An 860,000-nucleotide genomic window follows, 5' to 3' on the forward strand; every position below is an offset into this window, starting at 1 on the left:
AAGACCTACCAAAGTGAAATAAAGAGCATATAAACATACTAATAGCCAAGAGATTTATAGATTGAAGCTGTAATAAAGATAAAATTTTTCCATGGGGCTGGGAAGATGGCTCAGCAGGTAAGACAACTTGCTATGCAAGGACAAGAGCCTGAGTTCAGATGCCCAGCAGCTCTCTAAAAGCTGGGTATGGACATACACACCTATAACCCTCTAGGGGCCAGGGTGGAGCAGTAGGATTGCTGGGATGTACTAGCAGCTGGCTTGTCTAAAAACTGGAAAATTCTGGATCCAGTGGGAGATCTTGTCACAGGAGATAGTGGAAAGTGATAAAGCAGAGTACCATCATCCCGTCTCGGGCCACTTGCATGCCCACATCTCTCTCTGACTCTCTCTGTCTCTGTATGTCTCTGCCTTTCTGCCTCTGTCTCTCTGTCTCTGTCTTTCATACACACACAGACACACACACACACACACACACACACACACACACACACGCACAATCTTCACACAAAGTCAAGCCCAGCTGAGTAGTATTCCATTGTGTAAATGTACCACAGTTTCTCTGCTATTAAAAACAATAAATCTTGAAAGTTGCAGGCAAACGGATGGAACTAGAAAAGATCATCCCAAATGAGGTAACCTAGATCCAGACAGACATGAATGGTATATACTCACTTGCAAATGGATATTAGCCACATAATACAGGACAACCACACTACAATCCACAGACCTAAAGAAGCTAAGTAACAAGGAGGACCCAGGGAGGATGCTTACTTCTCATTTAGAAGGGAAAATAGAATAGACACAGGAAGTGGTTGAAGAGAAGGAACAAGAGCCTACCAGAAAGGTTATCTGAAAGACTCCCCCCGGGGTGGGGGAGTGGAATCAGAGGCTGAGACTCACAGCCAAACTTTGGGGTGGAGCACTGGGAGCTTATGGATGAATTGGGAGATAGAAGGACCTGGAGGGGGCAGGAACTCCACAAGGAGACCAACAGAGCCAATAAATCTGGGCTGGGAAGAGGGGCTACAGAGACTGATGAACCAACCAAGGACCATGCATGGTGAGGACCTAGACCCTCTGCTCAGATGTAGCCCATAGGCAGCACAGTCTCCTTGTGGGTCCCATAATATGGGTAGTAGGGGCTACTCTGGTGCCCACCTGTTGATCACATTCCCCTGGCAGAGCAGCCTTGCCAGGCCACAGAGGAAGAGGATGCAAGCAGTCCTGATGAGACTTGATAGGCTGGGGTCAGGTGTTAGGGGAGGAGGGCTCCCCATTTCTGAAGACTGGGGGTGTGGTGGGGGATGAGGGAGGGAGGGTGGGACTTGGAGAAGACAAGGGAGGACAATGCAGTAGAAATGTAAAGTGAATAAATTAAAAATTAAAATTAATAAAGAGAGAGAGAAGAAAAAAGAAAAAAGAAGAGCCCAGGATGAATTGAAATGATCAAACCTTTATGAGAGAATGCTTAAGACCAATGTTCTTCAATTTGTCCCACATGATAGTTTTATATTTGATTTTCACATTCTTATCTAAATACAAAACTGTTGCTTATTATGTGTTAGATACATAGTATACATGAGGCCTTCTACATATATTTATCTCTTAGTTGTACCACTGCACAATAAAATATTCCCACTTTTAAGATGAGTAAACTAGGATTTCTTAATTCAGTATAGCATTCCACCCACTGTTCCTAGATCCATAGAACATTTTTATTAAACAGAGTCCCATTATATTTGGGATTCACTTTTATAAAGTACGATATAGGTATCCTACATGTGTCCAGAGATAGGGTTGGGAAAGAATAACAAGAAAGTAAATATCATGGAAATCCATCCAGTATGGTACATATTAGCTGGCCCGTATGAACTCTGAGTTGGACAATGTGATGGTAAGTCTTAATTGTCAACCTGATACAACCAAGAATCACTTGGGGGAGAGATTCTTGATGAATTATCTAGATCAGTTGTCTATGGACATGTTTGTGGGAAATCGTCCTGATTGTTAGTTGATATAGGAAGACCCCACCCACTGTGGGTGACAACATTCCCTAGGCTGGGCTCTGAATTGTATTGGAGTGATAGAAAGCTTGGGTTGTCTCTGTTCTCTCTCTCTCTATGTGATTGGCTTTCTCAAGGTCTTGACTCTGTGATTTCCCTGCAATGATGCACTCTGACCTAGATTGTTAGCCAGAAAACCCACCATTTTTCATAAGTTGCTATTTGTCAGGGTATTTTTATCACAGAAATGCATTAGGACAGGTACTATGACTTAACAGTTTTCTCAATTCCTGAATGGCAGCTTGCAAGGGTACTCGATTCTGATATTTTTTGTTTCCTTTTCATAACAGGGTTCTAAGTGCAGGTCAGCTCAATTATCTCAATCAACCAGAAAATAGTAAGTCACACAGATTAGGGCCATAGGAGAAACCATTTATCTTGTATAGACTGTGAGGTGTAACTCAGCCTCTACTATGCCATATTATTGGACATTTTTTAAAGGATAAATTTGACTCTCATTACCTTTTATTTTAAGAACCAAATTCTGACTGTAATACACATTAAGGTTCAAATTCAGTTAATAACATTATATTCTCTGATGGTTTAAATGTATCCTTAGTAAAACAAATTTCTAAAGTAGGATATAAAAATTTATTTTGAATCTTCAGGTAGATTAATTAAACATGAAAAAATGACATTTTGAAGATAATAGTACTACCGTGGTATTTGTGGGAGTGGCTCTTGCACTGGGTTTTTATATAATTTTGATGTTTCATTTTAATGTTTTTATTTACTATAATTTATTCATATTACATCCTGATTGTTATCTCCTTGCTCTTATCTTCCAGTTCCCACCCTCTCTCCCTCTTTAGCTCTATTCTCCTTCCCTAGACCTCTGATGCGGGGGGGTGGGGGGGGGACAGGGTTCTCTCCCCACCCACACTGTCTGATCACAGACTATAAGGTCTCATCAGGGTAGCCTGCATCCTCTTCCTCTGTGTGCCAGAATGACCACCCCCCAAGGGGCAGTGATCAAATTGCAAGCACCAGAGTTCATGTCAGAGGCAGTCCCCTTTTCCCCTTCCCACACACATGGAGAAAGAGCTGTCCATCAGCTACATCTGAACAGGGGGTCTAGGTGCTCTGCATGCATTGTCCTTGGTTGGTGCATCAGTTGTGCAGGGTTCCCTGGGTCCAGATCTGCTGGCCTTGGTGGTCTCCTTATAGAGCTCCTGACCCCTCTGGGTCCTCCCATCTCTGCCCCCCACTCTTTCCTACAACTCTCAGTGCTCTGCCCAGGGTCCGGCTACAAGTCCCACACTGCAAAGGAAGAAGTCAAAGTATCACTCTTTGCAGATGATATGATAGTGTACAAAAGTGACCCCGAAAATTATACCAAGGATCTCGTACAACTGATAAACGCCTTCAGAAAAGTGGCTGGATACGAAGTCAACTCAAAGAAATCAGTAGCCTTCCTGTATACAGATGACAAACGGACCAAGAAAGAAATTAGGGAAACTACATCCTGCACAATAGCCAGAAAAAAAAAAACAAAAAACAAAAAAAACCATAAAGTATCTTGGTGTAATTCTAACCAAGCAAGTGAAAGATTTGCATGAAAAACCTTCAAGTCTCTGAAGAAAGAAATTGAAGAAGATATCAGAAGATAGAAAGATCTCCCATGCTCCTGAATCAGGAGAATCAACATAGTAAAAATGGCCATCTTACCGAAAGCAATGCACAGATTCATTGCAATCCCTATCAAAATACCTACACAATTCTTTACAGACCTTGAAAGATCAATTCTCAACTTCATATGGAAAAACAAAAAAAACCCAGAATAGCTAAAGCAACCCTGTACAATAAATGATGTTGAATTTTTATTAAAATGTAATACAAGGAGAATTAGCTACAGAAAAGTGGAGAGCTCAAAATATTTTGCAAACTGAGCTGAAATGGCCCTAACCTAGACATACAGCACCTCGTTTGTGAGTAAGGTCCCTCTTCATCAGTCTCTTTATACCCAGACTAATTACTATTTGTAATGTGTTGTTGTTGGTGGTGGTGGTAGTGGTGGTGGTGGCGGCGGCGGCGACAGCGTGCATGCGTACATGCGTGTGTGTGTGTGTGTGTGTGTGTGTTATACATGTGTGTATTGTATATAATGCATGTGTTGTATATATGCATGCATAATGTGTATATATATTACTATGGTCTACACTCTTGGGTGTGTACATGCACACACACACACACACACACACACACAGGCACACACATACACACAAAGGCCAAAAGAGTACATCAGATTCTTTAGAATTGGAGCTGCAGGTAGTTGTAAGTCCTGATATGGCTGCTGGGAACTACACTTAGAACCTATGAAAGAGTACCAAATTCTCTTAGCAATCTCTCCAGCTTCCCTGCTTTGCTTTTGAGACAGACGAGTGTCTTGCTGATTTTGTGCTGTGTACACTAGTATATCGGTCTCACTAGCTCCCAGGCTGCTTTCCTGTCTCTGAGTCCCATTTTTCTTAGGAGCTCCTACATGTGGCTTTAAACTTAGATTCTGGGGGTCAAGCTCAGGGTGTTAAGCTTGAAGAACAAATATGTTTACCCATTAGGCCATCTGCTCCACCCTTATTTGGATGTTTTTATGGTGAAGACTGCTTTGAACTACATTCTTTCAGTATATTGGAATGAGTTTTATGATATATACATATACGTATTATGTCTCTGAAATTTATTTCGCATCAAGGTCAAAAGATTGATAAGATACTGCCCGTCATTGCAGTTGGTTTGATCTTCTTACTCCTGAGTAAGTATCATTATTGGCCCATTTTATTGTGATGAATCTTTGGGTAGCTTCCAGTGAGAGGCTATGACAAGTAATTCTGCTCTGAACACTCTCATATGTGTTTTAATACATACATGCTACACCTTTGCTGTGACCGTATCTAGGAATAGAGAGTGGAGGGGATAGCTTGGGTGTCTTTGTAGTTCAAAAATGGCTGCCAACTCACATCAGGTGTATATTTCAATTATCAGCACTTGGTGTTTTGAGCCTTTTAACTTTAGCAAACCCAGTCCTCTTTTCTTAAACATCGCAATGATTGAAATGTCCTCTACGTTTCCTAAGGAAATGCAATATCAGACTTTCAGGTTAGCAACCCTATTGAATTGATTATTAAAATAAACTCCTATTGACTATAGGAAAATGCTGCTCTTAACAAAGTTATTCTAAATTCACTTTTGCGAGGACGGGACACAAAATAATTATAACTCAAATTACATGAAGGCAGGTAGCTTGTGTTTATCCTTTACCTTTTTTCTCTTACCGTGTTAATGCCATTAGAAATGCCTAACCTATGTGCCTCCTTAACTTAAAAATAGTTTCTACGCCTAATGAATTCTCTTCTCCCCTATTATTCCCAGTGACTTGGCTTTCTTTATTAAGTATGATCAAGGTCCAATTAAAGTTAGACTATTTTTCCAAAACCCTTTTGTGTGTCATCCTCTGACATAGTTCTGTGTGGAAGACATACTTGTGGCTTTGTTTGCTTAGTGCTTGGCTCAAGAACGCAGTCTGTGTATTCAAATGCTCCTTCCCCATTTCAGAACAAAAAGTATCTCCCAAATTACAGTCTGTTCAGAGAACGTAATTTTTGACAATTGAAATTTCTATCAGAATGTTGTTTGGAAACTGTGCTTTACCATCAACAATAGCATTCTAGCATTTTGTTTCACTAAATTATGAATATATAGGAACAGTTGGAGTGAGAGAAGTTGCTGTGAGACAATGTCTCTCTGTGGTGCCAACAACAGTATTGCTTTAAAACTCAGTGTCTCCCAGTTGTGTGTATTGTGTTTCAATGCAAAGGCTATGTCAATCAAAGCTACAGCCATTCTTGGATAGCACTAATCATTTTGATTTGATTATGGGGTAGGTTCTTTCCTATTGAACTTAGGGGGAAGGTCTGAAAAAGTATTAAGACATACACAGTTTAACCACTAATTATTTTAATTATTCATTAAAGGTAAGCCACATGAAAAATGACTTTATATTCATATGCAAGTTATAATTTTCCTGAACAGTATATTCCAATTTTATGGGTGAGTAGAAACTAGTGGGAGCAGAGCATTGTTAAAATATGTAAGTCATCTTTGGGTGAAATTAAAAAAGCCATTTACCAAACGATATGGAAAAAAAAATCCCCCAAGTGAAAGAAAATAGTTAGTGTAAATTTTCTTTATTTCATTTCAATTGACACATAAAGTTATACATATTTGTAGGTTACCATGTGGTATTTTGACACCTGTGCACAGTGTTAAAAGGTTATGTCTGTAAGTATATCAAGGTCTTTATAGCTACATGTATTTCTGGCAGAAATATTTAATCTTTTCTTCACTCTTTTGACTACTATGCACTATTATAATCTGTCATGATCCCGCCGAACCTTGAAACACTAGAACTTATAGTCTTGTTTATAACATAATACCTCTTAATCAACCTCTTCCTGCCCAAGCCTAACTTCTCCACCTCTAGTAACCACAGTTCAACTCTGCTCTCAGCTCTGGGAAGACATACCTTTAAAAATTTTCCATATAAATGAGATAAAAGGATAGTGTCCTGTGCCCGGTTTATTTTACTAAAGCACAATGTCCTCTACTTCTGTCTGTGTTGTCACAAATGACAGGATTTTATTCTTGTTATTGCTAAATAGCATTCATTATGTAAAATGCATATACACACTATATAATATAGAACATATGTAATATAACATGTATATCATATGTATAGTTTCTTTATGCGTCCACAAGCTGAGAAACGTTTATATTGTTTCTATTTCTTGGTTCTTTTGACTAATAATGGAGCTTTAACCCTACTCATATTAATATGCTTTCTTTATCAGCACATAATAAATATCCACTGAATGACAGCTGAAATGAAAAACAATAATCTTTGTTAAATGCTGTCGGTTGCTATGCTTTACAATAATGGTATGGAGATTTGAAAAGGCTGGGAGAAGGGATTTTTCCAAGTATAATAATACAGCTGGTGTGACTTAAAGATATAAAGTATTACATCTTTTTTTTTTTCCCACTTTGTAAGACAAGTTTTCCCTAAATAGTCCGGGAAGGCCTCAAACTTGGAATCCTCCTGCCTCAGCCTCTTGCTTGGAATTGCCATCTTTTAACCAATTTATATGATAACGATTGAAATGTCACAATACAGGTGGCCTTTACTTCGCATGTTACTGACTTTATAGATATTTAGTACACGTTGGCTCATAACAGCAGCTCTCCAACTGCACAGGCCATAGCCTAGTAGCCACAGAGTAGCCGCTGCCATCACATTTAGTCCAATTTTCTTTCCTGGTTATTCATGATGTAAGTAACAACTGTGTATCATAGTGACCAATTGTGCCACTTCTTTCAAAGCCTCTTGGTTGTAAGTCATAGGTAAGTCTGGCAGATATTAAAAGTATGTGCAGATAACCTGTTGACACGTGTCTCTCATTGATAGAGCTGAGAGACAGTTCATATAAATGGGTAAGATTACCCATTTCCTGGTATAGTCAGAGGAACCACTCAACCAAGAAAGCTAACTGTAAAGGAGGGAAATGGAACGTATATGAAACTAGAAAGGAAATACCTACTACAGGTGTGTGAACACCAGTAGGTTTGAGAGACCATGGGTGTGAATCCCAATGAACTCAGTGGAGGTGAATTTATCAAAGCAGCAAACCAGGGAAGCAGGTGCCGGGAAAGATAGACATAGTCAGTGGAGGAAACACTTGCAGACAGTCCATGGCATTGACAGAGGAAACTATCTTGCAAAGTGTTTCAAATTTTGAAGGTGATGTGATAATCTGCATCAGGATCTTCTATGACAGCCACAAGAAAGTAAGGCTGAGGAGGTTCTGTGAGCTTTTTCCTTTGTTTGTTTCTGTACATTCAACAGCCAGTATGAGCAGCCACAACAAAAGGAAGTTGTTCAAAGTAACTAGATATCTTAGAGGCAAAAATCCATTTTTATGATTAGCTAGCTGCTCTTTGGTGTTTCCATTGCATTACAAAGCACAGATGCATGGTTCATGCATGTGGATATTTACAGAAAAAAAAAACTAAAAATAACATTATAAAAGTAATTAAATAAAAATTACAAAAAAAATTTATTAAAAACTACCTAAATAAAAGTAAAAGTTTCAACTCATTAGATATATGTATTATCTGAAACAGTCTCAAAATGTACACACATTAAAAATATCTGTCTTACAAGTGTGAGCTGGTAGATGCCTGTGATGCAGACACTTGGCAGGCTTGGGTGGGAGGCTAGGCTGTCTGAGAGCAGCTTCAGCACATAGCAAGTGCTTATTTCAAAATATAATCACAACTACAGATCATAAGTGGTAACTTTAGCGTCACACAGTAGAAGTTGGCACAGCTGTCTTATTTATTAAAAGGAAGCACAGCTAATTAGTTATTAGTAATTGGTTATTTAATCGATCTTGTATATATAGATGTTTCTTTGAAAGTATCTAAGTCTTGGTATTTGGACTGGAACATTGTAAATTTTTCTGTAAGTTCTATGTTGGCTTAAGAAGACCAGTAAACTTCAAAAACCCATCTTGTTATAAGTTGCTTTGCTCATGGTGTCTTATAATGGCAATAGAAAAGTAACTAAGACCAAGACAGGGTGGGGAGGGCATCATGAGGCCCCGCTGTTTGCCAAAGAGATATTGACAATTCCATGGCATTTGGGGGGAGAGAATCTAGTTTTGTGTGTGTGCTTGTTTGTTTTTTTAACTGAATGTTTCTCCTGGTAGCTTGGCTGTACTCAGTGCATAAGCCCACAAATTGGACTTGGTAGGTTCTCTTTAAAAAGGCCATGAGGTTGGAAAGGGATGAGGGGTTAAAGGGTGGAAGAAGTGTGTGGAGGAGTGGGCTCAGTATGATTATGCAGGAATGAAATATTCAAAGAATTAATAAAAGTTTTTTTTCAAAACCATGAATGCCCACTGTGTTGGTACTAGTATATAAGATAGGATTGTAGGTTTCAGTTAGTGGCCCAAGGAAAGAAAGAGAGAAAAGAAGGGACTGTGATGAGTAATACTGTATCCAGAAAGCCAGGCAGAACTGGAGATCGTCTTGTTAAGTGAAATAGGCCAAACTCAGAAAGACAAATACAACATGTTTTGTCTCGTGCAGAATCTAGACAAAAATAGTGCTTAAAAAGACGTGAAGGTGGAAGAGGAACTATTTGGACATGGGCAGGAGACCAGAGAGAGATGGGTCAAAATGTAATATTCGGGGCAGAATACAATAAAAGCGTATTATATACATGCAAGAAAATATTACATTGAAGCCATTGTTTTACATAAGTAGTATATACTAATAAAAGGAAGGGAAATGGGAACTTAAAGTTCAAGTACTTAAAAATATATTGTTATTTCAACTTCTAGGGTCTTGACATTTTTCAAAACAAAAGGTTGGGAAGATATTTTAAAAAGGAAAGATTTATCCTTTTAACAAGTGTCTAGTTTATCTTGTCTATTGTAGTTAATTTTCTTTAAGTTAAGTCTCCAGAGCTGCAAAAAGAGAAAAGTAATGTATGAAAAAGAGAAAATGAATTTTTTTTGGGGGGGGGAGGCAGAGGGACTGTAGGCACATGCAGTTCTTGAAATAGGGAACTAGATTATTTCTGTAAATAAGTCAAAATTACAACAGAACTCTATGAGGCAGCTCAGCATAATACCAACAATCAAACTCAACCGTTATATACTTTCTAGAATGTAATTTTGAAAAAATAACATTAGCTCTAAGTATTCATAGTACTTAGTGAATTAATTTATGTGGAGAAAATTATAGTACCTCAGCACTTTATTTAAAAATACAAAAGAGCAGGGTGTGGTGGTGCATATCTATAATCCAAGTACTTCAGAGCCATAGACAAGAGGACCAGAGGTTCAAGACCACCCTCAGCTACATAGCAAGTTCAAGACCAGTTGAATCTTTTATACCAAAATTAAAAACAAAATCATTTTATTCATACAAAGGCTTAATGCTACAAAACGTTACTTCTCCTGTGTTGATCTATGGATTAAATTAAATTCCAATTTAAACTCCAAAAGATATTTAAGAGGCAATTTATGACCTAATTTTTAATTTTAGTGGAGGTTCAATTGCCCAACAACAACCAAGAGACTCTTGAAGAGAACAAATAGAATGAGCTGAAAGAACTAGCACTCCCAGAAGATAACTCTAATAGTTAATAATTAGCTTAGATTAGCACGATATGCAAACCAAACAGACTCAATTTCTCAGTATGAGACCCACACTTAGCTGGTACTTTGCTGTGTGGCAGAGGCTTTGCAACTTAGGGGAAAAGATGGACCTTCTAATAAAGAGTACTGGAACTATTTCTTATATAACCAGAAGAAAAAAAACCCATCAAGATGGGATCCCTACTCCTGTACCTCAGAAAATGTTAAATAAACTGTAGATATATGCTAGCCTTCCTTGCTGTGCCTTGAGATACAACGATGTCATTCAATGTCTATTTATTTATCACTTGGAATTCTTCCCTCTATCTCTTCTATATCATTTCCTAAATTTTCTTTTCTTTCTTTATTTTTAGTAAGAATAACAATGGCTGTTTGAGGAGCAAGTTCATTCTAATCCATTGTAATCTCAGCTTAAATTGATTGTATTTTCAAAGGCTCTGTTTACAAAATGAGAGCATATTTCCTGCTTTGAGATGGATAGATGTAAGTCTTGGGACAAGAGGATTTTGTCCAAGGTAGGACACTGAGGAAAAACTTTCCCCCACTGCATATAAAGATAATGGGAAGATATGCCACAAAATGAGAGGGAATATTAATAATATATAAAATGGACAAAGTTTATGTAAATATGCTGCAAAATATTTGCATAACTGATGTGAATCAGTAAGGAAGATAAATAAACCAATGGGAAAATTGGCAAGGCTAAGGAATAAGCAGCTTACAGAAGAGAAAACGCATATGGCCAGTTGCCTTATAAAGAGGCTCTAAGCATGTGCAGCAAACAAGGGAAGAAAACTAAGGTCATGATTAAAATATATTTTATTCTCTCTATGTTAAGGAGTCTGACAGTGTAAAATATCGTCACACCTCTCATTGTAACAGGAATCCTCATGCATCGCTGTTGTTGTTCATGGGACTATTATTTGACACAGTAAAGCATTAGATGCACTCCAATACTCACTGGTAAAGATAACTGATATGTTGGGATATTGTCATGTAGTACACTATTTCAAAATTGAATGAAGTTGTGTATGTGTGACAAAATAATTATAGGCTCAGCCAAGTAAAACTCTTTACAGAATCATATATAATCTATGTTTTAAAAACCAAGAGAAGAATACAAGCTTGGAGATAAGGATAGCTTTCAGGACGAGACAGAGAAGAAATCTACAGAGATATTAGTGACAGTCTATCTCTCGGAGGTGAAGTGCTCATCGTAGTCATAGCTATCGTTTGTATCATATATAAATGTCCCATCATATATCACATTCAAAATCATCATATTTTTAGTAATATAAAAATCTCATTTATTTAATCATTGTTTTTTATTAAACTATTTATATAGATGAATAAACAGACTCAGGTTTAATCAACCAGCTCACACAAAGTCTGGTTAAAATACTGTAAACCACCTATGCCAGAGATGGTATCTAGAAAAAAGCAAACACCAGCCCCCAAAAGCCAAATACAATTGTTATTTTTTTTTTAAAAATCCATAAAATGTTTCCTTATGATAATTCTCTGATATACTCATAGCTCACTGCTTTATTCAGTCTTCGTCAGAGAGGCTTCCTCTAGCAGTAGATAGGAACAGATGCAGAGACCCACAACCAGACAGCATGTAGAGAGAGAGTCTAAATTAGGACATCATCATATTTTAAATGTTATAGAAAATCAGGTACATTCAACACCTTGAGATCAGCTCTATTTTGAGAGTTGGTTGAAGGATATAAATGTCTATGGAATGTACCGCAAACCTGCAGCACATGAGACATCACGGGAGTCCTGATGTAGCTGCTCACTGCATGGAGGATAATGACATTTCCTTAACTCTGCTTTTTCGTCGTTCTTCCTTAGTAAGGGACACCCTCCTGAGTATCTAGTTCCCCTTTGCCCAGAATGAACAGTCAGGAACTGAACCAAACTGAGGCTCAAAAGAAAGCAGGGCTCCTGTCTGCAGCAGGACTGTTCATCTATCTACCCAGCTTCAGAATCTCAAACTGGGATTCGAGAATTGAGACTAAACAAGTCATAAGCCTTTAAGACTTGGAGCATTTGGACTGTTAGCTAAATACCTAATATTGCTATAGTAATTATCACTTGATATCAGAGCTTCCTAAGATAGATGGCCTTGAGTCTCTGGGATGTATCTCAAGCCATTGTACTTGGTTGCATTATGTGGAGAATTTCCCAGAATGCAGAAGTATGTTTCATACACTGGTCTCACGTCTGTATCAGCACACACTGCATCTATCCAAGTCACTTGAGGGCACACGGGAAGTATCCCGTCTACGGTCCTGTGGCCTGAGCTATAGGATCTATATGTCTCTCATGCTGTCAGAACATCAGACATTGCATAAACGGTTCATTCACATATTGTCTTCCTGATCTGCCCTCCACCCTGCCTGATCACCAGGGTTAGGGACGGAGTGCTCCCTCCTGGGTAACGAAGGTCCTTAATCTCAACTGGTTTGCATTACAGTTGCTTGCCCAAGGCTCTAACATAAAACTCCTGTTTCCAGGTCTTGGATTTATTTGATGGATTCACAATTGTGTCTGAGTGCTGCCAGTTCCTTGCTAGAGAATTACACACATTTCAGCCCATTGGGTCACCAGGAGATCGGGTCCATCTCTGACATAATCCTAGTGCTATAAGAAGTATGCTGTCATACAGAAAGGCAGCAGTCTGTCACCCCTACGTCAGCCACTGGAACTCAGATATACAGAATCTGGAATAGATGTTGACAGCTCTAGACTGTGTTGATTTTTCCAATTGTATTTGGCTAGAAGGTTGAGAGGTGAGGGTGTGGATGGGGATGAGAAGAACCGTCACCTGTTATTTTTGGAAATACCTCAACTCCGTAGTGAAGAAAGGATTAACAAATTGACAAACCAACAACCCTTTCCACTTATTTGTTTGCAAATTAAGAATAAAATAAATAAATAGGCTGTTTTCTCCTTATGTCTTGTGTTTTAGCAGACAGTGATGGAAGATTTACAAAGAACTTCCTATTTAAATATCACCAGATGTTCTTCTTGGTGAAATTCCTTTGAATAATATTGCATTATTTTAAATTATATACCTTATTTTTGCACAATAGGATTATATGAGGTCTTAATATATTTCCTGTGGGAAAAGATCTTAATTATTCAGTCCCAGACTAAGGATGCTTTTGCCTGCCTGGATTAAAAATTCACCCTTGTCACTTACTTGCTGGGTGTCTTTGGACAAGATACTTATGATGCCTAAACCTCAGGTTTGTTACTTATAAAATGTGACAACTAATAAGACATTTCTTAGGTCTCTGTGAATATGAGACTAAATAATTCATTTACAGAGCTTAGAAGAACAGCTGGTTCTAGTTGCTGCTCAAATGGCCACGATTAGCTAGGTCTGCCCTGGAGTCCAGCATTTTTGGCTGTCTCATCTGAGCAGTTTGCAATGCTTACTGTTAGCACTGGGTGCTTAGAGCTTTGGATCGCTGAGGTTTCACATTCTGCCAGCAAACAGTAGAAGAAAAACTCTAGGTAGCTGCATCTTTAAAAACTGCATGCTGAATGGAGGGGAACTTGGCTCCCTGTGGCTTGGAAGTCTAAGCACAGAAAGTACACCAGACAGCACCTTACACACATAGTGACACTGCAGTAAACATCTCTTGTCTTCAGTCATGTCTGTGTTGAACAGAAAGGATTGGCTTTGCAAACCTCTGACAAGAACAGTGCAAAGTCAAACAAGTGACATCTCTGCTGCCATTGCCAAGCCTTGGGTTGTCTGCCTGGCTCCTGTTGGGTAACCTGGCCTGCCCTTGGCTGTGAGCCCTTTCTTCTCAGAAAGACTTGATTGGGGCTGAGCCAGAGTCCATACATACACAGTGGGCACCATGGCTCCCAGCCGCTGCCCATGTGCCATCAAGAACATATTGTCCTTGCAGGCCACTCTGAGTTGTTTTCCCGACTTTTGTACTAGACTTTACATTTCTGACAGTTCTGAAAACCTGTTCTAAGCAATCTCTGCTCAGTGCAAGCTGGGACATATCTATCACCGCTGGTCCCTTGTCCACACCTGAGTGCTGCTGCTGCTTCTCTCTCTCTCTCTCTCTCTCTCTCTCTCTCTCTCTCTCTCTCTCTCTCTCTCTCTCTCTCTCTCTCTCCCCCCTCCCTCAGGCTGTGAAAGCCCAGGCATATACACATTTAAGGTGTAGCCCAAAGCACTTCTCAGTTCCCAACCAGTCCACAACTCTCTCCATCTAAACTTTTCATTACATGTTTATGGAGTTTAAATCAAAACTTTCCATCCTAGTCTCGGGGCCCTGTGTGATCCAGATCTTTTTTTCTCTCTGGTCTCATTTACTTCTTTGTGTGCTTTGGCCACACAAACTACTTGTGTTTCTTGGGCAGTACATAGTTGTTGCCTACTTATTGCTTTGACATTTGGTTCTCTCTGCCTGGAACTTGTCACAAAATTATTTTTGTTTTCATTTTCAGTGAAGTTCTTCTATGCCCATCAAAGGACACCATCATGACAATACAGCCTATGGCCCCATCATTCTTGTACAGGGATTATCAACCGGGAGTCTTGTGTTCCTCCACGTTTGGCAGTCTCTGGAGATAGTTTTGCTTGTAACCACTGGGAGGGGCAGGGTGTCACATAGAGGATGGAGGCCAGATGTACTCTAAACATCATAAAGTGCTCAGGGTGGTCCACCAAAGAATTATCTCTCCTTAATGTCGACACTATGGAGGTTGAGAGATCACACGTAGCACTTTATTTATTTAGGGAATCTGGCCATTTGCAGATCTCATTCATTCATTCATTCATTCATTCATTCTTCATGATGGCGAGTTGGTTTTGCCTGTTTTCTGAATTAGAATATAAATGCCAGGAAGATAGAAACCTTGTCTTTTGAGATGTTTATTTGAAAAGTTCAGACCTGAGCACACTGCATTTGCATCCTTCCCACCCTCCCCTCTCCTCCCTCAATTCCCATCTCCCTCACCACCCCTTGTAGGGCTCATGTTTTCTTCCATGACCATTGTTGCAATATACACATATATGGCTTCATGTATTAAAACTATATATGTGCATTTATATTTTTGCATATTACAAGTGCGTTTTAAAGTAAATTACTTAAAAATATGTTTTCCCTGTGACTTTTCCAGACATTCTTACTGTTATTTGTCTCCCCTGTCCCTCCTCTGTTTTACACTCTTTCCACTCTCCAGTCAAGCTCCCCTCCCCCTTTCTCTACATTGCACCTGTGTCCCGACATCTCCCTCTCTAGAGCGCCTCCTTCTTCCTTCCGTTCCCAAGTGGTTGCTTTTTACTTTCCTAGTTTCTTTGGCTACCCCAGGTTTTGTAGTCACATAAAAAGATTCTGATCAAGGATCTGCACATGTAGAAAGAACATGTGTTCTTTGTCTTTCTGGGTTAATTCAGTGGTACATTTTTTTAGTTCTATTCACTTACCTAAAATTTTATAATTTTCTTATTCTTTACAGCTGAATAAAACCTCATTATAAACTCACATCCTATTTTCATTACCCATTTGTTAGTTCAGAGCTAACCAGGTGGTTTGTATGTCCTGGCTGTTGTGAAGAGAGCATCAGTAAACATGGCGAAGCAAATATCTTAGTAGTGAGATGTCAGAGTCCTTTGAGCAGATGCCAAGGAATGGCATAGCTTGATCATATGGGAGGTCTGTTTTTAGATTTTTGAGGCTTATCCACACTGATTTCATAGTGGCTCTGTCAGTTTTCAACACCAACAACAGTTATGCGGTGTTTCCTTTTTGAAGCGTCTTCACTTACACTTGTTTTTCTAGAAATAATTTTTAAAAGTTGTAGCCATTCTGACTTTAAAATTCAGAGGAGTTTTAATGTTCATCTGTCTCATTGCTAAGGATATTGAACATTTTAAAAAAATATATCTTATCTGTTTCAACACTGTTTTGTCTCCAGTGTCTACTTTGTACCTGGCCTTGGTAAGACCCAGAACAGTTTGTGTTGAATTAATAAAGTGATAGCAAATCTCAGTGGCAAAGTTAACTATGCACTGCTGTGCATTACACTTGACCACACTGTAGTCTTGCATTGCATTTTGCTTTGGTTATTGCTACCCCTGTCCTTTGGAAAGGCAGCCAGTGCTCATGACCACTAAGTCGTCCCTCCAGCCCATTGAAGCTATGAACGAAGGTATGCCTTAGTTCAGAGTTTTATGCCTTCTTACTAATTAAGGCTGCTCATAATTAGCATTAAAATACTATTTTCTGTGTAAGTTTCTCTTGCCTTCAAACCAATTTTACCCAGTATTATCGCTTCATCCACATTCTTTATTATTAGCCCTTTAATTGACTGAAATCTCCCTGAGTTCTCAGGAGTGCCTCCTCGATGTTATTTCTTTTCTGACTTGTGATTTGAACCCAGGTCCTTGCAAAGGAACACTTGACCACTGATCCAGAGTCCCAGCCTTGGTTTTTTTGGTTTTGTTTGTTTGTTTGTTTGTTTGTTTTTTTAGCAAGTTCTTATTACATAGGTGAGCTTGTCATTGAAGTCCTAACACAGTCTAAGTTGGCTCAAACTAGCTGCTGAATTTTTTTTAACTCCAATGTATCAATCCTTGATAACCACAATAGAGAGGAAGTTGTGCACATGCACGCACGCATGCGTGCGCACAAACACACATGCACACACTTTTTAATGTTTTTATCAAATTTTATCTTTTATTTCTTTATTTTAGATTGTTGAAGGATTTTCTTTCCCTTCACTCAGACCTTTTTTTTTTTTTTTTTTTTAGTCAAGTCATATGTCTGGGTTACTAATTATTCAAGTTATTATAAAGGCTTTCCTATCTTAGTAATGTATAAAATTAATGGCTGTCTGTATCATACAGCAGAATAATTAATACAGGATCTTAAAATAGTTCTACTCAGATCATATTCCTCCAAACTTACGTATTATTATTCTCCCATGTTTTAGTTTTAATCTTTCCCAAATCAGACAATTTGTTTATATTTTATATATTGGATAATTTTGTAAATATATATTTATATGATATATATATATGATATATCCATATACCTATGCCAATGCCATGCTTTCCTTCTCTCTCTCTCTCTCTCTCTCTCTTTCTTTCTCTTTGTTTCAGGATTTAGACAGTGACATAAGTTTCCCTCGTCTGGGCCTACATGTTGTAAAGAACCTCCTACTGAAGGCTGGACCCTTTCAGAAAGCACTGGTTAGCTTTCGATCATCTGACTCTTAGTTTTATAGTTTTATAGAATTTGTGTCAACACATTCTTGGTGTTAGGGTGATTCAACCTTGCAACAGATTTCACTTGTATCTACTTCAAGTTTCTGGATCTTGCACATCAAAGAGAATTGGAACATCACAGGCCAAGATGTTTAAGAAGCACAAAGTTGTAGGGAGGGAATGGGGGTGGATAGGATCGAGGTACGTTGTATACATGTGTGAAAATTTCAGAGCATAAATAATAAAAAGGAAATACATGGAAATACCATCAGTACTATTAGATCAAGTCACTTAATATTATAATTTTCTGTTCAAAATTGCTCATTATCATTAATTTTGAAGTCTATATTCATGTTTATAACAATATGCACATAAGAATGCAAACAGGAATATAAGATCTTCACAGGTAGTGATTCTCTTAGTTAATTAAAATATTCTAATTGATCCAAGCTGTCTTCACATTCCTAGATTTGCATCAGAAGAAGCAAATGTGACATAACTTATCTTAAGCTCATACAATATGGCTTTAGTTTGTTTTATATATTGAGGTTCTGCAAAAATATTTTAGTTCAGAAAGAAATTCTAAGCAAACCAATCCAAAGAAGGAAAGATATATTTTGGTTTTAAATGTGTCGTTGCCTGCTTGTTATTCTTTGAAATTGAATCTTATTATATACTGCAGCTGTCTTAAATCAAGTGTAAACTCTGCTTTACCTTAAATAAGAAACATAAAACTTTTTTCTCCCTTACTGCCACAGCCCTGGCTGGACACAAAATTTAATAAATTACTTCCTGCTCCCCTTTCCTTCCTCTCCCCTCCTCTTCCCCTCCCCTCCCCTTTCTTTTCCTTCCATTCTTTCTCCCTCTCTCCCTACTCTCCCTTCCCCCCAGAGTGTTCCTATGTAGCCCAGCATGGCTTTGAACTCCCCAAATTCCTGCCTCAGACTCCCTCTTGCTAGGATTACAGGTTTGTGTCCCCATGTCTGTCTTCCTGAAGAATCTTTCTAAAAGTTAGTCAGTCCACTATTTGTGAGCAGTTAGCTTAATATTACAAATAGAACATAGAAGACATTGAATATTTCCAATGCAAAGAAATGACACAGAGGTCTGAGGTGTTAGATAAACCAAAGTGATCTGATTACATTTTATATACATGTATGAATGTTACACCACACCCAATAAACATGTACAATCCATCTATGTTTGTTCAAAAAAATTTCAAAGTAGGTCTACTAGATAAGGGATATTTTAATTTACTCAATGATCTAGTTTTCTGGAAAGGAATCTTATTTTGACTCAGAGTCCTCCTGTGGAGCTCAGGTTGTTCTGAGACTCTTGCTTTGTAGCCTGGTTTAGTTTCCAAGTGTTAATCTTCTGCCTTCAACTCCTGAATGCTAGGAACTCAAGCAGTACCCACCATGCACCACTGTAGAAAACCATTAAATGTTTTCTAGCATTTTTCTATCTATATAACTGTATATTCTTTTATGAATGACAACTGCACATTTATGATGATTCAGTCTAGAATAAGTTGTAATCAATGCAACTAATTAATTCACCCTTAAATTTTTCCTGCCTCCTGAGAAAGGATAACAGAGTTCTCTCTGTTGACACAAAATGTTGACATAATGATTTATTATAATATAGTCAAAATGGCTTTCCCTAAGATCACTTCTGCTTCACATAGCTAGAAATATAAACTCATCTTTTCATTTGTCTTTCCTTTATCTCTTGACCATTTCTTTAGAACTAAAGATGTAATTTTGTTGACTCAATAAAAAGAGACAACTGGGTACACCTAATAATTACTTCACCCTTTGCAATTTATTTTCTTAACAATTCAACGATTTCAATAAAGCCTTGGTTTTAAAAGTATTTTATGAAGGAATTTTAGCATAGTGTCTTGTTTACAAACAACAGTGTGGATGCCATATCATCACCTGTATTAACTTAGTGACATGGTCACTGTTCCTCTCCCCCCCCCTTGTGAACTCACCAAAAATTATTTGATTTTATCATTGAAACAATGCTGGGAAATACAACAGTTTAGAGTTAAGGAAATGAGCACATGTCTTGAACATGACTTCTGAAAACTAAGACTTAATTCTTCAGCTGTGCTTGATATTCCTTTCTGCTTTGTGCATTTAAAGTAGTTGTGAGATCCAACCCCAGTCACCCAGATTAAATAGTAACTGCTTTGCACTCGACAGATATTTCATCCAGATAGGTCTTAGCTCTTGAAGAAGCTGGTGGTGATTTCTGTCGGTGAAGTTCCATACATGGAACAATTGGTGCATCTTGGATTTTAGTCAAAGTTTTGCTCTGTCTAGATCTTTTTCGTGAAACACAGTAGTCCATAGTTACATGCGGCTGTCAATAGTTGACACTTAGACACTCTAAACAGAGGTGTTCTCTAAGTATCAGATACAATCTGCATTTTCAGAAACCTGTTCTGATAGTAATATTGTGCCATACATCTTATAGTCAGCAAGGTAAAGGGTCAGCTGGCTGAAAGGATGATGACCATCACGAGGGAAGGCATTTACAATCCATGCATGTGCTAAGAGGCTGACATCCAAAGCATGTAATAAGCCCAGACTCCTCAATGCCCGGAAGACCTGGCCTAGTATGGAACCAAGGTTCTGTACTGAAGTTAGTTGAAAAGATCATTCAAACACACAATGGGTGTGTAAAAGTGCTCACTAACACTAATTGTCAGTGAAACACAAAATAAAACTGCAATAAGATTCAGCACCATCTCTGGTACAATAGTCACTATGTCAGAGGCTGAAGTGGGAGTCCCTGCATACTATGGATAGTAATTTACCAGGGCACCAGGGAAAGCAGGGTGGGGATCCTCAAAAGTTAAGAAATGGAATTGCTGCAAGGCCCAGCAAGCCCACCAGAAATGAAGTCAATACATAGGCAAGATAGACATACTCTCAGACTCACTATAGCCTTGTTCTTAACAAGCAAACAGGGACCAGCCAAAGTGTCCATCAAATGACTAGTACATAAAGAAAGCCTGGTACATGGAGAGTACCACTCAGCCTTATATAAAAAAAAAAAGCAGCTCTGTTATTTGTGGCATAGCCTATCCACCCAGAGGACATTATATTAAGTGAAACACCATTGCATAATCTCACTTCTATGTGGAACTTCAGAGTGCTGAACACACAGAGGTGGAGAAGACATACTTGGTCATGAGGGCTCAGGGCAGAAGGGACAGCGATAGGTAAGACTGTGGTTAAAAGACAAGAGATTCTCATATGAAGAGAGTGTAAGTTTAAGAGGCCTGTGCTAAAACATACAGACTACAGCTGATGACAACGCTTCAGGTTTTGAAAATTGCTAAATTAGGAGATTATTTTTAGAAGCTCTCCCACCCAAAAGATCCTAAGAATCTGAGATAATGCATCGGGTAGTTAGATTACTTCAGCCACGGCATGCTCACACACAACGTCACTTGACAGATGGTACATATAGGGATTTTGATCACAATACACATAAGTATTTTTGTCAACACACGTTAATTTTAATAATAATAGATTATATTCCTATAATTCTATATTGATCACATGCTGGAATGAAATATCTTAAGTACAATGTTTAACCTATCACTAAAACGGATTTGAATTCTTCTTTTATTGCAGTTTTGGAACACACACTGCGGGTCGTATGTATGCCTCCTGTCATCTTTTGCGGCAGGTGGAGCATCCTCATTTCATTCTTTATCACACATCCTTTTCCTTTAGAAATGATTGACAGCTTCCTGCCAGTGTTTAGGGCTCGTTATAACATAGTCATTTGCTTACCTTCCCATTTGTGGCATTTGGTGCTTGAATCTTGATCTAGCTTTGCTCAAATCATAATTTTTAAAACATGGAAACTTAAGTGTTTGCAAGGACTTTCAGATTAGGAGTCTAAGTGTGTTCTGAGTTCCTTATATTCAGTGTTCTCACATTCTTAGAATAAAAGTAGTGTATGGGGTTGGAGAGGTGGCTCAGCACTGGCTACTCTTTTAGAGGACCTGGGCCTGAGTAGTCCCGGTACTGACATGATGGCGCTACTGCCCTCTTCTGGCCGCTGCAGACACCAGGCGCACACACACGGTGCACATATATATGCAGCACAACTCAAACACATAACATTTTTTAAAGTAAAGAATAAAAACAAACTAAAACTATAGGCAGTATAAAAGTAGAGGAAAGTGTTAGGGAAGTGATGGTTTTCTGAGACTAGCAGTTAATGATAAAGTGCATTTCTTGGAGAATCTCATTGGAAAAGTTCTACCTGTGTTTTCTCTTCTGCTTTGTTGTGTGTGCCTGAGCTCTCATCAGGGCTTCTCAAAGATCTGATGTGTGAATACACAGAAAACTCGTAGAGTGTTTTCTGCCATTGAGAGGATAACAAATAATTGGCTTTTATTTTATCATAAATGCTGAACACCAGTATGTTAATGCCTAGTCCATGGCTCTTTGGATCTTTCTAGCTAACATGAGAATAACCATTAACATAGGTGACTATAGAATCATAGCTAAATGCATCTCTGCCTTTCACCATAGTTTTTTAAAAATCTAACTATGCCTTCTCTTTTGGAAGTTTATACTTCATATTTGTATTATTTCTCAAATTGCAGTTTTACAACTAAGTGGAAAATGATAGGTTATGATTTAGCCAAACTCCCTTCCTTACCAAATGATGACAATGATGCCCTCCAAAGATGCTACAGCAGGTACCTGTATTCAAATAGCTTATTAAGAAGAGATGGGGATGGGTGCTCTATGTTCTCTACCAACTGCCCCCAGCTGGCACCAGCTGAAGTGCTGAAGACAGTATCTCATTTAAATCTCATAGCACCTGACTGCAATGCTGCGCCTGTACACATGGCACGGGTGGGCAAGTGCAATCTTGAGGAGATCAGGTGAGTTGTGCAAGAACGTACCAGCAAACTGAGAGCAGGTGTGCGGATCAGGCTGTGATTCCAGAGCTGTTTTTCACTCTTTTGTTCTTAAAGCAAAATGATAAATGGAAAGATTACAAAGTGATGATGGTTCATCTCCCTTTGGTTATCCTTGGATGAAGGGGGCTTGAAGGCCCTGTATGGTCCTGCCTTTATTGGTGATAAGTGCCAATTAAGAGAAGGTGACATCCCACATTACATGGCTATGAGATCCAGTACAGAGACCCTCGTAGAATTTCCTTGATATTTTCAATCTAAGTGAGAGTAAACAGCATGAGAAATAAGTGATGGAGAGGACATTTACAAATATTTCCTTAACGGTCATGTTATGGATTTGAGCACATAGAATATGGGGAGTAGACGGTGAACATACCTATATTGTTTCTCCAAAGATAGTATAAAAGGTTAGCACTGTCTCCCAAAAGGATCATGACATTATAAGACCAATCTCAGTTTATTTCATTGGCTAATACTTGCGTAAATGTATTAAAATATCCTTAGAATTGAGTAAAAATAATTTAATTACTTTCATTGCTTACTAATTAAATAGAAGAGCTAGCTCTATTACCAAGCTTTTAATTCAGCAATTTATTTATAATAATAATATGAGACCTATTTGCTTGATGATTAAAAAGCAAAATGTTGTTTTGAAATGCTGTGAATTCATTCTAGCTAGCTAGAAAAAGGGAAAAAGAGAGACCTACAAATTATAAACCATTCAGCCCCTACATTAAGGGGGCTGGGCACCAGAGGAGAAGTCGGAAACCATAATTATTTTCTCTACCTCACAATAAAATAAGTAGAGTAGAAAATTTACACGCACACATGCACACACACACAAACACACACACACACACACACACACACACACACACACACACACACACACACACAGGCTGTTCCTGTTAAGAACGGACAGTTTCCTTTCTTCTGGATCTTGTTAGAGATGACTACGAAGTGAATGGCTTCTGAGACCAGGGCTTTTCCACATCTGTGCACTGAAGCTTTACAAGGCTGAAAAGCAACTTGTAAGCAGAACTGTAGTGTTCCCAGAGACTGCAGAGAATAACCCATTTTCCTGTCTTTGCTGGCTTCTAGAAGCTTCTAACATGCCAGAGCTTATGGCCCCATTCTTTATTTTGAAGGCTAGAAGGAAAGCCTTCTCCCATCTCAGACTTCACACTCCCTCCTCACTTTGTTGTCACTGATCAGAGCCCTCGTACAAGCAACACTCACATAAACATCACAAAGATGTTTCTCCTGCACTTTATCTCTCTCGTGCTCAAATCCCTCCATCCTCCTTTCACTCTTCTGCTATTAACTCTCAGTGACCACTGGTTCTGCCTCAGTCTTGTTCTGTTCTCACTTGTGGACCTTTCCCTGTAGTTATAACCAATATCTTCATCAGGAAACAGTCTATCTAAGGTCAAGGTAGTTTGGACTTTGTCTCCCTGAATTGGGCTGCCTTGTTAGCTGGGCACCTGCTTTCTGTGTGGTAGTTGTGTGTCATTGCATCATCTCTGTATGCTTTTCCTATTCATGGACTGCCTTAATTCTGCTCCTACATTTCCATTTTACCAAGTGTCCAAATGTTTGCAATGCCTTTTGGGGCAGGGATGAAGGGATGGTGGGCACACATATAGCCATATATTCTGTAGATATCAGTATTTGCTAGGAATAATCTCAGTTGAGAGACGAGTACCTAATGCTTGTAAAGATCTAAAGATGTGTCATATGGAAATAGTTGCAATAGTACTATGTAGGGTTTTTGTTTGTTTATGATATTGGTAGACAGAGGACCATTCTCTCTATAGAACTACCCAAGCTTGGTCGTGGACTCAGATAGCCCTTACTAGCAGGGAAGACAAATCTTATCACAAGATCTTAAAAATGCTTAATCACCAGTGAGTTCTTCCACAGAAGCACCATAGTCTTACACTAAAATGGATCATAAGTAAATTAATGGTAGGCACGAGAAATAATTTTGCTACATAGTTTATTGCTTAATATAAACCATGCTGTGAAGTAAATATGCCTTCATAAACAGTACATTCAGAGTCAATCAATGGTAATTTTTCCTGTTGAAGTTCAGTAAATAATTTAATAAATCTCCTACTAGAATCAGATGGAATTTCAAATAAATCAGTAGACTTTTTTAGTTTAGCTGTTTAGTGCCCATAATGAATACTTAATGTCGAACAGCATCTACTGTTTACATTTGCCTGGGGTCTATAACACACTAGGAGATGAAATGATTTTTTTCTGTTGCCTAGTGTATGGCTGTTACAGAATTAAAGTCTTCCATGAATTTTGTGTTTCGGGGAGAAACGTCTTCGCGCAGTCTCTAGTGAGACGGGATGGGTAGAGCTGCGCTTAACGAGGATGTGCTGTCCTGTCTAGATTGAATTTGTTCTGAGCTGTGCAGCTCTCAACTGTACCCTCACGCATCCTTAAAACAAACCACAAATTCTATGGGACACATATTTAGTTCTTTGCTGAACACTGAGGATGTAAAATGATGATTTAAGGGCCATGAAGCTGAAGTTGGTATAAAACTAGGAACAGTATGTAAATTTCCTTTCGAAACATAAAAGAAAGCTTGTTTTGAATACGCTTAAAAGTTTAATAAGAATTCCTTTCCTGGTGTTCAGGAAATGCAACTCCACAGAAAAAAATATGTATATGTCCATTAGCCTCTGCTAAAACTCACCCAGCTTTCCAATTATAAAAGTCTTGTAAAGCCAAGGATTTCCTCCTTTTAAAATCACTTAAAACAAGTACAAAAAATTATATTGTTATTTGAATAGGCAACATTCATAGATATTGAATGGATTTCTGCCTAAGCCGTGGAGAATGCAACACTTAAATGTAATTCTATGTGAGTGCTTTGGGAAACTCAGCAGAAGTAACTGAAGCAACAAAAGAGAGTTAACTAGGGGGACTCTGAGGTCACCACCTTTTTCTGTGTGAGCTCCCATAATGAAGTACATGGAGCAAGTCACTAGGAAGGTCCTGTGAGGGCTAGCTAGCCTGGCCTCTAGGTGTTGAAAATACAGTAGTGGACATGGTAGGTAATGTCTGTGTCCCAATAGCATTTACCTTTTTGTTTCTGTTAGGGTAATAGACCCATTTCATCAACAAATAGATAATAGTATCCTGTCAAGTGGTTAAGTCTAAGCTCTACCAGGAAAAATGATGCAATATTATTTTTAAAAGTCATAGAATGATAACCCAATTGCTTTGGGCTTCATACTCCACCATGTGAAGATGTTTCTTATGATTTTCATCTGCATGGGGATTTGGAGCAGCTTATGAGGACATGTTAAGGGAATTCAGCACAAGGTTAGAAAAGTGGTTACCTCCCAAGATAAAACGAGACCCCAGACCTAACAACATTATGGCCTAGCATAGTTTCTGCACAGTTTTATCTCTAAGCCTACTCACCACAGCAACAGCAAATATCCAAGTGTTTTGTCAAGAAGCCCGTCTTAAACATGCCTGCTATCTAGGCATTTATAAGCCCCCAGTACTTAAAGAGCCATCAGAAAGATGCACTTGTAAGAGGCAGTGCCTGATAAAGTGATACCTCCTAATAATCTCAGTGCATACTAGTCCTGCGCCAGATCACCCAACTTGCCAAAGAACCTTCTGGAACAGTATACTCTGTTTCCTCTTCCTGGAGAGATTCCCTCTGCATGCCTTGGGTCCTTACTGGCTGCCTAAACTCTGTGCATATTCTGCATGATACACACATATCTAAGACTTGAAAAGAAAATATCCACATTTGAGAGAAAACTTGCAATATTTGTCTTTCTGGGTCTGCGTAACCTCACTTAGAATGATTGTTTCCAGTGCATCCATTTTCCTGAAAAATTTATTTTTCTTACTAGCTGAATGATATTCAATTTTGTAAATGTTCCACTTTTGTTGTCCATTTAGTAGTTGATAGACATCCAGGATCTTTCCAGATTCTGGCAGTTGTGAATAAAACAGCAATGAACATGGATGAACAACTATCTCTGTAGGAAGATATAGAGTCCTTTGGATATATGGCCAAGAGTGTGATCTAGCTGGAATAATTGGGCGACAACATACAATGGATTCCATGGCTTTGTTGTTGTTCTGGTTGTTGTAGGTATGTGTGTGTGTGTGTATGTGTGTGTGTACTCTTTGTTTGCCTAGGATTTTTTTTTAAGAGAGAAAGAATATGTGGTTGGGTAGGTATGGAGGTAAGGACAATCTGGGAGCAGTTGGGGAAAGGAAAAGAATATGAACAACATATATATAAAAATTGAAAAATAAAAAATAAGAGTAATAAAAAGAACAAAACCATCTCTTAGAATGGTTTGCCCTCTTTTAAATTTTTATCATTGTTTATTTTATTATGAGTGTATATATTCATGGGGAAGGCCACCTTGCCTTTTGAGGGAGGACTCCTCCCTGCTCCAGAGATCACTGAGTTTATTTAGCTAAACTGGCTGGCCTGCAAGCCCTGAGGATCTTTATGTCTCTGTGTCCTAAGAGCTGAGATTACAGGCATATACTACCATGTTCCCCTTTTTGATGGGCGTGCTGGGGCTTCAAACTTGGATCCTCATGTCTGTGCTGCAAGTACTTTACCCACAGAGTCATTCCCCCAGTCCTCTCTTTGAAACATTTTTTTATATGTGCTATAGAGATATGTGCCAGGCCACTTTGAGAATTTGATGACAGCCATGGACACCATGCCCAGAAAGACAGTCATATATACATTGATTCATAGTCTGGCTACATTCTCAGAGTTGTCTAAGGGGTTCTGAGGACCAAACAGAAACCTCAAGGTGCCCACTTCCCCCTCACTACACTGTCATGAAAAATGGAGAAAGTTGGTGTTTTTCACATAATCCTCCTCTATGAATATTCATGCAACAATCTTCTTTTTAATTATTGAGCAGCGAAGAACACACTGTTGTGGGCTCTGATTAAAAGAAAAAACTCATTTGCAAATATTCCTTGGCCAGTTATTAACAGAACCATATGCTTTGAAAATTAGAAGCATCCAGGAAGAAGTGAGGGACGAGACAAGACATTGGCATCTTTGATAGTCTGTTAACGGTTTGAACAGAACAGTTCTCAGACTCAAGTCCATTGTCACTTTAGAGGTGTCTGCTCCGTATTTCCCACTCAATCCCCTTTCCATTTTAAAGGCCTATAGTCAGGATTCCTGTAACACCATGTATATATCTGTTTCTCTGAAGGATTCAAAATCTTAGAAAATTGAATTAGCCAGCTAACTAATAGAATAAAATTGAAAAGTTTAACAAAATGTCTCCCTAGTTGAGCCTTAATTGAAACTCTAACTACAGTGAAGAAAACGGTACCAATGTAGGTGGATGACAGTCTTAATTGCCAGGTATCCGGCATTATTAAGAGAATTTCAAATCATTTCACCTCCTAGGTCTCCTTTGACCACGCCCACGCTATTTACCCACTTGATGTGCATAAATAAACTTACACAATCAGACTGAACATGCCCATTGTGACATGATATAACTTCACCTGTTATTTTCCAGCCTTTCTTTCACATCCCCCACTTGCTCTTTCATTCTCTCCCCCTTTGTTATTCAAAACCTTTATTGGAATCGGAGAGCAAAGAATGGGGGAGTCATTAGTTAGCAGGATCTCCACAGGAGGCTTGTGCTCAAGAGGTGGTTCCAAGGTCCTCAACTGCAAACACCTGCTTCTGCGTTAGAGTCCTACAATGGTGACACTCAGCATGGGCGAAATTTCTTTTTTAGAAAATAATTCCCTTTAGAATGAGTTTTGCTTCAGGTGCACATGCACAAACATTTGTTTTTTGTAAGAGTGGGTCTTGTAATACACAGGAGGTGGGGTTTTTATATTTGTTTTGTTTTTTGGTTGGTTTCGGTGTTCAATACCCGTGAGATATTCCTAACTTGGTTCTCTTCACTAAGAGAATTCAATTATATTTTCAGAGAACTTGTGATGTATTGCTGGTATGCCTTCTCTTTGCGTAAGAGAATCACAAACCACTGTTGTGTTGTGAGGACTTAGACATGTGTGTATGTGTATTTCAAGCAAACTATTTTTGAAAAGCACAGTATTATATCTAAATAGTTTCATGGCTGGTCGCACTACATGAGATAAGTGCATGCATTTCAGCTGAGAAAGCAACTTTGTTGTGGTTAGTTTGTCTCTATTCCTAAAACCCCTGTTTCTCTTAAACCTTAAACCTTGCTTCTTTTCTCTTGCCTTAGATGTGCTAAAGAAATAAATGATAGGCTAGGTGAGGAGGGGAGAGAAAATAACTAGTCATAAGTGAAGAAGACCTTATGACTACTAGTTTAGAAATGCTCTTCAGGGTTGCCTACACATGAAGCAGTTTGTGACAAATCAGTGTCTGAGATGCGGGTTACTAACCTGTGATTTTTGGTTTGGGCATGTCCTGGAAGAACAATTGGTGTTTGTTTCTTTGGTATAATAAAGTGTCAGGCCTTAATCCCTTTAATCCTTAACTTGCTTATAATAATATTGTAAGGGAATGCAATTGGGAGGGTGGGTACAAAGCCAAAGAAGACAGCTAAAAACATGCAGAAAGGTTTATTACCAGCAACAGGTATGGATGACACTGGGGTCATCCATAAGCAATGTGGAGAAAGCTGGGAGTTTCTATTGGTGCTCATAGAAAAGCACATGGGACCAGCACATTTCTAAGCATGCTCAGTTTAAGTCGTAGACTCCCACCCCCACCCTGCTCCTCAGCATCTTTCCGCTATTCTACTTTACTACTCCTTTCAAAGCCACGACCACTTCTAATATTCAGGGAAGACACTATCCATGAAAGGTGGGGCTCTAAGGTGAAGCACTGCTGCCCTGGCTTCTGGAGGCAAGACAGCCAAAGCCATCCTCTGTGATTCCCAGACCTCTCCAGTGACTAACAGTCACCTCCAACTCTATAATGCACTTGTGTTGGTTTGTTCTCCTTCCTCCCTGCTTGTCAGAACCATGTCTAAAATTATCCAAGATTATTCTACTGGGTTTTTCATGGATGGCCTAACTTGAGATACAAAGGCCAGCGCACACTGTGGGAAGTGGAGGAAGCCCTGGGTGGAGCAAATCCTCAATGAATGTGTGCTGTTGGACTGGGCATGACCATGTCGAGGACCAGAGCCTCAGACCCTGGCAAAAATGGCACTCTGTATCCCACACTGGTGAGGCTCAGAGTGTGGTCAAGCCTTCTGCTGATCAGGCAAGGATGCTGATAGTGTGTGCAGAAAGTACCCACCATCGCTATTTATGGCCCGAAGACTGCTCCCCTACAAAATCCGCTCCTATGGAGATTAGGTAAATCTGCCTTTGATCCAGCTGTATAATAAACCCCATGTCTTTGATTCAGCTGTCTACAAAAACCCAGCTCCCCTGTTCGACTCTATATAATATAAACATGTTGAGCTCCCAGGGTGCTGTGGTTTCTTCATCAGAGAACCCAACCCATCTGATCCCAACTTTTTTGTATTTCTGTCACCTTTTCACTCTCTCACCACTGACTCAGGTCAAATGCCCAGAGCCATGCTGGGGTACAGCACAATGCTTTTGTTCATATCATCCTATTTATGTCCTAAAACTGATGAAATTTTGCCCAGACTTCTTTTGTATGATGCAATATCCACAATATAAACTGATAAAACTTATTTATATAAAAAAATCCATAGACCTAAGTATATTTTCTTGAAATTTTTATAGGTCTATACATATCAACTGAAATATCATTTTTAAGAAACCACTTAGGTATTCTAAAAGTATTCATACTTTGATCATTTTAATCTCTCTATGAAATAATAAAAATCCATTTATAGTAACAGTTGTCTATTTTCTATTTTTGACTTCCTAGGTTGATCTTGTTAATTATACTCACTGTTTCAACCTTTGGCCAATAGAACTGACAAGAAGTAGAGAATATTTTGTTTATTTAGTTCTAGGCAAGTCAAACCACAGTTGTTCATATAAGGCTTCATTGGAAAATTATTCACATTCTTTTATTAGTGTTTTTGGAGTATCCTGAGTCACCTACCTTTCCATTCAGCTTAGGATATTATGATGGACATTCTTTTTCTGTGTTGGGGGCATCCAAGAGTTTATTGGTTACTTTTCAGAGAGAATTCATGCCGTCTGAATCTCTTCTTATGAAACTCAGCAGGCAAAAATAATAATGCCTAAGGTATAAATCTCATGAAGTATGCCTCTCATTGTGCAGTTTCCTAGCTGATAGGCTGGAGTCATCTGAAAGAGTGAGCTGTTGATTTGGTCCAAGCAGTGTTGACACTTTTCGTTGTTTTATTTTAGTTTGAATTACTTGTTACTTGTTACTAAGTGTGTATTTTGAGATTCTGGATATAGAGTGATGTACCAAGGCTATGTTTTTCTTCTAATGATGCACTTGGTTGCTGAGAAGCAGAGTCTTTTCATTTGGGGTTGCCCTGTGCCATCCTAGGCTATGATTTCCATATTCTCAGCTGTGTTAGCTTCATTCATTTTCCTTCTTAGTGAATTCCTTTTAGGGCTTGAACTGGGATCGCTGCTTTAATATCATGGAGGATGTGAGTTAAAACAACTGCCTCATTTCAAGCCAAATCAGGAGGTAGGATGACTTGATGGCGGGGCACATACTTAGGATTCTCAAAACCCAGTGCCACCACCACTACTAGAAAGGCAAACTGAAACAGGACAATTATAATCAGCTGTTTCTAGTACTCATGGTGGCCTTCCCGATTCAGTCCAAATATCTTTAACTCACTAGCGGGGAGACTCAGGAACAGAGAAGCCAGTTTTATTCATACTCAGCTAGCTAATGATTTAGTGTGTCAGCACTTAAGTGGTTTGAATATAAATTTAAAGATTCTTCACTTTTGCCACGGAAGGAAAAGGTCATAGGCTCTGTCTTCCTTTAGAATCTAAGTTCTTTAAACAGAATGTTACTTAAAAAAAAAAAAAAAAAAAAGGAAAAGAAAGAGAAAAACAAGGTATTGGTAAAATTCAAATTAGGAAGCTCACACTGTCTTTCAAACAGTCAAAAGCTACAAATCATTATGTTTTTGAAGAGGTCTGGGTGGATGTGATGAGCATTCTGTCAAAATGATAGATCAGTAGGAAAATCAGAGTACACAAGAGTGACAGGAGGGCATGTTAATTAGGAATCAAAGGCTTCAGAGACTGAATGGATTGGTCTTGTCTAAACAGCAGTTTCCAGTCTTTCAGTGTTCTACCTCATTCTGCGTGTTTGGAAACATTTCATTGTAAGAGCTGGGCTGTATATAAAGAGACGATGTATATTCTATTTCACGACCTTCTTAAATGTCACCTGCGAATAGGCTGAGGACTTGAACAGAGCATGCCTGCTGTCATCCTCATTAGCCATTGAAACAAAAGCTCTTAAGTTTGTGGGACTGTGGGGTGGTGACAGGGTAAAATAAAAGGATCACCTCTCTCCTTCCTCAGCCATTCAGGAAATAACTGCAAGGAGTGGCCCTTGGAGCCCTTCAGTTGGATTGTTGAATGGGTGTGTGGAGGGAAAGCTATAGCCTCTCAGAAACAATAAAGCTCGTGTTAAATATGTGCTGTTCACTGGGAATGTCAAGTTTTCAAGGAACCAGGTACATCAAATCTCTTATTTATATATAAAGAAACCTGGGTCACAATCTCACAGAAAGCTCTGATCCTCTGGCTCCTATGATCTTTCCTTTCCTTCTTCGACAGTGACCCCTGAACTTTAGGTACAAGAGTTTTGTTGTAGATATATCCATTGGGAATGGGTTCTACGACTCGGGATTTCAATTGGTTGTAGTTTTCTGTAATGTTCTATCCTTATTGTAAACAGGAAAGTTTCTTTGATGAAGAGTAAGTACTGTGGTGTGTGTGTGTGTGTGTGTGTGTGTGTGTGTGTGTGTGTGTGTGTGTAAGGATAAGTAATTAGAAGGTAGTTGGGGATTATGGTGATTTAATAAAGAGACAGTTGTAGCTTCTTCTCCCAAATTTAATGAATTCACTAGCCCTGGGTAACTGGCTTTGTTTTTAGGACCATGCATATTTTCCTTATCGAGTAGGTCTTTTTTTTTTTTTTCCCCCCCCTGGGTTAGTTATTTCTCTTTTTAAATTTTTATTTTTATTAATTGATCATTTTACATCCCAGTCATATCCCTCTCCTTCCTCTCCTCACAGTCCAACCCTGCCCCCTGCTTCCCCTGTCTCCCATCCTCTACTCATCAGAGAAGGGGAGCTCCACCCCACCTACTCACCCCAGCATATCAAGTCACATCAGGACTGAGCAAATCCTCTTCTCCTGTGGCCTGGTGAGGCAGCCCCTGCCCAGGGAAAGTGATTGAAAAGTACATAAGGTAAAATAGTTGGATAAGGTCTCCAAAAGCCTCAGAGACCTACAGAATATGGCATTTAAAAATGTCTTTTATTATTGTAAAGACTCTTTGACAATAAGACAGGTTCACTCGTGGCAACATCTAGCCTGCCTCAAAAAAGATGATGAGCATCAAAGAACCCTCCTTATGGAGATGGCTTCAAATGTGGCAAACAAGCCACTGGGAAAAACGTCCTAGTTTTGGCCATAGACAGAATTCTGCCTAAAAATGGGCAAGCTTAGATACAGGAAGAGTCAATGGCCAAACTCTGCCAAGACAAGGTAAGCACATCCTCAATAGTTCCTGCCTCACAAATATGTCTGTTAGATATATTGGGCCAGAAGGCAGGAGATGATGCTCCAGTGTTATAAAGAATTTTGGGGGACTGCTCAAGCAGCAAACTGTCTCTCTCATTTTTTCATTATGGAAGCTGCTAACCTGCACTTGTCATTCACTCAGATAATTAAGTTTTATTCCTTCTCAAGTCTCTGATAGAGTTGAAGATCAGATAGTTTAGTCTAGCAATTAAGCTTAGTTGTTTAGGTGTTAAGATGTTTTTAGGTCTAGGTAGATGTTTTAAGTTGATAGAGATGAGATATAATAGATATTGATTTTCATTCAGAATTTTAGACTCACCAAGATAGGACAGATATTTTCTTCAAATTTGCCAAACACAAAAAGCCAAAACGCTATGAATGTAACATATATATAACTCCTGATTGTTTTGTGGTTCTTCTTGGTGCGTGTAGTTCATTTTATTTATGTGTAATAATGTAAATGTATATATATATTATAATTAAAAAGAATAAAAGAGCAAACTATTTCCCCTTTAAAAAAGAAAAGGAAAGAAAAGAAAAGTAGACAACAGAGTTCATGTCAGAGTCAGCCCCCATTGCCCTTATTAGGGGACCCATATGAGGACTGAGTACCCATCAATTATACCTGCTTAGGGCACCTAGGTCCAGGCCACGCATGGTCTTTTGTTGGAGCTTCAGTCTCCTCAGGCTCCCCTGGGCCCTAGCTAATTGGCTCTGCATCTCACTTCCTCTGCTGTGCTTAGCATAGCAGTTTGACAAAGGGCTGTAACACTTTTGGCACCATCACGGGCTTGTGGAGTCTCATTCCAAAAGAGCTAAACTGTGGAAACTACCTGGTGGAAAATCATCCCCTGCCCCCATGGAGCCCACTAGATGCTGAAAGACACACTGAAAAGATCTTCACCAACCCTACACCGGACAGAGGGCTAATATCTGAAATATATAAAGAACTCAAGAAAGTAAACACCAACAAACCAACTATCCAATTGAAAAAATGGGATACTGAGCTACAAAAAGAATTTTTAAACAGAGGACTCTTGAATGGCTGAGAGACACATAAAGCCATGCTCCATTTCACTAGTCATCAGGGAAATGCAAATGAATACAATTCTGAGATTTCATATTGAATAGGCCTTAAACCTAATTAGTTACCTCCAAGATATGTGTGCCACTACTGCACCCTTAGAGCTCTCATGCTATGCTGGTAATTGTTTTATTGTGGTTCATAGGTGTCATGGCTAGGGAGGAGTGTTAGTTTCTCTCCTCCTTTTGAAGATTACATGGACCTTTTGGTACCATGAAAGCTAGAACTTAGATTAGAGATTTTTAAGTCAGTTCAGCTAAGAGGCCTCTGAGCCCTGTGTCTGAAGTGTATGGTAACTTCAGCTTACCTTCCACCTATTGGGGCAACCGAAGGCAATAGCAAGAGCCTGTAATGTTTGAGTGAGTCTTTTGGACAACTCTGATCAACAACTCAGAGGAGTGTTGCTTATAGTGTTGGGGTTTTCGGTAGATAGGCTTGGCTCTTAGAAGGCACATGGCCAGCCCAGACTAGAAAAGTATATTTAAGTTACACAGGCATATTTATTTTAAAAGTTACAACCATGAAGTCTCACCAACATGACTGCCTAACCCTGAGCTGAGCCATGATGACATCAATGGTCATGCGAATGCAGATGGGAGAAAGCCCATGAGACATCAACCCTATACAAAGAACTACAGACAACTAAGGAATGCTGAGATTGAATGTCATACCAATTGCTTGTCTAACACTAAATGGTCAGCCCTGAAAACATATACATAGAAGTAACATTATACAGACCAAACAGCTTATATAAGAAACACACATACACGCGTGTACACAACATGCACGAGCAATTAATGGAAAAAAAAAAAGGCATGGATTTGAAAAAGTACAAGGAAGGATATATGGGAGGGTCTGGATTAAGAAAGGGGAAAGAGTTAATGGTGTAATTGTACTATAATCACAAAAATAAAATCAATACTTAAAATTACTCTGACTTCTGAAAAAGAAAGAAGGGAGAGAGTAAGGAAGAAAGGAAAGAAGAAAGGAGGCAGACAGGCAGACAACCATCTACATATGCAAAGTACTCTGAGCACAGTGAAGCTGAGTTGCTACTTACAAAGCCTTAATGGATACCCCAACCTTAACACATTGGTTGTCTCACTTTCTAAGCAGGCCCCTCAGCTTTCCTGTCCCGTAACTCCCTACACCTATTAAAATCTGTTTCTATTTCTTAAGTTTTGAGTAGCCTACATTAAAATTTAAGCATATCTTCTCTGCCAAAATTAAAAATAAACCATTGACACTAAAGATTAAAAAAATAAGAAAGAAACCTGGGTCACATGCAACAGACCTCAGCTCCTAGCTGCTTCTACACAGCTGTTTTACACCAGGTTCTTTCTTATTTTAATTATCTCATAGCTGACCTCTTCCACTTCCACCCTTTGTTTCTCCCAGTCTGTCCCCAATCCCAACAGGCCCAGTGCGCTGCTAAAACGGAATCAAAATTTGTTGCTTCTCTAGTCTAAGTCACAGAATGGTTTCACTAGCTTAGAACAGAAAGCGCTCCAGGTCAGGTTGACGCTCTCCAAATTAACCAGTTTGGTAGACCCTGAGGCAGAGCTATTGGCATCAATAGGCAACTTGTAGTACCTGCATGCTCAGCATCAGAGTGTCTGGAGAAGGTGTCTTGAGCCCAGAAACCTGTGTTTGGATGAACCCCCACCCCCAGATGATATGATCCCTTCCTGGCTGAAGTTTAAGCATTATATGTTCGTGTTGTCTCTCAGGATGGCAGTGTGACTGCTTCAGGAGCCCACTTCAATTTTCTATGAGCACACCTCGAGAAATTAGCTCACGATCTGCTTTATTATCAGGTAGAGTTCAAGAGCTAAGGTGCTGAGAGTTGGGGTTTCAGTTTGCTTTTCTAAGGGGGAACCCCACATTGTTAAAAATTTCACCTTGCCCTTCTCACTGCTTATCTCACTGTTGAGCTGCCTCCTCACACACCCTACACTTTGTGTGTCTATTTTGTTTGCTGTTTGGCTCCCTCCACTGGAATGAATGTTGCCATCGTAGCAAAGATTCATGCCCGTTTTCTCTTCATCCCCACAGTGTCAATAGCTTTCGTAACATACCTGACACACAGTAGGGGCTCCATACTGTTTGCCATGTGAATGAAAATAGTAGAGAAACATCACCTTCTTTTGTGGCTAAGAAGTCAGAATGTTCACAGACACCATCTCTCTTTTTTCCTTTAATGCTCTTCGGGCTAGCAATGGAGAGAGGAGTATACCACGTGAGAAAAGCAAAGCTCACTCTTAAACTAACGGCATGCTTCCAGATGGACCAGGCTGTCTACCAAGGATAGACCCAAGCTTTTAGAGCTGGGCATGCTTTATGAGTTTAGTAACTAAGCTGGCAATCAACATCAGGAATGGACTAGTGCCAGAAATGTAGTTGGTTACAGCATGACACAAAAAAGGATCTTATACTGAGAGCTCTTGTTTTGTGATCTTGCATTATAATGTTAATGTTAATTTGTTTGTCTCTTCCATTCATCTATATCTATCTATCTATCCATCTATCCATCTATCTATCTATCCATCCCCATGCAAAACTCTACTAAATAGTGAACTGTGGTCTCCAAGGCTGGGGTTCTTGACTGGGTCTTTGAACTTTTTCAAGGGTGAGTTGTAAACAGGTTGAACGTAGGAGTGTGTGAATTATCAAGACAATCACATGTTTTATGGGGCGAGGCTCTCTATGAGCCGGGTGACCTATAGAAATGTAGAGGATGTGTATCATCTGTAAGGCCACACTTATCTCTTGGCATCTGAACATTACCATGGTGAATCGAAGCAAAGCACAGTGGCAGGCCCACACTGAGCACTCCATGTGGATAGAAAAGAAAAACACACATCTGGACATGGCATATTCAAGAGTTTGGCAGGCCTTTGTTTTCCTTTTGTGGCATCATGGAATAAAAAAAAAAGATCAAACCACAAGCCAGTATGAATCAGAGTTATGCCAATGGTAATACCCCCACACAGGAAGTCTTCATGATGGAGTCAGGAAAGGCACTGTGTGGCAAAGCAATATTATGCACACATCTCATATGCTCTAAGAGACTGGGGCTTCTGCTGGCCCTCACAGCCAAAGTTAATAACACTCTTTGATGCTACTTAAGACTTAAAGCTGCTATAGAAATATGTTTTCAAACTCTTTGTTTAACCTACCTAAGAGAACAATGTAACAACCAATCTTATTTGCCTTGGATTTTCCACACAATCACCTTTTTAAATGCATAGCTGCAATTTGAAGTTGCATATTTTTCCACGCTGGTCACCCAGAGTGATGCCTGTGTATCATTTACTGGAAGCAACAAACACAGAAGTTGACAGCAACTCCCTAACATTATCATGATAGTTGAAAGCATTGGTTCATGAATATTGGTTGAGAAACAATGATATTTATTATCTGGGTCAACAGGGATCAGTTGGAACCAGTGACTTAATCCCTTGTAAAACTGTTAAAGATTTCTGTAAAGTGTCCCACTCCTTCTCCATGTTCTGTTCAATGAATACAGGGCAAAGCCCTTTGTTAGGGACAGACAGCAGTGACACACAGAGATACATACACACACGCACAACCAATACACATGGGCAGCCACACCACTCACAGGCACACACACACAGACTCAACATTTAGTCATGGAGACACATATAATCACACAGATAGAAACATACAGACACATCCAGACAGAAGACACAGGCACAGGAACACAGATTCACAAGGGAGCCTTCAGGCAGCAGGTAGAGGTTCAGACCCATGCAGCAACCAGACAGAGGGAGGAAGATACAGGGAGACTGAAGAAGAAAATTAAAATCTGGTTTCCCTCTCAGTTAAATGACTCCAAGGAGAAATACTTTGATTCCCTTCCATAATACAATACCGATGCATTATTGGTAACTCGGAGTTAGTCACTAATACATATAATCTGTGCAGCACAGGACACAGCGGCATCTCCCATATTCAGATTTTAGGATGTTACCTACATCTCATCAGTTATGCATCTCAGATGGCAGATTTAAGGCATGCTTCCTAACAGCCCAGGGAGAGAACCATAACAGAAAAGTTGCAGTTTCTCTGCAGTATTGTTAAAATTAGGCGGAGAGGCTTTGAAGGCCGTTCTCTTTCGCAGCTCGCTTCCCCGTGCTGCTTAGAAAAGACAGCAGCGAATGGAAACTGAACAGCAAACTGTGTTCTCACCATCTGTCCTGAAAGAAGTATGAAACAGGAGTGACTGTCACTCAGGCTGCTTGGAAAAGAGAAGCCGTTTATAAGTGTCTCCAGCCCTGATTGAACACTCCACACAGAGTCAAACCAAACTATTCAAAAATACCTTCGGAGGTTATTTCCAGGCCCGACAGTTCAATAAAAAGGCTCGAGGCACCAAGTGTAAGCCATCTGCTGATAATTCCAATGTCTTTATTAGACTGGATCAATTAAAATCTGAAGATAAGAAACCCTCTTCCTTCCTCTTTGCCCTTTGGGTTTCTCTGCAAGAATCATCGAAATGGGGCGAGCATGTTGGGGGGTGGGCAGCTCCTCCATCATTAGGAGTAACTATTCTCACAGCTTCAAACCTTTTCGAAAGCCATACCCATAGCAAGCGATCAGATTTGAGGCTGTGAGGAGAGATGTGCATGCTTAAAAACTGAGCCCTGACAAACAGAAAAGTGTCAAGTTTTAGAGCGGAGACGGCACTGTGCTTCAGAGCCCGAGGTAGAGAATAAGTGAAAAGTATAGACCATCCATCCCCTTCCACTACAGTCTCTAGCCTAGCATGCTGTCAAGATACCGGATTGCTGGCCTAATTCTGACACATAAAACTCTTTTCTTACAGGTGAAGTATTTGATATTCATTTCCCCATCCTAGCAACATGAGAGGTGGCCTTTTTAGGTCACGCAGATAAGTCTGTATTGTGGGTGAGCACGCCGCCTGGTTTTATAACTGACGGAGGCTCGGTCCTTGCTTACCCTAGAGCAGAGATGGCCGGTTAACCAGGCGTTTGCTCTGCTCAATGATCACTGCTCAGCATCCTGTTCCGTATGGAGCTGCAATACGTCTGCAATCTTGGACAAAACTAGGCGTAGCATCTATCCACGGATTCCTTGAACAGTGGATTTTTCAATTTAAAGCAATACAGGAAAAAAAAAAAAAAAAAGAAAGATAGGAAAAAGAAAAAAAGAAAGAAAAAGAAAAACCAAAAAACCAAAACCCTCAGCTTGGCTGCCAGTAATAGAGGGACTATTTTACAGGGAAGCGTAATGTGACTGAGGCTTTCCCCACCTTCTCGTAGCAGTGTGCTGTATTTTAATAGACTTCCCATGCATTATGCAAACGGAATGCTTTACAGACTTGTCGCAGATGGCCGTTGGAAGTGACTATTGGCTGATCACTGCTCACCACTTTCTTTTTTAAAAAACGACAAGCTTTATCTGCCTACCCATAATCCCTAAGTTGAGGAGCACAAACTACAGAATGAAAAGAAAATTGAAAAGACTCCCATAGGGAAGGGATGACAGCATGGCTGGGTTTGGGTCATACCTCCCAAGTCCTTGTATTAGGAGCTTGAACCCCATGCGTGGGTTTGGGACGTGGGGCCTAGTGAGTGGTGCTTCTGCCAGGAGCAAGGGTGGAGCCCTCGTCCTTGGTGCTCCTGCTTAATTACAGGAGTAAGGTGTTTGTCACAAGATCAAGTCTGCTTCTCTCACCTCCTCTTTGGCACCTGCCTCCCTCCCTTTCGCTTTCTACCATGTTATGTCGCAGCCTGAGTGCTTGCACCAGACACTGTTGCTGTGCCTTAGCTGACCCTGCCTCCACAATAGTACATCTTTTTTCTTTATAAAGTATCCAGTCTCAGGTCTTCTCTTCCAGCAACAGAAAACAGCCTAGAGAGCGCTCTTCAGAAAAAAAAAAAAAATGACTAGGAGAAAATATTTTCTTATGTGGCAGATGAAAGAAAGACTTCAAACCTCCTCAGCTAGGTTTTGAGTATTGGGGGTTTAATAACGGGAGGAAGGTGGGATAAGGAGGAGGGGTAAGAACATTTCAAGTTCTGGGACTGTTCATGTCCTTACAAGGTTGTGTACAGATTATTACCAAAACTGCAAGTCTGTCACCTCCCAGTCTCTTTCTAATGTTCTCAGGTCAGTTTTGGTCACCTTCCACCCTCACCCCCAAATTCACTTCCTGTTGAAGATGTCCTTTGCATTTCTGCAGGAGCAGCAGCTTAGGTCCACGTGACCGGTCTCCTGAAAGCAGAGCCTTTCCTCCATTTTTATTTATTTATTATTCCTTTTATTTATCTGGCTTTCCCAAACATCTCCATCTAAATCCAGCTCCTTTGTTGAAAGAGCCCTCTCTTTCCAATGAGAGGCATTTGACTGAAAGGACTCTGGTGTTAGAAGTGCAGGTAGAAACACAGATGTTGATATGATAGGGAGACGTTCCTTGGAAATCATCAGCAGGAAGCACCATATGCCAAGGCCTCACAGGAATGAGACTGGAAAGAGAATCAGTATGGAAAATGCTCAGGGAGTGTCCCCAGTAACTGAGCCACATACTCCACTCTAGTGCTTTTAAGTGCCCTTCACTTTTGGTCCTGCTACCAACCTAGCCAATCTTTTCCCAACCCACATTTTGGAAGCCAATCTGTTAGCCCACATGTCAGTGTCCATCAGTGGAAAGATGACAGCCGACCTTCCTTTGAGTCATTGTTCATTTCTGCTCTGATCAGCTGCACTAGGAATGATGTATGCTGAGGCAAGATGATGGAAAAAAGGTATTATACAGGGTGAAAAGAGTTTGAGAAGGAGATATGGGGATATCCCATTAGGCAAGGATGTTACAGGCTTGTCCCCAGAGATGTTTCCAGGTTAGCTAATGGGACATTTCTGAAAAGATGACTTTTGGAAGGGGCTAAAGATGACCATCTCATATTTCATTTATATTCAAAGTTTATTGAATGAGCATTTTTTTTTTTGCCCAGCATATATTCTTGATAGCAGTTGGAAAGTAGAAGATATGACACATATAGTCTCTGTGTATATCAACGCGTGAGCATTTTACAGAATGAGAGAGAGAGGAGCATGTGTGTCCATACCATGGGGATAGGAAAGCAAGCATGGTACTTTTTCAGAGCAGCATTTTTCTGTCTCCATCATGCATCCTGTAGATGAAGAGCTACGGGCTTATAAACATAGGAAGTTTAAAGGCATGAAGTTCTTAAATGGATAAAATGGACTCTGACCCGAGGAGTCCCAAGCCAAGGTACTTTATAACCATGGAATGTGACTTTTTGTCTCTAGACATAATCATTATTAATAGAGACAGGACTGAGTATCTTTGTACTTCGTTGTTTCATAAACAGCACTTATGGATCAGGCCTTGGTTCAACGATCATCACCCCAGAGAGTCCTTGGGACACCACCTTCAAAACATCTCACTCTGTGCCTCAGTTGTCTCTTATATCATGACTTTGATTGCTGTTTATTATTCCTACCTGTAATTGCTCATGTATCTGTTTCCACACCCTTCTCCCCAATAAAATATGAAGTTCCATGAAGGCCGAAATTGCATTTTTTTCTTATGTTTTTCCTCCCTGGTTCCCACAATCCTGTCCAGTGTGCAGTGGGCACATGTAAATAACCAGTCATATGTCTGTGTGTTTAATAAATGAGAATATTAAAAGATAATAAGTGTTGGGGTGGGAGACATACAAGGACTTGTTTCGGCCACATGATTATTGAAGTGTTGCAAAGTTTAAGTTTTCTCCGGCTTTCCATTTTTCTAAAAATCTGTTCCCCCACCTTGTAAGTGGTACCATCATCTCAACCTAGAACAAAAAAGGAAGACTCACTGCAAAAGCAGCCAGAAACAGCTGATTCAGATGTGACTCTACCTGTGTGGGTGTGTTCCACACAAACTGGGATGTGACAGAGAGCCACTTGGCTCGCAGATGCCACATACCAAATACCCTCTTTGTTTGTGGATATTCCTGGAACTTTCTGCCCGGAAGATGTGTTCATTCTTATTTCTGGCTCCTGGCAGCCTGCGGAGGCTCCCTGCTACTGCTGCAGGCAGGTTACTGTCAGGGCCCAGTGTTTATTGCCCTATCTATCAAGTCCTATTTATTTTTAAAATAAACTTTAAGTATACTGTAAACTCCCTTCACAAACAGATTTTTTCTCCTCTTTTATACTTGACAAGCCTCTAAAAGGAATAGTAACTCTGTCTCATAAATATTTGTACCTGATCCTTTTAAGAAAGAATTATCCTTAAGGTACTCAAGAATAGGGAAGGCCTCTATCTAAATCCTGCCTTTCAATTACCCATTTCACTATCTCTTTTCATCTTATTTCTCCCTTCTTTGTCTTCCTTCTTTCCTTCCTTCTTCCTTTTTATTCTTCTTATATTATCTTATTGGAAATTCTATACTGTACTCTGGACCCAAATCTAGCTAAAAATCTCCCCCGTACTACTCCTAAGTACTGTGATAGTATATAAACTTGTTCTATTAAAAAGGCAAAGTGCTATTTCTCATTTCATCAGACCTGAACACTGTAAATCGCTGACTTGGTCCTCTGTCATGTAAACTCACACTTCCATTCAGCCATCCAACGCAAAGCTGATTAGAGAGGACATGGACATGGTGGGGCACAAAGAAGCTTGGTGTTCGGAATCAGACTCACTTGGATCCACTGGACTCCTCAGGGGCAGGCCTTGGGGACTCTGCTATCCTTTCCCACTGTGCTTCCTCATAGGAAATGTGCGCAGTAATAATAATCCCTTGGGTGGGTATTCAGGATATTTCCTGAACACTTCCAACCTCTCCACTTCTAAGCATAGTTCGCCAGCCCTTTGTTTAGGCAGCCTATATGATTTGTTATATCAGATGGGATGGAAGTTGAAAATTGTTTTTTAAACCCAGTTCTTGGGGAGTAGAGAGATGGCTCAGTGGTTAAGAGCACTTGCTGCTGTCTCAGGAAACCAGGCAGTTCACAGATGCTCATGATTCTTATTCCAGGGAATCTGATGCCCTCTTCTGGCCTCTGTAGACATTGCACACACATGATACACATGCATAGGTGCACATATACACATTAAAAAACACTCCTTTAAAAACCCTATCTGTTAAATATGAAAAATAAGATGCCAGGCAACACATTTGACATGGAAAAGTTAATTGTAGAAGCATGAGAGAGCAGGAAAGGGGAGAAAGAGAGAGTGAGAACAAGAGAGGAAGAGAGAGAGAGAAGCAAATGAGATGGATTTGCCTTTTTTATATTCTGAGCAGCTGGTATAACTAGTGGTGGCCAGGGGATGACATTGTAGGTTGCTAGGCAGTCTGGGGTCAGGAGTGCTAACATTATCTCCTCTATTTCTTTTAGTTCTCTCTCTCTCTCTCTCTCTCTCTCTCTCTCTCTCTCTCTCTCTCTCTCTTTCTGCCTCTGTGTGTGTGTGTGTGTGTGTGTGTGTGTGTGGTGTGAAAACAGGTTTACTGAGAACATTGCAAGGGGCAGCAGCCTGTGTAGTAAGAATTGTGCAGCCTGTATCTAGTTTTGTCCTTTACCTGTGGGTCTGATTATATTATCAGCAGCCATGGACAGCCATTTACATAGACAAATAAAAAAAAGCTACTAGTAGCTCCAGAAATCCAACTGCTTCTTCCTTGAGGGTCTTCTTTGGTCTCGTATCCACATTTGGACCATAACTGGTGACAGTGCATGGGAGTTCCTGGTTGGACAAGCATGAGTCATGTGACTGCCCCTTCAATCATAGAATAAGTTATAGCACTGTGGTCAATAGGTCCTTTAGAACAAACCCAGGGAGCCAAGGGAAGGCTGCTTAGGAATCATGCTAGGACACTCACTATAAACCTCTTTTTAAAAACCATTACAGGAAGTTAGAGGGTCTTGTAAGCCACCTCATTCCCTGTGAGCTTTGCACATCAGAGACAACCACCATCACCACTCCTTATTGACTTCCTGGAGCTCAGAAGCAAGAGTCCTGGCTGGAGCTTCTCATGGCTGCCTGTGAGAGATAGGAAGAGGCTTCCCAGGCAGATGCTTAGACCTCCAGCCACAGCACATGGGTTAGAGGCATCGGGGACTTCGGCGGGAGAGATGCATCTCCCCCGCCATGAGAGGGCACACAAAACGGACAGTGTTTAGCTGACCTGTGGCCATTTCCCCAAAAGTCACTAAACATCGCCCAAGGTGATAATGAAAGCATTGTGATGCCGTATGAGTCAGAAACCCCTGAAAATGATCTGAGTTCGACTTTGTGATGTGGGAAACACTCGCAAATTCCTAATAGGAAATGCCACAATAGAGGAAAACCAAATTGCTATTCTTGGCCATGCAAGTTCTGCTAGAGGGGATCACGACTGCTGTGGATGTGAGCTGGGAACTGAAAAACGGTAGCAATTTCGCATACCATATACCTTCCTCTATTTTCACTTGGCTCAGAAAACTTCATGAAATTATACAAATCCCTGAAATCTAATATTTTTATGTGATAAAATTGTGTAAGAGGAGGGGGTGGAAGAGAAGTTTGGAAAATATGATGACAGATGGCAAGTGGGCTCAGGCACATAGCGTTCCTATATATAGGGGAGGGGACAATCTGGTTAATCAAGGGGAGGGGGAGCAGTTTTAAATTTAGATCCAAGTATTTCATATATTCAGCAACAATCATGTGTAAAAGTGTCCTGAAGCCACTGAGCTGGGTAGAATTTTTAATGATTTTCTTGGTTGAAGATGAGCGGTGTGATCTGTATTTTCAACAGCTTTACATATTATTTCATGCTGTCTACATCTGAAAGTCAAATTGCATCCATAGGTTTGGGGGTATGCCTTTTGAGAGGGGATGGAGACTATCTATTTCTAGAGAGAGTTCTTTCAAAGCAAAGCTAAAGGCATTTCAAAGACTATGGTCATTACGACTAATTTAGCACACTGGAACATTTAGGCAAATATTCTCAATGAAGATGGCTCTGGAGCTTGGTGGACTGAGCAATGGGGTGGCGTGAGAAATCTTGAGAGCAAGACCCAGCATCAAATACTTCAGGACAGGTAAACTGTGTCCCCTAGCCTAAATCACCTCAGATCTTTGTATCTTAATTTTTTTTCTTTTTAAAATTAGAGTCCAGGGCCTGGGGAGATGGCTCTGTGGGTAAAGACATTGTCGTATAGATGCAAGCACCTGAGTTTATATTTTCAGAGTCCACATAAAGCCAGATGTGATAGCCTGCATCTGCCATCTTAGCACTACTACAGTGAGATGAGGGGTGGAGAGAGGAAAATCCCCAAAAGCTCATGGGACAGCCAGAACAGGCAGATCAACATCAAGCAACAAGAGAAGACGAGGCCTGGTACCCCAAATCTAACTGCCTTAACCTCTAGTAGGGGAGATCTGGGGCTGAGTGGGCACTGACGTTGGTTTTCCTAAACAAAGGACTCACCACTACCCCGTCCTTTTATTTCACTGTGACTTCCGAGTATTGTTTTTACCCTGAGTTAGCACTCCTTCAAAATGACTGTTGGTGGTGACATGGTTAATGACCTGCCTCTCATGTCTGGGTACCAATGGAAAGTTACTTCCCAACATTATCTTAGATGCGAGAAAGACATCCTTCCAGGGGATGTTCACAAACCTTGGCTGGCCCAAATTGACTTCGGTTCCCATCTCCAATCATGACCAGGGCTTGGGTCTTCCATGTGTCACAAGTACTCCTACTTACTAAAGCAACAGTTAACTCGGCAGGGGAATTGTGTTGGCATGAGTCTATTTAAAGGAAGCAACCTTGGAATCTGATAGACATTCCTTGGAACACTTATGCTTCAGCTACTCTATACATTTAAAAAAGAGCCAGGAAAACATGACAAGGAAACAGAGGTTTCATAGGATAGCTATCACCAGACAGAGCACATAGTAAGCATTCAATAAAGAGACCTACATCGGGGCTAACCTTACATCTGTTCAACATAGCAAATGTGTTTTTAAGTTGGCAACTAATTAACAAGAAATTGCAGGTATTTCTGGTGTTTCCATAGTGACACAAAATCTACCAAAATAAGTTTTTGTTTTAGCACAGTGGTTTTCAAACTTGGCTGCATATTGGAACTAACTAGGGAGCTGTGAAAAATACTATTGCCAGAGTCTCTCATCGAGAGATGCTAACCGGATGGATCTCAGGGATATAAAGGCATAAATACTTCATCCCTTATGGAAACTCACTGACTAGCCTGAGGACCTCTGGTTTAGGGAACATGAGTATGGGCATTTCTTTCTCTTGAGCAGTGCCCATGGATTCTTTGTCTTCCTTTTACAATACTCTTTCCCTCTGCTCTAGACTAGTAAGTGCTAGATTCTCCTGTCCAAGCTGGCACCATCAGAAATACCACACACTCTCTATTACAGTATGAAAAACGCTCAGTGTGAGGGTGGGAACCAAGAGTAGGGGAGGCCCACTATCAATATGGTGTGTGAAAAGAGATGAAAGGAGAGGAAAGAGAAAACGAGAAACGAGGCGAAGAGCACTTCCTTCTGGTGCTGGGATGTGGTTAGAGAGGCACTTTTAGGCACACTGAGCCTCAGCATCCCACACAAACACCCATGCTCACACAGACACATCATCTGAAACTTTCCCCAGCCTCCTCCCGCTCAGCCCACTGCCAACCACACACTTAGCATCTTCTTGGGAATTTATAAAACATCTCCAACATGAATAAATGAGAAGTGACTGAGTTTGTTCATTCATTCACACATTCATTTATTCATATGTTATATAAATATTGATTGGGTACCCACTACGGACCAGGTATATTGCCAGACAGCAGACAATCAGTAGTGATCACATCAGGGGCTTTGGTAAAAGCCCTGAGTTTGGTAAGCAAACTTAAGTTTGATGAACCTAAGTATGGTGATCCATCATCACTTCATGAGTTCTTGAGTTCAAGTCTTTGCACATTGCTGAAAATTAATGAGAGAAAGCCAGAGGAGATGGAGAGCAACGAGTAGGCAGATGGACAGGGGGAATAAAATGATATTAGGTGGAAACTGTACCAAGGAATGTCTTTTAATTTTATGTCTTGTGATCTGCAGTTTTAAAATAACGATGTGCAGCTGGGATTGGTGGCACATCCTACATCCCCAGGAGGCAGGAACAGGGAGATGTGCACCACCAGTCCATACTACACAGTGGGATAATCGCTTCAAAACAAATGGAATTCCACTTCAGACATCATTATATGGTGTGCCTTAGGGGAAGATAACCAGGTTCACAAGTGAGCAATGATGGTGGTAGAGAAAGTTTGGACCCAGGGTGCTAAAAACCAATGGGTAAAGAGCAAGATGCTCCAAAGGCACCAGAGTGTATGAAAACTTTGAATAGGAAGAATGCCAGACATGTGAGGGACTGAAAGGCACTGTGATGTCCCTGATGTTATGGATCTGAGCAGTGGATTCTGGGCACACCACAGTAGACACTACTGCAAGTGGAAGGGGCATTGACTCTCAGGGATGCCAAGGATCAGTGTCTAGTGTGCACTGGGGAAACCAAAGGAAACTCCACAGGAAATCACCTGTAAGTACTAATTCTAGAGAATCTGAGTCAGGGGAAGTAAAGTGGATTGAAAACAGGTGGCTGGAAATAGAAGAGGGGGTGTGTGAGGATGTTTCAAATTCAGTTGAATTTGCAAGGGTTAAGAGAAACGAGAAAGTGTCTTAAAAGTCTGAGAAAATACCTTATAGTATAGAAAAAAGTTGAAATAAAAGTGATCACAGCTAACCAAGCCCCTGATAAGTATCTTGCAATAATTCTGTGTGCAGAGGTTCACAGTGGTACAACTGCATAGGAAGAGCTGAGAACAGCAAAGTCTGGTCCAGACCTCTTCAGTCATCTTTATCTTGACATCTTACAGACCAGATCAACAATAAAGAATTAAAAGGAAGAGGAGCAAAGGAAGGAGCTGGTAGTGCAGTTCAGCAGAGGTGTGTTTTTCTAGCAGGTGTGAAGCAGACTGGCTTCCATCTCACAGTGCTCTGCCTGCCTCTGCCTCCTGAGTGCTGGGATTACAGACATGCACCACCACACCCAGTGAAAATTCCTTCTTTAAAGCTTTGCTACGAACATGGTGTTTTTATGAAACTCTGAAGCCTCTAACACACTTCCTGTCAATAGTTGTTCAGTTTCATCATTACTTTGTACTAGAGGGCCTGGTAGACCTGTATGAGATCTTCTATGAGGTCTTGGTTAAGATACACATTTAAAAAAAATTGTCCTATTACTGGAAATTGCATAGTTCCCAAAATTAAAATTGAAAACAGAGATAGGAGAATAGTTAATATTGAATGTTAATATTGAAAGAAAACTCAGAAGAAAATTTCATTTTGAAACAATTTGATATGAACATAGAGCATCAAGAGAAGTTATGAGCATTGCTTCCCTAGAAGGGAGAAGAGATGAGACTCTTTTTAGGGAGTTAATAACTAGTACTGTGTAGGAACCCATAGGGAAATATTCCCTTTTTTGGCTTCATCTCATCAAAATAAGAGCAACCCCATTAGAAATAACCAAAGATAGGCCCTGTTTGGAAAAAGATAAGTACTTTTATATTGGTTAAGACACCATTGAAGGAAGAGTCATTGATTTGGAAAATAGATATCCTGAGGGGGGAAAATTGTAAAACATATTTGAAGGTCTTTTCTTTTCTTTTCTTTCTTTCTTCTTTCTTTCTTTCTTCTTCTTTTTTTACTTTTGTCAAGAAAGGATGTCATTGTGTGCCCTGGCATACTTGGTACTTACTACATAGTTCAGGTTGACCCCAAGATTGATGGTATTTTCTTGCCTTGACACCCAGGTGTTGGTATTATAGATATGAGTCACGATGCTTGGCTCAATTACTAAATGTTAAAGGTTCAGTATTTAGGAAAGTAAGACATTCAATAGATATGCTTGGAAAAGTGTTAGCCATATGTACACTTACATGTGAGTGGTGTAAACCTTGCTGTGGTGCATCAGAGATGATTTCAAATTCTCTATTTAGATCCTGAGTTTTCTCCCTTTCTAAAATAATGAGTATGTGTGACATGAAAGCAGAAGGAGAGGCTATTTGGGGGCAGGAATGGTACCAGCAAGTGGGGGAGGGCATATGGGGGAGAGTCATTGGGGGAGAGTCATTGGGGGAGAGTCATTTTATATATATATATAATGTCACAATAAAACTAAAAAAAACTAACTAAAGAGATACTAAATGGAGAAAAAACATGAGTATGTATTTTTATAAGTAGGAAAATTATAAATATATAAAACTAGAGAAACATTACAGCTTTGATCATAAATACATTATCTCTTCAATAGTTGTTCTCCCTTTCTCATTATTATTCTAATGTTTCCTGTGTGCTACCTCCCACATTCCAAGTATCTCTCTTAGCTTATGGATGGGGGATGGGACACTACTCAGCTCTAAGCCTAGTACTGTGATCTTTTATACTGGTCCTTAGAGCAGCTCAAGGAGGCATAACCCTTTCTCCTAACATCTTGTGTAGATTTAAGTACCATGGCCAACCAATGGCTATTGCATTGAAAATCACAGCTCTACTATCCACCAGCAAGGTTGACGAGAGCACAACTTATGCCATGAGTAATTGGCAGCAAGCTAGAATATCTTGAATTACCTGAGAGTAGCTGCCATGGTTTGTCTTGCTCAAAATTCATGCCATGGATGAGGAAGCACAGAGCCCAGACACCTGTTAGTAGTCCTGAGGCATCCATACTGTGAAGGTTCTCTTGGGACAGATATCCTGGAAGGCAGAGATAAATAGAAACGAGGCAGCTAGGTCTTCAATGGCACAGTGGGGTTACAGAAGCAGACTCACCTGGGGATGGGTTTGTGGGCTGTCAAACCTGAAGAAGCTATGCATCTTTATTATTTTCTTGTTTGAAATGGTTTTGGTTTTGGTGGTTTTTTTTCTTCATTTCTTTCTGCAAATGGCAACCATCATTTACAACCTACCTTCTTCTTTTGTGTCATTAGCATCTTGGAAGATTGATGTCTTCGTTTGCTTGCTGCTCCTGTAAGTGAACATGGTAGACTGGGTAATTTGTAAAGAATAAAGGTTTAATCAGCATGTAGTTCTGGAGGCTGCTTGATCCAAGGTCAAGGTACCATATTTGGTGAGAGGGAATATCTGCTACTGGGGAGTCTGCAAATTCTGACCTGTCAAAGGCTATTATATCATGAAAGGAGTACATACAAAAGGCAGAGCTGGGTTTTGAAGCAACCTACTGTCAAGATAACTCATTAATTTATTCATCCATTGGTCTATGGATGGATTAACCCATTTGTGGGGGGCAGATTCTCTTATAACTTCCTACCTGGCCCAACTTTTCAGTACATCCAAAGGGAAATTTGATTTCAACATGAGCTTTGGTGAGGACATTTAAGTCTTCCAGCTACCCAATGGGACAGGTCTTGTTTTCTCTGACCTTGACTGTGAATGCCAGACCTATGGTTTCTAAGATAGTAGCCACCAACCAAAGGTGTCTATCTAAACTTAAATTAAAGCTACGTAGAATTTAAAACTGACTTCGATAGCTATACTAGCCAAATTTCAAATGTTTAACAGCCAGTGGGATAGTGGGTCCCATCTTTACCAGTGTACAAAGAGAGCATTTCCAGCGCTGCAGAAGAGTCTCCTGCACTGTGTGAGTATGCATACTTGTAGGGCACAATGAAGAAGGAAAAGAGGGAGAGACAGAGAGAAAGGATGAGAAAAAAGAGATAGGGAAAAAGAGTAAGAGAAAGAGAAAGAGGAGTAGATGCGTTAGCCCGAGAAACCTGGAACATGTGTGTGTGTGTAGAGGGAACACACAGGACAACCTCAGATGTTATTTCTGAATTATCCCCCCCTCAAAAATGTCTTTCATTTGCTTGGTACCTACCAAGTAGGCTGTGTTGGCCCAGGGTCTATCTATCTCCATTCCTTTAGCACTGGGAGTACAAGTGCATGTCCCCATGTGAGCTTACGTAGATTCTGATGCATCAAACTGAGGTGACCATGGTTCCACGGCAAGCAGTGTCAAGCTATTTCCCTAGGCTGGGTAACCTGTGTTCTCATAGCACCTATGCTGTGCCAGTTAACCTTTTGTTTTCCCCTGGGTGTGCCCTTTTCTTTTTCTTATATCTTTTTATGCCTGCCAGAGAGAGACACTAAACTAGGAGGCATTGGGAATTCCTTCTAGGTTTAATGTAATACAACTTTGGTCTCATTCAAGTCCCCAAGAAAAGGCATCAGCAGGAGCAAGAAGCAGACATGTGTATCAGTCACTTTTCTTCTTGTTGGGGCAAAAGAACTGACATGAAACATCTTAGACAGCTTTGGCTGACAGTTCAAGGGTGTAGTCCATCACAGCAGTAAGAGCTGGAGATAGTCAAATTGCATCTATAGGGAGCAGAAAATATTGAGTGATGGTACTCAACTTGAATTTTCATTTTTATGACATCCGGGAACCCAGTCCAGAACTGTGCTGCGCAAATGTAGAGTGATGTTTCCCACCTTAATTAACCTAATCTGGGTAACCCCTTCAAAGATGTTCTTAGATGCTTGTCTCCTTGGAGATTCCAGATTCTATGAAGTTGACAGCATGAGCTATCACAACATGATTATAAAAGGTGAGTATTGCAGTCTGGACAGGGGCCAGTCCGGGCAATGCCTTGTCAATTACAGTCATGAAAATTGGACTTTATTTTAATCTCAGTGAGAAGTCCTCAAAAAATTTCAAGTTAGCAAGAGTAGCGTGATCACCATAAGTATCACATGTTACATATAGAACAAGGGAGCTGTGGATGGAAGATGTACATTCTCAGAAACATTGGCTCTGTAGGCAGGTCCTGCCTACAGATGAAGATGTTGGAGGTACCTTGGGTGATGGTGTTTGAAAGAAGAAGGAAACAATGGAGGATCTGAGCCATGGCTGGGAAGCAGAAGTAATAGAAAGAAGCAACTGGATGTAGAGATTCATTGGAAGGGGTGTGGCAGAATGCCAGGCACAAACCAATGAATAAATGAAAGTTATTTACTTAATCATAGTGGACCTGGGGATCCAAATCTGGGGGAGTTAAAAAATAGCAGTAATATTTTATTTCATATGTCTGCAAATAGTATACATGTGTGTACATGTTCATATGTTTGGGGCTTTTTGTGCATGGGTACATGTGCATGTGGAGACTTGAAGCAAACATTGGGGGTATTCCTTGATTACTTGCACACTGAGGCAGGCTCTCTCAAAAAATGCAGTTTGTCATTTCAGATCATGTAACCAGCTAGCTTGTTCTAGGGATCCCTTATCTCTTCCTCTGAATTCTGGGATTACAAGGATCTGCTATGGCCTCCTGGCATCTGTATGGGTTGTGGGGATTAAAACTCAAATCCTCAGGCTTGCATGGCACCTACCATAACACTTTACTGGTGGAGCCACAACACCATCCCTGGATCTGAAAAATTCACAACGTAAACTATCATGTGATTGTTTTTAGTTTACCAAAGCAATGGTTGTCACAACCCCCATGCACTTAAAGTTCATGTCCACACCCTTGTAGTGAAAGGACCCCTGTCTCCTACTTACCAGTGTACTCTTAACTTTACTTAGAGAGAAAGATGGGCAGCCATTGTGACTTCGGTTTTATCTGTGTCCTAAAAAGACAGTAAAGAAATCAGGAGTTGGAGAACAAAGGGAATGACCTCATTCTTTCTTTTTCTTGTGCCTACAAGACAGAGATGATAAGCAGAGAGCAGTGAGTTCTACTTGATAAAGTAATTGCAGAAATAGGCTGTTGGAGTTGAAAAATGAGACTCCTATATGAAGGTTACCTTTTCAGCAGGCCTCAGAAGACGCTTGCTTCCACTTTCTCATACTTACAGTTACTAACATCTTGCCCTCTGCAATCAGATCTAAAGAGTAAACCAGCACCATTTTTTATGACAAATAATTAGCCTCACTGATATTATCTTGTTATTACTGACAGATTTTTAACTTAAAAGTTATTTTATTGGGGTTGGAGAGATGGCTCAGAGGTTAAGAGCACTGACTGCTCTTCTAGAAGTCCTGAGTTCAATTCCCAGCACCCACATGGAGGTTCACAAACATCTATAATGTGATCTAATGCCTTCTTCTGTCATGGAGGTAGAGCACTGTATACATAATTAATAAATAAATAAATTCTTAAAAATTATTTTATAAAAAAATATTATTTTATTATTTTAGGTGTCTGAGTGTTTCGCCTGCCTGCATATATGTGTATTGTGTGCATGCCTGGCGCCTGGGGGGGCCAGGGGAGGGCGTTGTATTCTCTAAAATTAGAGTTATGGAAGGCTGTGAACCACTATGTGGGTGCTGAGAACCGAACCTGGGTCCTTGGCATGAGCAGCCAATATAACTAACTGATGAGCCATCTCTTCAGCCCTTATCACCCATATGTTTTATTGTTTCCTAAGCAGTAGTAGCTTTCTTTGTTATTACTATTATTTTACTTTTACTTCTTATTTTTGCTTAAATCTCAGTTTGTTCTAGATTTTAAAATAGGAATTGTTCCCTTCTTCATTGTGGCCACTACAGTGTTTACTTAGGGTCAAAATAGTGCCATCTTTGGATGGTTTTATGTCTTATATGCCATATTATCCCCTCATGTCTGGCTTGTTTCACTCTTTTTGTGGAGGGGGAAGGGTTTCAAGAGAGGGTTTCTTTGTGTAACAGTCTTGGCTGTCCTGGACTCATTTTTGTAGATCAGGCTGGCCTCGAACTCACAGCGATCCACCTGCCTCTGCCTCCCGAGTTCTGGGATTAAAGGCATGCGCCACCACATTTCACTCTTATGACTAGGCCTATAGTGTTATAATTATGAGTAAAAATGTATGATTTCTTACTAATGACGTTTGCCTAGAATTTGGTTGCTTAGTGCCAGGGCTCTAGGAATCAGAGATAAATCTGAGTCATAGTTCTTCAACCTTACTAGACAAAGATGTGACATTATTTTAATTATCCAGTTTCTCTGAAATTGTGTGTCTTTAACAAAAAAAAAATCACATAGTAGCAATTTTGTATTAAATAAAACTGTATCTAAAGGCTGAGGTTAGTATAAGAAGCTTTTCTTCTTCTCCCACTAACTGTCTTTGTTGACACATTCAGCATCTCAGATCATGTACTCTAGCTTTGTTTCACCTAATTTTGCTTTGTGATATTTTCCTCATCTAATGTTGCTTGATATAAGGCAGTAAACAATGGAGAAGCAACTATCTTCGTTGCTTTTCCTGTTGCGGTGATAAAATGCCTTGATATAAGCAGCTTCAGGAACCAGGAGTGGTGGCGTGTGATTTTAATCCCAGAACTTGGGAGGTAGAGTAAAAGAGGCAGAGGCAGGTGGAGATCTGTGAGTTCAGGGCCAGCCTACTCTACATAGAAGGTTCCAGGCTAGCCAGAACTACATAGTAAAACCCTGTCTAAAAAAAGGAGGTGGGTGGAAGAAAGGGTTTATTCTGGCTGACCGTTTCAGATGGATAGACTCCTTTATGACTGCAGAGGCAGGCAGTTGGCTGGTCATGTTACATTTATATTCAGAAAGCATAGAATAAACAAAGAATAGGGCCAGGATGTAAAGCTTCAAGGTACACCCCTACTCCCTCCAGCTAGGGCACATCTCCTAAAGGTTCTTAGAACTTTTACCAACAATGCCTGGAAACCACATCGTCAAATATGTGAGCTTATGGGGACAGTTCACACATTTAAACCATGACAATAACTAAGTGTACGTGACAAATATTATTATGTTTAGTTCTTAAAGATAAGGTGGACAAATACTATGTTTCTTGTATGTAATGCATAGTAAGCTCCATCCTAGATGAAAAGCTAGGACTCTGTGAAAGAATGTTAGAACATAATGGCTTATGAGATTGGGCTTGTGGAGAGAGACAGGATAGAATTATGATTTGACAGTAAAAAATGCTTTCACATAATGATCTAAAATGGGCATTGTAGACTAACTGAAGGGAAGACCCAATAACGGCTTCCTCCAAATGAAGAACAGGGAGGGAGAGAGAGAGAGAGAGAGAGAGAGAGAGAGAGAGAGAGAGAGAGAGAGAGATATGGGGAGGAACAGAGAGAGAGAAAGGAACAAAATAAGAAAACGGTTTTAGTGGTACTAATATCATTTGGTTTCCAACTTTCTCAATGGTCCTTTTGTCTATGTCACCATTTTCATTAATTAATTGAAATGGAATAAGGAAAAATAGCTATGAGTTCATAGCCAAAATGTGTTATATCAAGAAATATTTAATGTACGTTTAAGTCATTTCACTTTGCATTGAACTGAAGCTGGGTATGTTTCTTAGTATAGTTATCATTTATTTAAATTCTGTTCATTGTTTTCCAATTTAGAAATATGCAGACATGAAATTTTGCATGTCTCACACTTTCTTCTGTACATTTGTGAATTAAAATTAGCTGAATTATTAACTTGCTTCTTCTTAAATTGAATTAATGACAGCTTTCATTTCCAGTGATTAGAAATAAAAAGTGTAGAGTGGGGTAACGTGGGAAATTCTTGTTTTAGAGTAAATATGTGGCAGTGCTTGTTGTCTAGACATGGAATTTAGTTTCTTGGGTGAGTTCCTCAGATTAGTTTGTAAGTCACACTCTGGCGTGGAACATTTATATAGAGATTTGTCATCATTTAGAGCTACAGTTTTATTGAGAGTGATGTGTTATCTTGCACTTTAGATATAGCTCACCAAGAGAATTGGATGGCTGAACATAAGAGCACTGGCTGCTCTTGCAGAGGACCTGGGCTTGACTTCCAGCACCCACATGGCTGCTTACAAACATCTGTAACTCCAGTTCCTGGAGGTCTGATGCCCTCTTCTGGCCTCTGTGGGTCCAGGCATGTAGGTATATATATATGCAGGCAAAATACTCATATAAAACAATTTGTTAAGACAACTGGACTGGATGTTTTCTGTTCACTTGGCTCCTGTTCCTCAGCATCCACCTGTTTCCCCACTGATGTTTTCTTCTCTCAGTTTTCTATCCTGTTACAGCCTCTGCCAAGTCCTCCTCTAGCTCTACTGACCTACTCTTTCTTGTGCAGAGAAGTTTGCTGAAAGTTTTGGGCTATTCGAACATTCTGATTGCTTTAACTTTACTTGTAATGCCTCTTCAGGGATTTCTTTCTGATTTTCCATGGGAGGAATCCTAGTGAGTAGGATATTTAAAACACACACACACACACACAAGCATATACATTTCTGTATTTGGAATATCTATCTTGATGAATTTGACTCAGAACATGATTTGAACCTCACAATGCTTAGACTATTTTGAATTAATTAAAGTGGAAGTTAAACACAATAAGCCTATAGTCCTTTTTAGTCCTTTTTTCCCCCCAAACACTGTGCTAGAATGGCACTGGCCAATCATCATCAGCCATATAGGGACCAACTTATACATCACTCCCCACTTCAATACCCCAGGGCTTCTAGTTCCAATGCCCTGTGCTTTGTGGTTATCAGTGCATTGACAAACAGCAACCAATAAATTTCTATCACAGCGGACTCTGTGAAGACACAAGCTTGAATGGGCGCTGCTGTCTCCTCAGGGAGAGTTTAGGATGGAACAAAACAATCTAATTAGGAGATGAGTAATACAGGTTTAAGTCTTTATCAATCAAGATTGTCAATTTTACGCTATAATAAAGTTACAAGTCTCAGTTGCTTTGGCAACTACTTCCTGTTCGCTGTGTGTGTATCCATCTGTGTTGGGAGGGGAGGAGGGAGGGCCTCTTGTCATGTGGTCCCTTGGTGATCTGGTCTAGGCTGATAGCACAGCTCGTTCCTGTTCCAGAGAAAAAGAGATCTGCATGGTATTTCTCCAACCATTAAAGCTCCAGTCTCATTGTGATGCACTCATTGTGACTGCCCTCACTGACCAAAGCTTGAAACCACAACCAAGCCAAAGAGTACTTGCTTCTGTCCTACTGTGGTCAGAAGATGTAAAGGCACAGCTCCCCTGAAAAGCACGAGAGTCACTTTTATTAAGTTGAATCTTTGTGTTTGTTCAAGTTGGGGGCATGGCTTAGTGAGGAAAAGCACTTGCTGAGCAAGGTTGAGGCCTTGTGTTCAAATTCCCATAGCCCATATCAAAAGCCATGGATGCCTATAGCCCCATTGCTCTGGGAGGCAGGGTCAGGAGGAATGGTAGGGTTTGCTGGCTACCAGCCGAGCTCCAGGCTCAGTGAGAACTCCTCTCAAGAGAGTAAAGTGGAGATGGATCGAGCAAACAGTTCATATCCTCTGTCCTTTGCACACACAGGAACCACACTCTACACACCACAGACTCTCTCTCTCTGTTTCTCTCTCTCTCTGTCTCTCTCTCTCTCCCTCCATCTTTCCCTCTTGCACACACATGCATACAAAATCAGTATTTGCTGATGCTTATGTTATAAAGGAGATCACTGGCTGTAATATAATAGATTGTAAAGTATCTGCTGGGAAAAAAATAAATGGAGCAATATTAACCTCCCTACTTCATTAATTTCACTCACCATATACATGTAGGGAATGTTACAGCAAATCATTAGCTTTGTAAATATCTCAAAATTTTTCTACAGTGTCTTAAACATGACCCATGAGTCTATACTTCAACAGTATTAAGTTGAATTCTATGTTGGTTCTCTGTTTTATCCCTACAAATGAAAAAATAAGGTTATAGTATTTCAAAATGATAACATTATTAGTATATGTGAATTTATTTTTAATGTAAATTGATTTGAAAACCAAAGTCAGAAACACGCCAAATCATGGGACAAAGGCTATCTTGAACTCCTGAATGATGCAAATGTCTAGAATACTCTAGAAGAAATGACTAGTAAATTTTGAAAGTGCCTTATTGTAAAACAAACAAGCATTTTATAGGCAGATTTTAAAATCGTTTATTCATAGGTCCCTTTATTAGAATGTTGAGGAGATTGGCTCTTGTTCAGAGCATTTGAGTTGGGAACTCACCCTACCACTCTGTGTTTCTGTTACCTTGAAAGAGTTCTCTTTGCTTCCTTAGTTTCCTCCATGCTCCTCACTTACAAGAGGACACAGTGCCAATGCCTATCCTCCTGGGTTACTAAGACACTCAGATTATACTTCACAAGACAGAGTTCAGAACAGCATGAGCGCATGCATGAGAAAGGTCTGATGAACCCTGACTCCTGTGGCTGTTTCTATTGTGTTGATTCTGCAGCAAGAGCATTCACTTCTATGGACACCCGTTGTCTAAGACAGCAATAACGATCCAATGGGTTAAACGCACAAATCCAAACTAAAACCTTGTCATTCCTAAGTCTAACTCATTTCATTGTTATTTTGAAATTTGGTTTGGCGAGGGAGGGTGAAAGGGGAGAGAGAGAGAGAAGGAGAGGGAGGAAGAGGGAGAGAGAGAGAGAGAGTGAGAGAGAGAGTGAGAGAGAGAGAGAGAGAGAGAGAGAGAGAGAGAGAGAGAGAGAGAGAGAGAGAGAGAGAGAGAGAGAGAGAGAGAGAGAGAGAGAGAGAGAGAGAGAGAGAGAGAGAAGAGTGGGGAGTCATTGAAAGACCAGTGGGGAAAGATTGGTAAAACACCAAGAGGACCTTCCCCCTAGACTTTGTAGAGAGCAGGGAAAAGAAGCTTATTCTCAAAGATGCACCCAGAATCCAGCCTTCTTTATAATGCCAACAAAAGGCAAAAGAATTCTCAGAAACTTTGAAGCTTGAAAGGCAAGAAAACTGTGAGCACCACCTCAGTTCTGCAAATAATGTCGAGGACTTAGAGTGAGGACCTTTAACAGTGGGGATCACAACAGGCTTGCTTTCTGCTTTATCCCAAGCACCTAGCACATAGTAGGTGTGCTATGCATGACTTGGGAAGCAACTGAGTGAGCGTTTGAGAGGATTATCACTGCCGCAGCCTATAAAAGAAAAGTAGGTCATCTCCCATGCGCCTCTGAAGTTTAAGTGCAATCATAGTATACTTCCAGGGAAGCCGGGGTTCACACCATAGTACTAGAGATGCTACTGAGCTTCTGAGTGTTTTCCTTTTCCATCTCAGCATGCTATTTAAAGAAAGCAAAAAAATACTTTTACAGAGAACCTTGAGCATATTTCTTCATCATAACTCTGTCTCGTGCCAGCAATGATATATTTCTCCCTATTAAACATGTTAAATAACTCCAGAGATTTTTATTTGGCTTAGGAACACAAACATCAGTTATATTCCAGATAAATTGTATTCTAAGAAATAGCTGACAAAACAACTAACAGGAAAAAAAATCAGGATAAGCCTAACTATATTCAGTTTGCTTGCTGGCAAAAAGAAAATTCTGAGGTAAGACCTGGTGTGTGTTTCCCCTTCCCGTTTGTTGTTTGAAACCTAAAAGCCATTAACACTATCAATATTTTGCATGATGCTTTGTTCTCTTTCATTTTTGTTTCCCTTCGCAGTCCTCTAGCTTGAGAATGGTATAAGAAAAAGAAATCCACCACAGACCATCAGACAATATCTTTTTAAAGCCCTGCTTGAGTCATGGGAGAGTTAAGGGCGGTTATTAGAATTTACCTTATCTATAATTGAGGGTAATGTCACTTTAAGACATGTGAGACTTTAGAGAGGAGGGGTGTATTGAAACGGACTCCCGTTACTTACAGGAGCTATAGCAGCTCTGCTCCTACATTTCGCTGCCTAACTCTGTCCTGAATGTGCTGGAGTGGGCATGGTCTGTCCGCGGCTATAAACTGCTGCTCATCAGGAAACTACATTAGCTCACCATCACTTCAAAGGTCTCGTCAGACAGAGGTGACGCCAGGAGATGATTTAAAGGTGAAAATGACAAGGTTTTCACCCCTCAAACCTTGGTTCCTTTTCTGACAATACAGTGAACGAACCGAACGTCTTCTCAACTGTGGGAATAGGACTGGAAGAGGAAAGCTTGCTTTTTTTTCTCTCTCTCTTTCCAATTCTTGATAAAGAACTGCCGGGAAGCATTCTCTTTGGGAAAAAAAAAATCTCAGAACTGTGGCACAGATGGATTTTAAAAAGTGTTAGCTCTTTCCAATGAACACTAGGAGAGTGCCCTGCTCTTGGCTGGATTTTTCAGGTAAGCAAAGCCTCTGTAAAGATTTAAGATCTGGAAAACAGATTTGTAGCACTTTCAGAGAAGCATGCAGGGCTAGCTGCATTATTTGGGGGGAAAACACAGAGCAGAGCTCTGTGAAGGAGCAAGCCGGGGAAGAGCCATGCAGGAGCCTGAGAAGTAATGTTGAGAATTAAAAAAGTTAACAGGGAGAGGGGAGGAGAAAAAAAGGAAGGAGGGAAGGAAGGAAGAGAAAGAGGGAAGCACTACAATCATCAAGTCTCAGTATCTTTCCGTGTGCTGAGGTCTATGTGGGTTCAAAATGAGCAAGAGAAAGCAGAGTCTCTGAAGAATTGTTAAGTTTTGATGATGGCTAGATTTTTCCCTGAGTTAAATTTTCAGTGCATTTTAACGGGTGATTGACAAACAGCAAATACATGTGCACGCGGGGGTGGGGTGGGTCCCCTCTGTTTTGTCTTTCTGTAATTTGCAGGCTGTTCTGAAAAGCTCTAAAATGCATTCGTTTGGGCATTCACAGGAGGGGGGTTGCTATTTATCTCTGCTGCTGAGAGTGCTTCTATGCTGTCCTGCTAGCTCTGAATACAACGAGGGCAAAGCATGCTATACACAGAACTAAACAGCGGGCCACCAAACTAGAAACTAATTAGAAAGTGAGTGGTCCACCTGAGTCACCCTGGGGCATGGATGGCTCCATGTGGTTGGAAGAACGTGCTCCCATTTGACACTTAATTACAGTTGTCACATGTATCTATTGTCACCCTCAAAGCCCTTCTCAAACCCTCAGTTCTCTCTGAAACCTGCAAATTACCCAGAATTATGTACATGCATATATATATGTGTGTGCATAATGTTTATTTTTGGTGAACACCGCTGGTTCTGAAAGAGAAGCAATTTCTACAGATAAGAAAGGCATACTGGGAGGATCATGATCAGGTTTTCAATATATAGTGGAAATTCTTGAAGGGTGTCACTTGGCGGAGGGAAGGATGGAAACGCAGCCTTGATTGCACAGCCCCTCTCTGAGCTCTCAGAGAGGAAAGTATGCCACTAGCTGAATTCTTCTATAGAGGATGCCTCCTGTCACGGCCTGACTGAGGACGATGCTTCAAGTTTGATTAATTTGGCAATATGAAATGCAGCATAAGGTGCTGTTTGGGAAATTGGACAATATGTAGCGCCGTTGAGCTTCTGTAGCTCCTGAGACGCTCGTAGGTGCAGATAAGACTGTCAGAGTTTCGACGCCTGAGAAAAGGTATATGCTCACCCATAAAAACACATACCACCTGTATATGCATATTCATCAGTGCTCCAGCAAATGCCACAGTGGGACCTTAGGAGGCAAAGTAATACTGTAAATTACGGCTTGCTGTAGGATTGAGGCATAGACCTTGCCTTGGAAACTCATTCTGGCTGAAGACAGATTTCAAGTCTGATTTCAAGTCAAGTCAGAAAGATCGGTTCTATTGGGAGATTACAACATGCCTCTGAGAAATGATTACTTAGTTTAGAAGACAGCATTGCGATTAAAAATTCATGACTGTAGAATTAAAAAAAAAAAAAAAAAAAAAAAAAAAAAAAAAGGAAGGAGCCCACTCTTTTCTTCCAGGCTTATGTCAGACTTGCAATGAAGTTACAATGAGCAAGTCTACAGCTATTGACTGCCTGGGAAAAGTAGTTTGCAGGTCATTGTCTAAAACTGGATGTTTTCATCTGCCTAATTGATAGTAAAAAAAAAATCAAAACTTTATTTTTGCATTTTGGGCAATCATCTTACAGAACTTAAGGGACATATTTATAAGCTTCTGGAAAGGGTCTTCAACCCTACTCCCTGGCGTGACCTCGGCAGCAATGTCTCTTCCAGACAGCCAAGTAGCAAAGGAACACTGCTGAGATTCCCCTTCCGTCCTCAGTGGGCCAGACAGTGCTAGGGGCTTGAAGCCGGGGATAACCTGTTCTCATCTCATGTTCTCTTCAGAGAATGACCATGGTGTCTGCGATGTCCTGGGTCCTGTACTTGTGGATAAGTGCTTGCGCAATGCTGCTCTGCCATGGGTCCCTCCAACACACCTTCCAGCAACACCACTTGCACAGGCCAGGTAAGTGGGGGAGCTGGCTCCTCGCCAGGCTCCTCCAGGCTCACCGTGGTCTCTTCAACAGATGGCGGAACGCGAGCGACAGAAATTGCTATAGTGTGGGCAGTTTGCCTTTGAATTCTAAGACATGTTGTGGGATGGATGCTCGGGGGGGAAAGGAGAGTGTACCAAGAAACGCCTGGAGGTATTCCTGTTAATTTCTCAGAAAAGGTGGGTTTCTTTGGAGGAGCCCTCAACCCCCACCCCTCACCCCCTGCCCTCTTCCACACACCATGCTTAGTAGAATGATTTCGATTTGGACAATAGCAAATTATTCTACTACAAAAGAAGTGGGGTGACTTTCAAAACTACGGGATTTAGGGAGGAGGCATGTGTTTCCTGAGGTGAGTTTATACCTAGTATAAACACTATTTCTGTCTATGTGGCTACGGATTCCATGTGTGTGTTAAAGACCAGACTAACTTTACAAGTTGTCAATGGAAAAGAAAATGAAAACAGCGACTTACTATGTCATGTCTGGGTTAATTTGCATCCTGTCTTCTCTGCCTTCCTTTCTTTTGATTCCTCCAGTGTGTTCGGTGCCCTCACCCCCCCCCCTTTTTTTTTCCTCCCTCTGTTGGCAGTTTCAGGAACAAGTTCGCTCTGGGATGATTTCTGAAATTTCTCTTTATTGATTTTCCCCCTTTTAGTTCCTCGTGCAGTTTTCTTTCCTTGGCGTCCAACTGCACCTCACTCTCCAATCCGGATTGTCCTTTCTTTGCCTCTTCAGCTTTCTCATCATAAAGACACTCCCAGTTCAATTGTTCTTAAGCTTCCTGCTTAGTTCTCCAGAAAGGTTTCCTTCTGTTTTCAGTGTAGCTGTATTTAGCCTTTGTGTTCTTTCGCCGCATCCCCTACCTTCACGGTCCTTGGTGGCCCCCTCTGATGGTCAATTTCAAGGTTTGGGGACCAGTTGCATACTCAAGTTCCTGCTCCTCAGTTCTGGAGTGCTGCTGATTTCCCTCCAGGACTCTCCCTGTCCTCCTGGCATGCACAAGGCTTCCCGTGCCTGCCGCAGGTTGAGTGTGTCTGCTTGCTGTCTTTCCTGGCTCCGCAGGGTGCCTCTTGCTGCCTCTGGGGCTCACTTCCAGGCTGGGGCAGACTGGGTAGAGCCCGGAGGGTGGATGCCTGCACAAGCCTGCTGGGTCTGCAGCCCTTAGCTGCAGAGGAGGGCTGGGGGCGGAAGCCAGCTGTCCCGGTACCAGCCGCCTTCTTTCCATAAGCCAGGTCAGCGAGGGAGAGAGGGGGCGCTGGTGCCCCTGAGTGTGAGCATGGAAACCACGCACCGCCGCTGGTGCTGCTTGCCTGTGGTTTCTATGTCCTCTGTGCAGACCCTGGCACGGGAAGTGCCAGATTCCTGCCAGAAGCTTCAGTGCCAACATGGAGGGAACACAATCGTGGATTTGGGGATCCCTGAGCTACCTCCAACCACTTAATCGCCAATCTGTTCTGGCAAGAAAAGTCTTTGGCTTGTTACGTAGTCATACAAATAGCCCGGGAAATGTGCCTTCTCTGTAATACTCAACAATGAGATAAAGGAACCATTAATCCTGACCGTGCTAGGCGCCATGCTCAGGGTTAATTCATGCTGTTACTTTAATCATTGCATAAGTGGGTAGTTTACCCCTATCTCCCCCCTCCTCCGCAGAGAACAGAAGTAAAAGTTTGGAGGGGCTAGGTAACTAGTCTGAAACTGCCTAAAGAATGATTGCCAATGGAGGACATGTCCACGTGATTCTGCCACAAGAGGGGACATTGCCCCCCAAGTACAGAAAATGACTATACCAGACAGCCTCTTTGAGGATAAAATCTATGAAAATTTTAAGGTCATGTTAATACATGTACCCATTTAAGCTCCAAGCCAGTGCTGGGAGGTGGCTGAAGCAGGTGACAACAGGTGGTGGGAGCCAAGGACTAGTCAACATCACTCTGTCACTTAACTTTCCTGACATGACTTTGGATAAGTGACTTTTCATATCTGAGCTAATTTCCCTGTCAGGAGATGATGGCGGGGGATGAACAGGTGACTGTCTGGGTAGTGGGAAGTGTTGTGAGTATGTATTGTGAATTTCCCTATAAACACCATTCCTAGCCGATGTCCTGTCTAAGGGACTGCGACCCGTAAGTCAGGAATGTTGAATGAGTCATTTTTTTACTGTTCATACTACTAAATCCACTTGGTCAGCACAAAAGCTTGTTGCTTTTGTTGTTTTCTAACCGTGTGATACATGGCCTGGACAAGCCAGCAATTATAGCCTCTCTTGTTTTATGTTGTGTGTGTAGTCACTAAAAGAAAATATGTCATATCATATAGTTTGTAGTGGACTCTTACATAGTGTGTCTATTCTAGGGGAGCTGGAACTATTATGTGTGACAAAGAAATTCATATCACCTTAATGCATATTAAAATACCATATTTTATTAAGATTGAGAAACAAATACAAGGTTCTGACTGAAATCAAACTCATAGCTCATGTTTTCCCTTATCTACCATAGAGTTTGCTCATTATCAGCCCATATGTGTTGGAGCTATACCTAAAACACCCCCAGGAGCTATGCTCACCCTCTGAGCCCCATCTCACCCAGCCTTATTGTAGAAAAGGAGGGACTACAAACACCTCTTCTAGATGCATGGGAATTAAAGTTATGTTGATTCGGAAGTCCAGTTGGTTTTTGTAAGGTGCTTATTCAACTTTCTTGGGATTTCTACAACAGCTGCAGAGATCGAAGAGACAGATTTTGGTCATAGCAACCTTCTAACTTATTTCAGTCACTCGTTAATGTGCTCTTCTGCTTTGATTTTAGGAGTAAAAATGTTATTTCTTTTCTTTTCCATTTTTTTTCTCCCTGAGATAGGTGTTGTGGCATTTTCCTTTGTGGGTCTTAAGTCTTCAGAGACACTAATGAAATCTATGTACAAACAAATAAACAAACAACAAAACCAGGGCCAGTTACCTGTCGACAATCCACCCGTAAATGAACAAATACATAAATAGTTGGATAAACAAACACAAAAGAGAAAAGCATAATCTCATTCTCTCAAATCGGTTAAAAAAAAAAAGTGATACAATGAGAAAAAAATGAGGCAGCAGCCGACCCCAGCCTTACGACATTTGCCTAAGCTTGAAAAATCATCCCCTTTACAAGGCAGAACAGCGTGCTTGGCATGCATGCGAAGCATGTGGAAATGCACAGAATGACAAATCTTTCACTGTGTGTGTGTGTGTGTGTGTGTGTGTGTGTGTGTGTTGGCTCTGCAGCCACCCTCACCTGCTTAGAAATGGCAGCCCTTCCCCCCTCTAGCCAACACCTCCCAGGCAGCTCCCCAGTCCCCTCCACAGCAAGATTGATGGTGTTCCAATTGCAAGCAGGCAATTTCAGTCTCTCAAGAAATAATCCAGTACGCTGACAGATGAGAGGAATTTGACGAGCAGTTTCCCTTGTTGAGGCTGCGCCTCACCTGGATGGCACCAGCCAGCCAGGGCCTGTTAGGGGAAATGGTGAGAGATTTGGGCCAATTTCTGCTGTCATAACATGAGATTGGGACAGTGTTGTTGTAAGGCCATACATCTGTGATCTGTCTCCTCAGTGTAATGGGTTTGCACACAAGCAGAATGAGAATCTGTTAACTAGAAAACTGACTGATTATAATGTATTCGCCTGCAGCCCCTAAGTACTTCCTATTTTTCATATTTATGGTATTAGGAATGCACCATTTATTTTCACTTACTCACTAGTTAAGGAAGATTAAAACAGTCAATCAAATGAAACTGGAATTGAAAATTACATAACTGAGTAAAATGTGCTATAAATTAACAGGTTCATAATTTCAATAATTGAATATTGGAATATATTTTTTATCTGGAGAATGATGTAGGAAGTTACTATGACAACTTGCAAAATATTTGTACCTTTCTTCCCATCCCCATTCCTATACTAAACCTTTGGAAGGACAGTTAATTTTTAAAGATTATTCGTTTATTTTAATTTAATGTGCATTGTATTTTGCCTGCATATGGGAGGGACTCAGGTCCCCTGAGACAGGAGTTACAGACAGCTGGGAGCTGCTGTGTGGGTGCTGGGAGTAGAACCTGGGTCCTCTGGAAGAGCAGCCAATGTTCTTAACCACTGAGCCATCTTTGTAGCCCCGGACAGTTATTTTTTTAAAAGACAGACTCAACAATGAAAACACAGATGCAGCATCTCCATTGTTTCCTGTAGCTAGAAGATCCTTAGTCCTTCACTCTCAACAGACTGTGCATGGGAGACAAAGGACACACAGCCTGCTAAATGAGCCTTCCAACTTACACTAGGTTTGCTTCTGCTATGGATGTGTGACTTATGATGACAATTTTAATGCTTACTTTACTTGGAATATGTGGGTGGATGTGGGTGTGGGTGTGGGTGTGGGTGAGTGGGGTTATCTTTGAAACAAAAGAATATAAATCTTTTCAAAATTCGTTTTCAAGAAAAGAATCCCTGGGATTCTGTAGTGAAATAAAAGCATATATCCATGAATTACATGGAACACAAGTTAGAAGTAAACAATGAATCATTTGCTCTTGAGTCAATGCGATTTCATTGACGTTGGAAATGATATATAAAAGCTCGCTCTGAATAGAATGTCTGTGTAATTTATAGTTGACAAGATTTAAAACTGTATTAAGCAAACCATATATGTTAGAAGTTCACATTTATGACTTTATTATATTGTGAACGTCACCATCCATCTTAACATGAGGATTTTGTGTAAATCGATAAAAAATTTATACATGCTTTACATTAATTTTTAACCTTACCATTAAAAACTACAGTTTAGAAACCTGCTTGGAGGGGTGGTATATGTTTTAGATGCCAAGGTGCTTTTCAATAAAGGATCCCTGTGTAGGTTTAGTGTGTAAGCACTAGTGGGTACAACTGTGGTTGTACGTTTTCCTTTTAGGAATGCCTACTGGAGCGAAGTTGCTAAGTGTAGTGGATTAGTGTTAGGATTGGAGCAGACAAGCTGTTATTTGTTGTAAGCTGGTGCTGGTGATAATGCATTGATCATCTGATGGATGATATTGACCTCTGCCAGGAGTCAGAGTGCACCGATGGACATCAAATCAAACTCTAAAATACTAGGGCCAAGTAGAAATATAAATACATCTCTCCTGTCACTGCCATGGACTTGAAGCAGAAAGATGACAAAGCCCAAGATTTGAGCACAAGACCATGCCTTCAACTCATAGTTGGGGACGGCAGATGTTCCCTTCCAGTGCAAAGGATTTAATAGAGGCACAAATGAACATTAGTTGTCAGTTGCTAATTTCTTAAACTTTATACTGATGATCTGAACTTTCAACTTGAGATGCTGCAAAGCATTTCAGTTTGAGTAGACTGAAGCGGGTGAACTATTTTCCCACAGCATTAGAGTGGTGGCTCTAAAAATGTGAAATGTGTGACCATAGACGCATGCTTCCACTTCTAAACGCTTACCCCAAGGAAAAAAATCTGGACATGTGTGAAAAGATTTATGTTGGGGTACAGTCATCACAGCAATGGCTTTAATGGCAACAACAATGTTTCAGCACCATCAAAATGGGATTGATAAAATAAATTATGGCACCCATCTACCCAATGGGAAGCAGTGTGGCCATTACAAAGGATGAGTTATGTTTATGTGTGTTCATGTGGAAAAATGCTGAAGATAGAGTGCTGAATGGAGAAAACAAGGAGCAGAAAATACTATTTTAGAATGATTTGAAGAAATGCAAAAAATATCAAATGGTTTTGAACATCGTTCATGCAATACTAGTGAAATCTGAAGAAAATTCTTAAATGATTTAGAGGGTTTAATTTTTAAAATTTGTATATATTAGTTATACACAATAATGGGTCTTGCTATACATTTTCATGCTTGTTTTAGTGATTTGTTTCATTTTCAACCTACTATTACCATCCCTTAACCCTCTTGCATGCTCCTTTATCCCTTTAAGACTTATTTTTATTTCTATCACTTCTAATTTGTTTGTTTGTTTTTTTGAGACAGGGTTTCTCTGTGTTAGCCTTGGCTATCCTGGACTCACTTTGTAGACCAGGCTGGCCTCCAACTCACAGCGATCCACCTGCCTCTGCCTCCCGAGTGTTGGGATTAAAGGCGTGCGCCACCATGCCCGGCTCAAGACTTACTTTTATTTGTAATTGTGTGAGTGCATGTGTCTATGGGTGGGTGTGTACACATGTGTGGAGGTGTCTGGGGAGGCCAGAAGTGTGGAATGCCCTGCAGCTGGAGTTACAGGTGACTGTGAGCTGCTTAATGTGGGTGCTGGGAAATAAACTCAGGTGCTCTGTGGTAACAGTGCATTCTCTTAACTACTGGGCCATCTCTCCAGCCCCATTATGTCTCCTTTTTTTTTTTTTTAATGTATGTGTGAACCAATGAGTTTAATTAGGATTGCTTACAGGAATATGAACAGCGGTTTTTTTTTTAATGGAGCATTGGCAACTTACCAGTGGCTGTACCACTGGTAAGAAAACATTTCTCCCTCCCACAGGAGCTTGTGGCTGACTATTGACTTTCATGGAGGGGTAAGGTCTCTTGTGTCCCTCTCAGTCTATTTCATGGAGGGGTAAGGTCTCTTGTGTCCCTCTCAGTCTATGACATAATGTTGATAAGCCCAATTTTATGTAAATTTTATGTAGGTAAACACAGTTGCTGAGAGTTCAGTCTATAGCCGTGGCTTAGAGTTTTTACTTGTTTCTAGTCTGTGTTTAGCTCACTTTCATATGAGCACATATTGCTTCTTAACAAAGGTTTTAAAACTAGCTATAGAATTTAATAAATTAGACACAAATCAAATGCTATTTCTAAGTAAGCAAGACTGAAAGGCAGATGGGTAAGATACTATCACGAGGCCTCTTTCCTAAGAGCCTTGTCATAGCAGGCGATGTACACTAGTATCACCTAAATTATGCTTCATGAGGGTGGATGCTGTAGAAGCCGTTTCTCTGTGATATATTCTTCCCTAGGAGATGTACAATGTAAGTGTATGACAGTTTTGGAAACAGTTGTAGATAAGACATAATATTGTTTATCTAGGTTTTTGCAAAGGTCCCTTTTTTGTTCGGGCAGCACTGACATACCTACTCAGATCACATGTATTGAGAAATGTGGAAGAAGAGAATTCTGAAAATGTATTCATCTTTTGTATCCTGCTATTACTAAGGTGCCCCATGTAGTAGATGACCAGAAGATATTTGCTAAATTGCTCAGAAAAAAAAAATCAATGAAAGTTTTGGTAAAATTATAAACTTTTCGTTAGTTGCTATGGCTTTTGCTGGGTGTGTATGTGTGTGTATGTGTGTTTGTGTGTGTATGCACGTGCACGCCTGCACAAGAACGTTTGGATTTATGTTGTTTGTATGTGTGTTATAATGTGGATACCATTCAAATGCATAGTGATATAAATAGAAATAATCAGAATAGCATATACATATATAGGTTTATATGTCTTTGTATAGATATTTGACTGTTTGATATTTAATAGCTATTTTATTAAGCAAAATAATCTGAACACTACAGATTTAAAATGTATTTACAGATATAGGATATCTAGGATATATAGAGATTATATTTATAAATGTAGTCATACGTTAAATGCCTAAGAGTTTTTGTTTTTGACAGTGACCTTTCTTTTCCCCTTTTAGGTTTGAGAGTCTTATAGAGATCAGCTTGGGGCACTTGAGAGAAAGCTCCCCTTAACACCCAGAGACAGACCTTTCACTGTCTAAGTCTTTCTATTTCAAGAGAAAAAAATTCACCTTACCTTTATAGCAAAGAGATCACCAGATAGGCAATTTCTCCCTTCTTTGGTGCAAATAAAAGATACATTATTTTTTAACAACTTGTGTAAACTAATTGAATCTCCCAAAGGTAATCTCCTCAAACCACACAGGAAACTCTCTTAGCCCACTCTTTCTTTCTCCTTCTTCATGTTGTGTAATAACAGGCCCCAAATGAAAACAGAGATGGTGTTATTGTGAAGTTTTCCTCTCAGAAGTTGGATTGAATAATGAATGGTCTGTCTGTTGACTGCAGACTTCCTTCCTTCATGTAGGAAAGGCATCAAACCGAGTATTTTTTTAAAGATTTTCTTTTTTGTTATTTAATTAATTTATTCAGATTACAACTCAATTGTTATTGTATCACTTGTATCCTTCCATTCCTCCCTCCCTCCCACTTTCACTCTATTCCCCTCCCCTAGGTCTAAGACCGAGGGGGACCTCTTCCCTCCTATATGGTCATAGGTTATCAAGTCTCATATTGGTAGTCTACTTATTCTTTCTTTGAGTGCCATCAGGCCTCCCCATGAAGGGGAGGTGGTCAAATATGGGGCACCAGAGTTCATGTCAGAGTCAGTCCCCACTCTCCACATAACTGTGGAGAATGTCCTGTCCATTGGGTAGATCAGAGTAGAGATTCGATGTTTACTACTTGTGTTATTCTTGGTTAGTGCAATAGTTTGAGCAGACCCTTTTGGGCCCCAATGCACCTGTCACAATGTTCTTATCCTGGGTCCTAAAGGGCAGAAGACCCCAATGCCCTCTGTATGATCACTATCCTCATAACATTACCAATGCTTAGCTCTACTACACCCCGACTACACATTCTCTTTTAGGATGCTCCGTGCCAGTCCACCCCAAATCAAAGCCTTCTCATACACGTATCCAGAGGTTCTGTCTTGTTTCTCAGCTCTGTGCATGAAGAATGGACTGACTGAGTCACACGCTTCTCAGAAGTCCAGCTCCTAGGTTTCAATAAAGTACCTAAATTGAAGGAATGTATTACCATGCTTTAGCAATTAATCACCCATCCTAGATTAGTGCCAGCAGGCCAAGATTCCTACTGAATAAAGATTGAATAATGCTTCAATAAATACTTGCTGGTCAACTAGGCTTCGCTTCTCCTAAACAAAACCTTTAATCTTTATACTCAAATGCTATGGAAAAGGACCATATTAGCTTTAAATAAATATTATCAGATACTGTGAGGTGAGACGATCATAGAGTAGGAGTCAGAGGCTGGGCCTTAGCAGCTCCCCTGAGCTGTCAATCACTAAGGCTCCAGTAGCAACAGTTGGAAAGCAGGAATGAACACTGCTCACACTTGAAGGAGGCAATCCACATGTCCCATAAATAGCTATGTATGTTGTTAGATAATGAATCCTTAAACTGCCCCGAGAACTTGGTTGTTCATTTTATCTATTCCGTGTAGAAAGATGCATTACAAAAGTATCCCTTTCAAAAAAGATGTTTTCTGAAACTAGTTAAACTTTATGGACAATTCATAGGTTAGAAAGACAAAACCCCTTATGGTAACAGAAATGACTGAAATAGATTAGAGCCAGCAGTAGGAGATGCTGACAGCCGAGACAGCTGAAGAATAGACACACGTCTTGGGGGAGTGAACTTGTCCTCTGAGCCTGGCCCAATATAAGAAGGTCATCTGGTACTTAAAAGTGATTCTGTATCTTAACCTGTATGCATACTTTTTTTTTTTTTTTTTATCTTATAAACATCGGGTGGCTACAAGGAACCTTGACTAAGGATGGCAACCTTTCTGCAGACTGCCAGACAAGACTGCCTCCAGCTCAAGCGATTTCTATTCCTAATGAATTTATTAAATATATTAATGCAAGCCGAGCACTAAGGCGGGGCATTGCAGGCACATCTGTCTTGGCTTGGTTTAAAATTGAGTCCTGCTCTGTGTTTTGCCCACCAGGCACAAACACTTGAATCTGTGCTTTTTATATGCAGAGGAATTGTTATTATGGGGGCTCCAGTCAACTGAGAGTTTATATATAATGAGGCCATCATTCTAATCAGAGGCTTCATTTGAATCTCAGCTAAAAAAATATAATTAATTTTCTTTTAAATTAAGGCGTGGGAGAAATGGTAATCGGTAAATGTAATAAAACTGAGAGAGGCTTCCAGAAGTACTTGTGAAGCCCACATAAAGCTCTTAATTTAATATTTTATTGAAGTTCTCAGAATCTAGTTTGTAACCCACTAGTATGTCATAAATATATCCTGACAGCCAATATTATTTCTTTTTCACTGTTGTCTTTAAGCAAGTGCATTTATTCCATGTAAGAATAAAAGCGACTCATTAGAAAGCCACCTATATCATCATTCTCCTGCAAATGGCATATAACTGAAGTTCCAGAATATTCTTAATTTAATGTCCTCATAGGAAACCTGCTTGCCAGCTCTTAGAAACAATGTAAAGTTTCTACGTGCAGATGATTATTATTCATCCTGTTTGAGGATAGATAATTTGTTATCAGTGTATCATGAGTGTTGTTTTAGTTGCTAGTGATTTTCAATTGCTGTGGTCTTGTTTTTTAATTATAAATCGCTGTTGGTTTAGTTTTCTCATTATCAATTAGTTTGCTGTGTGCTGTTTGGTTAACCCTATAGTGTGAATGATGCATATTTGTTTGTCTTGTACTTCAAATTGCTGAGGAAGGCTAGACATTAAGCCAGTCCTGAATTATGGTCCGAAGATAATTGATCTGAGGTTGGCCTGATAGAATGCTTGCCTAGCTTAGATGAAGCCCTGGGTTTGATCCCGGCATCCAATATGTGTGAAGGTGCATACCTGTGGCCTCAGCCCTCAGGAGATAGAGGCAAAGCCACTGGGCAAGACTGAGGATGGCCTAAGTTAGATCAGGCCCTGGAGAGAGTAGGGGCAGGGCAGGGGTTGGGGGATGGTGGTTAGGAAATGTTAGATTCTATTTGCCAAAACTTGTACATCTTATCACTCTGTGTACATTTATTACTTGTATATTGACGTTGTGTGGACACTACTGTGGACCTCTGCAATGTGTTCTTATGGCACTTTTATGTCCACAGAGCTACGGCATGGCTCTATTAGAACCTGTTAATAGGTTCATCTTACTTCACAAAAACAGTGTCTCACACAGGTTCCCTCCCAAAAATTTATCTCCTAGGACTCTTTCCATTAGGGAGTCGTAATAGGTGAGATTAGAAGACACTACTCTTCTTCATTAAGCTATAGGTATGAAAGCTGGAAGACCAATTTTTAAAAATATATTTTATTAATTTATTCATATTACATCTCAATTGTTATCCCATCCCTTGTATCCTCCCATTCCTCCCTCCCTCCCTCCTGTTTTCCCCTTACTTCCCTCCCCTATGACTGGGACTGAGGGGGACCTCCTCCCCCTGTATATGCTCATAGGGTACCAAGTCTCTTCTTGGTAGCCTGCTATCCTTTGTCAAGACAATTATGTGACTAGAGATTAGTATTCATAGGACGTTCAATAAAAAACAACAGTTCCACATTTTATGAAACAAAATGTTAAAAGGCAGAGGAATGTTGTTTTTGGAAGCTTTTTAGGTATAGTTACATTAAATGCAATTGGTTCAGGGGCTTCTTGCATCTCTTCTTCTGCCAAGAATGCAAAAATGTCACATCCTAGAGAGGTACTCTGGAATTGAGGTCACTGGGCGAACGTTTGTCGGGCAACATTTTTGACAGCTGCTCCCAGAATTACTACGAAGTCCTGGCTTGTGGATTGCCAATCTCCAGCCTTCGTTCAGGCCTACAAGAGCAACAAGTGGGCACTTTCTACACTCTCTTCCTTGGTGTTCCCCAATCCCTGGGGCAGGGAGTACTATATATAATATATTTAGGGCTGAGCTGTGATAGCCACTTATTTGCAGACTCAGTATTCCTTCCCGGTGCTTCCATATGACATATGTTTCACTGTCCCTTGCAGTTACGTTTTTTAATTGGGTTGCAATATAGTAGGTTTCTATATGGCTTTTTCATAACCCTTCATTGTGGTTAACTCTTTCTTCTGTTCCCTCATTTTCTCCATCCCTTACCCCTACTCCTGCTTAAATTTTTTTTGCCCCCCAAATTCCTGTTTACTTTAATTTGACCTATAATCTACTATTCACTCTCTCTTGAAAAAAATCCCCTCTCGATTTTATTTTTAACATAACATACACTTAATACATGATATTCAGCAAATGTCATTTGCCACCTCCTGGTTATAGTGAATTAACTGTGGTGCTTTTCTCCTGTTATGATAGAGATGACTTTTTCTTTTCCTTCTTTTTTTTTAAAGTAATGACTACTTAATGTAAGCTCATCCATCCTTGGGGGTAGGAAATGCTGGCCATGCTGCAAACCAGGTTTCCACACAGTGAGGGCAACAGAATACTAGCTGATGAGCAAATGTGAAAATGAGCCTGAATATCCGTCTTCACAATAACCGTGTAAGGTAGAAAACATCCTTTGATTTTATGAAGAAAGTCTAAATAAAACATTCATTGATTTGGTCGAGTCCCTATTGTGTAGGATATTGCTTGGGATGACAAACTGGGGATTTTTTTCAGTGTTCAGCGCTGCCTCCGTTTACTGTATACAGTGTGCCATGACCCTTTTCTACCATGTTTTACCTGCAACTCAGCCCTACATGTCGGCTAGTGTTATCCTCATTGTTCCACATGGGAAAATGTGGAAAACCATGGCCAATGTGAGAAGAAAGCTTAGGTTATGCAGATACTATTGGTTTAGCTATGCTTTCACCATAGCCATGCACTGCTAGGGACACCAGCCAGGGGGATCTCAACCAATCGAAGTCAGAAAGCAAAGTTCTGAGCAAGGGCCATTGTTTTATATCAGCACTGTGCTTCTTGAGAATGTGGCTTAGTCAGGATCAGGCAGTCCTTTCGAGGAATGTTTTTGTCTTCATTTTGCTGGCAAGGAGGCAAAGCTGGGCACATGTGTTCTGCTGTTTCCTTGCTCAGTGAACAGCAACTCATTTGCAAGTACTTCTTTTTCAGGGCTATTGTTTTCTGGGAGACTCTGGAGACTCTGCTGTACCACACAGAGGGAGACGGCAGCAGAGGAGAAATGGCCTTAGTGGAAGATTTTCTGTAATACTCAAAATGAAGTTGTAAATCATTCACACTGGGAAAGAATTCTCTCCAACTACCATCTGACTTTTCTGATAAGATTTCTTTTTTTTTTTTTTTTTTTTTTTTTTTTGGCATTTGTCATGTTGAGACTTTATAAATTATGTAGAATATTGTAAAGTGGCCTGACCTTTCTGATAAGTGATTTGATCATTTGCAGCAGTGTCTTTTTGCTAAAGTATTGAATTTACTGTCTTCCAAATAATACATGCAAGCCCTATGGCCCAGGAACATGTAGAATCACACAAGAAATCTTCCTTTCCAATTCCTGTCATTATCCAATACATATCTCCCTCTGTTCTAAAAATATCCCCCGTGGCCAGGGATCGCACTGTCGACAAGCAGTCAATTCATTCTTCCTATGAAGATACTATTGCAGGTACCATTAATCAATCACAGAAAGTTTCACATTGAACCTAGATTCTATTCCACAATCACTGAGGAACTAAATAGGGCGACAGTGATTTAAAAAAAAAACAAGAACAACACAACAACCACAGCAACACCCCAAGAACAGTCATCACCCAGCCGATATTTCATACCACATGTTGCAGCACAGACTTGTCTATTTAGCTACAAGATGAAACACATTGGCTTTCTCCACTCTAGCCTGTTTTTTATGTATACCACATGTCCCTTCAATGTGAGCCATACTATTCATTTAAAATTAACTGTCTGGGAGACTATTTGCTGAATTCTATTCCCAGAGCCCACATAGAGGTTCACGGCCATCTGTAACTCCAGTTCCAGGAGATCCATGCTCTCTTCTGGCCTTCACACATACTGCATGCGCGTAATGGGACACAGATATACACATAGGCAAAACATCTGGACACACAGAATGAAAATTTTTTTAAATAAATAAAAATAGCGTTTTGAATGATCCATGAAGCTGGGGCATACTCAGTACTCAGAACAGGTCCTGGAGGAGGTTAAGCATCCATGAGTGAAGCATCTTCCTGTATCTTTGGGAATTAGAGCCAACTTTATTTTATGTGGCTTGACTTCACCCTATTAATTATTTTTGATGTAAGGAATGGTTTGGGATGGGACAGCATGGCATATGAAACCAACCAAAGGTTCACATCCTGCTTCTATTATTATTCCACTTGTTTGCTCTAAGAATGGGTAAGTGAGGCTAATCTTTCCTGTGGAATTCGGCATACGGGGGCGGGGTGGGGGGACACCTCTGTTTATAAACTCCCAGCTTTCAGGCTTGGGCAGGAAATAGTGAAGATGTGTGTTGCATATCTTCTCTAGAATAAGTGTTCACTATGTGGTACCTTATTATACTATTAGATAATTATATGAATGTCAGAAAAAAATGAGGTAGGTGGGATACTTAATACTGGCATCAGTATTCTTAATGTTTCATCATGCAATGAAGATACGCATATGCATTTTATAACTTAGTCTTCACTAACCACAATTATACCTGAGTCTTCTGACAATAAAATTTATGTGTTCAGCCCAACAAAAAACAGAGATTTTTTAATGGTTAGTTTCTCCTCCACTATACTCAATAGTTAGCCATGAGCTCTAGGTCAATATGAATAGGTCAATATTTTAGTGCCATTCTCCTAACTATATGCAGTATATGTAATTACTCTAGTCAAGTTTAGTAGTGCCTGAGTATGCCAGCCAAGAGGGAAGTTTAGTTAATTAATAAGCCATCAAAGGGAAGCGCTCTGAAAGTTAATGCTGTTGTTACTCTCTGAAGATAACCCAACTCTATTATAATTGTGGTAAAACAGACACTAGTCACATGGAATCTTGCATTGCATATCTTTGCTTCCTTGGGTGGCTTTTCTTTTCTATTAACTTTAATTATCTTGGGTGCACTGGGAACCGAGCTTGAAGATTTGCCAATGCTAAGCCTGTGCTCCATCACTGAGCCCCTTTCTTTTGATCGAGTTGTTCTTAAAGTAATATATCACCTATTTATCACAGAGCCCAGCTACTAAAGGAAGAGCCATACATATGCTGTCAAACACAGTGCTGTCTAAATGTCCAGGGGATCTGTCCCAGCCTACCACTTGTGTCTGGAAGCTATACTCTCACATGTTTTCTTTAGTTTCTAGTCTAAGTATAGAGCATTACTTTTGTCTATTAAGAATTACCTAAGCTGGGGTCTGGGAAATGGCTCAGCTGACAAAGTGCCTGCCATACAAATATGAAAGGGACTGGAGTCAGGATGCCTAGAGCCCACATGAAAAAACAGGGTATGGTAATGAGCCTCTATCCTCCCAGTACTGCGAGGGCAGGAGTGAGCCGATTCTCAGAGTTCACTGGCCAGACTGCCTAGCCAATTGGTGAGCATTTGGTTCAGTGAAAGACCCTGTCTCAAAAGATAATGTGGAAAGAGCAGACTAAGACACTTGACATTGACCTCAAGAACTAATTAACTCTGACTGTGGTTGTGGTTCAGTTTGGTGAAGTGTTTGTCCAGTATGCACAAAAAGCCTGGATTATCCCTAGAATAAACGGGGCACGGTAATGTATGCCTGTTGTCCTAGATTTTTGGAGATGGAAGAAAGACAATTACACATTCAAGGTTATCCTTGCCCACACAGTGAATTTGAGGATAGCATAGGCTGCGTAAGACCTCATTTCAAAACATTTACATGCCTAAGGGATATAGTGTCAGAAATTCTGAACATTGTCAGAGAGAAAAAATTAAAAAAAGGTATCAGTGGTCTGTTGGTTGTGCTCTAAGAGCCTAGGGAATTTGAGCTTTCATGAGACAATAGCCTGAATAGGCAAAACCATGGATTAAAGATTGTTTAAGATGATGATAAATTTGCAATTAATGCTGCAGAGTCTCTTAATAACTGTATCCAACAGTCATCAGATGTGTACCAAAGGGGTCAAAAGCATTATCAAGCCTTCCTGAGTTCTTCCTGAAGCTTTATTATCTCCCTTTTATTGTTCTTATTAACATACTTCACAAATGCTGTTAAGGATTTCTGGCAGGCAGAGCATCTGAGTAATTTTACAGTAGTGTAAAGGATTTATTAATTATAATCTTTTCATGAGTCTATTTATTTTCAATTGTGACATTAATAGGTTGCCAAAACAAACTAGAGTTAATTGTATTTAATTAAAGTGTTGAAAACAAGAAAGGGTAGTTTATTCTTGTAAGTAGGAAACCTTATTGATGTACTTGCTTGTGTGAACAAGATCTCGCGTGGTTCTTTCTGCTGGCTATCATGCCATTCATCAAGGGAAAGAAGTACAAAGTTGCTAATTCAAGGAGGTTGTCATCACCGTAGAACTCTTGGAAATAGAAGCTTCCCGTATTATTTGTAACACTGAATTTCCGCTAGGTGGTTAAAGTGTGTGTAGAGGTTTCTGTCAAGGCACTATGCATGTCTTCCTGATGTGGTCCCCTGGGAATGGCCATACATCCTGCCCTTCCCTTTATTGACTTGTATTGACGGGGAGGAAATGGTGAACACCTGGGCAGTCCTCCCCTGTTTCAAATACAACCAGAAGAGGTAGAGTGGTCTGTTCCAAGAGTAAATGATGGGGTTCACAGGGCAACAGAAAACCTCCTGGCAGACATCACTGTATTCTCTTTGGTCTTTTGGTCAGGGTGAAGGATGGAAGTTAAAGCAAAGTTATCAGATCAGAGGAAAGGGGCTGCCTTGCTGTGGACCAGTGCATGCAGATGCTTTGAAGACCAGAGGAGGTAGAGTAAAAGTGGCTTTGGAAGGAAAAGAGTGACTTAGCACTACCTTTCACTGGCTATGCCTAAAATTGACATGACTCCCAAATGCAACGCTTTGCTGATCCTGGCAGTGTGGCTGGTATTATGCTGAGAATCCCAAATCATTTCATTACCCTGCATATGTACCCCATGAGGTGTTTACTCTCACAGGAGCTACATGTCTTTGCCTAAAGGTGCAGACTAGTAAATAGAAAAGCAGAGTTTAAAGCGGCACCATCTACTTTCTGGCCAGACCTGGTTGTATGGCTCAACCCAGAGGCAGGCTTCCATTTGTAGATACTCCAGTGTAAATGGCTTAGTTTGTTTTAGTACTTTGGTGAGGCTCAAAGAACTTCAGAAAAGAAGGCAAAAGGGAATTGAAGAAAGAGATAATTTGGTTAGTGAATCCAAATGAACACAAAAACCTCATAGAGGCCCCTGGACCGTTTTGGCTTTATTTTCATATAGCAGGGCTTCTAAGTGACTAAATGTCTTAGTTTACATTTTCTTGGGCGTGAAAGTGAGGAAAGCCTTTGAAAGGCCATGCATATTCCTGTTCTCCAGTCTGTCGCTTTTCTTTCCTGTCACTGATGTGTCATGGTTTTGTTGCTTGCTTATTCTTTTGGCTTCTTCAATTCTTCCTCCTCTCCATTGGTGAGAGGAAATTTTCCCATATGTGTCTCAAAGGTCAAAGCCTTTGTTACCATACCATCTAGGATGCTCTTGTTCATCTTAGAGAAAATTGGGAGAGGGCGTATTTAGCAAGGAGGCACTTTTCTATTCTCCTGGGTATTTATTTTTAATCTCCTTATTTTCATTTCTAGAACTGTGTTTCTTCCTGGTTGGCAGGCAGAGAAATCAGTTATGGATCAAATGCACCCATGTGTCATGGATTAATGCATGCAAATGCTTTGATGGCAGCAGGAGACAGAAGCTTGTAAAAGTGGATGCTGACTTGGGAAGAAAAAAATTAATGAAGCTAGGAAAACAGCGATAGCAGAGAACATTGCAATTTTAGGTGCTAAATGACTTATTTCCAAACCCTAGGAGTATGGCAATATTATTCCTCGCCTCCTTCCTGTAACTAAGCATTTTCATAATGCACAGTGACCTCCACTGAAGAAAAGTTGTTCGGGGGAGAGTAAGGCTTTCGGGAGAACTCTTATTTAACTAACAGAGTTTTCCTTTATTACCTAAAAAAAAAAAAAAAAAATCGGTGCTCATGGTCAGACCAGAAAGACTGGAAATTCAACACTGTGACGCTAAAGGGAGAGAATTAAAAACAGGAACACCAGTCCGGTCTGCCAATACTTCCATGTGTCACAAATGTCATTACCCAAATGCCATTTTCTTGTGGATGGTTTAAAACAACATTTGCTTGCCAGGTTCAGTTCTGGGAAACGTGACTTTAATATCTGACATATCTCCTAAGAGTGGAATTCAGCAGAGGCAATTATTTTTTATCATGACTTTAAAGGCCTCTCTAGATTAGAATATCACACACATGCACACACACACACACAGACACACTGAGACACACACACCGTGTATCATACATTGTTACCGTATTGTAAAATTATATTTTAGTAAAGAAGGAGGAGATTACCTTAACAACCATCTAGACTAAGCTTTCATGGACCCTTTGTTTGTCTCAAATGATTGCTTGCCAAGTGATTGTTGACTCACTGGTGAGGATCTCTGAGGTGCTATCTTGGGGTGTGCTGCTTTGATTTGGGATGTTTCCTTTGTCTGACCTAGAGAAGATTCTTTCAGCCATGAAGCTGAGCTGACCCTGACTCACTTCCATTCACAGCTTTCTTTATCACACTGAATAGCAAACCCCAACTTTCCCATTACTCACAGCAACACCCTAGTGTCTGTCTCAGCTCTGGGCTCTCCCAGATTTCGTATTGTGGGTACCAGTGGGGCTGTCCTCCTAACTTCAGGATATATCTAGACTCTGGTCACTTCTCTGCACCTCTCCAGCTGGTCATTATGCCCTCCAAGGTGTTAGAAAAGCCCTTGGTAGCTTCTTACTTTCTTTTCTTTCCAGCAGCAGAGTTATCTACAATTGAATTTCATTTTAATTCATTTAGGAGTCCATAGCCTATAAGGGTTCCATATTTCTCTCAATGTAAGAGCCACAGTTCTTACACTGATCGCAATATACCCCAAACTCATGACCCCATTGTTACTGATAGCTTTCTCCCCTTTGCTGACTCTTCCTTACCCACAATGGCCTCATTGTTTTCCTTTAAAAGCCAGACACATACCTGTGCCAACTAGCTTTTGCTCTGCCTGGAAAAGTCTCTTATAATCTGTGGGTTGCACGTTCTCACCCTCTTCTGTTTGGCTTCAGATATGAACTCTGTGATCGTGTAGGCTTGTCTATGGATTTTAGATTCCTCCATCTCCCCAGAGGTCTGCATATGTCCACTTTTCCTGTTTCTGTGGCAGTAGCATTTGCTACTGTGAATGTACTGTAATTCCCTTCTGCTTATGTCTGTCGGCCTCCTCGAAAGTGTGAGCCACACTGTGGTTTCTCTTGGTCTTGACACCTGGTAAACCACAGGTTGAAAAATAAGTCCCTTAAATATTTATTTGTCAAGCAAATTAACAAAGACATTTTAGAATCTCATTGAATGAAAACCTTTCCCTCTATTTAGTATTAAATATATCTAACTAGTCCCGCAGCTCCTGCCCCAAACTTTTGGCCTTAGCACTTTGGTGAAAAAGGAACACCTTCTTATTTTTGTCGTCCTGCCCTCAGAACTGGCATGCTGTTGCTGGTCATAGGGGTGGGTGTAGGGATTAGCCCAAGACCAAGTGTTTGTGAGGGTGAGGTGATGGTGACTGATCTAGCAAGGAGCAGGATGTGGAACATGTGTTCCTAGGCTGATTTTTATGACCCATGTGGTACCAAGTACTACTCTTACCCAGAGAGGGTCCATTTTTCCTCAATTCTCTGAGACAAGTCTGAAAGAGAAGTTAATATGATTTTCACACACAGAAGTTTTAAAGGGAGGCATTTGGTGATATAAATGTCATTTTCTTCTCTCTCTCTCTCTCTCTCTCTCTCTCTCTCTCTCTCTCTCTCTCTCTCTCTCTCTCTGTGTGTGTGTGTGTGTGTGTGTGTGTGTGTGTGTGTGTACCCTTGGCTGTCCTGGGCTCATTTTGTACACCAGGCTTGTCTCAGTCTTTCAGAGATCCTACTGCCTCTGCCTCTCTGAGTGCTGGGAATACAGGCGTGTGCCATCACGCCCAACTTAGATGTCCTTTTCGTAGTGTAATAGTGTCCGCATACTATTCAGCTTTTGTCAAGTGTTGAATGATGAACATGCCAATACCCATCCTTGATATTGAGTTTTAACAATATCTGAAAGGGATAGAGACTTGTATTATCTTAAATTTCCAGTTTCATACAAGTAATGTCACAGAGCTGGATTGAAACCTAGTCTGACTCTGGTGTGTGCTCCTAACTCCCATGTGCCATGCTGGCATGACTCTGGTGTGTGCTCCTAACCCCTGTGTGCCATGCTGGTCTGACTCTGGTGTGTGCTCCTAACCCCTGTGTGCCATGCTGGACTGACTCTGGTGTGTGCTTATAACTCCTATATGTCATGCTGGTCTGACTCTAGTGTGTGGTCCTAACCTCAGTGTGGCATGCTGGTCTGACTCTAGTGTGTGATCTTAACCCCTGTGTGGCATGCTGGTCTAACTCTGGTGCATGCTCCTAATGCGTGTATGGCATTCTGGTGTGTGTGTCTTCTTTATGGAAGGTGATACACCATTCTCTTGGATTGCCATTCCTTTTTTTTTTTTTTTTTGGCATTTTTAAAATTTAAATAATTTATTCAGATTACATCCTGATTGTTATACCTTTGCTTGTATCTTCCTGTTCCCTCTCCCTCCCCCTTTCACCCTATTCCCCTCCACTAGACAGAAGGGGACCTCCTCCCTGACCATATGATCACAGCCTATCAGTTCTCATCTGGGTAGCCTGCTTCCCTTTCCTCTGAGTGCCACTAGGCCTCCCCACCAAGGGGAAGTGGACAAATAGGGGACACTGGGGTTGCCATTCTTAAGAAAACTAAACAGTTTTCTCAGCTTCTACACAGGGTACTTCATGAAGATCTCTTCTGAGATATGAGATGTTCATCACCTTTTGGGATAAAACAATTCAGTGTTTGATAGCTCAAAGTAAATCTGCTTTTCTTTTATTTAAGGTTTTTTTTCCTACAACACATTTAGATCATGTTTTTTCCCTCCTCCAATTCCAACTCCTCCCAAATCTTCCCATCATCCCTACCTACCCAATTTATGCTATCACCCCTACACCCCATCTCTGGAAAAATAACCGTACAAAACCATAAAAAGAAAAGAAAAACAAAAAATCCAATTAAAACAAAAGTATCCTGAAACAAAACAAAAAGCCCACAAAACAAAGGCACACAAAACAAAAACACGTAAACATGGTATTCATGCTGTGCTAGTCAACCACTGGACATGAGCCTGTCCTGGAGTGTATTTGCAATTGATATCAGTTGGCAAAGGGTAAACCATTTCCTCCAATGGCGTGTCACTGGCTGGACCAACCCTTCTTTTCACATTTACTTGGATTGTAAGAAAATTGAAGCCAGAAAAGATGAGATGAGTTGATTATAGGCTTATGGGAGGTCAAACAGTCATGATGTTTTCTGGAGAAGAGCCATTCAGAGATGGTGAGTCAGCCTGCCCCTCTTGACTCCTCCATGGCTAGTTGCCTATCATATGCTATGGGGCAGTTATGGACTAGTATAGCACTGTTGCTGTGATACGCTGATTTTTATTTAAACAGCACAAATGTCCACACAGCTACATTGGTGACTGTATCACCCTGCCAACTCCTATTGAGTTCTCCATTAGCAAAGGCCCCCAGGTCTTTTTCACACACACCACACAGACATCATGTCCTCTCCTATCTCTGCTGTCACAGCTGGCTGTTGGATCCAAACGTGGAACTCTGAGTTTGTTCCTGTTATCGTCTGTCTCATTAGGTTTCAACCTTCATTTCCTCTCATTAGAAACTGTCAAAAATTTCAATACTCTTACAACCCCTGATTTCCCAGCTTAGTGGTTTTGAATGAATAAAGAAATCCGTAAGCTAATCGTTAATAAATTAGTTCCTAAGCATGAATCGAGAATTTACCGTGCTCCAAAACTGCTGATGGCATGTGAGAATTTTATCATTTTGTCTTCTGTGGTGCAAGATTGTTAGTGTCATTGTCACAGTAGTAGGATCTGTGTGTGGGTCCTAGCATGCACATGAGAAAAGCCAGGTACACTGCATGTCTGTAACTCACCACTGGGGGGATAGAGGCAGAAAGATCTCTGGGGCTTGCTAGCCAGCTAGTCTAGCCAAATAGTGAGGTTAAAAGTGTCTTAAGAGACCCTGTTTCAAAGTATAAGGTGGAGAGCCACTAAGGAAGGTGCCTGAGATTGATGTCTGTCCTGTACATAGCCATACAAGTGTATCTGCACACACCTATGTGGGAGTACACACACACACACACACACACACACACACACACACACACAGGCATGGGAACAACACACGTGCAGAAGAATAGTTTTGAGGCGCTTCTTACACATATGATCTTAGAGATGGAAATTCTAGGAAAAACGCCTTAAAGGATAATATCATAGTTCATTCTAGGATGCGGAAGTGCAAGGAAATACAATGTGAGCCATATATAATACAGTTTTCTAGGAACCACATTTGTTAAGGTAAAACATTTGCAATCAGAATGTTATCTTTTATCCAACACAATCAAAATGTTAGTCTTACATTTTGCCCTGGGCCTGCTAATGACAAGTTACCATTCACTCGACTGCTTAAAGCAGTAGAAGGGCATTCTCTTGCAGTCATGGAGAAGGGTCTAAAAACACCGCCTGCAGGCCCGTGGTCCTTTGGTTGTTGGTACTCTCTGACCGTGGTGGCCACACCACTGTGATCTCTGTGTCCATGCTACCTCTTCTTCTGTTGTCTACCAAACCTCCCTTGTTCCCACTTGGAAGATACATGTCTTTGGACTTAAGACTGTCTAATCCAGGATAAGCTGTTCCTCAAAATGTATAATCACTGTTTATTGTTTTGGGTTTTTTCCCTCCTTGCCCTGAAAGGCAACATGTATTCACTGTATGAACTTATAGTCACAGGTTCTCTCTGTGTGTTAGGACTAGAGTTAAGGAACATGGACATATTGCTTGGGGGAGGAGATTATTCAATCCATTAAAATGGCCATGTATGTGTTCATTAGCAATATAAAATAATTTCACGAGTTATTTTACTTTACCTTTTCTACACGAGGGCTTTGGTGTTGTGTCTTGTGCTGGCAGTATGCTGGCCTTCAGACACTGAGGATTCACCATAAGTTCTTGATCTACATTTAGAGTTTATGGAATCTGTAGTTGAGCAAGATCTATTCACATACTCAAGTTATTCTAATTATATTTAAAAGTTTTCCTCCAAGAAAACTAAATATCAGTTGGAAGATTTAAATTAAGCAAATTTTGTAAGATTAAGCAGAAGTCTTGATGGTCCCCTTGGTCATGCTTCAAGTCTCTGGGAGCCACGTGATAAGTACTTCAGGAGAACTAACTCTTGCACTTTCCATCAGGCAGGAGCCAAATGCCCTTCTCTATTCCTCTAATTAACATTCTCAGAACATTAACTTGATGTTGCGTAAGATGAAGAAAGAAGAGAATATAGTTAAGATGTCAAAAGAATGGATATAACCAGAAATAAGATGAAGAGTGTTATTAATAATGGCCAACAGTAATGTCCTATCAGTAAAACAAGCTATAAAGATAAAACAAGTTTTGACCAGCCCACGCTTAAAGGTGTTTTAAGCCATCTATCTTTTATATGGTACATTTTGCCCAAGAGCTTTCCTAAATGAGATGCTGATTGTCTGCTTCCAATAGCAACTCCAGGCTAAGATGTGCCCTGCTTGGGAACAGAGAGAATGCCCTCTTCAGAGGCTTCGGAGAGACCACAAATCAGCTCATGCATTATATGAATCATATGAACTTAGCTTCAATACCAGAAATAATTGCACCAGCAACAATGACATCATGGCTTCTGAGACAGTCAAGTCTCTAAAGTCTCTTGGTGCTTTGACAGTTATATCACTTAGGTGTTGAGATTATTTGCTATGACAGCAAGATCTTATTTTAAAATTTCAGTATTTCCCCTCCCCCCAAAATGGGTTACTTATTTAAGAGTAGAAACTTGGAAGTCTCAGCTGGGAATATCTCGATACAATCATTATTGGAAGAAGATAAATATTCAGTATAGACTAAGGCCTGGAATTATCCATGTGGAGAGACTGATGTGGGGGTAATTTCCTTGTGGGATGCCTGGTGACAGATTTTACATCCCATCTGGATTCTCATTTCATTTCACAGATGTTTCTGTGGGGTGCTAATGCCAGTAGGTTCCGAGGAAGATGAATAAAAGTTTACTTTAACTCCAAAGCACTCACAAATCTGTGGGCAATGCTCAAAAATGAAAACGGGATGTAAAGCCAGGAGAAGTTGGTACTGAAGGTGCGAGGAATGAGAAAGCATAATGGTGCTGACCCGGAAGAGCCAGGGAAAGCATGTTGTGTGGAGAAGACGACAAAAGAATGGGTCCGGAAGGCAAATGAAAGTAGTCATTTCCATTTGTCGAGTTGTTCCTGGGTGGCAGACTAGTCATAAAACCAGAAACTGGTACACAATGGCCAGTAATAGAAAAGGATGGTGAGTAAATGAAACAAGAAAGTCAGAAAATTTTGTTCAAAAAAAGTTGGGGCCTCACTGTGCAAAGATGCAGGCCTGAATACCTGATAACACAGAGTTATACTGTCACCCCAGTTAGACCTGACGATGCCTGTCTTCCACTGTGCTTCCTGTGGCTTCTGTTTTCATCTCTAATGTACATACTGCTTGAGACATATCCCAGTGAGACAAATACAAGCCAGAATCAGAGAGATGTGCTCCTTAAACTTAATCTCTAAATTATACCTATCTGAATCTTCTTATAAATTTTTCCTTCTTGGGGCCTGTGGGGCTTCTTTTACTTATTTATTCACTGGCTATGCTGGGATCTCAGTCGTGGTATTCATATTTTCTGAGATTTCCTCATGTTTTATGTCTTAATCTCTTGTCTTCAGGTCTTTCTGGACCGTTTGGGTTTCAACTGTGTTGTCTCCTTGGAACAAGCCAGGAGCCTCTCGGGTCTGTGTGAGAATCATCAGTTGAAACTCTTATACCATACTTTTTTTTTTTACTGTTACAGTGAGCCAAGGGGTAGACAGATATGCCATCTAGGTAAGTGATTGTGTTAACACAGAAGGAGGGAGTGTGCAAGGAGAGGTGCTACTACGACCAACCGGAGGAAGATTAGCCAACCCTTCTTTTGATTTATTTATTTCTTATCTTTTCTTTCCCCCTTTTCCCTTGGCCATGTAAATCCAAACTGTTGAGTTCCCAACCTAAAGCCCATCTGATCCCACTAACGTGTGTGTGTGTGTGTGTGTGTGTGTGGTGATATGTGTGTGTACATAGCAAAAGTGTCAGGTTACATCAGGCCCTTGCTGACAGATTTACAGAGCTGGTAAAGGAAGCATGAATTTGTTGGAATTCTCCTTTTTCCATCCTAGGTGCTCCCAGCACTGGTCAATGCCTATCCATATCTCTCTAACCCCCACATCACTCCTTTCTGACCCACCTGGGTCTCCCTCGGTCCCATCTCCACCCTTGCTTTCTCTGGCTGTCAGCTTCCCTGTCTATGTCTGTAAGAAGAACCCCATGTCATTTGTTTGATACAGAAAACCAGTCTTGAGCTCCCCCTTCATGCCAACTTGCTCAGTAAGTTGAGAAGATTTTCCTCAGGATCTGCATACTCCATGGCTTATGAGCTTGTTCCCATGGTCCCCCTTTGATGGCTTAGGATAGTAGTTTCAGGATACCCACAGATACTGAAAACCTTGGCTGTTCCTTAAATAGAATGGAGCAACATTTACTCACCATCTTTCCATATATCCTTCAAGCTATCTCTGGGCGCTCCAATAGCCAGCAAAAGTGCATGTAGCACTTGTATGTACACATAGCTGTTAGAGTATACTTTAGGGTTTATATTATTTTTTTCCATTGGGCTCTTCTTCTTCTTCTTCTTCTTCTTCTTCTTCTTCTTCTTCTTCTTCTTCTTCTTCTTCTTCTTCTTCTTCTTCTTCTTCTTCTTCTCTTCTTCTCTTCTTCTTCTTCTTCTTCTTCTCCTCCTCCTCCTCCTCCTCCTCCTCCTCCTCCTCTTCTTCTCTCCTCCTCCCCCTCCCCCCTCCTCCTTTTCCTCCTTCTCCTTCTCCATTCTCCTCTTGACCAAAATATTTTCAGCTATGTTTGGTTGATCGGCAGGTGTAAGACCTGGTGCTACAGAGTGATAACTACTCTGTACATAATTATTAATTTTACTGTCTTTCCATTTTCTCCTACTCACTCCTGTTCTTCCTATTAAGCCTCCAACCTATCATTCCTTTCCTCTTTCATTTCTTTTTGTTTCATTTTGTTTCCTTTCCTTTCTTTGTGTTCCATTCAATTCTGCTCCATTTTATTTCCTTCCGTTATCTTCCTCCCCTTCCCTTCTGCCCCCTTCCCTTCCCTCCACATAAATCCTTACATTTCTATCAAACTTAAGTCAGAGGAGAAAAACCTTTATTTCTGTATGGTTGATGGAAAATATATATATTTACCAGTATTTTAGGAAGGTGATGCCTAGTTGTGAAACACTTTTACAATAATGAAAAAGTGGTCAAATTGCCTTCAATCTTTGATAAAAATAGATAACGCCTCTAGTAATTTTTTGAATTTTCCCATTGACCTAGTTGCTAGCTCCTTGTGTGATGGTATGGGCTCACACATTTCCTGGGTGGGAGCGTCAGACTCACTTTCCTTTCTGACAGCCTGGTCAGATGTTCCCGTCTTCACCTTCCCTCTGTCCTCACAGCTGGGGACTGAGTTTTGGCTCCCCACAGCTGACATATCTGGAACACTCTACCTCAGGGTCATTCCTCTTTGTGTCTTTCTTTTCCAAGTACTGGATCATGAGGGTATTACTTTTCTATTACTTTTTTTCCTGCATTTTGAAAACTATGTGCAGTGCAAGTGTTTAACTTCTGATGTTGACATTTACTTTGCAATTTTATGTCAGACATTGCTCTTTTTAAAAAATTTATATACAAATTCAATGGCCCCTTTGATAGGACAGCATTTTTATATGCAGATAAGCTAATACGATATGACAAATATTAGCTTATGAATACCTGGGTCAAACCTATGTTGAATGGTTTCTCCTTAAGGAATGGATAAAGGGAAAATTAGCATATAAAGCATTTTTCCAAGTAGGAAACATTTATTCTCTGTAGAAAGTGGAATTGGACTATGTTTACCATTTCAAAAATGTTTACTAGAGACATCTTTGTCAGCTGGTCAATGTCAAGAATATAGTTTTAAATATCCTTATGTATAGATAGACACCATGTTGAATTCCACAAATAACCTTTCAATTAATAGTTCAGTGTTTGATCCTGTGGTCCAAACTTCTGAGGAAGATGTTTTATTACGTTTTCTTGGAGCACGATACCCTGCTACACCCTCACTGCTTTAGTCCCAACTTACTGAACACAGTGAAGGAGAAGCTCTTCATCGTGATGGAGGGGACCTGCACCAGGAAAAATGGCTTTGTAATTGCTGTCACCACCATTGACAATATATCTGTGCTGGTGTGATCCAGCCAGACTGAGGTTTTGTTCTTTATTCAGTGAAGTACAAGGCTATTGTTTTCTGTCCCTTTAAAGGTGAGGTAGTGGAGGCTGTGGTCACTCAGGTCAACAAAGTTAGACTTTCCACAGAAATTGGGACCATGTCTTGCTTCATCTCTCAGCATTCCATCCCATCAGAGATGGAGTTCGATCCAAACTCAAACCCCCCCCTTTGCTACCAGACAATGGATGAGGACGTCATGATTCGACAGAACAGTGAGATCCATTTGAAGATTCTGGGGGCATGTGTAGACAAAAATGACATTTTTTTTTATTGGCTCTCTCGTGGATGATTATCTGGGACTCATGAGCTGAGTGAGGGAGCGCGTGCAGCCTTGTTTGATCCTAGTTTTGAAAGTATGACTTTTCTACTTGGTAGATTGTCCACAGTACTGGCCACTGTTAGTGAGACAATGAGGAATGTTTGTCCCTAGAAGACTTTGGGTGTTTCCTCCAGTTAAGTTGTGCTCTCAAACTCCATACTCTAAATGTAAACAGTCCTTAGTTCTCAAAAAACAAGTTCGTTGTTTATTTCAGGTCTAGTTTTTGAAAGGAAAGAGATGACAATATAGCTGTAAAATAAATGAGAACTTGGTGATACTAATGACAGTAAAGGCAGTATTTTCACTCACAGGAACACATGTATTCATTGTGATGTGACAGGTCACAGTTGATGTGGGAGACAGTAACAGCTTCCATAGGTGTGGCATCTTTTTCTTGCTAACCCCTAGCTACCTTCTGTGTCTCAGCTTATAGATTAAGTTAAATAAGTAAAATATTACAGAGTAAAGAAAAGGGAGCATAGGGATTAGGATGATTTGGAATTTGGGTCCTTTTGAATGCTTCCTTCCCTTGACAGATGATAAAGCTCATGTTAACTGTGATGAAATTGAAAGTAGTAACAGATGATAAACAGCACTTAGGATCTACATATTAATATTCTTGCTTATCCAAATTCATTTATCCTTCTTGGTATACATTTACCTTATAGGAAAGCACTGCTCCTGATCTTAGATTTGAAAACCAGATGTCTGAAACCATATTTGAACAGCACAATGTCTGTAGTCTCCGTGATTTTTGTTTGTTTCTTTTGTTTGTTTGTTCGAGGTAGGGTTTCTCAGTGTAACATGCCTGAATCTCCCTCTGTAGACCAGGCTAGCCTTGAACTTGCAGAGATCCACCTGCCTCTGCCTCCTGAGTGCTGGGGTTAAAGGTGTGCACCACCACTGCTCAGTCCAGTCTCAGTGTTCTTACAGTAAGGTGGGAGGTGGAGACAGGAGGATCCCTAGTGGCTCACAGGCCGGGTGGCCTGGCATATGCAGGAGAAGTGGGAAAAAAAAAGAGACCCAGTGTCAAATGAGAAAGAAGATTACCAACAGCTGATGTTGTACTCTCCATGTGCACTGTAGCGCATGCACACACATGTATACCCCTCCAATGCGCATGGACAGACATTCAAAAAGGAGTTTCTTCACAAACTGATGCTTTCTGATTTTAGTTCTTGCATTTTTTGAGTTGAAGACAAAGAAGTTGCTATCAGTCTTTCATCTCCTCACTTGACAAGTTATTAACATTTTCTATGTCAGTATGTTGAACCTAAGAGTCTCCTTTTTTCTGTCTATAGAAAATGATGGGGAAGAGAGAAATTCATTACATCTATATACTGAAGAGGACAGAATTTTTTGTGTGAATGTTCAGGCAAACATGTAAACTAGAAAATGCCTGATACTATCACAATGGAGGCTAAAGGAAAACAGATTATAAATCAGATGGTTTTCTATTTGGCTTGTATATTCTGCCTTGTAGAGATGCCTTGGGACTCGCTCACAAAGGCTCTTCAGTTCTCTCTGAAGGTTGTCCCTTTCAGGCACCCATGAAACATTTACAGAAAAAGCAGATAGTAATTTCCCCTTATTCTAGAGGTTCTCAACCTGTGGATCATGACCCCTTTGGAGGTCAAACAACTCTTTCACAGAGCTTGCCCAAGACCATAGGAAAACATAGATATTTATAATTTATAACTGGTAAAATTGCTGTTGTGAAGTAATAATAAAAATAATTTTATGGCTTGGGGTCCCCACAATATGAGGAACTGTAAAGGGTTGCAGTGTTAGAAAGGCTGAGAACCACTGCCCTATTCATTGCTTATATCCCATTGTGTGACTTTCAAAAAAACAAGATTCCTCTTTTCTTGTTGCTAGACCTCTTTTCCTTAGAGTTTGTAACCTAGCCCTATCTGTGGTCTTACTAATCACTAACTACTGTTTCTTACATGCTGTTTTGAGGCAGTTCCTCACTTGGCCCACACCTTCTGTTAATTCATAACCCTCTGTTCGGTTCTTTTCAACCCAAGCCTCTACAGTTCCTTGTGTTTTTCTTTAGATTAAATGCTTGATATTTTTACTAACAAAAGAATAGTCCCCACTTGCAATGGAACTAATATAGTTTAATAAGTTACTTTATGATGGCATGCATTTTTTATTTTTTAGTACTTGTGGATTAAATCATGCACTCTGCCACTGAGATGTATAACCAAACCCTTTTATCTTAACTTTGAAACAAGTTCTCACTTGAGCTTGGCAACCCTCGTTCTCTGGGTTGGAGTATAATTCTTACATATTAAAAAAAAAATCCCACTCCCTAATACCAAATCTCCCATCTCAGTGATCCACTGACTAGAACAGGAAAAATAACCCACAGGTAATGCCAACTGCTGATATCTTGTGAAACAATGGCATAGGGTCAAAGCCTGATAGAAACTTGGTAGCTTCTTTTCAAACTAGATCGACACCCACAATACTGCTCACTGATGTTCCTTGTCTGTGTTATGTTAAGAAAGCTGTAAGTGATGTTCACATAACACCATGCAAAAATATTTAATTGAGGTTTTTATCAAAAATCAGAACTGAGAACACAACAAAAGTACTTTAGCAGGTGAGTAGGCCAGTGAGTTATGGTGTATCTGCACACCGGAACAGCAACACAATGGTACAAAATATTGAAACATGCACCAACATGGCATCATGTTAAGTGAAAGAAGCCAGACCCCAGACCGTCTTCTTCAGGGATTCATATATACAGTATTCTGAAAAGGTGAAATTAGAGTGACAAAAAAAAATATAGTTATGCCAGAGGGGCTGGTGCTGAGGTTAACTATGGGGCAGGCAGTGAGCCTCAAAAACAATTCAGCAAAAAGAATGAATGTTATTGTGAGTAAACTTAAAAATAGTGAATTCAATATAAGACTGATTTTATGACATTTTTTATATGTTTATTATTGATTTCATATCTTGTTTAATGCCAGGGAGCCTGACACTTATTATTTTAACCTTTTTACAATATTACTTGGGGGAAAAGTATCTCTGCACCCAGTGATTTTTAAACGTGTCATGTTTAGCTGTAGGTGATGATTAGGTACAGGCTTGTCAAGTCCCTGTAAGGCTAGTGGCATAGGTACCACAAATCCCATATTCATCTATTTGTGCTACTCCAAATCCTGGCCAATTTCTCCCTGGTAAATATTCAGCATGACAATTACTTTGTTGATCCCCAAAACAAACATTGACTTTGAGGGCAATTCCTCCTCTTTGTCAAAGTAATTCCCATGAGCTCCAGAAAATTATAATAAAATCACTTGTTCAATAAATAGAACCTAGTATAGCCATTTAAGATCAACAGAATTTTGAGTACTTGCTCCATACTCTGCGGCTTATTTATTTTTTGTGTTGGTGCCGTCGTTTGCTTATTGAACACATGTCTAATACCTGCTAAGAACTAAATCTTCAGTCAGAAGCCAGCAAAGGAAAGTTGGGTTCTCTGAAGTCTGTGTTCTCCAGCAGCAGATAGACCTGCTGTTTAGATGTAGTGTGGCAAACAGGACAATGACAAGGATTCATGAGGATATGGTGAACGACTTCTTTGGGCAAGCCAAAAGACCTAGAGTCATGGAGTCATGGTGGCAACTGTGCTGTCTTAAAGAGTGAGCGAAGTGTTTATCCAGACAAAGAAGGGTAGAAGAAGGGACAAGAAGGAGGGATGAACACAGTAGTGTATCTGGAGAAATTGGAGAATGGCAGTACTCTAGAGGGTGAGGTAGAAAGGCTCTTACAGTCCAGAGATGACACTGAGGTGGTAAGGTCCACATTGTATGCCCTGGAATGTGACACTAAAGGAATAGATGGTACTGTCCCAAAAGCTGTGGTGATGAACCTCCAGGCAGCAAGTCTCCTGTGGCTGTGCCCCCAGAACACAGGACCCAGTTTCAATGTGAAAGATTTGAAAGCTATTTCTTTTTCTTGTTCTTTAAAAAAAAAAAAAAAGGTGTAGGTATTAACATTTTATGTCTAAACTGCAGTTTCAATTTTTCCCAGTGACATTCTTCTACTCAATAAAGGAGGTAATCCATTTTGGAAGAAATACAGTTCATCCATGGGACTCGGTAAAATGATTTTCCATTTTAGTGGGGAAATATTCAGCCTGTAAATATTTTAATCTTTTCCTCTGGTGTGTGGAAGGGGCTCTTTTAAATGGTTTTTGGCAGGGATGAGACACAGTGAGATTTGCATTTTAGAAGCATCATTCCAGAGGCAAGGTGGAAAGAGGACTCTGGCAAGAAACATTTTACTGCTCCAGAGGCTCAATTTAAGCAAATCCTTTTTAAGCATCTTATGGCCAGACAGGACAACAGAGCAAGAGAAATTACTCTCACCGTCTGCTGTTTCTGTGTCTGTGGGAATGCACTCCAAAGGAAATTGTGTGGTCTTTGTCTTTCTCTGAGAGAGAACATGAAGAGAAGAAAGACAAAGGAAGACCACGGAGCCCCTTTGCATTCCACTGCATGAAAGCCCATTGTTATTTGAATTATTGTAGTGCATGTGATTTTCAGCCGATCATATCATTAACAGACCACAGAAGACTGTTAGGAAAGTCCAGAACAATGCTGGTTCTTGTCTGGAGTACTTTCAGCATATGTATTCTTGCTGTGACTTGTCAAATATATGACTACTTTGTCATATTTTATCAAAACCATCACTGCCACACACTAAAACAATAGCTCACAGAATTCAGAACATCTTCTGCTATATATTTTTTAAACGAGTTACTTTGAGTAAATCATAGACACAAAGGCAACTAAAAAACTGAGGCAAATCATCAAAGGCTTTGAACAGCAGTGTTTTGGGTCAAAGAAATTATGAGCCTATTTATTGAGAAGGTTAATTTTGGCAGACCAGACAGGGAAATCTGCATCATCACAAGTACAATGATTTTCAGGTTTTTTTAACAGAGAGAGAGAGAGAGAGAGAGGGAGGGAGAGAGAGAGAGAGAGAGAGAGAGAGAGAGAGAGAGAGAGAGAGAGAGAGAGAGAGAGAGGGAGAGAGAGAGAGAGAGAGAGAGGAGGGAGGGAGAGAGAGAGAGAAAGAGAAAGAGAGAGAGAGAGAGAGAGAGAGAGAGAGAGAGAGAGAGAGAAGAGGGACACACACACAGAGAGACAGAGACAGACAGAGACAGAGACAGAGACACAGAGAGAGACACACAGAGACACACAGAGAGACAGCTAGAGAGAGAGAGAGGAAAGGGACATAGAGAGACACACACAGAGAGACAGCTAGACAGAGAGAGGAAAGGGACAGAGAGACAGAGAGACAGAGAGAGAGACACACACACAGAGAGTGAGTGAGAGAGAGAAAGAGAGAGAGAGAGAGAGAGAGAGAGAGAGAGAGAGAGAGAGAGAGAGAGAGAGAGAGAGAGAGAAAGTTTGTATAGCTCTGGCTTTTTAAGAACTCACTCTGTAGACCAGGCTGGCCTTGAACTCAAAGATATACTTGTGTCTGACTCCTGAGTGCTAGGATTAAAGCCATGTGCCACCATGCCCAGCAAGTACAATGATTTTCATACAGGGTTCTTTCATTTGTTTTCTGCCCTGGATTGAGATCTAAGTTCTTTGAGGCTGTGAACAATATCTCTTTCTACCTGACCTACAGCACACTGCGCAGAGCGTGGACTCTAGTGAGAACGTGGTTTTTTCACTTGTGTGAATGAAGGGTGTTTTTATGGTTACATTGTTGATGTATAGAATGCACGGTGGAGGAGACAAGTCTTTGGACTACATGATATTTACAGTAGAGGGTATCTTTGAAATTCAACTTTAAAAAACTGCAGAGCACTAGAGGGATGGCTCGGTAGTTAAGAGGATTTGCTGCTCTTGCAGAGGACCTGGGTTCAGTTCCTAGGACCCAGATGGTAGCCCACAGCTCTCTGTCCTTCTCTGGACAACATAAGCACCAGGCATGCATGAGGTGCATACATGTAGGGCGAAGATTCATAGACACAAAGTAAAAATAAATAAATCAGAAATTCTACATAGAGATCAATGCTCATAGGTTAAAAGATTTTGTGTTGATAGACAACCAACCAGCTTTGTACCTTGGAGAAATTTGAGTAAGCTGGTTTTGAATAGCATTACTTAATAACATTTTATTATATAACCTCCCATGTTCTTTACAATCCATATAATACAATATCTGTGCATTTTCACAAAATGATATACACTGTACCTTTTGTTTGGAACCATTTTTTTTTTTCATGTTAGAGAAAAACTCCCTAAATTTTGACTCGTGTCTTACTTGCATTGTACCAGGCTCTGTTTCAATATTTTCCTTTCCCGGGAATACTTCAAGCTCTGTGTCACGGGGGATTATGTTGTCCTCATCCTTGCTCTGCATTTAGTCTCTGTCATTTGTCAGTCTCTACTTGAACACTTGTTGATTGATAGATTCCATTTTATTTGTATTAGTTGCACAGTTCTTTATTTTCTGCATACACATGATTCATTTCCTTAACCTTCTGTTGATTCATTATCTAGGTTTCATGTAGAATAAATGCACTAAAGAAAGTCCATGCTAGTGTGTGTGGAGCATTTATTATGACTAATAAGAGTTTGTCTTTATTTTTTGGCAACCTCTTCCCTGCTCAGTGGTTGCATAGAATTTCATCTGACAAATATCCATGATAGATAATCGTATGCTCATATTTTAAACATTTTAGAGAACAGCTGGGCTGTCCAATATGTAGGATTCTTTTGAAACAAGGATTTGAGTTTGCATAGTTCACTGGGGCAAAGATTGGTTATCCAAGGAGATGCCAGTGGGGGCCTGGGGAAGTGAGGCAGGGGAGAAAGGACAACCATTATGTTTTGTGTCAATAGGCAGATTACTGATGTGGACAGGAGGGGCTCAGACCCACTAACGCTTTCTGAGGTCTGTGCAGAGGATGCCTCGGAGGAGTCCCATTTAAGGAATAAATAAAGCAATTATTTTAGCTTGTCCCAGGCTGTGAGCTGCTCTCATGGGTATTAACTGCACATTTCTGACTTGTCCTATGAGGGGGCTAAACATGTCCACATGCTCATGTTCCTAGAAAGTCCTCAAGGCATTCCATATGCCCACTACATGGAGACAGAGACTTCTGAAATATTATGGTAGGGCACCAGGAGCATGTGCTACAAAAATTGTGCCTTCCTGTGCACAGAGGTGTTTTTGCTGATGTTCGGATGATGGGTCTCTTTATCATGTCCCAACACAGTGACAAAATAAAGCAACTCAAAGGGGTGCTTACCTTGGCTTGTGGTCTCATTTCATGGTTGCTGAGCCTCCTGTGGGTTTGTTTTATGTAGCTTATCATGGTGGGTTAGCAAAGCAGCTCATCTCATGGCCCCAGGAAGCAGAGAGGAAGAGTCCAAGGGTAAGATACTATTATCCTGGTTAGCTTCCATTGACCTATAATTTAAATGATGCATCCTAGAGCCATCTGAGAGCAAAGACTCATTTGAGAAATTGCCTTAGATCAGATTGGCACTGGGGGATTGTCTTAATTGTTAATTGATGCAAGAGGGCCCAGTTCACTGTGGGGGATACGCTCCCTTGGCAGATGGTCTTGAATTGTATAAGAAAGCTAATTAATCATGAGCCTGTGAGTGAGTGAGCAAGCAGTATTCCTTCATGTCTCTGTTTGAGGTCTTGCTTTGACTTCTTTCAAATGATGGACTGTGACCTGGAAGTGTAAGCCAAATAAATCCTTCCCTTCCTTAAGTAGATTTCTGTCATGGTATCTGATACAGCATCACAATGATGCTAAAACAGATACCAACTTCCCAAGGCGTATCTAGAAGTGCTGACTTCCTCAGGTTAGGTCAGCCCATTCAGCAAGATGCTCATCAGTGGGTTAATCCATTGATGCTCTTACCGGTTCTTGTGACCCTTTTACTTCCTGGTAACCCCTCATTGGAAAACAAACTTTGAAGGGATGGGTCATTAGAGGCATTTTATTTCTAAACTGTAACAGTGGGTTAATGATCTGCTTTATCCCCTAGAGTTTCATCTCTATGCATCACAATGTTCTCTGGTCCAGCAGCTCAGGAAGTGTGGCCATCCTCCCAGCAGCCTCAGAGTTGCCCAGGAAACTGTTTTAGACTCATTTACTTGGCCTCTTTCCCTGTCTCTTTGCAGACTCTGGATATGATAAAGTTTAAAAAAAATTTGTCCAGGAGATTCTGAGCACTAACCATCCAGAACCTCTACTTTACTCACTTACAATTTTACTCACATGACTTTAGTTCTCCTACCATTTTTAATAAGATAAAATTATTTCAGTAAAACAACAAAATACTTTTTCCTTTGAAAATTTTTATTTTTCATTTAATTTAAACTTTGTTAATTATTCAGATTATAACTCAATTGTTATCCCATCACTTGTATCCTCCCATTCTTCCCTCCCTCCTGCTTACACCCTATTCCCCTCCCTTAGGTCTATGACTGAGAGGGACCTCCTCCCCCACTATATGGTCTTAGGCTATCAAGTCTCATCTTGGTAGCCTGCTTATTCTTTCTTTGAGCGCCATAAAGCCTCCCCAATGATCATAATGAGTGAGTTAACCCAGAAGCAGAAAGACTCACATGGTATATACTCACTTATAATTGGGCACTAGCCCAAAAGACACATCCCACGAAAGTCTTCACTTGCCAGGAGATTGAGATAGATGTGAGGACATCCTATTGAGACTCTAGGTAAGAGAAATATAGGAGATGGGGAAATAGAACCCACTGTGATGAGTGGATTGGGGCGCAGGGCGGTCTGCTCAAATTATTGCACTAACCAAGGACAATACAATAGTAAACATCAAACCCCTACTCTGATCTACCCAATGGATAGGACATTCTTCACAGTTATGTGGAGAGTGGGGACTGACTTTGACATGAAAAACTTTTTAAAATGACACTCTTATCATTAACTAAGATTCCAATGTCCTTTGCTGAGTTAGGGATAACAAAACTCTGCGATAAAAAAATGTTATTTGAAAATTACACTAGTACTCACCAGTTTCATCTCTATGCATCACAATGTTCTCTGGTAATAAGGCATGTGAGGCCTTATTACAAAGGTAAACGTTAGTGATCTCGTTAAATCAGTTTACAGAATGGCGTGGAAACATTTGCAAATAACTTGCTAGGTAGTGACAAACGCATCATCCTCACTGAGAAGTCTGGAATTTAAAACTAGAAGTAAAATTTTGAGCCCCTTGTTCCTGTCCTCTGCAATTTTCCCCACCTCTAATACACTCTGTTAAAGCTAGTTCATGTAAAACATATTTCCCCTTTATGTGCAACTACTTATTAAAAACAGAGGAGCTAACTTATTTGTCTTAGCAAAGTTCAGGTTTTATTCTGCCAAGAGTTAAAGTACGAATGCATACACACATGCTTTTCTGCTGTCTGGAAATTTTCACTTTTTTGTTGTTTGACCATTTTATACACATATTTCAGACAACATATTTTCAACTTCATACTATAATGAGACTCCTTGATTGAAATTTGCCTTCTCTATAAACTCCCCATGAAAACTGATAACACTTGAGTTATTCTAGTGATTCCAGTGAAATGTGGATGTGGATTCTGTATTGACCATTCCATGTCTTGGTCTTTCACAGAGCATGGTTTGAAAGCCATTGTTCCACCCTAGTGTCTACAGGCCTTCCAAAGAGCTTTGCTGGATACCTGCCAGTGTTATCATATTGCATTGAAATTCTTGGTACTTTTTATTAAAAACATTTAATAAAATCCAAATTAAATTCCTTACTTATGTGGGCAAACTAGCTGCAAAAAGCCTTCCTTTTCCCATGGCTAGTCTGTATTTGCTCTAGAGCTGTGGTTCTCACCAGTCCCAGTGCTATGACCCTATAATATAGTCCTTCATGTCGTAGTGACCCTCAACCATAAAATTATTTGTTTTGCTACTTCATAATTGTAATCTTGTTGCTGTTATGAATTGTAATGTAAATATTGGTGTTTCCTAATGGTCTAAGGAACCGCTGTAAAAGGGTCATTGTGGTCACCACTACAAATTGAGAACCATTGCTGTAGACCATCCAGACTCTCTGTTTTGTGACATTGCTTCTTCTGCTCTAAGTTACATAAAATGCTTACAGCCTGTAAGATACTTCATTCACAGGCTTAACTACAAATCTGGGAAACTGAACAACATACAACAGCACTGACTATTTGAGACTGTCATTATCCATTATATTTTTATAGTGAACACATTCTTGTGTTACACAGAACAGACATTGTTGTCACTTTTGATTATGGTATTGACTTTTACATGTTTGTATAGAGATGCACTCATGACTGTCACTCTCGATGGCCCATTTGTGTGTGTGTGTGTGTGTGTGTGTGTGTGTGTGTGTGTGTGTGTGTGTGTGTGTTCTTTAATTTGTATGTTTCCTAACAGGTCATTACTCTGAATAGCTCTTGTTTTGCAGGTGTGGGATGCATCTGTCAATGAGGCTGGCTCTATTTCCTAAGCCTAGATGTATACATTCATTTTCATCTAATTTACCAATAGAATCACACTGTTCTAATTTTTTATGTTAACATGAGGCAGGTATAATGTTTCACATAAAAAACTAGCAGACTCTGTCTTATACTTCTTTGTTGGCTGTGACTCTGGTATTGTTTATTTGAAGCTCAACTAGTGACACTGGGGAAAGAGATAGAACTCTGTTAAAACTGTCTTCGCTATAATTTCTAGGTTTTGTTCCCAATTCCAAGACTAGTCTGGCAACACCAACTTTACTCAATGAGGAGAGAATAAAAATAAAACAATCTCAATGTTGAGTGAGGAGGGATGGGAGAACCAAGAGAGCGAGGAGGAGGAGGAGGAGGAGGTTTGACAGGGATGAATATATACAAAATACATGCTATGAAAGTCTCAAAGAATTAAATCTTTATATTAAAACAAAATATCTACCTAGGTCACTTGAGTTTCTTTAGATTCTTCTATTTGGGATGGGAGGGCATTTGTTTTAGAGAACTAATTAAGATGGAGTCAGGGAGCATATGCCTTTAGTCCTAGCACTCAGGAGACTAAGGACCGCCAAACATTTGAGTTCAGCATAGGCTACATAATGGGTTAGAGACAAGTCTGGATAATTTAGTGGGACTCTGTCTAAACAACCAAAAAGAAAATAATTAACTGAAAATACTAACTTGCTTGAAAATTTCTTTTCCAATAAGGAAACACTATAAAAAAAGAAATTCACAATCAAAGACATTTTTATTTTGGTGAAATATGAATATACTTATTTGGAGCTTTGCTTTCAATAAAGTTGATTAAAAGATTCACCAGACACAACATAAACACTTACTGTTTTAGAAAAGAAATTAATTACAGCCTAAAATATCAAGAAGTGGGTTCTTTATCACAGACTGTTCTGTAAGTTCTTTTTCTTTGGTGTCTAAGCAACAATCCGCCCCTCTCTTGGATTCTGAAAGGGGCTGAGACAGATGGAAGGACTCAAGTGGCTCACTCTCCTGGGTTGTTTCCCTGGATGACTCTGCATGTCTTAGATGCTGTTTCCCAGAATCAACGCTTCCTATGTTGTTGATGATACCATTTATTGGGGGATCAGGGTATTTCCAACAGATGAATACAGAACTATTTCAAACCCCCCCCCCTTTTCTGACCTAGAATTCCCCTTCACATCATTTCAGGTAGCATTTTTCACTAAGATATAAATAAAAAAAATTATGAGCCTTAATTTTAGGATTCTGCTCTTGAAAGCCACAAATAAAAATAATACAGTAGTACCATTCTGACAAAAATACCATGCCTTTAAATATGAATCCCTACCATTTCTTTCTCCCTCCTTTTTCCCCTCGATCCCTCCCTCCCTCCTTTCCTTCCCTCCTTTCTTTTAAAAAAAAAACTTTGTTTTTATTTTGTGAATGGGTGTGTGTAGGGCTATCAATGACCAGCAGGGGGCACTCCAGTCACAACTGGAACTGGAGTTGTGAGTTATCATGTGAATGCTGGGAACTAAATCCAAGACCTGTGCAAGAGCAGTGAGTGTTCTAACTACCGAGCTGTTTCTCTAGCCCCAGATTTGAGTTCTTCCTATAACTTTATCTCTTTCTTCATTCATTTATAAACCACCTTTAGTTTATCCGTTCAAAGTAGCATGTGTTTCTCCCTACTTCATAGCAACTATATTTTTAAATTTACTTTTCGATTACTTTGGAAACTTAATAATGGTAGGGCTTTTTATTTTATTTTATTTTTATAGCTGACCATTGAGATCCTTGTGTCTTGCAAAGTGCTTATAAAATATCCACTGAGTTAAAAACATCTGAATTCTTTTCCTTTCCTCGTGGGTATATATTTGTTTCTTTCTATTTTTTTTTTTTTTTTTTTTTTTTTTTTTTATGGTGCCCAGGTTAGAGTTGAATTCTCCATCCTTCTGCTTTAGCTTCTCAAGGGCGAAGATTGCAGACACGAGTCATCATGCATTGCGTTTGTCCATAGTAGAGCAAGAGCGCTCTACAACAGTAGGAGGTCTTGGCAATCCAGCCTTGGATCTCTTTACTGATTTTAATGCCTATTATTCTCACCTTGCAGATTTTATTCCAGCCTTGACTTCTTAAAAATATACATGCTCTCTGTAAAAAAGTCCCGCTTGCTTACCTGGATGTATTGTTTATCAGCAGAAGGAGGAAGAAAATGTGGAATTTTAAAGTGGACCAAATTTCAAATCACAGAATAGCATCCACTTATAATTAGCCATTATAAAAATGAAAAAGATTTTCTAAGCCTCAATGCTCCATTTCTAAAGTAGGAAAAAAAAAACATTGCTTTGGCAAAATTCCTGTGATTGGGCTTGGCGTATAGACAGTGTTCATGAGTGTATCAGTTAGACACTGTCATGTAATAAAATATATACAGAGTCTCAGATAATAGAGTATTTTTATACTTTTCTGGTCAGTCCTCTGCAGGTTGATAAGGGACACTGCTGCTGACCTTGGCTGGCTCATGTAAGAAGGTATCAGCTTACCCCAGTGGTTCTGCTCTGAATTGTGGGTTCAGCCAGGCCAGTTCTGTTCTGCATGTCTGGTTCAGTTGGATGAACACAAACATGAGCCATAGGAAGAAACCTCCTGCTATTTCCAAGGCAAAGGACCAAAAGAAAAAGTGAGACACCTTATGAACCGAGGCTGGGAATGGACTCCACACCCCTTAGGTGCATAATCCATTGTTCAAACAAACTCACATGCCTGAGCCATGCCAAGTCATCAGATACTGTAGTCTTTTGTTAGATGAATGATCAAGTTATCTGCAAAAGATTGCAACACTGAGGCTGCTAATTTACTTAGCTGCAGAAAATATTATAGACATGCGGTGAGGAAATTCAAGCTCTTTCTCATTATTCTACATTACGTGCTCTTGCCAATGGCTGTGTAATAGTGGGCTTCTACTCCAGGTCACATGACTAGTGAATTTGATCTTGAGTCTTGAGTTACACCACAGACATGCTTGGTAGTACTCACTGTTCTTTCTTTAAGAAAATCACCACTGTGAGATAATTCTAAGAGAGAATAACCTCGTTAATGATGTCATCTAGCATGGGACAAGAGGGACAGATGGCCCAGAGAAGTGTATTTAACAGTCTGCTACTAGGTATCTTCTCAAATCATTGTCAGATCTCTCATTATTTTGTTATTTTCCAAGCTTTACTTTGTTTGAAAAACACTTCGCAAGACAAGGCTGGAATTATAAGCCACCAAAAACTGTTAGTGATCTGAGTAGCAACTTTAGGGTACTGTCACAATCACCGAGTTTTGGGAACTTGCCTAGTGGCATATTTTAATTACATTTTTGTGCTGGCAACATATTTGTCCTGATAGGTTTACACTCCTCTTCGATCAACTGGAATTCATTTTCTGTTATCCTCATGGCTTGTGTAAGCCATACTCCCACTGAGGAGACTCTGTTTTTAGTTGAGGTGTTGAGTATAATATAATTACTTAGGCATTGGCTTCCAAAATTTGAAGCAAATCTATGTCTTTATTTAGTTTCTGTACTATATGGAATATTTTTATGTAAGTGCAGATGATGTTTGTTGTTGTTGCCTGGCATGATAATTTATATTTTAGAGGCTGGTTGTATTTATCAGTATAAAAGAATTTACTCTCTAACCAAAAAAAAAAAAAAAAAAAAAAAAAAAACAACAACAACAAACAAACAAACAAACAAAAAACAAAAAACAAAAAACAAAAACAAAAACAAAAAAAACCAAAACCCAAACCAAACAAAACAAAACAAAAAAACCACGACAACAACAACAAAAAACCAAACCAAACCAAACCACCACCACCCCTACACACACCCCTAGCTAACCAGATCCTTTAAAATATCGCTTCATTAGTTTTGGAAAACACTGGATTCCAACTTTTAAAGATTCATTATTGAAACACTGTCTTATAACTGTGTTCTCCAGTTTTCAATGCTACATTAGAAAAAAAAAATTTAAAGCAACCAGCTGACTATAAACACGAAACATAGAAACAAATCAGTAAAATTGTCTGTTAGGGTCTCGTTGTCTTACTGATAAGATCAATATTGAGTATATTGCTTCTTTGGTGACAATAAATATTGATTGAAGGCTTATTGTACTCAGGCACCATGATAAGCATGGTACATGGATAATCCCATTTAATCCATAAAGTACCTTGTGTAGAAGATACATCAACTGAATTCATAAATAGATCAAAGTTCAAAGAGGTTAAGTAGCTTAGTTTTCTAAACACCCAACAAGTGGTACATCTAAGGTTCGAATTCAGGTAGTCTGATTCCAGGCCCTGAGTGGGCCATATAGTACAGGCAGCCATACTTTGTGTATACAAAGCATAAACCTGGTGCTAAGTTTCATAAGTATTATTATAAGTACTGTAGGTACAGCATATTGATAGTTCTTCCTTGTACTGGAATCAAACCCATAACAAACACTTTACTATTGAGCCTGTACTGGATATTAATATTTTAAGAGAAAATACTATTGAATACATGCTATTCCCATGATACATTATCAGAACTCTTATGTAGCACTGTATTCAATAAAAACTTGATAAAGGTTTTGCACCCTCTAAATTATTTATGGAAAACTGTTATTCTAATATTCAGATAGTCGAGATTTATCTCTCAACTTATTCTCATAAAGGCTTGTGGGTAGACACGTCATCATTATTAAGCACAGTCGGAGCCATTGTCCTTTTTTCTAGACGTGAGTGAGACACCGCCATCTTTTGGTATAAGAGACTCTTAAGCAGATGATTTCCAACAGCCTGTTCAGATGCTGATCATTACTCCCATTCCTTCAGCAACTATTTACTGTCTCTAGGGAGGACTGAAGCCTTAAGAGCTCCTCCCCCATCCATGATGAGAGTGTTGATAGGCTCAGTCTCATCAGGTCTTGAGCGAGTAGCTAGTGCCGCTATGGGTTGATGGGTGCTACAACCATGTCAACGTCCAGAGGATACAATTTCACAGCATCACTCCTCATCCTTCAGCTCATACATTCTTTTTACCCATTTTCTACAATGTTCTCTTGAATGGAATGAAATAGATGTCTCACTTAGAACTGAACATTCAATAATCAATTAGTCTCATTACTTTGACCAGTCACAAAGCTTTTCATTGATCATTGCTTACTGCAAACAAGCTTCTCTAACTTATGGGAGTGATAGTAGCTACACTTAATTAAGAAGGGCAAGTTCCTCTCTGGAATGATGCATGGATCTTTTTTCCTTGAGGTGCCATGTAATTGCCCAAATAGAGACATCTTTCTCAGGTAGCAGTTGAAAGAGTCAGTTAAGCCATTTGCTTAGAAGGAACATACATGTGCTCACCTAGGTCATTTAAATGGGGAGTGGGTATGTACTGAGAATTTTACCAAGGTTAGTGAGTAGTAACAGGTGACAAATCTGGAGGCTTCAGAAACTTCTGGAGTTTTTAGTCTGTTGGGGGTTCAATTGTTCTCTGACCTTTTGAATTCTGTGAATGGGTGCATTTGTCCAGGTGCCCCTGGGGAATTGTGCCTCAACTACAGAAGCAATATTCTCATCAAGAGACAGTGGCAGATGTAATTTTATAAAAGTCGAAGCAAAATCCAGGCACCATGAAATCACTGAAATAATAAAACCTAGAATGACCTGCTGCATTCCTTCCTCCTTTATGAGTTACACTTGTTGGTAATTTATTAATTTATGTCAGTCAGACACATTCTCATTCTTTCTAAGTAAATAATTTATACCAATTAATATAATATATATGATTATAAGAATGCATTGGGCAAGACACATCCATATGGGACTCATAGATCTTGAAGGTTAGCTAAAAAAAGTTCATCTATTGCTGGGTAGACTTTCACCATGGAGCACCAATTTCATAGCTGTGCCTCAGTTCTCCACGTTCTCCTTAGAAGACCATTGATACTTTTAGTTTTCTTGTTCAATACATAGAATATTCAGAAAAACAATAAACTCCTTACGTTTGTCTATAGTTCCTGGGGCAGGATGAAGGCAGAGGGGTCTGTTGATAGAAGATATTTCCCCTTAGGGACCACCTCTTGCTTAACCACCAGGCAGGATGCATGTATAATAGAGAAATTATTAAAATGTCTCTCATTATGGTGGGTCATGGGCTATGGAGGAAGAATAATGGTATCAATCACATATGTGTTTTATTTTAATCCCTTAGAGGAACAAGGATGAGGGTCTTGCTGTTTCCCCAGACTGATGAGGAATAGAAACATACTTTGTGTTAGTTGGCACACGTGAATTCTGAGTGTCAGTAATAGAACTTAATTGGAGATTCTTATGTCTGTCTTGATGCCCAGGGAAAGGTAACTGTATAGGGCTTTGAGAAGTATTCCCTGTGTGGCTGGTAGTAAAGCAGAGGCAAGATGAGGGTATAAATGCCAATTCCTATGAATGAAAAGTCAATCCCTGTCCTGGTCTCTCAGGTAGTGCTGCGCAAGATGTTACCATGAGAGAAGCCCTGTCTTTTCTAGGTAACACCAGGAAAGGACATGAGGAGAGAAGTCTCTCTGTTTAGTTTTCCCCATGAAAAATTTTCCTCCCCAAATAAGCTTTCAGGGATGGTCCTGATGCTTTTGGGTTTCTGTTCATCAGAGGGAGCTGAGCTGGCACACTCAGGGCTTGGCTAAGAGTGTGGACTTTGGAGCCAGACATCCCTAGTTCAAGTCTTGACATCAATTCCCTTATCGAGTATTCTAAGTTTCCCCTAAAGTTTTCCCAGATCTTGGTGCTTTTTCCAGAGAACCTGACATGCTTTAGTTTCCTTTTCTTCAGAAACAGACCTGGAGATAAGAATTCAAGGATTATTTTGCAGACAGTTAGAGGAAATGTATGTTGGAAGTGAGAAAGAGATGCTAGAAGGGGAGAGAGGCAAGAAACCTGCATTCTTAAACTAGCTAGTCCTAGAGACTAGACACTGAGACTAAGTGTGATATTTTGGGGTAGTCTTCGTCAAGGGTCAGACTGAGGGAGTCCTCATTGACTCTTCTCAGAGAGCCAATGAAATAGTCTTTGGAGCATCTCACTTGTCCTACATTTGGATAAACTATTACCAAGACAACAAGAGAGAAGGTCTCTTTGTGTAGCGTGAAATAGAGAGGGCACTGGGCTATGTTCCTTCAGCCTCTGTCATGCCGTGCAACAGGACCTCACTGAGTGTTAGAGGACTATAGCGTTTACATCAATAAATGCTTTCCAGAATGGTCCATAGAAAGCTCTATCTCTCTGCTGGTGGCCATCTGTGCCATCATTAACAGAGTCCTCTGGATGAGAACCTAGTTAAAGAACTGACCTGGATTCAAACCCTTCCTCTTTCTGTACCCACTGAATGAAAAAGCTTTTCAGGTTCTACACTTCTGTAAATGGCCAGTTCATAATTATTTGGGAGCTTGACAGATGGTTCAGTGGCTTATATGCTTACCATGCAATCATGATGACATGAGTTTCTTCTATCCCAGCACACACACACAAAATCTGGGAAACAGTGGAGAACAGAGATATCTGGACAACTGAAAGAATGGTTCAGTGAGAGACCCTGTCTCAAACACTATGATAGTGATTTTAAAAGGAGAAAGAGACCCAGTTAACCCTGCCCTCTACATGCACATGCGTGGATGAGCACACCCCAGCACATTGTTGTGCACAACATGCACACACACACACACACACACACACACGCTTTTAAAAAGATAACAATAATAATTGTTTTTTAACAGGTTCTATAATCTGTTGCCTCTATTCAGAGTGGCTTTGTAGCATGAAAGCAGCTATGGACAATGTGTCTATAAGTGGATGTGACCCTGGCTCATTGAAAATTCATGAACTGTCAAAGGTTGTCCATCATTGTGTTCAGGAGCCAAAACACCTTCCCTTATGCCTGTAGAACACTTACTAAAAGAGCTTTTAATTCTCAGTAGACAGTAGAAAGAGGTGTGAAATGAGCTCTGTGCAACCCTGCCTGGTTTTGAATGTTAGCCTGAAGGTTTCCTGTTGTAGAGGATTTACACAAAATGTTTACTATCTCACCAATATTTGTCTCACCTATAAAGCAAGGGTGATGAATACACCTGCTTCATAGGGTCATTTGGAGGATTGCATAGGCTAGTCTATATATTAGGATTGAAATAATATCTGCCACATTTATAATTGAATAAATATTTATATTATACCTATTTAGATTCCCACTGTTTCCTCTCTCCTCTTTATTAAAAATGATTTGGAATTATTTTCGAGGGAAAATTACAGGACAATTTTTCTAGATGTTTCTTGAGATTCAGATGTGGTACAGATATTTACTAAAATATTTGAATAACCTGTAAGAACTGTAGGGCTCAAATCAAAGGAACATTTGACAATTTTAGAGGCTTTGTGGGTTGTACTAACCGTGGAAAAGGGAGCTACTGGCATGCCATGAGTAGAAGCGAATGATGCTCGCTCCTGTGGCAGAATTTACCTGGTTTAAACTGTCATTAGTTCCAGGCTGAGGCCCTAAATTAGATATGTCACTTCTGCACTCTTAACCTCTAATATTTGACACAGTGTATGTCATAATATCACACATGACTTATAAATTATCACTATAATATTTTTTGGCTCATGAGCTTTGAAAAGATGGATGGAAATATTTTGTCAAGATAAGTACATGTATGCATGGAGGAAATTTTTTTTTCTTTCTTTCTCTTTTGAGTGGCACTATCATTGAACAAAGCTCTATTAGATGCCTTTGTTGAAAAATGTGTAATTTATTTTCTCCTAAATCAAATTTAAACACTGAAGGATTGTTTTGACAATACAAATGATGTCCCTTGCGTTCCATATCTTTCTATCAATCTGGGACAATTGAAGCTGACGGCGGACAGCCTCCAAAACCTGGGTCTTTGTTGTGATTTAAAGAAGCCTTTTCACCATAAATTGCAGAGGTGTCTGGCAGTGGAAAGTCTGCAAGACTGTTATTCATAACTATATAACACCCAATATTATGACAGTGGGCCCTTGAAGTGGAACACCCCCATGCAAATGATCTCGCTTCTAAATTTCATCACACCGGAACAATTTCCAATAGCTCTTTTCCATCAAATTCTCACCATGGCCTCTTTCTTTTATTTCTAAATATGGAGATCAGATCTTTCAACTTGACAGATAAATTTGCTAGAGAATTTTCAATTAAAAAAAATGGGTCTACCTGGTAGTTAGGGCAGTCATAGAGCCTAGAGGAGAAGGTACTACCAATGCTTTGTTAAGTGAACACAGTGTCAAGCTGCCTTCTAAATTTGCTGTTTGGTAATTTAGTACAAGTATTTGACACATTTGAGTTATTCTCAGCCCTACACTTTTTTTTTTTAAATCTGTCTTACTTTATGCCAATCTACAATCTTCCCTATTTTCTTTTCCATATCTTCACGTCTACTGGTTTTGTTCTGAAATACACTGAGTTTAATATGTGTGATAGTCAGTTTGCAACTAACCTTGGGAGTTTGGTGGCCTCACCAGTAGGTTATACAACTCAAGATAATGACTCCCCTTTCTCAGAATCTATCCATACCCAATAGCTCAGCAGGGAGGGTAGGGCCTCATGAGCCCAGCTCCCATCCATGACTAATTGTTTCAAATGGCCAGTCTTGTACAGAGTCAGTCAGTACTGCTAACTTCAGCATCCCAAGTTCGTAGTTCCAATGACTGTGCCATGCCCAGAGGATTGCAGTACACAGTCTGTCCCCATGTCTTCAGGCTCTTGATTCTGTGCCCCCTACCATGGTTCTCGGTGTTGGTCAGGGAAGACTCATTTTACAGAGGGCAAAGACTCATAAACGGTCAGAATGTGGTGATTAAATAAGCATGGGGTGATCATCCCTAGATAAGATGCCTTTATTGTCTGTTCTAAGGCTCATTAATCATCATTTTTAAAAAAGGGAGAGGCAGAAAATGAGTGCCAGAAAATGGGGATAAGTGCTGAGGAACCCTGTCTGCTGAGCACAGCGTCAGTGTGCCCAGGAATTCACAGTAGCTGTGTGAGCCTAAACAGATTGGGTCCATTACCATTTCAGCATGCAGTGGGACTATAGGCAGTTAACAGGTGCTGACGGAGGGGTTGTCATTTTCTTCAGTGGAATAGCCATTGACAATTTGCCTACAGTCTAGTAAAGAAGCCCCCCACTCATGCTTATCCAAACAACCATAATTAAACTCATAGTAACATACACTCACTGTCCCCCTACCACAAACACAGGGCATCAAAGTACAAGGAAAAAGAAGAAAACTTTCAGATGGAGATGAAGGGGCATAATATATATATATATATTCAAGAATAAAGTGGGTCTCAATAGGCCACTTCTGCTGTCTTTTCTTTTTTGTTGTTTTTGTTTTTGTTTTTTGTTTTTTTGGTTTTTTTTTTTTTTTTTTTTTTTTTTTGAGACAGGGTTTCCCTGTGTAGCCCTGGCTGTCCTAGACTCGCTTTGTAGACTAGGCTAGCCTCGAACTCACAGTGATCCGTCTGCCTCTGCCTCCTGAGTGCTGGGATTAAAGGCATGTGCCACCATGCCCGGCCTGCTAAGTCTTTTCTTAATGACCTTAGCTTACACCTGACCATCAGCAGGCTCCTATGGGTACTGTGAGACCTATGTGCTTATTCCTGTTTCCACCTTCCTGCTGCCCATGTGAAAAGCTGTGATGATTAAAGGTGGATATCCTCTGAGAAGAGGCACACTGCAACCAAGGCGTGGGGTTTTGATTGGAGGCCTTGCACAGTTCCCAGTCGGTACACTCTTACAAGGCATGTTTGAAAGCTTCGCTCTAGTCAGCTTTGACTTCTGGATTTATACCTAGTTTGGTCAACTCCATTCATCTTACCTGCCATTCTGCTTGGTAACTTACTCATCTGTAATTCCCACTGCGTCCTGACACAACACTGAACCATATAAATTTTCCTATCTGGTTCACTTTTTGGATCTTAATCCAGTGTTAATGGCTAATTTTGAAAAGTACTTATGACTCACACAGATATAATAAGTGGCTCTCAAAGACTTGATTGCACTTCTAGTGGGATAATAATATTTTACAGTTGGTTTGAATGAAAAATAAAATTGGACTTACAAAGAGTGACACTCTCCATCCGGGAAACTTGCTTTTGTTTCACAAACAGAAACCATTTGTCTCGCTTTGGATAGGAGACATTTATGTCACCAGCACCACCTACCATTTATTTTCTCCTTGGTGATACGAACTGGTGAAAGGCTGGCAGAGTACATACACACCGATGGAATCAGAACGGCTCTAGAACAGAGTTTCTCAACCTGTGGGTTGAAACCCTTTTGGGGGTCAAAGGACCTTTTCTAAAGGCTGCTTAAGACCGTTGGGAAGCACAGATCTTTACATTACGATTCATAGCAGTAGCAAAACTACTGTTACGAAGTACAATGAGAGTAACTTTATGGTTGGGGGCACCACGAGATGAGGAACTGTATTAAAGGGCTGCAGCATTAGGATGGTTGAGAACCACTGCTCTGGAGTGTCAGTTGTATGCTATCCAATACCCCACAGTAGCTATTCCTGGTGTAGGCCATAGTCTCTGAGATTTTTTAGCACTAGCAGAGACAGCCACTGAGGATAGGACGAAAGCGAAGATAGACACACTGTGGTTTGGAAGAGAGTGGTCCTAATAAGAAATCTTCTAAGTAACCATGTCAAGGTGAATCCTACTATAAATTCTTTAAAATGTCATTCTCTGCATAGATAGGCTACTTAATTATTATTATTTTTTTTTAGAAATGTCTTATAGTTAATTTAGTCAAAAATAAATATTAAAAGAAAATTTAAAACCTTTTTATTTGAATGTATTTTGCATGTTAGGCAGCTCTTAAAGAGGTAGACTCCACACACAACTGAACACTGAAGTTTTCGTTGGCCTTAGTTGAGCTTAGGACAGTTTCGTTATATGGAAGTTCTTAGGGTGTCATAAGCAGAAAGGTGAAAACTACATTTGAGGGGCAGAGCAAAAATAGCAAGAAGTTGGTAAGCTCCTCAGTGGATTTTGTGTGTTCAGGCATCCATTTTTTGCAGTAAAATTTTGTGTAGTTCATCTGCATCCTTACTTGTTCTCACCCGAATTAGCATGGTGACCTCGATGGTGATGTTCTTCTCATCAAGCGGTGGATTGGGTACGCAGACGAAGAGGATGTTATTTTTCCCCATTCGGGTACACGGCATATTGGGCGGGATCAGAATGTTTAGGAGTACGCTGCCTAGCTTGGTACCCTGCACTAAGAGCCGCGTCTTCTGATTCGCTGTAGATTTTAAATACAGCGTGCCTACACCTTTTTCTTTAAATTCATTGTCTTTCTGGTAAAATAGTTTACACTTTTTGGAGTAGAAAGTGCTCTCCTCCTCCTCTTCAACAAGAACCACCTCGGGCGGCTCATCCCCTTTGCCTCTGCACTCATCACTGCTGCCTTGTGCTGGACTCCGCAGAGCTTTCCCAGACACTCGTTTCCTCTGGGTGGTACGTTTACCAGTTAACCTGGAGTTTCTGGTGGACGATGAAGCGTTCATAGGACCAGAGCTTAAGGATGCCCACACTGAGCTTTCAGTGTTCTTGCCAAAGCCACTTGCCGTGCCAATTGCTGCTCCTTGTAGAGGAGCATCTGCTTTCCTTTCAGACATAAACTCTGTCTTTTCGGGTGTGACCAACTCTGATTGTAGGTTAGCGCCAGTAACTAAGGAAGCGGGCTGTGTCCCGACCAGGCCCCTGTTGGGCTCGCTTTCAGACAGAAAGCAGAAGCTGCTGTGGAACTGTTTTTCGATGGCAGCTAAGTATTTCTCATACTGTTTAAACACAGGCGTCAGATCACAGAACGGATTCGCGTTGACGTGCTTCGCTATCCAGTCTCGGACGGAGCAGTTCAGGCCAGTCAACTGCCTGTGGTAGATGCTCCCAGCGAAGGCTTGACTGAAAGCAAGGCGGGGAGGGACAGGAATCTGACTGTGACCATAAGTTTGAGGATCCGAGACCTGTTCATGGTCCAAAGAGGTGGGACCATTTGCAGTTACAGAACCCAAGGCTGCCTCAGGCTCTGCTGTGGCCCTGGCTGTGTTCTTCCTGGTTGTTGATCCTTCCAGAGGCTTCTTTCCAGGGCTTTCTCCCCCCCTTTTCCTCCCTCTGGCAGTCCCTCTACCATTGGTCTGGAGTTGGCCGTTTCTCCGTTTGGCTCTCTTTATGGTTCTATTCTTCAGGACCTCCTCACTGGCCAGTGAGAATGTTCCCGCCTCTTCAGCGTCTTCATGCCAGTTGTTGGCCGTCACTTCCTTCTTGGCATTTTTTTTGGCCATGTATTTTTTTTTTTTTTACTCTCCCTCAGGGTCCCCTCAGCTCTCCGTGGGTCTTAGGAGCTGTCTCTATTGGGCGCCTGGAGGGATTTGGTAGTCAGCAAGTCTGGCGTCTCCAAAAACTCTTCATGATCATCCTCTGTGGCCCGCACTCAGCGGAGGGACGTCTAGGCCTGACACCACTTGGGGAACGGCGACAGCACAGCGCGCTCCAGCCTGGAATCTTAGAGCCATTTAAATTTTAACGGATTTTACTGAGGGCCTCGCTCTGACTGCCTGAGAAACGTGGATATTCAGAAGCAAAACAAGCAAAACCTACTGTGTCTTTTTCTGATAGGAATTAAAACATCACATCTGTCTTTGGGATGCTTTGCCTTCCTGTATTTCTCTTCTTTATCTTTCTTGTCCACCTTTAAGGTACATGTAGTGATCTTCCACTTTACCAAGGCAATAGGTTCCAGGCCCCTAGTGATTGCCTGTCACTGTAGATATCACCGAACTAAGTTTGTGTACATATGTATGTGTCTATGCATGCGTGTATATGCATAGCATGTATGGCAAGTATGAGCCCAGTTACTACTATGTATATATACCCTTTAAAGGTAGTTTTTAAAATAGGTTTATAACACCAATAGCAATAATAAAGCACTTTAACAAAGTTATTTGAAACTTACCTGGTGTTTATTTCTAGAATTTTCCATTTAATATTTTCATACCACAGTTAGCTGCTTGTAACTGAAACCATGGAAGGTAGAACTGCATTTTATAGAGAGCTGCTGGAGTTCCTCTCCTTTCAAGATGGTATCTGCCTTTGCTATTTATTGTATAATATTTCATTTCTTCATAATTTGTATGATATAGATTCACTCAAATAATCAGTCAAGCTTCTAGCAAAGCAGAATACCTCAAATAATAAAATCACTATAAAATACATTTGTATTTTTAGAAGTCTCAAAATAGCCATTAGAAATACCTCACTTTATCTGGATTCTTTCTAACTTATTTGGTAGTCAAACCAACATAATTATACCAGAGATTAGTAAACCATGCCTTGTGGCCTGGCATGTATTTACAAATAAAATTTTATTGAAATGCATATAGATTCATTACATATTGTCCACAGCTGCTTTTTTACAATGGTGGAGATAAATAGTTATGGCAGGCACTGAGTTCCCTATGAAACCTAAACTATTTGTTATTCATCATTTTACAGGCAAAGTTTGCCACCCTGGTGAGTTATGGAAGTGGTTAGCATTAATGTTATTTGCTTTTTATTCATTTATTCAGCAAATATTTAATGTAGCTACTAAAGTCCAGATTCTGCCGCCCCCCCCCCCAAATCTGCCTGTGAACTGCTAGTTACCTAAAGTATTAAGATCCTCAAATTCTTTAGTGTGTTCCTTTTCTTTTTCACTTTTGGGGATGATAGAGGATGCTCCTAAATCTTAGTGTTGAGATTTTTATCTCTGTGTCTTGGGTTACGCTATCCTGCAAGCCTACCCCCAGGCAAAGATTTGAGTTCCAGAACTTCCATTGGTGGAAAACAAAACATCACACAAACATAATCTCAGGGATACAGAGGGATGGAAAGGGAGGCAGTTGGCTCACTGACAAGCCACCTGTCATCCTTGGTGACAAGGTTATGACCTCCATGGACAAAGTCTAGGAGATGGCCCATCTGGTGGGCAGAAAGCGGATATTTATTCTGACTATGAATGTCAGTTGAAAGCTACTCATGGGGTGAAGAGCAGAACCTGGCAAAGTCCAATTCTACTGTTCTCTATGTACTCAGCCTCCATAGCAGTAATGTTGCCTTCCCTGTATGTTGTTCCCTTTCCCTACCCAAAGGCACACATGTATTAAGACCTATTAGCAAGCACATGTATTAGTTTCAGAGGAATCTGCCCATCTGATTGTGAAATGGCATAATTGAATAATTTGTACTTTCTAGAGTTGGTACTCTCTTCATCAAGCCATGCTAAAACTTGACCTTGCTTATCAGACCATGGGGTAGACCTTGAGGCCAGCAATACGGTCATCTTCCAAAGCCTTCTCTTGGCTCAAAACTTCAGCTTAGTTCTTAAGTATGAAGAGGTAGCTGTGCTTTTCCTCTATTATGTTAGCTCTCCCCATGCTTCCTTCCCATCTGATCTCCCTTCCATCTGCAAAGATGAGAGTCTTTTCATGTTGTCCTTCAAACCTGCTGGCATCCTTCCTTGCCTTGAGCTAGTATTCATAGAACTTTCTTTCCTGTCATTTCCTTCTTTCTTCTCATGAGACTTGGCACCATTCTGGGGTTCCATAATCATTCCAATGACACTTGCCACTGTATTGCTTAGGTGCCAGAGAGATCACACAAATGACGGTGTCCTCTAACTATGCCCCATCCCAGGTTAAATCAGGGAAGAGTGCTGACAATTCTGATGGCATACCATCCATGTGTGTCCAAACAGTAAGGGCAATTTTGTTTGAGTTGGTCAGTTTCAAGCTTCTAAGGTTAATTCTATCCTCAAGCCCGCTGTGTGTGTGTGTGTGTGTGTGTGTGTGTGTGTGTGTGTGTGTGTGTATGTTTACATGCATCTGGGAGTGCATTTATGTGAAAGATCAAAGTTGACATCTTGTTCCTACCTGCCTTATTCTCCACATTATTTAGCAAGTCAGGGTCTCTCTGAGCCTCCCGGAGATAATCTGTTCTGGCTAGTTTAGTTAGCCAGCTTGCTCTGATCATCCCCTGCCTCTCCCTTGCAAGTGCTGATACTACAAACAGCTGCCATGCCTACTTCAACTTTAAGTCAGTTCTGGAGATCTGATCTCTAGTCTTCAGACTTGTAAGGTAAATATTCTACACATTGAACCCCCTTCTAGGGTCAGTTCTAAAGAAGTCTTTTCTGGGGCTTCTGAGATGGCTTAGCAGGTAAGGGCATTTGCTGCCTAGCCTGATAAAGCTGAGTTCAGTATCATCAGTACCAGAGATAAACATGGTGGAAGCAGAGAGAAACTCCTGTAAGTTGTCTCCTGATCTCCAATATGTGTGTGTGCAGACACACATATGTGCAAAGTGCAAATTTAATATTTTTAATGTCCTTTTCTAAGACTACTTTGGTTTTCAACTGAAGTGTCTAGTTCATCCTGATTTTCCTAGGACTTTGTCACACAGCAGCACAGAAAGCTCTATATCCCCAAACAAACAAAAACAAAACTAAAATCAAACCAAATGAAAGGAAAAAAAACCCCACCAGTTCTAGACAAATTTGGGCTGCTTTTCTTTGTACAATCTTGGTTTGTCTTTGATAGTTCAGTTTCTTTTATCTCTTTAATTCCAAATATCTTGATGCTATGAGTGGATCCTAAGGTGAAATTTCTCTTGATTGACTTAGGAAACACAGAAGGACATATTAGTTTGAAACAATGAAGGTAAAACAGCTGGCCCAGAAGACATTAATGTAGCACAGTGAGCAGCTAGTGCTTGATCCTATGGGAAAATGAGAACTAGGGAAAAATACAAATGTCCTTAAATTCCCGGTACAGAGTGAAGCTGCCTGGGAATTGGCATAGTAATCCTCAAGAGTCCCTGGTTAAGAGTTCTTCCCAGACAGCATGAAAATCTAGGTATTTTCAGTCATCTGACCTTGGACAAGGTGACTTGATTTGAGTTCCAGTATGAAAAACAACATGTAGTTCAGAAAGCTCCAGCTGGAATTTTGTAGGGGACACTGAAGGCACTGTGTGGTATGAAGGCATTAAACAGCAGTTACGATGAGTGCATGAGCTCTTGTTTGTACTCAGATCCACTCCTTGCCCATGGTAAGCTGATTTTATCACAGCGAGGGCGTTTTTCCATTGGCTATACTTGTAATAAGATGCTTAATGATAAATTGGCAAGCCTGGCAATTATTACTTGGTTGTAGTGAAGCCACTCTCTCTCCTTTAATATCTGTCATAGAATCCTGTTGCCCCTGTCCAACAGGTCTCTTTCTTGAGTGGGGGCACAGAAAGGTTCTTTTGGGGGTCAGAGTCATGTATGTTCTACACCCTGCAAAGGGAACCCAGGATAGATCTGTGCACTCTGTATGTAGATTGTCATGTGAGAGCACAAAGGCTACCTATGGTTCACAGCTCTACTGTCTACTTTATGGGATGATTGCCTTAACTAGCTCTTATAGCCACCAAAGCCAGATTCCCACATCAGTAGTGGAAAGAGCTGACACTGGGCATCTCCTTCTCCTCCTATGACTGACAACTTAGTACACTAAGTTGGGGAGAAAATATCAAGTTCACAGTCTCACTTGAACGTGGACCTATGCTCATAAAGTATGAGAGGATGAAAGAAATTTATTTTTATATTAGAAACAATTCTTTAGGTGTAGTTTTATAACTCCATATTTTCAAGATGTGAGCGTTGGGTCTAGCCAAAGGTGTTCCTTCTTCATCCCCAGAGCAGATCCTGTGAATGTGACATTTTATATGGCAAAAGGGACTTTTCTCATGTGAGTTAGTAAAGGATCCTGATGAAAGTGGGTGGACTCGGTAGAACAGAGCATCCATAATAGCCCTATCATTGGATGAGTGAGGAGCCATCCGGCATCAGAATGGCAGCTGCAATGACAGAACTGCTGGCCTTGTGATAATTTGAAGGTAGAGGGGAAGCCAGAGAGAGCAAGAATATTCTCACTTGGACCCTTCAGAAAGAATGTAACTCTGATGACACCTTTATTTTTGTCTCCTAAGGTACATTTTTAATCTAATCTCCAAAACTAGGAAATAATGTGTTCATGCTTCAAATTGTGATGATTCTGGTAGTGCAAATGAGAAATCTCTCCCATTGTCTCACACGTTTAAATGCTTGGTCCCTCCTTGGTGACACAGTTTGAAGAGGCTTAGGGGGTGTGGCCTTGTTGGCAGAAACATGTCCATGTCGCTGCAGGGAGGCTTTGAGGGTTTAAAGACTCATTCTATTTTGGAGTCCACTCTGTGTTTCATCGTTTTGGTTTATGATGTGAGCCCTGAGTTTCCTGCCCCTGCTGCCAAGGCTTTGCTTCACTTTTGTGGACTCATAACGCTCCACAACCGTAAGCCTGGATAAAGTCTTTGTTTGCCTTGCTCATGGTGTTTCGTCACAGTACTCACAGCAACAGAAAAGTAACTAACGCAGTGGTTTGACCTCATTAAAAATATTCATTCCTACATGTGTCATGCATACTAGAGGCATACTGATAACCATTTCTGTGCATAAAGGTGCAATCACAAAGGTACAAGAGCTTAGTGAAATCACAGCCCACAGCTCTATTACATAGTCATGCTGTGACCTTCAGAAATTGTTTAGCAACACTGAGCCTTGTTTCCTCATCTGTAAAATGGGTATTATAATATATGTAAAATGGGTATTATAATATATACCTTAGATTGTTATGAACATCAGCCATGATAATTTGTATACTTTGTTTTTTTTATTTTTTATTTATTTTTTGTTGTTTTTTTTTTGATAATTTGCATACGTTGTATAACATATTTCACAGAGTTCCTGGCATATAGTAAAAACTGAAATATGAACTTGCTGCAACGGAATGATAACAATCCTTGTTCTTCTGAAGCCTTCATGGTCCACAAAGTCTTGGCACATAAACAGGTATCACCCTTTCTCTGTACTTTAGCTTTCCACTGTTGAGGCAGAAAAGACAAATACATTTAATGTCACAGAATTAGTAAGTAGCAGAGGTGGAATTTGAACTCAGATAGCCTGGCCTTGATTCCTTGTCAAGGAAGGTAGCGAACACATCTCTGATAATCTAGAATAAAGGACAGATGAGATATGAGAGCTAAAAGGGAGACTGTAGAAGTAGTGCCACTAAAGAGCCCTGACATCTCTGACAGCATAGGACACTCATTATAGTGGTCTCTCTATTTATGGCATCCTCCCCCATGGATTCAACTGAGGACTGAACTGTTTTGGAAAAAGAGAGCTGCATGTGTACTGAACACGTGTAGACTTTTCTGTTATTATTCTCTAAGCAATACAGTATACTATGTATGTACTCTCTATAGTACACGAATGTTATATGCAATTAAGAGGTGGTATATTAAAGTGTATAGGAATGTATTTGAAGGGTACATCCTAGATTGTGCAGTCATGTACATGAGACTTGAGCATTCAGCAGTGTTTGAATGATGGAATACTTGTGCATGATAGCAGATATAAAAATCTAAACTCAGACAAAAAAGCCCCATAGATAATATTTATCTAGTCTGCAATTTAGCCAAGGGCAAATGAATTAAAGATTCAGTGAAATAAGAACTTTACTGAAGTATACTAGTTTGATTTACAGACTGTTAGGCGTTCTAAATTCAAGTACCATTAGAGAGTATAATTGCTTGCACTTAGAATGATGCATAAGCTGAAATTCCTAGGTGTGAGTGAATCTTTCCTGTTACTAGGGTTATATGGTGTGCTGGTTAGGTTTTGTTACTCTGACACAAGGCAGAAGCTAGTGCATAGTGTTTAATGGTATAACACTCAGCATCCCCAATACCTTACGTTGATTCCCATCACCAAGATGCAGACACATACACACTCATACACCACACACACACACACACACACACACACACACACTGCTGCTCATATCTCACTCATGAAACACAAGTGACACTTGGCTCCTGAGTCTTCCAGAAGCTAATCTGGAAAGGAAGAGATGTTTGTTTGTGATGTTTTAATATTATCCTTAAATGCTCTCAGAATTCTACCTTTCAACAGTGCATGTTTATATATGTATATATGTATGTGTATATGTGTGTGTGTGTGTGTGTGTGTGTGTGTGTGTGTGTATGCTCTTTTAGAATCCTTTTCTTCCTTTATAGGTGTGGCCTTCCTAAGTGGTCAGTGCCTACCTGTCTCCTGGCAGTGACTGTTTTCTCCTGTGTCTCAGCATAGTTACAGCAGGCCCATCCACCAAAACTTCATCACTATAGTTTTTATATCAACTAGTTCCATTGTAGAAATCAGACCCTGAGTGCACAGTGACTAGTGGAACTTCATTTTGTGACTCCAGGGTATACAATGTTATTTTAGTGTTTATAAATAATTTTAAGGCTATGACATTTGATCTTGAAGAAATAAAGGTAGAATAATATAATTTCAGGCAAAGATACATTAGGGTATGGAAATATTTTAGAATAGCATTTGACATGTGTGTGCACTGCCAGGAATCTCTACACTGAGATTAAAAGAAAGCTTATTTGTTCATGAATGACATCTTCTGGAGCCCCATGAATGTGTCCACTGTGATGTGGGCTCAGTTTTCTGTTGAGCTGTGACTCTTTCTCATGGATGTCAGGTAGATATGCATTAGGGGAAAGATAAAAGAGTGAAGAGGTGGGCTGGAGAGAGGCAATATAATTTTATTGAGCAATATTTCTCTTTTAAACGGACTCGTGGATAATTCAATTAGTTAGCTTTTGATTGTTCTTTTTAGTGCGTGAGCCCTACATAATGAAAACGTGTCTTCTTTGAATCTGACCATCACAAAGCCATCTTGTTAGGGTGGGTGACTTCCCTTTGTCTTAGTCACTGTTCTGTTGCTGTAAAGACATAGTATGACCGTATCAACTCTTATATAAGAAAGCATTTAATTGGGGCCCGCTTACAGTCCATTGTCCCCATGTCACGAAACATGGTGGCAGGCAGATACGGTGTTGGAGAAGTAACTAAGAGCTACACCTAATCCACAAAGTGACAGAGACTGGGACTGTCATGGATGGGCTTCTGAAATCACAAAGCCCACTCCCAATGACACACTTCCTCCTACAAGGCTACATCCTCTAAACCTTCTAATCTTCTCCCCAGTGACTAAGCATTCAAATATATGAACCCCTGGGGGCCACTCTTACTTGATCCTGCACTGAGCTTGACATAGCTTGTTGTCTTTGTGGCAGCCCTCATGTTCCTTTTCAATGTCTCACACTTAACCTTTTCCCCAGCTCCCTACTGAGTGTCACAAGTTTATCTCTCAGATTTGTTTGGACAGAGCCACTCACAGGAAGTGAACTTGCCTTAAACTGAATGGACAGCAGCCACCAAACAGCACTGTGAAACACTTCCCTCTGAAAAGTATCACAGCGGGCCACATAGGAGCCTGCTTGCTTCAACCATGCCATATGTAGTAGAAAGCTCCATGCAAGGCTGTGGGAGAGTCTGTTCTATCCATGCTATAAACAGATGAGAATATTAATAGCAGGCAGCAGGCTTTGAGAAAGATATCCCTCTCACATCAGAATCTGAATTTTGCATTTTTATTGTGAAAATGACACGAGTATAATTTTTAACAGAAACGTGGTGATTGGTTTCTTCTTATAGCAAGGATTCCACCCTTAACATAGTTGGTATGCCTCAGGGAGAGAGGGAAGCAGAAGTCCTAAGAAAAAGAACTAGGTTGGCGGGATGGAGCGGGAGTCAGTGTTGGAACATGAGGTCCAAGTAAGTATCACGGTTAGCACTATAATGTTAGAAAGAGTCTGGGCATCAGAGAGGGTCCTGTTTGTTCATCACCCCACTGGGGGCTGGGTATCATTGGAAGCTTGAAAAAAGGGGATAGAAGCCTGAATAACGGAAGCATTTTACATAGGATATAAGCACTCAGGATTATACACAGAGTTATGAGAGAATAGATTCTGAAGTAGAGCAGGTTTGTGAGTGAAGAACAGAGCTAGCTGCCAATGAAGGTCTATTTAGAGCATCCAGGTGAGGCCTCTTCTTTTTGAGAGTGAAATAATTTCATTTCTAGGAAGGTCCTTCAGGACAGAGGAGGAAAATGACTGACTTGCTCAGTGTGATTTTGACCTTTTGAGTTCTCTGACTATCCTACCTATTCTTCATCAAAGGCGAGGTGTCTCTTCATGGTCACACAAAGAAATGAATTTGAAATAAAAACAATCAGAATTAATTTCCATATGTGAACTTTTTATTTTCAGGTTTTTTTATAATAAAGTTTATAAACACATTAAAAATGTCAAAGTTATAGTTCAAACAACATGGCTGTTCTCTGAACTTACAGTACAAGTTTGTATTAGCTACTTTTTTTTTTTTTTAATCCCTATAGTAGATATCCCAAAGAAGCACTTTGAGGTAGGAAGGGCTGATTTTGACTCATAGTTTAAGGACATAGTCCATCTTGACAGGGAACCCCAAACCCAACATTTTCAGACAGGCTGGCTGGCCAACAAGCTCATAAGATCCATCTGTCTCTGTCCCTCACCCGATGATGTGATTAGAAGCACACAGGACCATGGCCTTCTTTGAACTCAGGTCCTCTTATTTGTCCTTATTTGTCCTTATTTGTCCTCTTATTTGCAAGTTCTCTTATGCACTAAGCAATCTCCATAGCCCAGTCTATTCGTTCTTACAGGGGTGGTATCTTCAGAAGCATTTTTTTTTCAGCCTGACTGGGGATGGAAGAACTATTATCACTTCCCATCTCCCAGACATACCCTGTGACTAAGAAAATCACCCCAGAATTTGCTATTATTTGATTATTTTTTTGTATTTATTAAAATGAAGCAACTGTCATATTAAAGTAGAAAAGGAGTAGTTGCATATGCAAATTACCCCTAAAGTTCATCTGCTGCTAAATGAGATGCCTTTCTCCTAAACTTAGAAATGCTTGACATAAATTATGACCTAATTAACATTTGCATGGTAATCCGGACTTCCTACAGCTTATCCTGCTAATTAACACATGACAAATGAGCACACATTAATATTTTATTGTGACATAACTTGCCCAAGAAAGCTTTTTAATGCCTTTGAAAACATTTCACACTTTGTGTATTTTTTGGTCATTTTCTGCTGTTATATATTTTTAATAATAAAATTGCCTCACATAAATTTAGTAAGATGGACACATTTGCAGACTCTAGGAATCTTTATTTTCTTCATTAAAGCTTTTAATTCAAATTATGAGACATATCTGCATTTTCAAGAAAAAAACTTCTTTCAAGAAAAAAATTCTTGCTGTGTGCATTTCAGTTAGCTGTCACTTTGCCTGGTAGATTCTGAGATTGGTCCCAGAGCTGTGGATCATAAGTAAATCAAACCGCACCCAAGAAAACAGCATCACACATAAGCCTACATTTGTACTATGCAGGTGACTTCCTGTACATTGAAATGACTAATGATTTTAATCTCTTTTCTGAATTACAATGCAGCAGGAGGTGAGGGTGGGGAGCTCAGGATATTCATACCTAGTCCTGCAGGAGAGAACACAGGTGCATACTAGCTGATTTGCCTGCCTTTGCAGGGTTTTCTGTTTTTTGTTTTTGTTGTTGTTGTTTTTTGTTTTTGTTGTTGTTTGTTTTACTTGGGGTTTCTCTATTATGACTGCAGAATGCATTTTCATCCGATCATATAAATCTGATCTGTGATCTTTGCAGTCTTGAGAGAAGACGTTCCCAACTAGAATAAGAACTTTTGCTGAGATGGATAATCAAGTCTGTGTTTCAAAAGCATGTTTCCCAGGTATCTAGTGAGCCTCTGAGACAGTCTCTATGTCTTGCCTTCTATGCTTACTTACATGCACTTCTGACATTATTGAGCAAGATTTCTTGACTAGTGCTAGGGTTGTGTCCATGGCTTCTCAAATCTGATACAGACAAACCCCTTCCTTCTAGAAGTTACAAGGGAGCCTACAAGCATGATGGAGAGCACAAACTGTTAGAGCTGTGCATGTGCTTCATTTAATGTATGTGTGTGTGTAGAGAGAAATACAGATTTAGATCTGTGGTATATACGTCTGTGTCAATCATCTATCTATCCATCTCTTTATTTGTATTAGCTCCAAATTGGAAACAACCCAAGTGTTTGCCAGAAGATGGAAGAAACAAACTGTAGTGTCATAAAAAGTGTATTCTGTTACTACATTAAATTTGGAAATTATATCGGTTTTAGTTGTACATTACTAAATGCCAGTTCTACCAATTAGCCATCTTCTTTCTCTCCTTCCTTACCTCCTCCTCTGTGTCCCTTCATTTCTTCCTTCCTGCTTGCTACCTGCCTTCCTTCCTTTCTGTTCAGTAAGCACTCATTAACTGACTGTTACAGAGTAGATATGATGACACAAATCTGAATGATGACACAAATCTATATCCCCACTGTACAGGGATGGCAGAAGGTGGGTGCATGTAGAGCTAGGACAACTAGGAGGAATGCTCAGACACAACTGGGAAGATAGGTATGGCTGCACTTTGGGGGGCTTCACCACAGTTCCTTCTGCATCACCATTTTTACCATTCCTCACTGGCGGCAGTGTCGTCTGTAATCAAAGAGAACAAACTCTTGCTGGCCGTTTGACCCTGAACCATAGCGCCTGGAGACAGGAAAAAGGATGAACACTCCCTCTTTACTTTCAGTGAAACATTTCCTACCAGCTACTAGGCAGCAGATAAACTAAACAACTGCTCTCAGTGTATGATGTACAAAAAATGAAAAATGCGAGAAAAAGGACTTTGGAATACATTGTATAACGTATTGTATAAGCCCAGAAAAGACTTATCAGTTGGGACTGGGCTCCACAAGTCTGCGTTTTGATTGGTTATGGTTTTCTGCAATAGTCTCGGTCTGTGGCAGAGAGAAGTTTTCTTGATGAGAGGTGAGACTGCGCTTCTCTGTGGGTATAGAAGGACACATATTTAGAATTTGGTTAGCAATTATACTCATTTATTGAGATGGTGGCTGTAGGTTTCCTCTAAGATCCATGACTTTACTAGCACTCAGGTAGATTTCTAGTTGCAGGCATATTACACCTCAGGTTGATAGGGTCTTAAACCTAACTAGAGAGCTGTTGTTAATGCCAAGGGTTATTGTGCCCTGTTGATTCTTGTTGTAGTTCACAGGTGCCATAGTTGGGGAAGACTGCTGGCTGTATAGCACCTTCTGGAACCATGAGATCTAGGCCTCAGGGAGAAGGCTGCCAGAGAAGACTTTGATGTACTCCATATAGGGCTTTCTTGTGGACCTATTCTGGAAATAACGTTTTCTCCAGCTCAGACAGATCCTTCTTGTTCATATTCACTGGATTTTTTTTTCTGCTGTCCTGAGGCTTGAGACTTCCTACTATAACCATGCTGATGGCTCTAAGCTTTTAAACCTTTAATCACCCTAATTCCTGAACTTGGGGTCGTGTTACTTAAGTAGGCACCACTACTCTCAGGGATAGAGCTGCTCTTATAGAAACATATTTGTGGTTTGCCCGAAACAAACCCCAAGAGCATGGAACTGGAAACCATAAACTTCTTATTTCCTCCAAAATTACACTTTGATCAAAAAGGGATCATACATTATGGCTTCAACAAGATTTTGTCCACCTCCCCTCTCTCTTTTCCTCCTACCCTTTTTAAAATTAATAAGAAATATGTTAGCACTGACCCGGCACTCCCCAAACAACAGAACCTAGCTGGGTCCATTCTTGCGGGCACGACAGGACCTCCCACGATATAGGGAGCCATGGGTTGTGCTTGCAGGGCCTAACTGCTGACCTACAGCAAGCTGGGAGTATCCTGGCTCTCACTGGTGGAAAGAGAAGATACAGGGGATTCCCGCCAGCGGTCTGAATCGCCATTGTTGCCAGCCGCCCGCCTGGGCTGCCGGCACTGACCCGGCACTCCCCAAACAACAGAACCTAGCTGGGTCCATTCTTGCGGGTGCGACAGGACCTCCCATGATACAGGGAGCTGTGGGTCATGCTTGCAGGGTCTAACTGCTGATCCAAAGCAATTTGGGAGTTTCCAGGCTTACAGGGGCATGGAAATTGCTGCCTCCTTGGATACTGCCAGTGGCCTGAAACCATATTGTCTCAGGCCTACCAGGCACTGATCCTGTAATCTCCAACAGGCAGATCCTTGCTGGGTCAGCTCCTGCAGACCCAGCAAGAACTCCCAAATTCATGGGAGAGGCTGGACGCTCCTACAGAGTATAGAGGCAGAGCTAAAAGACAGTTGCAGCCCAGAAGATCTGATCCACCTGGGGTCTTGGCTACAAAGCAACAGGAAGGACAGGCAGCTGGGATCAACCTATACAACCAGAGAGCTTGTGTGCTGATCTTACTCTAGAGCCCAAAACTGCTGTTCTAAATTACAGCAGTAAGGTGAAAAGGCCCAAACAGAAACCTACTTTGCATGACTCAGCCTGGAGCCTAAGGTGTTGAGAAAAATCTCCAGGAGTAGAGCCTGAATCACCTGCCTGGTCCAGGGAAATACTCCCTGATCCCCACAGGCAAGGGCACCCTACACCTATAATCAGGCATCAACTATCCACTCTCAAACAGGAAGGTCACTACAAACCACCTCCCAACACCAGAGTCACCAAAAAGACAAAAGGACAGCAAAAGAATGCTAACAAAAACTAAAACAGGTTGGCATCTCCAGATCCCAGCAATCCCAATGAAAACAACCTGGAGAACCCAAAAACAATTGATATACAAGAAAATGACCTCAAGTCCTTAGTAAGTAAGATGATAAGGGAAGAAACAAATAAAATCTGTAAACAAATGCAGGAGGAGGCAAACAAGAGGGCTGAGGATTTAAAAGAGTCATATAAAGAGGCATTTGAAGAATTTCAGAAAAATACAAATAACCAGATGAAAGAAATCATTAAAACAGTTCAAGACCTGAAGATAAAGATGGAAGCTATCATAAAGGAACACACGGAAGAAAAACATGATCGAGAAGCATCAGAAAAGAAAGCAAGCATCTCAGAGGTGGCCTTATCTAACAGGTTGCAAGAAATGGAAGAATGAATATCGGGACTTGAAGATACAATCGCAGAACTGGAAACATCCATCAAGGGAAATTCTAAATCTGAAAAGTGCCTGACACAGAGCATTCAAGAAATCAAGGACACGAAAAGACAAAACTTGAGAATAATAGGGATAGAGGAAAGAAAAGGCAACCGACTACACAGCCCAGAAAATATCTTTAATAGAATAATAGAAGAAAATTTCCCCAATTTGAAGAAGGAGATGCATATGAGCATACAAGAGGCATACAGAACACCAAATAGAATAGACCTGAAAAGAAAATCTTTCCGCCACATAATAATAACAACACAAAATATACAGAACAAAGAAAAATATTAAAAGCGGCAAGAGAAAAAGGCCGAGTAACAAATGAAGGAAAACCTATCAGAATTACTCCAGACTTCTCAACAGAGACCATGAAAGCCCAAAGGACCTGGACAGAGGTTCTGCAAACCCTAAGAGAACACAGATACCAGGCAAGATTACTATAGCCAATGAAATTATCAATAACCATTGACGGAGAAAACAAGATATTCCATGACAAAAACAAATTCAAACAGTACCTAGCCACAAATCCGGCTTTACAGAAGTTACTAGAAGGAAAATTTCACGCCAATGGGTCAAACTACAACCAAAACTACATAGGAAATAGGTAACTATACCATCGCAAAATCACAACCACACAAAATCTTGACTATTACAAATGCCAAAAATGAAGGGACTTAGCAGTCACTGGTCATTAATATCTCTCAACGTCAATGGTCTCAATTCCCCAATAAAGAGACACAGACTAACTGAGTGGATGCATAAACGTGACCCAACATTCTTCTGCATCCAAAAAACACATCTCAACCACAAGGACAGACATTGCCTCAGAGTAAAAGGCTGGGGAAAAATATTCCAAGCAAATGGTTACAAGAAACAAGTTGGGGTATCCATTCTAATATCTAATAAAATAGACTTTCAACCAAAATTAATCAAAAGGGATAAGGATGGACACTTTGTACTCATCAAAGGTAAAGTTAATCAAGAAAACATCACGATTTTGAACATCTATGCTCCTAATACAAGGGCTTCCACATTTGTAAAAGAGTTATTAACAAAGCTTGAACCACTCATCGATACCCTCACATTAATAATGGGAGACTTCAACACCCCACTTTCACTCAAGGATAGGTCTTTGAATCAAAAACTAAGCCGGGAAATAACTTCATTAACCAATGTCATGAATCAAATGGATCTAACAGATATCTACAGAACTTTCCCCCCAAACGCAAAGGATTATACCTTTTTCTCAGCATCCCATGGAACGTTCTTTAAAATTGATCACATAGTTGGTCACGAAGCAAACCTCAACAGATACAAGAAGATTGAAATAATGCCTTGTTTCTTATCAGATCGCCATGGTCTGAGGCTGGACTTCAACAGCAACAGAAATAACAAAAAGCATACTAACATGTGGAAACTAAACAACTTTCTACTTAATAACACATGGGTCATGGAAGAAATAAGGGAAGAAATAAAAGACTTCCTGAAATTCAATGAAAATGAAGGAACAACATACCCAAATTTGTGGGACACATTGAAAGCAGTGCTAAGAGGAAAATTCATAGCACTAAGTGCCTTTAAAAAGAAAATGGAAACATCCTACATAAACAACTTAACAACACATCTGGAAGCTTTAGAAAAAAAAGAAACAGAAACACCCAAGAGGAGTAGACACCTAGAAATAATCAAACTCAGGGCTGAAATCAATAAATTAGAAACAAAGAGAACAATCCAAAGAATCAACAAAACCAAGAGCTGATTCTTTGTGAAAATTAACAAGATAGACAAACCATTAGCCAATCTAACTAAAAGACAGAGAAACACAATCCAAATAAACAAAATCAGAAATGAAAAGGGAGACATAACAACAGACACCGAAGAAATACAAAGAATCATAAGAACCTACTTTAAAGGCATTTATGCCACAAAATTTGAAAATGTAAGGGAAATGGACAATTTCCTCAACCGATTCCATTTGCCAAAATTAAATCAAGACCAGATAAACAAATTAAATAGCCCTATTTCAACTATAGAAGTAGAAGCAACCATTGATAGTCTCCCAACCAAAAAAAAAGCCCAGGGCCAGATGGTTTCAGAGCAGAATTCTACCAGTCCTTCAAAGAGGAGCTAATACCGATACTATTCAAGCTATTCCAAAAGATAGAAATGGATGGAATATTACCAAATTCATTCTATGAGGCCACAGTCACATTGATACCTAAACCCCACAAAGACCCAACAAAAAAAGAGAATTTCAGACCAATTTCTCTTATGAACATTGATGCAAAAATACTCAACAAAATACTCACAAAGCGAATACAATCATCATTCACCATGACCAGGTAGGCTTCATTCCAGGCACGCAGGGATGGTTTAACATACGGAAATCCATCAATGTAACCCACCATATAAACAAACTGAAAGAGAAAAACCACATGATCATCTCTTTAGATGCAGAAAAAGCATTTGACAAAATCCAACACCCATTTATGTTTAAAGTTCTGGAGAGAGCGGGAATACAAGGCACTTATCTAAACATAATAAAGGCGATATACATCAAACCAATAGCCAACATTAAGTTAAATGGAGAGATACTCAAGGAAATCCCTGTAAAATCGGGGACCAGACAAGGCTGCCCACTTTCCCCATATCGCTTCAATATAGTTCTTGAAGTTCTAGCCAGAGCAATAAGACATCAAAAGGAGATCAAGGGGATGCAAATGGGAAAGGAAGAAGTCAAATTATCCCTATTTGCAGATGATATGATAGTGTATATAAGTGCCCCCAAAATTCCGCCAAAGAAGTCCTACAGCTGATAAACACCTTCAGCAAATTGGCAGGATACAAAATAAACTCAAAAAAAGTCAGTAAGTTTCCTATATACAAATGACAAACAGGCAGAGGAAGAAATTAGGAAAATTATCTCTTTTACAATAGCCACAAGCAATATAAAATATCTAGGAATAACCCTAACCAAGCAAGTGAAGGACCTATTTGAAAAAATTTTAAATCTCTGAAGAAAGAGATTGAAAATGACATCAGAAGATGGTGGGATCTACCTTGTTCGTGGATGGGGAGAATTAACATAGTAAAAATGGACATCTTAGCAAAAGCAATTTACAGATTCAATGCAATCCCTATCAGAATACCCACAAAATATTTTGAAGATGTTGAAAGAACAATTCTCAACTTTATATGGAGAAACAAAAAGCCCAGGATAGCAAAAACAATCCTATACAATAAAAGATCCTCTGGAGGAATCTCCATACCTGATCTCAAGCTGTACTATAGAGCAACAGTAATTAAAACAGCATGGTACTGGTACAGCAATAGGCTAGTGGATCAATGGAATCGAACTGAAGACCCAGAGATGAATCCACACACATTTGGTCACTTGATTTTTGACAAAGAAGCCAAATCCATTCAGTGGAAAAACGACAGCATCTTCAACAAATGGTGCTTGTGTAACTGGATGTCTACATGTAGAAAAATGCAATTAGACCCCTATTTGTCATCATGCAGAAAACTCAAGTCCAAGTGGATTAAAGACCTCAACCTAAAACCAGAGACATTAATCCAGTTAGAGGAAAAAGTGGGGAAGAGTCTGGAACACATAGGTACAGGAGAAAACTTCCTGAACAGAACACCAACAGCCCAGGCCTTAACGTCAACAATTAATAAATGGGACCTCATGAGGCTGAGACACTTCTGTAAGGCAGGTGACACTGTCAAGAGAACAAAGCGACAGCCTACAGACTGGGAAAAGATCTTCACCAACCCTTCATCTGACAAAGGCCTAATATCCAAAATATATAAAGAACTCAAGAAATTAAACACCACCAAACCAAATAACCCAATAGAGAAATGGGGCTCAGAACTAAACAGAATTCTCAACAGAGGAATATCAAATGGCTGAGAAACACTTAAAAAAATGTTCGACCTCCTTAGTCATCAGAGAAATGCAAATCAAAATGACACTGAGATTCCATCTTACACCCATCACAATGGCTAAGATCAATAACTCAACTGACACCACGTGCTGGCGAGGATGTGGAGAAAGAGGAACACTCCTTCATTGCTGGTGGGAATGCAAACTTGTACAACCACTTTGGAAATCTATCTGGTGCTTTCTCAGAAAAAGGGGAATAGTGCTTCCTCAAGACCCAGCTATTCCACTCCTTGGAATATACCCAGAAGATGCACTACCACACAATAGGGACATATGCTCAACCATGTTCATAGCTGCCTTATTCTAATAGTCAGAACATGGAAACAGCCTACGTGTCCCTCAATAGAAGAATGGATAAAGAAACTGTGGAACATTTACACTATGGAGTACTACTCAGCTATTAAAAACAAGGATTTCCCAAAATTTGTGGACAAATGGATTGAACTAGAAATTATCATAATGAGTGAGTTAACCCAGAAGCAGAAAGACTCAAGTGGTATATACTCACTTATATATGCATACTAGCCCAAGGAGCATGTCCCATGAAAGCCTTCACTTACCAGGAAACTGTGACAGAGGGGAGAATATCCTATTGGGACTCTAGATGAGAGAAGCATGGGAGAATAGCAAAGTAGAAGGATTCACTTATATTGAGACCCTAGTCCAAGGGGAACGTCCCCATGAAAAACTTTAGCTACCAGGAAAGTGGGTCAGAGGGGAGGACATCCTATTGAGAGTTTAGGGAGAATGAGGAAATAGAAGGATCCAGAGGGTCCTGGAAAACTACAGGCAGGTCTGGGCCCTGGGGTCCTCCTCAAACTATGGCACCAGCCAAGGAAAATATAGGCAGTAAACTTCGAACCCCTACCCAGACTAGCCGATGGACAGGACATTCTCCACCGTTAAGTGGAGAAGGAGATCTGACTTTCACACAAACTCTGGTGCCCCATATTTGACCATGTCCCTTGGATGGGGACACCTGGTGGCACTCAGAGGAAGGATAATAGGTCACCAAGAAGAGACTCAATACCCTATGAGCATATACAGGGGGAGAAGGTCCCCCTCAGTCACAGACATAGGGGAGGGGAATGGGGGGAAGTGGGAGGGAGGGAGGAATGGGAGGATACAAGGGATGGGCTAACAACTGAGATGTAATTTGAATAAATTAATAATAAAAAAAGGGAAAAAAATTCAAGTGACACCACATGCTGGCAAGGATGTGGAGAAAGAGGAACACTCCTTCATTGCTGGTGGGAACGCAAACTTGTACAACCACTTTGGAAATCTATCTGGCACTTTCTCAGATAACTGGGAATAGGGCTATTCCACTCCTTGGAATATATGCAGAAAATGTTCCACCACACAACAAGAACATATGCTCAATCATGTTCATAGCAGCCTTATTCATAATAGCCAGAACCTGGAAACAGCCTAAATGTCCCTCAGTTGAAGAATGGATAAAGAAACTGTGGTACATTTACACCATGGAATACTACTCAGCTATTAAAAACAAGGAAATCCTGAAATTTGTGGACAAATGGGTGGGACTAGAAATGATCATAATGAGTGAGTTAACCTAGAAGCAGAAAGACTCACATGGTATATACTCACTTATAATTGGGCACTAGCCCAAAAGACATGTCCCAGGAAAATCTTCACTTACTAGGAGATTGGGATAGATGTGAGGACATCCTACTGAGACTCTAGTTAAGAGAAATATAGGAGATGGGGAAATAGAAGGACTCAGAAGGTCCTAGAAACCTACAAGAAGAACGTCGTGATGGGTGGATCAGGTTCCAGGGGCGTCTGCTCAAACTATTGCACTAACCAAGGACAATACAAGTAGTAAACATCGAACCCCTACTCTGATATACCCAATGGACAGGACATTCTCCACAGTTATGTGCAGAGCAGGGACTGACTCTGACATGAACTCTGGTGCTTCATATTTGACTACCTCCCCTTGGTGGGGAAGCCTGATGGCACTCAAAGGAAGAATAAGCATGCTACCAAGATGAGACTTGATAGCCTATGACCATTTATTGTGGGAGGAGGCCCCCCTGGTCTTAGACCTAGGGGAGGGGAATAAGGTGAAAGCGGGAGGGAGGGAGGAATGGGAGGATATAAGTGATGGGATAACAATTGAGGTGTAATCTGAATAAATTAATAAAATTAAAACTAATTTAAAAAAAGAAAAAAAAGATATGTTAGGTATTTGTTTACTGTCTTCTCTTCATATGTAACAATGATGCAGGGAACAGAAGAATGACAGGGTAACATGTGTGTGTGTATGTTTGCACATATGTGTGCAACTATGTATGTATATGCATACATATGCAGGTATATGCGCATGTATACAGAGGTCACAGGTTAACTTTGATTATCATTCCTTGGCATCATAACCTTGTTTTTTGCAGGGCCTCTGACTGACCTTGAATTTGGGTAGGCTGGTTGGCCAGGAAGCCCCAGAAATCCTCCTGTCTCTGCCTCTCTAGCACTGGGAATACAAGTGTATACATTATGCCTTTAAGCTTTCTTATATAAGCCCTGGGGGTTGAACTCGGCCTTCATACTTACATAGCTTACACTTTACTGAGTGTATTAGTTAATTTTTTATGACCGTGAAAAACACTATGCCCAAGGCAGCTAATAGAAGAAAGAGTTTTTCTGGGCTTACAGTTCAAGAAGGTGAGAATCCACAGTGGCAGAGTGGTGGCAGGAAGAGGAATAGGAATCTGAGGGTTTACATCTTGAACTGCAATCACAAAACTGATCATGCACTGGGAATGACCCAAGGTTTGGAACCCTCAAAGCCTTGTGCCCAGTGACATATTTACAATAAGGGCACAGCTCCTAACAGCATTACCAACCATGGACCATATATTGAATATATACTCAAAGCCTTTGAGGGACTGTGTCATTAAGAAATGCCCAATATCCTTAGCCATTAGGGAAATACAAATCAAAATGACACTGAGATTCCATCTTACACCTCCCTGAATGGCTAAGATAAAAAACTCAAGTGACAGCACATGCTGGCGAGGATGTGGAGAAAGGGGAACACTCCTCCATTGCTGGTGAGAGTGCAAACTTGTATGACTACTTTGGAAATCAATCTGGTGCTTTCTCAGAAAATTGGAAGTAGCTGTACCCCAAGACCCAGCTATACCACTCCTGAGAATATACCCAAAAGGTGCTCCACTATACAACAAGGACATTTGCTCATCGATGTTCATAGCAGCCTTATTCACAATAGCCAGAAACTGAAAACAACTCCATGTCCCTGAACTGAAGAATGGATAAAGAAACTGTGAAACATTTACACAATACTATACTATTCAACTATGAAAAAGAAGGACATCATGAAATTTGCAGGCAAAGAATGGAGCTGGAGAAAAATCATCCTGAGTGAAGTATTCCAGATCCAGAAGGGCACACATGGTATATACTCACTTATAAACAAGTATTAGCTATGTAACACAGGATAACTATATTATAATCCAGACCTAAAGAAGCTAAGTAACAATGAAGACCCTAGGGAGGATGGTTAATTCTCATTCATAAGCACAAATAGAAGAGACAATGGAAGCTGTTGAAGAGAGGGAACAGAATGGGAGCCTACCATAGAGGTCCTCTGAGAGACTCCACCCAACAGGGTTTTGAAACAGAAGCTGAGTCTCACAGCCAAACTTTGGGCAGAGATAAGGGAGTCTTTTAAAAAAATTTTATTTTATTAATTTACTCTTATTACATCTGAATGGTTATCCCATCCCTTGTATCCTCCCATTCCTCCCTCCATCCCATTTTCCCCTTACTCCCCTCCCCTATGACTGTGACTGGAGGGCACTTCCTCCCCCTTTATATGCTCATAGGGTATCAAGTCTCTTCTTGGTAGCCTGCTATCCTTCCTCTGAGTGCCACCAGGTCTCCCCATCCAGGGGACGTGGTCAAATATGAGGCACCAGAGTACGTGTGAAAGTCATACCCCACACTCCACTCAACTGTGGAGAATGTCCTGTCCATTGGCTAGATCTGGTTAGGGGTTTGAAGCTTATGGCCTGTATTGTCCTTGACTGGACCCATAGTTTGAGCGGGACCCCTGGGCCCAAATCTGCCTATCATAGTGTTCTTCTTGTAGAGATAAGGGAGTCTTATAGAAGATTAGAGGGATAGATGGACTTGGAGGAGACAGGAGCTCCACAACAAGACTAATAGAGCCAACAAATCTGGGCCCGGGGGTCTGATACACCAAACAAGGACTGTGCATTGATAGGACCCAGGACCCCTGCTCAGACGTAGCCTATAGGCAGCTCAGTCTCAATAGAGATCCTCTAATAAGGAGAGCAGGGGCTATCTCTGCCATGGACTCTGTTGTCTGCTCTTTGATCTCTTCCTCTTGGTGAGGTTCTCTACCCACCCACAGAGGAAAAAGATGGAGGCAGTCCTTATAAGACTTGGTAGGCTGGGTTCAGTTGATAGGGGAGGCTCCCCCTCTCTGAGGACTAGGGGAGGGTCATAGGGGGAAAGAGGGAGGGATGATGGGAGTGAGAAGAGACAAGAGGAGGGACTATGACTGGGATGTAAAATAAACGAAAATTTAAAAATAAATTAAGAAAACCCCACTACATTGAGTTATCTCCCCAGCCCTGAGGGCTAATTTTTTAAATAATTTAATTAATTTATTCATATTACAACTCAATTGTTATCCCATCACTTGTATCCTCCCATTCCTCCCTCCCTCCCTCTTTCACCCTATTCTCCTCCCCTAGCTCTGTGGTATAGGAGGACCTCCTCCCACACTGTATGGTCATAGGCGGTCAAGTCTCATCTTGGTAGCCTGCTTATTCTTTCCCTGAGTGCCACCTGGGCTCCCTGACAAGGGGAAGTGATCAACTATGGGGCACCAAAGTTCATGTCAGAGTCAGTCCCCACTCTCTACACAACTGTGGAGAATGGCCTGTCCATTGGCTAGATCTGAGTAGGGTTTCAATGTTTACTGCTTGTATTGTTCTTGGTTGGTGCAATAGTTTGAGCAACCCCCCCTTGGCCCAGATCCACCCATCATGATGTCTTTTATAGGTTTCTAGGACCCTCTGGATCCTTCTATTTCCCCATTCTCCTACATTTCTCACACCTAGAGTCCCAATAGGATGTCCTCACATCTATCCCATTCTCCTGGTAAGTGAAGACTTTCATGAGACATGACTTTTGGACTAGTGTCCAGTTATAAGTGAGTATATAACATGTGAGTTTTCCTGCTTCTGGGTTAACTCACTCAGGCTAATATTTTTTAAAGTGTTCATTATGTGAGAAAGTGTGGATGACTCAATACCATCCCTGCATTTTCTTATCAGCCCACTATCTTGTTGAACACACAGTATTTTGCAAAGATTGTCAGTACTATAGGGCTCCCAAGTCCTGCCATTGAAGATTTTATTCAGTAGCTATAGAGTGTTATACAGACTTCTGAATTTGGGGGTACATCTGTGAAGGGGAATAGTTTAAATTCTACAGTTTTCAATATATGTTAGAATGTTCTTTTGAAAATGACACTGGGACTATGGGAATTGATGGGTATATGAACCATAACAGATAGATCCTGGAATGAACTTAGGAAGATGGTGTCAACTAGTTACTGTGTCTCAATAGTGGAGATGATGATGTGATAGGGGGAAATTAGGGAAGGTTCCTAAGAAGTAGCACTATGCTCTAAAATTGTAGAGCATGGAAATCCATGTTCCCATGAGTGACAGTTGCTAGCTTAGCCTGTCTGTACATTAGATTTTTATTTCTAAAATGGTGCAACCATTGCAAGGAATAATGAATAGGTTAAAACAGTAATTTGCTTAAAACACTATTAGAAACATTGTAAGCACTAGTTGACATTCATTCTCATTATACTTTTGTTACCAAGGGTTTTAATCCTTGAAATGAGGCTTAAAGAATGAGGAAGAGTCAGCCAGAAAGAGGACCAGATGTGGTAATAGCAGGTGGCTTTTGATCATGGGCAAAAAGAACAGATGTGAGAAAATGTCTTATGTTGCTTGATCATAAATGCCACAGGATGGGAGGCTTGAGAACTGGGCTGAGGCCACATGATATCTCTTAATTTTGTATATAAAGAAGAGGATGACGTTTTAACTGTTGTTATTCTGGGGAGGTGGAGTGTGGATTTGGATGAGTAAGACTGGAGGTGGGGTGAGGAGTTGGTTGGACCTAAAGGATTCCAGGTGACAGATGATGTAGAGATAGAATTAAGATGGTATCTTAATTCATAATTTGCTGTAAAATGCTCAAGACTGGGTAATTTCTGAAGAACCAAAGTTTATCTGGCTTGTGCTTTCAGGCACCAAGACTTCTAAAAGCATAGCCTTGCCTTTCAGGCCAGCATGAAGTGAAGATTTTCTTTCTCTCTGGTGACAAGGCAAAGGACATCACATGATGCCACAGTAAAAGCCAGTGTGCTAGCTCAGATTTTACCTCTTTTCATTATAACTGCACTACTCTCATCAACAGAACCTCATACTCGTGGTCCCCGAAGGACAGCTGCCAAAGATCACCCCTCCTCCAGATGTCACTGGACATAAAATAAAGTTGAGGATTAAGTTTCTAACACATGAACTTTCGAGGTGACATCACAATCAGAGTTGATAGATTAAAAAGAAGGGCCAACGAATGTTAAGGAGTGAATGAAATTGATGTCTTAGTTTTGTGTTTAAATATAAGAAGGAAGCCACAGAGAACCAACTTCTGGCCTTAGAACTAGATCAATGATAATCACAGATAAGATGGAAGGAGATTTTAAGGAATGGCCGCTTGTTGTTAAACTTGTGGCATCATAGGATATTTCTAGACAAATATGTGCTTTTGGTTGGGCATTATGGACCTAAGAATGAGTGGTGGATCTTGTCTGAAGTCTGAAACATGTGACCTAAAGGCCAGTGAGGCTCTGGTAACTTGAAAGGAGCAATTCTGGCATAAGGCATCCAGAGCAGTGTTGATGTGTTTGTGCTGTTTTCAGAATTAATTAATTTGCATTGGAGTACAATGGACTCCAGTGATATTTTCCTAAAAGGGAACAATGCTCTCCTCCCCCAGCTCATTAGAAGGATTTCTGTAGAGAGGATCTTTGTTCAATGACAGACGTTTGAATTTCAGGCTTCCAGAGGAAATTAGCAGACAGCCCATCCTTGTTCAGTGTTAATTAGAAAATGGGTAGATAAACAGTGGGAAAGGCGTCCTTTGGTTAGCCTTTTCTACTCATGGGATTCTTGAAAGATTGCTTATGCCATGGTTTTGTGACAGGAAGACATTATGCATTTACAGAACATTAGATTTAAGTAATTATGATGCTGGTGGATGAACATTTTGAGTGTGACATTTGTGTGGTGACGTTCTGTAAGTATGTATGCAAGGCTGTGAAGAATTTTAACACCAAACTCTGAGCCTAAAGTTCAAATTCCTGTATTGCATGTGACCTCAAAAAACCACTTAAATTATTGAAGCTTTAATTCCACATTTCTAAAAATTAGAAATAAAACTGCCTACATTAAAGGAATATGATTAAACTAAATTGAAAATGAAACCCAGAAAAAGAATTTGGCAAAGCTTGTAACTCTAACTTTGCAAGAGAGACTTTTTATCCCCTTGTATCAGAAGCCTGAGATTGGAGGAGGCGAAACAGTAAGCAGCCCATTTTACAGGAGAGCTGAGATACAGTCTGTGGTGCACGGATCTCTTAGCTTTGTAACTGCGCATACATTTCCTTTGGCTAAGTTGCTTCAATCAGGAAAATTGCCTTTTGTATCCTGAAAGTACATCTTACTTAGGCTTTTTATTATTTGATTTTATTTTTGGTGGTCCTATTGAATAGCTCCAAAATTTTATGAATTCAGGACAAGCGTTTTACCACTGAGCTACATTCTCTTTCTGCTATCCTTTCATGTAAAACAGTTTCTTGTTAAATTGCAGAGACTGACCTTGACCTTGCTCAGACCCCATCAATTCCCCAAGTAGCTAGGCTCACACGCCTGTGGCACCATTCCCACTATTTGCTGTCTGGTAATCTTTTTTCACCATATTGAGTGTTCCATTTCAAAATCTGGTGGAATTATTGCAACAGGATGCCCTCATTGTAAAGTTTGTTCTCTCAAATGATATCAGACGTTGACAAAAGGCACATTTTTAATATGGCTCCTTGACACAGTTCCATCACAGAACATAGGCATGGGATTGGTAAATACTGTTTTTGGAAGAGTATTTGAATCTGTGAATTTCGTTTGTCAAGATTTGCATTGAGGCTGTAATAATGAGGTACTGCCCTGGGCTGCAGAATTTCTGCCTACCTTTATATGTGCACACACTAACAATAGCAGGCATAAACTTAGCCTCAATTTGGGTTTTCAAAGGGGTCTGGGGTCTATGTGACTTCGGTTTTTACTTGGGATAATAGTCTTTTTGGTATGACCAGTGAGCTGCTTTCCACTATGAGTCTCTCCCATGAGGTAATTCAGAAATCAACTTGGGATCTTTGATAAAAGCATTGAAAAGCTAACTAGAATAGCACATTTAACTCAACAAAGGAAGGTCTGTTTCAGGAGAACAGCAACAAATTGCACATGAACCCAGGTCCTATAAGTGACATTTTCTACAAACATGCATACATTCATGCATATATATCATATCATATCTTAGAATAAATAAGCTATCAATTTCTCAAAATATATTTCAATATCAATCCAATGGAAAATTTTAATATTATGACTGCATATAAACTGTTGTTTATTACAAAGTAAACTTTCACAGAGCACTATTTATAGTTTTGGTTGTTTGGAGACTGAAGGAGAAACTCAAGCTGGCAGCAAAATTCACTAACATGTGGGGGCTGGTAGTGAGGAGTTAGTGTTGTACTGTGCTATAATCACTATTTTAGGTTCACTTGTCTCAATATATAGTTCAGTTCCTACCTTGAGGGTAGGAACAAGGCTGCATTTATAAGGTGTTCTCTGAGATGGGCACCATTTTGGTTCCTCTGAAAAAAAAAAAGTGAGAGTCCTGAATTAAAAGACTTTCAGTCTCTGAGCTGTGAAAGCCTGACTGTCACTCTCCAGTTTCCTGCTGTTTGACATTGAAGAAGTCACTGCCCCTCTTGCCTTATCTACTTTCCCATAAATAAGAAGGAGGTATCCTACCTGCCCTTTGGGGATTCTATAAGAATGTATTTAACATTTAATAAGGAATTGCCCCTTAATCTGCGAGGAATTAATATTTAATATTAATGAAGTTCATGGCCCTTCCTTTTTAACTCTTTTCTTTGTAGTCGCAAAGTGCTTTGCAGCACAAAAGCACACGAGTGAGAGAAGATGAAGGCCATGGCTGTGTCACGCAGTGCCAGATGAGACTCTGCCTCTACAGTCAGAGGAGGGCTCTGTCTAATGACAAAAGAGTGTTCCTAGCAGATAAGGAAACTAACCAAGGCACACCACTATCCCTACCCTTGAACCTACATTATTCCTGTCGAGGTAGTTACCTATTTCAGGTAGTAAACACTTTGCTTCTCGAGGAATCATACGTATTTTACTTGCCTGTTTCCTGCAGGTTTTATATGAGAATCACTTAAGCTAAAATTACACGTCAGAAAGACTGGACAAAAAGGCTCCAGAATGGTCACTGTGTGATTACGATTGGTTTCTTTGTTCTTTCCTATTCTAAACATGGCTTAACACATCTCTTTGAGTAGCAGGGAACAGAGGCATTAGGACTGGCACGTGGTGGTGAATTTAGTCAACAGGCCAGTGGGCACTCTTGGGATTTGTGGATTGGCACAGTGATACTCCTGACGTTTGTGGGAAATGGAGATGAACAGGATGTGTCACTGCAGATCTCAACGAGAGTTCCTGAATGCTCTAGCAGTTTTGGGCTTTAATTATTTTTTTATTATAACTTTTATTTGGGCATGTTTTTCTTCCTTCTGGTCTATTACTGACTAGAGGGCATTGGGTGTTTAATGCTCTCTCTCCCTCTCTCCTCCTCCACCATACCCACCCTCTTTCCTTACTCTATTGTGTGATACAGCCACCAGTGTTGCTTGGTAGCCTCCCTCTCAGCTACCTCAAGAGCCTCTTTTTCTTTCTTTTTTCTTTCTTTTCTTTTTTAAAAAATATTATTTCATTAATTTATTCTTAATACATCTCAATGGTTATCCCTTTCCTTGTATCCTCCCCTTCCTCCCTCCATCCCATTTTCCCCTACTCCCCTCCCCTATGACAGTGACTGAGGAGGACTTCCTCTCCCTTTATATGCTCATAGGGCATCAAGTCTTTTCTTGGTAGCCTGCTATCCTTCCTCTGAGTTTTTCCTCTTGCATAATCTCCAATGTAAACAGCACAACAGGGTCATAATTCATATTTCTCAGTTTAATTTCAAAGAATGAGAACCCCAGTATCTCAGGCCATTGCGCTTTTGGTGGTGCCAATAACTGCATGCTCCCAGACAGGTGAATTACTTTTTCTGTCAATATTAGAGGTGACCTGACATGTGATTTGGTGAATATACTTCATAGTTGCCTAAGGTCACCCCTCAGTATGGAAAGGAAGTTTCAATAAGTAGGAAGGAAGGATAGCTGATGGTAATCTTACAGTTACTGTGTTACTGTGATTTGCTGTGTATAAATATATACAATTATGATGTCATAATAATATAATATATATTTTATATAAAATGCATACAATTATAATGCAGAGTTATATTGTTTTATGGATTTAACATATATTTAGTCTTTGATTAAATTTGCTCATAACTTAGAAAAAAGGCAATTTTTCTTTATGTATAACTTTATTACAGCAATAACTTTTTTCTGCTCTATTCATAGGCTAATATTGTTAGCACTTGGAAGTTTTTTTCTAAATTCTCTACAAGTGTGTCCCTAAAATTTAAGTTTTATCTCTAACTCTTCATTTCGTCTCCTTTGAAAATTATTTTTCTTATGATAGTAAAATTGGTTGCCTTCACTCTTACACATTATAGGTCTTCCTACTTTTATATAGTACCTGTAAGTACGTGCTCTATGTTAAGGTCACATATTTTCCTCCCCTTTGATATAGGACTCCGTTCATAGAAATGGTATCTCATGGACTAGTGGTCATGGCAGGGGTAAAGGATGGCTCAGGTGGTGAAGCACTTTACCCTATGAGGAGTCCCATTTCTAGAGCCTATATATGAATTCTGAATATAGTGATAGGCATTTGGCATCCCAGCACAAGGGAGGTAGAGCCTCTCAAGCTCAAGTTCATTGGCTAAGCACTGTAGCCTAGTTTTTGAGTTTGCAACCAATGACTGTCCCTCTCCAAATAATGTGGAAAACTTTCCTGATGATACCTTGGGTTGTCCTCTGGCCTTCATGTGTACTTCCACTCCCCCCCCCCCCCATGCATACATGCGTGCGCTCTCTCTCTCTCTCTCTCTCTCTCTCTCTCTCTCTCTCTCTCTCAAAGTCTGTCTTCTTTATTTGTTTGTACATTTCCCATGCTCCCTAGCACCCAGTGAGTGGTCTAGGCAAATTAAACATTTGGCATTATAATGTGGGAGTGATAACATGAGCATGGGTTAGCAATGGTCACTTACTATGTGTGAAAACACCTTTTATGACTTCTGGAAGTTGAGTGTCATGTGTTGTTTTTCTGATAGCATAGGGGATTATAATTCCAAAATTAATAACTAGTAAAGGAATCCTGTGCTTAAAAATCTAGAAGCTGAACATGACGTACAGGCCTGTAGCCTTGGGAGGCTGGGGAGGGGTGGGAAGGATTGTGATTTCCAAGCCAACCTTGGCAAATGGTGTGACCTCATCTTAACAAACACAAACCCTCAAAGAAGAAAAAAGAAGATGAACAATGAAATTTGTTTTCTCTACGACAGGATCTGCGAGGGTCTCAATGAAGTAGTACTATCTCTGGGGAGGGCACCGTATATGCAAAATTTAGGAAACTCATGGGATTATGATGAGTTCAGGGAGGGTGACACTTAGTGTAGAGACAAGGGGAATGGTAGCCTTAGAGTTCTTTAGTGATTGCTCACAGGCAGCTTTTAAGCATTATTGCCAAGTCCAAAGGAAATTCCAATTTCCCAGACTCTAAAAGGCAGTTCAAATATCTAGAAATGAGCTTTAATCTGGACTATAGGAGGATTTTTTTGTAGTTAGATTAAAGCTAGAATTCCTTGGGAACATGTGAAACCAATTCCCACCTTCCAAAAGGAGTCATTTCCCCTACCTCTGGCTGAAGGGACGTATGGCTCTCCATTGACACATATGAAATCCCATGCCATCCTCTAGGCTTCCTCAGTAACATGAGTACTTGTTATACAGTTCAAAGTCCCCATACCAGACCTCCCCACACAGCTATTCACCCTCCTTATAACCCCACTATTCTCACTGTGCTCTCTCTATTCTCTGTCTCCGGCTATTCTCCCTTCTTGCAGACGGTCCTGGCCATCTATGTCCAGTCTGCTAGACATGTTCAGTCTACTTATTTCTCCTTCTTCCAGTGACTCTTCCAGATGCCCCCCCTCTTATATATAAAGAAACTTCACTTATAGTAGTCATGTGATAGTTTCTTTTCCTGCACCATCTTGCATACAATTATCACTGTGACTCTGTCAGAGTATGGATTAAGATGCTGCTTTCCATCAGCTTTGAGGGTATTTTGATTTTTTTTCAAGTCTTATCCTGACTACTAAGAGTATTTATTCCACTTATTCTACTCTCTCATGGTTTGGTCACATATTTAGCATTCCAAGGAACTACCCAGAAACTTGAAAACCAAGGAAAGGACACTCTGTATGTGAAAGGCTTTTCAATTATAAATTTCCTCAGATTAAGACTTTCATATCCTCTGGTGCATTCTGCAAATTCTCTGCCCACAAGAAAACACTGAAATAATAGCATAGAACACAGCCATGCCAAAAAATTTGTGTCCAGGATAGAAAGTACTAACCATGGGTCCTGATGTTTATTCCAGAAGTTGAGGAATAATTTAGGTATTTGAGAAAACTGACAGCTGATACTTGATGGATCCCACCAATGTTCTTTCTGTCCTGGGGGATTTTTTTTTCTCTATTCCCAGGTAGCACAGCCCACTGATAGACACTGAGATTATGAGTCATTAGCCAGCATATCTACAGGTGGAGATTTGCCAATAATCCAGTTTAGTGATCTAGAATGAGAACCACATATAGTCTTTTCCCCTCTCAAAGTATTCCAGGAAACCAGATGCTTCCAGGATGCTCTTCAGGTCATTGTGCACAGTGTCCATGGTTTTCATTCTGGGCAGCATATCAGGTGTCACTAACTGTACAGAAGCCAAGATATGCCAGGAACCTGGAGATGCACATTGTTTTCTGAGACATCTGTCATACCTTGAGAATCTTCTTACTCTTTTCTTTGATCCTTGATAGTAGCGGCATGAGATGGCATCTTGTATTTCTATCGCAATTGCTGGAACTACTTCTAATTGCTGTGTGCTAAAGCATCATTATTTTTTTTTAATTTGCATTTCCTTTTAAATCATAACCAACTATATAAAAACATTTTTATTATAATATTCCCTCCTGATTTCAAAACTCACAGCTGAATTGCTTTATTTCTTAAAAGCTCTTTATTATATAATGGGACTTGTTTTTTTTTTTTTTTTTTGTGGGGGGTGCAGCTTTGGGGAAGGAAAGTTATCAGAAAGATGAGCCATCTCTCCTTCCTTTTAATGTAGTCAAAATCATAAGGGCAGCTTGTCAGTAATAATGGTTTTGAAGCTCTGAAGTTTGCAGGGAAGTAACCTATTGTGTTATAAACCCATTTTCCTCCCAGTATCCTGGTGAAGAGCACCTTTGATGTTAACAGATGACAAAAGATTTCAGGTTGTGCTCTCATAAGTGATTTACTAGAAGAATCTTCCCCCTTGATCAGGACCATGGAGGTCAATGTGGGATGTTAGAGCATTATTCTTGCAGGATCATCATTTTATCCAAATGAAAAGGGTTTTCAACAAGACACCCCACAAATCCTGAGACAATAATTACACACTTGGAACTGAAAATCTTGCATGTTTGCAGACATTTTAGAGTTTGACATTTGTGGCTTTTCTCACACTATGAAACATTTATGTGCTGTTCAAATAACCCTGCTTAGTTACTATTGGATACCCACTGTTGTAAGGGAATCGCATTTAGAATGGAACTGAATCTAATTTGCACAATCCATAAGCTCTTATGCCCAGAAAGTTGGAAACAATAGTTAATAGTGCTGGGAAATAGATGTAAATTTATCTTGGAGGGGTTTTATTGTTGATAATGGTGGTAAAAGAAAGGAATTATTCTCAAAATTGCATCTCATTTAGAGAACATGGGATTAGATTATGTGTACTAGATACTTTGAAACAGTAATTAATGGTATTTCAAATAATTTATTTTAACATGGAAACATAAAAACCAGATAATTGATAGATATCATTATAGAGAAAACACTTTAGAAAATACATATCAGAATTCTTATTGTTTTCTTCCTTCACTATTTTTCTACCTCCCTTCTGTTAATATGTCTATGCGAATTATTTTGTTGAGCGGGCTTGCTATGTCCTCTTTTGCTTCTACCATCCATTAGGGTTTTCTACCCCACTTTAGACTGTTTGGTCCCAAATAAAAGACACAGACTAATTAGATTTATTAATAAGCCTTAGGCAGAGATCCATTTACGGTAGTTCTCCAAGAAGGCTACTTTCTAGCTCCATGCCCCAAGTTACTCACCATGTTGGTCCTGCCTGCTTCTCCTCCATCAGGCCAGCCCTGATGACCATGTTCTTTTTCTACCTCTTCTTTTTCCTCCTGGTCCCTACTTCATACCCCAACCAAAGCTCTGCCTACTTCTCTTCTGCCCAGCTACAGGCTGAACAGATTTTTTTTTTTTATTATTAACCAATAGGAGATCATTGGAGAGCAAAGTGTACATAACATTAATCAGAGTATGTGACAAAGAATTCATCTGGACTGCAACTTGGATTCAGCATTTGTATACATAGAACACCAGACAAATCACCAACGGATGCTCATATATGTAAGGCTGGATATGGTGGCACATATTTGTAATATCAGCACTTCCAAGGTCAAGGCAGAAGGATTAGAGGTACAAGACCAGCCTGGGCTTTATAGTGACATTCCATTTCTAGAAAGGAATTTCTATATTTTAACTTATTAATTCAGTAAATATACTTTAAACTAATCCTATGTGCAGGTATAACCATATGATAATCAGCTTTGAAAATTCTATTTAAATGAAGAGTTTAATATCTCACCACAGTTTCTGAGGCTTGGGGATGTGGGTGGTTGGGTCCATGATTTCTGGATGTTGCTGAGCTTAAATACCATGGTATAGGGGCGTAGCAAAGTAAAGAGGCTCACTTCAGTAGCCTGGAAGCAGAGAGCCCAAGAAAAGAACCCAAGAAAAGAAACAGCACATAAGGACATGTCTTTAATGACCTGTTTCCTCCAAATATGCTGTCATTTCCTGTCACTTATGACTCCTCCAACATGGAACAGGCATCTCATATTCAACCCCTAGAACACCATATGAAACATAGCCACTCTTTTTTTTTATCTATCTGCTTCATAACAAACAAACACTAAAGCAAAATCATTCAAATGTAGTCAGGAGTAGTTTTGTTTTGCTGGGATGGTTTTCGTCATCAGTTGAGAGTTAATATTATTGGTCAGTGTTCTCTAGAGGTGTAAAACATTTTTTTCTAAATATATAAGTAATGTGAACATTAAAATAATATGGACTCATAGAGTGTCCAGGGGCTAGAACATCTGAAAAATCACAGAGCAATCATTATCCAAACTCCCACAGCCACTGTGAACTAGTGATGTCAGGAATATACACTGGCTTTATCCTTCCAAAGAGTTTGGTTTTATTGATCCCTTTTGGTTTTGATGCACAGCAGCTCCTGCTATAGTAACTAAGCAGATGGAGACTGTGAAGTTATGTCTGTGTTGCTGGCCAGAAGCTAGGAACTCTCAACACTGGTCTATGTTCAGCTGCTTATAAGCAGCTTAACTTTTGGCAATCACCAAATATTCCTGGGTTTCTGTTTCCTGCTCAGTAAAATGAAAGTATCTTGCTAGATAGTTCCTTAGTTTGTATCCATCTGGCAGTTTTGAACCTGTGTGTTCTTCATTGCTTCTACTTGAAGTTTATTCCAAAACCACTGGGTGCTTTATTCTGAATATGATTTCTTTACATTTAATAGTGCAAAGCGGAGAGGGGGGGGAGTATGACAAAACTAATGCCACAGCTCTCAACCAAGGGTCAGTTTGATATATCTGGTTTTAAAGGGTTATCCTTACTACATATATTTGAGTAGACTGTAGAAAGTCTAAGGTCGTAGTCAAACTCAAAGATTATTTCAGTTGATACACTGAACAATTATAGCAGTATCGTGAGTGATGGGGAGAAATACTCCTGATTCTGTTTAGAGGTGCGTCTAACAGGACATACTCACAGCTGTGATGAAAAGCAAGAGTGAAAGGGGTGTCTAGAAGGATTCTGTAGTTGCTTGTTTGAGTAATTAGGTAGTAGTTGCTGATTTCAAGGAGAGGTGTAAACTTTGTCATGAGGATGTGTGGAAAGTGGCCATCATTTTGGTTCTATGCTGTATTTGAGGACTGAGGTTGAATATAAAGTTAGACATATTTGTCCTTAATTCAGAAGAAACATCAAACATGGGGATTTAAATTTGGAAAATGTCAAAACTGCCAAAATGATATTGAGGTGATCAATTCTGACATTCCTCAGTTTTCTCATCAATAAAGTAAATTGATGCTCTTTTGTGAGGATTAAAAGATAATGAAAGCATTATAAAGTGTGTATAACACTGCTTGCTGACTATTACATAATTAATAAACATCTTTCATTTCATTATGACAAAGAACAAGGAACATGTAGGTGCTAAATTAATGAACATGACCACTGTGAAAGTTAGTCCCAGAGGCATGGACGATCTCAAACATGATGAAGTGAAAGTTGGGCTTCTCTGGCTCTTTGGTAGAGTTGGGGTGGGGGGGGCAGGACCTGAGAGAAAAGGAAACATATTTATAATTGAATATAATAGATAGTTATTAATTGCATCTTCCAGTGAAATCTGAACTGTGACTCCCAGGATCCACATTATCAAAGTTGACTATGCCAGCTCTAGACTTTGTGGTTGAATGTGGTCCTGACCCTCTTTGCTTAGATGGAGAGATCGTAGAGTCCTTGAGGTGCTCAGAGCGAGTCTGTTTAATAATTCAACCAGTATTTACATGGTCCCTTGATGTCTGAGGTAACTCTTGTTAGGAGTAAAGGATAAAAGATTAAAGAGAGAAATATAAGCAATCCTGATCTGAATTACAATTTCTACTTTAAAAACCATGTTTGTGATTCACAGACTCTGTTATATGTGTGATCTCCAAAATGAGGTTGGCTGGATAATCTCCTAAGACCCCTCTTAAACACTCAGTGACTAGTTCATTATAGTGACTGTGCACTTGAGGTTAGCAGCCTGAGACTTTCTAGTCACTAAGAACTCCCTTGGGGCTGGATGTAGGGGCACACACCCTTAGTCCCGGCACTCAGGAGGCAGAGGCAGGTGCATCTCTGAGTTCAAGGCCAGCATGCTCTACAGAGTAAGTTCCAGGACAACCAGGGCTATACAGAGAAACCCTGTCTCAAAGTAAACAAACAAACAAATAAATAAATGAGTGAATTAAAAATGTAAAGCTATGAAAAGTAACTAATCGAAGCTATGAGTTTTGATGACAAAGACCCCAGTGTTGTTGGAATCTTGATGTCTTGGTAAAAACTGACAGGTCACCCAAGAATCTTTGTCCAACACTCAAAAGGAACAAATCCCTATAAGGCTTATAATTCAGTCTGTAAAATTAAGCAGTGATTTATAGATTACATGCACTTGTAAGAAATAATAGAGATGCTGCGTGCTTTTCACTCAAGTTCTTCTCTTTTTAATTATACTTTTAAATGCTTGAGACTAAAGTATTTACATTCTTTATGATAACTTCTTGAAAAACCACAGTAGTCTGTGCCAGCCAGCTTGAATTTTTACATTAAGATTTTATACAGGGATAGGACGATATTCCATCAGTAAAATGCTTGCCTTGCAAGCGTCCCCCAGAACTCACCTTAAAAAACAAAACCAAAAACTAGGCATGGTGGCACACACTAGTAATCTACCACTGTAGGGGCAGGCACAGGTGGATCCCTGGGGCTTGGACATCAATTGCAGAGAGACACTATCTCAATAGTCAAGTGGATGGCATGTGAGGAAAAACATCTGAGGCTGCTCTCAGCCCTCTGCATGTGAGAATACATAACATAAACCCACCACAGCAGTGCATCTGTATATACACTAGCATGGACACACACACACACACACACACACACACACACACACACACACACACACCTTGGTGCAATTAGAATTATAAATGAAAAATTTGGATACTTGACTCTGAAGATAAATGCAGGCATCTTAGTTAAATCCATTTTCTCTGGTCCGTGCCCTGTGTATTCCTCCTTTAACTGGTACCCTGCAGGTATGGATAGTAGTCTAGACAGGCAGCCCCTCCGTGTACCCCTTTTTGTAATGCTCAGCTCAACCATCATTCCTTCTTCAGCGTCAGTTTTCCTTTGTGACTATAACCTCAAAGGACAAACATATCTGCTCTCACTGAAGATTCTATAGCATCTGGCAAGGGATCTGTCACACAGAGAGGCTGCATGCCTTTATTGGGCGGTGAGAGAATCAGCTACTCTCCCCAGCTGAGAAACATGTATTGCCAAGAGTTAGATCAGAGAAAAACCAGATTGTGAGTATTGGTGCTAAAAAAAAAAAAAAAAAAAAAAAAAAAAAAAAAAATCAATGGCAGTGAGATTTTGAATCTCAGAGCCTAAAATCTAGATCCTTTCAATAGGTTTCCATCCACCAACCACCACTCCCCGTGGCATATATATCTATGTGCTCAGACACATGAGAAAATATTATTCTTCAGAACAACCAAATGGGAGTTCAGTATCAAAAAGGCGGACACTAAAATATCTTGAAAGCAAGTCAGAAACCACTATCCATCCGAGGACTGAGTTCCCAGTGGAGAACGTCTTTTGCTCTCTACTGTTATTTTGTCATCAGGACAGGCTTCTGGAAATTACTTCTCTATATTATGATAGTGTGAATCAGTGCTTTTCTAAACTGCTCCTGTGGCCCCCTGGGACCCCGCGAGCATTTTGTTTCCTATGGATAATAGTGCACTGGGGACTGGGGACTGGGGACTGGGGACTGGGGACTGGGGACTGGGGACTTTGTCTTGGTGGGTTATCTGAAACTAAGTCTGATAAAGGAGTCCACTCTCTGTCTAGCTCTGAGCACAGACAGAATAACTTTATAAAGCATTACTTAATAAAAGTTATTTTTCTTTTTATTTATTGTGTGTGTGTGTGCATGTGTTAGTGTGTGCTTGTATGTACATGTGTGTGCATGTGTATGTGTGTGCAAGTGTATGAATACACATCTACACATGCCACAGCATGGATGTGGAGGTCAAAGAACAGCTTGGGAGAGTCAGAGGACTCTGAGTTATTGCTCTGAGACTCAGAATGTCTGGCTTAGTAGCCAAGGCCTTCACCCACTGAGATATCTTGCAGGCCCCAAGGCAAATACTTGTTATACATTGGTTTGGTTGGCTTTTTTGGAGCCTGGAATTACTGGCTTGCTTTCTCTTCAGGCTTCTTTCTTTAGTTCTCTAAACCGTAAGATGAAAGGTCTAAGTTCCGAGGCTTCATTCAGGTTGTGTCATGCCCCATTCCTTCAGCACCGAGAAGTCACTGGGATAAAATGGTAAACACAAGGCACTATGGTGCCTATCTTCAGAAAGCTTAGTGTCTTTCTTTCTTTCTTTCCTTCCTTCCTTCTTTCATTTCAGTCTCTTTTATCATTTTCTCCTTTATTGAAAATAGATTCTTTTCTCATTTCTTGATTATAGTTTCCCCCGCTCTACTCTTCCTGGTTCCTCTCCACCTGCCCTCCCCTCTGAATCCACTCCCTTTATGTCTCTCTTTAGAAAAGAATGGGCTTGAGAAAATAAAGTATAATAAGATAAAACAAAAAAAAAATCATATGGAAGTTGGACGTGGTGACCCAACAGAAAAAAAAAAAAAAAAAAAAAAAGACCCTAGGAGCAGGCACAAGAATCGGACAGCCACTCGTTCTCACAGTCAGGGGTCCCATGAAAATAGTAAGCTGAAGTCGATAGTGTATATGCAGAGCACCAGTTGCAAACCCAGGTGAAAACTTAGTTTCAAGCCAAACTAGCAGAAAGGCAGACACAATATTAAGGAAGGAGATTTAAATTCTTACCAACTGTGACAAGCTATTTCAAATTCAGGAAGCGGCTGAGAGTGAGAAACTCAAGATGATGAGGATGGAGATGGCCTACACACCGCCAACTTCAACAAATACTCTCCTAATAAACACGAATGCTTTCCCAGAATACTAGGCCCAGTCAAGGTCAATATGTGGTAGATCATGACAGCTGCATTTAAAGCTACTTAGACAAAAACATAGAATCTACCATTTCCTTTGTATAATTAATAATTCCAAGTGTAACACACATTGGCTTTTGATAATCAGCTACCACCTCATTGTTCTATGTTTTCATCAAGTGGCCAAGATGCCCAGTCCCAGAAACACACCAGCTTCCTGGTAGCCTAAAGCGATACTGAGGAAGGTACTGAGAAAATGGAGACAGTATAGGCTTAATGAAGAGGCAGTCATCTTGGTAGGGAGCTGTAAGAAGACACCATTATGGGGAGAGATTTCAACTTGTTCGAAGAAAAGTTTTAGATCAACAAGACAGTTCTTGTGACAAACGGTGAGGGAAGAAGGAAGAAATTGAGTTGTGGCTGCCAGTAAATTCATCCTTCTATCTCAGGCATATCTTTTATGGGGCTTATTAAATGTTTTGCTTAAAGGGTTTACAGGCATATCTACAAGCAAAAGAACACTTCTTCCTTCCAACAAACAGTTCTCAGAAGCCCTAAACAGAAAGTCCTAATGTCTAGACACTTCCCAGAATAGCCAATGAACTGAAATGTGCCAAGTCTAACAACGCAGCTGGCTCCAGGTGCATGTAGAGGACTACAGGATAAATCATCGGGGCAGGGAAACTGCACCTCCATCCAGGGATGGAGATTTATACCCTACTTAGCTTTTTGCCTAGGTGGACAAAGCCAACGGTGAAAACCTAATTCCCTTGGGATTTTATCCTCTCCTTCATTAAATACAATGTTTCTCTTTTGGTAAATAACCAGTGCAATCTATGGTGAAACCAACTTTTGCAAAGGTTTTTTTCTCTCAAAAGTTTTCCATCCTTCAAATATCTAAGATGGTGATAGCTGTAGGGAAAAAAATTGATGATGAAAGAAAGAAAGCTGGAATGTCCAGGGGACGTTTGTTGGCCTCTCTTGAGAACATTCTTTCCAGCCTATTCTGTAAGCATCCTTTTACACGTCTGTCAGGCCACAGCTGATGATGCCAATTTACATCTCTATCTGTATCTGTATCATCTATATCCATACATCGTTACCCATGTCTGTCTGGTTTGTTCCCAGCAGCTTTCCTTACCACTTTCCCCTCTCTACCTTATCTCTTGGTTTCATGTAGCTCTGTCTTGCCATGAGGTTAATGTCCACTACCCTTAACTTGGCTGTGAAATAAAAATTACCTTAGCAGATCCATTCCCAACCCTTCTTGCCTCGTATCTACCATTTGTTTTGCCTCCTGTCACCCCCCCCCAAAAAACCACCAAAAACCTAAAATCATAGAAAACTTCTAGATGTTTCCCATATTATAAGTAAGCCATAAAATAGTGTGTTGGGATCTGGGTTGACATGGTAGTCCATTGGAGTCACTTTCTGTCTATCTATGCCATGACACCATTTATATTCTTCTTTAACTGACCTTTGGCAGAGGGTACACAGGGTAGTATTCACCTGGAGTTACAGTGGGTGATGCTTATAACAACCTTTGTATAGTGAAACTGTATGGTTTCACTACCCCACTTGAGGTGTCCACAGAAATAGGCAAAAGATGACAAAAAATAAAAACTTGTGTTTCTGACCTTCCTGGAAGCAGTTTCTTTATTACTTATCAATGGGCATATGTGTTCTTTCTCAAGGCTCCTCTACCTCGGACATATGGCATATGGCCATTCTTGCCAGGACTTTTTATATAGTGACCTTTTGAACTTTTTTCCCCTTTTTACAGCACCTACCTGTCAGAACTATTGTCTTGTTATGATCGCAAAATAAATCTAATCTGACAGTCCTTGTGGAGCAAGAATTCTGTTTTTCCAGATGATGTCAACTTTTTCTCTGAGGCACTTTCTCTTTCTCATCAGAATAGAGGGACCCCAGGATATTGTGATTGAAGATGAGTGAAAAATACACGTTTTATATTTTTAAAAACATTACATCTATCAAAGTTCTAATTCTATCTGGTAATGACTTCCAACATTAATGGACTTATAGAAATTATTCATCTCTCCTATGCCAGTAAATCTTTTTCTGACATATAAATAATTTGTTTACCTGTCGATGCTGCAACTCAGTCTTACTTCTTACTTCTCCCATTGGAATGTGAAGGGAACAAAGATAAGATGCTTAGTCTCTTTTGTGTCCTGATCCACTTTTGGTACCCAGAACACATAGTTGGGACTTATAATTATTTGTTCAATGAATAAAAAAGAAGACTTACTTTATACCCTTTCATCACAGATACAGAAAGTCAGCTCTTATACATAGGTTAAAAAGTGATTTGTCATACTGATGGAGGGAACCTTAGGGAATGTCAGGTATCAAGGTTGCAATGCAGGAGAGACGTTTGGTAGTTCATGGAAGATGAGAAGAAAGAAAATCAGTTGTCGCATCTCTGCCACATTGGCGACATTCTCATGGGTAAAATGAGGTCATCTGCCCTTGGTGTTGTTCTAAGGTACTTCATGGCTCTTCAATGAATGTTCATAGCCTCCCAGTTTCACTTCTCAGGTTTTAGCCTGGAGTCAACAACCAGAGAGGCAAAGTATGATTATAGTGAGTGGGAATTTGGCTTTCATTCCTCATTGGACATTGTTTTGGCAGCTGTGGAGTTCCTTGCACAACTGTAGCACTACATCTAGGATTGTAGAAGGCCACCTAGGCATCCAGAAATGGGCTGTGATCCTCTCACAGGCCTTATGGTGGCTTAGAATCAGTTATGTGCCATTGTCTTCACATTAAGGGAATGAGATTGGATGTTTCCCAAATATGCTTATATCTTTCTGGGCATGCCTGCTGTGTTCATATACTGGATAGAGATCCCAGGGCATGTGTGACTCAGCTACTTACAAAGCCTCTAGTCTCTCAGACCCATGAAACCCACTTCTCTGCCCTTGATAGTACTTCAGATGGGAGTATAGACAGAGAAGGTTTCTTTGAGTGGTGTTTTTATTTTTTCATAAATTTTATTTGTAATATGAGAGATATTTGTGTAATGATCTACGCCTGGTGTTGCTCAAACCCATGGGCAATTAGGACATAAAGTAGTAAGGCACTTTTATTTCTGAAGATAGGAGCTGAGGAAGACTTGTAAAGCACTCAGTTGGCCAGATTATCTGGGGCAGTGGTGGTGATGGTGGTGGTGGTGATGATGATGATTTTTGGCAGTCATAGAAATAACTGTAATGGACAGCACTTACTGAGAACATTCTATATTTCAAACCCTGTCAGATATCTGCCATGCATTAAATAATCTAATTATGGCAAAAATATCCTATGAGTTAGGTACTGTTTAGTATCCCTATTTTGTAAATATGGGAGGTGGATTCAGAGAGGTCGAATGATCTGCTAGAATATTAGAGCAGACTTCAGAAATTCTCCTTAAATACAAATTCGTTGGTTTCATTACTTTGTTTTTGTTTTGTTTTCCTCCTCTATAATTTCATCAGGTCAGAACATTAGCTACTTTTCCAGCCAAGGAGACTAAGGCTCACAGGAGGAAGTGAAGTGACTTCTTCCACCACAATTGACAGCTTGGAATCAGCTGGGATTTAGAACAACAAACCCAGTGCTCTGAATTTCTAATCTAAATGAGCTCCTATTATAGTGTGGCATAAAGTCCTACAGAAAGATACTGACAAGAACAGGGAGTGTGTCTGGGTAACATACAAACACATGAACACATACAGATGTACATGCGAGCATACGCATCCACTCATATACATGCCCTGTACCTTAAGAAAGCCACACAGCACTTTTGTAAGGCTTAGAAAGGAGAGTTTGGAAAAGTTGCTCTCACAGGTAATGGGAGAGAGTAATCAGATGAATTGGAAGGTTTTGGAAAACATCTAATTACCATCCAGCAGGTGTGTACCCCAGGGCACGCTCAGCAGGTAAATGGTACCTGGGGATCCCAGGAAATACTTCTTTGAGTAAATGTTCCTTTTCTCTCTTCAGCCTGCTCCTGCAAGCTGAGGGATTTGATAACAGATGCTCAGGGCTCGTTCTTATTAAAGCAAAAGAATTATGTTGTCTGTCGCTGTGTGTTGATGCGCTTCCCATGCATGCCTCCACCAGCAGTGCATCCTGAGAGAAATGTTCTCCTTATACACAAGCTATGGGGACTATAACCTGGGGTTGGGTTTCTTGTGATTACAATGACAGAATCTCACCTTCATTAACAGCAGCTTTTACTCCAGACACTTCTTTCCCATAACAATCCTCATTTGAAAGGAACACCTTTCAGCCTTGGGGCCATAGCAATTATGTCAGGTTGAAGAGCAGTTAGTTTCTACTTATGTTAGAGTAAACAAAGTAAATGATTGTCTCTGTCTGTTTACCTTCTCTATCTGTGTTTGCTTCTGTGTTTATCAGCGGGCACAGCAGTACTCCACATTTCTCTTCTGCCCTCGAATGAGCTTTGGATGAAATGATCCTTTATAACGTAGGCTAGTGTTCTGTTGTCCCGGAGCAGTTATTCAAGTCTTGAGTTCTCATGGATCCAGTTGTCTCTGTCATTCTGCAGTATGAGAGGGGAAAAAGGCAAGCATCTTCCTCCCTGTGTGCACCTTCAAGTCCAACAAGCAGACAAGGCAGGGTATTCTGTTTGACTTGCTCAATGTTGTGCCAAACGTCCGACACTTAATATGTGCTCAGTAAAAGCTAATTGGAAAAGTATATGCATAATGAAGTAGAGTCCCTGGAGGGAAAGGATACAAAGATGAGGAAGAAACCCTTAGAAACAGAACCCCCAAAGCTTAGTGGCTCTGAAGTTGACCTCCATTGTCAGGTAACTATGAGTTTGGAGCCCACTTCTTCCCACACTGGATATGAATGCGTCAGCATGGTGTCTTCATGAAGCCTCAGTTTCCTCAAATGCAGAATGGGAGCTTCTCTATGGGATGTTCTTTGTTAGGGACCAGACCACACTGGGCAGTCGATGCTTGTAATTGCCATTGATAGTGAAGATTGATTGGCTTCTCGCTGCACAGAATTACACCATTGCTTTCAAATGAAACCTAAGTGAATTCAGTGTCTTAACAGAACCATAATGGAAGCCAATAATTGGATGCATCAAATAGAAAATAGAAACAAAAGCACAGACAACCGATGCTATTTTGATGTCTAAGTGTTTGGTAAAATGTGTCCACAGGCTTAAAAATGACTGGCATCCTCTCAGGCAGAGTCAGCTTTCCTAGTCTACTGTGCTGCATCTCAGCTTGTGACTTAGGAGAAAGCACTGGACCTCCCAGGCTTTTAGCTGCCAAATCTTCAAAAGTCAAAGAGTGAAAATAAGTGTATAAGGGCATTGCCTTCTTCATATCAGAGCATCCACTCTGCACATGACTGTCTAGCATCTTCTTCATCGCTTTATCAGTTTGCCAAACACCCACTGGTCTCTGCTTATAACCAAAGCAGTAAGGCAGTCAAACAATGAGATACCTGCCTAGTGCATATGTTAGGGGAGCATGCTAGCTGGAAGACGGGCATACAAATGAATACAAGGAACGGAAAGGAAGAAAGATTGTACACAGAGATGCTAAAGGCTATGAGTGTGTGGAATTGGAGGTTGGCTTATTCTGGTACGTTGGGGCTACTAGACAGACACTTTGGAGTCTTCATCCCTAATTTAGTGTCTAATACCACATATCAGTAGACCTTTCATGTGTATTTAGAATATACAGTTCTAGTTGTTTGCCATTCCTTATCCCATAGTTAACTAACAAGAAGCCCGTTCCTCTCAGCATGTATCGTGTTCCCGATTCTCTGCTCTTCAGTCAGAGTTGAATAAGATCCTCTCTCCCAAAGAAGCATCTGGTCAAGGATATAATGTAGCTCAGGCATCAACAAGCAGAGGCTAAGGCTGGGAAGCAGTTCGTATATTCCTGTTTCACATCTAGCCAGCATCCTGCATCTAGTCACCTCCCATGCTAAATGAGGGAGCTAGACACTTCTCTCCATGTCCCAGGGAAGAGGAGAGACTCCTGTCTCAAGGTATTTACAATCTGATAGGGCTGGGATGCCAAGTCAGGTTTTTCAGTAGAATAGCTTCTAGGTTTTGAGGCAGGAGAGGGAGAGCATGAATAAAGCAGGACCTCCAGGGTACTGTGGGGGGAGGGCGCGAAGCTGAGAGATACATCTTAAGAGATAGTCTATTTTCTCTGGAACAAAGATGATTGATGTTTTCTCCTGGAGATTTTAGGCATATCTTTGTAATTTATAGATTCATGCCACAACGCTCTCTCCAAGAAGTCTGGCAGCTCTCCTTCGTTTCCAGGAAGAAATAAGGCTGCTTTGGATGACTTCGGATGCTTATTTGGTCATTGCTCACTAAGCTCACTAAGCACCCTCAGGAAACCCAAGTTCACATAGATCTCAGAGCAGATAGTCCTGGATGGAGAGTCTTGCTTGGTTTTCCTTGGGATAGAGTCAGATAGTTTGAAAAAGCCACCTGCATCATCAAAGATAAAAATTCTTTGTATCCTCTCTGCAAACAAGAATAAAGATGGATGCATTGGGGTAGCTCTGTGTTTGACATTCTGTGCTAGAAGTCTGGCTCAGCTCTGCCTTCAGACTTACTGGAGATGCTGTCTGCCCATAGTAGGACAGGGCAGGCCTGGGCTGTGAGGCTGATACCACTCTTAAAGATGAGAAGACTATAAACTTCCTGCATTGCTTAGTTTTTATCAGCTTGATACAGACTCAAGTCACCTGGGAGGAGAGAACTGCAACTGAGAAGGTGTCTCCATCAGACTGGCAACTGAGAAGGTGTCTCCATCAGACTGGCCTGTAAGCAAGTCGGTGGGACTTTTTTTTTCTTTCTTTTTTTTTTTTTTTTAATGATTGGTGTGGGAGGACCCAGTCTGCTCCCAGGGAAGTGGTTCTGGCTTGTAAGAGAGCGAACTGAGAAAGCCAGGAAGAGCAGACCAGCAGGGAACATTCCTCCATGGTTGTTGCCTCTGCTCCTACCAGAGGTCACCCCTAATCTCCCTAGGTGATAAATTGTGTCCAAACAAACCCTTCCTTACCCAGCTGTTTTTGGACAGTGTTTTATCACAGCCACATAAAATAACTAGGACACTTTCCTATGAGGCAAATTCTTAACTCACTTCCCAATTCTTTGAGTACCCTGGACCTTGGATTTCTTTGTGAAGCAGGGTTAGGTTTAACAAAGGTATTTCAATAAGCATGAAGGTTAAGGGAAAGAGGAACTCAGAAAGAAAGGCCTATCTCAGCGTATGGGTGTGGACTTCTCAGAGTAGGAGTTTAAAGCCTGTCCATTTAATATCATTCATTATCCACCTTTTGGGTAACTATAGTGTTACAACTTTGAAACATCCTGTATTTCTGACCCAGCATTCATTAGGATATACCAGGGATGTTATGCCATCCTAATTAATAGGGGATCCAACCAGGAACTTTAATGTCAGTTAAATGACACACAGGAAGCCTTTATTTTATTATTTTTTATTTTTTATTGAATGGCAGGGGCTTTAGGTGGAACTGAGTTAAAGAACCATGATCCCATAAAAGTTAGTAGACTTGCCACTATGGACCATGATTTTCAGCAGTTTGTTGGTGAGCATCTTGGAGGTTAAGAAAGAGATACACCTGGACGCTCAGGTGGTGTCATTTAATTGCTAACCTTTCACATTTCCCAGAAGGCCAGTTACAAAGACCTTGTCTATTTTTGTCTCTGCAGTCATGCACAACATATGGTACATTTAGATGCCAGACAATTTACCTTAGGCTAAGACTTGGGCTTCAGAACCCAGCTCTGTTTCTCTTCTGGTTGTGTCCTTATACTTAGCTTGATAATCCTTAGATGTAAAAGCCATGTCTATCCTGAACCCATATCCAGCTTCCATACCATCTTCTGGGTACCAAAGACCTTACAGTTCTCAGAACAAGCGGCTTTGAAGTTTCTTTCTTCCCTGACACTATTCTCCCAAGGTAAAAAAAAAAAAAATGTGCAGGTAGTATATGTGGATGACCAAGAAGGGTGATTATTAGGGTGGAGATAAAAATGTCTCAGCCTCAAAAATCATGGACTCAGTCCCCCCAAATGTAGGCTGGAGTCATGGGTAGTAATGGATAGAAGAGGTGTGTGTGTGTGTGCGTGTGTATGCAAGCAAGTGTTCATCAGTACTGTTGATTTCAGCCCTTCAAGTCTTGGGCAGATAGGGTCACCTCTCCCTACCTGTTAGGATGAAGTGTAGGGGAAAGAGCTATAGCAAGGGCTGGCCTAACATCACTGAGGCCTAACTGATGTGGGGTAAGTGCATATTGAGCTTCCTTCTCTTCAAGTGTTTATTAACTGTATGTCATGATAATTCTAGCCTCTTTGGTTCATTCCTCTAGTTTAGATGTTGAATTTGTACTAAAACATGAACAGTTACAATCAAAGTAGTGTTAATACACTCATATTATGTACTCAAAGCAATTAACATCCTTCTGTGCATCCATCCCATTAGCCAGTCATTGGTGGTGAATTATGAGGTGTGTAGGACCACTCTGAATTCCCTGGGTCTGATGAGTATCAGTCTGAGCATTCTAATCATCACCATTAAATAATAATAAAACCATAGTTGGCAGTAGCCTCTACTCACTGTGTGTTTGCTATATGCAGCCTGTGTTCTGAGCACCTTGTGTGGGTTATATCTTGCAATGCCCATGGAACCAGTGAAGTAGCTATATTTATTACCTCTAACTCACAGATGATTTTTCCCTTATTTAAAAGATAATAAGGGACAGTAGCAGTGTGGGGACTTGAACTCAGGTTGTTGGTTTAAGATTCCCATGTGTGTAGTGATTGTGTATATATGTGTGTTATCATCTCAGTTTGTTGATTTATCCTGTATGTACCTCCAGAACATGGCAGCAATTTAAAGGCCCATGTTAGCTTGATCATAATAATTTATCTTTATTACCCTTGTCATCATCATCACATTCTAGACTCAGTAGCCACTTTATACTACTCTCCTATTTTGGTCATTAAGGAGCTTGGGAGGTTGCCAAATTGAAATGTATCTACTGTATTTACTTAGCTAAGTGCTGAGGTAATAACCTTACATCAAACAATCCTAAGAATGGTTCTTTATGAATTCTTACATTGTTCAATTAAATTTTCATTATCTTTTCAAATATATGCAAAATGCAGAATTTTTAAATGAGACAAAGTATGTAAAAGTCATAAAGTGTTCTGACAGAATTCATTATGTTCATATTATGGCTAAAATACCACATTCCTAGAATATATAAAATGGTCTTTAAATGAAATGAATTATCCTTATATTTCATTTATTTTCACACAAATTGTATTGCAATGAATTTTCTCATAGAAAGGCTTAAATTAAATAGTTGTCACTCCAAACCAGGGTTCTGAAAACTACAACCTTGAGTTAAATCTAACTCTAAGCCTTTTTCACAAATATATTTTCATTGGACAATGATCAGGCTGACTGTTTCCTACATCACTTGTGGCTGTTTTCAGGGCAGAACAGCAGAGTGGTGTGGCAGTGGTAGAGATACTATACATGCAAAGCCTGGGATTTCCATCTGATCTTTCATAAAGAAAAGTTTGATAACTTCTGCTCTAGATAATTCCTTTCAGTCTAGCATGTTTGTAGATAAATATTACCATAAAGTTTGATGTCTTCTACTGTAAAGACTTTCTTTAAAACTGCATGTTGTGGATAGTCACTCCTACATGTCCCTAGAGCCATCGAATATTTGAGACTTTCCAGGTGGACAAAATACTCTCATTTCGATTCCATCTTACGCCCATCAGAATGGCTAAGATCAAAAATTCAAGCAACACCACATGCTGGTGAGGATGTGGACAGAGAGGAACACTCCTTCATTGCTGGTGGGAATGCAAACTAGTACAGCCACTTTGGAAATCTATCTGGTGCTATCTCAGGAACCTGGGAATAGGGCTTCCTCAAGACCCAGGTATTCCACTCCTTGGAATATACCCAGAAGATGCTCCAGCACACAACAAGAAAATATGCTCAACCATGTTCATAGCAGCCTTATTCATAATAGCCAGAACATGGAAACAGCCTAAGTGTCCATCAGTAGAAGAATGGATAAAGAAACTGTGGTCCATATACACTATGGAATACTACTCAGCTATTAAAAACAAGGAATACCAGAAATTTGTGGACAAATGGATTGAGCTAGAAATGATCATAATGAGTGAGTTAACCCAGAAGCAGAAAGACTCAAATGGTATATACTCACTTATATCTGCATACTAGCCCATTGGGCATGTCCCATGAAAGCCTTCACTAACCAGGAAACTGGGACAGAGGGGAGGACATCCTATTGGGACTCTAGATGAGAGATGCATGGAAGAATAGCAAAGTAGAAGGATCCAGAAGGTCCTAGAAACCTACAAGCAGAACAATATGATAGGCAGATTTGGACCCAGGGGTCCCGCTCAAACTAAGGCACCAGCCAAGGACTATATAGGCCGTAAACTTTAAACCCCTACCCAGATCTAGCCAATGGACAGGACAGTCTCCACAGTTGAGTGGAGAGTGGGGTATGACTTTCACATGAACTCTGGTGTCTCATATTTGACCATGTCCCCTGGAGGGGGAGACCTGGTGGCACTCAGAGGAAGGATAGCAGGCTACCAAGAAGAGACTTGATACCTATGAGCATATACAGGGGGAGGAAATCCCCCTCAGGAACAGTCATAGGGGAGGGAAATAAAGGGAAAATGGGAGGGAGGGAAGAATGGGAGGATACAAGGGATGGGATAACCATTGAAATGTAACAAGAATAAATTAATAAAAAATTTTAAAAAATACTCTCATTTCAAAAGAATTTGAGTAGTCTAAAACATTTAGCCAGTGAAAGGAATATTTTATGTAATTGAAACGTAGCTTGATTTGAAAAGGATCGAAGGTTCTCTCAGTCCTATAGTTGGTATTTATGCCCAAAATATGTTTATCGAAATTCACTAAAAATAGAGAAGGAAACATAGATACCAAAGTCCGTGTGAGAAGCACACTGTCCTCACTGTTCCAGTTTCATGTCTGTTGCTGTGATAAAAATCTCCTGACAAATGGCAACTTTGGAGAGAAAAACAGTTCACTGGGTTCATAATTCCAGGTCACAGTCTATCTTTCAGCAAAGTAAGAGCAGGACTGCCAACAGCTGGTCATCAGGGAGCCACACTCACAGACAGAGAGAATAACAAGACCTCTGCTCTCCTGCATGTATTTCCTTTCTTATGCACAACTAGCAGCCAAAGATTCAACCAGTGAGAGGAGTGTCTACCACATTTGGGGCTGGACTTCCTACCTTAGCTCTCAGTATGACTGGCAGGCAGCTCAGTAGGGCAGAGCCTCTTGCTCTGCCGCCAGCAGGTGTTTACTGCTTTCATAGCACCTGGGATGGAGTCTTAAGACTCTAATTCAGTCTTTCCAGATCCATGAAGATTGTTTCTCAGGCCTCCTCAGCATCCCTTCTGCCTCCTGGAAATGTTTTGGCTTAGAACGTCCAGCTCCAGAGCTTCCCTTCACATGGAATGTTTTGGCCAGGAGGAAATTGCTTTAGACATTCTCTCACCTTCACACACAACTCCTCACAAGCTCCCAAACCCTCGGCATGAATAGATATAATACATTTTAAAGGTAGATGAGACTTGGTGAGCACTAACAGACATGTTTTGTAAACAGATGGTTGTGGCAATGAAGACAGGGTATGGGTGAAAAAAAAAAAAAAGAAACAAAACAAAACCAGACACCTTTAACAGAGCATCAGATATGGAGCATAGAAGCTCTCAATATGCAATAGAAAGAGAGAATGTATCAATAAAAAGAAGGAGGAGAAGCAAATATCTCGGGCAGGCATCCAGCATCATCAGTCACTAGGGGCACTCTGATGGAAACCATAAAAGCCAGAATGATAAAACATGATATACCTGACCTAGGACTAAAGTGACAGGGGTCAGTGTTGATTGCTGGCTAGAATGCTGGGTAAATGGATTTCTCAGACTTCATGGTAGAGATGCAGAAGCCAAAGGGCCTTTGCAAAACAATTTGCCAGTTACCTAACAGAAAGGAAATATATTTGTGATTATATTTATATTCCATCCTGCCCACTTTTTGAAGTTGAAGTAGGGTACGGTAGAAGTCTTTATTTGCACTGTGGTAATTAGAAAATGCTGAAATTAGGAATTTAGACAGGAGAAAGTGAATTGTTAAATGTTTACCATTATAGCATTACCTGTGACCCAGCAATTGTAGTATCAGGGAAATGAAAATGTTTACTTATCCATATGCCTGTGCATTAATGTTTGTAATAGCAGTATTCAGATTTTGACAAACCAGACATAACCTTATAGGATCGTTGTGTGAAATGACATGTAAAAGTTTATTGTTTCCCAAATTCCCCACTAGTCTGCAAATCATTCTGTTCATTGAAGATTTAAAATCTTTCTGGATATGTTCTTGAAGCTGTTTTTCATCTGTTTACTCCTGAAAGTGTAAGTGAGTGGGTTTGTGAAAGAGACAACTGAGGTACGGAGCGCAGTCACACCCTCATTGAAGGCAACTCCTGCTGCTGAAGACTTCGTGTACATGGAAATACAGCTTCTGTAAGAGATGAAGATATCAACAGCGTCACCTGAGATGAATTCACCATAAAGAAACTCCAACAATCCACTCAGATTCACCAGTAAGAAGAAAACCTTCTCAAAAACACAGTTCAAAAATTCTCAGACTGAATTTTGAGCAGGATATTTAAAAATATTTGGAAAAAATAAATAGTGCTGTTCTAGTATTTCTCATAATAAAAAATATTGTTTCTGTCCTTTAAAGCATTTATCTCATGTGGTGAAACGTAGAAACTTGGTGGCTCAAGAGGTGGTCAGGGCTTTCTTTCCCATGAAGCTCTGGAGTGGTTAGCCTTCACATGATTTCTGAGACTCTCGCATAACACCAATTAGCAGCATGCAGGTTCAGATTCAAATTCAAAGGGCAAAAGTCTTTTAGCACATAATTTATTGTCAATTTCAATTTGCTGCTTGTGTTTTTATTGATTTTCACAGAGGTTCTTGGAGGGTTCTGCCCTAGTCATTAAAGTACTAATTTTGTTAAACACTTATTAAGTAAGACTAAATCACGGACTCCTGCCAAACCTTATGCTTCAATGCCTGCATAGGGAAATGCAGAGACTGACAGACTGTGTGATTTCCCTTTTAAAAAGTGCTATTATGTTCCAGTATTTCTGGCAACAATGGTTAAAGATTCCATATTAGGAAAACCAATCACTTCTAGTAGATACCTATTGTATAACCTTACAGGATCATTGTGTCAAGTGATATATAAAAAAATGTATTGTTTCTGTCCTTTAAAGTGGTGAAATGTAGAAACTTATTCAGCCAATACTGTGGGTGTTAATTTAAATGTGGGTTGCCACTTGAAGTGCACTGCACTATAAATATCTTCCTAATAAATCCAGAGGTCTTAATACAATCAAAGAAAAACTAAGACTGCAGATGTTTGTAACTTTCCTTTCTGAATGTCTGTCTAATATAATGAAACAAAGTTAAGGGGGTGGAAATGATGTTTTACTTAAAGTTGTATGTATACGGAAAGAGTTAAGTATCATGATGTGTTTTAGCCTTTGGCTGCCTCTGCCCCCACCACCTCTGACCCCAGGGAGGACTGAGAAGTGTATGACGCCAGCTGATTGGTGAGTACCCCAGGACTCAGGCTCCTGGAAGACTCCAGACTTTAAATAAGAACAAGTTAATCCAGACAGCACAGCACCAACCTTTACAAGCATATTTAGTAATTTCTCACACCCTGAGAACACTGCTGCTGATTAGATGAAGACATAAAAACACTCCCAAGGGAAATGGCCAAAATTAAACAGATTCAATTTAAATTTCTGAGTTGTTATCTAATTTTCTGTAATCGTAAATATGTAAAATAAAATAGTAAGATAAAACAAAGGCATAGAAATGCATTGTAATGGTCTTTACTCTCAATTTTACTCTATAGAAACAAAACTCCTGTGTCCATAGAGAGATATATTTAAAATTAAACCTGCATAATGTAATAAAATCATCTCTGTAATCTATCACATAGCTTGCATGATTTATTTAGCCATGCCCATGATAATTTAGCATTACATTCTTTCATAAAACAAAACAAAACAAACAAACAAACAAAAAAAACACCTAGAGATCTTCCAAAAGGCTTCCATGATTAGGCTCCCAGATACGGTATAGTTAGTCAACTCCCTATAAATGAATATTTAAGTCTTTCAGTCTTTTCCTGTTATGTTTCAGATTCCCAAACTCAATTATTAAACTTGCCCAGTTCCATATTTTTGGATCCACCTCTAAATGCACATACATTCGTTGAAAATAAAAAGGAAATCTTTTCTTGGGGAAGAAATTGAATGACATCAAACTGGAGATTTGGAGAAGGTCAAAAAGAAAGGAAACTAGCCTCCTCCCCTTAAAGAATATATTCATAAAACACTGGCTGGATTAATGATTTTCCTGTGCTGGCCAGAGCTTTGCCATGTTGGTTTAATCAAGTACACTGAGTGCAGCTTCTGTGTGCCAGAACTGTGCTTTATTTTATGTGCTGTCTCTCCCTTTGTATTCTCTCCATTTCACAATTCATTATGACACTTTTAGACAGGTTTCTCCATACCATAAAAAGCAATTATTATCTTTGACTGGAGGAATTTGTATGGATCTTAACAGAATAATATCAGAATAGGATTACAGGAACTATGAATATATGATGTATACATACATATCTGTAACACACATACATGCATACACATATGGATATAGGGGTGTATGCATGTGTGTGTGTGTGTGTGTGTGTGTGTGTGTGTGTGTGCGCGCTAGGGAGCAAGCTGAAGGCTTGCACATGCTTGCAAAGACTCAGCCACTAAGGTACATCTCTAGTCTACTGTGAACAAAGTTAGAGAGATGCACAGGAGACTCGCCGAGGAAAAACTTTGCTGAGGCCTTCAGATAAGGCCTCTTGGGAAAGACAGTGTGAGGAGAGCTGTGTGACTCACAAGAGTCGGTCAGTAGGCAAGTCACCAAGACTCTTTACAACCAAGGTAGACCGTGAGAACGGAAGTCTTAAGGCAGGAAGAGTGCCTCTTAAGAGAAACTATGGACCAGAGTACGAAGTTGATGGCATGAAACTGACAGCCAGATAGGAACAATCCATGTTTTATGGTTTGATTTCTACTTCAGGTTAGCAACATACAGTGTAAACCTTTCTTGCAGTGCTGTGCAGTAGCACTGAGGCCGAGCTCCCAGGCACACCGTGGCAGTGTGGGGACACAGCTGATACACTCCATATCAGTTGTGTCCTGCAGGGTACACTCTGACGTTGGGGGTTGGATGAACTAACTGCATTTTCAGCTTACAATGTTGCCTGCTGGGACATAGCCATATTGCATGTTGAGTAGTAATATCTTGACTGTGTAAAACTCAGAGGTATCAAAAGTGCAGCTCACTCTGATCTCACTTACATGAATGGCCGGCTGACTTTAACTGTGTATTTGGAAACCCCTAACACTGTAAGTGATATGATTCTGTCTTGCCATGGCCTAGGCCCAGGCCTGGAGTAGAATCACTATACTTGTTGAGATATACAAGGTTTCTACGACTCAGAATAAAGGAAGTTGTCCATTGTAAACGTTCCCATACTATTGTTGATGGATTGAGGGCTGGAAAGACAGGTTAGCGGGTGCACGAGCTTGCTGGGCAAGCGTGACTCTCTTTGATTCCCAGACCCACATGACGGTGGAAGTAGAAATTCTGTGAAGTCAGTTTTCCCCTTCCACTTTTATTCTGTCTACTGGCTTGAAGATGACTTTTTTTTTTTTTTTTTTTTTTTTTAGAGATATACAATTCACTCTTGACCACATGTTTGTTTTAGCACATTGAGACTGTAATTTCATTCCACATTTTGCCTATTAGTTTTGACCAGAATTCTGCTACTGGAAGAACCTTCCCGTGTGCACTTTCTTGTGTGCTGGGATATATTAGATTTGGTTATGGCACTTAATACGAAGCCCTGGAAAACTTATGTATCCCTACAAATAGGATAATATTAATCAGGTCCCAGGGCTAGCCCATGGTGACAAAGGATCATATCCCTTACAGTGTTAGGGATCCGGAGCCTGATGTCTTCTCGCTCCACTCCCACTGAGATGTCATCCATGTGAAGTTTGGCTTTCTTTCAGCTCATGCTTACCACATGGGGTGTCACCTTTAGTCAAACCAGGGCAGGCCTGTAATGTAACCCACACTAAAAGCCTCTGAGCTCCTGTTTTGTGACTAGAACGTCTCATAGTTGGTTCTCTGAGAACCTCCTCCTCTAGGCTAGAGGTGACCATAATCTGTCTCCTGTGACAGCCCACCTGAAATTTGTCATCAGATGTTGTGGAATCCACCATCAGAAAATGCCCTTAGTCTATGACCTGTCAAGTTGCACTATCATCCCTGCCCTGTCTCCTTTATCCCTCATTCCCTCCTTACTCTGATCTCCAAGTACACAATTAAAACCAGCTAGCCGTTCATGTAAATGAGACCATGGGGCTGGCATTGATGTACCTGAAATTTGAACAGTGAAGATACTCTTCAACTTCTTCTTCTTCTTCTTCTTCTTCTTCTTCTTCTTCTTCTTCTTCTTCTTCTTCTTCTTCTTCTTCTTCCTTCTTCTTCTTCTTCTTCTTCTTCTTCTTCTTCTTCTTCTTCTTCTTCTTCCCTTCCTCCTCCTCCTCCTCCTCCTCCTCCTCCTCCTCCTCTTCCTCCTCCTCCTCTTCTTCTTTCTTTGGTTTTTTAAAACAGGGATTCTCTGTGTAACAGAGCCCTGGCTGTCTTGGACTTGCTTTGTAGGCCAGACTGGCCTCAACTCAGAGACTCTCTTGCCTCTGCCTCCCAGGTGTTGGAATTAAAGGTGCCATCACCGTACTCATTCCTATTTCCTTATTTCTTAACTGATAGATATTGGCAATGATTTGACCTTAGGGCTTCTTATAAATAATGTCAATATGTGCAGCATTGTGTGTTTCATAGAATACAAACAAAAGTCTTTTTAAAATGTGTGGTAGTTTGAATGATGTCTCCCATAGGGTTGGACATTTGAACACTGGGTCCCCAGTTGGTGGTGCTATTTGGGGAGGCTTAGGAGTACAGAAGAGGAAGTTAGTCACTGGGGCTGGGCTTTGAGAGTTGCATCATTTCTAGTCCCTTCTGTGCTTCTCTGTGCTCATGGTTGAACTATGATCTCACAGCTTCTGTTACAATCACCTTGCCTGCTGCTTGCTGCCATAATAGACTCTTATACACACGTGTATACACACACACACACGCGCGCGCACACACACACCATGCCAATGCTATCTGATGGAGCATGTGGAGCTTTTGATGTATCTGGGTAGAAACTCACAGTACTTAACACACCTACCAGTATGCTTTGTGCTTTGCTCTCTATGTATTTTTTGTCATGATGTAGGTTTGTCTGTATCTTGTTTTTACAAACTGTCAGTGTGTGTAGAAAACCCATTGAGATACTTACTAGAAGGTCTGTGTACATGTTAGTATGTGAACATATGTGTGTGTGTGTGTGTGAGTGTGTGTGTGTGCGCGCGCGTGCCCGTGCATATAGGACAGAAACGACCTCAGGTTTTATATTGTAGATTCACCTTGTTTTTTGAGACATGGTCTCTCACTGGACCTGGGGCTTCCTCATTTGACTAGACTATCTGGCTAGGAAGTCCCAGGGATCCTCCTGTCTCTGTGTGCAGAGGATAACAACTTTAACACCATACCTGCCTTTTAAAATAGGTGGTAGGAATTGAACTCATGGAACTTTGTGCTTGTATGGAAAACAGCTTACTGACTGAACCATCTCTAGGCCCTATTTCATTTCATAAGAAGATTTCTTTTTTTAATTGAAAGCTTTGTGATACTATGAAGACTGTGTCCTTTCATCACCATAAAACATTCCTGGGAAAAACAAACTTTGGGAATGAACCACCCTTGAGTACCTATGTCTAAGACCAGCCATGAAGAAAATATATAGTCTGAATGATTCTGAAGAGCCCCTAAGGATTTACATGGAATTTAGATGTGTACATTGTGAAAATATGTCTAGCACTTTTATATAAGTGAAATATTAACACCTCGAGCCACTGTGCTGCTTGTAATACACAGGCACAGTTAGCCCTCATGAAGGAGGAAATGGTGCCTAAATAGATTCAATATCACTGTTTATATGTTTTTTTTGCCAATAAAATTAGCAAATTATTCTCAAATATATTTAAGAGAAAAAGGTTGTTTGACCAGATCTCTCACCTGTAGAACATTTAAAAAAATATATTTTTCTAAAGATTTTCTAAGTGAGGTATCATGAACAAAAAGTTATTTGTAGAAGGTAAAAGGTTGAATACAAAGAAATAGAGACCAAAACAGTGGTGGCCCAAGGTTGGAAAGGATGAAGAGGGGGGAAGGAAGGATGGAGAGAAGGCGTACTTGGGTAGACTGGTAACTGCAAGTGTGCTCAGGATTGTAGGGTAACTATAATTGGCAGCTGAACAAACACTGAACAAACATTTCCAAACAGCTGAATTTTCAAGAAGATTTTGAAGTCTTCTAGATATCTGAGGCTCCAAGCTATGCCAGTTGTTTGATCCAATTATGGTATGTGTTTATTGAAATGTTACACTGTAATGCATAAGTAAATATACTACATACAAATAAAAATTATTTTTTTAAAAAATTAGTAGTCTACCATCCCTATAGTAACCACAGAACCAAAATCCCAGATGTGATTAGAGTCTGATTTTTTTTTGTTTGTTTTTGTTTTACTGTTGAGACAGTTGCAGTATTTCCTCTATTCAGCTCCTCCTATCCACTCCCTCAAATTCATGCCAGTTTTTCCTGTAAATGTTAGTGTCACTCACATAAATTTTTAAATACAGCCTTCTGGGTAATTTCAGTGTTGCTGTTGTGATATGATTTCCGGGTTGAGCATATACTTATGTGTATATGATTTCAGGCTTGATACTGAATAACCAGTTAGGGGGTTCATCCTAGGGGAAGCCTAATTCTTCCTCAGATACCTGAAGGGGTGTTGTTGTTGTTTTCCTTTATTTTTATCTGGTTTTTAAATATATATGGGTGGTTTGCCTGCATGTATGTCTGTGCATTATGTGCATACCAAATGCCCATGGAAGCCAGAAGAGAGGACATCCCATGCCCGGGAACCAGCTACAGATGGTTGTGAGCCATTCTGGGGGTGCTGGGAATCAAACACAGCTCCTTTGGAATAGCAACAAGTGCACTTACCCTAAGTGCTGAGCCATTTCTCCAGAGTGTTTTCCAAGAGTTCTTTGTCTAGGGGGAGTATCCTTTGCGATTTCTTGCTCCCATGTTAGCATATCTATTAAGGTTGTCTTTTGGGCTGCCATTTTGTTGAGGCAAGTCTTCCCTGTTACTTCTAGGAGACACAGTCTCACAGGTGACTTTCTGGTGCTCTGTTTTCTACAATCTTTCTGTCTCCTCTTTTGTGAAGTTCCCCAAGCCTTTGATACAGGAATTGTGTTGAAGAAGATGTACCCATCATGCCTGAGCTCACCGTCAGTTTAGAGTGAATCCCTCTGAACACGTTGATTTGTCAGATTTGGAAGCCATTACTTTGGAGGAGATAAAACTGTTTCATTAGAAGGCACATGTCATCGTTTTACCTTTATCTGCTTTTCCTTTACCCACATACTAGAACAGAAATTTCTGAAAAACAAAACAAAACCAAAAAAAAAAAAAAAACCAAACCAAAACAAAACAAAACAAAAAAACACCCCAAAGACTTCTGAGCCTCTACCCCTGGATTCTGACAAGCAGGACCAAGGCTGGCACCCATTTGCCTGGTTTTATAAATACAGTTGTTTTTGGCCGTTACGTAGCTCAACAATTTACATATTATCTCTAGCTCTTTTCATTGCTTCGGTGAGTGGCAGACCTGTGCGGTTGGCAATGGAGTTGCCTGGCCGGCAGAGCCCACAATCCTTGTTATCTACAACTTTTCAGCAATCATGTGCTGATCCAGAAGCTGAGGAATGGGCAGCACGCCATGCTTTTCTTAGCTGTGTCTACCCTAGGTGCCCAGTGTAGGGTGATAATACAGCCCATGTCTTCTTTGTGACAGACTTGCCTTCCTTCCCGTAATATCCACAAAGTTCATTCACACACAGAAGTTCTACCTTTGTTTGTAAGGCCAACTACTCCTCTTGTGTGTGGATTGCACCTATTTGGCCATTTGCCTACTGTTGTACATTTTCATTGATTCTGCCTTTTTGCTACTGTGGATACCCTGCTGTTGACATGGGTGTACACTTTCCATGGTGCTGTTTTCATTATTTAGGATAACTACCCAGAAGTGAGATTGATGGATCAAATGGTAATTCTATTACTATTATTGCTGAGAAACTATGGTACAATTTTATGGGAGCTACATTATTTTGCATTCTCACCAACAGTGCATATAGGCTTCCACTTCTCCATATCTTTGCTATTTTCTACAGTTTAGTTTGTTTTTATGGCAGTTGCTTTACGGTTAGGAGGTGACATCTCATTGTGGTTTGTATTTGAATTTTTCTAAAGATTAGTGATATTGCATACCTTTTCATGCCTTTGCTGGCCACACATATGTTCTTTGGATAAGAGTCTAATTCAGCTCATGGTGTTTTGTTTCGTTTTGTTTTGTTTCAAGACAGTTTCTTTGTATAGCTTTGCCTGTCCTGGACTTGTTTTGTATAGCAGGCTGGCCTCAAATTCACAGAGATCTGCCTGCCTCTACCTCCCACAACTGCTGGGATTATAGGCATGTACCCAGCCCATGTTTTGAGTTATTATTTTTTGTTTGTCTTTCCTGGGTAGTTATCTATCCTTGGTATGAAAACCTTGTTAGATATATAGCTCCATTTTTTTCCATTCTTTAAGTTGCTTTTATATTTTTGATGATGTCCATGGATGCACAGAATTTTGATTTTTTTCGAGTGTGTGTTGCTCAGTTTGGCTGTATTTACACCCATTGCCAATTCTTTTGGTTTCATGTCCAAGAAACCATTGATAACTCAAGTAAAAAACTTCACCCCTAAACCTTCTTGCTAAAAGTTTAATTTAATTTTTTGACCTATTTTGAATTATTTTTGTTCATGGGGAAAGGAAAGAGGTGAGCATCATTTCATTGCATGTGCAGTTTTCCCAACAGTAGTTGTTGAAAAGAAAGAGTCTCTTGACATCTATGTTTTGTCATTTCAACACACAGGTCAGGATTTACTTCCGGGCTTTCTCATTCATTCCACGGGGCTAGCCAGATGTAGCTCTTTGTGCTATTACTGTCTTATACATTTATTACTGTGCCTTTGACTATAAATTGAAATGTGGAAGTATGAGGTCTCTAACTCTTTTTTCTCTTTTCAAGATTTTTTTCTTTGTGGATCATCTAAAAAGTTTTATATATGCACACTTTATTAATACTGTATATAGTGGATTTTGGATGTACTCAGGTTAGAGAACCATTGATCTGGGTTTTAAAAAAAGAGAAAATGGAGCATCTATATGCAAATGCCTGCTGGTTGTTTTCAATCAATTCTTCTTTGAAGAAAACTATGAAATTCTTCTCAGAGGGTGGGAGCAGAGGTGTGGTGGCGAATGCTGAAGCACTCCAGCTTATCCGACTTTGTGACTTTCCATAGTGAGATTCCTCTGTGTGCCCTGGAGAGGGTCCCAGCAATGATAGGGTCTCTCCTGATGAGGTGAGGCTGATAATCCTGGGAAAATGGGTCATTTGGAGAAACTCTGCTGCCATCTTCATGAGTGTGCAACACATATTTATTTTGTTCCTGCTGTTTCATGAAAATGCATGAAAGAAACTTGAATTTCCATGAGTCCTTGGGGATTGATTTTTTTCCAGAGCTCGTGGTAAGATCCTTTCCCTATGATCTCTGAAGAGTGAAAGGAGCTATCTGCAGTGTCGTACATGCTCATACATTTCCAGGGATGTGCCACACTGGGTCCAGCTTCCAGCTATTTTTGTTTTAAAAAGTAATATATTTTAGTGTCAGGGGGGCAGGATGCTGTGCTTGTTCATATGTGTTTGAGTGAATGTGGGTGCATGTGAGCACACGTGCATGTAGAGACCTGAGTTTGATGGACAGTGTCTTATATAGTAAGGCAAGGTCTCTCACTTGAAGCCAAGCTCTCTGAGTCACCAATACAGCTGGCCAATTTGATCCAGTTTTTTCCAGTTTTCCTCTTCATCCCCTTCCTGACCACTGGGATTATGAATGGTCTACCATACCCTCCTGTCATTTGCACAGGTGCTAGGGATCTGAACCCAGGTCTTCACATTGTATGGCAAATGTTTCACCCTCTGAACTATGCCCCGATTCAGTTTCCTGTCTTTATAAGACACACACCTGAAAGGTTATTAAAGGCAAAAAAAGAAGTTTCCACAACTTGTACAGAGCTAAGTGATGAAGTCAAACCCTGTCTGGTATCAATAGCCTCTCCCTTCTCACAGTAGCATTTCCTTTTATATCAGTGAACTGCTTCTGAGCCAGAAGCACGAGGAGGAAAAGGCAGCAGATAGATAGTCAAGGATTAATATAGGGAGAGTTTGATTTTAGATCCCTTCTAATCAGATTTTAATGGAAAATTCTTTGGATAATGCATTCCATCCTAATTATGCATAGGACACATTTTAATTAGACTTTGCAAATGCTGTCCATGCATATGTTTGTCTTTGTGGATTAATGTATACATAATTTCATATACATGATGTCTGTGTATAGGCATTCATCCCCAGAGTTGAAGCTTCCCAGGAGTGAACTCAGGGTTCTCTGTTCTAATACTTATTAATGACACAGAGGAAAAAGATGACTTTCCCGTGTTTTTGACAAGTCTGGCAGAACTCATTATTCTGTGTTGGTGGATCTTTCACATATGCAAGCTTATTTTTGGTGTTCTAAGAAATCTTAAGTTCACTAAAAAGGTTTTTGAAGAACACTCTTGAACTAAATGTACGGGCTGTAGTTGAGTAAGAACAGTGTGTGTCTGGAGTGTGAATGAACCAGCTGGGACACAAAGTTCTCCATGGTGTCCCTAATTCAATAATCACAGGTTTCCCCACTCTTCCAGAATAAGGCAGCATTTGTGATCAAAAGTAAAAAGCTTGAGATAAGTGTGTACAATTTAATGTTTTGTTCAGTGTCGGACCTCTCTCATTTAGATCAATCAAAACACAAGCTGCACTGTGACTCCTAAGAGCCACTGACAATGAACTGAAGATGAGGCATCTTCAAAAGTTTGAGTGTGATGCCCAGACAGGAGCCATGTAGTTTTTTTTTAGGTTGATCTCAGCAGCACGAGAGGCCAACATGTTGTGCAGGATGTCTATGTCCATGTTGTCGTCTGTTGTGTCTATTATTAACACCAACAGTGGCTTAGAAAGGACACATCATTTTTCTCTGTAAGCCTAGCTGTCAATGGTATCCATGAACAGTATTTTCTTTTATATTTACAGCTACCTCTTTTTAAAATGGATTTTTGATAATAATACAAAACAGTAACTTTCTAGGCAGCCCTTTTTATGTGAATGTTGTACTTTGATCTTATTGGCTGCAGATCATTTTCCTGTTGTTCCCTCTCTTTCCCAAAATATTCTCTCTTTTGCTTTCATGCCATATACAAATATATATCATGTGTAGGATAGTGGCATTGCATATATATGTATTATATGTGTGTGTGTATGCTGGTGGTGTGTCCCATATAAGAGAGAGCACATGTGATGTTGGACTTTTTTACTTTTTGTTATTGTTTTGCTGTTTTCTTCTCCATATGATCCATTTTCTACTTTTGTATTATGTGTATTTATAATATGATATATATGTATACATATATATATATATTTCTAGATTTTGAATGAAAGAAAATGATATATATCTAAGTCTAGCTTATTTTGCCTAAAATATTAATTTCCACTTCTATTAATTTTTCCTGCAAATGACATGATTCCATTCATCTTCGTGGCTGAATAAAGTCTCATGTGTATATACATCAATTTATTTACACCATTCATCCCATATCTCTTTCTTTTCTTCTCCATTTTACAAAGAAAGAGACCAAGGTTTGCCAGTAAGTATGGATCTGGCATTCAAATCTCATTCCAAATAATTTGAGTCAAATTCATGCTGCTCCCCCCACCCAAGTCGCTTATGCGACTGTTCTTTACACTGGCCTTGAGGCTTCCTGTATCACTTAACTTTTCTAATGATGCTGAGGCCATTCTGGTCACAACCCACCTTTCTGTTGCTCTTGACAATGACATCAGTACAGGATGGAACAATCCTTATGAAATATATATTTCATAGTATTTATGAACATATTAGACCAGCTCTGCCTTATGTATAATGTCAGTCACAAAACATAATCAAGAGATGCATACATTGAAAATAATCACAAATGAGATGAAGATAATAAATAGGTTGAGTGATTCAATGGACAAAACACACTGTGTGGCATAGCCGCCCTTACTTACTCGTGGAGAGGGAGAAAAGGGAGCTAACCATGAATTTAGAACCATGCGTAGTGCAAACCAGTATTGAGACAAGCCTCGGAGTACAGTTTGGCAATGATATGGCTTGCATGTTTTCCATAAAAGACACAGCCTAGAAAAAATGAGTTGCTTTTTATTTGATAAGCAGAACTAGAAAAGAAACAACTGATAAATTTCTTTATATTTTATTAAGACTTCAGTCATTCTCACCGTAACTTGTTTGATCCCACTGGTGTATGTATCTATGCATATACACTAATATAGTGTGCAAACACACATTTCATCTACGTATACACATGATACATACAATAGCATATTTTCATGAGTCACTGAGGAGAAGGAATATCTTTTGGAAGTAGCAGGAAAGGAAACATAAATGTGTAAAACAGCCCTAGTGGATGGCCACACACCTGTGTATATAAGCAGCAGAAGTGGGACTCTGTTCTTTTTTTTTTTTTTTTTTTAAATGAGGACATGAATTTGGGTGAATATGGAATTGGGACTATTACTGGGAGGAGACGAGAAAGGATGATGTGAATGTTTAAATTATAATATATTGAATTCTCCAACAATTGGAAAAATAGTTTTAAAGTTAAAATATGATTGAAAACAAAGAACAAGGAAGGACAATGATTCTTTTAAAAGCCATTATTTGTGTGTGTGTTTGAGCACTAGAAATTGTAGCTGCCAGTGCTTCTAACCCTTAAGTCAGATCACCAGTGTTAGTTGCAAAGGATGCTAGCCTATTTAATGTTGAAAACCTTGCTGTATTTGCTGACCTTCCTGTAGAGAGTTTTAGGGTTATTATTATTTTTAAATAAATTAATGTTGCCCTCAGCTTAATTAATTATAATTTAATTGTTTTGGCTGTAAGGTGTGCCACTCAGTGGTGACAAGGGTTTTATAATTAGCAGGGATGATGGAATGAGAGCTTTAAAAAAAAAAAAAAGAAAGAAAGAAATTCTCCCTCTGAGCAAGGAGAGCGGCCCCTGGTCAATCCCTATTCTCAGACAAGCTTCCTTGTATAGCATTTCCTGTGAACTACCTGACATGTAGGGGATCTCCATGGGGTAGGGATGCTCACTGAGCATCAGTGCCTCTGGGGTTGTGTACATGTGTGTACCGTGTGTGCAATGAGTGTGTGTACATGCACTTCTAAGAGCAGCCTGATCATAGCATTGCCTCCCCGCATGGGTAGTGGTGGTGGTGGTGGTGGTGGTGGTGGTGTGTGTGTGTGTGTGTGTCACTTCTGGAGGAACCCCAGAGTTCCCCACATGCAAGGCAAATGCTCTACTATGTGCCACACCATGGCTCCTTCCTTTAAGCTTAGAGAGATGGAATGTAGTAAGCACAGAATCTGTCATCTAACTTCATGGATATGAATTCCTGCCCTGAGCTCACTAGCAACGTCACTCTTGGGAAATCTCAGTGCTTGTTTCAGGTTTAATCTCCTCACATGTAAAACAGAGCCGATCATGGTGACACGTATGCCCTTGTATTGCTGTGAGAATTTAGCCGCATGGCAGAAAGGGCTGGAACAGAGTTTGGAAGGCGGAGTTACCCTCACTACTATTGCTGTTTATGCTAGTGTAAGTAGTATCGCTGCTGTGTGCTGGAGGTGGCTAGCGAGATATGGCTTAAAGATGTGGCACCGCTAAGGTTCTGAAGCCCTTGATTTTGTGTAGATCACAGAGAGGAATCCAAGCATGGGGCCTTCTCTGTAGTAGACTTCTACTACATTCCTGCTAAAAGAGTAGCTGGTGAGAAAGGTATGGTGACACATACTTGTCATCCTAAATCTTGAGAGAGTGACGGAAACAGACTGATTGGTAGTTCTAGTCCGGCCTGGGCTATGTAGATAGTGTCTGTCTTAAAAACAGGATTATTATTTTCTCATTAGGATCCCACGTGGTTCCCTCCTCAGCTCAGTCCTCTTTTGAGCCATTGAGGTGGATGGTACATCCACCTTACCTTACAGGAGTATCCACCTAACACAGATGCATTGAGACTGTTTCTGTGCTACATCTTAAAGACAAGGTTAGCCTGCTAACAGCCCCAGTGGATGAGGATGAAGGCTAGCAGGCAAAGACAGTAGCTTCTCCTTCAGAACAATGCATTGAGAAAGTGTTCTGCACACTTCTTGAGTGTCCCAAAGGATCCTCAGCAGCCCTTTCTGTCTACACCAGAGACCTAGGATCACACCATTTTATTGAGGTTGCCCCATTTTTTATATCATTGCTCCTGCTGCTTTGATCCTATGTCCTTTGATGACCTTTAAAATAAACTTTTTATTCCTTAGGCCTGTCTGGGCCTCTGGTTTGTGGGCACTCAAATTGAAGCATACCCTTGTCTGAAATCCTGGCGCAGACGTCAGTGTCGTTGTACATCTATAACAAATGCCATTTGTCCTGGCCAGTGCTGACTCTCCCAGGTCTGCCCCAGTGTCCATCAGCCCATGGACATCAACAACTGGTTGAATAACTGAGACAGAAAGTAAATGAATCAACATGCTTCTAGGAAGCTGATAATGAGAGGTTCATCATCTGGAGGCCTTTTGGTTTTATTCGCTAAGCACTGGACTGGAGACATGACAAGAGGATGTCAAAACCCCTCAGAGGGCTCTATGTCATGCCTGGTTACCTTCATCTTTAGTCATGGCATGCTTTCTGTGTTCCCTATGATCACAGAGAAGTGAAGGTTGGTAAATGTATTGGTTCTTTGTCTCCAAAAACTGTCTCTGAGGATATATATGTTTTACAAGTTGTCAGCTATTCATCAGTGGCCTGCCTCAGGTTGGGTAGAAGCAATGGGTGAATGCTTTGGTGCACAGTTTGAAAGGAGAAGCACTGATGCATCATGGTGAGAGATGGGGGCTATGAGAGAAGCTGTCATTAGAAACACATCTTGCTGTGTGAAGGTTCAGGTGACCATACCCCACACGTGCTACCAAAATAAGTTCATAGGCATCTTCTCCTGATTGAAGAATGAGAGCCATCCCATTAACAAGTGGGCATACCCCTGCTTCATATGTTCCAAATGAACACTTGGTGCAAATTCTTCAATACAATAAGTTTACATTTTTAACCTTCTACAGAGAGCAGTTTTGAGCTTTAGATTTTGGGATTTGTAGAATCTACTTAAGTCCATGGTTTTAGATATTGATCAGAGCACCTGGTATTCCTGCTGAGGTTCAGTGTGACCAGTAGCTCACCACTTCAAGGACAGTTGGTACAAGCTGCAGACTCAAGAGGGGTCTTTATCAGCTGACTTTTGATTCAACCAGATCACAAGTAAAAGTTCCTGTCAGAATTCTGGAATTCCGTCACATCTGTGTGACCCGCCTGGCCACTAGAGAGGAGGTAGAAGCCAAGGAGGAGATTTTTATAGACATATATAACTATGGAACAGTGTTTCATAGTATGATACCACAGCCCTGACGATGTACAAGATGAAAGATGGACAGCGGTTAGGACATTTCAATCAAAGTAAGAGGAATTAAGATCTAAGCTTGTAGTTACTCAGGTTAGCTCACTTTAAAATTGTTCTTAGTTGAAGATACTTTCTTTTTTCCATTTTATAATTTTGGCTTCTTTGTAAAAAAAAAAAAAATCAGGTGTCCAGAGGTTTGTGGATTTATGTCTGGGTTTTCAATTCAATTCCATCGATCTACCTGTCTGTTTTTATACCAGTACCACCTAGGTTTTATTACTATCTCTCTGTAGTAGAGCTTGAAATCAGGATGGAGATGCCTCTAGAAGTTCTTTTATTGTACATGATTGATTAGCTACCTTGGTTTTCTGTTTTTCCAGATGAAGTTGAGTATTGTTCTTTTGAGGACTGTAAAGAATTGTATTGTAATTTTGATGGGAACTGCACTGACTCTGTAGATGGCTTTGGTAAGATGGACATTTTTGCTGTGCTAATCCTACCAATCAACATACTTCTACTTCTATCGTCTGATCTTTGAGCATGGGGCGGAGGTCTTTCTATCCTCTGATGGTTTCTCCAATTTCTTCAAAGACTTGGGAGTTCTTGTCTTACAGACCTTTTACTTGCTTGGTTAGAGTTACACCAAGGTATTTTATATTCCTTGTGGCTACTATGAAGGATGTTGTTTCCCTGATGTCTTTCTTAGCCTTTTTATTGCTTATATATAGGATGGCTACTGTTTTTTTTTTCTTGAGTTAATATTGTATCCAGCCATATTACTGAAGAGTTTATCAGCTGTAGGATTTTCCTGGTAGTCCAACCACTGACTGCTCCAGCCTGAGACCCATGCCAAGAGTGGGAGCCTACCCTGAAATTACCTGGAGATCCAGGAGCCAGGGGCTGGAAAGTCCAGAGACGTTGGATAGAACTAAACACAATTGGCAAAAAGTCAATTAAATGATTTCTAATGATACTCTGCTATAACAATAGATTGGTGTCTAGCCCAATTGTCATTAGAAAGGCTCCATATAGCAACTGATGGAAAGAGATGCAGAGACCCACAGCCTAACATTAGGCAGAGATCAAGGAATCCTGCAGAAGAATGGAGAGGAAGGATTGTAGGATCCAGAGGGGTTAAGGACATTATAAGAAATTCCACAGAATCAACTAACTTGGGCCCATAGGGGCAACAGTGACTAAACCAACAATCAGGAAGCCTGCATGGGGCTGGCATGTATGTGTGTGTATACACACACACACACACACACACACACACACACACACACATGCATATATGTATATACAGTTGTATAGCTTGATATTCTTGTATGACTCCTAACAGTGGGAACAGAGGCTGTTTCTGACTTTTTTGCTAGCTTTTGAGACTCTCTTCTTCCTATTGGTGCATCATCCAACCTTAATATGAGGGAGTTGCTCAGTCTTACTGCAACTAATATACCATGCTTGGCTGATATTCCTGGGAGGCCGGCTGTTTTCTGAATAGAAATGGAAAAGGAGGAGTAGATGGGGCACCTGAGAAGAGGAAAGAAACTGGGAGAAGAAGAGGGAAGGGAAACAGGAAAAGTTTGGTAGGTGTATAATAATAATAATAATAATAATAATAATAATAATAATAATAATAATAACAACAACAACAACAAGTAATAATAATAATAATAACAACAACAAGTAATAATAATAATAATAATAATAATAATAATAATAAATCTGTTCTTATCGCCACATTGTATAATATGAGCCTGGGCAAAATGCATAAGGAAGGGGAAATGTTAAATTCAGAGGAGATGTTAAGGACTTTTGCAGATTTTGGCTGATGGATGTGGGTGAAACATGTCTGTTAGGGCTTTTGTTAAAGTCAAGGTGATAATGATACGGTGATGGTGGTGGTAATGACAATGATGACAGAGCTTGCGGTGCTGCTGATGGTGGTATCGGCAGTGATGTGGGTGATAGTGATATTGGGAGTAGTATTGGTGGAAGTAGAGGTGATGATTGTAGCATTGATCATGGAGGTGACAGTTTTGGTGGCTGTTGTGGTAAAGGTAATGATGTGGTGTTGCGATGATGGGGCCACTGGAAATGTGGATGACAGATGGCACTAGTTGTTTAGATGGTAGCAGTGATAAGAGTTAGTTATGATGTTGGTTGGTGATTGTGGTAGTGTTGAGTAGTCATTGGTGGTGACAGTAGTAGTCATCATAATTATGGCACTGCTGATGGTGATGGCACTGTAGTAATAGTGACAGTGGTGATGGTGATGGTGCTTGTTGCTGATGGTGTTAATGGTGATTGTAATGACTGTAGTGTTGGTAATGGAAACGGCAGTGCTGGTGGTGGTGCGGCAGTGGTGCTGCTGACATTAATCACGGTGGAAATGATGGTTACTGTGGTAAAAGAAATGATGCTAGTACTTATTTTGCCTTAGGAGTCCTACTTATCCCTTAGTCTTCATAATCACTCACAGGTTTGTGGGAAATAACATCCTCATTAGAAGTATTGTTCACGTTAAAGCCGGAGGAACAAGCCTCGAGAGGTCCCACAATCCTTATGCCAAGGAACCTAGACTCAAAGCCAGACAGGCTGATTCCAGAGGCCACATGCTGAATTCCACACTGTCTTTATTCTAACCTAACATCTTATTTTCCAATTTAAACTCACCAAGCTCAGGACTGTTTGGATTCAGTTCTAAGCAAGACCCCATGTGCCGCTGCTAAGGGACTTCAGTGTGTCATGAACAGAAAATTGTGCTCAGATCCCAGGGTTAATGGCTGAGAGGCAGGACTTTGCCAACCACAACTTTATTATCCAAGCAACGATTTCATTAAGTAGACAAGCAACTCACAAGGGGACTGTGAACAGGATGATGTATTTTAAAGGTCATAAGCTGCTTTCCTGTAGATGCAATAAGTCAAGAAAAAGGTGTGATTTGCAATGTAGCTCTATGCATTGTCTGAGAACACTTCGCACAGTGGTGTGCCCTAGCATCCCTCCTGCTCTTGCATCCACACCATGCAGCTTGTCTTGCACTCTACAGAGGAAATTCCTGCTACTTCAGCTGGTACCTAGGGGCTTATGCAGCTTCAGTAGCTGAGTCCTTCTTTCCTGTCAAGATTAAACTTTTCCTTGAGTTACTCAGTAACCTGAGTTAGCATAGAGGGAAGTATTTCCAGAAAACAAAGCAAAACAAACAACTTTTATGGAAAGCTCATTTCTAGGAAAAGTTACTGTCTTTCTAGAGTAGTGAAAATATGTGGCTTTTGGCTTTTGTCACTTAAATCTAACTGGATCCATATGAATAAATAGTGCTGGCAAAACTCTGTAAGGGGGGACGAGCCTTGTTCTTATCTTCAGGGCGCCATCCTTCTCCAAGAATGCCAGTGTTGTAGGATTCTTCTGTATCCTCCAAGAATGCACAACTAGCAGTACATAAAATAATAAGGAAGTCTAAACAGTTAGTAGATGATACAAACATGTCAGGTGCTGAACTTCTATGTAAGGTCTCAATAAATATTCATGATGAGTGTATGTCATCTCTCCTACATAGGCAAATTAGTCAGCAATATGGGAGGTTAAATGAAACTGGTAAATTCAGTATCTGTACCCCTTGCTGGACCTCTCTGTCCTCTGCTTCTTGTGGCACAAAGTGGAATGGAAGTTACACTAAGTGAAAGGCTGCCACAATAAATCTAGACCTTTTAAAAAGAGCCCTGTAAACTGGGCATGGCAGCGCCCACTTCTATTCTCAGTAATTAGGAAACTAAGGTAGAAAGATAGAGAACGTGAGTCCAGCCTGGGCTATACAGATGCTAAACTAAATGGAAGAATGATGTGGTGTAGTGGGTAGAGGTTCACATGTTGGTTCCTGGGCAGGTTAGATAAACTTGCATAGATTACTTTATGTCTCCCAGTTCTAGTTTCTCAATAAAATAGAAATCCTAATAGCTAACACTTCAAGATTCTTGCATTAAGGGAGATGTTAGTTTCCAGTCACCTCATCAGAGTTTCCCTTTGTGTTTGCTCTCTGACCAATGTTCATGTCAAGGCAAAGACTCCCAAAGTAATCATTCTCCTATGTAATGACTATTGGATCTGGCACATGTTTTCCTTCTGTGAGGTTTTGAACTCCTGGTACCCAGTATTAATCTTTTCATCACTGTTATACAGAATTTACCATACCAGAGGTTCCAGGGCTCATGGAATCACAGAGAAAGTACAAGTTCTTTCTTGGAATAAGTCTGGGAATGGGAGAGGAGCACTGCAGCCTCCAGTGCACCGGAACACCGGAACCAACTGCAGGTTCTGAGAAGCCTCACAACACAGCTTCCTGTAGCAGTCAATCACAGTGGGATGCCTACTCTCACATTTCTCTGTGGTTCATTTTGAGAGACACAAGCATGAAACTTTAAATGCTTTTATTTATTATTGATTAATTAATTTCTCAGAGCAACTCTTCCTGAAGAGCCACCAAGCCTCAGTGACATTAAAGAGTTGACCCTCTGCAACAGAGCCTTCATTTAAGAATCTGGAGCAAGCATAGCTATCTGAAATTCTGTCTTGAATTAGTGGGAGTGAGAACCATTATTTAATTCTAAGAATTTTAGACAATGTGCCAAAGGGCAAGCAAGAGGTTCTTCTCCAAGACACTGTTCCAAGCCTTTTTGCTGATTTCTACCTGCTGCTCTCATGCTCTTCCAAGCCACCTACCCTGCCATAGTAGCCACCACCTCCGCATCAGCTCTCTTCCCATCCTGTATTGAAGACCCCTTCTCCCTTTAGCAGCGGTGCATCCTCCACTGCACGGTACATTTCACTCATTCCTCTCACCTCCTTCAAAAATAAGATTCTGAATTTGGATCGTAGGCTAAGAAGCTCTTCCATGTCTTGTCTTGGTCTCTGACCTCCTCTCACCTCACTTTCTCCATATTATATTCAAGCAGCATCTTTCTTTCTTTTTCTTTCTTTCTTTCTTTCCTTTCTTTTCTTTTCCTTCCCTTCCCTTTCTTCCCTTCTCTTTTCTTTTCCACTCCAATTTATCAAACTACTTCCTACCTCAGGGTCTCTGACCTCATATTTTTATTTTTCTAAAAGTCTCTCTCCTTGCCAGCAGTTAGGAGAGATGGGTCCTCTCTCTGAGTATCTCCTGAGTATCTCATCACACATGTCATTTTCCTATAAAACATCCCTCTTCTTTCCTGACTAAAGGCTCCTCTGCTCTTTTCTGGTTTGTTGCATCATGGTTTTATTTTTCTTTCTTTCAGTTATTTACTCTTCTTCTAGTGGCTACCATATGCCTTGTCTGCCTCCCTATATACAAGACAAGATGCATGAGATGGCTGACTCCTATTTTACCTGTGTAATGCTGCCGCCATGTAACTGTGCAATGCAGGTAACAGGGTAGGCTCTTATGAAATAATGCAGAATAAGTTAGTGTGTAAAGAATGTCCAGTTGAAGGTGAACAAAGGCCCCTGGATCAACTAAACAAGGCACATATAAGCTCATAGAGACTGAAGCAGCAAGTACAGGGCCTACACGGGTCTACACCAGGTCCTCTATGTACATATTACAGCTATTAGCTTAATATGTTTTATAGGACTCAGAAGGAATGGGTCTCTGACTCTTGTGCCTGCTCTTGGAACTCTTTTTCTTCTGATGGGCTGCTCTGTTCAACTTTGGTGTGATAGTTTTTTTTTTGTTCCATCTTAGTTTATTTTTGTCATGTTTGTTATCTCTTAGAAGCCTGTTCTTTTCTAATGAGCAACAGAAAGGAGTGGACCTGGAGGAGAGGGGAAGTGAGGAGGAACTTGGAGGAGTAGAGGGAGGGGAAACTATAACCAGGATATATTGTATGAGAGAACTATTTTCAATAAAAGAAAAGATGTTTAAAAGAAATGGTCAGTTGAACTGTATTCCATCAGGAAGATTCCAAGCACCATAAATGGTAGGCCCTTGTGGTCTTTGAAACCTTGACTGGGTAGTGTTTAATTTTTGCTTATAAGTCACTCTCCCATACTTTACCTATGTTCTGTCCACTCTGGGTAATATACAATAGCATCCTTTCAAGATAATCTCTGAAAATGCACACACACACACACACACACACACACACACACACACACACACACACACACACACACCACACAAAGGCTACTACTGGCTATCAAAGCTGTTTATGATGTCTAATTAGTTGATTTCTGTTCTCCCCAGAGAGTGTGTAGGTTAATTACCTTCAGGCACCCCTCCTGCATTCTTGTTTTTATTTTCAGCTTGCCTCCTGCTGTTACATTGTTTCCCTTATGTGACCCACAACTGTCTTTATTAGTGTCTTCCCAGATAGATCAAGTGAACTTTGTAGCTGATGCTATGAGCTTTTTGGGGTACAATAATTATCTAGTTCTTAGCTCCAGCCTGGGCTGAATTGGATGGCTTATGGACATCGCTGTAGGGGTCTTGGCTGCATCCGAGCAGTAGTGTTCAAAATTCATGAATTGGACCAACTGCCATGTAGTATTCGAGTTCAAGTCTTTAGACCTAGAGCTGGATTAGCACCCTGGATATAACTTATTAGCAGCTTTTGTGCCTCAGTTTCTTTGCCTATAATTTATAAATAATTAAAGGACCTCCACATCTGATAGAGGTAGTCTATGGAAACCTTTGACCCAGTAGCTGGCACCTACTAAGCTCTCTAGATCCAATTTTTGAAACAATAAACACTTAACATTTCTCTGAATCTTGTGAGTTTCAGACCACTGATCATAACAGCTCCTGTGTCCTTGCTTTCAGAGAAAGTAGTCTCCCAGTGCTAACAATTAAGCTGGCTTCAGCTAAACAGTGGTTACTGGGTATTAGGTCCCATGCAAGCTAATAAGAGTCAAGGAAAGTGAGGACGCAGAGTTGCTTTGAAAAACTCCCTGAGTCTTGTCACACTATTTACACGATGAAAGGGGAGTTCTGAGAGCTGTGGAGCTGTGCAGTGTGATTCCTAGAACCTGCATATAAAAGCCAGACAAGATGGCCTGCGCTTGTAAGCTGAGCTGTGATGAAGCTGAGGTTAGAAGGTCCTTGCAGTGTGTTAGCTAGCCAACCAGCCTTTCCCACTTGGTGAATTCCAGGCCAATAAAAGGCCATATTAGAAAAGCAGGTGGGCAGTATTTGAATGACACTGAAATTGTCCTGTTACCACATGCGTGTACCCACACATATACCTACACCCCACCCCACATACACATACATGCACATACAAAAAGTATAGTTTTAAATCAAGACACAATTAATAAGACAGAGAGTTAAGGAAAGGGGACTTCATCAATGTGGACAGACCTCTGAGGTCATGGTGGATACCTAGCATCAGGCTGGACAGTGATGGACAAGGACTGGATACAGTTGAAATGATGTCTGTAGTGATCACAGGAAGGGAAACCATTAATTTATGGACTTCCTAAAGATGGGGCTGAAATGATTGAGCTGTGGAATTGGCGTTTGGGTGACAAGCCCAATCATATTTATCAAAGATGGGTACCTTAGCACAGGTAGCATGTGTTTGGTTGGCTGTAGTAACGTAGAGAGTTCACACTCACCAGTGGGGGGCGGGCGTTAGCTCCAAAGATCACATGGCTATAGAAACAAGCTTTCTGGAGTGGTGTATACAAAGGGGAGGAGTGACCACACAAACTGGGCAGTAGGGTGGAAGGGAGGCTAAAGGTACCCACAGTATCTATCCAGATCAAGTGTTCTTACATGAGGGCAGGGGAACCGAAACCCTGCAAAGGCAAGAGTGGCTTGCCTCGGGACACAAGTTGCCTTCCCATTCCTTGTGAGAGAAGGATTTGAAGGTACATATTGTACATATTGAAGGATCTGGGGTACGGGACATACCATAGATGCATCAGCCAACTACAACTTGAAACACATTCACCTGAAATCCTTCCTGCTGCACACCTGCAATAGTGGCATATGTGAGGCTAAGGCAGTTGTACTGGCAGCCTGGACCACACAATAATAAAATAGAAGAGACTTGATACCCTATGAGCATATACAGGAGGAGGAGGTCCCCCTCAGTCACAGTCATAGGGGAGGGGGGTAGGTGGAAAGCGGGAGGGAGGGAGGAATGGGAGGATACAATGGATGGGATAACAATTGAGATGTAATATGAATAAATTAATAAAATATTTTTTTAAAAAACTGGTCTTACTTTGCACCAAGAGACATACCAAAAAAGTTCAGTTGCAGTGAACAGCTTTACAACAGGCTTTTGTTCTAAACATATATAGGCTTCTTTTCTTTTAATTATTACATAAACATTATAACAATATTTTTGTATTATTTATATGATATTATGCAACCAACTAGAGATAATAAAAAATGAACAGGAATTGTATATTGGTTACATGAACGTTCTGTATGATTTTATGCAAGAGACTTGACAGCCGGGGTGAACTTTAATATCCATGGAAGTCTTGAATCAAACCCCAGGATACCAAGAGAATTCTGTTGCAGTTCCTTTGTCAACTGTAATTATTTCAAAGTCCACAAGGCCCCCTATTTAGCTGCTGTCATTTAAAGTGACACATTGAGTGCTGGGTGGTTGTTTGCAGCAGGCTGAAGAACATTTGGTTCTTGCTGTCAGTCAGTGACAGTGGCCTGCTGGAGTCTGTCCCAAGTACATTTCGTTAGAGTTGAAGGGTTTGAACTGAGTTTTGCTTTGAAACGCTGATGTCCAGAAAGTAAGACTTTTCTCAGAGCTTTGAAAATATCTATGGGCTTGAGTAGAGAGCAAACTGTGGGCTCCATACTGTTTGCCTGAAATAGGTGGCCGTGTTGGGGAAACAGTAAAAGACAGCAACAGGTACACTTTGCATCTCCAGAGAGTTCCATTTGAGGGAAAACAAGGGCATGAGTCCCCGAATCCCCTTCTTCCTTACTCTAACAGCATTAAGTTCTTGTTGAAATGAATTAGGACTTCATGGAACAGATATTCCTTCTGACTGTGACTTAAATATAATTGCAGGCCACGCACACACACACACACATGCACACACACAAGTGCATTTGTGGAGGCATGCACATTCCGCAGCATGTGTGTGGAGGTCGGAGAACCACCACACCACTGAACAACATCTGCCATGATATTGTTCAAGAAAGTCTTTGATTTCCTTCCTGGCATCATCCAAATACATGGTCTGGCACACATGCCCAGCATGTCTGAGGTTCTGCACACATGCCCAGCATGTCTGAGGTTCTGCACACAGGCCTGGCATGTCTGAGGTTCAGCACACACGCCTGGCATGGCTGAGGTTCTGCACATATACCCAGCATGTCTGAGATTCTGCACACACGCCCAGCATGTCTGAGGTTCTGCACACACGCCCAGCATGTCTGAGGTTCTGCACACATGCCCGGCATGGCTGAGGTTCTGCACACATGCCCGGCATGGCTGAGGTTCTGCACACATGCCCGGCATGGCTGAGGTTCTGCACACATGCCCGGCATGGCTGAGGTTCTGCACTTGAATGCTGACATTTCCTGAAGTCCAGGTGGAATGGAGGAAGAAGCAGATGCTGGTGTGGCTCTTATGCAGAATGAACTTTAGCAGGTTGCTAAGCAACTTTAGGCCTGTGTTTTCTGGTCACACAGCACCATCACTCATAAGTTGTTTTGAGGACTGCATGGAATTGTAAGTTTAAAGGACTTGGCTTTGTGCATGGGAACATAATAGAGGGTTGATAAATGTCAGTGATATTTTTTTTTAATGTGCAAAGTTGGAGGTAGTTCTTTAAGGATCATAGCATTTGGACTTGCCAGATCATTTATTTAAACAGCTGTGATAGAATGATAATTTTAGTTTTCTCATTCCTTTAACTCTGTCAAGACTCTCTGAGGCCAGCAAGATGGCTCAGTGGGTAAAGATGATGCAAGCCTGGTGACTTGTGTAAAGGTAAAAAGAAAAGACCAAATGTACGTTGTCCTGAGACCTCCAAATATGTGCCATGGCACACATGCACATCACACACACACACACACACACACACACACACACACACACACACACAGCTAATAATTTTTAAAAGATTTTTCCTTTTACATTTAAACAACTACCACTATGATTAAGGTACATTTATATTTAAACTTAGAGTGGTTGTGTGTGTGTGTGTGTGTGTGTGTGTGTGTGTATCCTGTACAGTTGTACTTTCCTCCATTCAAACTCTGGTAATTTGGCTGCAGTCTAATAAATGGACTAAACTTAACTTGCATATTCTTAAGTAAATCTCAGCCAGACAATAAAGCAGATAAGACTTGAGGAAGATTGATGTGTGCACATTCTGGTTTTGACTGATAGACCTTTTCAAGAACGTGAAATGATGGGCTTTGATTTTCATCACAGTTGGAGAGAGCAAGAGTCAGAATTTTATAAGCTCATCCCATGTGGAGGAGCTCCACAGAGGAAGAAGGAAAGTGTGGGGAAAAAAGCATTGCCACCCACAAGAGTTCTGCTAGCCGTGGCTCTAGACACGTGCACTTGGGCCGTGCTTGCCTTTCAATCTAGGTTATAAGGGCACAGTTCTACTGTCAAGCAAGACCCACTCACCAAAAGACAGTCATGCTGTATTTAAATGATGGGGGACAGGCGTTATGAGCACCGCAGGGCAGCTGCTGAATGAATGTCTGCTGCTGGCGGGTTGCGTGCCACTTTTCCATAGTGACTGTTCTTTACCTGGAACAGATTCTCCATGGCAACCTCTTCACAGGGTGCTTCTGTCTTTTAAAAATGTACACATTGGGAAGGAAGTAGAAAACGGAGGCCTGAGTCCCTATATAGAAAAGGAGGGTTTGCAGACACCAAGAAAAGAGTCTAGTGTTTCTTCCTGACCCCTCGTTTTCTGGCATTTCTTCCTTCTTGGATGGGTAGAGGTGGAAAGATAGGATTAAAACTCACTTTGTGGACAAGGATCAGTGAGAATCCCCATGAGATACAGCATGGGTCAATTCACTTACACTGTTTTTTGGTGACTTAAGTTTTGGCCCAGTGATTTGCTGAAATGTCAACAGACATTTTGGCTTCCCCCCTACATGCTCTTTAAAGACTGTTCATCAAAATTCAAGTTCTGAGGACTTAGTGGGCAGAAAAGAGTTTCAATCTAATGTTTTCAAAGATAGAAGTTTTCAACCGAGAGGGCTGAGAGCCCCAGAATAATTTTCCATTATGGTTGGAATATTTTGCTATCTAAAGTCTTTCTCAAGGTCTAAATGGGAGTGCTTTATAACAAACCTTTCTTTTGCTCACATGGAGAAAGTACAGAGCCTCCTGGAAACAGAAAAACAAGGCAAAGCCAACAAAGAGATCCTCCACATCCCATCACTTCAGAGTACTTCACATAAATGCCCTGATCTGATTTTTGTCCCTCCTGAGAGCATCACCTGTCATCCTTCTTTCAGTACTTGAGCTTTTCAAAAATAATGTATCCTATCATATTATACTCACAGACAAGATTTGATTATACATTCTGGGAGTGTATTATAAACTGTAGTACACTTGTAAGTAAAAATTGTAGTAGAGGACAGGTGCGTATGGAGAAATAGAAAGTTCTAGAAACTTGTTTGGTTCCTAGAATATAATATAAAAAGGCAAATGAAACAAAGACAAATACTCTGGTGGCTTTGGGAGTTTCTATACTCTGACATCTTGTCTTTTGTTTCAGTGAAACAGAGAATAGGAACAACAAAGAATGACAGTCACACAATCTGATGACCCTGGGGGTGGGTGCCCCTTGGACCTGTAGTTGTGCTGGTCAGCTGTGGGCAGAAAGTGAGATTATAAACGTTAAATCTTGGACGCCATGTAAGGACAGGTACAGAAAGGTCATTTTGATATCTGCCTGGCACTTATACTTGGTACTTTCCCATATAAACTATTGAGAAGAAATAGGAGCCATTCAAAGACAGTATCCTCTGGATTAAGAATATATTTGGTATTTATTTGTAGGCTGAAGCACTTGTGAGCCAATGGTGCCAGATTACCACCCGTCTTCTCCAAGGCTCGTGGCCCTTATCATGGCCGTTGTGTGAACGTGGTAGAGGCACAGTGTCAAAATCGGCAGGAGCCTTATGTGGACATAGTGGCTTCTGTGCTAAAGTAACATGAAATATCTGTTGCCAAGGTTTGTACCTGTTTAGGATAAAGGAAAAGAGAGAGTCCTTGCTAAAACTGCACTTTGGAATGAAGCAGTGTTGGAGTGGAACCCTGTATGCCCTGATGGGACTTGGGACACCGTGCCACTGTTTCCTTATGTGTCTGATAGAAACTCCTTAGCCCCGAGTGAGTCATGGGAAATGACTAGTGCAGAGCATCTAGTGCATGATGTGGCTTCAGTGGCATTGGCAGTCACCCTCCTTGTGTATCATCAAGAGTTTGGCTTCCATGATGAGAGACAATGTCTATGAACTAATATGTGGCAGTACCTTTTTTTTTTTTTTTTTTTTTTTTTTTTTTGAGTTACTGCCTTTAAGTATAGCCATGCAGAACAGGCACTGTATTTCTGGTTGGCAGAGTTTAAAACTTTTGGAATTCTGGGAGTTACTACCGCCTTCTAATTGTTAAGGGGGATTTCCGATGGATTGCTATAGCCATCATTTTCAAGATAGTATTTGTTTATGTTAACTCATGCAAACATTGATAGACCAAATGCCAGGTCAATTAGCCTTAGAAATTAATTATGTATTTAAATAGCAGTAAGATGAGAAACACACAGCACGGAAGTCAGAGTTGGGAATAGATTCGGTAAAGTGAACACAGTTTCAATAATATATGGCGGATGAATAATTCCCCACCAAACACCAAAGTAATAATGTGCTGTAAGTACTGCTTTCCCCTGTAGACACTGCCAGGAATTCAGTGGGAAACAAGTAGCATTATGAGGAAATATTGATTCACTGTGGGCACAGTGAGTCCTGTTATGATAAAGACAGTCTGTGGCCATTTGTTTTTTCATTTCCTTCTTTAAAGAAAAAACTAAATATATGACTTGCTTACTGTAACCAAGACATTTCGATTGTATCCTTTTATAGAATAAAAAGATTTATCGGGCTTCAACTTTTTTCCTTCATGATTTGGGTATCTTGAGGTCATGAAAATGTTGAGCTCATTGTATTACACTAGCTCTGGGATTTATACTTATATTAAGTCTGGAGCCTGGTATAGGAATCCCTTCCAGTGATCAACTCTTCATTGGGGGCTGGCTCCACCACTCATGGCCTGTATGCAATATTGAGTCCAGTTCCTCAATGGTACTCAGTGTTTTACTTGACAAGTTGAGATAATAGTGCTTCAGCTATGGAGTGGTCAGGATTACCTGAAATTATGCATGTAATATTTTAAATATGTACTGCATCAATGCTAGGACCCCACCCAAGCTGATGTACTTGTGGATGCTGTGGCTTAAGTTCAGTCCTGCATCTTAAACTCCAGTGAGTTGCACCTGGTAGAAAGGACTCAAAGTGGCCTGTCCTAGCAGCCATCTGCATTCAGCTTAGGTGGGAGGTAATCTGGTGATGGTTGCACTGGGCATGGACTACTGGTATTGACTTGTCGGTGCTCCTCCTTAGGGATGAGTGCTTTTTTGCACTCTCTGTACAGAAATGTGTCCTGCCTCACACTCAGAAGGACAAGATCAAATCTTATCAGGAGCAAGTCCCGGTAGCGCTTCCTCTTTGAAAAAAGTCCTTCCAGATTAAACCACTACATGTTTCCAGGCAAGCAATATTCTCTCTCATCTTGAGGACATCCAAGATCTTGAGATGATCTTTATGTGTGTAGGAACTTTGAGGTCAGTGAGATGGCTCAGCTGGTGAAGGCAATTGTTGCACATGTCTGGAGACCTAAGTTCCATACATGGAACCCTCATAAATGAAGAAGAAGGGAACCAATGTCATAAAGTTGTCCCCTTACTTTCACATGTGAATATTCCTCACACGCTATCAATAGACAAATAAGCAGCACTTAGAGAAAGTCAACAGCCCTCTCTATAACCACTACCTTTCGTTTATAGGACAGCAAATTCTCTCAGGACAGTTAAACATTTTTTTTCTTGGGTTTCCCACGAAAGGCACCGTAAAACCAATCCATGTAGCCCTTCTAATATGTTGCTTCCTAGATTCCACACTACAGAACTATGAATATGCTGGCCTATCTTCCTTAAAAGCCCTCATTCTCAAACTTGTACAACCACTTTGGAAATCTATCTGGTGGTTTCTCAGAAAACTGGCAGTAGGGCTTCCTCAAGACCCAGCTATTCCAGTACTTGGAGTAGTCCCAGAAAATGCTCCACCACACAGCAAGGACATATGCTCAACCATGTTCATAGCAGCCTTATTCATAATAGCCAGAACCTGGAAACAGCCTAAGTGTCACTCAGTTGAAGAATGGATAAAGAAACTGTGGTACATTTACACTATGGAATACTACTCAGCTATTAAAAACAAGGAAATCCTGAAATTTGTGGACAAATGGATGGGACTAGAAAGGATCATAATGAGTGAGTTAACCCAGAAGCAGAAAGACTCATATGGTATATACTCACTTATAATTGGGCACTAGTCTAAAAGGCATGTCCCATGGAAGTCTTCACTTACCAGGAAATTGGGATAGATGTGAGGACATCCTACTGAGACTCTAGGTAAAAGAAATATAAAAGATGGGGAAATAAAAGGACCCAGAGTGTCCTAGAAACCTACAAGAAGAACATTATGATGGTTGTATCAGGGCCCAGGAGGATCTGCTCAAAATATTGCACTAACAAGGACAATACATGTTATAAACATCAAACCCCTACTCTGACCTACCCAATGGACAGGACATTCTCCACAGTTATGTGGAGAGCAGGGCATGACTCTGACATGAACTCTGATGCTCCATATTTGACCACCTCCCCTTGGTGGGAAGGCCTGATGGTACTCAAAGAAAGAATAAGCAGGCTACCAAGATGAGACTTGATAGCCTATGACCATATAGTGGGGGAAGAGGTCCCCATCGGTCTTAGACCTTGGGGAGGAGAATAGGGTGAAAGCGGGAGGGAGGGAGGAACGGGAGGATACAAGTGATGGGATAACAGTTGAGTTGTAATCTGAATAAATTAATAAAATTAAAATTTAAAATAAAGCCCTCATTCTCAGAGTGACCTCAGGAGGCTTGTGAAAAATTCACTGTGTCCACTCTGGAGACAGAGATGGCTGAAGTAGCCTAGGTTAGATTACATGTGTCCATGGAGTTAGCCAACCATGGACTGATGCTTAGAATATTGTGCCCTAGCTGTCCCTTCCTTCTTCTTCAAGAATCTTAGCTGTAATGTCTGGAATAATAAAAGAGGGACACAGGTCAGTGCCCAGCAGTATTTTCTAAGATTTCACTTCCTGCAGCTGCCAAACAACCGCACGATAAACAGGTGACATAGTCCTGAGGTGGACATGGCTTTAATTAATTCACAAAAAACACGTTTCCGATCCAGTTGTTCCCACTCTCCTCTCATTTTCAGCCCATGTTTAATTCAGTTTTGGAACCACATATAACATGTGACAGGAAGAAAGGAAGTTGCTAGGACCTTTATTTAAAAAGTACCTGAGTGGTCAGCATACAGCAGAGAAGACTGTCTGACTGGCATCTAATCTTCAGGTTTCCGGTTAACTCCTTCCCATTGAGGTTGACTGGGCTCATGTTTGTTCTGATGGCAAGAGAAGACACGTGACCAAGGCATGAGAGAAAAAGAATAGATTCTGATTTCTCAAGTGGTTTTGGGAAATCTCTTCAGTAAGGGCCTTGATGGTCGAAGGATGTGCACTTGGCTGTCCTTGAAGCTATCTCTACAGGAAGTTTTGATAAGAGAAAAATTCAGCCCCCCACACAAGAAAGCCAATCGACGAGACCAGCTTGTAATAACTTATTTTGAGAGCTAGAGTCTTCCTCAGCTGATTAGGTGTCTTGTCTGTGATTAATAAGGGTGCATAGATGTTGTCCTTCTTATTCCTTATACTAGTTGAAGTTGATTTTCAGTTACCTGCCACCGAAAAGACAAGTTCCAGTAAATTTTGTTCCAATTCAGTCTATTCTATCTGGGACACTATGCTTTGCCATGACGCAACTCTACAGAGCCCCTGAAAGACCTGAGGTTCCCAAGCTTCTGGAATAATAACCATCGTTATATTGTGGATAGAAGACACCTCATGAATGTTTTTTGTTTGTTTGTTTTTGTGGTTGTCTTATACACTTGGAATCAGTAGCAGTTAATGCAGGGTTTTTCCTATTTCATTTTTTTTTAAGGACTGTGTTAGCATCCATCTTTTTTGGGGTGGTGGAGGTGGAAATTAGAACCTGATAAAGTTAAATAAGTTGTCCAAAGTCTTATGCCAGGTACTAGTAAGTAAATCTGGGATTCTATGCATTTTTGCCTGCATGTGACAGAAAGGCTATCTGGGAGCCTCTAACCTTCCTCACACAAGGGCACTTGACAGCCAGACTCCTTATTCTCTAGTTTGGTACCATAGCTCTTCCCTCGGTTCTGTTTCCATGGTGCACTGTACATTGACGTGCCTTGAACATTCTGGCATTTGCTTGGGGGTGGGAAGCCTTTCTCCAGACCTCAGCTTCAGATGCTGCCCACCTAACCATCTGTGGCAACAGATTTGTGTGTTATCAATTACAGACTAAAGGAAGTTGGCAAAGCCTCCTACTCGAACAGGATGGGCTAAAGACGTTCCTGTTAAGACAGAAATGGGTTGTGTCTATGATGGCGGTGCTTGGTAGCTTTCCAAGAACACGTTAAATATACCCCATGTCATGAATCGCCCGGCTTGCATTCACTTTCAGACATTCTTCCCAGAAGTGGCTTTCTTTCATAGAAGGGATGTATGCATGCCTTGACAGGGCTGCCCCTTAGAAAGCAGAACAGAATGCACAGTTTGGAGAATCCAGCCTTGTGAATTTTACATTGACATTCACTTGGGAAATTACCCTTGTTTAAAAGAAAATGTGCAAAAAATCTTCATTATATCTCTATCTATAATGCTACATTCCACTTATAGCCACAGAGTCATTGGTTGCAGCCGCTCAGGAAGACAGTGCAGCTCTTTGAGGTGTCTCCCTTGGGCACCCCAACAGTATTCCGTACACACGCCGAGCTACAATTCTGAAACAGACAATCATAAGAAAAAATATTCACAAAACTAGATTTGTTAACTGTTCAGGTAGAGATGTACCCCAAAACTATGCTGCTCATTTATTCTATGTCACTGCCTGTGGTAGTTAGGGTCTGTGGAATTAAGGGTTAGCAATTCGTGATTTCTGTTTAGAGACCACTTACCAGCTACTAAGGCTAGCTGATTAGTCTATCTCATTATTTAAAAAGTCCCCCCACCCACCCCAGGGCTAGAGAGATGGCTAAAATCGGTATGGCTGGCTCTTCTAGAGGGCCCAGGTTCAATACCCACCACCTACACAATGGCCCCCAATCATCTGTAATTCCAATTCCAGGGCATATGGCACCTTCTCTGGCTTCTGTAAGCACTGTTCACATGTTGTGCACAGACATCCATGCAGCTATAAGGTTTAAAATAAATTTATTTTTTGAATAAAGGTGTCTACAGTGGGTTATGAAGTAATGTGTGTCGAATTACAAGAAATTTACTCTCAGTAAGTTAGGCCCTTACAGCATAGACATCTCACTGTCTACCCTCCTTTCAATACTGCCAGCACCAGGACTCTACCATTTCAAAATATTAACCTATGGGCCTAGGTGACTCCTTGTTGTAAGGGTTATTTTGGGCATTTCATTATCCTTGGAACCAGCCACCTTAGTAGCAGTAGTAGCTTCTGTTTTTCCAGTTGCAACAAAGAAGGGCCTTCCTGCATTGCCACATGTCCCCAGGGTGGGTATAATAAGGGGTCTCACTCCAGATTGTGAAGCACCGCATTATGCTAAGATGAAAGGTAGGGGTTTCCAGTGAAATTGGAGAAATGATTTGTCGCCTTGGTCCATTGTGAAACCTGCTTCCCAGTGTTCTCTAAAATGTGATAGATTTAATTATCTGAGGGTTCAGAGGAAGTTCCTGAGAAGATGAGTCATTCTTGGAGACAGAGGGATGGACTAAATGGTCTCCCAAGGTCCTGAGTGACCCTTGGATTCTATATCACTTTAAAATCCATAACCTAGTGAAATTTCTCTCTGTGCCTTTAACTGTCACCAGAACTAAAAAATATACATTATAGGCACCTCATCCTCGGCATGCCCTTTATGTCACCAGAAGCCAGGGGACTCTATTTTTTTTTTAAAGATCTTTTTGTTTTTGAAAAAACTTGGCAGAAACACTCTTTTTGAAGGAGGAAGAAAAAAAAAATCAAATTTCAGGGCCAGGGGAAAAAAATTTTCTGTGCTCCTAGGTTCCAGAATCGACCATTTGTTAGAACCAAGTGTCTGCTGGGGTGTGAAAAATTCTTGGAAGGCATTTCCTAAATTTTGTTATTGTTGTTTTATCACCCTCACTCCCATGAACCTTCTTGTTTGCTCTCTGCTGCCTGGGAGGCTGGGCTGCCCAAGAGAGGCCCTGCTCATCTTTCATTCCTAAAGCCCTAATATGCATTTCATGATGGAGATATATATGTTTGTTTCATCTTGTCTGTTTAGACAGTATTCTTTACTCCGAATCAGGACAACAGAAATGTGTTTACTAAGAACACATTCTGACCACACATTTTACATTAATCTCTCTTGAAATATTGTTCTCCAAGTTCCTTTTAATTCTCTACTTGGTCTACGAAGAAAACTTTAACCTAGTTTTCTATGTGAAAAACCACATTTGCTGCAATTAGATTTCATATCAAAACCCAACTCCTGATATTTTTCCTCCCTGATCTTTGACCTTGAGCTTAAGTATAAAATCTTTCATCAACCCACAGACAACTCCATCTCCTAATTGGAGAACAGGATGATAATGAGCGATGTGAGAGAGCTGGCATGCTGACAATACACAACAATGATGGCAGTGCCTCCAGTTGCCTAGCTTGTTAGCTACCACTGATGAATTTACGTTTGTTAAGCAAAACCCATACAAGTCTTTATTTTTCACATAGTATGGTATGGATTTCGAAAACCCTTCTTTGGTCTACACAACTCCAAGGGACACTGTGCACCATGTGGATCTCATTGCTGCCTGTTAGTGTAGGTGCGCAGCCTTTGGCACTACTGGATTCTGTGACTCTTCAAGGGAGTGTTGAAGAGGTGGCACAGAAGGCCCTGGTCAGGACACAGTGGAAAGGCTTCCTCAAAGCCAGGATGCTGAAACTTTAGAAATATACTGGGCAGAGGGTATGTCAGAGCATGATTCCCACAAATTAAGTTTGCAAACACAGAAACAACGCCTCCCTATCTTGGTACCCACTTGATGTATGAATATTATCAAAAAAGAGGCCAAGAAACAGCTGATGTATAATAGGAACAAGAGCATGCTTTTTGTTATTAGAGAAGCTAGTTGGAACGTTTTTAATTTTTAAAATTTAATTTATTCAGATTGCATCCCGAATGTTAACCCCCTCACTTGTATCTTCCAATTCCACCCTACTTTACAAGGTTTAATACAGAATTTCCCCCTGGACTTTCCACATATCTTTAGATCAGATCACAGTCCCATGGGGGAGACTTGGAGCACTTGACTCTGGTATATATTGGAAGTGGCTGACATAATAAAAATAAATATTCACAGGATTTTGGGGGAGACCCTCTAATTGAAACAGTTCATCTGATACAGCATATTAGTGATTATGAGGATATGTTGATTTTCCAAAGGGGTAGGACTATTTTGTAATGTCTTGCTTAAAGAGACTCAAATTATTGAAATTGAAATCAACTTAGGAACATGGAGACACAAGCTGAAATGTAAGTACTTTTTTTTATTAACTTATTCAGATTACATCTCAATTGTTATCCCATCATTTGTATCCTCCTATTCTTCCCTCCCTCCCACTTTCACCCTATTAAGTACTTTTTTTTTCAAGACAGGGTTTTTCTGTATAGCATTGGCTGTCCTGGACTCACTTTGTAGACCAAACCAACTTGGCCTCTAACTCACAGAAATCTGCTTGCCTCTGCCTCCATGAGTGTTGTGATTATAGGCATGCACCATTACGCCCAGCCGTAAGAACCTTTAAGTGCTCCTTGTGCAGATTTTTAAAAAGCAAAATTGTTATATTTTGATATCTTAAAAAGACCCTAGCTGGGAAGTAACTGCTGCCCCTGGACCAGACAGTTCTACGAATTGGAAGAGTACAGACTTTCAATTTTCAGACTAGTACAAAGATGTACTTGTACCACCTGGCTCAGATAGCTAAGGAGTAACTTTCTGCCCGTACTACCCAAGGGTCAAGTATTGGCAACTGGATCCTATCTCTGTAGTGCATAGTACACTTAAAAATAATTACATCAGATGATCTTATACTGGCCACCCTGATGTACATTCCTAAGGAAACCCAATAAAACTCACGGAGCTCATTTTCCCTCAATGTCCTGCTGCTGTCTTCTCACTTGTGACCCCTTCTGCCCCCTGCCCGGCCCTGGTGTCTTTCCCAGGCCTCTCAGTGTGGCATGAAATGCCTCCCATATAGAGTAGCTGTGAGTGCAGACTCTTCTTAACTTGGGTTTGTATCCTGACGAACCTACAGTAAGATGAAAACATCATTCTGTGCACCCAGCCTTCCAAAGAGCACAGCTTGGGCAAGGCTGCCTCAAACATGCCAGAAAAACTTGCATTCATCAGGCAAACTCCTCTTACACATGGACTACTTTATAACAACATGATACAAACATCCCTTGTAATGCACCGAATACCCATATCCAAAAATAGTGTCAGCACAGTCCTCTGTTGAGATTTGGATAGTCTCAGGACGAGAGGGGTGACTGAGAACTGGGGCTCACTACCATTGCTCAGCATCACTAGAGATTATGACACCAGGAAATGACTAAAATTCACCATCCAGAGCAGAGTTTCTCCTCAATGGGTATCATTTTCATATCAGATAAGGTTGCAGAAATGTGATATTGAGCCACTGCAGGTTGAGGCATGACAGACATATAGTAAAGTGCATCCCTGGATCTCTTCCCTGTCTCCGTCTGTAGCCATAGCTAGTGGATACAAACATAAAACAAGACACAACACCTTCAAAACTAATGCTGTTGAATTCATGACCATCTGTGACCACCCTCAATTGTGATCGGTGGCAGTTTCAATGAAACTCGTGGAATTTTTGAAGGCATGTCATTTTTACAGCTATTCCTCAAATGAGTCCATTCTTGGCTCATGTCACCCATCTAATGACAGACTTGGAACAGAGGCATTTAAATCTGTCCACATGGCCGGTTCTTTGTGAATGAAGTGCCCAGTGGTTTATGAAAGAAGCAGGGCTACACCTGTTTCGCCTAGTGTTTACACCTATTGTAAAAATTTGACCGTGGCCTGTGCAAAGAACACAGAGTAAAAACCCTTTGGTCAAGCAGCATTCTGGACACACTTAAGATGCTAAGAGACAGTCTTTTTACTTGGAAAGGAAAGTGTCTAGAGTTAAGGAAATTGTTGGCCACTTTTGTACAGCATAGGAATTAGAGATAGTAAATCAGGACACTGTTTCTTCCAGTGTTTTTTTATTTGGCCTTTGTCCAGTGTCTTGGAGTGATTGGCACTGTGTGAGGAAAGGCAAGGGAAATCTTGTTAACTGGTTTATCTAATGAACAGCCGAAGGTCCCTTTAAAAGTTCTTTGCCTCGCTTAGAGATTCTTGTCTTTTTTTTTTTTTTTTTTTTTTTTTTCTTTTTACTAAAGGGTTGGGTCAATATGGCAGTCTACAGTTCTTCCCATTTGCTCTGTATTGGTTCAAAGCTTGACCTCTGATGGTCACAGGGATGAGCTCTTTCCCCGGAGCTTATTCATTTCATCTTGTGCAGCGTTTTAAACTCTGCCATCTGGGTCCCTATTAACTAATAGGCAATAAACGCTGACACAAGTTCAGATCTGTTTGCCTCAGATATTTGGGTTTATATTTGCAGTCTGTTTGCATGGCCCTCCCATCAGACCCCTCGGCTTCTCCCCTCTGTAATGGGGTACAGTGGAGAAGGCCAGTTCCTGATGGTATCTCGGAGATTTCAAGTAGCATTTGGCTAGTGGCCTGAGTCCTCGTTGCTTCTCTGCTCACTTGCTCACAGCCCCTGCTGTGCTCAGTTTTCCTTCCAACTCCATCATGGTCTCAAGTAGCTCCGGATTCTTCCTTCTCAGGGAATACAGCTCCCATTCTCCCTCCTGTGCACAGGGCATCCCTTTATCCCAGGGATTTAAAAAAAAAATCAGGATTAAATGATTTGGTTCCAAGATGCATGGTAAAAAAATACAAATCCGTGTAACCAAATGTAAATATTCTTTCAAATAAAAGAAGCCCAGGATGAGTCTTGGAAACATAATGTTATTTTAAAAACAACAACGTTAGTTTATTGTGTCATTTGAAGTGTGACCACCCAGGTGTAACTGGAATACGGAGTGTTCGTGTGCCTGAGCCAGCTAAGGACTCAAAATGTGTTTTCTCGCCACATAACCCCCTAGAGACCCTATGTACTAAGCCGCCCTTTGCCTTCACTTTATGTTTAAGAAAACTAATATTCATTATGTACTTGCTTTATGCCAGCCATTGCTCAGTGTACTTTCTACCATTTAAGTCAGTGATCTTAATTATTTAACTAATACAAACCCAAGTCAGTTGTCATCTCATTTAATGAAAGATGAAACTGAGGTATGGAGCTTTATGGAACAGAACTGAGTATTCCAGATTTAAGTCGGGGTGTGAAAAGCAGACAAAGAGCGTATTTGAGAAGCGGCGATGTATGTTGGCTTCTCTATTGACAGAAAGCCGGAGCAGTGGGCTGAGTTGCTTGCAGCTGCCTCTACCTTGAGGACTGTCCCTGAAAAGCTGTGTCTACTTGCTTTGAGATGCTGCCTGGGTTCTGGCACCGAAGGAAGGTCTCTAGCTCTGAGAGGCAAATGCTGTAATCATCCACACGACTGGCTTCTTTATACAGTAATATGAAAATTGTCAATTACGGATGAATTATGGGTGCTATCGATACCTGTAATTTTCGGCTGCAGTTTTGTAAACACACACAGCTGCCTTTAATTTCATTTCACCAGTCACGTAACTCATTAACACGCACCTGCAGTTCCCCGAGATACAACACCAAAGGAAGGAAGCTTTTGCTTTGCGCTTTCTGTGTTTCCTATGCGCTTCTGTTTAATTACGGCGCTCAGAGGGCGGGGGTGCTGGTGATGCTGGTTAAAAATAGGGTTCATCTAAAGAAGAAACCCGGTGATTATCCTGCAAGCAAGCACTCAAGTTGTGTTCCCAGACACTGCTGTGAATCACTGTTGTACCCGTCAAAGCCCAGGGAAGTTAGGAAAAGGAGAAAATTGTAAAATTAATTGAATTCCAACTGCTATGTCAACAAACATGAATCTTTGCGCAACAACTCTTGGGAAGCCCTGCCCGTGGAAGGTGCTGGTGGACTCTCATCTCCAAGGGAGAAGTCAACAGAGGTTGTGAGGTTGTGTCTTGGAAATATGGCCTTACAAGACCAGATGAGCAGGATGCTGTTATTTGAACTTTGCATTTTCTTTTCTCTTTTCCATCACTGAAATAGTTGAATTGGATGGTTTCTAGTTTGTTTGTTTGTTTTTTGCCATAAAGCATTTAAGTGACCTAAGCACTCTTCCTACCAAACTCTATTTATATCTTATAGACAATAATAACAATACCAGTTCTACTTTGGGAGGCTATGAACCTATGCCCAGAGTCCTATTCAACCTGTGGGAGTCTTCAGTGTCATTCAGGGGTATGGGTTTGACTTTCCTTATGGTGAGGATCTGGAAACTAAAGAAGCTAAATGACTCACCGGTGTGAGGGTTGACTTGGCAAGTGGGACCTCTGTCATTTAAAGCCGGGATAGCTGTCTCTCATAGCCACCCTCCCTACCATGTCACCCGTAGTTTCCTAGTGTATGAAGATTCCAATCCTTCCTTTTATACCTGTTACCACTAGTTCCTTTCATGTCCTGTACCTGCTTTACAAACTGCAGAGCATCTTGTGAAGATCTGCTTCTAGTGCTGTCAGTTGGATTCAGCCTCCTGACTCAGGACTTGGTGTTTTCAGAGACACCAGCCCAAACTGGCTGAAGCATAAAGGGCAATTTATTTGTTATGTAACATATGGCTAGGTCAGGTCCTCTTCGTGTTTTAGCTCACTTTCCTTTCTATGCTACGCTTTGTCTTAAGTAGCTACTTCCAAAGGGAAGAGGAGGCCCTCCCTAATGCTAGGACTCTATTTTCCCAGATTACACTCCCCAGTTTCAAGAGCCAGTATTTCACCAAGATTACTTCAAATGTCCTAGGATTTGTGGCTCAGGTTATCTGTTTCCTCATTGGGAAGAATAGACATTTAAGTGATGGGGAGTCCTGGGGGCTGTTTGTAGTCTTGGGACTGGAGGGTAAAGGCAGTCAGCCACTCATTATGCACATAGAGGAAGGGGAAACAGAGCTGGGGTTCCTAAGAAAGGCTGGACCGTAACTCTTTAGGTAAGGAGTCTGGATATTGGTAGATAGATCAATGGATGCTCTTCTGGTCCATCAGTATGAGCCATTTTCTTTGCTCATAGTTCAGCAGTCATTGCCCCCTTGATGGCTAAGTCTAGCGAAATTTTCTCAGCAAATATTTGAAATGGTGCCCAATCTAAAGTAATCCAGTTCTGTTCCAGCTGTGCCTCTACATAGATCAATACCAAACTATTCACATCAGACCCAATTAGTGTTCTGATCATATCTATTTCCCACATGCTTCAAATTCCTGAAATGAATAAAGTGGTTCACGATGCATCACAGGACACTTTCAAGGACCATTTAGTAACCGCTGTCGAGGGAGAGCAGGAAGGTCATGGTTAGGAACTGGTATGTGGACAGATAAAGGAGCAGAGAGAATGATGCTTTGTTGAGAGAACTGGAGTAGGTGGATAAATAGGGACTCATCGAGTTTAAGTTGAAAAGCTCCTCTATAGCTCTGAAGAGATTCTGAATCAAGCTCTCAAAGGTTGCTTTATTTTCTTTGTTCATGTTTTATTTATTTTATACCTCTAGGCTCCAAGTATTAGCATTACTTGTGTTTTCAGGCAAACCTCCCATAGAGCGCCTAAGAGTCACACATGAGTGTGATGATGCTATGGCACTCTCATGGGTAAAAGGCAACACTCCAATGATGACAAGGTTTTCCTTGAGTGAGAGCCCCGTCGTATGGCTCCGCTGAATTAGTCACCACAGTAACCCAGGGTGAGAAAGTGTGCTTTTTAGATTAGTATTGCTTGGATAGCTACATGGAAGATCCACTTTCCGATAAACCCATTCATAGATCTAAGGGTGACTCACTTTATGCTTATTATTTATTTATCTTAAACCTGTTTGCTCCTGTTTTCTAGCTTTTCACTTTTAGAAATGAGAAATTTGTGCCAGCCACTTGACTACTAAGAGTGAGTAATGCAAACTCATCTAATACATGACATATAATTTCCTTTGATTTTTTTCTATATTTTAAATATTTATTCATTGAAAGTTTCATAATATATACATGTATATTGTTCTTGTCCATCTACCCCTTGTTTCTTGTTAGCATCCCCCATCCTGTCTCTCGCCCAACTTCATGCCTCTTTTCTATAGTTATTAGTAACCTGCTTCCAGTATGTACATGCATATATGACCATCCACTGGGGCATGCAGAAACTGCCAGTGTCCACAGCCTTAAAGCTGAGTGGCTTTCTCTTCCTCAGCAGTTACCAAATGCCAATACTCCTTCAGCTAGGAGTAGGGTCTCTTGGGCCCTTTGCCCCAGAGTTCTGTCATGCATATGGGTTTTTAACTGGAGTGATCTTATTATGAAGGTTTTGTACAGGTAATTACCATGGCTATTAGTTGATACTTGGAACATGCATGTCTTATCCAGAAGCCAGCCTTTCACAGCGCACCTCCCAATGCACTGGCTCTTAAATTCTTTCTGCCTCCTCTTCAGAAAAGTTCCCTGAGCCTTGGATGAGGGGAAGGTGATAGAGATAGCCCATTCACAGCTGAGCACTTGGTGTTATTTATACTTGACACTTGAACAAGTTATGAGTCCCTTAGCTGACCACAGCCTACTGCAAGCTGTGTTGGTAAATGGGATTCCCTGAGTTCCCAAAAGGAAGAAATGTCTTCTGTGAACATTCGGCCAAATCCTGCTGCAATCATTCCTGGGTTTCCTTTGGCTTTTAGATTATTATACAACCTCAAGGGTTTAGTTAGAATATTGTGTCTCTATATAAATTGTGTCTATAGCTATCAATCCCTGTACCATGTTATCTTAACTTGTGCTGCTCTTTTGAGGCTCATGGTTGTCTCCACTCATCCCCTGGTAAAGCTCTGGGCTTTACCAGTGAGCCTGCATGGTTTTTCCTTCTCTGGCTGCCAGAATACTTTTTTGGTTGTCTTGTCCTCAGGGAGTTGGGGGGACAGTACTTCTGTTCACTCTCTCCAAAATTTATTTCCATATTATTCTACTTGCCTAAGCATGGGCACAGGCATGTGTGTGAGTGCATGGGCACACACACCACTGACCCACAACTCATATTTCTTATATTGTCTATCTAACAGAACACTGAATCTCTACTTTAGGGCTTGATGACCTCTGTACAATAAAAATAGGAGAGGGATTACTAAGTAAAATAACCTGTAACAATGAACTGCCATACCATAAATAAAAGTTGACATGTATTGATCACATTAATTGCATGCCTTAATATAATTTATCAAACTGGCACTGTGGACATAGGTTATGTTTTGCCCCCATTTTAAGATGCAGCTGAGCCTTGAAGAACTCATACTTGTTCTCCACAGACACATTCTCCATTGGGTGGAATTCATGAGGAGAACCCATATCACAGAGACTCCCAGGCAGAAGTGCCTGATCACTGTGAGGACCACTTTGATGAAGGGGCCTAAGATGTCTTGACAATCCCTTGACCTATAGTAATGTTATCCGAGAGTGATGGTCTGGTAGTAGCTGGCATTTGTTCCACTGAATGCTCTCCTAACCTCCCCAGCACTGATGTCATCCTTATTGTGTAGATGAGGAAATGGAAGAGGAAAGAGTTTATCACTTATGCCGTACTTAAGATCTGAGCCAACACTCAAGCTAATCCATGCCTGTCAGCTGTAATCTCCCGGGTCAGACTCTGTGCCAATCTGTGTGTCTTGCAGAGCTCCTGTCATATGTGCTGCTCAGGAGAAGTCATCCTCATTTCTGATCTAAGAAAAGAACTCGTACTTTTGGTTCCACAAAGTGAAAATTAATAAGTCATTTCAGTGATGGGAGGAAAACAGAAAGGGTCAGATCTGAAGACGCTACCCGGAGCTTGAACAAAGTCCAAATCTGAAGAAAACACTTCAGAGGCCTTATTCATGACTGGCTCCCTTTGTTTGCGGCAATAATTCATTAAAAACCATCCTTGTGCGGTAATTTCAGGGTATTAAAGTTGAACAGCTTAAAGTTATGTAATTAATTGCATTCAGCTTCAGTTACAATTACTAATTGATCCAAGCCTGCCAGCACCACACCTGGCAATAGACAGGAACGCAACAGCGATGCCAGGCAGGTGGTGGCAATAATTAGGTTATTACTTTATTTCCCCCTTCAAGTACCAGGTGGTCCAAACCCCGGGATCAGGCAGGCTGCATTGGCCCCTGGGTACCATTTCTGATTCTGGAGTTATTTTGAAGAAACTAAGAACAGTGGAAGGAATAAGTAGTAGATGAGATGAGTTAAACCCAGTGCCAACATTGCCATACTAAGACAAGCTTGGGGAATGAAATTCCCAGATCTTAAGATTTTTCCAGGCAATAGATGAGGTCTAGAAGAAAAACATGTTAGACCAGTGGTAACTATGCCTGAGAGCTCTTTGGCTGCCATGTATCAAGCTTTCTGGCAATGAAAGAAGGATGAAGCTACAGAAGTAGGCATGTGATCTGAGACTGTGAACACTGTGTGCGTAGTGGCCTCACACATCAGCCTTGAAATCGGGTAGACGCTTTTATTTGTCTGGTTTGTGTCTGTTTCTTTCTCCCTGGATTTTCTTAAGGTAGTGTGACATTTTACAAAGTATATTACTTTCGGAGGCTCCATTTCTTCACCTGTAACACTGAAATGGTTAATTGATATGGATGGATGGGTCATTGTACTCACTAAAGACGAAATGTATCAATATGGCGCAGTGCAAGTATGGCCGCACAGTAAATTACCCATTCATATAACCCCGTTTTACTGTATTATATCCAAAACAGTAAATGGTTTGATGGTTTGATATTCAGTTACGATTGATTGATAGTGCTCAGAACTTTGGGATGATAAATGCTATTATCTTCATTTCCTAAATAAAAAATATCTGCATTTATTGAACTGTGCCAGGAACAGGCTAAATGAATGCTCTTATATATGTACTTCTTAATGTTAAGTTGGTATTAATATCCCCTTATGTAGATGAGAACATAAGGTCTGAGGAGGTCATGTAGTTCCCTAAAGTTTGGATCTACTTTTAGGTAGCCCACGAGGAGCTGGGTTGGAACCAATCCTGCTTCTATTGCTATTAACCACAATGATTTAGAAAAGAAGAAAAAGCTTCTTCAGTTCTTTTCGCAAGCTTTGGCTCTGGGTTATCCTATCCTACCCTCTGTGTTTTCATTCAGATTGATTTCAGAATTAATCAGTGTGACAGGGAAAGTGCATTTGGAGAGTATTCAGTAAGGAGCAGGGAAAGTGATTCCTAGTGTCATTTAGCTGTCAGGTTTCCTCTGCTTTTGTTTATGGTCTTTGTGTTTTAAGCCTACACTAGAGCATCCTGTAGAAATCCAGGCTGAGGTCTGCACTTGGTGGCAGAGAGAACACTTTGGTGAGTCCATCAACTTAAGTCAGAAGTAGAATATTGCCAGGAGCTATCAGAAGTCATCACAGTCAACGTGGTCACAGCTCTGTCCATGTAACAGCTGATAAGTAAGCAGTTTCTTTACTGGAAATTAATTATCTCAAATGGTATAGGAGTGGAGAGGATAAAAAAATCTTACTTGGAAGGCGTACAGGCAGACAGGAAAAAATACAGCTTGTTTATTTTTAAAATACTTTTCCATCTTTCTGGAACTGTCTTCTGATCAATAGACATGATAGAGAAATCCCGTGGTCTCATCCCCCAGGCTTTATGCTTCCCATTTCTTTACCCACTATGATAAAACCTCACCCGTGGTCTCTTCAGTCATTTCCAATTGGGGCTGGCATCTTCTACTCTATCTCGAGGTAGTGCCAGCTGCACATCTCACTTTCAGGCTGTCTTAGAAGTAGTAGCGCACTACAAAGAGCACAGAGAGATGATACCGTCAGTTCCTGTATTAATGAAGACAGGGCTTCTTGGATGAAAGGACTTGGGTTAAATGATGAGAAATTGCATCTTACTTTTCAGCCCACAGAAAGCAGCTGGGAGCCTCCACTGTTAGTTCCTTTCCCTGATGATCTGTCTCTTCCTCCACAGGGCTAACCAGTTCCACAGATCAATACCTTCCTGCTAGAATCAGCGGAAATTAAAACCATGCCCCCTTCCCCCAAAGAGCAGCCCTAACATTGGGGCCTTTGGCACAATGGCTTTGCTGGCCCTTTATTTTCTTGCCAGTCCTGGGCTGATAGGAAAAGGGCTTCTGAATTCAGCCACATCCCTTACAATAGTGGTCATCAGTATCCTGCTGAGATTTCTCAGTGACCTCTCAAATTCAGAAGCATCCTCCCTCTCTATTGCATGGGACAGGCATCTGGCTTCCTAGCAACCCTTGGAAGCCCTCACCACCCACACTCATATATAGCTCTGCACACTGGGACATTTTTAGAACATACAATGTAATAGAGCATCTTTGTTCAAACTCCACTCATGTGGTATATAGTGTATGAATTGCTCACAAAAACTCTGTTTGGGGCATTTATAATAAATAGTTACTAAGAGTTTATTTAATTCACCATACCCATTGTACAATTTCTTGGGAGCAAAGGTATGCATATGGACTCGGATCCCAGCTTATGGTCTCAGCTAAAGGCAGACACAGCTCATAGACAAGCAGGGAATCATGGGCCTGTGAAGACTACAGGGCAGAGCTACCCACCTGGGAGTGGTCTGCTGACATCACAAGGAGTGATTCATGTCTTCTCCTCATCTGGTTAGTGATGGGGTTTTAAGTCACCTGCCTCAGTTTCTTCATCCAGAAAAAAGCAGCTAGAACAGTGGGTCTCAACCTTCCTAACACTGTGACCCTTTCACACAGTTCCTCATGTTGCCGTGAGGTCCAACCGTAAAATTACTTTTGTTGCTACTTCAGAACTATGATTTTGCTTCGGTTATGAATCATAATGTGAATATTATTAGATAGAGGTTTGCCAAGGGGGCAATGACCCACAAGGTTGAGAACCACTGAGCTAGACCATCAGCCCATTACCATTTTCCAGGCTGTGCTGCCGACGTGAATAGTTCTTCAAAATGTTAACACAGTCCTTCCGAAGCAAGAACGCCACACCCTATAAAGTCAAATAAGGAAACGCACACAGCATAAGTATGAACGCTAGATATGAGAGCTCCTGAGATTCCTTAAGGCCATCAGTGTGAACCATTCCTTAGAGAGAATACAGGGCTGAGATAAGGGACGTCACTTGCCAGAGAACGTACCAGTTCTATGTTCTAGGGTCTCTCAAAGCAGATGTCAGTGAACTTTTTCTACCAAAAAAAAAAAAAAAAGACAAAATATGTAAGACTTTGTGGGCCGTTCATTCTCTGTTGCCCTCACTCAGCTCTGTTAAGGAATATGAGTGCACACATAGGTTGTGTGATTGAATGTATAGGGCTGTTTCTCAGTAAAGGTTCATTGACAAATTTTGGCGGGGAGGATCCTGAATTTGACCAGTGGGTCATGGTTTGCTGGGTAAATAGCTCTAGATGTGTTCCTTTGTGCTGTGGTGAGTCTGTATAAGATGTTTTCTTCCCCCACCATTCTGCTTTTGAATCTACGGTGTAGATGTAACAATGTCGGAGTTGATGTGAGGATAAAAGTTGATGCAGAATAATTAGAGGAGTAGCAATCTCCTATTAAGCTCTTGTTTTATTGGCTGTTATAGGTAAGACTCAGAAACTTCAACAGCATCTCTGCCTGTATGTATGATCATTACATTAATGACTGGTATGATCGTTAATATGTATGGACAGGATTTCCTCTCAGGAAATGAGATTCTGGAGCCCTCCACTGCCTTCCTGGGGCTGGAGAGAAGGATTTGGCGCAGTTTGCTTAAGACCAGAGCCCAAGCTGTCTCACTAAGATGAGACTTCTGATCACTTACTCGTGGTGGGTAGACTTTGTAGGTCAAGATGCAAATACCCATGCGTTCAGAGTATGTGCAAAACCACCTGTTTAGAACTACATCCTAAAAATATTCTGAGCCAAGCCTTCAATTCTTTTGGTTAGAGACACTAATGGAGCTGTATGTCCTACAAGTGTATGTGTATACGTGTTGTACGCCGTGGAAATGCATGGAAACAGAGCTATTCAAATGTGCTTCTCTGGGTCCGTTAGGAAGCTGAAGAAGGATGCTTGTGTTTATCATAGGGTACCACATTGTTTCCTGTAAATGGCTTAAAGTGCTTGATATGTTGACCACAGACTATACCTTTCAATTTTAGATACTTCTTATATATAAAAAATTTGAGCCTCAATGTAGCCTTCACTTTCCAGGTTTGGAATTCCATTTCTGACCTCACCTTTATTTCGAAGCAATAAGCAATCTCCAGACAGACAGTATCAGCATCCCTTGAAAACCGGAAACAACGTGAACTGTTGGGTCCCATTTTCACACTCAATGAAGGCAGAAACTATAGCACCTGGAATGTGGCAGTAGCACCCACCATTTTGAGTTACAAATTCTTTTTTTTTTTTTTTTTTTTGGTATTTTGAGATAGGGTCTCTCTGTGTATGTAGCCTTTGCTGTCCTGGACTCACTTTGTAGATCAGGCTGGCCTCAAACTCACACTGATCCGCCTGCCTCTGCCTCCTGAGTGCTGGGATTAAAGGTGTGCGCCACCACACCTGGCTCTGAGTTACAAATTCCAAAATACTATAATCGCCCTGCTATTTGCCTATTATTTTGAAGCATCCTAAACCATCCTAAATATACATTTGTGGCATTTGTTTTAGTTAGTAGGTTTCATGATGAGTAGAAGATTACAGTCCAGTCATTTTGCTCCAATTCTACTCTTGTTAAACTTCATTGCTTTCTTATATATTGCTTTCTTAGCCCTACTGGCATGGCAACTTAATATTTCCTCCTTGGACTAGCCAGAGTATGTGGACACCGTTTGGTTCCTTTCTTGAGATACATGGTTTCTTATTCTAGTACAGGAATAAGAAAAACTGTAGCCCTGTGGGCCAATGTGTCCCATCATGTTTTTATAAATAAAATTTTATGGAGCACAATCCCTATTTTTCACTTGTCAGGTCTGTACTGCAGCAACAAACCTGTATAGTCACAATGGGTGTGTATAGTTCATAAAGCAGAAATTCTTTGCTATTGGTTTCTTTTTAAAGAATATGTTTACTCTAGAGGTACAAATCTCTACAAGTGAGACAGCTAAGAAGAAGAGAGTGCTGTTAGCTTCAGTTCCCCACATTTGAATTCAATACCCCATCTCTTCTCTGAAAGTGTTTCTCAATGTTCTAGATCATTCTTTGCATGGGAACTATAATTTCTCTCACCCGAACCAGCAAAACAAAATGTATTCACTCTTTCCCCTAAGGCTCAGCAGTGTAGTATTTGTCAGTATTCTGTTAAATTATCACAATTAAGTCTTTTGGGGAGTATCATTACATGTACGTGTTTCAATCTGACATAATGAAATTGTGAAAATACTCCAAGAGGAATATTTTGATGCTGGACAAGAAGCCAAAAACATTACATTATTCTGTTGCCTCTCTGATAATGCTATCTGAAAAACTTAAAAGTGCTTTACAGTATGCACTGTGTCCAGACTCAGAATGAAGAATGACAAAAAATTTTAGATAAATTGGTTTGTGAAATATTTATGTGCACTTTGGTGGCACAGACAGGAGGTAATGTGTTTTGTATTGAATCAGCTTGGGGAAAAAAAAAAGAGCACAATGTTAATGAGATTTTTTAAAGCTACTTTTAAATTCATGTTGGCAAAAGACAAATAGTCAAGACTTTTAATTTCTATAAACTTAACAGCCAGAGAACAAATAAAGCTTTATTAACTTAAATAAAAGTAGCTTTTCTTTCAAGGGCACTGTGATTTATTTTTCCTTCCATGTAATGTTCTGAAGGGCCGTTATTCTTTATATATTGATCAGCCCTTTCCAGTGTGTTAGCCAGGTTCTAACTAAGTACTACTGAAGTCTGGAATGTCGCTGAGTGACTCCAGAGGGGTAGACAGATCTGGGGGTCGGCCAATATCTCTTCCCAACAAACCGTGCCGTGACCTTGATGTACACCTTAGGTCAATACGTGATCTCTCTATTTTATTAATTGGTTCTTCCAAACTTACAGATTTAAAATGGACCAAGTATCTGAAGGAGTTGATGCTGTACTTGGATGAGTTAATAATTCTGGGAATGTGTGCTAAGGGCCTAGTCAGTCCTAAAGCATGGGCTCAGGCCTTTCATTTCCTGTCCTGGGGGCAGCCATTTTTGCCTCCTCATAGGTCTCTCTGCTCACTTCTCTCACTGCAGAATTACTCTGGGATAAATTATTCCTTTTGCTGTGTGTGATACTTTAAAGACTTAGACATTCTCCAGGATAAGAGGTGAGTTTTGCTCACCAGGGGGTGTACCAAGTATCTGGAGGAGTATGGGCACCAACTTCATTTATAGTGGGTGAACTAATCAAAAGACAGATTTTAGTTAATAAGCTGGAAAGCCTTTCATAACAATGAGAGAGTGTGTGTAAGCTGATGGTGGAAACAGGCAATGTCTATGAGAACTCTTACTAAAAACATCCTTTTGGAATGAGCTTGGGGACAAAGATGACTCTCCTCTACACTTCTCCATTTTTAACTCACTTCTATAAACTCTGAGATCCCCTTCAAATCTCTGAGTGGATCTCCTAACCTTCCTCTTTATGTAAAAATATTTTTTTTTCTGCTGACCACTAGCAAAATGCCTTGGCTCTGGTGGCTGGATGTCCTTATTTTATTTTATTATTTTTAACCGATATGCTAATCTCAGGAATGATGCATCTCTGCTCCAGCATCATTAAAACAGTGTCCCATTGCCACTCTGCAGCTCACTGCTGAGTCAGCACCTCCACCACAGTCTTTTTTCCAGAGATTTTAATTTGGCCATAAACCTTTACTGAGGGCAGAAAATTGACACAGAAGGGCTTTCTTCTCAATGAGGGACTTTTCAAAGTATACTATTTACTGTGTATGGACTGTTGGGAGGCCCACAAATATTCAAGCAAAATTCTAGGAAGGCTCCTTAAGACATTGGAATTTGTGTTATCAACTGACTACTGAAATTATCTGTTGGGGGTGTCAACAGGCAAACTTTGAATACATTTTTCCCTCTTGGAAAACTGTCCCTGGTACATAGTGCAAAATACTTCCAGTTTCTGGAAGTTCAACAAGTTCTTATTTTTTACAGAATCTCTTCTTTTTCATAATATTCTTTTCCTCATTTCCGTCTGCCTTTGAGCTCACACAGTGTTGAGCTTGATTATGATAGTCTTCTCTCTCTCTCTCTCTCTCTCTCTCTCTCTCTCTCTCTCTCTCTCTCTCTCTCTCTCTCTCTCTCTCTGTGTGTGTGTGTGTGTGTAAAGGCTACGTGAGGGTATTAGATTAATAATATCTTGTGTTCAGCTCACACTTTTCCGTATGATTGCTCACTTTATGAGTCTTCTGTAATGTACTTTCCCTTCTGTCTGAAAGATAACCTGAGCGAGCTTTCTCCAATTCTATAATATACATATAGTAGGTGTAACAATCTTTGATGGTCCTATGAGGTGTGTCATTAAAGACAGTGTTTTCTCCTTAAATCATTATAAAACATGGGCTTGCAAAGTGGCTCACTGGACTAGGGTGCTTGCTGTCAAGTCTGACCACCTGAACTCAATCTTTGGGACCTACATGGTGGAAGGAGAAAATCAACTCCTAAAAGTTGTCCTCTGGCCATCACACATGCATAATGGCATGGTTGTGCATGCACAAACTCACACCTTCATCTAAATAATAAAATATAATAAACGTATGTAATTTATTTTTATTTTTTAAATAATTTATTCAGATTACATCCTGATTGTTATCCCCTCACTTGTATCTTCTCATTCCCTCTCCCTCCATCTTTCACCCTATTCCCTTCCGCTAGACCTGTGATAGAGGGGACCTCCTCCCCCCGCATGTGATCACAGCCTATCAGGTCTTATCCGTACCAACCAATGACAATTCAGCATAGACCCCCTATTCAGATCAAGCCAATGGACAGCACGTTTTCCACAGTTGTGGGGAGAGTGGACACTGCCTCTGACATGAACCCTGGTGTCCCCTATTTGACCATGTCCCCTTGGTGGGAAGGCCTAGTGGCCCTCGGAGAAAGGGGAAACACATTTAATTATTTAAGATTTCATAAAATATGCCCAGAGTTATTTGTTCCACTGCTTCGTCTGTACATTGCCATTACTCTGTGATACTCATGTTCAGACCCTACCATTTTGTAGATAGACAAGGGTGGCTTTTTATACATGAGCTGTTCACATCATTGCTTAAGTAAGTTTAAGCCGGGTGTGGTGGCGCACGTCTTTAATCCCAGCACTTGGGAGGCAAAGGCAGACAGATCTCTGTGAGTTCGAAGCCAGCCTGGCCTACAAAGTGAGTGTAGGGCAGCCAACACTACACAGAGAAACCTTGAAAAACAAACAACAACAACAACAAAAAGATAAGTAAGTTTAGGCCAGGGTGCAGGGTGCATCAGACTATATAGAATGTTAAAATGGATGATAACACTGGAGCCTACAGTTTTTTGTGCATGGAGAGTCTTTATCTACCACCATTTTCATATCTCACCTTATACTTGATTCGCGACATTACACAAAACACCTCTAACAAGATCAGACTTGAAGCAATATCTCAAACTTGAGGTGGGTACCTACCAGGGATCAGCAGGCGTGATGCTGGGTGATAAAGCTCCCTATGTGTTCTGTCCCAGTTCTGCCTGAGTCCTGTGATTTGAGTCTGACTGTGTACTGTTTCAGGATAATTTCCTGTCTAATGTGGCCATGCAGAGTCTGAACACAGAGTATTCTGAAGCAGTCAGAGGGCTGAGCATAATTTATTTACGCATGCACATCTGCTCCACATCAGTTCCATGCTTTCCTCTGCAGTAAGGAGAGGTAGGAATGAAATGGTCTTCACCTTCAAACTGTTTCAAGTCTGTTATGCAAAACATCATTTTTAGGGTAAGATGTTCTCTAAAGGCTTCTTTTGTCAACAAATACACATCTATTAAATTCTCCAGGTGTTATGCATTTTCCTATGTTGTAAGAATACAGCATTAGAATATATAAATAAGACCTGCCCATCTGTCTCCCAGAAAAGGTAGACAATATGAAATAGGTAGCATGCAAGCAACTTTGTTTTGTCCAGTGCTATGTCTCCAGGGTGAGCTACATAGCCTGGAACATGGCGTGTATTCAATAATTACTTGGAAACTTGAATTTAAATAATTGAGTATAACAATAATTGGAGTGAGGAAATATTTCCATGGCAACGTGGGTACAATGAACAGAAGAGGAAGCTGCATTCTTACCACATGGGCCATGTATAAGTTCCAGTCTCATCATGCACTTTTCTACAACTTTGGAAATGGTGTGAAGGAAAGTAGCAAAGGCAGATGGAAGAGAGGGAGTCCTAAGGAAAGTCATGACAGACCATGTGAGGTCAGAGCTCAGGGTACACTCAGAGGGGAGGGTGTCAAATCTGATTGCAAAGTTCTTATTTGCCAAGGATAAAGTTTTGTTAGCCTATTGAGATGAGAAGACCTAACATTTTTTCTTGTTAATATTTTAAAAGCAAACCAATGACAATAACACAACAAAACAACCTTAACACATAGACCAAAAAACAAAACAAAAAAAGTAAAAAACAAACAAACAAACAAAAAATCACCAGGATCTTATTTAGACCAGGCTAGCTTTGAATGTTTCTTGCCTCTGCCTTCCAAGTGCTAGAATCAGAGGCACAGCCACTATGCTTCAAAGCTGACTGCACCTGGTCTTGAATACATATGTATTTCTTGTTCTTTCTTTTGTGGCTCTTTATTCCATACTTATTTTGGTTTTCTGGATTCTTCTCAGGGTGCTATGTCTATTCTCAGTTGGTCAGTCTTCTTCCTATCATGTTATAACTCTTTACATCTTTCTCCAGTTACAGTCAAACATACAACACACTAAAATAAGCTTTGTTTGCCTTTATTGAGATGACAACAACAGGCCACTTTGAGAATCCCAGCAGAAGAAAGCCATTTTCTTGACCAGACAAAAGATTCACCTCACAGAGTAGATGAGAATGCTCAATAGAATGCTAACAATGATACAGGGAGCCAAAGGAATTTGATGTTCCACATTAAAAATTAACCCCATGAAAGGCACAGCAAAGCCGGTCACATACCTTGCTTGTGAAGACCATAATGGTAGAAACAAACTTTCCCAGGGGACAGGAAGAGAACATTTTTGTATGGAGGTGCCAACTTAGTCATTAGAGGAAAGTTCTAGAATCAAGTGGAGAGCAAGACTTTCAGAAAGAGGCTGAGGGTTTATTTGCCCATTTGTGGGACTATAGTTCCCTTACAGGCATGTGTGAGGGCTAAGGAAAGTACAGCGGCCTCCAAGAGGGCATGCAGGATAGTGCTTCTGAGTGATGCAGAATACGAGCTGGGCACTTGGAGCCAATGCCTCTGCAGTGAGAATGCTTGAATGCTGTTTGAGGAGCTTAAAAGTGTGTAAAGCCCTTGAGGGTGTCTCTTTTCTATGTCAGCCATATCCCATTGTCTTAGTTACTTTCTCATTGTTGTTACAAAACCCTAGCTAAGCAGCTGAAGGAAAGAAGGGTTTATTCTGACCTATAGTTTGAGGCTAAAGTCCATTGTTGTGGGAAAGTCATGATAGAAGGAATTGGAGGTCACATCTCATCCTCAGTCAGAAAGCAGAGAAAGATACATGCTGGTGCTCAGCCCCAACCCCAACCATTGGAATGTGCCACCAAGCCTTGGTGCACTCAATCTTGGAAATTAAGCATACTCAGATTTATCTCCTAGGTGATTCTAGACATGGTCAAGTAGACACTCAATATTACCCACCATAATGGTATGTGACAAGCATTTTCTCCATTGTTCGTGGAACCCTGGTAAAGTTTCCCCAGATGACATGGCTCATTGAGTCCTTAGTTGAGACATGGGTTCAGGTCTGATAAGCCTCTGTGTTGAATGCCCCCTTGGTACTCTAACAATATTACTCTTGCTATGGTATTTATTTAACACCTCACAGCATTGTTCTAGAAGACTACTTCAGAATAACTTTGGACAAATTAAAATACAGACTTTGAAGCTTCACTCAGTCACCAATCTGGAAGGACCTTCACAATAATCTTCATTTTTAAAACAAGAGCACTGAGGAATTCTTACCGCATCAGAGTTTAAGGGCCACTATGCACAAATAAGCAACTGTATCATAGTTTAAAATATTTAATGAAATGTATAATAGTACCAATTAATTCCAATATAAAGCTTAAAAACTGAAGGGCTGGAGAGATGGCTCAGGGGATAGAGCAGTTGCTACACAAGCAGGAAGATCTGAGTTTTGACACCCATCACTCATATAAACCCAGATTCCAAAGTGACTGTCTATAACCATCAGTGTCCCTATAGAAAGATAAGAGGTGGAGGCAGGAAAACTCCTGGAAATTCTCAAGTCTGCCAGACTGGCATATGCTGTGGCAAACAAGAGACCCTGCTACAACAAAGTAAAAGACAGGTTGTCCTCTGACTTCCATAGGCTGTATGTAGCATGTATAACTCACTAATACAGACAGACAGGCAGACAGACAGATACACACGCAAACACACAAACATACACAGAAATTTCAAAATGAAAATGAACCCTCTTAATATTTATTTTTAATTGTACCGTTTCTTCACTTCTCTTTCCTCTTCCAACAGCTCCCATACCCCACTCCAAGTCAAGACAGTTTCCTTTCCCCCAAACCCAACACTCCTATATAAATGTTCCTCAATGAAAGTAATCTTACTATTTTCTAAGGAATTGTATACACACATTCAGAGGTACTTCTAAAGGCCATGCTGGCCTGAATAGTATCTTCCACTTGTCATTCAGTTTTTCATTGAAAAACTTAGGAGAAACTGATGGTTACCATAAATTTGGAATTTTTGTTTGTTTATTTTTTTCATACAACACACACACACACATACATGCGCGCACGCACGCGCGCGCACACACACACACCCCAAAGACCTGTTGTGTTTGATTAAATAGAAGTCATGGGAAACATTGTTCCTCATTGTGATAGTTTGAACTGGAAATGGTCCCTATAAGCTCCTATATTTAAATATTTGGTTTCCAGATGGTACTATTTGGGAAGGTTTTGGAGGTGTGGCCCTGATTGAGGAGGTGTATCATTGGGACAGGCTTTGAGGTTTCAAAAGCTTATGCCACTTCCAGTGTCTCTTTCATTGCCTTGTGAGGTTATTTCAAGATGTGCACTCTAGTGCAATGCCTGCCTGCCAGCTGCTATGCCCCTGGCCACAATCGTTATGGACTCTAACCCTCTGAGACTATAAGCCCTAGATAAAGTCTGTTTTTTTTTTTTCAAAATCAATTGCTTGGTCATGGTGTCGTATCACAGCAATTAAAAAAGAAACATAAAGACTCATTCTAGGTTCTGTTGCTGTTAGCCCAGCAGCACTTACCCTAAGTATAAGGAGCTGGCCTTTGGTCCAGTTCAACAGCCAGCATTTGTGAAGCAAACCAGTCATGAAAATTCCAGCTTCCTCAGGAAAGCATTTTGGAAGCCATACATAAGAAGGCAAGTAGCCTTTAGTACCAACAGCTACATGCCTTTGCATTTCTAGAGACAGTCACCATTATTTAAATATTAGATGGCTCTCAGCAATATCTGCTTAATCTGTATTGTAATCAAAGAGGGGCAATTTTAGAAACCACTATCTTTCCTTCAAATTCTGGGAGCAGGTCCCAGATCCTACTTGTAATCAGTAAATCCTGAAAATTTGATGTCCTCTGGTACCTTCTTTAAGACTGCAAATTATTTTTACCAGCCAAAGGATATAAAACTGCTCATGATCTTAAAAACGCCATTAAGCATACTTTTCTTTACATTAGGAAATATCTTATTGGGCTTAAAAGTGGATGTTATAGTGCCTTTTTACAGAAGCAGGTAGTGTGTAAGTCTTATAAAAATGAACAATGTTTTTTTCTGCTTTCTCTACCATAGCTAAAAGGTCCTCTCAGTCTAAACTCCTATTTTGAAAAATGGATGCAATCCTTTCTTTTCCTGAATTTTCAAAGTGTGTCATCTTTCTTTCATTTTTGGCTCATGAGTTATGTAGAGTTGTATTATACTGGAATGCTTGCTTTCATTCCTCTGCATAGAGACTGGCACTTGTTTAAGAGGTGCCCACATCTATAAATATTTATACCCTGCAAAATAGTCCTAGGTAAATTAGATGCTATAGCAGATGCTCTGTAAGGTACTCTTGAATGATTTATGTTGCCGTTAATTTGTGTCCTTCTCAAATTGAACCAAGGCTGGCCTCAGATGACCAGAAGGTGACAAATGTGATGATGAGAACCTTCCCAAGCTGGAGCCTCCATACTCTGGAAGATGTCAGCTGCCATGTCCTGATGACTTTCAAACAACCCTTTGATGGTGCCATCTACTGAGCACCTGGGGCACTAAAGGAAATCAACATCTACTTCTAGCCATCTGAGTAGCCTAAGAACAGGATCCTCTGTACCCAGTCATTCCCCTGACTGCAATAGGAGGGAATGGGTTGTAATCTTCCAAAGAAAGTGTTCCAGTTTCCTTTTCCATGGAAACTAGGCAGCAGCAATGGATACCTGATCACCAACCCTAAGTATCCATGGAGTAGTACAGACATTTTATGAAAGAATGATAAAATCTGACAGTAGCCAGTGCTTCTCCGTAGTTTTGCTATTTAGCAGTCAGTAACAAATATAAGTTGGACACCCTAATTCAAAATCTGAAATACTCCAAAATTTGGACCTTTTGAGCACTAATCAGGTGTGACAAGATGGGTCACAGTCAAAATGAAGGTGAACTGAAAATATCATATTAAATTATATTTAGGGTGTGTATATAAGGTATATTTGAGACACAAATGATTTCACATTGATACTTGGATTCTAATCCTAAATATCTTAGTATATATTCACATATTCAAAAATATAAAACATCTAAACTCCAAGCACTTCAAATAAACAAAGCATGTTCAATCTGTATAGAATGTTATTGTTAAAGGCAAAAGGCAGACAAATGAAAGGCTCATGTTATTAGGTGCAGCCAGACTCCACGGCACGAATAAGCCTTCCTAACTGTGTTGATCATGTGAAGAGTTTTGACACACGTTAGTTTTTAATGAGGTTTTAGAAGGAAGATTATGACAATGAGGCAGAAAAAGTGATATATCTGCCACAAACATTTGACAGATGGGAAGCTAGCTGCCTTTGGTGGATGATCAGAAAGCGTGATGTCCTGTTAGTGATGGGATATGTTAGTTAAAGAAAAACCGGAGAGAGAAAAGATTTTAAGAAGGGCTTTTAGAAAAACCTTCTAGAATGGCGAAGTAAAGATTAAGCTCTACCCCTGCTCTGCAAAAATGGAAGCAAAAACTTTTCAAATCTTTCAGAACTCTGGCAGTGAACTAAAGGCTCATTAAAATACTTGGGCCATTTGTTCATGGAAACAAGTGAATATCAAGAAGAAGAAGGCAGTTCATCTAATTTTTGACCTGCCATATTTTCATCATCCTTTTTCAGGTTTCCAGTCACCTTGAAAACCAGCAGCTTCACAGCCATAATGCTGCGTATCTACCACTAGAGGGATCAAAGGCCTTTGGGGGGCTTCCCGCTCCCCCCCCCCCCCCCCCGCAAAGCTGCATTACCGTTGTGTTCATCTAGGAACTTCCTTAGCATGCCCTATTCTGGGAGCTCGGTTTATTTCATCTGACTCAGGTTTCTCTGTGCAAATAGCCCTCTCCCTGGGGGTATTTAGAAGAAACAAAACAAAACAAAATAGCCAGCTGCCCTTATATAACTTTACAGCTCGCTAAAGCAGTGACACAGTGAGGCGAACACAAAAGAGGCTGACCATGAGCTTCAAAGGGAAATAATGGGTCGGGAGATGTCCATAAGCAGCACTGGAAATATCCCAGCGTGTTTCTGGGACATGAGGAAGAACTTATTATCAGAGCTTCTAGATTACATACGTGAAATGAGTAGGCATGGAAAAGGGCGTTGAGGAGCTCATCGCTCATACACAGGAAGCAAGCCCAATAATAGAGCCTGTCCCTGCAGCAGAGGTATGGTGGACTTGCTATATGAAGGCTTTACATATGGTGTTATGGATAAGATAAAATAACCACAAGACACTGTCTTGAATAATTAATGGTTGATAAAACAGCAATATCTTGTCAAATCAGATATTCAGTAAGACATTATAAAAGAACTAAATGGATATTCTCATTCTTGACTTACAAAGTACAAAGAACTGAAAGGAAAATTTCACTTGAGGACATCAATAGCAAGTTCCAACAGCCCCTGAAAGGGGGAAGAGGGAAAAAAATCAACAGAAGACAACGTTGACTTAAGTGAGGTCAAATGACATCATCTAGGTTGAGTAGCAAAAAATAGTAAACAATAGATGAACAGATTTCCAACATCTAGGACATACCATCAGATCCACCAAGGTGTAGAAAGAAAACTAAGAAAGAAAAGAGGAAAAAAAAAGAGAGAGAGAGAAAGCTTTAGGAAAAAAAAATAAAGAAGGAAAATAGCCTAGACCCTTCCAGTTTTGCTAAAAATGCAATATACACATTGCGTCAGGTTAGTGAACTGCGAGTAGGTGATACTTCAAAAGAAGTTCACGTAGATGTAGCAGAGTTTCATGGGCGGGGGGTGGGGGGGCAGCAAGAGAAGAGCAAAGCACTGCTCAGTAAGATCGACCGGTGACTCCTTATCAGAGTTCAAGGACAGTAGAAAGCAGAAGGCTGATATATTTATTGTGCTGCAAAGGATTGAATATGGTTTATGCCCTCCTAAATTCCTGCTGAAACGTGGTCCCCAGGGTAACAACAGCAAGAGAAGCCAGGCCCTTTGGTGGTTAGTTTATTAAGAATCTGGCAGTCTGGTAGGCCTGAACCATCAGAAGATGGGCAGTTGAAAAGCAAAGCTGTGTCGGCCTTCTCCCTTTGGCACGAGCCCACGCCATCCCACTTCTCAGCCCTGCAGTGGTGCAGTGCAAAGCTCTTGCCAGGCGGAGGATGTCCAGCCTCCCAAGCTGTGAACAAAGTCCTTTTAAATAAAGTTCCCAGTGTCAGGTATTCTCTGATAGCAAGAGAGAGTGAGCTAAGGCACTTAGCAAGTCTGTGCAGAGGGAATTAAAGGGAAATGGGAGAGTCTAGATAATAAAAACGGGAGGACCTACTTGTTAAGAGGTCTGTTCTCTCAGGGGTACACAAATGCTTCAGACTTCAAAGGAAGGACACAGACAATAACTTGAGTCTATGTGGGAAAATAGCACCAGTAACTACATAGGTGTATGTAGAAGGCAGGATAAATATTCTTTTTATTATTTTTTCCTTGTGACTCTTTTATCTTTCTTTCTGGTTTTAAATATCTTATTTTTAATATTTTAAATATTTAAGGTTAAAATTAATTGGTGAATAAAATTATATGCTTAAAATATTTCTCAAATGCCCTCAAATATCAGAATATTTAAAATATGTTAAATATTCTTGAATATCAGAATATTTAAAATATTCTGATTTTAAAATCTAAATAAATAGTATAATTAGTGAAGAGATGGTTTGTAGAATATGATGTACAGAATAGTGGAGAAAGTGGAGCTTACTAGGAGCAAGTTTTGTATATTATTTAATTACATTTTTATTGTTGTAGAGTATTGAATGCCTAGGTGTACTCTTAGAAAAATCATTAATATTTTAAATATTACATGGATGAAAACTGTGAAATTGAAGTATTTTTATTTAACATGACAGAGGCAGGAGTGGAGGAATAGAAGAAATTGGCATACATAACATAGTATCACATAGGATAAAAATGGCAGATGTGGCTTCTATTTCATATGTAATTATAACGAGTCAAAATGGACTGAACAGTCCAGTTAGATGAAAGAGACTGTCAGAGGTGCTAAGAAATTTGTATTTCATAAATGCTTATTTTTATGTTTCTATATTTGATGGATGTGCATGCATGTGTGTATGAGTGCCTGTGTGTGTGAGTGTGTGTGTGTGTGTGTGTGTGTGTGTGTGCACATATGTGTGTACTTGACGTGTGTAGGTGGGATGATACATGCCACTCTGTATGTGTGGAGGTCAAAGGAAAACTTTGTGGAGTAGATCCTTTTCTTTAGCATATATCTAGCTCTCAGGGATTGAACTCAGATCAGCAGGCTTACTTGGCAACCACCTTCGCTTGCTAAGGCATCTTGCTGGCCTCAGCTATATGATGTTTACAAGAGATGCTCTTTTTGTTCCGGGGGCAGGGGTCAGGTCAAAAGTCAAGGTGTGGGAAAAGACAGTGTCAAGCAATAAATCCAATAATCTGGAAGTACTATAGATGTAAGACAAAATAGGCTTAAAAATGCTGATGGAAGCAGAGAAGGACATTTTATAATCATGTATCAGTCCATAAGGATGGCAAGAAACTCGTAATTAATCACAGCTGTCCTAGTAGTAGACTAAAAACACATCACAACATTTCAATAAGTAAGGGTGTTATAATGGCAAAGAAACAGAAGACATGAAAAAGACCGTACACTAGCCACAATGAACAGACATTTACAGAAAACTCTGCCTAACAGGAAGTGAACTCCCCTTTACCTTCTCATCCCCAGAGCATGTGGAGTGCTCTCCAGAATGATTTGTTAAATCAGAAACAAACATCACAGCATTTTAAAAGATTAAAATCATTCAAAGTATTTTCCTCACCACTAGAAATAAAGAAAAAATTTGAGTAGAAAAATAGAAAACATTTGAGAACTCATATATATGCACATACATATGTATATGTGTACATATATATGTATATGTGGGGAGAGAAATTGACAGCACAGTAACTCACACATACACGCTTACACTAAAAGTCACCCTTAGGAAAATACATTGAGATTAATGTGATGTGTTATCTGTGAAAGCCATGTTGAGAGGGAAATTAATGTGTATAAAAGTCTACATTTGGAAGGAACAAGCATTTTAAATAAATAAAAATTTAAAACCCTCAAGCTTCTACTCAGGGATTTAAAAAAACATCAAAAATAAATATAAATAAAGAATAATGTTGAAAGTTAAAGATTAAAGTGCAAATAAACAACAAAGAGTAGAAAACAGTAAAGAAAATCAATAAAGCAGAAAAGACAAGTTATAAAAGAACAAAATTGGCAAGGCCTCTGCTAGGCTGAGCAAAAAATTTGAATTGCCATGATCAGGAAGAAAATGATGCTATCACTGCTCACCTCAGAAAACAGAAAAGAATAAGGAAAAAAAATCCAAGACCTATATGCAAGCAAGTTGGTACCATAGTGAAATGAACAAATGCCTAGAAAGATACAAACTACCGAAACTATCAATGAAATTGAAATGTGAATATATCTACAACAAACATTAAGGAAGTAGCCAATATCTTCTCTAAAAGAAATCAGATTACAAGATTTTACTAGTAAACGCTACACAACATTTCCTTAAAATACTGAGATTATAAAATAATGACTTAATTCTCTCTCTCTCTCTCTCTCTCTCTCTCTTTCTCTCTCTCTCCTTGTGTGTGTGCGTGCACATATAGTATATATAGTAATAAATATAATCTAATTGGTCTGTATAATGTTTTAGCAGTAACAGTAATCCTTTGAAATTGAAGGGGCTAAAGAGATGGACCAGTGGTTAAAAGGACTTCTTGCTCTCCCACAGGACCCAAATTCAATTCCTAGCACTCGTAGTGCAGCTCACACTATCTGAACCTCCAGTTATAGGAGACTTGGTGCCTTTTTCTGACCAGCATGACATTGTATGCATGTGAAACATAAACATGCATGCAGACAAAACATCCAAACATATAAATGAAATGAATGAATAAACCAAAATAATTTTTAAATAAAGAAAGTAATATTTCTCAGTTCATTGTATAAGGGAAGCTAATTATCCTGATACCAACATTAAGCTGGGACCAAAGTCCATTATAAATAAAGAAATGCAAAATTTCAGCAAAACTATATTATTAGAATCTCTGTACATATATTATAAGAGATTGTGTACCATTAAATTGGGATTCATGATTGGAAAGTAGGATTGAGCAATATACAAAACCAATTAGTATAATAAACCATGCTACTATTTTAAGAAACCAAATTACCTGACTTCAGTAGATAAAGACAAAACTATTTTTAAAGTACTACTGGCAAAATGCATTCAACTGAGTAGTGACAGTTTTATGAAATAAAAATAATTCCACTTATAATATCACCCTAAAGAAAAAGCATTTAGTCATAAATTTAACAAAAAGGTATAATAAGACTTTGATAATGGAAATTATAAATACTGATAAAAAGAGAATAAATTGATTAATAGGTTGGTAGTCAGCAAGGTTGAGAGATTTAAGATGATTAAGATGGTAGCACTCTGCGGCTTGACCTGTTTATACAATGTAATTTATGCCAAATATCTGGCAACTCTTTTACCAATAGAGTTTGTCCAGTCATCCTCAGACTCATGTGCACTCTGCCATGGGCCCTGTATAGCTAAAATAATGTTGTAAAGGTTTGGAGAAATAACATGTCCCAGTTATGAGCAAAATACTTATCAGAACTTATCAGAACAGAGTATTCATTGCATATAAAACATATAAATACATACATTAATACTTAAGTTCCTACATAGATTCATATTATGATCAATGGTTTTCAAAGTTGGCTAAAATGGAAATTAACGTATTCAACAATAAGTAGCTTTCTATAGAAGAATTACACTGGGAAACTGCCTTACACCACATCCTATTTCATCCATCATGGATGATCAACTAATATAGAAAAGCTGTAAAAAGATATGAGAGGAACATATTGATATAAATATATAGCTTTGTATTAGGTAGTAGTTTTTAATGTAAAGATAAATATAAAAAGATAAAGAAAAAAAGACCAAGTACTTCATCAGTATTCAAAATTTTGTCTTTCAAGGAACCTCATTAAGAAAGTGAAAATACAGTTTCACACTGGATATACTATTTTTAAATCATATATCTGATAAGCATCTAAAGTCCAGGCTATACAAGAACCCTTGCAACTCAACAGCACAATGACAAGTCATTCCGTTTTCTAATGTGGAGAGAGGATTTGAATAGACACTCCAGTCTCTGATGGGGCTGAAGACCAGATAGTTTCGGTTTACAATGAAGCTTAGTTGTTTAGGGGTTAAGATGTTTTTAGGTCTATATAGATGTTTTAAGTTGATAATGACGAGCTATTGTAGATATTGATTTACATTCAGAACTTTAGATGCACCAAGATAGGAAAGATGTTTTCTTCAAGGCTGCCAAATACAAATAGCCAAAATACTAAGAATATAATATTTATATAATTCCTGATTATGTTATGATTTTTCTTGCTTTATGTAGTTTATTGTATATATGTGTAATAATATGTATTTTATATGTAAAAAATAAAAAAATTAAGAAAAAAAGAAGATAACAATCACCAACTGAGGATGAGAAGATGATCAGGTTTTGGAGACAGATTTTTAGTTCTTCAAAGTGTGAAACATAGACTTACCATGTGACCCAACAGTTTCACTCTAGATATATCACCAAAGAGTTATCATCTATTAGAATCATATGTATGTGTATATATTCGTAATACCATAATTCATTGCAGTCCAAAGTTAGAAAGAATGGATAAATAAAATATATGTTAAAAACAGAATGGAACAGTATTCAATTCTCAAAGGGAAAAGAACAAAGTAATGCCTGCACAGAAGCCGTTCACAGGAAGTAACCTAGTTGGCAGTGGATATCATTTGTGCTGGTTAATTTTCTCTCAACTTGGCACTTCAGAAGAGGGAACTTCAATAGAGGAGTTGCCTCTATTTGATTGGCCTCTGGGCGTGTCTATGGGCATTTTCTTCATTCTAGCATAAAGCAGAGCCTAGCCCAATAGGGGAAATGCCCTGTGCTAGTTGGTGGTCCTGAGTTGCATAAGAGCAAACTGAGCAAGTCACCAGAAGGGAGCCAGAGCAGCACTCCTCTATGGCCTCTGCTTCAGTTCCTGTCTCCAGGTTCCTGTCTCCAGGCTCCTGTCTCCAGGTTCCTGTCCTGAGTTCCTGCTCTGTTTTCCCTTGATGATGGACTCTAAACTTTAAGATATAAAAACACTTTTTCCCCCCAAGTTGCTTTTGGTCATGGTTTATCACATCAACAGAGGAACAAGCCACTACAAGTATTTATACAAAATTCCCAAACTATAAAAATTTATATTAAAAAAATAGGACATGGAATAAGTACAGGAAGTGATGTGATGGCTGTTCTGAGGGACAGGCTTTTCTTTAGGATCAAAAATTAGTATATGTCTATAGTAAGACTTTTGAATTAAAGGGATATAGTTTACTTTCTTTGTGACCTTTTACAATTTATTTATTCAATGGTGGCGGCGTGGTGGTGGTGGTGCTGGTGCTGCTGCTGGTGGTGGTGGTGGTGGTGTGGTGTGTGTACCATGGTATGCATGTGAAGATCAAAGGACAACTTGCAGGAGTCAGCTCTCTTCTCCACCATTTGGGTTCTAAGGATCAAATTCAGGTCATCTGGCTTGGCAGCAAGCACCTTAATCTGTTAAGCCATCTTGCCAGTCTCCAGTTTTATGGCATTTGAATTGCAGTTTAATGAATCTATTGTTTGAGAAGACGTCTTAAATAATACACATCAAAACTGTCGACATTTGAGTTCAGTGTAGCAATCCAGATTCAAGAGTCAGAGCAAAGCTACAAAATTGTTGTTTGAGTACATGGCAAAGCTGCTTTGGATGAGAGTGTATAATCTATAACATCTACTCTTGTTTTTCTCCAGCCATTGGGAAAGCCAACTAGAGCTCTAGCTCAAGTGCCAATGGCAAGTATGTGTGTATTATTTAACCAAAGTTTCCATATTCTAGAGTGACATGTAGTGTCTGAACTAGGGCAGGAAAGGAATACTAGCTCCAAAGAATTACATTTAGGGTTTATGTGTATGTATGTGAGGTGGGGTTGGGAAGAGAATGTGGTGTGTGAGGGTGGTGTAGGGTGGGAGTGGATGTGGCATAAGAGGTCAAGACAGTAGAGGATCTCACCCAGGGAAAATCTGATTTCTTATGTTTTGCATTTCATACAATGCTTTGTCTTACTGAAAACAAAGCTTCAAATTCTTCAGGGTAAATGTCTGTGTTAGTGTCTTCCAGCTGTATATTTCTAAGACATATCTGTAAGCTGTTTTTATGTCAGTCCAATCCTCTTACATCATTTGAATATTTTCCTGGAAGCCTTTGAATTCTCTCCTTCCCAGTATAGTCACATTTCTCATGGTACCTAAAATTTAAACTATCTAAACTCTCATCAGTGACATGTGGGTGGAACTCCCGCCAGGGATGTGTGGCCATATCACTGACATCGTGTGTGATAGAATGTCAAAGTTGTGAATTATGTGAGTCATTCAAAAGCCACTTCCCAAATATTTAGGTGGCAGTTTACATTTGGGAATATATATGTTTTCTGACAAGTTGGAGTTGTAATTCATCGAGGAAACGTGTCACAATGCATATTCCTTTCTGTAGTGCACTCAGGTGGCTCTTCATAGTTTTTAGAGGTCCACTATTCAATCAATGTGACCACAGCTACATAATTTAGCTACTAGCATCATGTTTAGTAGCTGTCTTGTGCTTTGATATGTTTGTTTTAGGGTAGAATTAATTTGTATTCACAGTTATTTAATATTTTAATATACCTACTCACCTACATAGTATTTTCTCTAGTAAAGCACCAGGACTACAGCTCCACATCTAACCTTCTGCTGCTCTGTAAAAGCTCTACAAGCTGCACTTAAAGCAACAAGTACAAACACTATCTTTATACTGCAAAACATTTGGCTTAGTCCATTGCCTGCTGCTGTAACAGAACAGCTCAGTCTGACTAATTTATAAAGAACAGACTTATCGATTTATTTTCTTGCAGTCCTGGAAGCTGAGAAACTCAAGACCAGGTGTCAGGCCTTGATCTGGAAAAGGCCTCTCGTGTATAGTAGAGGGTGGGGGAGAAAAACAAAGGAAGAAGAACTCGTGTCCTCAGAGAGGAAACTCTTTTATGAGAGAACTCTCAGGATGATGACAGTAATCTGTTTATAAAGGCTGGTCCCCCTTCATGTCTTAAATCTCTCCTCTTAGCCAGCCTTATCACCTTGCATTATAAGTAAAAGAAAATAGAGCTAGAAAAACCCTTTACTTTGGTATGCCTCAGTAGAACTTAAGGTTGTAGACTGTATATTGTAGGCATGGTGACTATTTGGGAACCTCAAACATAATTACAGCTTGCAGGTTTCAAGACTTGCCTTGCTAGAAGAGTTCATTTTCAAGATGACTTTTTACTGAGGAGATGTGGGCAAATGTCTGCTCATTCCAAGTAGGGCATCAACAGCACAAAAAAAGCAAGGATTTTTCTACCTGAGTCCAGCTAAGAGAAGCGGTATGTTTAATTTTGTTCTTACAGAAGCATGGGTAATTCAAAGGCAGCTGCACCACTGGAAAGTTCACCCTAGAATGAGTGGTGTCTCAGGGAAGCTGCATCCCTGGGCTGCCTGCCCATTTTGCAGACAACTCCATGGGTTTTACTGCTTTGAAACCTTGGGGAGAAGCCCTAGGGCCCTTATAATTTTCTGTGCTTCCTGAGCCTGGCAAGTGGCCTTGGCTTCTTTATTCTCAAGAGCCTCTCTGCTCCCTCCGGGAGCGTTCGAAAGAAGCCGCTGCTTCAGAAGGATGGAGGCCATCACTCTTCTTGGTCTGCCCAGCTTGACTGGGTTCCAGAATCTTTATGCTTTGCTACCAGGTGACAATATGCTTGTCTGCCTTTCTACGTTGTGCTTTTGGACTTTTTCTTTTCAAGGTCATAGGCTTCCAGAGACCTTGAGTTTTAAAACAGTATTCGAACCACCACTTTAAAAACTACCACATATACACGAACAGTATATCTTTGGATGTAAGCTTCTCGCACCAAACATTTCCAAAATGGATTCAAATGTTCTAAAAGGAGTGTGATGGTGACCACAGCCTCTCACTGAAATTCCCTTACAAATACACAATGGATGGATGGATCAGCAATCGGCGAGATACTCAAAGAAGTCCCACTCCTGACCCACAGACCCAGACTCAGAATTTAAACTGGATTGTGCTTTCTAAACCCATAGCATTTCCAAAAAAGAGTCCAGATTGCAGGGAGTGGAAATGGATAGGTTATATTTTGGTTTGAAAGTCAGGTTGTTGTCCAAGGCAATAAAGGATGTAGTGTAAATAGAAGCGCAGATTCCACCACATTTAGTCTCCTTTTAATGTCGATGCATTTTTTAAGTTGGACGTGTTGGCATTAATTCTTTCCTATGGTGATGACTAATGTTATTACCACTTTGGTATCGTGCTCATTAAAATCTACATAATTTGCATTTGCATTCATATACACACTCACCCCTTCTCCATTCCAAAAATATTCCACTGAACCCTGACCAATGTGTTTGCACATTTCCACAATGCTCCTTCTGGGATCTGCAGGCCACATAACGCAACGAAGAGTTCATTAGGACCATGTCACCAGCATAGCTATAATTAAGGCTGCATCAGCAATTTCAGGGTTTATAACTCTGCTGTAAAGTTGTTCTCTGGGATGAAACTCAGCACAAAGCACAACGTGGGACAAGATCATTTGCCAGATCTGGGCGGCGGGGTGGAGGGGGCTGATTTGGTTGTTTATGATTCTCGGTACTGCTCATCTGCTTCTTTGTGGCTTCTGAATCAGGATGTTTTATGGGCTTGGTGATCATCAAGAAAGGACATTTTCACCAGAGACTTTGTGGACCTCACTCAGATTGTAAATATTGCAGTGACTCAGTCAGTGTTTCTGCTTATATTCCTTGAATGAGGGCTATACACATAGGCGTGCAATTAACACAGAGCCAGAGTCATTCTAATTAGGTGAGAACTGTGTCATTTCATTTAAGGAGACACAGTGGGTTTCATAGTTGGCCATATATTCTTGTCAAGTAGATACTGAGGCACACTGCAAATGGTCAGAAAAGTTTAGGTCCATCTCTGTTAGAAAACTGCTACCCACACTCGTAGCTGAGGAGCAGCTGGTAGCTGCTTAGGACGAGTCCACTGAAAGTTTCACTGTACCCCAGTGGGTGACCCCAGCCCTGTGCAGAGAAGTGCACATCAACAATACTAATAAGACTCATGGGGATGGATGGGTAAATAAATAAATAAATGAAAGAAGAGGAGATGAAGTTGGGAGAGGGGTGTGACAGTGAATCTTCGGAAATTTGGAGGAGAGGAGTTATGGAGTAGATACAATCAAGATACACTGTTGCCATGGACCGTCTCAGTTGGGTAAAGGTCCTTGGGAATAGGGGTTCTCCAAGCGCTGGTGGGCAGGGACAGGCAAGTGACAAACAGAGACAAACCAGGGGTAGTGTTTGAATCTGAGTATATTTTGCAGACAAGCAAGCTAAGGTTTTATACATTTTTGAAACGGGGGGTGGTGGTGGTTTTTCTCGGTTACATTTTTTCATATAATTCAAAATACAGGGTGCAGAGTAATAATGTTGTCATCAATCTTGAATAAACATTCTTCAGTCATTAGATTGGTATCAGTGCATGTGCCCGCTTTATCAAAGGTCAATGTTCCCTCATTATGACAAACATCTGTGAGTCAAGACAGTTTTTTTCTTAGCTCTTCTGTCACTATCTGGAGCTTTTTAAAACACTTTATTTGTAAGTCATAAAATAAACTATGACTAATTCTTAGCCATGTTTTTATTAACAAATGGAACAGAACTTGATGATAATATTGCCTGAATGACCCTTGGCTGCAGTCCCAAATTAGGTGTCTCCTAGCAACACACAGTTACATTTGAAAAGTTCTGATAAGAAAGTAAAAACAAAGGCAGAATGTTCCAAAACAAGTGAGAAAAAAAGAGAAAAGGAGGGGGGCTGCAATTAGTTACTCCTGACAGGAACATCAGACCCATTCCAAGAGGCTCTCCCTGGGTGGGGATCCTTGCTTCAGCTTTGTGTAGTATTTGTCACACAGACACCACTGGAGGGCTCGTGACACATTGTATATATGCAGAACTCGTTTAGTTCCACCAGGGCCATCTGTGTGAGCATTGAGTTGGAGCTATTCAGTGGAGCCCGGCGGGGTCCTCAATGGGTCCACAATTGGGTATAATACTTTTTCCTTTCTTTGAATATGTCTGTAGCAAGTAGTCTAGCAGTGAAGGGAGAGTTTTCTTATCTAATACTCCATCCATTCCTGGCTGTTGACAAACTCTGTCCAAGCCTTGGCAGTTGCTGTGAGTTCCTGGTTGCAAAGCTTGTGTTTTGCCCAGGAGAGGGACATTTCTCATCTTTCTGCCTATCTTCTGAGTCTTATATTCTTTCTATGCCTTTGACCCAAGACATCCCCTGAATCTTTGAGGTAATTGTACAAATGCCTTATGACTGAACTTTTATCTATCACTTTTCCTCAACAGCCTGTTCAGCCATGACTCTCTGCTTCATCGCTGCTCACTAGAAAGAGAGGCCTCTATGATTAAGGCTGAAAGGAGTGTGCCTCTATAATCATACAGAAAGCAGTGTGATGCCATATCAGTTTGTTAAACAATCATGTTCAGCTTCCCCATAAGGCCTGTAATATCCCTGGCCCTGTTCAGTTTTGTTTCTTGTATTTTTGTAGGTTTTGTTTTGTTGTTTGTAATATTTTTAGTACCAGGCATGGGTTTTTTTTTCTCTCCTGTGGACCAGGTCTCAAATCCGATTAGACAGCAGTTGGTTGACTCCATAATACTAACGCCACTGTTACACAGTGGACATATCTTTTTTTTTAATTTTAATTTTATTAATTTATTCAGATTACAACTCAATTGTTATCCCATCATTTGTATCCTCCCATTCCTCCTTCCCTCTCACTTTCACCCTTTTCCCCTCCCCTAGGTCTAAGACTGAGGGGGACCTCCTCCCCCACTATATGGTCATAGACTATCAAGTCTCATCTTGGTAGCCTGCTTATTTTTTCTTTGAGTGCCATCAGTCCTCCCCACCAAGGAGAGGTGGTCAAATATGGAGCACCAGAGTTCATGTCAGAGTCAGTCCCTGCTCTCCACATAACTGTAGAGAACGTCCTGTCCATTGGGTAGATCAGAGTAGGGGTTCGATGTTTACTACTTGTATTGTCCTTGTATTGCAATTGTTTGAGCAGACTCCCCTGGTCCCTGATCCACCCATCACAATGTTCATCTTGTAGGTTTCTAGGACCCTCTTGGTCCTTCTATTTCCCCATCTCCTATATTTCTCTTACCTAGAGTCTCAATAGGACATCCTCACACCTATCCCAATCTCCTGGTAAGTGACGACTTTCGTGGGACATGCCTTTTATGCCAGTGCCCAATTATAAGTGAGTATATACCATGTGAGTCTTTCTGCTTCTGGGTTAACTCACTCATTATAATCATTTCTAGTCCCATCCATTTGTCCACAAATTTCGGGATTTCCTTGTTTTTAATAGCTGAGTAGTATTCCATAGTGTAAATGTACCACAGTTTCTTTATCCATTCTTCAACTGAGGGACATTTAGGCTGTCTCCAGGTTCTGGCTATTATGAATAAGGCTGCTATTAACATGGTTGAGCACAGTGGACATATCTTAACTGGCAGCTTGCTCTTAAGATCGTAGGATTCAGGGTGGATAAAACTATTGGTGCCATTTCCCCCAAGCATCCTGCGCAGCACCTCTGGGAACTATGATAGTTATCTTGCAGGAAGGAAGCTTGTAGGACAGTTCCAGCATGATTTCTCTATATCATGCATCCGCAGTGTGCTGTCTTCAGTACCAGGGCTTAGCCTCACCTTCTCTTTTGCAGATGCTGTCATCTTGAGACACCTGACTGTAGGAGTCAATAATAGAACAGTAGTTCAGTTCTGTTACAGTCAATTCGTGGTTAGATACATTGTCATATTTGGCACAAGTTTAAATGTAGTCTTAGGCAGTTATCCAAATAATTAGAAGCGCATGCTTTTTTTCAGTGAGAGATTAACTATTAATGGCAGGTGTAATAATTACAAGCTGGAACTTCAACAAAATAAAATAGGATCCAAGCATTCTTTCATTGCTTTTATGTGTCTGATTTGGACAAATGACTTAACACCATTAAGTTCAGTTTCTCAGTTATAATATGAAGATGCATACAAAGAATTGGATAAAATATAAAGTTTGACAGCCCTGCAAAGCACAGCACTTAGGACATAGTGGCTATTATTATGCCAACTTTTATTTGGCCTAATTGGAGTGGCTTTTTAATTTGTCATCTATCATGTGTTTATTCGCTCATTTTCTTGTGGAGTTTCTTCCACTGTGCCAGATGTGATGCTGTAGCATGTTCTGATCTGTACTGGTATAACCCTTCTCTCCCTTAGATAAAATTCTAGTGAAAGAGGCAAAAATTATTAGGTAAAATAATCATGATTTTTGGCAGATGCTAAGAAGGAAGCAAGTAATAGGTTAAGATGGAAACTAACAACAGGAGCTCAAAATAAGGCTTAACTCTAAGCATCCGGGGAAGGCTTCCAAGAGCAGGTGTGTGTAACGCTGATATTTAACAAACCAAGAGTGGTCGTGAGACCCACTCGGGATAAAGCATGTCAGGCCAGTGGGAACCTGCTGTGAAAGATACTTGGGATGCTCAAGGACCAGAGAGAAGGCCCATTTGCTGGGCCACAGGGAAGATTAGGACTGTCAGAATCCCCAGGTTCTTTCCTACCCAGTAACCTCAGTAAATAACCACAAGTTTTAGGAGTAAAAAAAAACATTCCTTTGGATGACAAATCAATGGGCAAGGCAAAGTCAGACTCTCATGGTGCCTTCTTGGTGGATCTGGGTTTGAGGTCTTTAATAGGAATGGGTTATGAAGGAGCATAATATTCATGCTATCGCCAGGACCCCTCATGTGAAGGGAACAGACCTCTAGCAGCCAAGGCACCATAATTTCCACATAGCTCTGTCTGTGTGGTGTCATTATAATGAAACCAAGTGGTCTGGAGTCTAAAATGGCATTCACACTAGAACAATCCTGTTTGGAGTCTCATGTGGTGAATACGGTAGTTATATGTGATAGCTCACTATTTGAAACTTGAGATCATGTGGGTTGAGTAGACAGGTTTTAACTTTTCCAACCACGAGCCGTCTGGCTGGCCAGATGACAGCGATCAGTATTTTAGTGGCTTAGGCTGGTGAGAGTGAAATGGTATGAGCAGCTTGGAGACGGGTAGGGTGGGGATGGAGTGGCCAACAAAGGCTTTTCGTTCATGAGAGGAGTTTCCATTCCATTTGAGGTGTGGTGAGCACCCCAGGGGAGATGATAGAACATCCTAGCAGGGTTTCAATACAAAATGTATACCACAGGTTCCAATGTAAATATTATATGCTTAATTACCAGCTGTGAGTGCCTTTTGGGGGAAGTTCTAGGAACTTTAGACATGAGGAAAATAGGTTACTGGGAGTTGGGGTTTGTTGCCCCCCCCCCCACCAATCACACACACACTTTCTGTCCTGCAATGAAGTGAACATGTCTTAGGTTCCTATCTCCATGATATTCTGGCCAAGAACACGGGCAAGAGATGGCAGACTGGATGCTTTAACACAGAAAGCCAAACCAGAAGCATCTCCTCTTCCAGTTCTTTCAGATGTTTTGGTCCCATTATGATTAAACCCACACATGAAGTTTATTCCTTAAGAAATGTGTCTCAAGTTGGCCAGTGGAATCTGCTTTTAAGGAAGTCAGTAGTGTCACTGACCCTCCTCACTGATCAAAAGGGATATCAGGAAACACCTACATCTGGGGCTGTTTTGTATCGCTGTGTGTGCGGGGATGCTCTTGGAGATGTCAAATGTTCTCATTGTCAGTGTACCAAAGAGTACCTGAGTGATGCTCACAAGGGTCCCACTTGGGGAAAGTTGCTCTGATGACAGAACCACACAAGACTTTAGTGCTATAATTTGAAAGTAAGCATAGTATCATCAGACATAATTCCACCAGTTTGTAATCTGTTCAATTCCAAGAAAATAGTGTGTTGTGTCTTCTCCACACTCTTCCCTCCTGTATAACATACCGTGTTTGGCACTTTGGAAATTTCAAATTCAAGGACATGTTCAAGATTAACATAGTTCTTTAATTTCCTCCTCTGTAGATGCAAAACATTTAGGACTTTTACAACTTGGTCTTTCTTTTAAAAGTGTTATTATTTTAACATATGCATTTATCTCATTACACATAGACACAATAAACTACCTACAGCAAGAAGAACCATGAAACAATCAGGAACTATATAAATGTTACATTCATAGTGGTTTTGGCTATTTGAATTTGACAACCTTGAAGAAAACATCTTTGTTATCTTGGTGAGTCTAAAATTCTGAATGTAAATCAATACCTATCATATCTCATCTCTATAAACTTAAAACATCTATCTAGACCTAAAAACTACTTGGTCTTTCTAAACAATCTTTGGAACTAAATTGGCATGTCTTGTTACCATAGAGTGAGCATAGAATTAAAATTTTCAGTAGATTTTGTTTGGTTAGTACATTTTGCCTCAGCTTATTGTGTTTGGTTTTTTTTTTTAGTGTAGAAACTGCACTGAGAGTTTTCTGGTTTTGCTCTGGGCATGTTGTTAGACTAGTGAATAAGGATGCAGCAACAAGCAATTGTCTGGTGCTTTCTTCAAGGACTTCTTGTTTGAAACTCCACAGTTGAAGAACACAGAAAATGAATTTGCTGTAAACTTATCAAAGTAACATGGTCTGGTCTTTGTCATCTTATTTTACCCTCAAGATGCTACAATTATTATTTTCAAATGAAGAAGCTTGGTGGTATGTAGAAGTACGTTCTCTTGGATTGTGTGGCGGGCTCTGTTAGGATCTTGAAGAGGTGCTCCTGGGATCTGTGAGGCCATCCCCACCACTTTGCTTCTTTACTTGTGTGTTTACGGAAATGCAAAGAAGTTATACACATGGCTAAATGACAGACGGAAGTGATTCATACAGTGCACACCAAATAGTCACACTCGTGTGACTTTTGTTCACACTTAAAACACGGTCTTTTAATTATAGACTCATGGAGGGATAGGCTCTGAGTTATTGCCTGAAAGGGAGGAAGAACTGGGAAACTTACAGCAAGTAAGAGATAAAGGATGCTGCCTGAGGATGGGCTCTCACCTGCAGGCAGCATTCCCTTGGGCAACTCATTTCTGAGCAAGAAATTTGTTGGACTGACACAGAAACTGGGTTTTACAGCTCCTTTTGAAAAATTAGCTGGTTGGCAAAAATCAACAAGAGTTGAGTTCTCCATGGTTCTGTTGGAGGAGGTATATGTCTTCTTTACTTGGTCAGATCCCTGCCCCTGCTTAGCTTTCTTGGAATCTGATTGAATTCAGCCATTTATAATGCTTACAGGTCCTCTGTAACCTCAAATGTGCAGTCACCAGGAGAGCGACCATGCCTGTGTGGGAGTTAGGCAGGCGATAAACTGGTCTTCAATCATCCTCTGCTCATTTGCATGCCCAGGTGCCTCCCATCTCCCAAACAATGGCTTGGGGCTTCTTTCAGGGCTACTAGAATAAAGCAGAAGTTCCAGGATTTCACTTCTGAATTTGGGACATAAGATGCTGAGGCTCCCTCCTGCAGTCCCCTACCTTCTCTGCATACTTGCTTTCATGTTGCAGGCTGCTTGACAGAAGAGGCAGAACAGTGAGGGGCCTCTGCAAGACCCCATGAATTCCCTAGGCTCCACATCAAGCAGCCTACTAGGCATAGAAGCCAGCCAAAGTCACAAAAGCAAACCCATCTTTTCTCCCCTGGAGTGTTTGGAGCAGAGCTTCAGCTGAGTCTTTGTCTGCAGCCCTACTAGACACCTAGAAAGCAGAGGACCATATTGTGCCAAGATCCATGGCTTATACAACCTGTGTATTTCTTTATATTTATTTTACATCTCTGTATAGCAACAGATAAGCATACTTACTCCATCTTACTTTACTGACTCCATACCTTACCGCAGAAAAGGCAGCTCACTGAATAGAGCACAAAGACATTTTCCTAGGATTCTATGTGAAAACAATGGATTTTCTCACTCCTTTGTCTGTAGTGTTGGAAGAAGGTTGACATCAAGTTACTCAGCAGCTATGAAATGAATTAAGGGTGACTCATGTGGGTGAGTCAACCACTGAAGAATCCATTTTACTAATATGTTGTTTGTGTGACAATTATTCTTTCAAAGCCCAGTCATGTGGCACATGGCCTTTGGGGTTATAATGAAGCTAAAGGTTCCCTATCATCTAGTGACATTGTGGCCAGTGTAACACTGCAGCATAAGGCATGACTTCCTGATTGTGATGATGCCCACCACAGTGGCTGTCATATGTAAGCATGGCACATGCAGTTAGCACAAACTTCATGCTAATGATAATACCATGCTATATTAATTATTTGTATATGTATATTATATATTAAATCATACCAGTATTTATTAAAGTTATATAATGTTTCTTGTAATCCAATATGAGTGTACCAGAAACCATCTCATGATTTTGTATGCATATTGACCATTTCTTGAGTGCATCTAGAGCCTGTATTGAGATAAGCTTTAGGTATAAATGAGTGTGAGCAATGGTGTCCACCTAATACCACAGCCTCTGGTAACTTAAATTTTCAGTTATCTCAGATACATTTTCAAATGTTCAAATCATCAAAAATGTGTTGCAGGTACACAGAGAGAAATGTTACTGGCCCATGGCAAGTGCCCAGAGAGCCTGACTATAAAAGGAGATAGCTAGAAATGCACCAGGCATCAAAAGCTGGTTTCCTTTGCCCCAGTTAGGAGAAGGAAGAGTTGCCACACTGATCCTAAGCTAAGGGCAGCAGGCTCAAGGGGGGCAAAAAGTACAGAGCTAAGTCACAGTAAAGACTATGTGAGACATGAAAGCCATTTTGGCCTGATAGTTGTGTGTCCCCTAGTGCACTGTTGGCTATCAGGTTCTCAGCTGGAACACAGGTCCTCGTCATGAGTCCATTCAGTGAGCTCTGTAGCCACCTCCCTGCTATTGTGCTGGACGTGGAGATGAAAATAAATGTGGTTGGAGTGCAGTGGGGTGTCTTTGGCTCTTGAGGTTGTGACATTTAGGTTTTAAATACTACACACAATGCCCTAGTATTTGATTCAAAAGTGCATTAGCAGCTTAACATATTCAAATACAGGAATGGGAATTTGGGGCTATTAATGCTAAGGCCCTTGATTCAGCTGCTAGTTTGTTATCGCTGGATGGCTGCGTGCTTCAGCCTCCTGAGTGCCCGGATTGAAAGTGTGCCCCAGCACATTTTGCAAGCGTGTTTCACTTTGACTTGTTGGCACAGTTCTGGGAATAGAACCTAGATCTTTACACACGCAAGGGACGCCTTCTACCAAGACCTGCCCCCAGCTGTTTAATGTTCTTACTGACAAACACACATGCATATTATAGTGGGTGTTTTCATGGAATGTCTTAGATGCCTCAACCCACTTCTTTATATAAACCTTGCATTCTTGAGACTCTTATAAACAGCACACTGCTTTATGAACTGTACATATCTATTAGCAATTTCAGCCAGCTCAGTTTGGATCCTAGCAGTCGCATCATGTTTTATGGGTGTTTATATTTTATACATATGATGGCAATAACTATGGGTTAGACTGAATTGAAAATGGAAAGAAATATAATTTATGTCTAGGTTCAGGAGGGTCACAGATAAAAGAGTAAATCCTCAAAGCCATGTTTATTATCAATTGGCTTAGTCTTCTCCAGTAATTATTCTGTCACTGAATCCTAGCAATGTCCAATGCATTTGACTCAAGGTGCATGTGTGTAGTCTTAGCATCCTCAACCAATAATCTCACCTGCCTCATTGCTCAAGGTGAAAATGTTGGGTTGGGATGGGTTTAGCAGTGGAAAACAAATTCACTTACTAATTCTTGCCCTAGTTCACCTTTTCAGTTTTTCCTGGGTCCACTCAGTGCATCAAGGGTGAGGAGTAGATCAAAGGTTAACGATGCTTAATTGGACTTCATTAAGTGATAATATAAGTTCTGGAGCTCCTCATTACACCCCAGGACTGGACAGCAATGTCATAACATGGAGAAATAATGAAGCGGAAGGCATGCATTATCATGCGCTGGAACACTCCAGCCACTTATTATGTTTCAGCTATATTGACTCCACTGAGGTATAGAGTGAGGTGCATATTAATATCTTGGTCAAGTTCCAGCTCTGAGAAGAACCAGGTTTTCATATAATGAAGATTTTCCGATTGGAACTGTTAGGATTTAGATGATGATTGGGTAGGCGCTGTTTATCTTTTATTATTATTTATTAGCTGTCCTCAGCCACAAGAGACAAGGTTATTTGATCTTTTCCTGGGGCGTATAGTCTACTTCATGCAGTTTCCTGTTCCCGAATCTCTTTTGAATTTAGGGACTGTCTGTTCCCTCATTCCTGTGGCTGGCAATTTCTAACCCACTTAATGAAAATAACATATTTGCAAGTAAGCATATTCTATTTACATCAGAGTCCATTCTGCAGCTCTCAGTCTGATTCTAGGATGGGAAGCCATGCATACAAAACAGCAGTAACTGTCATTAACATGTCAGGGAGAACGGATGCCCAAATGTGTAGTATAACGCCATGTGCTTCAGAGATAACCAGGAAGATGGGGTAATGAGCTGCCCTTGGCCTTCTGTAGCGCGAAGCTAATACACTAAAAAAGATACCGCCCTCATCACAATTGAATGTAATTACCCCTAATCTTTAACCCAAGCAGAGGGCTCAAATAGCTCATGCAAACACTAACATTAAACTGCTTCTCTCTGAGATATGAACAGGATGTTTCACATTCCTGTGTCTGAGAGAGGAGCTAGGCAGTGCAATGTGCCTCTTGTGCTGTGTCCTAACTTCAGCTTGCCGTGAACAAAGGAGTAAACGACTAGGTCCACACTCCATACTCACTCAGGATTAACTGACTGTCAGGATAACTGACAGGAGAGATGGGATGAAGATTTCTGACTCCTACCTGAAAACAAGTACCATCATTGTTGGACTTTGCAGGGTTAAAGACATAGAACATTACTTGAGCCCGTATTTTAGGAATGCCATAAATATAAGGTATATCAACATATTTTCCCCATTAAGTTGTTAAGCTCTGTGTGTTAAATGCCATTTTCATCCCATTCCTTTCAAATAGATAAATGTTTAATCCTGTTATGCAATAGGAAATCTGTCTAGATGGTACTGACACAAAAAACAACCATAGCTCTCATCTTAAGTGAAATAAGAGATGGTTTATTTTGGAACCATTATAAGTGACCATGGCCACTAACATGGAACTCATTTTACAGAGGTTTTTATAGTTTTACAGAACAAAGGAAGTAATAAATCAGGGCAAGTTTAAAACACCATTTAAATTTAAATTAAATTTAAAATACTAGAGAGGTAAATGCATCCAGGTGGGGGAAGCTTTTTTTTTTTTTTTTTTTAAATAGGCCCCAAACGTCCCAACATCCTTGGCATTTGGATCAGTGGAAGCCAGTGTTCTGCTAAGTTAATGGCTTCTGAAAGGTTTTTATTTATTTTCACAAGTTGTTAGGTTCAGATACAGAGTGGAACATGGAATGGCTGTTCAAAACGGCTAAAACTAGGCCAAAATAAAGTAAGTAGGCTCTGAACCTACCCTGCTCCAATCTCTCCACAGTACTGAAATTCCAATAGGTCCACCTGACACAGAAGCTACTTCTAGGTGTTCCTAAAAGTTCCAGTTGATCCATCAGACCCACACAGAAGCCCCTTCCAGAAGTGTTGGTGTTCACAGCCAGGCACAGCTTCTCTTCAGGAATTTCCATGCACAGTCATCTGTACATGGCCATCTAATGTGGTCCTCTAAACGTCCTTCCTGTCAGGAAGCTGTCAGGCTTTGAGGGGACACAGACCTTCGAGCAGCACTCTGGGTGTGGTTCGGTGTGTTGCAGGACACCTGAGTCTCCTGGAAGGTAGAAGATAGGTGGCCTGTAGGAGACAGTGACGTTTTAACGTTCCCTTGAAGAGCCACCGGAAGGTAGTCAAGGGAAGCCAAAGAAAGACAGAGAAGTGTAAGGGCCCTTCCCAATGGAAGTATTTCTTTTGAGTCCCGAGGTAGTTATGCACAGAAAGCCTTAATGGCTGGAAAGTTGCAAGCCTTGGCGGTGCTGAAGACAGTGGGAGAGGCAGGAAACTAAGGAGTGTTACAACTCTGTATTTCTCAGTCTTTGAAAGCGTGATTGCACTTTCGTACCTTGCTACCGCTGGGAATCGCTTGTACTATAATTTTCCAATTTCATCACAAATTCATTTATCTTAAAAGACTCTTTACATATTTGTAAGACCAGCATCTGATATTGAATATAAATAGATAAGAACCTTTAAAAGAACCTCAAGCTTACATTTTGGGTCATGAGCCTAGCCTTCAACAGCTGAGCCAGAAGAACCTACATCAAGACAAAATAGGTTCTAGTTTAGCTATGGTTAAACGGAAGTTCTGAGCATAAAGCTGCATTTTATTATATAGGGAAGTGAATACATGTTAGAAGGATACATCAAAGAGGAGCCTTTCTCCTGTATAAGCCTGCCTGCTCAGGAACCAAGTAACTTCCTGGAATGCTGGGAACTGTAGTTTTTGGAAAGTAACAGCCTCATGGAAAAATACGGTGGCCTATATGTTTGTCCTTAGAAACCTCTGCAACATGTGGCAGGAGGCCATTCTTAGCTGGGAAATTTCTGGCAATGGCCTAACCACAGTCCATCTCTTGGTCAGTATTTAATATTTAATAAAATTTGCTTTAAACTTGGCGAATCTCAGGATTAATACTCCTTGGAAATAAAGCTGGAAAATGACCTTCTCATCATTAATTCCCAGTCTCCTATGTCTTCTCCTCCCACTGAGTTTCCCTTCTAATGTTATCTTGAGCTTCTCCTAGTATGCAGTTCTACTACTTAGGAATAATTATTATACCTCATACAGATTTAAAAGTTTGTCCCAGAGGTCAATAGAAATTGGAGAATCTTAAGCACTTTGCGCTATGTTTTCCTAATTCTTGCCTTGAAATTTCCAGAATAGCCTGAAGCCATGGCAGGAAATTGAATGTATCTTTCTGCCTTTCTGTTCTCACCGTGCTACTTTGCACCTCCCTGTAATTTGTGATCCTTGCATTAAAATAACAGTGGACTGTGGGTTAAAACCCGACTTTGCTAAGATGTGAATGTTGAGGGTGGAGATGAGAACTTTTTCTCCTTTTCAGCGTAGCATCTTTTCAGCTCTTGCATGTGGACAGGCGCATGGTAGGTGCGCGATGAGTATGCCATCTATTGATAAGCAGACACATGCACTGTGTTTGTGAAGCACTTAATGGACTTCATGGTTCTTTGGTTTCGAAAACCATGTATCTGGTGCATTTAATTCTCCACACTGAAAGAAAATGCCTCTGCATGGCCCACAGGGTCATGTTTCTGTATTTACTAAATACTTCTCGGAAGTCTTTGAAGGTGCCAGTCATTGAAGTCCTGGGGCTTCGTTTGTGATTTAACGGAAGTACTAAGCTTTTGTATTTTTCCTGAGTTGGCCTTTTGTCAAATTTATTTCCCTTGCTGAGTACAATCTCTGTCTCATCCTTGCCTGGATCTGGAAATGATTACTGATTCTCCTGTGAGCATCTTCAGGTGTCTCCTTCACTTCCTTCCTCATCTGGCCACCTAGCCTGCCTTTCCTTTTGTGCTTCCCTTTTATCCATTCCTTCAGCTCTTTCCCTTGATAGTCGAGATGTTGACATTGCTTTCAGTTCCTAAGAGAAACCAAGGGTTTGATAACAGCACGTGCAACCCCCTTCCCCCCTCTTCACTATCAGTTGGCATATCAAAGCAACCCATGAGCTAGCCCACAGATGACACTCCGGGGAGTCACGTTTGCTTCTTGCCTCTGCAGATAATTAGCAGATTCTTAAAAACTTGTGAAGCTGTAAAAAACAGTGAGTCCAGCCAGGTTGCTTTGCCTAACCGCTCACCCTCTGCTTCATCCTTTACTACGCTTCACACCAAACTCCAGTGGAGTACACTGAAGCCCTACGCTGGACTCACTCCACCTGTTTTCATTTGGTGCAAATGAAAAAAGATACACCACACAGCCTTTTTTTATTACTCCACACATGGCATGGGATCATTTTCTGTTCATCAGCGGCCAATCAAGGTACCTTTCAAACTCCTATTGATGGGACTATAGCACACAAAAGTCTACATAAATCATAAATGCAAGGCTTAATGAATTAGCAGAAAGGGGTTACAAGCAGATAGAAAAAAATGAAAGAGTGCTATGTAGAAGACTTTAACATGTGCTTTCTGGTCATTCTTACCCCTAGTCAAAGGTTACATTACCCTTTTGGCTTAACACATCAGCATTGTTGTTGTTGTTGTTGTTGTCATTGTTGGCTTTACATATGTGGGTCCATCAGTTCTCTAGGACATTTGTGAGCCTGATTGTGTGTGGTGACATAGCTCACCACTGCATGGCCAGATTACAGGACATATATAGAGCACCCCTGTAGTACTGACGTTCCATTTTGAGTTCACGACCTTTCTATCCATGAGACACTTAGCGTGTGATAAACCCCATTATCCAAAGCAAACTGCTAAGAAATGGTTTATTTAATTTTTTAGCTTGTAATCCATCATCCAGGGAAGGCAGGGATGGGACTCAAGGAAGGAACCATTGCAGAGGCCATGGGGGAGCACCACTCTCTGAACACTTCCCATGGCTTGCTCAGTGGGCTTTCTTACATAAACCAGAACCTGTCCAATGGTGACACAATTCACTGTGGGACTGGCCTTCTTAAATCAATAATTGATTAAGAAAATTCACCACAGGCTACTCTGGACCAGGACTTGAGGTTCTCTTGTGCAAAGTACTGTATAGTTTTGGTTTAAAAAAAATGCCACACATTTTTTCTACCCATTTCAAGTTTGTACTCAGGCCAGGAAGAAAAGGCATTGATCCTTGACTTACCTTCTTTCAAGAACTTGGTTCTGTCAATCTTTTTAATTTTCACCATTTAAACGAGTATTGTGGTGGCATTGCGGTTTTGATTTACGTTTCAGTAAGTGATACAATTGAGCACTTACCCCTGTGATTATTCATGTAATTACAGGCCGTTGGAATTTTATGGTTTGTGGTTGCTGTTTCAACCTTACCCATTTTTTTTCCTCTACCAGATGGTCTTACTCTGTCTTTCATTTAGAATTTCCATTATATTTAGTATTTACTTGTGCACAGGTGTGAGTATGCATGAGACACACATATGCCCTAACAAGCATGTGAATGTCAGAGAACAGCTTGCAGGAGTTGTGTCTCTCCTTCAACTATGCCCAGGGGATTGCATGTAGGTTGCCATGCTAAGAGGCAAATGCTTTTACCCACTGTGCTACCTCACCAGCCCTTGTTCTGTCTTATTGAGGTTCAAAAGTCCCTTCATATTCTGACCATAACTCTTTTGTTATCTGTATTACATGTTCTACTCTGTGTGGCCCTATCATTTTAAGGGTATGTGTTTGTTTGCTTTTTCTTTGAACCTATTTTTTTTTTAACTTTGGTGTCATCAGTTTTCTAAGTGTGTTTGACTTCTTGTTTAGGGGAAGCTAACTTAAGTGACTAAATCCCAGACTATCTAAACTTTCCTGGGCAACAGTAGAAATAATTTTACAGGGTTGATTCTCTCATATCACTGAATTATCATTTGGCTTTAAAATTCTTTCAGTGGGTTTTCCCCTTCTTATCTATTCTTCAGATTGTAAAGTTTATGGCTTGTACTCTTTTCTGTGGAGGATTTTAACTATGAGCTCTCTGTGTACAGAATATAAATATCTGTGGTACGAATATATGACTGCCATTGGAAGATACTATCTCTTCATTTTATTCTTTAATTTTTTTTTTTTTACTTTTTAAATGTCACTTCTCTTTGTATTTTCATCACTTCTCCCTCCCCTAAGCCTTTCCATACTCCTTGCTTTCTTTTAAATTCATGCCCTCTATTTAATTACTGTGTATATGCGTATATCCATATATAAATGAATAAACACATAAACACAACCTGCTGTGTCCATTTAATGTCACCTGTGCTTATACTTGGGGCTGACCACTTAGGATTGGAGTTAAAATTAGGAGCTTATCCTTGAGGAGTCACTTATGTCCCCACTCTCCACAGTCATTGATTGCCTGTATCTCTACATCTAGGGGTAGGGCTTTGTGAGATTTCCCAATTATATTTCTTATATTAGCATCCACTTGAGACTTGCATCTCTTAGATCTATTTTGTGTTTCCTGAAATAATCCAGATTATCTTAAAGAGTTATGTTTACATTCAAAATCTGGTCTTACTGACTTTGATAGGTGACTGCATTTTCATAACTCTGAATTCCTTCCTCTTGCACTGAGGACAACCTTGCAGGGATGGAACGATGGATGTGTGATGCCATGCAGCATTTGATGTGGGCCTCTGCTGGTTCAAGCATGGTCTCATTCCCTGCCACTTTATTTCCTCAGTGTGTGTGTGTGTGTGTGTGTGTGTGTGTGTGCGCGCGCACCTACCATGCGCCTGTCCACATGCAAGAGTTGAAAAGATGCTACGCTGAAAAGGAGAAAAAGTTCTCATCTTCACCCTCAACAGTCACATCTTAGCAAAGTCGGGTTTTAACCCACAGTCCACTGTTATTTTAATGCAAGGATCACAAAGTACAGGGAGGTGTGTAAGGTAGCACAGTGAGAACAGAAAGATACATTCAATTCCTGGGATGGGGAAGGTTTGTGACCATCTCACAGCTTTCGAGGTCCAGACTCTGGCCATCAGCTTTAGACAACAGGTTCTCCAGGACTGACCTGTATCAAATAATCTTTGGTAAGTAGAATAAAATTTTAGAATATAAAGTTACAGGTTGGAAGTTTTGGGTAAGCAGAGATTATATGCTGTCCACTATTACAGTCTCAGTGACCACATGTATAAATGTTCAACAGATGTTGGCTTAAGGAAAGAAAGAAAAAAAGGATGTAGGAGGCATTGTGGCTAGCACTTTCCCGTAGTTCTTCAGTAGGCATCATAGCTAGCTGTCTCTCGTAGTCATCCTGTAGGCACTGTGGCTAGCATTCTCTCATCCTGCTCTTAGCTTTTGCTGTTCATCACGCTTGCCCGCATGCTAGCATTTACTGGCATGTAGCATGTAGCCCAAGAGAGAATCTTATTTACATTTTTCCTTCAAATTTAATCTTTGCTGACGTTTGAACCCATTCTTCCTGCATCTCTTCCCTATAGTCCTATTTCTGAAATGCTCATTTAAATATCTGTTCATGGCTTGAGAGAAAATTTAGTTGATGAAGTACTTGCCTTGCACAATAAGAATCTCAGGTTCTCCAGAACACAAGTTTTTTTTTTTTTTAAAGCCAAAACAAAAGTAAATTAAATTAAAGAGGTGAGCATGGTGGCATACACTTGTAATTCCAATGTTAACGACAGGCAAAATATAGGAGGTGTCTGTGCAGCCAGCCTAGCCTACTTAGTGAGCTTCAGGCTTGGGAGAGATTCTATGTGAATAAAGCAATCAAAAATCCATGTTAGATGGCTCTTGAGAAACAACGCCCACTTCTGACCCTTTGCCTGCTCTTAGACACCTGTATCAGCACACACATGAATATAGACCCACCCAATTTCCTATATCAAATATGGCTGCCTGCCACAGCTCTGCTTCATCTGTATTACAGCATCTCATTGAGAACTCCCAACCCTGACACTGGCCCTTTCAGAGTTCACCTGTGGGTCAATAAACAGAACTCTATCAAGAAAATGTGACCAAGGTTAAACACAACAACAACAACAACAACAAAAATGTGGTAGGTAAATTCTTGATCCCAAGAATACCGAAAAAAAAGTTAGGCTTATTGCTTTGATTACTACATGACTTGTACGGCACATCTTTAATCTCCCCTTGCCTCTGATGCTTCAGCTCTACACTAAGAATAATGTTTTTTTCCTTCTCTTAGGATGCTTTAAATTTAAAATGAGATAATTCAAGATGAGGGGTCGTGTGACACCTGGCACAAAGGGGCTGCTGTTAATACCATTGCTGTCACTGCTGTAATTCCTAGTGTCACCATTGGCATTATTAGTCATTGGCACAGGGGAATTTCCCCTAGTGTATGACTGAACTTTGAAGCCTCAGTTAGAGAGAAGCAGGCTGTTTGATGAGAATTCATTAGAACAAAGGAAGATGGTGAACTTCAAAGCTGTTGTATCAAGCTACTGTGGCTGAAATGAATTGTCTTGCTCCACATGAGGGGGAACCTGTCAAAAAGAACTGCTGTTAATCATGTGGAGTCAGCCTGTTCCCTACTTTGAATGGTGTCAGGGAGGGATATGAACAGATTCTAACATTTTGTCATTCTGTTTTCCATTTCTTATTCGTTGTCTGCATTACCCTGTAGTGAAAGCCAATGATTAATTGAATCACAGCTTATCTCTCATCCTCCGCAGGACAGCATGGCTGCCTCTCTAGTACAACAGTGTTTCTGATTATGTTCTAACTGATAGCAAGAAGCCATTGGAAGGCAAGACCCAAGGCCTTCCAGATGATGGTTTTATTCATCAACTTGAACTCGATTCCAATGGGCTTCATTTTGTGAAGGCAAAACATTAACCTGAGGACAATACCCTCTCAGACTCCACTGTAGGAGCATAGTGTGATGCCTTTCCTGCCCACCACAAGGGTCACAACCCATAAGCCTAGACAAATAGATGTTAACAAGGGAAGAATCGAGAAACTTAATTCAAGTTTTAAGTGACACAGAAGTCTTCATGAATGAAAGCCCAGAGACTCGGGTAGACTTTTCATGAGTATGCTTCACCTTCAAGAAGCCATGTAGAAAGGTGTTTGATCTCAAAGAGGATTAGCCATGCTGGTAGGATGAGGAGAGGCAATCAAGAGAGCCCTATTTGTCCACAGTCTTCTGGCATCTTTGTATAGACTGCTTTCTCCCTGGTGTGGGTCAATACCTCATCTGGAATAAGAGTCTCAATGACCTACACACAAGGTATATTAAATAATTGCCACCTCCTAGAAAGGAAGTGATGGGATGGAGAGGATAATATTTCTAGGTTTTGTGGCTGGTTTGGCAAGAAAGGGTGATAATTTTTATGCCCTACTCTGAGAAGAGAAATTCTTTGTGTCTATGTTCTGCCTTGAGTAAGAGATGGGGACAGGTAAAAAGAAAGCTGGAGATCAGGAAGGAACTTTGTGGTTGATGGCCCCAGTCTTTCAGATCCAAACACGGAAATGCCAAGAAACTGTGCTACAGTGTCCTTCTCTGAATCATGACACCTTCAACCTCTTCTGTTTCTTTATACCATTTGCTTTGGGGAGCTATAAAGAAAGGGCAAAAGGTAGATTACAGTCAGACCCCAGTAGAACTGCACCTGCCTCATTGGGAGCATCTGACTTCTACCACATGACCCTGTGATCGTCTGCCTGTTGAGTTGGAGAAGGTGGAGTCTTGACTTCTAACTGTGTTAAGCACGTGTGTGTATAAAGGGAGGAGTTTGTGGGAGCAGAATAGGTGACTCTCCATATGGGCCATTAATTTTTCTTGCTGAATGGTACTTACTATGGAAAAAACCCTTCACCTATTTCCAATTAACTGTGTGTCATGTGGACTTCCAGTAAGACTATGTGCTAGTTATTTTTGACCCAAACTAGGGTTACCCAGGAAGAAAGGGGACCTTAGTTGAAAAAAATACCTGCAACTGATTAGCCTTTAAATGAATGTGTAGAACATTTTCTTGATTAATGATTGTAGTGGGAGACCCAGCCCAGTTGGTGTAGTGCAATCCATGGGAAGGTGGTCCTGGATTGCCTGAGAAAGCATATTAAGGAAGCCACAGAGAGCAAGGCAAGTAGTAGCATTCTTCTATGGTCTCTGCTTCAGTTCCTGTCTCAAGATTCCTGCTTGGTTCCTGCTCTGTCTTCCCTCAAGGATGGACTTTGACTGGGACATGTAAGCCAAATAAACTCTTTCTCCCCCTACAGTTGTGTTGGTCAGGGTGATAATAGCAGAAAAGAAAACTAGGGTAGACTGGCATGTAAATCAAATAAACACCTTGATCATAGTTTTAATAAGCACCTCTCATCTTTGAGTAGATTTTTTATACTGCTTATATTATATTTGGGAATCTTAATATTACTCTAGCCAGGGCTGGTAGAATTCACAGATAATGCTTCAGCTAACCTAGATGATGAAGAATTCTACAGAAATTCTTATAATGGGAGTAAGAAAGAAACGCTGTTTTATGATGAGACTATTGTGTGTTTATCTTAATTTTGATTCGTTTTGTCCTGTTTCATTTAAAAACCCATGTTAAATGTATCAATATCAATTTTTCTGTAATAGTGTATAGTCTTTTAATATCCCTACTTGGGCATCCTTAGGAAGATATCAGTCTGAGAACATCTCTAGGGTGTCACTGGTTCAGTTTCACAACATTTTCCAGGGATAACTGCTATAGAAGCATTAGCTAGCTTGTTCAAGCAGCAGAAAACCAAGACTCTCCTTGAATTCCTCCAGTCACCTTCATAGCAAACTGGAACTTAGCCTGAGGTATGCAAACCAAGTTAGAGCTGTTTTTGTTTTTACTGTGTCTCAATGGGAATGGAAATACCAACATTATCTGTAAAAGTGATGGAATGTAGTATCCCAGCGAAGCTTATTAGATAAGTAATCTAGACTTTAGTCATCACTCTACCCTCTCTTTTTCTCCTTCGTTCGTTCGTTCATTCCTTCCTTCCTTCCCCCTCCCCTCTTTCTTTCCTCCCTCACCTTTGTAAATGCAGTAGAATAGAGGAAAAGAAGACTTTATAATGGAACCATTATTTTGTGTCAGTTCATGACATGACTAAACATCTTTATTTTATAAGGTTTTCTGCAGATCTTTGTGAACCATGAAGCACATGGTACACATTACCTAATTTCCACTGTGGGTAATTTAGGAAGTCTGATTGATGTCATAATAATCCAGAATATTTGGTTTGGTGATGATTCAGCACTCTCTTTCATGTCAGAAGGGTTGTTGAATGTGTCATTTGGGAGGTTTCTTCTGTGTCTATTTTTCTGCCTGTGCCCTGGTCCCTACTTTCCTTCCCAAAACCTGCCCATATGTGCCATTTGCTCCAGCTCCTAAATGCTTCTTGTATCTTGTTCTGTGAGATGTACGCTTACTGTAGCCCAGTGATTTTTTTTTTGAATACTTATATGTATGAGATTATAAGGGTATAAGGGAGAGAGTGATAGAACTCTTGCTGTCATGGAAACCACAAAGAAAGGTGGGGGATTAAAGTGAGGCTGAGGGGTTTGATAGCACATAGGGCTCTGATAGCAATTTGAAGGGGCAGAAGATTTGATGGGCCACATGGGACCTCAAGCTTGATCAGGAATTTTCTTCCAGATAGAAAGCTCTATGTCACAGTTCAATAGAAGAAAATTAATGGAAAGGTGCCAAAGGGAGCCCAGGAGGACCAAAAAGCAAAGGATACAAAGAAAAATGGGAGTGGGTGGCACAAGCATAAGTGATGCACAGCAAGAAAGGAGATTGTGTTGCTATTTATTTGCTTTGAATGTTTTTCAGAACAGAGTGTCACTGGATAGCTCAGTGGTACACTTTATTTTTTTCCAGTGTCTAGGGCCTTACACATCGTAGGCATTGCTCTGTCTTTAGAGTCTATTGTGGTCTTCAGATGCCTCCATAAGATAATGAGGATTAAGAGCCATTGAAATGTTCTCAGAAGGAGGAATTAGTCACAGTACCTGTCTCTTCCACCTAAAGAAAACCACAAACCCCATGGTGTTTAAGAACTGAGATCTGGCAGAAGACAAATATCTTGGGTCAGATAATTGCATATTATTTGTGTAAGTATTATTTTATGCTAAAAGGCATTTAGATGCTTAGTTTATGTCCACAAGCTTCCAAATTTTTAGCAAAACTGTCAAGAGCATAGCCAAGTTAAGTAGAATTCATAATAAGACAACTTATCCAAATCACTTATCTTTGAAATTTAAGCAAGGAAACAAAAAAGTTCAACCATCTCTCCTCTGTACCAATAAGCCTCTGTCCTCTGTACGTTTAGTGGCTTTGAAGTTGCTTGCATCGTCAGGAATAGAAATTTCAGGAGGGTTTGGCATGTTGAGTCCATTGCCTTCTTGAGAATATTGCTGTCATCATTATTTTAAAGACATTTTCCTCCAGACAAAAACAACTCTGAAATTATAATATGAATCAAGAGAAAAATAATTTTATTCTTAGAGGAAGTCTGTTTTCCCCTAAGTTTTTGTTTATACTCTACAGCTGAGTTGCAAGATTCAGACCTTCTCTTCTGGGTACATGCGGCGTAGTGGCCTTATTAGTAAGTCTCTGCAGTGCTAAGGCTGTGTAACAAGCAAGTCCTGAGCTCCAGGCTTTTTCCAGCTGCAAATAGTTTCTGAAAAGCATGTGGACTTGAACAGTAGTTATGTTTCGCTTGATCTTGGCTGAATTTGATTAGCGTAGAAGTGCTGTTGTTTCTGCTCAGCAGTTGAAGCATGTAAAGTGCCCAAGTTCAAAGGTGGTGGAGGACAGTGCAAGCCTCTTCCCACAAGAGAACCTACAGCCAAGTCCCAGGACACAGGGCAGCTGTGTGAGGGAGAAGGCATGGTGTGGAGACAATGCAGTGTGCCTTGGTGACAGCTCAAGTATGACTAAGCAGAAGTCTCCATTGCTGTCCCAACTTGAACTTCCCCAATGTGCAAGATTATAATTCCACAGCCAACTTGAACAACTGAAAAAGATAAGCATAATCATACATTTTCTTTATAATTATGCTCATAAAAATCAGATGAGATGTAGTTCAACAGTGGAGTCTGTGCTAGCATTATGAAAGATTGAAACAAACATGATCAGCTCTCTCTCTCTCTCCCTCTCTCTCTGTCTCTCTCTGTCTCTCTCTCTCTCTGTGTGTGTACATGCGTGTGTGTGTGTGTGTGTACATGGAGGCATAGAGGTAGAAGGCATATTAATATTCATGTAAAAAAGGATGTGGCTTCAAACTTTGAGTTCTTCATATAAATTTATATTGTTTTAAGCTATCTCAGATAACATTACAGGAAGCTCATGAGCTGGCTGTGCCCAGGAACAAAGGACTTTAGTGTATAAAGCCTTAGTTTCCCCATCCCCACATAATGGCAATGACATCAGTAGGTTTGTCACCAAGACAGGATGAATTTTCTCTGTAAAGTCTACAATGTCCAGATAGCATATATTAAGCACTTGTCACAGGTGAAGATGTACTGCCACTGCCATTATCACGGCAGCTCTTTTCTCATACATTTTTCTGTAACTGTCAGTTTTTAAGTATAGCCATTTAATTTCCTGCAGTCTTGCTTAAAGTTATGCCCCTCAACTACCAATGCATTGGGATCCTTGTGTGCATCTTCCACGTTATGTTCACATCGTAAGAGGATGAGCATATGCCTGAAGGGGTGTGACTATAGCCCTAAATAGCCCACAGCGGTTGGAAATGTTCTTTTGAGATTTATGCTAATTTTTGGTTACTCTGATTTATATGTACATTTCTAAAGATTAAAAATAGGCATACCTAATTACTAGTCACATCGCTTAACTTCCTCCAAAATCCTGAAGGAGTTGGTCAATGTCATGGGAAGAAAAACCGGAACGCCTAAGTGCCAGACATGACTCTTAAACTCAGTTATCAGCTCCCGACTTAGAAGAATCAACCCCAGAACCCCAAGAATACAGATACATATGGCCATGGCCTAGCTGGAGAGACTTCGGACTATGGCAGATCTGTCTCTGTACATTGTTCACTCATTATTACAGATGTGTTTGGACCATTTAAAATTATCTGAAAGCATGTCTTGTTGTCACACCTTGGGACACTTCTGTCACCCAGAGGGCTCTGGGTTAGCATTCAGAATACCATTCTATTGCTTATAACACATAGGATATCCCTCCCATCACACGAGAGTATACAGCCCAGGGGCTCAACACTTCCCAAGGCTAAAAACGCTGCTCCCAGCTCTGCCCGCTCTAGACAAGTAACATGGGCCTGCACCAGGCCATAGGGTTCCTGCTATTCATAATGCTCTTACCAGGGACCGTTGCAATTTTCTCTTTTCTTTCATCTCCTATTGCACAATCCTTGCATTCTTTTAGTTACCAGAATTCATCTGGAAAGTAGTAAGTGCTTAACAAGCGCACACGAATAGAATCTACGGTTACAAAAATGAGCACTTAGTACCACTTACAACAATAAAAACATTGCCTCTTTTCTTCCTAATTTCAACTGCATCAGAAATGCATGGTGTTTTGGAGCAAGCTGGGTTCTCAGTGGGCACAGCTCACTGAGGTTTTAGGGAAAATGATCTTCCTGTAAAGGCATCTATGCAGTCCCTGGAAAGCCAGTCAAGAACCAGGAATCAGAGTCTACTTTTTCCACCTGGGGATAAGCAGCTTTCATAGAATTTCGGCATGCCTCCATCCATAGAACGTATAACTCTTCTCTGAGGCTTCAAAAGCGGTAAGGTATTTTCATACCAATGGGAAATGTGTGTTTGGTTGGTTGTTGTCCCATGTGCCGTTCATCCTGGAAGGGTTTCCCTGTTGCCTCAGTTCCTAGGATGTCTCTGAGTCTTAGAGGTATTCTGCGTGCTGTAGTTGGGCACTGGCCACAGGGTAGTACAGAAACTCCTTGGTATGTGTCTGTCCTTATATACATTGGACTTTGTCAGGGGACTGTGCCTTATCTCCCTCAGTCCATGACGTGTGCTGTGTGCTCAGGGCATGTTGAATGAATAAGTGAGCCTGGCAGCCAATCAGTCTTCTAATTACTTCCTCTGCTTGGATACCTATATGAGGTTTAAATTTGTTCTGACTTTCCTGTCATCCAATGTGCCATCAGCATCTTCTTAGCTGAGAAAATACAGTTGAAATTAGTGTAAAGATAAAATAAAGGAGATCTGTGTAGGTGTGTATAAGCGAAAATTGTCACTCTTCTGTTTCTTGTTCCTATTTCTGCTATTCTGGGATGTTTCACATGTGGTTGGAATCAGTGCTTCCTTCACCTCCCCAGCTCACATAGATGCCTCTACATGGTGGATAAGATGGCCCCCACCAGGCCTTGTTGAGTGACCATTCCTTATGATTACTTTAAGTAAGTCATAAGAACATTTTTAATCTGTCCAGTTTAAGTCACTTGCCAACATCTGAACCAATCTCTTTGGCCGAGGAAGCTGGAAAGTTTGATTGGCACGAGCCATGGACCCATCCCTCTGGCTGGAAGAGGAAGCTGGAGCTGACTCAACTCACACATGGCAGAAAAGGGACACCCAGTTTGCACCTAGTAGAACATGCAGAAAGAGCGCCAGGACAAGAGAGCATTGTGGGATAACAAACATGAGAACTATCACAGATTCAGTGTCCATCACTTTCTTTCACAAGGCCTAGAACTGTTCCTTATACTACAGCCAGAACTGAAAAATATATGGATAATACAGCCACTGACTGAAGGCCAAGTATAATGATTTACTCTGCAACATATTTTCAACATTCTGGTTTATTTAGAAGGAGTTACAAGCACAGTGAATGAAACATTTCCTCAACAATAAGGAGAGCATTTATGTGCTGTGAAAATAAGCATTCCCTGAACTTATTTGACTGTTTTTCTTAACACAATGGAGACGTTTAGGGGAAGTTAAACAGGCCTGTTGTGGATTATGTGTGTCTGCAGTGGATCACATGTATCTTTGGCACGATCTCACTTTTACCGGAAGGTTTTATGGTAGCTTGTTTAGAAGGATAGTTAAAGCAATGCAGTGAGCACCCTGCCAGGTAGCAGTGAACAGGACCACAGCCCCTTCTGTCTCCTTATCAGCATAGCTCTAATAATAAAGGAGGCTGAAGTGGTAAGGCCTTTTGTGTTGTTTCGATTCCCGGCAGGTGGTTGTATTAAATAGAACTCCAGTTGGCAGATACTACTCAAAATTATCTCCTGAAGAAAAGTTCCATCAAACAAGGCATGAATATATCTTTGTCAAAACAGCTAGAAAGAGCCCTTATTTAAAAAGAAAAAAAACCTCAGCAAATATTATACCTTCAGGCTCTTGTGATAAACTCAGTTCCAAATTCACCACTGGAAGAAACATTGGGAAATTTGAGTTCTGTGAATTATGTGGTATCATTTTTCATTCTGGATTTAATTATTCCTGAGTACAGGAGGGTTGAATGCTTCTGAAACTGAATTATTTGTAATTAAATATAATGCAATTCTGGTTGTGCCAGAGTGCAAGTTCCAGCTGCAGGGCACTTTCTGTTTTGTCCACTATTGCCATCTCAGGCACTAGTATGTAAAATTTGTTTAGCCAGAATGCATGGAACAGAAACATGAATTTGCATATTAGTCATTAAACATGAACAATTTTGTCTCTATACTTTTGCCTTGTCCAAAATGCCTTATATTTAGAGTCATGCAGCACAAAGCCGTTGCAAAGCAACTTATTTTTCTTCATAAAATGCATTTAAGTTTCCTCCATATCTTTCCTTGGCTCTGGAGTAACTTCATTTTACAACTAAGTAATATGCTATTGTACAGATCTATCTAAATGGCATCCTCATTTACCTGAAGGGCATCCCAATGTTTCCAAAGCCTTGTGATTCTGATTGATGCTACTATAACCATCTCTGCATTGTGTTTATATGGACACAATTTTCAACTCCTTAGTACTAAAAGATACAGTCATTGGGTTTTACAGCAAAGTTTGTTCAGTTTTATAAGAAATCAAAGTGTTTTCCAAAATAGCTATATGATTTTATATTTTCATAGGCAAAGGATGAGAGTTCCTCTTCCTTTTTATGTTTGTTTTTAATTCTAATTTTTTTGAGTTAAAGTATAACTAAACATTTTTCCTCTGTCCATTTTTCCATTTTTAAAATTTTTTTTACATATACATTTATATTATTCCACATATATACAATAAACCTGTAGCAAAAATAACCATGACACAATCAGGAATTATATAAATGTTACATTCTTAGCGTCTGGCTATTTGCACTTGACAGCCCTGAAGAAAACATCTTTTCTACCTTGATCCATCTAAAGTTCTGAATGTAAATCAATCTCCATAACATCTTGTCATTATCAACTTAAAACATCTATTTAGGCCTAAAAATATCTTAACCCCGAAACAACTTAGCTTCATTTTAAAACTAAACTACCTGGTCTTCAACTCCATCAGACTTGAGAAGAAATAAACTTGTTTACCTGACTGTGCTGTCCTCTTCCCTTTCTTATCTCCCATCTTTTCCATGTTCCTTCTCGCCAACCCTTCCCAGAGCCCTCTCAAAGTCATGTTCATTCTTTATTATTCATACATATGTACATACATACACACATACATATAAACACACATGTGTATTTATATATTTACATATAAATTTATATATACATATGAATAGAACCTACTGAGTCCATATATTTTTGCATATGTGTTTGTGATTTCAGAACTGATCTTTTTTTTATTAATTTATTCTTGTTACATCTTAATGGTTATCCCATCCCTTGTATCCTCCCATTCCTCCCTCCCTTCCTCCCTCCCATTTTCCCCTTACTCCCCTCCCCTATGACTGTGACTGAGGGGGACTTCCTGCCCCTTTATATGCTCATAAGGTATCAAGTCTCTTTTTGGTAGTCTGATATCCTTTCTCTGAGTGCCACCAGGTCTCCCCCACCAGGGGATATGGTCAAATATGAGGCACCAGAGTACATGAGAAAGTCATACCACACTCTCCACTCAATTGTGGAGAATGTCCTGTCCATTGCCTAGATCTGGGTAGGTGTTTGAAGTTTGCTCAACCATGTTCATAGCAGCCTTATGCATAATAGCCAGATCATGGAAACAGACTAAGTGTCCCTCAATAAAAGAATGGATAAAGAAACTGTGGTACATTTACACTATGGAATACTACTTAGTTACTAAAAACAAGGAATTCCCGAAATTTGTGGACAAATGGATTGAGCTAGAAATGATAATAATGAGTGAGTTAACCCAGAAGCAGAAAGACTCAAATGGTATATACTCACTTATATCTGCATACTAGCCCAAGGGGCATGTCCCACGAAAGCCTTCACTTACCAGGAAACTGGGACAGAGGGGAGGACATCCTATTGGGACTCTAGATGAGAGAAGCATGGGAGAATAGCAAAGTAGAAGGATCCAGAGGGTCCTAGAAACCTACAAGAAGAACATTATGATAGGCAGATTTGGGCCCAGGGGTCCCACTCAAACTAAGGCACCAGCCAAGGACAATACAGGCCGTAAACTTCAAGAACTGATCATTTGTACAGGATAACCAAGTAAGTGACTCCTCCATGGAGAAGAGTGATTCTCTCTTTCTCAGCAGTACTCAGTTCCCTGTTTTTCTTCCAGGATGGGACCACACAAGTTTTCTCTATCACACATTAGTAAGTCTACTGTTATCGTCATTGTTTGACTGTTCTTTATATTGTTGAGTTAACATGGGTGTAGCTTACCTGTCATTTTCAAGAGACACGCTCTCCAATTCCTGTCTCTTTGTGGTCTTCCCAGCCCTTGAAGTTGTCTTGCTCTGAATTTGGTTATTCTGGTAGGTATGTAGTAACAACTCATGCTTGCTTCGGTTTGCTTTTCCCTCATGGAAAGTTCAGTGAAACATCTCTCTGTGTGGACTTGCCTCTGGTGAGTTATCTGTTATGGTCTTTGTTCTGGTTTTTAAAACACACTCATTGTTCTCTGTTTATTGAATTAAGAGTGCTTTTTAAATACATGTTCTCCCAGTATGAGAGTTCTATTTTCCTTCTTTCTCTGCACTGTCTTCCCAGCAGATGCTTTGACTTTATGTTTACCCTTGCCAGTAGCGTTTTCATGGATTATGCCTTCGGTGTTGAGTGAGCTGTCATTACCAAAACCAACCCCACCTCGACTTTTCCTTGTGTTATCTCCTAGGATAATGTGGTTTTGAGTCTCTCATTTAAGTCTCTGTTCCACACTAAGTTTAGTTTTGGAATTGGTGTGAAATCTAAGCCTAGCCTCTTCCTTTTTCTTTCTTAAGTTTTCCCAAGTGGGTGTCCCGCTGTTTGGTGGTCATTGAGTGAAAATACTGCACTATCTCTGTTGTACTGATTTTGTCCTTTGTGAAATTTCAATTGTCTATATTGGTGACGCTCCTTCTGGATTTTCTCTTCACCTATATTGATGCGTTTGTCTTTTCTTTCACCAAAATAATGCTGTCCTTATTGTTGTGTCTTTATGATAAGTCTTTGAAGATAGTGCTGGGGTTTTAAATTTCGATTTTCTCCTTTAATGTACAGTTAGCCAGTCTACATCTTCTGCTTGTTCATAGAAACTATTATTAGTATTAGTATTAGTAATTGAGACTGGACCTTATCATGTAGCTTTGACTGTTCTAGAATTTTCTATATAGATCAGATTGGCCTCAACCCGTACATATCTGCCTACCTCTGCCTTCTGAGTGCTGAGATTAAAGGCATGCATCATTACACCCAGCCAGATAGATATAAAGAATCATTTACTGAGATTTTTATTGGGTTTTCACTGCATATATAAATAAGTTAGTAAAATTGGCATCTTGACAATATTGGATTTCCCTTTAGAGATTGTTTATTTTGTTTTCTGATTTCTTTCACATGACTTTTGTAGTTCACCGCACATAGATATTGTATTAATGTAGTTAGAATCGTAGGTAAGCATTTCACTTTGTATGGAGTAAATGTAAATTGTATTATATTTTTAACTTAATTTTTTCTAATGTATATATTACTGAATTCTAATGTTAATCTTATATTTTATAACTTTGTCCTAATGACTTGTGACTTCTAAGCAGGTCTTTTGCTATTGTAGTTTCATTCATTTTTTAAAACACAAACAATCCTGCTATCTGCAACCAATATCCAAATCAATAACATTTTCTTTCTTTCTTTCTTTCTTTCTTTCTTTCTTTCTTTCTTTTTCTTTCTTTTCTTTCTTTCTTTTCTTCTTTCTTTATTTATTTATTTTTGGTTTTTTGAGACAGGGTTTCTCTGTGTAGCCTTGGCTGTCTTGGACTCAGTTTGTAGACCAGGCTGGCCTCGAACTCACAGCAATCCACCTGCATCGGCCTCTGGAGTGCTGGAATTAAGGGCATGCATCACCCCGCCCAGTCAGTAACATTTTATTTTATGTCTTTTGGATTTGCTAGAAGTTCAAGTACAATGTAGAAACTAAATGACAAGAGTACGCTTTTGTGTTGTTTTGTCTGTAATGGGAAGCTTTCTAATTTTGCATAGTTGAAGATAATGTTACTTGCATTTTTATTTTTTTGAAGCTCTCCCCTATATTGAAATCATTTGTCACTAATAGTAGTCATATTTTTTCAAATACTTTTCCTATACTGTAGAAGGTTTCATGTTTTTCCTCCTGGCATAGCTCCTAGAATAACGACTCATGAGACTCAAAATATATTTCCAAATACCTAGGCCATATATCTGGGCACTTCTCTTACTAGCTCATAACTAAAACAACCCATTTATACTAATGCATATTCTGCCACGTGGCTGGTTAGCTCTGCTCAGTTACCACTCATGTGTCCTCCTCACATCTTCCTGGACAAATCTCCCATACCTGGCTCTATCCCAGAATTCTTCCTGCTTGATGAATGTCCCACCTTTTCCTACAGGCCATAGGTTTTTAAATTAACAAATAGTGCATCCATATAATATATAAGATGTGCTTTCTACAATGTACCAATGATGTGATTGTGTGGTATTTTCTTTTTTAGTCTGTTGATGTGGTGGACTACATAGTTTTCAAACATTGAACCATATTTGCGTTCATTCTGTGGGCAAATCCTACTTGGTCATATTTTTAATATTCCTATGGATTAAACCCGCTTATTGTTGAGGGTTTTTGCATGAGCGACTATGAGAAGTACTGCTTTGTAGTTTTATTATCTTGAAACATCTTTCTCTGATTTAGGTATTCAGGTGGTATAGCCCGTGGTAGTATAAGCAAGAATTGGAGTATTGCTCATAAAATGAATGGGAGATTTGACCAGTGGACAGATAGGGACCTAGTGCTTTCTAACTTAAAAGCTTATTCATTATTATTTTAATTTTTAGCAGACATGGGCCTATTTAGATTGTTCATAAATTCTTGTGTGGTTTTTGACAAATTATTTCTCTCAAGTTATGACTCACTCCAAGTTATGAAATTTTCAAGAATAGATTTCTTCTTAGTATTCCTTTTTTATCATTTCAGTTTACATGGCCTCTGTTGCAATGTCTTCTTTTCATCGCTGAGAGAAATAATTTGTGTGTCATGATTTTCATTCATTCATTCATTCATTCATTCATTCTCTTTCTCTTCATCCAGTTCTTCCTTCTTCTTCTTCTTGCTTCCTATCCTTGTATCCATCTCAACCTAGAAGCTTATTAATTTTAAAAAATACTAATTTATTGGTTCCATTGATTTTTCTCTATTGAATTTTTATTTTCAATTTAATTTCATCAAATTTTGTTCTTGTTTTATTGTATATCTTCATGTTTGTTTTATTTTTTTAATTTGCTAAGACAAAAACCTCTAGTATTCCTTTGTAACAGTCGCACTCATCACTGCCTGCATTCTTTAATACCAACTTTGATAAGACCTACTTCCGTTGCTTGATTTCAGACTATTTGACATTTATTCTTTGTTTAAATTGAAATTTTTTGCTTCTTTGGGATATGTATCATTTAGAAAAGATTGGTTAATCGACTTTTAAATTTGGCTAAGTGTATTTTATTTGAATATTGTATGTCTTCATGAGTACTCTGAGTGAGCTTGAAAAGAAAATGCATATCTATGTCCATTCTGATGACGTGGTCTATGAGTTTTCCCCAGCTCGCTGATGACGTTCTTGAATCCAGCTTCGTTCTTGCTGATTTTCTGCCTTCTGGCTCTTGATATTTTCAATAAAGGAGTACTGAAGTCTCAACCCATAAATTGATTCACTTATATCTCTGTGCAGCTATCCAGGTTTTGCCTAAGATAGCTTACTTTCTTGCCTCGCTATAGTTGGATACATATTTGACAGCAGCTATTATGCTCCTTGATCACCGGATAACTCCCCGCTTTGTCTCTGGCTACTCCCTACATTGATGTTCACTCTCTCAAATCAATATAGCTGCACCCATTTGCTTTCCATTAGTGTTGGAGTGTTATTTGTTTCTCCTTCCATGTGATGGCTAAATTTTTAATTGATATGCAATAATTATACAAACTTATGTAAAACTGTATTCTATCTATAGGGACCACATCAGGATAATTGACATATTTATTACGTGCAGTATTCATTATCTCTTTGTGATAGAAACATTCAAAATCCTTATTGGGTGTTTTGAAATAAATAATCAACCATGATTTTTTACTTTTGATGGTTAATCTTCATTGTCAATTTGACTAAATTTAGACTCATCTATAGAACAGACTTCTGTGTATGCAATTACAGTGATGCAAAGAGGTTTAACCAAGGAAGAAGGTCTACTGTAAGATGAGGTAGCACGGTCCTGGAGGCCAGGGCACCAACACAAAATAAAAGAGGAAAGTGAGCTGGGCCCAAGCATTCATCTGTCTCCACTTCATAACCTAGAGACAAAATGTGAGAAGCCAGTATGCCTTCCCCATCATAATACATTATACCCTCAAACAGTGATCCAATGTGAACCCTTCCTGCCTTAATTTCATTTTATCAGGTATTTTGCCACAATAATGACATAAGTATTTTACTGTTGTACTATTAAAACATTGGGAATCATGTCACATGTACTTTATTATCTTTACCCCTTGCTCACCTTCCCTTGAGACCTCATTTTGTCCTTTTATGGTCCCCTCTCTAGTTTCAGGTCTTATAAGTGTACCCTAAACATTTATATTTAAAACTTAAAATTGAGATCAAAATATGAGAGAATGGCATATTGGTGTTTGAATCTGGAATACTTTGATTAATAAAAAATTCTAGTTCAGTTAAATTTTTCTTTATGGATGAATAAACTTCTATTGGTTACATTGCAACATTTTCCTTATCCAATCATATTGACAACTCTGACTTTCTATTTCATTTTTGTTTTGTTTTGTTTTTGACAGAGTCTCCCTTCGGCCCTGATTGGCCTGAGTGATGAATTTATTACATAAATTATACTGGCCTTGAATTCACAGAAAGATCCACCTCTCTTTGCAGTAGTAATCTCTGGTGGGTTTAACTGTGTATTCTACCATGTTTATTTTTTTTTAATATATCAAGTGTAATTAGAATACTATATCTGTCACTTTTCTCTTTGTAACTCTTGGTTTAATTCCTACTGTTTTGTATTGTGTTGTGTGACACTATTCTTAGGGAGGCATAATTCAAACATATCATATAAATAAGCATATATAACTTGGATACTTTATTTCAAACATTGTTACATTAGATGAATTAAGAAGAGAAAACCTTAACGTTTTTTATTTTATTTTCACTCATTGCCTTTTATTTGTTTCTTTACAGGGTCTCTGACCTTTATTTTATTCCTTCTCTTTAAAGACCCTCTTTTAATTGTTTTAAGACCGTTGAAAATTCTCTTAATGTATCTTTGAGAAAAAGCCTGCTTTTCTCCTGAGCTTTTGTAAGATAATTTTTAGGACACACAAACCTTGAGTTATAATTTTTTCAGAATTCTTTCTTTTTCCTTGTTTTTTGTTTGTCTGTTTTTGTTTTTGTTTTTTGTAAGAAGGAGCTAGAGATACTTATCTTTCCTCCATTATAGAACAAGTTTTTATTTTGTTTCTTTTAGGATTTTTATAATGTTTGGAATTCCATAGTGCCTTGAAACATATGAACTTTCATGTAATGTAGTTCTCCTGTATCCGCTACACAGTCGTCAAGCTTCTTGAATCTATGGATTAATCTCCAACTTTCATTTTGGGAAAACTCGCAGTAGTTGCTTCACCTGTTTCTATGTTTACCTTTCCTTCCTACGTTACCATTTTATTCATGAAATATCTCTTATACTTGTCCCAAAGTTATTAAGTGTTCTATGCTTTTTGTAGCCATTTTTATTCTTCTTTTTCATCTTCAAGGGTTCATTTTTAAATGATCAATCCTGGTAATTTCATAAACAAATACAGTGCATTTAGATCATGTCCACCTCCAAATTTCCCTCCAACTCTTCCCAGACTTTTCCCAACCTCTCCTTTTTCTAATACCCCTCTGAGTCCGATCAGTGCTGTCCATACAGGCACGTGTGTAGAGCACCATCAACTGAAATATGAGGAGCCTAGCATGGACACACCACTGGCAAAAACCCTGACTCTTCCTCCCCCCAGAAGCTTTCAGTTGCCAATAGCTTTTCATCTAGGTGTGGGACCTTACGCACCAGTTTGTTTTCTGTGTTGGAGTATTGGTTGTATTAATCATGTGTAGGCCTTGTCATCACCCATAGCTGATGTATTGTGCTCTATCATGTCCAGAGACATTAAAATCCAAGCAATAGCAATTTTCTCAGACCTCTGGCTCTTATTAAATTTTCGCCATTCTTCTATGATGCTCCCTGACTTGCATAGGGAGTCTTTCCTCAACCATTCCTAGACTATTGGTCACCCCATCAAGAACATTCTTTAGTTTTGTTAATGTTTCTATTTAGTAGTTATTTTATTCTTTCTTAAACTTGTCATTTTTCTGATTACATTGCCCATCTATTCTTGCACCTTGTCTATTTTATTCATCACAGCTATAGCATATCAACTCCCAATTGTCTTTGGCTTGTTGCCTTGCCATTCCACCATCCCTAACATTATTGCTTTTGGTGTTTACTCTGTTGTACAACCTGGGTTATTTGCCCTTTTGTCTTTTTCACATTTTTCCTTTTTCTTAAAAATTATTTTCTTCCTGGGAATTTCATATTTAAGTACTGTATTGATAGCCTTTCTATGCCCCGCCCCAACTCTTTCCTCCAACTTCTCCAGCATCCTTCTGCTTCATGCAACTCTCCATCAAACTCATGGCTTTTCTTCTTTAATCATCACCGGGAGGTGTGTGTGTGTGTGTGTGTGTGTGTGTGTGTGTGTGTGTGTGTGTGTGTATACACATATTTATGCCCATCCAGTGCATTAAATGTTGCTCATATTCCTTCTCAAGTCTCTGATGGAGTTGAAGACCAGGTATCTTCATTTTACAATGAAGCTTTGTTGTTTAGGGGCTTAAGATAATTTAGGTCTAGATAGATGCTTTAAGTTGATAATGACAACATGTGATGGAGATTCATTTTACATTCAGAATTTTAGATGCACCAAGATAGAAAAGATGTTTTCTTCAAGGCTGTCAAATGCAAATAGCCAAAACACTAAGACTGTAACATTTATATAATTCCTGATTGTGTCATGGTTATTATTGCTATAGGTAGTTTATTGTATATATGTGGAATAATATAAATGCATATGTAAAAAATAAAATTAATTAATTAAAAAAAAGAATAAAGCCAGTCATGAGAAACAGGAAATAATTTAAAGCAAAAATCACAAAGAGTTTGTTTTTTTCAAGTCTTCTTAAAAACGAAGGATAAGGTTGAAGAGCAGGTTTTTTTCTCATCCAATTAATATAATTGGCATTTAGTGTCCACTGAGCACTATGGAGGGAACACAGGGTTAAAGACCACAAAGGCACTGGGAACAATCCTTTGTGGTTACTCTGCCTACCTCAGAAAACCTCTAGGCACGTGCTGCCTTTACACAGTAACCAAAAAAAAAAAAAAAATGTTGCTCATATGTATATGTGTTTAGAGATGACCAATTGGTTCTAGATAACTTATCAGGCGGATTGTCCCTGGGAAAACTGTTTCTCCCTTTCTGAGCATCCACTGCCTATAGCTCTTCAGCTAAGTAAGGGTGGAGCCCTCTCAAGTTTCCTCCATCCATGTTGGCAGGTTGACTTTGTTTTTACTGTATGTGTCTTATTTAGAGTACCACATTGCTGAGATGTCCTGGATGGCGCTTCCTTGTCATACCCAGAAGACACTACCTTGACGCACAAATCCTGGTCCTTCAGCTCTTACAATCCTTCCAGGGTTTTCGCTGAACCTTTTGTATAATGCTTGTGTTGCAGACCCCAGAATCACTTATTAAATCCAAGCAACCTTATTACACTTAGAATACAGTTAGGAATTAGGAAGATGGCCAAAGAAATTGCTATAAATATGCTTTTGGTAATGTGATGGTAAAATTCAGGGAGGGAGAAGTCCTGTGGCTGGTGATTAAGTCTCTGTATTTCTGTGCACCAATGTCTCTGAATGCTGAGCTTGGTGAGTGACTCAGTGTTATTGTCCTACTATACATGATAGGAGTGTTTTCTTTTCCTTCCTCATAGAAATCTAGGACTGTTTGGAATTGGGGATTTCCTTTCTTCCAGGATATTCAGGCTCTTTTCACATCAGACTTGTTTCTAAGGAAATTTCTTTTGAGGGTAGCCTTGTTAGAATAGACTATTTTAGCACATGTCAAAGTCTTTGCTTTTCTTCTTTATGCCACAATCACCAGGGAGTTCCTCCAGCATTGACTGCGAAAACTCACAAAAGTATAGGGATCTTGTTCTCACTGATTAACACAGTGTTTCAGCTCTCAACCATGGCCATACTGATCCTCCATCGATCCAACAGTTAAACTAGCTAGCTCCTCCCTCTCCTTTGTCAATATGACAATCAGTGGCGACACTGATTAGCACTGTCTACTGATATATCTAACTCTTGATTAATAGAATTATGCACAGGAGCTGTGAAAGAGATAATATTATACATCAGTCTGAATCATATGCCTTTGCTGGGGCCAGGAAAGTATAACAAGAATTAGAAGTCTATGGCATTTGGATGGCCAGAAAGATTTAAAAAAATCACACCACAAACATTTGGTTGTCTGTCACATTCCCTCTAACAAATTTTCTGTAATGAACTCTGATTGATTTTGTCAGTTGTCTTTCCCAAATTCCTTAGAGGAAACTGAAGTTCTCAAGATGAAGCTGATTTGCTCAAGGTCACCCAGTGTGTTAATGACTAATTTATTCAATAATGGAGGGCTATGGTATCCTCCTGTAAATATCTCTTCTCGTTGTATCATTTGGCCTCCCAGGTGCCTTATAAACCCGCTTCCTTTTTTTCCCCTTTTCACTTCAAGCATAGCTATTCCCATTTTAGTAAATCACATCTTATTACAGAATTATAAAGTTGAGTGGCCAGTTGTAGTTCCACACACAATATAAAACTGACCTTGTGTGTAATGTATTGGAATTCCATAATTCAGGTTAGCCCAAGAAAATGAACTGTGACTTTACACTAAAGTGCAAGGATTGTGTGAAGGGACATTTCTTTTACTTATTCTGGAAGACACGGGTGATTTTTAGAATTCACTTTCTTCTGCAAAATGATTTGACTTGGTTCAGTAGCTAGGGTTTGTGCTTTATGAGCTGAAACTCTTAGTCGATAAATGCAATGGAAATTATTGCAAGAAAGCACGCTCTGGCTGTGTCCACTTCAGGCTGCTTAGGGTCTCATGTCCAGCTAGAATTCACTGTAATATTGTAGACATTGTCCTGAAAAATCAAAGGGATAAACAGCTGTGAGGATGAGGAAGGAAAAGACAGGACTAGATAGGAGTCCCTTAGGACTCTGTAGACATGGAAAAGGCATGCCATCTCTGACTCTCTCTGTCTCTCTCTGTCTCTGTCTCTGTCTCTCTCTCTCTCTCCTTCTCCCTCTCCCTCCCCTCTTCTCTGCTCTGCATGTGTGATGTGTGAAATGTACGCATTTAGAGCTCATAAAAAAGTAGACTTCCATCAGGTTTCCATACCTGTTATTGTAATGGAGCAAAGGTGCATTTCACATGATTTTACATCCAGGGAGGCTGTGAAATGTGTCTGGATAATTTTATTTCTTCAAAAATCCACATGTGTTTGTTTGCAGGCGATATGGCTTTTTATAGGAACAGACTACAAGTAATGCACAAATGACTAGAAACTCTGTCATGTAACAAAATTGCCATGCATCTAAGGACAGATAAAAGAAAAAGCAAAACAAACAAAAGTAATCACAGACTCAATTCACCTCATATTAATAAGAAAATATGTTAGATGTGTTATGATTAACTGCTGTTCAGACTTTCTCCTGCTGCTTAAGCCTTTACAAGATAGATAAAGACACTTCACAGTTATAATACGTTGAAATTCACTGCAGTATACAGAAGAATATGTAGTCACCTAATATATGCCCCTCCATATAAGGACATAGCCTAAAGCCCTTCATTATTCCATGTGCTTCATAAATATTGGAATGTTTATATATATTATTTTATATTATTTATTTTTAAAATACATATTTATACATGAGAAACCAACTGTTGGTAATCAGTGTTTTATGTAGGGTCTCACAGAGACTGAAAGTGACAAACACAGACCCTGTGTAGGTCTGTGCTAGGTCCTCTGCAAATACCTATGGGTGTCTAGCCTGGTGTTCTTGTGGGACTCTCAGCAGTCTGAGTGGAGGGGGCTCTGGTTTTTTGTCTGCACTTGGGACGCTTTTCCTCCTTCTTAGTTGCCTCATTCAGTCTTGATAGGAGGTGTTGTGCCTAGCCCTATTGTAACTTGTTAGTCCATGTTCAGTGAATATCCCTGGGAGGCCTGGTCTTTTATTTGAAGGAAAATGGAGGAGGATTGACTCTACAGAGGGGACTGGGAGGAGTGGATGGAGGAGAAACTATAGTCAAGCTATAATGTTTAGAGAAGAACAGGTGAAAAAAATAAATTCATATGGGCTTAAATCTAATGCAACACTACGACAGGAGGGAAGGGATATACTATATACATATTAAGGCTATAAGATAATGGTAAGTTCAATTATTCTTCTACATCAGTGTAGAGAATATGATATTGTCAGCAAGGAATATTTAGGATGATGACTAGTGGAAGATAGATAATAGCCTGCTGACAGCCTTACAAATGAGATGGGTGATTGTAGTTGTCTTGTTAGTGTATCTGATTTCTTATGAAATGTTATGAAATAGTCTCAAATCTGTGTTGATTGCAAGTTACTTATGTCTTATAAACCTATTAATTTACAAATCACATCATTCTGGGATCTTTAAGGTGTGGATTGAAAAATAGATATTAGTTGGCTTCAAGAAAAAGGAGATTTATTAACGTTGTAGAAGAATTAAAAAAAAAAAAATACCATAGCTCCAACTGTGGTTGTCTCCTCCTCTGCATCATCATGGTTTGAGTCCCAAGCCCCAACTAGGAGCTTCATTGTTTTGGGTGGGTCTTCTCTGACCAGACTTGGTTATTTGGGGACAAAGGAGCTATTTCAATCTCAAGAAGGGAACCTTTTCCCAAGGATCTACCCAAAATTCTGGGCATATGTCTCTTTGGATTAACTTAGACCCTATGACTTTCCCTGATCTAGCTACTGTACTTGAGAGGCTGGTATTAATTGGCCAGACCTGAGTCATGTGATGCCCACAGACATGGAGTTCTAGCTAGTTTCACTAAGCCACACTTGTAAGAAGACAAATGACCTGACCCCTTAAAGTGATAAGGAGACTTACAGAGAAAGTCCGAGTAATTCAACACTGATAGCATCTAAAACTGTCTATGTATTCATGTGTAATCTAAAGGGTAGAGGTAGGGTTAATATTAATTTGCCCTGAAAGGCTACCCAGAGGGTTGTCAAGATTCATGATGAGTGGTATTTAGAAAATATGTAATTTTCAGGCCGCAGCTAGCAATAAATCAATAAAAGGAAGGTGCTTTGAGGGACCTCTTCATAACCAAGATCTAACCATTTTCCATTGTCTGAAGATTTTCTCTGTTTTACACCAGTAATTCATGGCTCCATGCCTTTACTTTCCATGCATTTACCCCATCGAAATGTATTAACATCCTATTATTAAGTAAAAATGGCAAGGTTTCTATAGATGATAAGGAAAATTCATCAATAAAAACACATGATCGCATGTTGCCTGTATAACACAATGTCATATTACTACTTGGATTGGTGACTTCTTTTTTTTTTTTTTTTTTTTTTTTTTTTTCCATTTTATCACTTTTTTTTCTTTTTTTTTTTTTTTATTAATTTATTCTTGTTACATCTCAATGTTTATCCCATCCCTTGTATCCTCCCATTCCTCCCCCCCCCCATCATTTTCCCATTATTCCCCTCCCCTATGACTGTTCCTGAGGGGGATTACCTCCCCCTATATATTCTCATAGGGTATCAAGTCTCTTCTTGGCTACCTGCTGTCCTTCCTCTGAGTGCCACCAGGTCTCCCCCTCCAGGGGACATGGTCAAATGTGAGGCACCATAGTACGTGAGAAAGTCATATCACACTCTCCACTCAACTGTGAAGAATATTCTGACCATTGGCTAGATCTGGGAAGGGGTTTAAAGTTTACCTCCTGTACTGTCCTTGGCTGGTGCCTTAGTTTGAGCGGGACCCCTGGGCCCAAATCTGCCTATCATATTGTTCTGCTTGTAGATTTCTAGGACCCTCTGTATCCTTTTATTTTGCTATTTTCCCATGTGTCTGTCATTTAGAGTCCCAATAGGATGCCTTCCCCTCTGTCCCAGTTTCCTGGTAAGTGAAGGCTTTTGTGGGACATGCCCCTTGGGCTAGTATGCAGATATAAGTGAGTATATACCATTTGATTCTTTCTGCTTCTGGGTTAACTCACTCATGATCATTTCTAGCTCAATCCATTTATCCACAAATTTCGGGAATTCCTTGTTTTTAATAGCTGAGTAGTATTCCATAGTGTATATGTACCACAGTTTCTTTATCCACTCTTCTACTGAGGGACACTTAGGCTGTTTCCATGTTCTGGCTATTATGAATAAGGCTGCTATGAACATGGTTGAGCAAATTTTCTTGTTGTGTGCTGGAGCATCTTCTGGGTATATTCCAAGGAGTGGGATAGCTGGGTCTTGAGGAAGCCCTATTCCCATTTTTCTGAGATAGCACCAGATAGATTTCCAAAGTGGCTGTACTAGTTTGCATTCCCACCAGCAATGAAGGAGTGTTCCTCTCTCCCCACATCCTCGCCAGCATGTGGGGTCACTTGAGTTTTTGATCTTAGCCATTCTGATGGGTGTAAGATGGAATCTCAGAGTTGTTTTGATTTGCATTTCCCTGATGACTAAGGAGGTTGAGCATTTCTTTAAGTGTTTTCTCAGCCATTTGATACCCCTCTGTTGAGAATTCTCTGTTTAGTTCCAAGCCTCATTTCTCAATTGGGTTATTCGGTTTGGTGGTGTTTAATTTCTTGAGTTCTTTATATATTTTGGATATTAGACCTTTGTCAGATGTAGGGTTGGTGAAGATTTTTTCCCAGTCTGTTCTCTTGACAGTGTCTCCTGCCTTACAGAAGCTTCTCAGCCTCATGAGGTCCCATTTATTAATGGTTGACATTAAGGCCTGGGCCATTGGTGTTCTGTTCAGGAAGTTGTCTCCTGTGCCAATATGTTCCAGGCTCTTTCCCACTTTTTCCTCTAAGTGGCTTAGTGTCTCTGGTTTTATGTTGAGGTCTTTAATCCACTTGGATTTGAGTTTTGTGCAAGGTGACAAATATGGGTCCAGTTTCATTTTTTACACATAGACCTCCAGTTAGACCAGCACCATTTGTTGAAGATGCTATCCTTTTTCCATTGAATGGATTTGGCTTCTTTGTCAAAAATCAAGTGACCATATGTGTGTGGATTCATATCTGGGTCTTCGATTCGATTCCACTGATCAACCAGCCTGTTGCTCTGCCAGGACCATGCTGTTTTAATTACTATTGCTTTATAATACAGTTTGAGATCAGGTATGGAGATTCCTCCAGAGCACCTTTTATTGTACAAGATTGTTTTAGCTATTCTGGGTTTTTTGTTTTTCCATATGAAGTTCAGAATTGAACTTTCAATGTCTTTAAAAAATTGTGTAGGTATTTTGATAGGGATTACATTGAATCTGTAGATTGCTTTTGGTAGGATGGCCATTTTTACTATGTTAATTCTCCCGATCCATGAGCAAGGAAGATCATGCCATCTTCTCAGGTCATCTTCAATCTCTATCTTCAGAGTTTTGAAATTTTTTTCATACAAGTCCTTCACTTGCTTAGTTAGGGTAACTCCTAGATATTTTATATTGCTTGTGGCTAATGTGAAGGGTGTGGTTTTCCTAATTTCTTCCTCTGCAAGCTTGTCATTTGTGTATAGGAAGGCTACAGACTTTTTTGAGTTAATTTTGTATCCAGCCAATTTGCTGAAGGTGTTTATCAGCTTTAGGAGTTCTCTGGTGGAGTTTTGAGGGTCACTTATGTACACTATCATATCATCTGCAAATAGGGATAATTTGACTTCCTCCTTTCCCATTTGGATACCCTTGATCTCCTTTTGTTGTCTTATTGGTCTGGCTAGAACTTCGAGTACTATATTGAAGAGATATGGAGAGAGTGGGCAGCCTTGCCTTGTTCCCGATTTTAGAGGAATTTCCTTGAGTATCTCACCATTTACTTTGATTTTGGCTATTGGCTTGCTGTATATAGCCTTTATTATGTTGAGGAAAGTGCCTTGTATCCCCGATCTCTCTAAAACTTTAAACATGAATGGGTGTTGAATTTTATCAAATGCTTTCTCTGCATCCAAGGAGATGATCATGTGGTTTTTTATTTTCCGTTTGTTTATATGGTGGATTACATGATGGATTTCCGTATATTAAACCATCCCTGCATGCCTGGAATGAAGCCTACTTGGTCATGGTGAACGATATCTTTGATGTGTTCCTGTATTCGTTTTGCAAGTATTTTATTTATTATTTTTGCATCTATGTTCATAAGAGAAATTGGTCTGAAATTCTCTTTCTTTGTTGAGTCTTTGTGAGGTTTAGGTATCAATGAGACTATGGCCTCATAGAATGAATTTGGTAATGTTCCATCCATTTCTATCTTTTGGAGTAGCTTGAAGAGTATCGGTATTAGCTCGCCCTTGAAGGTCTAGTAGAATTCTGCACTGAAACCATCTGGCCCTGGGCTTTTTTTGGTTGGGAGACCATCGATGATTGCTTCTATTTCTGTAGGGGAAATGGGACTATTTAGCTTGTTTATCTGTTCTTCATTCAACTTTGGCAAGTGAAATTGATCAAGAAAATCGTCCATTTCCCTTATATTTTCAAATTTTGTGGTATATATGCCTTCAAAGTAAGATCTTATGATTCTTTGAATTTCTTTAGTGTCTGTTGTTATGTCTCCCTTTTCATTTCTGATTTTGTTGATTTCAATACTGTCTCTCTGCCTTTTAGTTAGTTTGGCTAACGGTCTGTCTATTTTGTTGATTTTCTCAAAGAACCAGCTTTTGGTTTGGTGGATTCTTTGGACTGTTTTCTTAGTTTCTAATTTGTTAATTTCAGCCCTGAGTTTGATTATTTCCAGGCGTCTACTCCTCTTGGGTGTTTCTGCTTCTTTTTTTTCTAGGGCTTCCAGGTGTGTTGTTAAGATGCTTATGTGCGATGTTTCCAATTTCTTTTTAAAGGCACTTAGTGCTATAAATTTTCCTCTTAGCACTGCTTTCAATGTATCCCACAAATTTGGGTATGTTGTTTCTTCATTTTCATTGAATTTCAGAAACTCCTTGATTTCTTTCTTTATTTCTTCCCTGACCCAGGTGTCATTTAGCAGAGAGTTGTTTAGTTTCCACGTATGTGTAGGCTTTTTGTTACTTCTGTTGTTGTTGAATTGCAGCCTAAGAGCATGGTGATCTGATAGGATACAAGGTATTATTTCAATCCGCTTGTATCTGTTGAGGCTTGCTTTGTGACCTACGATGAGATCAATTTTGGAGAAGGTTCCATGGGGTGCAGAGAAGAAGGTGTATTCTTTCTTGTTTGGGTGAAAGGTTCTATAGATATCTGTTAGGTCCATTTGACCCATGGCATTGGTAAAATTCTGTAAAGCTGGGTTTGTGGATAGGTACTGTTTGAATTTGTTTTTGTCATGGAATATTTTGTTTTCTCCATCAATGGTTATTGATAATTTTGCTGGGTAAAGTAGTCTGGCCTGGCATCTGTGGTCTCTTAGGGTTTGTAGGATCTCTGTCCAGGCCCTTCTGGCTTTTATGGTCTCTGCTGAGAAGTCGGGTGTAATTCTGATAGGTTTACCATTAAATGTTATTTGGCCCTTTTCCCTTGCGGCTTTTAATATTTTTTTTTTGTTCTGCATGTTTTGTGTTTTGATTATTATGTGGCGGGCAGTTTTTTTTTTTTCTGGTCAATTCTATTTGGTGTTCTGTAGGCCTCTTGTATGTTTATAGGAATTTCTTTCTTTAGATTGGGGAAATTTTCTTCTATGATTTTGTTGAGAATAGTTTCTGGGCCCTGGAGTCTGATGTCTTCTCTTTCTTCAATGCCTATTATCCTCAGATTTCTTCTTTTCATGGTGTCCTTAATTTCTTGGATGTTTTGTGCCAGGAGTTTTCCAGATTTGGCATTTTCTTTAATGGTTGATTCAATATCTGTGATTGTATCTTCTAGCCCTGAGATTCGTTCTTCCATCTCTTGGATTCTGTTAGAAAAGCTCACCTCTGTGTTGCTCGCCTTCTTCTCTGAGGTCTCACGTTCTCGTTTTTCTTCTGTCTGTGTGTATATCATTGAATCCATTTTCATTTTCAGATCTTGAACTGATTTTTTTATTTCTTTCATCTGATTTTTTGTATATTCCTGAGTTTCTTCCATTGCCTCTTTATAGGTCTTCAGAGCTTGAACCGTTTTATTTATTTCTTTCATCTGGTTGTTTGCATTTTCCTGCAATTTTTCCATGTCTACTCTATGTGCCTCTTTTATGTCTCTCACCTGTTTGTCTGCGTCTTCCTGCATTTGATTATGAATTTTATTTGTTTCCTCCATTATCATCCTCATTACTAAGGATTTGAGGTCATTTTCTTGTATTTCTGTTGTATTTGAGTTCTCTGGGTTGTTTTCTTTGGGATAGCTGGAAACTGGAGACGCCATGTTGTTTTGGGGTTTTTTGCGTATGCTTTTTCGTTGTCCTTTAGACATCTTGCCGTCTTTGTTTTTATTCGGTAGCTTCCAGAGTTGGAAGGAGTGTGTCTGACGATAGATTCACTTGTTTTCTCACGATTTCCCTAGGCTGCGAGCTCAAAGCTTCACTGGTGTGGATGTTAGGAGGTTAGCCCTGTTGTTCTGGTCTCTCACAGCCAGTGATCTTCAGCCCCCCTGTGCTGTGGATCCTGCAATTGTTCTGGGTCTCTGAATGAGCGTTGGGTCAGGCCAAGGTATTCACAGCCTTCTGTGTTCCCTGCCAAGTCCAGCCAGAAACACTGGGCCGAACCACGGGCTGAACTCAGCTAGATTCTCAGGGCCTGAACCATCTGCCAAGCTCAGCTAGGGATTCTGGGCCCAAAATGCACACAGGGTCCAGCCAGAATTTTTGGGCTGGGACTACGCACCAAGCTCCGCTAAGGCCTTTTGTCCTAAAGTGCGTGCTGTGGTCAGTTATTGACTCAGGGCCCGAACTGACCACCAATTTCAGCCAGGAATTCTGGATTCAAACTGCACACTGTGTCCAACCAGAGTCTTAGAGCTGGTGGAACCGAGAGCTCTGTCCAGCCTGCGCCACAGCAGGAGAGCTGCGGCTGCTCTGAGTTAGCGCCAGTGTTGGAACCAAGTGCTCCGCCCAGACTGTGTCACCGCAGGGGAGCTGCCGCTGAGCTGAGGTGCTGCCTAGTGTGGAGCTGTGTGCTCCACTAAGCCTGCGCCACAGCAGGGAAGCTGTGCCGAAGCTGAGTTAGTGTCTCAGGCAGAATTGCTTGCTGGGCTGGGTCAGTACCTGGGACTCTGGGGCCGAACTGTCCGCCGAGTCTAGTCTGGGTCCGAATGCTCCACGCGACCCAAATCCTGCCCCGAGTCCCCTCTCCGCAGCAACTCCCACCAGCCACCACACCAATCGCCTCCACCGGAAGGCTATGAGCTGCAAACCTCAGCCACCGCTGCTGGTGCCGCTGGTGCTGCTGCCTCTGCCGCTGCTGCTCCAATCAGAGAAAATCCACGCTCCTCCTGTGTGCAGGGGCACGCAGGTCCTCCGCACCCTGGTCCCTCCGAACCGTGGAGCACTCCCGCTGCCGTGATGTTCGGACCTCGGTGTTCCTGGCTCAGAAATCTGTGCAAATCCCTGAATTGTTCACTGGAGCCTCCAAACACGGTCCACACTGCTCGCCGCCCTCTTGGATCCTCCGAAATAAGTCTTTTTTGTTTGTTTGGTTGGTTGGTTGGTTTTTTGAGACAAAGTTTCTCGGTGTAATAGTCCTGTCCAAAGCACACAGTTAGTAGCAAAGATGATGGAACATGCTGGCTCTTCTTTAGCAAGCACTGACTTTTGGTAGCCGTTCTACGGGATGGGTCCTTAGGTGTCTCTCTGGCCTGCGTGCCGGTCCAGCTCCTCCGCTGCCCCCGCACGCTCTCTCTGTCCGCTGACTTCTTTTTATTCCATTAACAAAGTTCTAAGCTGTGCCATCCACAGTGGCTGTAAAGGTGCGTGTCAGTTCTCAGGGTACCATGCTAGACTTAATGAAGCTGTGCCTCTGAGGATAGTCCCAGAAATCTGTGTAGTCAAACACAAAGGTGTGCACACAACAACAGAAAGGCATTAGAATCTGTATTCTGCTAGTACACGCTGTAGAAGTTGGAATGGTACTTGACAGCTTCCAGAATGCACTTGATGACCAGAACTGTAGGAGTTAGGAGCTCTTGTTATTCCTGCTTAGCACAAAGGAAATAGAGAACAAAAGTCAAGTGTTTAGTCGGATCATGTGACCAGTACAGACAAAGCTTCCTTTACCAGCCTCCTGTTCTGTAATTTGGATGCTTAGAAAGACACTCAACCTTGGAGGCAGTTAAGGTACAATAGACTCAGACACTTTCAGAAACAGGAGGGATTTTCACTGTTTTCCTTTATTCACTTGAAGATAAACCCTGCCCCCCTTTGCAAATTTAGATGGAGGACATAAGAGGAGACGAAGTAATTAAAACACAAGAAAAACCTGATTTTTCCTTTGTACAGCAGAGTTTGCTGGTCTTGGCTGTCTGCACAGAGAAGTAGGAGCTAGCCTTTGCTACTGCCCACCGTGCACATACCACTACAAACCTAGTCTTTTTTCCCCCAAAACCATGCTGCAATGCCAGAGCCACTGTGCCCATAGCCTCGGAGCTCAACACACTCACTGTATTAGCTGAGACCCCAGTTCTTTCAGGCTGCGGTTACAATAAGCTGAGTTGGTGTGACTTGTCTAGGCAAAACATTTCCTTTGTCCTTGAACACTATCTTGAGTCTGTCAGCTTTGTGTGTGTTTTCCTACCAGGTTCAAGTAAAGGCCTGGCTCCTTTCTTTATGGATGCATTTTAAAAATAAGTCATATGACTGTATTTTACTTTAACGGGGAAGCTGCATGTGCACAGAGGTCAGAGGACAACACTTAGCAGTCTGTGTTCACTTTCTACCACATGGGGTCTAGAGATGTAACTCAGGTCACCAGGCAAGTACCTTCACTCTCTGAGCCATGTTGCTGGTCAGATACAGCCTTAAAATGTCGCTGAAGTACACGGTGGGGACAAAGCTACACTGGTGCTGTTCTTTTCTTGAAGAATTAGCCCAAATGTGAGTCTCTGCCAGTTCTTGCCCCAAACTCAAAGCCTTCAAGGCCCCATTCTCATTTTGGTGAATGTTTTGTCAATTTACCAAAACAGCTTAACCTCCGTTTTGCTTCTTGCTCTGAGAGCTGACATGGCACACTGCCAGTATATGTTTCTTTCTTTCTTTTTTTATATTGTTTTATTTATTTATTTATTTATTTATTGAGACAGGGTTTCTCTGTGTAGCCTTGGCTGTCTTAGACTCGCTTTATAGACCAGGCTGGCCTCAAACTCATGCGATCTGCCTGCCTCTGCCTCCCCAGTGCTGGGATTAAAGGTGTGAGCCACCATGCTTAACTCCCAGTGTATGTTTCTAGGATGCTTCTTTCTCTAAAGAAGAAATGACCAAACCATGATTTCTGGTCATGTGTACAAGCTCAGGCCTCCGAGCTGTGCAAAATTCATAGCTGTTTTCATGTCCCTAAAGTTCTTTCCTTGGCATTCTCTGACTGATGAGGTCATCTTGCTGTGCACAGGTGCTGCCTAATCAGGTGTACCCTGTATGAAACAGGATAAAATAGGTCTAGTGATCAGAGCCAAAAGAGCATGTGAAATTCCATCCTGCCTTGCCTTGATAGACCAAATGACATTGCATGAATAGGACCCACAGAAGGGCCTGGGACTGACCTGTGGGTCCTAAGAGGTGTTTCCAGTCAGTAGTTGGCAAGAAAATGAGAACTATAACTATACAGATGTGAGGAAATGTATTTTGCTAGGAATGACAGGCTGGAGTTAGATCTTTGCCTCATCAGATGTGACAATATAGTCAACCGAGACTTTTATTTCACCCTTGGAAGACCTTGAGGAGAGACCCCAGCTGGGACACACAACACTCTTGACCCAAGGAATCTGATGAATTTGTGTTGTTTTAAGCAGTTAGATTTGTGGTGATTTGTTTTGCAGAAATAGAAAACTAATACAGCCTAGAACATGCCTAGTCCTCCCTGAACAACGTTACATTATGTAATGGTAATTTCTATGACTGATGTACAAGAAAATGGACAGTGGCTTGGTAACAAATGGAAAGCAACACAGAGATGTTGTGATTCTTATAGACAATTAAATTTAGAGGGTGGCATATCGCATTATCATCATCCTTTCTTGCTTCTTAACCAGTTTATTTGCTCTCTCCCACATGCATTATTTTATTACATGTCTGTTCATTGCAGTCACAGCACATGGTTTTCTGGCTCCCAATGTGTTTAGACATTGATTTAAATTCTTAGTTGTATATCTTGAATTTCTTGAATTATCCTATCCACAAACGCTGCAACATCCCAAAGATTTCATGTTTGCCTATGTTAGAGAATTTAATTTCTCCCTGTATTATAATACAGATGCAACCATAATAAGAACAAACCCAACCACAATCTCTATATAACTTACGGTCTTAGAGCCTGGGATTCAGCAGTTCAGAGTCTAAATCAATGCATATGAAATCCATAGCAGCTGGAATGAGGAGCCTGTTCTAATCTCATCAGTGTCAGTTTTGCTTTCTTCCTTAAGCATGCTTAAAGAGGGTTTGAAAGCACCAAGCTCCATCACCAGTTTTTCTTGTCTTTCTTTCTTGCTGCCTTCAGTTTGTAATGAGCCTGGGCTTTAGAGAAAGAGAAAAGGGAGAAAAATAATTGGAACTGTCTCTTCCATTCCCACCAAGTCCTATTTTTGAAGATTTTTCTATTATTTAACACCTTCCATTTGTTTTGCCTTAGATGTGTGATTCAGTTATCAGAACCTGAAGAAAATGAAATCTAACTTAGAAGGCTTCATCACAAATGTCTCGGCTTGGAAACACCCAGCTGTCTTGAAGCCTGTTTCTTGTGGTCTTTTCTCTAAAAGGAAGGTTGGCCACAGAGAGGATTTGGGGGAGCATCCACAGAGACTGGGTATCCCATAATAGTTGTCAGAATGAACACACATTTGTTAAGCTTCCCCTGATCATGAACTTTTCCAGCTGCCTGCCCAGAAATGTCTGGCAGGCATATACCCTAGAATCTACATCCATGTGACTGTATCCTTCAGGGTTACCTGACAAACAGAGACTGAGCCATTTTAAATTTCCACCCTGTCAATTCCATTTACTCTTTGTCCTAGCAAGAGAAAAGGAATCAGTTCTGATATCTTGCATACACTGTCATGATTTCTCTGGGCCACATACTATCAATATCCACCAGTTATTTTCCCTGTTCCCGCTGAGGTATGTCCACCCCATAGTAACTGTTACTACTGAGGCAACTAGATACCTTTTGTGTGATAGTTGGAGGCAATAGAAGCTAGTATATTGTTTCCTATGCTGTTATTCTGTAAAACTACTCCCAGATCTAACTATTGAGCAAGGCTTAGTGCCCACAATTTTGATAAATGCCAAGGGAACCCATGTTAAGAAAATGAGCACTTGGGGGTGTCTATTGAAAGAAAACATTACTTATCCATTCTGGACTGCTTCACAAACTGGTAGAACCCCCCAGCTTATCTGAAAGTTTTCCCTGAGCAGACTATCCTAAGGAACCCTGCAAATCACAAACTGCCATTTCTGCAATAGCTTATTGGTTTTGAAAGCAGGCTAAGTCTCTTCCTTATGGGAGGGAACAGTACAAGGACCATCTTGGTCACAGTTTACCATATAAAGGAATATTATAGAATTGGTGGTTATAAAGTATACTTTCTGCTTACTATTCTTTTAAAGAATACTTATTTATTGTGTGAGGGAATGGGTTGAAGTATACATGTGTTGTGGAAACGTGTGGAGGTCACAGGACAGCTTGTGAAGCAGTTTTCTTATTGATGAATAAAAATTTTTCTTTAGTGAAGGATACTTTGAATGGAGAAGATTGTGAACATAGGGATAAATGCTTTCAGTGTCATGATTCTTACACTGAATGCAAGTGAATATAAATATTTGAAAAAAAGCATTGAGGTTATATTATATTCTCGCCACTATACTGGAATACTCATATGAAAAGACCACCAGTCTTCATAAAGCTTCTGTCTATGAGGGAGGAATTACAAGCTTGTAAAGTGACATTGCACTGAGCAGTGTCAGATGGGGGAAAACCCCACAAGAACTGAGGTAGGAAGTACCTGGGGAGTTTTGTTTACACAGAAGAAGACAGGAACATTCTCCTGAGGAGAAAGTACGTAACTCAAGACTAGCGGTGTGGTGAAGAATGGATGGGTGGGTAGGGGGAGCAAGTCAAAAAGAGGAAAGAGAATGGGCAGACTATGATGAAAATAGTTTGCAACACTCATGGAAAGATTTGTATTTTCATGGATGGGTAGGTGCTGATGTTTCTCACCAAACGTTGTTTACCCAGCATGAAGTTTCTCAAGTCTCCTGCACACTCAGAAGAAAAATTTGTATGACGGAAGTAAACTGTCTGAGAGAGAGGGAGAGAGAGAGAGAGAGAGAGAGAGAGAGAGAGAGAGAGAGAGAGAGAGAGAGAGAGAGAGAGTCCTTTGTAATGCAGTAGAAGACATTGACACCTTCCTGTGATGTTCTCTAGGCCTTGAGCTGAGTGGTCTTGCTTCTGGGGTGGGGTGGGGTGGATATTTATTTCAGCCCTTCTTAACTTTGATTCTCTTTTTAAAAATTATTTAGGTACAAATGTTTTTATGTTTCAGAGCAGACATCTTTTTGTGACAAGGAGCTGTTTATTTTTCCTTCCATGAGCAGATGATTAAAATCATAAGTTACTCACACAGTATCCCTTCTCCTGAATTATTCAGGTCTCCCTCCCTTTTCAAAATTGAGCTTTGTGTGAATTTCTTTTGTGAATGCTATCTGTATATGCTTGCCAGTTTTCTAAAGATACATGACCAGTCAAAAACAGTGGTCAGGTCATTAGAAGAAAAGTGGCGCAGCCAGAGGAAAACATGGCTCTTTCAGAAACTCACAGAATATTTTTTTCATCCTCAATCATTACCTCTCTTCTAGAATCAGCAACCTTAACTTGTAAATTGTGATAATTTATAAAAATTGTTTCAGAGAGAGACAGTACGTATCACACACCATTGAGGCTACTCACTCCTCTTCATGTCTAGGGAAACCTGTGTATTTTTCTGCTGGGCAATAGAATTAGTTCTAACACCTTTATTATGTCCATGAGAAAAAAATGATATACAGCTACTATAAATTTAAAAATGAATTTATTTCATGACTATTGGGAGACTTGAGAAACTGCATGCTGGGTAAACAACATTTGCTGAGAAAGATGTGCACCTACCCATGCATGAAAACGCAACAGCTATTTCATAATGTCTTAAAGTAGTTACTTTGATAATGAAATAAGTCTCTGGGTAAGACTACCTTTCCCCCCCAGACACAAACTATATAAACTTGGTGTGGCAACAACACCTGTAATCACAGTTTTAGGGACCCAGATGCATAAAGAACTCTAAGCCTGTATTTAAAAAAAATCCCATAAAGTTCATTGACTTAGCTTGCTTCTGTGTAGTTGGGAGAATTAATATTTCAGAAAGAAATCTAGGTGCTATTATCAAAACTTATAGCTTCCTTTGCCTTTGCTTTTCTACCCCCAATCTCCCTAAAGTGTCAAAGAGTAGGATATTCAGTGTGTGAAAGTTATTAAATCTTAGAGGAAACAACAACAAGCCCGTGGATTCTATCAATCTTACACTTCCCAGGAAGATGCCCAACCCACATGTTCAGGGTAATTTGATCAGTAATGCAGGAGAAATCACAGGTGAAATTTCTCTGCATTACATCCTCCAGTTCAGGAATCAGGCTCACAGTAAATGTTTGAGACTAGAGAGTGTACCCAGCTGAAACCTTCCTACTCTTGGAGCTAAACAGGGAAGTTCTGACTAAAGCCAATAGAGCCCTTAGCACATTCTTCCAATATTGAATCAACTCAGCTTTGACTTTCATAAAATATTATTGAGTTTTGCCCGTCTTTTTACCTGGGTGTTATTATACACACATAGTAAAAAGACGACATAAAGAAGAGTTAACTTAGAAGGAGACGATGCTGTTTGCAGCATTGTTGGGGAATATACATTAACAAGCTGTCTGTTAATTGATTCCCATTTCCTCTGTCGAACACATGAGCTCTGGTTCCTTGGGTTAGCTTGTTAGAAGGAGGCAATCGACTGAGTATTGGTCTTTTCCTAGATGTACATCGACAGGCTGGAAGGCAACATGATCCAAATGCTTTAGTCTGTCTTGCTTTCTAGTGATTATAGACTGTGGTCACCTTCTTAGTCTACCAAGTGTGCTTAAATTTTGAGCTGCCCTGACAGAAGCAGTGGTGTGCTGTCACTCTTGTAGCTAAGTGGCATACACAAGGCTTGTGGCATAATCTTCCAAAATTCTCCATCTGTTCTCTTAGGCACTATAAGATCTTTTCTTTCTCAAGTTACTTATCATGATGAAATGCTAATGAAACTTGGCCTTCTAATGACTTGGTTTCCATTGAGATGAAAAGCACAGTGCTTGAGATCACAGGCTTTGGGTTCAGAGTTCATTCTTAAACCTCATCTGACTTTGAGTGAATCCCTCCTCCATTTCTCTGGTCCTTGGTTTCCTCCTTTCTAAATAACAAACCCTAATTAATAACTAAATTTAAGCAAGAGAGTTGGTGCTATGTGCTTAGTCCTGTGCCCAGCATAAAATGAAAGCTCAAAATTGGTAGGTGCTATTTGCTGAGACCACAGCTTGACTTACAGATGTGTCACAGATGTCCTTCCTTCCCTTATAAGAATGGCTGTTGGTTATTTATTGCATCCATAAGAGCACGTATTGTCCATGTCTTAAGTATTAAGTTGCAAGTGAGAAGGAAACACTCCAGGAAGCAAGTGGACACTGCTTTAAAATCTTAGTTCCAGTTTCTTATTAAGAAAGAAAGGTAGGGTTTTCCTTAGATGTTCCATAGCTTCCTGCTGATGAGTGAAATGAAGTGATATGATATTAATCATATCAATATAAAGCTGAATCATCTGCCTTAGCTCTACTTAGCTTAGCCCAGTGTACCAGGGGCATGTATTATGTATTAATGTGGTTATGACTTATAGAAAAATGGAGGAGATCTGTATGCATGATAATATTATTATTAATATCAATAACAATAAATATGATAACTCTATCAAGGTACTTATGCTGCTTGGTCCCATTTAACTCCCACTACCATCATACTTTTATTAGTCAGAGTATTCAAGGGGAAGAGAACCTGTAGTGTGTGTGTGTGTGTGTGTGTGTGTGTTATGTGTGTTCATGTATATATATATATATATATATATATATATATATATATAATAAGCTTAATATGGTAGATATAGTAACAATAAGTCTTACACATGAAAGACTGAGAACATCCTAGTTTTTTTGTCCTCATAGCTGAGTCCCTGTGTTGGTTAGTTTTTCTCAACTCAACACAATCTGGAGTCACTGGGAAGGACAAAGCTTCAGTTGAGGAATTACCTCTGTTAGATTAGCCTGGGTGCAGCCCTGGACAGGTGTTGCTGGGTTATATAAGAAAGCAAGTTAATCCTGAGCAGCACAACAGGCCAGGGAGCAGTGTTCTATGATCTCTGCTTCAGCTCCTGCAAAATGAGACAAACCCTTTCCTTTTCAAGCTGCCTTTGTTCAGTGTTGTATCACTGAAACCGAATCACACTCAGACTGTCCTTACCAGTCAGAATCCTCTGCGTCTGACAACACCTGTGTGATGTGACAGAGGCCGAGAACACAGTAGCTGCTCAATTCACAAGGCTGGGTGCACCAGCAGTCCCAATCTGGCACCAAAACCCCAGAGTGTTACTGGAGGTCCACATTGGAAGCCTGAAAACCCTGGTTCTGGTGTCAGGGAAAGGAGCAGCAGCAGCAGCAGCAGCAGCAGCAACAGGGTGAGTTAAGTCATCTCCTCTGCCACGTCATTTCTATGGGCTGCTACCAGAGAAGGCCACCACATTTGGGCCTTGGGTCTTCCCACCCCATTTAAGGAACCCAAGGCAGTTGCTTGGCTGGCGCTTTCTGCTCAAGTGATTCTAAATGGCACTATGCTGACACAGCGAGTCATCACAATAGTAGGCATAAACATGAGGAAGGGTGTGGGGCAATGGTTCTTGGCCTGTGGGTCAAATCCCTTGGGGATTCAAAGGAGCCTTCCGTAAGGGTTGTCTAATACCATACGCACCTCAGATGCTTCATAAAAGCAGCAGCGGTTACAGCTGTGAAGTAGAACTGACAGTAACTGTTTGGTTAGGGTAACCACAGCTTGAGGAACTGTGCTAAGGGGGTCACAGCATTAGGAAGAGGAAGGTTGAAAAACACTGGTACAGCGCTAGGGGCAAGACAATCTGGGTTGAAATTCAGCTTATGTGACCTTGACCCAGTCATTCTTCACTTCCCATTTCTACAGCCAGAAAGATGGAGCTTGCCACTTACAGACAGCTTCCAGAGGCCTAAGTGCCCTTGTGTGTGGTGACAGAACAGCAAAAGCCGCGTTCATGAACAACAAGAGCAAACAAATAACTTAGAGAATATTGAGCTTCCCAGATTCGGTGCTGTGGAAAGGATTTTTAAAGACAATGAAACCATAAGGCACAGCTTAGGACACACCCAAGAAAGGACAGGAGGCCATAAAATGGCAAACATCTTTGAAACTGTCAATGACAGGTGCTAACAGTAAAGTGAAGTCCTGGCACATGCAGAGAGCCCTCTGTAGGAAATTCTCTAATAAACGCATTGGGTGACAATCAGTCAATCAATCAGTCATTCAATAAAGTCCACTGGCCCTGGAACGGAATTTAGGAGTTTGTGACAAAGCTTAACTTAATCTCGGCCTCATATTCTCCATTCATATTTTTACGTGTTTACCTAAATTCTTTGAAAAATCTATACCCCTGACAAAAATCTGCAGGTGTATGTTTATCCTGGCCTTATTTGTAATTACTAGAGACTGAAATCAATGAATATGTTCTTCAATGTGCGAAAGGACAGAAACACTATGGTATATCTGTAAAAAGGAATATTATTCAGCCACAAGGGAAATGAGCTATCATGCCATTAAATGACATAAGGAAAATTAAGTACAAATAATAAGAGAAACCAGTCTGAAAGGGCTATGAATAATTACAGCTATAAGACACCCGGGACCTTAACTTAGTTCTTAACTTTAGAAATGGTAAAGAAATTAGTGTCATTCTAAGGTTTTACAGGATGCAGGGGTGAAAGATGAAGCATGGGGGGATTTTTTTTTACATATTATCAATTATTTTCAAAGTATCTCAAGAGCTATTATGCTCCATATAGTGTACACACAGAACGCTTTCCATCTGTCAAAATCCTTTGAACTTTTCAGCACATGGAGTGAGCCTAATATATGAAAACTCATTTAAAAAATTCAGAGTAGTCAAATACTGTAGATCTAGAATAAGGAAGAGACCAAAATTCATTATGCTAAGATATAGAAATTACTTCATAGAAGGGAAGCGTGCTGGTTGTCAAGTTAACACAAACCTTAGTCATCTAGAAATTAGGGAACCTCACTGAGAAGATATCTTGACAAGACTGGCCTGTAAACAAATGTCTGGGATGTTTTCTGGATTAATGATTGATGTGGGAGGGTCCAGTCCACTGTGGGTGGTGCCATCTCTGGGCAGGTGGTCCTAGGCTGTAGAAGAAAGCAAGCTAGTAAGTTGGATGCCCTCATTTCTCCATGCCCTCTTCTTTATTCCCTCCCTCTGGCATCCTGTTTGAGTTCCTCCCTTTAGTTCCTTTGATGAAAGATTACAAACCGTTATGTGAAACAAACCCTTTACTCTCCAGGTTGCTTTTGGTCATGGTGATTTTTATCACAGCAACAACAAAATGAGCTAAGACAGGAGTAGAGTAAACAAGGCTGGACTGAACTCAGGAGTAAGTGTGATCTGTAAAGTTAAAGGGTGAACAAGTTACATTTAAGCACTGTAGCTTGATGTAAAATCGGGTTGTATAGGGATGTGGATTAAATGTGTACTGATGAACACACAAGTATTTTCTTAAAGTAACAGTGAACACACTGAGTACCTGAACCTTGGTTCTAATGCTGTTCTTCAATAAAAGGCACTAGCTGCATTGGAGAAAGGAATAGAAATGATTCTTAGAAAGAATAGGGTATATGCAAGATGAGCCTGGAATACACCTCTGAGTATAGTAAAATAAGGAAGTACTTAGAAACAATATTAACGGGGCTGGAGAGATGGCTCAGCGGTTAAGAGCACTGTCTGCTCTTCCAGAGGTCATGAGTTCAATTCCCAGCAACCACATGGTGGCTCACAGCCATCGATAATGTAATCTGATGCATATTGTTTACATAATAAATAAATATTTTAAAAAAACAATATTAACATCCCATGGTGATGGGTTCAAAGGACACAGGAGCCAAGTGAACAAGGTGCCAGTAGTCAGAAAATTAGATAACAAATGAGAAAGTGAGTGAAACAGGGCTGGGGAAAGGGCACTCTCAGTAAAGTGCATGGTACATAAGTTTGAGGAACCAACTTTTACCCCAAGCACCCATACAGAAGCCAGGTGCAGTGGGTTTCCCATGTCACTCCAGTGTGGAGAGTGGAGACAAGTAGACCCTAATGATTGGCCACTCATCTAAACTGATGAACTGTAGGTTTAGTGAGAGATGTTGTCTCCAAAAATAAGGTAAAGGCACCCAGAATTGACCTTTGACCTCCAGGCACACACATATGCATATACATCTACTGGCAAAACTCGCTTGCCAGGTGACTAAGGTTTGCATAAACACAAGCATAACTTACTTCCATGTCCTTAATATATTGAGATGAAATGACTGCGTCTGGAATTCTAGTCCTAAAAATCTCAGCAGTCTTAGGTAGATACATAGATAGATAGATAGATAGATAGATAGATAGATAGATAGATAGACAGACAGACAGACAGACAGACAGACAGACAGATAGCGGATAGACAGACAAACATCATCAAATCAGGTGCTCAAAACATTCAGCACTAACTGACTGGGGGAGCTCCTTGAGGGTAGCCAGCTGGGGTTCTCCATAGAGAATGTTCTGGGCAGAGCAGGGTGGGCTCTTAGGTACAGTTTCCATGTAAAGGAACAAGTAGCAACAGACAGAGCAAACATGACCAAATTGGGCTCTCACAACACCGAGCAGAAACTGGCCGGCAAGTTGAAATAGGCAGCTGGTGTTCCATTATGAGCTGTCTCTCCTCCCTGGCTGAGCTTCCCATAGCTTCAGCTCAGCCTCTCTTTCCCATGGCAGTACCTTTATATCACTGAATAAGACGTAACAGCAGCTGCTGAAATGGTTTACTTCCTGGCTGTCCTCAAGACACAATGCTTTCACTCTTGGGCTGTATCTTTCCTTCCTGTCACATTGTTGGAATGGTGTGGTGGTTATCTCATGCTCAGACAAAGGACTGTGGAGGACACGATGAGACTCACTTATTTGGGATTGAAGTGAGGAAATAACCCTCTTTCAGAGCCAGCTTCTCAGTGAGCTCAAACAACACAATTTATCAATATGATATCTGTCGCATAGGTAGACGATTAAATTTGATGGGTTATGGTAGATGGGTTCTATGGAAGAAATGACAGCATTAGGTGGGAAAATATGACTTTTGTTAGAAGAACATCGATATAGAGTTATTACTTAATACACTGCAAGTATACATACTGATATATTAACAACAGAAACCTGGGTGTGTCCTACAAAGGAACTACAATCTCCACACACTTTTAAAATCTAAAACTCTTATTAAAATAAATTTCCCTGGAGAGTTAGTATGGTAATAGATGTGTTTTTGCTTGTAAGTAAGTGCACTTACTATCTTACTCAGTTTTTAGTGTCCCTTGTTATTGTCTGATGCGCTAGCTTTTATTCCCATTATCTTTTCATTCAAGGACATTTAAATGAAAAGAAATGAATATTGTGCAGGAGGCCAGGATTGCCCACAGTGTTCTCTACTATGCCTACAAAAGAGTGTTTCTTTTTGAGGACCGTGTCCAAAGTGTGCCTCTGTTTTCAGATTGTTTGAAATGTCAATGTTTTGTTTTGTTCTGGTGCAGTGGATTGAACCCAGCGCCTCATTCACACTAGTCAAGCGGACTATCACCGAACTACACTCCTGATGCTTTGTCTTCATGTCTCTATTACCAATATATATTTAGATAATGCATTTCCTAGAGGGTTATTTGACACCATGCACTATTAGATGTTTCAAATTTCCAGCATCAGTTCAATGTCAAAAACCTAGCCTTTCAGATAAAAACTGTAGAAATCCAATGAAGGCTTCCAATGTTTCCATCCATGTGTATATAAACAGACGTAGATTTTAGATTATCCCCTTTAACATTTGCTTTCAGATATATTTGTTTAAAGAGTCAAGTTACAGCATGTCCTGATGTGATGATTCTCTTGTGAGAGTCAAATAGAACTTCTAAAACCAAGTGGTCTGGTACTCCACCGCTATTCCAACTCTCAGGAGCCTAAGACAAGAGAATTGTTGAGTTTAAGATTATCCTGGTACTCCTGTCTGCGAACTTAGCGGAGTATCATTAATAGTGTAAGGGGTGGCCTCTCTCCCGTGGGATGGGTCTCGGGTTGGGCCAGGCACTGGTTGGCCATAGCCTCAATCTCTGTTCCGTCTTTATTCCTGCACATCTTGTAAGCAAAGTATATTTTGGGCCCAGGTTTTTGTGGGTGGATTGATGCTCCCCTCCCTGTCCTAGGAGTGCTGTCTAGTTAGAGTGTCCTCTTCAGTCTCTATGGCCCCTGCTACTAGAAGTCTCAGCTAGAATCACCCCCCTATTCTCCCAGAAACCTGTCCTAAGTCCTAGTTTGTCACAGAGATGCCTCCACCCATGGTTTCCTTTCTTTCTGCAGGCTCTCTGTCCTCCAACCCCAGTCTCTACCCTCATTTCTCTTTGCATTCCTTCTCCTACTTTGGTCCTCTCTTCAAGCACTTCCACTGTCTATTCTATTTTCCCTTCTCAGTGAGATTTAAACATATCTTTTGGGTCCTAGTTCTTATCTTCTTTGGGTCTGTGCATTGTAGTATGTTTATCCTATAGTACGTGGCTAAAATTCTCTTATAAGTGAGTACATACCATGTGTATCTTTCTGGGCCTGGGTTAGTTCATTCAAGATGATCTTTTCTGGTTCCATCCAGTTGCCTGCAAATTTCATCATTTCCTTATTTTTAATAGCTAAGGAGTATTCCGTTGTGTAAATACACCACATTTTCTTTATCCATTCTTAGGTTGAGGGGCATCTAGATTGTTTGTAGATTACAAATAAAGATGCTATGAACATAGTTGAGTAAGTGCCCTTCTGTATAGTGGAGCATCTTTTGGGTATATGCCCAGGAATGGTATAGCTGAGTCTTGAGGTAGAGCTATTCCCAATTTTCTGAAAAAGTACCAGATTGACTTCAAAAGTACTTGCACAAGTTTGCACTCCCACCAGTGATGGAGGAGTGTTCCCATTTCTCCATATCCTCACCAGCATGTGATGTCACTTGAGCTTTTAACCATTCTGGTGGGTATAAGATGGAATCTCTGAGTCATTTTAATTTGTATTTCCCTGATGAGTAAGGACGTTAAGCACTTCTTTAAGTGCTTTTCAGGCATTCAGTATTCCTGTGTTGAGAATTCTCTGTTTAGCTCTGTATCCCAGTTTTTTGTTGTTGTTTTTTTTTTTTTTTTCTTGGTGTTTGTCCTCTGAGAGGCTACACCCAGCCAGTGGATCCAAACAGATGCAGAGACTCATAGACAAACATTGGGCAAAACGTAGGGAATCTTGTGAAAAGTAGAGGCAAGGGTAGAAGGTGGCAGAAACTCTACAAGACCAACAAAGCCATCTAGCCAGGGCCCTGAGGGGTTGCGGAGACTGAAGCACCAACCAAGGACCATGCATGGACTGGACCTAGGCCCCCTACACAGATGTAGCAGATGATCAGCTCAGGCATCATGTGGGCCCCCTAGTAAGGGGAGTAGGTGCTGTCTCTGACATGGACTCTGTTGCCTGCCTTTTGATGACTCCCCCTTGGCTGGTCTGCCTCGCCAGGTCACAGGGGAAGAGGATGTGCTGAGTTCTGACGCAACTTGATGAGTTGGGGTGGGTGGGTGAATAGAGCTGCACTTTTCTGAGGAAGAGGGGAGAGGTAAACAGGTTGAAAGGCTACCCTATTCCTACACTGGGAGGATAGGAATGAGTAAGCTACAATCAGGATATAAAGTCAATTAATTAATGAATTAATTAAAAATTTTCCTGGGACACACAGTGAGACCATGTCTCAAAACACTGAAAAAAATTCTAAGTCATTAGGTTAGTGAATTGTAGCTTTTGAAACAAAAGCATTTTATTCTTGATAATCTAGATGAATACTTTGTCCAGAGTCCTTCCTGGACCATTATATGCGGGTGGGCAATGAACAACACCTCTTAGTCTGATGAAAGGTTGGTCGTACATCTTGACATCGAGTCAGCAGTCCACCCTCTTGTATCTTTATATCCCACATCACTATACCTTTGTTTACTTTTCACACTAGGCCTTATGCATATCCATCTTGTGAAAGTTAATAACTAACAGGTATCTTCTAGTATCAGAAATATAGCTGAATAGAATAAAATCATTTTGTAAGTTAATTTTCTGGTTGCTGTCACAAAATACCTGGTAAGAAGCAAATTGAGGGAACAAAGGTTAATTCTGGTCTTCACTCTGAGGGGAGTACATCAAAGCAAGTGAGACAAGGAAGATGTGGCAGGGACCTAAGGCTGCTGATCACAGAGCACCTGCAGTCAGGAAGCAGAGGCCGAGGCAGTGAGCTAGTTTTCTTTATTTTATACAGCCCACAATTCCAGCTTATGAAATTATGCTGGCCACATTAAGGTGGATCGACCCACTTGATTTAACCAACTCTTATTAACCCCTCACTGGCACACAATATCTTGGTTTCCTAGGTGATTCTAGGGCCTTATCAAGTTGGCAATCTATATAAACCACACATGTAATTTCTATGGAATGCCAGAGCACAAAATGAGAATGAAAAGTAAACACATCAATTTCCTGCTGTATGCACCAGAGAAATTCATAGGCATGTGAGACGCTGAGACCTTTGCCTACCCGCTAAGGTATAGCAGACTATACCTTAGACATGACCACTGAGTTTCCAGGAAGCCCTGAGAATGTAGTGTCCAGCTTCTGATGACGTCAGTTCCTTGTCACTTCCCCATGGCCATCCCAAGCATAACTTCATTTCCACTCTCTACTCTGAAAGTGAAAGCCTTTTGAGTGTCCTTGATATTGCTGTTGGATTTCTAAATAGTGCTGCTCAATTCCTGTGCATTCTTTTTTTGAAATTATTTTAAACCAAGATGTTCTCTAAAAGGATTTATAACTTACCATTAGAAATCCTCTTCATTGCTTTTTAGCCCTTCAGGATTTTGTATGGATTACTAAGGGGATTTCCTTTTATCACTAGGGAAATATGGCTGCAGCTATTATATCTTTAAAAAAAATAAATCTTCAGCATAGCCTGACAGTGAGAAATGCATTTACATTCCCCTCCAGAACAAGTTTCTCAATAACCCAAAGGCGTCTTTTAAAAGTATTTTAATTTGACAAGAACTAGTAAAATAGTGACATAAAACACTGGGGAATTCAACCCACCTGTGTATGTGCTTTGTTAATATGGACATTATTGAACATCAAAACGCAGGTTCAAAATATGGGATCTAGATCTAGGGAGTAATAATGCTGCAATCCACACCCCCCCACACACACACACGTTTTGCAACTTTGCCTGCAGCACTTGTGCAAAAGGACAGACATCGTCACAAACCGCCAGCCATGCTCTTCCTGCCTCTACAATCCTCTAGACATGGGTCCCTCTTGGCTCCCCAAGTCACTTCCTTTCTCATCTATAGCTTTTTCTTGTTTCCATCCCTTCTGGTAAGCACGTTCTTTTTTTGTTTATATTTTGAGTACCATATTTGATTGGTCAGGATCACCCAAAATAACCTGTCCTTACATTTAGTCAAACTCAAACTATTCATGTCATAAATAGCCCATCATATTTCTTGCTCTTGCCCATACTGATCAGGAAGAGATAGGGTGTGTTATACTGGAGTTCACACCCTAGGAACCATCTGCAAACCAAACTGCTACAGATGACTACTGGGTTTACCTCATCCCTGGTCATGTTTGATGATAATTGCTTGTTAACAGAAAAAGTAATCAGTGACCCCTATACATATTGAACAAAGAATTAATAGCTAGAACAATTATCAGCACATAAAATGGGCTTGTCCTTTTTAATCCTCTGAAGATTTAATATGATAAATTGGTTTATAAGCCTTATATGCCCCCCACTTAATTATGCAAGACACAGTATGAACTGTATTTGTAATAGAGTGAGGATTAGGTCTTTGAAACAAAACATTCTTAATTAGAAAATAATGCCACTTAGCATCTAAATTTGGTTAGGTCATTAACTCAGTGAGATACATTTTTTAATGATCACTAGGACAGACACTCTCAAAAGAGTTTGTACATTTCTAACAATGGTACATAAATATTGCCTGTTATACAGAGTCAAATAGAGGCAGTTTTAAAGTGAATTGAGGTCTTGTGGGTCTCAGGTAAAAACATGATTAAATTAAACTGAGCTAAATCTCACAGATGCAGGGCATTTGTACTAAGGCTAGGGGCAAATCAGGATAATAAGTTTAGTACTCATTACAACTTGAACATGTATATTTTTTACTGTAATTAAAGTAGTTCTTCCAAGTCCATTATTAATTAATGAGGAAAAATAACTGCTGCTGAAGAGTCAATCAAGTTTGTGGTTCTGGGCTGGTGGTTCCGTCCCTTGAGGTAGAGTTTAGTCTTTTAAACAAAAATTATCAGTATCAGTAGGGTCTGATTTTTTTTTTAAAAAGAACTAACTCCCCTCCACCCCCCCCCCTCCGATTTCCATCCCTGTGCCCAAAATATTTTTCTAAGTGGCATGCAAGGTATTTTGATGAAGGGATGTGGAATAATAAATCTCCATATAAGATGGATTATGTTTTGGGTCATGGTGTTCTCTGGCTTCTCTATCCACTGAGCAGTTTTCCTGCTTCATCTGTCTCTTGCATGCATAGCTTCCTTTTCGGTGACTGGTGGTATTTTCAATCAGGTCTCTTTTTAAAAATATTTTTTATTTTGTAACATATGTATTTATATTATTATGCATATATACAATAAACTACCTACAGCAAGAAGAACCATGAAACAATCAGGAATTATATAAATGTTACATTCTTAGTGTTTTGGCTACTTGTGTTTGGTAATCTTGAAGAAAACATCTTTCCTGTCTTGGTACATCTAAAATTCTGAATGTAAATCATTATCTATCATGTGTCGTCATTATTAACTTAAAACATCTATGTAGACCTGAAAACATCTTAACTCCTAAACAACTAAGCTTAATTGTAAAACTAGACTATCTGGTCTTCAACTCCATGAGAGACTTGAGAAGGAATAAAATTAATTACCTGAGTACACAGGGGGTGCAGGTTAGCAGGTTCCAAAGTAAAACAATAATACAGACAGTTTTCTACCTGAATAGTCACCCAAAACTCTCTATAACATTGGAGCATCATCTTCAGCCTTCTGGCCCAGTATATTTGACAGATATATTTGTGAGGCAGGAACTATTGAGGACTTGCTTATCCTGTCTTGGCAGAGTTTGGCCGCCAACTCTGCCTGCATCCTAGCTTGCCCATTTTGAGGCAGAATTCTGTCTGTGGTACAAAGAAGGACATTTTGCCCACTGTCTGGTTTACCACATTTGAAACTATCTCCATAAGGAGGGTCTTTGATGGTCATTATCTTCTTTGAGGTAGCTGGGTGTTGCCAGGAATTAATCGGTCTTATTGTCAAAGAATCCTTAAAACAAACAAACAAACAAAAACCACCTTTAAATGCCATTTTCTGTAGGACTCTGAGGTTTCAGAAGACCTTACCTAACTATTTTACCTTACTTATCTATAGAATCATATATATCTGTTACACATAGGATGTATATTCTTGAGATAAGAATAGACAAGTAATTGACATGACCATGATTTGATCAAATAACAATTACCTTGTATAATTTACTATCCTAAACAGCCTGCCATAGCACTTTCAAAGTATTGGAGGTAAACCTTGTGTTCTACTTGAGTTATATGAGTGTGATACCACATATTAGAAGAGAAATATATATAATGTGCATGAAGAATAATTATACATTTGAATTCTATACCAATGTACCAAAATTAAACTTATTTTGCATCACTATACAAAATTCTATACCAATGAATTAAATATAATCTTGTGAACAACAATTAAGTCCATAAGTTAAAGAGTAGACTCAATAATCTACTTTCTGTCTTATCATCCACATATATTTCTATATTACACCTTCTTTCTTTACAACCCCTGTCTCTAAACTTAAGCAAGCAAGATAAAGGAAAATAGAGATGTACATGAGTCCAACTTTATTTTCTCTCTAAATGAGACCAATAATAACTTATAACCAACTCCCAGTGAAATTAACATCTATAGCCCAAGAAAGAAACCAAAAACCTACCCAACTCCCCTTATCAGAAATGGGGCATCATTCTCTTAAGGTTTCTTCTGGCTGATTTGGAATGGATGAAGGCTTTATAGGGGCCCAAATAAAACTGGGGAAATGGTTAAACAAGCTAGGAATAGCATTTGTGGTCTCATTTCTAAATGTTGAGAAATGTCAAGCTTAGTAGAAGACCTTTGTGGGACAGTCTGAAATACTAGACCAGTTGGGATCAGAAGCCTTCTTCAAGGCTGTCCTGTTCTGATGAGTAACAGCAACTGAAGCACTTGGTACTGGAACATGAAGGATGCAGGATGTCAGCGTTCAGCACACTGAGAGGAATGAATCCTGTCAGGTCTGATCCACCTTCAATGTCCAGTTCTTTTGTTATGAAAACATATCATTTCTCACAAGCATTATATAGTCCCTAGCCACTTCTAGTCCTTTTGTCCCCATAGGTACCATGGATAGTACAGGAACTTGAACCCTTAGCACTCCCTGTTCTTTGTGCTGTGGCATCATTTCACTGCTACATAAAATGTCCATTGTCTACCTCTTTCCAGTGACAAATGGTAATGTTTGTCTTTGGTATTACCCTTGGTCATCTGATTAATTTTACTCATTGGACTTTGCTGTAGAGTAAGGACCACTGAGACAACAAAAACAACTTTGCTTGTTTTTCCTTTTATTTTCAAATTTATTATTATATTGTAGAGACTTAAGGATCAAGAATTAGCATCCTTCCCTGATATTTTTATTGTTTGAATCTTTGTTAACTAAAACTGCATGTTAATATCAAATTGTTGTGAATAAGGAATAAAACTATTTAGATTATATTTTTCTTAAGAAAACAATATAACTTATAAGATTAGTATTTTACAACTGCACTGTGTTTTTTAATTGGGTTCTTTTTATTAATTTACTCAGATTACATCTCAGTTGTTATCCCCTTACTTGTATCCTCTTGTTCCTGCTTCCCTCCCTCTTTAACACTATTCCCCTCCCTTAGGTCTGTGACAGAAGGGAACATCCTCCTCCACCATGTGGTCACAGCCTATCAAGTCTCATCTTGGTAGCTTGCCTATTCTTTCTCTGAGTGCCACCAGGCCTCCCCACAAAGGGGAAGTGGTCAAATATGGGGCACCAGAGTTCATGTTAGAGTTAGTCCCCACTCTCCACACAACAGTGTATAATGTCCTTCCTGTCCATTGGTTAGATCTGAGTAGGGGTCAATGTTTACTGCATATATTGCCCTTGGTTTGTGCAGTAGTTTGAGCAGGGCTCCCTGGATCCAGATCTATCCATCATGATGTTCTTCTTGTAGGATTCTGGGACCCTCTGGATCCTTCTATTTCCCCATTCTCCCATACTTCTCTCACCTAGAGTCCTAAATGGAAGTCCTCACATCTATCCCAATCTCCTGGTATGTGAAGACTTTCATGGGACATCCCTTTTGGTCTAGTGTTCAAGTTTAAGTGAGTATATACCATGTGAGTCTTTCTGACTCTCAGTTAACTCACTCAGTATTGTTGTCTCTAGTTCCATCCATTTGTCCACAAGTTTCAGGATTTTCTTGTTTTTAATAGCTGAGTAGTATTCCATAGTATAAATGTACCACAGTTTCTTTATCAATTCTTCGACTGAGGGACATTTAGGTTGTTTCCAGGTTCTAGCTATTATGAATAAGGCTGATATGAACATGTTTGAGCATATGTCCTTGTGTGGTGGAGCATCTTCTGGGTGTATTTCAAGGAGTGTAATAGCTGGGTCTTGAGGTAGCCCTATTCCCATTTCTCTGAGAAAGCGCCAGATTGATTTCCAAAGTGGTTGTACAAGTTTGAACTCCCACCAGCAATGAAGGAGTGTTCCTCTTTCTCCACATCCTCACCAGCATGTGGTGTCACTTGAATTTTTGATCTTAACCATTCTGATGGGTATAAGATGGAATCTCAGGGTCATTTTGATTTGCATTTCTCTGATGACTATGGACATTGAGCATTTCTTTGTTTCTCAGCCATTTGATATTCCTCTGTTGAGAATTCTCTGTTTAGTTCTGAGCCCCATTTCTTAATTGGAATTTTGGGTTTGGTGGTGTTTAATTTCTTGAGCTCTTTATATAGTTTAGATATTAGATCTTTGTCCAATGTCGGGTTGGTGAAGATCTTTTCCCAGTCTGTATGTACGCTTTGTTCTGTTGACAATGTCTTCTGCCTTACAGAAGCTTCTCAGCCTCATGAGGTCCCATTTATTAACTGTCCACACTATGTCTTTAAATGTCACTCCCACTATTGCTGATTCTGATATCGCCCCTCCACTCTGGACAGACAGCCACGAGGGAACTCCTGGGACACATGTCAATAAGACTCAGAATGTGAAAAGAGGAGTGTGTTGATGGTTTAACAATTACATACACAAAGGTTAACTAGTACTTCAACCAACAGGAAATCTAGATAGAGGCATAGAATAAACAATTGCACCGTAGAGAGGTCTGCCAGTGTGACTTACAGTGGCTCAGAGACCATTATGCCATTGGGATTCTTTCATCACTTAAAACCACCACTAAAATTACATGTTTCATTGTGATTTAAATATATGCTATGAGTACATAACTGTGTAGTTAAGTGAAAAATTCATGCTTTATTTATTAAATGTAGAAATATGATAGAGAATGATACCAGAAGATGCTTCATGGCCAGCTGCAGAAAAACCTATTCTTGCAAGATGTGTAACTGTTGGTGATGCTCTGGCCCCACAAGCCCTGTAACTTTTTCTGTAGGCCCCATCTTTTCCAAACCTACTTTATTTGGGGTTATACCTCCCTTCCAACCCACCTATCTTAGGTAGGAGAGAAAGAAGATTTAAGGGAACAGGAGAAGTAGACCTTGTTGAATTTAGTTCCTGGGAGTGATTCTCCTGGTGTAGTCAGCAGGATTTCAGCAGACCACCAGCTCCACAAAAGTTGTGCTGGATCCTGGAACAGCAGCTGGAGCCTGGAGCCTTGAAGCCTTTCCTACAGCAGCTCTCTCTTGGAGTATCTTGAAGTGCAGTGATGAACAGCCAAACAATACCAAGACCCAAAAAGCCCCACCTCCTGTTTTGTGCTCATATATGTATCTCCTCTCAGAGTCTGCACTAGGATGTTTTTCAGTTGGCAAAAACCAAGCCCCCACACAAGGTAGTTCAATCTCCTAGTGGATAAACATCACCTGCTCTGTCACAAGTCTGTTACCCATCCCACACTAGGGATCAAAACAAAAACATGTTTATTTTCACTACATTTTTCATTTTCCTTTCATGATTATATCAAAGGAGGGAGGAATGGAAGAGAAAACCCAATCTATTGAAGTTTGTTGCTCTGATTTACAAGCTGAACATTAGCGTGTTTTATTTTGCCCTTTCAAGCAAACTATCTGATGTCATTGAGAAAAAAGTCTGCCTTTAGGTGGCTTCTCTTTTCACAAGATGAATTGCATGCCAGACAGGAAACTACTACATTGTCCTCCCTACTTTCACTCCTGATATATCTTTATTTGTGGAGCTAAAAGTAACGTGATCCAAGTTGGTCCCTGAATGGCTCCTTTGATGATACCTAATTCCTATGGAGGGATAGTCTACTTTTCTCTACATTCCTGTCCCCTCTTACCAACATAATTCTCATTATAGTTCTCCCATCAAATAAATATTTAGTATATATTGATCATTAGTTTGCTTAATTAATCATCCAGAGTATATATGTACAGGGTCTTCCTTCAATGTGGAATATAAGACATTCATTCTAACTTTGCAAATTACACCTAATCCTTCTCTTTTTAAGGAGTAGAATGTATTGTTTTCATATTTTAATTTAACCTAGTAATTAGCATACAAAATATTCTTTCACTATGACATTTTATCTATGTGTTTCATTAGACTGTCCTTGCTCACATTCATCACCATTGACCTCCCATGTCACCCCATTATCTCCCTTTAGATGCATTCTTTTCCTCATTTAGTCACCATTCTAATATCATGAGCTATTTATAGATTTATAAATATGTAGCATGTGTGTTTTAAATGTAGACCCTGCCCATAAAGGAAATCATATCTGAGTCTGGTTTCTGTCTCTCACACAATGATCTCCAGTTTCATTCATTGTCTTGCCAATGATATAGTTTCATTCTTTTTCATGGCTGAATGAAACTCCATTTTGTTCATATGCCACATTGTCTGTATCCAGTATTAGTCATCTGTTTATGGCTTCTAGACTCATGCGATACCGCAGTTATTTTTAACAATTCTGCAATACTCATGGAGGCACAAGTCACATCCCTTTAAACACCCTTTGCTATGACATTTTTTTCTTACTTTGAAGCTTGTTTTGTCTTTTGGAAGAAAGCCAACTTGTCAGAGCCAACTTTGGTGACTAAGGTAGGCTCTATCAATGGGTTGCCCTCTTTCCAGCCAAAGCAAGCAGCAGGATTTCCATGAGGCTTTATTGAAGTAATTACTTAAGTACTTTCACACTACTTAAGGTTGATAGAGCTATTGAGCATTTTCACTATCACTTGCAAGAAAATCTGTGCCAGTAAGCAAGCTGGAGTTCCCATTCAGAATAGTTACAAGCATAGTAACAAGGCCATGGACTAGTAAGCAAAGCTAACCAATTTCTATTGGTCTTCCAGAAGCGTGCACGTGTGCGTGTGTGTGTGTGTGTGTGTGTGTGTGTGTGTCTGTGTGTCTGTGTGTCTGTGTGTTCTGCATGTATATGTACATGAATGCATGCAATGAACACCCAGAACCCTTTTTGGCAAATTTCCTGTCATTGCCTTGTGTTTCAGCAAATATTTAAACCTTCAAAAGTTTTATTGGCAAACAGATATATATTACACAATTCTCCTGAAACCTCCAAGCTTCATAAATTGTGTACCAAACACTTACCATCAATAGGAGGAGGGGGGGGCACTGAGTCAAATGGTAAAGGTTTACCAATATAGTTTTTTTTAATCCAAGGTTATGACATATACTGGTCAGGAAAGATGAAAACCCCATCACACAAGAAGTTGTTAGCAATCTTCGGCTGAAATCTGTGACCAACCAAATTTTCTGAATAGCACCATATTTTATTTTACTTCTCCATTTTAAGTGAGTGCAAGTTCCCATAACCCTGCTTACATGAAGTTTTCAAAACCAAACACATGAACTGGCAACTCCTTATTTACTATTTCCTTTATTCTGAGTGCAGTTAATGAAGACACAATTAATTGAGCACAGATTCATTGTACAAGTATTGGGAAACTTCTGCAACTGGGTGTTTTCTGTCTCACATACTAGGCAATGTTCCCCAGTTTGTTGCTCACAGTCAACACAAAGGCTAGAATATTTCTGAAAGAATTGGACACATGTACAAATTACCTTTTGCCAATGAAAGTGGATGGAGCCAAATGGAAACTTGCCTGTTTGTAAGGAAGAATTAAGACTAAAATACCTATGTCCTTCGTGGGCCTCATCCCTATGGTTGTCTGCCCTGCTCAGTGACGCCCACTGCGGCTGATTTAGCAATACTTCAAATGTAAACAACTACAATGATCTACGCACCTTGTGAGACACAGGCTGAAAATGAAATTTTAATCCTCCTGTTTGTAAACATTTTGCAACCTTAGCTGAAGGGTTAAGATTTTAATTTGGTAGCACACTGTTTGGCATTCTGCAAATCCATTACTCAGAGGGTGTCTACTTGGAGATTTGGGTGTCTCTTTCCTGGAAACTCTTGCCTGTGGCTCTTAATAGAAAAGGTAGTATATAGTTGTTAAAAATGAGTCTTAACAGAGAAACCGGCAACCAGTAACTCTCCTGGCTGAGGCTCACTGGTTCTCATTGTGGGCTCTGGAGACTGTTTTGCCTATACTTCCAGTTAACTATTTATTAATCCTAAATATTTTTAAATACCACTTTATTCATTTTAATGTGACAGAAAAAAAGAAATGTCAGACCTATAGCTAGATGGAGGGATAAGGGAAGCAGTAAGTGGGCTGCTGATTATAACCCTTAATATTTTACTTTCCACATCTTTGGGTAGTGATGCTTTCTGAACGGATTCAATAATAATTTATTTCCCTGATTTAAACCTGGTGACGTCTCTTGTTCAAGAAGAGACATGAAGAGAACAACTGGAGTAAAATGTTCTTCTAATATGTATGAGGCCTGGATTTAATCATCAGCATATAAGCTGGCATACACATTTACACAGATTTATGCTTACAAACAAACATGCACACATGCACACACATAGATGTGTGCATTCATATACAATCAGAAAGAGAACAAATGAATGGGAAATTTTCATTAACCTTAATGTCTAATCAGAATTATGTGCCTAAATAGTCACTGTGAGTTATACAGGTCCATTTCCTTAAAATAAATTCACACCAAAGGAAAACATAAAGAATGGCAAGGAAAATAGATAGGCTGGTAGTTTCTGCCTGCGGTGACAATGTGGAACCACAGAAGGAGGGCCAGCTGGTGACCTTGGATAGGTCATATCTCCCCTCATCAGATATATTCAACTCATGCATGTTGAAATATTGATTTCCTGACCAATTACTATGTACCAAATATAGTACAAAATCTTATGCTAAGATTCCTATATGCAGAGCAGATAGCAGAAATGTAAGAGTCTGGAGTCTGGAACCAGCTTCCTGGTTCTTAACCTATTTTTATTTATATGGAAGATCATTTGCATGGGGAAGTGAAAATATTGTGGTGTCTAAGTGCATAGATGAGTGGTAATATAAAAGCCCTGATAGCTGAAAGTGGGGTACTTATATCAAAATGCTTATGCATCATGTAGTCACTAATACTGCTAGATTCTAGGTTGCATTTTCTAAGTTCAGCACCCCTGCGTTCCAGCAGAGGCTGACTCATTGGTGGAAAACACTGTGATTTTCCCAGTCTTGGGTGCACACTCCCCTCTTGTCCTTTTGAACTTCTTCATCAGACAGCTAAACATGAAGTGACTCTGTGCCATGTGCAAGGGCTGTTTGCTGCAGGAAAGTGCATGCTTCCTTTGTCTTTTATGACAACTTTCATGACCATGCACAAAGGGAGAGTGGCTGCCATATTTTTATAACCACAGACTTCCCACAGCTGCCTTTTTCATGTCCAGATGAATGTCTCTTGGAGGCATGATTTTATATTCATGTGGCAATGATCACTTCAAGATGTTTATCTGACCTCCTCCCATTACACTTCCACTTACTTCCTTTTCTGTGATATCTTCCTGGGAAGTTCCAATATGGGAAACATAAAAGTCATAAATATGCAATGTTGCATTGGGGATGTTGCCCAGTTGTTAGACTGTTTGCCCAGCATGCATGAAGGCCCTGACTTGAAGTCTCAGCACTCATACAAACCAAGTGAGGTGATGTGTACCTGAAATGCCAGTGCTCCAAAGCTGGAGTAAGGAAAGTCAGAAGTTCAAGGTCATCCTCAGCTACAGAGTCAGTTTTAAGATAGCCTGTGCTACATAACCGACGACAAGTAAACAGGCAAACAAATAACTAAATGTATTTTATGTGTGTTAGCATTGATATTGATACTGGTGAATTTATAATCTGTATAGAAAAGAAATTTATACTTCTCTCCCTTATTCTCTTCTTTATCAATATAACTCATTATATAGAATATGTTCTAAAGTATTTTTAAGTATCTTATAAATTATATATCTTAAGGCGATCAACTGGCCAGATCTGTTGACAGAATATCAGTCACTGTCTTTCACTTGAAGTCTGAAAAACAGAAGTTTAGAGTGATCTGGCCCTAGGCACAGAACAAATCTCGTCTCTAGGGCATGCTTTTGACATCGTGTCATGCCACAAACACATATAAGAGACAAACTGAATTCTAGAAAAGGCAATGATAACAAGTGAGTGCTGCCAGGAAGGTCAGAGACTTCAGGGACTCCAAAATGATTTGGAGAATTGCAGAACACACAGAAGAACTGATTGGACTATTTCAGGGTGCACATGTATGTAGCAAAGAGCTGCTGAGAGTCCAAGGTCAAGCAGTCACAGATGCACATCAGGCAGTCTTTCAATACATTTCTTAAAGATGTATTAATCTTTAATGTGTGTGTGTGTGTGTGTGTGTGTGTGTGTGTGTGTGTGTGTACCTGTGTAAATGTATGTGCACCATGTGCGTCCACGTGCATGTGGAGGCCAGAAGAGGAAACCGGATTCCCTAGACCTGGAGTTAGAGGTGATTTTAAGCTGCCTATTGTGACTGCTGGGGACAGAACCGGTGTCCTCTGCAAGAACAGTAAACACACTTAGCTTGCTAAGCCAGCTTTTCTAGTATGCTGATCTTTAGATAATTTAAGAATTCTTTCTCCACTACTTCCTCCTCTTCTACTTTCTATACTTTTCTCTTCCTCCCCCTTTTCCTGCTTTTCTTTCCTTTCTTTTATATACAGATATTCATGTAGAAACTGCATACATCTCTAGGTAGGTTAGCCTGAATCCTAGTATCTCTGTTTAGGTTCCAAGCAGCAGTAATAGAACTGAAATAAAGCTCGTACCATTAGGAACCCACAGTGTTTCCATTCATTTTCTTTTGTGCAAAAACAACAACAACAAAAAAATGCGATTATGTTCTGAGTTGTGGAAAGAACATTGTATGAAAAATGAGAAGATGAAATAAAGACAAATTAGAAGAGACTTATGAGTGCTGGGATTCAGCCAGTCTCTTTCAGCCTTCCAAGTTGGAGACAGCCCTAGTACAGGTGAACTTGGAGAATAAGTCCAAACACTACACGTTACTTCCCCCATAGGGAGGCCTCTTACAGGAATGTGGGGAAGAAGTGATCATTAAGAACCACCAAAAAAGGTGAAGAAATATGATAAAGGCCTAAAGGAAGGCAGGAGAATGTGAGGTTAGGCTTTTTTTTTTAAAGATTAATTTTATTTTATGTGTGTGAATACCTGCGTGTGTTTGTGAGCACCACAGTATGTTTGATACACATAAAGGTAAGAGTGGGTCTTAGATCACCTGGAGATAGACTTGTAAGCCATTGTGAGCTGCCATATTGGTGCTGGGAACTAGCTCAGGTCATCTGCAATAGCAGCAAGTGCTCTTAATCACCAAGCCACGCACCTCTACAGTTTTCCCCACCAGCCCCTACCAGTTCCTCTGCACTACAACTTTGGTCAGATACGGACCAAAAGTTTCCCTCCTAGGCTCTGCTTAAAACCACATTGAATTCCCAGAGTGTGAATTTATTGCACAATATTGGTAGTATCTGGGACTTTTAATTTTTTTTTAAAATGCTTTTTTTTTCCCTAACCATGGATGTTTCATTGAGCCAGACGTGCGCACACACAAAGAGACTCTTCAGAAGGAAACCTTTTCTGATTGGCTCTTACTTTGTGTTGAAGGCATACTCTAATTGAGGGTCTGTTTTGTGTAGATCCAGTGGTTGAGCTTTTGTGGACAGCCGGTGGTTGAGCTTGGAGACAAGTCCACATGTGCACAAGCATGTTGCTTGCAGCTAGACCTCCAGGATGGAAAATGATAGACTGCAGCCTATTTCACCAATCCATTTGAGCTTTGCTCACTTGGAAAATTGGGAACACTAAAACAGTAGATTGTTGGTGGCTCATTATGAACTTTAAATTAGATTACAGATCCAAAGCCTGGGTGTAGCAAAACCGCTTGATAAATCTTAGCTGTGTTATTGGGACTGGTAATCACACTCAAAAGTATTTCTAAAGGAAATGCACCATGACTGCCTATTTTCTGTTCTCTGTTACAGTGACATATGGCTCTGTACTTTTAATTGTTATATTTGCTCTTGCTTAATCACTTAATAATTAATTCACTTACATGCCCATCTTTCTGACTGTACCATGGGTTCTTCAGAAGTGAACTTATTTCTTTTTTTTCTCTACTTTTATTTTTCTAAATTTTACATCACCCCTCACTCCCCCCTGCTCCTCTCCTTCCAGTCCCACCCTCATGACCCACTCCCCCAATCCTCCTTCCCTTTTTCTCACAGAAAGGGAGGCCCCTCCCATGGGTACCAACCCACCCTTATGCATCAAGTCTCAGAATGTTCAAGCACATCCTCTCCCATTGAGGCCAGACAAGGCAGCCCAGCTAAAGGAAAGGGATCCAAAGGCAGTCAACAGAGTCAGTTACATCCCCTAATCTCATTGTTAGTGGACCCACATGAGGACTATGTTGCACATTTACTATATGTGTGCAGGTGTTTATTTCTACCCAATGCAAGTCCTTTGGTTTGTAGTTCTGTCTCTGTGAGCTCCCATGGGTCCAACCAAGTTAGTTTAGTCTGTAGGTCTTCTTGTGGTGTTCTTGACCTTTCCAGCTCCATCAATGTTTTCTCTCACTCTTCCACAAGACTCCTTGAGTTCAGCCTATTTTGAGGGAGTATGTCTCTGTATCTATTTGCATCAGCTGCTGGATGAAGCCTCTCAGAAGACAGTTATGCTAGGCTCCTGTCTGTAAGTATAGCAGAGTATTATTATTTCAGGGGTTGACTCTCTACTATGCGGTGGGTTTCAAGTTGGGCTTTGAGAATGGATTTGCCATTTTTTAAATCTCTGGCTCATCTTTATCCCCACCTTTCTTATAGGCAAGACTAATTTGGGGTCAAAGGTTTTTTTGGGTGGGTTGATGTCTGCCTCTCTCCACTGGAAGCTCCACCCAGCTACAGAAGAAAGTGACTTTAGGCTCCCTATACCCTGCTGGTAGGAATCTCAGCTAGGGTCACCCAAATAGACTCCTGGGAGTCTCCCCTCTCCCAGAGATACCGCCTGCCAATTTCCTTTCTCTCTCCCAGTCTCCCCTTCCCACCTTATACCTAATCCTCATCACCTCAGTTGCTCTGCCCACCACCTCTTCCACACAACTCCCTCCCTCCATGTACTTCAGATGTTTATTTTATTTCCTTTCTGAGTAAGTTCCATGGATCCTCCCTTGGGCCCTCCTTGGCTTCTTTCAGTCTATGGAGTATAGCATGGTTATCCTGTATATTATGGCTAATATCCACTTATAAATGAGCACATAGCATGTGTGTCTTTCTGGGCCTGGGTTACCTCACTCAAGATGATATTTTCTAGTTCCACCCATTTGCCTGAAATTTTCAAGATTTCCTTGTTTTTAATAGCCGAGTAATATTCCATTGTGTAAATATGCCACACTTTCTCTATCCATTCTTCAGTTGAGGAAAATCTGGGTTGCTTCTAGTTTCTGGCTATAATGAATAAAGCTGCTATGAACATAGTTGAGCAAGTGGTCTTCCGGTATGGTGGAGCATCTTTTGGGTATATGCCCAGGAGTGGTATTGCTGGGTCTTGAGGCAGAACTAGTCCCAATTTTCTGAGGAACTGCCAGACTGATTTCCACAGTGGTTGTACAAGTTTTTACTCCCACCATTAATGGTCACTATAAGCAAGCTTATTGTCTCGAGGCAGCTCTTTTGTTGTTGGTGGGTTCTTTTTTTCTTTCTCTCTCTTTCTTTCTCTTTCTTTCTTTCTTTCTTTCTTTCTTTCTTTTCTAAAACCACTTTGGAAAATCCTTCACATCTGAAATAAAACTAGCTGATTTGGTACTGAATTTGCAAAAAAAAAACAGACTAGACTAACACCTCTCCATTTCTACCTATATTGAGTCCTTATTCAAAGACTTAAGATCAAGAAGAGAACTAGGTGGAAGCATAAGACAAAGAAATTCCTAAGGCGAAGTGTGATGGGGTGTGAAAGAAATGGTGTTTCCTGAGTTTATTTGGCCCAGGATGTTTCTCTCTCCCCTCCTTCTCTGTACATGTAGCCACCTACTCCCTGCCCCTCCAATATGGCATCCGACTCAACCTTTGAAAAGCATGGTTTGATTCCCTTCAAAGTCAAATAATCCTGGCTACTAACTTAAGAGTTTGGAGCCAAGTACACGAAGGAGTCTTAGCCGTATGTTGTACTGGGGTAACTTAATGACTTCTGCTGATGGTTTCCTCTTAGAACCACTTCCTGCTGCTCTTCTGAGTTTCATAATTGTTCAGCAACAACATCTTGGCCTCCATGAAATAAACACATACATGACGCTCTTACATGATTGCTCTAAAATGTAGAAGTCTTTGGGAAAATAGGAAAGAAGTGTCTCTGGCCTGCTGTCTAAAATGTCATTCCTCAGCCATCCTCACTGGTGGGGGTTGACATCGGCGCCACTATCTTACAGTAGCCACAGTGGCAGCATAAGACACATCTTTTCCATCTTCCCAGAAGATGCAAAGTGAATGGATACTGGAATGTAGCACAGCCAAGCTAATAACAGTGCATTCAGTTGACAGCTGTGTTTACACCCACGCTTTCTGCCCATTGTTGAAGGAGAAAAGTGTCAGATGAATGAAGCTGTGGTGTGGACATGTGAACCACTCCCAGCTGGTGCTCCTTAGACCAGAGGCTAGCCAATGGTAGCTCCATGCCAGGTGTGTCATTTTCAAAGACTTCCAGTTGTATGTCCACTTAAACGTGCCTTAGACTTGGTTTTGTCAACCATGTAATGGAGAGATTTATCATGCTTTCACCAAGACTTTCAGCACTTTGAACACTTTTATCGAAGAGAGCCAGAGTTTGGGCTGGCTTCCAGATTTTGCTATTTAGATATGTGTATTTATATATTTCCACCCAGTGGAAAGCTCCACCCTTCCCACAAAGTCTAGAACTATCACATCTGTTTTCTATGAAATCTTACTGTGAATATTTCCAACACTAAGACAAGTAGGGAAATTGCAAGGAGCAACTATTGATCTTAGCCAACTATTTATGTCAGTGGATGAAGGAGTTAGAATATCAAACACTTAGCGTTAATTAGTCAACAGCTATCTTAAACAGCTTGCACAATTAACACTTTATCACATATCTGTTACTCCACCCATCCATTTCATCTTAATTTTTATTGATAGCTAGTTAAAGTATGATTTATAGTCCATAGGAAATATTTACTTCAAAGCTAAAATTCAATGTTTTTTTTACTAGAACTCACATACTGTGCAACCTTCACTACAGTCCAATTTTAGCACACTGCCATCTCCCAGATGTTTCACGTTCATTTTCAGCCAGGGCCCCTGCTCCTCAGCCCCAGGCAGCTCATCTACTTTCTGTCTCTGTAGATTTGAAAAGCCATACATTGCAACCAATGTAACAAGACTTCACGGAGTGCCTCTAAACCAGGATTTCCAAAATCACAAACTTATGAAAAACACTGTCCAGATTCGAGAGAAATTGTTTCTATGGGGCAGAGGTTCTAAAGCATACACAATTAAGCTTCCCATAATGAGCCTTCTCTGTGCTTACACTTACTCTAATTCTTTAAATCTGGAAAATTAGTTCATTCCCATTCGACTGGTGAGAACAAATGAAGTAAGAAAGAGGAAGAAAGCAAAAGCAACCCTTGAAGAGAAGAAGTGGTAGAGGTGGAATTCAAGTTAGGATGTCACTGCACTCATCTCTTAGCTTGAACTGAGTCTGACATGGGCTGGACAGCACTATGGTCCTTCCAATACCATTAGGTTTGGGGACATAGCCAGATTGTACCGCAGCTGTATTTCTATGCGTTTCGACCATGGTGGAGACTGTTTGAACAGAATCCCCATGATGGCATTTGAGAATAAAATCAAAGAACAGCAGTGGCAGGTGTTTGGAAACTGAATTTGGAATTGGCCTCCTACAGAAAGCAGCTAGATACTGACTTCGTGGGTGATGAGAGAAGTTGACGGCATTCTCAGAGGGAGCTTACTTCTGTGGAAGCTTTCCAAGCGAGCAGATTTCCGTTTCTTTCACATTAAATACCCTGAAAATATATACATGGGGGAAGAAAGAGGGAGAGCCTCTAAAATGCCACCTTCTCGTGTAGGGTATCTTCTCTTAGAAATAAAATAGCTGGTGCTAAGCCAGAAGAGGGCGTTTAGGGCTTATCCTCTCTGGGTGTGATTAAAGTGTAGAAAACTCCAGATCCTCCAGCACGCTGTGCAGACACAGTTCCACTCTACCAGTTCCAGAGAGACTGGCTTCTGATCCATTTACAAGTAACAGTGCTCCAGTTCACTTTTTACCTCTCCCACCAAGTTCCTATTGGTTTTCCAAGATGGAGTCATGTCCGCACACATTTTTCTTTCATGTTTTATTCTCAGATAACGATACCAACGAATTATACAGTAACCATTTAGAGTAAATATTATTAGCCTTCTTCTAATGACTTAAGTCCCTGAAAATGACACAGTTAAATCAAAGAGATGGATTATTTAACCCTTCATTCAAGTAATGCAGCTATAAGCTACCTATTAAACACAGTTCTGTTCTTTCCCAGGACCACATGGATGCACAGTGAAATCCCATGGGAATGAAGGAATCAATGAATCAATGATACAAATGAAATTGGTCATCTCCAATAAGCATTTGAAGCATTCTTGATTTTTGTCCCCCCTTGTAAAGAGCACACACTTAAACATGCATACATACTCACATGCATACACACACACACACACACACACACACACACATACACACACACACACACACACACACACACACTTTCTGAAGTTCCCAGGGCTTACTCTCAGAGATCAATATGCATTCTCATATTACTTCTCAAGGTGGAGTGTATTTGTTTGTCAGAACTATTTTTCTATCTCAAACCTGGGAGCCTTGGAAGAGATGGATCAACTTACCTAGCTATGTAGAAATCTTACTGTGTTCTCATGAAGGGTCACATATAATGACATAGTCACTTTTCTGCGGCCTTGCCCTCTAATAGTATTGCCTTGGGGATGATGGTTCTGAGATAGAAATTTGGGAGGAACACATTTTGTATCTCAGTTACACATCATCTGAGCCACCACATTAATTATGAAAGACATCTTCTATGTTGACATTCTTTGGGAAAAATGCCCTTGTTTCTGTTACACTGATAGCAGCTACCAGTCCTGATGGGTCTTGGTATTACAAGTTCAACACCCAAGGTTCAACCAGCCAACGATCAGATATGTTTCAAAGATTACATCATTATGAGCAGGTTCAGACTATTTTTTTCTTGTTACACTTTTCTATACAATTCATTATAATAACTAGTTACATAGAACTTATGTTGTATCATCCTATGTGTGCTTATAATTACGTGCAGTACATGTGATCTAACAATCATTCCAAGTATGTAGAGCATGTGTGTGGATTGTATGCCAACTTAGATTTCCCAGACTTCCTGAGTGCACACTGATGATGAGTGTTTTCACAGCAGCTGATACAGACCACTTCTGAACTCCTGTGAATGTCATGACTTCTGAGCACCAAATCTCTTCTGTGGCTTTAGGAAATTAGCTACACTATTATATCATACTTAACTAAAATAAATCATAATCTCTGGGAGTGGGGAAAGCTGTGCTATGTCTGCCCAGTGCCTATGTCTGTTCTTCCTAATGAAATGTTTTTTCCCGTCTTGATTATCCTCCATGGAATCATTATGATCTGTTGTGCTGACCCTGCCTACCCTGTGCTCCATAGATCAATCATGTCTGACCACTCTAAGCTTTCTGTGACCCATGGCAGGCCAATGGGACTTGGTTTGGGGACCTCAGGACTTTGGTAAAGGAAAACTACATTAGCTATGATTAAGGTTGGGAAGTTAGCAACCTGTGCCTCTTGAGAACCATTGTGCACATGGGAAGTCCTTCAAAGGGAAGCAGAGAAAGGCAAGCTGAGATAAAGGAAAGAGAAATATGAAGTGTTTTCATGTGAGTTGAGTACTTCACAGACAACTCTGGAATGAGAATCATTCTAGAACTTTCCTGCTAACAGACACTGTAACTTCTCATGTTTGTTTAAGTTAATCTGAGTTTCATTTTTGACTTTAAAACTAGAAATTTTGATTGATATACTATTATAATTATTAATAGTAAAATACCACAGTTTTATGTTTATATGCTTAATATTTTTGTATAAAGTTGATATTCAGAAAATATTAAATACCCCCATACTCATAGTAAAATAAGATAAAGAGAAAAGGTCAACACATAAGACAGGTGGGCATTCTGGAGCCACTTAATTACTTTCATTTCTAATTCACTGACAATATTTTAATATTGTATTCAGTGAAGTAAAAATGTTATATTTATAGCTTGTTTATGATTTATATATGTATATATTATATGTCCATAAAGTATTTGATATGAATCTATTTGCCAATAGAATTAATGGGATTGAGAACCTTCTGACCTTCCCACCCCACCCCTTAGTACTGAGATTACAAGGATGTACCACCAGATATGGTAAAAGCTATGGTGGGCATCAAACTCAATGCCAAGCAAACACAATACCTCCTGAGCTATCCTCAGCTCAGGAAATGACATTTTAATCTAGAGAAGAATGTGAGACTCAGACCACTTTAGTTTACTCTCTTTCTTTATTTTATAATGGACTTAGTGGCAGAGTTACTCTTCTTGGGTGTGCAGGGAGATATTGTGGAACCAAGGAGATAGGAATTAGCCAAACACAAGATGGGAGATGTGACAGGATGGACTGAAAAATTCACCACTGCTCCAACTATTTTGCTGACAGTCTCCATATTAAGAGTAAGGTAGTACATGTCCCCTGGATGGGGAGGCCTGGTGGCACTCAGAAGAAGGATAGCAGGCAACCAAGAAGAGACTTGATACCCTATGAGCATATACAGGGGGAGGAGTTCCCCCTCAGTCACAGTCATAGGGGAGGGGAGTAAGGGGAAAATGGGAAGGAGGGAGGAATGGAAGGATACAAGGGATGGGATAAAAATTGATATGTAATATGAATAAATTAATAAAATATATTTTAAAAAGAGTAAGGGAGTATTCTTCATAGGGAATGTACACCTTAAAGGAAGTTTCAGTAGGGTAACCCTATGTTTCCACATCTTCAAAGACTTGGGGAATGGTGTCAATGAAACTATGTCCCTGGACTTCCTAGCTGAGTTCTGTTGTGAGAAGGGTGAATTCCTACTGAGATCATGATCAGGGAACAGCGTGTGGAGGATGGATGACAGGGCATCAGCAGGATCTCGGGAAAGGTGTGCTGGTGTGAATGTGGTCTCAGTAGAATTTGTAGGCATGAAGTGACTGCTCTCATCACAATTAGGTGGTGTCCACACACACCTATGGGCATTGCAAGACAAGCTCGTACACAGCAGCACAGGCTGCTGTGAAAAAACACCTGTAACATCCCAGGAAGTTTACAAATGCCAGGAATGCTCTTCTCCTAGTTCACCACAGACTCCGTGTCTGGAGCAGACCTGATGCCTTCTTCACTGCATTCTTTCATCGTAGAAAGCAGAAGACCTTGACGTATCTCTTACATGGCCATTAATGCCACTCATGAAGTATCACATATAATGACATAGTCACTTCTCAGAGGCCTTGCCCTCTAACAGTGTTGCCTTGGAGATGATGGTTTTGAGATACAAACTTGAGAGGAACAAATTTTTGATCCTCAAGTGCATGATCAATCTCCAGTCTGATCTATATGCAACCCATAGGTTAGGTGCCGGGGAGGATGACTAAGCATATCTTTATGAGTCCTTATGTTTCTGTGTTCATGGAGATAACTCATCATATCATAAAATGTGACATACATGAAGAGAATATTATATTATAGTAACAAGAGTATCTCTGGACCCTGTTTTAGCATGCATGCATACATACATACATACATACATACATACATACAATATTTATATACATATATAATTATGAATGTTTCCCATACTTGTTTTAAAAAAGCAACGTGAATGAAAAGATGTTGAATTTGTCAGAATCCAATCAGAAATGAGAAAGTACACAGTAGTTGGAATAGAAAAGTGACAATGAAGACTTAGGAGGAGACGGACTCATCAGGAGATTGATGACTAATAATTGGAGATTATTGTCAGATTAGTACCAAGCAGCATCACGGAAAGCAGCCACAGCCCTAGGCTGGAACATGGAGGGACACCTCCTTCCCCAGGCTGAGCTACCTACTTTCCTGGATCTCACAAACCACCTACTTGTCCTGTTGTCCTTCTTTGAATGCAGAATACTTAATCTTTTCTCTGAAGAGGAGAGCCTGGCAACATCTTATAAAGGTCAGGTCTGAACACAGGAGCCACTGCCAGTGAACAGGTTTTCAGTAGGTGAGCTTTACAGAAATGAAGCTTTGACTTAGCATGCAAAACACATTATATGGCCCGTTAATTCAACAGATTCCTTTGAATATTTTCTCCTTCTGATGGAGATAATTTGGTAGGAAGTTCAATGAGACTGTTCAGTCAAACACTGGCAGCGAGTGAATAATCCCACAGCAAGGGTAGACTTGTTTTGTTTACTATGTCCTTTGCCAAACTGACGGCTGATGATTAAATATTTGGTAACATCTTAAAAGAAACGAGGATGCTTTAGGCAAATGTAGCATTAGCCCTCTCTTTTAATCTCCCTTTGTTCTCTCCATAGTGTCAATCAGTCTATACCTAATTTTAGAAGAGAAAATTGACATTAAGGCAAAATCATGGGTTATTAATGAACACTGGACAATGTAGTTTAAGGTTAGTTTGACTTAGATTAATGTTTAAGTTTGAAATATGAAAACTAATCACAAATTATGTTCTGAGTGAAGACTTCTTATCATAGCTCTTTGGTTGTATTTACAGTTATTTAATCTAAGTTCTAAGATTGTTTTGCCAGGTGCACCAACTTTAACTAAGTGTTACCTAATGCAACTTAAATTTTAACTCAAGAGACAATCTCTGAAGCACTTCACTTACAGTGGGTGTGTATCTGTACTTACTTGGGCTCAAATTAAAGTTTATATCTATGTCAGTCAAAGAAATGGTAAGAATGTTTACTTTTCTGTCTCTTTACCTCAATTTCCATGTGCCAACAAATGATTTTTAACAAACTAATAAGGAAGGAAACACTATGCAAGCACCGACTTGATTTTACATTAGAATGCTTATCAATAAGCTTTTGGAGTTCGAGGGTCACAAATCTGAACTGAGACATTCCTTCACAATTAAACTGTCTGAGTTTCCAAGTCCCAAGTGGGCAGAACTCCAATGTATGGTGAAGCAGAGCCGTTGCTTTCTCCCTTAAAGTTAAGCAGAGGATATTCTCCAAGTCTTTGATCCTTCCCTAGCAGAAGCCTCTGGATTTCTGGGTAAATTCACTCACCCCCACATATAACTCCAGCCTCAAATAAAGCAACCTGTCAAAGTTAGCATCCTGACCCTGACACGAATAGCATTTCAAATGGGGTTTGAGGCTTTCACAGAGCTCTGAGGGCAGGCAAATTGAAGAAGTGCTAGTCCAAATTCTCATCTCCCGAATGCTTAGTTGCCAAAACAATTAGCAGGTGTAGCGAGTAGGAAGGAGCCAGTCCATCTGCTTCTTTTGTGCCATTTAGAACAAATGGCCAGCAAATCCACGGAAACCCTCAGACAATTAGTCAGAACAATTTGCAGCCCCTGTGTCCTGTAACAACCTCATTGACACATTTACAGATGAGGAGACAGATGGTTTCATTGAAAATGGACTTTCCTTTTAAATATATAATAGCACCTTATAAATAAATAGTGTTTTGGCTCCAAAATGCTCTCCCATGCGTTGGGGAATCAGATGCTCACAGCAGATCTTTTGTACACCAGGTGAAGAGATTGTCTGGGCATGTACATGAGTTGGGATCCCAGGCTCTGATGGTCTGGCTGCTAGTCAGTGATCTCTTCATTAAAAGATGGGGGAAGCTCTGAGATATGCCAGTGATCTGCGAATACTCATTTCTTTTACTCAAATTTTCCTGTCACTACCTATGGTGGCCTCTAGGAGGGAGGGGACAACTAATAAATAAGTGAAGCCATTTACTAAAGCCCACTAACCCCACACAGGCATCTGAACATTTGAGAAATGACAAGCCACCCTCTAGTGAATCCTGGGCCAGCCAAGGGTTCCATCCACCCAAATGCAATGCTTTTCCCTTTCTTAACCACATGGGCCAAACTCAAATTACTAGCACTCGTCAACCCCACAGGAGCATAAGAGGAATGAGAAGAGACTACAGAAGACGGCAAGTCAAGTCAGAACATAGTGCCTCCCCCTCCCCCTCTCTCTCTCCTTTTTTCTTACCCCAACTACATGAGGAGAAATGCCATGTTGAGATTTGTGTCACATTCATACAACATCTGGTGATACCACTGGTAAACAGATAATGCTGTAAGTTAGAATTTGTAGGTCCTGGATCTGGGTTCAAATGCCACTCAAGCTCAAAAATGGACAAAATAGCCAGGGAGTAGGGAGAGAAAAAGTCTGTTTCCTTCCTGTTCTCGGGATGGCTAAGTGCCTACTCAAATTCCCTTATAATGTACAAAAACCAGTTTTTAAAGCCCTCATGCAGGTTGCCTTGCTGACAGGTACTGCCTCACAGAAAGGTGCTTTGCCTCCATTATCATCCTAAGCATAGAAATGAGGAGCCAAGGACCCACATGATGGTACAAGTTTTGTTAATTCTGGCCTCACTTACTTCCATCAGTGGAAGCTACCAAAACAGCTCTGTTGTGTGTATGCTTATATTTGCTTTAACAAAGGAAAAAGGCACACATTTACACACACACACACACACACACACACACACACACACATATATATATATATATATATATATATATATATTCTGTTTAAAAGCAGTATATGAAAAATTTGCCTTGGTAATGAATATGCCAATTATGTGAGGCTATAAAGAAATGGGGTTGCAAAATAGTGCTCCTATTTATCATAGAATTGCTAATTAGATTAATTTTAAATAAGACATTTGCACCTTATCCTCTTGGAAAGAGTACAAAACAAGTGATGTTTTGATTGAAGATTTTAAGAAGGAAAAAAAAAACCTATGCAGTTACCTGATGATTCAGATCTTCTGTCACCAAAAATACTGTCCCCATACATTTATTTCATTCCCTACGTGGTGGGGGAAACTATGTTGAAAGCCAATCTTTTGTGACTTTCAAAGAATTCCTTTTTCAGCTTCAAAATTGATAAATGGTGAGAGGAATCTCCCTTGAGAATGAAGCACAGACCCTAACCTTGACTTCTTGTAAAGGTTGCTTCTGTGGGTCTGTCCAGTCACATACCCGCATTGGGCCATCGCCATACTTTCCTGCAGACTGACTCTTTAGTTGAATGACCCAACTTTTCTTCCTCTTTTTAAGGCAATCCTAGTGGAGAGACAGGGCCAATGGTGTGACAGGATCACTGGCAACTCAAGTTAAGGTTTGATGCAAAGATGTGATTTTCCTCTGCCGTTCAGAGCCCTAACTCCCAACATTCCACTTGATTTTGGAGCCAAAGCCTAAAAGAATCATAAGATTTAGAAAGACATTTGTTTTATGACCTTTTATTTTTTAATTATACTATTGTTACTTATTTATAATGGCACACTGATAAGCTGAGTGAATGGTGGTCATACATATATGTGTTTAGGACTGACTTCCAAGCTATCAGATGTTTTGTCCCAAGAGAAGGCTGATTCTCTCAGTAGCCATTAATTACCTGTGGCTGTTCATCTAAGGCAGGGGTAGGAGAGCTTTGTAAGATTTCTCCCATCCACGTTGTTATGCCAATTGGTGGTTTCAGTTTTCAGGTTTCGTTCAGGATACTGCATTATTGATATTTCAGAGATATAGCTTTCCTGTCAGATGTAGAAGGCACTACTGTGCAGCAGCCAGCCAGCCTGTCTCTTACAATTGAAAGATTCTTCCATGATATTCCCTGAGTCTTAAGTATAGGGAGTTGTATTGCGGATTTACAGATGTATCAATTGGGCCTGTGAACCTCATGGCGTTCTCTGAGTTCTGACAAACTGTAGGTTTCTGTAATGGTCTCCATCTGCTCAATAAAGAAGCAACCTTGATGAGGGACGAGAACTGGACTTATCTGATTAGAGACCGCACTGGCTTAGGAAAATGATATGAGTAAGTTCTCTCCTAAGACTCATGGCGCCTTTAGCCATGGGTAGTTGGCCAAGATTACAACACCGGGAGTAAATTCCCTCTTAGGTGGCTGGCTGTTTGTTACTCTCATCATAGCAATATTCCTGTTACTCCTTTTGGGATATGTTACTGTTTTGATCACTGCTGTGGGTATAGGCACTATAGCTGGATAGGACCATTAACTGCTTTTCTCCCTTAAGAGCTTACATAGCTTTTTCGGATACCATGAGACCTAGGATGAGAGGCTTGCAGGTCATTCCTAGCTTGATTTCTCAAAGCTCTGTTTCTGAAGTACGTGGTTTCACTAGCCATGACTTCTTCACGTTACTTTTCTGAAAATCAGCAAGAGGTGATGGCAATTTTGGAAGTTCCTAACCAGCAACTCTAAAGGAGGTTTCCTATCCTAACCCTGGGGCTTTTGCTTTGTCAGTGGCTTTGGGGGAGAGCGTTGTCACCAAGGTATAATTTCAAATATTTTATCTTTTTATTATGCTAATTTTCTTTTCTTTTTCTTTTTTTCCCCAAAATCTATTGGATGTGGATTTTGGCCTTGCTAACCCTTCACCTTGCCTGACTCTGTAGTAATAACAGGCCCCAACAAGATCGTTAGACTAGCTGGCTCAGTGTGCAGGAAACCAGCCTGGAGCTCTTAAAGGCTTACTTTGAAATGGCCTAGTTTAGGGACCATCCTCCTGCACCTGCATAGCATGTAGTGAACTATTCCATTCTTTCGCATATTTGAGAATTTTTGAGGTATTCACTGATGCCTTTAAAAGTTTAGTATTTAAACCTGCTTAGAGTTATATTTGTATTTGCATGAATTGTTTAGATAGCAAATTATTCTCTTATGAACATTAGAAGTTATTTATAAAGAAGTCATCCTTAATCTTGTATGGATTAGTGAAGTTTTAACTAAGTATAATATCTTTTGAGTGTTGTGCCTGACGATGTTATTTAATGACAATTATCATTGTGATGCCATTTATTTCCCATATTAAAAACTGCTTTAGGAGTTAAAGTAATTTGTCTAATAGGATACATTGAGTGTGGAACTGGGAGCTGCCATTGATATTTTCCCTACTTTAAAGTGTTGTTGGTGAAACCCATGTACACACATATAAGCTGACGTTCTGATGTAGACAGTGCCGTGTTTCTCACTATCTGTGTTGTCTGTAACACTTAGCATATGGTGACTGGTAAGTAACTGTGAGATGTGTAAGCATGCGTATTGGAGGAAGTGTGATAAAATAAGCTACTTTTCCCATTTGCTATTTCCTTGGAAGCATTCTAGGTTGATATTTATCCTCCTACCCACAGAGGGGAGAAAAACATCAACTTATCCCTGATGGATTATGGGACTCTGCAACTGCCGTTTTCCTGGATTCCGCCCGACGATGCAATATGGCGAGGGCTAGCCTAACACCAGGCCCTGCAGTTCAGTCTCAGCACACACATTGGTGAGCTTCAGATCTCTCACTTGGTGTAAAGTTAAAAGGTTTGGAGCGATCTTACTTAGAAGAATAAAATCTACCTGATTCCTTTAATATTTTACTGCCAAGTAACTATCATTCATATAAAGTGGTCAAGAAGCAGAGAGTTCCACAGCTCCACAGGCCTCTCCACCGTTAACACCATGGCTGCAGTTTCAATATGGTTACCAGCAACTGTCATTGTTGCAACTCAGATAATACATTCGGATGTCCCCAGTTACACTTGAGTTCATTTATGAGTGAGTGCTTTATGTGCTTGCAGGTTTATGAGTGTTTTATGTTCATGTTGGTTCATTATCTACCCGCCATACTAAAGAGACAATGTACCATGACCATAAGTCACTCCTGTGCCGTTCCTTCAAAGATCTACCCATCCCTCCCCACCCATCCTCCAACAAACATGAATCTTTCTCTATATAATTATATTTTTCTACAAGGATTATCTAAATGGAAGCTTACACTGTGTAACCTGTTAAGACAGACTCTCTTCAAGAATCACAAGTTCTGTGGGGCTCATTCAAGTTGTAGATTTAACCTTCTCCTTAATTTCTAGCAAAAATTATAGATAGTCTGTGTGGCTGACTACCCACCTAGGAACATTGGGGTAGCTTCCAGAGTTTGATTATTATGAATAATAATACAATGCAAAATCCTAGGAAAATATTTAAACGTACAGTTTCTGACTCATAAGTACATTTTTAGTTTTTAAATACATTTCCTGACTTCTGTCCAGAGTGCCTGTCTCATGTTAGGAGTTCTAGCACTTATGTGAGGGTGACACGTGTTCTCTGCATCCTCACCAGCATTTAGTGTGGTAACCTTTTCATTTAAATCATCCTAATAGATGTAAAAGTTTACAACTGTTATAATTTTCACTTTCCCAGTAGTGTTGAGCATTTTTATGTTCGGATTAACCACTAATGCATTTTTCCAAAGAAATGTCTGTTCATGGGCTTTATAACTAGATTCTTTTTAATGCTGAGTTTTGAGAAATGTTGTTTCATATTTTAATCCATTATTACATATATGATTTTAAAATTCTTTAGTCCCATCTCTAGTTAATGCCTTTATCTTCTTAAGGGTTGTTTTCAGAACAATAGATCTTAATATCAACAAAGACAAGTTATCAGTGTTTTTTATAGACTCTTGCTTTCATCTCTAAGTATTCTGTGATGGGCAGTAGATTGTGGGGACTTTCTCCTCTTTTCTCTAGAAACTTTTATGGTTTTATATTTTAGATCCAAGATTATAATTTCTTTTCAGTCAGTTCTGGGTGTGGTATGGTGTGTTTAAGAAGTTTCTGTCTCTCTGTGTGTGCACATGCACACATAAATAGGCCAAAGTATGGCTGGTGTCTTCCACTGTCATTCTCTGCCTTACGTCCTTGAGTCATGTCTCTTGCTGAGACAGAAGCTTTCCTGTTCATCTAGGCTTGCTCAGCAACAAGCACACCACATCTGCTTCTTGCTGACCCTCAATGCTGGAGTTACAAAAGGGTACACCCATGCTCAACTATTTACATGTTTGTTGGGGATCTGAACTCAGGTCCTCACACTTGCAAAAAAAAAAAAAAGTTCTCTTACCCCTTGAGCCACATGGCCAGCCCCTTAGGCAATTACTTAGAAGCATGTGCAGTTTGTGTTTATGGGTGTTTCTGTTGCCTGAATATTCCTGTTTGCCCCAACATCATTATTGACAAGACTATTCGTCATCCATTGAGTTGTAGCATTTATAAAAAGTATATAGTCTTTTTTATAAGTCATGTGATATGCATAATAGTACTTAGGGATATTTGAGCATCTATTTATTCTGTATCAGGCGTGTTCCCAAGTGCTCCACCTGCACCTCCACATTAGCCAATTACTTTACAGGAAACAAAACATATCTGGGTAGTATTTCTGCCTTATTCATAAAAGGTGTGACACTGCATTTTGGAAAGACCAAGTGACTTTCTCAATATCACGGAACTAATCTCATGCACATGTAGAATCAGATGCCATGTGTGCGTGCACCGAAAGCTCACACCAAGCTTCACAGGGAACTGTTTTTCTGCTAAAGGAAGCACAGAACCAAGGCTTTACGTTCTCAAGCTCTCAGTGACAGATTGTCAGGGTAGATGACCTCACTGGCAGCCCTTAGAAATGCATCCCCACATCTCACGAGTTCAGGAAGGTTTGGGAACTGATGATGATATCCAGCCAAGTGCTGGGAACATAAGTAGCAGCTTTCACCCAGCATCAGGGTTTGATAATACCCTATACTGTGCCAGTGCTCACAGCTCACTCTTGAACCTTATTACTTATTTAATCAAACTCCTTCCTCATCCTTGCTGATTTTAACAAAGGTCACATAGCCCAGGATGCGTTTCCTTATTTATCGAGTCTCTAATACCTTTTTAAAGACCCGGATAGGTTATTTTCCTGGACATTAACCTGTAGTAATGATTTCTTTGTGATTTACATGTTGCACCTGTAATTTACATATATTCCTAATGTGCCTCTCCTCATTTCATGGAGCTTTGCATAGCTATTGCATCTTAAAGCAAAGTGAACAAAGGGGTCACCTGGTACCATATGGTGCTTAAAGGAGGATGGCTAGGGGTATTTTATTTTACCATGGTTTGTGTCACAAACATTTGATACTTGCTCACCTTTTGCAAATAGAAAATCTTACGGCTAGAGCAAGAAGAAGAAGATGAATTACCTCACTTCCTTTCCTGATTACCTCGGGAATGACCTTGAACAGCTTCTCATTTGAAAGCTGCCCATCCTGAGAGTACAGATCACAGAGATAATAAATGCTTTGCTCTTTAGGGTTAGCTTTTATTGTTTCCTTGTTTTATGAAATGTATGAGCTGGTTTTCAAGAAGGAAGAGAAAGTATGCTGGGCTTTTATAAGAACCTCCAAGTAATGACCCATCCACATCTGGCTCCATAGGTCCAGTTAATACGACACGGAACAGTGCCCAGTAATGAAAGCTCTCCAAGGAGAGGAGTCTGCACACTTTGGTCCCTGTTTCGTCTTTAGACTCATCTACCACATTAGGCACACTTCTCTGTCTGCTATTCAACTGTTTCTTTACCACCACTGAAGTCCAGAGGAGTCAGTCAAGTATGCCTTAGAACTTGCCCCAATCCAAGTCTGAAATATTCCCAAGGGACTCTTGGCCCCAGCTTATGATATTGTTTTTAAGGCTACAAATCCTTAAGTAGGGCCAGGGTGGCTGAAGTAGATGACTAAGGTAGGTCTCTGAAGGTGGTACCCGCCCCCGGTTCTAGCACCAGTTCTCTGCTTCATGGTATAGCAACAAGCTCCGGCCACCAGGCGTGAACCACCCACCCTGCCATGCCTTCCTTACCACAATGAGCTGAGAGTCTTTGGAAGCATGTGCCAAAACAAGGCTTCCATTCCATAGACTGCTTCTGTCAGGTGTTTTGACAGTACAATGGGAAAAGTAACACAGAATGCATCCCCAGGGAGTGCCCCCTCTCCAGGTATCTACTGTCTACACTGCGGCCAAACAACATTTTTTCGTTGCCAAAACCTTTGTGGAGAAACAGGCAAAAGCCAGACTAAGGAGTCTAAGATGATCTTGGCTAGTCTTTTTTGTTTCCTTTGTTTCAACTTTATTTCTACACACTGAGGAAATAATCCCAAAGCTCTCTGGTTTGTTTTAGATGTGAAGTAAAACAAAACAGTGAAATGGTCTTTCTGAACAGTGAAGTGCTAACCTCAGTCTAGCACTCTTTCGGTCACCAGCTCCACAGCTCCATGTCGACTCAGACTGGCTGTCCAAACCATTTAATGAATGAAAGAGAATATGTCAAAAGTGGGAAAGGCTTTACTTGTCCCACGTGTAAAGCACACCAAGGTAATCTGAGGGTTTGAGAGGCTGATAAAGGTTTGATGTGGACTTGGTTCTTTAACCCCGTCACCTAGCTCCATCCCTTGTGGAGATCCTCTGTGTCTTAGTTTCTGACACTTGAGTGCTATGGCATAATGACAATAATGAAAGTTTCTAGTTTATTGCGTCACTATTTTTTATGATATCAATAAACATGTAACTCAGAGGGCAAACCTGTAGGAATTGGTTATCGACTTCCACCCTATGGGTCCCGGGAATTGAATTCTCGGGTCCTCAGAGTTGGAAGCAAGTACATTTACTTCCTGAGCCATCTTTCTGGAGCTGGTTATCTCCTGGGGTTGATTGACAATACTAGTGAAAAAAAAAAGTATAAGAAAGTTAGTGACATACCTGGCTCATAGAAAACACCAATAAATATGAATCAACATATAGCCATTATTCCTCCTTTAAACAACCGTGTTGAGGATAGTTGAATCTCTTCTTTCTTCGTTCCTGGTTCTTAATACATAAATATGATTAGAACCAAGAAATTGTATCACACTGGAATCTAGCTGGAATATTCCTTTATATACAACTTAAACCTTTGTTTTATATACATTCTTTAAACAAAATTTTCTATCTTGCTCGAATTTTCCAGTTCTCTCTCCTCTTGCTTTAAGAAAAAAATATATCATGTGCAATATTGTTGTTTTTCTTGTCCCTAAATGTCATCAGGGCTAACACCTGTCCTAGTTCCAGCTCTGTTGACTCCTGCAGACTTCCTCAAATGGACAGTTTTGGGAACCTTGTCAGATTCCCAGTGCTTTTGCCTGAAGCCACCTCAAGTCCCTAGTGCCACAGGTAAGCTGAGAGACCTGGAGGTGACAGGATGCTTAGCATCCAAACACACAGGGACACAGAGTACTACAGGGCCATAAGGGCAGGCACATTCCAGCACTCCCCTGCCACTACCCACACCACTCTCATCTATGTTTTCTGCTGTCTCTTTCCTTTTATTTGCTTTTTTTCCCCCAGTAAACAAGGATGTGAACACAGCACTGGATAGGAAAAAGGGATATTGACCCTATGTGGTTTCTAAAACAGCATAGCTCATGGTCTTATGGCAGAGAATAGAGGACAGAATCACTCTACTGGGTCACAGGATGCCATGGTGGGCATATTTATTGAGCTCTGGGCATTTAGTGTTCTTTGCTGAGCATCAGTCACCTCGATTATCTGGTTTCTAGAAATTTCGTTTTGTTATGGTGTAGCTTTGGAAAGGCGATATAAATTCCCAGGCTATGGTTTATATCTCTTTTGTACTGCACACTATTTGAATATTAATCCAGTAGTGGCCTAACTGGCAGCTTTAAGAATGTAGAGTAGCAAAGGCAGAGGCATGTGGAAATTCTAAGATCTCTTTTTTAAGATATGGACTTTAAAAGTAGGGAGAGTGTTTAAAAAAATAAAAGCAGCTAAAAGGATCACAAAACTCTACCAGAATCTTCATATTAATTTCTAATAACTAGTTTTCAGTGATTTATCTGCAAAGCCAGAGGCTGTGGCTCCTTGTTTTATAAATATAAGAAATGCACGGTTTGGCAAATCCAGTCCTCAGAAAGAAGCACTAAGTGTAAATACTTTATGAAACAATGCAATTTGAGATCATTACTGGGGAGACGGCTTTAGTTTGCCTCAGGCTTAATGTTTCTAGACGTGAAATAAAATTATTGAGATGAGATTAAGAATAAGATAAATCACTTGGAGAGGTAATAGATTACAAAATAAAAGAAATCAGCCATTGAGGCAAATGTCCTATGTTATAGTTTGGATACCAAAGACCCATGAGAAAGCTCCTGTGGTAATGAATTTGTTCCTAGCTGTTTATACTCTTTCCAGAAAATCTGGAGCTTTAAGAGGTGGGACTGAGTTAGATGAAGTAGGTCACTGAGGGCCCTGATTCTTGAGAACCTTGTCTCTGGCTCCTTTTCTGACATATTTTCTTATTCCTGCATGATACAGGGTAAGGATCTCCTTTGCCACATGAGGTCTTCAAGAACTTGGACTAAATAGTCACTGACACAACCCCGTGAAACCATGAGCAAAATAAATCATTCCTCCATTTACATCATTTCTGTTGTGTTCTTGGTCACTGTGACATCAAATGTGTTTTAACATTGGCACAGCTAGCCAGAAGAGAATGTGTACAAGTAACCTACCTTCAGAGAGAAAGTTGACTCAAATTCCATGAGCACCAGAGAAAATGTTTCAGCTGAAGTGACTAGCCAGGAAGTGACCAGGTTGAGAAATGGGGATGTCACCAGGACTTGCTCTCTCTCTCCTGGCCTCTCCTCTCCATGGCTTTCCTATCGGGTCAAGATAGCCTAGAGTGTTCCAGGCTTAAGCTCCCTGGTTCATTCAACAAGTTGCCTTGGGAGAATCTGTTCTGCATGTTTCTGATAGTCAGAAATTCTTGTGAGAGAATCACTGTTGTCAAAGCTTGAGGTGTATGTTTGTCCCTTATGTCCAAAGGCCTACGGATGGGAGAGGGAGGCTGTTCCTGAGGGACTGAGACCAGCTGCATAAGAGGCAACACCAATTTAGAAATCTTCACCACTGACCTGCCAAATTTGTGCCTTAGAAGGCACGGAGTAGGAGAAAGAAAGGCAGCTGTAAGAATAAATGGCCTCACAGAAAGGAGAAAAGGAAGCCCAAGAAAATACCCCCTGACATCTTTTTGCCCACACAGACGTCAAGCAGCAGAAGTGAGTTAAGGCTGGCAGATGTAGGGAAGGCTGATCGTTGAGGAGACATGGAGCCTATACACCGTACACTTTTTTTTTGGGGGGGGCGGGTGTTTTGTGAGTACCCAGACCCTCTTGTGGAGTGAGGACTCCGCGGCAGAACACTTTAGTGAAGGGCATGTTTTATTCACTTTCCTTGAAATCCATGTTTCTGGACTAACAATAAACAGTGGCAATTGGCTTCAAACTTGTGTTGTACTTTCAGCACTCTCTACACCCCTAGTATATCAGAGCCTATGGTATCAATAACCAGGCATACAGGTCTTTCTTGAAGATGGTCCTAAGAATAAGTGTGTAGACTGTGACATTGTAGCTTAGTATATGTGTGTTTGTTTATTGGAGACTGAGAATATATAATCCATCAATGCTCATTATGAGTGTTTTCTATTTATTGCTTATATTTCATTTTATTTTGTGTATGAATGCCTTCCCTGCAGTATGTATGTGCATCTAGTGTGCGTCTAGTGCCCAGAGCAGTCAGAAGAGCTCTTTGTAATCCCAGGAATTAGTTACAGAGGTTATGAGATGCCACATGGGTGGCTAAGAATGGAAAGCAGATATCTGCAAGAGCTACAAGTTCCCTTCATGGCCGAGCCATCTCTCTAGGCCCTCAATATAAGGATTTTGGCAAAATAGAACCAAGAGTAATATTTTTTTCAGACCAGTAGGGACCCTTGACTTCTCCCTCTTACCCATCTCTGTTATATCCCAAGGATCGCTCTACCCTATGCGTTCAGGCTTCCTAAGTATGAACCACGATGCTCTCTCTTTTCAAAGGCTGGCTGCCTCTAGTCCCGAAGCATTGAAACACTCAGTCAGTAACAACTTATCTTGCAGGCTTTAAAATTCTCACCCACTCTTTCCTACAGATGACCAGGCGCTAAGGCAAAATAAAACAGCTTGAATGGGGATATGGACAGGAACTCACAAAAGAAAAGAAATTCTCTAGCGTGGTTGGGCAAGCCTAAGTGATCCCTTAATCATTTTTCTAGCAATTTCCTTCTTCCCTGGAGCCTGACCCTGCAGGACAAGGATCTATTTTCAAGTCAATTACTATTCATAAAGGCCATAATTACATAAAAAAAATCATAAAAGGAACCCCATTTCTCTTATTATGGTAATGTGATGGTAATTTTTGTAATAACTACAATTCATATGATAGAAATGGCAGTTGCTTTCTTTCAACCTCTCGTTGCTGTTAGTTTAATGCCACACCATTCCCAAATCTCCAGTGTATCCACAGAGCAGCAATAAATGGTGGCTTGTAGATGGTGTTTAAGTAAGACCGCAAACACAACAACTGATTACTTTCTTTATAATATACCAAATGTAGCCAATCAATTCTCGTTGGCTAGCGTTCAAAGGTCTTCCCAAGATTTGAGTTGATATATGCATGAGAGTGTAGGTGGTACCAATGGGTAAAGGTGGACCTGCCTGAGACTTTGTCACGGTTTCAAACACTGCATTTCATCTCCCTGGCCCTATCGTCATACAGCTTAACACTATTTGCTAAGTATTAGGAATACAGTCTCATCTAATTTGCACATACTGTTCGAAATTCTGCTATTCTCTTATCGTTTTCATTTCATTCATTCATTCATCCTTTTCTACCAATATTTATTGAATCATCTGTTCCAGATCAGGTTATAAACATGAAGAAAGCAAAGGCTCTGTTTTAATGGAGGCAAAGGAAACATGGGAAGATAAGATGAGAAGGGATCAAAGCAAACGGACGTGAGATTTAAAGGGAAAGTTGAATGAAGGGATGGAGTTAGTTCAAGTGGTTAGTGCTTCCAGCATAACACTCATCCATGCAAAGTTCCTGAGGGAAAAGTGTGAGGGACAGATCATGGAATGTGCTGAGACAAATGAGAAGGATGTGAGCCAGAAGAGGGAACCAAGAGCTATCACAGCTGAAGAAAGTCACACAAGGATGACTACAGAGAGGTGGCATGATTTACCTGTGCGGACACCGAAGCTCTCGGGATGTTAATTCAGTCACAGATGTCAAATATATAGAAGCCACATCACTGGGGTTCATAGTCGGGTCTTTGAAGCCCCAAAGCCTTAATCCTATACCGTCTCAGTGTAGCTCTCATCACTCAGTAGGCAATGCCAGGTGTGCGCCATCTTTGGCTTTAGAAATAAGCTTAGCCCTCAAAACTCACTACTGTTGTGAATGTTACTGAGCTCGGTTGGCTGGCTTTGCTGCCGCCTTCTTTCTCATCTTGTGGAGCTAACTTTCCTGAGTCACACGTCCAGTTAAATTATTCTTATGAAATTCACTATTCTCTTATTTCCCATTGTCGCCACTATGATCCAAGGTTGACCCCTATATAGGGGTATGTTCAGATTCTGAATTTACCACCTTCTCACTGTGATGCTGACCAGTTGTTCAAAAGCTCTATGGCTGCCAAAAAATGAAGGTGGTAATAAAAACTACCTGGTCTTACCGGTGTGATGATTCAACGGACAAACACATGTGAAACCCTTCAGAACAATAGCTGGGTATTAAAACTATACAATAAAGTTTGCTTTTTGAAGTCATATTTGCAGTGACAGAGCACATAGGTTTTGGCATCATGCCAAAAAAGAAAGTCCCAGTTTTCTGCAAGTGACCTTCTAGGACATTCACGTCTGGTCCTGCTTTTCCGAGGAACAATCAAATAATATGATTGCTGGATCCAAAACATCAAATTAAATATGCCATCTTTAAGCCAAGCACATATTGCCAGGTTCCACAATGCAATAAATAGAACAGGTAAAGTCGATCCTGAAACTAGCCCTGGGAGTGGCAACTGTTTGGCCTCATTCGAAAAGGTTGGGAAGAGATGAATTTTGTAATGAATTGCTTGTCACTCAAAAGACATCTGGTTTACAAGAGGAAACAAACCATTCCAAAGAGTGGCCATTGTGCCAAAGGGAAGAAATCAATCAAATAGTTTCTAGTACAACAGATGAAGTGGCTCTGTTCATCTTCAGGTCACGTGCAGCCTCACTCAATTGCATGGAAGTGGAAGGATCCATTCTAGGAAACGTGAATAGCTAAAGATGGAGCGATGAGCACACCTTAGTTCTCAAGCGAGCATTTATTAATGATTCTTTTCCACTTATTAAATTTAGCTTTAAAACGTACGTTTATAAATCTGGTTCACTTGCCATTTTAAAGAAAACATTATCTACTTTACATTTATTGGTTTGATTCTGACAACATTAATTACTAAGTTTAGATAATGAAAACTAAATCTACCAGTTCTAATATGTACCAAAAAAATGTTTAGAAAACTGAGGACTTTGTGTCCGGGCTCAAAGTATCATCAGCAATCACCACTAATCACCACTACTTCTCCTTTAACCTGGCACAGGGAAGGACCTTTATCCCCCTGCCCTTCTTTTTTTCCTTCCTTTTTTTTTTTTTTTTTTTTTTTTTTAGCCAACTACTAGCTACATGTCCATCTAGGGGTTACAAGTGTTTGTAGCCACAGGCCAGAAAGTCACTGACAGAAAACCAAAACCCATGTAACAATCTAGATTTTTATAGTTTTTCTGTTTTGTTCACCTGCCTGTCTGTTTTGTTGGAGATAATGATTTATCTGCTTTAAAAGGCCCTGAACTGCTTGGGATTTACACCTTTCAAAAGATATTGACTAGCATGTCTCTGACGAGAAAAAGGGTGGTTGACAGTGGGCTACTTCCTGTGGTTGACAGCAGAAAAATCTTTACTTAAGTGAAATTATTACATAATTTTGTATAAGACAAAGAATGTGCCACACCAGGAAAGAGCTATAGTGATATGAGTCCCATCTTTGGACTGGATGAATTAACTCTTCTTTGAAGTCTGAGAGTAACAAGATCTGTTTGGCACTGTCTTTGAATTCTCTTTATCCTAGCTTAGAGTTCTTGAGTGTTTTTTAATTAATATATTTATATTTATTTTCAGTCTCTTTTTTCCTCTTTTAAATGTTTTCAAAATGTTCATTTTTGAAATTCATGTCTTTTTTCTTTTTCACATATCCTTTTATATTATTACACAGCAAGAAGAACCAAAACAAACAGGAATTACATAAATGTTACATTTATAGTGTTTTGGCTATTTGTACTTGACAACCTTGAAGAAAGCAGATAGATATGATATCTATCATATCTCATCAATATCAACTTAAAATACCTATCTAGACCTAAAACCATCTTAACCTCTAAACAACTGAGCTTAATTATAAAACTAAACTATCTGGTCTTCAACCCCATCAGACTTGAGAAGGAATAAGGTTAATTACCTGAGTAAACAGGAAGTGCAGGTTAGCAGCTTCCAAAACAAACAAACAAACAAACAAACAAATGACAGGAACAGTTTTCTGCCTGCACGGCCACCCAACACCCTCTGTAATGTTGGAGCATCATTTTCAGCCTTCTGATCTAATATATCTGACAGACATATTTGTGAGGCAGGAACTGTTGAGGACTTGCTTGCCCTGTCTTGGCAGAGTTTGGCAGTCAACTCTGCCTGCATCCAGGCTTACCCATTTTTAGGCATAATTCTGTCTGTGGCAGAAACAGGGACATTTTGCCAAGTGGCTGGTTTGCCACATTTGAAGCCATCTCCATAGGGAGGTTCTTTGATGATCAGCATCTTCTTTGAGATAGGCTGGGTGTTGCCAGGAGTTAACCTGTCTTATTATCAAAAATCTTTAAAATAATAAAAAATTCTAAAATGCCATATTCTGTAGGTACCTGAGGTTTTTGGACGATCTTATCTAACTATTTTACCTTGTCTATCTACAGAATCATATCTATCTGTTAAACCTAGGATGTATATTCTTGTGATAAAAATAGACTAGTAATTGACATGAGATGATTTGATCAACTAACAGTTAACTTATATTACTTAATTATCCTAAGCAGCCTGTAATATTACATCCAAAGCATTGGAAGTAAACCTAGTGTTATAATTGAGTTGTATGGGTACCTAATACTAGAGTAGAAATATATATATAACGTGTGCGAAGAAGAATCTGAAATTTGAATTCTATACCAGTGTATCAAAATTAAACTTATTTTGCATCAATAAAGTTCTATACCAATGGTAAATCAATTTCTTAATGACTCTTTTTATTAATAATTGTTCTGACTCATAATCCTACCTTTAGCTTCTGTAGGATAAACACTACTTATCAAAGACAGAACATTCCATTACAACATTTCCCAAATAGCAGAATGTAAGATAAGGCCAGATGGCTATTCCAAGTTACCTTTAAACTGAAGTGCTGCCACAGTCCTTTCAGTTTGCAAACAGAATAAAACAATTTTTACTCCTTGTCTTAGATGACCCTGACAAGGGGCCCTGCTGACCATTTGCAGAGCAATATCTACATTTTCTAGCTACACAGCATCAGCTCAGAAACTTCTCTTCAGACACAAGGAACAGGGTACATTTTTACTGCAAGGGGGTCTCTCAGATAAAAACTTCTTTATTTCTGCTTAGAGCAAACATCCTGTCTTTGAGACCAAGGCTTTGACTCCACTGTTGTGCCTCCACTGTTTTCTGTACAAAGTGGTAGCCATGGTACCTTGGTCCCGGCATTGAGTGCAAAGTCCTGTTTTGATCTGTGTTTGATTTTGATGGTGTTTGCGAGATTTCAAACACACACACACACACACACACACACACACACACACACACACACACACACACACACACTTTGGTAATGGTAGGTTTTCTTTCTTAAAAATCTCAGATGCCTTTCCTGAGAGATAAAGATGCCACTGAGAGCATTCTGACTGCAAGTTGTAATCGAATTGTTTAAAAACATATAATCATTTTTTTATGTGCAAGGCCACGGCATTGTGTGCCAAATGATTTGGATGCTGGGCAGCCAGAAGGAAACGTGAGCCTGTAGTGAGACATCTGAGGGGTTTGTTCGGAGATGGAAGGAGCTGGGTGCTGGGAGGCAGGTGCATGTTAGGTTGTTGTGTTGCTTACACATTTATCATGGCAATGTGTCCACTCAGCTCTTCAGCTGCCCAATCTTTCCAGAACCTTTCTACTGACCACAGCAGCCATTTTCTCACATGTGTTTGTTGCATTCCTGTGTTCACACTGCAGTCAGTGTAATTTCTGAGGAATCTGTGCCTCCTTGCATCACTCCTGTGATTAGCATCAAAGCATCAGGCTCCTGATCGGCACTCTGGCTTTATCTCACACCCCTTTCATTTGTATCGCTCTCTGTACACAATCCTCCTTTCCAGCACTGAACACATGATTTTACTTCAAACCTCAGGGCATTTGCACATGCTGCTTCGGACTGGACATGTTCTCTTCATGCTTTCTGTCTCTCAGGGTTGTTTTCACTTTAGAACTCAGCTAACTTTCCTAGGCGACACTTCTATGAAGACTTCTCATGCCAGTCCAATAATTAGCTTTACTCACCTAATTTCCAACACAGCATAGCCATCATTTCCTTGGTCTGACTTATTACTCAAGTGATAATTAATTTCATGGGCTCAGAGATGGGTGTCATCTTTTCCTGTCTCCGTTATGTACCCTAACTCCTAGGAGATCACCTGATCACGACTAGTGATCCTCTAGCAGTGGAAACAAGAGTGGATCATGCAACAGACGAACACTTTTAGTTAAGTAAGCACCAGGGTAAGTACACAGTGCACTGCAGTGTACTCTAAAGCATTCTCTTTTAAATAAGGTGTGTTTTTTTTTTCTTTTTCAAAACATGAAACTGTACTGTGGTTATTCTATTCAACTTAGTCGTTGCCATGGTAAGTCTGAGTGTTCAGAGAATACTTAATATTTTCATCTGATTTGCACCTGAAAATGCAAATCAAAATTCCACGTAACTCTATAGTGACTTTTCACAACAAAAACCAGCTGCCAAGGATGCTGATTTTCAGTGTCTCCTGATGAGTCTGTACATTATATTTAGTCTTGGAGCCCAAGAATCCTGTGATGGGGACTATGTTCCATTTTGGCAGAAGATTGAATGTGTTCGAACAGAACAGTCAGATTCACTTTCTATGTCACTTGTATGTTTACGTTGCAAAGCTACAAGCTAGGAGACCTTGGTTCTGTAGTATAAGTTAGCCTGTCTTGGGTACTTTTTATGGAAATAAAAAGCTGATTAATATAATGCCCAAAGTAAAATCATATCATGAGGGATTTAGTTACATTTTCCAATCTTAGTTTCTTTTTTCAACTTAATCCTTTTGGTTCAGTAACTTCCACATTAGCAGAACTCCCAAAGTTATGTAAAATAAAGAAGTAGAAATATTTGGTTTCCACTGAAATGACCCTTCACTGGGACCTGATATGAAAAATAAGATTTGATCACTCACCTGCTCGAAGTCTGACATGTATAGGATGATTTGCTCTTCAATACAAAATCACTTGTGATCTACACTCACTGAATCTGGGAGCCCTTCCCTGCCTGATTTTCAGATGGACCAAAGATTTTTTTTTTTCTCAGTTTAGCACAAACACAATCTGGGTTTATTTGCTAGTTATATGTCTTAGGCTTTTTATTCTTCAGAAGAATTTCTTTTTCCTATTACATATGCTTCATACACTATATTTTGATTGTGTTATTTCCCTTCCCCAACTCCCCCAGCTCCTCCCAGATTCTCCCCCTCTACCTGTTTTTAAAGCACCTAATCCCACATTTGGGAATGTGACCAACACATTTGGAGATTTGACCAATTACATGTTGTATTCATTTTAAATCTTCAAACCTTGTCATATTTGTATGACTTCTACAGGATTGTTAAAAAAAAACATTTATGCTGGCTGTTTGATAGCAGGCTGTGTCTGTCTAGAATGACAACCACCTCACACAACAGTATTTCTTACAGCTCAGCATAGCATGGTTTTTGAACAGAAAAAAAACACATATCTGTTGAGAATAAGTTTTAAGGTATTATATATGGAAATGGAAGCTTAATTTCAATCAGGGATGTTAGTATTTCTCACATAGAATTTTGACCCCTGAAAAATTATAACAGGTACATTTCATCGTTAAACACTAGTGGGTATTACATTCGTTATCTTCAGAAGGATTTGCTGGTATCTGACCCACAAAATACTGTGTCATCTCATTTCTCTTTATATTCTCCCTTGTTATTTTTCAGTGACCATATATGAAATTTATCTCATGAAGATTTTGACTGTAATTCTTTATAGTATACACACACACACACACACACACACACACACACACACACACACACACACACGCTGTTTTCCATGGCGGCACATGGCCTGAAGACTTTCCTCTGTACATACACTATTGGTATTTGATGGAGATTCAATCTGGTGACTGTGCTTTACTATGGAAAGGGCTAAATGTGAAGGTTCCATTCTCTAAGTGTTCCAGCACATGAGTGAGAAACAGCTAAGTCTTATTGTCACCGGGGCACTATGGCCAGCCCTGGGCACAGACTCACTCTGGCCTTCATCTGGGGCTTTCTTTGATGCCACTGATGTGAGTTTCTAGGTGGAAGATGATTTGGAACTATCCTATGTGTGGGTTGGAGTGTAGCTAATAGTAGTAGTAGAGAGCTTGCCTCATAGAAGAGAGGGCCTGTAGTCTTCCACTAGCGACACACACAGACACTCACATGCATACACATACACACACATACGTACACACAGAGAGAGAGAGAGAGAGAGAGAGAGAGAGAGAGAGAGAGAGAGAGAGAGAGACAGAGAGACAGAGAGAGAGAGAGAGAGAGAGAGAGAGAGAGTCAGCCTTGTGAAAACATTTCAGTTAACTCACACAACTTCAAGGAGTGAGGAGAGTGAGCAGCAGAGCATAGTAGACTTCATACACCTTTTTAGTGGTGTCCTCTTGCAGTTGACCCCTATGATTCATCTTATTGAGAGAAAAAAAATGAAATTCACTATTCAAAGCTTAAAATGGTCAGTAAATGACTCAGCAGTTAAGAGCACTCATCGATCTTCCAGGGGTCCAGAATGTGATTCTCAGCACTCACATCAGGTAGCTTACGACCACCCGTAATTCCAGCTTCTTCTGGCCTCTGAGAGGATGCCCAAATGTACCATACACAAGCACATAGTGCGTGCACACAGCACACACATGCACACACACACATACATACACGCACAACAACACATGTGCGTATGTGCACACACACACACAAATAAAACATTAAAAAAATTTAAAAATATTTTATCTGAGGGTGGAAATCTTCTGAGAAAGTTTTACCTAAATGGCTCAAAACCTGTTCTAATGATGCTCAACTAATCGTATATTCTTCTATTAAGAACAAAACTTGACAAATTTAGTGCTACATTTAAGGAGATGTGGAATATATACACATATATATTCCATATATATATGGAATGGTAAGATTATATTGATAATCATTACGATTTTATATAAAACTTTGTCTATGATTCCATATCTGTATATAGAATTGGCATCCTTATATGAAATGTATGCAAAAGATTAGAATAGATTTATATATTATTGAATTTAGAAACTCACATGTTGCTTTACTGGCAAAGCTAGATGTGTGTTCAACTCAGAGTAATTTCCATAATTTCAGAGGTTTATTTTCACCTCCTCATGGTGCTATTTAACTTGAGAGTTCTGTTCAAACATCTTCATCAAAAGCCTGTTCTGAGGTTCACGTCACTCCAAGCTCTGTTTCCTGTTTGATTTCCCTCCACCATTATTAACATGTGTTGATTTCATTTACTTTGTCTTAGTCACTTCTTTATAAGAGTCTCACACTGCATTCTTGCATTCCAAAGGGCCCCAGTCCCTGCTGCTTTTAACATCAGCTTAATTTGAGAGGTCTTTCATGTGGCTGTGACTTGCCATCATCAAGGGCAACTCCTTTGTTAATTAAGGACGATTTAGCACACTGGCCCAACATCCTGCCAAGATCAGTTGTGTGTGTGTGTGTTTTAACTCAAGTGGGAATTCCCAGTAGGAACTATTTTTGTACTCCAAAGCTTCAGAGAGATGTTTTGATCTACCCTCTTGGGTGGACCAGTTTTCTGGAGCTTGGATATATTAGGAAGATTTCAGTATCTGGATTCACTTCTAGGCCTGAGGTAAGCAGAGGGAACACTCGGATGAAAAACAGGGACTGGAAGCTGGTTATAAAGAACCTCTCTGTAGGAGGCTCTTGACTGAACTGGCTGCCTAAGACACTCAAGCCTCTTCTCTCCAGTGCTCTGTATACTGCTGAGTATAGCAGTAAAGGCTATTTGTCTACATCTGGGCTGCTAAATAAGGCGGGTCTTAGTGGCATTGCTGTACTCCTCTGGACCACTTCATGATACCAGTTCATCCAACACCTGGGTGGAAAGTTTTGATGTTGATGTATTAATGTATTTTCAGCTACATAGACTTTATTATTTAAAAAAAAACTTTGAAATAAATAAAAATACTACAAACCAAAATTAACCAGGCCCAAAGTCCATACAACCCAATGAACTTCTATATATTTAGAATAGGCATTCAGTTGAAAGCTATGGAGTTTCACATTAAAATTTAAACTTTTAGTATAGAATATATTTTAAGCATTTAGATGCAACCAAAATATCTATAACAGAATTAGAGTTAGAAAAACAATCAACTTTACAGTTTCTTTTGTAACTTCTGTCTACTATTATGTTTGGGTCTTACAGGTCTGTAATTTCAACTATTCACAAGTTCAAGGTGAGCCTCTGCTATAGAGTGAGTTCAAGGTCAGCCTGATCTATAGAGTGAGTTCAAGGTTAGTCTGTGCAAATTATTGAGACCCTGGGATATGGCTTGGTGGTGGGACATTTGTCTAGCATGTAGAAGACCTTAGGTTTGATCCTTAGTGTTGACATTTAAAAGAAGAAAAAAAACAAACAAACAAATAAACAAAGGAAAAAGAGAATTCTGTGGCTAGGGGAGTGTTGAAGACTTGAGTTTCTATGTGGAGGGCTATTTTGGATGTTCTCTCAGGAAATGGTAGCAAGTCCCTACTCTTCCTGACTATGGCTCACTGCTGCACTTTGGTACATCAGTCATTTCCTTTCTAGATCAAAGCAAGGCCCTGGGATCTGGACCATTAAATGAAATTGGTTGGTGTTGAGCTGAATGGAGACAGATGCAGAAGGTCATCTCTTTCATGCGGGGCAATTTAATTTGCAGCCAGAACGGTCATTTATACTTTTACACACTGGTAATAAAGGTACCCAGGAAGTTGGTTAGAAGTAAAGCTTGGCATCTGGCCTAAAAGAATGAGATAGAGGGAGAAAATATTTTGAATTGGAGAGGTGTGTGCCATGGTTGTTGTAAAGTAAAAGGTTTTATATGATAAAGTGTGACTTCTCTCTTTCTGTAGAAGTATAGCCTGAACAGGCCAGCATTAGCCAGCCTCTGGCTCCCCAGCAGAATCTTTATGCTTATTTTTAATTTATTATAATTATTTTACGTGTGGGAGTGTTTTCCCTGAATGTAAGTATGTGAACCATATGTGTGCCTATTACCTGTGGAGGCCACAAGAGGTCATTAGATCCCCCAGAATCTCAGTTGAAGACCATTGTGAGCTGGGAACTAAACCCAGGCCCTTTGCAAGAGCAACACGTGCTCTTGACCATTGAGACGTCTCTCATGGCCAGAAGCATTCTGTATTCTGACATTTCGCTCATTGTTTATGGTAAACAGGAATTTCCTTCTTTCAGATTACATTGCTTGTTTGTTGTTTATTGTTGCACATAGAAGTTAGAGGACACAGCTCGTGAAGTCTCTTCTTCCACAATGTGCTTCCCCAGGATTGAACTCAGGTCCTCGGGCTTGGTGGCAGATGCCTTTACTCTGTGAACTATCTCTCTGGCCCAAGAATGTGAGCATATTTTTATTCTTCCTTTACCAATACTTGTTTCAGATTGGGAAAGTCTTCATTTCTAGAATATAAGGCTGCAGACCCTTTCATGTGGATCACAAGCATAGAAAATTTCAGAAGATAGGCTGTCAGGCGTTCTTGGAGAGAGTAGAGAAAAAGACAGTGTGCCTATAGGCGTGGGCACCTGGAAAGGGTCAGGAAATAGATTACTGGGAATCTGCCTACTGTCATCCAGCGGGTATTTATTTTTATCCTCTGTGTCCTCCTTGCTGAAGGGTGTTGCCCAGCTCTTGAGAGGATACGAATGTGGTTTTAATTGGCTTGTTACCATCATTTCAAGCTATGTGTCCTGCCTGGTTGGTCCTTAATGAGGCATATCCACTGTTAGACACAGGCAATGCCAACTTCTCCTGAAGCTTTTGCCAAGGTATTGGGTATTATGGGTGCCAATAAAAACACTTTTTTCCAGGGATGATCTTCCAACATGCAAATGATCCTTTTCCCCAAGGGAAGCATTAACAAGAAAAGCTGCTTTTCTCCCCACACTAAGCCATGTTTATCCCCACCCATTTGTGTAAATTGTCCATGGATCACACGGTTAAGACTTAGAGTTAATTGCCTTGCTTAGTCATTTCACAGTGCAAACAACACCAGGCTACCAAGTTATATCCCATAAATATACGCACTTACCATTTGTCAATTATTTTATAAGAATTCAGAAATAAAAGACTTACTGAATCCATTCATATATGCTAGTCACTTTTCACACATAATTTTACTGAGGCAAAAAGTCCTGAGAAGGGCCATGGTGCCTATGTATGTCATATATGTATGTTGCAATTATTTCACACAAGGAGAATGAGGCCCAAAGTTCAAGTAACTCCAACAAAATAGTATAAAAGACCACACATGAAGCCAAAATTTGAAGTATAGTCTGAGTTTCCTGTGCCTGGTCTTAAGTATGGACCTACCCTCCTCCTCCCCACTCTGCAATTGGTAGAAAAGCTTTTTCTTGACGCCCTGACTTAAGGGATTTTGTGTAGAAAGTTTCCAGGAACTTTTCTTCAGAAGTAGACAATTGCTCATATTCTGATTTCTCTGTCAACTTCCCAAAATCTCATTCAATCTGTACAGTTTATTTGAAGTATTTCCTTTGTGAGTATGAAGAGAGATGAAAAGACACTAACTTTATATTACTCTTTACATATTGTAACTTCTCAAACATGATTTTTCCTCTGAATGCATTTTCAGTGACTCCACTTACATTGCAATGGACTCCATGAGCACACAATAAATCTCTGCTGGACAATTGTAAGGTAGTATCAGGGCCACTCAACACAACTGCAAATATGAGCCAGCAAAGGCCTGAGTTTTGATACTCTTCTTCATCATGAACTCTTAGAAAGATTCTTCTTGCCCCTGACATTGGCGACCCAGAGAACAATTCTTTCTGTTGGAAGTTTTCTGCCTGTTTGAGAGTTGGTAAGAGGTGAAACACATTTTCAGAATCACAGCCCTTCTCTTTCACAATGTCAGCTTCCAAAATAAAGTTCTAAAGGTCTTTGCTTGGCTCTCTGGGTTCTCCTTATATCAAGATGATAACCAAAGTTTGGTTCTGAATAATGTGATTTAAAAAGAGAACAATTATATGAGGGGGAAAAAATAAAAAGGAAGAGAATGGCATTTCAGGTAATAAAAGAAGAAGAAGAAGAAGAAGAAGAAGAAGAAGAAGAAGAAGAAGAAGAAGAAGAAGAAAGGAATGGTTTAGGGTGTTATCCAAACTTTAACATTCTTGAGGGTTAGCACATTCAAACCAAAGACTAAAAATTGCTGGCCCCTTGATTCTACTCATTGTGGGTTTGCAAAGTGGGGGGCAAGAGGAGGGGAGAGGGATGGACAGTGCAGTTGTTGGCTACAGATTAAAGTACTTGAAATACTTTCTTCCGTGATGCTTGACCTCTCTTTGACAGTTATTATCATCTCCACCACCCCCTCCTCACCAAGAGAAAATGTAGTAAAGGGACTGAAAGGTGAAAGGAATAAAGGACGAGAGTGGATGAATAGTGGGAGAAGCCACACTCCCTGACACAAGGGGAAGAGGGCCAAACCTAGCCCTTTGGTTTCCTTCCAGACACCTAAAAATATCTACCCTTTGCCTGCCTGACATTTCCACTGTCTCTTCTTACACATGATCCATGGGGGCTGCGAATGTGGCTTAACTCATGCATAGCCAGTTTTTCTTCTGCTGTGAGAAAAAAACCAGTCAGTTGGGCAATGAGGATAATTAAGAAAGATGTAAACCTTTAAAGTGGCTGCCACTGAGCTGTCTGGCTGACAAAGCCAGCATTGATTCCAACACCCCTTTAGACCTGCCATGTAGAAATTTCCAATTAATGTGGATATTTCTTCCTATCTCTTCTTATGCAATTCTTCCTTTGAGTCCCTTTTCTTGTCCCCTTCTCTTCCTCTTTCCTTCCTTCCTTTCCTCTGTATCTACCTCTCTAACATACTCCCATTGATACTAATGGTGTCTGTCCCGGGACCACACTGTGATAGTTCTAGTTTCAGACTAGTGTGTCCCCAACGTAATGTTGCACAGAAGTCACTTGTGGTTTCTCTTAAGATTGTGTGTTCTGATGGAGTTGCTCTAAGGTGGAACCTGAGATTTTACTTCTTCTATACAATGTTCAAGGAAGAGATGATGCTGTGGACTGACACAAGAGACTTTGAACGTTTCTAAACAACAGCCTTTAGATTTGTACTGCAGTTAGAGTCAACCCATTTTAGCATAACCAAAGGCCATACTGGAAGCTGGTACTCAGAGATGCATTTGGCTAAATAGCTCTGGGAATTCCGTTTCCTTTGCCACTCCAGCTGAAAGCCAGTCTACAAAGAAGTGTATCCAAGCACACCCAAATGTGTCCTTGCCTTCGTCTTGTCAGAGTTGAGTGGAAGGAGCCTGTTGATTCAATCCAAAGTGGAGTTCAGTCTCTGCTCCTTCACTTTCTCAGATATATTACTTAGCCTCTCTAAGATCCTCCTGAAAATGATGATGGAACTAGGAGTCTCTTAAGGTGCTGGAGAAGGGCCTCAGTAACAGAGATAGCATGGGCCACAACACAGAAAACTAGAAATACACCTGAACATACTTTGTGGGGATTATTATCCCATTTGGCACATCTGGATCCAGTAAGAAGACAAAAGAGCATTTCCAATCTTTCTATATTTCTTATATTCGGAGTTGAAAAATATTTTTTTTTGTATGTGGCAAATACCAGACAGTTCTCAGCGTAGTCACAAGTGCCTGGGTGGGCTTATGCAACAAGCATTCCTGTTCCCATGCCGCTGCAATGAATTGGCATTTGGTGATTGCGATTGTAAAGGATTTATCATGGGAAATTGTGTTTCAGAGGGACAGCATGACCTGGGACAGCCATAGCTACCCTTCCGCTATTGCTTGGGTCTTCTGAGAGTGGAGCTGATCCTCCAGACAGAAGATCAAAAGTAACACTACTCCCTGGTTTATGGCAGAAGACCCCCCCCCCAGCATCTATGGAGGAGGGATATGAATTCAGCAGGAGAGAAAAACCTCATATCTCAACTTAAAATTCATGAGGAAAAAGCACATAGGGACCATTCAGAATGTATCAGTGTTTGAGTGAGTTAGCGCATGAGTGATGAGCTGATAACCAGATACATTGTTTCTACTGAAAACTTAAGAACATTGATTTTTTTCAATCTATAGTGATCAAGAGTCCTTGTAGAAAGTTATAGAAATCCTAGCAAAACTGCCTAAGGAACAAAAATGGTATGGAATTGTAAGATTAACTGAACTCCACCTGGCAAGAATATAGCTGCTTTATACAGGCTAGAATTTCAGACACTTGAGTGTCAAATCCTACCTATGCTCATCCCTCTTGGGTTCCATCTCTCTGTGTGGCTTTTTTATGCATTGGGAAGATTTCCCCAGGAGGTTCCGTGAATGCCCACTAGCTAGGACTTCAGGTCTGGTTTTCACAGCAACATATATAGCTGCTGCTGCCTGATCGTACCCACAGGAGTCTTGGGATCCAGTGTCATAGCTTTGCTTTTCCCACACCTTCACCATCTAATAGCCAGCAATGTTGTCTTGGGCATGGCCACAACAACCCAACCCAATGCATAGCTGAGATCTCCACAAGGATTGCTACCCTTGTGACACCGACCTATTGTACAAGAAAGAAGTAAGACTTTTGAGTTTTAAGAACCGATCAGAAATGAAAAACAATATGTTCCTTTAAGAAACCAGAATGAGTGATGGAGAGTCCAGTAGTTTGTAGGAAACTCTTAGGAGCATTTTGCTGATGTAGGTTCAGGTCCCAGGCAGTATTTGGAGGATGTGTTATGAATTGGCATGGGGAGACTTTTAGAAACCAGCTATCTGTATTTTGTCTATTGCTTTCCATATTAAATCTCTCTGTCTCTCTCTGTGTGTTTCTCTTTGTCTCTGTGTCTCTCTCCCTTCCTCCCTCTCTCTCACACACAAATATTAAAACATATACAATAGGCTTATTCATCTCAGAAATGAAGACTTAATCCCCACCGGAGGGTGTCACTAACATGATTGAAATGTGGTTAAGTTACTTTGAAGCATACAATGATTTGTGCCATGTAGCTGTAAATAGACGCTCAGGGGGACAGTCTCTTTCTCCAATCCTATTGACTTACAGAGATATATGTGTAGATCTGAGCTCCGAGCTGAGTAAAATATGACTTTGTATTGCAGTTGCTTTCTGCCAAAGATAAAAATCTCTTTACATAAAAACAGCCTATTCTCAGTGGTGGAGCAGTTCTTTTAGTAATAAAATACAGTACCTTGAACAACAGTATCAGCATCGGAGCACTATTGCAGTTCCATTAGAAGGCAGGGTAGCAGTCAGCATGCAGCCATAGCACCTGTCCACCCCCAGGGACCTTTTGTCCCTTGCCTCTTTGGGTGACTTTACCTACTTAGCCCATGCAACTTTAGTTCTTCCATTTCTTCATTGACTAAGGTAAAGCTCCTGGAGCAAATGGAATTAGGAAGTCAAAATGAGCTAAAATAAATAAAACATGTCTAATGTAGTATAAAGGAACATAAACAGACTCTTTTTTTTTTTTGAGACAGGGCCACAAACTGTAATGGGTATCTTCAAATTTCCAGTGATCCTCCTGTCTTGAGCATTGTTATTCAAAATAAGTTATGCAACATAAGGCTTCTTTTCTGCCTTTGAGGACTAAAGTCTTTTGAAAGGCTGGGTGTTGAAAGAGCAAGCACAAATAGTTTTAGGTCACCTGTCACTCTTCTGCCTGGCCATTGGGATCTTCATCAGAAACAGGACTCAAACAGCATGTAGGATTCTGAGTAGAACATTTCAGAGGCTTTATTTGCCATGCACTATGAAGACAAGCTGCACATTTTCAAGCCAAAGCTGACTTTTCAGTCGGGCCAAGCAGTACACCTCATAGTCTCTTCCTTATACAGTTGGATACGCATTGAGATGGTGGTTCGGGTTTTTGAATTTAAGTTCCATTCCACAGCAATGCGCGAACTATAGTTAGGCTCTGTCCCTACTTCTGTGATGCCCCACCAGGGTGAGATTCCAACTGAGGAAGTGGAATAAAAGCATGAGATGGAAAAGTAAGTAATGACGAATTACACTACATGCACTAGAAGAAATAAAACAGGAAACTCAAGACTTAGTACTCTAGGGAGAAGCCCCCTTTACAACTAGAATGTCTTCTAAAAGGTGGCAATAAGTTAAGATCTAAACTGAAAAGCAGATAACCAGGCAAAAGAGAGAGGGAAGTATCTCAAGCAGAGAGAAGGTGCGAAGACAAACATACCTGCATGGAAGTAAGATCTGTATATATTTGAGGAACTGGATACCAAGCACAGCTAGAACCAGTGAGTGTGGCAAGGAGGGGATCTGCCATGTGCTTAGGGGAAAGGAAGGCACCTTAGCATACACAGCCTTATAAAGTTGTAAAGGCCTGTCATCTCTGTACAGAGACACTGTCACATAGAACTGGAAGGACATAAATTGTTACTTGAAATGACTCTAGCTATGTTGGGAAGGTCATTTGGAGGGTGTAAAAAGGGAAACAGGGAGAAGTCCAGAAAATAGATAACATGGGCAAAACTATGTGTAGAAGGATAATGTAAGAAAAAAAGTCAGCCTTCCCCCTGGCTGTGTTGCTTACTCAGAATCTAATTAAATCACTGGGACTCAGATTTCCAACCCCAGACATGAATAAGTAGGATGTAAACACCCCTAGCCTATACCTGCATTTCATGATAATTTATGGATATCCTAATTAGCCTTTCATTACATGCAGGTGGTTTTCCTAAGACAGCCAAATTGCCCCAAGCAGCTTTCTAGCCTGGCCTGGAGGGGTGGGGGAGAAGGGAGAGAGAAAAGGGGGGCGGGAGACAGAGAGACAGAGAGACAGAGAGAGGAGAGAGAGAGAGAGAGAGAGAGAGACAGAGAGAGGAGGGGGTAGCGAGAGAGCGGAGGGAGAGATTGGGAGTTAGATAGTTGAATTATTTTCTCTCTTTCAAAGTCAGGGTAGCTTCAAAAGAGCCCATTAATTTGATACACAGATGAATTTCTGATTCCAAAGTCATACTATAAAACTTAAAGCTCAGATTATGAGTCTGAATTTCTGCACTATGTGCTCAGGTTGGATGTTTTCATGGAGAAAGGCAAAGCATTTAAAAGATCTACAAGGAGACTTTTATTAACTGAAAGATTAGAAAGAGACAATTCCCTGAACCTTCTCTGCCAATCACTTGCTGATGTTTAGAGAAGATGGTAAATTAATAGAAGGACAAACAGTGTGGCGTGCCAGTATATCTGAGGGAAAGCCAAAGTCCACTTCTGTCCATAGAATCAGGCGCCGGTGATCGATGCCCACTGCACTGTGTGGTTTGCAAAAATCATTCTACAGATAATATCCTCAAGGACAAGGCATGGCCCACAATGGCTATGCTGAGAGCTCACCTAACGTGCTGTGGGAAGTGACTTCTTCCAAGATAGTTCCAGCATCCATAAATCAAAATATAACGATGTCAAAATAAGGCATCATGGCTTATGACTTCCACATGTTTCATTTCACAAGTAGCTCTATGTGGGCAAATATATTTGTGCATGTGTGTATGTGTGTGTGTGTGTGTGTGTGTGTGTGTGTGTGTGTGTCCATATATATGTGCATGCACATGCATGCTTTTGTGTATTAGTCTCTGTGTATTTATATGCACCTATGTCTCTGTGCATATCTATATGTGTGCATGTGTGTGCATGTGTGAACATGTGTGAGCAGCATCATTATGGGCTTCTGCTTTCTCATGATGGCATGATTGCTTATTTAGTTGTTTTCTCTAGAAAGAATTGCTTTTGCAAGAGAATTTTGTGCCTCTTCTGATGTAAAATTATGTTAGCATGCACACAATCTGCAGAAGCATATTGGATGGGTGGTCGATAAAAGCTGGGACTTCTTGAAAGAAACTGGCAAGATAAAGCTTGAGTAAATGTTTAGTTTGAATTTATTTTTAAATCCTTGCCAGTTCTGTTCATGGATTAAGTTACTCAATTTCTATGTGTTACATACTTACAGGGAAGAAATCCTGGCATGGAGTGAAGCCATGAACTTGAACAGAAGGCCGTGTTCTAAAAATTCTGCATTTTACATGTACACACACACACACACAGAGAGAGAGAGAGAGAGAGAGAGAGAGAGAGAGAGAGAGAGAGAGAGAGAGAGAGAGAGAGAGAGAGAGAGAGAGCTCTTAAAGGAGGCAGGAAATTCCAATGTGGCAAGTGAGGTTGGGGAGAAGCACACAGGGCTACAGGGCTCCCATGGTGGGTAGTGGAGGAACGAGTGAGCTGAGGTGCTGAGCAGTCAAAATTGAGTTGTGCTTAGGTGAGTGGGAGAGAAAGAGATTTTTAGGCAACAGATATGTCCAGCTTCTCACAGGAAGTGTGTTCTGTGAAGAAGAGAAACCAGACCATTGCAGCTAGAAATAAGAAGCCAAGGCTTTGGGGCAACTTTTCTGTCCTTGGCCATGGCCTCGTCCCCGGCCTTTTGAGGTTAGGGTATTCTTCCTACCCCAAACGTCATTAAAAATCACTTTTGGTGAGACAAACACTAAAGAGGGAAGCAAGATAATTTCAGATAAAGGGTATGAAATAACAATGGGCTGGAGGGAGCCGAAAGGAGACAATAGGCCGAATGATCACCAATGCCCTCCCTCAGGAGATGACATTTGAGCAGAGACCTAAGGGGCACAAAAGAGCCAGCTAAGAAGAGATGTGAAAGCAAGATATTTCATGAAGAAAAATAAACAGTGCAGAGACCAGGAAGCAAAAGAATCTAATCGCTGGTCTCCTAAACAGAAAACAGACAGTGACTAATAGACTTTGTGGGTATTCTCAACTGGGCCTCCTCTGTGCGACGCCTGTGTTTGTTTGTTGTTAGTTTGTTTCACTAGACAATGAGAACCTGACCCTGGGGTATATGGTCTCTTACTTTCATAAACTAGAGCCAGTGGCAATACTAGGAACTCCCATTGGACCGTGAATTAGAAATCCACTGAATGAAGGCATCTCTTAGATATATGGCCACCGTCCTGCTAAAATGCTAAGGCTAGAAAAAAAACAAACTTAGTCTGAAATTTAATTAGCCAACTGGTAATTTAATAGGCCAGTAAGTAAAACAAAGGATCAAGTGATGTCAAGCGAGGGCCTGGTGACAGACTGGGAGAAGAACTTTGACCTCAGTAGTGGTAGCATCAAGGCTCAATAGTCTTCAGTCACGGGAGATGTTCTGGGTGACATCTAGACGTACCCTTAGCTCTGACCTGTAAGATACTGTACTATCCCCCATTTGTGACAAGGCCAAGTGGTTTGAGACTTTACTAAGTAGCCCAGTCAAGGCCAGTGGTATGAAAACATCCATGCTGAGTTGTTCTCTCACTGTCTCAGAAGTCAGTGATGCAGAAGGTGGTCTGCAGCACCCAGAGGGTTTCAGTTGATTTGTCTGTGCATTTCCCCAAGAGGCATAATAAATATATGCCTTGAATTGAAGTATTGTACATCATATTGCATTCTCAGCAGCAGAAAACAAAGATGCTTAATTTTTTATTATTTCTTATGGTTTGTGTTTATACATCCATCAGTGTAAAAGAATCTGCTTTCCAAATTTTTCTTTATAAATATATAATATAATTGTAGAGTAAACCTCCTTTGTCATCCTGATGGGGGATTGGACTAATACTCATCTTATATATTGAGTTTTAGCTGAATTTTATTCTATTTTTTAAGTAGCTTATGGGGAGGGAAGGGTGAGGAGGGGACGTGTGATTTGCAGTGTTTTGAAGTCTGTGGCATAGCACAGTTCCACTTATCACGCAGACGCACACAGCTTTCTTATACAGTTTTAATAGTTTTCTTTTAAAAAATAGCTTCATTTTTTTTTCTGATGCTAAATATTCAGAGAATAGAGGCAAGTATACAAAAGGAAATTAAAATCATCCATAACCCCACAATCTAAAGATAACTGTGTACATTATTCTTTTATAGATTCATTTAGTCTTTCATTAAATTATGTGCCAAGCAGAATGTTAAAGCTGAGAATACATGTAAGATATATGAGGTACATCTTTACATGAAATATGCCTCTGGTTATACTAATGGGTATATATATATAGATAGATAGATATAGAGAGATAGATAGATAGATATAGAGAGATAGATAGATAGATATAGATATAGATATACATATGTATAATAATATGTATATGTGTATATGCATATACATATATATGGCATGTATGCTGTATGTGTGTAGAGTATATATATAGCATATGCATATGATATACATGAATAGGCATATATATTGTATTACATGTGCATTTATGTAATAGACTATATATTTCACTGACATGGGTTACATACATACATTTTTCTTACATATAAGCATGTATATATCTAACCTGTGTTTACTCATGCTAGATGTATCTGGCACCTAGACATGTAAGTAGTGTTTGGTCTGAGAACTTTTTTGAGAAGAATACCTGAACAACAATGAGTTAAATGTTGAGGACATTGTCACATGTGCATTGTAGTGTGATCTGAAAAGAGCTAGTGAAGTCATGTATGTACTCTTCTGCTAGACCCAGGCTCTCCCAGCTTTCCCTTGTACCATTTTTGAACAGAGGATCCATGTTCACAGATTATAAACAACTTTTCTATCTTCAGGGTTTTTTTTTTCCTACTTCCAATACTGAAGCAGGAATAATCGCTAAGATTAGAAAACTAAAGGCACAAGGAGCTGACCACATAGGTGAGCCTTACTCTGCCTAAATGAGTTTCCCAAGTGTGGGAGTTTGTAAAGAAATGTTCTCCATAGACTCCTGTGTTTGAATACTTGGCCCATACAGAGTTCACTATTAGGAGGTAGGAGGTGTAGAGTTGTTGGAAGAAGTGTGTCACTGTGGGGGAGGGCTTTCAGGCCTCATATGCTCTAGCAATGTCCCCTGTGGCTCATAGCTGCTTCTGCTATAAACCTGCGGATTAAGTTGTAGAACTTCTAGCTCCTTCTCCAGCAACATGCCTGCCTGTGTGTCACCATGTTTTCTGCCATGACGATAATGGACTAAACCTTTGAAATTGTAAGCCAGTCTCAGTTACATGTTTTCCGTGATAAGAGTTGCTGTGGCCATGGTGTATCTTCACAGAAATAGAAACCCTAAGACACCAAAGGATACCCATTGACACCAAGATGCATTGGCACAAAACTACATTAAGGTAAAAAAAAAAAAGTAGCAGGCATCCTTACCAAGGCAGACATCTTCCTTCCTCCTCCTGCTGTTTGTTATTCATCTTCCACATGCTGGTCCATGTAATGCAGAAGCACACATGAGCGTTTTTTTCTGCCCATTAAGAAAGGATGATGGACAGTTTCCTCCTTGAGCTGTATGTTATTGACAGCTTTCCAGGTCAATACACTTAGAAATAACCGTGCTATGAACATATCACATTTGCTGAATTGTTCTGTCTCAGAGGGGGCCCAGGCTCCAATTCTCTCCATGTTGTCATTACAAATAAACATTATAAACACTTATACTATGACTATATAAATGGCTGCCCTCTTCCTCAGAGGTGAGCTACCTACAAAAAGAATTACTAAGCCAGTTAGTATGAAAGATATTTAAATATTTCATCACATATCATCAAAGTGCCTTCCAGAAATGCTAATCATCTATGTTCCTACCAATAGGATATACGTCCCGTCCCTCTCACTCATTGTCACCCAGTTTTCAGAGCTGGGAAGAGAAATCCCATGCTCTAACTTTTGTTACAATTTAATGTTGTCAATGTTTTGTTTTTATTACTGATTCTCCCTTACAGTGATTTATTTATAATTGGTATACATACATTGAAAAATCAGGGTGGTAGATGGAGTTCTGGCCTCTGTTCAGTTTTAAGCACTCACTGGACATCTTAAGCAAACGAGCATGTTTGTGCTCAGAAGCAGGAGGAATGCTAACGCATTCCCTTTGCTTGCTACCCAGCTTGAAAACTTATATCCCATACTCATTCATCTGCATACGGCTCAATCTTTGTCTTAGGTTGTTTTTTTTCCCCTCCCCTTTCCTTTATGTGGATATTCAACTTTTATTTTCCACCCTTAGTTCCAATTTCGATTTCCCAAAAAGTCCTATATGTGTGGTCTTAAAGCACCATAGCCATGACTCTGATTTTCTATCTAGAGAAAGGATAATAACCTTGCACATGAATGGATCATATTAATCGATCAAAATCTCCTTCCATGTAAGACCAGGCATACCCTTTCAACTATTGTCAGCATGAGGCTTACCGTCAGTGGTTCTCAAGCTTAGCAAGCCTGTGAATGACCTGGAGAGCCTGTTAAACCACACATCCTGAGCCCCGAACTTCCAGAAGCTTGTTTCACAGGTGTAGATGGAAACTAAGATTCTGCTTCTAACAAGAACCCAAGTGATGCTAATCTCGATGCTGCCTGTCATCACAGCACACTTCCTTTACAGTGTTCTCCATGAGTGCTTTCCTACTGTAGTGTGAACAGAAATCAAGATCAGATGCAGATCTCAGGAGATCTGCTGCAAAGGCTGAGATTAAACGCTGTCACCAAGCTCCACGTACCACTCTCTCTTCATGGTCTGGTTTGGATATCCAGGTTTTCAATAGCTTCTCTTTATCAGAGCTGCCTGAAATGGAGACTATGGGTTATGTCTGACCAAGGTCAAAGTGAAGTTTCCTAAGTATTATTGCATGGCCTAGAGCCATAAGGAACTGGAATAAAATTTAAATTTAAACTTCTGAATCCCAATATGAGATGTTGTGCTTCATAACAAAACTGGGGAGAAGTTCAGGCGTTTATTTATTTATTCAAAAGAAAACTGGGTAGATGTCCCAGCATACTTTTTAATTATGGAGCACAGAGTTGATTTGCAACACATGTTGCACAGTTATCAAGGCTTGGATTCATCTGTTTACCTCTCTTATTTCCAAATCATCCATTTTATAAGACGTGTGTGCTCATGACTCTTTAAACTAGATGCTTCAGACTGTGCAGAGATGAGCTAGGTGTAGATCTTGCTTTCTGGACATGATAATCTGATGAAATAAATAGACATAATAAGGAACACATTATGTTTGTTACAGGCACTCTAAGAAGAAAGGGGCATATTTCTCCTTTCTATCCTTCTACCTGGAATTTCACTTCAAAACATTTACTCAATAGGAAATTTCCCATTTGGAGTAGAAATCTCATAAAATCATAGAATTGCCAGGAGATGGTTTTCTGAGTAGCATTAAGTTTTATTATGGGCTTTGTGCATGGATTGTACTCCTGGTTAATAGCTAAGCTTGTAAGCATAACACAACACGTTCTGCATAACATGGTACATGCGGCAACAGGGAATTGAACACCATCTAGAGGAACATAACTTCTTTCATTCGTGGACTTTGGAGGAATTTATATTAGTATCCTTAATGATATACAACCATAGCATTTTGCATTTTAAGTAATGTTCAATGGCAGTTTTGCAAAGCACATTTGCCCAAATTCTCCTATATAGCTTTCCATACAGGATGTAAAATTCTAATAATGCTAACAGTGTAAGCGATATGTTTTTCCATCTGCTGGGTAGTGCTATTTGCTGTCGTTAAGATTATGAAGGAACCACTTGAGAAAACAGAGTTAAGGAGGTGGAGGGAAAAGGCTGTAATCAAACATAAAAGGACTTTCAAAGGGGCGTGGGCTGAGACATCTGACAGCAATGTCCCTTTTAGCACTGATGTTGGACTAGGGCTGCAATTGTCCATCATTCTCTTCAATGGTCAATATTCTGCTCGCCACAACTCATTCTTTCAATACCATTGATCCTTTAACAACCCTAGCTGGCAGTCACTCTTTGTAAGTTACTGGGTAAGTGGTACCCTCTTTTGTGGTTTTTTGTTATGCAGCTTCAATGTTCTCTTTCTTGAAGAATGTGACTTGTTAAGTGAATTAGAAAAATTCTCGGGTGACAGAGAATAATTTTTACAGGCAATACGTTACAATAGTATAGCCTTTCTGCCTTACATAATTATAAAAAGCTCCACCTCTAATTGTAGAGAAGTTGACAGTGCACTGAGTTGCCACTTACTACACAGTGGGATGGTTAGAAATATTTTGATTCAAAAGAAAAGGTAAATTATATCGCCATTCCATATCTGAAATCTGTATCATAGGATTTGAGGGGGGTTGAATGTATTAGAAAGGTGGACATGTTCAATATTTAAGTCATGTAAGAAATAGAAATGAAATGGCAGTAATATTATTGCATTTATTTTGGGGACAACAACAGCAACAAAGGTAGCTGAACAAGCCAGAGCAAACAGACCAGTAAGCAGCTCTTCTCCTGGGTCTCTGCTGCTACATCCCAGCCCTGGCTTCCCTGGATGATAGACTCTGTTGAAGAAGTATAAGCCAGAGTGGCACTTTCCTTACCCAAACTGCTTTTGGTGAGTGCCTCATCCCAGCCATAGAGAAGCACATTAGGACTATGGCCTAGGGAAGGCAAAAAAGAAGATGTATAGTCTCTGCTTGCCTTATATGTGGCAAAGGAAATTTGCACACAAAGAACTGCTTTTATAATACTAGAATCTTCTACATATCACCACACCATGTTGCTCTAAGATTAGATTGTCTGAAGACTGTATTTTTAGTGCTTTCAAAATGAGGGATGCTGGGTACCTGCTGTGACAGCAAGGCCTAGACTTAGTTATTTAAGATGTTTTGATTTTTCGGGAAGTTAATTTCCATATTACCCGTTCTAATGAAGTATATACTACTGTCCTGAAGGAAGACTGAGAAAAGCACAATGGTGGCATTTAATTCTATTTAAAGCACAGTCGTGGCACTGGGGAACTGCAGTCAACTCAGAACTCATATTCAGATCCTTTAATGCTCAGAGCGATTGTTCATGCTGAATTCTGCCCACAGTTTTAAGATTCAGCAAGGGCGTGGGGACCTTTGATTTGATGTGACAGCCCTGTTGGAGCAGACACATTTACATGTTTTCTTCCTCAAATGGTTTTTGTACTGTTCAGGGGACTGACACGATTGGATATACGTGTGCTGCTGTCAAGCTACCTCTTTGATTTTCCTTAGAATAAATTAGCAGTGTGATTTTTGATCCCTAGAAATGAGTGGTATATGTTTTTTTTTTAATTCTAATCTGCATTTAGCACAACAGCAGCAGCAGCAAGAGGAAGAGGAGAGGGAGGGAGGAAAGTGAGGTGGTGGAAGCAGAGCAAGTGTGTGCTGGTTAGAGAACATCTTTTGCAGTCAATTCTTTCCTTCTGCTATAAATTCCGGCCATCAAAACTCAGATCATCTGGATTGTTTAGCAAGTGTTTTCACCTGCTGAGACATCTTGCCAGTCCAAGAGTGGCATCTGTTTGCTTCTGTTCCTGATTGGCTGTCCTCAGGGACAACAGTGTCCAGCATGTTTTGTGGATCAGACACTGCTTTGAGATCTTTGTGCATACTTGCAAGGCATCTTGACAACTATGTGTTATAAACTAACCAGTTACTGAGATGGAGAAATGGGATGAGCAGTGGGTTGGTGGCTTGATCAAGAGTGCACAACACAACCAGGATTTATGACTTGGTTCTCCAGCTCCATGCACTTTCTCTTGGAGCTGTTGTTATAGTGTCTCCCCTAGATGCTATGAAGTCAAGCTGAGGGCATCTCTCAGCACAGAGATCTCTCTCTGACCTCACCATGCCATGAGATCTGATGACCAAACGCATGACATTGTCAGATTTTCTTCTCATTACAATCCTTCTAAAAAGACCTATGTACACTGAGGAAGTCAACGTCACTTTAAGGGCTTTTCAGTTTGTAGGCTTACTCTTTAATGCTGAAACTAGCTGCTTATTAATAGAACTGCCCAGTAGGCTGCATCCATAATCATTTCATCCTTGTTTATGCACATTCTACATTTTCTTACTCATTACAGTGAACTCTATATCCTAAGTGTGTGGGATATGATGTTACACATCACATTTTATTCGGTTCTCATGATGCCCTAATGAAATATGTACAGCTGCCAGTCATCCTCAATTTATAGATAAGGGAAAGAGTAGTTAGCATGTTTAAGCTACTCAAGGACTGCTAGCTAGGGTTTGATCTGAACTCTGGCCCTTAATTGCTCTCTTGTTTAGCTCAGTGTCAAATGGTCCCAGTTTGCCCATTGAAAGTCAGTGTGAGGTAGTGTCACCACAGGAAAAAAAGACATATTTTAATGTGTGTACATGTTCTCTTGGGGTCCTGATGAGTTATGGATATGACATAAGAAATACTACAAAAAATTGTTGAACTATGGTGTGTGAATGTGTTATCTGTTACTACAAAAATAAGATTGGTGGGGGTTCCTCAAGCAATGCCTCTTTACCTACCTAATGTTTAATGTGTTCTCTTGAATGTGAGAGAAGGAGTAGGCCTATAGAGTACTGACAAGGACATAGCCTAGGAAGCCTGCCTGCTCCCTGAACAGAGTGAGCCATTCTGCACATCAGCGCAAAGCCCTGATGGGTAAGGTCAGTGTTAAAGAGCCTTCCTGGAATGAACAGAATCATTACTTTTATTGTTCTGTGAGCCTGGCACAAGCCCAATGCTCATGGCAGTTTAGGGGCTTAAGTTTCTGCATTAAAAAAAAAAAATATGACAAGTCTGAGTCTATCACATTCCAGAATAATTGGTCAATGGTGGAAAGAGTCTTCTAATTTGAGTTTGCAATTAGAGGAACTGGGTTCATTTCCATGACCTCGTATATGCTAGAGCTTTGGGTATAATCTTTTCTGGACACGAGGTTGGTTCCTAATACAGCGGGACAAGAGGCATCATCATATTGTGTACATGTTTTATTTTGGCTCATTCAGAAGATGACTTTTTTCCTCGGATCTGTGACTTCACTGTTTTCTAAGAGAAGGTGTAATGTACATTATTATGATGGAGGGTTGGTGCTTAAGACAAATGAGTAAACTTGGCACATAACTATGAGTGTTTATGACTGTTTTGTCATAATTGATTCCCACTGAAGAACTGATGAATGTCTCAAAATGTAAAGAGAAGAGCCATGAATCCACACATGCTTGTTTTGTTATTTCCTCGTGTATAACTTGCTGGTTTTCAAGCCTTCCTAAACATATACATATTACTCTCTAGGGCTGTCTACATCAGACCCAGAATTCAAAGGATTCTTTACAACAATGCATGCATATAATCTCTAAGCTTGGTACATTTTCCGTCAAGATAAAACTTCAAGCCATTATTTCATTTTGCATACCTCCCAATATGGGCACTAAGATGTGAAAGCCTCGATGCCTCTGAGCCTAACTTCTCCTCAGTAAAGCAATAAAACCCATATTGAGTTATTTGAAGCTCCAAATCATGTCTATGGAAAGGCTCTTGTCACAGCACTGAGTAAATGCAACCTTCTTTTGCAGTTTCTTCTTCCCTATGGCCTCTTCCACACCACAAAGTAGTAAGCATAGCCAGTCCTGGCACGCCAATGCGCCATGCTGTAAAACTTGTCTAGTATTCATTGGTTCCTCGGGATAAACTGTTGTACAGTTTTGCTCGTCCTGACAAAAACAGAATGGTGTGAGCAAAATGACACACCAAGTAAAGAACCACAATCCATGGCCTGGAATTTCCTGGTAGAGAATAGGCCTGTTGTTTCGGGCTTTCTGCCACTGACCACTACCAACAACCACCACATGCCACTAAGTTTTGGTGTAGAATCTGTACAGATAGACACTTCAGTCAAAGGAATGTTTAAGAGGCCACCATCCAGTAGGACGTGTGTCTTCCTGCAGTGTTCTCTAGCCCTATCATGTTTGCCAGACTTTCTAGTGCTAACAGAAAATTCTACTATAAAACCCGTGTTCCGGCAGTGTCTCAACACTTCTGAAAGATGGGCTCTTCTTTTGAGAATTTCATGCATGCGCACTGTATTTATATCATTTCTATCCCTTCTGACTCCTTCTGTATCTGCCTACCCCATGTCAGATCATGAACTCCTCTTATTTAGTTTTTACTGTCATACGTGCACGCGCACACATGCCTACACACATACATGTGTGCATGCACATTTATATGCGTACACTCTGCTGACTCCATTTAGTGTTGGTCGTGTGTATACGTATATAAGGCTGGCCACTTGCGGTTGAATACAGAATGCCGGGCAGAGCGTAAAAAGGAGTTGTAAAGGACATGGGTAGAAAAAAAAAATACCAGAGCACTCAAGAAAATTACAAATGGCAAAGAATATCATCAATATTCATTTAGCAAATATTGCTGAACATCTAGTTTCCAGGGATATAGGGATGACCACAAGAGGATGACAGTCCCATGAAACAGTCATGGCATTGGGTGTTAACTCTAGACTCTAGAGGTGAAGGGAAGTAGAGCTGGCACTGCAGTGTTTGCACTGGTATCAGGAGAGGGGTCTGGACAGGAAAGCTGGGCTTCTTGGCTGTGTGCTTTTAATAGGCCCATTCTTGATACTGGATATTTGGAGTAGAGGCTCCATGTGTTTGAAGATGGGGGAACTCGGCGGTCTGTGGGCCCTGTCTTCAGGAGCAGTACAAAGAATTAATATATTTTTTCATATATATGAATATTCACACATATATATATATATATATATATATATATATATATATATATATACACACAGTGTGTGTGTGTGTGTGTGTGTGTGTGTGTGTGTGTAAAAGAAAATGCAGCAGAATAACCAACTCTGGTTTCCAGTTAAATGTGATCTGTTTTTGCATTTTCTTAGGCTCTGCATACCCAAATGGAGGCCCTTATTTGCTAAGTCTCTGCCCAGAGTTAATTTACTTTCTTCTTGCTTTTTCTTACCCCTGAATTGAATTATCACCTTCCTGAAAAGCTGCCTGTGTAATGGAAAGGCTGACACAAGCTGAAGCGAATGCAGCAGCCCAAATGAGACTCCTATTATCACCCTATTACAGAAGCCCTGGGCTTCCCTTTGCCCTTCATTCATCACTTGCTAACTAGGAAGGCCTCATTGAGTTGCTCTGTATCCTTGGCAGCTGCTCTGCCCTGACCTTTGTTCCTCTCCTCCATGCTCAGGAGTAAACAGATGCATCCCATTCAGGCTTGATGCCACCTCGATGGAAAATCACAATCAGGACCAACTGAGATTTCTTTTCTTCCCCTCCATGAAGCAGAGAGAATTAAGCACTGTTTCCTGTCCCTCTAACTTCACATTCAACCAGAGTCAAATGTGGATCTGACCAAAGGATAGCTCAGGGAGAGCCCCCTGGGCACAAATCAGTCCCAAAGCCACCTCCTGTGGCTTCAAAGTACCTCCTGATGTGACCAGATGCCTTTTAAGTTCTTTAAAACTATATCTGGGCTGATTATTTTAATTGTGAATGCTTTCCAGCCTGCACCCAATATCATATAAACTTCTGGTCAGGACTGCCTGTCCCTTCCCCCTGTGCCCTGTAGCAAGGCCTGTTGGTGAAATCTAATTACATCTGTTCATTTGCTGGAATGAAGGGCATTTTTGAATTTCTCATCTGACTCACTTGGTGTACCTGGAGGACATTTGTTGTAATGGGTTTTGTTGTTTCTGTTTTTTCCTTTTGGTAGGGGGAAAGGATATTTTAATTTTTTCTGAGAACTCTGAGATGATTGGAACATGCTTAGTGTTTTAAATACACACACACACATACACACACACACACACACACACACACAGTTACTGTGAGTGAAGCCTTATTGATTAAGGTCAAAAGTCGCCTTTGGCCTCTTTTCTCATTATTTTTGCTCTCTGGCCATGGGTAATCTTCCTTCTCCATGCATGCTGAGGGTTCACATGTATTTCTAAACTAGAATTAGCATAAACTACAAAACATTCTTTAAGGAAACAGCCTTCCAACACATGCTGCTCTTCACGCATTCAGTGCTCCTTATGCACACAGTACTCCTCATATATGCAGTGCTCCTCATTCATGCAGTGCCCCTCATGCATATAGTGCCCCTCATGCATACAGTGCCCCTCATGCATATAGTGCCCCTCATGCATACAGTGCCCCTCATGCATACAGTGCTTCTCATGCATATAGTGCCCCTCATTCATGCAGTGCTCCTCATGCATATAGTGCCCCTCATGCATACAGTGCTTCTCATGCATATAGTGCCCCTCATGCATACAGTGCCCCTCATGCATACAGTGCCCCTCATGCATACAGTGCCCCTCATGCATACAGTGCTCCTCATGCATACAGTGCCCCTCATGCATACAGTGCCCCTCATGCATACAGTGCTCCTCATGCATATAGTGCCCCTCATGCATACAGTGCCCCTCATGCATACAGTGCTCTTCATGCATACAGTGCTCCTCATATATACAGTGCTCTTCATGCATACAGTGCTCCTCATGCATACAGTGCTCTTCATGCATACAGTGCTCCTCATGCATACAGTGCTCCTCATATATACAGTGCTCCTCATGCATACAGTGCTCCTCATGCATACAGTGCTCTTCATGCATACAGTGCTCCTCATGCATACAGTGCTCTTCATGCATACAGTGCTCCTCATATATACAGTACTCCACATATATTTCACCTCAATGAACTGTCACAAAATGTAAGTCCACTACCATGGCAAAGGAACAAGGCTTTTTACAAAACTACTTCATGTTACTAGTCCATAATTTATTGTATGGTTTCATCTGTTTGCATTGATTTCTAGATCCAGCATTTATACATAATATATCTTATATTATTTTAATAATAACATAACATAATATAAATATATTTATATATTACTATATTGACAACAGTACATATTATATAAAATAATATATAACATACCAAATGCATCTATTTACATATTATTATATACTTACACATGATTATGCATTATATGTTATATTGTAACATAATGTAATATATAATATAGTACATAAATATATGTAATTTTATATAATACAATATACGATATATAAAATAAAATAATTAGATATTATTACATTGTTTAGATATTATTGCATTGTTTCTGCTGTTTGTATTGATATAGGCTGGACACACACATATACATGTGTGTGTGTGTGTGTGTGTGTATATATATATATATATATATATATATATATGTTCTTCTTTGTTTGGTGGTTGATTTGTCCTATTTTAAAATCTCTCCTTAGTTAGTTCAGGGCCATAAATGCCCTCTACTATCGCTTGCAGTTGTCCCATGCATGTCCTTCACAAGTAGATCGGTATCTTTTCAGGAACTGATTGAGTTAGGGTGAGAGCCATGGGAATGTGCCAGAATGTTCTTAGAAGAAAGATGGAACAAACTACTTATATTTGACAGTGATATAAATAATAAACAAAAATGAAAGCAAATAGAACACTAGAATATTCTTTTACAGTGGTGCAGGTGAGAAGTGATGACTGGTAAAATTCGAGCAATGAAAGTGCAGTGGAGTCTGGCTTCAGAAGGTGAAGCTTCAAACCGCTCAGGTGAATAGAATGCTGGAAATGAGCTGGGGAAAGGAATTATGAACCTGTCCTTGGTCCTGGATGTGAGTATCTGGGTGAATGATGGCACCCATCAGCTCAGACTGATCAGACGAAAAGCAAAGTATTTTGTGAAGCAAATGGAAGACCTCAGTTTGGCCCTGGTTAAATGTGAAGGCTTTCACTTATCACAGCAAATCCATTGGTCCACTCATTCCTTCAACTCAAATCATGTAGGTGGAAGTAAACCAATGCTGGGATGAGTGGGCACAGCGCCCGTGAGAAGTCAGAGCAAACAAGTGGTGTAACTAAGACACTCCTGTGTCGTGACTTCATGCTAAGGCTTTTTGCATAATGTGAATAGAACCCTGAGAATGTTCTCATTACACTCTACTATTTTAGGAAAACAAAATACACAATTTGGGATGTTTTATATAGTAGCTCCTTTAAATTATTTTACACACTATTTTCTGAGAAATGCTGCTCATAGAAGAAAAATACCTCCTTAGTTTAATTTAACCCTTCCATTTCTATGTTATTTATCCTTGGAAGTATCCCTCAGGAAACTATGCAACATCACATAGCACTGAACGTAATGGTCTGTAGAATTGACATTGGTGTTCTTCAATGCTGCCATTTAAAATTGAGTGTGTGTGTGTGTGTGTGTGTGTGTGTGTGTGTGTTCATATACATTATGTGCTTTGGAGACTCTATTGTCTTTCTTTAAAAATCCATCAGTAGTAAATATTCTTATTCAAATTCATCTATTTCTACAATTTTATGTGAGTGAAAAAAAAAAAAGTCCTTTACCTTCCCTCTCTCAAGGTCAGTTCCCCTGTGTCATAATAATTGAAAATTAAGAAGCTACAGAGTCATAATGAAATTGTCCCCTTTGAACCTTTGTTGACTGAAGCTGCATGTTAACTACATCTCATTCAGCCCAGAAGTAGCAAAAAATATTCTGAACAGTAACCGAGACGCGGTAACATAACAAGCTTTGACAGGTTCCTAATTACTTAACTACCCAGTAGTTTAAAACTCTTTAATAGTGTGGTAATTCTCTTATTTTCACATAAGTCAAAAGGTATATCTAATTTGCGATTTAATTGATATCTATATTGGTGCTTTATAAAGAATATTTTTGTCTAATGTGTTTAACTATTAATTTGTAACCTTTAATCTGCATGTGGGAAATAATTTAAAGAAGAAATTACTTATGTTATCTGCTACAAATAGGTATACCTGAAAATTGCTTTAGATAATTTAACTCCTTTTACTCCAAAACAAACCATTTTTCTCTCAAGATCTAACCTGCACTCCATTTAATAGCTAGCTACTCTTGTATGCTTTATTCCACCCTGCTAAACATTTATTTTTGTTTTCCTCTTTGATTTTTTTTTTCACCTATACAGGATAGTAAATAACAGTCTTAGGATCATAGTAAATGTCAAATAAAAGTGAGGCATGTGAGAGGCTCCAACTGGATGTGACTCATGAAATTTTAAGGAACAGCTATCTTTATCTACCTCATTGATAGTAATGTTGTGGGAATGACAACAGTATAGGCTCAGCATGAGGCTGCTGGGTTGGAGTAATGCTAACTCACATTGACTTTTCTCTATGGCTTCAGTAGGATGAAAGATATTTAGAGCAGGGCTCCTATTCCATATAAGAATGTGTAGCCTTGCACACAAAGCAGTGTAGCTATGAATAACTAACTAGTGGATCTGCAAGGTGCTTTGGGGGGAACATGGTTAGTACTTCATGTATAGAGTACTACATGTGTGGCTAATGGTTTGTGAGCCCTTTCCAGCTACGGTCTCATTTAAACTCCACAGGGACACTGTAAAGTGGGTAATGTTGCTTATCTTTTTAACAACCAAATTTTTGTTGAAGCTTTGTCTGAGGCCAAAACTTAATATCATGGTGCCCATGGACCTGTCTGCCCCATAGCATGGATAGTAAGCCACTGTAGGTGCTACTATTCAAATAATCTTATGAACGTCATCATCTTATAGAGGAAGGAGAGGCAGGACAAGATATGGACATTCAAACGGTACAGGATGGAGACATCCTGTCCATTTTGCACAAAGGAGTATGAAACATTTTAAGCAATGCCGTAAGTATGATGAGAAATATTTATATTAATTTGCTTAAAAACCCATATATCACACTTCATGAGTACTTTTCTTCCCAGTGAGTACCTATTTATTTAGAGAATCCTGGCTGCCATAACAGAAAAGAAAGTCATTTCCCTACAGTTTAGTGCTGGTGTAATATGGTACCAGGCATCAATGCTTCTCCATAAATACATGCAATGAAGTTTCAAGAATGAGCTCATTATAAGCCAGTGCAAAAGAGAATAGAGCCACAAGTTAAAACACGAAGCAGCAAAAACCATTTTTGGGAGATATGAAGAAGGGAAACTTGGGCATGTGTAGATTATCTTTGAGAAGAAATGGCCATTCGTTTGAACGGATTTTAAAGGTATGCTAATTTAAATATTTAGCTGCCTTCTGTTCTCAGTAAGGCAGACGCTGTATACTGGAGAAAGCTCAAGCAAGCCAGCATACCTGAAAGAGAAGACAACAAGAAAGAAGAGAAAGAGTGGGAGACCCGAGATCAGGGAACTGAGGTACTTGACTGGGGAAACCATCTCTAAGGACTCACGCAGACAAGTCTTAGATTCTTCTGGACTTGCAGATTTGTAAATGTCTTAGTTTAGGTTTCCGTTGCTGTGATAAAATGCCATGACCAAATGCAACTTGGGGAAAGGGTTTATTTCGGCTTACAACTTTCAGGTCATACTGAATCACTAAGAGAAGCCAAAGCAGGAACCTGGGAGCAGGAACTGACGCAGAGGGCATACAGGAAAGCTACTTACTGCCTTGCTCCCTGAGACTTGCTCAACCTGCTTTTTTACACCATCTAGAACCACCTGGCCAGGGGTCATGCCAAACCCAGTAAGCTGATCCATCCCACATGAACCATTAATGAAGAAAATGCCCCACAGGTTGGCTTACAAGCCCATCTTTTGGAGCATCTTCTCAGTTGAGGTTCCTTCTTATTAGGTGACTCTAGCTTGTGTTGACAAAGGTGAGCCAGGATTAGTAAGGCCCTGATGTAGAATTTTAGCAAAATATTCTCAGAAGTATCCACGGCAACCTATATTCCTGAAAATTGTAACTTTATTTTTTCATTCGTTTCTCATCAATGTCTTTTCTCCTAATGCCACTAAACACAGGTAGAAATTGTCTTTCCTCTAAGTATGTTACAGCAAATATTGAAAACTGTAAATAGCCAATCAAGTGTGTTTGTACCACATTAGTTCACCTCTGCACATAGAATTCTGCATATTCAGTCTTAACACCTGGAGCTTTACAGAAGTGTGTGCCCTCCTTTCTGTCTCATTTCTCTATGGCTTCTCCTCCTGACCTTTTGCTTGCCAACACACATCATCTCTGAAACAGTTCAGAGCTCTTGGGAATCTAATGCGCACAGGAACTAGGCTTCATGTAAATGTTTCTTTAATCTTTCGGCTTGCTCTTTGACCTCCTCTCATTTGCAGGTTAGCTTAAGAGGCAGTTCGTTGACTATTTCTCACCACTTTCTCATGAATTCTCAAAAGCTGCATTGGCAATCTTCTGCCGTCTTTAAATTGTGAGTATAGAAGGATGGCCCTGGGCAGGGTTGTTTTTTGTATTTTTCTTTCTTTATTTATTATTTGTTTGTTTTGTGTCCTGCTTTGTATTAACCATTACAGCATAAGGCTGAAAACACCCACCAGAAGTTTCATTACTCTGTAAACCAAAGTGATAGATTAGTTTGATTGAATAATGAAAATTACAGAGCCTCACTGAAGGACAAAGCACTCCTCTCTGAAAGCATGCAACAGTGGCATGCACACCCTCATTCACTTCAGGCACTCACCCAAGACTTCATATTGAGAACTTTGCTAGGTGAACTCTTGCCAACATTTTGAGGACTGATCAAAGTATAAACATTAAAAGTTTATTCTAGTTCAGATACACAATGGCTCAAATCTTCTTTCTAAATAATTGACAGTAGACAAACTAATGACAGTCACAATTGTTGGTAGAATCTTCGTCTTGAGCCTCTGTGAAGATGGAATGCGATATTGTGTGTACTGAGACAGAGTAGTGTGCCTTGTCTGGGTGCTAGTCACTGTGAGCCACATCCTTGCTCTCCCGGAAGCATTCACGGTTGGCACCCTAGTCCTTTCTGTGAGAATGGAAGTTGGTGTTTGGAAGCCCGTGTTTGGAGACCTGCGAGGAGACCGGTTGAGAACTATGCTGGAAAAGGTCGTTTCATTTCATTTTGAGGCCCACCTAGGGACTCCTCCCTAAAGCTGCCTGATGAACGAGGTCACGGAGAAAGGCGAATCTTGTCAAAACACACAAAGAACAGGCTTTGATCAGAGCACGGAGAAGCTCTCTGCAAAGCTATTGATTAAGATGTAGGGATTTTCTTCATTTGGAGTGAAATATGCTCAGAAATATGCTCAGAGTGTCTCCCGGTGGTGTAGGAAATCACTTCTGGTCTGCCACTTGCTTGGGACCTTCTTTATCTTAGCAAAGAGTTCTAGAATATTATAAGTTGTCAAATTATGCAATAAGAGTAGAAAAAAATCTTTAAATTACAACATGCTGCAGGCACAGCTCTCCCAGAGGTCCAAGAATCGATGGGACAAGGTATTTCAAGCCTGTACTGCCCACTATAAGGAAATGTCCATTCTATATATAATTCTAAACTTTTTATGTAACCACATTTTAAAAAGTAACAAAATATAAACATGCATATTATTTAAAGTGGTATTTCTAAAATATCATTTCAATACGCAATGTAGATTTTATGAATGAGATTATTCTTTTAGTTCATACAGAATTATGCAAACTGTTTGAAATCCTGTGTGTTTGAGACTCCCAACTTACCTATCTAAATTTCTGGCAGTACAATTCAAATGTAGTTTGAATGGAACAATAAGCCTTGTATTTGAGGAAAAAAATATTTATAATCTGCTTTGAATTTATATTCCAGTTAGGTAAAATAAAAACTGTAGCTTCCTGGTCCCCTAGCCAAGCTTCACGTGTGCAGTGGCTACATTAGAGTGAGTGGCCACTGCACAGATGTAATAGGAAAGGGTCTAAATTTAGCTCAGCAGCTCGAGGCCTGAATCTTATGGTTGTTTCCTCATTGTGTATACTGATTCAAGTCACTACCATCTCTGAGCTTTGCTCCTTTACCCTCTGCCCTCTAAATGTGTAAATTTACTCTGAGATTTGAGGAAGGTATTGCTGGGGACCAATGACCCGTAAAAAGCAGTGCAAACACAGTGCATTTAAAATGCAGCAATATGGAAAGAGTTAATTACTTAGAGATTCTTTAATCAATCCAACAGCACTTATAGAAGCAGAAGGAAACTGTCTAGTCTCCCTTACTGCGGTGCTGATTATAAATCCTATAGCTGAGATGCAGTAGGCTGGTAGCTTTTTAAAGCAAATCTTTTTCATGCTTCCGGATAGAAAAATCCATGCTTTTATCTTGATTATAAGTTCTAAGATGTGTTTTAAAATTAAAAATAGATTGTTCAGTCTTAGATGAAGGTTGAAATGACAAGATGGTCACAGTGGGGTATGTGTGTATGGACTTCTGTGTATGGACCTGTGAGCGTGTGTGTGTGTGTGTGTGTGTGTGTGTGTGTGTGTGTGTGTGTAAATGGAAAACATATACAAAAAAGTCTCAAGTCTGTTTATTCCTTCAGAGGTAGGTGGAAGTGGAAGGACTTCCCAGTTTCACTCTATAGAATTCTCTAGTGTTTCAGTTTGGTATTAGGCAGACACGTGTAATTGTTGTTGTTGTTGTTATGACAAAAATCAATGCACATGGCAAGAGGGTGGTCCTCTTTAAATAATAAGTTAGCTTAGTTTTCTTTGCAGCTTTACTACTATTACTACACAGTAATTAAGTAGCTACCTTTTAGGAGAATCCGAGTCAGTGGGCAGATGGGCGAGTTGGTAAAGTGCTTGCTGTGCAAACCATGAGGACCTCAGTTCACATCTCCTGTACCTATGTGAAAAAAAATTGGCCCTGTCAGTGAATTCCAGTGACCCCAGCACTGGGCAGGTGAAGACAGGAGGAATACTGGGCATGCTTAGATGCCTTGTCTCAAAAGATAAGGTGGAACACACCTGTCTTAGTTAGGTCTCTATTGCTTTGATAAGACTGCCATGACCAAAAGCAACTTAGAGGAAAGAATTTATTTCATCTATAACTCTCAGGTCATATTCCATCACCAAGGAAGTCAGGGCAGGAACCGAGAGACAAGAATTGAAGCAGATGCCACAGAGGAACCGTGCTTCCTGACTTGGCTCCCATGACTTCTTCAGCCTGCTTTCTTATACAATCGAGAACTGCCAGCCCAGGGCTAGCATTGCCCCCAGAGAGCTAGTCCCTCCTGTACGAATGATTAATCAAGAAAATGTCCCACAGGCTTGCTGAAAAGCCAATCTGATGGAGGCATTTTCTCAGTTAAGATTCCTTCTTCCCAGATACATGTAGGTGTGTGTCAAGATGTCAGAATAAGAACTGACAAAGACACTTGGCATCAACCTTTGGCCTTCACACCCACATGAGTGTACATATATGCACAAGCCCTGACACACACACACACACACACACACACACACACACACACACATGTAAAACAGAACTCAGCCCAGAGCCCACATGAACCACAGGAATCTGGATTCTGCACTCTACACACTTTCCTTAGCTTCAGATACGAGACTCACGCTTGCTGTTCCCATCTACAGCCTGTTAGCACGTGTGTTATGTCTCCCCACATGGATGATTTTTGAGTTTCAGTTTTACCCTCTCTGGAGAATTACTGGCGTCTCAGTTGAATTGCTCCCAAGAGCCCCCTAAATGAATCTCTGTCAATATGCCTTGAAATCTCTATTTAGATCTCATAATCCCAAACATATCTTTGGAATTTGATGAAGAAAATAAAATCCATTTTTGAGCCAAGCCGCCACAGAAAAACAGGATATATTCAGATTATCATGAAAAAGAATACAGGGTACCGAGTGACAGTGTAAGGACCCTCAAAGAGACGAACTCAGAATACCTTTCCATAATGGAATTCATCCAGCTGTTTCCCAGACCCCTGTGGAAGTGACTCTTTGTGTAGCAGATGCACTTCCTGTTTTACCTGGGAGCACTTCTCTTGTGCCTTCAAGTTCATATGTCTTATACTGAACCCTTCCCCTCAGCAAGCATTGTACTTGGTTCTTGGAATATCACAAAAAAAGGTGCGGTGCTGCTCTCTTGGAGCTTGCTCTTATTGGGCAGACCTGTGCATCACATAACCAACATACAGGTGGGAAGAACAGTAGCAGTGGTGATTTCAGATGTAGTGGCTTGTATATTTGAATAGTTGGTCCCTAGTTTGTGGGACTCTCTAGGATGAATTAGGAGGTATAGTCTTGTTGGAGGTGCTGTGCCCTTGGGGCTGGGTTTGAGGTTCCATACTCATTCTTTCTCTCTATGCCTCCCACTTATAAATATATAAGCTCTCATCTACTGCTCTGGGGCCATGCCTGCATACCTGCCTGTTGCCTTGCTCCTCACCATATAGGATCATAGAGTCATCCTTTGAAGCTGTAAGCAGGTCTGCAATGAAATGCTTTCTTTTATAAGTTGCCTTGGTCATAGTGTCTCTTCGTGGCAATAGAAAAGGAACTAAGACAGTGACCTAACTGGTAATATCTGGGAATCTTTTCTAATTGAACTGATACATAGAATGTGGGAAAATGTTCACCAAGTCGCAAAGGAGAAAGAACGTGGCTCCTCCAGTTACACTGAGCAGTATATACTACAGGTTTCCGGTAGGAGGTAGCATGGTACAGGTTAAGGGCATCAAGGCAAGCCCAAGTATCTGGAGCCAAGAAAAAGAACAGAAACATAGCCTAGAATGACAAAGAAGAAGAAGAGTCCACATCTGACAGAACTTGGTACCTTCTGTCAGAATTAGCCATTAGCCATGCAAGTGAGTACCCAGTGCAATAGGGTGCTTCTGCTCACTGACTTGTTCAACTACCTAAACCATCATTGTCTTGTTGAAGCTACCATCACTATCCTATAAATTAGTCCAAAGACATCATAGAGAGCTAGAGATATAACTCCGTGGCAGAGAACTTGCCCGATAGACACAACGCCCTAGATTAAATCATTTCTTTATCAATAATGGGGAGGGAGGGAGGAAGGGAGGGAGCGAGGGAGGGAGGGAGGGAGAAGAGACAAGATATAAAGAAAGATCTAGCAAAGAAACTTCTTGTTACACCTTCTTACAAGTCACTCCTAATTATAAATCTTTATCTTAGGCCCCCGTCCGAGACTTTTAATGAATTAGATGACATTTTATAGTGGAGACACAGTGGCACTAGTAATTCTCTGAGAATGATTCTCTCATCTTGGATGGGACTTAGCCACCTCTATCTTTTAAACACTTTGTCAGTGATTCTGTCAGACAGAAAATTCTTGGAACGGCCTCAGAAGAGGAGCTGTGTGTGTGCACTCCCCTCTTACTTACAGACACCATGCACAGCATGGCACTGCTGATGCCACTGAACACTTTCAGATAGTTGGCTGCATGGTTTCCTTTTTCTGTTGTCAATGGGCTTTGTGATACTCATTGTTTTGACATTTCTGGGGTTCTACCTCGATAATATTTCTGCATGCACATATTACATCTCTCTAATGACTTAATATTTCTGTTTGTTTTGAGACTCAATCAAATCAGTTCCTACAATAATCTCAGTAGGCCTTGCATTTTCTCACAGTGCTCTTTTATTTTATTTTTCATCTGTTAAGGGCTCATTATAATTTTTCATATTCTTTGCAAGCCATATTATTTATACTTTCTGAGCACTTCAGAAGAGATGCAAAATAAAAAGTTTCCTCTCGGTCGGAATTACTTTGAACTTGGAGAACATTTCCCCTTCTCTAACACGTTGGCTATTTTTCCTCTGCTTTTGGCAGACGTTGAGGGCATTTGTTCTTCCTTAAGCCCTCTCTGAGAGCCTGACACATACAGAGCAAGTCAATGAGTCTGCCGCCCTGAAATACCCAGAGATAGGCCCCTGTGCCAGTAAAGCCATTTTGGTCTTTCCCATGGAAATTTCAACTAGAGATCTGATACATATGAGTAACTAGTTAGCACTCCTGGAAATGAGATCATGGATAAGCGTTAGCAGGTGGGTGTGAAGCCACATGCAGTACAATGAGGAGCAAGAATGGGAAATCAAGAGAATGGAATAAAATCCAGGAGACAGAACACAAGACATCAGAGGGGTGTTGCATTCGTGATGGAAAGTCTTGTAGCTGAGGGAACAGAATATACGAAATATCAAAAACATAGAAGAAAGAAATGAATGAAAGGGGGAGATGCAAAGAAACAGCAGTAGATAAAGAATCTCTGGGAAGAAGCAGCTTTTGCACTCAAGAGTCAGTTTCTCATTCGATGACTCTATTTATCCTTGAATCCTCCACTGGATTGATGCTTATATCCTCCACTTTGTTTACCTCTGGGGATGGGGAGGTAAGGTTTCATGTACGCCAGGCTGGCCTATGTAGTATTCTGTATGTAGTTCAGAATAAACTTAAACTTCGATCTTCTTGTCCTGGCATTAGAGGAATGTGCGCAACACCCAGTTTAAGCTTTTACATTTTTTACACATACCCTACTTTATTTTTGGTGTGTAAGTCTATGGAATTGTGCCACGTGTACAGATCCCCAAGTATGTAACCTTTTTAAAGTTAGTATATCCTTTTGGATATGAAGGTTAAAATATCAGTATTCAATCAGATATTTAATCCTACCTCTAGATCCATTCATTCTCTTCTCTGCCCAGCAAATAGTCATTTTCTCCATGTTCCCTTCTAGGAGTTTCTCTTAAAAATATCAGCCTTTTAATTCACATTCCCTTCATACAATAGGTAAATCCCTGTGTAATCTCGTACCTTGCCATTTGTCCTGAGTGTACAGTAAAGACCCATTCAGTGTCCTCACACGAAGTGCTACTTCCTTCTTTGTGTAGCTATACAGTATCTTCTCCTTAGACAGTCCTGAAAATCCTTAGACTAGCTGCTTTTTCTAAGGCACGTGTTTATGTGTGCAGGTGTATGTGTGTACACCTGTGTATGGAGGCTGGAGATCAACCCAGGATGTCATTTGTCGGGAGTCATCTACCTCCTTTGAAGCAGATTTTCTCATTGTTCTGGAGCTCACAGGTTCTGTTAGAATGGTTGGCTAGTGAACTCTGGGGTGCGGGGATGGGGCAGGGGGTGGGGTGACTCCTTTCTCTGTCTCTCCAGTTCTGGGACTGCTAGTGCTCAATGATATGCTGAGTATCTTTACATGGGTTCTGAGAATGACATTCAGGTCCCCAGACTGGCAAGACAAGAGCTTTGCACAATGAACTGTCTCCCTCGGCCCCACTAAGAGGCTTTCTAAAGTGAAAAACCAAAGACACAAGTAGTCACAAACAAGTCTAATCAAAGCTCAAGACAAGTAGTCCAAGTACGAACAATAAACTAACAGGTGATAAGGGGCAAAAGGACCCTAAGCTGGGACACCAATGGTAAAGCCAAGTCAAGTCGCAAGTATATATCTCTATAGGAGACAAGAGTTAGTTTTTAATTAAAAAAAAAAATAATCTGAACTATTTATGCTAAAGAGGTCAAACTGAGATAAAATCTAACATCAGAGATTCAGCCAACACTGAAAACTGTCAAAAGTCTGTGAATTGACTGACAGCTGGTGCTTCTGTGGGAAAGCAAGAAAGAACATCACTTAACCGTCTAGACCCACATTAAAAGGGAGATTATGTTGCAATTCGATGCCATTTGGTGAATGTACACATTGTGGAGACAGACTTTTTATGATAATTTTATTCAGATTTATATCATGAGTTCACTTATTGTACCCTTAGTTCATTGGTAGGTTTGGCCAGCTTTTTAGTCACTTCAGTTTACTTTTTTTCATGTGTTGATATTACACGTTTTTATTTTTATAATAAATGAAAAGTAAAATTTATTATGTAGCATCTCTTCCACTATGTAGTTAACATACCTTTAGAGGCTCAAGATCAAATGTTTTCTTTGCCCCTACTTTGTAAAAGAAAAAATAAATATTTCTGGCTGGAATTTGCTAGGGCAAAGAAATAGTTACATAAAGTCTTAGCTCATTAATAAAATACCTAAGCAGAGTGAAGTATTTATTTGCAGCCATCCACATGCTTTCAAGAATGGAAAACTATCCCCAGAAAGTCAGTGAAAACGCACTGACTGGGTCTTACTCATCAATCACCACACACATCCAACATGGCTTCCCTCTCAAAGAATTCCCTGGGCTCTCCTGTCAGGATCCACCATGATCTCTTCATGCTGTGCCTTTCCAAATGTCAGGGAGCTGTTCAGAAGAAAAAGTAGATAGAGCTCATGGCTGATGACAAATGACAATTGCATCATTCACACATTCTCTTCCGTGTTTTTCTTTTTAGCTCTTTTTTTTCTCTCCACATTTCTTTTTTCCCTTACATACTTTCTAAAAATTTTTCAGTTAATTTAACCTGTTACCCAAGTTCCCAAGAGCAGATTCTTTGTCTGACTTTTTGTTGTTATGCTGGTATCTGTAACATCCACAAACACATAGGATGAGGAACTCAGTAAACACCTTTGAATGACTTGAACATGTGAACCCAGTTGACTCCACAAGAGGTAGAGCCTAACTAGGACTGAGATAGACTGGAATTCTCAAGCCCATTTTTACACTTGGTAACTATATGAAACAGCACAGATAATAATCTCAAAACCCTCAGGTTTTGCTTCTGTAAAAAGAAACTAATAATCTAGATTCAAAATAAGGTTTCCAAACTCAAAATAATTGTGTTCCATGAAAACTCCACTCAGTCACTGGCTGTGAGTAAGCCTGGCGAGGCTACTCAAACCTCTGTGCCTTAGTCTTCTCATTAAATTAGAAGGAGCTGGAGAGATGGCTCAGTGGTTAAGAGCACTCACTGATTGCTCTTCCAGAGGTCATGAGTTCAATTCCCAGCAACCACATGGTGGCTCACAACCATCATTAAATGAGAAAGAGTTAATAAGGTATACTGTCAGGTAGTTATGATCACCCTAATGCCCTTGAGAGTATGCATGCAGGTGGTTAGTGCATAGAAAGTGCTTGATAAATACTGGCCATTTCTACCCTTCTCATTGTCTGCTCTCAAGAGTCCACTGGTACGTCTGAAGGAGAACACCTTAATTCACAAATGGTCCGCCCACAGAGACCCTTCCAGATGACCACCTGCCTGAATCCATTTTTGTTGCTGTAACAGGATATCACAGAAGGTAATAAAAGATCAGAGATTAGACTAGAGAGACTGACTGTTCAGTGGTTAAGAACAGTTGTTGCTCTTGGAAAGCAGAGTTCCATTTCTAGAGCCTCTGCTGGGCCATTCTCAACCACTTCTTCCTCGAGTTCCGGTGGATCTGGAGTCCACTTCTGTCCTCCACAGTCATCTGCACTCATGTGCACAAACTCACAGACAGACACACAGATACCAGTATATACATAGAAATAAAATAAGCCATTTAAAAATGTATTTCTTTTTCGTTCTGGAAGGTGTACGATCCAAGGATAAGTGCCCATTGTCTGTCTGATGACAGCCTTCTGACATCGTCCCATGGTAAAGGGTGTAAGGGAAATGAAGCACGTGTGTCAGACAGAAAGGGGGAGGGGCTAAGCTTGCCCCTTTATTAGTTGCCCAGTCCCATCATGACAGGCTTTCAAGAGGATGGCATTATTCTGTTTAGAAAGTCAGAGCATTCATGATCTAATCACCTTAAACTTTGCACCACTCATGACATTGATGTTCCCACCATTGATGTTGATGTCCCACCACTGATGATGATGTCCTCACCATCGGTGTCCTCTCCTTTAAACACAACACTGATGATTGAGTTCCCAGTACTGAGCACCATTCTGCTGATGGCTGAGATCCCAGTAAATGAAGTTCATATAGCCATTTTTAGATCATGGTGACACTCATTTCATCTTTGCTGAGAATGGACACTTGTTTGGTGTAAGAAGCTTCTAGAACCATGTGTTCCAAGGAAGAGTCAAAGATGTAATAAAATGTGGTTGCAAATTTTGACACATAGATAGAGAAAGATTAGAGAAAAGAGGTCCATAGCATAAATCTAAATAGTTGGCCATTTTTCCCCCAAAGACTGATGAAGGAAATAATTTCTGTTTAGTTCTTCCTGTTAGGAAAAACTCTTTTAAAGATTTGAAATAGATCTCAAGGACTAAAGTTCATACAAACGTAGTCAGTATGCTCATGTATGTTTGAAAAGTGGCTAGAAACATCACAGCCCTTACTTTTACCAAAGCAGATTAAAAAAAATATTTATATTTCCTTTTGTCACATTGGAAACACACTCACTAGAATTTCAGGTGCTAAGCTGCACCCACAGTGTAGTGCCTTTTTGACAAGGGTAGACATTGCATTAGTGGGAAATTGGAGTCTACAGTAATAGTTTTACCCGCAAAGAATAAGACAGAGCTATTTCAAAACAATAGAAACACAAAATTGGATATTTAAATATGGCTAAATGAAGGTTTCTAAAAGCCTGTGGAAGCATTCTAACCATAATTTCATCCTGTTGCATATTAAAGTAGAAAATATTCAATAGTTGTGTGATTTAAATGATATATTCCTGTTATGAGCATATGTGAAGGCAAAAGTTGCATTTGAAATCAACGATCCAAAATTCAAATGATGTAGAGTTTTGTTTGTTAAAGGCTCAAGTTCAAACCAGTAAATTTCTAACTGTAGTGAGAATTCTTTTGACATGGTGTTTATAGTTGAACTGAGGGAAAAGGCATTTCTGGCTATCGGTTTATCTTTTGGCAGTGTGGATGTGTTCTCAGTGTATACTTCCTTTCTCTAAGCTAAAGGAAGGAGGTGAATTGAATCTGAGAGCAAAGTCTATGTACCCCCAAGACACGAGGGTATCCATAAGGTTTGAGGATAATATGTCACCCCCAGAATCTGTGATAATCATGGAGTGATAATCATCCTGGCACCCAGGAAGTGAGATAAGCCTTGTGCTGCATTTTTCTAGATTATTCTTTTCAAACTACCATTGAAATGTATTACAACGAATATTTAGAAAATCTAAAGAGAGACTTGGCAAGGTCTGAGTTCTTTTTTTATTATTATTAATTTATTCTTGTTACATCTCAATGGTTATCCCATCCCTTGTATCCTCCCATTCTTCCCTCCCTCCCATTTCCCCCTTATTCCCCTCCCCTATGACTGTTCCTGAGGGGGACCTCCTCCCCCTGTATATGCTCATAGGGTATCAAGTCTCTTCTTGGTGACCTGCTGTCCTTCCTCTGAGTGCCACCAGGTCTGAGTTCTAAATGATGACATAAGTAAATGAAATCCCACCAGATTGGATCTTTCATTTGCTTTTGCAGACCTCTAGGAGCTGCACTTGACAAGATTATTCCATTTAATGTCTCCTTGTACAACACAAATAAATCCCTGATCGCTATGGTTTCAAAAACAAGGAACTACAAATAGCATAATTTTTGTTTAGAATTTACTCTTCCAGAAATCTGGAGAAGCGTAGAATTAATGTGCACAGGCTGCCCCATGGCCACTCTAAGACTGTGTGAAATCCTCTCTTATCTCCTTCCAGCTTTTGCTTGTAAGTTTCTGATGTAGTGGGTGGGCTGGCAGTTGTCTAGGGGTTTGCCAAGTTCATTATCTGGTACAGACAAAGAGGTGAATGATCAGGAAAGACAAAAAAAAAAAAAAAAAAAAAAGCCAACAACAACAAGTTGCAGAGAAAAGGAAAGCAACAGCCTTAGTCTTCCTAAGGCAGAGAGTCCACTAAACAGGCTCTAGGTTGAGTGATTTCGAGGGTCCCCAGGTCCTCTACTTCTCACAGTTGGTTTTGTTTAGCTGCCCACCCTTGGTCTCCTGTGGTCCTGTTTAGCTGCCCATCCGTGGTCTCCTGTGGTCCTGGTTAGCTGCCCACCCATGGTCTCCTGATGCTTCACCTCACAGTGTCTGCAGGGAACAAGAAGCTACCATCTCAGGGAGCCTGCTTTTGATTTCCCTACCTACCTATGCTCCTCTAACCTTTCTCTGCCTGAAACTTCTTTATAGCTTCATTACTCCAGTTTTGCCTTTGAATATCTTTGTCTGTTATTTTCTTCTTACAAGGGTACTGGTGTAAGTGAATTAGACAGTGTTCTAGTAACCTCAACTATATATGCAGAGACATTAGTCCAAGAAAAATCAGAATTAGGGGCACCAGAGTATTCTATGCAATCCACAGAATTCTCTACTGTATTTTCCAGACCATAAGACACAATCAGTTTTTAGAGCAGTAAAACAAGAAAAAAAAAAAAAAGATATTCTTAACCAAATTAGTACTAATATAATAAAATATTTATTAAAATATAGCAAAATACAGTAATGTTAAACAGTGTTAACTCAACAGGAGGAAAGACTTAGAGACTCAAGCACTTTTCTAGTTTTCTGGAATCCCCAAAATGTGACCCTACTGTAGTCAAGGAGGAACAAATGGTCACTAGAGCTTCCTTATTGCTACATATTTTACTGCACTACCCCTACCGTGCTCCCTGCAGCAAGCTGACATGCACCTGCTTACCCAGCAGGCTCAAATTAACTATAGGAGGGGGTGGGGGGGAGACCAAGCTCTGCGTGAGAAGGGATTTCAGCGATTCTGCCCAGGCCTCTTCCTGTTCCCATGGACACACTGAAATCTGCCCTCATTCCTCGGCTGGGACATTGAAGACTTTGGTAAGCAACCTTTTTGTTGATGCCCAAAGGAGAGCAATTGGACCATAAGGCACATCCTATATCCACCCCCACCAGTTTTTGGAGGAAAAAAGTGCATCTTATGGTTTGAAAAATATGGTATTAAAGCCATGCTTTTTTGCTTAAATGTGTGAGTTTATTAGGCAGACAGCAAGCAAAAGTAAGATAAATGGTGAGTGCTGGGTTGAGAGGTAGCAGGTAGATAGCAAAGCATCACCAAAACCAGGTACTTAGCAAGATGTAGCAGACACAACTGGACTAGCCCTACTGAGTACTCAAAGGAGAGGTAATATTATCAAAGCAAGAGCTTGCAGACAGCCATCTCTATTGAACCAGCCAGCTGGAGTCCTAACTAAGACTCTGAGAACAAATAGTAGCAGAAAAGTAGCATGGCAAACCTGGCACTCTCAAGTATGTAGCAGGGCTAAGCAGCGAAGCCCTGATGACATAGTCTCCCCGGAGATTCCAATGGAGACTTCCCAACAGAGCAGAACAGCCAGCCTCTCTGTGATGAGCTTTTGCCTTCTCTTTCTCACTGCAGCCATTTTTGTACCATGGGATAAGCAATAGCAACCATAATTGGAAGTGCTTTACCTTTAACTGTTCTCAAGGATACCTTGTTTTCACTTAGGAGTTGGTTTGTTGTTTTTCTTTCTTCATGTTGCAGATACAGTGTAGGGGGAGGAGGGGGAGGGCACTTAGCCCTGAGTCTGGATTCCTGGAGGATACTTAAACAAGATGGAGTCTGGGTAAGAGAACGCACCATTTCCAACAAGCTTAGACAGCACATGGCAGTTTACCAATATAACTTACAGTATAATGTGCAGGCTTCAGGACTTTAATATTCCCTGGTAGTGGGAGGGAATTCAAACTATAATAAAATCTTAGCTCAGAGGTGGGAAAGGGGAAAACGATAATAATTTTCTGTCCAGAAATAGTAGGTGCTTTAGAGGCCTGGGAATTACATGGATGTTCTTATAAATTCCTAGCCACAGTGAATAATTATCATTATTAAGTAGAAGTGGGTGGTTAGGGGAGAGAAATTTGTCTTATACCCCTAGCAGATTCTGTCGCTGACAGAATATAGACAGCTCGAATACAGACAGAGGCCACAGTGGAGCCGTTGAGAAACAAACACAAGAGTCAAAGAAAACCTGGTCCGTGTGCTCGCCTGCTCATCCCTCACTGTGCAAGAGGAATGTGCTACATTTAGCCTCCGTGCCTCAGTTTCTCCATGTTAACTGGAGCTTGTAACAAGTCAGGACTGTTGTGACTAAAGGAAGAATGTCCTGTGAGGGAACATATGGGTTTTATAGCATAAAATTAAATCACCAACTAAAACCCTTTAAGGACTGGGAAAGAGAGGAGAAAACAGGAAACTGCAATTGCAGGAGTTAAATATTTGGTGAGATGCTCAGGCAGAAAATATAATGTAGGGAACTTTAGGTTCCAGGAAAGCCCCAATAGATGAATGAAAGCTTCTGTCCATTTAACAGGGCCTGCAAATTATTCAGAGAGGGAGCACGTGGTCACACTTACTCTGCTGTGAGTCTTTAATGCCCTCATCTTTTGCCTTTGTATTTCCTCCTCATGTGTGGGCTTATCCTTTCAGTGGGCTCTGTGCCTAAAGGGAAATAACTAGTGTCTCTGTGGGTTTGACCTTGCAAAAACGTAATTAAATGACAGTAATTATCAGAGTGCTACTAACTTTGAAGCATTCAATACTTGCATCCCACCCCAGAGAGTGTGCTTGAATTTAATGTCCACATATGAGTAGATAGTTTTTTTTTTTTAACGAAAAAAAAAAAAAAAAAAGGGTCGGATGTGGTGGAGCACGCCTTTAATCCCAGCACTCGGGAGACAGAGGCAGGTGGATTGCTGGGAGGTCGAGGCCAGCCTCATCTACAAAGTGAGTCCAGGACAAAGTGAGTCAAAGGATACACAGAGAAACACTGTCTCGAAAAACCAAACCAAACAAAACCAAACAAAACAAAAAAGAAAATATAAAAAAGATAAAATATTCAAACCTCCAGCTGTGTGTGTGTGCATATGTGTATAGGTATTTTGTGCATTTGAACATGTGTGTCTATTTGTGTGTGTTGCATGCTGTCAAATGTATACTTTGACTCTCTAGTTTAAATTTTGTCTCGTACAAATTTATTTAGGAGTTCACCCTCTGGGTTGAACTGGACTTCAGTGGATGAAAATTCGTCTGTAGTTTTCTGTGTGAAAGTTTCAAACACAGCATCCGCTGTATGTCTGTGTGTCATGGGCTGCTGCTCTTTGTGCTGAACATGCTGTAGGCAGCTGTAGGGTAGGGTGGAAGAAACCCCCCAGTGTCGGTATCCCAGCAACAAGTTCACTTCTTTTTCACCACAAGACTTATTTTGACTTCATTAACATATTGTAATCATTTTATTCCAAATATTTATCTTCCTTTTTCTGAACACTTTTTATTGCTATTAATTGATTTTAATTGATACATAAAACCAAAATTACGCACATTAACGAGCTAGCATATGTTTTGCTTCATTCACACATTATGAAATTATTCAGTTAGGTTGAAGATATATATATCTACTCAAATAGTTACTATTTCTTTATGGTAAAAACAGTAATATATATATATATACTTTTTATCCCTCTTTTGAATGCAAAATAGAATTCTGCAATGATGTTTTTTTTAAAGATCTTTGGATCAAACAAGGTCCTGTATCATATCTGATGTGTGACTTTGGAAAGATCTTTAGCATCTGAACACTTATATTTCTACTTTAGTACAATGCTACTAGTGTGCAACTGAGATAATGGATATTATAGGTTAGCACACTGCCAAGCAAACACCAGTAGACAGTGGACACTGCAAGCTACAGTTTTTTTTTTGTCCTATATTTCCCAAGACCATTTTATGATAAAATGATGAAAGAAACCACTAAAATATTTCCCTATAGCTCATTATTCAAAAGGTTAGAAATATAATATAGGAAGTATTTGCAGAACCATAGGATACAAAATCAAAGACATGACAGACAACTGGAAATCATCTGTGTAGTATCTCATTAGCTTTGGCTGTCCTGGAACTCACTTTGTAGACCAGGTTGGCTTCGAACTCACAGAAATCTGCCTACTGCTTCCTCCAGTGTGCATCACCACTGCCTGCCTCACAGTGATCTATTGTTACTTTGTGTGTACTGTACATGTGCTTGACTTCATAGGCTAAGGGGTGGGAAAGGACTAAAAAGCTGAAGTGTAGTCCATGTTCCGTTCTTGCTTTAGCATTTCGGCCTCAACTGTAGACTTTAGGGATGTATGAAATAAGAGTGTCCAGAGACTGGACCCCTCGTGGCGAGCGGGGAACCCCAGTGAGAGGGGGAAGCCCACACCAGTGTTGAGAAAATATGAACATGCACAATAACAAAATAACAGCAGTCAGTGCAGCATGGGCTCGCAGTGGCCCTCGCCACCTCATTGATTTTTAGTACACTGTTTCACCTTCACAAATATTGCAAAATAATTATATATTTAAACTCATAATGATGTAACACCCCACCACTGAGAACTCAGTGATTCTGAACCATTGTATATTTTTGCATTATTTGGACTATAAGTGCCAGAAAAGCTTTGTTCCTAAGATCATTGTCTCCAGCACAGTGTGTAATAAGCAGGATCTGACTTTACCTTGAACTTGGCCTTCATTAATAATTTAGCATCTCTGGATGGGTCAGACAGTAGATTTCTACTTTTTAGTGCAGGTTTATTAAATGAAATGCTTGTATCTTCCAATGAAGTATAAGTATGCTTTCTACTACTGTTCCTCCTCTATAGTCTCACCTCCTTTTTGCTATCTCTTGCACAGACATATGAATCTGAATGACTGGTTTTGTGGGTGGATGCCTTTATAACAGGCTAGGCTTTCTGAAGGCCAGACTCTTCTCATAAAGTCTGGTTCCTGCTTCTGAGCTCTTACTTTTGTTCCAACACTTCACTCACCTTCACGTGACATATATGAAGGCATATGTGATGATGCACACCGGTAACCCTGCCCTTGAGAAGCACTGTTATATGCTAATTATTATAAACCAGTTATGTCTTCCTGTTCTAGTTCACTGTCAGTTGCTGTGATAAATACCACGATCAAAAGCAACTCAGGGAGGAAAAGATTCACTTGGCTTACACTTCCTCATGACAGTCCATCACTGAGGAAAATCAGAGCTGAAATTCAAGGCAGGACCCTGCAAGCAGAGACTGAGGAGGTACCAGAGGGATACTGCTTACTGGACTGCTGTCCATTGCTTGTTTGATTCGCTTTCACAATGCGGGACCACCAGCCCAGGAATGGCACAGACTGCAGTGCCTAGCCCCACCCCCCACAATCACACACCAATCATTAATTAAGAAAATATCTGCACAGATTTGCTCACAGGCAAGTCTGATGGAGGCAGTCCCCTAGCGAGGGTCCTTCTTCCCAGATGAACTTAGCTTGCATCAAATTGACAAGAAGCCAGCAAAACCCCTTTCAGGAAAACAGAGTGTCCTCAAAGCTTATCTGTGACAATTGAATGACTTAAGTCACTATCTTCCTAGCATGTCTGATGACTTCAAGAAGCTTTTATTTTGATTTTAGACATTTCTTGTCTTTGCAAATTCTTTCTTTACAAAATCTTTACAAATTCTTGACTCTCTGATCTAAGGTTCACCATCTCACAGGGGTCCATCCCATGTGTCTCTCTAGCCATTGGAAGCCACTGTCATGAACTGACAACATCTCCAGATGAGACTATTATACTAAGGCAAGGGGAAATCTTGGGCCAAAATTCAACTTTTCTGGTCTTCCCAACCATTCGCTCTAGCTAAACTCAACTAGAGTCCCTGTTTAAGGTCTCTCCTATACCCCTCCCCACATGCTGAACTCTCAGCCTTACTTCAGCCTCTTAATAGTGTTTGACATTCCTTGAAGATTGTTTTGTCATTCAATTTTCCTGGCACAATTTAAGGTCTGTGCAAATGGAGGATTTTCTCTGTTTACTCTCTTCACCACTGCACCTTCAGTGTGTGACTCAAGCAAGAAGTTCCTTCTCATAATATATACTGAATGTCCTTATTAATGTAAACTCCAAAGGGAAAACTAGCATGCAAAGCCATTAAATTTGAAGGTAAAAGGAAAAATAAGCCATAATAATGATTATTATTTACTGACCACCCACTAAAACCAAAGCATTCCTTCAAAATGATCTCATTTAATTCTCACATTGGCTCTACCGCAGCTCCAAGTGGCCAAGAAAGATTTGAACCTTCTCTACTTTATGACAAAAACATGTTCCATAGAACATGTTATGCAAACGTGGAAAAGAAGTTCAGACGTTCACGGTGGAATACCCCAATATACATTTTCTCACACATTACAATTTCCACGTGGCTCTTTGCAAATATCTGTTCTCTTTGGGTTTAGTTTCCTACTGGGTTCTCTTCTACAAGTGGCAGAGACGTACACAGAAATTTATTAGCCACAAAACATGCAACCCTCCAGGAGGTTCCTACTTTAAAGGCAGTTCAATCTGGTTCTCAAATTATGACAACATGACTCAGGTTTTCTCTTAATTTTCATACATCATGCCCTCAGTGTTAGCCTTGCAAGATGGGAGTTCCAGCTGCTCTGGCATTACAGATTCTCTCTCATGTTAGTGGGAAGAAGAAGTTTGTTTTCCTGGAAGCCAGGGCTGTTGCCAGCCCATATGGCTCATTTGTGCAAATTAGGAGAAGATACCCCTTGCTCCGGGGACTCTTCAAAGTTAGTGTATAATTTATTTATCAATAAAAATTATCAAAACATGCATAAAATCACATAAAAGTCATCATTGGAAAGCATGGAGTATGTACATTTTGTCAGTGAAATGAAGAACTCAAAGATGTCGTTATATGCTAATTATTATAAAATAGTTATGTCTTCCTCTGAGGAAAACACACTATGTTGTTTTCAGGGTTTTTCTGCACCAACATCTGAATGTCCTTCTTTACTGTCTTTCTAGATTGCGTGGAGACATGAGGAAGTATTTCTTTTAATTCTGAGAAGCCAATCAATAAAGTTAACTATATTCTGAACATTTTAAAATGTAATATTTAAGACAGGTGTGGCAGCGAGCACCTGTAATCCCAACAAATGAGAGTCTGAGACAGGAGGATCAGAAATTAGAGACCAGCTAGGGCTACATATTGAAACCCAGTGTCAAAAAGCCTAAACAAAAAAGCATGAAAAAATTTAAATAGAGTTATTACCATAAATATTTAACTACCTCACCAGAAATTGTTCTAATTGTATAGAAGTTATGTAAGCAATGCCATTACTAAGTCCCACTCTTTCCTCTATATTCTAGGACTTTGTTTCTTGCCCCACTTCAGATTTATAGTTTTGAGTGTTGAAGCAGTTTGTGTTCATTGTGGTTTTGAAAATCTCATTTTAAAATTTAGTTATAGATCATAGGTGCTATGACCACTGGATTTGTGTTTGAAATAAATAATGTTTCCATTCTGAAAAGGTCAATGTTAATGCTAAAAGATATATATATATATATATATATATATATATATATATATATATATATATATATATATATATGTCCTATAGCTTTAAAACTTGGCTTAATTTTTCTTCATTTTTGGCATGCTTGCATCTCTCTCTCTCTCTCTCTCTCTCTGTATGTGTGTGTGTGTGTGTGTATTTGCACGTGATCTCAAGCTCCTTGCTCACAATCTCCTGCCACATAGTATTGTGTGCGTTTGCTGTCATGTCCTACAGCACAAACGTGGCTAGTTCAAAGCACAATGTTCAAATGTTAGAAGCTGTCTTTACCTTTACCCACTAGAAAATTATTCTACCGTGATGAGTTTCTTAAAATAAAACATCTTAATTCCATCTTCCATAAAGCTTGTTCAAATAATATATTAGTCACATATGCTTAAATAGAAAAATTTATAATGAAATAAGAAAAATTATCAACCTAATGAAGATATTTTAATATGAATGCTGCGCCTCAATTGTAAGACTCTTTTGCAGTACAGAACCTGAGTATCTGTATGTAGCTCTCATGAAAAGAGTAAGACATAGTGCAGTGTCTAAGGTACTTGTCCCTAACTGGGCAGCCTTGGGCACTTGCCTACCTCAAGCACTGTGAAGAGGCTGCAGTCTTAGTATGGGCTTTGCCACTCTTATCAGATCATGGTGGCCTAAAGACAGCGTCAGCCCCCATAAAAGCTGTTGGGCTATGGGTGACAGAATGTTTTCTTTGGAAAACTAGGTTATTTCGTAATGGCCCGAAGAAATGACAAAGGTGCCTTTACTTTTGACCCCAAACACATAGACCTGTCCTTGAAGAGGAATCTTCTCTCTCAGCATTAAGCAAAACAGTAATTCCAGTGCGTCTGCCTGGTGACTCATATGAGACTGAAATGACTCCTGCCCTCCTTGTATGTTTCTCTAGGCTTGACGGTGGTTGCTCTCTTAGGGGTTTAATTGTTGATGTTCATGTGATAGCCTGTGAAAGGTAGTTAGGGGGAAAACAACCCCCTGGATTGAACACCTGGCCCAATAGATAGCAATACATGACACGTGAGTGAGTCGTGAGCCTACTTTCCATTATAAAACCCAAACAGAACCACCTGTTCCTGTCCATGGAGGGCGCAGTTGTGTGTTCGGAACTAGACTGTGCTTGGATACGCATTCAGAAAGGGAATTGAGAGCTGCTACTTTGCAACGGAACAATGGCAAAGCCATGGCAGCAACACCCACTCACTCCTGTCATTTCTTTATCCCTCTTCAGATACACCTGCCATTAATGTCCCACAAGTTATTGTCAACCACACATCCAGGGCACAAACGTTTGGCAATATTTTCTATTAATAAGACTAGCTTCTGAAAAAGAAAGCATCACTCTAGTATTTGTACATGTATGTATCTGTATACACATTCACACACTCACGTACACACACGCATACACACATGCACTCACACATACACACGTTGTCTCTCTCACACACAATACTTTCTATCTCTTTCTCTCTCTCTCTCTCTCTCTCTCTCTCACACACACACACACACACACACACACACACACACACACACAGAGTTACTATTTCTATTGGCTATCAGTCAGTAAGTGGGATACCTTTTACTTACAATGGTGCTTCATTTGTGAATTTGACAATAAATTCTATATTCAAAATATTTTTGCTTCAGCATTGCAAAGCCTCACACATCCAGGATAATTGCTCTATGTGTATTGAGATTTTAAATTTTCTTTTTTAAATTTCTGACCCACTGCTAGTGAAGATCACCCTGCCTTCTGCACAGCAACAAAACAGTGAAAGGTCCAGCACTGAGGAGAGCATGGGTATAAACCTTGGCAGACTCCTGAGGCCTCTTGAGTTTTAGGATGGTTATACAGAGATAGATTATGCTATGTGTACGCCAATATAACTAGGGAAAAAATCATAAAAATTCTAAAACATTAAAGGGATTTGCCTCAGAGGAAAAATGTTTCCCATAAGTAACAAATCACGGGGTATTATTTTCCAGAAATTATTTTTGAAAAGCAAATTATAACTTAAAATAAATAAACAAGTTAGCTGAATTCTTCCTGGGAAATAGACTACCAGCCTGTGTGCCCTTTGTCGGTCCCAACGAACAATGAGATTTTATGATATCTGATCAGAAGACGATGATAAAAAGACTGTAGATTACTGAATTAAATTCATTCCATAGAAAGTTATAATCAGGTCAATGAGTACTTGCTTGATTCTGCCATGCGCAGTTGCTGTGGAGGCTCATCATCTCCTCCCCTTGCCAGAGTGCAAGAAGGCATGGAGCTCTCCTCCTTCAGTTGAGTTATATCTGGAGTCTCTTGGGAGCTTCTGAGAGATAGAGAAAATGGTTTGGAATTTAATTAATGATGAATTTTTTAAAAATTCAATCCCTATTAATTTATCCTAAAGACACATTACTCAATTCATTTCATTAGAACTATTTTTACGGGGCTGGGAATTGAACCTACGTCCTTGTGCATGATACGTGGGTTCTCTACCACTGTGCCTTTCCCTGAATATGCTGTAGTATTGTGTTGCTCAACATGCACTGCAGTGAAATTCAAAAATTTCACAAAACCCCCTTGTATAGTTTTCTATGCAAATGTCCAACCATCCTGGCATCTGACAGATCAAATCACTTTAATGAAGCCCAGCAAACAGCTCATGTTGAAACAGCTGTAAGCGCAATATGCAAATCATGTTTACAAGTAGCTCGTGCTCCAGAGAGATGGTCTCTCTATGACTGCTTTATTATTTACAGTAGTTTTGAAATTTAATTTTTGTCAACACTGACAGATGCCATCCGCGTTAATACCAGGACTGATATATATGGAAAAGGCTAAGCATGTGCAGAGATCGTGTGTCTGTGAGTTGACAATGTGGGCTGACAAAGGGGTTCAACAATCTCCAGTCATTTCTGAGCATTCGACAAAACTCACCCGAGGTCTGTGGTAACAGTGAAGGGGAAGGCCAGAGGAATATGAATGAAGAGAGCAGAAAGCCAGGGCTCTGGAGAGCACTGTATATAATGAAAGCGTGACAGAGGGTGATTAATTATATTCCAAAGACAGATAATTCCCAGAGAATGTGTCTGTGATAAAAAGTTTCTAACCTTTCCAGTTGTAATTAAATGAGGGCTTCGCTAATCTAAGTCGAGTGAAGACTATTTCGTTGCGTAAGTGTCCTAGTGCTCCTGTGGAAGTGGGTTGTTTTAAATATGCATGCCATGGCCTGAGCTGTAAAGTTGACAACTTGACAGTATCCAAGAGGGTGCAGCAGGAGGTTCGCCCCACCAACCGGAAGGTCTACTCTAAGAAATGATCAGAGAGTGGTTCAATAAAATGACAGTGGCTTAGAAAATTCACTTGCCCTAACGTATCTCAGGATTTTTCTTCCAATGGAAAGAAAGCAGGAAAATTGATGGCCAATGGTGTTTCATGTTGCTGTAGTTATAAATCTTGCATTGAACATGCTTTAATGCTGTTTAGATTTTTTCATAATGCCTTGCCCATTAGGATCATAACTGTGTGGTCGGGATTTTTTTCACTCTACTTTTCCTTAATATTTCCTTTCAGACAGTGAAAAGTAATGTTGGAAACATCGTGGCTTCTCTGAGGTGGTTTATATGCATTCCAGGAGCATTATTTTTTTAACAGGCGTTTATCGATTGTTTTGTACATACCTGAAGCCGTCTTAGGTCCTAGAGATTCACTGTCTTCACTAGTGTCTGACACACACATAGCCAGTCTCAATATCTCCATGTGCTGGATGAGGGAAGCAGGTAAAAATGCATGTGAGTACTTGAATGTTCTGGCTCAGGCACTTGTTCATCCACGTCTCCAACGTATGAAGCAAGAGAGCATTGTTTCTGAGTGAATGTTTCCAAAGTGTTTTGATTGAGGAAAACCTTGTCATGGTCGTTTATTATCTGACTATATTTTTTTTTATCAGTTTGAGGTGATATATGCAGAATACAGGCTCAGGAAACATGTGTTTAATAAAAAATAGCTCCTAACCTTTCCATTCATGAATAAATATTCAGCAATCTATGCTGAATACTTGGATACTGTTTTGTTCCATAACTGTAATAATGAAGATTGAAATGGGTTATTACAAATATGCATCGTATTCATGGTTGGTTCCTTATAAGACAAAAATATGAACCAAACCACATATAAATTGGGAAATCAATAATTTTGTGTTGGCTGTTAAAGGTGATGGCTGATTGGGAAGGAAGATCTAAGAAAAATAACTCTGACAATTTGATAGAATGGCTGATGTTTCCTAAGTATCATAACAGGTATTATATGTTTGCTGATCATGTTTTATGCTAACTTTCTCGAAAAATTCCTCTTCCCAAGTGAAATTGTATCAACCCTAATTTAGTAAAAAGTATTAGAGTATGCTACATTAAGGAAGAGTTACTCGAGCTGAAGAGATGTAGACGTCTCAAAGGGTAAGTGCACTTGCTATCAAAGAAAGAGAACCTAAGTTCAAATACCCAGGAACTACCTTAGTTCTCCCTTCCCAATCAGCACTGGAGAGGCAGGCATAACCGCATAACCAGACTCTGGGATCTCACTGAGCAGCCAGCACAGCCTAAATGGTGAGCTTTAGTGACTCTCTCTCAAATGCTAAGTGGTAGACAGTAGTAGAAGATCCATGGCCTCAGCTTGGGGACACACACACACACACACACACACACACACACACACACACACACACACACACACACACTCCTCCTATCAGCCAGGTCCTACAGCTAATGTTATTTCTTACTTAGGTTACATATCAGCAGAAACATCTGTTCTACATTGCTTCCCCTCCCAGAACGCAGCCTGGAGGACGTGCTTACACACAGAATGTCACCAGTTCTGCCTGTAGTTGACTGTCCTTGAGTCATTATATGTTGAAACTGGAACACTGAAACATTTTAAATGATAACACATTGGTAGCTATTTGTAGAATCATATGCCATTGTGGTCCAAGGGATCTCTCAAGTCATCTAGTGGGCTGCCTTATCTTCCTGCGAAGGACCTATTCCCAAGGACACAGGGTGGTATACCATAGATCACTTGGTGTGCACTGCCACAGTCTGGGCCAGGATCCAGCTCCCCTGTCTTTCCATGTAATGCTGGACTGTTTAGATTTCTCTTCGTGTTCTTCCTCTTTGAACATTATGTTGTTTTTCTTTCTAGTTACTATTAGGAATTATACACAGGGATGAGGATCTTCCTTAAACTGTTTGAGAAATGTATTTTACATGAAACCTTATTCTTTCCTCATAATTGCTTAAAAGATTTGGTTGTAATCTGTTCTAAGCAGGCTTATTGTCTGAGAAGTAATTGAATTTAAACCTTCTGAATGATGATCTTCAATAAAAACGTATTGCGTAATGTCCCTGTTAATAAGGAGATGGAGCCCAATAACGTAAATTTCTAGGTAGAAACAGCCTCTGCAGCACTAGCAAATGGCTTTAATTTTTCAAAAGACTTATTTTATTATCTTGTTTATGTATGTGTCTGTTTGAGTGAATGTCACCTGTGTCAGGGTACCTACAGAGGCTAAAATAAGACACAAGACTGGTTGGAGCTAGAGTTACAGGTTGTTGTCAGTCACAAAACATGGGTGCTGGGAACTGAACTTGCATCCTCTAAGAGCAACAAGTTCTCTTAACTTCTGAGCCATGTCTCCAGTGCTCCACATAAAGGAATCACTGTAATTTGGACTTCCTAGAGCACTGCATTTTATTTTATTCTCTTTTCCCCTTCCTTCTCAGGGAAAGCCATTCAGAGTGCAGTTGACATAATGTATATCCTTTTACTGAATAACTTTATTCATTTGAGGGCACATAAGAGGTAGCTGAGGAACTGATGAATCCCACAGAGAGACTAATCCCTGTGTGCAGCTTCTACAGGTGTTAAAATCAGCTCACTGGGTATCATTTTTCAGTTAAAGTTGAGCTTGGCCTGGTGGCACTGGCTGTAATCCTTGCTACTCCTGAAGCTGAGGCAGAGAGGTTGCAAGTTGCAAGTAAATCTGGCCAACTGAAGGAGATACCATCTCAAAAATAAATAAATAATAAATACAGAGAGCTGTTGTGTAAACATAAATATTTAGTGGGTAGTTTAAGTACATGTCAACCTGGCATCATATCCGCAGAAGATCCAAGGCATGTGACCACCCTACCACAACTCTCAGCCGTAGTTTAGAAGCCAACTGATGCTCAAAGAGGGGGTGCAGGGCTGTTTGATGTGCTAAGACTAAGTGACTGCAGAGTGCTCAGCCCCAATGGGATGTCTTTGACAACCCTTCCACATCCCAAATGCCCCCTGAACCCCAGGAAACATCTCAGAAGGGCTGAAAGAACTTTGGGAGCTGAAGGATGGGGGAAAAGTGTGGAGCGCCACCTTCTGGATACTTTGTGGCCATTGCAATCATCACACAGTAGCTGTGACTGCCTCCATAGAAAGGAGCTGCAAATAAGGAATCGGGGATGGGAACATGAGGGTGGTGGTGCATCTAGTTGGGAAGAAAAGATTTAGCAGGAGTGCATGGGGGGGGGAGGGGGAAGGGGAGAGAGGATAATAGGAGGTGAGTGTGATCACAGTGTATTATATACAAATATGATATTGTCAAAACAAATAATTCGTAAAAGTGAAAAGAAGGCAGGGGATACCATTCAGTGGTTGGTACAGTGCTAGATCAGCATACATGTAGCTCTAAGTTCAATGCGCAGAGTTTAAAATGAATGCAAAGGTGGACTAGTTCAGCAAGAACAGGAAGTGGTCACAAGCAAATATGACATCAGTAAGGTAACTGCAAACCACCGGAACAGTAACCCTCAGCTAGGGCTATTGTAGAAGTGTCTAAAGGAAGGTTTGTCTTGACTGAGGCATAGTGTTTGAGAGTTACTGGCATCTGGTAGATAGAAGCCAGGGGTATAGCCTGCACCACTCAGGACTACCTGGTCCCCAGAAAAAAACATTTTCTGCCCCGAAATGTTAATGCAATGTCAAGGAAAATGCTCTACGTGCTGTGTCCACATCCTGCCTAAGTGACATACTCCTCACAATTATCAGACCTTGTCACATAACCCACAATGCTGATGTCAACGATTGCACTAAGAACTTGGGCAAAGTTAAATTCATTCCTAGCTTGCTTCATCCCTTCAGTAAAAATCCCTTTTTCCTAACCCTAGCCTCGAATTGATTCATCATCCTCCAAAGAGCATAAATGTTTTCTTTTCTTCAAAGTTCAAAAGAGATGTGTCTGTATTAGACACATCTTTCATTCCAGTTTAGTATTCCAAAGATGGAAGAAACTGGCTAAGCCTTGACTCACATCCAATTTATCCTGCTGAGCTATTTAAAGTCTTCATTATCATAAAAATAATTGGTTATTTTCATAGTAAGACTACAATGGTTGTTAGCTTTGATACAGCTTGTAATGAGAATATTACTGAAACCATGTTTCTTCTAAAAGGATGATTTTTACCTGAGCATTTCATATGCAGTGTATGCGTCAGGGGGTTGGGAGGGGTGCAGAGGAGGTTGTGGGAATGTGGGAGTGATTGTGTATGTGCGGTGTGTATCAAGCTGCTAAACAAAAGCTCCAGTTGAGGAAGAAGTATAATAATGACTCAGCTTTTCCTCTTTCTTGAGGAAAATGTGAATCATTTGAATGGTGCTGTAAGTTATACAAATGAAAATCAGAAGACTGTCTTGGCATCCATCCTGAAAGGGCAGCTTGAGAACAAGGGATGGCTATGTGGCCACGGGATGACTTCTTTGGCTTCTTGCGTAATTTGAAGAGATCAAGTTTATGGTTTCTTACTTTGCCTGCCTGCAGATGCAGCTGCTTTTCTCTTCCTGCTCTGCTTGGAGCAAGAGGGGCTGTCTGCTGCCAGACTGCCTGTCCCAAATCCTGAGGATACTGGGCGGGGTCAGCAAACATGAGGGCCTGATGGAGACAGGGAAGAGGAAACTGGAGCCCTTCTGTGCTCTCTAGAATACCCACTGGGAAGGGCTGCTGGACCTGCAGGTTCTCATGTTGGGTTCTGCCACCTGGGCCCCAGTGAGGTCACTTGATGACTCTCTCCTCCTGACCCAGATCTCCGTCTTCTGGCTGTTATCCATTGCTATCCTCACTGCAGCTTCAGAGTCTTTCTCTCCCTCCCACGGCTAGTCCTCTGAGGAGGGTCATGGCTCCAAGATTCTTCTCATTCTAGAATCTGACTTTATTTCACGGGGCAGGACCTGAAATGAAGAAAGTGTGTGCTCTAAGAGAAGGCATGTCCTCTGAAGGGACTAGAGTCTTCTGATGTAAGGTGCCATCTTCTTGAGTGGACAAAGAGGATGTGCTCAGAACTAGGGAAGGCCTAGTCTTTGAACTGACACCTAGAGTGGAGTGGAAGTTACTTCACTTGTCAGGATGGGTCCAGATCTCTGACCTGCCCCTTCCAGCTGTGTTATGTAAGCAAGGCAGTTAGCGTATCTTCCTTGGGTCACCTTTTCTGTCAAATAGTGACTAAGCATCTCTTAATATATAGTATTATGCTTTATCCATAGTCTAATTCAGAAAAAAATAGTTTTAACAGTGCCTGTCCCATAGGAGAGGGCTCTTTATGATATTATTGTTTACCTTCTTCTTGGTCACATATATAATATGGGCCACATACACAATAACATTGTTTCACTGTCTACATTTTAGGTTCACTTAAATTTCAGTGTATTATCTCAGCACATCCCAAGTCCTCAATAAAACAGATATTGTTACTGCCACCCTCCTCTGGGATATTTTTAACCATGGTTTCCCTTAATGGTAAAGAAAAAGATATATGGAAGTGGCATTGTTAATAAATAAGTGAATAAATACTTTAAATCTATAAGAAGCAAGTACTTAGAATTATGTGTGTGTGGGGGGCACCCATGTTTGTATATATGTGGAAGCAAGAGTCTGACATTGTGTTTGTTTCTTCATTCTCCATCTTACTTCTTTGATATATTATCTCTCATTGAACCTGGAGACCCCCAATTTAACGGACTGAGTGTCTGACAAGCGGCAGCATTCAGGACTCCTTTCGTCTGCTGCCTTCTCAGCTCTGAGATTACAGGCGTGGACTACTGTGGCGGCTTATTTTACATGGTTGCTGGTGATCTGAGGCCCTAATGTTTGTGTTGCAAGCACGTTACTAACTGAGCCATTTCTCCAATCCCCTCCCCCCCAAAAAACTTTTAAAAATGTCTCTTGTTTCTTAAAAATTCTTAGACATCCAAGAATGTTCTTCAATAAAAATATAAGCCTGGGATTTAAAAATGCTGATACTTTTGAATAAGCCACATACTTTCTAAACATTTGACTGACCAGTAGCCATGTTTCTCTCGTGCCTTCTCCTTCTGACCAAGCTCCTTCTGGCTGCCCTCTCCTACTGTTTTATCACCTCTTCCCACCTGGACTTCTAAGGTTTATTACCTCTGTCTGCCTCTCCAGTCTCCATCTGGACTCAGAGGCTTGGGAAACCACAGGAGGACTGTTCTCTGCTATTTTAAGGAAAAGAGCCAACTGCAGCCACCAAGGTTTTCTGAAAGAACCTAAATATGAATAATTACTTTCCCTGGTTACTACCATTCAAACGTAGATGCTTACAGGCATTTCAGCCGTGTCGATTACACAAGACAGATGTTCTAGACAGATATTTTTCCCTAGCAAAATGTGCTCAAGGATAGTTCTAGCAGTCATAGAATACTTTTCAAATACGAAGTTTTAAAATGACATAACTAAGTTTTACACCAATCACTGCCTAACTGCTGTTATTCTCGTTTATACCCCCAGGGCCATAAGTTAAAGGTGTCTACTTAAAGCCCAGGTTGTTTGTGATCTTGGCTTACAGGTCATAGATATGGTGATATATATGTGTGTATATATCATATAGATAATAGATCTGTCTTATCGTAAGTATAGGCATTTCACTTCAAACACCATGATAGTTGTTTAAATAAAATATACATTGTAACATGGCAGTTATCTGTAGCTCAATATTTAAGTAAAATTAATGTCCCAGAGAGAAATGTTGGCTATGAGATGACATTTCTCTCAAAACTATCACATACACTTAGACACGTACTTCACTCAAGAAGTTCATAGTCTTGGGATGCAGAGATGGCTCAGCCAGTAGAATGATGCCGCGTAAGTACTAATAACTGAGTTCAGACTCCAGCACCCATGAAAAAACAAAAAAACAAACAAAAACCCACAAAAAGCCCCAAAACCAAAAAACAAGTCAGAGTCATTCAACTACTACCCTAGCAATGTGGAGGCAGAGACAACGTTGCCTGGAACTCACTGGTCCAAGTCAAGCTCAATCAGTGAGCTTTAGATTTTGAGACCCAGACTCAAAAAGCAAGATAGAGAGTGATAAAGACACCTAATAAAAACCCATGCTCCCCACACACACATGAACACACATGTACATAGCACATGGTCATAAACACAAACTCATGAACATGTACAAATAAATTTAGTGCATTTACATCTACTAATTTTTTCTTTATTATGATTCCTATTCTTTGACAATTTCCTACACATGTATAAACATTCTCATTTGTACAGCGTCTCTCATCCCCTATTCATCCTCACCATCTCTTCCTCCGACCAAATCCTCATCCCACTTTCATGTCTTTTTGCTTAGGCCTTACATTTACTTTGTGACCTCCTGAATTTAGCCAGGGTCATCCACAAGGACATGGGAGCGGAGCTATCCACTGGTGCGTAAGAAGGCATCTGTGGCTACATCACTGAAGACAATGACTTCCTCTCTATCAGCAGTCCTTGACTCCCATCAGCTCCCTTAGGAGGGAGCTAGGCCCCATACGTCCCTCTTCAGTCTGTGATTGAATATGTTGGGGCTCACTGGTGGCAGACCCCATGAGTCAGTCTCATCTACTGTAAGTTCATGAGTGCCACAGCTGTCATACCTGTAATCTGTATTTCACATTCTTCTTCCCCACCCTTAGACTCTTCTGACTCCTTATGTGAAATTCCCTGAGCCTTGGCAGGAGGGATACGATCAAGGCTGACCACGAAGGTCAGTTGCTCTCAGTATCTTGGCCAGTCATATGGAGGTTCACCATTAGTGCCTATGACCACCCCAGCCATAGGCCTTTAACCAGTTCCTTGATACAGAGAATGAGCTCCCTCCTGTAGAGAAAGCCTCAGATCCAATCAGAGCTCAATTGGTTACCCCAGTAGCAGTCACCCAACCTGGACTTCTGTCACGACCCCTCCAGTGGAGTCTGTGTGACAAACGATGCTACACAACCCAAGGCTATGACCCCTACTCCAGGGAGAGCCTCCTGAAATGGGTCTGACGTTCTTGTCAGGAGTAACTAGTCACAGTTTTTCTTCTTACTCGTTTGTTTTGGAATATTTTGCCTTTGTTTTTACGTTTCAAATCCGAACTTTTCAAATGTAATGTGTCACTAGGAGACCCCTAATTTGGGACTGCAGCCAAGGGTCATTCAGGCAGTTTTACCACCCAAGTTCCATTCCACTTGTTAATAAAAACACGCCTAAAAATTAACCATAGTTTATATTATGACTTACAAATAAAGTGTTAAAGAAAGCTCCAGATAGTGACAAAAGAGCTAAGAAAAAACTGTCTTGACTCACAGATGTTTGACATAATAAGAAAACATTGACCTTTGATAAAGAGGACACATACACTGATACCAATCTAATGACTTAAGAATGATGGTTCAAAATTGATGACATTATTACTCTACATCCTGTATTTTGAATTGTATATACCTGACTAACTTCCTTAAATGAAAAATAATGTAACCACAAAAACACTCCCCGTTTTCAAAAAAAATGTATAAAAACCTAGCTTATTCAAACAATACCTCTGAGTTTATCTCTGTTTGTCACTTGCCTATCTTTGTCCACCGATGCTTTGAGAACTCCCATTCCCAAGGACCTATAACTGACTGAGATGGTCCGTGACAGACTTTCCCAGAGTTGGACTTCACATTTTAATCTGGCTCATCATTTTCATAGCTATCAATATTTGGACATCAATGCTCTCATCTCCATCTCACTTAGTTTGCCCAACCCTGTTCATAGACAACATTCAAGCAAGAGTTAAAAATATGCTGTAAGCATCAAGTCCCTTCAATTACAGCACAAAACCTCACTATGCAAAGGAAAGTCAGGACCCACTGTGGTCCATAATCATAATTTCTGAGATGTGTCATTGCTTAAAAGAGGCTTTGAAAAGCAACTCTTACATAAAAATCCTCGTGGTGCTTGGCAAGTATCATTTCACTTTAAATATCCGCTTTCATATGTATGACCAGGGCCATGTGCCCAGATTCTGGTGAACTGAACATATTCCAGGAGAAACAGCATCTCCTCCAGATGAAATGAATCAGGATTTATGCAGCCACCTGTACAATACATTAGCTGCCACCTGCAGACCTACCCAGCTGTGCAAAACTCACTGAAATAAATAGGCTAAAGTGGCCAGAAGTAGGGAGCAGATTGAGGAGCCTGCAAATAGGAGCCAACACAAATGCAAAGAAAAGCTCAGGGGAGGCGGGGGGGTGGGGGGTGGGAGTCACACCAAAACAAAACAAAACCAAACACCCGAACACAGAGTCTCAGGAAGAAAGGATGCCAAAGCTTCTAGGTTAACTGCAGGTCAATGAATGGCAATTCCATGGCCAAAATGTACCGAGCTGACGCTCCTTGTTTGTGTAAAAAGGTAATTTCAGCCATCAAAATTATGATTTTTTTTCACAACTGAAGTGCACACTATTGTGGTAAGCTGAAAAGGATGGAAGTAAAATAACCAGCCAGTCAGAGGATCTCAATGATACAAACATTTGCTTATTCTTCTAACCTGTGAGATTAACCGAAATTCATTTCTTAAAAAGCAATTCTCGGGAGCAGCATGGCATAAGAGACGTGCTAGCATGAGGATTTACTGTGAAACAAATGAAGTCTGAGCTTAGAGCCCTCTGCTAACATGAGCCCTGTGTTGTCTTCAGGAGGAGAAGCCATACTATAATCCAAAATAATTTTCTTCTTAGCATTTCTGATAAAATAAAAAAGAAAGTTCTTGTTCTATCTCTATTGTTGTGAAAAAAAAAAAACCCTAACCAAAAGTAACTTTCCGGGAGAAAGTATTCATTTGGATTGCAATTCCATGCCGCAGTCCACCACTGAGGTAATTATTTGAAGTCCAGTTTGCTTGCTTTTCAACAGTATTTCCTCTGACAAAAGAACTAACTTCACATCCAAAGAAATATGTCAAGAACCATAAAGGAGGTTGCTTGCTGGCTGGAAGGTATGCTTATACCTAACTAGATTTGTACTGTAGCTCAGGACCACCTGTCTAGCGAATGGTGCTGCCCACAGACAACTGGGTCCCCAAATAGCAATTGACAATCAAGACCGTCTCCAACAGACACACCCACAGACGAAGCTGATTTCTCCCAAACAATTTCTAGGTTGTGTCAAGTTGACAGAGCTAACCAGGTCAAGGCTCCAGGAATTACAGCTTTACTTCTTTTTATTGTCAGTCAATATCAGTCATTCTACATTTACGTGGGGTTTTGCTATGGTTTTAACTGGGATTGGGATTGTAGGTATGAGAAACTATAGCCAGTCTGTCTCCCCATTTTTTGAAGAGCTCTCATGACCTCGAATGTATATTTTCAGGGATACACAGAATTAAATGATAAGTTAACAGATTTTTTTTTCATAAAGCTAAATGGTTGACATCAGTCAGAGGTGTTTGTACATGTCTTGCCTTGCTTTCTGTTTGTTGACAGTTTTTGAGGTTTTGCATTCTGCCGATGAATGCGCGCTCTCTCTCTCTCTCTCTCTCTCTCTCTCTCTCTCTCTCTCTCTCTCTCTCTCTCTCTCTCTCTCTCTCTCAATACTACCCACAGATAATAGTTTAAAAACAAAGAATCGAGGCTGGAGAAATTGCTCAGTGGTTAAGAGCGCCGCCTGCTCTTCCAGAGGTCCTGAGTTCAATTCCCAGCAACTACATGGTGGCTCACAACCATCTATAATGTTATCTGATGCCCTCTTCTGCAGCTAAAGCACTCATATACAATAAATAAATCTTTAAAAACAAAAAACAAAACAAAAAAACAAAGAATCTTCATGCAATACAGTATATACTTCCAACTTCCACATCCAAAGTGCCTAAGCACCAGAGAAGATAGTGAGCACAGCGCATCTCAGCCAACAAGAAGGCTCTTGGTTTGCAGCAGAAGGATGAGCTTTCCCCGGGGATGGTTGGGAATCGCAGGAGGGGTGAAGTGTGTGTGGTAGGGTTTGTCCTCAGACTTAGAGCAACAGGGACATCATCGGGAGGAGGAACTAGAGGTCTTGTTCTAGGTAAGTTGCTTTTGGAGGGCAGTTTTTATTTTCTATAGCTAGACGGGAAAATAAAATGGAGCCAAAGCACTAATTAGCAGGAAAAAAAAAGGCAGCCCGGCTTTCCTGTGTTTGGCTGTGGGCTCACTGTAGTCTGCGCATGCGTGGTCTCTTTATCACTCTTCTTCACGAAGAGTAGCCTCGTGTGATGTGATGGGTTTTTTTCCCCTGTAAAATTGTTTCACAGTAGAACACCATGGTTGAGCTGTTAGAGCCACGCTGGCTCCAAGCTGACACTTGGGAGAGTGTATTTGTGTCTATAACTTCTCACCAAATCACAATGGTTGGTAACCATTGCATCCGAGGACCTTGAGGTGAGGTCTAAAATCCATACTTGTCACTACATGGTTGTGTGATGGTAGGAAAATCATTTAATGGCGCTAGCTACCAGTCTCATTGATTTTAGGAGGAAGACTGAAGCATGCGTGTTTCCTGTGGAGTGCGGGCGGATTCAGTTAGAAGTGCGGATTCAGACGGTGTAGTCTGTAGGGCCGTGGCTGCCACTCTCGCTCACAGCTGATGTCTGTATTTGTTAACTTCTTCCTCATGTATTGAGGATGGTGATAGCATCTACTTTTCAGTTTTGCTGTAATGATCCAATTAGGCAAGGATTGTGAAGACTGGGAAGCAATGGGGTATGCAGGGCAGTCTGCAGGGCCCGTTGCAGGGGATTGTACCAAGCTCTCTGTCTATTCATTGTGCGTACATTATGTTTCCCATCCTATCTGTGCAGCAACGACAAGTCCATTAACCTCTTTGCGTGACTCTCGCAAACTACAAGATCCCAGGTAAACCTTGAAGCTGCACTGTCAGTCGACTTTGAGAGGAACTGGAGGGGAGTTCAAGATCTTTTCTTGTGCTAATCAGGCTGTCATAACGTTCAACCTATCTCCGTGGCTCTTTCCAGCTTCCTTTTGTGACTTAAAAGGCCATGACATGATACAGCATTAAGAATTAGCCCAGTCACCGTACCTTGTAGTAACTGGGACACATATCCCCAGTTCTCATCAACTTCTCTGAAATTAGGGGCTGAAGGCTCCTAACAGGGAAGAGATATAAACAATATGTGGTCTTTGCTACATAACCCGGCTATCTGAAATGGATGTAGAGACATTTAGTGTCTGAGAACTCAAGAAAGCAGCAATTACAGGAAAATATAAATAAAAATTTACTGGAATTCTCCGAGATCCCAAATGCTATTTTCTTGCATGTGTGGTTTTCTCATTTTCATGTGGGAAACAAGGAACTGAAATTTATAGACCAATGCTGAGTATCCTAGCTGTATGGTTTAGGCATTCTTCTAGGATTTATTGTTAAACTTTCTGTGATCATTTTTCTTTTCCCCCGATCTTGCCATTGAATCAACAATTTGAAGTGGGTGACATCACATCTCTGAAACTCCCAAGTGCATGTTGTTATTCCAAATGTGCTTTGCTTGCTACAGCCTTGCTACAGCTGTGTGTCTTTGGAGATTATCTTTACAAATCAAGAGAAGTGATACAACAGAGTACCCAAAGAGTCACAAGAGGTGGGTGGATGTATTAGTGACATTAGGTCAGCACTTGAATTTTTTCAGATCATCTGCATATTCGCATCAGCCAAGGCATGCCAACCAGAAGGCTGATTTCCAGTCTGCCCTTTGTGCTGCCTTTCAGTGGCCTTTGTAGTAGCAGAATCTGGTGAGCCTAAGAACTTTGTCACCATGACATAAAGAGTGAGCATGATGCCAGAAAGAAATGAACCTGGGATCTCAGAGCCCTCATTGTTGGATGGATACAATACTAGGGATACCTTGGAGGATCATTTTAGTCAATCCTCCCAACTCTAGGGAAAGAAAATATCTTCTCCATTTGTGATGATAAAAGTGGATATAGGATATTATGAGACAAAATTCAAAACATTATGACTGAATTTAGATATCTGAATTTATTTAATATGTATTTTTAAATTTTTTGCATGTATGCAGAGTATTTTGACCAAATCTACCCCCCTTCTAATTCTTCCAAGGCCCTTCTCATTGACATCTCCCTCCCAGCCCCTTTATTTTTTTTTTTAAACAACTGATTCCAGTTGGTGCCTCCCATGTACATTGGTGTAGGGCCAGTCATGGGAGTATGAGTAACTTATCTGGGGCTACATCCATGAAGAAAACTGATGCTCCTTCATCTAGCAGCCATCAGCTGCCAGTAGCTCATCTGCTGGGGTTGGGACGCCATAGACCTCTTCCTCATCCATGCTTGGTTTTTATTTGGCTTGAGGACCTTAGGCACGTCTTGTACGTGCCACATCCACTTGAGTCCATGTATGCAATGGCCCTGGCATGTCTGGAAAGCACTGCTAGACAGCAGGTTTTATACTCAACTTCTGGTTCTTATAACATTTATTCTCCCTCTTTCACAGTAATTGCTTAGCTTTTTGGAGGGGTTGGTTCTGATAGAGTCCACTTAGAGGTCCACTTAAGGCTGAGTGTGATACAGTCTTTTATTCTCTTTACTTGGACCTCTTGTAGATCTTTATATTAAGTACCATATATTACCAAAAAAATTCTCTGATGATGATTGAGGGTTGTGCTAACCTATGCGTAGAGAGACAAGTATTTAAAGGGAAGTTTGATATTCTGTCCATTTAGCAACATAATAGTAGGTTCTATTCTAGGGGTTTATGACCGCCTCAGCTATGGGTTCTTGGCCCAGGTCATAGCGCCTGGTGTGAGTTCTATAGCATCAGAGAGTGAATGGTTACCCCTGTAACATCCCTGTCATTGTTGCACTAATGGGCATATCTCGCCAAGCTGGTCACCATTGGAGCTGGCAGAGTACTGAGCTGGGTAAGGACATCTTACTTTAAGCATAAAGTTGCACACTCTCGACTCTGGATTCCATTGCCAAACTGCTACCTCGTCCAGATGTACTTGGGTGCTTATAGGAAGACTATCTTAAGAATTTTAGGACTATCTCTTACAGTTTCAGCCAGACATATTTATATGAGCTTGGAATTAAAATGAATGTAAAACTAGGCATAGATCAGGTAAGTAGATTATGAACCCAGGCCAGTCTGGGTTCAAGTGCAAACTTCTACACTCATTAACACCATGAAATGGGTCAAAAATAGCAAACGCCACCAAGAGTTCATTCTTTTGTCAATAAAATGGAGATAACAGTACAGCTTCATTAGGCTGTAAATGAAATTAGGCTCATGCAAACCCTTGACACAGTGCTGGGAATGCAAGAAGTCCTCAGACTCAGCAGAGCATGTTAGTTGAGAGTTATTACCTCCCGAGCATGGCTCAGTGTCATTTATTCATAGTTAACTGAAGTGCATGAAAATCTCCAAGCTGAGAGAATGATTGGGCTTCTGTTATAATGAAGGAGGCTTTTCAACAAATCCTGATCTGTGTCTCATATTTAATGCAAGATGTAGATGCTGTCCCTGTGGTTAGCTTCTATCGGGGATAATGAGTGGAGTCAAATACCCTGCAAACTGGAGACACTCCGAGTCCTTGAGAATTGACTCTGTAGAGTGTCATACAACATGAGGAGGGCCTGAAACCAGGCATCTCAGTGTGGAGTAATTGGGATTGGGAATGTTAACAGTTTCCAAAATAAACAGTGTCTACAAGGGTGTAGCCATCGTTCACCTTGGCTGACTCTGCCCTATGAAGGTGTTGGTGTAAAAGGACATCACCATTTGATGCTCCCGAGGCTCTCATTTTTCTCATCTTTCTCAACTGGGATGATAGCTTCGACTTTTATGTTTTCTCCATGCCGAGTTTTCATGAATCAGCTGCTTGGGGATCAACTGGAATTCTGTGCTGTTCTCTCAGTCACATTCCCCAGTGCCTGGCTTGAGATGTGTGAGTGCTGAAATTACCAATTTCATAAAATTGCTTCTGATGTTGGGTAAGATGCTATTTTTATTGAGCACGGCAATTGCCGACCCGGTTTCAGGAAGACACACTCTTCCTCTTGATGATCCTATTTAGTTTCAGATTTGTGTTTGGGGAAAGCAGTGATTACACAGTTTTGAAGCCCCTTGAGCTGAAATTGCTGGGGAAACTGTCTGCTGGGCCAGAAAGCCAGTCTGAGCATTTCGACTGTTTGCTGAAAGGCAGTAACAACTGTTTCAACCTTGGTGGAGCATTACAAATTGTTTACTGCCTTTTCCGGCAACTTGCATAAACCAGCAGGCAGACATGAGGCATGCATGCATTATCAATTCATTTTTATTGTCCAGTTTGCTTTAGAATTCACTTGGCCTGAACATCAGCTCACAGATAGCACTGTTTTCTGTACACGTCCTATTTTATTCATTCATTTTAGAGAATAAATTGCTTATACGCAATGAATATATATGTAGTATTGTACCGCTGAAGAGCAGAGACAGATGAAATTGAGCCAGAAATTATAACCTAGTGTAAGAAAACAGTGATACAGAAACCTAGAAGAAAATTAGCCAGAAAGCAAGAGCATTGCAGAATACAATAAGATGAAAATCAAGTCAAAGGCAGATGGGGTCCAAGCTACACAGAATGGCTCCATGATGTTACTAACCTCTGTGATGCTCTGTGACACCCCTTACCTCTTTGTAGTCTCTGTGGAGGTGAAGAACACAGTCTTTATCGTAGTCCTACTTGATGGTACATCTAACGTTTGGGGAACCTCAGCTTCAGGCTCTGTACTTCTCAGGCCATCTGTGCCCCTCTAGCCATTCACAACAAGTTCTGTCACAGAAAAGACCTACAAATGGTGGTGATAGTCAGTGACACAATGGGAACCTCCTTTTTAAGCTTCTGCCACAGATCCTTTTTGCTTTAATCAAACAACCATCTTCAACAATTGTTCTGTTTGCATGTTAACTATGACTTTCATCAAACTACAGTCACACAAGCTATTGGTTAAAGCTAAAGCATTGGAAGAGTTTTGTATAGGTACCACTGTATATAGGTACCACTGGAAATGGGAGAAGTACAGACAACCCATGGCTATGCTTAAGTCATCTCTGAGTGAGATGTTTATGAAGAGGTTTTGTGGCCAGAGATGAAAACAGTCTTATTTCTTAGGCCTTACTCATTTAGAATTATATGAACAAGTTACTTGACCAAAATGTAACCCGATAACTTGGAGCCAAAGCCTCTCACCTTCTGTGAGATCACTGGGAAACTGGTGTGATGCATACAGAACCAATATATTTGGAATAGCTAAAGCGATCTTAAACAATAAGAATGAAGCATCAGACAGCCAAATTATACTGCAAAGCTTGTATAGGCATATGTTACATAGACCAACACAGGAGACTGCCTACAAGTAAATCTAAGCATTTACAGTCAACTAACATTCAGCAAAGGCACCAAGATAGGGTAGGGAAAAGAGAGACTCCTCAGAAAATTTTGTTGAGAAAACTGGATAATCATGTGCAAAGTAATTTTTTTAATGGACATATGTTTTACATCACATACAAAACTCAACTCAGAATGGTAAATCCAACACAGAGGAGGAGACGCAGGAACTCAGCTGTTGGGTAAGCAGGAACAGCAGGAACGTCATCACAGTCTGTGCCTCCTGTTCTCTTTCTGGGTGAAGCAACATCAGCTCTTGGTAGAGGAAGCAAAAAGGTCATCCAGGAGTCCTCGGACAAAGCCAGTTGAGGCCACACCTGTGTTGGGATCGTGTATCCACCATTTAGAGCACAGACTTGGTCCTGGTGATTCTGAAGAGCAAGGTTCGGCAACATGGCACATGCCAACAGCAGCTGGCACAGAAAGGCATCTATTTCTCCATGGTCAGTATGCAGGCTAGAGCAAAGTGTGCATGGCTGTGAGCATGAAAGCCATTAATCACTCTGGAATTAAACATTTTAAAATTATCCCTACTAATATATGGTGTTTAATAGAAATTAAAAATAAAGCAGTTATTAAATAGCCAGTTGTTTATTTGCTGGTACAATGAAAATAATTTAATTCAGTGTCCTTGGAGAATTTGTTATTAAAGAAACAAAACTAGAAGCACCGTCACATGGAAAGAAATGTTTTAAGTTATGCTATATACTTTATTTTAAAAACACTTAAAGTAAATGTTTAATAACATATAATTTTATTTATAGTTTCTCATTTGAATAACTAATTGCCTTGACAAAGAAATTATGTATTTATATATAGTGAATAAAGACCTAAGCATGATACCTGAAAATGTAAACTCCTAAAAGAAAGCGTAAAATGAGAGATCTATGATATAAGTATTGCTGAAAGCCCAATCAACACAATCAAAATAAACAGGTAAAAACTGCATCAGACTTAAGTGTTTCTACAAGAAAGAGGTAATTGTTCACAAAGTTAAAAGGCAACCTACAGAACAGGAGAAAGTATTTGCCAAAAATACTTTTGCTAGAAAATTAATATCTACAAAATGAGGAACGTATGCACCAGAAGAAAAGGCTGAAAAGTTGACAAAACAACTGAGAAGGCATTTCCCAGGAAAGGTACCAAAGAGTGACAGGCATACGGGACGCGATCGACATCACTAAACAGTGAGGAGGTAAAAACCAAAACCACCCTGAGAGATCACTGTACCAGAGAGGATGTGGAGGAAAGGGAATCTCCAGGGTGACAGACAGACCCTGTGTCAAAAAATAAGGTGGAAAATGATTGGGGCTGATAGTGGATGCCAAGCTCTGGCCTCCATATATATCTGCTCACAGGTGCATGGACACACACGCCATAGAAAATATCCCTACTGCTATATGTCATGGGTTGACGCAATGAACGTAGTATATTGCAATTATTTTATTGCTGCACTTGTTAGAAGACTCTAAAATGAAGATGTTCCTTAATAGGAATGACTTTAATATAAAATCAGAATAGCATCTGAGTGCACTCAATACTATTGTGTACAGAGATCACTCTGTAACCTTGTTAAAAAATGCTTGATTCAGTAGCTCTTGGCAGGAGCCATGATCCTGTATTTTTTTAAACAAATTCCTAGACTACAGTAATATCACCACTGTGAGCCAGTGTGTCGACACACTTGCCCTGAGTCATCCTCATTCTACATGCCTTTGCTTACAGGTCCAAAGGGTATCAGTGATATGTTCCGCTGCATCCTCATTCACTGGTTCCACTGCATCCTCATTCACTGGCAGCGGCAGACCTATCACTCTGGGGTTGGATCATAAGAAGGAAAGGAAATAAGATGTTTAGAAGAGTAAATCCCAGCAATTAAATGCTCTGACCTCAAAGTGTCACATGCCTTCTAGAAAACATATCTCATTAGCCCAAATCAGCATTCTTAAGTCCAAAAAGCCCAAACCCATTATGCTCCAAATCACAAGCTTTTTGAACTCTTACATGTCACAAGTGGAAAATTCCACACCAACAGCTGCTTCATGCACAAGAGTATTTAAGATATTATATAAATTAGCTTTTAGCTATGTCTATATGCTACATATAGAACATAAAGCATGTTATACCTTTGATGTGGCTCCCATTCCCATAAGGGATCTTATTATGTACATGGAAGTCTTATAAAATTCAAAAACCATATGAAAATGGAGAGAGAGAAAGAGAGAGAACGTGAAGGAATCACTCTGGTCTCAGCACTTCAGATACACTGTTCTGCCCCAATGCTGCACTAGTAACTCTTAGTAAATTGTCTATGTAGGACGGAGACTGAAGATTTGGAACACCACTGTTGGTTTTCTACATTTCAGAAAAGGGAGATGTTTACATAAAGGTTTCAATTACGCACCTTGGTTTAGAAGGCAGTTGGAAAGGATTTTCCTTTCTCTTCACAGAATAAACTTGTAATTCTTCCAGATTGACAGGGTTTGGGCATAGAACAGAGTTGCCAGATTTATTATCAACTTAAAAAAAAAAATTCAGAGTCATGGGAATAAAAGAGAAAGAATAATAACAGTGCTCACATTGCTTTCCAGACCTGGGAGTATCCAGCTATCGAAGCATCTACCCTGAACACTCCCATGGTATTGCTTGCCCATTTTCAACCCCAAGAAATGGCAAGGACTGAGTTATCCAGAGAGAGACCAAACGTTCCATATCTGTGATTATCTGCCTGATCTTATATTGGGTTTTGTACCTCTTTAATTTTTAAGGAGGTGAATTAGAACTGACTTGGGTATCTGAATGACTGTGATTTCCTGTGGTTTATATCCACACTGTCACCAATTTTTAAAATCAGAGAATATGCTGTAAAATGTGAGACAAACATTCCATATACATAACAGTACCAGAATATGTTACAATATATACAATATATTACATATAATATATAATTACATGTAATTTTTCATATTATTGACTCCACTTGCTTTTATAATTTCCATTGATCCTAAAAACTGATGGATAAATAACTAATGATACCCATCATTAGATAGAATGAACATCCAATTTGTCCATGAATTATTTGCTGAAACAAAAATGTCCTTAGAAAGAAAAGAATCCCCCTGGTACTGCCCGGAACATGTAAGATTTATTTGTGGCAAATATTTCTTAGTTGCTTTGCCAAGCTTTGATTTGTAAATTTTCTTTGTAATTCCTGAATCCTAACCCATTACTTTCAACATTTGTCAGTATTCCTTTTTTTTTTTTTTTTTTTTTTTTTTCTTAATATACTGAGTTGGGAAAGCAGTAGATCACCATGCATGTGAAGATTTGGAGCCAGGCCAGCCTGGGCTTGAAGCCCACTACCACCTTTTGCCAGCTGTGTGGCCTTAGGTAAAACATTCTCCCTCAGCGTTGGCCCTCAAAGCTTATGCTTGAAAAGCATAACATCCAGTTTGTACTTTGAGGATTAAAGGTAACATTGGTAAAGCAGCTAGTTGAGCTGCCAGTTTATTGCACCCCTTCCTTACATGTTGACAAGGATGATTTTAATGCTATAGGAATAGGCAGCCTCTGGAGCTGTTTGCTGTGGCATCCTGCTTACTGTGGAACTGGAGTCTCATTTTCCTGCATTCGGGATCTTTCTGCCTCCCAGCTCTATAGAACTTCTATCATACAAAATTAACCTAGCTGATCAATTTTTAAAGAAAATCCAAAAATCTGAAAACTTATATAAACATTCCTATTCTTTTTAACATCAAGTGTATTTATAAAAACCCATATCTTTGGGCATTCATTGAAGTCAATGACTTTCTACTGTCTTGGTGCTAGAAAGCTAGGTAAGACGGGTACTTTAAACCAGCTGTTCATTTGGTAATGTGTCTTATAGTATTTGACAGTTTAGATTAGTTAAAACACTGTCCTTTTCCAGCCTTTATTGAGATTTCATTGTTATACAAAAACTACATTGTTATATAAATGTACATAGGTAAGGTGTACAATTTGTTAGCCAGTTGTATTTTTTCAATTAATCATTACAATCAAGAGAGTGAAAATATCCAAAGCTTCCAAAAGTTTTTTTTTTTTTTTTTTTTTTTATGTCTGGGCTGGAGAGCTGGCTCAGTAGTCAAGTACCTCTCTCACAATCATGGAGATCCATGTTTGGGTCCCCAGTACCCACAAAAATAAAAACTGGATACTAGGTTCTCCCCTGGGGCCTATGACTAACCAGTGACAGATTCTTAGCAGAGTTAATAGTACCAAGCGTGAATTTCATCTGTGGAGCAGGCTTTAAATCCAGTCCAAAACTAGGTAGTTATTCTCATAATGTTTGTGCCACTATTGTACCTATGAGCATATCTTGTCAGGCTAGTGATTGTTGTGGCTCAAACTTCACAGGTTGGTAAGATTATTGAATGTTTTCTCCCAGTAGTATAAACAGACTATTCCAGCACTATGAAAGCTAGCAAACACCCTTCCCTCACCCAACCTTCTTCCTCCCATGACGCTTTCTCTAACACACACACACACACACACACACACACACACACACACACACACACATACACACACACACACACCATGGGTCAAGGATCATCATGGAAGAGGGGAGAAGAACAACTTTAAGAGTCAGAAATAGTGAGCGTCTGCAGCAAAACAGTGTTTGATGGACATAAGAGGGCATTGCACAGATGAGATCACAGCATCTCTGACTGTGTGAGATCAAGAAGCCCATGACTACATTAAGGGGGCATATCTAATGAAGTCCCACCTCCAGATGAGAAACTATTTAGCAATTGATGGCTACCAAAGAAGGGAGAGTGAGGTTGCTCTGAGAGGCAGCCCATGGTTGACTACCCATGCTCCAAGAGATGGTCTTACAACTTTGAATATGCAGGTGTTACTAAGCAGAACAGAAGCAGAGAGGCAGGGAAGGGAGCACACTAAGTAGGAAGGAAAATGGTAAAATGGGATAGGGGAAGGAATGGAGATGAGGGACTGGATGTGGATTTGGTCGAAACATGTTCAATATTTGTATGAAGTTCTCAAACAATAAAACATTTCGACACATCTACATATCTGCAACACAGCACTAGCTGGGCTGAGACAGAAAGATTCCTTAGGTTTTCTGGAAGCTAGCCTAATGGAATGAATGTCCCAGGGAGATCCTGTCTCAAAAACCAAGGTTGAGAGTGATGGGGATGAAATCACTTGTAATTGACTATTGGCCTCCACATGAACACACATACATAACATACATAATACACACACACATGAACACACACACACACACAGGAGAGAGAGAGAGAGAGAGAGAGAGAGAGAGAGAGAGAGAGAGAGAGAGAGAGAGAGAGAGAGAGAGAGAGTTTCATGTCCATTTGTTACTTTTGTTGTATTTTGCTCTCATGTGTGCTGTGTACATGTATCTCTTAAAGATTTAAGACCCATCTCCCCTCCTTGCCAAGCATTTACATATTGTTACTTTTAAAGAAATAACAAATCTGTGTCGTAGGGGTGAGCAGGTTATCACTTCCTTGCTGGTGTGAAGCCCACACACCCTAAGCTTTGCATTTTTTTCCTGTTACCTACAGGAAAACAAAAACCAAAAGATCAGCGTGGTGTGCCTCAGACAAGAGTCCACAGCCAGTGTCATTAAGTCTCAGAAGCTCACTTGGTGGAGGTTTCTAATCACTTACTGGGTTTCTGTCAGATGAGATTAGCTCATGTTCAAGTGCAATGCTTAAAGTTTTTCTGGCTTGGAGCTTATTTAACGATGTGGGTATTTGTTTTTGCTGTACAAGCTGATATTGAAAATTCTTCTCCCCAGTGAGTTCTGGGCTGCCTGGTATGGATCTTTTGTGACTGTTGTTAACAACACTTGGATGAGACCAGGCCTTAATTTTTACTTAAATAACAGAACTCATCCATCACATCTCACAGAACCTTTTTGATATGGTCAGTGCTTATTGAGACTCAAAAACAAAAAGAAAAAAATCTTCATTCCAAACTTGTGTTTAATTCCAAAGCAGTTGCCTTTGGCTGTACTTGACCATCAATATTGAATAAGTGGCCTTGCAAGTGTCGTTGCTTTTTAGTGATTTCTGACTATCAATCTAAAGATCTTTCCTTATTTTCCACCAGGTTTCAGTTAGCAAGTTAGCATTAGGGATTCTGTGAACAGTAAGTAGCCAAAATGCCATCTAACAAAAGCAAAGCTCATATTCTCTCTCTCTCTCTCTCTCTCTCTCTCTCTCTCTCTCTCTCTCTCTCTCTCTCTCTCTCTCTCTTATTACCTAGCTTGCCTAGCTTTATTTTTTATCTCTGTAGTCTTTTATCTGTTATGTTCCAAATTCTAGGTCAAGCCCCTGATCCTATAACACGGGTGTGTTCACTGCTTATCCCTATTATCTGCACCAAAATCTTGTAAAATGTGGATCACTGCCTTTAAAAAAAAATTAAACCCAAGGTTAGAGGGATTTAAAATAATTAAGTCAGGGTTCAGAACTTTGCTTTCTGGTTCTAAAAGCAGATATAGGATTAATTAGGAGAGCTGGCAGTATAGATCAGTTGGCACAGCACTTGTCTAGCTACATGAGGTTTGATCCTCAATACAGTATGAATTAAGCATGGTGGTGCATGCCCGTAATCCTAGCACGTGGGAGATAGAAGCAAGAGGAGCCGACATCTTAGAACATCTCAGCCATAGTCTGGGATACACTAGTCTCTCATTTTAATTAAAAAATATTTTTCTAAAACTATGATGATTAAAAAGAACTTCACACCTGTTCTAGGGCTACTTGGTGTTTGAAAATTGCATTAGTCATTTATTGATATAAATTACTGCAAACCTCACTGACTTCTCGCAAGCCTTTGCAATTCGCTCATAGGGTGGTGATTTGTCTGGCCTTTGCTTGATCCCAGATAGGCTTATCTGGGATAACAGCCAGGCTGTTTTTAAGATTGAAGTCACTGGCAAGCTATGGTTTAAGTATGATTTGTTGCCACTGCCACCCATGTTGAGATCCAGTTCTTGGAGGGTGTGGCCAGTGCAATGTACTTTAGCCATGAGGCAGTGTACTTGAATAAGATGTTTTATGGGGTGAGCTATTACTCTACAGGGCTGGGTTAGTTGTGGTGGGCAAGCTGTGACACAGTGCAGCATCTCCTGTGCTTCTGTATCACCCAGGCCTGATTGTTCCTGTTTTCCCGCCATGTATGTAGCAACATGTGGCCCTGGCCAGATATGGTGGTCCAGTCTTTACCTTCCAGTACTAAATAAACCTGTTAGCTCTGTAAGTTAATAAAGCATAGATGTTCTTTTATGGCAACAGGAAATGGACTAACACAGTCATCCCAGGATTCAATTTTTAAGGAAAGAAGGCTCGCAGGGTGGGGCCTTGTTCTGGTCAATAGCATGTAGGGAAAAAAAATATCAAGTATCTCTTGAGGACTGGGACTAGACAATGTCGATTTGACCTACCTCCTCTTGACTAAAGTAAATCACGTGGACACGGCTAAATTCAGTGAGATGAGAAGGACAGGGATGTGTGTGTGGACAGCAGGAGAAGCATAGATACGTCAATAATTACATATTTGAACAATATACCAGAGCCACACTTTGGATTTTTTGTTATATTTATTTATTTTATATTCATTGCCTGCGAATATGTCTGTGTGAAGGAGTCAGACCCCCTGAACTGGAATTACAGGCAGTTGTAAACTGCCATGTCAGCCCTGGGAATTGAACCTGGCTCCTTTAGAACAGTAGCCATTGCTCTTAACTGCTGAGCTAACTCTCCAGCCACTACACTTTGTTTGTTTTGCTATCATAGAAATGGCACAAAATTCTAAACATAGTACTGAAAGACCTGAAATTTTTTCTCAAAGTATAATAGGATTTGATTATGTCTTACTAAAGCTATTCTGTCATTCCACTGACATCCTACCATAGAAAATGTAGTTATACGTAAATGGACCTCTGAGTTATTAGAGATAGGGGTCTGGTAGAGGATGTGGTTGCAATTTAAAAAGAATTGTACCAGTGTAGAAGGAGATGTCAACCAAATTTTAGAGAAAAAGATAAATTTAAGGTTCTTTTACTCTCCAAAGATATAAAATATTCTGTAAGAAAAACAAGAAATCTGTGTATGAAGAAAGCTTTTTATTAAAAGCCATCTTGATGCTTTGGGGGGAGGGGTAACGCTGAATTAAGAACAAAAGTGGTGACTACCTAGTCAAATGCTGGCGAAGCTGTGGAGGACTCACTTCCATTGCAAAACAACGGCTATGTTTAGATGGAGAGGAGGATGCACTGAAGTTTTTATCTCAGTCAAGATAACAAAAAGCAGGTCTTCTGTGATGCAGGCACTGTAGGCATGGAATGATGGGTGGGGTGGAGGTGGGGGGGGGATGCCAGTGGGTAAAAGTGGGGAGAGAGAAAGAGAGAGAGAATCAGAGACAGAGAGACAGACAGATAGAGACAGACAGAGAGAGAAACAGAGACACAGACAGTGAGAGAGACAGAGACAGAGACAGAGAGAGAAGAAATGCCACTGATTGTGCTTGGATGGAGATTGTGCTTGGCTAGACCTTAAACAGGGCTGAGGAGGTATGGGACAATAGCTCAACTTGAAAGGAAAGTGAGCTCAAGGAGCCTTGGGAACTAGTAATTTTTTGAACTGATATGTGAAATAGGTCATATTTTGAGACAGGAATTTTACAAATCTATCTATCTATCTATCTATCTATCTATCTATCTATCTATCTATCCATCTATCTAATCTATCTAGATAGCTATAATCTATCATTGGGTGTTTACCATCTTCCCCTAAATCCAGTGGAGCTAGCTGACCTCTGGATCCATGGAATGCCTCTAAATCCTTCTAAGCAGGCTGGCACCACCCACAGGAAATCACCACTAGCCCCAGCAAAGATAAGATTAGGAAACTGCATTTTATTGAATGAGAGTTTAACATATCTGAAAGCTTAATCCCTTTGAGAAAGTTATGGGACCTTTAGAGGGTGGAGCTTCACTAGAGAAAGAACATCATTGGGGGCACGCTTTGAGAGTCTATGCCCTCACCCCACTTCTTCCTCCATCCCTGCTTCCTGTGTGTGAGTGCACTACTCCTGTTGCTATATGAGCCTTCCCTATCATTATTGACTCTCCCTCTGGAACCAAGCGTCAAAATAAATTCTTCTGCAAGTTGCTTTTGGTCATGGTATTTTATCATAGTAACAGAACAGTAACAAATACAGGAATAAAGCCACAGAACAAATGCCACTCCTTGCCCCCAAAGGCCTCCTCGAGTCTCAGCAGAAAGGGAAGTCCAAGCCAGTTTGGATGCAAACAAAAGTAGAGGCTAGAAAATGTAGTATTTGCCACTTCTATTAACAATAAAAATGTTCCTCCATTTAGCTTTTCTTCTTGTTTTCCATCTGATATTAGTCCGGATGGATGAGAGCTTCTATAGAGTCCCTTTAATCAGCCCACAAAGGCTGCGAACTTGTTTATCCTGTATGGGTGCCAGAAAATGATCTAGTTAAATTTAGCTGAAACATTAAGTACCATTCAAATATTTTTCTCTTTTTCTTAACTATACAAATCCCACAGAAAATAAAATTTTCATGTCTTAATTGTGGTACCGAAAGTCTCTTTTCTTCTCAGCATGCTTGAGATAGCAAAGTAATTTTCAAACTGAATGTGATTGTCTCTGACAGTCATGATTCAAATATTTAATCTACAGGGAAAATTCCCAGAGTGCCTTTCTCATCATTTCTCAGTTCTGTGGAGAATAAAAGCCTCAACTTTATGTGATCTGATATTATTTCCATTATTGGTATTATGCTGTAGGCAAATATCCTTCAAGAGGCACAGCCTGCACCCCTCGTGCTTAGTCAGTTACACATCACAAAGACCCAATCTGGCCTTTGCAGTGCGAGGTGCCGTTACCCTGTAATCTGCTGAAAATTTAATAACCATAATTTGGCTTTATACAGAGCAGCTTTTAGGATTTAATCATAGATTCTTTACTCAAAAGGCATCTTTCTTTCTTTCAAAGTTTTTTTTTTTTTCTATCTAAAAGATCAAATTTCCTATAGGTTATTTGCTTTAACAGAGCTTTTGGGTAGCCTGCATAGGGGCGGGTCAGAATCTGTAGATTGATTATCTAGGGAATCCAATAAGGGAACCTTACTGAGCTATCCACTGGGGTCCTTTCAAGGTTTCTTATCCACTCAGAAGAAAATGCCACAGGTTAATTCTCTTTCCTAACGTATCCCAAAGAAATAAGTGTTATATTGCAGGCTGTCATTCTCCAAATGCAGCCTTCAGACCACCTACAGATAATTGTGGGGGTAGGGGACCGGTTCTTTATGCTTTTATGAAACTATGTTGTTCTTGTACACTGGACAGTGGAAGGAAATCATCCGCGTGCCTGACAATTTCACCCTTGGCTCTCATCGTCGTAGGTGTTAAACACAATACTGGCCTCCTAGTCCTGCCTTTTAAGAGATAAGAAGATGGCCTGATTTTGATCCATGGTTCTCATGCTGTGTCTTTAGGCACTGCTATGCAATCTAAGGACCCGAGGTCACTCAGCAGACTCTATAATGACCAGGGACAATATCTTGTTCCTAAATAAATTTTGGACAGTGACCTACTATGTCTTTTTCAAACTGCATCGTCATTTGTGCTTTTTGCTATGTATTTTTAATTACATTATACCTGTATAGAACAGGGCTTTCAGTAATTATGTTGGTTTTCTTTCTTAAGCGGGGGATGGAGAGATGGCTCATAGGACAAGTAATCTTGCCACCATGCCTGATAACTTGGGTTCATTCCATTGGACCAACACAATGAAAGGACAGAACTGGCTCTTGCTGGTTACCATCTGACTTCCACGCCCATACTGTGGCATACATACATAAATACATAAATAAATATAATGGAATGTTTAAAAATGGACCATTCCAGTACTGCTGTCTTATCTGACTCTGATATTTTAGAAGTTGCATAACACTATTCTATTTTTCACAAAAATTAATGTGTGTAAAGTAATAAACTTTACAATATTTTTGTTGTGTGTGGTGGTTTTGGTGGCTTCTAAATGATTAGGACATATATATCTATGGGAATATTTGGACCAATGGCTAACTAAATGCAAAGTTTTGTGTGGCCACTGAGTGTCTACTGTGCCACAAAAGTGCCACTTGGCTTCAGAAGGCTTGGGGAGCTGTAATTTAACTCATACATTTGTAGAAGTTAATTACAAAGCTAAGCCTTTCTCATAAATGGCTTTCTGCTCCACAGTGGCTTTTGTGCCACAGCTGCCTCAAGGCACCCCAGAGAACAAGGACTCATGGAAATCCACACTGACTCTTTGGCATCAATTCATTATTCCCACCCCACCAAATTCACCAGATCAAACAGAGCAGCAAGAAACTGGAGTTCCAAGCCAGACCTGAGCTGGGTGTAGGCCTTGCCTCGCAGCACTGAGGCAGAGAGAAAGCAGCTGCATATGGGGTCTTTAGCTCCCAGGCACTGTGGCCACTAATAGTGTCATTATTTTTACTTAATTTATTAATATCTTAGAAGTGGGTTCTTTCATTATCTTTATATAAAAAATATGTAAAGTGGAACAGGGAGAGGTGAAACTCACAGAGGCTATTCAACCCAACACTTGTGTCCTTTGTCACCAACTGCATGATTGACAAGCTTGTCCAGGTTCCTTTATAGTCTTCAAAAGGAAAAAGGAAACTACAGTGCCAGCTGACTGAAGGAGATTGGTGGTGTATGTAGCCTGTATATGTCAGCCTTTGCTGACAGTCAGCATCCAGGGACTAGAAGACACTGCTGGTTTGGACCAGACCAACTGTCAAACTCTGGAGAAACTTTCTTGCTCCCTGTTGAAATTCCCACAGAATTGTCATCAAGGCAGAAGTCACAGTGTGTTGGAAACAGAGTGAGGAATCTGGGACAGATAAAGTATCCGGTCCAGGCAAAGAGGCGCAGAAGAGGAGGGTTTATCAAAGACTCAGCAGCCCCTGCTCTGCATCTCCTGCTTACCTGTAGCTCTTGTGCCTTTCCTTTCTGTTATGGGAGGATGCAGCTTCACATGATAACCAGTAAATACAGAATAGAGTTGTTCTCTTTCACAGGAAAATCCTCCAACTTGTAGAAAATAGAAAAGGGATTAACAGCACTTGAGGTATAAGGAGTCAAGTAGAAAATGTGAGAAATCAGAAATCTACTGATAAGAAGAGCAGAGTAACAGTTCAGTTCAACAAAGAAAGCCCAGGAGACCTGGGCCAGCATTCCCTTAGGGTGGAGAGATAATATCTCATCCAAGCTTTTGTTCTTGTCTCAAAAATACTAGAGGCAGAATGCAGGACCTCTCTAAAAATGCTGTGTGTGTGTGTGTGTGTGTGTGTGTGTGTGTGTGTGTGTGTGTGTGTGTGTATGCCTATGTGTGTGTATATATGTGTGTGTGTGCAGTAGCATTAGAATTTGATTCTGCAAAAATCAGATGCATCTTGCTGTAAGTTTATATAATGGCATCTGAGGGAGGGTAGTGCAAAGAGTGTGTAAAAAGATGCGTTGGTGATACTGATGTTAAAGTATCCATTCTCTTTCTTGGGGCCAAGAAGAGGAGAGATTGGCTAGAGTCAGCAGCTTAGTGAGTTACAGCCCTGGTGGTGCAGAGTGAAAGGCTGAATGTTCAGTTCAGCTGCTAGTCTTTGTAGCCAGTTACCTTGGGACCCCACTAGCTCCACAGGAATTGGGTTTCTCTACCTCAGAAGCAAAGCTCCTGAGAAATATAAAAAGAATGTGTAGTCCACCCAGCTAGAGTTAAGCTGACTACCTGGTGTTCTCCTTCTGGAACCCCCAAATCTTTTGAAAGGAGTTCCTACTACATATCTCAGGCTGGCCTTGAACCTGAGACCTTCCTATGGGAATCTACTTCTAAAGTATTAGACTTGTGCCAAGATACATGACTTAAACCTATGTAGAGTGACAAATTGAACAACCTGCTCAAATGTCTCCAAGCAACAGTATTTGGGAGAGGCCTTAATCTTTATGAAGACAGCAGAAATGTTGGCTGGTAATGATGGCTAACACTTCTCCATTTTTATATGGTTTGGCCATCATCATACAGAGTTTGGTTAACATTAACTAAGTTGAAATGCCAAAACCAGCCTCAAGCACTTGTACAATGTAGTTTTTCTAAGCTTATATTTTCCTCTTTTTTTTCCTGAATGAGTGATTTTTAAAATTTATATAATGTATGCAGATTACATCCTGTGTCTTCCTATTCCCACTCTCCCTCCCTCTTCTGCCCTATTTCCCTCCTTTAGACTTCTGACAGAAGAGGCCCTCCTCCCTCACCATATGACAAGTGCCTATCAGGTCTCATCTGGATAGCCTGCATCCCCTTCCTCTGTGTGCCTGCAGGGCCTCCCACCAAGGAGAAGTGATCAAATCAGGGGCACCAGAGTTCATGTCAAAGGTGGTTCCCCCTTTCCCCACAACCATCGAGAATGAGCTGCCCATGGGCTATATCTGAACAGGGGGTCTAGGTTCACTGCGTGCATTGTCCTTGGTTGGTGCAATTATTTGCTTAGGCCTGCCTAAGTCCAGATCCACCAGCCTTGATGATCTCCTTGTGGGGCTCCTGAACCTTCTGGGTTCTTCCATCCACCACCCCCCACTGCCCCCAACCTCAGCTCTTCCATACCACTTCAGCACTCTGCCCAGAGTCTGGCTGCAAGTCCCAGCATCTGTCCTATTCCCTGCTGGGTAGAGTCTTTCAGAGGTCATTTATGTTGGGCTAAGATACAGTTATAAATGAGTATATACCCATGTCTTTCTGGGTCTGGGTTACCGCACTCAGGATAATCATTTCTAGTTCCATATATTTATTTGCCTGCAAATTTCAAGAGTTCCTTGTTTTTAGTAGCTGAATAGCATTCCATTGTATAAATGTACCACAGTTTCTTTATCCATTCTTCGATTGAGGGACACCTAGGTTGTTTCCAGATTCTGGCTAATACAAATAAAGTTGCTATGAGCATAGTTGAGTAAATGTCCTTGTTGTACGATGGAGCATCTTTTGGGAGTGGTATAGTTGGGTCTTGCAGTAATTAACCCTACATCCAAGAAAGGGATAATATCTAGAATACCTAAAGAACTCAAGAAATTAAACACCACCAAACCAAATTATCCAATTTTTAAAAATGGAATACAGTGCTAAACAGAGAATTCTCAACAAAGGAACATCGAATGGCTGAGAACCACCTAAAGAATTGCTCAAGGTCCTTAGTCATCAGGGAAATGCAAATCAAAATGACTCTGAGATTCCATCTTACACCTACCAGAATGGCTAAAATAAAAATCTCAAGTGACAGCACCTGCTGGCGAGGATGGGGAGGAAGGGGAACACTCCTCCATTGCTGGTGGGAGTGCAAACTTGTACAACCACTTTGGAAATCAAGCTGGTGCTTTCTCAGAAAATTGGGAATAGGCTTACATTTTCTTAATAGAATTGTTCCATAGCCTCAAGTGATCAGTTAAACAGAATTCTCTTATTTTCCCCTATCATGAATGGAAAAAAAAACCATATGGCATTTGGGATATAGGTATACAACCAGTTAAAGTAAAGGGCTGGTGGATTGAGTACCACAAGCTACAACGTGCATGAAGCAACTTGTCAAATTCTTTTTATTTCTGGTGAGAGAACCCATCTACCCTTCACCCAGGGAGGGAAATCAGCCCCGGCCTGTCCTCTCCACTTGGTGGCAAGAGCTTGCTCTTAACTCATGTCCCCTGCATTCATCTTCAAGTCTTTTGCCACCATTGTTGATACACACCATCATTTCTCTCTAGAATGTTCTCAGAATTGCACAGTTGCAGAACACTTGATCTTCAGTGTGAAAGCATTATGGAAGATTTTGATTTGTAATTATGAGTTATTGGATACACCATTTAGCACCAATGCCTTAAATGATTCAACACTTGTGACAAGTGTCCTTTCTCTTGCTCTTTCACTTTAGGCCTGCTGAGGCTGCGTGATCTCTGGAGCTCAGATTTTTTTTTTTTTTTTTTTAATTTTTGTTTCAGAAAAATCTCACTTTCTACAGCGGGTCACAGCTGGAAGTGGTTCTCTTGTCTGCAGCATATAAGCTTTTCCTCTATGGCACAGTCAGGGTTTCTCTAGGGCAGGGCTAAACTGCTTTGTGTTGTAATAGATCAGATACGATTTTAGGATTTGCAGACCTCTTGCAATCATGCAATCTCTGTTACTGTACCACTATGCACAGAGCCACATGAAATATCCATTACATTAGTAAATCATCATGCACTCTTTGAGCTCCTGGAGACATTGCGGGATTCCTCAACCCTGCAGTTCAGACCCAAATATGTTGTCTCAACATGTCCTCCAAGGTCCCTTCTCTAGAGATGAGCCGACACGTAAGCTTTGTGGCAGGGAGGAAGAAAACAATGAAGCAGCCCAAGAGTAATAACATCATGGCTTTAAGAACAGCTAGGAGGTCAACCATGTGCAAACAACATTACTCCAGTTCATCCCATGACATAAAAGTTCCGTAGGGGGATGGGGCAGCTGGACATACCAGTGTGGAACGCTCAGCCATTTAGAGAAAGCACAAGAACTCCAACTGCCTGCTTCGGCTTGTCCGGCTGTTTTCTGTCAGATGATATCTATTCAATATTTAACTTAGAACTCCGTCTGATTGCCTCAAAGGAGTGTTTCTGCTGGGAGATTGTAAATCTCCAATTGGACGACCTCTTGCTCTCTGTGTGCTGCTTCCGTTCATCCGCCCCTTGCTATGAATTCTTTTACTTTTGCCTGTTCTACACTCTAGAAAATCATTCATTTCAAATTGAAAGTGTGGCTATCGTAGACCATTGTCCAGACCATACAGAGTACTGCAGAAGATACAGAAGGGATGTATATGACTGCTCCAGTAAGATTTGTAATAAAGACAGTTGGCTCATGGGATGATTTGGACCATGAGATGAGACTCTCTGATTCCTTCTCCAGAATCCCTACTGCCTTTACATATTTTAACAGTGGAGGCATTAGAGTACTTTTAATCACATTTAATATTCATTCAACAAGAAATCAGAACCCTCCTGACCACTTTTATCCTTCTTTGCAACTTATCCATAGCAATCCCTCCAGGAAGCTTTGCTCCTGGAGGATTTCCCTCCCTGTATCTCAATGTATTTAAAGTAATTCCCTTCAGGGAGGCATTATTTGATGAATAGGAAAACCTGGAGTCTGGGCACTAGGTCTTCTGGGGCTCAGGGAAAACTTATACAGCACACATTACTCTGTAAAGAAGCCTCTCTTCACAAAGTTACTGCAAAACAGTTCTAAAGGGCTTTGGCTTCTGGCCTCAACCCCTTGTTAGCTCTTTTCCATACGACAAGTTACTTGACCATTGGCTTGTAAGCTGTAACAACCTTGTAAGTACTAAAGTGTCTGCAACCTGCTCATTCAAAGCTTTGCACACAGGAAAGTACATGGTGGCTACATTCAACTGTGTTTATCATTCTGCATATGATACGCGCTTCATAGGTGGCAAGAGAGAGGGCATGGAGTTACTGCACAGTGAGTTGCGTTCTACCACTAACTAGGTTTGGACACATAAATAGCTCAGTATATTTCATATTATTTCTAGAAACTAAGCTAGAGGTTTAAGGAACAAAGCTAGAGAGAAGGCTCATGCAGTAAAGTGCTTGCTCAGGAAACACGGGGACCTGGGACTTAGTTCTGTAACCTACTTTAAGAAAAAAGCTAGACACGATGGCAGTGGTGTGCACTTGTAATCCCAGTGACACGGTGTTTTCTTGGCCTCACTGATCAGCCAGTCTAGCCTACATCATGTCTCCCAGTCCCATAAGCAACCCTCTCTCAAGAACAAAAACAAAACCTAGTACAAATAAATGGCGTCCTGACACCCAATGTTAATTTCCAGCCTTCACACACACACAGATACATATCTAATGTACAGATATGTACACTCACATACACATTTTAAAAAAAAACTTGGAAATATGATTTGTCATATGAGACCAATTTTCCTAGTTTTCTTCCTGTGCACATTGGTTTAGGTAAGACTCCTGGAAGTGCCAATGAGTTCTGAGAGAATTCCATCTTGCTGCAGTTCTGAAATATTTCAACACAGGCTTCCTTATATCCCTTGTTTTCTTCCGTTACTTCTCCATTCCCTGACATCTCTGAAAGCAATTTTTAAAACTCAACATGAACTGTGAGAATGAATTACTGCAATCCCTCTACAGCCACAGGGATCAGGTTCCTTCATGAGAAGCAGTGTGGTTGGAAGGCTGCAGCAGAAAGATCAAGGGCTCCTAAAATTAACAGTTGGGGCAAAAGCAACTGGAAGGGCTTTCAATGGTTTTAAAACACAATGGATGAGTGTTCCGAAGGCTTTGATTCTAAGACAAACCGGATTTCTTATGTCAACACCTTATTAAAAAGCTGATAGCAATCTGCTTTCTGTACCCGTCTTCTGCAGAGACCTGCTATTTTTTCCTTTCTGAACAGTCTTCCTGAATTATTCTGTATGTTTTGGGGCAATTTTTCAGTTTTTCCAAGAGCATCATAAAAATTGAGGAGGATCCTCCTACGGGCTCTTTTATCTAGACTGAATCTCTTTGAAGTTTTCTTTTCTATTTGAAAATTTTAAATGTGTTGTTTACTGTCTTAATCCAAAGTCATCCGTGTCTACCCCTCCCCTTTTATTTCTGCAAGCAAAATAACTTTTAATTGTTCAAAGCGTTTTTACTGGATAGCATAGTATTCAAATGCTTGTTTCTCTGAATATTTTCTCTTATGAAAAAGTATAGCTGAAATGAATGTCCTATGTATGCGTCTCCCTGTGGAGTTGTACCCATCCATACATGTAGACAAGCCAACTGTAAAGTTCTTAGCATATGTGTGTTTTCCTTGGGCATGAGGGTCTTTTTATTTATGTATTTTTTTTAAACTAATTTATTCAGATTACATCCCAATTGTTATCCCTTCCTTTGTATCTTCCTATTGCCCCCTCCCTCTTTCACCCTATTCCCTCCCTGAGAACTATGACAGAAGAAGTCCTCCTTCCCCACCATATGACACAGTCTATCAGGTCTCATCCTGGTAGCCTGATTACCCTTCCTCTGAGTGCCAATAGGCCTCCCCACCAAGGGGAAGTGGTCAAATAAGGGGCACCAGAGTTCATGTCAGTGTCAATCCCTTCTCTCCCCATAACCATGGAGAATGAGCTGTCCATTCACTAGATCTGAATAGGGGGTCTAGGTTTACTACATGCATTGTCTTGGTTGGTACAGTAGTTTGTGCAGGCCCCCCCAGATCCAGTTCCACCAGCCTTGATGGTCTTCTTATGGGGCTCGTGGACCCTCTGGGTCCTTCTATCTCCCCATTCTTCCATACCTCTCTCACCTGGAGTCCAATAGCAAGTCCCAGCATCTGTCCCAATCCCCTTCTGAGTGAAGACTCTCAGAGGACATCCATGTTAGGGTAATATTCACTTATAATTGAGTATATACCATGCGTGTCTTTCTGGGTTATCTCACTCAGCATGATCATTTCTAGTTCCATCCATTTGCCTGCAAATTTCAAGATTTCCTTGTTTTTAATAGCTGAATAGTATTCTATAGTGCAATTGTACCACATTTTCTTTATACATTCTTCGACTGAGGGACATCTAGGTTGTTTCCAGATTCTGGCTATTACAAATAAGGCTGCATTGAACATAGCTGAACAAATGTCCTTGTTGTGTGGTGGAGCATCTTTTGGGTATATACCAAGTAGTGAAATAGCTGGGTCTTGAGGTAGCCCTATTCCCAATTTTCAGAGAAAGTACCAGATTGATTTCCAAAGTGGTTGTACAGGTTTTCACTCCAACCAGCAATGAAGGCGTATTCCCCTTTCTTCACATCCTCACCAGCATGTGCTGTCACTTGAGTTTTTGATCTTAGCCACTCTGATGGGTGTAAGATGGAATCTCAGGGTCATTTTGATTTCCATTTCTCTGGTGGCATTGAGCATTTCCTTAAGTATTTCTCAGCCATTTGATATTCCTCTGTTGATAGTTCTCTGTTTATCTCTGAACCCCATTTCTTAATTGGGTTATTTGGTTTGGTGGTGTTTAATTTCTTGAGTTCTTTAGATATTTTGGGTATTAACCCTTTGTCAGATGTAGGATTGGTGAAGGTCTTTTCCCAATCTGTAGGCTGTCACTTTGTTATGTTGACTTTATCCTTTGCCTTACAGAAGCTTTTCTTATGTTTTAAATTTTAAAATTTCATACAAAAAATACCTTCATTGTAACTAGCAAAGTTTATTTGTAAAAGTCCAGATAATAGTTTGGGCTAAAAAGACCATAAACCTCTCACCGATACTTGACTGTGTCAATGTAGGAAGAAAAGGTCATTGGAAATGTGTTAATATAGTGCTGTGAATGTTTCAATAAAACTTTATTTGGAAACAGGGTGAATGAGGGATAGAACAGGAAGAGGTGAAGATCAGCACCTTTGGGTCCATATTTTCACATCATCATAATAGCCCTGACACAATTCTCAACAGTTCTTTTTCAGACACGCATGAGCTGAACAGTTTGCCACTGTCCTCAGTAGCAGCCCCCCTGAACTGCCAGCCCAGTCTGCTTGACTATTTAGCAATGTTATCCTGCCCTCTGAAGGGCTGCCTCTGTGATGCTGACTTGAGGAGGACAGGGAGCTCAGTATGGGAAGGAGCTAAATGAGAACAAAGTCAAAGATGTGTATGTATGACAATCCCGTAATAAAACTCACTGCTTTGTATGCCAACTTCAACTCACATGGGTACATGCACATACAAAGACATGCATACATGCCAACTGTATCTTATGCCAGTGACAGGATCAAATGACAGTTCAGGGTCTTCTCAGTCAGATTCCTGGAATGTTGAGGGTGATGTGGAAAGTCCTGTCCTTAGGATTGGCTTAGAACTTGGATTATCAACTCTGATCCTGTCCAACAGCACAGACATCCTGAGTCTGTCCTCTGGGATCTGGCAGAGTAAAAAAGTTCCAGAATGTTTCCTACTCGTTGTGATATTTTCAGAACTCCCCATATAAAGCAAATGCAGCATTCCATCTCCCATTCTAGAGACATACTTCAAATTCCTTTTAAGCAGAGAAGCTTAAGGATGCATCTTCAGGACAGAGTCAATTACACTTAAGAACAGCTATTCAAGGTGTAATTGGCACTGATAGGAGTCCAGCAGGAGGCTGTGGAGTGAGCTCCATGTTGTGTCTTTTAAGAATTATGTGGCCTTAGACCTGCCTCTTAACTTCTCTGGTCTCAGCTTACTATAACCTAAGAGCAGAAATGAGGGCCTCCCTCCCTTCCCCGCCCTCCCTCCCTCCCTTCCTTCCCTCTGTTCCTCTCCTTTTTCCTTGTTCTTAAATTAGCATTGGAGGTAATAAGTTTCATTATGGTATTTTCATAAATATGTCATTTTTCTTTGTTGTTATTCATTCTCCTCCTCCCACTGTGCACCCACACCCAGCCTGCCTCCCTGTTGCTGCCCCCGAAATCTACCCTTCTTTCATGATGTGCACTATATCACTCTATCTACCCCCAATTATGATATCTCCATCATAAAAACCATCAAGGCTACTGGTAATTCGAACACTGACTTTGAAATTCTATGAGGGAATCCCTGTCTGTTCTAGGAGAAAGCACCTGCTGTTTCTAAGGCACTCCCTGCTCCCTGCTCCCTGCTCCCTGCTCCCTGCTCCCTGCTCCGTTTCTCGCAGTTGGTGTCTATGTGTGTACAGGTACATGAGTGCATATGGAAGTCGGCGGTCAACCTTGATGTTATTCTTCACATACTCTTTACCTTGTTTTATATCACAGGGTCGCACTGATCTGCGTCTCTAAATAGGCTAGGCTGGCTAGAGCAGGGAGCATCCTGACTCTACCCCCACCCCTACCCCCACCCCAGTGCAAGGATCACAGCACTTGGCCTAACTATTCATATGGGTCCTGGGGATAGCACTTGGGTCCTTAAGCTTCCAAGGCCAGCACTTTGCCAACTGAGCCATCTCCCCAGCCCCTCCTACTACCTCTTCTTAGGACAGCTTTCAGACTGCAATAGCTCCCGGCAGATTTCCACTCCATCTTCTGACCCAGTAGCAAAGCAGCACATGTGTAAAATGTTCCCTGGACTTCCTGAAAGTGTATCTTCCCACAGAAGAGGTCACTTACCACTTTGTCCTTGAACTGTATTCAATAAGAGAGAAGAGACACTCTACATATGTTTCCCCCTCTTTCTCAGGCAGTATTTCACTCCTCCAAAGACTCTGACTTTTCACTCTGTTGTCTCTCCTGGGTCATGTGCAGCTTGTTCAGACATTAACCGTTCTTTTTGCATCTTAGGACAATTTATATGTCTACATGTCACCTAGAGCTCTTCTGTGAAGATGGACCACTTCTCTGCTTCTTACATTAGGACAGCCAAGCCCTTCTAGTCATTTATAGGGGGTCCTCACCTTATCTTGTCTGCTCAGCTGTGAGCAGGTCATGTGACTTCTGTGGTAGGAACACTTTAGCAATCCTTGCTTGTTGGCTTGAAAAGCTGTTGATGCTTAACGGAGCAGGCGTTTCTGAGTCGGCTTGTGGCTAAGTGTGTTGTTTTATATTCATGGCCAATACTCCCTGACTAGTCTGACTTTCCCTGCCACAGGGGGCTATGAAAAAGTGACAGGCAGGGCCAATGAGAAGAAAACTCTTGCTATTTAGAAACAAACTAAAGAGACAAACCAAGCCTGCGACAGAGAGCGGGGAAGGAAGGCCAGTGGGAGGGAAACCGCAGAAGGGTCTTCAGCAACAGCCAGGTCACATGTGCACTCTCCCCGTAAATGTACTTCACAACTGAGCTCTCTAAGGCTTGCTTTATTCCAGGGTGGACTAAGCATTCCAGGAAAATTCAGCCCTGGCCTAAGCACAAACAAATGGGGTTTTAGACCAAAATATGCAACTGACTTATATCTTTAATCAGTGTATTATTGATTCCTCAGTGTCAACTTTTTTATCATGAGATGTGGTGCTTGGACCTGCTCAAAGCATACTTGCCACTGCCTGTGGCTGCAGGTGTGCTGTCTGACCCCCAGGCTTTGGCCATGGCCTGCCTCTCCTTTAACTTCCTTTTAAAAAGAAAAACAAAGGCTTTCTTTTTTATTCTAAGACTCAATTGTATATACTATAATGGTTTAGTACAGGGTCTTTTATATATTATTTATTATTTAAAACAAATTTTAAATTTAAATGTATTTTGATCATATTCTTTCCCTCCCCAAGTCCTTCCACTCCCCGCCCCACCCAATTTGAAGTTCTTTCATAAAAAGAAAACAAAAACCCATTACAACAAAATCTCCAAACCGAGAAAACAATATAAAACAACACAAAACAACAACAAGTCACAAAACTGTAACCAAATAAAAGCAAGTATTAAAACTGTGGAGCCCACTTTATGTTGGTCAACTACCCGTGAACAGGAAGCCTACCCTGGAATGCTTGATATACCCAGTGTCACTCCATTGAAGAACACTGATTTTCCCTCTCCAAACAGATATAAATGACAGTTCAGTTGTTAACCTTTACCCTAGTGACAGGTTTTCACAGGGTCTTTTTTTTTTTAATATAATCAATTGTTAGTATTTCAAAAGTAGAATATTTCAAATAAAATGCATTAATTTAAAACTTGGACAATCACATGACCAGAATCATATTTTCCTATATACCGATTCACTGTGGCTCCTTTATACGTGGCAGGGATGCCTCATTTTGCAAGAACCTCCTCTATTCTCCGTTCCCTCCCAGACAATAGGACACATTGGAAGCCATTATCCTCCTGCCCACCTCCTATTGTGACACAGGCAAGGGGCCACCAGACAGTTACTGTGCTCAAAGGCAGTCTGACAAAGAGACAAATAGGAAAGAAAAAAAAAGTGAAAAAGTGAAGATTCATTTAAGGGCTTGGGGAAATGTCTCACTTGGTAAATTGAGACAGACATCGATTGCTTGCTATGTAAACATTAAGATTGACTTTTGAGTGGGCATGTTCACATTTCCATGTACATGCACGAACATTCATACGTGCGTCCATTTAAATTTAAATAAATAATCCACCATCCTCATCTCTGCGAGCCTCCTAGCTGCCGTAAACATTTCAGTTTGAAATCTGGACCAAGAGCATCTTGCCCAATTCTGGGTACTTGTGGACATTTGAAAACTGGCTTTTCACCACCGGGTCAGTGTTCTGTGGGAATGGTGAGGTTCTTGCATACCAGAGCTATAATGGTCTCTGCCCTCCTGCTTCCTGATGGTAGGAGTGTGAGGCCACAAGGGCGGTCACAACGGTGCCATTGGTCTGTGTCTGCGGCATAATGAAACAATGAGCTTTGGATCCAAACTTTGTAGTTTCAAACTTGCTTGTCATCTCCTTTGAGAAGTAAGATGACGCATGCGCACTTGCCTAATTTTTCCTTCCCGTAGTGTTGGGTTGATAATAGCACTGGACCTACAGAACTGTTGGGGGAACGGCTATTGGAAGGAATCAAGCAAGACATCACACATAGTGAGTGCCAGCTAGCGCACAAGATGAGTGTCTTCACCTCCTTGATACCATCATCACCCCTGCGTGATGAATTTCCACTGTAGCCTCATAAAAATCCAGAACCCACAGTGCTTTGCAATCGCCAACATTTGCATATGGTAAAAGATTACTAATACATACTGTTTTGTGAAACTGAGTAGACATTCTTTATGTAGCCCCAGGGAAAAATTCAGACCAAGCAAGCAGAAGTTAGGAAAAGATGTAGGCTAAATACCGTGATGCATTTTCTTCTGATTGGAGGCAGGAAGCCGGGAAATGGACCCATTGCTAAGGGGCGAGCCGCGCATCCCTTGCAGTGTGGAGCAAATCTACATGGCTGTGCCTGGAAAAGGCCACGGGGTTTCTCTCCACAAGCTACACACGGCCACTTACATTTACTTGAAATGGAATAAAATTAAAAGTGCAGCTCCTCAGTTACACTACTCACGTCTCAAGTGCTTATGGCACAAGCCACACAGGGCCGTGGCTGCAGCTGCTTTATTAATTGCACAGCAAATTCTTGTGAAAAACTTCATTTTGAGTCCAGTCCCTTGGGAGAGATGCAGGCAGGAAGCATGGGGCAGAAATTCGAAAGAAGGAGCTCCAGCTGGTGAGTGGAGGGGCACTTGCCCGGAGATGCCCACGCGTCCCACCCTAGCTCCAGGCAGACCCGTGTTTCTGAGCCTCAACTTCCCATCTATAGAATTAAAATTTGCCCCAAAATGCGACTGTGAGTATACCTGGATGAACGTCAGGCTTTGCCTCCATCACAAGGTGTGATGGATATGCTGGGTTCTGTCCCTAGCAGGAGGGAAACCGGCAGATCTAACAGTCTCTACTGTAGAAAAGCAAGCAAAGAGCCAGATCACCTCAGAATTGAGAGCTGCTACCAGTGAGCAGTAAACAGTGCATCTGACATTAAGCTGAGCTTTTTAAACATGGTGTCCTATTCAATTCGTATTCCAAAACACTCTATGAAGGAAAATGTGGACTCACACATGTTTATATATGTGTTGGTGCTAAGCTGAATGCACTAATCCACAGTCTCATTTAATAATTGTAACTCTTATGTATGAATGCATATGTATACACACACGTAGGGGGGACATACATGTGTGTAGGAGCACACATGCATATGTGAGAACACTAAAGGACAGCTGCAGCTAAATCTCCACAGTCTGTCTTGGGTTTTTTGTTTTGTTTTGTTTTGCTTTGCTTTGTCGGTATATTGTCTGTTTGTTGTTTTGTTTTGTTTTGTTTTGAGTCAGCTTCCCACAGTGGCCCATAAATTGGCAGGCTGGCCAGCAAACCCCCAGGATTAACCTGGCTTTGCCTCACCAGTGCTGTAGGTTTCTAAGTACACATCACTGTGCCTGGCTTTTTCTTTTAAACATCCATTCTGGAAACAAAATGAATGCCTTCGGTGGCAAGCACTTTATTGACAGAATTATCTTGCCAGACCAATAGAATTTTTGGTTAATAATTTTAATTATTTCATACATTTTTAATAATTTCACACATGAATATTCAATTTACATTATTTTCACTGCTACTTTTTTCCTCTCTAACTCCTCCTGTGTACTCCTCCACTCTGTCTCAAATATATTGCTTATTATTTAACGGTTACTGTTACATATATGTGAATGTATATACACACACACACACCTGATTAAGACTGGCCACTTTAGATTTGATAGCCTATCAGCAGCTTCCTCATTGAAGACCCTCTCTCTCTAGAAGTTGGACCTTATAAAATAATTGCCCCTGTCCATATTGGCATGTCAATTGATATTGCCAGTCTATAGTTCTTTTTTTTTTTTTTTGTAATTTGTTCACTTTATATCCTGACTGTAGCCCCCTCCCTCATCACCTCCTGATCCCACCCTCCCTCCCTTAACCCCTCTCCCTCCCTCCTCTAGTCCTCAGAAAGGGAAAGCCCTCCTCTCCTAACATCTGACCTCAGCCTATCAAGTCTCATCTGTGTTCCCTGCATCTTCTTTCTCTGTGGCCTGGCAAGGCTTGCCTGCCAGAGGAAAGTGATCAATGTGGGGGGGGGGTTGGGGAGCAGACTCCATGTCAAAAGTAGCCCCTACTCCCCATATTGGTGGCTCACAAGGAGATTGTGCTGCCTGTCTACTCCATCTGAGCAAAGGGTCTAGGTCCACATCATACATGGAGAAAACCTGTAGATCTTATGCAAGCACATTGCTGAGATGTGATGGTTTCAGCTTTTCTGCCATGTCTAGAAGAGATTATCTAGAAGCAGGCATCCAGGTTTTACAATCTTTCTTCCTCCCCCCTTCTGGGATTTTCTCTGAGCTTCAGGTGAATGAATGAGTTTCCTTGTACATTATTTGTGATGAGGCATATTTATTCTCTACATTTGACCAGTCATGTTCTTCTGTAGTAACTTGCCAAATGATTGATTGCCAAAAGAAGCTGCTTTGATGAAGGGGGAAAGATATTTTTCTATATGGATAGAAGGATAAGTTCTTCGAATACCGTTCTAAACTATATTAGCTTAGGAAAACACCAAGTGGTGGGTTTTCCTCCAGGGTCTGTGACCACTCCATCCATGCTTAGCTGTCTGGGTCTGCAGTAGCAGCCATACATTTCCTCCCACTGAGCAGAACTTGGGTCCAAACAAACAGCTATTGGTTACTCCCAAGCAAGAGTGACTGGGTCTTGCTGTGCTGGGCATTGTTGTGATTTGTGGCTAGAAAAAAATATCAACTGCTTTTCTCTCTTGGCAGCATCCATAGCATCTTCAGATACTAAGAGAGGCATCCTCAGGATGGACTTCTAGGTCTTTTCCAGCTTGATTCTACTAAGTCCTGTATTTGATATGCAGTGTACCTTCAACAAGAGGGTCTTGCTTTCAAGTTAATTCAGAAAAGCAGGCACAATAGCAATAGCCTATGTTGGCTTTTGGAGTTCTTAATCCCTCTAACCAATGACTCAAAGGGAGGTTTCTCATGCCTGGCGCCATGTTATTTTGTTAGTCGGTTTTGGTTTTTTTTGCACATTATTACCCCATGTGTTTGTTTGTATATTTATTTATTTACTTATTTATAACATGTGTATGTGGACATATACACTTGTATACGCTAAATGTATTTTTAAGTAAACATAATGTGTTCCATATGGCTCTGTCAAACATGCTTAATGGTCTTATTTTATCACTGCTTCCTCACTCACCCTCTGTGTTACTCTCCCTCTCCCTCCCTAGGTAAATCTTGCCCCATTTTCCCTTTTCCGCCCTCATAGCACGGGTGTCCTATTAGCCCTTTCTCTAGAGCTCCCTCTCCCCACCACCACAGTCAGTTTTTCCTTCCTTGTTTCTGCAGTTAATCAGGCAGTACAGAGCTAGGCTCCATGCACCATTTGTCTCATTTAAATTTGTGCTTTACCAGTTCACATGCAGGGCAGGCATGGCTCACGCAGGTATGGATACTGTTCCGTCTGGGACCAAGAGTTTTACAACTGTGCTTTCAGCCCAGCTGCCTTGTTTATAAGACGTGTGAGGGAATCTGCAAGAGCTGATGACACCATGTCCTTTGTCACACGGAGATAAAGTTGCCACAATCGTGCCTCCTCTTGCCGATGACATTGCAAGCTCTCTGTGGACAAGAATTATGTCTATAGCATTATATCCCTCTCAGAACTGTGCTGAACACACAAGAATTCAGGAACTATTTACGCAGTTGAACGGAAGTAAATCTTCCAAAAAGGACGGTGTATCCAAGAACTCTTTCTTACTTACCGTCTCGCTTCAGGAAAACCTTTTCATGTTGATGTAGCAGAACAAGTCTCATTACGTCATCACGTTGGTTGTTGATGGATGCCCGTGGTCATGATAAAAGAGGCTGCTTGTCCTCAGAAGCGTGATAAGTAGTATAGGCGAGGGAGACATTTCTGGCTGGTGAGGACCAGCACCACTCTTTTGGCTTTATTTCGCCATTTAATTTCTTAGAGAGCTTCTATCCCTTGTGGTTCCTTTTGGACAGCTTCTAGTCTTGTGCAGTGAAGACACTCATAGGAGTTGACATCTGGTGCCTCTGCTAAGCCAGCCAGCCATGTCCAAAACTCCAGTCACAGGAGCGGTCACAGAAGTTCTATTGAGGAGATGAAGTGCTGTTAGCAGCTGTGCCCTTTCTGAGTTGTTTCTGTTGTTTCTTGCGCAGGCATCCAGAGGGGAGTGGCAAACTGTTTTCATACCCAATGTAGAGGTGGAGGTGTGTTTGGCCTTGTGGATTCCTACTTATATTTGTTCAGATCTCTCAGGAATAGCAAGAGATGCCCCACTGTATATTAGATTTGGGGTCTTGAAAATCAGAGACCTCTTCATAAAGATTAGACAGAGTGATAAAAGATGGGACTCAATGGCACACCCAGTGCTTAGAGAACCGAGGCAGAGCAGGTTCTATGTGATGGCTGTCTTGGCCTACATAGTAACACTGTGTCTCAGAAGCTGAAAAATAAATGTTATTAAATAATGTTAAATGCATTCACACATAGTTTCATAGGCTGTTGCCTTCCAAAAGTATTGTGGATTTGTTAAATAAATCACTCTGTCTGTAGGTTGTCCTGGTGGTAGTTTCAGGGAGCCAATATTCTATGTCTCTTTATTCATATCATAGTAATAAAATAAAAGCCAAAGACCCCCATATTTGATCTTACTCAAGCAATCACTGATACCTACTTGGTATGTGTGCTTCAGCCTCCTATAGTTCCTGAATTCCCTGTACATGTGATTTAATGGGTTATTATTAAAATGCCACTATTCCAGTTCTGTGTATTAATTTTTCTTAACTTTGTATGTTAGATGTCCTTCATGCTTTCTTATTGGGCTTCTGGTTTATAATGCAAAAACAGCTACAGATAATTACATTCACATATCATTTAAGTGGGAAGTTCAGAGTTAGAGGTTAATTAATGGCTTCTGAACAGCTCATCAGCTGAAAGAAACCCACAACTTATGAACAGCTAAGATTTATTCTGTGTGTTGGTCTTGAGTTTGTTTCATATGATCTCAAACTATAAAGCAACTACCATTTTGCTACATTGACAGCCCAACGTGTTTTTAGTAGGTTTCCATATGACTTTTACAGGAATGTCTTTAATATTATTGACCCCTCCCTCCATTCTATACCTAAACAACTAAGTTCTTAAAATCATGTTCATTGATACTGCAAGAGAAGTTTCTAGTAACTCTTGGATTGGTCTCAGTGATAGATCCTCCCACAGATGCCTCTCCTTCCATATCTGTGAATATATTCCTCATGTGGAGATTTTAAACTTAAAGGTAAAAATAAAGGCTGTGAGAACTGACTACACCATAAGGGGTATATCCTGGTTTGTGCGAATAGCCAACTATGGTCACAGAAACCTTTAAAATAAATTGAGAAACAGAAAAGTAAAAGCATAGTGTTGGCAGGGTATGATATGAGAAAACTTCAACCTACTCTTGTAGGTATGTAGACAGGCCAGAATAGCTGGAAAGATGAGGGTCAGATTCACCTCTAGAGCTCCCAGGAGGCAACATCGTTCTGTCTACCCCCTAGGCTCAGCACCAGAAGACCCATGCCAGACTACTGAATTTAGGAGCTAAAATCCATGGATTCATGGTGGGTCAAACAATCAAGCTTGTGGCAATTTGTTATAACCTTCACTCAACACACTTCATAGAGTGATAAGTCATAGCTGGAACTAAATTTTCAGGGTCAGAGCAGAGTTGAAAGAGACGGCCTTTCTACCTTTTCATGGAGTCCTGTTATGGAACTGTGTCAGTTGGCACCTTGATAAGAGACATGTTAGCACAGATGGATACATTGAACAATAAATGGCAAACCTTTCTCAGTTGTAAGGTCTTGCCTTCAGTGGGCTCATGGGCTCTCTGTTCTAGCTAAGTATGGTTACAGATGCCAGGGCATAGGAATTAGGATCGTGTACATCCTCCATCGTTTTCAGCTATGATGGTCATACTGGTTGATTTGTCTTCTTCAATAATGAGAGTAAATAATCAACTTCAGTGGCTCTTCTAATCCTTGCCTGCTCAGATGACTTGGTGGAAAATGTTTATTCTATAGATTTGCAAGTCTTCATAGACATCCACATCACCATGTAACCTAGAGAAAGCATTGGGCTTTCTCAGAATCCACTCACCTGCACAGAATGTTTTTATGATAACAGTGAGGGGGATTGGATCAATATAGGCATTTATTTTCTCTGTGAGGCTGTTTGCCAGGTTATGGTTGAGAGTATGTGCCATGGTATATACCCTGGTACTCAAGTGCCACCATTAGAATTGCCAATACAATTTTCCTCAAGTCACTGGAAGCTGGTTTCCCTTGTTTCCCAATGTGCTCTGACAAAAGGCGAGGTCAGAGTTGACCATCTTAGCACTCAGCTGCTACCTCCATAGCAGTTGACTTCTTTTCCTTAGTCACAAATGCTCTCATTCTGCAGGTTGAAAACTTCAAATTGGGAGCTCTAATATTGTCACAGTTAGTCACTTGAAATACTGTCTGTACACATAAGTATGACATATGCTACTATTTAAATTCACAGCTTGGCCTCACATGAAGACACAACAATGCTAAAATCCCTGATTCATATGGAAATGCTCACATTTTATGCAGAGACTGAAATCATTGTGCCAGACATCACCCCCACTGTCAACATACTGCAACCATGAGAAAAGTTTTATTATACTCTAATGAAAACTAAAATTTATTGGTATCTGTTATTTTTCATCAAATACTAGAGGATCAGGTGAGAGACTTCTAAATCACTAAGTTTAATGTTCATAAGAAGTAAATGTTATGTTTCCATTCTTTTGTATGATGATGGATTAAAGTGGAGTATGATTTTCTACTAGGGAAGTAATAAGGCAAAATAGGGGTTTGCTGTAAGTGCAAATTAATTGTTATCATATACTGACTGTTCTCATGACAGTCTTCAAATACTGAATTAATGATCATATAGGCAGAAAGTCAGCATATACCAGCTGGCTCCACTAGGTGTGGAACAAGATGCAGCAGGGTTAAAACTGTTGACTGCTGTGGTCTGAGAAAATGGGACAAATAGAAAGAAGGTGCCACCATTTCTCAATGTGTGCTAACCGGACACACATTGCATCAGGTGACCATGCACACTATTTAATTTGGCCATGACAGGAAGATATGTGCCTTATTTCCATGTTGGAGTGGGGGCATTGAATGTTTGAAAATGTAGAGGATTTACCTACATTCATAGAGTCACAATGGTGTCATATTATAAAACCAATGACCACTACATTAATATACTGTCATTCATCTGCCAAATAGTCACCAGTTTATCACTAAATAAAGTCACATGCTAGATTGGCTATTTTAAAACTGGAATGATTGTTCTGCCTGTCTGTCAAAGAAGAATCAGGCTATACTACTGGGCTAAGCTTTTGGTGGCAAGAGGTTTGTGCTTGAACATGTTTCTACTGGGCATCTCAATGTGCAAACTTCTGAGCTGGTTTTTAGGCAAGATGGAAATAGCCTTCCTGCCTTTGATATTCACAGGCCTCAAGTAACTGCAAGGTATGTGGGGCAGAAGCTCTCATGGATTTCCACATAGACACTGAGCGAAGATACTGCTGAAGTTACGCTGCTACAGGCTTGCTAATTCTTTTTGTATTTTTAATTTTTATTTATTCTTCTCTCATACAATACATCCCAATCTTCCCCTCCCTGCACTCTTTCCAGTCTCTCTCCCTCACACCTCCCCTCTTTCCCACACCTACTCCGCTCCCCTTCCTCCTCACTGCCCCCCATGCAGATGGCATTGGGGTTGAGCTTCCAGCAATTAGGAAGTTTTTCACTGTTTAGCTGAACATCATAGCAAAACCATACAGGCTTTGGCTTTTTGTAACACAGGTACTCTACAGGAATGGGGCAAGAATTCGGTCAGGTGGGTTCCACAGAAAACGCAAACATGGATTGTCCTGGTTATATTTTGTGTTGTCAGCTTGACACAAGCCAGGGTTGTTTGGGAAGAGGAAACTTTGGTTGAGAAAATACAGTCTATCAGACTGACCTGTAGTCAGGTCTCTGGGGCATTTTCCTGATAATGATTGATGCAGGTAGTCCCAGATCACTGGAGGCAGTGCTACCTATGAGCAGGTGGTCATGGGTCCTATAAGGAAGCAGGCTGAGCAAGCCGTGAGCCAGCAAGCAGCACTCCTCCATGGCACCTGCTTCAGTTCCTGCCTCCAGGTTCCTGCCTTGAGTTCACGCCTTGACGTCCTCTAATGATAGACTGTAAACTGTGAGCCAGACAAGCCCTTTCCTCTAAAATTGCTTTTGGCAATGGTGTTTTCAAAAGCAAACCAAGAGGGATGATTCAATCACAAACCATACTTTGATTTAAGAAGGTGGGACCAAAAGCCTAGGAAGCAAGTACTTTGGAAATGATTCAAATATACTTAGTTCCAGACAAATATTATTTTGAAGAAAAAACATACAGAAACATGTAAGTAAACAAGAAGGAACAAAATAAGAATATAAACCATTTTAATCCACCTTAATCCCAAGTTAAGTTTTCTTTCCTTTAAACTGTACAAGGCTTACACTGCAGCTTCTTTCTAATTAATTTTGGCTGTTCTGGCTAAAATTGGTTAAACGAAACTTTCTTCTGCTTTTGAACAATATTATTAATTAACTGGCAGAGACTACCTAAGGCTGCAGTATCTATCAGCTTTATCTTATTACAAAACCTGAGAGCAGGAAATAATACACACATCCACATACACACACTAGCACACATCCACATCCACATGCACACATACATACACACTCCATACACACACTCACACATATATACACACACCATATATACCATACACATACATGTGCATACACATACCATATACACACATGCACACACACACTCCATACTCACATAAGCATACACACATGCCATGCACACATACATACTCACATGCATACACACATGCACACACACAGACACTTGCAGGCAGGATCTACTTTTGGAGTGCACACCCAATACACAGCAGGTACTCAGCATGCATTTAGGAAGAATGAGCAGGAAGAAGTACTTGACCTGAATCTCAGTGGAAGATTGGGATTTGCAAGAGAAGGAAGTGACTTCCAGGTAGAGAAAATAAATCCAGAGAGTGCTAAGTTACAACATGTGCTTCTTTCCTCCTTCGTGCCAATCCTGGGGTAAATGGTTTGCAAAATTTATTCCAATAATTTTTGGAGCAAATTTTAAAAGGTAAATAGTTCTTCCCAACTTGATAATAAAGGAAACACTTCTCTAAAACCCTGGTGGTTTTTCTAAGACTGCGTAGTGTCATAATCTTCATGGGAAAAATTGCAATTTAGTGTCTAAACCATGCACTCCTGACCCCTAGGCCTTTAGGTCTTACCCACAACATGAGTAACAATCTACACTGAGCAAGTGCTTCCTGAAAAAATGAAAAATGAAAGAAGCATAAATAAGGAACATTTTAAAATTAAAAACAAAACCTTCTGGCCGATTACTTTGGAAGGTCTTTCCTGGTACTTGTTGAGAAAACAGCTGTGCATTTGTTTACCTATACTAACTGCTGGCATGCCCCAGTGTTTTAAAACACAAAATAAGCTATAGCCTTGTGCCGTTCAGACCCAATTTTAGGTCTGAAAACTACTTAGCATCCCCATGCCTAGATTATCTATAAATCAGACTAATGATTGTACGTGTGAGCTTTGTAGACCTTAGGTGAATGAGTGTACATGTGGATAGTTTGTGCTCAGTAGCCCGGACCCAGTGTTGTTGTGAGAGGTGAGACTGGAACTTAAAGGCACAAATCACAGCTGCCTCTCCAGAGCCTGATCATGTACAAGGATGTTTGCATTCTGACCTCTGTGTCAGTTGGTGCACCCTGGACCTTGGCCATGACTCATCCAGTGCATCCAGGGCTCCACTCTCCACCTCTTTTAGTTCCCCATTCCTTAAACGTGGAGGATAAATTATGAATTCCACTGAGCACATCTAAGGACTTAGGGGCTTGCTATCCATGAATCAGATTGGATCTTACCAGCACTGAAGTAGGGATAATTATTTATATTTCCTTTCAGTCCCACCTGAAGGCTCTCAGACAGCAATGTGCTCTTGTTCATCCGTGGAAAATCAGAATTCTCATAAGTGACCCAGGCTGCTCTTGAGTCACCTCTACCTACTCTGCAGCCCTTTGATTAACTGCTACAGTTGTCTGTGCATGTGCAAAATCTCTTCAGGCTTTAATAATACTGTAGCAGTGACATAAAAATGAGGCAAAAAAAAAAAAAAAAAAAAAGAAGAAGAAAAGGGCAGATTAAGAAACCCTCTGTCCTCAGGTCTAGTGCTAGTTTAATGTCCTCTGAAGTTCAGGGTGCTTTAGTCTTCCCCCAGATACACAGACATTCAGTGTCAACGCCAGGTCACCTACAAGCGAGGAGACATGGCTAGGCTAGAAGAGCTGTGGTCATCAAGGAGCTGTTGCTAGCCCTGATGACCCTTATGGAGCGAGTCCGACATGCGCTTAAGCCAGCCATACCTCCAAAACAACTAAAATGCATGGTCAGGCCCAGGCATTTGCTTGCTTGCTTGTTATGGTTTTTTTTTTTTTTTCTGTTAAAACTCCCCGATGCTTGAATGATAGAGCAAGGCCCAAGAAATGGGCTGGGAAATGTTAATAAGACAGTTTTTAGGGTGGAGGCAGGAAAACAAAGGACAGCTGCTAGAGTGGAAGGCTCCTTCTATTGTCTGCAAAACTAATGCTCAACATTAATGGCTCACTTAGCTCCTGCCTGTATCTAGTGGTGAAGCAAATTAACTCTAGTGCAAACAGTTTATTTATATGTAGACATTCCCATACATTTATTTAGAGTCCCCAGGGATGCCCTACAAGCTAATTACAATGAAAAATAAGCCATTTTGTGTGTAAATATACATGCAATTCTGCTGGTTAATTGCCTGAATTCCATTTTTTTTTTCCGTCCACATGCCCAGTGCAAAGGCTACTGGTGTTATTTTTCCCCTAAGTAACAGGAGCCTTGTATAGTCTGAACCACTGACTCACGTCTACTTGTAATCAAACTTAATTTATGAGATGAACCAAATGTAGCCAATTGTTATTAGCTTAACATGGGTTTTCTCTGATAAACCCATCATCCTAGATTTGATAAACAAGGGAGGGGATGGTCTGTGTCCCAGATAGAGGATAGAAATTTATTAATTCCTAATGAGAGATCATCTTTGGGCATTATATATCCAGCCACTTCGTCACTACACCACAGGATCCTTTCTGTTAGTCTTCAAATATCTCATACCTCCAAGAACCATAGAAATAACCTAGGCTAAGGAAAACCCAATCATCAGCATATCTTTTATGAAGGATATGTACAGAAAGGAAGTGCATTGCTTTCTATCACATGTTAATCCACAAATGTTCAAGTAACTCCTTTTAAAAAATTGGTTTTTTTTTTTTCCTTTGCAGAGAAATCCCTCCTCCTGTAAGTGTATATGGATTTAAAGAAGTGGCTGGGTTAACAAATATTTTGTGAGATTCAGTGTTTTGAGTGGTCCTGATCGCCATGACATGCCATTGGTTGTGGCTGCAGTTCAAAGATGACATTGTCTTCTCTGCCTCCTGAATACTCTCTTCTTAACAGAGTCCACTTTTTAGCTTTTGTTTCATTTCAATGCCCAACTTCGGAGGGACTTGCTATTGCTCCCTTCCCGGATTGTTTTCAAATGCAGTATATTTTGGTGCTGCCTTTGGCCTCATTTCCCCATGTCCCCTCCTTGCCGAACAAGAGCTTCTAGAACTATGTGCACAATTGTACAGTCTTAGCCACAATACATCCAATCCCCTTCCCAGGACATCTTCAAGTGCTCCACCTTCACAAGACAAGAAAGGGTCTTCCCGAGACAGGAGAAAAGTGGTAGGACCTTACAGTCTAAAGAGGATCAGACTTTAATGACTGTTACCACCAGCTAGTTGCTCCTCTGAATGCATGGTGGTCCCAGGCTGAGAAGCTTCTGATATTTTTCAAGAAACTAAAAAAACTAGTTTCTTGTATGAAAGTAGGTTCTGACTGGCCTACATCTATGGAAAACCTTGAATCACAGACAGTCTGAGATCTCTGGCGTAAGGCATGAATGTATTTACAGAAAGTGCCTCCTTGGAATTGTTCCCACTTTTATCCCAATTGTAGGATAAGTCTAAGTTACTTAAGATGTCCCTGGTAACCAGAGAAGTTATGTGTCATGCATGTATTTTCTAAATATTGCAAGGATGGGGTTACAAGGGTGGCTCAGTGGGTAAAGTGCTTGCTGTGAAACATGAAGAGCTGTGTTGAGCTCCCAGGCATCGATGTTAAAAGCCAGGCATGGCGACATGTGGTTGTGCCTGCAGAGCTGGGAGGCAGAGGAAGGGAGACATCGGGGCCTTGCCAGCCAGACAATCCAGGGACCTCTGAGCCCTAGCTTCACTGAGAGAATGAGTTTTAAATATAAGGTGGAAAATGGCAGATGAAGACACCTAGTATCCACTTTAGGCCTCTGTATCTGTGTGCACATATGCGCACAAATGTATAATCCACCTCCTACACACACACACACACACACACACACACACACACACACACACACACACAAGTGAGGAGAATAGTATTATGCTGTCCAGTATGTTTATGGCCTGGCCAAGATGCTGAGAATCTCTGAAGAATGTAACCTTGCACTGTTTAGGGCATGGCTTGGGCCTGCTGGTGGTAGAATGTTCGAAGCTGAAAATGGACATGCAAGAAAAAAAACAAGACTGTTGTGGATGCTGATCTAGAATCTAAAGGAAAATGAACACTTACAGCAATAACCATACAAAAGCTCAAACTGTGGGCTGGTGAGTGCTTCAGTGAAGAGATCTGCATGGTTCTAAAGATTGCTCACGCGTTCCTCTGAGCCTGCGCGCAGAAGGCCCTTTTCACTTATCAGTAACCAAGTAACAAATGGGAGTCCCATGTGGACCCCCGGGTGATATGAAATTACAGGACAAAGATATCCCAGGAACTGATGCTTCAGTAGAACCTTGTCAAACAGAGGCCAATGAAACTGAACCAGACAAACATAATTTGGCAATACATTTCCAAGACCCATATACAAGAATGTTTGGATTGATAAAATTAAATAACACAATCTATCAGATGGGGCAAGAACTAGCACTAAATGAATCATTATTTTTTAAAAAGGAAGTGAAAGACACAAGGAAATACAGACAAGCTGAGGCAGGGATCCTTTGGAAAACACCAAGCTTATTTGTAAAGCTGTCCAGGTTTATAAATGATGCCAGTGTGCAGGGTCCCTAGCCCTTCCCCAGTCAAAGCTCCTGCCAGAGACAGAAATGGATTTGTTTGCTTCAGTTTCCACAAGGAAAAAAATAATGATCCCTGCCCAAATATTTAAAGTTCACATATTTGTTGCCAGTTTAAATTGTAAATTTCTCAATTAACATTTTTATTACAATATAGTTATTTCCACTCCCTTTTCTTCCTCCAACTCCTCCCATGCCTTTCCCCAACTCCTTCCTAAACTCCTGGCCTCCTCTTCCCTGATTCTTATTGGTACATATATACATGCAGACACATACATTACATGCCTTAATATGTAAATACAATCTCGCACTCCATTTAGTGTTATTTGCCTAAATGTGATTTCAGGATTAAACTCTTGGTATTGTTTAACCAATTAGGAATTCGTTGTAGGGAAGACTCCTTCTCCGGCTTTCAGCATTCCTTAATTGCCTATAAAGTTTTGTTTTGTTTTGTCTATGGGTGGGGTACTGTGAGAATCCCCTCCCCCATCCATTTTAGCTAGTCTATTGGTTTTACATTTTGTCAGGTCTTGTTTAAGTAGCCTAGGTAAAGCTTCCCTATGATTTATAGAAGACATAGTCTTTTTTTTTTTTATTAATTTATTCTTGTTACATCTCAATGTTTATCCCTTGTATCCTCCCATTCCTCCCCCCCCCCCCCATTTTCCCATTATTCCCCTCCCCTATGACTGTTCCTGAGGGGGATTACCTCACCCTATATATTCTCATAGGGTATCAAGTCTCTTCTTGGCTACCTGCTGTCCTTCCTCTGAGTGCCACCAGGTCTCCCCCTCCAGGGGACATGGTCAAATGTGAGGCACCAGAGTACGTGAGAAAGTCATATCACACTCTCCACTCAACTGTGGAGAATATTCTGACCATTGGCTAGATCTGGGAAGGGGTTTAAAGTTTGCCTCCTGTATTGTCCTTGGCTGGTGCCTTAGTTTGAGCGGGACCCCTGGGCCCAAATCTGCCTATCATATTGTTCTACTTGTAGATTTCTAGGACCCTCTGTATCCTTTTATTTTGCTATTCTCCCATGCGTCTCTCATTTAGAGTCCCAATAGGATGCCTTCCCCTCTGTCCCAGTTTCCTGGTAAGTGAAGGCTTTATGTCTTCTAGCTGAGCTTGGTAGAAGACATAGTCTTATAGCCGGTCCTGGTCCTATGGCTCTTAACTATCTGTTTACCTCTTCTTTGATGTTACCTGAACCGTAGGTGCAGGAACTGTATTGTAGACATATCCATTAGGGATGAACACACCATGACCAGTTGTTCTCTGCAGTTTTACCAGTTTTGGCTCTCTGTAAGAGTTGATGTTTGTTGCAAAGAGTAGGTTCTTTGGTGAAGCTGCACTTATTTACCTGTAGGTAGAGAGACAAGCGCTTAGAATGCAGGTGGGAATCACCCTGGTTTACTAAAGTGGCTGTAGTAAGCTCTTCCTTAAGACCCCACTCACTCTGGGTAGTTGACTAGATTTCCAGTAGCAGGCATGATTTCCCTCCTGCCATGCAGGCTTCAAGTTCAATGTGACAGCTGTTGGTTACTACCAAGGTGAGTGACACTATTGCCCCTTTAGAGACATCTTGCAATGCTGGTTGTCATGAGTTACAGGGTTCACAGCTAGGAAGAACTTTCCCTTCCTTGGTGGCTTGCATAGCATCAAACTGTTTGGTCCTCAGAAAGGAAGCTTTCAGATTAGAGTCAGCCCTATCCTCTGAGTCCGGGGTTTAGAGTTCACGGTGGCTTCGGGATTAAGGACTTACCTTCAACCTCTGGCAAGCAACCAAAGGCAGCCGCAATAGCCTGCTCGAGGAGGTTCCTGGACACCTCTGACCAACAACTTGAAAATGTGTTTCTTATGCCTGGTACTGGGGTCTTATTGGATAGTCTATGGCTCTTGGGGGAATCATTGTCAGCCCAAGGGGCTCACTTCTAAATCATAAGCTTTTACCTCATTTACTGTTGTTGCCTAAAAGGATGCAGATGATGAGTGTGCACATTGTGGACAGTGGAGGATGGTCCAGGCGGTTAACCCCTTACGGCTAAAGGATAAGCATGCAAGGACAATGGGAAGGTATTTATGAATGCTACACTTAAGAGGAGAGTGATCATTGAGGCACTGTTCAGTCAGCTGGGACCCTGTGGGGCGACACTACCCTGACGGGTTCTATAACATGATAAAGTTTGATTCCCTGACCAGTTTAGTTGTTATCTCTAATTCTTACAGAATCATAAATTTCATGAAGACTTCGATGTTGCTTTTCTTTATCAATGCACTTCCAGCCTCTAACACAGGGACTTGCTCACAGCAGGCAAAGGAAAAAAAAAAAAAAAAAAAAAAAAAACACCTTGTGGAATTAATAAACACACAAATGAATTAATACAGGAATTAAATCTAACAACTTGATTTGGCCTAATAATAGTAACTACAATCCGGTGAATGTCTACTCTGCCTGTAGGCTCTATTATATTTCTTATTAAAGTTCTAGAGAAGAGAAAAAACTGCGGTTTTCATTCTACAAATGAGGAAATGAAAGCTCAGAAAGGGAACTGAGTTAGTTACGTGACAGAGGTAAGACATGAACCTTTGGCTAACTGACCCTAAAAGCATGTGACATTCCCTAACCCAGGAACTGTTGGCCAATGTCAGTCCAGGAGGGAAAGTGGAGCAGGGGCAATGACTGGATGAGGAGCTCAGAAGCCCAATGACTAGGAACAGAAATGATGACACTCCAAGATCAGCTTCGGAGAGGCGGATCAATTTTATTTAGGGTGAAGGAGAGTTATGGAAAACTTTGCAGAGGGGGTAGGAATATCCAGGGTGGACAAAGGTCATTGGTTAAAGGGCTGAGTTACGGAGATACCTCCTTAGCATAGGGAGGCATTCCAGGAATACTAGATGCTTGCTGAATGGGTTCTTATGGGAAGACAGGGAGTTAGATCCGTAATTTCCTCCAACATTCCTCAGGTAGAGTTTGTGGGGTCTGGGATCTCCCAGGCAAAGAAGAGAAAGCTTCATTACCAACAAAGGGAATCCTCCATTTTGCACCAAGCTCAGGATTTCCTGGTAAGGGCAGACTTCCAAACTTAGCAGCAATGTTTCCCAATAAAGGCATATTATTTTCTTTATGTCATTTGTTTATCTTCATCCAAATAAGTCAGCAGTGACTCAAGCTATTCAAACAGAAAAGGTATACCCAGATTGTTTGCTCTTAACTCTTGCCCTTTCTATAGTGCCCTGTCCCCAAGGCTCCCCGACTGAAGCTCCCCACTCCCCACTGAAGCTCTTGACAGAAGTCCCTTGAGAGTATTTTGTGCAGCAGCTGCCAGCACACTCTGGTCCTGTAAGAAATGTGATGTCAGAAGTACCATAAGAGACAGAAGTCATTTTACTTTACTTCAAGATATGAGTCACCATCTGGAAGCCCAGATACGCCAATCTTAATTTAAGACCAGATTTTTAAAATCTAACTGCAATGTGTGGAAAATGCTTATCAGTATTCAAAATGAATACTTGGGTCACTCTGCCTAGCAAACATTCATTTTGTTAGGGCCCTCGTTCGTGAGTAAAAGTGGATGGATTGTGCAAATAGTTCAATCCCATTTCTATATTAGTTCAGACTCTTATTTGATGGGAGCAGAAACCCAGGTGAGAAAGAATAAAATGTAAGGAGGAAATTTATTATAAGAAAATACAGTCTCTCCTGGAGCCTCAGGGCAGGATTGCATGGGAGACCCAGCCCATGAGGTGTCAATACTTTTCTGTTCCTCAGTCCTCAGGGCAAAAGAGCCATCCACTCCCGCAATTTTATCCCATTACTCAGGAGACCTTCAGAACTGGAAATTCCATGTATTCATCCAGCTTGTGTCTGTTGACCAGTCCTGGGCAGACCATTGAGACTGGAAGGCAGGAATCCTATTTCATAGATGTGTTTATTTGTGAGGTGATCATAAGGATGAAGGCGTATGAAAGGACCCTCTCCACAAAGAAGAAAGATGAGGGACAGGGGATCACAAGCATGTGGGCCATTTTCAGCTGTTCCCTGCTGTTACCCATATGACAAAAAGAAAAAAAAATCCCCAACTGTGCAAAACCAAATATAGAAAAGCCAATGCCTACTGTAAAAGTTTAATTTGTCACAGGAAGCTGGCTCCTTAGGTACTCAGGAATCCATAGGCTTTGGTCATAAAGTGACTTTTAACCATTCTATATGCTACAGCCATCCCTTCCTGGTGTTTCTAAAAATCACTACATTGTATTAAGCCATCTCCTTATTATATGATTTTTGTATTGATGGAATCACCTTACTTTCTGCTCTCCTAGTAAGTTACTTTTGCTCTCTTATGAGAAAAATGGCTCCATCCTAGCTAGGAACTCCAACAGAGCCTTTTCCTGGTTTCTTGAAGATTTCGGGCTGGCTGTCTCTCTGCCTTCTGTACGATCACATGACTTTCAACACCTCATATCTCACTTCCCACAAAAATCATCCTTTAGCACGAGAGTAAAAGAAAATCACTATCCTTAGCCACCACTCTTTTCCAGATGTGTCACTGCCAGCCTTCCAAGGCTGATCACACATCAAGGTAATACTATGTACCAGGGATGGATGTATCCAGCCCATCTGGTTAGGACCTGATCTTCATATAAGCAGATTCTTCTCTGACCTGGTCCCACCAGACTGTTTCTTCAGTGTTCCTACCTGGATTGTAATCCTCTGGAACACAAACACAGCCTGTATCTCTTTCTCTGTTTGCTGAACAGCTACCATCTTCAGAGGCCAGCACTCCCTTTGTTCCCACCAAGGCTGCACTCTATTGTGTATCTTGCTCTGGCAAGTGAGGTGACTTCATGTCTGCATATACACGGGATTTCTGTTGCCTTGCAACTAATTGCTAAGCCATTCATGATTCAAATACAACTGATTAAAGTTGTGGGCTGTGCCTCACCAACACAAAACAGACTTGTAGTCAGTTCGAGGCTCACTGGCATCTTTACTCTATGCAAGCCACTGAGCAAAACGCAAATGGGATGGAAAGACATGTCATGCCTAACCTTAAGACATCATGATTGGTGTATTCAGTATATAAATACACCCAGTCAACGGTCATGTCTGGGGATGGTCAATGCAAATTTATATACATGACATTTCTAAGAAGCACCAAGAACCGTTTCCCCCCATTCTACTCAGTTCAGGGATACAGTTATGAAATGCTCTTCACCCTTCTGAATATTTCTAGTTAAAACCTTTAGAAATGCTTCTGTTTCTGACTGTGCTAAATATTCCGCATATACAAATGACTCAAGTGGGCAGCCAGATTTGAAGACATTATTCTCCATTTTATTTTATTTTATTTTATTGTAGTTTGGGGGATATACATGCACTCACCCATGTGCCCCAGTTGATCTTAACAGGAAGACTAAGGAAACTTCCTTTCATCTGCACTGCCCCCCGCCCCGCCCAGTCCCTATGATCAGGGTCTGTGCAGAGGCAAGCTGGACTCCTGCACATCAGAACGTTTCCCAGGGACTGCTCAGGTGGGTGGGGAGGGGGATGGAAGCATAGAGGGAGGGATCTTTTGCCTCTGACTTTTCACTGAGCTTCAAACTTTGTCTTTTGTTTGTCCTCTGACTTGGACACTAGTGCTTGATATGTCAGCCCATCTCCAAAGGTCTTCGGAAACAATTGGAATGTGAACCCTTGAGGCCCAATCAAGTCTCTATCAATTACGTGATGTTTCTGAGTGGAAAGGGACACTTTGGTGCAGAGTTTAAAGGCCTTGACATTTAGACCTTGGAATCTAATATTTTGGGATTCTGTCCTCGCTCTGTAATTTTCTGTGTGACCTGAGGTGAGAAAGTTAATGTCTCTCAGCCTCAAGCACTTTCACCTGCTAAATGGAGATAGCAATAGAAGCCACTCTCTGGGAGGACTCAGGATTAAGTAAGATAACCCAAGCCATTATGAGGGGTGCCCCCCACATGATTACATGATTTCATACACACACACACACACACACACACACACACACACACACACACACACGGTTTGCCATTTTGAAACCTCCTCAGTAGTGATACTCACTGTGCACCACAGCCTGAGCATAAAAGCTAGCCAGAGAGTCCACTCTCTGTAAATTAAGTCACTCCCACCTCACAGTCAGAACAAGTGATGGGGAACACAGTGAGTAAAGCCAGAGGACCTGCACTCAGATACTAACTTTGGAGGTCAGTAACTGCAGCATTGTAGCAATTACTTCAAACCACCTTGTCAAAGCAGGAACAGAATCCACTTCTATCTTGAAAGTGACAGACACTGAATAAATCCTAGGTTGTATACCTGTTTTAATTTGTTTTGAGATGCAGTCTCATGGAACATGACTTTGACCTTGTCTACGCAGTCAATGGTGACTTGGAACCTCGGCTACATCGGCCTCCACCTACTGAGGACTAGGATTCCAGATGTACAGGACCAGTCCTTGTTAATGTGGTGGTAGGTCTCGTGTGCCCTGAGCAAGCCTTTGATCACTCGAGCTGCATTTCCAGCCCGTGACCTGATTAAAAACAATTGACAAGAATCACTTAGTGAAGTTTGTGGAATGTTGTAAATAATTTTAAATGTTTGCTGTGCTTGGACTTATTTGTGATATAGCATTTCTTCTCATTCTTATTCTTACCCTACGTGAGCCAGGTTCTCTAGTTCAGACTGGCTTTAAATTCTCAGTGGAGCCACGAATGGGCCTAGAATACCAGATCCTCCTGTTTTCACTTCCAAAGTTCTGGCATTATAGGTGTGTGCCTGTAATTATGCCCAGCTAGTGTAACGCTGGGGGTTGAATAAAGCATAACAATATCAGGCAGTCTATAAAAGACCATATATTACAGCCTGAGAAACCTTGGGCTCTTTGGGGGTCAAAGCTTTCGTCAGACACAGTGACTCACAGCTTACTTCTCTGTGACTGCTTTTGTGCTCCCCCAAAGTAGAGTGTGTAGCTGTGACAGTTCATAAGTGTCCCCCAACCCCAAGCTTCACACATTCACTTACTATCTGGTCTTACAGAGGAGAGTGGTGGCTTTCACTGTAAGCAAAGCAGTGTACCTCACCGAGCCCCCACAGCAGAAAGACTGACAGCTGTCTCTAGTAATAAGGAGTCTTCCACGTTGTTTTGCCTATGAGGAAGTAAAAGCATAAGAATTATGCTGTGAGGAGCTGGAGAGATGGCTCAGTGGTTAAGAGCACCGCCTGCTCTTCCAAAGGTCCTGAGTTCAATTCCCAGCAACCACATGGTGGCTCACAACCATCTATAATGTAACCTGATGCCCTCTTTTGGCCTGCGGGTGTACAAGCAGACAACACTGTATACATAATAATAAATAAATCTTTAAAAAAAAAAAGAATTATGCTGTGAATGCTCAAAAATGAAAACTAACAACTGACAGATAACCCAGAGAATGTGTTAAGAATCAGAACTCTATATTCCTGACCGCACGTCTCCAGTCCTCCTTTGGTGACATAGGAACTGGGTGGGTCGCCGCAAGCTTCCGTTTTATTTTGCCTCGACTCTATCATACAGAGAGTATAATGAACACATACTTAGCAAGTCCGCCTTCAGTTCTATTTCGCCTCCATTGATGGCTTGCATGGGGTGCCATGCACACAGCCTAGCCTGGCACTTTGTGGCAAGACTTAGCCTGGCAACAGAAATGCTTTCCTGCTGCCTTCCATGTTGGTAGGTACCCCCTAGTAGAAACTCTGACCTCACCAACAGAGTTACCTCCCCAACGCCAGCTGCATAGCTGGTGAGTTAGCTCTGTAGACTGTGGCTTGCTTCCCGGGAGTCCTTTTGGAAGTCTTCTCTGTAGTTAGTAGGTATAGAGTCTGTTAAAATGTGTGGTTTCAGAACTTCGCCTGCCTGGGGCTAATTTTATTCGAGATGGTACCATTTTCCCTTTGATTTGTTTTTGAAATGTATGCCTAAGATTCTGGCCCTAGGAAAACATTCCCATGGGATCAATTTGCAGGATTCTCTAGTTTATGAAGACAGATCATCCTCCTGTGTGTACGTTGGTTTGATATGAAAATGCAAGTGCTTGCCCTACATTGAGTTGGTAGCAGGCTCGCGATTTTCTTTGTAAAGTCACTACTTACACCGCACACTCCATGCCACAGTCTTCCCTTCTCGGCATCAACATTGTAGACAGTTTCTTAAGAATGAAGCCCTAAAGTTCTAGGCGGGGGAGAGGGGGGAGAGACAAATGAATCCCAAGTCCATACTTCAGAAGTTCTTTGTTGACAGCTAAAGCAGAGCCAGAAGTTTGGGACACCATAAGCCCACTCTATATCCTTCTAGTTATGATTGTATGCCTCACATATCCAATATTCTCAGTGCTGGACTCAAATGGTCAATGGCAGCCAGGTTCGCAAGGGGGTGGCTGCATGGAAACACTTAGGAAACCCTTAAGAAGTACAGTAATCAATTGGAATGCAGTAAAAAAAAAAGTACCTTTTTAGGGTTATTGATTAAATATAATGTTTATATGGACAATTTCATATTTATTTTTGTGGTCCCCCTCCCTCTCCTGCTCTCTCTGTCCGTGCACTGTGGTGCCCTATGGAGGTTAGAGGACAGCCTTGTGTGCCGAGCCTTGCTTTCTACCTTGACTGACACAGGATCTCTTGTTCCATTGTGTGTATTCCAGGCACTAGGCTACCTGGCCTGTGGAGCATCCAGAAATTCTCCTGTCTATGCTTCTCCTCTTGTCATGGAGCCACCAATTGTACATTACTGTTCTTGGCCTAGTTTCTGTGGTCTAAGGGGGTACTTGCACCAATGCCTTCAATCTTGCACAAGAAGCACTTTATCCACTGAAGTGTCTCTATCCCTTTGTGCAATTTATTTTTATATTAAATAGCACCAGTGTAGGCAACTTTTATACATTTAAATTTATACCATTTTACCACGCCCTCAATTGAGCATCTTGATTGAGACTTACTATGTGTTTAAAGTTCAGCATTTACTGATGAATAACTCACTGCCAGGCACTGGGATGGGTGCTGAGGACATAAAAACCAGGAGATAAAGAAGTTCTCACTTTAGTCCCCAAAACTCTGATGCCATTAAGATTTATTCCCCAACTCAGTTAATTTATCCTCTTTCCCCAAAGGAAGTTATGTTACAAAATTTAAAATAAAAGATTAGCTGGCAAGACATGCAGAAAAATAATGATTCTTTATGGAGTCAGGGGGCATATACATTGGAATTACTAGGTTAAAATTCATATTTATTTTTTTAAAAGGCAACATAAACTTAGAGAAAAATGACCATGCTCATCAGCTGTGTTTGCTTCAGGTAATAAACTACCCCTAATGAAACCTGGAACCACAGGAGCAGTTTTAGTAAGCGCATCCCACGGAGGCCTTGTTCTGAAATCACTATCCAATGATGCTTCTCGGAAGCATCATTGTAAATCACTTCCCTTTTCCGTCTCCTTCTCTGCTTTTTCTCTGCTATGTCATGCTGAACATTTATCTCTATTACTCTCCTTCTGCACAGCCTGTCCTACTGTCTAGAGTACTCTTTGGGTTCACCACCACCATTCTGTTTATGTGCTATCCTCAGAAAATCCCCAGCATTTTCTAAAACCACCGCAGCTGTATCTTCAGTGTGCCAAGTCCCTTCATGCCCATCGTGCCCATATTCCAAAACTCTGAAACTGACAACTCCACTAGTCCAAGGCACTCTTAATGAAGATATTCTGGTTTTTATTTCATGAGTTTCTGGCCACCTCATTTCTATAGAATTCAGAAGTAGAAAAGGGCCCATTTCTCACTCTATCAGGGCGAATGAGAGAGCAGCCTTTGAGTGCTGTAGATTCACCAAACGCTTTGTCTCTTTTCAAGAGAAGGTTGATTTTTCTTTTCCATGCTGAGGGACATTTAGATTGGAAACTGGATATGGTTATTGTTAATTGGTGGTTTCAAAAAGAACTTTTTTTTCTGATGTGGACGTTAACGATCAGAGACTTCCTTTAGCAGAACTTTCTGTATAACTTTTTCTCATCTTAAATATGAAGCTACCTGTCAGCATAGGTAAAAGAATACACTATCTCGTAAACTAAAAGTAATAGAAATTGGGGCTAGAGAGAATAAAGAGGAAGGATGGGTGGAAGAAGTTGGCCAACACATGCTAAGTCATAGTAAGAAAAGAATAAGAATTTCTACTGTGATATTAACAGTAGGAGACCTGATACACTGTCCCATTTCAAAAGGTTCCAAAAAAGGATGGTGAAGGTCTTCGCCATACAAGGGTAGCCCGTGTGGTATGAGCAGACAGATGTTTTTAACTTGATTTAAACATTATGCAGTGTCACAATCAAAACACATGTGTTAAAAAAGCACATTACCTCATCAATATGTTCAATATTTGCTTTTCATGTATTAGTTAAAAGTAAGCGTAATTAAAAGTAAGTCCTCCGATAGCACAATATAAGAGTTCTTATACGTATCATAGTGTCTGTGTTCTCTGATTCAAGAGTGGCACCTTTAAGTGATTCTTTCACTGATACTCACTGATGTTTACAAAGCTTTATGTTTAGTGACAATTTATTCATAATAGAAAAAGAAGTTGGTTACTGAAGATGATTAAAAAATGATTCAAGCATTTTAAATCTTAACAAGGTCAGGATGATTTAAAAAAGAAAAAAAAGTGTTTTATCTGATTTTTTAAAAATTTATGTGCTTTGTCCCCTTAATGGGGAGGCCCGGTGGCACTCAGGGGAAGGATAGCAGGCTACCAAGAAGAGACTTTATACCCTATGATCATATACAGGGGAAGGAGTCCCCCTCAGTCACAGTCATAGGGCAGGGGAATAGGGTGAAAGTGGGAGGGAGGGAGGAACGGGAGGATAGAAGGGATAGGATAACAATTGAGATGAAATATGAATGAATTAATAAATAAATTTTAAAAATAAAAAATAAAAAGGAAAACAAAAAAATCCATGTGCTTGAAAAGCATTGTCACATACATACCATGCTAAATCTGAGATGGGCTAGTTTGTAAACCAGACCAAAGTACCTCACTGCCCAGACATGCTTTTCTACTATTGTCTACTAGCAGAATATTTAAAAACATAGAGTTGTCTTTAGAAATTCTACCTGTGCTACCTCACAAAACCATAGCTTTACTTACTTATTAAATAGAGGAAAAAAAAGTTTAATGTGAATGGGTGGGGTTTTGCTTGCATATATGTCTATATACCATGTGTATTCAGTGCCTCCTGAGACAGGAAGAAGGCATTGGATCCCTTGGAACTGGAGTTGCAGACAGTTATAAGCTTCGATGTGTGGAGCCTGGGTCCTCTGGACAGCTGGTGCTCTCAGCCGTGAGCCATCTCTCTAGCCCCCATAAAGACAACCAGTGTTTTGTTATGTAGTGTATGTATGTGTGTGTGTCTGTGTGATAAATATAACTTACATTCACTCATTCTCTATTTTCTTCCATAACAAGCTACTTAAATTTTTAAATTTAATTTTTAATGGGCTTTTGATAATGTGTGTATAAAGTGTTAGATACTGTTATGACATCTCAAACTCAGTGTATTTTAATGCTTCTCTTTTGCCCTGCCTCTCCCAACCCCTGCTACTCCTATTCCTCATTGTAGCTTCCCCCAACTATTTGCTCAGAAAGATTTTATAGGAAGTCTCTTTGCTTTTAAGCTGTTTCAGCTTTATTTGTATTGTATGTATATGAGTTTTTTGCCTGAATTTCTATGTAAGCATCATTTGAGCACCTACTGAATATAGCAGCCAGAGGGCACTGGGTACCCAAAACTAGAATTACAGACAGTTGTGAGTCTCCATGTAGTTGCTGGGAACTGAACCTGGGTCCTCCTCAGAGCAGCCAGTGTTACACTGTATAGTACTATTTAACTCAAGATAAACACATATGTGTCCTCATATTACCAATGGATCCCGTTTTTTGTGATAAAGATTCTTTCTTTCTTTCTTTCTTTCTTTCTTTCTTTCTTTCTAATTTTGGTTTTTCGAGACAGGGTTTCTCTGTGTAGCCTTGGCTGTCCTGGACTCACTTTGTAGACCAGGCTGGCCTCTAACTCACAGTGATCCACCTGCCTCTGCCTCCCGAGTGCTGGGATTAAAGGCGTGAGCCACCACGCCCGGCTAAAGATTCTTTCTTGAAGCCCTTTGAAATGGGGCAGTGTATGATCATGTTCTATACTCTCCCTACTGTTAACAGAATACAAGCAATTATTACTATAACTTTTCTTACTCTAACTTACGATAAGTTAATCAATGTTTCTCCATCTATTCTTTCTCCTTATTCTCTCCAGCCTCTGGTGAACACTATTTCTACTCTAACCTTCTACTAGATCCAGTTACTGGGTTTTTTTCCCCCTGTCAGGTAGTAGAGATGAGACTTATGTTTTATATTCTCCATGGACAAGAGTATACAGATCTTTTCCTCCTAATCCCGGCTCACTTGGCTTAACATAATAATCTTTAATTACAGTCAGCTTGTTTCAGAGTAAAGGGCTTTATTCTTTGGGGGTTGTATAGTATTCCATAATGTATTTGACTCTCTGGTTGTTTTCTTTGCTTGGCCACTGAGGTCAAGGAACATGGGAGAGCAGCTCTCTCCTTGACATAATGATTCCATTTCCTTTGCACATATACCCGGAATGATACTCACAGTATATACCTTTTTCTGAAAATTGCCTTTATATGTCTACTACTGGTTTCCAGTTAGGCTATTTGATTTTTCACCATTGAGGGTTATTTTGTTGTTATTGTTCTTTTCATATTCTAGATATCAATTCATTGTCTGGTACATAATTTTAAAATATTTTTCTCCCATTCCTTTCAAATTCTAGATATCAATTCCTTGTCTGGCACATAATTTTCAAGTATTTCCCCCCAATTCCAATGGCCATTTCTTCATTCTGTTGATTCTTTCCTTTGCTGTGCAGGAATTGCGAAGTTAGACATTTCACTGTGTTTGCTTGGGTTTCCTCTATTTTAGGGGTATATGAAAGAAAGAAACAAAGAGACAAAGAAATGGAAAAAGAAAAAAGAAAATGAAAAGAAAGAGAAAATAGTGCCCATTACATTGAAGTAGCTTCTCCTTCTACCGTATAAGGAAACACCACTACATAACACTATCCTTTTGCTCAAATGCATTTTTGTTGAAAAATCAGATGTAGTCATATGGAATTACTTCTGGACTCTTTTTTCTGACTTCTTGATCTATGTATCTGTATTCATGCAGTCATGCTATTACAGTCACTATGGCTTCATTGTACACTTTGAGGCTAGGGAAGGTAACACTTCTCTTTCATTCTCTTTGCTCAAGATGGCTTTGAATATTCAGCTATTTTATGGATCCATAAGATTTTTGGATTGTTCCTTCCTAGGCTCTGAAGAAGGCAATTGGTATTTATATCAGCATTTTACTGAATTTGTAGACGCCTTTGGTCAGTATGAATCTTTTTACAAAGCTGGTTTTTCTAACTCGTGAACAACATGGGGTATCTTTCTATTTTGTATGTGTTTTTTCAATTGACTTAATCAACGTTTTATGATTTTCATTATAGAAATCATTCATGCTTCTTGGTTTACATTTATTCTTAATTGTTCAACATTCCTGTAGCTATTAAAGGTGGGTTGCTTTCTTAATTCCTATTTCAGATAATGTAATATAGGGTGATGATAACATGGTTACTATTTCTGGACGGTAGTTTCGTTTCCTCCAAACTTTGATCTCTCTCCTCTCCTTTTTTTCTGTGTGGTTTTAGTATTTGAGTAAAACTAGGCTTTTAGAATGTGTTCTCTAGCATCTCTTAATTCGGTAACTTAAGAAAACATGATGTTTATCTTTTAAATATTTAGTAGAGCTCAACAACAGAGCCACATGGTTCAAAATGTTTAAACAATCCATAGACCTAAAGAAGCTAAGTAACAAGAAGGACCTTAGGGAGGATGATTAAGTCTCATTCAGGAGGGCAAATAGAACAGAGACAAACATATGTTTGAAGAGAGGAAACATGAAGAGAGCCTACCATAGAGGTCCTCTGAAAGACTTTACCCAGCATGGGGTCAAAGTAGATGCTGAGACTCACAGCCAAACTTTTGGCAGAGTGCAGGGAGTCTTATGGAAGAGTTGGGGCATAGAAGGATCCAGAGGGGACAGGAGTTCCACAAGGAGGCAGAGAGAGCCAACAGCTCTTGTACCAGTCTGGCCTGCAGAGACTGATGCACCAACAAAGGACCCTATATGGAGAGGACCTAGACCCCTTGCTCGGTCTCTGTGTGGGTCCCCTAATATGGGCAGCAGAGGCTGTCTGACATGGACTCTGTTGCCCACTTGTTGACAACTTCCCTCTGGCAGGGCAGCCTTGCCAGGCCATAGAGGAAGAGGATGCAGGCAGTCCTCGTGACACTTAATATGCTGTGATCAGATGGTACAGGAGGAAGGCTCCCCCTTTCTAAGAACTAGGGGAGAGGGAGAGGGAAGGAAAGGGAGGGAGGAAGGAATAGGAGGAGATGAAAAAGGGGGGCTCAAATTGGGGTATAAAGTGAATAAATTAAAAATAATAAATTATTTAAAAATTTACATCGAGCTTATACCTCAAGTGGTGTTAGAAGAAGTCTATGTTTCTAGATACTTTCATCAACTCTGAACTATAGCTTTCTTTGGAGATTTTTGCAAGATGAAGAAAAGGTTTCTAAGTGGTTACTACTGTACTTTAAGTATTTTGTTTATTAATCTAGAATAGAAACTATGCTGTAGTGAGAGCAGCATATGGCAGGAGTCGTAATGTTCTCTACTTTTTCTTTCCTTCTTGTTTTAAGAGGTAGCAGGGTTAGAGATTGATCCCAGAGCCTCACATATGCTTGGTACATACCCTACCATGGGGCCATATTCTGAGTCCACTTTCATTTTACAGAACTTGGAGATGCATTTTTCATTGAGTTGCCCATGCTGTCCTCAAGCTCAACTCTGTAGCCAGAGTGAGCCTTAGGAGTTCTGATTCTCCTGCCTCAGCTTCCTGGCTTTCTGGAATCTCAGGCCTTTATTACGAGGTCTGCTTCAAATATATTTATAGTTGGAATATAATATAGTAGAGAAAAGCATTTGAACCAGAATCCAGTGAATATCCATTCACTGAACTCATCCACAGCAAAGAACTCAAACAAGAACCACAGCGTAGGGGCTGGAGAGATGGCTCAGCAATTAAGAGCACTGACTGTTCTTCCAGTGGACCAGCACCACATGGCAGCTCACAAATATATATATACACACACACATATGTATATATATACATACACACATGTGTATATATGTGTGCATGTATATATTGTGTGTGTGTGTCTATATATATATAATTTGTATGTGCGTTTGTGTTTTTTCCTGAATATGTGTGTGTGTGTGTGTGTGTGTGTGTGTGTGTGTGTGTGTGTGTGTGTGTGTGTGTGTGTGTATGCCACAGCATAACCTGCAATCTAGAAAACTACTTTAAAAGTTCTTCTCCCAGGCACCATTATCATCCTGAGGAAACTGCTTTTGTAACTATGAATTCCTTTCATCTTTAAAGGTCCTTTTGTTAAAACTGATCTACATACTACCTCTTCTTTTGTATTTGGCTCAATTAACTGGCTTTGCTGACTGCAGCAGTAGGTGGCTTGCTTCCATTGCTACCTTTTGTCTTAGTGTGTCACCATAGCAGTTTAGCTCTGCTGCTGCTGACCGGCTGAGTAGCTGTCTTTGGGGCTGTAATGAACAAAGCCTCTGTGGGCATTTTTATATGCTTCTTGCCTGCTTGCCCTTGTTATTCCAGGGTACATGCTTACGAGAGCCCTAACAGTTTTCCACAGAAGTACAAACACTCTTGTTGACATCTTTTATGAGCTCCTCAGTGTCTTCCCAATAAAAAGAGGACAATTTAACTTAGATTTTTAAGGTCTGTTATACATTCGCACATAACTCTTTCATACTTTTCCCTTCAGCTCATCTTTAATGACAACTTTCCCAGGTTTGACTCGAACACTGTCATTTACAAGTCACTTTCTATTTTGTTTAGGGGAATAGCTTTTTATCAAGAAAGGATCAAGCAAAACCAGGAAGGAGAAAGAGAAAAGCATTCTGTCTCAGACACTGTTATCTTAAAGACCTTGCATTTTCACAAGCCCCATCTGGAGCTAGCATCCCTCTCCAAGTCTTTCATGTATTATTGACTAAAGTAGAAACTTAACATGAGCTGTCCAATCCATTTACATATCTCTAATCCCCACATTAACCCTATTAACCTGAATATAATTTGCTACAAAGAGAAAAACTTTAGCCTTAGGTTAAAATGTATGTACTTTTTTTGGCAGCTTCTCTCCAGTGTTATTTCATTAACATCATTAACTTTCGTGAGTGTTTCTTCAGAGAACTGAATACTTCAGCAGTCACATTCTCCTCACCAGATTACCATTACCAACTGTTTGCCCACAAGCTCATATCCGGGTCACACATTGAGACCTTATATGTAGACATATGCTTGATATTTCACTTAGTATCCCAACTTAACTTTTTAACTATGTGTATGCATCATATTTATATTGCTCAAATGATAGTTAATCACTGGTTTTGCCCATTAAAATGTTAAGGTCTGAATTAGATCACTTTAGAATTGAGCTCCTTTATTCATGATGGCCAATATAACGCAAACATCAAAGGTAATGCTGTGGAAGCCTACAGTCTATAGCCTGGCTGTAGCATAATTACCTCACCATTGAGTCTTCACAATTATCTTAGGAGGTGTTTTCATAGCCACATTTTCTGAAGCTCACAAAGTTTAAGGCACAAATCCATACTGCGTGGTGTACAAACTACAGAGTTGGGATTTGAACCTTTGTTTGGCAAATTGCAGAGCTCAGGGGTCTTTACCATAGTCTCTTCCCATTATTGCTAACTCTGCTATTTTCCATTTCATAATAACAAGAGAAACTCAACTGTGCAGTTTATTATTGTTAGATTATTATCAATTGTTATAATCGATAGGTGAGGTGAGTTCTTAGGACTTTGCCTGTACTAAAAGTCTCAGGAAATCAATACGTACTTGATTTTCTCTCCCAATCTTTTTCATCAAATTTAGAGAATGTCAGAACTTCTGTTAGGCCTCTGGGAATGTTAGCATGATAAAATTTTAATCATTTTGTTAGAGCAGCAACTATAATAACGATAGTAGAGTGGTAACAAGACACCCCAGTTTGAAGGAAGTTTTAATCATTGTACTGAATGTTTTATAGGTCTTTGCTTACTAATCCCCAGAACTGCTTGATGACTCAATTCCAAATGGATTAAGTAAATAAAACAGGATTGTATTGGCACACTGAATTGGACATTTCAGAGATGGAACTGGCAGCAATGCATGTAGAGTAGAAAGGGCTCACAAGAACTGGGCTTCTCATCATCATCACCTCTCTCAGTCTACTCTTCCTCAGCTCAGATTCTGTCCACAGGTCAGGTCACATCTTCAAATTCAACAGAAATAAATCTTTTAACTGGTATTTCTACACAAATCTCAGGGTGAGTTTGGTTGAACCAGGTTAGAGCGAAAGCCCACTTTCTGTCCACTGTTTGTGGCTACTGCTTGGTCATGTCTAAGTCACCATACTACCCACAGCTCTTATCCACCGCACAGTGTGAACTAAAGACAGACAGGAAATGCCCGTGTTGTTACTAGAGAAAGAAATGAGGCACAGGTAAGAGGGAACAGTGCTTATCAGTGTAAACAAGTGCTGTTCATTAGCATTTCCATTCACAGACAAATAAATCAAGGTATATAATGCTACAGTTGTTGACATTTGCCAGATATAAAACGGAAAGCCAGTAATCCACCCAAAGGTCCTCAGGACACTTGTAAGCCCCTCTCCATCCCTGTAGAATCATCTTTGTGATCAAGGTTGCTTATCTCTTTCTTGATAACTAGATTCAAATGTCAAACCTGATAGCCATTTTTACCCTGAAGCTCCTTCATCCATATCTATCTAAGAACCCATGGTCAGGATATAAGAGGTGGAGACAAGATGATAGGCACATGGATTCCCTTAAACCCCGCATGAGGTATCTACATAGCAAATATAGTAGCTTAGAATGGCACACATTTAGTACTTCCATAGTGCCCATGGATAAGAGTCTGGGCATGATTTAGAGACTTTTTATTCTTTGAGGCTCATCAGACTGAACCCAAGTGCAGGCTCAGGCCAGGCTCTCATCAGATGCCTCAGTGTGAAAATGAAGACTTGTAGCTTCCAAGGGTGGTAATTAAAGCTCTTACTAAAGGGATCAGAGTCCACTCAATAGATTTTAAAAATGTAGTTACTCATTTTACATTCTGATTGCAGCCCCCCTCCTCTCCTCACAGTCTCCCCTCACACACCCTTCCACCTATCCTACCCTTTTCTTTTCCTCAAAGAAGAGGGAGGTCCCCCATGGATGCCAACCTGCCCTGGCACATTAAGTCATTGCAGAATTAGGCACATCCTTTGCCACTGAAGTCAGACAAGGCAGTCTTGTTAGGGGAACTAGATCCAAAAGGAGGCATCAGAGATGGACCTACTCCAGTTGTTGGGGGATGTACATGAAGACCAAGCTGTGTATCTGCTACAAATATGCAGAATTCCTAGGATAGGTCCATGCATGCTCTTTGGTTGGTGAGTCAGCTCTCTGTGAGCCCCCATGGACCCAAGTTAGTTGACTCTGTAGGTTTTCTTGTGGAATCCTTGACCCCTCCGGCTCCCTCAATGGTTCCCTCCAACTCTTCCATGGGACTCCCTCAGCTCTGTCTAATGTGGATTGTACCATGATTATCCTGTCCTTCATGGGTAATATCTTTAGGTCTGTGCATTATAGAATGGTTATTCTATATTATATGGATAATATCTACTTATAAGTGATTAATATTATATCATGCATGTCTTTCTGGGTCTGGGATACATCACTCAGGATGATCTTTTCTAGTTCCATCCATTTTCCTGAAATTTTCAAGATGTCCTTGTTTTTAATGGCTGAGTGTTATTTCATGGTGTAAATGTACCAGTTTCTTTATCTTCAGTTGAGGTACATCTATGTTGTTTCCAGTTCTGGCTATTCTGCATTAAGCTGCTATGAACACAGTTTAAAGATTCTCTTTACTTTCTTTCCATGTGTACATTTCTTTGAAGTGTCACCACTCACTTATTCAGCACCAACAATGGAGAATCCATCTACCTATAGGCAATGATGTCTTATCAGTAAGGTAGACTGTATTGGTTTTGACAGGTAATGCAACCTAAATTTGATCTTGGTTTGCGTGTGTATGCGTGTGTGTATAGAAGCCATGGGTCAATTACAAGTGACTTTCTCAATTAAGCTCTGCCTTATCTTTCAAGCCTGGGTATCTCCCTGAACCTAAAGCTTGCTGCCTCAGCTAGGGTAGATAGCATATCAGCAAACAAGCTATCTTGTCCAGAGGATTCGCCTGTCTTCCCTCCTCAGGACTGGGATTACAGGGATGGATCCCCAAGGCTGACTCTTTCTAAATGTGGTTATAGAGAGTTGAACTCAGGTCCTCATGATTGTGTAGCAAGTATTTCACCTGGCAAAGCATCATCCCAGACCTAGTTTTGAGAGTCACATTCAATCACTCTGTATTGTGTTAGTTGAAAGTAAGTCACCAGTCACATTCCTGCCAAGGAGAAAGTGTTATAAAGGGGGGTAATGTAAGGCCGCACTAGACTCTGCATTGGCCAAAGTTATTCTTCTAGTACACAGAAGTTTAAGTGTACATGTGATGGTAGGTGTATATTATATGCAAAGTCTACAACATTAAAATATTTCTAATTATTAATTAATTAATTTATTTATTCAGATTACATTTCAATTGTTTTCCTGTCACTTGTATCCACCCATTCCTCCCTCCCTCCCACTTTCACCCTGTTCCCCTCCCCCACTATATGGTCATAGGCTATCTATCAAGTCTCATCTTGGTAGCCTGCTTATCTTTTCTCTGAGTGCCACCAGGCCTCACCACCATGAGGAAGTGGTCAAATATGGGGCACCAGAGTTCATGTCAGAGTCAGTTCCCACTCTCCAACATTTTATACAATGAATTTGGCATCTGAAGATTTTGGTGTCTTTGTGCAGGAGTCTAGAACCAGTTCCCCACAGACACTGAGGGAATGTACTTGGTTGGCAACAACAATTTCCAAAGTCGGACACTCTGCTGAACACTGCCCTTTGGTTTTTTTTTTTTTTTTAATTTCTTACAGGAAACAACACTAAAGCATTTAGCGCATACTTTTAAAGATGTAACTGTGGAGGTGCATCAGTGAAGGCCATAGTGATTTGAGAGCACACTATGAAGTGAACAAGGTACCACTGACCTAACTGAGAGGGTAGAAAGGGCTTCCCCGGGGAGATGGTAGCTGACACAGAATGTTCAACACAGACACCTACCTACAACAGAAAGAGAAAATGAAAAGCAATCTTCCTGATATTTTTAATGTGCATGCCCTTTGTGGCTTTTGTATGGTGAGTGGCAAACACAATATATCAAATTTAAAGTCAAGAGGAAAAAGTAAAGGAATCACTGCTGGAAGATCCACTTCCAGCTTCAGAAGTAGCTGCAGCAAAGGTCATTAACAGCAGTGTTGGGGAGGCTTCGCACCCTTTCCTGCATTGATTCCATTCACTTGCAGGCTTTTATAGCATGGCACTAAGGAAGAAGCAAGCTCCAGCCATCTCTCTCTGTCAGTGAGTGAGGTGGGAAACCCTTCTTCTTTTCTGTGGTTGGATCTCACCATGAATAATTTGGGTCAGTTGCCAGAACTGTTAGTAGCCACTGGTATCTAGAGATGTCAGGAACAGCACAGTCAGTGATGAGTCTTGTAGGACCGGGGCTAAACTCAGGACCTTTCCAACTTCATAGGCAGAAAAGCCACTGGCTTGGCTAAGAGAGAAAGCAAATAGGAGCAGCAAAGCCAGCATCTGCTGTAGAATAGCAGTGACACATGTCAATGATGATAAAGGTTCTAAGAAACCCCTCATTAAAAGCCTCTCTGATTATTCTTCCTCGCACAAACTCATTCTACCAACTTCACAGAACGAGACTCTAAACAACCCTGCTTGCAGTAGCTTCCCTGTCCACATAGAAAAACTAACTCTGCAATTTGAAACTGAACTGAATTAATTTCCTAGATATCGGGCCTTCTGAACCCATTAGCATTCTTTTCTCTGCCCCGCAGTCTACCCAGAAATCTGTGTGCATGCACACATGCAAACATGCCTCTGAGGCTGCTGGCCTGCTTGCAGGAGGTCCATTAAAGCGAGGCTCATTTCAAGCACAGATGGTCCCCTGTTCACTTAGTGTCTGCCTGTGGCCAGCCTAAGTAAATTCAGGTGGGCTTAGACTTCGGATCACATCCACGCAGCCAGGGAGGAAATGAAACCTTGTTTATCATCTTGATAAACCGTCTCTTTCAATGTCTCCGGATGCCGTATGCAACTTGGTGGAGTCAAATACTATTAAATTGTCATCACTGTCAAAAAAAGAGAAGTAATAAGTTTTTCTACCTGAGTCATCCTTAATGACTTCTACCATGTGAAACACAAATCAGTTTCTGTTTGCCTTCTTTTCCCTTAAATGTCTGTGATGTTTTGATCTCCCTGGCTGTTGTAGTGGAGTACAGGCTCATTTTATACATAAATATAGACTTTTATTATTGCCTCTCAGTCAAGCCAATAAAATACCAAGATGACAAGGGTCAGCCTCTCAGCCAGGGCTAAGCAGAATTATCTCCCTGGAGTGGCTCACAGAAGGCAGAGATTCGGGACCCTCTTTCGCTGGACAAAAGCTTTGGAGGTGTCTCCAGCCATCCATATCCCTGTGATTAAATACATTGGTAGAAGTTACATCAGCACACTAAGGGTGGGGTGCACCTCTGTTAATCTCATCATCTTAAAAGGTAATATAGTGATTGCGCCTGGCTGTATTGCTGGCAACAATTCATCCCCACATCATTGGCTTTTAAAATAAATTAGTTTATCATTTTATCATAAGACATGATTCACCAGTGAGCTTGGATTTTCAGTTAAACAGGAGTAAGCACTCAGAAATAGCCACTAACTAAACTAAGGATAGCACATTATGGCCCATCAGCCAGGGCTGGCGCACCATTAGACTTATGTGGTCTAAAGGCTAAGAGCACTCTCCACTTTTTTGAAGGCCTGGAAAAAAGTAATCAAGAGGAGATGATTTATGACACATCAAAATTACATGAAACTCGAGGTTCCGCTTCCATAAATAACACTGGTATGGGCAGACAGCCGTGCTCACCTGTTCACATATTGCTCAGAGCTATTTACATGATACAACAGCCCAGGTTGGCAGTTGCCCTTACCAGAAGGCCTACAGAGCCGAGAATATTTACAGTCTGGACCTTTATAGAAAAAGTTTCCTGACCTCTCATCTAAAATATTGCTAGCTGCTGCAAGGACAAAAGGGGATCCCTGGAGAGTTTTTGTACAATCCATTAACATGTCAGCTCCCTTAACACCCAGTTGTCCAACCATAGCAAGCTTCCATAGGCAGCCTCAGGACCAGAGGAGAGAGAGCTATCAGTTGATGTCAGCACTACGTACGTCAGATGGAACCACTGTACTGCCCATTCTCCACGTTTGCCTGTGCTTTGCTCGTGTTCATGCATCTGTCTTCACTACCACTCTTAAGGGACTAAAGATTGCTGTCCGCTACTTTGTAGATGAGGACAGTAAGCAAAGAAAGCATTATGGTTTTCTTGAGATAAACACATCTGACAAAGCATGGGGGCTATATGAAGATCATGTTAGCATGGCCCCCAAAGTTTCATCTCAATCACTATGTCTGTTATCATTTCACCTCTATATGGACATCTGAATTTGGTTTGTTTGTTTGTTTTTAATTAATTTATTTATCCACTTTACATCCTGGTCATAGTCTCCTCCCTCCTCACCTCCCAGTCCCCCCCTCCTTCTCTCTCCTCCCTCTCCCTCCCCTACTCCTCAAAAAAGGGGAACTCCACTTCCAATCCACCCCAGCTCATCAAGTTGCATCAGGACTGAGAGTGCCCTCCTCCTCCGTGGCCTGGCAAGGCACGCCCCCCAAGGGGAAGTAACCAAAAAATTGGCAACAGAGTCCAGGCCATAGACAACCCCCACTTACCTTACTAGAGGAACCAGACAAAGCCTGAGCTACCCATTGACTGCATCTGTATAGGGGGCCTAGTTCCAGTCCATGCATAGTCCCTGGTTTATGCTTCAGTCTCAGCAAGCCCCTCTGGGCCCAGGTTACTTGGCTCTGTTAGTCCTCTTATGGTGGTCCTGTCTCCTCCAGTTCCTTTTATCCTTCTCCCCACCTTTTCATAGGACTCCCTGTGCATGCCCCATGTTTGGCTGTGAGTCTCAGCATCTGTTTTGAAGCATTGTTAGGTGGAGCCCCTCAGAGGACAAGTCTGCTGGGCTCCTGTTCGCAAGCATAGCAGAGTATCATTAATAGTATCAGGGCTTGGCTCTCTTCCATGGGTGGGTCTTGGGTTGGGCCGGGCATTGGTTTGACATTCCCTCACTCTCTGCTCTATCTTTATTCCTGCACATCTTGTAGGTAGGGTGATTTTTGGGTCAAAGTTTCTGTGAATGGCTTGGTGTTCCACTCCCTCTATTAGGAAACTTGCCTAATTAGAGGGTGTCCTCTTCAGTCTCTATGACCCCTGCTACTACGAGTGTCTCCTAGAGTCCCCATCATATCCTCCCAGGAGCCTATCCTGACTTGGGTCTTCAGCTTGTCACAGAATTGCTCCTGACCACAGGTTCTCTTTTCTCTACAGGTCTTCTGTCCCTCACCCCTGCTTTCCCAAGGTCTGATCTCCACCCCTATATCTCTCTGTGCTCTCTCTCCTACCTTGTTCCCTTTCTTCAACCACTACCTCTGTCTATTCTATTTCCCCTGAGTGATATTTAAGCTTCCTCCCTTTTATCCTCCTTTTTTTTATCTCTGCATTATAGTATATTTATTCTGTATCCTATGGCTAAAATCCACTTATAAGTGAGTACATACCAATTGTGTGTTTCCTGGTCTGGGTTACCTCACTCAGGGTGATCTTTTCTAGTTCTACCCATTTGCCTGGATTTTTCATAATTTCTTTTTCTTTTTTTAATGGCTGAGTAGTATTTCATTGTGTAAATGTACAGAAGTTTTTTTATTCAATTTTTGGTTGAGGGACACCTAAGCTGTTTCCAGATTCTGACTATTACGAATAAAGCTACTACAAACATAGTTGAGCAAGTGTCCTTGTTGTATGGTGGAGCATCTTTCAGGTATATGCCCAGGAGTGGTATAACTGAGATTTAAAAAAATAGACATTGATGCCATAGGACAATAGTTCTTAACCTGTGAGTTGTGACCCCTTTGGAGGTTGAAGGACCCTTTCACAGGGGTCACCTAAGACCATCAAAAATGCAGATATTTACTTTACAGTTAATAACATTAGCAAAATTACAGTTATAAAGCAGCAACAAATATAATTTTATGGCTAGGCATCAGCACAACATGAGGAGCTACATTAAAGGGTCACAGCATTAGGAAGATTAAAACCACTGCCATAGAGACTTGTTCCTGACAAACACCTTTACTAGATTTTTGTTCATTGGATTATATTGATTCTATAATCAAGTAGACATAAACAAAATACTAATTTCTTGTTTGTTTATTCATTCTCTTAAGAAGCTTGTAGTAACTAGCCCACCGAAAAAAAGTAAAATATAATGCATGGGGTGTTGTATATGGTTTCCATGTTTCATAATTGTTGAAGAAAGGTCTTGTAATTTAAGATCAGTCTGTGCCTGAGTAAGAAGACCCATCAATTGGCAATAAGCCCTCAGCTGAGCGTGTATCATCCAGAAGGTGGTATCTTCCAACAATTTTACTTCTGTTGTCTGGCATCATGTTTTTAGCCTCTCAGCTTTGCAACTAAGCCAGTTCGGTGATACTGGTCTGTGAACATGCTTGCCATTCAGAAAGAAGAAATGTGTTAAAATAGCTGTGGCTCAGCAGGGATGGGCTGTGAACATCATATTGTTTATTAGTCATCCTTTTATGTTGTCATAAAGATGCTTGCCATCATCACTGCTGTGTTCCCTTCAACATCCCTCATGTCCCCTATGGAGGATAGTAGGAGAAGCGCCTGTAAAGTGACTTTTTAAGTTTCTATTTATTATTACACTTCTTTACTGCTTTTATTCCAAGTTTATTCATGTTTGTATAGATAGCATTGTGTGTATGTATAACGAGAAAACACAGATCCCAAATGAATGTCAACATGTTAAGTAGGCAATGTAAGAGTGCAATAAAGGGGCATTTAGGATACTCACTATCACGCATGAGCAGTAAATGCATGTGTCCCCCAACAGGAGGCTTCTAGAACCTGAAACATAAATGCAGCCACTTCCAGAATTCTGAAATCTGTCTTTCCACCATCACCTGGTATCAATGCTTTTTAAACAAAACTGAACTTTTATATTGGTAAGAAGAGCTTATATGTTGCTCACTTTACTAATTTCCCGTCAACTCTCTAGTATGCTCAATATTCCTTAAAGACAGAGCATTTTACTTCCAAGGGACAAAGGCTTAGAATACACAACTTTGTAACCTCAGTCCCCAAGCTGGGTAACCTAAGACAACCTTATTATTTGAAATATCATTTCAGTATTAATATATTCAACCTCAGCGCCACTTTTTTCATAGAATCTAGAGAAATTAACATAGCCACAAGAATTCCTCTTTTAAAATAGGATATCCTGTGCCTTGTCTAGAAATTGTTTCCATATCAAACTCAGCCTTCAAGGCTACTGAAGGAGAAGCAAAGTCAGATCGCCCATCGCCTGGCCAGTAAGCTTGGTTCAAGTACAGAGCTAAAGGTCCTGGGAAGATTTAGGCCAAAACTACTTTACACTGGAAATGTAGGCAGAGACACTTTCTTAGCTTGTGTGGTAACAATAGTAGTAGAGTGCATCTAATTATCATAGATGATGGGCTAGGGATGTTAAAGAGCTCAGATGCTACTACTCAGTTTCTAGAGACTTCTGCGGGTCATTCATGGTGAAAAATCCCTCTTTGAAAAGAGGATCCCCATTTGTTTTATTAGCCATCCAATATTTTAATGACTGTGTTATAGCCAATAAGTAAATTCTAGCATGATAGTAGTTTACAACGTATGGAGAGTAAGTCTAGACCAAGCATATCTGGTGGATGAGAATAGAGAGGTAGAGGTAGATTGTCTGCTTCATTTTTAACAAACAAAACTCCCCAAACGGATCTGAGAGGAACACAAACGCAATTTGATGTCCAGCCTGTTACAAGGACTATAATCCTCAGTGTCACACAAAGCTTTTTTTTTTTTTTTTTTTTTTTTTTTTTGGTGTAAAGTAATAAAAAATCCTTATTTAAAAAACAGTCAAAAATCGGATAATTTTTTTTTTGTTTTCTGAGTTTATTGTTGCATCTTTAGGTAGAATTTATTTCTATGTGAGTAGAGCCATTCATAAAAATGATTCATGCCGCTGAGTTCCATGGCATGCACTATATAAGTCATTTCTTCCTTTAAGAAAAAAGAGGAATCTAGTGAATAAGATGAGTTGCTCTGAGTGTTACTTTAGTGTTTTATTTCAGAGAGTGTGATAACTGAATCCTGTCACCCCATCACTGACTAGGTAAAGAGGAGAGGACGCATATGGTTCATTATGGTGAAAGGAGGAAAACTTGGAGACTATTTCTCCCATCAATATTCCTATCTCGTTTAAGATCATCCCAACAGTATCAGTAGCATCACATTCCCTTTGCTGTCTACTTTGAGCCTAGAATTATTACAGTCATCTGTTCGTATTACTGAAGCCCCATACCTATTTAGGCACCTTCATATAACTGATGCTATTATCCACTTTGAGAAACCAAGGAAAAATGAGAGGAAACATCAGATCCCAGGACTTGAGTCTTAGCAACTACCTTCTAGAATCTGTGGTCTCTCTCCTCATTAGAGTATGCTGTTTTAGACATGGTTGTCCTGTCCAGATTTCTTCTTCTTTTCTTAATCTTTCTTGTATATACTTAGAGCCCTAGAACAAAGAAGATGGCAATTTATTAAACTTCAGCTTAAACACATCAAGCAGCCATTTTGCCCTGCCTGACCAGACTATGCCTGAAGATCCATTAGTGTCTCTGCTGTCAGTGATTCACAGACAGAGACATTTGGAGCTTCCTTCCAGTCCATTGGGTCAATAAAGCATTTTTAACAGAGTCTTAAATATGCATTTCTGACATCCACTACAATAGATTCCCAAAGAGCTATTTTTAAGGTCTGATCAGGAAGTCCTATAAAAGTGAATCTCAAAGCCTCTGCTTTATCTTACATATTACAGCTTTTCAAGAAAGGAACTACTTGAAGTAAAATGAAAAATTAAGTGCCCAATTAATCTTGTCAGTCTTAACATACTTCAGCCTTGGTTTTATTAATTTCCTCCAAATATTGCCTTTGATTGTGTCCTGGTTTGCTTTCTACTGCTGTGATAAATATTGTGATCAAAGCAACTTGCAGAGAAAAGGGTTTATTTTATCTTATAGGTCACAACCCACCATCGAGAAAAGCTAAGGCAGGGACCTACAAGAGCAAATGAGAGCAGACACTAAAGCAGGGAACATGGAGAAAGCTACTGACTGGCTTGGTCTGCACCTCCCATTCAGCTATCTCTCCTTAACAACCCAGGTTCATCTATGTTGGGATGAACCACCACCCGCAGTGGGTGGGGTCCTTCTGCACTCATTACCAGTTAAGAAAATGACCCACAGACACGCCCATGGGCAAGCACACAGAGGCAGTTCCTCAGCTGACATTCCATCTCCTCATGAGTGAAGTTGCAAGACAAGATGAGCCATCACAGACCTTAAGCGCATATCCTTGCTTGACCCCTGATAAAGACCCAGTATGAAAAGTTTTTATGCATTTTTGCCTCTACTCCAAACCAGAGGTCCAAGTTGATTTTTCTAGGTGTATTAGAAAGTCAAAAGAGGGAGGGAGGGTGGAAACGGGAAGGTACAAGTGAGGGGATAATATTCGGGATGTAATCTGAATAAATTATAACAAATTGAAATTTTAAAAAAGAAAGAAAAGTCACTTCTTTACATAAGCTGTATTTATCATGGAATTTCATCCTTGAAAAAGGCCATATAAAGACAATGTTAGAAAAGTATCCAAAAGATATTTGGGAAAGTGTGTGAAGGTGGGAATCTGGGAAGTTAGGTGGAAAGTGGAGATTAAATACGTTCAAAATACATTGTGTGCACGTATAAAATCCTGAAAGATTTAATGAAAACATAATATTTGATAATAAAACATAAATATTTATCATTTCTTTTTATATATGAATTATTTTCTTCCTCTGCTCACCTTCATCTTTTCTTCCCCACTCGGATTCTTTGATTTCTCCTTTCCTTTTATTATAGACATTTAATCAATTCCATCATCTTAAAAAATGTGCCATGCCAATCCTTTATAACAAAAGTGGGCATTATTTGAAAAATCAAAATCACGCATTCTGAATGTTATTGTGGGAGAATTATGTAAAGTGTAAGAACATATATCAGGAAAGTATCTGCATATTGGTTCCGGACGACTCAAAGAAGGCCTTGAATAGTGAGTGTAGTCACACACACACACACACACACACACACACACACACAGAGAGAGAGAGAGAGAGAGAGAGAGAGAGAGAGAGAGAGAGAACAAATGCAGAAATTGCATGTGCTCATTTTTGTTCTGTTTTTGAGGCAATTATCACACAAAAGCAGGCTTTCTGGTAAAGAAAAGAATTTCACTGTAGTTTCTTCCCTATTCTTCCTTTCCCAGAAAGCTTGCTCTTGTGGAAATTTGAATTGTTCCACTATGCTTCTTCATCTTCATTGTAAGCCATTATCACATTAATAAACACTAAATATCTGATTTCTTGACAGATGAAAAGGAATAGACAAAAGAAACTTCCTACAGGTGATTATTTTAAACTAGTTTTCCCCAGTTTATGGCCCAGAATGAATCAGTTCCTTCGGATAAGGCTACTTATAGTAGATTTCCAATCTGGAGGCAAACTCTGGATGTGATGACAACTTTCAGCTCAGCTTTTAATCATCCACCTGCCAGTCATCCCTACCCCTTTCCTTTCCTTTCCATCAGGATACATAATTGTCATCAGTGGGGAGCCCTTTTAAAAGAAACAGTACCCTTAGCCATGCATCTCCCTTGGGTTTCCTCCCTCGTACAGAGGAAGACAGTGATGCATGGAGCTGGGAAAGAGAGATCTTTGCTTGGAGCACTTGGGCTTGGCAGAGAGTTGATGCTGCCAAAAATAATCTTAAAACAGTATATTCTTTTCACCTTTGGGGGCATTAGAAATTTTCTTTTTCTGTTAAGAATAAAGTTGATAATGCATTCAGAGCTCTGACAAACCCAAGAGAGATGACAAACAGAGAGATGCCCCAGGGGATTTCCTTTCAACGGATTTACCCTTCCACCTGGGTAAAGAGGTTGAGAGTCAGGAGACTCTACCGAAGGTGGAGTTAGAAGTAGTGGTTGATGTGTACTGAACATACTTGACTATTTCAGATTGACCTACCCCAACTAGGTGCTTCCTGTACTAAGTCCTAACTGGAAAACAACAGGATCCTTTATAAAAGTTAATTCAGGGTATGAGGCTACAATTTCATAGATACTTTATCTCCATCTTGTTTTCTATAGTCACAATGAGGATATGATCAGCAATTTGGAAATCTGAGTTGTGCAGACAACATCCAAACTGTTTGTTATTTGTGCTGTATCCTCTGCTGTTAGTTAATATATTATTCCACCTGTGCGACTGACTGGGTGTGCAGATGCTGGCCACAATCGAGAAGAAGCCATTTTCCAAATAATCCATATGCAAAAAGGGGAAGTCCAATTCTCTGAGCTCTTAAATGACTCCTTTTTGACAAGTCATAGATCATCTTGAAATCATTCAGACTTGGACAAAGATAAAATTTAGGAGTGGATTGGCAATGGCGCCACAGAAAAGACTGAGAAGCATTTGTGACAAATATTGGTGTGATTTGAAATAACGTTGACATTTAGATTTAAAGGAACAGTTCACTAGGTACTTCTTAAAATAAGAGTCATATTAAATAAAAGGGAATGTGTTTCTATTTTCTAGAAAGCGTTGTAGTAAAACTAAGTCTTCCCTTTGATTAGGGCAGATTTTTTTTCATGTCTGATCTTTCTTTTCCAAGGAGCCAGCTAATGTGAACAATAGACTTTACTGTGGTGTAATACAAACCCAGGGTTTTACTTTCCTAAAATTTCATCAATTTCTCACTAAATTTTGCATGAGACAAATTAAATGTGCAGTGCTATTATCACTAAGAAATATTAAATATAGATCTGGGTGGGGAAAGCATATTTTGCATGTTTACTATATTTACTATGCTGAAGACATCCACCTTTCTCTGTTACAGTCTCTATCCATGTGCCTGTTCATCTATCCATCAAACACTTGTCATTTAGCACGAGCTCTGTGGAGCTGGGAACTGGACAACTGCAGTTGCTTTCATTCATCCTTGGCAGAGTGCTAGCATTAAAGAATAGTTTGCCGCACTGAATTTTTAGGAACTGGTGTGACAGGCTCCTTTCGCTTAGTGAAGGCAGCTGGACTCTTTTATGTAACCTATAAAATTCCACAAGCCACAATTTAACACAAAAGAATCCTTTCCTATCACATGTTAAATATTTTCATTTTGTCAGCAAAAGCAAATGGTCCAGTGTTGCACAATCAGGACAGATTTGAATATTGAATTGCTCTGAGGGGTGGTCACTGGTTTGACTAGCCAAGTTGGCCTGAGAACTCCAGAGATCTACCTGTCTTTGCCTTGATAGTGCTCAGGTTACAGCTGCCTACCAACCTCCCTTCTCACATGGGTGCTGGTGATCTGAACTAGGTTCTCAAGTTCAGGTGACATGTACTTTACCTACTGAGCCAGCTCTACAGGCCCAGTTAATTCCTTTAATGCCATTGCTGGCATCATTTGCTACAGGGCTGCATCATTCTCCAGGTGTCCATCCTTCTTAAAGAACTTGGATAACAATAGTCCTGGGTCTGTCTTTAAGCAATTATGAAAACTCAATTCGATTTGTGTTCAAAGAACTTTTGAACCTTGCTAATCTGCCAGAAATGATTTAATACATAAAACAATAGGGACCCCCTCTCCATAAAGAGTTTACAATCCAGTGAGGGACACCAGGCAGTAAGGACAGTAGATAAATTGCACACAACATCTGAAGATATCCTTGGTACTCTATGAGAGGATGAGGGTCATACACAGATCAAAGGAAGGATTCTCATGTGTGCCTGATAAGGAAGTTACAATTTATTTTAATAAGTAACCAATCGGGCTTCTTACAAAGTGACATTTGAGCAAAGATGAAGAAAGATTAAGAATGAGCCAGAGATCTGCCAGGATAGTGGTTTTGGTAATGTAGGAATCCTTGGGAAAGATGGAGCCCAGCATATCAGCTTGACCACCCCAAGGTAATATGACAAGTGTCTATGGAGGATGCAGAAGAGTAAAGGAGAGTGGTGGCAAATGAGGGCACACACAGGGGTGGGGGAAGCAGCATTCTGGATGCTTATCTTTGATAGCCATCCTGAGAGACATGACAGATTTCCTTTCTGCATGCTTTTTGTTGATAATGAATTACCTTTTTTGTATAAGACGCAACCCCATGAACTTTGGAATCTGATAGACTGGAGTCACTCTTGTGTGCATCTAAGCAAGTTATTAGGTATACCTGGGGATTGATTTTTCATTGATATGCTTGAGGTGATACCCTGTACAGTTGCTGGCATCCAGCATGCTAGACTCATGATCTTGTATGTCTATCATAGCTGCTGGCTATGACTGTAAATCAAATGAGATTCCAAGTGCCTCCTGGGAGCATCCACATGCTTTCTGCTGTTTTCCATCACAAATGCAGCTGCTGATTGGTATTAAAGACAAACACTCAGTTAAATTAGTGGTATTTTCATGAGGTGTAAATCCTGCTCTTACTGACTTGCTTGAAGATAGATGTAGTTGACAGCATTTAGTAAAGAAACATGGTTATGGGTATCTGGGTGAGAGTGTAATGTGCCACTGGCCCTGATCTCTTAACTCTACTCTGAGGCTGGTGAAAGTGGAGATGAGGAGATACCTCCCCTTGGCCCAAGTTCAAGCTTTGCTGTTTCCTGCTCAAAACTGGCCAATGCTATTTGTCCCTCCTGCTTAGCCACCTTTCTCTTCTCCAATCCCTCCTGTACACAGCTGCCAAGGAGATGACACTGAAGCAATACCCATATCAGAACTGTCCATTGTCTTTCCAAATCACTATTCTAGCCACACAGCAACAGAAAGACTCTTCTGAGACAGGGATAAGAGAGGCCCCTTCAGTTTAATCCAGTCTCATCTGGTCTGGAAGCCTTAGTTTTTTTTTTAATATTGTAGTATATTTCTGAAAGGTCCCAATCATTGCTTTGGAGAAATGGCTGATTATAACATGAGGAAATGACTCTTATAAGATCATCCTATAGGATCTTGAAGAGCCAGGAAGTGAGGAAGTGTTCAAAATAATGACAAAAGCAAAGCAAGCTTACAATGATCACTGTGCCAAAGGGATGTAGAAGCCAAACCAAAACTTCCAGTAGTCAAAGCAATAATGTTTGAAGCAACTAAGTGACCTCATACTACATTCTAATACCATGCATAAATAAAAATCACAAGTATGCATAGCTATAAATAAGTGAAACTGGAGAGAAAGAGACTGCCATCATGCAGAAGAATTCTAAATACTTTTTAAATACACATGTCTTAGTAAATACTTTTATTTGTTATCATACTTTCCAGACACAAAGTTCTCAGTTTCTATGTGTAGAAACTTCCTTACAAGTACAACTACACCTCAGCCTGGTGGCCAGATTCAGCGTCAACAAGGCAAAGTCAGATTGATAGGATGGGACCAGAGTGGCATTTACCTCTCCAATCTTCCTCCCAAAACACACAACCTCACTCTAATCATAAGAAAAGCATTAGACAAATCCCAACTGAAAGATATTCTTCAAAAATGCCTCACCAGTTTACCCCCAAATGCCAAGGTTATCAAAAAGCAATGAATGTTTGAGAAAAATGTCACAGCCACAAGACACCGAGGGAGACAGGGGAAATGAACACAATGTAGTCTGCCTGGTTGGACCCTAGAGTAGAAAAAGTGAAAACTAAAAAAGCCTAACAGGGCTGAGAATTTGGTTAATGCAAATATATTAGACAATGTGATCCTGAAGCAGCCTGAAGACTCAGAAAGTAAGGGGGTGCTCACACTGAAATGCAAGCAAACTTAGAGTGGTTACCATGTGTTACAGTCAGGCATAAGTCAATGAAAGGGCTCCCAGTCATCAAAGACAGAACGTGTTAAGCACCAGGTACCATAGCACTGTATCATAATGCCAGGGATAAATAAACATCAAATGTACCATACTGAAGATGTCAATAATTAGGTAATACAAGCAGGAAATAACAAAGTAAAGTGAAGTATATTTTGGGCCTCTCAGTACCATATTCATGCATTTTCTGGAAGTCTAAAATTAAACCCTATAATAATAAAATGAATTTTCTAAAAAAAAGCCCCAGATTGTCATGTTATTATGAGACCTGCTCTCCTGCCCATGGGAGCCTCATCTTTCACCTCAGAATCTTGGAAATCTTCTGTAGTTTCCATACGCAAATGGATCTCCCATTCCACCTGTTTCCAGACCCTGGGACTAACCCCATTGCCTTAAAGTTGGCTGGTTCATTTATTTAACTCAGTCATTTAGAAGATTTCTACACTTCTGCCATGTTGTTGTGGATGAGAAGAAATAAGCCATAACTTTAATCCTGTCTTAGTTCACAGCTTGGCTGGAGGGGCCACAAACATTGACTACTGGGTAACTGGAACTCTGTGGAGCACTAAAACAGTGCATAGTGGAAGAGGTGATGTTACGTTCTCTAAGGAATTGATCTTGACATTGAGCTCTAAAGAAAACTCATAGGGACCCTCTCTCTCACACACACACTCACACATGTATGTATGCATGTATGCACATATATGCATGTGTTCTCTTTTTCTGCCTCTCTCTCACATATGTATGTATGTATGTATATATGTATGTATGTATGCACACCATAAAAGCATGAGTTCCCTTCTTCTCTCTCACTCTTTTGCTCCATGTTTATGTGTGTATGCATGTTGAAGAGAGGTGGGGTTGGATAGATAGGCACTATGAGACAGTACTTCGAGCATGCATGCTAGAGTGATGGAAGTGGATTTCAGGAGAGATCATGTATGCTGAGACAGGAAAGCCAGTAGCTGCACATGAGATGTAACTCTGCTTGCCGACATGCACAATGCCCTGGTTTTAGTCCTCAGCACTTCCAAAACCAAACAAGAAACAAAAGGTGAGGAATGTCCACATAGAAACCCCCACTTTACAGATGAAGAACCTGAGCCCCTCAAATACTAAGTGGGAGGAGTGAAATTCAAATGAAAATTAGCTGGGTTAAGCTTGTACTCGTCCCTTCTCTTCTGGAGACAGAACTGCCTGATGTTGGGTCATTTCTGTATGTTTCTTCAAAGGCAGACACAGGTTTCTCAGCACTGTCGAGAGTTTGAGCCAGGTCCTCCCCTACTGCAGCAGGCTGTCAATGAGGGAGCATTTTGCAGAGTTTAATGGCAGCCCTGCTTTCTGCCCACCAGACGCAAGTAGCATCTCCCTCCTCCTAGTGATCACAGGCACCAAACTGTCTCTAAACATTCCAAGTATTGGTGTGACAGAACCCCATCATGCCCCCATCATGGCCTCTTCCCACTGGTCTAGAACACTGTTGCAGTGAAGTTCTCAGAGAGCAAAGTGTCTTAGTTCCCCCTGTGTCCCTTGCTGCCTTTCTTCTGTGCACTTTTCTATATGCCCCTATGTATCATCTATGTATCTCGATAGAACACACTCCCCTTAGAGTTTATAACACAGCAACATGTAGACCATTTGTTCAACACTTTCTCATCATCTCTGCTGACTGAATGCCAAAGGTCGAGAGGTCTAAATATTAGGAGCCCATTTGGGTAAAATTAAAACTCACTGTCTCTGAATTCAAAACTTGAAAGTGGGCAACTTAATTCCTCATATATTTCATAACTCTGAATAGCTCATTGCTTCCAGGGAGGTGAGGGGGAACTGACCCAAGCCAACCATGGCAGTGTGTACCTTATAATCCCAGCATTGAGAGGGTGATGGAGAAAAATGACCAGTTTATGGTCAGCTTAGCAGCAGTAGCAACAACAACAACATCTAACACAAAAGGAGCGACTGGAATATTCACCAACCTTTACTAACTCAGCAGCTCCCCTACCCTGGAGCTATTAGAGGATGGGATCCATTAGGATGCCCATATACATTGATGCATGCCTAGCTGAGCCCTAACAATTTAAATGATGTCCTGCGTGTAGCTGACCATGCCATGGAAAGCACATACCATTTCCTCCAGAAATTCTCTCTTCCACTTATACACGCCACCTGGGTTTGGCTGTAATTCCAGACTAGGTGTTTCATTCAGCGTAGCCCCTTGACATGGGTAGGCAGGAGGAAGGAGAGCTGATTCCTGTCTGCTTTCCTGGCATGGCGGGGTTCTGCATCACTGGAGTTCTGCTGCTCATTATTAGTGGGTGTTTGGAGAATCTTAAATGCAGAAATAGCACAGGTAGGAGTGCTCAGCACGGTGCATCTAAATCAGGTGGTCTCTCTATTTGGCGTTTTAGCTCCAGGCATTTGCTGCTCTGCTGCTTTCGATTACATCCAGCCTAGAATCATGCCATCTTGAGATGCCCGTTAATTTGCTGGCACTCTTCGCTATGTTGAGTATAGCACTGCAATGCTTGTGTTCTCTGAGTCTGTATGGATCATGAAATCTTTAGTAATTTATATTTTACGGGACCCCTCTATAATACCTGTCATTTTCTCCAAACCTACCTGTGTATTCTAATATGTCTAAATAACCCCTGAATCAGATCTAGTAGATGTCCCTTTTTTTATTGTCTTGCCAGAAGGAGGGACCTGTGAAGTGATCGCAGCCCACAGGTGTTGTAACAAGAACCGCATTGAGGAGCGGTCACAAACAGTGAAGTGTTCCTGTCTACCTGGGAAAGTGGCTGGGACAACAAGAAACCGACCTTCCTGTGTGGATGGTAAGCAGTGAACGTTAGCACTCTCTAATGGGTGTTCATTCCTGAGTCCCCTACATATGATGTGTTTTCTTATGTAAACTAACTGTGGCTCTGGATCATGCACAAGGAATGTCTAAAGTGCCCTGGGGTCACATGTCAGAACTCAGTACAGACATGAACTTTTGTTCCTCTGGTGTTAGGTTTGAATGTCTACTCCAAAGTTCATGTTGAAAACAGGCTGCCAATTTGCTGGGGCTGAAAGGTGGGGCATTGGGGAGGTGACTGAGCCATAAGGGATGTACCATTATAAGTGAGGTTAATGCCACTGGAAAGGGGGAATCCAGACCCTCTTGTACCCTTCTTTTTCTGGTTCCCACTATGTGTCAATGTATCATGAAAGGCCTCCCATAGACCCATAGATGCTCAGGGCTTGATCTTGTACACCCAATCCTTGAGAGCTGTGAGGATTAGTTGATATTTGTAAATTACCCAGTCACAGGTGTTATGTTATAGCAGCACACACACACACACACACACACACACACACACACACACGGCTTGGAGGTTGTCATATAATATTATTTTGATTTTTCTTTTTTTTTAAATTATGTTTCTCCTTTATATATACATTTATGTTATTACCCATAAATAAAATAAAGTATATATAGCAAGAAGAACCATGAAACAATCAGGAATTATATAAATGCTACATTCATAGTGGTTTGGCTATTTGCATTTGGCAAACTTGAAGAAAGCATCCTTCCTGTCTTGGTGAGTCTAGAATTCTGTTGGCCCAGAAGGTTGAAGATGATGTTCCAATGTTATAGAGAGAGTCTTGACTGACTGTTCAGGCAGCAAACTGTCTCTACCATTTTTTACATTTTGGAAACTGCTAACCTGTACTTCTAATTCATTCAGGTAATTAAATTTTATTCGTTCTCAAGTCTCTGATGGAGTTGAAGACCAGGTAGCTTATTTATACAATGAAGCTTAGTTGTTTAGGGGTTAAGATGTTTTTAGGTCTAGATAGATGTTCTAAGTTGATAATGACAATTTGTAATGGAGATTGATTTACACTCAGAAATTTAGATGCACCAAGGTAGGAAAGATGTCTTCTTTAAGGCTGTCAAATACAAATAGCCAAAGCACTAAGAATGTAACATTTATATAATTCCTGATTGTGTCATGGTTCTTCTTGGCATAGGTAGTTTATTGTATATATGTGTAATAATATTATGATTTTTTTAAAAAGAAAAGTGAAATAAAAGAAATTTTAAGACCAGAAATATACAGATTCATCTTATTTGGAAAATGATTTTGTTTGAGCCTATGTGGGATGATGATGGTGTTAGTGAGATAAAATCTGGCAATACATAATATTCATTTAAAAGGCATGTAGTGAGCACTAAGTATCTGACAGGTATCACTCTAGTTGCTTTGAATATATATGTGAATGAACACATTTGCCTTGGGTGTTCCTATGTGCCAAAATCCGGTACAGAGTACTCATATGTTATTTTATTTAGTCTTAACAAAAATACTCCTAATGTTATATGAGTTGTCTATGTCCATGTTGTAAGTCACACTCAAATATAACATCTGAAAATCATCAAACGCTGGACTAGGATTGTATCCCAGTTGGTGGAATGCTTGCCTAGCATGTGCAAAGCTGCATGGCATAAACCTGCTGCCATTGTGCATGCATGTTTGTAATCCCGATGCTCAGGAAGTGGAGACGGGATCAAAGTCATCCTCGGCTACATAGGAAGTTCAAAGCCAACCTGGGCTGCACAAAACTCTTGTTTAAGACAAATATATTCAACTAAGTACCAAATATTGTCCTACCATGCCTGGGGATCAAGAATTCAAATTAGCTGGGAGCTTCTGGTTTAGAGGCTCTCCTGTAGATGCAACTGAGTTCTAGTGTGTGACTGGTGCTAGAAGCAGGTTTTACAATGGCTTGCTGGCATTGCTGTTGACAGGTGCTTTTGGTCTCTGCCATATGGATCTCTCCATTGGAGGATGGTGTCTTTACAACATGCTTGTAGATTATCCTCAGAGCACGTGCAATAAAACCACACAAGCTCCAATGTCCTTCATGTTAAAACACAGAACTTTGGCTTCATTATTTTGTTACTATCTCATTGGTTGCCTCAGTCTACCCTCTTCAGTGTAAAGGTAGGTTGCCAGAACATTAAGACAATCAGACACAAGTCATCAGAGCTCATGTCTGAGGCTGGATACCAGAGGAGACCATGTTTTCAGTGCAAACATAAAGAAACAGAATAAACACAGCAGCATAAGTCCCTTGCTACATGCTTTAAAAGCCACTGCTTGTCTGACTCTTAAGATCAGTGCAATAGACTTAAATCCTAAATCTTGCTGCCCTCTTTAAGATAATCTTATACACTATGACCAAGCAGTGACCCTGTGGTTCTCTACATTTATGATAATTTAAATGGGTAGGTGTAATGTGATCTTGTAATTCTTCACCAAGGGGATTAGGAGATAGGAAGATGACCCGTTTGTACAGGGTCGTAGAGCAAGGCTGAGAACTTCTATCTTTGGCTTAGGTCCACTCTTCTTCCTCTACATATACAAGGTGAAGACACTTTCTAGATAAGATTGTGCTTTGTATGTTTTATTTATGGATCAGTACATGATTATGGGGAGAAGCTATGGCCAGGAAAACAAAGTATTTTAGGGAGTAAAAGAATTATGCATTAACTAGCTGCAGGAAATTCTTTAAGCTGCTGCTGTCCATATTTTCTCTTCGGTTTCTGATTTTTGCTTATGCCATTCCGCTTGGTAAGGCCTGGTTCCATCTTCAAGCATTTGCATTTGCCCTCTCACATGAATTAGAAGTGGGTTAAAGGTACCACTTTGATCTCCTGTCTTGGCGTGATAGGAATGCTCCAGTAAAGGCTACTTAACAAAGATCCAATGCTGTAAATATGATGAGATTACAGAGTATATTGCTGTAGCTTGGGTCAAGAGGCCAACTGTTGCCTGGTTAACTACATCCAGAGGGACAAGCTTACGTGACCAGTGCATCCATCCTCCCATTCCATGAGAAAGTCAATCTAGTCTTGAAGGATGTAACTAAGCCATGTTCGAGAATACCATTAAGTCAATTCTGCACTGGGGCAGTTTCTCCCAGGAGTCATTTGGTAAAATCTGGAGATACTTTTATTCTAGATATTTATCAAAGTAGAGGAGTCTTACTGCTATTGACTCTAGTAGATAGAGATGAGGAATACTGCTAAGCAGTCAGAGTATGCTGGGCCCCTTCCCCCACCAAAAATACATATCCAACAGTAATGTCAGTGGTACTTAGGCTAACTGAATTGGAGTGTGACTCAGACTATTCCATATCACGGTGGACACCATGAGGCATTGATAATGAGGAAAGCACAGGGAGCTAGCCTACGAAAGCCACATTGGCCTTGTCCAGGAGGAAACTCATGATCCAAGAATGGAGGAGACATTGTACAGCACAAAACTGCTATGGTACCTTATGCTCTTGGCCAACGAAAGCATTGAGGTTTTCACCTATAAATCTCTGCCCCAATTCAAGTTCATTTTCATCACTAATGACCTGGGATGGAATTGCCTTCAGATTTGGGGTGAAAACCACAGTGTATTGGCTGTACTGACATAGGAGGAAATGGCATTATGTTCGAACTTTTGTTAGATGATAAAACATATGACAGCGATATTTTAATTCAGGAAAAGTTTATTTTATTCTGGAAACTCTTTTACTGTCAGTGTGGTTGTTTCAAACAAAAGGGCCACCACCTCTATCTTCCAAGTAAAAGCCAATATAAAGTTCATTAGATGATGAACATTCTTATATAAATAACATTCCATTCTCAAATCTATGGACATGTACAGACAAGTTTACATGTTGCTATCATTAAATTTGTTTAGGGGGCCTAACACTGTATATGAAAAATAAATATGAAGCAATCACTTTGGTGTAGTTATAAGATTGGGGTGAGATATTACACCTGGGCAGAATGTTGGCTGTACTTGTTACCAATAGAATGACCTTTGGCAAAGCAACCAGTGTGTTGTCCTCTCCAAAGTAAGGGTGAGGACTTCTGCTTCCTGAAGCTGAGAGGAGAAATAAGAAGTATGCTTGTAATGTGATTCCCACATTGTCTCTAATCAAGTGCTCTGTAAATTATAGGTTCTAGTTCCTATCTTACTAGCAGATGTGGGTAATTGTTACAAATATCAATTTACAGAACTCTCTGTCCATTCATCCAGCATGGTAGGATCTTGGCCCTCTGAGTTCTGAGAATCTCTCCCAACCAATCAGCCTGTATATCACCAATTTTCCCTTGAGTTCAAGCTCATTGTAGGGATTTTTTTGAAGCCACAGATATATAATGTCCAGACATTAAAAACACCCTTGATAGTGTTTCCGAGAGATGGTCATGGCTTTGCATGACGGTCTTTTAGTCTAAGCTCAGCACTAAAAAGTAAAAGCACAATGGAGATATTTACTAGCCTTAAATGCTATGATACTCATTGATGATGAAGGGCTCTTTTCACTTAATATGTGATAAACATTTCTCATGCTTGTGCATAGTCTTCCAAACATAATTGTTGATAGCTAAATAGGATTCTCAGTGGTAGATAAACTATCATTTATTTGACTGCCTTCTCTGCTTTCCCTAACAATAAATAGGCATGGGCATCTCCCAGGGCAGTAGTTGACAATGCATCCACGTATGCTCCACATTTGTCCTAAACACATAGTCTTACACCTTACATTTTCCATGGCAAATGTCTAGGACTGTTATTTTCTTTCCTCTGAAGCTGAAGTCAGATTTCACCTGCCCTGTTTCAAAAGCAGAATAGCTATGGCTTTAAATGAAGCATGTGGTTTATTAGTTTAGATTTAAAATCTAATATCAGATTATTTGAAATGAGAAATTTGAAAGTAAAATATTAGCAATGTATTCAAAGCATATTATGTATGTGAGGGACATTTTCAAGTAATGACTATTTAGTTTTAAAATATCACCTAATAACTGAGAACTCCAAAATGCACATTCTTCAAATTATGTCATAGCCATCCATAAATATTTATAAAATCATCAGTCCCTGTCCCCATGCCTAGGATGTAACAACATCTATGAGGGAATTCTATGAAGGAATGTGTCATTACATGTTACCTACCATGTAAGTCTATAATTCAAGTAAGATTAAAACCTTACTTCAGATCTCTGACCAGAACAAACTAAAACTGTAATTTAATCTTTCTAGGTACTTCCCAGTACCTCTCAGTACCTAAAATAAATCAAGTCCACACCAAGGAACATGAGGAAGATAAACACATGGTTAGTGCATCCACTTAAGGGAATAGTTATCCAAACAAAGGATATACAACACTGAGAACAGACCTTCTAGGTGGCTTATAGCATTATGACCTATGATTTTAGTAACCCAGCATGGCATAAAATACAATCAGCCTAAAATTTTCTTAAATAATAGAATATGGTAACAGTAACAATGATAAGAATGCTGGTTCATTTTTAAGGCTTAGCAGGTGGACCTCTTTCAAGTGCTATGAACCTGTGTACTGACTTAATTGTAAAGCCAGCCCTGCAAGGTGTGTCCTGTTATTTCTGTTTTTGTGTGTGTGTGTGTGTGTGTGTGTGTGTGTGTTTCCTGCGAGGTAAAAGCATAGAGCTTTGGTGATTGGTTCCATATCATACAAGGAGTAAGAGAGAAAGACAGGCCAACCTGGGCCATGCAGCTCCAGGAGGTCCTGTACTTCAGATATAGTTAAAGCAGCCTCTGGTATTAGCACACATTATGCCTCAAAGGCGTTCTTTTAAGATGTGAACAAGGAAAGGCAGGACAACCAAATGATACAGAAATAGCATATACTTAGGCCCATGCCTCCTTCTTCTCATTAGATATCATAAGGACTGTGTCTTAGAAGGTCATTGCATCACAGCAGTGTGTGTGTGTGTGTGTGTGTGTGTGTGTGTGTGTGTGTGTGTGTGTGTATTGGGGGTACCATATCATCTGTTTTATATTGAAATGTTTTTAACATCTTTTGTCCAGCTGGGACTTCCCAGAGTGCCCCACCCTTGCCAAATGTGCTCTAAGGACAAAGTACCCCGGCTAAATCACAGTGAGACACAGACCCCCACATCAGGAGTTTTTCATGGGGTTTGTAGTATTTCAGAATGACGCAGGACAATGTGATGAGTGGAGGCCTGACAGCACACAGAGGAAGGGGAAGCAGGCTATCCTGATGAGAGCTGATATGCTGTGGCCATATGATGGGGAGAAGGTCCCCTTCTGTCAAAGGTCTAGGGGAGGAGAATAGGGTGGAAGAGGGTGGGAGGGTGGGAATGGAAAGATACAAGTGAGAGGGTAACATTCAGGATATAATCTGAACAAATTATAATAAATTAAAATTATACATATATATAAAAAAAGAAATTTTCTTACAAGTTTCTCTATTCAGAGCTTTCCAAGCAATTCATATGTATTTTAACTTGAGTATATATGCAAGGAAAAGGTCTACACTGGGTCAATAGGGAAGTTTTTAATGCACTGTAGACATTAGCCTCAATTTTATCTAGCCAAAGTCTGATTTGACTTTATAACTTTGTATGCCTCTCTTCTCATCCAGAGAAGAGGATAGCTGCTGCAGTGACTCCTATTCCTGATAATCTTGACTCTAAGCTCTGATGGTCTCATGGCAAAGATAGTTAAAGCAGCTTCTGGTATTAGCATTCATTAAGCTTTAAATGTTTTCTTCTAAGATGCAAACTATCTACATGAACAAGGAAAGGCAGGGCAGCCAAATAATACAGAAATCAAATCAAATATTAAATCCAAATTAAATCAGACTCAGCCACCAGGTATGGGGGAGTAGTGCAGAACCAACCTTCTGCTTGAGACCTTTGTCACCTTCTGTAATGGGCATCCCAGAGTCACTTTAAACTCTTTATTAATCCAATGAAACCAGCACAGCATTCCTAGTCATTTTGTGACACAAACAAGCCATTGTATGTCACTACAACGTGCTGCTGGCTTCTCATACACTTGCAAGAAGAGAACAAAGTGAAAGAAGGCATGGGACACAAAGATTCTAACAGGTTAGAGGATTGGCAGGCATGAGGAGAAAGGCTACACAGAGAGAGGGACATAGGGAGGAAAGGAAAGGTAATGAGTTAGAAAAGACGTTCCACAGACACTAAACACAAACACTAGACAGACTTATCCACAGCATAGCTTGAGTTATTGTCTTGAACTGGTCATATCCAGTTTTGTTATTGTTTTGGCTGTCTTTGGAGGGGGTGCTTTTATCTTTGAGATTATAGTGTAATTACAACATTTTCCCTTTCCCTTTTCTCCCTCCAAATCTTCCCATCACCCCTCCCGACTCTCCTGTAAATTCATGGCCTCCTTTTTCATTTATTGCTATCACATGCATACGTGTATATAAACAGTTTAGTCCTTATAGTGTTGCTTGTACATGTGTTTTCAGGGCTGACCATTTGGTACTGGATAACCATTTGATGTGTTCTTCCCTGAGGAGGACCACCTCTCCAACTCCCAGCTTTCCTCAGTTGCCCATAGTTCTTTGTGTAGGGCTGAGGCCTCATGGGCTCCTCTCTGCCCACTCTGACGTGGCTATTGGTCTGATCCTTCTTCAGCTGAAGGTCAGACTGTCATGTTGGTAGGACTTCATAAGTATAACACCTGCTATTACTAGGATCCACAGTCTCACAGGAAACTCTCTGAACCTCTGGCCCTTTCTGTCGTTCTGCCCCCCTCTTCCTGCATGTTCCCATAGCCTTAGGTGAGGCAGTGTTCTGCAGAGGTAATCAATGGAACTGAGCCCCAGAACTCTGTATTTTGGCTGGCTGTGGTTTTCCATAGTGGTCTCCCATGTGCTGTAAGGAGTTTTCTTGAAGAATGAAGGCCACACATATCTTGAGTATAAAGGCAATGGTTTACAACAATTAAAGAAAAATTTAGCCAGCATGATAATGTATGTTCTTAATCCTAACACTCAGGAGGCCAATGCAAGAGAATCACAATTTTGAGGTCTACCTGGCCTACATATAAAGTTCCTGTCTCAAACAATTTTACTTGACAGATTCAGATTTGTACGCTAGTGTCAGGCAGCCGTGCTATATGAGATTCAACCAGAATTCTTACAAATGTTTTATGGAGATTGATTCTGAGGGGAAGACATTATAGAATTTTCTTGACACACTTGACATATACCATCTTAATCCCAAGACACAATATGGTGGGAGAAAGCCTAAGAATAAAGATAAATGTTAAATTCAGCAAATCTTTCATAGAATAATGTTATATATACAATTTGACATTAAATAGCCCTTTGGTAGGCCTCCAAGCCATTGTACAATATTAAAAGTTCTGAGAAGTTTTACAGGCAAGTCACTCATTGAAGTTTCAGAATATGTCAAATATGTCTATAAGCTTTAGATCTGTTACAAGCATTCGCATGGACCCTGTGTGCTCTATGATGTAGACATTAGGATTTTGTAGATGCTATAGTTTGGTTTTGGTTTTCCTGTGCCTGTGTCCAGAGTTCTTCCTTAGACCAACTGAACAGTGCACACCTGATCCCAGGAATGATATTTCCAATATCTCACTGACATGTTTGCGAATCATCTAGAGACCTTTTGAAACATAGCATGAAAAATTTCTTGCTTTTATTTACAATCATTATATATTTTAATGATGAAAGAATGGGCCTATTTGGAATTTCCCACTGGTGTTCACATCCCCTCAATGAAGCCCCATGTGAGTGAGCTGATGTGATGATTCAGAGTGTTTCTTGGCCGTTCGATGTCCCTCTGTTGAGAATTCTCTGTTTAGCTCTGTACCCCATTTTAAATTGGATAATTTGGTCTAGTTGTGTTTACTTTCTTGAGTTCTTTATATATTTTGGGTATTAGCCCTTTGTTAGACATAGGGTTGGTGACTGCAAGACTACTTCTGGGCATATACTTGAAAGACACTCCACCGTGCAACAAGGACATTTGCTTAACTATGTCCATAGCAGCTTCATTCATTTTTTATTATTAATTTATTCATATTACATCTCAGTTGTTAGCCCATCCCTTGTATCCTCCCATTCCTCCCTCCCTCCCACTTCCCCCCCCCATTCCCCTCCTCTATGTCTGTGACTGAGGGGGACCTCCTCCCCCTGTATATGCTCATAGGGTATCGAGTCTCTTCTTGGTGACCTATTATCCTTCCTCTGAGTGCCACCAGGCATCTCCATCCAAGGGACATGGTCAAATATGGGGCACCAGAGTTTGTGTGAAAGTCAGATCTCCTTCTCCACTTAACGGTGGAGAATGTCCTGTTCATCGGCTAGTCTGGGTAGGGGTTCAAAGTTTCCTTGGCTGGTGCCATAGTTTGAGGAGGACCCCAGGGCCCAGACCCACCTGTAGTTTTCCAGGACCCTCTGGATCCTTCTATTTCCTCATTCTCCCAGGCTTCTCACACTTAAAGTTTCAGCTTTATTCATAATAGCCAAAATCTGGAAACAACCTAGATGCCCCTAAACCAAATAATGGATAAAGAAACTGGACTACATTTACACAATGAAATACTACTCAGCTATTAAATACAAGGAACTCTTGAAATTTGTAGGCAAATGGATGGAACTAGAAAAAATCATCCTGAGTGTAGTAACCCAGACCCAGAAAGACACCCATGGTATATATTCACTTATAACTGGATATTGGGCCAACATAGATAGCTTTACCCAGAAGGGGAACAGGACAGATGCTAGGACTTTCAGCCAGACTCTGGATGGGGTGCTGAAAGTGATATAGAAGAGTGGGGGGGGTGGGAGAAGAAGAACCCAGAGGGTTCAGGAGCCTCACAAGGAGACCATTGAAGCAGGTGGAGTTGACCCCAGTGGGGCCTACACAAACTGTTGCACCAATCAGATATAGCCAATGGACAGCTCATTCTCCATGGTTGTGGGGAAAGTGGGAACTGCCTCTGACATGAACTCTGGTATTCCCCATGTAATCACTTCTCCTTTGTGGGGAGGCCTCACAGACACACAGGGAGGCTAATAGGGCTGAAGAAGTGAGAATGGGAAGATACAAGGTAGGGGGAAAACAATTGGGATATTATCTGTATAAATTATAATAATTAAATAAAAAAATTCATGCACCAGTCCTTAAACGTACAGAGTACCATAAGTTTGGAATTGTCTTTGAATGGGACACCCTATCTTCCCTAGGCCTCTATTCTTTCTAGCCACTTACATCTCTGTAGTACACTGCTATTACTGATGCCTAATCCATAAAGACTGTAATAAGTGGCATGTGACTTACATAGCCACTTTCCTAATATCCCCCAGCTGATAATCAAATTATTTCATAATTTGCTTTATAGTGTAAAGCAGTAGGCAACATGATATATAATACATGCAGAAATATGTAAGTGTATACTCTATATTACAAACATACATCAAAACATCATACTGTACACCAGATAATATATAACTATTGGGCAATGGTAAATATTCAAAAGGAACTTATACATATAGGTACAGCAAAGGGAAAGTAAAAATATAAGTAATTCTCTCTTTCCTGTTCCCTATTATAATTTAATTGTCAGAGGTAACCATTATTACGTTCCTTCACACCTTTACAGAAAATAATTAGGCACACACAATCCTATGCTGTACACACAGAAAAGTTTATAAGTAAAATATTATCACATTAAATAGAATGATCCCTGCCCATAAATGTAATAGCGTAACATAGGAATATACTTCAAATAAGTCACTGCAAGAAGAAATAGAAATGGCTGCCAAGCATAAAAGAAACACTGGACATTATTCATTTAGAGAAATGTAAATTAAACACGGAGATGCAGTTTCATCAATCAAGTAGGCAGAGATGAAAAGTTTGGTAATATCCAGTCTTAAGGAGGGAGGAGAGAAAAATTACATTTAAATCATACTCGGTGACAAACGGCTTACAAACTCAATTAGTTAGCCACTCTTCTCTGTGTGGCTCACCAAAAGGGAGGATGATAAATAGGAAAATTTGTAATGAGACTGGATGTTTGGAGGACATAATAGAAATTGGATGTGTTATGGCTGTTTTGTGCTTACTTTTATTTAGCAACAGTTCTTAGGCATTTAATTCCTTGCATTTTCAGACATGTTGGGTCCATGATGGATTTACACAGCAGGTAAGAAACCAGAGAACTTGCTGTCATTTTGGTGGGAAAACTATGTATGAATTTGCATTTGGAGTATACATACAGGTTAAGCTATTTCAGTCACAGCATTTAGGTCATGAAGCATAAGGTTTGCACGCATGCACTTGTGTGTGTATGTGTGTGTGCATGATGTGTGCATATGCAGGTATGATGTGTGTGTGTGTGTGTGTGTGTGTGTGTGTGTGTGTGTGTGTGTGTGTGTGTGATAGAGAGACAAGCAAAGTCAGAATAGAGAACATGATATGGTATATCCCCGATCCCTGTCAGTTGTCTACTTGCTATAAATTTAGTGACCAAAAATTCCATTTTCCGATAGGTTCCCATCTGTAAGCATAGCAGAGTATCCTTAATAGTGTCAGGGTTGGCTCTCTTCTGTGTGGTGGGTCTTGGGCTGGGCTAGGTTGGCTCTCTTCTGTGTGGTGGGTCTTGGGCTGGGCTAGACGTTGGTTGGATATTCCCTTGGTCTCTGCTCTATCTGCTCTATCTTTATCCCTGCATATCTTACAGGCAGGGTGAGTTTTGGACTGAAGTTTTTGTGGGTGGGTTGGTGTTCTCCTCCCTCCACTAGGAGTCTTTTCTAGTTAGAGGGTGTCCTCTTCAGTCTCTATATCCCCTGCTACTAGGAGTCTCAGTTATAGCCCCCCTCATATCCTCCCAAAGGCCTATTCTGACTTAGGTCGCCAGCTTGTCACAGAGATACTCTCACCCACAGATTCTCTTTTCTCTGCAGGTCTTCTGTTTTCTCCCCACCCCTGCTATCCCCAGGTCTTCTCTCCACTCTTATTTATCTCTGTGCTCCCTCTCCTACCTTGTTCCCTTTCTTCAACCACTACCTCTGTCTGTTCTATTTCCCCTCCCTTGGATCCTCCTTGTTACTTATCTTCTTTGGGTCTGTGCATTGTAGTGTGTTTATCCTGTACTAAATGGCTAACAACCACATATAAGTGAGTTCATTCCATGCGTGTCTTTCTGAGTCTGGGTTACCTCATTCAGACTCAGGATGATCTTTTCTAGTTCCATCCATTTGTCTGCAAATTTCACGATTTTCTTGTTTTTAACGGCTGAATAGTGATTCAAAAAGAGATACTGAAACTCACAGCCAAGCATTGGGCGGAGCATAGGGAGTCTAGTGGAAAAGTGGATGGAAGGATAAAAGGACCTAGAGGTGAAGGAGCTTCACAAGAAGACCAACAGAGCCAAGTAATCAGGGCCCAGAGGGGCCTGTGGAGTCTGAAGCACCAACCAAGGACCATGCATGGACTGGATCAAGGTCCTCTCCATACATGTAGCCAATGGGCAACTCAGGCTTCATGTGGAACCACTAGTAAGGGGAGTGGGGACTGCCTCTTACATGGACTCTGTTGCCTGCTTGTTGATCAATTCCCCTTGATGGGACTCCTTGCCAGGACATAGGGGAAGAGAACAAATTCAGTCCTGATGTGACTTGATGAGCTGGGGTGAGTTGGGGGGGGTACCCTTTTCTGAGGAATAGGTGATGGGGAGAGAGAATGGAAAGTAAGACTTGGAGGAGAGGAAGAAGGGGGCTAGGACTAGGGTATTAAGTGAATTAATTAACTAACTACTTAATTAAAAGAAGATAAAAATCTCATTTCCATAGATGAAGGTGTTTCCCCCAAAGCAGCCTCAGAACCATTGGTTATCATTTATTTCTAAGGAGCCCAGGTATTTTCATGTATGTTGTTCCCTGATAGGAGCTCACTTTTAATCAATTCTTTTTATTTTCCCGAAGAGGGGGAGGGGATGCTTCCCTCAAAAAACAGAGCCAGCTCCTCATTCCTGTAGCTGGGCTCCAGCCTGGAGAAGGCATGGTTTCAGGGTCTTGTATTACTGATGGTCTGTCCATATGAATAGCAAGCAAGACTTGTGAATTATTTCACACTTCTGGGAAGATCCATGCCCCTGTCTGCTGCAGCACTGCCGCGCACTGCTGGGGATAATAGTATATTTCTACATGATACCTTACGATAACGCCATCTAAGGAAACAGCAGTGCACATGGCCCCCTCAGACACCCACATACACATTCACACAGATGAATAATACTTTAAAACATTGACACTTCCCTCCGTCTTCTGAGGTTTCTCAAATCTCTGAAAGCGTACCTCTAACCCATACCTACTGTGATGCTTAATGATGCTTCTCCGTTTCGCATCAAAGAGACAAGCCTGTAAGCATCTCTATGAGGGAGTTCCTAGAATAGGCTAGGCGATGTAGGAAAACCCACTTGTCATGTGGGCGATACCATTTCACAGGCAGCGATCCAAGACTACATGAAAATAAGGCAATCCAGCACCCATTGCTTGCTTCGTCCATACTATAGATGGAAGGCTACTGGCTGGCTGCCTCACCCTCCTCCCACTTTTACTTCCCAACTACAGAGGCTGTATTCCCCTGAATTGTAAGTAAAGCTTTAACCTCAAGTGCTTCTTGCAAGATTCTGCCACCACAGTAACCAGGAATTGCAACACATCCTAGCCAGACAGCAAAGGCCCAGAAATATCTATGTACAAAAGCTATTTAGAAATAATATTGAAGAATGCAGGCTTTATTGTCTCCCTCCACACCAGGCTTCTGGGAGCTGAGACAGGATAGGCAAGATAGCCTCACTGGTAGGAGTGATATGGTTCTCTAGAACACAGCTATCTGCCTGCAATGGCAGTTTAATTATCCTCCTCTGTAGGACCAGCTCTATAACCTCCTGCTACAAGAACTCATACACATTAGGGCCATACTTCATGTCCCCTCCCTTGTCTTTTAGTGAGGATCATTTGTCAACAGCAGATAGCATGTGGCACATCAGTTCTCCATCGGGAGTCATAACCACAAGCACTTCCAACCCCTTTACTGTCCTGCATATGTGATCTTTAGAAAATGAGATGATGGACCTGGGATCCAAGATGTACAAAGGAGTCAGAAGGGAAACCTCATGCAACAACATCTCAGGACCCTCTGGATGGGTTTGAGGTCTCTACCTGCAGAAGGACAAGGAGCAGGAGGAGGAGGAGGAGGAGGAGGAGGAGGAGGAGGAGGAGGAGGAGGAGGAGGAGGAGGAGGAGGAAGAAGAGAAGAAGAAGAAGAAGAAGAAGAAGAAGAAGAAGAAGAAGAAGAAGAAGAAGAAGAAAAGGAGGAGGAGGATGACAATGATGACGATGATGAGGACAAGGAGGACAAAGAGGACGAGGAGGATGAGGAGGAGGAAGAAAGCATGGGTAGAATGTTCTCATTATCCTTAATTAGCCCTGTTTTGCGTGTCAGAGAGTGTCATGGTAAGTCTCAATTGTCTATTTGATGAGGATGGAATCACCCAAGTGATGAACAGTTGAACATGCCTGTGGCAGATGATCATGGTTAGGTTAATTGAGGAGGGAAAATGTGGATGGTACCACTTTCTAGGTTGAGATCCTGGATTGTATAGAAAAGAGAAAGAGTTGAACTTGGGCATTTGTTATTAGCTGTTTCTTGCCTGTGAACACATGTCACTCATGTTCCCGGCTCCTTCAAAATCCTCCTGTGACTTCCCCACCTGAAACTGTGAGCTCAAATAAGCCCATTTAAGTTACTGTTCAAATGTTGTTTAAAATTTTTAGATTTTATTATAATTACATCATTCCACCCTCCTGTTTCCTCTGTCTAAAATCTTTCATGTATGTGAAGCATATGTAATCTTGTCTTAGTCTGAGGCCAAGGTGAAAACAATGACCAGAGAAGGGTCTGGTGGAGGAGAAGCACATGGCTGGTATGGATGGAGACTTGGCCCAGATGATGATAGTTAGCAAGTATTTGGAATTATGGATGGGAGGTAGCTTGATAAAAATTATTAGAAGCAGATAGCAGGTATCCCATATCTGCCCCACTATGGGAAGTAATTTAGGGGATTAATATCTGCCCTGCCCCAGGTTAATAAGGCGATTTCAAAATCTAACAGGTGTCTGTGTTTTGATTGATTGTTAGTAGCTTAGAAAATACTGTTGTAATAATAATTATAGGCCTAATAATAAACATTATTAGGCCATATTGGTAAATTAACTATAACACATGTACCCTACCCGTGCTTTCTTTGAACATCATGGCATTAGCAATAGGCTATAATGTCTTGAGAGTCTCTTGGACCATCCTGACCAATAACTCAAAAGAAGGCTTCTCATGCTTGGCTTTGTGGATTTGTTCTTTGCTCTATGGCTCTTGGGGGAAGCACTGTCAGCCTAAATGGACAATTTTAATTTAAACTGTAATTATCAACTTATGAATTATAGGTAGATAGTTAATAATATGATTCCTTATGACTCTTTTAGATACCTTAGTGCTGTTTTACTGTCTTCCCTCCCTTTCTAGCCAGCTTGTATCAACCACAGAAGTATTCCCTAGGAGCACTCTTGTAACATTTCCCCAACATAAAATGTAATCTGTCAACTTGTACTCTTCTCTGTTACAGGTATTTACCCATCCATCCATCTATCCATCCTCTTGTTAATTTTCAGACAGCATTGGCTGTGTGCCAGGAATTTTTCCAAATTCTTGATACACAGTGATGAAAGAAGAATCTTTTCTTTCTGTGTAGCACATAATCTAACAGGAGAGACAGACATTAACCTATGTGCATTAAAGTGAATGGGTAGAAACTATACAGTCTCAATGCAAAGAAGTCAGTCCTTAAAGAGGATGGGTAACAGGGAAGCCAGAGGATACTGGGAAACTAGTTTTCTGTAGTAAGAATCTTGAGCTGTAGCATCCAGATGAATGTACTAGGGTGAGCATCCCAGACAGAACAGCATGGGCAAAACCCATTCGTTTTGATGAAAACTTTGAGAGAAAACTTTTATGGCTAAAAGCCAACAAGCTGCGAGACTGTATGTGAGAACAGGTGGAAAAGACAGATGGGGCCACACATTAAAGGGTGACATGACTAAGCTGGGCACCACCACTTCCTGATATACTTCTTAAATCTGAGATGCGTTAATCAAGACAACAAAGGAAGACTCTGCAGTGAGAACTTGGATAGTGAGCCCACCAGGAGTTTTTGTGGCTAAGGAAGCATCATAAAGAGTTCTTTGCTGAGACAAAACTCTTAGGTAGTGTTTGACAACAGACTTCAAAACCTCAGCGGTATTATTTCAGACCATGCCAAAGCTAAAGCAAAGAGTATCATCTTCGTGACACCAGTAGCTTTTACACATGTCATTCTCCTGTGATTGCTATCACCTACAGGTGTCATATGCCCATCCCTTCTGATCCCTCACCCTGCCACAAATAACCCTCACAGCCATCCCCAAATCAAACAAAAGAAATAGATGGATGGAATTTCCAGCCACTGCTCTTCAAGCCCACCTTCCTATGTTGGATAATATTTTAATGAGTGGGAAGTTTCTTTTCACAGAGAGGCATCCGCACAAGGAGCCTTGGGGTATATTTCAACATGGCAATAAATGCCAGGGCCATGTCAGCTCATCTTGCTGTGTCTTGTTTCCCTCATTAGTTCAACTAATATTTGCTTTTTAATTTTTTATTACTGTTTATTAATTGTGCAAATGAATGGATTTCATTATGACATTTCACACATGTATGATACACTTCAGTTGTCTTTGATGCTCTGTTATCACGTACTCCTTGCTCTTCCTCTCTCTTGCCCTTTCTCTTCTTCCAAGACCTCCTTCTACTTTCAGATATATCTCTATGATCTCCTTTTAAAATTATTATTGTTACATGGATACATATAAATTGAACCTGCTGAGTCCATTTGGTGTTCTTCTTGTATATATGTGTTTAGGATTGACCACTTAGTACTGCAATCTTGTCCCTGGAGTGTCTCTTTATGTGTCTCTGTCTTTCTCCACTAACTAATTGCCTATAGAGTTTCCATCTAGGGATGGATCCTTGTAAGATTTCTCCCATCCACACTGATATACAACTGGCATTGTCACTATAAAGCTCTTGTTTAGAAAACCATATTATTGAGATTTCATGGATGTAGATTTCTTGTCCTATATACAAAAGAGTCTCTCAGCACACATTAAGTTCCTCTGGCTCTTAAACTCTTTCCATCCTCTCTTCTTCCATGTTTCCTTACCCTTATTTGTGATAGTTGTGTCCTAGATGTATAAACCAGGGGTAGACACCTCACAGTCACTTGTTCTCTGCATTTTTAACAAGTTGTGGCTGCTAGTATTAGTCATTTCTATGTGAATTGACAACACCATATTCTATGTATCTACACTCCTCCCCCAAATCTCCAAAACACATTTATCACCAGATGCTACAACACAGCTACTAAAATCTCAAGTGGTGGGTGAAATTCAGAAAAGTATCAGAAAGCCATCACTTCTTCCACTGCCATTTAAGATCATCAAATTTTTCTTGTTTGAGAAATGGCAGCAGAAAGTGCTCTGTAAAATACAGAAATTCTCCACTATCCTTAGAACTACTTATAAAAAAATTATAAAAATAACTTCAGGAGCTTATAGTTATTGAGCAAAGAATATGTGAGGCACTCACTGACAAAATTACTAACACTATAACATGTAATATTTATAATAATGCATGAGATGCATACTCTCTGGGTATGATACATTTATGTGTATGCACTCATCCATGTGAGTACACAAACACACAAGCCAATGTATGTGTGAAGGTCAGAAGACAGCTTCTGTCCTGTTTGACACAATGCCTCTCTTTCCATTGTTTAGCCAGCCTATGAGCTTCTGGGGATTCTCCTGTCTTTCTGTCTGCCCCCCTCCCCTTCTCACAATGGAGGCACTAGGATTACAGATGTGTGCTACTGTACTCAACTTTGCATGGGTTCTGGAGATTCAAATTCAGGTCCTCATACTTGCAAAGAAAGTGCTTTACATATTTATCTCTAGATAAATGATAAAACTGAGTACAAAATTAGAAGGGACTCTCCCAAGATGAAAAAGCCACCGTATGGTAGAACCAGGCTTCAACTTTAGCAATTGGAAAGCAACACCCACATAGAATAAAGGTTGCATTTATTCCCATAGAGACATATAGGAGCTTTCATGGCACTTGAGAATCCTGCAGCCTAATGCACAGAGAGGCATGGATTTCGACTCTAGCTTTGTCACTTATTAAACTCACACCCTTCAGCATGCTATTCCTCTGGAACCATGGTCTTCTTGCCTGCAAACTGGGAATAAAACAATGGTGCATTAATAAATCGATGAAGATATTGTCTTAGTTAGGGCCTCTGTTGCTGTGCATCTTGGGGAAGAAAGGGTTTATTTCAGTCAAAGTTCCATGTAACAGTTCATCATCAAAAGCAGAGGAGGCAGGGACTCAAGCATGGCTGGAAGCTGGAGGCAGGAGCTGATGGGGAGGCCATGGAGGGGTGCTGCTTCCTGGCTTGCTTTCTACGGCTTACTCGTCCTGTCCTATCATAGAACCCAGGACTACTACCCACAATGGGTGGAGCCCTCCTACATAAATCACTAATCAAGAAAATGCCCCACAGGCTTGCCTATAATCTGATCTTATCGAGGAATTTTCTCCTGCTATCCATGTAGCATGTCTAAGACACCAAAACCCATCCCCAGCACCATGAATTTAAAAAAGAAAAAAACAAACAATTTTGCCAGGTGTTATACAATAAACCTGTTGCAACATTTGAGACACTGAGGGAGTGGAACCATGAATCTAAGCTCAACCTGGTCTGCATAGTAAGGCCCTCTTTCAAAATTTAGGGAAAAAAAAAACCCTATAATGTAAATACACCCTCTTCTGTTTTCTTGTTACAAACAACAGAAGCTGGTTGGAACATTCTCTCAGCTGTTGAAAGGAATGGCATGCAATCAGACTCACCCAGAGGACCTAAGCAGATCTCACATTTTACCATTTTTATACTACACTGAAGAACTTCATGTAATGTATGCCCTTCTTTGTAGTCATATGCCAAGGATTCTTAAAACATCCATCTTAATGCAAACAAAAAAGACCTTGATAGGAACCTTTCACTCTCCAATGTTGCTTATGCTCTAGGTTGAAACAAAATGCATAGAGTGAATTTACTTACAAACCTTGGATCAAAGGGAGCATGGTTTAATATGCCAGATGACGGTTCTTACAGAGGAACTCTATAAAAGGCCTTTCCAGGCTTCTGACTGATTCTTAGAATTTCAGCACACACTTCAGATTAACACTACTTGTCTAAAACTTCTCATTTTTGGCAATTTCAACTTATAGGCTCTGGGATTCAGGAAAAACATGCCTAGCACAACTTCGCCTTTAAGCCAAAACATAAGAAATAAAACAATGCATAAAAGGCTCGAGAAATGCCCACATTGGTAAAGTTACTCCACAGATACCCATCCTTGTTGACACTGAGCCTCAGAGCTCTAGCAGCCAAGGACATGATACCTCTAGTTGTTACAGAGCCAAAAGCACATGGCACATTTATAGTCATGTGAAGTGACCTACGATGGGGGTAAGCCGAATACCCTGAGAGCAAGCAGGTGAGAGATGGTTTTTGCATTTGAATTCATATCAAGCAGAGACTTGGAGTGAGCATTTAAGGAGAAATTGGAATGAGAAGGAATGACATCCATACAAGTGTAGATTCAACAAGAGAAGGCATGGTAAAACAAGAAACTCAAAGAAGTTCATCCTGATGGGTAGAAAAGATTGTGAGATGGGTCTGCAAAGAGGTGGTCAGAGTTGTCACAAAGAGCCAAGCTCCTGTAACACCCTGGCAGGTGCAATGGTGAGTCAGTTGTACCTCTGTCCAAGAGCAATAGAAGTGGGTGCTAAAGAGATCTTGTCCTGGTGGCATGTGCTTATCATCTTAGTGTTGGAGAGGCAGAGAGAGGACAATTGCTGAGAATCACTGGCCAGTCAGCCTACCTTAGTCAGGAACAGACTAACCACGATACACATATCTTGAGAAATGAATTCTGCATACAGATAGAGGTGTGAATGCACACACACACACACACACACACACACACACACACACACGCATATGCACACACGCACGCACACATGCATTGTGCAGTTAAGTAGTTTTTTTTATTTGAGTGTGTCCCTACATAGCACAAGAATTAAATTGCCTCTGTACAGCTGTTGCTCATTGTTTTTAGGCACAGATTTCTAACCAATAGAGAGAATGAAACTCTCGAAGTGCTGGAACGGTGTCGGTGAGTTTGGGTATGCAGGTCCATGTTCTGACATCTAGTCCACATTTATATTTCAATTCTAAGGACAAAATTCCCAGAGTGATGATCATGGGAAAGGAGGCATCTCCCAGAGAAGATCCTGAGCTGCTTGACTGGGAGCCTTGCATTGTAAACACCCACAAAGTCTGGGGTAAGGGTCCAAGGTTCCTGAGCTGGGAAGCTGACTCAGATGGTAAAGAGTTGACTTGAGCAAGCAAGAACACTTGAGTTTGATCCCCCAGAACCCATATTAAAAGCTAAGTATGTATGATGGGATAAGCTCATAACCCCAGCATTGCAAATGCATAGATGGACAGGTTTCTGGGGGCCCAGTGGCCAGGCAGCCTGGAGAACTGAGTATGCTGCAGGCCAAATGAAGAGCCCCTGTTCAAGCTAACAAACAAAGAAAAAATGGTGAGTGGTATTTGAGGGACAACACCTGTGAATTCACATTTCTCCTAATACTTGTGCTTGTGCGTGTGTATGAATATACTACACACACACACACACACACACACACACAAACACACACACATACACACACACACACGCATAAATGTATTCCAAAGTTCTTGTGCAAACTCTTTTGGTGTTAGATCAGGGACCACAATGGTAAGGGGGAAGTTGAGGTCTGGGATAAAGATGTCTTAAGCAAGCAGAGAAAACATATCTTGTTGCGTGAATTGAAGAGGACATGGACTCTACCAGCCTATACGATATTAGAGTTATCTAAAGATGGTCCTAAAATCACCCCTGTCTTGTCCTCACCCTTAGATTGTGTCTGTTTTTATTCACTGTCCCACACTAGCATATAGACCTCATTCATGGAACTGAGCTTCTAAAGAGCACTTTCTTATAAGTATTAATTGAACCAACCTGAGGTCTGGATGCTTTTAAATACTTTTTGGTGACACTAAGCTATGAGTAACTGACAACTAAAGGTGTAGGGTGAAGGAGTATAAAAAGTGGGCTGGACCTGCACCCTTTTCTGGAAGCAGAGTTCTCTTAATTCTTTAAAGTTTCCATCTATAAATATTTTATAAAACACGAAAAGTAATGTAGAAGAATATTTCCCCCAGCATGGTGGCACACATCTTTAATCCTAGCATGAGGAGGCAAAGACAGGTAAAACACTGAGTTTGAGGCCAGACTGAACAACACAGTGAGTTCCAGGCTAGTGAGAGCTGCACATGGAAACTCTGTATAAAATATATAATATTTCCAGCACAGCGAGAAAAATTTAGAATGTAGTATAAATACTGGAGGAATTCAGCTCTGACCTGGGTCTTCTCATATATAAGCTGAGGATAATAACAGTGCCTGACCCATGTGATCAATGTGAGAATTAGATCACTTAACACAAGTGGTGGTTTATAATTCCTGCCCTATGTTTCGCAAATGTAGCTGTTGTCCTTACCTGAGATGAAGGTGACTGCAGAACCAGGACAGAAGGGATGAGAATCACAAGGCTCATCCCAAGGATGCAAGTCAGTTTGGCTGGGGCCTCGGGGAGTAATAGAGAAAAAATTACAAAGACATGTTGGGGCCAAATTGCTTTCTTGAGCTCCAGGCTCATACCTAAATTTCAGCAAATGTTCATTAATTGATCATCTAATAACACAGTCAGTCCCCCAGCAGGTAAGGCAAGCCAGGTGTGTATTATACAAAACAGAATTAAACAACTGGACAGCTCGGAATTCATTCCAAAACTTGGGCTCTGATTTGAATTTAACCCAAATGTGGAACCAACAGATGTCTATGTAAAAACTTGAAATTAAATCATCAAAGGGCTTTTAAAATGTGCGAAGATGTGGTGGCTATCATTAAGTCTCAGTACTCAGAGGGAGCAGGGACAGCTCTCTGTGATGCCTTGCATCTTCTTGGCAGGGACAGCTCTCTGTGATGCCTTGTGTCTTCTCAGCAGACAGAGCTAGCTTCCAGCTTGCATCAGAATCTCTGCCCACTTTATTAGGAAACCACACCCGGTGCTTCACATGGTTCTTTCTTTCGTTCTTCTTTTATAAATATTCCAAAACAGATTGGCTAATGTGAAGGGTGTGGTTTTCCTAATTCCTTCCTTTGCAAGCTTGTCATTTGTGTATAGGAAGGCTACAGACTTTTTTGAGTTAATTTTGTATACGACTTTCTCACGTACTCTGGTGCCTCACATTTGACCATGTCCCCTGGAGGGGGAGACCTGGTGGCACTCAGAGGAAGGACAGCAAGTAGCCAAGAAGAGACTTGATACCCTATGAGAATATACAGGGGGAGGTAATGCCCCTCAGGAACAGTCATAGGGGAGGGGAATAATGGGAAAATGGGGGTGGGGGGGGAAATGGGAGGATACAAGGGATGGGATAAACATTGAGATGTAACAAGAATAAATTAATAAAAAAAAATAAAATTAAAAAAAAAAAAACAGATTGGAAGTCATGTACGAGTAAAGAGACATCCAATCTAGGTAAAGAACAAATTGGGATACAGAGGAACAGGAACACTGTGCTTTGGTGGAAGGCTGAGGGAAGTTAGCTATAGAAGCTCATTTAAACCTACAGCATGCAGATTCCATGCTAAAGCCTGCCAACGGTTGACTATAAAACAAGAATTATAGCAACAGTGAGAGTGTTCCAAGACTAACCCAGACAGTTGATTGACAGAGAAATAGATGTTCTTGGCAGAGTCCCAGACAAAGTTCTAGCTCTGGTTTTGGGTAAAGAGCAAGCTGAGTGTATCAGTTGTATTTCAATTTGCTAAGACAAAAGCAACTTAAGTAAAGATGTAAGGATGAAGTCCACTATGGCAGGCAAGCTATGACAGCAGGAGTTTGAGGCAGCTGGTCCCATCGCACCAATCATCAGAAAGCTCGGGGAGAAATGAGGGCTGGAGCTCGGTTCACTTTCTCCTTTGTATTCAGTCTGGGACTGTACTCATGGCATAATGCCATGTGCATTCAGGGTACATCCTCCTACTTTCAATAACCCAAGCTAGAAACTCTCATCTGAGGCATAGCAAGATGTTTGTCTCCTGGGTGACTGCACATCCTGTCATTCACACAGTCAGTCTCACCCATCACACTGTGTGACCAGCATTAGTTTCTTCTCCCCCGGGGACCCTGATGCAGTGCACATTGCCTAGAGATTGCAAAGACAGTGAACAGAGAGTGGAGGACAGGGAGGAAGACAGGCAGGGAGGTAAAGAAGGGGAGGTGGGGAAGAAACTCTCCTGTAATTCCTGAGGCTCACAGGTCGCTCTACCATTAAGCCTTCTTTGAGGGCTGGTTGCCTCTTCTGGTTCAATAAAACTAACTCTAGAGTTTGCACATACCACATAGTTCAGTGTAGGTGTTAACATTCAACCAATCCAACTAAAACATTCAACCAGCCCAAAAATAAATCTAGGTATCTTGAGAAAAAAATAGGTTAAATATCTCACAGACAATTTTTATTAGAAGCCAAATTGGACATTCGATAGAAATCCACTTCTCACTCACATGAAAAAAGGTAGATATGAATACCAAGTGACCCTCAATGTGGTGCTACTTTATGTCAGGAAGCCTCCACCTGTCCTTATTGTGGCTCTGTCCTCTTTGACCATCAAGGGCAAACACTTCATGTGGAACACAGCAGGACAGCCCCATCTGCCTCTTTTCCATTCCTCACATTGCATCATTCACGTTGTGTGTTAGGTTTTCAGAACGAGTTCTTTAGGTTCACAATTTTGAAGGCTTCAGCACATGGTTGCTTGGCTGTTCTACTGCGCACCTGACATGGGCCAGAAGCTCATGGTGGTGCGAGCCTGTGACAGGCCAGATGTTTACCTCAAGACAACCAGAAAGCAGAGAGACTAGGGACAAAGTGCATATTCCTAGAGACGTGCTCCAAATGACCACTTACATTGTCCATCACTTCCCCCAAATCATTTTCTAATAGGAACCAAACCTCTACCACTTTGGCTTTGGTGGATATTTCCCATCCAGGCCACTCCACGTTTCATTGATAAAAAGTCCTACCTTTTTGCAAAGGGCCTTGGCAATGAGGTAGGTTTTTTGTTTGTTTGTTTTTTGTTTGTTTGTTTGTTGTGGTATCATTCTCTCTTATGAACAGAAAGCATTCTGCTCTGGGCAGCACTTCTTTCTAGCCCTAAATATCGGTATCCACCCTCTTCCCTAGTTTCCATGTCCCTGCAAAGAGGCACCCCAAAAGCCTAGTCTTTGGGCAACCATTGCTCCCAGTATAATATCCAGGATGTGGACTCTTTCTAACTTGTCCGATGTAGGGATGTCTTAACAGAAACCTGAGGTGTTATGTGTTCCTTACCCATTCCCATACATCAAACACAGACGGGCAAAGGGAGGATAACTGCAATGAAAAGAAAGGGAGAGTGACCAGAACAGAACAAGCACATGGAAAAACACCTTCAGAGGGAGAAGAAAAGGAAAGATTTGCATTCCCTAAGGATGTACAATCCTGCCAAGCAGGTATTGTGCCATTGCCTGCCATGGTTGCTAAAAGGAATGTTCTGGTCTATCATGCCTCTATGATACTAGTTCTGCCTTTTGATAGTTCTTTTTATCCTTATCCTCCTGTGATATGTCTTATTTACATTTATATAATATTATTGGCTGAGGGCAGTCAAGTGATTTCACCTAACAGAAGGGAGCCTGGGAAATGGAGCCTTTAGCTGGGCTTTCTATGACAATAGTCCATGGAAGAGAGCATATCTCTGTGGTGCAGACCTGACCACTGTATTGTAACTTCTTAAGGATATTTGCAAGAATATGCACAGGCATAGCAGAAGCAGGGACTCTTAACTCTGTATTTAACTAGATAGATATAGAACTCACATCTTTTGCCATTTTCAACCTCTTTAAAGTCAATCAGCAGTCTACCCATTCTGAACATCACATGTTCCTAGCTAAAAAATATCGATAACACTACTTAGTCCATAGGTTTGTTTGTTAAAGTGATATATTTATCTGACTTACCAACAATGGTGCAATAATCAAAGACAGAGTCAAACATTATTTCAATGTCTGTAGCTCTTTTTTTGTGTTTAGTTCTTGTCATAACCCAAAGATATTACACCTAAGCCATGCCGAGTTGATGATTGCATCTCGGAAGAATTTTATATTTTATAAACCATATCTTTGTAGAGCCCTATTTGCTTTTCTGAAAAACTAGCTGAGTTGCTGTGACATCTGCTTAAAAGATTGTGTACAGTGCCTTTTCTATTACTGCCATTTTTAGTTTTGCCTTTTGAGAATATCAAATACTCCAATCCAGTTGGTGGGAAATCTTGTGACTCTGAGCTCTGTGATGGAGATGTGCTAGCTTCAAGGCTGTCTTTACATCTTGGTAGAAGGCAGCATTGAAGGAGGATCTGCTCTGGGAGGTGCCTGTCTCAGTGAACAAATGAGCAAGCGAGTCACACCAGGAAAAGGAAACTTTCTCTGAGGAATTCCTCATGGATACTTTATATTGAACAAAGTCATAAACACTGATACCCCTGTAATCAATGAAACTCACGTTGAACACAAAAGCCTCTGAAATAAGTTCTATCTATAAATTAGGTAGAAGAAAGTTCTCTATTTGGCTCATAGGCGTGGTCCCTTGACCAAATTCAACAACCTACACCATTATATGCATCTGGATTTCCTAGAAAGCTGTTTAAAACACAGATTTCAAGGCCTCATCTCCAAGATGTCTGACTTAGTAGGTGTCAGGCAGAGGCTAAGAAATTGCATGTCTAAATAACTCACCAAAGACGCTATTAGAGTGTTAGAAATCCCACTCTTAGGACCACACTTCTCACACAGGAATTGGGAAGCCACGCCCTATACACTCAATTGTCCCACTGCTTGCTTTTATAAATACATTCTTCTTAGCATCCAGCCCCACTCACGTATTCATGCATTTTCTGTGACTTCTTTCGCACCAAGTCACAAAAAATAAATTGTCACAGTAAAGGTCATAGCTGGAAGGCCAAAATTACTGTCTGCTTCTGTAGAAAATGTTTGTTGATCTCTTTTCATTAGAACATAGATGTGGGTAAAGAGAAAAGAAGGGCCCAGCCTCCATCTCCTCCGACCCTCATTTACAGCTCCTTTATTGCCTTGAGTTGGGGATCCTCTACAAGCCCATAGCAGCACATCCAACTATAAGGACAAATCATTTATATATGCCTGTCACTAAAGACTGAAAATGAAAGGGAATTGAATTACACACTTCAGTGCCCAATTTCTACTATACAGATAGAAAACTTATGTCTGAAAAAGAATCACGAAGTCAGCTTTTATGGCAAGGCAGTCCCCTCCCAGGAAAGAGGCAGTGGTTAATGTTTCTCTCTGAGGTGGAAGAGGCTCCCTCCATCAGTGTGATGAATAGTTCACTGTCATGTCCTGTTAATTAGACACATGTGCTCATTTGCACCTCAAGTACAATAAGTGGAACCACATGTCTGTTACAGAGAACCCAATAATCTGAATACAATTGTTCCTTAATAAGGTTGTCCAGAGTGGAGAGGAGCAGTCAGCAGAAAAAGGTCCATATCACTCTGGTGGCTTTGTAGCTTTATAACAAAGATTTAGTGCAGGGGCATTACCTATGTGGTTGCTGCATTTCTGTGTCTGTGTGATAACAAAGGTTGAGGAATCGTATTCTCTTTGGTGTGGTGGCACTGGGACGGTACAACACACACAAAAAGTGAGTCAAAGCAAGGCAACCAGTTGAATGTTCATGGTAATTGCAGGCATTTACTTTTCTCAGTTCCCACACTCGTTATAGCACCATTGTGAGACTAGTGGTCGAATTCTACTCTATGGTGAGAGATTCTGATATTTAGAATGTTTAAAGGACTTGCTGAGATCCATCCTTACAGGTGATTGACATATGGCATAACACAAGAATGTGACTGCTTCTCTCTGCCTGCTGTCAAGTCTCTCTCTTATATTTTCAAAACATGTCACTAGTTTCACCTACTATTGTATTGCATTGCTTGCTCTGGATCCTCTTCCTCTCCTCGTGAGCCTTTGTAAAGCATGCACTCACCTGGCTTACCCATGAACATTGCTTCCAACTCTCTAATGTTTGGATGACCATTGATGAGCCAAAAGTTTGCTTCAGAAGTGTAGACAATAGGCAGGTAGTATAAATGATGACTGAAAAGTTGTTAAGGGTTTGTAAGTTTCTATAGAGATGTGTAACACAGAATCACAGAGCAGCATTCTCACAACCATGAACTGAATAATGCCAATAATTTACTATCCAATCATTTGTATCACTGTGTCAACCCTAAGCATCTGTTAATGGCTGTTGGGTTGCTGTGTTGGAGATTCTGAAGCCATGTCCTGACTTAGAATGAAAACCACTGTAAATAATAATCACAAGAAGGAAAGCAGACAGCATGGCTTGCCAGCTAGAACTCTATACACTTTGAGCATATTGACTTTGCTCATTCCACACCTTCCTTTAAGCGAAAGGAGAGAGCAAAGGCCCTGTGGTTAAATGGCTGACCCAATGCACCATGTCACATTATTAAGAAGCACAACAGAGTGACAAACCAGGGGACACTCAGCTGAATGTGGAATGAGCAGGCCATTCTTCCATTGAGAGCAGAGGGTTCGTAGTAGACAGCTCCATCATTGGATGGGTCTCCTGATAAGGAAACCAAATAAGGAGTACGTTTCCAGGCTTCTCAACCTGTTTTGTGCCTTGAAGTCCAAACCAAGTGATATAAGGTCCTAAACTCCTTCCCAGGACAATGCTTCTTAAAGGTACAAGAAACACACAGGGCAAATAAGAAAATGAATCATATTGAAATCCAGTTTCCAAAATATTTTTGGTGTTATTTGTGTGCGATCAATACATGCCATCTTCATAGAATGACTCCAAGCTCTACCCTCAATTCTCACAGCAGTCATGGCTTTTAAATAATGAAGAACACAAACGGTATTTCAGTGAATTCACATTGTCCATGGGATTCCACAGAAAGCTCTGTGGTTTCTGCATGTGCCAACCATAGCTACCACTGAATCTGGTGTGCTGGGGCTACCTAATTTGAAGGAGGATGCTAAATTAGAGTTAGTGGTTAATGAAAATTGGGGCATTACATTTTACCTTCTAAGGAACTAGAGTACACTAAGTGCGGCTTTCATGTTGCCAATGGAAACCTAGGAAGCGAAGTGACAAGAGAAGTTTCAGCAGCTGTGTTGTTGTGTAGCCTGAACTAAACCACTAAGTTCCCATTTGTCTGCTGTAGGACAGAAATAGATTTCTCCTGTAGACTTCTGGTAAAGAAGAAAAAGGTAATCTAGTCAGAGTAATCTGTGAGCTCTTCCTCATCTTTAGAGGACTGGAGGATGATAAGGCAAATAGTCACACGTCAGTGTGAGATAAGCTGCCTGCTACTTCAGTTAAATCAAGATGTTTAAAACACATTTTGTTTCTCAGCTGTTCAATATGTGTCCATGCTAGAATATCTTTCATGCTAGGATACAAACGTAAATGAGATGGCCCTTTACTTGCAAGAAAGGCATATTTACTATGAGAGAACAGTGATCCATCTCCATTTTTAAAGAAAGTACAGGACTGGAGAGAGGAGGGAGGGACTTCTTGTAGGAGATGACCCACAAAGCCACAAGATAGTTATGAGAGAAAAGGTATTGATGCTTCAGCTACAATAGCATTATAACAATAGTACAGAAGTAAGCTGTGGACTTAGCCACGTAAGAAATGTTTTAGGAAATGGAACTCCATTTTTGCTAGATAACCATGGGCTAGAGAAGAAGTAGAGATGATTTCTCTGTTTTGTTTTTGCAGTAGAATGGAGATGCGGTGGACAGAATCAGAAAGGTCTTATGAGTCATATTTAGAATGTTGAACTATATTTTGTGAGAGAGGGACACATGCTTTTTGAATACCTTTATATATTTATCATTTATATTTTATAATAAAATTGAAAAGCAATGAACTTGGGGGGAAATCATACTTGCATGTTTATTTGGCTACTGTACTAAATTTCAAATACTCTTCTTATTCTCAAGTAATCAAGAAACTATTCTCCCTCCAAGAGAACTGGAAGATCTAATAACTGCTGCATAGCACAGGGCATTCATTGGCCATAGCTAAGTAATGATGTTTGATTTAGCCCATAGTTTTCTGGAGACTAGGATTCTTCTGTTCTCTATTCCATCACCAACACAGAGCCCCATTGTTATAATCACTTATTATTGGAGTTATTTATGGCATATTTTGTATAGTATAGAACTATTCTTAGCACTCAAACTTAGGCCAGAGGTGGGGAAAATGAAATCCCAAAAGTTCCATGTGTTTTTAGAAAATGGCAGATGCCATACTTCCTCTCTTACTGTCAAGAACTCCATAGCTACTCATGATGATCATGATGATGATGATGGTGATGATGATGATGATTTTGCATTGAGGCAAAGAAGGGCAGGAGGAGTTCCCTGTTTCCTAGTTAGTTCTTGGAGGTGCTACCATTGGAATTGAGGAAGAAAGAGCCAGATTATGGTAAGGAAGATGCTATCCTTTGGGAATAAGAAGTAAAATCAGGATAATTCTGGTTATCAGTGTTGAACAGAAAGTTGAGTATGTGAGTCTCAAACCAGCAGGTGTGTGTAGGCTAAAGGCTTGGGGTTAAATAGCCAGCCTTAGGCAGCTGGGAAGTAAGGCCTTGGGAATGAATCCCACCACTCAGTGAGCCCAAAGTCTCAGATGGATGCCTAAACAACAGCACATTGATCCAGGAAAATAGAACTCAAAAGAATAAGAGTGAAGTGAATATGGAGATGTAGTGGGTAGTGTAAACAGAAAATAAGTAGATTTCTAAGAAGCATCAAATGTGGATAAGTGCTGGAAAATGCACGGCCCATCATTTGGAAATTTGAATTCTCTTGTTGACATTACTGACTTTCAGTGGAGCTGTAAGGACAATGCCAGGTAATAATAGTGATTGCACAACATCTACTACATGCCAGGTAGAGTCCTAAACACTATATATTTTAACTCCATTAAAACTCTAGTCTTTTTATGCCACAGCAGTCTGTTCAGTCCTGTGTGCACCCTTTCTAACCCCAAAGCATAGTGTTCATTGCATATCGTGTGTTCCAGCCCAGTCTGGCCAGCTTGCCCAACGTAAGTCCACCTACACCACATCCAACCTCTATCCCTTTTACAGGACATTCACCCTGTGCCCAGATGCAATTTGAAAATAGTAACTCTCACCCCTCATCAAAGAAGCTTCTTTTATTAGCAGGCAGGAACCATTACAGAAAACCATAGCTGCTCAAAGGGCTAGGAACAACTGACTATGGGATGACCAGCCCCAATAGATACATTTACAACCCAAGTCCTGAACCTAATGCTCAGGGAATGTCAAGAAAGGACAGAAAGATTGTAAAAACAAAAAACAAAGAACAACCAAAAAAAAAAAAAAAAACCTGCTATGAGATTGTGTCTTCTATATATGACAGGAAAGCTGAAGTCAGAAAAATAACAACAGTCTGGCTGCCTTAACATGACCAAACAATGACACTCCTAGTTGACATGCTATGTGAATAGGGGAAAAATGCAAAGCCCCACATTAGACAAAGAGTTACAAGCAATTAATGGCTACTAAAAAAAAAAAAAAGAGGGCCTTTCAATTATCCAGTCTCAAGCGGTCATCCCTAAAGACTTATACAGATATATATATATATATATATATATATATATATATATATATATATATATATATATATATATATATATTTGATAAACTCAGTTCCAGGGCATCCAACACCCTCTTCTGGCCCCAACAAACACTGTAATGCACATGTATCGTCCTCGTATACATACAGGAAAAAACACTCATACTCACACACATAAAATAAAGAAATAAATATTTTAAACAATACACAGATTAACTAGGAACTCTCCTAGCCTACGGTTAGGAATAATACATTTTATGGTAAAAAGACAGGCTTGAAAAAAAAAAAGACAGGCTTGGTGGGAATTTACTATCAAGATTTTCTAGACACATGTGATGTTAACTGTGAAGACATCTAGTGACAGGTAATCTAGTGGTCCCTTCTCAAAAATGCACAAGCGAAGCCATGAAAGAGATGAAGGAGCCAAGTGCCTGGATGTCTGGATATGGTAACGGTCTGAAGGGCCTTGAGAGATACAAGGTTATGCCAGAAACCTCTCCACATTAAAGGGTGCACTACCTTTTCATTCTGTCTACTCTTAACGAAGCATTGCATTTACTCAGCCAGAGGGAAAAAAAATTAACGTGAAACTCCTATCGAGTCCCAAAACAAACTACTTAACCCTACCAAAGTGTCCCACAGTTTATGTAGAGCAGACTCATGAATACTGTATAAGGACCAAAACTTGGGGTTGGTGTGCCCTGGTCAAAAAGGACCGTTTTACATCAGGGAGACGTTCCCAGGCAGGTGTGAAATTGATTGTAAATCCCTCGTGTTGTTCTTTGGATCTTGGACATGCTCATTTAACATATTTAATGTGTTCCTGACATTTACAAAGTGTCTAGCAAGCTTCGGACAATCATTATTTGAAGCATTTTATTGAAAGCACCCCTGAGTAGTTCCTAAACACTGCATTCTGTTTCGATCGATGCTGACTATCCCTGAAGAGGGAATTGTAAATGTTGAATACTGTAGCTGTCAATCATGAGCTCGCATATTCCTTGTTTGAATGATGATATATTTCCATGTGAAACAGTACACATGTCTAGCTGTCGGGTCCCCCCTCTCGTTGCTGGGGCAGTGCTTTACTTCACTGAGATTGGGAGAGAAATGGATTAATCTCTAGAGACAAGAGCACTTGCTGACCTTGAGCACTAGCAGGCTCAAGGCTTTTGAATTTTTTGAAGAATGATGGGGCTTGAGGGGGTCAGATGTGGTGTCCCAAACACTCTGTCTTGACAAAGGAGCCATTGCACAGTCCTTTGCCCTTCTGCAATTTGTGCTGGAGACTGACAGGCCCTACATTAGGATGGGGAGAAATGTGTGCAATCTGAAAATGCAGCATGCTTCAGAAATGACAGAAAGGACGCACATTAGAAAGGCAACTCCTCTTGAGGCCACACTGTTTTGCTCTTTCTCTGATCTAAATGCAAACAGTAACTCTGTTCTTGGCAACTTCGGTGCATTCTGGATCCACAGAAGGAGAAGGATGGGGGTGAGGCAGCAGGTGAGTGGGGTGTGGAGTGGCAACAGACACGGTAGGTGCAGAATGCAAACATGAATCTCTTTGTCATTAATTCCATTTGATCAAGTATCTGTGAAGAATGTCAATTCTCTCTAATGAGGAAATGTGCAGCAAGGCCATTTGGCAATGGGCAGCCGACTTTGTGTGAGCATCTGGCATAGGAATAACTTGACAAACAACAATATGCCAGATTTGTGCTAAATAATTTTAAAGGCACTATTTGTCAGGCTTTACACTCATTATTCCCGGGATGTTGATCGCCAACATCATGATTCAAATGACAAGTAACTACAAGGGCTGTGTTGTGGTCGAATCAGTCGCATTTCCCCATAGTCCTTCATGTGCTTATTCTTTATTGACAGAAACACTAGTGGCTGTCTATGGCCTCTCTCCTTGGTACCTCGAAACTTAACTCTCGAGAGTTGCTTAGTAAATAAAGTCTTAAGCAGAAGGGCTGAAATGAGGAATTAATTCTTCACGCATCCCTTGGAAGTAGAGCGGTTGGCAGGCATTCTCCACCAATAGGGCTCCTACTGTAAATGTAGACTGTGATGGCAGCTGTGGCGCTAGCAGAATAGTCAGTAACTGCCAAACATGTGGCAGTAGTCAGCTATAGAATTAAACAAAAATAGAGGCAGCTCTTCAAGGGCCCCTGCTCTCTGTAAGAAACAGAACCATCTTTAAACATCGTGTGTTCTACCCATGCTTGTACTTGTCTGTACTTTAACTTGCTTTTAAGCACCTTGGTCCCTCTATTCACCAGCCTTTAAGTTCTTCCCAATGGTTTTAATGTCCCTTGTGGTGTCTTCGATCACAAGGTCAGCTGTTTCAAACATCCATATGCCAGAGTTATGATCCCAGAAGCCGATGGCTACGTCCATTCACTGTGTTCCATTGTTGAAGCTTATCCACAGATTAATGGAGACACTGAAGTCCTTTTCTGAGCTTCTGAAAGCACTTGGGGATCTTGAGCAGCTTGGACCCTATGACTACTGCTTCATCCACCCATGCCTGTACTTAGTGACAGCTCATGGCAACTGGTATTTCAGATGGTTGCTTTGCTTCCTACACCCCCATAGTCACTCCTCTGTAGAGCTTCAGAAGAGTTTGAAAAGAATTGCTTAGATCTTCTTATCCAGGACACAGAGAAAGGTAGATTGAGAATTCAAGAAGTCAAGACCATCCTAGATTGCCTATGTGAAAATGGGGGGGGGGAGAAAGAAAGAAAGAGAGAGACAGAGGGAGAGAGAGAGAGAGAGAGAGAGAGAGAGAGAGAGAGAGAGAGAGAGAGAGAGAGAGAGAGAGAACAGAGAAGAGAAGAGAAATAGACAGGAAAGAGAGACAGAGAGAGCAAAAGAGGAGACAGACATAGACAGAAAGAGACAGAGACAAAGAGAAGGAGAGAGAGAAGAGAGAGACATGGAGAAAGAGAAAGTTCAAGAATGTTTACTAAAAGCTGTATCCCTAATGCTGATTCCAGATTCAGAAGGTTGAGAAAAAAAGCCAGGAATCTATACTTGTTTTTTTTTATTTATTTATTTTTAATTGACAAAAGTTACATATATTTATCATCTATAGCATGCTGATTAGAAATATATATGTATGATAGAATGCCTAAATATAGCTAATTACCTTCACAAATTTAATGATTTAGGTGAAGTGCAGAAGCAACTGGTTAATGATTTTAAAGAATGCAATGTATTTTTATTAACACAGTAGCCATATTGTAAAATAGATCCCTTGAACTTATTCTTTGTATCTCAGTGAAATTGTGAAAACTGCGGTTACTATTGCTACTCAGCTTATGGTAACCACCACTCTGACTCCACATCTACATATTTGTGACTATTTTAAAGTGTACATAGCAGCAAGATACAGAAGCCTGCAAACTTTTGTGTGTGTGTGTGTTAGCATCTTAGGTAGTTCTGATGGCATTGTCCCAAGGACCATGCTTCTAAATGGCTTACCCTATGCCTTGTGGGTTAAGGGAGGTTATAAAAAAAATACCATATAGTACAAGATTGTGGTCTTTTACTACTAGAACATATGTTATTAATTGAACATGAATATTTGGTAAAACCAAAACTATGGCTTGTTCTCCCGAGGTCTGCTTACTGGTCCACTGTTGTATAATCTCTAAAAGGACATGGTAAAGTTAAAATTAACCCTCTAAAGTGATTAGCTCAGCACTAGGGTGTGTGGCTCAGAGGTATGGCACTTACCCAGCTGTAGCTGGCATTTGCTACTTTGTGGGTTCCTCTTTCTTCCACCCTTCCCCACCCTTTCCCACTCTTTTAACTGCCTAACACTATATAGGAGAGAAAGGGAGGATAGAGAGGAAAGGAAGTGTCATTATTCTTCAACTACTTCCTGCTGATCCAGTTCCTTGGGGCGGGTTTGATCTTCTTTATCAGGATATCTAAAAATATCTAATAATTTCTTCTTCTTCTCCTCCTCCGCCTCCTCCTTCTTCATTTTCCTTTTCTTATTCTTTTGTGTGTGTGTGTGTGTGTGTGTGCACAACTACTTAACAAACTGTGACTGACAGCAGCCATCAGCCAACCAGCAATTCACCAACTCTCTCGGGAACCTAGCATTTACACACCCTCTGAAAAGTCCCCTAAATTCCAAATGTCACATAATAGCAGAAGCTATCTACAGCTGGCAAAATCACACCCCTGCCAGAGCATGAGGCATATCACAGTCAGCTGATGCACTGCACCTCAGCTGCATACCAGCATCCTCACACCTGGGTTTAAAACAAAAGCATGTACCACAGTTTCTTTATCCACTCTTCTACTGAGGGACACTTAGGCTGTTTCCATGTTCTGGCTATTATGAATAAGGCTGCTATGAACATGGCTGAGCAAAGTTTCTTGCTGTGTGCTGGAGCATCTTCTGGGTATAGTCCAAGGAGTGGAATAGCTGGGTCTTGAGGAAGCCCTATTCCCATTTTTCTGAGATAGCACCAGATAGATTTTCAAAGTGGCTATACTAGTTTGCATTCCCACCAGCAATGAAGGAGTGTTCCTCTTTCCCCACATCCTCGCCAGCATGTGGTGTCGCTTGAGTTTTTGATCTTAGCCATTCTGATGGGGGTAAGATGGAATCTCAGAGTTGTTTTGATTTGCATTTCCCTGATGACTAAGGAGGTTGAGCATTTCTTTAAGTGTTTCTCAGCCATTTGATACTCCTCTGTTGAGAATTCTCTGTTTAGTTCCAAGCCCCATTTCTCAATTGGGTTATTCAGTTTGGTGGTGTTTAATTTCTTGAGTTCTTTATATATTTTGGATATTAGACCTTTGTCAGATGTAGGGTTGGTGAAGAGTTTTTCCCAGTCTGTAGGCTGTCGCTTTGTTCTCTTGACAGTGTCTCCTGCCTTACAGAAGCTTCTCAGCCTCATGGAATACTACTCAGCTATTAAAAACAAGGAATTCCTGAAATTTGTGGATAAATGGATTGAGCTAGAAATGATCATAATGAGTGAGTTAACCCAGAAGCAGAAAGAATCAAATGGTATATACTCACTTATATCTGCATACTAGCCCAAGGGGCATGTCCCACGAAAGCCTTCACTTACCAGGAAACTGGGACAGAGGGGAAGGCATCCTATTGGGACTCTAAATGAGAGACGCATGGGAGAATAGCAAAATAAAAGGATACAGAGGGTCCTAGAAATCTACAAGTAGAACAATATGATAGGCAGATTTGGGCCCAGGGGTCCCGCTCAAACTAAGGCACCAGCCAAGGACAATACAGGAGGTAAACTTTAAACCCCTTCCCAGATCTAGCCAATGGTCAGAATATTCTCCACAGTTGAGTGGAGAGTGTGATATGACTTTCTCACGTACTCTGGTGCCTCACATTTGACCATGTCCCCTGGAGGGGGAGACCTGGTGGCACTCAGAGGAAGGACAGCAGGTTGCCAAGAAGAGACTTGATACCCTATGAGAATATATAGGGGGAGGTGATCCCCCTCAGGAACAGTCATAGGGGAGGGGAATAATGGGAAAAGGGGGGGGGGGGCGGAAGAATGGGAGGATACAAGGGATGGGATAAACATTGAGATGTAACAAGAATAAATTAATAAAAAAAAAGTTAAAAAAATAAAATAAAATAAAAATATGGGAAAAAAAACAAAAGCATATTCTTATAATATTTCAGTTTTTTAAAGAAACCAAAATTCCAAAATTCTCACTGTACCCAGAAAACATATAATCCTCACTTCAACCACAGTAGCAAAATAAAAAAAAAAAAAAAAGAAAACAATTCTGCAGCAAACCCAGATGTACTTTTAATTACTGCAATCTCATTGCTTACTATAAGTCTTTAAAAAATTACTGATCTCACCTCGGCTTAATTTTGATAAATTAGCCACACCTAGAAATTCATCCATTTCTTTTAAGTCTACAAATTAACTGAGATTTACATTTTTAGTGTGTCCTTGTGGTTTCATTTCTGAATGTCATTGGTCCCTGTGACAGTTTCCTTTTCATCTATAGTTACATCGCTTTGGCCTCTCTGTCTCTGTCTCTGTCACATCCACATATATACAATAAACTGCCTATAGCAAGAATAACCATGACACAATCAGGAATTATATAAATGTTATGTTCTTAGTGTTTTGGCTATTTGTATTTGAAAGCCTTGAAGAAAACATCTTTCCTATCTTCGTGTGTCTAAAACTCTGAATGTAAATCAATCTCCATCACATCTTGTCATTATCAGCTTGAAACATCTATCTAGACCTAAGAAGATCTTAACCCCTAAACAAATAAGCTTCATTCAAACTAAGCTACTTGGTCTTCAACTCCATCGGAGACTTGAGAAGGAATAAACTTGATTACCCGAGTATGCTGGGAATGCAGGTTAGCAGCTTTCCAAATGAGAAAATGACAGAGATAGTTTTCTACCTGAACAATCACCCAAAACTCTCTATTATGTTGAAGCATCATCTTTAGCCTTCTGGCCCAATATATCTGAAAGACATATTTATGAGGCAGGAACTGTTGAGAACTTGCTTACACTGTCTTGGCAGAGTTTGGCCATCGACTCTGCCTGCATCCAAGCTTGCCCTTTTTTAAGGCAAATTTCTGTCTATGGGAAAAATGAGGACATTTTGCCCTGTGGCTTATTTGCCATATTTGAAGCCATCTCCATAAGGAGGTTATTTGATGCTTATCATCATCCTCTTTGGAAGAGAGAATCTCCTGTTATCCTTTTGAAGAACTAATTATTTGTTTCATTGATATTTTTGTGCTTTTTCCATTGTTAGAAACTGTAGAGTGCCAATGTATGTATGTATGTATGTATGTATGTATGTATGTATGTATGTACGTATGTATATATGTATTTAGTAATACTGATACAACTGTTAAAATGTTTCTGGGATGCTTTCAATTAAAAAAAATGCCATCTGAAGGCCACTTTGAACAGCCTGAGCAACTGTTTTTTATGAGTAGAGATGCTTTTGCGTCACTCCAATCTAGGACATTCTTTTACCATTTATGATAGTTGTGAAACAGAAGCTCTCCCTGAGCATAGACATGACTTTAGAAAATAAAACTCAGGCCTCAGACAAGGACGATTCCCAGTGAGCGAGTGCAGAAGGTAGGAAAATAGGAAGACCACCCCACACTACTGCATGGCCAAGGATTCTTACCTGTCAGCTGGCAAGCAACTATCTTTGAAAAAAAAAAAAAAGCAGCAGGCAGGTTAAGGAGATGAAAGTATTTACAGTAGTATTTAAAAATTCTGGTTTCACTTTGATTTTTTTACTTCAGATTCTAAGTCTTTGAGAGAAAGAAATAATTTTATGCAGGGACTAATTTAAAATGCAAGGAATTTTCATTCATTTGATCTCTTAATGGACAGGGAAAAGTAGTAAGCAATGATTCAAACTTGAATCATTTATTTTTGCAAATACAAGGCTTGAGAATTGAATAAATATAACTAAATCCTGGTGCAGGCATAGAATCAAATGGGACTAAGACTAGTTTTATGGGAGTTGAATAAATGTGTCTGCAGTTGATAGAAAAAGTATTATCTCATCTTTGAAATGAGTGATAAGATCAATACAAAGAAATCTCGTTTCTGTTTTTCTCTAATTGCCCCTTTGCCCGTAGAAGATTCTCATTTTAAGGTGCTCACAAAATGACATCATCCCAGTGAAAGCCACTGATAAACATAAACTCTCCACACAGCATTCTGGAAAATGTACTTAAGATGCTGCATTTATTACCCTTGAACTTGACTGCATTTTCAGTATTCTTTCCTTTGTCCAGATGGGCACAATAAATGTCCCCTTCCTTGTTAACCAGGGAAATCCTGAGAGATACATTAGTCACCATCTCCTCTAAGAAGGTGGCCTTACTGTACACCTAGCCTCTCAATGACCATAACAAACACATGAGCATAAAAATAGTTTTCTGTCCTAATTTGTTTTTTGTCTCTATAAGAAATAAAGACTGAGGTTTTTGAAAGTCATCCCTTCTCTCTCTAACAACAAATGTATTTAGCTGAGAGTCTCCTTGTGAAGTTTTAAAAACATGGGATAGAGTTTATGTTAGCAAATTTTAATATGACAGCTTTTGAAGGGATCCTTTGTGCATGCCCTGTCATCCTCAGTGTCTGAAGGCCTCCATCTTCCAATCCTTCATGAGAGGTATCTCATGCAAGAAAGCACTTTTCATCTTTCTTCTTAGCACTCAGTCCTTGGATTGGGTTCCTCCATGAATAAAGGGAATTCTTAAAATACCATCAGTCATATCCAAGGAAAAGACAGATGTCAGCATAATAACAAGCAGAGTCTTTGCCCACAGGTACATGACCTTATTAGACATGGTTGAGTAATACCCTTGAGTGCTGCATTCAGTAGTAATCTATATCTATTTGTGACAATGTTTGCCTCCTTGACTCTATGTTCAAGACTCCAAGGCTCTGGCTGCTCCTTCCCCACAGTGGAACCAAAAGCAGAGTGAATATTTACCCAGATGTCTTTGATAAGAGATGGCAGGTCCCATAGTAGCTTCTTGACAAGGGTTGCTGTCCCCAATCCTGGTCCTCCCAGGGACTCTGATTACATAGACTTGGCCTGATTCCCAGTAACATATATTCCCTGCAGTTTTCCAGGAAAATGTTCCTTGCTTCTGGTCTGGGGCCCATACCTTCAAAAAATAATTGTACTATAATTTTTTAAAGTATTGATAATCATACCACTTGAACAAATTAAACTATATTTTGAAAAGAAACACATCTCAAATGACACAGTTCTCAGTAGCCAAGGTATCAATACAAATTAGCACCTCCTTGGGTCCAGTGTAGAAACTGCCATCAGTATAAATAGCCTAGTTCCAATCTTCTGAGAGAGCCCAAACCAATTATACTGCACTTACATTCTATAAACTCCATAGACTGATCTGATAGCTATTTTCCTGTCTTGAATGAGTGCATTTATTAAGTAGAGCAAGCAAAAGTAAATGAACAAATAACAACTAACAGATAGAAGCAGCAAAGAGAGCACAAAGCATTAATGAACCAGGAGTTTATGGCCTGCAGCAGAGATGACTAGAACAGCCAGATTGAGAAAACAAACAAAGGTACCATCATCAAACTAGAGATTAACAAACATACAGGAAAATCAACCAGAGAGGTTGAGGCAGTCAGCCAGAGTTCCCTATCAAGGGACTTGCCACAGATGAGCTTCCTGATTTCTGATCCTATCTCAGACATTTTTTTATTTAATTAAATTATTCAGATTACAACTCAATTGTTATCCCATCACTCCTGTTCCTCCCTCCCTCCCGCTTTCACCCTACTCCCCTACCCTAGGTCTATGACCAAGGGGGACCTCCTCCCTGACTATATGGTCATAAGCTATCAAGTCTCATCTTGGTAGCCTGCTTATTCTTCTTTGAGTGCCATCAGGCATTTTTATACCATGGGATAAACAAGAGTAACCTCTATTGGAGCTAGCTTTCTTCCTACCTGTTCTCGGGGATGCAGTGCTTTTAATCCTGAGCCATTTCACTGTTTCCTTTCTCTCTGACTCAGGGCTGGGGGACCAGCCTAGGCTGGAAAGACTTTTCAAATAAACATTCTTGGGGTGAAGTGCAGGGTTTCTCACTTCCAGAATCTATTTTTATTTGGTGTAAACACATTATATTTACAAATATAATGCAGGCTACTGTATATATGTAGATTCCATACAATGCTTTTTATCTTTTCCCATCATCCATTCTGCAATTAAATGTGCTAAATCCCCTAGCTTGGTGGGCATGACTACATGAAGAGCAATTGAAGCTTTCATTGCTGTAGCCCATCCATAACTACAACTGCCACGGGTTTTGTGGACGCCATAGTGGTAGACAGAGCACAAACTTCCAACAACATATCCTCCTAATGTCAGAAGGAATGAAAATGGATTTCAGTTACAATGATCTGGTCTCAAGATGGAGACAAAAAGCCTTTCTTCCCTGGAGTGGTTCCTTCTCTCTGTGCTGTCCTACGTCTCAGTGTGCCTCTACCAGTATCTATATTTGCTTATCTCTGATTCCCTTCTCAGTTCATGCCCAACTTTCTGGCGTTGCTTTTGGCTGTTCATGCACAATGTATTATCACCTTTGAAGAAGATCAATCAGGGCTTCGGAAAGAATGTGAAAGCCAGGAACATTTTCTGTGTAGTAGCAGTAAATGGTAAATCATTGATAAGATGGAATATATTTTTACTATTATAAGTTACATTTCTGAAGGGTTTGGGAAAATTCTGAATAGAATGACATGTAAAAGTAAGAGATAACAAAACTTATTTTATATTTTTCTATATCTTTAAATATTTATAAATATATGTCTGCACTTAATTTAGAGAAAGTAAAAGTTGTTTAATATATAACCTATCCTTGGTAGATTTTGCAGGAAGAGTATAAGTATCAGGAATATTATCTTACATCTTACTATGAGAAATACCATTGGCACAGAGTCAACTGAGTAAGCCTTTGGCACTTCCTGTTACACTCATGTTGTATGTTCAATGACAGTTTCCAGATTAAATAATAACATGTGTAGAACTTCAGTCATTGCTTGTCAGGCAAAATGAATGCTATGACACATACATATTTTTAACACTCTTTGGGAGGAGAAATGTACTTTTTCTGATGAATGTGGTTCATGGACTACTTAGTGAATCCCAAAATTGGCAAGTACTAAAGTAAATACAATTCCAAGAGTTCTTTTCCTGCTTCAATGATCTCTTTTAAAACATTGACTCAATACTTGTGGGCACCTGAAGTCACTCTCTCACCTCTTTGTGCAGCACCTGCTTTTTAGTCTTTGGTTACATGTTACTGTAATAAATTTAGCTGAAAGGGCATCATAGAATTTTCTAGCACATGGGGTGCATAGATTTCTATCCAGGGTGATGCATTGATTGAGACTGCCAGTACATTAACAACAGCAGAGCACCATTAAATTTTAAACTTAATTGCCTTCTCCTCTTAATTTCTATGGATATAGTCAATAGATGCCAGTGAAAAGTTAAAGGCGTTATTTAGCGAGCATCTACTTCCTGGAGCATAATGTAAAAACTACTGTTTCATTTCAGGCTTGATACCAACAACGTGCAGTGTGATACACTCACTTAGAAGGCTTCTAACAAAAGGTTTCTCCATACATAGTTTTGATTAGCCCGTTTTGTAAACACATAAATGAAAGTTTTATTTTTGCATCGGCTTGGCTTTCCCTCTGGACCTGTACCTAGCTCTCTTTAACTGTTGAATTGCATTACTCTTCTTCTCCATCATAGTCACTTATTAACTTATTTCACATTTCCATGTTGAACTTTAAATTGAATCAGTGCCTTGCACCCCAGGTTTTCACAAAAATTATAGCTCAGTATCAAACACTGAATGTACTCAGATACATAGGTATAAGCTCTGCTCACGGATAGTGGGTGTCATACTGGGTGAAGCCATATATACATGTAGAGAAAACACGCAAACATCTCAGGCTTTCATTCAGCTTGCAACCCAGTGGGAATAAAATAGTAAGTGTGATTTTGCAAGAAGCATATAAATGTCAAATTAAAATAATTTTATCTAGTAAAATTACCACAAGGTAAATGAAATTAGGTAAAGGATAGAGTGTTAGCAGGAGACCTGTCCTTTAACTGCATGGACAGAGAAGGGCACTCCAAGATGATACATTCAAAGTGAGAAATGCCTGTAACTCAAGCTCTAGGAGAATTCGATGCCTTTGGCCTTTGAAGGCCTCTTCAAGTATATGTGTGGGCGTACACACACAGTTAAAAATAAAATAAATATTCAATGTAAAAAATTAATCGATGAGAAGGGCTGACTGGTAAAGTATTGTAAAGAGCAACGCCACCAGGTTCTGATGAACCTCTCTAAGATGGACATGAGATATTTGGAAGAATAGTAGGAAGCTGCTTCTGCCTGGCACAGAGAGACAGAAAATGGCATGGCCCATGCGCAATTGAGAAGGAAGATGTGGGGGTATTTACTCCACACAGGAGTTTCCAGTAAGGACTGTAATACATGACTTTTCCCAGAATAGCCACATCTGCTATGGGAAGGATGCACTGAAACCATAAGGGTGAGCACTCTTTCTCCTTGCTCTATCCTACACAGTTCTGTCCTTTTTTCAGGTTAAAAAAAAAGTATTTATTTTTCTCTTATACATCACACCGTTACTGCAGCCTCTGCTCTTTCCAATCATCTCACATGTTTTTTTTCTTTTTTCTTTTTTTTTTAATTTTGAGCATATAAAGGGGGAGGAAGTTCCCCTCAGTCACAGTCATAGGGGAGGGGAGTAAGGGGAAAATGGGAAGGAGGGAGGAATGGGAGGATACAAGGGATGGGATAACCATTGAGATGTAATAAGAATAAATTAATAAAATAAAATTTAAAATAAATAAATTTAAATTTTAAATTTATTTATCCATTTATCTATTCACTTTACATCCTGGTCGTAGCCCCATCCCTACTGTCTTCCCAGTCCCACCCTCCCTCTTTCTGCCCCATTCCTTGTCCCTTATTCATCAGAAATGGGGAGCCCCCCTTCCCATCCACCCCAGTTCATCAAGTTGCATGAGGACTGAGTGTGTCCTCTTCCCCTGTGGCCCTGCAAGGCAGTCCTGCCAGGAGGAAATGATCAAAAAGTTAGCAACAGAGTACATGTCAGAGACAGCTCCTGCTCCCATTATTAGGGGACCCATATGACGTTCTGTGTTGGGATCTTACTTCCAGTCCATGCATGGTCCCCTTGATTAGAGCATCCGTCACAGCAAGCCCCTCTGGACCCTGGTTAGTTGGCTCTGTTAGTCTTCTTGTGAAGTTCTTGTCACCTTCAGGTTCCTTTCTCCTTCCCTCCACTTCCACAGAACTCCCTATGCATCGCCCAAAGATTGACATTGAGTCTTAGTATCTGTTTTGAAGCACTGCTGCATGGAGCCTCTCAGAAGACCACTCTGTTAAGCTCCTATGTGCGACCATAGCAGAGTATCATTAATAGTTTCAGGGGTTGACCCATTCCCGTGGGGTTGGGCCAGGCATTGGTTGGACCTTCCCTCAATCTCTGCTCTGTCTTTATCCCTGTACATCTTGTAGACAGAACAAACTTTGAGTCAAAGTTTTTGTGAGTGGGTTGGGGTTCCCCTACTAGGTGTCTTGTCTAGTTAGGGTGAGTCTTCTTCAGTCTCTATGGCTCTTGCTAGCAGGAGTATCTCTACTAGCATTTCCCTTATATCCTGATACCCTCCCAGGAACCTACTTTGACTTAGGTCTCCAACTGCTCACAGAGATGCCCCTGTCCACAGTTTCTCTTTTCTTTACAGGCCTTCTGTCCTCTCACCCCTGCTCTCCCAAGGTCTGTCTTCACCCTCATCTCTCCAGGCTCCCCCTCCTGTCTTGTTCCCTCTCTTCAACCACTACCTCTGTCTTTTCTATTTCCCCTTCTGAGTGAGATTAAGTATTCTCCCTAGGATCTTCCTTGTTACTTATCTTCTTTGGGTCTATAAAATGTAGTATAGTACATTTACAGAGTGGAATGCTACTCAGCTATTAAAAACAAAGAAATCATGAAATTTTCAGGCAAATGGATGGATCTAGAAAATATCATTCTGAGTGAGGTAACCCAGTCCCAGAAAGGCACACATGATATGTACTCACTTATAAAGGGATTTTACCCATGTAGTATAGGAGTAACATATACTACATTAAATGTATTTTAAAAAACATATTCACTTTACATCCTGATCACAGGCCCCTCCCTCATCTCCTTCTGGTCCCACCCTCCCTCCCTCTTCCCTAGTCTTCAGAAAGGGGGAGCCCTCCTCTCTTACTAACTGACCCAGCCTAACAATTTTCATCAGGGAAGCCTAAATCCTCTTCCTCTGTGGCCTGGCAAGGCACCCCACCAGGGGCAAGTGATCAAAGAGCAGACAACAGAGTCCATGGCAGAGATAACCACTGCTCCCCTCACTGGGGGACCCATATGAAGACTGAGCTGCCTACCAGCTACATCTGAGCAGGGACCCTAGGTCCTCTCTATGCATGGTCCTTGTTTGGTGTATCGGTCTCCACTGGACCCCATTGGCACAGATTTGTTGGCTCTGTTGGTCTTCTTGTGGAGCTCTTGCCCTCTCTGGTCCTTCTATCCCCTGATTCTTCCATAAGACTCCCTGTGCGTGCCCCCCCTTTCAGATTGTATAATTGTTTCACCTTTTACAGTTCTTTTTCTTAAGTATCAGAGCCTCATACTTTCTCATAAGTAAAACAAATATGTTTCTCTGTCTTCCTGAATATATAGGACTTGAGAATGCTGATTGTATTGGGATAGCAGGAAACTTCCAGAAGGGTAGACTGAGGAGTTGAGGCATGATGCCCTCTACTGCCTATGCATTTGGCTTTTCATTGGCTTAAGAGGTATCTTTGTGGACTCCCTTGTGGGCCAGGGTTGGGAAAAGCATAAAGCAACAGTAAATCTTTGTAGTGGCTATTTCATCTTGATCTAAACAGGGTTAATTGGATGGATGGCTATGCTCTGAAAAGTGTGAAGAATTACATCATCTTGTGCCTGAAACCACACTCAATGTGCTGATGATCACAGGTTAGGAAGACAGTATGTCAGAACTGGACCACCCACACCACACATCTCTAGTTTCTTTAGCCTCAGATGTGCCTAACTTGATATTATATTGCTTGCAGACAAATGTGCTAATTTTCCTTTTGCAGTTCTGGGAATGAACCTAGGGCTAGAGAGGTTCTCTGTTACCAAGTTATGTCCCAATCCCCTCAGTGACTGGGAGCTGAAGGCTCTGTGTAAGTTTTCTGGGCCCTGTTCATTTCTTCATAGGGGAAAGTGAAAGGAGAAGAAACATCTCAAATAGCTATGATATCAGTCACCAGGAACTTTAGCTCAAGTTGAAGCCCAGATCCAGAAATTTTCTAGAGCAGAGTGATTGGTTTCTATTTTGTTTTCGTACCACTGATGCACACTGGAGCACAGCCCCTCCTGGGTGAGCGGCTCTACCTCTGCCTACAATGTTTATATTCCAGCCAATGGAACAAAGGAATGGCAGAAGGCATGACATTTCCCTTAAGGACAAGTACATGCTTGTCCATACTTTTCCTTTGCCCTAATTTAGTTACATGAATCCACATACCTAGAAAATATTGTTTGTTACCAGGAGACCATATGAAGCTAAAATCTGGGCAATTGTTATCACAAAAGAAAGATGGTACAATGAGGAGTGGGTAGGAAAGTTAAGACAGGTATAATAGAGTCAGGGTAGTGCCAGTCTATTTTGGATTGATTCTGTTGTATAGCTTACCTGGTAGTAGTGGCCTTCATTGACTACATCAGGCTTTGTACTTGAGCAAGCTGCCAAAGAGTCCAGGTATTTCTAGATATTGTATGGTTTTATATTTCCTGAAATTATGGAGGGTGCACAAGGTATGGGTGCAGTAACATGTTTTAGGGTTTAACAAAACATATTCACTAAAATGAGGCCATATAGACAGGTTCTCCTGTGACACAGTAGTTGGTGATGGTACAGACCAATGGCCTACTAGTGTGGTGCTGGAATCTACATTCTGTAAGAATTCAAAAAGAGGAAAAACACTAACCAAGTTTCTATGGAATCTTCTATTTTAAGCCACTGAAATTTGAAGATTGTTCTTACAGACTATAATCATTTATATAATATATGATATATACATATATATGTACAAATGTGTATGTATATACATATATGTATATATATATGTGTGTGTATATATGTATATATATATGTGTGTGTGTATGTGTGTGTGTATATATGTATATATGTGTGTGTATATGTATATATGTGTGTGTGTATGTGTATATATGTGTGTGTGTGTATGTGTGTATATATATATATATATATATATATCCCTAAAATTTAAATATTACTATTCCACTTTTCAGGTATTGATATAAGCTTTATGACTTGTTAAAGACCACACACTTGAAACCTTAGCTCTTAGTCAAATATTGCTTAATACATTGGGTCCTACTTGGAGCCATCTGTAAGGATAATGGTTAGATACTTAGATTTTTAGGATTATCAGGTTATCGGAATTAATATTTTTGTTAAAATAGGACAACGCAAAGACAAAATGTTAGACCTAGGTGAATCAACCTCAAGGAGCAGAAATAATGTTTGGTTAGTCAGAAAATTTGTCAGTGATTATTACAAAGCTAGAAGCTGTATACTGTGTGTGTGTGTGTGTATGTTTGTGTGTGTGTGTGTGTGGTATTGGTGGTGTGTGTATGTGTTTGGTGTTGGTGTATGTGTGTATATATGTGTATGGTATTTGTGTGTTGTGTGTTTATGTGTGGAATGTGTGCTCGTGTGTGTGTGGTGTCTGTGTATGTCTGTGCAGTGATGGTGGTGGTGTCTGTATGTGTGCATGCACATATATATAGGTGTGGTGTGTGTCTATGCGACATGTGCGTATTGTATCTGTGTTATGGTGTGTGTGTGTGTGTTGTATGTGTTGTGTGGTATGGTATATGTGTATATGTACATGTGTATGAGGTGTGTATATATGGTATATGTGTGTATGGTATAGTGTGTGTGCATGTATGTCTATGCATTGTAACTATTGTGTAGTATGTGTGTGGTATGTGGCGGTATGAGTGTTGGTGTGTGTATGGTGCACATACCATTGTAGTTTACTACACCATTGTAGTAAAGACTTGATGGTTAGCCCCTATGTTTGTTTATCTTTTGAGATAGGGTCTTCTAATCAGGTAGCACTGTCTGTCCTGGAACTCACCACATAGTCTGCACTGTCCTCAAGCTCACAGCAGTCCTGTGGTCTCGGCCTCCCCACATACTGGGTTTCAACAGTGACCCACTACTCCCAGCTAAAAATATGACACACTTCACTGATTTGGCCACCATCCTTATGCAGGGCCACGCTACTCTCTGTATCATTCTAATTTTAATAACTGTGCTTCCAAAACCAGACCTGTCTGTTGAATAGTAAAGATAACACAGGCTCCTTGCTGTGCTTATGTTCAAGATATGACTAGCAGTCATGCTTGAATTTTTCTTCAATACTGCAAGGCACTTCTGGTTTTTAAGGTCTTGATACATTATATCTAAAAACAAGCTGAAATGATGTACTGTGTTTTGTATGAGCCCCCAAAATAATCCATTTCCCCATATTTGTGTGCTGACAAGTTAATTCTCAGTACAAGGTGGTTGGAAGGTGGAACCTAGTGAGAAGTGCTTGGGTCATGTAATGCTCTTACATCTGTTTGGCTCCCATTCACTTTTGTTGTTTTTCTGGGCTTGAGACCATGCTATCCCTCCCCTTAAAAGGACAAATCAGGAAGACTTTTGTGGGGAATCCTATGGGTTCTAGAACTGGAAGGACATAAACCTCAGGTCCCTATAGTAGTCCCATCTGCACTGCTCCTTACAGCAACATGGACCTCGCCCCCCCCCCCCCGCCATCCCCCAGACAAACACATAAACTTTTAAGATTTCTTTGTACTTTGGATTTATAATCTTTTGAGCTCTTAATTCAATTTGAAAGCAACACAGCACAAATACGTTGCTTATTTCATAATACAAAATTAAAACAATGATTTGTGATGACTAGATGAGGAAGGAGGTGACACACCCATGACATATTGGTTAAAATATTTATTATATATATGACACATATAATATATATAGTATATATAATGTCATGTTCTTCTTTCAGTCCCACATTGTGACTTTGAGGCTGTTTGTTACACATTTGAGTTGGAGATGTCAAAAAGCTGAATGGATGGTATTTGTATTTGTGAGAGAGGAGCCAAGTTCCTCCCTTGTAAGAGGCTTTGCTCCCCCAATTCTGCCCCTATGAACCAAGCTGAGCATCCTCATACCTGGGTTCTGTTGGCACAAGAAAGAGCAAAAGGAACACACATCGGTCACAGGATAGCTGGTTATCCCTTTCTATCAAGGCTTGCCCAGGAGGGCACTGAAACAATTGGGTAAAATGAAGTTTTGAGACTATCCATGGATTTCAATTACAGTATTTGTGCTCTTTCCGACCTCTATTAACATCCATAGCTAGTTTGGCAACACTGTTGAGATTTATAAGCCTTCCTCCCTGGCTAACTGCATCCAACCTGAGGCCCATTTGGTCAGCACTTTTCTACTATCTTCAAATCTTGTTTCTAAGAAAGACATATGTTTGCTGGCTGTGTGACTTTAAAACCTGCCAGCTCCTCAATAGCTCCATCATTTGAAATGAATTCCACAAGGTGTCAAATGGTTCTTGGTCAATGTGGCTAGTTCATTGCAAAGTCACAGGAAGGAGAAAAACATGGGAAAGGTATAACTAATGCCTCATTTATTACTCAACAGTTAAGAATGGCTCCTCTCATTTTATTTTTTGAAAAGTCGGAGAGATAGTCAGTGGGACACTAAATGTTATAGTGACTCTCCCCAGGAACAGAAGCTCTGACGCCTCCACTTTGATCCTGGCCAGGTCACTAGCTTTGGTATTAGATATTTTGGATTTAAATTCTGGTTCTGATATCTTCTAACTTTAACTTTTTAAATTAATGATTTAAACTGTCTATGGTGGTTTAGTCTTTTGAAACTAGGAAACAGAAAGACTATTACCAGGACACTATAAGGACTGAACTTCAAAGGTATGTTTGGGGTCCTTAGTGGGAAAATTAGTATCTTAACTGTGGTGGTAGGTACAAGTCACACATGGAGAGAAGTTATTTCAAACTAAATATCCATGCACAAGTAGAGGTGGATAATTGGACTGAGATGACAAGATGATTTGAACATCGACATCCTGGAATTGGAATGTTATTAAAGAACAGTCACCTTGGTTGGAACCTGGATACATAGTGCTCATATACTATTTCCTTACTAGTTTCTAAATTACATGCAAATACATAATTATCTGAATTTTTTTTAGAAAATGAATGAAATGTGTGTGAAACATCTAACAGCTGACTACCTGGACATTGTTGAGGATTTTCCAATCAACTAGTGATAAAATATTGGTTAAGAAGCCATATGACTAATGTGGATTATTACTTTGACTGATGAAGAGAGATGAGTAATACATCAGTTTGGCTTTACATAGAAAAACAGAAGCCACTCTAGATAAGACAGAAGTGGAATATATGAATGTCATGGTTAGATGGCTGGCCGGAGGACTAGGGTCAGAGGAATGAGGAAATGGTTAGTAGCCCAAACCCAAGAAACCTTGAAGTAATTGTAGAACACATCCGAGCCGATAATCCCCACTGCTTTCAAGGTCAGATTGATTAATTGGGAAGAGCACACAGATGTGAAAGGAGCCACAGCCCATTATCTCAGCCACTTAGGAAGTCTCTTTACTGTCTGCCAGAAAATCCCGCCAGAGAACAAACAATGGCTACTATCTCCCTGCCATCTTCCCTTGCTTCCTGCATCCAAGCAGGAAACATGCAGTGTAAGCCAGGAAGTACCGTTATAAGGTTGTTGGTGTTTTGCTTTTTGTTTTTTTGTTTGGTTTTGGTTTTGGTTTTTCGAGACAGGGTTTCTCTGTGTAGCCTTGGCTGTCCTGGACTCACTTTGTAGACCAGGCTGGCCTCGAACTCACAGTGATCCACCTGCCTCTGAACAAACAGGAAATGTAGAAAGTTGTGATGATGAATCATGATGTTGATGAGAGTTAATGATAACTGTTTCAATCTGTTTGCATGCTCAGCATTTATCATTTATCTAGACATCTTATTGGGAGGTGGCACTTTTCCAAAGTACAGTTTCCCATCAGACAGCAAAAGTGTTAGGTTTCCTTCTTTACCCAGTAGCATTGGTCAAAGGTAAGATGGCTCTCTCAGATAAGTCTATATACATATGCCATGATAGCCTAAATTCAATCATGTAGCCTCATGCAAAGAAAATGTTTTTTCCATGCCTTAACCCTTCAACCTTCCAGTTCAGTCACTGCTGATAACAGGGTCAGGAGACCTTCCCCACTTCACTCAGTCCCCGTGTCTAATGACTCTGCCCAATAGTGTTGCAGTAGTTGCTGTTGATTTCCTTTCTTGAACAAAACCTATAGTATTTGGGTGTATATACATTTATTGTTTATCTCTCCCCTCCCCAGAATATCATTCCTCCAGACGGAATAACTTGGATGGTGATATAATCAATAAAAAGTTGAATAAAGGAAGGTTTCAAGAAGAAGGTCACCATGAGAAAAATAGATACGCTCAGAGTTTAATGTTAAACAGTATGTGTTTAAGGTAATGTAATGCCAAGATACTACAAGTCCTCACTATAATTTAAGTATCAGATCATTTCGTGGCATAGCTTTTTCGCCTAATATTCTGTTATTAGCAGGGATATGAATCCTATATGAAAAAGGAAAAGAGGCTTACAAGATTAAATAACTAGATTGAATTTAGTAACCACAGGAGCCCCTGCTTTCACTATTATTCCTAGATGTCTCACTTCTCTGTAGGTGCCAGAAACAGTAGTGACATGAGACTCTTGTCACACTTGACCATTTGAGAAGCTGAATCTTTATCCAAGGGTAGATTCCCAAACATGCACTATTCCGGGGAACTGCAGATCATATGCCATACCACTCATAGGAAGACACAATGCCATGCAGTGGAGTAGCCTGAAGGAAGGTAACAGTCAAGATCAGTAACATGTATATGTTATTCCATGAACATGGTGTGTAGATACAGATCTAACACCCTGAGGTGGCTAAGTGTAGCTTCTCAGAGCAGCGACTGTCCATCGTGTGATATTTGCATGAGAATACTATTGGTTCTTTATCTTGGTGTCACAAATCTTTGAAAATTACCCCTTTAACTGCATTCTTGGCCATTTCTGTTCTCTGTGAAAAGTAGATTTAGATAGTGACCAGACATGAAAACAAGCATATAAGAAACTATATAAAAGTGAACTAAATAAACCCTCACTTCAATATAGTCTCTAGTGCACTTTTTTTTTTTTTTTTTAAGTAACACAAGAGAGAAGCAATGAAAGTGGCAAAGATAACTGTGACTCTTGGGATGCAATTCTGCTTATCACATTAGTGGCTTTGTTTTCTCAGAATGGCTGGGTTTATCCTATTGACTGTTAGAAGTGTGGAGAGTTCCTCTCAGCTGAAATGTGATCTGCTGAACTGATTATTAAGGTCCTACTTCCTTATCAGAATCACTCTGGCTCTGTGTGCTCACATTGGGATGGACAGTCTCCTGCTCAGGGTCAGACGTGAAAAGTGTAAGTTCTCATTCTTCAGAAGCACATTTTCAATGATGCGGCCTCATCTTAAGGGGTCCAACTTTCAGCTGTTCGGACTGAGAGAGTCTTCAGAAGCCAGCACCATTCAACTCATTGAGGAACATGCCTGGAACCTTGCCCATTTGTCTCTGGAGTTAAGAATGGAGAACATAGAATTCAATACTAAGGAATTTGTGTTTAAATGCCTTACCTGTTCTTCACCCCCCCCCCTTTCTCTCTCTCTGGTTTTTGAGACAGGGTTTCTCTGTGTAGTCCTGGCTGTCCTGGACTAGCTTTGTACACCAGGCTGGCCTCAAACTCACAGTGATCCACCTGCCTCTGCCTCCCGCATGCTGGGATTAAAGAAACGCACCATCATGCCCAGCTACCTGTTATGTCTCATCCAGACGGAGTAACACAGACCAACACTTAGGAAGCAAAACAACAATAAAATCACATCACTTCCTACATGTCTGAATATAGAGAATTATAGTTAGCAATTTCACAGGAGGAGTATCTGTTTTAATTCTAGCTTAAGATAACTTTGTGACTAAATGTCTGTTGCTAAAAAACGTTTTTAAGATCTGGAGTCTCAACTACATAAGCCTGAGTGGAATATTTTATAATACCCATCTTTTCCAACTCATAGGATTTGTTACCAAGACCCAAATTTTTGACAAGGAGATAGATAAAAATGTCATACCAATATTAGCCATAATTGGACCCGTTAAGATGTTTTTAATATGAATTTAAAGTGAGGAGTATAAGTTTATCACACTGATGAGCTTCTTATTTTTTTTTTCAGTGTGCAACATTGATAGTGTAAGTAGCTAGAATGGACACAACATTGACACAATCACATGTTTCAGGGAACCTATGACAAACAGTAGCACCTGCATCTTGCATCTCTTGCATCCTCTCAGCAGCTACTTTGCCCTCACAGGTGTTTGCCCATTACTTCTGTTATCATGTTTACTTTACTCTTTTTTTAGACCGTTAATTATACAGTACAATTCTACGGTATATTTGGAAAGCAGCTGTGACTGTCATCTATCACATTCCATGTAATATTTATTTGTTTGTTCTCACCACTACTGAGTTTTCCACACACTGAGTGTACTACAGCAGCTCACTCTTTAAAATTTGTCTAATCTTTCTTGAGTAATTCAAATTTGGAACTATCATGTGTTGTAATCTTAAAGACATCTACATACACATCTGATGGCAAATATGAGTATTTCAATTGACTATAAAACTAAGAGTAGAGTTTCTGGGTCACAGATCAAATATACATACATACATTCATACGTACATACATTCATACATGTTTAATTTTAGAAGATTCAGCTGAAGACACTGATACATACCAATAGTTTGTATGTGTTTGTGGTATACCTTTGTGTCTGTGCCTGTGTCTGTGTGTATGCATGAGGAGTGGAGTGTAAGCACCCATGCACAAGTATGCAGAGGCTAGAAAAAAACAGTAGATGTCTTCCTCCTTAGTGCTCCGCATCACTTCTTGAGATGGTGCACAAAGCCTGAAGCTTGCTGCTTTGGCTGTGCCTGTCTCCACAGCCCAGTGTTGTGGTTACAGGCAGTTGTAGCCCAGGCCAAATTTACATGGGTGCTTACAATCAACACTCACATCCCCTTGCTTGTATAGCAAGTGCCCTTACCCACTGAGCCATTGCTATAGCCTGTGTTTAGTATCTGGTGTAAGCATCGTTTGTAAGCTCACATTACAGGATGGATAGAAGTATCTCATTATCATTTTATTTTAAAATTAGAAGGAGAAAACATAAAGCACATGGAAATATTTCTACAGGAGCTAAGGGATTATTCCTCTTTTTTTAGGATATCTGGGCCTTATGCTTTCCCTAAAAAAGAGACAGAGTTTTTAAATGATGCTATGAGATTTGGGCACAAAGAGGACTATCAAAGCCCAGAGTTAACGCCGGTCTTTGGAAGTCTAGGCAGGTACATCATTGTGACTCTAGAGCTCTCCTAGGTGGCGGCAGCTGCATTTTCTGTCTCATTAGCTATTCTCAACTTTGCCACTCTCTTTGTTTAACACATCGGAACATGATGTGGCAAGTTGACAGAAGAGTTGTGGAGAATTCTCAGTGATGCTTATAATGTGTTCAGAACACCTGTGCATACCTACTTGGTCCATTCATACTTCCAGCAAGAAAGTCAGTGTGCCCCTCCTAAAGGAGAAATTAGGAAGACTTTTTAGCAATCTGTTTGAGATAACATCTAGAAACTTCTTTGACGTATAAGGAAAGTTTTTTTTTAATGAAAATTATTTTCTGTAAGGTTTAGAGTCTGTGAAACAGAACTCTCTCCACAGATATTTATTCACACACATACACACACACACACACACACACACACACACACACACACACACACACAGAGGATGTTAAAGTCTGGCTTGGTTACTTAACCTCTGGAATCATATTAGCAGCACATGGTGCTTGAATAGCTGTGAAAACAGGAACAATAAATAGAAGCTTATGTGGATGGGACTCATTTCTCAGACATTACTTAAGGTGACCCTCAGCTTCCATTTCACTTTGAAACAGCTAGCAATTTGAAAATTAAGAACAATTTAAACAACAATATGTAAATATACATATAATGAAAGCATATTATTAAAATGACTTTAAAGCTTCTAGGCAAACATATGGGCATAATATTGGCTAATATCAACTCTATACATCTATGCATCTACATAAGACAAATTCCAAATAGGAAATATATTTTATGTACTATTAGTGTTGCTATTCGTTGTCAAAATAAGCACATATGTTATGCATCTGAACATGTGTATGAATATATAGTGTATGCCCTATGCAGAAACTTTGAATACACATACATCTCGTGTTGTTTTATATGATTGTGCATGAACATTGCTCTAAATAAGTGGAAGCTCTAGACACTGCTTATATCTTGTTTATCTCCTTAGATCTCATTGCTTATTCAGTGCCCAAAATGAAGGCCCTGTAAGATTTTTAAGAAAATAGTGGTATAATGTGTCTTTTATATATTTATATGGCTACATAAGGCTTCATTAAAGGACAAAACTTTTAAGTCATGGGATGAATTTTTAATACAATGAGAACAACATTTATATGCCCATCGAAATTCAGTATCATAGTGTCCTACTGACAGGCATTCTGGTTCTTGCTATTTTTTTCTTTACCAAATCAATGCTGGGTTAGGTCTCCATATTTGATAATTTGATACATGTGGGTTTTAATTATTAGGATAGTTGTAGACAACAAGCACGTTCAATTGCAAACTTTAGGTTTTGAAGGTATTTCTAGGGTTTTTTTCTACATAATTGTTCCTCCACATGTACCATGATATCCATTCCATTTAGAGAAAGATGAAAAGCATTGTTCCAACATGAACACATGGTAATAGATGGTAAAAACATACATGTACGTGTGTGCACTCAACTTCTCTCTGTCTCTGTGTCGCTCTGTGTTCTGTCTGTCTGTCTGTCTGTCTGTCTGTCTGTCTCTCTCTCTCTCTCTCTCTCTCTCTCTCTTTCTCTCTCTCTCTCTCTCTCTCACACACACACACACACACACACACACACACAGAGATATTTTCACCTTCACATGCCTACCTCTCATTGACAGGGAGTATAAGAGTCTGAGAATCACTGAAGAAAGACCCCAGATTCAAGTAGTATGCAGGAACAAAGAGTGTTTATTCTGCAGATAATCCCAGCATGCAGGGGTCACCATCATACAAAATGCCAACCTTGAGTGGAGATTGCAGGCTTCTTTTAAAGCCAGAAAGGGTAATTCCAGTAAGGGTTAGGTAACCTTTTACCAGATTGGAGGACATAAAGGCAGTTATATGGTTTGGTTGTTGACTAGGTTGTGTCCAAGTGGCCATCACAATGCATTCTTGTGTCTTGAACATTAGCCTTAACTGAAGAAAGGTCAACCCTGGGAACATATTCTTTATGGTATCTTGTCTGTCATAAAGAGACCCTCATCTGCCACCTGCTTCTTCCTCCATGACATTTGACTCAACAATGAGAGGGCATAGATTGAACCCTTTGAAGCCTCCAGCCAAAACAAATTCTTCCTAGTGGTTTCTGTCATGCTTTTTGCCACAGTGATGAGAAAGATAATTAATACAACCACACAAGCACAAATGTAGTTTCACAGATTATTAAAACTAATATGGACTTTCAATCTAACGTTCGTCACATTGCGACCTAAAGAATATTTGAAGAATCAGTTGGTTTTACTTACTACTTGTGGCTCTAATAACAATTCAGACAGATGGAAAACTCATCTTGCTCATGTATATAACCTTACACATTTAGCTTAATGTCACTGATGTTCTTTCCTAATATCTAAAATCAGACTATCATTGACCTTCTTGAGGGTACTGAGGGAGTCTAACTTGTTAATTTATATAAAATGATAACAGTGTCTATCCCATAGGCCAGTGTTGATAAACAGTCGATTTTTCAGTTAGTTAAATTTTTTTATCAATCTTGGCTATTAGTTTTGACAAATTTAAGAAATCTCAGCACTGAAGAAGTAGCTCATTGGTAGAGCTACATGCTTAGTATAGATAGGGCTCCATACTTATTGCACAGTTCCAACAATATTGATAATGATATCAGAAATTTAAGCTAGGCATGGAAGTCAGAGGCAGGCAGATTTCTGTAGGTTTCAGATTGTGCTAATCTACGTAGCTAGTTCCAGGACAGCCAGAAGACCTTGTCTCAGTAAATAAGAACAATGTAGTAATTTATTATTAGATCATTGATATAATATAATTTCAAGATAGTCTCTCCTTTTTCAATTGTTTCTCTCATTTTTATCAGTTCTTTAAGAATCTTCTAGAATGCATTTTACTGTATAAACTACTCCCATATCCACCACTTCTCTACCTACTCAACGTTGTGTCCTTTTGCTCAACTTTACTTTTTAAAACCTATCAAGACCAGTTTGTGTTGCCCTTATAAACTTGGGGGAATTCTTTCCACCAGATCATGATTACCCTGCCAGGGACTCCATGCTTAAAGAAAACTGACTCTCCATCTCTCTGTAGCTATCAATTGCCAGGATCTTCTCAATTGGGGGGGACTATATCCCTACCTCCCTTTTTCCTGCTGACATTTTGTCTGGTTTGAGCTTAGATAGGCACAGCCACTGTGAGTTCTCATGTGTAGCTTCCGTGCTATGCCCAGGAGACAATGTTTCCTTGTAGTCATCTACAGTCTCTCTGGATGTTACAATCTTTCCACCTCCTCTTCATAATGATCTCAAGAGAAGGGAGTGTGAGATAGGAATCCCATTTAAGGCTGAGAATCTTCCAATCTCTTTTTCTCTACACATTGATCAGTTGGGATCTTCATGGCAGTAGGCACCTACTGCAAATAAAAGCTTCTCACTACTCCATAGGTATAGCTAGCAGGCATTAGAAGTTTGTTTTTTGGATTTTTGTTGTTGTTGTTGATTTGGTTTGGTTTGGTTTGGTTTTTGGTGTTTTAAGACAGGTTTCTCTGTGTAGCCCTGGCTGTCCTGGACTCGCTTTGTGGACCAGGCTGGCCTCGAACTCACAGAAATCCGCCTACCTCTGTCTCCCAGGTGCTGGGATTAAAGGCGTGTGCCATAGAAATTGGTTTAATACTATGTTAATTTAGCATAATAACATTAACAAGTGAACCCAGGAGCCATCTGGCCACCGAGTTTTTGCCTGATCATAGTGCCAGGTATGGGTTTCATTTTGTAGAGCAAGACTTAAATTCAATCAGAAAGTGGTTGGTTACTCAAATGACATTCATTTCATTATTGAACCAGTAAAAATGATTACAAGGTCAGTTGATAGCGTAGCTCACAGGATGTACAGCTGGATAAGATGGATAGTCACTTTTCTCCTCTGGTAGTGGGCATCATTCCTTCTAGCCCTATGAAAACTAAGCTAGAAAGTGGTGATAAAGCATTCAGATCAGAACCGTCTTGATCTCTCCGTGTTCTACGACTCAAGTGTGAGGTATCTTTAGCAATAGGATCATAGTTCTATAGGGTTACCAATAGTGTTGACAGTAGTCTATACTATTTTATGCCTATGAAACCCCATTGGCCAACAACTCGAAAATAGGCAGCCCATTCCTGGCACTGGGATTTTTATTTGTTAGCCTAGATTGTCTAATAGACTCATTTTTGTTGTCCCAATATATATATATACACAAAGTATATATGTATATAAACATACATTTTTAAGAAAGCTTCCTCAGTAGTAGGTTCCCATGTGGCTTTTTCAAAAAGTCTTTAGTTTTATTTCTCTCTCTTCTACTCTTTACCAATATTCCTTCCTCTACCCCTTTCTCCCATCACCCATCCCAATTTAATCCTTCCTGATACTTTCTACATTTATACCACCATGTGCTATCTCTACTTTCTTGACAGTTTATCCTCATGCCAGGCACTGAAATTATTTCATTACACAACACAGTGATGATCACTGAACTTCAACATTCCCAACTTTAGCACACAGTACCAGGATAATTTTCCTAAAATGCAACTTTTACACAGCCATCCCTAATTCACGAAAAATATGAGTCTAGCACACACATGTGAACATTTAGCATTTATTGGATTCCTGAATTACAGCTTCTGTGTTTAAATGCCATGGGCACACAGAATAAAAGAAGAGGCCGGTCTTTGGTTGTTTTAAATTACTATCATTTTGTATGGGCAGTGACTGATGCAGAGGAACAATAATGGCCTTGAGAACCAGAATGGATAAAGAAGTCAGGAGGAATAGTAATCAAAGAGTCGGTGAAGGCCAATGGAAAGAAGAGTTGCCACTGTGCTGTCAGGGACAAGCTAGCCAATATCCCCAAACTCTCACATTTTCTAGTTCTCCTCCCTACAAAACCTCCACTTCCCCCGAAAACCCACTTGCCTTTACTCTCAACATTTTTGCAGAACTATTTTTAGGCCTCCCTCTGCAGTCTGAAGCTGACATGATTCTTACCCAATAAAAACCAAGGTGATAGATGGGTTCAGGACTGGGCATGTTGTCTGATTAGAACCAATGCAGTGACAGTTTCCATAAGTTTCTGGAAGCCCATAGTTCTGAGAGATCATGGCAGCCTTGAGGCCATCTCAAGTGGAAAATCTGCCTGAGGGTTCAAGCCAATGCAAAAGAACAAAGCAGTAGAGGGGCGGGGGGCAAAAGATCCAATGCCAATTTCAGCCCCTGGATCTAGAAACTTCTAAAGTTCTATCCTTGAGTTGTTCAGTTAATGGATTCACTGGGTTCAGCCTTTCCTTATGAAAGTGTCAGTTCTATTGGCTCTTGACAGCAACAGAGGTTTTTGCAGAATCAAAGAAAAAACACATTCTCAGTCTAAACCCCAGTAAGTAGAAAAGTGTGTACCCGAAAATGGGAACACAGTCCTCAAGATGCAGCAATCTTTCTTAGCTGCTATATCAGGTAGATAGGAGAAAGAAGCATAGGAGACACTGGACAGAGATACAGAGCTCAGTTCGTGAAGAAAATTACATAGCTTTTTAAATAGATATGAGAGCTGGGGAGCTTGGTGGCTGAAGTTGCCTATTGTGCAAACATGAGAACTCTCTAATACCCAGAACTTGTGTATGTTCTGCATGGCTGTGACAGGCACCTGGAACCCATAGGGCTAAGACAGCAGAGACAAAAAAATCCCTCAGGTAGGCTGTCTGGGTATATTAGCCATACAAACAAGCTGTGGGCTCTATTAGGAGACTCTGCCTCAAACAAAATGATTGAAGAAGCCTTCAGATGTCAACCCCAGGCCTCCATACACATATAAGCACATATGTGTGCGTGTATACATATTCTACCTACACACACTCAAAATGCATACGTAGATGCACGCATATGACCCAAACAAAATGCTATGATATATACACATTAGAATGTGTGTGTGTCATGTGCAACAGGAAAGGTATTCTGATTTTGAAGATCAAGAGATCTCATTCGGTCTTTTTCAAAAACTTTCCTGCTCTACGCTATAGCAGAAAGCAACTCATAAACAACATATTCCCAAAGCTGCGTAATACTACACGAGGTCTGAAATATTTGCTGCAAGGTTTTCACTGATTCTTTCAGCAAATATCAGGGCATATTGTACAACAAGGTAGCTGTTAATTGGGCATGGAGAGTGAGGTGGAGGAGAAGAACCAGATTGGCATGAGAGGCTAAAGCATTGACTGTTTTCTAAATACTCAAAGCCAAGGAAAAGGAGCTTGTGGAAGCACTTCAAGGAGCCTGGGCTTAGATATATTAAGTTGGAGATGCTTATTAAGCAACCAGAGAAGCAGTTAAACAGAGTGGTTCTGTCCCAAGGATCCACCATTAATCTTACAGGCAGGAGTAGATGCTCATATTGCAAAGGCTTTGAAGAGGCAAGTTTTAATCTACATGCGCTTGGCCCACATCCTCCCTTCTTCCTTCTCCTCCCCCCTGTTTCTAAAGAGATTGATTTCACTTTGCATGAGATGCTACAGTATTTTCAATTTAAATAGAAATCTCAAATAAATTGGATTTAAAAATCTTCTCGGGGAAAAAGGAAACAATTTGCTTGCTGAGGTTTAATTTCAAGGCAAGAATCATAACCAAGGCTGTTTTAGACCTGCCTTCGATTGCTTGCTTTCTATGTGACTCGTGCTTTTGCATACAAAGGGGGATTACTGGAATTTTGAGAAAGTGGAGGTGGCCGTATCTCCACAGGCACGAAGCCACCATCAAAGGCCCAAGGCATGATTCTCCCCATCATCCCATCCTTCACATTTACACAGCACAAGCAACTGTCTGTCCTTAATGTTTTCTTCAAGTAAGGCCACAAGTGACATCATCTCTCTCGGTGGCCAGCTGCAGCACCTTATCACACTGAAGCCAGCTGCGGGGAGAAGGGGAGCGGCTTTTCACTCTTTAGCAGGCTTTGCCAGATGTGTAACTTATTCCAGCCAACTGTTTTCAAAAAAGCAACTTGTTTGTTCTAAGTTGCTCTACCCCACCTACCCTGCTTGTGTAACAGTGGTCTAAATTAATCTACGTGTTTTCCTATATTTGCTTGGCTTTCATAGAGAATTTAGGAAACGGAAGCAATTTGTCTGGTGCCTACTGATAAAGTCATGACTTAGATAATAAAATTGATGTCTCGAATGGCACCTCACTAAACCATTCTATTTTCATTACTTTCATACCACTGTAACGGAGCACCTGACAGAGGTGACTTAAAGGAAGAATGGTTCATTTTGGTTCATGATTTAAGTGGATACAGCCCATTGTGTGGCAGCGATGATGCCTAGAACTGGAACTTACATTATAGCTTGTTAAGCCTCTATGGATTGGGGAGCAGAGATTAAGCCAGAAGCACAGAGATGAGGCAATCTGAAAGCTATCCTTTCCTTTACCCCTTAAACCCCACCCTCTAGTGCCATATGTGCGTATGTGTCTGTGTGTGTATTTATGTATGTATAAACACAGACGCACACACACGGTATTTTCCTGTGTATAAGATGACTTTTTAACCCCTGAAAAATCCCTGCCAAAGTCAGAGGTCGCCTTATATGCCTGATACTTACCACCAGCTTGCTTCCCCTTGCTTCAAATGTCTGGAGCATATAGTGGGTGGTGCCGCGGACTGCTCCCTCTCTGTGCAGGAAGTATAAAGCAGGGAGGAGCAAGCTGCACATATCTTCCTGTACCCCAAGGAAGAGAACATGAACATTGATCGGCTCTCCACCATTCAACTTGGAGGGCTGCCTATTGGGTTCAGTGTGGAGCATGCCTTAAAGGGACACTGTCTGTCTGTCTGTGCCCTGCCTGCAAATGGACAAATGCCCAAGTCTGCTGCACAGGCTGTGAGCTGGAAGAGGGGTAGTCTTATATGGCGAGTATATTCCAAACTCTATATTTTAATTAGAAAAGTTAGGGGTCTTATATGCCCAGTCATTTTATATGCCAGAAAATTTGGTATGTATCTATGTATATGTAAGCATGTATGCAAGCTAAGGCCCTGAAAGAATTACAACCTATAAAAATAGTACCCACTGAAAAGAGAGCTAACATTCAAATACATGTGTGTGATGGACATATTTCATATCTAAACCATGGAATTATCTCCCTGGTCCCATAGGTTGGCAGCCATCACATAATACAGCATGCATAGAGTTCTACTTTAAAAGATGTCATTTTAATAGTGCTGTTATTATCAGTGTTGGCATAGTTCAAAAATTCAGTCTTTTCTGTGGCTCCAGTCAGTCTCTTAACTGTAAGCCCATGTAAAAATAAAAAAGCAAAGTACTTACTTCCAACAACAACAACAACAAATGACACAAGGCAAACCTTTCCGTTTCAAAGGGAGAAATGGGAGCGTGGCAAGGAACATTTAAAAAAAATAAACAAAACCAAACCCCATGAGGAAGAACACCAAATCCTGCTGCTCTGTGTCTGGCATCAAGGCTTAGAAACTTGGAAAGCACTAACCTACAGCTCTGATGCCGACAGCATGGAAGACCTTTCATGTGGCAGTTCTCCATAGTGCCTTTTCTCCAATGCCATGGGGTTTCCATTGCGTCTTGCCCTTCACCTTTATAGCCTCACACAATGACAACTCAAGATGACTCTCTAGGATCTTCATATTCCCAGGCTTCTAGGGGCCCTAGCACAAGTCTCTGTGACTATACTATCTGCTTCTGCTTCCTGAAGAACTAGCACCACAGGAAGGCAATACATTCTGCTGTCCCCTTGAGATGTGCCCTGCTCTTCTTTTATCTGCAGTTGTCAATTAACTCTGCCACAGAGGAATCTTAGATGGGTCTTAAAATTTATGCCACAAAACAAATGAGTCCATTACTTTTGAACTTTGCTTCATTTAAATTATCAGACCCTAGGCAGAATGCAGGTAGGTTTTTTTTTTGTTTGTTTGTTTGTTTTTTTGTTTTTTTGTTTTTTGTTTTTTTTTTTTTGCCAAATTGTAATGAAAGTGTCCTCTAGACCAATTACCAATAGATATGTTATTCCTATCTGAAACATCACATGCCTAGTCTTTACTGTATACATTTCTTTCAGGATTATAGTTTTCCAAATTCTCACTGGAATGAACATTGCTTTCAGAAGCCTATAGCTCTTCTAGCTCCAAACTCTCTCACATTCTTCTCATAAATATAGTTTAGGAACTATATGGTCACATTTACAACAGCAAGAACCCCACTTCTGGTACCAGTTAGCTTCATCAAGTGCATCACTGGTACAGATAACTGACAGAAGTGGCTCATGAAAAGAGGGCTATTTTGGACCATGCTTTAAAGGTGTGCAGTCTCTCGTGGTGGCAAAGAATGACAATGGGAGCTTGTTCCGTGGTGATTTGAACTTGTAGCCTATGTTACATCTCAGCAGATCTGGAAGCAAACAGCTGAGAATACAAGTGGAGCCACCTATAGCCCTTAAATTCTACACCTAAGTATCATTGTCTGCCAGATGTATCCCATGTTTAAAAGGTTTTTTTTACTACTTCTCAAAACAGTGACATCAGCTAAGAATCCAAGAGTTCAAGCATGTTAGTCTGAGAAAGATGTGTCACATCAAGTCCATAACTAATTCTGCAATTGTGAAAGACGCTATAAGATATTTCAGTCCTTCTCTTGACATTCCAGTAAATGTAGGCAACTCATCATTAAAGAGCTTTGTGTATACTTGATTTTAAAAAGAATACTATATCAAGCCTATTGAATTTGGATGTCAGTTACTGACCTTCAGACCTTCGCCCCAGACATTTGCCTTCAGTAGCTCAGCATTTGGCACCTTGAACTAAAATTTCTAGGGAAGTTAGCTGCTACAGAACACATCTTGTGATAAAATGCTACTGAAAATATTCTTTGAGCTAGGAATCTGACTTCATTCCACCCCCTGCTTTTTTAAGTGTTTAACCTACATTTGACTCAAATTTGGTAAAATGTAGATTTTTTTCTTCCATTGGTAGATTCTTATTAAAAGAAATTTTAGCCACATAAATAACTAGTTGCTAAATGCAAGAGGCCTGTGTGGATGTGGTTGCTCTTGCTTGATTTTGTCTGCATCAGAGAAACAACTGAAGATCATGGTGGTTGTTATTTGTTTGCCTTCAACATGTGTTTCAGATTTTGGATTTGAATACTGTAAGGTAGGATGTGCAACCTTTAGTTCTTCAAAGATAAGGTCACTCCTTCTGGTCTGAAACATGCCCGTGTTCAGAAGTTCACACCATTTGATCAGCCCATGGCAATTCTTCTAGCAGACATGATCTGTGCAATGCCTTCAATGTTAGCATAGCCTGGCCCTTGAGATCAATAAGACATGGGTTCAAGTCTCAGACTTGCCATTTATTGGCTTTGTGATTTGGGAAATTTTTCTTGATCTTTCTATGCCTCCATTTTCTTGTTGTCTAAGATGGAACTACTTAGCTCATCGTTTTTACAGTACTTGTAGAGTAGATGCCAGAGTTAATGTGCTCTGTCATACCTAGCTTTTCTAGGTGACCAATGGTGTACTAAGTCTGTGAAGTAAATCTTTGTTTGATATTGTCTATAGCAATGGTTTTTACAAGGTCAGCACTGAGCTAATTATCCAGATTACATGTAAGCATTTGGGAAATGAGTTCTCTTTGTACCGTTTTGTATTTTGATATCAAAATCAATGTTTCTCATGGCATTTCTCAGCCATATTGATATTGCCTGTGTGTTGGTTGCTTATTTAAAAAAAAAACTCTTCTAAATTAGAAAGGAGTTTATTGTGATGCTTCAACCAAGTTTTGACAGAAAACCAAGATTAAGTGAAGCAAAAATATCAGAAAATATAGGACCTTTGGGATCCAATTAACCCAAAGAAGGTCATTCTCAAAACTATGAAAAGATGGAAATATTATGATCAGTCCCTGAGTATTTTAAGAACCTCATCATTTAATTATAAGAGAGAATGTCAATTTTCTCCACTAAATCCCAAAGATTATGCTGTTAATAAAGATTTAAAGAAACCTGATAGAACTCAGTGACAAAGTTGAGTGGCTCTAGCTATAGTCAAAATGTGCCCAAGATCTGTTATTTAACTATCAATTTCACTATTTAAATAGTTTGGACTCAATTAAAGAAGGAAATACCCATGTTTGTGATCCTTAATTTTCTACAGGTGGGAGTATATGTTTATTTCAATAAGGAAACTTCTGTCAGTATCAAACTGTTCTCTCTACTAAAATTGGTGATGGGATGAATTATATGATAGTCTTATGAAATACTGAGGGTGTCACAGCTAGTTCTCTCTTTTCTTTCATTTGTATGCCTTGGAGGCCTTCCACGGCTCACCACATCTGTATGATCTGAGAGCAGAGTAGCATAGCTCTCCTCTCTGCAAATCTGTAACTCTTCAAACCACCAGCTTTCATGCCGTCTGGTAGAGCTGGTTAGCACTATATCAGAGCCTGTCCGCATTGTTCTTGAAACGCCCTTTTTCCGGCTAAGGACAAAAATTTGCAGCCCTACTTATGATCAAATCCAACCTCCACTGTTGATCTGGAATATATTCCATGGGCGCCTATTGTTCCATGTGTATTTGTCAATAAATATATATTTGTTACAGGGTATTATAAAAATCCAATGAAGGTGATGATCATGACAGAATTATATCACATCTCTATACTAGGCATTATTTTTCTCATTGCTATGACAAAAGCAACTTTTAAAATGAAGGGTTGACTTGGGGCTCAGTGTTGGAGCACAAAGTTCATCGTGGCAGGTTGGTTAGGCATATCATCAGGAGCCTGCTGTAGCTGATCACATTGCATCTTCAGTCAGGAAACAGCAGGTGACCAATGCTGATATCCAAGTCACTTCTTTTATATTCAAACCAATATATGTCAACGACACCAGCCAATTGATGGTGCCACTCTCATTTGGGGTAGGTCTTTCCTGTTCAGTCAAAGCTTTCTGGAAACACCCTGATTGACACCCAGATTCATTTCTGGTGATTCCAAATCCAAGGTGAAAGTGAAAATTAACCACCACACTCTGAAATATGACAAGCCCCCAATCCATTACATCACTGTTATAACCACTATTCTAGAGACTAAATCATATCTCCATTTCTGAGGTAAGGAACCTAAAGTTTTGGGAGGCAGAAAGAACTTCAGCAGTCACTGTGAATAGACACAAGAGAGGATGTTCTTCTGACACACCTAATGCAAGCCAACACTTGCCACATTTTTGGCTGTAATGGCAGGACTGGGAGATTCCAGTTCGCGTGTTCGGCAGGAAATGAACATACTGAACGAACTAAACTAGCTGAGAATTTCAGCAAAAGGGGAAGGAAGAACACTTGTCACATCCCCGTAACATGTCAAGACAAGTATGAAGTCAGATTGCTAAAGAAAACTCCAGATGATTAAATGTTTGTAGCAAAGTCAGTTTGGTCAGTCTCTGTGAGGGCTTTCAGCGTCTGTGTTAGTCGCTAGATTGGATGGTCCCTAATGCTCATCACAGCTCTCTAGGGGTTCTCTTGGAAAGGGTCCAAGTGTTCAAAATTATCTTAAAAATCATTAACATCATCCTGTTGTGCTGACATATGCATTAGTGGTTTGCAATCAGTGATGGTTAGAACCCCATTGCAGTTAGGTCAAGCAGTGTCAACAGGATACACTGGTAGTCATTACAGTATTTACTTCCACACGCTTACAGGAAGTGTACAGTAATGTAATGTACATTTGCTCAAGACTGTAACTATCTAAACTAACATACATTTTTTCAAGACATGGTTTCTCTGTGTAGTCCTGGCTGTCCCGGAACTCTCTTGGTAGACCAGGCTGGTCTCAAACTTGTAGATCCTCCTGCCTCTGCCTCCCAAGTGCTGAGATTAAAGGTGTGCACCACCACTGCCTGTCCAAAAATCCTCTTTTTTGTTGTTGTTGAGTTCTTTGTTTTCTTTTGTTTGTTTGTTTGAGACAGGGTTCCTATGTGTATCCCTGGCTAGCCTGGAACTAACGTTACAGAACAGGCTGGTATTGAACTCACAGAGATCCACTTGCCTCTGCCTTCTGAGTGTTGGGATTAAAGGTATGCACCACCACCACCACGACCACACCAAAATCCAAACACTTGAACACCCAAATATCCCATGTGACAAAATGGCAAAGCCTTTATTGTAATTCTCCCCGTTGCTGGCTTAATTAGCCAACCTGTTTACAGAATAGCAATTTTATTTCATTGAAAACTGCTGGATATAGTAATGCAGATTTGAAATTTGGCAGGGCACCCTCCCCCCACACACACACCCAGAAAAATGTCATTTCTGAGGACAATAACTGATAGTATTTGATAACAATGAAAAAACCTCTGGCTTTCAAGTAAAAAATTCTGAAATTCTGATTTGGGAAAACTTTAACTTGACAGATCCCTAATATATGCAGACTTTCCTGGTGTATTAAAAGTGTTAGTTTTGATATTATACAGTAAAATGTGCCAACATTTCAAAGTCTGCTTAAATCCGAGAACCTACATTTTCAAGAAAAGAGTTAATGATCTGACAAAATCTTGCCTGGGCGTGAGTTCACCCACAGTACAAAGAGGACAAAGGGTTCCTAGATAACAGCATGAAAAGGTCATGGGTTGATTCCAAAGCTGCATTGGCTAAAGAAGCTATGAAACTATTCTCCTTGGCAATATGATAGGCAGATTTGGGCCCAGGGGTCCCGCTCAAACTAAGGCACCAGCCAAGGACAATACAGGAGGTAAACTTTAAACCCCTTTCCAGATCTAGCCAATGATCAGAATATTCTCCACAGTTGAGTGGAGAGTGTGATATGACTTTCTCACGTACTCTGGTGCCTCACATTTGACCATGTCCCCTGGAGGGGGAGACCTGGTGGCACTCAGAGGAAGGACAGCAGGTAGCCAAGAAGAGACTTGATACCCTATGAGAATATATAGGGGGAGGTAATCCCCCTTAGGAACAGTCATAGGGGAGGGGAATAATGGGAAAATGGGGGGGGGGGAGGAATGGGAGGATACAAGGGATGGGATAAACATTGAGATGTAACAAGAATAAATTAATAAAAAAAAGAAAAAAGAAAAAAAAGGCATTCTGAAGATATAAAATAAGTATCTTTGCTTCCTGTGTTGGCTCGTTTGTTTCTTTGTTTGGCTTTTGAGACCACATCTTACTCTATAACCCAGGCTCACCTTGAACTTAGTAGGTAGGGCCAGCTCGTGTGAGACTCAGATCAACCTTCCTGCCTTGTCTTCCGTAGTGCGGAGATTACAGGTGTAAGCTGTCATACCTGGCTTGAAATTTCATTAGGTGGCTGTGATAACACTACGATGGCATCTTACCATGTAGTACTCCTTCCTTTTCTAACCCCCTTCTGAACAAGAAAAGACATTCTGCACATAGTTTAGGAAAAACTACTACATATCACAAGACTAGATAAAGAATCACATTTGAAATTCTTTTCTCACATACATATACTCATTAAAGCTATTAAAAATTAGAAAATAAGCTACTGTGTTTGCTAATTTCTTTCAGAAAATATACTTATTTTACCTTGAAATGTGCCATTATATTAATCTGTGAGGTTGTTGCTAATTTAGGTAAATTAAAGTATATGGTAAACTCCCATTTTCATTTCTAATTCAGTAAATACCAATATATTCCACCGAAGTTATGGAGGACCCTGAGCAATGTTTCAGAGTAGAACAAAATCCTGAGGCCAAAACAGAATGGTATTCACTCTTCAGATTAGAACTGGCCTGTGTGGGTTTTAGGAAATGGTTAAAGAAGCAGTTTGGGGTGTTCTACTCCAGACCTGCCAAAGCGTCATCTCACCTGAGTCAGAAATGGGAGTTCTGACAAGCAGCCAAGAGGATTCAAAGCCCAAAGCTTCCTAAAGACAGCAACTCTGGTCTCCTTCAAACTATGTTAACACCCTGTGTCGGCAGTTCCCAACCTGTGGGTCATGACCCCTTGGAGGGTCAAATGACCCTTTTACAGGGTCGTCCAAGATCACCAGAAAACACAGACATTTACATTATGACTCGTAACAAAATTACACAGCAAAATTACAGTTATGAAGCAGTAACAAAAAGAATGTTATAGTTATGCGTCACCACAACACAAGGAACTGTATTAAAGGGTCACAGCATTAGGAAGGTTGAGACCCACTGGTCTACATCATGGCTAATAAAAACTGGGAAATGAACTTCCAGATCACGTACACTTCTTAGCTTGATCTGTAAGCTGCGTTCATGTGTCATAACGGCCTCATGAAAAAAAATGTGTGCACCAAAAGGCAGTAGAAATGGGAGGATGAGGCATTCATTCCTCAGTCCATGCGGCTCTGCACAAAGACTTAACCCGTGCAGGGTCAGAGTTAGAGCTGTGCCACTAGAAGACTAACTGCTTCGCGGAGTTTCGCTTTCCTCCAATAATGGAGCCTTAATATTTTAAGATGCAGTTGTTTCTTCTGCCCCTTTCTGTGTCAGCCAGTGGCTTTTCTTTTCTTTTTCTTTTCTCTTGCAATAAGCTTTTTGCCAAAATCCTGAGTGGAGGCTCCTGCCACAGAGGCTATTTTTTCCTACAGGAACAGCAGAACCCAGGGAAGCCAGACTACAGAGGGAATTTCTGAGTGAGCTCCTTGCTGACAGGTCAAATCCCCTGGTTCCTCTGGGAATCCTTCTTATCTCTGATCTCTGCTCTCTGTGAATGAAAGAAGCCAATGAATGAATCAGTACCAGTGTTTGCTCAAGCTCTCTGTTGTTTACAGGAGCCTTTCATTCTTGACTTTATTTACGGATGTGTTTTTAATCCAGAAGGTTCAACCTGGGTCACTTTGGAGTTTCAGTGATAGATTCCTTGTGATGTTTCCATATTTATTTTATAGGGGAAAAAAACAGATAAAGGTAAGCAATATTTTGTTTGTTTGGGTTTTTTTTTTGGCTGGGTTTTGTTTGTTTTTTTTTATTTTCTATTTAAAGGAAAGACTTGGGTGGGGGGAGCTATTGTGAGAAGACATTTTCACCTGGAAAATTTCTGTGGATTCAGTATTAAAGGAGTAAGTTTCTGATTTAACCCTGTACAGGATATAATCCCACACCATAGAAGACACAAAGCCAAGTTGTAATAGTCTCTTAATACACAGATTTCGTGGCTCTACCCAAGATTTACTAAACATCATCTAAATAAAAAAAAAAAAGAATTAGAAATTATATTGCACTGTGGGTCATATTTTCTTCATTGTTAAGGATTGAGTCATATTCCCTCCCTCCCTTCTTCCCTTTCCCCCTTCTCCTCCCTCTGTCTCTCCCTCCCTCCTTCCGTCTATATTTTATTTATTCATCTGGTGAAGGGATTTGGTTTGCATTTTTTAGCTATTCTGACTGGCGCTGTATGGTCATGTATGTATAAATTCCTCTTCAAATCCTAGCTCTAAATTCTCTTGGGTATATTCCCAGAGTAGCATGGCTGTATCATATGGTACCTCTACTTTTAATGTTTCGAGGACCCTCTATTTTGTTTGCCCAGCAGCTCTGCCACTGTATTTTCCCACCAAAAGCACAAAAGTTTTCTCTTTCTCCCTCAGCGTGCTTTGTCCCCTGATTTCTCTTTTACCAGTAACCATCTTAACAGCTAGGAGACTAGCTTTCTTTTATCTTTCTCTGGCTTAATAAATAACCTAGATGAGTTTTTAATACTTGATGCAATTTAATGCTGGATGGCTCCTGAGTTTGGAATTGATCTAAGCCTGATGAGGCATTGCTTTCTGCAAGTCTGCACTGTTTTCTTGAGCTGAGCATGGTTCCCCTGTGCTTCATGCACCAAGAGTGGAGCAGCCTGTAGCATCTGTGGACTCTGCCCCCAAAGCACCAGTGAGACAGTGTGGCATACTGGCTGGCAGCTTTCCCTTTGGAACGTGATGAGCTAGGAGTCTGTTTCAGACTCTGATCTTATTTGCTGTGTATCCATGTGGTTAATCTAAGTTCTACTTTCCTGAACACTGTGGTGAACCCGAACACAGCAGTTTCCTAAGTTGGCTTTAAGAGTTAGCACTACCGCTGATCTGATGCCTACTACTTGGGAATCAAGCCTTAGCTCCCTGCTTTATAACACAGATAGTAAAAAGAAATGTGAGTATTAGTTTGCTAATTATCCCTACAATTCTTTCTTTCCCCTTTCTTTCCCCGTTTCTCCTCTGTAAAGAAGTGCAGATGCCACACTGGAGATCAATTTGCACAACTAAAATTCTGCACATAGGTATAGCCTGTAGTTTATAGATGTATGCTGAGTCTCCTAGAGAACTTCTACCCATTCCTTGGTCTACTAGAAAGTAGATACAGACTTTCCCAGGGTCCTCTTTCTTCATGCCATGATATTGAAAATAGAAATTACACATAGTGAATTCCAAATAATCCTCTACCCAGGCCTTAACCAGATTTTAAAAATACAACTGCATCTTCCCACAAGATATTTCCCAGACAATATATTCTTTTCTTATTTTCACAGCCTGCTACAATCCTTGTTATATAAAACACATAAAGCACTTAGAAACATGTCTGGTACAGAGAATATGCTTTCAAAATAATTATTTTTGAAATCAATCTTAAATTCCATATTAGATTGCCAATAGGGTTGTGCTAAAATCCTGACTCCTCCTATGGACTTTGGACATTTTGGTTTCCAATAAGATGCTGATAGCCAGAGTAAGACCCAGAATTCAATGGAAGCTCTTCAACATTGCAACCAACTGATGGGCTGGCTGGAATTCTCCACTCTGTCTGTAAGAGTGCCATGGAGGTGACCAGCATGGGGACTTCTATCTGGGTGATTTTATTCTTACCAGTTAACGTGTACACTTAGCAAGATATAGTGTGTTCAGCCCCATGTTGCATGCAACACTGGCTATTGAGACACACAACTCTATAAACTAGTCTATAAGCCAATAGAATGCAAGCTAGGAAAGAGAAGGAGTTAAATACTCCAAAAAGGCAGGGTAGTAGTTAGAAATGTTATCATTTTTCAGTTGGGCAAGATCATTTTTTTATATATAAAATAGAAGGCCTTGTGCTATGGTTAATGCCTTTAATCCCAGCACACAGGACACAGAGAAAGGTGGGTCTCTATGAGTTCAAGGGAGCCTGATCTACTTAGTACGTTAGTTCCATACCAGCCAAGGCTACATAGTAAGATCACCTCACAAGACAAGGGGGACAGAGGGGAAAAAGGAAGTACTCCTGTGATCTGCTCCCAATTTTCATTTTATCCATTTTGATTTCAAAGATATCAAAACTATTCATTGCAGGTGACACACAATAAATATGACTTCATCAAGAATCACTGAGAACTTGGAACCTCAACATGTGAACCCTAAGTTCAAAAAAAGCCCAGAGATTACCTTTTTAAATTTGCAATAAATAAGCATCTAGTTGTTTTAAGTTTCAGTAAAAATCAATATGAGGTCCTTCCTACTTACTTAATGGCCATTCCAGAATATTCAGCTCTCTTCATTTTGGATTAGGGGGTACACTGGAAAACCCATGCAGAGTCAGTATTGCTTAAGGCATAGCCTAAGGACAGATATCTAAAGCAATGTGGGTTTGATTGTGAGGGTGCAGAAAGACACGTGCTCCCCGGGCTCACACATGAATCAAGAGAGAAAGGAAAGCAGGAATAATGTACATCAAAGCAAGTGAGGCAGTGCCAAGCAAACTTCCTCACAGGCCAGGGAGGGAAAGTGATCTCTGTGGGCAGACTTAAGAGGCATCCTTTGAAGTGCTGCTGTTTATTCTGCAGGATTTTCCTACCAACTTCTTAAAATATAGTGCTACCGAACCTTCATTCCCTCAAGCAAATAAAGACAGGTAAGGAACCTGGTCAGTCCAATAGCACTGAGACTGTAGTTCAAAATAGACACCTGAAGCCATTGCCCTGTGGGACATTCAAGGAGAGTAGTGAGGTAGGCTTCTTTACCCAGCATCCTCTGCATTACAAAGAACCAGTGCCAACTGTGCCTAAATTTCAGGGGAGGGGAGAAATAGGATGTTGTGGTAGATAGTTTTCAAAATAACAATTTTGGCTGTTTCTTTTGGCTTGCATAAATGCTCTACTTACTTGTTGGGTTTAATTGCCCTTGACCTGGACTGTCCTGGGTGTTGAGTGTTACCTTGGGTGATGAAATAGAAAGAGAGTGGCATTGAAGCTTACCAAGGATGATCAACATGTGCTCTTGCCCTTTCTCCTTTGTCCAGTTCTCTTTTTGGAGTACTCCTGGTCAAAAGCCAGTCTCAGTGCTGGGGGAATCCCAAACTATGTGGAAAGGTCATGTATAGGTGTGCTAGTTGACAGACTCAAAGGTCTCCCAAACCACAGTAGCATCAGCTGTCATCCTGACAACTAAATTGTCTTGAATGTCCCTTCCCAATGGACATGCTAGATGCCTAAAGCCACAGTGACAAGTATCTATATCCTCAAGAGAGATTAATATTTGTAAAAACCACCAGCTCAACAAAGTCACACTCAAAACTGAGATGGCACATTGTTGTTTGGGAACAGTAAATATTGAGTTGTGGCTTACTGGAACAGGTGCTGTCCAGCTGGTACTTAACAGAGTAGGCTCTGACTGGGTCAAGGTGAGTCCTCACTCCTCACTGATCATCCATGTAAATCATTACTCAGCTCAAACTCTCTCTGGGTGGCCCTGGTGTTAGTAAGAACACTAACTACCTTGTGGCGTAACTTTGAGGACCACAATGATTATGGTACATACAAGGAATATAGCAGACAATAAGTTTTATTACCACACTACCATCTAAACCATTACCAATGACACTGTGGTTACACTTGGTGTGGTTTTTTGCCAACTTTTACCTGCTGAGCGATCTCATCCCCTTCTCTGTCTCTGTCTCTGTCTCATCTCTGTCTCTCCCTGTGTCTGTGTCTGTCTGTCTGTCTGTCTGTCTGTCTCTCTCTCTCTCTCTCTCTCTCTCTCTCTCTGTGTGTGTGTGTGTGTGTGTGTGTGTGTGTGTGTGTGTGTGTGTGTGTGCATGCCTGGGCACATGTGTAGTATATAAATATTAGGGGTTATGTATATTAGAGTAGGTGTGATGCAGAATCATAATATGGCTAGAAGAAAATACCCAAGAATCACTTCTTGGATAGTTGTCCTCTAACTACAGCTAACATAATTTTTTTTGAAAATTTCCAACAGATCCACTTGGATTTGATGCTTATTGAGATACAAGTCTCCTGCCTGATAGTGAATGTCCTTTTTAACAATGGCAGCTTGATATTCAGAACACGGCACTGTTTGTTACTGTAAAAGCTTCTAGATAAGAGTTTGATCCTGGCTCAGCGGTTAGTCACTGTTATGGCCCATTTCCTCATCTGTAATATGGCATAAGGGCAAGGCTTACTTCATGGGATTGCAGCAAGGCTAGTTCCTATAGCACAAGCATCTTTGACTGGCACCAGAAGTGCTGACACTCCTTAACAATCCCTATGGTTTTGTAATGTTTCTAGGTCCACAGAGGAGCTGAGAACCAGGCATGGAAAAGTTGAGCCAATTAGATGAGTGATGTGATGCTAGCAGCATGGCATTAAGTGAAAACAATGGTCCCTCTGCCAGTGTAAACATTAGGAAAGTGTGCCATGTTGAAGTGGGTGCAGGTAGCCACCTCTCTCTAAGACAAGAGACTTACTTTTTCCTAAGTCTAGTCAAGACTGAGTACGATAGTTATAGAACCCAAGATGTCGCTAGGAGTGCAAGACAGCATGGGGACATAAAGATGCTTCTTCCTGATTTCCATGGCGGATTAGAAGAAGTCTATTTTAGAACCTAAACTTTCTTTCAAAAGTTTTTTGGAGGAGCTTTCTTTTCCCTGTGAAGGAAAAATATATTTTAATGGCCCAGCATGCAGAAAGAAGCATTTGAAGTAGTGTTTGTGTACAGAGGGTCAGTTGTCTGATGATTGACCAAAATGATCTTGGGGGACTTTTCTGAAGACAAGATCTATTTTTTTAACACTTCTTGGGAAATGAAGCTTTGAAAGCTTGTCTTCAGCTAAAGGGATTTGGGGGATATATTGGATGAAGCCTACAAGTCAATTTCTTCTCCTCTACCTTTCTAATAGTCTTTTTCCCTATATGCTGCTAGAGGCTAGAGTGGTCAGCCGTACATTACTGAAATGAAACTGTAAACCTCATCAGAAAGGTACATTTTCCCCTGGTCTCTCATCAAGCAGTCTGTGTATTATAATCCTCTTTTGAGATACATGTAGAATTTTACTAATACTAAGCAAGTCATCTTGTTTTGGAGGGCACTACTGATATTAATAACATAGCTTTATCCATGAATGGTTCCACAATATGAAACACTGGTCAGATCTAATGGTCTAATGAGTTCTCTCTCTCTCTCTCTCTCTCTCTCTCTCTCTCTCTCTCTCTCTCTCTCTCTCTCTCTCTCTCTCTCTCTCACACACACACACACACACACATACACACATGTATGAAGTTTGTATGAAACATATAATGAATTTGGAGGATGGATAGCAGCATATAGGATCGTATTTTATGTATAAAGCTCAAAATAAAAGTTTTTAAAAAGAAAATTATATAATAATGTTCATAAAGAACACTCTTCTTGGCACATTCCAATCACTCTTAATGTAGTCTCACAGTTACATTATTTAACCAGAGCTGGGTCCTTCACATTGTGGGTATTGTGGCTTTATGATTTTTGTTTTGTTTTGTTTGAATTCAGTGTTCTCTGCCTTTTCCTTCTGTCTTTTCATTTGAATATGCATGCATTGCAAACAAAAATTTCCTGTATAATATACTTATAAATTAAAGCATAAATACCTTCAATTTAGCCAGAAAGCAGAAATTGGCAGGGCTGCCATGCCAGGCCACAGGGGAAGAGGACATGCTCAGTCCTTAAGTGACTCGATGAGCTGGGGTGAGTGAGTCAGGTAGAGGGCTCCCCTTTCTGAGCAATAAGAGAGGGGAGAGAGGGACGAGGAAATGAAAGCCGGCCAGGAGGTATAGAGGGTGGAGCCTATGATCTGTATGTAAAATGAATATAAATAAATACATTTTAAAATGCATTTAAATTCTAGCAAGATTGAAGTATTGTTTGGTAAAACCCGTGTATTTCTATAGCAGTAGAAGCTCATACAGGAAGAGAAGTGATGTTTGCAGTAAGTTACAGGCAATTCATAGAAGAAAAATGCAAGAAGATTTGTGCTTTTAGCACTGATTTGGTTATAAGGGACAGAGGAAGTAGGAGGGACTTGCCGCCTCATCTGTAAGTGAAGGGAAGAGGTAGAAGTTACCAGCAGAAGAGAAAACAGGCAACAGTAGCTTGTGAACTACACCTTTGTTAAAACAGAGTCTCAAGTCGTATCACCCATGCTTGAGTGCCTTCCCATCTTGGCTGTCCTGTCCTTACTGCAGCTGTCTTCCTAGGCTCTGTGGGATGGCCTCACACAGCAGCAAGCTCACATTTTTGTGTGTTTAAGGGAGATAGCCTATTTCTTTAGGTAAGTCACCAGATCAACTTGGTTCCATGGGCTCATCTTAAGCTATGTGGTAATCTAAATCAGTGATTTTCGGTCCTCTGTTATGACTGGTCTTTCATTGTCATCTCTGAACACCCAGTCTTTCATGGACCACTGTCTTCTTCAAACACTATATATATATATAAATTAATGTGAAAACACTTATATAGTTTAAGCCCAAAGTTTTTATTATCAAGTGTCACAGATGTAAAATTCCTGTCAAATTATAGTGGCATGTTCTAAACACTCCAAATATCTGTATTTGCTGCAGACCCAGGGCAACCAAGCTCTGAGAATCAGAACTCTAGGCTAGGGGTCAACAGATGACAACCCATAGACCAATTTCTGGTCCCTACCATCCTAGACAAAGTCTTGTTGGAACATGGTCAGGCAAGTTTGTCTATGCTGTATTATCTGTGCACTTCAGTGGTGGTGGCAGAGTATGTCACATATGGGTACAAAACATCTACTATGCTATTGCAAATGAATAATTTTATGATACCATCTGTAAGCCCTCACTATGATTTAAATGGCACATAGTACAAGAACACATGCATAGAGAAGTGGAGTAGGGTGATTGGATCAGCTGCCAAAGGATGAAAACCCTTATTCTAGGAGGCCAAGTCTCTATAAGTATTTAGCACAGGTTCCAGATATCTTTACTCTTAACATTGTCATTGTACCTTAAATACCAAAAACTGAATTAGTAGTTTAAATGAATACTAGTCAAAGCATGCTGCTATTTCGAATGATAGCCAAAGGTTACAAGAATATGACTCACATCCTCTGAAGAATAAAAACTATATGATAATTTAAATAAAAATGGCCCCCATATGCTCCTATATTTGAAAGCTTAGTCATCACGGAGTGGCACTATTTGAAATGATTAGGAGGTGTGGCTTTGTTGTAATGTGCATGGCCTTGTTGGAGGAAGTTGGTCTCTAGGGGTGGGCTTTGGGGCTTGAATGGCCCAACACAGGCCCAGGGGCTCTCCCTTTCTTCTGACTGAGGATCCTGGTATAGCTACTTCTCCAGCCCCATGTCTCCCTATATGCCACCATTCTCCTCTCCACTACAAAAATGATTTAAACCTCTGAAGCTGTAAGCAAGCCCAAATTAAATGCTTTCTATTATAAAAGTTGCCATGGCCATGGTATCTCTTCACAGGAATAGAACACTGACTAAGACAAAGAGGAAAACTATACAAAGGAAAAAATCAGTAATATCAATGAAAAGAAGAGAAATACTAATAATACTTGACAGGTTAGTGTATAAAATAATAACCATATAGGTTATTACTTTAGTTCTACTAAAGTGGAAGTGAGAACTAAATATATATTGCATTTATTTATCAAATATTTCATGAATAGATAGTAGAAATATTTAAACATTGTAAAACACAGAAACCATAAGGTTGAGTAGGGTGAATGGATCCCTGTACGAAAGTTGAAGGCCAGACAAACCTACAACGATGTAACTACATAAAATTAACTGTACATTGTAATTAGGCAACATATAGAGTACAGCTAAGAAAAGTGGAAAGAATTATTAAAGAATAGAAATAAAATTAACAATGGAGGACTTCCTTTGACAAAAGTCCTTTGTAGGAAGGTTTTGAAGCCATTTTTCATAGCAGAACAACTAGCTATGAAAATTGCTATTTTGACACATCTTAGAAAATTACTGTGAAGATGGGCAGAGGAAGAGAAATCTCTCAAAGACCCCTTGTAATAGGAAAAATTTCTAAGTTTGTATAAAACTAAGACAGTGTAGTTAAAAGAGTAAGCTCGGAAACAATAGTCCAAATCACTCGGGAGGTTAGATTCAGAATTGCTGGGCAGAGCCTATATACACACAGTCTCTCCTGATTTGCAAAAGTGGGTAGAAGATGAACAGCTTTAAGCCAGTGTATGGCATGGTTAAAGCGCATTTGAAAATAACACCTTTGGTTTTGCACAGTGAGTGGGTAATGATAGTAACATACTGATTGGCTGGAATTAATAGCAATATTCTAAGTAATTTAGATGCATTAAGTAATTTAATTGCTGTGGCAACCCTGGTGTTAATTTTATTTTGCACATAAGGATTATAATTACTTTTTGTTTTGATTAGGAAAATTTAACTCTTCTTGTGTTTCACAATATACTAAGTGAAACAATCATAGTCAGCACACCTTAGGCTACTACAGACAAGTGTTCTGTGTTGGACACAGGCATCCTCATCCTCCCATGTAGGATGCACAGGCATCCTCATCATCCCACATAGGGCACACAGGCATCATCATCATTCCACATAGAATTGATCCATTGATCACTAAACACCGAGGGATTGGGTAGCTATTGAACATGCTCCTGAGCACACAGATGAAGGAAGACAATCATACTAAATAGCCACTGTGACGAGCACTGCATAAATGACCAGTGATAAGGGCTTAGACCTATGTCATAGAGGCTCTTGCTCATCTTCCACATAACTCTCCTCAGTTGCTAGCTTCCCTCCCAGCCAAATCAGGCAGCTCTCCTTGATACTATAAACCATATGTGGTCACAGCCATTCTAGACTGGACCTAAACACACACACACACATACGCACACACACGCACGCACTAATGCACACTACAGTGTTTCTAGATGTGTACCTAAAGGACCAATGAATATGTAGGTCTGTGTGGAGGCCAGAAACTCGTGTTAAGTTGTCTTACTCTGTTGTTCTCCACAGAGAAATTTGCACATCTGTGTTTATTTCTGTAATATTCGTGTTAGGTAAGGAACAAAACCAGCCTAAATGTCCATCAACAGATGAATGAAAAAAGGAAATGGAATACACACATACAATCAGCCAGAAAGAAAATTGAAACTGTGCCAATTGCAAGAAAATGAATGGGACTAGAAAACATTATGTTAAGCAAAATAAGACAGACTCAGAAAGGCCAATCCAAAGTGGATTCTAAATTTTAATTTTATTTCTGTGTGTGTGTGTGTGTGTGTGTGTGTGTGTGTGTGTGTGTGTGTAGAGTATGAGTCAGGAAACAAGAAAGGGACCGTAAGAAGGTCTTACATGGAAGGGGGAATAAAATGAAATAGACTACGTGACACATGAAAGTAACAGGGACTGATGGGGGACAGGGAGGCCAGCAGGAGAGGACAGGGAATGAGAAAAGGAGGCTAGGGAAAAGGATCAAGGAGAACAAAGCACCATAGGAAAGTCACAATGGAACATTTATATGATAATTTTAAAACTAATATGAAAAGATACAGAATCAAGCCTTAAACTCATTCCAAGATGCCAAGGCATAGCACACATTTATTCAAGCTGACACTTTACACAGATGTCTGCATATTGAGCATTATGCATATGAGCCACAAAGGAGAAAGAAACCAGTTGTCTACACTAGGTAAGTATCCAACAGGTGATGCACCCAGACAGCGAACCACTCTTCAGTCTCAAAAGGAATGTGTTAGCACACTGAGTCACGGTTGAATGAAGAATGCAAAGAGCATTCAGTGCACCCAGAAGAGGCATAGACATAGAGACAGAAGGTGTGCTAATGGTTATCAGAATCCTGGAAAGAGGGGGAAATGTTTATCAGGTAAAGTTTCCTTTGGAGATCTGAAAATGTCCTAGCACGAGCTTGTAGAGATGGTTATACATTGTGAATGTGCTGAAAGCCCCTGGATTGTCTGCTTTTAGTTGGTTATAATGCCAAGTTCTAGTTGGGTAAGTTTTCCCTCAACAGTTTCAAAAAGTCAATATAAGAGTATTCCTGTTGGGGACACCTTTCTTAAGAAAACAGTATGTTTCCATTTCTCCAGGAATAGACACCACCTATGACAGATTCTGGAAGCTGGGCATATGGGACAACATTTACAAATCTGCTGTGTGTGTGTGTGCATGCGTGCGTGCGTGTGTGTGTGTGTGTGTGTGTGTGTGTGTGTGTGTGTGCGTGCACGCACACATATGAAGCCAGAGACTGATACCAGAATGTCTTTCTTTGCCACCCTCCTTCTTTTTCTTTTCTTCTGGGTCTGCATTCTTCTCACGGAACCTGAAGCTTGCCACTTTGGTTGAACTGTCCAGGCATCAAGCCTCTGAAATCAGCTTGTCTCTACTCTCAGAACTGTGGCTACAGGCATGCGCATACAGCCCTGGCTTTCATGTGGGATTGGGGATCCAAACTCAAGTCTCCTTCGTGAATGGTACAGCAAGCATCTTATCCATGGGTCCATCTCCCCAGCCCCAGATTTATATGTAATATTTGCACAAGGTGCTGCATGCTGAGAAAAACATCAAGTAAGAAGCTGATGATTGTTGTAGTTGTGGCAGCTCTGACCTTTCTCCTTTTCATATTATCACTGTCAGAAAACCTGATAAACTTGATCACTACTGAAAGAAGCAGAATTTTCCTACGTATGTAGTTGGCTGCCACCTTTTGAGAGTTACCATCTTTAAAGCATAAGTTTTTGATGAAGAGGCAAGAAAAATATCCACGGCCACATTTTTAATCACTTATGGATTACCAGATACAAAACAAAATAAAAAAAGTAGCTTCTTCGAGCAAAGGAGTTTACTTACTCCTCAGTCTGTCATTGACATTGGTTCAGAATAATCCTTCCCAGAAAGTGAAGTTGCCCTGGTCCAGCTCACTAAGCTGAGCCAAAGCAAAGCTGCTGGCAAGGCCTTTGACTTGCAAACCAGCAGGGCTCCTTAGCTGCCATCCTGCATGAATGACTCTAAGCACACATTTTCTCCACAGCCTGCAGTGTGCTTTGGCCTGATGCCTTGAGGAGCCTCCCTAGATACTAGCCTTCCTGGAGCATCCCGGCTGAGGTTATAACCAGGATCTAGGCATGACAGCCACATCACTCCTGCTGCACCTGCCCCTGAGACTTCCAGCTGCCTTGGTTAGTTTCACCTGATCCAAACAAAAAAGTACAACCACCAGCAAGCTGTAGCTGTTCCTGTCATAGCCAATACTGGGTCCCCACACTTCACTTTTCTCTTGAAATGAAATGGAAAATCCTATACTCATTATAGATTGTGGTTCTCAGTCATGTCCTTATCACTACAATGGTAGCATCTCTTTCTAGTTTAGCTACTATGCTTGAATTTTCCCCCATTTTCATCTACAAAAATATCAATGGTGAGTAGAAAACCCAAACAGTAGTGGTTTCTGCCTTGTGCTGTGATGTATAGGTGAGTAGATTCTGTTTTGATCAAGGAATACTGATGACTCTTTTTAAAGATGATGACTTCTCCTCAAAAGACAAGACAGTGAAAGAAATTCACTGTGAAACTGAAGGAGCACATGGAATGATAAAGCAGAGAGCATCTTCCTGCATGGAGGGGATGGGAAGTCCTGAATCATAGTAAGGAGACACCCAAGGCTACAGAAGAGCATATGACAAGGCAGAGTCCAGGCAGTGCAGGCTTCTCTTGGTAGTGTGAGGTTAGAGGATGCTCAGGTAGAAAATGAGGAAACTACAGAGCAAGTGATGTCTGAAGGCTGCCAAGGGTCAAACCAAATGTCCAGTGATTAGAATTGTTTAATAAAAATAATTTAAATTAGCGTGATGGCAGAGATAATTATCCTAAAGGCAAGAGGACCTCTGTGAGTTCAAGGCCAGCCTGGTCTACAAATTCAGGACAACCAAGGCTATTACACAGAAAAAACCCTGTCTCAAAAAACAAAATAAATAAATAAATTTAAAATCTACTCTTTAGAGGCCAATCATATATGGTGATACGTCCAAGTTATACTACTTTTCACTTGCATTTGAGTGTCTGTCCATGTTATCATGTCTCTAGGTGCACCTGTGCAGGGTGTATGCACTCCTGTGTGCCCATGTATGTGGAGACTTTGGGTCAGCCTTGGATGTCATTCCTTAGGTGTCAGCCATCTTGTTTTGAAGGCAGGGTTTCTCACTGGCCTAGGATTTGCCAATTCAGCTGGACTGGCTGCCCCACAAGCCTCGGGAATCCATGCCTCTCCCTCCCAACACTAGGATTACAAATGTGCCACTGAAACCCTGGCTTCTTCGTGTTGGTTCTGGGATTCCAACTCAGGTCCTTGTGCTTGTACGGCAGGCATTTTGTCAACTGAGCTGTCTCCTCCCTCCCTATTTTTCATGCTCTCACATTCACATCCTTTAAGTTCAAGGGTTGAATTTTAGGTGCATCACTATCTCCTTAGGTTAATCTCTACTTATCTATAACATATCTATGCAAATATAACAACCTGAAGATCATACATATTTGTCAACTCGAATGTGTGACACGAGAGTTTATGCATGCCTCAACTTGCCCCCCTTCCTTTTCTTCCCCTTTCCCCCCCCCTCACATAATATATCCTGATTATAGTTTCTCCTCCCTCTACTCCCCACAGTTTCTTCCCACCTACCTTCCCTTCTGGGTCCACTCCCTTTCTGTCTCTCATTAGGAAACAAGCAAGCTTGTAAGGGATAATAATAAAATATAATATAATGAAACAAAACAAAAAGGAACACAACAAAGTTGGACAAGAAAAACAAAAATAAGGGAAAGAGCCCAGGAGAAGGCACAAGAATCAGAGACCCATTCATTTGCACACTCAGGAACCCCAGAAAAAAAAAAAAAAACAATAAAATGGAAGCCGTAACGTATACACAGAGGACCTGGACCCATGCAGGCCCTGTGCATGCTGCCTCAGTCTCTGTGAGTGAACCCCAGAAAAAAAACAATAAAATGGAAGCCATAACATATACACAGAGGACCTGGACCCATGCAGGCCCTGTGCATGCTGCCTCAGTCTCTGTGAGTTCTTATGATCTTTGATCTTGTTGATTTAGAGCGCCTTATTGGTGCCTTCTATTCTCTCTTGCTTTTATTCTGTCTGACTCCTCTTCTGTGGGTTAGCCTGTGCCCTGAGGGCAGAGACTTAACAGAGACATTTTATTAGTGCTGAGTGTTCCAAGGTTTCTCTGCTTCTTGTCTGGCTGTGGATCTCTGTATTTGTTCCCGTCTGCTGCAGGAAGAGACTTCTCTGATGATGTCTGAGCAAGGTACTGATCTATAAGTATAGCAGAATGGCATTAGGAGTCATTTTATTGCTACATTTTTATTATTGTTATTTTTCATAGCAGAAGTATTTGGTTTTACTCTAGGTCCCTGAGCTATCTGGTTCTTTGTCACCCAAGCAGTGTCAAGTATGGTTTCCATCTCATGGAATGGGCCTTCAGTCTAATTGGATGTTGGTTGGTTAGTAGCGCAAGCTTTGTGCCACCGTTGCACTAACATATCTGGCAGGCATCACACCATTGTAGATCAAAGGGTTTGTGGCTGGTTTGGTGTTTACATTTCTCTTTTAATAGCATTCAGAGTACCTCTTGGTACCAAAGATGCTAGAGCAATGGTTCTCAAATTTTCTAAAGCTGGCACCGTTTAATTCAGTTCCTCATGTTGTGGTGACCCCAAGCATAAAATTACTTTTGTTGCTACTTCATAACTGTAATTTTGCTATTATGAATCATAACATAAACATCTGTGTTTTCTGATGGTCTTAGGCAACTCCTTGTAAAAGAGTCATTTGGCTCCCCAAAGGGGATCAGGAGCCATGGGTTGAGAACCACTGCACTACAACGTAGGCATGAAGGCTCTATGTAGGCACAAGCTCAACTTCTCCATGTTCAATGAGTGGTGTGGGTTGGCATTGTCTTCATCAATGGGGCCTTGCTGTCCATTTGCTGAGAACAACCTATTATATTGGCTGCAATATCCTGGGTCCTTTGGAGATTCCCATGAAGTCACTTGTCCAACAGCTCAATTAGATAATTAGACATAACTCAGTCATGCTACTAGAAGTTTGACTTAGTGACAAGAGATGGCCAGCTGGGACTCTGTCTCGCTATTATTTTGTGATTTTATTTAAATCACACACACGCGCGCGCACTCACGTACTTAACTTTATTAGGTTTCTATACTGTCACTTAAATGGACCTTAACTTTAATTATTTCTCCCCATATTCTTTCCCTTGCCCCACCTCCTATCCCACCACCCCACCTTGGTTCTCCTGTTCTGTGCCCCGTCTACCCATCCATAATTATCTATTCCATTTTTATTTCCTAATGATACCTATCTATACCCACTAGTCCCGTCCTATATATTTATTCTCTGTGGTTCTGTGGATTTTAGCTTGAGTATCATTGACTTAAGTTAATATCCACATTTGAGTGAATACACACCATATTTGTCTTCCTGAGTCTTGCTTACCTCACCCAGGATGAATTTTTTGTAGTTCTATCAGTTTCCCAGTGAACTTCATGATTTCACTTTTTTAAATGGCCAAGTAATAACTCATGGTATAAATGTACCACATTTTCTTTATCAGTTCTTTGGTTGAGGGACATCTAGGTTGTTCCCAATTTCTGGCTGTTGTAAACAGAGCAGCAATAAACATCGTTGAGCAAATGTCTCCATGGTAAGATGAAATGTCTTTTGGGTATATGCCCAAGAGAGGTATAGCTGCATCTTAGGGTAGACTGATGCCCATCTTCTGGAGGGATCATCATATGATTTCCTTAGTGGATCTACAAGTTTGTAGTCTTACCAACAATAGATGAGTGTTTCTCTCATTCTACAACCTCACTAGCATGAGCTGCCACTTGTTTTGTTGATCTTAGCTATTTTGATACACGCAACATGAAATATCAAAGCAGTTTTGAATTGCATTTCTCTGATGGCTAAGAGTTCTTAAATTTTCCTTAAGTGTTTTTTAGCCATTTGAATTTCCTCTTTTGGGAATTTTGTTTAGATCTGTACCCCATTTTTAATTGGATTTTTTGTTTTCTTGATACCAAATTTAATGAGTTCTTTATATATTTTGGGTATTAGCCCTTCGTCAGATGTGTAGTTGGTAAAAATCATGTCCCATTCTGTAAGCTTCCTCTTTATCCAAATGCCAATGTTCTTTGCCATGCAGAAGCTTCTCAGTTTCATGAAATCCCATTTATTAATTGTTGCACTTAATGCCTCTACTAACAGTGTTTTGTTAAGAAAGCTTTTTCTTGTGACAGTGAGTTCACGACTAATCCCCACTGCCTCTTCTATCAGATTCAGTGTATCTAGTTTTATGTTGAGGTCTTTGATTCATTTGGAGTTGAGTTTTATGAAAGGCAATGAGTATGAATCTATTTCTATTTTTCTACATACAATTATCCAGTTTGACCAGAACCTTTATTAAAGATGCTGTATTTCTGGTTTCTATATAAAGTTGGTCTTCATAAGCATGCAGATTTATGTCTAGATTTGCTCGTTGCATCCATTAATCCACATCTCAATGACTTGCCAAGCTGCTGTGAGAGTTCTAGCTGGGCTGATCTTTATCTGGAGCCTTGACTGCAGAAGTCCATTGCAAAGCTCATTAGTAGAACTTCTTTCTTGGGAGAGAGACTGACTCTCATTATATGTCTAATGGCTGCTGCTTTCAGATGTTAGGATCTACCTTCCCGTTCCACACAGGTCCAGCATAGACCAGCGAACTCATGGCATCTTACTCCTTCCAGAGAAGGAAGAGAATGATGTTCTCCAGGCTGCCAAGATTGAATCTTACGAAATGAACAGAATTGTGAGAACAGTGACTGTAGCATCTCTGCTGTACTCTTTTTTTTTTTTTTTTTTTTTTTAAGGCTTATAGGCCCAGTCCAGGAGAGGACATCATACATGGATGTGGATCATAATATTCCATTTGTTATTCACACACATAGAGGACATATGCTTTACCAAGTCACAATTGAGAGTTATTCAGAAGGGCATCAGTTCTGTGGGCATAAGCAGGACAGTGTGAGGCTCCATTATTATTGTTCAGACATTAGACAAGGATGACATCTAATTCAGAAAAAAAATGTTCTTATATTGAGAAAATTGTTCATATTTTAATATTTTAATAGAAGATTTTCAGGGGGCTCTTGTCTCTGATAAAGACTATTTTAGAGAATTTTCTTGCCATGTACAATGTTCTTGAAAGTGTCGTTCCATTTGAGTTGGCTGAAAAGTCTTCATTTGTTTCATTTGAACCATTCACAAAGGAGGCAGACACAATTTAAGCCCCCAGAACAACTTTTTCTTTGGGTAGAAAGGGTGTTCATTGTGGCGAATGGAGACTCTCAGGATTCTGCGGTCCTAAGCCACACATTGTAAATCCTTGGCTTTATCTTGTGTTTCTGTTCTCAACCATGGCAGACAGTAGTAATCAGTCACAGTCTGGAACACTGTTCCCTGGCAAGGACAAAGTTAAAGCGAGTTGGAGAATGTTCAGCCTTTGTCCGAACATCCAGTTAACTTCCCATGCTACAGGGCCAACTCCTCACTCAAATATTGAACCTGAAATGAAACTATATGCTCAAATGCAAATGGTAAACAGAGTCAGAAGCAGAGGACATGATGAGCTAGAATGGAAAAAAGATCTGTACTACTTAGAGGTAGCAGCAACATGGCTCTGCTCGTCACAAATGCTAAGATGTGATTCTATCTAAAGAGCTCTCAAAGAAAGACGAAATTAAGAGAGTGCTAAATATGTACAATGGAATATTACATAACCACAAAAAGGAAATATTGTCTTTTGTAGCAAATGGATAAAATTTGAGGACAATGCTTTATGTAAAAATAACACAGCGGTATGCTAGCAAATACTCCATATTTTTTCACACACAAAGATACAAACCAATAGAAACATCAACCTGAATTTAGAATAGCGATGTCTAGAGGTAATGAATTGAGAACAGGGAAGACAGAAGAGCACTGGGTAACAGATGCCAAATACAATTAAATTGAAGCTGTAAATTCTGTGTTCAGTGCACAGTGGGGCAACTATAGTTCACAATACTCTGATTTCCCCTCTTCTAGTTATTAACAAAGACAAAGACCAGAAAACAAAGTATTAAGTTACTTATCACCAAAACATTAACTTGTTTTAAAATGGTAATCAGATTGATTTAATCTGTACATGTTATGTGGCTGGAACGGCAAGCTGAGAACTTAAAAACCATAGTCAGGAAGCAGAAAGAATGACCTGAAAGGCATGAGACTTTGAAGGCTCAAAACCCATAGCCCTATGCTGTTCTTTCTCTAGCAAGACCATGCCCCTAGACCTCCCTAAACAGCATCACCAATAGGGAACCAAATGTTCTAATGCCAGAGCCTGTGGGGGACCTTTTCATTCAAACCACCACAAATGTTCTCCTTCATCTCTTCCTCGCCTCAGCTTTTAAGACAAAGTCTTAGTGAACATGGAGCTCATTGTTCATCTAGACTGACTGTCTAGCAGGCCTCTTGGATCTGCCTGCCTCCATCCTCCAATGCTGGCTTGTAGATACGCATCATCAAGCAGCTGTCTTTAATGTGTTGGGCATCTGGGCCCGGCCTCCATAGCAAGGGCTTTTCCCACAAGCCCTTTCTCTGGCTCCAAATTTCTCTTCTTGACTTTCAGACAGCCACCTTGTTGCTATAGTTTCAAAGGCTCTGTTTTGGTATATGCAGCAATGTGGAGCTTGTGACACTCGGGTGTCTCTTCTTATAAGTACATTGATCCCAATAGGTAAGGGTTCTACCTGTATGGTCTTTGATGACCTGTACACTCCAAATACAGATAGTGATACTAGTGGTTACAGTTTACATATGTGAATTGCTAGAAAACATACTTACAACTTCATAAGAAGAATCTCACTGAAGTAGAAAGGTATTGTTGGTTTGCTCTAACTTCTTTTATAGTGTTGCAAACTTTCAGTGGTGTTTTATTTAGGGTTAAAACAACTTGGAAAAGGAAGGGTTTGTTTTTAATTTCATTTCCAAGTAACAGTCCATCACTGAGGGAAGTCAGGCCAGGAAGTCAAACAGGGGGAAGAGCCTACAGGCAGGCGCTCAAATGAAAGCCATAGAGGAGTGCTGCTTACTGCCTTGCTCATGATGGCTTGCTCAGCCTGCTTTATTATACCATCTAGGGCCACATACCCAGGAATGGCACTGTCCACAGTGGGCTGAGTCCTCCCATATCAATCATTAATCAAGAAAATGCCCCCACAGGCCAATCTGGTGGCAGAAATACTTCCTCAATTGAGGTTCCCACTTCTCAAATGACTATAGTTGGTGTCAATTTGGAAACACAAACTAAATAACCAAGACAACTAGGTAGCAGGGCTTTTTTTAATTATCTCATTTAATTTCCATAGAAACTCTATGTTGATGAATAGTTGATGTTATAGAAAGTAATACACTCTAGAGGCTTAGAAATGCCGTGTACTCTGTCCTGCAGTTAGGGAATGCATGAGCTAACCATTTGTTTCTCTAACAAACATTCTGGAATTTTTCTCTGGATCAGAAGCTATTCTTAATACCTGAAGTCTATCCATGAATAAAACAAACAAACAAACAAACAAAAAAGACCTCAGTCCCTAGAAAGCTAATGTTCTGAGAAATGGGATCAGACACGCGCAAAACCAGTACAGGTGGTGTACATTAGGATTAGGAAAGTAGAAGTGTATGAGAAAACTGAGCAGTTTGAGGTGACTCTGAATAGTGAGAGAAAAAGAAATAAGCAAGGAAGTATAACAATTTTTGCATGTATAGTTTATGGAGTAGACACTGAAGGGAGAGGAGAGGGCTGGCGAAATTGAAGCATAGGGGGAAATGAATTGAGGCAGCAGGAACATCAGAGCTGAGACCCGAGGACGGGCTCAGGGACCATGGTGCAAATGCATGGCAACCAGCAGTGAGGCATTGAGGCAAATTCTAACCTAGAAATCGTCAAAACCCTCAATACTGATGTACCCGACAAGTGTCCTCCTATAGAAAGAGGAAGGACACTTACTGATCTCCTGGTGTATGATGGGCATAGTTCTGGGTGCTTCATCTATGGTTTTGTGTTTAATTATCACGAAGCTATTACCAAAGGAGTCTGCAGGAAATCCAGGCTTGTAAGGTCTCTTAAAAACACATCCGGTTAATCAGTGAGATGACCTCAGCACTTAGCCTGTTGGAGCTATTTGCGCATCTATCCTACCCCTTCAGGAAGATATGGGAAAGAGAAGTCAGTGGATTAATGTTGAAGGGTACCAGGCAGCCCTTCCTCATGGTCCTATGTGAATATATATGCCCTTTGAAGACTCATTACCTGAAACTAGCCACTCCACCCTTCTACTAACTCAGGCATTGTCAGTGGTGGAGGAAGGGGGCAGGGGATTTAATGCATTCTTAATTTCATATAAATTTTTAAAAGATCCAAAATACCATTTTGATTTAAATCAATTAAAAATGGGGTAAGCTTATAGCCAAGGGTAAGAGAAGCCATGAATAATTGAAATTAAAAACAAAAGAAACAAGCACCACTATTGAATCCCAATTGTTTTTTAAAACTCACAGCCCTTGAGAGGATAGCATATCTGTTCCCCATCAGCCATTATTCTGGGTAATTAGTACTAATTAGTAATTAGAAGGTAATTTATTGGTTTGAATCTTTCCAGAGAATGGTAGAAAATTAACACCCTTGTTAGTAAAATTCTATTACTGTGGCAAAGCAGCCGGGCCACACAGCTTTTAAAGAGGTTAGGGTTCACCGGGTTTACCATTGTTGTGGCCTCAGAGGTTCTAGTCTGTGGCCATTCTGCTTAGCCACTTTGGAGTCTGTGACCAGGCAGTGCCTGATGGCATGACTGCATCTTGGGGCCTCCGATGAGAAGGAAAAGGAAGAGGGGGATGAGGAGGCTGAAGAGCGGACACAGAGGGAAAGAGCCACTTTCCATAGTCCTCATGGAGGACATGCCGATAGAAGTGCAAGAATGCCCACTGGACCCACATCTCACAAAGGTTCCAACATCCTCTAATGGCCCCGAATTAGGAACCAAATGTTTAACGTGTGGGTCTGTAAGGGACATTCCACATTCAAACTAAAGCTGCAAGGAAAGCTAGAGAAAGGTCTACAGAATGTGGATGCTTCCTGGGAGGAGGGGGATGGGAAGGCTCCCAGCCAGCAGGATAAAATGGGACCAAAGAAAACAGGGCGCCTTGCACTGAGACTCAAGAAGGCTGTTACACCTAGTCTTTGGCTTTCCTGGGCTCAAGGCAAGGACTTGTATTATTACTCTTATTCAGGTACCCATTGTCTCGGGATAGAGTCCAATGTCATTATGGTGACCTACAAGGTCCTTCATGGACTTCCCCGCCCCCCCCCCATCCCTCTAGTATTTTTCCCTCTAGTACTGAGCTTACGAAAAGGCAGAACTCTACCCACAGAAGCCTTTCCTGTGTCCATGAACATCAGTCTTTCCTCATCTCTCATTTTGGCTGGTCCCTTCCGTTGTACTGAGCTAGTATCTCTTATGTCTCTCCTCTACTGGACCTATTATATAAAACTGGAATTGCCTAGGGGCTTGGCCTTTCCGGCTAGACACTGCGCAAGTCATTGGAAGAGAATAGAGAACATGTCGCCCTTCATTCCATCCCCAGTGCTAATTCACAAGTGAGAAACTTAAACTTAAAACATAAGTGAGAACAAGCCACGCCACCGTGAACTCTGGGAAGGTCTGTTTTGTGTGCCTATCTCCAGGGGAATAGCTTAAATCCTTGCCACCCACTGTTGACCAACTACAACATCCCACTTCCCAGTTGTGCGTCTCAGGGTAAGGACCTTAGTCATCTCTGTTCCCGACTACCCACAAGATGCTATTAAATTTTATACCACATCTAAAATTTAGAGTCTGCATACCTCATTAGAATAAAGAAACTGAGAGTCAGAAACTTGAAAATGTCAAGTGAGGTAACACAGTAGTCAGTATCCAAGTGCCATTCCCTTGTGGAGCTTTGCGTCCCAATTCAGCGTTTTTTTCCATTGTATCATTTCACACAGTAAAGGAAAAAAGTGAAGAAAAATAAAAATCCAGGAAGGTGACAGATTTACTGGGCTCCATGAAAGGGGAGCAGGAGGCTATTCATCTGCTCAGGCTTTCAGGTAAACGTAAGTTGGAAATTTTCCCCCTGACGTGAATGTGTACATCCCAGTCCTTAGGGTTTTACACCTTTTTGATTACAAGTCTTTTCTTGCTTACTCAGAAAAAAATTCAAGGAAGGCCTGGTGTCTGCTGCACTGATTTTTTCCAGAGTGCATATTAAGAGGGCTTAGAAGCAAATGTTCCTCCGTGCTATGCTGGCTCTTTCCTTGGCCTTGGAAGAAGAAAAATCTCATTATATCTTTGCAATCACATTTCACTCACTTTGAATGTTCAAAGATATACCCATTGCTGTTTTTTTTTAAATAATCATATAGTACAAATATCAGAGTAGCAATAAATATGGAAATAAGGCTCAGCCTCTCACTATGATAAATTTTATACATAAAGTAATGGGTTTAAAAACAATATCATTAGCAAGTGTGGTTGTCGTAAATGTTATTAACTTAATTATCTGCAGAGCTTCAATAGGTTTCTAATCATGTATTCCTAGAAGCAGACAAGTTGTAATAACTTATTCCCTCTAGAGCTCTGGTAGAAATACAGCAGTAAGGGTAACCATGACATCATCCTATTGTAAATGATGCTAAGGAAATTCCTCCCTCCAAATCAGTAAATACTCAAAGTGATCTGAGAATAATATAAACCCACATAGCTTTATAATTTTAAAATATTAATTAAATGGAGATTAATATTCGCTAGGCTTATGATCTTTCAATGTTTCCCTGGTATTCTCTACAGCCCTAGATAAACTTAATCTACTGAAATGACTTGTCTATCTGTATCACAGCTCTCGATCTCACTTATTGAAATTGAAACCACATATATATTTTAGAATCACAGTAGAGAATGATGAGTGGGGTATAATATCCAATCAGACACTTCAGATGCAGCAAGAGTAGCTGTTCCAAGTGACCCGGTGATGCTGGAGGCCAGCATCAGCACCACAGATTGTGTGTACAACATTTGTATATGGCAAGTTGTGTCCTTAGGACTTTCTATATTGCCCTATTGTATATACAATCTCCTTAGCAACCCTGGAAGGTGGGAGAGTCATAACTATCTCTATCTAATAAGGGAGGACACTGGGGATTACAGAGGTTAAGTACTTCAGCCAAAGTATTTTAAGACTCAGCCTCTCTGACTGCTGCTGACATTTTAAACACTTCTTAGTGCAATCATTTCATGTGATGCCCATATCCACTGTTGGATCATCTACAAGCTTTGTTCTGTCTCATTCATCGTTTTGAAATTTGATTGTTTCGTGAATGTTGCAGTTATTTTATCAGTAGGGTCTAATAATAAACATTACTATAAGTATTATTACAGCAGTATTTTCTAACCCACTAGCAATCAATCAAGACATAGACACCTGTATTTTAAAATAGCCTTAGTTAACCTGGGACAGGGCAGATATTAATCCCCTAAACTACTTCCCATAGTGGAGCAGGTATCCCATGTCTGCCCCAATCCTGTGCCATCTGCATCTTATCATTTTTATCAAGCTACCTCCCATCCATAATTCCAAATACTTGCTAATTATCATCATCTGGGCTAAGTCTCCATCCACACCAGCCATGTGCTTCTCCTCCCCATAACCCATGGTGCAGCTGCCTTCTTCCCCCTCCCCTCCTCCAGTCTCTCTTCTCCCAAGATTCTCTCTGTCTCCCAAAGCCCGAGAACCTTAGCCACGCCTATCCCATTAGCCCTGCCCAGGTGTGATGGCCTTTTATTAGTCAAACAGGTTAGGCTCTTAGGCAAGGTACATGTGGGACACAGAGACAGCAAGCCGTAATTAGCATCAAAATACATCAGACCAACATCCAACACTTGGAAGTAAAATTGAGGTGCCCTCCATCCCCACACACAATAATAAACTCTACTCATTAGCTTTTAAATGTAATGGCTCATATTTATCAGCATGAAGAATTATGTACAACCGGTTTGATAAAGTAGTATTACGGCACAGATGCCACGATCAGCTTTCCTCTGCCCATCCTCAAAAGTACAGGTCCATTTCTCTAACCACTTCAAGTGCGGGTTGACTAAAGGTCATACAATGGCCTGGAGACCAGGAGAGATAATGAAAAGATTTTAGCCTGTCCTGCAACATTCCTAACACTAGGAACATGTTTCATTGTGTCATTAGGCAGCTCTCACTTCTTCATTTCAAAGGGAAAACAGATTGGAAAGAGTTTTAAAGTTATTCAGGTTCTTATAGGTAATAAATTATAATGTGAGATAAGAAGCAAATACATTTAAAAAATGTCTCTCCCTATCAGAGTTCCTTATCTTGATTATATTAGCTACATTAACTGTGGAATCAGTGTACAAGGTGTTGCTCTCGGGTAAGCATTTGATCTTTTGAAGACGTTCATAACCTGAATTTCATGTGTGAGTTCCATCCCACTTTTACCTGTGTACCTCCAGAGCAGTGAACAGTGACATCGTAGAGATTTCTGCATAGGATTAAATAACTCCTTAAGACTGGTGGAGCGATGCCACATATGTCACATAGGTGCACATGGGTGTGTACCAGTTGATGACCCATAGATTTCAGCAAAAGGAAATGCCAAGGATGCCAGACCAGTGCTGCACAGCATCATCTTCCAAAGTGTGATGATATTCTATTCTATCAGTGGTGACATTGGCTGACTGTTATGTCTTTCCAATGTGTCTGATATAGGTGAATTGAATTTTATTTATATTGAATCTTAACCAGTTTAATATAAACTGATGTGGCTAACAACCACTGTTTCTGACAGTGATGATGTTATTTAGAGTCACTTTTCATTATTTTCTGTGAGGCAGACCCACTGTCCACTTAAGGACTAGTGCAAACAAGTCAATACCACACAGCTGGGAGCCCTGATGTAGTTTTAATTATTTGTTTCCATCTGACTACCCAAACACTAACTCATTTAATTAGAAAAAAATATCTGGGTATAGTGTCACAAGCCTGTGCCATCAGCTACACTCCGCAGATGGATTGCTTGAGTCCAGGATTTTGAAGCCAGTCTGGGGAAGAGCCTGACTCAAATCAAACCTGCAAAGGAAGTAAGGCAAATACAATTCTTATCTTGTCTTACGAATAAAAATATTGGTATTTAAATGATGAAATAGCTTTCCCACTAATGCACAAACTAGTTCTGACTATTGAGTCATTCTGCTTATTTTTCCCAGTATCTTTTGATCAAACAATGTGTCTTCGTTTTCCTGTGTTATCTCCACTTTTGTGGACTGTTGGAGCACAATAACATAAACTGGGATCTCTACGTACAACAGTAATTTCCCACCATGATGGAAGCCAGAGAGTGAAAGACCAAGGTGCTGGCACATTGAGCATCGTCAGAGTGTATGCTGGCGTTGTTTTCCTCTCATCTAATGCCATGGTGGGCAGAACAGAGGATGCCTCTGGGCTTGCCTTTTAGAGGACATTGATCTCATTCAAGGGGACTGCACCTCCATGTATTAGTTATCTCCAAAGGTCCCATGTTGTGAAACAGTTAACACCTTAACTATTAAGGGTTTTAATAAATATATTATGGAAAGATGTAAACATTTAGTGACTACATTTTAATCCATTTCAGAAGTGCATCTAGAAAGTATAAACTGGCCTTTGAATTAAGAATGTTCTGCATGGGTTTGGTAAATATCTTGTGTGTGTGTGTGTATGTGTGACACAACTATGAAAAAGTTACATTCAATTAACATTATATTTTTAAGTTCATGGGAACAGATGTCTGTGAGTAGAGAACTTTCATTTCATTGTTCACATCCTTGTCCTTGAGATGTTGCCTTCTTCCCTCCCCCATCACTTCCGGAACATCTTTCCTTGGATGAAACAAGTGCAGTGGCTAAACCCAAAATTCCACTGATTTAAACATGAATGTTAAATATCAAGGCAACAGCTCTCTCCAGATGCCACTCTGCCTCTTAGTATCTCTGCTGTGGTTTATTCTCTGTTGATATACATCTCAAGCTGTCCCTAAGTGCAAATAACAACCCAGTCTTATATCTTACAAAGTCACCCTTAGCAATAAAGAGAGGCATCCCTTTTTCATTAGTGTTAGCAAAACCCTGGAATTGAAGGTAATTGGTTGGCTCGTGCCACAAGTCAATCTCAGAATCAGCCACTGTGGCCAGAGAGATTGATTGTCCCAGTTTTTAATTGCTCCATAATGCCCCTAACACTTGGGGCTCAAAAACTGGCATTTTATTTCAGCCCATGATTTCATTAGTCAGTAATTTGGATGAAGTTCAGAGGGATAATTTTTCTGTCCCACATGGCGTTGACAGAGGTCACTTCATGATGTTCTCTGTTCCCTGGAAAGCTCAGTCTGAAAATAGCTCACAAGGAAGCACATTGGCTTCAAGAAGGGCTGAAAAGCCAGGCTCAGCTGGGATTATCAGCCTGACTTCCACCTGTCATAGCTTCCTGAGTATGGTATGGGCAGGAAAATCGGCCCAGAAGGAAAACAGCTGAGAGAAGATTCGAAAGACTGTCTATGCTGTATTTTAAGAAATCCTACAAGACTCTTTGAATGTTTTCATCTGAGAAAGAGTCCACTGGGGAATGATACTCCACATCCCAAGGATAACAGAAGCAAACCTTTTCCCCCTACCAGTCTTTAACCTTAGGTAGTGGTAGACTGATCTGATATGACAAGCCTAGGTCTGTGACCGCTCCTCTTTCAAAGGCCTAGAGTCAGCTCCAACTGACGTATATGACCAATATTTTCTAAAGGGAAATCAGAAATGTTTCCAGAAAAAAAGAAAAGAAAAGAATTTGGTGCATGCAGACCTGTAAACAACAGCCCTCTTGCAAATGGATACTGACAACATACAACAGTCTGGACCCACGAGACATAGAATGGAAAAGGATCCAACTACAGGGAGATCAGCTGAACTTCAGGCTCTACCATCTACTACTTTAGCCTAGTCTTTATATCTGTTAGCCTTTCCTTCCTTTTCCCTAAACTGTGGGTAACAGTAGCTCCTCCCTAGGGGTGGGGCACTTGCTGGATGACAGCACGTGGAGTTTTCATGGAGACTCTTCTCCCAGTCTCTCTCCTGATGTGTGAGGAAGTGAGCATGAGCTGCTCTTGACACTGGCACCCCTTTTGAGGGTAGCATAAAATGTGATGGGCTAAGGAGTCTCACATATGGAAGAAAGCCGCAAGTGTAGAGAGCCTAAGTATGATTTGCAAGCAGCACTGGGCTCTAATTCCCAGATGTAGTTCACCACTTTCCTTTGATCACTAAAAGCAGATAGATCTCAGTCGCTATTCGCAGGAGAGAGAGCTTCTGTGCATCTTTGAAGTGACACTTTGCTTCTTGATCTTTGAAAGTTACTGCCCTCAGAATGCAAAGCATTCAGTGCCAGTGGCTTTTTTTTTTTCCAACACTGGAGGCCACTGAACCCATCTTCATAATGGGATAAAGAGCTGAGGTTAGCTTTTTTTCTTTTATTGGTCAATGCTGATAAAACTTGATTGCTGATTTTTTTTTTTCATAGACATTCAATGACTGGAAGCTGTCACCAAAATCCTGCGATTAAATTTGGCTTCAAATACTAGACCCATGACTTCTCAGTCTGATGCTTTTTATCATGGGGACACTTCTGAAAGGGCAATGCCCTTCAGGAAATGTTATCCTGGGCTTCTACATCTTTAAATGTGAATGCCAGATGAAATGCTTAGGATAGGAACATTGCAGCTCTTTTGTATTTCAGACTTTCTTTTGTATATATTTTCAATTAATATATCTAGCTCTTGAATTTGATCTAAAAACAAGTTATCTTGACTTGGAAGCATCGGAGGCTTTATGTGGCATATAAGTGCAGCAACAGTTCTTTGTCCTGCTCCTAGAAAAGGCAATAAAAAAGAGCACAAGAGGTCAGGAATATTTTCCTGTGCTCAGCATGTAGGAGTCAGGTCACCGATAATAAATGAGATTGTTTTAAAATAATGGCAAAGACTAGAATAAACTAAATGTTTCTCTCTCTCTCTCTCTCTCTCTCTCTCTCTCTCTCTCTCTCTCTCTCTCTCTCTCTCTCTCTCTCTCTCTCTCTCTCTCTCCCTCCTTCTGATGTGTTCAAGGAGAGAAAATGTGGGTGAATACTATTATATATGTAACAGCTGTCTTGAAGCATTTGCCTCCAGTGTATGAATACAAACTAAGAACTTCTCTTAAGGACAATGATAATATCTACCTAGACAAAGTAATTGGCTCAAATAAGACCAGTTTTCGAAGTATGAAGTTATTTTCATATATAGGATATATGACATGAGGAGTTAGTTTTATGTATATATGATAGGGTATATAAATATGTTATATAGCACATATTATTAAAAGTGTATCTATCACAATTACTAAAAGTGATATGTGTTTGTGTGTGTGTGCACACACATGTATTGTCAAAACTAGAGTCTTGTTCATTCTAGGCCAGTGATCCATCACTGAGTCATGCATACTCAAGTGGACATCTTCACTCCTCTTAGACCTTTATACAGTTTCCTTGTCTAAGATTCCTGCTAGTCAACCAGAAGTCCACATGGCCTTTCGTTCCTTTTTGATATAGGTGCAGGGACATCTTTGACAAGGCAGTTTGCAGCAAGCTGAGCAATCAAATGGTGAGGAAGCCTCCTCCAGGCAGCAAGCCTGTTCCTCCAGGCAGCATCTGGTGGAAATCCAGATTTCAAGAAGTGCTAAAGAGAAGACCAGATCACATGCTCTTGTTACACAAGCCAATTCGTCACAGCCCCAGCTAGAAAAAGTTGCATTCTTCAAACATAGAACCGTGGCCAGGAGGGAAAGTTCATTTGACAAAGGAAAAATAGGGGTTAGGGAAAGAAAGCTTCTCTGGTTTAAGAAGAGATCATTTCACCCCTGGGGAGATGATTTAGAAGTTAAAAGCATGTTTGCTCTTACAGAAGACTTGGATTCGGTCCCCATCACCACATGATGGCTCACAAACATGCGTAACTCCAGTTCCAAGGGATCTGATACACTCTTCTGTCTCTGTAGGCACTGGCTACATATGTTGTGCAATACGTACATGGAGGCAAAGACTGGTATACATAAAACTAAAATCTAAATGTTTTTAACTCAATTTTTAAAAAGTGATTGTTTCCATTGGCTTTGTCAAACCTTTGATTTGCCACAGCAGCTATGTAGTGTAAGATCTACTTAATGAGGAAAGTTGTGATCTAAGTCTCACACCCCAAATAGACCCACCCCCACTTATTGTCACCCACTCACAAACACATACGTCCTTTTACTTCCAAAATGCCTAACCACCAATACTGGATTGAGTGTGGCATTCTCACTCATATCTCTGGATATATGCAAACTTTACCTCCAGTGAGAGTACCCTCTCAGCCTGTGGAGATAGCCATCAATAAAACGTTTGCCAGAACAACCTGAATACCTGAATTCAATCCATAGAACTCGCATGACAAAGCCTGGCATGCTGGTTTGCGTTTATAGTCTTAGCACTGGGAGGTAAAGACAAGAGCATCTTAGTAGCTTACTGGCCAACCAAGTCTTCTTGCTGGATTCTAGACCAATGAGAAATCCTGTCTCATATAACAAGCTGGATGGCATGCAGTGGAATAACATGTGACCTTTGGCATCAACACACATGTCATACACACACACACACACACACACACACAACACACACACACACACCAATGTTCATCTCTTCTTCAAATATTATGATTCCTCCTTTAGTACTTACCAGATACATTACCTTTTAACTCTCTAACCAACTCCTGAAAGATTCTACATCAATTGGTCCCTAGTCCTACCCATTACTGGCTGTGTAAACATGGGCCAGTCAGGGCCTCTTTCTTCACTTCCATCTCCAACCCTCTAAACAGAGCAATAGTCCTATCTGTATCCCAGGACTAATAGGCGGCTTGACCTGTTGAACTCATGCCATTCACTTAGTGCAATGCCTAGCTCGGAGTAAGGGCTACATAACTGTTCTCATTTCAGATGATTATTTGTTTTACTATCTCACTGACTGTATTAATGTGAATTGAGTGATATTTTTTATCAAACTGAAATCTTCTCAGTGACATTCACTAAAATTAATCAGTTGATCCTCAACCCATAACATAGGCCCAGGAATATGCTTAACTGAACTTCATGGAAACCTGTCTAAATGAGGTCCTCAGTGACAGTTATCAACTACTAGTGATACTTAAAACAGTAGTAACAACAATGCTAGGTGATTGAGCCTTCACGTTGTATCAGGATTTAATCTGGAGTTTTGTGAATAGTAATGTCTTCAGTGCTATGGCCTTTAAGTAGGATGCTTACATAGAAATGAAGCAAGGGCTGAAGAGGCAGATCAGTGGTGAACAGCACTTGCTGCTCTTGCAAAGGACTAGAGTTCTGTTTTCAGTACCTACATGTCAGCTCACACCATCTGTAACTCACTTCCAGGGGATCCGACACCTTCTTCTGGCCTCAATGAGCACTGTACATGTGAGGTACACAGACATGAATGGAGATAAAACACTCATATACATAAAGTAAAAATAAGCAAATATTTTACAAAGAAAGAAAAAATCAGAAGCATAATTCCTTGTCCAAGGTTCTACAGCAAATGAACGATTTGAAGCCAAAGTCCATCTGACTCCAGATACTCTCACTGAGAGAAATGGGGAGGGCTATATAGTGAGGCCAGCACTAAGTCACCCTGAGGATTGAGAGACTGAGACAAAGGTGTTTCCCTAAGGGATAGCCAACTGATTCTATTAGAGTGGGAAATGTGGAGTTATTGCTAGACAGAAAGATAGCAACTGACAGCTAACCACAAAGCTGGTCTCTGATTCACTTTCGTTTATCTATGAAGCTCTTGAGTGTCTATGTGGCAACTACTTCGTGGTTGACATCAGGGATGAAACTAAATCCCATTTTAGAGAACAAAAAGTTTTCTTCTACTGTATGTGTGTGTGTCCTGTATATTTAGTGCATGTATGTATGTATGTATGTATGTATGTATGTATGTATGTATGTATGTATGTATACTGGTATATACTGACATACAGAAGTTATATGTTCATCATCTTAATCTAAAACACAGTATATGATGCCCAGAAGATTATTGTTGAGGTCTGAGTGTCTCTCTGAAGCTTCTCTATTGGCTCCTAATCACCAGCGTGATGGTAGAAGATGTGAGTCTGGGTGAGGATCAGATTCTCAATGGAATTAGTATTCCCATGACAGAGGCTTTAAGAGCTTTCTGTCCCTTTTGGTCCTGTGAAGATGTGACACAAAGATGCTACCTATGAACTAGAAGTGGTTCGGCATCAAACCATAAACATACCAGTGACTTACTCTTCTCTTTCCCATAAGTGACAAATGAAATTCTGCTGTTTAACACTGTCAAGCTCATGGTATTTTGTTTTAGCATCTGAATGCAATTGGTCATCACTACCATAATCTTGTAGAAACTAATTTACATAGGAGGACACACTCAAAAGTGGATAATTTTAATGTACTGTGGCTTCCTTAATTAGTTTGGGTAACTATAGCAAAGCATGATAGCCCAGGGGCCTGGTGCACAACAGAAATTCATATCTCATATTTGTCTCACCAATAAGCAGACCGAAAAGCCAACATGGTCAACCTCTGCTAAGCAGCCCTTTCTGGTTTATAAACTGACAACTTATTGCCATATTCATATGAAAGAAAACAGAGAAAGTTTTCTAGGAGGGGACGTCTCTCTTAATTTTTTTAAAAAAATATTTTTTTATTATTTATTCACATTACATCCCTACTATTACCCCCTTGCTTATATCCTCCTGTTCCCACCTTCTCTCCCTCTTCCTCCCATTCCTCTCCTCTGCTCCTCTGACAGGGGCAACCTACCTTCTCCACCATCTGACCACAACCTATCAGTCTCATCAGGATAGCCTGCATCAGCTTCCTCTGTATGGCCTCAAGGCCAACCCGCCAAGGGGGAATGATCAAATTGCCCCAACATTAGAGTTCTTGTCAGAGGCAGTCCCTGCTCCCACCCCCACAAAGTGGAGAATGAGCTGTCCATTGGCTAATTCTGAACAAGGGTCTAGGTTCTCTGCATGCATTGTCCCTGATTGGTTATTCAGTTTGTGTAGGCCTCCCCCTGAGTCCAGATCCTCAGGCCTTGATGGCCTGACCCCTCCTGGTCCTGTCATCCCCCTACCCCACTCCTCCATAGGACTCTCAATGCTCTGCCCAGAGTCTGGCTGTGAGCCCTAGCATCTATTCCAGCCCCTGATGGGTGGAGTCTCTCAGAAGGCATCTATGTTGGACTAATATCCACTTATAAGTGAGTATATACCATGTTTGTCTTTCTGGGTCACTACCTCACTCAGGATGATCTTTTGTAGTTCCATCCATTTGTCTATAAATTTCATGATTTCCTTGTTTTTGATAGCTGAGTAGTATTCCACTTATAAGCATACTGATTCCATCCTTAAGAGACTATTCTCTTTTCCTAATTACTTCTCATAGCATCACATTGCAGATCAGGGCTTCAACCTAGGAACTTGAAGGTGAGGGAAACCCAAACTTTCTGTCTGTAGCATGGGCTTCCCTATTCAGGAGGATTTGCCCTTTTCAATTTGAGGGGGACAGTATTCAGCAAGAGTGTTTCAACAGTAAGATTCATAACAAAAAGAATATGGTTTCTCAAAGAGGGGCGCATGGCCATCACGCCATTTGCCTTCCTCAGAATTTCATATTAAGCCACATTTCCCCGCTAAGCATTTCTTTCCTTAACAAACATTGCCATCTCAAAAGGTGAAATAAAGGCTCTTTTTTATTTTATTTTATTAATTTATTCATATTACATTTCAATGGTTATCCCCTCCCTTGTATCCTCCCATTCCTCCATCCCTCCCATTTTCCCCTTACTCCCCTCCCCTATGACTGTGAATGAGGGGGACTTCCTCCCCCTGTATATGCTCATAGGGTATCAAGTCTCTTCTTGGTAGCCTGCTATCCTTCCACTGAGTGCCCCCAGGTCTCCCCATTCAGGTGACGTGGTCAAATATGAGGCACCAGAGTATGTGTGAAAGTCAGACCCCACTCTCCACTCAATTGTGGAGAATGAAGGCTCTTTTGAGTTCAGTGCTTGAGCTGAGGCAGGCTTGAAATCTCAGAACACAAGGAAAGAAGAGCAAAATTGTGGACCAGCTGCCTTCCCAGGAAACCCTGTCATTTCTCAAAGATCTGATTTCAGTCCCACTTGCTGTGGCTCCATCCATAGGGGTATACTTCAGACTGATACTTGAAGAGTGAAAAATAACCTTAAACAGGCAAGTGATATTACCAGACTTCGCCAACTCCCGCCCCCCCCCCACCTCCGCCAGCACAGCCAGTTACTGTTTTTCCAGTTTTATTTTAATTGTCCATGCCTTTTCTCCCAGTTTCTTCCCAAGACGCAGCCGGCCTCACAAAGTGCTTCTCCCCAGCACCAGGGTCCATATGCTGTCCTTTTCTGTTGAAATCATAGCAAAGAGCAGAAAACTAAATCACTTAGTAAAATTCAATTTGTCTTCTCTAGACCATAACAATTAGAATTACTCCATTGTGAGCATAGATTGTAATTAAGAAAACCCAACATCACTGCCGACACTGAAGTATTCCAGGAAAAATGTGTGATTTACATACAGCTATGGCCCACCCTGCATCTCTTGCATCTGATGTGTCTAGAAGGACACTGTGATTGTGTATGCAAAGTGGACGCACACATAATAATAAGGACAGAAAGCCACTCTAAGGTTGTCAATCAGTCAGCTGAATGTCTGAATGGTAATATTTAAAATAGTCCTTCCTCAATCATATGCCTTGTGCATGTTCAGTGCTAAATGAGGCAGGGATGCCAGTGTTCTTGCTGTGCACTTTGTGTGACTATATCCATTCATGCTTGCTGTGAGTCCACAAGTGTCCTCTGAGCACAATGGTGTTAATTCAGCGATAATTATTAGGATGCTTGAACAATATAAGCTTAAACAATAGGAACTGATATTTTTTATATAAGAAATCTTATAGGTATCAGTCATCAGAAGGAGTTTAGTAATGTAAGCGCAAGTGTTGGGCATTTCTTAATGAATTTCCCTTGAAGGTGCCTACAGATACAGCTACCATCTCTACAGTCAGTAGACACACCTGCAAAACCAGGGGTCAGGAGACAGGAAACCAGGCCAGTAGTAAATGCCTTTTCCTCACAGAAAATGAGGACTTTGCCTGAGCACTCTCCATAAAAGACTTTAGTTGCTTTTATAGAGCAGATCTGTCCAGTCTCAGCCACAAGGAAATTATTTTTGTGTTGAAATTCTGGGGTAGAAATTATAATGGGAGAAAAGGCTGGGAATTGGCATCTCTGTAGCCAATTTACACTTCTGGCCACAATTTCAGTGTGTCATCTGCTCTGTGTAAAACCTTAAATGCACAGATGGAGAAATGCCTTCAGAGATGTACAGCCTAGTGTAGAGATAGATAGGGGAAAGAAATACTTAATCTTTCCAAGCAGGAGGAAAAATACAATAGAAACCTAAAAGAAGACTGAGATTTGGTCAAATGTAGGTCAAGAAGATTGTTACAGTGTCCGGAACCTTGGGACAATTAGTTATTTCTCCCTTGTAGACCCGTTCTCAGTGACAGGGCAGGTCAGGCAACCAATTCAGTCTCACAAAGGAGGGGAAGGAAAAAAAGAAACTCTAAAGAGTCTGGGCCCATTAAAATGTGTTTCTTCTTCTGTGTTCAAACACAAATGTGATTCTGAGGCTTGTGTTCTGGAATAACTTCATTAGAAGTTTAAATTTTTCATAGGAATGTATGGATTTTTCTACAAAACAGGGTCTAGCTGTAGAAAATGAAGATGGATAAGGTTTCCTGTGATGTCTGCCAGCAGTCCTCTAACTAACTTGACGTGGTCATTGCAAATAAGCATCTAAGCTGAGATATGAAGTCTGTCTATACCACACAGCCAGTGAGCAGGAGTGTATGTGAGCAGTGAGATAATGTACAGAGAAAAGTAGAGGAATGATGAATGTCTGAGGAGCAGGGGGTCATTCACAGTTTCTAGTTTGAAAAGAACATTTTTCTCTAGTCAGTTGAAGATGGTTAAAAGCTGCTCTTAAACCAAGATTTGGGCACCTACAACAAATACTCTGAGGTGTGTGTGTGTGTGTGTGTGTGTGTGTGTGTGTGTGTGTGTGTTGTGTGTATGTGCGTGTGAGATGAGTACCAGTACTGCTGCAGAGAGACAAAAGCTGACCAAGTGGGCAGTGTAAACAAACACTACGTGGTATTATGAACTTGCCAATTCAGTGTGGCTTTATTTTTCCATTTTATTCAGAAGATGAAATCGGAAGTTTAATGTACAATTTCAGTGCTGGCAATTAAATTCAGCTATTAAAAAACCACTGTGTCAGAGAAGAATACAGACTCTTTAGAAATGGTTTCGGGGCACAAGGTGCAGATTTTTTTTTTTTTTTTTTTACCTTTTCATCAAATTCATTTTGTAATTTCTTAGGATTATCATGATTTCAAACTAAGAAATCTCCCTCTGCTCGTAAAGCGGCTGGGCAATGGTTCAGGTGCCATCAAAGAATGCCCTGTCATAAGATGCCTTAATTTTTTATTTTAAAGGTTTTCATCAGCATATATTAATTCCACATGATAAGTAGTTTCATTGTGATATTTTTTCAAACATGTATGCAATGCTTTTTTATAATATCTACACATGCACGTACTATGTCGCGCCCTTTTTTCCTTCTCCTGTCAATGCTCTTCCTCCACCCACCTAGTTCCCCGTCTATATCTTGTTTTTTCTAGTTTGTTTTGGGGGACTTGGAGTTTGTTTTTTAGGGGTGTTCTTGCTGATAACCCAGTTAATTTGCTTGGGATTGCTTTCAGAGTGTGAGTGGAAGGTTAATTGGCAGGTGACGTTGCTCAATTCTTGCCTCAGGGCCTTCCGAGGCACAAATCTGTAACTTTGATGTCAGAATTGGACAGAAAGTAAATATCCCCCAAAAACTACACAAACTAAATATTCCTGACAATAACCCAATGTGTTTCATCCCCCACCCCAGTGCTTTTGCTACATGAGGCTGTTAATATTTGGGGTTTGTTTTATTTTCCTTTTAAACACTTGAATTTCCCTTGTACAGGCTCCTTAGTCTGATGCAAGCCCTGATCCTTCAAAAGGCAGCAAAAAAAAAAAAAAAACAAAAAAAAAAAACCTACAGTTTTCTCCCTTGTTTGAGATTTGAATGGAGGATTCTTGACATTTCCGTAGCAATTCTTTTCAAACTTGTCACCTTCATACCATCTCCGGATTTTTGCTGTATTACCACACTCTATTATTCTTCACTTGGTTTGCTCTTTTATGTTTACTTGAACATGCTTGGTTTAGAAGTGTTTCTTCTGGCTACATTAGTCCATCTGGGCCATGATTATACAGTCTCATTCCCATGACCCTCATGACTTGGTGTTTGCTTCCAGTCTGGGAAGGAGCCACTGGACCCAAATCTATGAAAGTCCCAGCTACACATCTAGGAGGGCCCAACCTGGGCTAGCCATCCTCTGCTCATGTGACCCTTTGATATCCCGATCACTTTTAAGCCTCTTCCTGTGTTATATTTGCTAATCAACTTTTGACCAAGCAAGTCACATGGCCAAACCCAGCGAGAAGGACTGAGGAAACAGACCATTTCTTTTCACTTTGTGAAGAAGTGAGCATAGATGGAGACGATTTGGGCCATTTTCTTAATAATCTAAAATGGAAAATTAGTGTCATGTGGCATAAAAGTAGGTGACTTTTCAAAATAATGCAGTAACTTATCACCAATTTAAAGTGACTATTGTTAGTAAATTATGTTTAAAAAGCCTAAGAGGCCCCACAACTCTCTTGCTCCCAGGGTTCCTTGTCCTTAAATTAGGAGTTACCATTTCTATTTTCTAGGTTTTATGATAAAGTATTATGTCTGTCTTTCACCTTAGCTAACTTATATTTGTGATATTGTGCCATGGTAACAGATAGATGCTTCCAGAACATTTCACATTCATATTTCTGTTCTCACACAAAATTACATCACTGACATGAACAAAATAGTCTGTGATGTGGCAGTGTGGTAGAACTTCTTTCCTGTTGGTTGCAGTTTCTAAATAGTTTTTTCTAGCTGATTAGAATACAGTACTTAGTATCACTTAATTAATATTCAATCATTAAAACCTTACAACATCACTCATTTCCTTGTCTACATTCAAATTCACAGGTGAGGTCTACATGGCTTCTATGTAACTCATAGTGCCTATGCTAAAGTAGGGCTGAGCACGGAGCAGCGTAACTATAGATATTTTCTAGTAAGAAAAGCTAAAGACGGTGGCACTCAGAGGAAGGATAGCAGGCTACCAAGAAGAGGCTTGATACCCTATGAGCATATACAGGGGGAGGAGGTCCCCCTCAGTCACGGTCATAAGGGGAGGGGAGTACGGGAAAAATGGGAGGGAGGGAGGAATAAGAGGATACAAGGGATGGGATAACAATTGAGATGTAATATGAATAAATTAATAAAATATCTTTTAAAAAAAGAAAAGCTAAATGCTTTGAAACAGTACACATAGTTCCAAAAATAAGCATGCTGTTTCAATATCAGTTCATGATGTATTACGTATGTACATACGTATGTATGTATGTATGTATGTATGTATGTATGTGTGTATGTATGTATGTATGTGTGTATGTATGTATGTATGTGTGTATGTATGTGTGTATGTGTGTATGTATGTATGTATGTGTGTGTGTATGTATGTGTGTATGTGTGTGTATGTATGTATGTATGTATGTGTGTATGTATGTGTGTATGTATGTGTGTATGTATGTGTGTATGTATGTGTGTATGTGTGTATGTGTGTATGTATGTGTGTATGTATGTATGTGTGTGTATGTATGTATGTATATGTATGTTTGCTTAAAATAAAACTGGATCTTATTTATGTGTGTCGCAATTACATATTAAGAGTAAAACAAACTGGGGCATTAGTGGTTAAGAGTACTGTCTGCTCTTCCTGGGGACCTGAGTTTTAGTACCAGCTCCCCGCATGACAACTCACAACCATCTGTAACTCCAGTTCCCAGGAATCTGCCACCCTTTCTGGCCTCTACCATGAGCATAGTACACAGACACACATGCAGGAAAAACACCCAGAGACATAAAACCATTTTCAAGCAAATAAAACAAACTATTAAAAAAAAATAAATAGTTGTGCTAGTCTAATCACAGTGTGTAAGGGAAAATGAAATAATCATTTGTTGTTTTCCACTTCTCAAGGGGTTAATGGCAGGAGGTTGTTCATTCTGAAGAGATATTGAGAACTTCTTGAAAATGGCAGAAATAAGTAATCAGAGAATTATGCTGATATTTCAGACAAATTAAATTAGATCTGTTTGCTCTGTGATCCGGGGTTAAACATTTCATCCTCACATCAAAGTCAAATTATGCATTCTGAAGTTAAATCCATTGCCTCAAACCCAAAGGCATCAGTCTCCCCCCAAGAGCAGTGTTGTAAATTGTTGTTCTCTTGTTTTGTAAAAACACCTGAATTAATGCATTCACGAGTGTCTATGAGAAAGGCTTGTGTGACTCTGAGACCCACCCGCTTTGGTCTGACTTCACCCCCCTCCCCAAGGTTTCACCGTCAGTTGTAATTCACCCAGCCACCCATGACATTGTAATGAAATCAGAGAAACAGTGCGTCTGGTTCAATTCTCCAGGATTTGACTGCTCAGGCAGTAGGTGAGCTCAGGGTGAGAGACACTCCTGCCCTTGTTGCTATCAATTTTTATAGATCTGAAGTGGCCTGAAAGGTTCCGTGTGCCCTGTTCTTCCTCCCTTGACTAAAGTCTCATCAGTGCCAGGAACATCTCCCTGGGAGTTTGAACTTTCCTTTAATCTAATCCATTTAGAAAATGACTTACAACTTATTGAATAAAGTAGAGAAAATTGATACCTTTTCATTAGGCTGACAAAGTCTTTCTCACTGCTGGCATCTGAAATGTGTTTTCTATTTAAATTTTATTTATATCAATCTTCTCAAGCGGGAGTGAGATTAAAATGAAAGACCTTACAATCAGTGTGCCACTTTCCCATTACTGCCAACACCATGAGTGCTGGGTTTGCAAATGAACTTGATGCCAGGAATTTTCTGGGCATGATTTAGTATTCCGAATCAGTTGCAAAGTGAAATAAAGCAAGAGTGATATTTTAATATATCAATAACCATAAAAGTGATTACTTTGCATATGAAAAGAAGAAAGCATACTTAGCTGACATTATTTGATTATAGTAAATCTGTAGCAATTCTAGCATAAGCCATATTAGAGGGGCTAATACCTTTGCAAAATACTCTCTTTAATTGAGGAAATACTTGTATACTGATGTAGTCCTCCCAGGAGCCATTTCTCAAGTTGTAAGAAAGCACAGCCACATGGAACAATACGCCTCCACCACAAAAGATTTACAGGTTGTATCTCTTCTCTATTTATATTTACCTGTATGGTCTGAGTGTTTATAATCACAGAACAGTACTAAGTTTGTCCTGGTGGGCAGGGAAAAAATGTCTGAAAACATTTATGCCTCAACGAAACAAAACAAAACAAACAAACAAAAAAAAAACAAAACAAAACAAAACTTCTGCATTCTGTAAACCTCGGTGATACTGTTAAATGTCTTAACTGTGGGATGTTCACTTTAGAGACTTGTGGAATATGCAAGATGAAATCTATTGGCTAGTCATGGATCCTTGTGTTCCTCTTATAGCTGATCAGAAATCATATACCAGGGACTGTGGGGTGGCTCAGTGGGTAATGCACTTGCTGTATAAGCGTGAGGAACAAAGTTTAAATCTCCAGTATGCATGTAAGTGCCAGACAGGCAGCCCACCTGTAATCCCAGCACTCTGGAGGCAGAGATAAGGGATGCCCAGAGCCATCTGGCTTTCTAGGCTGACCAAATCGGTGAGCCCCAAGTTCAGAGAGAGATGCTGCCCCGATATATGAAGTGGATAAATAATATTGCCTCCAGAGGCAGGCACACAGATGCCTGCCCCCCCATACACACATACACACACAAACACACACACACAGACACACATACACATACACACACATACACACACACACAGACACACATACACATACACACACAAACACACATACACACACATACACACACAAACACACATACACACTCACACATACACACACATACACACACAAACACACATACACACACATACACACACAAACACACGGACCTACACTGATGTGAATGTGCCCTTAGCTGAACTTACTTCTAAAGGAACGCCATCTGCTCAAGTACAACAAGCCGGTGTTAGGTTCCATACTGGACTCAGGGATAGAGCTGTCCTGGAATGAAATCACTGAGTAGCCTGAACTCGAGTGTCAGTGCCCAGCCTAAGAAAGAAAAACCTATTGGCAACAAGAGAGCAGAGTTCCCCCTCGGGTAGCCGAAGTCAGAATCTTCTGTCACCATAACAGATCCATTCTTTTCAAAGCAGTAAGTGTGCCCCCAGTGACTGGTAAGCTAGCTCAAGACAGCCGATGACGACAAAAAAGAACTGTTTGTGCTTTTCTTCCACTTTATCATCCACTGCACCTTTCTCTTATAAGATGTATGCTTATATGCTCTACTATGAAATTTTCTCAATGATAAAATGGTTTCATCAGCGAGGGATCCTTCTGCCACCGCCACCCTGCTTACCTAAACTGTACCCACTCATCTCTCCCCCTGACAGCATGCTGTCCCTTTAGGCAGCACAGTTCGGCTCCAGATCCTATCTGTTCCTCACATCCTCGTGTCGCTGATATAAGAAGCCAGCAGTGGCTGAAGGTTGCAAACTGTGCCTCTTTATTTCATGTCTAGAACAGAAGTCAATAAGCAGCTTTTGAATGCCTAACGTACAGCACTTTTCTCCAAATGCTCTCAAGTCACAACACCCAAAGACGTCATGTCAGTCTTTTGTGGTTTTCAGTCCTGCTTCATTTACATTCTCCCCCTTCACCTATACCTTTGTCAAAGTAGAGTCCCTCCATCTGGAAAGTGCTAGAGAATAATTTCTAGGAGGAATATAATGAGAGTCAAACCTATTCTTGGCTATTCATCCCATGGGCGTTATCAAATATGTAATATTAATATGTGTGTTATAAGCACATATATGTGTATTATAATTTACAATGTTATATGATGCATATGATGGTATATATGTATTAGAACTCATATATACTTCCACTGAAGATCAGCTTTTAACTCATGGGTAAATTTATACACTTTACATAATGAATATATATATACATGAATATATATACATATATACACATGTATATATAAATGTATATATATAATAGCTTCCATGTGATGAATACGAAGTTCATTATGCTTTATTCTAACTCCTTTATTTCATTTAAAATTCACAACAGCTAGTTGTTTTTTTTTTATTAATTTATTCTTGTTACATCTCAATGGTTATCCCATCCCTTGTATCCTCCCATTCTTCCCTCCCTCCCATTTTCCCATTATTCCCCTCCCCTATGACTGTTCCTGAGGGGGATTACCTCCCCCTGTATATGCTCATAGGGTATCAAGTCTCTTCTTGGTAACCTGCTATTCTTCCTCAGAGTGCCACCAGGTCTCCCCCTCCAGGGACATGGTCAAATGTGAGGCACCAGAGTACGTGAGAAAGTTGTGGTTTTTATAACTGAGGAACCTGAGTCTTGACTCAAGCAATACTTGAAAGCCATGCTGCCGATGGATAATGGACTGAAACTTGGGCCCCTGTATCACAGACATGTCACTGAGCACATACCACGGAGCTTGACAACGCACAGTGCCTCCAGGCTGGGTCATTCCCTCACATGCGTGATCATAGGCTGGAGTCTGGAGAAACCGTAGAGATGGGTACCTGATGCTTTTTATTTTCTGTTTGCTTGGATAAAGACAATACCTACTTGGATTTACTGCAGGTCCGCTAAAAAGGACCACTGAGACTGTGCTTCAACAACTCTGTGAAAAGGGAGGCTGGAGAGCTGTCCCGCCCCTATGGAATTTTGTCTTTCATTGCATGACAGGTTAGATAAAAACGAAGGTGGAAATCTGTCTTGATTGATGGACTTATAGTCCTATAAATGTGGTCGTATGTTCGACCACTTAATTTATGCTCAGACTTTCATAAGCCATAAAAACAAGCTCCCAGGCCTGCACTTCTTAGGTGTTCCACTGCAGGAGCCCCAAGTGAAGTGTATATGTGAATTAGGCATAATGACACTATCTGCTTTCCTTGGTACTTGAAATACTAAGGTGGCGTGGCAGCAAGTTCAAAGCCTGAAAGACACACGAAGGCCCTGACAGGCAGAGACCACCACAGATAACCACAAGCTATCAAAACGCAGAGTTGTGGAGCCCAGTCCAAGTGGATGCAACTATAAAACTCTTCCACACATAAGGCTCCAGAAGGGAACATGGTGGAAGAGGGGGGCAGAAAGATGGTAAGAACCAGAGTATCAGGGATTTAGGTGTGAGATTGTGCCTCCTAGTAACATCAGAAGCAGTACGCATAAAAGTCTCACCAACATCACTGCCCACACAGGAGCTGACCAAGGACAAGGTCAGTGGACATGCTGAAGTAGACTGGAGAAAAGCACAAGAGGCTGCAACCCTACACAAGGAACTATAGGCAACTGTGGAAAGCTGGGAGCAGGAGAGGTGATCTTTCCCTTCCAATTGCTTTTCCAGTGTCAAATGGTCAGCCCTAAAAACATCATGCAATTAATATTTTACAGACTGAACATGTTATATATGTGTGTGTGTGTATGCATGGATGTATATATGCATATATGTATATCCATATAATCTATATATGTAATGTATATATATGTATATGCATATATATGCAGGCAATAACAATTAACAAAAAAAAGAGGCCATAAATTTGAAGGAGAGGAGGGAGGGGAATATGAGAGAGTTTGGAAGAAGGAAAAGGAAGGTAGACAATTTCTAATTATATAATCTCAAAAATTAAAAAATGAAAAATATGTTTTATACAAAAGTTTAAAAAAATGGCAACAACCAAAAGCTTTCGGGGTGTGTTTGGAGTGCAGCGACACCTCTTTGGTATGCCTCCTCCCTTGTTGTCTTTTCTTCTCTCTTACACACCATGGCCCAATTGGTCTTCCCCAAGCACCCTTTACTCACACTCCATTTTTGTTCGTGGAATCTAGGTTCTAGAATCTTCAGGTGACTGACCTCATTCAAAAAAAAGTGCCAGAAGGCTAAGTTTCCTTCTCTAAGGACAGTTCTGGAGTATATTAAAGGTTTCCCATTTCCACCTCCCCATGCCAGCCTGCTTTTTTAGCATAGTAGTGGATTTGCTTGCAGAACTCGCTGTGCCCCCGTTTATTCATGACAAACAGCAGCGGTGCGTCTGCTAAGAAACCAGATCTAAAGTGAAGCTGGAGGGCGGGCTCCTGTCATGGTCTTTATCCCTAGATAAAGACCATCGAGAAACAATTCCTGGGCTGAGCGTCAACCGTTGGCTGCCTAGACGATATAAAAGGGGGTTTCTGCTCTTCTTCAATACGATGCTCTTGTGCTTTATTTATTAAACTGGGTGCGGATTACTATGTTGCTGCACCCCTCTTCAGTGACTATGGCCGTACTAGGAGCAGCATCAGGACAGGATGCCCGCCAGCCATCTAGGGTCTCACTGAGTCGCCTCTTGGCATACTTGTGGCTCCGCTGCAATATGATCTGGTGTAAGAGAGAAATCCAGGACTCATGATTAAAGGGGCTTTAGTGATTTTTAAGAAGCTCTCCAGGAGACATGAATATCCTTGAAAGAACTGAAGATCAGATATTTCCTGCACATGACACATTCACGGAGCAAATCCCAGAACCCTGGGGTTAAAAAGACCTTAAAGCCACCCCCCTTTCATAATCACTATGGATAAGAGAAAGTCGGTTTCGTGGATGATGTTTAATTAACTCGGTTTTTCTGAGGGATGAAAAGCCCTTGTCACAGTTACATATCTGCTGCACAGCATCCCTCACTTCCCAAATTGTTCCCTGGTGGGGATTCTGTACAATGTTGTAACTAATGGAATCTAGCAAAGCGCATCGCAGACCAGAGAAGCAGCAAGCGTGCTGAAGCTAATTTCATCAGACATCGAATGTGATTTTTTTTTATCTTCTGTATGTGTTTGTGTATGACATGAAATTATTTTCAGCAGTAACATAGCAGGGAAAATTCACTCACTCAGCAATCAATAATTGTTTTAAGTTCTCTGAATTCTGGACAAAATACTATAAATAAGTGAGCATTGTCAGACTTGCGTTTAAGCTGGTCTCTGTAAAACTGGAAAGGCTAACCATTCGGTTTCAATAGTAACCACTGTGAGGATGATGTAAAAAATTTAAGTTCTTACTACAGGGGCCAGAAGTGCTAAAACATCACTTTAATGCTAATCCTCGGATGTAAAAGCAGGTGGATTGTGAGTGTGGGGCAACTAGGACTACATAATAAAAATTTTCAACATAAAAGGGGATGGAGAGATGCCTCAGAGCTTAAGAGCATAGACTGCTCTTCCAAAGGACCTGGGTTCAAACCTCAGCACCCACATGGCAGCTCACAATTATCTGTAACTCCAATTGCAAGGAATCTGACTCTCTCACTCAGACATACTTGCAGACAAAACACCAATGTACAAAAAAATAAAAATAAATTTAAAAATCTAATACAGAAACACAAACAGACATTCAGCAAATGCCAAATGTCATTCATATTATTAGCTACTATAGTTTGAGACAATTAAAATGTATTCAGATGAAGAATCTAGACTTTTAAATGTACATTTTAATTATGTATACATATATTTGTGTGAGGAAAGAAAGACTATGTTGGAAGACGAAGGACTCTAAATGGAAGGAGTTAGGTTGAAAGAGAAGTAGTGAGAAAAAGAAAGGCAAACATTGTGTTTTGTTCATGTGGAGAATCTAGATTTGGAGAGAGACAGAGACAGAGACACAGAGACAGAGAGAGATACAGAGAGAGAAGGAAAGAGGGAGAGAGAGACGTACACACACACACAGACACATAGACAGGAGATGGGGGGGGGGCGGTAAGTAAACAGTTGAAATAAGAAAGGGATGTGCCAGACCTGACTATAAGAACAGTACATATATAAATGTGTGTGTGTGTGTGTGTGTGTGTGTGTGTGTACATGTGTGCATGTGAAAATATCAAAATAAAACTCATAATCATGTATTCTAACTAAACATTTTTAAAAGTGGCTGGAGTGGTTGGAGAAACAGCTCAGCAGTTAAGAGCATGTCTTGCTTTTGCAGAGGACTGAGTTTGGTTCCCAATGATCACATGGAAGCTCACAGTTCTACAAGTATCTTATACCGCTTTTAGCTTCCATGAGCACTGTACACCTCAGGTGCACGGACATGCATGCAGGCAAAGCACTCATGCACATAAAATAAGTAAGTAAATGCTTGTATAGTAAATGAGTAGACATTAAGAAAATAAAAGCATTTTAAATTTAAAATTTCTCAGTTTGGAGTAAAAAGGTTTGTTTGGGGGGTGTTTTGTTTTGTTTTGTTGTTTCTTGACACAGGGTTTCTCTGTGAAGCTCTGGCTGCCCTGGAATTTGTTCATGTCGATCAGGCTGGCTGAAATTCAGAGATCCACCTGTCTCTGACTCCTGAATGTTGGGATCAGAGATGTGAGTTTTTTTATTTGTTTTTTAATAAAAAAAAATTTAGAAATGAGTCATAACACAAAAAAATTCCTATTCATCTCCATATCTTCACAAAGGAAATGATATCTCTAGAAAAAGCACTGTGTTTAAAAAATGAACATAGAATTAAAAACTGTTGTTAAATAAAATTGGATGTTTACAATACATGCAATAAGCATTGAACCCCTATTCAGATCTAGCCATTGGACAGGACATTCTCCACAGTTGTGTGGAGAGTAGGGACTGACTCTGACATGAACTCTGGTGCCCCATTTTTGACCACTTCTGTTTGGTGGGGAGGCCTGGTGGCACCCAGAGGTAGGGTAACTGGGCTACCAGGATGAGACCTGATAGGCTGTGACCACATGGTGGGGGAGGAGGTCCCCTTCTGTCACAGACCTAGGAGAGGGGAATAGTATCAAAGAGGGAGGGAGGGAGGAACAGAAGGACACAGGTGAGGGGAAAACAATTAAGATGTAATCTGAATAAATCAATTAAATAAAAAAATTAAAAAGGAAAAATGGATGTTTAAAATTATGGGACAATTAAGTAAAATTTGAGCCAGGTCTGGTGGTTCAGGCCTGTAACCTAATCACTCAGGGAGGCAGAGGCAAGCAGATCTCTGTGAATTTGAGCCCAGCTTGGTCTACAAAGCAAGTCCATGACAACCAAGGCTACACAGAGAAACTTTGTCTTGAAAAACCGAAGAAGGAGGAGGAGGAGAAGGAGGAGGAGGAGGAGGAGGAGGAGGAGGAGGAGGAGGAATGAAATTTGAATGCATCATAGAAAACTGACCAAAGTTTTAGGAATATTACTAAATGCATAACATCAATTTCTATTTTATTTCATAAATATGTATTGAGCAGGAAAAAGAATTTTTATATTGACACTTTTCTAACTGTAATTTTATCTCCAATTTAGATTTAGAAACATCTAACTTGCATTGATACAAGCTCGTTTTATGGAGTTTAGCAGATTGTTACTGTTCCCATAGTTTGAAGGTTTAAAATAGTTTCCAGTTTGGGTAAAGAAAAAGGGTAGTTTGATATTCTCCTTGTGTATCATATAAAAGATATTGCAGGAAATACAAGTTTTATTTTTAAAACTCGCAGCATTAGGGACTACAGCTTGGCCTAGGGTGCAAAGCAGTATATATGAAGATGCCCATATATTGGGATGCTCCACCCAACAAGGCAGTGCTGGAGAAGGAACCAGCTCACTGAGGAAAGGCAGGTCAGCCACTTCATTCTGCAAAGAAAACCACAATAGGGGGCTGGAGAGATGGCTCAGAGGTTAAGGCCATTGACTGCTCCTCCAGAGGTCCTGAGTTCAATTCCCAGCAACCACATGGTTCAAGTCTCACAACCATCTATAATGTGATCTGATATCCTCTTCTGGTCTGCACATGTACGTACAGCCAGAGCACTGTATACATAATAATACATAAATCTTTAAAAAAAGAAAAAGAAAAGGAAGAAAGAAAGAAAAGCCACAATAGGAATGTGTCACTGCTATAAATATATCTGGGGACATTTTCATTCTTCCAGAGCCTTCCTTATAACAGCCGGCGTCTCTTTACTTGAATTAAAGGTGCTTCATCAGTTTGGAGATTTCTTTGCTATGTCTTGTCTATACATTTACTTAGAAAATGTTAACGCCTAAGAGAAAGGGAAACTGCTTTGGTAGTAGCTTGCAGCAAAGTAGGTCAACTCACAGAGGGCACAGACTGCCTGAAGGATGGGATTGTGCCAGTCTTTGGAAGCTGGAACAAATACTCCAGGCTGACCTCGCTGCCGGGAGTTCTTTATTGCTATGCTTCGATGAGGAAGGGGGGAAGTGACAACATGCTCATTGAAAGGATTGTTGAGAGCACACTAACCTCTTCAGAGCAAAAGGTCAGACAGTGTCTGCTCAAGGTGATTTCAATTCAGGGGCACAGTATGAATATACAGGGTAGACTTTAAAGGGTAAACATTGGCTTTGGTGATAAGTGTGCATACTTTCTGGTTAAACAGCAGTTGAAGGGAACCACATATTGTAAGTTTTCAATAAACACCAGCAAATCTTTATTTCTATCTCATGTTTATGGACGTTTTAACATTTATTTTTGCTCCCACATTATTTTCTTTGCTGTAGAAAAGTTAGATTCTTTTACTCATATGGTCCCCTATTCATCAGCACGGATACGTTCTTTTACCTATGACACAAAAACCTAACCTCGCTCCATGCCTGTTGCATAGCACTGATAGTGAAAAGAAAAATAGATAGATACGTGTGCTATCATGCTTCATCAACTCATGCTGTACTGTGTATATACATAGAAGGCTTAACGAACTTTGACCCCTGATACCTTCTTAGCATGCCTGATGTAGGCATTATATAAACATTGATCTGTTCCACATAAAATAAAATCATGTAATGTAGCAAAATCATCCCTGAAAATTCTCTTATATTAGTGATATAAAGAAGCAGATTTGATTTTGTCTATATATAACCCTGACCAATGGTTTTACTCAAAGCTGAAGTAACAGTGAAATCTAAAGGAAGGAGGGATTTAGCTAAAGAAAGAATGAAAGGGGGTGGAGAGATGACTGAGCAGTTAGGAACACTGGCTGTTCTTCCAGAGGACTGGGGTTGCATTCCTGAAACCATGTGGCCCCTCCCAATCATCTGTAACTCTAGTCCCAGAGCATCTGATGCCCTCTCCTGGGCTTTTTGTGCATGGCATGCATGTTGTTTACAGACATGCATACAAGCAAAACATTCATATGCATTAAATAAAAATAAATCTCTTCTCTAAAAACAAGTGTGAAAGAAGAAAAGCTTAAATGCAGTATTTTTGAATGGATGGAACTAGAAATAATCATACTGAGTGAGTTAACCCAGAAGCAGAAAGAATAACATGGTATATACTCACTTATAATTGGATACTAGTCCAAGAGGCACGTCCCATGAAAGTCTTCACTTACCAGGAGATTGGGATAGTTCTGAGGACATCTTTTAGGACTCTAGGTGAGAGAAGGATGGGAGAATTAGGAAACAGAAGGATCCAGAGGGTCCTAGAAACCCACAAGAAGAACATCAGGATGGGTAGATCTGGGCACAGGAGTTCTGCTTAAACTACTGCACCAACCAAGGGCAATACATGCAGTGAACATCAAACCCCTTTTCAGATCTAGCCAATGGACAAGATATTCTTCACAGTTGGGTGGAGAGCAGGGACTGACTCGGACGTGAACTCTGGTGTCCCATATTTGACCACTTCCCCATGGTGGGGAAGCCTGGTGGCACTCAGAGAAAGAATAAGCAAGCTACCAAGATGAGACTTGATAGCTTATGACCATATAGTGGGGGAGGAGGTCCTCTTTGGTCACAGACGTAGGGGAGAGGAATAGGATGAAAGCAGGAGGGAGGGAGGATTGGGAGGGTACAAGAGATAGGAGAACAGTTAAGATACAATCTGAATAAATTAATTAAATAAAAAAAAGATTTTTGAATGGAAAACAAAACACTCAGGTGGATTTGTAAGGAGCTAACATAGTGAGAAACAGAAAACAGAAACTTGTTTTTCATTCAGCTTTATAGCGTTATTATAAAAGTATGATATGTGTATATGTGTGCATATAGACACACATGCATGGATATATGCACGTAAGTGTGTATACATACACATGAACACATATATTATCTAACCAATAAACCGAGCCACTCAAGCCAAATTATAGTATACAGGCAGGTTTATCAGCTCTCAGGAGGAAATCAGTGAAGGCTCAATGCAGAGGGAGACAGAAAAGTGGTGAGAGAGAAACCACACACTCAGAGAGGGGGCCGGGGGAGAAAGGAATTGCAGAAAGAGAAATAGAGAGGAATTTCAGAAAGAGAGAGAGAGGGTAGGGTACCAAAATGTCTGGATTATATAGTGAAGAGCCTTTGGGGGACAGGAAACCCTGCCCCTGGGCTGGGAAGTTCAGGGTAGAGGGCAGGGTCTGTCAGCCATGCCCTGTAATGGGTAGGACTGAGGGATGCTGAGACAACCTGGAGGCCATTGCTAGCATCTTATGGCCATCCTTGATGTAACCCTAAAAAGACAGCTTCACCTGAGGCTTGGCTCGTACTAGTTCTTCCTAAAGCTTATCAAACATACAAAAGGGAAACCACAGCCCATACCTGCTGTACCTTTGAGTGCAAAGGAACAAACTTCCTTTTATCATTGCTCTTGATTTGTACTTTACAACTTTGCTTCTGTGCTTTTTGGCTCACTTTTTTTTTTTTTTTTTTTTTTTTTTTTTCTTTTGCTAGGGCTTTGAAATTCTCTGAGGCCCTAGGCTAAGGGATAAACCTAATGCTGGGTGGATAAACTGGCCTTTCTAAAAAGAATACGTCAGTCATTCTGAAGAATACTCAGCTCTTTGTCCCTTTAACTGGAAAGAAATAGCACAAGGTCCCTGTCCTACAAAAAGCAGTGAGTTAAAATCCCTCAAAATCTGAGAGTAAATCTCCCACGTAGCAAGTATCAGGCCAGGAAGAGCTATGTAACAAGACTCTATCTCAGACAGAGCGACACAAAACAAAAGTGTCTCCATTTCTCATTCTTTAATCATATGAGGTGATTTTGGACAACGTGGTGCATAAGAAAAACCAGGTGACATCGTTGTGTTTGTGTTATGATACTTGCTTCCTTGAAAAGTCCTCCCTATGCAGCCTTGGAGGATGGAGGTAGTCCTGCAGAGAACATTAAAACCTGCAGAGGGACGCAGCATCAGAATACAGGGTCATTTGGCAACATACAAATACAGCTGTTTCCTGTTTTCGCACAGCCTCCATCGTAATTGGGAAATGGTGGTGTGAGATGGAGCCCTGCCTAGAAGGAGAAGAATGTAAGACGCTCCCTGACAACTCCGGATGGATGTGTGCTACAGGCAACAAAATCAAGACCACAAGGGTAAGTCCACTTCCAAGTATTATATTCTTGTTCCAAACTGTACTATTTGCTTTGCTCTTGCCTTGGCAACATTCCGAAGGGCTTGGAATGGGACAGGAGGAAAAGAGGGTTTTGTTATTTTTTTTAACAGGACATATTCCGGACTAGGTGGGTCAGTGTGCGTCCATGAATTAGAAGTTAAGACTTTGAGCCTGACCTTTCTGCATGATGTAGCTCTTGATTTGTTACAGAGTCACAGACAAAGTGGCTGGGGGAGGGGCAGTCATCAGGGTGGTTACTTGGGTATCGCACCTTGCAACCATGCTGTGCAGAATAAGAATCCCATGCCTTGCTCGATTCATCCAGGCAGTGTGCTGAAAAGGACTGTGTTTAAGTTATGTCACGTTTAAAGGAAAGTCAGCAATCATTCCTTGATTGCAAACGGCTTCCTAAAATTCTAAAATCTGGAGAGTGAAGCTGTCTTCCCACCCACCCCCATCGGTACTAGAGTTGTGGTACCATACCAGGGGTGATGGATGTGGCTAGGCCAGCCAGTCACCACATAGGGATCAGAATTCCATGATGACAAAAGAGGAGAAGATGGCTGGAGTTCTGGATGCTTAAGAGGCATTCTTTATCCACTAGTACAAAGGCATGAAAGCATTTTAACAGCTAATACTATCTTATGCTGTGTATGCTGTGTACCACCCAACTGTCAGTATATCATCCTTGGAGAATGTCTGTACCTGAGTATGTTTGTGTATGTTTTTACTTCTTGGATACGTAAAAAAAAGTGATCTTTACCAGTTGTAAAGTCCACATGATAAACATTTACTCTGACAACAAAAAGTGATGCAAAATTTGAAGAGCATCCTGAATTCTAGCCACTATATTATGAACCTTGATATGCTCTTTCTTCCCAACATGATACTTTCAATAAATAAAAGTGGTCCTTGAAGCTATGTGATACAGAAATAAGAAGTAAAGTTATGTAATACTGTATACAAACACTCAAGTTTTTCATATATAAAATAAAGGCATATCAATAAATGACCATAGTTCCTTGGCCTGAGGTCGAAGGATATTTCTGAACTACTTTAACTTGTCAATATGCACCCGTGTGTCTCTGAATAATTCAGCATAGATTTTTGCTTCTCATTGCAATTAAACAATTACATAAGGAAGCATCCACAAGTGAGGCTGGCTTGGGTTACTTACCCTCCAAAGAACTTGTTTTAATTAGCTGGTGGAGGAGGCCAGATTTGCATGTGGTTATGCTTTGTCTGAAAGGTACCTGGACAAGCTAGAATACTTGAAGCTACTCTGAATTAGAGTTATACTTCAATCACCTTTGGTTTGAACATATCACTCAAGTGTCTGATGCCACATCTCAGGCCCTAGTCAACTGATGACTGATAGCCTATATGGAAGGTACCCCTGGCTCTCAGGATGACTTGTAATCTAAAACTCATTAAAGAAAACTATTCCAACTCATAAAGTATTTCAATATTTAAGTATAGACTATATCAAGAATTCCATATCAGCGACTCTTGGGAAGATAGACTTTATACTCAAAAACTAAAAAATGAAATCATCAGAAAAAAAAGTTCCTGCAACTATTTTGGGAGCTGCGCAGCTTTTATTTTAAACTTGGCCCCTGTTTTATTTTGGAGTCTATTTTAAGCATCGGTATGTTGTAGTGTACACCCAGACACCTTTCTCATCAAAGGAAGCTTGTGCAGAACCTGATCACTGTAACAGATAGTGGAGCATGCTGTTTGCTCCACCCAGGGTGTTACTGAGATGACCCAGGCATCTGAAGGTCCAAGAGAAATCAAGCATGGCTGATACTGCTTTGAAAGCCAAGGGTGTATGTGTTCTGCCACATGCACAGCTGAGAATTCTCATGTCTACTTTTAGAGGGGGAAAGAGGACACTTGACAAACCTATGCCTTATAAACACTGGGAGTACTCAAACATTATTTTCACCTTTTCTCTATGAGATTCCCCCCAAAACTCCTCGACGTCAAGATCACTTTCAAACAGAAAGCATGTCACTGGAGTCCAGACATGCATCCAGGAGCCCACATTCTGAGTGGATGGTAGACTAACACCAGTTCTTAGATCATATGCTCTGAAAAGAAGGTCTATGCTAATTTTTCTACACCCCATGGTGCTTTTCCCATTGGAATACATATATGCCTACCCACTTCAAATATTGACTCTAGCAATTTAACTTTTAAAATAGTTTAATGCACAGAGGGACTTCGAACCTTATGAGTTCAATGTTTATTGTTATTTAAGAGGTAAGAAAAATAAAGGAAAGCACTTCTTTTCTTCTTATATGTAAGTCTGGTTTAATAAGAACACTGCCCACAACTCCCAAAAGTGAAAAGGTGAAAAAAAAATACTCTAAACTGTTAACTGGCAAGTGAGCATTTCTTTTGGGCTGTTGGCTTAAATATTAGTAAACTGGGACAGAGGGGAGGACATCCTATTGGGACTCTAGATGAGAGAAGCATGGGAGAATAGCAAAGTAGAAGGATCCAGAGGGTCCTAGAAACCTACAAGTGGAACATTATGATAGGCAGATTTGGGCCCAGGGGTCCTGCTCAAACTAAGGCATCAGCCAAGGACAATACAGGCGGTAAACATTAAACCCCTACCCAGATCTAGCCAATGGGCAGAACATTCTCCACAGTTGAGTGGAGAGTGGGATATGACTTTCTCAGGTACTCTGGTGCCTCACATTTGACCACGTCCCCTGGAGGGGAAGACTTGGTGGCACTCAGAGGAAGGACAGCAGGATACCAAGAAGAGACTTTATACCCTATGAGCATATACAGGGGGAGGTAATCCCTCTCAGGAACAGTCATAGGGGAGGGGAATAAGGGGAAAATGGGAAGGAGGGAAGAATGGGAGGATACAAGGGATGGGATAACCATTGAGATGTAACAAGAATAAATTAATAAAAAAAATATTTTGAAAAAAATTAACTCTTGTGCCATTTCTAAAGTGCTTGTTGCACAAACATAAAGACATGAATTTGGATTCCCATGGCCCACATAAACAGCGAGGATGGCACATGCCTGTATCCTGGTGCTGGGAAGCAGAGATAGGAGGATCCCTAGAGCTTGCTGCCCAATTATCCTTGCCAAATCTGTGAGCTCCAGATTCCATGAATGACCTTTCTCAAAAACTATGGATCATAGTACCTCTGGCTTCCATGTACACACGTGCATACATACACACCCCAGAAAACATGTGTGTACATATAACCATGCATAAATAAACAAAATAAATTCCAGGGTAAAGGACTTTGCCAGAAGGTTTCAAGAGACTTGATTCTTTCCCCCACTCAAATCCTTCTGGCAAATATAGATAAGCAAAAGATGTTTTGCTGTGTGGTCTACTTTAAAGATTTCCAGTGTTCATTTTTAAAGGAGGGCTGGAGAATAGAACTCTTAAGTATCATCTAAACTACAAGCCTCCAGAATAGACAAGCCATGCTAAAGAAATCTCTTGGTACTGGTGGCTGTCAGAGATAGTCTAACCTAAGGAGGTAGAAAAGATAAATGGAATTAAGTAAAGCATTTTCTATTGGTGGATTTGGGGTGATGAACCTTAAGAAAACTCAAGATTCCTGGAAGTCATGATATAGAAAGGAAGTATTCATGTTTGAGAGGTTGTCACAGATTCAGTGGGAAGTGGGATAGCATTGGTATCACACTCCTCTGGGGAGCTTGATATATCATCACAGAGTTTTATGGCCAAACCTCATTGGTTGAGCTACTTGATTAAATTGTTTCATTGTTATATAGTAGCAAACAAAACTAAATATTGCCTTAAAATCTTTTACTGTCTTTCCATATATTTCTTCACATTTATTTTACTTAAGATAGTATGTCAAATAAAGACTTGGAATATTGCTGAGGCTATACCCATATTCAGTAACAGAAGCCTTGCCTTGCATAGCTAGCACACTGGCTTGATTTAGAAGAGAAGAATTCCCTACAGAGGAAACACGGTATTGGACTATGATAAGCTTACTGTACCTGGAAATGGAATGCCAGGTGTTTTGAAGACATGAAAGGAAAATGGATGGAATGCACAGAGAATTATAGTCAGTTGGAAAGAAAACAAAAGGAGGGAGCTTGAAGAGCATAGTCTGATTGATTTCCTTGGGAAGAATCAATCAACTGTAGGTTTGCTTCAATCCTATGGGGGAAAACAATAATTAGAGTGTCTTGTAAACTTAAGTTTTGTTTCCTAAAAGAGAAATTTTCAGACCTTACATTACACAACACAGAGTATTATCCATTTTGTCAAATCACTGCTTATGTGAGTGGCCAACACAACCCCCATGGTCCTCTCTCCGTGCTCTCCTGGTCTATTCCTCTGATGATGACTCTGAATTTGGCAGCATGTGTCCATTCTAATTATCCCAACACTATATATATAAAAGAGCAGAATCCCAGGCTTGACACCTTCTAGCTTCTTGTTCTTCTTCACAAAGATTCTACGAGATCTAAAATTACAATTCTGATTGCCATTCAATTTTTAGTTAAAATACTGAAAGAGAGGGAGAGAAAGATGCCAACCTCCAAAGAGGTAATATCAAATTGCTGTCCAAAATAAAAGGCAATTGAAAGACAAGGAAGAGACATTAAACATGGAGACGGTTGAAAGATTTACAGAACTGCAGTAAAGGAAGAAAATTTGTTTTATAGAGTCACAGTTACCCCTGAAAGCAATGAACTCATTCATTGCTTTAGTGAGTAAGTACAGGTAAACCTATGTTATCTCATTTTAATGTGTTAATGGATCCTGGATTTAATGGCAGTAGGGCAGAGTGCCTGGTCTTCCACATTTGGATAGGATGTAAAGATAGAGATGAAAGAAAGGCAATTTCAATTCGGTTTGCTAAATGCTACTTTAGCCCTTTTTGTGGTGGCAAAAGAAGACACAGTCAACCAAAGGTTGTGTCAGCCATTGGAATAAAGGGAATTTATGAAAAATTCCCACACATTCTTCTTCACCCGGACCAAGAAATGTTTGAGTGAAAATTTTTATTATTGGTCTACCTAACACAAAAAGATCTTAATTAATTTGCTACACTTTCCAAGGCTATAAAAAAAAAAACCACTATGTCTAGGAGTACATGTATATGATACCCTGGTATGCACAAGACGCTGGTTTTGGTTCTGACATCACAAGAAATTGAGATGATAAAGAACAATAGCTTATTTCCTCAAGCTGCCTTGTCCCAGCAGGAGGCATCATTCATGCTCTCAGCCAGTGGTTCATTGAGCATGCATCTGTCCTTAATATTTGAGTCTTTGGATCCTTAGTGAGATGGATTGAGGGGCATGTATAGACCCGTGCATGTTCTTGATTCCAGTTAACACTCATCATTGGATGGAAGAGTCCCTCATCTTATAAAAGTTTTCCTCTTTTCCGCCACAGACATGGACTAATCTAGGCAATGGCTACCACTGATAACTTCTCAGTGTCTTACAACAGACAACTTCACAAGGCCACGGGATGGACAGTTCAAATTCTCATCGTAGGAGCAGAGATTGATTATATAATTTGTATAGCCCATTGCAACAAAAAAATCTATTAGTAAATTCACAACAGCCACAGTGAGGAAATAAAGCAACTATGGAGCCCTATTGGGACAGAACCCATGGAATTGGATAGCAGTTGTATACTCATGAAGCCAATTTTGGCTAGACATTTCTCTACGAATCTTTCTCCTCAATTTTGACACAGAGAAACTTAGTGGGTGAATGAAAATATGGAGGATTGATCCTCGTGCTTTGAGCATCATTTGAGAACCACCTGAATATGGCAATACAATAAAATTAAAGACATATTTCTTTTCTGCATGAACACATTTTCTCTGTTCCTTCATTTCTTACTTTTCTTACTGAAACATTTTTCTTTCTTTCTTTGGTTTCAGATTCACCCAAGAACCTAACAGAAGCATTTGTTATATAAATAGGAAAAACCAACCTGTGGAAAATACATTGTGAGGATTTAAAACATCTTACATACTTGCAAGCCAAATGGATCTCTTATTTGCACTTGGACTGGTTACAGATAAACACAGTGCATTTCCTCTGTGAAATAAAGCATCCCAAATGAAGAAGACTCGGGATTTCCTGGCAGCATCATGGAAAACAGCTTTTAAAACCGAGTTTTCTCTGTGAAATCTGGGGGATCATGAAGAGCGATCACCCATCTTCTAATTTGGAACTACTGTTACTTTGTACCATTTGAAATATATGTACATATATAATATTTTGAAATATTATATATTCTCTTCAAGAAATGAACAGTACCACAATGTGAGGTGGCTGGTGTAGCCGTTTCAGTTTTGGATATTTGGTCAGTTTTGTTTTGTTTTGCTGTTTCTTTTTTCTCTCGGTGAGGAAGATACATGCCCATGTGAGAATCCAACATGGCACTCTCCCTGGAAGGCCAGCTGCAGGCGGACTCCTGGAATCTGAGGCATCCTAACACTACTGGGTCAAGAGCTTCCCCCTGTTTCTACCTGGTGACCCAGGGAAGCTCAACGTCTTGTTTCCTTGCTTTCTACCCTGTGCAATATTAGCATGCAAGCTTGGCTTACATAACCATACTTTATATTCGACTGATATATAATAACCGTTCTAACCTCTTCCAGGAAACTATTTTTAGAACTACTAGCTTTTCCACAGATAAGCAAATGAGGATTCTTGAGGGACCTGCTTCACCATGCTATTAAGACTCTAGCAGGATGGTAGGATGTAGATCCCTATACTACTAAGTCCTGTAAATACAATGTCTTAGGGCTTTGTATAGCTGTCCTAGACTGCAGAAGTGTCCTCTGATTAAATCCAAAGTCTGGCATTGTTAAGTACATAGTGCTGTAGCGACAAGTCTTATCATGACACCTCTTTCTATGTTTGATTTGCTTTTTCCTAGAGTATTCACATCCCCTCTGGCGAGGTAGGAAGGCTATGAAAGCAATTAGGTTTCACAATGATCTATGTGACCAAGTGTTGGACAGCCCTATTAAAGTGGTAAATAACTTCTTTCTTAACCCACTTGTCCTCTTTGTTTGCCATTTAGTTTTACAGCCTCTGCTTTAATCAAACCATGAGAACACCCTGCTCATATTCGTAGTTAGCTAGACAGTCTTGGAATCTATGGAGGTTACTATAGCCAACAATACTATTTTGAAACCAAGAAAGTCATTAATGTGATTGTAGTGAAATATCCAGTTATAATTACTGATCTTCCATGTGGGTCACTCTGACAACAACAACGACAATACATTCTCCCTGCCTTTTTGGAGTTTCTGAGCTGAACTAAGAGGTAAACATCTACTTTAAAGTCTGGTTCTCCTGGGGAAACTTTGAATGGGAATTTGTACTCCTCTTAGCATGTCATCTCACAATAGCAGATTTTTTTCCTCCCAAAATTATTCTCTGGCACCTGTGTTGTTAGAGCCTTATGGTAAATCAACAGTATCATGGCCCCTGTCTGGATTTTTTTAGTATCAATCCTCAAGGAAAACTCAAGACACCCCCACTTCTACTCTACCAAGAAAGCCTGGAGTCTGATTGAATGTGTGAACTTCTCTCCAGAAAATTTGATTCTGTATCTGAAAGGCCTGTAAAAAGCATCTAGAGATTGAAATAGAATCTTGACTATAAAATTGAGACTTCTAAAGACTTTTGTAGATATTTGCTAAGTGGTAACATAAGATTTGTGCCAGTATCCAGATGTGGTGGCAGGTGACAGCTAGCCATCACTTGAGATCCAAGCACCTGGAAAGTGGAAGTAGGAAGATTGTGAGTTCAAAGTCAGCATAGGATACAGAACCAGGCCCCTGGCTCAAAAGAAAGGAAAAAAAAATTAATGCCAGCAGTATTTGTTTTACAGCACAGATTCAAGTACCACGCAATATGCTTTTTAAAACTGCCTTTTATCTGTCAGCTTCAGGTTGAAATTAAAACCATGAATATTAAAAATGATACATTGGAGGAAAAAATTAAAACAGAAATACTTGCCAGAGAATTTAGTAGAGCGTTTAACACACCAAAAGAGGGTGTAGCATCAAAGAAGACTGGAACAAAAAAGCCAAGTTTTAAACAAAAATAAATACACAGGTAAATCAGGTTCAGGAATGTTGGAGTGTCACTTTGCTAAATAGAAGAGTGCACATCACATGAAATGGGAGCCTACAAAAATTAACTTCCAGGGGAATTTACCATAACCATATTGCCCCATTTTCAGATTTTCAGGAAACATGGAAACCTAGAGCTTTGCATGAAATTACTTAACATTCTTAAAACCGAATAAGCCACCTTCAGTTAAATGGCTTCAAATGGGATTACTGAGTCATAGACTCTGAAGGGTGGACTTGGCTCTGACATTAATGTCCCCCGGAGTCTTCTACTAGCTTGGAACCCAGATGAAAGTCCAATGAGAAGAAATTGGGCTCTTCTATTTTGCAAAACCTTCCTTTAGAATACAATTCTGCTAACACACCATCTGTGAGGTTCATGTTTTCCTGCCCTGGAATCAGCAGCTATCACTCAATGTAACAGCTAGACTAGAGAGCTGTATCTGTTATCTCATTCTCACCCATGAAGTCACACAGTAGCATCCCTTGAAGAGACCTGGAAGACGAAGTCAGGAAAGATGACCGTGTCAGAAGCAGGCATCAATCCACTAAGACAGTGCAAATATTAGTAAATGCCAAATTCAATATGGACTCATCCAAGTCCCTTACACAGATGCGTGAACCATCCAATTGTGTTTAAATTTAAGGTGTTCAAGTTTTTGGGAATTCAGTGTCTACCATCTGCCTACTGAGCCTGCACATTTGTGATGCACAAAATTTTAGCGCATGCATATAGTAACAATGGGATCATTGTGTATGACTAATATCAATTTTAAGCGCAAGCTGCAAGTACCCTGAGTAATATGGTAAGATAATTGGAAATATATAGACAGATTCGGTCAGAGTTCGGTTCTTGGTAAAAGGGAAAGTGAAGGTTGCTCTTAAGTCAAAGATTTTTTAAAGTGAGTCAAGTTCCTTTGCTGACATGTTGAGGTTCTTAGACTTACCTTTTTAGTGACTCTACAAACACGTTGAAAAGTTGACTACTCGGCACTTTTCCAGTACGGAGCGACAAGTGCTTTCACCAACACACAGCTGACATCTTTTTCCTACTAAATTGTGTGGCTTTCACAAAGCAATATAGTGATTTTTATAGTGCAATATATTATGCCATCTTGCCATTGTCACTGATACAGTAATTTATGGTAGGTATAAATATTGTTTATAGGAATAGAGCCACCCATTCCTCACATATATAGACTTTCTCTACTAATTAAGTTTGGCAGTTTCATTTCAAAAGCTCTTAGGGTCTGTTTGACATAGGAATGTGTCATATCTTTTTGCATGAGTTGTTGCCTTCTAAACAGAAGTGTGTTTAGTAACATTGTAAGACTGAAGCTGTCTCCATATATTTTCTAAATACAAGAAGATGTGCTAAAAGACAGGAGTAAAGAATGGGAGTGCTTGGGGCACATGACATTGGGGATATAATCAAATTCCCTAGTTATCACAGGCTTTGTGTAGAAATATGAAAATAATGATGTTTATACTTCAAAGTAAATTAAAGAGAAGAATAATCTCAATCTCTCCCTTTCTCTCTCTCTCTCTCTCTCTCTCTCTCTCTCTCTCTCTCTCTCTCTCTCTCTCTCACACACACACACACACACACACACACACACACACACTTACCTATTAAAGATCTTGTGATTTTTAGATTTAGTAGACCAGGATTTTTTCCTTGAAAAGAAGCCCAGAAATTTCATTTGCTGATATGGCATGCTTACATTATTGTCTTATAACTGGTTCCCATTTGCTTATTTTGTTTATTTCTGTAAATTTGCTTTATTTTAAAAAATATATTGTGCCATTGACTTAACTCTCAGAAAGTGAAGACACTTGCCACCAGGCCTGATGAGCAGTCTTTAGAACCCATGTGATAGAAGGAAATAACCAATGCACATTGTTCCTCTGGCCTCTACACACACTTCATAGCACTCAGTGTGCACATACACTCACATATACAGCAGATTCAGTTTCTATCACTCCAATTTTGGGGAAATCAAACTAGTATGAAGGGAAAATTAATTACAGTACTGAGAGAAGACACTGCCAACTTGAGAGAGTCACATGACTTGAAAAGTGTGGAATATTTATTCAAAATAATGTAGGTTGGTGAAAATGGCCTCCCCATGAGTTTCTGTGCTGTGCATATAACCTCTTACATGTGAAATCAGTGTATGGCTCCTTTCCTCTCATAAAAGACCCTCTCTATTCATACCTGGTCTATATATAGACATTTAATTGGTTTAATTTCTGATCTTGACTTTGGCCCTTGGCCCAGGCTGAGAAAGTTTGAAGGCCTCTCTCCTGTCCCACCCATGTCACTCATGCACATTTATTCCTCTCTGTTCCCTCTTACATCTCAGGCCCGAAAGATACTATACACATTGAAAATATCCCTCACATTGTAAGCCTCTAGTAGTTCAATTCCTCGCTTTATACTCACTGCCTGAAAAGGCGAACACTCTTTCTCTTTGCTTACATACGTGCAAGAGGGATATTACTACACAAAATTTGGAGGTTATAGGAGGACTAGGAGATAAAGAAACAGAACCATTTTATATAAACAAAGTTATATAAATAAGTCTTATTGTGAGTATTATTGCCGGTGAAAAATACAAATGGTATTACTATGATATCACCCTTCTAGAAGTTCTGTGTCAGTGGTCCCCACTCAAGACAAACACAAACTGAAAGCAAAGCCACAGTGTTATTTCACAATCTCTTTCTACAATGTTCAAAAACTAGACAGATCCATACTGAACTCTGTAGAATTTTCCATTCACTAGTATTTTTCAGTCACTAGAAAATGGCAGTGTAAGTCACAATTGAACAGTGTCATTAACACAGGCTAGCCAACTGAAGACATGACTAGTATCCAGAATGAATGTAAATGTAATTCAATAATGGCCTGGAACCATGCAAGGTCATGACCTTCCCCACACATAGCTGTTAACTCATTCAGGTTGACTGTCCAGACAGATTTATATAGCACACTCTATTACTCCAGAAGTGTGGCCAATCAGTTTCTCTTATACCCACATCACCATTAAAGATCACCTTTATTCAGTCAATCACTTATTCATTCAAGAAACAATCATCTTTTGAGTCTTTGCAATATGTCACAACAGTAGTAGATACTGAGAATGATGTCATACCTTTTATGATTGACAAAAGAAATCTAACAGCCAAGAATCATGACACAAGAAACTCCAAAGGTACCAAGAAACGAAATGATGGAAGAAAGGGGCTAGCTTTAAGTAGTATACTCACAAAACATCTTGATGAGGTGGCAGTTAATAAGGGAACAGGAGCATAGCAAGAAATGAGAGAGTTTGGGGCTGGGGCGGGGGGATGAGGAAGCTCTGGGAAGATTCTAAGTGGCCAAGTTACTATGTGCAAAGGCATTAGTCAATGACGAGCTAGATGTGTCTGCAAAAATGAAAACACCTCTAGAGGTGCCTGACATTGAGAAAAGGAGCTTGAAGCCACATCGTGTAGCATGTAGATGTAATTAAAACTTGGACTTCTACTTGAATTGTAGAAGAAAGTCATTATAAAAGGGTCTTAGAAATCGGGAGTGGTCCAATCTGCTTGTACCTGTAATAGGCATCATTGGTATGTGGTAATATTCTCTATTTGCATCCTTGTCTGTGCAGGAAAAAAACAAAACAAAACTAGATGTGGGGCAGGGAGTTAGGAAAGCAACCATCAGGGCTAGAGAGATGGTTCAGCAGTTAAGAGCACTAGCTGCCCTTCCAAAGGACCCAGATTTAAATCCCAGCACCCACATAACAGTTCACAACTCTCTGTAATTCCAGTTCAGTTCCAGGGAATCTTGACACCTTCATACAAACAAAGCATGGAGACAGAATGCCGATACAAATAATAATGATAAGAAATGCCCTGAAGAGATGCAATCATTGACTACTAATAGGTGAGACTGAGGATAAAACCCCCAACTTTCTTGTTTAGAAGAATCAAAACCATATTCTGTGTCCAAACAATATGGAAAGACTCTGCAATGTGAAGATGGATTCTACTTGACCTGGCTACTTGGGAGCTTGTTGGCACATGTGGCTCTGGAGCTCTTGGATGGGGTGACTATAGTGTAATAACTTACTTCTACTTGGAGTTGTCATTGACTTAAAATCAGATGTCAGTCTCACCTGGCCAGCTGCTGCTGTATTAGGCAGCAGAGGTCTGTCCATCCATTCTGAATCCCATGTAGGTTTCAGGAGACCAAACTTAGAGTCAACTTGTAAACAAGCTCCACTGGTTTGCCTTTGATTCCTGGCCTAGTTCCTTGCTTCCTTACCAGTATGTCTCAGGTTCATCACTCTTCCCCTTTGCCCCAAAATCTTCATGTCAAGGTCTTCTATGAAGAGCCCCCAAATTTTTTAAAGAAGAGCAAAGAGAGATGAGATAGAAGAGCACATAAATGGAACTGCGGTGATGAATGTTTAGTTATCTTCACGCAATATTTCCCTCATCAGAACAATGAATGCCGCTGATCCTTTTGTGGAGGACTTGATGCCTTCCATCCGGTCTTGGTCATCCCAGGCAACTGCTCAGGCCATGTTGATAACAAACAGGTAGATGTGGGGCTGGAGTGAATGCTCAGTCTTGTTTTACAAGCATTAGAGCTCAAGTTCAAGTTTCTGATGCCATGTCAAAAGCAGGCTTGATGATACATGCTTGTAATTCCAGTGTGAGAGACGCAGAGGCAGGAGGATTCTGTGGACCTCTGTTCAACCATCTTAGCATAAAATGTTGACCTCAGGTCCCAGTGAGAAATTCTGTCTTAAAGAATATGGTGGCAGGTTCCTGGGCAGTATCTCAGAGACAAGCCATGGTAATAAAGGTTTAATTCTGTTCCAAGGGGACTCAGCTTCATCGGCAGTGAACAAAGTTCAAATTGAATTACTAATGAGAAGGTTCGCAAGTATCTTATCGCTCTCCCAAATGGTAAAGCTATCATAGTGGTGTAAGACAGTAATCTCAGCACTTGGAAAGCGGAAGCAGATGAACGGTAAAATCAAGTTTATCCTGGGACAATACTAAGACCATACATAGGGAAAATAAAAGTAAACATGGCATCTGGGTAAGTGCATTTGAGTCTTGATCACAGAGTCACTTAGAGCCTCCATGGAACTTGTTTACAGATTGGCATCCTATAAAGCAACAACTAGGGTTAACAATGGAAAAATGGTGATTTGACTCAAGTACCAGTTTAGAATTGTAAAAGGCCTCAGCAAAAGTTTCCTCAAGTCATCAAGAAAGACTGTGTGAGTGACAGCACCTCTAAGAATCCAGTCAGAGGGTTCTTTTCTCCCAGTAGCATTCTTTCCAGAAACACTAAGAGCAAACCCCACAAAGCTTTTTATGTCTATGCTCAAAGCAAGGAAAACAAAGAAAGGGCAAACCTACTGCCAGAATCTGCTCTTGTGTAGGCAACGGAGAATTTAGGTTTCTCTCAAGATACTACTGTTCCTGTTTTCTGTGTCAATAAAAGTTATCTTCAGGCTAAAATGCCTGGAAGGAATATTGTAAAGAAAGAAATACACCCAGGATACATGAGGAGATTTCTTAGACTGTAACCAGTTCCTGTCTGTCACACAGCCACCTGGGTGCAGTGCTGAGGGAAGGGGGAAAGTGTGTTTTGTCCCTATGGCTATCTGTGTGTAAATATTCCCACCAGAGCTGACGGCAGGCTATAATATAGAGTTGAGTGATGATGCATGCAGCCTGTTTCCATGGTCAGGGAAAGAGAGATTCCTGTGCATCAACCCCGGTATGAGGGAAATTATACTCTTCATTCTTTGTACCAAAGAAAAGAATTTATCTGAACATTATCATATCAGTGTATGGGGAATTCTGAGCTTGCTGGGAGAGGTGCCAGGAATTAGAATTCATTAACGTAGCTACTGTTGTCAAAAAGACGTAGGTCCTAACCCCTAAAATCTAAAGATTCAGAGATCAACCCAGGGGGGAAAAATCTAGTATAGATTGTTTGTGAATAATTAAGGAAATGAAAATCTCTGATTTAATTTCATTGAAAGAAAATCACATCTGATACTATTTTCATTGGTCTTGCTTGAAACTACTCTAAAAGTATTAAAAGAAAATGATGAACCCAACTCTACACTTATCAAGATATAACGCTTGGAGATCCAGGATCTCCAAATTCTATATGGCTCTTGCACTAAATCTTTCCTTTTTAAAATAAAGTTTTATTCTAAAACAACCACTTGTTAACAAAACAGGCTCTGTGCTACAACAGCAGATGAATAGCTGCAAGAGCTCTGAAAACCTGGAGCATTTACCTTATGGCTGAGTATAAGCAATGTTTCAGATGCCTGGTTTACCATGGAGAGAGCTGAGTGAAAGAAACAAACATGTGGACTCGCAGCCCCAGGGACAGACAGCCATATTCCAGTGTTTCTAATTCATGGACTATAGTATCTTGGACAAGGGTTTTCAGTAACCACACTCTGGGTTCTGTGCGTGCAGTGTTTTACCACCAGGCATGTGAAGGAAAGGTTTGATTTTGTATGCAGACTGCCTTTGCATATGATCGACAGTCTAAGTGGCCATTGACCATCTTCCATGATTAAAATGACTCAAGCAAATACGCAGGTGATCCAAAGATGTTGTGATGAGTATAAACAGTGGAAGGGCATGTGTTTATATTCTCGGGAAATGGATAAGTGGGTTAAGAATGAGAGCTGCATGCAAGCATTTAAAGCTCTGTCATTTAGAAAAGGAATTATATTTGGTTCTGAAGAGTACATAGAATTTCTCAGCTAAACATGCCCCATTCACTCTAACAACAAAGTACTGGCAGGCTTCCTCAGTGGTATTCAAACTTTGCTCAGAAGAGCTGTCAGGGGACTATGGAAGGAAACATGACTAAACAGTGCTGCCCTTCTCAGAATCTGTCCATCTCTGAGTCTGTTTTCTTGATGGTGTAATAGGAATAAAATTAGACCCACTCGCTAATATCAGATTACTGCAACTCAAGGAACTCTTAAACTCTGAAAAGCACTCAGACTTGGCTTAGTGACTTGGCTGGGTGACTTGGCTCAGATACACAAATATCTCTTGATTTTCCTTAAAGTGCAGCTTGCCAGTGATAGAAAATTCTTTCTCCCTGCATCAATGCATCTGTTTCTTCAAAGAGAGTAGACAATGAGGCTGGGCGGTGGTGGCACATACCTGTAATCCCAGCACTAGGGAGACAGAGGCAGGCAGATCACTGTGAGTTCAAGGCCAGCCTGGTCTACAAAGTGAGTCCAGGACAGCCAGGACTACACAGAGAAACCCTGTCTCAGAAAAACAAACAAAACAAACAAACAAAAAGAGAGTAGACCACACCTGATGGAAGCCAGCTTCATCTCTGCTTAGTCCTTAGAGCAGTGGGGGTGACACTGGCAATGACCTACAAGAATTGCCAATGCATTAGCATCCATTTGCTATAGAGAACAGCAAAAGAACAAACACATTTAATCAGATGGACATGAAGAAACAAACATTCGATAGCAGGAAATAGACCAAAAACAAATAGGCAGAAGACACATTGGCCCAAATAACAGGATGATTAAAGACATGAGTTGGCTTAAAACAAGCCAGCAGTTGAACATCTTAGCCAGACATGCTTATAGCTTATGCAGTGACCCTTCATCAGACTACAGATAACATCAAGTCTACATCAGGTTTTCAAAAGCAGTGCTAGTACAGTGTCGAGATGAATTCCTGTCCTTAGAGGGCGGAGGCAAGAAGGTGATTGCAAGTTCAAAACCAACCTGAGCCAAACAGTGAGTTCCAGGTCCGGAAGGACTATGAACCTAAACTTTACTACTCTCCCAAAATGTAATAACCAACGTGAATTGTGAGACACTCAGCAAAATCTCACATAAGCAACCCCCAACTCTACCTCATCTGTTAGTTCTAGCATACCAAGTATAATTTCAGTAGCATTTCCTTGAAAATCTAGGAAAGGCAGCCAGCAAGTATTTCTCTGTCCTGCTGGAACTTTGTTTTTATTTTGTTGAGACACATACTCATCAGGAACAAGCACACACAATGAAGTGTCCTTGTTAGGGAGCTTGTCATTGTGGCACAGTCACTGGGTCCAACAGGAAATGCACCTCGCTTCCCCAAACACCAGAGAATGTGAACATGCCTGTGTGCACACAAGCAACAGCAATGGAATGTGAATCCAGAAGAAAAGTTCACTACTTATTCCCTAATGCAGTGATGATCAAGCCTATGAGATCCAATACCCACTATTGATAATAAGGGTTTTTTTTTTTTAACATCATCTTCTTTCCTCTCCTATAATGAAATTCATGACTAGTAGGACTTCCCTATGTATATTAAATAGAGAAATCAATATACTGCTCAGTTATTTCATAGCAGCAATTGAGAATGAAAATGTCTAATTTATAAGTACATTAACAGATTAAGGGCAGACAACATGGTGAGAGGAAAAGGGGGCATAATTTATTTTAAAATACTGTTGTCTTAGAGTTTTTATTGCTATGATTAAAACACCATGGAAGTAGGCGTTATTTCATCTTAGGGCTTGTAGTCCACCAGCCAGGGAAGCCAGGGCAGGATCCTAAAGGTAGGGACTGACTAATGCAGAGGCCATGTAGGAGTGCTGCATATTGGCTTACTCCCCAAGGCTGGCACAGTCTGCTTTCTTACAGCACATAGCACATATGACCACCATCTCAGGTATGGCACAGTGGCATCTCACAGTGGTATGGGCTCTCCCACAAGCCAGCCTTGATGGGGCATTTCCTCAATTGATGTTTCCTCTTTGCAAATGGCTCCGGCTTGTGGCCCACTGAGATACAACCAGGCAGCACAACCATTCTCTAAGTACCCGTAGAAAGTACTAATTTTTCCATTCTGTCATTCCATGAGACCTGAAATCCCAAGGGGTCCACAACTGAAAATTAAATTTTCCTTTATGGATTGTTTTAATTTGAACAAGCAGTGGCTGATCTTTCTTTAATAAAGTGGAACCTAATATTCAAACTGACCATATCTAAAAAGAAAACATTTAGATCAAGCATGCTATTAACTAAACTGGAGATAGGCTATGAACCTGCCCCAGGGGGCAGTCTTTCAGTGTGTAAGAAAGTGATGGGCATTGCATTCTTTTTTATAACTTTTGATATTTTAATAGATGCCAACGGTGTTTGAAAAGTAAACATGTGTGTGAAATATGCATTTTTCCCAGACAGCTTTAAAGTTCTATGAATTTCATAAGTGACTGAGCACAGCCTAATTTAAGTGTTTAGCAGAAAATAATAGAATAGGTCCGTCCAGCTCTAAGGACAAAGCCTTTGAACTTGAATAAATATTCCTACATCCACTTCTTATCTATACCAGAGGTACATTGTGGTTGTTTAAGCTTTCTATTCTAGAAAATGTCAATCATAAAGAAAATTGGATGGAAATGTAAACTGCATCTTTCAACCATCTTGAATCCATTCTTGTAGCAGTTTGTCTCAGGAGCTCATTAACCTCACACCCCAGATGATTTTAAAGCAAATCTTATTACCTATTAACATATTAGACAGTATCTATAAAAGGTAAGGTTTTATAACCATAAGAAAAATGAGATTATCAAGACAATGATACTTGGCAACTAGGCATTAACATGTCAGCTGTTGAGTAATGTTTTTTTTTTCAGATTTATTTACTTATTTACTTTTATAACTTATTTATATTACATTCCGATTGTCACCCCCCTTGCTCATATCCTCTCGTACTCACCCTCCCTCCATCTTCTGCCCCATTCTCCTCCCCTAGTCCTCTGATGGGGGAGGGAGGAGCCTCCTTCCCCACCATATGACTATAGTCTATCAGGTCTCGCCAGGGAAACATGCATCCTCTTCCTATGTGTGCCGTAAGAATGCCATGCCAAGGGGAAGTGACCAATCACAGGCACCAGAGTTCATGTCAAAGACAGTCCCCACAACCCCACACACACATGGAGAATGAGCTGTCCATCAGCTGCATCTAAACAAGGGGTCTAGGTTTTCTGCATGCATTGTACCAGTACTTAGTTGGTGCATCAATTTGTGCAAGCCCCTCAGGTCCAGATCTGCTGGCCTTGATAGACTCCTTGTGGAGGTCCTGACACTTTCAGTTCCTTCCACAACCACACGCACACACACACACACACACACACACACACACACACACACACACACACACACACACACTCATCCATAGGACTCTCAATGCTCCTCCCAGAATCTGTCTATGAGTCCCTACATATGCCTCAATTCCCCACTGGGTGAAGTCTCTCAGGGGACATCTATGTTGGGCTAATATTTACTTATAAGTGAGTATATACCATGCATGTCTTTCTGAGTCTGGGTTAACTCACTCGGGATGATCTTTTCTAGTTCCATCCATTTGCCTGCAAATTTCATGATTTCCTTGTCTTTGATAGCTGAGTAGTATTCCATTGAGTAAATGCACCACAGTTTCTTTATCCATTCTTCCTTTGAGGGACATCTAGATTGTTTCTATATTTTGGCTGTTGCTAATAAAGCTGCTATGAACATAGTTGAGTAAATGTCCTTGTTGTATGGTGGAGAATTTTTCAGGTATATGCCCAGGAGTGGTATAGCTGATTCTTAAGGTAAAGCTATTCCTGATTTTCTAAGAAAGTGCCAGATTGATATCCAAAATGGTAGTACAAGTTTGCACTCCCACAGCAATGGAGGAGTGTTCCCCCTTTCTCCACATCCTCACCAGCATGTGCTGTCACTTGAGCTTTTGATCTTAGCCATGGTGAAGTATGTTAGATGGAATCTCAGAGTCATTTTGATTTGCATTTCCCTGACTTCTAAGGACACTGAACATTTCTTTAGGTGCTTTTCAGTGCTTCAATATTCCTTTGTTGAGAATTCTCTATTTAGATCTGTACCCCAGTTTTAATTGGATTATTTGGTTTGTTGGTGAGTAATATTTTCGGTAGCAAGATTATCTTAGAGATTTAGGTAAGTTACTTCGTTCAGTGTCCAGATTTTGACCATACTGTTTCCTCTTTTAATGTATAGGTCTCTCTCTCTCTCTCTCACTCTCTCTCTCTCTCTCTCTTCTCCCTTCCTTCCTCCCCCTTTCTCCCTTCTTCATAAAACATTCAAGAAGCATGTTGTCTTTATCCTGTTGAGTTTTCTACTTTGATGCTGTTTTGACAGTACTTTTTAAAATATTTTTTATTTGACAGTATTTTTAAAATCACTTCTTGACTTTTGTCAGCTGCCAGTCAGAACGAGAACCCTCATCTATTCACATGTACCACCCTCATTCTTTGTCCCTATCAGATTTCTTCACTTCAGTCTGGAAGAACATAAAATTAGACTTCATTTTCCCACCTTGTCAGCCATTGGTGATCATGACTCAGATACATGGATTGGTTGTGCGGTTATAAACAATTACTTCATTTACATTCATGTAGATTTTGATGCAGGGTGCCCTGTGCAATCTAGGCTATCCTCCGAATTCGCTCCATTGCCCATATGAGCCTTGGGCTTTTCCTCCTCCTCACTTTCCCAAGTCCTTATGTTCCAGGTTCATGCAGCCTTGACCAACTGGTGTTTTTATTTCTCTCACTACACTCCTCCTTTGAGTATTAGCTGGATTCTTCTCTAAAGAGAAACGTCAGACATGTCTATACAGACTCAAATTTTATAAGGAGACACGCTGAGTGCTTCATGATCTTCATTTATCAGCCTTCGAACTATTGGCATAGTCCACCTATAGCCTCCAAAGTGACCGATAGAGTCTCAATGTGACTGTGCCTTTTTGAAAGTAAACGTATTTGATGCCTTTAAACCCTTTATACCTAATGTTCTTAGTGATGCTCGCATTTTCTTCCCATCTTTAACCAACTGAACTTTATTGAGATCTTGCAAGAGACTTCTAAAGAAAATTCCAGAGGCAATTCCAGGGGCTTCCTGCTTAGCAGAGTCCTTGCAGAGGAGGACTGCTCTTTCCTCTCACTCAGACTCCTCTCTAATGTCACAGCACAGGAGGTCACCCATCACACAGGAAACTGTTGTCCACACTGTGGGAGGAGGCCACGCAACCCAGATCAAAGTAGCCACTCTGTTGGGGTCACTAGGACGTCTTCATGGAAAACTGCAGTAAGATGTCAGGTCTTCTGATTCAAAGGCTTTTAACAATAGTAGGTAACCATATCGCAGTGTCCTTCACAATGTTATTTTCCACTGATAGTTTCTCTCTCTCTCTCTCTCTCTCTCTCTCTCTCTCTCTCTCTCTCTCTCTCTCTCTCTCTCTCCTATCTCTCTCCTCGTCTCTCTCCGCTCTCTCTCTCTCTCGCTCTCTCTCTCTCTCTCTCTCTCCTCCTCTCTGCTGTGTGTGTGTGTGTGTGTATGTGTATGTGTGTGTGTGTGCTTATAACACTAGAATTGAACTCAAGGAACCACACAAGTAAGCACATACTCTACCTCTGAACTATTATTAAAAAACAGTCTTCAATATCTTCTAGATACTTGCAAAAAAAGGTATAAGATTGAAAGAACATTGATGTTACTTAATACAGCTATACAATGTCTCTTCCTCCTATTAGAACCATGGCCCTCTCCTCTGCCTGTTCGTATGTAGCCTGTGATTGGGAATGGCTTTTATATTTTTAAATAGTTGAAACAAAAACTTTTGAAAATACTGCTAGTGACACGTTAAAATGTCTATGAAATTAAAATTTAAATGTCCACAAACCATGCTTTCCTAACACACTGCTGTGTATATGTCTTTACACACGACCTATGGCCGCTTTCACACTGCAGGAACTAAGGTGAATTATCATCAACGTAGGGGGTGACTTCCTGCTGTGGACTCCTTTGGGACTCTACAGAAGTCTCTTATCCACTTTCAGACTTTTTCATTAGACTATTTCATTAGCCTTAAAATGCATAAAATAAAATATAAGTGATTTTTAAATTGTATTAAAATTCACTAACCAAATAGCTAAAAAACAAATTTGAGGTGTAATATTGAACACACTTCCTTATTAAAATATTAACAAAATCCAGTGGCAGGTTTAATAGTACTCACAATTTTAAAGCAGTGTTGAGTATAAAAATGTTTAGATGGATTGGGAGCGTAGCACAGTGGTATAATACTTGCCTGGCACGCACTGGGTATACCAACATTTTCAGCATCTACAACCATGACGTGATATGAAATATCTGGTGTCCCTACACAGCATATTCACGGCTTGTGCTAATGTCATGGTGGTCCTTTGCCTGCATTCCCGTTGAAAGAACTTCCCCAACTCACCTTTTCTGAAAATATAGATGCATCGTTTTTCTAAACAAATTGAAGGATTTCCTGAACTCCATCCATATACCAAAGTTATCTGTGCACAGCAGTCTATAAAGACCTGAGAGCCCCTCCCCAATGCACATACACACATCTGTGCCATGGACTCTTCCGTCTTTAACCAGCAGGCAAGGGAGGTAAAGCAAGCACAGAGAACATTGCAGAGTCCTGAAGGAACTTAGCTGTTCACAGGACTTTTTGAGCAGCTTCTTGGCCTCTGTCCCCACTCACTCTAAGGAAGCCTGGAGAGTCTGGTTCTGTTCTCGCCAAGGTGGGAAACATCCTGCCTAACTAGATGCTCAGCCTTTGTCTACCACAGCACCCTCCCCGGAGCTCTGGAGAGAACCGAGATAGAACAGATATTCGTCAACTCCAGCCAGTTGCCATAGCAAGATGCTGTCTCTGGGTAGCGCAAATAATAAAATTGCACTCTTACACAATGCTGGAATGGGGGTAGTCCAAAGAAAGATGTGGGGATGGGGCAGGGGGGTGCACGAGAGATTTGGCTCAGCTTTTGAGGCGATCTGTGAAAACTTAAGAGCCCACGTTGAGATCCTCATTGCCGACATAGAATAAAAAATAAGATACAGTAGCACACAGCTGTGATCCCGTGCCTGGGAAGGAGACAGGAGGATGCCTGCAGATTGTTGGCCAATGAGTCTTGCTTACCTCTGAGGTCAGCCACAGACCCTGTCTCAACAAATAATGTAGAACTCAATAGAAAAGACACCCAACCTCAACATCGGGCTCCTACACATGCGTTCAGGCACGTGTGTGCACCCACGTATGCATACACACACAAATACCATATCACACAAACAAAAATTGCTAGCCATCTCAGCTCCTGAGGCATACAACACCTGAGGATGTGTGAGTATGGGGGTGGGGTGGGGGTGGGGAGAAGCGAGAGCATGAACAAGAGAGCCTAAGGAAGTACTTCTCAGCTTGTAGGTCTCAACCCCTTCGGAGGGTTGAATGACCCTCTCACAAGGGCTGCATGTCAGATAGCCTGCATACCAGATATTTGCATGCCCAACAATAGAAAAATTCAGTTATCAAGTAGCAATGAAAATAATTGTATGGTTGGGGGTCACCGCAACATGAGGGTCACAGCATTAGGAAAGTTGAGAACCACTTGAAAACCCATCAACAAGTGAACCAGCAGGACCCTTTCTGAGCTCCTTAAGGCTCAGAGAAAAGGGGGTCCATTTTGTTCATTCTTTCCTTTTGTTTTACCCCCACATGGTAAACAGCTCTGTATGGTCCTGTTTCCTGGGTTTATCCCAAAGCAACAGAGCATCACATTAGTTGTCTTGTCTTATTAATTCAATAAACTGCCGCTGTAAGGATGAAGTGCTCGGCTATGCTTGCTTTATGCGGACGAGCTTTGGGTTGTTAGAAGAAGAAAGCTTCAAGGTACAGTCTCAGCACTTCTGAGGAGCTGCATGTGCTGGTGGAGACTCGCCATATTTGGCCTGACTTCAAACTGCAAGTTTCTCATTATAATTTAATTCACACCTTTTAGGACAATAAGAAAATATCGAGGTGTTTGCATATCAAGTAGGATGTTTGTTCATAGGCAGCACAGGTTGCATTTCCACATTCATTTTAAATGGTGTTCAAGGCCAAGCATCATAGCCTTGGCTCAGACCAACAGACGCTGTCTTGTGACAATGGCTGCTGCAGCGCAGAATGGAGGAATATGAACTTCGAACACTTTTTTAAAGAAAATCAAATTAGAAAATACAACTCAGAGCGAAATTTTCTGTAAACACAGGGGAGGCATCAACACTTAAGAAACTAAAATATTATGCTAGAAGAGTTATTCAATAGGTGTTTTTAATAGAACTTCTTGGACATATTTTTTTTTCCTTTCCCCCAAAAACACTTGAAATTGCAGCAAGTGGGATTTACAGATGGAGACCTGATGTGTATATTTTAATAAGACTTATACTGATGATAATAAATAGGTTTCCCAAAGGGAAACCACATGGTGTGGAACTAATGTGTGGCAAGGGAGGTGTTTCAAACAATTATTAGCAGTTTATGTCAGAGACCACTAGAAATTTTCCCTGTTAATGAATGAAAACCATTGCAAAGCCAGGTGAAGAAGGTGTCATCTCCTATAAAGAGATGCACATGGCATAGGATTTGTTTTGCTTTGATGTAAAAAAAAAAAAATCAAATAATGGGTTTTTAAAAAACTAAAACATTTCAAATGCTTATTCTACAAAAGGCTTGACATATGAGCCCACAAAGCAGCTCATAGTTTGACAAGCGTGTTTAATATGAATAAATATTCATCACCCAGTATGTTCACCTAAGCTTGAAACAAAAATGTGGAAATAACTAAGTTCTGCTTGATGTTTTCCTGTGGCTTATTTTCCCCAAAGCTGATACAAACCAAAGATCAGTGTATTTGGTAAAAATGGCTTTCATTTAAAAGGTTTGGTTTTTTTTTTAATGAAATTTCCAGGACTAATACTAGGAAAATGGATAATCATGAAAAAACATAATGATTTTGTCTTAGGTTGTGAGTCTCCTGAGCCTATCCTGGAAGCCCAAGAGCTTTAATAATTATTATTTTACCTTTATACAAAACACAAGGAGAAACTGGAAATTTCATCAATTTACACATCCATTCATTCATTTAAAATAGTCATTTATTCTATAGCTATTCCTTCAATGCCTGCTATTATCTTGGGTTTCCCAACTTATTTATATTTTATTCATCATTATCCATGACTTTCAGCTCTATATTCCATTGTGGAAAACAATATAAATAATGAAAAACATCTGAGGGATAACTCTCAAGTCCTCACCACCCACAATCCTTGCAGGGCCACTGACTTCACCAGCACTAAGGGGACCCTGGGTCAAGCATCCACCTATAAAGACAGAAGCTAGAACTTTGTGTGTGCGTGTGTGTGTGTGTGTGTGTGTGTGTGTGTGTGCAAATGCATGCACAGAATGCTACTCTTACTGCTTATCCACTGTCAGCAGCATTACTCTTCCCTTTCTCCCTCAAACCCAAGAAAGCAGAAGTTCTACAAAATTAAGACCTTCTCAAAGGCAGCGTCCTCGTGATACACTGAAAGTCAAGAGCTCCCAGAAATGGCAAGGAACAGACAGAATCTGAATCCCAGAAGGCCCTGTGACCTAGAGAATGGGTGTCCTTTAGCATATAGCCCTGTTAGGGATGGAACCTGGCAAGCAAGGTCATTCTCCCTTCAAAGTGAGGTTGAACACTGGAAAATATCTAGACAATTATTACTTAATTCCTAGTTCTGTGGAAGATGCTGGATCTCAAAGTTTGTTTTAACCTCTAAAAAAGACTCACAATATTAATACCATTGCACTGACTTAGGTGCTGCTGGTAATACATGACTGAAACATACTGAAAACTGGGGCTAGTAGATAGCTCAGTTGGTGGAGTATTTGCCCTGCAGATGTGAGCCTGCAAGTATGAGAACCTGAACTCACGTAGAAAAAAAGAAAGCCAACAATGTATGATTCTAGCACTAAGGAGGCAGAGATAGGCAGATCCCTGGCGCTGACCATCCATCCATCCTACATACTCCACAAGCTCCATGTCAACGAGTAAACCCATTTTAAAAACAAGATGAACAGCACTTGAGGAATGACAGCCAAGGTTGCCTCCTCTCCTCCATTCCTCCATATGCACTCTCATACATTAGCACCAATACACACAAAAATATACATTCTCTCTCTCTCTCTCTCTCTCTCTCTCTCTCTCTCTCTCTCTCTCTCTCTCTCTCTCTCTCTCTCTCTCTCTCTCACACACACACACACACACACACACCCACACACACACACACACACTGTTGTTTTGGCTCATCATCTCTGAAGAGCAGGAGTAGATGTGACCACAGAAGACTGCTAGACGCTAGGCATAGTAGGGGCTAGGGCCTCATCTGTTTTGAATGTCTTTCTTGCTCTGTCTCTCAGTCCTGCTTCTGGTATATACTGGTCACTCTCATCTTCATCTTCCTGCCCTGCAATTGGAAGATGTTACTAGTGATGTGTACATATGTACATCAAGCTTTCTCACAGTCTGTGAGCCAAACAGGTGAAAGACGCTTCTTCAAACTTCCATCGCAGGCACCCAGTGAATATGCTGGCCAGGCTTTGTAGGTAGATCAGATGTCCCCAAACTAGCTGCTGTAGCTAGAGGGGTGGTCATGTTCAGCAGAACTGGGGTTCTAGGTTCGTTCTTGAGCTCAGGGAACAGGGGCAACTACACGGAAAATCAGAACAAGAGGAGGAAGAAAGAGAAATTGAAAAAACAAAATATACGCCTGCTGTAAGAAGAGGTTGTAAGGGGAACAACCTTCTTAGAACACCCACATTTTGGGGTTACCAAGCATATATTTTATGTAATACCATCACTTTTTCAGACTAATGTTTTAACTTTTTGTTGAAATACACATATAAAACGTACATTTAGGAAACACACACATCACATATTCTCATGCTCTTTAGAAGTGTTTTTTACATCCCCAAACAGCTCTAGAGTTTAGACTAAATGAGATAATAGATAAATTATGATGGGAAATTTTGCAAGAAGCTAGGCTTGAGAGTGCAAGTAAATGGAGATTAAACGTCTTCAATTCTTGGCTCAGTCTTAAAGGCAGGCTTACCAAGCGTGGCTTTCTTCATCTAGCTCTGGACCTGTGTATGACTCATGAAAAATATAAACTCTTGCTTCTGTGCATTGATTGAGAATAGCCATGAGCTTCGGAGACAAGACACGTGGGAGATGAGACACCCGGGAGTTGAGTTTATGCATTGGTGTTGGTCAGGGCGGAGGGGGGATGATAGCAAATGGTTCAGCCTCTCTGCTGTGATCGCCTTTCATGAATGATGCAACCACCGCACCACTTCACTGACTATTTGACTATAGTCACAGACTCAGGAGACCTCTCTAACTCTTAATCTGGACATTCATCTCCAACTGTAGTGAGGCAACCAGGGTTAGGTCACTTTCACCTCTTTGCATCTACCCATTACCTCTGGCTTAATACTGATGCCTGTGTAGGAATCAGTAGGTCTCCTTATCTTTCTGTCTGTCATTTGTGCTCAGCCAACAGAGAACAGGTCTGGGAGATTAAAAGAAAGAGACAATAGAGTCATGGTGCTAATTCACCAAATCCCTCCCTCTGGGCTGCTACAGAGCAAGGCACCAAACTGATATGGTGCCTCCAACTAGAGAAGGTACATCATCCCATTATCCCACAGTCTATAATTCCATATGCCTCTTTATTGTCTCTCTTTCTGTTTTCAGTATATCCTACCTATTTCAATCACAGGAAACACAAGTGTCTCCCCTCATCTCTGAACTCTCTCTTCATTTTCACCTGGAGCTAAGTTTTCAACCTGAGATCCTAAAGCATCTTGGTCTCTTGTTGGGTTTGAATACATTCCATGCTTACTGGCACAAGATGGAATGTGGGTAAATTCTCCTCTGATTTCTAATAAGGGGAGAGGTGTGTGGTGGCTTTACAACACAAGAGACTTCCCTCAATCCCTTCTGTCACATAATACAGAGTATTGTAGGTCACTACACATCTTCACCAACAGGGCAGATACTCTTCTGATGAACTTTTAGAAAGCATATCCTGGTCATATTTATTTTAGGTAACATGACTCAGGAGATTCTGATGTTAGGAAGAAAGCAGTGAAGGCACCATTTCATCCCACCCAAAGTTTATAGCTGAATTTCTAGGGTGTAAACATCAGGACCTCTTCACTGCTTCATCCTTTCGTCTGCTAGATGAAGACAAGGGAACAAATCCCAGCCATAAAGATAGACAGCACTTAAATTGTTCCTGGAATATATGACTGCTCAATCAAAAAGTAAGATTTTAGAGAGATTACTATTGTAGAAATTTTCATGGTTCAAGAAAAAATTGAAGGGTCTTTCATGGAGCCTGAGTTGTTGTCATGAACCCAAAGACTTCATCAAAGATGACTGTATCTCTCTGATTACTCTGCAGAGACCACAGTGAGAAATTATGCCATGGAGAAAACAATAGCCATTCACATAATAACCTGATAGTCTGTGACCGTGAGCTTTTCACTTAGCCTTTACAAACACACATGTTCCTGATCTCTACAGAGGTGAATAATATACCATGGGATAAAGAGGTTGAGGTCATTGTTAGAACAATGACATTCAAAAAGTAAGTCCCTGAGAAATGTTAGCCTTTTAGCAGTGATGGAGATGAGCAATAGGACAGAAAGACACTTCAACTTTTATTTTATCCCCTTATAGACTTTTTACAAAATGAAAAGGCGCCTTATCTCTAACATGCCAAGTTCATCACAGCTTCACTTGTGTAGAGACAGCTCCTGGCTTTTTCAGCAGACTGAACTGGAAACCTCTTTAATGCTCCAAGCAGGGAATTTACTACACACAGCTGTCTCACTCCTTCAAGCTCCTAGTTGCTGTCTTCACACCTTTTATGACTTATTATAGACATAATAAATTTGTCTTTATGCACCATCATGTCCTACACATGACTCTTCCCTTTACCCAGAATGTTCCTAAGGATCCCCCCTGTGCATTGGCAAAAGGCCACCTTATGAGCTCATATTTGTGAAACAGGCATCATATGCTCAGCGCTGTGACAGGCATCGTCACCTCCAATGTAGCACCACAATTACACAGGACAAGGAGCCTGAGGCTCCATAGGATGGAAATCAGCAAAGTGATACAGCCCAAGGATGATACGGTGAGGATGTGCAGAGTGAGGACATGCAGAGTGACACCAAAGCCAGGCACTCTGCCTCTGGCTGTATGCCGTTCTAGATTCCTTCTGCTACTAGGTCCAATCACTAGAAACTAAACAGCTGAAACAATAAGTTCTACAGTTCTGAGAGTCAGAAGTGGTTTTCACTGGCTGTCATGGGGGCAATGGGGGGGAAGCACTGACACTGGAAATCCTTGGGGGACCCTCTTCCTTCACCTTTATTTGCATTTATTAGCTCATGGCCTTTTCCTCTGCTTTCAAAGCAAATATATTTTTTAATATTTTATTAATTTATTCATATTACATCTCAATTGTTATCCCATCCCTTGTATCCTCCTATTCCTCCCTCCTTCTCACTTTCCCCCTACTCCCCTCCCCTATGTCTGTGACTGAGGGGGACCTCCTCCCCCTGTATATGTTCATAGGGTATCAAGGCTCTTCTTGGTAACCTGTGATCCTTCCTCTGAGTCCCACCAGGCCTCCCCATCAAGGGGACATGGTCAAAAATCGGGCACCACAGTTTGTATGAAAGTCATAGCCCACTCTCCACTCAATGGTGGAGAATGTCTTGTCCATCGGTTAGATCTGGGTAAGGGATCAAAGTTTACTGCCTATACTGTCCTTAGCTGGTGCCATAGTTTGAGCAGGACCCCTGGACCCAGATCCGCGTGTCATAATGTTCTTCTTGTAGGTTTCTAGGACCCTCTGGATCCTTCTATTTCCCCATTATCCCATGCTTCTCTCACCTAAAGTCTCAATAGGATGTCTCCCCTCTGTCCCACTTTCCTGGTATGTGAAGACCTTCATGGGACATGCCCCTTGGGCTAGTGTCTTGATATAAGTGAGTATATACCATTTGAGTCTTTCTGCTTCTGGGTGAACTCACTCACTATGATAATTTCTAGTTCAATCCATTTGTCCACAAATTTTGGGAAATCCTTGTTTTTAATAGCTGAGTAGTATTCCATAGTGTAAATGAACCACAGTTTCTTTATCCATTCTTCTACTGAGGGACACTTACGCTGTTTCCATGTTCTGGCTATTATGAATAACTCTTTCTTCCTGTTTTCTCCTCTCCGATTTGGCTCCCATCATGACATCCCTGTCTCTGACTTTGAACCTTTTTACATGTCTTTTAAAGGTGCATTGTTGGATGGGAGAGATGATGCAGATCCTCTAAGAACACTTATTGCTCTTAGAGATCCATCTTGGTCCCCAGCACCCACATCAGACTGCCCACAGCTGCCTCTAGCTTAAGCTCCTAGAGATCCTCTGCCATCTTCTAACCTCTATGAGCACCTGCACTCTCACACACGTTCACACACACACAGAAACATACACAAAATTAAAAGGATTGAACTAAATATTTTAAGTACATTTGTCATTACATTAGGCCCACCTGAATTAATCAGGATAATCTCAAGGCTTAACTTATTCACACTCATAGAGTCTCTTTTTGTAAATAAATTAAGATCTTCACAAAAGCCCTAAGGAATAGGGCCCAGATGTCTCAGAAGCTCTAATCACAATATTGCTTGCCAGTTCTATTTTGGTGGCTTTTTCTGGGGGAAGTTGTCTTCCCAACTTTTCTCTTAAGTATTTTCCTGAACAAGCAACCAGCTGCTTTTTCCCAGACTCTTTACTCAGTCTTTTATTTATACTCCTCTTCTTGGACTTATCATATTGTCTTAAACTTAGATGTTTATGTTTCTGGGATCCATGAATCAATTGAGAACACGTATATGATCTGTTGTTCATTTCTCCTGCTAAAAGGACCCTCTGCACCCAGCCAAAAGCTTTGCATTTTGCCAGCATGTACTGGACATTTAGTAGATGGAGGGAAGGTGGGATATTTGAAAATCACTGACATTCCTATTCCTAATTAAACAGCTGTATTAACTTGTCTAAAATGGTGCTTCTAATCTGAAGTGACCCATAGCTGTAATCCCAAAACTAAGGAGGCTGAAAGAGGTGAATTAAGAGCTCACAGCCAGCCTCAACTACAAAGCAAAATCAAGTTCAGTCTTGATCTTGAACTAGGTGGGATATTGCCTCAAAAAAAAAAAAAAAAAAAAAAAAAACTAAAACAAACAAAACTAAACTAAAACAAAGAAAACCAATAAAACAAGAACTTGGGGTTAGAAAGATATGGCTCAGAGGTTAAAAGCACCCCTCTTCTTCAAGAGGACTTGAGATTGATTCCCAGCACCTACATGGCAGCTCACAATCACATGCAATTCCAGTTCCAGGGGATCTAGTGTCCCTTTCTGGGACCCACAGGCTCCTGAACACACATGGTACCCATAACTCACACAGGCTTACTCATATATACATTAACAAAAAATAATGATTTATTAATAATTTGAATAATAAATCTACAAGAAGAACATCATGATGGGTGGATCTGGGCCTGGGGTTCTGTGCAAACTACTGCACCATCCAAGGACAGTACTTGCAGTAAACATCAAATCCCTTCTCATCAGATCCAGCCAATGGCCAAAACATTTTCCACAGTTGAGTGGAGAGCAGGGACTGACTTGGACATGAACTCTGGTGCCCCATATTTGACCACTTCCCTGTGGTGGGGAGGCCTGGTGGCACTCAGAGAAAGAATAAGCAGGCTACCAAGATGAGACTTGATAGCCTGTGACCATATAGTCAGGAAGGAGGTTCCCCTTGGTCACAGACACAGGGGAGGGGAATAGGGTGAAAGTGGGAGGGAGGGAGAAACAGGAGGATACAAGGGATAGGATAACAATAGAAATGTAATCTGAATAAATTCATTAAATAAAAATTTTAAATTATAATATAAATAATATAAAAGAAAATAATTTTATTAATAATTTTAATAATACAACTTTACTCTCTACTTCAAAATGTGTAACCCAGAAGCATAGAAATAGGTCACCACCATGGAGTAAGCGATCACCTTCCACAGCACATGTATGGTCTCTGTCTGGACCAGGCATTCAGGTTCTTGACATCTTGCTCACAGAATTGAAGGGGTGAATTCAAATGTCAGAATAGCAAGGGATTTTATTAAAAAACAAAACAGACATACAGGCCAGATACGCTGCAGGAGAGCAGTAGGTTCTTAGTGTGATTCACCCAAGAGCTCCTGGTTACTGCCCCTTGCTATCTTTTCTGCATCCAGAAAAGGTTGGTTGTTAGGAGTGGGGATGATAGGTCTGGGTATGTACGTCTTTGTTCCCTGAACATGTATTTTCCTGTGGTACATCTGGTTTTAGAGATATATGTGGGTCCAATAGTGCACAAGCTTTAACATGTGAAGCAGAGATTCCTCCCACCCCAAAATCACTAGGAGGACAGAGTTTGCTTTACTACAATATATAAGTAAACCCAGCCCAGGCTAGATTGGCCCACAGCCTCTATATTCAGGATATGTTTCAGCAGGTGTTTGGCCACAAAAAGGAGAGTTACTAAGGGTTGCTAAGGCAATCACAGATGGCTTTGTGTGGAGAGGAATGTGTGTGCAGCTCGGTGCCCTTGTGGCTCAAGTTGCTAAGTGCTTTGTTGGGGGTGGGGGGCAGGGGTGTTTCACTCCAGCTAAGTGGTGTCATAAGTTGCTAATCTACCCTTTCCTTTCTCTGCCTCAGATTCAGTAATTGGTCAGCAGTAGATGTTTTCACATCAGTGAGACCCTTTTTGAGGTCATTCAGGAAACACTCAAAACTCTGCAAAACAGAGATAGGAGAGGGAGGGAGAAGGGTGGAGGAAAGTGGGAGGAGAGAAGGAGAGATGGAAGGAGATGGGGAGTCTTGACTATTTCAGAGGCTGAAGTAACTAGAAGCCACAGGCTAGGAACCATGAAGGATAAAGACCAGCAAAGATAACACGGTGCAGACTCAGGCAGCATAGACTAGAGACCAGCAAACCCTCCCGGGAACCAAGATCCGGACTTCTACAGAACTTCATGAATGTCTCTGAGCTTTCACTCAGGAGCAGCTTAAATAGAATTTTCTCGATTTGATTGGAAAAAAAAAACAACAACACCCTGGAAAGTATGAGACTAACTTTCTAGTCAGTCAGAGTATTATAGATAAGAAGTCAGGTTTAGCACACCTGACATTATTATTTCACATTCACACACACCAACCTTTTGGCAATGCATTCCTTCTAGGCGGAGTTGGGCAGTTTCACTGACTTACCTGTACCTGAGATACCCATATCTGGAAAAGTTTATATGGCGTTGTATGTTAAGTATGTTCCATTGGAAATACCATGACTGCTGAGTTACGGAAATGATCACTGAAGGTTGTCTGATTTAACACAGGTCTTGCATAAAGAAGTAGGTCAATACTAAAGTAATAGTTGTTTCCTCATATGGAAATAACTCTCTCTGAAGAGAGAGTAAAAAGAATTCAGAATAACAATTCTTGGTCTGCACTGAAACCCAGGAAACGGTGCATCCAAGTGAGCCCTGTCTAGCTTGGAGGCTGACAAAGCATTTCTATAATGGGCCAGTTAGTCAATGTTGTGGGCTCAGTGAGCCACAAGATGTCCATTGTAACTACTCAACCCTAATAGTACAGCATGAAAACAGTTATAGATGATACCTAAGCAAAGCAACACAGTTGAATCCAATTTAACTTTATTTATAAAGACAAGTCACTAGTTGAATTTCACCCACAGGACATACTTTACCAACCTCGTGACCTAGTAAAGGCTGGGCTAGTCATTAGACACAGGCGTGCCTACTGAAAGTCATCATTATATGTACCCAAAGTCACATGCTTTAGACTAAGCTAGACTCTTGGCATCCTGGGTAGGCTACTAACCAAAGAGTTCATAATCAGTGAACTATAGTGACTCATGTAAAAATGGGGAAGTGAGTCAATTTGTTTGATTTCAACAATGTCTATCAGCAAGAATCTCCAATAAATAGACCCAGAGACAAAGGTTTAAGTGCTGGTGGTTACTTAAGAAGTAACCAAGTTGTACAAATTTGCCCTTCTACCAGCAGTAGAGGAGTGTCCCATTGCTCCACATCCTTACCAGCATGAGCGATCTATCCCATTACAGGTTTTTATCTTAGCCATCTGAAGGGTGTAAAATGGAATCTCAGAATCATTTTGATTTGCATTTCCCTGATGACTAAGAATGTTAAACATTTCTTTAAGTGCCTCTCAGCCATTAAAGCTTCTACTGTCGAGAATTCTGTTTGGATCTATACCTCATTTTTTAATCGGGTTATTTGGTTTGTTGATATACAGTTTCTTAAGTTATTTATATATTTTGGATATCAACCCTCTGTTGGATGTAGGGTTGATGACGATCTTTTCCCATTGTATAGGCTGCTGTTTTGTCCTTTTGACAGTGTCCTTTGCCTTACAGAAGATTTTAGGTTTCATGAGGTCTCATTTATTGATTGTTGATATTAGTGCTTGAGCTATTGGTGTTGGAAATCAATTTGGTGTTTTTTTCAGAAATTTGATATTAATTCCATGTCAAGATCCAGTTATACCACTCCTGGGGATATACCCAAAAGATGAGCCACCACAGCAAGGACACTTGCTCAATTATGTTCATAGCAGTTTTATTGGTAATAGCTGGAAACTGGAAATAACTCAGATGTTCCTCAACCAAAGAATGAATAAAGAAAACGTGGTACATTTACACAGTGGAATACTACTGAGCTATTAAAAACAATGACATCATGAAATTTGCAGGCAAATTGATGAAACTAGAAAAGATCATCCTGAATGAGGTAACACAGATGCAGAAAGACAAACATAGTATATACTCACTTATTAGCCATAAAATACATGTTACAATCCGCAGACCCAAAGACACTAAGTAACAAGGAAAGCCCAACAGGGATGGTTGAATCTCACTGAGAAAGGTAAATAGAATAGACATGAGGGGGAATGAATGGAGGGGACTGAGTAGAAGTGGGGGTGAGAATATGAGACATCAAGTGGGAAGAGGACGTACAGAGAGAGAGAGAGGGAGAGAGAGAGTATTGAAAGAGACAATTGGAATGGAGGGGGCCACATATCATCTCTGGGAAGAGCTAGAAACCTAGGACAATGATAACTTCCTGAAATCTATAGGGGTGACCCTAGTTAAGACTCCTATCAATGGGGAATATTCAGCCTCCATCTCCTGTAGCCAGGCAAGACGGCCAATGGAGGAATGGGGATACCAACCCAGCCACAAAATCTTTGACACCCAATTTGTCCTGCCTGCAAACTGTTTAGAGATGAAGATAAAACAGAATTAAGGGAATGGCCAACCAATGCTAATCCAGCTTGAGACCAATTCTGTGCAAGGGAACCCATCCCTGACATGATACTCTGCTATATTTGCAAACAGGAAACTAGCATAACTGTCATCAGAGAGGCTTCACACAGTATTGATAGAATTATGTGCAAAGACCTACACACAAACATTAGGTAGAGCTTAGGGAATGCTGCATAAGAAGAGGAAGGAATGAAAAGTCAGAGAGGTCAGAGAGCAAGAGACTGAACCACCAACCAGAGACCACACATGGGACTGACCTGGGCTCTCTGCACATATATAATAGTTGTGTAGCTTGGTCTTCATGTGGGACTCCTAACAATGGGAGCAGGGGCTGACTCTGGCTCTATTTCCCTGCCTTTGGGTCCCTTTCCCCTAATTGGGATGCTTCATCTAGCCAATGTAAGAGAAGATGCGCCTAGTCTTACTGCAACTTGAAATGCAAAGGCTGGTTGGTTGATATCCTTGGAGGCCTCTTCTTTTCTGAGGAGAAAAAGGAGGGAGGGAGGGAGAGATGGGAGGTGAGGAGAGGAGAGAAGAGGAGAGGTGAGGTAAGATGAGAGGGAGGGAGGGACTTAGAGGAGAGGAGAGAAGTGAGGGGAAGCTGTGATTGGAATGTAAAGTAAATAAATAACCTAGTTAAGAAAAAGAAAAGGAAAAGGAGGAAATGGGAGGAGAGAGGAAAACACTCAGTGAAGTTACTCTGGGGAAGACTGGAGCTTCATCCTGCTGAGGAACTCTAGGAGACAGTGTGGTTTAGGAGACTCACAGTCAGCCCTTCAGAGGAGCATAACACAATCCTGTCAGGTGTCAGGAGACAGCTGCTCCAAAGAGAGACACTGAGGTAAGGACCTGCTGAAGAGGTAGTGGGTGGAACACCCAGAGGATTTGCTATATGGAATTTGGCTTCTCTTCTTCTCAGGGTTCTCAAGAAACCACTGGCTTAATTGAGTCAGTTTGAGCCTTTGGATTCCACTGTGCCTGAAGCATGCATGGGCATTCTATGCTTTAAAAATTAGGTCTTTACTGAATATATGAAAATTATTTTGATTTCCTTAAAAGTGTAACAACGACTTAGGTAGCACTTATATTGTGAGAAGCATTTTAAGTGGTCTAAAGATGGTTTAAATTATATGAAGGATTTACATAGGTGGTATGTAGATACAACGCCACTTTGTATTAGAGGTGGCCATCTTCAGATTTCAGCATTGTCTATGAAGAGTTTTTGGAAATAATATGTCAGATATAAAAGATGTGTATAAAATGCATTCACTCTCATTGCAGAATAGTCACTAAATCCCTCAAATCCTTCCACTTATCCACAACATGCAAAGTCACAAATAAGAACTTCAGTGAAGCGTGGTACAAATTTCCCTGCCTGCTCTCTGTCTAACAAAGGCATGGCGTCAATTGTCTGTTCCTCAGAGGAGCTTGTTTTTGTCCACAGAGCCTGTGTTTGAGGTTTATCTGTCTGTTTATTCTTTCCACTCTTGTTTGCTAAGAGGAGTTAGAGGATTAAGTTGAGGTAGTCTGGACAAACAGAAAGAGTTCAGAAGATAATAAGAACAGGAGGAATAAATGTGGTGGTTTCAGCAAAAGTCAAGGTGTCACGGAGAGAGCAAAGATTCAACATGTTTAGGAGACTGAGAGACAAGTCAAAAGAGATTAAAAGAAAATTTTGCAACATTTCAAGCATACAGCCTTTCTTTGTTCTTGTGGTGGACGTGGAATATATTTATATTTGTGTTCCTGGTTGAATATTATTGAATTTAATATGTTAACGAGCACTTATATGAGTCTGTGAGAAATATCTCATATTCAAAACATATCTATTTGTGGTTATCTAGAGAACAGATCTGTGTGTGTGTGTGAGAGAGAGAGAGAGAGAGAGAGAGAGACAGAGACAGAGAGAGAGAGAGACAGAGACAGACAGACAGACAGACAGACAGACAGACAGACAGACAGAAGGATTATGGAGAATAACCAGGGCAAAAGTATACATACAGCAGAGTAGAGAGCAGGAGAGCCCATGTAAGGACCAAATAGTCTGGAGACCAAGACCCAGGAAGCAGGAGAGCTGATGAAGCCTTGGTCCAGGCTGAAAGCTGGTGGGTCAAAGGCCAAGAACTCTCAAGTTTTAATTCAGGTTCTGGGGTAAAAAAAAAAAAAAGCATGCGGCCTAGTCCAAAGATAGTCAGGAGGAAGGAATACATTCTTCCTTTGAAGGATAAGCCTTTTCGGTCTACTTGGGCATTTAACATTTAATGGAGCTTACCTATGTTTAAAGACAATCTGATCTGCTCAGTCTATAAATATATACTGTCTATATTTAGATATGTTTAAATTAAAACAGTAGAAATCGCCCTTGCAGCCACACCCAGAGTCATGTCTGACCCATCATGGGCCACATAATCATAGATGTACACCCTGAATAGCGTGTAGACTAGTCACTATGGCTTCTGAGCTGGACTTGAAGTCCTGAGCTCAAGGAGTCCCTTTTCTTCAGCCTCCTAATTGATGAGGTTACAGGAACACATCAAGTTTAAGAGTAGACATTTGAGATGTTTTTATCATAAGAACACAGGTAAGTTTGCAAGGTGATGAATTTGACAGTAGCTTGGTTTGGCTATTCTGCTATGCATGCATATACTAAAACCTCATATTGTCCATCACAAGCACATATATAATTTCAGTATGCCAATTAAATAATTGTGTGTCACCTAGCTGGGGTACCACATTTAGTTATGTAACATACAGTGCAGCTTTGGCCAATAACGGATAAAACACATTGGTGACAATGATCCCAGAAGAGTATATGACCTAACTACATGTTAGTTTGGGTGTTGTTGTTGTTGTTGTTGTTGTTGTTGTAAAAACGTTTAGTGCTTACTCTCAAACATGATGAATTCTTACAAGCCCATCGTTTAGGATGCTTGTAAGAGGGTTTCTTGAGCTCAAGACTTCAAATCTAACCTGGACGAGTTAGTGAGAGCCCATCAGAAGCATCATAAAGTGTGAAATAGAAATAGTGATGATAATCTGCACTCTCATCAGTTTTCTTGTAGCCAGGCTATTGTTACTGACTGTGGTCACCATGGTACACAACCGATCTCCTAAGCGTGTTCCTCTCATCCAGCTGAAAGTCCATGTTCTCTAACAACTAAGCTCTAGGCCCTCCATTCCACACATTTTTGGTAACCAGCATTTTATTGTTTCTATGAGTCTGACTCTTGTAGAGTCCATGGAGCATTGGCATACAGGGTTTCTTTTTCTGTGCCTGGCTTATTTCATTTACCATAATACCCTTCAAGTCTATCCATGTTGCCACAATTGAGAGAATTGCCTGGCCAGTAAAGAGGATTTTAAGTGTTTCCAGCACAAATAAATGGCAGATGTCTGGAGCGACAGACATGCTGATTGCCCTAATCTGATCATTACATGTTATATGTATTTATTGAAATTTCACAGTATCTCATAAATTTGCATAATTGCTGTACATCAATTAAAAGCAAAATATTTAATGGCAGGATTTCATTCCTTTGGAAGACTGAATACTAATACATCAGCTATATAATATATTTTCTTTATTGGTTCGCATATTAATAGACACTTAGGAAGAGTCTGCATCTTGGCTATTGTGAAAAATGCTGCAATAAATGTGTCTGGTGCTGTATCTTTTCGATACCGATCTCATTTCCTTTGCATAAATGCTGAGTGGTGGAATTGCTGGAACATAGGGTGGTTCTGGCTTAACTTTAGGCACCTGCACACTGTTTTACATAGTGGCTGAGCCAATCTTCACTCCCATCACATCCTTGCTAATACTATCTTCCATCTTTTTGAGAATAGCCATTCTACCAGGTACAACGTGAGAGCTCTTTATGATTTGAATTTTCACTTGCTTGGTAATTAGTGATACAGAGCATGTTTTTTCTACATCCCTGTTAGCCGTTATGTATATTGTCTTTAATGTGTCTACTCGGGCCTTTTATCAATTCTTAAACAGATTATTAGTTTACTTACTGTTTAATTATTTCTGTTACGTTTGTTGTATGTTTAAACAGTAACTCCTTATCAAATGTGTGGCTTGTCAATCTTTTCTCCCAGCCCAGACAATCTCAGTCTTCTCTCCTAGCGACTTTCTTTACTGTACAGAAGCTTTTGAGTTTGATAAAATCTCACCTATCCATTTTGACAGATAATAACAAGCTCCGCCTTTCTTGGGGTGAGAGGCAACTGAAGAATTATGATCAGTGCTGGGACATTTCCTAATGTACATATCAAACATCTTACTCTGGCAGGTGGGCTAGGACAGAAACACGGAAGACATCTGGGAACTATTGCCATATTGCATGCTTGGAGGTAGGCTGGTTTAGAAAATAATGTTGTCAGTGAAGACGATAAGAAATGGTGAAATGGGCCATTGCTCTCCTAAGGTTCCTTCCAGCTGATTTGAGATGAATCATACTTTTCTAGGGGCCCAAATAAAATTGGGTAAAATGGTTAAACAAGGTAGGAATAGCATTTGTGGTCCAGTTTCTAAATGTTGAGAAATCCCAGGCTTAATTAGAGTCCTGTGTAGGACAGTCTGAAATGCTGGATCAATTGGGATTGAAAGCTTTCTTTGAAGCTGTCTCTGTCATCTTCTCATTTGGAAAGCTGCTAAATTGCACTCCCTGTATACTCAGGTAATTAATTTTATTCCTTCTCAAGTTGCTGAGAAGACCAACATTGAAGCATTGAAGACCAGATAGTTTCATTTTATAATTAAGCTTAGTTGTTTAGGGGTTAAAATTTTTAAAGTCTAGATAGATGTTTTAAGTTGATAATGATGAGATATGATAGATATTGATTTACATTCAGAATTTTAGATTCACCAAGATAGGAAAGATGCTTCTTCAAGGCTCCCAAATACAAATAACCAAAACACTATGAATATAACATACGTATAATTCTTGATTGTTTCATGGTTCTTCTTGCTGTAGGGAGTTTATTATATGTGTGTAATGATATAAAAGTATATGTAAAAAAATATTTAATAAAAATTAAAAATAAAACAGAAATGGTGAGATTCTACTTGGACATTTGAAAATATTTTATAGTGTGGTAAGAAAAATTGTCTAAGACAGAAAGAGTAGGAATTTAGCCTTTTTATAAATACTCAATTGCCCACTAGCAATTCAAGAAGCAACATGAAGCAGGCAGATATAGAGCATTGTTTCAAAGCTGAAGATCCACCCTGAGCCTAACTTCATAAGAAAAGATGGCAGGAATAACAAAAGCATTTCAACATCACCATACCCACTTCCTCTTCTCTTTCCATGCACACCTGCTGCTCACCCTGCCCCACCCTGCAAGCCCAAGCTTCTCCTTCTCTGTTTCATCTGCATTTCACAGACTGAGTAAGTTTCGCAAATTTTTCTGCTCTCTGTGGGCCCTGGGTCTGTACATCTTTGTGTTCTGTGAGGTCTTCCTCTCCTGTCTACAGAGGAGAAGTGAACCACGAGGAGGAGATAAGAGGAGAATCTGTGTGTCCCCATTTTATAACCTGCTTGGGTGCGGTCTTGGAAAATAAGTGAGATCTGCAGGCATTGTCATCAAATCACAGTGATATAGCTATCTATACATATCATGGGTGCTGCTGCCCATTATTTTAATACATACTTAGTAGGCTCATAGGATTCTAGAATCCTAGACGCTCTAAAAGTTTAAGAATTATCACAAAGAAATAAAAAACCAAGATCAGCAGCGATGAACTAATCTGTCTGATCTTCAGTTTTTCTCAAAAGCATATTTCTGCATTCATCTCTGAAACAGTGCAGTTGTGTGTCCTGAAATGGAGGTCTGCTCTGTGATTTGTGGAAAGTCTACTACGTGTAGCACTAAGAAGTGTTATGCAGTCACCATCCGCTAATCCTCACAACCCCATAGTTAAAATTAGCCTACATATGAATTACTAAGCTTAGCCTGCTTTTATTCGTGAATATTATCAATGAGTATCAAGATGGACTCCAATAGATTAAATAACTGGCCTTGGGTCACATAGCTAGCTAATGTGTGGGACAATATCAACAAACAAACAAGCAAACAAAAAAGTATCCAAGTCTGAGACCCTTCCTGGCTCACACAGTCTCTGTAAGGTGTTAGTCTGTGTTTGGGGGTGAGGATTGGGAAAAGAAGGATCCATGAGAGATTCACCCATTCCCTCTAACTGCCTTTCAGTCTGCTAAGAGCAGGCATGGATGTAGTGAAGGCTGGATGAATCACTCATCTTACACCAAAGGGGGAAAAATATCTGCACAAAGACAGAAGCTAGAAAAGCATGAAAATCTACCCCAAACTGAAAAGTGTGACAAGCAAGTATCCAGAACTGTTGAACAAAAGTAAGGTGATGCCTGTTGCCTAGGCTAAGCTCTAAGCTTACTATACTTAGTAACCATAAGGTCCTACCCCACCAGAGACCTGCTCCTCACACTCTGTGCACACTGCTGTGTTTTCTAGCCATGTAATCTCTCTAGAGTGAATTTTAAAATAGCCTAAAAGAAGAATTAGAAGACAATTTTGCCTCTTTATGCAAAGAATAATTTTCTAGAAGGGAAACTACAATGAAGCTATCCATGTATTACATGGAAAGTCACCCAAAGGCTCCTGCATTGAATACACAGTCCCCAGCAGGCATCACTATCTTTGGGGGAGGGTGCACTTATGGAGCCTTTAGGAAGGAGCCCGGCTGATCAAGTTGGATCACAGCTTAATCCCAGCACTTGGGAGGCAGAGGCAGGCGGATCGCTGTGAGTTCGAGGCCAGCCTGGTCTACAAAGTGAGTCCAGGATGGCCAAGGCTACACAGAGAAACCCTGTCTCAAAAAAAAAAAATTTAAAGAAATATTGCTTCCTGTCTACTACCACTGTGTGATCAACCCCTCTATTCTCCTATCAACGCAGGCTGAGCTGTTGCTACCGCTATACCTTCCCTGCCATCCGTTAAAGTCCTCTAAAACTGTGAGCTAAGGTAAATCCATCCTACCTTGGGTTGTTTTTGGCAGGAATGTGGACACATGGACAAATAATATAACTCATATATCAGTGATACAGACTTTCATTTTTAATGTAAGGAAGGATAACTTGGTGGGACTTTTTGGTTTTTTTGTTGTTTTATTATTACCAATTCATTTTGTGTGAGTGATATGCTATTGACATCTTTCTACTTGTTCTAACTGTAAGGGTCCAGAAACATTACTACAGAGTCTGTCTGGGCTTAGACAGATGTGCTTCCTTACTTGAAGAAGACACTGTGCCCCTTTTAAAAATTGACTGACTTCCCCCTGAACTGCTGCAGCCGCTCTAGGGAAAAGTCCAAACCATGATCGACAGTGGCATTTCCTGCATGGATGTGAGACAGCCTGACCTGCCTGTGTCTGATTCACTTTGGTCAGACTCTTTTATTGACTCCTGTGGTGAGGAAAGCAGAGCAGCAGTGGAAGTGGAAGATGGAGCTATCCATCCTTCTGAGTGAAGAACCAAAATGCAGAAATGATGCAAGCAGGCTCCGTTCCGGCAGAAGGGAGCCCCTGAAATGCGGTTGATCTGGAGATGAGTGTACCTGGAGGAAGTTTTCAAACGCCCCTATAACTACTCACAGTTGGAGTTTAAGTCATTTAAACCGTCCATTTTTCAGAATCATGGCCCCATGATGTCCAGATAAGAAGCAAGTGGTGCTCTGCTGTTAAGGATTTTAAATGTAGTAAAAAAAATTAGTCAAACAAACTAATGAATGAATGGATGAATGAATGAATACCACAGAACACCATACAGTTGTTTTTTGTTTTTTGTTTTTTAACACAGACTAAAGCCAGCGGGAGACCCTTCTCAGACTTTGTTGCAACTGGTGCTAATACACAAAGACGGCCTTCAGATATCTGTGCAACTTTCCACCACATGTTAAGGTAAAGAAGTATGATTCCTGTCATTTCCCAGCTCGATGATAGTGGGTCAGATTCTTCTCCTTCTGAGACCCCTGTTTCTTCCTCTATAATGTAAGGATGGTGGTGGTGGGTAAGCCAAGGCAGAACAAGTGTACCCAGCATTGTAACAAGAGCTAGAGACAAGATGATGATCTTGGATGGAGGGATCCTGGCACGCAGCACTTCCTGACGTTTGTGGGCACAAGAAGTCCAGATCATGCACTGAATCTCCTAAGACAGAATTCTGTCTCCACCCAAGCAAAGACACATTGTCTATCTTATCTGAACTGAGGGAAGACAAGAGCAGGATTTTTTTATCTCATGCCTCTGTGTTCACGGACTAAAGAACAATTAGCACAGACTAACACCAAGCAGCATGCAGTCCGAGCAGGCATGATGCAGAGAAGGATGGTAGAGACCTGGCTAAGTCGAGGGGCAGGGGCGAGTGATCGGGCAGGATGGACAGGTATAGGTTCCACAGTCTCAACTCTGTGCTATTCTACCAGCTATTCTCAGGTTCTTCAATGTCAGCCCATTCATTCTATACCTGCTAGCCTCTGAAATCCTGTCACAGGCCAGTTTTTCTTAGCTTTCACTCATCCATTCATTCATGAAATAATTGTTCACTGAATACCTGGATATAGAGAATACAGTAGCAAAAATAAGCAGAATGCTAGCTGGTGTTATAAATGTGGGAAACAATCCATGAATAGGAATGAAGCACACAGAAGCACACACACACACACATACACACACACACACACACACACACACACACACACACACACACACGTTGTGCTTGATTATATAAGGTCCACCAAAATCAGTATCAAGGACAGTGGGCAGATTGAGATCAACTCCTCTAGATGAGGACAAAGATGGCATCTCTGATGAGATAACATTGAAGATAATATCTAAAGGCAAAAAAAGGAGCCAAGTACACAAAGATTGATGGAAAAATCACCCAAGCAATACAGACAGCCTGGCAATGGCTCTACACTGGGGACATTGCTTGTTGCTTCTTCCTGTTCCTGTTGACATTTGCACACTTTATCCAAATGTGATGACCCATTTTCTCCCTAATGAAAAAAGTTTGTAGAATCTTATCTGTTTGGATGATTTGTTTATCTGTTTGTTCATTTATGCACATATTTATTAGGTATTTAATACCTGGAGAGTCATAAATCATAACCAAGACCATAATAGTAACTGAAACTGATGAGAGTAGCGTTCTTGTGGATATTAATATGCACAGAGATGGGCCTCCAAACATCCCAGGTTCACATGGCCATGTCTCAGAAGGTTCTTCAGAGACCCTAACCTGGACACAGGTTACCCATTTGAAAGGTCATGGATTTATGGAGAGTTGAACGCCATAGTTTGAGTGCAGTTGGAGACTACAAAATTGGAATGAACTTGGTTTCAAAATCTGGTGTTGCTATTGACTGGAGACTTTGGGAAACTTACTTATACTCTCTGGACTTCAGTCTTTTCCTCTATAAAATTCTTATTTTATGACAGTTGGACATAATCTCTGGCATAGGCCTGTATATTATGTCATGCCCATATGAATGACTGAAGTGACACTTTGCCCCAATTTTTCCTTTCTTTTAAAGTTCTATCACTGAGCAAGTAAAACTATGCGGAATATACCAGGAAAAATACATTTTCTGTTTTTGTTATTAATATAATTCCATATGATTTTTAAAATACCATATTTTTAATTCAGCTAATATATTTGCCATAAGTTACCCATTCTGCTGTCTGGAGTAATAGTACAATCCTACCCTTAGCTATGGCTTCACTTTTCATGGTGTCAATTATCCTGAATCAACAGCAGCAAAAGACATAATCAATGAAAATTTCCTGAAATAAACAGTCTATAAGTCTTAAGTGATAATATCATTCTGACACATCACATCCTGTGTCCTCCCACTCCATATCACCTACTGTGTGAATCACCCTCCCACTCTATACCACCTACTGTGTGCAATACCCTTTTGTCCAGTAAATCTAGGTTGTATATGCTATGTGTCTGATAGTCATTGAAGAGTCCACCTTGGTTTTAAGACTTATGGTACCATAGTTCTCATGCTTAGGACATTCCCAAAGATAAGAGCAGCAATGCTAGCCAACCATATATGTCAAACAGGTGTCATAAAGAACTTCCTTTATGTAAAGAAGTCAAAACGTATCCCTAGGTGTATATGTCTAACAAAAAAAACATAATATGCATATAAAATTTGTTTTTATGCATAGTTTTGGGCATCCACTCAGGATGTTAGAAGCAGACATAGCTCAGAACTCATGTTTGTTTGTTTGTTTGTTTGTTTGTAACCAGATGTGATAGCACACAGTTATAAGCCCAGCACTAAGGAGGCTGAGGCAGGAGGATCCTTAAAATTCCCTGATTAGCTAGTACAGGTATAGTCCAATTAATGAGCTTTATAGGTCAGTGAGAGACCTTGTCTCAAAGGAATAGATAGCATTCATTAGGATGGCACCCCAAATTGTCTTCTGACAACCACAACATGTATACACACATGCACCCACATACATGAGCATAAATGTGCATGCATCATGCATATTTTCTTTTCTTTCTTTCTTTCTTTTTTTTTTTTTTTTTTTTTCCGCCCTAGAGTTTTATTCAGTGGTCTCTGGGTCTAGAAGAAGGTGTTGGGCCTCTTGGTTGTGAAGTGTGCCTTGTGCTGGCATTGCAACACGCGGTGGGGCAGTGGGAACTTGATCTTGGAGTCATGGAACTGCTTGACAGCTGGCCAGCGGCACTTGCCAGCTGCAGTCTCTTCCACCTTCATGATCTGGAAGGAGTGCGCACGGGCACGGTACCGGGCACCCATGTCGCGGTAGCACTGGGTGACGGCACCAGCGGTGGTCAGGTCCCAGTACTCTCGGTACATGTGTGTGCCACTGCATGAGTCGTAGCGCAGCCAGATGCCGAAGTTCTTTACACGAAGCAGTGACGTCTCAAAGACCTGCCCGCAGTATACTATCTCCCCGTACGACTTTTTCATCTTCTTCAGCTGCGACATGAAGTACCAGAAGTGGGACTTGGCCACCACATGGTTGGGCGCAAAGATGCGCATTCGGTACAGCGGTGGCCTATGGCACTTCGGAGTGGGCAAGCAGCTCCCCACCACCTTGTACTCCCAAAGCGTGCCCGATGCCTTCATGGCGGTCCATCCTGCTTCGCCGCCACTCACAAAAGGAAGCACACACATTTTCAGATGTTAAATGAATGCTTCTCCACAGATATGGGGGTTATATTGTATATATTCATTGTCAACAAAACTCTGTACGCAGCAGCTTTCCTACAGCCTGAATGCTTTCGTTGTTTCTGCAGTGACATTTAGGAAGAAAATTAGCTAATATTCACAGTTTAAGAAAAGCCTATCAGACTTGATACCCTATGAGCATATACAGGGGAAGGAGGTCCCCGTCAGTCACAGTCATTGGGGAGGGGAGTTAGGGAAAAATGGAAGAGAGGGAGGAATGGGAAGATACAAGGGAGGGGATAACTATTGAGATGTAATATGAATAAATTAATATATATTTTTTTATTAATTTTTATTAATATAAATTTTTATTAATTTATTCTTACATCTCAATGGTTATCCCATCCCTTGTATCCTCCCATTCTTCCCTCCCTCCCATTTTCCCATTACTCCCCTCCCCTATGACTGTTCCTGAGGGGGATTACCTCCCCCTGTATATGCTCATAGGATATCAAGTCTCTTCTTGGTAACCTGCTGTCCTTCCTCTGAGTGCCACTAGGTCTCCCCCTCCAGGGGACATGGTCAAATGTGAGGCACCAGAGTACATGAGAAAGTCATATCCCACTTTCCACTCATCTGTGGAGAATGTTCTGGCCGTTGGCTAGATCTAGGTAGGGGTTTAAAGTTTACCGCCTGTATTGTCCTTGGCTGGCGCCTTAGTTTGAGTGGGACCCCTGGGCCCAAATCTGCCTATCATAATGTTCTACTTGTAGGTTTCTAGGACCCTCTGGATCCTTCTACTTTGCTATTCTCCCATGCTTCTCTCATCTAGAGTCCAAATAGGATGTCCTTCCCTCTGTCCCAGTTTCCTGGTAAGTGAAGGCTTTCGTGGGACATGCCCCTTGGGCTAGTATGCAGATATAAGTGAGTATATACCATTTGAGTCTTTCTGCTTCTGGGTTAACTCACTCATTATGATCATTTCTAGCTCAATCCATTTATCCACAAATTTCGGAAGTTCCTTGTTTTTAATAGCTGAGTAATATTCCATAGTGTATATGTACCACAGTTTCTTTATCCATTCTTCTACTGATGGACACTTAGGCTGTTTCCATGTTCTGGCTATTATGAATAAGGCTGCTATGAACATGGTTGAGCAAATTTTCTTGTTGTGTGATGGAGCATCTTCTGGGTATATTCCAAGGGCTAGAATAGCTGGGTCTTGAGGAAGCCCTATTCCCATTTTTCTGAGATAGCACCAGATAGATTTCCAAAGTGGCTGTACTAGTTTGCATTCCCACCAGCAATGAAGGAGTGTTCCTCTCCCCCGACATCCTCGCCAGCATGTGGTGTCGCTTGAGTTTTTGATCTTAGCCATTCTGATGGGTGTAAGATGGAATCTCAGAGTTGTTTTTATTTGCATTTTCCTGATGACTAAGGAGGTTGAGCATTTCTTTAAGTGTTTCTCAGCCATTTGATATTCCTCTGTTGAGAATTCTCTGTTTAGTTCCAAGCCCCATTTCTCAATTGGGTTATTTGGTTTGTTGGCATTTAATTTCTTGAGTTCTTTATATATTTTGGATATTAAACCTTTGTCAGATGTAGGGTTGGTGAAGATCTTTTCCCAGTCTGTAGGCTGTCGCTTTGTTCTCTTGACGGTGTCTCCTGCCTTACAGAAGCTTCTCAGCCTCATGAGGTCCCATTTATTAATGGTTGACATTAAGGCCTGGGCCGTTGGTGTTCTGTTCAGGAAGTTGTCTCCTGTGCCAATATGTTCCAGGCTCTTCCCCACTTTTTCTTCTAAGTGACTTAGTGTCTCTGGTTTTATGTTGAGGTCTTTAATCCACTTGGATTTGAGTTTTGTGCAAGGTGACAAATATGGGTCCAGTTTCATTTTTTTACACATAGACCTCCAGTTAGACCAGCACCATTTGTTGAAGATGCTATCCTTTTTCCATTGAATGGATTTGGCTTTTTTGTCAAAAATCAAGTGACCATATGTGTATGGATTCATATCTGGGTCTTCAATTCAATTCCACTGATCAACCAGCCTGTTGCTGTGCCAGTACCATGCTGTTTTAATTACTATTGCTTTATAGTACAGTTTGAGATCAGGTATGGAGATTCCTCCGGAGCACCTTTTATTGTACAAGGTTGTTTTAGCTATTCTGGGTTTTTTGTTTTTCCATATGAAGTTCAGAATTGAACTTTCAATGTCTTTAAAATTGTGTAGGTATTTTGATAGGGATTGCATTGAATCTGTAGATTGCTTTTGGTAGGATGGCCATTTTTACTATGTTAATTCTCCCGATCCATGAGCAAGGAAGATCATTCCATCTTCTCAGGTCATCTTCAATCTCTTTCTTCAGAGTTTTGAAATTTTTTTCAAACAAGTCCTTCACTTGCTTAATTAGAGTAACTTCTAGATATTTTATATTGCTGTGGCTAATGTGAAGGGTGTGGTTTTCCTAATTTCTTCCTCTGCAAGCTTGTCATTTGTGTATAGGAAGGCTACAGACTTTTTTGAGTTAATTTTGTATCCAGCTAATTTGCTGAAGGTGTTTATTTGCTGTAGGAGTTCTCTGGTGGAATTTTGAGGGTCACTTATGTACACTATCATATCATCTGCACATAGGAATAATTTGACTTCCTCCTTTCCTATTTGGATACCCTTGGTCTCCTTTTGTTGTCTTATTGCTCTGGCTAGAACTTCGAGTACTATATTGAAGAGATATGGAGAGAGTAGGCAGCCTTGCCTTGTTCCCAATTTTAGAGGAATTTCCTTGAGTATCTCACCATTTACTTTGATTTTGGCTTGCTGTATATAGCCTTTATTATGTTGAGGAAAGTGCCTTGTATCCCTGATCTCTCTAAAACTTTAAACATGAATGGGTGTTGGATTTTATCAAATGCTTTCTCTGCATCTAAAGAGATGATCATGTGGTTTTTTAATTTTCTGTTTGTTTATATGGTGGATTACATCGACAGATTTCCGTATATTAAACCATCCTTGCATGTCTGGAATGAAGCCTACTTGGTCATGATGAATGATATCTTTGATGTGTTCTTGTATTTGTTTTGCAAGTATTTTATTTACTATTTTTGCATTGATGTTCATAAGAGAAATTGGTCTGAAATTCTCTTTATAAAGAAAAGCTTATCACCCTCACTCTGGAAGGGTCACTAAAAGGACAATTGGGGTACAACTCTCACTGGTGTTTTTACAAGATAAATATCATGTCTCTTTATCTAAATTATATTTTATTCATTTTATGTGCATGAAAGTTTTGCTTACATGTATATATGTGCACCATGTGTTCTGGTGTTACATGCGGAACTGAAGTTACAGATGGTTGTGAGCCAGTACATGGGTGCTGAGAACTGAACCCCAGTTCTTAGTAAGGGCAAGAGAAGCTCTTAAAAGGTAAGATATCACTCCAGCCCCGAAATGTCATTTCTTATCTGTTGATAGTCACCACTGCCTCTAAGAAAATGGCTTGATGTGCATCTTACTTGCTATGCTCTGTAAAATACAGAAACCAGAAGGTACTTCTCAATGTTACCTCACCATATTAAACCATGTCTCAAGTCAATTAAGCTCTAACTATGAAAGGAAACAGATGTTGTCAGTTCCTAACAAATCCCTACATCTGTCACGGCTCTCTGTGGGGATTGTCACTGGAGAAAGAATTAGCTGCTTGGTTTGTGGAGTAGCTCCTGGAATTAGGATCTGTGGTAGGAATGGTGTGAGGTGTTTATGAACGTCAATTTCAAGCTACACATGGACCTTCCATTAACTGGCAGTGGGGAGCAGCACCAAAGGCTGATTTCTACCAAGGCTTCTGGGGTTACTCAGCTGTATTAAACTATTAGGAGGAAGAATGAAAATCAAAATAGATAGCATGCATTTGAGGTGTGCTGCCTGAAATGCCTTCACTGGGAGTGTTAAATTCAATATGGATGACAAGGTCAGCTGAGATCCACGACTGTGCACCAAGCAGATCAACGCACAGATACCCACTGCGGGACATCACCGCACACTTATTTAGATTATACGCGGAACCTACAACAATAACTACTAATTTCCAAACTGCATCTGAAGTCTGGGGAGCATCCCTCTGGGGTGCTTTAACATGGGGATGGGGAACTGAGTGAGAACCGATTAGTCTCCTAAAATATGTTGGAGCTGAGAATTCACAAACTGCTACTCAGACCGCATATTGTGAATTCCGTAGTGATTTCACCTTTGCTCAAGACCAGGATCACTTTGTGTCCGCTCCAAATTGCTGATGCCCATTGAGACCATTACCTTGGAGTCACAGACATATTTAGGATGCTGCTCCAAGCACAGAAGGCTGTTTACATTAAGAATGCTCCTGTCTTGTGACCCCCTGATGGCCCAATATGTCATCAGCTAACTTTGGCCAAGATTCAGTTTTACCTGTACCAGGTTCAGGTCATGAAGTTTAACGTGCCCAGTGAGGATATGACTCACACATTTCCAACCCTTTCAGTCCCATGTTTCAACTTTATCTTTTTGCTGCCTTGTTCTTAAAGGCTAAGGGTTTATGTTCTTTGATCAATCCTGTGCTTTCATGAAGTGATGACCTTCACCCAATCATTGTCTTCCACCTTCCTGCCCTGCTAGATAGCATCTGCCTTTCAGACAGAGGAAATGTCTTTGCAGTGGCACACCACTATGTTTCTTGCCCGAGAGATGAATTTGCTCATTCAATTAATGAATAGTTCATTCATTTGATAATACTGGCTGAGTTCTGTGTACCTACTATGTGTCCGCTATTGTTATAGGACTTTAGGGGGTCACTGAAGGTCACATGAGATTGAAAATGAGAGACAATAAACAAGTAAGTCAAACACCGGATTTCAGAGGTGAATAAGCAACAGTGTTAGGAAACTGAGCATATTCTTATACAAGGTAGTCCTTGAACAGCTTACAAATAGGTAGAATGTGTAAAGACACCTGGGGGGAATAGAGGAAAGAACAACTCTGACCAGATAAACAATACATGCAAGCCTCTTGTGGGCATTTTTAAAAAAGGGTTAGTAAAACAGAGTCCTGGGCAAAAGATAAGGAGTCCAAAATGGGCAGAGATGAGGTTTTATGGTACATGCTGGGTCCAGGTTAGGAGTTTGGGCTTTATTATCTGAGTGATGAGAGCCTATCCAAGCGTTTTAGTGAAGGCCTTCACTACTTTGGAACTGTTCCTGATGATGGAGCTGTTCCTGTCTACCCATGTGTACCCTGAGGGACTTTCACTTGACCATTATTGGATCTGAGTTCAAGCCCCAGCTCTGTCCTTAGTATCCTACATTAGATATGTTAATCTCTCTAACTTTAAAATTCAAAATGTGGTGGGGGACATACAATATCTGCCTCTTTAAATAATCTAAGTAAAAGGAACATATCACATCCATAACATAGAGCTAACATTATATTCATTCATTCATTCATTCATTCATTCATGCATTAATGCAACGAACCTGTATCCAACCATTGCTACCCAGTCCCTTCATGAGCCTTTTTTTTTTCACTACTTGTATATTATTCTATATTATTTTAGGACATTAGTCTTTTTATTTTTCTTTTTATTATTAGTACCTCCTAAGTTACTAAATGATGAACCTGCAAATTTTCCATTTCTCAGCTATTCCTGCACTTCCTTAAATCTAAAATCCTGCCCTGAGGACCTATGAGGAACACATAGCTATCAGATCCCCACTTGCTTGGGAAATTCTCAGCTTCTGTACCCAAAGCGGCTGAGGGCAGCAATATCATGGTGGCGGCCAGGTCAGCCGTTCTCAAGCTTTAAGACACCAGAAACTGTGACCTGGCATTTATTCAATTATCAGATTGACAATAATCATCAACAATATTTGTAGTGATAGGACCACTCTATGTAATAGTATAATTGTTTGCAGTGTGTGCTGGAGCGTGCTTTTCCAGCAGGCCATCTCAGAAGACTACTTCCCTGACTGAGCTCCTAAAATACTCACCATGCAAACTTCTTCAGCTCTCCGAGAAACGCCAAGGAAGCTTCCTTCTTGATAGTGATGTGAAATTGTGGCTGATCTGCTTTTATTGGTTTTTCTCTGTTCTATGGTGCTAAGTCTCACTCAGCACAGACTTCTCTACCGTACAGAGGCATCACAATAATGTGCACTCTGAGCTGTAACAAGAATTCATTGTCCACATTGATTTAAACCCGCAGGCAGGAGGAAGTGATTCTTAGCATATAATATTTTGGCATCCCCTTTGAGAGCTACTAAAATAAGGAGTGTCACTGAACCCTTGATTTTTTATTTCAAATGACAATAATTGCTCCTAAGGGAGTGTCACACAGACAATGATATTTCTCCTGTATAAAATGCCCAGCCTAGAATCTGATGAAAATCGTACAGAGTCTGAAAAGGAACTGATTTTTCCTTAGACCCGTCTATGTCTTAGGTCACTGTGTCCAGACGGGTGTCTGACTTTCTTAAAAGATTTCTCGGAATGATACTTGTCATAAATTCAGACTCATGTACTCAATGTCCTGATGGCCACTAGGAGCGTGGCAAATCCACCGTGAGGTTAACAAACCCTGTGAGCAGTGTCTCCAGGTGTTACTTTCTTCTGCTGGTAAAACTCTCTGACAATATGTCCAGGCAGAGTTCCTTGAAGACTACAAGACCAACAGGAAAACTAATGCTACAAGACAGAAATGGGAGCTGGGAGCAGCGAGCAGCCACGCTGAGTCCACGTTTTGATGGACACTTTCGTTCTGTTCTCACACATCACTGCTTAAGGGAGTGCGCTGTGTGCTCTTCCTTCTTTAGTCATCTTGAGAAGACTTTGTGATGGTGTGTCTGGCGTCTCTCCCATGGCTTGTCTGCTAGATGTACCTCCAGGGTGCTTTCCTAGCAGCAGCAAGAAGACAGCATTTGCTGGGAAGTTTCCACAGCCAATGCTTCACCTACAGACCCTCAGAGTTGTATTCCTCAACAATGCTGTGTGACCCCATTGAGAGAAATGGTCTGTCAACAGAGAGAACGGAGGCTGATTTAAGTTCTCACTGTTCAATTTGATATTAAACCATGGAAATGAGAAAGGCCTCGACTTTCCAGATGGATGGTGAACCGCGCGCGCGCACGCGCGCGCGTGTGTGTGTGTGTGTGTGTGTGTGTGTGTGTGTACATATGAATGCGTGTTTGTTTTCATGTATATGCAGGTACAGAGATGTGCAAATATGTATGGTACCCTGAAAACAGACTTGCATATCATTCCTCAGGCACAGTCCATGTTTGTGTTTGTTTGTTTGTGACAGTCCCCGTTGGCCTGAAGCTAGCCAAGTAAGCTAGGCTGGCAATCCAGGAAGCCCCAGTGATCCTCCCGTCTCCACCTCCCCCACAGGACATCCCCCAGGAGTAACAATATGTGCCACAATGTCCAGTTGGCTGTTTTCAATGTGGGTTCTGGGGATGGACCTCAGGTCCTCGTGCTTGCATGGCAAGCACTTTATGGTGTAGTTTTATCCTATATTTATGTATGTGCCATGAACTAGAGTCCAGACCTAACAACAACAAAATCGTTTCTAGAGAAAATATATAGACAGAAAAATATCAAATCACTGCTTTGGGGAGGCAGCAAGAACTAACCTAACGCACCAATGTCCTCCCCATTTTCTCCCAGGAAGTCTTTCTCCATGCTATGTCGGCTTTTCCTCTCTGTCACAGTATCATTAGTGGCCTTCATTCTTTCGTCTTCTAAAATGACCTCTGCCATGACCTTTTCCGACTGGATTGTATTTGTCAGCCCCCCCTTGACTTTATTTGGACACATGAGCAGCATTGGCAATGAGTTATTAGGAAGCACAAAACTAGTGTAAACTAGAATTGTTCTTTCAAATGTGGGTTCGTTCTAGTCCATGAAAAAACATGCTCAGAGGCTGTCTGCCCTTCTAGCACCACAAAACAATCTAAGGCCAAGCCACAGAGACTCACAGGTGGAAACAAACCTGCCAAGGTGACCACTGTTTAGACAGTCTAAGCTACTGATGCAAATTTATTAGAAGTCATTGCTTTAATTGCCTGAGTTCAGGAGATGTTTGTCACACAGCATCACTGTAGCTAGAAATGCATAACTCACTGTCAGAAAAACCAACTAGGAGGTCTTTTGTTTCTTAATGGGCCTCTGAATTTTCTTCCTCAGTTTCTTCCTCAGTTAACTATCAACAGTGCCATTACTTGCCAGGAAACATCCGTGTCCTGTGCTGTTTAAGTCCAGTGACAGTACAAATTTATCACTTGGTTGGGAAAAAATACAGAGATAAGAAAGAGTAAATATAATAAGAAGAAGTCAAAGTTTATAAATCAATCTCAAAACTCAAATCCATGACTTTATTTGCATAGTGCTTTGATTGTATATCAAAATTTCAAAAACTCTAAAGGCTGAAACCAAAAGGTCTCCATATGGTTATGTGAGTATTCAAACCCCCTTTTATTTAGCATAGCAAGTAAACTCAAAGCAGTGCGTGAGAAATACACAGCCATTACTAATATACCTTGGCTTGTGAGAACGCTGAACCTCTGCCTACTTGAAGAGAGGCAAGATTAGAATCTGGGTCCACAGGGGAGGTTGAGAAAACACCCATCTGTATTCAGCCCATAAACTAAAAGCACACATGCATGGCTCACCTCACAATTCCTCTTTTATCTGATAAACTCAGAAATTTCTCCAATAAATACACTGAGTCTCTTTCTTACATGCCCCCCCACCCTGTCCCCAGCATTGTCTCCAGTGCTCTAGCACAGATAGAAAACTAGATGACAATCTATACAGTTGCTTCAAGTCTTAAACTATCTCAACCTACAGAACAGCAATTCCCAAATTTTATCTCCTGGAGCATAAAGAGGGACAAGGAAAATAAACTAACTCATAAACAAAACTGCCTGGCCTGCCCCTAGGAGGCCTCTGTGGGAAGTCTGAAAGAGGGCCCCAATTTGATGCCATCACAGCACAATGATTTCACCTTGTGTGGCAGACAGGCACAGTGGTAAGTTTTCCACAAAGCATTACTTACTCCATTTCAAAGACTGACTTGCTGTAGAAGCAATGTCATCGACAGGGTAGTGGCTGTAAGTGCCGCATACTGCTGGAACAAAGTTTTTATTGGCCAAGATGTCCCCTTGCTAGAGCAGCATCCTATTGACTTGAATAAAGCTAATTGAATTCCATTATTAAGCATTTTAGGACACAGCCAATTCCTCTAGAATTCTTCACATTTCAATGCACACGTTAAAAGCTACCACTATCATGAAGCTTATATAGAGGATCCATCTTTCTCATGCATTCACAACAAATTTATCCCTTTTTAGACACCTCCTGTGCTTTGTGCACTTCCTGTTTGAGGAAATGTCCCCCACATTTCTGTGTGCCTGCTATTAGGTTATAGCCGGTGCCTTTTTTCTACTTCTCTTCCTCTTACCAACACATCACAGCTCATTTGAGTTTAACTGTAAACAAGAAAAAAAAAATCAAGTTTCTTCACTGTCTCAGCTGAAAACACTTTGTTAGCTTTTAGCCAGTTCCATCTTCCTTAAAACATGCCCTGGATATTAGGAGAGATAGAAAACTACAAGTACCACCATTTATAAGGTCCTTCTTGTACCCAGCAGCATGATTAAATGGAATGGCTACAGACTAAGATGAAGATAAATCCAAATCCCAGTTCTCTATTGTTCTAGCCAAGAAGCTTTCGGGCAAATCACAGAAGCACTGTTACCCTCCATCTCCTTATTTAAAATAAATTAAAAACTCGCGTAAATTCCAGTCAATGAATGGACTTCAATCCAGTGCTGCTTGTTTCACTGTTACTGGTATTACCACTATCTTTGCTGGTACTCTTATGACTAAAATACTAACCTCTGAAATGGCTATGTCTACCATGACATTTTTACTTCCAGCCATCTTAATGTCCTCTCCAGCCCTGTCCATGGAGCCAACAGCTGGCTTCCTAGTACAGTTTGGATCCAGGGTGCTAATTTAGCCTTGCCTCTGTTCCAGCCTTCCCTTTGGCTGGACTTGTAGACTGGAGCAGAAATACGAAGGAACGCTTTCCTCATCTCACAAACCTACAGGGATTTTTCTTGTCTTCTGAGAACAACGAACCAAACCTGAAGCTCAAAGTCACTATCAGTGAGAGATAGTATTTACGGGAAGTCTCCTCAAATCCAAGGCAGGCCAAACCACAGCTAGTTCCCCTGGCAACTCTCAAAAAAAAAAAACAACAACAACAACAACAACAACAAAAACAAACAAACAAACAAAAAACAGGAAAGCAGGCATTGGGAAACTAGAGTGACAGAGTGGTAGAGGGCTGGGGTTGAGAGTGAACAATCACCCTAGCATTTAAATGATGTTGACAGATTGAAATCAAGTCATCACATCAAGGAGATTTCAACCTCAGATGAGCGCTCTCCAGTCAAGGCAGCTTTTCATTCTTTCTTTTTTTCTTTCTTTCTTTCTTTCTTTCTTTCTTTCTTTCTTTCTTTCTTTCTTTTTCTTTTCTTTTCTTTTTTTCTTTCTTTCTTTCTTTCTTTCTTTCTTTCTTTCTTTCTTTCTTTCTTTAAACTGTTTCTTTTCTTTTCAGCCTCTGGAGACTATTGTCTCCATCCATACGCTTATTTTGGATACTTCACAATAAAATGAATCATACACTATGTGACTTTTGTGGCTGGCTTTGTCCTCTGGGTCATTTTTTTTTTTAATTTTTAAAAATAATTTATTCAGATTATATCCCAATTGTTATCCCCTCACTTGTATCTTCTCATTCCCCTGCCTTCCCCCCTTTTTCTCCCTATTCCTCTCCCGTAGGTCTGTGACAGAAGGGGACCTCCTCCCCACCATATGATCACAGTCTATCAGGTCTCATCCTGGTAGCCTCTTTCCCCTTCCTCTGAGTGCCACCAGGCCTCCCCACCAAGGGGAAGTGGTCAGATAGGGGGCACCAGAGTTCATGTCAGAGGCAGTCCCTGCTCTCCACACAACTGTGGAGAATGCGCTGTCCCTTGGCGAGATCTGAACAAGGGGTCTAGGTTTACTGTATGCATTACTTTCAACCATAGATCACTCTCACACAAAGCCTGCAAATATTGGTGAGACCATGGCTCGGGAATCTAGAAAGGATGAGTATTAACGATAAAGAATTACATTACCATAAGAAAGTGTATGTCAGCACTCACTTTTCCATTTCCTCTCTGTTCACCTTATCTTGTAGGCATGTTAAAAATGAATCTCAGCTCTTAAAAGTAGCTCATTATTTGGCTGGGTGTCGAGAAGTTGTTATTTTGGACTCCCATTGAGTTTCTATCTTTCTGACGGGAATTTTAATGGCTTATTAAATGGCGCTCACACTCATTTCTTCCCCCAGCCTCACTCTCTGTTATTTCCATGTATGCTGAGGAATTGGGAAGTTGCCCCCCCCCATGTTCACAAGTAATGCAGAACAAAAAGCCATGTCCATCCAACAACACATGGGATACTAACGTTTACATGACTTAGGCTCTTGGAGAGTATGTAGACTAATATGGAAACTGAGCTATATACTTTCTTTTTTTTTTTTAAGTGTTTTGTGAGTGTGTTTTGTATATGTGTGTGTGATATAAGGATACACGTGATGTGTCTGAAGATTTCTGTGTTCACAGAAGTCAAAGGATATCAGGTGTTGTGGTGGTTTAAATAAGTGCCCCTCCCCCAATAGACTCATGTGATAGAATGTTTGGCCCATAGAGAGTGGCACTACTAGGAGGTATGGCCATGTTGGAGGAAGTCTGTCACCGTGGGGGCAGGCTTTGGGGTCATATATGCTCAAGCCATGCCCAGTGGCACAGTCTCTGCTGCCTTTATATCAAGATATAAAACTCTCAGCTCCTTCTTCGGCACCATGTCTGCCTGCATGTCACCATACTTCCCACCATGAGGACAATGGGCTAGACCTCCGAACTATTAGCCAGCCCTTGTTTTCCTTTATAAGAGTAGACATAGGCATGGTGTCTCTTCCCAGCAATGAAATCCTAACTAAGACAGTGTCCTTCTCCATAGCTTACCACCTTGTTCCTCTGGAACATGGTCTCTCACTGAATCTGGAGCTAAGCTCATAGTCAGTAAGCTGCAGAAATCCTCCTGTCTCTACCTGCCACAGAACTGAGGTGACAGCCGTGCTCTGTCTGTGCCCAGCTTTCTGTCGGTGCTGTTAATGCAGATTCAGATCCTCAGGCTAACAGAACATCACACACTGAGCCATCTCCCCAGCCCCAGAAGTCATTTAAACTTCTTTTAAATAACTGATATCACTAGGTTTTTTTTTTTTTCATTACCTTAATAGTGTTTTTGGTCCCACTAAGTACTGGGCACTGCATTCCATGTTGGGCTTTTATTGGACTTGTTGGCAAATAAATAAATATCCACCGATTTTTATGGAGTGGAGAAGCAGTTTTTGGATATAGGGGCATGGATGAAGATGGAATGAAGGAGTATGAAGTCTGTTTCCCTTTAGGCCTGCAGTGCTCAGTGAGTTAGAGATGATGGCCAAATGGGTGAGTGGAAAACTTTTATCAAACCAGTCTTCGATTTACCTTTGGCCAGTGTTGAGCCCTTCTTGATGACCGTGATAGATGCAGCACAGTGTACAACTTCTTGTGGCCCATTCGGTCAGCACCTGCCAATGTTGAAGTGACAGTCGTCTTCTCAGAATGCAAACTGAAACAGTAGTTTCCAATTGTGTTTACAAGAAACTGCAGGCTCCAGCAAACATCCTATGAGATGCATCAACGTGAGTCCCTCCATTCATCCATACACACCAGGTTCCCTCCTCGCTTTCTCACGCCCCTCTGGCCATTCTAGTCTGCCTTGAGTTCTAGATTGCACCAAGTTCTTTCTTACCTCTGAATCACAGCACACGCTATTCTCTCCTCTTAAAGTGTTCTTGTCTCTTTACTCAGCAACCCCCCCTTTCTTATCCTTCAAAGTTTTGGCAGAAATGTCCCTCTGCAGACAAGCTCTCTGGTAATTCACATACAGGAGCCTCAGCTGGGCGTGGTGGTGCACGCTTTTAATCCCAACACTCGGGAGGCAGAGGCAGATGGATTGACCTGAGTTCGAGGCCAGCCTGGTCTACAAAGGGAGGCCAGGATAGCCAAGGCTACACAGAGAAACCCTGTCTCAAAAAACCAAAGACAAAACAAAAACAAAAACAAAAACAAAAGAACAGGAGCCTCTTCCTACATCCTGTGGCCTATCTAGCTTTCACAAAACATATAATTATTTTTCATGCATTATTTATTTGTGCAATTGGCTATTTAATATGCTACACGAAAGGAGATGCTATATCTATTATTTTGACTGTTTTTCCTGGCTTATGATCATGGCTTACTAACTATTATTAGATATATACAGCAGTGATCTCTAGTGAATCACTTAAAATCCAGTAATTAATGTATCAGTTCCAGCCTGTATTATAACTCTGTAAAGCAAGCGTTTTGCTCATTCAACTTAACAATACCTATGGGAATAGGTATTCCCATAATACCTTTTGTTGTCCCTGACACAATGAAGATGTTCAGTAGTTTATATGTGCAAACTATCCCATGTAGGAGTACCATCCAGAAAAGCAACTGATACCACAAAACGGAACACACATCTGACAGAGGGGTCTAGATATCTCAACCCAAGGAGAGTGCTAGGCCCTGCCTGCCTGTCTGCCTTCTTAAACAGGCTAATGTGCCCCATAGCCTTGTTTATTGTCCCTTGGTGTTGGGGGTATTACTTTAATTCAGATATCATTAGTTGAGAAAAATCTTATTATCCCCTGCATGGAGGGTATCAGCAGACCAACTGGATCTCTTAAGACATTTAAATATAAATCAAAAGAGAATGGGGACTAAAAGTGACAGTGACAACCTTCTGGCCATCAGTCAGCATCCCCTTGAGAGCACTCCCTTTGCTGATACAGTTTTAACTGTACAACATATTGTAACTTAGCTGAAGAAAGTAATGTGGTATTTGCACAAGGAGACACTGTTGTGTTCTCCTTCATCCCCCCATGAGGAAACTGTGACATAGCTCCACCTGTAGGGTGTCAGAGCTGAGAAAACTGTGAAGGCGGAATCCGCATTACTCTGCTGGAGGACCTTGCACACCAGCAAGCCAGGCTGAGGAAGCACGGATGCTCAAGGATTCTCCATGTGCGGTTCCCAGAGAAGCCACCTCTGCACCATCCGAAAGATGCTTAGAAATGCAGGGTTTCTAGCCATAAAACTACTGGTCAGGTGTACATTTTTTAATTAATATATTCAGATTACATCTCAATTGTTATCCCCTCACTTGTATCTTCCCATTTCTCCCTCCCTCCCTCTTTTACCCTATTCCCCTCCCCTAGGTCTGTGACAGAAGGGGACCTCCTCCCCGACTATATGGTCATTCCTATCAAGTCACATCCTGGTAGCCTGCTTATCCTCTCTCTGAGTACGACTAGGCCTCCCCACCAAGGGGAAGTGGTCAAATATGGGGCACCAGAGTTCATGTCTGAGTCAGTCACTGCTCTCTACACAACTGTGGATAATGTCCTGTCTATTGGCTAAATATTAATAGAGATTCAATGTTTACTGCATGTATTGTCCTTGGTTGGTACAGTAGTTTGAGCAGACCCCCCTGGATACAGATACATCAGTCATAATGTTCTTCTTGTAGGTTTATAGGACCCTCTGGGTCTTTGTATTTCTCCTTCTCCTATATTTCTTTCAGCTAGAGTTGCAATAGGAAGTCCCCGCATCTATCCCAGTCTCCTGGTAAATAAAGACTTTCATGGGACATCCCTTTTGGGCTATTGTCCAATTATAAGTGAGTATACACCATGTGAGTCTTTCTGAGTCTGGGATAACTCACTCAGGATGATCATTTCTGTTTCCATCCATTTGCCCACAAATTTCAGAATTTCCTTGTTTTTAATATTCCATAGTGTAAATACACCACAATTTCTGTATCCATTCTTTGACTGGGGGACATTTAGGTTGTTTCTGGGTTCTGGCTATTACGAATAAGGCTGCTATGAACATGGTTGAGCATATGTCCTTGTTGTGTGCTGGAGCATCTTCTGGGTATATTCCAAGGAGTGGAATAGCTGGGTCTTGAGGAAGCCCTATTCCCAGTTTTCTGAGAAAGCACCATATTGATTTCCAAAGTGGTTGTACAAGTTTGCACTCCCACCAGCAATGAAAGAGCGTTCCCCTTTCTCCACATCCTCACCGGTATGTGCTGTTACTTGGGCTTTTTAAATTTTTATTAATTTATTCAGATTACATCTAAATTGTTATCCCCTCACTTGTATCCTCCCATTTCTCCCTCTCTCCCTCTTTCACCCTTTTCCCCTCCCCTAGTTCTGCAACAGAGGTCACTTGAGTTTTTTATCTTAGCCATTCTGGTGCATGTAAGATGGAATCTCTGAGTCATTTTGATTTACATTTCTCTGATGACTAAGGACGTTGAGCATTTCTTTAAGTGTTTCTCAGTTATTAGGTATTCTTCTGTTGAGAATTCACTGTTTAATTCTGAGGGCCATTTCTTAATTGGGTTATTTAGTTTGGTGGTGTTTAATTTCTTGAGCTCATTATATATTTTAGATATTAGACTTTTGTCAGATGTATGGTTGGTGAAGATCTTTTCCCAGTCTGTGGGCTGTCGCTTTGTTTATTGACAGTGTCTTCTGCCTCACAGAAGCTTCTAGGCCTCATGCAGTCCCATTTATTAATTACTGACTTTAAGGCCTGGGCTGTTAGTGTTCTGTTCAAGAAGTTGTCTCCTGTGCCAGTGAGTTCCAGGATCTTCCCCACTTTTTCTTCTAACAGAATTAATGTCTTTGGTTTTATGTTGAAGTCTTTAATCCACTTGGACTTGAGTTTTGTGCACGGTGACAAATATGGTTCTAATTGCATTTTTCTACATATAGACATTCAGTTAGACCAGCACCATTTGTTGAAGATGATTTCCTTTTTCCATTGAATAGATTTGGCTTCTTTGTCAAAAATCAAGTGTCCATATATGTGTGGATTTACTTCTGGGTCTCTGATGTGATACCATTGAGCAACCAGCCTATTGCTGTGCCAGTACCATGCTGTTTTAATTACTGTTGCTCTATAGTACAGCTTGAGATCAGGTATGGAGAGTCCTTTGGAGGATTTTTTATTGTACAGGATTGTTTTAGCTATTCTGGTTTTTTTTGTTTTTCCATATTAAGTTGAGAATTGATCTTTCAATGTCTTTAAAAATTGTGTAGGTATTTTGGCAGGGATTGCAATCAATCTGTAAATTGCTTTTGGTAAGATGGCCATTTTTGCTATGTTAATTCTCCCAATCCACAAACAACGGAGATCTTTCCATCTTATGATGTCATCATCAATCTCCTTTTTCAGAAATTTGAAGTTTTTTCAAAAGAGTCTTTCACTTGCTTGCTTGGAATTACTCCTAGATATTTTATATTGCTTGTGGCTATTGAGAAGAGTATAGTTTCCCTAACTTCTTCCTCTGCATGATTGTCCTTTGTATATAGAAAGGCTACTGACTTTTTTTGAGTTAATTTTGTATCCAGCCATTTTGCTGAAGGTGTTTATCAGCTTTAAAAGCCCCCTGTGGAATTTTGGGGGTCACTTATGTATACTACATCATCTGCAAATAGCGATAATTTGATGTCCTCCTTTCCCATTTGGGTCCCCTTGATCTCCTTTTGTTGTCTTATTGCTCTGGCTAGAACTTCAAGAACTATATTGAAGGCATATGGAAAGAGTGGACAGCCTTGTCTGGTCCCTGATTTTAGAAGAATTTCCTTGAGTATCTCTCCATGTAATTTGATGTTGGCTATTGGTTTGCTGTATATAGCCTTTATTATGCTTAAGTATGTGCCTTGTATCCCTGATGTCTCCAAAACTTTAAACATGAATGGGTGTTGGATTTTGTCGAATGCTTTTTCTGCATCTAAGGAGATGATCATGTGGTTTTTTTCTTTTGGTTTGTTTATTTGGTGGATTACATTGATGGATTTCCATATATTAAAAATCCCTGCATGCCTAGAATGAAGCCTACCTGGTCGTGGTGAATGATATCTTTGATGTGTTCTCGGATTCGGTTTGCAAGCATTTTATTGAATAGTTTTACTCTGATGTTCATAAGAGAAATTGGTCTGAAATTCTTTTTCTTTGTTGGGTCTTTGTGAGGTTTAGGTACTAAAGTGACTGTGGCCTCCTAGAATTTGGTAATGTTCCATCCATTTCTATATTTTGGAGTAGTTTGAAGAGTATCAGTATTAGCTCTTCTTTGAAGGTCTGGTAGAATTCTGTGCTGAAACCATCTGGCCCTGGGCTTTTTTGTTAATTGGGAGACGTTTAATGATTGCTTCTATTTCTGTAAAAGAAATAGGACTATTTAATTTGTTTATCTGATCTTGGTTCAATTTTGGCAAGTGGAATTGATCAAGAAAATTGTCCATTTCCGTTATATTTTCAGATTTTGTGTCTGTTTCATTTCTGATTTTGTTAATTTGGATAGTGTCTCTCTGCCTTTTAGTGAGTTTGGCTAATTGTTTATCTAGCTTGTTGATTTTCTCAAAGAACCAGCTCCTGATTTTGATTCCTTGAATTGTTCTCTTTGTTTCCAATTTATTGATTTCAGCCCTGAGTTTGATAATTTCCAGACATCTACTCCTCCTGGATGTTTCTGTTTCTTTTTGTTCTAGGACTTCCAGGTGTGTTGTTAAGTTGCTTATGTGAGATGTTTCCAATTTCTTTATAAAGGCACTTAGTGCTATGAATTTTCCTCTTAGCACTGCTTTCAATGTGTCCCATGAATTTGGGTATGTTGTTCCTTCATTTTCATTGAATTTCAAGAAGTTCCTTATTTCTTTATTTCTTCCCTGACCCAGTATCATTAAGTAGAGAGTTTTTTAGTTTCCAAGTGTGTGTAGGCTTTTTGTTATTTCTGTTGTTATTGAAACCCAGCTTTAGACCAGAGTGATCTGATAGGTTATAAGGTATTATTTCAATCTTCTTGCATCTCCTGAGTCTTGCTTTGTGACCTACTATGTGATCAATTTTGGAGAAGGTTCCATGAGGTGCTGAGAAGAAGATATATTCCTTTTTGTTTGGGTGAAAAGTTCTTAGATATCTGTTAGATCCATTTGATTCATGACATTGGTTGGTGTCATTATTTCTCGGTTTAGTTTCTGCTTCAATGACCTATCCTTTGGTGAAAGTGGCATGTTGAAGTCTCCCACTATTAATGTGTGGGGATCGATGTGTGGTTTAAGCTTTGTTAATAGTTCTTTTACAAATGTGGGTGCCTTTGTACAGGGAGCATAGATGTTCAGAATTGTGATGTCATCTTGGTTGACTTTACCTTTGATGAGTATGAAGTGTCCTTCCTCATCTCTTTTGATTAATTTTGGTTGAAAGTCTATTTTATTAGATATTAAAATGGCTATACCCACTTGCTTCTTGTGTCTATTTGCTTAGAATACCTTTTTCTAGCCTTTTACCATAAGGTGATGTCTATTCTTGTAGCTGAGATGTGATTCTTGAATGCAGAAGAATGTTGGGTCTTGTTTATGCATCCATTCAGTTAGTCTGTGTCTTTTTATTGGAGAATTGAGACCATTGAGGTTAAGAGATATTAATGACCAGTGACTGTTAAATCCCTTCATTTTAATGTTGGTTGCAGTAGAGTGTGTGGTTATGTTTTGCAACAGTGAAGTTATCTATTTCCTGTGTTATTTTGGTTGTAGCTTGTCACTTTGGGTTGGGTTATTCCCTCAAGCAATTTCTATAGGGCCAGGTTTGTGGATAGGTACTGTTTGAATTTGGTTTTGTCATGCAATATCTTGTTTTCTCCATCAATGGTTATTGAAAGTTTTGCTGGGTATAGTAGTCTGGACTGGCATCTGTGTTATCTTAGTGTTTTCAGGACCTCTGCCCAGGCCCTTCTGGCTTTTATGGTCTCTGCTGAGAAGTCGGGTGTAATTCTGATTGGTTTGCCATTATACATTACTTGACCTTTTTCCATTGCCACCTTTAATATTTTTTCTTTGTTCTGTACATTTTGTGTTTTGGTTATCATGTGGCAGGAAGATTTTCTTTTCTGGTATATTCTAGTTGGTGTTCTTTAGGCCTCTTATATGTTTGTGTGCATCTCCTTCTTTAAATTGGGAAATGTTTCTTCTATGATTTTGTTGAAAATATTTTCCAGGCCATGCAGTTGAGCATCTTCTCTTTCCTAAATGCCTATTATCCTCAGGTTTCATCTTTTTATAGTGTCCTTGATTGCTTGGATATTTTGTGTCAGGAATTTTTCAGATTTAGCATTTTCTTTGATGTTTGCTTCAAGTTCTATGATTGTATCTTCTAGTCCTGAGATTCATTCCTCCATCTCTTGAATTCTGTTAGAGAAGCTTACCTCTGTATTGCTTGCTTTCTTCTCTAAGTTCTCTCGTACTCATCTTTCTTCTGGCTGTGCTTTTATCATTGTTTCCATTTTCATCATCAGATCTTGAAATGTTTTGATGATTTCCTTTATCTGATTATTTGTATTTTCCTGAATTCCTTCTAGCGCCTCTCTATAGGCCTCTTTAATATCTTCAATCTGTTTGGCTGCATCTTCCTGCATTTGTTTGCAAATTTTATTTGTTTCCTCCATTATCATCTTCATTACTAAAGATTTGAGGTCATTTTCTTGAGCTTTATTTGTGTTTGTGTTCTCAGTGTTGTATTTTTTGGGATAGCTGGGGTCTGGAGATGCCATATTGTTTTGGGTTTTGTTGTTTGTATTTTTTATTCTGGCCTTTAGCCATCTTCCTGTCTCTGATATTGGGAGGTAGTTTTTTGTGTCCTTCACTGGTCATTGAGAGTGGTCTGCTGGTGAGTGTCTATATGTCAAGGGCCCTTGCTTGTAAGGATCAGGGAACTTTTCCCTGGAACAGGCAGGTTACCTGGTTTCAGCTCCAGGAGACTTTGCTCCACACCCTGGACTCCCCAGTGGGTCAGCAGAGGTAGGTGCTGGTGCTCTGCAGCCCCAGGATCAGTTCGAGGTAGTGTAGGTAGAGCCAGTTGTCCTGTCTTTGGCTGGTCTTTGAATACACTGCCCTCAGGCCCTGGGGCTTTAGGTCCTAGGCTAAGATCACCTTAGAGTGCCTGAACCCCTGCTGGCTTGTAGCAATTAGGCTTCTGCCTAGCCTATCTATGCAGTGGGGCCTAGGTTCCACCCACCAGGGAGAGAACAGATACTGCCTACTGGTTGTTGTTGGTTGGCTAGGTTTCTGCTCTTTCCCCTCATGCCAGGCCAGCTCTCCCAAGAGCATGGAAATTCCTGCTGGGCTGTTGAGACTGGCTAGGCTGAGTGAGTTCCACCCAAATGTGCAGAAACAGTCCACTGGGTCAGGTAGGTAGGTTTCTGCCAGATCTGGTTCAGACAGTGCAGCTGTGACTAGATAATGTGTCCACAGCTGCCTGGGCCCCCATGTGGAACATGGGGCTTTCTGTGGACTGGTGAGGGGGGCAGGGTCTGAGGTCAGATCCACCCATTTTCCTGAGATTTCCCCAGGCCAAGAGCTCCGGTGCTTCGCTGCCCAGGGTTCAGTCCGAGATACAGAGTTCCTGCTATGGAGCATGGCTGCTGTTCACAGGCAGGTTCAGGTCCAGACTCTGGGGACTGGGCACCATTCTCCATGGGCCATTGGATGACCTGATGCGAGATGATGCATCTGCGCTCTGCACTGTGCAGACCCCTCTCACCTAGGGCTCTCCAGGTCTTGTGGTCTGTAGCTCCCAGTTGGGTCCCTAGTCTCTGTCCTGTAGACCGGATACAGTGTGTGTTTGGCGCCACCATCTTCAAAAATCTCCCAGATGTACAATTTAGCAAGCTCTCATGCCAACACTTGCAGGGATTGAATGCATGCTTATGATGAAAATTACATCAAAAGAGAAAGAGAAATGGTGGAGAAGGGAGAGGAGAGGGGAGGAAAGAGAGGGAGAGGTGAGGGAGAGAGGGAGATGGAGAAGGAGAGGGACAGAAGGAGAGAGAGAGAGAGAGAGAGAGAGAGAGAGAGAGAGAGAGAGAGAGAGAGAGAGAGAGAGAGAGAGAGAGAGAGAGAGATTGGAATCACATGAAGTACCTCCTCACCAGAGTCAGTACCACAAAGAAAGAGACAGTTAGACAATTAAGTTATAAAAATCCATAAGACATCATAGTTCTCTGTGGTACACCCTGTGCCTTTTGCGTCAAGCAGGATTGAATCCAAGGCTGACTCTAAGAGGAAGGCTTTCATAAGAGTTTTGTGAATTCCAACACAAGTCACCAGCTGCTTCTACTAAGGCTTTCTGCTCACATTTCTGAGGCAGGATGGGGTGAGGTGGAGGACAGTGAAGACCTATTATTTGATATTGCAAAGATATAATAAACTAGTCAGTACCTAACAGTGGCAGGTCAAAAACAAATGTCCAGACAAGAAAAAAATCCCCCACTCATACCTAATAGCTTTGTCTACAAGCTGCAACTGGGTCTCTGAGATGGAGGAACAGGATGAAAATGTGCTATGTAGGAAGGAACAACAAAACAAGGACAGTCACTGTGTTATTATTCTTACTGAGAAGCAGGATCTATTTGTATAGAGAATAGAGGAATGTTTGGAGAAATGTTAGAGGTTTGGACTTTGTTTTAGTTCGATAAATTTATTTTAATACTGAGATTTAAAAGTTTTGACACTGTGGGGGGGGGGAATATGTCTCAGTGCAGTAAACGCTTACACATATCTGACAACCTGAGTTCCAGAGTCAGAATCCTTGTAAAAAAGAACAGACACAGCCACACTCACCTCCAATCCCTGTGCTCCTATGTCATGATGGGAGAGGGTGACAGGATAGTCTCTCAAGCAAGTTTGTGGCCAACTAACCTGAAAGATGCAGCAGTGAACTAAGGGGACCTCTCTCAAAAGGATGAAAAGCAAGATCCATCACCAGTTACCAGTGCTGCTATGGTTTCTGAACCCTACATGTGTGCACAGGGGTACCTACAATCACATATATCAACAAATAAACATGTATACACATAAAGCATACATGTCTACACACAAATAGATGTACAATCTTTTCTTTTAGTATTAACACTATATATCAGGATCGTATGGAGAAGCCTTAATTTGCAGTAACCAACCCATCAGTAAATCAGCCCTAATGTATCCTAGAATCTGAGCAGTTACATTAATATTCTCTTTTCTTAGGAAAGCAATGAAGAGCGTGGTAAAGCTGAGTAGTGACTCTGTGTGGGACACAACAATCCTCGTGCAGGCAGGCTTAAAAGGGAGAGTGAGTCTCATGGGGCAATCAGAGGGTGTGTGGAGAGGTGAAGAATTGTTTATGAGTCTGAGGGAAAGGGAAATATCTGTTAATTTCAGACCTTTGAGAAATCCTCAGAATAGATCTCTCAGTTCCCAAGCAGAGGAGAAAATAGTACCATGTGAATACAGTCTCCAGAGCACTAAACCTTTATCTTTTCCAATATATTTTCCTACTGAAGTAAAGGAGATGCCTATAAAACATCCCCCCAGCGCGTGCGCACGCGCGCGCGCGCACACACACACACACACACACACACACACACACACACACACACACACACACACATATATATATATCCCCAATATTCTAATTATTATAATTCTATTTTCTGTTAAAACTTTCAAGACAGAGTCTTTTTTTTTAATTTTTTAAATTAATTTATTCTTGTTACATCTCAATGGTTATCCCATCCCTTGTATCCTCCCATTCTTCCCTCCCTCCCGTTTTCCCTTTATTCCCCTCCCCTATGACTGTTCCGGAGGGGGATTACCTCCCCCTGTATATGCTCATAGGATATCAAGTTCAAGGCAGAGTCTTAAATGCTGACTTGGAGCCCTAAGGAGCAATAATCACATTCAACATGGACTTGCTTTTCCCTTCAACTCAGCTGTGATCCATTTACATTTTTTAAAAAAAGATCAAAGTACTTGGGGGTTTTAATCTCACAGTACTGTAGCACATGGGCAACTTCATAAATGAGACAATAACTTATTGAAAATAAATCGGAGAGTTCGGTAGGCTTCTGTATTCTCTGACATCTGACATACCCAACTGTCTGGTGTGTAGTTCATACCAGAATTATGAGAATGCCCTTTAAAAGGCTGTAGGGTTTTGTTATTTAGAACAACAACAGAACTGCTTTACTGTGCTGATGCAGTGATCAGGAGTTTATGTTACACAATTACAAAAGTGATATCCAGGATTAGATAGACGGTTCAACAGTTAAGCATATTTGCTGATCTGGCAGAGGACCTAAATTTGCTTTTCTGCACCCATAGGCTGGCTTACACTGCTTGTAATTCCAGTTCCAGAGAATTCTATCTCCTCGTCTGATTTCTATGGGCTCCTGTATGCACATGCTACACACATTCACATATTCATTCAACCATTCCCACACACATTAAATATATTATGATAGATAAATAGATCAATAGATGATAGGCAGGCAGAAAAACAGACAGATGAATATTTTACAGATGAGGGAATTGAAGCCTGGTTAGACTTGCTTGCCTAGAAAAATGTGTTTGGAACTGTAACCTTCTTCCCCACCCCCACCCCCCGCTCCCACCCACGCAGATTATATTTTTCCATCCCACACACAAAAAAAAATGTCCACTAGGCTTCCAAGGAAAAGCTTTTCTCTGAATTCTTTAGAATGTGCTGATATAAAACATGACCATCAAGGGTTTGCTTGATGAGCACAAAGTTTTGCAAATTTACTAAATCTAGTATTACAAATTTCCTTCCAGAGTTTACTAGCACCTTCTTAATAGCAAGAGCGAAAGATCTGGAAAGGCATACAGAGATGTTACACAAAGTGATGAGTAAGCAGAGGCGTTGAGGAAGAGTGGGTAGAAGGGTGCATGAGAGTTAAAAGGGGAGGGTGTGATGGATAAAAAGGAGACAAGGAGATGAGATAAGGGGAAGAGGATCAACTAAAGCATGTTCTCTTTGAAAAATGTCATAATGAAACCTAAACTTAGTATGCTAATTTAAATACATAATTAGGGTTGGGGAGATGACTTAGTGGGTAAAACTTGCCACATAAGTATGCAGACCCATATATAGCTAGATGTACTAGTGTATGTCTGTAATCCCAGAGCTCCTACAGCAAGAGGGTGGAGACGAAAGACTTAACAGACTCTTGCACACTAGCACGCATGGTATACACTAAAGCAAACAAGAGACCCCACATCAAAATGGGAGTCACACCCAAGTTTGTTCTTAGATTTCAACATGCATGCCTTAACATATGGGTGCTACACACAAGTGTGCACACACACATACACACAAAAACACACATGCACACACACTCACATGAGTGATATAAATGATAAATAGCTAGATAGATGGTAGATTGTAGATGATAGATAGATAGATGATAGATAGATCTTTTTGAAGAGGCAGACATGAAGCTCCTGGTCCCCATTTGAGCAGGAGCTTGGTAGGTAGGGCTGCTCTCCAAGATGCTAATAAAGGACTTTCTGGTATGTCTTTAAAAGTAGACCTGACTGACAGTTACTACTGAGTGTAGCACTATATCATCATCTATTTGTCTATCATCATACAACCCTTTTCTATTCGTGTTCCTAAAGCTTATTATGACCTATAGAAATAAGTGAGGAACAGACATTTTCTCAAGTGTGGTGTGTAGCATTCCTGAGGAAATATAAGATGGTCGCAAAGAGCAGAAATACTAAGCTTAGGAAACTACATAGTGTCTATCCACGGAAGTTGAGGGATTTTACATGGGTCCAATAATGCACATTCAAAGACCTTGCAATGAGGAATGTAGCTTGGAGTCTTATTTGAATGGAAAACCACAAAGACTATGACACATAGTTGAAGCTGAGTGAAAGAAATGAATTTATCCATAATCATGTCTGAGGCTTTGCAAGTCCTACAATGCAATATCTAGCGAGTGAGTTTTGAAAGGTGCTATTTTCTAGGTCATTTTATATGTCTTACAAGTATAATCCTATTCAGATTTCCCAACCTTCCTGGAAAATAATGAGGTGACAAGGAAAGACTTAGGAAGAGAGACCCAGGTGTACCTCATGATTCTGCCACTGCCGGTGCTCTGACTTTAAAAAGTTCTCTAGCTTTTCTAAAAATACTTCTTATTAAGCTAAAGGCCTGTCCTAACCTAACAATGTCATGCAAAATGATTACCAATAAATCAGGGTGTCACTGCCCGCTTAGTGAGAGTGTAATGAGAAATGTATTGGATAACATGCATAATTCATATAATTGCCCATCCGTTGTTGAGATTTACTACACACAAGTTCTGTGGATTCTTGGTTACAGGGAACTCTACAGACTGTGCTCCAAAATAGGATACGTCAAGGGGTTCCCTTTTCACACACATTTCTATGCATTTTATTCACCCCCATTTGTATCACTCTACAGTGACTTTGGTTTAGAAAGTACTTGCATTCTCTCTGTTCCTGGCATTTGATTTACCAGGTGTTAATATTCCCTAATATCATTATTCAATAACTCTTTTTCAATGGATGTCTAGATGTAGATATCTCTCCCTCTGTTTCTTTTTTTACCTGTGACCCCAAGACAACATATTCATGAGATGTGACATGCCCTGGGTCTCCTTCTCCTCATACTTGTCTTCCTCTATGGAGGACATTAATGAAACATGTTTATGTGCACATGTATGGTCCTTCATGAATTTGTGTAAACTATGTATTTGTGAGGGAACACAGAGTGAGAAGAAGAAACAAGATACCCTGGTAACCATAGATGCTAGAGGTTGTAAGTTGTCATGTGAGTGCTGAAAACCAAACTCAGGTCCTCTGCCAGAGTAGTAAGCACTCATGTGCTGAGCCATATCTCCAGCCCTCAGTGAAGCTTTCCTAACCATTGGCACATGTCCCCATATTTTCTGTCCTGAAAGAACCAAAGGAACAGGAAGGTTTTTTTTTAACCTCATGGAGTTCATCTGTGTTATTAAATTTAAAAATAAGTATCTATAGTCTATCTTTAAGGTTAGAATTTTAAAATAGTTTTCTACTTTTCTCCACCAGAAAAGAACCAGCTTTCCACATGCCCCTCCCCAAGGCAGTGCATCCAAGTTTTAAGAGTTTATTTCTCTCTGAACTTTTATGAGATCAAGGCATCAAACAAGGAAAAACACATGCATCAGCTATTTCATCTTAATTATGAAGACATGTTTAATAAATCACAACATGCATCTGGCTGTTTCCTATTGACCAGTACAAAGTTGTAGACTGATCTGTAATATTAAACTAAAACTCGTTTGCTTCTCCAACCTACACATTAGCACAAAGCTTCCTGGTTGTCAAGGTTAGATAATCACAAGTAACCTCCAGAGCTTTTTTTTTTTCTCTCACACCCACAAATGGCTCCATATTTGCACCACTTCCAGGTGAGTTTTGTAGAAAATCCTGGTCTCAAGTTGTAGCAACAGTGCTCAACACCAACTCAAATTTTTGTTCACACAATCACTAAGTGTATGACACAAACTGCCACTCTTCCTTATTTAATAAATTCTTATTGCATAACTACTCTGATCCATGCTATATTTTAACATATAACTGTCCCCGACCTGCGGGTTCAGTTATTCGTGGAGTGGCGAGGAGGGTCGCGACCTGTGAATAAAGAATAGGCGAAAGAGAGACACGAGCCTAGGAAAAACTTTGCTTATCGAGGGCCGTTTATTGTAAGGGGGGGGTTATCCAAATTTATAATAAGCTTCTGAAAGGGCAGGGGAGTGGGAAGGAATGCAGTGGAAGGTTACAAAATCTTCTGGGCCAGGCCCAAGGACAGCAGGTGTGGAGTGGGGCGATTATTCAGAAGTCGCGATACACCGAATGTTCTCTTTCTCAAGGTCAGGCTGGATCTTTGTGGTAGCCAGGCAGAATAATTATCTCAAGTATGCAGACAGCTGTGGCTTTCAGCCAGCAGGGCCTCTCAGCCACTGGGGCAGGTCAGGCAAGATCCTATGGCTCCCGACATACAACAATAGGCAAAACTCACTTAAGTCTCCTACTTGGGAATTTACAGCGTATTAAGATAGGGAATATATGCCTGTATAATGAATATATTCATATAATATATATACACATTCACCAATTCAAACATATGCACACATCTATAATAAATATATTTAATGAATGTATATTCATTGTTACACTGAAAAAAGAACAAATGAAGTAAACGTTAAACCAATGAGTAGAATCAGGAAGTGTTGAGGGGCAAGGCTAGATATTGCAGATTTGGGTACAATGATCGTGGAAGTGCTAACAGAGAAGTAAGTAAAACGACTAGGGGAGTGAGCCATGCATATATTTAGGAGAAGTAAAGAATGAACAGAGGAGCTGGGAAGTGCAGTGCTCCGAGGCAGGAACAAGATGGGTAAGTTAGGCATGAAGTGCACTAAGCAGATGGGTAAGATTGAGTGAAGTGTGCAACAAAAGTGAGTAGGTGAGATTAATGTGGGAACTCAGTCCGACCATGAGAAGCTCTGAGAGGCATCAAAAGGACTTTGAGTTTAATCTCTGAGCAGGACAAAAGCCACTCAAAGGTAGAAGCAAGTCCGTCTTATACTTTAAGAGAATTTCTATGGCTTCTATGTATGTGTGCATGTAGCCAATGCTTACTGGGATGTACTTAACAGCAGGCTTGACACTAGGCACTGCGGGACACTAAGCTGAAAAAACTCTGGACTGTTCTTCACATCAGCTGTCCTGCACTAGTTATGTTCAGACGACACTGCTAAACGAATAACACCTCACTTAATTTCATGTGTGGTCAGGGACCATGGGTTATGAGTGAGAGGGGTTGTGATTGCACCACTGAGTGCCTCTACCCATCCCCCACATTATGCCTTTGCTCTGCTTGGTGGGAAAGCCTATTTTTCACAGACTCATCCATTTCCTTCCCTTAGCTGACTAATAACTCCTTTCTTCTGGCTGAGCCGGGGCTGGCATATAAGGCAGCTAAAAATGTTCCACAGCAATACATATTTCATCAGGTTCCCAAAAGTCAATTTTTCGCTGTAAAGAAAATGCAAATTATCCAAAAGAAGTCTTATCACCGTTTGCAACTGTGGGTTGCTGTAGTGATGAGCAAGCAGGTAAAAAGAGATTTTAAAAAGTCTCTTCCTCTTTCCCACAACCATCTCTAACCTGGCAGTTCTATCACCAGATTTGAGTTCTAAGGCAGGATGGATGTTCTTGGGCCAATTTGGGGCTAAATGATGTGATACAAGAATCCAAGAGCAGCCTCCCTAAGAACTTCCAGAACACAGTCACTTACTGCTGTGTCTGTGGCACAGTCTATATATGCCCTATTGTAAGGAGGAGAGTATGTGCATGTATTCTTTATCTTGGTGGATTAGTAGGCTGTTGTTTGGCAAACTACAGCCTAGTTTCAGTAGTACTCAGTAATCAACAGCTATCTCATGTTCAAGTTTATAAGGTAAGTTGGTGTACTGTTGGCATCAAGATTGAGGCTTGTATGCAAGCTTTTGAACAGTTTGCAGGCACAGACTGAAGAATAGGAGTGACTGCTTATTACGGGAACCAAAGGCTCATAGAATGTAGTGAGTTGAACTGGGATGAGGGGCAAAATTACAATGTAGAGGCCTTCCAGCCAGTCCTATTATATTATTGCAATTAAATGCAGAACTTCAAGATGAGGTTATCATTTGTGTCCATATGGACTCTAGATGTAGTGATCCAACAGAAAAGATTGTGCAGGGAAGGCCAAGGGACTATGCAGATCGATGTTGGAGGTAGAAAAATACAAGTGACGAAGCCCTGGGGCCACTGAAGGTAAACAGGGCAGAAACTGTTCTTTAAAGACTTTGGAAGGTGTGCAACCCGCTGACATGAAGATTTCAGGTTTATGGCCTATAAAACAATGAAATAATGTCCAGTTTTCACATGATCACAATTTTTGCAATTTGCTACAGCAGCTACAGAAAACTAATACACAGAGGTATGCACATAATAAAGCTTTCCCAAAATAAGCATGAGGAATTTGCAAAGTGCCAAGACAACACAAGTGAAGGGGCCACCCCAGTTATGCATGAGGCTGGAAATGCACTATTTCCCTGGAGGTCAGGGAGTGGAAGAAATGATTTTTCAACCAAAAATATTTGACTATGCTTTGTTTTGCTTAATTTTTTTCTTCCTTTATTTATTTATTTAATCACTTTACAGCTTGATTCCAGCCTCTTCTCTTTTCCCCTCCCAGTTCCACCACCATGCCCCCTCTCTCATTCCCCCACACTTCTTCTCAGAGAATGGGAGGCCCCCAAGGAGAACCAGCCCACCCTAGTACATCAAGTCTTTTTTTTTTTTTTCTCACATCAAGTCTTAGCAGAATTAAGCGAATCCTCTCCCACTAAGGCCTGACAAGGCAACCCAGAAAGGGATCTAAAGGTACATAACAGGGTCAGAGATACTTCCTACTCCCATTGTTAGAGTACCCATATGTTGACCAAGCTACACATCTGCTACATATGTGTAGGGGGTCTAGGTCCCAGCTGTACATGCACTTTGATTGGTGGTTCAATCTCTTTGAGCCCCCAAGGGCCCATGCTATTTGTAGGGCTTTATTTTTTTTTTTTTTTTTTGCTTTTTTTTAAATTAATTTATTCTTCTTACATCTCAATGGTTATCCCATCCCTTATATCCCATTCTTCCCTCCCTCCCATTTTCCCCTTATTCCCCTCCCCTATGACTGTTCCTGAGGGGGATTTCTTCACCCTGTATATGCTCATAGGGTATCAAGTCTCTTCTTGGTGACCAGCTATCCTTCCTCTGAGTGCCACCAGGTCTCCCCCTCCAGGGGACATGGTCAAATATGAGGCACCAGAGTACGTGAGAAAGTCATATCCCACTCTCCACTCAATTGTGGAGAATGTTCTGCCCATTGGGTAGATCTGGGTAGGGGTTTAAAGTTTACCTCCTGTATTGTCCTTGGCTGGTGCCTTAGTTTGAGCGGGAACCCTGGGCCCAAATCTGCCTATCATAATGTTCTACTTGTAGGTTTCTAGGACCCTCAGGATCCTTCTACTTTGCTATTCTCTCATGCTTCTCTCATCTAGAGTCCCAATAGGATGTCTTCCCCTCTGTCCCAGTTTCTTGGTAAGTGAAGGCTTTCGTGGAACATGCCCCTTGGGCTAGTATGCAGATATAAATGAGTATATACCATTTGAGTCTTTCTGCTTCTGAGTTAACTCACTCATTATGCTCATTTCTAGCTCAATCCGTTTATCCACAAATTTCGGGAAATCCTTATTTTTAATAGCTGAGTAGTATTCTGTTGTGTATATGTACCACAGTTTCTTTATCCATTCTTCTACTGATGGACACTTAGGCTGTTTCCATGATCTGGCTATTATGAATAAGGCTGCTATGAACATGGTTGAGCAAATTTTCTTGTTGTGGGCTGGAGCATCTTCTGGGTATATTCCAAGGGCTAGAATAGCTGGGTCTTGAGGAAGCCCTATTCCCAGTTTTCTGAGATAGCACCAGATAGATTTCCAAAGTGACTGTACTAGTTTGCATTCCCACCAGCAATGAAGGAGTGTTCCTCTCTCCCCACATCCTCGCCAGCATGTGGTGTCACTTGAATTTTTTATCTTAGCCATTCTGATGGGTGTAATATGGAATCTCAGAGATGTTTTGATTAGCATTTCCCTGATGACTAAAGAGATTGAGCATTTCTTTAAGTGTTTCTCAGCCATTTGATATTTCTCTGTGGAGAATTCTCTGTTAGGTCCAAGCCTTATTTCTCAATTAGGTTATTTGGTTTGGGGTGTTTAATTTCTTGAGTTCTTTATATATTTTGGATATTAGACCTTTGTCAGATGTAGGGTTGGTAAAGATCTTTTCCCAGTCTGTAGGCTGTCACTTTGTTCTCTTGACAGTGTCTCCTGCCTTACAGAAGTTTTTCAGCCTCATGAGGTCCCATTCATTAATTGTTGACATGAAGGCCTGGGCTGTTGGTGTTCCATTCAGGAAGTTGTCTCCTGTGCCAATGTGTTCGGGCTCTTCCCCACTTTTTCTTCTAAGTGACTTAGTGTCTCTGGTTTTATGTTGATGTCTTTAATCCACTTGGATTTGAGTTTTGTGCAAGGTGACAAATATGGGTCCAGTTGCATTTTTTTACACATAGACCTCCAGTTAGACCAGCACCATTTGTTGAAGATGCTATCCTTTTTCCATTGAATAGATTTGGCTTCTTTGTCAAAAATCAAGTGACCATATGTGTGTGGATTCATATCTGGCTGAGGTAAACTGAGAAACCTGCTTTTGATGTTTTCCTTTTGGTTCCATCCTTTTTAGAATGAACCTTAGACCACCTATACAGAATTCCTTAGAGTACTTTCTACCAAGACAGATTTATGGGTCTCAGCTCAAGGCTAAATCACAATCTCTGGACACTTTAACACACATCACAGAGAATTTAGATGCATACTAAAATTTAAGTACCACTGTTGCTTCTCGGACTTTTATACTAACTTATATCCATCACTACCACTCATTAACAGATGTGAAAGAGCCTCTGTTCTGTGGGGATTTGAAATCCTTTGTCCCTTGGTGGCAAATTTATTTGAACTCCAGTGTTTTCTCTAAAGCCCACTAATACGTAGATTTATATTCCCTGGTATATTTGCTCCCATGACAGCAATGATATTTCTGTCATGTCTGAGTTGGGTGGAGGGCCTCCTACTTTGTGCAGCCAGCAGTTTGCTGCATCATAGTCCACACTATTTCACAACCTACCTATATATTTGCATTGATTCTGGACCTCTCTGATGGCAAGAAGTGGGATATGATAGAAGCACATCATCCTTTCATTTCAGGAAATATATCTATATTCTTACTCCCCCCCAAAGTATTAGAATTTACTTTCAAAGTCCCTCAGCCCCTTAAAGCCTTTTGTGAACTCTCAGGTAAAGAAGTCCTGGTGGAAGTTTTATAGTGCTGCAGACTGATGATTTGTTTCTATAATGGAAACAATAAAAGTGACAATAACCAACCATTACTGAGCACTTACCATGTACAAGGCATGGACTAAATGCCTGCCTTATTTCATTCATCCTTATACTTCCCTGCGGGTTAGGTAGTGATGGTAGCTCCATTTTACAGTCAAGACACATGGGCCTTCAAGAGTTTATGCAACAATCTCCAGCTCAATAAGCTAAGAGCTCATTTCCCAGACCACAGGAGACTGCATGCTTCTTTTCTCCAGATCTCCCAGTAGTCCCTTGGTTATGAACTCATGCAAAACCACCTAGCCTGTTGTCAAATTATGTAGATCACTATAATATTCCATGTCGCCTGTGGAGACCCAGGCAATGCCTTTGATTGGTCCTTGAGTGTCTCATTTTGTATCTTATGGGTATTTTCTTTATATGTTGCTTTCCTTATGTGTAGTTTACTTGTTTATATATTGGGCATAAATAGTCTCTAATGCTCAGAGAGCAAGACAGAGGTCTATGTTGGCAGTGAGAAGAAATATGAAGACAACAGGACTAATGGAGAATGATGAGAGTGTGGGTACTATTTTCAGTAAGACAGGGAAAGTCTCTTTAGAAAGATGACACTGAGATCTGCCAGTGAAAAAAGCATCTGCAAAAAAGCTAGTGCAAGGTCCTAGGTAGAGTCCTCTGGTAGGCAGACGACTAGATGTCAGCAGATGGATTTGTGAAGACAGGGAAGGTAGAGGGTGGCCTTGCTGCATCTCAACTGGATCAAGCATTGGGCTTTAGATTTCATTTTGTGTTGGAAAGTCCTTGAGGGGAGAAGTAGGAGAGACATGTGGTCTATTTAATCTTTGGCAGGACACACTGAGGCCCCTGCATGAGGAACGAGAGAACTGATAGAAAATGATGAAAGGAATAACAATGAAGTCAAAACTTACTGTGGCCCTGTGGAATCTGACTTCTCAAAACAATGTTGTCAGTTGCCAAACAAAAACTAGACTAATTATAAGGAAAGTTACACAATATGCAGTTAGCAAAATGTTAAATAATATGTATTTCCTTATGATTATTTCACTGTTTTGCCAACCTTCATAATGTATGAGATTCTTCTATCATGTTTTTAGTTAACATGGCCTAGATCCTACTTACAGTCCTATAGTAACTGCATAGATTAATTAAATGCCCAATGCTCTATTCAGATACTAGTAAAAATGAAGAATTTCTAATTTCATACATTCTTAAACATTCCTCTAAATTTTATACATGGAATCAGGTTAAGGTTTCATGAGTTAGGATGTTGTTTTACTAGTCCAGATAGATGTTCTAAATTATGGTAAATTTCTTGAGACTGGGGATGAGTGAAGAAAATGCAGTACATTTTAGTGCATTTTGGCTATTTATTTTTAAATCAAAATTGTAAGATATGGTCTATGAGTCATAATCCTACTTTTATTGAGCAATAGTGATATTACTATCCGAAAATATCCTGAACTAGGCTCACTAATTTTTCTGTAAACATATACATTTGAATGCATATATGACTATATATAATATACATTGTATAATGTGTATTATATATTTTGAATGTTGTATCTATTATATATTTTATATACATATGTATGTATGTGTATATAAACACTCACATAGTATATTGTGTAGTGATTTAATAAAACAGAGCAATATGTCTTTCATTCACTGACCCAATAGTTCCTTACACATACAGATTTTAAACTAATTTAAAATAAGATTTGCAGTCTTCTTCCTGGCCTGTTTGTTTACTTCTATTTTTGTTGTTGTTGTTGTTGTTGTTGCTTTTCTTCTAAAATGGGGGTGCTGAAGTGCATTACCTGTGAATACCACATAGACAAATATTAGGACTGCAGTATGGTTTGGTCAAGTCAAGTTCAGAAACAAAGAGAGCTATGACGATAGCACAGTTGATGACTCCTGTGCTGGGCAGTTTGGGAAACTAAAAGGAAGGTTTGTAGGCAGTGATATTTGGTGTGGGTCTGACAGGAAGCAGTGGCTCCAATAAATATGTAAAAGACAATGTGAGAACAAAATGAGAAGCACTTAGCCTGACCAGCATTTTATTCCTATATTCATTTAAGCTGAAATCTTATATAAAAACATAGGGTATCATTCCCCTTGATGGGAAATCATCTTGGCTTTATTTTAAGGTGTTTGCTCATCTGACTCCTCTGTCTCCTAGTTCTGTGTCCCTGAACATTTCAGTGTGATGAGGGCAAGGACAATTTTCTTTGCTGTCTATTGAGCCATTGGCGATTTTTGAGATAAAACACCATTCTCTCCACCAAATTTCTACTTGTTACAATTTAAAATGGGCAAGTGATCCATGCTCAGGGAATTCTTCTAAATGGCAGAATCTACTGAAGAGCTAGACAGACTCTTACCAATTGGATTGGGACGCGATGTTAGCACTGTGCTTTATAAATAATTCATCAGTCACATGGCTTTGAACAGTTCTGTCAAACTCTACTAGAAGAGGTGGCAAATTATTCTTCAACACAATCATTTGTTTTTGCCCATGAAAAATAGTATGCATTAATACCATAAAAAAAATAAGAACTGAAATTCCAGTGAGGCAATCTGTTAGAACTGAGTTTTGCACATCAAAAGCAGTACTATACTGAATGTAATTGCCTCTCTCTTGCCATCGCTGCATGGAGGCACTATTCCTATTATTTGACTAATTTGTGTGTTTGGCAGTCCACCTTAGAAGCAGCTCTGTAACTCCATATCAAACTCAGCACAAAGCTTTAACAAGAATACAGTTGAATCAGGGTATAGAGGAAATTGAGTTGCCTGTTGGCTCTATAAGACAAGCAGGTATTTGATTGTGTTTGATTGTGTTATAAATCTCATTTCATCTAGTCAATATAGAAATAAGAAAATTTTAAGATTAAATGGATGGATGGATGGAAAGATACACAAAGTCTAATTGATAAAATGTTCTATGTTCTAATGAATAGTTATCATTAAATGTGCCACATTAAAATATGTCAAAATTGCATGTTAATGAGCCTATTATTCTCATTTTTTTTTAAAAAAAGCACATGGAATGTTGTTAAAGCAGAGTTTTTTATTTGTTTGTTTGCTTATAGTTTTTCGAGACAGGGTTTCTCTGTGTAGGCTTGGCTGTCCTGGACTCACTTTGTAGACCAGGCTGGCCTCGAACTCACAGAGATTCACCTGTCTCTGCCTCCCTGAGTTCTGGGACTAAAATCATGTGCCACCATGCCAGGCTTAGAGCAGAGTTTTAAAGGCAAGATTAGCAGAAAAGATTTCCTTCTAAAGTCTTGCCCACGCAACCTCATAGTTACAAATCAATGGCCTTATCTGTGTGAGCTAAGACCACATGATGGGAATGACAGAGCTGGTTAATACCTCACACTCACTACACTTCCTCCTAGAAATTGTACTTACTACCACTTCACATCACTTTACTTGGAATCAAAGCCAATGAGATTGTGGAGACCTTGGTATTTGAGAATACTAATCAGGCTGAGAGCAGTATCATATTGGCCCTCAGAATTGGGAATAGGGTGAAAGCAGGAGGGAGGGAGGGATGGGAGGATACAAGTGATGGGATAACAATTAAGTTGTAATCTGAATAAATTAATTAAATTTAAAAAATCAAAAAAATAATAAATAGAATAACCCAGTCTCTGGTGTTTTTCAGTTGTTGTGGTCTCACAGGTGAGTAACTAGACCTCCCTGGGGATCTGCTCTGTGTCCTAAAATGGTATTAATCTACTTAATTGTTTCTAATGAGAGTAGATGCTATGGAGAGACCAAAAGCCTCTTTTTTTTTTTCAGCAAGCTTCCCACCTATGCTTTGTGCAGCTCATCCCTTAGCTGCCTCTCTTTTTTGAGACAGGACTCATATAGTTGAAGGTGGCCTTGAACTTGTTGTGTAGCCAAGGATGACCTCTAGTTTCTGATCCTCCAGTTTATACCTCCAAGGGCTAGAATTACAAGTTCTCCAATATACTCAGTGTTATTCGGTTCTGAGAATCAAACCCAGGGCATCGTGCACGCTAAGAAAAGTCTCCACCAACTGAGCTGGTTCCCCAGATCCCTTAGCTCCTTTAGCCACTATTTTCCCATCTGGAAAATAGAGTTGATAATTGAATTTATAAGACACAAAGATAATCGAGGTAAAACACTTACATAATCTCTGGGCCACAGTATATGGCCAATAAATAATATTTGATGCTCATTCTTTTGCTGTTGTTTTCTAAAGATGAATGGGACTTAAAAATTTTTAGAGCAGAAAATATTCTCCCAAGAAATTAAATGGGAGGTAACTCATGTAGAAAAAGACTGTTACTGTGCACATGGGTCAGGCTAGGTAGAATGCCACTTACCACAGCTTTCTCTAGACCAAGGGGAAAAATTAGACCATGTGACCAGTCCCTCTTTGGAGCATTACTCTTTAAGTTTACAGTAAAAGAAAAAAGGAGTTCATTGAGGACAAAAGAAGAATCCAGACAATATTTCTATCTTGACATAAAGCTTTAAAAAGTTGCTTCAGTGTTTCCACTTGTTGAGCTTCCTAATTGGGACACACATCCTCTTCCCTCTCACACCCTTGAGGTCTTGGCAGAGTGAGGGGACCAAAACATGCACAGACTCCAGCGGAACACAGATGTGCAATGTGTGGGCTGCTGAGGCCTGTGCTGAAGACAGGAGTTCCCTCGGGTAGTCTTGTTAATAATTCTTAATTTGGGAAGGGAATCTGCCTGTCTGTGATGAACAAAACAACTCCAGAAACGAGAAGGGAAGGCCAGACTTTCTCAATGCAGGTTATAAGATACAAGATTGCATTCTTGAGCTCATGTGTAATGAAATACAAAGTTGGCGCTTTGCATTAAAAGGTCTGTCATTTTGGCATGAGGAGCTTGGGTTTTCAAAGGGAATTTTATACAGAAAATGGGATGCAGGTGAGCCACAGAATGCAGAGTTCTTGTAAGATGTGAAGCTTTGAACAGCAGTAGTTTTCTTGTCTGGGCCTGTGAGGAAATATCTTCAGTATATAAAGTAAGATTTACTTTACCCATTGAGACAGCTCTGTCTTTCTAGTTTTTATGTAGACTTAAATAAGACATGTGACTGAATACAGGATACCATATTTTTCCCAAAACTCACCACTAAGAAAGTATAGAGTCATTTTGTATACAGCTTTTCACAGAGTTTTTTCCCACTCTCTTAATTTCAGAAGGAAGAGGGGATTTAAGAAAATCTTAGCTTGAACAATGTTAAGTCAGTTCTGGATGAAGATGGTTATAGATGGGGCTGAGGAAATTGCCCCATGAACAAAGGGCTTGCTGTGCAACCACAAAGACAGAAGCTCAACTCCCCAGCACTAATGTAAATGCTCGGTGAGTATTGCATGTGGGAGACAGAGACAAGGGATCCTCTGGAACATGGTAGCTAGCTAGACTATCCAATTGGCAAGATCTGGGTTTAAATGAGCACCCAGACATCAATCTATGAGATGGAAATTGACCAGTAATACACAACATCAGCCTCTAGATACATGCATACCATCACACACACATACATACATACACACACATGTGAACACATATGCACCCATGGACACATATACACATATACATGCTGTGAAAAGGTATTTATAGAGATTCCTGCATAGCACTGATTTCTGACATGATTTTTGGTTGTATTTATATAAGGCTTGAGTATTTATTTCCAGATATATGACTATCATGATGGACAACACTCAGTGTCACAAGTGGTTTTTAAACGTTGTCTTTAAAACTAAATAGAAATTAATTAATTAATTAATTAATTAATTAAAATAAAAAGCTAAACAGAGTGGGCAATGCCTTTATAAAGGTCACAAGCATAACCAGAGAGAAATGACTTAGAACAAATGCCCTGATGTTATATAAGAAATCCATTGGGCTTGAGATAAGTTACCAAAAATTAGCAAAATACCCACATTCACAAAAGCATGCTGCATGTTAAACTGATACACAATGGTGTTGTGCCCTAGAAAGTTGGTAGGTGGCTCAAAGTGTTTTAGTGGTGGCAGAGAAATTGAGTTGGAGAAGCAGTCTCATGCTGTGCCGTTAATCTCTTTGGGGTTTGACTTGGCTACAGAGAGCTGCCTCATCTTGGAGACTTCTCTTCCTTAGAAATTCCACATGCAATGACTCATGAAATGGGATTTATCATAAAGACCCTGTCACTTAAACTGCACATGGACAAATTTCATGATCTCTGTGTATTATAAGGAGTAGTGCTCTCTGGGAAGTGAGCCAAGATATCGAGGGGTATACACCTCAAGAATATCTCCCTCTCTTCCGTCTATTTCCTTAACTAGGAATGTTGACCCTTCATGAATATACTGCACAGCAAATTCTGCCTCAAAATATGCTTCTAGAGAGCCCGATTTGCAGGTCCAGGCTTAGAAGCAGACAGGCAATAAAAATGAGAGTTCTGCTGTGGGTAAGAGGTGTAGAAGTGCACATTTAGACAGCTGGGGGAAGACCAGGACCTAATAATAGAACTTAGGGAAGAGTGTAAGACTGGAGATACAATATAGGGGACAGAGTCTTACAGTGGATACTTATAGCTGTGAGATGTAACGCAAACTGTTCCTAAGTACTAAAGTTGAATCCAGAGTCTTGTTCATCTAGGAAAATTCCTCATCACGGCATTCTCAGTTTTCTTTCATTCTGATCCACCTGCCCCATCCTCCCAAGTAGTGGTCCTGCACCCCCCAGGCCCAGCTGAGATGAAGTCTTTTGAGGAATAACTACAGATAGAAGTTGACTTTCGGAAGCTGGACCCTAATACTTAGAGGTTGGGATGAAGAAAATCCAATGAATAAAGGGGGAGCCAGGAAAATAGGGAAAAAATCCAGGTGAGTTCAGTGGCCTGGAAAGGTGGTACTGAAAGTTTTAAAGAAGCGATTGGTCGTGTCAATGTGTTGAGGGGCCACGCAAGATGAGGACAGAGAGGCAATCAGGTTTGGCAAGACAGAGTCATTGCCAGCTTGACAAGAGTGATCTGGTGGAACACATAATTGGAGTGTTTTCAAGATGGATGGGAAGTGAAGACGTGGGAGAAAAAAAGAAGAGCTTTCTTCAGCTCTCCTCTAAAGGGGAAGAAGGCAGTACAAGGCTGTAGTGGGAGGGCATTGCACCTCAGAAGCATCTTGAAGAAAATGACCTTTAGAATGGTTACAAGTGATCTCACAGGGTTAAAGTGAATAACACAAAATGGAAATGGAAAGATTGCAGCTGGGGTGTGACATCACACAATCCAAGACAATAGTGAAGGTACCTTCATGTACCAGGAGAGCAGGGAAGCCAAGGAAGGCAGGTGCAGGGAGGGGACAGTGTTGAAGGTAGATATGTGAGGGCACTGTTTTCTGTTTTCTCTCCTATATTCTCAGGGTAATTAGCACTAGTGTAATAATTGGATCCTGGTCCTCTAACACCAAAAGCCTCATCTTTTTCTCCTTTGCTGCCGTCCCTCCTTTAGCCTCTGAGCATTTGGGGTGTGAAATGCTTAGAATCAACCACTTCTTATTTTATTTTTCTTTTCCAATGGTTGAATCTCCCCAGGTTCAGCATCAAGGTTCCCCTGACTCCTTTTATGCTGTTCATTTTTGTTAAACAAGCTCACATTCTCCGTAACATGGCGTGACCCACAGCCGGGCCATTTCTTCATACCTGAGTCAGCTTTCCTTCCGTGCTTTCAGCTCATTGATTTAGCACTGTTTTCCATTTGCTGGGGCAGACTTTTTCTGGGGCTTTTGTCAGGCAGTATTTATCACTAACCAATGTGTGCCTCTCTGTTCTAATCTCACTTCCTAAAGGGAAAAGGAAAGTTGATTCTGAGAGGGGATATTTTATTATAAATGCAATTTGGTCAGCTCTTTAAGTGTTTCTGCCAGCACTAGAGGCCATGGATAATGATGTCATTTAATTTTCCTACAACATGAAACCTGCTGGAGTCTCTCAGTTTTAAAGTGTCCAATGATAAGTCAGGAGTTACCTTCCAAAGAATACTCATTTTATAAGTCTTCGGCATGAGGCTTTTTCCTGATGTCACTATCAGAGCCTTTGAGATCTCCAGGGTCCTGCTTGTGCCAGGACAGCCCAGGTTCTGGTCACAAGTTTCTGATTTTCAGTGCCTGTCGGTATGGAAGTTTTCAACTATTCTACGTTCCTGTTTCATTTTATCATTTCAAAAATAGACAGAGTGTAGCTGGAGACACAGCTCAGCAGTTAGGAGCACAGGCTTCTCTTCCCGAAGAACCAGGTTCAAATGCCAGCACCCACATATCAGCTCCCAACTGTCCGAAATTCTAGTCCTATGGAATCCAACATCCTCTTTCAGCCACTGTGGGCACTGCACACACATGGTACACAGACACACATGCAAGCAAAACACCTACGCACATAAAAAAAAAAAAAAGAATGATAAACAAAAACGGACAGTGTGACAGTTCCAAACTTCATAGATTTGATCTATGATCAAATGAGTTATCAGGCCTTCCAGCCTCATGTCTTTGGGAAGAATACTAAATGCTCAGATAAAAGCTGCTAATATTACGTCAGCATCCCTCAAGAAAATGGTGTGTGTGTGTGTGTGTGTGTGTGTGTGTGTGTGTGTGTGTGTGTGTGTTCTAGTGAACATGCACATGTGCGCCTGCATGTGTGTGCATGTGTATGTGCCTTGCATGTTTGTGTGCACATGTGTGTGTGCACACTAGAGGGCACCCTCCAGTGTCTTCCAGGCATCTTCCTGCCATCTGTCTTCTTTGGATGGAGGTTCTCATTGGCCTGAAGCTCACAAACTAGGCTCAACTGGCTGGCCATCAAGTCACAAATATTGTCCTGTCTCCACCTCATCAGTGCTGGGATCTTCAGGGTGTATGCCCAGGCTCAGTAGTTTTATGTGGGCTTGAGGCATAAAACCCAGGTTCTCATTCTTACAAAACAAACATTTACCACTGAGCCATCTCTCCAGAACATGCACTCAGAAAAAAAATTAAACTACAATCCATAACTCGCTCCTGTGAAATGTATTAAGCCATGGCAATCTGTTACTTCCTGTTACATAACAGTCCTTCAAAGTGCTGCTGCACAGAACCTACTCTTGGCTGGGTGTGGTAGCACATGCCTGTAATGCCAGCATCTAGAAAGAAAAGGCAGGTGGATCTCTGTGAGTTAGATGCCAGCCTGATCTACACAGTAAGACCTAGACTAGCCAAGGCTACAAGCAAGACCTTGTCAAAAAAAAACAAAAACAAAAAAAAAACTCCAGTCTTGATTGATTGATTCATTTGTGATAGCTACCATAAACAAGGCAAAAACTGAGTACCAAGACAACAAAAACCATAGTTCTAGCAGCCAAAATCTCTAAGATTGAGACATAACCAGGGTTGTATGTCTCTCAAGTCTATGGAAGGAAAAGATGCTGTCTTGACTCTCCTGAACGTCTGTCAATTTCTCATTGCTTTGATGTCTCTCTAGCTGCATCTGCATCAGCCGGCCCTTGCTCTGTCTTCAGCTGCTCCTCCTTCCCACATCTCTCCTGGTCTTCACATGTCACTCATATTATAAAAACACCAGCCCAATCCCATGCCATTATAATTTCATTTCAACCACATGGGATCTGCAAAGACTGTTTCCACATAACACAGTGGTTCTCCACCTTCCTAGTGCTGAGACCCTTTTATACAGTTTCTTATGTTGTGGTGACCCCTATGCATAAAATTAGTCCATTGTTACTTTAGAGCTGTAATTTGCTACCATTATGAATCATGATGTAAATATCTGATAAAAAGCGTATCTAATATGTGACCCTTGGGGGTCACGGTCCACAGGTTGTAAACCACTGACATAAGATAAAATTCCCAGGCATCAAGGGTTCAGATTTACACATTTGAGGAAACACACATTTCCACCCATATAAATATTTACAAAACACATACCTCTAACTATTCTTCTTTTATCTAAATCACATCTTCCTACAGGTTATGATCCGGTTTAGTAGCAAAGTCAAGCCTGGTGATGGGTGCTTTTTGAAATCGTCCACGCGTATCTGGAATACACATAGTAAGTATGAGCACAGAAAATACGTTTTAGAAACTTCTGTAGTCATTTGCCTTTTCTGGGAAAGCAAAGCATGTGTATTCAATGGACTTCTCTTGCTGAAAGGGAGTGGGGTGGTTTGGAGTTGTCCTTGATGAGTGTGTAAGCCATGGTTTAGCAGTTTTTAAAACTCCACTCACAGATCATCTGAGAGGCATTGACACGCCTGTCCTACTGTGAAAGGTCACGTGGAAGGAGACTTTGTCTTCCATTTCCCGCTAGTTATTTAGATATTTCCCATTCAACACTCTAATCCCTGGGTCCTAAATAAGGAGCTGTTATTATTTCTGCCAACGAATTGCTTCAGCTAATTTTTTTATCCCACTTCTCCTTTTAAAAGACAGTCTAAAGATTCAATGGAGCTGTCCTGAAAATGGAGTATGTAAACTATTTGAAAACAGCTCTGTTCTATCATCACTGCCTGCTTTGTTTCAAGACAGAAAAAAAAAAAAAAAGGCTCAGTTAAGAGACTTTTAAATGGCTTTGGTGACATAAAAGGATTTGTTCTTGTTCTTGTAAGGGTGAGATATGGAGTTTATTAGGTTTCTTGGTTATTTATGTAGAGAACACATGGTCTCTTGATGACACTGCTGTTTTCCTTTTCTTCAACTTTAAAATATTGTGCATCATCACAAAGATATAAATTCTTCAACTGAAAGATGGCTTTAGAAAGCCATATTAGATGTAGAATAATATATACATATACACATATACATGTAAATGTATACATACGTCCATACATGTATACATACGTATATATATATATATATATATATATATATATATATATATTATACATCTCTGCTACACAGAGAAACCATGTCTTTTAAAAACAACAACAATAATAAAACACATACCATTTACTAACTATTTATCTTCTGCTAGACTCAATGTTAATCATTTAATATTTACTATCTAAAGTCATCCCAACCATAAGTCAATGAGTACTGTAGTACAGAGGGAGATGCTGGCACATGCACAGCAAGGCACATGCAAGCATAAGGACTGGCTTTAGATCCTCAGCACTGACACAAAAAGTCAGGTAGTTGTGCTGGCCCACTTGTATTCCCAGCACTCAGACTGCACATTGTTAATGGTTGTTTTTAAAATGTGTTGCAGTTTTGTCTTATCCTAGCTAACATTCAAATAATTGAGACTGGACTAATATTGTCATATAAGAATTGCCACACAAACCATTCAAACACCAATCTTAATCAGATATGAATGGTTTATTGAGTCTAACACCCCAAGACTGATCATGGCCAGGGATACAGTGGACTCACAAGCCAAACTGTGATGCTGACCTGTTTCTAGGATAGGCCTTTTATAAGAAAAGCTGTAACCAGGTAACAACTAGGAAACAAGTAGGAAGCAAGGGGAGGGCAGCATTAAAAATTTTTGACTAGCTAAACACAAGAAGAATTGGTTTTGTTCCAAATACATTGTATCTAGGTAGCTAGACAAAGCATTTTATGTTAATTGGCTAAGATACAGGCTTGGGAACTTTCCAGTTCCCCATCATTGCTATCATAGTTTTGTTTAAGGAGAGCATATATCATTAATGCAAGCAGAACATTCAATAAGTATTAAATTGAAAGTAAAAAGCTCTACCAGGTAGGTAGAGCCTGATAACCTGAGTTTAGTTTCACCTTGTGACCAAAATGGATACTTTAAAACAAAATGGCTTCTATTAGGCTAAAGATGCAAGCAGATGGTAACAGAAGAGCTACAGTTTTAATCAAGTCAAATACTATTATGTTTGTTTAACACTCGTTCCAACACCAAAACTGAGCAGTATTAATCTATGTTAACCCTTTAAGATAATCTGGCTTCCTACCAGCAGAAATCCCTGAGATGCTTGCATTCATGGCTTTCTCTGCTCCAGCTGTTCTTTCCTAATGTCTCCTCAACTCTCCTCATGGCTGAATGCTCACTTCCTCCCTCTCTGTCTTCTCCTCACTTAGCTGGCAAGAAGTCCAGCCCTGTCCTCTCCCCTGCTCAGTCACTGCCTGTCAAGCCTCATTTTTGACATATCAGGGAAGAATTGGGGAGTAAAGTTTAGACAAGAGATTCTCAGACCAAGGATTGCAACTAAATATGGGGGGGGGGGCATAGAAACCAGCGTTTGAATCTTTACACAGCACACAATAGCATTATGCCTACAACACACACAGGAGTGCTGGGACAAGCTGCCTAGCTAGACTAGCCAAATCTGTAAGCTCCAAATTCAGCAGAAACCCTGACTCATAAGCAAAGTGGAAACCAAATGAAAAAGATTCCCAAGATCAACTATTATACTCCACACATATGCACACATGCATGAATATATACCAATACATACATGGGCATATAACATATGAATATACATACACATGCACCACAGCTATACACACGCAGAAAGAAAAGGGATCATAGATATTAACTATCTATCTATTTATATATATATATGACATATATATATGTATATATAGTGACACTAATGACAGCAATAAATCTACATGTGCTCAGCATTGTATAAAGTTTAATGATATATTTCAAAGCAGTCTTACTGGGGGAGTCCTCAGAATCCTCACTTTGTGGATGAGCAAGCAGAGATAACAGAAAGGTTCTGCATCCTGTGCCCAAAGCCGCACAGCCGGTAGGATACAGAGCTCAGATTCAAAGTCATCCCTCCATGATGTCATATCCCCAAGCTTCCAGCTGTCTACCAATTTGAAACCACAGAAACACTGCATTGTGAAATGGAGATGCCAAGGCTTGCACTCCCCAGCTACACAAGACTAACCAAAATCATTTAATAGCAATCTATTCTCTTGGAGGAAGGATTCCAAATAGGACTGATGTGAACAGAGCGGTGAGTTTTAAAAGCTTCCACCTGGCTGCATGCCCCGTGAACATGAGAGATTTGTTCCCAATGTGAAAAATAGCTTCATTAAGTAATGGCATTTAAAAACTAGAGAGCCAGCACCTTCTATGAGATCGGCAGTTGTATGACAGAAATAATGGTGGAAGGTTTTATGGCATCAGGTGATATGGCCAATGAGATACTTTTAAAGGTATAGAGAAAATCATTCCACACTTGAGTGGAGAGTGTTCACCTATAACTGGCCTGCACATGAGGCTCCTGCAACCTGGAAGAAACAGTATGCTGACCTGATAGTATCATGTCTAGAAATCAGGAGTTCAAGTGATGGGGGAGTTATTTTAGCCATCACTCACTCCCCGTTTTTTTTTTTTTTTTTCTTCAGCTTTTCAAGACAGGTTTCTCTGTGTAGCCCTGACTGTCCTGGACTCACTTTGTAGACCAGGCTGGCCTCAAACTGACAGCGATCCACCTGCCTCTGCCTGCCAAGTGCTGGGATTAAAGGCGTGCAGCCACCAATGCCCAGCTTCGCTCCCACTTAGTATGTTCACTGCTACCAGGTAAGGTCCTTCCCAATGTGTCTCCTGATAGTTAGTCGGATCACTAGGGACACCATTTTCCAAAAGAGGAAACTGACTGTAGGAGGCAGTAAGAGCAATCACTGCAAGGGGCTCACTATCCGGGGAAGGCCTGAAATGGGATCCTGATGTGGTCTAGAGTTAGGGGAAGTGATACACACTCCACTCTGTCACATCCTCTCTCTGGAGATCAAATGTGAAATGCTGGATCTGAAGGCTCAGCCAAAGGAAAAAAAGGCTTTTAGTTGCTTTGCACAATATGAGGTAGAAATGTAATGTTCCTTCTTAAAAGTGAGGACAAATTGAAGCCTTTAGGGAAAGCTCTTAGGGAAACCTTGTGGGAAGTCAGCCTAATGGAAAAGATCATGGCAGATCTCTTCTGGTTCCTCAGGCCAACAGGAACTTGTTTACTTATCTTTACAGCCTAGTGTTTTGTCCTAAGCTGATGCAGTGTTTATATTCCAGAAGTGTTTGCTCAACTGGCTTGAACGCTCTTCTAGTTGCCTATCGCTTTAGATGGATCCAAACGCCTTGAGCCCTGTGGGAGGAGGGAGAATATGGTATTTTTTTAGAGTCCACTTTTTCTTTAGCTCTTAATCACTGTGGAAAGCACAGGGCTGTCCAAACAGTACAGTCAATACAGGCTTCAGGGGAAATTTGGTCATAGTTTAAGCTTCAGGTATTTTTGGTACTCATGCAAAATAAAGTTGGACACTTGCCTGGGGTCCTGACTGAAACTGGCGGGAAGGCCCCTGAAACCTTTGTCCAAAGAAGATGAGAGAATGCTGTTTTTAAGGGACTTTTTTTTAGTGTGGGTCTAGTTTGACTCTCCAGTCTTTTTATAATCTTGAACATGATAATCATTGTAGGAGCAGAACAATATTAGCTTTACCACTTGGCCAGGATCTTCTTCCACACCATCTTCTTTGAAGTTGGTGGTGTGTTGTAGTTTAGTTTGGTTTCTCTTAAACTGATCTTTGTTTTTCTTTGTACATAGAATTCAAATAGTGTAGGAAAGGTTAGGGAATGAGGTGTTTCTGCAAACAGGGATGTGCCTATAATTCTTCTGGCTGAAGAAAAGGGCTGTGTGAGAAACAAAACATGATCCCTTAAAGATGGCCACATCAGCAACCCTCATATAGGGGAGTAGGTGTCCTTTTGCTGGCAACAGAGACTGTGCAAGTGCAAATAGGATCTTCGAAGTGGTAGTCCTCTCCTGGGTTGCCCAGGGAGACTTACTATCATCATCATAAGCATTCTTACCGGGTGGAGACAGGGACATTATAGTCTGAGGAGCCTATATGACCAAGCCCAGATGAATGATGAGACTTTTCATGTGGGGATGTAAGAGCCACAAATCAGAGACAATAAGAAGCCTTCAGGGCATGAGAACGACAAGCTACAGACTCTTTATCATCACCTCTGGAAGGGAGACAGGGAGATTGCTGACCTTCAAAAGTACAAGATAATAAAATCTGTATCATTTAAGCCAAGTAGGTCATGGCAATTTGTTACAGTAGTGGCAGAAAATTAACTTAGGAGCTAAGTTCTCTCCAAGCAGCTTCTGAGAAAACATTTGATGTGATTGGTAGCCTGGGAATCATCTTTGGCTGTGAAGAATTTACCTGAGGGCTTTTTTAATGTCACCACCATCAACATGGCAGGCCAGGTAATTCTCTGCTTTAGGCTGCCCTGTGCATTGCAGAGCATTCAGAGGCAGCTCTAGCCTGTTCCCACTGTGCGCCAGTAGCACTCTCTGCTCTTGCTGCTATGACAAAGGATGTCTGTGGACAGTGCCAAATGTCCCCTATGGAGAGAAGGGACAGCAGAATTGCTCCCAGGCTTATGGCCACTGCTCCAGCATCATCATATGCTCCTCGGATGTGAAATTTCTGATGACAGCAAGCAACTCATCTTTCCCCCATGGTCCTAATTCATAAACGAGCCAAACCCTGAGACACACAACATATGCTTTTGCCAGAGTCATTTTGCTGCTCAATTACAAGGCAAAAAAAAAAAAAAAAAATCCTTGCCTCTAGACTAGATGGAATAATCTCTGGCTTGTACCAAGAGATCAGACAGGATTTATTTCTAGATGAAGCTCAGCTGATAACCTAAGGCAAGTTATTAATCTGCTCAGCCTAGCCCGCTAACACCTTAAGCCTGTTACTCTCAGTAGATGCCAAATAAAGCCTTATATCAAATTGAGTCAGGTGGCTTTGTGCCCCTATTCCGTATTTGTGGAAGTTAATTGTGGATCCTACTCATAACTACTACTGCTTAAAAAAATCTCAAAAATGTATTAGGATGAAACTTGGTAAAGCTCAGGTAAAGAGTGGGGGCTCTGTGCCATCACTGGCTCCAAGTTGTGTACAGTGTAGGAATAGGAAACAACACCAGCCTGTAGGAAGCCAAGTTATCCCCTCTCTGTATTAATATGCAAAGGGAGAGACTGATTCCAATTCGTTTTCTAGAAAAAAAAAAAAAAAAGTCCTTTCTGTGGTTTAGCAGAAAGAGATAAGAAGACAGAACTAGAAAGAAGGAAAGAATAAATGACCAGGCTATAAAAGCAGGGAAAGGCTTTGGAATGAATGTTTGTCTGTCTCACACAGAATGGTATCTTGACACTATAGTCCCCAATGTGTAACATTTGGAGACTAGGCCGATGGGAAATGAGTTTTGAGGAAGTCGTGACTGTGGAGCTCCTATGAGGAGACTAAGGTAACTAACTGTAAGTGGAGGAAGTAGTTAGAGGCCATTGGGAGACATGGGAAGATGGTAGACGTCTACAAACCAGGAAGAAAGCCTTTAGCAAACCTCAACCATTCTAGCACATTGACCTTGGGGTTCTTGGCCTCCTCGGATGTGACACACAACTATTGGGAAGGCAGAAATTCCTCTTCTTCTGAGACCTAATCCTGATCCTCTCAGGATCCACCATGACAGAAAATCCAAATAGTTGAAATGCTGAGGAAAGAAACAATGAACAGACAGAGGAAATTGCTTTTCTGGGCTTGTCTGTTCCTGCAGACACTTGGTCTTGTGAGTTTCTCCGGATTTGTGTCATGTCTAAGCCAGAATGAACTGAGTGTCTCCTACCCTCAAGAACAACCAAAAAAGGACTCCTGATTAATATATTCTGCCGTAAAGATTTCTAATAATCATTTACCTTATGGTGAAATTTCCTGTGTATGTGAATAAGATTTTGTACCCAAAGACTTTGGCTGGTACTCAAATGCCACTGGAAACACCACAGAGATTCTAGTTGGGTATGTGTATCGGTGACAAAGAAGCCATCATTGTGCAGACCTAGCAAGTGGACTATGGCCTTGTTTTAAAGCCACTACCATTGTCAAAGAGAGTATCCTAGTTTCCTAAAAGAACAGCTCTCAGACCTAAGTAAGTGAGTAACTCTGAGGCCTAAGTAACTCCCTTTCTGATAGGGAGAATCCTTTCTCTAGCGTCACACCGAGGGAACCTCATTTTACCACAAATATAAAATATTAAGAGCTATTGCTCTCTACGCAATTCATGTTCTCTTCCGCATAGCCAATCCCAGTACTTTTCCTACAATAGTGTTTGAAAACATTTGGGCTGGATTGAACTGGGTTTTTGGTTTTGTTTGTTTAGTTTTTCAAATCAGGAAATAAATAGCAACAAGTAAGTGAAGAAGGCAAGGGAAGCTGTGGATGAAACACACAATCTAAATGACTTGCTGTTGCCCTACTATCATGACTGGTGGGGAGAAGGCATTTAGAAAAGATAAATCACTAACGAGAGCTTGCAATTAATTCACAGAGTTCTCCTGACATGAGAGAGAGAGACAGAGACAGAGACAGAGAGAGAGAGAGAGAGAGAGAGAGAGAGAGAGACAGAGAGAGACAGAGAGAGAAACCTTCTCTTACTACTGACTCACAACATAGACTTTGTAAAAGTGTCCAAGGCAATAAGACACTTGGATACTGACTCAGCCCAAGACATGAAAAGGAGTGCAGAGACTTAGAAACTAACAATGTCAGGAAAATGTTATAGGCTATAAGCCAGGCATCTTGACTGTACTTGCAATCAGCATCTACTTTTCTATGATCAGATGTCTTCCTCTGTGGGTTTAATAAAGTACCTCTTACTGAGATGGTTGCCAGTATTCTCTACTTGAATATATCTTTTGTTAATTTGTCAACAGTCCAATTGAATAATATTTCCTGGGCTGCCAGGATGGTTCAGTAGGTAAGAGCATACTGCTCTCGCAGTGAACTCAGGTTTAGCTTCCGGCACCCACGTGGTGGTTCACAACCACCTGTAGCTCCAGCTTCAGAAGCATCTGATGCCTCTGGCCTCTGCAGGCTCCTGCACTCACACAAGGGCACACTCATATTTGAATGCAGGCATGTACAAGTGTATACACACACACACACTCACATGTACACACACAAACACACACACACTTACAAATAAAACATTAAAATTTAGTTTTCTAAACAAGTGATTTGTTTTGAAAACCAAGACGGATTGAAAGAATTTAAAAATCAAAAATATCTCAAGAATTTTCTTGTTAAATAACTCCAGCAAAATCATGGGTTTGACACTATTAAACCAATACAAACTGGGGGAAAAAAAGTTTACATTTTGCTATTTTGTTTCTTTTCTTTTCTTTTTGAGACTGTATCTCACGTTGGCCAGAGTGGCCTCAAATTCCTTTCTGTAGCTGCAACTGGCCTTTCAGTCTTGGTCCTCCTGCCTCTGCCTCTCAAATGCCAAGACCGTATGTCCGCAGCACCACACCTGACGTTCACTGCTGCCTTTTGAAATGAAGAGGATGCATAGTGAGATATGTTCCTTTTCTTAACACAGGATAGACGTGAAAACACAACTGGTTCAAGAATCTGCCACCATTCTTTTTCTGCGTTTTTTCTATGACTTCTAAAGTCTCCTGCAGACTGGACTCTGTCTTATCTCAGAGACTTCTAAGCTAATAAAAATGTAAGACTGACAAAGCCATCAATGTCTCTTGAAAGATATGATTGAGAGAAAGAAGGCAAGGAGTTGCCTGGGTGGAGAGCTGGGGACACGGGGAAGGGGAGACTGATCAAAATATCTGAAAAAAAGCTTTATTCAATTAAAAAAATAAATACACATGCCACAAGTTCAAGAGAGAAACATATACCCTACTTGTCCCATTTGCAGGTACCAAGAGAATCTGATGACCAGTGTTGGGCAGAAGTCTATTTACCATCTCAACCAGAAGAAGGGCACCATGAGTGGCAATACAAAGTCACTTGGAGATAACTCAGGATTGCTGAAAGCAGCTTCTAGAAAACTGCACAATCCCAGATTTGAACACAAGCCCCCTCATTTCCATGATAAACCTCACAGCCACTATCACCACCTAATCACAGGGCTGACCCCTACTTGCTTTCAGAAAGCCTGTCCACCTTGAGATTGACCCCAGCCAGCAGCCCCTTTTGCCTGTGCAAATTTGGGACAAACAGGTTCTGAAACTTCAGGGGAATCTTTAAACTCCATAAAATAGTACAGTTTCTTCTTAGGAATTTCTCTTGGGAAAAAGATGTCTTCTGTTCAAATAGTGTGTTATGACAAGCATGCCAGAGCTGATGGGGACCTGTTCTGACTCATGGCATTGCTTAAATTGGATTAGGTGGAATGTGTGTGGGCATTTAAAGAAAAGCTCCTTAGGGCCCAGCCCTGTTATTTTCGCTGATAGCCCTGAATTGTGACTGTCTTCCTCCAAGACACCATAACTCTTATTTTCATATTGAGTGTATCAGGAAATCTATGCAATACCTGATTCATCACCACTGCAGTTAATCAACCCCACACACATCAAAACTAGTTTATAGTCTGTATTAGTTACTTCTCTGTAGCTGTAAATAAACACCATGACCAAGAGGGAGGGTTTATTTGGACTTACGGTTCCAGATAAAAGTCCATCGTTGTGGGAAGACATGGCGTTGGGCAGCAGGCAGGGTGGCTGGAGCAGGAAGCTCAGAGCTCACACCCCCCAGCCACAAGCAGAAAGCAGAAAGAGTGATCTGAAAGTGGCATGAGGCTTGAAATCCTGAAAATCTGTCCCCTGTAACATACTTCCCCAGTAAGGCTGTGCCACCTAAACCTCCCCAAACAGCATCACCAACTAAGGACAGATTATTCAAATACTCAAGCCTGTGGGAGAACATTTCTCACTCAAACCACCACCACATAGTGCTACTTTCTTCCCCCCTCATATCTTGTCCATTAGGTCAAAATGCCAAGACTGCAATGCCTTGCAAGCCTCCTCTTTCCAAGTTAGCCTATTACCAACACAGTCACATGGAAGGCAAGCACCTCAACACGTAAAGTGGAGGTGGACGGCATGAATCCTTAATAGTCTAAGAACACAGCTGAGACTAGAAGTCAAGATAACTGTTCCTAGACAATGCTTCCTCTGCTGTATTATCTTACAATCTCTGCCATCAGGACCAGAGTCCTGACGACTCTGGTTGCTGCTGTTATTCCTCAAACTTGATTCACAGTCCACATCTCTCTGAGAGCAGTGGCTCATGCTACATGGGATATTCTTGTTGCTTCTTGCCACAGGTGAAAAAGAAATGCTCCTTAATATGATTTAGTGCATCCCATGAGTTCTTAGTCATGGCTCTAATCCACCTCCTTAGTTTATATTCAGGGAAAATGGAGATAGGACTAGGTTCAAAAGGTTTTACTAACCCAACAAGCATATTTCAATGAATAAGAATTTGCTTATTCTCACAAATAAAAACTTCAGCACTGTTGCCCATCTGCCCATCATTAAAACTAGGTGTAGGCCTTCAAATATCATTGGTTGTGTTCTCTATCAATCACGTATGTATGTATGTATGTATGTATGTATGTATGTATGTATCTGTCTGTCTGCCTATCATCTCTCCCTCTGTTTTCTTCACTAAAAACCAGCTTTGTTACGACATCTGACAGCTACATGGGCCATTCCCACATCTGCATGCGAGCAGAAGACAAGGTCCTCTTCTCCAATTGATATATTGAAACTCTTAAGTTTATATTGGGTTGAACTTGGTCACTGTAATCAAGAGACTTGAGTATGCTCTGATTGGCCAAGCCTAAACTGTAAATTAGCCTTCTAAATGCAGCAATGACATCAAGCTTATCTGAATTCCAGGCAATGGTGGTAGAGGTAAAGTGGCTCTCTAAAGGAAAATCTGAATCTGTCATAAAACAGGAGAGCATATGCTGGGCAATGAAAACAGCAATGTCCATTGCCATCTGTGTCAGTCAGCTAATTGCTGGATCAACCAGCACAGCATAGACAACTCACACAACAGAAATTTATCATTTCACAGTTTCAAAAGCTGGATATGCAGGATCAAAGGGGCAGTATGAGTGTCTAGTGCAGATTTGCTCCTGGTTTGTAAATGGCTCCTTTTTAGTGTAATTTACCCTTTTCTTTGTGTGTGCTTTTATCTTTTTTTTTTTTTTTTTTAGAACTTCACTAGGAATGGCAAGATTGCTCAGCAGTTAAGACAGTATGATGCTCTCGCAGAGGACCTGAGTTCAGTTCCTAGTGTTCTTGCTGGGCAGCTCACATCTAACCCTGACTCTAGGCTTCAGGGCACCAACGCTCTCTTCTACCTGCCGTGGGCACCAAGAGTTATACATACATGCACCCATAAATAAAAATAAAATCAGTCATTTTTGTGAAAAAGAATGTCAGTCCACTCAAGAAGTGCCCTGCCCTATGGCTCCATTTACCCTCATTCAACTCTTTAAAGACTCTATTTCCAACACAGTCACATCGAAGGCAAGCACCTCAACATGTACAGTGGAGGTGGACTACATGAATCCTTAATAGTCTAAGAACAAAGCTGAGACTAGAAGTCAAGATAACTGTTCCTAAACAAGGCTTTCTCTGCTGTATTACATTTTTTGGTCCTCTTACAATCTTTGCCTAGCCTCTTGTTGGAGCAAGACATCAGACATTGTTCAAATGAAGGACCCAGAACATGAACTAGCTTAGCGGAAGTTTTCTCAGTTACAGCAGTGTTGACATTGGGTGAGATAATTCTTTCAATTGGAGCTGTCCTGTGTATTGCAGGATGGAGGGATGTGTAAGTGAGTCCCAACTCTCAGCCCACTGGATGCAACTACCATATTTTCGTGCTCCCAACCAACTTCATATAATCAAATATGTCTCCAAACATTGCCAGACTCCTCTGGAACAGGGAGGAAAATCATCCCTGGTTCAAACCATTAACCTGGTCAAGACATTTGAGAGGCTCCCTTCTCCATAGTTTCTGACCAAGTAGTTGTTCACAATTTGATAGGTCTAGTTTTTCACCCTCTTAAGAAATTTCCCTGGACAGGATAAACCAGGTTCTCGAGGACCTGCCACCAGAGACCATCAAGTAACGTGTTTGAATACCAAGAAGCTGCATTTTTTTTTTGAAGTCCTTGGAGACCCGTGTCCATGGAGCACCATTGGCCATTTTGCCACTAGCTTTTTTGTATGAGGAATTTTTATTGATTACACACTAGGACAAGGATTTCTCTAAAGTTCATTTCAAGTACCACTTCCTTCAAGAAGCCACATAGGTCAACTATATACAAGCAATATCATAAAATCTGATAATTATACGTGGAAAATTAAACCTAACTGATGGGCAGGAGTGACGGCCCAGAGATTAGGGGCATGTATTGTTCGGTTCCCAGTACCACAGTTGACCAGCTCATAGCTGCCCTTAACTCCAACCCCACAGGAACTGATGCCCTCTTCTGGCCTCCAAGAGCCTCTGCATCCGTGTGAACATAGACTAACACAGGTATACACGTAAATATATCATTTAAAATGGAAAACAAATGTTTCTTTTGTAAAAACTTAATTAAGAGTAGCATGTGCCACAAGTGGGGATAAAATGGAAATAGAGTAGTTGGAGTTGAACTCAGGAAGATAAATGCCTCTGAATAGGAGGTACTCAGAGGAGATGGTGGAGAACAGCAAGCATGTAACTGAGGAAAGAAGTCATCCCTGTAAGTGTCCTAATCACAAGGAGGTAGCATGGCTGGAAGAGAGCAGTGGTGGGGAAGCTAGCATTAAGAGTTGTATAAAAGCCCAGAGGTAACGAGAGAGCAGGACATGTTGTGTATGATTTTTATGTACTTCTAAGTGTGACCCACAGTGAACATGGCCTACATGAGAAGCCTTTGAAGGAAGGCATGGCATGCTAGGATTGGTAGCTGCTGCTGGATTTAGACCATTACTTGGATAGGAATGATGGGAAAGAAGGGCTCCTTCGAAGGCTCTTTGAACCAGCAACAAGGAATTCGCTGGTGCCATTACTGAGCATATTCGATCAGCGGGAAAGTCTGGCTAAGAATTGAGAAAAACTTCCTAAATAAGTTTTGTGGAATGTGGAGACCCACACCTAAAACAATTTTCAGGAGCAGGTGCTAATGGGGAGCTGAAGGAAAAGGAAGCTCTAATTGGAGAGAGGAAATCAAGGAAGATTATTTTAAGGTGGTCAGAGATTAACATTTTCCTGGAGCCGGGAACAAGCTGGTGTGGAGAGCATGCGTGGTAGAGTTTAGGGGAGTGCTTTTTGGGCAGCAGAGACAGGATTAACTTTTGTCTTTTAAGAGAGGTATTATCCTTGGGAAGGCGCCTACACAGAACTCCAACAGCAACAAAAGAGAAGACAGCACACCTGCACTGGAGAGCTGATGGGTGAGTCAGGAGAGGGGTTATATGGAAGTTCTCTTGCTGTTCCTTTAATCCTTTCAGAGAAGAAGACAGAAGTGAGCGACTGTGAGGGCTGAGCTCTTAGCTGGTGACTCTAAGACGATAATGTTCTTAGAGCAGAAATGGGATTTCAGGAGGCATGAGGAGAGTGCACTGGTCTAACAGTGTTGGGTAGTGTGGCTGAACACCAAAGTGTCAGATAGGAAAAGGAGGCTATGTTTCCTTCTGTGACTGTGTTCAGATGGAGTACAGCAAGCTGGTGTTTTGAGCCCTGAACACTCTTTCAAGCAATGCATTTGAGGCTGAAGGAAAGATGTTGAGTCACCAAGTTGGGCGGCCTACGAAAATAATTAGGGACAGGCCTGGGCAGGAAACATTTCAAAACACCTGTAGCTCGATCTATATTTGATTTGATATCAATCTATTGGGAGAATTTTTGCTCTGGGTTGGAGGACCAGGCACAACCTCCCACATTGCTCCATCTGGGTTTCCAATAGAAAGAAAATCCCTCTACAGGGCCAGTGAGTTTATTAGGCTTCCTTACAGAGGACTGCGTAAGGGATTATAGGTAGAAGCATGAATGACCCTAATGCAGGCCCCCTGTGAGGGCTGTGTGCAGCATAGATGATATCTTCCACATGGCAGAGCTCCAATTCTCTAGTTTTCCCCTAGCCTACATACGCTGTCCCATCTGAAGACCCAGAGACCGCACACAGGTGGCAGGAGGAAGCAGTTGGATACTCAAGTGAGGGGCCTTTGACTCGCCCTTGTAAGAGAGAATGCCAGCAGTCATCAAGCCCTGCTTTGATGATCCTTGACAAAGAGGCACAGCTGAACTCATAAAGATAAGTGGCTGTTCAACAGGGGGACGGTGCTATACAATGCAATCTTAGGCTATAGTGCTCCATTCTCTTAGAATTTGGCTTAGAAAAGTCCTCTGCTCTCCTTTAGCAACTTCTCACTCTTACACCACCAGAGTTTTCTTGATACGTGTTCTGTACGTGTGTGTCTTTGGAGAACAGCTACTGTTTGCACTAAGAGATATTCTAGCATGAAGAAAGCAAGTTGGAGAAACCTATGCTCAAAATACAGGATGCTTGTAATCATACAGTCAGTATGCATTGAATAATGCAAAGGTAAATAAATATTCCTCCAGCATAAAACACAAAAAATCAGGTAGAAATGAGTTTTTCCAAAATTATAATTTTCAAAGAGGCTACAGCCAGCAGCCCCTCACTCCCTTTCAGAAATGAGGACCCAACAGGATCAATTAAGCTCATTTGTTGACTTATCCTATTCAGATGCCTCCAGGCCTCTAGGAAGAAAAAAAAAAATGAGCCCAGAATGCACTGCGCTTAAACAGAGAACCGGTGGAGAAAATAGATCAGCAAACCAAATTGGGTCTGAAAGACACGCCTGGAGATTGGAAAGCCTTAATTTGGAAATCATACAAAACATGCTTTAGGAAGGCAGGGAGAAGGCATGCAGAAATAGCCTCCCTGTGTACTCAGGGAGGAGTTTTAGGCAAGTGCCTTTCTTACCCCGGACTTTATCATGTATATGTCCGGATAAGCATTGTTTCCTTCAAAATAGTTGTCTCTGGGGCTTGGCAATTGCTCTGGTGATGTTTGCCTAAGCTGCTATCAGGACGCACTCGGCTTCTGCACCTGCCAGCTAAGCCCATCGCCTTCTGGGAGGATTTGTCTTTAATAAGATCCCACCACTTGTTCCGAGTCAAAGCTAACAAGTAATGTGGCTGAAGAGATAGGAGACTGAGGGTTTTGTTTTTTTTTTTTTCTAAAGAAGGCTGTGGCATGTAAATTAAATGTTAGGATGATTTGCAGAGTTGCCATGCTATGGAAACCAACTCAAAGAAAGGCTCCGTCTCTAGACTATGGGGTAGCCCCTTCGTCTAGGCTTTTTTTTTTTTTTTTTTTTTTTTTTTACTTATTATTTAAACTTTATACAGACAAAATTACAATTGATTTAATCCCACTACCTTTGATTTATATTTTTGTCTATATTTTGAAGTTTTCCTTGTAGCCATGGAATTTGAAATATTGATATTTTTAATGAATTGTGCTATTTAGAAATGCATGTCATTGACCATAAAATGATCATCCTTTGTCAAACCTAGAACTGCAAGCATCATTTTAACAGCTGTATGTTTTAGAGAAGTCTTTAGCTTTATTCAGCAAGTCCTGTCCTGATGGCATATAAGCGGCATCCAATTTCCTCCTGTCATAAACAACACTACTGTTGCGTGCAGATGTTCTCCACACTTCTGCCACTCACACACAAGCCCGAGCTTGCTTTCCCCATAGCTTAGTCCTCCCTTGGTCTTTTTTTTATCTTGAGTTAGCATGTTTTTCAAAAATGGCTAACTTGAGCTTTTTATGGTCCTCATTTTTTGAACCTCACAAAAAAAAAAAAAAAAAAAAAAAAAAGGCCAAATAACAAATTAAAACTCTGTACTTCTTGGCCAGCTTTGATGTGGGTGCTGGGACTCCTGTCACAATAGTCTCCTATTGTCCCAGAGATGACAAATTTGAAGTATTGCTTGTTGGCCTGCCATCCTGTGGGAACCAAGGGAGGACCCAATTGAACATTCAGCTCTGGGTGATGGTGTGATGTCTTGCTGGTCCAAGTTCACAGATCTCAGCATTGCAGTTGCCCTGGACAAAACAGAGGGAACTGTTGATATATTTTTTTCACCCATCCTTGGCATGCAATAAACAGGAAGACTGGAGTCTGTGAAGATGAAGGTCATCAGAGAGATCATGGCCGTCTGTGACAGCATTTTGCTGAAGCTTGGACCCGGGGTCCTACCAACAGTGGAGCCATGTAACCCAAAATCTGTATTCAGTGAACCACCTTCATCAGACTTTGTTGGCTTTATAATACCCAATTCACACCGGCGTGAAGTCTAGAAAATCACATAGATTTTCAACACAGTCATTTTTCAGAGGTTGTGGTGGACACGGCAGGGAAATAGCAGTAGATTTTCTGTGCTGCAGGTGGCCATGGTTGCCATGGCAGTGTGGAAGTGATGGTGTTTGCTTGACTGTAGATCATTAACCACTGTAGAAAGTTTGTAGTGCTGGGGACTGGGCTTGCAGTGAGTGGAAACCAGTTCTGTTTTCTGGTGACAGCTGCTACTACTGCTGCTGCTGGTGGCATATCCCTTAGAGTCATATCTGTCATTATGGGAAAATGTAGGATACAGGGTTGCATTACCCATTGAGTTTTCATGCTGTGGATTGCCCTTACTAAAGCTCTTAAGAATCCTGAAGTCCAGGCTCAATACAGGCTCCAGTCTGAAATAACACGTGTGCTTCTCTGAGGAAGTTCTCACACATTCAGCTGATTAGAGAAAACATTAGGTGTCGCCTCTCTCTCTCTCTCTCTCTCTCTCTCTCTCTCTCTCTCTCTCTCTCTCTCTCTCTCTCTCTCTCCTTCAAATTGCACACTCTGCCCCCTGACACCAGGGAAGGTCTGGCTGACGCTGTTGGAGTGGCTGCTGCTGCATCATGCAGTAAAGGTGACATTCTCAACGGTAACTTTGTAATCTCATTTTTCTATTTGCTTTCTTGACAAAGTGAGCTCCTTTGGCTAAGCATGCATGTCTTTAAATTTTTAACGGAGAAGAAAGAGAGGAATGTGTCTGTGTGCAGGCAGTCATTATCATCCTCATGAATATAACAAGTGGATCACAGTCAAGGTTATGTTTCCAAGCCTTGTGCAGTGCATGGATTTATTCATTGGCTCCTCACTGATTTAATGGGAATCATACTGACAAATTATCACATGTAACTCTTTTTTAAAAATTAAGGCTCTGATTTTCACAAAGGATACTTGAAATCAAATTAATATTTTTATGCCCATATTCAGATAACCATTCTGAGGGAGAAAATAATTACTTAAACTTACAAAGCCTACAGATCACCAAACTGTCCCTTTGCTGAGAAATTCCTAGCGTGAGCTTTCTGCAGTTCATCTGAAGGTCATCTTTAAAATTCAGCTTCCAATACAGTTTTCAGCAATGGCAATGCTTTGAGCAAGCCATAAATGTTTATTTAATGTAGATTATGAGCCAGGATTGTCCTAGGAGTCTTCTCTTATGCTGGTAATCCATGACAGCAGTTCCAACTGGGAATGGTGTGGCACTGGTGCCATTTGATTGTGTCTAGTGACTTTGAGGGATATTGTGACTACAGAAAGGTGGCTCTCGCATCTACTGGATGAAGGGAAGACATACTTCTAAATGTTGTACCTTGCTTAGGGCACACCCTCAGCACAGAATCACTTCCCCAACAATGTCTATAGTGCTAAGACTCCCATAAGACTTGTCCTAAGCCTGGCATAATTCCTGTCTTTCTTTTCATGCAGAGTCCCATTTATTAAACATCTACTCTGTGCCACTGACTCTTTAATAGCTGCTTAGGCTATCCATGGGAAAAACTACGATGACAGATCCTGTGGCCCGTACTTACATAATGAGAGCTATGAAGGATGAAAAGGGGAAAGCATGTTGTTCTGAGTTGTCAATGCAATGAGCACAGATCAATTTCTCCATGGAGTATACATCTCAGATACCAAAGGTTTAATAAGATATTAAGCATGATTCCTACATCTGCTCAGTACAGGGAGGTAATTTATTCAGTACAGCCCTAAAATGAATTCCTGAAGGTGAAATATGAATAGCAGTAGAAGAGGATATGTAGCTTATTATTTTAAAATAATTCAATATTTTGCAGTGTTTTCATTTTACGCATTGTAAGAAAAGCCCCCAATGAGTTCTCAAGGAATTCTAAGATGCTCCTTTCACCACCAACAACCAAGCTACCTCACCCCTGCCAGTAGACCACATGGAAGATGTGAGTAGGAAGTATGCAATTGCAATGCAAATTAAACAATTGTGGGCGTGGTGCACATGCAAATGAGGAACCCCACCAGTCATCAATTTCCATTTTATGAACTGCCTACAGCTACAGTTCTCAGAACTGATGAAATGTTCAGACACTAATATGCTTTTTGTCATAGTAATGAGGTTTAAAAAAGTGGGAAGTGATACAAAGGCAACCTTTCATTACAAATTTCTTTCCGGCAGTTTGGCCAGGATTAGAAATGTTTTATTAAAAGACATGCAGTGAAAGTCTATGATTTGGAAAAGGTGGGTAAGTTCCCAAAGCAGATACAAACTCTCTCCCCTTCTTGCCCCCTGCAGCACCCGAATGCTAGCTCTTTGCCAGTGGATGGCTTGGGAATCTAGTAGAACTAGTGAAAGAGAGCTTTACCCATTCAGCATTTTGTTAGTAATACTCATAAATGAGCAGAAAAACATGAATGGTATTAGGACTAATTCTTTAATGACTAAAGTAAATGTTAACTTAGAGTGAAAAAGTAGGAAAGAATATAGTGTGTGACTGATTGGACAAAGCCATCAAACAGATATAAGCCAGTCCCTGTTCAGGGCCCTCTTATGTGAATCAGAGCAGGTGTTTTATTAAGAATGAAATGATATTAAAAATGGTAGTTCTTGGAGAGTTTTGAGTATCAGTTTATTTCATTTATACATACCTCACCTAGCTGTCTATGTTGCTAATATTGGATCATGTTGGCTAAAATCATCAGACCGGCATGTCTTCTTGATACGACAGTGTCTAAGTTCTCACGGTATCCAAGCCATGATAAAAGACCTTGCTTTTCAACCACAGCAAGGAATGAGACCGGCTCCTTTTCCCCAATCTTAGGAAGAAAATCCCTTGTTTCATCTTTCAGCTAGTGCTATTTCTGCACTTCGCTGTGTATACACAAGACTCCAAATCATCACTGAATAACTGTCAACTCAGACCCTATGAAGCCTTCGGAATTACCATTGAGGAACTAGGGCATAAGATGGTATTCCTAAGCAAAATGTGCAAAGCCTGCATACAGATGGAACATTGCTCTTTGAGAAGTGAGACATCAAGCAAATCAGAATCAAGTGAAAGGAAATGTCTTTGAAATAACAGTATTTGTGATTTATTCTCTTCCCCCATATTCCAAGCTAATTATCTTTGTTTGAGGTGAAAAACTAAAGAAGACTTAATCTGTTTTTGAAGTTCATCCCCATCAAATTAGGCAGAATATATATGTGGCATTGTGCCGGCAGCTTGAGGACCCAGCAATTATTTTAAAAATTAATAGCAACTGCCTTTATAATATTTCACTTGCTGACAAACTTCAGCATTTGCCAGTACCTTGGAGGCTTATAATTGTCCCAACTCTCTGAGCAACCAGCTTTATGTGCCACCAAACCAGTTACCTCAATTAAGATCAGGAAAGGAAAATGAAAGCTTTGTCTTCATGGTGTAGCCTTTTAGTTTAAGTATGTAATGCATGTAAAATACCTTGCATATGTGGATAATAAGAAAGACATTAAATGATAGTGATTAAAAAACGGGTGCTGAAATGAGTTAAGCACGGAATGTAAGATAAACTTTGTGCTTCTGTGTCATACTCAAGCAAGGCTTAAAGTCCTTTGGGTTCACTTTTATGATCAGTGCTATGCGCATCTACCTCATGGGACAGTGTCAGGAGTAAAGAAATGCTTGGCAGGCGAAGAAGCAAGCTTTTGCTAGCACTACTATTCTCTTTAAAAGTGTTTTTCTTCTAACAAAGATGACAAAGGGGACTGGATAGGTGGACACCTCAGTATCAGGACATGAAATGGGCAGCACACATTTGTTTATTTCAGCCCGTAAACTGTGGGTCATGGGAACTAGGAAGATGGTTCAGTAAGTCAAGTACTTGTCATGGGAACCAAGTGATCTAAGTCTCCAGAACCCACGTAAAAGCTAGAGAAAGTAGCTCAGAGACCTGTAATCCCTGTGTTTTGAGAAGAAATTGAAAGAGGGGGCAGATGAATTCCAAGAAGCTTGTGTGCCAGCTAGCCTACTGCAAGCAGTGGTGACCAGCAAAAAGACTATCTCAAACTAGGTGGATAGTGAAACCTGACATTGCCCTATGCCTTCCACATGTGGAATGCAGTGGCACACATGTGCCCACATTAAAACATGTTAGCACACACATGTCACACACACACACACACACAGACATACATGTGCTTTTACCCACTGCCATAGATTAGTATAAACTCAGTGATGTTCTTTAGAGTGTGGAAAATGGGAGGGTCTGTGACTTTGACAAGGCACTGAGATGCTCATAGGCTAAGCCCAACCTTCTGAATCCTGCTGTGGGAAAGCTTCTGTGTGTGTGAGTCTCATAATGCAGGGCTTTTTTTCGTGTTTAGAGATCTTGAAATTAATGACTTTTCTCACGTAACTGAGTCATTTGTCATTCATGAGGGTTTAAAGTATAGCTGGCTAGCATCCAAATCTACAGTTTCTAAACAAACCAATTCAACCACAGGTCAAAAATACTTGTGGGTTACGGCTGAGAAATAACTCAGTGGGCAAAGTGCCTGCTGTGTGAGCAAGGGAAGTGGTATTCGAATCCCTAGCACTCACATAAAAGCTGGCATGGTATTGTCTGTCTATAACCCCAGTTCTAGGAACACAGAGGTGGGTAGAAATGGGGGGACTTTGAGGGCTCTCTGGCAATGCAGCCAAGCTAAATCGGTGAGCTCGGGGTTCAGTGGGAGACCCTATCAAACAATGTGATGGAGAGTTGATTGAAGAATATATCCACTGTCAAACTCTGGATGTCATGTGCACACATTCACTCATAAATACCCATACCCACACCCACATGAAGATGCATACACACACACACACACAAATGTCCATACACAAATTACTTGTATAGGAAATGCATTCGTACCAAGACTGTACATGTCATAATTCCCTCAGCAACAGAGCATAACAATTATATTGTATATACAATACAAGGAAGATTTACAGGTACTGTAAGTCTTCTAGAGATTGCTTAAAGGCTTCGAGGTGACTTTGTTATATGAAACTACCGTGCCCCTTTGTAAAAGAGATTTTAGGACTTTGGCCTCTATAGCATCCCGGAACTTTGGATATCAACAGCTGACTGTGTGAATGACGTGTCTCTAGGCGATGCTGCCTCCTAAACGAACTCCACAAAACAACTCTCCAGATTGCCTGAAAGCACTGCCAGATTCGCATCTGTAGAAAATAGAACTGGGCCCCACTGAGAGCCATCTCCTGAGAAAGCGATAGAAGTTGAGAGGCTCATCTAAAAAAAAAACAACTCTGTCCCTGTATCTACCCCTATTCATAAACACCTGCTCTTTGGCCCCATGAGCCTGAAAAAGCAAGCCCCATCCACAAGTCGTCTGTGCTTATCGCTGTTTTATAGATGGTTATAGATGTTTTAAATGTCTATTTCTCTTCCAGTTGAGTATACAGGTGTCAGACACAACTTTTATATGAGCTGATCTCAGAATACTAAAACAGAAATGGCTAACCAAATTCTATCGCCCTATAGAATTATATTCTAGTTCTCTTCCACTGAGAATAAACTAGAGCTACATGTGGGTTGTTTTTATCATTATTCTAAATCAGTAAATCTGCTAGAAAATAAAAGTACAAATATATGATATACAACTTACTGTGATTACTGGTGAGAAGAAAAAATATTCAACCACTGGATTAGATGAAGACTGCTGTTCAGTCAAACTTCAAGAAAAGGCATGAAAGTGCCTTCTCTAATTTACACTGAGATTCTATTCATCTACTCTGCCTTCTAAGAATGGGTTTTATCATAAAAAAATATAAAAACATAAAGATAATCTCCTAAGAGCTTTTTAATCATTGAAACCAAACAATGATTGTCCACAGACAGGTCACCATCACCCCTACTCTACCAACAGCTCAGTCTGACGTGTGTACCGGAAACCACACTGATGTTTCACATATCACGTATCAAAAGCTGGACAGATGGCTCAGCCACCAAGAACTCTGGTTACTCTTGCAGATGATGTGGGTTCCAGTCCTAGCACCCACATGGAGGCTCACTACCATCTGCAACTCCAGTCCCAAGGCGTCTGATGTTCTTCTGCCTTCTGAAGAAACAGACACATAAAGGCAAAGCACCAATAGGCCTAAAATAAAGGGCTTTTCTTCAAAGAGTTTACTTCCACATTCGGTTGTGATCACACTAATAGTTGTTTAGAATTATCACTTATTTCCATGTTAGCTTTTTCTTAAATCATAAGCTAGGAGGTTTTACTTTCATGTATACATACGCAAATATATGATGTGCATGTGTGTGTATATCTGTGTAAATGCATATATGTATATGTAATGACATTAATGAAAAGAGGCGATAAATTTGAAAGAGAGCAAAAAGAGGCAGATGGGGGAATTTAGGGGGAGGAAAAGGAATTGGGAAATGGTGTGATTAAATTGTAATCTCAAAAATAAAAGGGAAAAGTCCAATCTGTTTAAAAACAGTCCCTCTATGAGAGCACTTAACTCTCTTCATTAACTTTTCTTTGGGACTTTCTAAGGAGAGAAGAATATCACTCCCTATTTACTTTGTTACATAGTTTGCCCCAGAAATTCTTATTTTTCAGAAATCCCTAGAATGTGGGTATTTTTCAGTCTTTTTCCTGATACATATACTGATTTTTGTGCCCAAATTCTGAGCATATTTAGCTGGGTGGCTATTTCAGAAATGATAACTTTACTGTATTTTTCTCACCAGGTCATGATCATCCTTAATACCAAACATTATTATGCAGAGTGTTTGTTACAAATGCCACATTGTCCATTGATGAATTGTCAGAAAACACAAGACAAAAAAATTAAACATTAGAGTCATGTGATTTTTCTCAGCTTCAAGTGTTTGTTCTATTTGGGAATGTCATCTTCTAGGCTTTGTATACATTATGTGATCACCTGTGTAATGCTCATGTTGTTTCTTTAGTGGGACTTTTTTCTAATTTTTATGTGTGTTGGACTGTGTGCATGTATGTACATACCACAGTACATGTATGGTGATCAGGAGACAACCTCAAATGTGGGTCCTCTTTTTTTGACCTTGTACGAAAGGGTTCTCTTGCCCATCATTGTATACCCAAGACTAGCTGTCCCACACACTCCAAAGTCTTCTCCTGTCTCCCACTCCCATCTAACCATAGAGCACTGGGGATTATTAACATGTGCTACTACATACAGCTTCGTGTGGATTCCGGGCATTTGAATTAAGATATTCTAGCTTGCACATCAAGTGGGCATCTCCCAGCCCCTGTAGGTTACTGTAATGCTGTGCTCAGGTACTAGGTACAGAGGACTTGGTAGCAGCTTTACTCACTCCACATGGGAAGAAGGCTTTATCTGTACATGGAATTAATTCATTACTGTTATATCTTTAAATTAATCTAAGTACATCAAAGTTTTAAATATTAGCAGTTTTTTTTCCCTCCTCTAATATCAGTTACTGTTGTAAGTTATTCTTGGATTTCCTACTTCAGTCACAGTGCTACAAAATGTATATGTACGTGTGTGTGTGTGCATGTGTGTGCGTGCATGGATGTTAGTAAATGTATATTCCTTGACATATATATGCATTCCTAGATCAACTCTATATTTAGAATCTTCATATCTTCACAGGCATGATCTCAAGAGATAGTGTGTCAATTTTCACACTACCAGAATGCCCATTTGTGAAAATGCATACTTCCCACTCCTCTCTTTTCAACATGAATGTCAGGATTAACCTTTGTATATTGGACAGGACAACACACTTATTTAATTGGTATTATTTTATCATTAGTGATCATATATGTACCTTATGTGGGTAGTTTTCTATATATAACATAGAAAATATACTGCAAATTAGATCCAAGAACCTACTCATTTTATTAGTCCAAGCTGGTACCTTTTGACACATATCTTTCAATTTCCCACTCACAGGTCCTGATTTCCACTCCTTGACTCTCTGTTTCTGGCTTTGGACTTCTTGGATTCTGCAGGTAGGCGAGACCATCAGTTATTTGCATTCATGTCTGACTTATTTCCCTCAACATAAGGGCCTTCAAGTTCACATATATAGTAGTAACATGCAACAGGATATGTTTCCCTTTTATGACCAAAAAGTTCCATTTTATGTACATGCATATGTGTATGTATATAATATATCAAACATATCACATTTATTTTCAATTCATCAATAGATATTGGGTTTTCTCACATTCAGATTACTGTTAATAATGTGTCACTGAACATGGAGATACAAACTTGCATTTCACATGTGTTGATGCTATATATTGAACTGTCCTTTCATGAGCCATTTAATGTGCTGCTGAGTTCATTCTTGAGTATTTTGTTGAGCACTTCTACATCTATTAATGTGCTCATCAAGGAAACTTTTCTTGTATAGGGTCTTTCTGGCTTCTTCAGGGGGAATATAAGTTCCTGAAAATTAAAGCTGCACAATTACCCTCCTCTTCAACTGTTTGGAGAAGTGTGGTGTTAATTTTTCTTTTACTGCGTGGTTTAAGGAATGAATCAATAAAGTTACATGGTATAAAATCAACATCCATAAATTATCTTTCAAAGAAATTAGAAAATAATTGCATAATGATCAAAAAGGCTTTTTGTTGTTTTGTTTGTTTGTTTGTGCGTGTGTGCGTGTGTGCGTGCGTGCGTGTGTGTGTGTGTGTTTGGTTTTTTTGGGGGGAGGGGTTGATTTTTTTGGTTTTGGTTTTGGTTTTTTGTGACAGAGTTTCCCTGTGTAGCGTTGGCTGTCTGAACTTACTTTGTAGATCAGGCTGGCCTTGAACTCACAATGATCTACCTGCCTCTGCTTCCCTGAGTGTTGGGATTAAGGAGAATAAAACATTTTTAATAAGTTAAATCATGGAGGTAAAAATGTATTCAATCTGAATTGTTACAATGTGACTACACATTGTATGTGTAATTAACATAAAATGTGAATGCTAATTAATGATATAGAAAAGAATACACAATTGAAAACTATCTCATGTTTATAGAATAAGATAATTAGTATTATGAAAATGTCTAACCATACTGTTCAAGCAATCCAGACATTCCATGAAATTTCATTAAATGTAATCCCTATCAGATTCCAGTGATGTTTTTCACAGTAGCAAGGGGGGAAAAAAAGTCCTAAAAATCTTGTGAAACTAGGACACAGTAAATGCCCCCAAAACTAAAGCAATTTGAGGAATATCAAATAATTTGGGGCCATTATATTACCTGATCTCAAACTATATGACAAAGCTGTAGTAATTGGACTTGTATGCCACTGATATGAAAGAAGGTCCAAGAAAACAGAAGGAAGAGCCTGGACATGATCCAGCATTCACACGGCCAGCGCTTCTTTGATAAACCCATGAAGAATACTCACTGGGATAGAACAATTTCTTGAGTAGAAGGTGCTGGAACTATAAAAAGCCAGCAGCTGGAAGTGGGGGAGGGACATAAGGAAAAATTTCCCTGGCACTGTGGGAAAGACTAAGCTTTGTCACAGGTGGAACCCTTGTGACAGACTGAGGCCCTGCTAGCTCAGTCAGTAGAGCATGAGACTCTTAATCTCAGGGTTGTGGGGTCATGCCCCATGTTGGGCGTCACTCAGTCTGTCACAAGGTATTCATGGGGTGTCCAAGGGTAAAGCCTGCCAAGACTGTTTCTACCTGTGACAAAGCTTAGTCTTTACCACATGGCACAGACAAGAAAAGTGAAAATAAATAAAAGATTGAAAACAATGATCAAACTACTGACCTTCAAACACCAAGCTATGAAAGGTTAAGTTCTATGAGTAAGAACTTGACGTAGGCAGAGTCCTAGAAAGGGGACCAAGCACAGGACACTGGGTCCTCAGGCAGGTTTGGGGGCAGAGGAGTTGGTGGTGAGAGTTGGGGCTTTCAGAGCCCTGACTGCAGGGGTGGGTGGAGCAATCTGGCTAACCTTTTGTCAATATTCCTAGTTCTTTCTAGGAGTAGTTCATTTCCTTGATTTTTCTCTCTTGTTTTATCTTCTATCATCCATACTTTTTACTCCCTTGTTTCTGCCAGCTTCAGATGTAGTTTTCAATTTTTATCCTAGTCCCTTAAGATTTGCAGTTAACAATAACCCCGTGATAGTGTCTTCTTGAAAATATGCAGTTTTCAACTATACTGTCTTAGTTAGGGTCTCCATGTCTGTGAAGAGACACCACGAGCAAGACAACTCTTTTAAAAGCAAACATTTAATTGAGGCTGGCTTACAGTTTCAGAAGTTTAGTGCATTATCACCATAGCAGGAAGCATGGTAGCATGCAGGTAGACATGGTGCTGAAGGAGCTGAGAGTTCTATATCTTGATCTGAAAGCAGCCAGGAGAAGATTGGATTCCACACTAGTGTCTTCCATACTGGGCAGAGCTTGAGCATGAGAGACTGTTAAAGCCCACCTCAACAATGACACACTTCCTCCAACAAGGCCACACCTACCCCAACAATGACACACCTACCCCAACAAGGCCACACCTACCCCAACAAGGCCACACCCTTCCCCAACAAGGCCATAACTCCTAATAGTGCCACTCCCTATTGGCCAAGCATTAAAGCACCTGAGCCTATGGGAGCCAAGCCCACTCAAGCTATCACACCTAGTTGATTCATTCTTTTGCAGTATCATATCTCAATGACTTGTTTTCATTTTAATTCATCACTACACATTTTCAACTCATTAACTAAAACCAGATTTTTTTTTCATGATACCCTTTCTCAAGTTAAAAGAATTCTCTTCAGTAAAGAATGGTTTTTAATGAATGAGAAATGAATTAATGTAATGAATAGGCCTTGGGTTAAGTTCAGAAATACTTCTGCATTTATCTAGATAATCATTTGGCCTTTTATTCTTAGTCTAGCAAGTTACGTTGATTTTTTAAATGTTAATCCAACTGTGAATTCCTGAGACAAGTACAATTGGACTATTATATATCACTATTTTATATACATCTAGGTTTGATTTAATAATATTTTTTCAGCTATTTGATGGTCTTTGTCTTAAGTAATTCTCAAATGTACATTTCTTTTTTTTTTTTTTTTTTTGTGCTTTACAGGATTTTGGTATAAGGATGATGATAAGAAAAATAAGTTGGGAAGTGTCCGTCTTTTCTTTATCTTCTAATTGCATCTGTGTATAGCTGCTGTCATTTCCTCATTGTTTGCTTGGTAACTCAGAACAGTAAATATGGGCCTGAATCACTGGACAGTGGTGGTGCATGCCTTTAATCCCAGCATTCCAGAGGCAGAGGTAGAAATTGTGGGTTGAAGGCCAGTCTGATCTACATAGTAAGTTCCAGGACAGCCAGGACTACACAAAAACACACAAACAAACAAGCAAACAAAAAAACAAAACAAAACAAAAATTCTATCTTAAAAAAAACACAAAAATAAAAAGTACCTGAAACATCTTCATGAAAAAGCTTCCCAGGGCAAAGGGTGGAGGTGGGGGGAGAATGTGCAGTTGCTTTTACAGTTTGCTTTGGTAATTTGCATCTGTCAAAACTTTTGTCCGTGGTATTAAACTTACTACGATAAAATTATTAAACATTGTTTCATCATTCTAAATACAGGGTTTAGAATGATGTTTTCTCTTCATTCCCGCTGTAACTCTGGCTGCCTGTCTTCGCATTCAGTCTGAAGTTTACATTTATTGTTTTTAATTGTAAAATTTATCTGGTTTCATTGATTTTCTCCGTATCATCCTTTGTTCTCCTCTGCCATTGTGTCTCCTTTCACTTTAATTACTTTCTGTGTTTTGAAGAATGAAAGCTCAGGTAACTGTCCTAGTTTCTTTTCCCATTGCTGTGATGAAATGCCCTGATAAAAGCAACTTAGAATTTCTTCATATTTCAAGATGCAGTCCATCATGGTGAGAGGTCAAGGAGGCAGGCACACTTGAGACAGCTGCTCATATCATGCCCATAGCCAGGAAACAGCGAGCAATGCCCCCTGCTACTCCATGCCCATCTTCCACTTACACAGTCCAGGATGCCAACAAGGGAAAGATGCCACCACCATCAAGGCAAACAAGATAGTTGCTCAAAGTCATGCCCAGAGCCTCAACTTCAAGATTGTCCCAGATTCTGCTAAGACAACAACCAATACACGCCATGACGAAGACATCACACTTTACCTGATGGTCCAAACCAAAGTGTTGGGATGACTAATGTGAACATTTTCTAGGACTTAGATTCTACCCAGGAGCCTTACTGGTTCACTGTGGACTTGGATAGCATGTGTGTGTGTGTGTGTGTGTGTGTGTGTGTGTGTGTGTGTGTGTGTGTGTGTTTTCAGGGAAGAATTTCCATTTTCTACTTAGTTCCCTATATTCTAAGCTGGCCTCCCATAGTTTCCATTGTCTCCTTCGTTCTCTGTATTCTAAGATGCAACCCCACAGCTCCTATGCTCTGCTTGGTTCTCTTTATTCTAAACTGCCCCCCCCCATTTCTTCCATAGTTGGCTTGATTCTCTGTACTCTAAGCTGTACCATCACTACCACCACCCATTAGCTTCTGTTTTCTACGTGGTTCTCTGAATTTTAAGTTACATCCCCTGTAGCTTCCTTAGTTTGCCTAGGTCTCTGTATTCTAAGATCGCCATTTAATAACCATCCCACGTATAATCACCCAGAGACATTATGTACTGTGGCAGGAAGGAACTTCCTATGTGTGAGACGTTTGTACTGTAACCACTAGATTCCCCTCAAATAGGCAGTAATGTTCAAGGAGAATACATCCCTATTCGCTTCCCTCCTTTCTTTTAGCAGGTTTAATGAAAGTTGAAAGGCACTAAGATCAACTGAAAACAACACCCACCAGCAGTAAGGCATACACAAGTGTGTACAAGCAGATAGCACATTTTAAGTAGCCTTACTGATCAGAAGAGGAGGCTCATCTGGAAGGAAATCTGAGCAGCAATTCCTGGCAGGATATAATCAGCAATTTTAAATCTCTCATAAGTAGCCAGATGCTAATCCAATCCATCATGGCTTTTTAGGTTTTAAATATAGCATCATTAACATTTACTGAGATTTAATTATAGAGTGATAGTCTACTGAAAGTGATATTTCCTGGCCATCTAGCCCCACTCAACTGCCATGTACATTTCTATATACAAAAAAAAAGTATAAGCTAAGAACCACATATAAGAGAGAACACACTGTTTGTGTTACTGGGTCTGAAAGTCACGTAATTCCACATTTTATTCATTGTGTACACGTACCACACTTGTTTTATCCATCCATCTACTGATGGACATCCAGACTGATTCTATTTCCTTGCTTTTCTGACTAGAGCAGAGATAAATGTCATCTTTTTGTCATTTGTTCTTTTTCTTCTTTCTCTCCTCATTCATTCCCACATACTGCCAGGGCTGTGATAGGCTGTACTATAGTCTAGTGATTGGAAGTGCCTGCCCTGGGGCCAGCCTGCCTGAGCCATAGACTAGTTCTGCCACTGAGCATCTCAATTCACTTAAGTAAGTGGCTTAATCTCCTGTGTAGCTTACATTTGTTTTTGTCTCCTATGATGTTTGAGTACTGACATATCTAATTTAACCAACATACCTCACAAAAGCCTGGAGTCTGGTTATTTTAGACCCCAACCTATAAGACATTTTTTTCCTTTTATTTTTATGTGTTTTATTATTTTTACATAATACATAAAAGTGTATAAATTTACATATTGAGGTACCATGCAAATCGTAATGCTCAAATCAGAATAAGTTATATTTGTCTACCCAAACATTTATTATTTATGATGAATGGCTACAAGATTATTTTTCCTAGTTTTTAGATGTAAGGGACATTGTGATATATACTTATGTGTTCCTTATGGATTATTAAGTAAAGTCAGCCTACTGTGCCACAACATACTAGAGTCTCTCATTTTTAATCTAACTTAACTCCCACTGATGACAATTCTCCCATGTCTCCCTCAGCTTCCCATATGCCCACTATTTTATATCACCTTCAAGGAGATGAACATTTTCAATTTCCACACAGGAATGAGCTCACATAGTGCCTGTCTCTTTGGGTTTGGCTTAAAATGATGGGCTCCAGCTGTGGCTGAAGTGGCAGGACTCCATTTGTTATGTGGCTGAAGAGTGTTCCATTCTCGCTACAGTTGCTATCCATTCCTCTGCGAGTTGCTTCTGTTTGGGGCTGTTTTGAAATGAACGCTGATAATAGTCATTCTCCTATGAGTTCTACCACTATGGATTCAGTCTGATGGAGACCAAAATTGCTAAAAAGAAAATGATAAATCTAGAATGAATATATGCAGATGGTTTTCTTGTTCAACTATCTAAGTAATGTACTAGAACAATTATTTCCATGGCATTTACATTGTGTGACATAAGTAATCAGAAGGTCATTTAAAAGTACACATGAGAGTTATATGTAAATAATGTGACATTTTATGTAGGGATTTGTGTGTCCTCAGATTGCAGAGTCAGAGGCTAGAAGGGTCTCTTGGACCAACATCCCAAAGATACAAGAATGGACAATTTTACTAAGAATGGAAGCATAATTTTTTACCTTCTCAATAGAACAGAGGACCATTTCAGAACAAGAATTTTTTTCTATTACTTAAATGTTTTCCCTTCCCCCAACTTCTCCATGAACCTCCCCACACCCTTAACCACCAAAGTCCATGTGCCTATGTTCTCACTCTCTTCGGTAATTGCTTCTTGTATTGCTTCCTCGCTCTCTATCTCTCTTCTCTCTCTCTCTCTCTTCTCTCTCTCTCTCTCTCTCTGTCTCTCTCTCTCTTCTCTTCTCTCTCTCTCTCTCTCTCTCTCTCTCTCTCTCTCTCTCTCTCTCTCTCTCACACACACACACACACACACACACACACATACATATAGTTTGGTTTCTGTTTGCCAAAAATTCCTAGACATGGGGACTACCCATAAACCAAGTGACACTCCATTGGAAAAAAAATGAGTTTTCCTTCCCTTTGCCAGATGATATCAGTTGCAAGTAACTTCTTGGTAAGTGGTAGGACTCCGTGTCCACTTCTCCCTCTCAGTACTAGGACCCCTAACTGACTTGAACCTATACAGATATTCTGCATACTGCTATAGTCCCTGTGAGTTTATACATAGCACAGTGATTCTTGCATTGCATGGTGAGCAAGCAAACTCCCAAACACATGAAGAATTAAAAAGTCCACCACTTTATTAAGCCAAAAAGAAAGCCTTCATATTACTATGAAAGAGATGTATAGTCATAGGGGAGGGGAGTAAGGGGAAAATGGGAGGGAGGGAGGAATGGGAGGATACAAGGGATGGGACAACAATTGAGATGTAATATGAATAAATTAATAAAATATACTAAAAAAAATAAAGAAAGAGATGTAAAGACACCCTGTAGCATAAAAGAGCTGCAGGCATTTGAGAATAATTCTAAGCGGAGTAGGAAATCCCCTTGCTCTTTGAACGGGAAAGTCAATGTGATGATTGGACCTAAAAGAACTACTACTAACTAGTTAAATTACCCAATCTAAGCACAACATTGACGTGACATGACTAAGTACTCCTCCACTCGGACAGAAGAACTACACTTATTTACAACTACCTCGCCCTACTGAATTGTCTGCTGATCAATTTCTCTTTGTAGAAACAACTTGACTCAGTGCCTGCCTTTGTGTTAGATAGGGTATACCGGTAAATTTAAAAGAAAAATCCTTGGACTCATTGCCTCATCGCTTTCCTCTCACTACACCACCTCTCTCTACTAAGGTAATGAGCAGTAGCTGACTCAGACAGAACTGATGACTGGTCCCAAACAGCATAAAGATTTTGATTGAAATCTTGCCACACTGCATCTGTAATGTTGCTGCATCGCTCAGTTAATGCCAATGAGGATTCTGTGTGTTTTCCCTTGCCTTCCTCACCGAGATGTTTTTAAATCCAGATTAATGAGAACATCAGTACTACACATCCTAGTAAATCCGTGCATGGTACTGTATTTTGTCAGGTAGAATGCACTATATATCTAACTCCCACTCTATGTACTTCTTTTTTTTTTTTTCCAATTTATTACAATCCCCCAAAAGGATACCATAAGGGACATATTTATTCATGTTTTCATTTATTATGTAACTCATTTCCAATTTAGATACACTGCTGGCTTTGCTATAATATATGGCTGTAACTTTTTGGTATTTGTAGATTTTTTTTGTGTGTGTGTGTGTACATAAAAATACTCTGATGAATGTAAACTGATATGCTCCAAAATGCAAATACTATGTTCTTTAAAAAGATTTAAAATACTAATGAAAAATTCTATACCTCTGTGTCTTGAGATAGACACACATGTCTCAAGGCTGTGTAACACAAGATGCATAGAACTTGTGAAACTGCATAGCCTAGGGTCCTGTGTTGATTTGATGCCAATTCCAGCTTTCAAGAAAGGAAAAAAAAAACCTGTGCCTGCATGATTGTTGGCACATGCATATCATGACACATATTGTGGAGGTCAGGGGACCTTGGTTGACGGTCGTCACTTTCCATCTTGACACAGGGTCTCTTGTTCCTGCTGTGTATGCCAGGTTCTCTCTCTGCTTTTACCCTCGAGTAATTAAAAGAGAAGGATCTGAGCCAATGGTCCTAGCAAAAGGTGACTTCCTCCCTGGGGTTGGCAATAGATGTAGACAATGTGGTTATCAAAATTCAGAGTGCTGGGCTTACATAGATGGCTCAGCAGTTAAGAGCACTGACGGCTCTTGCACAGGACTCAGGCTAGTGCTCCCCATAATCACATGGCAGGTCACAGTCGTGTACCAAGAGAAGTGATGCTCTCCTTTGGCTTCTGTGGACATTAAGCAATAACCAGCAATTTGTTAAACAACCCCCTTGCACAGAACAGATCCCAGCTGGAAAAGACATATAAAGTACTGAGGAAGCAAAACATTGATCTATTTGATTGAGCGTGACTTTATTCTGTATCATTTAGTGCGGACACCCATACTCCTCCGGGAGCAGGTCCTTGTTTGAGCTGTAAGGCAACATCTCAGGGACTGACTTGATGAGTGCATACCTCAGTTACACCTTCCTCTGGATTAGCAAGAGAAACTGAGAGGGCTAAGATGATTGATTCCAGCTACACATTCATACACCCTCGCCCTACACACCCCAACATGGAACCTCTTTCTCACCTATATATCAAGGCATGCCTGAAGGCTCTATAATTGTGCTGGCTGCTGTCAGCATGCCCTGCCATGTGGGTTCTTTGTGGCTTTTTCATGAGCCCAAATGAAAAAGCAATGGCAAACAGGGCAAGCTGAATGGCACCACTGCATAGCCATTCATTTTCCAAGCTAGATGTGATAGTTTCCAAGTCTAGGCCCTGTGTGCCTTGGATTTGAACACTCTTTTCAGTATAACTTCTGCGGCGATGAGTAGATGTATTTTCTTTCAAAGGGTCTACTCTTTCCACCTGGCTATTTCATATCTCTCTCTCTCTCTCTCTCTCTCTCTCTCTCTCTCTCTCTCTCTCTCTCTCTCTCTCTCTCTCTCCTCTCAAATTTGATCACTTTACAGCCTGATCCCAACACCCTCCCTCCACTCCTCCCAGTCCTACTGCATGCTCCCTTCTTCCATTATCCTCTCTCCTTCTCACAGCGGAATTAAGCTCATCCTCTCCCACTGAGGCCAGACAAGGCAGCCCAGCTATTGGAAAGGGATCTAGCGTCAGACAATAGAGTCAGAGATAGCCCCTACTCCCGTGCTAGAGCTCCCACAGCTGCACAGCTGCTCCTCAGGCCATGAATACTCCTTGATTAGTGGTTCAGTCTCTGTGAGCCCCCATGGGCTCAGGTTAGTTGACTCTGTGGTGTCTTCTTGTGGTGTCCTTGACCCCTTCTGCTCCCTCTATTCTTCCCCCTATTCATCTGCAGAACTCCCCATCGATATGAGTCTCTGCATCTGTTTCCATCAGCTGCTGGATGAAGTCTCTCAGGGGACAGTTATGCTAGGCTCCTGTGTGCAAGTATATCAGAGTATCATTAATAGTGACAGGGGCTGGCTTGCTCCCATGAAGTGGGTCTCAAGTTGCGCTAGTCATTGGTTTGCCATTCCATCAATCTCTGCACCACCTTTACCCCTACACTTCCTTGTAGGCAAGAAGATTTTTAGGACAAAGGTTTTGTGTATGGGTTGCTGTCCTCATGCCTCTAAAGCAAATCTGCCTGGCTAAAGGAGATGGCCACTTCAGGCTCTATATCCCTCTTTGCTAGTATTCTCAGCTAGGGTCATCCCCAGAGACCCCTGGGAGTCTCCCCCATCCCAGGTCTCAAGCTTGAATATTCTTCCTTGGACCTTCCTTGTTACTTACCTTCTTTGGGTCAATGTATTATAGTATGGTTATCCTGTATTTTATGGCTAATATCCACTTACAAGTGAATAGATATCATGAGTGTCTTTCTGGGTCTGGTTACCTCACTCAGGATGATCTTTTCTAGTTCCATTCATTGCCTACAAATTGCATGATGTCTTTGTTTTTAATAGCTGAGTAGTATTCCATTGTGTAATGTACCACAGTTTCTTTATCCATTCGTCAGTTGAAGGACATCTAGGTTGTTTCCAGTTTCTGGCTGCTATGAACATAGTTGAGCAAGTATCCTTGTGGTAATGGTGGAGTACCTTTTGGGTTTCTGCCCAGGAATGGTATAGCTAGCTCTTGAGGTAGATCTATTTCAAATTTTCTAAGAAAGTGCCAGACTGATTTCCAAAGTGGTTGTATAAGTGTACTCTCACCAGTAATAAAGGTGTATTCCCTTGCTCCGCATCATTGTCAGCATGTGCTCTCACTTGAGTTTTTAATCTTAGCCATTCCGACCGGTATAAGATGGTATCTCAGAGTGATTTTGATGTGCATTTCCCTGATAATTAAGGATGTTGAACATTTCTTTAAGTGCTTCTTGGCAATTAGAGAGTCCTATGTTGAGAATACTCTGTTTAGCTCTATATTCCATTTTTAATTGGGTTATTTGGTTTGTTGGTGTTTAACTTCTTGAGTACTTTATATATTTTGGATATTAGCCCTCTGTTGGATGTAGGGTTGGTGAATACCTTTTCCTAATGTGTAGGCTGCTGTTTTGTCTTATGGACAGTGTCCTTTGCCTTGTAGAAGCTTTTCAGTTTCATAAGGTCCAATTTATTAATTGTTGATCTTAATTCCTGAGCTGTTGGTATTCTGTTCAGGAAGTTGTCTCCTGTACCAGTGAGTTCAAGGCTGTTCTCCACCATCTCTTCTATTAGATTTACTGTATCTGGTTTTATGTTAAGGTCTTTGATCCATTTGGACTTGAGTTTTGTGTAGTGTATAAATCTGGATTTATTTGTATTCTACATGCAGTACCATTTGTTGAAGATGCTATCTTTTCTTCCATTGTATGATTTGAGCTTCTTTGTCAAAATCAAGTGTCCACAGGTGCATGGGTTTATTTCTAGGTCTTCGATTAGATTCCGTTGTTCTACTTGTCTGTTTTTATGCCAATACCATGCACTTTTTATTACTATTACTCTGTAGTACAGCTTAAAATCAGGGATGGTGGTAACTCCAGAAGTTCTTTTATTATACAAGATTGTTTTAGCTATTCTGGGTTTATTTTATCTTATATTTCTATATGAAGTTGAAAATTGTTCTTTCTAGGTCTATAAAGAATTGTGTTGGAGAGGCTGGAGAGCTAGCTCAGTGGTTAAGAGCACTGGCTGCTCTTCCAGAGGACCCAGGTTCAATTTCCAGTACCCATATGGCAGCTCACAACTGTCTGTAACTCCAGTTCCAGGGGATCCTACACCCTCACATAGACACAAATGCAAGCAAACACCTAAATAAAATTAAAAATAAAACTTGGAAAAAAGAATTGTGTTTGAATTTTGATGGGAATTGCATTGAATCTGTAGATTGCTTTTGGTAAGATGGCCATTTTCATTATGTTAATCCTATTGATCCATGGATATCTTCTTCCATTTCTTTTTTCAGAGACTTGAAGTGTGTATGTGTATGTGTGTGTGTTCACTTGCTTGATTACCTTTTCAAGCCAGAGAAAATGATGCTGAACTATAAAAATTGAGTTATTGTGTGTTTCAGAGACTGTTCTTCATAAACTGTGCTACACATCTTCCCTCCCATGCATGGGGATGTAGAAACTCCTCTGAAAATAGTGGTACTTTAGGGGTGCTTTTAGAGTTGATAAAGTTTTTGCTTTAGGTGATGAGATGCCAAAACCTCAGAGGACAGGGCAACATGTATGCCTTAACTTTATTCATTCAAATCCCCTAATTTTGGCCCCTGGATGTCAATCACCCAACATATTATCAATATTACAGCATACACAATGTTCATGTGAAACTTTTGATCAAAGAAAGAAAGAAAGACAATCTTCCAGATTCCTCCAGGAGTCTTGGGAAGGGGGCAATATTCACATTCAAGAATGGACTCAGCCAGGCCCAATGGCACATACCTGAAATCCCAGCACGTAGGGAGGCAGAGGCAGATGAATCTCTGTGTGTTGGAGGCCAGTCAGGGCAACCAAGGCTACACAGAGAAACCCTGCCTAAAAACAAACACACAAACAAACCCAAGAGTGGACTCAAGGTAAGATGAGAACTGTCTAAGGCAAAAGCACTGTTGGCAAAGGTCACAAAAGGGTGCATGACTCAAACCCCTGTTTTCCACTCCTATTCTTGAGGCACAAGAACAGGAGTTAGTCCTGCCTAAAGAATCCAGGTGTGGGTGTAGGAATGCAGCTGGCACAGTGGTAAAATGGGGTCATGGGAGAAGGTGCCATATCTGTTGAAGTCTATTTGCCACCCTTGGGCAGTTTGAATAGATTCAATAGGTGGAGTTCTTTATGGTTTCATTTTTTTATGTATATGAGTGCTCTATTTGCATGCCAGAGGATGGCATTATATCCCATTCTAGATGGTTGTGAGCCACCATGCAGCTACTGGGAATTGAACTTAGGACCTCTGAAAGAGCAGACAGTGCTCTTAACCACTGAGCCATCTCTCCAGCCTTGATAAGGTTCTCATACAAGTATATTTCTAGCTCATCGGTAAAGCTACACAACTAGGAAAGTATCTGCAGAAGCTTTTGAGAATATATAAGCATGGATGTGAGTTTTCCCTTGGCACAACCAGTACAACTATTAGTTTAGGGAGTAAAGCTGAGAATGTGTCTAGAACCACACCCTCATCTCTTCTTATTTTATACAGTATGAAATTCCCCTTTTATTACGTCTGCCATTTTTCCAGATTTCTTTTATCCCATTGTCTGGCCCTCTCTGATGTCTCTTAACCTCAGCCTCAGATGAGTGCAGAGTATACAAACAAATTGATTTCTCCTTGTCTTCCTGAGACAAATGGATAGCACCTCCTCAGATATTTTTATATTTTATTACCAATTTTAGAATTCTGCAAATTTCATTTGCATGAGCCTGAGTGAGTCCAGGTCTTGGCTCATAGATAGTAAGTATGACAGTGGTAAATATTCACAGCTGGCATCCACTGAATGCTGCCCATATGTGCAGCCTCATCTTTAAGGCAACACTTTGAGGGAGGGCAACTACAAGGAAGGAGGAGGTCTGAGATTTCTCCAAGATCGTTCAACTAGGAAATCATGGGGCTGTCAGCTGTGATGTCACACCACTAGAGGAAAACAATAAGACCAACTACTGACTTGTCAAAATAAGAGTGGCAAGTGAAATTTACCATGGGAAAGAGAAGACAATGAACCATGTGTCACTTCCTATGCATGTCCCCAGCATGGTTCAGGGAGCAGCAGTGCTATAATGCTAATAGATGAAGAAGACATCCAGGTCCCAGTGTGGGAAGGCCTAACTGGGAACGAGAAAATGAGCACCCATCTTGGACAAATGGGCTTGTTTGTGATGCTTATGCTTTTATGGGAGACATTATTTTTGTTTAGCTATGTTCCACATGGGATTCATTTGTGTGTAGTAGCCACCCTACTTTAAAAAAAAAAGTTTTAGACAATCAGTACGAGTTTATGCTGTTAAGTGTATAGGACACTTTGTGTCCTTAAGTGTGCAAAAGAAACCAAGGCCTTCAGCATCTTCCCCAGAAGTCCAGTTGTTGTTAGTAGAGAACACTAATCAAGAATTTCTTAGCCACTGATAATACATACACATGCACACACACACAACATACATGTACCCCATTCATACACACTACATACAAGCAAATGATAGACATACAGACACACCACACTCACATGCAAACCCACCCAACATATACCACACAAACATATACATACATAGAACACACACACATACACATACCACAGAAAACACAACACATATGACACACACAGAGCACACAAAATACATGCAAACACAGACATACAATACATACATACACAAACACTACACACACATGCACATGCACCTCATGCATATATACACAAACACAACATACATACACACGTGAACACACACACACACACCACAGAGACATACGATACATATATAACATGTACAAAACACATGATAGCTATCACCATTGGCATCATGCCTTGAGCACTTGTGATATTGAAAGCCATCTACTCGGAATCCATTAGAGTTTATTCTGTCAACAAAACAACTACATTACACATCATACATTAAACAGAAAAAGAAAATATCCATGTTTCACACTGGAAATGAAAGTCAAGGTTTAACAGAAGAGGTAGCCTTAATTAAATCATGTCAGTTACCTTTACCTTTTCCTTTCATCTCATAGTGTTAATTTGAGCATTCTTGTGAAAACTCAGGGTCAAGAATCCACCCTCCGGAACACTGTGGAATGCAGCCATTCCTGTCCAGCCCCAGCCAGATTCTGTTTGGAGTCCATTCCCATTGCTTCAATTAGGGGAAAACATTTTAATGCTGTAAATGCACAGCACGTCACTCTTAATTTCTACATAATCCATCACACTCTGAGCATGTGCATGGCAGCTCTTTTTTAATAAAAGACTTCTCAGGGCACCTACTGTAGCTAAAACTCTTTATCATCTTTTGCCAGCTCCAGGAGTTGCATTATGCCATGTTTGACTCCCCCACCCCAAACAAAAATATTATTATAAGTTATGGAATTAGAGATGCAGCAATGGATCTAGCTGATATCAATTGCCCATAAAGCTATCATATTTTGAGGAGTGAAATGTGGTAAGTTTTCATTTTAATCAAAACCTATAAAGGGCCCAGGGTTGCTTGTCTGAAACAAATACTTCTCACATTTCTGGATACTATCAGATAATGGCTTGCTCATCCATGAAATAATTATAAAGCTAGAAATAGTTTAAGAGTATCACATTGTCTCCCCCTATTTTGTTTTAATGGTTACTTTATGTTTCATCAACTTGGAGCTTTAAAGGATGAAACTGGAGAGTATTCAAGAGTGAATTCTTAAAGTGGCTCTCACCCTGTAACACCTGCGCAGAGCATCAGGGATGGCCATTTCCTTTCCTGGCCCTAGGGAAACAGGCTCATTGAAGAATCCAATACTATTTGGCTATACATGAGAAAATCTTTTTCCTCAGTAAGGACCATCAAAGAGCCAATGCAAAATCTCCTCCACTCTTTGTGGAGCTGTGGTGAGCTTTGTAACAGTCTCAACATGAGTTTCAGATGCTTCCTGCTTATTCCACCGGTCTGTTTTAGACTTTGAGATTCAGAGTCTCTGGCTATTAAATATTTCTCTTATCTCTTCCCTCTCTTTGTTAAGTAAACACTCAGAGCTAAATCTCATTAAGTTCCCCACCCAGCAGGTGCGTGAAGGAGAAGTCATGTCACCTATGGTCTTTGGAAGGGACATACCTGGAGTTCTGTGTCGAGGTCCAGCTCATCCTGCCATGTGTCCTGAGAAGTAGAGGTAATAGTTGTTCTTGCTTTGTTTTTAACTAATGGGGTACTATGGCCCTCTCAGGGTAAAAGGACTATTTCTCTTGCAATGGCTCCTTAGGGAAGTGCACTGGAGGTGGCAACTGTCTTCAGCCTGGACTTAGTGAAGAGTGTACTGTGTCTCCTGGTACAATAAGGATAGCAGGCTGGTTACTGAAGATCATTTGAGCTCTCAGAAGTTTAGTAATGCTCTGAAATAGTTTCCCTGTGCCCATTATATAGATGGTGTGGACCATAGATATACCATGTCACAGTGTTCAGCTGGGTTTAAGCTATGTACCTGCAAATCATAATGGCTTAAGGACTCTAAGAGTCCAGTGAGAGTGGGGTCCACCAGTTACCCTTCCCTCACCCTCTGTGCCAAAGCTTAGTCCTTACTGACTTTTCCAGGCCTCTTACACATCAAAGGCTTCCCATATAAACTTGCCATTCCTAGGGATAATTGTGAACTTCCCAGATCCAACTTGCTTCTTGTGTCACTCCCTTTCTTAGTACCTCTTCCTTGCCTTATCTTTATATAATCCCTTCATGAAATTCAATCACAAAGTTATTCATAAACTAGTCAATGGCTTCAGTGATCAGTCAGGATAAGCTAACATTGCTGCAACAGCAAACCTACATTATAGATGAGAAACAAAGAATAGCTGCATTCCATAGCTTCCTCATTCAGAGAGAGCCACCAGCAGCTCTGCTTAAGAGTTCTAACTATAGTAAAGGAAACAGTCTACCTTTTGTAGTAAAAAATGGTACCTAGCCATGGATGGTAGCTAAGTACCTGAGGTATTGCTGGCATGACTAAGGAACTTAATTTTCATTTGATGTTAATTTAAATTCATTCAGATTTTCATAACCAAAATTTGGTCTTTGATTCTGAACTGGACAGCGCCATTGCTGGTGCTATGTCAAGGGGAGAGAGACATAGACACTTATATTCTGTTTGTTAAAAGTTTTGTCCCAGAAGTAATCATTGTCATGCCTTGTCAAATTTTAAGGGCCTAAATGAATCACATGCTCATATGCTCCCAAGAGTCAATGAGAGCAAGCCATTATATTCTAGTAGGAAACAAAAATTATCAGTCATTAGCATGAATGCACCCACACCAGCTACACTCAGGGTTCTGATGATTCAGCCAGAGACACAACGCACACATCATTTATCCTAGTGGAGCTGAGATTCTAACTAGGAAAGATGGAAACAATCATCACATTCATGACCACAAATCTCAGAGACACAAGCAACCCTATAATTCAATGATTACAATTGAGATGGGTAATTAAGAATGACCTGTGTGAAGATGCAGCCTGAAGGGTTGCATCCCAGCATAGGAAACATGCAGAGTCAGGAAGAGCACTGTGGAGGTTCTGTATTTGTGATGTGCTTGTTGGTGTCATCTGAAGAGTGAAGGGAGACCATGGAGAGGAGTGGGAGCATGTGGGAGAAAGGTCAGGCAGAGCCAATGCCATGCTGCAAGGTCTACTAGGAGAAGAAAACTGATGCCAGTCAACGGGAAGCTCACAGAAAGTCTTCTGCAGACATTTCCTTGTGCGTAGTGATGAAAGGGCACTCTGAATGCTGCTTAGAAAATGGGCTTGGAAAGGGAAAAAAGAGAGGTAGTAGATCCTCTCTCTCAGATCCCTTTGTGTTAGCTGGACACAGCCATGGCAGCATCCTCACAGTTCCCATGGGTCAGGAATCCAAACATAACAGGAAGAGGCTCTCCTTTTAGTATCTCCCCAAGCTAAAGGCAACTTTTGGCTAATTGGATTTCTTTCTGGAGCTCCTTTGGTAGCCTGTCATTTCCAGGTCCTTCGGAACGCAGGGTAGAGTTTCATTTACTTAGTGGGTATTGTTTTTCTTTTATTAATTTAATTAATTTATTTAGATTACAGGTCAATTGTTGTTCCTTCACTTGTATCCTCCTATTCCTCCCTCCCTCCTGCTTTCACCCTATTCCCCACCCCTAGGTCTATGACCAAGGGAGCCCTCTTCCCCCACTGTATGGTCATAGGCTATCAAGTCTCATCTTGGTAGCCTGCTTATTCTTTCTTTGAGTGCCACCAAGGCTCCCCACCAAGGGGAGGTGGTCGAATATGGGGCATCAGAGTTCATGTGAGAGTCATGCCCTGCTCTCCACATAACTGTGGAGGATGTCCTGTCCATTGGGTAGATCAGAGTAGGGGTTTGTTGTTTACTATTGTATTGTCCTTGTTAGTGCAATAGTTTGAGCAGACCCTCCTGGGCCCTGACCCACCTGTCAAGATGCTCTTCTTGTAGGTTTCTAGGACCCTCTGGGTCTTTCTATTTCCCCATCTCCTATATTTCTCTTACCTAGAGTTCCAGTAGGATGTCCTCACATCTATCCCAATCTCCTGGTAAGTAAAGAATTTCATGGGACATGCCTTTTGGGCTAGTGCCCAATTGTAAGTAAGTCTTTCTGCTTCTGGGTTAACTCACTCAGTATGATCATTTCTAGTTCCATTCATTTGTCCACAAATTTTGGGATTTCCTTGTTTTTAATAGCTGAGTAGTATTCCATAGTATAAATGTACCACAGTTTCTTTATCCATTCTTCTACTGAGGGACACTTAGGCTGTTTCCATGTTCTGGCTGCTATGAACATGGTTGAGCAAATTTTCTTGTTGTGTGCTGGAGCATTTTCTGGGTATATTCCAAGGAGTGGAATAGCTGGGTCTTGAGGAAGCCCTATTGCCAATTTTCTGAGAAAGCACCAGATAGATTTCCAAAGTGGTTGTACAAATTTGCATTCCCACCAACAATGAAGGAGTGTTCCTCTTTCTCCACATCCTCGCCAGCATGTGGTGTCACTTGAATTTTTTTATCTTAGCCATTCTGCTGGGTGTAAGATGGAATCTCAGAGTTGTTTTGATTTGCATTTCCCTGATGACTAAGGACCTTGAGCATTTCTTTAAGTGTTTCTCAACCATTCGATATTTCTCTGTTGAGAATTCTCTGTTTAGTTCTGAGCCCCATTTCTCAATTGGGTTATTTTGTTTGGTGGTGTTTAATTTCTTGAGTTCTTTATATGTTTGGGATATTCACCCTTTGTCAGATGTAGGGTTGGTGAAGATCTTTTGAGGCTGTCACTTTGTTCTGTTGACAGTGTCTCCTGTCTTACAGAAGCTTCTCAGCCTCATGAGGTCCCATTTATTCATTATTGACCTTAAGGCCTGGGCTGTTGGTGTTCTGTTCAGGAAGTTGTCTCCTGTGCCAGTGAGTTCCAGACTCTTTTCCACTTTTTCTTCTAACCAACTCTCCTCAGTGTGTTTATTCCTCACTGTGTAGCATCTCACTGCATGGCAGCTTTTCAAGGTCCACAGGGACTAATTCTCTTCAGAACAGACCTGTCCTTCTTGGAAGCCATTTACATTCATTCAGACCTATCTGAGATATTTTTCTTCTGATTAATTTTCAGGCAACTGAACTGGATTATTAATTGTACCTGAGGTATTCTTTTCTATGTTTATAACACTATGATCTAACCATAAGATTGAGAGACCATCAAATTCACAAGTCAGACCCATATGTAGAAGAGGGAGGACCAGCACGATGTCTCTAGAGGTGAAAGTCATCCAGAATACCATCCCTGGGACACACTCCTTGAAAGAAACATACCTCTTTCAAGTTGTCCTCTGACCTCTGCACACACACTAAGGCACATACTCTCATGCACATACACACATGCTATGTGTAATTCAAACAGGAGCAACATCTCAGGGATTAAACACTAAAGATCAACCAAAACATCAAGAGTTTAGATCCCAGCCAGCATCCATATCAAAATTCATCTCTCTGGATTCCTTTAGAAAATAATATATGTATAGATATATATTTCATATATGCATATGCTGTGTTTGATCAAATCTACATATATATATATTTTTTAGGAAGAGGGAATGATGCAAGGCATTCTATCATGGGGCAGGAATTATAGAAGGAAGATTTAGAATTCTGCCTATCACAACTATTTTGGCCCTTCCAACTCATATAGCATTTAGGCTCATAGACTCCCCTATGGGAGCTGTTAACTAGATTTAGAAGAAAGAAGGAGCAAGATGTAGATGGCCATTGTCCATAAGAACCAGGTCATCAGTGTGAATCATGGAAAGCCACTCGTCATTGGAAGACAATCTAATTTGCTCACCTATTCTGTCTTGAACCTAAATTAGCCCCATAAGAGTCACAAGGCACCAGCCAGTAAACCAGAATGGCACAGTACGGGTTAGAATAAAATGTCACTGCCAGGCAGATGGACCAGTGCTAGCTGAGAAACTGCAGATGCTTCCACAAGAGAATATTGGAAGAGAGAGAGAGAGAAAGAGAGGGAGAATTTTCAAACCCTTAGCCTCAGTTTCTTCATTGTTAAAATGGGAATCACTTTAGTCTTGACCACCAGCATGACTTGTGAGCAGTAAATGAACTAACATTTGTCAAGCCCTCAGCACAGTGCCTGGTAATTGATAAGCTTGCAATGACCACTAACTGCTATTATCTTCTTATCCTGCTCTCCAGACACAGCCAAAGTTCAATAAATACTTGTTGCTGTAACACAGTTGAAGGCTGAAGGCTTGGGAAACTGTCCAGGTTTCATCCCAAAAGGGGCTCCAGAACCGAAGCAAATAAGCTTAGTGCTGTTGTCACTAAGCGACAGCGGGGCCATCATTTCTGAGTCTGTTAAGCTGAGATAACCTCATCCTCCACTTCTTCCTCCCTGAGGAAATGTGTGGCAGCATTTGAGGGCCATGGAAGAAATGTGCCATAGGATAATAACATCATGATAAACACTGCACATCCATGTCTCTCGTTTCCTCCGAGGGCATGATGGTATGCAGACAGCTCTAACCTGTCCCCGTTGCAGAACTCTTCTCAGCAAGCTGTCACCCCACTACTCCCTTCACTTAGTCTCTGCTGCAGACTTCAGACCAGGAACAGCCAGTCACCAATTTGCCCCACCTTCTGCTTGTCACACTCACATGCAAGCATGGCGCCATAGCCCTGCCCTGCACCTCTGACATCTCAGAAGTACTCTTGGCATCTTGACAGCTCAGTACCTGCCATACACTTCCCAACACAGGGGTCTCATGCATTCTAGACAAGTACAATAGATCTTAGGGTGCTCTTTTATAGTTTACTTACAGAGCTGTACTCTGAACACAGATGTGATGACTCATTGGAACACAAGGATCGAGTCAGTTTTGGTTCAGGATGAGCAAATTATTTTGTCTTGAGTCTGTTATATGTCAAATGTCAATATTCACGTTTCAGTGACGTGGACGCTGTAAAGATAATGTGGGAATATTTTTTATATCTGTTTCAGAAATACACTTTAAAGAAGGAGAGATCTGTCCCCATTGGGAATAAATTCATCATAGTTGATGGATTACAAATCTTGAGTATGTGCAAAGTTTGTAATGTGAAGTTACTTGCTCAAATTATGCAGAGGAAATGGCCTGAAAGAACATAAGGGGGTGGTATTTACTAATGCCATCTTGTTAATGAGTCACTTGCTGCAGAGTATTCCTGTGGATGGGCTGGGGGTGTGGGCAAATGCAGCCCAGCCTATGTCTGCCATTGTAAATAAGGCTTCACTGGGTTTTACTCCACCCCTTTCATTTACACTTTAGTGGAGTTGAATATGTTGACAGAGATCACATGGTTCACAGAGCCTAAACATTTATTATGTGGCCCTTTACCTAGACTCTATTTCTGAACCCTATATAGAACATTAGTTGTTAAATTGCCTTTTTAAAGACAACTGGGTACAAAATTCACTGGGAATACTGCTGCAGTTATTTAAGACACAATGGAATTAATTAAGGTTAAAGCATTTCAAGCAAGGGGAAATGCACCAACCAATGGGGTGGGAAAATGCATCCTGCCTAAACTGATAAAATTGAAAGACCTGGATTATTCAACCCTAAAAACTGGAGCTATCAGTACCCCCACTGCTAATAATAGGGCAGTTAGACATATGATAAATAAGACAACAGGAGCCCTGGACACAACTGTGAGCCAGCTAATCAAGCAGAGCAGTAGAACAGGCCATCCCATGAAAATAAAACACACATTCTTCTGAAGCCTTCAGAGGACATTGTCCACATAAGACCCTGTATGGGTAGACAAAATAGACTTTAGAAAACCACAATCTCTGACAGTGGGTTCCCCAAACACTATGGAAAGAAATTAGAAATCGTTGTGTTCACAGATATTGTGGACCTTGAACAATATATGCTGAGATAACCAAAAAGCCAAAGAAGAAAATCACAAGGGAAATTAGAGAAATATTTTAAGGCAAATGAGCGAAATAAAAAACACACAGCTTCAAAAACTCAAGGGGTTCGACTACTGCAATTGCTTACTGGGAAATTTGAAGGTTATATCTGTAAATAACCATTAGAAAGAAATCACAAGTGAATCATCTCACCCCTTAAATTGCTCCAATAAAAAGGACTAAACCATGCCAACACGCAGCAAGAGAAATAATGATTAGACCTAAAATAAATGAAAGTAGAAAATACAGAAAATCAACAAAATTAAAAGATCAACTGTGAGAAACCAACCTACATCTGTATCCAAAGGCAGCAGGAAGAGAGAATAAGGCGATGGGTCTTACTACATAAGAATAATGACTTCATACTTATTACATATACATATTAATAAATAGAGTAGGTTGGGGAACTTGGAAGCAGACTTATACACATTGGACAAACTGATTTTTGGCAGTAAGGCAAAAGCAAGTCCATCAAGGTCTTCAGCAAATGGTACCAAAGCAATTAGATATTCATAGGCAAAAGCTCAGCTTTTGTCCTACATGTTATACAGATGGATGTTAAATGTAAATTTTAATTCTATAAAATGTACACAATGGATGAAACATTCAGGAATTAAGACTTTTGAAAAAGTTAGACATCACATAAAAAACACGGTGTGCCAAAGAAAACCAAATGAAACCCCACTAAAATGGAAAGCTCTGTAGAACAGCCACATAAGACGAAAGCAGCTAGCTGCTTGGCAGACAAGATGGGCAAACACTTTCAGGATTCAAATATGGAGCCTATGAGCAGATTTCAAAATTCAACACGGGCAGATCTTTGTAGAGAAAGAAAAGTTATATATCTTAAACTACACAAAAAAAGAAATCATAAGTTTTTCAGGTAAATGGATGGAACTAGAAGAGATTATACTGAGTGAGACCCAGGAAGACAAACACGTCATGTTCCCTCTCATTGGAGGCTCCTAGCTCCAAGTTTTCAGATGTTAATACATATCATGAAGTAACTAAAAAAAACCAGGAAAGCAAAATGGGATCATTGCCAGGGGTGGAGGGTGAGGGGTGGGGGTGACTAGGAGCCATAGAGAAGGGGGTATCAGGATACAAGTTATGTGACCAAGAAAATGGGTAAAGTGGGGGATCATTAGGGAAGGAAAGGGGATGGGTAAAGTAAAAATAAAAATGTCTGAAAAAAGCACAAGAAGCCATACTCTTAACTATTTACCTAAAAAGAAGAACTCTGTAGCGCACATAATTCTGTATATAAATATAAGTTCCTGATTTTGATACTGTGTTATATTTACATAAAATGCAGTCAGTGAATGATCTGGGCACAACGCCCAAGGGATCAGTCTGTCAATACTTTCTTTGCGACTTTCTATAGTTATTTCAAATTTTAAAATTAAAAATAAATCCAAGCAGAAGCCATATACTCTGGCAGGGAATGATTTCAAGCATAGCTAAATAGTCTTTGTGGTGAGCAAGTTTCACTATGTTTTAAACATCTGCCTGTTCTTCAACACTGAGACCCAATGGGCAAAGGGTGTGTCTCCTTCAGTATTTGGGGACTCTCTGAGCAAAGATATTTCAGATATGAATGGAGGACAAACACTGAGGGGAGACTGCAGCTGGCGAGCGGCAGTATCATAGCCTCTCCTTAGGTGGACAGCGCTTGTTCAATGCATCTGATTCATCAAACATCTCTACCTGCTGATCTCAACAGCCGTGCAGGAGATCAGAGGAAAATTAAGTGGGAATGCAGCTCTTTCACTTCAAGATTCTGCCTATTTTTAACCTATGAGGCAAGAGGCTGGCTGTATTGCTTTCACATGTTCATTGAAAGATTAAAACAGGACTCAAACGCTGCATATAATCAAGTGCTTAATCATGTCATCAGGCGTTTTTCCTCAACAAAGACTTTCCTTTGATTGAGTAAATCTACAATTAGGTACCCCCACAGGGATGCCACAAAACAGTTCGTTGTTAAAATTTGTCCTTTTCATATCTGTAGTTAATTTTAAACACAGTCATTGAATTTGATTTGAGAGGGCTGGGGAGAAAGTATAAGTCGGTGAAGTGCTTGTCTCACAAACATGAGGGCCTACATGTAGACCACCCTTTTAACCCTGATTTTTTGAGATGACTTTGTATCCAGCCAATTTTTGGAAGGTGTTTATCAGATGCAGGAATTCTCTGGTAGAATTTTGGGGGTCCCTCCTGTATACCACCATATCACCCACAGTGATAATTTGACTTCTTCCTTTCCAATGATATCACCTTGATCTTTAGTTGTTATAGTAATCTAGCTAGAATGTCAAGTGCTATACTGAATAAATATGGAGAAAGTGGGCAGCCTTATCTTGTCCCTGATTTCAGTGGAACTGCTTTAATTTTTTCTTCATTTAATTTGATCTTGGCTATCATCTTGTTATTATGTTTAGGTATATGCCTTGTATCCCTGATCTCTCCAAGGCATTTTTCAAAGGCTTTTTCAGCACCTAATGAGTTTACCATGTGATATTTTTCTCTCAGTTGTTTTATATGGTAGACTGCATTGATGGATTTTCATATATAGACCCATCCCTGCATCCCTGGGATGAAGTATACTTGAACATATTGGATAATGGTTTTGATGTGTTCTTGGATTCAGTTTGTGAGTATCATATTGAGTATTTCTGCATCAATGTTCTTAAGGAAAATTGGTCTGAAATTCTTGTTCTTGGTTGAGTCTTCATGTGGTTTATGTATCCAGGTGACTGTGGTCCCATAGAATGAGTTTGGCAATGTTTCTTCTGTTTCTATTTTGTGGAATAGTTTGAAGAATGTTGACATTAGCTCTTCTTTGAAAGTCTGGTAGTGTTCTAAGCTAGAACCATTTGTCCCTGGGCTTTTTATTTTGGGGGGGGGGGGTTAATGACGGTTTCTATTTCTGTAGGGATTATAGGTCTATTTAAATTGCTTACCTCATCTTCATTTAATGTTAGTAAGTGGTATCTATCAAGAAATTTGTCCATTTCATTTTGATCTTCCAATTTTGTGGCCTACAGGTTTTTGTAGACTTCTGCTGGATAAAGTTGAAGTCTGGCATTGGTAGATGGCCATTTGTGCTCAGTCTATCATGGTAGAGTCCCTTTTTTCAGTAGGATTCTCACTCTACCTGATCTGGTGACCAGAGATCTCCTTAGGAGCATAACATAGCCCTCCGGGAAGATTACAGGCCTGACCCTTTCCTGATAAGTTAGCAAACACCTGGAAATTCCTGGAGTACCCCACCCTATGCTAAGGAGATCCTAACCTTAAGCAAATAAATGACCTTTAATCGTTAGTAGAAGTTCTTACCCCACTCATAGGATAATTAGGTACTGTGCTTTCCTTCTTGTGATAGAATGCCATGCTGGTGCATGTAAAATAAAGGAGGTAGTGTACTACTGCATGTAGATTAAATATCCTGGCATCCCTACTCCCATTGAACCAGACAACACCCTCCCCAGTGCCCAAGGTTTATAAATAAAGGGTGGCTGGCATGCCCCACCCTCTCTCTCTCTCTCTCTCTCTCTCTCTCTCTCTCTCTCACACACACACACACACACACACACACACACACACACACACACACACACACACACACCCTTCCTCCACCATGACCATCTAAGACTCCATTTATGCTAAGGAAGAGCCGCTGCTGAATGCCTGGTCAGACAATGATGGCGGAACTGCCTCGGCAGCCACTGGAGCCTGCTACCCCACTACTTCTAGCTTGGTGCTGACCACTGGTGAAACACCTGCCCAGGCCTTTGTGTCACCTGACCTGCTTTCTGGCTGGTCTTGGGCTTTTGCACCCTTCCTCTGCTGTGTTCAACACAACACAAGGAGCTGTAACACTTTGGTATCATCACAGGCTCATGGAGCTCATGGACTCTCCACTGCCATGTAATACCAGAGATTTCATTCTGCAAGAGCTAAACTGTTACACTGGTGGAAAATCATTTCCACTTCCCTGGGTTAGACTGGGAGCCTAAGCTAGGGTATGGGCCTCGGGCCTCACCCTGAACCCTCTAAGCTGCTCCTGCGTGAGAAACAGAACCTCTGATCTCATGGTTCTTTTGTTTTCACACAGAAGCAAGCAGCACCTGGAGCAGCCCACCAGACATGGAAGCTAGGCCACCCACCAGATGCAGAACTACAAACTTTTAAGTAGGACCTAATGATTTTTTAAATTTTTCTCAACGTCTGTTGTTATGTCTCCCTTTTCATTTCTGATTTTGTTACTTTGGATATGTCTCCTTAGTTAGTTTATCCAAAGGTTTATCTATCTTGTTGATTTCCTGAAAGAACCAGCTCTTGGTTTCCTTGATTCTTTGTATTTTTTTTTCTAAATTGTCAAATTCAACCCAGAGATTGATAATTTCCTGCTGTCTACTTCTCTTGGGTGTGTTTACTTTTTTTTTGTTCTAGAACTTTCAGGTATGATGTTGAGTTGCTAGTATATGGTGTCTCCAATTTCATTATGAAAGCACTTAACGCTACGAACTTTCCTCTTAGCACATATTTCATTGTATCCCATAAGCTTGGGTATGTTGTGCCTTCATTTTCATTGAATTCTAGAAAGTCTTTAACTTCTTTATTTTTTTTCCTGACCCCGTGGTTATTGAGTAGAGAATTACTCACTTTCCATGAGTTTGTAGGCTTTCTGTTGTTTCCGTTGTTGTTGAGGTCCAGCTCTAACCCATGGTTTTCTGATGAGATACAATGGATTGCTTTGTAACTTAATATATGGTCAATTTTGGAGAAGATTCTGAGAGGTACTGAGAAGAAGGTATAATATTTTGTGTTTGGGTGAAATGTTCTGTAAGTGTGTTAGGTTCATTTGATTCATAACATGTTACTTTCATTATTTCTCTGTTTAGTTTCTCTCTAGATGACCTAGCCATTGGTTGAGTGTGAGGTATTAAAATATTGCACTACTAATGTGCAGGGTTTGATGTGTGATTTAAACTGTAGCAATGTCTCTTTTAAGGCTGTGGGTGCCCTTGCATTTGGTGCATAGATGTTCAGAATTAAGACATCATCTTAGTAGATTTTTCCTTTGATGAGTATGAAATTTCCTTCCCCATCTCTTTTGATTATTTTTGGTTAAAAGTCTATTTTGTTGGATATTAGAATGGCTATTCCAGCTTAGGTCCATTTGCTTGGAAAACCTTTTTTCCAGCCCTTTACTCTAAGGTATTGTCTATCTTTGTTGCTGAGGTATGTTTCTTGTATGCAGCAGAATGATGGGTCCTGTTTTTGCATCCATTTCTTAGCCTATGTCTTATTAACAGGGAATTGAGTTCACTGATGTTGAGAGATATTAATGATCAATGATAGATAATTCCTGTTATATTTATGTTAGTGGTGGTTGCATGTGTGTGCACATGTGTGTGTATACGTGTGTGTGTGTGTGTGTATGTGTATGTGTGTGTGTGTGTGTATTTGCTGGTGTGAAATTATTTATTTCCTGTGGGGTTTTTTTGGGTGCAGTTTAACCTCTTTCTGTGCAAGTTTTCCTTCTAGAATTTTCTGTAGGGCTGGATCTGTGGATAGTGTTTAAATTTGGTTTTGTCATGGAATATCTTGTTTTCTCCATCTATGCTAATTAAAAGCTTTGCTGGGTATAGCAGTGTTTGGTAAATCTGTGGTCTCTTAGAGTCCATAAGACATCTTCCCAGACCCTTCTGTCTTTTAGAGTCTCTGTTGAGAGCTTGAGTGTAATTCTAATAGGTCTGCCTTTATATGCTACTTGGCTTTTTTCCCTTGCAGCTTTTAATATTCTTCCCTTGTTCTACGTATTGAATATTTTGATTAGTATGTTGCAGTAGGTTCTGGTCTAACCTACTTGTTATTTTGTAAGCTTCTTGTATGTTTATAGGCCTCTCTTTCTGTAGGTTATGAAATTTCCTTCTTTGGTTTTGTTGAAAATCTTTTCTGGACCATAGAGTTTGGAGTCTTCCCCTTCTTCAATTCCTATGTTTCTTCGGTTTGGTATTTTTCATAGTGTCCCAGATTTTTTGGATGTTTTGTGTCAGGAACTTTATTGATTTAGCATTTTCTTTGACTGATATATCTATTTCTTCTATTGTATTTTCTATGCCTGAGATTCTCTCTTCTATCTCTTGTATTCTGTTTCTTGCATCTACAGTTCCTGTTCTCTTACTTAGATTTTCCATCTCCAGGATTCTTTCTGTTTATGTCTTCTCTATTGCTTCTATTTCCATTTGCAGGTCTTGAACAGTTTTACTTATTTCCTTTACCTGTTTGATTTTCTTTCCTGTATTTCTCTAAGGGATTTATTCATTTCCCCTTTAAAGGCCTCTATCACCTTTATAAGATTGGATTTAAGATACACTTCTGGTGCTCCAGATATGTTAGTATATCCAGGGCTTGCTGCAGTAGGTTAGCTTGGCTCTGGCAGTGCCATATTGCCCTGGCTTTTGTTGATTGTGCTCTTATGCTGGCCTGTTGCCATCTGGTTGACCTTGCTCCTGGCTGGACACTGGATGTCCCTGGTCCCAGGAGGACTCTTCGGGAAGGCAGGCAGATCTGTGGACTGGATTGTGGAGCTCAGATAACAGCATGCAACTCACTGCTGCTAGGCATACCACAGGAAGACCCCAGCAGGCAGGAGATCTGGGGGAGAGTTCTAACCTAGATGTTCCTGGGTTGCCAGGCCTCCTTGGAAAGGCCATCACAGCTGTGGGCTAGACAAGGGAGCTCAAGGGACAGAGAACAGATCATTGCTGTTGGCTGTGACCCAGGGAAAGGGTGTAACTTGAATGTTCTTGGGGCCTGGCAGGCCTGCTTGGGAAGGCAGGCAGATCTATCGGCAGGATGATGGCATTCAGGAGACAGTGTGCAACTCACTTCTGTTGACTATGTTCCAGGGAGGCCTGGCAGGCAGGGATTTGGGGGATTGACCCTCAATTTTCCTGGGGCCAAGCTGGCCTCCTCAGGAAAGCCAGCAGAGCTGGAGTCTTGCAGTTTTCAATCACACCTGATGTTGCTATTGGCTCCCTGGACAGTTTCTTGGAGTACTGGCCCATATTTATCAGACACTTTCTCTAGCCTTTTCTTAACTTTTAGCTCAGCCAAAGAAATCCTGTTTGGCAACCAAAACAGAAAGCAGTTCATCTTCATTCACATAGCTGCAAAACAAGAACACAATTTCACCCAAGCTTTACCTGGCCATACCTTGAGCCATGTGAGACAAGTAGCTCTCACTGAGCAGCTGACACTCCTGTTTCCTGTTGAAGCAGTCATCAAGTTCCACTATGTTTCAAGATGTGTCTTGCCCCTTTCTAGCAGTCTTTCTGACTGTACTTTCACTAATGTTTTATTGCTGAAATCCAACTAGTATCTTATCAAATTCTTTGTTAAGTAGTTTTCATTTAAGTGTGTTTACTCTACGAATACATATCCCCTGTTATGGACTTTCTCATGCTACTGTAGTGATTTCGATAATATCACACTCTAATCTCTCAGTTTCCCCCTTCATCACTTGAATGAGATTTTTTTTCTTCTAGATTTCTTTTTTTTTTTTTTTTTCAAAATGAAAGCATAGAGAGTGGCCAGTAGTTTGTCATGCCACTGACTAATATTTCCTCTCAAACTGCAGATTACTGAGTGTAATGGTAGGGATATATGAGGCAAGATAAGCACACCAGCTCTGTCAGTCCCTGCACGTCTTCCAGAATGATCTGTAAGCTTTTCCTGGAGGGTCTGTTGACACACACAGTGACTGTTCACTAATTGCTAGGCCACCTCTCTCCTCATTGGTTTCTGCGTAGTGGAGGTAAAGATGGCTCCAGGATGGCTTCAAGCTTGCTTCATGGGAGGAAGAAGAAAGGTAATAGATAAGTTTGCCACATCTGTGGAAGAGTCTTCCCTGGTATTCTGATGTGTGAAATCCCTATTTGCCAGACCCAGGATGATCTTGACAAGTTTTGATAGTTAAATATGATATTATCTCTCATGATTTGGACTATTCTTCATGCTCTGAGATTAGGATAGCCAGATAGACTCAGGGTTTCAATGGTATCCAATGAGAAGTTAAGTATACTAATGAGCATATCTCTAAAGAAGCAAATTTACTTGTCTCATGTGTAGCAGGGGAGCTGTCATTCATGAAGGTAACTGGATAATGTATATGGAGAATGACATCATTGAGAGAAGGATTTATTACTTCAATTCCCGAGAGAAAGGTGTGAGCCACACTTCACAGAGCCAGAGGTAGGGAGAGGGCCTCCCATCTTAATCAGGACTCAAGAGCAAGAGTGAGGAAAACCCAGGGTACAGGCTGCATTGGGATTCTGTCAGGAGTGGGGCAGGGTCAAGTGATCAGCTTAGAATTAGCTGATTTGACCAATAACAGTGTGGACATGAGACAAAATATGTACGTTACCCAGGCTGTGAACAGTCATGAGTTACAGTGCTATTGGCTAACTAACTAGTAATTACTACTGTTACTAACTAGTAATACATCAAGTAAGGTGTCTTCCAATAGAAAAACATACAAAGCAAGGTTACACACTTACCAGATGATGAAAAAATTCGGACCAGAGACTACATACCAAGACCTCCATTCTCTTCCACAAGCCTGGGTTGAGTGTTCATAAGTTCAATGTTTGTTGCAACATGTCTTAGGACATGTCTACTGTCAATAAGAAGAATCAATTATAGATTCTGTAGAGGGTGCAGACAAACTGGGTGTCTCAAATGCCATGTGGCAGTATGAAGTGCGCCAAAACTCTGCAAACGGTTGCAGCTTTTCTTACAAAGTTAAAGGTACAACCACATAGTATTCCCTAAGTGTTGTCCTTGAGTGCTCATCCCACAGTAGTGAAAACTTGGCTAAACAACGTGCACTCTTGAAATGGTAAATAGGAGTCTTTTTTTTAATTTTTATTAATTTATTCTTGTTACATCTCAATAGTTATCCCATCCCTTGTTCCTCCCATTCTTCCCTCCCTTCCATTTTCCCATTATTCCCCTCCCCTATGACTGTTCCTGAGGGGGATTTTTCCCCCTATATATGCTCATAGGGTATCAAGTCTTTTCTTGGTAACCTGCTGTTCTTCCTCTGAATGCCACCAGGTCCCCCCCTCCAGGGGACATGGTCAAATATGAGGCACCAGAGTTCGTGTGAAAGTCAGACCCCACTCTCCAGTCAACTGTGGAGAATGTTCTGCCCATTGGCTAGATCTTCGTAGGGGTTTAAAGTTTACCGTCTGTATTGCCCTTGGCTGGTGCCTTAGTTTGAGCGGGACCCCTGGGCCCAAATCTGCCTTTCATAATGTTCTACTTGTAGGTTTCTAGGACCCTCTGGATCCTTCTACTTTGCCATTCTCCCATGCTTCTCTCATCTAGAGTCCCAATAGGATGTCTTCCCCTCTGTCTCAGTTTCCTGGTAAGTGAAGGCTTTCGTGGGACATGCCCCTTGGGCAGATATAAGTGAGTATATACTATTCTCAACAAAATCATAGTAGGAGTCTTTTTACTGAACTTGGCATGTTTTCACCCACACTTTAAAAAAGATTTGTGTGTGTGTGTGTGTGTGTGTGTGTGTGTGTGTGTATAGGGATAGTCTCTATTCTCTTCCCTGAATATGAGGTCTTTCACTGTTTTCTCTATTTGTTCATTGTGTTCCAGTCTGTTTTCTATCCATTGTTCAAACTCAGTGCTTTCTACTGCTGCACTCAAGCTCCCCGATCCTGTCCCTCCCCGGTTCAGGTCTGATCCACCTACCCAGGGAGGCTTTAAACTTTGAGTGCTTTTTTAAAGTAAAGTTTTACATTTGCTTTTCTTTATATCTCCTGTTTGTTGCTAGGTAGTCTACTTTTAAGTTTGCTTTTAAAGTGTTCGTAAGTGCATTTTAGAGTATTGTTCTCTGGTATGTTTATCCATAAACTGTAGCACCTGTGCCTCTCAGTGCTGCCATGTGCCCGTCCCATTGCCTTCTTTGAGTTGGGATTGTTTCTTCATATGATGAAAATCTTTAAACTGCCTGGACATTTGGTGTACTGTGTTATCAGGCTTATTTCTATTTAGGCAATAGGGACCCGTTTGGTCATGTCTGCCCTACCTTGAAGGTCATAGTTCAGTTGTCAGTTTGGTGTATAAAACCTGGTGGTTTATTCTTATCTTCCCCATTTGTATAGTCCATACAGGAGAGGATAGGAGTTCACAGCTTCATCAGAGTCCTGAGTCATGTGCTGCTCACCACCTCAGGGTGAAGACAGGAGACAGGCTTTTGTGTATTGACATAGCTATGGAGGAGAGGGTGTTCTTGTCGCCTTCAAAGATGGCAGTGTCACAACTTTGCTCCCAACTTTCACAGAGCAAGGGGACCCTTATGATTGGAGACAAGGGCTAAGAAATCAGCTCTTCCTGGGAAGAAGTGGCATACTTCCTTGCTGCTATTGGAGGGTGGTGAGAGTCTGTTCATCACAAACCATGCAGGAGTGCAGAGCATGGAGACTGAACACAGCCTTCAAGCTGGGGAAAGGCTATAGGAGAAAAGGTTCCAACCAGAACCCCTGCTGCCGGAAGGTGAGAGTGGATGCTTGTTATGATGTTCATGTCAAGAACAGGCAGGGCTGGGGAGATGGCTCAGTGGGTGGCGGATGCTTTTGTACAGACCTGACCATCTGCATTCAGTCCCCAGGTCTCACAAGCTGATGGGTGAGAAGAGACTGCCAAGAGTGTGCCTCTGAGCTCACACATGTGCACTGTGGCACCTGAGATGCACCTGTGCTCACACATGCATGGTCAAAAATAACTCATTAATTAAAAAAAGAACAGGCAATGATCACTCAATGTTTCTGCATTGTTGGATTGTGACTTTCGTGTGCCTTTAACCGGAGAAGACAGTTTGTCTCAGGGTTACTTTTTTGTCTGTGTCTTTCTTTTTTTTTCTAATTTTTTATTAATTTATTCTTGTTACATCTCAATGGTTATCCCATCCCTTGTATCCTCCCATTCTTCCCTCCCTACCATTTTCGCCTTCTTCCCCTCCCCTATGACTGTTCCTGAGGGGGATTTCCTCCCCCTGTATATGCTCATAGGGTATCAAGTCTCTTCTTGACAACCTGCTGTCCTTCCTCGTCTGTGTCTTTCATGTGGCTCAGTTGCTGATTTCTCGACCTAAAAGTAAAAGATGAAGCAAAAACAAAGTCAAAAAAGTAAAAACGAGTAAGAGATGAGTGAGCCAGCATACAAAGTCCAGCACCTCAATCCCAGAGACTCCTGGATGCTACAGTGCTTATCCAGGCTGCCTTTCCTTTCAGAGTCCTCTGCTAGGAAACTGATCTGGTTTTTTTTTTTTTTCTAGTCATTATTATTTTGGTGAGGGTTGGGAGAATTCCCAGAATTGGAATGTTGAGAGGTTCCCCCTGCCTTTGTTTAGGTTTTATTTTTTATTAACTATTTTTACATATGTATTTATATTATTACACATGTATACAATAAACTACCTACAGCAAGAAGAACCAGGACACAATCAGGAATTGTATAAATGTTACATTCGTAGTATTTTGGCTATTTGTATTTGGCAGCCTTAAAGAAAACATCTTTCCTATCTTGGTGAGTCTATAATTCTGAATGTAAATCAATATCTATCATATCTTATCATTATCAACTTAAAACAACTATCTAGACCTAAAAGCATTTTAACCCCTAAACAACTAAGCTTAATTGTAAAACTAAACTATCTGGTCTTCAACCCCATCAGAGACTTGGGAAGGAATAAAATTGCTAACTTGAGTATACAGGGAGTGCAGATTAGCAGCTTCCCAAAAAGGAGATGACAGAGACTGTTTGCTGCCTGAATAGTTAACCAAAAATCCTATATAATGTTGGAGTATCATCTTCAACCTGCTGACCCAATATATCTGACAGACATATTTATGAGACAGGAACTATTGAGGACTTACTTACCCTGTCTTGGCAGAGTTTGGCTGTCAACTCTACCTGCAATTTTAGGCAGAATTCTGTCTGTGGTAGAAATGAGGACATTTTGCCCAGTGACTTGTTTGCCACAATTGAAGCTATCTCCATAAGGAGGTTCTTTGATGCTCATTATCTTCTTTGAGGTAGGCTGGGTGTTGACAGGAGTTAACCTGTTTCATTGTAAATCTATCTTTGAAATAATAAAAACGTCTTTAAATGTCATATTCTGTATGTCTTTGAGGTTTTTGAAGACCTTATCTAACTATTTTATCTTATCTTTCTATAGAATCATGTCTGTTATACCTAGGATGTATAGTCTTGTGATAAAAATAGACTAGTAATTGATATGACCATGACTTGATGAACTAGAAATTAACTTGTATAACTTACTTATCCTAAATATCCTGCAATAGCACTTTCAAAGTATTAGAAGTAAACTCCGTTGGGAGTTGGTTATGAGTTATTATTGATCTTATTTAGTGAGAAAACAAGGTTGGACTTAGGGATGTCTCTCCTTTCTTTTATCTTTCATCTTTCATTTTTAGGTTTGGAGATAGGTGTTGTTAAAGAAAGAAGTGGAAATATAGAAATATAAAGTGATGATAGGACAAAAAGCAGATAAATGACTCTACTCCACAACTTAATGCCTTGTTACTCACAAGGTTATTTTTAATTCACTGGCATATAATTTTGTATATAGATGCAAAATAAGTTTAATTTTAGATACATTAGTATAGAACACAAATTTAAGATTATTCTTTACACACATTTTATATATATTTCCACTCTAATATGTGGCATTGTACCCATACAACTCAATTATAATAAAAGAGGTCCCCTTTTGAGGTCTTCTTTTTTTTTTTAAATAAAACCTTTGCCCTTATGAACAGTTCTATGGTTCCCTTTCTTATCTCTGCCATTGGCTCATTAATTCATTAAAATAAATTCCTAAAAATAAAGCAATTTCTTTGCTTTGCTGCAGGGAGCCACTTCACTACTTCCCAGTAAAGCCTGACTATTGTCTTTCACAAATAATCAGAGAAATTCCTACAAGTTGAACTATTGAGAGTTATTACCAGCCAGGTACGGTGGTGCACACCTGAAATCCCAGCACTCGGGGAGGCAGAGACAGGTGGACTCTATGAGTTTGAGAGCAGCCTGACCTGCAAAAAGAGTCCAGGACAGCCAGGACTACACAGAGAAACCCTGTCTTAGGGAAAAAACCAACCCCAACAACAAACAAACAAGAGTTATTACCATATTAACTCTTAATACACAATATATACTATGTAATCCCTCATGCATCCTGTCAATTCTTGTTCGATATTATCTTTGTACTGTTGGACAAACTGGCACATTATAGACGAATCTGAGCTACTCCTACAAATATGCTTTGTTCACTTTCTATTGCAGTGTTTATATTTTACTCACAGAACTTTTTACTTAATTAAAATATAAGTACATCACTTCTCCCCTCCTTCTCACCCCTCCTACCCTTTCCAGAGCCCCAAGCCTTACTCACTCTCAGTATTCACTCTCAATGCCATGGCCTCCTCTTTCTTAACTCCTGTTGTTACATGTACATATACGTGTATAAATACATAAATTACATAAATATGACTTGCTGTGTCCAGCCAGTGTTGCCTGCATGTGTATGTTTCTAGGTATGAGCCGTTGGTATTGGAGAACCAGTTAGGGAGCTCATCCTGTAGAAGACTAATTGTCACTCCCTCAGCAGTTGTCAATGGCTTGTAGCTCCTACCTAGGGATGATGTGAGATTCCCCTCTCCATATTGGCACGCCAACTGTTGTTGAAATTCCCCCAGTCCTGTTTAGGAAGCTATATTGCTGAGATTTCAAAGGTGTAGCTTTCCTGTCATAAAAATGCATAATTTCACAACAGACTGCCTGATCCCCTGGTTCTTATAATATGTCTGCCTCCCTCTTTTGAGATGTTCCTGAGCTGTAGGTATGGGAGTTGTGTGGTTGATATATCAATTGTGGATGGGCAGCTCACTGTCTCTGCATTTTAACTAATTGTGGCTCTCTGTAAGGATGTGCTTTTGCTGCGAAAAAGCAGCAGCTTTGATGAGGGATGAGAGCCACAGATATTTGTGGGTGCGAGGAGCTAAATATTAGAACGCAGTGAGGACTTTTACTAGTTAAGGAAAGTGGCAGTAGGAGGTTCCCCTTCCAGGTCTCTGACCTCTGCAGCCACCGTATCTGGTTACACTTACAGTACAAAGCATGATTTCCTTTCTGTGCAGCAGGTCTTAAATGTAATTAGACAGGTGTTGGTTACTACCAAGAAAAAGGTGACATTGCTTCACTATTATAGCTATGTCTTCATATTCTTTGCTTCAAATTCTGGGCGGAAAACCAAAGTCAAAGCAATAGTGCATGTTATGTTAGGAATCTCTTGTGAGAGCATCATTTACCTAAGTAATGTAACGCTTTTAAACTATGTAGCTCGCCCTCTCTCTCTCTCTCTCTCTCTCTCTCTCTCTCTCTCTCTCTCTCTCTCTCTGTGTGTGTGTGTGTGTGTGTGTGTGTGTGTGTGTGTGTGTGTGTGAATTGAATTATATGTAACTTTGGGTAAATGTATAATGATTATTCCCCTTTTTGAGCATCCTAGTTCCAAGCATCACTCTTCCTCTTGTTCTGTATTTCTCTCCTTTGCCTCTCTCCTGTTAAAGCACCCCCTCTCATCTTTCCCATTTCTCCATTCATAACACCCATGCTTTGCCTTTCCGCACTTGAGGGTTCCCTCCTCGTGGGCCCTTTTTACTTTCCTGGCTTCTGTGGTTACGTACATCTAAAGATTTGGAGGGAAAAACAATAAAATAAGAGGGGACAACCAAAGGTTGTCTTTCTGGTTCTGGGTTACCCGATTCAGTATATTTTCCAGTTCTAGCCCTTTACTTGCAAATTTCATGATGTCATTTTTATTTACAGATGAGTAAAATTCTATATGTATGTGTGTGTGTGTGTGTGTGTATGTATGTGTGTGTGTGTGTGTGTCACATTTTCATTATTCATTCATCAGTTGAAGGGAATTTAAGTTGTTTGTATTTCCTAGCTACTGTTAATAGAGTGGCAAATGAAAATGGCTAAGTAAGTACCTTTGGAATAGTATGTCAAGACCTTTGGACATATGCCATGGAGTGGTATAACTGGATCATAGGGTAGATTTGTTTTTTGGCTATTTAAGAATTCTTACGCTGGGCAGTGGTGGCGCATGCCTTTAATCCCAGCATTCAGGAGATAGAGGTAGGCAAATCTCTGAGTGAAGGAGAAATAAACATGTTTGTGTTTAGGTCCCAACTGTGGGATGAGGAACAGACTTGTGAGAGAGCAGGTGATATTTATTCCCTTAGAAGTCGAGCCACTTTGTGGGGGAGCTTGGCTGTTACCAGCTGAAAAGCATCCTCAAACAAATTCTGAGAGGAGATACAAATGTGAAACAAAAACAGGAGGCGTGGTCTTTGGAAACTTGGGATTGAGTGGCTGTTCATGGCTGGCTTTCGAGACGCTCCTCAAGAGAGCCTCTCCTCCAGTGAAGGCTTCGGGGCTCCAGGCATCGGCTGCAGCTCCAAGCCTTGGTGGAGGCTCTGGGTTGCGGGTTCCAGTTGCTCCAGGTCCTAGCAGAAGAAATCCTGCTGACTACGCCAGGAGAGTCTTTCCTGGGAACTGATACCCGTAAGGTTTCGTTTTGTGTTCTTTAATCTTCTTTTCCTTAGGTTTATGCTGGTTGGGTTATAAGGGAGGTACGCTCATTTGATAAGTTCATAGTAAAATATAATTGTTAAGAAAATTGAGCCTACATCTGAGTGTGAGGCCAGCCTGATCTGCAGAGCAAGCTCTAGGATGGCCAGGACTACACAGAGAAATCTTGTCTCAAAAAACCTAGATAAATAGACAGCTAGATAATACATACATAGATAGATAGATAGATAGATAGATAGATAGATAGATAGATAGATAGGTAAATTCTCTACACTGATTTCCAAAATGACTGCACCACTGGATCATATGATACATTTAATTTTAGTTTTTAAATTTTATTTATTTATTTATTTACTTTACATCCAAATCATAGCTCCCTCATCCTCTCCTCCTGGTCCCACCCTCCCTACCTCTTCTCCCCTCCCCCTTCCCCTATTCCTCAGAAAGAGGAGCCCTACCCACCCACCAACCCCAGCTCATCCAGACACATCAGGATTGAGCACATCCTCTTCTCCTGTGGCCTTGCCAGGCAACACTGCCAGGCGGGAATGAACAAAAAGCTGCCAACAAAGTCCATGTAAAAGACAGCTCCCTCCCCACCCACCGCTCCCTTTACTAGGGGATGCACATGAAGCCTGAGCTGCCCATCACCTGTATCTGTGTAGGGGGCCTAGATCCAGTCCCTGGTCCTTGGTTGGTGCTTCAGTCTCCATAAGCCCCTCTGGGCCCTGGTTAGTTGGCTCTGTTCATCTTCTTGTTGAGCTCCTGTTACCTCCAGGTCCTTCTATTCATCCTTCCACTTTCCCACAAGACTCTGTTATGCTTCACCCAGTGTTTGGCTATGGGTCTCTGCATCTGTTTGGATCCACGGCTAGATGGAGCCTCTCAGAAGACAGCTATGCTAGGCTCCTGAAGTCAGGCATAGCAGAGTATCATTAATAATGTCAGGAGTTGGCTCTCTCCCATGGGATGAGTCTCATGTTGGGCCATGCATTGGTTGGTCATTCCTTCAGTCTCAGCTAGAGTCACCTCCTACCCTCCCACAAGCCTACCCTGTTCTGTTTCCGGCTTGTCACAGAGATGCCTCCACCCATGATTTCTCTTCTCTCTGCAGGCCCTCTGTCCTCCTGCATCCCCCTGCCTCACCTCCCCAGGTCTAATCTCTACCCTCATTTATCTTTGCATTCCCTCTCCGAACTTGTTCCTTCTCTTCAACCACTTCTGCCTAGTCTGTTTCCCCTTCTGAGTGAAGAATCCTCCACAGTGATTTCCAGAGTGACTGCACCAGTTTTCAATCTCAACAACAGAGATGGGTACCTTTTCTTCACAATCTCACTAGTATTTGCTGTCGGTTGTTTCCTTGGTCTTAGCCATTCTGACTGGAGAGAGAAGAAATCTCAAAGTTCCTATAATTTGCATTTCTTTAATGACTAAGGATGATGGGCACTTTTCGAATTATTTCTTAGGCAATTTTATTTTTTCCTTTAAGAGCTCTATTCAGATTTATAGCACGTTTTAAACTGGGTCTTTTGTTTTCGTGATTATTTTTTGAGTTCTTTATACTTTCTGGGTATCAATCTTAGGTCAAGTGTATAGCTGGCAAAAATTCTTTTCCACTCTGCAGGATTTGTCTTTACTTGGTTGCTTATTTCCTTTGCTATAGAGGAACCTTTTGGTTTTACAAGGTCCCATTTGTCAATCATTGGCCTTAATTATTGAGCAAATAGAGTCCAATTCCAAAAGTATTTTCCTACACCCACATCTTGTAGGGCACTGCCTATGTTTTCTTTTAGCAGTTACAAAATTTCAGGTCTCACAATGAGGTCTTTGATCCATTTGGAGGTGATATTTGTGCAGAATAATAGATACAAGTCAAATTTCATTTGTATCTATGCAGACATCCAGTATTCTCAGCACCATTTGTTGAAGACACTCTTTTCTTTAATGTTTGTTTTTTGCATCTTTGTCAAATATCGGATGTCTATAGTAATATGCTGTCATATTGAGGTATTTCTTTTTTCCACTCGCCTACATGTCTATCTTTGTGCCAGTACCATGCTGCTTGTATTACTGTGGCTGGTAATCACTCCAACATTATTCTGTTCGCTTACTATTGCTTTGTATATCCTTGGTTTTTTGTGGTTCGATACAAATTTTAGAATGTTTTTTTCTTTTTTCGTTAAGAATGTTGTAGATATTTTGATTGGGATTGGATTGAATCTGTAAATTGCTTTGGTAGAATGGTCATTTATACAACATTAATTCCACCTATCCATGAGCATGAGAGGGTTTTTTCACTTTCCTATGTCTTTCTTTAGAGATTTAGAGTTGTTGATGCAGAGGTCTATTTTGTTGTTGTAGAGGTCTGTTTTTGGTATACCAAAAGGCTACTGAATTTTGTGAGTTGATTTTGTATCCTGCCATGTTGCTGAACTCATCAATAATTTCTCAAAGTTTTCTGGAGGAATTTTGGGAATCTTTTATGTATAACATCATATTCTTTGAAAACAGGGATTATTTTACTAATTTTCCTATCTGTACCCCATTAATTCTCTTCTCTTATTGTTCCAGTTAGTTCTTTAAGCATAATATTGACAATATGTGGAGATGATGGACATCATGACTTGTTCCCTGTGTTAATGGGACTGCTCAGAGTATCTCTATGTAGGGTGATGTCAGCTGTGGGTTTGTCATATCTAGCCTTTACTATGTTGAGGTATATTTTTCCAGTCCTGCTCTCTCTAGAAATTTTATCATGCAGGCATGATGAATTTTGTCTAAAGCTTTTCCTGCATCTATTGAGTTGACTATGTAACTATTATCTTTAGGTCCATTTGCATGGTTTATTACATTTATTAACTTACATATCCCTGCATTTCTTGAAATCTAACTTGACCAGGGTAGGTGACTTTTTTCAATATTTAGTTTGTAAGTATTTTATTAAGAGTTTTTGTATCTATGTTAATCAGAAACAATGGCCTGTAGTTTTATTTTTTGTTGGGTCTTTATCTGGGTATCAGGATAATATTGGCTTCATAAAAGGAGTTTGGAATAGTTTCTTCTATTTCTATTTTTAAAAACACTTTTAAAAGCATTGATTATATACAAATACAGGTTGTATTTATATTTATATTTGTCCACACACATGCGTGTGTGTGTGTGTGTGTGTGTGTATGTGTGTGTGTGTGTGTGTGTGTGTGTGTGTAATAATAATCAAAGAAAAAGAGGGCAGCATGGGAGGGGGTAGAGGGAGAAAAGGGAAGTAATGCTATTTATTATATTTTAATTAAAATTTTAAGAATAAAATTTTTGAAAGACATTTTAAAATATTAGTTGTAGACCTTCTTTGGAAATCTAGTAGAATTCTGCTGTAAATCTTTCCAGGCCTCTGCTTTCATTATATGGCTTTTTATTGCTTTTTCAATCTGCTTACTTATTGTGGGTCGGTTAATCCATTAATTTGGGTCATCTTTTCTTCTGTTTTGGTTAGTTGGGCCATCAGTTTGTCAATCTTGTTTATCTTCCTGAAGGACCTGGTCTTAGATAAGTTCTTTTTTTTCTTTTTTTCTATTTTTTCTACTTTATTAATTTCTTCTCTAATATTTATTATTTTTTACTATTTACTGAGTTTTGGCTTGGCTTTTTCTTGATTTTCCAGATCTTTGTATAGTATCTTTCAGGCATTTATTTGCACTCTTTCTAATTTTTTAAAGTTGGAGCTTAGAGTTATAAATTTTCCTTATAGGACTGCTCTTAATACGCCCCAGAGGTTTTGTTGTGTTGTGTTTTCATTTTTGTTTAGTTACATAATTTTTTAATTTCTTCATTGATCTTATCTTTGGCACATTCATCATGCAGTTATGAGTTGTTTAACCTCCATGAATTTGTATACATACTAGAGACTGTTGGTTTTAAACTTTGTTGCCTTACAATCATATATAATGCATGTAGCTACTTCAATTTTTCTGAATTTATTAAGGTTTGTTTTATGCCTAGGATGTAGTGTGTTTTCGAGAAATGTTATGAGTTAAAGTAGAATGTATAGCTTTTGGTATTTGGGTGAATAGCCTGGAGACACATATTAGATCCATTTGACATATGATGTCATTTAATTCTTTTTTTTTTTCAATTATTATTTCTGTCCAAATGAACTGTCCATTGGAGAAAATAGGACATTAAAACCACCTCCTTTTTCTCGGTGTTAATCTGTATCTTTTATTCCAGTGGTAATCTTTGTGTGAGACTGAGTCCACCAGAGTTTGGTTCATATTTGTTTAGGACTGCAATGTCTTGTTTGTTAATTGTTCCCTTAGTTAGAATGAATGCCATTTCTTCTCCTCCTTCTCCACCTCTTTCTTCTTCTTCTTCTTCTTCTTCTTCTTCTTCTTCTTCTTCTTCTTCTTCTTCTTCTTCTTCTTCTTCTTCTTCTTCTTCTTCTTCTTCTTCTTCTTCTTCTTCTTCTTCTTGCTATGCTATTGCTCTCTTCTGTTCAAAGCATTGTTTCCAGTATTCACCATAGGGCTGGTTTGGTGGATATAAATTCTTTTAGCCTCTTTATATGATGGAAAGATTACCTTTCTCCTTCAGCTATGGCAGATAGTTTTGCTGGATTCAGTAATCTAGGCTGGCAACTGTGGTCTTTTAGAGCATAGATGATATTGCTATACAGTCTTCTAGCTTTCAAAGTTTCCATTAAGAACTCAGCTGTTATTTTGATGGGTTTTTCTTTATATATGTAACTTATGTTTTTACCCTCTCTTTCTTCTGAATATTTAGTGTTTTAACTATAATATGAAATGGAAAATTTCCCTCCTTGTCCTATTTGGCACCCTATGTGCTTCATGTATCTGTACGATATGTCTTTCCTTAATCGAAATTTTCTTCTATGATCTTGTTGATGATATGGTCTATGTCATTAACCTGGGATTCTTCTTCCTTATCTATGCCTGTACTTTGGAAATTTAGTTTTTGCATGATGTCTCATGATTGTTGCATGTTCCATTTGTATGTGTGTGTGCCTGCATGCGTGTTCATATTTCTTGCTTCTGTGGTCTAGTTGTTCTACTTTATCTTCAAATCCTGATAGTATGTCTTCTACTTACTCATTCTATATATAAGGCTTTCCCGGGCACTCTCTCATTTGGTTGCTGAGTTTTCCAGCTCACCTTCATTTCAGCTTGACTGCCCTTCAGTATTTGTATCTGTCATTTGAACTTAGCTTTACTCTCCATCATTCCCTTCAGCCACAGATTTGTGTTTTCTTGGCATCACCCAAGGGCTCATTGCTCTTCTCTTAACGTTCCTTGAACTGCGTGTGTCTTCTTCAAACTCCTTGAAATTTTTTTAAAATATAGTTTATTAATTTGTTCATATTACATCTCAATTGTTAACCCGTCCCTTGTGTCCTCCCATTCCTCCCTCCCTCCCATTTTCCCCTTATTTCCTTCCCCTATGACTGTGACTGAGGAGGACCTCTTCCCCCTGTATATGCTCATAGGGTATTTAAAGGATATTTATGACTGTTCTTTTGAGTTCTGTGTCCTGTGGCTCATCTGGGTAATTCTCACTGGAGAACATTCCTACATGATTCACGGATTTGGGAGAGATACACTATCTTGGCCTTTCATTATTGCTTCTGTTTTCACAATGAGACCTGGGCATGTGGATCCACTTCATTGGTTGTGCATCTGATGTAAGGTTTTAGGCTAGCATACTTGTGGCATATGTGGCAAGGGTTAGGAATTGTACGTTAGGACAGGTTCCACGAACTCACCAGAGTGGGTTCTTGTAGGATGTGGGACATTGCCCTATAACTGGATATATGGTTCAGGATGGCTATGAGCTACCGAACTAGACCTGGACACAAGCTGTACTACCGGGAATAGACCAAATTGGTGGGCAAACAGAGTGTGGTATAAAGCCAAGTCTGATTGGGCAGGGGGAGGGGGTTCTGGGGGTGGTGGTGTTGCTGTGTACACAAAATCACATTGGGCCTGCAAAGAGGTATGTCGACTTAAATAGTGCTTGGAAATTTAAAAGGGGATACAGGTGAACTCTAGTTCAGGAAATTCAATTGGTGTTCACTGGGCTGGAACTGGTCTTAGGATGTGGAATTTATCTAGGCAAGGCCTAGAGGTTGACTATGACACAAGTGACTTGAAACAGGAGAGAGCAAGAGTATCAAGTATCCTACCTAAGTGTACCACCTGTGGTGGCAATGGGTCCCTGGTAGGAAGTGTGGTCCCTGGGGTCAGTGGTGAGTCTCAAAAGAATGGAGATAGGCTGAAAATGGGGCTGAGGCTGTCTGCAGCTACAGGACTAGGGGTTCTCTAAGGAGGTTAGAATGGAGCAGAGGAATAGAACACAGGTAGCCTACCTGGGCCAATGCCATAAAGATAGCTGTTGGCATAATGTTCTTATGGACTGTGTAAAGTTTATCTTGATCATTCAGATGGTGAATTCTCTACCCCTCTATCTGATTTCAATCTGGACATGCATTGTAATGTTTACTCTAAGTATTTCCTGTCTCAGGTTTGTGTAAACATGCACACCATTTCTTCTCTCTTTTGCCAATAAAAAGCCAACCAGCCAATGCTGAGCAATACAGAGAATAGGGTGGGACATCCAGGTACAGAGAAGGGAAGAAAAAGAGGAAGTGGGAGATGGAGCCCAGAGGAGAGGACTGGGAAACATCAGGATAAATGAACCAGACCTAGGATATGATTAAAAAGCAAGTATAATGTGGGATGTCTGAATGGGAGGAAGCTATACTATCTTGGATGTTTAGTATGGAATAATTATTGCTCAGTAATGTGCTCTAGCTAATTAAATCCTAGTCTCTCTGTGTGGTTATTTGGGTAAACAGCTGGTTAAAGAGTAACTTCTATATTACTAATACTATGAATCAATATTATTAATAGTCATTCAACAGATCGCTGTGGGGTATCTGGCAGGAAGCAGGGCCACCAAGTTTTAAAGCCATGAAAATGGATTGGAGGAGGGCTGGCTCACTCACTGCTTTTTGAAAGGCTTTGTGTATATGGATTCTAATAGCTTGCTAACAGGTATAAATACTATTCCTATTTTGACGTCTATTGGATCTGTGTGATTTGTTATATGTGAGGTGTGAGGTGTGTGTGTGTGTATTTGTGTATGTATGTGCCCATATCTATGTGCAGTCCACTTGTTCCTGCATATGGGTGGAGAGACCAGAGGTTGACATCAGATGTCTTCTTCTACAGCTCTCCACCTTATTTTCTGAGACAGGATCTCTCACTGAGCCTAGATCTCATAATTAGGCTAGACTGGCTGGCTAGTGAGACTCAGGATCCATCTGTCTGCAAACCACCACCACCACCACCAGCAGCCACCACCACCACCACCACCATCACCACCACCACCATGAGGCGACAGGTGCCTGCAGTAGGGCATGGCTTTATGTATGTGCTGAGGACTGAACTCCGGCTCTCATGCTCATCAGGAAGGCACTTTCCCACTGACCCATCTCCCCAGAACTATACAAGTTTTATGAAGCAGTTGTATCTTTTTGGCCCAGGTTCACTGAGTAGACTACATTGACTGGCCAACAAACCCCAGCAATCTGCTTGTCTCTGGCTCCTCAGTGCTGGGATTCCAAGTGTACACTATTGGGCCTTGTTTTTCTATGTGTGTCTTGGGGATAAAAGCCAAGGTCTTTTTGCTTGTATAACAGGCCCCACCCAACTCCATATGAGGTTTGTGGAGCCTGTGTGTGCATGCATTGTGTGTGTGTGTGTATTTTAAGTGGTCATATCAACTTTATACATATTTTCTTATTAGAAATCTCCATCTGCTAAGCCCCATTCTCCCATTCTGAGCCTAAACAGTCAGTCCTCTTTACACTGATTGCCTTTATGTATCTGCTGTGTCAGAAATGAGAAGAGAAGCTGTCATGGGTCTCTCTGAGCCGGAGAAAGATGAATAGAATTACAAATGGGGGTGGTCTCAGAAGAGTCTTGTGTCTAATCAGACTTGAAACAAAAGCCCTCCCCAAACCCGTGTAAATCCCTGGCCTTCTTCAGTCCATCTGACCTCAACCCAGATGCCGCCATCACCGTGTCAAAGCCAACTGCACACTTGCACTGGCTTCCTGTCAGGGAGTTGCTTCCCTTGGGAACCCCGGGCACAGTGATTTAATGCTCTCAGCCCTGGCCCCACTCCTCTGTGACTCAGCACTGAATCAGGAGAGACAGTGATTGAAACAGGCCGCGCCAGCATCAGAGACCAACTTTTCTGACTTTGACAGTTTTGATAGTTGTTGGTAAGTTTTTTCCACAAACTGAGACTTGGTGGCTTTGCCCCAGTTTCTTTACTGTGACATAAAGAATCAGTTTCAGTCTTCTGTCAGACACAGGGCACTCATAAATATTTAAATATTCCAAAACACCGTCCTGATTCTTGTTTCCTCTGGCCCTGCCACTGAGCCAACCTCTGTGTTGCCCTTTATTGTTGAGCAACTAGAAGTGATTGTGTGCATATGTGTATGTGTGTGCATGTGTGTATGTGTGTGCATGTGTGTATGTGTGTGCATGTGTGTATGTGTGTATGTGTATGCATGTGTGTATGTGTGTGCATGTGTGTATGTGTGTGCATGTGTGTATGTGTGTGCATGTGTGTATGTGTGTGCGTGTATGCATGTGTGTATGTGTGTATGTGTGTGCATGTGTGTATGTGTGTGCATGTGTGTATGTGTGTGCATGTGTGTATGTGTGTGCATGTGTGTATGTGTGTGCATGTGTGTATGTGTGTGCATGTGTGTATGTGTGTGCATGTGTGTATGTGTGTATGTGTATGCATGTGTGTATGTGTGTGCATGTCTGTATGTGCGTGCATGTGTGTATGTGTGTGTATGTGTGTATGTGTGTGCATGTGTGTATGTGTGTGCATGTGTGTATGTGTGTGCATGTGTGTATGTGTGTGCATGTGTGTATGTGTGTATGTGTATGCATGTGTGTATGTGTGTGCATGTGTGTATGTGCGTGCATGTGTGTATGTGTGTGTATGTGTGTATGTGTGTGCATGTGTGTATGTGTGTATGTGTGCGCATATGTGTATGTGTGTGCATATATGTATGTATGTGCATATGTGTGTGTGTGTGCATATGCATACATGGGTTCTGGGGATTCAAACTCACTTCCTCAGGCTTAGAAGGAAAGTTAAGATTCGATGACCTGCTGCCTGCACTCTGTGGGTAATCTGTTAAATGCTTTCTTTTCCGTTATTGGGCTTCTTAAATATAAAGAACATGATTTTATTTTTTATAGTTTGTGAGTCCTCTACACAACAGGGAGTGTGTGTGTGTGTGTGTGAGAGAGAGAGAGAGAGAGAGAGAGAGAGAGAGAGAGAGAGAGAGAGAGAGAAAATATATGAATGTGGGGGCTGGAGAAATGGCTCACCAGTTAAGAGTACTGGCTGCTCTTCCAGAGAACCCAGGTTCAGTCCCCAGCACCTGCATGACAGCTCACAACTGTCTGTTACTCTTATTCCAGGGAATCTAACATCCTCACATAGATATGCATGCAATCAAAATACCAATGTACATAAAATAAAAACGAATAATTTTTTTAAAAAGCAATATATATATTTAATTTCAGAGAAGGCAGGAGAGTTCAGAGACCAAACCTACATGACTGAGAGTAGGAGTTCTGCTTTGGAACTGACAACTGAAGTTCATTTGCTCACTTCCATTTCCTCGTGGCTACTTACAACTATTAAATTAATAGCTCAATGTCTTGAACTACTTTGATAACTCCTCATTAAAAGAAGCAAAGGTGATCATTAAAGCATGGGTCAGAGACCCAAGCTACAGAGAGCGAAGGCCCCAACACACAAGGCAAGGAAGGCAGGCCAAGTTATCTATTCCCAGCATACCAGCAGGCTGTGAATATTGATGGCCCAAACAGAGGAGGAAGAGACTGAAGGAAGCACTTGCAGCAGAGCCGGTTTTGTTCCCAGCCCTGAATCAATACTGTGAGGACTGCCCAACACACTTCAGTAAGTGCTCATCCATTATTTACAGGGCTCTTTTGTTCAAAGTTTCTGTTTACAAGATTACTTTGTTACTTGAAATGATTGTTTCCTTTCTGGGCGAAACTAGACGCCAGGGGAAGTTTTAAGGGGTGAATTTGAAAGAACAGAATTGGTGCTTGTTTTATACCCCACCTTCCCAGTCCAGACTCAAATCAGGATAATTCCTGTCCCTCCTGCCTTTCTGTCATATTGGCAGCCAAGGTCACAAGGCAGCTTTGCTGCCTGAGAGGTCCCTCTCGCTCAGTGGGTCTCAACCTTCCTAATGCTGCAACCCTATAATACAGTTCCTCATGTTGTGGTGACGCCCCCTTCCACCATAAAATTATTTTTGTTGCTATTTCATAACTGTAATTTTCTGTTATGAGTCATAATAAAAACGTCTATGTTTTCCTGTGGTATTAAGTGGTCCCTGTAAAAGCATCACTCAACTCCCAAAAGGGTCATGACCCACAGGTTGCTCTAGGTCGCTCTTCTGTCCTGTCTCAACATTTGCACTGTCTTTGGCAGAGGAGAAAATGATGAAATGTCTCATGTTGTCTATGCCGGGCTTCTGTGAGCTGTGAGCCTTTTAGATGGTCTCAGTTTTGAGCAAGGGCTATTTGGTTTGCAGGAAGTATCTTGAACAAGTTAACTGTGTAAGGATATGTTCTTTTTTTTTTTTTTTTTTAACTTCCATTGTATGTTATGGTACCATTTTTTTAAAGCAAAAACTATGAGGTTGCTGTGGTTTTTTAATATGGCTTGTACCCTTCTGAATGCATGTTGATTGAGTCTCAACCTTTTCGCTAAAATCATGTGAAAATGCACATTGAAATTTCCTTGCCATTTTGTTGTCAGATGAGGCTGTGAGAGACTAGGTTCTTGTTTGTTTGTTTGTCAAGACAGTGTTTCTCTGTGTAGCCTTGCTGTCCTGGAGTTTGAGGCCAGGCTGGCCTCAAACTCACAGCAATCCTCCTGCCTCTGCCTCCCAAGTGCTAGGACTAAACGCGTGCAGCAACTGTGGACTGCTCGCCTGTTGCATGCAGAGAGATTTAGGCTTAGTATATATAATACGGCCACACAAAGCAAGGATCTGAACCTTTCCCGCCAGAGTCAGTCCTTGATCCCACAGGCCTAGATCGGGAGTGTGTTATTTAAAAGTAAGACCTTCTGTGTCTTTGTGGCCTGATTGTGAAGCAGCTGCTGTCTTTACACCTTACAGTGTGTTGAGACTTTTGCAGACACTGGAACTATAGCTTTGGACTCCGTTGGCCCAAGAAACACGCTCCAATCCTTTGTAAACTGGCCCATCTCACCCATTCTCTAAGACAGAGAGGAGATAGGTTGATGATAACTAGTCTCATTGTTCCATTCTCTAGAAACTGAATCTTAGGGAATATAAAACCTTAGGGATAAACAGCAGAAGCATCTCGTTTGCCCGCAGCACTTGGGCCTTTTGCTACTATCCCGCACTGTTCTGGTTGAAGGGTCATACCTTCTTACTATATAAAACACATATTAGAAAACTCCTTCTGAACTGAGCCAGAGACTATTTTAGGCCTTGCATATCATAAAATATTTGCCACAGCCAGTTTATTCTGCTTTTGTAGGGCAGCAGTACCCAGGGATAATATATAAAAAGATTGAGGAGGCTGGGTTCTGATAATTTTATATTTACACAAATAAGCGAGCCAGACTTGGCCTCTGAGCCTCAGCTTGCAGCTCTAGTGTATGAGTCCCCACACTTGACATGCAGTTATGAATGGTGCTTTCCCATGGTGGAAGTCACCATGAACATGGCATCGGCTTCATCCTCGTTCATGAGCTGCACCCCCTCCCAAAGTGCACAGTTATGTGCAGAATTAGCTCCCAGGCCTGGAGAGACCATTAGGGAAATAGACATTGGTACTAAGCTTGGTTCTACTGCCATTTTCAGGAATTGGGCCTCAGTCTTGCATAATAGCAATTTCTTCAGGAAGTGAATGTAAGAAGGTAAGCAAAAATGCTAAAGAGGAAACTAGCTATGTGATAATGGGGGGGGGGGCATACCTTTTAACATCTATACTTTCACCATATGCTAGGTGTTATCTAGAGCTCCTGGTGACTGGCCAGCAGACACAGCAGTCTATGTAATCTTACAGGTAACCTATAGGCCAAGTCTAACCACACGGCAATTCAGCATGTATAATAATCTCCAAAACTAACAATTGCCTTTAAATAACAAAGAATAGTTTCTTCAACTGGAGTAAAAAATCAGCCACAAGTATTTGTAAACACCCTTTCAGCTAATTGACACTTATTAGATGGTGGCGAAGCTTCAGGCACTGACTGCAAACACATCTAACTCAGGGACAAGCACGGCCACAGAACAGCCCGGTGCTAAAGCTAGCCCATGCCTGTGACAGTTTTGATGCAGAACAGTCTGTGATATTTTAAAAGTTCTCAGAGAAAACTAAGTACCATTTTCTGTATTTTATCATGGCTCCTCTTTGTCTTTGTTTTGATAAGAACTAGATGTGTGAATTTGAGTCCATTGGGTAGATCTGGGTAGGGGTTTGAAGTTTACTGCACGTATTGTCCTTGGCTGGAGCCATAGTTTGAGCGGGACCCCTGGGCCCAAATCTGCCTGTCATAATGTTCTTCTTGTAGTATCCACTGGATTCTAAATGCTCCTCTTGTAAATGGTACATACTGGAGACAAAATATAGTAGTGACCTAAATTAGTCATATCCCCAAAGTTAAGTTTAAAGTAACCCAATTTCATATTTATGTTTGAAAGGACACTTGTAAGCTTGTACCGTGAACACAAAAGCTTAAGGCACAAAATAATCACAAGATCTTTTCTGTCATCAACAGGGTGATATTTTACTTATTCATATGAGAATAACTATTCTGGTAGTCAACCCAGTCAGTCACATCCAAACCAAAGTTTAACCAATAAATACGTAGCACCCATTTCCATTTCTTCTTCAGGAATAAAATCAAATAATTGATACCACTATAGACAATATAATGGGATTGATTTCTCCTTGTAACTGTGAAAAGATAGGGACAGTTGGTGCAGCAAGTGTATTTTTCATACACTTTCTTAATATATACATTCAACCCCACATTACAGGTGCATGTACATGAATAACATTGCATTTCAAAGCTGTGCCAGTTTCTCTTTGTTTATTATGTTTCTGCATGGCAGCATCTATAAAATGATTGAAACACAAGGAAAGATGACTGGGAGTTTACTTTACATTTAAAGAAGTAAGAAAGCTGACAAATGAGCATAGAAAGAACCATGTTAGGCTAGCCTCATCTATAGTGTAAATATTTAGCATTTAAAGACTTTCTAGGAGGTAACAAAAATATTTCCGTAGAAGTGGCATAAAGTGGATCTAAGAAACCACCCTTACTCTAAACAGAGACTGTCCTCTATTTTAAGTGGTTTTCCTATCTGATGATCCCCAAGTCATAAAAATCCCAACAAGTTTATGTTCCTTTGTGAATGTGTGATGATAAAGCCTTGGGGATAAAGCTCTGGCGTTAATATGCTTCCCTTAGAACGCAGGCGACAGTGTGGGTGCCAGGGTTAAAATGCTTCTGCTGTGCCTCTGCTAATGCAGGAATAGAACTAAGATGGTAAACATGTTAAATTATCAAAAGTAAAAAATACAAATGCGCACATAGTACCCCCAGTGAGTCCTTCCATTCTCCAAGGCTCATAAAATTATTTTCCTGACAATTACCAGGATATTTCCAGATAATTTGAGTTCTTTAACCTAGAACACACATATGTGAGCTAAATCTTCTGTCCTTTAGGCTCCCTTCATGCCTTCCATATGATTATTGAAAACAGATCAGCCGGGTTCCCTTTGTACTTCTTGTCCATGCTCCTCGGGAAAGGGAGGCAGGGGAGCCAGGTTCCCCAGGGAGTCACTCCACTCTGACACCTCTGCTGTCCCCTTCAGCGTTCCTTGTGCTGTGCTCCTTTTAAGGTCCAGGTAACATGTCGGTTGAGCGGCCACCTGTCGTTTGTCATTCAGGGCGATAAGATCGCAAAGCAGAGAGAGTAGGGACAGCCAGGTAAATGCCAGTTTTCACAATGCGCATATTGCAGCTATGAATGTCTGAGCGAGTTCTGAGGTGAGTTCTCTCTAGGCTGGTAATCCACACAGCACAGCTCTGTGTCCTGATTCCCTTCCGGGTCAAAATGCTTCTGTGTCTGCTACCGCGTCACCTAAAACAAATGAAACTAAGTGAGCATTTGACTTTATATTGTCAAAGGGAACCCTTCCTGCCAGAGAACTAGAGTCCTGTCGTGTCCGGATCATTAGTGTCTGGTTTATCAGTTGGAAGCTGTGCCTGTAACCAACCTCACAAAAGCAACCCTTCACATCCAACTCGGCTTTCCATTTTTCACTTTTGACATGCAAAGAAAACACGTACGCAGGCTTCTAAGATGGGGAATTATGTGTCCTTGCTTTTCATTTCTGAGGTTATAAAAAAAATGCCATGAGATTAGGTACACCCACTGCCCATGAATTTATGCATGTTAATTAAGCATGCTTTGGTAATGGCACTGAATAGTCTTTCGAATGAATGCTGATTAAAATCACTGCATGTCAAAATCAAATTTTAACCTTTGTTACACTTTTTAATGCAGTTAACCTGTTTTTAAAAAGCAAAAATTGTTCGACAGAAATGATCGGTTTAATGGAAGCATATAGTCATTAGGAAAGCTTTTGTGCTTCTCATTTTTAAACACAGGGGCTCATTATTTAAGACCTGAGAAAACTGTGCAAGCAATGGAGTCAGCACACCCACTGAGGGGGGTGAGCAGCACAATGCTTTGACACATTTATACTGTGCAAATATTTTCGGAATAAGTTGTATTATTTGATAACACAGCCATCATGCCTGGATCTAACAGACCTTTTATTCTAAAGCAGGAAGTGGAAGGCTTTCTCTGCAAAGAATTAAGTGTAGGAAAGACTTTGAGCTGTGTGTACTGGACAGTTGTCATCTTCAAATGTCACTCACACTTACAGCCCCAGACTCCAGGTAGACTCACAGGCATTGATTAGTTCCAGCAAGTATTGATGGATACTGAATAGGGATTTCACATAATTCTTAAGTGTTAGGAAATAGTCTTTTTAAAAAAAATTTTTTTTTCCTAACTATTTAAGAACAGAGGAGGGTTTTTTGGTTTTTGGTTTTTGGTTTTTGGCTGGCTGGTTTGGTTTGGTTTTTTTGGTTTTGTTTTTTGTTTTTTGTTTTTAAGACATGGTTTCTCTGTGTAACCCTGCCTGGCTTCAAATTCTCTATATACACCAAGTTGGCCTTAAACTTAAGAGTGCAGCCCATCTGAAGGAAGAACTTCCCACAAAGAGCGAAATGCAAGAAGGCATCAGGCCACTGTAAGCACCCTGGCCTTTCTTTGAGGAGATAAGAGAAAAAAGCATGGCCAGACCATTAGCTTACAGAGGTCGCTTTGATCCAAGCAATGAGAGGAGAAATTAATACAAAGAATGAGAATGTGATTAGAAAACCCAAGGCGCAATCCCAAGGTCTTTAGCATTAACTAATGGATGGTGGATTTGGTCCCGATTGGAGGTGAAATGAAAGGTCCCTGTCTTCTTTAGTTATGAAAAAAAATGTCATTGTCCAATGCCTATCACTTGGGAAGTGATGAGCTTAAAGCCATACACCACCATGCCCAGCCTGATGAAGTCCATTCTTAATGCACGTGTAATACAAAAACAAGCATAGGGCTGGTGCTGGGTCACAGTTTCTTGGCTATATTTGGCACTTTTAGATGCCTCCTACCTTCTCTTTGCAAGCTAAAGCATGTGCAGGCAAATATCTCCCTATACCTAGAAGGTAATTTTCAAAAGCTTCTAGCTTGAACTGGCTCTATTAGTCCAGGCATTTTCTGATTTGTTTTCTCTTTAAAATCATTATTATACATACTACATACAGAATTTTTATTTCTAATTTCAAATTCCAATGAATGTGAAGTCACTTACATGAGAATTAGCTTCACTTACCAGCTACCATACCTTGAACATCCAAAGCCTTGATTATAGGGGTCAAGGAACATAAGACTTCAGAGTGAGGGAGACACCTCCCTCAGTCTTCAGGTAGTCTGTTAGAAGGTGTCTTAGGGATACTATTGCTGTGATAAAACACCATGACCAAAAGCAACTTGGAAAGGGTTTCCTTCAGCTTACACTTCCAGGTAACAGTTCCTCTCCTGATTGTTTCCAAAACTGTCAGAGCCAGCAAAAGGCAGATAGAACCAGAAATAAAAAACCAGTTTTCTTCTAAGTATATTAAGAGTGAAGGTACCAGACTCAGGACTACGTTGCACTGAGCAGTCTTCCAGCATGTACTATAATGTACATGTATAGTTTTAATTGTAGCAGTGTATGGGGTGGATGTAGTGATCTGATACATATAGCAATAATCAACCAAGGAGGATTAATGTTTCCATCTCCTTACATATTTTAAAGGTTTTCATGGGTATGTATATATTATAGTTATTAACTTACTATTTTTATGGGACTCCTGACAGTAAGGATGAGTAAGTCTCTGACTCTTGTCCCTGCTCTTGGGACTCTTGCCCTCCTGTTTGACTTCCATGGTCAACTTCGATAGGATAGTTTTTGCTTCGTCTTATTTAATTTTGTCATGTTCTGTTATTATCTCTTAAAAGACTAATGAGATACAAAGAAAATGACCTGGGGGAGGGGGCCAGAGGGGCCTCTGAGGAACTGACGAGGGGAAACCATAATCAGTATATATTATATGAAAAAGGAGTATTTTCAATGAGGGGAAATGAAAACTATAAAGGTTGTTAACATAGACATAATTTCAATGAATGTGTACTACAATCATGCTCTATGCTTTTATCATTCCTTGAGGTTGGAAGCTTTCCAGCACTTCTCTTGTGTTTTGAGGTCTAATAGCATGATTTGTATAAAATTCGATGTGCCAGAGTGTGGTGTATTTACGCTTAGGATTTCAGTGTCTTCTGGGTTAATTTTCCCTCTTTTAGAATGCAGTATCCTCCCTTATCTCTTCTGATAAGTTAGTTTTAGTTTGTCTGATATTAGAGCAGCAATTCCTACTTGCTTTCTAGTCCCAATTCCTTGGAATACTCTTTTTACCCTGACATTTAACCCCAAAATATTATTCATCCTTGAAGCAAAACAACATTTTTCAGTCTATGTTCCAAGTCCAGCCCTAGAGTTAATATGCCAAATAGCATAGAGATGGTTACTAAAACTGAGGTTATAACAAGTCTCTTGATGAATATTCTACAGTCATGAAACTATGAAATAATTCTGATAATGACCCTTAGTGACATTTAAGAAACAGAGGAAAGGCCCAACTAAGAAGCCATTTGAGGAAGCTATTAGGTAAGACTAGGGCATGTAGACACTAAGAGGAAGGAGGCTTCTAAGGCCAACACTATTGTTTCTGTTATTTTATAAATTTCTGCATTTTTCAGATGATTAATATTTTATTATTATTCCTGAAGTCTCTTGAGGTTTAAACAAATATGCATAAGGCATGTCCCTTCCTGGCTCCTCCCTCTTTACATTTCCCACGACACCTTAGAGATATTTAGGCATGCAATAGAAAATGAATGAATAAAATGAAGCAACAACCAGAGGCATGAGTGAAGGCCTGTTGCTCAGCACCAGGGAGGCTCCAGACAAGAGCATTTATCTCAAAAAAAAATTTAAAGTAGAGATAAGGGACTTAGCTCAGTTGCCTTGGGACTTAGCAATGTGTGGGTCCCTCAATTCAGTGCCTACTTCTGTGGGGTAGAGGGTAATAGCAAAGTGGATTTCAAGAATCGAGTCCTAGAAAGCACCTGAGAAAATGTGTGATTCTCTAGAACAGCGTCTCAGCCTAGACGCTGGTAGCTGTGGGGACCACCCCATCCTTTGTAGGATGCTTCTCTCTACCTTACGTGTTGACTGACTCACAGATCCCTGTAGCATCTCCATCTCAACATATGACAACCCAAAAAATATCCTCACAGGTTGTCCAGTGTCCACAAAGGGCAGGAAAAGACCCAGTAAGCCTGTTCCTTTAAAGCAGTTCTTCTCCGTATTCAGTTGCAAAATAAGAAGCGTAAATACCATAGACTTTCTCAAGAGCAACGTTGTTTTCTTCTACTGACAAAGTATTAAAATGCCCTGCCATGTCCTTGCATGGATGCTACAGAGTCACCGGGTCCTTGTGAGAAACCTCAGCACTGACAGTCTGAAACAGGGACGCAACCAATCAAAAGCTCTGAAGAGTGTTGGAAAAAGGAGACGTGAGGCATGAGAACGGCAAGACTTAACTTTGCCACAGGAAGTAGTTCCTGTCCGTGCCTTCCCTAGAGAGGCCAGAAACTACAGGGAAAGAAGGAAGAGGATGTCAATCCTTTCTATCTGGGGCTGATGACTAAGGAAGGCCTCTTCCCCTCTCTTACTTGCAGCTCCATTAGTATCTCGAATGGACAGCTCTTTCTTTACTTGCATTTACATGGGAAATAAAATCCTAGCATGGGTGACTTACTGCCCAAGACTTAACATTCTGAGCTCTGGTTTCCCATGCTGCTGTGCACAGACTTTTCAAGGAAAATGGGAAGTATTTTGTTGTGTATTTAACATCTCCTCCAGAGAGGCCACTGCTTTGCCTTTACAGGATGGCTGTCCCTCCAGTGGTATAAGGTCAGTACCGTTTCAAGCAAAAGATACAGCTTCTAGAAGGCCAGCATGGGCTGCAGTCTGGGCTCCCCTAATGAACTTCTGTGTGCATACGAGCCACAACAGACATAAAATGTTTTATGCAGTTCAAGGCACGCTGACTTGGATTAATAAAGGAAACAAAGTTTTATACCTTCCAGATTATTCTCAATTGGCATATCATTGGGGGAAAGAAAAGGCAGCCCAAGTATTACGGTGGCTTGGGGAACTGTATTATGTTTCTACATCTTTCCGGGAGATAAATGAAATGTCACTACCATCGAGAATTTAGCTAGAGCAAACTCATATTCCCAGCACACAAAGGCAAAACGCCCCTAAAGGTTTGCTTCCTGCTAGTGCTCTCACTAAATGCACATAAAGAGAGAGAGAGAGAGAGAGACACTCTACCACGTGAACTACTTACACACACTCTTTTTCCAGAATTCACTTGGCTTCCATTCAATCTTGTTTTACATTTATATCTAAAAATCAATACAAATTTAATCTTCTAAAATGTTATTTCTTCGTCTACAAGAAATACAATGGAAGTTTATTTTAATCACTGATAGATGGAAGATTATTTTTTTAACCTCATAGGAGACTTCAATATTTTTTATTTAGAAGGTACTTATGGGACCGGCTGGAAAGAGTGGGAAGCAGGAAGCAGAATTTGCTTACCAAGTACAATGGCTTTAGCTGGCTGGAAGCTTATTGGGAGTGGCCTATTGGGATCAGTGGGCTAGTAGGAGAGTTAACACCATGGATTATCTCTAACCTGTATATAAAAAAAGAGACTTGTAACTTGGTGTCTTCAGAGGATTGTCTCCAGGGGTCTCCCATGGATACCAAAATCTGTAAATGCTAAATATTTACTTGGAATGATACACTATGTGCATGTAGCATAAAGCATCTCTAGATTGCCTATAACAACTGAATCAGGCATGACTTTTATATGTATGAGGTTTTTGTTTACACGTATGTCTGAGTACCACAAGAGTATGGTGTCCATGGAGGCCACAAGAGTCACTGGATCCTCTGGAAATGGATTGACACCTGGTTGCAAGCTACCTTGTGGGTACTGGGAATTGAGCCCAAGTCCTCTACAAAAGCAGCCAGTGCTTTTAACTGCTAAGCCATTGCTCCAGCCAGAAATGGTTTTCATACTGTATTATTTAGGGAATGATGACAAAAAAAAACAAAAAACAAAAAACAAAAAAAACCTGTGCACATTCGGTTGAGATACACTAACCTTTTAATATTTCAGTCTGTGATTGGTAGAATGTAAACGGATTCTGTCATCACAACATCACTAGTAAGGACAAAGTACATTCTAATGGAAAATAAATTTGAACAAAAATTATTGCAGCCTGTCTGAAGTCAGCTTCAGACACCTCAGAAAGACTTCTGTCATTACCTGGTGTCTGAGAAATAGCTTTATCTGGGCCTCCAAAGATAAGCAAACTCAGACAAGTCCTTGACTTCACAGGTCCCACACCAGATGAAAGCCATGGGTAGGGAGCAAAGGGGATAGTGCTACCCACGTAAAAAGTAAGCCTGCCAGACACACTCAGAGACACCAAAGACAGAGGCAACCAAGGATGGCTAGAAAGAAAGGGAAAGAAGCCTACCATATGAGAGGGAAGAGACGCCTCAAAAAGAGCATGATGGGGACCAACCGAAGGCCAGGCGGGTTGGAGCAGAAGAATGGCTATCTTGCTGGGTTGTCTACAAAGAACCAATGTGGTGACCGAAGCAGCCCAAAGGCTTTAGGATGCCCTGGTTTAGAGGGCTGACATCTCACAAGTACTGCAACAGCCACTGTATGGAGTCTATACGGGAAGGACACTGTTGCTCATCCGGGTGTGATGGTGGATGAGATGGGAGCGGTCATAGAAGGATTTGGTAATGAAATTTTCTAGGATCCAAGTAATGGATGAGCCGTGAGGAGACAACGAAGTTTGCTTTCTCAATGAAGAACTGAATAGCTCGCATTTTTGTCAGCTGCAAAGGAATTCAGAATGGGAACCGCTCGGGAGAAGCCAAGAGAGATGAGTAAGGATGTCAAGCAGCCAGTCTCCGAGCTCTTTGGCAGCACGTTTTCCTACCTAAGTCAATCGTCTGGAGGTGGACTCTTGCCATGTGGCCCTGATACGCTGCTCTGTTCACTCCAAAGCCTTCACTTTAAAATAGGCTCTCAAAGGAGGAAAAGTGAACTAGGGACCCTGCCAAATCACTGCCAGAGACACTGGCAAATGCATTTTCCTGGAAGGCTAAAGCCACAGTATAGCACCAGCCACTTTATCAACATTAAAAAAAAAAAAAAAAAACTGTTGGTGAGATCAGGTCACAGCAGGGACCCCAAGTGAACAGCTACTGTGCCTGTGAACTACAGTTGCCTTCCGTCCATACTTGCCTTCGTGGTTTTGACTTTATTGCCACTGCTACAGGACCAACCCGAAGAGTCTGGAAGCACCTTACAGTCCTCTCCTTCCAAGCAAGGATCCATGTGGCACCACCACTTCTCAATCACAATGGAGGCTGGAAAACAAAGGTTACATGGTGTTTGTGACGAGGTTTCTTGGTCTCTATGAGGGTGGCAAAGCTGAATACAGATTAGGGCATTGACCCAAGCATGGCTGACGGGAATGCATGCATAAGTGCATTTAAATAATCCAGGTGACCCTCCACATGCTCTGAAAAATGCATCGTTGGAATTGGCTTCCAGGCTGTCATAGAGTCGTCCTGCGGATGATGCTCAGATGGAGGGCTAAGGCATGTGCTTTGCGGGGCTCCAGCCCTGATTTGAATCTCGATGTGTTACTTTCTCCATTGTTGTAAAGACCTTGGGGCTCTTTATCTAATTTCTCTTACTCTCAGTTTCTGCAAAGAGGCAGAGATTAAAAAAATAAAAAAAATAAATAAATAAAACACTTGCCAAGAGATGCAAAGGGATATAATAAATTCAGGAGAAACTTTGGACCAGACTTGTATCCCAGGAAATGCCAGCCACTGTGATGGCCATCCTCTTTGGCTACGGCCTCCAGTGGCAGGTGTTGATACTGCGATGTTAGTCTTGGTTATAACACTGAAAGTTAAACCTTCCTCCTTGTATGGTGATCATCTGTAGGCCATTGCAGTGGACAGCTGAATGGTAAGCCATAATTTGTCATATGGTGAAACTAAAGATGACAGGTCCCAGCCTTGCCTCACAGCCCAGGAGTGATTATACTGGAATGTTTAGTTCACCTGTGAACTCATGATACCTCATCCCTCATCATCCATGAACACACGGGAGTCTACCGATAAAATTGTGTTGTTCATAAGGCAAAAAGTAGCATAATGGATCTCTGGAACTGAACACAGACAGAAGGAGGGGACTCTCCATCACTGGAATAGTTAGCTCTGCAGGTTCACGGGATAGCTGAACTGCAGGGACAAATTCAGCCAGTGAGTGGGTACAGAACTGAGGTGGGGTTAGGGTGGCGGTGAGACAAGGGAGACTGGTCTTGTTTTCTGGTTGAAACAGCAATACTTACATAGAAAACATGCCCAAGTAGATGTTGCAATTCCACACACACACACACACACACACACACACTTTGGATAATAAATAATTGTATTTCCTGGTTTCTGAGTGCCAGAGATGTGTGGCCCATAGATTTCTTTTGTATTTTAAAGTAAGGACTTTAATAGATTGCGCCAGGGTAAGCATGACAATTTGCTCTCCATGTACAACATGTGATGACTACCAGAATCACACAAACTATCTCATCCACAGTCACTCATCATTTAGCATTAGACCCCCCTCCCCCCAAACCTGTGTACCTTGTAGCTGAGGATCTACTCTCTTTGGACAACAGCACTTTATTCCCATCCTACCAAGCCATCCAGCTCCAAAAACCACAATTCTTCTCTGGACTACCAGGGACTCTACTTTTTGAGATCACGGAGTTCTTTAACCCTTTATTTTAGTTCATGCATGTTTTCACAGACACCAGCATCTCTTTGTGTAAAAAACAAAAACAAAAACTGATCTAATATGAATAGAGCCCACATCTTCTTTCTCTCCCCATCAGTGAAGGTACTGGGTTGTTGCTAGTTCCCAGTTATTTCAGTGAAATGAGTGGTGCAGATGCCTTATAGATACTGATCTCAAGGATGGAGATGTGCCTCACAGCATATGCCTGCCCCATGTAAGACTCAGGGCTACATCCACAGCACCACACACAAAGGAAGGACCAATTTTATGTCCTGTGGATTATGCCTAGGAGGATTACAGCATACAGAACCTTATTTTCTGAGGAACATCTATATTGCTTTCTATGATGTCTGTACCAATTTGCTTTTCTGTCAACACTATGTGAGAGTTCCCCTTTTCTCTACGGCCCCACCTTCCCTTGTGTTTTTTGATAAGTCATTCTATTAGGCAGGCATGGTGTATTACAGTGATAAAGAACACTGCTTCAGATGCCTGTTTGATATCTCTGTCTTATCTGAGCAAAGCAGCTATTTAGGACTTATTTTTAAAGGGGTTTTGGTTTGGGGACATTACGTGCTTTAAGCCTCTAAGTGTTGCATGTAGAATCCGTTATGGAAATATGGCTTGTGGGAATGGAGAGATGGCTCAGGAGTTAAAAGCACATGGTTTTGTGGAGGACTGCTATTCTGTTCCCATTACCCACAAAGGGCAGCTCACAACCATCTGTAACTCCAGTTGCAAAAGATTGATGCCTGCTTTTAGCCTACACACACACACACACACACACACACACACACACACACACACACAGAGTGGGGGGTGTCTCTACAAAGAGAAATGTGGTCTGCACATAACATTGAACATTCTCTTCAATGTTCCCTTTGCAGAGCTTTGGGTGTGATGGGCTAGTTTGGATTTGCTTTTGTTGTCTGTGTTTTTGGTGTCATAACTAAAAATCCATCACCAGTGTCAAGGTTGGTTTTGGGGATTTTTGTTTTTTGTTTTGTTTTGTTTTCAGGACTTGTTTCTCAATTTTGTAGTGTCTTGTGTCATGGTAGTCTGTGGTGCATTTTTTACTCATCCTTGTGTACGGTACATGAGGCTGACTTTTGCTTGCAGCTACCAACTTTTCCCCGCACCACTGCTGAACAGCTGACATAGTCTTCAGTGACTATCTCCAGTGCCTTGATCACATGAGTGTAAGTTTGTTGCAAGGCTTTCTATCTTGTTCCATTGTTCTGTCCTTTCATGGCACCACTATACTGTTATGTGATTACTAAGGCTATGAAATGTGTGTTGAGTAGGAAATGTGACCTCTCTAGTCTTTCTTTCTTACAATAAACTCTTGATTTATTTGTGTTCTTTGTGACTTCACATAAAATTCAGATTTTTTTTCCATTTCTGTAAAAAGTGGCACTTGGTTTTTGACAGGGATCCACAGGTCATTTTGGGTTTTTGGCAGTACTATTCGCTTTTATGTTGTATAATTTCTTTCTGCAACTGCAGATACTTTTTACTGTGCTGATCTTTTGCCTCCTTGGTTAATTTTTTTCTAAGCACTTTCTTTTTACCACACAGTAATAAATAGGATTTTTAAAAAAATACTTTGTTAACACATGAAAATGCAAGTCACTTTTTTCCAGTTCATTTTTAAAAATTTCCTATCTGCCAACTTTACTGAATTTAATATCAATTGTTTTCAGACTCCTCCAAAGAAGTGGGGCAGAAAGAATGTTCCAAATACATTGTATGAAGCCAACTTTATCCTCATACCAATGTCAGGTCAGAAGCCTACAAGAAAAGAAAATTACAGGCCAATATGTTTTCATAAAAATGAAGGCAAAACTGCTTAGAGAACATTAAAATTTCCCAGCAGAATGTTGAAAGGACCACAAACAGTGATTAAGTATTAATCAGCATGGTCCACTACATTCTGAGAAGAAATTATAAAAATCATATGATCCCCTTGGTAGATCTGTAAAAAATGATTTTGAAAGTTCCACATTCCTTTAATGATAATAACTGCCAACAAGTTAGGTTTAAAAAGTGTCTCAACACAAAGAAAGCCATAAATGCCAAGCCATAGCTGCGTCATAATCCAGAGTAAAAAGCCGGATGCCTCTTAAAGGGACAGGAGAAGGATGCCCCACTCCTGCTAAGCACAGCAAAGGAGAGCAATTAGGTATAAGAAAGGCAGGCTGCCCAAGATGGATGGGGAGCAGTTGCACTGTCTCTACAGATAAGACAGCATTATAGAGAGAAAACAGGACAGCCACTTTCAGTGTTATAAGAAAGACCATCAATGTCAAGTGAACAAAAATATAAAGTTCATGCTCCATATAAGTGAAGGGCAACTTTTCTCATTGAGTGCCAGGCTCCCTGCTAATTGCTTATCCTGTTATCTCACAGAAATTTTCCATCAAAGTTGAGGTTGATACATTTTTCTCCTAGCTTAAAAACTCTGAGGGATTAGGCAACCTACCATCTAACATCAGAACCCACATGCCGACCCTTAAATATACATCTTCCTTACACTAGAGGTGTCCAGCAGAAACAAATCCTCATATAAAGGTAGCAAAATAATAACACAAAAAAGTCATTGGATTGGAACCCATCGGGCCATGGCTATACACTGTGATGAGAGCATGGGCTCTTTCCACAACTTGCTGAAAGTGTCATATTTTCTTCTTTCCTTGTGTAGCCACTGTCCCTGGGCTATCATCTCATGGCTCCAATAGCAGCTGAGTCAGGAAGACTTGTGATCTAGGTTAACCATTCCCTGTTTAAATCAGTATCTGCCCAGGCAGAGAACAGTACATTGCTGCATGGCTTATTTATTATGTCAGAGAGGCTGCTGCTGAGCCAGGATAAGATGGACATGAAGCTCAAGAAAGTTTTTTTTTTCCTAGCTCCAAATATCATAATGATCTCACCCTGCAGCTCCAGGGAACTTTTGTCATTTCAAAGCACTTTTTTTTTTATCCACTGTTCCTCTTCTGATTGTCCCCAAAACTGTCAGACACAGTGAAAGGCAGATGGAGCCAAAAATAGAAAAGTTTTCCTCTAAATCGATACATTAAGGGTGAGGGCACCAGACTCAGGGTGGTGTTGTACTGACTCTGTGTAGCAGTCTCCCAGCATGGACTGTTATCGATGTGCAGGTTTAACCGCAGCAGGGTGTGGCATGGATCTGATATGTGCACACAATAATCAAACAAGGAGGGTTAATGTTTCCATCTCCTTACGTAATTGAAAGGTTTTCATGGATCTCTACAAGGTCTTCTGGGTATGGACTATAGCTGGTTTTTAATGTAGCGTTTTTATGGGACTCCTGACTGTAAGAACACGTGGTGACTCTCGTGCCTGCTTTCGGGACCCTTTCCCTCTTCTTGTGTCATCATGTCCAACTTCAATATGATAGTTTTTTGCTTCATCTTATTTAATTTTGTCTTTCTTGGTAGTTATCGCTCAAAAGCCTGTTCATCTCTAATGAGAAACAAAGGAAGTGGATTTAGAAGGGATGGGGGAAAACTCAGAGGGGGGGACTCTAATCAGTATATATTATATGAGAAAAGAATGTCTTCAATAAAAGGAAACATAGAAAAGTAAAGGTTTCAGCATCGACAGTATTTCAATGAGTGTGTACTACAGTGATGGAACCAAGGCCTTCATGTCCTGTGCCATTACCATTGCTTGGGGTTTGAAGCCTTCATGCTCCTCTCTGGTGATAAAATAGTGCTTCAGGTTAGTGAGAACCAGGTTGGCATAATGTCCCATCAGGTACAAATACTTTCTACATGATCCAGGCAACTTGAGTTCAGACCCTGGAACTCATGCTGGAAAGAAAAGACTAGATTTTTTAAGGATTTCCCTCTGGACAGGAGCCTAGCATAACTGTCACCGGAGAGGCTTCGCCCAGCCACTGATGGAAACAGATGCAGAGACCCACAGCCAGACATTAGGCGGAGCTCAAGGAATCCTGTGGAAGTGGGGAGGAGAGAGGATTGAAGGAGTCAGAGGAGACAAGGACACCACTAGGAAACCTACAGAATCAACTAACCTGGTCCCACAGGGGACCTTAAAGACTGAACCAGAGAGCATGCATGGGTGGACCCAGGCTCTCTGCACATATGTAACAGCTGTGCAGCTGGGTCTTCATGTGGGATTCCTAACAGAAGGAGTAGGGGCTGTCTCTGACTCTGTTGCCCACCTTTGGATCCCTTTCCCCTAACTGGGCTGCCTGTCTAACCTCAATAGGAGATGCACCTAGTCCTACTGCATGCAACTTGATATGCCAAGGCTGGTTGATATCCATGAGAGGCCTTCCCTTCTCTGAGGAGAAAAGGAGAAGAGGCCATTGAGGGGGAGGGGAGGGGAGATGGAGGGACTAGGAGGAGAAGATGGAGAGGAAGCTGTGATAGGGTATATAAAATAAATATATAATTAATTTTTAAAAGAAAAAATTGTCCTCTGATCTCCATATGCATACCTGCATTCACACACAATAATAAAATAAAAATTTAAATTAGCAGGTAACATATAAATCTTAATACACTCATAATGTCAACCAGTTGTTCATTAATTACGGAACACCTTGGTTTGGTCCCAAATGGACATCAACGTAAATAAGTCCTCAACTTATATCTGCAAGACTAGAAACATTATTTAAATGTGGGTGAAGCTGGGCTATATTTCCACAGGGTTAGAGCTTAAGCTAAATCACTTTTGTATTTAAGATGTCTTCTTAAGCAAATGCCTTGCTCTCCATGGGTCCCTTGACACTCTGAAGCGAATCAGAATTCTATGAAACACCCGGACGAAGCCACATTATGTGGCTCATGATGTGACCGAATGAAAATATTAGGGCTAGGAGGCCAGTGGCCCATCAGGAAGTTAGCCAACCCTGGTGGCTTCAGTGAGACTTCTGAGAGAGCAGTGGGCATCTGGTTGAAGAGGGTGTCTAGGGCACACCTTTTAGATGCTCTTGGGGACTATTTAAGACTTGATTCTCTAAGAGAACCATGGCAGGAGTCTATACCCAGCAATGAATATAATGAGACAAAGAAATCTATAGCTTATGGAAAATGACTGGGTGAGGCAAGGGACAGCAGAATTCAGAATAGGAAGACCTCTGAAAGAAAATGTAAACTAGGAATGCAAGAACTGAAAAATGAGGAAATCAATATCGCAAGGAAAATGCCAAAAACTTACTCAACCTGAGGGGACACAGGACACTTCTGATGTCATAAATGAAAAAGGAACTTGAATAGAAAAATGCATGAAAAAGGAACTTGAGTATAAAAGTATTAAGCTCACATCACAGAAAAAAAAATGCTCATATGTAACTAGTGAAAGGTTAAAATTCTACTGCCATTCCTGTGCTGTTGGCATTGATACAGTTACTCTGCGATTTCCATTAACACATACACCAGGAATCAACCATGATTCCATGCTTCTCTGACTAAGAATCTGTTCTGTGATCTTTCTCTATCTTCATGTGTTGATTGGCACCCAGGCTACTTTGAAACATGGCTGTAACATGAACACACAGGATTCTCTTTGGTGAACTGAGTCTCTCTCTCTCTCTCTCTCTCTCTCTCTCTCTCTCTCTCTCTCTCTCTCTCTCTCTCTCCCCTTTCTCCTCCTCCTTTCTTCTTCTTCTCCTTCTTCTTCTTCCCTCGTTCTCTCTCTCCCTCTTGCCCCCTCTATCTCTTTGCATGCTCTACCCAGGAGTAGGATATGTGGACCGAAAGAGAGACCTATTTCAGCTATTTTAGGAATGTCAGTTCTGCTTTCTATAGTAGTGGTGTTAATTTTCATTCCACTGTTATTTTATATCATATCCTCATCAGCATTTAAAAAAATTTTTTGGATGGTATACATTCTAGCTAGTGTGTAATGGTATCTCTTTATAATTCTAATTTGCAGCCAATGATACTCAACATTTTTTCAGGTATTTGTTGGCTATATTTGTATTGCTCATTGAGTACTATATAGTCAGATAATTTAGCCCGCCTTTATTTCACTGCTGTTTCTTGGGAGCTTTCTTTTTTAGTTCTTCATAGATTATGTAAATTCATCCTATCATACATACAGCTGGCATAGACTCTCTGCCTCTCCGCATGTTGTCTCCACTCTTGATCATCCCCTTTGCCACTTGCCTCTATTTCTTCTGCTTTGAGAATGTTGTCCAGCAAAATCACTGCCTGGCCCAGTGTCCTCAAGTGTTACTGCTCTTGTTTCTTCTAGTGGTTTCTGAAATGTTGGTCTTATGGAAAATTCTTTGCTCCATTAGAATTGCCCTTTTAAAAATATGTATGTATTATTATGTGCACAGTTGGGGAAGGGACATGGCCTGTGTGTAGATTTCAGAGTCCAACTTGGTTCTCTCCTTTCCAGCTTTATGTGGGTTCCAGGGATTGAGCTGAGGAGAGTGTGGTGATTGTGTGGCAAGCCTCTTTACACAGGCCCTGTATTGCTTGTTTTTGGTTTTTAAATAGAAGCTAAATCTTCTGCATGTATATATACCCAGTACCTTCTTCTATTCTATGAATATACTTTTTTAAAGATTTAGATAAAAGAAAATATATTACCGAGCTCTTATGATTTTTAAACAAGTCTTCCTTTGTTTCAGAAGGGATACTAGCTAAAATAACAAGTTACTCTGGAATTTTAAACTGCTGCCATTTGCAAAAACAATAATCCTGTTTATATCTAACAGGAGAACGCCGTGAGGGGGCCCTGGTGACAGATTATCCCGATGGAGTTTCTCTGTGAAAGACCTAGCAGCAAATGGTATTGAAGAGAGGAGAGAGAAAGGGGCCACAGAATCCCAAGTGCCAGGCTTGAACGTGTTTCTGTGCTGAGGATTGCCTATGAACCTCCAGCAGAGGTAAGATCTGACTGAGGTCAGACCTCACAGGGAGAACAAACACTGGGAAAGCAGAGCTTCTAGAACAGCTGGAGCCCAGCTCTGAGCTGAAGCAAAGGCCCAGAAGTTGGACTCTATTAAAATAACTGTCAATGGCATCTGCCCATTTCTCCCTAGGACAGCACCTCGTAGGAGGTTTGCCCGCCCCAGCGGCTCCTGAGTATCACAATCTAAATGAGAAATGACCAGCCATGTCTATTTTTAAAATAAAATTCTTTTAAATCTCTCATGCTTTTCTCGTTTAGGAAAACGCATTAAACCCCCATCTTCAAGTTGTAATGAGTTTCTGGTTTTACAGGGAAAGGGAAAGTCAAGGCAGTGACGCCCCCTGGTATTTACTGGTGGTTAGTGCAACATGCAATGTTTTCTAGGCCTAAGTTTCAAGTGGCTGCTTTGCTCTGGTGCAAGGAAGGGATTCATTTCTCAAGAGGTGCTCGCTCATTTGTGGGCTTAGTTTGGTCATATTTACAGAGCTAGAACAAACAGAAAGACTTGGTCTTTGAGATAATTTTTGTTTAGTCTTTAAGAATTTTACACCAAACATTTAGATCACGTTCCTTCAGATCCTCCCATATATCCTCACACATTCAATTTCATATTCTTACTCTCTCTCCTTAAAAAAAAAATATTTATCATGTCCAGTTTGTGTTGGCAGACTACTCCTGGGGATGAGGCCTGCCCTGGAGTGTGGTAAATATGCCAGGCATCAAACCATTGAAGAAAACGACTTTCTCTCTCTCCCCAGCAACCAAGTGCCAACAGCTCCTCAGCTAGCAGTCAGACTGCATGCCCACCCCATCCGTCCATGCTGGAGTTTTGTCTGGCTTGAGCTTGGATAATTCTCGCTTATATTGTCTCTGTGTGTTCTCATGGGCAAGTCTGGGAAACATGGTTTACTTGAGTTCATCTGCCATTTCTGACTCTTACAGTCTTTATACCTCCTCTTGATATAGATTTAGGAATGAGCACTCCAAAGTCTCTTAATTTTCTGCATGTGGACCAGTTGTCAGTCTCTTTACTAATCACCACCTACAGTAAGAAGTAGCTTCTCTTGTAAGGGTTCAGCGATGCACTCATCTATGGGTAGATCAATAAGTCATTATCACTCTTTACTTAGCAGAATAATAGTAGTAGGTTTTCCTCCAGGGCCCATAATCCTTATAGTCACAGGTTCTTGGCCTCATTGGCAGTGTCAGGTATGGGTTCCATCTCATGGAGCAGGCTTTAAATACAATCAAAACATGATCCAACTGCTCCTGTAACGGTCCTGCCACTATTGCACCACTGAGCACACCTTACCAGTTATGTTATTACTGTAGCTTGCAAGGCTCATGCCTGGTTGAAATTGCTGATTAGTTTTCCCCTCGGGCAGTATACAAAGCACCTTCCAGCACTGTGCCCAGTAAGGTGGTGGGGATGAAGCTTCCGGTTAAGTGCCAAGTAGATTTCTCCATGTTCTATGATTCTACTCTGACCATGAGGCGTCACTGCTGAAGCCACTACAAATTCTAGAGGATAACAGATAGCACTGACAACAGCCTCTTACATTTGGAGGGACTGTATTGGCTTCTGCCTTTTTTGTTGTCGTTGTTGTTTTGTTTAAGCTTATTTTTAACCTCCCAGTCTGGATGAGGAGATTTGGAAAACATCTTCCTAGAATATACAACTTGGAGACTCCGCACTGAGATTTTTAACATGTTAGAATCTTGTACTTATCACTATTCCAACACACTCAGTGTTCTCTGTGAATGATGCTATTCATTCCTCTCTCGCTTTTTCAAGAATGGCCCACCTAACTACTGTGAGGAGTAAAGAGCAACACTATCTTATAGAAATTGTATTTGATTATTTTGCCAGCAACACTATTATTTCCACAATTTCACATAGCCCTGAATGAGCTACTATGTAAGTCCATGCTGGTTCCCTGTGGGGGGGGGGTTGTATCTAATGACCTGAGTAATTCATCCTTGACAAACATAGACTCACAAATACATGTATATATACTGGAGCTCTCCAACAAGGGTTTCTCAACCTTGGCACCATGGCCGTTTGAGGCCAGGCAATTCTTTGATAACAACTGCGGCCTCTATAATAGCAGATGCCCAGTAGGCACTTTCCCAAGTCTGCCCAATGTCCCAAGGACACACAATCCCTGTTTCTCAGTCATAGGTGCTTAATACTTTGTAGGAAAACTCAACAAAAATGGGGGCTCTACTAGTTTATTGGATCTGTTGACAGCTTTGGTTGGTGGGAGAATCCTAACGCACAGCAAAAGGCATATCAACTCTATTCTGTGTCTTCCTTCCTGCCTCTACTTTCTAAAACTTGTATTTACTCGCTTGTTCTCACTCACAAAAGAACAGATTCAGGGCTCACTGTGTAACCTGTGCTGAGAAGGGGGCCTGTCAAGTGCAGGGACAAGGGACAACACTTTGCCTTTTCAGCACACCCAGGGTGCTCTATAGGAACTTGGCTCACAGCAATTCCCATCTTTTCCACTGATCTCCTAAACTGGGGACTCCCAGAAGGAGTGAAATCCCACCCCAATATTTAAGGCTCTGTGTTCCTCCAGTCACATATGTTGGCCCATCCACTCACATACATTTTGCACTGCTTCTTTGCCTCCTGCATCTCTTTACCTTCTGCCTAGTCAGTTCAGACCCACTGCTTTCCAAGGGGTTCATCTCTGACATTCTCTGTTCTGCAATAGTTTACCTGTCTCTCTTTCCTTGTATACTATGAACTCCTTGGAAATGGTCCTGTAGTCAGTCCATCATTACCCTATCCCCAGCACGCAGAGTAAGGCCAGCATCAAGGTGCTCAATTAAAGTGATATGAATGACCCAACGGACTCAAGATGCACGTCCTGCAGACCCCCTTCATGTATGAAGTAAGTTTCACTGTCATTGGCCTGACTTCTCCCGACAGAAACTCAGTGGCCAGGAGAAAAACCCAACTGAAAACCAATCACAGTGAGGGCACGACATAAAGAGAGACCCTGTCTCATCACACATCCCCTGTTGCCATGAGAACAGTTTAGACCAAATACTAATTCTCTTCTCTAATTAAACCAGTCCTTACAAGCCAGAAAAGTAGAAAAATTAAAGCTTTATCAAAAGATATAAAACGCCTTTAAAAGTAACTATCTTCTATCCCAAAGCTTTCGTCTTATTAATCTGTTTTAAATCCAGTATTTGCAAAGCATTCATTTTGACAAAATAAATTAAGCTTTCTTGTAGTGCACGTTTATCTCACTTTATCATAAAGCCAGTCAGCAGTATCTCCATGGGGCTGTGGTTTGATAAGAGTGTATAACATTGCTCCCATCACAAAATGGACTCGTATGTGCCAGGACAAGACCTTAAATGAAGAACTCTTACCCACAGAACAACTGTCTGTGTCAGGACACAAGGAGCCACAGCTCAAGATAACTCCCCTTCCTGTTTCCAAATCCCCAGTGTGTGTTGAAAATGAATTGGAATAATTCAGGGCTAATTGTAATTTAAAAACTGGGGTGGCTGGGTAAAAATAGAATCTAAGTTTTTGTATTTAACTAATGAAGGCTAAGCTTTCATAGAGAAGCAATGAAAGTGCCAGATGAGGATCTGGGGTGTGGATTAATGACAAGACAAAAGGATATTCCAATTTCTATGTCAACATTAATTAGTGCCCTGCTCCAGTATCTCCGTGCCTTTGTTTTAATTTAAATGTAAATGCAAGTGAGTTTTATATTTTATATCCTCTCTACTCGTATTTACAAATAAGATAAGAAGGACATAGCAGTAGAAAATGAGTCTTCCCACATGCCAATTAACATGATACTGCATAATTATTATGGGATAAAGATTAAGCAGGTAAGCCCTAATGGAAACATTCAGATAAGGAAGAGATGGTCAGATGGACAGGAAACAGATGTACATCCTAACTAAAGCTTAAAACTTCTATGCTCCCTCAGTGACTTTGCTCCAATAAACATTTGTTGAACAGGGCTGTTTACCAAGGAATGTTAAGTATATGAGAACAGAACAAGAAGACAATCAGTTCGCTTTCAGGATACTGCTTGGTATTCCCTAGCCATAAATGTTATATTGAAGTTGCAGATGGCATAAGTCTAATGGTATACTGACTGATATGAAGCTTTGTCCCAGATGTGCCCATTTCAACTCATACTAGCCATGTGGCTCATCGCTTCTCCTGAGAGAGAACATTTGTATCAAAACAGAGGGTCCTGTTCAACAGAACTTCATAGGATGTGGTCAAATGCCGAACAAATGATAGGCTGTCATTGCTCACAGTTCCTAAAATGCTGGAAAGATCAGTCATGTAGCTGGCCTGTGTGTGTGTTGGACTTGCTATAGACACAACCAAGTACCCGTCAATGAAGTAATAGCTGAGCTTCAGCCAATTCCTTCAATGGAATGCTGTGCAACAGAGAAAAAGCTAAGTTAGATCAACACATATTAGCACACAGATACTTATGATCCAATACTGATAGAAGAAATTAAACAAAACATATATTTATACTACAATCTAGACAAATGACTACAGCCCAGCTCTACAATTTATAGATACACCAAAAAAAAAATAATAATAATAAGCTGACTAAATATTCTAGTTTCTTCAAGAATGAAATCCAAAGATGGGGTTTGGGTATTTATATACTTTCTTTACTGAGGTGGAGAGAGATCTGGGGTACTCAGATGCTTTCTTTACGGATGAGATTTGAGGTGCTCATACTTTTCTAAGGTGAAGGTGACAACAGGAATAATCATCATATCAGTAGTTTTCAGGTACCATGAAAAGTGCTGAACAGTGCAAAACATTACACATAAAACTTTTTATCCAGAGATGCTAGGCTAGACAGGATGTAAAAATAGTATGTATTATGATTCATTGCTTCCTTTAGAAGAGGTTTCAAGCCCACAGAGACAAAGGTAGCTGTTACCTTCAACAATTAGTTAGGATGAGTCAGTTCTCTGTCAAGCTAAAACTAGTACATGGCCAGCCTGTGCAGGATGGTGAAAATAACTGCTTGCAGACTATCAGGAGGGTTTTACAGAAAAATGGAATGAGGAGAAACAAAAACATGTAGGAGGTATGAAAGTACAGAAGAAGAATTCAGTAAGTCACAACTGTGTCCTGGGGATGAGGATAATAGTCCTGGAGCAGAGATAGGTGGAAATCAACAAGTTCAGGGGAGAGGAAATGGAAACACAGTGAGATGGAACAGCATCTGAGGCTCATCTTAAGACTGGTCACTTAAATGTGGTTTTACAGCATGAGAGTCACAATTCTGCTCTGTTCTACGGAAGATCTATTCTGGACATAGGATGGAAAACAGAAGATGGGGAGCCAGGAGCCCAGCGACATGTACCCTGGTCCCAGGAGTATGGACTTAGCAAGTACAGAGGATGGGGGGAAAATGAACCCATATGAGAGACAGAAAGGAGATAACACACACGGGTCTTAAAAATTGTAAAGGGGAGAGATAAATACTCTTTATGCTCCTGGCTGAGAATAGAGGACCTTGGTGAATTTAAGTATCATTTTTTGTTGTTGTTAGTGCTTTGAGAATTTCGTATAACGGTACTGATCATATTCACCAACACTCCTCACGGTCACTTGTCCCAGGTCCACCCACAACCTCCCAACCTCCTCCCAAATTTGTCTCCATATGTTGCTGTTACTTAAAGCCCACTGATTCCTGTTTGTACTACCCATAAACTCACAGTGTGAGGCCATCCACTAGAGCGTGGTGGACCAACCAAAGGCCACTCTTTCTGAAAATGTTGTCTCCCTCCTCCCAGAAGCCATCTACCGTTAAAAGCTCCTCCTCCTCCAGTAAAGGTTCCCGAGTCCTTCCTGACTCCAGACTAGAATCTTTACTGGCTTGATCCTGTTCAGGCAACTGTAGTTGCTATGGTTTGAGCACAAAGGTCTGGTCCTGTCCAGAAGACATACAATCTTCCCACTCCCTCTTTCACAAAGTTCCCTGAGCCTTGGGGCAGGTCGGGGTCGGGGGTAATATAGATGTTCCTTTGGTGGAGTACTCCCCTGAGAGTTAAAACCCATCAAAGTACAGTGACTGAATCTGTGTTAAATACAGTCTACTGCTTGGTTTGTTTTTTCATTGTTGTTATTGGTTTTGTTTTTGTTTTAAATGTTAAAGATCCTTATCTCTTTTTATGGCTATAGTCCTTTATCAATAATCCACAGAGCACTGAAGAGGACAGTGAAGGCTCCTTGACATAACATGAGATTATTCGAATTCCATATGCCACACTGCCTTCAGATCCACATCCTACACTACAAAAACTGTACAATCTAGTTTTCAGGATTGGCATGTAGGGCACCTTGGGTCTGTTAGGTCAGGACAGGTTATTGTTATGTTACCCTTTTAATTTGAATTCAGCAATACAATCATACCTGTGGCTTTTGATAAGGAACTGTAGAGAAGAAAGTTTCCCTTTGCACTTTCCCCCTTTAAAGGTGGTGGTGGGGGAGGAGGAGTCGCTCATCTTACAACCATGACCACTTGGTGCATAGGGTCATTTATTATCACTGACTGTGCAGTAAGTTGTAGAGTTAGACTCTGTCTTTGTTTATTTGCTGCTGACCTTTCAACAGGCATCTAAAGGGCTGATGAGCTTGCTATGGTCAGATTCATGAAGGCAACTGCGGAGAAAGCACCTTACCCCTCTTCTTCTGGGGACTGAAATGTGGTTCCAATAAGGTGCCTCCTACAAGAGCCGTGGGACTCAGAATCAAGCCCAGGCCTCCACCAATAACCCTCAATGGTCATTCATTTTATTATATACGTCTTCTCTAACATACAAGTTATCAGTACAGTACTCTGCTAAGGGACTTGGAGACTATCAATGAATAATACATGATCCCAAACTCTTGTCAGGAAAGTTGTTTCAAAGGTGCTTTATAAATGCATGTTAACATGATAAAGTAGGGGCCTGGGAAGGTAACTCCATGGTAAAACACTTGCTGATCTTGCAGAAGACCCAGGTTCAGTTCCCAGAATCTATATGAAAGTCCAACTATGAATGATCCAACACCCTCTCTGGCCTCCACTGGCATTTCATATACGTATATACATGCCAGAAGAATACTCATTTACATAAAAATTTTAAAACATAAAAACTAGAAGTAATAAAAATTAATATTAGTAACAAAGGGGATATTACTGTGTACCACAAGCAGAAAATAAAAGGCCATACTGCCAGTTCTAAGTACAGTCACCTGTCCATATACATTTACTAAACATTCTGGGACTTAATTGATCACAGACAGAACACATGTGTACTGAAAATGTGCAGAATTTTGTCTCCAATAATAATAATAATAATAAGATCATCAGGCATTATAGGAGAGATGACTTCAAGTATATAAGAGAATACATACAGGTGATAAACGCAATCCATCATTTTTAAATAAGGCTCTTGGGCCTTTGTGGATATTTGGGTATCCATAGATTTTCTTTTTTGTTTTGTTTTGTGTTTGTTTTTGTTTTTCAAGACAGGGTTTCTCTGTGTAGCCTTGGCTGTCCTGGACTCACTTTGTAGACCAGGCTAGCCTCGAACTTACAGCGATCCGCCTGCCTCTGCCTCTGCCTCTGCCTCTGCCTCTGCCTCTGCCTCCAGAGTGCTGGGATTAAAGGCGTGCGCCACCACTGCCTTGCTCCATAGATTTTCTAAGAACCAATTCCTTCAGAAGAGTAGGGAACATATACACAAAGGGGAGAAGAGAAACTGAAGAAAGAAGTGCTTGGTCTGAGTGGCATTTGGAGACAGATGAGCAAAGATGTCTTAAAGCACATGTGTGTGTACACACAGACACACACACACACACACACACACACACACACACACACACACGGGAGAGTATCCTTGAGAGAGATTATTAAAGACTTGCCTTACTCATCAAGAGGTTTTTAAGCTTGTTTTTGTGTGAAGTTTTGGACAGATACTTACCTCAAAGCACCCTAGATTGCTACAGATTTCAGTCCTATTAAAAGCACCAGAGACACTGACCAGAAACGCCATACCTTCAACACAAGAAGGCTGTGCCCGAGTTGTGCCAGCCACCTGGCCTGGGAAGCAGGAACATTTGACGGTCTGGGAGCGCTCCTCTATGCGGTTCTTATTGCAGCAGCGATGCACAGCAACCACCTCGCAGGTACCTTGCTTGATCAAGTGATGGCCTGGGAGAGAAGGAGAGAGCACACAGACCAGATGCTATATGAGTGAACAGAGCTTAGTGATGCTGTGACTACCCATTCCCACCTACTGCATAGTCCCTGCCACACTCTGCTTATGTATCTTGGTAGTGTCTCCATTTCAAATTAACACAAAATCAGTAAGAAAAGTCTGAATCCTCCAGAACTCTCGTGGGTTTTTTGTTTGTTTGTTTGTTTGTTTTTGTTTTTTACCTTCATGGCATAAGCCCCAGAGATGTTGCTGGAATTAAGATGTCTGGTTGGCTAATTTTACAGGAGCAGATCCTGGACTATCCAAATAGAGACAATAAAATGAGTCCTTCAAGGCGGACAGAAATGAAAGCACATGTGGGCTTAAGGACTGTTGCTAGTTTGCAGATGGAGGCAGCAACATGTAAATGAACTAGAGACTTCCCATCCTATCAGACATGACTTCAACCAAGAACCCGAATGAGTCTGAAAGTTATTCGTCCCCACAGTCTACCTGAGTAATTGACATCTCAGTCATGACACCCTAGGGAGATAACCAGCCAAGCTCAGACTGCTCATCTTTTGGGATGAGGAACTGACTTGATGGCAACTTGGTAGAGCAGCAATGGGAAGCTAACTTTTCACCAAGATTTACCAGTTTGCATCTCAGCACATTTGATATATCCATTAATACCCACTCAACCCCTCAGTACATCAGTACACAGTTTCTAAAAGATGGGCATCCTTGTAAGTTAGTCAGCCTACTTCCGGGTGCACGCTGCTGTGCTGTATCTACACATGCAGCGTGCCCTATGTCTCCCCTGCCCTGACTCTATTAAATGCCAGTAGCATCCTTTAATCAGACCCTATTCCTCAATCTTCCTCGACCTTGACATGTTTAAAGAACTTTATGGGGTTCTCTCCCTTTGTTTTGTTTTGTGATTCTTCCTAGTGATTAGACTCAAGTCATTCATCTTTACCAGTGTATGCTAGCAGCGACTTTGTATTCTCTTAGCAAGAGACACAAGAGGCCCTGTTATCCCATTCTTGCAGTGTTAGTTTTAATCGCCTAGTGTCTGTCAGGCTTCTCTGTAGTGAAATTCTATTTTCTCTACTAATTTGAGAAGGGAAATATTGAAACTGCATACATTTTGTCAACCTCCAATCCTCTCCTTTTAGAATCCATTGATGATTTATACCTAAATCAATCATTAATTTTACGGTTATAAGGCTAATGCTTTATCAGCATTCAAATTATTCTGAATACACTTGACCGCTGTATCATTTTGACATGCACCTCTGTTTTCTTAAACAATGTTCTAAGCTTCTGGCCCACAAGTACATTCTAGGCATATCATATTTTCCACATCTCCCCCGTTCTCTAGCCTTGATGACTTTTAAGAAGTGGCATACTTAGAAACTATGACTTTCATATGTAGGTTTAGTCATTACACCAATGGAGTGATTTAGACTCTGCAAGGGCACATATGCACACATACCTGGCATGAGTCTACAAAGATATCATCAAATTCCAGTTGTGATGCAAGTTCACGCTACACCCCCATTCCAGTCTCCCCATTACTAACAATAACAAACCTGACTTCCACAGTGCATAGACCCCAGAAGAGAATGGGTACCAGGCTTGTTTTCATCACCAGTGGTGTACAGCAGACACAGAGCCATGGCACGTCAAAGATGAGAAAGCTTCCATCCCTGGACCAATCCTTCACTTGGGAATAGCTGTGCTATAAGCAACTAAATTCCACTGCCAAGATCCATGTATAGGAGCTTGGAAGCAAAGCTGTTCTAATGACCCCTTCCCAAAAGGAAGCAGAGCCGGTCTGTGTGACAGTGGTATGCCATACAGAACTAAAGGTTCGCATTCATCGTCTGTGATGAAATAGATGCAAATGAAATTGAAGATATTATAGCCCTATCACCAATGCAGCCACAGTCAAGGTTAGGGATTCAACACAGACATTGGGCCAGGCCATCAGCATTCTGACCACGAAAAAAATCAGCAAGCCTTACTAGATTATTAAATGATCCTAGAGAGTCCATAATGAAGGTAGCTCCGTGCTTCATTTAGAAAATGAAAGAAATATGCTTTAATAACTTCCTAGAAAAGTTAACAAAGGTAATTTGGACCTTCAGTAATAACATGGTCTGCTTGGTGCTCAGTTGCTGTTTGGGTAACCGCATACAAACAGAAGTGGATTCTATTCAAGCTTAGAACTGTTCCAGGCCTACCTGAATAATCATTTTGCCTGACTTGCGATTATATTTACTTATACAAACCAATCTTTCGAACTTCCTTCATTTTAAGACTTACTATTTCATCTTCTGACATAAGAGAAAATAGCACAGCGAATAGCATCCTACAGTAATAATGGACACTACTTAAAATCCTTAGGAGTACCCACATCGTGGTGTGTCTGAGACTGATGATATCTAGGATTTGATTAAATACGGCAGGCACTGTTGTGAATATTTTACAAATATCCTGTGTGATCTAATAAAAATGCTGTGAGACAGGAATATTTTTAGTCCAGTTTTACTTCTTTAACAAAATATACAAGAACTGTTCCACTCAAAGGTCGCATGGATACGTGACTTGCATTTGAATCTCACCTCTTTACAGTCTGTATAGGATGGGAGGGAATGGTGTCTGCTCCACAACCATTCACGCAGCGTATGTCAGCACCCTACCGAAACTTATTTCCCTACTTAATGATAGTGCTTGTGTGAGTCCAGGTGCACACGGTTTCTGGAAATATGTGGAGTGGTGACACTGGACCTTCTTCTCTGGCAAAGTCTGCTTTCTTTCTTCTCCAGTCTCCCAGTACAGAAGATAAATGCTCCAGAGCGAGTGCCAGCATAAGAACCCAGCATGCAGTGCGCACAGAATTCACTAATTACAGTTATATTTGCCCACTACATGTTAGAACAATACGTTGAGCCAGGTCTCTGGAGAAGCAGGACAGAAAGGATGTGCACAAGGGAAAAGAGGTACCATCTTCGCAACTGACCACCTGGACACCCAGCCAGGAGCTAGGCTTCAGTTCAAGACAAAGGGCCGGAAAAGATGCCCGGGCACAAAGACACGTAGTAAGGAAGAACTCTTTTTTTTTTTTTTTTTCTCCCCCTTGGAGAGTATCATCCTTTTCTGTTTGGGCCTGCACACGCTGGAAAAGGTGGAGGTACACTACAAACTCAAATGCTAATAACCTCATCCAGAAACATACTCACCAACTCACCTGAATGTCTAAGCAACCCCACCCCCCATCCGGGCTGGAGAAGTCAAGCGATTCCAGAAAACGCACCACCCTAAATGTCACATGGCTGTGCATGAAATAGTGTTGTTAGATGAAGGAAAACATGTACAGTGACACAAACTAGTGGTTTTCATGGTAAACTAAATACACAGGACCAATGCCTGATATTTAACCGTACTAACAGGACTGTATCGAGTCAACTCACTTCCAACGCTTTTTTATCAGTTTCCGCTGGCCACAGGGATAAAGGACTCACTCGGGCCTGATGCAACCTGATGCTCTCGGGTGGGTTGGAGAGGGTCTCCCCTTCTCTGAGGAGAAGGGAAGGGGACATAGGGGGAAGAGGGCGGAAGGAGAAGGGAGGGGGCTACAATCGGGTAAATAAATAAATAAATAATAAAGTGAGTTAGAAGGAAAACAAGAAAAAAAGAAAGCCCCACCCCTTTACCCTGCCTGTGGAACCATGTCAACAGCTTGGCTGTTTCCCTTTGTGTGGGCAGAGGTATGAGTAGATATAGAGATATTTATTTCTTTTCATTTTAACTCACCTATGTATAATATACAGTGATCTCCCAGAATAGCTGGCTCTTGATAAGACATGTTATTGAAGTGGGGGAGCTTGAAACTGTTGAGTAATTCTTTTCCACACCTCTGAAGCTGCAGTCAAGGGTTGCATATTTTCTTTTCAAAAGGGAAGAGTTAAGATATTGGCAGAGCTGTAAAACTCAAGAAGCCTCTTCCATCACTCCCCAGAATAGTTACTGTGCACAGCACTATTAAAGGGTTATGATAATCCTTGCAATAAAAATTGATTGCTTCAGAATTGCCATTGAGGGTGGATTAACTCCATTTGAAGAGTAAATAGCTTAAATACATATAAGGGCTTTATTATTATTATTATTATTATTATTATATTATTATTATTATTATTATTATTAAATATGCCTTTAAGAAAATTTTCAAACAACATAGAAAATGTTCATTTGTCCCTGTCAAGCAAAGCTCTTCCACTGTGAAATGGATAAACTACAAAGCCACATGTGCAGCAGAAGTAGTTCTGCTGATCTGTGGAGAGTGAGAGAGTGAGAGAGTGAGAGAGAGAGAGAGAGAGAGGGGCAGGCAGGCAAGCAGGATGGCCTGGGACGGCCTGCTCAGGCTAGTGTTTCCCTGGAACCCTTTCTGTTGAATCCTTTCTCCTTACCTTCCTGCCCACCACTAGAAAATACACCCTTAAAGAAAAGCCTTGTATTCCAGCCATCTTCTCAGAAGACACAACTTGACTCAAATCTGGTCTTCTCTCTGGCATTTCTCTCCATGAAAGCAGAACAGAGGAGAGAAGAGGCCATTACAAGATTTCAGTGCATGAAAACAGAGAGAGGTAGTAGCTCATCAGTGCCAGTGGCAGAAACACAGCCAGTATTCCCAGTATTCACATACAGTTTCCTTATCTGTTTACCCTAACCCCATCCCAAGGAGAAATGTTTGCACAAGAAAGGAACCGCCATAGTACAGAACCAAAGACTCTAACAGTCATTAGCTGGATTTGATCAATTCTTATGGAGGCAAATATCTACTGAGTCCTCCAGGTTATCGGCTAGCTCTTGAGGGCAGAGAAATAAAGAAACAAATGACCTGTGCTCCACGTGTGGTAATACCAAATGGAGACACCTTATAAAGCCCTGGGTACACACAGATATGTCCTCATCTCGTGTAACAAGGGGAAGAGGAGAGAACTTACAGAACTGGAAAAGCTGAAATACACAAAGCCAGCGCCCAGACTTAATGATTGAGCCTCTCAAAGTTCGCTTTCGTCACATGTATGTAGTATAATATATATGATTTAAATTACTAGTGAACATTATGAGTCACTGTCATTTATCTTTTTAACTATATTTATTTAATAAGTAATTTTTGGAATTTCCTCTATGCTGGGCACATGAAAATATAGCATCAAAGCAGACCAAAAAAAAAAAAAAAAAAAAAGTAAGCTTCCTGTAGACCTTTTAAATTTTAATGATGAAAGAAGCAAAAACCAGAAGAAAAGCAATTTAAAATAGGAAGGGCTTAACAAGTTAACATCAGAGTGCTAAGTGAGAGGTTAAGGCAGTTAAGAAAAGCCTCTCACTTGTCACAGAAGCTGTATGAGAAAGGGAAAGTTGGTGAACAGTAATGACAGACAGGTTACCTCATATGTCATTTTTCTCCAAGAGGGATAGGTGACATTTGAAATCTTGAGCTTAGTATGACCTGAGATGACATATATATACATATATATTATATACTCATAGATATGTGTATGACATACATACATACATATGAATTAAATGAAATGAACATATATATATATATATATATATATAGAGAGAGAGAGAGAGAGAGAGGTCTGGCTTTAAGATAGACATGTGCTCATATGGAGTATTGAAACTGGATAAAATCCCAAAGAGGAAAACTACAGCTAGAGAACAAAGAATCATTTCAATGTTAAGAGGCTCAAAGGGGGGAAGGAAGCATTGCCCAGAGAGAACCAGGGCACGAGTGAGTCCATGGTGCACAGGAAGAAGCGCAGTGAAGGGGAATGTAAAGATAAGAGGATAATCTCATTCAGAGTTTCTGGGAATCCGAGTAAGACAAAGTCTACAATGTGAGGGTCACTGATACACTGATGGCTTCAAGGGGAGTGGTGGGAGAGTAGAGATAAGTCTTGATTGGCATGAGTTTGAGAGAAAAACAGGAAGTAGAAAATTGTGGACAGTGATGTCTATGTGAGAAGTTGCATTATGAAAGAAAGGAGACTATACTGCAACTAATAGTGTGTAGAGATGCTTCCAATTGGGAATGGCAGCTGTGCGTCTGCAGAGAGAGGGACCACACTGAGGTGTCTGAATAGACAGATAGTCAAAACGGAGACAGACCTGTGATCAAAAGGAAAGAGTTCATGGACACTTTGACCCCCTCAATTTTCTAGATATTGTCCCTGTGGTGAATGATCTTTGTGGAGCGCATAGCTCTTGCTATGTATTATGCCGACCATGAAAATAATTGGTCCCCAGTCAACAACATGGACTGTATCTACCAGCACCTTAGTGACTACTCAAGACATTCTATGTGCAAAGATCACACAGATGAAGAATTTCATAAAGATAATGAAAGCTCTACTGAAGAATAAGTTGAATACCATGCAGAGAATATTGATTATGCAGAAGGCATCAGCTAACAACTAGAAAGTACATCAACTGAATAGTCAATAGAGATTTGTTTAAATGGAAAGGGGCTAGCCTTGGGAACTCGAAGGGGCTAGCCTTGGGAACTCTAAGGATGTTGAATGTGCTGTCAACATTCATGGTCATGGAACAAACGGTAATATAAAATGAAGGGCATATTGGAATATATTACATGTCTCTCCCTGAGAAGCCATGTAACAAATTTAGTTTATGAATTTGATTCCAGTTCTGTTTCTTTTTCACCAAGAACCTCCCTTCTCCATCCAAAAAAATACACTCTACGTGCCACCTTTACTCAAAAAATAATAATAACAATTTGTCATTTGCCCAGAACACTCAACAAGAATAACTACTAATAGATTTAACATGTAAATTTTTTTAAAAATAGAATAAGTATTTATACTAACCATTATATTTTGTTTCTTACCTTAATTCTGTAAGATAACTAATAATTTTCCAAAGTTTATCATTTCTAATAAATCTTAATTTTTCTTTTTCTATAACTCAAAATACTATGTAATTTAAGGGTTTTCCTCCCACCATTTTTCTTAATCATAAGTCTATTGTTTCTACCATTCATTGGCAAGCATGCTAGCAATTACAAGATTGATTATTTCTAATGATAATAACATTAATGGGATGACTAAATGCTCAGAGCTGACCTCAAATTTTAAGGAACATTGAACTTTAGGACACATGGCATGTGTTATGTAACAGGCTCACCTCACATTAAGATACAACGTACTTCATTTTCTCTGCATTTGATGAATAATCTAACAAGTTGCCATACAATGAACTGTCTCACATCCAAATCCATGTGTTAAAGTGCCAAAGTAGCCATGCTTAGAGAACTTTGTCAAAGAGATGCCCTTAAAGTTAAGTGAGGCCCTAAGGGCCAGGTCCCCAGTCAGTGTCCCTGTGTCCTTGTAAGCTGAACCACTGGAGAACTAACTCTATGCTCACATAAACATAAAGGTCATGTGATTATGAGTTCTCAGGGGGGAAAAACCATGGCCGTTGACAAGCTGAAAACAGAGGCCTCACTAGAAATCAAACTGCTGCAAGCCCGAGATCAAAAGTTGTCAATAAGTAGCAGAAGTGACAAGATGAGTCTGGCTCAGCAGAACTGTGATGAAGGAAGTTTCTAGTCTTTATGCCATCCAGTCCATGATATTTTGTTATGGCAGTCCCAGCTACCTGACACTTAGCAATTATCACTTTACAGGCTGAGAAAAGAGACAAAATGCTTCCTGTTAAGAGGTATCACAGCAGAAGCACAATTGAGTAAATCAAATCACTTGGGATCACTAAGGTTTCTGAGAAATCTTTCACAACTTGTACCTCTGTGCGGTAAATTGGCTTTTTGGATGCTATTCGGTACACTGGAAAATACTGGTTATAAGGTCCTAAACTGTTGGGAGTTCAGCCCGTCTGCCACTGACTTTATATATCAATATAGATTACTACAATAGCAAATTGTCTTAGAGAACGGCATTGTTCTTGAGAAACACATATGATCTGTCACTCGCTTTCAACCTCAAAAAGAAGAATGTATGGATAGGCAGATATACACTGACTTTGAGTGTAGCAGCTTGCTGATGGGTTACAAGTGCAGTACACGATGTAAAAATGTCTGTTTTGGTTTCTTTAAATCTGAAAGCCTTCCAAACATAAGTGTGCAAGGTAGAGGGAAATCAACCACACATAAGGGTAAAATCCCTGGGACTCGCAGACCCTCATGCCTTTGTTTAACTGCTCTGTTTAACTGCTCTGCCATCTGCTACTTTCTGTGGGTTTTCAACAAATGATTTCACTTTTCTTCACTTGTTTTCCTTGTCTTCAATAATAAACTCAGGGAGCAGATGTGAGACTACATGGTGACATGGGTGAAAGGCTGACAATAGTGCCTGACATGTAGGAAAGATAGAACTTAACAGAATGGTCATAAGTAGTATCATTACCATTACCACACCCAGAATCCAACTGAAGTAAACATGGACTTGGGCAGATTTTGGACTGGATAAAAGAACTGGATTTATTTTGTACATTTTGAAATTCAAAATGACTCAATAGAAGTTCAAGTGCTTTGTGCTTCATCCATTAGAAAGATGAATAGCAACAGGTTTATAATTCACTTTGAGGTAGATAGCTATAGGAAATGCTGGCAATCAACAAGGGAAAAATAGATCCTTGTACAACTCAGCATGTCAGGGAGAGAGCTCAGGAAAAGACATGAAGTTCCCCACAACGGCCAACACACATCCTCAGCTGGAAACCAAAGAAAGTCAAACAGAAGATACTCTCAGCACACTGTGTCAGTATACACACTGGCCTCCTAGCTTTGGGAAACTTCCCAGCCATCACAGGATTATAGCCCAGTTAATGAAATAATCTAGAATCTACAAGGTTGTTTTCTTTTGAAAAGGATCTCACATTGGCTTCCTGTGAACTCCCAGTCTACTATTACTAGGTGTCAGATAAGATGCAAGCTCCTGCCCAAATTCATACCCCTAGTGATCAGATTTCTACATATTCCCACCTGTAGGACCTCACAAATACCCACTGTTTTATGGCCATTTCCTTCTAGTTAAAACATTCCCCAATGGATGGAAGAGACTAACAGGGCATAAATAAATCAAGAGTCACAAACCCCATCCCCAATGTTACAAAAGCAGTAAGCAACTACTGAGGAGGGGACAGCCCCAGTAGCCACGCTTTCCGACAGTTGGGCAGGGGGCTCCAGGGACTTGAGTTGTTTCCCTTTCTGAGCTAAGATCTTCCATGATGCAGCTACCTTTGAATCAACCACTCTATAAGTAATTTCTCACCCAAGTACAGTATGGGACTACATTAAGACCACTGGTTCACTGAGATGGAGTTGATGGATACTATTCTTTGGTCTGTTGTCACCCACACTGGGATAAATAGACATTTGTTTGTGCCATCCCAGGAAATGTCATACAATACAACTGGTACCCAAACAGACACCAAAAAACCCAAAGATGAGTAAGTTGCCTTGGCTATGGTGTCTCTTCCCAGCAGTACAATAGTGACTAAGACACCAAGCCACTCAAAAGCAAATGGCAAGATTTGTGTTGAGCCACAGTGTTAAAGAAAAAGTAGAAGACCTATGTCCTTGAGTTTCTGAAAGACTTTAAAGCCTGAGCAGCAATTCAAAAAGTAAAGCAGGAGGGATGGGGCAAGATGGTGACGCTGACTACACATGGTGTCTACCAGGCTGGGAGCTATAGACCACAAACCTGGAGAGCCATAGGTGAGAGGGGTCCACATGGTGCAGAGCACATGTGGGTCTGGTCTCAAGCCATCCAATTGGTCCATGGAGGATGGGTAACCTGTCCCCAGAGACTGGCTGCATACCATCCTCTGAGCTGAAGCTGTGCCCTATATCTCAGACTCTGTATCTGGGACTGAGCTGTGGGCAGTGAAGCACCAGCATCTAGACCTATTGACCAAGGAGAACCCAGAAGAATGAGTGGATCTGGCTTCAGACCACGACGCCAGTCCATAGAAAGCCCCATGGTCCTCTGGACATGGGCAGTGTCTCCAAAGCCCGGTACAGCCTATCTGGCAGTACTGGCACTCTCTCTGACTGAAGTGTGGGTTGTAGAGCACTAATGTCAGTGTCTGCTAGCCCAGTGGAGAGCCCAGAATGTGGATCTGGGATAGATCTGACTTCAGATCACCCCGCCAATACATGAGGGAATACAGGGCCAGGGAGGGGGGTAGGTGGCTGTGTATAAGTTCTCTGGCTGGCTACAGCATGGTTCCCACACTCTTCCACAGACTGAAACAAGATCCCAAGGCCTGAATAAGAACATGCAGAAGCCTAGCTAACAGTTACAACCGATCAGGTGATGTCCCCACTCTCTGGCCAACTGAACCAAGGCCTCAGGGCCACAGTGGCCAACAGCAAGGTCTCCAAAGCCCAGCCAAAGGCAAAAAGTACCTACACTATCTCTGATTGAACCTTGGGCTTCAGAGCACCAGAAACTACCTCCAAATGCTAGAAACAGCAAGATGACTAAAGACCAGCGTAAAAAACACAAACAACAAAAGCCAGAATAATATGGCATCTCCAGAACCCAGTTACCCCAAAGAATTCAACACTGGGAACTCAAAAACAATTGGAGCACAAGAATGACCTTAGATCTTTAGTAATGAAAATGATAATGAAGGAAATGAATAAAATCCATAAACAAATGCAAGAAGATGCAGCCAAACAGATTAAGGACGTAAGAGAGGCCATGACAGAAGGCTATAAAGAGGAAAAGAAGGAATCATTGGAAGAAATTTAAGAACATGCAAACAATCAGATGAAAGAAATCAGTAAGACGGTTCAAGATCTGAAGATAAAAATGGAAACTGATAAGCTGGAAGAAAGCTGAAAACAAGAGAACTTAGAGATGAAAACGGGAAATGCAGAGGTAAGCTTCACTAACAGAATTCAAGAGATAGAGGAAACAATCTCAGGTATAGAAGATACAATAGAAGAATCTGATGCAACCATCAAAGAAAATGTTAAGTCTGAAAAATTCCTGACACAAAACATGCAAGAAATCAAGGACACCATGAAAAAATGAAACCTAAGGATAATAGGAATTGAGGAAAAAGATGCTTGGCTCCCAGGCCCAAAAAATATTTTCAACAAAATCATAGAATAAAATTTCCCCAACTTAAAGAGATACATATAAACATACAAGATGCCTACAGAACACCAAATAGAATAAACCAAAAACATCCTCCTGCCACATAATAATCAAAACACAAAATATACAGAACAAAGAAAAAATATTAAAATTAACAAAGGAAAAATGCCAAGTAACATAAAACAGCAAACATATCAGAATTACACCCAACTTCTAAGCAGAGACCATAAAATCCAGAAGGACCTGAGCAGAGGTCCTGCAAACCCTAAGAGACAACAGAAGCCAGTCCAGATTACTATACTCAACGAAACTTTCAATAACCATTGATGGAGAACACAAGATATTCTATGACAAAAACAAATTCAAACAGTACCTATCCACAAATCCAGCCCTACAGAAGTTACTAGAAGGAAAAATCCAATGCAAAGTGACAAACTACAACCAAGATAACACAGGAAATAGATAACTTCACTATAGCAAAACATAAGCAGACAAATATTCTACCATAACCAATATCAAAATCATGCAACCTAACAGTCACTGGTCATTAATATCTCCCAACATTAATGGCCTTAACTCTCCAATAAAAAGATACCAACTAACAGAATGGATGCATAAAAATGACCCAACATTCTTCTGCATTCAAGAAACACATCTCAGCTACAATTATAGACATTACATCAGGGTAAGAGGCTAGAAAAAGATATTCCAAGCAAATGGACACAAGAAGCAAGCTGGTGTTGCCATTCTAATATCAAATAAAATGGACTTTCAAACAAAATTAATCAAAAGGTATGAGGAAGGGCACTTCATGTTCACCAAAGTAAAATTCAACCAAGATGACATCACAATTCTGAACATATACACCCCCAATACAAAGACACTCATATTTGTAAAAGAAATATTAATAAAGCTTAAACCATACATTGATTCCCACTCATTAATAGTGGGAGACTTCAACATCCCACTTTCATCAAAGGTTAGGTCAACAAAACATAAGCTAAACCAAGGAATGATGATACTAACTGATCTTATGAATCAAATGGATCTAACAGATATCTATAGAACTTTTCACCCAAACAAAAAAAGATTGCACCTTCTTCTCAGCACCTCATAGAACCTTCTCCAAAATTAACCATAAAGTTGGTCACAAAGCAAGCCTCAACAGATATAAGAAGATTGAAATAATACTTTGTATCCTATCAGACCACCATGCACTAAAGCTGGACTTCAACAACAACAGAAATAGCAAAAAGCCTACACACACACACAGAAACTGAACAACTCTCTACTTAATGACAACTGGATCAGGGACGAAATAAAGAAATTAAGAACTTCCTAAAATAAAGTGAAAATGAAGGTACAATGTACTGAAATTTGTGGGAAATTGAAAGCAGTACTAAGAAGAAAGTTCATAGCACTAGGTGCCTTCATAAACAGATTGGAAACATCTCATATAGGCAACTTAATGACACATCTGGAAGCCCTAGGGAAAAAAAGAAGCAGAAATACCCAAGAGGAGGAGATGTCTGGAAATAAACTCAGGGCTGAAATCAATAAATTAGAAACAAAGAGAACAATTCAAAGAATCAACAAAACCAGAAGCTGCTTTGTTGAGAAAATCAACAAGACAGACAAACCATTAGCCAAACTAAAAGGCAGAGAGACAATATCCAAATCAACAAAATCAGAAATGAAAAGGGAGACATAACGAAACACTGAAGAAACACAAAGAATCATTAGGTCCTACTTCAAAAGCCACAAAATTTAAAAATCTAAATGAAATGGTCAATTTTCTTGATGGATTCCACTTGCCAAAGTTGAATCAAGATCAGATAAATAAATGAAATAGTCCTATTTCTCCTACAGAAATAAAAGCAGTCATCAAAAGTCTCCCAACCAAAAAAAAAAAAAAAAAAGCCCAGGGCCACATGGTTAGAGCACAGAATTCTACCAGACCTTCAAAGAAAAGCTAATACTGATACTCTTCAAACTACTCCACAAAATAGAAATGGATGGAACATTACCAAATGCATTCTGAGACCACAGTCACTCTGATACCTAAATGCCAAAAAGAGCCAACAAAGAGAATTTCAGACCAATTTCCCTTGTGAACATTGATACAAAAATACTCAATAAAATACTCACAAACCGAATCCAAGAACACATCAAAGACATCATTCACGATGACCAAGTATGCTTCATCCTAGGCATGCAAGGATGGTTCAATATATGGAAATCTATTAATGTAATCCACCACATAAGCAAACTGAAAGAAAAAACTACATGATCATCTCTTTAGATGTTGAAAAAGCATTAGACAAAATCCAACACCCATTCATCTTTAAAGTCTTGCAGAGAGCAGAGATTCAAGGTATATACATAAACATAATAAAGGCTATATACAGAAAGCCAATATCCAACATCAAATTAAATGGAAAGAAACTCAAGGAAATTCCACTAAAATCGGGTACTAGACAAGGCTGCCCATGCTTTCCATATCTCTTCAATATAGTACTGCCAGAGCAATAAGACAAAAGGAGATCAAGGTGATCCAAATGGGAAAGGAGGAAGTCAAATTATCTCTATTTGCAAATGATATGATAGTGTACATAAGTGACCCCCAAAATTCCACCAGAGAACTCCTACAGCTGATAAACACCTTCACCAAAGTGGCTGGATACAAAATCAACTCAAAAAAGTCAGTATCCCTCCTGTATACAAATGACAATCATGCTGAGAAAGAAATTAAAGTATCTAGGATTAACTATGCAAGCAAGTAAAAGACTTGTATGAAAAAAAAACTTCAAGTCTCTAAAGATGAAAATTGAAAATTATATCAGAAGATGGAAAGATCTCCCATGTTCATGGATTTAGAGAATTAAAATAGTAAAAGTGGCCATCTTACCGAAAACAATTTACAGCAACTTACCTATACAATTTTTTAAAAACCTTGAAAGATCTATTCTCAACTTCATATGGAAAAACAAAAAACCCAGAATAGCTAAAACAATCCTGTATGATATAAGATCCTCTGGAGAAATCTCCATCCCTGATCTAAAGCTGTACTATAGAGCAACAGTAATTAAAACATCATGGTACTGGCAAAGCAATAGGCTGGTTGATCAATGGAGTCAAATCAAAGACTGAGAAATAAATCCAGACACCTATGGATACTTGATTTTTGACAAAGAAGCCAAATCTATACAATGGAAAAAGGATAGCATCTTCAACAAATGGTGCTGGTCTAACTGGATGACTACATGTAGAAAAATCCAAGTAGAACCATATTTATCACCATGCACAAAACTCAAGCCCAAGTGGATTAAAGACCTCAACATAAAACCAGAGACATTAAATGTGTTAGGAGAAAATGTGGGGAAGAGCCTGGGACTCATTGGCACAGGAGACAACTTCCTGAACAGAACTCCATCAACCCAGGCCTTAAGGTCAACAATTAATAAATGGGACCTCATGAGGCTAAGAAGCTTCTATAAGGCAGAAGATACTGTCATCAGAACAAAGCAACCACCTACAGACTGGGAAAAGATCTTCACCAACTCTACATCTGACAAAGGTCTAATATCCAAAATATATAAAGAACTCAAGAAATTAAACACCACCAAACTAAATAACCCAATTAAAAAATGAGGTTCAGAGCGAAACAGAATTCTCAACAGAGAAATATCAAATGGCTGTGAAACACTTAAAGAAATGCTCAGCATCCTTAATCACCAGAGAAATGCAAATCAAAATGATTTTGTGATTCCATCTTACATCCATCAGAATGGATAAGATCAAAAACTCAAGTGACAGCACATGCTAGCAAGGATGTGGAGAAAGGGGAACACTCCTTCATTGTTGGTGGGAGTGCAAACTTGTACAACTACTTTGGAAATCAATCTGGCATTTTCTCAGAAAATCTGAATAGGGCTACCTTAGGATCCAGCTATTCCACTCCTGAAAGATGCTCCACCACACAAGAAGAACATTTGCTCAACTATGTTCATAGCAGCTTTATTCATGATAGCCAGGATCTGGAAACAACCTAGATGTCCCTCAGTTGAAGAATGGATAAAAAAAATACTGTAGTACATTTACACTATAGAATGCTACTCAGCTATTAAAAACAAGGAAATCTTGACATTTGCAGGCAAATGAATGGAACTAGAAATGATCATCCTGAGTGAGTTAACCCAGACGCAGGAAGATACATATGGTATATACTCACTTATAATTGGATACTAGCCCAACATGGATGTCCTCAGAGAGTCTTCACTCAGTGGGGGATTGGGGCGAATGCTGGGACTTGCTATTGGGACTCTAGGTGAGAGAGGTATGGGAGAATGGGGAAATAGAAGGACCCAGTAGGTCCTGAAACCCTACAAGAAGACCATCAAGGCTGGTGGATCTGGACCCAGGGGGCACATACACTACTATACCAATCAAGGTCAATGCATACAATAAACCTAGATGCCCTATTCAAATCTAGCCAATGGACAGTGCATTCTCCACAGCTGTGTGGAGAGCAGGGACTAACTCTGACATTAACGCTGGTGCCCCTATTTAACCACTTTCCCTTGGTGAGGAAGCCTGGGGGCACTCAGAGGAAGGGGAAGCAGGCTACCTAGATGAGACCTGATAGGCCGTGATTATATGGTAGGGGAGGAAGTCCCCTTCTGTCACAGGCCTAGGGGAGGAGAATAGGATGAAAGAGGGAGGGAGGGGGGAATGGGAAGATACAAGTGAGGGGACAACAATCAAGATGTAATCTGAATAAATTATTTAAAATTTTTAAAAAGCTGGGCATAATGGTACATGCCTATAATCCCAGCATTCAGGGAGGCAGCCTCAGGTGAATCTCTGAGTTTGAAGCCAGCCTGGTCTACAAAGTGAGTCCAGGACAGCCAAGGCTGTACAGAGAAACCCTGCCTTGAAAAGAACAAACAAACAAAAAATAACAAAGATAAATGATAAGTATAACTAAGAAAAATTAAGCTTCTCCTAAGTATGGGCAGCAGTCTCCCAAAATATGTTGTGTAACTTTCTAACACGCAAGAAATAGTTTCAACAAGAGAGAATAATTTAAATATATACTCAACTTATATCAGAGAACTGTAAAAAATACAATTAGATTTAAACAGAGAGGTAGGAGATAATAAAGTAATAGCTGTTCATTTCAATATCTGACTCTTGCCAGTAGATAAATCATCCATATCAGAAAGTACATTAAAAAAAAAAAAAAAACCAAAAAGGTCAACATAAGAGCATCAAGGCCAAGTTACACTATGTGTTTACAGAGCATTTCCTCAATGGCTACACACCACATTCCTTTCTCCCAGAACAAGAGAACATGCATCAGGCCACAAAACAAGCTCGATAAATGCAAAATATCCTAAATCATAGCATGTATCTAAAACCACCACAAAATAAAGTAGAGGTTAAATGTCAAGGCTTGGGGAGTGGGGGTGAAGTACTTGCTATGCAAGTGAGAAGACCTGAGTTCAAATCCCAGAGCCCCTGTAAACCAGGCACACTGGTATGCCTCTGTAATGCCACTTCCTACAGCAAGATGGGACGTGGAGACCACAAAACCCTAGAAACTCTTGGGCCAGGTACTCTAGCATATACACCATGAATACAAGAGAGATCCTGCCTCAAGCAAGGTGAAACTGAGGCCCAATACCCAGAGTTGTCCATACATGTTGCATGACACATGAGTGCCCACAATGACACACACATACCTCATACATACACAAGAGATTTTTTAAAGGAATTTGGAAATTGTAAAATACACAAAGAGCTAGCATACTACTGAATAAATGATAGATCACTGAAGAAATGAATAGATATTTAACAATGTAATGAGAATAGAAACACAGCAAACCTATGAGATGTGACTGTTGCAGTTTAAGTGATAAATGTCCCCCCTAGAAGTCTCCTGCTGGTGGCGCTGTTTGGGAAGGTTGTGAAAGCGTTTGGATATGGAGCCCAAATAGAAATGGGTCATTGGGGGAATGAACCTCGAGGCTTTGACTTTATGCATTTAATTTTCCTGTTTGTTTTATGGGCAAGGTTTCATATAGCCCAGCCTGACATCTAACTTGCTCTATAACTGAAGATGATCTTGAACTTCTGACATTCTTGCCTCCACTTTCTAAGTGCAAGTATGCACCACTGTTCTGCATTTTATGCAGAACCGGAACTAAACCCAGAGCTTCATGCATACTAGGCAATTGCTGTAGCAATTAAGCTGCATCCCATGTTCAAACAATTACATCTTTAATTTTTACAAACCTTGACTATCTAACAGCAGAAATCAACCAAATAAATAAATTTAAAGAACAGAAGGCATTACTATTAAAATGGTATTAAAATATCTATTTTAAATTAAAATACTATTAAAATATATATGTTAAATCTACATATTTGAATTGAATACACATAGATATGCATGTATACATGAATTGGTAAAACAAAACAATAAGGATGCAGAAAATCCAAACAGACTTATATAAGTAGTAATGAAACAGGATCAGTAATTTTTTAAAGCCACATAACAAAAAAATAATAATATATTGGAGTCACCCATTGATGAAGTCTGCCAAGATTCTAAAGGAAAAACTAACAGTGATTCTTCTCAAATTATTCCTGAGAATTTAAAGGGAAGGAATTCTTCCAACTACATCCCATAAGGTCAAATTTGAACACCAAAAAAGATCAGAAGTAGAAACACAATAAAAATTATAAAATATAAATCATTATCTCTGATGAATATACATGTAAAATGTTCAACAAAAAAGTAGCAAATCAAATTCAACCGTATATCAAACATACACTTCACTATGCTCAAGTGGAACTTAAGCAGAAATAGAAGGATGGTTCAACACATGACGTAATGCATCATACCAACAAACTGAAGGGCAAGATGTCCTAAGACCGTCTCAGGAGATGAAGGGAAATTACTTAATAAAATTCAAAACCATTGCACAATAAAAAAAAGTATTTGAACAAATTAAGAATGTAAAGATCATGCTCTCGCCTATTTTCCACTATGAAAAACCCATAAACCAACATTATACTGCATAGGAAAGGGAGGAAGCTGAAAATGAGTCTCCAGTATCTCAAACAAGAAAAGACTGTAACTCACTGTTACTGAATATAATAATAGAAGGTTACCCAGGTCAATTAGGGAAGTGAAAAAGTATACATCCAGAAAAGAGGAAAGTCAAAATATCCTTATTTGTCCAGGATATGATTCTCCACGTAGAAAAATCTAAGGATTCCACTTGCAGATACTATAACTGATAAACGAATCTATTAAACTTTCAGAATGTGAAATCAAAATACAAAACCAGCAGCACAGTGTAAACAAGTTACAAGACTGATAAAAAGGAAAGCATGAAAGGAATCCTGTTCCAAATAATGACAAAATAAGCAGGAATTAGTTTAAACAAAAAGGCAGAGATTGTTACAATAAATAATAGAAAGCACAAATAGAATCAGCTGGAGAACACATGAAAAATGGAAGGCTTTCTGCTTATAGAGCAGAGCAATTCTCAAATCCCAAAGTGACTTATAGAAACAGGACACCTCTATCATAATGCCAATGACATTGTTCCTAGAACTAGGCAGAAATCCCATATTCGACCCAGAAACCAAACAGAAGAACAAAGCCAAAGGCATCACAATGCCTAATTTCAAGGCACATGACAGCCACAGTAGCCAAGACAGCATGAAAACAGACCAATGGAACTGAATGCAGATCTCAAAATTAACCCCACACATGTACAGCCAACTGGTTCTTGGAAAATGTGTCAGGCACATACATAAATCAACAGCCTTCTCAAGAAACAGTGCTTGAAAAACTAGATGTTCATGTACACAAGACTGAACCTTGACCCCTGCCTCTTGCCCTGTACTAAAATCAAGTCAAAGTAGATGAGAGGCCATATTGTAAGAATCGTAAACTGCTGGGAATAAAACATGGGGGTGGGGCACACATTAATACATACCCACAGAGGCTCTAGAGTCCTCTTCCAGAAGACCCGGGTTCAATCTCTAGCACACACATGGAGGGCTCACAACTATCTGTAACTCTAGCTCTAGGGACCTGACACCCTCTCCTGGCTTGTGTGGACACAGGCACGCATCTAGTACCACAGACACACACACAGCAAGTGAAGCACTCATTTACATAAAATAAAGGACACTTTTTTAAAAAAACATATGTACAGGCTATGATTTTATGGCTTGGAGTCTAAAAGTACAAGAAATAAATGCAAATATAGACAACTATGACTAGATAATACTAAAACAAAAAACCTTCACAGCTAAGGAAACAACCAACAAGATTAAAAAAGAAACAGCTTACAGAATAGAAGACGCCAAAGCTTTATCTGACAAAGAATTAATAGCCATGTCAAAACCACCAAAATTCATTGAGTACATATGTCTCAAAAAATAAAAAATAAAGATATGAAAAATACTTGTTGGCATTAAAGCCATCACGGAAATGATAATCTAAACTACAAGGCAAATCACCCCTCCTAGTTAGGCGATCAATAGATAGATGGCTTTCTTTGTTAACTTCACACAATCTAGTCACCTGGTAAGGGTTTGTGGATGAGGAACTGTCAAAATTAGGTCAGGCTGTGGTCATGTCACTAAGGGTGTTTTTTTCCTTTTGTTTTTCAAGACAGGGTCTCTCTGTGTAGCCTTGGCTGTCCTGGACTTTGCTTTGTAGACCAGGCTGGCCTCGAACTCAGAGATCTGTCTGCCTCTGCCTCTCAAGTGCTGGAATTAAAGGTGTGCACCAGCACTGCCCTGGCACTAAGGGATTTTCTTAATTGGCTTCATTGAGGTGGGAGTGTAGGCATTGCCACTCACTGGCTGGGCCCTGTGCTGAAAGAAAGAGTGAGCTGAGCGTAAAATGCATCCCTCAGTCGATTACTCTCTGCTCTTCACTGTGGATCTGCCCAGTTGCTTCAGGTTCCTGTCTCCCTGACTCCCCCCCCCCCCCCAGTGATGGACTGTGCAATTGTGAGCCAAGGCAGCCCTTTCCCTTTAACATGGTCTCACGAATGTATTTTATCAGGAAATAAAACTGAGAGCCTATTATAGAAATAACAACAACAAAGGCTGGCAACAATAAGGAGAATAAGGAACTCTTGCACACCGTTGGAGAGCATCTAAACTAGTGCAAACATTATAGAGAACAGTGTGAAGATTTTTTTTAATTTTTAAATCTAAATATAGAGCTGCCATTTGATATAACAGCCCCTCTTCTCAGTATATACCCCAAGAAAATGAACTCCACACATGGCCAATGAGAAACCTGCACATGCATGTCTCCTGTGCTGCTATGAATAGCACACAATAAGGAACTAACCTAGGTGTCCTTCAATGCACAGGCGGGTAAGGGAAAATATATACAGTGGAATATAATCCTACCATTCACAGAAAAGTGGGAAGCACAGGGCCTGATGCTAAGTAGAATCAAGCCAACCAGGGCAAAAGGACCAGTCCTGTATGACTTCTCTCACAGGCAGAGGCTGAAACAACAGCTGGAATGCATAACAGTTAACAGAGTGCCTTAGTTAGGGTTACTATATCTGTGATAAAACACCATGACCAAAGCAACTTGGGGAGAAAGGGCCGTGTATGTCTTACATGTCCACAGCACCGTTTGTTCATCATGGAAGGAAGTCAGAAAAGGAACTCAAACAGGACAGGAACCTGGAGGCAGGAGCTGATGCACAAGCCATGGAGGAGAGTTGCTTATTGGGTTGCTCCTCATGGTTTGTTCAGCCTGCTTTGTTATAGAACTCAAGACCAGGAGCCTAGGGGTGGTCTCACCCAAAATGGGCTGGGACCTTCTCTGTCAATCACCAATTAAGAAAATGACCTAAACGATTCCCTACTGCCCACTCTTATGGAGGCATTTTCTCACTGAGGTTTCCTCTCAGAGGACTATAGCTTGTGTCAAGTTGACATAAAACTAGCCAGCATGCAGCAGTTGGGGGTGTTGGTTTGATTGGTACAAAGCGTATACACATGCTCAAATACCACACTGAGCATTGTGTAATTTATACGTACCAATCAAAAAGACAAAAAAGCATAGCTAGGATGTGAGTCAATGGTAGTGTGTGCTCAGCACTCTCAAGGCTCTTTGCCTGATCCCCCCAGAACCAAAATGGAAAGAAGTTAGGAAAATACACTTTAAAATGCATTGTTTTCATTATATTTCTCAGAATAAGGAAAGAGTAAACACATTCTGGGAGTAAAAATCAAGATGACACTATCCCTCTTACCAGACTGATGCTCACAGTATTTGAGGATCAAGAGAGCTGGCCATCTCATTTTCACCTCTCACATGACCTATATTTTTATTTTTCCCCCACAAACATTAGTCTAATACCTCCTTTAACCCTCAAGTCTCCTGTGAAAAAATCAAGCCTAGACCAAATTTAGGGTCTGTCCAACAATCTGAGTGGCCTCATCTTGCTGTGTTGACTGCACTGGGCACTCCAGTTCCCATGCCTGGCTTCTGGTTTTACAACTGCCAAAAGGTTTTAGGCTCATGGGGCCGTTTAGGGGAGGATATCAAGGAAAGCGATTCTCCAGGCTCTGCCAGGGTCCCTGAGCAACATGCTTCTGAAGAACATCACTGCGGAGGCACAGAAGGGACTCAGACATGTCAGGAGGATCAACCAACAGAGCAAACCAGTGGCATCCCCTGCACAGCGGGCACTCCTCCTCCCAGCCCCATGACCTCTCCTTTCCCATGACCACAAGGTTTATCCATGATAAATGGGACAGACTAAGAAGCAAAACTGCTTGGGCCAATTATAAAACTATTCATATTAAATTTAGAATAAACTCAAACACAAGCTAAAAGTTACAGATTAGGCAAAAGCCCTGCTGAGGGCCTTGCGGGCCTCATCACAATGCCTGCTCTTGTGATGCCAACATCTTGTGCACAGCGGGGTGGATTTCTTATTTGGTTTTCTGTTACATTTGTATGCAGAAGCATCTCAGTGGACAAACTATATAAATCTCTGTGCGTGCAGCACAGAAACGAGTGATGAGCTTGCACTTATACATGTAAAATATAAAAAGCTTGTTTGTGTTTTTAACATTTCCCCTTAGGAAATTTTGTTCCATTTTATTTTTAAGTTTAAAAAAAAAGTCTCCCACAATGGACTACATAATGTGCTACATAACCTAAATGGTATTTTAGGTGTTATTTAAACTCTCTTTTCTAAATGTTATTTTTCCCCCACATACACACAAATGCTAGGGCATTCTAACCTGCCACGGCACCATAGGCTTCTCCTTAACAGCGGCAAGCAGATGCGGGTTTCTACATAGGTTTTATTCAATCCCAGGGAAAGATTACAGTGCCATATTTAACAGCCAACTCTACTGATTTGTTTTCCTGTCTTCTAGACTATCCTACCAGAACCATAGTAAAGATCCATGCATGTTCAGAAGAGCAAAAAAAACGGCAGGAAGAGTGAGTGCAGGTAAAGCACGTTCAGTAGAGTTTCAGAGGATGGGAAGATGGAGTGTCACAGTGGAGGCAGGAAGAGTGGACACTAAAGGGACAGAAGGATTCACCACTAAGGAATTCTGCCTGAACTTCAATAAAAGGTTAACAGCAGAAGGCTTGTGTGGCCACTGCTCAAGGCCTGCGCGGCCACTGCTCAAGGCCTGCGCGGCCACTGCTCAAGGCCTGTTCACACCATGAGATGCCATGTTTTCACTAAAATATACCAAAGTTGGATGAAATAGCCTTTAAAAGTAAAAGTACATAGAAGAGGTAGGGGGCTGGAGACCAAAGGAAACAAACAAAACAAAGCTAGAAGGACAGGCAGCCTGGGGTCTGAGTCTAAGAGCACCAGTGTTGAAGGGTGAACATCTCTAATCCAAAAATCCAAAATTATTTGAGACTCAAAACATTGTAGAAAAAGATTTGGGGTTGTTTCGGGTTTGGTTTTTGTTTGTTTGTTTTGTTTTGTTTTGTTTTGTTTTTATTAACTAAAGATGGTCAAACTCTCAAGTGTATGCAAATATTCTAAAACCCACAAACATAAATTTTACACACTCTCTGGTCCCTAACATTCTCAGCAGCATTGAGGTCTCTAGCATTGAGGCGGCAGCAGCGCTCCTCATGAGGAAGAGAAAAACAAGGAAAAGAGATGAGGTCTCTCAGTAAAGGGCCAGGGTTCTAGGTCTGCTATTGTCTCCTCATTAGAAAGATTACACACAACAACAAACGTGCACATGTACACACGGGCACTGGAGCTGCACTAGGTCTTTGAGGAAAAGTAAAGTAAGGGAACCAGAAACACTTCACAAACACATACAGCAAATGACTCAACAAAAGCAAAACTCTATCCCAAAGAACAAATCCAGAAGATAAAGACCCGAAAGGACGCCTGTGACCTCCCTGCCAAGCTGCTTTGCAGAGAAGCTGAAAACTGATGAAGAATCAGCCAGACAGTGTAACAGCTATGAGGGCACAGCCACAGCTATGTAGGCACAGCCACAGCTATGAGGGCACAGCCACAGCTATGAGGGCACAGCCACAGCTATGAGGGCACAGCCACAGCTATGAGGGCACTGCCACAGCTATGAGGGCACAGCCACAGCTATGAGGGCACAGCCACAGCTATGAGGGCACAGCCACAGCTATGAAGGGCCACTGCCACAGCTATGAGGGCACAGCCACAGCTATGAGGGCACAGCCACAGCTATGAGGGCACAGCCACAGCTATGTAGGCACAGCCACAGCTATGAGGGCACAGCCACAGCTATAGGGGCACAGCCACAGCTATGAGGGCACAGCCACAGCTATGAGGGCACAGCCACAGCTATGATGGGCACAGCCACAGCTATGATGGCACAGCCACAGCTATGAGGGCAACTGCCACAGCTATGAGGGCACAGCCACACTATGAGGGCACAGCCACAGCTATGAGGGCACAGCCACAGCTATGTAGGCACAGCCACAGCTATGAGGGCACAGCCACAGCTATGAGGGACAGCACAGCTTATGAGGGCACAGCACAGCTATGAGGGCACAGCCACAGCTATGAGGGCACAGCCACAGCTATGAGGGCACAGCCACAGCTATGAGGGCACAGCCACAGCTATGAGGGCACAGCCACAGCTATGAGGGCACAGCCACAGCTATGAGGGCACTGCCACAGCTATGAGGGCACAGCCACAGCTATGAGGGCACAGCCACAGCTATGAGGGCACAGCCACAGCTATGTAGGCACAGCCACAGCTATGAGGGCACTGCCACAGCTATGAGGGCACAGCCACAGCTATGAGGGCACAGCCACAGCTATGAGGGCACAGCCACAGCTATGAGGGCACAGCCACAGCTATGTAGGCACAGCCACAGCTATGAGGGCACAGCCACAGCTATGAGGGCACAGCCACAGCTATGAGGGCACAGCCACAGCTATGAGGGCACAGCCACAGCTATGAGGGCACAGCCACAGCTATGAGGGCACAGCCACAGCTATGAGGGCACAGCCACAGCTATGAGGGCACAGCCACAGCTATGAGGGCACAGCCACAGCTATGAGCACATGCCACAGCTATGAGGCACTGCCACAGCTATGAGGGCACAGCCACAGCTATGAGGGCACAGCCACAGCTATGAGGGCACAGCCACAGCTATGTAGGCCACAGCAACAGCTATGAGGGCTACTGCCACAGTATGAGGGCACAGCCACAGCTATGAGGGCACAGCCACAGCTATGAGGGCACAGCCACAGCTATGAGGGCACAGCCACAGCTATGAGGGCACAGCCACAGCTATGAGGGCACAGCCACAGCTATGAGGGCACAGCCAAGCTATTGAGGCACAGCCACAGCTATGAGGGCACAGCCACAGCTATGCCGGTGCAGCCACAGCTATGAGGGCACAGCCACAGCTATGAGGGCACAGCCACAGCTATGAGGGCACAGCCACAGCTATGAGGGCACAGCCACAGCTATGAGGGCACAGCCACAGCTATGAGGGCACAGCCACAGCTATGCCGGTGCAGCCACAGCTATGTAGGCACAGCCACAGCTATGAGGGCACAGCCACAGCTATGAGGGCACAGCCACAGCTATGAGGGCACAGCCACAGCTATGCCGGTGCAGCCACAGCTATGTAGGCACAGCCACAGCTATGAGGACACAGCCACAGCTATGAGGGCACAGCCACAGCTATGCAGGCACTGCCACAGCTATGTAGGCAGCCACAGCTATGAGGTGCAGCCACAGCTATGAGGGCACAGCCACAGCTATGAGGGCACAGCCACAGCTATGAGGGCACAGCCACAGCTATGAGGGCACAGCCACAGCTATGAGGGCACAGCCACAGCTATGCAGGCACTGCCACAGCTATGTAGGCAGCCACAGCTATGAGGGTGCAGCCACAGCTATGAGGGCACAGCCACAGCTATGAGGGCACAGCCACAGCTATGAGGGCACAGCCACAGCTATGAGGGCACAGCCACAGCTATGAGGGCACAGCCACAGCTATGTAGGCAGCCACAGCTATGAGGGCACAGCCACAGCTATGCAGGCACTGCCACAGCTATGTAGGCAGCCACAGCTATGTGGGTGCAGCCACAGCTATGCAGGCACTGCCACAACTGTGTAGGCAGCCACAGCTATGAGGGCACAGCCACAGCTATGAGGGCACAGCCACAGCTATGAGGGCACTGCCACAGCTATGTAGGCAGCCACAGCTATGAGGGCGCAGCCACAGCTATGTAGGCAGCCACAGCTATGAGGGCACAGCCACAGCTATGAGGGCACAGCCACAGCTATGTAGGCACTGCCACAGCTATGAGGGCACAGCCACAGCTATGCAGGCACTGCCACAGCTATGTAGGCAGCCACAGCTATGAGGGTGCAGCCACAGCTATGAGGGCACAGCCACAGCTATGAGGGCACAGCCACAGCTATGAGGGCACAGCCACAGCTATGAGGGCACAGCCACAGCTATGAGGGCACAGCCACAGCTATGTAGGCAGCCACAGCTATGAGGGCACAGCCACAGCTATGCAGGCACTGCCACAGCTATGTAGGCAGCCACAGCTATGTGGGTGCAGCCACAGCTATGCAGGCACTGCCACAACTGTGTAGGCAGCCACAGCTATGAGGGCACAGCCACAGCTATGAGGGCACAGCCACAGCTATGAGGGCACTGCCACAGCTATGTAGGCAGCCACAGCTATGAGGGCGCAGCCACAGCTATGTAGGCAGCCACAGCTATGAGGGTGCAGCCACAGCTATGCAGACATCCCAAGTCTTACAAATCCACACTTACGAATGCAGCAGCAGCAGCAGCCACTATAACAAAGCCAAAAGCTAAGAGCTATGCAAAGCAGGAGGGAAAACACTCACATGAGCTGGAAGGACTGGAACAATTTCATTAGACTGACATAAAAAGCAATACTGTGTAAAAGCCAGTAGTGTCAGGCTTCAGAAAAGATTCCTCTTTCCCACCAAACTCAGGGGTTAACATAAGAGACCTAAAATGGACATTTATCTAAGTCATGGGACATGGACATATTTTAATTGCACTTTGTTTGTTCTGCGTGTGTGTATGTGTGGGGACATGCACATGGAGGTCAGAGGGCAACTTGAGAGAGTTGTTTTCTCCTTCTACCATCAGTTCAGGGACTGGAACTCAAGTTGCCTGGCTGGGTGGTAAGTGCCTTACCCACTGAAGCATCTCTCCAGACCATTCATTCATGTATATTTTCAAAAATAAGGTGGTAATGTAACACACACACACACACACACACACACACACACACACACACAGACACACATACCACCCAAACAACAACAACAACTTAAAGAGACCAGTAGCTGGAATTGAAGAGTGGGGAATAAAGAAAGTTAAGGTGCACAGAACATTGCTTCACAGCTGCCAAAGCTTCACACACAAGCATGCATATATGTATCCACATCCAGCATGCATTTGTAGAAATGCACAATCACAGCTGTTCTTGCCTTTGTGGCATCAGCAGGGTACTGCATCACACTGCTCCTGCCTGGTCCTACAGGATGCTACAAGCCACCAGGAAAAGATCAAGATTCTAAATATAGGATTTACTAAATGAATATTACATTTGCACCATTGCAAGTTGTTTAAAAAGTCATAATTGCCAGGCATGGTGGTGTGTGCCTGTAATCCCGGCACTCAGGGAGGCAGAGGCAGGTGGATCTCTGTGAGTTCGAGGTCAGGCTAGTCTACAAAGTGAGTCCAGGACAGCCAAGGCTACACAGAGAAACCCTGTCTGCTTAAAAATCTTAATTGACCATCATTATCCCAGCTCTGTATAGATACATGTAAGAATTGTGCATTTATAACTATGTGTACATTTCTACACATTTCTAACACTAACAATTATAATATTAAGGTTATTTTCAGAGTAATAGAAGCATCTTAAAATAAAATAAATATGCATCAGTCAGACCTACATAAGAACCCACACACCATACATATAAGAATTCCTCTCAAGATTAATGACTAAGAACTGTGAAAAATCTCCAAGACAAAAGTGGAAACACCAAAGGACTGCCATCTTGGTATCTATGGATATTAGGAATCTTACCTGTACTCTGTCTAAGGCAGTAGATAAAGGAACATAACCCCTTTATTCATGAATATGTCCCTATTGAAAATAGTCATTAAGTTTTTGGATGAAGGATTAAATCCTTCTAATCCTATTTTTCCACACATGGCTTACACTAAGGCAAGAAAGCAACTGTTACATAAAAGCTGCACTGGAGGCTGACCAACTTGACAAATATACCCTTTATCATGAAAACCCAGGGAAGACAGCCTGCAAAGGTGCCTGCCCTCTAGGCTAGACACAGAATCACACTTACTTTTTAAACGCCAGGGATAGCCAGATGGCTCAGCAAGCAAAAGTGCTTGCTGTCAGTTCTGATGACAAGAGTTTGATCCCCAGGACCTACATTGTCCTCTGACATTGAGATGCACAGACATAGCATCGCACGATAAAAAAATGACTGAGAAAGACATCGATATGTCAATCTCTGGCCTCTATATGCACACATGTATACACACATAAACATGTACACACACACACACAATCCAAATATAACCCTATTCAAATGAATGTCCCCATAATTGAGGTTGTTGGCTCGTGTATTGTTTTTACTCAGCTTGATATTATTGTAATCTCTTTTCTCTGTTAGAGACTGAGCACAAGGTTTCTCATGTGCTTGGCCAGAGCTTTGTCAATGAGCTACATCCCTCATCCAGTTGTCATGAGCTTTTAATCCATGGCAGCTTCAGCACTGATGTCTAACAGCAATTAAAAATAGGACCTGAAGGATCATATATTTCCAAGGTGATAAAAGTAGAAAATATTTTTGACGACACAGAGTAAAGTAGACAATAGAGGCGGTGAAACAGCTGGGGAAAAGTGACTGAGTAATGAGACAAAGGGAGAAGATGTTCAAAATGGGGCAGGCGGGAGGAGGGGCGGGGCTTGGTGGTCGTCATGATCCTCTTGACTATGACAATTCACTAGAATGATTCAACTCAGGACAGCTCTTGGGCCTTGGTTAGGTGTTATAAAGAAGTCACATGGGGCAAGAGCTGGGCCTTCCTCACCCTCTCTCCAAGAAATATGGTGTTCATGGCTCTCTTTCAGCTCCTATGAAGCTCAGCTAAATTTCTATGCCCAACACTTGGCTCGACTTTATTGAAGCATGGGCCACTGGTGAAGAGGTGGGGTTCTCTCTCCAGCTTCCGTCCACCTGAAGGTGGAAATCCCAACCCTCTCACCCAAAGATAATTCCTATGGCTACCTGGCTCCAGGCTGAGATCATAAAGAACCCCAACTTGAGTCAATATAGTTGCATTAAAGAAAAAAATACATTCTAGAACTTTCAGGATGTTTGTTTGATTGGTTTGGTTTGGTTTGGTTTGGTTTGGTTTGGTTTTTTTGTTTTGTTTTGTTTTGTTTTGTTTTGTTTTAATCTCTGGACCAGAAAGCAGAGGCAAAGCCCAGATACACTCTCTGTTGTATCACACCAAGTAAGCTAAAATGGCACAATGGGGACAACTGAATTTTTATCCAATGCTTAGCGAAGTACTGGAAGATTCCTAGTAGAGGAGCCTGTGATGAGGAAGGATGGATGCAGGGAGATAGGGGTTGAGGGGAAAAGAACATGGATCAAGTGAGAGGCTGACAAAAGAAGAGACAGAGAGCACAACTACGTTATAACCAGGATCCCAGCAGAAAGCCTCTAACTGGCAAAGGCATCACTAGCTCACTCCAGAGCATGAACTGTCACAGTTACCTTAGGCTGGAACAGGAACACAGGAGACCTAAGATAGGCACTAGAGCCCATGTCCTGTCTTCATTCCTAGGGAGGGGATGATGCTGGAAGCCCCTGATTATAATGGTTCAGCTTACGTGTGTGTGTGTGTGTGTGTGTGTGTGTGTGTGTGTGTGTGTATGTGTGTGTGTATGTGTGTGTGTATGTGTGTGTGTGTTTGTATGTGTGCGTGCGTGTGTGTGTGTGTGTGTGCACGCACGCGTGCACACGTGAGTGCTCAACTTTTGGATGGTACATGCTGCAAAGATGATATTCAGTCAATGGAAACTCCACTTGGAATTTTCCATGCTGCTCTTTTCCTGGACTAGAAAAATAAGTGCCATTTTCTTTCCTGGTGGTGGGCAGCATCAGTTCCCAGTCATCCACAGAAGTACAACAGGGAAACAACAAAACAACGGTAACCATGTTGCTCAGACAGGATGTTCAGCAGCTGTGGTATCTTATTTATTAAGTGCCTCTCCTAAGGGTTGCCTTAGAGAAGGGCACTGAGATTGGACCTGGTGCCCATGCTTTCCCAAGCACCTCCATCCTGCCAAGTGTATGTTTAACTTACAATATTTTTGTCTGGCAACGGGCAGATAAAGATATAATCTTATCATGGGCGGAGCGCTTGCCTAGCAAGTATAAAACCTTGGGTTTGAGCAACAGAAAGAAGAGACAAGATATAATGCAGATGTAACTTAAAGAACATTTGTACTGAAAGGGAAGCTTCTAGAAGACGTTTGCCTCTGCAAAGGCCTACTGAACTATTCAATGGACTCTGCTGTACAATGCACAAACTGAGAGAAACCATTTCCATGCCTTACCCACTCAAGCAGAAAATAACTCAAAACAGCACAAGAAAAGGCACACTCACACTGGTGAGGGTTGTGCCTGTGACCTACTCTGCCTTTCACCTGGGATTGCTGACATTTGAGAAGTCATACAGAAAAGCTGACTTATCCAACAAATGGGTCAACCAGACAGCTGCCTAGAGGGAAATTAGTGTGCATTAACATACTGTGTTACTCTAGCGGGTGAAATTTCTTAATTGTAAAATAATAAAATGTAAATATGACACGAAGAAACATGGTTCATTTTCTGTTAGTTTATAATAGGGAAGTCCTTTCTAATCAAAACATCAAATCAAAGCATAAAAAAAGAAAATCTTGTGTGAAAAAAAATTACATGACTATAACTATGGAAAAGAAAAGTCAAAATACAGACAGTTCCACACTAGAGCTTAAGATGTAGGAAACTGCAAAGAGAACAGCTCTCGACAAAACAACAACAAACAAAGCTAGCAAATTGGCAAAACTGTAACACCTGTGAGTCCATCAGAGAATCACAAAGGATTTGAGGGAAGTCCCTTCCAAAGGATGGCAAATGGCACAGAGGGCATGATTCACTTTTGGCGGACTGAGGCTGCCATAAAAGCCAGCAATAAGAAACCAGCCGAAATGCTAACAATTTTCTAAGGGCCAAACGTAAACTGAGAAAGCCCTGCACTCCACACTGGGCTGGGGGAGAAGGCATGTGCTCTCACTCCTTTCCAAGGTCCTTGATGTGGCACAGGTCACCAGAGAACAGGCACAGAGCATGGGCTCCTGAAATCTTCTCACTTACTCTACAAGAGTCACAGCAAAGACAGGAGGCTGCAATTGCCTTTAGGGAAGGGACCACGTGACTCTCTCAACACATGCACTACACACCCTCTGGAAGGAAAAAGAAAACTCATTCATTTATAGCATCCTACAGTGATTTAAAAAAAAAAATGTCAGCTACCATGGTGGGGAGCAACTGTTCCCTTTTCACACCAAGTTCCCTCCAGATACAAGGGAAAGTTCAGCTAGCAATGAGAAGAAGCAGCAGCCTTGCATCTCAGGTCTGCCCGGGATGGAAATGGGAAAAAAAGGAACCAAGACATAGCATTGTATCCAAGGCAGGGGCTGCTTGTCACCAATGAAGAAGAACAGCAGCAAGAAGGGAGGATATCTTTGTGGTTCAGATGACAGGCAGGCCTCTCAAGCTGGGGAATGTAGGAGAAACTCTGAAGAGACATGCTGGCAGGTCTAGCATGGACCCAGGCAGCCATCCAACAGCCCCTTGCTAAAGGAATGGGAGGTTGTAGGGGACTGAGACAATGAGGGCAACAGCAAACCACAAACACAATTCACCTTCAGGTGAGACCAACTAAAGTCAACAACTAGAGATAAGCTATGGCCTGTTTCTGAGCATGTATAATAAATACTAAGCTCAGTTTCCTAGTCTATAAACTCTACCCAGATATCAACACAGAATGATGAGACTCAATCAGAATATGCTCCAGGCATGGTGACACATGTTCTTAGTCCCAGCACTTAGCACCTGGGAGGCAGAGACAGGCAGACTTCTGTCAGTTCAAGGACAACCTGGTCTATACTTCAAGTTCTAGGCCACTCAGAACTACACAATGAGACAGTCTTAAGAAGGGAAGATGGGACTGGAGTGGGGAAGGAGAATGGAGTTACCTAGAGACACTGAAGCAACAATATAAGCAAATCTAGAGTTTGTGTATGTGTGCACACACGTGTGTGCATGTGTAGGTTCCCATGTTTGTCTGTTAGACAAATGTGGAAATCAGAGACAACGTCAGTCATTACTCCTTGCCTTCCATTTTGTCTAAGATGGGGTCTCTTGCTAGTCACTACTGATTGTATGTGCCAGCTTAGCTAGGCCACAGACTTCTAGGAGTCTCCTTTCTCTGTCTCCTATATTGCTGGGATTGCAGATATGCACCACTCTATATGGATTTACAGGAGTTGTGGGAGTCCAAACTCAGGCCCTCATGCCTATACAGCAATCACTTTACCCACAGATCTATCTCCCCAGCTCAGAATTCAGCATCTTATTTTCAAAAGTGCAGATGAAATACAGAACCAAAACTGAAGCAGAATTCTCCAAAAAGTATACTGCAATGGACAAGAAAGAAGGAAATGAAAGCGGGAACAGAAAAGCAACAGGCAGGCAGTAAAGCAAAACTAGAGGACTCAACCAAAACCATATTAGAAGTTGCAATCTATGGTAAAGGACTAAAAGGTCAATAAAGGGCAAGGGCAGCCGTTTTACAACAGACATGTTATCTACAGCTTAACACAAGAAAGTTGAAAGTAAATGGAGTTTTTAAAATGAAACAAAAAAACTATGTCATGAACACAAGATTGGAATCACTGGCTGGAGAGATGGCTCAGCAGTAAAGAGCACTTATCCTTAGTTTCCAACACCCACAGCAGGTGGTTCGCAAGCACCCATAACTTCAACTCCAGGGCATCCAACACCCTCTTCTGACCCCCATGAGAACCTGCACTCAAGTACACATAATTTAAATTTTTAATTAAAATATAGTTTCAATGAGTATACAAGGAATAGTTAGAATACATCCAAAATATATATATATATTGCTGTAGATAAAAAGAAACATGTTATAATCAAAGAGTCTGCTTAACAGAAAGATAAAGAAATCATGAAAGTATATTATAGAGTCCTTAAAAAATAAGTGAAGCAAAAGTGAAGAAATTAAAGACAGAAAGCAGAAATCCTACATACAGTTAGACTAGAGATTTTTTTAACTGTTATCTTGATAGGCCATGATACTAAATCAACAAAGACATTACATGTAGGGCAACAGTTAGTAGAGCAGTTGTACTGCTGATGGATGGAGCACTTCCCAGTAACTTCTGAGCACAAATCACTGTGGCTAGGTATGGTAAGCTATCTGAACACAACATATTGTAGTGATAAGTCTTCATAAACTCAAATATATGAAAATTATAAAGAATAGGATAGCAAAATAATGATTTAATTGGGTTAGAAACCAACAATACTGAGAAAACCAGTGGGGAAACAGTAAATTGACCATAAGGCTAAATAATTATTGAATCAAAGAGTATATGGAAAGATTTGAAGGGAGGGAAATGATGTGATTATATTATTAGCTCAAAAATAAAAGAAATAATTCTTTAAGCAATTAAGAAAAAAAGGTCATTGAGGCCCTCCCAAAAATAACCAAAAAACTGAATCTGAAATGCACACTACTTATAACCCTATACAAAATCTCACTAATAACTAAAAAACTGCTAACTAAAATAGCTCAGATTGTCAGTCAGAAAAGCTTGATGATTCAAAGTATTTGGAGAGGTCATGAGCAGAAGGAATAATCTTTCATGTTACTTTTATACTCTATAAATATCATGATAAAATGCTAAGATACTTTTAAAAATATGCATCAGATGTTTAGGAACCTTTAACTCAGAAATTCTACTCCCCAGGAATGGGTTCTTTAGGCATATGTACAACATGTATACATAGACCATAGGCATGGCTATTCCAAACACTCCTTTAAAATACAAAACCAACTAATAAGTTAAAAGCAACCTAATTGGACAGTAAGAAGGGACTAGTTAAACTACAATAAGTCTCCACAAGACAAACGAGGGACCTACATGGCTACTGACACATCTATTTTTTTCCTTTTCTTTTTTTTTAATTTATTTATCATTCACTTTACATCCTGGTCATAGCCCCCTTCCTCCTCTCCTCCCAGTCCCACCCTTTCTCCCACTTCTCCTCCCCCTCCCCAATTCCTCTTAAAAGGGGAGCCTCCCATTCCCATCCACCCAAACTCATTGGCAGATCAGGACTCAGTACGTCCTCTTCCCCTGTGGCCTGGCAAGGCAGTCTTGCTAGTGAGAAGTGATCAAAAAGTACATATCAGAGACATCCAGCCCCTGCTCCCCTTACTAGAGGACCCACATGAAGCCTGAGCTGCCCATCTGCTTCATCAGTATAGGGGGCCTGGGTCCACTCCATGCATGGTCCTTGATTGGTGCTTAAGTCTCATCATGCCCCTCTGGGCCCTGGTTATTTGATTCTATTGGTCCTTTTGTGAAGCTCCTATCACCTCCAGGTCCTTTTCTCCTTCCCCCCACTTTTCCACAAGACTCTACTACGCATAGCCCAACATTTGGCTGCTGAGTCTCAGTATCTGTTTCAAAGCGCTGCTGGGTGGAGCTTCTCAGAGGACAACTCTGCTAGGCTCCTTTCTGCAAGCATGGCAGAGTATAGTTAACAGTGTCAGGGGGTTTACCACATCTATTTACCCTCAACGCTACACAAATAGGCTAAGCAAGTTGTACATTGCTGTGAAGAATTCCATAAAGCTTACTCAGGCTTCCTGTGGTCCCCTGACTAGGGGACGCCTCTGGCATGGACTCTGTTGACTTCTTTGTGATCACTTCCCCCTGGCAGGGCTGCCTTGCCAGAGGCACAGCTGAAGAGGACAGGCTCAGACCTGAAGCGACTTGATGAGCTGGGGAGGTGGGAGGGGCTTCCCTTTTCTACGAATAGGGGAGGGGGAGGGGACAAGCAGGAGGGAAGGTGAGACCGAGAGGAGAGGAGGGAGGGGGCTACAATCGGGATGTAAAGTGAATAAGCAAATAAATTAATTAATTAAAAAAATAATTGCATGAAGGCTGCCATATAAAAGAAAGAGTACATACGTGTCTGAATGCGTGGGAGGAAAGTGCTGTTACCAGAACTGGTGTCTTCACTGCCCTTCACCCTGTCTCAAGTCAAACCATGCCCATGTGTTGACTTCAGCTGCCACTTAACCTTGAGGAATAATGCAGCATGCCTTGGCTGTCTACTTTGTGAAATGGCAGTAACACTCGTCCAGCTGATCTCACAAGGTAACTCCAAATAGCAGATGAGAAAAAAAATCAGGCACATGACTCGCACACTTTAAACAGCGGTCCACAAACTGCATTAAAGATGTTGCTAATTTTTTCTTTCCCACTCCAAGAAATTATGCAGTACCTGGGATTTAAAATGAATAGGTCTGAGGAAATTCAAATTTAGGAGAGGAGATCAATGAGAACTAAAAGCTAAGTGCTGCAAGGAACCGTATTAGTGGGTGAAGGCTGTTGTCTTGTTTTGCCTGTAAGGCTGTAGCAGAAAACTGAGAAGGGTCAAAAAATATATATACAGAAGCTCATGCAAGAATCTTGCTGAATTTTGTGCTGAATACAAATTTCAACCCATGGAACATTTCTGAGGTCCTTTAAAAATAAAGATATAAAACCTCCCGTGAAGTTGCACGGGAGCCTCATAATTAAAGAGGAGTTGGCTGAGGCCAAGGTGATCCAATGAGAAATATGTCTGTTCCATGCTGGGTGAATCTTAAGCAGGTGTTTGCAGGTATCAATAAAGCTAATGTTAAAGGGAAATAGAAAAACAACGAGACCTCAGAGTATTCAGCAGAGACAGCAACTGCAACCAACTAGCCCCCCACACTCACTATTAAAACCTCATTAACTCCCAGCTGTTCAGCCATTAGGCTGCAAAGAAGAAAAAGCACGTGCCCTCATTGTCACATATTTATACCAGGGGCTTTCATCTCATAAACGGGAGAGTGCAGGAAGATAAGGAGAGGATAACCATCATAATTATATCACCAGGCTGTGGAGAACGCTGTGCTAAGTATAATAAACCTCTCAGGCAATAAAGCCAGATGGATGTCCAAAGGCTGCCATGTCAAGAGGAAGGGAGAGGGAGGGCTACAACCCACTGGCATTGTGGGACGTGTCCTTGAGCCACTTGCAAACTGAAGCCCCATGATTCACCTCACCAGGTCACATCTAATCACCTCAGGCAGTGATGCCTGCAAATGAAATGCTTTCACCTGGCTTTCCACTAAGGTGCACTGGTCCTGACTACAGTTCCAAATGGCAGAAGGCACAAAGAACACAATTCAGATCTGAAGCAATCTATGCCTAGACGATTGTTCTCCATAAAGATTAGAGAATGGGGTTGCTTGTTGTATGGTTTAAAGGGGAAAAAAGAGTATTCAAAAGCAGGCCTAATATTAGCCTGCTTGCCATTGTTTCATTTGCCTCCAGGCTCCTAAAAACACATTTAATTTCACAGTTTAAAAATCGAGATACGTAAAGCCGTGTTAGATTGGTAGCTCAGTCAGTAGAGCACTTGCCTTTTGAGGATGAGGACTTTGGTTCAAGGCCCCAGGGCCCACGTTTAAAAAATTTAACTTTGAAATTAGGCTTTGTCGTTCCTGCGTAGTGCTGTGCAAGGGAGACCAAGACAGGCGGATGTCCTGGGATTCACACTCCAGCCAGCCTAGTCAGCAAAGTGTCCCTGAGACCAGAAGAGAGGAGGTGGCTCCCAAAAATGATAGCCAAGGCCTTCCTGTCCGCCACACATGTGCACTAACACACACACACACACACACACACACACACACACACTCACCTGTATGCACACATATACATATGCACACAATGTGATTCAATGCTGATCCAGCTAACCGTGCAAAATTAGAAAAGTGGCATGCACATATTTCTTTAAAAAGCTGGCCTCATGCCTTTCAGGTTGTTTTCTTTTGGTATCTGTTATAACTTTGGAAAAGTGAAATTTTAAACAAAGCATTTCCTCACTAGTCTCAATGGCATGCAACAACAGCCACTTTCCACAGCACTGTCTCTAGGGCTCAGGGCCCCCTCCATGGCTGCCTTCCTCATGACCACACCCTCACTTCCTAGCCACACTGGACATTGTGCTGGCCCTCAGACATGCCTCTGTCTCACCACATCAGCACTTAACTGTTCCCTTGCCTAGAACATTCATGAAGTCTGACTCTCCACTTCCTTTTAGTCTTCACTCCTACCATTTCCTTCTCAGGAAGGTCTTCTCTGGGCATTCTATTTAAAGAACAAGTCTTTGCTATGAGCCAACTTTTTTAAAAGATCTATCTATCTATCTATCTATCTATCTATCTATCTATCTATCTATCTATCTATCATGTATACAGTGCTCTGTCTACCTGTACACCTTCATGCCAGCAGAGGGCACAAGCTCTCATTCTAGATGGTTGTGAGCCACCATGTGGTTGCTGGGAATTGAACTAAGGACCTTCGGAAGAGCAGTCAGTGCTCTTAACCTTGAGCCATCTCTCTATCTCCAAGAACACTTCCTCCTCCTCTTCCTCCTCTTCCTCCTCTTCCTCCTCTTTCTCCTCCTCTTCTTCTTCTTTTCTTCTTCTTCTACCCCCTCCTCCTTCTTCCTCTCCCTCCTGCTCTTCCTTCTCTTCTCCTCTTCCTCTTCCTTTTTGTCCTTTGGCTTAAGTATCATGTTGTATGCATTTAAGTGACTTGAGTCATACAGCAAATCTCAGGAAGATCAATTTTCATACAGAGGCAGGATTCTCCTGAATCAGCAGTACAAAGGGCTTCAAATCTGATGTGTTCAGACACACTTAAGCCATGAAACATTGTTGTGCAGCATTGTAATGACCACAAAGTGGCCAATGATCACATTGTGGCCCAGAATCACTGAGAAACAGAAAGAACCTCCTCTCCCCTGGCAGCACTATGGCACTAACATGTGTCGGGAGATGTGTTTTGGCAATTCTGACTCTTTGGCATCTATGTTCATTTCCTAAACACGACTTTCTTTTGAAGTTTTTGTGGCAAGCTCCAAGGTGTGTAGAAACTCACTGAAAGAACAAGGTAGACATATATACGGAAGACACTCACAGAAATCAGATGGTGAGTATGCATGATAAAGAACCAAAACAAGGCCACTTTGTGTGGCTGTCAGCCCATCTGCCACCACCTTCCCTTCCTCCCACACAGAATCCTCAGGCACAGAGCACATCAGTTAGAGTCTGCACAAGTTAACTGCAACAAACACACACATGTACATGCAAACACATATACACTGTGTATGTGTGTGTGTGTATATATATATATATATGTATACACACAAATATACATATGTATATACACATACTATACTGACAAACTAACCTTCCATTTGGAAATCAGTCATGGTTGACATATGTAATATGTAATCTAACCATTTTATAGTAAGACATGCTATGCAAAGTAGAAGCACAGGACATATGAAAAAGGAGGCAGGGTCAGAAGTGCTGTGAGCCAAGGAAAGCATGAAGTTATTAAAAGCTGGATGATCCAAGCCAGACTTCTCCCAAGAAGTTTCAGAGGAAACCAGGCATTCCCAACTCTGTAAGAGAGTAAGGCACTACTACTTTAAGCATCCTAGTGTGTGGTATTTTGTTATGGAAATTCTAGCAAACTGAAAAAGCAAGGGACCATATTTTTTTTGAGCATGCTATAACGTGAAGAAAAAAACAACAACAATAATTTCCTTTGTTTCTATCAGAAGAAACAAGAAAGAGTTTCATGCAACATTGCAAGACATCGGAGGGGGGAGGAATGGGAGGATACAAGGGATGGGATAAACATTGAGATGTAACAAGAATAAATTAATAAAAAAAAAAAAACATTGCAAGACATCATTATCTACAAAGTTCATTCTTGAGAGCCATGCAACTGAATCAAGAAAAAAAAAAGTTGAAAAAATCTGATATTTAAATTTACAATTTTGTATTGGGTTACATTCATAGCTGCCCTCAAAGTCACTTGTTAAGCATACCTGAATACCTTGCCTTGGTTTCTTGTCATGAAGAAGGAAGCTTAACTCTCAAATACAACAAAGCAAATGACAAGAGAAGCTGTGTGTCCTGGGGGCCATAGATGCAAAGGGATCCTAAAAAATGAGCCACAGCCTCTCAGCCCTACAGATTAAAAACCATGCATTAAAATTTAGATGTGATCATTCCAGACATGGACCCACAGCTCTTAACAAAGTTGGGCCACCTCAACTATATTAACCAGTTTATAATCTCTGCTATGGGAGTCATCAAGGCTCAGTGGTTAAGAGCATGCAAGGTTCTTCCAGAGGACGAGGGTTCCCAGCAACCACACCAGAAGGCTCCCAGCTGTCTGCAAGTCCAGCTCCAGAGGGTTAAACACACTATGGCCTCATCAAGCATCAGACATACACACAGTGCACATAAATTCATACCGACTCACACACATACACATAAAATTAAATACATAATAAATACACTTGTATAGTTTTAACCATGAGCCATTGTGCCTGGTGCAGAGATTCTATTTTTTTTTTTTTTATTAATTTATTCTTGTTACATCTCAATGGTTATCCCATCCCTTGTATCCTCCCATTCTTCCCTCCATCCCATTTTCCCCTTATTCCCCTCCCCTATGACTGTTCCTGAGGGGGATTTCCTCCCCCTGAATACACTCATAGGGTATCAAGTCTCTTCTTGGTAACCTGCTATCCTTCCTCTGAGTGCCACCAGGTCTCCTCCTCCAGGGGACATGGTCAAATATGAGGCACCAGAGTACGTGTGAAAGTCATACCCCACTCTCCACTCAATTGTGGAGAATGTTCTGCCCATTGGCTAGATCTGGGTAGGGGAGGACATCCTATTGGGACTCTAGATGAGAGAAGCATGGGAGAATAGCTAAGTAGAAGGATCCAGAGGGTCCTAGAAACCTACAAGTAGAACATTATGATAGGCAGATTTGGGCCGAGGGGTCCCGCTCAAACTAAGGCACCAGCCAAGAACAATACAGGTGGTAAACTTTAAGCCCCTACCCAGATCTAGAGATTCCATTTTTAACAAAACAAAGGGACTGTCAGAAATATCCCCAGACTCTCCATACTGAGTGGCTTACCAGTGGTTTACACTAGTTTCAAGACTTTGGGGGTAAGTCCTCTCCTAGAGAAATTGATTGATACCCATCCTTGCCAGCTCATTTCACACATCCACAAAATAGAATACACATTATTGAGTAGTACTTAGTGGGGATAAGTGCTTAGTGGACCAAAATTGCCTCTGGTCATTAATGCAGGAAAATTGTAAACTGTTGACCTCACCCTTAGTTTTCAGTTGAGAACACTGGTTACGATTACATATGTGGGTTCACCCACTGACAATCATTCTCTACTTCAAAAGGCAAGGAATATTTTAGGGAGAGACATACTGAACTGCCAAACTTGGTAGTCCAGGTCCCAATCTGGTCTGGGATCTGGCCAGATAGCTGAGGTTTGACAAACTTCCACGGTACCCTAGCACACAGCCAAGCTTGCAATCTCTACCATAGACCGTGCAATGAAGAACCGTCAGTGCCCCCCCCCAACACACACACACACACACACACACACACACACACAGCACTGGGAAAACCTTCTTTGTCTATCTCAGAGTCAAAATATGGCATGCTCATCCCATGCAGATCATCCCTTCAAAGGTTTCAGAGTTGAGGAACAGCCTGATGACTGCTGCCTCCTGCCCTGGTGTGAGCTGGTGAAAACCTTGCAGGCTCCTCAGCCAACCTGTTCTTGTCCAGACCCTTTGGTAATCACTGTTCCTGAGTAGCAATAATTTTCATCTGAGCTGTTTCAAATTAACTAGATTAAAAGAATGCCACTTAGGACGAACAGAATCTGTTCTGAAAATAGCAACAATTTAGATCCTATTCATAATGAAACTCCAAGCTTTCATCTTCAATTCAAGCGGAATCTCAAGCACTCAAATGAAATGAGTTTGACGCTTCCATATTTCTATTAAGCGGATGGCCATCTACACGCAGGTGAAAAGCCTTCTCTTTCCCTTCATTATCCTGGTACAGCTGCGCACTGCTCCCATAACATCAAGGGCTGAGATTGTCGGTAATGACGGGATTACTTTCCCCCTGTATTTCTGCTTTCATTATTGTCTTCACAAAGCTTCCCAGACTTACTCCAGACAAATACAGAAAGCTCATCATTCTATGATTCCAGGGGCAAAGGGAGATACCCAAATCCTACCATGGAAGATGATCAGTTGTGATCACCTGATTAATCAAATTTGGAGGGGGGGGTGGAGTGTGTGTGTGTGTGTGTGTGTGTGTGTGTGTGTGTGTGTGTGTGTGTGTGTGTGTGTGTGTGTGTGTGTGTGTGTGTTATATGATAAAGGCGCACTGGCCTGCCCCAGCATTCACTAAGGAGAGCAGTAGATGGACTCTTGTCTGTAAGCCCCACCAAGCAGACTATGTAATTAAGAGAATATACAGTCCCAATTTAAATTGCTTGTTTGCAGTTCGTTTCAGAGCTTGATTTTGCAGTAAACTTTCAGATAAGCAATCCTATTTGGCGGTTCACAGTGAGACCACCCAACGTAGAAATCCAATTGCCACTTAGGCAATAATTAGTCATAAAGCTAAATGGCAAAAATGGCATTTTAATTCTCAGCTTATATTTGAGCAAAGGAACATTGAAAACATTTAGCATGAGCCAGTGCACTCTCCTGTGTGTTAGCTGAACTTCGTGGAGAAACAATCACAAACTTCATGAAAGGAATGAGTGAGATGCCGAGCCCTTCTTTTTAAAAGGCTGCTCTCTTTATTCCTGTGCTTGGAATTTAGATTTTAAGAACCATGTCACCCATGAAGGCCTAATTTGCTCTGTAACAGTGAATCAGATGCAGGTGTAGGAAGAAAGAATCCAAAGCAGACAAACCAAATTCAGAAAATGCCATCTCTTTACCTGCCAGTCTACACAATCAGTCAGAGATGCACCCTTACCTGTGTTTGGTGTCATCCAAGACACTGGAACTGCAAAGCTGTTACACTTATACCCTGTCCCAATGACTCACTTAAAAGTGGGCCCATTGTCAGAATCAATGGATATAAACACCATTCACTCTCTGAGAAGCTTCAAGGACACACACACACGCGCGCGCGCGCGCACACACACACACACGCGCCCGCGCGCGCACGTGCGCACTTCTTTTAAGTCTTCTCTAAGTAATAAAAGGCAGTCTTAAAATTTCTAGTATCTCAGGGCAAACCTCAGTAGGTACAAGAGGATTTATTTTCTATTAATAGGGACGTGGAGCCTGAGACTTAAGTGGCCACTTCCATGAACACAAACTAAAGGAAGAGGACACCAATCAACTCGTGTCATTCCCCTGTATTTACCCATCCTGGAGAATTAATTCAGTACACAGGAGCTTTGCTTTCATTTCTTCCCTTGTAGTTTGAAAAGCTCTAGGGAACAATAAGACCACAGTACCATAACCACACTAGCTCGATGAGCTCTGTACAAAGTAACCCAACATCTGCCTTCAAGATAGATACTGTCATGGATAAAAAATAGCCCCAAACCAAATGCTTGGGTTAGAAGCTTAGTAGCCAGCTTGTAGACTTCTGGCTGGATCAAAAAGATTCTATTTTCCAATTACTTGGGAGTAAAAGGAAGATATATACATATACTTCTACATGAACTTATATGCATATACATAGACTTATACATAAACATATACATATATGTATACTTATGCACACATAACACACATACACCAAACACACACACACACACACACACACATTGTCTTAGTTTGCTTTATATTGCTGTGATAAACACCATGAAGGAAAGCAACATGGGGATGAAACAATTTATTTGGCTTAGATATTAAGGCTCAGAGTCCACTGAGGGACACTAAAGCAGGAAACTGAAGCAGAAACCGTGGAGGAATGCTGCTTACTGCCTGCTCCCTCTCCATGGCTTTCTGAGTTTGTTTCTTATGCATGCCAGGGGTGACATCATCACAGAGGTCCAGGCCTTCCCATATAAATTGTTAAGAAAGAAAATACGCACACACTTGCCTCTAGGCCAGTGGTTCTCAACCTTCCTAAGGCTATGACCCTTTAGTACAGCTCCTCAGGTTGTGGTGACCCCCCAACCATGAAATTATTTTCATTGATACTTCATAACTGTAATTTTTCTCCTGTTATAAATCATAATGTAAATGTCTGATATGCAGATTGTCTGATATGCAATTCCTAGGAAAGGGTCCTTCGACTTCGACCCCCAAATGGGTCACGATCCACAGATTGGCAACAACTGTTACAGTCCAGTCTGATAGAAGCATTTCCCCAAATGAAGTTTCCTCTTGCCAGATGACTCTAGCCTGTGTCATGCCAACAGAATATTAACCATCACGTGTGTGTATGTGTAAGTCCACAATCTGGGAAGCACGATGCAAAAGTCATAAATTAACATGGCCTCAAAATTCTATTTCACTCTCACTTATGAATCCCTTGATGGATTCACAGCTTAGTGGCATTATTAGGAAACAGTAGAAACTAGGAAGCACAGCCTCTGTGGAGGAATGGGGTTATGGCGTGGAAAGGTGTATCCTGTCCCCATGTCTTTTGTTGTCTCTTTTGCTTCCTGACCACTGTGAGGCGAGCACCCTCCTGTGCCACATGCTGGGCCAACATGGGTGCTCTTCAGAACCTTAGGCCAGGAACAGAAAGACTGAGCCTAAAGCACATGTTTCAGGCAAATGTGGAGTTGGTTTACTGTAAAATTAGGTCAAGGAGATTTTTTAAAATAGAGTCCAGCTTTCAGGTGTGCTTCTGGAAATCTTGTCTCGCTTGTTCGTTGCAATTTTTGAAACAAGGTTTCACTATATATCCTAGACTAGCCTCGAACTTGTAGCAATCACCCTGCATCAGTCTCCCAAGTGCTAGGATTATAGGAACGCGCCACCATGCCTCGTTTGGAAATCTTTTGTAGAGTATAAAGTCAAAATCCAAAGAACTGCCAAATAAATTCTAAGTCTTCCCACTTTCAAAAACGTTTACTTAAAGCCTGCTTCTTGTGACATCTGTGCTGAGGTCAAGCCATAGAAACCTGGTCCCCAGCCTCATTCCTGGACTGTGCTGTAGATTATCAGTGAATGTCACTATACCTCATCTCCTTACAACTGCAAACCATTTGGATCTAGTTACAAGTTCATACAAAGGCCCCAAACCAAAAAGCTAAGTCTCAAGACAGAAATGTATCAAATGTATCCAGGCAGAAAGACACAGGTTTACAGATTTTCATCTTTTAGGTGGGACTTCCTGGAACAAGGTTCAGCTGGAAGGAGATGCAGAACGTGGACTGGCAGGGCAGCTCCTATTCCAAAGGTGGACAAACAGGAGCCAACATCATTATTCTCAGACTAGTAGCAAAAGCTACAATATGCCGTGACTCAACTACAAAGCAAAGATGTGTCTCATAAGTACAGCTCTTTTTGCTGGGCGTTGGGTAACAGTTCCTGTATTTCATCATAATGCTGCCTGATGTTTGTATTCTGGATGAAAACAAATACAAATTGCATAACCCTGCCCCTTGCTTCTTTCCTGTTCATCTTCAACATTCAGCCAGACACCAAAGTCTTGAAATTACTATTCCCCGAGTATCTCACAAATTCATCACAGTGGATTATAAAATGTGCTGCTTTCCTCCTTTCCTTGAAGCTATGTCCGTTCAGTGTGACTATGGCTCCTATCAAGAGCTGGCCTTTTTTCTGTCGCCTTGAATGAGCATGGGACTGGTGACTACCTACGGCCAAGGAGACAGTAGCAGACATATGCAAGGTGCTCACATACTGTAGCTTGTTTGCTGGTTGGCTGTCTGGAAAACCTAGTGACCATGTCAACCAGCTCAGGCTGCGGTTGCAGTCACCCCATCACCCAACCAACAGCAAGCTGACTCTAGACATGTAAGTGGAAATATCCCAAATGGGCAGGCCCAGGAAATATGACTACTATCTACTTACGCACAAGCAGATCGAGGCAAACAACTGAGCTGGTGACAGACCAGGAAACCACCTGTATACACAACCACTCCCTCACTCCTACCATATCCACATCATGTTATGCATGCATCTATTACACACACACACACACACACACACACACACACACACACACACATACACAGTTATGAGTCACTTGGAGGAAATGATCAGCCTGTTGTCAAGTGTTTCTTCCATAATTATTCAGATGAACTAGAGACAAGTTTGTGCTGAGAATGCAAAAGGAATAACTCAAAAAGATGAAAATTCTAGAACAGGAGAGATGGTTCATGGGATAAAGTTTGCCTAAGTTCAAATCTCAAGAACCCACATTAAAAAAATCTCTGGACACAGTAGCCCGTATATCTGTGTGCGCCTCAGGACTCTGAGAGGTGGAAACAGAAGAATACAGAAACTTGTGGGCCAGCCAGCCTAGCATTCAAAGAAACAGCAAAGGGTGAGACTGTCTCAAAGCAAAATGGAAGGTAAGGACTGACATTTGAAGTTGTTCTCTGAACACATACAGAGAGGAGAGAGAGAGAGAAACGAATTGTATTCATTCTTTACACAGTATTCTGCCTGCATGTGCCTACACACCAGAAAAGGGCACAATATCTGATTAAAGATGATTATAAGCCACCATGTGACTGTTGGGAATTGAACTCAGAACCTTTGAAAGAACTTCTGAGCCATCTATCCGGCCCCTTTAGCTACACTCTTAAAACAGATTTTAGATTACAGTCTATATGGGAAAAGCTCGGAAAACAGGCAATTTGGGGACAGTGGCATCCATTACCATTAGTGCTGATAAAAAACCAAATCTCTACTTCATACAATAACCTTTCCCCAATAGTCTTAGGATATTAGTGAGGACCTTCGGGGTCTAAAACTGAGACAGTCACACCAAACAGTGTGATGATGTCAGTACCCAACCTATTCCAGAGTCCCGGAGTAGTTGAAGTGTAGCACCTAGCTGACTAGGTTTGGCACTCAATCCCACTGACCAGACACTCACAGGTATGCAATAAAACTTGAGATGTTGTCAACCATCTTGTCACCACATGGAACCTAAATATAAAATACAAAGTAGAGAAAAGGGGAGAAAAAATAGAAAGAAAAAAATGAACCCTAGTGCTATTCTTTTATCCTCAAGCTGTGCCCAGAATTGAGTTTTGCCACCAGAAGTCTCGTTACTTTCTCCCCTTGCTTAAGACAAATCAAATGTGTCTCTGCTAATTGGAAAGAGACATACGTAAAATAAGGGACTATGGGGACAAGTTTATAAAAACCCAGGCTAAGTCCTGTGAGTCTTAAATATACCCCCATGCTGCCTGAATCTGGGTGTATATGTCAGTGCCAAGGAGATGAAATTAGTGAAGGAAAGTTGGTGACAGACTATAGAGAACAAATGTCTGGCTGCACAGTTCAGGCATAAAGGAGCTACACATTGATGTACTATGTGTGTGTGAGAGTTGGGGTTATTTGGGAAGTGTGAAATCTTTAGCAGGTGGCACTCTGATGGAGGAAATACAGCACTGGAAGTGGACCCTGAGCTCAGCTGCACTTCCTGTTTACTGCTAGCTTCCTGAGATGTCGCATGGCCACCCAGCCTCCTGAGATGTCGCATGGCCACCCAGCCTTCTGAGATGCAGCGTGGCCACCCAGCCTTCTGAGATGCAGCATGGCCACCCAGCCTCCTGAGATGCAGCGTGGCCACTCAGCCTCCTGCTCTTGCTATCATGTCTTCCCTACCTGCTGCCATGTCTCCCTCTCCACAATGGACTACATCTCCCTGGAACCATAAGCCAAAATAAGCCCTTCCTCCCTCAACCTGCTTCTATCAGAGTATTTTGCCATAGCGACGGGAAAAGAAACAGACACATGCATTAAAAAGACAATCAGCACAGTGAGAGGCAATTTTACATAGATGGGGAGAAAATACTATCCAAGCATATCTCTGAAGCAAGGTTAACATCCAAATGTATAAGACACTCATTACTCAACAACAAAAATAATTGTAAATGTGCAAAGGACTTCAATATGTATTTTTCTGAAAATGCACAAATGGTCAAGATATATATGCAAAGCCAATCCAACATCATTCACAAAGGAAATGAACCTAGGGGCAGAATGAGCTGCACCTTACATTCATTAGGTTACTAAGCACCAAAAGAGAGAGGCAGAAGAGAACAGTGTTGGCTGGGGATCTGAAAAAGACAGAACCTTGCTCACTGTAAACAGCAATGTAAAATTTCCAACTCCTTCGGCACTTCCTCAAATAGTTTAAGATGCTATAGCAATTGAAAGTAAAGTCTTACAGATATACATCCAATCCACAAGTACTATTCCAATAGTAAAAAGGTAGATGAAAGCTCATGGCTAAGTGACAGATGAGAGGAAACAGAAACACATGCACATGATGGAATGTTATTTGAATGCATGCTTCAAATGAATAAATCATGAGGTCATCATCTAAGTGAAACAATCCACCCCGACAAAAGGCATCCACTGTGTACGTCTACCAGTAAGAAGTGCCTAGAACAGTAACATCTAGAGATGTGGGATGAGTGTTTATGACTCCGATGGAACAAAATGCACTTGATGCCATTAATAAGTGGAGCTGTGCAGACAGCAGTGTCATGTACAGAGGTGAGTGGACAGAAACCGAAAAATGCAGAAATTTAAAAGTCACTAGATTAGTCATTTTAATAGGTGCTTATCAATCTAAAACTGACGTGTTTTTTAATTACAGGGCAAAGAAAATTGTTTTTTTCTCTTCGATAAAATTATGAACCAACATATTTTTCTAAAGCACAGCATTATTGACAACGCAAATGTGAAAGAAATGAAAATCACCAAAACTGATAGGTGGAATCTATTAGACATGCATCTGCCGTCTACAATCAGCAGCTGCAAGAGAAACAGCATCAGCGCTGCACTTGGGTGATGAGCACTGAGTTACCATCATGGGGAAGTTCTCCTTTGGGGTACTGGAGGGGTAGAAAATATGAGAGAGATATGACCATGAGGGTGACATCAATCAGAGCAGATGATGCACATGTATAAAAGTGCAACAGAGAACCCCAACATTTAGTACAGATACTATATACTAATACCAAGAAAAGAAATAAGGAATGGAGAAGGAGGGAGGGAGGGAAGGAGAGGGAGGGAGGGAAGGAAGGAGGAAAAGAAAGGGAGGGAAGAAGATAAAGAAAGGGAGGGAGGGAAGGAAGGAGGGAAGGAGGGAGGGAATGAGCAAGGAAAGAAGGAAGGGAAAGGGAAGGAAAGGAAAGAAAGGGGAAGGGAAGGGAAGGGAAGGGAAGGGAAGGGAAGGGAAGGGAAGGGAAGGGGAGGGGAGGAGGGATGAAGAAACAGAAAGAAGGGAAGGAGGGAAGGTAGATGGCCCAAGAGATATGGCCCAAGGTTTAAAATACTTGCAGCTCTTCCTGAAAACCTGAGTTGAGTGCATTTCCCCACACCCACATCAGGTAACTCACAACTGCCATTTAACTCCAGCTCCAGGGGATCTAACACCCTCTTCTGGCTCGCTGATTACTTGCACTCACATACACAATCCGAATTCAAAAACTCATACACAAATAAAACAATAAATCTTTTTTTAAGAACAGAATGAAACTACTAGGTCTTTGTGTGTGTGTGTGTGTGTGTGTGTGCACGCGCACGCGTGTGTGTGTGTGTGTTAGTGTCTTGTTTCAAAGGCATCACATAGAACTCATATACCATATAATCCTACCCTTTTCAAGTATAATTCAGTGAATTATGGTATATACACATGTGAGAAATATTTGAATTGTTGTTAAAACACAAAACTTAGGACTTCAGATATTGCTCAATGGAAAAGCACTTAGCTAGCATGCATGGAATCTTGGTATGAATTGCTATCACAGAAAATAATAGGCAAATAAAGTCAGGCATGGTGGTACAAGCTTGTGGCTAATCCCAGGATTGCAGAGGTAAAGGCAGAAGGATCAGGAAATTGAAGATCATCTTCAGTCTCAAAACCAATTCAAAGCCATCCTAGGCTACACAAGACTCTACATCAAAAAAAAAAAAGTTGTTAACCAAGTAACTAAATATAGACAGACAGACATAACAAAATTAATTCTATAACATATATAAATATACATGTTATATAATAAATACAAAATATCTAATTACATTCACACACACACCAAAAAAACTATCTACAAAATAAAAACATTAACTGGGTTCTTCAGGGAAGCAAAAACTAGTAAAACCAAGTCTCACAAAGTCATAAAGAATAGAATAGCATTTTAAATTTCAGCACAATTACTATAATTTAGCTTAAATATATCAAAGTTTTCTGGTAATCAAGGTGAAAATAAAATTGTAATCTGTTTTACTGTAGACCTGTTTGTTTAGTTTGGAAAGAAAAATGTTTTACTCTCTATTCAACAAGAAACCATGAAAGTGTGTGTGTGTGTGTGTGTGTGTGTGTGTGTGTGTGTGTGTGTGTTCAGACAGACATTGGGGGTGGTATATGCATGTGAGTGTGGCAGTGCACATAACCATGCCCTGTCCATGTACAGGCCAGAATGAGGAGGTGTTTGTGAGACAGGGTCTCTCTCTGAATTGGAAGCTCCCTTTTGCAGTCAAGATGATCAGATAGATCTTAGGGTCTTCCTGCCCCTGCCTACAGATGCTGAAGTTACAGGGCACAAACAGCCATGGGTAATAGCAGTAAAAATCCAGGCCCTTAGGCTTTGCAGGACTGCTATCAAGTGCGTTGAAGCAGAAAAGTGGTGGGCATATGTGACAGGCAGGATGATGTCTCCTTCTTATTCCATCAACATGATAGTGTCCTAATCCCCAGAATCTGTGAGTGAATTAGCCCAGGTACTGTATCCACACATTTAAGTTGCTATAATACAACACTGACACTGGGTGTCTTGTAAGTAACTAATGCACTTTCCTCACAGTACTGGAAGTCTCCGAGTCCAAGATCAAGGCACCGACTAAGTGTCTGGTGAGAGCTGGTTTCTAGATGAAACAGCACATTCTTGGTGTCCTCACTTGGTGGACAGGACCAGCAGCTCTCCAGAGTCCCTTCATATAGCACACTCCTCAGAGGCACCACCTCATGATAGCATCACACTTTGGTGTTCCCATGTACACACGCAGATTCCAGGAGACACAGATACTCAGCACGAAGCTCCTGGTAAACCAGTAGGTAGGAGAAATTCAGGATCTTGGTAAGACAATCCTGGATTCCAAGAGAATCCCAGTTAAGCCATGTGGGTTCTCACAAGAGGGAGGCAGGAAAGAGTCAGAGAGAAGGCAAAGTCCCCCCAGAGCAGGGGGAGAAAATCCAAGAGAGAAATAAGGAGTCAGTTGGTCCTTTTGATGAGCAGCCAGTTACAGAGAAAGGGGGTGCTGGGTGAATATAGTTTCACCGTCACATGTCCTAAGATTGCCAGAATAGTGTCCAACTTCTGGGTGCTTTCCTGAGAACAGATGGTGGAAGTTCTTTTTCTAGGGTACTCCCCCCCAAAAAAGCACCTATGGTTCGAGACATGCATAGTGTGCTGGCTTGCCCTAGACATGGACAGTCCTGTAGCCTCCTTAGCAGTCTGCCCTTCCATCTTAGAGTAAAATCAAGCAAGTACAAGGAGGCAGAAATAAATAAATAAATAAATAAATAAATAAATAAATAAATAAATAAATAAATAAATAAATTGTACCCACTCAGATTAGGTCTTTACCAAAAATAAAAAATGAAGACCTTCTGAGAAAAAAGAAAAGAAATAAAAAAGCACTTTTTGGATATACTCCTCAGATGAAGACTGGGCTTTCTCACTTTTTTTTTTTTTTTTTAGACAGGGTCTCACTATGTAGGCCCTGGCTGGCCAAAAATTTACTTTGGAGACCAAGCTGCCTTTGAACTCACTAAGGTCCTCCTACTTTTGTCTCCCAAGTGCTGAGATTAAAGCCATGTGCCACCACATGGAGCTCTTCTCATTTACTTTTGCTTTAAATAAATGTTGGCTAGGCAAACCTTGTTTTCCTCCTTTTAATTATTTAATCCTCAGAGAAAACAAACCCTTCCTGCACCTCTAGAAGGCACCATAAGGAAGGAAGACAGCCCACCAGGCACTGGAAAAGGCAGGAGAAAGGATGCTCTGTAGCAGCCAGCCATACCAACACCCCAACTCAAGACCTAAGAGCCCTAGAGCTAGAGTACAGCAAATGGAGAGGCATTAAGCTACTGAGTCCTTGCTCACTTGTTAGAGCAATAGTAAAGACAGGACCACTTAGTAACTGTGTTCATCAGTGAGCAGAACAGGCTGAACAGCGAGCAGATGTTCTTAGGGCCCACCATGCCAGCACTACAGAATCAGACTTTCAAAATAATGGACATAGTGGATCATGACCAGCCCCTCAGTGTTATTTATGGGGGGTAACAAGAATAAAACTGAGGTGCACAGTGTGGAGAAAAATGTCCCACTGCAGAAATGCCCACCATCACTGCTCTACCAGACCTGCTCTGAGCCATCTTCTCTGCTCAAAAAGCCTTGCAGCAGAAAGGAGAGGTTTCTCGTGTGTGTTCATTAGGATGCATCAGAAGACCTGACAGGCTTACCATATGACAGAAAGCAAGTTTCTGCCATGTGCTTATTTGACAAATTAATGAGAAGCGACACACTGGGGACAAGAATTATCGGTAAGGCAACTTGTGAATGAAAATGAGGCTAAGAAAAGCCAGAGTGATGAGATCAACAATGGGATATTTACTTTGTCACTATAGGCATGAAAAGAGGCAAGCATCTAAGAGGAAGAAAGGAGATGCTACCCCTTCAACAATAGCAAGGCCCACTGGGCTTTCAAGTGTAAACAGCCAACCTCTGCTGAGTAGGGATGTTCCTTTACCTAGAATGACCATAAGACCACAGATAGTCACAACCAAACTCCAGCATTCAACCCCCAAAATAAGTAGTCCTTCTATATACAAATAACAAACAAACTGAGAAAGAAATAATCTTAAAAAACACCTTTCACAATGGCCTCAAATAATATAAAATATCTTGAAGTAACTGTAATTAACCAAGCAAACGACTTGTATAATAAAAACTTGAAAACATTGGAAAAAATTGAAGAAGATATCAGAAGATGGAAAGATCTCTCATGCTGACAGATTGGTAGGATTACATAGTAAAAATGGCCACCCTACCAAAAACAATCTAGAGAATCAATGCAATCCTTATCAAAGTTCCAACACAATTCTTCCCAGATCTTGAAAGGCCAATTTTCAGCTTCATATGGAAACATAAGAATCCAAAGATATCTAAAATAATCCTTCATAGTACAAAAACTGTAAGAGATATCACCATCTCTGAGACTCAATTATACTACGGAGCTATAGTAATAAAAACAATATGGTATTGGCATTAAAAAAACAGATGCGTTGATAAACAGAATTAGATTGAAGATCCAGACATAAATGGACACCTGATTTTTAATGAAGAAGCCTAAAACACACAGTGGATAAAAGACAGCATCTTCCACAAATGGTGCTGTTCAAACTGGATAGCTGTATGTAGACTCCAAGCAGATACATATGTATCACTCTGCACAAAACTCAACTCCAAATAGATCGAAACCTCAGCATAAAACCAGATACACTAAAGCATGGTAAAGGTGGTGCATACCTTTAATCTCAGTGCTCGGCGGGGGGAAGGGGGGCAGTTTTGAGTTTGAAATCTCTGAGTTTGAGGACAGCTTGATCTAAGACAGCCAGGGATACACAGAGAAATCCTGCCTCAAAAAATGAGGGGAAACCTCAGATACACTGATAGAAAAGCTGGAGATAGCCCTGAACTCACTGGCACAGGAAATGACTCTCTGAACAGAACCCTGCTACTGCAGGCACTAAGATCAGCAATTAACAGATGGTCATGAAACTGGAAAGCAAAGGACACTATCATTTGAATAAAGTGGCAGCCTCCAAAATGGGAATAGGTTCCTAACAACTCCAATACATCTGATAGAGGGCTAATGTCTAAAATACATAAAATACTCAAGAAAGTAGATATCAAGAAAACAAGTAGCCAAAATAAAGATTGAATACAAATCTAAACAGAGAATTCTCAGTAGAGGAAACTCACTTGGCTGAGAAATAGATATGTTTAACATCCTTATCCATCAGGGAAATTTAAATTAAAACTACTTTGAGATGTCATCTTACATCTGTCAGAATGGATAAGATGAATTTTTTTAAAAGCTGGCAAGGATGTGGAACAAGGAAAGCACTCCTCCGTTGCTAGTGGGAGTGTAAACTTGCTGAGCCGCTGTGGAAATCAGTGTGGCAGTTCCTCGGAAAGCTGGAAGTCAACCTACCTCAAAATCCAGCTATACTACCCATGGGCATAGACCCAAAGGACACTCTCCCCTGCCACAGAGACATTTACTCAACCATGTCCATTGATGCTTTCCAGAAATCGAAAACAACCTAGATATCCTTCAACAGAAGATAATGGATAAAGAAAATGTGGCACATTTACACAATGGAGTATTAGGCAGCTGTTAAAAAAAAATTCATGAAATTTGCAAGTAAGTGGTTTTAACCAGAAAAAAAATATCTTAAGTGAGGTAAATCACACCCAGGAGGACAAATATGGTATGCATTTGCTTACATGTGATATTACCTAATAACTCTATCTAACCAAGCTACAATTCATAGAACCACAGAGGTTGGAATAGAGCAAGGGACTGGGGGAGAGCATGGGGAGATCTCGTTGAGAATGGGAAATAGAATAGACAGTTATTGGAGGACTGGAACGGGAGAATCATGTGGAGAGTCGGGGAGGAGAAAGGGACAAGGAAGGGAACACAAGGAGAGACAGCTAAAACAAGGGCCATTTTACTGGTAGTATGGAAACCTAATACAGTTGACACTTCCTAAAATACACATATATTTGCAGGTGTTCTAAGTGAAACTGCTGAATAATAGGGAGACAGAGTCTCAGCTGGCCATCCTTTGTCACCAAATGAAGCTACTGGTAGCAAGATTGGGTTACACCCAATTGAATTGTTGGCCAAAGGAGTCTCATGGGAATCCCTGAACAACTCAGGCTGTTATCAAGACTACAGGTTGTTCTCCACAAACAGAAGGCAAGGCGCCATGGCTGAAAAAAAAAATGCCGATATAACTCATTGAACATGGAGAAACCAAGCTGGTGCCTAGCACGAGCCTTCATCCCACCTTCTAGCATCTTTGGTACAGGAAGGTATTCTGCATGCTACCAAAAGAGAAGAATAAACACCAGCCCAGCTACAAACCCTTTGATAAACAATGCTGCCCTGCCTGCAAGATAGAGCGCAATAATGGCACGAAGACTGTGGGAGTAAACAACCAATATATTATTTGACTTAAGGTGCACTCCATGAGATGGAACCTGTACCTGGCACTGCTTGAGTGACAAAGAACCAGAGATTAGATAGTCCAGAGACCTATAGTAAACCCAAATACTGCTTGTTCTTTAAAAAAAAAAAAAAAAAAGTAACAATAAAGTGACTCCTGGTGGCAGTATTGACTGTAACACAAACACATGTAAAACACACACACAGACACACACACACACACACACACACAGGGTCTAGTCAGAGATGGGATAAAATACCCACAATTTTAGTTTTTAAAGAAGTTCTACATTATTCAAAATCATTACCTGCCCCGTCCCCCGAAAAAAGAATCTACATCATCTATGGTTTGGTCCAAGATGCAAACTGGCCGCTAGTATCAGCAGTTTTCTCTGCCCCACGGTAAATGCAATAGATGTATGTTCGTAAAGGTTTTTCAAAATAACAAACCAGAACAAAGTAAAATGCTACTCCTAGACAGACATGGACAAGTATCTCCTCTCTCCAGACAGGAAACTGACAACATACAAAGTAGGAATAGTACCAAAGTCCAATTTGGTGAACCAGTGAGTTTTATGGCTGCTGCTTATGGAAATATGGGTGAGCAGGAATGACTCCAAGATGACGGCATCACCAAAGCCCACCTAAGCGTGAGTGACAGTACACAGAGCTGGGATCCTGAAGCACACTGCAGAGTGGGCAGGAAGCTCAAGAGGTTGAAGACTGCCCCTTCCACGGGCTCGGTTGTTCTGAGACTCTGTCGGACAGTTTAGCTAGTCTTTGTTTCTTCCAGTTTGGCTGATTTCTTTTTCAAGGCTACTGAGGGTGAGTTTCTCTCCTTTGTAGCTTGGCAGTCTTTACTCTCGTGGAGGCAAGAGGGACCCGGTGGGTCTGCTCAGTTTCAGAAACTTACTGCAGCTCTCTGGAGTTGTTTATTTCCTATCTTAGTGGAGTTTCCATGAAGTATGAAGTTTTCGCCACCTCCTAAACACCCTGTAGTTTTCCCTCCTTGTAAGCATCCTGTTGTGAAATATCCTGCTTTTATCTCTCCCTACATATATGCTATGGCTTAAGAAGCTTCCCTCCAAGATGGAAGGTTTTAATACCAGAGAAAATTACTACACAACACAGAGGTGACATTGTGTTTCCCGCTGATGATAATGGTGGTTCTCAAGAAAGTCTCTTAATGGATACAACCACTTAACCAACTTCAACGCGCAGCTTTGCCTTCCCTAACTGACATTTTATAAATGGTATCTGTGTCTAAGTGTTCCGTTTTGATTCATGCCAATCTGTTGGCATTGGACACCAACTGGAAGGAAACGTGGAGCCGTCTGCTTCACATATACTAATTTTGATGCTACGTGTGGAGGTCAAAATGAGGCTCTGTCACACTTAGAGCCCTGAACAGTGGCCTAGAAATAAAAGACCTCCTGTCATGTTTGGGTAATTATTTGTGAGAGGCAAGAAAGATCATTCTAAAGAGGGGTGGGACTGATTAACACTGCAATGTTGAGTTTAGAAGAGCAAATGTGAATACAATGGGAGCCAGTTCATGGGAAGTGCCTCAGTGTGCTGGGTCTGACTCGGTTTAAGCTGACAATTGTTCTCCGATCTCTGACAGTAGCAAGCAGCAGATGGCCTGAAGCCATCATAAATATGTAAGCCTTGTAAGCACACTGCACCGGAGAGCAGCCATGGCCCCAGAGTGTTGAACAGCACAGAGCACACAGAGCTGTCTAACACATACAGGGGTAAAGACAGCCCTCCACAGGACACTAGGCGTTCTCACCCTAGGGCGACAGCTGAGCCACCCTCTAGATTTTCTACATGGCACTAACACATGTGACTCCCCCATTTCTTAAACGGTAGACAAGTTCACCTTTCAATTAAATTGCATTTTCACAACACAGAGCTTGAAATGGAGCCCCACACACCTTTGTCTTTGCAGAATGGCAGCCGAGACCCCAGCTTGCTAGTAATTAGGAAGAGGAGCTGCACAACGCAAGGGAACATGCTAGCAGGAAAGCTTGCTTCAGTGTGACCGCCCACCATCTCCCTTCTTTTTTTTTTAATTATCTATTTATTCGTATACAGTGCTCTGCCTGTATGTACACCTGCAGGCCATAAGAGAGCATCAAATTACATTGTAGATGATTGTGAACCACCACGTGGTAGCTGGGATTTGAACTCAGGACCTCTGGAAGAGCAGGCAGGTTCTTAACCTCTGAGCCATTTCTCCAGCCCCATTTCATAGGTACTGGGATGTTTCTGCTTCCTCCGTTCATCTTCACTATCTCAAGTAGTATCCAGAGGATGCTAATTCAATCCCCATACCCACATGGTAGCTCATGACCATCTGTAACTCCAGTCCCAGGGATCTGTGACCCTCTTCTGTGCAGGCACTGGGCCTAGATACTGTACATAGACATACAAGCAGCCAAAACACCTACACATAAAATAACTTAAATTTTTAAAAAGAAATAAAAGAAAATATCCTTCGCTGTCTCCCCCTGACACACCCAATCTCCTCTCATTCTAAAGCTAAACAGGGTGAAGCCAGCTTAATAATTGTATAGCAAAATTTCCTGAGCTGCAAAAATCACAAGTAGCACATTTTATATGTTGTAGATGTAGTAACTTTTTTGGTTACTGGGTTTAATAAATAAATGCATGTGAGATGCAGCCACCTATGTTAATGTCAATGATATCCTGTGCTAAGTCACTAGAAATAAAGAGATGAATAATGTAAAAGGCCAATCCTCTGCTCTCGGTGAGATTATACAATTGGCTTGACACCATTCCCCGCTTGCACTCACTCCCCTAAATTGGACTAAAGCTTGATGTGAACGGCAAAATGATAAGTGCGGCATACACTTGTCCATAATTCCACCCCGCACAAGACTGACTTATACACTCGTCTACTTTGCTTTTCCGTTGCAGTGAGCAACAACATGACCAAAAGCAACTTGGGGAGGAAAGGGTGCAGCAGGCTTATAGCTTAGAGTCCATCCTCAAATGAGGTCAGGGCAGCAACTCCAGGCAGAAACTTGAAACATAAGCAAACAGTGGGACACAGTGCACTGGCTCCATGCTCCCGGCCTGCTTAGCTACTGCTGTTATGCAGCCCAGGCCCACCTGGCTAGGGCTAGCACTGCCCATAGTAGACTTCACTTAGTAGACTTTAATTAGCAATTAAGAAAATATGTCACAGACATGGCCCCAGGCCAACTTGATGTAGGCAATTCCTCAATCAAGGTTCTCTCTTCCGGTGAGACGCTAGGTTGTATCAAATAGCTGAAACTGACATGCATGCGCTGTCGCTGTGGGGTTTGCAGCATGCATTCATTCACTCACTCACTCATTCACTCTTGGAAGGGACCCATCGAAAGCCTAATGGGCCATGATTATTAATGTGAGTCTCTTTTGCCACCTGTGAGTCCTGAGGAGCAATCTCCATGTTAGGATGAAATTACCAAGAAGTATCAAGAAAGTAGGAAGAAGCATCAATAAAGTATCAAGGACAGGAGAGCTAACTCGGCCATTAAAGGCAAAGGAACACTATCTCAACTCAGGACCTGGACTTCAGCCTTTGATCCAATTTCACCCTTGGGAAAAACTGATATGTTGGCTTCTGCCTGACTCCAGTGTTGACTCCCCTCTGGGTTCTATAGCAAAACTGAAGGTTATGACTCATGGTTCCTCAAGTCCCATTAAAAAAAATGGTATCTAAACCCCAGAGGGGTCTTGGGATCTTGCAAGATCTGGAATTCTCTAATTTTGTTCTGAAATATTAATTGTAAAATTAAGCCATTAATAGAAAACAAGGCCTAGCCCACTGTTTTACAAAGCATCAGAAATTGTACTGAACCCCTTAGGATGCCCTTAAAGTGAACTGTGATTTGCCACTCACTATCCAAGACCATGACTTGTGAGTCAGTTTTACATGAAGGGGATTAATTACATAGAAAATATCATTCAATATCATGAGAAGGCAATTCCAAAACAAGAAACGGAGTGCCCAGTGTCCTTGCTGTCAGTGATTTGAACACTGTAGAAAAGCAATATGCCAGCGACTTAGGCAATATTCCATCTTATAGTTAACACCCTAATAATCAGAAAGAAAAAAAACCTCTTGCCTCAGTCTGTGACATATGTATGTATGTTATTTTTGCATAAGGAAAATAGTTTTCTCAAATTCACTAACAAGTAGAAGATGGTTCTTGTATTGATTTCCACACATTGTAACTGTCTGCTTTAAAACAGCAAGAACTACAAACTAGCCCGTAGTTCCTAGTTCTCAAAAGGCCAAGGCCACTGGGTCTATGTCTAGGTTAGCCAGAACTGCATAGTGAGACCTTATCTCAAAAAGGGAAAGGGGGAGAGAGAAAGAACAGAAATATATACAACTCTTTTAATTTCTAAGGAAGAGCAAGTAAGTTCTAAGCCATTCTGCTTACATCTATACCGTATAGTACATACTCTATTGTCTGGCTACTTACATTATGAAGTGTGTACCACAATTATTTTACATAAGACTCAACCAAGAGTATAGAAGACACTAGTAACAAGCAAATGTCAGTAATGCCCTCTAAATTTTTTTACTTGTCAAGCGCCTGCAGGATATTGTGTATGTGTGGAGGTCAGAGGATAACTTTCCCAGGATCCAACTCTCCCCTTCCACCATGTGCGTCTGGGCTTAGCAACAAGCACCTTATCTGCTGAGCCATCATGCTATCCCTAGAGCACTTGTAGGAGACCTGAAATAGCTTGCTCCTCTCAGGTTTTTGGTATGTAAAGATACAATGGAAAGTTGTCCATAGGTAACCTGGATACAGGCCTTCATAGTGACACCCTTGTCTCAAAACCTTCAGCCTCTAAGACTGTGAAAGATACATTTCTATTGTTCAAGTCACCATGTCTATAGTATTTTTTTTTTGTTTCCAAACTGTGTGTGCATCTGTGTGTCTGTATGTGTGTATATTTGTGTGCTTGTGTGTATGTATATGTGTACATGCACATGTGAAGGTTAGAAGATAACCGTCAAAATTCAGGTTTTTTCCTTCCACCTCGACCTCAGGTTTGCTAGGTGGGTAGGTTCCTGTACCTACTGAGCTGTCTCATTAGCCCTTTGTTTTTGAGACAGGATCTTACTAGCAAGCCCACGCCAGCCTCAAACTCAAATCTTTTTCCTCGGCCACCAGAATGCTAAAATTTCAAGTGTGTGCCTCCATGCCCAACAAGGATATTCTATTACAACATTTACCCAACAATGACAGGAACCAAAAGCTATTCCAGAAGTTACAAACAGGTGAGGGAGCCAAGTTAGTTCCTGCATTCAGTGTTCTTCCTCAGTTTCCATGCATGAAGTGCTGAGCCCATCAGCTATGCCCATTGTGAGCCTGCTCACGCTATCTCTGTGTGCTCCTTTGCTGCAAATGGTGGTTCCAGTGTAGCTAATCCACATGACTGGCAGGAACTGGAACTAGAATTTTAAACTACATACCACCACCACCACCACCACCACCACCACCACCACCACCACCACCACCAATCGTCTTCCATTTCTTAAATTTTTAATGAGATGCAAGTGAAAGACAAAGGCATTAGAAGGTGAAGCTGGTCTGTTCATGATGTCTATTCTAAGGAGGGTAGTGAAGTCATAGATATGTTGATGGTACCATGCAGCAGGAACCAAACTCTGGCAGAATAATCATTCCAAAATCTTAGCCAGAAGGACCACTAAGTGCATTTCAGAAACATATAGGTCATCACCTTAGGTGGTCACCAAATGATATGGACAATGAAGATCATCACATCTTGGAATCTGGTGTCCCAAGATGAAGGTTAACCCAAAGGTCCACATGAAACTGAGTGCCCTGCAGGACAGTCACATAAAGGAAAACTATAATTACTGTAGATTAGAGCCTGTCTCTACATTGAACACAAACAAAAGATATGCTTATAAGGTTTAAGAAATCACTTTCTACTGAAGATAGGAATACAGTTGCCATGTAAATTAGCATAAAGCTATTATGTCCAGTAGTGTTGTCTCAGCTGAAAATTTACATATTGGAACCACAGATCATTTTATTTTTCTATTTCTCCTTTACAATATAGTAAGGCATTATGCTAGAGGAATGTTTAATTATATTCATAGATTATAATATGTATGAATTAGAGGTTACACTAGCAAAGGGATTTCTACAAAATATTAAAAAGCCTAGGACTGTGTTTGAGTTGCTTGAAAATTACTGAGACATAAAAGATAGGGATTGAGGAGTTGGAATGCAGAAGGAATGTATAAGAAAATCACAGCATCTGAAAAAGAAGCTCAGCCTTACAGGAGCAAGCCCCTAAAAATAGCCTTCCTTGATAGCTCCCAACTGGTCAAGGCCTTCAACCATCCCTCCTGGGTCAGAAGACTGGAAAGAGCCTCTGGTCTCCTATATCCATCTTTCTGCCATTACTTCATTGGTATCCCTCTGAACACACCCACAGTTGGCTGATCTAGGAATCTAAGTAGGAGCATGGCTGGTTAGCACTTGAATGGGAGACATTGTCCTAAGAAACATGTCTAGCATCTTCTCCTTATTCAAAACTTTTCCAAGTTTCCATCAAGCAGTCACAATCTAGATCCAGGCTACCTCCCCCAAATAATTTCCTACCTACCCAAGCCTGTTGACTCAGGCACCCTAGTTTACTTTGTGTGCTAAGTAGTTCACCGATAGTCCCAAATCCTACCTTCACACCCCTGCCTCCTCTGACTTCTCAATAGCAAAGCCCATTCCCACTGCTAATAGTTAAGTTCTCTATGTCCTCTTATGATTCAAATCAACTTCCACAAATCCATACACAAATTAAGAGTGGCACAGCCAACAGTTGCGGGTAACTTACAAGATGGCAACAGCCAGCTTCCAAAGCTCAGAGAGTGGCAACTGTCCACTAAATGTCCACCATAAGTAAACAACGCCCCTGGCTCTATGTCATACTCATTGTAGGCCACCCATGACAGAAGAGGACTTTGAACACTGCCATTCAACATGATATAAGAAACAACCCACACAGGAATGCCCATCAACAGCTTGAAGCAGAGGGTGCAGGTGCCATTTGCCCTCAGCAGTTCCTGGCTAATGCAAGTCACATGACTGTGCACATGTAACATCGACAAGCAAAGGGCTCAGTACAAATGATGTCTGTTTGTCCTGCCGGGTTTGGAATTTCCTTCCCAAGGCAGTGAAATCCCAGAACAACAGAGTAATTTGGGTCTGATTCTTAGGCTTCGCTCTAACAATACGTGGCTTTCAAGTTACGTGTCTCCAAATACAACTTCTGCCAATGTGATCTGAAGGTTCTGAATTCTGCAGCTTTGATGTCAGCACACTGCAAACGGTCTAGATGAGAGATTGCTGTGCAGAGGTGTTTAGTCCCATCTAATCCCATTTGTCTGGTTTTGATTTCATTGCCTTAGCTTTTGGGGTCACTGCCAAAAAGAATAAAGAAAGAAAGAAAAACCATTGCCCAGACATCCTCCTCTTTTCCCCTCTGGTTTATAATTTGCAAGTTTTAAGTACTTAAGGCTTAATTCGCTTTGAGCTGACTTTTATGTAGTGTGAGATGAGGAGTTCATCTTGTTCTTTTCCACATAGATATTTAACTTCATGGTACAATTTACTGAAGAGACACTGGCCTTTCCCCATCATGTTACAAGCATCTTTGTCAGAAATCAGCTGGTCACAGGTGACTAGGCTTATTGCTGATCTCTGTTTCATTGCTGTGCATTTTTGTCAGTACATGTTGATTTTTTTATTCTACAAACTTTCATAATTGATTTGTCATTTTTAAGTGGTTTTGAGTAGAATCTTTAAAGTCTTCTATTCATAATACCATGTGACTAGCAATCAGAGGAAGAAGAAAAGTCTTATGCCTTAGCTGCCCTCCCTTACGTCCTCTTTTCTAATCAGTCTGGCTAGAACTTCCAGTGTTGGTTCGACATAGGGAAGGAGCAGGCATCTTTATCTTGCCCACAATCTCAAGGGGAAAGCTTTCCAGTTTTCACCACTGAATATAGATTTCTTACTCATGGTCTCTAGTTTGTTGAGTGAATACACCTTCAGGATGGTATTCCAAGCTGAAGGTACGGGTTTACTATCCAGACTATACAAGGAATAGGAACTCCACAGAAAAGAAAAGAAAAACCTGATTTTATGATGGACAGAGGACATGAACAGACATTTCCCAGAAGAATTGCTAGTGGCCAACAGGCATTTAAACAAAATCGCAACATTATTAATCATCTGAGAAATGATAAATAAAATCCCATGTGAGATAACGCCGGAAATATTCAAAGCTACGAGAACAGCTATTACAGGGACGATGAGGGCTATGAAGCTTTGGCAAGGGTGTAGGAAAGAGACTACATTTGCAAAGAGGTGGTGAGATGTAAATTAGCCCAGCCACTATGGAAAACTATGGAAGCTCATTAGAGAAATTAAAAATAGGGCTGTCAGATGCAGAAATCCTACTCCTGGGGACATACTCCCAAGAAGTGAGTTTTCTCTCAAAGGCACATTGCTGAGGCTAGAGCAGTCGGTGGATAAAAGCACAGGCTGACCTTCCAGAGGTCTTGAGTTCAACTCCCAGCACCCACAAGATGGCTCACAACTATAACTCAGACTCCCTTTTCTCGTCTCCAGTGGGGACTGCACACATGTGGGTCACACTGGCATTCACTAAGACAGAACACCTGTGCACATAAAATAAAAATAAAGAGGGAGGAGACATTCCTTTGTTCCTTGAAGTATCATTCATAATTTCCAAGATATAGAAGCAACCTAAGGATAAACAAATGATTAGATCCTGAAATATGCAATGGAATGTGGCTTATCCTTCAAAAAACGTTTTGTTTTTTTTTTTTTGTCTTGCCCTGTAATAACATGGATAAATCTGAGAGCTATCATGCTAAGTGATATGAGCCAGGCACAGAAGACAAAAACTGCATGACCTCGTTAGCACACTGAGGGAAAAAACAGTTGAGGTGACAGAGGCAGAACTAGCATGGAGTGTAACAGAGGCTGGGGCAGGGAGGCTGAGGAAAAACTGGTAAAGGACACACAATCTCAACTCAGCAGCAATGCATTCAGGAAATCTATCACACACCGGCAATGACTACAGCTAATCACATAATTATGCTTGAAAAGTCCTCAGAGAATTGTTAAATGCTCTCCACAATAATAAAACAATGATAATTGTGTGAAGTAATGTGTATGTTAAATAGCTCAACTTAGTCATTCCATGATGAATGTATACTGCAAAATACCCCACTGTGCGCCACAATTATACACAATTTTTCTCTAATAACTAAATAATATGTTATTAGCCTTCCTATATCTGCAAAAATTTAGACAATATGAAAACTTCACATTTTGGTGGGGGCTGGGTGATGAATTCCATTCAGAGATGGTGCACCTGGGGACTTACACACTGCTTATGCCATTCCATTTGACGGTGCCAATTTAGAGCACTTTGTTAGACTATGGAAACAGATTCTGTAAATAATTTTCCTCACTGCTGTTGTTTTAATAGTCAATACCCACAATTTAAAATCGTTCTAAAATTCCATAATAACGTCCTCCATACATTCAGTGAGGCTGAAAAACATGGCCCCAAATCAATACCGTTTGAACTAAGACCAAAAACACACTGTGCTGTTAATGTGAGTGCAGACATGGAGCTGGCAAAGCTACCCCTGAGGACAGACACAGTGTCAAAGCAATAGGTGATGGTTAAAGATAGGAAGCGAGGAGGCCCCTCCCACCACTTATGTCTTCTTTCTCTGCAGAAAACAGGACCAGAATGCTGTGCTCTGTGGATTTGGGGAGTCCTTCAAAGCAACAAGCAACACTGCCCCCCTTAGTTTCCACCTTGACACAAAGACTAAAGCCTTGAAGGAGCATTGGCCAGTGACCACACTTCCTTCAAGTGTTAAGCTCGTAAGTAACTTTCTAGTTAAAAGAAAAACATTGACACATTTAAACCAGGGTACAAATTTAACAGTTCTCTTGTCTTCTGTTAAGAGACAATACTGTCAAATCCATCACTTAAAAGGCTATTTGTGAACCCTTCATCAATAGTTCTAGGGTGGAACATACCTGTGGAGAACTTCCACTTAATTTCCCAATCCTACCGAGCCTGTGTTAACAATACAAAGATGTAACAGGCTTTCCGCCTCTATAGAGTGGATATGGGCAGAGTGTAGCACAACCTGCTTCCTTCTGCCTGTTCTACCTTGCTTTCTGAGCCACCTAAGGAAAACCAATACTGATGTTACTGTAACACTTAATTCAAACAGTGAACATAATATAAAATGTTACTGAGTCTAAACAAGAAGCACTTGGAGAACTACTATGTGCAAAACAATGAGCCACATTTAAGTCTAAAATTGTACCAAAGGAACCCTTATACTGGGTTCAACAAGCTATCATAAACTCTGGTTGGAGCTCACCTGCATGTCTCAATGCTGATAATAGTCAGTTCCCTCAACCTTTTTACCCTTTATGGATTAATACAACTTTCCAAGCTCTTGTTATTTATTAAAAAAAATCACCTCCAAGGCCAGGCATGGTGGTGCAGGCCTGCAACTTGGAAGGTGAAAGGTGAGAAGTTCAAAGCCATCCTTGGCTACATAATAAGTTTTAGAGAAAACTGGGGTATGTGAGACCCTATTCAAAAAATTTAGTAGTAGTAGTAGTAGTAGTATTTATCATCATCATCATCATCACCATCATCATCATCATCATCATCATACCCAATTATTATTAGACCAAATTTCCTGGGCTCCATTTTCCAGCCCATCTCTGCCTGCTTTACTAGAGGTCAGGCCAGCACTAGAGGCCCCAGGAAAGACTCCACCCTAGGCCATATGTTCACCAACTGCCCTTAAAGGACACCCAACAGCTACAAACTGCATTCCATCCCCTGGCCTCTATTTGGTGGCCCACAATTCTGCCTGCTTTCCCAGAGGCCAGGACAGTTCTAGGGGCCCCAGAGGCAACATTGGCACTCAAAATCTAATAGGTCATGCAGGCCATAAAAACTCCATTGGAGACACCCTACTGGACCTGAAGAGTCACTGGCCACCAGAAACTCAGGCCACTCAGGCTAGAAGACCAAAGAAGAAACCAAAAGCAAGAGGGAAAACATCCGAGAAACACCCAACAAAGATAAACTCAGAAATGAGTAAGTAAACCTCTAATAACTCCAAAAGCAGATGACTAGAGGACTCTATGAGGAACCGAACTACTATGAGATGAATTTATAAGCCAAAATCACCTTTCTTTCCTTCTTTGCAGGGGTGTGGGGAAATGACCATAGGCTAATGTCCAATAAGAATAAACAATAGGGGTTTTGTTTATTTAAATAGACTAAACAAATACATAAATAAACACAGCATCATTTTCATAGTTCATAACTTTATAAAACAGAAAACCACGAGGCAAGTATAAACCCTGCTCATACATCTCAGGTCTACATGATCTTGAAAGACCTGGGCTTTTTTTTTTTTTTTTTTTTGAAATTTTTTAAAATATATTTTATTAATTTATTCATATATCATCTCAATTGTTATCCCATCCCTTGTATCCTCCCATTCCTCTCTCCCTCCCATTCTCCCCTTACTCCCCTCCCCTATGACTGTGACTGAGAGGGACCTCCTCCCCCTGTATATGCTCATAGGGTATCAAGTCTCTTCTTGGTAGCCTGATATCCTTCCTCTGAGTGCCATCCAGGGGACGTGGTCAAATATGGGGCACCAGAGTTCATGTGAAAGTCAGATCCCACTCTCCACTCAATTGTGGAGAATGTCCTGTTCATTGGCTAGATCTATGTAGGGGTTAAGACCTAGACTTTTAAACTTCACCTATCTTGACCATGAAGTGACAATCAAATGTTAGGTTAAATGACAGAATTAGTGTAGAGCCTTGAACACTCGGATGAGGGACAGGAAGCAATGACCTGCTAAGCTTTCCACATTCTGTTCACCAATGCTTACCGTGGTTTCTCTCCATGGGCCTCAGTGGCCCCCTCTAAACTAGGGGAATGATATATAGATGACTTATAGGTAAGCTTAGAAAGAAGAAACTAAACACTGGGCACTCAGCCTCTGCAAAGCTCTCTTTAAGAAAGCTGCCTGCCTAAGCACAAACCAGCAGTCTGTCCAACTCCACCACTGTCCAGGACCCCCTAGAAATGCCTGTCCCACCTACACCTAGTAGATTGCCCAACTAAATCAAATTTCCTTTGCCAAAGACCCAAAACCACATTCTCTAATAGCTGTGAGGGTGTTAACAATAAGAGCATGGAACTTCAGTGTTCTGCCTGAGTGACTGCATTATCCACTGGTTTTAAATTCAGTTACAAGTAAAAGATGGTTATTTATTGTGCTGCACAATCCCAACAGAAAGCATGCAGCACCAACGGCTAGTACCGTTAACGCCATTCTTAACCTGGTCTTTGCCACCACATATCCTTCCTGACACACCCTTTTGGATTAACTAGCGGGCATTTCAATGCACTATATCCCCCAAATTAAAGCCCTAGTTTCCACTTCTAGTCTCAAAACATACATACACAGGTGGAAAGTAGGGAAGGGCGGAGGCTTTCTCCTATACACAACAGCCCCCTCTTGTTTGGATACTCGAGCAAGGCTACTGGCACCCTCTCCTCCCCTTACAGTCCACTTCCATCTGTCAAGCAACAACTGCTACTAGCTCAATTCCACAACACTGCTCGGCTCCTACTTCATCTATCGCTGCTCCCCCATCCAAGCCACCCTCCACCGTTACAACATGATTTCAACAACCATCCCGCTGCTCTTCCTGCTAATTCTCCCCCAAGCCAGTCTCTCGCATGTCATTCACTGTAGAAGGCAAAGCACCTCAAAGGATGGCGTATAGGGTCTGCACCCTTAACCTTCACCCTTACTACCTTCCCCCCTTCCGTTCTCCCTGGAGTCTGAAAAGGCTGCCATGTGGAGATGGGTTCTGGGTATCCCCAGAGCTTCAGGAAATGAGCCCTGCACAGCAAGGCCTTTCCTTGGTGGTCCTATTTAAAAAGACTACTTCCCCACACCCATGCTAGACCTCTAAGTTCTTGGTTCGGTTGTTTTTCTCTTTATCCAAAGTTTCTTTTTGCTGTTTGTTCACTGTCTCTCTCCACTGAGAACAGTACCTGACACCCAGCCAGTATTTGACTATTTGCTGAAGAGTGGACAGATGCAGTAGATGTACACCACCAAAATAAATGCATTTCTTCCCCGCTGGCAGGCTTCTAGGCGGCACGATAAATGATAAATACTATGAATACACAAGCCTTGGAACTATATAGTTACGTTTTCTCCATTTGAAATTAACTAGTCATGTTAGCTGCTCCGCTAGACCAGAGAGAGAAACAAAGTGATGTGAAGTCACTACAAAGCCTTGATGCTGTGCGACAGTCTCAGATGGGTACAAAGCTGAGCAGCTTATGAGTAACATAATTAGGTCACTAGGGGCAAGAGTGCTTCAAAATGCTAAAGGAATCTATCTGACTGCTCAACTTACCTGTCGCTGCAGCCGCTGCCCCTGAGCATCCTCAGGATCAAGGCCAGCTGCACCACTCCACAGCGTCTTCACCTCAGGAAATTTCACTTCAGGGTTGCCATCTTGCTCACCTCCTACACAACTCTCTTCAGAATTAGTCATGATGCTTTCAGGACACCAACCAAACTGCCCTTTCACTTTGTGTCAGAAGATGTGCATCCAAATTAGTGTGTTTTTTTTTTTTTTTTTCTCATCGCGACATACTTTTACCAAGATAGCTGAGGAGTTCATTTTATGAATTGCATCAGATGTTCTAAAAGAAGAAACTACAGAGAAGAAAGAAGGACACGCACAGACACAGTCCCAACCCCTCCTTTCTGGTGGTTAATAGAATGTAAATCAACTTACAATTCGGCTTAGGAGCAATTCTCCACTACACAATAGGGGCTGTGTCGTGGGTGTCTTACTATAGGCATTGTCCTCAACCCACCAGGCACCAGGATGTGGTATTCTATTTGTTCTAGAACAAATACTGTTCTATTCTAAATTCTAGGAAGGTTCAGGGTAACTGGGAAGGAATAATTTGAGTAAAACATTCCGATCGCTGCAATGGGCTCCCCAAACATGTCAGTAAACTCGTGTGTGTGGAGAAGCTTGTGTGTAAAGAAGTCTGGGCTCTAGGACTTACTCCAAGTTTTACTAGATGTCTTGTTGGTTGTATGCTTTACCTCTCAAATCTTTTTATATAAAAGGACTGGTGCCAGAAGCGAAAAACCATGAAATACCCATTGCTTATAAGCAGCCATGAAATAACCATTCATTCAATATTTACTCAAGCCTGACACCTAGGTTCAATCTTCCACCCCAGATATTTTTTTACTAAGCACCTACTATGTACCAGGCATTCTCCCAGGCAGTGCAAACAGACCCTCTAGAGGCTCTAGTGTATTAGCCATTCAGAAGGAAGGCTATTTCCAAAGAACACTCTAAAGTGTGATAAAATACTTGATGAAAGCAGCATAAGAAAGGGAAGGCTTATTCTGGCTCACAGTTCACAGGGATACAGCCCATCATGGTGGGGAACAAATGGCAGCAGGCAAGGATACATGGAGGCCCTGGTTATGTTTTGGCCAAACTGCATCCACAGTAAATAGCGAGAAGTAAATAAATGTTCATGCTCAGCTTGCTTTCTCTTTCTTATGCATTACAGGACCCCTAGACGTGGAATGGTCCCACACAAAGTGAGTGTCTCCCCCATATTAATCTATAGCAGTAAATCCTTCACAGGCATGCCCAGAGATATGACTCTAGCATCATTCTAGACTCTTTCAAGTTAACAGGCAACACCAGCCATCCCAATCACCATGCATTCTGCCATGTGCAAAGAAGAAACACTCAGATTGGAGCCCAGAGGCCAGTGTTCCTGAGTCTGCTGCCTAAGAGCTAGGTATCGTTTAGATGGCCTGCAACCCTCTAGCTCTCCAGGCTTGGTTATTATACAATAACACAAACAAAGGAAGGCATGTAGCAAACCACCTATCACATGGAAAGACCTGAGCAACTGAAGAACAGAGCTGGCATGCACCATGTTCAGCTGGCCTCCGGGAGTCCCCAAGTTATGGCCAAAAAGCCAAATCCAGGGGACATCTGGTTTATAAATAAAGTTTTATTGGAACACCTGTGTATGCACTCATTTATGTGTTAGTTATGGCTGCTTTCTCACCACTATTGCAGAGTTACATCTGTTATTATAGAGGTTAGTTGTCCCACAAAGCCATAGTTTTACTATCTGACCCTTCGAGAAAAAGGCAAGTTCCAGGCCTAATCCTCTCTGTGCTAAAGGTGGTTCCCCAAAAGAACTCCCATCAGATTCATCCAGCAGCCTTAGAAATGGGGACTGAGAACTACTTCTGAACGGCTAGTTTAACATGACCCTTGGGTGTGGTTCAAGTAACAAGGGAGCTAGAGAAGCACTAGACTGCAGTGTGCCCGTGATGATGTCAGTGTCTCACACTGCACTGATGGGGTCAGCGTCAACCTCCTCCTTCCTTCCTTCCTTCCTGCCTTCCTTCCTGTCTTCCTGCCTTCCTTCCAGCAGTGTGTGCCCGTGAAGATGTCAATGTCTCACACTGCACTGATGGAGTCAGCGTCAACCTCCTCCTTTCCTTCCTTCCTGCCTGCCTTCCTGCCTGCCTTCCTGCCTGCCTTCCTGCCTGCCTTCCTGCCTGCCTTCCAGCCAATAGGTGAATTCAGAACAGTGATTGCTCCAACTCTGTAGATATCATAATGTCAAGTGGAACTTCTTAGACATATGAACTCCCAAAGGCTCCCTGCAGCAGCTCTGACCAATGAGTATGAGCTAAGCAGTCGGAAGAGTCCACACACTTTTCACACAAGTACCACAAAGAGCTTTAGAAACAACCCTGTGCAAGGGTACACTGTATATCCTGCAGAGCTGGAGCAAATATCAAGAAGCAACCTTCGTGTCTACACTACTAATTATCTCCTTCATTTGTATTCTGGAACAAGACCTCCTGTATCTCAGGCTGCTCTCACTACATAACCAAGGAGGACCTTAAACTCTGGCCCTCCTGCCTCCACCTCTCACGTGCTGCGATCGTGGGCTTGTGCCATCAATCCCAGGTTTATTTGGTGCTAGGGGTCAAACCCAGCACCTCATGGATGCTAGTGGAACACACCCTGCCAACTGTTCTACATCTTCGGCCCAGGTTTTTGTTTTGTTTTGTTTTGTTTTGTTTTTTGTTTTTTGTTTTTTGTTTTGTTTTTTTTTTTTTTTGAACACTTAAAGTACCACCAAAAGATAAACCAGCGATGCTTAAAATGATTAATTTTGATGGAGAAACTCCTGGGAAATTAGTAACCCAGGCCTCTGAACATGTATCTCCAGAAACAATCAGCTCCTGGGGGTCTTTGGCCTAATGAAAGGCTTAAATCCTTATCAATTCATAAGAGGATGACATTATAGAGAGGCAGTAAAATGGAGGGGGTGGGACAGAGTTGCAAGAAGCAGGTCACTGGGGATGTGCCCTTGAGAGCTATATTTTGCTCTCCCCCTTCATGCTTTAGTCTCCTTTTGGCCACCTTGCATGCTGCTCTGCCACACCTTCCCCATCACCATAGATTGATGCTTTGTAACCTGTGAGTCTAAATAAGTGATTCCCCCCTTGCTTAGGTAGTTATGTGAGACATTTTGGTGACAGACTTAGTAAGGAATGCAATAATCTACTGTACAGTAATGATCATTTACTTTGCTTCAGGGCTTGAGGCAGATTCAAGTTCCATTTGGGTTTTTTTTTTAATGTTTCTCTTTTAGCGTATACATTTATATTATTACACATGAATAAATTAAACTACATACAGCAGGAAGAACTACAAGAACTTATTGTCATCTGCATGTGCTTGTGCATGTTTGCATGCCTGTGTGTGCAAACCAGATGTCAAGGCCAAGTATCTTCCTCAATCACTCACCACCTTGACTTTTGACACAGGCTCTCTTTCTGAACTGAAGAAGCCCACTAGGTTGGCTGAGAAGGGCCCAGGAATGTTCCTGTCTCTAAGTCCCTAGGGCTGCAATTACAGATGCAGCTGCTGTAGCTGGGTGTTCACATGGATTCTAGGGGTGAGACTGAGATCCTTTACCAACTGAACCATCTCTCTGGCCCTTTGAATTGAATTGTTTTCTAATTTACAGAAAGAGATTGTATAGACTTATGGTATATAACATGATATTTTACAATAATTATACATTGTGGAGTGACTAAACCAAGAAATTTAATGTCTATTACTACACATAATTATCATATTTTTGTGGTGGAGAAACAGATATTTGTTCTCCTAGGAAATTTTAGAGATGAGATACAGCTCTATTAGCCATAGCCACCATGGTGTACTCTAGCTCTCTCACATTCTCTCCCCCTGCCTTGTTTTGTGGAATGATGGCTGTAGTTGCCTCCATAGGTATGGATGGGTTAAGTGCTGTGACACTGAGCAATGAGCAAATACTTCACCACAATCATTGTGCTCAGTGTCAGGACTAGAATTGTGTGTTTTTAGGGCTTTACTCAAGCAAGTTTATTGAACACCAAGTGCTTACAAGACATTATTCTAGGTTAGAGCAAGGACCTAAGAAATGAAAAATAACCCTTTTAGAATCTAAAACTGAATGACCGAAGAAGCATCTACTCATCTGAAAAGGTTCTGATTAATAGCCAACTACTGTTCCTGGTCAAGTATGGACAGATGTTTAAGGAGTCAAGTAGTAAAATATTTGGGGATTTGTGGCCCGTGTAGTTTTGTCATATATTTTTACTTTAGGTTATTCTTAAGATAAGATTTCTAGTACCAGCCAGCCTCATACTCCCCCATATGCCTGAGAATGGCTTGAATATCTAATTTCCCGCCTCCACCTCGCCACCTCTCAAATGCTGGGACCACAGGCATGTGCCTTCATGCCTGGTTTACATGGTGTTGGGGATCAAAGCCAGGACCTAGTGTGTACTAGGCAAGCCCTCTACTAGCTAAGCTATATCCCCAGCCAGACTTCAGGGGTTATTCTTAACTCTTGATTTTAACCATCTAATAATGTAAAGCTCATGCTTCGTTCTCAGGGAGGATGCAGACAAGTCATCCATCAGACCTGGTCTTTGGGCCATAGTCTGCCAAGCTCTAGTTTAGATGATATGGTTCCAGCAGTTTAAATAAAACAACAAAGCCTTGCCCATGGTCTGTCACAAGTGGCACAGCCCTGGGGGTCCCAGCATTTCTAGGACCTGAGGCCAAAGAATTATTGTTCCTTTATGACAGGCGGATCTGGGTCCTGGGGTCCTCCTCAAACTAAGGCACCAGCCAAGGAGAATAGAGGCAGTAAACTTTGAACCCCTACCCAGACCTAGCCGATGAACAGGATATTCTCCACCGTTGAGTGGAGAGTGAGATCTGACTCTCACATGAACTCTGGTGCCCCTTTTCTGACCACGTCCCCTGGATGGGGAGGCCTGGCGGCACTCAGAGGAGTATAGCATGTTACCAAAAAGAGACTTGATAATCTAAGAGCATATATAGGGGGAGGAGGTCTCCCTCAATCACAGACATAGGGGAGGGGAGAAGGGGGAAGTGGGAGGGAGGGAGGAATAGGAGGATACAAGGGAAGGGCTAACAATTGAGATGTAATATGAATAAATTAATTTAAAAAATGAGAAGAAGAAAAAAAGAATCATTGTTCCCAAGAGTTCAAAGCCAGCCAGGGAAATATAGCTATATTCTATCTTAAAGAGAAAAGAGACTGTGTTCGCATAGAGCATAGACTCTAACAGAGGAACACACAGAGTTAAAAAAAAAAAATAGATGCAGAAAAATAGAGATTGCAATTAAATCATTTGAAGAAAAATAACACTGTAAAAGAGACAAGAAGATGAATTCAGGACAGCCAAGGCTACACAGAGAAACCTTGTCTTGAAAAACAAAGAGGAGGGAAGGAAGTAGGGAGGGGGAAGAGGGAAGGAGGGGGAAGGGATGGAGGGGGTGGAGGAAGAAAAAGAAGGAGGAGGAGCTAGGGATATACCAGTGGGCAGAGTACTTGCCTAGCATGCACAGGCCCTAAATTCAATCCCTAGCACTGCATAAACCAGGCATGGTAGCAAATGCCTGTCATCCCCAACCCTCACAGGTACAGAAAGGAAGATCAAGCTCATAGTATGCAGCATAGTATAAAGTCAAGGCAAGCCCGAGATACAGGAGACTCTGCTTCAAAAACACAACAAAATTGTTTCCGTAACCGGAGAGAAGGTGGGGAAGGCCGGGAGCTGGCTTTAAGGAGAGCCCCAAGTGAAGGCAGGATAAACATCCTCTTGAGAGATGGCATGACTCTCATTCACTGAGTATGGTGGGATGCAGGAACACAGGAAGCAACCTCTTGACAAACAAAGGTAGCAAAGGCGATCAAACAGTAATTGTTGAACAGGGACTAAGGCATTTACAAGAGAGTTAAAGGTGAAAACGCCCTTCACACAGGCAGGTCCTGGAAACACC

The 860,000-nt window shown here is 40.7% G+C and overlaps 2 protein-coding genes, 1 long non-coding RNA gene and 2 pseudogenes across 5 annotated transcripts; 2 read left to right on the forward strand and 3 right to left on the reverse strand.

Moving 5' to 3' along the window:
* Nucleotides 1–49,999: 49,999 nt before the first annotated feature.
* LOC127197207 (uncharacterized) lies at nt 50,000–63,139 on the reverse strand. Of its 2 annotated transcripts, XR_007831621.1 has the most exons (4): nt 63,088–63,139; nt 52,952–53,090; nt 50,340–50,398; nt 50,000–50,127 (listed from the first exon to the last, which is right to left on the reverse strand). It is a non-coding gene; the product is annotated as an uncharacterized LOC127197207 (long non-coding RNA). The 2 variants fall into 2 exon arrangements; XR_007831623.1 differs by lacking the exon at nt 52,952–53,090.
* On the forward strand, nt 59,988–605,536 carry LOC127197206 (chemokine-like protein TAFA-1). Of its 2 annotated transcripts, none has more exons than XM_051154954.1 (5): nt 59,988–60,491; nt 62,464–62,584; nt 476,929–477,066; nt 597,730–597,854; nt 603,799–605,536. In XM_051154954.1, the coding sequence occupies exons 2-5, from the start codon at nt 62,467–62,469 to the stop codon at nt 603,814–603,816; spliced, it is 399 nt and encodes a 132-aa protein (XP_051010911.1). In that variant the 5' UTR covers nt 59,988–60,491; nt 62,464–62,466; the 3' UTR covers nt 603,817–605,536. The 2 variants fall into 2 exon arrangements, with proteins under 2 accessions (XP_051010911.1, XP_051010910.1); XM_051154953.1 differs by having other exon boundaries at nt 60,000–60,491; nt 476,926–477,066; nt 603,799–605,535.
* LOC127197205 (DNA-directed RNA polymerase II subunit RPB7-like) lies at nt 89,954–90,478 on the forward strand (annotated as a pseudogene).
* LOC127197831 (uncharacterized) lies at nt 525,135–525,234 on the reverse strand (annotated as a pseudogene).
* A 37,513-nt stretch (nt 605,537–643,049) lies between the features above and the next one.
* LOC127196839 (60S ribosomal protein L18a-like) lies at nt 643,050–643,577 on the reverse strand. The gene has a single exon (XM_051154591.1). It carries the CDS (start codon nt 643,575–643,577, stop codon nt 643,050–643,052), a length of 528 nt encoding a protein of 175 aa, XP_051010548.1.
* Nucleotides 643,578–860,000: the final 216,423 nt, after the last annotated feature.

The sequence above is a fragment of the Acomys russatus genome, chromosome 13 (assembly GCF_903995435.1).
Source record: "Acomys russatus chromosome 13, mAcoRus1.1, whole genome shotgun sequence".
Taxonomy (NCBI): Eukaryota; Metazoa; Chordata; class Mammalia; order Rodentia; family Muridae; genus Acomys; species Acomys russatus.

What these genes read in the sequence shown, in the direction of transcription:
- LOC127197206 (XM_051154953.1), top strand. Translation starts at nt 62,467, where the DNA reads ATGACCATGGTGTCTGCGATGTCCTGGGTCCTGTACTTGTGGATAAGT. An exon ending in ACACCACTTGCACAGGCCAG is followed by an intron (nt 62,585 to 476,925) that starts GTAAGTGGGGGA and finishes TTGTCTTGCCAG; the next exon opens with AAGGAGGGACCTGTGAAGTG. An exon ending in CCGACCTTCCTGTGTGGATG is followed by an intron (nt 477,067 to 597,729) that starts GTAAGCAGTGAA and finishes GTTTTCGCACAG; the next exon opens with CCTCCATCGTAATTGGGAAA.
- LOC127196839 (XM_051154591.1), bottom strand. Translation starts at nt 643,577, where the DNA reads ATGAAGGCATCGGGCACGCTTTGGGAGTACAAGGTGGTGGGGAGCTGC.